The following is a 1,153,433-nucleotide window of genomic DNA, read 5'->3' on the forward strand; positions in this document are numbered from 1 at the left end:
AGGCTCTACGCAGTGATAGAGTATGTAGAGCAGTGTGTTTTCTTTAGGACAGTTTGGAGTCTTGATGTCATGCATAACCTGCACAGGGGAATGACTGGAGAAAAAGCAGGGCTGAGCTGGTGGGATGCTTCAGCATTGCCCACTGTCTTTTGATCCTACAATCCTTGCCTACAACAAGGTGAAATAGTAGGTTTGAGCTGCTTCTGGAACACCTGTGGTAGTACCTCCATTCTCCACGGGGGATAGAGATCACTCAAAAACCCATGGGGACTGACCTTCTGCTCCAAGGGAAGTCCTTGAGGGTTGAAACTGCCTATAATTCCCCCACCATGCTGGTCCTGTCTTTCTGGCTCACAACTCTTTTACTTGAGATGCTGGGGAGGAGGAGTATATGAAGGAGAGGGAAAAGAAGGGGTAAGTACATCAGAAGTTTAATCTTTCCTTAAAAAGTTCAAATGCAAAAATTCAAAGATGTATCACAAATAAAATAAAGCTCCCTAAAGTATTTGTTTAATGTTTATCCAGTCCTGAATCCTTTTCTAGGCAAGTGGTCTTTTCTCACTGTAAAAATGAAAGGGCTGGGATAGCCTGCCAAGCATTTGAAGACTTCAGAACAGCACATCGGAGATCGTATCTTAAGGATGGAAGCAATGCAAAAACCTTCTCCCTGAGTCCCAAGTCACAGGTGAAGGATGTTCCTGTTCAGCTAATGAAAAATAGTAGTAGCTGCATACACTTTCATACGGGTGCCTCTTGCATCTGTTCATATATGGAACGAAAAGTATCCTGGGAACTATCAGTAGGGTCCCTGCTGCTTTGCACCTTGCCATGTTTTATTTCTGCACTACTGTTATCATTATTACTATTTGTTCCCTGTAAAGTTGCTACTAAAGAGCAGGCTAAAGAGATTTAGAGTCTTCATTTCTTAGATGACAAAGCCTTTGTGGATCTGAGCCAAAAGCCTGCAAATGGGATTTATTTAATGGATGAAATTTTTTGTACTTTTCTTAGCAACAGAGGGACATTGAATATTTGGATTTGAGGATATTATAACTTCTTAAAAATATTCTGTATATCTGTTTATATAGATCTATACATATATGTACACCCTTAAAATATATATTAATATATATATAAGGGCTGATCCTACTGCTCTTCTTTATGTGGCTGGAGCTGATCTCCTGCTCTAGAAAAAAGGAAGAAGGAAAATAAAAGAAAAAAAATATTATTCACTTTACGGAGCTGGTTTAGAAGCAGTTCTGAGTGACAGCCATCTCAGGTCATGATCCTTTGCACTTGAATGTCTCAAGTAAAATTCATTTCCCCTAGGAAATAAACCAGGATATGGGAACAGGTGAGAAAGGGGACAGATAGCTGTTTTACCAATCAAAAAGGGCAAAGCATATGGCCTCAGGAGATGGGAGGGACACCTGGAGGTCTCGGGGGGCTGGTAATGAAACAAAATGTCTTTCACCTCCAGGTCAGTGGTTCAAAGCCAGCTCAAGCTTAAGAATGGTTGACTCTGTATGAAGGGATTTGATAGTCTCAGACCAGTTTTGGCTGGAAGGGCATTCACTTCTCAGCCTTCTCCTTTGGTGGTAAATTCAGCTTAGTGGATGAGAAGTGGCACAGAAAAGGCACAGAAAGCAAATTTCTTACTCAGCCCTGAAATAGAGAAACCTGAGGTCAAGACTGAGTCATGCTAGTCCCAGTTGCCATGTGCAGAGGCTGATACAGCTCTGAGACTTTCAGGCACCAGGGCTTTCAGTCCCACAGCCTTTCCGAGAAGCTGCATTTTCTAAAAAAGGAAAAGAGAATTTAGATCATTTGTTGGTAGTCTGCCATTTCTATGGAGCCCTATAAAGCTAGACTGATGAGGTCTAATTTTCAGTGTTGCTGAGCTGTTCCCATTGCCAATGATTCCAGTTATTTCTGCGTGTGCAGCGCCTGGGAATATCTCATCACGTTAGCAAGAGCGTTGTACTTAATAGGCTGAGTGCGGCTGTATCACACTATCCAGGTGGAACCTACCTCCCCTCCCTTGACCCTATATGGAGGAAAGAGTGAGCGTATATGGCAGAATTCAGGACGTGCATCAGTGTGAGCTTGCGTTGACAGTCACTCCCATGAATGCACACTGTTCTCTTCTCATTTTTCTCCTCCAGACCAAGCAATACTTCTGTGATTGCTGCTACTCCGTTCTGCCTTTTGTCTGTTGTTCTGATTTCTATCACTTCAAGAGCCCTTGCTCAAAGCTACCAACATCAGAGAACCCACACTACTGCTTCCTGACCTTTTGTCCCCTTCATCCGACTGAACAGATGTTCTTCCTTTGTTTCTCACATTGGGCTTGGGCCGTGACTCAGCGGAGCCCGAGAGAAGTGAGATTTTTCAAGCGTGATTTTCCATCCTGATGAGTCCACTTCTCGAGTTTCCTTTAGCATTATCAGAAGTCAGAGCAGCCTGTGTAGCTACCTGTGTAGATTTCCACTGAGGCCAAAACTGTTGGAAATTCTGGAAGCACAAACTTCATCAGGGGTCTACTGGCCTAGATAGCATGGAGGATGTGGCCTTGGTGTGCACAGATTGCTTCACAGGTGCACTGTATGCCCTGGGTGACTACTGCTGGGTTCCCAGGAGACTTGCAGTAGAGTACTATAACATGACAAGGAGACAGGGAAAAGCATTGGTCTTCTAGAAAGAAACTGGTGTGCTCAAAGCCAGAAAGGCCTGCCACACCGTCCCAACAATAGATAGATCTGTGCGCTGACCGGCACTAAGAACGGGACAAAGACGTACGTTACAGCAAGTCAGGCACCCACTGGACATGGCTCATCTTCCCCTGTTGTTGCAACACCATCCATAACAAGGGATCTTAGGCATGACCAGGGTAAGGGAGGTGGTTGTTATGCGGCAGGCGAGTATCTAAGAGAGTTTCCTCCTTCCTCTGAGTGCTGCTTGTTTTCCCTGATGGTGTAGTTGTAACTACCATTAGCTTTTAAACTGGACTGAACAGTTCTCTCAAGTCCCTTAGTGAGTCCCTCTGCAAACATTGAGAAACTCCATTAGCAGTGGCAAAGCTCTTCAATGTACTTTGCAGTTTCTCCTTTTCTTTCCCTCCTCCCTTTCCCCCTCTCCAGCACTCCTAATTAGGTCATTAATTCCTAAATCAGGCACACCAAAGCTGCTGCCACAACACTGTAAGCGTTCCTGCCATGAGGGAAAAGCGGACTTAGCATGGAAAGCCAGTACCCATTCACTTCTCAGCCACTTTGTGTGTTAACATAACAGGCCTGTACGAAAGCTCCTGTTTGGGGAATGGGAATCCAGTGTTTGCCACTTGTTGAGGAATTTTGTTTTCCATAAGCCACCTGAATTATATATGTGTGTGTGCATATGTTTTTTTTCCTATTTTCCTCTTACTTTCCTCCCCCTGATACCTTGTGTATTGCAATTATTTTAAGTGAGTGTCTACAGCATACAGGAGCAGGAGAGTTGCCTGCAGAGCTGAGACCAAGCTTGTGATTGGAGATTTGGAGCTGACAGCCCTCTTCTTGGCACTCAACCATTTCTTTTGACTTCAAAGCAAGAAACAAAAGATGTTTCAAGGACTTCTTCGGAAAATCACCATTAGATATGATGAGGCTTAGGGCTGTTTCCATGGTAATGGAGCCTTTTTACATTGTGATCATTGCTGCAAAATGGAAATGTTCTTTTGTCTCTGAATGTCTGTTCACTTATTTATATATATGTGTGTGTATGTGTATTTTTTTTAGCCAAAAAAAAAAAATAATAATAATAAAAGGAATTAGGTCTCATGGCAGGTTCCCTAAATGAGTTGCCTTCTCACCCTGTGAAGTTCTTCTTAATTCTTTAAACTCACGCATCAAAGCAAGAAACTTCATAAGGGTTTGATTTAAGTGAATATCAGTATTTAGGCCATTAAATTAACAGCCTTTTAACACAGGGAACTAAAATCCAATTGTCCCATTAGACTGGACACGTGATAAGCAGCAACTGATCTGTACACCTGAATAAGCTAATCAAACATCTCCTCACGCCTGTCCTGCTATTGGTCCTGCTATTACCTCTCCTGTCCTGCTTGGTATCTTAGTAGCTGTTGCTTCATCTTATTACTTTTTGCCTTCAGTGATCATAGGTTTTTGAAACTCCACAATGTGAGCAAAAAACTAGGCTTCACAAAACTATATCAATTTCCTTGAGAGTAAACACTTCTGTCTTCATTCAGAGGTGGAGGATGGCCTTTTGGTCACACTCAAAATGGACCCTAGCCTTCAGCTGAAACTGTCTGATATATATATATATTTTTAATGACCAAATTATTGTTGGACAGGGCATGAGGAGAGCAGTGGGAAGGAGAGGAGTAAAGGCTAAAGAATATTTAATTCCCCTGTCTACAGGCATTATTCTGCTTCCAGTTTATGACTGTGACCAGAAATAGAAGTGCCAAAGTACCACAAGCAAACGCCACCTCCGGTTATTTTGGGAACTTCAGAAAGTACTCATCACACCTCTCTGTCTCATACGGCCCATGCTGAGTCTTGTCCGGGTTGTTACTGTGAACTACGCGTGAATGCTGTGGTGTCTGACATCCAGCTCTGTGGTTCAAAGGGATCCCTGGAAGTTCCCATAACCTCCTCCCTTCACCTGCAGTAGAACCCGGGGCCAGATCAATGCTCATCTCTGAACACAGTAATGAGCACACTCTATCTCAGAGCCTTTGCTCCCTCCCAGCTTCGCTGTCTTCCTCCTTGCCACCCTCAGATGTGCTCAATGGCCTTTCACTCGTGATAGTGACTGAGGAATCTGCCCATAAAAGCTAAGGTTTATTTCCTGCCAGTTTTCCCATCTGTTGCTTTATTGTCATTTCACTGTCAGTTAAATGGGGTTTTCTTCCACTCTCTCCTCACGCTCCTTTTGCTTGCATAAAACATGATGCTGTATTGTGAACAATGCAGGAATACATTACATAAATTTCCCTTTGATATCCAGCATGTTTTCTGCTGTAATGGAATCTGAACAGAGCAACCTCTCCTCCCCAACATGTCAGATGACTCTCTATCCACTCTCCATTAGGACAAATGTCTGCAAGCCTTTGAAAAGCCATAAAGGAAAAAGAAAATGTTAAGGGTGCTCCAGTGAGTATCGCTGGAAATAATTAGGTTGAATTAAGTGAAGGGAAAATTTAGGCCAACTAACAGGAGCAAAAGAGCAAAGTCCGTTAGGCTGAGAAGTTGTCTCTAAAGCTATTAGCCTGGGGAATAGGCTCAAAGGAAGATGGTGCAAATTTTAAAGAGCAAAATATTTGATTTAGGGAGACAGTTTCTAAAGGGAGCTGGTGAAAAGTGCATGGTTTTGAGTCATTTTATGCTAGACTGTAATGAAGCACTTTAGACTATAATGCAGTAGAGAACACCTTGTCGGACTGTGTGGAAGATGCTGATCTACTGAAGCTCTTTCATATCGAGCTCTTGTGCCTTGACAATTCAGAGACTAGTTCAGTGAGCTGGGGGAAAACATATATGTCACTGTCTCCCTGGAGTGGTGCTTATTCCCAGTTGGAAAGCACATTCCCTGTCAAGTTATTAGTCGGCAGAAACCTGAAGGCAAAATTCTGCCCTTTTTGACTTATGTTCTCTTAACGCTCTCTCCCACGCTGCTATGGGCTATGGCCTCAAACAGCCTATTAGATGTCACCAAGTTATGCCTGAGCAGGTTGGCATCCCACATGGTCCAATCCACGCAGCTTCAATGAGAGACTGGAAGAAAAGTGTTCAAGTGCCTCCCACACTTTCTGATTCTGACTAGCAACTGAGTTTGAAAATGCTGGAGATACCTTCAGAAAGTGATGAGATCAAGATGCTCTCTTTCATTTAAAGAAGGTTTCTGCCTTGATTCTTCTTACTACTTCTTATTTGATATAGCATTAGACCCTATTTTCATGTTAAAAGGTCTGCATGTTTTTCTCAAAAGAGACTAGAAAACTTATTCTTTGCTTTGGACTGTTTGACTTCCTGACACTGTCTCCATAAATCCACTAGTTAATTCCTCATCTCCATCTGGTAGAGTTCCATTTCACAATTTTTACCTCCATATCTTTGTCCTTCTTTGCCAACCTCTCCTTATGTTTCTCTTAGATTTTTTATTCCCAAGACACTTCCAAAATCACTGCTGAAAATTGAGTTTGGAATATGAAAGGCAGGCTGGAGTCTTGCTGGATCATGTATTGTTTATGACTTGGAGCCAGCTGATGGGACGTAACTCTCAGTTCTGCATTTCTCTCTAGCAGCGTGAAATTCATGATTCCATTCCCAGCTATTCATATGAGTGAGTGAGTTACATTTGAGCTTTGCTTTCTGGGACTCTTGTATCCAGATATTTTTGGCTGGCAACTGCATCCATTCATCTCCAGTGTCATGCATCTAAGGCTATTAGTATACATGCTCTTTCAAAACTGCCTTGCTCTGGGACTCCCTGTCCCCTTTGCCATCACAAGCACTCAAAAATTCTTCCAGTTTACTGCTTTCATCCTCTCTCCTGGGTGCTTGCTGATCAGATCTTCTCAATGACATGCTAAGTTGTTTTACTGACATTGATGCATTATGCTGGACTCCATCAGCCTAGCAACCTTTGGGACCAGTCCTAGGAGTCAGGCAGCCAGACAGCTCAACTTGTCTCCATCAATCAGGAAGTGAGACTTTATTGGCCAGAATGAAGGCTACAGGTGTACGCCACTGTCACAGTTTTAAATAAACACAATCAGTTTGCCCAGTGCTAAGCAACTGTTTCTGAGAGCGTGTTGGTAAATGTGTTTATAAAGCATGAGAGTCCAATCCATCAGCCCTCAAAGAGCCTAATCAATATATTCCAATTTGATCTTAGAGAAGTTTCGCCTCTGGGAAGTTTAATTTATTTCAACTCATGACCATGAAAAAATGAACAGCCGCGGCACTTTGACAAAATAGAAAAAGCGGATGATGTTGTATCCAGCACCCGTTCCATTTCAATTTTCCATTTTACCTGAACAAATCACCCATACGACTTGAATGACCATGAAAACTGATCGAGTGGTGGAGAGAGACTGCAGGCCAAAGGGGAAAGAGAAGGAATAAAATATGGATAGGAAACATGAGAGGCAGGACTTCTAAGCTGCTTGGCTGCATTAGCTTGCTCTGTGCAAAGTCTAGCCAAAATGGAAAATTATTAGGTAAAATGCAAGATAAATTCATTTGCAGTTGCATTGCACAGGGGTACCTGTCTAGTGTCTGACTACCTCGTGTATAAACCCTCTTCCCTGTGCTTATCTAAGATTGTTCTTAAACTTTTTCATTTATGACCTTCTCTTCCAGCTCTCATGATCCCAAGCTTAGGAACCAACTCTAAACCCTCCTTTAAAACATCAGTACGGTGGCTAAACAAATGATTGCCTGGGGTTTTCTCCTGAGCCATTTCCAACTATTTCAGTGTCTGGGCAAATCAGCTCCAGAAATGAGTTGCTCAGGAGCACCTCTCCAGGCAACACCTGCCTGAACATTATAGTCAGGGTGAGGATCATCAGTGAATCCTGTGCTTATGTGTTCCTATCTAAAGAAATGTTTGGCCAGGCCCTGGTATTCATAATTTTTTATTCCAACCAGTTGAATGTCCGTTAAGAGAAGCACCAGGTGAAACCTTCCTCAAACAGATGCTGCGGTATTTCAGGTAATCCAGTTTTTATTGATAGTGACTTACCTCCGTTCTCAAGGTTAAGATTATGCTCCTGTAGTTAGATCAATGTACAAGACACTTCAAAGTGTATTTAACAAAAATACCATGTAAAAGAAATGAAACATTTATTTCACTGACCCTCTAAGGAGTGAAGCTGAAGAAGATGCTTGGCACACTTGTTATTTTACAGTTGTTTTTTTTTTCTGTTTACCCATGCTGATTTGGTTCAGAACAGACCAGAGCACTGTGCTATAAAAGGATCTCCTTGTGCTTCAGTCCAGGGAGAGGCTGTAGTGAGCTAAGAGGTGTCATTCCATTAACAGAGGTGCTCATATGTCCTTCGGGAACATCCCTTTGTGGGGAGATATTTTTTGTGGTCTTGCTCTAAGCTGTAAGAAAAGATTTGTGGGAGGAGGCTCTGTTTAATGCTAATTTGTTAAGAATTGAATCTAGCATCCTCAGCAAATGTATCAGTTGTTTATACTGATGCCAGAAAATGTAAAATCAGAAATGAATGTGTTGATTTTCTTTCCTCCAACTGCATTTCATCCTAATGCTTTCTGCTTTGATGCTTCCTCCCCAATCTTATTTGATATAGCATCAGACCATCTTTTTTATGTCAAACATTTGCTTCAAAGCTTCTCATAGCCTGTGCTAGTTGTCAAAAGTTGGAGGCAACACGTTTTAAGCATTCAGCAAGCATTCTTCCGAAAAGAAAACCACTATTTCTAATGAGCATTTGAGAGTGTGGTGCAGTGCAGAAACTGTTTTCTAAGATCTGTCACAAATGATTTACTTTTATTAGTTGTAATGGCCCTTAGCTACAGGAATGGAATATAAGTGAAAATTAAGATATTTTTCACAAGATGAAAATAGATTTCAATCAGAGATGGTGGGCATTTCCCTCCCCTAACCTATCCCCTCTTTATTTTTGTTTCTGAACAGACAATCCCACTTCAAGGAAATGACTTCATAGTGCTATGGCAGACATATATCCCTCAACCAAGAATGAGCTCTACTCACATCACAGGCCCTTTTCCTAATTGTACACAACCCTATTCATCAATAGCACTTGAGTCGTTCCCATTGAAATGACTTAATATGCTTTACTGGGATTTGGCCATTGACAGGAATACAGTAAGATGTTTCTAGTCAGAACCACAGGTTTGTCTTTTCTGCTATTGAACCGAGGAACTCATTTGAAATGAACGTTTATTAATTCCCACGTAAAATCTCTCTGTGCCCTGTCTTTTCTCCCTGCTGCTCACATGTTCTTTGTCTCGAATAAAAGCACGCTCTTCCTGTTTGTATTTTTATCATCTCCTTTGTTTTGTGTTGTTTTCAATGGAAGCAATGATATGGCTAATACTATACATTTGCATTGTGAAAGCTGCACCTAGAGACTCTGTGCATAAGCAGGGCTCTGCTGGGCTTGTTGCAAAGGGTCCAAAGGAAAAATGATTCGGCAAGAGGACTTCTCCCTTCCATGCCAAACTCACTACTCCATTTTTAGCCACTCTGTCACAATATTCATATTTGGTAATAGTTTTTATGCCATCTGCAACCCATGAGAGCTCAGTAGAAGTCTGTGTTTCCTGCTACAGCTCCTCTGCATCAAAGGATACAACCTGCTTTGGCTATCGGCTTGTGGAGTAATTTCTTGGCTTCAGCAATACAGAAACTCACAGTTTGTCTTGACAGTTCCAGATCTCAACCTACATAAAAATTTCGGAAGAACCTATTTCCTCTCCCTTTCTAATTTTTAGCAACTCTGTGGCCCCAGTCTGGGAGAACTATAATCCCTGTGTGAGCTACGATAACTCAGGAAAGGCACCAAAGACACCTGATACCATGAGCTCTTCCTATTTAGTCTGTAGACACAATTTCCAAGTTAAAAGAATCATTGTTTTCCCCCTTAGGGCCTGTGCTGCAACTCCATCTGGAATGTGCTCACTGAACTGATCCTCTCCTGCCTCTTATATCATCATCAGTAATTAAGCTTTTATAGTTAGAACCTAATTGATAACTTTATTGTTGATTAAAAAGGCAGACTGTCTCCAACTCTTTGCCCGCAACTTTATTAGCTGTGTGGCACTAAAAGCAGCAAACATTTGTTTTCGTTGTGGAAGTAAGCACTTGGGATATGAAGAAATGAAAGTGGCCAAATTGGGCTCTTGGTTACCCCAGTGAACATTGAAACTAATTCCACTAAGTCAGAACAATTGCTCTGGATCTACATCAGCACAGTTTGGTCAAGAGAGCAGATTAGTGGAATAAAATTGAACAAATTTTACAATGTTTCTCTTTTGAGTGAAGCTGTTTTCATGGTCACCTATAATTAGTTAATTCATTTACTACTATAGTAAATGCTTTATAGCCTTTATAAATGTCCGCTACATGTGTCAAATCCCCTTCCCCCTTCTTCCCTACATATGCAATTTCCCTGGCATATGGGAAAGTGGAAACAAACCAAAAAGTGAAAAGAAGGATGTTGTATAAGGAGGGCATACTCTCACCTGCCAGTCAAATTCTCATTCTGGAATGAGCAAGGTGTACTTTGTAATGCTGTTTTAAATGCAACAGATTCTACCTTGAAAAGAGGAAGAAAAGTTCTATCCATTTTTTGTAGTTACCAGTTTCAGTGGAGCCTCACCAACTTAATCTCAGGAAGGATCCAGTTCTGACTTGGTTTGGAAATATCTCTGTAGGTGAAGAATGGTTACATAGTAAAGGGATAATTGCATCTTTTTGTGAGGAATGTTCTCAACTTGAGCTACAGATACACCTCATACTTCAGTGTTCAGGTCATCTGTCCTTCTAGAGCGTAGAAGAGCACCTACCAGCAGAGGCCAATTATCCACCTTTCTCTTGTGAGCTCTTGCAACTTCTCCAGAACCCAGTTCTCCCTGTTGCCAAACATCTGCTACTAAAACACATGAACTGTGGCTCCGCTCAGTGTGCCACATCTTGTGTTGATACCTCATTCCATCCTTCTGGGACTTTAACAGACAAACTCCATTAATAGCAGTGATGAAAGCCCAAGTTGTAGTCATTTACAAACCAATTCTCTTTGCATCCCTGCTACATTTTATAAAAGCTCTGGAAACACTTTCTATATGGCCACCTGGGTCAGCTGGCCAAGTGTGATTTAGAGCAACCCTTGGGTCTCTTGTGATTCACCGAAGGAGAGGGGCAGTATGGGGCTACCCCCTTTACTGGCATGGGGCACTAAAGAAATGCCAGTTAGACCTTTACCCCTGTGTGAACCCTTCCCTGGCAGTGTTTTAGTCCCAGCAGGAACCCAACAGCCAGGCACACACCTTCCATGGGGATTCAGCAGCCAAGCATGGCAGGCAGCTGGATCCTCCGCTCCAGTAAAGCCAAGTCCTCGTAGCCTGACTGCTTCTGCAGGGGACTGGATGATCTGAGCATGCTTGTGCACAGCAGCAGCTGCAAGGTCTGATGTTTGCTGATCAGCTCTGAATTCCCTGGCTCAACAGACATCCACATCATGAGGCACCAGCCCTTAATCTGGCACTTGTACAAATCTCCTAAATCCTACCTTAATCCAAACTGTATGCTTAGAGCACACTGGATTCATTGACTTGCTTGCTTTCTTTTTTTAAATACACAGAAAAGACAGATAGGTGACCAACAGGCAGAATCTCAAGTGGTGGATGGAGAATGCAACTTAATCTAGGTTTGAAACTCTTTATTTAAATTTTAAGCACAAACAGTAGAAGTTGCTGGTTGTCCACTGGGATTCTGTTTACGGAAGGAGGCTCGTTTCCCCAGGTCCCGTTTTCAGCATCTAATTCTTTCTCTCTTTCTGCTTCCCCTAAAGGAAGTCAGAACAGAGAGATGGCAGGAGAATAATACAACAAACTATAACACATTGTGTAATTGAAATGGACCATAATCACTAATATTAAAGACAGTGAATCATTCTAATCGAGCCATGCTCAGCAAACAATGAAAAATTATGTGCCAGAAAAGCTAATGCTGGTTTGAAAATGAACAGAAATGAGGCGAAATGGAACCTCACTCTTTATTCATGAAGGTCAATTTAACGTGATTATTTTTTCCCTGGCATCACAGCTTCATGATTACTGTTGTATACCTCAGTGCTATTTTCTAACCTAATAACAGTAAAAAATAACCAGCTGGTGATGATTCTGTTTAAAGCAGAGACTAAATGCTCACAAAAACCTGCCGCTGAACAGTTGCACATGCTAATCAGACACAGCTCAGCCAGATTCCCAATAGAGTCCATATTTTGCAAATTTCAACTGGTTGACTACATTGAGAAATTAGATTATGCCTCGGACATTCAAAACTCAGAGTGATCTGCGTTCATTCATTCCTCCTGGGTGAAATCAAACCCTCCGTAGATCCAGCCAGGCATTTTTAATTCATCCCACTCCGTATCTTCCCACAATATTTACCATCGTGCAGTACAATCGCTTTAGGGACTTGGCGTTCCAGCGGAGGCAAGGGGGTCGGATTCTCCGTGGGCACATTTGTGCTTTGCAGTGGAGCAACAGCTCTGACTTCAGCGAAGTTGCTCCTGATGTTTGCCAAGGAGAGCAAAGAAAGGATCTGTCCCCACAGAGTACGCGACACTGAAGGAGGGCTCTGCTGACGACATTTGGAGGAAAGCTGACACTGCTAATAATTGGTAATTTCTTGCCGATGAGCTCTATGAAATTCAAGGAGGGGGGCAGGAGGAGAGAGAAAAAAGCTAATTAAAAAAAAATGCCCAAATGATTCTCTGCTCAAAGGAAAGTATTGTTTATACTGGAAAGAAGTAATGCCTTTTGTTTTGTTTATTTCTTGGCTGTCTCTAGTTCTCATCAGCAATGTTACTAGGGTTTATGCTGTACAAATACAGATCTTTTTATATATAAATAAATGTATTTTTTGCACTTACTCATTTTTTAAAATTTTGCTAAAATCCCAAAGAGACAAATTAGTAAAGAGGCAGAGCTTTGCCAGGGAGCCTTCATTAGATCAGCACTAATAACTTCTTTCAGCAGCTACGGATAGCTTCTGACATCACAGCTCAAGCTTGTCCGAAAGCTAATTATTTTCCCTGTTATAAAACAAAGGTTCTGTATCAAAGGCCCGTAATGTGACACGGCACATGCTCCAGATGCACTGATTTGCAAAATAAATCAACTGTGTCAGGGTGGAATTTGAAGAAGAAATTACAACAAATTGCAATTATACTTGCAGTGGTACACTATTTAAATGCATTGTCAATTTGTTAAATGCAAGACACTGTGTGTGTCATTTTCCAGGTTACTTACAGGACAATGGAGGAGGAACAAGTCTTATCTGTCAAAAGGCAAAAAATCTTCTCCTCCCCTTCACCCCCTATACAGCTTCTTCTGGCCTACAGATACTATCATAGTAGGCTTTATAAAAAATTTAAATGGTGTCATAGGAAGGCAGACATAAGTAGCAGGAGCAAATCGTTGGAGCCCTTCCCTGGCAGAACAAATGGAGAGACATGTTTAATAACAGAGAGCATCCACAACCTCTCTGATTTTGTTTTCTTGTTTAGATTGCTATCAAGCCATAGCACCAAGTAATACAGTAGCGTGGGAGATTTGTTTTGTTTTCCTCCTCCCTGAGAAGAAGATTTTCTTTCCTTTTCCCCTTCACTTTTTCCCTCTCCTACTATGCTTTTCTCCCTGAGCAGTGGCACGGACCTACCCTTCGGACAGGCAGGCAGCTCCTGCTGAAGCTACCCAAAAGGCTGCGTGACAACACAGTCAGTGGTCATCTAAGACACGCATGCAGGATTTCCCAGGGACCTGCCTCCCGCCCACATCTCTCACCGCGAGTAGTTAAATAGGAAAGGGACAGTGGGAGTTTTACGCTGGGAGGGCGGGAGAGGCAAAGCACGTGGAAATGTGAGAGGTCTTGCCTCAATGGGTTGTGGCATGTGTCCTACCAGCCTCAAGCACTGAGAATGACGATCCCTTCTGCAAGGTACAGAAACCTCTGAAACACAGCAGGTAATGAGACCACTTTCACTCCCAGCTTGAATCCGCTCCCTGGCTTCACGATATTGGCCTTCTCTTTCTCTTTGTGATCATATTTTCTGTTTTCTTACACTTTTCCCCTTCGTATCGACTCCTTAATTTATTTTCTCAGTTCCTTCTCCTTTTATCTACTTGTGTCTGTGTATTTTCAGCCTCTAATTTCTGCCACATTTCCTTTTTGAACTTCTCTTGTTCAGTCTCCTTTCCCATGTTAATGTCATCTGTTTACTTTACTCCTTGCAAACAGTTTTCCTTTCATTTCCAGGGCTTGTTTCCCTTGGATTTGTATCTCTCTGGGTGTATATACACACATACACATACACATACACATACACATACATATATTTGTATTAAAAAAAAAAAATCTTGAAGCCAGAGCCTTTGAATTTCAAAACTAGGCTGCCCCGGGAGTTAGTTTGTTATTCCAGTCTCATTCATTTTATTGAGTTATTTTCTTTGCTGCTATCAGTCTCTAAATACAATCCAGTAAAGATACAGCAATGATTTTTGACAACCTGACCTTTCTCTGCTTTCTTACACTTGTTTAATTAGGTACTGCGTGCAGCTGTGACTTGATCTTTACAGTTTTCCAACCTCCCCACACCCTACCTGGAGAAGAGAAAAAAATGAAAAAGAGAGATGTTGAAAGAAGGTCATTTTTGACAGGTCTGCCAGTTACTTCAGACGCTGGAAGGCCAGCTAGTTCTGCAGGAACGGCAGGCTGTGCTGTTTGTATTTTGCTTAGCAAGTTAGAGAAACTTTCGGCTGGGGGAGGTAGCGAATTAGATATATTGGTTTGATGAGGGCCGGCACAAATTTAACCTTCAGATATCTACTTTAAATCTGACAAATAAGAAAGGAAGTGATGTAGAGATCTACCAGGTCTTTGTTTCAGCAAGTTGAGGTCTCCAGAGGTCTTTGGCTGTAGCTATGTGCAAACAGACACGGCAGATGCCCCCACTGACCTTTAGCTATGGAAAATTAGTGATGTCAGCTTAGGGGGGTGTTTGCAGGCAATCATTACTAGCAGAACGCTGCTTAGTATCCTAGATGAAATCCTTTAGGTTTGGTACTATCTGAGTTTGTGCCCAATAAAATCAAAGCTGTTTTTCCAGTTTCTAGTGGAACACACAACTGTTCAACTTTCCGCATGCACACATCTGTTTCTCAAACTCATCAAAGCATTCGGCACCCTTGTCAGAATATCTCAGCCATGAGAGCCAAAAGGCAAAATTAATCACCTGCCCAAGAACTCGTTCCTACATGGATGTTTTGGCCAAATGAGAAGGCGAGAAAAGTGTATTCCTGTTGTCCCATACAACTTCCAGAAGTGCAATTATGCATTTACGCTCTTCACAAATCCCTCTTCACCTGGCAAAAAAAGGTTGAGACTTGCACCCAGCGGTGAGTTTACGTCTGCAGACTGTGGTCACATCTTCTGACAAAGTCATTTATACCTTTAGTCTTCAGAATAATTGTGGTTCGGTAGTGACGGTTAATAAACATATCCATTTCAATATGCACGCTAGCTCAGAGAATATGCTACAGTATCCACGCAAAACCCATGGAAGACAACTGTTGTCTTTTAGCTTTCCTATGCCCTCCAATACAGATCCTTCCGTCCTGACACAGGCAGATCTCCCACTGTCTTCCAGGTGCATGCATTACTTGTATTTTGGTATGGATATCATTTAAGCAAAAGGACATGACAAACTGCCTAGTAACAGTGATTAATGGGTGCCCCTGGGGAATAGTGAGGCATGAGATGAAGTTAAATATCTCCAATGTGCATTACTCAACACTGCCACACTACCTGAAGTGTCTCATTGTGCCTAAAAAATGGATTCCTTTTAAAAAATGAACATTTTTTAATGTTTCACATTAATTTTCTCAAAAGTCCTTACCCTGTGAAAAATATTCCCTACGGAAAGCCTTCTCCCCACCTCCACCATAAGTGCCTCCCACCAAGCCTTGCCCTACAGGTGTCGAATGTATCCCTGACAAGGTGAAACAGCTCGGTGCATGTACTGATAAGCTACTTGCATACCACGATTTATACCGCACAATTGTGTTGTGGCGCTTTGAAAAACCAGTGGATTTCTCCTGTGATGCAAAGCTAGCTAAAACACTTTCTCACTCTACACACCACAATCCAAAACAGTCCTGAGCCCTTGAGCTGCATCCTCAACTGCCTCAAAGCACTGCGGATGTCAACTAATGCCAGCACAAGCTCTGACCCTTCAAAGGTCTCTGTGGTGCTAATATCACCATCTATTTGTTAAGCCAGTCCTTACGGGTACATAACCTGCCCTGAATTCGGGGTGATTATGCATGCACAACTGGGCAGCGCCCAATGTCCTTGTATTTCATCAGGTTTGTAGTGGAAGGAATTCATATTTTTTCCAATGCCTTGCAAATCTGGTTGCAACGTGATTGCTCAAATGTTTTAAGTTATGCATGTGCTTTGCCCAGATCTAGCAGAGAATTTAAGTCTGTGTGCTAAAAATCTTCCTGATGCTTAGTTAAACAAATCATGTACTAGTAGTAGGCCATAGTTCTTTTCCTTCTGATTTTACTTTTATTAAAATTTATGCATAGTAAAGATCAGAGATTTAATGCATGGATATGGAACAGCATTCTCTGATTGAAGTCACAACAGATACCAGATACTACTATCACACAATTCATTCTTCCAACAAAAAGATCCCTGCACAGATATGAATCACCTGGTCATTCATAACATGTTGGCCCTCAATAGACCACATAGATAAATACAGAAAACATCATTCTCCAGAAGCAAAAATTCTCCTTTGAAATTTATTTTCCTAAAATAATAGCACACATGATAGAATAGGGAGTGATAAAGAATCAGCTCAAAAAAAAAGAAGAAAAAAAGAAAAAGGATTGAGGTGTTGGGGCACAAACAGGATTCTCTTGATTATAGAAAAAAGCAGTTTGAATTGAGATTTTTGATGCTTAGGAGCAAATTTCCAGAAGGCTGACATTTTTCTCCCTGAGGCACAGGGAGAGCTTTGTGTCTACCTTGGTTTAGTGACCCATGGTCTTCTACATCGGTGGAAATCAGGAATTATTCCACTGAAATCTGCGGAGCTTCCATAGTATAAACCTGATGCTATGAAAGAACGGTGGCCCATTTGTTTTCACTGACTTGCTTTTTAACTTCTGTCAGTTTGTTAAAACTAAAAGAGTTGTTAAGTAAACATTATTTAGCTGCAGGGATACCAGTGCAGGTGTGAATTCTGCACCAACAGAATGAACCTTAGGAAGGGGCAATTGCCCTTCTCAGGTGATACCCTTGGGCAGGCTGCAAACTGCTGCGAATAACCAGCTCCCCAGTCTCAACCTTAGGCTACTATCTTGCATCACGAATTTCTAGGCAGAGCAAATTTCCACAGTCTCGTGAGGAGAAACTAGAATTTGCACTGCAAATTCTCCTGCAAGCACAGGTGTGCGTGGTGCTCTCATCCAGGTGATATGGCTGACTCTCTTGGCAGCTGTCACTGATTAACAGAGTTTTAAGGACGATCTGTTTTATTACTGGTCAGACCAAGGCCTGAAAAGAGTATGTTTAGGGTGTAATCATCTACTTCGCTTGCTCAGCCTGAAGTCAGCCTTGTAGCAGAGATCAAACTTCCCTGACCAGTGGCTGGACAGACCATCCAGGCCAGTGAGGATACTCCAATGAGATCTGATTGTCATTCATCTTGGAAGTAGGGGAAAAATTCTGTTGAATCGTGCTTTACTTCTGCAAGGACTATGGATCCATAGCTCAGTACAGTCTTTTTAAGATCTGATGTAGGAATATCAGCTAGAGAGGGACTAATTTCAGTGCACATCAAGAAATATTGTGGACAATTCACAATTTGGAAACTAGGCTGCTTGGTTTTGAACATTATCACCTGGAGGTTCAAAATGAATCATTTATCAGAGTACAGAGGCAGGAGTGGGCCTCAAATATGAGGAATTACAAGTGAAAATCCTCTGTATATCCTTCTCCAAGATCAGGCACACATAAGAACTGCAAACCTGAATACAATCCTTCTGCAGCGTTGAGATGTGTGTGAGATGAGTGTAGGGCCTGTGAAGGTCTAGTTTAGTAACAGAGCCATAAAAAGTGCTATCCTGTCCGTTGAATGCTCCAAGCAGGTCTTCAAGGTCTGCAGACACTGAAACCACATATCTGAAAATGATTGAGTTACTCAAGTAATTATTAAATTGGATACCACTCAAATCTGTTCTGCTCTTTATTATACACAATGATTCACCATTTATAGGGCCATAAATTCATTTGAAAGAGGTGTAGCAAATCCAGGCCGGGGACATACTGCTGAGGTTTGGAAATGAAGCGGAAGATCTAAAGACTGGCTCCTTTCCAAGGGCTGAGGAAGTGAAGCCCTATGACCTGTTAATGGCAGTCAGTGATTTGTAGCCTGTAGTCCAGCCACTCTGGCAGGCTTTCAGCACCTTGCCATCCATCCCCTCTGGGCTGCCAGACTGGGGGTGAAAGGAGCTTCAAGACATGCATATGGGAAAATAAAGACTTTGTCCACGTGCCAGAAGTGTCTCTGCTCCTTTGTATGTTGGTGTATTGTCTGCTAGCGTTCAGCCAACTTGTTTGACTGTCCATCTACCAAACTGATTTTCCATCCCACTATTATTGTTTTTTTTTTTAAAACAAATCATCTTTACCAAGGATTCGCTCATGTAGTTGTTTGTTTTCCATTCTAGGAAACGGTTTAAATTGCTGCTGTTTTCCATCTTTTTATCACCTACTTCTCCTCCGCAAATGCAAATGCGCGCGCGTGCGCACACACACACAGACAGGAAAAATAAAAAACAATTCCAGTGAAAACAGGGTCTATTTTGCAAACATTCTCGTTTGGGGGCGGGGGGAGAAAAAGTGAAAGAAATGTTTTACTGCAAACATTTTGGACATCATCTTGTTTCCTCCTGCTCTTGTTCCCTTGGCAGCTGGTAGAAGCAGATTTTATAGAACTGCCATCCAATACTCAGAGACACCAATGGGGTTTGTTAGACTTACGAGGGTCACAGGGCAGACATTGTTTAGGGAAAATATCTTGTTACTCTAGTTATTTTGAACTGAAATCTTTGCCTCCACAAGTATTTCCCACTGTTTCCGTAGCCTCAGCCATGCTTTTCTGAGGCTGGATTAGTCAGGTACTTGTCAGTGGATAATCAGGAAGCAAAGCTCCATTGTAACTTTTAAAGTTGATATCATCTACACAGTTGCTCAGTGAAAAAGTGCAGTAGATTTAGTGCAGTAAATTTTGTTCCATTCTAGGTGTTCTTTATGTACTCCACTTCTACTACCTGCACAAAAGATTCTCATTTTTTAAGAGATTTGTCTGTTAGAAGAAAAGGGAAAAGGAAATATTCTTTGCTTCTCTCCATGTCTGAGCTAGAAAGTAGAAGAAAAATCCACTAAAATCCCATGGATTACTTTTCTGGTTGTAAAAGTCTTTGTTTTTCCATCTGTCAGTGACAAGTGCTCAGTTTTGCAAAACTATTGAAAAAAGAATTGGGAGGGGGTTTTTTTGCCAATCCGAACATGAAAAGCGTTAGTGCGTCTGCAGACTCGGATGAAAATCAGTTACATTTTGCACTGTGAACTTGAAAACCTCAGTCTGGCTCAGAAAATATGTTAGAAAGTGAACAAGCAGATGCTGCTTTCCCGATCTGTCATTCACTTTTTAAATGCATTGCTCAATAATCACTAAAACACAGCTTTTCCAGGTGTTAAAACATCTGGGATTTGAAATCTCCCTTAACTCAGATCACAGGGAACTCTGAACTGATTCAGCAAGTTTCACAGAACAGTTAACTTTGCTGGACTTAATCCCATTGGCTGAATGTCCCAATTTCACCAGCTTAAATTCATAGATCCAGACCTTCAGGGAACATCTCTTTTGCGTGCACATAGAAAGTTGGTGTTTTTTCAGGAACGTAACATAGAACAAAACCGACTGCTCTAACAAACTCTGGTTGCACTCTCGTGGGGGCAATTGCGTGGGCAACTGAAGAATTTGCTCTCACCAATGGCTGTCTGTACCAACTCTGCTCGTGAGCAAAACAAAGGCTGTATAAAAGTTTCACCTGCAGGAATGTGTCTGAGACACATGGCATGGTCTAACACTGAGCAGGAAGATTTTTTCAGAGTTCCTTGTACTGCAGTTATTCCAAAATGTTTGCCACATCTTTCCAGGAGATGCTAGGTTATGACACCAGCAGTGAAATTACAAGAGCATTGCAGCAAACAGCACCCTTAAATGCAGAAAGACCTTGACCACCTCTTCCATCTCCCCATCAGTATTCATCTCTAAATATTGCCAGCACTTTTGAACTCACTCAAAACTAGGCAGGGATACTGTACAAAATGCGGATTAGGCTTCAAAAACAAGTAATTCACTGGTCATTGATTGTGTGTTAATTATTATCTTCCTGTCCCTGCTTTAAGAAAAATAGTCCACAGATGGCTTCAGCCTGAGAAAAAAAAGTAGTTTTTGTTCTAGCAGTCCTGTTTGTTTCCTGCCACCACCCCTCCAGCTACCCTCTAATTGAACAAAGTGGACTTAATTTGAATTAAACTGTCAAAAATCTTCCACTTAAATTGATTTATCAGCCTTCCCAGCTGAAATGGATTCGTTTCTGCACAATATATATGAAGTGTGTGCTGATGGATTGCTTTTCATGCAATGGAAATATTTTTTATGCATCTCCAATACATTCAGCTCAGGTATGCAAAGGAAGGAAAAAAAAAAAACCACAGGGAGGACGGAGGAAGAACGAGTATGCAAGAGCACGTGAGAGAGAAAGAATGAGAGAGCGAACTCCAGCTTGAGAGTAACAAACATGGTCTTGCACTGAGTTTGCGCGGCAGAGCGATCGTTCTTAGCAGGGGAAATGCAGAGCCAGTGCCTGCTTCCTGTTGCCCCCCTACACCCACAGACTTACTTTGTAGTGTTTGCCACAGACGTGAAGCAGCAATCTTTTGCAAACTCTAGGTCTCTAGGTCCGATCAGAACAGAGGTTCTCAGCCTTCTCCATTTTATACCAGCCCTCCTCCTAGCCCCTCTCTCCTTTCTCATGTATCGAACTGAAAGCTCTCCACCATCTCAGCTCCAGACCCTTGCAGGTGATCCCATCCAAGCCCATAGATGTGACCTTTTAGGGCTCCTGCTGTGCTACACGAGGGCATATTCTGCCCAGTTGCCTATCGCTGCCTACCCAGCTGAGTCTGGTAGACCATTATCTGCAAGCTGAGCTGCTCACAGGAGCACTCCATAACTGCTTTCAGCCTAACTAAACAGCCGGGTTACTCTAAATAATGTGAAGGACTTTATTTTTGCTAACCTGAAATGAGATCGAGGGAATCATATGAGCAGCTGAGCTCTCTGATGTGAAAGGAGACAACCTCACACAGTGGCCATGACAAGCAACATAGGGTGGACTGGAAGTTCATAATCCTTTCATTTGGCATGGCTCTGTTTGGAGAAAATCACGTACATCTACCCTTAGACAGAAAAACCCATCGTCCAGACACATACAAGTGTATGCCAGGCAGGGTGAGCTGTGGAGGACCAGGAGATCTCTGTGACTGTGTCTCAGAGTACTCCCCAGGACAATCATACAGGAGCTTTCTCCAGCAAGATGCCTGTCAATAGGAAGCTTAAGGGGAGGGTTTTCCAGAGAGAAAAAAAATCAAAAGCATCAGCCAGCTCCACTAAAAGCTTTTCAATTACAAAAAAAATGATATTGTCTTTATTTCTTCTTTTTTCCTGACCTGGAGTGTGTTTAATGCAGTAGGAACCATTTGACAAACTCAATTAATTTCCACTTAAGAATAAGGTATTTAATCTGATGAGTTTTAGATGAACTGGGGCAGGTGCAGTTTGACTCTTTGATTGATTGAATTAAACTTCTATTCATTTCCAGCCATGCCAAATCCAAAATTTTTTCAACAGTTTCTGTCTTCTGTTCCTGTTGTCTGACATGTTTTCTTTCCTTCCTTCTGGACAAAAGAATGGTGGATGCGGCCAAAAAGGGACATCAGTTTCTGAAAATGATTGAAGTAAATGTCACAAGTAAGGGATACCAGACTGGGGATGCCTGATGTGGAGAAGGCAAAGGAGGGACTTTGCTAGAAAACAGGCAAGGAGGGCAGTGAGTGGAAGTTGTTTCTGGAAAGCTATCTGGGCAGAATTGAACATGGGGGCAGTGAGGGACATCCAGTGAATTGAGACTTGAAGAGATGAATTTTTCAGAAGAATTTAGCACATGGAGTGCTGAGCATCAGGTCCTGTTGTAGGTGACAAACCCTGAAAACAAGACCTGCAGCTTTGCTGAAAATCTATCTCCGTTGGCCTCACGCAAAGCCTCTCAACCTCACAGGGAATGTTTCCCATGGTTTCAACAGGCTTTGGGAAAGGTCTTAAGTCAGCAGGTGTGCAATTTTTTGGCTGTGAAACCAGCCTGCAGAAAATCACAGAGGACAGCAACTGATGACTGAAGGAGTAACTTTCAATCCCATATCTTGAACCCGCATCTCTTCTGATGAAGGTTGCTATAAGGAAATGCCAAAAGTCTGTTCCCCATACACCCCCTCCCTCATGCTCTTGCATCAGCAAGAATATGAATGAAGCCCTGAAGAGAGCTGTCAGTGAGGCATGATTTTCCTGTGATTATTGGCTGGGTGAGAGTTTATACCTTTTTTTTTTTTTTTTTTTTTTTTTTTTGCAAACTGCCTTATTTGCCAAGCAGAACGCATTGGGCTCGTGTCCAATTGATACATTCCTCTTCAAACAGCAGATCCAACTACAGAGTGAAATGCAAATTTAATTATTCCACATGTAGGAAACAGAAACAGAATCTCATTGTTAAATTTGTTCTCCTACGTCGGAAAGATAAAAAACAAAAAAAGATGCTGAAGTGGCCTGTGTGAGCAGAATACATTTCACTCTCCAGAGCTGGAGAGAAATGAACTCTGTTTCTGCTCCAGAAGCTTCACTGGATAGCATTATTTTTCTTTTCTTTCTTTTATATTCAGCATTACCATGAGCCGCTCAGACTTCTTCCTCATATGCATGCGCTCAGACTTCTTCCTCATATGCATGCATACATGCAGCTCCCTCCTCACTTCCAGGGAGTGTATTGGGACCACTTTACTTCCCTTTGAAAGTGGTCTCCTGGGATGAGAACCCAGTTCTAGCTAGTTGGACCTCAGGTAGGGGGACATCTAGATCAGAGCTGATACAAATGGTTTTGCTTGAAGGATTTGTTCTGCTTGACTTAGCTCGCTTAACACCTGCTTCGGGGACCGCTATGTAATCTGGAGCCCATGCTTCCCTTTACAATAGAAGGGAAGCTCTCTCCCATGGTCTCTTTTCTCTGTTCAAGTCTGCTGGTTTCTGAGACAGAAAGCAATCTGATTTGGAAGTTTTTGCCCTCTTCCTTTGTGTGCCTCTCTCTGTCTGCTAATTGCCTCAGAGAGCCTGACAAGAGTTTGACTTTGGCTGCCACAGCTTTCTTCATGCTCTGGTTAGATATTTCTAGTTGTGATGGACCACAGATGCACTGTGAAGGTTTCAAATGCAGAGGAGGCTTGTCATAGGGAACACCTTCCTATTTGGTACTGGGTGACTTGTTTGTCCGAAGTTCATGGCGGGGGGAGGGTGGAAGTGATTCCAACTGTCTGCTATGAGGCCAAGTTCCTCATTCATCTGTCCAGCTATCTCAACAGCAGTGGGCTCTTGGGATGCTGAGTTGGTGCTCCATGGAGAGGAGAACTTAGACGGATCACAGCATCATCTGCTGCAAGAACTGATAGGATTTAAGGGCAGCGCAAGCTCAGACAGATTTTGCTCTATTTACATACAGGGCAGATAAAGGGCAGGATCTTGTGTAAGCTTTGTGCTTCAGGTCTGTCCACTTGAACTTATGGTTCAGGGACTGCAGCTCTTGTCTTGAGGCAGTTTGTTTCCAGAACAATACTGGAGATCTCCGATCCATAAACTAAACATAACTGATGAGGCTGATCCTAACAGGCAGTAACAGGGCCTAGAACCACTTGAGCTCACCTACATGAGACAGACTGCTGCCCCAGAGCCAGTGTCTTACTCTGTCCAGTGACGGATCAGCCATGCTAGACCCATTCATTATAGCTAGTATCTTGTGATAGCAGGAATAGTTCCTATATACTGTCACCCAGAGGAAAACTCCATCTTTTATCTCCCAGTGCATCCCTCATAGCCATAAGCTATTGAGTAACATCAACACTCTATACAGACAGAAAAAATGTCCATGAAAACAGTATCTGTAATAAATTACGTAACACCCCATAAAACAGAGGCACTCCTGGGGCATTCATCTGTGCTCTTCATTTGCACATGCCTGCAGGATCATCTTTTTCGATCAGCTGCCTGTAATTTATTCCAGAGGCATTCTCCCTTTCTGCACACAAACATATCAAAAGACCTTTGTCTTTGCAAATTTCCCTACCAGGAGCAGAACAAGGGGTGAGGAGAACTCTAGACAAGTGCAAAGCATGATGGTGCATAGATCCATGCTATTCATCGGTAGGATCCTTTCAAAAAGGGTATCTTTCCTGAAACTTTCAAGCAGGGTACGAGTGGCAGGGATTTGGCGGTTTTTAAAAATAGATCATTTCTGTGATGTGGTTTACAGCACAACCCTCAGAAAAATGCAGAGGTGAGGGGGTGAAGAGCTTCAGCACAAGGGCAGCCAGAGGCAAGAAATTTTTAATTAGCTTTAACACAGGAGAAAGTGCTCATGTGGCCACACTTTTAGCTCAGGGGAATCCTTAAGCTAGCCTTGCATAGCCTGAGCCCGCTTACTGAAAAAAGCAAAAAGCGTAAGTCAAACAGAGGAAACAAACACTGGGTCACAGCTATGAAGACATGGTTTTCTACTAAACTCTTTCTATGTTTACCATATTAAACGATCAACAAATTTGCACTGTATCAAACTGTGCAGATGTAGTATTAAAAGGTCAGCTGTTAACCTGCAGAAGCAAAGAGACTCCACATCTCTCCCTTAAAGATGATACTCAATTTCGAATGGGTCCCTGTGGTACTCCTATAATAACATTAATGCTCTGTGCAGCCATATAGCAGATCTCATTTGCAGAGCGTGGAACCTCTTCATTAAGACTCAAACTCCCACTGTGAAGATGGGAGCTAACTTTCTGAAGGCACTTGAACAACTGGGGAACCAGAGACACAAGTAAGAAAAATTCTTTCAGCAAAAGATCAGTCTCAAATTCCTTATTTTTAGTCCCCTGTCCCAATCTTCAGGCGAGTTTCCACATGGTAGAGCTTGTGAGATTAAACTGTCAAAAAATCATGGAAATATGAAACTTTAAAGACCTTGGATCTGTTTTGACTGAATTTGTTAATCTGTATGGTCAGGAATTCTAAAAACAAATAACATGAGAATGTCTTTTGATGAAGCGATATTTGAAAGAGTAGCACAATCAGAGGCAATGAAAGAGTAGAGTGTCTCTCATGTCTTGTATTCATGTAATAGCAGCTGGCCTACCCTTGGGAGCAGCTTAAAAAAAAAGAGCTGTATTATTACTTAGCCCACGTGGGAAAGATAAGAACTAATCTCCCTTGAACCTCTCTGCCAGACCTGAACCTTAGAGCCTGGCAGGGCCATGCATTTGTTTAAATTTCAGTTCAGCAAAGGATTTAAGTCCCTGTTTACCTTTAAGGCTCCTATTAGATGCACTAACTTCAGGTATTTTTCACTGAAGAACAAGCCCTTCAGTGAATCAAAGCCTTGTTAAATGCCCACAGCAGAAGGGAGAGGGTGAAAGCCTGGCCCCACCTGCCCGACTTGCTAATGGAAGCACTGAGCCGGAATACGGCTGTTGCCACGCTTACCTTTATTTCACGGAGGAAGCCAGGAGTGGAAGGAGGTTTGAGATTTAGAGCATATCTATACTCACAAGACTATGCAAATTACTTATTGTTCTGGCTTCAAGCCTGTGCTTGGAGGTACAATATAGGTTAATTAAAGACACAGGAGAGCAGGTGGAAGATGCTCAGATTGGAGGAAGCAATAGGAGTGTGGCAAAGACCAAGGAAAGAAGTCCCAAGTCAATTTCTGGAGAGAAAATTGACACCACAAATGAGCTTTCTTCTTCTTTTTTTTAGAAGGGAAAAGTACAGAATCAAGGCACTGAGCAGAGCTGGTGCAAAAATGTCAATGCTTGCTGCTCCCACGGCTTCAGCCACATGGGAAAACTGGGACAAATTTTTGTGCGTACTTTCTCAAAAATGAAGTCTCCCTACTCAGCCATGCATGGGGTATTGATGAGTCCTAGAGGCAAAGAGCCTTATTCTCCACCAGTGATGTGGCAGGTTCTCCATCTTTTGATGTATGAAATCATGAAGGCATGGGATGTGTTTCTGGAAGGCAGGCTTCAGTCACACACCTTCTGGTGTGTGAGGGTCAGAGCAAGGACAATCATGAGAAATTCTGCTATGTGTAGTGTGGGAGGAGTCAGAACACATGACCCAATAACTTGTCCATGTCTCAAATCCAGGAGTGGTCTTTGTATGCCAGGACTGTTACACCTGTGGTATCCACACATTAGGGGAACAGCAAAGAAATTGGTATGAAATCATCGTTCCTGCAACTTCTACAAGCGCTAAATCTTACTTTGCTTTCCCTATTTTCTTTTATTTTTTTTTTGTTTTTAATAGCCATCCAGGCTTCTTTACTGAAGCACATAAAAATACAAGTTACGAAAAGCAAAATAAAAAGGCTCTTTCTAGGCAGAGGAATGTGTCTTTGTACGTTTGTGCACTGCGTAGCACAAGGGAGGACCTGATCCTCAATATGTTTGCAGGATGCGTCACACATAGGGACCTGAATCAGATAGAGCCCTCCAGGCACAACTATAATGTAAATATTAATTAACACTAATGGAATGTGGCCTTGCCTGTCAGCTGGAAGCCAGCAAGACTGTGCATGGCAGAGCGGTATTAATTTTTTGTTGGAATCCTGAAAGCAGGGAGTCTGGCGGTGTGATGAGGCCAGCAGCTTCGCCTGCCCAGCTCTGCTCCTGGAGCATTCACAAGGAGGGAAATCACAACTGCAGTGAGATGCCAGGGCTATTTCAAAGAGCACATAGGGGCCACAGGTGGGAGACAGCCTCGTTGCTGAGTTCTCTACCCTCTGAGCTCCTCACGTTGCAAACACCAGGCATAATGCCACATACTTGACATGCCGGGAACACTGTTTGCAAATGGCGGTTCGCACTTCCAAAAGCATCTCTCATTCTCCTGTGCAGATCTCTGACAGCTGCATCTAAATCTTCTTGTGACCAGGCACACAGCAACCATTTTGGGGGCTCCAGCCAAAACATCTCAAGTTCCCACTTGCTCCCATGCTCTAAGCCCAAATTCTCAGCAGCAACAGCATCCCCCCACCTTCCCTCCCTCTGCAAGCACCTCCAATGAATTATTAATTGAAGCTCATCCAATTAAAGAGCTCCTGCATGTTAATAATTCATGGCTGCTCATCAGAGCTGTTGGCTGGCAGGCTAGGCAGCACTGGGGTTGAGGCTTTGGTGAACTGAGAGGAGTGAAGTGCAATAAAGAAAAGAAGAAATCAATAGTGTAGCACAGGCTGTACACATCCAGGAGACTCTTTATTATATCTGAAAATTGCTTTCTGTGATTGCTACCATCATTACTTCTGTATTTATTTTTTAATGACTCGTCCATCATGAAGCCCGTATACATAACAAAAAAGGCCAATTGCACTAAAACAGTTAAATTCTTTTAGTGCCTGGCGTTGGGTGAAAGGGATAATGAGTTCATTTTGTCTACGCTCCCCCTTACAGTGAAATCTTCCTCATCCAGAAGCGAGTTTCACTGCTATCTCTGTAAGGTAGAATGGATCTACTGCCTTTCCTTCTGGAAATGGACCCATCAATGATGTCCGTGGGAGTAACCTGGAGCTTACTGGTTCTGACACCAGTGTATAAAGGCAGTTCACAGGACGCGAGCATCCCAGCAGACTATTCAGAGGCAACACGAGCGTGGTGCCATCACAGAACCAGCCCAGGGACCTTTTATCAGGATAGGGAAGAACGGAAATGGGACTTAAAACCATTCCTGAGGTGTGAGATGAGTTGCCATTAGGGAAAAAGTAGACAACATAGTCTGAGATGAGGACCACGGCAGATGTGTGTGTTAGAGGGGGCCTTAGAGCCCTGCAAAGCAGATCTGAATGGCAATGACAGTTGGATCATAAAGTTGCTTATTTTGGTATCTGAGTGCAGTCACAGGGAGCAAGTCCAGACTAGTAAATGGTCAGTTCCTTGCCGTCTCAGGAGAAGGTACACAAAGAATGGAGACGTTAGAAGATAAAAACAGAGAAACTCGAAGTAGAAGTAAGTTCCAGCATTTTGCCACTGACAGTAGCCCAATGGAACAAAGTACCCTGTGACTTTCAACAACAGGACGTGTAGGTGGAAATCACATCGAAACACAATGCCTCATGATAAATTATGCCTCAGATACAGGGTAATGGTTTACTGGCAGTTACTTAGCCGGTAAAATGGCTAGAGACTACTTTGACCAGGAAGTCAGCTTAATTCAGACTTCTCTGACCTCAGAAGTTTTTTTGTCTCTGGAATGATCTCTCTTTCCTAAGGGTCATTTCCTCTTTTTATATGCTTGGGAACTATGAAAAGGAGGCCACACATCTACTGCAAGCTGGGCAACTCTTTGTGTAGCTGTGCACATTAGGAACATTTTGCTTTAAATCAAGTTTGGTGGAAACCATAAAAAAGCCCATTACTAATGTGCAGTACAATTGGTTCCACATGTAGGTTGTGAACCTATTTTGAAAGAAACCATGACTTTGTACGGCATCTACTTCCATGAGACTTCCATTGGGGCTTTCCACTGCACTGCAAATGTATAATATTGATGATACACTGTACCCTGCGTGAGGATGCGATATGGCTGAATCACAGATCTTAACAATGTGACAACTTGGAGAGAATAGTTATTCTCTTTTTAATGTAAGTGATTTTAGTACTGATTTGAGAGCCCTGAGGAGAACATCGAATTCAGGCTTCATGGCCCATTCAGTCTTTGGTCTTTCAGCTACAATTCCCAATTAGTGCTAACGTGATTGTGGTTTCTGTGGTGTGGATCATGATGACCGTTTATCCCCAGCTGGTCTGACACTGCAATTTGGTGGATCTTTCTCAAAGGACAGTAAACAAATTGAGACTCTGCTACCACCAAATTACCCCTGTTTAAATGTTTTCCTCATACCCACCTTACAGTTAGCCTCCTTCTGAAGGTGTTCAGGCTAACATTTGTTCCCTTTTAGTCTCTGTGATGGGATATTGTTTTCAAGTGACCAAAGAGAAAAGAAAGGAAAGCTTATTTTAGGAGGATGAAGGCAACATACACATTTGGTGAGATTCAGCTGTCTCCCAGAGAGAAGACCCACTTTTCTTTACACCTTCCTGAAACCCATAGCCTGGAGGAGACCACATGGTTCTTCAGGCACATCTCTGTGAATTCACAGCACCCATGGAGAAGGTGTTTAAGCTAGAAGTGCCACAAAGCAGATGCTCAGGACACCTGCAGACATCAAAGCTACATCTTTCTTCCTGGTTTCATATACTGAATGTCGGCTGCTTCAAATACCATGGAAAAAATGCCAGGTGAGTTAATGGAAAGACTAGACTTCTTGAAACAGGAGGAGAGACTTAGTGGAGAGCTGTGATTTAGGGGTGGCACAGAACAGCTTGGGGTGGCTCATAAGGTGCCCTCTGGTCCCATTCACTGCATGAAGGGCTAGTTAATCAGCTGCTGAACACACTCAGTGCAAAACACGATTGGCGGTGCTTTATTTTAAATTGCCTTCTAGCTTCATGCTACCCCGGTCCACCATATAAGAAGCACTGGAGGGACAGGCGAGATAGGAACACAGGCAGTCTGAACACGTGGCACGTACTGCTGCCACACAGGCAGCTTTCCTAAATCACAGCTATATTTCCACATAGATTTCTTCTTCAGAAAGAGAAAAGGAACTATGGATATTTTTTCCAGGCTTTTGCTATATCTCAATTTGTCCACTGTGTACGCACAGATCAATTCCGGAGAATGAGGCCAACATGAACTTGTAACATTGCTGGGCTTTTAAACAACAAGAAGAAAATCAACAAAAAATCTTAGCAGAAAACCAAATTTCTGGGTTTTTTTTATTGACATTTTCATGAGGGAAGAATTGATCATATCTCAACATGGGAGTTGAGGTCTTTGAAAAATCTGGCTTTTAGTTTGCAATAAAAAGACAGAGAGATGGGCGCAGATGACACCCCACTTTCAAACACCTCTGGAGCTCCAGTCCAAATCCAGTTCTCTTCCAACATTGCTTTCTACAGTTCAATTTTCCACTTAATTCTCTCTCTGCTCTTTGCTTTATGTGTCTATATACATAAGCTTGACTTTTTTTATCTTGCTTGTATTTTTCTTTTTTTTTCTTTCCCTGCTGAATACCACACTGCAGTACATGCATTGTGCTTTCAGCTGCCTGTGATCTGACAGTGGGCCCAAGAGCTTAGCCTTAATGGTCTATGTAAATATTGTCTCAAAATTACAAATATTCAGAATGGCAGTAATATATGGGGCTTTTGTTAAAGCATCTTGTTTTATGGGCTTAACTACAGGCTGGGAAGCATGGAGATGTTGATGTGTTATTTGTACAAGGGACACACGTTCACGTGTACACAAAAGCCCAACGTTGTACAAATAGCAGTTCAGGCCATAAATATCATGGCAAAATTGCTCCCACATCAAAAAAAAAAAACCAAAAGAGACGAGATCGAAATGAAGTCAGGCTGTATTATTTTAGGGGTACACACCCTCTTTTTTTTCCTTTCTCTGTGAAGGTGGGTAGAAAACTCCAGTGTGGAGAAGCCTGTTTTGTATTAACACATTTAGAAACAAAATGTACCTTTGTATCTAAGAATCTGAGTGCCATGAATATTTAACAGGGGTGGGGGGGAAAGAATGATTTTGTCAGTATGTAAAGCAGTCCCAGAGAGGCTCAAATTCTGCCTGCCTTCTATTAGCTTTCCTTCTCTGTAAACAGACTGAGTCATTTGCTGCAAGAGAGGTGTGTGAGATTGGGAAGGGAAAGACACACGGGGAAAAGAAAAAGACCCACTGCCATGCGAGTGGATGGAAATGGATTTGCCATGCAAAGTGCCGCCTCCCTCCCCATCTCTGACGATGCATTGCTAGGTGCAGTTGCAGTTTTCAGCCCGACAGTGTCACAAATTTGAAAGTCCTCCTACATTGTTAAAAAGATATGAAGGATGCTTATGCATCCTGACTAACTTCCCATAGAGCAACACAGAGACCTGGAGCCACCCAAGATATCTTATCTTAGTAAAAAAGTGAAGGATAGAAGCTGTCCCATCAGCGACAGTTGCCAGCTGGTTGAAACCTAACCAGTCCCTATCCGAAGAACATGATGATTGCCGGGGTGCGATCGGTTCCCCCGTCCCTGTGAGCTGCGTGCACAGTGTGAACAGCCCACACTCTGGACATAACATGCCAAGAGGCCGGAATGGACTCTGATCCGTAGCCTCGCACAGCAGAGATCATCCAGGAGAGATACAGAGATCCAATTTTGTGCTCCTGGCACAAGGAAGCCTCTGGAATCAGGCGGTCATGTCAGTGCATATTCAAATCAAAGGCCTTTAAGTTAAGCAAACTTCAAGAGCTTTTCTGTGAATCAGGGCACCAGTGACTCCAGCCTATGTGTTTTCCTCTATATTTACTGAGATCACTCTGCATTTCCCATTTTTTAGTTCAGCCTTTGAACTGCAGTGTTGTTGGGGAAGTGCAGAATTAAACCTGCCTCTGCCTCCTAAGTTGGGAAGAGGAGATAATTTGCAGACTGAATATGTGCAAAGTGAGATCCACCTGGGGAAGAGGAGAGGGCTGCAGTCTTCCCTTCCCCACTCTGCACTAGCACATCCCAGTCGTGTGCAGGGGACAGCATGAGTTTGGTAGATGATGTGTTTAATAGCCTCCCTGCCCCTTCCATCTTTCCCTTACTCCAGTTTTTATGTGAGAAGGGGCACAGTGCTAATATAGTCCACCCGGATCCAGTCCTGCAGTTCTGCAAACAGAGCTGGTTTGACACCAACAAGCAGCTGAGATTTTTATCTCCTTCTTCTTAAGTTGCTTTTTCCTCTCCTGCCTTTACCATGCGGGTGCTTGGCGCAGCCATGAGTCAGAGCCTTTGAGATGGGCTGCTTGTATCAGGCTGCCATCCAGAGGGGAAAGATACGGTACTAGGAGTACCAGACACTTTCTGCCCTTGGAAGAAATACAAGTGGGATAGCGCAGGTCAGGGAATCGGAGCAGGATTTTATAGCTAGGGCAAGACAGGGTTTTGAAAGAAGTTAGACATTTAGAGTCGTTTTCAGGACCCTGATAGCTTGAACCAAATCCTTGTTCCAAAATCCTTTCTAATCAAATTCCAGATCATGAGCTGCAGCAAAATTTGCAAATGAAAAGAAATAATAGTAATATTTGTAGGGGACACTTCTCACTGGAGGGTTTCAAGCACCTCACCTTCTGAATCAGTGCAACTCTGTTCGCCATGCTTCTGGGTTAGTAATACAGCCTCTGGCCATGGACTTGAGAGTGACCTTCTGTAAGACTCCAGACCGACACCCAAACCATTTAACTTTCTGGGACACTCATGGCCCAAAGGGCAAACAGGGCAGAACACAGCTGATACCTGTTGATTCAGCCAGGGCCTTTCCGGTGTCTGCAGGTTCATTTGATCCCCAAACTCTCAGACCATGTTACTCAGTTGCCCTTCAGTGAATAAGATAAATACACTCCAATAGGATAAGCAGACATCTATATAATCAATGCCTATCAGCTTTTTCTACACATAGGATATGTGTGCTTATGCATATATAGATCTAGGCATAGCTCTGTACATATTTAGGGCTTTTTCAGTGAAAATATATAACTATGTGCTAGTGTACCTGTTATATATAAATATAGTGTGTCTCTCTCTACATAAATTTTTGCTAGGTCTTCTTTTTGTAGTGTGATCAATAACAGTTCTAGTGCAGAAGGTGAGCAAAGTGCCTTGTTAAACTAATAATTGCGCAGGAACCAAATCCCCTACTAATAAAATCTTTTAAAACCTTTATAAAATTTCCACTGTAGGGCCAGTTTTCCTGGGAGACCTATAATTACTGAGAGTGGAAAGAGAGGAGCATAACTAGCCACTTTTACCAGCCGTCCGATAGAGACTGAAATGGGGGCTGCACTGAGAAGGTGGCCCCTGTGGAGTCTCTTGATTGAGACACAATCCTATATGTCTGCACTGTCCGTCTCCCAGCAGGGTTTATAATTAAAGCTGGACTGCTGTTTATATTCCAGCAGCACCTGCAAGACTCGCTGCACAAGGTGCTGTGCAAACACAGAGACAGCAGGCTTGCTGAAAAGGACTTACAATCAAAATAGATAAGGTGTGTTGGGGGATGGCAGTGGAGAGGAGTGAAGAGGAAGAAGGACAGTGAGTGTCTCAAGGTCGTATATCAGCAGAGAACGTAAGCCAGGAGCCTGACTGTCAAGCAGCTGCCACTGTCTTCCAGGCTGTACTGCCACTGAAATTTAGCCTCCAAGAAATGCATGCACAGCTTGACACAGGCATGTCCATGTTATGCTTGTGCATGTAATCATAGCACTGGGCAGAAATAATGGCTCTTAGCTGTAGCTGAGATTTTTGGTATCCTACCAGTTCCTGCTTGACTGTAGGATCCCCCTAAGTGACGCATACCTTCGACAGACTCTCTATACCGCTCCTCTGCGCTATCACATCTCTTAAGAAGGTCTCCCTGCCATGTGCAGCGTGCTGAGACTGAGCAAGGGCAGCTGCTCTGCACTGCAATCATGTGCGCTGGAGGCCTGTTACCTTGCCAGCAGGTTAGAGGCAAATGTGGAAGGTCTGCATCTGTAGCACATGCAAGCAAAGAACAGTGCCAGAGGATGCTGATGCAGGCTGGGAGCAATGGAGAGGAAGACTTCCACAGCTTGAGGATAATGGATGAGATTGTTGTATGGCAATTCCCATCACAGTGGGTGCTGAGAGAATCACTCCCAGACCAGCATGGCTAGTAAAGCAGGCCAGTGCCTTGTTCTCTGTACCTGGCTAGGGCTGGCTGTGCCTGCACTACATGGGAAAGGGCTGACCACTTGTGAACGAGACATTATCTCTCCTGTAGAGGCCATTATTTCTGTGAAGCTTTTCCTTAGCTTTAGCCTCATCCATCCCATGCAGCATCCCTAGCACAAGGAATAAAGTCAGGAAAGAAGAAAGTTAGCGAGTCGTGGGCTGTGTTTGGTTAACAGTGTCTTCAGGCTCCAAAACTAATGCATATGGAAGGGGGTGTTATGTAGGGACACTCAGCTTCTTTCCTCTGAGTTAATTAACCTCCTTCACCTCCATGCTGTTATAGACACAAGCAGTTCTATTGCATATGTCAAGGGCGTAATTAGCACAGACTGAGCAAACCACACACACGGCGTGCAAGCGTGCCCACAAGGTGGACAAAAGTGAAAGTCAGGCATCGGCAGGGACAGCGAGCCACAGCACAGTTGGCCAAGTACGGCAGGAGCAAATCGGAACTGCTGGAGGGAAAGATAAGGGCTGCCCCTTTAACATTCCCTCCATCTGCTGTCCACAGTTGCAGGGCACGGATGGGAGGCTACATCCACCAAAGGGGAGGTGCTGGGGCTACATCCATCTCCAGGGAGATGACAAGGGAGATTACAGCTTGGCAATGGTTGCAGAGTGCGGAGAGAAAGTCTTCCTCAGTTCCTATTCACTCTACACTGCTCTCAGTCCTCCAGCATTTCCTGCTTCCTTCTGCTTTGAGGACAAAACTCTACCACCTAGTTCAGCTAGCATTGCAAATGGCAGCTTCTCAGATGGCCGTTCTCCATCAGGCAGATTAAGGGTTCCATCCTTCTTGTCACCTCTACACTCTACCCATGTCTATTTTAGATAACAAAGGACAAAAATATCCAACTGTATTCAAGCTAGTTTGCTGCATTTTTGGGACAGATTACAGATCATGGGTAGAAAAGGACTGGATTCAATGCTAAAGCAGGGTTCTTTCTACCTGCCACCCTACTGCATTCCTCCCTTCTCTGTCACCACGCCTATATCCCCAAGCCACTGTGCTGCATGTAATGGAGATCAGGAGCAGATATAAGCAGACCCTTGGAGTCTCTTCTTAGTCAATAGGTGAGACTTCTCCATGTGTCATGTCATGTCACAAGTGGCACTCGCCATAGCTAGGGTAGAGGCACACTTAGCTCCTACAAGAAAAGAGCCCAGTTCAGCCTGGTTCAGATCCTCTGCTCCAGACTCATGCCATGCTCTCAACCCTAGTTCATGACCCCACAACACAGTCAGGCTAACCAGATGCCTCTGACTTATGAAGTCATGAAGAGAAAGACTCAGCCCACCGCAGTAAGTGAGTGAGATAAAGTCCTAGCTGTGGGAAAGGATAATGGACAAACCAGTTGCGTGATCTTGCACAAGTCACATCATCTATTCTGTGCCTCTATTCCCATCTCTAAGAACAATAGGATCTCTGCTCTGATAAGAAAATGAAACTTCTTAACAGTGAAGACTGAGGTGGAGCCCAGCCATATTTCACTGACAGGCAAAACACTGCATTCCTTGAAGACAAGTCTCCAAGAACGCCTATGAGGGAGTCCATCACTCTTCCCACATCTCCTCTCATGTTACCATTGTCCTTTACACCTCAGACTCAATGGATCCTTTCATGCCTGTTGATCAACTCCATCCATTTTGGTTTCTCTTATTGTTTCCACTTGATCTGTCTATAAAAGTTCTGTTGGATCTCACCTTTCATATAGATTGCAAAGGCTATCAAAAAGTCCTGCTCCATGACTGAAGATCCCCAGTGCTACCGAAATGCAGATCCCTGTGAATGGAGGCTGTGAGAGGAGTAAAACAGAGATGGCTAATGTTCCCCTGTAATTCCACCTTTTCTGGACCTCACAGCTCCAGAGGTTGTCTCCTCCCCTCTCCCCAGAATCAGAAAGCACACACGCAAAACATTCCCAGTTTTTAAATGCTGCTCTTTTAGAGACACACAGTGCTTGTTCCAGCTGCAGGCACTAAATCATCCCTCTCCCCTGGACGTGTGCTGAGGAAGTAAGGCCAGTGATGAATGGGGCTGTCCATATTTACATTGGGAGCAGAACAGCTGTGTGAATCTCACTGTGCAATGAGTATTCTGTGCAAACTCGACATCCCCCTTGCTTCCTCCCGCATCGCTAGGTGACAATGACTGATCATCCACTTTTGCAGACTACTGCCCAGCAGCACGCATGACTCCTGGCACCTCTTGAAAGTGAGGAAGGAGGAAGAACCTAACCCTCATTTCGTCAGAGTTGCGGTATTTCTTTGGCGAGTCTTATTTCCTGTAGTGACTTTGCAAACAAGCAGGCCACAGAAATAAGAGAGAAGTACCAGTGAACTGAAAATGGGAAAGGGAGGAGAAAGGCTAGTCTGGCTATTTCTTGCTGCATCCGTGGTATTGAATGTCTGTAGCACTTCTCATCCTTCAGACAACCGCTTAAGGAGAATATTGATACCAATGTGCTCTGTGTAATCAGACTGCAATTCTCTGTGTAGGGCTCTTAGCCTGTAAAATTTAAGAGCTGAAAATATTGGCTAGAGTTTAGCAATGTATGGACAACATGTACAGACTTCCCACCCTTTTTCCCTCTTGTTCATCTCCACCTTGATCTACAGTGTTGGCTACCTTCACCTATCTCAACCTTATCTCAACCCTAGCTGGAAGGAAATGTTTTGTTCTTGCACCAGACTTCCATGTAATACTGCCAATGAACTACACTCCTAAGCAGTCTCCCTCAGTTGCAGATCTGTCCATATTCCTTGTAACCTGTATTCCTGAAACCTAGTTGTTATGTTTTCAGAGATGACCACAATCACAGAATCACAGAATCACAGAATCGTTTAGGTTGGAAGGGACCTCTGGAGATCATCTAGTCCCACCTCCCTGCTCAAGCAGGGTCACCTAGAGCATATTGCCCAGGATCACATCCAGACAGGTTTTGAATATCTCCAGGGAAGGAGACTCCACTACCTCTCTGGGCAACCGGTTCCAATGCTCTGTCACCCTCACAGTGAAGAAGTTTTTTCTCAGGTTCAGATGGAACTTCCTGTGGTTCAGTTTGTGCCCGTTGCCTCTTGTCCTGTTGCTGGGCACCACGGAGAAGAGGCTGGCCTCATCCTCTTGACACCCCCCCTTCAGATACTTGTACACATTTATGAGATCGCCTCTCAATCTTCTCTTCTCCAGGCTGAACAGGCCCAGCTCTTGCAGTCTTTCTTCATAGGAGAGGTGCTCCAGCCCTCTAATCATCTTGGTAGCCCTCCGCTGGACTCTCTCCAGGAGTGCCATGTCTCTCTTGTCCTGGGGAGCCCAGAACTGGACACAGTACTCCAGGTGAGGCCTCCCCAGGGCTGAGGAGAGGGGTAGGATCACCTCCCTCGACCTGCTGGCAACACTCTGCCTAATGCAGCCCAGGAGACCATTGGCCTTCTTGGCCACAAGGGCACACTGCTGGCTCATGTTTACCTTGTTGTCCACCAGCACTCCCAGGTCCTTCTCGGCAGAGCTACTTTCCAGCAGGTCAACCCCCAGCCTGTACTGGTGCATGGGATTATTCCTGCCTAGGTGCAGGACCTTGCACTTGCCTTTGTTGAACCAATCAGGATGTTAATTACAACTAATACCTCTCAGCAGAATGCTTCACATTCATCAAATCAGAATATTCTGAAAGTAAAAATACAAGAGTCCCAACTGTTCTGTCAGAACATTTCTGATCAGCTCTTCATTATAATACTCAGCCGATAGATTTGTGTTGGGCATGAGCAACAGAAGCACGAAGAAGGAAATAATCTGCATAAAACACAAGGGTCAAGAAGAAGAGAGGATGCCCGGATTTGATTCCAGTACTTTCATCCAGGACTTTACAAGAAAAAGACTTAAATTATAGCAGTAGGATGGGTGTCTCCATTGCACAGAGAAGAGAGGCCCTGACAGCAAGAAGAAGGGCATTTGGCACTGTGGTTTGGATAAACAGCACTGTGTGAAGGTCTTACCCGCTTTAAGTAGGCAGAGGAAGAATTAGTGGCTCCATCTAGCATTACTCTGCAAGCAAAAGCCTATGGACTCCTCATGTCTCATAAACGCAAAAGCCTCCATGAGTTGAAGGTCTTGCAAGAGATCTGTTGTAGATTTGGAGATACAGACAAGGAACCCATATATACACACTTGCTGTAATCCCATTGTAGCACCTTCTTTTCTGTACTACTGCAGTGTTTAGGACAGCCCAGTTTCATATTCAAATATAGGAACTGAAAGGAAAGGGCCTCTGGCATTCCCAATACACTCATCTCTGGCTGTCCCTAAGAAATCCTGTCTTCAGCAAAGCAGCTTAGGCTATGTATGGTAGCTGAGACAAAAGGACCATTTTGTTCAGAGATGCTTCTGGTTTCAGGCACAGGATATTTTTGTAAGTGTGTTGGCACCTGTGATGTCTAGAGGTTTTGCTTTTGGTTGTATTGACAACAAAAGGGAAATGGTAAGCCGTAAATTAAATGTCTTTATTTCAGCTTCAGAGGTGAATAAGATGTCAGTGCCTTTGCAAAAGGGGAGGGAGCAAGAAAAGGAAGAGAAGAGGAGGTGGCAGAAGTGCCTGAGGGGCAAGTACTAAAACCATACAGAGCAAAGAAGGTAAGTTATGGAAAACTCTTCCCCTTAAACTGAAAAGGGAATGTGGAGGCTGGAGGAATTCTCAGGATCACCCTGTACCTGGTGCAGGCTGTCCACACTAGAAATGCAGAGCACCATGGTTATGCTATAGGTTTGGTTCCAGTTTCCTTCCGAATCCTGAGTCTTCCTTTCAGCATAATCTAGATGTTCTCCTCCCTGGCTGTAAGCAGATGATCCTATCTATAATTCCTCAGATTTAGCAAAAGGTCATGGAAAGCACCTTTTTCCTTTCCCCTTCCTCTGCTGTTTGTTGCTGCTGTTGTATAAGGACCCAAAGGACCAGCTTTGCTCTTGTCATTAGAAAAACTACTTACCCATTCCAGTTTACCCCACCAAGACTTCACATGGCTAGAGAATTGTCCGCTTGTACAGCCTTCTCCTGTAGCAGACCACACGATCCCAAGCTTGACATAGGCTGCCTTGAGGTAGGGTTTAGCCCACAACTACTGTCCACGCATGGAGTCAGTCTAGCCCACTGCTAATCACTTGACACAAGCTGGAGGTGAACTAAAATTCTTGGCTCTTGGGCCTATGCTCTGTGGACTAAAACATATCTCCTTTCCACCATCATGGGCTGAGTTAATTGCTGAAGGGGGAAAAGAAAGAATGGCAAATGGAAAGTGGCATTTTCAATTTGCTGGAGTGTCCCGGGAGGGGGAACAAAGCCAGACTCAGGGAAAGGCGATGAGAAGAATGGCACGGAGCAGGGAATGACTCCTTGCCTTATTCCTATGCTGCTCCACTCCATGCTCAGATAAAGTGATCCCTTCTCTCCAGCCTTCTCCTTTCTAGTCACACACTCAGTTGGTTAATTCTCCCCTCGTCGAGATCAGAGATTAGATAGAGCCTGGATTTATAGCTAGTGAAAATAAAAAGAGCTGCTCCTATCAAGGATTCAAATGATTAAATATCCCACCACAGAAATACTTTTAACTTCACTTACAGTACAATTTCACTTACACACTGATGCAGTTGACAGCACTAACAAAAGCTGTTTGAGTAATAAGAGGCCTGAAGAGAGAGAGAGAGAGAGAAAGAGAGAAGCTGGAAGAGAGAAAGAGAACAAGGGATAGGGACAGAAACTGAGAGAGAAAGAGAGAAATGAGATTAGATAGTAAGATGCAAAGAGAGGAAAGAAAAGGCAGGAAAAGGAAAGGAAAGGAGAAGGTTGGATCTCTCTGCCTGCAGCATTAAAAGTACAAGAGCTAAACCAATTAAACAATGAAAGGAAAGCAAAGGATTAAATGAAGGGCTATGTAAAACAGCTCCTCTAATCCAGCTCATTTACTGCTCTTTATTCTCCATTTCCCTCTCATGTCGATCCCCACATTCAACATCGCCAGAACAGTGGTGCCTTGGATCTCACACAGACCAGGGCCCATTCACTCTTGTATGCCCCATTCACTCCTCTTTCCCCCTGCCCCTAACCACTCCCCGCTTCCAGCACTGGTGAGGAACAACAGTGGCCTAGGGATGCTCCTTACCAGGCATACGAGCCTGTACTGAGCTTTGTCTGTACCATGGTTTGCCTGCTCCTGCTCTCCAGCCTAGTTAAGCTACAGACAACAGCAGCAATGCACCCTAAGAACTTTTCCATAGGCGCTGCATGCGTGTTCATGGCTTTGGAGAACTCACATCTCTCTGTGTCTGTTAGCGTTTCAGCTCAGACCAGGAGCGTGCTTTTGATGCCGGTTTCCCAGCCATCCCCACTTACCACACATTCACATCTTTGAGCGTGCTAACTGTATTTGTTCCAGATGAAACAGAGGTGGAAGGTCCACTCCTGGACTGCACGTAATGTGTTCCAGCTGCTAATGGCTGCTCAGGTGACAGGACCAAACTAGAGCTGTGATGAGTTAACTCCCCTCCTCCGTCAAAACACACACAATGTGGACATGGGGTCCTAGACAATTGCACTGCAAAGCTAGCTAATGTAGATATAGCATCTGTCCCCTCATCTGTGAAATGGGACCATCATTCTTCACTATATGTACTAGCAGATCAGAGATGGGACTGTTCCTCTCCAGGTGCTGCTGGAGACACCTGATTTCAACTGAGGCCTCCAGGCTGTAATGGGGATCCAAAGGATGAAGAGGAATTTTCAGGCCAGTTCTCAGGCCTTTTCCTGCGTTCTCTGTTGCTCCTCTTTTCTCCTTGTTATCTTCCTTTTCACAGAGCCATAACAGGCACAGATTTACAGACAAAGAAGCCATGAAGTCTGTAGTGGACATGGCCGTTGTGTGAGTGGAAGAGCTGCACCTCTTGCCCAGCGCACATCATACAGGGGATGGGGAATGCAGTGTAAGAAGGAGCCTTCCGGCCCCGATGCCCAGCCTGCTTCATGGCCTGCCAATGTCTGGGTTCTTGGTAGCTCCTCGAACCTGCCGCGTGGGTCAGGGAGTCCTGCAGAAACTGTAGCAGTTGCTGGGAACATGATTGGTAGCTAAAGTGTAACAAACGGTAGGTTAATGGAGAATAAGGTCACTTACCCTCCTTCTCCTTTCCCCCTCTTTCTCCATTTGCCTGGTGTCCAAAAATGATTATGTTTCTTTTCTGGCTTCTTCTTAATGTTTTGATCACACCCCAAGGGATATCAGAGGGATGGCAGAGCAAATCATTTGGGAAAGGACTTGAGGGCTGGGGGAAAGCATAGTCCGCTGAAGGAGGTTATTCATGCCTGGTCACTGTCTGCAGGGATGCCATGCTATTTGGAAATTACTTCCCCCCCCTCCTCCCCCTTAAGCACTCCAGAGCTACAGATCATTTGAATTCACCCTCTTCTTCCCTTTCAGGAGACAGAAAGGCCCCAGTCGTTCTTGAAATGAGACAGATGCTTATGGAATTGTGGTTTTAAAAGCATTTTTCAGTTGAGTTCTTTCCTTTTCTACACAGAGCAGTCCAATGTGAGCTGACTAATAAATGCATTATCTTTTTTTTTTTCCTTTCCTAGGAGGGTTTGATATGGCAGCTCCATAGATCAGCCTGGTCTCCAGGGATATTTCTGCCCTAAACAAAATGGAAATTGTCTGCCCCCTCACAAGCCCTCAGTGACTCATACAATAAAGAGAACCCATAAATATTTGGGTAATTACAGTCCATTCGCCTAAATTCCGTAAAAGATAGAGCACTTTCTCACTTCCTGTCCTTAAACAGTTGCCGCATGTTGCTGGGGATAGCTAAGCACCTGATTTCCCCATAGTCACCAACTTCCAAGCAACGTGGTTTCAATTCTTTATAAATAGCTGGAAACTGCTGGGTACATTTCATAACAGAAGCACGAAAAGCTGTGCAAAGTATAGCAAGTTAGATATTGTACATCCTTATATATATACAGTACCTATAGAGCCAGTGCTCTTTGCCAAGTGGGATCCTTAATGCCCTATGACAGGTCCGAATCTCCATACTGCTGCCACCTACCAAGCCATGTCCTTGACGTGAAGATAAGAGGACCCCTGTGCCTGGGGCAAGCGGTTGCTGAAATCTGCTGTAACCAGACTCTCCAGTGCAGTGACAGCCCTTGGGATGAATGCATTTTATAATGTTATTAGTACTGTGACGTTGTTAATATTTTACTGCTTGTTGTCATCCCTCTATCAGTTATGCACACATCTGATCTGGATGGTCTACAGACCTTTGTAGATTCCCCTGAATAGTTACACTGGACTCCCGTTATAGCTATCTGATGCTGCATAAAATTAGCAGAAAGACCAAGTGGAGAATATATATTTTAAAAAGAGCGATTCAGTGAAGGCTTGTTCTGTGTTATTTCATTCCTTCCTTCTCCGCTCATCAGCTCAGGGTGAATTACAGGGTGTGCAAGAACACTATTAAAAAACCCTCCTGGAAATTAGCATGTCTGGAGCAGTACTATCTGCACGCCCCAGTAGTTTGCTTTTTCTCAGTGGCTAATCTCTGCTCTCTGACGACCCCTTGCAATGCGGCTGATGGCCACAATGACAGGAGAGCCACAGGCTTCATTTTGCCCAGTCCAAAGCAGTCAAATAGATGTAGAATGGATTTGCATAAAGTGCCTTTTTCTCTTGACTTTCCAAGGGCCCTCCAAAGAGCACCTTCACTGTGAAAAACGGGGCATCATTGGCTTGTTCAAGGCCACAGATATCCAGCAAGCAGAAAAGTCAAGCTACTCCTGCCAGAGGGAGGGATGGCCAAATCTACAGAAATACATTTGGTCTGGATTACGGAGGACAGCTCTCCAAGGAACTGATGACTGGCAACCCCAACATAGGAATGAAAAGCTGTTAAACTAGAGGAACCTATCAAGGTAGCATCCTCTCTCCAGAGGTAACCAGGCCTAGCTACCTCCAGAGAAGGTTCAAGCAACTCTAGAGCCAGAAATCAGACCTTGTCAGTCATGAAACTGTGTTGCAACCTGCTGCTTTATCAAATTTTTTCTTTTAATCTATTTTTCACTCCCCCTTCCCTCCCATTTCCTCCTACTGCTTACAATTTGTTTCTTTCCTTGCTATGGGTGACGGTGTTTCTAATCAGCACTTTTCTTGTCTAATTGCCTCATTGCAAGCTTCTCCCTGAACCTGTCAGACACAAACTCACACTTCCTGCCTTACTTGTCACAGGAAAAATTGTTCTTTTCAATGTATCTGGGTAGCAGCACAAGGACATTGAATGCTTCAGGGAGAGAAAAAGGATGGAGGAGTGACTACAGTTACTCATTATTTGGTATTTCTAGAAGCCCCCTCAACTTACCTGGTGATAAACAAAGTGAAAAGAAAATGCTTTTTCTGAAAAATATTACAGTTCAAAGTGTGATGATGCTAAAATGCCCCTGCGGAAGCTATGCTTGCTATAATTGTACCAGAGAATGAGTGGATTGTTCTTGAAACAAACCATCCATGGCAGGAGAGATTATCTTGCATGTCAGAGGAAGATTTGGGGACTTGGAATGCTAATACCCAATTTATAATTTATATATCTATTGTGTATGTATCTGCTTGCTGACCTCTCTCACACCTTGTCTCTGTCAGATCAGATGTGCTGGTAGAGAAAAAAAGTTTGTATGTTTTTGCTATAGCAGTGCGGTATTTGTGGGAGGAATTTCTGTCCTGTTTGTAACTGAACAGAGCTTTGAGTTTTGCCTCCTTCATTCAAGTCCTCTGTAATTCACCTAAATTAGATTATTTGTGAAGCAGGTTGATCTTCAACCCTAATGATAGCAGAGGAGACTTTCAGGCCAAGGTATTTGTGGTTGTCATCTTATCTCCTGATAAGATAACAGTGTTCTTCTATGCCACTGACTTGTTTGCTTTAGAGTTAGAAGATTTGCCTATCAAAGGCTGGCAGAAAGATAATGTGGGCTGAGAGGTTTGTGTAGCTCAGCTTAGCATTTCCTTGGTAAGATAAATGATGCCCTTGGTTTTGCCTCAGACTATGTAGGTGGCAAGGCTGATGTCAGATCTTCAGATCCTGACTGAAGTAATTTGGAGGGTTCCAGCTTCATGGCAGTTATATTGTATTGGTCTTACACTTGTCTTGTCCTTTACCCTTTATCCCTCAAGAGCGGATAGATTCCTTCTGTGGCCCAGGACAAGCCACTCTAGACCAGGTTCTCTCTTACCTCCTCAAGTAGTATTAGTGATTTTAGTCAGGGAGCGAAGTATTATTCCCAGTCAACAATAGCAGCCTTTAACCCCTTTGTGCTCCTGTTCCCTGTGTACAAATGAAGAGACCATAATCATTTCCTTTGCCAGTTTTTCCTTTGTGCTGTGGAGCTTCTTGGGGATGGGGCTCAGAGAGGCCCCACTCCAAACCAAAGCCCCAGCGCAGTTGTCCTACAAACGGATGTGGTGGTAGTGTTTGCAGGGCCAGGTCTTTGGAACACGGGCAGAAGAAGCTGTCCAGGAGCTGGCAGTGGCATTGCTCTGTCCTTGCTGGCACTCTTTCATTGCAGCCCTGGAGAAGTTACCCTGAGTCCTGTTCTATCTGCCCAGGGTTTCATTACCGAGGAGATTATGAAACGCTGCCGAGCTGGGAGTGCTGACTTCTAGCAGGTGAGCCGGTTAAGAGCTGATATGACCTGCTGGTGAAGCAAAAGCACAGAGCTATTAGCAGAGCACAATTAGAGGGCGGAGCAGAGCAGGGGCAAGAGATTTGCTGTGGGCCACTGCTAAGTATTTTACCTGTCAAAAAATTACTTTAACCTGCACATTTAGGCTATAAAAATATTTCTTCAATCAAGGCAAGATCTGCTATTTACAAGGACAAAGCTAAGGCAGCATCTTCTCCCTGTCTCAGAAATTAATTTAAATTAAAAAATACGGAGAATTCAATGACAGGAGAGAGGAAAAGAATACATGTGCCTGCCCATGTTCTGTAGTCCTTGCCCCACGCTCCACTGCATTGCAATGGGGATATGGTAGAGCTCTTTTTTCTAGGAGCAAAATGTAAACTCCATACCCAAATACCAAAGCATCAGGGTTTAAGACCTCTCTCCTAGGGAGTGGAGTTCCTATACTCCTTCTCATTCTGGTATCCTCAAGATAACACAGGATACTTGGATTTTTTCTGCTACAATTCAGGCTGTTTCTTTAAGACCAAATTCTAGCTGCTCTACAGAAAAAGCTGAAATAGGGTCCATTCTCTCCTAGCTTTGATGTTTGGTAGTTGTTCCAGCCAACGTTCAGTTCTCTAGAGAATGCTAGATGGGATGAACCTGGGCCTTACAGCCTAATTAAAACCTCTCTACGTCAATGGCAATCTCTCTCCAGAAGGATTTTGCCTGTACACCACCTCCTGCATTGTTGCCACTGCACCCTTCCTGGGACTACCCAACAGTCTCCATTTCTCTGTGCACAAGATCATCCAGCTCAACCCCAGTTCCTCCAGTAAGAGCCTAGCCGCCACCACCAAGGCTGAACCCAACCATGTGCACTCCCAGTCACCTCTGGGATTGTATTGCCAAATTCTTCATCTAGCTGCCATGCAGTTCCCCCAGATTTCTCCCAAGTAAAACAGAACTGATTTTGGTCCTTTCTCTTATTATTCCAATGATTCTTTTCCTACATTTTTCAGAATCCTTGCTTTCTGAATATAGGATTCAAATGATTAAATCTGTGAACTTCATGTCATGCGTGGAACATTGGGCATGACTTTAAGAGGGATTGCATCACTCTATTCTCATCTTCAGAAACCTGCTCTAATTCTGGGCTTGGCCAAATAGCATTCAGTTTTCACTTCTTCTCATCTGCCTTCAGTTCTTCTTCTGTTACTGAGTTATTCAGGTACTTTGCACTGGGATGATTTGGAAATACACAACGGAAAATGCAGTTTCTCAAAGGGAAATTTTTTGTTTGCTTATTTTTTTTAAGCTGAGATGAAATATATAATTTTGGCCAGCATAAGGCTAATTAAAATATTTGAGCTGTGTTTCTATTTTTAATTTTCCAAAAGCTTTACTCAAAAACAACACAACAGGATCACAGAATCACAGAATCGTTTAGGTTGGAAGGGACCTCTGGAGATCATCTAGTCCAACCTCCCTGCTCAAGCAGGGTCACCTAGAGCATATTGCCCAGGATCACATCCAGACGGGTTTTGAATATCTCCAGCGAAGGAGACTCCACCACCCCTCTGGGCAACCTGTTCCAATGCTCTGTCACCCTCACAGTGAAGAAGTTTTTTCTCAGGTTCAGATAAAACATATTTTACCTATGACACACTGAACACTTTTTCATAAGAACTGTAACCTGGGCAGCTATTCTTTCTTAACACTTAGAATCTCTAGAGAAGAATTGCTCTTGTAATTTTGATTGTATCAGACGTACCACACTCATTATAGCCCTGAAAGATACTTTAGGATATGTACCTTGGAATGCTGCTATCCACATTTTTCAGCATCCTGGCTCTGCTACAACTCCCACAAGGAGTATGTCACTAAAGACAGATGTATGTTTAATACAGAATTGATCTGAAAAATTTCAGGACAATTCAGTAAATCAAAGCAAAATTGAAATTGAATTGAAATTATTCTTTTGCAAAACTGGAAAATAAAGTTTTCTTTCATTTTGGAGCATGTTTTTTTGATTGCTTATCCATAATAAGTATCTAATTAAAGTTCTTGTTACAACCTGGGATAAGAACAAATAATAGAAAATCAGCGTTTGCCACGGGATAGAAGTTCTGATTTTAACTCTGTTTTGCCTTTTATGATGACAGAAAATAAAGACTCACTGAAAACAGGAATTAGAGTGAGACTTTGTTCCCATATGTCCATCTCAGTGGCTCACACTGGTGATATTTAGAGCAATTTGGGGCAGGTACAAAGAAGGGATCATCATCACTTCGTTTAAGAACAGAAGAAGCACAAATGCAATCTAACTAATGAAAACCAGCACAAAATTTTAACTGTGTTCAAGTTCCATCTCTGTCTTTTCAGAGCTTTTGACATCTCCACCCAAAGTTCATGGTGTTGACCACTTTTGGAGAGACAATAGTGGGGTAAAATATCTGAACTGCTCTGATGATGTTTATGAGCTACAAAACTCCTACTCTTTAAGATCTGCCTACCAAAATGTTTCTTGCCTTCTTTATAGCATTTTGATGACTCCAGAGAAACCCCAGAAACCTGCATCCTCATTGGTCTTCTTGTCACCCTACTCCCTTATGTGTGTACCCATGGCACGTTTTCATCTTTCCACTCCGGGTATTATGATAAACACAAAAGGCTTCTCTCTCATCAGTGCTTTTACAGGCATTTCTATTGCCAGTAGGATACATATTGATTCTGAACCAGTCTTGTTTGTCTGAACTCCAGGTCTGGCAGTCTGTGGACATCATTTCAGTCCATGCAGTACTCCCAGGTGTAAGGTGCCCTCTTTTTATTTTTAAGGCATGTAATAAAGCATAAAATTAATTCCATTTCTGATTTATGCCCAAAGCCACCATTCTGTGTTCTTCCAGCTGAGATTTGATTGGTTTTCATTAGATTCTTTCCCATAGAGGCAGATAATTTTCTGCAGGTTTAAATTTGAGCAGTTCTGGGTTTGTTTGGGATTTGGGGGATTGTTTTGTTATTGTTAATTCTTTGAAAAATGCATTATTCTATTTGTATGTACATATTCAGACAAAAATATAAAATGTAGCTTTTTAAAGTTAAAAGCACAAATTTTGCATATATGAAGCTGCTCTGCAATACTTTTTCTTTACTCTTTCTATTTATTAACAATTCCATGTCATTAAAAGGTATTGTCATGAGATGCTTTTGGCATTCTTGTAACAGATCAAGCAAATCGTTTGCTTACCTAGAGTAAGTACCTGCATTTCCTAACAATTTCAGATCAGCAGCTAATGTTTAAAAAAAAAAAATAGACAAGGCATCCCTTGATGGGTTGGCAAATACCTATTTTACCTGATGCTTCCAGCAGGAGATAAAATACTCCCCCCCTCTGTTGATCCTACCTTTGAGAACAGATAGGCTTAACGGTATGACTGGGAAGTTAACAAACCCAGGTTCTGCTAGGCCAGATAGCAGGCACTGTAATAACTAGTGTCACGTTGTCAAAGCAATAGCCTACCGCACAGCGCACCCACCCTTCCTTAAACGTGCATGGTCCGACTCCTACTGCCTCTACACCAGAGTGACTCCTTGCTGCTCTTGATTGTGTTACTCCAGCTTAAAAGGGGGCTGAGTGTGGCACTGACAAAAAGTAACACTGAGAAGAAAAGCTAAAAAAAAAAAAAGAAGGAGGAAAAAGAAGAAAAAATAGTGACATCAGAAAAAGATAGGTAAGAAAATAAGCCGGGGAAATAACCAGAGAAGAAATAAGGTGGTGGAGAAAAAGTAACACACGAGCATAACGGAACTGAATTTAACTCAATCTTGAATGCTTTCCTACCAAAACAAAAACAAAAACGAAAAAACCTGTCCCTGAGGCTCATACTGGCTAGATAAGCTGGGGAGAAGTGCCTGAAACATTTCTCTAACACTCTACCGTTCTTTAAGGAGCCAAACCTCGCATGCACCCCAGCTGGGTACGTCCTAGCCAGCAAGTTTCTGTAGTACAGCCTGCGCGGTGCACACTTCCACCCTTCCCAATGGTGAACGGAATTTCATAGAAATCAACAGTTTTTTTAAGGTCTGAGATCACAGCTTGCAACTAATTATAGAAATAAATAACTGGTGACTGGAGCCATCTGTTCTTTATCTGGCAACGCATTTCTTCTTCATGAAATTAGCACACCTGCAACCCATGCGCCTTTCTGAGGATCGGTCACTCTGCCCTCTAAACCATAGACAACTTGCAAGAGCACTTGGCAAAGGTAACCCTCTGGAGGTGTTGCTGCTTCTCCATTTCTTCTTCTCCTCACCCCCGAGGGGATAATAATTAATACGCTCAATTTAGTTTCATTAGTTATTCAAGTTGAGGAAAAGCAGTGACTAGGAGTTACAGTAGTAAATAGTTCTTTATCACCCCAGTTTGAGCCTCATAATTGGCTTGCAGGGTGGAGAGCTTAGCTCCAGAGTGTTCTGGCAGTTAGGCTGCACCGCTGTTGCCCTGCTACAGGAGTACCTGGCCTTGGTGGGTGCTCATTTCACTGCTCACATAGCAACCGTCCACAGTCAGCAGAAGTGACAGTCACCACCACCCTCAGCGTTGTCCCACTCTCGTGGTATGTTCAGACGGCCGAAGTCTGGTGGACCTCGAAAACCTCACCACCTGCCCCAGGTTGGCACTGGCAGCTCGTGCTCCACTTCAGTCCGCTCCTGCACTCCCGGAAGGGAATTCCCACCCGCTCACTGCTGCCTTCTGCCCATCTGACATCAGAAAGATGTACGCTGGATATAACCCAAATCCAGACAATTATGCAAGAGTTTCTCCATGTCTTCAGAGGAATTAGAATCAGATTATAATGCAGTAAATTCCATTTTCTTTCTCTCTTTCTTTTTCTGTCTCTCACATTTCCTTTGTTTTAATCCTTCCCATTGAGATGTTCTGTACAAAAATGATCATGGGAATGAATTTTAAAAAGATTATTAATTTTCCTCCCTTTTTTGTGCGAGTTTGACTTTTAGCTTAAGTCGAAAATATTTCAGGTCTTTAGAGTCATAATTAGACGTATTGTCCTTAGTCAAATGCCAGATAATTTGTACGCACTTGAAGTAAATCTTTTGTTGGAAAGGTAGGCAAATATTGAAATATGTAATGAAAATGGAAGAAAGCATGAACAAAAAACCCCCACACAACTATTTTAAATCTTTTAAATTACTTTCTCTTCTCCCTCTCATTAGTAAATATTTTAGTTATTCTTACAAATCCTGCTTTCTGGGCCTCTGTGTGTGTCTTTCTCTCTCATTAACACTCTTTTTTAATTTTTAACAAGTCATAAAGACCAAATTATTTTTAAAATTCACATCCTACATAAGATCCAGGTGCAGAGACCAGAGAACGAGAGAAAAATAGCAACACGTTAATTCATTCTGGGCTAGGATTTTTTTTTTTCTTTTTACTTTTAGATGAGAAGGAGTTTTCTTTTGGCTGAAAACATTCAAAGTAAGTGCAGCACTTTGGGAAATAGCATAAAAAGAGTTTAGTTGTGGGGGGAGTGAAAAAGGATGGAAAAGTCTAGCAGTGACAGAGGTAATCAGAGAATTTACAAATTATTTTTTTGACAATGTAGACAGCGCTAGGAGGCTGCCTTCCCTTTCAAGATAAAGTCACTTGTCATTCTGTTAGAAAAAGACAAGGGATGTGTCAGGAGTTATTTGAAATGTAAAGTATTGTTTTTAGCTGCTTCTTCTCTTTATTGTAGTAGCAAAGTTCTCTCTGTGCTGACAGAGATAACTGAAATTGCAGCAGGTAAAGAGGGCTGCGGGACCAAGGGGCCTTTGAAATTCACAGGACTCGTATAGACCGTGGAGAAAAGAGAAATGTGGGGAGCTACAGTACTGAAGGTATGGGGCAAAGGAGCAAGGCGGCAGCAGGAGGGAGGGGAACTGGGAACAATCAGAAGATGTATAATACTGCCAAACCAGGGAAGTGCAGAGGCGTGCTGGGCGGCGTGGAGGAAAGGAGCACCTCGGAGCGCGCCGCAGGTCAGCATCGAGGGTCCCCGATGACATGGGGACTGCGCAGATGAGGAACCACCAGGAGCAGATGCTCAGATGAAGGATATCAATGCACCACATGTCAGCTACTGTGGGCCCATCAGCCCAGGGCTAAGTGTCCATAGAGGTCACGAATTTCCCAGTGTCCCAGAATTTGTTCCCACAGAACAAATGCCAGCAAAACAGTCACTCGTCCGGAGAGTACCAGCTCCTGAGCTGCTTAATCAGTGCAGTGTTTCGAGAAGAAAGTTAAGACCCCAAATGTTACCTTTTAGTCTGAGTCCTCCCTGTCTCCTCCCACAGGCCGGTAGGAACGGGTTTCTTTAGTCCTCTTGCTGCTATTGCTCTTCCCAGAAAACACTTCAGTTAAGCTCCCGTTTTCTTCTCCACCACTGCTTGGAAGCATCGCAGGAATGCAACCTGCAGCACAGTCACAGAATAGCATCGCTCTGTGCAGCTATTTTTTTCCTTGTGCCCTGACCTTTTCAGCGTAATGCTACTATCAGAATAAAAAAACCTGAAATTCGTTCTCTGGGCGCCTCAGCTATTCCACTCTGCCTTCTCTTCCCCGACCCGCTCTCCCCACCCCAATACAAAGGAAGTTTCACTTCAACTTTATATTCAGTGCCAGCCTGCTACAAGTCGCTGCAGCTGCGGAGGTGCTGCTAGTAGACTCTGAGGCCCGCTGCCTGCCTTCATGCAGGGCACAAGAAACTCAAGGCCCAGGAAAAGGTGGTTTCCAGCTCCCCCTGGGGAAAACACTTCCCAGTATTCTGTATCTGCTAGCAAGGGTCACGCAGGGAGGCAGTGCTTTGATGTTCATAGCTATCCCCGCTTTCCTTCTTTAGCCTTTTCCCGTAATGGCTGCAGTTAGCAAATAACACCGGTGGCAGATAAGCATCGGGTAACCCATGGCAACCAAGTCGCTTTAGAAAATGGTCTTCCGGTAATTTCATAAATGAAGGGACTTTTGTGTGTGTGTGTGTGTGTCTAGAAACAGAAGAAAAGAGGCCAAGGGAAAATTAAAAGCGGTGTGAGGTGTGCTGGTGTGGGTACACGTGTCCCAGGCGTGTGCACCCGGGGGCGTGTGGGTGGGTGCCAGAACCAGGCTCACGCGTTCCCGGGAGGAGGAGGGCTGCTGGGCGGCGCTGGCTGGTCACAGGACGCCAGGCTGCGTGCCTTCGCTACTCTTTCCCCTTTCCAGCCCCTGCTCTAGAGGTTATCGCTTCTTCCAAATCTCACCGCAGCAATGGCAGGCAACTGCTAATAACTGAGTTACGGGATCAAGGCAACAAATGAGATTAGATAGACGTATAGACAGGAAGGCAGACAGGGAGACAGATACTTGTGCAAGTTGCTGTTACAAGATGAGGCTGATTATATTCCTTTCTGGGTTTGATTAGATTGCATAAGTAGACAGACCAGCAGAAATGAGCTGCCTGGTAGAGCAGGACATTTAACTAAAGGTCAGACAAAATTGCCCTGGAAACTGGTACATACAGGAAAGCGCTGACGTGGAGGGGGAGCTGTTTGGGCTGGTTTCTCTTAGAGAGGCAGGAGGAAAGTTTAATTGCTAGAATTTCTGAAAGCTTTGTACACGCCTCACCCCAAAAGCGTCCGATATAAGTGGGCACACATTGTAGCATGTTCACCAGCATGCTCACTTGACAGCATGGGGATACCACGCCAGCACCCCAGCTCTTCATCACACGCTCACTGACACCCTTCATCCGCACTGCACATCCACACCCACCCGCAGCTGGCAATCTCTCCCTGCATACGACTGGCCAGGGCAGGCATCGGGCTGCAAAAAGCTATTTCTCCAAAGCAATGCCCTGAGCTGGCCCATAGCAAGAGCGGTGGGGAGGGGGGACCGGAGTAAAAAATGTCAGAGGGGTGTTGGAGGAGCACAGGGTGGGGAGGGGGAGAGGCAGCACAAGGAGCGTGCTCTCGCTCAGCAGTTACGCACGCATACGGCCGTGACAGTCCCTGTGGCACAACTCTAGCCACGTGGGCCTCCCACGTCCCAGAGAAAGGAAAGCACAATTTCCTCTCCTGCCCGACACCGCTTGGAGGGTGAGTCCAGTCAACAACCTTGTACCAGAAAACCACTCTTCCAGCCCCTGCTTGTAAATAAAAGAAATCAACAAAGGCAGGACTGCAGGAAAAGTGACACTGGCGGATTGTGTTGACAGCTTCTATATTTTCATACCTATACTTTTTTTCTCTCTAAATTAACCATTCCTTTAAATACATTTTTCCAGCAGGCCAAATAATTGCATTTTTCTTTGTTCACAGAAAGGAACATAAATTACTCCTGTTGGGTGCAGATTAGGTTATGGAATTTCTTTTCTTCTGTCACTGTCAATGCTCCAGTGTCAGAAAGCTTTAATATTTAATGCATTCCTAATTAGTCTCCATTGGCCCAGGGCACTTAACAAAACCTGACACCAACCGTAGAGTCAAGTTCATTTAGAGAGCACAATTACCCAGCCATCATTTCCATATTGCAGCTGGATTACCCATAAAATTCCCTTCCCAACCCCCATCCTTGCTCCCACCTTCCCATAGTCACAAGTTAATTACAAAAAAAAAAAAGGATTTGATTCCAGCGACAGAAGATACAAATTATTTCATTTGGTCAGGGCAATGACATTTCCAAGACTCTTTTAATCTCTAGGAAGCTCTGCTGCATTGAACACCATTTACCAAAGGATAATGTTCTTGTGTCACTCTGCTATGTTGATGCCTTTTTGCTTTGCATGCTCTGAAGATCTGAAGTTTGTGCTTTCCCAATGCCTGGGCTGATCATCTGGGAAAGGGTAACAACAAAAACAAGCATTTGGAAAGGAAAATAAAGTAAAACTTTAAATAAACTATTTGCCCATGGAGACTCAACCTGCAATCTACAGGCATACATCCCTGCACATGCAGGGATTAGTTGGTGGTGATAGATGGCAAAAATAGAGACAGCAGTAATGATCATGAGAATGTGCTTTACAGAGAAACTGGGGGCTGAAGTGAGAGCACAGCCTCACTGTGCTGGAAGCTGAACCAATACACGGGATGCTCAGACTCTCCGGCTTTCAGTACCCAACCCTGCTGTCACTAAGATGCAGCTCTTAGTGCAGCCAAGAGAAACAAGCTCTGAACTGCTGTCTGCAAGCACAGACCTTACGCTGTCGACTGTAGGGACACTAGCAATCTGAAGTTCAGCTTCATAAACTCTCATCTAGGGAAAGACTTTGAGGCTTTGTCTCAAAGAGCCCTGAGCATAACTGAGCAGGACAAACAAAAGAAACAAGAATAGAACACGAGGACTTCCCTATTCTCGAGTACAATATCCCAAACCCCATCAGCCAGAAGCTAACCTCCTGTTGTGCCAGCTCTTGATGCCACCACAAATGTCCCTGTGTGGCATTCACATTATCACTTAGTCGCATTAGTAACCAAAATGTTGCAGTAACATAAGTCTCTGCTAATCTGAAAAGCCACAGGCTCCCAAAGAGTTTGGACCAGCAAAGTCCAATGTCTGAATAGTTCAGTCCTTTTCCTCTGCGCCTCAGTCCCCGTCCTACCAGAGGAACTGTCTCAGGACAAGAGCTGGACTAGGACCGGAGGGACCCAGCAGGTTGCGCTGATGGGTGCTGAGTAGGTTGCTCATCCTGACTGGTGGACACAAGAAGATGACCTGGGCCATGCTCAGTGCTCAGCAGGTGGCCTGAGAGCACTGCGAGCAGAGGAAAGGGCTCTTCTCAGTCCTTAATTACTTGGCTGCAAGACCAGCTTCCCTCAACCTGCTCTTGCCAGGCCGTTTATTTTGATAGGGCCTCATCCCGAAAATGAGGCAGGCCAAAATGCTTTGAACTGTTCAATTTTTGGACAGACTGTATTCTTCACTGAAGCCCAACTGCTTCGTAGAGATGCACAATGGTTTCACCTTCATTTTCAAAAAATAACTATGGGAGACTTCTCATGGATAATATCAACAATTTACAGACTGCAGAAAAGACAGTATCAGTAAAATCTGTTACCCCATGTCTAATTTCAGTGACAACAACAAATACAAAATGTATGTAGCATACTGAAAAATAATTTAATTTGAAATCTTAAAAAAATATAAGTATAAAAAAATCTATAATATGAATTAACTAAAAATTGACATCAGTTTCCTCCTCATTTTTCCACACTGTTGGTTGAAATCTATGAGGATAAAACCTACTAAAGAGCATATTCTGCTAAATAAACAGTTATAGATTTCACCATGCCAAATTTTAAATTGCATAGTCAATTGCAATATTTGCAACCGAACCTCCATTCATAAATCACATGGTCTTTCTGCTCTTTGTAAGTAGGTCGCCTGAAACTGCTATTGGTGCAATTTGAAATGTTGTCCTTGGATCCAAGTTTGTTGACTCCAATGGAAATTTCTTCTCACGAATGCCAGACAAATCTTTTTCTTTCCAAGAGGAATCACCCAGCTCTGCTATCCATCTGGATTTGTTCAATATTCAAGAAATAATTCCCTCCACAGCTTCTAAAACTTCTTAAACTAAGCACTAAGAAATCTCATTCCACGGAATTATGACACTCCTGTTCAGTGAGCGAGAACTAACCACTTTTCTTGTTGTTGCTCTTGTGTGTGCAACTTCAACTCCTCATGCAAGCAAGCAGCAAATGAAGGGTTAATCTGGAATATTAACTTGTTAGACTGTTGATCTGCCCCGGGGCCATCGGGAGCTTAAATAGCCAACAGTTAATTAAAAATAAACTGACACTTTACTTTAAGGATAGTTTTAATAACCATTTATAAATGTTACATTAAAAATTCATGCACTGTTATCAACTCCTGCTAAGGATTTACAGCACAATGGAGGTGTTATGAATGTTTTATAGGTTCTGTGGAAAGCCTCTTCCTGAACAGATATTTTCAGTGGTCTATATGTCTTTCCTGGGCTGCATCACAGGTACCCAGGACAACAGTAGCATGGCAAATACAAGCTGCTTCCCAAGAAGCTAGAGCCTAAATTTAGACTCTGCTCTGCAGTACGTGTAGCTTGTCTTTAGGACATCCTCTCCACCCTTAAGGAGGCCTCAAATATCCAAAGCGTTCAAAAATGACTCCTAATTTCTAGTCAAAAGTAGCACATTCAGCCATGGGCTTCAGGAACACCTACATGTAGCTTCCCATGTGCTCTACAGATTGGATCAGTGTTTCTGAACTGGTACGTCGTAACCCCCAGGAGGGTCGTGATAAACAGCTGGGGGCCTCTAAAAGTGCGGAAAATATGATTACAGTCTAAAGCAAAGAAAACAACCTAATGCTCCAGAGTAATCTTCAGCAGCCTCTCCAAACGCATACATACACAAGCAAACATGCTCACAAACACATCCACCTAAACACAAACACATACTCGCTGTGCGTGTATATAAGCTTATCGCTGCTAAATTTTTGCTCCTGTTTACAGCAGAAGAGAGGCAGCAAAACTGTTTTACTTTAAATAAGCAGTCTCTGACCTGAAAAGCATAGAGAAGCTCTAAGCCATGCTTTTGAGTCAGGACTCCTGGGTTCTCTCTTCCTGGCTTGCTGTTGACGCAGTGTGTGATCTTACCTTCCCTGAGCCTTGCTTCCCCATCTGTCAGGAAGGAGTGATAATCCTTCCCATTCATAGTGGGCTAGCACAGATAAACCCGTTAATGTGTGGGACGTGGCAGGATACTACAGCAAGTGCTGCCGAAAAGATTATAGATAAATTGAAAGTGCCAGGTCTTATTATCGTTATTAGCCATTTTGAAACGAGCTTCCTTTGACAATGTTGCTGCCCCTTTTGTTTTAAATCTCTGCAAACACCGGCATGATTGAAGCTAGTTGTCTACATGCTTATGGAAAACAAATTTAAGCTTACGCATGCCCGCTTAGCTGCTCTACTTCTAGCTCATACGCGGGCCCATACTGAAAGCAATATTAAATATGTGAAAAGCTGTGTGCTGGAAGGGGGATCAGATTGTCAAGGCTCTGTGTGGTGCATAGGCACAGAAGTGATTAAATTCACAAGGTGAGGGCCTGACCACCTCCTTTGTACTTAATACCATCCATGCAAACACAGGTCCTCACTGTGTATGCACTGATGTAAAACAACCTTCAGACTCTGCAGCCAGCCACCAATCAAACTGACATTAACCTTGTTTTTTTTTTTTGTTTTCTGTTTTGCTGTGTTTTAGAGCAAAGGTGCTATGAGCACCGGCTGTGGGGCCTGGCAAGAGAAAGGTTCAAAATGAACGGAAGCTGCTTGGTGTCAGGCAGGTTCTAACCCCTAATTAGGGTATTTGATGACACAACACTCCAAGGTAGCAGAAACCCTAAGGCTGCTTTATGAACTCCCCTAAAGAGGCTATTAAGATGAGGTGACCATTCGCCCAAGCTCATCTCATCAAACTTGTGCCCCTAAAAGCAGCCAAACCAATGCTGAATTTTATTCTTCTGCCTATAGCACAAGCATGTTCCCCATGGGCCACCCCAGTGACTGCCCTCTGCTCTAACTGCCCCTCTTTCATGGGCATGGTGGTGAGCAGCACTCCGCAGAGACCGCAGCTACACCAATGCAAAATGCACTGAGCCACAGGAAAAGTCTAGCCCTGAAACATTGCACCTCCTGAGAAACGTGGTTAAGGCCTGGCCTTTGCTGTACTCCTGCTTTGTGCATAGCCAGCCTTGGAGAAATGTATGACCACTTTCTCCAAGGCTCACAGAGCAGATGCAATGAGCAGCCCTCCCAGTGTGTTGGGCCAGATCTAATGCCTCTCAAAGCAGATGAGAAAACTCGCACTGATTTGCGCGACAACAGGCACAGAGTTCTTTAAAATGCCATCTTCTCCCTCCTGTATTGCCACTCACCCTTCCTCTGTGCTGTTTTCTGAATTATTCTCATTCAGGGCAACTTCTCCTATTTTCCCTCCAGTGATGACAGTTTTGTTCTGACAGAGTCATGACGTTCACTAAATATAGTGAAGGGCTGTTTCTGGGAGGACTTCAAAAGCTTGTTTCATTTGCGTGGTTCCTTTAATCCTTTGTTCTCCTTGGTTGTGCTGGGCTCCCAACTGCTAACCAGCCTTATCTGCTCAAATTTCTGCCGAGGACTTGGAGGCAACACAGTCAAAATCCACATGTGATACCTAGTCTGAGAGCTGCCACTTCCCAGCTCATGCAGATATGCAGAAGCTCAAAGGGACTTCACAGGCATGCATGTGTACACACACACACACACACACACACACACACACACAGAGCTGCCTGTGGACAGTGAAGCAGTTTTCTTTGAAACACACAGGAAGACGCACGCATCTGTATGCGAACATGCACAGAGGCACCCTTCATGTCCTGCATGCAAAATTCACTTCCCTTGCTCCCTCATCACAGCACATAGCTGCGTGTCAGGACACAACTTCACAGACACAGCAGTGCACAACCTCCACACAGCAGCTTGCTTTCAGCTGCTTGCATCCACCCGTGCCAACCCTCAGAAACAGCCCTTTTTGGCACACTAAGCATGAACGAGCGTTTCTGCACTCCTCCACACGCACCCAGCGCTGGGGCACGCTGCAGAGCACCTCCTCTCTACAAGACTCAGCATCAGCCTGGGTGCAAGGGATTCATTCCCTTTAGCACTGCCTAGGACAGTCTGACACCGTATTCATGGGTTTCAGCCCACGTGCGAGCATCCTCATCCTTTTCCATTCACATACACACTGCCAGCCCCCAAATATCCCCTCTCATGTATCCGAGCCCTCAGATAAAATCAATCTTTTTACTTTTTATGGTCCTACGTGGAGACACGCCTCAGACACTGCCTGATAGGAGCACTTCTCCCAAAGGTTGCCGGGAGGCACTCCCCTCATGCCTCTTGCCCTCCTGTCTGCTCTCGCACATGAGTCACTTGCTTCCACATGGGGAGATGCACCTCACCCTCACACCCTCCTAAAACATCTCCCAGATGTACACGGCTGTCTGTACCCCTCTCCTACCCACATACCTCCACTTCTTTATTAGTACAGAAGAAAAAAAGCCTAGATAGCTTGCTCTGGACGGAAACTGGGCCAGGACTTCCTATCCCTTCGCAGCACTCTCCCCAGCCTTGTAGTTATTGCCCGGCTCCTGGTAAGTTTATAGCGGGAATGTGCCCCTTCATGGCACCCCGATCTTGCTCAGATGATGCTGTAGCGGCCGGGAGCCAGGAAAAAACAGAGTTTTACTGATCCAACCTGCAGTCTAACAGCAGATCCTGAGAAACTCGATGTCTGCACTTCTTTCATCAAACCCAGACTTCTGGCACGGCGATACTCGTGCATGGACACAAGCGGCAATGAACAGGCTCCTTCACACAGACGAACAGAGACTCTGCAGCGTTCAGAGCCCCTACCTGGCCCACTTTGCTCCTTGTATTATTGCCACAAGACGATCGTTACCATGTGTTCACTCACCCAAATCTCCCTGCAGCATTTTTAATCTAATCTTCTCTGTAATTGCAAGGTGAGGGTCATTTATAGCTATTTTTCATAAAAACAATATTTCAAATCAAATAATAATAATGCAGGACAGAAAAATAAATAAATAAATAGGGAACATGAGAACTTGGAGAGCAGAAAACACATGGATTAAGCTCAGAGGCTTGTCTCCCTCTGCTGGCCCCCAGACAAGGTGGATGGGAGTCAAACTCCTTAAAGCTGAAAATATCAGCATGAAACACAGCTGCCGCTGCATTTTTTTTGCACTTTCTCTATAGTCACACACATACATCTGAGCGGAGCAGGGGCAATCTGAAGAGATTTTTAGGGAAAGCATGAGAATACATCTCTTGTTCGCTAGTGTTTGACTATCGTACATGCAACATTTCCTTCTCTTTTCCTTATCTTTTTTCCAAGGCAGGATTGCTCATAATTGCATGTTTCCTAGTGATCCTTCTGGTCTTATTTTCATAGTCCCAGCTATGGGTCTCTCTTTGAGCTAATTAAACTGTAACTCGCCCATAGCTTTCCTGCAGAGATACGCCAAGGCAGCGTGCAGCATCGCTGCCTGTCTCCGAAGCCCTAACCCAGGCTCCAGGCTCACAGACAGGCGTTTCTGCTGGCTGGGAATAGCAGGGAAGGCTCCACTGAAGCTTTGTGCAGGTTTTTGGTATAAGGAGGAGAAAGGAAAGGCAAAGAGCATTTGCCTAAGTGGATCCGATTTCAGGATGGCGTCTTAGAGACATAAACAACGCCTCCTTCTGTAATATCTCATTCCCAAATGACTTCTGTGCTTTCTACTTTCCATATGTGTGTGTGGGGTGGCATAAGAGTGAAGTTTTCTTTTTAACTAATAATTTTCATGACAATACTTTAAAACTTTAGACTTACCATGGTCTGCATCTGAACCTAAGACATATAATCTGTGATTATTAACCTCATCTTTATGATTTTTTTTTGAGAAGTTGAGATTGCCTTAAACTGTTAATATTTCTATTTACAGAGTTGCCATGGGTCTCAGGTTCTTTGGTATGAACTTAACTGAACTGCCTAGATGTTAAACATTTTCCAAGTGCCTGTGATGTTTTCTTGCAGGTTGATAATGTCTCTTGAAATTTGTAAGAATGGGCATTTATAATGGAATGAAATCTGTAAGAATGTTCCCTGAGTCCTGTGATCATCTGTATTGCAAACAATTAGGGTCTTTCAGTGCCTTGCTCTCCAGAAATTACTCTTCTTTTTTTTTGGTTGCAATGCTAAAGGAAATCAATGCTGTTAAGAAAAAGACATCATAATTTGCAGGGGGAAGGGCAAACAGGGTCATTTTTAGTCATAATGGAAACAAAAATTGCTATCCCAGCTTAAGTATTATTGTGATGAAGTTGTTTTTCCAGTCAGAGACACATTTGTGCTGGATATTTTACAAGTATACTGGTTTACCAGCAGATAATATCTCACTGGCATTTGCACTAATGCACCTTAAGGAGAAGTATGAAGTTCTTATATTATCTCTATACCACTGTGAAAAAACCTGAGAAGTTACCATTTATACTGCTTTTTCTTTTCAAATACTCTCCTATTCATATTCTATCCAAAAGGAGCATGAACTGCTCCAGAAAGTTTTCAGCCATTACACCAAAGTGCAGTCAGCTCTGGAAAGGACCGTGAAGCTCTTTGAGAACTATATTATACAGTGCTACTGCATAGAGTGGAAGAAAAACAAAAACACATACCCATCAGAATTTGCAAAGGGGAGAATGGAGATAAGACAGTGATTGCTCAAAGTGGAAAATAACAGGAGCAACAGTTAATTCCTCCAAAAGGAGGTTAGAGAGAATGAGTGGCTACACATGAACAGGCAGAGGATACTATGTTTCACAGCAGAAATTTTCAGCCTGGATTATGGAAGTTAGGGAATGCATAGACTTTTTCTAAGAGGTTTGAGAAGGATAATATGGAAAAAGCTAGCAAACTGTAGGGAGTTGATACTACACTTTCCACTTCCAACAGGCAAAGTTTTAGGGGATGGCAGACCAAAATAAGGTCAGTGTTTTTTTCCCAAACAGGTCATGCCAAGCCAGCCAGACCCCTTCAACACCACAAGGTGGGGTTAGTCCAGCACAGATCCTCAGTCGGCAAATGCCAGGTAGTGAATAATAATTGCAGTCCCATTTCCTGCAGCAATTTCTCCATAGAGCTTTCTTATTGACCCAGTGCAGTTTAGCTTGTGAGATGTGATGAAATCATAGCCGGAGGGTTTATGGCAGTGGCTGCGGGCTATTAAAGCTGAGATGCCATCCTTAACTTGTGCTGTGGGATCTTCTTTATTCATGGCATGACAGCCAGAGGATGAGGTGTCAGGTGTAACACTAACGTTTCTTGGCACCCATTGGTTTGCATTTCTCACAAAACTTTGCCTTATTTAGAAGACGATTTGTGTATTTATAATTAATATGGATTAGATATTATTATCTATGCAATATGGCAGGCAAGCAGTTTTGAGAGGCTAACAGCTGTTCAATAATGCAAATGATGCACACATAAATTACAGTTTAGTAATGGGATATTATTACCAGCACACACAAAAGTTCAGAACCCAGGGGTGGCAAATATAAATAACCACGACATGGAAACTTTCCCAGGCTTTCCCTAGACATGCAACTGAGGCGCAGGGAACAGACCCGGGCACTGGTTCCTCCAGTACTCTGTGACAGGCGTCACTGTTCACGACAGTGATGAGTGAACGGAAAAACAGCACAGCTGGTCTCAAAACAGCCACCTAAGCTTCCTGTGCTTGCACCCAGCCAAAAAAAAAAAAAAAAAAAAAAAAAAATCCCAATGCATTGTTGGCACCTGAAGTTTTTGAAGAAACACATCATATCTGACAAATATTTAGTTGGGAAGGTTGGTCAGTTCTGAAAATGAGCCTCCTCCCAGGGAAGGCAGTGGCTGAGCGGCCCGTTCTCCAATTTTTGCAGCCCCTGCTACGGTTTCCTCTTTTCCTTGCCAGCTTAGGCGTACCCAGCAGTACTCAACCAGCACTGGCATTTCTGGCCCCTGGCTGCCTTTCTCTTCCTGCCTTCCCTTGCACAGAGGTGGGAAATGCAAATTCAAGCTCTCCTGCTTCAGAGCAGGGACATAAATCTGATCCTATTCTAACTACTAAGATGATCCACGCTAGTTAAACTGGAGGTATCTTCTGTTTGTTTGTTTGTTTTTCTATGAGAAATTTTGAAAGTTCTTGTTATTTTGTTTTCATTGCTGTAATATCAAATCAAAAGCAACAGTTAAAAGTGCCAGTATTTAGAGGTGAAGGAAATTTTATATTCCAGCCAGCCTTAGTACAACATTACAGTAACTAACATGTGCAGAAGAGCTCTCTACCGCTCTCCCCAGGATCTCACCAAGAGAGGTGGACAATGACTCTGAGCTAACACCAGCTCTTTTCTTCTTCTTTACATCTAAGCCTACAATACATGCAGATTTCTTTGGACATGTCCTCTTTTGCAGCTCAAGACTTTGTCTGGCAAGAACCCAAGAGATTTGCCAGGATGGCTGGCTAGTCTTCTGCTCGATGGGGACAGTTGCTGTAGTGCCAATTGAGCTGAGGGGCAGCTGGAAACCCCGATGTGCTCACCAAGAGTGGCCAGACCCTCCTGTATAGGAGGTGAACTAGACCTGGAGCAAAGCAGGAGGCCTTCCATGTGTGCAATAAGTCTAAGGCACTCTGGACATGGTGCACCACCTCCGGATGACCTACAGAGGGCATAGCACATATTTCTCTCTAGGAAGTCCTGGATGAAAATACAGGAGCTCTATTTTTCACTCCACTCACAGAGATTTCTGCTTTTAGACCCAGAGCTCAAGCCTTGCTGCCAGTAAAACGCCCTAAGGATAAGGTGTTCCTCCAGATTTTCTGGCACAGTAGTGTCTTCAGAGCCCACGGTGCTTTTCTCAAACCTTGCTCAGAGCTGCCTCAGCAGCAGCACCCCAGCACCCTGTTAAGCTTCTGAAAAACTTCAGCTGGAGGTTGTAGCTTATGAAACACCAAAGTCAGGCAATTTCCAAGAAACCAAGACTCCCACTGAGTCTTATGTCTTCAGGACACCTTATCCCACAAACACCAGGGCCCAGTTCAGGAAAAGCAGGCCCTCTTCGGAGCTGCATGGGAGTATGACCTGAACTATAAGCACCTGAGTAGTATCTCAGCAGGCACGAGGGAAGTAAGAAGCTGTTTTCCTTAATCCAAGCCTAAAAGCAGGGCACAGAGAGGACTTGTTCATCTCTTCTGATGACAGCAACATGATGAGAGCCAGCTTCACAGCTGGGACGTCCTGAGAGAAGTAAAAGTGAGGCACAGAAAGCACCACAGCCTCCAACTCTGGCATAGCCTCCAACACATGGGCTATGAGTGAGGCTTGGCACAAGCATGGTAACAGCTCCTCTTGCGCTTGTTAAGCCAGTCTAACTATGAAAAATGCACTGACAGGAGTCCTGTTAACAGAGAAATCCAGATCAGCTCCTCTGCCAAGATCCCAGTAAAAAGCAAAGGCTTGAGAAAGAAGCAGGACACCACAAAAAGGCTTTGATTTTGCACTTCCAAATGAGCTTTCACACAGAAAGAGATAACTGGAGATTTTAAATGGGGTAAGAGGGAAGAAGGGAAACAGTGGAGACATAAAAGCAGACAAAAGCAAATAAAAACTGCACATGTTCTCAGATCTAAATTTGCACAAGCCAGTCATATATCTAGAAAACTCCATGAGCCAGAAGCTCAGCCATTGCCCATTTCCTTCACTGAATCCACCTGCAAGGTAGTTTAACAAAGGTACAGTACCCACTGACTCCTGCCTCTGGTCAACAGGTAAAATTCACAGGTCCCTTTTCCAACCCAACCTGTAATTTTGCCTGCAATGACATTGCATGACAGAGGGAAAAGCATAGCATTTCTCCAGTTCCGTAAATAAGACTGAGATTACTGGCAACATAGAATAGGACTGACTATTGCAATATTTAATCTGCAGGGTGGGCAATTCATTAAAACAGATATCTAGGGCTTTAATCACTCTGTCAGGCTGCCATCTGTTTCCCTCATGCTCCCTCCCAGCTTAGGCCAGGTCTCAGTATATGAGGGGACAGCTTGTGAGAGGCACATTGGGGCCTGTGTCATAATTCATCTCGTGAGCACAACAGAACAAGCTGTTTGGTGCTATGAATCCCTACCAGATGCATGCAATCATGATGAACCTGCTTCTGCACTGAAAGGGGACTGGAAGAGCATGAGGAGAGGGTCCCAAGGTTTGGTTTGGCCTCTGGGACTAGGTTAGGAATGGAAGAGGCCATGTCAGTGGGGTTTATGGAAAGCATCTGGCAATGTTTACAGAGATGTTATTCACAGATATGAAATCAATTCATCTCATCAGCTTTCTTGCTGTGATTTTCAGTGACAGTGGTCTTCTCCTCCAAAACCTGTGCTTCTCTGATTCCCTTGGACTTTCTGTCCTATGTACAACCTTAGAAATAACATTCCCACCTTCCAGGTCACTTCCTCAAACTGAAAACCAGGCCTTCAAATTGTTCTGAGGGGGTCTATACTCAGTTTAATAGTAGCTTTGTCTTCTTCACATCAGCTGGTGAGCAAGACCTGTCCGGACCTTTGTGCCCAGTCTGATAGGATCTAGACGGGGTTTGGCTCTGAAGCTTCTTCTCAGCACAAACCTGTTCTTTTCCAGTACATTCCTAACCAGGAAGTCAAGAGAGACAGGGCCAACATGGGCTGCTTGCTCACCTCACCAGGTAATCAACAGGAGAGTAGTGCGCTATATGGAGAAGATCCACTCCAGGGATAAAGGGAGAAAAGGGCAGGAACGTTTCTCTGATTTAGAGATCCGAATCCAACACTTAGTAAGGATTGGGAATATACCCCAAATGAATTAGCTCCATCACTGGCTGTAGACCTTGTAGACAGTGAAAGATAATTCTTTCTCACAGACTGAAAAAAATGTCCCTACACAAGAGGATGGGGATTCACTGAAGCATTGCTTCAAAGCAGCTTGCACTAATGCTGGCTGTTTTGTGCCACTCTGGTTGCTAGATAACATCTGCTTCCCACAGGGTGAAGCTGAGAGGAAGAACCTTGTGGGGTTATGGGAGCTGTTTGTCATGTAAAGGATCTGACCTCATTTCCTACCTCTGCCATAGCCTCCGCTTCTTGTCTTCACCCAGATCCACAAAGGGTCTGTTTTTTATTTAGGTATGTAGGTCCCACAGAACACCACAGGACCTATACAGGACTATGAGTGCCTATAAAACATCTATGAAGATGTAGGTTTCATTCCTTAGTTCCTTGTCTGCAAGATGCCATCATGAATCTGACTGTCTCAGCTACTTAGTGATATCTCCAGGGTATGGGCTCTCCCTGTTGTTATATGACTGAAAAGTACCTACCCCTATCCAAATAGCAGATGTCTTTAACTGTTTTAAAAAAAGTCACTCTACTTTTTCATGTGTTAAACGAACTTGTTAAATAAATATTAACACAAAGAGTAAACAAAATGAAGTAGTACTCACCTAACCCTTGCTTATCAATATTAACACATGAGGATTTTAAATCTCTCCCCCCCAAAAAAAGAGTTACAAGAAACAACATAATAAAGAGCTATTTTTTTAATTGAACCTTCCTCATATTTTGGCAAGCTTTTTCATTCTTTGTACAGCATCCTACGCATCCTCCTCTGTACAGCCGGATCCTAATCTGATGCAGGGCATCCTAGTTGTGACCGTGACCATGCGATGTCACTGCCACCATCAGTGTCAAATCCTAAGAGGACAGAGACGGCGCAGGGGCCTTGCAGCTTCCATTCCCATGCAGTACAAAGGCTGCTTGTCCACTGCGGAGTGAGCCCGGAGGTAATGATCTGAATAGCCATCCTACATTGCCCATGCTGGTTTTTTCCTCCAACTCTGCTGGCTCACAGGCCTGCTCCCAGCTTTCTGGAATTCACTAAAAGGCAACTGAAAAGTCTGTTTTCCTAACATTTATCCATCTGTCCTGTAATTTGCATTAACTTCTGTTTATCAGGGCCAAGCTTTTAAGTCCATTAAAAATTTAACCACTGCTCTGGATGTGGGAATGCTTTTGGGGGGGGGGGGGGGGGGAAGAAGAAGAAAAAGGCTATCAGCCCCTCTGCTCTTGCTTTGAGGGCAGGATGATTCCCTCCATTCTGGGAACCAGGCGGACCCTCCTGGCATGCAGGTGATGGAAAGCCTGGCACAGAAACCTGGCAGGGAAAGGCAGCAGGGCAACACACCTTCCGCAGAGTTGTGCGACCATGAGCAGACAGTTCCGTTTGAAGGGCCTGGAGTGGTTGTCTAATATAAGTGTGGAGTGTGGTACCTCCACACTTTCAGTAGATTCATAATTCTTTTTAAAGATTTGAGATCACAGGTAGCCTTGAGCGTAACAGTGCCAGCGTGAGCCAATGGTGCTGTGTGAACTGTAAGTCACCCCACTGAACTGGTAGCATTACTCTGGCTCGCACCAAAATGCAGGTGAGGTTCCCTCACTTCTCAGCCACAAATTGAGGGTGACATTGCTGCATGGCCTCAGAGGGTCCCCAAATGTAACCATGTGCTGGATTTTGAAGGTTTGGGGAATTAAGGACAAGTAATACTTCAAACATTCACACTGAGGTATGAATGAGGAGAACCTTTCTTCTCTACTTTTCTTTCAGCTTTCAGTTTCTCTTAACGCACCTCCTTCCCATATTCATTTTAAGGTTAGGTTTTGCTGTATAATGCTGCCTTTACTCATACTAAAACTCACCTATTTCTCAAGCAGACAAAGGGCTGGCCAGCCAAGAGCTTACCTGCTAGAACTAGTAACCAAGGGGGAGGTTAAATTGCAGTAGCTGGTTTAATGTCTTCACTGCTCCTCCCAAGTAGCACTGCCCCAAGTGAAAGCTCGGAGTCCCTGAGAAATAGGAGAGAGGCCCCAGAGGAAAAGCAACATAGTCTAGGCTCTAACACTGTAATTCAACCACACACCAGCAAGGGAGAGAAGCGTTCAATAAATTCAGATTCCCCTTTAAAGACTTGAGAAGGATCACAGAACCATATGCCAGCAGAATGGAAAATATAAGTATCTCATAATGAGATAGGCACTTGAGTCTCAGGAAGATTAAGAGGGAAATGTAGAGGGAAGAACGGACAGTGGTGGGGCAGAGGGAGAGGAGGAAGCATTTCTCTGCTATTTCTGCCATGAGGACTAAAAGATTCCGCGGGTGACAGATTCAATGTGTTATTGTTCCTGGGCAAGATGCTGTCATTTCAGTCTGCTAAGGCTCCCAATTCCCAGTCCACATTTTCCAATAGGTGACCTACATGGAGAACAATCAACACCTGGGTGGAACTCTGAGGGGAAAGGATCCTCAAGTGGCTTTATGCCGCCTGGGCAGGGACTCTGGGTACACCTTGCTGAAAAGAAATAGATGATCCTACAGTGTTAAGAACACAAGTCCTACGATGTTAAGAATAAGGATTAATTAGAGACCCCTTCTTCCCCCAGAAAGAGCGATAAAACTGCTTGTATGAAGATTAGCATGAATCATGAGCGGGAGACCTGAGACACACTGCTTAAAGCATCACGGAGCTCTGATGCCACAGTGAAAAAGGTAGTACAATAATAGGGCAGAACATATTTTATTTAAAGAAAATGGTTAATACTAGTTAAAAATAGTGAAGTAGTTTTTAGTTACAGGACAGTCAGTACCAACCTGGAGCCAGAGAGCAGGGGCAACCAGAGAGCTGCCTATGGTGTGTTACATCCCTACCACCAGGTCTTTTCCCAGCAGCAAACTCATCTACCTGACCTCAGTGGAGGAACTCCACGGACAAAGATTAAGGAAACATTTAGCCAGCCAGGCAGGAGCACTGTCCCAGCAAGAAGGCTACCTTAAACAGTAGGGATTCAAAACTAATTTGTCCGTTTGATTTCCAAGAAGTTGATGCCTTCAGTGCAGTAAATGAGTCTTGTAAATGGAGGTCACAGCTGGGCCTATTGTTTGCTTTTGCTCCTGTCAGGAGCCAAGCGTAAGGACTTTCACTTGCCACTCTGTATTTCAAACCGGTAATGGCAGCCTGGGACCCTTTAAGTAGGCCCTAATTAGTACTGATAGATTTCAGGGTGCTCTGAGGCTAGGTTGAGCAGCCTTTGCAGAGCTGGGAGGCAGTCTCCTTCATTGCTTGAATCACAAAAAGGTTCATTGGGACTTGGTTTTGAAACAGCTCAATAAAAGTGGCTATGACATGGCCACAGGCCTTGAATTAACAGCTGATCCAACAAAGAAAAGAGGTGAAACAGCAACCAATTAATGTTTCTTCTTGTGCAATCTCCAAAAGATGAAACTCCAGAAAGCTGCAGGTTTGGATTTCAGCCACTTACCTGTGCTTACTCAGTCCTTTGGTCTGCAAAGTTGGGGATATGTTCACATAAAAAATATGCCAAGTAGTCATAAACTCCTGGTCCTTTTTAACCCCTCTGTGTGCATATGTGTGATAGTTTATGAACTGTTGCAGAATTATGATGACTGAATTCTTTAGGTTAAGTATTATCAGCTTATGCTTTTAACTTGGCAAGCCCCCAGTCATGACAAGTGTATGTGGGTCAAGAGGATGTGACTTATACTTTTTTACTCAGAGAACTATAATTCCGCATTAATTCAATTCAGTCAAAAGAAAAAAACAACTAAAAAATTCAAGATAAGAAAAAAATTATTCCACAAGATTTAATAAATTCCAGTTTCCTATGTATTTACATTCACTCACTGTTTCATCTTCAACATCTCCCCTGCAGAGTGCCCCCACTAGAGGCATTTACTGTCTTAATCACCTGTTCGGCACCATCTCTGGCATTCCTCCACCCATTCCAACTCCTTACTATGAGATGGACAGCTTCGCTATAAGCTAGCACGTGTTACTTCTGAGCTGTAGCTACAGTAACTGACTGGCCCATGCAGGTATGCTAACCTGCCAGAGACTTGTCCCCTGCAGTCCACTTTACAGCCTTACAGTGGCTCGATGCTCAAAGGATTACATCCCTCTGCCTTGGTGCTGCGAGTAGAGATGAGTGATCTGGAAGTTAATGCAGTAGAAATGCAGACTAACGTGTGGTAAATTGAAGCATGTTGGAGATATCTTTCTTTTTCTTTGTCACTTTCATGGGTCATCTAGAAGCAGTCCATGGAACCTAGGGAATCTGTGAAGCACCACGTGAAAAATATTTGGGTAACTCGTGAGTTATCATTCATGATTCTGGGTTCAAAACTCTGCTCCAGTACAGTGGCCTTGGATGAGTCCCTGCTTTGATTCTTCTGCACAAAAGACCTTAGCAATGCTGCTTTTCTTTGCTTCTTTGCAGTTTAGATTGTATGCTCTGTGGGTGTCTGTACACTACTTCAAGCTATGAGCCCCAGACTCATCTGTTGACTAGCCCTGCGCTGCTGCTGACTTAAGAATAGAACAATCTCCATACTCTGCTGGAGAACCTCTATTATACACAGCAAATGTGCCAATGTCTGCACAAGTTCAAAGAAAGTGCCCCGACTTTCAGGTGTGAATCAAGCTGGGAATCCTACGTTTTTATCTAATCGTTGCAGTGGTATTAAACAAAAAACAACAACAAATTTTTGCATTTGGAAAGTTAATACAGAAGGGCCAAAGGTTTTTAATCTACAAGAGAAAGGTATACAGGAATGGAGAAGGAGAGGAAAAAAAACCCAAAAACTTACACAGCTTAGGGGAAAAAAAAGGACAGTTAAGAAGGAATTTAATTGATAATGGTTTAGATAATGTCAAGTGAAGTTTCTATTCTCAGCCCAAGTGCAGATGATGAGGCAAAAGGACTAAATGGAGAAATTAAAGAAATATCCATTCAAAGCTAAACTGAGAAACCTTTTGTCACACAGAGAATCATAAGCATGTGAGAAGTCCCAGCAGGAGAGGTTCTCAAGGCAAAATAACACTGGGGGCATTCAGGAAATAATTAGCTGGCTTCCTGGAGGGAGCAAGTAGATGTGTGTGAGGAGGAAAGGAGGAGTGTGTGAGGGGAGGGGGAGGATTAGGATGAGATAAAATTCTAATAGAAAGAATGGATGAGGAATGAGGGGCCTTTAACTCATTCCATGCAGGGGAAAAAAGGTAAGTAAGTAAAGGAAGAAGAAAATTGGTTATGTTCAATTTAATGAGCTCTTCTAGAGTGGCAGTCTAGATGAGACACGTGAAACGAGGCTCCTGGCTTAGTATAAGATAAATTGTCCCTAGCTAACAGCATCACCTCTGTGAGCAGCCACTTGTTTCACAAAAATAAAAATAAAAAAAAAAAGAAAAAAAGAGACACGAGCTGCTCCTCATCCATATCTTGGTGGGTGCTTGCCCTTCCCGATTCATAGCTGCGTCACTCTGACCTGTCCCAGGTGGAGCCCCTGGCTGACAATGCACGACTTGTTAGACTGAATCTGCATAACTGTTGTGTGTCCCCATTTCAGACAGCGATAGCTACCTTTAAGACTGTCATTACTATCATTACTGATGCTGTCATGAATCAAAGCATTTCTGTTGCCATAGATGCTGCCTTATCCTCCCCTACATTCACCATCTAATCAGGCTTTGGGAATGTAGTCATCTCATGCACCCCTAAAGTCAGGTGTGCCATCTACATCTGTTTTGACGTTCTCCACTGTCAACTTCCCTTCCAGCTTGCACGGGAGGATCTACTCATTCCAGCTGTCTCAGGCACTGCATGCTGACATGAACATTTGCTCTCTGAATGTGCCTGTCTCTCTCTGTTGACTGCAAGCGGAGGTCAGGTAACCACCATACGCTCAATGCCTGATTTTTTTGGTGGTTCAAACTAAGATAGTTCCTGCACTGAAAGCAAAATTCCAGTGCAGTGCTTTTGCAATGGTGCCTCTTCTTTTTTCTCCTTTTTTGCCTGGCATTTGTTTTAACACTTTGATGTCATTACCTCTTTGCAAGCACTTTCTGATAGTGCTTCACTTCTTGTGCAAGAAGTTTCTGCCGCAATTGCCCTAATCTCACTGGTTTCTCATTTTTTAATATAAAAGTGATAAATGATGATGCTTTTAAAATTAATTTCCATTCCAGCAGCTCATGACAGCCCTTTTATCTGTGTTACTAGGAACAAAGTAAAAAATTAAGGGCTTTCATGGGGTTTATCCTCAATGCTAACACACAAGAAAACCTAAAACAATAAGTGAAAACTAAGCACAGCTGAAAGGTGCAAGAGCCACAGAAAAATAAATTAAAGACATTTTTCTGTAACAAATACATCCTCAGATTTTCTCCATCCATAAAAGAAAGAAAGTTCTTTTTCAGAGATGTGTGGAAAGTTCTTGGGCTGCTAACCTTAGAAATTCCTACATATCCTCCAAACAGGTAGCAAGCAGCTTACCCTAACTGTCTGTCAACCCTTAATTGGAGTACTCACCTTTAAGGATGAGAGTTCAATCTTTGGGCTTATTCAACAAGTGGTTTTCGGCAGTAACTGCTAACAAGGACACCAATTAGCACTAACTGTACTAGAAGCTTTTGCTATATAAGTAGGAATCCGCTTGGAACCAAACTGAGACTGTCTCGGGAGGTGACCTGACCATTTAGCTCAGGCGACCGAATAGCTGCCAGAGGCTAATCACAGCTACCCGCTGTCAGGTTCAGATCTGAACCATTGACTGTGACATCCCCGTGCAGGTGTTACCTCCCCACTGCCCTGTGACAGTCTTCCCCCGTCCTCAGAAAGTTTCTGACATTAGCTGTCCCTCCTTCCACAGCCTTGCTCCAATCTGTCTGAAAGAGGCAGTCTCTGCCAATCTCTGCCTTTGGTTTGATACGGTGTCCTGTTGATGACACACCCCAATAAAAGCGGTTTGTAGACCATAGCAGCATCTCGCCCAGAGTGTTTCAGGACTCCCAGCTACCAAGCATGGATAAGATGGTGTCCAAATGTCCTGGTCAAAGTCACTAATCAGGGGCTTAGAGGTGCCTTGCTTACATCTAGAAGGTCTGAGGCCGTGAAAGAGGATATAAATCAAGGTCAGAGCTCAGAGATCATTGGTAGAAAACCATCTCCAGTCCGCATCTCAACAACTAATGATCTAGCTCAACATACATACTATCCTTCTCTTGGATATTTTGTAGCAGAGTCTAAATCACCATTTCAAAGCATCCCAAAGCTCAGGCCCTTCTCCTAGTGAAGGAGTTCCCTATGGCACATAAGTATAGAAACTCAGAGAGGTTTCACAAAGAACAATCCCTTTCCCCCCAGAATAGCCATGGCTCTCTGAAAGCTCTCTGCTGGAGGGCCTGAGGCAGCCTCTTCCCCACACAACACCCCAAAAGTAGGGGCCATCTCAAATTCTCCCAACAGGAAATCAGTGTGTGTGAGCCAGTGAGCTGACCAGTTCCCTCGCTTAGTGCTCTTCTTTAGTCTGTTTCTGTTCCCTTTTATCACAGCCTGGCAATGCAAATAGCAAACACACAGTCAAGCACCAGGCACAGCTATGAAAAGGTCGCTGAAGCCTAAATCACAATCTCAAACTATCCCCAAAGAGATGAAGGGGAATAGGGCCCTGTGGCTGCAGGCTACAGTTTAAATGGGAAAGAAAGAGAGGAAAAAAGCCTCCATCTCCCCCTGAGGCCCCTGACAAGGGGTAAATTAATGAGGAGGTATAAAGAGTGGAGATTAGCATTTGGGCTTACTGAGGGAGAAGAGATTGCAGGAGGTCTGGAAGGGGACAACACAGAGTGTATAAACCCTTTAATCTGGCAGATAGCTGCTGTCGGGGATACATGTTCCAACTTGCTCCATGACACTGTAGATCATGTTAGCCTTTGTGCAGGTTTAATTGGAGCTTTGCTGTTGCCCTTGGTCGCTGCTAATTGCCTTAATTGAAATGGAGTGCATCTGCGCAACTGGGAATACACGCCTGTGTGGGTTTAAGAGGAAAATACATCCTCAGCGTTCCTAGCCATTGTCCGATGAGTTTGGGCTGAATTATGTGATTGCATCAGCTGCCTGCTGTGCTTTAGAAAAGCTGGTTGGATTTATTGCAAGCTTATAAAACCCAGCTTTAGGCTGCATTGGTTGCACTTGGTTACTTAAGGGGAAGGAAGAATAGCAGAGAATGGAGCAGTTGTTTTGCTACATCCACCCTGACACCGTGGGATCTCTACCTTCACCCCCTTTCCCTATCCTCAGCATCTCTTCCATATCTGGCTGAGGCTTGTATATAAAATAAAAGTAGGGCAGGATCCTGTTTTACACATGGATTTTCTCCAGGCTGAAGGCAATGAAACAGCATAGTACTGGGAACCTTAGGAATTTCATGATATGTTTACATGGAGAAGGAGGAGATAGAAACTCATCTGTCTACATATGAGCATATATGATATAATCAAGAAATTGAGCACATTTCTCAGTGCACCTCTGTGCTCTGATGTTCAGTCCCTATCCATCCAGACATACTCACTGTGCTGGGCAGTGCCTCAGGCAGGGGCACTTGCTGTAGTTCCCATGCGGTCCATGGTGCATCACCATAGCTCAGTGGGAGAAGATCCGAGACTTTGAGCTCCCAGGCTTCCCAACTAGAGACATGAAAAGACCAGAGCACCTTTATCCCACCTAGCTTTCGGAGGTAGGCCCTTAATGCTTCCAGTCACCTGCCAGCCGATCCCAGATGCTCTTCAAGCCTGAAGTGATTTAATTTGCTTTCTGAGAATGCCTTAGCAAACATCCTTTACTATAACCAAATGCTTTTAATGCTGTGAATCCCTCCCAAAACTAAAGGCAATCTCTCCACTTCTCTGCCTTGCTAAAGAGTCTAATCTCTGAGCCGTCATGTGAAAGCCATGGCTCAAGTCAAGGGAATCCCATATTTAGTGGTGAGATGCCTAAGCCACATGAATGGGCAGAATTTAAGAAACACGTCTGTCCATGTGGTTCCTATACTGGCAGCTGGCTGCCTAGCATCATCTTCTCAGTTTCTTTGTTCTCTTCCTCACTTCAAAGGGAGCCAAAGTGCTGAACTCAGGGCCACAGACTCTGCTACTGCTCAGAACCTAGCAGTTAGGCTGCTGCAACACCAGAACTAAATTCGTTAGTTATATCTGGGCCTAAGACTTTCCATTATTACAAGGACCTGGAAGTCCGCACAGGTTTTGGCATAAGAAAGCTTTGGCAGCCCATGAAGATGCATCACTGAGTTAATTTATAAAGAACTTGGACAGGGAGAGTTCATTTAATTGAAAGATGTAATTATCAGGTGTTGGAGTCAAAGGGGCTCATTAATTTCTAAGACATACTGTTGACTGAACTGTCCTCATTTTCATTTTTCATTCCATATCAAGGCTGAATCCATGTGTCAGGGAGGCTAGAAGATACGAGATCGCTGTTAGTTCTTCTTCCTAGAGCAGGGGATATGTTTGTCTTTAGCCCAACAGTAATGCCACACATTAGGTGAGCTTCTCCAGGTACGTGAGCTTGCACTGCATAACAAGAAGTTGCACAGGGATTTTGGCATGAGATTTTGCTACAACGTGGACCCAGATGACTCCAAAACCTCCTAGTAACAGGTCAGAAATGCTGGGCTAAGGTGGAAGGTGGTGGATTACTCATACCACTTGCAGTGATGGAAAGGAAGCAGTGAACTCCCTTCACACATCCTTTCCCCTTCTTTCAGCTTTAACATTTACATTCAGCCCTTAAGCAAAGGGAACCCTGGTGCTGAGAGGATAGAGGAACTGCTGCTGGAGGGAATCTCACGGGGAACCAGTGAGAGGTTGCAGTGTCCTTTGCCAAGAAATCAAGATCACAAACCTCCCTACCTGGATTTTCACACCCATCCCACTACTGCCTCCTCCTCCTCACCTCTGCCCCTAAGAGAAACTGAAACTACCCTGCCATCATCCTCCTTGCATTGGTATTCTCTCCAGCTTGCCAGTCAGCACTTAGATTTATGATTTATTTAGAATTGGATTACATCAAGGCTCAAGGCCAGCACTCCCTAATCTGTCACCGTCCCCACCACGGCCATACACAAACATTTGTTTTAGCTGCATCAGCATCTCTGGCCCCTGAAGAAGGATGCCCATTGTTAATTGCTATAGCAACCACGATTCAGGCTTTGGGCTTTTTAAGTACTCCCTTCCCTGCCGAAAAGAACTAGCATTGTCAAGTGATAGATATTTATAACTTAATATAACAGTGGCATGTCTAAGTTATGCTGTTGAAATGCATCACAGCCAGAGTTGTTCTGTTATTTGCTTTTGTGCTGAACAGCAGCAAGCGCTTTAAGTTATTGTCCTCACACACCCATAAACAAGGGAAAAGAAGGGATGTATAATTGTTGCTCATATTTATAGCAATAGGATGCAGAGTACCAGGGTGCAAGAAAGTCTGCTTTCAGCATTGTCACCCCAAAGGATATTGAGGGCCGCGTTCCTTTCAAATATGCTGATCATGAATGTCTTTCTGGGTTGGAGAATGAGGATTTGGGTTTGGATAAAAGAACCAATTATGCCAGGGATATTTTTGGCCCCAGCTGACCGAAGTTTGATGAGCTAAAATATAAGAATACTCAAAAACGTGGAAGCAACATAAAATAATGAGTGTACCCTTTGAAATTACTGAGTGCAAGGGCAAACCAGGAGACAACAATCCATGCTTAACACACCATGTCACAAATGAAAACACTTTGCACTCAGAGCCTTAGTCCTACAACTTTCTATGCAAGGACCTGCAGAGGGAATTCTTTCTTCTCCAAAAACCCTTCTAGGAGGCAGGGCTCTCTGATAACACACCTATTACACATTGGGAAAATTCAGAGAGGATAGGGTAAGAAATTATCAGATCACGGCTGTGCAGATCTAGCCTCTTCTCACAGCCACTTCAGCTGATATAAGTCTACATCACATACATATGTGTGCATATGCAACATTATTATCAGATGCCCCTGTTCTGAAAAAGCCTAGAATTTGAAACCCTGGGCATTACGCAGAAGTGTTTGAATTTGATAAAACATAGCCATGCTCAATGTCAAGACTGAAGTTTGCTGAAGGTCAGGCATGTTTGTCAAGTGCTGTATGGAGTCTTGCTCCACAGAGATTTTATGAGAATAGTAGATTTTATGAAATTAGTATATCTGAACACAACACACACCACCAAGTCACGGGCTCCATCTTCTGAGGGGGCACAGCAGGTATAACTGACTGCTGAGCCAGAAAGGAGATTACAGCCTGGGCCCAAGTGAGCTGGAGAAAAGGCCAAGCAAAAAGCTACCATTTTAAAAACTGGAAGAAAGGAAGAAAATCCAGGGCATAAGAAACAACATGTGGCAGAAGAAGGCTGAGGGCAACACGGGCCAGGCGATATGAGAGAAAAGAAGCTTTGAAGAATGGCTAGAAATGGACCGTACCATGAAAAACCTGAGTTGCTCCTGGCAGCAACAGGATCTCTAATCAATAGCTTTTGCATGCTGAGGGAAGCTTGTCCGTTGATGCAACAGCATCGTGCTAAAAGAAAAGCTAGAAACCAATGAGGACCAGATGGAAGGAGTTAAGAGCTTACTCAGGGAATTGGCGTGATTAAAAAAACATGCAGTGACACAGAGAAGTTTCAGAGGGAAGAGAGAGCTAGAAAAATGGGGAACCAGCCTTTCAGAGATAATAGTAGCCCTGGAGAGAATAAGCATTACAGAACAGATAGTGCTGCAAGCTCTACAGAGAGCATCTGAATTGCGTGGGGCAAGAGCCTCTTAACAAGAAACGCAATCCTCCACTTCACCCTTCTACATCCAAGTTCAGCTATTCATACCTTACCTTCCCATGGTCCCAAACACTAGTTTCCATGGTGCCTCTAACACTTTGCAGACCTCAGGCTGCTGGAGTACAGGAATCCTGCCCTGGGCTCCAGGGAGAAAAGGCAAGAGGCAGAGGGACAGCTGTGACAAAACCAGGGATAGAGGCTATGCTGGGATGACATTGGATAACATGAAGACCTGTCTCAAAGAAAAGGAAAGTTATCCCTCCTTCTCCCAGACCCATTCTGTGTTCAGGCCTGTTCACTCTGCCCTTACATGCCTCTGCTCATGGCATGAGCCCTCTCACTGCACATCCTTGAGGAAAACCTCAGACAAACAATGTTCATCTCCTCCTCCAGAGCAACTTTTCCCTTGTGTATACAGACTACCTTTATTGCTCAGCTTCTTCAATCCAGTCTTCCCATCTGTTGTGGGTTTGGGTAGTTTCTGGCAGACCAGGCCACTACCCTTATGTAGGAGGGGAAAGCCACCCAGCTCAGCTGCTCTGGTATGAGGCACCTGACACTACTTTGCTTGCAGCTGTTAAGCTGACAGAGGACTGTGTAAGAAGTGGCTCATAAAGCTGAGGTGGAATGAGGTAGGGCATTTCCTTAAACAGCTTTTAAAATCCATCAGTGATTTGATTTGCTTTCTGTGAATGCCTTAGCTCAACAAACAATTGCAAGCTACACAGTCGCAAGGTAAAATGAAAAGCCCATGGGCATTAATTATATATATAGATATTAAAAAAGAAGCTACTGCTTAATTATTGTTTGCAAATCTCAGTATTTAAATTGACTTATTTGCAAATGTCTGTTTAGAAATTGACTTTGTAATTATAAAGTCGGTGCAGGCATATCACAGGCCCTAGAGGGGTCTCTAACGAGGAATGATAATGTACCAAGCAAAGTGAACTATCCTGAGCTGCATTTTAATAACCAAGAGGTGCTTGGAAGGGGGAGCAGAGGGTCTACTAGAAATCCCAAAGCCAACAAAAAGTAAGAGAGAGAGAGGATGGAGAAAGCTGGCTCCACAAAGCAGAGGGCTAACATATTTGAGAAGGGGCTTCAAGGGAAAACACAGTTGTTCTTGAAGCCCCAACAACTGGTGTGAGTTGGCAGCAACCTCGATTTAAGCTCTGAATGAGAATGAGGCTGTCTGCTGGCAGCAAACCACTGGCTGTTGTGAAACTGTGGCTACCTACTAGAGAAAATGACACCTTTTAAGGTGTACCCAGCTGTCTCTGCTCACCAGGCACTCCCTGCAGCAGAGGGGACCCCATAAAGATCATCATAAGCCCCTTTGTGGGCATGTTTGCATGCAGGACTGAGGGCAGCTCAAACTACCCGTTCTCCAAGCTCTCAAAAAGTGGGGCGGTTCCCACATCTAATACACCTTTCTTGGAGTTGGAGCCATCCTAACCAAAGTCCATGGGTGAGAATCATCTCCAAGAGGGCGCGGAGACAACCAGTGTCTGCCCCAATGTACCTTTTTCTTTCCATCATCTCTGATGTTGCTAGGTCTCCAGATCTACTCGTCTAGGGCATTTCTTCTTTAAAGATCATCATTAACTTTAAAAACAGCTACTGGCCCCTGATTTGTTGCGTAGTTCATCATCCAAGAGGGAACAAAGCTTGGCTTCTACTCTGCACATTAGCAAGATCAACAGCTGGCAGGGCGCAAAAATAATAACCAAAAAAATTATTATAAGCATAAGCACCAGATTTTTGACTTCTCTGCTATGCATAGTCATGTTATCCCTTATTTGTGAGCATTCAGATGGTGCCAGTATATTCATGAAAATGTGGCAGCCTAAGACATGGTCTGAAAGTTAAATAGGATCCAGTATCCTGCTGGAGCAGAATAATATGACTATTTTGAGTGAAATTATGGGTGAAAGTGTGGTCCTTCTGAAATCAAAGACCAGCACCCAAACACCTTCTGACGTCACTGAGAATGCAGAGGAACTATGTGAGTCAAAAAAATGATAGCTCTCCTGACCAGTATAGCTGTGCTAATAAAAAAATTTGTGTGAAGGGAAGACCTCAGTGGAAGATATTTTTTTATATCTATTATAAGGCACAGAACATCTGGCTTGAACATTCATTATGAACAAAAGCACAACTCTGATGGACTTGACACCTACCTGCTCTCTCTCTCTCTAAACACTAAGCACTGCTCAGCGTTTCCTGTCCGTTCTGCTGCGCAGCTTGGGCCTATTAAACACAGAACAAATTCTGCTTGAAACAGCAGTATATGCCTTGTTTGAGAGAGATAAGAAACCCCACCCAGTATAACCAGTGACATGGAAGACCCAAGTTCTTTTATGTCAGCTTGAGCTGGCCAGAAACAAGGTATCTCCCATCTCGAGGCCAGGTAGCTGCAGCAGGAGAGAGCCGTGAACGCAAAATCCCCACTGAGAGATCTGCGCACATGCACACGCTCTTAGACATTTTATTCAGCCTGTATGGTGAAACTAGGCTGGTCAATCATACTTCCTGCTCACTAGTCCAAAGCATTTGGTTTTTATTTATGTCAGTGAAGCGTTAAAAAGAAATAAATAAGCAGCTAGAGTTGAATTAAAAAGAAAAAAAAAAAGACTCCTAACATCTTGATTACATGTGAAATAAAAGTCTAAGCTACTTGTCTCATTAGTTTAAAAAAATCTGCATTGCATCTTAGTATCAAGTCCTCTAACAGAAGTGAGCTGTTCTTGCTGCACAACTGCAACGATTCCTCAGTAGGCCTTGCCGCTGCAAAGGGATGTAGGCAGTCACGGCAGTGTTCACAAACACGAGATTCAGACTGCAGGAGCAGGGCAGAATCGTGCGAGACTACACCAACTCACGCGTTCCTCCCCAGGTGGTTTCTGAGCAGAGATCTGTTGCATCACATTACTTTTATTTTTCCCCACAATCCTTTAATTCAAGGGTTGCACCAGGACAATAATTGTTCAAACAGGAAGCATATTACATCTCATAGTCACACATTAATTAAAATCATCCAAGATCTCACAAAGTTTGCCATTGATTCAGAGCAAATGGGACCTACAGATAATTAATGACTCTCAATGACAGTTCTTGAAAAATTAGTTTCTGGCAGCAATCAGCTTATGCTGGAAAGGTTTCTATTTTATAAGCCCGTTCTGTTCTTAAAAGCGCAAGAAATAGAGGAAGCAGACTGTTCTTTTCAATATTAATTAGACCATTATTTATCTGGAAAAGGTTTTTTTATTTTATTTAAGATGTTTACATGTCAGCTGCTGAGAATTCCACCCTAAGTCACTTAATAGCCCATTAAGAAATTGTTGTGATGACTAATTATTTATTACAAATTCAGAATCTGTTTACTAGATAGCTTCAGTTTTATTAATTAATAAGATTACTGCTTAGATCCCAAACCAGTGATGCCTATTCTGGCATTGTCTTGAAATATGACATATGTGAAGTATAAGTCTTGCATTTTCCTATTAGAGTGTTTTAAGTTCTGTCCAAGGAAAATGACTGTTCTGTGCTTCACTGTGGACATATCATTAAGCCTTATTACAACTAACAATAAATACTAACTAAGGGCTTGATTTTACCTTTAGGAGCAATGCGGTTGTAGACACACTGTGCCTTTGCATATATCTGTTCTACCAACCAAAATAAGTGGTGAACATCCACGATTCAGTGTGGCTAGCCTAAGTTTGTTAACTCTTAAGATGAAGGCCACCCAGATCTTAGCTGTGGTGAGCTACTCGCTCACCCAAAGCACCTGAACTAAGATTGTTCCAGGCCCTGATGGTTCACTTTATCACCTGATTAAGAATATACTTTCACTACATCCCTTCAGAGAACCCTCTGGACAAAAATCCCCTCCTGCAGCCCTGTGTCAGGGAGAACAAGTACTGATAGTCTACTTTTACTAAATTTAAGGTTTGGGTTGAGTGTTAACGAGAATTAACTTCCAAGGAATTTATTCTCAAGTTCAAATCCAAATCCTTCTCCCTCCACACAGCCAACCCTCAGAGAAGCAGAGAGTAGCATTAGGCAAAGGGTTTTATTTTGAGGACTATTGCCCACTTCAGACCAAGTTTCACTTATGTTTTTCACACATCTGACATTCCTTTTCTTTTTGTTTGGGGAATTGTTAGTCCCAAAAGAAGCCAGTGAGATTTCAGCTATGGCAGAGTCATTGGCACTAGGAGAAGAATTATCCTGCAGCACTTGGTGGGAGACCCAGAAATACGGTCCATGCACACACTCACCACCCGGTACAGGCAGCTGTGAACAGGTCATGGACTTGCTGTCTGACATCATGCACGGGCTCAGCCCCCATCAGGAAGCCATTCAGACCCATTCACATGGGGCAGAGCAGGCAGCCACCCATTTTGTCTGTAACAGATGAAAAAGGGATCAGCTGCTCCAGCAGCAGGTGCAGTTAGACAGCCAGCACCTTCTCCTGCACACCCCGTTCTTAGAGAAGAGGAGCCCAGGAAGAACCCAGTTGGCTACTAGTGAAAAAATGGAGTTTTCTGCTCCAAAGGGTTTTGTTGCCTGCAAATTCAGTTACCCTCTTAATCTTGCTAACTCATCCTCTAATTTAGGCAACCGCAAGCCTAACTCAGGAGTGGGAAAGCCTTAGGCTCTTTTGAATTCTCAAACTTAGACCAGACACTACAGCACCTATAACATGCCCTAGCTCCACTGAGGCATGCTACTGCAGCACCTGGACATCTAAAGGCTCTGCCCTGAAGAGCCTGCAGTCTAAGTAGCGTTCATTGGCTTCACGGGCCGACCTTGAGCAGAGCACCTTGGACTCTCGCTGTGTGGAAACAGCACCGCATCTAATGAAAATCCATACACAGAGGGTATGCAAAGATCAGACTTGATTAATTCTTTCCAGAGGTGCCTCCACAATGTCAACATTGATCTGCTTCCTAGTTGCACAGTTTTCTCTCTGCTGACAACCATACGTCAGTCAGAGCTCTGTTGTATTGTAAACTCTAACGGATATGGAGACAGGATCATTAAAATACCCAGAGAATACACAGCAAGGCATTGTTTTGCTGCTTTTGCTGAGAAAAATCTCACGGTAGCACAGAAGAAATAAGTGCTATAGGCCAATCTTATGGTAGAGAAGTTAATCCTACACTGAAATTGAATGAAATGCCTAAGGATGGGGATCAGTATGTGGCTCTTTGTGCTGCCTATGCTAAAAAGTTACTGCCTTATAAATCAGACTTGCAGGACAGTCACTGAAATACACAGGGATTTTATGTCTAGCCAAACCCGGGAGCAGGGGGAAGAGGGAGCAGGGTAAACACCTAGTCTCTATAAATGGTCACTCACAGAGTGCCTGTGACTCGAACTGCCCTCTGATGGTCTTTCATTAGAGATAACTCAGGGAAAAATCATTTCATCTTACCAGAACACAGCAAGTGCAGCCACTGTCTGTCTTCCTACATACGCATCATGGCCTTTTGATTCAGATTGAATGCACATGAGCCTAGAGGCAGGTAGACACCAGCTTTTAGCTCAGACTTGTACCACGTAGTAAGGCATGCACCCAGCCTTTTGAACCCACCTCCAAACTAACTTAGCTTGGCTTGAATCTGGAGGAATCAGTTTAGCCCCACCTGCAGTCACCTGTTGCTCAAATGGTTGAGTTCAGGTGTAATCACTCTTAATAGCCTTTGCTGACGGGCAGGGATATATTTGTTATACGTACAGAGCCAGGAAGATCATGCTCTGAGAAGGCCTAGCTAGCATCTCCAAGTAGTGATGATCTGTTTTAACAATGACAGTTATTATTAATAAAATCTAGCAGCCAGCTCTCTGTCATTTTGATATGCTTTTTAAGATCAGCTTCAGCATTACTCAGACATCCACCTTTTTTATTATCTTTCTTTATTTTCAGTGTAGATTTAATTCCATTAGTAAAAAAAAAGAGAGAAAAAAAAGAGAAACTTCCCAATAAGGAAATTAAAAGATAGAAAATTAGAGAAGAAATATAAAAAATATTTTTCTTAGGGCCTAAACTTTGAAATCAAAGCTGTTTCACTCTTGCAAATAATCACCACATAACAAAGACAACATATGCGTTGAAGATATATTGAGGCTCCTGCTATCCTAAAGGCCACAAGCACATACAAAAGATCTCCTTGCCAGGGTAAGTGGTGCCCAAGAAAAGTGCACTGAGAATTACTCACCTTTCAAACAAGCTGCAGACAAATGAGTGTGGCCTTTCACAGGGGTGTCATGATTGCATCCAGATTCCTTCCTTAAAAAGCCTCAGAAGGCTACAGGAAAAAGTCAAATTAAATTCAGCAGCATCTTTGCTACTTGCCAAGTTGAAGTTTCTAGAGAAAGAAAGGTTGAAAGCAATCCAGAAAGAGATGTCTATGCAGAACTGAGTCCTTTCCATGTGTTAATCTATTCTACTCAGTTCTTATGTCTCACCTGCAGTGTGCCTCTGCACACTTCCCAGAAATGCATTAAACAACACACGCAGAACCTTCTGCTCCAGCGCTAACTGCTTTGACTTCCAGAAACATACCAGCCAAGAAGACATCACAAAAGTACCTAACCTCATCTTGAGAGCAGGAGAGGGAGAATTATGAGAACAGGTTTAAAAGAAGAGAAAGAGAGAGACAGAAAGATATTATTGCTCAAGGGGAAAAAAAGAAATATAATTGAACTGCACAAAATTCTCCACATCACAGGCAATGGTGCCTGGGTTACCTCTCTTTAACTGTGCAATAGAGATTAGCAAACGGGGTCATAAAGGGAAATTAAAGTCAAATAAATTCTGAGCCACCACTTGGTAACTACTGATTTCATACCATTTAGAAAAAGGAACATCAGGGCAAATGAAGGGGCACATGTGCCCCAACATTTTGGGGACAGATTGCACCCTTTCCACAGAGTGCCTTTGTGGAGGACTGATTTCAGATTCCTATTCTCCCCAGAAAGATGAGGGAATGTAAAGTATGTATGTGCCATGAATACTTTAGTGAGAAGGCTGGAGACTTATCCTCAGTCCCTCTCCCTGCCCAGCCCATACACACCTAAGCCCCCAGACCTCTCACTGAAGTAGATGAGGAGTGCTCACATGCAACCATTTTACTAACTCAGTCGTGGTGGTAATCTCCAGGACAGAGTAATACAAGGGAGGCTCTCAAAGTAAATCCAACAGAGATCTTCAACCTTTGTTTAAATGACTCTTTGGGACTGCAAGTCCTCCTTCTGACTCAACACTTCACCTTCACAGTGGGGTGAATTGGATACCTGCAGCCAGCACTGTCAGAAATGACAAGAGGTTTTGGAAGCTATTATTCTAAGATTTCCCAATCTGAGACCTCTTCAAGAGCTTGATTCTCCAAAAGTGCTGAAAAGAATCTCTGAAAATGAGGTTTCTGAAGGTATCTCAGATACAGAATAAATAAAATACATGAGAAAAACCCCACAGCTCAAAGCAGGCATTACCACAAATCACTTCAGATCTGCTGAAGACACCTTTCCATTCTGTTTAGAAGTGCCTGTTGTCTGTTTCTACTGTTTTGCTTTGGCTTTCTTAAAAAAATCTTTACTGACCTTCAGAAAAGTATTGCAGCATTGCTGGTCTGTAAAATATTCAGGGAGCTTTCTGAAGGGAATACGACGGCTGTATTAAGATATCTTCATTCTTTTCTTGGAGTGCCAAATTAAATCAGCATTCACCTTCCTCCCCTTTGCTTGGATGGATAGTAAATGGCGAAGAGGAAGGCCAAGACAAGCGTGGCTGTCACAGGCTGTCAACTAGTGAGAGAGCTGGACAGCCCACCCCAATCTGTCTACCGCCTGTTACTTTGATGGGAAACTGGGCCTTACACCTCCCTGGCAATTCCCATGTCTTGCAGTGTTGTGGGCAGCTGAGCATGAAGCTGGCCTGCTAGTTGATAAAGCACCAAGCTTTGCAGCAAACAGTGTCATCCTTATTCATCAGAACAGAGGCAGTCATATACATCGGAGTTATTAGATTGTCTTTGGAGCGCAAAGAGCCTGGTTAGGTTCAAACTGAGCAAGGAAACTGGACTAGCAAGAGAGAATTGGGACAACCTAGAGAAAGAAAGCCCAGGGGGGTGCCAAAGATGGACAGAGATCAGAGATAGAAATGAGCCTGTCTGTGTTTTTCATTCACCCTTTCAAGGGAATGTATTCCCCACCATTCATTCCTCTGCTCCCTCCCTCTTCCCCTGCCACATATTCTCTCTTGACTTATTTGATGCTGTTTGAAACCAAGCACTTGGTTTACCCTCCTCAAGCGGAGCTGATCTCTCCCAGCATGACTCTGACTGCAGCAGGAGGCACAGCGGGATGCTGGATATGGAAACCTGGCATTAGTATCACTTTCAGATGACAGCAGATCAGAGAGCTGGACCTGGGAGCGAATTAATATAGGGCTACGATTCACTCGGAGGGTTTGCTGCTGTCACACTCCTCTCAAGATGTGAGAGAGAATTAATGTGAGGGGCTGGGATTGACACTGAGTGCTGTGATGGCTGCTTGTAATCCTCATGGCGCTGTTGGACCCAGGGTACCGATGAATATAGGGAAAGGATTCACTCCAGAGCCTGCTGGTGTCCCAGAGAGCACAGGGGAAGCACACTTACCTCCAAATGATCTCCCAGCCTATCGATTAACTGTCTGATCCGAAATCCACCGATGTGGATGACTGAGGGTTGTCTTAACGTAAAATATAGAACCAGTCCTTGGAGCAGAGTCTCCTTGCTCCTGTGTGATCCATAGGAATTCACACTCTTTTCTCTGAACTGATGCAAACAAGCATCTTGTGGAAAACAGTAATGATGCTCCTGCTCTCCAAACAACCTGGGGGGACAAGGGCTCATAGCCACAGGAACCTGTCTTTAAAAGTGCTTGGACAGACAGATGAGTGGAACCCTGTAGGAGCTCTAGGCACCGACGCTGTGGAAGGGCAGTCATGGAGCACGTTTCTCTTAGGAAGGAGAACAGTAACTAATCTTCTCACTTCTGGGTAACAGAAATTGGCTTCACATGCAGCAGCGGTGGATTATCCAGTAGCAAGCCTTTTACCATACACTCTCATCCCTGAAAAACAATGTCAGGTGTCCTGCAACAAATTATCTCACCTTTTGAATCCCCGGGGGCCAAACTACAGCTTTTAGCTGCACATGATCTGCCAGAACAGTTCATAGACCTCCATCCTCTCCCATTTCAGTGGGACTTGCAAGGACTTGGGCTGGGAGCAGCCTGTCAGCCAGGTGAATTTCTGACGGCCGCTATGAGCCTCCATTTCTGTTTTCTGTGATCCACAAACCTCCTCACTTGCTATGGTGAACTTGCGTGCCTAAGGCTGATGCACACTCACTGACCGGGATTTAGGGGAGGTTGATGGTTATTTGGAACAATGCATCCCTGAGCTAAAGGCTCTGTGGGACAGGAGGCAAAGGGAGGATTTGCTCCCTCTTTTCAAAAAGAGAGAGAGGTTTGGAGCCTGGAGTATAAACACAGCTGAGGATTCTGAAAATAGCCAATATTCTTCAAATGCAGCCTAGGGATGAGCTCAAATCACTGTATACATCCGATTCCTTGAGAACAGAAAACAAAACAAAACAAAAAAAGGAGGAAGGAGGCCATTGAAAGCAAAATAAAGACAGAAAAATGGAAAACTAAGCACTGGAGGAGACAGCTTCAAATAATTACTCTCTGCAAGTATCACGCTGGGAAGTAGCATATGCTGGAGGAGCCCTCACTGGGGATACAGGATAACCAGGCGGGAGAAAGGCTAGAGAAACTGTCAGCTTCAAAGCGGCACACTCCAGGCCAAGTTCAAAGCAGCTCCAACTCCGGTGAGGTCAGTGTATTGATGCCAGAGATGAAAATATCCTCCTGTTTAAAACAAAAATCCCTTCCTTCCATTGCCAGTAACACCTTATAACAACCAGCAGGCAAGGGACTAATATTATAACAGATATTTGGGTCAGGGACTGTCATTTACTATGGGCCAGCTATTCGGGCACAGACCACTCAGTGTCCCCATAGGAGCAGTGAGGGCAGCCGAGCTCTGTGAAGATACTCGGGGAGTTGAGAAATGGCATTTAAGTGTTTAATGGAGATGAGAGGTTTGGTCTCAGTTCATACAGTGCTGAGCACAACAGGGTCTGCAACTCAGTTTCTGGGGCTCAACTTCACTGTATTTAGGCTGTAACTTCCCAATGAAATCGATGACAATTTTGGAGCCGACAATAAGGGAGCTATGAACAGTTTGTTGAGTCAGAATCTGTGTATTGTCTGGACTGTGCTGGCAGCACAGTCAGTTTGGGGAGCAAGGCTGAATCAGGCTAATGTTCTGGTTGTGGTTAATTTTGTGTTGTTGTTTGGAAAAGCCTAACAAATGTTATTATGCATTTGTTTCTGGCATTCCTGTCCTATTTCTTTTTTCTTTTTTATGGGAACATCTTGGTCTTGCTCCACAATGATAAATAAATACATTTTTAGAGAAAACTGGGTGGCGGTGGAATATAAGAGGCAGCTGTATGTTTGGTAGAATGATGGTCTGAATTATGCTAAGCTGTGTGACCATCACTGTAAATCCTATCTGGATATGTCTGTGAGAGGCAGGACTTCGCTGCTTAGGAGGTATCTTCAGCCTGAGGAATTTCCTCTTTCATGTGTCTGTGAACAGACTGCTATAGGGAAGTGATGAGCCTATAAATCTCCAGTCCGGTGATTTTCAGTCTGGAGTCTGTGAATCCTTGGAGGCCCTCCATTATTTTGCTAATGGATCCATGAGTGGTAACTACAAAGATCAAGTCTGTTGTGACAGAGCTTACATCTGCTTGGCAGGGTCTATGCCTTCCTTGGGGAGAAATTTAGGGAGTCAACAAACTGCAGGATGTGAAAACCATTGCAGTAGACAGGCATGGTGTCTTCACCCTTTACATAATAAAAATATGATGAAGCTAGACGAACACAGATGTATCGCCAAAGCCCATGTTTACTAACTCAACCCAAACATGCCCACCCTATCTGCATACATTTACCTGCTCTGGCTGGCTCTGGCTGCTTTCAAAAAGCAGAGAAAATGGTGAGCCCCGCTAGCGGGCTTGCAGATTGCTCAGAGAAATACTCAGTTAGCAGCAAAAAAAAAAGTCCCCCACAAGCACACTACTGATACCGTTTGTAGCTTGTAAGTCTGGAGGTTTTTTAAAGCTTTTCGAGATGGTAAATGTCTCAGCATGCATCTCCTCCCAGCCTCCATCCCTTCCTGCCTTCCCTCACCCTGTCTCTTCCTCCCTGCCCACAAAATGAGAAAAGTGTCATTCATACAGAACGCTCCTCAGCAATTCTACTATCGATTACCCAGCACTTGCATTTCAATATCAACCAGCTCCATGATGATAATTGATGAAAGATGCAAGTGATGGAAGAGGGAAGAGTTGTATTGAGCAGATCTTCCACCTGGACTGTAGGAAGCCCGTCTCTGTGCCTCATCCACATCCCATTTGGTATTTCAAAGGGGAAAATGAAAAGAACATTTGTCTTTTTTTTTTTTTTAAAGAAAAGCGTGCTGCAGCTTCCAAGGTGCCAGTTTGCAGGATCGGTTCAAGTCAGTCAGCACATTTGGGTTGGTTGGTTTGAGCTGAAAAGAGAGGAGAGAGAGAGAGGAGAGAGAGAGAGGAGAGAAAACAAACAAACAAAAAGGACAGGAGGAAGAAAGGGTGCTGCAAATTCTACTGAAGATACAAAACCCGAGCAACTGAACCTATTGCTTAGAGGGGTTTTGTCTGTTTTTTAAATATAAATCTCTCCTCTAGACATCCTATAATTGAAAGTGGTCCAGAAAGCACAAGAGACAAAAGGCTTAAAATTAAACTCCTCAGCTCAAAAAGCAACAGGCTATAGAGGTAGCAGTGGTTGTACTGGGATGTCCAGGTGGAAGAAGCATCCCTGGAAAGCCAACTTCATTAAGTGCTCCATCAAATGGATTCCTGTAGCAGTCGCCGCTCCTGTGCCCAGGCAGATTTCCAGCACTGAGTTATGCTCTTCATTCAGTTTTAATACCCCAGACAGCAAGGGAAACATGCTAATTCCCTAACGCTATTCCTGTCTTGCCCCTCAGGGATGGGCTTTTTATATCACCATCCCTGAGAGCCAAAGACATACAGCTCCTATTGAGTGCTAGGCACCGCACTGAGTTGTGAACTACCAGCAACCACGACAGAGAAGCGTGCATGCATACAAATGCAGGCCATGTCATGGAGGTCAGCGGATCTATCAGGTTTCTCACGCCTGCCTCTGCTGTGCAATTAAGCTCACAAACAAGGGAGAACATCCGTATATAAAAAGGCAAGGGGGAAAAAAGAAATCAAAGAAAACCTAATTATCTTGTCAGGGACAGCAGTGAAGTGCTTTACATCTCCTGGTTGTACAAATGGTTAATGGGTAAAGAGCTGTCAGGTTCTACCCTAAAAGTGGCTGAATGAGGTGATGTCTCTATTTGCCTTCCTTGGCGAGGGCTTCAAAGAGAAAGTTAAGCTGCACTAAAAACTCACTGATGTCAAAAAGACATGGTGTTGCACCCCATCTCAGGGTATCCTGGACCTCCAGCCTCTGTCCTGGCTGTGCAGTCCCTCTCCCTCCCTCCTGTTAGCTCTGCAGCTCATGAGACTGTTCAGTGAGCCAGCTCAGCTCTCTAACCCAGCAGAAGACTAACCCAGACTCTCAAAAATGTAAATAGATGTCTGCCAGTTAGTTGGTATAGTCAGCTGCCAGCACCACAGCCAGTAACAGAAGTGCCTGGAGCCTTCTTACTTCACCTCAGCTCGTGTGATACCACCCACAATTTTTACAGTTAAAAAAGTTTCTCTTGTAACAACTTCCTTCTCACTTTTCCTGCTCCCTATAGACTATGTGGCCCATTTAACCTTGGCTTCTTTTTTGTGTTGTCATCCATGCCGAGGAAAACAACTGAGTCCTTTGATAGCATTTCACACTCAGTTACCTACAGTGCAAATGACATTTGCAGGAACCCCCAGACAGTGCTGTCACAGACAGAGTTGCAAGCTCCTTTCCTTAGCCCATGTCCAGGGCTTAGTCCTGGAGAATGCTGCACTCTCTCCGACTGGTGATGCAGTGATTTCTAGGAGGGCTCACTGCAAGTAATAGGAAATCCTGTTCTCTGCCTTACCTCTTTGCCTAGGCTCAGTTGTTGGAACAAAGGTGCTCCTTGAGGTCCAGGTAGTGGTGTGATTTTCCTGTAGATACTGAAAAAGAGGGTTTTCCAGCATGACATCCTCTACCTCAGTTGCAGGGCTAATTTATATGCAAAATGAGTTATCCTAAATGTACACCCAATAAACAAGCCAGTAGGTTTCTCATAAGGGAAGGTAAACAGCTTTGCCCTAAAACGTATCATCACTCGTCAAAGAGGCTACAAAAAACAGATCTTTCTTTTGTGCTGTCCCCCTACAGCTGAAATGATACACTGCTGAATTTGCAGACCTCCAAGCCTTCCAGCCTCCAGTTGCCCACTTAGTCCAGGAAACATGAAATGGATAATGCTAGATAGCACAGACCCTGGGATCTAGCTCCAGCTCCTCCCTGAGAATTATCCCCTTCCCTTCCACCCTGATCACCCATCACCCTTCTTAGCTATAAATTCTAGCTTAGGTCATTATCAAGCTGGGCTGTGTGTCTGGAGTGGGTCTTAGATTTGAAGGATCCTAGAATCCTGCCTTGGATGTAGGCTCACCTCAAAGCTAAAAATCACTCTGGGAGTGGGGGAATAATCAAATCATAAGTCTTTACATAGTTAGTTTCATAGACAGACAGACAGACACACACACACACACACACACGCATACACACACACACGCATACACCCTCTAAGCTCCTAGCGGCTGCTGCAAGAAATTGCTCTGAAATGTCCCATAAATAGCAGCAGGGTAATTGCAATGTATATTCTAATAACTGCAGCTATATTAACACCCCCTCCTCCCCACTTTCCTCTTTAGGGGTGATCTGCCAAATGAGAAACAAAATTACTGTGTCTGTTCAGCAAATTCTTACTGACAAAATCTTTAAGAGTTGACAAGAGTAATATACTGAAAATTAGTTTAGAAGTGTTTCAAGTTTCAAAAAATCAATCAAAATCAAATTAAGTTCTGCAGACACTGTCTATAGAGTTTAAAGAAAATAGAGATCAGCTACAGCAACATGGGATCATGAGCTCAACTTCTGAGCAGGAGAATTACATGTGCTCTGCCACCTCTTCTGGTTTAGGCAGTTGGCCACCCTGTAGCAGAAAGCTACAACCGATTGCAAGGGTATGCTGATCTGGTGAGCGTGGGTGCTAATAGCAAGAAATCCAGTCTGAGCAATTCAGAAGATGGTCTTCCATCCCATGCCCTAACCAGCAGGCCACAAATCTGAGGGGCAGAGATAAGAGTAGGTTTTCTCCCTTGTGTCCTTATCATTTCTCTCAACGTATTTGTGAAGAAATTTGTTCATCCCAATGCAGGATGGGAAAAAAGTTATCAAAGCTCATAAAAATGCTCACCAAGTGGTAACAGCAGTTTCTAAAGCAGATTTATTGCAAAAGCAGGGGGAGCAAGCATAGGGTAATCTAAAGTAGGGGTAGCAGCAGTCTTAAAGCCTGTGAAGTATTGCTAGAGTGAACTCTGGTTCCTTCTTCGGTGTGTGATTCAAAATAACATAAGCATTTTTGGCCCCAGTGTCATAGAAGGAGCCTGCAACTCATTATCTTCTTGAGGACAGCATGAGAAAGATCACAAGAGTGTTAGTCCTATTTCTGAGTGATCAGAGCCTTTCCAGGCAAGCGGAGTGCATAGCTTGCTCAGAGATGCTGTCTTTTTTGCCCTTCATCCATACGGTACCCTGACCCCATCTTGGCCCATCCGATGCAAGAGCTACTGACCTACAAATCCTCAGCCATCTGCTTTAAAATTGAGCCTCAGCCGAGCTATTCCAGCTTGCTGTTTCAGCACTAGCTCCGGGTGGCTGGGGTTGCGCTAGATTTCCAATTATGTCTTTCTTAATTATATTCCACCTTGGGGTCCTAGAGGCCCTGGAAATTTTCCCCCACTCTGTCTTTTCTCAAAGCTGTGAGTCAACAGTTCAGTTATAGTCTCTTTATACAGGCATGAGAATTTGTTTCTTGGGCAAAGTTCCTTGATAAGATGATATGCTACATAAATGTCTCTAGCAAAACACATTTCACAGTGAATTTATCTCTGCACAACTTCTCCGCCTTATAGCACCTTATCATTCCAAGACGTCTCAAGGCACTTTCCAAAAGGTGTGCAATAATAATACTTCACAGTTATACACAGGCTTTCATGGGAATATCTCAGAGTGCTGTGTGGAGAGAAGCACTCAGCTCCATCAAACAGCTGCGAGTGCTGAGGCAAGGGAGATAGAAGTGAACTACCCAAAAGTACTGGGAAAGTGTGGGGTCTGTGATGGAGTCCAGGACCCCACAGAAACCCCCTCCTTTATTCCTCATGTCCTCACAGGTTCATTGCCCACCACACTAGTGTCAGGGATCAGCCACACTGTCTGCAGAGCAGACATACAGCTTTGTCCTCTGGCCGCATTGGGATGGGGACTCTTCTTCAGCGTCTCTCCTATTTACCCCATAGAAAACACATAGGTATTATACAGGGAACCAAATACTCTGAGACTGTTAGTGGTAGAAGATTTGTAATGTGCTTCGTGTCCATTCCTAAAATTAAGATGCCTGTGCTGAGGAACCTGGCCTGGAGCAGAGCTGAGTAAAGCCCCTGTTTTCTAAGTATGACAGAACTCTGAATGCTTCTGTAGCCATGACACAGTCTCTATAGGAATGGGATTTCTTAGGAAAACTATCCAAAAGTGTAAAGCAGATAGTTCCCTCTGTCTGTTCAGGTGCACTTTCACTTAACAGTTTTAGTTCTTTAACAATGACCTTAAGCCTCAGACTATCAAAGTACTTCAGACCATCTTTATTCCTGGCCTGAGATACTGTCTTCACTTCTTGCACATCATTTGGGAGTCACTCCACCTTCTTCTTCCTTGTTCATGGAAGCTTTTACTTCCTCTGGTGCTTTTCCTTATTTTCTTGGAATTGAGCTAAAATTAGAAAACAATTACAGGAGAGACGAGCATCCTGTCTGTCCTGGGAGCATCATAGCGCTGGATTTCTGACACTGTGCTGGATTTGATGGTAAGCCACAGTATTTGATGCCACTACCTTCCACCACTCAGCCCATCATGGCCATAGATAAAGATGCGGTCCAGCTTCATCAGCTTCAACTATTCAGCCTCATCAGAAGCATCTTCTGCTCCTAACGCTGGAGGCTGAAGTATCAGGGCTGTTTCTTGTCCTCAGCGGAGCACCTACTCCCATAGCCATGGGATACAGGCTTTATTACCAGTTTCCTCCATTGCAGTGAGCGACTGGCCACACACCTTGTGTTTTGTTTTCCCCTCTGGTGGGATGACATGTGCCTGAAAAGGAGGAGAGCCGTGAATAACTAGGAGCATTTGCCTTCCCAGGGGTGAACTTTCAGCCAAATAATCAGTCCTCTTCCAATACGTGATGGGAAGCAGGCCAAGAGCGACGCACTGGGCCCTGGCTATTTTTAAGGGCATCTTATGACTAGTCAGCAGACTCCTAAATAACTCACCTTTCAGAGGTACAGTGGCCTGGATTGCCATCCCTCATTTATTCCAGTTCCTGCTCCTGGCATTGAACATTCCCTTTCCCAGCTGCAAATCCCCCCCCACAACGCTCGCCTTGTACCAAGTTGCCATGTATCCCGTCAGCCTGGCGTCCTTGGCTCCAACCCTGCCCGTCACCTTCCTCCGCGTTTTATCATGTTCAGCAACCTCTCTTCTCTCTCCTCCCTCCCAGCTCAGCTTATATCATCAAAAAATCACTTTGGCACCTTCACTGTCAGCAAGCGGCTGTTTATCTGCTCTATCATTGGAAAGATCTCTAAAGCCAGGCTTGGAAAACAGCCCTTCTTTTTATTTGATGCAGGATCATCCGAAAGGAGGATGAGAAGCAGCGAGAATATGTTTTCCTTGTACAGATCAATATGACTTTAACCTTCCTCCACAGCAGGGCCTGCCTCCCACCTCTTTAGTTCATATGTATCTCCTTCCCTCCCTCTTTGCTTCCCCTTCCTGCATTTTGGCATTTGCCGCACTCCCAGCGCGTAGTTCTCCTGGCCCTCATACATGTCCCGGGGGCAGGATTTCTGCCTTGCAGGAGCAAGTTCTTTTCAATCCACAGAAATGTTTCCTGGTCAGTCAATTCACTGACTAGGTCACCTCCAGAGCTCAGGTCCTTTCCATCTCCTCCTCACTCTGCTCTTTTTTGCAGCTCCAGTGTTTTACACTATACAAAACTCAGCTTCCAGCTGTTCAGAGCCACTAAATGAATTTCTGTATTGGCTCCCAGACCAACCCACTGAGGAGGGCTTTCTAACAAGCACTGGCAAGGAGAGAGGGCATTTTCCTTCTCTTCTTTTTCTTCTCCCTTTCTGGACAGAAACAATAGTGTCCTTCTCTCATGCACCCTTCACCTCGGCAAGTGGCAGATTTACTTCTGCCTGGCTTCCTGGCAGCTGCTGCAGTTGCCATGTTGAGCAGGAACCTCCGGCTTCATTCATTCCCGCTCTTGCTGTGTTTCTTTCCAGTGGGATGAGCAATAGAGATGGCACTTGTTCAGGTCCTACAGTGCAGCTCTGAAGACCCAAGGTCAAGCTTGGAGCAGCAGGCTCACTCCTGAATAACAGTTTTCTGCAGGAGACCTTGATAATAGGCCTGCATTATCATTTCATACACAGGAAAATTGAGGCATTGCTTAGTGGAAAGACCCACATTTGGCCACACAAGGAGTGAGCAGTAGGTCCCTCAGGCCACTTGCCTTCCCTCTGGCTCGTTTGTTACAGCGGTCTTTACTCCTGAAGGGAAAGGTTGAAGGGGTGAGCAGGCAATTCAGGAGGAGTAGTCTAGGCTGCTCATGCTGAATGGGTGGCTACAGTGTGAACAGAGAGCAACCAGAGCTATCCAGGCTTGCCTGCTGCTGACAACCAGTGCCAAAATCATTTTCAAAAAAAAAAAATAAATAAAAAGGAAAAGATTGATTCTTTTCTCGGATCAACAATCAGCAGCAAACCCCAACCTGTTATTCATACCCAGAGACATGGAAGCACTTCTTTCTTGTCAGAGACACACACAGACAGGAGGGAGGAGACAGGTTGTTACTATAATAGCAGTAAAGACGCCCACAACTGTGCTAAATGATATATTTGTATGTACGTACGTAATGAGAGACTCTTTGTGTTCTCAAAGCACTGACAATCTGAAGGAGAAATGAAGATGCTTTCTCCAAGGTCACCGACTAGCAGAGACTAGCATCCTGGTTTCAGAAAGCGCAGGGAAAGGATTTACCCACTGTCCCTCTCCACCTCCTCTGTTCAGATGTAATGTGCTTAGCCAGCCTCCTGAGCCCACTAGTTAGCTAATCCAGGTTCACAGGGCTGACATTTATTCATACAAACAGACTGGGAGTGTGACCAACGCATATTACAATCTGGTCCTTCATCCTCCATGCATGGCCTTCTTCCTGCAAGAAAGGAGCTGCAAAAGCATCGTTGCAAAGTTAAAAAAGAAGCGGGAGAGAGCCTAAGAGCGAAAAGGCAGTTTAAAATCTCACATAAAAAAAAATAAATAATACAAAAAATAGAGCTGATGTGTTCTGTCCACATCTAGCCAAACGCCAGGTGCTGTCAGAGATTAGATGCTTTTGTAGATTTTGTAGGTAATAGGGCTTTACCAGATAAGGACAATAAGAGGAGAATAAAAGGGAGGAGGGAAAAAAAGCCAGAGGTGAAAAAGAGGTGAGAGGACAGAGAGCAGAATGAGATAGCAGCAGATCAGACAGCCAGGTTGCCAGATCCACTACCGGGGCTATGGGGAAGCAGGCCTTCGGTCACATATGCTATCCTGGAGCCAGGAGCCGAGCGGAGGCACTTGCTGACCTGTGAGGCAATGCCTTTGCCTCCACCAAGGCTGGTGTTGGGTGCCTGCATACCTCCATGCCCTAGGCCAGCACTTCTCCAGCATGGGGATTGCGGGGAATGCCATGCACGCCCCCAGCAAATTCAGGATTGCCACTGTCTCGACAAGTAATGTGAACGTGCTTCTCACCACGTGTTTACATGTGTGCTTGCCGTTCGCAGATGGCATAGCATAATGGCCACACTGAACTGGTTTCTGAAAGTACGCAGGGAGACCAACCAGCCTGTGCTGCAGCTATTTGTCTGGGCGATATCCATCTTCTTACTGCTCAGAAACAGCCATCATTCAAGGACATTATTCCGTACTGGATGCAGCAGTTTCATCAGTGATGACTCTGGCCTTATAAGTCCAGCGTGATCTAAAGAGTTTCTCGCTCTCCTCAATTTCCTCTTCTGCACCCACACGCTCCTCCTCATAACCAGGTCTCGTTCTGCGCAGAATAAATGCTGCTCATGTGCACTGCTCAGCAAAGCACTGTAAAACAGCTTTGAGTCACAGAAGCTGTGACTGGCACCTAAGGGCAGCTGAAATGCCTGAGGGGAATTTGCCATAATGGAGGTGCATGGGCAGCAGATAATGCTACAAGACTGCTGTCCTTCAGAGAGGTCTTCATTCATCTGTGCTTGACATGCTCTATGTAAAGCTGTAACAACATCTTCGATACATCACCTGGCTGTTCCATGGGCTGTCTATAGTGATGTATCACCTCGGTCCTCTGTCCCGTCCTACACCAAAAGGGTCTCTGTAGGAATGGGCTGAACTTTGCATTCTTCCACAGGAGGTACCTTGGCAGAGCAATACCCTAGCTCTCAGTTTATTAACATGCCACAACTCTGAATAGAGGCTTGGAAAAGAAGTGCCAGCCTTGTCTAAACCTGTCTCCCCCATAGCCACATGTGAAGAAGGGTCGAGGACGCTCCCCCACACCCTTAGGGAGCATCATGCTGTTTGCAGCTTGCAGGCACACTCCTTCATGACCATTCTCCTGCCCACAGGCCAGGGCCCCTGCATGAACTCCTCAGAATAAAAAAGGGTGAGAAAGACAGAAAGAAAGTGCAAACCTGCAATATCATCCTCTCTTTCCTTACTCCCACCTCCAAAGCTTCCCTGAGCTGCCAGCACTGTGGAGTAAATCAGGACCTCTGTGCACCTTTCATTAGAGGTGGCCCAGATATATAACAAATGGGCTCTCAGCCTCCTCACTGCATATGATGTATCAGCACAAGCGGCTCATTTAACTGCCATTAATTATACTTTGAAAGGGAAAGGGGCATGATCAGGTTGGTCATTTTTCTCTCTGTTTCAAACGCCAGCCATCTAGACAGGATGCAGAAAATCGGCTGCATCCTGCAAGCTGGGTAATAAACCCCAGGCTTTACACACAGGAAAGTGTCGAAAGCCCCTAATGCCGCGGGGAAGGCAAAGGCTTAACTCCTTTGTTACTCACATTGCCAATTCCTCTTCCCTGGCAGCTATCAATTAATATTCCACCTCAGTTAAATATGCACCTCAGTTTTCCTTCCGCAGCAGACTGTCTTGAAGTTGCATTGAAGGATTCAGCAAATCAGGAAAACCCATTTGCTACTGGCCTGAAAACTACAAGGCCTAATCCCTACATAGGGACACCTTCTCCCCCTGGACTTTGTGAGAGCAGAGAGAGCCCGGCACCTCGTGCTGCTCCCCCAGCGCAGTGCAGTATCAGGCTGCAAGCACTGCATTACACCTATCATCCCCCTCCCCCCCCCCCAGCTGTGACTGCTGGGGAGTGTGGTCTGTCCCTAACAGAGAAATATCCACTGCTTTATGTGATTTATCTGCTGTTTGAGTAGCCTGATAATTGCCATGTCTGCTATTCTTCCTCATAAATGGGGAGTCCTCCTCACTTACCAGCCTCCTTGTTGACAGCTTAATATCAGTGGCCCTGAAGAAGTTATTGAAAACCTGGAAAGATCTTGAAAATCTAGAGTCCAGCAGTAAGCTAATGTTGCACTGGCAACCGCAATAGGAAAAACTGGTTTTCAGAGGTGGCTTAAAACCCAGCCTTGGTCATTCATGGTCAAAAAGTCTCCCCTTGCAGTTTTTAAGGATCCAGTAGTGATGTCAGTGCCCCAGTAATTTCTAGCTTTCTTTACTGCCTTTCTTTTCCGCTTTCTTTACTGGCAAGAAGGGCCAGAAATTTGGATTTGAAGGCTGCTTTGCATAAAATGTTCTCTGCCTGATGCTGAGGCCCATTGAAACCTAGGCCACGCTGTGGTAGGGTAATTCGGCTGAAATCCCTCACTTGGGCTGGTGCATAATACTGAATGGCAAACAACTGCTGTATCTGTCCCAGAGGACTTAGAAGAGACTTGTCCTTTACTAGAGGCAAGGAGAGGGGGGAGAACAGGGGGTGGAAGCGACCACTGGGGGAGTGAAGGAGAACTCAAGCTATAGGGTCACGAATTGAGTGAAGACTATAGCTGATTACGACAAGCTCAGGGACACCTCAGCACAGCTCGGCCTCTGCATGGAGATCACGGGGCATGTGGGAGGGGGGAATTGGTAGGCGACTGGGACCTCAAGCCACATCCAAAACAACCCTGCTCTTGACACTCCTTGAAGCAGTCAAACTACAGTCCTCGGCTTTGCAGCTGCTGAAAGCTGCCTCAGTGGGGAGGCCACTTTCATGTTTTCTTCCCACTATTTGTCTTGGAAAAGGGAGGAGGAGAGAAGGAAGACTTCAAGGATTATCATTAACTACCCCAAATCTGCCAAGGGTCAACACCATTCCGATCCCACCCGGGCCACATGCACAGCTGGAGCTATAGTCCAGATTATAAGTGACTTTCCCCTTCCCATGTTCAAATACGGGCTTCTCTCTAGCTGAGAAAGACGGAGACCGTCAGCACGTGCAGCATTTGACAGGAGACCCAGGTTATTGATTCACAGCTCTACTTCCCCTAACTTTTCTGGAGGAAAATGGGGTTGCTTTGCATAAGGCAGGCATATGTTGCAGCTTTGGCACAAGGAGAGCCAGTTGGCATTTCCTTGCCAGACTTTTCCCACCCTCCTCTGATACCATCTGCCTCTGTGAAACACTGAAACTCCCATCTGTCAATTTTACTGTAAACACACAATTACCCAGGCTGCCGAGGAGGAAAAGCAATTCAGCCAAACCTTGTCGATTAGTGGGCACGCAGAGGAAAGGGCCAGATCAGGATACGTGGCCCGCTCACTTGCCCACCAGGGAGTTTGGTGGTGGTGGTAGCCATGTCTTTTCGTTTTCACTACTGCCTTTGCAGGCCTCGTTGAGCCTCTCCTCCCAGCAAGCGACGGCACGTGAGCCCTGCCGACCGCTCCAGCGGCACCCTGGGCCTCCCAGAGTGCTGGATGGCCTCCCATGAGGCAGTTCAGCAGTTTTCCAGCTCTCCAGTGCCTGAAGTACAGCAGTCCAGCTGTTTGCAATGCCCAGATCATCGCAGCTGAGTTGTGATGGTTCCACTTTTGGCCCCTTTCTCTCATGTCACACCAGGGAGGGCAGCCAGGCCCAGACATCTAGAATCCCTCCTCAGATCCATGCTATTGGAAACCTCGGCGGTGCAAACCTCCCAGCAGCAAGGTCCCCTCCAAAAAGTAAGGTCAGCACCAGATAAAAAGCGTTCCCTTGCCCATTCCCCCAGCAGTGTGTTTGCTTACAACTTAGTCTGTCCTTTTCCAAACTAGAGGCCTGCAGTGGGTTTCATCGTAGCCAGGGCCAGGTCCTGCAGGCTTAGATGCCAGTGCTGCAAGTTGGCTTGCTTCTTTCTTTTGGGAAATCTTCCTCTTTCTAGCCGGGAGCAGCTTCTTCTGACCACCGCAGACAGCAAAGCACTGACAGCAGCCTGTGGCACAAGCTGAACCCTGCCTGGCTCCACCGTTGGCAGGCCTGTCTGTGTCAAAAGATCTCCTCCTCAGTGATGCTCCATTACTGCGACCCTTCCTGGAGGATCCGAAGGCAAAAGAGCTGGATAGCAGGATGAGCTAGGGAAGTGTGATGACTGGGCGACAAGAGGAGACTGCAGATAATTAGGGGCTGGGGGCTAATTTGGGGGTGGAGGGTGGCTATGGTTTTTTTTCATTAAATCTCAGACCCTCTGTGCTGTCTCCAGCCCAGAAACCAGCTCCATCACCTGTTTGGTTTAAGAGAGAAGAGAGAGAGGGGCTGCCAGGCGGTGGAGAAGCTGGCAGATGGCATGTGTTCCCGGAGATAACACGGGGCTGGTTCAAAGGTTACTAATTGGGTTTCTGCTTGCCTTTCATATTCAATGTGAATCAAAATGAGAACATGCGGTTCGACACACACGCCGTCCTCTCATCCTTGTTCCCTGAGGATGTTCCCCTCTGTCCCATTCCCCCACCCACTCCCTGCACATTCGCACCAGAAAGCTTGAATCGCGGACATGTTTACCATCCATTCACAAACCAAAGAAAAAGGGAAGGGGTGGGGGGGGCGGGGAATAGGAGGAAGGCTAGGGAAGAAGCAATTAACACATTTCTCACCCAGGACAGCCCCTCAGGCCTGCAACCAGCCCTTCTGCACAAGCAAGACTATTAGCAAGCTGCTACTTCATGCAGCGGCCGTGAAAATGGCACACCACATGCAAGGGAGGTGGTGGCAAGTTGCTAGCTACCTGCCAGCTGAAGAGGCTGCAGAGTACCAGAGGGGCTGAGAACCACCTTTCAGTAAAGATTAGCACACGCACACGAGGCCAAACTACCAGGAACTGCCCTCGACAGCCAACATAGGTTTCCTTTCAGTACCCAATAGGTGGTGCCACACATCTCCTTTTGGTTGCTGCCCCAATGCACTCATCTTCTCATCACCTAGGCACCCTCCCCTCTATAGCAAGGGGAAGGCTTCAAAGGCAACGTGTAGAGATGACCACGGAGCTGCAAAGGGGAGTCCAACAGTGGCACATTTGGGCAAAGAGCAATGCCTAGTCCCCAACCTCCAGCTTTGGCACAGAGACACTCCTGATGGGTTGGTTTGAGGAAAACAACCCCAAAACCTCTGAATCTTGAAATCCAAGCCTGACTGTCAGTGGGAAGGTGGCAGAACACTAGTATGTCTCTAGTCATGCTTCAGTCATGAGCTAGAGAGAAAAGCTCGCACCCAATGAGGTCTCCTCCTGCAGAATTGTTACCTGAGTAGATGTATGGGCAACACATCTCATTTGGGGAAGTTTTCATTTTTCTGCAGCTTCCTCAGTCCACGGGGTGTCTCATATATATTTTGTGATGAAATGCAATCTCACAGCCAGTGGCAGGGAGAGAGAATCAGGAATAGAAAGCAGGAAGTGCGCAAACATACTTGGAAGGGAGAGGAAGATGGAAGTTAACTGAGCAAAACAGAACATTCTTTGAAAGGGGAATAAAAATCTCCTTTTTCAAAGCTTTTTGCAAATATTGCTTTCCCCCCCCCCCATTTTCTGACAAGCTGCAATCAGCATTCAATATTGTTGCTCAGCACCCAATTTCACAGAGGATAGGTATCCACAGAGAAATAAATGAAATAAATAAATACACCAGGCCACGTGTCACAGGGCTTTAGCTGGGAGCTGAGGTCTTTTGAAAATCTGGTCAATCACAGTGACATTGATTTCAGGACAATTACTCCTGATTTACACTAGTGTAAATGAATGGAATGGCATTAAACTGCTGACAGGGGAGTCCACACGCAGACAGAGCTCATCAGAAAGCCGAGTTTCCATTCTGTGAAAGACTGAGATCAGCTTCCCCATCCAAATCAGGACAAAAATGGCCTATTTTTCTTAGAATGGAACTAAAAAAAGGGGGGAAAAGCCATTTGGGTTCAATAAAAACTTTATTTTTGAATGCCTGACATTTATCAGCTTGACTTTTCAAAATGTTACTCATATAAAATAAAAGTAGGCAGGCCAACTTTCCAAAGTATTATAATGAAACGATTCCGTTTCCATTTTCTTTGCCCAACTAAACGCTAATTGGGGTCGGGGAGGGCAGAAGTCTGTTTTTTGTAAAATGATCAAACCTTGCTCCTTCCTCACTCCCTGTTGCTCCCATATTTCCCACTGCAGAGAGGTTTCAGTGACTGCCGGACCCTCTTTCCCCTGGTAGGCTGCACCCCTTGGAAAGCTCTTGCTTCCACCACCGTGGCACGGGCAGGAGGGCTGGGGGGTGCTGGCTCCGGGAGATGCATGCTTCACAGCAGGCAAGGGTGGTGGAGAAAGTGGCTGAGGGAAAGGAGAAACGTGAGCCGTGTAAGAAACTTTCATAAGCAAATTATTAATGGAGAAGGATCTTCTCGTATACGGGACCTTGCTGTTGTTACACCAGGGCGGTGGAGATAGGAGAGTCCATGGCATGACAGGTGGCTGCCCCTAAGCGGGAAACTCTGGGAGTGGAAAACATGAACATCCTTGTTGAGAGATAGCATGAAGGTTGAGGAGGGCTGTATGAGTGGAAAATGGGGCCAAGGGGCAACGTTTGCAAGCAAGAGAAGCGGCCATGCAGAGGAGCAAAGGCCCCCTCACTTCCCACCAGCCCCTGGAGGTTTTTTGCTTTGGTATTTAGGGAGAGGAGAGGAGGGGAAGAGGCTGAAGTTCCTTGCGGGCCCCTCCCCTAGTTTTTCAAATATTTTTTACCTGGACGCATGCCCCAGCCATAAATCACTGTTGCTCAGGATAAATGGAAGCCCGTAAGTGCCACCAACACTAATGACAACATTCATCAAACGGTGAACGGCTCCATATTGCACCGGTCTCCGGGATGCCCGTGGCCATACGGACCGAGCTCGCTCCAGCAGCCTTCGCCCCCCTGCACCCCCACGCTCCTGGCAGCAGGCTTCTCACAACCCACTCAGTGCACCAAGCAAAGGGGACATCAGGCAACCACGCACTAGAGATGTGGTGTGTCCCAGCGGACCTCGAAGCGCCACCTCGTAGCTGTTCCCCTTCCTGAGCTGGTTTCACGACAGGGTGCCAAAAGCCATCTCTCCACCTTGCAGAAGAAACATCTCCATCAAAAGCTGCCCCTGCCCGTGGCTTGCGGCATATTCTATGAAGCAATCGCATTACTGAGCCTCCACAAGGTAGGGCTCTGCTGTTGCAAAGTGAAATGCATTAGCTTAATTGGCAAGAAAAGCTGGGCAAAGCTCTGCGAAGGTGGTTTGAGCTAACAAGTCCTGCTCTGCAATGGCAGCAGGCTAATGCAACGCAGGCAGGCAGTTCCTGCAGCTCAGCTGACTGATGGGAATTGCATCAGGTACTTATCTCTCTAGATACTAAATTTCCTCCCATGGGACAGGACAGTTTAGCAAAATAAAGTTTCCATAATTCTATATCAGGACTGAAGCGCTGAGAACACATTTAGATCCAATCCAGGACAAGTTCCCAACTTGCAGAAGTAATAATTAAAAAGAAAAAAAAAAAAACTCTCTCTTCAGGCGTGGCTATGGGGATGTTCTTGCAGGTGAAGCACACTAGATGCTGCTTGTATGACAAGTCCAAAGGGTGACACTAAATTCATGGGTCCTACATTTTGCAGGCTAGCCTGAATGCTCAGGTTAGTTTGTGGCTACAATTTAAATTTATTTAAATTGAGATTTTTTTGCAGAATTATTTCATATTCCAGGGTAAATTCCATCATTTGGGGTGGTATTACGGGTCAAAACTCTGAAGACGTACCAGAAACCTTATAGGATAAGGGAAGCCAAGTTTAATGTCCACTCCATGATTTACAGCAGAAATGTAAAACTGGGTCTCTCTCAGACCCCCGACTGAGCTGATTTCTTGCTAGACCAAACTCTTTCCCTCTGAAAAGTCTGAAAGAACAAGTTCTTGTTTCAGCTCCGGATAAAAATGAGCACTGTAGGCTGTCTCATTTCCTGGCTTTCAGCTCTAAGAAAGAAGGTGAGCAAGCGATTTCCTCCATTTCCTAATTTAGTTAAGTTGCAAAAGCTCGGTTCAATTTAAACACAGAAGGTATGTCTACATCCACAAATGACATGGTTTCCATTAGAAAAGAAGGAAAAAAGTGCAAATGAAATATGACCTAAGGAGAGAGCTAGGGATTTTGCTTGCTTGCTTACTTGCCTGCTTGTTTTCCTAAAACCAAGCAGAAAGTTAATTTTGTGTTTCAGGTGAAACAATTGTACCTGAATATTTATTATAATCACCTTGCAGCTGTCCTATGGGCTGTGAGGGAAGAATATCAGTATGGATTGAGGGAGAATGTGCCTTTGCCCTAGCGAAGGTCAGCATCCATCTCGGACAAACGGCCCTTTGCAGCAATTGTGCAGGAGATATTCATTTTTGAGTTTTTATATGCAACTAAAAAGATACTTTAATGTAATTTTATGATTTAGTTACTCTGGGAAAGCCTAGCTCAGATGCAGCATCTGTTTTCTTTTTCCTCTTCTCTCCAAAGCCCGGCTCAGAAGACCCTGCTGGTTTCTAACACTGTTTCTTAATTATAAGACAGAAGAAAGGCGGCCGGCGTTCCTGACAGTGGTAGACTTAAGGCACTCTTTGCCAAAGTTACTTTGATATCATCTCTTCATACTACAGGGCCTGTAGAGTCATCAGAACTAGGAAGAGACTAGAAACAGCGTTATTTACATCAAGTAGCATGATTTCCCCACAATCCTGAGAGTAGTTTGTGATGCAGGGAGGAGGAGGTGAGGGAGAGAACAAAAGGGACCAAAAAGGCAGAGAAGGTGGGAAAACAGGACTTTCTGCTCAAGGGCAGGGTTGTAACTAGGGTCTCTCCCGAGGAGTAAGCGAGACAATGGAGCCTCTCCCCCTGTAGCAGTTCTTGCTTGGCCAGAGGCAGCAACTGCTTCTGGGGCAGGCAGGAGCGGTGCGGGGCACCAAAACCCGCATCCCCAGTATGGGGGTCAGGCTCTGTCGAGCCAAGGGTAACAGGAGGGCCAAAAAAATGAGGCCCAGTGGGACAAGATTAGGGATTAAGGGCTGCCCTTTGCCAAGCGTGGGGAAGAATCCTCAAGGAGACTGTGTCTGTCTAGAAGAGACTGCAGCTTAAATAGGCAGAGAGGAGCAAGAGGGAACAACGGCAGGGAGGAGATGCTAAAGGACGGTCCGGGATGATGCACATCACTGGTAGAGCTTGAAGAGAGGCCCAGAAATCCTAATGCAGTAGCAGCTGCAGCTTCCACTGGAAAGGACTTGTAACAGCCCCATTTTGTCTGGGGATCAGACACCAAAAGTTGATCTTTAGAGCACAGTCAGTGGGGAACACTGACTCCTACGTTCATGCATTCATGCTTGGGCCATACTGCTTTTCCAAGCAAGAGATTTGGGTTCACAAAAAAAGTTAGTGGGATGCATATGTCCTTTCATCAGAACTGCTCCTCAGGGGGGTTAGAGAGATGCTACATTAGGGATCTCTAGGTCTGAGCTCAGCTGTACCACACAGATACGTTTTAAAAATATATATAGGTGCCTACCGTGTACCTTCATCTTATTAGACTGAGCCAAGTCTATCTGAGTTTTCAAGACAGTTAATTTCATAATTCCCTTATTTCATGGATGAACCTCATGCGTAGAATTAATAGTGCGAATGTGCTTTGCAGGTACAGCACCGAATGAAATCTGGATGGAGAACACCTTCTTCCACGAAAAATTTCAAGATTTTTCTTATTTTTTTTCAACGGGGAGAAAACTTCATTCCTTCATTCCAGAAGGTCAAATACTTTATTAAAAAGTCAAGAAAATAAATTCTCAGGAAAATAATGTTTTGATGGTCCACTTTGAGAAAAGTTAAACAACTTTTCAGGCGCACTCTGAGTTTCCTGTTCAAGAACTAGCGTCTGTGTGTCCCCAGGCCCGCTGTCTGCAGTGGAGAAATCTCTCCCTGGGGTTTGGGCTTGCTATTTGTTTAGTGAGTCAATCCCAATAGAAATACCCAAGCTGGCTTTGAATGAGCCAACTACTGCAAATATACCCTTTGCGACTGTTACCTACATACTTTCAGATGGCTTCCTTCAACCAAAACTGAATGCGTGTCAGCAGGCCAAGAAAGTCAAGATTTTCAGATCAAAGTTTTGAGCCATATCCTCTCAATACAAACGCAAGCAGATAATATATGTAAGGAATCAAAATAATAATCACGTGCAAAAATATTGTCCTCTCTGGTCGACTGTTTTCCCCACAACTGCCACCTGAATCTGGAAAATTAAATAAAAGCAATACAATCAGCTTGGAAAATCTCCATATTAGAAAGTTCTCAGAATTGCTTTTTTCCAGACAATGTTCTCGCAGGAAACAGAAATCCAGTATTTAACCTAAAATAATTAAGAAATCTGCTATAAGACCTGTTTCATACTGCCACACTGAATTAACTTTTAGTGGAAGAAGCAAAATCTGGGAAAACATCTGTTGTGTAACCAAGTCTACAGAATTTGGACAAGGATTTTGTAAGATGCAAATCCTGAGTCACTCTTCCTGATCAAAAACCTTCCTATCTAGTGCCTTCCCTAACTAATTCGAAGCCCTGTGTCCCAAAAAATCCTGTCTTCACCAAACTCTCTAACACAGGCAAACACCCCTGGAGGTTTACGTTCCCAATGTGCCATGCAGAACTGGCACTGCAAACGTACGGAGGGAGAGAAAGAGCAGTGCGAGAATCAGGGACACAGTTATTTTTCCAAACCGGTTTCGCAGGTGTTTAGGAAGAGTGAACAGCACTAATTAAGATACAGATAGTTGCAAGCTATTGTCCCTTGCATAGAAATCCTGCTCCCATTTTGCCCACCTCTACTTGCATCCTTATTTTCTGTTTGCGGCAATTATGCTGTGAAATGACTGCCAAACTGCAAAAATCCAGCTAACGACATTCAGTATAAATTTCAAACAAGCAGCCTTTCAAACTTGATAACATTTCAGGAGCCATTAATCAAATACACTGCTCACTGCTACAGTAGGTGACTACAGGTTAATGGAAAGGGGGCTGAAATCAAATTTGAAGTATGATGAGAAGCAAATACTCCCTTCCCTCCTCAAATGGCAGGAGCTAGGCAGTTTTGGCAGGACATGTTTCAGGAGATTTCATCCTCACCTGCACCCCTTTGAGCGCACAAGGTGGTGCTGAGCATCTGCAGCTGGAGCCAGATGGAGCTGTCACCAAGCCCGGGACACCTGTCCCTCCTTTCCCCCTGCTCTCAGGCCTCTCCACAACAAGAAGGAGGAGTTCTCACAAGGACTGAAGTTCCTTCTCCAGCTCCATAGATGTTTCGTATGGCCAGGGGCCGGTTTGATGCCTCTCAGCCTTACCGTGGTCATATCTCCCCTTCTGAAAGGTTGTTGCCCCATGCTCCCTTTCCTCGAACCGCACTACCTACACTCAGCTTGGCCTCTCCTCCCTGCCTCCAGCAAATCAGGCAGACCTGGAGTCCTGTCCCCAGGTCTGTCCTGGGCTACACACCTCCTCGACACTTGACTGGCACTTTGGTACGCATCTTGCAGGAAAAAAAAAAAGATATCCAGGCTAGGAAAGACCTTTCTCCTATCAGTAGGCCACTGGAAGGAAGACCCATTTGGGGAAACACGGGAGTAAGTGATGCACCGTGCCTTCTGCCCTGCTCCCGGCTACTGCAGTCTGCGACAAGTGCAAGTGTTTATTCCATTTCAAGCAGCTGTTTATCTTATTTTGCAGTCATATGGGAAGGGTTCACAGGGGAAAGTCGTAGATTTTCTGCGGGGAGCATAACCCAAGCGGGAGTTGTCCCTGTCCCCAGGCCAATGCTGTCTCACTGGCCAGCCTGCGGAAGAAGCAGGGCAGAGATGACAGAGGCAGGGGGTGCAATGCTGTGTATGTGTCAACTCTCATTTGTTTCACTGAGAACTGAAGAAGAGAGAAATTGAGAAGAAAGAAAAAAATATATCAGTAGGAGAAAAAAACAGATAATAAAAAAATAAGTGCAAGTGAGTGAGAGCGCACATGCAGGAGAGACAGCACTTCTGAACAGCATGGACTCTAATCTCGTTACTGACTTCGGTTCAGGAGGTTGATATACCCCTGAGGACAGGTTGACATTTTGATGCTCCTAGTTAGGGAAAACATGAACTGGGGGGAGCTGCGTTAACAAGCAAATAAATTTATGGTAGGCTGGCATCAAAATGAATCTCACCGTTTGTCCGCGGCGTTTGCTCGGTGATATGTGAACAGGGTGAGCTCCTGGCAAAGCGTCCCTCCCTTCTCCCTGAACCAGCACTCTGTGGCGAGGGAAAGAGAAGGTCACGGGGTTTCCAGTGCTCCCACCATGCAGGAGAAAGGGACTGGACAAAGATAACCCAAGGTGAAAGCCCAGGCCAGAGACACGGTTGTTGGAGAATGGCACCATTGCTGACCCAGCATCCCAGCCAGCTTGAACTGAGAGAGCCTGGAAGTGCAGTCCTTCCAGAAGCGAGACCTCTGATTTAGAGCAAATGCCAAAGTAACTGTGATTTCAAGCAGGCTCGTATTACTTACTAGGGAATAAAAATAAAAATCTCTCAGCATCTGGGAAAGGCTGATGCTTAAAGGAGCAGCCTGGGAGGCAGGTGTGAGAGGTGCTAAGGCACATTCTGTTTTTGGATTTTCTGCTGACTTTGGGAAAGTCACTTATCCTCATCCTGCCTTTGTTTTCTTACCTATATGACACCTTCATACTCCTCGCAAAGGGCTGAGAAGTGTTTAAGTGCTTTGAAATCTTTCCATAGAGAGGCCTTGACAAGGCAGAACCATCTCTGAGAGAGGGAAATCAGCTTGTCAGGGGGGAGAGCAGCATTCGAGAGGACTGGTTTGTATATCCTTGTTTTTCTGCTGAGGTGAGCTGCGGCCGCCTGAGAAATAAAACTTCACAGAGTCTCACATCTTTGCACAGTGGATTGGAAGAAAAAAACCTGTGAAACTTGGACTTTCTCCACTCCCCTCCAGCAAAGGTAACCTTTTGCTCTGGAAGCCTCCTCCAAGGTACCTTTTACAGAACAACGGTGCCAATCACAGGATTTTGCCTTGCTCCTTTAGGATCCAGATCAAAACTCACTTAAGATAAAATTCTTTTTACAGACGTCTGTGCATTTTTCATTACACTTTTTATTTTCCGTTTAGTAATGTGATTGAATTAAACCTTCCAACCCCTCCACATGGGAGAAAGAGAGGAACAGCAAGTACTGAACTGCTTCCTGCATGGTTCAAGGAGAGAAGCTGGTAGCAATTTACTGGTATACAATAGTATAGAGAAAAGAGTATATTGGTCTGATTCTCTTCCCACGTGCACTGATGCTAACTGGATGTAACGCCACGGAAGTGAGTGCAGGCCCATGAACTACGGGAAAACGCAGGCCAATCTCTATCCTTTCTAACCTAACAGGCTAAATAGCTTCTGTTTTCCAACTAAGCTGAAGTGGGAATTTATAGAAGTAGTAATAAAGATTAATCATGATTTTCACTTCCTGAGCATTTTTCTTACTGGGAACTTGAGGCTCTTTAGAAACATAAATTCATTAAGCTTCTTCGCCCCCCTCCCAAGGTAGGTCAAGGACAGTCAGGGGCCGTTTCTGCCTCCTGCAGAAGCAAAGGGAATGTGTAAGCAGCTCAGAGCCGCCTGGCCCTCCAGGAAAGGCTGAAACGCGAAGGGCGTAGCGTCAAGTGGAAACTGCAAGCAGCTCCAGGGAACAGCAAAGCGTCACGAGCTGAGTCTGGGATGACCCTGAGATTCTCGACCTTATTCCAGCAAAAGGAGCCTTGGACTATACTTGGAAGTAAACTATTTATCTTGTGAGAAATGCCTAATGCAATAATATTAATAATATTTATTTGTTTCCAGGGTGCAATATAACGGGACCTTTTAAATTTTCTCCTAACAGTTAAGGGGTAGTTATTTACCCTACTGATCCAGTGTACTGCGGGTAAAGAGTGATAGGCTGAGTTGTGAAAGATTCAGATTCATTTCCCCTCCTTTTCTAATTGAGACAAAGACTTGAAGCAGGTTCTTTTATATATCAGGTGAATATCCTCCTCTAAAGCTTATTCGTCATTCTGGTCCGTCTTTCTCTCTCCTTCTTTACCAAAACTTTCACCCTAGACGTGAGAAATCTTTTCCAATAAAAAGTCACGGAATCAAGTAGACTCCCCCAAGAGCTTTGGAGCTTGGAGTCTGCATTTCACAACAGCACAGAAACACTGACCCCTTCTCACCCATCTCTCCTAATCGATCTCCATGTTACTTGTCCTGGGAGAGCTGGCAAGACAGTATGAGACAGTAGCTTGCTTCATGAACACTCAAGTCTGGTCATAATTTGCAAGCAGCCTAAAAATGGGCAGCAGAAACCTCAAATCTCACTCATATTGTTGGCTGAGAAGGAGCTTAGGAAAAGCACAGCAATATAAATCTGAGGCACGCAAGTTAAAGAGTTATCAGTGGACTGATTCACTGCGGGAAGTCTTCTTTGTGCCACGGAAGCTCGGCAAACTCCAATTTCTCTTCTCAGCTCAGATATTATCTCCTCCCTCTTCTTCCTACCTCCTCATTTGCAGCTCGCAACAAATGAATCCTTGGCAATCTTATTCAATTTGAATTCATTTTCCCCACTCACTGAAAACTCAGGGAATGGCTGAGGTGTTAAATTCCAGGCTTCTCAATATCAAAGCCCTGGTGAGTTCAAGTGGGTCACAGTCTTTCTTGCGCGCAAGGAGAAGTGTGGGAGAGAGAGACAGAGCAGAGCAATGAGCAGCAAGGAGGGGGCTGGAGGTCCCAGTGAAGTCCCCGCACAGATGCCAGGGTTGCTGCGGTGGCGAGGCCGGTGAGTGCTCCGCGTTAGCCTGCCCCGGGGAGCCAGCACCAGCTGGCAGCGACAGCCTCATTACCAGTTACCTGCACTGTAAGCTGAAAAGCAGAACAGTTTTTGAAAAAGGAAAATCCCTCCTCACACTTCCCAAGACACTCAAAGGGACACCTCCCCGGCATCACAAATATCCAAAAAAACACTGATTTTCAACCTCACAGGTAGCTTACCATACCCACCTCGCAGAAAAGCCACGGTTACAGACAGGTGCACAAAGGAATAGGCACGCTCAGCCTGCACTAACTCGGCACAGCTAGCAGTACACCAGAGGCACATCGCGAGAAAGCGTGCACTCACACTGGGGAGACGCTTGCACACAGGCACAGGTGTGCAAACCCAGTCCCAAAACAGCCATACAAATAGGAGCGCGCTGTTTTACACGTGTGCAGCAGAGAAGAAGTCTCTCTTGCCCACACACCCTCGCACACTCTCGCCCACCACTGGCCTCTCTCACTTCAGATGCAGCGGCGCAGAGGTGTCCCAGCAAAGTCTGACGAGACTGGCCGCACAGTAACACCAGAAATGCGCCCATCTCTGGGGAGCTGCCTTCCTCTGGTGCATTTGCATCCTGCAGGGAATGATTATGACTTTCTTCAGGCGCAAGAAGCTTCCCTGCTCAAAATCAGCTTAAGGGTATTAGGCCTTCATTTGGTTAATTTTCAAGGTCCTCCGTATCTCCTGCCAGCAGCACCAGTGCCTCGAATCTCCTTCAAAGGCTTGCTCCCCAGGAAGTCTCAGGCAGCCCTTTCCATGCCTTATCTGCATGTCTCAGACCAACTTATGTGCCTAATGGCATCGCTGCCCTTGCCCTGTGACACACCGTATCCTGGAGGGAGCAGCCAGGGCCGAACCCCAGCACAGGGCTTCCCTCTCCCCTCGGTGAAAAATAAAACACCCCACATCCTTTGCTCTCCAATAAAAACTCCTTGGATGGATGAGATGCATGACTTTATCCGAAATCAATGTCTTTTAGGGAAAGAGCTGAACAAAACGGAGCCACAGAACAAACTGACCGACAGTATATCCAATAAACATTAAATCTATTAAGTCATAATCAAACAGCTGAATAACTAAACTAAAAATTGGTATATAAATGCATATGCATTTATATGCAAATACTTACATATAAATATACCTCAATTTATATGTGAAATTGCACATTACAATTCACCCTAACCTGAAGATTAAATATTCATTCTGTTCTTTCCATCACAAATGAAAATCTGAGCGCAGCTAGGTCAAAAGTTTCTCAGCAGAAGATTTTTCAGCCAGTGAATGCTATTCAGTGAATGCAAAGTGGCTTGCAGGGGTATGACAATTCCACTCACACTTTATTGCTTTGTAAAAAATATCAAAATGATGCAGTTCTACTTTGCCATTTACTTTGGCTTTCTTTTCAGGACTCTTACAACATTATCACTAGTAAAAGACTCCAAAAGTCAAGACAGAAGTGTCAAAGTGAGCTCATCCATTATCAAAGCCAAAACAGTTCAATGCTGACAGTAATCATTCTAAAGGCAAATATTTCTTTCCAGATTATTCAATTTTTCAAGAAAAAAAAAGTTTCATCCTACTTTGAAATGAAATAAACCCCAGAAATTTCACAGGACATAAAATCTGACTTCTGCTCTATTCTACTTGCTAACTGCCCACATGCTGATGCAAATTTACCCTACACATTTCATAACACCAGCCCCAAGTGCCACCCGCTTCTATTCCTGGGAATATTCTACTCCACACAGACCCAGTGCTGTGAGGAAAACAGAGACTTCTGCCAAAATGCACCCAAGCCCGTATTCTCGCCAAAAATTCTGGTTCTATATTTAGCTGTCGTGCAACTCCTATTGCAATGGTTCTGGCAAAGTCCTTGCAGCTCTTCGCCAGCCTGAGACTGAACAGGGTGTGCGTAAAAGCTCCGCAGAACGAGGAGATGAACGCGCCGCATCGCTTTGGCGCTGCAGGCCACCTCTGCGTGAGATGCTGCACAGCCTGCACAGAGCTGCGGGCAGGGTAACGGCGGGCGGTGGTGGGATGGGAGGGCGAGCGGAGGGGGAAGGATGGTGTTAGAGCATTTGCTGCTTATTTCTAGATGTTTTCATGGCTTAGAAGCTGGACGTTTTCTCGAGCTGATAGTGATGATTTTCCATGACAAAACTAGATTTATGCAAAAGTTGCCCACGCAGTTTTATCTAATGACACCGGAGAACTGGAACAGGCAACTGGGCGTTTCCTCCCTATGTGTTTCCAGAGGACTGGAAAACGCTGCTGGGACAACCGCGGAGCGGGAACCTCGGAAGCACAAGGAATTGCCGGTGCCGGAGCAAATCGCCTCTGCTCCCGCTTTCCCCAGCGGGTGCAGGGCCGGCTGCGGGAGCTGAGCCGCCGTCCCCGCGGGCAGCGGCGCCGCGCTGTCTCCCGTGGAGTTTGGACGCCACCTGCTGCGAGCTGGGCTCGGGCAGCGCCCGGCTGCCTCCGGGCTCCCCTGCAACCCCCCCCCCCCCAGCCCCCAAAACCGCGCTCGCTCGGGGCTGTCAGAAGTGAGGCTGCCGGCCAAATCCCTGCACCCTGGCTGGGTGCAAAGAAAGCTTTCAGGCAGTGCAGAGGGATGTCAGGGACCTACAGTGGTGAAGGTGCCACCTGCCAGTCCCTAAGGCGACAGAAATCCACCAGGGATTTTGATTTTTTATATATATATATATATATACACACATATAAAGAGATGTATATTATCACGGATCCAAAGGATGGGCTGCCAACCAGTGGGAAATCCTCGAGCGGGGCAGCTGAGAAGGTGGAAAGCAGATGGAAAATCTAGGGCTGATCCTAAGGCAACTTGTCCCCAAAGGCAAAGCTGAGTCTGAACGGAGGGGTGGAAAAACTCGTTCTGCTCGTTGCTCTTGCGCGTGTGCTCTGCCCGCGCTCCAGGGTGCGATGCTGAGCGGGTGTAAGCAGAGCTCCCCTGCTCCCCAGGCACCGCAGTGGTGCTGGCTGCGGGGCAGCCCTGCGGGGGACCGGGGAGTGGTGTCCACACAGGTGTTTCTAGTGCTCACAGGAAAATAAGGAGAAAGTTCCTGTGCAAAGGGCTTATCATGAAACTTCTGCATGTTTCCTAGGCCCAAGCAGTTCACACACTTCTCTAAACTTGTTGCAAAACCACAGGTGACACATCCATCACCGCTTCCCTTCTTACCCCAGCTTCTCCTGGCCCATAACACGATGAAGCACAGCCTTGAGGCCTTCACGCCTCTCGCCGAGGGTTGGTCCAGCTCTGGAAAGGACTAACCGATCATATAGCAGTGCATGTACTGAGGTGATGGTAACCAGCAGGACCTTGGGCCCCGTTCCCACGTACTCCTCCTCAGCATGCAGCAGTCCTGGCCCAGCACAACCCATGGCATCCCACCATTACTCTTCTCTCTTCTTGTCTGGGAAAAATTAAGACATACTGAGCCACCAGGAGCTTGCTGAGGATTGTTTTCCAACACAGGCAGGGAAAAGCGGAGAAGCAGGATATGCGTCTTACGCAGTTTACCCATTTTATCCACGCAGCGTTCACTCCCAGACCCTTTCCACAAGGAACACTGGGCAGCCTGAGACCCCTGCACCCCCCACACACCAGACACGGGCAGTGGGGCTGCAGAACTGCAAAGCAAAGTGGTTGTTAAGCAAGGTCCCAGGGAGAGACGGGGATGGTTGCAATAGCCTGAGGGGCAGGAAGAGCTGCACAGCCCAGGGAGCACCTACCGTGGGGTCACGTGGCAGCAGCTGAGGTTAAAAATACAGAGCGAGCAAGGTTTAAACAAGCTTTACTGCCTTTACTCATGAAGAACAAGGGCCCCTTTGAAAAGTGCTGAATGAAACGGTTTGAGGTCAGCTTGTTTCAGCAGCACCGCTGCTCAGGGAGGACTTGCCACTCCCCAGCTCCTTTCATTTTGGTGAGGGCTAGGAAGAAGCAGCAAAACGTAAAAAGTTTCCATGTGACCAGGGCTTGCGTTAGGCAGCCACGATACAGTCTTGGTCCTAGATAACAAGAAAGTTCTCAGACGGTTTAGGATTTTCATTTCCATTGGCACAACACACCTTCCAGGATCAGGCCCTCACCCACACATGGTGTCTGGGAACCCTGACAGTGGGATGGCATTTTCTGTTAGAAGGGGACATAGAAGAAAATGCATTAGGATAGTTGAAAGTTGCACAAACTGTTCCTGGTTTCACTTCATCAATGAAACTGGTAGGTAGAGGCAGGAGCAAAACCACCAGCCGCTCCCAGCTCTCCTGCTCTAGCTAGGAGGGCTTTTTGGAGCACTAGGGCACAAAGCCAGGTGGGCTGCCCAAAACAAGTTCTCTGAGTGGTTCAGGACTCAGTGGGACTAGGTCTAACTCTTAACGTTACCCCAACACTCCCTCTGTGATCCTAGACAAGGCACTTCAGTCAGCACCAGACGTAAACGTTCAGCTTCAGAAGTACCTCACATTGCACAGGCTCCTCGAGAGCCTGTGCCTGACTGTGCAAGGGCAATGAGCAACAGTTCCTAGTCTTTCCATCACACATAACAAGTCGTCACCACGTGCACACCTAGAATCTGTCAGCATTGCCGCTATTGAGCAATTTGTTGAAAACATTCCTGTTGGGTGCTTAGGTAGGAGCTGAGCTCTTGGGAAATCTGTCTCTGCCTCTCATGGCATGAAGACAAGGACAAACGTCTGCTGCTAGAGAAGGACAGCACAAGTCTGGGAGCTGTGGATTATTTTGGGGGAGAGGGAGTCCACCAGTTCACTGCAGTTTTTGGAAGCCATTTAGTTCTTATATTTGATGCACCCTTCACTTGACAGCTCTCAGAGGCTGGTCATGAACCTCTGAAAACAGAAGACTTCTCTTCTTGGGGTACTACTGCTTTCAAGGGAGTTAGGAAAGGTAGCTTGGTTTTCATGAAAAATTTCTGTGGAGGCAAAAGATGAATTTACTCTAAATTTTGTTCATAATTTCTTTGGAAAACCAGGGAGAAAAAAAATCACTGCATTCAGAACACCTCTTGGGAAATATTTCTTTTGATAAGACAAGCCAGTTTGTGCTTTACAATTAGTTTTGAAGGGGAAAACAACCCTAACCCAACCCGCTCAGAAACTCAACCAGCTTTATGCGTAACCTCCGTAAAATGGGGATTAAAAAAAACACTCCTTTATCCAGAAGGCATGTTATCGAGGCTTCATTAACTCCAAGGCTCAATTAAAGTCTGTAAAGGGTTTGAGCTGCTTGACCGAAAGGCTCTATGAAAATTAATTTAGTGCTTTTATATCAGCTCAACACCAGGGCAGCGGTGAGACGCTCTGTCCCCCGCCAGACTGGGTACGATGAAGCTGGCAGCGGGGCGAAGGGATGCAACCGGCAGCTTATCTGAAGGCACATCATGGCCTGTGGGCACAGGCTGACCACAGCAAGGAAGAGGAGAGCTCTGATTTTTAAACACGAGTTTTCATCGGGTAGCTGACTCGCAGCTGCAGGCTGAAAACAGCATGTTCATCTCTTCACAGCTGTAATGTTTGCCTAGCTCGGGAGCCTGATGAGACAGTTTGAAGTAGGAGGGGGGTTTTAATTGCACATTTTATGGTCACTAAGAGTTCCCCTGAGCCAAATGAGCTGCCTGCTGCACGAGCAGAGCCGCGTTCAGGCTGCGCCTGTGCATGGGGAATCTGAAGCCTTCAAAGGGACCCTCAGATAAATGCTACCCCAGGGTTTTGGTGGCAGATTTACCAGGCTGTTTAGATCTCTGGTGTAAATCCAGTGACTTAGAGATAAACTCAGTCCATCGCAAGGAATTGTTTCAACAAAATGGGGCCTGTCAGAAACAGGGTTATGTTGACAGACTGGCAGTCCCTGCCGTGCCCGTTCTTGGCATCCTGCAGCCGGAGCCTGTATTTACACAGCTCTCTCTACAGAGCACCGTTCATCTGAGCATGCGTTGCCCTTTCCCGGAGCATAGGAGATTCAGTAGGAGATGTGGAATAGCAGCAGTATCCGCACAATTTTTCCCAGACAACCAGAAGGAGCAGAGGGGAGCCTAGCGCATGGGAAACAGAAGGCCTCTGAGCTTGGTAATTGCCTCAGTTTCCCCACCTACCAATAACCCTCCAACTCTGTTAAGAAGGTCAAAAGCCTGGTACCCCCAAGCACAAACATGGAGTCTACCAAAGTAAAGGAAAAGTGGAGGGGAATGAGGGAAAGGGGAAGCATGGAAGAAAATCAAAAGGAAAGAGAAAGACGGGCCCTGGTGAAACACTCTACTTTGAGTTTAAATAAATTCCCGTCTCTGTTCTCCTGCTCCCTGACAGTTCTGTCTGGAGGTTTGAATTCAGCACAGACTCCTTGGTAAACAAATATGAGAGTTTTATGCAACACAATAATTGTTTAGTATTAAATAATTCTCTCCATTTGTACACTTCAAGCCTCAGATGCCTATCAGAGGAGAGACTCTCAGCTCAGTCAACAGGGAGAAAAACATTCAGGTATGGCTAAGCCCAGCAGAGTAGCTCTCAGCCAACTTTAGGCCAGTGGCCTCACGGGGCTCCAGCTGTGCTTTGTGCCGCTGATCACAGCACTTGGACGTTGGCAGTTCAGCCAGTTTTTTTCACTGTCATGTTTTCTCACCTCACTGTCCGTGTATCTATCTCATCCGTATTTCATCAATTCATCACTGAGGATATTATTTCCCCCTTCCCAACCTCAGCCCCTCTAATCCTTACAGCAAGGAGTCGTGGACCCTCTGGTCCATGGCACAGTGAGAAGAGTGTGAGGAACTGGGACAAAGCTGTGTGACGGCCCAAAATATTTTCCTCTGCTAATGTGTTTCCACAGGCCTAAGAAAAGTAGCCAGGGTCTTTTAACCTCCAGCCTAGGTTCTGTGGTGCCCTTCCCCTGGACATCTCAAAGCAGTCCCCATACATCACTTGGGCAATTTGCTCGGCACCCTTGAGAGGCAGAACTGGTTTAGCCTCCTCATCGTAAAGATGGGGCACCAAAACTTTCCTAAGCAGTCACTCATAAGAAATAAGCAGGTAAGTCTCCATCGACTTGGAGTGACCATCTTAGACAACCAGAGTGGAAAATGTTAGCACTAAACATCCCTCTTGGAAGAAAATTCTTCCACGCATTATTCCAAAGGCCAGTCAGCATATTAGCTGCAGAGCCAAGAAGTCCCTGCTTGTAGCTCACAGCTTAAAGCAGCAGACGGAGACAGCAACTCTCGAGACTTCAGCACTGTCTTAATAGAAGACACTGCAGCAAGGGAAATATTATATTAAATCTCTATATTTATATGTGTAACAAAAGTGGTATCAGCAAAATCCTACAGCATCAAAGCAAATCACTTACCTATTTTTAGCTATGTGATTTAGTCACACACTCTGAGGAAATAAGGTCAGATGCTTTGCTACGTATCCCTTTTCTCTCCGTCTCTCACTCTTTTTTTTCCCTCTCCTTATTAAAATTCTCCACCCTGCAGCAGTGCTTTACGACATGGAGACTTTGCGAGAGCCTTACCATCTGCAGGGTCAAGCTGTAGCCCCATCCCAGTAGGAGTCTGTCCTGCTGTCAGCACGTCCGAGTTAGAGGCGGCAAAGGCGCACGAGTCAGAAGCTGAACTTGCATCCCAGCGTCTCCACCCTCAGAGCGCTGGCAGGCTCCCAGCGGGTCCCTCACTGGCCCCGCAGAGCTTGAAGGCAGTCAAACAGCAAAGGGGGTCTCCCCACTTCTGCCGAGGCCAAGCAGGACTGGCCGTGGGAATGCCCAGATGTGACAGTGCTGCCTCCTTCTGCCCCCATGAGCTAGTAAGAAATCTTTACCTGCCTCAGTTTCCCCATTTCCAAAGTCGTGCTCTGTGTGGTCCCTCATTCAATTGCAAAATGGGGAGATAAAAGCCTTAGACAGAGATTAACTTTGGGATGCTTTTCAGTGTCATTGGAATACAAATTCAAACAAACAATGGGAAAATTATTCTATTGCTTTGAGTTTTTAATTTCTCAACACCTATTTCTAGAAAATTTTCTGACAGGCATTTTTTCCAACTTAAATATATAAGAATTCCATTAAGAAAACATCCTATTTTCTACCTACCTGTAGAGCAATTCAATGTTATTATCAATGACAAAAAGCAAAGGAAGTTCATTTAAAAAATTAAAGTTGCTCCTACCACCTTCTTTTCAAAGACTCTAAGTGAGATTTTATTTGTTCTGCTGTCACTTCAGCTGCTGCTAGGGAAAGCTCTGGTCTGGTAAGCAATAATATATTCATCTCATGGTGCAGTGGACCTTTGAACATCTTAGCACAGCACAAGATAATCTTATTACCTCTTCTTTTTTGTAGTTTAATAACTCACTATTATTCATAACTGCAACACCAATCACTGTCTAATATATTTTGATATTTCACCTGTTGAGCAGTGCCCATGATTTATACCTTTACTCTGCTACAGACGCAGCTACTGACTCAAGAAGTACCCATTTTTGCTTTGTAATTTGTAGTAATACACATGCAATAGCTAAAATTGGCTCAGACTTGATTTCCCTGCTGTGTGAATCCAAGCTTTCTAATAAGGAGAGATCAAAAAAACTCATGAAATTAGTTTTCCATCAGTCTGAGGTCAACTGAAATTTTCTTCTTTTTAATAATCTAAAATTAAGAATAATCAAAAATAAATTTGAACTGAGAAATATTTTCAGATCAATTTTTTTTTTTTTAATTCTGAGAACCTTGAAATAGAGGGAAGAAATGCTAAGAAGCATTTTATTTCAGTTCTTCTAACTAAACAGATCTCAACATTGCAAAGATAATGTCAGTGTCAATTAAATGATACTTTCATTGGAAACAAATGTTATTTCTGAACATTATCAGCAATTGCTAGAAAAAGAGATTCCTCAAATACTCTTTCCAATTTGAGACATATGGAATATAGTCTCTATCCTTTAAAACAAGCTGGTTATCATCCAGCCATTTATAGATAGATGTTTGCTCAAAACTCTAGATGGTATTTTCTGTGTTCATTATTTACCATTTAGAGAATATATATTGTGTGCATAAATTATGTTGTTCTGGGTGCTGGGGCAGAGTTAAGGTTATTGTTGAAATTTTAATCAATACCTTTGATGCTTTTTGGCCCGTGTGTTTTCTGACCCACTGATTCTACATTTATTTTAAATCTTGCCATTGAATAACGACAAAAGAAGTCCTATTATTTTCATGAATAACCGCAAGCTACTAATTATGTTTCTGTAAATTAATGGTCTATTTACTGCCTTAACCTATCTCAACAAAGATTTTGTTTGGGGATATATTACTAATGAAAAAGCCTTGACATCTTAACACTCTCCTGGGTAAATCATTAAAATAGATTCCAAATGCAATTAAAGAAAGACTTTTTTAACTACTGTATTAGCAGATAAATAGGCACATTCTCCCCTCTGAATGATTGTTTGTGAATTCACAGAATTTCCATTAACTCCATATTTCTTGCCACAAAATTTGTCTGCTGCAGATGGACAGCAATGGAGAAACGACTGGGAAAAAAGACAGGAATAATCGTGGGGATTTTTGTTTGTTTTTTGTTTATTTGGCTTGGTTTGGTTTGGTTTGGTTTGGTTTGGTTTCTGCGCGTGAGTAGAAACAAGAGAAATCACTAGAGGGGGCAGCAGAGCAGGAAACACTGGGAGCAGCTGGAAGGAAGAATTCTGACCTGGGATGGGAATCACTGAAGGGAATTATGACCCCCTGAGAGAGAAGCATGAGGCATTTCTTAGGGGCAATGGTGTTTAAGAAGCAGCTATTCGTGTCACCTCCATCCCGCTGACCACTGAGGCATCACCCGCAGGCAGGCAGGACCAGAGCCTGGGTTTCAGCAGAGCGCGTGGGGAGCGTGCCAGCAGAAGGGGGCTTTTACTGAGTTTGCAAGCAGCACCAAGTTTGCAAGATCCACCAGTGAAGAAAACAGAGCCTTTGCTCAGCACGCGTGTCCCAGCTGCCACGAGCAATAGCCCAGCGCACGCCCCATCCACCAAGGTCCTGGTGCTGGTTCAAGATCAGGTGCATTAGGGTATGTCACTGGGGACAGGGCCAAAGGGGAAAGGAGGGAGCTGGTGCCCTGCTCTCTGCACACACACGCACAGTCTTTGGTCATGCCTTCACCCCTCTCGATCAACAAGGATTTTGTGGAAGAGGTGTCTTCGGATTTCCTCAGCCTTTTGGGTAGAAGACTGACTTTCAGTCAGTCAGCTCAGTCACAGACACAAGGATCATCCAGAGAGGCAATATTTTTCTCTGTTTCCAGAGCAGTGCGTGACCACAGGTGGTTAGAGAAAGCCGAAGAAGTTTGCAAGCTGTGAAAGGTCACATCCTCTCCTCTGGGGAAGAAAAAGGCAGACCCTTTTTCTACAGCCATCAGTGGGGGTTGCTCCAAGCAGAAGGTGTCCACAGGTCTGGAACAGCTCCCCAGTGAAATCGCCAAAACTTGTTTTCAGTCGCTCTGTCGCCAGCTCTCCTGATCTTTTTGAGACTTGTGATAGGGAGAGAAGAGGGGGATTTTCTTGCGGTTTCTAACCACTGAAACCCTGTCATTTCTTTGCCTGCTTGGCATAAAGAAGGAATTTTTTAACCTTTAGAGCCTCAAAGAGAAGCTTGAGAAAGCCAACACTAAAATTTCCTACAGCAGATTGAGAGAAGCTGTGGTTTACAATTTAATCAACCTTGTTTTTTCAGGCAGAGACATAGCTCGGGGAGGACCTGACCCTTAAATTTGCAATGCTGGGAAGCTGCTCTTTTGTTTTCTGAGATGTCCAGAGGCTTCCCGGGCGAATTTTCTCAACTGCACAGCATGTTGGAGCTCGGGCCCATTGGTCCTCTGTGTGTGATCTGGCACCAGCCCAGAGCTGCGCTGCTGCACCCTGCTCCCGTAGCTCGCAGACGAGGCATTACGCTGCGCAGATACATTGTGGGTTCATTTCAGCCTCTGAGACAATTGCCTCAGAGCGGCTCTCAAACCTTTAACCTGCCTTTTACTGCATTAATGGAGACGGGAACCCTTTTTGGGGGACAAGGTGGGTAGGCAACGGACGCAGTCCATAATTGGGACTATTATATGATCCCGCTAGGATGAACAGAGGGTGTCACATCACATACGCAGCCATCACAGAGGGTCCTGCACAGACAAGCTCCTGCCCGTCCCCATAGTCTGAGCCTCATCTGCACCAACAAGCACAGCCTATCGCCCATGTCCCTACAGGGAGAAGCCAGAACCCTCTCCTGGGACCATCATTGCCAGTTAGGCCAGGTGCCTCGCCATCACAGTGTAAACACGCTGATGCCTTTTACTCTCTTGGTCTCTGTACGCCTTTCCCCTTGTATTAAAAGGAACCGTTTTCCAAAGCATGGACAAGTGAAGAGCAGCCTAACCCTTCCATGGCAGGAGGAAGGACAAGGCAACTGTTACCTCGCTGCCACAGGCTGGCATTCAGGCAGCTGAATTACTCCATAGTTTCGTGCATGCTGGTCCCTCTGACTGGGCTTTTACAATTAGAGTAATCTTGCCCCCAAGTGTTTATGAAAGGGCAGGCTCCCAGCTTTTTATGATGTCTGAATTTAAGGCATTAATTTAGCTTATTGCTACCACTCCCTCATCTTTATTTGCTAACAAGGGCTTTGTTCCATGCTGGGGATTTAAGAGGGTCACAGGATTACTGCAGCCCCACCACCCCTCCTTTCTCCGTCCCAGATCTGTCTCTCCGGCACGCACTGGCTCCACTGGATTATGGCATTGTGCCATGCTGCATCTCTCCTTTTATAACGTGGATTGATTTACTCGGCCCCCTCGCTTTTCTCCCCACCTTCCTCCGAAAGAACAAACAGCATCGGATATGCCAGAGCTTCTCATGTCACCATTAAGATTTACTGTGCCTTGAAAAACAAAAGCGTGCATCTTGTGGCCGGAAAGCAAGAGTGACAGCGAGAAGGTTAAAACTCTTTCTGAGGAGGAAAGGGAGGAAAACGAATTACAAGGGGAGGCTTCGTGCCAGCGCTTGGAAATAAAGCGGGGAGGCCTAGCTGAGAAAAGCCAAGGACACCCCACTCTCGCGTCAGTGCCTGGGAAAGACAAGGTGCTTTCTCCGGTAAGCGTGTTTCTAGGGCAGAGCTCCCAGTCCTCATGCCCAGAGGACCCTCTTTCAGCTATTTAGTTTCCTCATGTCTCCTGACTTACAACTGTCCAGCGTCTGTGATCCTCCAGCTATGCAAGGCTACCACCAGCGTGGTGGGACTGTGCCCCCCACCCCAGCAGCGCTGAGAAATGCACAGCCAGAAACAAGAGCTCTGTGGTCATTTATAAAGGGGAAGTCTAGGGAGAAATGTGACGAGTGCTTGAGCAAATCCAGCTCTGAAGATCAGAAACCCCCCGAAGATGTTTTTGGCTAGCTAGGACGAAGCAGTTGCCCCGAGTTCACAAAGTGCTCTCTGGCCAGTCCTGGGTTTTGTCACTTCCATCACTTTCAAAAAGAAACTGAAGCACAGAGGCATGGACACAGCCCCCCAGCTCGCCACCCCCAAAGCCGGGGACACAGCCTTGGGCAAGTCCTGGTCTCGCTCCCGGCCACAGCAGCATCCTCACTGACACCAGGAGAGCCCGGGTTTCCCAAGGGTCCCTCTGACCCCAACCTCCTGCTCCCCAAAGCAGCTGCCTTCCCCCCGCCTGCCAGTGGAGCAGTTCTGGGCCACCCCGAGGCCCGAATCCTGCCCAGGACACACGCTGCCAAACCATGCTTTTGTGGTAATGTCTGCAGTTTCAGCCCTCTGATGGGTTTTAGTGGAGGGGGGGGTTGTTTTTCTTTAAAAGGGCAGCTTCAGTCCTCAAGAAGGCATTAAAAAACCTTTGTGTTTAGTCACTCAGTTTCTCATCTTTCTTCTTTTCGACTTTGCTTTGTTTTTGTAGTTTTATTCCCTCCTGGTGATTTTACTGAGATTTAAATATGCACCAGCAGTTTGCAAGCCTTTCTCGAGGCTGCCGTGGGCAGTGTTGCATGTTTTCGCCTTCCCTTCCTCCTTCCAGGTTTAGCTTGCGGGTCCAATCTCCGCGGTAAAAAACACCCAGCCCTTAAAAATCCAGCCTGTTGCCCTCGACTGCAATGAACCGTCTCAGGTTTACTAGTCAAATTGAACAAAACGGAGTCTTTAAAACACAAAACGCCAAGCCCACAAACATGGGTTCTGGGAACGCAGAGGGGCTGGGGGGAGGCACAGGTCGGGGGCACGCGAGAGCGGCGGGACGGACGGGCTCGCAGCCCAGCCGGAGGTGGTCGCCCTGCACCTGCGCACCCGCCACTCCAGCGGGCAGGAGGGCTGGCGCCAGTCCCACGCCCGGACTTGCACGCTGTGTTCACCCCACACGATAGATGCAGCAGGCTATTTCCAGCAGGTAGGTCATAAATTCCCCGTTTATTGCCTTTTATTATGTTGTTTCAACAGCTCTTAAAGCTGGAACAGCAACCGATTGATAGCTGCTTTAAATCTCTTTCGTTTTCTGACTATATTTCTTTATTTGGGGGGGGTCCATCTTTTTTCACCCATCCGCCATCTCATTCCCTTCATGAGTCAAATCCTGTCTCTTTCCTTTCTGAGTCAAATTTTATAGATCCCCCTCCTCCGCCGAAGACTGCAGCGGAATAGGAAAACTGTTTGTGATTGGGAAACAACAGAGAGAGACTGTGCATGGAAGAAGACACTGTTTATGTTTTGCTAGGAGATGCACATAAATTGAATTCAAACCAACAGGGGCAAAGTGGAGAGAGGAGAACAGGCAGCCTGCTAGCCAAGGAATGCTTTACTGCTCTGGAATCAGGAGGGAAAGACTCACAATTAAAATACTAAATGATGATTATATCATGGATCAATTTTCAGGTGTTGCTTTCCAGCTGCGTTCCCTTCTTTTGAATTAGCATCCTTTCCACTAGGAGACAAGACAGGAAACACCCCTCCAGGGTCAGAAGCTAAGTATGCCAGCAGATCTTCATGGAGGAGCCAGAGGAAAGAGAGAGATTAAGGCTCAGGTTCTCAGACAGTCCCTCTGCAGCCCCTAGCACAAACCCTGAGCTTAAGCAAGGGTCGCCAGGTGCCTGCGAGTCACCCTGACAGCAACAGTAGCACCTGGATTTGCTCAGCCAAGTCTGGAGTCAGGGACGTGATTGATGGCAGAGCTAGGGAACCTCAAGCATCTCCCTCCCAAAGCCTGCATTTTTCCAAGAGTTGATCCAAATCTTATTATTGCGGTCAGAACAGCTATCTACTAGCAAAACAGTTTTCCCATGAAAACGTTTCATGAGGATATGTCCACAGTGCTGAAATTTATAGTGGGGAGAAAATCAGAGTGAATTATTTCAACCGTGTTTGCTCCAGTTCTCATTTTGATTACCTTCATTTTGACACGTCTTTTAATATATTCATATTTTCGTGCTTTGACCTTATCAGAACGAAACGCTTCTTTCCATCTAAATGAAGGGATTACAAATGGGTTAGATGAAACTCTTGGCTGTTCTGAGTCTGAACGTTTCACAAGTTCCATTCCGTAGCAAAGTTCCAAATTTCAGTGCCTCATACCGTTCAAAGCAAACTCCCCAGAGAGTGAAAAGGTCTTGAATGACAACCAATTAGAAGTCCAGGACCACTCTCCAAATTGTAGGGTTTTTTAGGTCTGATTTCCAACCTTCATTAAGGCTTTAAACTAACAGCTGATTTTCATGATGGATTCAGACTGGTTACAATCTCATCTGAAAACTTCTCGTTTTAATGGTGGTTTTTAAGCACCTGGAAATCCTGTCCGAAGCTCCCTGGGCAGTTTGATCCCACAGCCCTTGGCACATCTTTCAAAACTATTCTCCTGCTGCTGGAGGTGAGAGCTGTTAGCAGGCCATTAGCTGCAAGTAGCCTTGTCTCAGCGGTTTAAGAAAAACACTGAATACCAGAAACCTGCGGTAAAACCAAAAAATAAAAAGTCACAGGGATTAGCATCCTTCCCAGTAAGACTCTTAGAGCTACAGCTGTATGCTGTGAAACAAGCCATCCAGCCAGCAGGGGAACTCACACACCATATGGGAGGCCAGCAAAACACACCTTCAGGCTTCAACGGTTGTGTTTTTGCATACAGTGCAAAGGGATTTAGATCAATAAATCCCAAAGGCCAAGTGTGAAATAACTAAACCATGTGCACATGCCAAACAGAGAAAAAAAAGCCTCCAATCACTTCAACACATTCAACAAATTTCTTCCTATCGGAAATGAAAATTAACTGCCTTATCTTCTTTTTAAATTAGCACGAGGGTGAGGAAACAAGAATTTTTCAACATGGGATTCACAGTTTTACGATATATGCAGGGGATCCCATATCTTGACTGGCTCCTCCTTTTCTGATTTATGTGACAATTTGTTCTACTGGGAACTGTGACAAAACCTTGGCATCTCTGATGGATGGGATGTTACCAGCGAGCCTTGGAAGCAGCAAATTCTTACCCAGGAGCTTCTGAAGCAAGGAGTGCACCTATTGTCCGATATCTTCATTTCAGCACTCTATTACTATATTTTTAAAGCAGCCCCAGATAAAGGCCAAGTATACACTTAAAGGTTTGGCCAGCATGAGCTATATCAGTTAGAAGGGTGAATTGCTTTTTTATTTTATTTTATTTTTATGACTTAGATGTGCCAATAAAACTCTTGGCCAGTTTTCTATAGTTTGTATGCTGAACTGAAAGCTAATTAAACTGGCAAAAGCAATTTTTTTTTCTAGGGGGAGAAGTCAGTAGATGTAAAAGCTGCTTTCTGGGGTAGCTGTCAAGGCAAACCTTTGAACTTTCTCCAGAGGCAGAATTGGGATTTGTGAAACTGCCATTCTTGCCTTCAGAGAGACATCAACTAAGTTTCTCTCTCTTATCCATTGTGAAGAAAAATCCATCCATTTCTGAAACGTATCGTTCCAAGAAATTTAACAGACGATCCAAACACATGAGTACTGAAACAGGGCTAATAAAAAAGTGGGATCTAAGCTAACATAAAGCTGGGTCCAATCAGGAATAAGGGTAGCCCAGAACATCCAGGAGTTTCAGGGCTAAAAGCGTCCAGCTGAGCCTTACGTGTGCACTTCTGAACACGGGTGAAAATTCAGCGTAGATGGCAGATTCTACCCCTCCTTCCCATCAGATCTACTAATTATGAAATTTAAGACACATGAAATCAAGGCCTGTCAGTCTAGTTCCTGCTGTAGTATCATTTACACTTTAAAACAAGAATCGCACTGACAAAGGTGTGTGAGTTAGGACAGCTAACGTGCCTGGTTGATGTGCCCAGGCCAGCAAGTACCTGACTGTGGACTGTTGCACCACAAACTTTCCCGGCTCCTCCCCAATATAACATACCCCTTCCAGAGCAATAACAAATAAACAATCCGAATGTTTTTTACAGTACCATTAGCAGCAGCAGGAAGGCACTCCGGAAATCCGTGTTACAAGATACACGAGCAAAAGAATTCATGTGCCAGTAGAAATCAAGTCTCTGTCAAGAGACAATCCCCCTAGTACACCTGCAGATCTGCTTATCTCAGGCAATATCACAGACTGCCTGAGCAACCCGAGACCAAACAGTTTGCATGCTTGTGCCTCAGTTTCCTCACCTGCGCATGGAAGGTAGCAATATTTCTACTGCATAAATCTCTTTCTGTCTGAGAGGTGGTGCAGATATGGTACTGGAAGCCCTGCAAGAACCAGAGAATTGGATCCCGGAATGCTGCTGCTTCTCATTAGCAAACTATTAATAACCACCTCCATGACAATCAGATATTGTCTATACCAGCTTATGCAATTCTTCACCAATGATGACAATGCCTGACAAAATTTCTCTCTTAATCCAAGTGCCAGACTGCCTGCACTGGTGACTCGGTGTCCTACTATTTCTGCCTTTAATAGCTGCAGCTGTGATTAGATTGCTTGGAGTAGCCATGTTCAGCAGTTTAATGGGTACCAGCCCAGACAGACTAATGGATCTGGAGACCAGGAAAGAGCAGGAAGGTGAGCTGAGTGGAGAATACTGAGGCTTTTAAGACAGAAAAGTAGCAGCTAGACAAGGGGTAGCTGACTCACGGAGCCTCGATGGAGACAGATTTCCTCGCTGATTTTTTTCAGCCATTCATCACACTGCGACATGCCCATGAAAACAGTCATTTCTAGAAACAATTCGGAAAATGTGAAGCATAGCTGGGAACGGCTCCTGGGATTAATGGCCAGATACACAGCCAGGTGGACTATCGTAAAGCCAGATGCCGCAAGCTTTTCCCTTTCATAGAGAAGAGCATTTTCATTCCTAATATGAGCACTACCACCTATGAGATATGAGCTTCTCAGAGAAACCAAACGCCCTTGCTCCATCCAGCACCATCCGTCCCTCTGCCTCTGACAATCCCAGAGAAGGGATACCTGCTCCTCCTTCTCACAGCTACCAAGCCTTAAAAAAAGACATCTGCCTGGCAGAAAGAGATCCCAGACTCAGCCCTGTGCAGTGACCCAGCCGAGGGTTATTTTTACCTGCACGTTGTCACTGGTAGGTAACGTAAGCCGGTATTCTTTGGGTTCTGGAATACAGCTATCTGAGGCATTTCCCACAGAAAAAACAGAGTAAAAAAAGGAAAGCATTTACTAGAAATGTTTCTCATGCTCATTCAGCAAAATCACTAGGGTCTTTGTTTTGCTTTTTAATAAAAGAAAATGCTCGTTACATATGAGGAGAAGAAAATGGAAATCAGGGACAATGTGTGCTCTTTTGCAGAAATATTGATAGAATAATATTTATCATTCCCAAACTGACTTCAAATATGAAGCGGATGACCCATCGCCCTCTTTTCTCAGGTAATAAGTATTCTGAGTAATGAAGAAGGGTCTGCATCAGCAGGAAAATGAACACAGAACATCTAGAAATCATTAAAATTCATGTAAACTGGCAGTCCCCAACAGAGAATGAAGTACCTCATGGACTTCTCATTGGTGTGATGAATGGGGAGAGGGGGAAGAAACTGGAAAGAACCCGGGTGATCCCATTATTAAACAAAAGGTTTTTCTAAAGTCCCCACTGATGGATATCCTCTTGTAGGCTGGGAACAAGCTTGTGTCATTTGGTTTTGTTCCATGAGCCGCAAATAACAGCTCTCCTGGGACTTGTGAAGAGGGTAACAATGGCGTTTGGCAGAAAAATTGCAACAAGGACAAGGATGCAATGGAGACCTTGAGTAAGGGATGCAGAAGGCAAGGCAGAGACAAATTGCCAATTTATCTCGACCTTCCCTTGGGGCCTCCTTTTTCCCTCCCCCAAATCTAGAAAATGAGCAAGCCAGAAATCAATAGCTCAGCACAGTCACAGAGACGACAAGGAAAGCAGCAGATGGACAGGATAGCAGATCAGGGAAACAAAACCTTGTGTGGAAACAAGCTTCAAGGGGAGGGAAGAGAGGGACATACTAAAAACATCACAAGAGATGCCATCCTTGTGACAGCACACGGATAACTTTAAATCAGAAGATTTCTCTGCACTCTGCAGGCAGGGGTGAATTGTCCTCTGGTTGTAGGAAACCAAGACTGGGGAGTGAATGACTTATTCCAATCACAAAGAAAAGAAGAACATGGGTGTCTTGGAGCTCTGTGCAATGCCTAACCCGTTCACTCATGCTGTTCAACGTGCTGATTTTAAGAGCCCTATGTCAGTCATGGACCAGAGGGCGCAGGACAAGTGATGCCAGGGAGACGTCAGCCTGGGTTCGGTGTCAGTCAGGTGATTTCTCATGCTGCAGCTTCACAGCAATAGCCTCTGGTCACAAAGCCACTACAAAAGTCTCTCCATCACTGCAAGCTGTGGGTTTTCATCCTTGTCTCACAATTTGCCACACTCCTCAATTATGCCAGCATGTTTATTTGTTGGGCCATGCTATAAAACAGGAAAATGGCCTGAATTAAAAACTTTGATCCCAACCTTGATTGAAAACCTTTATGAATATGGTCCCTCCCATATCACATGCACAAAAAGGGGTAAGCAGAAATATTTCAGCCGTTGGAGGATTGTATCAGACTTTGCTGTCACTTTGCTGTCTAGTGGGGAGGTGGGCTCTCCAGAAAATCTGTCCTTTTGGGTGTAAATCCCATACTAAGGGATTGATCTCGATATGTTGACGAATACCTCAGGTGTTTTCATTCCCTCTCAGGTTTTCTGCTTGCATTCATCTGTGTTTATGAGTAGTACATTTTGAGCTGAGGAGTGCCCCCTTCTCCTATAGACCTGACCTTCAGAGGCTGATGCTCTGCAACAATGCTGTGCACCTTTTCACTTTGGTTACTTAAACTGAATCGCATCTCATCTTCGGCAAATTTAAAAGGTAGTCGGTAAAAACTCCAAAGAAGAGCCATGATAGAATTCAATCTGTATCGACTCCAACCTGGCAAGGATTTACAGCTGTGCTCAATCCGACACAATGCATTTTATTCTTTTTATAGTGCAGCCCGAATGCAGTTGTGTCACTGTCACGTTAGAGGGAGTCAAGCAGAAGCTAAAGAACAGGAAGGGATTTTATAGGTACAATAAGATTTATGAAGAGAGACATTTTTCTGGAGCTGGAAGCAAGGGAATTTCCAAAAGCAGTTGAGTATCTCTGCTCTTCCACAGATGCTTTCAGTGGTGAGAGGAATGTCCTTGAGGGGTTTTTAATCATAAAATAGAAAGCAAAACAAAAAGTGGGATTGTTTTCCAGTGGCCAACTGATGCAGAAGGTATGCAGGGGTCTCGGCACTTTCATATATCTTAACTCTCTGCACCCTACGCAGCCTGCTTTCATGGGGCAGAGCAGCTATCTGCTAACTTGAAGCACTATGAGTAGAAAGACTTTAGGCCTAGGAGGGTATGGTGGGCAACCATCACCTCTCTTGGCTGAAGTTATGAGTTCAGATAGTGGTAACATTGCTGCTCCAGTTAATGTTCCCGTCACAGGCAGCACGGAAGATTAGCGTCCGGGAGCATGGGAAGTGCTTAACAGTCTGCTAGTGACTGACGGCAGAGAGTGGTTGTCATCTTAGCCATTACCATGAATTAGCAGAAAAAGAAACAACAGCTGAGAGTGCCTTCTCCTGCAGAGCATCACAACACAGCCAAAAGTGATTTTTGCATACATCGTGTAAACTTCTGCTTTAACCGAAGTTAAATCTTCAATGCTGATAGGCACCACGCAGGCAAGCGTGGGACTTAGGATGATGCAGCCCATAGAAGAAGGGTTTCCTCTGGGGTGCTCCCCAAGAGTTTAGGAACCCTGAAGGCACCACGGCCAGAGCCATCACACTATGGGGTTGCTGTAGCCCTCCAGTGACCCCATGAGTGCAGAGCAAACCTAGTCAGCAAAGGAGAAGTGACACTGCAGACTTACACTGTAAGCATCTAGGTACCTTGGAATTTCATACTGATATCTGTTGAATATGCATACTGATAGCTGTTGGCCATACTGCTGAGCACTCTGTTGACCATCCTGTTGGTATCCATACTGTTCTCACCTGAGGCCATCTGTTCCATTGTCCAACTATGGTCTGACACTGACTGACTGAATACTGAACTAAGCTTGGGAAGGATAAAAGAAAGTAAGCCACTTACCTCTGTGTGGACTCAGACTCACCGTCAGCTGGCCTGCGGACAACCCACCCATCAGCAGGGATGCCCCTGATGCTAACTGCCAGGGAGAACCTGAATCCTCTTGGCGCAGCTCAAGCGTGGTGAGAATAATCAGGGCAAAACTAGACTGGAGGGGTGGCCCATAAGGACAAGGAGAGGGTGAGAGCGGTCATTATACCGTGCATCTGAGAACAGTCATTGTACTGTGCTTCCGTGGCTTAACCATAGAGCTCTGATATGTGTATTCTGTTTTTAGATTTTTACTGTACTTCTTAGCTTTGTTATGCTTGTAGATTGTCTGCTGTTAATTGTTTAGTGTTGTCTAGTGTCCGTCATATGTGTAGAACCACCTAGATCTAATAAATTCTTATATCTCACAAAAAATGATCTCTTGAGTTCAGTGCAGCTAACTCTGGAATCCGAAGGAATCCCAGATGCCCCTCTAGTGGCCCATCACAATTGCAGATAAAGCCTGTGAAAAGTCTGTGATGCCGTGTTACTTCTTGCACATAGCTCAGTTTCCTGTGTTAAAATGAGATCTATAAAGGCCTTGGGGACTCTCAGAGCTCCTATACCCCTGTGAAAGGCAGAGCAGCCTTGCAAGACCTTGGTACAGCAGGTCAGCAGAATACCCACAAAGCCGAGGCTGGTTCAACAACATTTGTGAAATTATACGGCAGTCACAGGTATCAAAATATCCTTAAACACTTAAATACTGTCCAGGGCCCCCAGCCCTATCACACGCCCTCCGAGCTCGCACAAACCCGTTGGGGTGTCTCAGTGGCAGAAGATGCCACACTCCTGTAAATTCCTTACTGCCATCCTCTTCCACCAGCCAACAGCACTGCAGCTCCACTAGCTCCAGCCACGATTAATTGGAAGATCTCCCACTGATTCCTGATTAGCTGCTTTTGATTAGGGTTTAATGACTTCACTCAGCCCCTAATTCACAAGGACAAGCTCCAAAACTCTGAAAACTGCTCAAACAGAATAACATTTTCTCCCACCCTGGAGCCATCACTTAAGCTCTGTGTGCAACAGCCCTGCAACTCCTGACCCTGCATAACCCGCCTCCACCAGCTCTTCTCCTCTCTGCAGCATCATGCAACACGGCAGCAAGGGAATCTGAACTGCGACTGCTGATTGCTAGGGAAGTCGCTGGAGGAAAACTCCAGCAGTGAACGGCAGTGGCAGTGCGCGTTAGGGGCCGGACATCTCTCTTTCGACTGGCATTTCCAGATTCAGAATTTAGGGCTGAGCCAAAGTCTCAATAGATACTCCTGAACCCTGGAGAGCTTTGGTCTGTTCTCCCTCCCTGACTCCCTTCTTCCCTCTTCCACCCCAAAACCCTCATTCTGGAATGAGGAAAGTAGGTGGAGGTGAGAGGTTTTGCCCTGGCAGAGAACAGAGGTAAACCCGTGTATAACATGGCTGACCCATTCAACAGTGTTATTGGGAGCTCTGCTACTTGCTCTACTTCCGGGACCCAGAGTTTGGATCTCAGCATGGCCTTAGAGGCTGAGCCAAAGGTCATGTCATCCTGCCTGCCTGCCTTGTTACCTGCCAAGAAGAGGTGGTAAGCACAGGTTTCAGAGGCTGCCTTGCCTTTTGAAGATCTGAGAGTATATTTATCTTCCAGAGACATGCATTAATCTATAAACTAGGTGAAGATAAGGGGATAAAAAGAGTCTGGAGGGGGAAAAATAAAATAAAATAAAATAAAATAAAATAAAATAAAATAAAATAAAATAAAATAGTGGAACCATTTTCACCAGTAAGAAGGGGTTCATGGACTCTTTCACAGTGCCTTGGGCACGATGTCCCATCAAGCAGCTGCCTTATCACAGCTCCTCTCCACACCATACTCGCCCTGACAGTGCAAGGTGATAGCTCACATAGTGGCCGAGTCCCCTCACCATGCCACAAGCTCCGCAGCTGATCTCTTTAATCGCCACATCTCAGTGACAGGGCAAGAAAGCAACTCATCTCCCAGCAAGACAAATCCAGAGCAGGTTGTTTATTTTCTCTGCAGGCAGCTTGATCTCTGTGCCTGGAAAGAGCCAGGCAGGGCCAGAGCTTGGAGCATTAGCAAAAGCTGCTCCTGAAATAGCCCTTTCCTCCTGTGGGAAGTAGCAGTATTTAATACAAAATATGGCTGGGTTGTAATCCTGGCTCTGGTCTCTGCCTGCCGAGGCAACTCACCTCCTTGCTCCAGGCCTCAGTTTCCCCAGCTGTGAAAGGAAGAGAATTAACCTCATCCTTCAACATAAAGGAAGTCAATCCCTGTTGATGATAAAGGACCTTTTTGAGTTTGTTTTGAATTGTTCTCTGACTCTATTCCTCTGCTGGCTTCTCTGCCAAAACACCTGCCTCTCTTAGCAGAAGCCTTGTGGGCTGAGAAGTTGGAGGGCTGCTAACAAGAAGAAAGAAATCTTGTTCCTGGAGGACATAAAATGACTCATTTTAGAGGAAGGTGCACCACACCCCACACCTGACAGGAGGGGAAGAGGACCTAGCTGTCCCCCTACCCCGGGGAGAGAGGGTCCCCCCAAGCCCTCGTGAGGGGAGGAGAGAGGAGGGCTCCTCCGCTGTGCAGCCTCACGGTGATTTCATCGGCAGCCTGATCTGGGAAGGATGGTTTTAGGGCTGTCTTTTCCCTCAGCTGCTCCATAATAGACTCATGGTAACACCTTTACAAGCATGATTGAACACAGCTAGGCATCTCCAGCCTGGCCTGGCCCCTCAGCCCCAATGGGCTACTTGGCTCCGCAACAGCCAAAGGCTAAGAAGAAATTGAGGAAAGGGAGGGTGGGGGCAAAATGCAGCAGAACTTATACATGACTTTGAAGGAGATGGGGAATTGACTCAGGTCCACATAAAAGGGCAAGGAACTGAATGCTGAGATGAAGGCGCCTGCAATTTCAAATGTATCAATCAGATAAATAAATAAAATTTAAAAAAATGACTTTCAATTACATTTGAAAGAGAAAAACAGAGAGAGCTGGGAGGCGATGGCAAAAAAGCACTGACAGGCCCAGAAGCTCTGGAGCACTGAGCTTGTCTTCAGGGGCCCTCCTCTCTTGCCTGCCCGGGTGAGCAGAAGTCAACTGTCAGCACTGGGAGAATTGTAGGTCCTGGGAAGATCAAATGAATGTGTTTTTAATGCCTCAATTAAGGTTCATTTTGTTCAGCTTTAAAAAGTGATTTAGCCCTGCTAAGCTGCATCAGGTCAGAAGCGGGGATACATGGCAAGTCTCATTTGAAAGCCAAACATATATGTTCCCATCATTAACAGTCCCTTCCCATCAATGAGAATAATATTGTTGGCTTATAATGTTGCTTTCATTTAACAATTGGAGAAGAATGAAACGCTTTCCTCTGTGTTTGGTCTGATGCCAGGAACTGCCTGTAAAATCCAGATAAGAGTTCTTAGCACAAACTTCCGATGAGGGAATTATCGGGTAAACTTTAAACTTTGGCAAAGGAAGAGGTGAGGAGGAAAGGGGAAACTACTTGTGATATCTTTCCTGGTGTCAGCTTGACGGGCTGAATCTCACTAGACCCAGCTGCCATGCTGCCTGGATCCTCTTCCCAATATCTATCTATACTGGGAAATTAGCCTTTCCATGAGTTAGGCTAAGGCCTCATCTCATTAAGGACCATCCCTTTCGCCTCTATTTCTTTGCATTCCCAGAGACCACGCTTCTTACTGTTCCTAGTATAGCTCTTCCCTTTCACACCATCTTTTAAATAGCTTGACCTAGATCTTTCACAAATTCAATTAGCGCTAAAAAAATATTGTATTGACTCCGCTTGACCTCCCTCTTGAAGATGCTGTGAAGAACAGCACCCTGTCATGGTCCTGATGAGACACCAGGGAAACAACCTGGATGAAATGCCAGCTGGGAAAAGAGCCCTCCACACTACCTGTTCACTTTGCAAGTGCTCAACCTCATCAAAAGCTCAAGCTGATCCACAAGATCCAGGAAATCCTGTGAAATCTGAAACTTGGAAAAGGAGCATAATAAAGAAACAAGTCAGTTTCAACTAGCATTTCAAGCCCTACACCCAGAAGACATTTGGTTTAGGAATGATACATTTCCTTTGTCCTTGCCACCATTTGGCCTGATGGGTTAACTTCAGGGATATTTCTTCCAGCTCTCCTCTACGACTAAACAGTGTTCTCATTCCACTCCTGGAAAACCTATGCCCAAGGGAGATTACATGAACAGCTCTTGATCATGGAGCAAATTAAGGTCAGAAGAAGAGCAAAGATTAAAGCATCGAGTCATCTCTCTGTCTAGCATTGAATCCTTGGAGTGGCTCCTAGCCAAGTCACTCTGTGCTTTTTTAGACTTTCAGAAATAAAGTGGTGATACGGTCAGCTGGGAGGCAAGAAAATATTTGTGGTCTTCCTATTGCTGAAGATGTGATTTTGCCAGTACATCCCCATGACCTTTTGGTGGTAGAAAAGGCGAGGAAGATACCAGGGCAGAATGACTACTCACAGAAGCACCAAAGTTTAGCAGACTCTGTTCCTTCCTTCCTTGAAATACTGGTGTTTTCCTTCATTACTTGCTGTCTGAGCCAAGCAAAGCAGCTTCGATAAAGCAAGGGCCAAACATGCTCAGCTCAGATTGAAATGTCCGTGTAATTCAGAGGCTAGAAAGAGTTTGATTAATTGGACAACATTATTGCTTCTGAACTTCTATATTCTGAGAAAGAACATGAAAACATCCTGCCAAAGACCATCCACAGTAAATTTCCTGCTTGCGCCAGAGCAGGCAAGCTGGGAATCCCAGAGAAAGCTTTGATATCATCGTCAGCATTGACTCGTAAGTCTCACAGTTTTGGGCACTAATTAGGACTGAAACTCAGAATTTCAGAAAGGCTCAAATCTTTGTCAACCTTAGATCTAGCTCCTTGAGATTTATGTTCTTCGTGTTGAACCCCAAACTAATACTGCCCTGAAACTTTTGTCCTCTGTGCTGCCCATCAACACAAACACATGCTCAAGGAATTCACCATTTCTAGAAGAGCAAGAGCTAAGCAGAAATATCTTGTTAAGACATTTAGTTTGAAAAAGGCTAATTCATCTCAATTGAAATGCTTCACAGGAAGAGATCCAGTCTGATGAATTTCTTCCGTCGGGAAAAAAATTAAGACTAAGATAACCTGTTTTAACTTTTTATTCAAAGTGACTTTGTTTTGAAATATAAGCTGATTATAATAAAAACATTTTTTTAAATGAAAAAGAGGTCACACATGAAACACTTTGATATTATCAAAATGAGGTATTTCAGACAACTTTTCTATTTTTTTGTCAGTTCACACAAGTCTTAGAGATTTTGACTTTTCATCCAGGACAAGAAACTTTAAGCCTCCATACTTTCTTTCTAGGATGAGAAATCATTTACTGCTTATTTCTAATAGAAAAACAGAGCTAGCCTTTCTGCTTCTAGTTCTGCTTTGAACTGAGACTGAGAGTTAACCAGAGTGATCCAAAGTTGTTAAAAAACAAGAGAAAAGCTTTCATATTTCAGACTTCAATCTTTCTCTGCTCCCAGCGGCCAAAGAAAATGCCATTAGCCTTGGAGGTACTTTTGGTAAATAAAGAAAAGGGGAAAAAGAAAAAAAGATAGACGAGAGAATACTCTTTATCCTTTATTTTTCTCTCATATATATATTATAAACCATTTTCTCAAAGGCGTGAAAGTGTCTCACTTCAGTCCACAGAGTCAAGGGAGTCTGAGTTTTCAAAGTCGCATTTTGAAAGGGACTGGTGGCTTTAAAGCCCATCTCGAATGTAATTTGCTAATACGGGGCAGTTCACAACGGTCTGTGTAAAGGCAGTGCTCCCTGCAGAGATCCCTTCAGCTCTTCTTATTATGATTGTGTGAGATTCTGAGCGAAAACAGAAAACAGCACAACTCTGTGCAGGCTGGAAATCTCAGACGCTATTTGCACATCAATACCCAGAAGGAGGGGACAAATGCTTGCTTATCAGATCTCTCAGGCTTTGAGCTTCTTGCTATTTAGCTATTTATTTGAAAATATTCGTGGTAGGGGAGGAGGAGCAGGCTGCTCTGGGGAAGTGGATAGGTCCTGGGGTCTTCATTGCTTTCCCTTGCCAAAGGGAGCAGAGATTTGAGGTACTCAGCAGTGACTTTTGCTTTTATAAAGCCAGAGCCACTGCTGGTATTTTTACTTACAGCTTTGCTGTCAAGACCACAGTGACAGAACTGGGAGCTCTAAGGAAACTGCCATTGTACGGAAGCTTATTTTGAAACAGGGTATTTTGAGAAATGTAGGCTATAGACAAAGTCATGTGAAGAGTCCTCATTTGGGTCTCTGAATTACCTATGAATATGTGGATCGATGCACACAGATGAGATGACCTTTCACTTTGCACTCTGCTATCTCCCTGCCCCAAGGCAGGACCAGTAATAGCTTCTCCACAGAGGTTTCTCTAACCTTGTCTGTTATTGTGATAGGAGTCCCTTTCCTTCCAAACCGATACCTGCTAAACCAGTGAAAAAAACAAAGCACGAAACAGCAACTGAGCTAGACTGCTAGAAAATGCCACTTTTATTTCAGGATAAGTGTGTCCCTAAAGGAAAGCATCAGTCGAACTATAGAATTTCAAATGCAGCATTGACATGGGTGTCATTTCGCATGTAAACCAGGAGCCCTGCTGCACCGGGGCACTGTAGGGCTGGGCCTCCAGCCGACCCGAAAATGACTGTTATGAACACTGCAACTCTCACCTAGCTTCTGTGCTTCTCCTTACTTGAAAACCCTTGAACATCAGCCTGCTCAATGAGACTACTTCGATGCTTGCATGACTTGGTGTGCCCAGGTGCTCAGATTTCTTCAGGTCTGAGCCCAAAGGAACTTCTGATGATTATATATATTTTTTAAATCAGTTTTAGTTTTCTACCACTCATGCTATCCATTTGAATGTCACTCTGGGGAGTATGTTTTCCATGGGGAAGTATATTCACCATGACCATTTTGCTAAACTATCTGATACCTAATGTCTGCCTTGATATGTAATGAAATATAACTCCAGGAGGGACGGGAACACATTTGAGACCTAAGGCATCATGAAATTGGGAACTGAACTGCATTGGTGACAAATTGCACATAAACATTTACACCTTAAAGATTTCTAATGATGTTTTTCACTGTGCCTTTGGAAAGTCATCTTTCTGCCAAAACAAGCAATTCAGTGTCCATGCTGAAGGCATGCAAAATTGCACACTGTGGTCTTCTGACTGAGTGTTGCTGAGAAAGAAAGAAAGAACAGAAAGTGTTCTCTCCACAGGTAATCTGTCCTCTGAATAATTATAAAGTGTGGTAAGCTTCACGTTAAAATAAATTTGTTTCTCAGGGTGTCAAAAGAAAAGGGAAAACTCTATTCACTGTTTCTAAAAATTCCAGTCTTAATAAAAAAGATACTGCAGCCAGTTTTCCAGTATTTTGGAGGTGCTGGAAGACAAAACAGCCTTTCCTAACACATATGTGGGCTCACATCTCAGTAACAGCTGTGTCTAGGAACCCTCTCCTAGAGGACTCGAGACAAGCATGTGAAGTGACTTTAGGCAGTGGTGATTTTGGAATGAGCATGTGTGCTACTGAAAAGCAAAGTTGGTTGCAAAGGATGTTGGGTTACCATTCTGGGACAAGTCCTCATCTATACATCAAGAGAAGGTCGTAGTTCCCCTATTTTGTGCCATGATGCATAGAGGAAAGGGGAGGGAGCAGAGAACTCTGTAAAAGTGCACCACAGGAGAAACATAACAAGATAGTTTGAATGTTTCCAAGTAAATGTCTCCCAGAGTGAGGCATCTGCTTCTGGCCATCCCTGCTGAGCTCTTTAAAATGCTGGCAACACTGTATTCAGATTTGAAGTCACTAGGAGATTTGCAGTCAAGCAGAGCAGGGCCTGAGATTTCACCCCTTCTGCATGAGCAAGCCATTGTAGCAGTGAGGAGGAGTGCACAAGGAGAAGGGAAACCACAGAGCGTATTTGTTCCGTTGTGCAGGAAGTCAGTTGTGCTAAGGCTGTTCTCACTGGTTAAAATGTGGATTCACTTTCAAAGAACTACCTCCAAAAATTCAGGACTTGCAATACTACCAGAATCCATTTCAGGTGGAGGCAGCAACCCAGCTATGCTTCTCCTCCAAGGGGAGAGAGGTGCAAAAAAAGCCTCTCAGGAAGGGCATGACAATGTTACTTTTACAGGCAGAAAACAGACACTGATAAGCTTATTATTACCATTATGGCAAAGGTTGCACTAAAAATCAGGCTCATCTTGGTGGTACACGCTGCTTACAACACAGAAGACATTCTCTGCCTCCAAGGACTCATCTGCTCACAATTTCAGAACACCTGGGGAAATCCCACTAATGTGACCATGGCCACATGGGAGATCAGTGGCAGAAACTGGATGGAATCTTCTTCAACACTTTGTTTTCCCTGCTATGGAGTGCAAGCCTTGACAATAGAGCTACTGCAAAAACACTGCTGATTCTGAGCCCTGAGGGAGTTGCAGCCCCTTTCACGGGTAAAGACAACTGCATAGAGGCAAGGCAGCTCTGGTGTTAGTGACGCTCCCCTGCTGCAGTGCTTGGGTGGCACTTCTGCAGATATTTACAGTTTCACTCCTAGGAGTCTAATAGGCCCATCTGGGAACAGCAAAGCTCAGAGGGGGGCTAGAAGTGCTTGTGGCAATTCTAAGCAGCAGGAGATGCAGGCATAGTGCCTCATAAAAGCCATTGCAAGGATATGACACACACAGTCCTCACCTCCCATTACATCACAAACAGGGAGAGGATGCAGCATGGCTCCTGAAAGGGTACTCAGTCATGGTCTGCCTGCAGTGCACTTGGGGAGAAGAGAGTTAGTGCATGTACCTCATCTGCACATGCATATACATGTATGTGCGTGTATGCAGGCACCCCAGCAGAGTGGCTGGATCTGACCTTCCTGATGGATTTCTCTAAGGCCCCTAGACTGGAAATGGCCTGGAGGTCTCCCATGTGTCAGGATGTTCGGCCTTAGGAAGTGGGCTCAGAAGATCCCTTGTGAGCCAGTGCATTAGAGGCATTCTAGGGCTTGCCCGCCTGTTGGCTGGCTCTGGGGGTGGGTTAAGATAGATAAGTGCCCAGCCCAAAGAGGAGGATGCTGTTCAGCTTGAGATGAAGCATCAGCACTTTTAGATACACCTTTGTCTGGAAACCATGACTGTGGCTAGAGTTCATTCTGGTTCAGCCAAGGAGCGCCCGCTCCCAGCTCACTCAAGCTGCCTGCGCTGAGGTCAGCAGTCTGGCTAAAGGAAAGTGCTGCTCTGGGCTCCACAAGTGGTTCAGAGTGTGCTATTAGCCTTTTGGCAAGGCACAGAAATGGGATGAGAACACCATGAGCGCTTTGTTCTTCCCCTTTCTAAGGTAATGTTGCTCTAGCCTTTGGTTAGGCTCAAGGTGACCCCTGCTACGTTAAGTAAGTATTTCACATCCTTGCCAGGGATGTATAAATGTTAGGGAAACCATCTCTGACAGCAGCCTCCTGCCATGATCTGCTGGGGTGCCTATATACACATGCACCTTTACATATTCCTCGTGCACAGTGGATACCTCTAGGCACATTTAATAGATACTCCCCATTGTTTAACTTGGCCTGTTTTCGTGCGAACTAAATGATCTACTACAGTGTGAGTCAGCCTTCTCATACTCTCCATCAGCCCACGTGCTCAGACAGCCACAGCCTGACACTTACTCACACCAGTCCACCACAACCGGAGCTCTGCAGCGCGTATGGTTACACAGGGAACCACAAGTGCATACCACAGCACAAAAATGACCTATTTCCAACCAGCCAGATCTCATCATGCTTGTGACATGGAAGACCAGGTCAAACCTGTGAGGAGTCAGGACGATTGTAATGCACCATTTGCTAGGTTTTGTTGGGATGGTTGGAAAAAGAGAAAGCAAAGTTGCTGTACAACTGACAGGCATCTTGAGATGTAGGTTTTATCATCTGTGCTGGAAAGTGTCTGGTCCTAGCTGCTGTACAGAGGTCCCTCAAAGTTGTGACTGTGGTAGCCTTGTCAGCATTCTGCAGCACAAACAAAAAACATCGTCTTGGAGCACTGGGCTCGTTACAATCACTGGCACTGAGAAACAGTATTAGGGGGTTCAATGTTTTAGGAGTACCATCAGACAGGTTTGAGCTGAAAAATTCCACCAACCTTTCATGGCTTTAGTTTGCTTTGCAATCAAGCAAATTATCCGGAGGCAAATTACGATTAAATAAAAGGAAGGGAGATGAAGGTGGCCTTTACTTATAGGCAAAGTATGTGATAGGGAGCACCCTGGTGTGCATGCTTAGGAGAAAGGAGCTGTGCTTCACAGAGAGGAAATTGCATGAGTTCATTTAGGATAAGACAGCCAAGCAAAGCGCTGTCTAAGTACACTCCAAGTGGTCACTACTCCATCATCTTCCCCGAGAAAGTCTACTCTTAAAATACTGGAGGTAACTTAAACATTGAAATCAATACCAAAAAATGTCAGGATACCAAGTATCATAATACCATAAGAAGCATAATTGCAAGAGATAGATAGTGAATAGCTTGTGCTGTCTCTTGCCTGTCTCTGATATCCTGTTCTCCAGCAAATCTGATCTCACTGTGGGACTATGCCTGCCCACAAGGTATTTCATTCCACAGCAGAGGTTGAAGTGCAAGATGGTTCCACGAAGACTGGGAGGAAAGTGGGGGGGCCCATTTCCCCAAAAGCAGATCCAACTTCCTTCATGTTCAGAAACAGAGCTTTAAAAGTATAAGGAGCAGGGATCACATTTCCTTGGTGCATACCTCAGGCACCTCATACTGGTCAGTCATAAAAGCAGACTTCCTACAGCCTGTCCTTGAATTCACTGACAGTGAGGTGACAGCACCCTTTTCCTCCCTGTCCTAGTCAGGTGCTTACATCCATTTTCCCTCAGAGAGTAAATCCCAGCCTTCCAACCCATACTTCTTCAGAGGGAATCCCAGAGGTGGTCCTTCCCGTGTGCTTTCAGATAGCAAAGAAGTAGGACCACCAACACAGAGGCTGGAAGGCCAGGACTCTGGCTCTATCCCTTCTGCTGTGCTTCATTTTCCCCAATTCTGCAGTTATCGGCAAAGGATATTGCAAAGGTGAATGTAATATCTGTTGAGAAAAGTTCTCAAATCCTTGGAGGGAAGCACTAAGGACCAAAAAAAAAAAAAAATGCTGAAATAGCATTACTATGAGCAAAGCAAAAGAGGCCATGCTGTTCTGGGCTATGCGTGCAATGGCCCCACCTCACCGAGCTGGGCAGGAGTCAGCGCAGTGTATCTGAGTTTGGGATGCGGCGCAGGTGGTGGGAACCCAGTAGCATCCTTCCCATGCCAGAGCATGTAGGACGAAGCTCCTGCAGGTAGAAAGCAGCAGGGATACAGGATTAACAGCTGGGGAAAAGCAGCCTCGTGCTGTGGCCCATATTGATAAGAATTCCTAGACCCTTATGGCTCATCTGCACCAGAAGGGACTGTCAGGATAGAAGTGCTCATAACCTCCACTAGCAGCGACACAGCCAACCTGGCAAAGAGCTCCTTTGGGTGAAATACATGAAGCATTGCCTGTACTCTGTGTCTTTGTGTCTGGCACTAGTGCAAGCAATGAGAGAGGTCTTCTCCTGCCAGTGCCAGTGCTGGTTCTTGCCTTCCCAAGCTCTTACTTGACCTCCAGCCAGTTTCCTGACCTGCCAGGACACTCAGTCCTCCCCCCTCTGTTACGAGCACCTATCTTCTAGCATCTGGGCCTCCTTAGCAGGAGGAGCTTGGTGCATCCAAAATCCACTGTGGTAGGAGGCAGCCCAACTTCTGTGCTTGGATAGTCAACCTAACATACTTAGAAATCCTCCTCCTCTTTCTGTTACCCAAAACAGTCATCTGGGCAGGGATGCAACTCTTTTGATAGTAAAGAATAGAAGAGGTCACATCTATACAACAGGAGAGGAGAGCCAGGGCCTTGCTAGCATAGCTAAGTTGCTGTATCAGGATGTGGTTTGCTCCTTTCCAACACCTGCTTCTTTCACTAGGTTGTGCCAGAGCCAAACAGGGACAATCTCTCATAGAAGCCCACAACCCCACACTACCTTCAGTAGGTCTGGAAAGCACTAGGGACTTACAGCTTTTGCAATGTTTCTTGATGCAAAATAAAATGAAAAAAAAAGTCAGCAAATTGGAGGGGGCTCCAGGAAAAGGAGATAAAGATGATTAAGGGTTTAGAAGGATTGACCTATGAGGAAAGATTAAACAAACTAATTATGTACAGCTCAGATAAAGGATGAGTAAAGAGGTGATTTAATAATGGCCTGCAAAGACTTGGAAGATGTCAACAGTAAGGAAGGGGGAGGAATTATTTAGAATCCTTCACGAGTAATGGAATGAAAGGGGAAGGTTACATGGGACATCAGTACAACTTATGGACAAGAAAAAAGATTTCTTTAGGGAGCAGCAAGTGAGTTAGGAGTATGGATCCTCCAAAAATACTCTTGCCTTCCATCCCAGAGTGATCTAAGAATGCACTTTCAAAGGTATTCATTTAGGTGCTTAAAGGTGCAGGGAAGCCCTTTAATAGGATTTTCAGAAGCATCTAAGCAGGTTAGGCACCAGATTTCAATGGAAGTTAGACATTTAAATAGCTCTATCAGTTACACTAGACACTTACTGCTATCTCTGCACAAAAAAACATGAAGGTCTGGCTCTAGGACTCATCAGAAAACCCCACATGAAGAAGATTAGAACTGAATCCAGAGGTGCTGGAGCAGTGTCAAAGTGGACTGGACAATGTGAGGGAGGACTTTTTGTAAGAAGCCATTTTGCTTTGTCAGGGCGTTGTGCTTTGATCTACAAAGTCAATTTGAAGTCAATGAGAATTAGACACCCAGGCTCATTAAAATAAAAATTTTAAAATGCTTTTGGCACTTAACCACCTTGGTCAGTTAAGTAGGTCTTTGTCACAGAGCTACCGTGGGTTATCAGTGCCCAAGGGGATCACAGTGAAAAGGTGTATCCAAAGCAGCATAATCTCCCTTGTCCTTCGGTTGAGTGTGTCACCAGGACTCCAGAGAAGCATGTTTCCTACTTCACTGTGCTGCAAATAAGTCACCTGTTGACTTCCTGGAGACAGGGGACATCCTTCCCCTAGCGAGTTGTAGAAATACTTAGCTGTTCTTTTGGAAGCAGAGGAGGAGTGGTAGGAAGACGTTAAAGGACAAGCAGCTCTAGCAGTGTAAATTGAAAGTCAAGAGGTTGTCAGGGCAAAAGCCCCACCAGAATTTTCATCTGTAAGCCAGTTGTCTAAAAGCGTAACGAAACCTATAGGGAGGAACTGGCAGGTGTGGCCTTAAAGAGGTTTACCGACCTGCACACTGACTTTCCAGGGCCCCAGGCAGATGTTACCCAAGACTTCAAGACCAATCTGATCCCCAAGGAGCTCAGTCATGATGGTACTGCCAGTGATGACTACTTAGTGGGGTTCTCTCGTGTCACCAACATGACAAATGCCAGGAAATTCATTGTTGTGCCGAAGGCTATCCACTTGGCTTTCTGTCCTGCCTAAGCCATCTTTGAGATAAATGCCTCCAAGGAGGCTACTACATTCCCACCAAAAACCTCCCAGCCCATCAGTGGGAACTCTAGCCCCTTCACTGTGAACAGGTATGGTGAACTTCACATTTCTGCCCCAAATCTGGAAACAGGAACAGATGTGAAGCAGACTTGCCTTCTCATTGCTGCTAAATGCAGGTGTGAATATTTAAAAGAAGAAAAATAAAAAAGCCAGAAATATCAAAGTGCAAGCGTACCCGGTGACCAGCTATTTGACTGTCACAGCTACTACAACTGCAAGTTTAGATGCCATATTAGAATCTTGAACACGGTAATAATAGAAGGCAGGGTGAGAGGAGAGAGGTTGTGACTTGTTCTTGTTATCACCCTGTAGGATTTTTCAGGGCAAACATTCCAGAGACCATTTTCATTAAACCACAAACTTGACAGTTTCACCTAATATATGTATATATTTATATGTATTTTCAGGTAATTTCTTTAAAAAGTGGAGATATTTAAGGGGACAGTTTAACCCTTTCACCTCACTTGAGTCCACTTGAAACGATATCAAAGAGGAAAGTTAAATACAAAGATAAATGCATAAATGGCCAGAGTTGCTATGGAAATGTAAGAGGAAGGAAATTGAAAGTCAATAGAGGACTAACTTACTGTTCAATTTTAAAAATAGTCCTTCTATACAGAAACGGAACTTTTTTCAAATCTCTGTTGGCCTATATTATACAAAGCGGGAAGTGGCTTTGTGGCAGGGTGCATCTGTTTAATGCTGCATGCTCAATCTGCAAACTGTATGGTCAATGGTACATATTAAGCGGGACCTGTTCTCAGGTTAGTGCTGATCTCCAGCATGGCTACAGAGCCCTGGTTACAAATGTCAGCCATGAAAAACACAGGTATGTGGGTCAAAATCTGCCGGATATATTGGCAAATCATTTGCAAAGATTCCAGGTCAGCTTTGTTTATTTTTTTTTAACCCAGTTTCCCAAGGAAACGAGGCTTACGTGACCGTGCTAGCTGGCCCACAGGCACTACATAATAGCTTTCTAAACCTGCTGGCCTGCAATCAGATTGGATAGAAGAATAGAGGTCTCAGAGGAATCAAGTTCTAACAAGCTTTATAAGGAAGAAGATACTCAAATTAGCACTTCCTCCCATCGTCCTTCCACTTTCGATCCCACTCTCAGGCTGTGACACTAGTTCAGCCATTCTATTAGACACCAGAGACTCCACATGGGAGGCAGCCACAGGAAACCAGACTTCCTATGTTCTACTGCTTGCGAAAAAGACTCATTTTATTAAGATAAATGTAATTCACTTCTCTGGTTCCATTCGGAGAGGGAGCGCGAATTATGTTTGAACAGTATAAAACTTTATTCATGAGCAGCATATCAAGTGGGAAGAGCGGCTTTGATTCTAACCATCCACACATATCTGCTCTTTCCACTGCCAGACACTACGGGGCTTGTTGGCAGATTTATTCATCTACCATTTTGACACCAGTAGCCAAAATTCACAGATCATCGTGTCTCACATCTCAGGGGCATGACTGTTTCAGGCCTACAGCCTTTTCTGCCTGTTTGCGGTTGGTTTCCCCCATCTCTTCCTCTGGAATGTCCACGCGCCACATACAACCAATGCAGCGCACAGCTTTGAAAGGGAGAGCAGGGTGTCACTGGGACACGCTCACTGCCCACACTTCCCACGGCATCCCTCAGCATGCAGCCAGGGCACATGGCCTAACACGAGTCTCACATTGCAAGTTTCTGACAGTGGGACAGATCTCACTGGCTGAAGTATAGCAAACCTAAAAAAATGTAGCAGATGCAGAAGTTGTTCAAATTTAGCTTTCCAGGCGAAAAGCTGGAATAAGTTTCAGACTTGGCAAAATTATTTTGTCACTTCCTTTTCTGAGCCACTTTCCCAAAGTCTAGCTCCGTCTTCTTCTGAAACATAGGCAACAAAATACCTTCCAAGGGGATTTGCAAGAAATCCATGACACCAGCAGGGTTCTTACCAGCCCCATCTCCCAACCCAACAGAAAAAGACCTTTAAAAATAGTTATGTGTTGCTGGGTGGGATTTTCTTCTCCAGGTGCTGTGTAATATAGAGCGAGATGAGATTCTAATCATAGCTGCCTCGCAGAGGAAAAAGTTCAAAGTTTAGCTGTGCAGCAGCAGCCTCATTTTCACAGCAATATAACTACATTCTCTGGGTGTCAGGGGTACACATATTGCTGTCATTTCCTTGCGCTGTGTTTGGACATCAGATGCGAAGAGCAGCAATGAAGCACGCAGCTGTCACCAGTCCATCCCACTAAGCTGAGGAAAGCAATCCATTTTGCAGCCCAGCAAATCTGCTCTGAGCTCTGCCAGGAACAGCAAGCAGTGAGCTCTCCACTGCCTCTTCCCATGTGGGTGGCAGGCACAGGAGAGGGGCCGTTGTCAAGTGGGATGATCTCCCCTCCTTCTAGAGGACTTAGGGAGAAAGGGCTCCCTATCTAAACAGGTGCTGGGCAGAGAAATGAGAATAGATGCTCAAGACTGCATTTCCCCGACATGCACGCTTCACACTATATGCAACACACTCACTCACATGCTTCTGCATTTACCCTGATCAAGGCATACGACTTTGTATGACCTGCTTGGTGTGTGAATGCTTATTTTTTCTAGCTGGCTACCTCAGTGGGGTGTCAGCAACTGTTCCCTCTAAGCGGGCTGTGTACCTTCTGCCAAGTCCCTTCACAAAAGGGACAATGCCCAGGAGGAAAAGACCCCTGCTAGAGTCTCAGCATCTGGAGCTCTTAAAGTGGAACAGACTGGGAGTCCTGAGTCATGAGGGGATTTCTGACAAGGTCTCCCTTCTAGTCCGGTGACTATGTCCACCATCTGCTAAGGTTCACACAACTGAAATACGTGTGTGAATTGAATCGCCACAACACAGCACAAACAATAGCACTTGCTCCCTTATTTTCCACATTATTTGGCGCCATCTCTACGGAACTGTGCTCACTGGCTTCCACCAGCTTATATGAGTAGGGCTATGGTTGCTCTACAATAATGCTTTCTTCACTGTTTCTCCATTGCCTGGCTCTGAGAAGTTTGAGTCTAGCCACACACCATGTCCTGGAGGGGCAGCAGGCATCACCAGCTCATTTTTGATAAGTGAATGTTTTCTAAATGGAGGCCCAAGCCAGAAGAGCATTCCAAGGACTCCACCTGCTGCCAGTCGACCCTAGGGGAACTCAAGAAGGGATGCACTTCTGGCCCAGACTCCCACTGTACTCACCATCTTAGGTTGTTTTGCCTCTCGGTCTTTCCTCTCTGATGCTGAGTCCCTTCCTGTGCCCCAGACTTTGAGGAGGGTTCATTTTAAGCATTTTGCTGCAATATTAAGGCAGCTATTGTCTATATTTTGCTTTGAGGACAAGGAAGAGGACAGCTGGAATTAGCCTGGGTGGAAGGGTGCTTGTGCTCAGGCCAACAGCCCTGCATGACCTAGAGAAGGCTGTGAGCATTTGTGGCTGCCTGGACCCATCACAAGTCAACCAAGGCCTGCCTAGCTGGGTACCCAGTCTGGAGCAGCCTTTTAGCCAGCACTTGCCCTCAGATCCTGGCAAATCTGCCTAGCTAGTATGTGCCTACTCACTGCAGAATCTTATAGAAAAGGCTGATGAGACTGTGGTGACATTTGTCACCCGGACTAGAGCAGCCACCATAGTGTTTTTGAATGACAGTTTTCAGAAATGAACGCAGACTACCACTACATGATTTTACTCACACCTTCATGTCACCCACACCTTACCCACAGCCAGAAAACCAAAGATGACAGCAAAGTCACTGCAGCATGACTATGTTGCTATGACATACCCTCAAAGACATGCCTCCACGTACACAGATGTTTCATCAGATGCATGACAGAGCTGGAAAACACTGTCTCAGAGCTATTCTGTGGTTACTAGTTGCAAAACTATTAAGCCCCCTTTACAGCCCCATATGCATTCACCTCATGCATTTAATCCTGACAGCCCTAGTGAATTCCCCCTGAAAAGAAAAGAAAAGAAAGCCCTTGTTTCCCCTCCCCCCAAGCTACCAAATCTTGTTAAATGTCATAAAAAGCAGAACCCACAATGACACCAGTCCTTGCTGAAGGTTGAAACCACCTTGACAGTAATCCTGGTGCGGCATTGAAAAAAAAAAAAAAAAAGAAAAAGAAAAAGCAGATACTTCCTTCCACTTCTCTGTCAGCTCCACTTTGCATCAAAATCTCCTTTGTATGTCACAGAGTTATTAAAGTTGTGGATCGTGCCTTGCAATGTGTGTGCGTGAATGCGCGTGTGTGTGTGTGCGTAGGTATCAGAAACTGGGTCACTCGGAGAACACTCCAAGAAAACTCTGCCCTGACAAATCCAGGCTGCCAAGACTCAAAGACACCCCTTATAATATTTTTCTGCTTCGCATCATGCTTTAGAAGGAGCAAATAATACTTCTTTTTGCTGCGTTTTTGTAACTTTTATTCAGCAGCTTCCTGAGGTAAATAACCTCCGGCAGGCAAATCTAAGGGGATGCTCCTATCTCGCTCGCCATCTCCTCGCGCTGGAATCATGATGTGCTTTGCCTTCATGAGGCTCTTTATAAAACATTCCCTTTTTCCGAGAGAAGCAGCTATCAAACAGGGTAATCGGCTCCCCAGGTTTGGCTCAACCTCCCGTTTCAGTGTCCTGTCCTCCTTCACTCCCCCAGCCAGCCCCAAACCTTCGTGCAGGGCAAGGGAGGGAGCCAGGCTGCTGGGCTAGGTAAGGGCTGGCAAGGGAGCAGGCAAGGACGGAGAAAGCGGGCAACCGGGAAGAAGCAGGGGCCCAGGACAGGCCCATGAAGGGTGTTTCACGCCAGGGCCAAAATGCCTCAGACAGGGCTGTGACATAGCCCATGAAAGAGAAAAGAGGAAGAGACAGGAACGCACATCCAGTCCTTCCCTCTGCGCTTCAGTTTCCCATGGGACATCTGCTCCCGTCACAGCAGAGGGTCGGTCTCCAGCCCTCGTTAGGAGCCAGGCACCTTTTATATCTCCTTTAGGGGGTCTGAAAAACACAGCTTAGTTTCTATCTGAGGCAGAGGGGCAAGTCCTGTGACCCAGATGCCCTGGGGAGGTAGGCGTGAAGCAAGCAGAGCGTAAAGCGGGGCTGGCCCAGCTACGGGCTGGCAGCTGTGCTGCAGCCGGGAAGCAAGGCCTGCTCGAGGGGGCTGGCTGCCGGGGAAGTGAAATGTGCTGAGTCTAGGTAGGCCAGAAAGTCATGGGCCGTAGTCTCAGGAGGAGCAGAGAGGAGGGAGGAGGACTGTGGGTTCTCTTATCAGCAGTTTAGGGTGTCAGTGAAGGGATGCCAGAAAGAAATACCTTTGCAAGGAGCATTTTTCCAGGAGGGTACAACCGCACGGAGGGTTCTAGGGGCCAAATCCTGCTCTTTTTGCTTCCACTGTCAGTGCAGTCATTTCTCTTAAAGAAAGCAAGATTTACCTGACTGCAAGCAAGACTGGTATTAAACCATCCCTGCTGGGAAAGGCTCTGACTTCAGAGACACGTGTGCTGGTGTGGGGAGAGGAGCTCAGAAACGCCAAGGTGGGGAAAATGGAGGTCAGGAACAGAAAGTGCTGCTTTCAAGGGCTCTGCTCAAGACTCCATCTAGCTCTTAATGCTTTAGTTCAGTAATTCACAATGTGCAAAATGTGATCCCTGTTTTACAAATAGAGCAAACAAGGCAGGGGAAAGAGAAAATAGATAGCATTTCTCATCTAAAGGTGTTCAGCAGCATCCAAGCCAGGCGGGGATCATAGCACGCCCCTCCAAGCAGGCTGTAACGCTCTGAGAAAAGACAGCAGGGGGACTGCACCCTGCCAGCACTGAGGGGGCAGTGGCCCCCTTTCACAGAGGAGAAACTAAGGCAATAGCGGGTCAGTGGCAAGCTTGAGGTGGCAGAAACACCGCCGAGAGCTGAGAGCCAGACCTTCGGCCTCTGGACTCTCATTCCAGCTTTCCTGTCTCCAGAGCTCCCAGCAAACCCAGCAACCCATTAGAGAAGAAAGTAGAGTGGTTCCTGGGGTCCTGCTTTCTCAACCCTACCTACCTACATCACTGTAGGGCTGCCACATTGGCAACATTGGGTTGGTTTCAGGTTAATAAGAGAAGAAGTGCTCATCCAGGGCCTCTCCTGGTTACATTAAACCAAATAGCCCGGCCGTTGTCAAGGGGGGTGCGGGGGTGGGCACAAGTGGTTATAACAACCTCATCAAGCCTGCGCCCTTGTCCTCTGGCTAATGTATTCAGCAGTGAGTTTAGGGGATCTCGGAAGAATGAATTGTCAGCTAGTCAGAAGCAAGCGATGGCAGGGGAATTACTGCTAATCCTTTTTTCAGGCCCAAACACTCCAAAGGATTTAAAGACTGTTTAAAAAATGTTAAAAGAAGGACACCTCTCCCTCCCTCCCTTCTTTCTTACATTTTAGGATGGGCTGGTCACTCACTGCTGGCCCAGAGCTGGAAGAGAGTAAAGAGAAACTTTGAGGAAAGGAGAAGGATGAAAGAGAGAGAAAAGGAGACAAAAGATGAAGATAGCAGATTAGATCTGCAGAGAGGCCTGTCTTATCCACTGTGGGAGTGTGTAGGCTCCAATTAAATCTCTTTGGCCTAACAATACCCCATTGTTCTTTAAGCAGTACTCAAGATCTGGTGATAAGTGAAAGCAGTGTTACTAACCTGGAGGAAGAAGCGGCCAGAGAGTATATGAAATCCTGGTGACAGAAGCGTTACGGGCCCACGCCTCAGAGGATGGGGTGTTCCTCTGCCTCAGCAAAGGATCTGCCCCACCGTCTTTAATGAGTACCTTTAGAGAAGCTCTGACAGGAGGATTTGGGAAGTGTGGGATCGTACAACCCCTCCCTGTTCTGCATCTGATTTCCAGACATGGCCAGGCGCCTAGAGAGTGAGGCAAAGAGCCCACCCGGTGTCCTATTCCCATTCGCCTCTGAACCCTAACTTTAGTGCTTCCCTTCAGGCACCACCTCACTTGTGATTGAGCAAATGATGCTGTTGAAGAACACTGGGCTAGAAGCACCTTCTGTCTGCCTCACCACAGCTGTTCCCACCTTCATATGCTCTCAGTACAAGTGCTGTAAAACTTTGCAGGTGGACAGCACTTGTGAGCTGAAAGTCTTTAAGCCCTTAAGCCAGTGCCTGCCACCAAGGACAAGGACACCTGTACAGAAAGGCCATTTGATGCTCACATGTGGCGTTGACCCAAGGGGTAGGGGACTGCGAGAGCCAGCTGCAGCATACAGTTTCTAACAGCAGCAGCAGGACAGATATGAGACAATTCTTCTGTGCCACAGCCCTGACCTGGGGAGAGCAACTTAAAGAGAAGGAGACGTAGTTCTCCAGACCTGGTCTTCTCTGATGAGACTTTCCATGGTACGTACCATGGCATTTTACACTTAGCCTCGTTATCACACTTGAGTATCACCCTTTGCAATGTGAAAAATTCATCTGGATGAATACCAGATCACTGCAGGATGCTGCCAGAACCCTGGCACATCTGTCTAAAGCCTTTTTGGAAACAGAGCCTACACTTTGCCTGTCAGTTAGCCACACAGAGAGGGGGCTCAGCCAGGCCAGTTGGAGGTGGGTCGTGCACTGCTGTTTAGATCTCTAGGTTAGACATGGTGAGCAGATGTCTGTTCCTTGGGACTATCTCTCCTCCTGTAATTTATATTCTGTAATCAAGAATAAGTATAAGCAGAGAGAATAATAATAAACTGTGACCTGGAGGATTTTTGTATGTACTAGTTGATTCCCTCTCTGCAGCAGCAAAACTTCTACTGGGTGACCTGGCAGGGATGGAAGGAGATCTGGGCTGGGCTCTTTTTGCCCTTCAAGGCTGTGACCCTGCAGAGGATGCTGACAGTCATTTAATTCCAGTAACCCACCTTGTCTGAGTCCCCAGGGCTGCCTAGTCTCCTATTCTGGAGTATGGACCACAGCAGCTGCAAAGACATAAGACATTAATACCACTGCTAAAGCTGAAATGGCCCAAGGTTTTAATTTGGACAGCTAGTAAACACAAACAAGCTTTCAGGAACAGATGTTTCTTCTGGATTTGCTAAAAAAGGAGGCTGTAGGAAGAAGCAATAGAATGCAAGACAAGTGGTTAAGGGAAGTGCCATCATGCTTCTCTAGTACAGTATTCAGTGACAGCAGCAGCCAAAGTCATGCTTTTTGCAGACTGAGGCCATAGAGAGCATTGCAGAATGCAAGTAAGACTCCTCCAGCCAACACATGGAGACAGCACACACATCAGACTTCAGGGCTCGAGTTTCATTTGCATTTAAATAGATTTAAACAGTGACTCAGTCCCTCTCCCTCTCCGTGTGGATGGGAACAGGCTGACTAATTCAGGTAATGAATAATAGCCCAATGTAACCGGTCTCCTGGAATGATGCTTGGAAGAGATGGAGAGGAACATGCAAAGCACCATTTTCATTCAGGACGTCTCAGGCTGATGCTTCAAGAGGCCAAGCCAGGCTTTCCCAGCAAGGCAGCACAAGGATGAAAACTTCACAGGTCCTGCAATCTCTGCTTTCCTCGGAGAGACTTGCTGAGCTTAGGAGAATTATCTCTTTGTTCTCAGGAACGATGGAAAACACACTACTGCTGCCTTAGTCTCAATCTGAACAAACACCTGTATGCAAAAACCTGATTTAAAAGTAACTTCTCAGAGGCAGCGCTTTCAAAACATTTTCCCATCATTGTTACACAAAACCATGCATAAAGGGAGCACACAAAGACTCATTTCAGAACTTCTGCCTTCTAGGTGCTTTCGGCTGTTAGTGCTGGAAACCCTGCGACTAGGCCATCTCCAGAGGCTGAGATTTACCCAGCTGCTAAGCTGTAAGCACTCTCACTGAGATCCAGCATCTGTACCTTTTTTTTTTTAATTCTTCTTTTGATTTTCAAAGTTTTAAACAGCTCTGTCCTTAATCATGTCTTTATGTCTATGCTGCCGTCAGCTCATGGAGGTCCAGGCTGGCTGATTATTGACTCTGTCCTCTATATGTCCTTGGAGCTGAGAAAGGTTTGAGCTTCCAGCAGATAGGCACTTCTTCAAATCACGCTTTGCTGTTGTTAGTCCGAATTCTCAGCCTAAGCTGTGATGGCAAAGAACCAGTCGTTAAGGAATTGCCTCTTTCTTACTGCATTCAGTGCTCTCAGACGCAGGTAGTTTGTACTGATTGATTGCACTTACTAAACATGTTTTGCAAATGGCATTTACTGCAATTCATTTTGGGGATTCTTCAGTGCTTTTGTCTGCCCAAACTGCATATGTGATACAGTAGGTGAAGGTTTAACTTTCAGAAGATCATGGTAAGAGCTGTCATGGAAGTTGAATTTCCATTTTGTTAAAAGTTCTGCTTTTCAGCATGGTACTAAATTGAAGAATCTTGGATTTCCCCACAAAAAAATTCATTTTTTAATTTGGGTAGGTGGAAAGACTTTACATTATGGCTTTGTTTTGGCAGGCTAGTCACATTATATAAATTGAAAGAAATTCCAAATTGAAAAGCTACTTTGAAAAACAACAACATAAGCCTAAACAACTTTTTTAAAAGTGCTATTACAGAACAATTTAACTTTTATTTGAAATATTTTTTTTCCAATCCCTCCAAAATATTGACAAAATCACTGTTTCCATGGGAAGTTTCTGTTCGGAGATTGCAGCCTGATAAAATACTAAAGCAGAAAGCCTGCTATGACTATTTCTGTTCCATAGATTCACTATACTACCTCATTAAATTATATAAACCACCCACAAAATAGCATTTCCCAAAGGACAAACGCTCTTCCAGAAAATCTTCAACCTGTTCCTGTCAAGTATCAGTCACTCCAGAAAAAATAGCTACTTTTTCTTGTTTTGTTGTTTTTTTAACTGACATTAAAAGTCTGTGCTAATACTTGGGAAGCCAAAGGACCATTCGCGCTGTACCATTCCTGTAGCTAGCCAGATCCAGGCAGTCATAAATGCAAATGGCTGTTGCTTTCTGTTGTTAGATAATATCTCGGCTACAGTGTGGAGAGCACAAATGCAATCATGCTAACGAGAGCCTTGCTCAGTTTGGAGCCCTCATTGCAGAGCACGTCTTTGCGATGGTGCTGGCACACCACGATGTCCTTCCTCCGAGAAATCAGCCCCCACTTTGGTCAGAAACTTCTGGAACAAGTCAGCAGAGGACCCAGAGGGATAAAACTGGGACACTTTCCACAAACAGACTTCTTGCTTCATCTGGACACTGGGAAAAGTGTACAGGAGTGGAAAAGGGGAAAAGCGCTGGTGCAAAGACGACTGCACATAGGTGAAATCAGGGCATATCCCAGTTATGAACAAGGTTAAACATCTTCAATGCCATTTGGAGCTTCATCTCCATCTGTTTATATGACCTGGGCAGCATAGACATTTTCATAACTGGAAAATGCTCATTTATTTATGAGAGATGAATGCAGACCTGCATGGATATTCGGTTGGCTGCCCATTTATTCACCCAAATGAGTAAATAATATGGAAACTACCTGCTGCACAGAGAACACATTCCAACTAAAAATGCATGCCAACCTGTTACAAGAAATGAGAATGCTCCGAGTTTTCCTTTCAAAATTTGCTTCCTATAACAAGGACAAATATATAAATATGAGTCACAATATTTTTCTTTGACCTAATACTGTTTGGGTTTGAGTGGGCAATTTGCCACTGTAAAGGGGAAAGGAAGTTGTTTTGAATCTTCCAAAAACACATCTACCTTTTCTCTGATAGAGAAAGAATGAGAATACAACCAATCAGTCACACAACCTTTTCCCTCCTAGACTCATAAACCACAAAGCATTTTTGGTGGTAGCTCGGGCACTGCCACATCAGGCTAGTGACTCCCTGGGGTGTGCAGACAGGAGTTCCTGCTGCTGCACAAAAGGGCATTTACAGTACATCACAGGGCCTGCTGCCTGGGGCCCTTCGGGGTTGTTCATGTCACCAGCCAGACTGTCTCCCTGAAGCTCACTATGTCTCGCAGCAAATTCGCTCCTCCCTCTGACCAGTATTGCTTCAGACAGTAAGGCAGTGGCTAAAATGCCTGATTCTTTTGCCTAAGGTCTTGGCAATAAGAAAAATTAGCTTGTGCGTTCAAAGCGCAAACTATTACTGAAGCCAAGTGAGATGGAGGTGAAATCTATAAATGCAGCCATCTAGGGAACCAGAAATGACAGCGACTATGGGGCTTGCAGAGGATGAACCTGTGCTGTCCTAGTGTTCTCTGAAGTCCCCAGCCTCCAACCTGTCTTACCAGACCATCTCTCCCCTCTCACCTCTTCAAGAAGCTGTGAGAGCTTTTCTGCTTGCTTTCTGGCAGTAAGAAAGCCTGGGGCAACTCACACATCTGTTTCTGCAGGGGAGACTAACTGTATTTGAAGAGGAAGAGGATAGCAAGTGACTGGTTTCTGTTTAAATGGTAAAGGTGGCAACCTCCTCTAAGCATCACCCCAGTTCTCTTCCTAAAGTTGCTTTGATATTCAACAAACACTCACTTTTTAAATAATACTATCCCAAACCCTTATTTTAATGCCTGGAGCAACTTTCAGGCTTTCTGAAGCCCATTACTATAATCAAGAATTATAGGATGCTGTGATTTGTGCCAGAAATACTTATATACTGAACTGTTTGTAGAGGAACCACAAAAAGAAAGAGTGAGAGAGAAATGCCACTTAACTGCTGTTAAATTCAGGAGCAGTAACTCCCACTCCATTTAATTTTTCCTCTTTCATTTTCCAATTTAACTTTCAGCTGCTGAAATCCAGGCTAATATTTGCTTTGTCCTCTGTGCTCTCCTTTAGCCTCAATCTGAGGAACCTTGAGCTGTGCCCTTGTTTACTGCACCTCCGTCTCCTCCTAGCGCAGCGACTGCTCCCCTGGCTCCCCGTAGCCTCTACCTCTGAGTGAGGAGGCAAGTTGTCTTGGCGAGATGCAGTGCTTAAGGACTGTCAATCATGGCAGAGGCAAGAAACACAGCACTTTGGAAATTACTGCAACAGTGCTTGGCCAATACAGAGCAAACTGCCCGGACAAGCAAATGCAGCGTCGAGCTTAGTTTTACTAAAGCTTTGTTACAGAGACTTCTCTTGAAATGAAAGACCTTAGAGAGGGTTGTAGGGTTTTTGGTAGTTCTATCCTCGTATACTACTGACACAGCATGTAGGGAGGAAATTGTGATTCAGCTTTTGCCAGCCCAAGCCCTGAAACTAGTTCTCCTTCTTTTGCAAATCATATCTAATGTTGATCTTGCTTAGCATTGGCTTCCATGGGGATGTTGCTGACTGGTGCTTAGAGGAATGATATGGGTCAGGCCCTTTCTTCTGAATAAATATGAGATCTGATTCACCACTCAATTGCTTCTGTTTTACATCTGTAGAATGTCATTTATTACAGAAGGACTTGCAAGTTTAAAACTAGACTAGTTCAGTGATTAATCCCAACCAAAGCCTTCTGCAAATACAGAGCAATACTCCAGTAGTATTCAGTATTGGAGATATCGTTGGAGTTCTCTGTAACATAGTCTAATGCCATTTAGACTTTCTCCATCTTCATTCAGGGCAGTGCTGGGATACACTTACTTTAGCTAATGCAAACTGTTCTCCTCTTTCTCTCCTTCCTGTAAAATGTTGAACACATTCTTGGTCAAACAAAGGCAAAACTTTCCTGCCCACAAACTGACCTATTTAATGTAACAACTGGACCCTGAGAAATGCTGACTGCGTATATTCGGACGTCCACCAGGACCAGAGGCTGACACAGGGTGATAGGCAAGGGAAGACAGGCTCTGAGCTTCATTGCTAGGTCTAATCCATATGAAGACTATTTCATCGCATGGGCTGGATGCTCCTCCTATAAGCACCTTCCTACAGCGAGCTGACCCATACATTCAGGCTGGCCCACACAGTGAAAAACCTTATTCTAGAACTAGCCGGCTATAAATGTCAAAATGCCCTGCCTACATTCAACCTTGCTCATATAAGGCATATACTACATGATCTGAATATAAGTAAAAGTTCCTGGTCATGGAAATGTTTGGAGGTTTCAATATTTGCTCTTTGTCTAAATCAAACCAAAATAATAAACATTTTGGGGAAATTTCCCACCAACCACAACCTCCTCACACACTGATGACATAACTGCTCAGCTTCACTGAGCAGTTGCCAGATGGCCTGTGGCTGTAGGACAACCCATTTCCCTCTGCAGGGTTTTCCCCCTGAGTCACAACTCCTGAGGATACTGGCCAAAGACTTTCAGGATTCAAATCCTGTTTCTAATTCCTACCATTTTTAGAGCCAAGAATCCTATACCTTCTCTTCCCCCAGGGGATCCTGGGGCCCACTTAAAGCAACGCATCAAGCTCCACTTTGGAGATCCAAGCCCCAAAGCAGCATATCAAGCTCCACTGAGTAACTGGTCCCAGGATCCAACCCAAGTTTCAGAGGCAGATAACTGACACTAAGAGACCAGTCCATCCATTTTCACATCTATTCACTGATCCACCACATCTGCATGGACCGGCTTCCATTGAGGCAGCTGCACACAAATATGGAGCTCAGGCTGGCTTCCACCTGTGCAGCTCTTCTAGCTGTAGAGATTCCTCAGCTTGCAAATTCCTCTGAGGAAGGGCAAACAGCAAGGCAGATGTTTCTGTAATGCTTTTACAGTGCCTTCATCCACTTCCTCCACCTTCAACTCTGAACAACCTCCGAAGAACCTTCTGAGCACCAGCCATCAGCCAAGACCAGGATGGCTGGGAGGAGTAGGAGACAGGACAAAAGTGATGTCACCTTGTCTTTACATGAGCTTTACCTCCTCGTGATTCCTTCTTTTGCCTTCTAGTAAGGCTCCTGTCAGCTGCCTCCAGAAGATATGCCTGCTTATTTCATTGTTTTTCCACTCTAGATAGGTATTCCTCCTCAGGTATCGGGACAGCCCCAGCCTCTGCCTCAGCAAGGCCTTATCCACGTCTTCCAGTACAATCATGATGATTCCAGCCTTCCCTTCAACAAGCTGCCAGGACTGGGCGATGTCAAACTCAAAGCTACACCACTTGCTCTCCAGAAAGTCAGTAGAAATGACTGCAATGACATTTCTGCTGCTCAAGAAACCTTCTTGGATGATATTAGTGACAATGGGTACCCCTGGTAAGAAATCCCTGTAGTAAAGACAAAGCTGGAAGGGAGGTTTTCCTCCTTCTAAGGGCTCCACCAGCTCTTTTATCACCCATTCTTGGTCTTTGCTGGAGTGGATAACAAATGCATCATAGGTGTCCCCCCTTTCAGCAGAGTGCTTACACCCACTGAGCAGCACCAATGAGTAGTATAGCTGGAAGTAGTACTTGTAAATTAGAAATAGGGACACAGCTGCAGCGAGTGACATACTCACTGAGAATGCCACTGTGCTTGTTTTGAGCTGGCAGGAGGACAGATCGAAGCTAGATAGACTCACGTTCTTTACATATGCGGGGACGTGGCACATCATCAGCTCCTTATTCTGAAGTATCTCCTGATTTTCCTTGACCCATTTCAGAAAGTTCAGGTATGTGCAAGAGCAATCGAACAGGTTGTGAGAGAGGTCTAACAAGACCAGACTATCAGGCAAGCTTTCCAGGGCCGAGTCCAACAGGACAGTCAGCTGGTTGTGGCTGAAATCCAGGACTGCGAGGGCTTGGAGAGGCTTGTAGACTAAAGGATCAAAGCTCAGCAGCTTATTGTTGCTGATGTTTAGCTCTTTTAGTTCAGAGAGAGCGGCAAATGTACTCTGATCCACCTGTACCAATTTGCAACTTGAAATATCCAAGGTGTGGAGGTGAGTTAGGTTTTTTAAGTTGTTGGCCAGTTTGTTGTTCTCAAAGGAGTTGCCTGCCATCTTAAGCACTTGCAAGGAGTGCAAGCCACAAAATGTGCACTGGGATTTAACATGAGTTCTGGTATAGGAAATATCAAGGTAAATGAGTTTCTGAAGGGAGAGAAAGACAGGGTAGGAGCCAGGACCAATTAACTTTGTGTGCTGAAAGTCCAAGGTTAACAAATTCCTCATATTAGTAAAGTCTCCAGTGACGCTGATGTCAGAATTGAAGCTTAGGTTCAAATATTTCAAATGTGGAGACCCAAGAAAAAGAGGAGAACAGCATTTGGTGAAGGAGAGCCGATTCTCACTCAAATCCATTACTTCCAGGTTAGTTAGATGCTCAAACTTCTGCCGGAAGCTATTGAGGTATTTGCTCTTGGTAATACGAAGCACTCTAAGCTCCTTAAAAAGAGACAGCTTCATGGCAGGCACTTCCTTAAACTTGCATTTCTTGCATTCCAGGTGCTTCACTTGGGAGAACATAGGAACCTTTGACACATCATCTAGTTGGAGGTCCACCAACCGAATACTGGAGACATTGCCTATGCAGTCAAAAAGAGTGTCTGTGTTATTCTCAAAATCCCTAAAACAGATCAAGATGAACTCCTGCATCTGTACCTGGCACAGTCCACTCAAGAGTCCACTCTGAAAGTTCCTCAGTCTCTGAATGTCACTGAATTCTCCAACTATTAATCTGTTGACATGTAAACCAGTCAGACCTTGAAGGGAAGTATGCATCACATTGAAGTTCTCAAAAGAGGACCTTAAAGCCAGCTCACCAAGGTGAAGATTTGCAAAGGACCCTGGCTGGATGTATTTTATATCATTCAAAGAAAGTACCAGTGTGAGGTTGAACCTGTTTGCTTCCCTCAGGGCATCAAGGTCTCCTCTGGATATATACGTGATCTTGTTGGAGAGCAAGCTCAGGTGCCTGAGAGAGGTCAGATTGGCAAAATATTTGGGAAGCTTCAATGAAGCAATGTTATTGTGGCCCATATTCAGCTCCTGCAGGGTATGCAAGTGTCCAATGGGCAGGTCAGTCAGAGAAGATATGTTGTTTTCCACCAATACAAGTCTTTGCAGAGATGTTAAGCCATAGAAAGCTGCTGGCCCCAGGTAGTTGAAGTAATTGGCAGTTAGAATTAAGGTGGAAAGGTTATAAAGATCCTTAAAAGAATTATTTTCAATTGTATGGATGTGGCATCTGTTGGGCAGGAAAAGAGAATAAATGTGCATGAAACATTCTCCTTTTCAATATATATTCACAGACACTATTGCTCTAAGCACTAAAGCAGTGCTCTCAGAATCCACCTCACTGTGGAGGTACATCTGGTTCCAGTGCTCTGGGCAGAGCAGAGCCAGTCCTCCTGAACCCAGCACCTCCCTCGCAAGACTGAATCTACAGGTGAACATTGTGATTTCCCAGGAGAAGGCAGAATTAACCAGCCAAAAAAAAGGTATCCTTGCATATCAGGAAACCTCCTCTCACCTCCTCCTCCCTCCCTAAATCTGGAGTTCAATTGCAAAGCAAGAAATCTTGAGCCATGGTGAAGGTCAAGATGCACATAGGCAGAAGGACAGAAGTGAAAATAGGTGAAAGTCATACTGTGATGCCTATCATTGGTGGCAGAGCCAACCAAATACACCATTCCCTTACACCTTGCATACTTGCAGCCTTTAGACTGTCACTTCAGCCACATCTAGGCCATCACCCTGGCACCAGTGTGCTGCGGCAGTGGCAAAGCTCACAACTCATTCTACAGTTTTACTGTTGATATCTAAGCAGGGACAGTCCTCAGGCCATGTTGGCTGTAAAGGAGAACAGGAGGAGGAAAAAAACAAAGGGGGCCACCTAAAGATTATTTTATACGGGAAAAGCCAAATTTTAAGAGCCAAATGTATTCTGGAATGAATGCAAGCAAAATTAGCTTTACAGCCCAGCCAGTGCCTTACAGTAAACCTGTTCTGCCACTCAGCCACTTCACAGCTGTAACTGTGATGGGGCTGAGTGACATTTTTCAGTGAAGTGGTTTACCCAGAGAAAATCTTGTCTCAAGTTAATTATACATCTATTCAAATTTGCTAATAAGCTTCCCTCGTCTCCTCCCCCAGATATGGGAAGAGAAGACAAAAAGAAAATGTTGATATTTTAAAACAACCTTTTAGAAAATGAATATACCTAGGTTTGTTGTTTTGTTTGTTCTTTTTTTTTTTTTAACTGAGAAAAGAAGAACAGCCCACCTAAAATGTTCCATTTCAGAATTTTTGTAACAGTGAAAAGTCTGACATTTTTCTTGTTTGGAGAGAAGTAAAAGATCCTCCTCCTCCTTCTTCCACCCCATCCCACAGGGGCAGGCTGATAGGCCAAGCTCTGAGCAGAATGCCTGCACCCAATACCTGGACTAAAAGCTGCACATCACTTGGCCATGGGCCTGTGCAGAGAGAGACACACAGAGGCGAAGTCAATAGCAAGAGAATGAACAGCAAAGAGCAGCAAAAACCCAGGATAAGCAACCCCTAAGGCCCAACTGGTGAAACAAGATTAACCTGTATCGATGCGAAAGGGCCCCTTACCTTGTAAGATCCAGAAGCTGAAGTTCAGGGACTGACAAAAAATAGTTTGAGCTCAGTGATTTCAGGTGGCTGAAACTGAGATCCAGGTTCTGAGTGGTATTTGGGACTTGAGTGGGAATTCCAGAGATATTCAGTCCCGTGCATCTGAAAGTTATATTAGGTATGACCTGTAACAGTGACAGATCTGATCACAATCAATACCTGCACTTTACAAACGGTCAGGAAATTGGTCAGGAAAGCAGGGAACAGAATGAGTAACCTTGTAGTTCTTTTCTAAATAAGCTGCCCTTGAGCTTCAGGAAATAATTTCAGGTATCCTAAGCATCTCCCCTACTTTAATAGTACCAGTCTTATTCCCCAGGAAAAGCTACAGTTCTTGCTGATTGAGGCAGGTGCAAAACCACAGGACTATGTTCCTCGAGGCTATGGATGAACTGACAGCAACCTTCAAGAGAGCCAGAAAAACAAACACACAGGATGCCTGGCGTGTCCCAGATCAGCTCTCAGCTTTATTACATCGCAGACAAGCGGATAGTTCTAACAGAAATTGTTCTGTAAGTAATGGGTATCTGCAAAAGTTTGCAAAAGGCTGTTGATCACTGCCAAGTTCTTGGGGTACTGGTGAAACCGCTCTGCAGTACAGATCAGGCTAAAATACTGTACTTTGCAGAAATAATAGATACGTTTTTGATTTCTTCCTGAAGGGCAACATAATCCACTAGCTTAGCTGTACTGTAGTAACTTCAGAGGTACAGAAAGCCAACAAGAAGAAATGGTTCATGCTACTGGTTCTGGTTCTCAGATGTTTTTGAGACCAACATTCACTTCAAATATCAATTGCCTTGGTAACATCCTTGGTAAAAACATGAGCTTTCATAAGACGACTAACCCTACAGATCTGATGCACAAATCTCCCAAGCAGACGGAAAAGTTACTGCAGTGAAACAGAAGGATTTTGTACTCTTTTAGAGATCACATACCTCCAAACAGGGATCAAGGAGGCAGCCTGCCAGCTGTGATGGAACAAATATCAGTCCCAGCAGCACCACGAGTGTCCACAGGGGAAAAACCCCTCTCCTGGGCATCTTCAGGAGGCCAGGCATTCAGGAGAAAGGACCATGGGTATAACTTAAAGACTTGGAGCAAGAAATCTCCTGAAATGCTGAGTGTTTCACCACTCCTGCTTCTCACTGCTCGTCACTGAGAGTTGCACAGAACCACGAAGGAAGTGAAACTGGTAGCTGCCTGGTTTCTAGGCATGCTCTGAGTAAATCTTTCTTCTTGCAGCTACGTGTTTAAAAAATTAGAACAAAAAAAAAAAAAAAAAGGAAGTAATGAAAGGTAGAGTTTGGACTAGAAATTAAAGAGGAATATGAGTTGTGTCAGTGTGTCACTTGACTTGATTGCCTCAGATTAGCTCAGGGCAAACTGGCTAAATACAGAAACTTCTGTGAAATTCTGAGTCCAAATTCAGGAAGGTCATTTTTCACATCCCATAATTTGAATGCACTGTTAGAGTGAATGACTTTCTGCATTAGTCCCCCTGCCATGCTCCCAGATATACCACACTGTCAAGGAGTGGGGTAGCACTTAGGATGAGCAGATGTTTTCTTGAGCCAGGTAATAACAGCGTTATTTGCGGCCGAGCTCTTACGTACGTGCATTTAGGATTTATCCATCTGGCTGTGCCTCAGCCTTGCAATTATTCCCGTAACAAGCACAAAGCTGCACGTGGCAGGGCACAAGTGGCAAAGAAGGGCAGGAGATTCATGGATCAGAGCCACAGGTGCTGGCTCAGCCTGCATGGCAGTGAAAAACCTGCATCAGCTGTGAGCACAGGGCATTGTGCCTCTCTGTGTCCTGCCCTTGGTCGGGAGCTGTTGGGAAGAGTGTACTGGGAGAGGCATGAGCACACCAGCTGGGATTAGAGCTGCTGTGTGCCCTGACTTTGCCTGAATTGTGTTTAAAGCTTTGCTACATGAATTGCAGAGCACCGTCTCTGCACCTTCCTTAATACACAGTGTAGACACAGCAATTGTTTCTAGAAGAGGCTTTGTAAAACCCCAGAGTTGGTAATATCCCTTTAAACAGGCTGTGAGCCCTCTAACAAAGTTCCCTGCCTTTCTTCATCTTGATAAATGGTAGTACTTCCATCTTTCTGTAGATAACTAAGCAGTAGTTAACTAAGCAGTGTTACTGGAGATCCAAATGTTATTAACACATATAGATAGAAGACATGCAAAAATGGGAGATGAGGATGGGATACTAGTTGAGAATAAGATAGAATAGGGAATGACTACTTATGAAAGTCAGAAAATTGATATGATATAAAACATAAGCAATACCAGGCTTACGAAGAAAAGTTTAAAATATTTGGGGAAGAGTGGACTTCTGTAGTGGGTCAGTAGAGGGCCATTGAGGGATGGGGAAAACCTAAAATAACAGATGATCTCTGTGATGAAAAAAATGTGGCAGCACAATGGGAGCTAAAACCGACACCCTGATGTGCAGTCAGACAGCACCCATTAAACCAGCAGACAAAAAGTTTGTAAAACTTGTACAAATTCTGCAAAAACCCCTTTCTGAAAAGGCGCTAGTGATTGCAGGTATTTGCTTTTATAGATGGAATCAAAAGTGAAAGGAAACAATTGCTGACTGCTTCTGTGTCTGGATTAAGGAAATTGGCAGAGCATCGTGTCTGCAGAGAGGACAAATGAATGTGTCCTTTAGCATTCAATATGCAGAATAAAGCAATCCACATTTAATTTTTATCTAAAGCTGAGATGAGCCTGAAGTATGCACTAAAATTACCATTTGAAAGAAGACCCACTGAAGATGCTTGAGAGTTTGGGAGGATCACAAAATCCATCCAACTGCCATGCCTAGGGGTCAAGTGGAAAGTACAACTTGAAGGACATTCAAAGAATACGCTGCTTCTACTGTAGGGGATAGTTTCACAATGCACATCATCACTAGTTCGAGGACAAATCATATACAAACTACAAGGGGTGGAGCACAAGCATAAAGCATGCAACTAATGAATCAAACCCAGCCACCAGTTTAGAAAGTCAATGCCAGTAAACCTCATATTCTTCAGCTTGGATATAACAATGTGCAATGACTGGAGAGAGCCATAATGTCTCTATAATTGCCTCCTTCAGTTCAGAAGAAACAAAAGTATTGTGTGGAATTCTTTAAAGTGGCAAGAATAACATCTAAATTGACACATGATTCACTGTGCTGGCAATTTACTGGTGGGGTCATTAAAGATCTCTTAGAAAGGAGAGGTTACAGAAAATCTCAATGTTTCTAAAAACACCTGTCTGGGAAAGCTTTGCTCTCCTGAACAACGTTATAATATAAGTAACACAACAGCAAACAGTATGTACTCAACCTCTGTGATCTGAAGCAGAGTAGTCAGGCATTACCTGGCATAGGATGGCCATGATGTAGTCAGACTGACAAAGCATCTTGTGTTTTCGTATACAAAAAACAATAATCATGAAGTCTGGCTGAAAAATTTTTTTTGCAAAACTCTTGGACAATACAGCTGGTAATATCTTCCAGGCATTCATTAAGGAAATTTGAAAGTATTTGAACAGTATATGAATTCTTAACATCTGCAAAGTGACCCAGCAGCTTGCTAAGGAGGCAAAGGTAGCAAGAGGACCTCACCATCTCTAGGACTCTATAATATGAGGTTAGCTGGGGCAAACGGAGTTGTCCTGATATATCAGTGACATGAATAAATAGTTGTAACTATGGTGATTTCAAGGCCACAGCTAACCCGATATCACATGCAGATTAATTGCTATTGCTCAGACCTTCCAAAAGTCTCAGGCACGCAATCACACTACACCTGATAACCAAGTATTGCTCTCAGATGGGTTGCAGCACTGGCCTTGTGTGCCTTCCTAGATCGCACAATATCAGCTAACATAACTCAGCTTAACAGTCACATGTAGTGAATTAAGCCTAAACTGCCTTGTGTTGCAGCTAGAGTCTAGGCTCAGAACACGGAACCAGCTAGTGAGTGCTCAAGGTTTAGCTGATGCACAGTCACTTTTTATGCTCAGCAAGTCAGTCTCCTGCCCAAATTTCAAAGGCTGTCTGAGTGGATAGGAAAAAAAAAAAGAAAATGTCTCAAAAATTCAGCAGGATGTTGAATTTTCTCAGCCGTTCTGCTGGGAAAAACAATTTGTATAAATCACAAGGAAAAATGAAAAAAAATCAGAGATGCCTTCGAGATCCTTTTGCTTCAAAGGGTACCACAAGCACATTGCTTCCTGGGAACGGCTAGGTACCGCCTCATACAGCAGCTGCGTGGCATCCCCTGACTGGCCTGATAGACACTGATTAGAGATGGCCCTAATCCATACCGAGGCTGGCAAGGGAGCCGAGACACTAATATCATCAGGAAGGGTCCTTACTACAGTATCTTGGTGCCTATAACATTTGCTTGTGCTGCTTCCCCATATGAAACAGGTGTAGTAATTTCACACTTGATCAGCCTGAAAGACCTATTGCCTTCAGCTCAGGGTTTTGTGTGTCTGAAGAGCAGAACCATGTTCAGATTGAGAGAGAAACTCTGCAATTAGTTGGGGCGGGGGGCTTCATCACTAGACAGCTTCACCACTGCCTGTTTGAGCAATGCTTGACTCTAGTTACAGGTCATTAAACCACTAGTTTCAAAGCAAGGAGTGCCAGCAATGTAGATTGCTTGTCAAGCCTGTGATTGTAAGTGACAGGTAAGGACATGGAGGTGGAAGGAGAGAGAGTCTCTCTACATGCTATATGGCACAGAGCAAGTGACACCCATATAGAACCACCCAAAACAAAACATAGTCTGGCATAGCTAAAGTGTCTTTCATTGCAGTAAAGGACAGATATTGGTGTACACAGGGGAAAGAAACAAAATCAAAAGTTAATGTCCAAGTCAGTTTGATCAAAAACAGTCTACATCAGAGTAGGTAATGTGTGTCATCAGATGAGATATTCCCCAAAGCCAAGGTCACATGAATACCCCAGAACCATGCAGAATCTATTAGGGAAGAACTGTGTCAGGTAACTAGGGACAAATACACAACTAGAAGAAGTGATTAATCAGTGTCAAGATAGTCACTATCTGTGGCAGCTACTCCATATGGACTATGTCAGGTCAGTTTGGAGCCCTACATTTTACTGCAGTCGATGTTTAATCTAAACGGTTGGGAGGATTTCACACAGATGGTGGAAGCATCCAAACTTACTTGCCAAGTGTTCATGGATAGACAGTGAGTGAGAATGAATCTGCCTTCGCTCCTGGAGAGAGACTGGCTGGTACCAAAGACCCCCTGCAGTGCTGTGCCCTTCTGCCAAGGATTAATCACTGTTGCACCTCAGCTGTCCACTGAGCTGGGGATGCAGTGCTGCCATTGATGCAAGGATGTTCACAGTGCTGTGGCATGAATTGAACTGTGATCAGAAGGGGTATTACTGCCTTTTCGCAGCCCTGAGGAGGGTGGATTTATCAGCTCAGATCGATGCTAGCTTTTGCTACTCAAGCAACAATAGGACTCATTTTCCTTGTCTTTCACCCCTTTTACTTCCTTATTATGGTATCTCGTAGCCTAATTTACATATGTTTTGTATTAGTGTGGCTTTGCTTTATCCTACTTATTCCACCTTCTTTCCCCCAGTTCTCTTGATATTAATAATGAGTCTGCTGTAGGGCAAGGATTCATTCAGACTGTCAAACAAGAAATGTGTGTAGGACCTGCAGGACTGCAAATCACAGACTTTCAATGGACCTGCATGGCAGGACTCCTACTCATGCCACTGCAAACCAGACAACAAGACAGGTTACTTTTGGGATTCAGGGCCACCACTGAAGCATGGTTAAACACTAAGTCCCTACTTCATAACTCCTCCACTCTGGAAAAGGTTGGAACAAGAGGCATCTGTAATGAATTGTGGTCACTTAGAAACGTTACAGAACCCTGTTTTAAGGGAAAGCACATCAGCCAGTTCTCAAACATGAATTCAAAAAGTTGTGTAATGGACCTGCTTGCTGCAAGCACTGAGAGCATTGCCACAGGCAGTGACCAATGGTAAAACTCTTGAGCCTCATATTTATGGTCTCACTACCGTGACTTGTCACTACATGACAGGAAGATGTTGCAACAACTGCTGCAAAAAGTACAGAGACGGCTCCTGAAAGCCGTGGTAAAGTTCTTGTATATGTTACCCAGAGAGAAAATGTAAACCATCTCTTGGGCTTGCCTCACAGTATGCTTTTTACATCAGCTGTTGGACATTAATATTTTTATGTCATTTTACCCTACCAGGAGCGGAACACAGAGCATTAGTCATTTACATAGTTGAGAGCCCAGTTTCACTGTTTACAAAGCAATAACTTCCAAAATACTAGTCAAGTAAAATCCATACATTTGTATGCATTTACGGAAACCCTTTTTTGGAATCCAGCAGAGCCTGTGCGGTTATTATGTGTTATATAGACAGCAAAGATCTGTATATGTATAGAGCAAAACCTGAAGCCAGCGTTTAGTTGATAAAGGGAAACTTACTGAAACAGAGTTATCCTCCCTCTCTCAGTTCAGTTTTGTTTGCATGTAAGAGATTATTAGGTCATCTCCTTTTACTCTTCAAGTGACTTCTTTATCAAGCTGAGCTGAACAGCTGGGGCATCCAGTTTTTCCACCAGTCTCCTGGCGCAAGGCAGCTTCAGGGAGTTTTGGTGGAGATTTCTTGGTCATGAATTGTATGCACCAATCAGAGCAAAAACATTTCGGCTCCCATGGAGGAGAAGCCAGGCTGGCCAAAAGTGAGTAACAATGGGAGCTACATGGAGGTCATTAATGTTTTGCAGATTGTGAAAAACAAAGGGTTACACAGATACTTTAGGAGATAGGGCTAAAATACTGGATGAGAAGTTACCCAGGAAAAGGAGTGTCATGAAGAGCACAGGCTGCGCCCTGAGAGCCTGGCCACAGCAAAGGGGAGGGTGGAAGGAAATGGGAGGGAAGCTTTGTCTCCTGTGGAAATTGTGAGCAGTTATATGGGTACTGTACTAATGTTCCCACACAGCAAATGCTGCTGCTATCAGACACATGCGGCCTGCTGTAAGTTAAGCCAACCCCACTCTTAAAACACGTCTGCAGAGTTACTCAAAAAGATCCTTCACCTCAATGAGCACCTCGCTGAAAAGTCTGCAAAGAAGGGGTCGTACCAGCACAGCTATCATTTTAACATCACAACATAGGGTCTTCTTCCAGTTAGAGACAGCCTTTTAGTGGGGCAGCGACTGAGGTGGACTCATAATGGCAGCAGGCTGAGAAGAAAATAGCAATGAGGGAAGTAAAGAAGAGGAAATATAACCTAGATGCATTCTTAAAGGAAGCTGTGACCTGTGATCAGAGGGCTGGCTTCTGACCCAAAAGACAGGGTGCCAGAGGTGGAATTTGAACAGGAGCCAGCCGCAGTCAAAATGGAGGTTTGAAGCGATTTCTTGAATGCGGAAGACCTTCAGCACACCAAATAGACCTGGCAGGCTGGCTCCATGCTCATAACTGGCTGGAAAAACATCCTGAGCTATGGAAAGCATGAAGAGGAAGAAAGGGGGATTACCTGGGGTCATGAAGCCATGAAAAGATCTCAGAGGCGATGCTGATGTAATTCTCACATGTCCCCACCAGAAATCCACCTCCCACAAGACAGTGCTAACCAGAGACACTCCTCAAAATCAGAAGCACTTTTATTCTCAAACAGAACAATAAAAAAGTCCAACTTTCTTAAGTGTTTCCTGCAGATATTTCTTAGTGTTTCCTGACATTTCCCAACAATTAGTAAGACACTGAAATCTCTGAGAGTTCAGCCCAGTCCTTTTCCAGACTGCTGGATCTGACTTTCTTTCAATCCAATCTGCTTAGGAAGGAGTTTGAAATCTCAAGGCATACAGTGCACTGTCACCTTTCTCCCTTACCCAGGGGCTGGGGACGAGCTTAGCATCCCAGTTTGGTGCTTTATACAAATAACCAGCGAGTAAAGGATGGCAGTCTCCAAAACAGGAGGGGATTACCCAAGGCAGAAGGGTTGTGTGACACACCTTATCCTCCAGCATGGAAGGCACTGGTGAAAGCTGGAGGCCAGCAGTGGAAAGGACAAGTGCTCTGAATCTCAGACATTCATTTCCCACCCCACATGGAAAAGGATGCTTCTGCTCAAAATAACCTGGAACAAGGGCAAAGCCCAGCTGGGACCACCAGCGGTGTCTGCAGGAGGACAGCAAGCAGCTTCTCAGTGGTTCTGGGCCTGGAAGGAAGGGTTAGCTATGTCAGCAATCACCCCCTGCTTGATCATTTTCAGCAGCCAGTTCCTCTCAGCCGTTAGGTTGTGCTGGATTAGCTGCAGAGACAAGAGAGCCAGAGTTACAGATAATTTCTTACAACGCCCCTCATGCTCCCCAAAATGCTCTGGATCCCATCTGACCCAGCTTCCTCTGCTGCCCTAAGAAGGGCTTCCACAGATAGGGCTGGGCAGGACCCATGTCACCAAATGAGGACAGATAAAAAGCACACTGAATGAGCCCATATCTGTGCTCAAGGTTCGTTTCTGGGAACAAAGCACTCTTTCTCCTGGCATGTCCCAGTAGGAATTACCATGGGTAATGCCAGAGAGAGCTACCAGAGCTCTCAGAGATGAGTCTTAGCTTTGTCTGCTACATTCCACTTTAAAGAACATCTTAGTTCGAAGAGGATGCACTTACTACCTCTTTTTCCCGGGAGCGACCTGTATTGTAATAGTGTATTGGCGTAGTATTGTCGTGGTTGTCAGGGTAACCGAAGCCTGCAATGTTGACCTCTTGGCACATGTGGAGGGCTAAGTTCAAAGCAATGATTCCTGTGGTGGCATATCTCTGGGAAGAGAAAAGAAAGAACAGCTGTTTAGCATTTCAAACTCCTATTTTTACAATACTGACATCAGCAACCAGCTGGGATCGGTAGCTTCCTCCACACTCCATGTAGTGAAAAAATACATAAATAAAACAGGATAGATGCCTGGACAGTGTTCCCAGAACTCTAACAAGCAGCATCTTATGGGAAGGTGCTGCAGAAAATGAGGGTCCGGGAGAATGTGACCTCTGGGATGATAAAACACAGCATTCCATGGAAACCAAAAGGTTTCTGACAGAAGGAATCCACACACTTTTTGACAAAGTCATATCCACGATGGAGCGTGTACAAGGTTTCCGCATCTATTTCTTTTCCATGCTCCTCTTTGTGTGTATTCTCTACTGGAGGCCTTGATGGGGTGCCTTATCTCTAATCTATGCATTAAATACCTGTCCCTGGCCTACGTGTTACAAAAATGCTCTTTGTTCATGTAAAGCTAACATGGCCACGTACAAACTCACACACTGTATTAAAAGCATTGTGACTGAGCAGAACAGCAACCACACTCACGGAGCAGCTGAGCATGCTTGTGGTCCCCCAAGCCCTACTGAGCACTTAGCACTCCCCACCTGGATAGTCCCACTTAGCACCTTTCAAGCATTTTAGCAGAGGAATGTGCTTTTTAGCAGCGTTTCTTCAGCAGTCAGGAGACTTGGCATCCAGTCTCGGCCCACGCCAAGAATCACTGCCTGACCTTGGAAAAGGTTATTTTGCCACAACAGGCCTTCAAGCTTCTCTTTCATTTGTTGCAGATTTTAAACTTCCTGGTGGTGCCTGGCAGGCTTAAAGTTAATTAAAGATTGCACAGCACCATCACAAAGATTGTCAGGACCAAAGACAAAGTATCATTAGATTCATTAATGAAATAATCCTCCACCATGTAGTGAATGGGAAATTTGTTTTCCAGAAGCAGTGGGCATAAAAGCTAGCCTTAGGCCAGAATTCTGTTAGACTTGAGTGTTTTAAGGAATGCCAACCAAAATTCATCTCATTTTACACTAGCTAGTTATCAGTAATGGTCTATAGACAGGAAAACCATAGGAACATATGTGAAAGGGCTTATATGACAAAGCTGCTTGTCACAATAGGGAACCAGGCTGTGTGATGCCTAGAACTCCAGACAGAAGTGTAACTCTAAAAAGTGATTTGAATGCAGCATGGCAAAAGGTCATGGGGCAGACTGACAGGAATGGTGTACCAAGCATGAATAACACCGTAGTGTTGTGACATGTTGGAAAAATCTTCTGTTTTTTGGTCGGAGCAGCAATCAAAACTTGTAATACCATGCTGTAGGGAAAGACTGCATTTACTACGGAAGGGACTCGCTAATCTAAGCAATGGGCCTGCTTTCTTTCCCTCTCTCTGCTGCCCAAGACTTCTCTGGTGTGTGGCGCTCAAAAAGCAAGGTATTAAAGAAGACACAGAATTTTGATGGTCATCTGTCTGCTCTTCAGTGTGATATCATACCCCACTCCACGTGTTCAACTGCAGCAGTTTGTACGTTGCTTCATAGGTGACATACGGGTTGAGAATACGTAGCTGGGAGACATTCCCATTCCATTCCCAAGGGGGCTGGCGCCAAAACCCCACCTTTGTCTGTAGGAAAAGGCAGAGAGAAAGAACGATAGTCAAGGCAGGCCCACGTACACAAGACAGTGGCATGATAAAGATCCCGATTTAGCTGCGATCTATTGCTCTGGCTGGGTGCTCAGAAGGACTGACAGTCTGGAGGAGCAAAGAAACCCGAGGTCTTTTCCACTCATGCCAATGCACCTATCTGCAATGTGGCTGAGACTGGGATATTTCTAATTAGTGAAAAATAAGGTCTCGGGTCCATTGCGCAGCTCATTAAATATTTGAAGGATACATGACTATTAGAGCTATGGAAAATGTCATTCCAGACAACTTGGTTTCAACCTTCCCTCATTAAAGACATCTCACCTTATTCCTTGTTTTCAGCAATACCTCCCTCAGCCAGAGGAAATCCAGTGGCTTGAATGGGACAAACACCAGCAGTGTCTCCTCGTCATTGTTTTCCAGAGGATTGGGCAGAGCTGATTCAGGGAAGAAGAGACGGATGCTGGTTCTCTCACCCACATCTTTCTTGTGCTCTTTTACTGGAGCATCATTTAATCTGAGAATCAGAGCCAGAACAGCAGGATTTGTCCCTGGAGCAGTTTCAATATCACCCATTCCCAACTATGGAAGCAGCTGTGTGCTGTCAAATGCAAGAAGGTGCATGTAGGACTCACATGAGGGAACGGATACACATGGTCCAACCTTACAACCTGGTTCCGCAGAACTGGGTACCTCACATAGATGTAGGAATGCTTCCTCCCCTTAGTAAAAAGGCAGGCAGTGGTGGCAGAAGATTGCCATTTTTCAGATAGGGAAGTGAGGCATACAGAAATTAAATGACTTTCCCAGGTCAGAGTAAAAATGCACATAAGGTTTCAATGTAATCAAAGATTTGGCATTGTCAAGGCCAAAACCAGTCCTGTAAAAGTGGATTACCTGCTAATCCACTGAGTGGCTGCTGAAGTTGGCCTTCCAGCCCCCAGGGACCACATCTGTGAATGAATATGCTATAAATTCAACGCCTGAAGTGTTTGGCAACTGCAGGAAAGTCATTAGATTACCTGAGCTGATGGTTCCTAGATGTTATGTTTGCCAGGCAAGATAGATACATGCATACTATCACTCCTCAGTCTCTTTCTAAATATTAGAGTCTAGTAAGAATGCAGTACCTTATGATAACATGGTGAGAGTCAATCATTTTCCCAAAGCGTTGGCCAAGGACGGAGTAACCGTTGCCGACCACAATACACCTTTGGCACCATAAGCTGGTAAAGAATAGATTCCAAGAGATGAAGTCCTTCCCTGACAAGTTTCTCCATCAGGTTAGATGAGCATTCCCGAGGGCTTGTTTGATGCCCTCAAGTAACTCCCTAGATGGCATCAGAGCAGAGAAGACTAGCACGATTCTGGCTGTGTCCCAGTCGCACAGAGATGGGGTTTATCTTAGTGAGCATAAGGCAATGGAGTGTCATACTAGTAAAACTAAGTGGGACCTCTAGTCAGCTGCAGGACAGGCAGGACACAAGATACAGAGGAAATGGAAAGAGGATCAAGTCAAGTAGGAATGCCCAGTAGACCAGCAGTTCTTAACTTGGAGAGTGAACCTCTGCTTGAGGCACATGGTATACTGAGTAGAGAGAGAACAAGAGGCCACAGAAAAATTCACCTTATGTCTGCTTACAACAGGAAAAAAGAAGGTTTCCAAGCTAAAAAGTTTTCCAATGGCTGCAGCAGATAGCATATTTCACTTCCTGCTCTCCCTGAATGTGGGCAGGCAGAACACAGGGATGCATATAACTTTTCAGGGCCCGGAGTGCCACGCTTGGGATGGAGTTAGAGCAAGAGAAAACGCACTGGGACAGGCACAAAGGGAGGAAGTGTGGATCTAGCAGCTTAAGCTCGTCAGTATGAGAGCTGCTTGAAAGAGCACATTTAAAAGGGAGAGAAAGAGAAACCCACTGAGAAAGATGAAGAGTGTCAGAAGGAGTGAGAGACAGAAAGGTCTGAGAAATTGAGGAACAACAGAGAGAACTTTGAAAAGCTTCAGAAACCAGGGCTCTCGGACCAATCTACCACTTCCCTAGCACTCCTGCTCCCCCAGCACCCATCCCTGGTCCAGCTCCCTTACCTCTCAAAGGGTTTGGGCAACTCCTGCTGTGGAAGGAGCTGCAACGTGGCAAAAGCAGAGAGAACTGAAAGATAAGAATAAGTTGAAGAGTTATCTTCAAGGAATAAATGTAGCCCCACTCAGCCCAACAGGTGGGTTCTTCTCTTTCTTAGGCTCTGAAGAGCCAGGTTTCACCCCTCCATAAAGTGCCAGGACACTTTACACGTGAGAGCCTGTACAAACACTGTTCTTGTCACAGTCATCCACCCAACACTGCCAACAACGAGGCCTTTTTCCACATTAAGGGCATGTTCTGCATGCTCTTTGGGGCAGGGATACTATTTAGGCTAGCTCTTCTCCATTCACTTTGGATGCTGCACAAATAATAAGGTCCCTAAGAGGAATGATTAGGGAACGAAAGGCCCTGATATTGCCCTGTAGAAGAAGCACTGCAAATCTGACCAATCTGCGCACTGAGGTGAATCTTCAGTTAAAGAAGTTGGCTGCCACTGTGCTTTGTCAGAAATAACCACATGCAGTAGTTCCCCAACTGAATTCACCCAGTCTATTTCAACGCAAAGTCAAACAGGTTACCTCAGACCAGCACTATGAGCAATTGAAGTTGGTCTGCGCTACCTCACATTCAAAACAGCTAGCAGTACCAGCCCGGTCAGTTATTCCCTCTCAGTTGATGTTTGTTAACTTCTGCAATGGGTCTTGCTCCACCTATAAGAGCATTTCTGTCAACCTCCTCCTTTCCATCCCTCTTGGCACAGCTAGAAGTTGGAGTTAAAGCACTACCCCCTTCCTCCATTATGACCACCATGGACTATGACCTTTCCTCAGAGGCATCCCATCCATTCAGCCTAGCCCCCCTCAATGAACCCTGGCGTTCAGATGTATTTCCATCTCCTTTGCAGCACTCAGGGAAGCTGCATCAGAGTCTTCAGCTGCACAGTGTCCATTCGCGACATTTACAACACTGAGGGCAGGGTGCTGCAATACCTGACCTCTGTAGCCCAAAAGGAAGTTTATGGAACCACAGAACTTTTTCAAGCTCGCTTCTAAAAGGCCTGTCCATAAGCGAGTATAAGGATTTGCTGGTCAGGAAAGGCTTCCAGTGATATTCAAACCTGCCAAGAGAGATTCAGAGCGCCAGCAGTTCAGGGAAGAGTAGAGCAGTTACAGCAGTATCAAACACAGGGACTAAGACATCTAAAGCGGGCTGAATGGTGAAGTACTTCGTAAAGCTACTGAGCTATCCTAAAATACTTTTTAGAAATGACCCACATCTTCTAAATATAATTCTTACTGCTCACTGTTTCTAACCCATCTTCTGAGCAGCAGTGATGGCATACAATTCCAGTTATGTTTCCACTTTCATTTATTCATTCGGTTCATGACAAAGCCCATGCCTTGCTGTGCGCTGACCAGTTCAACAGTGCTTCTCTTCCTCTCTGATTGTCCTTCAGAGGACATTTTACACAGGCATCTGTATTGCGCCATTCTGCAGACATGCTGACTCACTTGTAATGGAGCTAAGATGCCATTGTGCAACAGTTAGCTCAACTTAGCTGTTTCCTTTCCTGCATACCTGCACATCAACTCCAGAGTGCCGGTCTCCACCCATCAGTAGCCACAGAGCACTAAGACATGTCTCACCAAAATTCCCCAGACAAAAAACATAACTGACAAACCTTCCAAGAAAAGGCTTTCTCCACACAAAGCGTCTTCTGCAAGCACCAAGGCGCTTCCTGTGAAAGAAACAGAGTTCATTTTCAACCATCTCTTCTTCAGAAGGTCTTTGAAAGCAGTCCAGGATGTCAGGATGCAGGAGGGATTTGAGCTCCTGACCGTGTCTGTCCATGAACAGGCCCCCTCCAAAGAACATGTAAAGAGCTCCATATCTGCTCAGCAGAATCATAAAGCAATTTGGGTAGAAAGACATCTCTGGAGAGCCAATGTCAAAGTTAGTTCAAACTGCTCAGGGCCTTGACGAGTCAAATTTTAGAAAATCAGTGGCCTCAAGTGAACTACGTTCATGCCTCCAGAAAGGGACATGAAATGAAGAGCACTGTGAGGTGTCCACAAGACACACTGACACTGGCCACCAGCACCTGGGAATCTCTACTATAGTCTAGATAAGGTATCTCCAGTCTCATCACTATTGTTTCATCCCGCAATTTCTGTCTGCACTGCCCTCAAGTTAGTGCTAGGCAGAACACAGTCCTCCAAGCTTCCAAGGATTCATGCCATATGGGGGGAGCTGTTTCTCTTCTAGATCACCCTGGAAGAAGGGTTGCCTCTTCTTTCCACAATGATGAATTGCTCCTCCCCCACATGTCCCCCCACTTGCCCACACCACAGTAGCATAGAGGTCAGAAAAGCGAAGAAGAAAAGATAACTTACTCAGCCTGGCTTTCACGTGACTTCATCACAGAGTAGTATAGGCTCTGCACATACAGACCTGCTGAAGGCAATAAAGAGGCTGAAACAGGCCACACAGCTGCACGGCAGCATCAGTACAGCTAGGACTGCCCCACTGCACAGCCCATAGGATCTCTCCCCACAGATAGCACCACTGGAGCCTCTGCAGCCATCTGACCTGAAGACCAGCAGCAGATCCTGTCCCAGAGTATGGGAGCCTCCAAGTGGCTATATTTGAATTACCCCCTTGCTAGCTAGAATTAAATGAGGCCTTCTGGTAATGAACCCCAGTAAATACACCATCCTGTGTCCCAGCAAGTAAGGACAGCTTGCAAGCTCTAAGCCTCGCAGCACTCCAGCGATCATTCATGTCAATCTGTAAAAAGACACAGCGAGAGCGCAGAGAAGAGAAGGGATTGACTGTAGTGCTCCCTGAGGCAGACGAGCCCTTGGCTTCTTGGTACACTCCCTCTCTGGCCAGCCTTGGCCCTGAAGCCTGGCTCCTCCTCCCCGGTGCCTGCAGCCACCCTGGCCATGCCCGCTACTGTGATGAGCTGCAGAGTTTTTCCTCGACAGATCAGGCTTCCTCACTTGCTGTTCTCTCTCCAGAGCTGTTAGCTGGCTGCTCCTCGGGATGTCACAGCGGATGGGGAACTGCGAGAACCTTCCAGTAGCCCCTGTTGCATGAAGTGATCACTTATTCCACAAACAGGCAGCAAGATGCAGCAATAACTGACATGGTGCTTGGGTACAAAACCCAGAAGCCTGAGAACAGCACAGGCTCAACGCAGTAAGAAGAAAGGTACATGCAAGAGAAATCCTCCATGCCTGACCAGGGCTGCTGCCTGGCCTGAAATCAAGAAGAGGTTCATGCCAGACATAGGATTATCCAAAAGCTCTTCAATAATGTGGACATTAGCTTGTCTTAGTTGCTTTTCACCTTGAGTAAGGTGCTGTACCGATTCAGAGGACCAGTTCAGATTTCCCTGAGTGCACCATGCCACATACAGATTAATTGGGACTGTGGCTGCAAAGGGGAAAGGCTCCTCTATCATTGGTACCTGTCTATCGTTTGCAGAGTTTACTACTGGTGCAGAAAGGGGTCAAGCCAAAGGAAAAGGGTATCAGTGCTGGACCAGACCCTGACCAGAGAGAAGGCATTCAGGGAATGGAAATTATAACCCTGAAAAGATACAGGGAGGCCCAGGCAAGCTCCCCTCCTCAGTCACAAAAATGAAGTACAACAATCTACCTCTTTTTGAGGGAAGAAACATGAGAAAGCGGAGCAAGGATGGAGAAAGGCTGCAGGAGTAACTGAAGGAGCAGAGCTCACTATGGCCATTCTCTCGGTACCTCAGCTCTGCCACTGAGGCTGGTGTTAGTGATAGTCTCTTACCACAGCCCCGCTAGCAACAGCCCAGTTCCACAAAGACAAAGAAATTCGTTCATGGCCACAGGTCTACATACTGGATACAGTGGACAACATGAGGCACATGAGGCACAACAGGTAGGTAAAAATGCCCAATCAGGCCTGCTAAATGACTTCTGGGAGCTTCTCTTACAGCATTTCAGCAAAGTGACAGATGCTGTCTCCATGTCAGGCTGACTAGGCAGGAAGAGAGTCTCTACAGTCCACTGTCAACATGTCCAAAGCAATCACTAATTTTACGTGCCCAAGGCCTCATTCCCAGAAGCATAGAACAGGAGAGATTTAATCTGAGGTCCACAAGGAGCTCTGTCAGCAGGGTATTGCCCTAATCTGCTTAGGTCATGGACCTAGCTGGGAAACACAGAGAGAAGAACTGCTCAGGATATCTGAGCACGTGCATATGATCAAAAACTCAGGGTATCTAGGGTAGAACATGACTGCAAGGCTTCCTGCAGGTCATGAAATATGAGGGAATTTTGCAGCCCTAAAGAAGAGGTTTGACTTGAGGGAAAGGGCAGGATTTCCTCTGTGACCCATGGGTAGCTTTCATTTACAAAAGGCTTAGCTCTCTGTCACCTTAGCCAGCTGGCCACTAACTGTCCCTAGCTTTACAGAGCTGTCTGTGTGCTCATGCCAAATGGAGGACAGGAGGATATGGATTTTCCAATGTTAGTTTTGCTTTTTCTTTGGAGCTTTTAAACATTAGTAAAGAGATCGTTCTGATTGGAGACAAAGACTTTTAATTTGACTTTTCTCAGCGCTTCCCATATTGTACCACAAAATGGTCGTTACATTACTGTGCACCATGATGGCTCTTTCTTTTTCATGAAAATGACAATGGTTGCATCTTGGTCATTAAGCAGCAGTGATTTTTTCTTTGACACACAATCAGCCTTTCTAATGATGGCATGAAATTAGAATTGGTTTTCCTTCTGGAGGGAGATCACAGGCAGTTACATACACTCATACGGGCATTGTATCAGTGGGTCTCTCCTGGACCTCCTACACACACTGCAGAGGCTTCCATCAGCCAGTTACTGCTGGGTTGCTACACACAACATAAGTAAACACCCACCTTTGGGCCTTAATCCTGCAAAGAGCTCAGCGGCATTTATCAGGGGGTGACTGCTAGACCTCCCACACACACAGAGGAATTTAATTTGTGTATCACATACAAACACAGAAGGAGGTTAACCCTATTCTAGCCTCCCATTGCCTTGTGCACATATACTATTGTAAATGCAGGTCTTGAAGCGGTGTTTTCAAGTATTAACACTTTTGAAAGAAGTTATTCTGCAAATATTTCCTTATTTGCCCTTGCTGCAGGGGCAGCAATTGTAGGGGGATGTAGGGGAGAATTCAGTGAATCACCACTTGATTGTTTCACAATTGTGTAAAACAATAAAGGGAATTTTACACTTTGGAAAGAAGTCATCTTTTAGATGCTTTTCTTCTCTCCATGCCCCCAAAGACATGCAAGATGTCTTAATTTTCTAAAAATACACCCTAAACAGGCACAGGTGAAGCCTCTCTGGAGAAGTTCAGTTTTATTAATGACAAATGCAAGAGCAATGCCTGTGCTAGGAGTGGATCCACAGGAGAATAAAATGACTCCACACAAGGAAAGCTGCCTGTGGTGGGACCATTTGCAGGACGGGGCTCAGCATTTGGAAAACACAACCAGTGCCACTGAGACCTGGGCCTCTAGTCCACTTCCTGGTCCTCCCTGGAAACGAAGATGACAGCAGCCAGCCCCTCATGCAATGGCAAAAGAGGAGCCAGCCTGCTGCTGTTCTTGCATTGCTGAGCCCAGCTCACGCTCACACCAGGCTCGCTAGCATAAACCAAGAGAAGCAGGAGGGAAACAGCCCCTTCTCAACCACCTTTTCTTGTCGAGAAAACATAAAAGTCCACAAATGCCCCACATCTCAGTCTTTAGGAACACTTAGGGCTGCGCATGTCTGATTTATGGAAACACATCTCTTCCCTCCCCTCTTCCGTCACCTTCCATTTTGGGGGAGGGGGGGGTCTCCAGTGAAGACAGCAGGGCCTGGAGGGGCCTCTCCCTCTGTACAGCCCCTAGCATAGCAAGGTCCTAGAGCATGGGGGAATACAACAGCAGGTACAGGCTGGGAGACAGTAGGGCTCAGCACAGATTGAAATTTTCTTACCCACAAACAACAAGATCATCAGGTTTTTCCACTGAAAAATAGCCAAGAGTTTCTCCACTATAGATCTGGCATTCATACTGTCTTCATGCACATCCTGCAAAAAAAGCAGAGACAATGCATCAATCAAAACAGGAGTGATAAGGAGTTGTGCCACAAGGCCTTTGCCCAGAGCTTTCTCAAAGACAGATAGGCTGACTGGCTGGCCCACAAGCCCAGACTTCCAGATGCCATGCTTCAGTCCACATAGCCCTGATACCTACCACACTTCCTGCCAACCTACTGAGAACCCCACGCAAAGAGCACAGCCGTGTTGAGTCAAGTCCTGCACTCATCATTTTGCCAGGTGCTCCTGCCAGTCAAGGCAGCAGATAAACTGGAACACTCCTCATGAGACAGACATCCAGGTCATCTTCCGCAGGTCACTGTAGGAAAGCCCCCCATGCTCCAAGCCCAGAAGTAAGCTCTGAACCAACCACAGTGATCACAATCAGAGGAGCACTAACCACAACTGCACACTCCCCCCAGCACTGACAAGTGTCTAGCAGTGAGCTCACTCCCACCTGCCTACACAGGATGCTTCAGACACAGCTAACATATCCACTAAGCACCAGAGACATCTAACTTCTTTCCCAGGGACATTACCTTCCCAAGGCCTTACAGTTTGTTCCTCTTACAACAGAAAAGAGAGTCCACAAAGCACTGGTTTGCCCGCAAAGAAATAAAGTCCTGTGATCAATCCTCACAAGCCAGGGAGTTTGTAGTGTTTAGGTGCCTGAGTTTGACTGACAGCTTTAATTATATAGGGACAGTACCACAGCTCACATAGACAATTGCCGGCTCAGGATGGTGAAAAACAGGAATATTATCCTCCTCTCTTGAAGGGCTGGTGCAGAAAGTAAGAGCTCAGCTTACCCATCTGATGGCAATCATCTAATTATCCTCTATGAGCAGGGGATACAAATCCCTGCTCAGCTGGGGTAAGTGCTCTGTGGTGCTTTCAGTCCACCCCCTTCCTTCTTCCCCCTATGCTCTGGCCTGAAACTTTACCTTTGCAAGGCTGATTAATTCATTCATACAGCTATTCTTGCTCACTGCCATGCAGCGGAAGCAAGGTTGCCCCCTGAAACCCAAGGCTGGTGTCTGCTGCTCACCTGGGCTGTGCCATGGGACTTGGATGACCAGCAAGCTAAGGGCAGCACCTGCAGTATGTTAGGGCTGGCATTAAAAGGGAGGTCCTGATGAGCCTGATGTGTTTTGGGAAAGGAAAGGGAAGGGGTTTTTCTTTGTGGGTTTCAGGGGGACGGGATGGGGACTATTTTCCAGGAAGATCTTATGACGGGGGTGTACGGAGGGTCTCGCTACAGGCCAGCTTTGGCCATGGAGCCATGAGTGGGTTGAGTGTGCGTGCACGTGCGTGTGCACCCTTCTCAGGCTGAAGAGTGGGTTTCTTTGTTTAGAAATACAAGGAAGGGAAGGGCTCTCTTTCCCTGCAGGCAAACCTTGCAGACTTGCACTGGGCTTTCAATTAAAAACGGGGTCTCTCTTTTTCCTGCTTTGTCAAACTTTGCAGATCAAACTATGTGCAATGCTGTCAGTCTCCAGTCATACCTAGGGAGTAAATCCTCAGGACTGAGCAGCAATCCATGCACTCGCAACTTCCCAGCCCTCTCATTTGTCCCTAGAGTTAATGCCAGCCCACGCTTCTAGGCACTTCTTGCTTTCTTCTGACCAGGAAATTTTTGCCAGGCTCTTCTCAGGACACACTAAAGCCAGGGGAGAGCAATCAGGTACAAAGAGTTTCAGGAGGGTTGATAAAGGCACCTTGTTCTCTGCCTCTGCTGCCTGTGATTCTGATCAGTCCTTGGGGAACAGCTCTGGGGTGACCTGCTCCTATTCCCTGCTTTGCTAGGTGGGAGGAAAAATCCCCCTGTTGGTGCTGGCAGCTGTGTGGGGACTGCCCGGCTCACGGAGCAGGCCCTGGTTGGGACTAGTGAAAGATGTGAGAAGGAGAGGGGCACGCGCTCACGTGAGCGGTGCACAGCGTTGCATGCAACTGTGACCACCGGGGGTGGTCCTTCCCTCCCAAGAGTCTCCTTCTAGATGTCATCGCCGCTAGCAGAGACACTGCAGGCATTGCTCTTCCCTCTGGCATGATCTGGACCCACTGATTTCCAGAGCTCGCCTCCTCAGGCACTGCTCGGTCCAGCCCTCTTCCCTATTGCTATCAGTAAAAGAGAGGGGGGAGAGTCCAACAGCAAACTCCAGCCTCTGTCCTGCAGGTGGATGTGAGCAGATAGATCTCAGATCTGTAGGAGGCTGAGGACAGACATTTCAAGGAAGGTCTCTGGTTGCTCAGTGGAAATGCATCTGAGCTTCTTCTGGGTTTTCACCACACGTGATTCCTTGCATTCAGCAAAACAACCTCAACAGAACATGCACATACATGTGCTCATCCAGGCAGCGTGTCTCCTGCCTGCCAGAGGACTTCTCTCTGCCCTTTTCTACTTCTCTCAAGCCTTTCAGGTTTCTTTTTGCAAAAGCTTTTTCTTTTTCTGCGTGATACTTTTTCTTCCCTTTTCTTCTTAATTAAAGTATTTGTCTCCACAGCAGGAAACATAAGCTGTGCGGCAGACAATCTTGATATATATTTTAAAAGAGGAAAAATTATTTAGCAAAGCAATTATCTTCAGATACACACAGAAGCCATCACTAGCCCTGTCCCCAGAAACCAGCAAAATTGGGAACAAAAAGGATACAAGGGATGCCACTCATTTAGAAACTAGGAATAAGTGGTAATTATGTTTTTAATTCCATGCCTAGAAATGAAGGGCTAGATTTTTGGCAAAGAAAAAGCCATTTGTTTTTAACCCTAAAAGCAGGAGCTTTTCCCTAAAGAGCTCCAAGAACTGGGGAGTAGCTAAACTCTTTTGAAAATCTGCTGCTTAGTGTTATCACTGGAGAAAAGCTGGCTGCTAAGCAGTGGTGAATATCTACTGTTGTCAAAGTTTAATTGGGATCTGAGTGCTGCTGCAAATGTCAGCTGGATTGTGACTGCTGATTGTATCTTGGGTTTGGAAATCAGCCCCTAATGCTATGCTATATGCCTTCCTTGGCTGTGAAAGGAGAGGATCCCATTTATTTCCATGCCTTAGTTTCCCCACTTGCAAAGTGGAGATTATTACAATTCCCTTTCTCACAAATAGGCTACAAAAGTGAACTCATTGGCACAGAGCAGCTACTATGAGTCACTGCAGCAGGCCAAGAATAACATAAAAATACCTTAAAGACACGAGCCATTTTCTATTCTTCAGAGAGCGATTGATTGGTTGAGCTATACTGGGATTTTTGTCCATCAGAGACTGCAAACTTGGAAAAAAAACGGCCTAGAAAATGAGAGTGCATTCCCTCTGATTCTCTCTCTTTCTTCCCACACCACTCCTAATCTCTGCCTTCCCTTGCTTCCCCCACCAAAAAAATAAAGGAAAATCAACTCTAAATATTCTTTCTCTCACATCAGCCCAGTAGGAGAGGCAGAAATCAAATTATAACCACTAAAATAATCACCTGCACTCAGTGCCAGGAGGGTGGGTGGAGAACAGAATATTTTGCTTTAAGTTTCAAAAAAAAAAAAAAAAAATCCATCTTTATTAAAATAAACAAGAGTAAAAGAAGATAGAGAAAGAAAATCAATCAACTGGATTTAAAACAGGAAGATATCAAGCAAAGAGTGTTCCATCCGGAGAAATGGATGAGAGCTGCAAAAACCAAAACCCCTCAGTTCCTCTCCTCTCCTGGGAAAGTTTTTTTTTTTTTTTTTAACCCCCTCTCTTAATTCTGTGCATTTTCTTCTGGATATATTTCTTACCACTTACAGAAAATTCCTAAAGAGAACTTTTTCCTATGGGGATGACAGAAGGAGGAAAAGCAGATCCACCCACCTTGTGCCCACTAGATAATTCAAGGGGATTGCACTCCGCCTGATTCCTACAGGATGTGGCAATATTTTGGGCAGAACTTGTTGGTTTTATCCTTCTTTAGTTCAGTAGGAATCTCTACAAATATTAGATAAATACTAGGATTCTCAAAAAGTAATATTTCTGAGGAGACTTTCTCTCCTGCATGGATTAGTCCAGAAAAAATACATATATATGTCCTGTATGTTGCAGTCTTTCTGTTTGTCTCTATGGCTCTCCTTGGTTTTCAGCCAGAGGATCAGTAGCTTCAGGAACAAGCAGACTAACAGATTCATTCGCTCTCTCCCAACCCAGTTGCTGCCAGCAGAATATTATCATGCAAGACCTGCACTAGGGCTTCCTTCCGACTGGTGTGTATTTGAAGACTGTCTCCCTGCCTGCAGGAGCTCAGGAGGCAAAGCCAAACAAAGTGACAGCAGTAGGGTCTGAGCAAGCCTAGGGAAGAGGGCAGCTTCCCTAAGTGGCCCTTGGTTGATGAATTTGGTGCCTACAGGCACTGCTGCTGAAACTAGCCCGAGCACTGCGTTGCTGCCTGGCTAAGCGCACCCAGACCCTTTGCAGGTCTGCCTGGGCCCGTGCAGAGATAGGTCTGAGGCATGCCAAGACCAGTGAACCCCGCATACAGCTGTGAGGAGCCACATCGCAAAGCATCTACTGTGCATTTTGGAAGAAATCAGCTCAGGGAGTCTCCAGGCGGACCCGAGTCCCCGCAGTGCCAGTTCCGAACACACACATGGGCACTCGTTGTGGCACCGCATGCACTCATGCTTCCTCCGTCCCCAAGGAGTGAGGGCCAGCAGCTTATGCTCTAGGCTGTGCCCTCAGCAGGGGCAGCAAACTGCTCGCGCATCGCGGCCACTCGCCCACCTCCCTTCCACACTATGTCCCTGGAAAGCCACTATGCCTGCAACAGCTTCGCCTCCATGGAGGGGTTAAAAATCCAATTGAGCTGCAGAGGAGGCTTAGCCGGTTTTGCGCTCCTGCAGTGCCATCGTGTGCTTTCAGTATGCACTGCAGAAACACTCCTGACTGCTAAAACTTGTAGGGGCCAGGGAGGCAGCAAGGAACTGGCGAGCTAAACACAGTGTCCCTGGGTCTCCTTGGACGCTGCATCGTCCAGCTCCTGGAACTGACTGTCTTGCTTGCCTGGGAGGTGGCCCAAGGGAGGAAGTCTTGCACCGGCCACGTTTGCATGCACACATGCACCGAGATGCTCTCTAGAGCACAGAAGTGACTGCTCCATGCTTTGCAGAAAGCTGGCTCAACAGCTATATTGTAACTCAGTCTGTGAGACCATGAGGTGCCATGGGCAGAACAGCATTACTTCAGCTTGCTATGGCTTAAAGTGACCTTTTTTTAAAGGAAGATGTGTAATCACGGACCTAGAGGACCCACAGACGCATTCATGGGGGAGTCTGCAGGGAGCACCCCAGCAGGATGTGCACCCACCCTGAAACAAGAATGCTTCCCCTGCAGCCACCCCTCCACTACCTCGCTGCACACGTGCATCAGCTGGGCCAGCCTGCATCTGGCATACATTGACATGGGCTTTACTCTCCTACTGCCAGCGTTGCATTATCTTTAAGTGGCTGTGTATAAAACATACAGATGATTGTGTGGGGTTGAGAAGGTGCAAGACAGGCAGGGGACACTCCCTTTCTAAAGAGGCCTCTGAACCCCCGCGTGGCTATGCCTACAAAGTCAGGGTGCACTGGGAAGCCAGGAGTGACAGCCAGAGACAAAAATGTTTCAGCAGGCTCAGTACCATTCAACATACAGGACTGAAATCAGCCCCATGTCTCACAGGGCTATCAAAGGCTAGTGAGATTTCAGAGGGGCTAGCTGTGGCTTCCAGGCAGGATCAGCTCAAAAGCAATCCATCTCTGACCACAAAGCCAGCTGGGTGCTAGCTCAGCTATCCCTCTCATCCCCTCTCACACAAAGGGTTTTTCTTGACAGCTACAACTAGAAGAAGCCGCGTTTCCACATACATCTGGACCTACAGGCAGGTTGGGGAGGTGCTGCTGCCACTGAAATAGCTCGACTCACTCAAGCAAACAGGGGACGCAAACAACCTAGGCCCCCACTAAAGGAGCCATGGAGTGGAAAATGGAGATTTTGCCCTGCACTGCCCTCTATTTTTCCTGAAAAATTCCTCATCATGGAAATTTCCCAGGAGGCCCTTCTCTCTGCTTAATAAGCCCTGCTCCAGCCGTGGCAGGTCCTCAGCTCCTGTCAGCGGGCGCTGTGCCACGTTGTTAAGCAAGTCCATGGGAGAGAGCATTCATTAACAACACCAGCAAACAGTGTTGCGAAGCCTTGACAGCACCTATGGTGACAGCTGCAAAGTGCCCCAATAAGTGACGGTGGCAGCAACTGGCATGCGTGGCATGGTCTCCAGGCCACCCAAGGGGAGCGCAGAGCTGAAATGGGGACATCTAGCAGCAGGGCTCCAAACGGAGCACTCTCCTGTACTTTGCGCAGCGTGGGGATGGCAGGGTGCTCGAGGACGCAGGCATTGCTGTGTTTCCTTTGCTTGCTGATGTCTGGCACCCCAATGGGAAAAGGCACCCCAGGGTGCTGCGGCTTTTTCGCTCTGGAGCCAGGCTGATTTCCTGTGTCCTCACAGGTCCTGCCTTGCCAAAGTGCTAACGCTGCACGTCACCCCTTCCCATTCCCCTAGTCCCCTCCACGGCACGACTCCAAATAAAAACCTCCTTCAGTCCTCGTCTTTTTGCCCATTGCTCTGATTTCAGCGTTCTGAGCCCAAAGCTTCAGCAATTCGTCCTGGCCCTCTGCAGCTCCAGCCTCTCTTCTCCCTGAGCCTTACAAGCAAGATAGGTGAGCAGACCCTGGAGTCTAACCAACCCTGACCTATTCTGCAAGGTTGAAAATGAGCTATCGAGGCAGGCCCACAACCACGCAGGAGCCACACGCACAGTTCGGCCCAGGAAGAGCCGATGGCTCTCATGTTTCCGGGACAGGCACACGCTTTCCACCTCTGCCCTGCCGGCTGTGGCAGCACAGGGCGCTCCTGGCTTCACAGGCCCTTAGTTCTGGCTTTTGCAGTCTCCACAGTGCAGGTGAAAAATAAAACATCAGAGAGGCAGAAAGTGGGGTGGGAGAAGGGAGCCAGGTCAGGTCTGGGAGCAGAAGGGTGTGCGATGCTGGCGCACCACTGGTGAGCTGTGCCAGGGCGCATGGAGCTGCAGAGCCCGCCGGGGCTTGCGCAGAGGTCTACCGATCGTTAAATCAGCACCCGCTATAGCTGCTCCCTGAAACAGCTTTTCCATAGGGGATCCAGAGGTGGGCTGCAGCCTCCTCTTCATCGCAGCCCTGATGCCGAGGACACCTGATGCTTGACTGCTTGCAGGAAACCTGGCAAAGGTCACAGCTCCCTCCTTTTTCCTCCTGCTCCAGTTTTAAGGGCTTTCCTCCGCTGGAAGTGGTGGAAATGATCTTCCTGCTAAAACAGAGACCTGCCCCGTCCACTCTGACCACGAGTGGCAGCACGGAGGCCTGATCTGTGCCCCCTGTTCCCCCACGTTAGGGCATTGCTCAGCCTTTTTGCATTTCCCTGCCTTCATTTCTCTCATAGCAAATGACCCCTCCAGGCCTTTGCATCGCTCAGGGAAGGATTTACATTTGCATGTGTCTCAGTCCTGCTAGGAGGACTAAAAAAGCCTTAAAACTTTGGTTTTTAAAGGTGGCAGCAGGAGAGGGGGGAGAGGGGGATATCCTCTTTTTGTGCTCCAAAACCTCCCTCTCCAGCCAGCTCTTCTCCAGACGGTGTCAGTCACAGTGGCGTTTGCGTCCCCCGAATTACAGCCTCTGCCGGGCCGGCTGCCGCCGCGGGGAGCCGAGCCCGCCTGGGGCAGAGTCACTGCCCGCGGCACCCAGCACCCACGGGCCTCCGCCAACCCAGCTGGCTGCGCGCCCCCGCCGCAGCGGTTGGCAGCCCCTTGCCGCGCCCCAGCCCCTGAGGAGGCGCAGACCCGTCCCCGTTTTCCCTGCCCTGGTGGGAAGCCGCAGCGCCCGGGCCCGGCTTGGCCCCAGAGCCACCGACCGAAGCCCGCCCGAGACCCCGGCAACACCTCCAGGCCAGGGGCCTCTCGCCCAGCGCGTTTCCTCCTAGGTGCTCCCGAGAGACCGAGCAACCGGCCACAAGCGCCACGTCGCCCTCCCTTCACCTCAGCGTGCCCCGCCGTCCCCACCCTGCGCCCACCCGCAGCCGGCGGCGCCTACCCCCGACGTGGCGCGAAACGGAGCCCCGCGCTCCCCGCCTGGGACCCGCCTGGCGAGGCGGCCGGCCGTCCTGGCACCCAGGGCAGACGGTGCCACCTGCTGAAGGTGGAGCACGGCGGTGGGGCTGGGCCGGGCCAGGCCTGGCAGGCTCCGTGCACCAGGCCAAGATGGCGAGGAAAAGAAGCGCTTCCTCCCTCTGTGAATAAAACTCGTCGACTGGCACCTGGGTCTGCTGTTACAAGCTCCTAGGAGACCTCGGGGAAATTCATTTTGCTCCCTCCCAGGCCATTGCCACGTTGTCCGGTCCCTTTCCCTAACGTCATGGCCTTCCTTTCCCGGCTCTCTGAGCCGCCGATGAGGAGCAGGGACCGTCCACCCCACCGCCGCCGCCGGCGGTCACACACCCTTACGTCAGATGTCGGCTTTTCTTACATACGTTCTTTTTTTTTATCTTTTCAAGTGTCTTTTCCACACCTATAATGGCCAGAGACTCATTTTTCTTTTGAAATCGGCTGCCCGCAATTTCCTGTTCACGTTACTCCTGAAGCGGCAGCTTTCAAACACCGCCGGGCTTCTCCATGAAATCCCTGGAGGTGACAACAGCGACCTGTAGGGAAGGACTGGGGACGGAAAGGACTTTTCTGGGAAGCTGCTCTTCTGGGCCACGTATCTGCAGCAGCCTCAGCAAGGCTTTCCCCAGAGACTGGAAGGTAAAGGGGTGAATCTCCAGCCCACCACAGATATGAGCCAGCATGTATATTTATGAAAACTGGAGAAAAAACAGAGGGATGAGGTAGGATAACAGTAGAAAAGCCGGAGGGAAAGGTGATCTCTGGGAGAAATTCAGCCAAAAATCCTCTTCTGTCAAAGCTTTTTCACTGAAATTTTGACTTTTCTAGCAAACTAACAGAAAACTAAACTATTTTGACTGAAAACTGGAATAATTAGTTCTGGAAATGCCCCCATCCCAAAGCTCCATATTCCTTGTTTCCTCTAACACTAAAATTCTCCAGCTGGGCTACACTCACGACACTACATGACTTTGGTTGGCCGTGCTCAGTTATTACTTCTTAATGAAAAAAGATATTCTGGAGAAAGTAGGTTCTTTTCAATCAAACTATAAAGCCAAGAATCTGCCTAAACCCGGCTCTGACAAAAATGTCTGCTCAGAGGAAATTTATGCCAGTGCGAATGGATGTAAAAAGTTATTAGAGTGGAATCACAATATTTTACATTCATTTTATAGTGGTCTACACGGCAGCAAAATCACAATCAAAATTAGGGGCAATCATACATTTTCATTTCTTTCTTTTCTGCTTTTTCTTACCTTTTCTAGTCTGCTCCATCTGGAGGAAGGTTTCCAGCTAGGCACGTCTGGCAAGGAGTCAAGGGAGGGGGAACGCCTGCAGACTGGCCCTCTGCTCTGACTTTGGGTGACAAGGAAGAAAGGAAAACAGAGTCTATTTAACCTCACACTCTTTGCTAAAGCTTTATAGAAAAGGTGCTGTGGTAGAGAGGGCCGTGTTCCTCCCAAGGACACCTCCCATAACATATTCCTTCTACAACTGAAAGCCAAAAACTTCCTGTAACCAACTATTCTCCTAGTCCCTTCTGTACTTAAGCATATGTTTAATTTGAAATCTCGTTGACAACAGTAGGATGCAAGTATTTTTGCTTAGATGCTCTCTTGCTGTGGGTGTCTAGCTACCAATCAGTCTTATCCCTCTTCCATCCTCCGTTTTGAGTCACATTTCCCAGTTTCTGCTGGTGTTGTAGTCTATTTTAATAGGTTGGAAAGAGATACCTCTTCAGACTCACTATGCTGCAATCAGCTACCACCTAGCTAGGAATTGCTGGATTGCTGTCTTTCTGCATTCCCTTTGCACACCCCAGAAAACCTGCTGCCCAGTTGCACAGCGGGAACAGACTGGTTTCCAAGTGCTCCCCATGACCAAAAAGGTAGCAGGCAGCCCCGTGCCTGCTCAGCATCCAGTGCTGCCAGAAGGGCCAAGTCTGTTTGCGGTGTTTTGGCCCAGAGGCAGAGAAAATCACAGCTTTGATTAGAGATAAGCAGGATGTTTTCCATTCAACACTTTCAAAGGGATATTAGACAGGATCGATGCAGCAACTTCTCTTTTAAACACCATCAGTAGAAGACAGAGATCCAGAATTAAGAGGAAAACAAGCTGTCTGACATGAGAGTACAGGCCTTTGATTTCATCTTATCCCTGTGCCAAAACAACCAGCCCCTAGGAGCGCACTAGGCTTTGGTGCATGCAGAAACATCCTTTCACAGGATGTTGGAGATGTTGCATGGGAGCGGGAGAAAACCATGGCTCGCTCTCTAGCAGCCGCATCCAAGCAGGGAGTGAGGTCTGAAGCGGCAGTTTGCAATCGCATACCAGCTCCCAGTGGTGATGGTCACTGCTGCTAATTGTCCTGACCCCTTTTCAGAAAGGATTAAGTCCTACTGGGACCACAGGAGACTTTGTCAGCCTGTTTAAACAAGATGTCTGCGTTAGGGCCAGAAGAAATCCCTGGAGCAGGCAAAACCCAAGGACTCTGCCAGACATCTCCCAGTGAATCAAGCTGTTTTAGCTACGGTGTTATTTTCCCCTTGCTACCTACCAGGCATTACTATCCCATACTGAAGTCAGGGTAGTCACAATCAGGCTCAGCACAACTGATCGATCCCCCCACAGACATCTGTCGGAGCCCCCGTTCCACGTCCCCCGCACAGAGAGGCAGAGGAGGAAGCAACGAAGGCTCCGTGCACGAGCTGCCAGCCACCCACTTGCGTCTGCCAAATCTTCTAGCGAGCTCCCGAGCCCAGATGAATCGTGTAGGTTCGGTCATGCCACTGCGCAGCGTCACTACTTCATATCATGAGATTGATTTAAAAATAATAAACAGTGACAAATAAGAAATGTTCACTTCCTTTTCCTCTCTCAAGGGTTTTGGAGTGTTTTTTCTGAGACTTTAGAACTCCTGTTTTCATGTTTTTCTCTGCAACTGTGATGGCTAAAAGTTTGTATTTGCTTTAGCAAAACCGTATGACTCTCTCTTCCTTAAAGGGTTCCAGAAATACAGCTTAAAACTTAAACAAACAAAGAAACAAATATCTTTGAATTTGCAATAAAGCCCATCAGAACAGGCTACAGTAAAAAGAACTCTTTGTCTAGGCAGTTTGCCTGCCTATGTATTTAGATCTACTAAGGTGCAAGTGGAATGGATATAAATTGACATGGGGACAGAGAAGACGTTTTTTGAAGTCCTTTAAGTAATTCATACAACTTCAGCAGAGGGTCTTTTTGCCTGCAAGACATTCCCTTTGCAATGATCCTTCTTGGTTTTTTAGGTTGTGAACACTCGTCCCCCTCCCCTTAATGTGAAAGATTTGCAAATAGACCATAATATGGATAAGGACTCAGGCCTCCCACTAAGCTTACAACAGGAGGTGCCAGAGGCAGACAATATTAGCTTGGGCACGCTCCACGCTGACATATCCTGTGAAATGAGACTATCCATTGTAGACTTACTGATTCTCATCTCCATTAGCCCAGGCATCTCTGTGCTGCTCCCTATTTTGTGAGCCAAACATATCCAAGTGATGGGATGTGAAGAGAGAATGATTTTCACTGTCTTTTTAAGGCAAGAACTGTGGACATCCAGTTAAATTAGCAGGTGACATGCTGAAAACAGAATAAGATGAACAGCTTCATACAGTGCATGGTAGAACACTGGGACTGCTTCCGACAAGATTTTGTGGATGCTCAAAGTTTGCAGCAGTTTAAAAAGTGGCTAGGTAAGTTCATGGAAGAAAATTCTAGTAGGAGCTAGCAACCACAAAGACCTCCCTGCACTGCAGATTGCTGGAGGCTGCTAGAGAAGTAGTGCTGTATGACTGACCTATTCCTATGCATTTCCTGAAGCATCCACTATTGGTCACTTCCAGAGACAGGATACTTGACTAAATGGACTTTTGTTCTGACCCAGTCTGGTCATTCTTATTTCCTAATTTATACTGGCACGTATAAGTAAGGGAGGAAAGATCTGTGCCATTGAGAAGTTGCTTCTCTGTTTTCTGAAGAGAGACTCCTCTGAAGGCTAAGTCTCATCAGGAATCTCTAGAGGGGCCCTGAGATGGCAAGTCAAGGGTGCAATGACTGTCTGAACCGGAGTAACCCAAAAACAACAAGCAGGGATTTATTAATAGACAACACTGTCAGGTAGCCTGGATGGAAAAACACATTTCTTCTATTGGCTCTAAAGGCTCAGCCTGGCAAAGAGTGTGACTGCAGATTGTGAGTGTCTGTTTCCCTTTCTTTGTTTCCTTGTTGTCTTTTTTAAACAATCTGCCAATTCATCATTAAGAAATTAAATATTTTATAGCTGCTGTGATGCTGATGACAGGTGCCAGATTGATTGGTTCTGGCAGAGGAAATTTGCTGCTCATTTCTTCCCTTTGCAGCTATAAGTTATGTGCACAGGGGTAGAAGGAGAAAAGAGCTGAAGTCTCCAAGCTGTCCAGATCTGACCCAATAAAGAGTTTAAAAATAGGTACAATCTGGAAACATTTTGATGCCAACAACAACAACAACAGCAACAAACAGCTAGAGTGGCTGTATTTGCTAGTCCTTTATGCAGCGGGGGGAAGAGGAGAGTCCTTGGCATGGCTACCAGAGATGTCAAGGTTGTCTTGACTTACAGCTCCTCTGGGAACAGCACAGTTTCAAGCCAGCCACAGTCCTCCAAGAGCAATGATCGTGTAACTGATCCACTACCCTCAGGTTCACAGACCTTAGTCTCAGTTCTGGACTCTGCTGCTGACTCCCTGTGTGGCTCTGAGTAACTCACTTTATCTCAGGTTAATACACCTTTCTTTTTTTTAGCCTTGCCTATTTCAGACAGTTTCTGGTTAGTAACTAGCTTATTATTTGTGCAGCACCTAGCACATCAGGGAAGTATCAGCTGATGTGGCCTAACAGAGGTCCCCTTCCTACACGCCACAAGCATGACCTCCCGTTAGCCCCATCCTGAACTGACCTAGTCTTGCATCCTGGGAGAAAAGAGATTTGGGAAGCATGACACCATCTTTGGTCGCCTCCACCTCCTCCTTCACCACTCACTTTCCCATAAGCCACATTCCCCTGGGGCAACCTGGTTTATGCAGCGCTTGGCTGAGGAGACAGACGAGACACGTTCCCAGGGATGACACTAACAAGATTTACTACGTGACTAAGGCTTGCAATCGGTGGTGATAACTAGAGAATTACCCTGATAAATATTTGATATGATTTGGAGAGTAATAATAGATTTTTCTTGCCCACGATTTCCATCAGTAAGAAGCAAAGGGAAAGAGCTGCTGGAAAGGCGAATGTAATTGTAGCATCCATCTTTCTGGCTGAGGTTACCTGTCCTCTGCAATAGATCAGTGGGGAATAGGGTAGGAGGGATGTGGAGGGCAGAAGGTGACAAGGCATCCCTCAGCCCCACAGCGCTCAGGATCTGCTGGCAGGTCTGTGTCTCCGGAAGGCTTGAGTGTGTGTGTGTGTGTCTGTGTGTATGAGAGAGAGAGAGATGAGCCAGTCTGAAAGGTGATGAGGAAGAGGGAATAGAAAGGGAGGCAAGAGAAGGAAAATAGGATAGAAAGGTCCAGGGCAGCCATTCGAGCTGAAAGGACATGGTGGCTGGCTGCATCTGCGGGGGCAGAGCATCCTTTTGCAAACCATCTCGGGGTGTATGTCCACAGGAAGGTGCAAATAATCTCTCTGTTACTCCGCCATGCCCCTGGCCAGCCTTGCACTAACCATCTCCCGGCCAGAGGAGGGGTTTGTGCCTGTATTAATCAGTCCTGCTCCCAGGCTGCACAGCAGAAACCCAATTTCTGGTGAGCTTTGTGTGTTCTTTAATGAGAGAGCCCAGTACCCTCAAATCCCAAGAGGAGGTTAACTCATCAAAGCCAACATTTTATTAACACGTACCTGAGAGCAACAAACATCTCAGTCGGACGAGGTCAGAGGAACCAGTGATATACAACGTGGCCTTGAAGAGCGTGAAAGGAAATCTTCCTCTTCTCCCATTGGGGCAGGTCCAATCTTGTCTTTCAGGATGGCTCACAGTCAGTAACTTTGGCAGTCTCTGGCTAATCCCTTCAGGATCCCTAAAAAAATCTCCTGTCTATTACTTGTGTATCTGATCCCTGCCTCCTTGGATCCCCCATCCCTGACAGTGCAGATTCCCAGCAGGCTGGGTCTTATTCTGCAGTTAGGATGATAGGAGGCACCAGGCAAAAAGGCTTTTCCCTTCTGAAAGGGTTGGACATCCAGGGAATGAACAAAGGAGCCAGATATGGTTGCTCAGACCCCATTGGCGGGGGCACTGGCACAGCAAGCCTGGGACTGGCCATGGAGAGCGCAAGGCAATGTCTCTGGGATCTTCCACAATGCGGCCACATGGAGCGATACCCTGATATGTCCAGGCATCCTAACCTTATTAAACCTGTCAGACCCTTAGTCACATGGGGTTTTGGAGGTTCTAAACTGAAAGGAGAATGTGATATCTCTCTGCTCCGTCCGTGTCACTGTGCTTACCAGCTGCACCAGAGTAAGAAGTAGCACTGGAGGAGGCACAAACCTCACTTTTCTCCACCCCAGCACAACTTCCCCCTGCCCTCCTAGCATGCAGACACCCTGGCTCACCGTGTGTGGCCATGCTGCACTGCTTTGCCACGCTGCTGAGCAGGAGCTGGAACACCAGCCTTCCTTTCCCTCTCCAACTGAGGAGACACCTCACTGAGCTCTGGAGATAGGGGGTGTGCAGGGAGGCAGGAGCAGGGACACAGCAATGCTGACAGCAGGACCCATCAAGTGCAAAGTGGGGCAGTGGGTTAGCATTCCTGTTGCCAAAATCTGAGCAATCTCAGAGATACCTCATTTTGCTGTCATTTGGTATCATGTGCAGCAGAACTGCAGTGCTGTCCCGGTACCGCAGATGTCCCAGCACATACTCAGGGAATGCCAATGGGAATGGAAGGGTTCAGTTTCTCTCTTGCTGCATCCACTAAAAAACTGTGTTTAAGACTGTAGGTAGGCTTTCATTTCTTAGAGTATATATGTTCCCTCAGATTGTCATTCCTACAACAGTGCAACCCTGCCAGTACCCTCCAGCTAAGGATCTGGCTCAAAGCAACCTGCAAGGCCACACGTTTCCATTGCTGCATGATGGTTTGATATCAGTGGGAGCTGGAGGGTTTGAATGAAGCCACACAGCAATGCTGCCCAAAGCAACACACCCACGCTTAAGAGGTGTCCATATCGGGATACCCAGCAGTACAGCCCAGTATAGAGAGCTCCTCTTCCTGGCTCTGCCACCAGCCCACTGTGACATTGAAAGCAAGTTACTTCACCTCTCACTGCCTCGATTTTCTTTCCAGCGTCTGTCTCATCTAACTGTCCCCTTTGGAGCAGAGACTTGACAATGCCTAGCACAGTGGAGCGCAGATCTTTAGTTTCCAACAGGATATAAATCAATGTGTCCTGATTTTAAGAGAAACTGTCGCTAGTGGAAGCAGCAGAAGCTAACTACCTCTGAAATAGCAGGCCTCCTTTTACTTTGGTGCCCAATTTGAGGCCTCTGACAGTAAGTGTTGATCTCATTCTTTATTCCCGTCCTTATTTTGCACTCAAGTCATTACTCAGGCTGCGTTCAGTGGTGTTGGCTAAGGGAGATTTTAAGCTAATGCAGAGAAAGCAAGGAAAAGATCATAGCAAGGAAAGTCATATTTTGGCATAGTCACATAACAGCTACTCCTTCAGGTAGAACATGACAGTTATTGTAGGAATCTATTCATAAACCCTAATACACACTCAATTATATACTCTTAAGATTTCCTTTTTGTTCCATGTCGTTCAGCTAAGGAGATATCAGATGGAGAAAGTCAATAATCCACTGAGACCTCAATTCATTTCATCTGTATACTCAGAGATAGTTATTAATAGCAAAGCTACTGGTTAATTGTACATGTCCTGTTACAGGAGATCAATCACACACAGAATAGCACCAAAAAAAATTTAGTGTCATTTTACACAAAACTGTTTAATCAGTGCTAAAGTCCTGCCCTTGCTGGACTCCTTTTTGTGAGGGTAAAGATTTGCCCCGGTGGAACTGTTATAGAAGCATTACTTCCCTCCCTGAGTTTACAGCTAACTTGGGTCTGTCTGCACAAGCTGGCATTATACTTTTGGGTTTCAGCGTAGACGTATTCTGAGGGGCTAGGCCTTACAATATTGACAGGCAGAGCCTTGATGTCTTCCACATTAAAAGGTAACAGGGAGAGAAGGCCAAAGAGCCTTTCCCTTTGCAAGAGGCTGTGGACAGCATGATTGTCTCTTCTGCAAGTCAGCAGCCGGAGGAGAAACGGGAATGTGCAGCACTTACATAGCAAACAAAACTAACCACCCTGCTGTTGATGCATCAACCATCTTTTATTCAGGATCGCATAAAGTTCCTGGCCAGGGATAAGGATCCTGTTGCATGAGATGTTGTGCACACATACAAACAAAACTTCAGGCTCTTTCACATCTTTTTTTAATTTTTTTCAATAATAACAACCCCACAATAAAATCAGACATGAAAAAGGGGATGAGAGGATCCCTGTTTGAGGCAAACTCCATTTCTACCTCCCATCTTCATCCCCAAATCCTAGTCCAGTTTTCATCACTCTCAGCTCCCAACAATCTTCACAGGCTCTTAAAATGAACAACAGCTTCCATCATCACATCGTAAAGGTTCATTTCCCCTTCAAGCAATCATCTTCATAAGAATGTCAACTTCAATTTTATGGGATAGGTCCTAGACAATAAAGCTACAGCTTACAGCTTACACTGCTGGGCTGAAGACAGATTCAGACAAACAAGGCTCTATTCTGATAATGGATTCATTTAAATCCAGAGAGCTGAAGGTGGAAGAAAAATTCAGTAAAGCCTTCTTGATTTTTCCCTTTTCTCCCAATTAAGTTGCCACCAGATACCTTAATTATATATTGTTATTAACAAGAATGTAACACATAAATTAAACCTGCTCCGCACTTCATCTCATTTGGCCACTAAGACAATTTTACCCAACTATGTTCTCCTGAGGGCATGGGATCTGCTTTATCTGTTCTTCTCATCTCTGAAATAGCTCTAGGTTTGGACCCCAATTCATATGTCCATTTGAGCACGAGCCTAGCTCTGAAGATGTGGGATGGTAAGACAGGCGTTTCACTGAGTTCAGACAGTTAGAAAAGACTTTTGTGTTTCATCTTGAAACGGGAGCACCTAAAATCACACCAAAAATGGGGCTGATTGATAGGACCCTGGACTAAATATTCTCCTCTCTTTTCTGAGCCGTGCACCTGCACTCGCCTTTTCATAGTACTGATATATGGGAGAGGATGTTCTTATCCTGACAAAGACTCAGGGCATATACAGGCTCTGAAATGCAAGTTTAATCTAGTTTTTGTCTTCATTTCATGGAGATATGTTGGCAAAGCGTCTTACTGAGAGAGGCACCAGTATGTGTCACTTGCAAGTTCTGTTCTAACCTCTCTTCTCTTCACATTCCCTTTTGATGGTCTGATATATGGCACTTGACAGCATGTGGAAGCTAAACCCTTTCCGCTTGTGTCAGGATTGGTATCTATAGGTTAGATAATGAGACCGAATGGCGCAGGTAGAGACCTCACACATGGCACCGTTTCATACCTCTCCTGCATGGAAGTAAATGACTCTTCAAGCCTCAGGGAGAGGAAAACCAGACCCTTGGAGCATGACAAGAAAATGAAATGGGTGGGCTCAGCATGGGGAGGAACTAGAGAAGCATCCTGGGGATAAAAGGAGAGAAGGAGGAAGCTGAGGTAGACAACACACTCGTAGGAGTACTACAGCACTGTCGAAGTTACTGGCTGTACACCAATGTAGAGCAGCTGAAGAGCTGGACATAAATGTTTGTATGTTTGGGAGACTTGTACATTCTGCCACCAAAACAGACTTTGGGAATAGCTGTCTGATGCCCTCCTGCCTCGGCCTTTCTTCACAGAGACGTTTCCATCTCCCCGTGCTTTGAAAAGGTCATGGTGTCATTGCCCAGAAATGCTGGGGCATCAACCTTTTCTGGAGGGAACAAGTACTGACATTTGGAGGTTCCCCATCAAACTGTCAACATGGCGATCCCTCAGGAGGAGAGGGGGGGCTTCCTAATCTGGTAGCTCAGCACAAACAGTGAGGTTAAGCCTAACACTCTACGTATCTGAAAGAGGACTCAGGCCTTAGCAGAGCTGTCTTCCCTATATACACATGTTCTAATGATCTCTCCTGAGCTGTTTGGGCAAGTAGAAGGGCAGAGGCAGGAATGGGTAACACATAGGTGAGCAGGCACACACCTGTGTGCTGGGCTGAGACACCTCGGGACGGGGTAGGAAAGGATGCTCCTGTCATTCAGACACAGCCCCTAGTCCACAGCTCGTGCTTCTTTCTTCCTCAGGGCCCGGCAGGTTCCCCAATGCTTGGCAGCTGCTAACACGATAATCACAGCAGGAGAGAAAACTCTTTAAAATTTTCCTTAAACACTTTTCTCTCGTCATGACAACATGTACATGTAATTACATGTGTGCTGCTGGTCCTAACTGCAGGATTACCAAAGCTTTTCCCTCTTTCCCTCCCATCCCTTGCCAGAGGTATGTCACCTTGACTGTTCAAATCTGTTTCCCAATCTTCTTTCATCTGACATTGACCTCCCAGCATGGCTGGCAGCAATAATCAAAGCTGTGACTCGTGTGATAGCCTTGTGCCAGACAAGGTATTAACATTTCCTTTAGCTCTAAACCCAGTTCATACCCACCCAGTAAATAGTCTTCCCAGCAACATCATCAAATCCACAGTCAGTTCATCAGAAAACACTTGTCCCAGTTTCAAAAAAGGCCTGCAAATGAGGCAAATATGAAGCAGAAGGAAAAAAAAAAGTTCTGGTTAAAATGACTCTAATGCAGGAGCAACAGACAGGAAGGAAAAACATGTACTGTAAAAATTGTATCAGCTCACCTGATTCCAAATGCCAGCTTAACCTCCTTCTGTACCTTTAGATAGCAAAATGAAGAAGCAATTGTCTCATATGTTGATGTAAGTTAGGAAGAAAGTAGCAAGAAATGCTAATCCAGAGCAGTAAAAATATGATAGCACAGGACAGCAATCGGATCACCAGGACCCTGGACAGACAGCTTGGGTTCTTGTGTCATGTCAACTCCTCCACCACTCTGTTTTGCCTGATATTGTTACCTGTCCTGGCTACATTAAAGCTGAGATGTTCCTACACGTACTGCAATCATAACTTCAGTTTCCCAGGTAGATGTACTGGTTCTCTGGTAGGAGAACAGAGGCAGGAGCCTCAAGTCATACCCAGGAGCATCAGGAATGAGAAAACTGGCCGGAGTATTATAAAGGACTCAAGGGAGAAATGCCCTACCTGGAAGTACACGATTGTCAGGGACCTCCCAGGTTAGCAAGGCCTGTCCTTGTCATTGCAGGTGGGAAATTAGAAGCTCAGACTTGAAAGCAGTCTCTTTATTCCTTGTAGCTTCCACCAGGAGACAGGGAACATTTTCTCCTAATTCTGGTCTGACCACATACACTCTCTCATTGCTTCAGGAGCTGTACCCTACCAGTTTATGCAGCTCTTTTACCTCTTTAGAGCTTCTCTCACATCAGCCTTTGTTTTACCACCAGTTCTCACTCTTCTGCTCCCCTGTCTGTGATCTGTTTTCCATCTCCTAGATCATCTTCCAGGCCTCCTCTGCGCTCATGCAAAGTAAAGCTTATCTATCTTGACCTTCCGAACCCAGAACTATTGTTAGTGGCACCATTGCTTATCTGTATTTGCTGAAATATCCCTCCTGATACACCCAGAATAGCGTGTGCCTTTCTGTGGCTGACATCTCACTCAGTCTGCAGTCATTTAGACCACACAGATCTCCTCCTTGATCATTTCTAGCTGAGCATCTCCCATATTATACCTGAGGCTATTACAAGTTGTCAGATTTGTGACTTTCATCTCAAACTTTTTGTCTTTCATCTCATTTATATTATTCTTATCCTCAAGGTCATGTAGGTCTTTCTGCCTCGTATTCTCATTCTCCTCTGTATTGCCAAAATTTTCCAGTTCTATATCACTGGGGGATTTTAGCCTCATGATCCCACTTTCACTGCAAAGATCATCCGCAAGAAGAAAATAAGATCAGTTCCAAAACTGTTCTGTAAGAAACTTTTAAGTTTCCTCCAGAGAGTTGCACCTCACGCTACAGTTTACTAATCCTCATTTCCTCCAGCTTCACTAATAATTTCCCGCATGGCACCTATCAGATACCTTACTGAAGACTAGATAAAAGAGGTCAACAGCTTTTCCTTTGTCTAGAAAATCAGGTATCTTATCAAAACAAAGCTATCATGGTAGCCTGACACAATCTACATTTTGTAAACCTGTGTTGCATCTTATCTCATTTCCCCTTCATCTCTGGGTATTTAATTGGTCTTTCCTTCAGAATTCACTCTGAAATCTTGAGTCAGGGTTAGACTAAGAGGCTGATTAACTGGATAACTTTTTCTCCAGAACTTACTGCTCCTACTATTCTCTGCTCATACGGCATGACTCCTGTGAGCTGCTATTAATCACCTTTTCTACTGGACCTCTACTTTAAAGAGATGGTTCTTTCTGACCTACAGCTCCATGAAAATCAGTTCTTTCAGAGGTAGTCCAGTGTTAAAGCCTGGTTGAGAGTGTATTCCAGGAGAAAGAAATTGCCTAGTTAAACCTAGCTGAATCACAGGCAGTTCCATCTGAACCTGAGGAAAAACTTCTTTACTGTGAGGGTGACAGAGCACTGGAACAGGTGGCCCAGAGAGGTAGTGGAGTCTCCTTCCCTGGAGATATTCAAAACCCGTTTGGATGTGTTCCTGGGAAATATGCTCCAGAGGACCCTGCGTGAGCAGGGAGGTTGGACTAGATGATCTCCAGAGGTCACTTCCAGCCTAAACCATTCTGTGATTCTGTAAACCTTGGGGGATGCTAGGATGTGGTGGACAAAGACAGAAGTTTGTGAGATAAGTATTTTGGGAACCTGGCTCTGCTAAGATCCAGCATAAAAGTGGACAGAAAGGAGGCTCATTCCACTGCTCATAAAAACAGGGAGTGCAGGGCATTAACGAGGTGAAATCGGTCTGCTTTGTTTATGAGCAGCTTTTAAAATGTTAGACTTATTAGTGACGGTTGTCAAAGTACTGCTTACAAAGTTCCCCACTGTCGCAAGTGACTGCCAGAGCTTTAATGTTAATTGGACAGATTGTCTCTGATTTTGAAGAGAAAGCTGTGATTAATGAAACAACTGTTAACGAGGCTGGAGGAAAGCAGACCCTTCACCTTCCTTCTTCTGAGGGGAGATAAACAACAACTGGCTTTGGCTGCCCTTAAGAAATGGCTGATGAGGGGCCTCCTTTAAGAGAGAGGCCAAAACCAGGTTGCAGAGATGAAGGCAAGGCATGGAGAGATATGAAGCACCTTCCTGTCTCCACGTGGAGGCAAACAACCACACTAACTTTTGCATTTTAATCATGGGACAAATCTTTCCAGGTTTATCTGAGATTTGGAACTAGCTAGAAAAAAAAAAAATTGTACTTAGGATTTAGGAGATTTTTCCATCGTGTTCCAAATCTTTCAGCTTACTGGGACCATGGCTGAGCTAGGTAACACCTAAATGTCTGTGGCTTTGCGCCAAGTTTCCACTGGAATTTCCTGACTCTGAAAAACTGAGGGGAAAATCTGGTTCCCATGAGGCATCTGTAGCCCCGCATAGATTCTCCACAGTCCTTTGCAATCTGTGGCTATTTGCAGTGGTCTAACAGGGGCACAGTTTGCTCCCCCGTTTCAGCAGTGCCTTTTATGCTACTGGGTCACATATTTGCATTCATGCCAGAGTGGCATGAGTTGACCTGAGCTGACCAGAGCGATAAATATAATTCTCCTTGGACAAAAGCTGAGGGAGATGTGTGCCTTCCTTAGTCTCTCTTTTATCATTTGCTTTCCCCATCCATGCTCCTTTGATCTCCGCACACTAACCCTCTGGCACTGCAGCCCTCCCTGAATTCCATGTCCTACAGATTTCTGGAAATGCCCATCATAGGACACAGACCTTAAAACAGAAGGGTGCTTCAACAGAAGGGTGCTTCACCATCCATTATATACCCTTCCTGCTCATCTAGGAATTCAGCCCCTGAACACATACAGGCTAAAAATATGTCCTTTTGGTTTGAGAGGGAAAGTACACTGTTGTATGTGGGAGTAACCAGCTCTCCCTTGGTTTTTGTTTCCAGTCTACCTTCTGCAGAAGGAGGAGGCTGGAGCTTTTGGTGTGTGAGCTCTACCAGGGGCTGCCTGCTTCTTCAATGAATTCACCAGGACCTCTGTATGGAGCCACCTGGCCCCATTATCAGCACTTAAGTCTAAATCTTGCTCTCCCTGTAGTCAGCAGCAAAACTCCAGGCTGATTTCAAGGGGACAAAGATCAGACTTCAAATGTTTGCCTCAAGCAGTGAACTAAGAGTTCCTCCCCCCTCTCTCATGATGTGCTCTCACTCTGAGGTCTCCGGTCATTACTCTCCTTGCTGCCTCATTACCAGAATGTGCCATTAAAGTTTCGCTCACTTGAAAATGATCTCTTATTATCTCTCCATGGAAATTGCCCCGGCAACAAGCTTTCTTCAATATCTATCAAGCCAAAGAAAACCATTAGAGAAATTACAGTGAGCTGCATGGCTGCTCACACCCCTTCCCTGGCAGGTAGGCTCCCCTGGCCCACGGTGCTGTGTCCACACGCTGCTCTGGCTCCATCATGAGGCGAGTGGAAGAGCAGCTGAGCCTCACTCTTTCAGAGTCCCTGTGAGGATAGTGTGGAGGAGTTCCGGAGCCCAGGTCAAAAATCACACCGTTTGAGGAAAGGCCCCTGTCTCACAGGAACGGTGAGGCACTGGGAGCCTAATCCTCTGCTTCCAGTGCTAGGAGTAGTGTTGTTTAACAGCCAGCAAACAGGGGAAGGACCAAGAATCTATGTGCAAATACAGGCACAGCTTTCCAGATTTCCCTTTCTGCTTGCTTTCATTTTGGGGCATCTGCCATGAGATGCCAAGAGAATCCCCTCTCCTCACTCTGGACATCCACAGTGCAGATATATTTGTCTGGCTCTGTCACGCTAGCCTGCCTTTCTAGTCTATGGAGGGAGGAGGCGCTTCTAGGGCATGATCCATCTGACTTGTTTTAGAATTCAGCACAGGATGAATTATACCCCAGAGGTTTCTGTATCTCTGCCCTGTCTACAAAAGAAGTCAAGAGACTCACTCACTTGGCTGTAGGTATCTGTGTTGCCAGATGAAGCAAATTTTCAGGGTATGATCTCCAGAAGTGCCAAAGCTTTTGCATCAGGGATCTGGAAAAGATCACAAAGGCCAAGTGAGGGCCAGTTTGCAAAATATCAGCCCAAACCTGTGCAGCGGGAGGACTTCTCCTCATGTATCTTCGGGGGTTGAAAAGGGAAGTACTGAATTTCATTAGTCTACCTGAAACTATCTTTGATACTTAAAATGTTACAAAGGCCTCTGATTTTGTTTGGGGTGTCAGTAGAACAGGTCCCACATTCTCCTTTGTTCTGTAGGCCCTCCCATGACTCAATACCACGGTGAGCATAGGCAATTATTACTTTTATTTCTATTCCCCTCCAGCAGAATAACAGAACTGGCTTGTCTGCCACCTCCTGCAACAGTGCAAGCATAAAACACTCAAGGTATTTTCAGCGCTGCTAGAAAAAGCTGCAGGGGCATGGCCCTGCTCTACCCTGACCGCCACCACACTCTGCAGGCTGCACTTCTACCCTTAGAAAAAGGGTTGATTTGCTACTCACGGCCCTGAAAACGGGGAAAGGAAAAAGAGGAAGGGCATACCTTCATTACCAGACAGAGGTCTGTCTTCACTAGGATTTTTATACCGTGATTAGCGTCACGGTATCTCCTTGCCATGTACTGGACAGCAGAAATGCAATGTGTCTCCACTATCAGGGATACATCTTGCCTTTAGCTAAAGCGTGCTAAAAGGAAGGATGTCAAGGGGTTATCTTCTAGGCCTAGTGACAGGCACGCTGATGTTGAGTGATCGTATACCAGAAGCATAAGCCAGTCGCCAAGGGGATGGCATGCTGGATACCTGCTTTCCTCTAGTCAATATTATAGTGCTGCACAGTCCTCCTCTGTGTGTGTACATTCTGCTACTTCTTGGTTTGTCCCTTTGTCTTCCAGGCTTGTGCCTCTTTGGTAATGACTACAGCTGCCTTGTCCCTTCTGCCACCACCTCTTGCAAATATAGGCCACCAGGCATCAGGCAGGGGCTGACACACATTTGTGGGAGTGACTAGTTCAAGGGAGAGCTTTTGTATCCTGCCTGCTGTTCTTCTGGATCTTACCTGACTCTGTTGTCATCTGTGTCGAACATTCACCTTGGTACCCCCAACCTCCCCCTGAACCTGAGCAGCTGCTCTGCTTTATGGTGGACCCCTCCACTAAACCAAGATCCCCAAAGGCTGTAATTATGCTACTACATAAAAACAGCTTAAATTCCTTGACCTTAAAGATGTTTTTAAATCTGTGACTTCCCCTTATTCCACCTGTACAACTCCCTTCACCAAACTGTTTGACGTTTTTACAGCTTAGTCCAGGAGATCAAGAAAGAGAAGGAAAGAAAAGGAGATTGAAAGAGGAAAAGGAAATTGATAAAGTTCAAAGTGAAGCTGAAGCTGATGCCGAAAGCAAATCGGAGGTATAGGCAGAGAGGAGCAAGTCATGGGCATGTGTCCACGTTCTTAATCACACCTGCTCAGGGACAGCAGGCCTCTAGATAGAGCTTCTCAAGGCCTGCCTGGTGTGTGTGTATGTATGTCTCCAGGAAGCCTCACTGTGGTGCTGGAGCTGCTTGTTCAGAGGTGGAAGGTGTATGCAGAGGGAGTGCTGGGAAAATACGTTTGCATTTATCCTCCTAGAAGGCCTGCAGCCCCAACAAATCTCATCTCAGTGGTGTTTCCTTTGCCAATGTTGTCATTGAGATGAGTTAGGTTTGTACGGATTAAAAGGGCTAATCTCATGTAAAAAGGGACAAGTTTTGCTAAGCACCAACTAAAAAGAAGGTCTCTGGAGACTCAAGCCGTGTCTAGGGCACTTCACAGGCTGCTCAGCTGCAGGAAAGGGACATGGCCGGAGATTTTTGCTAGCTTTCTTGGTCATAAAACAGCCAATTAAGTCTGAAACTCCCAAGAGAGGATTTCATTTATTTCAACTGGTCCCATACGTGCTGTCTTTCTCCAACCGGCTGGCAGCCAGGTCTACTAGAGCAGCCTTGGGACTTCCTGCACCTGGAGAGGCTTGTAAGTACTCAGTTGGTTTCCAGTTATACTCTGTAATGGAACTGGAAGTCAAGGCTCCTGGGTTCCTTTCCTGCCTCTATCTCTGCCTTGAGATATAGCTTCAAATAAATCATTTCCCTTCCCCGTACTTTGCCATCTGTGAAAAATAGTTAATGATACTCTTCTACCTTTTAAGATTGCTCCAAGATTCTATGTAATCGCAGAGTAGTGTTATTGTATTAACTATTCTGGTCTTTTTCAATTCAAAAATGATTTTCCAGAAACTTGATTGTGTTAAAGGCTGATGTTTGCTAGTCTGAAGCAGAGCAGTGGCCAGGGGGCAAAAAGGCTGAGACAGCATGTGGGAGTTCTGGGATCAGGAAACATTGTAGCATCCCAGGAAAGGGATGATGTACAAACAGAAATATCAGATGTGGTTGATGTTATGTTGGGATTGACCCTTCCAGTGTGTTTTTCACCAACAAAGGGTTGGGTTCATTTTCTACTTCCTGGAAACTGTTGGGAGTTCTGGTATGATACACCAGGGTGGTGTTACACCCAAGAGGGTACCTGTGATTTATTAAGCTAATCTAGCAACATATTCAATCCAATAAAACCTTTACTCATTGGACCACGTTAGATCAATTAGATCAATGTTATGACTGAGAAGGGAGTTTTAAACTTATCTCCAGTCTTCCTCACCAAGGCAACGTATGATGTACTGTAGATAACTTCATAAAGAGCCATCCTCACCAAAGAGACTTCTGAAAGGGATTATTTGACGCAATGAATTTACGAGATCATTTGACATGCTCAATTCATAAGAGGGACATTTTGATGTAGCAAGAGAGAATAGTAGCAGACTTCTCCAATATCACCTTTTTATGAATATGATGTATTCCACAGAAGACTGTAGGCAAGGACAGTAGCATGGGGATATTGCCTGGACAGTCTCAATACAGTGCTACCACTTCAGAGAAGAGAAGGACGTTTGAGCTACGGGAATTTGGATCTGAATATTTTGCATTAGGCAAATAGCCACTGTCCATGTCTTTTAGCTGTTGAAGAAAGATATAACCAAATTTAGCCTAGATATACTTAGGCAGTCGCACAATATGTTCTGAGTCATTTCACAATGGGGAAGATGTCAATATTTAATTGAGACTGAAAAATTCAAGGGAAACAAAGGCTCTTGGTGCCCTAAATGGGTTTTATCTACCCCATGTAGCCAGAATTCTCATAGGATGTTTAGCCTGGGAAGGAATGTTAATGGCAGGAGTATTTTAGAATTAGAAGAGGTATAGTGAAAAGCAATCTCATAGTCTTCTTGCCTTATCCCATAATATGAAAACTATGGTGTTATTCCATTAGATTAACGGTTAGGTAAATTCAATACAGGTTGAAAGAAAAAACACCTGATGTACTGTGTAGTCAGTTCATGTAATTCACTACTGCAGGAGGTCAGAGAGTGATATGCTGTAGTTGGAGTTAAAAAAGAGCTCTGTAATTTTACAGCCATTAAGAGCATGTCATTATACCTGTGAATAGGGGAATGGAAATCTCAGACTTCAGAACGTAAAGAGAAAGAGCAGCCTTAGGAAAGAAATTTCCCCATCTTCTCCGATCACCTTTCACACTGCTGGGGAGTTGTATTAGAATGGGTTCTTGCCATTATCCTGGAATTGCCTGCTAGCAGCCACCATAATGCATGCAGATGTTCACCGGTGCAGTGAGGCACATCAATGAACTCGGTCTCATACAGTTTATGGCATAACACTACTTCCCCTTGCAGGATTTGAAAGCCCACCTGCTTACTGGCTTAAGGGACTACATTCTGCCTGCACCCTGAAATGCAGCAGCCACACCATTCTTGCAAGCAGATTTCCCTCCTTATCTTCTGGATTTGGTCAGGAGCATACAAAAGAAAGTGAGTGCAGTTTTGGTGGCACGTGGTACCCTTCAAGTGATATTCCCTCTTCCTGTAGAGGTTCTTTCATGGTTTACACCAAAGACTGGGCCTCATGGTTTCATGGGGAGGGGCTGGCTATTCAGCATGGCATTTTCCCCAAGGGGAGTTATTTCTATGTAAGACAATACTGACTGGGCCTCCTAAAAGCAAGCTGGAAGGAAATATTTCCATGGAGGGAGGCAACAACATCAAGAGCAGCCAGAGGCCTCCAGGTGAGTCATTCCATCGTCTGGATGTTCACAGTTCCATGAGATCAGATGAGGTGGGAAATTTGGAGCTCCTTTCCCTTTGCTCAGTTTCTTTTTTCATAAGGCGTACAATGGCATCTGATATCCTTTCTCATGCCTCTAGTGTCTCTACGAGTAGCTCTTCACATTTAGATGAGGAAGGCTATCACTGAAGGACATCCTGAGTTTAACCACATTGTGAGCAAATGGGACACATTCCTGGGTGACGTATCTCCATCTCCCTCAGCTCACAGTTCATCTGCACCTGCAGATGCCAAGCTACACGTGTCCCCCAACAGCCAAAGTGAAGCATTTTGATTTGCAGAATCATCACATTCCTAAAAATTAGCCACGCATCTGGAGGGGAACTCAGTGCCTCCCCCCACCCTGTTTTTATCTTCAAAAAGTGAATTAATCTGAATTTAAATTTGGAATATTTTCTGTATGGTATGAGGAACTGGGGAATAGGCTCATGTTTTAGTCAGGTTCCAATTTGTTGGAGAACTAAGGCCTCATAAAAAAGGTCCAGTAGTTATTCAGCGTGTTTGGGGAAGATATCCTTCCTATATCTCCAATACAATCCTTTTTTGTTTCACTAGCAGAACACAATGAAATATGAAACATTTTGTATGCCATCAGCACACAAAACTCATGGCCTAAGTGCTCAGCTGGTGCAAACTGGCACAGATTAGTGGCCAACAGTGCAAATGCATCCGTCATCAGCACGTGAAGAGGTAACAGAATTGACCTTGCTTTATTCTCATGCGTCTTTCTATCATTTCTCCCAGCTTGCGCATCTGTATCTCCCTACAACTTCCCTTTTTCCATATAACAGCCTTTCTCAGCACGCTGAATGTGGGGAAAAGCGGGTATACTATTATGTGTTATTTACTTCCTCCCGGGCCTGGGTGAAAACTTGCCATGCCACGCTACTGCATGTATTCAAGGGGAAATACGGTTAGATGCTAAGTAGTAGAAACACGCTGGAGACCATTTCCTGGGCCTAGGTAAGAGTTTAGCCTTCAAGCCACCAAAAAGACCATCGACAGGAGTAGCCAGCTCAGGACCTGAAGTAAAATGTGTGTTATCTGGCCCCATGACTTTAGCCTTCCCTCTCGCTTCCCTGTGCTTTCAGGCTCCTTTCAAATTTCAAGAGGAAAATGCACCTCTCCGGTCTTTGCACTCCTGCTGTTGGCCATTAGACTCTTCCACCAACCTTTCCAGCTTTTCAGGATCCAAATGGCCTTTCTCCAGCTCAGATAATCTATCACTGCTGAATCTGTCAGCTGGAGGATAACGTATGTAGACGAGCTCTGAGGTGGGCAGGGAGGAATGGAAAGGACCCAAGATTTATAATGCAAGAGTCTGGGAAAGGGAGGGGGAAATAAAAGCTGCAAACATGATGCCTTTCTCTCTCTGCTTCAACAGGCTCTCCAGCCTATTACAGAAGGAATAGCCCATGGGAGGCTGGCAATTTTGCAGAAGCTTTTCCTGCTGCTAAATTAATCCCAAATGTTCACTGTCTCCCTGCAAAGTTGCCCTGCTCCCTGAGCAACCAGCATGGTCTGCACCTGCCAGAAAATTAAAAGCAGGGTTTAAGGGGCAAAGGCAGCTGTTTAGGAGGGTTCTTGTACTCTCCTAGGTTGATTTGGATTGCGCTTCCTCCCAGCTGTCAGTGCCTACCACTGCAGATGAGCAGATCTGCAGTTCGCTGTCTCCTTGTCGCATTGATCTGGTGCTGTAAGTACACGAGCTGTACAGGTGCGAACCCCAGAGCCCCCAGCTAAACCCCATCTGTGCTGTATGGAAGAGCTAGAGGACTGGACTTGGAGTGGCAGGAGCCCAAGCTGGCACCGCTTCAGCTAGAGAATATCCACCAGTAACAGGCCATGCAAAGACTGTGTTTCACAGCTGTGAATCCCTGTCAATGCTGAGGTGTGTCTGGATCCTACATGGCAACCAACACCTCACTCAGATCTCTAGACTCTCTGTTAAACAAAGCTTCTAATAATTAACCACCACCAAAAGCCCTTCCCCTTCACACACAAGCCACCATTCCCTCCCTACAGAGCAAGCTGTGCACTTCAAAAGGCATCAGTAAAGCCCCAGGCCAGAATTTCAGTAAATCGCATCCAAAGTGATTGTATGGCAGGCAGTTATAATGATCCCTGTCTTGGAGATAAGTAACTTGACTCATAAACCAGTAGAGTTAATTTTCTCATGTCAGTGGTGGTGGGACTAACCTGAATTTTTGAATCCGTGTCCACTCACCTGAGTTATGTCCCATAATGAGATCCACAGACCCACAAATACTCAAAAGTCTCTTCTGGAAAGCCCAGTCACTTACAGGCTGCATGGTGAAGCAAACGGTGCCTAGCACAGAGAGCAGGACAGCTGAAAGGCCTGACAATGAGAAGATGAACCAAACAACGCTCAGCATCGGTGCAAGCACCACGTCACGCAGGAATCTGGGACGTGCCTTTGTGAGGCGCACACTAATTCCATGGAGCTGTGACAGCTCTTCTGGTGCCGTGTGAATTACCATGTCAGCTGGACACTTATCACCAAGAAAATAATAAACACTTAGAAACAGGGTACATCAGTGTTATGGATGGCCTTCGAAATACACTCAATTCCCCCACCAAAGGAGCAGGTGTTTCCACTTGATGCTCTTCTTGTCAAGTAAGAGAGGCAGAATCCTGCTGTATGTTTCTGGTGACATAGAAAATAAACAGTAATTTACCACCCACTCTGATACTCTGCTCTCAAGTCCCTGCTAAAGAACTGGGACCTGACATTACCTCCCAGAGACTGATACAAATCGGGAATTACTCTACGGTAGTCCAGTTGCTTTAAAACTGGCCTGAGGACTTCTTATCTTCTGTGGACGCCCCAAGAGGTCAAGCACTTAGCCAATGTCAACCCTTGTGTCTGCATTGGAGGCTATAGGCTTTTGCTGATCTTCATCTGCAGAGCTGGAGAAGATTTTAATATTGGAGTTACAGTCAAACCAAGTTTCCCTGTCCTTTACACTGAGCTTCCCCATGCTGCTGCTCTCTGTCCTAAATTCAGCTGTCTGGAGCAGGTTCTTTGTGCATCTTCTGCAGGATTTCCTCCATGCAGGGTCAGATCTTTAGTCGACATAGGCAGAACTGAGGTACCAGCTCACCGTGGCAATGTTGTTTCTTGAGAGACATATAGTCACTCAGAGTGGCAGTCCTCCCGCCCAACTTTGACCAGAATTCAGGCATTTAGTCTAAACCAGTTATCTGGGCTTTTTCTATGGTCACTGGAGAAAGATTGGCATGTCCCAGGGCAAATTATTGCCATCATACAGTGGGTGTCTAGGGAAGGAGGGCGTGACTTACTACCTCATTAGGACTATGCAAAGTAGGAAGAACATGAAACTCACTAGACTTGGCTAAAAAAACCTAATCTGCCCCTGGGGTAAGTTAGTAAAGCTCTTCTAAACCACGCCAACAGCACATTTAGATTGATCAATAGCCTTGGCTCAGCTATCCTTGATATGCAGTAGTGCTCTTCTACAGCAATTACCTAAAAGCCCGGGAAGAGGAGGAGATCAAATAAGTTAGCAAGGGGACAAGGCCTTTGCATAGATTAAAAACGTAACAGGATCTTTGAGATGACTTCAAAGTTGCCCCGAGGTACTTCATCAGCTAGAGGCAGAAGTCACAATACTACTGGGGCTTTGCATCTGTTCTCCAGCCTGGCAAACCAAATGCAGTCAGGAGACCTCTTTAAGGCAAAGAAAGCATCATCAGTAGGAGGGGTTGTCTCTACAGCCCACTTACACAACTTTGAATCAGAGATTGAAAGAGAGAGAGATGTGCCACAGATTAGAGAGCATCAGGATAGAAAGAGGGGCAGGGCCAGCATGTTTAAATCGATGGAACAATCAGGCGGAGGCTAAAGCAATTTCAAGATTAGGGCTCCTTTATGGAAAGCAGTGATCTCTTTTTGATGAAAAAGCCATCCTAGCCTATTGTTGTAATCTTACCTCCACTCATGCAGTTTCCCTCTGTCTCATGGCTGACCCACTTCCTTCATCTCCTCTGCTTGTTTCCTTCAAGTGCAGTTTTAGCTCCAAACCGCATAAACACCTTGTTTAAATTGCTTTAATCTCCAAGCGCTCTTTCTATTGATTTGAAACAGTTAAGCTGTCAATCAGCCCTTTCTCTTCACACAGTAGACCAGGGAGGAAGATTAAAATAACAAACAAACAAGAGGCGGATGGGCAGGAAAGTTGGTTTGAATATCAAAATGGATGCTAGCTCTCAAGAGCCTGGAAACAGGCAGAAGCAGGGTCCCTCCAGACACTGAGCTCTGTAGAAAGGCTGGAACCAGAATAGAGGGCAGTGTGGACCTGCAATGAGGTCCTTGAGCTCACACTACAAACATAGGACCAGGATATCTCTTCATGCTAAGTGCTGTGCAAACACTTCTAAGAGACAATCTCAGTTTGCAGTCAGCAATGATACGACAGACAAAAAAAAAAAAAAAGATAAGAGAGGTAAAGAGCTGCACAGAGATGAAAAGTATTTTTTCTAAGGGCTATAATGAGACTATTTCCTGATGAGGATCTATCACCCCAGCAAAAAGCTTCAATGAACACTTTGAAGGTGACCTGTTTCTGTGCAGTAGTGAGGGAAGGATGGGACCTGCACCCTTGCAAATACGCATGGTACCTGAAACTCAGCCTGTTCGCAGCTCTGTCCCCAGAAGGCTGTGCAGAAATGCTGCTGAGGAAGGACATTTAGGATAGACCACTGAAACTGTAGATTGCTCTCACAGCCAGTGGATACATCTCCTGGCACTTTCCCTTGCCTGGATAACATACCAGGCCATCTGCACTCAAGACAGCCCTGATGGCAAGCTCTGAGCAGCAAGCTATTATTTCATCATTACAGCAAGGATAATGACAGGGCCAGAGAGACTGATTGCTGCTGGAGAGGTGAACAGTCAAGGAACTAAGAAGGAGAAAAAAGATGAGGCATGGAATGTATGGCTTTGCAAGAGGTGTGCAGCTGGTTTAGCCTTGCTCTAGTCAGACTACTGATCACTCAGATGAAGCTGAGGGTCCCTAGTTAGTCTTGAAAGTAGAAATGCACAGAAGTCCAGTTCACTGCTAGTTACACAGTGAAAATCCACCAGTTAATCCCATTATACAGTGCCAATATTAAATATAGCAGCACTCAGAAACAACAGGCTCATTCTGCTATGCATGAGGTGAGGAAAAACCTAGCAGAGCTTTGCACTTGTTTTTGTCCCCCCAAAACTCTTAACAGCTCCATGACTGTGATGAGGACATGGCACCCTCTACTCTGCTCTCAGGAGACCAAATTTCTGAGCACTCTTTTTCCCCTACAGCTGCCCAGTACCCAGTGCAGCGGGATTTTCAGGGAAATCCCACTCCAGTATTGGGTTCTGAAACCTTCTGAATGTTGTGGCCTGGCAGGGACTGCAGGACTGGGTGACAGCAACCCCTAAGAGGCTGGAGCAGTCAGAACAACACTTGCCCAAGTGCCTTGCTTTCTCTAGAGCAGGACTGTCCATCCCACAGCTGGCTGGCAGTCATGAGATTCCTGAGAAGAGTTGGCAGAACAAACAGGTCTGAAATTGATTGGGTCATTCATTTGAATGTTTAATCTAATAATAAAAAAAACTCCTCGAAAGGGATTCTTTCCCCTCAAGCAATTCAGGCAGCTGCTCAATTTCCAATTGGCCTCAAGATCCTTTTTATTGACATGCTATAAAAATTTGCATGCGGTGGAAAGATTGCTAGAGAGTTTGCGGTCGGAGGGTCACACCTTTCTAGCTGCAGGGACAGAGGGTTTTTCACTTTCTTCTTCTGACCTCTGGGAGCTGGAGTTGGAATGGAGATTAGGGCAGAGGGGTCGTGGAGCAACTAGCACAGATAAAAAGAGAAAAGATCACTCTCTGCACAAAATGAAGAGACTATCCTGCAGACAAGTCTCCGACATTACATTTTACTGGTGCACTCTCAGAAAGCATCTGTGTTAGACACTGAATAAGGTGGGAGTCCGGCAGGGAGAATACTATGTGATCAGATGAATAAAGATGGCATAATGAATTTAAATAAGGGAAAGATTTAAGGTAAGATGGACAGCTGGCCTTTCATTTCTGGCTGTACAAATACATCCCTTTTGCACCCTTACTAATATTCTTTGATCAAATGGGAGAAGAGGGGGAAGGCATGGCAGGGATTAATGACATTTTAGGCATGATTGGAAAGACTGGGGAGTCAAGCTGCTTCTGTCTGATGGAGCTTCAAAAAATCGTAACGTCTCAGAGAGCCTTCTTGAGGCCAGCAGAAGACAATTGCATACATACACAGAAGGAAGAACGTACATTAGCACTCCCTTTCTGATTATAAAGCAGAGCGTCAACCTAGGAAAACAAGCAAATTTCAAGAAGGGAAAAGAGAGAAGCTATAGAACAAGCAGACGTTTTTATATGCAAAGCACACAGACAGGATTGATTTCATGTTTTTAGAGGATTTTAGTTATATGAATAAAGATCACTTTCCCCAGCACCCCTTTCCCAGTTGTTAACAGCTGGCTGACAGCTATCAGACACAGCAGTAAGGGCCAGAGCACAGAATGGAGCATCAGAACCAATATCAGTGGATGAAGACTATGAGAGCAGGATAGAAAAGAGAGCTGGGTGGAGGAATCAATTAAAAGAGGTAAGGACAGCAGCAGAGCCACAACACATTGGCAGAATTTATGGGGCTGTACTGTTCTGCAGGGGTGAGCTGATATGACACCCACGCGCTGAACAACAGCTGTCAACATCTGCTGCAGCTCCTCCCCTTCTTCAGCTTTCAAACACTTGCTGTCCTCATCAGTTCTTCTTACTTCTCCTCCCCCTGCACTTCCTGACTGCTGCAGTTTGCTTTTTTTTTAAACGAAGTCCCATATCGAGGCTTCAAAGGGGAGGTACATAGAAGTCAGGAAGAGGAGGGAGTGGTGCCTTCAAGTCTTTCAGGTTAAAACTGTAAACACACATATATGCATACAATTTGAAAAAGTAAAGCAAGGAGGGAAATCAATAGCCCTGGTCGAAACTCATTTTCAAATCTGGATGAAGCTTGTGATTAGTAGAGCCCCACAAAAGCTAGTTTCCAGTCTTGATTTGATCCTTAAATGTCAGCCTTGCAGAATCATAGAAAATTAGGGGTGAATAGGACTTCCGGAAGTCACCTCATCCATCCCTTTTTTCAAACAGCCACACGTGCATGAGAGTGACCAGTAACGGGAAATGCCAGCTCCCTTTTCTCATTCAGTGCTGTATTTGGACTACAAAAGGACAACGGACAGAACCTAGCTGTTTTCTCTGCTGAAGTTATCACACCCTTGGAAGTCTGTGAGTCCTAGGATCTCCAACACAAGCAGTGCTGGCTGCATACTCAGTCCCTCCTTATTGCTAGCTCTGTCAATGGGCTTTAGCATCTTGCTTGCTGGACGCAATAAGGATGGGGAGCATTGGCAGAGATGGTCAGGTGTGAAGAGGAGTAAATTCATATGAGTCTGTTCTTGTCTCCAAAATTATAGTGATCTTTTTTTCACTTGTATTTCATCAAATGACATCTTACCTGCACAGCCTCAAGTCAATAAATAAGTGGTGATGGGATAGGAGGCTGGATAAACAGGCAAGGATAGATGGGGAGATGAGAGTGTGAGAAACAGGAAAAAAGGAAAATCAGCTCTGTCTGGCCAACTGAGCTCATTTTTGAAGGTGGACATAACTGGTGATTAACAAAGTTCTACTTAACTGCTATTACTTCCACCCTAGCTTGCGATGTAAATGTCAGCCTCCTGCAGCACGGCGACAACCACTAATGGCTGCAGCAAAGCGAGGAGGGGCAAGGAACTTCCAAATGAGCTTGACATTTTCTTAACCTGAAGCAAATGGAGGCTGCAAAAGGCCAGGCAAGGAACCCACTGGAGTTCCTGAGAGGACTATAAATGGAGAGCAAGACCTTGCTTAAACACAGCCATTTGTAATGGGCTGTCGAGCTGTGACGGAGGGTGAGTTGTGGGCATTTATATCAGGAGGGGGTGCCAAGAGGGTGGGTGGAGGAGCGGATGTGTTCACACTCTCTTTTGGCAAAGAGGATAATAACATTTGCCTTCTCTAAAGGGAATACTGATGAATAGTTACTAAGCCTGGGTTACATTGCTTTCCCCAGGATTACTGTACCTTCTCTGATAACTTTTGGTAGGGGAGGGTTTGAGAAGTAGGACCTCTAAGCTAAAAAAAATACCAACAGAGCAGGAAAGAGTCCTCTACCTGACAGAATGTCTGAAAATTCAAAGAAATTTCTCTCTCTCCTCAGGCAAAAATGAGAACTTTCAAAATTGTATACGCTGAACATGAGCAGGAGAGTATAAACAGGTTTCCTCATATGGGTCGATATATTGATGGTCAGGACAATCACCTAAGACATCTGGCAAATATAGATTCAAGTCTTTTTCTCAGACCAAGGCTGGTCTAAAGCATAGTCGGGTCCATGCTTCAGGTGAAAATCCTGTGCACCTCACCGCTGTGACTCAGTTCTGCATCTCTCCGCCAGGCCAGACCAGTTAGACTTCTCCCAGTTAGGAATTCATCTAACCAGGCTCATTCCCCCCAGAAAGCACTGCAACCAGTGAGCCTTTTCCAATTAAAATTCCTTTCAGGGAAATGATGGCATAATAAAGGAACTGTGGTGCTCTGTCAGACCAAAGATTCATTGAACCCTGTCTCAGACAACAGATAGTAAACCTTAGAAAAGGTTTAAGATCAGGACCCATAGAAAAATACCCTTTCTCCTTGGATAATTTTCAAGTTTCCAAAAGTTACATCTCTAACGAAATGCAATCTGTGCCATTAGAAGGATACCTGGGTGTGAGGTGCACCTCGACATACTAAGTCACCAGGAAGACCTGGAACTTTCCTTGAACCTATGCACAGTCACCCCATTATTTTTACTGCGTGTAAGTGCATGCATGTTTTTGATAAAGTTGCTAATTACAGTTCAGTGGAGGAGGATAAGACCATATTTTATCACAGATTCACTTGTAAGGTTCATTATTGATCTTAATGTACCGGTGCCAAGAGGCAACGACGGGCACAATTTTTTTGAAGAGAAGGAAGGAAGATTAAATATACTCTGTCTTTGTCACCTTAGCAAACATTTATCCATACAGTTCTGTGTGACGAGAAGTCTTTATTCCAAAGAGGGAATTAAATTTTAATAGGACTGAAACATATTTGCAGGGCTGTCATGGACCAGGATTGGAACAGCAGGCAGCATGCCAGGAAACACTGGAGGGCACTGATAGAAGAAAACTAGAAGGTGATAACTTTTACTGAAAAAACTGATAGTAGGGTAGTAGGAGATGCAGGATAGGACTGATGTGGAGTGTCCTAGCTACTGACAGTAGAGAAATCCCCTGGTCAGAAGGGATGCAGAGCAGCACGCTGGGCAAACAGGCCCAAAGCCAGCCCCAGCACTGCCTTGGCTGTAGCTACTGCTCGCAAACATGATGCCAAACTCATGACATGGAGGGCCAGTAAATCCCAGGGTAAATAATAGAACTCATTGGTGCATACTCATCGCTGTGGGCTTCCCCAGCAGCAAGAAACAGCCTGCAGGACTATGTTTACAAGTAGGTCTCCTCTCTTTATAGATGAGCTTTGCTCCAGCTGGGGCATTTTTAATCCTTCTCAACAGTGCCAGCCAAGTTTAACACTAATGAGAAGGTTAATCATCTCCATGCTTGGGCAGAGAAAGGCTGGTGCTACAGGTGAAAGGCTTGCTGGGCTCCTCAGGTTGCAGCCCTGTGTCTTCATGGATCAGAGCGAAGCTGGTGATATAACATGCACTAATGAACAGGACTTGTGGAGGCTGGCAGGTGGTTTGAGTAACTTGCGCCTCTTTGCCACGCTCACTGCCACAGACTGGGCACAGCAGAGGTTGCTGCTCTCCCACTGTCCCTGTATACACCAAGGTTCACTCCATGCTCCAGCAAGGAACTCACTTTACCTCCTGCCCTTTAGTGGCCTCCACAGCTTCTTACTTCCAGTCATTATCTGCTGCAGTCTGGATTTAATGAGGCCAGAGTTCACCGGATGAAATAAATGCAGGTCCCCGAACCCTCTAAACCAAAGCTAATGAAAAATATATGCTCTCTCACTCCTGCTCTCATTTTCACATCCTGCAAATTATCTGTGCTAATGCACGCAACTCTCTGCTCCTCTGCAGCTTCAGATGCTGAACTTTGAATCTTTGTCACATCAGCCGGCACCAAGTAATTCCGTACAGAAGTCTGACATTTCCAGTTGAAAAAAATAAATTGATTAAAATTCAACAGGCATGTAGTGTTCAGTTTTTAAAGGTCGGCAAATCTAAGGAACTATCAACTGTAAAATAATTCAGCATTTAGAGGGAGGGGCAGCTGGGGGGGGGGGCTGGGAAGAGGGAGGGAACGAAGAATGTTAGGACCATTTACTGCCTGTATTTCACTGTCAAAACCATAATTACAGGCAATTTAATTATAGTATAATGGAAAGGATACATCTTCCTGAGAGTCATGGCCAGATCATACTTTGCCTCCCTGAGCCATGTGAGGTGCAGAAGTAGGGAAGGAACTCTGACAGTGACCTGGATGTTCTTGTGGGTGAGTCTCAGCATGAGAACCTTGGAGAATGAAGATGAATGATGTTTCTGAGTTGCTCTTCATTTGGGGGACTGCATCAGGCTTGTTTAAGGGAGCCTTTCAGCTGTCCTATAAGAGAAGAAAAGTCACAGCGTTTGGTGCAATAGCAGCAGAAAATACCTGCTGAGGGGACTGCTTTCATGTGGGGTTTATGAATATCTCACGACATAGTTCCTTTTTCTAGCACACCACTGTCCATTTGCTCCTGCATGACTCCTGTGATTTCTCTTTTACTGGCAGGCTGCCTTGAATGTAGAAGCTAAGATGGACATGCTCACAGCCCCACAAGTGACCTGCAGAAGTAGGTACTGATCCCAGAGGGAACCAGGTCAGGGTTTCAGGAGAAGCCCCATCCATCTCACTTCACTGTAGATCTGCCAAGACCCAAATACCATATCCTGAAGTTCCTCAAATTCTAGGATCTGGATTTTCCTTTTTGAGATCTGTACTCCTGATTTTCAGTAAGAACAGGCTAGACAAACTGGAAGCAAAGCCCCTTTGCACCAACCTTGATGGACCATCACTCTTTACACGAGCATGGAAACTGGACACAGACAGAAGTCTTCAGGATAGGCCTTCTTTAATGGGTTACTAATCAGGCCCTTCTCCAGTCCTTTGATTGCACTGCACATGTATAAATCATACTAATCTAAAGCATTTCTGTCCTCCTCCATCTCCCTTACTCCACCCTGTTGGTAAAATCTTTATTCCTCACACACTTGCATGCATTTGAGTCCGGCTCTTTTCACCCTGGAACACATTTGGATTCACTACCTGTTGAAGTCAAGAAACATCCGATGGGAAACAAACCTCCTGGGGTATTAGTGCTGGAAACTGGGGAACGCAAAGAGAGACAGAGAAATGATTAGAGTCCACCTCCGAATGCAGGTTTGGGGCAGCAACTTGTGTGTAGTGGGCACTCAGCCTCCTGCTGGCTTTCCAGCCTATAGTTTAGCAGGAAGTGGGCTGTGAAACGCCCTGACTTCCTTTCTCGAGGATGGGAATGCAGCCTATTGTACAATCCAACTGTGACCCCTACAGGTCTCTGAAAGGAGAATACTTGTCTCCTCAGAGAGAGACAAGGGAGGAAAAAAAGAAAGTGAGCAAGGGATCTCTTCCATGCTTGTCACTGACCCAGTGCCCCTGGATAACAGGGCACATTTGATGTGTCTGTAATTTCAAATTCCTTGTAATCTCAAATTCTCTTGTCACTCGCACAAGTGCCATGCCATTGACTGCAGTGGGGACGGCAGCATTATGACTGAAGGGAAAACAAGGTCCACAACATCTCTGCAGAATCATGCTCTCCAGACCAGAGAGCATCAGAAGGTTACAGCCCCAGAGAGCAAAAATATGCGTCAAAGGACAGCAGGATGTCTCCTGCTGCAAGGTGGTTGTAGGAAGCTTCTCCAGGGAGAGTCGTGATTCAGTGACAGGCCAAACCAACCTTGAAAAACTGTAATAAGGAGAAAGAGAAAGGCCAACAAGCACAGCACTATTTGTCTGTCCATTGCCCAAATGCTGCTGTATGTCAATACAAAGGAGAGGCAAAGAAAGGGAATGCGGTGTCATCTAAATTTAAAATACTCCCAGCCTAACCTTTCCTAACTCAGCTCCTTCCCTGGGCCTCTGCCTTCATCTCCCCTCATCTCAATAAATGTCCATGAAAGTGCATCACTACAAGATCCTCCTAAGCTTTTGATCTCAATAGCACTTACAGAACCTACACAGTCCCCTGCACTTTACCCTGTCTCATGAGTCCCTTTTGTAAGTGGCGAGACACCCATGAGTCCAGACTCTCTCCACCCATTGTATTATCCCAAGAGAGGGATTCAGAGCTACTACCAGGTCTTCCAGCTCCCCCTTCAAGACTTGGGCCTAACTTTGCTACTCCAAGACCCTAAGCAAGCAGCTGGAGTCTCTAGTGCACTATGTACTTGCCCTGGGTCATGGTGGATCAAGCCTACCACAAGTATCAGCCACCCCTGGGCTGTGTGGGGGTCTCCCCACATGGTCAAGACGCTCCAGATCCTAACCCTCTGCTGGCAGGAAACACAATGGCTTGACACCTGTGCCAGGAAAAGAGAAGGCCACCCTACAGCTCTACATCCCATCAAGAGGTACTTGCCAAGCCCAGACATGGGGCACATGGGTGCCACAACTCCCCACTGAGTGTGGCTTCCTGATGGCATTGCCCAGGGCTCACTTGTGAATCAACAGCAGCCAGGATATCTGTTCTTCCTCCTTCCCCCTCCTACTGAGATACAGCAGCCAAAAAGCACCATGTTGATTATTCTAGAGAGGACTCTTAACAGCTCTAATCAGTTGATAATCCAATAACACACTCAGCTGAGCCACACTCTCAGTTCCCAGGTCCCTGCTGCTGAGAGAACATTTACAGCTGCGTCAAGTTGATAATAACTGCCCAACAGTTGGGAGGAAAGCACAGACAGGAGGAAAGCATGGCAAATAACTCCCTGCCTCCTCATACTCCTTAGCCAGGTCAGAGGTAGATAGGCTTTCCTTCCTCCGCCTACCCTCTGCCTTCTCTTGCCCTGTCTGTCCAGGGTGAAAGCAGACTGCTGTACTGTATGCTGCTGCTGGGGTCTTGTCTTTTGCTTTGCATGCAGCTGCGCTATTGCCCTGCTCCCAGGATCTTGAGAAAAATAAGTTGTATTCTCTTAAGCTATCCTCCTGTCAAAACTGCTTTAAATATAATAAATAAAAGAGAAAGCATCAAATCCATGACTTTGAGGGCATTCGAAATGGAAGATGCCAGGGACCAGCCAGCACGGCCTCAGGCCCTTTCTGGTTCTCCAACGATTCACCACAAACTGTGAGCATTCAGCCTGGGTGGCCTGGAGCCAGCATGCAGGAAGAGAGAAATTTACTGTAGAAATATCCCTTCCTCTGCACTACCCTGGCTTTCCTTCCCCAGCCCCTTCCTGAGGCAGACAGAAAAACATTCACACCTGCTTCTCACTGTCTTCACAGCCCAGTTCCTCAAAAAGAGATACGGTCTGCATCCTCCTCGCAAAAGCCTCCTTCTTTGTCCTACCTTTCTGTCACCCATCTCACCTAACCCCCTGGCCCTTGCCAGGCTCCATCTCAGCCTGTCCCCTTCCCCAGACCTGGTGCCTGGCCCTCCTGCCACCTGCCTCGTTAGTCCATACCTCTCATTAGCAGTGTGATTACAGATGTCTGCTTGTTTCCTCTGGGTGCGTCCTCAGAGCTGCGCTAGCGGAAAGGTGTAGAAAACCGTATCTGAGCCTAAACAGAGAGCTCCCATTAAGAAATGAAACCAATTTCCCCATGCCTCAAAATGAATAATTGCATATGCATATGCAGGTGTGTATGTGTATGCATGTGTGCAGGGGCTGCAGCGTTCAAGGCATATCACTCGTGATCTTCTGAAACACTCTAGCACCCAGGATCCCCGTGCACTGGCTTGTTTATGCCACTTTCTCCTCTCCCGGTGCAAAACTTCCTCCCTGCTCAAATCTGTGGTGGGGCTGCGCGGGCTTACTCCGTTTCCGCTTCTCCCCTCCTCCTCCTCCTGGGATGTGCTGGTTTCCATGGCAATGCTGCAAGCCAACCTTATGTTCAGCTCAGACACCAGTCCCTTGTCCATCCTTGCCACAAGTCCCCTCCAGCCCAGAGGAGGGTCCCCTGCAGGGCAGGAAAGAGCCAGAGCAGTGCACAGACAACAGCAAAGCATCCACTGCCAGGGATTGTCCTGGCTGCCCAGCTGCATACCACTTGCCTCTCCCAAGTTGCCAGCGTGCTGTCCCCTGCCTCCGCTCCCCATCCACCCCCTTCACTGCAGAGCAAAAGCCTGTGGTCCGAATTAATCCAGGATGTCAACAGCCTGGAGCTGCACTGGGGATGAACTGGACTTTTTCCATGCTGGCTCCTTTGCGTGGGGTGCAGGGCCAGCTGTAATCTCTCTCTACGCTGTTTTGGCTGGTCTCACTCTCGCCTCCAACTTTCCCTTGCTCCCTGCAAGGGCTTTACCAGAGTGGGGGCTAACAAGCAGCTTTCTCTCCCAGTACTTTTTCCATCAGGCTCCTTGGCCTCTTTGCAACCTGCTCCAGACCTCAGTGCCCACCTGCCCCTTCTCAGGCACTAAGTGCTGGGGATCCCCACTGCCCCCCCCCCGGGGTGCTGCCACTGCTGCAATATCCTCAGCGGTCCAGGCGCTGCTGTGGGACACACATGCCCTGATGCAATGTGAATGCAGGGACTAAAAGGAAAAGCCATTAAAACCCCAAACCCAAACCTCCTTCCTGCCTGCACAGCACATGCAGCAAAGTTAGCTCAGTATTTTAAGTTCTGTTTATTTTGGGCAGAGTGCAGATCCTAATAGATTGCGATAGCTCCAATGGGGCTCTTCTGCTCTATTGTGTATGTAATCCCCTCTCCAAAAACAGTCCTGCCTGATTATATGCTTAGGCAAGAGGCTGGAAAAACTCCAGGGATGCTAAGATTCTCTACGGAAGAATCTGGGAAGAGTTGATTTTTTTGGAAATGAAAACAAAGTGAACTAAAAAGAAGTGCAATTGACCCATTTCTTCCCTGCTTTGCAAAACTCTTCACAACAATAATGATGCATATAAGCAGTTGGGGCCATTGTAGACATATCACCTGAGTGTCTGAGACAACCTGTTCACGTGGAGCAGGGCAGATGGGAGAGGGGGTGAAAAGAAGAGGAACTGTGTGGCATATTTTTACAGCACATTTCACTGGGATGTGACTTTCCCTGATGGAGACTCTTTAGTGCTGCAAAATATAACTCAGAGCACTCAATCTCCAAGTCCACAGGAGTGAGTTCAGGCCCAATGTGACCTCCCAACTTGTGGTTTTGAGGTCCTGGCCATTCACTCCACTCCAGACCTTTTCAACTTCACATTAAGTGGGTCAGTGCACAGCAATTTAGTATGATCCTACCGGGCCATGGAAGGTCCATGCAAGTCCTAACCAGCCTTATTTCACACTCCGAGCACAGGGTTAATTCACAGAAATAAGGTGAACTGCTTTCACCTCCTGGGACCCATGTTTCTGACACTTCTGGGGTCAGTAGGTCCAGGACCTGAGGAAAATGACCCATCCATGCATCCAGATCAGCCCTCACCCAGGTGCTTTCCTGTTTCAGAGCCCACAAGCCCCTTTTGCTGGGGCTTGCAAGTTGTTTCCAGGCAGAGGTGAGGTGAGGTTATGTGAGGTCAGTTATTTACTGGGCAGAGTGTGTGAGAACAGCATGAGAGCTGGGTACATTGACTGATGGACCAGATGAAGTCATACGTCATGGCATTTAAACATCCCCAGGGTTTTCTCAACCCCTTTTTTGTATTTGGACTTCTGTCTCTATGGTACATTCACTCCTTGGCCTTGATGACAAGGGGCCCAATTAATGGAAACAGCTTTACAGTGGGAACCACTGGGCTGGGACACCCAGCTCATTTCATGTATAGCTGGCCCCTGGAAAGCCATTGGTTGGTAATAGGTTTCTCAGCACTTGAATGAGATCTGGTAGCAGTGAGCTGAAGGCTGTGTGGAATATTAGCCATCCCCTGTGCCACCCGTCTCTCTCCAAATGGCGCTGTTGGAGCTGGGGCCTTTGTGCCATGGAGCATCCCTGCTCGGAAGCAGGCCTGAGGGCACACAGCAATTCCTGCTGAGGATCCACGGATATCCTCCTCGTAAAAGACTCGCAAAGAGAGCCCAACCAGAAGTTGCTGTACTGATGTTCCAGAGGAATTACATACATTTCTTCATGGTGGTCATTCTGCCTGAGAAGTCTTTGGGGCAGATTTGATTTGAGCCATGATAATCAGGTGTACCCTCGGTTCCTGGCAGAAAACAGCTCTTAATCAGGAGTGTTTCTGCTGCAAGTAGTAAACTGCATGCAGGGATCTTCCCCCAAGGGCTGCCACTCACTACCTTCTGCTGCTGTGCATTACTTACTAGGAGCCCAGCAAGGCCTCAGGGACCTACCTGGGGCTTGCAAAGCTGTGGTGGTGCTGGTAGGGGTGATCTGGCCAGTTTGGGGCAGAAAGCACAGCAAAAGAGAGCTCCAAGAGTCGGCGGTAGTGGTCACACACAGTGCTGGGGCAGCAGCATAAAGACTTTGGGGTAGCAACTACGTATGTCTTTGGGCAGTGCCCAGCACGATGGGGACCCAGGCACCCCGGAGTCCTTGAGCCCTGTGACAGCATTATGCTTGCTGTCATTTGGTGCACTGGCTGCGGTGACGAGCCTTGCACCGACTCTTGGTGGAAAGACACTGTATGCTATACAGAGAAGCAAGCACAGTCTGGGAGGGAGATTTGGTCAGCCCACAACAGGCAGCAGCTCCATGCTCACAGCAGACAGCAACAGGCCAGCCAGGCGTTCACCCCACCACCAGCAAAGCAGCCAGCGCATGTACCTCAACTATCAGCTGTAACACCTAGAGTAGCCCTGACTTTCAGTCCTTGCTGCTGCCAAGGGCTGTCACGTGCCCTGCGTCCATGCTGACGTTTGGCATAGCCTGACCCACTCGCACCACTGGGGTCCACCCCAGCACGCTGCATCCAGGGCTCCCAAACGCAGCCTCAGATCCCCTTACTGCTCTGCCCCCTCCTTCCTGTCATTCTGTGACATAATGGAATCAAATTAAAGCCCCATTTACCAGTTTTATTGCCTATTATTTATAATACTCCGGCTCCAAAGTGCTGTTTTATAGAGTGCTTAAGCTGCCATTGCTGGATAGAGTTTGCCATAAATGTCTCCACATGCACAGAACATAATGTCCTTGCATCGTGCAGGAAAAGGGAAGAGATTATTCTCAATTATTTCATATAGTCTGTTTTATTGTCTTATTGTAATAAACTGTCATACCCTACAACACTTTAAAATCAATAGTTTGCATTAAAAGTAATGAAAAGTAGTTATTAATCCCGCTTAGTGCTTCCGCTCTTCCACTCACTGTGAGGCCCTGGAACAGGGAACGGGTGATAATTATTCATTTCCAATCAATAGGAACATTTCCCAGTGCTCCTGTGTATATCGCTGCTCTCGCAGCAGTGTGAGTTAATGATAATGGAGGGCAGGGATGGAGGTTGGGAGCTTGGCCATGCCTCAGTTTCCCCTCATTTTCCATGCCCGTGAAACAGAACAGTTTCACTCGAGGAGCAAGCCTAAGTTTAAAGGCAAACACAGAAGGGTTTTTTTGTTCAGTTTTGTTTTCTCTTTCTGAGAGCTCCCAGATTTATGGTACATGAAGGGTTTTTTCAAACACTCTTAGCAACTATGTGCTCACATTGAAATCAGATATTTGGTACTGGCCCATGGTAGTTCTTTGCTCATTACTGGACTGACTTAGCTCATGCTAGGCTCTTCTCCTTAACCAAGCTGTGCATCTAGGACACGCAGCCAGCAGTGACTGAGTCAGTGCTGGGCATTTCTAAAAACGCCATCAGTGCTATCTCAGAGCATTATCCTCCAAGCCCTATTTTGCAGGCATTCAGATTGAAGGGAACTGTCTAATTCTCTGGAGCTCCAAAACGTACTCCAGTGACACTGCTTCTGGTCACAGCATGGGTGAGGTGTAGTGGTTATTCACGTCCTGTGTGTGCCACGAAATCTGCATGTGCTGTGACGTGAAAGGAACCTCTGACTAGGGCTCCTTGTGCATGCTCACCTATGAAGCCCAAGACCTTGTAAAGGTTTAGGGGAGGCCTGCGTCCCCTTGATCCCTAGACACTTAGGAGCTGCCAGAAGCAGACTCAACTTTTCTCCAGCTTAGAATCCACAAGGCCACCACCAGCTCTTTCAAAATCTAGGCATTAGATCTCGGGCATTAGCAGGTTGCCCCTGGGAGTCCCTGAAATCTAGGATTTATGCAGAACTCTGAGGCATAAATCTTATCTCCTGCAGGAGCAAACCACATCCTACATCTGCTGGGTAGGCTGCACCTCTATGCCCCCAAAACAACATACCCGTTGCATTGCTCCAAGGGAATACAGCTGCCAGGGAAGGCAGAGCTGGGCAGAGACCAGCATGATCTTGCTGATTCTATAGGCTAGAGCATTACGAATATAGAAAAAAGCCTTAAGCTGGACTCTGGGTGTCTTTGGGACTCTGCAGTAGGGTATGTAAATCTCATATTAGCTGGGCAGGATGAACCAAAGTCTACCTTATTAACAGCACCTATCTTTGCTTCATTACTCTTTGTAGCATTTGGGGCATGTGAGTTCCTCCCTAAACGTTATCTGGTGTTGTCACAGTATGACATGGAAGGTAGTGTGTACTGGCACTTTGGTAAAGCCAATGCTTCTTTCCCAAAAGCTCTCTTTCACGTCAAGAGCCGACATGGTAAACAGCAGACATGGCAAAATGACCCAAAAATACAGCTGAGTTATATTTTCTAAAGCCTGAATTTTGCTAAACCTTTTGCTAAGCTCTCTGCCATTCCACGTCTCCAAAGAGGCAGGAGCAGTTATCACTGTGCTGTATACTGAGGCACAGAGAAGAACTGACTTATGCAAGTGTCACAATTAGGAAAATGAGCCTGGTCACTTCCCTCCTCATGCAGCCTCCCAGTCCAAGGTGGGGCATGCAGCATAGCTAAGAATAGCTACTGAGTAAAGCTGAATTTGTGGTGGGGAAAGATACAGAGCAAGCAAAGGGATGAAGGAACATACTGAGCATCAGGTCCATTCTTTTTGTTTTTTTTTTAATGATATTTCCAATATTTTTTTCAAAGGGAAAGCCCAGCTGGTTGCTTGAATTGACTGCATCTCTGATTCAATACAGCTGTAATGAAAAGAGTCCACTAGCACATTAATTGTCATGATAAACATCAGAATCACCCATCCACCTGCACACACACACAGCTCCATGGCAGGCCCATTGTATCAATATCAGCGCAGCATTTCTTTAGTGCTGCTGTGTCCAATAACTAAGAAATATAACAAAATACTAGTACAATCCAGAAGGAGTTATCTGTGCCTGATCAAATCTCAAGAGATTTGTTTATTTTTAATAAAGTCCGTCTTCTCTCTTGTTTGTCAGAAGCACTTTATTTTAAATGTTGGATGAGCAGAAGCACAAAGTCACTCAGGGAAGAAGGTATAACAAGGCTCTTCCATTCCTTCCACCCAAGGATCTCAAAGCACTTAAAAACATCTTTACCCTAGCAAAGTGGTTCCATTTCTGTAGACCCCTTTAATGGGAGAAGAAACCAGAGCATCAACTTGCAAAGTCAGTGACCACAGCTAGCAGAAGTGCAAATCAGAGCAGGCTCTTGGAGCTCTGCAGATTTTAGACTGACCCAATATGTACAGCGAGGGAGAAATAACATTAAACAGCCAGTAAAGGGACTGGGGAACAGCCAGGCGGATTACAGAGCACGGAAGGGAGGTGGAAAGAGCATGAGTAGGGAGCTCACTATGAGCCTATTTAGGCATCTGGTGGGTGAGGACAAGGCGTGATTTAGTTGGTGCTGTTGGCCAACGTGGCAGCCTGGAGGTTGCAGGAAGGATTTTCCACACCTAGTGGAAGACCTGTAAAGAGAGAAGGAAAAAGGCAAGAGAAAGCTGCAAATCCCTCCTCTGTGGAGAGCGAAAGGGGAAAGGAGTCAAACCAGAGAGTCAGAAGAGAGGAGATTCCCCCCATGCCATGAAGATGTTAAAACAACCCCTGCCTACACACGCATGCGTAGAGACCTTGGTGCACAGACTGGAAAGTCAAAACCTGCAGGAAACTTCACGCCTTGGATAACTTCCTTATTGCTCTCTGTTATCCCTCTGTCTATGCAGTGCCAACGTGTAACGCTGCTATTACAAATTTGGTGTGCCTCCGATTCCAAGCACATGCCAAAATCTTCTTTCAAGAGGCATTGCCTCCAAAAGCTTCATTCCTTACTTGTCACCCTAACCATCCCTTCCCGCTCCCTGTTTTTCACACACCCTCCACACTGGAATCTCATTTCACCAGTGCCCGTGACTGACAGTATGTCCATACTTCCCAGACCCCTTCCGGTGAACCCCAGATAAAGTACAACCCTGGCACCACAAAAGCAGCCCAGGGCTGGCATGTGGAGGATACGGGGGCTCTGCTGCTCAGTTGCATGAGCTGCTGGGGAGATGCGGAGAGGTGTCTGCACAGGAGGCTTAGCTGCGTGCCAAGACCAAGTAAGTCTGTTTGAAGGGAAGAGGAGGGAGGGATGGGAGTCACTGTCCCAGTAGCTCACTGAGATGGGTGGGAAGGATGGGTCGTTTTTTCTACCAAGATGATACAGCTTTAATCTGGCTTTGACAGTATCTGAAATTAAAATCGAACCTGACATGCGGACAGTGGCAGAAATGAATTACACCTCTCCTGCCGGTAGATAATCCCCTTCTAATACTCCCAGTTTATTCAGATGAGAGATGATTTAAGGAAAAGGGAGGCAAGAAATATTTTCCCTTGCCCTCTTTCACAGATGGCAGCTCTTTCAAACCCTCCCAGGGCTCACTCGCAGGTTGCCAGGACCACATCAGGTAAGATCACACAGTGCACCTTCGCCCGCGGCGAGCTGCACTCTCTCTCGCAACAGCAATGCACCGATACAGCCAATCTCAAGACCAAGCCAGAGGTACTGAAAGGTGAGCATGCAAGGGGGTATTGCCTCAGTGCAAAAGGGACCAAAGAGACAAAAACCTGAATACTGGAACAAACAACCACAGTATGAGGACAGAAATGTTAACACTAATCAGCTCACTACCTTTTTGTCTTCTTCCTTGCCTTTCCCTATCCTTAGCTGTGGTGCTTTGGTGTCACAGTTTCTCCTACATAGCACTATCTCAGAATTTTTTGATTTTCTGAATTAATGTGACTGTGCTCAGGCTTTTTTCTCTCTCTCTCTCATCCCTCCCTTCCCCATAACTTCTGAACCTCTTTGCCAGCTTCAACCAACAGCTGATGCAAAGCTATTTTGCTCTTACAGGTTCCATGAAAAACAAGTGGCCAAGTAGAGGAAAGACAGGAACGTTACTAGACATGGGAGAAGCCACAAATGATTAGCACCGCAGGAAACTTGCTTTTGTCTCTCTTGTGGCCCCCGCAGTTAATTGCTCACTGCACCCCTGTGATCGCCACCACACAGCTGTGAACCCAAGGCACCAGAAGACTCGGGGGGGGTCTGTTGCAAAGCACAGACCGAAGCAGGGACCACGGCAAGCTGAAGTTCCCAGTGATGTGGTCACCAGATACCTTCCCTCACTGTGATTTGCCAGTGATTGCCACCTTGTGTAGACAACACTGCCACAGTGGGGCCAGCTTTGGTGCTCTTCATGCCAACCTTGGAAAGCCCCATAAACCCTCACTGCTCAGGCAGCTGTGTACATCCTCACAGGAGCTATAGCAAGGCATTTCAGCATCTGAGTCCCTTCATGTTCCTCCTCATGAAAAATTATTTCTATCATCACTTCTTTCCCCACCTCTGTGAATCCGTTGCCTTGGAGAGAGGTCACAAAGGTTGAGATGAGCCCATATTTCTTCCCATCTCCCACTTTGCCCTTATTCTCCCTCATCAGACTCCTGGGAGTTGCTTGTGCCCCGGTGTCCATCTATCACACAGTGACCTTGTCAAATGCTCTGTCCTTCCCACCACCACACATCTTCTAGGTAATGGCAGGTAGACTTGTGACAATCTCATGTCTCCAAAGAGCAAATGTGAGAGACCCAGGAGCACACTCGAGAGGAAAGAAAGATGTCTGTGGGGATGCCGTGGCCCTTTAGCTCATCACTGCAGCTCCACAGAACATCAGGGCAAAGAACTGAGGCGAGACTAGACTGATGAGCTGTTTGCTCCTAGGTCACGGGTTCAAACCCATCTCAGATCGGTATTGACTAAAAGCAGAGGACAGAGTGCTTTTAAGAGCTGTATAGCATCTCTCCCTTCTTGAGTCAATGTTGTCAGTGGCAGGCAAATACACATTAAACATCTTCACCACAAATGACCATTTTAGCGGAGAAGTTTTGAGTTAAGGACACCAAGGCAGCCTCGCTCTCCCCACAGCTGGCTAACCCTGAATACCACCTAGGGCTGTCTATGTCAAATCAGTTTTGCTCAATGGATGCAAAAAAAAAAGTCAATGTCCTGCGAAGGATATTTGGATAATGGATACTCTTGGGGCAAAGAGTAATTTTCAGTGTGGGTTCTTTGTCTGTCTAATAAAAGCTTCTGCATGGGAAGAAATTATTTACAGAGTCCCTCATCCCTTATTGGATACCCTCCCCCTTCCACACTTTCTTCTTCCCCAATTCTAATGCGATTCCTGACCATGAATGAGTGTAGGTAAAATGAGCTAGGAATCTGCAGCACAATTCAATTTCAGAACCATTCCAAGCCAATAACGGCTCTAAACAAAATATAATGAGTAATTCATGCAGTAATATCACCCTAATTACATTTTTTGGAATGGGCTTTTCTCTCTCGGTCTCTCCACCCTCCAGCCCCAGTAAGCATATTTAAAAGTAGAGCAAGAAAGTCATCCCTCACTTAACACATCATGAGAGGTGGGACAAAATTACAGGAAGAATAGATGAAAATTGCAGGGAATTTTGCCCTTTTCGTGGAGCAGTGTTCTCAGCACCACCTTTGCATGCTGGGTAATTGATTTTCCATGGAACTCTTAGAAGCTATTTTTTTTCCAATTTAGGTTTTGAATTTTAAATGAATTTCATGCCGGACAGCCAGGCCTGTACATTGAAACCTCCTGTGTTTTCCTCAGAATAAGCATAAGAAAAGAATAAGCATAAGAAAAGAGACAGCAGGACTAAGCCCTATTCCACCTGTCCTACAGCTACACCTGAAACCCACTGTGTGCTGTGCAAACACTGATGCTTATCCACTCTCAGAGACTTGCTTGATTTAAAAACAAGCATGAACTAGGTCATACTGCCCTATGTAGCTCTTTGACGTGATCTTCTCATCAAATCAGAGATCCTAAGGCCAAAGGGACCATTCAGTTTGACCCCTGGCATAAGAGGCCACATGATTTTCCTGCGTCCACACCTTTTGGAACTAGACTATACGTTCTGGAAAAAAATCCGTTCCTGATGAACAGGGGTGTAAAATCAAGGACTGGAGTGCATTAAGTCTTCTACTCCTGCACCGTGGAAATTGCTTAGACTTTGCAGCAGGCATCTAACGTAGCTTTGCCATGACATCTCTCTCAACAACACTACTATATCTAACTGGACAGCATGGGCACAATCCACCACGTTCCACACTTCACAGTGAAGTCCACTAGATATTTCACCCCATCCAGTAGGTTATGAAATCCAGAGATGAACTAAGCACCTCTGAGTGGAACACCAACACATTGCAGACCTCCACACCGCAAGTCTCCAGTGTTTGAGCTAAAAGATACAGCTCCTTTAGCAAAAGCTGTCATTGGGTTCATCAGCATCTCCATGTGACCCAGATAACACAGCAAGGGGATATGGATTACAAGTACACCTTCTGTTGGAACAGCTGATCCTCATCCATGTCAGTAGGACAACAGCTCAACAACTGTTGAGTGAATGCTGGAAGGAGCAGTATTTGACAGCAGCTGCTACACACAGGCTATTTTCATCACACGGGCACAGGTCATAATCTTGACTGAGATTCCCAGCAAGAGGTTAACTGGGAGGCTATAGCTAACAATGCACACAGCTGTGACTTACCAAGTAAGAACTGAGCCAAGAGCAAGAAGCCATTAGAAGCTAATAGTGTGAAAATACGCGTGGCCTAGGTCCAGATTTGAATTGACAGTCCAGGAGAAAAGAAGCGTATCAACTCTTACCATTTTCCCCTTTGGTTTCTTGTAGGACTGCAGAGCTATCAGAAGGCTGGGAGAAAATGGAGGCAAATCCAGTCGAGGATTTTGCCCCCGTAACTTTGCAGAACATTAACTTATTTTCATAAGATCTACTCAATGGTCTTCCAGGCTGGAAGGACGATGAAGAGAGGCACTGAATGGTGGACCTGAAAGTTAAAGAACATTAGGGCTTCCCATCTAAATTTACAGGCAACTTAAAAGAGTATCACGTCACAAACACATATGAATTACTCAGACTGAAAGCAGATTCCACTTTATTTTCTCAGTAGAACCACATGAACTGAGAGCAATTAGCCACTGAGTATTCAAGAGTAAGGTGTACAGTTTTTAACTTTTCAACAACAATTTCAGTTCCACGCCAGGTGACCTGTGCAAAAGTCAATGACGGATGAACAAGCAATGGTGTCCATTCCTGAGGCTTTCTCCACTATGTACTTGAGACAGTACGGTGGCAATACAATGGCAATCTCGTCTTGTTTTGTTGTCACACAGGAACCGTTTGTAAAATGGGTATACGAGGTGGTGACGGGTAAACCTGCAAAGTGGGGAACGTATCCTACAAAATCTGTTCCGAGTTCTCTGTTTCACTAATTCTTTCAAACACAGCTGTGTCCTCTACTCCTCCTCTTCTTTTCTTCTTCTCCATTGGCCTCCCTATCTCACATCTGTATTGCTGGACTATTGCTGGACTTACCTTTCTTGTCTCATTTCTCAAGCACAATTCTCATTCTATATCATAACCCCTTTCAGCAGAGGAACCAAGTCTTTGACTTGGGACTGCCTCACAGTCAACTTTGAACATACAGCTTACGTGCTTTTTTTTACGTGCCCCTTTTCTTTTTCAGCTCCCACACACCATTTGGCAAACCATCCATTCTTTACTGCCTTCTCATAGTGCAATGGATCCTTCCCCTCCTCTTTTTCACTTTGGTAGTCCATTCTACATAGCAGTAGGAGAAGGGCAGGGTGTTGGAAAGCCCCTTTTGAGCTCCCAGAAGGTCTAGCTATAGCAGGCAAAGCACAACCAGCATGTCTCCTTCTTTCCAAATCCCTGACACCATCAGTTTGTGCCTGCTGTCCCTTTACAGTCTTCACCATGTGCTTCCCACAGCTGCTCACAGCATCGCTCTTATGCAGTCTCACAAGTGCCAGATAAATGCCAGGTGCTTTCTAGCTAGGCCCCTCTGGACGTGACTCTCCTAGGCCACATACTGGCCTGATTCCCTTTTACAGATGGTTTCTCCCCCTCATTTTTCCTCCCCTCCCCACAGTAAATAGGAGGTCTCTTTCCGATTCTGCATTCTGATGTGACTGACAGCACTGGGGTGAAACCACTTAGCACAGATGGCAAATTATCCTTCCCAGCTGCTCCTGTGTGACGCCAGCACTTCTAGCTTCATCACTCTTAATCCCTGGGCTCCTCTTCCTCCATGCTGCCAGTGGACCTCAGTGCCAGGGCGAGGCTGGGTTCTGACTCTACTGGTACAAGACGCTCCCAGTGGTGTCAATAGGGACTACTTCCAGGCTGCGAGAACAGGTCTCACTGCAAGGTCACTTTGGGGAGCAGGAAAAGGAATTTCCATTCTCTAGAGTTTCTCTCTCTTTTCTCAAGTTCTTCATCTTCTTTCCTCAATGAAGGAAGTTCACACAGGATGTCGGGGAGGACAACAGCATTGTAAATAGATGCTGGACATCTCCTATCTGTTCTCAGAAAAGTCTTTTTTCCCATCAAAGCAAGTCAGTAAAACACAGAAGACCTTTCCCAGCTGCCCTCATGACCCCTTATCCTGACTACTCAGAACACCTCCTCCTTTGGTGATGCTTTTTCTCCCTTTCTCTGTTCTCCATCTACAATCAGTGGTTTCTCAGTCACGGTCCCAACAGAATAGGACTTTCTGGGAGTATACAAGATGGCCCCAAGTGGTTTTAATTATAGTTAAAACAGCCCTTTCCATTCCATCCCTATTCCTGTTTGCTGTCATCATTTTGGTTGGAAAAGGTGACTACATTTAGAGCTGAACAGTACTGATGAGAGGACAGACATTCTGGTTTATTAAGGGATCTGCTGCCTCTGTTCCAGTTAGGTGAGAAAGCCCAATATCTCAAAGTCCTCCACGAAAAAGACTCCAAGTGAAGGAGCAGAGGGCTAGCCTCAAGTAGGCCAATATATTCCTTTTCACTTGTAGTTTGGATTCTGCTGGAATGCAAACTGCAAAATTAAAAATATGCGAGGCATATCAAACAGTCAGCTCCACAAACATCAAAATGGTGGATTCTGATATAGCCAGAACTTTCATTTTTCATTTCATTTTCTTCCCACATGAAACCCGGTAAAATCAACCCCTGCTTCACAGAATATTCCTCTCTAGACAGAACAGAAAATCTTGACATCAGATGGTCTCTCTAAATTTTCTACAGCCAGCTCCAACACCACCACAATGAGGTCTATTCACAGCAGCTGAGGAGTTAGCCCTGAGAGCCTGTCATGGAGAGGCAACCTGATGACTGGCCTGTCTATATCCATGAACTGATCCTTTCAGTCAGTGCTGTCTGCTCACTGGCTCCCGCAGTCCAGTGATAGGGTGCCCGCACGGTGAAGAATTCATCTTCCCCAGTGAGCTCTTATCTTTCTTTCCTTTCCTAGTGTTGGATGCATCCCAGAGTCCAAGTCCACACTGGCTATTAGCTCCTCCTTATGAACCTACATCTAACCCTCCTCAGCAGATAGTGCAGATGTCTCTCCAATGAGCATTTATGCCAAGCATGATACAGGCTACCCTTTGCTCATATTTCCAACCTCTGAGATGAGGACAACAATGCCCTTGAGAATCAGCTTCAAATAACCTTGTAAGACACACCATTCCTCCACACAGACTCTACCTCCCATCCCCTATACATGGTGGGCCAAAGCTCCACTCTACGTGTACTCAGATAAAGCAAAACCCTGGGAAAACAATCAAGATATGCCATTCATTATGAGAGGAGAAATGGGAAATGGGTGGAAATTAATGGCAAAATGACTTGAAAGCCCTCTCATTTTCTGTACATTTCTCTTTGGTTTCTTGCAGATTTAAAAGGTCGCTAGGCATTAATGAACCCCAGATAGTAGAGCTGTCTGTTGTTTGTTTGTCATTTTGATTTTTTCTGGTTGATTAACATCCATACTGGCAAGTAGGCATGAAACAGCAAGTTTCTCTGAGTATAGTGCAGTCTCATTTCCTACCCTGAAAAAATGCTGAACTTAGAAGGAAGAAATGTTAGTCCTAAAGACGAAAGGGTAAAAACACAGATAGGGAAATGAAGACTGTCTTTCCATGACAGTAGGCTTCCTCACCCTACCCCCTTGTTTTTCCTACCATTACTTTCTGCTTTGTTTCACATTTTTTCAGTAAATCAAGTGTTTTGTTAAAAGCAGATCAATTGAATTCTTAGTTACAGGCATAAACTGCAAAATAGACACATTCCGAATGAGGCCTAAACGATCGGCTCTTATCAGAGGATACTTGTATGTCATCTTGTTACCCATATTTCCTTCTTCATTCTTGGTTCCATGAGCTTTCAACAGCGTCCACTAACGCAATGGTGTACCAGTTCGCACCCCAAGACAAGGCTCATTCTAGGGTTACCATATATATGGGAACAGCAAGATATGACTTCTTTCTCTGCCTGAGAGCTTTATCTGGGAGAAATCTGAGGACTTCTTTCTGGTCACTCACTTGAGGCAGAGGCAACAGAAGTCCAAATGCAGAACTCACCTCCACAGCACAGGCTGAGCGAGCCGTGTGCACCCTGTTCAGGTCTGAGCTGCCCAGATTCTTGGTGCTGTTTCTCCAGTATATCCACAGCCCAGTTGTAACTGCCTGTTACACCAAGCTGAAAAATGATGGAACCTGGGAAAATGACCATTGTCTGTAAATAAATTAGCTCTGGAAAAAGTCCTGCCTGGTTAGCACAATGCATGCAGGATACACTGCACTGCAAATTCTCTCCGCATGTGAACAAGAAATATGCCACATCAGAGCTACTGAGCTATGCAGACCAGTATTGCATTGGGGCACAAGAGGCTTGACGACTCCTGGATGTGTCAGATTCACTCTAGTTTGTATCCACGCTAGCAAATGCTAGTCAAAAGTATGCTAATATCCCTATTCGCTGCCATGACTGATGACTCATGTTAGCCCTATCCCACTGAAGAGTCCTTGAGAGACAACTCTTATGCTTTCATTGGTAGAATCATGTCTCTCCTCTTTCAGCTCCAGCTCCGGAGCCAAGTGCCTATGGTAGAAAGAAAAAAAATCCATAAAATTCATTTTCCACCTACCTCCTCCTGCTCCCAACCTACTCAGAGATAAGGACAAACACATCGTTTTACTCCTTCCTTTTATCTCCCTGTTTAGGAGCGCTCAGGGTTCCCAACACAGCACTGAACAACATCCATTGTTTCTGCTGAAACTGTTTGAGGAGTTGAAGTAGCCTCAGCATTTGCTGAACATCAGACCCCTCCAAGAGCTGTCAACTGAAGGGGGAACTTGCTGTTTCCACTCATACAACAAGTGCAATAACCCTGGGGAAAGAAATCTTGATGGAAGCTTTTATGTTTGTTGTTAGACCTACTGCACCAGTTTACAGGTACTTCAGAGAGTCCTTGAGACTTACTGCTGGGCACTCGCTGCTTTGTCTCTGTCAGAGATGCTGCGCCACTGCAGTGCTGAATGGAAGACAGGTTTGAGGAGTGACCCTCGGGGCCCACCTCAAAATGTCTTAAGAGTTAAGGGTCCTACTTCCAAAAAGAGGGGAGTGGGAAGGTTGGGCAAATACAGTATGGGTGCATATCTCTGTTGCAATCAGGGCTGTACTGGGGCGAATCAGTCTGCTTGGGTCAAACTGGTTCTTGAGATCATTGCTAGTTCTCAGGCCATGGGGATCATACCCTGATACCCTCCAATCTACTTGTTTGGCTCACCAAAAAGCTCAGCCTACTTGGACTCAAATTTTGATATGGTCCGTGCTTACCACTGCCACTCCTCTGTGCTGAGGAGCCCAATCTTCTCAGATGCCTGCCATAGGCCCCTGTCCTCACTTGCCATCACTAACACCCTGAATGGACAGCACACCCCTGAGGGCACCTGGAGTGCGGATATAACCATGGATTACCATTCACCCACAGCATTACAGGGCCCCCCCAGTGAAACACAGGAAAAAGCTTGGGCCAGAGTATGACCAACATCTGGGCTAGCAAACCAAAATCGTCACAGCTATATCGACTTTATATTGCAGTACCTGAAGTGACATTAATGGACAGGAATGGATAGCTTAAAGAGAAATACCGTGAGGAGTCTGAGTTCCCCCATTAACTTCAGCACCCATCATAGGAGGCTGCTCCCATCACGAGGCTTCATAGCCCACTCTCCCTTCTGCACCCAAGGCTGCATCTGCTCCTGCACAAAAATTCCCCTTATCTTCTCAGAGAGCAGTCAACTGACGTGAGGCTGTGTTTGTTCTGCGCCCTAGCCTTGGCAGAGGCTGCTGAGGAACTAACACAGACACACAAAATCCAGAGTTTCTTTTGAAATTCTTGGCTAGCTTAAAGCAAAACTGGCTTGAATTTCCAAAGCAGCGAGCACACGTGGAAAAGCAAATCATTTCCACCTACTCTACTAACTATGGTCTCAACACTCTTGCCTCTCTCCCTGCTACGAGTAGACCTCTAGCAAGTGACATTACTTCACCAACCCTGGCCCTTCCACTGAAACGCATCCCTGCTCCAGCGAGGAACAGGGAGCAGATGTTTAATCACACACCACAGCACAACTAACTGGTGTAGGCCAGGCAGCGAGGAAGGATTCCACACCCAGTTGAAACTGCAGGGTGGATTTGGGTAGGCAGAACGCAATTATCCAAATTACAATTTAGTCAAGACAAAAATCTTTCCGAAACAATAATAACGCTTAGCACATATAAAGCTTTACATCTTCAAAGCACAAGTGGTAATGTATTTGTCAAAAACATTTGAACCTCTAATAATTATTAGCAAGTGAGGAAATTGCATAGCTGGGAGGTTTTTTTTTTTTTTTTCCTCAGCTTTAATTTGCAGGAGTAGCTTTTTTTCCTGGAAAATTTTGCTCAGATTTCTCTCTCCTAGTCTTCTGCAAATCCCAGTTTTCTTCCCAAAGCTGAGTCAAAAAATAATTAAATAAAAAAACAATTTCCCCATCCCATAAAAAAGACTGCTCATTCTTAGGAAAACAAACAAAACGAAAGGATGATGATTCTGTAAGGGCACCACTTTTCAATGGTAGGTGGATATAAATAAATCTTATACACACACACACACACACACACACACACAAATAAATGTATAAACCACAGTGGCTTACACTTTGGATATGAATTTGCAGTCCAGTCTGGCTCCATTCAGCTCAGATAATGGGTACACAGCTCATTGTGGCATTTCCCCTTTCCCAGATGTGGTTTCCGAAAAGGGATAGATTGCATCTCACCATAACTTTAAAAAAAGAAAAACTGGAGATGGCTCTAATACATATTGGTTGGTAAGCTTTCTCTTCTCCCTCCTTCCCTCCACTTCTAAAAAGCCTTGATGTCATTTGTGGAGCACATACGGGATCAAGCCACATCCCATTTTCATGGCCACACACCTCATACCTCCGGGTAATGGCAGTGGCACAGCCCCATCCCTCCCTCAGTCAGCTGTTAAAAATGGCTTTTAACTCCTTACACTGCTGAAGCAGTGATTTGCCCCTCTGGCACATGCACTGTGTGGACACAGTTCTCAGGATGCCGTGAGACTAACTGGCCAGCCTGGCTACACACAGCTTCTGTGCAAATCTAGACCCTTTGTATGCAGAATTTGGCAAAGGCAAACTGCTTGCAAACACCTATTCCATATTGAAAAATATAGGATGAGCCTTGGATTTCTGGGCCTGGATTGGGATCCTTTTGAACAGCCAGCTCTCACTGCAGCAGCTGGGGAATCTGGGATGGTTTTTCACAAGAACAGTAGGCATTGTGTTAAAAAAAAATGAAGCCATGTCTCTGGACAGCTGTTGGAGCCAGAATTCATTTCTCTAATTCTGTTCTCCTAAAGCATCAACAATGGCCAGCACTTTGGGCACTAGTAGCACATTGGCTAACTCACCAGAGCTCCAGCGCCTGTTTCTCGTTTGTATATTCACATAAATTTCCATATGATGTAGAAAAAACAATAAATAGAGGTAGGAGTATGATTTTGTAATTTTCCCTGTATCTGAGGTTTGTTTCTACAAGTTGCTGAGCACTCACTGCCCGATTCAGCAGAAAGGCCTAAGCCTTGGCTTAAAATTAAGCACGTGCTCAAGTGCCTGGGGCTAGACTGCTGAGCCTCCTGCTGCAATCTTAAAGAAGTAGTCCAGGACCATTGCAAGGAACACAGACATGTTTTAGCGCTTGGATGTATCATCTTATAGATGCTACAGGGATGGGAACCTTGGAAACTGGCTAGGACAGTGAGAGAAATTGTTAGAGGAACAGATCGGGCTGTGACACAGAAGCAGGAAGATGTCTTGTCGAAATGCAGTCTGCGCCTGGGCGCTGGACATGAATAGTAAGAAGGCAGCAGCCTTGCCTTGTTCTGGTGGAGAATACACCCGTGCACTCATGTGCATCCACATACACACCACGTACACTCAGCACACACGTCGGGTTAGTTCCCTGGGACACCCCTTTCTCTCAGCCTGCCTTTATTCACCGGAGAGCTCAAAAGAAAACCTGCAGCAGCCCAAACGCAGCTTCCAGAACAGGAATCAGGTTGGTTGGCCCTCAACCACTCCCGGGCAAGGACATAGAAGAAGGAAAGGCAACATGAGGCTTTTTGGATCCGGGGAGGAAAGAGAGATGCACTAAATTCCCTGAAATCACTGTCCCCCCCCCCCCCCAAAAAAAAAAAAAAAAAAACAAATCCAGGGAAATAAACAAAACATCTGCTCAACCAAAGCACTATCAAAAGCAGTAACTTTGGTTTAAATACCTTTTCTAGGCACAATTAAACTGAACAGGCTGCTTGAACTCTCCCCACAGCAGGATCCTAGTGGGGTTAAAGCGTTCTGAACTCGCAGCGCCTAAGTTTCTCTCTCTCGTGCTCAGAGCTAGAGGGGAGACTGACTCATTTGGTTAAAAATAAAAACATTGATATCTAAACTTTAATGGCTTTGTTTCTCGTTGCTGCAGGCAGTGGTTCATATGCATTCCAAACAGCACTTTGACTGCAAATGTACTGTTTTGGAAACTATTCCACCTGAAAAACAATATCTTTCATGTGTCTGCCTTGCACTATCAGGGGCTGAAAGCAAACCCATTCTGGCTCTGGCAGATGCAGGAGAGGTGGCTGGGTGGATAGGGGAAAACTGGCTCCTCCACAAGGATGACCCTTTTTTCATCCTGTCCCTGTCTTTGCTGGGAGGAAGGCAACCTACAGATGGTCTGCGATGGCAGGTGGCACACTGGTGAGCTGCAAATGCTGTTGAGTAGGACTTCAGCCTGTGCTCAGGGAGAAAGCATTTAGCATGTCGTGTAGTGGGGCGATGGCTCTTGAGGAGCTGTGTGCCTTTCTCCCTACTCGTCCCCAGGCCCTGCTGCACCCACTGAGGGGCTCAACCAGCTGTGTCCAAGACACCTCCCTCTTCACCTCCCACCCATGGCCCAGAGCCTCACCTGCGTACAGCATGCACCAATGTACCTGAACCAGCTTAATCTTCCTGGCCCATGGATCAATAGTAAAGAAGAGGAGATAACCGGAGCTGGAAGTATGTTCTACGTACCAGCCCACACACTCTGCACAGACATTGGCTACACGCTGTTAGTCCATGTTGAAGCCTCATCCATGACATCTCCACCACTACTGTCACTTGTGTTGGGAATGTTAATTTAGGCCATATGTGCTAACACCTGCCGAAACGTGCTATAACTTCATTTTGCTGCAGAGATACAGCAGTATCACAAATGCACACCTACAGTCAGCTGAGCCAACCTATATGGCTCATATGCCTGCTCCCAACCACATATACTCACCTTGCCTGCACAAATTCCACACAGGCTAAGGGTTTGTCTGTGCTTACACAGGAGAAAGGCCACAGTTAGCTCTGGGATAAGTAATTTGTGTAAGGGCGATCACTGTTTAGCCCTGTGCTTCAAAAAGCAGCATCCATATACTTTATTGGTGGCCCCATTTCTTATGTCAGCTCGATCAGCTTGTTAGGGTCCTTTTGTCTAACTTTTGAATGACCATTCCCCATACCTCATGCAGAGTGCTGAGCTCCAGCTCCTGCTCCCAAGGAAATCAATGACCAGCCTCTTACGACATTGTGGGATCTGGTTTATAAGGGATAGCAAAAGAAACTGGTGTTGGGGTGCACAAAGGGGTGGTCAAATAACTGGTCCTTGAAGGGGGTTATATGTATTCATCTCATGCATATAATGACTTCGTGTTGTTACCTTAGCAACTGAATCTCTGAGATGATGCAATCAAATTTGGGAACGATGTGATTAGAAATGACAGGCAAGGGGAAACAAAGGGAAGCAAAGTTGCTGTGGCAGCTGGGATGCAGCGCTCAGCGCTTAATGCATGTATCGGGGCTGCGAGATATTCTTCCGAGCAATTACACTAAATATCATATTCTATTTGCCAGCTAATTACAGAATATCATTCAGCGCCTGCCGTCCAGCCTGTCCCTGCTCTCCCTGCTTTGGAGAGGTCTGGGGAATGACACTCTCATTAACCCGGCTGTGTTTGAACTGCTCCTACATTTTCACTTGGCACCTGCCCAGGACAAACTCCTGCTTGCTTTTTCCCCCTATTTGCATATTCTCTTCCCCATATCACAACTCCTCAACTCATCCTGTAACCTCCTACTTTCACTTGGCAGCTACACATCCGTGTCTTTGCAAGGATCCCCTCGAAGGGAGAAGTAGTGCTGCTCAGCCCCTCACAGGGCACTGCTTTGCTTTGGGTTGCGTGTAGGTGGCTGCAAATACTCAGCCAGCCTTTACCCACTATTTGCAACAGCTCCACTAGGTCTATGGACCATCTGAGGTCTAGTAACTCCATAACAGAACGCTTAAACGTTGCTCAGCCATACACAGCTCAAGCACAGCTGCCCAGCTGTTGTGTTGGCTTTGCACACCGGCCAGACTTTGCGTGGGGCGCGTTGCCAGGCCACGAGCACGCAGCTCGGCCACCAGCTTGGAGGCCCTGTGTCACCTGCTGAGGGGCATCCTGTTTGCTGTCACACCCGTGTGAGCCGGGGATGGAGGGGCCAGGAGTGCAAGGTGTCCACAAACTCTGGCAGACCCACACTTTAGGGATGGCTGCACACCTGGGTATACTTGCCATCGGGACGCACTCAGGGCTCTGCACCTGCACTCAGGGAAATAGTTATCCTGGAAAGGAGAGAGAAGCAAGTGGAAACATAGGGAGTAGTGATCTGCACTGTAAATACTACTGATGATCCATAATCCCTTTTTCTCAGAATTTTAGCTTTCTTAACTATTATCCCTCTCACAGGAAGCCCTGGCTGTTCTTTTGACAGGTTTATGTGACCCAGCAGGCACTTTTCATTCATTTCCACTGTAAAAAACAACAGGCTCAATTCTCTATTGCTCAGCACCTGGCAATGTCATTAGCCTAGTGCCGAGGATGAGGAGCAGGAGTAGGGAGAAAGAAGAATCACTGCTGCTCTTATGTGATACCTTTTTACAGCTATCCATGCTATCCTCAGCCGTCATATGCATCTGACAGCAACTGAGAGTCACCCCAAGGGTGCAGAAACCAAATTGTTTCCAAAGGAGCGCAGAAAAGGGCATAGAACTGGACCCATCTCTCTCTTAGACCCTCTGGCCTTGTCTTCACTGCCAGAAAAAGAAAGGGTGGTTTGAAATATGCGTTATCTGACATGTGTTAAGATCTTTGTGGTGACAAGATACCTTAGTAGATGGTCAGGATGAACCCTGACGTTGTCCCTTATGAGTGAACGCGTTCAGAATAGAGCAGGCTGTTTCTAAGCTAGGATTTTAACAAGTGAGTTAACCACTTAGTAAATGTGATAAACCACCTTTTTTCCCACGTGTAGTCATAGTCTCTCCCCAGCACTGTCATCCCAAAATGATCTCTGCCCCTCCTCCCCATTAACTTCTCCCTAAGATGGGAGCTGAGAGCAGAGAGAGGGAAAAGAGGTTCTAACCTCCTTTTCTCATATTTTAAATCTCTCCAGAAAGCTAATAAAAGGCTTTACTTTCCAGCACCCTGAAAAGTCCCCATGACACTGTGCTGGCAGCGAGAATAGCTGGACCTCATCACAGTTTGCCATATCCCAAAAAACCTTAGGTTTCCCTTTTTCTGAAAGCAATTCCTGCATCAAAGGAATCACAATTCCCCTTTAAGGTATCACAGGCTACCAGAAACACTTGTCGCAAAACCTGAGTCACGAAACCACCAACTTACATCCTGAGCACCTGCCAAGCCAAACTGCCCAGAACATGCCACAGGTCTTAGGCAGATCAAGCCCTTTGTCTCTTCTTGCCTTTTATTTTGCAGGATCTCTTCATTTTGGATTACAGCTGGTCTGTCAAGTAGGTTTCAAGGCTGTTTTCTGCTTCCACATAAACTCAGGGATAGAGGGCTGGACTGGGCACAGCACCGACACCAATGAACCTGAGGGAGGAGTTTCAGAGCAGAGCAAAGAAGGAAGCAGGAACAAGTCTTGCATTCGCAGAAGCCCTCCTGAGTGCTTTCCCTCTCTAATGAGGTGCCAGAGGCAACTGTGAGGATGAGGGCTGAGTTTGGGCTTGCATTCACGTCTCAGACACACCTCTTTAGTCACACACCTACATCTTCCTTATTATCCCCAAGCAAGCACTCAGCCAGGCGCTCTTGGCCTGGTGCCACGGGTACCACTTCCAGGCAGCACCCCTGTTGGGCGCTACAGCGCTGTTGCTTTCTGCCACCCTTGCAGAATAGCCACCGCGCAGAGCACTTCAATACAAATTTCCTTCTCCCTCTGCCCTCCCTCGTTAGTCCCCATCTTGCATCCCAGAACAAGTTGCTGAAAATGAATAGGACTGGATTGAAACAAGCTCCGGCAGGTGTCTGTGAAGCACCATGGCCCTGCAAAATTCAGACAGATAAAACCACTCTAGGATGTGAGAGAGGGAAAATAGTTGAGAAGGCAGCAAAAATGAATGGGGGATCTGCAGTTGCCAGATGGGGCTCGGGGAGCTGATCTTAATTTGAATTGCTTGCAGGCTTAGCAGCCAGGCAGAAAAAAATCATCGCAAATCCATCTAATGCAAGCTAATGCTGGTCATTAGAAAGCAAGCTAAAACAAGTGCTGTCCACATCAGGGAAAAGACATTAGGAAGAAAGTTTCTGAGCAGGTTTCCGAGCCAAAATAGACCATCTCTGAACAATTTACTCTTTATTTACTGTTGTTCTGCAATCCGGGGGAGGAAGGGTTCGTTTTTTTTTTCCTGCAAGGAGAAAGTACCCTTAGGAGGATCTTGGTTGTACTGTGCCTAGCTTTTTAGCAATGCTGAGCAGAAAGCAATGCTTGTGGCTGTCAGTAAGAGGCCCAGTCACTTAACATAACTTAAAAGCACATTAGCCTTTCTCTCCCCACATACACCAGGCAAATATCTTTAATTGGGTTCCTGCAATTCTGCAATGCAAAAAAGAACATTCCTGTTCATGGCTGGCACTGACCACAGCCCTCTCCCCACAAGCAAAGCTCCCAGAGTAGTCATTTAAAAAGAACCAAACGCTTTTTGATGATCATTTGTAAAAAATAAGCAAATCAATAATTCCATATCAGCTGAAGACGTTGGATGAGTTCTCCCAACCCTCCTGGCTGCTAATGGAAAGACAGCAGCATGGCTAAAGGGACACCATACCATTAAAAAGTTATCTTACAGAACAACCTGTCTTCCTCAAAATAATCTCATTATTCAAAATGGCTACAGAATCAAATATGTTTCCAACTGTTTTTCAGTGTTTGCTGGGTGATAATTCATTTCACTACATAGGACAATTTCTTAGCAGTTGCCGCTGGGCATCAGTTGCTGCAAAGTCCTATGATACAGGCTCACAGGAAGACCTCCAGAAGAAATGTCCAGCTGGTCCATATTCATGTCTGCAAATTGGAGGTAAAAATCAGGAATCTCCATGTGGAGTCTAAAGCCTAAGAAGAACTACTCAGCAGCCAGGCAGGAAGGGGTGAGGAAGAGACAGGCTTTTTGTTCCTGTGTTCTAAATGGGAAAAGAAGAAAGAACAGCATTTCCTCAATTGAACGGTCATCATATAACCTGTCTGGCCAAAGATGACTGGACTGGGTCTTGGAGAAATGGCCTGTCCCGCACCACATCCCTTATTATGGTGGGGTCAGGAATGGGTGGGAAGCCAAGACACCCATCCTGCAGTCTGGTCTTAAAACCTGGTTGGCAGTCTTAAGAAAAAAAAAAGAAAAATTTGCTATCCTGAATCAGGATGAAAACTTCATGTAGGTCTCAAACTATCAACCCACTGTAAGTAGCTTGCAAGTGAGCATCTCTTCTTTCCTCACACTTTAGCTACACACATCTAATGAGGCCAGAAAATGGCTCATTAGTGGTGCTGAACTGAAATAGCTTTTGGGAAATGAGATCTCTTCAGGGGGAGAAAGGCTTAGGGGAAACAGGCCACAGGATGGGAGGTCTTGGGAGCAAGAGCCTTTGGGAGGAGTCTGTAATTCTGCTTAGGACTGTTAGAAAATCACTCCCTGCTGTTGCACTGTATGAGCTTTAGAGTGAGATTTCAATAAACTCATTTCAATAAATTGTTAATTTTCTATAAAACCCCATCAACCACATTCCCATTAAGTCCTATAGCACTTTCACAGGCAGCTCCGGGGAATGATAAGCTGGACTTTTGCCAAAAAAGAAACTCAGTAAGTGACACTGTTTCCAGCAGAGCTGGTTCATAGATCATCAAGCTGGACAAGACTGTTTCTTCCTCTGATCCAATGCCTCCTATATTCCAAGCTAAAGAAAGTCATCCATTTTCTCTGCCAGAACTCACCTGATGCCTAACCAGCTAGCATGCTTTGCACAAGTCTATGTGACCAGTATGAAGCAAGCCAAGGAAGGCTTTGCTTTAATTTGGGTGAGTGCTTCATCACTAAAGATACTCAGCAGACAATGCAGTCTTGCCCAAGCACCACCCACGGAACGAGGGATCTACGTGTTGCTGGTAGACCGTCATTTCCTATGTTCAGTCCCGACACCACTATGTAGCAGCAGGCACTCAGCAGTTATCTGGCTGGCATTCAGCCTCCAGAGCCTAAAGCAACTGGCTAATCAGACAGTGGAGAAGTATACTCAGTGGCATCAGTCCAGAGATGATTGGTGCTGCAGTCCATGGGGAGGACCACAGCTTGAGTAGATCCATCTGAGCTAGTTCTGCTTGGGCAACAGTGCAGTCAGAGCAGGGCAGCAGTGCAGTCAGAGCAGAAGGAGATTCAGCTGGGACAGTAGAAGCCGGGTGTAGACGGCCTCTCCATCTTACTGCCCAGAATGGGTGAGACTGGGGCTTTCACCTTACCATGGCTCTAGGGTTTTGTACCCTATGTAAGTGTGGCTACTTATCAAGCTGTGTTTTCAGATAATGCCTTTGCCGTATTTTAAAGCCAATGGATTTCCTTTGTAGTTCTTTTTTCCCTGCATCTGTACTTGTAGTTATTTCTTCCTCTCTCCTACCATTTTTAGTCCATCTTATGACAGTTTGCAAATTACAGGAGTCAGGGATGGTAGAAGCATAATCTTTTCTTGCTTTTCAATACAAAAGTGTCTTGAGTTCACCTGAACACTCCAGCACAAGCCACGTGTGTGTTAGCAGACCATGTGACCTGCACCCCAGGAGGCCTTATCCAGGCTCTTGGTGGGGAAGGAGTTAACACGTTCATCTTGCACAAGCGAGACTGAAGCCAGACTGGGCTCAGCTGGAGAGAATCACTTTATCAGGAGAGGTTATGAGAAAAAAAAAAAACTCTTAAAAGACTCTCTAGCAGTGTGCAGAGCTGGTGGGGAGTTGTGCTGTTTGGACCCGGGAGCAATTACCTGTTATGAAGGCCTCTGTTGATCTCTTTTAGGGGCAGATTTCAGGACTTGCTGTTCACTGTTGAAGCTGGTTTTTGAAGGTAACGGCAAACAGGGGCATGGCAGCACAGAGAAGGGACATTACAGTCGTGCAAAAACTTCTGGTGTTGTTTTGATTGGGAACAACTGAAAATCTCTGTGTTCTCCATAGAACAGAATTCCCAAATCAGAAGTGAACTTCTTTTTTAATTATTTGATCAAATGTAAAGATTTTTTCAAAGAGTTAATTAAATTTTCATGTTTCAACGCAATCAAGAGGTTTGTTTTCAAATCAACAGAAAATAAAACATCTGAGATCAAATAAATAGTTTCACTTTTATTTCTTAAATTTTTCTTTTCTTTCTGGCCTGAGATACAGGAGCAATAGTTCCACTAAGCACTAGATTCTTTATCTTTTTTAATGTAGCAAAATTCATTGTTTAAATATAGGCTAAAAAAATCGTTTTGAAAGAAAATAGCAAAATATTTAATTCCAGAAATGTGAAAGAAGATGTCACAAGAATTTAATTATGAAGACAAAGTCATAGAAGTGTTAAGTTTCGCTGGTCTTGCAGAGCGTGTGGGCTCTGCTTTCCAAAAGTGTTCAGGTCTCCCTGGTCTGGTTCGAACGTGGGAAGGACCCTGGCCCTTGGGGAGATCTAACACTGTGACTCCCCCTTGATTCAACCTGGAAGCCACCAAGAGCTGCTCGCTGGGCTCAGTTTTTCCCCAAAGAGTAAGAAATGTCCTGGATCTCCCTCAGGCTCATTTGCTGGCAGCTACAACAGGCAACTATTTTGAGTTTAGGAAAGCAAATGGTGCAAATCTACGGTCCCGAGATAGACAAATCTGCACCTTCAAGTGTGCTTCTGTGGCCTGGACTTGAGAAAAATAGTCAGATTCAGAAGGACTAAGGCCACAGGCAGGGTGCAGTCTGGAATACCAACCTGTTTAGTGCATCCAGATGGAAAACCCCTTCTCTTCATGGAAGATCACAACACAGTCTGTCATATCCCAGGGAAAGCTTGCACTCGTCCATGAACTCTCTGCCAAGCAACCCATAATCCTATTTGCAGCCCACAGTCTCTCAGAGCCTCCTTGCAGCCCCGTTTGGTCATCCAATAATGATCCTGTTTTATCTCTTGCCGCATAACATGATGGTCCCCGTCTCTGAAGGCTATAACCTATCACCATCTTCAAATCTCCCCTTCTGTACAATCAGGCTCATACGCGCTATGATTTTGGGTGGTTTTGTTTTGTTTCGTTTTGCCACTGCTTTTCATCTCCCCCTCCTCCTGTTCCCTGACACACCAAAAAATAAAAAAAAAAAAGCAGCTTAAACATATTTTGCGGTTAAACCACTTTTTTTCATGTCGGCTGGTTCCCACTGGGCTGAAAAGCAATAAAAAGTCAGGAAGAAGTATGGGCTCCCCTCTCAGCTTTGTCATATGGATGAATAGCACAGTAAAAAGCGCTGAATGCTATCGGTTAAAACGAACTCACTGCTCTTCCAAGTACATTTTGCAATGTTCTGATGCAAAGGGGTGGGGAATCAGATGGTGAAAAACCTCTCCCAGAGATGGATCCTTTGTCGGGCTAAAGATTTTTGCATTAAAAAGAAATTCTGGTTATAATCACTCTACCCACAGCAACATTTTTAGTCCTCTCTCTCTCTGCCTTTGCCCTCCTCCCCCCTACTTTTCTATGGCACTGAAATAAATCTCAGGGTAATGTAACTTGCAGCAAGGCTATCTTTGAGCATCTTGGAGGCTCTGTCAATACGGGCCAAGCAAGTAGTGCTGCAGTGCAAAGACTGTCCCGTTATCTCACTTCCCAGCCCTTCCTGGGCATTTCTCTTCCTTGTGTTCCTCATCAGTTCACTGATCAGCCTGATAGGGGGGAAAAAAAAGTGTGTGGGGAAAATAGTAAAAACAGATGGCAAAGCTTTGTACTATTGCACATTTTCACCTGGAAATACTCTGGTCTGGAATCTTAATGTCTAATTGCAGATAAAAGTAGCCAAGTAGTAGCGGGAGAATTTCCCATTAAGATACTAAGATACCTAGAAATCGCTTCTTACCCGGGTTTTCATCTCCTATTGTCAAGCAAGCTGAAAGTAGTTCACATTAGGAGAAAGCAGGCTCCATTGTGTAAGAACTCCTTCCAACAGCGAGAGCCGGACTGGAATTTTTCAATGAAACAGGTTGTTTTTTTCTCTCTCAATCTCTCTCTCTTTCTCTCTTTTTTTTTTTTTTGATCAAAGTAAAGACAATTTCTCAAAAACAAAACCTTTCCAAAAAAGTCTCAACTTTAATAAGATGGTTTAGCAGGACCAAAAGGGATTTATGTTTAAACCCTCTTACAAGGGGAAAGAGACCTCAGAAGAGGAGGAGATTATCCAGGACTAGCTGGTGCCTGGTGCTCGTAACACTCTCTTGAAATGGAGATAGTAAAGATCAAGTCTCTGCTCAGCTTGGTCAAGAGCAGAGGTTTGAATCCTGGTCCCTCACATCCCCCCAGAGCACCCCAACCACTGAGTGCTCTGAAAAAGGCAAGTTTTTCATGAAACTCTTACAGTGATCTCAGGTTCAGAATGGGAAACAATTTGAATTTCAACCAGCTTTGCAGGTTGGAGAGGCCATTTTCTGCACAGACCTACCCACAGCCTCTCCCTTTTTTTGTCTTTATTTTCAGTTCCTAGAGAAGAAGCGTTTATGGGCACCTGTTTCTAAGACAAAGAAGTCTCAGATAAGGATAAAAATGGATGTTTCATAGGCATAGCACTGCAGTGGTAGAAAAGGTCTAGCTAGAGACATGTTGCTGCCTGTGCAAAGGCTTTAACTTAGAGAGAGCCCAGCTACAGCCACCCTCGACCTACAGGCAAGCACTCACAAAAGCGGAGAGCAGCACAGCCCTCGGAGACAACGGATGGGTCCCTGTGAAGAAAAATTGATATTTTTTCCTTCCAAGCTTTTCTCTACAAAGAACTGGGTTTACTGGGGGAGGGAGACAAATGTTGTTTTGTTTTGTCTAAACGCAGATTTGCACATAGGTCTCTGCTTTCAGTGGAGGGGGATAATGCCTTTTTTACTTGATATTCTATTCTGGTTGGGTTAGGTTATGTCTCCCTAGGGCAATGTTGAGGAAAAATAAAATAATGGAGTTTTATCTCTTGGGGTTCTCATAGGACATTTCTGTGCCCATCCTATCCTGCAGGCTACCGCTACACCGGGCAGCCAAACTACCAGCTCCAGGAGGAGTTCAGGGCTGCCTGGGCCATCTCTCTGGAGAGGCACGTCAGTACAGGAAAACGTGGGAGCATGTTACCCTGGCGCTGAACGCCATGTGCAATAGCCTGTGTGCGAGGCGGTGGACAGAGCTGACCCTCCCCTTGCCAGCCCTAAAAGAGGAGAAGCTGAAATGGAGAGCGGCAACGGGGGCCTCCGCTCCTGCAGAGCGACGTGCTGCAGTGCAGGAGCAGATTCGGTGCAGTTTGCCAAGGATCGTGTCCTTTCCACATGCTGGCGCCTCCGTGGTCACCTAACCAGGCTATATCAGACCGCGGGGTTGGAGGGACACATCAGACAGCCATTTCCACTCGCTGGGTGCAAGTGCCAGTGTCAGCTCCCCTGTGTACTTCCAGAGCAGCTGATCAGCCACATTAGAGCCAAATGCAGCCTCTCTCACAGAATCGCAGAATCACAGAATCGCCAAGGTTGGAAGGGACCTCTGGAGATCATCTAGTCCAACCCCACCCTGCTCAAGCACAGCCCTCTAAGACCACGTTGCACAGGGTCGCGTCCAGATGGGTCTCTCAGCTGCTTTGTCTCTGGCACGCATGTGACTTGGTTCCCATGAAATATTTATACTCAGTATGGCTTTTAGGAATTTCTCCAACATATTTTTTCTGGGCTGGAGCTAGGCTCAGAGTGATGTGGTGGCAGAGCCCTCTCGAACAAGGCTCGTTCTCGAACCACATAGGAGGAAGGCCAACAGCATCTCCCCTGCCTCTGCCACCCTGCCTGCCTGCACGCAGATGTGAGGAAAGGAAAGGAGCCAGTGCAAGGGACTGGGACAACAACTCATGTTTCTAAATATCAACTGGAAAGTTATACAAGAGTTCCCTGCTATTGCCAGCAACTCTTTCAGCTGAGATTTGTGGCAGGGAAAGATGGGAGGACAGGGAATGGCAGATGAAGAGCAGGAGCTATGCAGTGGTACCCCTCTGTCACACTCTCCTAGCCTGACTAGATGGAGCTCCTTTACAAAGTTTTACATATCCTCAGTCCAGCTCTGAGGGCCTCCAATTTTGGCTATTCAGAGACAAAGAGATGGGACTGAAGTTTGTAAAACCTATGCTGATGAGGGACAGCCCACTGCTGCAGAGAGATTGTGACCAGAGTAGGTATGATAGAGAGGGCCTGAGCGATGGCCCACGGACATTATGGGAGGTGAAGCAATTTAGCTCAAGGCGTAAGGGTGGAATAAACCCGAGATGACTGAGACCTAGCCAAGTGTCCTATTCAAGACATTTCAGTGCTTCTCAACAGAGCAGCAGAGGAGACAGTGCCAGGGCAGTGTTCCTGTGCCAGGAAGTTTACCGTTGAGAAAGTACCTAGCAGAGTTGCCAATGAGAGCAGATCAAGGATCAGGGAGAGGAATGGAGAAGTAGAAGGACCTTTTCCCTGATAAGACAGAGACAATATTGTGCTTAACTTCTTACATCCTTTCCTCACAGCTGCTGCATTTGGTCCTTGAAGGGCTCAGACCACAGGCTGAAGGGACCCTTGGAGGGTTCTAGGCGAAGGCCCGGTCAAAGCAGGGCTAATTTCAAAGTCGGGCCAAGTTCCTCAGGGCCAGTTTAGGCCAGCTGTGAATATCTCCAGGGATGGAGACTCATCGGCCCCTCCAGGCCCCCGTCACAGTGCTCAGCCACCCTTGCTGTGAAAGTTTTTCCTCGCATCTACTAAAAATTCCCTTTATTGTGGCTTGTGATTGCTGACGCTCATCCTTTGCTGTGAGAAGAGTCTGGCTCTGATTACACTGAAAATTTGGGTAGGAAGAAGGCACTGACTTGTGGAACTCAGTGCTACAAAACAGCCACTGAGGGCAAGGGCTTTGGAGGATTCAAAGAGTGATAGACAGATAATGAACATCCATAGATAAGAGGATAAAATGCTTAGAAGGGATATAATCCCTTCTGTTCCTGGTGATAAGCCAGCTGCTGACTGACAGAGGCAAGGAGGAAACCCCTTCTGGGAAGATTATTCCAAACCTGGTGAATTTAAGCCATGGATACTTACAGAACTGACTGAGGAAATCTCAGAATCATTCGTGATATCCTCTGGAAGCACCAGAAGACTGGAAAAGGACAAACTATGCCTAACTTTTAAAAAGTATTGAGAAGGTAGGCAGGAAGAGGGGAACTATATACCCACTAGTTTAACGTCAATCCCTGAAAAATCCTGGTACAAAGATATGAATAAACTATGTACAGGTATCTGGAAGGTGTCAAAGAGGAGTCTCAGTCACCATGAATTTGTCAAGGACACCATCCTTCAAAATCCTCTATGACAAATTATAGAAATGGACCAAAAAAAGAAGAGGTTGAGATTAATCTGGAGCAGCCAGAAAGTAATATATCTAGGAATGATGAACTGAGCAGGTAGGCAAGACATCAGTTCTGCCGAAAAAGATCTAGGGTTTATTTTGTTCCACAAAGTGAATATGAGTCAGAGTCAGTGATATCAAGCTGCTACAAAAATGGCAAACAACATCCTAAGCTGTATAAAAAGGCTCATGATCCAGAAGTCATACAGTAATCCCAGAGAATGGTGACAGCATACTGGAGCTCAGAGTCCAGGAGGGTTATGATATGCACAGGAAGAGGAAGGAGAACTGGACAGCGGTCAGGGGAAACAGCAGGAATAATGAGAGCTGGAAGAAATTATTCTCAAGGGGAAAAATAGTCTAGAAAAGAAAGAGGGAAAAGCAGAACATCAATTTCGGTTATGCAAGGCTTGCCTGTAGAGCCAGTTTTGGAAGTAGAAATTCATGGCGGTTTCTTTTCCCCCTGGATCTTGGATTAGAGCGAAAGCTTTAGCCAAATTCAGTGCCTGGGAATGGCAGCTCTGAGAAGCCCTGGAAGAAGAGGTTGCTGGACGTACTACAGGATTGGTGGGAGGTGTAAGTAAAGCGAGCCATGCTTAGAAAATACTCAGGCTCTGCGTTACTAGAAACTGCCCTGCATCACCCTCAGCGTCTGCTACTGCACAGCAAAGGGATGGTAGAGTGGTTGGGAAAATGTTTAATTTAACATTTTTCCTTCGGTTAAATGGCTCCTGCTGCCTAGGCAGGCCTGCTAGGAGGAGGAGGGAGTGCCAGAGCCATGGTCACCTGGGAAGTGACGCAATAGAGGTCTGCTAGGGTGGGACAACTAAGCCCCCACCACTGCCCGCACTCCAGCTGCCACCAGCTGCATGGCTCCTCAGCACTTCACACTGCCACAAGATGTCCGTGCTGGGGCAATGTCGAGCCATCCGGGATGGCACATAGACTGCACTGCCTGTCAGGTGTAATTTAGGTCATGCTGCAAGCAAAGTCCTGTGCTGCACCACTTTGGCCAGGTGCCAACAATTGGTTTGCCGCTTGATGCGGATTGAAATAGCAAGAGGGGCAGTCCTGTGCACACACTCGACTGGGAAGGCAGCTGCTTCCCCGGCCTTCAGCAGCACCTGTCCAGTGGGGACAAGGAGGGTTCTAGCAGGGAAAGGAGGCCAGCGCTTCTCATACCCCGCTCAGACCTAGCCAAAGGCACGCTAATGCCCTGCCCCTGGGTTTGTCAAAACATGCAGTAAAACCTGTCTTTTTTATTTTGAATTAAACCAGCGTGGTCCACCTTTGGCAGCCAGAGGTGGTGAATTAGATACTCTTCCTCTCCCTTCTTACCATGACAGTAGCAGGAGCTGTGCTTGGGTGTGCTGCCTCCCAACACGGAGCTACAGCTGCTCCGTCAAGAAGGGGCCAGACATGAATGGCAGGAGCTATAGTGCTTAAACCTTGACCCCGGCTGTCTGCACCCGTAGCAAAACCCACTGTGGATATTTGTAATGAACTCTATAGCTGAGTGGAATATGGCAACGAGAGGCTTTATGACAAGAGGGGGCCTTCCTCTCATCCCTCTGCTCTAGTGACTGTGAGGCCTACTTTATCTCATCTGTGAGTATGGTGGAAAGCAGGCCAGGAGAAATCTCACTGTCTCTCTAGCAAGAGCCAGGGCCTCCGTAAGATGCAGAAAAAGCCTGGGGTCTCTACATTATTTAAGGAGAAAATATCCATATTCATGAGGAAAGTGACTTCTAACTCTGTCAGTATATGTTAGCCTAATGTGTGCTAAGTCATCACAAACATGCCGTTTTAAAAAATACCTACAAATATCCAGCATGGTTGGAATGAATATCACCCTATGTCATATACACACTGACTTTACCAAAGACGACTTTCAGGCTCGTTTAAAGAAAACCAGGGAAGATTCTGCTTTCTGTCACCCAAAGGCAAGCCCCAGTATCAAAGAGATAGTATCCTTGGCTATAAAACAGTGTGTGTGTTTATCCAGACTGTAAAGGCCATTTTTATAACTTCAATCTTAGTTTAATTTTCAAAACTCTTACCTTTTTTGCCATGCTTTGGGAAGTATATAAGGATTGGCTATTGGAACATGTAGCTTTGAGCAAAATACGTAATCAAAGTCCTTAATTGCAAGCTGTAAATGTAGTACTAGTGACAGATTGCAAAGCCAGAAACCATTTGGTCAACACACAACAGCTAACAAGTGTTTCAGCAAAGAGAAAAAAAACTATATGTTGTGCAGAATGGTAGTGTCATACAGTTACGAGTTTTATTGCAAAAAAAAAAACCTTTCAGGAAATCTAGAAAAAAGGGGAATGTAGGAACATGCTAACAGGTCCAGAAGCTGTATGATAAAAATCAGGTTTCTTTCACTTTCTTTCTTCTGAAAGAAAAAAAATCTACCTTAAATCAGCCAAAAAGGTGATATATTATTCTTATTAAAAATAATTTTGCCTATAAGCACATTCAAGACTTCAAACAAAAACAAACTGAGGACTGGAAAACATTCTCTGGAAGATATTGGTTACTCCTGTTCAACTCATGTTTCCTCTTGCTGCTGTAAAACTTGGCTGGTTCCTTAAATGTTTGAAATGATAGGCCTCTTCTGAGAGGTGCAGTTGTGAATATTGCGCATCTGTGTACAGATATTCACAACATAACTTCCCCATTGTATGTGTTACCTGACTAGTGAGATGCTTTATGTAAAATGCAGCAAGGTCAGATGACGTTGCAATTTATTACTACTATAGGAATAGCTGGAGCATAGAATATTTATATTAATTGGGGAATTAGTTATCTGTCAAGAGCCACCTCACTAAAGGTTGCTAAGAAAAAAGGACAATAACTTCTTTAATGACTACTCAAGTTTAAAGACACTCTTTAAGAATTAATTAAATTAAGAAGACTATTTTGAGAGCCGGAAGACTTTTATACATAAAAGTAAGGCTGTTTGGACTTATTGGAAACAGAATTTCAGCTCCTATTAAACCCAGATGAAACTAAAAGGATGACTCAGAAAATTGACTGAATAAAAGAAAAACTCTTAAGATGCTCTGAGAATTTCCCGCTGCAAGAACAAAGGCAATTAGCAGCGTACTGCATAGGCATTTGGCAGATAACATATTCATGAGCCGGAGACATTACCTCGTCCTTCCTCCAAAGCCAGTGTAGGGATGACGGCAGCTGATGTTACATGGAATATCACGTAGCCCTTTCCGCCAAGCAATAGGATGAGGTGGGGTCTAAGAGATCTGAACCACGCTAAGAGCCGTGTCTCTGTCCCCCGCTTTGCTCGGGGGTCACGGCAGGCGCAGGGCGCAAGCCAGGCAACTTAGCAGAGCAAAGAGCAAGAAGGCGCAGCCACAGTGCGGTTCCTGTCAAGTGGTATTTTCACTGATGAGATGAATATCCGTAAAATACAGCCATAAAGTTCTTTCGCCTTTTTTGCACTGATTTAAGTGAATATCAAAATACTCTCATAACTCATGATATCGAGAGCTTCCAGTAAACACCAAGTTGGTTATAACATGTTTTCTTGCAGCTGAGACACTGGCTAAATTTGGGTCACAGAGCAGTATAGTACAATTTTATTCAGATATAAGAACCTTGATATTCTTTGATGTGTCTTTCTCAAGGCAGATCTTGCTATGGTTTCTTTTGAATAAGTGTCTTAAATATTCTCATTGGCTTCACAGGGTTTACTTATGATTATTCACATTTCTTATTACCAGCTGTTTAGATTATCCCTGATATACCAAAATAGGATTTACGAGCCTTCCTCGCTCCCACCATAGACAAACTAGGAAGTCATCTCTCTTTTTTTTTTTAATCTACCATTAAAACAACACTCCAGCTCATTTTAAGAACAAGGTACTTAGATCCCCTCCAAGGGTAAATCCACTCTTGCAGTATATAATCTCCGTTATAATGTCTCCTCAGAGAGACGTACAGAGGAGACTGCAACTGGAATAACCATCATTTATTGCTTATGATCTCCTTTGGTTCAGAGTTTGCTTTTGCTTTCTTTAGCAATAAAATAGCCACAAGTCACTCACAAAAAGTGTTTTATTTGTTCTTCACTGCAACACCACTTGAGGATGGGGCAAAGATTGGAGTCTCATCTCCAAGCTGCCACGAAAGGCGATTATAAACACGGGGCCCTCCTAGTAGCTCTTAGTTTTAACCTCTAGTAGTTTCTGAGACAAACCCCAGCACTTTGAGACACCATTTCTAGTCCCGATCGGGCTTCAAATGTCCCTGCCTCCCGCACAGGGCAGAACAGGACACTCAGCGCCGACCGCCCGGGAGGCCTTGGCCACCCTGTGGGGCGCGCGCTGCCAAGTGACGCCCCGTGGTGTTACCTGGAGCCCCAGGACCATGAAGAACCACCACGGGCCACCTGACATTTCCTCAAGGGAAAGCTTGCCAGGCCCAGCGATGAGGATGATCGGCGCTGGCCCACTTCACCGTAGGCTGAAATAAGGGTATATCGTCTGACCGGGAAATGTGTTTGTTTGTACTGATGCTGCCTTTGCCGGGGCCTTGGGGCCCAGAGTGCACTCAGAGCCTCACTGGCCCCACCGGCCTCCCCAGCCCCAGCTCTGGTTTCCTCTAGATACGTGAGAAGGGTCATTCTGGTGCCACAAGCTCTCAGAACTGATGGTCCAACCAGGATGCTCCTGCCACATTCATCTGCTTTCCAGGGTACACAAGGCAGAAGAAAGTTTGGTCTCAGGAGGGCAGTTAACCTGTTGATGTGTGCTAAGGCACAAGCCCTGGATGCAGCTGAGTAAATGATTGTTGTATGGTTTGCTTTTTTTGCGTGCTTGTTGGAGGGGCCAGTTTCAGAGGAGAAAAGAAACCCTTTGTCTACAAACCCGATGTCTACATTTGCTGGAGGATAAAGGCAAGACCATTGCTTGTTAACCACTGCGTCCCTCTCCCTCCACATTCTGCTTCACTGCTCTGCCAGTCGGATGTTCTTCCTGGAGCTGCTATCGGAGCTGGTCCCTGCAGGAAGCTGCCACTCAGGCAGAGTGGAGCCTCTGCCCGTGCATCTGTCAAGGAGGAGCGCGTGAACCCCGGCAAACTGAGCCACAAACATCTCTTCCCTACAGCTCCCAGCCAGGACAGGAGCAGAGGTAGGAAGACTCCTGCAGATCCCTGCTCTGTGCTCTTTGCATCGCTGTGCTGGAAGGAGTGTGCAAACATCCCCTTCTGAGCACAAGGGCATTGCTTGTTACGGAGAGCAGGCTCAGTGGGGCAGAGGCTGCCATTTACTTTGTGCTCGTAGATTAGGCCCAGCACTAAGGGCTGTTCTGCACAGCGCAGGATAAACAGTGAGCGAATCACATCAGTTCAGAGCCACCAGCTAGCGTTGCTAATCATATTTCTGAAAGATGCCAACAGAGGGCATCCGCTGCCAGACATGCAGCCTGCAAATTCCCTGCTGCAGCCCCTGTCCCCATCCTCAGATAAAAAGCATCTCCGGTTTTAACCCTCTCCTACTCGGATTCAGGTTGGACTTTTTGTCTGCAGCTTTAAGCAGAAAAGTTTTTCCTCTGGGGCAGTGGTTCTGCTTTCCTTTGGAAAGGAGGGAAAAAAAAAAAAAAACTGCTCATGCTGGTTTCTTGGTCAAGGTAGGACTTTGATAATTAGTGACTAAGTGTGATCTCCGTACATTCTGGTGGAGCAATAGCCAGGTTCAAAGTGAAGGTGGGTGCTCTGATGTCAGCCCTGTGCAGCTGTAAACAAAATCAGAAACACTGCTGTGTTGGGGTTGGAGAAGACAGCAGGAGATTTCATGACGAACATCCTGGCTTTTGTGGATTTAAATTGTCAGTGTTATTTATGGGTGTTTTTTCTCGGTGTTTAATCTCCTTGTTTCATGTCTCTCATGGATGGTTAAAAAGAAAATCGAACTTCTAAAGCTTTCTGCTCCCTCCCGTAAATACATATTGATGTCTGGACCATGGAGCAGACTAGCTCTGAGCACACCGTTGCTCTTATTTTTTTTTAAAACCTGGCACCGCAGTATCTGGGATCTTCAAAGGCCAGGCAGCCTATCTGATGGAAAGCTGTTTAATCCAGTTTTGACTGGGGCAGCAGAGGTCCCACGGAAAGTGCTGGTGTTAGTCAGGGCTCATGTGAGGGTTAGGGATGGAAGACGCCTTATAAGAGAGATCCTCCTTGCTCATAAAAAGAGCAGAGGTTTAATAGGTGTAGAAGCAGGGGAGTTGTGCTCCCAAATGGGCTAAAAACAAGGGTCGTTTTCAGCTGGGCAGAGGCACAGAAGTGAAGGGATGAGTCCAAGTTTTTTAATGGAAATAAGCATAGGTCGGTCAGATCAAATGCAGAAGCTGAACATTCTGCTTCCCTGTTTTACTTCTTTCTTTTAAATCAGCCTGGACAGAGCGCAACCTCCTTAAGATCCCACTTGATCTCATTAGTGAAATGGCTCGTGATTGCTGGGGTCCCAGCAGTAGGTTCTGTTCTAGGGTTTCCAACTGCTATGCACACAAAAATGAGGTAAAGGCCTAAAAATCAGGATGGTTGTAGGCCCGGCTAGGAGAAGTAGCTCTTTGTCTGTGCAGAGAAAACCCTGTCACTTTGTCTCATGAAGCTAAAACTGATACAAGTCACCCCTGGCCTTTTCTGGTAGTATCTGTTCTGGATTTGGTTTAACTCTTGGCACTGGAACATTCAACTCTTACCTTGCAAAGGGTGCATGAATTTTCAGTGGTGCAGCTTGACATATACGAATGCAGTATTTTTAGAAAAGGTGTTTGCTCGCTCTGATAATTTACCTGGGCTGTCTCCAACTGGCCACCTAAAAAAAATCTGCTTTTGTACATGTAGACCATCTACGCTTCACATTATACATTGAATAGGGGCCAGAAACATACGGTCAAATTTGATTTATGGACTGCCATAGAGATTTAAGAAATTTATGATTTGATTAATCCATCCCATATATCTTTTTCTTTATTACCGGTAATTGTGCTATATATCATAGCCTTTTGAGCAGTAATTTGGCTGACTGGCTGATACATGCCAGTGTCCTCTAAGGGTTAAACTCCTTGGTGCACCAACCAGACAATAAGCTGTTGTGATCTGCTGGTTAAATATGAATACAGCATTACTGGAATCTGACTTACCCAATAGATTTGTTCTAGTTTATCAAGTGAATATGCATTTAGGACACGTGGTATGTGCGGAAAGACGTTACTGGGGGGAAAAAAACCTTCCAAAACACACTGACATGTCAGAGTGGCCAAAGCTGGTAGCAAGGATCTGCAGTGTTCTCAGAAACGTTTGCAGGACCTAACTAGGATGGCCAGTTTTGATTATGCAGAGAGAATAGCGGGGCAGGCTGGTTTTGGTCGTTACTACCGTTACTAGCCTGGCAGGGAGGGAGGTTGGTTGCTCAGAACTAGCTCCTGCTGCCAATCATCTTTTTCATTCAGAGGGGAGGTGAGGTTTTGGCATAGGGCAGGAAAAGTAAATAAACTAATTAGCTCAATGAGGAAATAAAAAATAACAAATCTCAGGCTGAATGAGGATGTGACCTGAGCGCCCATAGCAACTTCTGCTGCTTGTAAACATGTTTGTGTTCTCTGCTTCTTTTTTTTTTTTTTTTGGAAGCACTATCAATGTTTTAAACTGATCAGAATACTTCAGAGTGCATTTAATGGACACAGAAGTAATGGATTTCAGTACTGTCAGTCCAGAAAGCAGGAGGTGGGTCCTAAATTACCTTCAAAATCATAACAAATTAAAAAAATGCAATGCAGTTTTCAATTTGCCTTCTGCTTTATTTTGCCTTCTGCTTAGGCCACCGTCTCCAGTCTGTTTCCTTTACTGGGAGCAGCAATTTGAAAAGGAGGAGGAAGAGGGAAAGGCGTGCTTCTCATTACGGGGGGAAACGGCAAGCGTGCACCTGATGGCCCTGGAGCACATTCCCCACCGAAGGCAGCCCTACACAGGCAGCAGATGTGCGAGCTTCCCCTACCTGCCCTGCCACTGCTCTCTGCTACCCTGCCTTTCAGGAGGGCTCGGGGACACCTCTCCCTAGCCCCTTTTGTGGTCCGGGGCTTGTCTGTTGATGAGTAGCTGTGATACCAATTATTGGGAGCCCTGGTTTCATTTTGCAGTGCAGACTCCTGTCTGTCAGGACCTGGTGGGAGATGAGCATGGTTTCACCCAGCAGCCTGTAATAACGTCTCAGTTCTGTTAAGCTGCCCACAATTTCAAACAGCTACCTTTTTCAGAAAAGCCCTGCATGTTTATTACCTTTCTCTCTAGCCGTCTGGTCCCACAACTTGACCTTTAAAAAAAGAAAAGAAAAAATGGTTAAAAAAAAAACTAGAGTAGTCCCTGAACAGAAGACCTTGTGTGTCATATTTAAGCCTAGAGCAAATTTTTATGTCCAAGCTGTAAAACCTTGAAAATAAAGATTTATAATTGAGGTTCTGGCTGAGGCAGAGTGAACAGAGATGGTCTAATTAAATTCTGTGGTGGATATAATTAACCCATTTACTCATTTATTACCTTTTATACAGCTAATGCAGGCTATGCCATCACCAGTTGTTTACTAAGAACCTCTTACCTGGCTGTTTGGCTTGGGCTGTGTACAAGAGCTAGGTCCATCATGATGCTCTGGAGGGACTGGTGACTTTGTACAGGCAGGTCTGATCCAATAGAGACTTTTTCAGAAGCAAAACCTGACCTGAATGAGTCAGCTCAGAAGGAACAGGGCAGAAAGTTGAAAGACTGGATTCTGCTGGACTCTTAGGCAGACCCAACAGGTAACTTTAATCAATTTTGGCTGTTTGGGAGTTGTTGTTGTGTGTGTTCCCCCCCCCCCCCCCCAAGAACAGAACAGCTGATTCTGGTTTTGTGCAGCAGGTAGCACCATGGCACTGAGTTCTCACTATGCCCTACCAAGGGCTGCTGTAATATCCACACTAACATATGCAGATTTGCCTGCTTACTCTTCTTTATAGTTCAGTGTGGAAATGGCACTTGCAAACCCATAACACAGTTAACTACTCACATATCCTTTGGGAGAGCTTCATCTGCCTAAAAGCCAGGCTGGCTTTTCCAGAGTGGAGCCGTTTCTTTTTACCGAAGGCTCATTTCCCTTCACTTTCTTGCATCCATCACAAGATAAAAAACAATGAATCAACCAGAGATTATTTTTCATGAAAGTTTAATCAGGCACTGTCCCTTTCCTGTGCCTCTGTGAGGAAACCTGGATGAACACGGAGGGCTTGAATGTGGAATAAAAACTATCTGCTTAAGAGAGGCAAGAAGTGCAGTGAGTGTCCTTTACTCACTGGTATCTATCTATCTGGACAGACCATCCTGCCAAGATGCACTGTCTGCAGTTTAGCCTCTTGGTTCCTTAGCTCATCTGTCACTCTAAGAAGTGAAAGCCAATACTTGCCCCCTCCCCCAGCACGACTCTCCCCTCTCCTTCCCCCTGCCTTTGCTGCTCCTTAATATTTCATGCATCAAAGAAGTTTCACTTGCACTCTACTTAATTAATCAGTTTTTGCATTACAAGTTACATGCATTTAAAGTTTCTTTTATCTTGGGAAGGAGAGGAGCCTTGCTGGAGGCTGTTATCGCTCATGAAGGGGTGTCTAAGGGCAGGCATTGATGGACTAGCTACTCTATACGGAAGGAGGGGAAGAGACGGCACAAAGCATTCCTGCTGCAAACCCCTTCCAGCAAAACAGCCTCATTCCCCAGCCTTTGGCTCAAGCAACAGGTTGCTCTCTAGTCAAGGGTGGGTTTCTCCCCTCCTGTGTTTAATGCAGCTATTGGCAGACTCTGTATGCGCGCTCGCTGGCCAGGCTGTTGCATGCCTCCCTCTGGCAATGGGGCTGTTTGGAGAGGTCACTTGTAGCAAAATGCCTGTCTGACTCCAGATGCCTAAGTAACAGCTTGCCTTCAGATCTGCACGGTCCCTTCTCAATGGCTTTCAGTGGCTTCGGTCCTAGGAGTCACTCAACGTGCTGCTGCTGATGCTATAGGCAATAACATCTGGCTAAAGCCACAGTGTGCTCCAGGGTGAGTTACAAAGATGTGATATGAAATCAGGCTGAGGTAGTCATTAGAAAGTGGCCATGACACCATAGTCCTGGGTATGGGATAAGAACCTAAACTTCTTTCCACTTGAGTAACTCAGAGTCATGTCACAGAGTCAAGGCTCTTATTTGTAGCATAACAGTTTACCTGTATCTCAACTCAAAATGCTTAACAGTCTTTCCTAGCTGTGCAAATCTTGCAGCCCTCTGCTTACAGTCCTCTCCCCGTTATCAAAGACTAGGGCCTTCTGAATTGAAACTGGGGACTGTTTTCTGGTGTGGAAAGTGGCTGTCCAGGAAAAGGTGGGAACCAACTTCTGTATCTATCTTGTATTTGAGGAAGGAGGTAGAAATTCAGCTGCTCCTGGCTGCTAGCTTTAGCTTCCCTGCTTTTGCAAAATGTCCCCTCAGGGTGCTTATGTGGAAGTGGTCAGGAAGATCCTAGTCTGATGCTGCGTCAGAAAGACAACATCGGCAGCCTTGAGCACAGCATGGGGTCCGTTGGCTTATAACCTAGAAGCAAGAATGTCACCGACTGAATTGCAGAGGGTACTTCCCCCATCCCCGTGCTCTTTCTCCCAGGAGGCATTTTTCTGAATTGCTGACCCAGCCTGTCTCTTGCTTTGCTTGCAAGAGCTGACAAAAGCACAGCTTGAGCAATGTGGTCATAGACCACAGTCAGATACCATATGGCTGCAGACCAGCATTTATACACCAGTTTAGAAAAAAAAAATAATTTTATGGTATTTCTTTCAGAATATAAAAATCCTTCTTCTTTCTTCTTTAGTGGAGTTATTGATGTTGATGTGAACCTTACAGAGTGAAATATAAGCCTCTTATTACATCATAGCTTGTGACTTACTTTCCCTTCCACTTGCTAGCAGTAGGATTTCTGCTATGCCTTACAGGTGTATAAATTGTTCTATATATTGTAAATACATAGTGCATTTTAATGATTTCTGCTGTATGTACTTATCTTTTCTAATAGGGCCAATTGAAAACCACTTCAGCAAACTGTTATTGATATCTTTGCAATAACCTCCTACCCTTCTTTGCCAGCCGATAAAAGATGCATTAGTTCTGGGTGTACAGAAATCTACCTCACAGGATTGAAAGTTAAAGAATGCTTCATCTATGACTCTTTAAACTAGAGTGACTTTTTTCCCTCCCCATCCTTTTTGAACTTAGATGGTATAGCTATCTAAAGCATTTTCCAGCCAAATGTCTGCACACAGTTCTCCACCGAGGCACAAAATCATAGGTTTGTCTGAATCCCATTTGGGATGTTGTCATACAGAAAAACTGGCCCTGTTGCGGAGCTGCCTTGCTTAGGTATAAGAAATAAATTAGAGTGTCTCTAAGTTTCTGTGTAAAATGCGCTCAGGTAACAACGTGGAATGAACGTAGGCAGATGTAGACATAAGGTAGGCATATTTTAGTGTAGCCAAGATTTCTGGTTCACATGGCCCACAACATATGCTGAGCCTACTAGAGGCTGCTCCACCTGATAACAGCCCACTGTTGCTGCTAAATAGTGGAGATACTCGCCCAGCTTATGCAGAGAGAGTCTGCGCTTTTTGTACTGAAAAGCCCATCTACAGATATGCTTTCCATAGCTCTCAATATGTCATTTTTATCTGTTAAGGCAATATCTAATTATTTTATTGGGTTTCTATATGTAAGAAACACTGCAAACCCCCAAGTGTTGACTCCCAACTGACAAGGAAAAGGGTGGCGAGGGAGCCGAAAAGGTGGAAAGTAACTGACGGTATGGTTTTGGGGGTAAGTCAGGTTTAGCAACCAGGATGAAAACAGAACCGGTACCTGTCAGATTCCCTATCCACTAGATCACACCCTAACCAGGTGGGTCTTGTCAGTATAACGAGTTTTGACTTGTGAGACAATTTCCTTTTTTACCCTGGAGTTTTTAATAGGAGCATCAGTTTTACTGGTATTCTTGGTCCTGAGGCTATTGAAATTGATGGTCAGGCATCCACTGACTTCTCTGAAAAAAGGTAGGAGCCACGAAGTACAGGAAAGAACATCAAAAAAAGGGACCTCATTTAGGCAGAAATAGAAATCTCGGTTATGGACCACGCTATTGTCTTGAAAACCCTCCATTTGTGTGCACTTAGTTTAAAGCAACTCAGACTAAGCAAGTTGTATGCAAAGTTCTCTGAGTGCCCCTGAAATACCTTGTCAGTGAGTGAAGCTTTCTCAAGGTGCAGTGTGTTTTACTCTGTTAATGCCATTTACTTCTCTGTTGAATGCTACTCAGTCTGGAAATCAGAAATCCATTAGGTCAGTTATAAACCAAGAGTAATATATTTCAGTTTAGACCTTTTATTGGTGTCTTTCAAACAGTGAAGCTGTGTGTTTAGCTAACAATTCTTTGGAATTAAAAACCAGATGGAATCCTATTTTCACAAAAATGATAACATAGAGATTTGCATCTACACCAGGAAGAACTTAGGCTAAAGTTAAACTGAATATGTCTGAAGGTCCGCTTTTATCGTTGTGTCCCTGTTCATACAGGAGGATTTTTCACTCAGAAATCTCAGTGTGCTTGGCAGAAGATAGGTATTAGCTGTACTTTGATGGTAGGGTTATTGAGGCAAAGATTGAGCGATGTAGGTACAGCTGATCAGATCTTTGGGTAGGGGCATAGATGAGACGACTCCTCAAGGTCCTTCACAGCTCTAATTTCCATTGTTTCAGGATTTGCCCCAAGTCATGCATTCAGTAGCAAAGCAGGCATTTGAAGCCATCCTTGCTTTCCATCTCCAGTCTCTAAAAACCACTGACCTGATGGCTCTACCGCATACACTAGATCAGAGAAAATCTGGATACAGCTAGAACGTGTGCCCCCCTTCAGTTCAGCTAGACACGCTGCAAGACCCCGGAAGCAACCCCACTCAAGCACCCACAGCACACCAGCCAGAGCTGGGATGACAGAACGTATCTCTGTACCCCCTTCCCACCCCCAAGGGCTAACGACAGCCCCTTGCCTATCACTAGTTGCTCAAATCCTCTTGTACCCAAGAACAGTAAGCATCAAAATATGTCTCTTCACTTGCCTGCGTGGCACGCACGCAGGTGTACAGCAAATGGCTACAAGGAGATCTAAGTAACAGGAAAGTGACCCTAGACTGAAATCCATTCTTTTAACTATTTCCTGTTTTAAAAAATAATTTTAAAATGTACTTCAGTTTTTAGCCATAACACCTTATGTGTGGTTTCCTGCATGTATGCAGTTATTTGCTCATTTTTTCCTAGACAAATTTTCAAAACTCGGAAAAAAGAAACCCGTATACACAATGATAATTCTTAGAAATCAGTATATGTACTGACAACAGGCTAAGCCATTGCAATACCTACCCTTTCCTCCTTAAAAAAAAAGAAAAAAGAAAAAGAAAAAAAAGAAAAAAAGCTTTTTCTACAATTACACAGTTTTCACAAACAACAGCTGACCTTTAGGACCGTGTTTTACACATTTTTTTTTTCCAACGTGCCTAGAAACGCTGGCCTTCCTAATTAGGCAGAGCTGGAGCAGCTGGGGTCCCACAGTAAACGTTTTGTAACTGGTTGCCTGTTTGCTTGGTGAGTACTTTTTTCATTTCTCTTTATTCTTGTAGCTGGAAATATGCAGCGTATTCACATTTATTCTCTTACAGTGCGGGCTGACGCTTGTTAAGCTTGTGAGATGGTGTTTCTGTAGTAAGGACTGGCCTCCAGGAGCGGTGCTTGCACTGTTTGCTTGATTTCATGTTCTTTGCCATTCTGCCCTTGTTGTGGTTTTAACATCCAATGACCTAGGTACCTCGGAAGGCTTTTTTGCCTCAATAGGCATATGATGAATTGATCTTAATTAGCTTGTGGAAATAATATAAGCCTGAGCATTAAGAATGCTTTGTTGGGGTTTTGACATCTTCTTTTATATGTACATCTACAAATAAAATCAAGTAGATTAGCAGTCACTAGCAAATTGTTGTTGTGAGTCACTGACTCATGTCTACTGTAGGCTGCCTCTCATTGTCGCTGTTAGTCATGCCCAATCGTGGGCAGGAGTTCATGCGGCAGTGGGGCTGGGGCTAACGGTGTCCGTTTTGCCTCTAGGGACAGGGTTTGCCTTCAAGCTGAGATTCCAGCTTCCCCGCTGGAAGAACCGGTTGGCTCCGTCAGGGCTGCAGGCAGGCTGTGAACTAATACCCTGCAGCGGAGCTCATCTGGTGACAATGATGAAGATGACAACATCTTCAAGCACAAACTCCAGCCCTCAGATGGTACCGGGCACCTTTGTGATGGATAGATACAGGAATCTGTGAGCAGACCTCAGCATCATTTATTCCTCTGGCCCCTATTTAAGCGCTAGCTGTTAAAGACCAGGTCAAATCTTTGCTACAAGTCTCCAGTTTGCCTGTTCTAGGCTTGTCATTGTAAGCCATCTCCATGTGCCCTGGAAACTGGAGATGTCTATTCACCTATAAAAAAGGTAATAACTAGTAAAAGCTCACATGAAGCATATTTCTGTGCTATTGCATCCAGGCAATTGCCTAATGGGAATGAACAGCCTGGAGGTATGTGTGGCAATGAAATAGATCCCATTGCCGGGAAGGGGGAAGGTGTGGAAGGGAGAGCTGGATTTCATGAATAAGAAAAAAGAAGAAATGATATGCAAAGGGCAGCAGTGATGTAAGAAGAATTTAACAGCAGAGGGGAGAGAGAAGGGCGGGGGGGGGGGTGGTGTAAAGGAAAGAGAGCAAAAGATGGTGAGGGGTGAGAAATGGGGTGGAAGGCTAGGTGGGTGCTGTGCTGCCCAGGACGTGTTAACGCTGGAGGAGAAGGGGAGAAGCCGCTACAGGTAGTGAGGGAAACGGAGTCAGTGAAAGATAGGGATGAGTTAACAGATGAAATGAGAAAGTGCAGGAAAAGCAGATGGCAAGAATGAAGTCTGATTAGAAAAGGGATGCCTAGATGAACGGGCGGGCCAGGGGAGCAAGTTTAAGCCAGGGCTTCTCCTTCCACCCCCCCTCCGGGGCCAGGGCTTTGCGGGATGCTGCGCTAACACAAGGCAAGGTCCGAACCTCAGACCCAGCGGTCCCAAACCGGACAGGAGCCGGGCGCTGGGGAGCGGGTGAGCATCCCGCGGGGGCCGGGGGCGGCGGCGGGGCCGGGGCGGGCCGGGAGGCGGAGCCGGAGCCGGGCGGCGGCGGCGGGCTGGGGCGGCTCAGTGCGCCCGGCGCCGCTGGCCGCGCCTCGCCTCGCCTCGCCCGGCCGCGGCTCTGCCTGCGCCTGGCCCGGCCCGGCATGGCCGCTCCGCCGCGCCGCCGCCGCGTCGCCACCGCGCCGCCGCCGCTGCTGCTGGTGGTGGTGGTGGTGATGGTGGTGGTGGTGCCGGGCGGCGGGCCCGGCGCGGCGGCGTCGCGGGAGCCCCCCGGCCCCTGCCGGGTGAAGACGGTCACCGTGTCCACGCTGCCCGTGCTCCGCGAGAACGACATCAGCTGGAGCGGCGCCCCGCCGCCCGCCGCCGCCGACTCCCGCCTGCTGCTCTTCGTCCGCAACGAGCTGCCCGGGCGCGTCGCCGTGCAGGACGACCTGGACAACACCGAGCTGCCCTTCTTCACCCTCGGTAGGCGGGCGGCCCCCGTCCCGTCCCGTCCCGTCTCCCCTCCACCACCCCGGAGCCGGCGCCTTGCCTCCTTGCCTGCCGGCCTCCCCCCGGGCCCCGGCGGCCGCCCCGGGCCCTCGGCGCCGCCCGTGCGGGCTCCCCGCGGCGGCCGCGGGTCTCCGCCTGCGCCGGCCTCTCCCCGCGCCCCCGGCCCCGAAGTCACGGAGCGCTCGGGCTCCCCGGGGCAGGGATCCGGCACGCGAGTGCTGTCACGCTGCTGCGCCTTGATTTTTTTTCTTTTCTCCCCCCCCCCCCCCCCCTTTTTAATTTATTTTTTTAACCCCCATCCGTTGTGATTGGCAGCCTGCTTATCTTTTCGGGCTTTTTCATGTTGTCCTTGGTGCATGGCTGTTTTCTGCTGGGGAGGTGTTTGGGGTTTTTTTTTTTGTTTTTTAAGCAGGGCCTGAGGGCTGCTGTGTTGCCTTTTTTTAAAAAAAAAGACCTGCGAGTAACACGTCTTTGCTCAGGCTATAAAGTGGTGGGTGCTGCCTCTTGTACTTCAACTTAAATGCTCAGCCCTAGAGAAGCTACGGCTTAGCCTGGGAGAAAAGGAGGGACTGTTTTTCTAGCAGGAGCTTGAATTTATAAATTCTTGGTCTTAAAGCTCCAAGCTCATTCTTGCTTCATGCACAACTCCAGTTACTGGGTCTGTTGCAGAATGCCTGCAGACTTTCTCCGTGTTTCAGCTTTTGTTGGGGGTGGGGGGAGAAGGGGACTAGAAATATTTTTGTTGTCCTACTCCGATGTTGGTGTCTGATCGTGTCTTTTCAGATGGGGTGCTCAAGCTGCACCTTGTCACTTTTATCCTATTGTGTGCGTTCATCTGCCTTGCTGTACTCGGCAAAAGGGAACTGTTCAGGATTCTGCATGGAAAGCTGGATGTTTGCTGTGCAGATCACTGAAGGGTGGTTTTGTTGATCTCAACAGAGCTCCTCCTTATCCACTAGCTTTCTTGCTTTTTGGTATCTAAACCTAGGATAATTTGAGTACCTGCTTAACTTCATGTCTGAGATACTGCTTAACACAGCTGCGCTGTGACTTCCAGTGCGTTGCCTTGTGTTTATCTGGTATGTCAAGATATTTCTCGTGCGTGCCACCCGGCGAACACCTAAGCACAAGCCTGTTCCCTCACCGTGTGGAAGTGACTGCTGCTTCACTGAGTGTGATGTGCCACAGTAGGAAAATGACTGGGTTTCCTGGTCCTTTCCCTTTACCCTCTGTGAAGCTTTCTCATCCTGAACGCCTGTAATAAATAAGTTGGTGGTACTTCTTGAACTGAACCTCCTCAGTTCTGGCTTTGCAGTTTGGCTTCCTTAGACATGGCTAGTCAACCACAAAAATCCCAAACATACCAGATAGTCTATTTCAAGTAATAAAAGTGAAAATCAAAGATTTGATGCAGTAGGATTGACATTTACCTTACAGTGATTAAAAGTAACAAGAAGTTTCATGGTTCACTGAATTGAGTTTTCAGGTTAGAGTACAGTTTCTTCAGGGACTGGGTGTGAATTGCACACTGGACTAAATATATCATAAGGCAAAGAACTCCTCTGTGTACAGCGTAGGTAGTAGCTCACGTTAAAGGAGAGAAATTCATCTTGATAGATCAGAGAGATGATCTCGTATGGCAAATCCTATTTCTGTGAATGACTGCTGGTAAAGAGACCATGTCTCGGGCTAAAAAATGATTTTACTTGCCTTGGGATTCTGGTTATTTGCGTACTCTTAAGTATGTACTGTGTCTCTAGCAAAACTGCTTTGATTGCTATCCCTTCCTGGACTAAAGACCCCAACATGTGCCCTTCTCTTCCCCTGAAGCTGCAGATGTCAGGCGTGTCAGAAGATAAATGGAAGCTTTGCCCATGGTGGGATGGCTTCATCACATTTCTGAAATTAATCAGCACCTTGCCTCAAGAGAAGGTAAAACACTTGTCCTTCCCCAAGGTCTAGCTCATGAATTGCTGTGGATGCTCTGATATTTCAAATTTGCTGCATTTTTTTCTGTCTCCTGGAGTGGCAACCGAGTCTCAAATATGCTTAACTCTTTTTTGGATGAGTGCTTTAGAGGATTTCTATTGGCTTGTATACTCATTTTTCTAGTGCAATAAATAATATGGGAATTTTCTGTCTTTTTTTCTTGCTGCATTCTTTTCTAAGTTCAGTGGTGGTTGGGGACCCTAAAGCTGCCGCTGCCTTGTATGTGACCTGGCATGGGCTCTTGGAGGTGAAAATAGTGTTACATGTGGGAGATGAGTAGAATTGTTATGGAGCGACTTGCAGGCAGGGATCGCTTTGAACAGTTTGTTTTCTCTGCACGAAAATAGTTTTCAGTAGCTCTTATCAGTAGCTGATTTCTGGTGTTATGTGTGTGCTTGTCTCTAGAGCGTGGTTAGCAGGTGTCTAGGCCTGAGCTCAGGAGGATATTTAAGAGCTGAAGTGATGAAGGCTTCTAAATGTCTTTGAGTCCAGGCTCTTGTTGATGGCAAAGAGTGCTTTCTGGCCTCACGGGGATAGGGACATGTTAGGAAGACCTTCTGAAGGACACACCTCGGGCCAGCTACTCTGAATAGCATCCCAGAGGGATTTTTTTTTTTTTTTAAATGCATTAAAGAGGCACTGTTGAGTCCTTAATATCAGCATCAGGATTCAAAGTTAGTTGGGAATATATATATATAATTTTTTTTTAGAGTCTGTATTTTGGGGGATGGGGGAGATGGTAAGTGACTGCTGGGAAACTTGCCTCGTCCTCTCACAGGGAGCACAGGTTTCTTCATAAAGCACCTACTTCTGAGGCCTGGCTGTTGTTCCTTCCTCTATATTAAAGGAAGATGAGAGACCTGTAGCTAAAGGTTTGCAGGTGCCATAGCATTGTCTGCAGCTGTGTGAAACTTCCTTTGGGGAGGGGGAGGAGGGGAGAGTTTAAAGTTAAAATGGGCTAGGGAGGCAGGTACTTTGAGTCAGCAGCTGGTATGAAAGGCATGCAAGTGCTCTGCACTAGTTTTCTGTAAAGGGTTCCTTCTAGGTAGGAAGCGACTCTTTCTATCCCCTGAAAAATTGAGATATTATGCACTTTTAGTGTTTGCTTTGGGATGAGCCTAAATCTCTTTCAAAAACAGATGTGAGCCCGGGGACTCTGTGACACTCGCTGCATCCAAGAGTTGCACCTGTGGTTTGACTGATGTGCTGTGAAGCTTGAGCTCCGAAGCTCAGGTGAGCACTGCTGACCTGCCACCTTTTGGGGCTGGGAAGTGAGAGCTTTGGGAGTTTTATAGCTGCCTGCTGGAAAAACCTCTTCTGCTGGAGCTGATGCATAGTTGATGCTTCGTGATGAAAAAGCACTGTCAGGAAATTCCCACGCAGATTGACTCCTTCTGTGTTCTTGGCTCCACGGCTTGCGTTGCTGAAGGCACACGTGTAGAAGAAAGTCAGCTGCATCCTTGCTAGCGTGTGCGTGTGAGCTGCAAGTTGTGAGAAGGCGTGAGTGGAGTGCGGGAAGCGCGCGCGAGCCCACTAGGGGGTGGTGGGAGTCTGGAGATGCTCCTCCAGCTCCCAAGGCTGCCTCGAGTTCTCTCTGCAACGAATTTGCCTGCCTGTATTCACTTGCAAGCAGGTGTGGAGGCAAGGAGAAAGAATGATTTAATCATCCCCAAACGGAGTCAGAAAACTTTTATTTCCTTAATTCATCCTTCCCTGACTGCAGCAGGGGATCTGCAGCTGAAGTGCTGGTTGAAAGCTCTAGTTTGCTCAGTGTCCCTTCTTCAACAGGGTGTCACAGTGTCCATGTTTCCTAATCTTTTTTAAAATCTCTTGCGTTAGAGTCGAGAAGGATGTTCCTTCCCCTATCCCACAATTACATTACTTCAAAATTACACAGCAGAGTGGTGGCAGGAAATGACAAATGTAACTTTGCCACCAGTGCATTATGAATAGCTGCGCATCCCCTTTCCTGGAGAAGCATCCTGCCCTTTCCATAACCTTGGATACAACTGATGCTTTGCAGTATTTCTTTCTAGTTCTAGTGTTACACCAGCAAACGGTGCAGCCTGTCATTGACTTTATTCTTGTACAATGAGGTCTCCCGAAGGTATGTATCTCGGTTTAGTCAGCAGCCATGTGTTCTGTACAATAGCTGCTCCGCAAGCAGTGTAGCCTGCTTTAAGTGCAATTCAGGGAATGAAGCAGTTAGCTTCTGAGCTAATTTAGATGAGCTCTATGTATGTGTGTGCAGGTGTATATATATAGAGAGAGAAAGCAAGAGGCAGGCAAATTTTCAGCACTGCTCTTAGCCTGCACTGGCTTACCGAAGAACAGTTTACTGTCTGCTTCTCATGAATGGCTTTAATGGATGCTGTTTGACTACTGTCTGCAATGCTACAAGATGCTTTGTTTCTGTGGTTGTTAGAAAAGGTGCCTATGTTATCAGTGTCTAACTACGGCCCTGTTGCATGGAGCCTAAACACTGTTATCCCCAGTTCTTAAAGCTGTATGGCTCTTCCATCTGCTCATCTATTCTGTACCATCTACTCATCTATTCTGTACCACTTCTTTAATTTTATATCTTAACTTTTCCTGAAGCTGTCTGGGAACTTGAACTTTTTTTTCCTCTTTAGGATAAGTATGCATTAAAATAGGGGAAAACATTCATTCCCCCCCCCCCCCCCCCCCCCAGTTTGCTTGAATTTACTGCTTTTCTTAAAAATACTTGCTTACCGCCCTTGCTTTTGTCAAGAATTCAATTTTTATAAAGCCGAGTGGAGAAGCTGGTGGGCTAGCCTGTGAACAGCAGTGTGACTGGAGCTTTTTGATGCTGCTTTTAAGAAGCACTGTTCTTTGAGGCTCTTGCCCTACTTTGCGTTGGCCTGTGAGATCTTGAGCAGGATCGTGTGGGTAGCAAAGGGATAATGTTCTTGGTGTGATGCTCTCTAGTGACATCTCCTGCTTAGGGCAGCTGAAGATTCTTCTCTCCAGGCTAGTTTTTAGAAACTGGGTTGTCTGTGTATGGTAAAGAAAAGCAGATGGCTTAAGTTTGGTTTAAATACCACCCTTTTCTGTTAATTGTCTCCTGCTAGACTTGAAGAACTTCATTGCACTTTTGGCAAGAAGCTTGGTTGATGAGGTGTGTTTTTTCTGGCTGTTCCCAAGGTAGTCCAAGGGGTAAAGAGTAGCATCTTCCAAGAGATGAGCAGAGGGAATCAAAACTGAGCCAAAGCACCAGTGAGGAAGCACAGTGAAAATGGGACTCATCAGCAGGCTCCTTGGGATGAGGAGCAAGGGGATGTCCTAGACCTGAGAGCAGGGGCCGCTATCCCTTCAGGCCCTTCAGCTGTCATGTGTGGTCTCTGATCTGAGAGGAGATCTCTGGGTTGTGCAGGCTGCCTTGGGGAAGGAGGTGGGCACTGGAGCAAAAGAGATGAGTAACAAATGTTGTGATTGTATTTATTGCTGCAAATGCTGGACTTTCATTTCTGCTGGGCTGCAGAACTTATCAGAAGGGTATAGGGGGGTGACTCTGCAACCACCCCCTGGAGAGGAACAGGCTGAGGCGCACGTTTGAAAGGGTGCCTGTGTGCGTGGCTGCTTCCCGAGAAAGCTGCCTTTGGGACTGTGTAGTTTTTGGCCTGAAAATCTGCCTGGCCTGGCGGAAGATGTGAATGGGCCCTGTGGGAAAAGTCAATGTCTGTTCTTTCTAATTTGTTGCTACTGTTGTGAAGCAAGCAGCTGGCCACGGCAAATGGTGCTGTGGAGCCCAGCGGCAGGAGCAGGCCGTGGAGAGGCATGGTTGTCTCAGCCCTGTGCAGGTGAGGAAGCCCAAGGTTTCTGCTCTTGTCTGAAGCCCCGCACCGAGCGGAGCTTTGCCACTTCCCTCTCCTCATGCTGTGTTGCATGAGAGGAAGGAGCTCAAGTTTCTTGTTTGCGACTTGTTTTAAGTTTCCCTCTGCTTCTTTCTTCCTTCTCATAATAGCTTTAATGGATGCTGTTTGACTGGCTTCTGCAATGCTGCAGGAGGCTTGCAGGGGTAGAATATGGTGGGAAAACTTTTTAAGCTTAATCCTTCTGAGAAATGGAGGTAGCAGTTCAGCAGAGAATCCATCCGGAGCGGGGAGATGCCTCTGTTCTCATTCCGGGCAAAACCCACAGCTTTTTGAATTTGCTGTGGAAAAGAAATTGGGGAGGAGAGAAGAGGAAAAACCTTATGGTAACAATTTTTTGTAGCTGTATATGTATTTATATACACACTTTAAATACATATATTTTTCCTCCCTTGCATGAGACTGTGTTTACATAAATCTTCTAGGCCATTGGGTTCTTGCCATTGGAAGCCTAAGGCGAAAGACCTTGGAAAGCCTGGCTCAGCCTGGACCTCGGCCTCGCATCAGAGTGCAGATGCTCTGGGGCAGGTAGGATTGTAGCAGTGATGTGGTCCTGAGCTCTAGGCCGCTGTGGTTGCGGAAAGGACAGGCTCTGTAACACCCAGAAAGGCTGGAGGTAGGGAAGCAGGGAGGCTTCCAGGTGTCTCAGCACAAGGTTGTTGGTATCTAGTGAAGGTCTCTGGTTTTAAGCTGTTGCAGTTCTCTGGCGGAGTGAGGCTCTAGCTGCCAGCTCTTAGCCAGTCCATGGGAACGGTCCTTCAGATGACTGCTGCTGTCAGGAGTTTTGTCATGCCTCAAATCTAGCAGCCCGACTGCTCCTGCTGCTGGGCTAGTTTGCATCACCCTTCGCTGCCCCTAAAGTGGCATTTGTCCTGGGAAACTACAAAATATGCATTAAAATGGGTCAGTCCCTCAGATGACTGCTTCCCCCTTGCCCTCACCCAAGAGAGGGTCAAACATAGCTTGTCCAGCAAGGGGGATGCAGACTTGCAGGGATTTCTTGGGTACTTTTTGGAGAGAAAATCCTAGTTAAAACTGGAACCTGAAACTGTATGAAAGATTATATTCAGGGAATTGCTGCTCTCCAAGAGTACCCATATTGACCAGCTAGTGGCAACAGAAGATTAACTATAGAGAAAGCGACCTGTATTCTGCAGCTGAGCTGTCAGGCTATGGGAGGGTAGGAGTAGCTTGGGCAGGCTGGTAGTTGGGGGTCCCCTTGGCTCCCCTACTTCCTTCCGTGCAATGGGAGGAGGGTTTTAGAATATAGGTGTGCCAGAGGTCTGTATTTACACTCTTCACCTGGGGGGAAAAAGTAACCTTTTTTTTCTAGTGTCAGGCGGGGATCTTGCAATTCCTTGTGTCTATTCGGGGCTGGGGAGATAACTTACGTTCTAGGAAACCTGCGTTACGATACACATGGATGTTACCTCCATAAGTTGCTGCCTCTTCCTTTCTAAGACCTAAAACTGAACCCAGGCTGTTTGATGGACAAGCCTCTGTGCTGCCTGAGTGATATGGTGCTAATGTGCAGTGTTGGCTGGCTGTGAAATCCAGCTGAGCCCTTGGGCTTTCTTGGTGTTACCTGAGTAACAGGAATTCAGGCTTGGGACCTTCTGAGAGAGGAAGAGAATGGATTGATGCCACTTGTGGGAATGATGAGGCATTGATCTTATACTACCTGAGCGCACATGTTAACAGTCACTGGTGGCTTGAGAAGCACCTACTGTCACGCTAAAGGCCAGCAAAATGCCTTGCAGAATGTGGAGGTAGAGCGGGGTTAGAGACTGAAGGGAGAAGGGGAGCATCCCTAATGAAAGGTATTTCCAACTGTAATACACTCAATACAGCAGGGACAGCTCACACCTCAGCTCTGGAGTTTCCCTCCTCCAGTTGCAACCATTTGAAATGGGGAACGATGAGCCTTGCCCGGTCTTCCCATGCTGCTCCCCAGTCCTGCCTCTGTTGCTGCCTGCAGGAATGGTGACAGCATCGAGCAGACATGATTTTTGTATGTAACCAGATCAAGAAGTTGGTGCCACTTAAAAGAATTGAATGCTTGTGCTGCTGCTCAGGTCTCAGTTAATTTGGTTAAGGTTTTCAGTGTCCAGACAGTATGGAGACGCTTAATGGTATTGAAGAAGCAGAATGGCAAACAGAAGGGACAGACAGTGATCTTGGGCTCCTGCATCTACACTGGGTGAAGCTCCCTGGCTTCCTCCTGGGAAGGAGACGGGTAGGAAAAATCAGGAGGTAAATGATTTTTGGCCCATTGATCCCTTTAGGTGTCTCCCCTGTATGCTGTGCAAAAAAGGGGAGCTGCGCTGGCTGAGGCACTTTCTGTGAATGCATCCAGAGTGCTTATCTGGCTGTGGTCCGGGGAGCAAAGAGGAATTCCTGCAGCGAGGAGATGGCAGGAGGAGGCTGGGCTGGCTGCCTGGGAGAAGATGGGGAGATGTGATTTGGAGCCAGGAGACACTCTGTGGACAGAGGAAGCTGATGGGGAGGAGGAAAGTAGTACACGTTCACCCCTGTTTCTCATTATCTGCTCCCTGCCAATGTTGCACTGCTCCCCTCCGTGCTTCCAGCTCGCCTGTCTGTGTGCAAGACCAAGTCTGTACCAAACCACGGCTGGCTTTGAAAGCAGCAGAGAAAGGGGAGAAATTTTCCATTAGCAGTAGCAGCAGTAAAAGAGATTTTCCCAGTCACCTGGTAACTGCTGTATTTAGGAAGATTACGGAGCTGGTGGCGTTGCTCTTAGGCATACGCACGGGAGTGATCCTGTTAAAGACAGGGAGGCAAGGGCTAGTGTTGACCCTATGGAAATGTGGTCTTTGCGGAGCGCTGCTCCCGGATCCTTTTGGACCTGATAAAAGGTTAGCTTTGCATCTCTGTGCAGCTGAGAGAAAGCGGCGCTGCACCGGCGAGTGCGTGCGCGCGAGGGAACCTGCCGGGCCTGGCACCTCAGATGCACTGTCATCTGCTTTTTCTAGCGCATGAGAATAAAACATAAATTGCACAGCCAGCTGCACTAATGAGCTGCAGTCGGGAGGAGCAGCGCGCGGCGGGGGCGAGCGCGGCTCCTCGGGCTGGCTGGGAGCAGGAGCGCGGACCGAGCGCGTCTTCGAGCGCCGCTGCTCCCCGCCAGGCCCGTGCTGCGGGCTCGGGGGGCGGACGCTTGCTTCGGTGGAGGGGGAGCTGACGCTTGGCCGTGTTCAAGCCGTAGGGGGAGCGCCTCGTTTCAGCACAGCTCGGAGGCTCTGGGAGCCTGCCAGTAGTTATTTTGGTATTTAATACCTTTCTCCAGTGCTGATGAGATGCCTATGGAGAGGCACTGTCCTTGCTGAAAAGACCCTATGGACTAACTTAGGATGCAGATCTGGACTAACTTAGGATGCAGATCTGGACTAACTTAGGATGCAGATCTGCCTGCCCTCCCAAAAGCAGAGCAGCAAAGGTATAAGATGTGGGTTCGGAGACTCGGCAGCTGGGGTGCGGAGTCTGGAGGCTTCGAGGTTTGCTCCCAGCTCTGCTGCCCTGTCGCGTGACCTCGCAGAAGCCATTTGACCACCGTCTCTCCCCTCTCTGTCATTTTGTCTTGTCCCTTTAGGCCAGGAGTTGGAAGGCCGAGGTTGTCTTGCTGTTCGCTCGGTGCCTAGCGCAGCTCAGCCTTGACTGCAGCTGGTGGTGCTGCAAGTGAAGCTAAGGGGAGAGGTGGGAGCCCTGGCATCCCCGGGCATCCTTGTAAGAGCTCAGCTGTGCTGATATCTCTGGGGCTCTGGTTCACTTTCTACTTTTTTCCCCTCCTTTATCTCTTTGGGCAGGAGGACCTCACAGGAGGGGTGGTCTTACCTGTGGATGGAGCCGTGCCCTCTGCCCTTGCCTGGGATGTGCTACAGAAGTTGGGGTCCCGGGCTAGTCCGTAGGGCTGCTCTTTAGAGAGAGGTTCATGTTATGTGACTTGACATTGCAGCGTGTGTCTGTGTGACTGACCGACTGCTGCAGCTCTGGTGCTGTCTGCCCCAAGGCCGTTCAAAGCCTGCATCCGTTCCTTGCTGCTCTTTCCAGCTCCTGAGTTATTGGTGAACCAGGGAGTGCAGAACATCCCTAAAATACGGGATCAAGTGACAGAAAATAGGAGTTGGCAACAGTGTAGGATTTTTTTTTTTTTTTACCTCTAACCAACTGTTCAGTAACATCAGCTTCTTGATTCACTGCTCCCATGTCAGCAGTGTGCCGTGACAGCAAATGTGGAGCCCCTTGTGTGGGATGGCGGGGGACCGGGGGACAGGGAGGGGGTCTGAAGCAGAGCTTGTTCACCGCAGCCCAGGACCAGGGGTCGCTGCTTTGTCTTCTCTGGCCAGAGCGCGCTGGATCTGCCCTCCGAGGCTGAAATGCCTCTGACTCTGCTTACGCTTGCCTTGTCCCTGTTGCAGTTACTGCCTGGGGATGTGATGGGAGCTGGGTTAAAAGCTAATGCTGGTAACCTAATTAATTACTCCTGCAGCATGTACCCAGTATGGGATCTGCCCTCTGCCTCCCTGAGGGCCCCTTTCCCAGAGGGAAAGGGGGTCGCCCTGGCAGGGGCCTGCCCGATGTTCCCGCTTAATTCCCAGTTATTTAGTACTCTAAAACACAGGCTGCTCTGTGGTGGTTAAGGGAGAGAGAAAACCCTCGCTTTGGCTTTCTGAATCTGAGCAGTCTGTGTTGCAGGCTCAGCATGGGTTGTGGCCCTGGAGACCTTGGAGGGGGGCAGCTGGGACATCCTGCTATGTCCCTTTTCCTTCTACTCCCATCCTGCTTCTTTCTCATCCTTTGTATCTCTCTGCAGTATAAATTCAAGGGCTTTAAACTCTTTCTTTTGCCCTGTAATCTGCCCAGGGAATTCTTCTGAAGCTTCACCAGCCTGCTTGTTGGTTCACTTCGCAGTCGTGCTCCCTCGTTGCTCAGGCTCTTGTGTCTTGGGGAAGCTGGACAGGCAGAGGTGACCAGGAGGAGCGTGATGTTGGGAAAGTGATCTGAAAGGTAATTGGTGGATGTATGTTGCCTCTCCCTCTCTTTGCGCTATCTGAACTGAGCGGTTCAGGGTCATTAGGTCCACAAACTCATTGTAGCATCAGAATACGGAAACCAGCTCCTTCCCTCTCTTCTAGGCGTAGACGGGAGTTTGCAAGAGGGACAGCTGAGCCAAGACAGTGTGGTGAGGTTTATCTCTGCGTGCTGGGGCTTGTGCTTGTTCATGCTCTGGTGTGGCCTGCAATCCCCCAGCTCCAGGGACACCTCCCGAATGTGGCAAACATCCTGCATCCGTCTTCCTGTAGGATTTTGCAGAAGGAGATCTGTGAATCGGGGTAGAGGCAGCAATCCCCTGACAAGCAGAGCCTGCCAGGCCCTGCCTGCAGGTGATTTTGGTGCTCTGCAATGGATACTTGTGAACAGAGTTTGTCCAAGAGGAGGTCAGGTCAGTAAATGACTCTCTTCTGAGCCGTTACAGGCTGGCGGTGGTGATATAGGTGATCTCTGGGTGGGCAGCTTGAGGTCTCATGGGTGATGCTGGTGCTCAGCGCCACTCGATTAAGGTAGATTCAACACAGGGGAGCCTCTTGACCTTTGCAAATGATGGCCTTTGGGACAGGAGGCTTTGCTGTAGGCTCAGTTGAAGTGGGGGGACACTTCAGAGGAGTCGATCACAGCGGTGGCATTCTGGGGACAGGGCAGGGATGTTTGGCGGTGAAACGCGTCACAGACTGAAAGCACATCCAGCAGTGAGGGCTGTGATGTTAGCCTTACCTGTGCCGGCTAGTCTTCACCAGCTGTTGCTGGAAGGGTGCTTGCTGCTCTGACTACCTTGTTCACATCAGGGGCTGCTGCATTTTTCATCGCTTGCAGAGCTGACAGAAGGATATAGGGGTGCATTTGTCACCTGAAAAGCCTCTGCGCTTTGACTGAATTTTGTGTTCTAGCAGTAAAACCGTACTAGGAAATGTGTACGATAACAAAGCCCATGGATATAATACAGCCGTATCATATTGTACCTTTCATCTTGAAAGATTCCCAAGGAGCTTTACAAACTCGGTGTGCTGCAGCCTGCCAGGGTGACTGAATGCTATCAGTAAAGGCTGCGGTCTAATCTCTGCGGTAACACGTCCCCCTCCTACTCCCGCTTGCATGAGTAACTTTATGAAGCTTGATCTCGGACTAGCGCTATGCCTGATGTTTTGTGCGAGCCTGAATTTCCTGGGAGAGAAAGGAAAACGATGTTAGCTGTTCATTATGCAAAAATGAGAAAATATTTTTCCTGGGGCAGTGGATGTGGGTGAGAGTTACTTTTGCCCAGCTTCAACAGCTCTGAATGTTGGCCGAAGAAGCCTTCACAGGGGAGTGCCCTCCATGCAGCCCCAAGAGACTGGATAATGACGTTTGAGGGCTTGACAAATCGCTTCTGGGCGCAAGCGCGGTGGCAGATTTCAGCTGCTGGGCACAGGGGCGGCCGCTGGGGCAGCCCTTGGGAGGGAGAGCATAAACGGCTGCCTGGAAGTACACAGCGTGCGAGTCTTTTGCTCACCCCGTCCCCTTCGGAAGTGACACCAGGGGAACCGTCTCTGAGCCCGCTCTTGATGGCGTGTCCACGTGCCGCAGGCGTCAGCGGCACGGGCTGCCGCTGCCTTCCGCCGTTCCCAGCGCGGAGCGAGGGAAGGCAACGCAGCCCTCCGCCTCCGTTCCCCCCAGCTCTCGTGTTGTCATGTGCTCCCAGTTTAGATGGAGTTTGAGGGGCAGTAGTAGGAGTCTGAAGCTGCTGTCGACGGGGACACAGCCTAAAAATCAAAACCGAAAGTGGGATAAGGGGTGTTAAATGTAAGCGATCATCGTAGGCATATGCTTTGAAAAAAAAACCCAAAACTGAGATGAGCTTGATTCTATTTTTGTGTGGAGTGGTACTCGCTTAGCCTGCTTTGTTCAGCAGTTTGTTTATGGGATATATTTTCCCATACTGTGTAGCTCCTGAAATGTATGCTATAAGCAAACTGTAAAATCAAAACCTGCCTTAACTTCTTCCCATTAAATGCATCCTGGTGCCCATAATGTCAAGGAGGTGCAACCCTGACAGAGCTGAGGTGCCCACAACTCGGTTTCTTGATGGTTGCATGATTAAGGAGACCATGTGCCAGCAAGGGAGGTTATTTATAATGTTTCAGGGTGTGGGAATTGTTGTGGGTGCCTCTGGGATTGAGCAGGGACACCTCGAAATCATGATTCTCTCATTCCTAGATTAGTGCTACAAACACTGTCAGAGTGGATGGGTTGCAGAAAAGCTTTATAATGTGTATAGATATATAATGTATGTATATATATGTGTATATATATATACACATATGTATTTGATCCATTTTTTTATTCCTGCATGGGATAGAGTTGCATGCATTCCAACTGGAGTTTGCTTTCCTTCCTGCTGTCCTCCATACCATGGCCTGGGCTTGAAGCTTGGCAAGCAGAGCGTGAGGCTGTTTGGCTGCAGCAGTTTTAGCAGGGCTCTTCCTTTCTGTGAAGAGGCAGGTGCTGCAGAAGAGGAATTTTCTCCTCTTTGCACGCCAGCTTTTTCTTCCTTTTGCTCTTGCACTAAAGGCTCCAAGCTCTTATGCTCCTCCCCTGAGGAGCTCCCCATGTTACCTACCCCCTGCAGGTCCTTCAGCCTTGCCTGCCTCCCCGAGCCCTGTCCTGGTGGTTCCTCCAAATGGGTCTTGAGCTGAGGGGCCCTTTTTGAGCTCCCCTTGTGCGGGGGTGAGCTGAGCAGCAGTCGCGCTGCCACAGAGAACGGGATGCAGATTGCCAGCTTCGTTCAAGGTTCCTGGATTTTAAGAGCCTTCCAAATTGATTGGATTTCAAAAAGGCAATAGAGGTTTGTGGTCGTTTTTACGATAGTTGTGGCAGTTACATGCCTTGTTATATTGGATCAACAGCCATGTGTTTCTAGCCTTTTTTTTTGGTGCACAATCATAGGATCTAGAAATGTGTTTTTAATTAAATAACTACAGTGTTGTCTTTTAACACAGTTCAAGAAACTGGAGCTGCTTGAAGACAAAAACTCCATTACGTTGTTTTACATCCTGTTGTATCCCAGCGCTGGTGTTTCCTACTCTGCTGGTTTTTGCTCTTTCCAGACAAGCAGCACGTTTCTCCTTCCTGCGTTTCTGGCTGCTGCTGCTTTGGAGAAGGAAAACCACGATCTTGCTGCGGGCCTGCCTGGGAGGAGGTCGGGGGCCCTGCCTGTAGGGGCTGCTCGTAGCCAGCTTGGGGTCTTGCTAGAGCAGCGGCTCGCAAGACAGATGCGCTGCTCCTCCCTGCACTAAGTTGTATTCTGCTTTTATAGTAGCTCTGTTTGCTGCTTAACTGTCAAACTGTTCTTTAATACACTGCAGCCCAGCGGCACGTGGGAATAAGGATGAGAGCTGTGATTTGGGCAGTATGTGAGCTCTGAGTTGGAGGTGCAGCGACAATGTCAGTGTCTGCCTCTGGCCACCTTTGGGTGCTAGGTGCTACTGAGCAGCCCAGAGCAGCTGGCTCTGCCAGAAACCCTGTTTGCTAAGGGAAGTTTCCTCTACTGCCTGGACTTGCATTAAATACTGCTGTAAAAACCTTCCCCTCCTTAATGATGAAGGGGTTTTACAGTGTGTTTCAATGAGCCACTTAAACACAAAACAGAAAAAAATCCTGTTTGCTACACTCCCACCGATTTAAGCTTGCCTGGCAGCCCTGGAGGACAGCCCTGGGTGGGCTCTGTGTTAAGATAAGATAGAGGGAGTGCATAGGGGATGCTGAAGAAAACTTGGGCCCGGTGAGAAGAGCCTTCCCTCTGCAGAGTGACCCTTTGGCCTTTCTCCTGTTGCGTCTCCCAGCTGCATTCCCTCTCCAAAACTGTGTTCCCTGCTGGCGGAGATCTGTGTTTGGCGGGTCTTATCTCCTTGGCAGGCTTCCCTGCTGGTTTATGGTGTGCAACGAGTCATTTAAAACAAATTTTTTTAGTACCTCTTGATCTGCAAGGCCTCTCTTCAGCAGGAATGGTGCAAATTTGTTTGTGAAATAAATGCCTGGCAAGCATCTGAAGCAGCTCTGTGGGTTGATGCCCCTGGGAATGGTGTCTTAAACTGCCTGAAGCCTCTCTCCGCTGGGGAGCAGGTATGAGACAGCAGCTCCCAGCCCCTGTTAGTGGTGGGGTGTGTGTGTGGGGGGGGGATTGGACTGGGAAGGGAAGTAAAATTGATGTCCTGGCAATGGCATAAAAGGTGAGGATTGTTTGTTAATGTGGGAATATTACTGTTTTTATTGCTGCTTGTTCGGAGTGTCTCTCTGTAAAACTTCTCTGAAGGCACCTGGGGTGGACCAAGAGGTGTTAATGTTCTGCTTGTTTTGCTGATGTTAGGTGGGGGAAGAATTGGATTCAAGAACAGCTGTTACTTTTAGTGGTAGTTCTTGCATTGTCTCTGGCAGCTGGAGGGCACATGAGCCCCAGAATCACACTAGGCAAGAGAAAGGGTGCTGTGGACCAGGCTGGGGAACAAGTTACAGCTTTAATTTGACTGGTGAAGGCAGTGAAAAGTGTTTCCTCAGCCTTCTCTGTGGTTGCATTCTTCCAAGTCTATTATTAAAATATGTGCAGCAGTTAGGGAATTGTTTGCAGAGACTTTATTTCTGGCATAAGCTTGATTAAGGGGAAAGGTTGGATCCTGGGAACGGTCCTATGAGGGGAGATCCAGACCCACCTAGTCTGGCACCCTATCTGCTGCGGTGGCCAGCAGAAGGCAAGAAATAGGGCAGGCGTATATGTAGCTTCCCATGGAGGTTTGCTTCTGCTTTCCAGCAGCTGGTAACTTATTCTGTGCAGCCTGGGTTTGCGTGCTTCTGTTTCCTCAGTTGCAAAACTGAATTTCAGGCTGTAAGATGCTGTTGTCCCTAAATCATGGCTGCAGGGTGCTCTGGGATCCTAATAGTGCAGTTTGTAATATAAATCAGTCCAGGGCATGGGCATGCATTTATAATGGGAAAAGTTGAGGTAACTCCAAGGTTTTCTGTGTGAATGTGAACAGATGGGCCATCTGTGGTGTTGGAGTTCGTTTTAATCCTCTAAGACATGTGAGGAAACTCCTGGCTTGCAGGCCACACGCAGCCTGCCAGAACAGCCCTCAGATGATGGTTTGTTCCCTACCTCTGACAGCCTTGCTGTTCCTCTCCTGTTGTGATTCAGAGGATATCCGTGCATTGTCCAAAATGCAGACAGCGCTCCTGCAACAGGGATGATATTGTTCCCGTCATGGATGGATGCCTTGAATGCTGTGTGGTGAGTGATGGCTTAAGGCGCTTGGTTGCCCATTGCTGCAGCAAGGCATCTGTGGCTTGAGAGAATCCCACACCTGCCCTCGAAGGCTTCCAGTGTGTCTCCTTCTTGCATCTCCATTGTGTCTGCCTGCCTGGAAAACTCCTCTATGGATTAGGATGCTGCATTACATGATGCTTCGATTTGACAAGGGGAAGATAGCTTTGCAACCTGAGCCACTTGTCTTTCCAGTTGGTTGTTAGGGAAACAAATGGTAACTCACACTTTGTGTAACCTAGCAGGCCTGGTTAGGGGAACAGGCTCTAAAATGGCTCCCAACGGGAGTGGGGCACTTCAGCTTGATGTGCTGACTGCTCTGTCCCGTCTTGGCTGCGGTGAGGTTGAGAAGGGAGATTTTCCTTGGAGCTCTGATGGACCCACTGACTGCTAACCAGGGACTTATGCAGAAGGAGAACTCTGTCAGTTAATTAGAACCGGATGAAAGAAAAAAAAACTTGTCTTTAATCAAAGAAAGACTTGTTCCAGTTTGATCACAACTCTTTAGTCGAGTTCTGAGCTTTAGAGTTCAGTGTATGTGTGAACAATAAGTTTGAAAAGATGTTTTGAAGCAGAAATTGCAGCATTGTTATGAAAATGCTGAAGGGGAGTTGTGACACTGTTTTGAAGATGAAAGTATTTTTATAATCTTAAACTGACACATTAGTAGAAAAAATTTTTTTTTTTTCTAAAGAGAACTCTTGACAAAACTTTTCCTGGCCCTAACCAAACATGCCTGTGCCCGGAGACTGATCAACATACTTAGAAGTACTACAGGTTTTGACAGTGGTGCAAGTGACCCTGTGTCTAGTGTGGTGGAAGTGAGTGGCTTCCATTGCCGTTGGTGTTTCTGGTGCACCCTGGACAAGAGGAACTCTGCGTAGCCCCGGGTGGAGGGTTGCAGGACCTTTTGCATGCTTATTTTCCTCCAGAGATTCTTTCTATGGCAGCTGATGGATGAGAGGTGCAGCGAGTGTGAGTGAAAAAGGCACGAGAAGAGGAGTGCTTGAAGGCGTTGGGAGCCTAGGCACATGCAGCCCTGTGGTCTTTTGGCCCCTTCCTTTCCCCCGAGCTGTGCCCTCGTCCACGATGTGCTCTTCTTGCCACTTCTAGCCTTATCAGCGTTTGCTTGCGATTAGAGTTGGTCTGAAAGCTCACAAATGAAAACAAATTTTTCACAGCTATTTAGCAGGCATCTGCATAATGGGTTAGCCAAACGGCACAGTCTCAATTATGAATGAAGGGGGAGGCTGGAGCTGGCCACCTCCGGCTCCAACAGGAGCTCCTCTAGGCTGCTCTTGCTCCGCAGCCATTTGCCTTTGCTGTCCACTTGCCTATTTAAGCTTCAGTCTCTTGGGGCCCTGCATTGTGTCTTGCATAGAGCAGCTTTTGGTGCCCTACTGTGAAGGGGGTGGCATAGAAGAAGATATCTAAAGTTTCTACTGGGGTTGTATTAAACAACCCTTTCCTCTTTGTCAGCTGTCTGCAGCTCCCATTGGGGTGGATGGCAAATAGCATAGTTGGTCACTGACCTGCAGTCTCTCTCCTTGGGATTCTCTTTTCCGTGACTTTCTAAATGCATTGGCATGTGGTGATGGGTTTTTATTTCCATTAAGTTCTAGTTTCCATTGTGCTCTCTCAGATACCCAGAGGCCTTTTATGCATTTGCCCTATAATTAAAAGCAATCTATTATGAAGTCTGAGGGGGCTGTGTGAGTTACAGGACCATGCGGCCTGGACTGCTGTAGAAGAGCTGTCACGCAGTTCCTTCGTTAGAAAATAGACACCAAAAATTCTTCTTCCACCCCCAACTTCATCTTCCTGCCAGCCCTGAATTCCAGATTTATTTAAAGGTCCTTTCTTTTGGGTTTGGGTGGGTGTGGAGCATGTATTTTTTACCATGTGAGTCTGACAAGCCCTTGGGGAGGATGAGTGGGTGTCTTGAAGTGTTATGGAGAAACTTGGCAAGTGTTTCAATTCCAGGGATCTCTTTGCATTTTTGGCTTCATCTTTTTTTTATCCTGCTGCTCTTAAACTTTTCTGAAGCAGCGAAGTAACACCCCAGCAACACTGGCATCCAGGAATGACATTACTTTCCTTTCTCGAAGTCCTGGCCACAAACCCTGAATGACTTCTACTCCTTCTCCTAAAGCTGCCAGCCTTTGGATTATGCTGAATGGGACACCTCTTGCACACACGTGTGTGTGTTACTGCCAAATCGGAGCACACACTGTACTGGCTTGGTGGCAGTTGTGCCTACCTTCCTTTGCGGCTCCTCAGAGCAGAGTCCTCCATTCCCAGAGCTGGGGTGGAAGCAGGTGGCTGCACAGAGCTGGCTGCACGAAGGCAGCCTAGGCAGGGTGTGCACACCACCCATGGGCCCTTCAAAGCAAAGGGAGGCTCTAGTAGAGTTCCCTCTCTCCTGAGACATCTCACTTTTCAGTGTGTATCAGCCTGTGTTCCCACTCTGGTTCTTGCCTTGGAAAGCTGAGGAACTGAGCCAATACAAAACAGTAGAACTGAGGTAGCTGATAAATTAAATGACCTGCCCTGCAGTCTGGAAGTCTGGCCTGAAGCTTTCAGGTGCTCAAGGTTTCTCTGACGTGTGCAGGTTTTACAGTGTGGAGCAGAGAAGCTGCATGCAAAGCAGCATGCTTTGGGAATGCTGTTCCTAGAAAGACCTGCAGTTGCTGTATGACTTGAAATGAGATGTAGTGGCTCAGCTGGGCCAAGGTAACTGTCTGATGTGGGGCTGAGGCTCTGCAGTAACTCCTCTTCCAGCAAAGGATCCTCTTGAGGAATTACATCAAGGCAAAGTGAACTAGAGAGAAGATGGGCTTTGTTGGTTTGCAAAGAAGGGTTGTGTGATAGGATGGTGTGATGGTATAGAGTTGGAGATCTAGTTAAGAGATGTAAGCAGTGTGTTGGGAAGCTGGATTAGAGGTTGGGAGTAGGTGAAGCATAAACAAGTGTGCAGGTTGGTCTGGTGGAAAAACAGGGCTTCTGAGTCATTCTGGGATTCTCTTCTTGGCTTTGCTGTTGACTCTCAAAATGACCTTGACCAAGCAGGTACACCTCCGTATACCTCTCTTCTTTACCTGCTAAGCAAGGATGCCTCCTCTGTGAGGGCCCAGAGGGACTCTGAGAAGCACTAAAAAGGTGATGTAAAATCCCTGTGTGGGTAGGTGGGAGGGCTCCTTTTCTGCTACCCTGCTGTAGGCCAGTGGTGTGTAAAGAGCTGAGGAAAGGAGACTGAGTGGAAACCCAAAGCAAGAAGAGGGTGAGTGGGTGGAGGTGTGGAAAATGGACAAGGCAGAGTAGGATTTGCTGCTTCTCTGAGCTCAGACAGCTGTACACGTGTCTAGTGGGCTGCTGTCCCTTCTGCATGCAGCTCGCCGAGCTGCTGGGCAGTGGAAGAGTGGGATGTGGCTGTTGAATTTGATTGGTGTAACACACTGTCCCATGAGGAGTTAGGGTTTTTTCTTTGCTTTAGCGTTCTAAAAATGATCTGCATTGTTTAAAGTTCCCCTCCTCTCCCCCACATGCACACGTGTGATCTCTGCCAGAGATGACAGCTTCTCTAATTAGGCAGCTGAAGAGGTAACCTTAGCAACCCCATGCTGGTGCTGGGGACCATCTCCAGCTACCCTTGGGGGTGGTGTGTTTGGTATTAAACACGTTCTGCTGAGAGCCAGGAGAGGTCTGGCTGCTTGCACACAGATCCTCTGCCCCTGTCGCAAGGGTTAATGTGGCTTGCAGTGCCTGCTATGCAAGGCAAGAGCTAGCATGTGGGGAGACACCTATATCCCATTGCTGCTCGCTCTTTTCTTGCAGATGTGTGTGTCTGACTACCTGATGCTTTTGCTGGTGCTACAGCTCTGGAGAGAAGGGCTCTGGTGGTGTCTGTGGGTAGTGCTGGGATGGGAACTGGTGCAGAAGGAAGCGGTGAGCCTGCTTCTGCATTGATGATCATCTGCTCTCTAGTGAGAGAAGAATTTGCGGCTGAGACAGGGAAGGTCTGAAAATTCAGGGATGCAGGCCTACCTGCTTCCCTGTCATCTGCCAGGAGTGTGGCATGGGGTCTTCCCTTGGCCTCTCCCATCTTTGTAGGTTACAGGGGGTGGGAGCTAATTTTTTTGCAGCCGAACAGCTCTGGCTAGGGCTCGAAGGGTGGGTGAGAGCACAGCAGAGTCTGTATTCCCCGCACAAGGACCAGCGGTGTCCTGTCCCTTCAGAGCTGCGAGCCTGTGTGCGTCACAGCATCCCTGTCCCCTCTGTCCTCTGTGCTTAGGCTGATGCAATGGCTGCAGCCCTGAGCGCTCTCTTAACATCTAAATGCGCCTCCTGCCCTGTGGGCTGGAAAGGGGCTTGGCTACTCGGAAATATTTTTTTATAGTAGCTGGGAGGGAGCCAGGGCAAAAACGAGCTGAGGCCGCCGAAGGGAGATAAGCAAAGACGTAAACTGTGATTTTCTGCCCTGTGAGCCCTATGCATGGATTTCATCTTTTAATGGAAGTGCAGTAAATAAAAGCCATTTTCACAATAAGCTGAGCAACAGGTCAGACGCGTCTGAGCCACTGAAATTGATAGAAGTGAGCTAAGCGTAACAAATCTCCCAAAATTGCACCAGACTCCACTTGTATCTACTCCTTTCCTGCATCTCACCAATTATAGCAAACGGCAATTATTTCTGAGCCAGAGCTTTCTCTGAATAAAACCTTAGTCAGACTGGAGATGCTTTATCCTCTTTCTAAATAGATTTGTACTGGAGGAACAACTCCAGTGGGGAGAAATTCCATTTGAAGGGGCTTTCCCTAGCTGTATTTGCAGAGAGAGTAGGTGCTGGACGCGCATGGAAGCATAAATTTGACCGATCCATAGTTTGCTGGCGTAGTTTAGAGGGAGCTGCAGAGAGACTGCAAAGCTCTTTCTCTTCTGAATTTGCTTTGCGTCTTTGTTAGGATAGAGCCCGTGGGTTGGGGAGGTGTTGGCGTTAGCTGCTGCAGAGTACTCCTGTTGGCAGTGCCCCTGTGGAGCATTGACTTTTTTGCACCCTTCCAGTAAGCCAGATCCATTAAGTGACTGTGTCTTTCCAAATCCCATGTTGGGTGCCCAGTGATGCTTCATGCCAATTTGTCTGATGCGAGTGGGTTACCTGAGAATTTATTTTGAAGCGCTTTTAAAGAAGCGCCCAACTGTATGCGTGGAGATGTGGCAATGCTGCTTTTACCTGCTTGGTCTCCAGTCTAAAGTCAAGTGGTTGGGTTGCGTCTTTGGTTGTGGGCATTGCTGTGTTTGGGTGAGGCAGCTCCGGTGAAAAGCAGGCCGTATGGCTCACGGAGAAAGGCTGGTGCAGAATGGCTGTTGGTGTGTGCGCACAGTCGTTCCTGGGTTGAACGGCTGAGGAGATGCATGAGACGTCTCAGTCCTAATGCATTTTTGTACGTAGGAATGAAGCACATTGCTCGGGATTTGTTGGAAGTGTGCCCCTGCTGTTAGATCTAGCTAGAGATATCACTGGAGACGCTGGTGAAGAAGTGCTACAAGATGGCTGGTGTATGCAGCTCAACTGGCTTTCTGATTGATGTCGTTAGTGCTTCCTACTGAAAAACCCCAGGGAAGCTGGGTGCTTTCTGCCTCTGGATTTCTCTAGGAAGTTCTAGGTGAGCAGCTTCTCCCTAGGTGCGTAGAAGCTGCTAATGTGGCACCCTGCTGTGTCCCTGAAAAGCCTGTGAGGTCTTAAGTTGCCCAAGGACTGATTTGCCTCTCCCAGTGTTGTTATGGGAAGTGCATCACTCGGGGTATTTTGCAACTAGTGAAAACCTTTGGGACAGAGGGAAACCTGCAGAAGCCTTGAGAAGCCTTGTCCCGGCCCCGGGAGGGGGGGGGGCACGACTGCCTAAGACTTTCCTAGCATAATGAGATGAGAAATCGCCAACTGAGAGTGATGAGCGTTGTTCAATGATGCGTCCTCCCCTGTCATGCATAGGAGGAGCAGAGTTTGATTGATTTACTCTGTGTTAGTTCCACATGATGAAAAAGAGTTTGTGGGGTGTGTGCTTGTGGGGGGGGTGTATAGTGTTTTTTTTCCAAGTGTAGACCCCCCCCCACCCCCACTTGGAGGGTCATTAATGAAAAGCACTGAACCAGCTTCTCTTCAATTTAATTTTCTTGTGTGAACTGTCAGCCCCTTTCCCCCCCCCCCCCCCCAAATTATGCCACATATTTGCTCAGCAGCTTCCAGGACTGCCTCCGAAATGGGTTGCACACTCGCTCCGTGTTGCGATGCGTTCGGAGGCTTTGGGGTAGGCGCAGGGTCCTGCAAATGCGCACCCTCATCCCTGATGGTAACAGGCCTCGAAGAAACGTTTCCTCCTGTCTGAGGCAGCAGATAGAGCGATAGGCATTGAAAAACTGTGAATTGCTGCATTTCAAATACCTCCTGGTATTTGTTGGTTACCACAAAATGCCTATTTAGAATGAACTGATCAAAGAGCTTTCACAATTAGTTTAAGAAACTTAAAAACCCTCCCCCAAACCTGTGGTATAATGAGGTGCCTAATTGCCAGCAAAGAGCTGGTAGTTTGGGCAGAGGGTTCTGTGGACAAGCTGGATCTCCTCTTGCCTTTCCAACTCCTGTGACCCGAAGAGCTGGCTGGGGGTAGGTAATGGGGCAGGCGCTGGTGTGATAAGAGCAGCCAGCTGAGAAGAGCCAGCGTGGCTGGTGTCTAGCTGCTCTCCAGCTGTGAGTTGGAGATGGAGGATCTGGTCGTGCCAGGTCTCAGCGCTGGTCAGGCTAGGAGTGCCTATTTCACCAAAGTTTAGAAAACAATGCACTGTCTTTGCACCTTTCTTTGGAGAGGTGTTGCAGGAGACTAACTAGCTTTCCAGTGTTCCACAGAGCGGCTGTTTCCTTCTTTCTAGACACTTATCTAAAGAGTTAAAATATATGTAATATGCCTGCAGATGTGAGCCTGTGTCTACGTGCCCCAAAGGAGATCCCCGTCCTAGAGAAGGATGGTTCCCAGTCACTCTGGGACACCCATGGCAGGGCTGAGCAGTGAGCCCCTGATTGTACTGGGATTTATAATGATATTCAAAATCAGCTAGGTCCTTGAAAACGTACATGCATGCATGTGCACAACCCAGCCGTAATAATTTTAGCTCCTGTGAGATGGTGAAGTTACCTGATTTAGAGCTGGTAAAATGCAGCTCCGTTCCCTGCGGGTACCTCCATTCCCCCTTATCTGTTATCCGAAGTAGGGCTGTGATCGGGCTTCACAATCTACTTTGCCATCTTGAACTCTTCAGCTGAGATGCATCTGGCTCTTCTCTTCTAGCCCAGTTGCATACAAAGCTCTTGACACATCCTGCCACAGGGAGCTCGCTTCGATGCTCACCTTTGGATTCTCCTCTATCAGCAGTATCTAAGGTGAAACAATTTAAATGTGGGGCTCGATCAGCGTTGTTGTTCAGTAAATCTACCTTCTCTTTTCCAGAAAGCAGCAGTCCAATTTGACTCTAAAATGCTAAGTGCTACAGGACACTGTTTTCTATGAAATCTGACTCCCGAATACATCACAGGTACTGAATAAACAGAACTGATTATGAGCAGCTTAGATCGGCACGTGCAGAATGTGTTAATTTACTTGTCTGAACAGAATTTCATCGTCCGTTTCCCATGATATGTAATGAATCTACCTGGAGTTTCTCGTGCCTTCTTGCCTTAGCACCCCAAGATCCTCCTGAAACTGTAACTCACCATCCACTTCTTGAAACATTTCTTTAATGCAGTTGGCCCCTACTAACCTCTTTTCAATTCGGAAATCATTGTCTTTGTTTCTTTTTGCCTAGCCAACTGTAAATCCATGCCTGACTGTGCCCCTTACTGAGTAGCCATTTATTTTCTGTAATCTTTTATGAAGCACTTCTATCATAAGCTCTCTGAAAATCCGCTGAAATTAGACCCTCTAAATCACCTTCATATATTTTAAAGGCTTTCTTTTGCAGATAATATTGTCAGGTTGCTTAGCATGCTGCTTTTTCACCATCCCTTAAGGAAGTTGCATTGGCTTGACCTGTTCAGATTATACTTTACTGGTTTCTATATTGGCTGACCCCCAGTTAAACTCAGAGTAAAGTTCCTTCTCTCCTGCAGTTTCTTATTTAACTCTGCAATCCCAGAGCCATGGTCTTCTACTACTTATTTAAAAAAAAAAAAAAAAAAGTACTGCAGCTGTTCTGCTTATTGCATAGCTTCTAGGAAAAGCATCCAGCACTTGAGGCTTTAGCCTGGTGAATTTTGTTCTCTAGCCAGTGTCACATGGAGACAAGGTTTAAGGAGGAAGTTGAAGTGATTGAAACCCTGAGTGACTTGGTTCCAAGGAGGTTTGGGCACGGGAGGGACTTTGTACAGGTAATGCCTCCTGCTCTGGATGCCTCCTGCTCTGGATGCCCTGGGAAGCAGGGCGTCCCCTGTTTGCCTCCTTTTGGCTGTGTGGAAGAGCAAAATCTTTTAGAAGAGCAGCTGTGTAGGCATTTTACAGGATGAGCTTCATAATTATCTATGAAAATCCCATACTCTGGCTGTTAGTGCAGTTTTGTCCAATCAGTTGTTACTTGGAAGCCGGATCCTCCAGATCTGAAAACCTGCATTTTCTGGAGGTTGCTGGATGTGCTGCGGAGAGTGATGTAGGTGTGGGAAGTGTTGTGGGAGGTTTGGCCGAGGGATGACACCTGGCTGAAATTAGCTTGGCAGCCAGCTCTGCTAAGAGTGTACTAAGAGATTCAAAATGCAAATTTTCATCGAGTAAATACAACTTAAGCTTTTGAAAAATGTCACCATACGTCTCTAATGTAGTTTTCCTGGTACTTTATGGCTTAATTAACTTAGGTGGTATTTTTCCTGGAGCGCTGACCTCTAACAGACAGGGAAAGCTTTGGATAAGCAAGCACCTAGTGTGAGACAGTCTTGGGTTAGTTCTTTCGCTTGAAGGGAGGGAGGAGGCCGGTACACAGCACAGCTGAGCCCTGCCTAACCTGACTGGGCACTTGGAAATTGTTTTCCTTTTTGCACTTCAGTCCCTTTCCTTTGTAAAAGAGGCACATCCTCGAGGCACGCTTCTGTAGCTTTGTTCTGATGCGAAAGCTTGGGGAAAAATAATGTTAGATGAGCAGCTCTCTATATTTGGGAAGGAATGTAAGGCTGTTCAGAGCAAAGCCCCTACCTTACAGACCCAGACATAACTATATCTAGCGGCTGAAAGCTGCAATTAGATAAATTCAGGCTGAAAATAAAGCACAAATCTCAAAATGAAATTGGCCACTGTCAAGCAGGGGTCAGGCTGAGTGATTATAATAATCTCTTCTACCTTTTTGAGTCTTTGGGAGCAGCCTCTTTCTGGAAGACCTGGTCATGTCCATCTCTCTCCCATACTCAAATTGCCAGAAGGCTACAACGGGCCATAATAATGTTCTTGTGTTTCGCTTCCTACAAATAAAGCAGGCCTCTCTGCTGATCCTTCCTAAGAAAGAGTAGGACATGAGGAGGATGTCTCCCCCTCGTCCAGTTCCCTCGTTCCTTCCTGCAAGGCCAAGCGCCGCAGCCAAGAATGAAATTGGGTGCACAGATGTTAACACACTAGGGTTGCACTCAGCTAGGGAAATGCATCTTTCCACTGGACTCTCATGTTCTTCCCCCCTTGGGATTGCTTGTTAGCTGGGAGACAGCGGCACAGGGGTTGCAGCCTATGCTCCCGGTGTCCTCAGGACAATGGGATGCCGGGCCCATCGTGTTCTTACGACAGAGAGGACATCTCTAGAAGCAGGAACGTATTTGCTGTTCCTGGCTCAGCAAAGATTTAAGGTAATTTGGGATGTAAGCCCTGCAATATTCAAGGAATGAGTAGTCAGATTTCCATTCTCTGAGAGGGTACTACGTAAAAAACCTGTGATACTATTTTTATTTAGGAAAAAAGAAACCGACACGCACCCTGCCCAACTGGATGGGCTATATGTTAAGGAGACAGTAAAACAAAGGCTAAGGCCTGGGAGCAGAGATGTAGAAGCTGTACAAGAAAGAATCCAGAACCCATTCCCTGATCGTCTCAGGTGGAGGAGCACTGACCACAGGATGTGCTTGCAGGGAAGAAAAGATCATACTGTCCTACATCCTCTAGCCACACTCTCCTCTCCCTTAGGTCTCAGTGAATTCTCTGATCATGCAGGTTGGCATCAGCTAATGGGATACTTTATCTTTTTCATCCACTTGATGGGATCTGGGAGATCCTCCTGGTGAAGTGTTATGTATAGTACCGTGCTAGTGAAGAAAGCTGTGTCATGGGCCTCTGTTTATGGCTGGGGAAAAATGAGGCCATGTTGCCCATTAATGCAAGGACTGGGAACCAAAGCCAACTCCTGTGGGCCAAGCTTGAAGCCTAGGAGGCCACATCTCTTTGGGGAACCCCACAAATATGCTTAAGTGTTGGTTTATTCCTGTGGCGTGTCACCTAGTCTCGTAAACTCTGAGCTGAAAGGGGAAATCTTGTGTTCTGGGTCCTTCCCAAAAAAGTGGTCCTAGCAGGTGGTGGGGTCAGGTAGAAGGACATGAAGTGCCTTCTGCTCAGCTTCCCTCTGGAAGGCAGCTGTGCATGTTGAGCTCTCCTCACACCTTTGCAAGGCAGGCATTGTGGTCTCCTTCCTTTCCAACAGCCACAGGGTGGGTTCCCAAATTACCTCTTTCCAGTTTTGTCAGGAAATGGTGCCGGAGCTTTGGACTGCACCCCTGGCTCTCTACACCAGCCCAGGCTCCCCTGTGGGGCAGCCCTGGCAGTGGGAGAGCTCTCAACTGAGCAGCCCAGCTGGAGCTGGGCCTAAGCTCTCTTGATTGAGAGTGTTTGTTAAGGGCTTCATTAACCAGCTTTGTGTTTGCTTGTGTTCAGATTATTGTAGAAAGACTTGGACTTATAGAAGAACAAATCAAAAGCAAGGGTTAATGCTCCTTATTAGTTAGACTAAAGTTATTTGCAGGGTTTAACCTGCCCTGGCCATTCTAGAAGCTTTATAAGGAAAGTCTATACCTTTTTATGCACATATACACTTTCTTTTTTTAGAACATATATACACACATACACAAAGCGTATTTAAACATGTCAGCTAATACATTAAAAATAATTGTTATTGGTTACACAAATTACTAACAATGTTGCTATGGCTATATTACAGCTTAAATTTTCACTTGATTGCTAGCACATAATTTTTAGCAAATAACCAAGGCAATCTACTTAAATATTGTCACAGTTTTCTTTAATAGGCAAATGAGGTAATTATAATCTCCTTGGATAATAGGATAGCTTCTACCTATCAGCATGCCTGCAATGCATTTTACTGATATTTCAAGTAGACTTCATAGATCTGCATTTTCTCTGCTGGTGGTTCTGTAAAGCTTAAAACACTTCAGATGGGTCAACAACAGGACTTGGAAATAGGCAACATAAATGCATATGTCCTAGTGCTGTCCTTCCTGCTGAAGCTTTTCTGGGGTGGCTTACGCCTGTGGAGGGTTCCTCGGCTGGCAGGGCTGCCTAGTTGGGGCAGGCGGGGAGAAGAGCTCTTGGGAGAGTATGTGACTCTCTGAAAATGAGAGAAGAACTGATACTTTCATGTGAATGAGGCCTGTTGAATGCCTGTTATATAGGGGAGCCCTGTCTTCATTTTGTTTTTTTAGACTCAGCCCTCTTTTTGGGAGCCTGGGGTTGGTCTCTGTTCAGGATCCCTGATGTTTCTGCACCAGTTGTGCTATCAGTAGTCCGCACGGCAGAGGTGGTCACTTGAGCTTTTGGCAGCTTTCAATGGCTTGGAAAAAAAGGCATTTTTTAAATTTTGTTTGAGATCTAAATGATCTCAGCTGTGTTATCCTCCCGGGGCTCTGCTGGCTTCTCTTTCCCTGTCTCCAAGCGCGTGGCTGCTTAGCACCGAACCCTCTGCCAGCCCATTGCAGAAGGACTGGGATTTCATTGCAAAGACTGGAGTTTTTCTCAGCCTGGCCTAAAGTAACTTCTGGCTGCTAGTGTGTCCATTGCATACGATGTTATATCTGCTGCCTTTTCTTGTGAGACTCCTTTAGATAGTTTTGTAAGCCATCTACCTGGAGTGAAATGCACGTCTCTGCATAGGAGCTGTGCAGCTCAGGGAGACGGGGAGGGGAGAAACTCGGATGCGTGCATGGAAGCCTCTTTCTTCTTGGTCCCAGCCAGTACCTTGTGCATGGTTACGTTTAAGCCTTGTTTGTGTGATCACTGTTTAGCAAGCTACAAGAAACATCATAGAGCCGACAGAATTCAGGTTTGGGAACCTATTTCTGGGAGGCAGTGTGAAGTATTTCCTACCTGTTGCTTCCCAGGTGGAAGCACACCAGACAGGGCAGTTGTGTAGGCTTCAGTTTCTGCACATGAGCAGATGTTGTAAAAGTCACGTTCGTGCCACGCTTAGAATAAATCCTGAGATAATTTACGTGCTTTGTCTCTGTTCCAAACATGCTGGTGGCTCGGTTTTGTGATTAGTGGCTGAAGGTGGCTTGTAGCAAAGCAAATCACTCGCATTTCTGGCACGGTGCTCTTTTAAAATAAACTCAATTCCTTTACCAGCCCAGAAGCTGAAATCTTCTCCAAGTTGTTTTCCAACGGTATAAATTGCGTTTGTACATGAGCAGCAGTGAGGAACTCCAAGGCTGCTTGTGTTGCTGAAATGCCTGGGTGATCCAGGCCGAGCACGTGTGAGAGGGGTTTAGACTGCGTTGACGTTTGGAGCCCACCAGCTCTGTGGCATCTGTTCGTAGCCTTCCCCTCTCAACATGCTCGAAAAGGAGCCTGTCTCTTCCCTCCACGAGGAGTGGGGTATTGAAGGAGGGCAGGAGCCAGAGCGCTTTTTGTTTCTAGCTGGTCTGGGTTAAAGCTTTCTTGGCCTAATTTGAGATTTGCAGCAAGGAATAAAAGTGGCTTTCAGCAACTTGGATCTTGAATTTGTGGAGTTAAAGACCTCCAAGATTTTTCTTCTAATTTCAGAATGAAGGAATGAGTCCTGGGCTCAACAGCGGAAGTTGCCCTTGACTCAGGTGTGTGTGAAAGGCATGGAGAGGAGAGGCTGTGCTGAAATCGCCCCCAAATTCTCTGCATTCGTGTTCCTGGGAAAGGGAGGTGGGATGTGGAAGCCTCAGCAGCTGAGGAAGGAGGTGCCGTGCATCTGCAGGGCTCAGGCTGGTGGTACACTCGCTGGCTGCCGAAGGTGTCCTGACCCGCTGGGACGCGGTGTGCGTGGATGAGCTCACGCTTGGCTGCAGCTGCAAGCGCTCCTTCTGGAGCGAGCTGTGCAGCCGGGTCGGGAGCAAGGGCTGCGTCTGAGAGCAGGCTGCCTGGTGTGAGCTTTCATGTGCTGCCTGCCACTCAGAGAGGGTGGTGACAAAAAGATTATTACAGATTCATCTGCTGCAGGATCACCTGTTTCTCCTAACTCTAAGGTCCTGCAGAGCATGTCTTGGTGGGGTCTCTCTAGCTTCCTGCATTCACCAGAGCGGTGTTTTGGAAAACAGTGGCTTCTTTGTATCCTGTCACCCTGATGCTCTCTTCCTTCTCCCTTTCCTCCTGTGATGGATGCGGATCCTGGAAATAAATTACAGCTGTAGAACAAGCCTCGCTGCTCTACCTTGCCATCACCTACCCTGTACTTTCTTCTGCTCTCGCTCCTACCCTGCCTCTGATGATTGTAGTGGGGAGAACGCCTTGATTGCTGACAGCTTCTCAGGAGTTGTGGCACAATTGAATCAGCTCCTTTTCAGTGCACAGAATCCTTTCAAATTGTAATCACGGGCCATTCTCCCTCTCCAAATTGTATTCTGCAGACAGCTGCAAACGAGTGCTGTCCTCCTCTTCCTCCCCAGAGCCCTCCGTGCCATCGCTGGCGTGCCTCCCCTTGCTCTCAGACCCAGCAGGGCCGCTTCTCGGCAGGCATTTGCGTACCCCCTACAAATAAGACTTGTAAGCAAATGGAAGGGGGCTGGTGTGGAAAAACGGGTGGCAGCAATTCAGTAGGTGAGCTGGCTTCTGGCAGCAGCGTGCACCAGCTAGATCAGAAGGCAAGACAAGGCTGCACGTTAGAGACGTTGCATTTAAAGATCTGCATCCCTCCCCCAAATGGAGGGCTAGAAATTTCGCTGGTTGAAGCCAGCTATGCTGTCAAGGTCCTGTCCAGCTTGTCTTGCAGCCCTAGGCTGGTCTGTGTAGCGATCTGAGCTCTAAGGTAGCCCGTGAGGTGAATTTTTCTGCTTCCCAGCACTCTTACTTTCTGGGGGAAACCCTAGGAATCAGCTGGAGGCAATGACCTCTTTCTGACCAGCTTGTCTGACAGAGGAGGCTGCAAGTCGAGAGCAAGTATTTTGCCTGTCTTGGGGAAAGTGGAGGAACAGAAGAGAAAGTCGCGTAAACGAGCCCCCGAGCCTCCACAGTCCTGGAATTTCACCATAAAAACAAAACCCATTGATATCTTTCACTGGTGCTATTCTGTGTGCCCCAAAGGGACTGTAAAAAGGTGATTGAAGCCTCAGAAGCAGCAGGATGATTTGCGCCAGGCAGGTGTGGACTGGCAGCATCTGGAACCAGAAGAATTTCACCTGGGGCAAGGAAATCGCAGAGTGGAACAGTGCTGATGTGTCTATTTTATTACCCTGTGTGGGTGTCCCACGCTCTACCCCATCAGTGATTTCTGCTGCTTTTGCTCTCTTTTCAACTCTTTCCCTGACCCTTCATTTTCTTTGCTCCATCTATTTTGTTTTCCTTTGATTTCCTTTTGTTCAACTGCTTCCTCCCTCCTATCTTTCTGCTCCCTTCAGAAACTTTCTCACCCCGCTGTCTCTGGGGGCACATCCATCTCGGTGCAGGCAGCTGGCCGTTCAGGTGTGGAGGGGAACGCCTCTCTTGCCCCTTGACTCTCTTTTCAAAGGCCGAACCTGACCCTGCCCCAAAGCAGGCAGGTGATGGAGAGCAGCCCGCCGCCTGCCCAGAGGTAGCAAACTCGACAGCAGGGTCAACATGTCAATGGAAAATTGAGTGTGGAGAAAATTAGGGCAGCAAGGCATAATAATAAAACCTATTGCTGTTGAAACCAAGCCAGGAGAAGCTATAGAAGGAGGGCTCTGTGCCAACTCTAGGGAAAAAGATGAGTTCAGGGGCACACTGAATCATACATCTGGAGGCGAAGGCAGAGCTGGAATAAGCTTTTGGGCACAGGAACCGCAAGGAGCTGGTGCTGAGCAAACCACCATGGAGGGAGCCCTGTCCTGTGCCTGCCCTGTCCTGCCTCTGCAAAGCTGGGGTTGGGTACGTGGCAGCTCTACAATCAGGGCGAAGGGGATAGGTGTTTTTAGGAGATGCAGTATGAGGAGGCCACCGGGTTGTGGCTGTGCTGGTCGGCTCCCAGCAAGGGGCGGCTCTGCCTGCAGCCCTGGACCAATTTTCTCTGAATTCAGCGTTTTCTCCTTGCAGCCCCCAGTGCCTGTGGTCATTATTTGTAAGTCTCACACCACTGAGCTTTGGTCTAATGTCTATCAGAAGTTGCTCTTTTCCTTCCCTGGAGGGCTTGGGAGGTAAATCTGAAAAGAAAATAAAACTTCAACGGAAAAGAACAGCTTGAAAGTGGTACTGTGCTTTCTAAGGCAGAGTTTTTGTCACTTTCTGGCTGTGCTCATATCACACGCCTTCTCCAAGGGGAAAATCTAAAACTTATTTAACTTGAAACATCTGAAGTCCATGGCATGAAGTGTGGCTGGGGGTAATTGCTGTCATGTCGTGTAGGCACAGGGGAAGTGCTTTTTAATTCTGTGAGCATCGGTCCTGATTCAGCAGTGCAGTTAAGATGCGCCTCACTTTAGGCACCTATATTGTAAAGGCTTCGAGCAGATGCTTTGCTGAATAGGAACCTGTAGGCTTAAGGTGCTGTTTACTTTTTTGCATTTTTTTAAACGTTGGGACAAGGAACTATCTCAAGGTGGCAGTCAATTTAAAAAAAAAAAAAAAACAAAATGCAAGACTTGTCTACTGTGATCCATCTGTCTCCTCCCTACTAAGCTCCATCAGTTAATTCTAAATACAGACTGTAATGCTAACAATGTTGTTATCACAGACAATGCCTTTAAAGCAGCCTGTTTTGTCCCCAAGGCTTTCAAACTTTCTTTTGTCCCAAGAAGTCAAAGTAAATTATAGGCAGCCAGCTAGAATGCGCGTTCCTTGGGGATCCATTTTCCTTGGCAGATAAGCAGACTCTTTTGTTATGCATTGAGGTCTCTGTGTGTTCCTGAGCCCTGGGTCTATACAACTATTAGTGATTATATGGTGCATATTGGCACGGCTGCCCAGGACATCCTGGGAAAATCTGGTCAAGGGACTGGGGATGCACGTCGTAGCCTCTTAAGGCAGAGGCACCTCATAGGAGCACTCAAGCTTGAAATGCAGAGAGAGGGACCCTGCTCTCTGACAGCTTGACCTCCAGCTTTGCTTGCTCCCTGCGGCTGTGAGGCTTTTGGGAGCAGGAGGCCGTGCCTCTTGGTTAACAACCTTCTTGAGCAGCGAGGAAGGACCAAGACTCTTCCCATACCAAAGCCTAGCCAGGAAACAAATAGCCCTGACTTCAGCTTAAAAATTGCATCCGCACGTCGGCTTGGGTAGAAAAGCTCATATATTCTTGTTTCCTTAAATGAAGGATGCACTCAAGCAATTGAAAACAACTTCTGGGACAATCTCGTTCCATTATGTCTAATGGAATTGGGTATATGTGGTGCGTAGTGTGTGCTGATATCTTAGAGAAACAAAGAGGGATTTTCCCATTATTCAGAGAATGGATGAGACGTGAAATGAACTCCTCAGAGGCGTTTCAGTTTGTCACAATAGAGCAAAGTGAGTCACATTTGGAGGATTCGGGAACAAAATGTGTGCGAATTTTGTATTCCCCTGTTTGTGTGTTCCCTCCTCCTCTCCCCCTTCCTCCATGTTCTGTTAAAAAAATTTGGCAGCAGAAGCCCAGACTCACGGCACAGTTGCTTAGACTTTTTTTTTTTTTTTTAAGAGTTGTCATTGCTGTTTCGACTACAGCCCCCCTCTCTTTCGAGTGTCGCATTGTCTGTCTTGATTTACTTTGGGGCTGTTTGGAGAGGAACTGCGTTTTGCTGCTGATAAAATAGTTGCTCTGTTGAGTACTCCCTCCCTTTCATGCGGGAGTGTTTTGGCAACGTGTCACTGTGCTGTGAATAAACCTCTCCCTTCTCTGGGCTTGGGAAGGCTCCATGCCAAAAAGCTGGTGTCACTCACCCGTGCTTCCAAATCCCCTTGATTTCCTTAGGGGTGGCGTTTGTTTCGGCGGGAATGGAGGCTCTGCTCCCCGATGCCTTGCTTCTGATCTGGCTTTTGAAAAATACATGATTGAGATTTTCAGCGTTGCCACCACAGAGCGCTGGGAAAAGGATGCGCAGGGGGCTGGAGGAGGAAAAAAGGATTGGCTTAGAAATCAGCAGATACTCCTCTAACGATTTTTTACTTGCTATTTCCCTGAGCTTGGAGGAGGCATTTGCTTGTGTCTTAAAGGCTGGTAGTGACCACAAGGGCCAGCACATCTAGTGAACCAGAGCAAGAGCATCTCTGCTCATTGCAATGTAGTAGCTGCCACACTAAGGAAAACTCCAATATCCTGCGAAGTGGAATGATTAATCTCATATTGATAAGTCAGCTAATGGATTCAATGGACTATGAGATGTTATATTTACAGCCCTGGGATGACTTGATGCCTCCCAGGCAGAGAAGAGCATCCAAAACTTTTCTCAGAATTTGCCTTTCAGAAAATATCATTTCACTAAAGGAAAGAAAGAGGGGGAAAAAAGGAGGTGGTGGTGGTGGGGGGAGAATGCTTAATTTGTACCTTCCTCTTGGCTGACTTGAGAGCAAAAACATTGCTTTACTGGAGAACAGCATTTTTCATGGCCAGGTTCCAAAAAGTTTGGGATTCTGCTGGGCAGGCTTTCTGCTTCAAATTATGAATTGTAATAAATCAGCTGAATTTCCCATGGGATGGGGAAAACCTCCTCCCACACGGCGCTGGTTTGCAATCGGGTTTCAGCGTGTACGCGTCGAGGGAGTGCAGCACTTGTCCGGCAGCGCTGCCGGCTGGAGGGCCTTTGCTTAGGTGACACAGGAACTTTTCCCAAGGCCCAGTGCCGCCCTTCGGGAAACCTGTCCCAGCGCAGGCAGGGGTGGAGGCAACCTCGATCCGTGCGGAGCGGATGGGACCGGAGCTGTGACCGTGTCCTGCAACAGGGGACCTTGTGCCAAGCCAGGCGGTGCTTACACAGAGGCGACGATCAGCTGCTTTACGTGGGTCACCCCGTCACGCTCGCCTTTTGTGCCGCTTCGTGCTTCTGAAGCAGAGGTTTTTCTCAAGTAAGGCAAGGAGTGATATTGCAAGAGCCAGTGGGGAGATGGGGAGAGGCGGGCAGCGGTTTGCCTTGCTGAGATCGTGCCGATTTTGGAGGGGGTGCAGAGTCTTTGTTTTGCAGCTGGCATGAAATACCCTGGGTTGTTTCTTGTTAGTCATTTAATTTTCTCCTGTAAAAACACTACCCAAAAATAAATCCCGTACAGGAGAAACTTGATTAGCAAACATTGGAAATAAATCTGCTCCAGGGCCAGTTTCAGCTGCCCGGTTCCCGTCCTGGCCTGATGTGCTTGGCCGGGCTGCTGGCTGCCGGGAGGTGGAGGGGAAAGCCCTGCTCTCGAGACCTTTGGCTGCTGTGGCTTCTGCCTCTGGTTGGGACCCTCTTTGCTGCACCTGGGTTGTTGATTAAGAGTAGCCTTGAAAGGTGACTTCAAAATCTTAAGGGGCTGTTTCCTGACTTAAATCAATGCATTGAAATCTGTAAACTTTCAAGGACTGCTTGTCCTCCAGAGAGCTCCTGTGGTTGTGCTGACCTTATGTGTCTTCCCCTGTCTTTTCGCCCTCCACCGGAAAGACCCTCCCCTGAAATGCCTGGATAATCCATTTACTAATGATCTCCCTATTATTGTGCCTGTTCTTCTCTGTTAATGTGAGACTCCATAAAAGAAGCAGCCATTTAAATACATGGGGGGAAAAGCCCTGGTTGGGTTTTCTGGAGCTGATATAAGCAAACTGACAAGCAAAAGCAGGTTTAAATATTGGGCTTGTAAGGGGTGTGGCTGTTGGTTTATTTTGTTTTGATTCTCCTATCTTCCTGAGGTGTCCATTCCCCCTGTTCAGGATAACCGGAAAGGAGTAGTGGGTGGTATTGGCAGGTAAGAATCGTGAAGTAGGTAAGTGAGAGAGTGAGAAATTTGCCCCGTTTATGCCTCCAGCACCGTTCCAGACTGGATCCGCAGCGGTGTCCAGCAGTGTCTGCAGCTACACGATGCACAGCTTGCGTTTGCACACAACGTCACGTCCTGACTTTGCTCCTTGGGCCAGGCTCTCAGCTGAAGCCCGATCCCGTAAACTGGCCTGTTGTGGCTTAAGGAACTAGGTGGTCTAGGCCCATCGGCCCCTGCGCTGTGCAGCATCGCAGGGCTGAGTAGTGAGGAAGCAGCAGCTCCCCAAGGCACTAGGAGGAGGCACGCGGTGGCTTTTGGCCTGGGACGCTCGTCGTTCTTGCAGCGAGGTGTGCGTGGCTGCTCTAAGGGGACTCTGGGCTGATCGGTTGCTTGCCTGTCCGTATACAGGCACAGTGCTGGCTTATGTCTGTTAAAGCTGTGGGCCTGAGTTGCAAAACGCAAAGCAAACCCCAAGCAAACTCTAAAATTCTCTAGAAAAAAAAATCCCACAAATAATGTGGCTTATGACAGGGTTTCTTTGTCACTCTGAAATTTTTTTTTTCCCCATTGCAATTAATTTCAAGGTCTTGTATCATCTGCTGTCATCTTTTCCAGGGAGAAGCAGTGAATGTGACAGCAGAAGCGCGTGGGGGGCAGAAGTAAACTGCACCCTGAACTCGGCGAGCGGCAGGATTGCGGGGCACATCGGATGCTGGCGGAGCCGTGGGATGACCGACGCGGTCCCACCCGGGCCTTGATGGACCCATGAGCCTGGTGCTCTGCTGATGCACCAAGCCCTGCCTGCTTTTCATTAGGACTAACGGGACTAGCGTTTCCACTACCCACGCTAGCTGGGGTTTGCTGCGCGGCACAGCTACGGCGGGAGCGGCAATTTCGGTTGTGCCTAGGCACCTCGGGAAAGGCTGTGAAAAAGGAAGGGAGAGCATCATCTTGTGAGATGCGCTCTCCTCTCGGACAGCACGCTGTAGGGTAATTTATTGGTTGACGATGTGCCACGTTTCTGACAAAATCCAGATCCTGTCCCTGTAGGAGGGGGAACAGGTCAAGTTTCACTGAGAACAGCGTTTAGGCAAAAGCTTTCCCGTTCTTTTGAAATTTGTCATGGGTGCTGGCAAGCCTGCGTCCCTTTGCAGCGCATCGTCAGATTTCTAGGGTCTGCAACGCGAGAAAATGATCATGTTTATGAGCGTCCTTCCTTTTTATTACTTATTAGCCAAGTGGTTGGTCATATCACAGCACCTGAAGGCTCTGAGAGATCACAGTCCCCCTGTGCTTAGGAGCTCCTGGCCGCAGAGAAGGGAAAGCGGACGCGGCGATGAAGTGACGTGCTCAAGGTCAGGGCAGGTTCTCAGGGCTGGGAATGCCACTTGCCGCCCCTGCTGCGAGATGGCCGAGGGCAAGTTTTGTGGCAGAGGGGGAGCAAAAACTCCCGTCTGAGGTTTGCAGGCCACTGTTGGCAGGCTGCGGCTTGCAAGAGGCTTTCCTTTTCCCTCCCTGTGCTGGAGGGAAGCAGACGCCGTGCGCCTGAGCTCTGCTGCGCCGTGACTTACTGCTGGGCTGTTGCATGTTTGCAGTGTTTGTGTTTTCCTGTTGTTTGCTTGGAAGATTTCTGGGGCTCTTGGCCTGAGTTATGGAAACAGGCAGGCATTGGAACAGCTGCCTTGGTAGGAATAACGGGGGCCGTCAGAGCTGGGAGCAGGCGGCTGCTTTCCCGTGCTCGCTGGATGGCCGCAGCTCCTAGGGAATTGAATTCTCCTGACTTTCTTCTCAATATTTAGCAATTTATTAGCCTTTGCCCATCTCTGGAGATTTGGCTGTCTTTACCTCTTCTCCTGAGAACATGACATTTGAGGGGCCTTCAAGATATCAGAATGAGCCAACATAATGTAGCAGGTCTTCTGCCTTGCCAAATTGCAGGTCAGCTCCTCCTTGCTGTGAGATTTCCGGGCCGGGCTGAGTGTGCCCGCTGCACGGTGCTCTGAAACTGTAATCACTGCAGGGATGCAAAAGGAAGTGTTCAACTGGGCAGAAAAGGAAGCGCTAAACAAGGAGCGAGTGCTGCTCTTCCTCCAGACCGTACTCAGCAGAAGTGACCTTCGCTGCCTCTGTGTGCGCTCTGAGAAATCCCAAAGTCAGTTGGCCTTCTTGCGTGTTTAGGGAGACAAGTGTCCCAGGGCCTTCTGGAGTCACGGTCTTGCACGCTGTGTGTCCAATTAGCGCTGACCTTCGCTGGTGGGGTGCATGAAAAGGATGACCAAAGGGTGCTAGGACGTGTTTTCTCCTACGAGAAACTCAAAATGCTGCACAGTTGTCTTGTGCTGCAAATGGCTCTCTCTGTAATCTGCTGCGTGTTTGTTTCTGAAGCAGAAATAAGAGCAAACCAAACGTACGGAGCATTGTGATCATATTGGGCAGCTGCTTGGAGGGGTGCAAAGTCCGTTGGTAAGAAACTGGGGTTGCCCAGCTCCTCCAATAGTGTGGATATTAGTTTCCAGCACTGTAAGGACAAACAGCTACAAAACATCCTGGTCCATTAGCTGGTGACAAGCAGTGTTTCCATAGCTTTTGCTTTTTTGTTTGTTTGTGGGTTTTTTGTTTTTTATTTTTGCTTTTCTTCTCCTTGCCCAGTCTAAGCCACTGAACTGCCAAGGTCTTGACAGTCCCTTTCTTTGTGGGTGATCACTGCTCACAGGGAGGTTGTAGGCTTGAGGCTGATGCCCCAGGTGCTGCCCAGAGGTGAGGGCTAGTGAGGAGCCAGGGGTTGGTGGAGGTCTCCATCAGGGATCTACAGAGAGCCCCAGAGGCTGGTAACGCAATGTGCGCCATCCCCTCTTGAAAACAGTGAAATACAAAACACTGTGGTGTTTTTTTTCCCCCCCCCCCCCCATCTCCTTCCCCCGAAATGGAAAGGAAATTCCAAAAATCTCTTTATGACATTTCTGACATTTTTGTTCCCATTTTCTCCAAAATTATCTTTCAAATATAGTTCATTTCTCTCCACCAGAAGACTTCTCAGAGAGAGAGAGAGAGAGAGACTCTTCCCTCTTCCAGGGCAGCTGAGGAAGAGAGAGAAAACACTGAAGCAGCATCCATCCTCGCTATCGCTAAGGAAACTAAACATAGCACATTTCAACTCTGAGTGCCTGTGCTGTGCTCTCTCCTCCTGCAGCATGAATCCCAAAGGGAGACAATGTTCTGAGTATTATAATTTGATGATAATAATTCAGCATTTACAGAATCTTCTACCTCTGAATAACAAAGCCTGTCAGGAAAAAATATTATCCCTGGTGACAGCTTGGGGGGATGAGAGGTGAAGTGAGTCGCTGGGGGAAGTCAAATGAGTTTAACTGAAGGTCTGGGTGTAAAACCTGCGGTTTTCTAACATCTGGGTCAGAGGATTTCATCTGCTTGACGCTTTCTCTGTAGCCTGGCTCACTTGCGAGGGAGTCATTACACAGCAGATGCCAAAGCGTGGAGGTATTGGTGAGTTCGTAGCCCTTCTTGGAGTTTGCTAGGGGTTGCTTGCACCTCTTGGCAGAGGTGGGCTCTGCTGAAAGGCAAGACGCAAAAGGTGAGGAAAGGATATCGCAGAGTTTTGGAAAGGATGGAACCGAAATTGTTTATCTGAAAAAGAAATACTAGCTTCAGAAAATAATCCTGGTGCTGTTTTTGATGACATGAGACGTTTCAAAGCTGTAGAGAGCAAGATTTTTTTAGCCGTCCTGCCCTTGAAGCAGTATTCAGACATCTTTATGAAAGTGATGTCTGTATTATCATTATAGCTAATTGTTAAAACTCCTCCTTATCTGCATGACTTCCCTTCGGCAATGACCAAATGAAAGGATGAAGGCAAGGGGAGGGAGAGAGGGGCAGTGAGTCAAAACCAGGGATTATAACAGAAATTGTCTTATAATTAAAGTTATGGAGCTACTGCTGCAGCACTGTCATTACTAATGTGGATCAGCGAAGCATAGGTCAAGAAGTATAAGATACTGGGGTGAGCATCGGAGCTGGGGTGAGGAGACAAAATGCCTTAGCTTGGGAGGGCAGCTGGGAATGAAGTGTGGAGATTAGTACTGATTAAAGGAAGGAAGGGTACAGGGCTGTGCTATCGCAGCTCCAGGAGGCGTTGCAAAGCGGATGCGTGGGACTTCAGGCGCTCCTTGTCGGTGTCCGTGCGCTCACCTGCGGGTACGGCTAAGCACCTCGCCGCCTCCTCCGTCGCCCAGCCCGCGCCCCGACCTGCTGGCAGGTCGCTGCTCGCCCAGCTCCAGGCCGTGCCTGCGCTCGGACCGGAGCGCCCGTCCGGCCCCGCGCGAGGCGCCTTCCCTGCCCCTGCGCCTGGCTGGGGCGGTGGGCACCACGCGCCGCCCCGGGGACCCTGGCTTGGCAGCTCGAAGGGCAGCAGACCCTGCTGTTTGCGCAAAGGGGACCTCTGCGTTGGCGAGCGTTGGCCTCTGCTGGTTCATTTCATGCTCGGTGCTCGAGATCGATGGCTCTTTCTTTCCAAGACCTTTAGTAAATGCTCCCGAATTACTGAGAGTAACCACAGGCTGCCTAGTTAGCGCAGAGAGGGAGCAGTAAGGGGAGGCAGTTTTTTGTCTCGCTCAGAGATTCCTGGCCGCTTTCTCTGTGCGTTCCTCTGCCCCGTCCACGTTTGTGCTGCCTGGTTTGCGTTTATTAATGGCCGAACGTTGGTTTTGGGAGGGTCCTCGGTGCTGACACAATTAAAGCTGTGAATCCTTAAGCGTTCAGAAATGAGCACTTATGCATGTCTGCTCCTGGCAAAGGCCACAGAGTCACTGGCCTCTGAAATGAGCTTTCCTGACCCTGGTTTGGCTCTTGGGCGCAGGGTTGATAGCAGTTGTTTTTATTTTCACCTCCTGTATGACTGATATTATCTCTTCTCTCGTCTGGATAGTCTTCCCCTTGCTATCTCCGTCCAGTTGCTGCCCAGAGTAGGAAAGCGGCTAGATGTGACAGGCTGTAATTGGCCCAAAAGGTGCCTAGGGCGTCACCATCTTCCACCCGTTCCCCGGGGCAGGGGGCATGGGATGTTTGCTCTTCACTGGCGGTAGGTACCTCCTGTAAAACCGGGGAGCGCAGTGACTGTGCTGCGTGGGGGAGGTTAGGAGGCCAGTGGATAGGCTGAAATACTTTGACCTACCGGGAGAATAAGTTCTTCTTGGTCTACTCAGCATCTCCTCGTCATCTGATAGAGACTGAAGTGGGTCTGGGAGGGAGGACTCCCAAGCTGTAGTGCCCTGCAGTCACTACTAATAACATATTTTCCTGCAATATGCAAAACACTTACAGGAGCAATGGGAATTTCTGCCTGACCTCAGCTGGTGTGATCAACTGATGCCCTGAAGCATGAAAATAAATAGCTCTGACTCATAAGAACAAGTGGTGCAATTACTTTGGCTAGGATAAAATATTTGTAAGTATCTAATCCTTTCCTGTATCGCGTGCAGAAGCAAGTAGCTTATCTCTCTGTTTTTCTGTCTTCCTCACCTTCCCTTCCTCAGCAGCACGGCTCCACGTAATTAACCAGCCCCTCAAACTTTTGGGATCTTCATAGACCTGTTTCTGCAGTCTTTGCTCTGACCTGGGGTGGTGGGAGGGAGGGTGCAGTCCATCCGCTGCCCTGGGGAGTTCCCTAGGATTTCTCTGACTTAAAATAGTGTCTCTTAACTCGGGGTTATTTTGCGGTCTTGCCTTAAAAAAAAGCAGGGCAGGAGAGGGTGACTGGATGCCTGTTAGCCAAACGTCGGTGCAGAGGGAGCAAGAGGCAACCCGGGTGAAGCCTGAAGAAGGTTTCCTGACCCCCAGCTGCGCATGCAGAGTGGCAAGCGCAGTGACAGCAGCGTTACCGTTTCCTCTGCAGTGACTGGTGTGAAGAAAAGGGGCTAATTCTGGTTCGAATCAGTGCGTCTGGCCTGGCTGAGGAACTACCTGGTGCAGGTGATCCCAGTCTGCGAAGCTCTGGGGCGCGACAGCTTTGTGTGACCCTCCTTTCCCCTGCACAACCCAGGAGCTGTGGAGGGGAGATGGGATACTGGTGCGAGAAGCCCCAATGTGAAACTACGAGGGTGGCGATAGTGAACCCTGTTTAAAAACATGTAGAAGGCAGATTCAGGTTCAGACGTAACCTCCTGTTTTTCCACTTAATGTCATCCGTCAGCTGGCTCTTCTCTGTCTCTCTCTCCTTCCCTCTCCCTTGGATTTAGTATGCACTGTTTTGTGTTTTAATTTTGATTGCTAATCACTGCAGCTGATCTTGTGCTTAGCGGTGGGGAGCCCTCTGTGTCCCAGTTGCATATGTGCGCACGCACACACCTAATTTATCCTGACCTGCCAGGTGACAAGAGTTGTGTATGAATGTTAAACAATGAAGTCCTTGAATGCATTGACTCGGAAAATAAACTGCTTAATAGGCAGAATGCCGGGAGCTGATCTCCCAGGCTGGAGTCATTATGGTGCTGCTGCATTTTGCCAGTTCTCGCCGTTAGCAGCTCGCTTTGTGCAGATCTCGGTGCATAAATGCTGTCTAATAAACGCCGACATACGGAGGCAGTGCAGTGGGCAGCGGAGCGCTGGTGAGATGCGGAGTCGCGCTCCGTAAAGGGAAAGGGCAGCGCGATTTGTTCAACCTGCTGGCCTTCGATAGGTTTCCATCTTCTGGGAGCGTAGTGCTGGGAAGGGGGAGGACTGGGGGAGATGAGTGCCGAAGAGATGAGAGAGAGTTAGGGCAGCACTGGTGCAAGCTGCCTTATCTTGTGCTCATTCATGGTGCCAGAGGGATTGATTGCAAAGATGAGGCTGATCCTTATGCAGAGTCAAGTGAGCCCGTGGCCTCCCAGGCCCTTGAGGCTGTATGCTGGACCAGAGCATGGCGCTTATCCAACATAGGCTGTCTAGGGATGCCTTATACCTGCCACTGTCTTCTACTGGGCTGTAAAACTGTCCATACAAATTTATAGCAATAGACTGTAATTTCCCAAGGCCAAAGCAAACTTCCTTTGCTTCCTGACAGAAATGGACAGATTCTTCTGGACCAAACAATTTTTTTTTTTTTAAAGCAGATTTGGCCTAACAATGACTTAATTATCTCTTTTTTTTCTATTTTTATTTTGTTTGAAGCATTAACTATTTTAGAACTGGCTGTCAAATGAAACATTAAGTTCACAGAAAAACATTGTAAGGTTTCTTTTTCTCAGTACTTTCAAGCAAACAGAAAATTGACTCAATCCCATGGTTGTACCTTGATGTCCAGGTTGCCTTTGGTAGTGCTATATTTGGATAGATGTTTGTGGAGGTACGTGCCTCTCTTTCACTGATTTCATGGTCAGCAGGGAAATAGCCTTGACTTCAGCTATGCTGTGTTGGCAAGGTGCAGAAGGGTTAGGCACGCTCCCTGCAGGAAGCACCGTGGCATCTTATGAGGACCCAAGCAGTTGCAAGGTGTGTAGGTTCCTGGTGTGGACTGCCTGTATTATCAGGTAGCATGTGCATTTTGGTGTATCCTGTGGTTTCCAAATTTTCTTTGCAGCCATTACAAACGGGGAAGGCACTTGCTGTGTTGAATGGAGGCTCTAGGACACTAGATCGTCATGAGAAGTCCACAATCACTCTCAGGCAGTCTACATCTGGCTTAGAGTAGACCTTAGAGTAGTTTAATACTGTCCTCTCTGTTCCCCATGCCGCTCTGAGCGGTTTGTGCTGATGGGAGGCTGCGTTTTTTTTCCCTTCTCCCTCTCATTTCTGTGCGTTACTGAGTGTGGTGGCTGCGGTGGCGGTACCTCTGATCCGGGTTAGCTCTGCCTGAAAGGTTATCTCCTGCGTGTAGGAGAGCCAGGCGAAGCGCTCCTAGAACGGTAGGATTTGCCTTGTTTTAAGGAGATTAAAGTAAGACTCCCCCGTGCTTTCCTGTGCTGCATGATGGGTTTACTTGAACGCTGTCCATCTTGCACAGCTACCAAACCAGCTTGACTACAGCCCGAATCCCAGTGCGTGCCCTAGTCCAGAAGAAAGCACTGCTGCTGGGCTGTTCCAGGCCACCTCTACTTTGGAGGTTAGCAGAAACTATCTCAGTAAATAGAGCTCCATGTCTGGAGAGTCCTAAGGGTGTTTCAGTTTTGCTGGCAAGGTACAGAAGGGGCAGGCACACTTCCTGCAAGAAGCACAATGGCACGTGCATGGCCCAGGCATGCTCTTGACGCCAGGTCTGCTGGGAGGATGGTGCCCGTTTGGAAGGGAGAAACCCGCTGCTAAGGCTTGTCCTTGGCATACCGGTAAGAGGTTATTAGGTTGCTGTAACCACGCAGATGGGTTTCTGCCTTTCTGTCGTTTCATATTTAAATTGCGCATGGACTGCCCTCCTACTTTCAGGCTTAGGTCAGCCAAGGCAAGCACAGGGTTTCTTCCAGTGCTGCTTCGCGTGCAGAACAGATGCTCAGGCATGAAGGAATCATCTTCTCTCTCCCCTGCCCAAAGCAGGGGGTGGACAGGTGTCTCTGTAGATGCACTAGGAATTTGTGATTGCAGTTGAATGCACAGGGAGTGACGGGATCGCGGAGGTCTTCCCTCACAGTTACTCTTGCCTGCAAGGTGTTTGCACATGAAAAAAATATGGCCCGAAGTCTAGTGCTTTTTATAGGTAGCAAATGATTGGCAGTACAAGGCCAACTTTTGGACCAGATTTTTAACCGCTCAGCACCCGCAGCTTTCCCAAGCACTCGCTGCCCAGCAATTTGAGTATGCCTGCTAGATTGTCAGAGCAGTGCTTGAAACCAAAAATGCCTCTAATGCACACAAACTAATTACCGTAGTCTGCCCCTGGAGAGCGCATGTGATTTGAGCTGCTAGTTCTGTATCTTGATCATTCCATGTGAAAGAAACAAAAACAGGCTTGTACCCGCAGTCCCCACGGACTCGGAAAGATGTGTGACTCAGTCTTGATTGTATTACTCTGTCTGCCACTGTGATATTAAAAACATTTAATAAACACATTCTGAGTGTAGATTGATGCACTCGCGTTGCGAGCAAAGCGCTCAAGTTCACAGTAAAACTTCTTTTTTGGTAAAGCATGCTGTGCGGTGTGCAGGTCCGGACCTAACCCTGGCATCGTCTTGTCACGGCCCTTGAAGAGCAAGCATTTAGCTGTCACTAGGGAGTCACAGGTTTCCCAAGGGATTAATTTCCTGAATGTTGATTCTAAGGCTGGCCGGAGAATGATCACTTGGTCTGGTGACAAATTTCCGGGCTTCAGCACTTTGGCTTTTGTTCGGAGCCTGTAGACTATTTCTGTTTCGAAATGGAGCTGTGTCGATCTGCCCATCCTGTGGATCTGCAAAGGCTGTGTTTTTCAATTTAGTGCGTTCCTTTCTTCTGCTGTCTCTCTGATCAGAAGAGACAAGAGTCTCCACGTGGCACCTGACAAGCTTCCCGCTGAAATGCAAACGTCTTTGAAAGGGTTTGGCTTCAGCAAATCCAACCCTTTTGAGGGAAATGCATTAGCTGCTGCTTTTTCCTTTCCTCCCTCTTCTCCTTGCTAGAATAAAGTGCTTTGCGTTGTTTTTCCTCTTGTTTCAGCCAACAAAATCGTTTGTTTCTCCTTAATTACCTAGGTGTCAATGGGTGCTTCATCGCTGTCTTTCCTTAGCCAATTCCTTTTCGTTTCAATATGTCGCAGGTAATCAGAAGCCTCAGTTCCAAATACTGCAGAATCTTCCAGACTTGAAACTGAAAAGTAACCAATAAATGACCTTGCGATGACTTTGCATGTCTGTGGCTGTTAAAATTATCTGGACTGATTTGACTGGCCTGAGGGGAAGAAAGTATTAAAAAAAAAAAAAATGACAAATGAGACTGGAAAGTTTTGGGTGTCTCAGGTGAACAGCAACATTAGAACATGTATTAGTTATAAATGCTCTACCACAGGGTCCCTGAATTTGTTGTAGGAAAATAATCTATGCGTATGTGTGAGGAATGCATTTGGGATGTGCATGTCTGCAGTAAAAATGTGACCCTGGGAACTGATATTCCAGCGAGTGGAAGAGAGTACGCTACGAGTGATATGAGCTGCGGGAACTTGGATAAGCTAGCTAACTTTTGTGCTTCGTTACCTGTATGAGGATTTTATTTTGGGAGTGCCTGGTGGCTCTGCCTGAGCTTGAAGCTCATTTTTTACTATGTATCGCATAAATGTACAGATTTGTCTGCAGACTTGACAAGCACAGGGATGTGGCGTAAGGGCAGACTTTCTCTCACAGCTGTGAAGCAGAAAATGGCTTGCACAAGGTGACATAGCATGGCTCTTGTAGAGGCTGCGCTTAAATCCATATCCCCTGACTTGCTGGTGCTCTGGCTCACGCCGAGGCCTCTTCCGTACAGGCAAGCAATTTGGAGTTGACAGACCACAGGACGAAAGGTGCAGGTGGCATGCACAGGGTTAGTGCTCGTGGGACTTTCCAGGCTCTGCTTAGAGCAGCCAGGTTCCCGGGATTGTCACGCTCTCTTCTACTGCTGCAAAGTGTCACCTTTACCCTCGTGTCAAGGGGATGCATGTCCTGTGACAGCCCTATTGAACGGCTGTCATTTTCTATCTAGTGCTTGAGTGTTTTCTGTGTCTTAGCTTATATAGGAGGAGGTGAAAAGAGGCTCAATGAAGGCAAAGCAGTGAAAGGCACAGCTTGCAGAGGGCAGGAAGGTGTTTGCTATGTTGGCTTGAAGGAGCGTGATACCTCAGTGATATTAAATACAAGTAACTTGCATGCAAGCGTGAACTGTCACACTGCCTAGGGCGCAGGGTGGCCTGTGTCGGGGACTGCTGAGGTTGCACGTCAGAGGTGGCGGATTTTGCCAGCCAGAAGTGGATGCCATCAGGCCATGTCTCCAGCAGTAGGAGAGGGGTTCCTCCTGCGCAACGTCACGACTTCTGCTCTGTAAGGGCCATGCTGTTGTTCCAGTCTCCACAACGGCTTCTTTTTTGCCTGTGTACTCAGTTGTCATTTTTAAGGTTGGGCAATAGCATTATCTTGACAAGAAAGAGATTTAGAGAGCTGTAATCCATGCTTGTCCATCCTAATTACTTCCCTTATCAGCCTTCAGGAGAGTAACTTTACAGTGGTAATTAGTCTCTTGAATCCCACCCTATCTTAATAATTAACGTGGAGTAAGAATGGGAGAGGAGGGGGAAAATCACTCTTTCGAGCTGAGAAGGTCCTTTTGCACGAAGAGAGTGGCATAGATTTCTTAAGCAATCAAATATGGTCTGGAGAAGACAGTCTTGTGGATCAGAGGAGAAAGCTGTGTGCAGTGGACCTGCCGGAAGATCACAAGAAGTAGCAAGCAGCGTGGGCCTATGTAGTGTTTGTATTAGCATGCTTGTGGCTGGTTTATTAAGGGTAGTGCTTGGCTCGCACATTGATTTAATACTGGAGTGGTGAGCATCTGTGGTTTGCGTGGACTTCACCTGGAGCTCCGAGTATTCAGCTCTGCTGAAAATGAGCCCATTCATCATCTATAGTGTTTGAGACGCAGCACAAAAAGGGCAGTTTGACCTAAAACTGCCCTATAGCAGCTGCAATTACTGAAGTATAATTCATTTTCAAGTGGATCCAGAGATTTTCTTCCATTAACATCGAGAGTAAGGAGAGAGAGGAAAAAAAAAAAAAAAAAAGGCCGGATTCACAGGCTGGGGTGGTGATCAGCGCAACTGAGCCTCCTGTAGTCAGGATGAGTTGTGTTTGCAGAATTGGAGTTAGCAGGACTCCTGCATGCTTCTCTGGGAAAATACTAGTTTTCCTTTCTGATATGTGAGAATCATATCAGAGTATAGGTAGCAATATTGTTTGTGATGTGATGATCAAGGGCAGCCACAGTGACAAATCTTTTGCAGGATAATTTGATTCTCAGCTTTGTCCAAGTCGAAGAGCTATATTTCATCTATTTCATAATAAAACAAATGTCTTGGAGGCATTGTGTTGGTTCTAGTTGTTTTCTTCAGGACGAGGTCCATAAAAGAGCTTTGCAGGACAGGAAAAGTGGAACCCTGCAAACTGCTCCTTCCTCATCCCTTTGGAGACATGCTGCTGGGGGGTGGTGCGTAGAGACTGCGTTGTTGCTTTGGGTGCTCAGTGTTGCCTTGACTTGAGGATCTGGCTGTGTCTATCAGATATGGTGGTTCTTTGAAATCAATTAAGCCTCAGTTCAGTCTTGTTATGTGCTTTGTGGAATGAAGCTGCTAGTTAGCTGTCCTGCAGCATTGACTTATGCCACTTTATACTCCAGTCGTAGTGGTGACAACGCTGGTTTCTGGTGCTTGACAGGTTTCAACGTCAACGCGGTAGGTCTGTAATGCAGAAAGTGCCTATGTGTCACACTAGTGCTAGGGATAAACACAGCTTGGTCTCCAGTGCTCCAGAGCTGACCTCTGTCTCTGGGGATCCTGCAAATAAATATACGTAAAGGGAAAGATGGAATTGGAGTCTTTTTTTAGGCTGCTGCTTTAATTTTCAGACTGCTTCTATCTACCTTGGCTCTGGGAAAAACATCTCTGTTTTTATTACAAGCCCCAAAGGCTCATGCTAATAGGTTGGTTTAAAGCTGACGATAATACCTTCCAGAAAGCGTGTGTGAAACTGTCTGAAAGCCAGACTCTGCTACCACCTTCTCAGTATCTCCACCCTCACTGGATTTTTACATTTTCTACACCCAAGCTGTTCCCTTACGCTTGGAGCTCCAAAAAGAGACCTGCTTCAGCCAGGTCTGCCCTTCCAGGTTAACTGCCAGATAGGGGCTGAGAGGGCCTGCGGTACTGGCTCAGCCTAGGTTTTCGAGTAGGGTTGGGGGGGGTACGGAGGAGGTCGCCTGTCTAAAGAGCTTCTCTCCCTTCCCAATCCAAGGCCATATTTCCTTCTGCTTCTCTGGAGATGATTATGATCCCTGCTGTGCCAGGTGGGCATCAGGTGTGGATGATGGGCAGAGAGACTGTGGATCGGTAAGAATCCCGCTTGGTTGAGCCCTTTGGCGCCTGCCCCAGCACTGCCATGGCAGCGAGCTGGGGAAGGGTGTTGGGTGCTGCTGTGATGCACGCTGGCTGCTGCGCTGGGGACGTGGCTCATGGGAGGTCTGCGTTTCCGTTCCATCTTAGCATTGCTAAATAAAAGTCAGCTCCATTCAGTAATTCATAACCCCATGGAGTCTCTGTTGTGTTTCAAGGTGGGGGGAACGCTTTGGTTTGCCCTTCCTCCATCCTTGGGGGTAGAGCAGGAGATGTGATGGAAACGGTTTGATGCCTCGAGCAGCGTAATTTATCGGGCTGGCATGCCCTGGTCAGCACAGATGCCACCTCAAAGCCAGATGCAGAAGCCCTTAAGTGTAATAGGGATGCAGGGCAGGCAAAAGCCCTTTTGAGGGTGTGACCAGTGGTGCAGGTGGGGACCTGAGCATGGCCTGGGACAGCCCTCAGGCTACCCAACTCAGCTGGGTGCCATCAGGGGTTTGGAGGAGCCGGGAGGAGGAAGGAGACTTTGGCCTCAAGAAGTGATCGATCCCTCCCTCCCCCTTGATGCACTTCATACATGGCAGGAGTGGGTTCAATCCCCGTTTTAGCCTTCCCCTGTTTGTAGGGGAGGTTGCGTGGCGTAAAGAAATGACCTGTTGAGGTGCTTTATTGGCCTTGGCTTGGAAACAGCAACGGGTTTGGCAGGTTTGGAAGCAACGGTCCTCGTGCACGAGGCTCAGCTTACTGAAATGACTGATTTGAAGCCACGTGAGAAGTCTGTGACAGAGGCCAGAGAGAAGATGCAGGGGAAGATGTTTCCGATTTTGAGCATGTTTAAATGAGTCTGCTGCTCAGGTCTCAGTCTTGAAAGGGATTTGATCATTGAGAAACTCCGATGTTAGTGAAGGCTGGTAAAACTGACTCTTAAACAATTTTGCAGCGAGTTGAAGAGTTGCCTTCCTGGTCTTTGTAATTTAGACACATGCAATGATTGCTTAAGCTATCCTTCTTCCTTTGGCTATACAGTAGGATATTGGTTCTATCTGCCACAAAACATGACTTATTTTCATTCTTGTGAAGACTTTTCTGAAATCCAAGTAGAGGGTGCTATGCAAGTTCAAAGTGTTTGATTGTTTAGAAGTCACTGGAGTATCTTGTGTTCATTATTTTAACAATTGGAGAGAGGGTTTTATTTTCTCCAGAATCATAAACACAATCTTCAGTGTGTTTTATGAAAACAATAAAGCTAAACTCTAATAACCACACATTTTCCTTGCTTTATGTGCACACATCCTTGGAGAGTGAGGCCTCAAGGACTCATCATGCTCTGCTTTTAACAGAGTTTTAATGTGCTCAAGTTGGTAAGTGGTGGAGAGCTGGATTATGAATTTGCTTTGGTACCTAAAGGAATTTTCTTTCCCTTTAAAAGTGCTCAAGGTGAACAAAAAAAGGTATCTCTGGAAGAGAAACTTGTGGTGACACAATGCAAAGATTTAGCATTGCAATCCAAAAATCAGACTTCATTTAAATGCTGTGTATTGCAAACTCTTCTAAGAATACGAGGACTAATTAGCTTTCTTGCATCCTTTTTTTTTTTTTCTTTAAATCCTGAGAATAATACTATTTTCTTTTAGAAGAGATCTGAGGCTCTCAGAGGCAATTTACAAAGGAGGATGCTCTGTTACAGACGGAGTACCAAAGTGGAGAGATGAAGGGACGCAGTTTCTGAAGTATTTAGCCACCTAATGGATTTTTATTTTTGAGTATGGAAGTAGGTTAGGGCCCTAACTCCTTCTGTGGTCGTGTTTTTTGATTGAGAACTCACTCAACAGGATAGCTTTCATCTAGCAATGTTGAGAAATCCAAAATATCATGGAGATGCTCTACTTCTGAACATTTTTCAAGTCAGGGAAAGGGGTCCTTTCTCTGGCATTTCTTCAAAGAAGAGTATGTGACTGATTGGGTAAGTGTCCATCAGTGCTGTAGCCTCCCTGGCAAGGCAAATAGCCCTTGGCTTGGCCAGGTTATGCCTGATGCTTGTTTTTCACCCTTTGATTGTGACCCAAATTCACACTGTTTCGGGAAATGATAGAGAGAAGTTATTTTTCCTGTTCCTTCATGGGGAAAGTTCTTAATGGTCTTTTTTTTCCATCATAGACCAGGATAGTGTTTGAAATCTCAGAAGTCTCTTAGACCTCTATGGAAGCAGTTTCTCCATTTGTTTGATTTCAGTGCAGTGGGAGCTGGACATAGAGGCTGCCAGTCTGCTTCCCCGAAGCACCATTAGGGAGAGGTAGGTACATAGATGTATTTGATAATATGAGGCAAAAGCCCTTTCTAAGGCCATGTGGGGCAAGTGACAGAACTAAGGGTCCAGCAGAGGTCTCCTGATTTTCTGGGCTTGCCTTCTTGCTAGACCATTCAGCCCAAACATCTCCCATTCCAGGGTGGCAGAGATGAAGATAATGGAGGATCTATAGGCTGCCTTGATGGCAGGTCCTTGCAAGCACTAAGTGACAGAAGAATGAACCCCAGCATGGGGGATCAGGAGGGACAGTTTCTGTGTGTATATCCTGAAGGCCGAGCACCAAAGGGCTGGAGCCCTGAAGGAAGGTGGACCTCTGTGCCTAGTTCCCAAATGATACCAGGGGGTGGAAAGCTGGTGGGGAGGAAGGAAGAGATTAAAGGTGTTACCATTTCTACCGGTTGGAAGGAGTTTTGAGTCAGGTCTGTGGTGGTACCTGCCCTGCCTACAGATAGATAGGCCGTGGACCCCATGTTTGTTAGCACTGGGTATCTTCAGGCTTCTGAAAGGGTGTTTGGGGCAGAAGAGTACCACACTGGCTGTACTTGTCCTGAACGGGAGGATAAGTGTGAGTACATACATGGCTGCAGAACAGCCCTGGGCAGTTTTCAGCCAGAATGCCAGGGACAGGGCACGTTACCCAATGCCTACGTGGAAATACTAACTTTCCCTGTAATTAACAGCGACGCTGTCTTCAGCCATCAGTCCGCATAGTGTTTGCATAAGGTGTTCCCTTACCAGGAGACGAAACAAGAAGACAGCTAGGTAACGGACTACTGGGGCCCTGCTGTGACTGCAGTGGGTAGCTCTGATCCCTTTTGTAAGTTGGGGGGCTTTAGCTCACAGGCACTCATGGCACTCTTTGGGGCATCAGTCATGCCGATGTGAAAGGACTGGATTTCCAAGCTGTTTTTTTTGGCTTACCCTGGTGTGGTGTCCCTGGGCTCTCAGCCGAAGGGGCTGGCAGAGTAGTCCTGGGCTGCAGGAGTTAATCATTGTGGGCTTCAACATGGCAGTGGTGCTTGGCAGCATCACATTTTCAAGCTGAAGTGGTGTTCTTGCATCCGAAGTCCTTTGGCCATCTGAGAGTGTCAGGGCTCTCTGGTTTCCAAAAGGAGCTCTCCGCAGAAGAACGATAAATGTGTTTAATTTTTGCAGAGCTCGTAGCCTGGTTTTATCCCAGGATTCGTCTCCTGAGGTTTTATTAACTGATGATGTCTTTGGGAAAAAGTCAAAGCAACTAGACAGGAACAGCTGTGGAACTGGTATAGGAAGCAAGAGCATGTTTTGGAGATAATGTTTCTCATTCTCTCCATTGCCATGTCCTGAGTTTAAGCAGCACAGTTCTAGTTCTGCCTTAGTTGGATGGCTACCGCCTGCCAAAAATAATCCTCTAGCGGGCTTCCCACTTTGGCAGGGTGCAAGTTGTGCTCTCTTGTTGTGACAGGTCCCCTGCTCTGGTCCGTCAGAGAAGCCCTGCTGGGCTGGAGCGCAGAGACAAGTAACGAGACAGGTGGCAAATGCCCTTCTCCCCTGCATGTGACTGTGATAAACCCTTGAGGAGAAGAGGAAAGCTCAACTTGGCTTGTTGAAAGCTCCAAGTGGTAGGAGGGGGCCGTCTGCTCTGGGTGTGCAGGCGTGGGGAGATGTTTCCCCCTACCTCTGAATCTGGGAGAAAGGCAATTTGCAAACATGTGTTGATGCATTCCCGTAGGAAACCAGGCTCTAAATCATCACCTTGCAGCCTGCGTGCAGATTCATCCAGGGAACCTATTTAATTAGGGGATAAATTTAGAAATCAATTATTATTTGCAGAAACAGATCCTTTACTTCCCTCTAATGAGGCTGCAAGGATTCAATCCCCTCTGCCTCTCTCGTGACCCTTGTGTATGCAGATTGAGGGTAGAAGTGCTCTGTGGCTTTTCTTTGTGGATACAGGTGGCCTTTTGGGGGCAGCTGCTCTACAGTTTTCCCTAAGACTCTGAATGTTGGGACAGTAAACAGACCTTTCAAAACAAAAACAACAAAAAACCCATGTTAATGTGAAACCATGCTGCTTTTGGATCTGATAGAGCTGAACTGATGGGGAGACGAGGTCCCCTGTTAATGAGGAAAAGGGTTAGCCTTTGCTTATGGGATAGGAGATTGGAAGAGATGAAAACTTGACAGGGAGAGGAGAAGGGGAAAATAGCAGTGGGGAACCGGAGTTGGGTAATAGCCCCATTGCTATGCCAGGAGGGAAGGATGGGGGCGCAGGAAGAGTCTCATTAAGCCTCGATACTGGTGGGAAACACGGAGCCATGTGTCTATGGAAGGAGATGCTGTTTGGACATGGCGTGGAGTGCCTGAGAGTTGGCAAAAGTTCTGCAAACCCCAGTTAGGAGTCACAGCGTAGCTGATATTTCTGTGCCGTTTGGAAAGACATAGGGCACCACTGTCCTCCCACCAGAGCTGGAGGAACCTTTGGGCAAGTCCGGTGGCTGGAGACCGCCTTGTGCCTGGCTTAGGTTGGTATCCAGAAGACATAACAACCCGTGGCATCGCAGCAGCCACCTCTATGTGGCATGGCTGCGTTCCCCAGACTCTCGCGCCACAGCTGGCACCATGCGTGTTGCAAAGTGGGGTGTCGTGATGGCCTGCCTGCCTCTATGGCAGCATAGCAGAGTGTTCTGGCAAACCACAATTGCCCCCATATTTTTCATGCTTTCGGCTTTCTCTGACAGGTCATACCGTTTTGTAGACAGTGTGGGTACTTTTTGCCCCCCCCCCCCACTCTGTGCGTGTGCTGTTTCCCTAGTTGCTGCTGAGCAGATGCGTTATTTATAAAGCCTCTTGGTGGAAATGGTTCCCTGGAGCCTGGGGAGCAGCTGGGCTGCTCTGAGGAGCCAAGCCTCGGCTCTTGGAGAAGCAGCCACTGAGCTGCCAGGCTTCGTGCCCAGCGCGGAGCACGAGATGGGAATAGCTGCCGGTCGGCAGAAGGTGAAGCGCTAGTTGCGAGAGAAGGGTGATGTTCCTGTGTCTCCAATTTCACTGTCGAAAAAAGGGACTGCTCTTGTGCCAGACCTGGGTGGTGATCATGTCATTTCTGAGAACACTGCTGCTTCAGGCTGGAGATGTCTCTGCCACTTAGTCGCTTTTAATCTCTGACAAATTGCTTAGCCTCTGTTTTAGTTTACCCACTTATAAACGGGGAACAATTATTTTGCCCACAGGCTCTGGAAAGTCTTATTAGATTCATGTTTGCTTTTATTTTTTGGATTCTAATGTCTCATGGTCCTATGATGCCACTTTCTTAGCCCTGCAGCTGCTTTGCTGTGATCTTTGATCAGCTGCTTGGAGTCCAGTTCATTTCAGTGCGAGTCAGTCCAGGGAGAGGTGGTGATTTTCACAGCTGTGTTTCAGAAACCCCTTTTACTTCTGCCAGTCTGCTGGCTGCAGCCTCACACCACATCACTTTGCTCCTAGGCTGAGGCTTTTCGGGCTGGCCCAGGCGTAGAGGGTCCTCCTGCTACTGTGCGAGCGTGTGGCAGCCTGCGGCCTTGGTGTCACATCATGCAGATAACCCATTGCTTGTGCTTTTCTTTTCTGAGCTGTGCAGAAGCCTGCTGTTCCTTGAGCAACAGCAGGTCAGCAGGGCGTCTGGGGTTAGTGGCATCCATCCAGATGCTGGAGTAAATAAAACAAATGTGAAGGTCACTCCTGGGTTAAGCGGTCATACTGTACTGTTAAAATGAGAATTGGATTTTCTGCGATGGTCCAATAACTTGTTTGAGTTTTGTGAGTAGCCACCACAGAGCCATCGTATTTTGATCAGCATATTTGGGTACCTGAGAGGCTTTTGGGAATCAGAGGCTTTCCAGGGAGCAAGGACTCAAAAGCCTGTCCCAGGGAAGGACCCTTAATCCTTTTTAACCAAGGCAGGTGTCCACTTTGCCTGCAAGGGAAGGGACTCCTGTTAGTATAGGAGCCACTTCATGATATAGGAGGGGGCGGATCTAGCAACTGTTCCCTCAGGGCAACTGATGTTTTTTGCATTTTTTTGAGTGAAGGAAGGCCAGACTTTTCTAGCTTGCTCAGCTTTTAATGCCACCATGCGCTTGGTGCTTCAGCTGACACTTCGACAGAATAGCTCCACAGCTATTTTTTTTCTGAAAATCCCTGGCTGCTGCAATGCAGCCCCCTTCCCTTGTTTCCAATCTACTGAATGTTCTCCTCTCTTTTGTACTGATGTCTCCTTCTCCTTAGAAAAGGATGTCTCTCAGGAGGATGAACTATCCTAGTGTTTGCGTCTCTGGAAAGTAGCAAATCCTCCTCTCCCCTTCCTGATTTACTACTGTTCCTCTCTACATCCTGCCCCAGGTGAGTGTGGGAGACTCTGCTGGGACTCTAGGGCTGCTGTAGTTCTGATTAGCTTATTGGGATGGGAGATCCTTGGAGGAACTGTGCTAGAAAAATTACTTTGTTTCACAGTTTGAGCAGTGCCCTGAGCTATCAACTATCTTATCGTTTTATGAGGTATGTTTCCCAAAGAGAGACATTTAAAAATGCATAGAGGTTATAAACCACTTGGCTAGTTTTAATCAAGCTCTGAGCAATGCTCGCCCCTTGAGTACAGCACAGTTGCTTCAGTAGCTTGCTCCCCAGTGTACGTTGTGCAGAACTGTGGATGCTGTAAAAGTGAAGGAAACGCTTTGCTTTGTTGCAAAGCCTGCCTGGCTTTGCAATGCTCTTCAAGTCACCCGAGTAGGTTACATTGCCCTTCTGCTTCTGCCACAGCTTGCAGGGGAGAGAAACGCAGCCTACCCTGCCCCTGAGGTCTGTGCCTTCGTCTTGGGGAGCACAGCCCTGCTCTGCTTCTCGGTGCTCGGAGCAGGGCTGCTGTGCCGGGTGACCCGCAGTGATGCCTGCGCTATTGCTGACCTGGCCCTGCTGTGCTCCCAGCTCTTGACTCTTGCAGAACCTCAAAGCCCAAGAAGAAGTTGTAGTTGCCACTGTTGCCTGGACTGGGAGGAGGCTTTACGAATAGTTTTCCTAAAATTGAATGGCTTTTTTGCACAGGCCTTATTTTATGTGGTAATGACTTGTTGGGCTTCTCTGCTCTCATGGCTTTTGCGTTTGAGGTGCTGTTACCTGTTCTGAGTGAAGGCTTGCCCAGCCCAGCCTCACTAACAAATGCCTGTGTTGAAAGAAAGAGGAGGAGATGCAGGCTGGTTGAGTGAGATTTAACAACTAGTCAACTCTTTGGGGACTTCTATTAAAATACAGGTAAAACGCACTCCACCCTGTCTACGTAGGCTATTGGGCGCTGCCTGCTCAAGGACTCTGTGCTGTAACCGCAAGCGCTATGCGGTTCGTGGTGTTACTGTTTAACGAAGGTTCCTGTTCGCGTTTCTGTGGTCACGTGAAGGCTGTTATTAGTGAAAGTTCAGTCTTAATTAACACGTCACGTCTACCATGCGCTTAGTGAAAGAATCTTTCATGTGTTTCTTGCGAGGAGCTTACAGCCTGATGGCCAGGCACCGCGCGGCTCTCGCTGCCAGCCGCGGCACGGCAGCAGACGGCCCCTCGGCAGGGGCGACGTGCTGCCGTTTGCGGTGTTACCTCCCCAACCTGTCTTTAATGCTCCGTGCGTCTCTGCCATGCCTGGCAGCAACGCTGCCTCCCTGTGCGCTCTCAGCTGTTGTGAAAAATAAAGCGAGTGGTTATCGCATGAGGCAGATATTGCGCCGTAGCCTCCAGTTTTGTCATTAGATGCCTTCAGATCCTTTCTGTCTTCAAGTGAAGCCCCAGTGTTGTTCTGCAGACGGTGTGGCCCTCTGACGGGGACGGATTGGTCTTTCTCAGTTGCATAGGTAGCAGTGGGTGTCTGCGCACTAAGCGTAGGCACCTCGTGATAGCTGAGCTGGATCTTGGCCTGAGGAATAAATAGTTGAAATTTTTTTTCTCTCACCCAGGTGTCTAGTGAAGACTTTGGAAGCTGGACCCCCTGGGTGTGCAGTGGGAAGGTCCTCCTAATGCCTGGAGCACTCTTGCAGGAAGCCAAACCTGAGTTTCCAGATGTTTTGGTGTCACAGGCCTTTCAAATTCCATTACAGCAATATTAATAAAACTTCTTCCCTGATCAGCCAGGGCTTAGCAGTACTGGAAGAATCTCTCTTTCTGCAGGTGAAGTCTGTCAGGTGATGCAAGGGCAGAATAAACCCTCTGAGGGCTGAGATTGGAACAGATTTGCATGCCCTAATACAGCAGATCTATCAATCCTCTGTATATTGTTGAGTTTTCTAAGCCTGGACATCCCTATTCTCTTCGTAAAAGTGCGTCTCTGCTACAGTACCACTGTCTTAGTGGATGGCTGACTATAAGGAGTGAACTCCAGTCTGTGGTGTGGAGTGGGGCACTTGCCTTCCCCCTGATTCTGGGCAGTCTCTAGGAAAGCAGCTTTTGAAAATGGTGCAGGCTGGCAAGTGGCAGATGTCATTAAATGTGGAATGAAGTGGGAGCCGAGGGAATTGGTGCCTGTTCTGATTCCCAGAATTTGGCGGCTCCCAGGAGCACGGCCCCAGTGCAGGGCTACTGCTACCCAGGCTACTGGGTGCTGCTTTGGGAAACCTCAAAATCCACTCTCCTGTGGTCGCTGTGACTTCAGAAGCAGCACATCAAATTGTGTGAGTTCTGTTACATCAAACTCATAACTGAAGTTTGTTCAGAAGGATATACTCCGAAACCCATCTCGTTTAGTCCAGCCTCTTTGATGTCCTTTAAAACGGCCAAGGGCCGTTCCTGGCATTGTTATGTATCTTCTGCCAGCAGAAAAGCTTCCTAATTTAAGAGGTGTGCCCTGGTTTCTTTAACAGGGATTAACAGTTGGACTATCAGAAAGTGGTCCTTGTGCCTTTCAGATAGTCTTTTCCCTCATTTATCAGTTGTATCTCTCTTTGGTTTTGAGGATCTGGAATAAGTGGGGAGCAGAAGACTTTTGCAGTGTTCCTCATGTCTCTTCAACAGAAACCTCTCATGGACCAGCAGCTCTTTCTCCTTTGACGAAAGGAGAGACACAGCCCTTTGTTCTTCCTCTTACCTCCATTTAATGCTCACAAAAGTGAACCCTGTGTTTCATGGGTGAGTTGGGAGCCTTTGAGGTAAGTGGCAAAGCTCGAGTTTTCTAGTAAAAAACTCAAAAGTGCCTTCAAAACAAGCTCCTGTACATTAATTGGGGGTGGGGATTGAGGAATGGGGAGAGGGCTGGTAAAGAAATCTGTGTCAAGGCTATTTTGGGTACTGCGTTCACACCCATCGCTCTTGCAAGCCTGCTCTTTCATCTCTGAAGGATATGGAAGAGGGTCTGCAATGTTTAAAGTCGCTTTCCTTCTCTTATTTTGGATGAAGGCTATGTCATTTGGGTCAATGGCACTGTGACGGGTAGGTGTGATGGAAGCATGCTGTTGAGCGGCTGCGGCTGACTCAGTCCCCGCTTGGGGATACGAGTTTCTCCAGAGCACAACTTTGGGCCCCTGGGCCTGCTGGCCTGGCTTGCAACACCCGTCACCACTCAGAGTGGACATATCTCAGCTCTTTGAGAAAGCTGCACCCAGGAGCTGTGCCACCTGCTGTTTCAGTCTCAGCATTTTTCATCTGACAGAGATGTCCCATCAAGTTTTGCTGCCTGGGAGTAATTTTTATAGGATTGGCATAACATGCAGCAGTGCCGTCTGCCTGCGTGCAGTTGGCTTTCCCTGTTGGTCAATGGGAGTCTCTGCTGACAAATAAAAATGGAATTGAATGGAACAGAATTGAAAGTCAAAAGGGCCCTGTAATAATTTCAGACTGCCTGAGGCGCCATGCTGAATCCCTGGCATTATGAATAAGCATAATGTACTGGAGACTGAATTGGAATCAAAGCAGCCGTAAGAACATGCACTGTGCACTGAGCTTCTTTAAGGGGCATAGAGTCAGATTATGATCTGTAGGCAGAACTGGCAAATCAATATCTGCTCACTGATTTATGTAGGGGTCCACAATATTTTGATTAGGAAGTCAGAAGGGATGTGGGACTATGGAGATAGCTCCAGAGCAAGGAGCGTGAGATATTTGTTGGAGCAGCCCAACCCTCCTGTTATCTTGAAGCGTTTTCTGGGGGGTCAGTTGTGGAAAGGTCTCTTCTCCCTGTTTACCCCTTCTCATCATCTCCCAGATCTCAGCCTTCGTCTGTGTGATGAGGTGGTCTGCTGACCTCTTGCTGCACTTCATGATAATTACATCTGTTTAAAATACACTCTTAAAAAAAAGTATGGGTTTATGAATTAGCTTGGAGGGAGGAAGGGAAAAATCCGGATCTTCTGATTGCATTTACTGTGCCCAGTGTTAACTGGACATAAATCCATTCTGATCGCTGGGATTGCTAGCCTAACGCTAGGCCAAGACAGATTGCATAGGCTGCCCCAGAAAGGTTGGAGCAGAGTCGGGAAGTTGGACAGTAAGGGAAGGGTTGATGTTAGTGCGTGCTGAAGTGTCGTTGCGCTAAAGTGTGGTCATGCTGTCTGCTGGACAGCCACTATGGGACACCCTTGGAATAGTTGGTTCAGTTGCACAGTTCTTCTAGCTCAATGATGAACACCTTCTGTGATGAAGACAGTCCTTACGCTTGTGCTTCTGCACAGTCTTGGTCCATCTTTATTACCCTGTGAGTATGTGTGTACTGCTTTGTTCCATGTGCAAGAGGATACCCTTTATCAGCAAAGATGAATAAGTTTAAGTAGAGCATCATGCCAAGGGCTGCCATGGTTCTGCAGTATGAGTGCAGACATACCCACAATCTTTGCGCTCACTAAATCAGAGCCTGGTGACTAAGGGTATAAATCTTTAAGTCCATTAGCTGAGGGGTGTGTGCTAAGCCTTCATCTCTTTCAGAAACTAGGGGTGATGATGCTCATGAGGGAAAAATTTCCATAGTGCTTTGTGGCTCTTCACTGTTTTGCCAAAAACATCTAATAGTTCAGCCTGACAGTCATCTCTGCTCAGAGGAGAACATATGCAAGACCATTCTTAGTGTTTTTGAAAAGTCTCAGGGAAGGATTTGTTGCCAAGTCACTGTGAAGGTGGGAATAACCCAATCTCATCAGAGCTTTCTGCACTTGTCATGCTGTAGTGGCTGCATGGGACAGGGCAGGAGTTGGGCTCTGTGTGTCTCACTGTGGTGGCTTCTGGCTCACTCTGAAGGTTGAAAGTCCTGGGGTTGAGGAGAAAGCACTGGAGCTGCACAACAGAACGTTATCTTCTCATGGTGGTTAAGGAGCAGGCATTTGTGCTGATGTTGGGTCTATCACCTGCCTTGTATTAGTGTGGATGGTGAGGTGGTATTGGCTTTGCAGTCCTTGGAGGAGTGCTTGCTCTCCCTGGCAGTGTCAATGGATACCCTGCCCTGGAGCTGCTCTCCCTCCCACTGCCACTTGCCCCTGGGTGAGCACATCGCTCACAAGGCGTTGCAGGGGTGCGTGGCTAGCAGTGCTCTGCTAAGCTGACCACATGCAGCTTTCTGCCCTTGGAAAGTGTGGCTGAATGTGTGTGGGAATTGGCAAAAATGAGGAGTTTAAAACTTAACCTATGTATAGCACTAGAGTGACTGTAGAAAGGTCTACAACGATGCTTACGACTTCCATGGAAGCTTTTACAACCAGAATTTGCTGATGACTGTCACTGTGTGTAATGGGGGAGAGGGCAGGATCTAATTAATATATGTGGGCTTTTATGAAACAGTTTATCACTTGTGCTCTGATGGAAGATTGCAATCTTCCCTGTGAAAGTTTGTATCTTGTTCCTGTTTCCTATGTCTCTTTAGCCTGCACTGCTGACTGTGAGGATGTGCTGTGTAGGTACCTGGTTTTGGAGCACTCAGAAGCTGAGTTTTAGCGCAGGATGAAGCAGCTTGGCCATAGGGAGAGCCAGGCTATCTATCTGAACTGAAGAGGCTTTCTCATTTTTTGGATTCCTTTTGAGCTTGGGATCTACCCTAGCCTTCAGTTGCGTTGCTCTGATTGTTGAGAATCCTGCAGTGTCAGTTGGGTTCTTGCTGCGTTTATGCTGTCTTTAAGGTGGCCTGGGAATAGCCTGAGGCCTAGAACATGCCTCAAACCTGAGTTCTGACTCTTGTCCTTGCAGGTGGTTTAAACAAAGCCTGAAAGCATCCCATTAGCGAATCCCATACCACTGCACATCCCATCTTGTGTTGGGATGCCTGATGCTTTGTCTGTCCAATGTCATGTATGTGACGCAGCCAGCAAAGCAAGTGAGATGCAGAGTGCTTAAGCCTATTAATCTGCTGGAGGCGGGGGTGTCCTATGGGTGATCTTAAGACCAAGGCTCATTGAAGCCTTCCTCCAGGCATACTAGGTGGTTATCCCCAGGACCAGCCCTGAAGATGTGCTGTTTCCAGCAGGCACTGTGGATAGCTGGTGAACTTGGATTCGCGCACAGCACTGAAGACACCCTTGAAGTGCCCTGTAGGTATAGCAATGTGTTCCATGCACACAGGCACTTTGAGAAGAGATGATCAGAGGGATCTTGTCATCTTTTTTCCCTTAAACTTCTGAGCTTCTCTATGGCTTTTCATGATGCACAGCTGCGTTCATGTATTGCCCAAGGGAGCACTGTGGGGAGGAGAAGCTGAGGAGTTGATTTAGAAGGAAAGGAACATGTTAAAATTGAGCAGAGGGAGAGGGGGGGAAAAAAATGAAGTGAGCTAATGATTGAGATTTAAAAAAACAAAACAAAACAACAAAAAAAAAATCACCACCAAAAAACCCAAACCCTAAGAACTGTTAGGGCCTGTTTGACTGCAGAATAGTCCCCTGGGGAGCATGGGGAAAGCCCCATTACTTGAGTAATTTTAGAACTAGTCTGAACAGAGTACTATAATCTATTCCATAGGGAGCAATCCTGTACTGGCAAGGGCACTGGGGAGAGCTCTCTGTTTATGACTTTCTGCATAATTTTGGTTTATTAGCATAAGTGGTAGCTAGCACTGAGGAATCTATAAACTCACAATTCAGTGAAGGTTGGCGGCTCTGGAGAACATTAGCTCAGACGGGCCCCTGAACTAATAGCAGGAGAAATGGTGTTGCAGGCTTACAGATGATGCATGGGCAAGAAGATGATGAAGCAGTTGACAATGCTAGCCTTGCTACCAGCCTTTGCAAGATCAGATCATATTTCTGAGCCTACCTTAAAAGGAAGTAAAATTGTTAAATAGCACTCCAGTTTTTCCTCTGCCAACGGATTGAGATGATGAGTTGTGCAGGTGAGCTGATGAAGTCTGTCTGGAGGGTTCTGGTCCTGCTGGTATTAAACAGGTGGTGAGCAAAAAGGCAGGAGGAGCCTGGATCCATGTGCTGGAAATTACTCACAGGCTCCCCACCTGTCACACCAAGGATTTGATCCTTTTTGTAAACCAGTCTGGCAGGTCCAACGATCTGAGCAGAACTGGGCAGCGGAGAGAAGGGGGAGGCACAAAGAGCATTTAGTTATTTGGGGGGGAAACTGTACAGAGGTGAATCTCCATAAGCAGAATGGCTTTTTTAATAATGACCTTCAAGAATTAAATAAAAATACAATAAGCATGGTAGATAGCAAGAACAAGCCAATTAAATACAAAGCGTGCTTTGTAAAACTCTGACAGATAAGGCAGGGCTGCAACCTCCCGAATAATCGAAGAACGTTCAGGCATTGCAGACAGCGTAGGGGGAGTGAGGCTATTGAATATTTCCAGCCTGGCAGCCTGCCTTCCAGAAGGCAGAGGTGAAAAGGCTATCTATGTTTTCCCTCTGCCTTCAGTAGAGGAAAGTAGGAGGGGGAGGAAAGGAGGAAAAGGAGGTAGGTAGAGCAGACAGGAGCCGAAAGGCATGAAGTAACAATTCTCCAACTTCAATATCTGCTGTTTCTTTTTATATTCATCATGTCAGCATAATCTGCTTTTATGGGAATCGTCTTGGTTCCCAACCAAATGCGTTTAGGCCCTTTTGCTTTTAAGTTTGATTATAATATGGCTTGAAGACTTCAGTGAAATGTTTATATGTAAGGATTGTAGAAATAGTGAAGAGAAAATGGAATTACAAAATCAATCAGAAAGGTTCATGCTGTGGTGCATCTCTGCCATCCTCCTGCCTCCTCCAGTGTTATCCTGGACAGATGACCTTCTGATAGGCTTGAGCCCAGTGCAGGGCCTGAGCCATAGCAAAGAGTTTTGTTTTGATTGCATGTTTAATTTCCAGGGGAGATGTAAAGTTGCGGTCTTATGGGACCCAGTGTCTGAGGAGGGGCAGAAAAAGAGAAACTACTCTTATGCTCTTCTCTTTTTAAATTTGGACCATCTTTAGGTGTTATAATCCAGCCTCCTCTTGGGGCAGTTTACATCATCTCCAACAGAAGAGTAGGAAGCATCACATGATGCCTATTTATTATTCACCATAAAAAACCTTCTATGTGATTGCCAGGAGCGCTCACTGTGGCGCTTCCCAGGATGCGAGGGGGAGGAGGCTGATTTCCAGGTCCCCAAACTGCAAGGCTGAGGGCACACAGCGATGGGAAGGTGTGGGGTTGCTGGGAGGAGGGAGGCAAGGGAGGAACTGGGACGGAGCAAGACCTATCCTAGGGCTGTAGGATGTGCTGCTACCCCATGGTGGGTTGGAAGGAGAAGCGAGGTAGGGGCCGGTTTCACTGTGGCTCTGAAATGGCTAGCTGAAGGGGCTTGAGGGAGGCTGTGCTGCTCTTCGGACTCAGCTGGCCCCTGTAATGGGAGATGAAGGGCAGGTGTGCAGTGGGGAGCAGGAGGTTGGCTGAAGACTGGGAGGAGACATCTCCCCTTGCCTTGCAAGGGGAGACACTGAGTTGTGAGGTGGAGAAACATGTTTACCTGTGGGCTTTGGTTGCTCTTGGTGAGAAGAGGGCTAGCTGGGTGCAGCAAGCAGTAGCCACAGATCCACAGTGGGGCAGGAGGACCCTTGCCTTCAGTTCCTAGCAAGTGTTTGCTGCTAGGATTTGTGGTCGGGTAGGAAGAGGACATGGCAGAAGTTGCTTGCTAGCAGGTCTGTCTGGTTGTTTTGCTTACTGTTTTATCCATGGAGCTGCGGCCGTTGTGTTAGGACAGAATTTAGAGCTGCATTTGAACCCTTGCTAAGAATTTCCTGTCTTCTAGATGCTGAGATTTTCAGTAGCTATAGACTACAAGTGCTTTTCCATTGCTGCCTGTTTAAAACCTTAACCGTATCTCATTCTATTTTGGCGCAGGAATGCCCTTAATTTGTTCCAAAAGCATTTGAAAGCTCTGATAACAGGCAATCTTGCTGCAGACTATTGCATTCTTTCTGATGGACGGCCTATCGTTCGCTGTAACTACAGTGTAGATAGCGGAATGACAATGCGTGTCCAGTGAAACACAGGCAGTGTAATATTCATGTCAAGTATTTGAGGCCAGAAAGCTTCCTTGTATTTGGTATTGAAAGGTTTGGCTGCAAAAACACGTTTGTAATAACAGGCCTTGACAAATTTTATTTATTTCTTTATTGAACAGCGAATTTGAGGGAGGGTGTGTGATGCTCTTGCCATACTGGGGATGGTAATGACCAGGTTTCTTGCAATGCAGGCACTGGGGTGAAGAGCATTCAGATGTTTATAAATGCATGGTAAATGGCACCCAGGCTTGGCAAGTCAACCTCCATCAGAAATTGCCTCGCTGCTGTGTTTGCTTAAAATTGTGAAATGAATGTTAAATTGAAGTTTCTACTTTTGGAAGAGAGCTTTTCAAAATGAAATAGGCTTATCTGCAGTCTAGGATAAAATCCCCAAAATTGCCTGTATCTCACAACTTCCCAGAAATATTCTGCGTGATACTTTTAAACATCCCATGAAAAAAACGTCTGAAAGGGAAGAATTTTGAAAAAAAGCTTCATACTGGAGGAGTTTTCTCTACTTTCCTAAGGTGATGTAGCCTTTGAGAATGGTAGCAATAGGTTCCAGGGGGCACGCGCATCAGGGCTCTGCTATGGTCATACCAATGTAAACTGCTTCTCTGGCTTTCTCGGAAAGGTCTGCTGCAGGGATGTGTATGTGATGTAACGTGTGTGTGTGAAGAGTGTGTATAGTGCTGTAAATCCTCCTCTCCTATGGTTGGCTGTACCTCTAAGCAGAATTAGGATGGCTTTGAATAACCAGAGTCCTGTGTTTTGATGCTCCTGGGCTGTTGTCTCGGCCTTTTTACCTCTAGAGAAGAGATTTTAATATCTACCTTTTTCCTTCCTAAAAGTAGCCTTTCCTTTCAGTACTAATTAGACAAGGAGATACTATTCAGTACAGACCTTTGAAGTATTGCTACAAAGCAGAACACAGTTGAACAGCCCTGGTATCCTCTCCTGTTGTTCTTACTTTACTAGTGTAAGAAACCCTCTGGTTTAGCCTCTCTAGAGAGGAGAGGCACAAGACTGTCGTTTCATTAGATTCTTAGGTGATGCACAGACTCCTGTCCTGGAGCATGAGCCGTGGGGTTGACTTGATTTACAGGGAAAAGAGTGTAAACAACGCATTTTGCTACTGATTTGCTTCAGCAAACAGCTATTTATATTAAAGGAGGGAAGGGCTTATTAGGAAAGATCTTATTTGCAATGACAGAGGTATGACAGCGAGTTCATGCATCTTCTCTGAAGCGCAAGTGTGGACAGATCCCTTGCATGGTCAAGAACTGTTTAGTTTTTTTCTTTTGAGTGTTCAGATGTGCATAGAGATTGGGGATAACAACCGCTGCTGTGCTTGTGAGGCAGAGATAATGAGCACAGCCCTCCGATTAGACTGAGGTGGCAGTGCAGTTGTCCCAGGTAAGTCAAGAGCATAATTAGTGAGGTGCTGACTAAGGGAGTTAGCAGCAATAGGCTAACCTTGTCTCTGCCCTCAGCCAGGCTGCTGCCAGCCACGTAGCAAGCGGTGGGGCTGAAGGTGTCTGGTGGACAGAGGGGACCAGCTCTTTGTAGGGTGCTGCAGAGTCATGATGGGGACATCTCTGTGAGCAGAGATTCATAATAGAAATCAATGGATTAAATTTTTCAATTAAATCCATGACAGAAAGCCAGGAGTCTTCTGCTGAAGAATATATTGCTCCCAGGGCTTAGAGAAATCGTCCCTGAAGAATCATCAGCTTTTGCTGCTGGGGCAAGAGAGGTTGGGAGAAGTGAAAGTGCCCGATCTTCAGGCCTGTGTTGCTGCTAACGAGCCCACACCAAAGTACCTTGAAGGATCTTGGTCTGAAAGATGTCAATAGCCTCTCAGGACTGTCAGTTTCTGCTCAGAGCTAGAAGGGGATGTGCTTTTGCCCAGCTGGGCTTGTGCAAGTGGAATGCAAAATTCCACCTCTGTTCACTAGGTGGCTTTTACTGGAGATAGGGGCAGGGGAATAATCAATCATCTCTATCGGTAATCCCTTTACCGAGTGATCCCGTGGTGGTGTTCAGTCAAGGTGTGGAGGAGGGCCTCAACTCAGTCCCCGCTCTTAGTGCAAGGGGGATCTGAACTTGCACTTTCTACCTTCTTGGAGTAGCCATACCTTAGAGACTACAGCTGTTTTGAGGTGGATTTCCTGGATTTTCTGTTAAACTCTCTCGGTTGTGGGGTAGAGTTGTCCACGCACTGAGGCAGGCAGCTTAATGGCTCTGTGTCCTTACAGCAAGGACACTCACTGGATACCCATCATCTGCTGCTTCACAGAAGGTGTAAATACTTATGCAAAACAGAGCATTTGTCAAAGATTATGAAGCACATCACAATCTATTACAGTCAGTTGCTAGGTCGCTCCCTTCACAAACAGAAGGGAATTGAATTTGGGTCTCTCACAAAGTGGGTGATTGCAGAAGCCGTGGGCCCAGTAAATAAGAGGACTGCCACTGTGAACCTGACTTGTTTTGCATTGCTTATGTTGCAAATGGAAAAACAAACACGAAAAAGAGGTGGTGGAAGGAGAAATATTTTGGATCGTTTTGCCGTAGTATTTTTTTTTTGGGTTTTGATTTGGCTGCCAAACTGACAAATCAGTTCTTTGCAGAGATCCATTTAAAACTTTGCTGACAGCTTCACAGCTGTCCATCATCTTGCCTATTTCTGCTGCTGCCTGGCCAAGTTCGGAGCTGCAGCTGAGGCTTGGAGGCTGCTGGCTCTGGACTGTGCTGGTGACTGTGAATCTAGGATTTGCTTCTGGTGCCTGAATTGTCCAAGCAGCTAATTACCCAGGTGTGGTGACGTGAATTTAGGTCAGGGTAAGATGTTGCTGTGGATAGGAATGTTAGGATGTTACAATCCCAGCTCCTAAGGTGCGTACATTGTAAATCAGAATTGTGTGTGATGTGACAGGTAAAACTAACATCTCTGGGGCAGAAGGCTGCAGAGACAGACTGATGTGCAACCCCAAGGCCAATACATATTTGTCAAGCCTGGTGCTTAGCTTTTCCAGGTGCACCACCTCTTGCTAGTGCTTGTTAGTTTGTGTTGGAACCGTCCTTGCTAAAGATAGCTCTAGTGCTAGCTTGCTAACCCTGGAAGATGATTTCCCTCATAAAAGCCAGCAGAGCACATGCTGATGTCTGCGTTCTGGCTTGTTTCACACCAAGCATCCTACCCCTGCCTTGTGCTGACCAGGAAACCACTGCTGGGCTTCACTGCAGACCTCTAGGAGCTACTTCTGGCATGTTGCTGGGAGAACTGTAGGAGATTAAAGGCACCTTGTTCAGTGTATTGTTTGCTGTAGTTGCCCTTCTTGTCCAGAAATCCCAAGGCTCTTCATACCCCTTGATTAAGGAAGACTGATAGTATTGTTCACATATGGGAAGATGGTGTGCAGAGGCCCAAAGGCAATGCTTGAGGTCACTGGCAGATCAGAGGCGGGTTAGGGGTAAGACTCAAGTGTCCTGATTTCCACTCCTTTCCTTGAACTGCAAAGAGTGCAGCCTTTCAGCATGGCGAAAAAGGCTGACCCTCAGTTGTGTTTTGTCACTGCAGAGATGTCTGGGACCGTGGCTGATATTTCCCTGGTGCACTGGAAGCAGCAGTGGCTGGAGAATGGTACCCTGTATTTCCACGTCTCCATGAACAGTGCTGAGCAGCTGTCTCGGGTCACTCCACCCACCCTCCAGGAGCCTTCGGAGATAGTGGAGGAGCAGATGCACATTCTTCATATCTCTGTCATGGTGAGTTGAAGCCGCCAACTCTGTCTGAGGGCACAGAGGACCATCTGGGAAGGAATGCCGGCTGACAGCCAGACTGGAATGGGAGGGTGGTGATAAAGAACAGACTGGCAAGTCCAGTGTACAAATGTCTGTATCCCTTAAGTGCGCTCCTTGTCTGACTCTCCTCTTAGTTGGGCCCCCAAAGAGGGAGAGGTGGGTTTGAATGGGCCAGGAAAAAAAGTGTAATTGGTCACAAACTCTCTCTGGGGAAGATGCTGTTGGGCAGGTAAAAATGAAGCTGTGATTCTTTGTGCCTCTGTTGACAGATCTTGAAGTGTATTAGTTGATCTTGCATTCTGGCATATATAAAGGCAAGATCATGGAGTTGGTTGGTGTTGTGTTTTTGAAGCTTTCTTAAACTGAATTTTACCTATCATGTCAGTATGGGCAATTGAGTGATCTTTCTCTTTCAAAGATCCCTCTGATCTAAGGAGGAAAAGATAGTCCAAATCCTTTGAATATCTCTATCTCAGGTGTTTGTGACCTTCTTTAAACATATTGCACATGTGCTCTGTTGCCTTTAAGATGTTTATTTTAGTATCTTATGAGGTGGTTGCCTTCATACTTGAATTTGGTCTATTGTCCCTCTGTGCTTTAGAGCCCCACTTGTAAAATAGGACCAATCGTACTGTCCCTTAACTCCCCTTGGGATAAAAATGAAGTTAGGCTTGTAGATCCACAAACTAGAGTGTATATGCACGTCATCTCTTTGCCTGAGGAAAGTCTTCTATAGGATTGGGATTTGTCTGCGCTGCACCCTGGACTTGAGTGGCCCTGTTGGATTCAGAGCCACAGGAAGTTGCTTCACCCATATAAAAAAGGGTGAGAGGAAACCAGCAGAGATAGGAGGCTTCCTCAAAAACCCACAGCAGCAATCAGCTGCAAAGGTCCATGTGTTCACACTGTAGAACGTGTGTTGTCTTCACATCTTTTGTTCCTGTGGGGAGGAGGAGCAGAGACCATGGCTGCATGAAGTCTTGCTTTCCATTTGAATGAGAGACTATTTGGCTTCTAAAGCTTAAATCTGTTCTTTTGAGTGTCCAGACCCTTGTCAGGGAGGCTTTAGATTGAGCTCTGAATGCATGTGAACACAGAGAGAGGCTTTACGTTAAGGCTGGTGTGGGCAAGATAAGAAGCAGTATGATAGGATGGCAGAAAGGGAAAGAAATTGGGCGCTCCAACTTACTGGATTTGGTAGGGAGCATTTCTTGTGTCCTGCAAAAATGTCAGTATGGTGGAGTGTTGGGAAGAAAAAGATAAAACCGAGATACTTAAAGAATGAACGTGAAAAAATGGATGAGAGAGAGAGAACAAGGAATGGACACAACAGGGTACATGTCTGGGATGTGGAAAACTTGATTCCTGATTTGAATGTGGGATTGCTCAGCTATTCTGGGTAAACCTCTGCCAGTCTCGCGCGCAGGACTATTCTCCTTTGTAGGTACAGAAATAGTCTGTGACCAAGGGTGAGATACCGGTTCTGTAGCCAGGTGCTTAGTGTGATTGTTTAAAATGCAGATTTCCTTTATTAGAAAAGGAAGAAATGTTCCTTATGCACAGACCATGTCATAATTCCACTTTCTTTTGAAGTCCTGGTACTCATCGTTTTGGGATTTGAAGTTCCGACCTGGGAGTATAGGTCTGGGCCAGGGTACCAGCTTGCACACGCATCCCTGGGAACAGGCTGGGGGAGCAGGCAGAGCCGTACAAAAGCCCTGGAGGCCTTGGTCAGGATTGCATCACAGACTTGATGCTTTGCCCAGTTTTTTGGAAGATTCATTAACTTTTTGAGTGAACCTGAGCCGAGTTTTGAGTTACTAGCAGAAGATATATAGTAGTGTTTTCCTCAAAAACCACATGGAGTGGTATAGCTGAAGTAAAAGTGGGTGAAAGTCTTTGTTTCTTGGATGAGATATTTCATCGGAGTATCTGGGCTTTGTTCAGCCTCCTTTCCCATGCTTTTCCATACCTCCCTGACCCCGGCTGAATTGCATCTGAGAAACGGCCCACTCTCTGGGGGAGCTTCATTACCTCGTGGTGCCGTGTTTGGCAGCCACCAGCTGCCTCTGCCATCCCTGTACCAGCCCCAACCTGTGTGCTCACTCAGCGCCCAACCTCCTGTCCTCTCATAAACCCTTGATATCCTTATCCTTTCTTCTACCTTGAGATTCATCTCAAAATGGCCACGTCTTCTCTTTCCAGTTCTTAAATACTTTTCTTCCTGCTTGGTGCTGTGAAGCCTGAAGCGTCCTGCACACTGTCTGCAGACCGAACACCTCCCGAGCCATGTGGGAGTTGTTCCAAGCCACCCCAACGCTGCCTTTGCAGCAGCTGTGGTCCTGCCCACTCGGCATTCAGTGTCTGCGTGCCCAGTTTATCATCTGCCTAGGATCTCACCATAGGGGACAGGGGGAAACATTGGAAAGTGCTTCTTTCAATCTCATTTAAGGGACTGTAACACTTACTTTTACCTGTCTCTTCGTTCTTTGGCTGAGTTATAGAGAGCTGGGTACAGTCTGCCTGTGGGATCTCTCTTAATTCCTGACTTTACACGTTTAGGCAGTGTTCTGGCAAAGCTTTATTGGACAAAGAGACAACTCCGAGCTGAACTCCCTCGTACAGAAAGGTTACTGTGGATTTGTGTTGATGTTTATGACTTGGCTGGCTTTGCTCGTGCTCTGCCTGTAAAGCCAAAATATCTGCTGCGCTGAGCTGGGGCCCAGGAGAACCGGCTCCAGAGGCTGAGACGCTGGTGAGTGTAAACCCCGCGCGCAGAGCGTCGTGGGCTGGGGAGGGCGTTTCAGCACGGTGCTCCGTCGCGAGGTGAAACCCCAGTGCTGCAGTATCGGACTGAACGGCGGAAGAGGGGGCTCATGGTACACGTGGCGGCGTCGAGTGGGGCTGAGGGCAGGAGGGGGAAAAGGGGCAGCAGGGACTTGGTTGCAACCTCGAATTAACCAAATCTCAGCATCTGTCATGTTTAATATACCTTTCTACTTCCTTTACTTTTTTTCCTGTAATCTTGGTTGCGTGTGCATGGCTTTCTGGTTTTGGGCCGTTTCATTTAGTGCCCCCCACCCCGTGCTCTCTCTCAGTGCACTGAATTGGCGAGGAACATCAGTCTGCTTTAACTATAGCTAATTCTGTTGGTGCAGAAGGTGGCTCCTTGGAGGAGGGTTTGGGGAGAGGTGGCTGCCCGGGGGTCAGCGCTGAGAGCTGGTGGGGATGGAGGGAAGCAGGGCTCTTCCTTAACGACCTGAACACAAGGAAGAGTCCACATCGACCCGGGGAGAGCGGCTGCTGGGAGCCTGTGCCCCTGGGGTGATCATCTGCCCCTGCGAAAGTCTTAGGTACTGTGCAGCCGTGACTCTGTTCGTGCCTCTGTTCCCAAACCCTGGGACATCTTTAATAGCAAAATAATACTTGTTTTTTTCTTTTCTTTTTTTTCCTCCTCACTGTTTTTCCCTAATCGCTCCCCAATGAGACATAACGTTAATTACCGCAGTTAAAGGGAATTTGGTCTCCCTTGCTATCTGCCACCCCTTTCCTCTTGGCTTCAGCATCTGAAATTTGTCTCCCGACTGAAAAGAAAGGAGGAAAGGGAAAATGTGCAAATACTGGATTTTATTTATTTACTTTTTTTGCATAGTGTCAAGTAGAAAGGAATCAATATTTTTGTCATTACGCCTGTTGTGTTTTTCCCCATAATCTTTGCTGTCATTTGGGTTTAATTGTGTTGTTTCCTCTTGTGTGGAAGTAAATCTTATCTGTTTTGGATTAAAATTCAATGAAGGTCACAGCAGCTCGAAAACTTACCAGGCTGCAGCAATTAATGTTCATTTGGCTTTGATAAATTGGAATGTTCCCCACAATAGGACTGGAGTGGATTTCAGAAGCAATAATTCTTCCATTAACTCAATGATTCCCTGCATGATAGAGCGTCTTGTCACTGCTCTGTTTGTCATCTGTCACTTCAAGGATCTGGGCATATGCCTGATACGATTTGTCATGATTATTGGGGTTGCTTGTGTCAAAACATTTTAAGCCACTAATTATTCTAGCCTTGTAAATTGCTGAATTCAACAAAACATAAGATATATTTTTTTCCACCATCTTATTTGCCTGTTTAATTATTATTCTAGGTTATTGTAAATTCAGGCCCAGGGACGCATTTAATAGCATTTGCCTTAAATGTGAACTTACTTAGAACTCTGAGGAAGAGAAGATGTGGGTGCCGGCAGGAGAAGCGCATTTAATCTCTGAACTGAGCCATCTCAGGTCTCTGACCTCTGTATCTGGTAGGTCTGTAGTGTCCCTTGGGGGCTTCTCACTGGATTCCTGTGAATGGAAGCATGGGCTTGGGCTCGGGCCAAAGCATGAAGCGGGAGGGCAGCAGCTGAAGGCGAGAGCTGCTCTTCTGGCCCCAAGACCGGCCTCTTCCTTCATTCCTCTCTATGTGCTGATTGCTTGAGGGCAGACTCTCTTTCTAAAAAATGGACCGGGGCAAGTTCATGTGGCACGTGTGAACCCAACCTGCTGGAGGCTGGACTCTTTCCCTCCTTGGTCAGCTTGAGATTTTGAGGGAACCCAAGGACCAAGCAAGGGAGCCTATGCTTTGCTGGAGGGTAATCACAGGGGTTCCTTCTCCTGCATAAAAAGGTCAAGCAACTGTATCCTGTTAGGTGAGTGGAGAGAGATGCTGTGAGCTGAGGCAGTCCTGTTGCCCCCTCAGCATTGTGGGTGGCTGGAGCCATTGGTGAAGATGGTGAAGACTGTGCCAGGTGTGTGGCTCCCTGAAGGAATGTGCTTCAGGTGAGCACCACCTTGCATGTCTTGCTTCATCCTCCCCTGAGGCCTGAAGGTGAAAGCCTCCCCACTGATGGGGAGAGGTTGCACAGTCTCATTGCTTCTCACTGACAAGGCAGTAAGAGGCTCTACTCTTGTAGCAGCCAAAAAATGCGGTTGCCAGTGCCGCGGGCTGGACTTTCCTCTATCTTACGCCTGTGCGAGTGATGCCAGTAAAGTCACTGGCTGTGTGTGGGTATTTGGGAGATCAGAGTTGGTACTGTGCGTGTGTTTCCGTAAATGAGTTATCCATTGACTCACATGTGTCTCCAGCAGAAATAAGGTGGGCACTTGTGAGAAAGGTAGCAAACAAAAGCCTCGTTTCATCTCCTACTCATCTCCCTACTAGGGAGTATTTGAGTGTCTGGAATAAAAGGTGAGCAGACCTCATCAGGTTGTTTTTTTTATGCCAACTTTCTACTGACTGTTATTGGCAGTAGCCAGTTTGCTGCTGGATCCTTGCTCTCCCAGCAGTTTTTTTTCAGCTCTTATTTATATGGGTTTCCTTTTTTCTTGTTCTTGTGCATCCTAATGTTTCCCTAATGATCAGCCTTCGGTGCTGTGTTCTGTCTGCTTGTGAGATGGGTATAAAGCGTGCTCTTAAACGCTTCACTCTGATTTAGCAACCTGCCCAGTGTGCTCTGAAGTGGAGTCTGGGGAGAGATTCTGCGGGCCTGATTCACTTCGCTGCAGCCCCTGAAATCAATCCCAGCGAATGTGGTTTCGCATCGCTGCCTGGCGGGTATGAGGGCTGGGGTTAGTTCTATAGCTTCTTAAGCTCTGCAATAATATACAAGACTGAGTGGAGCTTTGGAAGCAGTTGCTATCTCCTTTCAGAAGCTTTTTCTCTGCCATCATCCAGCAATGGCCATGACAAGTGGTGAACCATATCATGACTTTCCTTCTCTCTCCATGCTACGCTGCCCATGTTTCCTCAAGGAGCCTGGTTCTCATTAGGATCTCAGCTTTCAGCTTGGCTGCACGCAGCATTGTGCGTGACTTCATGCTTGTCCTGTGAACGATGCACAATCATTCGGGTGTGATCTTAGCTTTTCCCCAAGCGCCTATGTTTTCCCATGCTGAAAGAGCCCCTTGGCACGCATCTATTTCTCAGATGGCTGCTCTGAACGCAGTATCTGTCCAATGTGTTGGGCAGGATCATGAGGTCTTCTCGATATAGCTATGCTAGTGCAATTTCCTTTGTCTCTGTATATGCTGGCAGGGGTTACTCTTCTTCCCATAAATGGCTGTAATAAACCACCAAAACTGTGCTTATCTTAGTGTATACAGGAGGCAGAGAAGAGGGGGAACCAAACATTTGAGCTCTGCTGGGAAGAGGTGCAACTTCTGTGTACAGATAAGACTGAAACCTTGTGCAGAGTTGGTGATCCTCATCCTCCCCAGCAAACAGTTCTCCAAGTGAGTACTCCTGTTCTTGTGTGCATTCAGGCATGTGCCTCGAAGTGTGCAATCCTTCAGCTTTAATGTTCCCCTCCTTTTGGCAGTCGTTTGAGTAGTGTCTCATCTTCTAACTCTTCAATGTGTTGTTCGTCTCGGTGCAGAGCTTCTCAATGGATTTACTTCTCTCCTGACTATATAATCACAGCTGGCATCCCAGTATGTCCTATGGGTATCGTTGGCCACTCCAGTGGAGCTAAGTGCTCCAGCAGATGTAAAATGTTGCTTGAACCACTTTCCATTTCTTTGCTGTGTGTCTTGCTGATGGCAGCACTGAAGCTCCTGTCAGCCAGCTCAATTGGAAAAAAATGGTGTAACATGAATAATGAGGTAATGAAGAAGGCACAACATCTGTGTCATCATTTCTGCACCAGGAGGTCAACTAGATTCATAAAACATGCACTTCCAGCTTGTGATATGTTTAGGAATTAATTAGGGTAGGGAGAGAATTGCTGCAGTAGCAGATTTCCTTTTCTGAGAGGTATTAAAATCTACCAAATTGATCTCAAATGAGCCGTTTCAAAACGGAGAGCTGGGTTCAGTGTTTCCCCATGTGAGAGTCATGTCCCTGCTCCCCGTTTGTGGGGATGGAAAAAGGAGTTGCCTAGCCAGACTTCCAGATGGACTGAGCATCCAGAAATCCCACCAAAGTGGATGGGAGCTGCAGGGCTCAGCGCAGTTGACAAATCTAAGCCATTAGTGCCTTGCCCAGAGTAGTGTCACATTCGCAGTCCTCCCCCAGGCCCTTGATGGACACGTGCCTAGGCTGCTTTGCCAGGGATGGGGTTGGCTGAGGATGCTTAGTAGGACCTTTGCTGAGTCCAGTGGCCCAAGATGGTGGGGCTGAGCACCTGCAGATCCTGTTAATTTTTTGAGACTGGCAGGAGCTCAGCACATCTGGAAGCTGAACTTCACACTAATGATCTTAACTCTGCCCTGTGCAGTCTGAAGCATCTTGAAGCCAGTGGGACTCAGAGGGGTGCATAAAATTATAAGCAGGTGGCTGAACCCATGCAGGAATGGGCTGCTAATTCAAACCTTGGTTGGGAATTCTGCATGAACGGGTGTCAGTCCTGCCCCTCCTCTGCCATTTTGCAGGAGGTATGAACATCTCCTTGCTTGTTGCTCAAGGCATGCTCTCCCTGGACTGGGGGAACTTGGAGGCACAAAGGGGAATAAGGAGGAGTGAGATGGTTCCTCAAAGGGGAGGAGTGGGGAGGGCTGTGGAAAGAGAAGAGCAGATGAAATGAAATCTTAATTCAGTAGCATGGTTGAGTGAAGCGAGAAGCGTTTCTCCTTGTCTTCTCCCTGTAGTGCTGTCGATAGCATCTGCTTGCTCTTGTTGCGGGAACGTTCTTGAGCTTCGAGTTTCATTTCCGTGATGTTCCATTAACTAACTTTTTGTGAGTTGGGAAAAAAAGCTTCTCTTTCTTTCACCCTCTCTCTCTTCTCCGCTCTCCTCATCCGTTATAGAAATAGTATAAAAAGGGTACTAAGTGTAATTAATGATGTGCCCTTGTATTTAGGGAATTCATTTTGGGAGAATTTGTCTTTAAAGTGTCATTTTTGTGACAAAGACACCTGTTATGTTAATAATTTTTCACTAATCTCTCAATGTTTTCTACCTTAGTTACTGTGAATACATTAGATACTTTATAGGATTCTATCTAGCAGATTCCCTTCCCCCTCCGCCACTGTGTTAAAATATGTAACTGGAGTACTTGATTTGCATCTCTGATAAGGTGAGGCTGAATAAATACTCCTAGCTCATCCAAACTGAGGAGCAAACTAACTTTCTTGTGTCATCCCCAGAGCAATCAAAGTTAGTACTCAGAGAAAAGCAGCCACAGGAAGCATTTGGGAGGGGCTTGCTTTTTGCAGATGGTATCAAATGTGTGAGATGTATCTGCAGCCTTAGAAAATTCCCAACTTCAACATGCTGAAAAGAGAAGAAGGTTGGAGAGGAAAAAGCAAAGGATTCTTGCTGGGTAGCCAGTGTGGTCGGGGATACAGGGATGATGCTGACGTAGCGAGGAAATGGGGGGAAAAAAACATAGAAAGGTTTTGGAAAGGCGTTGAGGGAGTATCAGACTCGGTCAAAATGTGGGAAATAAAGCAAGGCATCTGCCTTCTCCCCCTTTGTGTGTGGCTCCATACTGAAGACAGCATTGGGCACTCTGTTTTTGTATAGCAGCCTACTGGGCTTTGCATGGAGTTTTTGGATTTCAAACTCTTATCTTGAACTTATTCCTCTCCTTCCTTCTCCTCTCTCTTCTCCTTTCTGCTATCTGTATGGAGGAAATACTTGTAGTTCTACACCACGGCAGGGCATAGCTTGTATCTCTGATTCTTGACTGTTTCTCATTGTTCCTTCTCTAAGCATGGGCAAGGCAGATGGAAAAGTCAAGTTGTGCTGTTGTAACTGACTCGGCTTCTGGTTTGCAGAGCTGTCAGAGAGGAAGGAGCATCCTTGTCCTGTACGGATGTGTTATTCTCATTGCCTGCTGCAGCTGGTCTTGCCGAGCTGCAGGTGTGTTGAAGAAAGCAATTCTGTGCAGGAGCCCGGTGCTAATCTTTTGTGTTATGTCTGAGTGTAAAGTGTCTAGAGTATTTGATAGGTACCTTTGAAACATTGAAGTAAACACAGAAAAGCTTTGCAACTACCAGCCTAGATTTAATCACTTTAAACTGCCAGTCTCAAAACTACCTGAGATGCTGCAATAATGATCATAAGGAGAGCCGGGCTCGCCTTTGTAACTAGAGCATCAACCATTCCCGACAAGTGTGACCTAACATGTATTTTACTGGGAGGGGGAAAGGGTGATATGGTAGGGGCTGCGTGTTACTCTGTGTGGAGTCCGAATGGTGCCGGAGACCTGTGCAAATGAAACAGAAATGTGACCTTAAGCCTGTTCTGCCTCTGTCCACTTTTGTGTAGTCCTTGTCCTGAGCACTGGATCTACCACTGAAGGGTTTGGAGCACACCTTCAGCATATGGCTTGGAGATGCCATTTGGGTTGAACCATGACCACGAAACAGAAAATTGTAAGTTGAAATAAAAAAGAATTGTTATAGAACTGATGGACTGATTTCCTTTCAGACAAGGAGTGAAGTATCTTACCTTTTCCTACAGACCTTGCGTTATTCTCGGAACTACCTAGCCTCTGTAGTGATTCTTTAAATAAATGTGGTGCAAATTAGAAGCTAGCCAGCTGGGCAAGATAGAAAGGTTTATATCTCCGTTAAAATATTACCTGTATCAGGAGTTAGTTTGTGTAAAGGTGAACTACGATAAATCTGGTTTAGAGTAGTTTAAAGATGACTGTGAAAGACTTTGCGCTACAGCTCTGCAAAAGACTGAATTCTCATTTTGTTGGCAAAACCCAAAGATTGGAGTAAGTTTTAATAACAGGATAAAGTGTAATATCTTATTTGTCCCCAGAAATGTGATATTTACTTTCATTTTGGGCTTTTTTTTTTTTTCAATTTAAAAATAAAGTGGGCTGAGTTTCACAAGGCAACATTATAATGTGAAAAGGCAGAATGCTTTTTGTTTAGGGAAGTGTCAGAATGAAATGTTTCTACTCTTCAGCACTTTCCGTATCCTCCCCAAAACCACTTACACTTTAGTTTCAGCTGATAGGAGACTGTTTAAGTAGATAAAGCATTTTTTGAAAATCTTGCCAAGTTGTCCTTTGAGTAAGTATGGCTAAATCAGGTGAAAGTTGCACCAGTGGAAAGCGGTGGGTTTGAAAGGTGAAGACGTGGCCGTGTTTTACCAAAGAGGTTATTTAAACAGATATGTTTCTCCCATCTGCGTAGTGCCCAGCCCTGCAGTGTTGCAGGAATATGGGAGTGGGGAACTTGCTAGAAAGAAGAGCAAGTCTGAGTAATTACTTCTTTCCAAGGTGAAGGAAAGGTTCAAATAGCTGCTGACCTGAAGTAGGAGGAAGATCCTTACACGTATGTTTATGAATCTTCTGATCATCAGAGAGCTGCTAATATAGCTCAGAACTTTTTTGAAAGTCTGTGTGCCTAGATCTTGTTGCTGTAGGAAGTTGGGCAAAATTCCCACTGACTTAATTGGGAATAATACCAGGCCAAGTGTGGTTATTTTTATCTGACATTGTTCCTGCTCCGCTGTCTCTCTGCCTCCCCTCGCCTTCCTGGACAAAAAGGAACATGCTCTATTTTAGCCTTCAAAAGTTCTCTGCGAACTCTGAGCAGTAGCCTCACATTTATGATGCGGAGCAAAGAAAATAAACTAATTGTGCTTATTTTTAAAATCCAGTGATCTGAAACTACTGGAAAATATTCTTGAGAAGCAAACTGTTTTGGCTGGTGAGGCTTTGCCCTAGGTGGGCAGCTGCTGTGGTCACACCACCCCTTCAGGGCTGGGACCAAATGCATTCCAGGTCGGCCTGGATTCATTGTTGTAGCTGCTACGGAGGGAGCAGGCGTGAGTGTCAGCCTCCGGCTCCGCTCGGGAACACTCAGCTCGCAGGGTTTTGGCTCCTTATTCACTGCGTTGCTCCTTGTCCAACAGTAAAACTGGCTGTTCTCCCTTTCTAGCCTCTTTCTCCTTCTTCGCTCCTCAGGAAAGAGGAGGATTTAGTCTGTTTACTAGAAAGAAGCGTCATGTTGAGGCCGAGGCTCTGATGGATGCTGTTGTTCCATCTGCCCACAAAGGATTTGGCCCCTTCCAGTGGCCCAGCTGAGACCAGGCAACCAGTGCCATGGCAGAGGGCCAGTTACAAACCAGATTAGCACCACGCGGGGAGATGCTGGCGTTCTGCTGAACAAGAGCTGTAGCGAAGCAGGAACCAGGAGGTGTTAGGATTCACTTAGTCATTAGCCAACTGGTCTTTCTTTTCCCCAGCTCTATTTCTTTTTCTCTTTCTGGATGTGGAAGTGAGAAACCTACCTGCGGGAGGATGGCAGGAAAGCAAACTGATGCTTTAGCTGTGTCTAGTGTCTCTGTTTCACTTCACAGGGGCATATCCGGTTACAAACTCATCACCAGTCATCCCTAAAGCAAGCTTTAGCTCTCTGTCCTTAGCACGTCTTTAGCTGTCCTTAGCATGTCTTTCTGTATTGCAACAAATTCATGAGGCTTGGAGTAAAACCTAGGGAAGGACGTGGTGATGGTGGCAATTGCAAAGAGCTTGAGGGGGGGAAGAAGAGTCTGGGAGAGCAGAGAGCAGCTCTGGAGTTGAAATTACTGCTTATTTTGCAAACATAGCAACTTTTTGGGAGCATCATTCAGCTCTAGTGGGAGTGGAGAGAGTCTGTGCTGGGGGACAGGTTGCGATAGGGCAAAAGGGAACAGATGGGCAGCCCTGTTTGGACAGGGAGAGCAATGTGAGCCACAGTTGCGTGGCAGCATGAAATTGCAAAGGGAGATGACTGGATGGAAAGTGCTGGTCCTGTGTTAATGCCCCAAAGAGACCCTCTCAGTATGATTAAGCTGCAGGTTTTGCTTGGCCTCTCCTGGAGACCCATCATTATTCATGTCAGCACCAGACCTGTCAGAGTTTCTCTGCCACAGAAATTAATGATTTGAACTCGACGACCCGCTCACACGATGGGATGAGGCTCTGTAAGGCAGCGCAAGGGCTCTGCAGAGTGACAGGATCCTTCTGAGAAGAGAGCCAGGTCTGGGGGGAAGATAATCCTGCACTGCATCCCTAGAGCAGCTGGGGCTTGGCGAAACAGCCTGGTAGGACAACCACTTCTGCTCCTGCCCTCCCTCCAGTGGGGGCTCAGTTAGGTTTAGAGGGAGTGATAAAGAGGAACGTGCATCTGTTTGGACGTCTCTTGGGACTCTCCAGATTCAGGCACGTCCCCAACTACCTTGCTGCGTTCCAGGCTAATGCTAGACCACAGAAAATGTCCTCTCTGTAGACCCCTGCATTATCAGCTCTCCACCTGACTGTTCAGCTGTGCGTGGCCTTTTACTGTTTGGAGGCCACAGGGGGAAAATATTGGAGTTCTGGGAGAAGGATCCCAAGGCTGCAGATCTAAAGATCTCCATGCTGACGGCATAGTGTGCAACTTGTCACCCTTAGCGCAAGGTTAGGTAAAGAAAAGATGGTCATTTACAAAGTCTGAACGTAAGCAAAAAAATGCTGCAAGGTTTGTAGGAACAGGTGAATAGGAATGAGACAAAAGTTATACATACACCTATTACTTGAGTTAGTGCCAAAGATTCCTCTCACTTTGCAGCATCTACCTAACAAGCTGTGAGATGCTTCTTAGCTTTGTGGCTGAGGACCCAGTTATCAAGTAAACTTTGTGCCCTTGGGTTAAGTTTACAGGAGAGGATTTGGCAGTGCCCTCCCTCGTTAAGCAGATTGCAAGATGCAGGTTGGGACGTCTCTATGTGCCTTTCGTTCTCTGCAAAGACAGCTTGCTGATGTTACTCCCTGTGGCTCCCTAAGCCTGGGCCGACACAGCCAGCCTGTTACTGGCTCTCACTTCACACTGAAGGTGTGAATCAGATGCTTTAGGATGATATTGGTTTTGGGGTGACAGATCTTAGCTCCCTCTTTAAGAGCTACCTTGAAACCCAGAAATAAAGTCTTAGGACATCCTTAGTACTAGATTCAGGCTTTCCTTTTACAAGTGCGCCTGGGACTCCTAGCATGTGCTGGGCTTAATGCTTCAGCAGTAGCTGTAGTGTGGAGCTATTTGCAGTTCTTCTCTCTCCCACTCAGTGTGCTTGGACTGCTGCCTTTGCCACGCGCAGCCCGGCTCAGCCTCCCGTTGTCTAGGGAGTTAAGGGCAGGAGGAGGAGGTGTTATCCAAGTTGTTCCAGTAGCTGGTGCTTAGCCCTGTGAATTAGAGAATAACCTTGCAAAAACAGAAGGTAGGTGACCCAACACCTCCCCAACCCTATGCCCTTTGGAGAGGGAGAAATTGGGTAGGCTGTTTTCTGGCATCTGTGTTTGTTCTGCTACCTCCAAGGTAGGGATGTGTGGCTTTGTACGAGCATTTCAACAGCCTGGTGTGTGATCTGCAGGGACAGCTGAGGCTAGAGTTAGAGAGGTAGACAGACCTGGGCAGATTTTTCAGGCAAGATGCTCTCATGGCCTTTGTCACATCTACCTTAGGACATTGACTGCTTCTAATATGGCTACCACAGTCCCTGTATGCCCCACAACGGACCCTGAACTCTCCCTGGCCAGCCAGCCCCGAGCTTCCTGCACTGCTCCCAGGCAGTGCTGCCTCTCCGGTAGTCTGACTGAATTGTCCCTTGCGGTGTGGAGCTGCCTTTGCCCAGCTGAGACAGCCTCGGGTAAAAATTGACCTAGAGCAGCTGCAGACCTTTGGAGGATGCTTGTCCTTACCTGTGTGTGCCCAGACTGAGCTTGACTGGATAAGTGGGGTTTGCCACGTGGTGGGAGGCAGCCCCTGGCAGAGATCACCCACGTTGGCTTTGAGCCACTTGTGCCCCGCAGGGCTCTGCCATACAGAGGTACTGGCCCTGCCAACCTAGCTGGTCCTCACGGAGGGAGCACTGCATAAATATGCCCAGACTATTCTGGTCCTAGGGCTGGCTCAAGCTTTCTAGGCATTGCGCGGTGTAGCTGAATCTTTTGAGTTATGTGGTAGCTGAGCTTGCCAACATGATGCACAAAGATGGGAAGAACAACGTTAATGATAAAGTAATGTGCTGCGTATCTCTGCCAGCCACTGTTTTAAAGTGATCACACTTCATCTTACCATGCCTCGCTGGTCTTCTGGGCATCACTGCTGACAGGTGATGTCTTGTCACGTTTGCTTTACCTGCTGGGATACCTTCCCTATTACCGGTTCTGCTGCAGTGGATGAGAGTGGGGGTTATGTTTCCTTCCTCAGATAAAACAATCCTGTTTAATAGAGCGTACTGCTGTGCAGCTGGCATAGGAGTCAGCTTAGCCCTGACAGAAGATTTGGGCTTGTGTGTTGAGCTCAAGTTATTCCTGGGTTAGATAGATACTTGGAACTGTCCCCTTTCTTTCTTCCCCCTCGTAAAAAGCAGTTAAGCATCAGACTCATCTGTCCTTCTCTGGGAGACTGGTGCGCCCAGCGATGTGATGCTCAGACTACAGAGGATTTTACAAGCAAAATCCTGCCCTCTGGGCCCTGGCGAGCTCCTTTCTCATGCAGCATCATCAGCAGAGCGGATGTCTCTTAGGGGCTGCTGCTCTCATCCAGGAGAAGAGGGTGTGCTCAGGACATCCCATGCCAGTTTGCTTGCTGTTTTGGATCGCCAAATTTTCAGGCAAAATCCCTCTGTTTTCCCCCAATGTGCTTAAAGCTATAAGCAGAGCTGGGAGCTGCACACCAAATGGTGCCACTCTGAGGACTTGCTAAGGTAACGAGGATGCTTGGATCGGATGAAAAGTCTCTGCTTGAGGTCGAGGCACTGCTTTTGCAGGCTCTCTAGAGCCGCATGGATACAAGGGGGGCTGCGTATAATTCAGGCGCACGTTCCTGACTGCTAAGGTGGCACCGTGCGCTTTGCTTTCCCTTGCTCCCTGTGGGCACTTGGTGTGGGACCTCCTGGAGCCCTGTGCTGCGCAGACATGTTACGGATGGACTGTGCAGGGACGGGCTGGTCTTTATGGGGTCAGCAGAGAGGAAGTGCTCACAGAGGACAGAGGTACCAAGGGCAGGGAGGGGGATGGCGTTACTTTGACCCACAGAGTGTATCTGTGCAGGGCTCAGGCTTGGCCCCAGGAGTCCAGCTCTCCCTCAGTTCCCTGCTCGCTGCCGGCATGCCCTGGGTGGCTGGAGGGAGCGGGCCAAGCCGGTGAGCCCTGTGCTCTGGCATGACGCCACCTTACCCTGCTTCCCCACATCCCTCGCTGCTCCTTGCATCTCCTCCTGAGAGAAGGTACGGGACCAGGACATGTCTTGTCATCTGAGGCCTTGGCTCCATCTCCTCGGGCTGGCCACGCTTGCCTTAACAAAGTAACCTGTGTGGGTTTTTTTGTGTTTTAAATGGCTACTTTTCACTTTTTCATGCTCTTCCTCCTTGGCATGCAGGTCTGGGAGGGAGCCTTCAGCCAAGCTCTCCATCACATGTCCCTTGTTTTCTGTGTTATTTTTTCCCCACCGCTGCCCTTGCCAATGAAAGGACATTGTATAGCTGCTGAGACTGGCAGGGGCCATAATGCTGGCTGCCAATAGCCTCAGTGCTTGAAAAGGCTTAGGAAATACAAGCTCTAAATTAGCTCCCAAATCTTCTTTTTCTCTTTCTCTCTGGTAAAAGAGCCCTGCAGAGCAACCCCAAGTTCTTCTTTTGTCACTCGGCTTTCTCCCATCTCCAGTGAGAGTGCTGGTTTTGCGGTCGCGCTGGTGGGGCTTGGCTGCCGCACGAGCCCGGGGAGCACGGCGTGACGTGAGCTGGGGAGACCCTCGGCCCTGGGTGGCCCAAGGCAAGCTGGTGCTGCATCTGGAGCAGTGCTGCGGGAAGATGAAAGGGCAATTCCTCTGGCGTCCCTCCTGGCTACAGCCTCTCCTCCATCCTCTTCTGTCCCATCCTCCCTCCCTGCCCAGCTCAAGAAGCCTGGCTGCTTCCCCTTAACTGTTTTGCAGTGTTTGCTTGGCAAGTACATTTGGGTTCTCAGCTGTGATGCTTCAGAAAGCGGGAGGGGAAGGGCACAGCTGATTGATGGCTGCTGAAAACCTCCCTGGGGGCTCCGAAGGCAGCAGGCTGCACTTGCCCCAAGGACATTGCCGAGAAGAGCCAAGGTCACAGCATCTCGGGATCCCTGGCAGCGCATGCAGGCTAGGACATCTGGGGCCAGCTGAAGCCCCAGGAGGGGGGAGTAGGACAACTGCTGACCATGTATCTGATAGAGGAGGAAATTACCTGTGCTGTGACCAGCAACTGTTCCCCAACCCCCTTGTTTCTGCCCTTGCCAGGTCAGTCAGTGGAGGCAGCATCTGTTTCTGCAGAAACATGAGACGAGAGCGAGAGGAGCAGCTTTGCATCTATTTGCCCTGTATTAATAGGGCAGAGTGGATCTGTGGGCTGAGTGTTTTTTTTTTTTTTTTTTTTTTCTTCTCCTAGGGCATTGGTGCCCTTGGAGAGAGATTATTGTGCTGTGGTAGAGCCTGAGGAGCAGGATTTGCTTGGCTGTGTTGTCCTGTTTCTGGGTGGCTGTGGGATGATGCTTCACTTCTGTGCCTCCACTTTGTCCTCTCTTGCGGTAGAAATGGAAAGGGCTTAGTTTTGTGGTCCATATTGGAAATTCAAGCTTCAAATGTATAAATGCCCCCATTCAGCTATACAAATACCCTGCGGTTCAGCATCCCCACCGTCAGTCCAGTCTACGTTGCTGAATACAAATTGTTCTTCAAACATCTTGAATGGCCCTCTGTAAGTAGGCTTGTGCTCTGGTGTCACATGCAGAGCTTGGGCTTTGCATCCAATATGGTCTGGTCTCTTACAACCTCAAACCAACCCAGAAGGGGCTCCTGCGCCTTGCGCTTTCATACTCTGATTCCTGCCTCGCTTTCCTGTGGGTGGAGAAGGGGATCCTTCCCCAGGGCCGTGGGCTTTGCCCGACTGCGCAGGCGTGTTGCTGAGGCTCGGCGAGGGAGCTGGCTGTTCTCGCTGGGCCACGCGAGGCTGGGCTGCCACTGTGAGCAGCTCTCCCTCCCTGCACCTTGCAGGGATGGCACGTGCGTGGGAGAGTACAAGCTCTGAAAAGCAGCCTCAGGCGTAAGTCTGCCCGCTTCATCCTAGCAGCGGATACCTTGGGAAATAGCAGAGGAAAATTCCACTTCTAGAGATGTATAACTTTTTTTTTTTAAAGGCTCTATCTAACTCGTGCTCTCTCTCCCCCTCCCCTCGCTCTGCAGCCAGCTCTGAAGCAGAAGTGGGATTTTCTGCCAATGCAATGATTAGCCTTTCTGCTAATGACCCACGAACAGTGTCCAAAATAAATGAGCCCAACCTGCTCATCTTATTAGCCAAACGATTGCAAGGAAAGAGGAAATATCTGCAAAAATTGCTTAGGCAGCTGGAATTTGGAAGCGTAGTAGAGTCATAGCTTGAAGTATGGCAAGCGGGTGGACCAGCCATATATCTTCCAGCAGCTCTTCCTTTCCCATCATAGAGAGAGTCCCTGGCTTATCATGGTGGTTCTGCTCTTCCCTTGCTCTCCCTTTGAAAAGATAATCTTGCTGGCCGTAGAGCTGCAGGTCTCTCTGGCCGAGGGTCTTGCTTGCTGCAGTTCTGCTAGTTTCCCAGGGGTTCAAGAGGCAGTTCTCACTGCCTCGCTGGGGTAGGGCTAGGGTAAACTTTCAACTTTTTTGAACTTATAGCCTGGGAAGGGATGCCTCAGTGCCGTAGCTGTCACTTATAGCCTTCCTACAGCACAAGGCCTTTATCGTGTCTGGAAGCTCAGGGATGAGCAGTAAGCCGGTAGGCAGACAGCTTGACTTTCCCAGAGGCTGGATTTCATTCAATTTTACAGGCCTAGGGGTTGTCCTGAGAAGCCTAGGTGCAGCTTATTCCATATTGGATTGAGTCTCAAGGCTGAGGAGTTCTGAATCGGTGATCTTCTGACTCCACCAGGGAAACATCCCGTGTCAGTGCTCGGTTTCAGAGCCGAGCAGTGTGCCATGTTGGCTGGAGCAGGCACCTGGTGTGTGTGTGTTCTCCCTTTCTAAGGCTGCCTCCTCTTACTGCTAGGCTCTGGAGCAGGGAGGGGTATTTCTTTTCATGCGGTTGGTGTCCAGTACATGGCTTCCCATGTCCTTGGCTGAGCACTCACTAGTCTGTTTCTGCTGGAGCAAGCAGAAGGTCTAACTTTCTCCTCTGCTTACAATGACAGAAAATCTGAGGAGAGGTTGTGAATCTAGTAATATGGAAAAATCCTGTCCTATCCCTTTCACCTTGAAACACTCCTTTGTTGACACAGCCTCCTGCTGTTGGGTGGCAGATGACAATATTAAGATCTTGGTCAGGAGGTCAACTAATGCAGTAACTGGTAATAAGTTGTTCTTCAATAGTTATGTCCTTCAGCCTTTTCTCAAAGCACTTGTAAAGGTCATGGAGCATCTTTATTTTGTACATGAGAACAACGAGGCGCAGAGCAGAGCATTTTGTACATGAGAGCAACGAGGAGCCCTGAGCTGCCCGTTACCTGACTGGCTGCGTGTATTTTCAGTATAGGGCATATTGTTTGTTAGGGTTTTGCAGAACATAGATGATTTAAACACTGATTTCTGCAGAGAGAAAGGGCAGTCCCCAGAGACAAAAGGAGATTTCTGAATGCGAGACCCACCTTGTGGATCACGGTCACGTTCGAATAAAATGAGAGATCCCCTTGAGAAGTGATTTCAGACTCTGAGTAAATGGATGAGGAGCAATAGGGATGGGTGCAAGGCGGGCGGGGGGAGCTTCATCATGAGAAGGGACAAATGTACAGAGAAACTGGAGGGTAGGATTGTAGAGGCACCCTGAACTGTTCCTGCCTCTCCAGCTTGTGTTAGCTGCTGCCTTGAGGATTCAGTTGCATAACTTAACCAAGTTGCATAGAGTTGGTAATAAACCTAGGTGTCTCCTACATCCTAGTTATTGTGACATCGTCCCATTTTATTTTTGTTGGTGCCCTTTTCCTACAGCTTGGGAGCCTTCTCTTGTGCTTTTTGCTGTTTCCCCGCAGTAGATGCCCTTGGAGACTCCAGCTTTATCTGTCCGTAGCAATTCTTCTCTCACCCGCTCACAAAGGTCTCCATCCTCATTTCTGTCCTTCAAGGTTTTCCACACTCCAGAGGCTCGGGGCTTGTCTGCAGATGGAAGAGCTGTTCTCGAGCAAGTTTCCAAAGTGTCCTTAAAGTGGTATATGAGGACATGCTTCCAAAATCGGGGAAAAGCAGCTAGATCTGAAAACAGCATTGTCATGTTCCAGGCCGAATTCTAAGGAGAGAAGTCAGCTACTGCACTCTCTTCGTACTGCACCTTCTCTGAGCCCTTTCTGCAGGCTCTCAGCCACTGCTGAACTCTCCCCTGAGCAAAGGGCTCAGCAGGAGAGTCTCTGGATTTCCTTTCAGTGTGTTCTTTCTCTGAGCCCTTCTCCGTGGGGCAGATTTGATCTGGAAAGTGTTCTGTCCTCGAATTGGTATGTCTGGACTGAGAATTTCCGTGGCAACTTCATCCCTCGCTCCGGCCCCCCCACGGTGCTGGAAGGACGTGTCCGCTGGTGTTCACTGCTGACTGCTGCTCAGGAAGGTGCTAATGACTTTTTAACACGGTGCAGTGGCAGATCAGAGCGTGGGCTATGAGATAATGTTTGTTCTGACCATATAAATAGAATCCCATCTTTCAGCGCAAGGGGCGCCTGCCGGAGCAGAGCCGTGGCTGCTACCTCTCAGCGCTCTGGCTCGGTGCTGTCTGTCACCTTTAAAAACAGAGACTGAGTGTGTGGAAAAGTGGGTTGTCTCCCTGGTCGCTGTGCGCACACGTGTCTCAGTAGGTCTCTTTCCTGCTGAGAGAACTGCTACTGTCCTGACCCTGGCACGCTACTCTTCCGAGGTGTGTCTGAATAGTGTGCAAAACTGGGGTAGCTGTTGCTGAGAAGGGCTCTGGAGCATCCCAGGGCAGCCGATGCTGCCACCCCGGCAACTTCTACAAGTTATCCAGAAGGTTACTGGTGTGGGACTCAATGGGCCAGTTTTCCCTGGGGAGGACAGTTTGTTTCAGCCCGTCTGTGTGCCCGAGATGGATGTTGCAAGTGCGTTGTTCGTATCTCTGTCCTGCTGCTGGTCCCCGCATGCGCTTGTATAATAGGAAGGATGGCGGACATCATGCTGGTTTTGTGGGCTCAATTTGAGATGCACCATCACTGGGAGAGTTCAAAACTCCACTGTGTGTCCTGAAGGCTATTTACCTTCTCCTTCCATCCCTACTTCACTTCCAGGCGCATACGCTCACTAGAGATGCAGAGATTCTACCCATTTCACATGAGCTCTGGAAGTGTTTTTTGCATGGCCCGTTGCCTCCCTGGTGTTGGGATCTTGCTCCTAGATGCAACAGCTGTTCCCATCCAGACTGTGAACGTAGTCCATAAAGGATATACAACTCTCACCTTGCAGGCCTGGCGGGAGGCCCTGAAGTTGTGCGTGGCTGTTAGCTGGCAGGGCAGCTCCGTTTCCAGCAAGGGACTCGGGGGGGAGCAGAGTGCGGGGGTAGTTCCTCATCCTCTCACAGGCTTCCTACAAGTAAGTGTATCAGCTACAGCCTGATACACTTGTAACTGAGACCAGCCCTGAATGCAAAACCCAGGTAGCCTTTTGAAGCTGGCTGTATTGCATCAAAGGACTAACTGTGCTAGTGTAGCATCCTGTTGGATATCAGAGAAAAATGCCCTTGTTCTTCTTGTGCCTTCTCAAGTGAAGGCAGCTGGAGACTTGTCTCGCGATGCACAAGGTCCTAAAAACTGGTAGGAGTAGGAAAAGGTTCTCTTCCTCCAAGCCCCCCACATACCTGCTGTATGCTTGACCTTCCCAATGCGGCCGAGCTGAGGGACCACACGCCTGCTTGCACGCTCAGCGTCGCTGCTCGCATCTGGGCCCGCGCGGTGCTTGCTCCCTTGCCCTTGCGGGGTGTTCGGCTCCCGTCAGCACTTCGGTTTCTCCCCGGAGAGCAGCAGCTTGACTGTGTGCACCCTTCCTGGTCTGGGGATCCCGCAGTGACTCTTCAGCAGGCAAATAAGCAGAGCTGAATTATGTCCAAAACCAATTCATGCATATTGTTTTGTGTGTGTATGTATATACTATACACTTTTTATATATGTTTGTGTATGTGTGTATAGAGATATATATATATATATCTTACTGAGCCAGGATATAAAAGGCATGATGTTCAGAAATAGAAATTATGGCTTTTTTAAAATTTAACTGCATTCATATATAACTAATTCTTTACTTTTTTCCATTTATATAGACTTAAATTGCTAAAGTGTCTTGGACTTCTTTCTTCTTTTCCTAATTGGTAGGGGAATTGCTAATTGTACATTTTTGTTCTGAGAAGTTTCAAATTTAAATGATCATCTGTGCTAGAAAACATCCTGACAGTGCAAATACCCAAAACTCAAACACGAATTGGATAAGCAAATGACTCTCGTTATATATGCAATCATCAGTGTTTCACTACATAGAACTTCCCTGGAAAGCTGCCTTCAGTCTTTGGAGTTTTGAAATTGATGGGAGTCAGGGTCTGAAGTAACTTGGGCTGATGAAAATCTCACGCTTTCTGCTTGAGCAGAAGTAGCTATGCACCGTTTTTGAAGTGTTTGCTGGCGTAGGAAACGCCAGCTCAGTGCAACTTTCTTAAACAATTTTTTTCAGGTTATTGCTGAAGTAGTTTTACTTTGGAAGGTGTGTTCTTTTGTGACGGAAGCTTTTGTTTTCTTTTGGGGGAAGGGAGATTTGTTTTGTTTTCTTTTTTTTTTTTTTTTCCTTTGGTATTCCAAACCTCACATACTTGCTTAACCTGCCAATGGCATTGACATCGGTTGGGATTCTCCAGTGAGTAAAGCCATTCTGGAATTTTTGCAGGATCAGGATTACCCTTCAGAAGTGGAAGGGCTTTGGACAGGTCATTGAATCCACTGCTGTAACCACTTGGCAAGATCGATAAACCTTTGTTATCCCTGATGGATGTTTCTGTAACATGTCTGCAAGGCTTCCCGGTCAGCCAGGCAGTTGTTGCAGGGCCTCCCTCTCTGAAGCAGATTTGGGTTTGGACTGTGGCTGACCTGAAGAGGAGCAACCTTTAGAAACGCAACAAAACACACTTCACTTCTAACATGTTGACTTCAGCCCAAATTTGCGAAACAATTTTTTAAATAAATTTTACAGTGTTTTGGCCCGATTTAAATAAGCAAGTGGCTTGAAGCGATTGATTGAAATCCTTTTTCTGAAAATGTTTTGCTCCAAGGATTTAACTTCAAATATTTTGCTTGCCATAGCGAGCAGCAATGCAGGTTGACAATTGTCCTCTGGCCCTCTTGCAGAGCAAAGAAGGCAGAGTTGCTCTCTGCTTCTCTCTCGCAGTCCGGGGCTCCCTGGGTTGGTGATGCCAGAGATGCATGCACGTGGAGGGCAAGTATCACTGCCGCTCATCTCTGCAGCACTGAAGTTCAACCTGTCCAAGGGCTGGGAGGAGAAAGGTAAAATAGGTTATTTTGAGGTGGTTTGTGTTTGAGCTGAATAGTGAGGTTGCTTTCAGGGAGCTCAGAGAGCAGATTCCAACCTAATTCCTGGGGACGGGAGACAGGCCTATGCTCTGGGCTGCATCCATAGCCAGCCCTCCTCTTTGCTCCTCTGGGATGCAGGAGCCTTGGGAGACGCTAGTCAGAGAGAGGGAGCAAATGCCTCGTAGCAGAAGGGAATGCATGGGGGGACAGGGGAATAAATGGTAGCAGTAGAGCTGGTACTTTTTAAGAGGAGAGATCTAAGTGCTTCCCTCACTTCTTGAGGGCGTTTCTTGGAGAGCTTCAGCTGACCTTCTCCTTTCCCATCTTCTTCCTTCCTTCAGCCCAGGCTAGCTCACCCCAGATCCAGGGGCTTGCAGGCAGAAATGCCTGTACTCCATGTAGCCGCATCTCCTCTTCTTGCTCCAACAGTCAGTTTCTGCAGGGACCAGGACGTTCGGTGCCTGAGGCAGGTGCCACGAAGTGCTGCAGCAATCACGAAGGCCCTTTGTTCTTTGTTTTTCCCCTGCATAGGGCTCCTGTATCATTTGTGCAAGACATATTCAGCATCTGGTCTTAAAGGAGACAGACCCTATTGGCCGGTTTGCTCTTCTGGTGTTTCTAGGGTATGGTGTGAGGGCACCTGGTGTTAGCCACCCTTCTGTCATCCTCATCGTGCCCGTAAGGCCGTAATGGATTTATCCTTGTCTCTTTTCTGTGAAGCAGAAGTGCTATTCTTGAGTTGCATAAAGGACACTATGATGTAGGAATTAAATGACTTTAAGGGCAGATAGAGCTGTGACAGAACCTGGGAACTGAATGCATTATGTCAAGCACAAGGGCAGTGCTTGACCCTCCAGACTGCCCTCCCTCCTGCCTCGGCGAGCAGCAAGCCATGTGCTTTAAAAGCAAGGTGCGAGTCAGGGCAGCGTGCTGTTACATGTCCTCAGCTGGAGTCTCTGGTGCATAGGAAGTCCTTGAAAGGGATAGTTTGGCATCACAGTGCTCTGCAACCCTAGCCAAGAGCAAGGGCTCTCTTGGGTTTGAGGTAAAAGCTGCTGTCCTCTTACTGTCTGAAGCTGGTTGTCATCATCGGTGGTGGAAAGCGTATGAAATAGAGCGGGGAGGATCAGTTTGCGCAGGGGAACAATATGCCGCAAATGAAGCGCTGAAGTGCCAACTTGCTGTTTGCCTGAGTGGAGCAAATATGCAGTGTTGTTAGGCTTCGTTACTGGAGTAGCTGTGACGCCACCTCCCCGGGCAGAGGCATGTGACCGCTGTATGGAAGGCCATCCCAGCATGGCAAGGTGGTCACTATGGAAAAGAGTGGAGAGCTGAAGCATGATGCAGGTTCTTGACCTTCTTGTTGTGGTGCTGTTTATCTTGCTGTTTGCATCAGCTCACAGCTTACAAGCGTTGTGGGGTCCCTTGACTCCCCACTAGTGCAGCAGAAATTGCTCCGTGGTACAGGGCTGTGCTCTGTGCAGCCGGTCATTGCAGAAGGGATCGATTGGGTTGTGTCTGCCAGGGAGGCTCCTTTGAGCTTAGTTGCAGTGTATAAAGAGCAGCACTGAAGTACATGTAGGAAGAAGGGGGGAAAACGAGGAGAGGCTGGCTTGGAGTAAGAAGTCTTGGGAAACGAGCTTCAGTTTAGATTTCCTAACCCCTGGGATGCCTGTTCTAGCAAGACCCATCCATCGGTGGGGGGTGCTGGGGCTTAGGCCTGCGGTGCCCTGTTGCATATGTCCCTGGAGTAGCCCATGTACTGCTGACCTGATCAGCTTTTCCTTGCTAGATTTGCACACGTGCTTCTCCTTTTCTTTTATTTAAAATCCTTTGTGCAAACTGGCCTTGTTTCATGATGAGTGTTTATAGGCCAGACAGGGAAGCAGTCGCTGAGTGTGTGATTTTACTTGCCTCATGCTACTGGGACAGGCTTTTCCTCTCCTCGTGCTACCTGGGGCTATTACATTAAATTGCCTGCTGCAATTGCTTGGCTGTCCCATAGATTTTTATCGTAAGTGTCCTTTGGAAAGGGAGCCCTCAGGTGATGCTGGGAATGTTAAAACAATAAGTTTGTTTTGCACCTGGCAATAGGAAGAAGCAGCTTGAGGGCTTGCAACAGTGGTCTCGTGACTATGAGCAGGAGGGAGGGAGGCTACAGCAGTGCTGTACAGGGCAGCTGCCTGGGCAGAGGGCTGTGGTCGCAGAAGAGGGTGCGTAGCCTTTCCTGCCCTCTTCGGCTGTGTGCGGTGAAGCTCGGCCCGCTCTCTGAAGGGGTTAGAAGCCCAAAGCAGAGTGGGGTTGTGGGAGGCAGTGCAAACGGCCTCTGGGCTGGAGGGAAGCAGTGGCTCTAGTCTGCTGTAATTAGAGCAGCCTGGTAGAAACAGGAGGGTCAGCAAATCTGCCCTTGCACAGCCAAGCCCTGCTGATGTCCGGAGGTGGCTCTGGTCCTAGATTGTGCCTCAGAATGAGTTAAAGTGAGGAACTTTGTAGGTAGAGAGCAGGATGGGTTACTTCTTGAAATGAGGAATACGGGACAGGGAACAGAGCCCACGTGGACCTCGTTTTCTTGGTTGTTTTCTTGCATGTAGTGTATTTGGCCTCATTTGGATTCCTTTGGTCCTATTTGTATTTCTGGAGTCTGTTCCAGCCCTTAGTTGAGGCTGCCAGGAGAGAAAAGCTTATTTTGAAAACTACTTGATGGAAAACATTTGTCTGACTTTCACTGAGGGAGTGTTTCCTCCGTTTGGCAGTGCAGCGTTGGCTGTCCCATCCTTAGCATCTCAAATTGGAGCAGGTGCGCAGATTGGCCCTGCAAAGTCATCTGCCATCTCTGGAAAATCCCTGTCAGTGTTTGAAACCTCGGTAGGAAGCCCCTGGGCAGGCAGGGATGGGGCTGTGCAACAGGAAAACTAGGAGGAGGACCACATTTCTCTTTGCCGCCAAGTAATACTCTTGGCACTTGTCTCGGATGGCCAAGCTCAGGCAAGAACGGCCTATGGGCAATGCGTGCAAACAGCCCCTCCATAGGGCAGGCCTGCTTTCTGCCGAGGGCTGGGACGAGCAAAGACCGAAGCGGTCTCCTTGTCCTCTCAGGTGCCACCTCTGCGGGCAGGGCTCCCTTGGTCTGGGGCCTTGATGAAGGACCATGCAGGCTTGGACCAGGAAGGTGAATGAGGTTCCCAGCACTTTGCACAAAACACGTGGGTTGTTATTCTCCTTTTGGCTCCCTCTGTCACGTGGGTGAGCACTTTATTTGCGATAACAGCAAGAAAGGAGGTCAGATACAGAGGGCGTTAGCCGGGTGCCAAGAGTTCCTGTTGTCTGGAGCAAGGAGGAGGCTAGAAAGACCGAGGAGCCTGGTATGAATGTGTGCTGCCTCCAAAAGTGGTGTTTCTTACCACCAAAGGGCTCAGTCTCTCTTCTCTCCTAGCCTTGTGCCTTTACCTTACTACGCAGGCAAGCTTCTCTGGGAACATATGACTATATATTCCTCTCCTGTTCACACTCTCCCCTCAGGCAAAGCTGTTTCTTCAGCAGGAGGCCAGGACTCCCCTGAAGACAGGAGCGTTGCTCGGGCATGGCTTAATTTAGATGAGATGTGTGCTTCTGAATTCAGTCCAGCCCGCGCGCGGAGGCCGCCGCCGCCGCCTCCTCCTGTCCCCGCATTGCGCTCCTCTCGCACGATGGGGTGTACGTGGCTTGTCTGAGCAGGCAAATTCAATTTCTTTCCCTCCCTCCACGCAATATAAAATTAAAGATTAAGGTGGCTACCCCTGGTAAGGATTTGTTTGTCTTGGGGACTGTTCATCAGAAGGGCTTTGGTGCGCAGGGCATAACACGTAACTAAAGTTTCTCCTTCCAGTGCATTTTAATATCCTCCCTCTCCATCTGCGTAGGGGATGGGGGGACCCATCCCTGGGACGTGCCAGCAGCTGCGGTTCCTTGCACGGGAGTGTGGTGAGAGAGGGGGCAATGGGAAGGGTATCGCGGTGGGGCGGCGGGAGGGGCATGGGGCCACCGGCGTTTGGGGTCAGCCTGCAGTAGTGCTGAAGCTGGACAGATGATGGTTTTCTTGTCTTAAAACAGGCTTTAAACACAAGCTATTGGGGGGTGTGTGTGCACGTGGGTCGGGTGGAAACAATTCAGACCTCAGTGCTCACCATCTGTACGAAGCCCAGTACGCAGGAACTCGAGGGGTGGTTCATGAACTGAAAGGTGTGGGTGGAAGCCCTCTCTTAGGTCAGTAGAAGTATTTCATCAAGGTTCCCGTTTTGTTTTGGGATCTAACTTGATTTTAGCTTTAAATTCAGTTGTTTTTTTTTTTCCCTAAACAGGCCTGTCAAATTAGCAAAAGGCAATTTGATTAGAAAATGGCAGCGGGATTGAGATCTTTGTTTTGCTCAGTGTGTGATTTGGCTCGGAGATTGCTCTAAACCAAAAATACCCGATCGGAAAGCGTTTCTAACTAATCAACGCTTTCCGACTGAAAAAAGAAAGCGGAGCTGGAAAAGCGCTGCCAGCTCCGAAGCTAGCGGCGCGGCAGCCCCTCCTTCCCTTGGCCGCCCCTCGCCACTGCTGTCAAGCCGCTTTGCAAGCAGCCAAAGCCAGGAGCTTTAATTGACTCTCCTCGTGGAGAGGAGGGAGCAGGGCTGAAAGGGGAGGAAAAATAACTTTCAGGTGGCCTTGTGACCATGATGTTCAAAGAGAAACTGGCAGCTGGGGCCATGACTGAGGATGGGACGTCTCTGAGCTTCTGTGTTTGAGTCGGGCTCTGGGGCCAGGGCTCCGGCAGGTGTGAGTTTGGGCAGATAGAGACTAGCAGCTCTGCTAATGTTGCTGCATATTGCTCGAGGATGCCAGAAATACAGGAAGGGGTTTGTTGGCTTTCTCCATTTCCCCCGTCCCCTCTCTCGCTGTCTTTCCTATTTCTGGGGTGCGTCTGTTTCAGCTCACCAAGGGCATAGGTGTCCCAGCCTCTGCCCAGCTCCGGGAGCTGCCCACGCAGTACTCAGCTTAGGTTTGTGGGGGATGCTTTAGTGGTGGGATTTTGCAAGGCTGGTTTGGGGAGAGTTGCAGAGCTAGGGATGGACAGATGAGGACGAAAGGGGCAGCGGGGACCTTAAGGTGGCCACGATGGGGGAGGCGTCTCCCCACGAGAGACCAGTGGAGACTCAAGTGTGGTATGAATGGTTTCCCCTGCTTGCTGGGGAAGGAAAGTGCCCTCTCTGCTGGCTCGCCAGCCCTCGTTTTGTGGCGCGTGCACGCGGGTTGTGACACAGGCAGTCTGTGGAGCAGGAGGAAACTGTGCTGGTGTGACAGCTCTTCCCCCAGTGTTAACCGTTTGGAAATGAGGAGCCTGTGTGCCGCACTGCAGTCGCAGGTTGTTTAATCTTGTCCTGGACCTCAGTGTCGAATCTGGTGAAGGGGCCGGGTGTACTGCAGATGCTCATTGCGTCCGATTGTGTTTGTGCTAATGAGAGCTGTGCGGGGAGAGATGCTCTGGCAGTTTGAAATGGGTTTCCTTGGCCGGTCCTGAAGAGGCTTTGACACACACATTAACCCAGCGCCGGTGTCCTGGGACAGTCTATTACCGCTGCAGGATTGCTTCAGGCAGCGCTTTCATTTCCCCTCTGCTGCTTCTGACCTGTCGTGGTAGTGCAGAAGCAAAGAAGTTGAGGGGGAAGGATGGGGAAATGAATTCAACAGCGAAGCTAAACGCTAGCTAATAACACCCGTGGGGAGAGGGGAGGTGGAGGGAAGCGTCAGCAGTGCTGCTAGAAGGGCTGCGAGAGCTCCCTGGGCTGGCTATCCCCGGCAGGGCTGGCCTGGGAGGACCCAAGAGCCTGTGCAGAGGTGGTGAAGGAGGCTGGGGGGGTTCCTCATGCCGAGCCCTGTCCATTAGAGGTAGGAAGAGTGGGGATGGTGATTGGAAGTGAGTGCTTTCCTGGGAGTTAATGTTATTGCTCATCTATGTGCTTAACCCCTGTTTACAGCGGTGGTGGACAGTGGTTTAAACTAAAGAGTTTTCGGTGCCATCGTGGCGGGCTTGGAGAGCACCTGTGGTCCGCTGGTGCCGCTCAGCGGACAAGCGGGACCTCAGGGCGGCAGCAAAGCACCCACTCATCCGCCGGCCCCCTCGGGGAGTCCTTGTCCTGCAGAGCTTGTGCTCCAAGCCAGGAAGGGAACGAACGGGCGGGAGGCAAGGTGTCCCGGGCTCGGAGGTGAAGAGCTGAGTCCCAGATGTGAAGCAATTTGGTGAAACTCCTGTGGGATGCCTGGGGCAGGGACAGAGCTGGGAGCAGAATTTGGCTCTCTTGCCTTCTGGCCATGCCCTTTCAACTGCTCGTTGCAGCAGGGGAGGTTTGCCGTCTCCTCACTGGGTCCAATAGGCAAGCTAGGTGGTCTAGGGTGGCCAGTAAGTGCATGATACCTGATTACGATGAGAATCCCTAATATTATCTTCCTTCTCCATTCCTGTCTTTCTCTCCCATCGCTTTCTTATTACCTTCTCTCCCTCTTTTCTGCATCTCTGATCTCTCCTGGCATTATCCATGCTTTTTCCCCTCCGTAAAAGCCTCCTGTGCCCTACGTCCGATTGCACTGGCCCCCCAGGATGGTCTCGGCGAGAGCTGCGCTCCATCGGTGCTGTTGGAGGTAGCAGGAGCGGGAAGGGAAGCGAGGAGGGAGCGGCTGTGAGAATGCAAGCGGACGGAGGGAGGTTGGGCATCCCTCCTCGTCCAGTCGCTCCCTGCTTCCTAGGGATGTTGCAGCCTGCAATCGGTGGCTTAATTCACTCCAAGAAGATTATTCACAGATGCTGCAATTATGTTGGTGACATTGTGTCAAAAACCACACAGGGGCATCGACGTGTGTGTGCATGGGGATGGGAGGGGGTTATTAGCCTGTTATTATCCATTTACCCAGATATCCTGGCTAATCAGCTTTCAGATGGGAAGAATTAATTGGTTTCGTTTGGTGCACCAGGCACGTTTAATTGAAATGAATTCTTTCCCATTTCCGAATGGACACTCTCTCAGCCACTGTTAAACATGGAGGGGGGAGGCCACAACTCATTGCTTTCCTATCACAGATTGTCGCAGCATAGTGCAGCTGGGCCGCAGTGAACCAGCTTTAATAGCACTGCCCTTGAATTCTCTCTCCATCTGGGAAGGAGTTCTTGTTTCTCCATGCCCACACGGTGGGCCTGCTCGGATGCCCTCCAACCCCACCGCTTAAAGCGAGGTTGAGGAATGCAAGTCCCAAATTGTTTCAGTCTCTCTGAGCATGTAGTGCAGCAAGTACCGTAATGCTTGGCAGGTCATCTCGACAGCATGTGTGCACCGGCAGTGGTGGTGTGCCGCTTGGTCCTTTTTGTGGGTACGAGGTATAGCCAGGAGATGCGGAGGGCAGAGATGGGGATGGAGTTAGAAGTGGGCTCCCAGGTGGCCAGGTCTTCCTGTGCTCAAGATGCTGAGGACTGTTGCCAGCTGGGGCAACCTCTTTGCATGCCTGGAATAGAAACCGTTTTACACCCGTGCTGCTGCTGCTCCTTGCCGTGCTCCAAGTCTCGCCTAGGCATACAATAGCTTTGCCTGTCAGCGTCAGGCAGGCTGCTGTGTTGGCCGGACATCAGTGGCTGCAACGGGAGGAGATGTCTGTGCTGAGTGGGCCCAGGTCCAGGGGGTCTTAGCAGTGCCCTGCTTCCCTGTCGCCCTCTGCAAAGGTGAATGGGGTTGGAGCAGGTGACCCCTCTGTGCAGGATGTAGGGAAGAAGTCTGGTGCCTATTTCATGTGTGTGGCTACCTGCTGGCCGCCTTCTGCTTGTGGTACCTGGCTGCTATGGTGCCTGGCAGTACCAGTGCAGGAGCATGGGGCAGAGCATCGTGCAGGCCTGTGTGGCAGGCAGCAAAGCGAAAGCAGTGACTGGGGAGTTGCTGGGGAGCATGGCAGCGGCGTTGAGCCTTGCAGAGCAAGCGCAGGCTTTGCCTCCCCCCGTAGCATCATGAGATGGTTTCACAGCAGGGTGTGCTTATGAGGGAGGAAACCTGTGGCATCTTCTAAAGACTCTTTTACAATAAGACGGGTTTACGTGGGGTCCTTTAATCGGTTGCGCCCTCGTGGCGCTTTGTCAGGCGTCAGGGCACATGATGGTTCACTGGCTGGTGGAATCGACCGAGGCCGCTGCAGCGGCGGGAGGAGGAGGAAGATGCGACTGCTGAAGGCTGGGCCTGTGCAGAAGCTGCAGGTACAAAGCGCAGGGCATCGCTTTTCGTGCAGCCGTGCTCACTGGGCACGGGCAAGCGCAGAGGGTCCTGTGGCACATCTCCAGCGTTGTGTGTGCGGTGGCCTTTCTGCGTTGTGTCTTGTGCTGGGGGCTCGGAGCTGGCACAGGGGAAGCTCCTGCGGGCTGGGTACAAGGCAAAGAGGAGGAGAGGAGCCTTGGTTGCATTTGTGAGCAGGAAAGCAAAGCTATCTCAGACTTTTACACAGGAAGCGCTACTGGGTTTTGTTGTTAAAAGCCTGGCACCTGCCCCCGTGGTGTGAGTGATGAAATGTTCCCGTCTCTAGCCAGCTTCTCTTAATTAAAGGTCTATCTCCTCTTTGAGAGAACGCAGCTGTAATTACAGCTGGGTACGAGGACTACTTTTCACTTCGTGGGAGTGCAAGTGAAAACTTGAGGCCCTGGCTGCAAGCCAGGATCACTTTGGATCGCACTGAACAGAGAGATTGCCCCAAATCCTGTCCTGTCCACGTGCTGGGCCTGAACGTCGGCTGCTCGCGAGCAGTCGGACAGGACAGGACCTGTGCGGCCAGCAAGGAGTCGCTTCAGGCCCTCGTTTCTGAAGTCCTGCTGCAGCAAGAGCGTAATTTTGCTTGTTGGTGGGCTCAGATAGTCACAAGTTTTCAGCTTACGGTGCTGTAAGACCAAGCCCTGGCAACTGCACGCAGTTGTTAAGGAGGGCTAAAGTAGACCTCCCCAAATCGGTGGTCGTTCCTCAAAATGCACGGGTAAATGCCCTTTTGGAAACCCTAGGGCACTAGGTACGTGTTGTCTCATCCTTGCAGCATCTTGCGGGGGAACGGTGCATTTAGGAACCCTGGTTTCTGCCTTCTTTTTCTTTGTTGTATTCCCTTTGCCTTTGATGTCCTGTATCTGTAAAGAAAAAAGAGGGACTTGAATTACAGATGACTTACGAATGCTTTCGGATAGACACTGTCAGCGCTGTGTGTACTGAGAGCTCTCCAGAGCTGGAAGGGGTATCGTTGCACCCCGGGGCGAGGGGTCCCTTGGGAGATGCCAATACAGAGGATCGGCTTCTCCCCTCCCTGCCGCCGTGCTTTCCCTGCTCTCAGACCTGTCTCCCCTGGCAGTAAGATCGCTGGCCTAGTCCCCTTCAAAGCCCACTTGAAAACAAGCAAAGAAAACAAAGCTGATTCATTCCAGTCCTTTTATATTCTCGGCTTTCAATCAATACAGCAAGAGGTCTAGGCGAACGCGTAGCATGGTTTGCAGGGAGACGGCTTAGCGTTCAGTGTACAGCAAGCACATGGCCCTACGTGCTGCAGAACAAAGGTTTCTGTGAACACGAAGATGTGTAAGCAGTGAGTGTAGGAGTTTTACAGTAGGAAAACTCCTGTCCGTATGGATTTCCTTTTCCTCTGTGCTGCCCTGAGCCCCAAGGCCGTTTTGAGACGTTACACCTACAGCTAGATAAAGGGAACTCTGCTTTCTTGGGCAGAAAAGACAAGAAAGTCCTGAAATACCTGATTAATCTTATACATGTGCAAAGTCCCAGTAAGGTTAATGGGATTTAAGTGTATGTTTAAGTGCTGTACTGAACTAGGCTCTTAATCCAGTAGGAATAGATGTAACATTTTGGGAGAGAAGGAGGGTTCTGGGCTTGCTTAGATTTTTTATTTTTTAATCAAAATTTTGGATTTGCCTGCTCTGTGGCAGACAGGAGGGTTTGAAGCCAGCCTCTCCCTCCCTTTGGCAGGGAGGACCTGTGGGAGAGTGGCCATGAGAAGGTCATTGATTCTTTGTTCAGGGTGCATTTTTCAAATTGCCCATGTGCAATTTGATAAAACTCTGGTTTCTGGTGTGCAGCGCTCCAGGAACCAGTTGGCTGCTCTTCTCCAACCTCAAGGGAGCTGCGTCGGCCGTAGCACGTTAGTCATTTAGTGCGAGTTACGACGACAGAGTTGCAAAGTGCCTTCAGATGTCAGATACTATAAACGCACATGCACGGAGCTTTTATCCCTGTTATTGTGTTTGAATACCCTCCCTCTCCCCCTGGAAAGCAGCAGCGGTATTAAGGGTTGAGCCATGGTTTGTGCTGCTGCTTTCCAGAAGGATGTTCATTATGCTGAAATACTTGCACTTTAAAAAACTGCCTAAACATATTTACACAATAGGCTGGATCATTCCCAAAGCAGCTGCCAGCTATTGGCTCAGTAATAAACCTTTAAAACCCCCAACAACAACAAAAAGAGCTCTTTCCCTCCTTTCCCTTGTGCACGATAACACCTTCCCATCAGCTCCTAGCTCCATAAATTGTTTTGAAATGTCCATAAATAAACTCTAAAATCCTTTGCAAGTCTCTCACATGTCTTCAATCCACCCTGTGTATGGAGGAGAGCAGCGCACACACCAAATCACAGGGGATCTGGCCGGTAAATGAGTCTTTGGAGGTGGTGGTGTACTCCCAAGAAGTCCCTCTTGGGCCACCTAGTGTTAGGACACAACCAGCTCACCATCCCCTTTTGTCCTTGCCTGCTCCTTGCACTCCTTTTCCAAACTGTCTGTATTACTGATGGATTTCTGGTGATGCAAATAATACTCCATATGAAGAAGACCTCTGCTGTGAGCCCCATTCCTTTACACTACACTGAATGTTTCTCTGTGCTTTGCCACCTTTTCTGGACAACTGTCCGAGAATTGGCAGTCCCAAGAAGCTCACTGATTAATTGAGCAGAAAGGATGTTGTAACATGTCACTCAAGAGCACTTAGAAGCTGGAGGCACAATGTGAATTGTGTTAATGTTCCCTCATCCGGAGATGTGCATCTCTTATTAGATTAATTTTTTTAATATATGCAGAATATACAGTGGGAACAGCATTAATTCACACTAATGATTTTGAGATCCACTGAGAATTAACTGCGTTTTTGGTAAATTAGTGAGGAAGTGGATAAACACCATTATTTAAAAAAAAAAAAACAAGAAAGGTACTGTTTGCAACAGCAACGTGTGTTACTCATTTATCTGACAAGTGTTCTTTACTTTTAATTATATTTTGTAGTTGGCTAGCAAACGCTCTTGTGGTAGATATTGTAATAATCCTGGTAACTTGAGACTTTGCTTAGGATGTGCTAAACCTTTATTTGGAAGAGGTGAGGATCAGCTGGGTTTTTCCAGCTTTACCCTAGTGGCTGTGATTTAGGAGGGTCCTGTTGTAATTACTGCTGGAGCATTACGATAGCTGCTGGAGGCCCCATCTGATGCCTTGGTGCTGCCGAGATAAGCTGTGTACACGCGCTTTCAGAGAGACGCTTTTGTGCACTTGCTGCCCAAATAAAGCAGGCAAACAAGGGGGTGGGAGAAAGGCGAGATCTGTACCGTGTTTTGTGGCTGGGCACTGAGCAACAGAGGTGCTGAGGTTTGTCCGCGGTCACGCAGGGAGTCTGAAACAGGCCTAGGAGTTGATGCAGAGGCTCCGAAATTTTGTTGAAGTCCTTCCTCAAAAACACTGTTGCGGCTTCTCTGAGCTCTATCATTTTTTAATTAACCAGTTTTAACTGTATCCCTGCTTTCTTGCTCCTCTCCCTGCCTACGCAGAATTTACCGTGACTAATGTCAGTGCTGCTGGGTCTGTTTGGGCTAGTTTACCAGCCAGAAGGGTGGATTTCTCCATCTGGTGCAGAAGCCAAGCCGTTTTTTCTCAAGGAGAAGGCACCAGCTCAGGCAGAAGGTGTGGGAATGTTTTGTGGCCTCTACTGGGCAGTAGCTTAAGCACAAACACGATAAAGGTGCCTTGTTAATGCTGCTGTGTTGGCTCCAGGAAAACAGAGAGCAGTACAGCTAGACCAACAGAGTCTGGGCTTCCCCAGCACCCTAGTGCTTAGAGCTGGATGCTGTGCCAGGGATTGCAACATCTGCACTGGCAGATCTCAGTCAGGAGCTCAGGACACAAAAGGCTGGAAAAATCCTTTGAGTTTTTTCCCTTAGGCAGCACCACCTGCCTCCAAAACTGGAGCGGTAAACTGCAGAGGGAGGCATATTCAGTCTCTTCTGGAACTGGCTGTTCCCGCTGATGGGTGTCTCGGGTGCAAGATACAAATCTCTGCCAAGGACTGTAAGTTTGTTGGAGAGGTCTGGTGAGAAAGGACCCCCACCAAAAGGACCAAATCTCTGGCATGAGGGGGCGAGTTCTGCAGGGAGAGAAGAGGTGGAGCAGGGACATGTTCTCCTCCAGTGTTAGGCAAGGAAGCCGTGGTCACGCTGCTGTTACTCTGGAGATTTCGGTGAAACTAAGCAGAAACTAAGCCTTGGAACGTTTAATTTCTCTTGTGTTTTATCTGAGAAGGTACTAGGGCCACGTGCTCTCTTCCGTGCTCCTTCTTACTGAGATGGTTCCTATTTGCCCTTCCTCTGTGTGAGGGTCCTGGCCGGCACTTTCCAGTGGCAGCAGAGGATGCCATCGCAGGGACAGATGTGGCCATCGGCACATGGCAGATGTGCTCCAGTGTCAGCAGCTGCAGCTCCACCATCCTCGAAGGTGCTCCTCCCCTAAGCTAGGACTCCATGTTCGGAGGGAGTTGCGAGGGAACAGCATGGTTACTGTGCTGGGACGCCCTCTCATAGGCGTCTCGGAAATGAGTAGAAGGCCAGGGTGGAAAGGCTATGTGAGGAATTCCTCCAGGAGATCCTCAGAGCAGCACGGGGCTTTGGAAAATGCCACCCTTGCAGCCTGTCTGAGAGATGAGCCGCTTCCAATACCCCCTTCAGCAAAGGAAGGGTTTGGACTGTTGTCTGAGGACTGAACAGAGGGATCTTGTGCCAGTGATGGCTCTGCGTTTGCTTATTTCAAGGGGCTTATATTTAGCCTCGTGTTTAATTGAAACATGCGTTATTAGCTGGTAAAGCCCTGGACTCCAAATGTTGGGGCCTGTGGTGCTAAGTGCTCTGTAAGCTTATAATGAATGACACTCCTTGCCCTTAAAACCTTGCTTGCACTGTAAGGGAGTTACTGTGGATGCGATAACCTTTTTTATTTTTATTTTTATTTTTTTTATTTTATTCAAAAGCAAGGTTGCCAGTTCTTAACTTGAGTGAATTTTTTTTTTTTCCGCCTTTGGAATATGGCTAAAACGCAATTCAGTTAATAGGTCTAAATGAGCTGAATGTGAGAAATGCAGACATGTGGCCCTAGCGATCTGCCCTCGGGTGCAAGCGGCTCTGGGAGGAGGGATGGGGCTTCCTAACCGCAACCGCTTGGAAAAGCTTTTGTTTGGTCTTGGCTTTGCGCTTTGCCAGCCTGCCCTCATTAGGCAAACATGAGCTCTAACACATCGGACCTAATGCATTTTAAAATCGTCCCTCTCTGAGGGCAAACGGCAGGTTAACGGGTCAGCCGATTCAGGTGAACCATTTAGTGCGCATTAAAATCACAATTTATGCAATTTACGCTCTGACTTAAAAAAAGGGCTAGCAATCAAATGCTTAATAAAATCACCTGCAGCCAAGTGTTTTTTTCTGTTCACTGAAAATAAATGCCTTTAGTGCATTGGAAAAATGGATAAGAAGTCATTTTGGATTGTTATCCTACCTAGATATGCAGCTTGGAATACGCAGACGTGTTTGGTGTGATTCAGGTTTGTGTGTTTTGGTGCTTGCATACAGGCAGTGCCTGGGAGCAAACAAACATTACTGGAACATCATTTTGCATATCTGAATGGTACAGAATGGCTGATTGGCAGGTTCCTTCCCTCTCTTTGTTTCCATTCCTGGATGAAACAGCAAAACAAGATTCAATATATCTTTTAAAAAAAACAAACAAAAAAAAATTACGTGGAAATGTGACTTTTTGTCTGCCTTTCTCTCTTTCTTTTATTTTTTTTTATTTTTTTAAATTCTGAAGAGTCAGGGATTTTAAAGTTATGGTTCCCACAGCAACTGTAACTCTCATCTCTTGTGCGTATGTTATACTTTGCAGGACTGTATATGCTATTAAATTTATGCCCAATGCATGTACGTACAGCATAGCAAAAAGAGCCGCCGCGTATGACGGATCTGTACAGGCCTGACGGAGCGCTCCTGCGGGAACCCTAACTTTTAAACACCTGGGCCAGATTCTGCGTTTAGTTGCACCAGTGTAAGTCTGTTTGTGTGCATAACCTGCGGGTGAATTTGGCCGCCTAACGTTTATCTTGAAGTTGCCTGAAGCAGCACCCTTGGGTGCTTTTATGAAAGGGCAGTTTATGGCTATGTGTCAGCTCTGGGCAGGATTAGGTGACACAGTCATAATAAGAACAACAACAGAAGACAGTGCCCTATCATCACTGGAGCTTAGTGATGTTATAAGAGCCATGGAGGGAGAAAAAAATGACATAATAGGGTTCTCTTCGGGCCACAATTCAACAAGCCACCCCTGTTCAGCAAAGCGCTGAACCGTGTGCTTTAGTCTCAGAGACTGTAATGGGAGTTAAGCACGTATTTAAAGTTAAGCATGTGGTTAAGCACCTTGGTGAAGCGGTGCTTGAATAGGGATTTGAAGCGTACAGGAGAAAATGCTCTGGTTTTTGGTAGATTTGTCTTGTGTCGTTGCTGTGTTTCATTGAGAGGCGTGATCGAGTTGTTTGAGCTCAGGACTGGATGCAGGTCTCTTCAGAGTTTTTTTTGTCTCAGTGTTTAGTCTCTTCCTCACTATCCTTCGTGGTGACTTACTCTCTCCATCCTTGGTCTAATCATCATGCTATGCCTCAGTTTCCCTGCTTGGCGCTCACCTGCCAGCGGATTAGTTTACTGACTTCTCTGAAGCTCTCTGAAGGTATGCGCTATCTGCAGATTATTGTAAGTCGTGAACAGAGGTGGGTTACACTTTCGCCCGTCTGGAGATGGCCACAGAAGCTGCCTGCCGTCGGGAAAGGCCCTGCAAGAAGCTTTCTGCAAGCTGTGTTTCCTGGTGAGGTGCAGGCATGACAGGCTGTGAGCGGCCACCTTCTGAGCGGAGTGGTCAGCTCAAAAACCTTGCCTCTGCTCACGCTTCCCCCATGTACCAGAGAGATGACCTTCAGACCGAGTAGTGTTGGGAGCAGAGGAATTTGAGACAAGTAGAGCTGGAAGAAACCCCAAATCCAGGCCATCGTCTGCCCCAAGGCAGGTCAGTAGCGCTCTGCGTTTCTGGGCAGGTGATCTCCAGTGACCAAGTTGTCCCATCTCCCCCAAGCAAAAGTTCTGGTGCATCATGCTTCGTACTGTAACGTTTCTTCTTGAATGATCCTTGCTCTAATTTCAACTTGCAGCTTCTCATGCTGTCTGCCATGGGCGTAGGAAGAAGATAAACATTTTTCCATCTTTGTTGGATATAGTCGCTTCCATTTGATGTATACGGCCGCTTCCTCTCCCTGGCGGGGGAACGGGGTGAGGAAAGGAAGACACTATCAGTTTTGCCTTTACCTCCCCGACCGGCCTTGGGCTGTGGTCTGTATTTTAGCATCTTGGCTGTGGGGGAGAGTTTCTACATGGCAAGGAACCTCTGTTTAATGCCCATGTGTTCCTGTAAGCTGCCTGCAAGGCCATGGTTGCTGTGGGTGGATGGGGTGACACCAGCACAAAGGCCGCAAGAGTCCCCGTCAGGCTGCACCTCTGCTGCTTGGCAGCCCGTGGTGATGATGGGGTGACAACAGCTGGAGAGAGGTATTATCCCGGCTCTTGGGAAAAACATAGTGCAACATGCTGCCCTGCTGTTTCATTAAATTGTAAGGGATCGTGTGTCATATGAGGATATGTCCTAGATCTGGGTGGGCAAGGAATCACCAGGGTGCAGAGGAGGTTGTACTAAATGGCTGCGTGTAGGAAAGGGAAGACTCTGGGAGGTATCTGCAGAGATCAGCCTTATTTTTCATCGTTAATGATCTGAAAGAAGGTGCAAGCAGCATGTTAATTAAGATTTGCAGAGAAATATTTAAATTGAGAGGTGCAGCAAAGAGAAAAAGAGCAAAACACGAAGAAGTCCTAGGTAGAAGCTGCTGTGGTGTTTAGATTCGGTCTGGAAAGGAAAGGAACAGACACTGTGCAATCGGACAGAATTATATCTGGCATTTTTCTTCCAAAGTTGTCGTGAGTGCGGCTCCATTGGGGTGTGAGCACTGGTGTGGGTGCACATGTGGAGCCTGCCCTGGCGAAGGCCATGCTAGCACTCCTGGCAGAGCTGGAAGGGAGGTGGATGGACAGACCTGGTTTTTTTCTCTTGTTGAAGTGTTGTGTTTGGCTGCAGCACAGCATTTGGTCAAATGGATTGGTTGTCGATTAATGGACGTTGTTAGAAAGGCTAATGCAGATGCTCCTAACTCTTCTTCTGGTTGCAGTTCATTCTGAGACTCGTCCTCGAAGGAACTGTGACCAGGAACAAGCATCTGTCTGGTGAAATGACATTTATAGGGTCTCTGTGCCATGGTTTGCTATCACTCTTAGTTAAATTAACTAGAAATCTGTTAGTTCAAATGACAGCATGGCTAAAACCTGATGCAAATGTTTGTTACATCCACTCGCTGTATGCTGTTAAGGGGACTTTCTCGTAGCCTCTGGCAACAGTTGAGACAAGCCAGGAGAAGTTTATGCGTTAAGGTGCAGAAATCTGAGGTACAGTCCTTGCTGATGGGATCGCACCCTTGGGCATGCCGTTATACAGATAGTGCCTTATCTGTCTATTTGAGTCCACAATCCCTGTGGCTCTTTCTGCATCTGAGCTGACCCTGGTAGGGGATGAAACGCTTGAAAGATAGATAAGATGCTGTAGAGCTGGATGCTGTGACTTGTGAAGAAATATGGGAAGGACAAAATCAGTGGATCAGAAGACCGGAAGGGACTGTGGTGGTCACCTGTTCTCACCAGCTGTCTGATACAGGGCATAGGAAACCCCTGAATGAATTCTCCTTTGAAATAAGGCATATCTTTCGGTAAAAATAACCTTGATTTTAAAAATCTGACAGTGATAGATGATCAGTTTACCAAGGGTTGTAGTGGTTCTAGTGTTGAATTACCCTCACCACAAAAAAAGAAAGAAAGGAAAAAGTACACAATGTGAAGAGCTTTGAGGGATATTGTGGATATCACTTTTACTTCTATTTGACCATGCAATGGCTTGCCACGTGGAACAGTGGAGGACAGCACAGCGCTCCAACATGTTAACTCCAGGGGTGCCTCTTGCTGCCTGTGTGGATTTGAGGTCCTGCTCATCAGTGCAGGGAAGAGGTGGGGGAAGCTCACCAAAGTTGCTAGGGATGAAAATGTGGAGGGGCCTTTGCTTACTGTTTAGTCTGCTGCCTTTAGAAGTTGGCCTTTGACTTGAGGTACACCTCCTGGTGGCAAGTGTCAAGGAGCAGCCAGCAGAAGGGGCCCGAAACATACCAGAAGAGGTGGTAGATGGGAAGACAGCCCAGTTCAGCCCAGGAGGAGGTGATTAGAGAAGTGACTGGGGTTGTCAGTGCAACATGGGACGATAACTGGTTAATGATGTCATGAAGGAGCACTAGCAGCTTCAAAGTTAGGAAAGAAATAGGGGCTTTTTTTCCCCAGAGCAATATATTTTATTAGTTTTGAGGGGACACAACCAAGGGAATTCACTTTAGCACCAGACTGAACGCTGCACTGTAGGCACCGGTCTTGGTTTGACCCACAGAAAGGATGTTTTAGTCTAACAGCTCTATCCTGACCAAACCACGTGTCCTTCCAGCCTAGGAAATCATGGGCTGTTTCCCACATTTGGACGGAAACTGCTGTAAGGTGCCTCCAATTACTTGTTGCCTCTGTACAGTGATGTGAGTTGGTTCAAAGAAAGTGGTGAGAGGGACACAGGAAGGATCTCAGACCATGAGGAAGATGAGAGCAAATGGCTATGCTTATTAAGGGAATGACATAGGAATTACTGGGAATTTCCTACCTGGCTATCTCTAAGTCAAAAGATGTATTTGTCACAAGCCTAAGACAAAAAAAGATGCAAATCATTTCAAAAATGACACATGTGTAGGTCTGTGAAAGTGAAAGGTCTGAAGCTGCCTGGTGAAATGGCAGAAGCTAGCAGATACAGGCATCTGGCAAGGAGACGCTCAAAAAATGTTGGCAGAGGTTTCCTGTATTCTTGCCTGGGGGAGAGGGGTGTGCAGGTCAAGTAGGGATTACTTTAAAGAAAGGATAACGCACAGGTATGATTAACAAGGTTTTGTTACTTCAATCCATTTGTTGGTGTGTTCGTTGACAGACAATTAGGACTTTATTTTGTAAAGGCTGGGCTGCACTGCTGCAATGATGCTGTTTGACTGCAAAGCCCCTGAGCTTGAGGACTCCTGCAAGGAGCTGAGCCAAGCTCGTCGCACTAAAAGAGCCTAAAAAAAGTGAGGGAGACCCAGGGACCAGGCCTGAGGTCAGCAGAGTCGTGAAGGACCAGAGCCCATTGTGAGAAAGAGTCCATCCATGCTGCAGAGGCATAGGCGCAGGACTCCTTCACATTTCATAGCTTTCATGGGAAGGATCATAGCTTGTGTGGGCATGGGTAGACTTTCCCATGCTCTTGTCCTTGCTTTAGAAAAGAAACATACATGCTCCTGTTTTGAAGATCTGGTTATCTGATAGAATGACATCTAGAATGCAGTATCTTATAGACACCTTCAAGGGTAATTCCTTTGATAACAAGCGCTTTGCTTCCTGTCCTCAGTCCTGCATGAATGATGCATGTGTTGGATATAGGGGTTTTCTGGTGGTTCATCTAGACGCAGCATGGCATTAGTAATGGTTGATGTTAGTTTTGGATATGCTTCACATGCATCCTCTTGCAGTTCAGGAATTGTCAGGCATCTTGGACAGATACTCAAACACTGCTTGCTCTGCAGATTGATAGTTTTGCAACCCATAACGTAGATACAAGCACCCCAATCTCCAAACTGTGATGGAGTTTGGAGGTGACTTCTTTCAACAGTTTTTCTTTGGTATTTAAAATAATAGTCTCACTGTTGCTGCTTCCCAGCTTCAGCTGACGTTTGTTCCTGTGCCGTGACTGAGCCCCAAAGTTCTGCAGTTTTTGCACATGGCAGATATTATCCTCTTCAGCCCTATTCTCCCGTATGCCACAGCTTTTTTCCGTCTGCGTTCCTCTCCTGTGGGTCTTAGCAACCCTCCACATCACATGGGAGAACTTTTAGCCAGCCCTAAATAGGCACCAGATGGACCATCTTACTGTCTTATTACATCTGAATGCTTTTTTATAGTCCAGACAATTTTACTTACTAGCTTTTATTTCAGACCCTTATGTTACACCTTTGCTTCATCTGGACTTGGTTTGTACTAGGATTAAAACAAACTCTGAAGCAGAATGAACGCTATTCACCCTGGTGTTTGGGGAGCTTGCAGCCACGTTGTGAAAACCAAGTGCCTTGCGCGTGTGGACCCAAAACCGGGAGCTTTGGCGTGAGGCCGTATACAAGGCAGTCTATGCCAGCGACCTTCCCACAGCGGCAGGAGGAGGTTGTGATGGTGGATGCCACAGCCACGAGGGTGCCGGGCTGGGACGAGCTTGTGGCGCGCTGGCCTGTGGGCTCTGTGGCTCCTGCTCGGCTGGCTCGGGGCATGGAGGAGTGCAGCGGGAAGGACGTTACGCGGGAGAATATGCATGTTCACAGCTCAGAGGATTAAAGGCCCGTGTTCTTATCACTGCAGAACAGAATATTATAAATCCAGTCTTAGAATACCAAATCCCCTCGTGGCTTGGCCATTGTTTGGGAATATTAAAAAGCTCTGAGACAGAAATAATCAGTTTCCGAATGACACACTGTCAAATAAAACATTTCTCATATTATCCCTTCCTTCCCCTTTCTCTCTCCCGCTCCCTCTGTTGGATAATTTAACATGAAAAATAGATTAAAATGAAGCTGGCTTGAATGCTTCCTAAGTTTGACTCTTTTTTTTTTCCCCAGGAAGCTCTCCCTCTGTGTGTGTGTGTTGTGTTTAAACAAGCGGCTGCGGGCGCAGGGTCGGGGGCGAAAGGATCACGGTGAAATTGAGCTGCCCTCGAAAGACTGATGACTGCTCACCTAAGGGACGGGCAGAGGAGAAGGAGCAGGCACCGGCAAGGTTTCTGTGCCGCTGCCTGCAGATATTGCAACCAAACCTGTGGGACTCGTGTAATCCCATCTTGCAGTATGGCCAGAAGAGCTGTGAAATAGAGCCTGGAGCAGAGAGTGAGGGCTGTTGTAGAGGTGGCTGGTAGCGAAGGCTGTGCTGGCTCGGGGAAGTTTGTGTGGGATTTGCCTTCTCTGTGCTTGCTTCTTCCATGAAATGCTACAGCACCGAGACCTCCCGCTTGTTGTCCCAATGCCCTGTAGGGTGCAAGAGCTGCCTTTGAGGCTTTCTGGTGGGTAGCAGCTTGGATGGCAACTTTGACGTATTTGAATTGACCTTGTCCTCTCCAATGACTAGTGTGGACTCCAGGCTGGAGGAGGGAACAGCAGGCTACTATCATCCGTGGCTTTGGGCCTGTGAAATTTCTGAGCAGAGAGATCTCATCGGGGCCCCCATCTAATAGGTTGATGGTTTTACTCACTGTGGTCCAGGCTGTTACCCCATGGGCAAACACAGCGTTGATCTAGCCAGCCAGCTGCACAGCCCCTGGCACTTCCATGAATGGCCGTGAACCATTTCGTGTGTGATCTCTTGTTGCTTGGGTCTAGCTGGCAAAGGTGTTCCTCATGGCAAGGCTTTCTGGAGTTGTCCTGGTCCTTTCTAAGTCTCCAGGTTTTCTGCAGTCCTGATTCACCACGGAGGTCAAATGCATGGTTACCTGAGACTGTGGAGAGGAGAAGAGCAGCCCTTGTCTGCTCAGCAGCCGCTTTGCAGTTGTGAAGAGCATCCAGGAGTAAGTGCAGCCAGGAGGCTTGGTGTTATGGCTTTTCCCAGTAGTTGCGTTAGTTTTGTTGTTGTTCTGAAACACTTCTCTAACGTCAGAGCCCTAACTCAGTTATAAGTGCACTGGCACAGAAGACGGACCTAATTTTGCAGTGTGGTTTGTTTTATTGACGTTCATGGCCCTGCTACGTCATGTGTAACTGGATCTCCCTTTCAGAGAGTTTAGTGTGCAGCCGTTTCTGTCAGGCAAACAAGACTTCCAAGGAAATGACCCAAATTTGGTGCTGTGTGGGGTGCAGGAACCCCCTGGACTGAGGCACCTGAACTGCTTTATTCTGACTTTTCCAGCAGGTGCTGTGTAGTCCAGTATGATTTCTTCTCCTGGACCGATGGCTGCAGAAGGCCTGTGTGGGATGCAGCGATGGAGGGAGATACCCAGGACTTGTGCTTAGACTGTATGTGGCTTGGATGGTGGAAGCCCTCTGCTAAAACATGTCACACTCTGTTGTGGGAAAGCTTGGGATTGGAGCAGGAGGGGGTAAAGCAACCTACCTGGGTTTCCAACCAGATAGAAGGTGTCTCTGTCTGCTAGGCTCTCTTTGCTGTGCCCAGACCCCATAGTGGGGCAGTGGGAACATCCTTTGTTTGCATCTCTTCCTACTCCTTTCCAGCTGATGCAAGTACATGAAATCTAAACTTGTGCTTCCTCTTCACGAGGCTTCCTGCTCTGGATGTGCTCTAGCTATTTCTGGGGGAGGGGACCCATGCAAGAGGGAGATCTACTGCCAGCAAGCTCTGTAGCACATAGCGGAAGGAGGCTGGTGTGTCTGTGGTCACCCCATGTTACTGAGCTATTGGGAGATGTGTCCCAGTCCTGGTCTAGGGTCTCCTTGCATCAGCACTGCTCAAACCGAAGGAACTCCATTTCCTTTCAATTAGCTTGAGGTGTCCTTGCTGACTCTTGCTTCTGAGCACAGAAGGCCAGGTAGGATCCTCATCGAGGATGTCTTTTAGGTGCCCGAGTCCTGCAGATAATGATCCTCAGCGAGCCCTGCCCTTCTCCCCGGTAGAGATCCCTGAGCATCTCCTCCTCGCTCAAGTGTTATGTGTCTTGATGGAACGTATCAGCTAAATTGGGAAAGTCAAGCTCAGCAAAGTCATCATGCCTCCCTGAGCCCTTCTTCCTATTAGTGTCAATTACGGGGCCAAATGAGAAAACAGATGAGCATGGGGAGGGGAGAGGAGAAGGATCCTAATGAGAGATGACGAATTGGCTTTTGTTAGCTTGGTTTCTGCAGCAGATCAGAGGCTCGTGCTTCTGGGATGGGGCAGGGGAACTGTGTCCCCTCCTCCTGGCTCCCTGCCCTTCTTGGGATCCTTTGCTGCCCCTCAGCTGCTGCTTCCTCTGCTCCGGGCTGTGGAGCATGGCACAAGCACTGAGACTGGAGCGTTTGCTCTGTGCCCATCGCTTGTTCTGGGGTGATAACCCTCGGAGCCCGGGAGCCTGGCAACAGAGTGCATGTTGTGACGCACTTGTGTGCAGCACGGCGTCATGTCACGCTCGGCTCTGCGGGATCACTGGATGAGCGCCCATCCCTGCGGCCATGTCCCTTCCCTCCCACGGGAGTCCAGAGCGGTGAGACAAGTGGGAGCCTGGCCCAGCTGCAAATCGATGCAGGGGCTTTTCGGGGTGCGTTACCAGCCCTGCCGTGTTAGACGGTGAGGGCGCAGCTGAGTCAAGCGTGGCTGTGTTTTGCTAGAACCCGCTCAGAGCAAGGGCAAGCGTCAGGCCAGGCAGGAGCAGCGAACGTGACTGCAGATCCATCCAGCTGCGGCTATCTGAGGGCCTGGACCCCCAGCTAACTCATCCTGAGAATTGCAGTTTTCAATGCCAGCTCTTTATAGATGATCCTGTTTATGAGTCTGAGCTGTGCTCTGGGTATGTCACAGTTATTTGAATTGAATGCAGATGAAATATTTTCAGTTCTTTCTTTTGCTTTTGCACACTCTGTAAAGTTCCCGAATATGGCATTCTTTGTGCCAAATAAATGCCTGCCCTACTCTGGCAGTTGCATGTCACGCTGTAAAGCCCCAATTGCTCGTGCCGCTCCGGATTCACATGCCCTGCTTTACTGATTTGCCACAGGATAAAATTGCCTAGGTGCTATGGGGAGATTGAGCAGCTTGAAGCTAGCAAACACACATCTCTTGCTTGTGTAGGGGGTGAGAGAGATTGTATCTGTATTAACTTTCAGAACAGTCAGAACCAGTGGCAGCGTCCTTCAGTGCTACCCAGCCCATCTCTGGTGGGAGGAAAGACCACTTCTACGGAGCCGCAGATATTTGGGAAGCATTTCTCTCCCTTCTCTCTGGTGATAATGCAGTTGTAAGCTGCATCTAATAAAATTTGGAGATGGTAGAAGAGGAGAGTTTTGCAGAGAAGGTCTCGGACGGGAATATGTCATGTGTGTGCTGTGTCCTTAGGTCTGCCACTAACTTCTCATGTAACCTTAGGCAAATCACTTTATTGTTTTACAAAGCAAGAAATTGCACTTTCGTGCCTCACTTGGAAGATTGTGAGGATGCATCTAGCGACGCTCCAAGGTATTCAGCGACCTGATGGTGAGCAAAAGCTTTGGGTGCAGGTTGCAGATAGGCGGTGCTCAGGAGATGGGCAGTGGAGACGGGCAGTGGCGAGCGGACCAGCAGCCGGGGCGTCAGACTGAAGCTCAGGGCTCTTTCCTGCTTGTGCTCTGTTGCTCTGGGCAAGTGTGACCTTAATACGTTACCCAGCCACATCTGTTCTTGGTTTTAGCTCTCCTGTAGCTTTGTCATCATTTTTAGGGAGGAGAGACAGCTGTCACAGCCTGAAATGAGACTTTAGGGGCAGCCATGCCCTGGGGAGCTGCAGCTGTGTTATGATTTTTTTACATGGTCCTTTGTGTGAAATGTGTGTTTCTGCAGAGACTTTAGTGCTCCCATGTTGGTTGGTTGGTTGTTTTAATAAGGTTTTTACTCCTGAATGGTGGGAGGCAGCTACCTTCTTTCCCACCTCCTCATGCAGGGGTGGAGGAGTTGGAGCTAGCATCAGTACTGCTGCACCTTCACCCGTGTGTGGCAAGCCAAGTGGGTTGGTAGAACTGAAGGGGGATTATTGAGAACCAATTCCCTGGAAGACTGGGCAAAATAACTTGGGGCAGAGCTGTGCTGGGGGTTGCTGCACTATCCTGGCCAGTAGGCCTCCTCTGGTTTTGCTGCAGTGCACGCCAGTGGAAGCCCACCCAGAAGCGGCTGCATTTCCCCAGCTTTCCTCACCTACCTGCAGTATGTGGAGCACAGCAGGGTCTGCGTTGATGAAAAGATGTTCTTGAAATGGAAGATGGTGTTTGGATGCTGGTCGCAGCCTCTCCTCACCCATCCCTACCACTTATGGATCAGGCCCACCTGGCTTTCCTGACATTTGCTCTTTTCTCTCTCCTGCAGGGTGGTCTGATTGCTCTGCTCCTGCTTCTGTTAGTCTTCACTGTGGCTCTTTACGCTCAGCGGCGCTGGCACAAACGCCGCCGGATCCCCCAAAAGAGTGCCAGCACGGAGGCCACGCATGAGATCCACTACATCCCTTCAGTGCTGCTGGGTCCCCAGGCCCGTGAGAGCTTCCGCAACTCACGCCTCCAGGCCCACAATTCAGTCATTGGGGTGCCTATCCGCGAGACTCCCATCCTGGACGACTACGAGGATGAGGAAGAGGAGGAGACCCCACGACGAGCAGAACCCAGCACCAGGGAGGATGAATTTGGCAGCCAAGTGACACGAACATTGGAGAGCCTGGGCCGGGGTGGAGAGGAGAAACCTGACTACGAGAAGAAAGGTGTTGATTACTTTTCTTTCTGCTCTTTCCCGCTTTCCATGCCCTGCTGGTCTGTCTGTCCTGTGCAGTGCCACTTGGAGTGGATGGCTCAGTCTGGCTGCGGCTGGCACGCAAAGCCCTGGAGGGAACACGCCTCTTGCAGCCTCTGCTGTGCCTGTATAGCCTCTGTGGGACAGATGCTTGGCTGTCCGAAGTGGCAGCCACTGTATGTAAAATCTAGTTGCTCACTCTTGCCCAGTGGGTATTTCAGAGGGAAGGATCCTTCCCTGAGCTTCTTTGGTGTGTTAATAGCTCGGTTGATAGCCCTGCGTGTGAGGGAGCAATATTATCTTCTCCTTAGAGATGACTTCAGCCTGTGCTATGTTCCCATTACAGTTTGAACCCTGCCAGGGTCCTTCACGACTCTTTATGGTGCTTGATGGAGGCAGCGCAGAGGGAGGAGGGTGGTTGTGCAGAAGAGCATGGTTTGGCTTTTGTCCTAAACTTTTATCTTCAAGGAGGTTTGCAGACCTTGTCCTAGAGCTGCCCTCCCTGAGAGGGGAATTAGGTCTTGACAGTGCTGGTGAAACTGAGGCATGGTTAGCTGTGAGCCCTTAGCTATCACTGCCAGCCCCCAAGCCACCAGTCCCCTGGTCTCACAGTACTCCCTTGCTGTGCTTTACTGGTGGGTCAGGTGCTCTAGGAGCTATATGAGTTCTGTGTCTAGGAGCTCCACAGAGATGTGGTTTCCTAGGATTTGGCTTGTCTCCTTCATCAAACTTTCCTGTAAAAATGGAATCTTCCATTTTGAGTGAGAGCCTGCCCAGCGCGATGAGATGAGAACCTGATGGCTCTAATTTTGGCTTGGGGCGGCATATCTAGTCATAGTGATGTCAGAGACCGCTTTGAAAATCCCAGAGAGTTATGAGGTAGCCTGCTGGGGGAACAGAGGTGGTATTTCAGGTGTCTAAGCTCTGCATACTCTTAGAGCTCCTGCTAGAATGACGTTGTCTCTAGGAACATGAGTTATTCTTTTGCTGTGTACTTGTACAGCACCTTGCACAGGTTGGCGTGGGATAGTTGTTCCTGGCTGCTCCAACAGCGTTGGTGAATAATTACTCCTGCTCAAACTGTGTGATGTGCTCCTAAACAGGATGGGAACACCAGGAGCCGTACTGACTTTTTGCCTTGGGTGAGCGTTAGCACGTGGACATTAATCAGACTGGTCTTTATTCTTTAGGTGGCAGAAACGTTCATTGCTTTGCTGTAGAGCAACATATTAGTTCTAGCAAGCAAATGTTTTGTTGCGATGGGAGGTCTGTGAGCCTGCTGAGCCTTGATGGTCCTTGGAGAGCTGCTCCATAAAGCTCTATTTTCCAGTAGTGGCAAAACATTCCCTGCCTTTTATTCTCTGAGCAATCAAACAAATGATCCTGCAGTCACCCACAAACAAAGTCATCAGGGCTGCAGATTTAAGGCACACACATAGAGGCCCTGTAAGGAGCTGGAGATGGCGAATCAGAAACATCTCATGGTGGGGGGAGAACTGTAGAACTGAATCCATATGGATCTGATAGAAATAGATCTTAAATGCGTTCTGTTTCCTGCCCATGGTGTGTGGTATTTAGCCCTGCTGTGGAAGAAGGCATGGCAGGTACAGCATTATATAATATCTATAGGTTAGAATAGAAAGAAGCCTATAAAATTCTGCATACGTGGGTTCTTGCTGCTGATTATTGTAGTATCTGCCAATCCGTCTGGTGCTGACTGTGCTCGTATGGTATAATGTCGGATAATGTCACTGTTGTGAAGGTGTTAATCCTCTGACAGCCATGGGAAGTTGGGCAGTGAGGGCTGGGTTTGAATGTCTGTTCCTGAACCCTCTTCTGAGCAGGTGAGATTGCTGGGAATGCTTTGTGCCTGTGGTCTCTTTGGGGTTCCCCCTCCCTCTTACGAAGGGCCCAAGTGCCCAAGAAGCTGTGTCCAGCCCAGAAATAAAGTAGCTGTGTTAGGAAGCTGGGTCGCTTTGGGTAAAGCGGTCTGATGTTGACAGAGCGAGTGCTGGGGCAGCTGAAGGTTGCATGCAGTAGGACAGACGAGGTTCCTTTGTTCTCACTGTTTGAACGCTTGCACCCGTTGCTGGTGGCACGGGATATCCGGGAGCGAAGGGGAGTCCATATGGCCAGGGCCTTGGCAGTGCTTCTGCAGGCTGCACGAGGGCAGAGGCAAGTAATCTGCTTTCGGGTTGTACAGCTTCTCCCGGGAGAAGAGGAAAGAGACCAAACCACAGCCGACAGATGTTAGCCATGTCTCCTCGTGTGCTACTGGAAGGCGCTCAGATGCTCTAGGAGGAGACCCATGTAGAAGCCTATATAAAGCAGACTAGACTGGCTTCTCTTTATTTAATTGTTCTCTTAACTGCAAATAAAATTCATGCTGCCAGACCATATGGTTCTGCTCTTTGCACTTGGAGCATTGTAGCTTAGAGGGACAGGCTCGGTCTGGGTTGCTCTGACCTTGCCTGTCCGCAAGGGACAAGAGGGCAGGAGGCTGGCTGTGCGGACACAACTAGTGGAGCTTTTCTCCTGCCCAGAGAAGAAAGCACTTTCCCCAGAGTGTTTAGGCTAATGCATGTTTGATTGCCTGCTTTTTTTTTTAAAAGACTGTCTCTCTGAAACTGTAACACCCACCTCTGCTTATTGAAATATCATTAGAAAGCGTTTAACGTTGTTAACCTGCAAAGCGCAGTAAAAAGCGTTCGAATAAACAAAAGTGAGACACGTTAGTTCCAATTGCTGAGCGACTCCAGCTGGCGGGAGGAGGGGATGCGCTGGCTCCCTTCTCGCAGCGACAGGGCTCGTGGGGTGATGCTGGACCATGCCTGCCTTCTTCCCGTGGGTGTGCCTGATGCCCCCGAAGGCAGGGTGATTGGGGTGCTGCTGGGGGCCACTCTGCCTCGGGGCCCGCACGGGGCAGGGATGCGGGGCGTGAGCACTGGCTCTGCCCTGCACCGTCGAGGAGACTAGCGGAGCCGGCGAGAGCCGTGAGGATGTACCACGTCTGGAAAGCAGGTCCTTACACTTGTGACAGTCGCCAAGTGGTGTCTGAAGTTGTGTTTTTTACCCATGCATAAAGCACATCTTAGTCTTTCCTGTTGTAAGCCAGGTTGTCGTGATGGTGATGCTTATCATTGCTTAGATAAACGTGGAGGTGCCCAGGAGTCCACCTGCTGCCCCAGAGTGCTGATCTGAGCAGCCGCGTCGGCGTCCGCCTTTGTGTGCGGCTGGCTCTTGCGGGCCTGCGGTGTTAAGAGATGTCTCCCCAACCCTGCACTCAGTGAGAGCGAACAAATGAAAGCCTTCATATATTGTAACCGAACTGCCTTTTTTATTCTTTCATATTCTCTTCTTTGTTTTGCTTTTCTATAAATTATTTAGAATCGTATGAGTGGGGAAGACAGCAGTAACTGCATTTCAGTACTCTTCAAAACATAATAGTAAACAAGATCTAGGGCAGAATATTAAACTCTCCAAGGGCTTTCAGGAATTGGCGATAAAGTACCTTTTATGCTGACTGAAAAATCCCCCCAACCTGGGGCTGCAACCAGTCTCAAGGGCCAGGGTTGCCCACGGACTGCCAGCAGCTGTGAGTTATGTTCACCAATTCTCCCACCAGTTAACCTAATTACTCTGTCATGCTTTGCACCTTGAATTGAGGCAGACTAGAGAAGATAAAACCTTAATGAAACAGGCAAAATAACTCAGAAATTATGGGGATGCCCAAATCTTTCAGAAGACTCCCTGAACGTCAGCTGCTCCTGCAGTTTAGCAACTGTGACCGTAGCCCTGTCTCAGAGAAGGCAGAAGAGGAGCCCTCAAATGGATATGCAAAGCCATGTAGGACTATTCGGTTGTCGTTAACTTTTGTCCATGCGAAGTGGCGTGCTTGAATGCTTTTCTGTTACTTGGAAATTCAGTGGCTGGGGAGTCTCTGGTCTGAACGTCTGTGGCACAACCTAGTCCTGAATTCTAGCTCTTGTCTAACTGCCGCAGAGATGCTCGTGGTGCCTGGCCCGGTGTCGGTCACAGAGTGCTGTGAGACATCTTCATTCCTTTGGTTGAGGAGTGATGCATTCCTGGCACTTCTTAAGGTCAGCCCCATGTGTGTCCTTAGCCCGGTGTCTTTATCACACGTTTCCACCTTTACTGTGTTCTAAATCCTGCTGGCTCACCATGTTTCCTCCTATGGGGTTATCTTCCCACTGTGTGAGGAGGCTCTTCCCAAGCAGCCCAGCATCCTTCTCAAGCATCCTTGAGTTGCTTCTCTCCGTTGAAGGTGGCCGGAGCCTGGTATCTGTAGTCCTGATTGGGAAATTTCAGGCTAGAAATACGAGTGCATGTGCTGTGAGCCCTGCACTCGCACCTCATAACTGATTTGCACGTGCATGGGAAACGCAGTGATTCGGGATGCATGAGATGTACCTTAACGCCCAGGCATTTTGACCTGCCTGTGAGCAGCAGGATACAGCTGGGATTCCTGTGAGATTGTGGCAGGTGGGCTGGAGAAACTGCAGCTGGTGTGAGCAGGCACCACACACCTGGAGATCAGTTCTGTTCAGGCAAAATTTTACAGGTGGATAAAAGGTGAATGTGTCTAGGGAAACCCAGTTGGAGGGTGACCCTAGCATAAGGTCTGCCTTTGCCTGTTCTGCCTTCCCTCTATCATCCATCTACCTGCCCTGCTTTACCCAGCCGCTCAGTCAGGAGCCATCAGGTTTCGGTGTGACCCGTAGGCCAGGCGGGAAACTGCACCAGCTTCCCCGTGGATCAGCTGGTGTCTGGAGAAAAAGCTCTCCTTGCTGCTCTTGCAATGTAGTTTTGTGATAAGACATCGACGGGGACTTGTCAGCGGGCTCCAAATGGCATCATCCTGTGGGCTGTCACAAAAGGCTCTTTCGAGTGTCAATCCCCAGCATTAATTACCAGGGATGGCAAATCTGACAAAGAGCGAGCATTGCCTCCACCTGCGTGTGCTTAGGGATTTCTCCTGCACCATGGGGCTCTCGAGCATGGCGTGCCATGTGGGGTGAGCGATTGGAGGTGTACTGGACCTGGCCTGGCACCCCAGGTGCTGGCTCCCTTCCACCGGGCTGCAAAGTGATGGGTGCTTCCTGTCATCAGGAGTTCACGCACGCTCTGCTGTGTGGCCTGTTGAGATCGATTGCACTTTCCATGGGGAGTGTTTTTCTCTGGAGGTCGTGCAGCAAAAATGTCTATTTTGCAAATTGCAGGCAAGCTGAGCACGAGTCCATTGAGCCAAACTTTCCTCGGGAGTCTCGGACACAGCTCCGCAGCGAGGCTTGTGGAAAGGCAGCTCCCTCGCACTGCCGGCGCATCTGAAGTGGAGCCCGCTGCAAACAAACAGAGGAGCAATGTGCTGAATAATGACATCTAGCAACAAGCGTGTCTGGGTGATAAAGTTAATGAAATTACAGGTTCTGACCTGATACCAGGCTCTGCTGTGGGTAGATAAACAGCAGGGCAAAGATGAGATGTTTATTTCTCCCCAGCTGCAGCCTGTAATCTGGACGCACCGTACAGGGCTATTAACATTATTACTGTTATGCAAAATCATTTTTGATTTGGGAAGAAAAAAAAAAAATCCCCCAACTCCCTAGAAAATGGAAAGCTGGCAAAATTAGAGTTGCAGCAGGAGCACAAACTGACCTGGTGACATTGCACAGAGCCCAGATGAATTTAGACAGAATGAAAATCCAAAGCAGTTTATGAAGAAGAAAAATAGTCTCTTTTATTAATAAAATAGAGTGAGGAGGGAGGCAAGAGACAGGGAATTCTAATTAGCCAAAAGGATCCCTTTGTGCTGCTATGGGAAGGGGGTCGTGCAGTCTTTTCAGTTTTGGGGTTGCCTCAGGCAATTAGGAAGTCTCCAAGGATTTCTTACTTTGTGGGTCTGAGAGGTGCAAAGTGGTGGTTGCTGTTATGAGATGTGGTTCCTCAGGCCTTGGCCTTTGCTGGGGAGATGGGGCTGGGGTCTCAGTGCATTTGAAGCCTCGTGCAATTATGAGGTTTTGGTGAAGTCCTGCAGGTGCCATCACCTTCCTCACCTCCCTGTACCCCTGTCCTTTGCTGTCTCTCTGAACCCTGCCTCATTCCTCCAGATAGTTGACGATGGATGCTCCTGGCAACTTCTGCCCTCCCTTGCCTTATCTGAGTAGATGGCCTCAAGCGCCAGCCCTTTGGGAATTTCTAACTTGTTTTTCCCTTTTTTTGTCTTTAGATCTCATCTATCGTCATATCACTTTGTCCTGTAAGAGCAGGAATGCTTTACTTCTCTTCATCAAATACTATTTCAAAGGGTTTGGCCACTAGTCCATCGCGGGCAGCACCGTTAGATCCTACAGTGTTACAGATGGGACACGATGATTACATAGAGATGAAGCTAGTAAGTCAAGGTAAATGAAAGCAGAGCAAACTTGAATGTGGTGTTACCAACAAGTTTCCTGGGCCCTCTGAGGAGAGAAGGAGGATTCTGTGATGATTATCTGTCCAAATAGATTTTAACACATTTGGAAAAAAATCCCGAACCCCTTGCTAGTGAAATCCTCTTGGCGTTTTCTGGCTTTGTGAAGCCAACAGTGGGGCAAGAAGGAGAGAAGATTTTGCCTAAACACGTTCTCCTAAGGATCAGTGGGAACCAGAACTTCCGCAAGGTGAAAACCATGTAGGAAATAGAGGGCTGCGATACCAGACCTGAAAATGTATGCATCTGCCATATCAGTCCTGTAACAAAGGACACATCTTTATTTTCTTTATTTCTCTCATGTTGAGGAAAAGATATTCAGGCAGACCTTCCTGTTCTCGTCACAGATTTGGCCTCCACGTCTAGACAGGAGACATTACACGTTACCAACAGTACGAATAACGAATACAGTGGGAATTCAGGGGCATGGTTGTACTCCTTGCAGTCATCTTGAATTCATAACTCCTGGACTTTCTTCTAATCTGCTGTGTTGACTTGGGCAAATCTCTTCACTTTCTCTTACTTATTCCACAGATGCTTTTCTCAGCAGTGACAGTGGGTGGCTTGCCTGAAAGGTAGCTCGGGAACTAGAGCGTGAACCTGGAGAGAGACTTGTCTCCGCTCTGCCACAGGCTGCTTTTGTAACCCTGGCCAAGTGACTTCGTGGTCTGATCCTCGTCTGTAAATTGGAGAAGGTCACCAAGCCAGACCTGACAAGATGCTGTTAAAGGAAATTGAAAATTGTAAGGCAGGCATTTAAACCCGGGCTGCGTCAGGCATGAAAGCAAACTCTGTTATTCATTGTCATCTGTTGGTGCGGTGCCTGTGAGCTTCATGTGGGACCGTGAGGTCTGTGTGCAGACCCAGGAGGAAAACGGCCTTTCTTTCCTCAGAGAGCTGCTGGTCTGTGTGTGAAGCAAAAGCAGCAGGTGTGAAGCGAAAGCAGCAGATGTGGCAGCACAAGGAAACGCAAAGTCATGGTAACGTAAGAGGTTGTGGTCCCTTGCAGCCAAAATTGTTCTTAGGTTTTTCTGGCTAATGTAGTGAAAGAGAATTTGAAGGAGGAATATATTTGACAGGGTTACAGGGGAATGAATGGCTTAGGTTTCAAATAACAGAAAAAGGGCAGACAGAGGAAGGGTTGAATTAGTTGGCCAGGATAGTGATCTCCAGAACAGCATTCTAGACCGAGGTTGTATTCGTCAAAGCTGGAGAAAAGGATGTTTCAGGGACTGCGATGGGGAATAGGAAGACGGAGAGTTAAGCTGCATCCTGGAGGTGTTACTCATAACAAATGTACGAGCTCTGGAGTATGTTGGATGTAAGTGCTAACGAGAGGATCTGAGTCAAAGGTGACGTCCCGGTAATGTTCTAAGTGACAGGCAGGCTGAGGCCATGGGAGCTGTCCTCGGTGGTGGGAAAGGACATCTCACGGAGAACCTGAGGGAGAAGAGCAACCCAGTTTTGTTGAGCTTGAGCTGACAGTTAGGCATCCCTGAGGAGAAGTCAGAGACAGGCCAGGCTCATAGTTTGGATGCTGGCAGGGCGATGCACTGCAGTGCCAAGGCTCGCTGTCGGCGCGTCCCCTGTGGTCACCGTGGTGGGGCTGGGAGCCTGTTCGCTCGCTCCTGGGGCAGGCTGTCTCCAGCTGCCTTTCGCTAGTGTAGGCAGACGCAGTGCACTTGTGAATCATAGTGTTAACCAGAGGCTTTCTGAGCCTTTAATAAGTAAAATGATGGCTTAAGATATGCTGGGACAGGAAGCTAAAATGGGACAGTACATCAGGTTGGTATCGGATGTGTCTTGGGGCTCTATCTTCTTTTCCGTGACCTAATGGGATCATGACCCTCTTTGTATTTGATCAGCTTTTCCCCTGATCTAATCCCCACTAACTTCCTGTGTAATTCCCCAAGACCTTTTAAAATGTATATTCACGCTGCTCATGTGGCTGCAGTGAAAAATGTTCTGTGCAGTCTGCTGATTCCTGGCTGACAAAAATCCCACTGCAAATTTCAGCTTAGAAGAAATCAAAATAAATTAAACCCTCCAGGATAAGAAACAGGTCCCAATTCAGTAAAGCATTTAAGCACGTGCTTATCTAGTGTCTCTAGTTATCAGTGCAGTTAAGCATGACTTTTAAGTCAAACGTGCTTAATTCCAAGTGATTTGAGTGCGCTGCTGAAGAGAAACGGAGAGAATAGGGGCCCCAGGTGCAGAGGTTATAATGGATATGCCATTAGGTCTTCACTTTTTATAGTGAAGCCAGCTGTGACTTAATGTTAATTTGAAAATATATACATCTATCAGGAAAAACTTTCCTTTCTAGAGACGTAAACATGATCATAATTATTATTTACCTTTCCAGCTCTGAACAGAGAGCTCTCGGGCTGGAGTTTTAGGCTTGTTTTGATTGCCCCGTCATACAAAACTGATTGCATCGGGTCCCAGTTTGGGTTGTCCTGGGGACAACTGTATTGATGTCTGTGTGCGAGTTTTATGCTGAGGGGAGGTTCGAGTTCAGGCAAAGTGTGCAGTTGCGAAAGGGAGGTCTGTGCAAACAGAGGAGCGCTTTGTGGGACTATTCTCTGTTAATGGGCTGAGCAAGGAGAGGTCTCGAGACATAAATGAGCTGCGGGGGGGGGGGGGGATTGTGTTAGAGAGTCCCGGTTGATCCCAGGGGAGGGGCACGAGCTGCTTGGGAAGTGGCACGGTGTGTGAAATTGCACCTTCCTAGCTGGGTCTAACCCCGTTTCACAGCTGGGCAAGAGGCGTTCAGGGCCTCTTCTTTGCGGTGAGGAGGGAAGGATGCACACCTCCTGAAAGCTGCCCTGTCCCATCGCCATCCTACTTCTGCACAGCAGCTGTCTGACAAAACGAGCCCGTAGGGGATTAGACACTCCCAGCCTGGGAAGCCACCGGAGAGGCTGGTGTGTCTCCCTCTGCGCTTTTGTGCCCCCCTCTGTGGGAGGCATCATGGGCTTTCGGTGGTGCCAGAGTGTCCATGGAGCACAGCAAATCATGCTGGTACGTGCTTAGCGACTAGTTAAGGCTTAAACATGTCTTATCCAGCTGGGGTTTTCCCTGGCTGCCGTTGAGATGTTCTTCGGTTGGATTTCCTGATGTGAAGATTTTGTTGTTTTTCCTCCCCTTCCTTTGCTATATCCCACTTGTTCATTTTAGGAGACAAAGGAGGAAAGAAGCAGATGGAAAAGTGGCTTCTGATGATGCCATGGGGAATCAAAGAGAAAAGGGGTGTTTTAATATACCAGCATTTTGCTGAGCATCCGAAAGGGATAGTGATTTCATGAAGTCACACTGGTTTATCACTGTTCTGCAAGGCTTGGATTGGTCTCACCCTCACTCTGTGTGACATCCCAAGCCTGGAGTAGCCAAGTGACTTGAACCAGAAGAGGAAGGGTCCTTTGTAATCCCTTCTTCCAACCAAAGCTGTGCGACTCGTAGCCCATCCAGTCAGCAGCTCTTTTAGCATGGGATTTGTTGGGTTTTATGGGGCTGTCTCAGCCCCTTGGTGCCTCTTCAGGTTGTCACGGCAGTTTAGTGTGCAATGGCCCTGAATTCGCCAGGTGTCCAAAATGCTTTTCATCCAGGCGAAATCACAAGCTCACAGAAGATAAGCTGTGAAGTTTTGGCTGTCCAAGGAAAACAAGCCATCAGGAACTATATTTATATAGATGCCAGGCTCGCATTGTTCATCACTCTGTGCATAACTATGAATGTTTGATAAAGCACTACATTATTAAAGGCAGAGCTGGGTTGTAGACCGGTTGTTGACCAAGACTGGCTTTGAGATGTTTTTCTTGCTTGATGCAAAATATAAAAAATAATACGGTAACTTTTTATTCTCCTTGGGTGACCCTGAGGGATCTCAGGTGTCGTCCCCAGATTTTTCTGCTGTGTGTGCTCCACAGCACATTGCGTTGTGCAGCCTTTTTCTTTGAGGTGCAGATGAACTGGGATCTCTTCAGCTCCACCAGGTGCCGTTTCATCAGTGAAATGGAGTTGGCGTGGAGCAAAAACCTGATGTCAGTTCCTGAAGTCAGCCTGAACAGGAAAGGGGCATGTGGTGGCTGGAAGTAAAGGAGAAAAACCCTGCAATTTTCCAGTTTCTACTGGAAATAAATAGGTGCTGATTGGCTCTCTAGCAGCCCCCGAGATGTGTCGCTCAGAGCTGAGGCTGTTACTGTGCCGATGCACGTGGGGCTGTTTGAGTTCACGGTGCCTGCCGAGGATGATGGGCCTGTTTTGTCAGCCTTGACTTGCGGGTTAGGCATTGCTTGTCTCGCTTCCTTGGCTTTTAGCGGGCATCATGGTTTAACCAGGTAGCGTATGAGGAGAAACTGAAGAGAGGGGGTGCATTCTCAGCTCTCCTGAGTGCTGTGGAGCCGCCCAGCAGCTCTGACACGTAGGAGGTCTGCCCATGGCTGGAGACCAGCTCACCGGCGAGCCTTCCTGGGCTTACAGATTTTATGGAGAGGGTAACAAGGAGGCCAGTGCAGCGACAGCTGCTTTACTCTGTTTGCATGTCTTCTTCCTATCAGACATGTTTTAGCTGGGTACGGCACTGAGACTGTTAGTTTTGTCAGTTAGCTCCTAAGAAAGACAGATCGAGGCCAGGCACCTGTGCAGACATTAGATCTGCAGGCACCTTCCAGCCTCATTTATCATAAGGCAGCAACCTACCTGAAGGACCCAGTGGGAGGGGAAGCTTATTAACAAGGTACTTCAAATCAATCCTTTTTGAAGGCCCCAGTGAGCTACAGTATTTGTGGTGACTCACCTACCTCCTGGGAGGGCTCTGCAGGGTTTCAGCTGCTGCCCGTCTCGCTCAGCGCGTGACTGAGGTGAGTGCGGGAAAGCCGAGCCCCTTGGGGTCTCTCAGTGCTCGGTCTTGCTCCCTTGTGCTTATGTTTTGGAAATGTTCTACTTTCAATAGCCTGGACTCTCCGGGTGTTCCCTCAGATCCAGCTCTTCTCTTGAGCCAACAGATCAGCTCTCAGACTAGCACACTGCTCTTGTTCTTTGGTCATGGTGGCTGAATTCAACCCAGCTGCCTACACTGATGTGCCTGAGGTGTTTTTTTGCTGTCGCTGAAGAGAGGCTGCTTTTGGTGGGTATCTGTGCACTTTGTGTGCAGCTGAAGCTTCTTGGCCCCATTGCAAGATGGATTTTTGGTGGTTTGCACTCCTCCTTCAGGTTAATGTCGCTCCTTTGTCGTCCCCGGCATGCGATGTGGAGTCTGCTGGTGCTGGGAATGGGGTCTTACTTTGCCTGCTGAGCAAAGGAAGTTTCATACGTAACTAGCAAATCCATTGGCCAAATGGTATCTCTGCCTCCTCGGGGTAGTGCCAGGCCAGACTGTTTGGGACAGGAGGTGAATTGGTGGCAGTGGTGCAAGTTTGCACCATGCTGCCGAGAAGGGTGTTGAGAGAGGTGGTGGGGTGTGGAGAGGGGTCACCGTGCCGGATTTCCCACCTGCACTGGCAGCCTTTGTTGTTCCCTGAGCACTGTCTTACTTCATCCTATCCCTAGGGATGCTAGAAGTTGCTAATTCTCAACTGCCTCCGGTATTCAAGGTGGTAAAGTGCTGCTTCTTCCTGGTTCCTCCACTAGCTGTGATTCCTTGGCCAGGTAGGGATGGGGCTCTCCTGCCCATAGTGGGACTCTACCTTCATCCGCCTTTCACAGCCGGGCTCCCCTTGTTGGTTCACAGCCAGTTTTATTGCTGACCTGCCGGGGCTTGCTGGGTGCATGGGGAGGACGCATGCGGTGGGGCGGAGGAAAGCTGGAGGCAGGGGCTCTGCTCTTGCCTGGTGATGGCTGCTCTCCTCCCAGCTCCACGCAGCTTTAGGCTGGGATTCTTCGTGTGCCCATTAGCACCAAATAGGGAAGCTTCCTCCAGAGGGTTTTTATTTAACTTTTCAATTATTTTATAACTTGAGAAGCATTAGCTGCTGCTGAGGGCCTGCCCATCTTTCCTGCTCCTGTCTACTCACTGCATAAGCTAAAAAGTTGTTGCAGCTCTTAAAATAAGATAAGTTAAGGGCTTCCTTACAGCTGTGCTGCTGGAGATGGTGACATGCGGGATCTCCAAAGGCCCAGGGCCCTCTCTGTGCTTGGGTGGAGAAAGATGGGGCAGACTTCTGAGGGCAGATCCTATGACCGAAGGCTTTTCCTTGCTGTGGTTCCCAGCAGGAGAAGCAATGTGGTAAAGGGACAAATGCCCTGGAGATGTCAGGGGATGGGTGTGCTACAAACGTCTGTGCCCCGTAGGAAGAGCTGAGGATTTCCTAGGCCAGAAGCAGCTCCCAGGAAGGTCAAACCCAGCAGGTAACAGCCCAAGACGTGCTGTGACCCAGCTGGTTTGCAGGGTGTTCACATCGCAAAGGTGTGCAGTGGAGGCAGGGGCTGTTGCACTCTGGCTCTTCAGTGTTTGATCTTTCACTGTGTGTTTATAGTTATACTGCATGATCTTAATTATCAAAGTGGGAAGTTGGGGAGGAGGGGAGGTGGCAGGGGGGAAGGGAAAGGAGGAAGGAAGAAAAGCAAGGAAAATGAGGGATGAAATATAACTCTCAGCCTCTTGTCGATAGGGCTGTGAGTGTGGTCGTAGTTGGAAGTGATGCCATTAATACAATGCTTATTCATTTCATATCATAAAAAAAAAAGGAAGTGCTTTGCAATTACCCAATTCCAAATGAAATTAACATTCCGTGGCATTTTCCAGTAAATGGTTAGTTTGCACACATGAGTGGAGGCAATTAGCTGGGAAGCGATTGAGTGCCGTGACTGGGGAGAGGATGAAGAAGGGTCAGGGCGCATGATGGCTGGGAGGGCACTGAAATTGGGTTCTGGCTTTGAAATTCCCCTTCCCTGCGGGTTGGGCGTTCTCCTGGGGCTCCTGCCTGTTTGATTAGCAGCTCTTCTGGCTGGAGCAAGGACAAGAGCTGCAGATATTTTCTCCCGCTCTGTGAAGGTGGGAGGAATGGCAAGGCTTTGCTTGGGAGCAAAACAGAGGAGAACTAGAGAGTTAGGTTTTACTGATTTGGATTAACCCCTTTTCCTCCTGCCCGCCAGGACTAGGAAGTCCGGAGCAGGGTCTCGGAAGGCTGACTTTGCTGTTTGGTTGAAGGTTGCCTGGTCTGTACTGGGCTGAGCCAAGCTGCTCTGATCCGAAGCAGGCTATGGGCATCTCAGCCAAATGATTCTGGGTCAGAACCAGAGAAACTGGACTCTGTCTTTTTGTAGTGGACGGAAACCAAGGAGGAAAATAAGGAGATGAGAGAGCTTATCCTAGTTTAGTTTAGCATGATTGATTTATCCAGATAAGCCGCTCTGTACTGCGTCCAGAGACAGCTAAGCTTGTCCATGCGGGTTTGCATGCTGCCTCGCTGCACCCATCCCAAAGGGCACTTCACCTCTATCAGAGCACAACAGTTTGTAAGTGTTGTGCTAAGAAATCCTGCTGTGCTCTGTACGCTTGAGCAGCGCCAGGTCTGATGTGGCTCGGGTACCTAGGCTCCTCTGGGCCACTTGCAAGTTGTAGTGGGCGTTTTGTGCATGTTTGTGTGTGGTGCCAAAAGTGTCAGTGGCCACATTTGCCTGTCCAAGTTTTTGACTGTGTTGGCTTTAGCAGTTTTTTAGGGAAATAATGATGCTAGCAGTATGACTCAGGGTGCTCTGTTTCCTGTGGGCTTACGTACAAAGATTGACTCTATTGGATACTTGGGAAGCTCCATATGAAGTTTTTCCTACAGTCAGGGTGTTTATAAAGTCAGCATCTGTGATGTGGATTCTCCAGTGTCTCTTAAGGACTGTGCTTAGGCTGTGGCCTTTCCCTCAATGGGAAGCAGGTCTGTCTTCTGCCTGGTCTTTCCTGAGGTGGCATAGTGTAGAGAAGAGACAGGCAATGCAGTTCCATGAGCTGCAGCTCCTTTGGAAATGGGACTTATGGTGCTACCTTCGATCCCCTTCTGTGCTCCTTCCTGAGCCATCGGGGCATACACAGCACAGAGGGGGTGGCAGCTCAGTGACGAGTCACCCTGGCAAGCTTTGAACTCTGCAGGGTGCCCCGAAGAGGCTCTCTGGGATTTCTCCTCCCCTGAGGAGGCTGTAGGAAGGAAATCTACAGGTTGGAGGCTGTGTAGGAAACCTATGGGCAGGTCTGTTATGAAGAACTATGATGAAACCGGCTCCTTGCAGTGCCTCTGCTCCAGCCTCAAAGGTGGGTGCAATGAAGAGCTGTGTCTGAACTGGTTTGTTGTGGCAGGGGAGGAAGAGTGGGGTTGGATTAGAGCAGAAGCAGCCCCAGGAAACATCTGCTCACGCCTGTGTCACGGACTCCTTCCAGGTCCTAGTGACCCAATGTTTTGTTGTCCTCATCCAAAGGAGGAAGACCACTGAGGCAAACATCCGGACAGGCTTGTGGGTCACATCTCGCTGTTGGACAATTGTTAAATAGCTCCAAGCCGCAGCCTCTGCACATCTCAGGGATTGTGCCTCAATGCTCCTGTGTGGTTGCCCCCGATGAGATCCCAATGGACACAATTCGCTCCCCTGCTTCGCGCACATTCCCGTGTGAACATGAGCCTGTGTGCTCCTAAGCCCCTCCTATGCTGTGTGTCAGCCTCTCCAAGCATCTCCCTTTTCTTGCAGCCGTTGCATGCTCCAAGCTTTATTAAAAACTAATGGAGACTTTTTCAGATTTGTTAAACTACTGAAAACTTCTGATCGTATCATGGTTTTTTCCTGCCTCATACCAGATAAGGTCTGTGCTGGCTCTGATCCCGGAACTGAGGGTGGTGGAAAACGGGGTAGAGAAGCAGTCGTCTCATGAATATATGAAGGAGGAAAGTACGTTTGTTCAGCTTGCCTCAAAGGAGACATCTCAAATGGAACTTTCCCCTCCTCTATCTCTTCTTCTACCCTCCCCCTCCAATTTGCAATTAAAATCAATTTTTTATGCATGAAGATCTATTTTTAAAGCGAGAGACCTATTAATATATATATCATGATCTATTAATATACGTTAAGATCTGTCTTAAAGAAATGTATACATTTTCTATTTTAAAGCCCGCCCCAAAAGGGCTGAGAGAAGAAAGAAAAAGCAGAGATGGAATACAAGCATGTTTTCAAAATGCTCCCTGGTTCCAGTAGCCCTATTTAGATAAATCTGAAAACCCCTGTGTTTTCAGATGTGTAAGAGAGTTTCTCTGAGACAGAGTGATTCTCCCTAGCTTGGTGTTTGCAGGCTGGGGCTGGGGAGCCAGGACACAGCTGAGGAGGGAGCCGGAGCCAGCTCAGGCAAAGCGTGCTGTGCCATCGTTACCATTTTTCCTGGTGGCTTTTATCTAAGGATGGCATGGAGAAGTTTGCAGTACAGAAGGCACTTGGTCCCTTGCATTTGGCTATGATACAAAAGTATGTTTGATTATTGGTGCTTCGTTTTGATTTTTTTTTTTTTATTTTATATATATACATACCTATATATATATTTATTTATATATATATCTCCTGAGTTGCATAATGCACCCAGCAGTCTCCAAGAGTTTGGACTTGGTATTCACGATATATGAGATGGACTGGTTGGAAGCAGGTGGCTGAGAGGGCAAAGGCTCTCTGGCTCCAGGTCAGAGGGGGTAGAGGTGTTTGGTGGCTGAAAGAAAGGAATGGAGTGGTAAAGTTCTCAATGTTTCTCAGTTCTTTGTTAAATTTACTAGGATTTGTGGCAAGATTTTTTTATCCAGATGTGTTTTCTTCTCAATGTGTGTAAAATGGTAGAACAGATTTTTCCCACCTTCATCACATAGGCATTGGCATAATTACCTAATTTTATGCTAGTAAAGCTCTCTGCTTTTTGGAGCTTAGTACCTTTAGAGTGACTCTGTTGAAAATCAGTCCGCATGCTAGTTTCGGAACAAAAACTGTTGCTTATTTCATGCTTCGAAAAACAACAAACACCCATTATTTGGAGCTGGTGAGAAAACAGAGTTTCCACCATGTGGAAAACTTCCAACATTGTGAAATTTATGCTCATTCCAAAAAGGATAGAAAAGTCAATATCTTGAAGTACTTTCTAGAATAGAAATTTCCAAAATATTGATTTAGAAACATAAAAATGACCTTATTGAAACTCAGGGGTTTGCTTCACATAAAACAATTACAACATGTTAAACTTAACTATGCTACGCATACCTGGTGTGCATGTACGTTTACAGAGTGTGTTATGGATGTAATGATGCATTAGACCTTTACAGCCAGCATCAGTGATTCACAGGAGAGTACCGATCCCCTGTGCCTAGCAAAAGATTATTTGAAAAATATTGGAAGCAGTCAGTAAGAGTGAGGGAGGTGGTCTTAGAGAGGAGATAGTGTCTGAAACAAGGGGGCCGTGTTGTACATGTGGCCATGGGTGCCAACATAAAATGCATGCAAAAGAGTGAAAAAAAAGGAAGGAAAAATCCCAACGACCTTGATTTCTAATTGCATCCAAACTTTTCCATTTAATCCTTAATTGAGTTTGACGTGTTCTTGTGAAGCCATTCTGATTTCAGTGAAACGATGTGTTCAGTCGAGCAGTCCTTGAGCTTCTCTGCTAGTTATTCTGTCCCATCTTCTCTCCAAAACTCTGGGAGCATTTAAACCAGTGGTAATTTTGAGGAATCAAAAACTTGGGCTCTGACACCTGGAAATCAAAGATAATGATGTGAAAATCCAGTGCTTTAAAAAAAAAAAAAAAAAAAAAAGCATTTTCAAATATTTTTTGCTCAGTGTCTAGTGTGGAAAGCTCTAATACAAGCTGGTATTGCCTTTCCTGCAGTTAGGAGAATATAAATGTTGCTTAAGAAGAACCACGACCCTTATGGCTCCAGGGACTGAGACTTTAAGCTAAACACCAAAGAATGGGAGTCTCAGGAAAGTTGTCAGCTTTGCAAATCTTAAGCCTCACAGCTCTATTTTCATACACTGACAGAAGTGACATGTGGGCCCGTCCAGCTCTCACAACCACTCAATGGAAGTGCGAGGCACTGAGCCTCGTTTAGAGAAGCTGCCTGCTCTTCTCCTGCCCTGTCTGGGTTTGGTGCAGCATCTAGCGAGGCTGTTAAGGTGCTCAATGACAATAGTTGCTCTTTAGGCCCAGGAGCGTTGGCTTAGGCTGAGGGCAGTTCTCCAGCGTGCAATACGGCTGGTCCATTGGGGTCCTCTGAGGCAGCGTCTAAAGACTCTAAAATATCTCAGCAGGGCTGTATGGGTGTTTGCATGGCCACCTGCACCGTCCTTACTTCACAAGCTCTGCTAGCTGGAAAAAAACTCATGTGTTCAAAGCGGCTTTGCAGTTCCTTGTCCCTTGCTCCGCACCATTGAAAATGAGGATGGTAGAGATACTGGTCTTAGTCTCTCTCCCCCCAAAAACACCCAGATCCGGCCTACTACTCTGGAGAAAGTTATTTGTTCTCCTGTGTAAGTGGTGGGATGTTTGTATCTTTCTCACCCAGTGAGCAGGTTCAGTCTGAGCGACTGGGGCTACAGCAGAGCAGGGAGTGAAGCCATCCCACTTCTTCCTCGGGTGGGCTTTGACCCTTGGAGGAGCGTGGCTGCTGGCTGTGGGACACAGCAGCTCTCCAACACATCAGGTCAGGGTAAGGCAAGGAACACCTTTCCTGACTGCGGTGGAAATCCCACAAAAAAAGGAACGGGTGCTTCTGCTTTTTATCTCAGTTGCAATATATTTTTACCCAAACATCACTCATACTGTTCTGTTGATGGCTCGTTTTTTTAATTTTAATCCAAACAACATATTTTCCCGGTGCAGTTTGTGCCAGCAAAAAGAAGAAAGGCTATTGGTATGAATTGTTTTGTGGGAGACATGCAAACGAATAGGGCAGCCATAAGGAGAGCAAATCACTTTCAAAATAGAGTATGGGGGCGGACAGGAGGGAGGTGTACGATGAGAACATTTAATGTGCTCTACAAAGGTGCATTGACCTTCAGCCGTATATTAAAATCACTAAAGGAGATGGAAGTTGTTTTTGCAGAGACCGAATAGCCTGATGTTGCCTGTGTTTTAGCTTGTTTGTAGGGTGGTGTTATGCTGCCAAACCCCCTTACTAGGAAGGGATGAGATTGCCACAGATATGCTGAGACGCTACTGGTGTGCCAAACCTTTGGGTGGATCTCACCATCTCTGCTAGGCTTTTAAAAACTCTCCAAAGTGGTGACGAAGATGTGAGCTAAATAGTCCTGGTGAATGTATCTGCTTTACCTTGGAAACGGGGGATAGGAGAGAAGATGGTTTGGCAGACTTCACTCAGAGAGAGGACAGTTGTATCACATCTAAAAGTGTGTCTCATTTGGCCAACGCTGACAACTGTAAGGAGACACCAGTGACTAAGTGCTGGTGATGGCATTGCAGAGCTGTTTGAGAGAGGAGGGCAGCGTGCGAAAGCAGGGCTGCGTGGGTCAGCCTGGGAGCCTATGTTTAGCATTGGCATCCCACGCAGGTTTCGCAGGGCAGAGCTGAAATATTTGATTGAAGCCTTGCGCCGCCCTGCTCCAGCATGTGTTCCCGTCCTTCTACGAGCAATTAAAACCTCACGGGGCGATGCGAATGCCACTGTGCAGCGTGTGCACGGCTAGTCAGCCTCCAGCAGCCCTCACAGGCAGGATGTCTGCAGCCTCCAACGCTGCGCGTGTGTTAACTCGTGATTGCCATGTGGTTGTGGGTCTCTGCGACAGATTGATTGCCTCTGCAGATAGAGCAACAGCAACCAGAGTGGGTGATTTTTTTTTTTTTTTTTTTAAAACCTCTAGCTGTAAAGGCTCAGATTGTTGCCTATGGACATCCCCGGGTGAGAAAGCCAAGGTACAGAGTTTGTGGTGGACAGTATCTGCGGTGTAGATATAATGGACGTCTTCAGGCTCAACAGAGACCTGCTACTCTGCTAATGCTGTGTCTCCTTGCTGTGCATTGGTATCTTCTTCCTTCCTTCTGACACAGTTGGCAGGGAGCAAAGCTCCCTCCTTTAATCCTTGACCCCTGATGATCGTTCAGATTAAATACAACTACCCTTGGTTTGGCAACGAGGGTTTTTTCTTGCTTCAGCTATGCTGCCCAGGTCAAACTCCATCAGCTGAGGTCACACCAGCAAGGGCTTACCCTGCTTTGCTCCCATGCTGGGAGCATGGAGAGGCCGAGGAGATGCCAACGCACACGCGAGATACAGAGCAGTGAGACACACTGGGCACGCTGGGTTCTCTGTTTCCTGGAGGTTGAGTAAATATTTGTAACGTTGCAAATAGTCCCAGCAGTTGTCGGCTATCTCCCCAAGAAGATAATGCTTCCCCCCCCAACTCCGCTTTTGGCATTCGCTCCACTAACAAAACAGTCAAGCAGATGCCTCTGGATTGATGTGCTGACTATGGTGACCAGATGGGGTATGATCACAACGTTGCTGATTATTCCTGTCAGCCGAGCAAGGAACATGAAGGAGCTATGACCTCTCTACGTTTCCTAGCTAGCTGCAAACTCGCCCCCCTCCTCCTCCTCTCACCACGCTCTTGTTCTGGCCTCCTTTCAGTAAATAAGCTTTAGCCAGGCAGTCCCTAAGATCCCTGCTCTACTTGCACATGTTATATATTGCACAGCCCCGAGGTTCAAATAAATTGCCGTCTGTTCGCAGGGAGGCCCTGCTACGCTAGTCTCTTGTCCCCGTGCAGCTGCCGAAGGAGGTGAGAGAGTCGGGAGCAACTGAGATGCTACAGAAAAGCAGCGGAGCCACCCTCTGAGGTGAAGGAGCTGTGGCCTATGTGCCCTTCCGGAGGGTGCTGTCTGCCCTGCGGTCTTCTCTCTGCCATGCCTCCGGGAAAGGGCTTTCCCCCTCGAACACTGTAGGGCTCTGTTGAAAAGGGCACTTGTAGGATGTAAGGGGCTGAACCGTAGCTGGTGCTAACGGATGGCATTGCATCATTTCTGGATGCCTCAGTGGAGTGCTGCAAGATTGGGTTCGGCACATCTTGTCGGGAATGACGCAGGAGATGGGACTAGATGCTCTCCTGAGGCCTTTCCTACACTTGATTTCCCCTGTGATGTTGCCTGCTGGGGTATCCAACACTGCGGTATCCTGCAGTGCCTGCCATGAATCCAGAGCCTGAGAGCTCTCTCGCCGAGTGAGCTTGGGGGATTCTGCCTGTGATTTATGATGCTTGGGGGACCCCAGCGTTGAATAACAGAGGACATAACATAGCTGATCTTTTAGGCTGTGCTTTCAGGCTTTCCTGAAATGGTTTCTGCCCTTCCATGCTTGTACCAGCCGTGAGTTAGCTCCTTGTCCGTCCATTGACCAGTGGAGCACTGCTGAAGTGCTGTGTCCAGCCAGACCCTCTCCTGGAGCCCTGCTCGTTTGCTTGCGCAGATGGGGCATGGCAGCTGATCTGCTCTTCTCCTGCGCTCCCCCTCGCAATGGCCCCAGCAGTTTTTCGATTCCTTGTCTGCAGTGTTCAGGTGTGGAAAAGCACCCAGCGTCAGTCTAAAGCCTGGCCTGGGAAACTGAGGGGCTCCCTAGGGGATCTCCGCAGGCAGATCCGTTCAGAGCGCGGGTGGTCCTGAGCGGGGCGGCATTCGGGCACGGCACCTTGTTTGCAGTGGGTATCCCGCACTGTCGGCAAGCGGCTGGGTCCTTTCCATCCGTCTTTGCCGAGGAGGTGTCGGGTTGGAGGCGCTCGCTTCGCGCTGGCAGCGCACCTTGCGTCCCTGCGCAGCAGCTGCTGCCTGCGGCGGGTCGGCCGTCGCGGAGATGGTCCTGTCTGTGCTGATAAGCCTGCCCTGGAACCGGGAGCGCTTTCGAAACGCACGTTTGGGAGTTCAGGTGAGTTATTTCTGGCATTGATGAAACCTTTTCAAAGGAGCAGGGAATCATCATCGTGTCCAGCAGTTTTAGGGCCGCGCAGAGCCTTGGCGGTGTGCTCCCCCGGTGTGAAAGTGCCTTGCTGGCAGCGGCAGGGCACAGCGCCTCCGATTGTGCTGCGGCGCGCGCCTGTCGCCTTTCTGCTCTCTTGCTTTTTTCCTTTCCTTCCTCCCACCATCCTTTATGGGCTTTCTGTTTGGGGAAGCAGCTGCGGGCATTGACTGATCTGGTGTCGCAGCCGTGCGAGGGGTCTTGCGATACGGGCTGTCCCTCCTGCGAGGGTTTATCCTCTCACCCCTGCCTTCTGTGCAGGTAATTATTGGAGCCTGCTCCATCTCCACTGGCGACTCCTCATTTAAGTCACATCCTTGTCTAGGGTTATAAATGCCTCGTCCTCCACAGCCACCTTTCTTGCTGAAATGAACTCCGCCGCATGCTGCTAAGGGAATTGGAGTCTGTGGGCCGGGGCAGCTGTGCATCCTGAGCTCACCAGGTGTCCGCATATCTCCAGCTAAAATACATATCTAATGTATCCCTGGGCCTAGGAGATGCAGTAGGTCAGTGCATTAACCCTTCAATCCTGGATAGCTGGGGAGCTCCGACTAAGGTGCTAACTCGAAGGAGCTTAGCTAGTTCACTTCCCCAGGTGACGTTTGTACATGGGGCAAAACTGCTGCAGAGTTCAGCTGATGTAAGCGTGACTGGCAGCCTTTGCTGAGGAGAGGGTCACGGCCCCGGTGCTGACAGCTCCTGCGGCAGCACCGGCGAACGAGCCGAGCCACGCAGAGGAGGGCAGCATCGCGGAGGGAAGGGTGATGGGCAGAACTGCTCTAAGGGAGCTTGGAGCAGCATCTCTGCCTGGCGGTAGCCCAGGTGAGTGCCACGCTGCAGAGGTGCTGACGAGCCCGGTTCTGGATCCTGAGAAGGCGTCGGTGCTGTCCGGAGGGAGGGCTCCCTGCAAGCCAAAGGGGAGGAAGTAGCACTGCAGCGAGCAGAAGCAAAGGGAGCTGGGGAGCGAGGAAGGTGTGTGCAGCCCATGGGGCTGCTCAGCATCTGCCAAGAGTGACAGGGAAAGCTCTGCAGAGAGGCTGAGGGGACAAGACAGAGGTCCTTCGTCTGATGGGGTGCGGGATGCTTGTAGGGCTAGCAGTTATTGTCAACTCCAAGTGGGCATAGACATCGCGAGGAGGCAGGGGGAGCTTCATGAACTAATCGGAAAGAGACTTTGTGACTCTTAACCTCTGTTTCTGTCTCCATTTTATGTTCTGCTAATGAGTTTATGCAAGGAGCTGACAGAGGTCAAACTATTTGCTTAAACATGGGAGACCTGTGTGGCCTTCAGAAGGTCTTCTACAAACCTTTTGGTCTTGATTTTCTTTTTTCCTCATTTGCAAGTGTTTTCATTATTTCCAATAACTGCCTGTTGTGCAGGTGGCTGGCAAATTCGATAGGACAATTCTATTTTTTTTCCCAGCATTACTGATTGGGTGGGTGTCTAAAAGCAAGGATGGGAGTTGCTTAAATATTGAGAAGCGTGATCTATTGTGCGGCAGCTGTTTTCTGAGCTCAGGTGCTGTCACTCTGCATGTAAGTGAAGGCCTTTGGAAGGCATCCTGAGAGGACCAGAAGGGACTTCCTTTTTCAGCCGAATGTGTTAACGTGCACCCAGAGCAGCTATGCGGGTTGTTCACCTCGCTTAAAGCTATCAGCCTTGCATACCCTTATACAGCTCCACAATTTACTTGTCGTGGAGGACACATTCACCTGACAGGCTGCCAAGCCTCAAGTTTTGACTGCAAACTCCCAAAGCAGAGTTGAACACAATCCTAAGCCAGCACAGCCCCATTTGGGCTTCCTGTGACTAGTGACAGCATTCCTGTATGTTTTGAACTCTCCATGCTGCAACTTTTAATAAGGCCATGGCGCTTCCGTTTGCCCCTGCATTCACATGCAGGAACAGGCAAAGAATATTTGCAAATGTTGGAAAGTGGTGTGAAAAATGTGATTTTCTTAAATTCACAATTTACTGAGTTCTGTTACTCTAATAAGAATTGGAAAGTGTTGACTGGGTCCCCTGAGGGAGCTTCTTAGGGCAGTCCAGGTTGACAGTGCTCTATCCCATGCCCTTGACTCTGGATCACGCTGTTCTCCGCAAGCGTGACACCAGCTAGGAAGGGTGGTGGGTACATGATTGTCCAGACATTTTTTAACTGCGGTCCCTTTGCTGATGTTGCAGCTCCCGAGGTGACACAGGAGACGGTGGAGTCCCTGATGCAGAAGTTCAAGGAGAGCTTCCGCACCAACACGCCCATTGAGATCGGGCAGCTCCAGCCTGCGCTGCGCAGCACGTCGGTGGGGAGACGGAAACGCCGGAGCCGGCCCCGAGGTAGGCTTCCACCTGGCACAGTCACCAACTGCTCCTCCAGTGCCATGGATTTGACCACGTCTAGAGGAGTGAGTCTGGCAGGGGCTAAGACAGGAACTCCTCACCCTAATCACTGAGTGCTCTGCCGAGGACCTCTGCCCACTCGCATGTGCAGAGCGGGACTGCGGACCCCCTCTGTAACGAGGTGAAGAGAGGAAAATCCAACATCCTCCGGGTGGTCTGGGCGAGGCGGTTGGGAGTGGTGTCACCTCGTGTCCTTCCCAGGAATTTGTCTAGGTCTGATGCAAGTCTGTGATCACTGCGCCTCTGGCTGTCCCAGCTAACCCGGTTTCATGGGAATGAAATGTGATTTCTGTGCAAGCTTTCATTCCAGGGGAAGAGGTGAATTTTGTTTTGGCTGTAACTCACATCTCTGGGGCCTCTCTTCATAGCACGGTGCTTAGTTTAGACATTTTTTTTTATTTAGGGGCCACACATGGGGTGAGAACGGCAATCTGTGGCTCCAAAAGCTGCACATGCAGAAGTGCCTCGGGGGCGCTCCAGTTTTATTTGTATCCCTGATAGCTATTCCTGGACTTCTGGAGCAAAAGGAGGAGGTTGGCTGGGACAGTTCTATGAGCAGGACTTGGACCCTAGGTTGCCTCCCAAGAGGAGAATAGCCTCCCAGTGCTGCCACTGAAAAACCAGTTGTTGTGAGTTAAGTTGTGGGTGCAGACGCTATGCCTAGAGTTTGGGTCCAGATTTTTGGTTGGACTCTGGCTGGGGAGGAGGTGGTGTGTCGGGGTCGCTGGGTGCCATCCCACTGGGGCAGGAGGCCCTTCGGCTGTAGCGGGCTCTGCGTCGGTCTGCCTAGCGCACTGCGGGTCTTTGTGGCAGCGTCGGGAAGCCAGGGAGGAAATAGTTTCCTCTCTGTTTACTGTTGGTTTTGTTTTTCATTTATTTATGAGTCTGAAATGTGATCTTTTATTCTGGATACATTTTCCTGCAATACAGGCCTGGAGAGGGCTTTTTTATTATAGCTCTGCCCATAAATTATTCAGTTAGTGTGAAGAAAATGTTCTGACTCTTTAACTGGTTTAAATTATTTGGTTTGTTTTGTAGTAGTAATTCAAATACACATATCTGGATTTCAGCATGAGCAGGGGAGTGCTTGGGGGTCCACAATGACTGTCCGGTGAAGTTCCCCAATTCCCTGCTCCGTCTTTTTTTTTGTTTTTGCTTTTATTTTTATTTCCATTCTGTTTTGGACTGCCTGAAGGCAAGAGGCTTTTTGGTCACTAATGGAGCAAGTTGATTAAGCCTTGCAGCTGAGCCTAGAAGGAGACCTGATACCTTCCTGCCGGCAGTGTCTGGCTGCCCGAGGCAGAAGTGTGGCGCCGAGCCCTGCACCAAGCCAGCCCCGCTGTCACCTGCTCACCCCAAGGCAAGATGCCTGCAACCTGCTCTCTGCCAGAGGTTCTCATCTCGGACTGCCTCTCATCTGCCTCCCTGCTACTCCTTGTCTTTGCACTGCTTCAGAGCATGTCTCTGTCTTCCAAAAGGTCATCCCTGCAGCTGCAGAGCAGTCCTGTTACCTCCTCCAGGCAGTGGCCTTCTGTTGGGGCTGACCTCTTTGGGGAGGTGGTGGTTGTGGCCTGGGGCAGTGCTGCGGTGAATTGTGTAGAAACAGCCAACAGGTGCCAGGGCAAGAGATGCCCCCATTGCCCTCTTGTGATCTTTCTGCCCAGATTAGCGTTTTCTGAACATGAGCATTGGAGACCAGATCATGCCAACATCTCTGCTTGAGATGGGGAGGCAACAGGGGCATAACTCCCAGCCTGGATTTACCTGTCAGCTGTGGTGTCAGCTGAGGGTCACTGAGGGGGGCGAGGGTTTCACTGGGGGGTTGTTGAGCACTGTAACAGCTTACCCAAAGAAGTTGTGCAGTCTCCATCCTCCAAAACGCGACCGGACATGGTCCTGGGCAACCTGCACTAGGAGACCCTGCTCGAGCAGGGAGTTGGACCAGATGGTCTCCAGAGATCCCTTCCAACCCCAACTATGGTGTTATTCTGTGTCCCACTTCACAACCTGTTTGTGGTACTCAGTAAGGTCTCCCTCCATCCCTCTCTTCCACATCCTTTCGTTGACAGAGTCCTAAACCACATATAATTAAAGCTGGATTGTCCAAAAAACCCCAGGACCGCACTTGGCTAGACCCTTGGGTTTGAGTCCAAAACACAGCCCCTCAGCAGCACACTTGGCGTTGTAAAGAGGAAGTTGTCTAGCTTGAGGCTTTTCTTTCTGTGCTCTCCAGCTTCACGCAGGGAGCGGGGAAAGGACCGCTCTGAGACCAGAGCACACCCAGCTGCCTGTCCATGAATCTTCCCTGACGTGTCTTTTGTTGTACTCTGCTTTTCTGCAAGTGTCTGTCTCCTTGGGGGCTTTTGAGTGTGCATCTGAAGTATGTCAGGTTTCCTGTTTCAGCAGTGGGCCCAGCTGTGCAAGTCAGGTTCTCACAAGCCCAAGACCTTGCTTTGGGGAAGAGTTTCCTAGGCAGGACGCAAGCGAGGCCAGGTGATGGGGGAAGCAGGGAGGAGGGTGCCAGGCTGCTGGGTGAGCTTGAGAGGGAGACCTACAGGTCTCTCTTTCTGGTCCTGAGCTGGTTACAGTGGACCCAAAGGCACTGCAAGAAGTGGGGGCCCTTAATTTCCCAGCATCTGGAAGGGCCTCAGATAAAAATGTTGCTTCTTGATTTCTTGTGTGAATCCAATCCAGAACTTTGGGAGCAGCGGTGGTGGGCAGGTGCTTTCATGCCTGCAGGAGTGAAGAAGAAACAGACTTTGCCAGCCCAGTTCTCAGTGCCTAATGGATCGTATTTTCCTTGGGTCTCTGTTCCTCCTTGAAACTCTTAACGCTCATAATTGCAAACACTCTCAGACACAGTGGGGACCTTTGTGCAGCCTTAAGCATTAATGGTATAACGTACACCATGAATTTCAGACAGCGGTTGTACTTTTGAGTGTCTCCATTTCTGGGAGTCCTCGCTTGAGATACCCTAGGAAAAAAAAAACAAAATTAAAATCTCCCTCATCAGAAATCACTGAGCAACCCTGAAAGTCGAGCCAGTTCTAGCGTCTCCAATAAAGAGCTCCTCATGACCCTATCCCTTTCTCTTGTTCTCACAATTTACATTTCTGCTCACTTGTGAAAATCTTGGCTGGGTGCTGCTGCTGAATCAGGAATGTCTTTTCCATGCATTTCTCTGCTCCTCTCCCGTCTCGGAAGTTTTGTTTTTATGGCCTGCATTTAATTGTCCCTCTGGCGTGCAAGCGATTGGAACGCTATTGAACATTCAGGTTATATGATGATATCACAACTTACTATGTTTGCATTTTACATCCAATTGCAAACACAAACCCTTCGCCTCATTAATCCTTTGCAATCCTTTCTTTTTTTTTTTTTTCCTCCCCCTAAATGAAATTGTCCGTTTGGGATGCATTTATTTTCCCTTAACAGCCACATGACAGTTCCACTGATGGAGTTTGCATCCAACTTTGTTACTGGGTAGTGACAAGTTGGCCTGACGGATGCATGTGTGTAATTATTTTCTCGTGGTTCGATTTAATTAATGCTTAACCTCATCAGAGTCCTACAGCTGGAGTGCTCTCTCTGCAGGAACTGCTAACAGCAAAAGAATTTCCTCTTTGCAGAAAGGCTCCAGAAGGGCTCCGAGTGCCTCCCGTAAAAAAGGAAGGAAAAAAAACAAGCCAAAACAAAAAAACAAACAGCCCAACCCAACAAAAACAAATCTTGAATAAGCTCTACCTGGCTTCCCTTCCCTGCACTAAGTGCATTTAAACTGCTGCCTATTACTTGTCATTAAATCTGATTCTGCACTAAGTGTTTCTAACAGCTCTGGGAAAGGTCATATTCTGCAGAGAAGATCTACTTAAAAAAAAAAAAAAAAAACCCTCTCCATTTACAGTACCATATAACTTTATTTTGTGTAATGCCTTTTTCATACAAACTTTCTCCCCAAACACTTTTATCGAGTGAAGCACATTTAGAGTTTATAAATAATACAAGGAGAGAGAGGATAACGAGAGTCTGGGTGCAGGAGGGATGGAGTGGAAGGAGGATGTCTCTGCTGAGGTTTGAAAATAGATGGAGGGCTGGCAGAGCGGGAGGACTGCAGGGGAAGGGTCTGCGTTTCATGGGGCCACGGCTGAGAGCCCTTCTCCGTGTGAGGGAGCCTGGCCAGGAGGGCTGGTCCCCACGCTGGGAGATGGGATGCCGGGCTAGGGCACGTTGTTGACTTCTCTCTGTTTTATTTAATTCATGGAGCCACTGATCTTCTCTTTGTCTTGGGAAATGCTCTGAATCATGGGTTAAAAAGTTTTGCTGAGAGGACTTGACGTCGGTGGCTACGTAGGGCTCGTGGATGTAGTGTCCCGAGGAAGCAGCAGAGCTGGCAGTGGGGAAATGGCTTGGGGGCCTGGAAGAATTATCGTAATAGGACTCTACAGAGAAATATTGTTTTGTTTTGTTTTTTTAGCTTCCTGCAAGAAACCTTCATAATTACTTTTTGAAAGGCCTAAGAAAAAAAAAGATTTAAAAAATCAGCAGAAAAAAAAGTTTGACTATTCCAGCCCCTGCTCTGTTTGAAGCCCACTGTTTGAAGGCTGCAGTGCCGCCTCGGTACCTCGCAGGGCTCGCCGGCTGTGTCGGTGGCAGGAACAGCAGCGCTGCTCCGTGCTTGTTCCCTTGCTATTGCTTTTCCGGCTCGATCCTTTTCTCCGCGAGATGCGTCTGTGCGCTCAGAAACGACAGCCTCCAGCTCGGGGTGTCCCAGAGGCTCCCACAAGTCGCGCGCTTGTTCCAAGGAGCGGCCGGGTGTCCGTCGCTCTGCTTGGCTGTCCTGGCTGCCAAAATGCAGCCTGCTCTGGGCGTGAACCCAGCCACCGCTACCAGCATCTCTGCCTGGCTGAGCCAGAGCAGGATTTAAGCCAGGAACCGAGTTGAGAGTGGCTGAAAACGCAGGAGGAGGTGAAGGCAGGCATGGGGGGACGGAGGATGCTTTTTAGCTGGCGAACCAGTCTGCACGGCATCCCGAAAGCGGACGGTGCCGTGGTTGGGGTCCAGGGCTGGGACTTGGCCTGTGGGGAGGTCGCTGTGTTCAGAGAGGGGTGTCTGGTGCCCTCTCCTGGGGCAGATGATTAAAAACATCCTGGCTGCTGGGAAAAGCTATCAGCTTGCCTTTTTTTGAAAATCACCCCAAATTACAAGATCAAAGTGAAGCTTACTAAGGTAGCCGGGACCTACTGTCCCCTGAATACAAAGCTGTTAGGTGGAGAAGAGCCAACACCAAAATACGGTGTTTATCACGACTGCCAAAAGTAAATAAAAAGGTTAAATGAGTGCCTTTCCCTTTTAAAATGAAAGTGATAAATAGATTGTTCTACCCGAGACACGATTTACTGTTGATCAGGACTACATCTTAATACGTTTTAGAGGTCTCTGCTGTGCCGTAATTTACCCAAAGTTACTGCAGGGTGAAGCAGAAGGGGGAGCTCGAGCCCCCGGGAAGAGGGGACGGGCAGTTGCGGTTTGGCCGAACGCTCCCCGTACCTGTTTCCCGGGTTCCCGCTTTGCCTTCCTGCCTGCCGCCGCCAGCCTAGGAAAACCGCGGCCCCTCGTGCCCGGGGCGGCCGGGAGCAGCTTGTTTGCTGGAGACGCTGTTTGGATTCGGAGCTTTCCCTCATCCAGACTGAAGGATCGCATCCAGCTCCCATGAGTTGGTCCTTAGTCAAAAATGAAACTCAGTGATGTCCTCCTTAGCTGTGCGAACCCTGCCGTGCTGAAAAGGCTGGGTTTTGGCAACTCCTGGCAAAGGGCTGGGTGATTTTTTTTTCCTGATGGCACGTGGTGCACTTTTGATGCTGGAGCTCAGAGCTCACCTGGGCCTCGCGTAGCCCTTGGTGCCGCGGAGGCAGGGGGTTGTGGAGGGGCTGCCTCGTGCTCCTTCTCGCGGCGCCCACCACAGTTTGGTTTTTTAGACATAGACAGAAGAAAAAAGGAAGATCAATGACAAGGAAGAATTTTAATCAATTGCAAAGACTTCTTTTGTGTGTGCGTGTATTGCTGCTGAAATCAAAAACTAGAGCAGAATGGTTTCATTTTTTAAAAGGCTTCTTTTCTTTAGCGTTTTTTGGAGGTGACTGGATACGTTTCAAAAGAAAATGTTTATGTCTCCCCCTCCTCCCCCAATTGTTTCTAATTTACTTTTTTCTGGCCAAGTTTGGTAGATGACTTTTCACTTAACTGGTGTGCTTTTTGGGGTAAATTAATTAAACAGAAAATTTCCACTTAGCTAATTATATGACTCTTATATCACCCCTGCCAGTCTTTAATGCAGAGACTTCCCTGCAACGCCAGGAGCGTGTGTAATGGGAACTGCTGTCATCTTATATTTCGTGGGGAACTTAGAAGCAGAGGGTGCAGATGGGTATCCAGGAAAACTGTGTTGCATGTGGACCTGCATCAGCACAGGAGCCGGATTTTCCGGCAGCAGCCTCGGGTGCCGTGTGGTGGTCATGGAACGAGGTGGCTCAAGCAGGGAGGGAAGGGCAGGGGGTGGAGACAGCTGAAGTCCCAAAGGTGCATGCCGTGGAGGCAGAGCAAGCCGAAAATGGTCCTTGAGCATGCGAGCTGGGTGTCTTTGGGGCCTGTGGGGACGTTGTCCCCTGCTTGTTTTAGCCACAAGCGTAAAGCCTAGGGACGTATGGGGGTTGACAGAGCTCAGCAATGAGGAAAGAGACCGTGAGCTACCGAGCCTCCCTTCCCCGACGCGTCGTGTGGAGCCTGGGAGCCCCATGGGACTCCTGGCTTTGGCTGCGTCTTCCTTGGACTCTGGGAAACGTTGTCCTTTTGGTTTGCTCTGTTGAAGGTGCCTTTTGAAGGCACCTCCTTTGAGGTGATGCCCACCAATGCTAGCTGGCTGCCCGAGCCTGGGAAGCGAGGGGCTGTTGTCCTCCCCTCTCCCTTTCCCGTGCCGGCACCCCTTCCCTGTGACAGGAGCCTGCAGGGAAGGTGAGCAGAAAAGCTCTGCAGAGCCTGGGTAGGTGCTTTCCTGAGGAGACACGGCGCTTCCTTTGAAAACTGCAGCATGTGGGTTTTTGCTCTTTTTTTTGGAGCGGCAAGAAGCAGCAGATCATTTTGCTTTGGCAGGTAGGAAACTGGCTGTGGAACAGCAGGGTGGGAGGGCAGTGGGACATGAGGGGACTGCAGGGGCTCAGTCCCCTGGGAGCAGGTGAAACGGTGTGTCCTCCTGGCACCAAGGACACGCAGCCCAAAGTGTTGCTGCGGGGACAAATACAGGCTCCCACTTCATGTTATGAGATCTAGCTTTTGCAGTATCGTGCATCCGAGGTAAACCTGGCCTCAGACAGAAATTACCCGGAGAGCTCCTATTACTTATTTCTTCAACACAGTTTTGAATTGTTTTTTTCCATAATTGTTTCACTGAGAAGCTCTTTAACCTTCTTGCTTTGGATAAAGGGATTTAAAACGTCAGGTTGGTTTGTTAGTTTCTTAAATGACAGAAATGTGCCTTTAAAAAACACACACGGATTTGGCCAGCGAAAACGCTTTGAAGAAGACAGAGCCTCTGTCTAGACTGGGATAGATGACCAGGAGGGGTGGGAAAGCAGGCAGAGGAGTGGGAGAGCCAACAAGCTGCCTCTGTCCTGAACTTGGAAAGGCAGCTGGAGATACCACGTTTGTCCTTTCCCTGCTTTCAGCAAATGCTTATGAAGCCCTGGGTGAAGAGTGCATCCCATCCCACCCCAAGGATGATACTGGGTCATCCTTGGGGTGGCTCTTGATGGCCTAAGGGCTGGGTCCTTTGCACTGGAGCTGATAATTCCCACCAACACCTGAGGGGCCGTGAGGTGCCACGTGAAGAAATGCTGGAATTTGTTTACATCGACTTTTCTACAGAAGCCCTAGGAATTTAAGCACACAAACTATGCTGGGAGGATGTTAAGGCTGCAAAGTCAAATACCCCCAAATGCCCCAATTGAGATCACCTGCACAACCCTGCTTGTGCTGTGTTGTGCATATGCGTTATGATATGATCTTTAATTATGTGATCACAAACGTGTTTGCCTTGGATCCCTGCCTTGTTCGCCGTCTAAATTAACTTCTGACTCAAAAACAACAGCAAGAACCTGCCCCAGTGTGTGGCTGAGCTACGATCTGTTTGAATGGATTAACGAGCTTGTAAATCTGCAAACAGGATTAGAGACGAGAGCACCTTTATTGAGACATCTGGCTCACTGTTGGGATTGCAGCAGAGTGCTTTCAACGCGGTGCGGGAGAACATGTGTGCCTGTGTGGGGAGGAGACCCTCTCATAGCACGCTCTCCCCTGCAATTTTGGGCTTGCTGCTTCTTTCTCAAATCCACTGGCCTGAGCTAAATTGCAAGCACAAACTTCTTGTCAGAGACAGTGTAGCTCCTCTAGGAGCTACTGCAGAGATGTATTGCCCATGCAGAGACAGAGTTTCTTTAAAGTTTAGTAAAGCTTAAGCAGGTGAAAACAGATCGAGCATTTGCATTAATATGCGTGTGTGGTATTTGGGTACAGCATCGCTTCTCTTTCTGGAGGGCAGACAACTTCCTGGGTGAGGAGAGTGGGTGGCAGAAGAGGACACGAGGGTATGGAGAGACCCTGGTGAGTGTGGTGTGAAGCGTGCGCGCCCCGGGAGACCCCCAGAGAGCGGGGGGTCACTGCTGCTTGTGCGGGTGGATGGGGAGCCCCCAGTGAGAAATCAGCCGTGGAATTTGCAGGTCCTTTTGGAGCAGTTTGTTCTGCTGCACTTTGCTTTCACGATGTATACCTTTAAATAGGTATTAAAATCTTACATTTTTGTTTATTTGGTTGGTTTTTTTTTTTTGCATCTGTTTTGGAAGCTAACCGTGGTGTCACCTCTCGTTTCCTAAAAGAACGGCTTGTGCAGTGCACAAGGAAAGCCAAAGCGAGGGTCCCGTTAGAGTTAGCAGCATGAGATGTCCTGTGGCTGGTGCAAGCAGGAGAACGGAGGTGTGAGGAGGCAGTCTGGAGTCACTGAGGTCTGGCTGGCTGGGGGGTTTAGGACCTCTCCCTGGGCCCGGGGGGCGAGCCGCCTGCGCTGCGCTCGCCTCTGCGCTGGCACGGCGTTGCCCGTGCCGGCCGCGGCGAAGTGGCAGTTTCTGGGGCAGACAGCCTCTCTGTCTCCCTCCGTCTCTTTTAAGTGCTTTACTCTGCTTTGCAATTGGCTGCAGTGATTAGAATCTCTTTCCTATTACTCGGCGTTTCCCCCCCCCTTTTTTTAGAGAAATGAAAGGAGCGCTGACGAGGCAGGGCCGCCTTGTCTTCAATCGGGAGCTCTCCCTGTTCCTCCTCCGTCAGCTGCCCGCGCTCAGATGAAGCCAGCGCGGAGGCTCGCAGCCGCCTCGTCCCCCCGCCTGCCGAGGGGGCTCGGAGATGGAGTCGCGGCAGGCGGTAACGCGCCAGGCGCGATCGTTTCGGAGGGACGCTTCGGCAAGGTTTAAGGGCCAGTTAAACAACCGTTTGCCGCCTGGAAGCGCGCAGCCGCGGGGCAGGATCAGGCGTGCTGCTGGTGAGGATCAGCACTCCTGCATCCTGCAGACGGCCTCCACGGGGCTCTGCCATCCGGGAACCCCCGAAACACCACCGGGAAGGTAAATTCCCGTATCCCTAATGGCGTGAAGGGGTAGAAACTGTTCCCCTGGTGAATCTTTCTCTTCCCCTGCCATCGTTTTGGCAGGCTGGCCTTTGCCACTGCATGTTGTGTCAGAGGAGACATTTCCGCTGCAGCCTGGGGACCTGTGCTTGGGTCTCCCAGCTCCTGTATTTATACATCCTGCGTAGTTCTAGGTAATCAGAAAATGCAATATCGCTGTCACCAGCTCTCTGAAGACATCCAGCCTGAGTAATTTAACATGTCAGCACCATCCATCATAGAGACGCAACCAGCAAACAAACGAAAAAGCAGCCAGAGGGGGCTGGGACGTGGCTGGCTATGTGGTCCGCTGGACGGCCCGTTTCCCCGTGACGGGCGTGTGTTAACCTCCGCAGGGGCCTAAGAGGGAGAGTGCTGCTCCTTCTGTCCTCTGTGGTCTCCAACTGGGGAAGAAGCTAAAGGCAGAAGCCTTCTCACCGCTGCTCCAGGTGCCGCGTGTGTGGCAGGAGGAATGCCACGTGTCAAAACTCGTTTTTTCTTTGGTTTTTGTCCAGGTGAGTAGCCACCATCCTGAGGTTCTTCTGGATTTCAGATCTTGTTCTGAATAAAGGCCACAGAGTCCCACCTCGCTTCAAAGCCAGGAAGGCAGCTGGTTCGATTCAGATGCAGAGATCATCCCCAGTCGCTGCTGGGGCTCCTGTAATATCCGCAAAGCCTTCGCAAGCGTGTTGCTGGCTCTGCGCTGTGTCAAGCTAAACCTGGTTATCTCCACTCCCTGTGGGGTTTTCTTCCAGACTGTTTTTGCAACTAAGGCAGCTTTCATATGAAAATCCCCCCGCAGTAACGATTGCTGTCTCGTGGTGTGCTAGCCCTGGCGTTTGAAGGAAACGTCGCCTGGCAGCTTGCTCTGGCAGTACGATGAGGCCCCCGCCTCCGTCGTGCGTTTAGCGGTCTTTGGGGCATAGACGTGAAGGTAGCCCGGTCTTCCAGCCCCAAAGCCTCCATCTCTGGAGCTCGGGGCACTGCGTTCAGGCTGCGCGCAGGTGGCATGACAACGTATACGAAGCTGTTCCTGCATGTTGATAATCCCTCACTGGTGCGTTAACACATCCCAGCCGTTTGCTATCTTTTTAGAACCCTAATGAAAATATTCAAGTAGCATCAGGTAATTAATGGGCACACTTTAGTGCCCTAAATCATGCTCGGTAGTAAAACGCCAAACAGTAGGCACTGTTTACAGCAGCCTGAATCATCGCAGAGTCCTTAATTGGCCACTGTGCCATCTGATTTAACTCGACGCTTTCCAGGCCAGGCCTGACAGGCTATTTCCATGCATTGAGTGCTTGAGAGCTGTTCTCCATGCTCGTCTTCCCACAGTGCCCCCGGACAGGCTGGGTTTTGGGGGGAGCTTTGCTCTGCCATGACCCCTAAACTGGTGCATGTTGCAGGACGTGCCTGAGGAGATGGAGCCTGGGGAGCCCGGCGCGCGTGTGAACCTGCACCCAGCGATGTCTCCTGTAGTCCGTATCTGCAGTGGCCACTGCTCGGTGCAGAGGAGGTGCCGGCAGTTCCCCGCCTGGCAGGGAGAGGGGACGTACAGCAGAGCAGCCCCAGTAAACTGCAGCCTGCCATTGCTGGACGGTAGCCCAAGGACTCGGGTTAGAAACCCAGCCCCCCTATAACTTTTCTCACTGATGAGAATAAGCCATCCTGTTTTTTGCGCTCTCTGTGGTGCCCGTTACGAAACCCAGGCCCTGGTCCGCAAGTATATTCTGAAGTCAGATGTTCCCTGTGAAAAGGGCGCGCGAAGGCGGCCAGGCAGTGGCTTATATTTAGCCTTTGTGTGAGTCCATAAAGCCCCTGGACCCCATGTGCAAGCCCTAAGCAAGTGTTGCCTGCTGCCTTTGGGAGGAAAGGACTTGGCAGCACCTTTTCCTGCTCCCCTTTGAGGGTGCCCTGTGGGTACCGTGCTGTTGGGTCAGGGCATGGATGGAGCAAGAGCACGTCCACCTGCGAAAGGCCACGCGGGAACGCAGAGCTCCTGGCGTCTCTCTGGCTCTTTCCACCCACCTCTCATGGTGATTAAGGATTTTACAGGGCAGAAGGCAGCACTCTCATTTTCTGTTCTCCTGCCAAGAAGTGTGGAAATTGTACTTATGCCTAGAATAAAGGATTTTTTTTAAACAGTAAAATATTTTAATGGCAGTTTAAAGGGCTACTGTCAACCCCGGAGGCCTCTTTTCTTTAGACTTTCTCTAAGTATTGAAAGACTTCTGCCAGTTAGATTCTCGATCGCTTTTTTAATGTCTGTCACTCCTTAGTGTTTGAGTGCTAACGCACGGAGGCGGCGCTGGGGTCCGCTTGGGGAAAGGAGCCGGATACGTGCAGACACCGCTTCACCGGCAGGGCACGCACCTGGCTCTGAGCACCAATCTCACTCCGGGAAGGAGATCTGGAGCTGGCTGTTGTCTGTCCTGTAAATCAAGGCAGGCAGACTTCATCGACTGTGAGCAAGCCCTGTTCATCACCACTGTTTTTATATGGGTTATTTATGGTATCGGAGCCCAGTTGTGCCAGACGCTGTACGAGCGCGTACTGCCGGCTGTCTCACGGCTGTTTGGACAAGCTGATGCTATAGACAGGCAAAACGAAGAGGGTGCTGGGTGGGGGAAACCAGACCGCAGCCACGCTGGTGGCATTGTAAATGTGCTCTTGAGGGCTGTATTCACCGCATCTCTTATCTCTGCTGGCTTTTCTTTGAAGCAGACACCTAAAATGCACTGTATTTCACTGTGTGGGTATCTCAGGGGAGAGCAGCTTCTATGTGCAGATTCTCTTTGAAAATTACATTGCAATTTTCTAGGGGGTAGGAACCATCTTCTCACATTTATATTATGCTCAGCACGATGGAGTCTCGATTCTTGACAAGGGCAATAAGGCACCAGTGAAATCACGAGTGGCAGAAGTCCCCTGTCCCTTCTGGTGACCCCCACCAGAGCATCAGGGCCAGGCAGCTGTGGAAGCTGGCCGAGGCCACCAGCCTTGCCACGGTGCTCCCAGCGACCTCACGCTGCTGTGCAGCCCAGCTGACAATACTGATTTTTTTCTCCTCGATTGCCTGCAGGTGGTATCGGGTTTGGACGTGCCAAAGGAAACTCCGGCTCAGAGGCAGACGATGAAACCCAGCTAACCTTCTACACTGAGCAGTATCGGAGCAGGAGGCGAAGCAAAGGTAACCATGAAGTGACCATCAACCATGCAAATGAGACAAAAACGGACAGTCAGGATGGGTTGAGCACCTTGACTGTATCCCTGGGTGGTGGGTGCTGTTTGATACTATGTGACGCTAGGTAAGGAGTAAGACACCAACCTTACGGTATTGGCTGAGGTATCCCAAGGTGTGCCATTTCTGTGATATGGCACGACACAGGAGCCATTAGTAGCATTCCCCAGTGAGTTCCTTGTTTTGTCTGCTGGTTTCAGCATTCCCAAGCAAGCCCCTTTCCTCTGTGCTGCTGCTAAGCTGGAGGTGAAACCCCACCAGCAGAAATGGGCTGGTCCCCAGTTCTCAGTTTGTCGCTAACTGTGGGGGGAGCCAGTCTATCAGGGCACCGATAAATCACAGATCTATTCGAAGGGGAAACTACAGCCAATTGTGTTTACTGTGCTGTTGGTCAGTGTGCTTGGCTGTGCTGAGGGTTGTGCGACCCTTTTTTTCTATGAATGGGAGATTTCCGCCATCAGGCACGCGTGCTATGGCGTACGCTTCACTTCTTGTAGAGCCGCACCGGTGGATGATGACTGCCTCCGTCTACGTCCTGGGGCTGGTGTAGCTGTAACCACTGTTCACCCTCGCAATACCTTGAGCTAAACAAGACTAGGGCTTCTCTTTTTTGCCCTTTATTTCCCGTGCGAAGGTCCTGTCTCACTGAAATTTCCCATACTTCCTCTCAGCACAAAAGCAATTAAAAGGAACAAATTCAAAATGAGAGCTGGGGCAGGGATTTGTAGACAAAAGTCCCTTCAGGCTTTTTGTGAGTTAGAAGAGCTGAGGAAATAAAATATCATCCGCAGTCTGAAATTAGTGTCCACGTTTCCGCTAATCACATAACACCGACTCGTTTTGTTTAGGAATCTCAGACCACTCCTATGCCTGGTCTTCTGCACAGGACCGCAGGACCTTTGCTGTTGCTATTGCTACATTTGAAAAACCACTGTTAAGAATTAACAGCACTGGGAAGCAATTTAAGAATTGCACAGTGGGTCTGCTCCCTCCATTTGTTTTCCTTGTTAAGCCAAGCATTGGCAGAAAGCAGCATTGCAGATAGATGCCTGCACCTACCACAGTAAATGCAGCTACGTTTATTTCAATGATTAGACGTTCAGATAAATGCTCACAATGTGTTTATTTCAATGTGAAATTACCTCAGCACCTATGATCAGCTTGATGATTGCACATTGGAATAAGCACACGCTCACAGGCATATTGCATTTATTCCTTTGGAAAGGCAGTGAATTCAAATTTATTCATGTGTTTTAGAACCAGGAGAAATTCTCACTGAGCGTAAAATGAGCTTTTAATGAAAAGGAAGGAGGCAATTCAAGAGTTAAAGTTACCTATTGTGGTATTAGCCTAGCCTTGTTAAGGATAAAATGATTTGTGTTGTCCAATATGGAAGAAAAGGAAGAAATTTATTCTGTTGCAAACAACAGAAATGGTCCTGAAAAGTCGATGGCGCAAGGAGAAAACTTCAGAAGTATCTTTTTTTCAGTGAATTATTCTGAAATACTGGACTTTGTGAAATTCCTTGGGTACTTTAGAAAAGTTGCTGAAGTTTGTTTTATTCAACTAGTGGATTAGAACAAGGGAGGGTGGAGATGGTGCACTAGCAGATGTGGAAAATTGTCTTACAATGTAAAGCAGATATAGCTTTGCTTTCCTGCTGTCTTTATGCCATTCTCCCTTAGGTCAAGTACACTGTCAGTCTCCCAACACGCACTTGTGCTGCATACCTAGTACAAAGATATTCTTATTGACATATATGTTGGTTTGAGTTGTTTGTTTATGCTTCCTTGTATAGTAAATATAAAAGAATAGATAAATGGGAAAATTCCTTTATTGCCTTTGAATAAGGACTTGTTCACCTGGGCAACTTTGATGACTGGGTTTGGCAGGAATTCAGTAAGAAGAGCTGCCTTGCATAGTTGCACAAAGCTGGCTTTGTTAGATCCACATAAGGGTTTGACTGAAGCTGCAAGAACCTGGTTTATTCGTAGTTCTGGTTAAACAAAGGATGCATCTTGCATAAAGTTCCCCCGGTATTTCCTCTCCAGTCTAGCTAAATTTTGCCATCACTGCGTCCTTGAAAGGAATTGTCTATTATCCTTTCATTGACTCTCCTCTCCCTTGTGGAAGGAAGGCAATAGCTTAGTGGGAAGTCACAGTACCGACCTCATAATTACAAGTACAGCAAAGATCCATAATTGGACAAGACCATAATTCTAATAGAGAAGGACGCATTGTCAGATACAGTTAATTCTTACAGTGATGTTCCCATATTGATTCAGCGATGGTTGCGTGTCCTTGCAGGTGCTGTGAGATAGTTATCAGGCCCAAGGAGAGAGACATTCGTTGTGATTTCTCTCCTTAGACTAGCTTTTGCAGGATTGAGCATGATTACTGATACTCTCAAGGCATTGATCACAGCGGATGTGATGAGAAGTTTCCACTTAGGTGGTGTGCAGGATCATTTTTACTTTGTGCTTTGTTGAAGCAAGCTAGTTAAGTGGTTATAGGTTTTATTTGTCCCTGTAGAAGAAAGGCTGCAGATTTCACAGGGCCTGAGGATGTGCTTGACAAGGTAAATTAGAGGGACGTTCCCACAGGTAAATATTGACTAAGGGAGAATATTGTCTATAGCGTGATGTATCTGGCTGTCCTAGTATCTCAGGAACAGCAGACTTATTGACATCTGGTTTTCAATACTCGAATACATAGAGAGAGAATTCTGATTAGGCCGGGCACATAAGTTGTGACAACCTAGGCATTGCTTGTCTGTGGTCTCCAGTATGCTGCACCAGATGTCTTCCCATTTTTTAGGTCTGTAGGATCCCTTAATGTTCTCCCGTCTTTGGAAACTCTTTAGAGAAGTTGAGAGGAAGCATAAGAAGTAAAGCAAAAGAGAAATTCCCTTGGAGCCTTGTTCGTTGTGTTGGGCTCAGTCCAATCTCTGCTAGAAACTGGAGCCTGGGATTTGAGGTGGGAAAAACAATGCTGATCAATGGTGTCTCTGAGGAGCTGGCTGATGCCAGGATACATTTTTTGTTAGTGCGTGTATGCTCTCTTAACACTAAACTTCAGTGAGGCATCCGTGTACCTAATCACAGCACCGTGCCAGAGCCTGCACTAACTCTCCGTCCACTGCTCCTTCATGATGGATCAGTGTGACCTCCGAACCTCCTGGGCTCACAGGAGCTTTTGATGGCAGCTAGATCACAAAGCTCACTGCGTTGCTGCAGTGCAGTCTCGAGGGATCATGAGACATACTGCACTTGAATTTTGACTCAATACTTGATTTTAGCTCTCCGCAAATGAAACCCTCGCCGTACTACAACTCCCAAGAGAACAGGAGAGAAAAAAAATTGACGCCGCTCTCAAAGAAACAGCGTGCAAATCCTGAAACAGCATGGAGGGCTATATGGAGCTGAATGCTCAGAGGCTTTAGAGACGTTCAGCTACGGTAGGGAATGGTTTTCTCCGTTCTGAGAGCCCTCATTACTGACTCCACTACATGATGTTTCTTGCAACCTGTTCATGTTTGTGTGCTGCAGAGACCACTATCTCAGTCACCAGTGCTCTGCTTGAGAGACTCTCTTCTCTTTCCCACTCCTCTCTGAAAATTAGGGAACATGGGAACGGCCTCGTTCGTTCCCATCAGCGGAGAGCTGGCACAGAGCGGGATGGGGATTGCGTGCCGTCTGTGCTGCGCGGACAGCTCTTGTCTTCAAGGCTGTCAGTCAATGCACGTTTCACCGGTGCTAAAGTCTACAAAAGAACCTGCCAGTGTTTTAGAGATGCTGATCCACGTCCCCTGCTGCCCATCATGGGAGATTTCAAGCTTTGATAATTCTCTCGTTCCTGTGCAGCGTGGGATGTGCTCGGTCAGGCCCTGCTTCTGAGTTTGGTGAAAGTAATAGCAAAAAAAATACCAAAACAAAACAAAAAAAGGGAGGCAGGAACCCAAGGAACCCATAAACGAACCTTTCTTGCCCGTTGAATTGCTCCCTCTCCGTCGCCCTCCTCCTCTTGGGAGTGGTGGCCTTAGCCTTCTGCTCGGCTGTATCCCCAGCTTTTCTCCCTGCCTGACCCAGGAAATGTATTCAGCTGTGGGTCTGACTTAGCAGCTCCACGTTCCTCTGCTGGCTTGCGTTGCCTACCAAATGCCTGTTAAAATAGAGAGAAGGGAGGGGGGGGAAAGAAGCAGCATCGTAATTCCAAGGCTGCATCAGACTCTTTGCAGCGGCAGCCTGGCCCGCCTGGCTCCGCTCTGTGCTGTTTGTCAAGGACTTAGTGAGTCTAATGAGCCTCCACGGCTCGCTGGTGAGGAAGGGAAGGAAGGAGACGCGCGGCTCCCCTCCCTCCCTTTTCGGCTGCTTCGGGCCTCTGAGCAGCTGCTCTGTAATGCAGAAACGTTCCTGCCCTTTTATAGCACCTCCTCGGAGAAGATCCCTGAGGGCTGAGTGAACGGTAAATCACGGCACATCATGCCTGCAGGGCAGAAGCCTCGTAGCTGCCTCGGTCTGAGGAAACTGAGGCAGGAAGAGGCTAACTGCGTCATCTGGAGGCCGGCGAGCAGACGAGCATCCTGACGCCTGTCAAAGCCCGTTTCGTTTCACAGCCCCGCGTAGCCTCGTGGCCCTCCTGCGGCCACGGGGAGGTGACACCCAGCGCCGCGAGCCCCCGCTGCCACGGGTGAGCCCGCCGGGGCTGGCGCCTGCCCTCGCTGCCCGTAAAACAGAAGTCAGCAGGTGGGTCACGCAGGGGGAAAGTCGCTGGATCTGGAGCGGAGCACCGAAGGCAAGTGCAAAGCGTCGCTGTTGATACCGGGATGTTCCTGAGACGTGTAAGAGGTGGCTGAGCGGTGGAAGTAGGTCTGCAAACCAGGTCACTTGGTCGCTTTTAGCACCCACAACGGGCTCTGTACTTGAAGCAGGCTCTGGTGTGGTTAGATACCACCTTCGGCCAGAGCTGGACCACCTGGACCGTGGTCCTCCACGCCCAGCTCTCTGCTTCACCGCGCTCCACGTCCCCTCTCTTTAGTTTTAAAAGAGAGAGAGTGAAATATCCCACCCTATTTTCATGGGTTGCTTTCCTCCAGGCACCATCTCCCGTCCCAGTAACCCGCTCCCCGGCGGGAAGGGAGGACGCGGCGCCGGGGCTGCTCGTGGCGTGAGGTCTCGGCGAGCGAGGCGCCCGGTTGTTTCCCTGGTGCGCCAGGATGCTTTAGACAAATTAGCAGAGTCCAATTATGTGCCTTGGATTGGTGTCAGCCGTGTGTGTGTGCACGCGCGTGCGTGCGTCTCGCTGGCTGGCGAAGCCTTCTGAGGGCTGTTAGAGAAATGAGAAGCTGAGCTTTGATCTGCCTCTGTATTTGGTGTTTAAAACAAGGCCTTTTATAAGGGAATATTAGGTATTCGGAATCTGTTACATATGAGGAAGCTTCGCTTTGATCCTCTGCCGTCTCCCGAGGCAGCAGACGCTTATTATTTCACGGGGAACTAAACGAGAAGCAGAATGAAATTTGGGTAACGTTCGCAGAGCAGGCGGGCAGCGAGCGCGGGCAGGGAAGCGTGTCCCCGCGCCTCCGCCGCGGCCGAGATGGCGGCGGTGGGAAGCGGCGTCTCTCGGTCCGTGCCGGCGGCGCGCTCTGGTTCAGCTCGCCTCCCCGGCGGCGGGGGGCTTCAGACTAAAGGAGACGCGTGTCAGGAATCGAACGGGAGGCGAAAGGCGACAAAGCAAGCGTGTCGTTGGCGAGGCTTCTCCCTCGCCGCCTGGCCTCCGAGCGTCGTCCCTGCTCTCCTCTCTCCCCGTTTCCCCGCTCCGCCGCCGGGCCGAACTCGCGTGCTTTGAGCTGCCTGCTGCCGTCGGCCTTTCCCTGGCTCCTGCGGCCGGGGCTGTCCCGAGAGGAGGGGATCCGGGGCCGCTTGCCGCGGAGCTCCTGCCCTGGTGGCCGGACGTGACACCGGCCGTGGCGGAGCAGGCGCGTGCCCCAGGTGGGCGATTCCCAGTGTCTCGTGCGTGTGCGAGCCCACGGACCCGGCTCCGGGCAGGCCCGTGGCAGGGTGGCGGGACGGACACAGGGCTGGCTCGGGGTGGGAAGAGGATGCTCGGAGGTGTCCAGGTGGGACGGCGGGTGGAGGGCTGCCAGTACGGCGGGCCGTCTGGTTGCCGATCCTCCCGCCGCCGCCAGCACCGCTGGTGTCCGTGCGCCGTGCTCCCCCTCCCGGGGCTTCTCCACCCGCTTCCGCGGTCACTTCACCAGCCGCGCGGACGACGTCGGAGGGGCTTTGGCGGAAAGCTGGGCCGCGGCTGCGCTGCTCTCAGCTTGGCGAGGCAAGAGCGCTCATGGGCAGATGGCGAGGACCACCCGGGTCCCGTGCGACCTTGACTTCCTCAAGTGTCTGCGTAGCATCAAAGAACAACAGGTCCTGTCTTTACCTCCTGGAGCAGCTGGGTAAACCTGTCACACCTTCCTTCGCCCCCCGGCCCGAGCCGCTGCAGAGCAGCCGGGCCCATGGGTTACCCCATCTTACCGGCGCAGCAGGGCTGATCGGGGACGTCGCTCCTTTGCAACCTTTGTCGCCCGTCAGAAGCTCTGCTGCGGATGGTGTCGCTCCAGCAAGCGAACCGACGGGCCGCTCGCGCAGGGCGCCTCGTCTCGCCTGCAAACAAGCGGGCGCAAGCGGACCCGCCCGGCACCCCTCTCCTCTCCCGGCCCGTTCGACGCGGGGAGCGGGGCCGCGGTGGCGTCCCGCGGGGGCGGTCGCCCAGCGCGGGGTGGGGAGGAGAGGTGCCCGCAGTGAGAGCGGTCGCGGTGCCTTGGCAGCCGCCGCGCCTTGGCAGCCGCCGCCTCTTTCGCTTCCCCCGGCCCGCGATGGAGATAAGGGCTGTCACCTCTGTTCCTGGAGGCAGCGTGGGTCTACTTACTTACTAACTTCTATTTATTTATTTATTTTTGATGGTATCTGATACAGCCTCGGCGAGTAATTGACTGTTTGAGAGTGAAAAATTATCTCTCCGGCTTGGCCCTTATCTTGACAGCAAAGCAGCACTTTTAATTTAATTTTGCGCGGAGCATGTGGGCAACAAATTTCCCTAATCGCTCTGCTGTCGCCCTCTGCATGGTAACAAGCCTCGGCTGTCCCGGGCGGCGTAACGCAAGGATGCCGGCGGGAGGAGGGCGAGGCTTAGCTAAACCCGCGTTTCGGCTGCCGTGCTTTCTGCGGCCGCGACGGGATCGATTTGGCCCCTTGCCGGAGCAGAGCGAAGAGGGGGAGGAAGCCGAGGGCGGTCGACGTCACTGCCGCGTTCTAGCCTGCGCGCGGCGCTTCTCTCTAGGGGAAACTGAGGCACGGGTGGTGGTGGTGGGGGGGGACCATACCCAAGCAGCCAGGGGGTAGTTTGGGTATGTTGAGCAGACCGTGCGGGGCAGCCTTTGTGTGCAGCGGGTGTCTCACGCAGGGTCCTGCAGCACCCTCGGGCCCGGCAGCCTGGCCTCCGTCACGTCGTGGGGCCAGACTCCGAAATCAAGGCGCTCGCTCGGAGAGGGGTCCTCCCCGAGCTGTGACTCGACCTGAGCCGTTTTGTAGGTAACGGTTGCGCTGTGTCTTTTTCCTGTAGGAACGCGTTTTCGTTACTGGGAATTGCCTGCCTCCCTCCTTAAAATGAAGTCTTCCGCTCGGATTTGCCTTTGGGCTTGTGTGCTCTAAAACTGGGGCTCGTGTGGGGTTTTAAAGCAAAAAAAAAATCAGGCTTTAATTCCAGGAGAAGCGTTTCCATTGATTTGCGTGAAAGCAAGTTCCAGGGCAGGCAAGCTCTGGCTTCAGATATATGGCTGTTTCTTTAAGGTGATTGCATCTCCACCGCTTCAGCCCTGAGAACATGAAAGCAAAACTGTCTTCATTGATTTTAATTGCCTATGCCAAGAGAAATGCAAAAAAGCAGCAGCAGCATAAACAGCAAGAGAGCCAACGGGCTTTGTTTTCCGCCGTTGCTGCCAGGATCGCCTCCCCCCATCCCGTCGGCCCAGAGCAGCGCCTCGGCGGCGGTCTTCGTTGTCCTCTCCTCCCTTTTGCTGTCCCCTTCCTTGCCCGGCCGTCAGGGCTTTTCCTTTCCCTCCTCTCGTTGCACGGGGCTTGCAGGGAGCCGCGGGCGCCGTGTTTTAGAGCAAGGCGGGGAGCAGCGCTGGAAACGGTGTAGATACGCAGCAAACGCGTTCGTTCAATACGTGAGCTATTGCAGCTCCAGGAGCGCGTAAACGGCGGGGGCTCCAGCTACCAGGCAGCGACTGAGAGCGCTCTGCAGGCTGAGAGGCGCAGGCTGCGGCGCGACGGAGCAGTTGGGGCGCCGAGTCCTTGACCTGGCCCGAGCGCGGAGCCGCTCCGGCCGCCCCTCGGCGTCTGCAGCTCTCTCCTCCGCGACCCCGCAGCAAAGGACGCGCTGGCTAATTCGCGAACGTTAATAGCATTAACGTGATTCAGCGCGCTCTTAGCGAGATCAAGCGCCCGATGAATTCCCCAGCGCCTGGTCTTCCCCTTCTGCTGCACAGTGCGGTTGTTTTCCTGCTCGTTCTCCCGCCGTCCCTTCCTTTGCCTTGCGCTTTCTCCCTCCCGCTGCCTTCCCCCGAGGCGAGGTGGGGGGACGGCGCGCGGCGGCGAGGCCGGGGCCGCCGCGAGCTGAGGGGCTGCGGCTGGAGACGGCCCCGCGCCCGGCAGCCGCCCGAGCGCGGCGGCCGGGGGCTGGTGAGGACACGGGAGCGCCCGTGCAGGCTGTAAAGGTGGGTCGCCTCGAGCGCCGAGGGTTTGCCCAACCCCGGCCAGCTTCTCCGTCGCTGCCTGCTCGAGGAGCGCTGGAAGGCCAGGCCTTGCGAAGAGGACAGACGACGGAAAGGCCTGCTCGTACGCTGGTCGAGGAGTGCGTTGCGTTACGGCGCGTCCCTGCCCGGTCCCGGCCGAGCTCGAGCGCTCGAGGGAAGGTGGCCGAAGGCGCGGACCGTGGGGCCGGAGAGCCGTGGCCAGCTGCAAGGAGGACGATTGCTGTCCCGTCCCGCGCAGGCGTCGGGCAGGGTGGAGGAAGGGGCGCCGTCGCCGCGTGGAAGGGCAGGGGAAGAAGGAGCCCGACGGGGAGGACTTTGCCAGGAGGCCGGGGCTGCGGAGGGGGGACGGGCGGGGTGGAGAGCCGCCGGCACGGCTGGCGCTGCGCGCCGAGGGCGGCCTCCCGACGGCGCTGTTGGGTCTTAATTGCTGTTTGGTTTGATTTGACGTGCTCTCCCGCTTGTACAAACACCTTGAGGTGTTTCTGCGCGCGAGGGTGGCCTGGAAGCGCCGCCGCGCCGCGTTAATGAGCCTCTGCTGGAACGTCAGGCGGGATCGTTAGGAGCGCCGGACTCGTTTGACCCGCGTAGAGCCGCCGGGGGCTTCGGAAACGGCTCTCCCGCCCGAAAAGGGAGACGGGGCGCGGCGGGGGCCGCCTTCCCCATCGGCCGCGGGCTGGCTCGCCTGCCCGGCGGCGGCCCGGAGCTCGGCGGCGCGTTGCTAAGCGGTTCGGGCGCTCCGGGTCTCTCCGCTGTGATTTCTCCAGCCCCGTCTTTCTTGGGTGGTAGAAATACGTTTTAATATCCGAATAGCCTTGAAATATTATGTGTTAACGTTATTATCTCGGGGTGGGGGGGGGCATGGAGGAGATTGCAAAGCACTTGGCGTTTAACACCCACATACGGCTAACGCTGTGGGCCGTGCGCTGATAAAGATGGGGTAATTAAAGTTTGTTTTTTTATAGGCTACTCTTCCAAGCATGTATTTATGAGCCTGATTTAGAAACATCATATTACCAAGAGCACAAGATATTCGTGTTGCTTGTAAATCCATACGTGTTCAGAACATACCTTTTTTTTTTTTTTTTTTTTTAAATTGAGGTAACGCTGCCAATACCAAAAAGAAATGAGCTTGGACCTTTTTTTTTCCTCCCTCCTCCCCCCTCCTTGTCTTTTAGGTGGGCCGGGGGAAGCGTACAAAGCAGCGAATAATTAGCAGCACGAGGAAATGATGTTTCAAAGGAGACGCGGTGTACGTTGAGGGTCTGTTTGCAGCGTGTTTACACCGGTGGCTTTGAATTTATCTTCATCTTGCAGCAGGTGGAAAAATCTTCAGGGGGAACGTGGTGCTTTGCAAGCTGGTTTTGAGCCGTCTGCAAAGGGACCCACGCGTTCTCCGGGAGGCCGGAGCCAGCCTAATTGGCAGCAAAGATTAAGGGGGGGGGGGGAAATCCCCCCTTGCAAGCTGGTGGTGGCAGGAGCCTCTCGGACCACAGCTCTGGCTGCTCGTACGGGGTCAGAGACTTTGGGAGGAGGTTTTTTTATTTCTGAAGTTCTCTCGTCTCCTAGTCTAATTAAGCCGTGATTAATTGGATTGGTAGCAGGAAAAATCTCAGGTACAATTCTCCCCTAAAACTGAACAGTTTGCCTTTCGTTTCTGCTTCTCTCGCCTTTGCCCTCGCCGACTGGGGATCTGAGACTGGGGGGAGAGGTTATTTCTCCCTGGTCCGCCAAGGAGTTATTTCTTCTCGTTATTCATTCCTTGGCGTGTGTCCCGCCGTCTGCTCCTGACCGCTTCTCCTGCAGCGCGGGCGGGCGCGGGGGCAGCGGGGGACGCGGCGCTCCCGCAGCGGCTCCCTCCTCGGCGCCCACCGCGGCTCCCGGCGCTCCCCGCGGGTTCGGCCGACGCGGCCTGCCCGCGCGTTCGGAGACGCCTGCCGGCCACAGCAGGGCTGCAAGACAGTTAAAACGGTCCAAAACACATCAGGTTAGCCAAGCCTGTTTAATTAAAAATCTATAGAGAGAGATTTTCTCGCTCTGTGATGGGTTTATTAGAGCAGAGGAATCTGGGCAGCAAGCTTGGTCTCAGCCGTGCCCCGTGGACAGTGCAACAGTCTCGCTCGGCTGCTTTGGACCGTGCAGTGCCCATAGTCCTAGCATCCATCCGTTAAGATCTTTCATTTCCCCCCGGCGTCCTCCTATTGGTAGAGAATGAGCTTGATACCAGCCTGTTCCGTGAGTTTGCCGATTTGCAATTTAAGCATCTCAGAGGCCCTGAGATTGCAAGGGGAGAAGGGAAAGCGCAGGCTTCACCCAGGCAAAGCTCTGCTCTCCGGCATCACCAGTCACTTTGGTCAGTCATCGGCTGGGAGCTGGGTTTGGATAACCCCCGGGACAGGAACGGAGTTACTTATTTTGTGTCACGTCTTGAACACGGACACGAAGCCCCGGTTTTCCTGTTGAGGTTTATTTAGTTAGCAGTGGGCTGTTAATCATACTTTTGCCTGTGTTTTTAGAGGCCTGGCGCTAAGCTGTTTATCTCCAGATGGGTGTTTAAACACAGTGCAGAAGTGCTTACACTGGAGTGTTAGTGGTCTGAAGAGCAGGTGATGGGATGGAAAATGAGAGAAATATCCTTCTGTTTAAAGACTGAGGGAAGGATCTGCTTTTCTATAGCTTCTCTTCAAACCTGGCAGCAAACAGGCCACGAGCAATAAAGAGCTGGACGGGAAATCCAATTTCTGTTTGAGCAGAAGTCCCGTTGTTTTGGTTCAGTTGGTCAAAGCCAACTTCAGGCTGTTCTGAGAGGTCAATAATTAGAGATGTGATGGAAACGAACGGGAGATGGAGGCCGGGGGGATGGAAAGGTGGTTGGTTGTACGAGACTTGTAGCACACGATCCCTTTCCCTGAGCAGCCAAGCTCAAATGCAGTGAGCTCTAGCAGGCTCCACGGCTGTTTCAAGCTCCTGTGCCCCCTTTCCTCTTAGTCGCACAGAAAGAAGCAGCCCGTGAGGCTAGCCGGGAGGGGATGGGGGTGGATTGGGGCTCCCAAAGTCTAACTGGGCTCCACTTGTGCTGGAGGGTGTTAGGAACTAACTACCGACCTACCTGTGGCTCAAGCTCTTTGTAAAAAGGGGATAACACTTGCCTAGCTCATAAGGGATTTTCAATTTAAAGTTTGCAAAGCCGTTTAAGACCCTGGATTGAAAGGCGATTTATAATGGTAAAATTCAGTGTTCTCTAGTGTATTGTATATCTGGCTGTGTCCAATTATCCTGATGGAGGCTTTTGTTTTTTGGTTTTTGTTGTTGTTTGCATTAGTAAAACCAACCAAAAACAGGGTTTCACTGTGGCAGGCACAGTATGCCCCACTAGAGGATGAGTTTGCATCCTGAGGGGTTTCTGACTTACACTGACCATGTAGGTAAAGGGTGGGAAGAAAAAAGAGTGTACCAAGGCAAAGAGCACAGGAGATCAGTGATAAAAGTTGTGAATAGGAGTGGGAAGGTTTAAATGATGCGTGCGTAAGGAAAATAAAAGGTGCTTGATAAATAATCATTTCGTATCCTCAAGTTGGTCACAGTGATGGGAGCACTCCCCAGCACATCAGCCGCTTCTGTTGTCCTGCAGATCCCAGCAGGAGCATCCGTTGTGCAAGCTCCTTCCTACTGCAGAGGAGATTTTTGCTAGGCCTCCTGTAAAACGCAGGTTGTGTTGTGGGCTCAGCCAGCATGTGAATTCTCTGCTCTGGCTCCGATATTTCTAACACTGGAGTTGATGGAATTATAGGGTGAAGCGCCCAAGCACTGACTCGCTGGATGTATTTCCTGTTCAGTTTTCAAAGAGATGCTTTCTAAAGCTCACTTTGCTGATGAGACACTGAGTGGTGAGGGCAGAAAGCAAGGGGGGAATGACTGGACTGAGTTCCAAAAATAAATAAAAGTCTTTGCCTGAATTCAGAGCAGGGACGCGGTCCAGTTTGCTCTGTCATCCAAGTTGCCCCTTACTAGCCCGTGCAGTAGCTCGAGCTAATTGCAGGTCGCGCTTTCTATTTGGCATTTCCATGCTCCCCAGGTGGTTTTCAGGTGGCACAAATGTCAGAGAAGGGAATCAGCTGTGAGGTGAGGGATGTCTATCATTAAGTAAAACTCAGTGCTGATGCAAGGCGTCAGGTTAGATAGCCTTGGGTATGAGCTGCTCAAAGCTGCTGCCACTTTCTGCAGCTTGAGACTGGAGGAAAGGGGAGAAGAAAAGGGATTCGCGGGGGGCCGATCACCTCAGGGCCACTGAGGATGGTCCCTTTGAGGGCAGTGAGGACCTGTTGATGAGGCAGAGAGGTGACCAGAGGATTTCTTGTCACGGTCAACGTATCAGTGGAGGAAATCTCATAGGGGCAAGTGCTCGCTCCTGGCCTGTGCTGAGTGAGAGTCTTTGGCCCCACTGAGGCTACCAGGTATCTCTCAGAAATCCTGACTTTATTGCCCATTTTCATTTCCTTCCGTTGTATAGTTCACAATTTGGTCTGCCCACCAGACTGTAGTTGACCTGATTCGGTTGTCTTAATGCCGCACAGTGCCATAAGGGTTTCCCAGGGAATGTGTGACCTGCTGCCTGTCTGGCAGGACCTGCTGATGTTTGAGTCCCTTGTTCGCACATTGGTTTTCCCTTACCTCCAATTACTTAAAAAAAAAATCAAAGGAAATATGATAAAATAAAAGCTATCCAACGGGCTTTGCTGGAGCCATACGTCCAGTGTTGCTGGTAGCTGAGTGGTGGGATCTCCCCAGCCTCAGGGGCTCCTCCTTCACTGCATTATTTCTCAGGTGCAGCCATCCCTTATCCTTGATGTTAGGCAGGTGGCCTTCAAGGCAGAGGAAGGCAATCTCAGTGTGAGCCGCATATCACTTGGGTGTCAGGCGAGGACTGGGATCTCAGTGCCAAGTTGGCCTGCTTCAGAGGCTATCTTTCTCTTGTCAGAAAATGTTGAGCTAGCAATTGCAGAGAAACCTTTTGTGAGCTGGGTTTTGACAATACCGTAAGCTTCTATGACTGACAAAATGAAACTTTTTTGTTAATATCTCCTGCCTATAAAAAGAAGCTGGCTCTGTAGGTTGCTTTGTTGTTCATTAGTCCCTGTGTGATGTCTGAATGTTTAGCTATGTATGTGTAAATAATTAACACTCACTGGTGCTATGTAAAATCTACAGATGTAGATTTTTCCTGGCATTAAACAAAGTAAATGTTACTATGATGGAAGTAGCCCTTAGATTTGGCTTTATTATTTCTGTGACTGGACAAAATTTGTCGAATAATCCAAGGTTGATGAAAACTGACTGCTACTTTGCTGTGGGAGCCTCTCAGAAATGGTGAACAGCTCTGAACGGCTGCTGAACCCAGCTCTGAGACCAGGGCAGGGAGCAGATCCATGTGGGACACTCAAGAGTGCCGATTTCCTAGTTTCTCTGGAAAATATTGGTCCCAAGACTGATGTAACCCAGTGAGTTAAACAGTGTGAATGGTAAAAAAAAAAAAAAAAAAAAAAAAAAAAAATCAGTCAAACAAAATGTGGTGAGAAAGCTGCAGTTTGAAGACTTCAGAAGCTCTGTAAATGCTACTGAGCTGTTTCTTGATTTTAAATGCCTGTTCTTCCCTGAGGCACAGTGAGGTGGGATATCCTCCCAGCAGCATCAGTCATTGATGAGCCCAGCCTCATCCTCACAGTGTGGTCAGCAGGAGAGAGAAGGTGTCATGAGGCCAAAGGGGAGGAGGAGTTCTCAGCACTTGGAGCTTTGGGCTGGGGTGTGAGTCTTGGGTTTGAGTCTTGATTCCTCTGTGACTCAGGCCGGGTCTCTGCACCAGTTCTGCACCTCAGTTTCCCTCATGTCTGCCTTGTAGTCTTGCTGGGAGGGCACAGGGCTTCGGTGGCTGTACATCCCGGGAAGCGGGGTGACAGGGCCACTGGGATATGCGTGGATGTGCAGGGATGAAGAGAGGCCAAGGAAGCCTCTGATGCAATTATTTCTTTTTGTCATGAGCCACTCAGGATAGCTGGAGCTGAGCTGAGTTACTGCCTGCTCTTGCTGGACAATGCTGCTCGGCCGACTCTCCGTACCCACCGCTCTCTCTGCCTTCCAGGTTCGATGAAGAGCCCCGTGAACAAGACTGCTCTGACCCTCATTGCCGTCAGCTCCTGCATCCTGGCCATGGTGTGCGGCTCCCAGCTGTCCTGCCCTCTGACAGTGAAGGTGACTCTTCATGTACCTGAGCACTTCATTGCTGATGGTAAGACCCTCCAGTGACTTAGACTCCTTTGCGCCATCAGGATCGTTTGGGACTTGGGGGTCCTTCTCCTTGCAGCCTCCCTAAAACCTACCTGAGACATTGCGTTGTAAACATCTCTGGTGGGGGACCAGATCATGGGTGGTAAACTTTCCTCCTAGACCTCTGGGGGGTTCTTCCCAGCATGAGCTTGGCAGTGCAAAGTGCGTAGATGAAGGTTACAGCTTCTGTCTGGAAGTCAGCAGCCCAACGTTAGTTTTTCAGCACTGTTACACTGAAATCTGTGACATAATGCAAGGAATCAGTGAGGAATGTGTGAAGATGGTTTGCAGGTCATCTTGGGAAGGGAGAAGGCTGCCCTTTTAAGCTGCATTTGTATTTTCAGCACTGGTATGGTTCAGCTCCCATCTCTCTCCCTCCATCCCCTGTCCCCACATCCATAAGCTTGGTGGCCTTACACCCATTTCACGTGGGAAACTGCCCTCTCTCCAGAGATCCTCTGCATTCAGCTGGAAGATCCCTCTTCTCGGAGGAGCAAAGCATAAATGTCTGTAGACCTGGGGCAGAAATCTGAACTGTGTCTTTTTTACTATTATTATTGATTGTGTCTGACGGGCATTCTTGTTTTTCTCTAAACTCGCTGATGAGCCCTGGGAAGCTGCACAGATGTATTCCTATCCTGCAAGAACAAAGCTGTTTGTCCCAGACCCTTGTAGCTGTGTAGAGAGAGAAATTGCTAGCATTTGAGCAAAGGCAGAGATGCTTTGAAGAATTAGACAAGGGCTGCTGTCACTATTTATTGCTTTCACTAACTGGGCTCCTCATGTTTGTTGTGTTTCACTGACCTTTTCCACATAATGTGCAGTGAGTGTCAAGTGCAAGTTTTCAGTAACATGAGGGCAAATTTCATTTTCTTCCTGCAGACGAGGCCCATTATTCAGTCGGTTCCAATTCTTCAGCTCCTGTGCTTGTCTTGCTGCTCGAGGCACGCAAAGGGTGCACCCTTTCTCGGCCAGAAACGCGCTGTACAGACCCCAGTGCATAACTGGCCACTGGAGCCACTCGGGCGTCACCGTTCTCGGAAAACCCCTGGGCTATCCATGGCTGTGGTGTGGGGACAGAGGGCAGATGTGGGGGGAATTAATGTGTTGGGGAGAGGTGAAGGCTTAAAAAGCTGGGACAGTGTGTCAGCAGCAGAGAGTGAAGAAGAGGGTCTTAAACCATCGCCCCATGATAGGGAGGAATTCTCTAGCCTGTTTTTAGTGGGGCTCAGCCTTGAATAGCAGTGGTTTCTCCTTGGCCTTAATAGGAATTCATAGGAAGTTCCCTGCACTATAACACAAACAGAGCACACGCTCTCCCCAGCCCTTCCACAGACCTTCACCGGCAACAGCTCCACAGCAGCAGCTCATTAAACGCTCCTGCATCTCTGCTGCATCTGCAACGATGCTGATGGGAGTGATGTTCTGTGCAGCCAGTGGGTTAATATCCCTGTGCAAACAGTGCTGGGGCATGAGCCTTCCTATATGCTAATCCCTGAGAATACTTCTTAGCTGCTAACTCCGGAAATTGCTGCCTAATCTCGGGATACGTGGGATATCCTAAAATATCCTTGGCCCTTAGAGAAAAGAGGAGGGGAGGGTCTACTCTGTGGTCTCAGACTGGAGGAACTGAACATCGGAGGACTGGAGACATGAAAGAGATGTCTTTAACTGTTTTTAAAAGGCTTGTAAGCATTGTCAAGTCTATGAAAAAATATTCTGGAAGTTTTCACAGATCATCATTCTGAACAACTAGAGAACAGAAACTCTTCTTGCATTTGGGAAACTGAGGCTGCTCCAGGATCGTGTCCCTTTGAGCCAGGTGCTGAGCAGTTCAGTGTAAACTTAATTCTCAGCCTGCAGCACTTGAGCTGGGAGAGGAATATCATTCCCATCTCAAAACTGGTTATGGTAAGACAGAGAGAGCACACGTGACTTGCTGAAGGTCAAAAAGGATGGGAAGTCAGTGGTGTAAATAGGAGCCTGGCATCCTGCTCCTGGGCTGCAGCTCTAACCCAGGGAAGACATTGTGTCCTCCAAAAACAAATAAAACAGAATGTAATGTGACTCCGTAGCATTAAAATGGAAAAGGAGATGAGTCTGTGCTTATCACCAGGAAGGGGGTGGCAGTGCAAATTATGCAAATACCAAGAAGACTCAAATGGAGATGACAATGAAGTACCAATAAAACAGATTAATATCCTTGAAACTGGAGGAAATGGGATGATCTCCAGTCCTGACTTAATGACTTTTCTAAAGAGGAAGTGGCAAGAGGACTGGTAGAAATGGTTTGGAGAAGAATTAAAATGAGCTTTGTAATGAAACTGTAAAATATAATTAAAAATCGCAAAAACTTTTAAAATATTTTTTATGTGAAACAGTCAAATTCTTCATGTAGAAGCAGCAAACACATTTTGCAGCGGCTATCAGTTTTACTGAGATTTCGTCATTTTATGCAATGACAGAGTCCCTCGTCTGGGGAGAGAAAAGCACTTAAAGTTGTCCCTTCTTTTACATAACAGCAAATTCCCAGGCTGCACCAAACTGGCAGCAAAATATTATAAAACATTAAAGAAGATCACAGAAGTGAGCTGTGTTTGGAAATTTTAATGACACCCCGTCACCATGAAGTGTTGCATGCTTGGCCTTTTCCCAGTCTGAGTTGTTACTGGTTGCTTTGCTTTGCGAAGGGAGTAATAGGAGTCCAAAGTTTAAAATCAGTGGCTGAATGATCTGTTTGGATAGCAACTCTTAATGTGCTTGCTGAAAGGCAGAAGGGTGGAGAGAGATTCTTCCCTTTTGGGCAGAGAAGCTGGAGGAGCCAGCTTTGGGGACTGAGAGAAGATGGAGAGCACAACCCCTTAGCACGGCTTTCCCGTGGGGGGGCTGTATTTGCAGAGGGTTGGGTATAGCTTGTCCTGTGGAGTCCTTCCCTAAAGGAAAATAAGGGGATTTTCCCTGACCTTAACCTGGTGATTTAATGGCTTCATTTCCATCCATTTAAACCTGCTTTTTGGCCAGGTGCAACAGGTCTGAACTGGGGGTTTGGTATGGACATTACCTTGTGAATGAAGTGGCAGTGGAGCCAATTTCTCCAGCCCAGACAAGGCTGGGAACTTTGATCAGGCTTACAGCAGCCTCTCACGTGACACCTAACTGCGTCCTCCATGTCTGATAAATGTTGCCGCGCACTTAAATGGTCTGGTACGTTAAGCTGTGCTCTTTTATATTTTGCGTGATGATAAGCGGGCTGTGAGAGAAGGCAGGGATGGTGCATTCATTGAGATGTTCCAGCGCAAGAGAAGGAAGCCCTCTAATTCCTTTTTGATATGCGGTATTTCAATAGATGCCAGTAGCCAAGGAAAATTTTAAAGCAGAGAAGCTACCAACACCTCTGCAGGAAAAGCCAAACAAAGACACAGAGGCTGAAAGAGATCCCTCTCCTAGCAGATGAAGACTCGTCTTTGAAGGAAACTTTAAATAGATGCAAGCCAGCTCCAGCCACGATCCAAAGCCAAGCTGAGAAAAGGGGTGGGGGGAGACACCCACCAAACGCCTCTTGCCTCGGAGGGAAGCAGCTTTTCCCCTTTAGAGCAAGCAATGGTGTTAGAAAAAGAGGCTCCTGAGCACATTGGGGAAAAGGAAGGGGGAAGGTTAGGAACCAGAAACTGACTGGCAGCAAAGACTAGGAGAATGTGTTACAAGCTGCAATATTAATAACTAGCCTATCTCCACCGCCTTTATTTCTCTCCCTTGGTTCATTTTCTTCCTTTTGTTCATTTGATGGGTTCCCCACCACCACCACCCTCCCCTCTGAACAGTTACTGCGTGGTTTGTACAGCTGCTCTGTCTTCATTTCACAGGGCAGCCAAATCCATAAAAGCCTGGCACAAGCTGCCATGCTCTTAAGCTGGCAGGGGAAGGCTGGGGGCCTGGGGACTGGTTTGTGCCTGTGCTGCTTCTCGTCGGATGCCCTGAAAGGAGGCTCTTTCACGGCGTGGGGTTTTGTTGCGCTCAGCAAAAGGACTGTTGAGAGCAGAGGACGGCACTGGTTTTGTCCCAGCCCTCTGGGTTGCAGAGAGGTGCAGGTGGTTGCATTAAACCAACAAGGGTGGGGAGGCCTTGACTTCTTTAGGATCTCCTGTGGTCTGCAGGGGAAGGTGGATCTCCACTTCCCATGCCCCCGTTTACTGCATGTCGAGGTAGATCTCTCTCTCTTTTTTTTTTTTTTTTCCCCCCCCTCTCGTCCCAAAATGATTCAAGGGTCCGCTTCTCCCTCTGGCCGCTGCTGCCCCTCCAGGGGACAGAAATCTCCTCTTGGAGATCTCCTCTGCATGTCAGGAGCTTGGGGACAGCCTCCGCCCCGGCTGAGCAGAAGATGCCATTTGCACTTCAGAGCAGGTTCAGATTTATAGACAGGATCATAGTAGCTTTTATGAGGATTTGGAAAAGTAAAGCAATATGTAGAGGAACAGTTTGCAGTGTTAAGGCAGGGGGGAAAGGATAGAGAGCCCCTCCATCTGGGCAGTAAAACCCCTTATGAATATGTCAGCCACTCAATTCTATGCATTCAGTAGTTTTTCCTCTCGTGAGTAATCATTCAAAAAGTAGAGAGGCAGGCAATGGGAGCTGCTTGCAGAGAAAGCAGGGCTGGGGAAAGATACCCTGGAGGACTTTGCCTGGAGTGTGTCCTTGCTGCACAACAGTTTGAAATATAGTATCAATTAAAGCTTCCCATTTTTACAGCCTGCATCGAGGTTATATATGGTGTGGGTGGATGTTTGTATCTGGATATTTTAGTGGGAGCGGTAGGTGAGATCCTCTGTTGCGTACAGAAGGAAGGAAGAGCTACATTTAGCTAGGGGCTTGTAGGGCTTTGTTTTATAAGTGGAAATAAAGGAAAGGCCATAAACCAAGTTTCTGTCGCTTCAGAGATGGCTCAGAACATTTGCAACCTCCGTCACTCCTCTTTGGAGACGCCTGCCAAGGAAAACGTGCTAATCTCTCTGTCTTAACCATCACTGGACTCTAGACTTTGTGGTGTACGTAGGTCAGTGAGCGAAGGCACCGCGCATGCGGCCACTTTCCTGCCAGTGGGCCTTGGTCTGCCATCAGCGGGCTCCGCTTTCAGCTGGCAGCAGGGCTCCTGCCCCTGGACCAGCCTGGCCAAACGGTTCGATGCTGGCATTTCTACCGGTGCAGCTCCAGCCCACTTGCAAACATGGATAAATCTCCCCGTGATGACCACCAGCACATCCGGTCTGCCCTGCAAGCAAAAGCAGGAGAGCAAGGAGCCTGCACCCATGCAAAGCCCCGGCGAGGTGCGGCGGCTGGCTGGTGCCCAGCCGGCTCGAGCCTGGGGAGCCGCGGTGCCCGTTTGCCACTCAAGATCACGTAAGACCCTGCAAGCTGAAGCCAGGGCTTTGGGTTTGAGCCTGCACCGTCTGGTAAGATGGCAGTTTGAGGATGCCGTGACTGTGGCTTTTTTTTAAGCTTGATGCGCCTGCCTCTCTCCGTCTGAATGTTGACATTTGGTGATTGTCACGCAGCTGATCAGTAATTGTTTCATCTGAAGATTATTTATTTCCTTCCCCCCGATTGTTTCCTCCAAGACGCCAGTGGAATTGGATGCTGCTATTAGCAGCTTTTGTTAATTTTCCCCGAAGATTGACTGAGCTCTGCAGACTGCAATTGTTGGGCTCGCAACAACTTCTCATTTTGTTTTTAATTAAATTTGTTGCTTTAAATTGTTTGCTTTTGACATCTCCTGCTCAATCTTGTGCAGCCCTCAGAGGTGACCAGGCATTAGTTTGTTGCCTCAGACGTTTGCTCGTGTGTGCGCTCAGCACGTGCTGCGCATGCGGGTGCATAAAAATGAGCAGTCGAGTCCAGGACCTGGGGAACCGGCTGCCTCTCTGCCTGCGCTGGCCCAGTTTTGTGCCCTTGCTTTTATAGCAAGGTAACGCTGGACGTGCTCTTCGATTTGCAAATGACCCACCCCCAGGTAACGCCAGAAGGATGGAGAAGGAGTCTAATCTCAAAGGGATGTGCGTGAGCTTTCTCCGCCAGCAAACAGGAGTCCTGTGGTCCCTCCTGGTCAGAACCTTATCAACGCCCCCTGAAATCAGTAGAAGGAATTGTCTCGCTTTAAATTAGGCTTTTCTTTTGTTGTTTTTCTCAACCTCGAGTCATCCTGTCGCGCAAATGCCTGTTTCACCGCCTGGAGGCCTGTGTCAGCGCTCCAAGAGAAGCAATATATTCCCATTTCAGAGTCGGTGTCGAGCCTGGCCGACCTAGTCACCACGTGTTTCTGGTAAGGTGACTGTCTTTGGAGACAGCTTTGCAGATTGTGTTTAATTTCATCAGCTCCTAATCACCAGGTCACCTCCGTGTCTGCAGTGCAGCGCGCTGTCGTTCCCGCGCCTGTTCGGCTGGCGAGAAAATGTGAGCAAATGGCTGCAGCGTTACCAGATATGAACTCTAAATATTAACATCAATTTATAAACTGTATCAGCTTGGATCAAAGGGATTCCAAGACTGCTCTGCGGCGCGAACGCTCTTTGCATGACGAACTAATGCGATTCTGGAGGCTGAAGTACATCATGTTTTTATCGTTGCTGTGACAGGCTTCTGATCCTGAGCTCGTCTCTTCCCTTTGCTGGCCCGGCTCCCCCATCCCTTCGTGCCGCGAGCGTGCCTGCCGCGAATGCAGCCTCGCCGGCCCCGGGGCGCTCGGTGTGTCCCGTCTATCCGAGCGAGGGGACGTTTGGATGGTGTCCGTGGGGGCTCGTTGGGAGCAGGGAGTCGTGGTATCCTGAGGGAGGCAGGTTTTGAACTCGGTGGCAACAGGGAGCTGCGTCTGCCAGCGCTTGAGCTTAGATCAACATGATCTACCCTCTCGTGTGTGAGGGAGGGCGAGGGAAGAGTGCGGTTTGGCCAGCTACCCCTGCAAACCTTCCGGGGGGAACGGACAGAGAGAGGCGCGTGTTGGTGCCCGCACGCACGGGAGGAGAGCGTGCCCGCTCGCAGCGCGCTGGCGCGTCAGTCCCTGCAAGCTGACTCGGTCCGTATTTGCTCTCGAATTAGAATACATGGGATAACTGCAGCAGCAATAACTGCGGCAACGCAGAGAGCGTTTCCTGAGGTTGTGTAGCTAGGAACGTACTATTTCACTTTTTAATTACCCTGACGAGCGGTGGTGTTGATATACAATCTCTTGATGAGTAGGTATTAGCTTGCCTTGGTCCTGTGGCTTATTAACTTTGCACGCGCTGCCTGCTTCGTTGTGTTTTCTGCTTCGGCGCTCCCAGAGGATGTTTGGCCTTGGAGCCAGATGAAAAAATCCTCCATTCATAAACATTATATATATTTTTAAACCTTCTCCTACCTCATCCGTCGTATACCTTACGGATTAGATTTAGGCTGGATTTCTCTGAACTCTTGTCCAACATCTAGAGCATGTAGCCGAGAAACAGCCCCAGGCTGGACTGTGGGAGTTGGGAGACACTGAGCATTAAGTAGAAGCTTTTCTTTAGGAATCTAGTTTCTGTTTTAGCCGTTGCTGCCTCAAATGCCTACAGAGGACATGAAGGTGTTGTTATGAACGCTTGTGCAATTACGTTGTCTGATAGCACAATGGGGGATACTGTGGCTGCTGGAAATTTGACCTCTGGGTCCTCCTCCGAGTCCCTCTGGGTTCTGCGGTCCCTGCAGCATCCATCTCGGGGGCTGCTTGTCCCCTCCGGCCCTTGCACAGGGAGGGGACCCGGAGAACATGGATTCAAGGCAGGGACAAGGCAGGGGCCAAGCTCAGGGCTGGCAGGCAGCAGCCGGGCAGAGAGAAAGGAGATGCAAGAGCGAAGCTGGCCGCAAACAGTGGCTTCTCAGGTTTTGTTCGGTTTTGTTGAACAAAGCACCTCAAAAAAACCCTCCGGAAGAGTGCTAAAGCTCTCCCAGTCGTGCAGCGAGCGCGATGTTGTGCTGCGGTGGGGAGGTGAGGACCCGTTTGACGGGGAAGCGGAGCTTTAACCTGTGTCTCTTGCAGGAGTCCAGTCCACTGGCATCTTTGCCCTCAAGTGTTTTGGTTCCACTTGGATTTGGGAAAATGTGGACAAATCACTTTCTGTATCCAATTAAATAAATGTGGTTTTTTTTGTCAGAAGTTCGGCCCTGGTGAAATCTAGAACTCTAGAATCCAAAGAAAGAGTCTAGTTTTTATCACTAATTTGCTTTTACTTGACCCGTGTGAAAAACGTGTGGATTGAGAGTGTTTCTCATCCGTGGGAGTTGCGGGCTGTGAGCTGCCGTGCGTCGGGGAGCGCTGGCACGAGCGAAGGGCTGCCTGGAGTCGAGCGCTGCTTGTGATTCAAGGTGGATTCAGTTTCACTGATAGAAAAATAAATGGAAGAGAAAGGAATATGTATAAAGTTCTCTTATTTTCAAAAAACTTACCAACTTAACTTTTGGTTGAGTCTTTTCCCCTTTTTTTCAAGAGAGAAAATATTTGAAAACCAAAAGCAAATTGAAATCTTAGCTGTGAAGCTGGTGCAACAGTCTCCCTGCTTTCAACTTAGAATAAAGAATTAAGATTTCAAATTTGAAGAAGTGAAATAATTCCAAAATTGCCAAGTTTGAAGGTGAGGAGGGGAGGGGAAGGAAAGCTGAGCACCACTTCAGTCTGCAGACACAATCTTCCCCCAAGCCCCGTTGTCTCACCTGGGTCAGTGTACGTCCGTCCTGGGAACTGAACCTCTGTCTGGCTCTTTGTCTGAAATTTCTGAAGCAAATTTAAAAAGGAGAATATTCTGCAGTACAAGGATTGGAAAGATGGTGTCGATCAACGGAAATAACGGATTGGGAAGGAGCTGCCTTTCTAGCAAATGTTCTTTCAAGTTTAACGAGGAGGGGGACTGAAGGAATTGAATAGGGTTATGGTGTGTAGATAGAGGTCCTCCAGAACGGAGCAGGGGGCACGGTTCTGCCTGGAGTGTCTGGAAAAAAAAGCAGAGTAATGCTGGAACTGGATTGTAATTGTTTGAATCTGTCGGGGTGGATACATTAATAGCAATTATGGGAGGTAATGTGACCTCCCGTAGTATTCCAACACGAAACACTAATTTTAGATCAAAAGGAGTTTCGTTGGCCAAGATGGAGCAAATGGACCAAAGGAGACAAAAAGGATGGAGGGAAGAAGGAAAAGAAATTCTTCAAAAAAAAATTATTTTTTGATCTCTCCCTTTAAAAATAAAAACAGAGAGAGAGAGAGAGAGAGAGAAAGGAAAAAAGCCCGACCCTTTTGGCTGCCTTTTGGGCGCTTTGTTCTTTCCCCTTGTTAAATATCTGTTCTGAGCTGTCTTACCCTGTTTTGTTCTGGCAAATGATTTTTGAAATGTCAAAACTTTCAAGCCTCTTTCGTCAAGGCTTAAGCACGTCCCCTGAACTTTGAAGGAGACCCGAGGATGAGAGACGTGAACTTTTGAGCTCTGAGCTGCTTCGCCTTGGATCGGAATTGGAGAAGGGGAGGAAAAACACACGCATGCAAAAACCCAAACAAAACAGTACCCCGACGTCCCGGCGGACCTCGCGGAGCTGGGAAGCGGTCGAGGCTGGGCATCGCTGGGCATGGAAATCTCGGTGCCGCGCGCTGCGGCGTCCGCTGTCCGTGCGGGCAGCGGAGCTGAGGGTCTGCCCTGCGGCTGGGTCACTGGGGGCTGCAGGCTCAGAGGTTTCCCGGTTTTATCACAGAATCGTTTCGGTTGGAAGGGACCTCTGGAGATCATCTAGTCCAACCTCCCTTATTCCTCTGTTCAGCTGGTTGATGCCACGTTGGTGATTACATTACCCTGGACCCTAAATATTTCCCTGTGGGGGGTGGGGGGGTTCGCTGCACTTTTGAATGGGAGGCTCTTGCCCGTTCGTGCAACAAGTGGAGGGGAGGGTGCTCACAGCAGGGTGACTTTGTTCTGCGTTTCGGGTGCATATCGGAGAAAACGCATCTGGCTGATGTTTCTGACAAACCACAGACGTTTGAAATGGCTCTTGCTTAGAAAATGTTTGTTCTGGGTGGTTCCTAAAAGGATTTGATGTTCAGTCTGCCCCTTTTCAGCGTTTCAAGATATTTTTGATAACTGCGTGCTGGTGACTTTTGAAAACTGTTTTATATGTATTTATTCTTTGAAAATAAAGGGAGAATAGGTATAAAAAGGCTTTGAAAGCTTCAGAATTTTAGCTTTCAAAATATTTGTAAAACTCCTTTTCCTGATTCCCCCCCTCCCCCCTTAGGCAAGCTATAAAGGAATCAAGGTCGGGATTTTCATTTGTTTGTATTTTGAGTAAGTGTGAAAGCGGTGAGAGTATCTGTGAACGTATCTGAAACTCTTACCCATCTGAGCTGTAACACCCTCAGTTTTCAAGATGTGAGAAGCTTCCTTGCTGGAAAATCTCCTTTCCTTCCTCCCTCCTGGGAAAGAAAGGAAAGTGTTTACAATTAACCAAAACTTTTTATTTTCACATTTTTTTTCTCAAATTGAAGTGAGAAAGCCTCCATTTGAGACTGAATTCAGAGATTTGGGACTGAAACGTTTTTGCTTTTGATGGAAATGCCTTTTTTCTTGTTTTAACTTTTAACATTGAGCATGATTTTTCAGTCAGACTTACTCTAATTATAGTAAAAATTTCATCTTGAAAATAGCAGGACAAAATCGTTTGCTTTCTTTCAGTTAGAATTGCATTATTTTGGAGGAGGTCATTCTATGTATATAACGTGGCAAAGCCTGATCAATGTGCAAATTACTTCAAGCTCCCCAAATCTGTGCTTTATAGTCCAAAGAAAATTCCACCTGAGGCTGGTCAGCCTGTCCCACCCCTCGTCCTGCACCGCTGCCGACCTGCAGCTTGAGAAAATGGCTCGAGCTGTTTGATGGCAAATGCATCCTGATTTATGTGGGCGTTGAACTTTTGTCTTCTGCCAAAAAAAGTTTTGTCAGCTTCCCTCTGGGTGTCACGTTTTGATATTGCTTTCTAAGGTGGTTCCATAAATCGATAGTTGTCTCTTTTTTTTTTTTTTTTTTTTTTCCCCACACTCTTCTCCCAGCAGCAAATGGGCTGGGTTCTCCAAAGACAATGAAAATTTGGCATCAGCACCCTAAAGGTCGCTTTTAACCTGCTTTCTTCTCCTGGCAGAGCTCAGAAAACGGGGCTGGAAGGGAGCCCCAGACATCTCCCCCTCCGTCGCCCGCCTGCACTACAGGTCCCCTCCACAGGCGGTGTCCGGTGCCAGGACACCCTGCCCACTTTTGAGCCACCTTCTTCCTTATGAATATTAAGTATAGGAGCATTTCATGTTCTATTTGCTTTGATTAGTTTCGGTCTAGCTGTATTTTAAACAGAAATGGGGTTCATTTAGCAGCAGTTCAATCACAAACTGGTGCTGCTACTCTTAAACCTCTGGGAGCGGAGGGTGTTGTCTGTACCCATGCCTCAAAGTATATTTACATGTTTCTCGAGCGTTGCTCTTTATTAGGTAATTCCAAAAATACAAAACGAAGATCGACAGGATACTGCATAGATTTATATATGTAAATAATAAACAGCCTCAAAGGATGCAGAATGGATTTCCGTTTGGTAAAATAAATCAGTAGTAATTATCATTAGTATTTAAGGATAGCTTTAAATATTCATGGAAAAGAATGAGAATTAAAAGAAAAAATTGCTTGGCTCTAAGAGAATACTTTGTGCTCAATATGTCGATATATTCCACTGGAGTGGTGGGATTTACCCTGTAATTTACTATTAAGATTTGTCTGATTGATCTGTATTGTGCAACCTTGGTGACTGAGGCTCCTTCCTTGCTGTGTCCCTAGAAACAGCTGGATACCGGATCTCTACTTTTCATTTGCTCGTGTGGTCAATAGTTTCACCACCTCCATCAGCTATGAAAGTAAAGATGCATCTGTGCATATGTTTATGATGTCTAAACAGTATAAATATAAAAGATGCAATTTCACGTGCCCAAAGTAGGGCTCAAATTTTTATGGTGCTGAGATCTGAGCACTTGTGAGAATGAGGTCACTCGCCTGAATGCTGGACTTCAGACTCCACTTTTTTATGTTCTGCATGGATAGCATGGTGCAGGACGAGATTGAGAAGGGCTGCTTCCTTGTAAAACATCCATGACGCTCATTCAAAAGGAAATCAGTAGTTTGTGCTCAAGCAGGTTCATAAGGGATAGTTGCTGCTGTACGGTTTTATTTATTTGTTTTAAGTCTCTTGGCTTTCCTTGAGCTAAAAAACACTCATGCAGTGTTTAGAAAAGTGAGTTCTTTACTAAATGATATAAGCTCTCAAGCTGCATGAAAATATGCCCTGGACCTATAGACTTACTGTCCTTAGGTAATCATTAAGAAAGACTTGAGTTTTCAGATACTATTTGCAAAGTTTGCCTGTATTTCCAAATTGTTACTGAAGTCTTGGCACTTAACGGAAGGATGCCTGTTAGCTCCTTGTCTATTTGATGTTTTGCCTTGCCCACTCTTCTTTGAAGGTTTTTTTCTCCCTCTGTTTTTAGAGTCTTTTACGCTGGTAACTTTTGCAAAATACCACTTAAGAGCAGAGGTTTTTTGGCTCCCCTCTAATCTGTGCAGCGCTATTATGGAGGCAGTCTTATAATCAATGTAATTGAAGATCAGAGTTAATGAGGACCTCTGTGCCTGCAAAATCCCCCAAGCGATGCAGGGCCTCAGATGTTAGATAAGGAAATGATTGGACTGCACTGAAAAATCTATTTGGCTAATTAGATGATGCATATTCCCAGATGCTAGCGGGGAAAAATGCATTTCATAAAATAAAGAAACATAAGACTTTGTAAGAAAAGATTTTTGGCTGGAATTCACTCCTACTTTCATGAGGGAGAGAGCGAGGGAATTTCTTTGAGATGAGACCTCTCATAAAATAAGTGCGTTGGGCCAGTTCACTCACCGAGATCCAAGAGAAATGAGGTGGGAATAGCACATGTGGCTGCTGCCCATGAGTGCCCTGATCCGGAATCCAGGTGTCTCCTAGACACCATCCACATGAGCTGGGGAAGCGATGCTCCGATCTCACCGAGCAGAGAAATAGCCCACGTTTCTGCAGAGAGCTGGGTATCAAATCCATTATCACAGGACACTTGGTAGCATGGGGGTATCTCAGGATAGAGGAGCGTCCCAGCTGATGCACTACTGGTTGGGGCACATTTTTATGGAGAGGAACTGTGCAGACAACTGACGTTCTTTGGGTCTGAATATTGGTGAATTTAGTATTATTTTGTGGAACTCAGCCTCACGCCAGCTCCTGAAAACAGAACTGCTCTGATATTGGGACAAATGTTTTTTCTTAGCAACAGTCTTGAAAGAGAAACCAGGGAAAAAAGGTGAAAATGGCCGAATAATTCATCAGAGAAGGCAGGGAAGTCCACAGTTGGCTTTCCTTGTCCAGTTCACAGCATTTTGTAGGAATGGTCCCCGCTTTGGTACTGTACGTATTAGGGGAGAGGAGCACTAGGGACTGACAGATCTGATTATGGGGTCAGTTATGGAAAATGATGAGACATTAATTGAGTAGTTCTACTGTGTAGTGTACAAATTCTTCAGTGCCTTATTTAAGAAATCTTTTTTCCTCCTCACGACATGCTCCCCTTACACCTAGAATACATTGATTTCTTCCTGCACTCACCTAAAGCACTTTTTTTCCACCTTCTAGGCAGCAGCTTTGTGGTGAGTGAGGGGAGCTACTTGGACATCTCCGACTGGTTAAATCCAGCCAAGCTTTCCCTTTACTATCAGATCAACGCCACCTCCCCCTGGGTGAGAGATCTCTGTGGACAAAGGACCACTGATGCCTGTGAACAACTCTGTGATCAAGAGACAGGTAAGGAAGGCCTAGGAAGAGACAAGTTTGAAGTTGTGTGGGAGGAGGTTGGTCTGTCTGTGTTTTGATGCACTCTTGGTTTAACGGTACGTTAGCCTGGTGTTAGGCACAGAGGACCAAAAGGTACCAGCAGAGTCATACAGTGATGACCCCCATCAGCAAGGTATTAAAAAGGTGAATGCAAGGAGGGGGATTAGAAATAGTTGACCTGTCAGTTCTTTGGCAAAGCTGAAATGACTGCAGGTACACGAAGTTTAGCTGCTTCTAAGTTGAGCTATCTTGCTGTCCAGGCTGGAAAATGTAATTGTGAGCTTAGCCCTGTCCCCTTCCTCTTTCTTTTTTTAACCATTCCACTGCAGAGCATGGCATTTCTCATTAGTGCTTCTGGCTGATGTGACCTAGGTCTGATCTCTCCTCCAGCCCTTCCTTGTGGAGTTTCAGGGTCTGTTGTCTGTCTTAATCCATAAATGACCTTTTGCTATGAGTGTTCTGCTTGCACAGAAAAGCAGTAGCCTGTGAAGCAGCAACAAGTTGTGCTGGGACTCAGATGTAGGGCCAGGCAAAGAAGTGTCGCACTGTCCTCCTGGCCTGTGCGTTCCTAATATACCATGGGAGCTACAGGCACCCGCAGTCCTGCTCTGTCTGGGCACCGTACAGTCGTGCAGTGAGAAATCTGGCTCTGATGTCTGCAATGAACCAGGAACGCAAAAGACAAGAAATGTACAATTAGTGAATAAGTCAGGGAGTGGGTACGGGGCAGGGGAGAAATATATGCGTGAGTAGGTGTGTGACCCTGGCCAAGTGACATTTCTTGTGAGGTGACATCTCAGCTGGTGCAGATAACAAGGGGGTGTGAAGGTGGCTCTGTGACTGTGCTGGTTTTTTGTTACGAGGGGCCTGCTGTGCCCCTGCAGGGCTGAGAAGAGCTCCTGCTTCCCAGTGCCTCTCCTCCGGATGCCTTCTTGGTGGGGTGGAGAGAAGTAACCCTGTTGCTCTTGACATGCTCCGCATCTAAAGAGCATGCAAATAGTCCTGATTCCTTGCAGAGAAACCTTTCTCAGGTTAACTCCTGGCTCTCTGTGAGAACCATTTCCCTCCTTCTGTGGCAATGAGAGTTTCTCTGCTACCTATGTTTGCGTGTGAGACTTTCTGGTTGCTAGAAGGGATGTTATTTGCTGGTTTGGTCAATGTATTTGAAGAGAGATAGCTCACTGAGGAGAAGGCTCCATCCTGCCGTGGGCTGTACCCTTAATACACGATGTTCTGAGAGGAAGAAATCCTCCAGAACCATGAGCTGTGAAGCTTGAATATGGTGTGGACTGGGACTAACCCCTGTTTTCATCTGTCCGTTCTCAGCTGAGACGTAAATACCATGCATATTCTCATAGATCTGTTTTTCTGGTCAAGATAACGTTCCCTTTTTAATAATCTGATTTCTCAAGGCTTGTCTGCATGGGGACACTGACAGGCAAAGCTGAAGCAGAATAATTATTCTAGCTGCATTCCCCAAGTAGTCAAGCCCTCAGCATCACCTACCATCCCCAGGAGGGCTGGGCAGTGGGGAGCAGCTGCCCCAGCAGATGGAGAGGGGGCAGGGAGAAGGCACCTACCTCTCTTCCACATGTCCTAATGCAGAAGGATTGTTTTAGGCATCTGTGATATGCAGCCACCTCTGAGGGAGAGGGAAGATGAGTTCAACTGTCCCTGACTGAGGGGAGGAGAAAAGAAAAAAACTCTGCCTCTGGCTGAAACCCCAGGGAGGCCGTATGGAGGTAAAACATGATTTCTGAGTTGGAATGAGCCCTGCAGCTCCGCTTGCAAGCCCCATACCGTCCTTGGCACCAAAAAGGGCTAGTTTAATCCTCACACAATCTCTGCTGTTTTAAAACTGCTGTTTTACCATACCTGCCCATCTGCTGCTCCCCTTGTGCCTCCCGCTCCCTGGAGCAACTTGTTTCTCCTGCTGGATGCCTCACACTTGAGCAGGATGCGTCAGATCTGGTTTACAGTGCTCATTATCCCAGGAGGTGTTCTGTTCTGTATCCTACCAGTGCTATATCCTAACCTCGATGGCTGCTTTATAGCCCCCTTCCCCATTGCCCATCATCTCTGCTCTACTCAGTGCATTGGTGGTAGAAACCTGAGGTGGCGACAACTCAGCCTGTTGCTGGAGTCTGCTGCGTCCTGGACATCATTGGGTCATTGGTCATCATAAAGAGCAAGGAAGCAGCCCTGGCCCTTGAGGTGCTGGAGTGCCAGGGCTTGCCAGGCAGCGCAGCTCAATACACAGCATATTGCAACGTGCGTTTTTTTTCCCCAGCCTCATGTGAGTTGCTTTGAGCCAGCGTGTTTCCTCAGCCCAGTGAGCGGAGCTAAGGTTAGAGCAGCCTGGATCTGAACTGGCAGGTTCCCCTGCTGAAATTTGTAAATCAACATCTTCCCTCTTCCAGCCTTGAAATTTGCACATAGATAAAGCAAAATCTCTCTCCCTTCTATGCCAGCTGCTTCTTTGGGTAGAGCAGCACAGGCTGATGGGGCTGCTAATTTTCAGAGCCTAACTCTGAGACTCCTTCAAGGGTGTCCAAACCTTATGAAGAGCTGAGCAACCACCTGCTGAAAGTTAGACCTTTGGAAGTATCTATTTGACACCCTACCTTACCCAGGGATTTTGTAGTCTCTGTGAGCACCCCAAGTGATGGATGCTAGGGGTTTCCCTTGCCCTCAGTCCCCTCTGGGCTGGATGAAGCACCCAGGAGGAGGAGGCTGACATCAGGTGATGCTTGGAAGTTCAACCAGAGTGAGGAGAGAAGGTGCCTTATAATCCCTGGGTAGACACGTGGTTGCACATAGTACGAGGCTCTTCACGTCTGGGAAACAAGTGCCCTGAAGGCTTCCCCCTGTGAACACCAGCACGGCCAGCCTTGAGGCACTCCAGTAGATTTGCAGCTAATTTGACCTCAGTCTTCCCCTCAGAGAGCACTTTCCACTTCAGTGTAATACAGCCTTGTCCCAAAGCTTTCTTGCTGTAATTTGCCTCCAAGGTATATAGGCAGACCTCTGCAAAGAAGAGTTTTTTCTCCAGGGCAGTGCTGAGGGCTTATGGCACGCATGATCAGAGAGCACTGGTTCACTTATGCACTGTCTGGTGTGACTCAACTCTTATCCCTTCCCAGGACAGGAGACTCTTCTGGGGTTGAGTTTTGTATAACCTCTGTCTTTGATGGGCTGATTCATGACTCAAGCCTCCAAGTACTACTTCAATATGAATAATAATCCACACTCAAAACTGTGGTTCTGAAACACTAGGAAATGCCAAAATGTGTCGAGCTTGCCTGACCTTAATTTGCCTTCCCTTGTGTCTTTGCAGTGTGACTCATTCTTTAATTAAATGATTGCTGCCCCCTGACAAATTTCAACCCTATCTTGCAAAATACAAACTCATCAGAGCTTTTCAGAGACCAACATCCATAGATGAGCAAAATATAACCCCCTCCCCCCACCAAAATGGCCAAGCCATTTTGTCTGAAGTGATTGCAGATAAATAAATAGATTCTGCTGAGGATCCTCACCTCCAGTCTGCAGACATTATATGGTAAGTGCGGTGGCTAGGTCCCTGTTTGCCTGCGTCAAGCTGCCGCTGCTCAGCTTGGACAAGCCAGGCACCTCTTCTGGATCGGGCCATGGTCCGTCCTGCAGTAAAGTTGAGGTAGATCAGAGCTGCTCCTCTGTTTTGACAGAGGTTCTGCCAAAACACCCCATCTTGTTGACAGGTTGTGATGGTGCTGTTTAAACGGAGAATAGGGAAAGTTTGTCGTCTTCTGTGACTCAGGGGCAACTCTCCTTACTGTCTGTTTTTTCCAAAGGATGTTGAGTACATTGCTTCTGGAGCTGTTTGTACCATGCACTGGGGTACTGCCTCATAAAATCAAGGAGTGCTGCTTTTTCCCTGGCCTTCCTTATCAGCACTGGTAGTGGTTATGAAGGCACCCATTTTCGGTGGCATATGCAAAGTCTGATTTGTGAGCACAACTACCTGCTTTGTATGCACAAAACTGATTCACTTGCACATTCTGTGGGCATAGCTTAAGAGGCCTGCTGGAGAATTGGTCCCTCAGGGCCAAATGCTGGAAAAAACAACCTCTGATTTTGTGCTGTCAGGCTTGCCAGAACAGTGGCATAAATGAGATGGATAGCTACCTTGATTAGCAGGTGCAAATGTGTTGGGTTTTTTTTTTACTGTCCATAAATCAGGCGCTTGCCCATCAAAATTCTCTCCTTTGCATCCGCAATTGATTCCACTCACAGAACAATAGGGACCTACTTGTAGGAACAAAATTAGATGGGAAGCAAAGGGTCTTTTCTAGAAATTGGCAGGAAAAAACCCATTTTCATCATCTTCGAAATGGGTCAGTTTGTCACCAGAGCCGCAGATCGTATTCCTGTACTGGTAAGGCAGGGGTCTTGCAGGCAGGAGAGAGATGAAAGTCATTCTTAAACATACCCAATTTTTAAGGGCACTTGTGCGGAGGATTTGGAGGTTGTATAGCTGAACATGTAAATCAAGAGATGACCAACCTTTGTGAGGGTGTATGAAAACATCTTTTTTTTTTCCCCAGAGAGTTCAATTTAATATCATGCAGCTTTTGTGCACATCAAGTAATATTTGTTTGTTCTTGTGCACTTCTGCTATTTTCGCTGTTGGAGCAGCCCAGTGTCTTTATTGACTTAGACTTTTATAAGATGAGCTTCTGTCTCTCTAAGGTACAGAGTTTAATAACTTGGTCAAAAACCATGTAATGTACAATTTATTTTCATGTGGTGGCACAGCTTGCCTTATGTACCAAGCAGGGCAGGAGGCAGTTAACTCCCAAGCTAATTTAGCTTCAGGCTGAAGTGTTATACATAAACAGCAATCAAAATGTATGCCCGCAAGGGGGCTGAGTTAAGGTTATCTGTGCTGTCTTTACACTCTCATTTTCTGCCATTAGAGTGTTTAATCCTGCAGCTGTTAATGTTCTTGTAATGGCATTTCTGAGCTTGTGTAAAGACCATGGAGAGGAGGGAGGAGAGATGAGGTCTGTGGTGTGGAACTGCTCCTAGGCCCAGCTCACCTGCTCAGCCCATCTGCACGTCCCGTCAGAGCGGCCGGAGGCTGCTTCTCAGCTACCGAAGGCGAACGCTGAGGCTGCACTCACCTCGGAGAAAAGCAGTCGTTGACGCTGGCAGTCTGTCCCTCGTGCACTGCCAGCCCGTTCGGGACCTTTTGCTACACATTCGCATCAACTGTGCGCATGTGCCAATGAAGATCTTCCTTAGCTGCACAGCTTAGGAGCTTAGCAAATGATAATGAGAATAATATCTGTGCAGAACGTAAACCCAGACACAATCCTCCCAAGTTAAGCTTGCACTTAAGTGCTTTCATGCATCTGGGCAAAGAGGGTGGCTTTCAATGGGAGCGGAGGAGGGATGACTGTCAAGTTAATTCCACGTTATACCTCTGTGTGCAGAGTGTATGTCGGTGGAGCTGAGCCCTCTGCCTCCTCTCCAAGTTGGCCAGATGGGAGCCACCTTAGAGCCACAAGTTGTGTTTCCACAACAGCCTGGTGATGTATTACCCCGCGCAAGGCAACTAGAGCATCGCGTGGCACCAGGCTTTCAGCATGCATGGGCTGAGCACTGCGGGGCCCGTCTGGCCTGCCTGGGAAGGGACACATGCAGCATTCCCCCGCAGAAGGGGTCTTGCCTCTTATCAGCTGTTTCTTCCCAGAGATGAAGAATTGGAGCAAAAAAGTTTCTCATTGGAAGAGAGCTTTCCTTTCCCTTCATTTCTTGCGAGCTAAACTGCTTTTCCTGGAATTGTCTTTCTCATCAGGATCATTCAGGGACCAAGTTTGGAAAGTGCCATCCCCAAAAGCCAGAAACAGCAGATAACAAGGGCTCGAAGGGAAACATTTCAGAGCACTTTCCCTGGCACAGTCGCTGCAGCTGCAATTGTTTGAGGCGTCGCCACCACAGCCAGGAGCTAACCCTGACTTGGGCAGCAGCTCTCTAAAGACTCTTCACTTGTCCATTGAAGCTGGGAATATAATGATCTATTAAGACCATTTTTTATCCTTGCCTGTGTTTAATTTTCTCTGAATCTCTTTCTCAAAAGGTGCCCTCCCTGTGCCATCCCGTAGAGGTGCAGAAAACTCTTTATGGAGGCTTTTGTTGAGGGTTTTTTAACTTTCCTCTCATCTGTAGCTCTAAGAATCGGAAATCCAGGCATGAAACCTGGTGCACATGCGTATCTTGGCCCCTTCCCAGAAAGTTTTCCATCCTTTTCATCATCACCACTGAGAGTGCTGCTGCTTCATGGGGAATGAGAGCGTGGCAGATGTGACAGCTGGTGGCTCAGGCACCCGAGCGGGCCTGGGAAATGCTGTCCTTACGCTCTCAGGAGCCAGGCTGTTGTGGCGAGTGCTGCTAGCAGCTAGTTCAGTGCTTTATTGCCCTGTGCTAGACTGGAGGTAGAGAAACTCCCATCTGAGGGACGACTTGGCATTTGAGATCTTCCTGGCACCTCTAATACGGCTCCTGATGTTTGTGTTTCCCATGCTGGGAAATTACCTGCCATGAGAAGGACTGGGAGTGGTATGATCATCCCACTGCTATCTTGAAGGTAACCGAATCTGGGCAGCCTCGCCCTGTGATCCTGGCAGCCCCAGACACCCTTTCTTCGGTGCCAAGCGTGCCTGAGCCTGGCTGTGTGATGATGCTGTGGTACCCCGGCATCTCCAGAGTGATCGAAGTTGGAGCTGCTGTGTCCAGGTTTGCCAGCTTTTTAGCTTCTGCTCGGCTAGCTAAGGGGGCAGCTGGCTCCAGTGTAAAGCCCTGCGTCAGTTAAGCTAAGCGCAAGGAGCCTGCGCACGTGTTGGAAGGTTATAGGAAGGGCATGTGCCCCAGGCACAGCTGGGAGCAACGAGAAATGCTGCTCTTGGGAGCCCATGGCACCTCCTTGTGCGTCAGTGGGTCATCACAGTTCTGGGGCCTCTGGCTAAAAGAGCTTTGAGAGTGCAATGGGTAACTGTGTTCACAGGGCACCTTTCCAAGGCCCTGAGCAATGCGTGGAATGACAAAGTGGAGAAAACGGCACACTGTAGAAAATGAGGCACCTTGAGGAAGGGATACAGAGCACTGATCGGACCACTGCACAGACACGAATGAGGTGCAGTGGTGTAGCCAAATCCAAAGGCAAAGGGGGTCCTGCAGGTGGGAAAGTGGAGCTGAGCCAACGCGGTTGCCCAGGGCTGGGAGAGTGCGGCACGGACCCAGGGCCAGATAGGAACCCTGCAGCCTGCTGCTTTTACTGAGGGTCAGGTATACGCTGTAGATGGTGAGGAAGAACAAACTGTACCAATGAGAGACCTGCCTTTAGGACTTAAGCTTGCACTTCAGATGGACGGCATGATTTGATTCACCCATTTCAAAACTTCTCCAGATGCTGGATTAAGAAATTGTTTCTGTGACGTTCTGCTAGGAGCTCAGAAACCCTTAGCAAAGGGCAAATCAATCCAGAGCTTCCTCTGGACACTTAGGAAACTCTGAGGCCTCGACAGCTTCATTATTGGAGGGAAGTGATCGTAGCTCTTGGAGGGATGGAGCGACTCGCATTGATCTGTTTACTGCTGCTCCTCTCGGCTTCTGCTGAGCAGCTCTCAGTCAAGACTGATGGCAGCGTTCCTGTGCATTGCCGCAACCTCTGGTGTGCCACGTCCGAGGACAGTAGAGCCCCGTGGGTTGCAAAGCTGGGTCTCTGGTGGCATGAGGTGGGGTCTGAGAAGCAGCCAGGTCTGCTGTAGTGCTGGTACACGGTCCTCTCTGCTCAGGTGGAGACTCCTGCGTTCCCGCTACAGACCGAGGGTTTTGCCCTTGCTTGGTGCCGAGTTGATGGCCTGGAAAGCGGTGCCTGTGGGGGATGGACAGGAGATGCCCTTTGCAACTGCTCCAGCTGGGGAATGGGTGCCCTGCCAAGCGAGGCATGGTCCCTCGAGAGCTGCATCGCTGAGCAGCGGGAACAGCAGCTCTGCTCTGTTTCACGTTCCTGGAAGGAGACGTGCGGCATCACGCAGCAGCTGCGCTCTTCGTGAGGATGTGCCACGCGGGCTGGCCCAGGAAGCCGTCGGGCCCTTTCTGTCCGCGCGAGAGGACCAAGGCTGCGTTCCCCGATGGCAGGGAAGGAGCCCGGAGGCAGCAACGCAGGGAGCAGGAGAGGGGCACCCAAGTCCTCCCCCGCCTGCTGGAACGAGGAGCCTTATCGGAGCGGGCTTGTAACCCTGGAGATGGCTCAATGCGAGCACAGAAACGCGTCTGCCACTCTCCGTCCAGCTCCTCGCGCTGTCGCTAAAGGCAGCTCACCCAGAAGAGAAGGGCATTGTGCCCGCAGCCATGCAGCAAACACTGGGGCAGTCAGCCGCGCTCAGGCTGGGAGCGGGGACGCTGAACGAGTGCTTGTGTTTGCTGAATAATGCTCGGTCTTGGCCTGCCGCTTACAGCTGGGCTTTCTCACTCACCGGCGCTTTCCTCCCTCTGCTACCCCTTTCTCCTCTCGCTCTACAGATGAGGCAGACGGAAAAGCGAGAAGCAAGAGGCAGTGTTAGGAGGACAGCTGTGCTGGAGCTCAACCTGGCCGTGGGGACGCCTGCGGGTGGCACGCAGGAAAGGGGCCCATCCGTGCTTGGCTCTGCGGAGCGGGCGACCCAGCTGGGCTGCCGAGCCGAAGCCGGCGTTGGGTTCCAGGAGGGCTGGGAAGCAGCGGTTTTGGTTTCCGGTCCACCAGCATGGAGAGCGCTTTGCAGGGACTGGTATGTTCCCCATGCCTGTCCCCTCAGGAGCCGTCCATCCTTGGATGTTGACCCAGAGAGCTAGGGATGGGCTTGAAGTGCGTGTGAGCATGCGTGTGCAATGCGTGTTCAATGCATGTGCAAATCAAATGCACATGTTCATAGCCCTGCAGTTTCCTAGCCCAGAGAGGGAAATCGCATCCAGACTATGACAGGGAGCCCCTGACCAGCGTGACAGGCGCTGTGAAGAGGATCCTAAACCTTCCCTCAGCTCATGGCCCACAGGAGCAAACTTCAGGCCGAGCTGCAGGTGGGACATTGTCCCCGGGACGGTGGCCTCGAAGGCAAAGGCACTGCCACAGCACCGCCTCCTTGCAGGAGGAGCGGAGAGCTTTCACATGGGGCTGACGCCTCTGAGGGAAGTGTTGAGGCAGAAAACGAAATCCAGAAAATCAGCAGCACAAGGATGGGAATGGGGTTCAGGAACCACAGGTTTGTCCCACCGGTGTCAGAGGCTCCTGGCTCCGTGAATAAAAATGGACTGCAGAGAGCAGCGTCTGGGAGCCTAGGGACTCGAGGAGCCTCCGCGCGTGCTGTGTGCTGGACTGGTGGATTAAGGGGATCTGGCAGCATTATCACAGCAGATCGCCTCGCCCTAATGAGGCTAACAGGATTACCCCGGCACGCTGGCAGGATCGGGAGCCTCTTCTGTGTGATTCTTCACACAGCCCTGCTCTGCTGCTCCCCGGGGGAGGCTGCGGAGGGAGGTGACCAGGAAGGTTTCAAATGCAGTGTAAGACCCAGTTTCCATTTCAGAAGGAGGAACAGTAGCACAGTGCAGTGGGGGAACTGAAAGAATAAGTCTGCACCTTCCAGCTTAGAAAATAATACTGGAAACAGCTAAAACTTCCTGTTGTGCTGGTTTAGGTGCAGGGACTGGAGAGCTGTTTTATTCCAAGGTACCTGTAGTTTCCTTTGTAGCATGCGTGTGCTATTGGAGGCAGTGAGCCCAAGTGTGGCTTGTGTTAGGTTACTGTTTGTATGAGCTAGCTTTTGTGTGGGCTAACTTTGAGCCAAAAGCCACAAGGCCATGGGTGCGGACTGTTCCAGGTCTACCCTTCCACAGCTCCAGTGCTTTAGGTAGCTTGAAGCACAGGCAAAGCAAGGATACCTACTCGTGCCCGGAAACGGGCAGAGCAAGCTCATACCTGCATGCAGAAGCTAGGTAGGCGTGTTCTTATGTTATCCTGTTCTTTCAGGTTAGGCCCCAGACCCTTTTCACCTTCCCAGCTCTGTCGCTCTAGAGGATGGTGCCAATGGTTGTAACATCCCAGAGCCAAAGGAGGTTGGAGCTGCTCACTTCTCCACTAGCAGGTCCGTTGCTGCAGTGCACGCACGGTCAGAGATGTCCAGGTGTTGTGGGCTGAGCATCCCACTGCCACCCCAGGCAGCAGCTCATCACCTTGCTGCACTTGGCTCTGACACTTTGATCTGAGCTATCAGTAGTCTCCACCACCAGCCTCTATGGAAATGAAAGTGCAGCAGAAAGAGGGAAGTTGCATGCGAGACGTGTCTCCAGTGTTTCTGGCGTGTCCCCTGCTGGTTCAGACAAAGGTTCATCCCCCCCAAGCAGAAACCAGCACAGAGACCTTTGTATTACCTGTAACTAGTCATGGTTATACAGTCTTTGATGAGATTTTCCAAAAGTGGGGAAGGGGGAGCAGGAACAGGAGCAGCAGCTGTATGCAGAAATAGTCTCCCAGTAATTCTCCTTGCTGCTGCTGCTGTTACAACCAGACTTCTCAGTGTGTGCCTGTCCCAGGCTGGCCAGTTCGTAGTCAGTGATGGGGCTGGGAGCCCATCTGTGTCACCCACTGGTGCTGTGAACAGGAAGGTGCTCTTGGTTTCTCCTCCAGCCCTCAATCCCACTTTACCGAAGGGTTTCTGATCTCAGTGGGAGAGTCTAGATGCTTCTCTGATGCAGCCTGGGGGAAAAAAGGTAGAGTCAGAAGCTGATTTCTTGCAGACGATAGCAGGCAGCTAGAGGGAGAGAGCTGCTACAGCTTTGTGACAACAGGCATTAAAATAAGGGGCAAGCAAGGCAATTGAGAGAGAAATGAAGCAGAGAAAAGGCAGGAATCAGAACGACACCCTGGGCTGCAGAAAGGACAAGCTACGTGGCAGGGTGCAGGAGGAGCTGCTGTGGCTTCAGGGGTTCCCAGGGAGGAGGAGGGGGGCTGCCCTGCACCACTCATCCCAGGAAAAGCTTCCTGATGTCCCGCTTCTCGCCTCTCCTCCACCCACCATGACTTTCTGCTCTAGCATCTCCTGGAAATGCACATTTCAGGGGGAAAGAAACTTCTTGCTTCCTGAGAAACCTCCGACTTGCCTAAGTCCAGGAGCATTTCTTTTGCCAGCCTTCCTGGCCTCTCCCAGTCCAGCCTGCTGAGCTGGGGTGAGGGGCTGTGCAGCCAGCATGCCTCAGGCAGGTGGAGGTCTCCATGCAGCTTTTCGGTGCTCAGCAATGACCATCCCCAGTGACCTGTCCCCAGACGGAGACAGGGCAGAGAGCGATGGTCTGGCCTGGTCTAGTGCAGAAGGGTGTTGTTCCTTCCCCATGGCCTCATCCCTCCTCTCTCTTCTGAGTAGATGTACATATAACACGAATAACCTGTCCTCTGAGCTTTCTGCTAGAGCTGCGCTGTTTCATTGCCCAGTTTGTGCGTCTTCCTTCTGCAATGGCAGAGGTGTTTCCTCCCTCCCAGCACATTGTTAAATGACAGCCTGGAAATCCAGCTCAGTGCGCCCAAAACTTAAAAGAGGCACCTGTTCTAGCTTAAACTAAGTGAGCAGCGGTCCTTCGTCTTGCTATAATAGATTGAGATTTTCTGTGGATTACCCGACCTGACTTGTGGGTTATGAATTCAAAGGAAAATGAATGCCTATGTTTTTACCGTTGTGCACAGTACGGGTGTCTGATTGCAGAAGCAGGATGCTTTTCACAGCATTTTGTAGATCCTGAGTCATTTGTCCTGTTACAGAAGCCAAATACTGCACTGAGATGTGTGCAGAACTGGCGTAAATGGCATCCAGCTTCAGATTTGGTTATTTGTCAAAGGCTGTCGCCGACTTTAAGCTTGGGTTGAATCCTAACTTAACCCAAGCAGCGCTGAGCTGATAACTCTTCTTGCCTCAGAAGCACGCAGGATTTAGCAGCTCCAGACAAGAGCGCTGTTGTTTTGATGTTCATTATTTTAGCCGCATGTTGAAGTCCACCCTTCAGAAAGTGTGCTTCCTCAAAGGAGGAGTTTGAGGTATAAGGAACCCCCGTTGCTGTCGCTCTGGGGACTCTCTGGCTCTGCCAAAGGAGTGTTTCTTGGTTCATGAGGATGAGCCCTACTTGCAGCAAAGGCGGTGCAGGGCTGGCTCTGCAGCATGGCCAGAGGGATTGAGAAATGAGATAAAATAATAGAGGAGTTCAGGGGGGCAAAGAAATGAGTAGATGTCCAGCAGTGCTAAAAATGCAAACACTTATGAAAACCTATAGGAGCACAACAGGTTCTGCTGTGTGTTTTGAAAATCCCACTAATAGATTTGAAATAGATCTGAAAACATCAGGTTAAAGAGGGCAACCTTTGGTTAAAGGGTGTTTCCTATGGGAGTTCTGAAACTCTGCAAATAGCGTGTGAATCTCCCTGGAAAAGCTGGACCCATGGGCCATGCGGTCTTGGTGAGGGGCAGGTATATATGATCTCAGTGCCTTGCCTGGTTTTCCCATTGTCTGACACCTCTCTGCTGCCTGTTGATACCCTCACAGAAAGGTAAGTAGGTGCCGGGGTCTGTCCTCTCACTTACGGAAATAAACCTCCCAATAAAGCCTCGAGCACCAGCTGTAGCTGTTGGGAGTCTGGGATTGGAGTCGATAAAATCAATATTTCTGCAGGTTGATAGAGTTTCTTCTTCTGACGCCAAACTAACTGAACAGTAAACAAACCGGCGGACAAAATAAACACATCGGCGCTGCGGGAGAGGGGTTAACTGCCTTGGCATCTGCAGCCATCAATAACGTAGGAGGGTGTCCGGGCCGCTTAATGCCAACCTGTGAAGGTGCTTGGCTGATTTGCTGTAATTTCCATGGCAGGAGCTGAGAATGAGCTGGTGCCCCAAGACTCCCGGCTTTGCTTTGCAAGCATTTTGAGATGTCTCTCATTTGCAGAGCATATATTTGTTATGTAATAAGCGCCAGGAATTAATGATCCACAGCGCGGCTGAGGAAACTTGCGTGCTAAGCACCCGAAGAAAAAATAACTTCTCTCTCTCTCTTGCTCTTTTTTTTTTTTTTTTTTTAAATCACTGATGGAGCCATTAGGACATGGGTTCCTTAAAACAAGAAAGCCCCAGCCCCCCAGGCTAGGTGGGCCCCTCCAGCACAGCTGAACTGTAGCAGGAGTTAACGCTGCTGTCTCCTTCCCAGCTCTTTCCCTTTGGAGAAGTAATGCTGCTACCTCTCCCATTATGAATCATGAGGTTAGCAGCTTTTGACAGATCATAAATCAATGCTTCGAAGTCGCTAGGACAAATCCCAGGACATTTAATCTTTAATATTAGACGTGTTTAAAGCAGTGAATATTTCATGAAGGTGCTGTTGCATTTTAGCGCATCATTAGCTGTGTCTGTCTTTTTTTTTCTTTTTCTTTTTGCCTCCCCCTTTCCAGACGACTCTCCTCAAAATCTCGCTGATTGAACCCCCCATTCCTTTCCCTCCTGACAATAAAGCTCTTTACTGTAATCCCTGTGAGACATTTTAAGAACTTGCTTAGGAACCCAAAGAACACATAGGTATTTGTCAGTCTGCATTAACTCTGTGACAGGGATATCCCCTCTCCCTCCCCTCTCGCAGCATCTTTCCTCCTTTGTGCGTGTGAGGGTAAAACCACAGGTTAAGCAACTCCCCTGGCTCTGCACCTTGGCTAGTGTTTAAAACTCAACCTGTCACTCTGTGCAGCAAAAGCAGGATTGGGAGAGGAGGGGAGCTGGGAAAAAAAAGAGTCAGCAGAAGCTTGTTACAGAAATTCTGTGTGCAAATCCAATAAATCTTTTTATTTTGCCATTTGTTGCTCTGGGATATATGTTTCTACCAAACACGGAATCAATTTGGGCCAAGCACGGTCAGGTCTCTGGCGCAGAAAAAGTCCCTAGTCGTGCTGTCAAAAGGGTATAACGGGGTGAGCAAGCGCAGAGAGAGAATGAAGGAGAGCTGGAAGGTGAAAGGGGGACGAGAGCCCATTAGCACCAGGAAGAGCACAGAAAAGGGTGCTGAATCCGGAAGATGGAGATGGGGTAGGGTGAGGGTCAGATCTTTCTGCACTATGTTCCTCCCGTGTGAATGAAAGCGGGAAAGCTGGGAAAGAGCTGCCTCTTCCACCACTAATCTTTGGGTTGAGAGAAAATTTGCTCTCGTGCCCTGACGCAAGGTGTTAGGGGGCAGAGGCGAGAGGGGGAGCTCTCTGCTGCAGCAGGTCCAGCAGGTTGCAGGTCCACCAAATTGGCTGCTTCTCTACTGAGGGGCTGGGGTGAATCTCCCCAGGCGAGAGGTATGCGGGGACGGTTGCCCTCGAAGCGAGATAACGATCCATACTGAAAAATGGATCACTGATCGCAGGCCAGCCCCTCTGTCAGAGGTGTGCGATGCTCGGTGCAAGCTGTTTGCAGAGTAGGACAGATCCAGGAGGGGGTTTCTCTCCAGGGAGCTTTCCTAGGAGACCATCAAGTGCAGGTTGAACTGCAGGGATGTGCAGGAACATGGGATAAGAGCAGACCTTTGAATCATTAAATCCAATCCTCAGTTACAGTGGGAACCACATCATGGAGCCCCCTTCAAGAAAGCTGCAGGGTTGGTTGGTTGGTTTGTTTGTTTGTTTGTTTGTTTGTTTGTTTTAGCTTTCCACGTCTCCTTACCTGGCTATTTCAGAAGAGTCCAAAGTGCTTTTGTATCCAGGACAGGGATCAGGGAAGTCTATGAATGAACAGCGTTGAATAACAAGGAAGGAGTGTCCGGTGCGGTGATTTCTCACGTGCTTCTTGTACAGAGAAGTCTGATCTTTTCCTTTTTCCCTTTTAGGAGAGTGCAGCTGTCACGAAGGCTATGCCCCAGACCCTGTCCATCGTCATTTGTGTGTGCGCAGTGACTGGGGACACAGTGAAGGGTGAGTGGGACCTGAGCCCCCAGTCCAAAGATATGCTTTCTTTCTCCTGACCCCCAGATTACTAAGAGGTCATGTCTCCTTCCCTTTTATCTGTCGCCAGAACCAAAGCCCAGGGACTCGGGTGTGTTGTTCTTGCTGAGTGACGTGACGTGGTTTCTTTCTCTCCCTCTTTATCTCCTAGGCCTTGGCCCTACACCACACTTGAGAGGGGATATGATTTGGTCACAGGAGAGCAAGCACCAGAGAAGATACTCAGGTGAGTTGAGTGACTCTTCAGCTTACCCGTTTGGTAGGTGTGTGCCTGTTAATGAGGGTACCCCCAGCAGAGTGCTACCAGTCATTCCTAGCTCCATCTTGTCCTCTCTGAAGCACGCTGGTGTCATTTACTTGTGACAAACCTGAAAGATTTGTCTGCATTCTGCAGGTAGAGAAAGATTTTCCCTCTTGTGCGCTCTGCTGGGCACACATCTGATCAAAAGGGAGGACAGTATGCACAAAAAAATCCCCTGGATTAAAAGAACCAGCGTGATCACCCCCATGCTCTCCTATCATATCTCTAGCTATTTCTCTTTCATTTGCTAGCATTTGGCTTTTGGGGCAAGGCCAGAAGACTGATTAATTTGATGACACCACCACTGCTCTGGTTTCCAGGTGGTCAGATTGCAGTAGAAGCCCACCATTTACTGTAGATGCTGCATTTGTATGTGATTCATTTGTCCCCGTTCCAGGTCCACCTATAGTTTGGGTCAAGGCCTGTGGCTGCCTGTCAGTAAGAGCTTCGTAGTACCCCCTGTGGAGCTTTCTATCAATCCTCTCGCCAGCTGCAAGACAGATGTTCTGGTGACAGAAGATCCAGCAGATGTCAGGTAAGAAGTAGAGTTCTCCTTTTGCTCATGCTTGAGTGACTAGACCGCTCTTTAAATTGTTATTGAGGATGCAGTAATTTCTGGAACGATACGTTTGATTACTTTTCTTCCAATGAGAAAGCTGATGTGAAAGATCCTAGTTTTTTTGGTCCTGGAGCGTCTAGGCCAGGCTCATGCGTAGAACTCTCAGTTTTGGCCTGAAGTCTGCCAATCCAGTCGGGTAAATTGGTGCAAACCTTTGGCGAGGCAATTTTAGAATGGCTTAAATCTGACTGAACAGCTTAAATAGATGCTTTTGCCAGTATGGAAATGTCATCATCTTTCAGAAACCCAGATATGCATTACATGCAGCCAGCCCTAGATACTGTGCTTTGGTGGTCACGAAGGGCCAAGGTCAGACCTGGTGGAAGGCTAGGTCACTTGTCCGGTTATTATACTATCACAGATTTTTTCTCTTTGAGTTCTATAAATGCCCTAATATTTCTGTGGCTTCCCCATTTTGCCTAGCTTGTACTGTAGCCAGATATCACCTGACTTGTATCAATCATCTAGTTCACGAATTGAACCTAAAAAGGTGTTGTCAGGAGGATAGCCCTTGTGGAAAGAGAGGCTATTTGCTGGGGAGAACAGGCTGAAGGTGGGCAAAGGAGGGTCCCCTTGGAAAGGGAGCCCGGGCACATTGGTTGTCCTCCTTGCACCAGCAGCTGGGGAACGGTTGCAGTAAGGCAAAAGTCCAGTGCAACAGGCACTGCCTTGGAAGAGAGCTGTGGTGGTGATTGTTGTCACAGGTCTTTGCCTGGCTTACAAGGATTTGATTGTGAACTATAAAGCTGTATTTACCTGTTTAACTCCTTAGGTGTTTAGTATGTATTCCCCTCTCCGTCATAAAATTAAGATTGTGTGTGTGATCATTTGATACCAGGCAATCTTTGTGATCCCTTCCTACTTCAGTCTCAGTGTGTTTTCCCGTTGACTCAAGATACAATTTCTTGATCCTCAAGTCCTTACCCGTGTTGAGAATCAACGTCCTCGGCACTGGCAGGATCCTTATTTCCCCAGCACCTTTTATCTTTTCTTTTACAAGAGCGATGGGATGGTGTGTTTCCACTCTTCTGTCCCATCACCACAAATCACAGCAGGGCGTTGGTTGGAGCAAGTGCCTGCAAAAATGTATGGCAGAGCCAGGACTGGCATCCAAGAGGTTCTCACTGTCAAATGTGTTCTTGTTGCTAGTTAGTGCTTGTTCCCTTTCCTGCAAAAAGAGATTGATGGTAAATACCTGCCTGCAGTCTGGATATATTGGAGGAGTCACATTTTATCTGCACAATACTGCTGATGTTGAGCTGAGAATGGGAGAAGTCACCATGCTGTATGTTAACATTGTCCCAGTCACGGGGCTGTGAATACATTATTTTTTCCCTGCTCACATCTTTGTTAAAGGTACTGGAGCAAAAGAAGAGGCTAGGAAGCTTGGTTTCTGCTTCAATACAGTAATTTTCTGCAGACACTGATCCTTATGGAAGAGCCTCAGGATGGAAGATTGTCAGGGAAGGAGGAGGGGAGTTTCTGGCAAGGGGTCGGTTGCCTGCTCCCTTATAAATGAAACCTGAATTGAGAATTCCAGATATAAATATTGGAGTGACCCAGGTAGAGTAAGGGAGGCAAGTTCACTGAGCTTGTATCGTACGTGCAGGAGGTGCTAAATTATTAAAACTTTAATAAACGTAATAATAAATATTTGATGTTGAATTATGGAAGGTTTCACAGATACAGTGAAAACCAAAAAACGATCTATTATTTCTGCATTAGAACTTAAACACTTCTCAAGCGGGGATCAGGCAGCCAGCTCAGGGTCCTGAATATCTTGTGATGGATGGAAATCAAGGTGAGGCAGTCTTAGCTGAGCACTGAAAGTTGACTGAAGGGATGCTGCAGAGGAGTTAACACTTTGATTGTTCAGATCCAGTGCAGTTTGAGAGCAGGGACGTAACTTTGCTCACAGGCATCGTTTTATCCTGTCTCTGTGCTGAGGGTCTTGGGCGCCTTCTTGAAACAAGAAGGGTACAAGAAGGGTGTAAAGTTGTTTATCTGTCTTATCTCTTTGCTTTGTCCTTCTGGACTCAAACGTACTTATTTTGGTAGTTTTAACAAGTGTGATGCAACAGGTCTGGGGGTTGTTTTGCAAACACGGATCCATGATGTCTGACCTGCCGCTGGAGGTGGACGGGTGCTATCCATTGTGTAGGTATTCAAATACAGTCAGGTCTCTGCATTTGGAGGGGCCGATTTGCTGGGCTGTGAGATGGCAGTGGCATCGCGTGCCCCTGCGTTGGAAGCTCCTACCTGCGGTGCTGCAGAGAAGTAGCACTAGTACAGTCGTGTCCCGGCACCAAGGGTTCATATCCTGCGCTGTATTACTGCACCTGTAACACAGCCATGTCTCAGTGCTTTGAGTATGCTGTTTGCTGTCCTCTAATGCTGTGATGGTAATTCAGTCCTGTATTTCTTCTGTGTTGTTAATAACAAGCGTGCTGCATTCCTCCAGACCTCTCATTAGTCTGACACCTTTTAGCTCAGAGGTCACTTGTCTTGAAGAGTTTAATGGAGGAAAATTGCAGAAAGCCTGGTTTGGAGGAAACAACTGATGAAGTCTTTACAACTCGGAGGGTTAAAGGTGTGAACGTGGCTGTGTGTTTTTATGAAGGTGCTTGAGACTGCAGAAACGACAGGTGGGGATCTGCCTTTCAGCAGCTCTCCAGAGAAATGCTGACTCCCTGCTGTTGTTCTGAAGCAATATTGTTCTCGGTGCGTTTTACTGCTGAGTAGTGCTACAAGCTGTATGCAATGGTTTGGTGAATTGGAACAAAAGGGCCAGGCTGCATTTAAGTCATTACAGAAACTTCCTGTAGATATGAGCAAAAAGTCTATGCGTAAACATCCCGTCACCTTAACCTTGCAAGATTGCTGCCTGTGCTCTGTGTGCTCTGGGGGAAGAGGGGGGGCAGGACCTCGCGTGCAGAACTCAGCGGTGAAAATTTTAGGGCTATAGATCATAAAGTAAGCACGAGGTTTTTCTTAGAATTAGTGAAACCCAAATGTATAATGTATGAGTGACCATATTAAGCATCCCCTCCTCAACCCCAGAGGCTGATCCTCTGCATGGTGATAACATCGGTCACGCATCTCACATCGTTGCAGCCGTGCTAACAGTGATAACTTAGCTAGCGCAGTCCACGGTCATTTTAACAAATAGCTAGTCAGGTGTTCAGTCCTTCTGCTGGCCTTCCCTGAATACCCTTTGCTTTCTCCTTTTGGCCATTTAGGAGGTGCTGCTTGTCCCGTGGGATGAGGAGTCACTCCAAATGTGGGACTGCACGCTGCTCTGCCCTTTCGGCAGTTCATCAGAGATTGCAGCGAGCAGGACCTGCGTCCCCAGCTGCCGAGTCCGCCTGGCTGTGAGCAGGCGGCAGCTCCGCGCGGTAACCGTAGCGTCCTTGCCCTGCGGCGAGGGGCTGTGCGGGTGCTGCCTGGAGCACGCTCAACGGAGAGCAATCAGGGAGAGCAAAGCCGGAGGGGATAGCAAATGCCCCATCGTCTTTCACTTCCGTTGCCCGTTTGGATGGCAGCTGCTGACTAGCGATGCTGCTGCTGTGCTGCGATGTGGTCTCCCTCTGCTCGCCTCTCCAAAGCGGCGCTTCACACAGCCCTGCTTTGTCACCTGCTCTGAAGAAAAGTTTATAATTTCTCCGAAGCAGGTATAAATCACAGGAGCAAGCCTCAGCTGCTGCATGACATGACATATAGCTCTATTGTTATGGCAACCACAGAAACAAATAAAAGCCCTGCCTTTGCTTGACAAGCCTTTGAGATGTCCTGATGGAGAGACAAGTGTTCAGCAGAAGAATGAATTCTCTTGAACTCTCTGTCAATTCATCTTCGTTTTGCTCCCAAGTGAGCCCCTTTGCTCTCTGAATTCTTTGCCAAAGTACGATCAGCAGGAGATTTTTTTATTATTATTTTATTTTCAGTTCTTAGCGCTGCACGTGGTATGTTTGTTCCACCGAGCGACGGCGAGCTTTGCTTCTCGTCTCTGAACTGCTCGTGTAGTCCTGGGAAGCGTGTGCTGTCTAATGCCAGAGACAGAGCTGAGCTTTTATTCCCGGTGTGCTCCTTGCCCTGGCCCAGGCAATGTGGCTGTTGCCCCAGGCGTGATGGGGACCTTTGTCACAAGCCCCTACGTGGCACCTGCTCTGCAGTGACTTGGGCACTTCTGAAGTTGATGACAGGCTGCTGTGTGCGACACCTTGTGCTTTCCGGCTCATGCCAGTAACAACTCAGCCATCCTGCGTCCTAGTCTTGTGCCTTTTCCACAGGAACGCAGGAGAATTGAGTGTTGCTACGATTGAGCACTTTTGAAGCAGAGTCTCGCAAGGGTTTTGGCTGGGTGCACTCTTTTTCAGTGAGTTTCTTGCCTCTCAGGCACCTCCTGATTCGATGCAAGGGTCTCCGGCTCGCTCCTGCCGCTGTTTCTCTGCTCTGCCTCCGTGATTCATTCGAGTCAGCAGCACCCTTCTCGCAGTGCAGTGCTGCCTGGATGTGCAGGAGGTGTCATGGGACACCTTAGTCCTTTTTTCCCTTTTGTGCCCCATAGACTTCTGTGGCAGAAACGGCTTTGCTTCCTGTGGGCATCCAGTGCTGGAGAGACCCTCTTCCATGCGTTTGCAGAGTGGGAGCGTGGGAGCGTGGAGGAAGCCCTTTCCCTGGCTCCATAAACGGCAGTCGCGGTGAGTGGCGGGGAGCTGCCTTCAAAGGCTGCTGCTCTGTCGATAACAGCAGCCGCCAACGCCAGTAAAGCAGCCCTGAGCGCCTGCCAGCGGGTGCCTGTGATGAATGGATGGCTTAACATGATGGAGCAAATTGATCATTGCATCACCAAGCACAACTTACTCATTTCTGAAAAGAGGGCAATTCATTACCGTGCACATTACGGAGACACTGTCATCCCCAGCGATAACGTCCCCGCTGCCCTGGCTTGTGCCTTTTATCACCCCAACAGGCTGTCGTCTTGTAAAAGAGCAGAGAAGAAACTCCCAATGCTTGAAAACCGCCGTAACAGCAGTATTAGGCCTCCCCCTCTGCAGAAAGAGGACAGATGCTGGCTGCCACGAGACTCTGCCCTGCACGTGTAAACTTTGCTTCATCCTGCCTGCTTGTTAGGCTGTTTCCTCCTCCCTGCCTCCTGGTTGGGTTTACGAGAGCAGATTAAGAGAGCCGGAAACGTCTCTCTTGGCTATGGGATCACTCAGTGGAGATCTTGTGGCCGCTGTCGGGAGGGTGCAAACACAAAACAAGAAAGGAATTAGGGAGAGTGGTGTGAGTTGGAGAAATCGGGGGCAGGGAAGAAAGGAAAAAAACCACCGCAAAACTCAAGGTGAAATCGTCCAGGGAGCGTCTAGGGTAGGTCAGCGTTGAAAGCCATGTCTCCTCGGACCTCTGTTGCACCTGCTGTGTCAGGGGAGGGTGCAGGGGCCTCGCGGCAGGCTGTAGGAGAACCGCCAGCGCTCAGAGCATCTCTCTTCCTCATCTTTCTGATCCATCACCAGCGATGCCCGGAAGCCAGAGATACGTTTCAGCCCCCTCTTTTGGGCTTTTGATAGTTCCTGCTATGGTAGCTCTGAATTTCACTCTTTCTCTGTTCTCCGGTCCTTTATGGAATCCCACTAAATTCTTCATTGGGGCTATAAAACTACAAGGAAAATGATTAAACCACTTAGGAATAGTGAAAATAAATCTAGGCCTAGCTCTTTGGGCAAATACATCATAGAGAGCAACTGCAGAAGCACTAGGAACAGCTACGAGTTTTGCAGTTGAATGACTGCTGTTCCTATCATCGCTGGTGCGCAGAGCCCAGGAGGGGAAAAAAACCAAACAGATAAACAGATTTTGTTTATATATTTATCGAGACAATTAAAAAAAACCCAACACCCGCCAAATATGCAAATGTTTTCTCACACCCAGAATGATTCCCTTTAATGTAGCTGGAATCTCTCATCACAGAGTATGATTTGGCATTAAACTCTGCAGCTTCCCTGTATGCTAGTCCTTATGCCAGATCTTCTGTTGCTTGTAGTTTGGTATGTATGTGTGTCTGTTGGGGTTTTTTGGCTAGGACAAAGGTGCCCCATCCCTGCTCAGCGTCCTGCTCTCCTCTCCGTCAGCTGCTGGGAAGGTCTTATTTCGCTCCCCTTCAAGCCTCCTGTTGCCAGCAACAGCCCGGCTTTGTGGTTGTGCAGTATCCTGCCGACACTGAGACAATGCAGGATACAGAGGGTTTGGAGGGGCAGGTAGTGGCTTTAAAATGCTGCACTGATGTAAACGCTTGGTAGAAAAGGGAGATGCAAGACAGCAGAATCGTACACTGGGTTTCTTCAATGAAAGATGTTCTTCCCTCCCTGTTTGATGGTGATGTTTGGTTTTATATCCCTGCCTTTGCTTCCTGTTAAACATTGGCTAGAGCATGCTTTGTAGCTGCCTGCTCAAAGACAGTGTGGTGCTCGTGACCTCTCTATTTATAGAGCCTTACTGTAGTATTTTATCTTATTTATCTTTTTTTCCCCCTCTCTGAGGTTTATTAACTCTGTCTTTGTGGCCATCACCCTGCCTGTGAAGGGGACTAGAAAATTTACAGGTGGGAGAGAGACCAGCGAGTTCATCTCCTAGCCAAGACAGGGACAGTTCTCTTGCACTGTGCTGCTTGCAGCAGCAGAGAGCCTGCTCCAGTCTCAGGACAGTGAAACTGGGCCCTCCTTTTTCCTCTTTTTCCTTTGCTGTGGTGTGTGTCTTACCTCACCATTTCATCTTACAGATTACCACAAGAACCAGGGACAAATATTCTACTTGTTGGTCTGCAAAGCACAAACTCGATGGGTGCAAGTTCATGGTGTGGTCATCCAGCTGACCCTGGGCTTCCGAGCCAGGCCAAGCCTTTCCTTACCTACTTTTTCCCCAACTTAGGCCTCTGTTTTCTTCCCCTAGATGTAGATGATGATGGTCCCCCGAATACAGCTTATTGCACCCAGCTTGTGTTCTGCTAGCCGTCTGCACTGCCACACGAGGTTTCCTGTGCTGGGATCCCTCAGTCTCAATTTGCTATTTCCACAGGAATGAAAGGGGACGTTGACGTTAATTGGACTGCCTCTTAATTTTGCTGGTATTTGAATATCAGGAGCTGCATCTTCCCGTTATGTGAAGCGTGCTGTTTCAGTCCGTCCAGCAGAGGCAGCTGCAAGTAGATACAACGCCACTTCCACTGGCCTCTCCTCACCGAGGAGAGGAGGAGATTTCATCTTCTCTAAGTTTTACCAGGACATGCTCATGTCAGTGGGATCCTGTGATTTACCCCTGTAGTTAGCAGACAGAAACATCTGCTGCAGTCTCTGCACCCCCCTCCCTTGCCTTCCGAAAGAGCTGTGTTACATCTGCTAAAAATGCACCCGACCGCCGCTTCATCTCAGTATATGTGCGTGTGCCTAATTGACTGTGCTTCCCCTCCCCTCTTTTATCAGCAGTTCATCCAGGTTCTCAGGCTGCAGTCCCAGGGGCAAAGGTGCTTTTGGGGAGGGAGTTGCGAGGCTTTTAGAAAGTGTCAGGTCGCTGCGGATGGGCACGAGGCTTAAACAACTGCAGCCGAACAAGCGTGGTGCAGGAGCGGAGCCGCCGGGGTGGTTTGTAGCACGGGTGCTTGAGCCACAGCAACTGCAATGTATTTGGACTCAGCTTTGCCTTCTTCTGTTTCGGACTGAGCTAACTCGTATTACCTTTATCCAGGGTGAGCTGAGAGCGTGTTTGCAGGCAGCTGCTCAGCTGGTGGGCTGCCGCGGGCTGAGCAGCATTAATACGTTACATGTCTGAGCCCTGGTTGACTAAACCCTGCAGGACGTTTTTCTATGTCAGCAGAGGTTCCCTTCTCTTTCTCAGAGCAGAGATGACTTCTTAACATCGGAGAGAAGGACAGCTATCAGGATGCTAGCAGCAGGCACGAGGGACTGGCTTTCCTCTGCATCTCAGGAAGGACACTCTGCAGTTGAGGTCTTGGTTCCTCACCCCCCTCTCTCCCAGGGCTCCCAGATCTGGTATGATCTAACTTGTCTTAAAGTCCATGAGAGACTTTGAAGCAGTAGGAGGAGGAGGGATAACCAAGGCCACGTACCTGTCTAGATGCACAGCTATCCTTCAACCTAGCCATATAACTGGGGAGCAGCTCCAGTATGGTCCTGTGAGAGGCAGTGACATTAGGAAAAAGTTAGTATATTTTCCGTAGCTATTTTTAATGCAACTTAGAGCTGGCAGCACTAAACAACCAGTTCTGTCTAGATTTCAGTTGCCTTAGACTTGTCCAATGTGAGCCGTTTCTACTGCTCCTTTCTCTGTTTCTGTCTCCTGTAGCTACTATTGGTTCGCTTCAATAAGAAGACAAAACTAATAAAATTAATCAGCAATGAAGCATTTCTGGGGGCATGCCAATGATCTGTGGTAAGCTTCAAAGCTAGTATGACGAGGAGAATTTATCTTAGTGGCAACAAAGGGAATAGAGGTGGACATGAACAAGAGATGGTTGTCTTTCCATTTTAAAGGCACCTCAGGAAGGACACTGGCCCTTGCAAATTTGGACAGGACTTTTGGAGAAAATGAACTCGTATGCCTGTAGGTTTGTTTTATGTGTGGTTTTTTTTTTTTTTTTATTCCTGAAAGAGAGATGTACATGTTGCTACAGAGAAACATCGCTCTTGGCTTGGAGTATAGGGGTGGAAAGGCAAGGGAAGGCAGCTGTATTCTTCATGCAAACCAGAGCTGTTCAAATATGCCTACAAACAAGGTGGAGTGGAAAAACTCTCGATTTGGTTTTAACTAAAGGGCGGCAGGCAGGTGGTGGATGTGCTAGTCCGCAGGCAGTAGGAGCTGGCGTCCAGGTCTGCTCTTGGCGTGCGGTGGCCTCCTAACCCCGAGGTGGAGAGCCTGACTGAGGACGTGGGCGAGCAAAGCCTGGCACGAGTGCAACCAGTGAACTGCAGTGAGGCTGCAGTCCCCAAAGACAAATGAACTTAATTAGTTTCAGCTTGTGCTCTTGAGCAGCCTGTGCGGGGCGATGTTTCCATTGACTGCAGCGGCCTCGGTGCGATACCCCACCGCTGCCTGTCATGCCGGCTGCTCCTGAGGGGTTTGTTCCGCTCCAGGATGTCACCCCTGCTCTCAGGGTGATTTACTAGGGCAAAATGCCCTCCGCTCCTCCCCCTAGTCTTGGAGTCACCAGAGAGCAATCAGTGCAGCACTTTCCAAGCGGCTCGGGATAACTAAGCAGCTCAGACACCACCTGGGCTCTCCCTTGTGTCAAATCCCACCACTGCCAGGGGGTCATGAAAGCACAGGCTCTTTCGTGACTTCTAACAAACGTGTTGGTAGATCCCAGGCCAGTTCCCAAGGCTGTGGTGTGGCAGCGAGGACCCAGGGAACAGCTTCTCAGCTTTGTCAGCAGCAGGCAGTCCTTCCTGGGGTCGGCTCCTGTCTCCTTTTCCCTCAGTGGAGAATTTCCAGATGCAGGGGAGGTTGTCTGCAGGGCTCTTTCTGGCCTGTTGACCTCCAGGCAAAGTAACAAAAGTAGTTTAAAGGAGGTTAGAAGGACCAACCCACTCAGTGTACGGGACTGAGACATCTTCACGGTTGCTCTAGATCTGCTTCGGGCTTGGAGGACGCAGCAGTGGGGGACAGTGCAGCACTGCTATCCCTCTCAATGGGCAAAACTGGTCAGCATCTTCTGCTTTGCTGATTTAGATTTTTATAAATACTTTTCAGATATTTTTCCAATCTCCCTAAATCTGGTTTCTGCCTGTACAGCGAAATGCAAAAACTCTCTAAACTTTTCTGTGCTGCTACACATTTAAAGTGCAGAGGTCTGGTGGGCGGTAGTGCTTTCCTGAGCACTAAGCAGAAGTGCATTAAGCAGAATATTGTTTTGAGGGACTAAGTCAAAGAGGAGTGTTGCAAAGCTGGAGAGGGCTGGAAGGAGGGCTGCTAAGCAAACAGGAGAAAAAAAATCATGAAAATTAGCTGAAGCCTAGCAAAAAAATAATCTCATCTTGGGAATTGCCCTGCTTTCACAGCCTGAAGAATTACTGTGCGCTAATCAATTCAACTCCAGACATTTCCTCTGGTGTTTTTGATATAATGAGGTACTATTGGCTGAAACCAAATGCCTTTTATCATAATATAGATCAGCGTAGTTAGGAACGGGCTGCCACACAGTGACACAAGCTGTGCTGTGCTTTGAGGCCCTAGGCTCTGAAGCGGATGTGAACGGAGTTGAGCAGACCTAGTGTTGGCTGAAAGGGAAGTAAAGACGACAACACTGGGAAGGAGTGATGTGGATGTTCGCACAGGGTACGATGCTTACATAATTCATCTAGTGCATCTTTTTCCTCTGTCTGAGGAAATTAAAGCAAACGGCATTGATCAGGCATTGGAAGCGTGCGGAGGGAATGTAGAGTGTGCAGCTGCATGTATGGCTTTCGGATCCACTGATACTGAGGCTGGATGGGTTTTCGGAGGGAGAACGTGCTCCCACCTCCTCCAGAATAATAGGTCCCGGTGTTTCATATGGGTGTTTCTTTCCCAGGCATCATGTTGCAGGGTCTCTTGCCTGCCTTGCCACTGATGTCCCCCGTGCCTTTGGGGGTGTCACTTAAAACATGCACAGGGCTGATGCTGTTTTGTCTTAAACATGCCCTTGGAGATGGGCTGGGTTGCCCTGCGGAGGTGCCTCTCCTGGGACTAGGGAGACTCTACGTAACTGGCTTAAACTACTCACCAAAGTGCCTCTCGTTTAGGGGAGACGTGCCCTGGATGGGGCCAGGTTCCCGTTTGCTGTAAAGCTCCTTGTGAGCGCTCCTCTTTCCTAGTGCTGAAGGGCTGAAGCTGTCTTTACCTGTGCCTGCCAGAGCCATGTAAATAAGCATTCATGTAAACGAGAGTAGAGCCCTTCATTTCTTGGTGCCTCTGTTTGACAAGTACAAATAATGATTTCCCTTCTGCCTTTCGCGGCTCTCCCAGCCCTCTCAGGCTGTGGTCTCCTGGTGCCGTGTCTCCTGATACTGCATAGGCAGCGCTCAGCCTCCTGGCTCGGGGCTCACTTAGCAGCCTCCCCAAGGGAGATTGTTATCGCTTGCCTCTTCCCTGTGGTCAGACATCTCTGCTGCGGGCTCTTCTCCGTCGCTGCCTCGCTGCGTCCTTCCCAGCCCCGCTCACGCCTGGCGGGGTCGCTGGGCTCGTCTCTGCCGTGCCTCCTGCGCGGCTCCATCCTTGGCCTCTTCAGACGCGGATGGGGCCTCTCTCCCAGGCAGCAGCTCTGCGGGAGCTGCGCTGAACCCAGAAGCACACAATTAAGCACCAGCTAATACTACCCTGCTACTGTGGAAGGCTTAAAAGGACATAAATGAAGAAGCTGAGAATTAAGGCAGGATACTGTGTAAATATGCACTGAGCTTTTGCAATGAGAAGTCTCTTTATTCAGTTCAATCCACTTTTTTTTTTTTTTAAATCAGTGTGTATTAAACACAAATGGGCCAGAGCTGAAAAATCTTGGCTCTAAAATGCAATTCCTCTGGATCTGGAAGCAGCTTTGGGCCATAACAGAGTAGTTTATAAAGGGTTAATGATAAAAAGTGGATATTTTAATAAAGGGCTCCTTTACTGTTAGAATCCAAGAAGTGAATGAGTTGCTTATAGCCATCTATACCAGACATGCTCTATGGCTGTAATGGGCTCCTAGCAGCTATTAGGGCTCATCTCCCTGGGTAAATGTTGCAGAGCAGCTGTTCTGCACCCACTCCCAACTCCTCTGCCTCAGGTGGCCCACAGACAGTCTTCGGGGTGGCGTATTTTCCCATCTGTTGGTTATTTGGTTGTTTACTTCCATGTGAGTGTGAATCCTATGGATGAAGGACGTTGCCTGATGATTCACTGACAGCTAGTAGTGAGCCCTCTTAGACCTGCTCCAGGTAGTAGAGCTGGACACCTCGCTCCAGATAGTAGAGCCGGACACCTCTGCAAGCCAAGACACTTTACTATGGAAGGACTGTTTCAGGATACCTGCCGCTTTAGTTCTTCTTCTTCTTCTTTACTCTTTCAGAATAGGTTCTCCTTGTTCCCCTTCCTTGCAGGGAGTTTTTTATGGGTCTGGTAATCATCATGGCCAAGCGTCTGTAGGGAAGGGTCAAGAAACTGGGATACGCTGCTTCATAAACAATTAAATGAAAATGGAAAACAGCTTTTTTATTGAAGCCTGGTTTATAAAAAGAAAAAATGTAGCTCTCCGTCTGAGCTTGGAAAACTTCATTGCAGTCAAAATAGTGCCTGGCTTGCTCATAAAGACTGGCAAAAGTGGGCAGCAGATGGGCTCCAAAACAGCATGGGTGATAGGGTGGGAGGGGAACTGACTGTGTCTGGGGAGCAGCGGTGCTAATTTGTTGCTCTGGTCCGTAGTGGAAAAGAAAACACAGAAATTACTGACACACCTTTGCCTAGGCTTGAGAGAAGCCAAGAAACATGTGCAATAGGTGCAAATCTGGAGAGCAGTGCAGGGAAAAACCCCAGTTCTGGGCCTTTTGGAAGTGTCAGCTGTGGCTTTGCAGAGATTTAAGGGAGTATGAAAAGATTTACTGTTAAACATCTGTCTCCCTGGCCTTTTGTCAGCCTGCTCTGGAGAGTACAATGCGTGCATGTGTGCTCAGGTTTTCGGCTGCCTCCTTCCCATATGGCGGAGGTGGGGAGGGGACGGGAGGGCAGCAGCCTGCTGTCGTTTCGCTGCAGGGATTACAGTCCCTGCCCGACAGCCGCTTCCAGCTCAGGCAGGGCGGCTGTTCCCTGGGAGGGCTGTTATCTGCTGCCTGTCCCTGTCTCTCTTGGTTTTGTTCCACCTTCCTGGGCTGTAGGGTGGCAGTGTTTGGAGGGAGTTGATAGCATCTGGAACCAAATTGACTGTGAATGGCTCATCCCATGCTCCAAAAAATCCTCACCTTTCCCGATTTACCAGTGGCACCCACTAAGGCAGATATGGGGCTTTTCCAGAATGGCTGGTCCGGTCTAGTTTTTAGTGAGCGTGAGAGTCTTTCGCTTTTCCCTGCTTTCTCTCTTCTGTTTAGACAAGCTACAAAGTCTAGGGCAGTGGCTTGCTCTTTGGGAGAAAGCAGAGTCAGGTGGAGCTGAGGTCCAGCACGCTGCCCTCTGTGTCCTCTGCTCCACTTCCCTTGCAATGGGATGCAAAGCACAGGGCACCACGCACCCAAGCCGCTCATCCCTGCGCCTGTCTCGCCCGTCACCCTGCTGCAGTCGCGTGCGGCAGGGAGCGAAACCGCCAGAAGTCCTCAGCGCTTGACTCGAGCGTGACCGGGACGGGGTGGTCGAAGCTGTGGGTTTGGCTGCAGAAAGCTGACATAAACTTGCTAGAGCAGATTACCTGGAGTGAAGTGCCCGAGCTCTGGCCTCTTGCTGGCAGCTCTGACGGTTTGATTTTTGTTGGCACATTGCCCGCTACAGCCAGGATTTTCTGACCTTTGCAAGGTCGGTCTTAGCTTTCCCTGGTGGGAGTAGGGCTGAGGGAAGGTTTGGACCAGGAAGGCAAGAGCAGTTTAAAGGGAGATGAGCCAATTTTCAGGGACAACAAGGAGTCTCTGTGTTAGCTATTGCCTCTGTAGGTCTCTGGGCTTGGCACCCTACACAGGTGCTTCCTCAAATCAAATCTAGAGACATAAAATGGAGCATGAAACGCTGGGTGACCTATTTAGAAACTCCAAGTGGAAATTTCTGTCCCAATGGGACGGGGAAGTGGCCTAGGAGAGGCGGGATTGCTGCATGGCGCAGTGGCAGGCATGCGAGGACGGTGCGGCAGAGGCACAGGAGGGCCCAGGCGCCCTCTTGTCTTCCCTGTGCAGAGACAACTTCACTCGTTTGTGTTAGATGGAGCACAGCTTTCTGCCCATGAGTGCTTGCACTTTTCACAGCTGTCTCTTTGGCTGTCAGGGTGAGAGGGCCAGAGGGGATTTCCTCATGAGCCTGAACTGTTTTCCATCCCTTCGTGTCATTTAGTCCTGACAAATCCAGTCTTTTGCCCTCTGCTGCACCTCTGGAGCTGCCAGGAGCTGCTGCCATCCTCCCACCGCTGCTGCCTGCTCTCGAGCTCCAGCACGTACATGCAATGTGCCAGTAGTTGCTCCACGTGTTTCGCAGAAGCGGATTTTCCGCCTGCTGAAGGGACAGGAGGGGAGAGCACCGAAACCGGCAAACTCAGGAGGCTCAGGACGGTGGGGAGGGAATTTTCTCTTTGAAATCCGAATCTGTTTAGACCGTTTGGGTTTTGAAATAAGTTGCCTTTGTTCCCCAATCCCTTGCCGATCATCTTTGCTCATCACACAGGGCACCTGCATAGGTATCACTTACTCTGCCTGTGTGCTGGGTGTGACTGTGCCCTACAAACCTCTGAGATGGCCTTATCTGCACTAGCAAGTGTCGCCAGTTATTCTTTATCAGCTGGCTGGGGCAGGTTTTCATGGGGTCACCAACATAATGCCCACTGCGTCTTCACTTTCACCAGTAGAAAAGGGTCCTACAGGGACAAGCATTGCTCCCTTTTTCTTACAAGAGGTCATGCACCAGTCATATCCTAGAGATGGACAAACTTCTGCAGGAGTTGTGTCTGTTGAACAGTTTGCCCACTGCGGAAGTGGTTAAGTTTCTCTGTGTGTTCATGCTTGCTTATCCTGGACTGGAGGAAGGACATGTGCATCATCTTTTAGTTGTGCGTATGTGCATACAGCCTCTAATGCCGCCTCCCCCTGTCCAAGGCAGCTAGGAGGAGATGCGTCTGCGCAGGAGAGATGGTATTAATTGGGGAGCTGGGCTGTCAGCTGGGCACAAGGCTGGTTGCAGAGGCATGAATGGAGAGGTGTGTGTGTGCATTCATCTGGATCTCTGCTTCTCAGTCAGGACAAACTTCCATCGACATCACTGGGTTTAATCTGATTTGCATTGTGGGTTTTTCAACCTAACTGAATGCTGGTTTGTAAACAGTTGCGAGCTTTTGGAAAGGCCCATCCTATTCACTCCCTGTCACTTACACCTTAGAGGTCACAGATAAGAAAATAAGGAAGCCCAGCCCAGGAAGAACTGCATTACCGTAGACTTTGTGGGTGACGTTAGCCTCTCTGTGTCTCAGTTGCCCTGTTATAAAATGAGAACTTTTTTAGTAGCATCACCTCTGGCGTGACCAAGATGCTGTTTGCCAGGAGATGATTTGGGCATCGGGAATCATATCCTTATTGTTCTTGGCAAAGAACACAATGACATTCCCTGCCCCATAAAACTAAATATGAGTTATGCAATGGGACCCTAAGATGGAAAGACTCATCAAGTCCTTCAGTTTGACACTGGCAGACTTCACTAACAAACTCATTTTTCTGATGAGAACATTAATAAAAATATCAAATAGGGTCAATCTCCAAACAGATTGAGAAATGCTACTGAAACTTCTCTTCTTCATCCTCCGGCACAACTCAGTGTATGTCTTCAGACAGACAATTTCTTATACACCTCACAGTTTTTGTGTGAATCCTTATCCAAGGTAGCTTAGCTAATATGTTCCCTGCATCACTGTATCAGATTGTATGTTGAAGTTCAGACAGCTTAGGTGTTTTCCTCTCCTCAAAAAAATAATTCTCTTATCAAAGAAAGATAAGAAATGAATCTGATATAGCTAAGAGTCAACAGGTAGACCCAGAGGGACCCAGGAGAGTGAAACGGTGCAGTGATAGCAATGATCATGTTAGGCAGTAGCTGAAACATGCACCGGCTGCTTGTCCCAGATGGGTATGGTTGTTGCAGCATCTATACACGCTCATGGGGAGGTGTAGTCTTTGATGTGGACCCACACACTGGCTCGTTTGGTGCACGTGCTGTCCAAGCAACACTGAAATTTATCATGCCGGAGAGTGTTCCTGAGCTTAAACCAACTTCAAACACTGCTTGTTTCAGTCCATCCTGGGGGTCTTCAGCCTTCTCTGGATCCATTTCTAGTGTCAGCTTTGTGAGCCACATGGATAAATAAGGGTTAAAAGAGTTAAGCTGCAGCATACGGCCGTTGTGTTGCCTCCTGATTTAACGCTTCACTTTGTGTCCATGTTACCACTCTTGCTGGCAAAAGCTGGACAAGATCCTTAACGCATAGGGTAGCAATCCACTGCACCTCGCGGACTCCCTTTGGGATGCTTGTTTGACCTTAGCCACCACACCGGGCAGGGCAAACTCCCTCCCGTTCTCCACAGCACTCTGAGCTACCCAAGAAAGAGGATTTCCTGGTTTCTCCCTGTGACAAAATCAATACCAAAGGCCTCCATTAATATTCTGGGAATGGCAGAGAAGATTGACTGCCTCATTAGCAGGCATCGTGTGGAACTCTGACAATAATTAACAACTCAACGGTCTTATTTGCTGGCCTATCACAGAAGTATTCAATCAAAAATGTAATTTGCTCGACGCTCCCATTTACCATAAAGAGAATATTCCTTCAAAGTTTTAAATAGACTAATTAAGAGGGAAGAAATACAGGGAAAAAATTATTAACAGTATAGTTTTAATGGGAAATTACTGGAGCGTATTAATAATGCAATAACCATTTTTAACAGCTGTCTGTCAGTTTGTGGGCCGGGGTAATTAAATTAGTCACTAAAGGGTTAGTCAAATTAGGCGTCAGAGAGCAGTGCTGGGGCTAACGAAGGCACATCAGGCTTAATGTTCTGGCACATGAAGGAGGATGAGATGCCACCAGGGTCGACGCAGTACACACTTCATGACAGGGGCCTTCCTTCCCTGCTGTCATCCTGCATGCCTCCTGAGGCGGGAGGTGGGCTAAGAGGCTTGAAAAGCCCTCATAGCCCTACCTACAGCAGTGAGACCAAGCTACTTCCGTGCTCTGTTTCATACTTTCCCCATGAGAAATAACAGGAGGAGATGATCTCCCCTAACTTTATTCCAAAGCTGGATGCTTGCTTTCCTGAAAGCTTCAAGATCCCCCTTGGAAATAGCATGGCCCTGTTTGGAGACATGGGTGCCACCACTGTGAGGGTGCCAGGGAGTTCCCTGCTGCAGCAGGGCTCTCAGAGTGCATGAAAGTTAGCACCCCAAGGTCATCCCAGGTATCGGGATCCTCTCTTTCATTAAATATTGCTGTTTTAGATGAAGTCTTAGTGGTGAGATGGGGCAGGGAGGTGAGAGGAGTGGGAGAGAGCTGTGTATTTGTAAAGACTGGGCCATCTCCAACAAAATAATGAGAAGAAAGACTCCTTTCTGAGCATGAGCGTTGCCTAGCGTGGCTTCCTCTGTGCTGTCTACTTCAGCCTGATGTTGTCTGAGGTTTAAATCTCTCTGAGAGCCAAAAGACAGCTGTGCATGGGCTTTTTGGCAGTTGCTTTCTAGGTTTTATATCCTCTGAGCTTCAGGCTTGTGTTCCTCCTTCCTCTACTCTGTCTCCCCTTCTGAAATGAATCTCAGTTAATTTTGGATGTTGCTCTTGCTGCCAGCCTATTAAAAAATATATTTACAGCTTCATAAAGCAAAGCCAGTTGTCAAGGTAACGTCCTGCTGGCTCCAGTGTGCCCAGGGCAGAGGGTAAATATTTGGGGAGGCATTTGGTTGCATGCTTTGCTTGCATTGAAGATGTTAAGCTGAACAAAAAGTTTTCTGGTTAGGAAAATCACTGTATTCTGCCTAGGGGCAGTTTTCATGGAAAGCACAGTGCCTGAGGGCCTAGGGGGGCTTGGGTCCTCTGCTAGGGCTACTGCTGTGTTGCTGTGATTCACTATCCTTCCCCTTCTGTAAAGTAGGATGGGGATGCTGGCCTCTGAGTTTGGGCAGGAAATGATTACTCCTTCCAGTATGTTTTTTGAGATTTCAGACATTTTCTCAGTTTTATACTGATAAAGTGAGGAGCTTCTCTATAGTATATCTGCGTGGAAGAACCAACCAATACAAAGCAAGAATAACAGCCAAGTGAAAAACCTGTACCCATCAAGAAGTACCAAATTACTTGGTGGTTGTGTCATTTGGAGGGGACAGAGGTACCTTGAATCCATGAACTAAATCAGGCAGAGCAAAGACAAATTTCCATGAACTGGCTAAAAGTTTGGGCTGTTCCCGAATAGTTCTCATGCTCTGATTTTACCAGGAAGCTCTCCTGAATTTGAAAGTGATGGATGTGATGTCAAAGTTTGTGCATACCTGTGAGAAGTTTCAGCTTTCCTGAATCAGTGCTTTGCATTTTTCTTTCTCCCCTGTCTCCCATGTCAAACTTACATTAACTACATAGACCCACCCTATCTACTTGAACTACTTAGGCCTTTCTACTGCTCTTTTTCTGCACCATGAAGATGACGCAAAGCAAGCCCTTGCTTTAACTGGAGAGATTTGGGGAAAATGGCCTAATGGCTGAGTTCTCTGGTGATAAGGAAGAAGATGGTACCTTGTTGGCTGGGTAGAAGGCATCCACTGGATCCCCGTGGTCTGGACTGTCCGTGGGAGGAAGGGACAGGCTTTCAGCTGCTCTTGCCATGCAGAGCATGGTTTAATAAGGTGGCTGAAAGAATCTGCCAGGCTATGGGAAGTGGGACTGGGAATCTCTTAAATGCCATGTGGGTTGGGATGACGAGCACCATTTATGTTCAGTAGGATTTGTGACTTACAAAGGCTTTTATGAAAATGCTGCTCAGGATCCTCCATGCCACGAAAAATGTTTGCAGTTTTTTCCCTCCCCTATGTTGTGCTCAATGGTGGGTCTGGACAGAGTGAACTGCTCACTGCACAGCGCCTCTTCAGAACAGCTACCTAGTGTTTAGAGAGCTGGCCTGGGACTCTTGGTGTCTGGGACGCTAACGCCATGCACTTCCTGATCCTAACCTTGCACTTCTGATTTAATGCACGGCTAAGTAAGCATCTGATTCCAATAGAAAATGCCAGTAAGTGCTCACTGACATGAGGAGATGTCAGAATGCCTTCAAAAACCTGCAGCGTAATTTCCTTGAGTCTCAGTGGCTGCGTGGGAGAGCAGTGGATCACTATCCTTGTTGCTTTGCATCGTAAGCAGTAGAAGAGCAGAGACCAAACCCACTGAGTCCTGGTCCTGTGCACATTTGCTAGCGAGGGCAAGCTTCCCAATTGAGTTACAGTTCGTGCGTCATAGCTGGGATGCAGCTAGATTCTGCCGTCGTGTGTGGGTTCCGTCGGGGAATCGTGTCGGTACCTGACGAAGGTAGCTGTGGTGTGACTGGTGTTTCACTTCGAGAAGAGAATCCTAGGAGAAAGGAAATGTAAAAGCCATCCAGGGTGGAAAAACCACAACACCTAAACATGCCAATGACTGCAAAAAATATGCCCGCCCATATTGCAGCATGGTAAACGGCCAGACTAGGCACTCTGGCAAAGGCAGGCTCCGTTCTCTTTCTCACACGTTGGAGAATTATGAGCCGTATAGATTATTTTAATGGCCGTATTACTTCCAACTGTTCCTCTACCATCTGTTCTTCCCCAATTACGGATGCAAAAACCCAGCATGTTTCTCCATTCCAGCAGTAGAGAATGAAATATAAGTGCTATAAAAGGGTGTATATTCTTTGAACAATGTAGTTGGCACCTGCAGTATTTTCCTCACGCTTCAGACCTGCGTTGGTCAGGAAGCCCTGCCTAGTCCCTTTGCACCGGTCCCTGCCAGTGTCGAGATCTGCTATGGCAGAGGTAACTATTGATAAAAGGAAGAGGCTCACGTGCTACATGATTTGTCCAAGCCGTGCGGGGCAGCTGAATTATTAACGCTGACCAGGTGTTTAAGTGCTACAAAACTCAACAAGAACCTCTTACCTGCAGCCCAGCAATAAACAGGATTGAAGCACAGCAGGAGGGAGGGAATTAGGACAGGACATCAAAGACCAGATTCCATCAAGTAAATCATGCCATTGCTTCTGTAAAAGAGCCCCTAAATGTTTTATTAGGGATTTTCAACAACTACCAAAATGAAGATGGAAGGGATGAATTATTAAAAAATAGATTAACTAAACTAGCCTCTGAATTAAACATGAAAGGTACGTATCAGGAGCAGCATTGCCACTGTGTTCGGCAGGCCTCTCATTTCTTCAGCCAGGCACGTTGGAGGTGGAGAGGGGGAGCAGCGGTACAGGTGTTGTGGAGAGCCAAAGCAGACAAAAGTTGACTCTAGGGTCAAGGAACCGTAATAGCAGGTGCGGCATATAGATCACAGAAGGAGTTTTCTGCCTCAGGGAGCTTGTAGTCTAAAGAGACACAGGGTGGAGCAAAGGAAATAATATTGGCCTTGTATTAAAAATTGTAGGGAACTGAAAGGTGAAATAAAACTGAAGTAAAGAGAAAATTTATATTTAAGCCGGGAACTGACCCTTCATTTCTAGTCTAGTGCCATAAGCTCAAAAACATCTGTGGCACAATGGGGACCCTGCCTGCATACAGCTCATGAGTTGTGTTTGGTATGGAGGACTCTCTGTGGATCTGCTGCATTGAAATTTGGAGCTCGCGGTAGCGTAAGGCCGGTTTGCAGGGGCAAGAAGCCCAAGGGATGCCCAGGCAGCATGGAAATTTCTGCAGGATTTGGAAGTGGTCTGAGCATCCCCTTCCTCCCGAGTCGCCACTTCTGTCAGTTGGCGACGCTGGCGTGGCTTAGGAGCGCTCACGTGGTCCCTCCTGCCAGGACTCCTGGGGGGACCGGGGCCTGGTCGGAGCGGTGCCAACAGCTGGGCACAGCTGGCACAACCAGAGCCTGAGGCGGCTGCTCTGCCCCTGCCTTTGCTCAGCTTAAGCTCATTGATCTGTCACCAGCTTGCTGCATATCCATAAGCAGGCGACTTCAGTGTCTTGTGCTACACTTTTTCCGCCTGTCAAATAGAGACAAAATAGTTAATCACTTCCTAAAGTGGCTGTGTGATCTGAATTTGCTGTTTAAGTGGCCTTGCAGTACGATCTATCCCGATGTTGCGCACGCAGGGCTATGGCAGCCCACAAATATAAAGCGCAGAGAAGCACGGGAGGTGAGGAGATGCTTTTGTCTCTGCTTTGTTCCAGCCTCCAGGAGGGTGAATGCATTTGTCCCTGGGTGCTAAGCATGAGACCTGTGGTGAAATTTCTGTTTGTTTGTTCTCCCCACTCCCTTCCTTTCTTCTTTTCCCCCTGACACTTTCAAAGCTTACATTCCAGTCTACAATCAAAATCCTGTGAATGCCAGCAGTGGCAAAGCTGCTAGGAACAATTCACAGTATCTACAGTAGCACTGCTTTAAGGTTCACTCTAATGGAACTAAGTGAAAGCTTCATTCATAATAATAATAAAACACTATTTTGCAGTTATATGCTGCTTTTCATCTTCACATCTCCAAGCAGCATTAATTAACTGCACAGCACCGTGGGAGGTAGGTAACTGTTGTTGTCCCTGTTTTACAGATGAAGCGTTTGAAGCACTGACATATCTTGTGATTAGCCTGCGGTCATTCAGTAATTCAATGTCAGAGTTTGCAGTAAATCCAAAAATGTCAACTCCCGCTCTGTGCTTTATTTCTAGGTAATGTTCTTTCCTCATCTCCTATTGCATAGCAGGCCCTTAGGAGTTTCAAGGTCATCTTCATTTCTTAAACTGAGTTTGGGTTTGGATAGATAGAGGTGGATATTGCTGAAGTGGAATTTAAGACAGCAGGAGACTTTTTCGATTAGGCCGAATCCTAAATACAGGTCCATTTCCCTCAGGCTGGCAATCGGCCGGTGCTTTGAGTTTTGCGGCGCTGCTTCCATCATGATGAAAAATTGGAGAAGCAAGTTGTCTTTCCTCTGATCCTCACTTTTTAAAAATTGTATGCAGAAGCCTATTTTGTTGAAATGGTAAAAGCAGAACCACAGACTATTTTCTTTCTTGTAAATACCCAAGTTTGCTTCTCCGGTGAGCTCTGCGTCCAAAAGCTCTTACCTGACACTATATCTAAGGGTCGCATTCACAGCAGCTTCTAGAGGCTTTCTTCTGTTGTTGTTTATTGGCTGAAAAATCAATGTTTTGGCTCTCACATATGTAGTCAAAGAGTCACCCTGTGTTTTGGGTGAGCGTTTGTTTGAGTGGTTTTGGGTAGTCATCATCTCTCCTTGCACGTGGCATTGGGTAAGCAGAACTCTTCATGCGGCTGCGGAGTGAAATGGGTCATGGCATGGCTCTCACTGAAAAATAACCCCATAAATAGAAAAGGTTTGTATGCTGCTCACTGTGTAAGCATCGAATTAGCCCTCCTTCACTCTGCCATGTCCTCTGTGTGGTCCACGCGGTGCTCACAGCTCTTACACTTGAAGAGACTGGTTGCTCCTGCCACAGAGTCTGATAAGCTCTTGGCATTACATGCCCTTAAGGGCGCTGTGATTGTTTTTGGTTCAGAGGCTCATCTCCAGGTGCACATTAGCATTTTTCCCCAGTACAGGTAGAATGGCAGAGATCGTTTCCCTCTGAAGATTTTTATTCATCAGACCCTGCCCTTGTGGAGGCGGTTCGTCAAGTCTGTGGCAAAAGCTCCAGTTCTAAACGTTTCAGTGTTGCGTGTTTCTCAGGAGCTGCTGGCCATGCCGCAAGGACGGTCCTTCAGCACGCTCAGTGCCGGCTCCCCGCTGGTGGCTTTCACCTGTTCTTCTTTGTTCAGCGCTGAGTGCTTTTGGGTTTCGTTCCTCAGGAACACTTCTAATCTTCTTTGTATTCATTCCATATCTTACTGAAATGGGTAAGTGTTTTGTGCTGGTACAAATGCCCATTTTGTATCGAGCAGGTTCCCACTACTGCCTTCTCCGCGCTGACAATGGATTTTACATTTATGTCTCTAGTACCTTTCAAAGGAAGCATATTATATTCTGTGCAGTTCTCTTCCCATCCCCTCGGCTCTGTGGGATCAGACCTTGGATTAGCATGGAAGCTTTTCCATTTAGTCTCTCTAATTAAAATAGACACTGAAATAAAAGTGACTAGTGGAATATGATGGGCAGGGTAAAACAGAGAGTGGTCCTGCAATGCGTATGTTCTTTTCTTCTTTTTTTTTTTTTTTCCCTCTCCTCTTCTCCTGTGGTCACACTCCTGATGCTAAATGTGAAGCCAGAGAGTGGGTTTCCAGGCAAACTTCCACCTGGTATGTTTTGACAGATCTAATCAGGCAGGAGTAGTGATGACCATGTCCCACACACCAGAGTCTTCTCCTGTGAACTGCAGTTGAAACTGAACATCCTTCACAATTACTCTGGGAACTGAAATGAACCTGATAATTGAGATCTGAATGGCACAGAGGAAGAGATGCTGTCATCCTGTGCACATCTGCTCTCAGCTGCCATCAGTAACCCATAGGCTCAGACCCGCTGATGCATCCTTTGCAACCTCTGCCGTAATGCACCTCTTGTAAATGCATTTGACATGGGATAGTTGGTGCCAGTAATTGATCTCAGTGAAGAATCTTCCAGCAGCCAGAGTCCCTTCTGCCCTTAAAAAATGCATATATTCTGCTTAACAATACAATAGCATGAAGGTTCACATGAGACGTTATAAGAGTGAAAGAGAGGCAGGGTGTGTCTTCTGGGATGCTTGAGGCCTGAGTGAATTCAATTAGTGCAATCACTGCACTTCAACACTGCAATTAGTGGTGTTTGTGTGCAAGTATAGTGTCGCAATTAATTTGATGTGAGGTCTGTCCTTTAGAGGTCCTTCAGGCTGTAGGTTATTACTGAGGGGGTAGATTTGTAAAAAAAAGTTACCAAAATAAGGAGGCAAATTTTCCAAAGGTGTGTCTCCTTTGGAGATCTGATTCTAGGACTACTGGCAGACCTTGGAAGTTTGCTCAGCCCTCTGCATTTCAAGCTGCATGTATCATTGAAACAGGAGTATGGCAAGAAAAAAGAATCCTACTGTGGGCACTGGGGTTTAGGCAGCATATAGATTTGTGTCTCGTGGTAGGTTCTGTGGTGTCCCTGCAGAGTCCAAAAAGTTTTTTTCCGCATTTGGGGCATTGATAATGTCTCTCTGCCATGTCACTTCTTTACTGTTATAAGTTCAAGACCTACCCCTTCCACCAGGAAGGCCAATAATGGTCTCTTTCTTCTCTCCTCAATATATATATATATATAGATAGATGGGGCTGATCTGATTACATGTAGGAGCAGCTTAGGCTGCCTTTTTTTAGATCAGCAGAGATCTAGTCCATGGAGTTCAGGGCACCGTTCAGCTCTTGCTGAAATCATTGACCACCTTTGGGTGGATGAATTGTGCCCTAACTGAGCCGATCTCTCTCCAGGGAGTTTGAAGGGAGCCCAAAGAGACCATCTTGGGTGGCATTCCCTGCGTACCTCGGGATGGGAGAGCTCAAGCCATCCTCAGCATCTTTGAGACCTTGAAAGGAGTTGGTGAGGACTGGCCCATGGTTCAAGTATTCAAATGTTGTTAGACTGAGGGGCGGAGGCTGGGATGGATACTCACTCTGAATTCAGTTTTGAGCCTTTAAAGAGTGAGAAAAGGTGACTCCTCCAATTCTGGTGGATGCTCTCAGGCTCCTCGCTTTGCTGGTTAGTGTGCTCCTCAGAGGGAGAGGACGTCTGAGGGTTTCTATGGCAAAAACTCTGCTGATGCCATTACCAGGTGAAGTCTTTTTGTTTCAGAGTCTTTTATCTCTGGGCAGTTCAGAATTGGCAGGAGTCAGATCTCAGCCTTTTACAGGGGGCACACCCAAGAGTGCCTGCCTGGTCCCGTGAAAATGCTGCTGGCACTGGCAGATTTTAAGTTACCTTAATAGAATCCCCCCTAGTCTTACGTCTGGATTTGGGTTTGGGGTCTTCTGTTTTAAAGGCACACCAGACAAACTCACACAGCATAGTCCCAACCCCAGTACTGTCCTTAGCAGAGCTGGCATGTTTCCTGCCTGCCACCACTGAGCTGTCAAGTCAAGTGGGAAAGCTGGCCCTCCCGTGAAATATGGACTTACTGTCTGCTTCAGCCGTTCTCTTCCTTTAACCCTCTCTCTTCCTTCAGGTAAATAATGATGTTCCCTTTACCACGTTCAACTCTCCATTCAATTTATCATGTTTATTGACCCAAGCAGAAAGTCAATGTTTTCTTCATCTGCCATTTGCCTCGATGGCAGCCAATTTGGTTCAACGGGAACAAAAATGGATGTAACAGAATTCAGTTCCAGGTTTCTGTATTATTTTTTAAAATGCTGACTGTCCTGTTTTTTGAACACACCTGGCCCTGGACATGGCTCCGCAGCATTCACTATACGATATGGCTGCAGGCAAGGCTAAAAATGTGCAGCAATTACCTCTCGAATTGAACAGCCGGGAGGAAGCCTGCGGGTCAGCTCATTACATGGCAGGCATTCCTGTGGTCACGGCTGCCCTCTTTCTCCCTGTAGATGCAGTTTGTTTGTGAAATGTTCTCATCTGGGGGTTTAATGTGCATTTGAAGCTCTGCATCTTTCTCAAAAGTCTGAACACGATCCTTTACAGGCATTGTCTAGATCAGTGATTTTCAACCAGCGTCCCATGGGCTCCTGGGGTTCTGCGGATCACTTCTAAAGGAGGCACAAAAGGTAATGGGAAAAAAAACTTGTGTGCTGTCCACAGAGAGCTCAGATCTCCGCCGGAGAGTTTGCAAGACACTGCAAATCAGAAAAGGTGCAAAACTAGTGAACTGCATTGAACTGGGCTGTCCCACACGCAGGTTTAAATACAGCCTCTGCCCCCAAAGAATAACATGTGGCCATTTTTAGGCAATGGGTCTGTACAGGCAGCTCTCTGTGCAGTGGTGGCAAGAGGAGTATGGAGCACATGGCTTCTTTTGGAGGGAAGATGTAAACAAAACAAACACTTCTGGCAATTAACGTGCAGTTTTAGGATGTAGCCAAGGTGATCTAGTGGGTAATGGCCACTGAGAATGGCAGTCCTGGCCTTCCCCGAGTCAGTGATTCCCGTCACTTCCCTTATGCCAGCAGTGGCACTTCTCCGATCCTGTGCTGAGCTGGTTCAGGGAGCTACACTGGCAAAAAAACCTTTCCCTTTCTTTATGGTAGGTGATTATTTGTTCTCCAGCACCCAGATCTCCATGCAGCAATGAGATGGGTTGCTACAAAAGTGAATGGTAGATCTGAGTGCTCCTCAGCCCTGGAAACCAGACTGGTGGAGCTGGAGTCCTCAGCAGGGCTTGGCACCCAGCGGGTTTCCCAGGAACTGCACGGCCCTCCTGACAAACTAGTCTATGCTCTTAGTAGATGCTAATGAATGCTAGGCACCTTGGAAAACGTGGTCCATATTGGGTGCCTCGATAAGAGCCAAGTCCTTTTGAAAAATCTGTCCGTGTGCATGTAAAATCCCTATGCAAATCTCTCCCTAGGTATAAAATTAATTGGATTCTAACTTCAAAGACTATTTCCGGAAAAAAGCCCTAAATAATCTAGTTGTGCCTCAGTTCCTCTGTCTGTGGACATTTACCTGGCTGCATAAAATCATTGAGTGTTTCTGATAGAAGAAGCTATATATAGCAAGAAAGCTATGCATGTATGTATATATATGCGTAGATTCATCCCTAGTAACTGGCCCAGAGAAGTTGGTATTTTGTAAAAGAGGGCTCATGGATTTGGTTTGCAAAACGGATCCAGTTTTTCTTTCTGTGTGCCCGTCTCCCTCTCTCCATGACGCCATGTGCGGCTATACCCACACCAGCAGGGTACTTGCTCACTTGGTGCCTTATCTGAGATGCCGAGCTCCAGCTCCCAGCAGGTCGGTGGGGAGGAGAGGGGGTGGATGGAGTCTCGGGAACCCTAGGATGCCAGGTGGTCACTGAAAATTGCACAAACACAGGGCTTTTGTGAGGGGTTTCAGCTGGCTAAAACTATTGCAGGGCCTGGCAGCGCCCCTGGCTTTACTAGGAACCTCACAGGGAAGCTGAGCTGTTCTGGGCACGTATTTCCAGTCCAAATGTTTTTCCCCTTGCGTGGCCCGAGAAGGAGCCGGTGCTGGGGGGAAGGAAGCATAGAGCGCCTAGGAGCCGCATGGGGTGGCAGCGGTTGCCCTGCTGCCCCGTGAGCCAGAGTGTCCGTAATCACTTGGAGCCTCATTTCCAAGGTCCTTAAGCATCCTCTGTTCCCTGTGAATCGATAGGAGCAGCAAGTGCTCAGCAGCTGTGAAAAAATAGGACATAAATGTCTGATCCTGCAGGCGTACCCATTTCCTATTTATCTAATCTAATTCTATCGGCATTTCTAAAGTGCTTATCGCCACTGAATCTAAGCACTTTATGTGGATCTTGAAAAAAAACCACAATCACTGCGTAAGGAGAAGTGGCTGAGTTTGGGACATGGGCTGCTCTCGGTATGTATGTGCTTTTTAAACAATGGACTAACGAGCAACCCCTTTCCTGTCCCAGTTTCCTACGAAGTCCGACTTTCCCTAGGGACCATCAGGATGAGTTGCTATGAAGCCAAATCTAGAAGAGCCCATCAGAACAGAAAAATTTCCCAAAATACTCTCAAAGGCTGTAAAAGGAAAATCAGGGAAGGAAAAACCCAGTGACTCATTAGTGCCTATGCAGATGCTAAAGTCTGAGTGAAGTGTTGCCCTACTCTACGATTTTCAAGCTCGCGATTGCAAAATGCTCATGACGACTTAAGGTAGGCAGAGCCTCATGTAACGGGGAACTAGTTCCTATATGTGTCCAGCCCTTTTGTGGCGCTTCAGGTTGTCTCTGCCTCCTCGGGGCTGGGAGACGAGCTGCAGCACTGGATACCGTGTGAATTCCCAGGGCCGTCGCACAGAAACAGGAGATGGAGCTAATAGGTGGGCTTAGGTCTCTGCAGCTCCTGTCTGCCTTTCTATTTCCCATGAGTTCGCAGCTGGAAACGGTGAAAAAATTCCCTACTTCCAGGAGGGGAAAGTAGGGTGGAGAGAAGGGAGATATAGCAGCCAGGAGCACCCAGCTCGTAGCCCCTTTTGCAGAACGACGCTCTCTTTTGGGCTGGAATACATGGGCTTTAGAGGGGCATTTCCCTCAGCTCACCCCAGGTTTTTCCATTGGAGCGGTGGCTTTGTTCTGCCGTCCCTGACGCTGCCTCCTGCAAGAGTTGTGTTTGCAGAGGCAGGGAGGGAGGAAGGCTCTGGCTCCGGGTGAGCTCGCGGATGGTCCGAGCACCGCGGCGGGCCGCCTGTGTGTTTTTGTGGAGCGATGGACAGGAGACCGTTGCCATGGCAGCAGCGCGGCCCGGACCCGCGTGTGCACGGGCTGTGCGTTCAGCCGCAGCAGGGCGGTTGGCAAAGTTGCAGGGAACGCCTAATTCCCCCTCGGGTTTGCCGAGCGAGAGGGGAAGCTGGAGGAGCACCAGACCCAAAAACCGGCTGGTCTTCTGCAGGGGAGAAGGCAGGTCGTTAGCCTGAGAGCAGTGAGTCATCATCGGTTTCTTTGGGATGATGGAACAAGCGGTGACCTTAAATTTTGGTTTGTTGCGTGCTAATTATTTTGAAAGGCAAAGGGGGAAAAATGGCGACTGAAGTGTCCTGCCTGTCTAATGGGGCTTTGGTAGAAAAGAATACGTGTGAGTTGGGGACCAGGTGTGGAGAGCCCATCATCCTGCATCAAGATTAATGGTTGGGTTTTTTTTACCATCCAACTACCAGGAGAATAGAGTTGTCCCTTTGGTCTATTTGACTCTGTTTTATTCTAGGTCATCTAGGTGGAGCAGTTGTCACTGCCTGGTGATGGGGGCCTGACCCATCTCGTGATGTTTTCAGCGCTTTACAGTGTCAGATGAGATATCCCAGGCCTTCTGTTGCCTTGGTCTAGGGCTCCTGCTTGCTTTCTCGTTGCGCTAAGATTTCGTTTTCTCCCTCAGGCAAAACTGTTGTAGAGGATTGAGGCAGACATTTTGTGGAGGATCTCTCTTTTACAAGCGAGAACCACACTAATTCGCCTAGCTTAAACGCTCATTTGAAAAACTAGAATTGCCGCACACCAAGTGAAGTCCTGTTTGATTTTAGCAGCAAGAGCGTGCTGCGATCCTCCTGCGACGGAGCATGGCTGAGTCCCCCTGCTCTGAGCTGCGGGAGACGGTGGCTCTGAGTTTGAAGGCATGAGGTGCTAAGGATGCGGGAGAGGAAGGACAGGAGAGGAGAGCCCCAGCCGGAGGGAAGAAGGCAGAAGATGGCCTGCCAGCTGTGGCTTGGGTGCCCAGCCTACCGCCATGCAGCCTGCCAGCACCTCTGTACCCTCATCCCGGACTGTCTGGTTCAGGTGCAGAAATCTCGGTACACCAAAAAGCTAAATGATGCTATATCCTGCAACTTCTGGTCAAAAATTCCTCTTTTTCAACCTAAGAAGTTACATACAGGCAACATCTTCCTCTTCCTCACTGCTCCAGAATAAAACCCAGATCAACCTCCTTCTTAAAAATATTATTAAGGTTGCAAAACTCCAAAGCCAAGAGGTGCTAGGGTCAGTTTGCTGCGCAGCCTTCATGCATCCCCTTTGTGCTCATGCGTTATGATACTGTCTTTAATGGAATGATCATATACTACTTTTTCACCTTTGCCTTACTCAGCACACCAGATGAACCTGCTCTGGGAATGATCTCCCCGTTAACGGGGAGCAGTAAAAACTTCAGCTGAAGTCAAAGAGAGCTATGCTCTGAGCAGAGGAGGCATCACTTAAGGCTAAACACTCTGAAAAATCAAGTCTCAAATTTGGTGCATGTAATGTAGTGGATATTTTTTACATTACTGTCCCTGGGCCTTAGCTCCTCCTCTGTAAAACAGGAATGATAGCAGGGAGATGGTGAGCGTAATGGCTTTATTGGTTGTGAAATACTCCTGCTTGCTAGTGTAGAGCAAAGAATAAGCAGTCCATGAGGAACTGAGCAATTGTGCATGCAGAGCAGCGTCTGAATAGAGTACAGTAAAGCAGAAGCTATGCATCCTCCAATGAAGAGAAAACAAGCTATTGAGAAGCTGCAAATTAAGTTGTTTGTAACGCACTGAGCAGCCTGCAGATGCTGATAGGTGCCTGGAAATGATGTTCAGGATGCCGAGACGCTGAGCTCCTATTTCAAGCCCCTTGAGACACCTGGCTATAGCTAAGCACCAGCACCATTGGCGTTTAGGGAGGGACAGGCCTTTGAGAAACCCTGTAATAGGTGGTCTTGCAACACCTTCATCAAAATGCCTAATTACTAGAGACTGGAATAAGGTTGCCAAGGTAACCTTGGTTCTCAGATTTTTTAAGTTTTGGGTATACAGCTTTACATCCTTTATCATTTCCTTTACTTTTTCTCCGTGCGTGGTTCGGTGTGTACCTGCGTCGCTACTTATACTGCCTTCCTTTAGCAGAGGATGTCCCCGTCTCACCCGCTTTTGGCGCGTCCTGCGTGTGTGCAGCCCTCGGCGGAGGCCGCACCGCGTGCGTGGCCGTGCTGCCGGGACGGGCTGCAACGGGCACCCCGCCGCCGCTCCATGCCCTCGTCCGCCCCGGCGAGGCCGCGCTCCGGTCCCCCTTCCCGCTGCAGCCTGGCGAGGGGCTGCCTGGCGGAGCGGAGCGCCGCGGCGGCAGGACACGAGCCCTCGCCGGGCTCTCGTCAGCTCCCTTGCTGCAGCAGAGATTTTTTTTTTCGTTTTTTGTTTTTCCTTCCTCGTTATCGCCATCTTATCTCAATGCCCGGGCTCAGAGCGTAAGAAGTACCCCTTCGTATTCTTTGTATTTTTTAATTTGGAAATTTAAGCCAAAAACGGATTTCCAATTTCATGATTTTGAAAGCAGTGTTTTGAGAGGATGGGATGGAAGGAATTGCTAGGCGTATTGAACTAGTGAAAATATTAATTAGCAAAGGGAAATCATTTGATAATTTTCATTTGTGTTTTTAATTATGCTTTGCTTCAATTACTGCTGATATAACCCCTACGCCACTGATGTGATACATTTTGCTAGATAAACACATTACTTTGTGAGTTAATTAGTGTTCAATTACTATCAATTAATACACATTAATACTACTGATTACTTGTTGAACAAGCACGTGCTTTTCTGCTAATATTTTTTAAATCATTGATTTTTGAAGCCGCCTATAATCCCTTGCCAAAGGTGTTTAGTAGTAATTGCTATTGGTTTGAGTGAACACGTGGTTGTACCCAGTTCCTCCGTGGCTCCTCAGTGAACCTGGGGTCTCCGTTCCTAGCGGTCTAAACGTGTGCCATTGTTTAATTTCTTAGGGTTTTGAAACTGTGTTTTGCACATGCTTTTGGCTTGTGGCTTTTTGAACCCTTAGAAATCTTATAAGCTTTTATAAAGCTTTTCTTTGCAATTGAAATTTGGAGTGGACGTGCACAAGAGGCGAAGGGAAAGGAAGCTACGATCTTGCAATTGTGCGTCAGACTCGGACAACTTTGGATGCTTCATAGTTAAACTTACTTAATAAACTTAATAACTAAACTTCATAAAACTAAGTTAGGTATTTCTATCTCTGGCTGCTTCTGGAAGGAAACAGATTCCTTCGAGGCCCTATCTGGGAGAGCTGTTCGAGGCAGTTGAGCTGATATTTAAGGCAAAACCCAGAGCGCTGGCGACAAAATCAGCAGTGACCTGGTGCTCTGCATTTGTGCGTGTGGAAGGGGCAGAAATAATCAGTTCTGGACACTTTCAAAGCAGGGAAAGTCCCATCCCTTCCTCTGAGAATTAGCTCCTCCGTAGATTAGCTGATGATGAAGGTGATGAGGAGGACGTACAAAATTAGAAGCGAGCAGCGGTATTTGCCGAAGCGTGGCCGGGCTGAGTCCCAGCGGCCGCCTCAGACGTGGCCATCGGCGTGATACCAGAGTCGGTCCTCGGGGCCGGTCGAGGTGCCAGCTGCCTGGGACGCGGGCGCCCTGCGGCTGCGCCGGATGCGGGAATAATTTCGAGCCGCAAGCGCCGCAGCGAACTGGGAGCCCAGACGTGTAATTTACAGGGCGCTTAGTGAACGCGGTTTATCATCTCTATTAAGGCTCGTGTGCCTTTTCTTCAACCTCCTCTCGCCAGGGTTGCCTAGGAGACCGCGCCGTTGTCACTGCGAATATAGGGCATTTTGTTTGCATTTGACTCGTTCGGGGTTGAAGAGGCAATCATGATGCTGTCCTGAAATTTGGAAAAAATGAGCAGAATTAAAAATAGCTTGTTCCCCTCGCACGTGACACGGTCCCGGCCCTTCGCGTGACACAGCTGAGCCAGCTGGCGCTCGGGAGCTCGGGCCCCGGCCCGCAGGCGTGGTGGGGATCCCCCGTGCAAAGCTGGGATCGGTCCCTCGATAACGAAAACGAGCACTTTCCTCTCCAGATCCCAGTGTCCCTAAGGATGCATGTGCTGCAGAATTGGCTTTCTGAGCCGTCTTTTATTCTGTTTTGTTTGTTTTGTGCTGTTTTGCTTTAATTAAATTTTTGGTCCTTCTGGTTGCCAAGGTAAGCTTCAAAATGCACTGATGTGGCAATGGTGTTATTGAATCTCGAGCTAACTATTGAAGGCTCGTCAGGGATTTTTTTCACGCTTTAAACCTCAAGGTTTTGGGGAGAGCTTTTTTGCAGGTGTTTATTGTAGTAGGTATTAAAGTGAATATCAGGAAAATTTATAGTAAGCAGCTCATCAGCAGTGGTATGTCAATGTAGCTCCATTGAAATGAATTCTTCAGTGTCACTCCAGTGAGGATGATTTCTCCCGGTTTATGATCCCCCCACCACTATTAGAATGGCTGAGAAATGTCTTTGGATGCTTTGTGCAGGTCTGAGAAACTCAGTTTTTCTATATGAAATAATAAATCCAGTCCACGCGCACACATCTTCACGCATGATGTTAAGAGAAGTGGTCAAAGGTGTGAACTCAGACTTGCCGAGGTTTGGAACTGTGGAGTCCAAAAGTTACAATTTGCCCCTGCGTGTTGAGGCTGCCCCATAACCTCAGTTTGCCCTTTGAGATGGTGCATGACAATATGTTGACTATATGACACTATTTTGTCCAGATGGCCCTGGCTTTACTCAGCGCGTAGATTACTAGCACTGGAGATAAATCACGGCTTGTTGTCGAAAGAGATAATTGCTTCATTCGTTGCAGACGCTGTAAACAGCATAGTGGGTAGAGGAGGGGCCGTGGAAAGAGTGGTGTCTTGCTACAGGCAGGAGGGGAAAAAAAAAAGGTTTAAGTCCTGGAGAAAACTTATTCCATTACTTTTAAATTGGAGATCATTTTTCTGAGGTGACCATTTATTGCACATTCATCATAATTTGGATGTTTAACTTCTCAGCCCTTTCCACAGAACAGCTGAGCCTGTACCGCAATTAAACTCGATTGAAATTGTGCCGTGAGCACGTGAAATGCTAGAAGTACAAAGAGTAACTTTGAAAGCATCTTCAGTTGGACACCCAGCAATACTGAACGCCTTTAATCGTAATCTCTTGTTGCCTGAATTCCCCATCTTCAGCAAGAAGAAAATAATACCCCGTGTTGTATAGAGAAGGCTGTGAAAATCAGCTGAGGGTCACGAGACACTCAGATTCCTCAGTGCCAAGCCCCAGGGAAGAAAAATCCCCAGAGGAGATGAAAAATTCTGCCTTCAGAGACGAGCTTGAATACTAGCCAGTAAATAAGCATGAGGCCAGTCATTGAACACTGACGGGAAAACGAACGATGGAAGATGCACTCATTCCCCAGCCTGGGCACCAGGCAGGTCGGTGTCTTCAGGAATGGTCCTGTGTGCCACCAGGCGGCATAACAGGGGCTTTTTCTGGGATGGCTGGAGCAGGGTGCACGTGGAGAGCTGCCTTGCAGCAGGAACAGATGAGCGCACCAGGGATGTCCGAGTTCGCTGCCTGCCGTAGGAGCACGGGCTGGTGCAGGTGATGGGCAACGTGCTTGGGTAGCAGGTCCTGCGGCCGTCCTGGAGAGGGCGGCCTGTGCCATGCGTCGGAGCCTCGTGTGCACCGGCGAGGTGGTTAGGCTTTGACATTTAACTTGTGAGTGCTGGACTGTGCAGGTGTATTATTTTTAATCAGATTTTACATGATATTTATATGAAAAATGTGGTTGTTGGTTTCGTAGAGCGCTTGCAGCTCCGGTGAAACGTGTCAATCTGTCAGGCAGGCCCTTCGTGGCCTGTAACGAGTTATGCTCAGCGTTGGTTAAACTGCCTGCGATGGTTAAACTGTGTTTTAACACAGCCAAGCGGTGCTGCGCAGATGGGCGCAGACGAAGGGTTGAGTTAGCTTTGCTTGTGTTATGGTCTTTAATTCCCACTCCGGTTTGATATTGCAGGCTTGCCGTTGAGAGCGTTTACCCTTTCCAGCTCACCGTCTTTTGCCGAACGTTTGTAACTTGTGGCTGACAAAGAAGTTTCCAACCCACATGACTGCAAACAAAACAAAAGGCAGCGTATAACCGAGCGAACAACAGAAAGGCTCTGAGAGGTCTGAATTCCACCAATCCCGTTAATACCTCTGAGTGGTTTACTCTGAAACTCGATGAAGAGTTCAGCGCCCTCACGAATGATTTCAGCGCTGGCCGTATTAGAGGAAAGCAGGGGATTAGCAGGGGGAAGAAGAGATGTGAGGGGAAAGAGAAAAGGAACAGAGAAAGACAGACGTGAAATACGTGAGAGCAGAGGTGATCCTGAGAGAGAGCACGTTTGCTGGGAGATAAATACAGTACTGCGAAATAGCCAGTGACCTCAGTTGTTGCAGGTCCAGGTGTCTGTTTTTGGAGGCCCTGGGGCAAGGTGTATCTCTAGGCTCTTTCTGAAAGTGGCACTCAGAAGAAATAGGTTCTGGTGGTGGGTTCCTGCACAATGTCATATTTGAGGACCGGACGGGGACTGGAAAGGAGGAAAGAGCCACTGCTCCATGCGTGATCTGGAGCACTTGCAGCACCGAGTGGCATCCCGAGGGTGCGGAGCCTGACCGTTCCCCTTGTAACTCCATCCCTGCACCTTCCCCAACCTTTTTACAGACCTGAGCTTGTCCTCGAGGGCAACACGGGGCCCAGAGTGTACCCACAGTCAGAAATGAAATTTTGAAATTGCCACAGAGTGAGCGTGGGGGCCTCTGCCCGCAGCCAGGCACAGCCACGGGAAAGGTGTCCCCGAAGCGCCTTGACCGCCTGGCCCCTGCCAGAGCTCCACTGACATCTCCCAGGCCCCGGGGCTGTGAGAATTAACTCTTGGGAAAGTCAGTGCCTCCCAACCCCGTTAACCCCGCTGCTGGGGGACACTCAGCCCGGCCACAGGGCTCGGTCTCCACTTGCAGTGTCTTCTGTCTCTGCACATCTCTAAGCTCCCAGTACGTCTCTGTTGTCATCGCGCGTGAGGCTGCGAGGAGGCCAGCGCGCACTAGGCAAAGCTCTCTGCACTGTCTTTGGCCCGGATGAGGAGGGAAGACAGGGTGAAAGGTGGAGGAGGTCCAGATTTAACCCCTGAATGCGCATAAAGGGAAAGGGGCAAAGTCTACACGAGTAGACATCTCTCTTGTGGGCTTTTAGCAGTGAAGAGATGATCCCTTTCTCTGGCCTAACAACAAGTTTCTTGGCCAGAGCTGGTGAAAATTTGTTAGGCAGCTATTGGGCTGGAAAATGAGGAATATGGGTGTAAATTCCTACATACTGTTTCACAGTTTCCCACTGTTTTGAGTGGGGACCGGTGTAACCTGGTTGCGTCAACGGAAAGAGGAAGCACTCGGACCTGGAGGAAGAGAGGCTCGAAGCTGCTCCAGGCAGCCCCGTTCACGTGGTGCTTCGTGTGGCAGAAGGCAGCCTCTGCACGTGTGCCTGTCACGCTACGGGACCAGGGTGATGCCTTCTGTGTGCGGCCAGGGCTGCTAAGCATGGCTAAGGGAGGAGAGAGGTGCAGGAAGGCAGTGGGACGCTGTATGCAGGATACTGGGTTATCTCCTCTGAGTACAGCCACAATCGATGGAGACAACATGCGAGCGCGAGAGGCAGACAGTGGGTTGCATACCTTTCTCCTAACCAGCCAGGGCTGAGCGAGATGATGGGTGTGAGGCATCCTCGCTGAGCGTGGCCAGGGTAGGCTGAGCTGTGTGGAAAAGTGAAGTGGGTGGCTTTGTGTCCCTGCTCTCTACCAGTCTTTGCTGTGGGGTGAATCTGCAGATGACACTGTGTCATGCCGTTCACTGCTAGCATGCCCTGTCTCTAGAAACTCATGAACCCCAAAGGTCCAGCCTGATCCCCCTCCCAAACACACCTCAGGGAGCAGATGGTGGAGAGGCACTAGCTTGGTTCGAGCTTGTATCCTGTTCTTCCTTGTTTTTCTCAGTGACAGTTAACCTTGTAGGACACTGAAGTCTTAAACCACTATCAGGCAATAAAAAGGGGCAGCTGAGTTGAATAACACCCCTTAATCCCCTTCTAGGATGAGCTGAAGAGAAGAGCCAGTATGAAGCTCAGGAGCTTATTCTGAGATGAGCGCTTTGGAGGCTTGGAGAGTTGCATGCTGTTGATATTTCATGAATAAATAACCCCCAGCAATATTTGTCACTGAATCTGCTTCATTAATGAAGGCCTGGAACAAAGGAGGAGGATGGAGAGGAGTGGGAAAGTGGAAGAGAAAAATATTTGCAAGTGAATAGACATAACTGCAGGCGTTAGGAAATGGCAGGGGCTGGGTAACAATGGACGCTGCCGTCTGCCTTGGGAGCTGCACAAAGTCTGACAGCGAGGAGTATTGTTATGCATCGCACTAACCATTTATGGCAATAAAAGTAGTCAGAAAGGTGGGTTTTACCGAGGGCTAGGTATATAATCAATGGGTGCTGGCAACGAGGAGAGTGCATTTCATTTAAAAGTGTATCATTTGTGTGTCTGTGTGTGTCTGTGCATGTCTTTGGGAGGGCTGGAGAGTTAGGGTGCGTGTGCTCATATACGTGTATGTGTTTGTGCGGAGAATCTAGCACCAGAAATTAAGTCACTTGCTCCAAAATGCCCCTTTCAACAGGACCTAACACCAGCATCCTGCCTCCCTCACTGGAACCAGTGGGGGATTGTCTGGTTCTCCCAGCATGCACGAGCATGCTGGGAGCTGCGCTCCTGCACTGAGCTCCTCAGCTGCGGCTCGTGCGTGAAGGGCATGCAGACGCTCAGGCTTATGCAGTCTGGGTCAAGCCAGGGCCATGGGGAATTTCCTCGAGGTTGCCAGTATGCTCAAGACACAGCACAAACTGAGAAGCTCGTCTTCTCTAACTTGCCTTGTCAGAACAGATCCAGGGGTCACTTGATGAAATTCAATACAGATAAATGTAGAACAAGAAAAATAGATGTTCTTTTGAAGGCAGCTCATTACTGCAGGGAAAATGATTCATGTGCCAGGGCCATTCTAATCTCGTGTTACTGAACTGCTGCTGACGGGGAGAGCGAGGGCTTCCTCTGATGGACCGCCACACAGGGATGGTCAAATGCCTCCGTCTCTCCTAAAGTATCTCCAGATTGTCAGCACTGTTTCCTCTCAAAGGGCGAAGCTGGGGTTTGATGGCTCAGTGTTCAGATCTGATACTGCAACACCACTATTTGCAAAGAAGTACACTGGTGAGGGAAGGGGAGAGGTTCAGAGGAGGAAGGTCCATGAGAAGGAGGTGTGACTGCTTTGTTCTGCAAGAGGTCTTAGGAAAATGGCACAGAGCTGAGTGACTGTCTTAGGGCAAACAGGCAGGGTGATGGTGTAAACTACAGAGCTCGCGAGTGGTTTGCAAGGATGGCAGGCTGCTCTCGTGGACGACAGATTATCACATGTTGGTGGCCTGGCTTCCAGGGGAGCAGATGGCATGAGTGTGCTTCTTGCCATTGGGGAAAGGGGTCAAATGCAACTCTTTTTTGAGCCTTCCAGAGGGAAAAGTTGCATTTCCCCTGAGAGTTTGTGCAAGGCCCTCCTCTGGAGCGGGCCTGGCCACCAGCTGGCTGGGCTCCATCTCAGCTCAGGTGGTAGTATCTCTCAGAGAGTGCCGCTGGCCTGAGAAGGCATGTGTCAACAGTAAGATCTGTCGGCATCTGTTATTCATGTTTTTTCCCACTGTAAATCTAGCCATTTAGCTCAGATTGACAGGGTAAAAATGAGTCCCAGGCAAGGCATCTGCCCTTCAGAAATCAGCTGTAGTATTCATAGCGGAAGAAGGCTGCTTGCCCTAAATCTCAGGTAAGCTGGAACATTTTGCTCCATTGTCCATGTGGCCAACTACCTAGAGCCATCTTTTTTCTTACTTCTTGGATGAAGGCCAAATGGCATTGAAAGCTTTCACTGTCTCCAGACACATACTATAGTTAACACAACTTGAATGAAGACATCAAACATCCAGTTGTCCCTCCTGTCCTGCCCCAGGAGGCTCTACAGTGCGTTTCCAGTTGCTTGCAGGTGGGTGAGCTCCACGTGTCCTACCGATTCTGCCAGGCACAAAGATGCTCCCGAGCCATGGCTACACTCATGGCCAGGATCCAAACCCCCTATCCTACGCCTGGTGCCCACCGTGGGAAACCACATGCTTTTGGGGAGGCGAGAAGACCTCACCAAAAGAAATGGCCCATTTTCCCCGATGCTGGGGAGCTGCAGTGAGTAACGGCAGGACCAGGCACTGAGGCATTGCGAAACCCAGGCAGGGAGCGCAGCCCTGGAGGAGCTGCACCCTGGAGAATGGCCGGAGGTAGGGGGCAGCCCTGTCTGGCACAGAGGGGCAGGAGAGGGCTGTCGGTCAGGGAAGCAGAGGGACGTGGCTAGGAGGACGTAGCGGAGAGGCAGGCGTCAGTCGGGGCTGAGTGCCTTGGCTGCAGCATGGGGGGAACGGGCATGGGATGGCAGCTGTGGGCAGACGGATGGCTGCAGGTCGCCAGCGGCGCTGCGTGGGTAGGAAGTCATCCTCTCCTTGCCGAACATCGCCCGTCCTTTTGTCAGCGTGTGAGGCGTGCAATTAATTAGTGCTCTTCACCCCTTAAATTAAAAGGAGCTGCCGAGGATGTCAGTGCAAGCAGCTTGGCGGCACCCGCCTGCGCGGAGCCTGGCTCCCGCGGGCTGAGCAGTTCGCCTCCAAAGCACAAGAAAGCAAAGTTTGCTGGTGGCTCGCTCCAAGCCCCGTCTCAGCTCTCTCATCGGCTGACATCCCCCTTGTCAGGTCGCCGTGTTTAAGTAATGTAACAAACGCATATGCAGAATCAGTCCGTCCGGAGGCGAGTTTGGAGACGGCGTATGGAGACGGTGCCGTCACCCGGCTCGTCGCAGGGGTGACATCGGAACGCTTCCCTCCGTCTCCGCTTCCCCACCTTCCAGGGCGATTAATATTTTAATACGTTTAATGGCTCATTCAGGCTCGTCAGCCCCTATCCGTGTTTTGTCAGCGATGATCCGTTACACCAGGCATGCTTTCGGAGAGCAAGGTTCCCGTCCCCCCTGCTCCCTCCCCTTGCCGCCTTCCCCCCTTTTCCCCCTCTGCTCGCTGCCAGCAGAAATCACCCGCTGTTCGAGAGGCGCAGGAGCTTCGTTCGTTTTGCATTCCTAGTGTTTAACTAAAAGCGAGATGGGCTCCCACAGCCCCAGCCTGTGCTCCCCATGCGTCGCTCTGAGCGAGAGCACGACGTGATGTAGGGACGAGCCTGGCTCTGCATGAGCAGACAGCATCCTGATTTACCCCAGCCCGAGGAGCCAGCCCCGGCATCTCTTTTACACCACCACCACACATTGCTGTAGCTTGTCACGCTCTCCATCCGCTTACATTAGAGCTTTGGGATGGTTTTGTTGTTTGTTGGCCCAGTGGGAAAGCTAGGAGGGACACAAGGAGCACGAATCTCTTGGCAGTCAACCTCAGATGAGAGAAAGAGGCCCTCAATAATTTTCGCTCCCCCAGGAGGAGGAGCAGACAGGGTTGGACTTTCTGGGGTGGTGGTGGTGGAGTTGTCACATTTTTCTAAATAACACTCTCTACCTTAATAAACAGCACTTTTGGTAAGTAAATAATATGTCCTTCCTCTTCTCCCTTCTCTCCAGCAGAAATATGTGCCCTGATCTAATATATTCTGTCTTTCTCACTCCCTCACTCTGGAGGAGCTGCAAATTCTAGTGGGAACAGAGTGCTAATAGAAAAGGACTCTAAAGATATTTGAAACATGACCAAGAAAGGACAAAGGGAGATTCAGCTCCAAAAATGCTGGAAAATCCAGGAGATGGGCCAAGAAAAGGGGAAGAGCTGCAGCATGATCACCAAGAGGGAAAAGTTAATTGGGAAGCATTAATTGGGGTGAAAGCCTGTAGCACAGACAGGAATTCACAGCTCAAGGTGGTACCACCACAGGGCCTGGAGATGTGCGGGCGGTGGTCGAAGGCTCTGCTCAGGCGTTAGGCGTAACTCAGTGTCTAACGCTGCGCCTAACGCAGCCCTCCGCAGCCCTCCACGCAGGGGATGCGCCACCTTGCCGCTGCTGCTATTTTGCTTGTTTGCAGTTCCAGCTTCTGGAATCCTGGGGTTGCCTGATAATCTTAAATTTAGAACTGTACGGGGCTTTATTGCTTTGGGTTTGGTCTCTTCGTAGTTTCTAGCCCCCAAGCTTGCAGAGAGAAGCTCCAGTATGCCCTAAAGGCTCAGAAAGCAGAAAACGAATTAAAAAAAAAAACACCCTCCGAATGATTGATTTATTTTTAAAATCTCATCATTTTTATGCCAATCTCATTATATATATTTTTTTAATGCCTGACTCATGGTTTTTTGAACGTTTGGTGTTGGCAGTGCTGTGCATGTCTGTGTGCACGCGCAGGGGCCCTCCTCTGCTAGCTAATGCGGTGCTAGTTCTAGACATCAGCGCTGTGGTCTTCAAGGGCTGTTGAGTATTCCTGCACTGTTGTTTTATTGCCAAGCGCACAGTTTTAAAATTATAAACAAAGAAAAAAAATAGAGAAGAGCAACGAGCCTCGAGTCATTGTGCAGCTTTTTAGGTACGGCTGTGACAATGGGGGAAATGCTGGAGGGAGAGGAACAAACGGCCATGTAGCTCATGGCATTGTCTAAGTGGGTATTTTAAGGTCAGAGGGGTCAGTGTTTATTTCCAGTTTCATGTGTATAAAGATCTAATAAATAGACTGTGGAAGTCAAGCCTATCTCTGTCACTGACTTGCTCTGTGACCTTGGGTAAATCACTTGTTTCCCTGTGCATCCCTCTCCTGACACTAAGAGGATGACCAGATCTGTTGCCCAGGGTGAGTTGCAGGAATCAGTTAATATATAAAATGTACTCTGAAGATGAAAAATACCTTAGGGATGCTGACAGCTCTCAACAAGCATCTGTGTCCCCTTTGCAGAAATCCAGCCGAAAGCAAGCACCTGAATACTTTGTCACAGACAAAATCTGCTGTGTGTGCAGCTCGGAGAGTCTGGGGTGGGAGCTTCTCAAGTCTTTAAATGTCCGTTGATTTCATAGGCATTTGTGCTTCTCATTTGCTTAAGGAAAAGGTTTTAAAATGCAGCTGTGCACTAGGGTTTACAAAATTGTCTCAGGCTGCAGAAGTGCAGTATTGCACAGTTGTGCTGCAATGGGGCATGGCCTTAGCAGAAGGGAGAGCTGGGCTCAAATCTTTACTCTCGTCCTCCTGGTCCAGGGTCCCCCATCACCTTGAGTCAAGCACAGATTTAAGCTTCCAGTTTCCACATCCCAGCAAATGAAGCCAAGTTTCTTGTGGCTTTACATCCTGAGCAGCATCCCCAGGCTTTGGACAAGGTGTGTGTGCTCGCAGAGGCTTTACTCATCTATAAAGCATTCTTAAGGAGAGAAACCATTCATAATTCACCTCTTTGGATTCTCTGATATCTAGTATAGCATTGAATTCCTACAGAAGTCCAGGCCACTAATAGGTCCTCTTTTAGTTGCCTATCTGAAAATGGTAGAAAGTTAGTATCCTTGAAGCCTCAGGCTTGGCTGGTTTTCATCAAAGATGTCAGAGTTATGCAACAAATTAGAAATACATAGCACGATCACAAAGCCTTTGTGTGCTTGAGAAACTCCCTTTGACTAAGTTTTTTGCTAATCAAAAAGCCTTGATGTTGCCAGAACAGCTCCCTTTGTGGATAAATTATGGCACTGCACCTGCTACCTCTACCCTGCTGCCTCCCTTTCCCTCCTTCCTAGCTCTAACGGTGCCTTTTCTCTCCAAGGGAAGAAGCGATGCTGTCCACCTACTTTGAAACCATCAATGACTTGCTCTCCTCTTTTGGGCCAGTCCGAGACTGCTCCCGCAACAACGGTGGCTGTACCCGCAATTTCAAGTGCGTTTCGGATCGCAAGGTGGACTCTACGGGCTGTGTGGTAGGTACCCTCGACGTTGGCCCTCGGAGGTGAGGGTGTGTTTTGGGGCAAGGCAGAGGGTGATGCTGCCTGCTCGCTCTCCTCCGATGTGTCTGAGGGGATGCGTTTGCTGCCAGTGGACTTGCCTCTTCTCTATGGTCTTCACAATGAATCACATATGGGAAGTTTGCCTTAAGAAGCTCAAAAAAAAGGACAGTAACTGGGCAAGCATTTGTTCAGCCGCATTCACTTGGGCTTAGACGTGCAAAAGACAAACGGATGGGGCTGCTAATAGCCATTTTCCTACTTGTCAGAGAAACACGGGCTGAAAACAGTCTCTCTTCTGCTGCTAACTTGTGCTTCCCAGCTCCAGTGCAGGAAAGGTGAAGTGTCTCCCCATCCTCTTCTCTGCTGTGCCCCTCTGAAACCCACTTCCAATTTGTTTTTGAACATGCTCATGTCTTGCCGATCAACCGCCTCATTCCCAGGTTTTGCAGTCCCTCTTCAGAAGACCTCTTAGACCATAGACCACTGGTCTTGGGAAGAGGCTTGGGATTGTTGCCAGCTGTGGGAGGGTTTTGCTGCTCTCCCAAGGGGGCTGAAGGAGCGCTCAGCAGTCCTATCCGCTCTCACCTGTCTCTCTCCGACGGCAAAGTTAACGCTTCTCTGCCCAAGGAGTTTGTGCTGCTGTACGGTGAGTCCTGTGTGAAATGCAGAGCGGTGGAGACGAGGAGGCAGATCCCTGTGAAACAGCCAGTTAATTTTAGAGCATCGCTTTTCTTCTTTCTATTAGAAGAATCTGGGAATAAGACACCTCAGCATGGCAATGTTTGTTCACAGGGGCAGCTTGTTCACGGGGGCAGCGTCAGTCAAAGCGTCTCCTTTAGGCAGGCGTGCGGCTGTTCGCTGGCGAAGAGGGTCCAGAACTCAACACCTGCTCCACCTGTCTGCAAGTGTGTGGCTTGCACAGTTGCAGTGCTACCTCTTGCGCAGGCACACACACACACACGGAGTCACGGCCACACTCCTCACCTGCACACCAAGGTTTCCTTCTTTTGCCCGCAGCCAGCCGCTAGAAGGCATCTGGGCCTCTGCGCCGCGCGTGTTGTGTTGCCAACACCCCTCCTGTGACCATGCTGATTTGCACTTTGCATGCAAACCCATGCATTCCTGAGCCCCCCAAAACCTGTTCCCCTTCTTCGCCAAAGCTTCATTTGTCACCGCAGGCGTAGCCCCTGTCAGCCCTTTTCTCTTTTTATCTCTGAAGAGGCAGGAGTTAAGCGTATCTTTATTTATTGAAGATGTTTATACACAGCAGCCTGCAAAGGTCAGACTGGAGTGGCGCCGTCTCCAGGGTGGCTTTTTCATTATCCCCTTCTCCGATTGCTTGTTAAGGCCATTTAGCACGACAGCCTGATGTGTCATAGGCAACGCGTCACAGCAGTCCTGCAGCTCGCTTCATCTCGTCCTTTCTATTTCTCGCTTTTGTGCTTTCTTTTTCCATTTTTTTTTTTTTTTATGTTTTCGTTCTGGCCTTTTCCGGGGGGGGGGGGGGGCTGCTGTTTCTTTGCGTTTTTCTTTCCTCCCCCCCCCCCCCATTCTTTTCCAGTGTCATTTTGCTCTGAAAACTAATGTGCCTCCCAGATGCTGTCAGAAACAATCGGGGCCCTGATTGCCCTGTGCTGCTGGGAAGAGACGCCTCTTTTTAAAAGTCAGGATATATTAAGATAGAAATTGTCAATAAATTACAGGCCTAGCGTTTGCCACACCGGCACACAGAGCGGCAGAAATTGAAAACTGTGTCACTCAGGGGAAATAAGCCCCCCCGCCATCCCCTTTTCTGTAATGGCTAAATGAGGCTTTATTTAAAGGGAACAAAACACGTAACAGCGCGAAGACCGGGGGAGAGAAAGAAAGAGCCGGAGGGAGAAAACACCTGGGAGCACGTCGTGCTCCCCGACTGCCGTGGGCGAGACGGCGCAGCCTCCGCGGGAAGGAGAGTCGCTGCCGGGAGGCGGCGCGGGGCGTCACCGGTCGCCCGGGGCTGGCTGGCGTCGGGGCCGCTGCACCCCTCCGCGCGGGGCTGCCTCGCGCCGCGGGCCCCGGCGCGGCCGCCGGGAACTGGCGGTGAAGGGGGTCTCTGCCTCTCCTGGAGCCCCTTGGGCCTCCTGGCCCGTCCCAGGAGAGGACACAGCTATAAAAAGAAGCACATCTTTCTCTCTCTGTTCTCGTCAGTGGGAGGTGGAGCTGGGATTTCGGAAAACAAGCGAACCCGCCTCAGCGGGCAGGCCAAATCGGTGTCAGGCGACGGAGGCGACCTGCCCCGACGAGGACCTGGGTGCTCTGGGCCTTCAGCCCCACCAGGGCTGCGTGAGAGGGCAGAGCTGGCGGCGGGTGGGAGATGCGCGGCTGGGCGAGAATCTAGATGCTGATAGAGGGAAAAAAGCCTCTGATGAATCACCGCTTTGGTTTCTGTTTCACTCGGCTTCCCTTCCAACTGAAGCGATAAAAGAAACGCAAAGTACTGTCATCCCTCCCGGCTGTACCAAATTTATGCAACGTTTTACACTCGGTACCTGCTTGCAGGTCTTCAGGAATCACTGCGTCGATGAGACTGTCGAGCCGCAGCGGTCAGACCAAAGGTCCGCCTAGCACAGCCCCGCGTTTCAAGGCATGGTCCATAGTTGTCTAGTGAAAAGTATAAAAAAAGTGGACGAGCAGTGATTCCTGCCAGCCGCAGCCTCTCCATGCGAGAGGTGGGTTGTCCCGTGTTCCTGGCACTGAGTGGGGTCTCAGGTGACCTTGCTTCACCTTCTGCCTCAGTTCCTGCTGCGTAAGTGCACTTGCTGATATTGCTTTGCCTCATCCTGCCCCCTTATATTGACGTCCGCTGGGCTGTGAGCTGTCTCTCCAGCACAAGGAGGGATGAGGGTCACTCGCTGCGAATTTGCAGGGATGTCAGTTACGTTTTAAAGCTGAACTGCCGTGAACTCAATTTGCCAATTTAGTAAGTGCTATAGGCAATATTGGGATGTAATTTAATTAAGCTATCCCCTTTTTATAGAGTTCAGGGAGCATTCACGTACTAATTTTAGCACTAGGTTTGTTTCAGCTTTACTCTGGACACTGTTTCTGAAATCATGACATGTTGTTAATCTTAACCAGTCAACAGTTTATTAATTTGCTGAGAACTACAGAAGTATATAATCAGTGGTTCATCCATCAAGGCTAAATCCAGCAAATGTTCTAGGCAGGTACTGAGCATAAAATATACATACAGGCTTGTAAGCAATTAATACACACCAGAGCTGGAGCCTTGCAGCTCAACCAGGGAACAGCACGCATCTCAAAGATTTCATATTCCTTTTATGTATAATCATCATCTGTTACCAGTTCCTTAGCGCCCCTAATACAGCTTCCAGTAATTCTGCAAGGATTGAGGATGCATTTATCTTAAGGCTTTTTAGCAATGTGGTCTCTGCCATTACCTAATTGTTTGGCCTTAAAAGGACTTGTTTAAAATGTCGAGGGCAATGGCTTACAGATATTGTTAGAGTCTCTCTGAGGTCAATCTGCTTGGGCTTATGCAGGAGAAACGAGCACGTAGCTTTGCTTGGTTGAAATCCGGAGTTGGAAGACCCGAGGACTCTCTCAGTTACTGGGGAAGGAAAGGAAGTACAGGCTCTGAAATGTCACGTCACCGCTGCTGCTTTTTACAAGGGCCCAGTGATTCCCAGGGGTGAGGCTGAAATGGGGTCCCCGCTGTTCCTTACCCTGCGTAGAGGGGTGACAGCTCTCCTGCTTCCATCGCTCGCTTCCCCTAGGGCTTTCTCTTTCTCTTCTCGTGATTTTTCTGCTGTTTTTGCTTGTACCCAGTAGATGGCATCAGTGCACAACAGATTTCTACAGCTCTTTTCTTATCGGAGGCTTTTTTTTTGTTTAGTTAGTCCTAGGAATTATTAGTTGGAATCTTGTCCTATTAACTGGAATCTCGCTGAGGTCGTTAGGTAATTTGGAGTTCCTGGTTGCGATCCTGCCTTTGAGCCCTAACTTTCAGTGCAACAATCTGCAAGCGATAAAGTGCATCTGTTTCAGTACTGCTTTTCCTTAGTGAGCCAGAGAATTCCTATGGTGTTTGGAGAGTGACCGGCATTTTAAAAGAGAACAAAATCCCATTGAGCCTCTCTAAACCTGGTGGCTCTGCTCTGTGCATTCTTTGAGTTCAATGTATATTTCAGAGCATCTGTAAGGGATCACAGCAAAATAGGAGATGTTGCATCGGAAGAACTGGTCAGATTATTGCCAACGCAGAAAAGTGTATCGCTGATCCCATCTGTTGGCATGTAGATAGCTGCTTATCCAGGAGGGAAGACATGCTGAAGAAGTGAAAGGGCTTGAGCAGCATGTGTTGGTGATTTATAATTTGAGATGAAAAGCTGTGAATTGGATTTAGAGGAGTGAAGGAAACACCTGTGAAATGACTTAAACTCAGGTTTCCCCACCTGTATCTTGGCTTTAGTTCAGTCGTGGGTACTAATGTGCCCTGTTGCTCTTGCATGTTACCTGACAGCAGCTCCTGTTAGGAGGCTCAAGGGAGGCAGGGTTGCTAGCCCCAGAGAGGTAAGAGGGGTCTTTTGATTTCCCAAGGAAAGTGAGCTTTGGTCTTAGTCTGGGAGCTAGTTAAGGGTTTTGCTAGCCCTCCTCTGGTAGGGTTAGGAGGTGCCCACTGGCTCCTGCAGTGGGAGCTGGTTGTCAGCTGGGTTGCTGCAGGAGGAGGCAGCAGCAGCAGGTACAGGGTATATGTGGTGCAATGTGAGTGTGTATATGTGCATGTGTGGTCCTGCAATGTGAGTGTGTATATGTGCATGTGTGGTCCTGAGCTGCCCGTATCTCTCATCATGGGATCTTGCTGCAGTGAGGCCCTCCCGGAGGAGCTGGAGGACCTGTGTTGTGTATCCATGACCCACAGCCAGGCATGGGAAAGGCTGCCCACCGAGCGGGCAGCAGAATTGGGGTGTCTGGTTTTGCTGCTGTGCATAAGCTGACTTTGCCATGGCAGAACAATACACAGTTGCAAGCAGCATGATTTGGTGGTTCCTGCGCCACGTGCAGGGACTGATGGGATGCAAAGAGCAGTCTGTTCCCAGCTCCGTTTCCTACTTCTCGAGCACGTTGCAAATGCTCACAGATATCAGTGAACTTCTCGTTTGAGCTGGGAGTCAGTGACGTACGGTATGGAGGCTGAGGCTGCTGTGTAGGCAGGCTTGGAAGAACACACAGCATGGCTGTACCGTGGGGTCCATCCCACCTTGGGAGCCGTGACTGTGAGGGGTGGGAGCTCCCACTGAGCCCAGACTCTCCAGGAACTGGGCACCACTGTCATGCACGGAGCTTAAATCCTGCCCATCTGCAGCATTTTACTGCTCCGGGACTGAGTTCTTCTGGCACACTTTATTTCTGATTTGAGCATGGAAAACATAGTTTGGCTACAAGCACAGTGTAAACAGCTCCTCTTCATGATCGCAAGGTCAACGTGTAGGGTAGGAGAGTTTGTCTGCCTCAACAGTTTGTAGAAGTGAGTGGATCTATGAGATAGTTTCTTAATGAAGTTGTGACCCACAGTGACACCTGTGCTGTGTCAGTCCTACTCTTTTTAGATACAGAAGGAAGAGAAATTTGGCATGGTCCACGCAGGCGTATAAGCCTTAGCTCAGCCTGTCTGGAGCTAATCCTTCTCTTTTACTCTCTTCCATATCAAAATGATGGGATATTCCTTAGCTGCTGCAAAGCAGTGCAGAGAAATGGCTTAATTTAAGAATGTAACTTTCGTAGAGAAATGGGATTTGAAGTGAAGGAGCAGGCCAGGGACCTATCCCTCTGGTCTTCTCCTTCCAGCACAAGTCACACAGGGACTTCGGGGGGCTGAAGGAGAGCGAGGAGGGAAGTTCAAAAGGAAGCAGGAGAAGCGAGGAACTACCGTTCCTTGGGGAAATGGGACATTTGAGAGCTTCTGCCCACACCAAAGGGCTACGCAGAAATCCCCCGTGTAATTACAAATGTCAAAATAATTTGGTTCCGAACACCTCTCCTCTATTAACGAGGGTGAAATGTTTAATTCCAACATTATCATCTGGAGTTTCATATTATATATTAGGTTATCTCGGTGTACAGCCTAAAATAAAAACAAAATTAAGCAGTGGAACCAAAACATTTCAACTCTGTCAAAATTAAATGCTTTCATAGTTTCCCAGTGAATTTTGAGATGTAACTGATGGAATCCCATGAAGCACTTAAGCTTCATCAAATCTGCATTTTTCTGACAGACAGTTGTTTATTGAAAAATAAAAACTCATCCGTCCCTGCCTTAAGAAGCACCTAGCTAATTATGTAGATGTGCGCACGCAAGGGAGAGAGAGAGGGAGGAAAGCATTCTTCTCTAATCCCTTTAAAGTTTAGCTGGCTCCTTGAAGCAGAAGATTACTACTTACGCATATTATGATTGAAATTAGAAACCCCTGGTGTAGAGAACAGAGTTAGGCACTGCACAAAACCCTAACAAAAAGTCCCTGCTCCAAGGAGACTGCAGTTTATGCTTTATCTTGTGGACTCAGGTAACTACCTGCGGTGAAAAAGGGATTTGAGGAAGAGAGAAAAGCAAGCTAAGAGTTGATGGTGGCAAAAGCAGGAATTCCTTGCGCTACTAAATGATACGTTTCTGCCTCTGTGGAAATGTTGCAGAGCAGTAGGAATGGGATGACGTGACCATGAGCCTGAGACCACGTGCAAGGGGTGGCAAGTTCCTGCGAGCAGCAACTCTGGGGCTGTCAGCGCAGGGGCACCTTTTGGGTGGAAACGTCAGGGCTGGCAGGGCACATCCCACGGGGGTGTCAGCTCGCAGCCAGGTCACAGCACAGGCAGAAGGAGAAAGCAGACGGGCGGGGGGCCTGCTTTCCACTTCACTTTTATTGTTAGTGCTGCAAAATGGGGTTGTATGGAAGCAACATGCAGCCCTGGCCTTTAACACAAGAAAGAGCTGCCTAAATTTACAAGCATGTAGAATAACTATCTAGATGGAGACGCTGAGGGGAGGTGGAGATCTCTTTCCGCCCTTTCTGGAGAGTGGGCTTACAGATAATTTCAGTGATAAAGCCCACCTCTTGTCCAGTGTTGGCCTTTTTCGATGGGATTCCTCAGAGGGCCTTGCTGGCACCAGCCCTCTTCTCCTCCTGCTCCCCAAGCATCCCATGTGTGCTGTTCGCGGCTATTTGCAGTCACTGATGGTTAGATTTTGGCATGTAACTTTGTGCCTGGCTTGAATGTCTTGTTTCACAAAAATTTTTGTAGCTTCCAGCTTTCTGCTCTGTCTGTGGGAAGGAAAACACCAGTACAGACAGGAACTGCCAGGTGACCCCAAAATGGGCCGTTTGTGAGTCCTGGAAGGAAAAGTAGAGTAAGAACTTCCTGCTAACTTGATTTCCTTCGCTCCAGGAACCCTGAACACGCATATCCATGTATGTTGCTTCCCGACAGGCCCTTGAAACGAGTCTATTCTGCTTTGAAGGTGGAGAATCGAGACTCAAAAATACATGGTGGCTTGCTGAGATGGCCCATGCCACGGGGCTGCGGTGGCTGGAGGCGAGGAGACGCTGCCTCGTCGCGCTGACCCTGCCCGAGCTGCCTGTTGTGAGGGGCCGCACCGTGGAGCGTGGGCGAGCGTGGCTTGTCCTTAGAAGCCCAAAAGACAGATTTTTTTTTTTTCCTGAAGCTAAAATAATGACTGATCGATCTTGAAAGTGAAAAGAAAGTGAGGGGAAAGGGGGAGGGGAGAGCAGGAAGATAATGACTGTTATTTCAGCAAACAGTTGTAATGTGCTTCCCTCTGGGAAGAGATGCTCCCCTCCAGCAGAGCCCTGGGTATTAGTGGAAACGCCACTAATGAGACTGTGGCAGCTGGTGGTGGTGGTGGTGGTGGTTCTGCAGCTGCTGCTACCCCACGGAGGAGAGACTCTGGAGAGAGTGGAGGAGAGTGAATGGAGTGTGCAAGGGCAAGGAGACTATTTTAACAGGTTGCCCAGAGAGGTTGTGAAGTCTCCTTCCCTGGAGATATTCAAAAGCTATCTGGAGACAATCCTGGGCAATGTGTTCTGGGTGACCCTGTTTGAGCAGGGAGGTTGGACTAGATGATCTCCAGAGGTCCCTTCCAAACTCAACCATGCTGTGATTTGCACCGTTCACAGAGGTGACGCGCACCGTCGTTTCCTTGGTGCCGAGGAGTCTCCTTTCCTTGCAGTGAGAGCACTGGAGGCAGGTGGGGCCTGGGGGAGCGTGACCTGGAAAAGTGCTGGGGAGGTGCAGGGTGCTGCCCTGCAAAAGGCAATCCCTTCCAGCCCCAGGGTCTTTGTCTCTGTAGCCCCCCACAGCCGTTGTACACCCCAAGGAGAGCTCAGAGCTGTGGGCCTGCTTGATAGGGCTTTGCACACCAGGGTTGCTCGGAGCCTTTGCCATGCCTGAGAGGCCCATGCTGAACGCCATTGTGAGGGGCGGCCTCTGTTTGGGCACCGGCACAGCCTGGCCAAGGACGGGCTCTGCAAGCGCAGCAGGCTTGCTGGTCTGCACAAGGAGATAGTTCTGCTTCAGCCTCCCATCAGCGTGGCCATCGCTGCCAACAGCAGCTTGTTTTCTGATTTATTTGGCTGCATGATGGTGGCTGTCTTCCCCAAGTAACAGCAGGTTTGTACACGTTCAGATGTCTCCCAGCTAGCTGTCTGCGCTGCCTGTATAGTCAGAGGGTCTGCCATGGGATGAGGTGAAGAGCACCGTAATCCGTGCTGATCTCCCTCCTGGCTCTGGAGCAGTCCAAATAATTGGTCAGGTGGGATAAATCTTGCCCATAGAGGCTGGATCTTCTCCTGCTGCTCTCTTGTCCTGCCCCGTATTAAGAGCAGTCCGTGTCATCTGCCCTCTGTGGCAAGAAAGCAAAGACGGACAAAACAGAAGTTGTCTAAATATATATGGGCACAAAGGCGTTAATGCGTTTATATCATTTCTGAGATCCAAGAAGCAAATAAAATAAATGCTAGTGCATAGTTAGGAGCTCATGAAAATGCTGGCACTTGCTTGTACCTCAGCAGTGCCTCTGATTTATGTTTTTCTTTTACAGTAAAGATTCTTCAGGAGAGAGTGAAGGTTGCCTCTAGACAAGGGTGAGGTTTGTTAGGGCCTTTGGACTCTCCTACTAGCAGTGGATGTTTGAGTCCAGTCTGGCCCTGGAGGGTAAATGGTGAAAGCTGAAATCTCATGAGGATATTTTGGTGGCCTCTGCTGCACTGTAAATCTGTCCATCCATCCCCAGAGAAGCTGTTCCGTTCGCGCTTCCCCAGCTGTGATGTTAGCAGGGCACCCATGGGGCTGATTTGGCCTCGCAAACCGAGCTCCCAAAAGCTGCGCAGCTGCACTTCTTGTAAGACCTTGGCCAGCCTGGTCTGACAGTCAGACCCAGGCCCTTTAGTGTCCAAGGCACTTCAGGTGGTGGCTTTGATCTCCCCTGACGTGCACAGTGAGTAAACCTGCGAGGCAGGTGTGGAGGCTAGGTGCATGGCAACGCGTGGAAGAGCTTTTTACATTTCATATTCTCTGCATGTTGGATTTTCTCTGCGTCTACTTTCTTGCAGCTCGCTCGAGAACAGCTTGAGCTTCCAGTGGGCGGAGGTGGCTCCCTGCCTGTGCGTCGTAGCAGGAGGTTGGGGCACCTGTAGCACTGAGCCGCCGGCTCCTTGTGCAGCCTCAGGCCTGCAGCGCTGGAGGTGCAGCTTGGAGAGGACTGCAAGCACCTACTAGAGCCCAGTTCCCTTTGCAGGACCCCTGCCAGCACAGGTCTGGCAGCGGCCACCTGCTCAGCTCGGCGGGCGCGTGGCGGCAGCAGCCCCGCTCGGGGAGGGTGGCAGGCCAGCAGGGATTGCCCTGCATCCCACGGTATGGCACTCAGGGCAGTAGCTGGGGTGCACGGTGGGTGATGGCTTCCCTCTGCGCCGTCCGGGAGAACCGGGAGCACCCACGCTCATCCCACGGCTCAGCCTCGCCTTTGCCACCCTGGTGCAGGAGAAGCCTCGGCTTTTATCTTGGACAAAAAGGCTGCTAAGGTTGAGAAAACAGAGCAGAATAATGAAGAGGGCAGTTTATTCTCTGTAGAAACACTGTATTAAATATTCTTTTTTTAAACTTAATAACAGAAAAGAGAAGTGGAGCTGAAAAGCCCTGTCAGGCAATTCAGATGGAGAGCTGGTTTCCTCTCGTCGGAGGATGCATCTCAGTAATGAGGCTCGCTCTTTTTGGTTTCCACTGACCCCCCGTCACCCGTCTCGTTGCTAATGAGCTTTGTAAACGCGAAAGGAAGAAGGGGCCGTTGGTCACTAATGCAAACAGGGATTGGTCCAGATACTTGTTTTCCTAAGAAACTCTTGCACCGTTTTCAGTTGTTGCTTTCTTCCACTTTGAAAATGATCTTCCTTATGTTGTCTTTGCTCTGGGTTTACCTTGGAGGGCGAGTCTTGTCGGAGGTGCTCTGCTCCTGGCATGCTGGTGGGATGAAGCGGGGGCCGGGAGAGCCGACTGCCATGAGTGCTCCCGGCTCAGGTCAAGCAGCAGTCCCGTGCGTCAGCAAGGATGGCTCTTGTGGTCTTCTGGAGGTTAGCAGCAGGGATTAGGGATGGTAGGACTCATGGCTTCTCTTCCCAATTCTGTTTCTGCTGCTCCATGTGACCTTGGATGGTATCTTTTAAAGGGAGGAGAGAGCTCAACTCTCCTCTGAAAACCAGATAAAAATAACACTTTCATATTCAGCGTATCCGTTCCCTGGGCAAATTCAGTGTCCTTTTTGCTGACTGTAATGACAAACATGAAGACCTCTCTGCTCTTGCTAGCCCTGCGTTGCCAGTGAGGCTGAGAGAGGGAGAGCCAGAGGCTGTCTGCGCTGCTGGTGAAATGGAAATGGAGGTGCGGTCGGTTCTGCCTTGGCAAACCTATTGACAGCAGTGGGGTTGCTGCTTTGGAGCTGTGGGCCAAGTTTAGTCTGCAGAATCTCTTATATCAGTGATAATACACAAGACAAACTTAAGTTTTCTTCCCAGTCCGCAGAGCATTTTGCAGAGTTAGCCATCACAGAGAAAACAACTCATTCCTATGTAAACTGAGTGGACTTGCAAGATGGTAGAATTATATTTGTATGGTAATGTCCTCTCCATGGCTTTTCAGAGCAGACTAGCAACCTGTAATTTCCCCCTACCTTGGCTTTCCTCTCTGCAGAATGATTTAAATCCTAAATCAGTGGAGCTTGGATCTCCCAAGCTGTGAGATTAATTAAATTTATCTGTTGCTTGTTGGTTAGATCCTTCAATGAACAATGTTTTCGGAGCTTCAAGTAAGTTCCCCTGGCTGCCGATGGCTAGAGGCCATGCTGAGCTAACATGGCAAATCACAAACAGCTTCTTTTGAAAAGCTGGCTAGTGAGTTGTAGGATCTGTTTGCCACTTTGGAGAAAATCAGTAAATCCCTTTTTTTGTCTGAATGGTGCACAGGGTTAGTTGGCTGGCTGCTGTGGTGCTGCCATATCTTGCTGGTTCTCACCCTGCACGGAGCAGCCACTATGGATGGTTTGGAGAGGAACGTGTCACCCATGATTGCCCAGACAGAATTATTGGCCGAGTTAGCTATTGATTTTCTAATCATTTTCAGACGCACACCCCCATCCTATGTCACTGCCAAGGTAGATCACAAATTGAACTGCAGCTGAATTGATGTGGGGTTGATTAAAACTCACAGTAATTATTGGTTCTCTGCTGCCTGAGCCAGACAAATCAATGTCAGCAATAACAGATATGGTTCTCTGTAAAAAGCCCAGAAAATACAGAGCAAGTGCTGTTTTTGTAAGCCCACCCAGGAGCCCAAACTGACTCCTCAGTGCAGCCCATGGAGTCAAGATTAGCAGATTCCCCCCGCTTCCCTCCCCACCCAGGTAACTTCTAGGTGCACTCAGTCTGTGGGCAGGGACCTTATAGCGCCTGAAGGGGCTTTAGCTATCCCTCAGTTCTGATTGTGGGACATCCTGGTGGTAAACCCTCTGTCACAGGAACAGGAAGATCCTCGACTGCAGTAAAGCTTTACTGTGCCAAATGGTTGCTCCATCCCCCTATTCTGGCCCTGCTTTCTTTGAATGATTCAGATACTACTGGGAAGTGCAGGTAGAACTTGCAGCCCAAGGGGGTTGAATTTATTCCTGCTTCCTCTGCCGTACGCCTGTTGGCAATTAGTGACAGCCAGCAAAACAAAGCTAGCTGGTTCTCCTGGGTCTCTGTCCCTATCATGCTCTCCCCAAAGAAGAGCACGTTCCACCTCCAGCCCTGCCAGGCAGGGACGCCTCCCTGGTTTGTGTGTTGGCTACGAAAGCTTTCTGTCCCTGGAGAGCTTCTTGCTGCAACACAGCAGCTGGCTGGAGAGCTGGCTCCCCAGAGCTGGGGGACTTGCGGAGGGGAGAGAGGAGAGGGTGCTTTCTTTTACAAATTTAATGCTGAGCTATTTGCATTCCATAATTAATGTGTATTAGCATGCAGAATTACAAACAGCAACAAAACACGCTTCCTGGTGATTAAGAGCCAAATTGGAGACTTGTCCCACGGGGTCACCTAAGTCAGAGTGGGGCTAAGATAGGGAGGGCCTTTTATGACCCACTGACCTAGTCCCAGGGAAAGAGCCATCATCTTTCTCTGCAGGCTGGGGAAGAAGCTGAGTTTAAAATGCCTGTCTCAGGCCCAGGGTGATGGTCCCAGGTGACAGCTGTGAAATGCCTCTGCTGAACCCCCTAGCTGTGATTTTGCAGCTCCTGCTCACTTAAAATCCCATCCAGTTCTCCTTAGCCTCCCTAGAAGATCTCCTGTGAACTCCAGGGGGAACTTGGGCAGAGCCCTGCTGAAATGTGGCAGACTTGCAAGCAGAGACCTCTCTAACTCACCTTTGCAAAGTTCTGCCTGTGCTTAACAGCCTCCCAGCTCGGAGGCGGACAGGAGCTGAGAAGTGAATGTGGTGCCATGGGTTGTACGGAGCTGTTTGCAGTCAACCCTCTGTCTTCCAGGGAAATTTCTGCCAGTTTGCACAGTTCTTACAGTGGTGCTCACAAACTAGAAGGAGACTGCAGTAGATACAGTATTATGTATGTAGATTTACAAATGCAATTATCCTGATCCTATTTCCCAGACAGCTCAGCAGTGAAATGCACAGATTGTTCTAAGCATCCCTTCCTCCTTCACATTTATTCTGTATATGCATCTAGAAAGCTTCCTCTGCCCTTGTCTTCTTTGTGCCTAGGTAGGTAGGGCTGCTCTCTCCAGAGCTGCCTGTTAACACCCTCTGCCCTGCATCTGCCCTTTCTGCTGTACAGAGACAGAGCCATCCAGGGCCATCATATCTTCTCCGTTGCTGCCAACATGCTTTGGCTGGAAAAGCCTGGTGCCTCTCTGCTTTCCCTTGCCTCTGTGCCCTGCCTCGGCTTCAGAGCCTGCGAGGAAGATGCTGAGGTTTTTGAGGTCCGTCGCAGCTTCAGCAGCTCAGTTGAAGGCAAAGTAGCCAGAGGGAGCAGAGGGGTATATGAGACATTGCTATTGCCGCAGGTTGTGCTGAAGCAGCATTGACACTCCTGCTATGGGGAAATGGCAAGCTCCTACCAGGGAATGGCATTGGCTTTCTAGGAAGTGGCAAAAGAGCTTTTTATCACTTGGGTGGGGTGGTCCCAGACTCCCTAAAGCATGTTTCTGATACCCTATGCAGGGAGCCCACCTTTCGAGCAGGTGGGTGCTGCTGGGCAGCCGTGGGCAAGGTTTGGCAGCTGGTCTCCTGTCAGGAACCTGCCTGTGACAGCAAGAACAGGGTCCAGGATCTCCTGAACTTTTATTAATATGTACAGCGTTTTGCTCACATGGAAAATTGATTTTCTTTTTTAAGCACAAAGTATAGCGGTTTTATAACCTTTCTTCTGCTTGACAGAGGCCATTTATAAGCCCCCTTCATCACTACCTGTACAAGCTCCAGTCTAACTCATCTTCAAAAAATTCCATAATGTGTTTTTAATTGTGAGCTGCTCCTGGACAAGATTCATCTCTCTTTTTTTCAAGGACTGGCCTTTTTGTTGTTGTTTTCGTGCGTGCGTGTTTGGTGAAAAGGGATAAATATCTAAAGTGGAATAGGAGAGTGCTTTAATCTGGGTGACAATTTATTGATGGCATTTGCTGCCTGCTGATTTTTATCTTTTGGGATGAGGAAAACCAGCTGAGGAGCTGAAATTAAAACCCAGAGCCAAATCCCCAGCTTGTGTGTATCAGCGTGGTTCCCTCAGCTTTGGAAAATTGTTCCAGTTAGTCTCAGCAGAGATCTGTCCTCCCCCAATCCTTCCTCTGCTTTTGCAAAGAGCCAGGCAACACTGAGGGCTGGTCCTCACCACAGCTGCCTCCCCCAATGGGAAGCCACGAGATGTTTTTGGAAATGACTATAGTGAGGCTGAGCCTCCTCAGTTGTTAATAAAATATAGCTGAAAAATGAAAGCAGTGTTAAACTCCAGGACAAAATCCCTCCTTGGTTTTGTTGCGGCTAAGGCCGTGTTCACTGCCCTCCCTGCTGTAGGTGGGTGTCAGCCACCGTCATTCCCAGGCACTGAGATGGTTTTCCTGGTTACACAGGACTTCACGCATCTCAGAGGAAGAGTGGATAAATGGTAAGGGGTTTCTACAGCATATTATAGAGCAAGCCGTCACGATTAGCCCCAAGGTGGCTCAAGGCTTTGTGGCTGTGTAATCTTGCTGTGTTGGGGATTTTATCTTTCTCCTGAGCAAGGACGGTGAGAGTGGTTTTTGGAGCAGACGAGGCCCCTCCTGAGATCCTTTCCCCTTTCTCAAAAGTAGGTGCAGAGCAGTGGCCATCTAGGCTGCCCCATCACTGGCAAATCCGTTGCGCTCGGGACAAATTTAGTTGGCAGCAGAGTTGGGCAGAGCGACCACACGCCAAGGTCCTTTGGCTCCTGGGGCCGCAAGTTATGCCCTGGGAGGATAAACGCGGGGCTGGGACTCCAAGGTGTGCGTGGGGCGCGGCTGTTACCTTAGCGCATCTCCTCTCTCGTCACAGTGCCCTGAGGACCTAAGACCCATGAAGGACGGCACTGGTTGCTATGACTACTCCAAAGGGATCGACTGCTCTGATGGCTTCAACGGCGGCTGCGAGCAGCTCTGCCTCCAGCAGACCCTTCCTCTGCTGCATGATCCCTCGTCCAGCACCATCTTCATGTTCTGCGGGTGAGTGTCCTGCAGTGTGCTGTTTTTTTTTCCATCAGCAGCTCAATACCTGGTTCCCTTTTCCTTCCTTGCCAGCTATCTTCTGTGTCACCCACGTATCCAAACTGGCAGGTCTTGCAAAGGGTCGTGTTTGCTGTGTGCACCCAGCAGAGAGGTTAGTTGTGTAGCTGGAAGGGGCCTTGTTCGTGCCTGTGCACAACTTCCAGCAGTGAATTTAGGCACCTGGCTTGCCTACAGACAAACATGTATGTGGTTATGAGAAGCAGCGCGAGCACGTGAACAGATGCACCTTCCTCATCTCTCCCCACCAAGATGGTGTGGCTATAGAGTCTGATCTCTGACTCACTGTAAAGGTATCAAAAAATTGTATTTTGCATGTTGGAGGGGGAAGGCAGAGGACTCTGTTTTCTTTAAAAACAAAAAACCTGTGCCTTTCTCAAAATAGTTTCATCCCTGATTTTGGCCAGGATCCTATAATCCTACACAATTTAGCATTTTGTCTAAGGAAAATCTCCCTGACTGCAGTATGTTCTAAAAGGAGCTCAGTGATTATCAGGCTGTGTACTGCACAGCTGCAGAAACAGTCATCCATCACGCGCTCTGTCCCGCAAGCAGCCCCAGTGCAGGGGCTCTGCGGATCGTATCAATCTGCTGGTTCACGCAGGCATTTCGTCCCGCTCTCGCTTGTGCACAGTAACCTACTCCATGTCCCTGGGGGAAGGATCAGGGCCGGGGAGGGGAAAGGAACCCTTTAAGGGGAGTAGGGAATACCCACAAGAGAGGGTTGTACAAAAGGACGAGCGGGAATGGAAGGTTTGTCCATCCACCCACATCCCTATCCTGTATCACCACCCTCTGTGATCCCCTGTGCAGACTCTCTTAATGTGCATACAAGGAGGTAAGTGGGGTCCCCTCGCAACGTGGCAAACGTGCTAGAGAGAGGGAAGCCGCTGAGCATCTCAAACCCGAGACCCAGCCCTTGACAAGAGCAAGCCACCGACGGGCTGAGGCGGAGCAGTGCCACCAAGGCAAAGGGGGACAGACAGGTAGTAAAGCAAAGGGTACCCTCATGGGCCAGCAAATGGGGTAGGCGCTTCCCATTTCTTGCAGCATCAGGCCCTGGGTCCCAGTCCTCCTCTGTCCCCTGGGCCCTCCCCAGGCTTTCCCACTTTTCCCTGCTAAAAAGGCACTTTTGACCTTCAAGGAGATGTGAGCCATGGGCCATGTGCAGCAGGGAAGCACGCTCAGAAAGATCTGTCAAGTCCTGACACATCCTGGATCTCTGGCAGTACAGACCTTGCACAGCCCCAGCCACTTGCTGCTCCCCGAGGAAGAGCTGGCTTCATCAGAAAGTTCTCTCTCTCTCTTTTTTTTCTTTTTTACTTATGCTTTTTTTTTTTTTTCCTTTGGCACAAAATGATTGAGTCTCTAGGAGAGAGCATGTTGCCTCCACCGTGATTGCAAGGAGGGGCTGAAAGTCCATGTGGGCACAAGCAGCCTTTCTGGGGAGGGTCCAGTAGCTTGTGGGATGGAGCAGAGGGCAAACTCATCAGTCATGCTACTGTGGCGCCAGCAGCTGTCAAGTGGAGCCGGGAGCCAGTTCCTTGTCCAAGGGGCCTGGAGCGTGTGCAGTCACTACAGGCAATGCAGAGGACAGAGCTGCTGTGTTCATGTCGCGTATGGGAAACGGAGGCACACAGTGGTTACGTGATCCATCTGAGACCATGCAGGGGATCTGCGGCAGAGTTAGGATTCAAATCTTCTCTCCCCAGGGACAGAGAGGCTTTTTTTTTGTTCTGTAATACTTTTTCAAGGCAGAGCTTCACTTTGGGAATGGGCAAGGGAAGGTGTGACAGATGTGTGGGAGTTTCATTTGCAACAGTATAAAGGGAGTAAAGGAATGGAGAGGGGAGCATGCAAGGGTAAGCGTGGGATTCACGTTAGCAGAATAGCAGAGCACTGCCTGTTACCGGGAAGGAAGAGTCAGCCAAGGGAAATGGAAGTTTCCTCATCAACTGGGAACTGCAATGCTGAGAAAAAGGGAAAAGAAAGGAGGGAGGCAGGACAAGTGTACACACAAAAGATATCAGTGCTATCTTTGTCCTTAGCCAAGTCACATCCCTGCTGTTTGCCTCAGTTTCCCTTACTGTAAGTGGAAGATAAGCACGTGTTTTACCCATAAAGGGCTTAAAAGTGGAGCCAAGGAATAAAAGAGCAGCCACTGTGGAGTTGGTTCCTTTCAGGAAGGTGCTGCAAGGATTTCACTTTACTCTTGCCGTGGGAGTGTTAGTGCCCGTCTCTGTAGCAATATCAGAGGGCATCAGGTGGGTTAGAGCTATCTGTAAGGTTGAACAGATGACACATGCTGCACTCGGTTCTGCTCCCCAATACAGGGGCAATTCCCGGGCACGTCATCTTGGCTGCGGATGGACAAGGTCTTCCTGCCGAGGGAAGGATGAGCGTTTACTGCCGAGCACTCCTGCTCCGCTGGCAGGTGCCACGGCGTGATCTTGGCAACAGCCCTGCAACCTCTAGGCCTTCCTGGGCTGCCAGGGCAGCGCGCGGCCAGCCGGTGACACGTGCTGCTGGCGCCCCAGTGGCCTGGCAGCTGCTGCAGGTGTCGGTGGCGCTAGCAGCTGTCTGCGGTGCTGGTGCAGCTCTGTGACTGCTCCAGAATAGCCAGCGTTAATGCCCAGGCTCTCCCCGGCCTTCATTCAGCACATCCAGGGCAGAAGTGGTTGTATTTTCTTGTTCTTGCAGTGCCTGAGGGTCTGCAGGACATAGCATTAAATGACGTGATATCCCTGCTAGGCGCCTTGGCCATGCTTAGCACCCTGGCCCTCCTCTCTGCGGAGGATTGTCCTGCTGCAGGGCCGCTGCTATGCTGGCCCTGCTCGGAGGTTGCGTTTTGTGCTTCGCATAGTCTCTCTGTGCGAGGTCCTTCTGATGTAGTTTGTGATTGCTCTACAGGTGTGTCGAGGAGTACAAACTGGCCCCGGACGGCAAGTCCTGCATCATGTTGTCTGACATCTGTGAGGGCCCCAAGTGCCTGAAGTCGGATGCTAAATTCAACGATACCCTCTTTGGGGAGATGCTTCATGGCTATAACAACAGGACTCAGCATGTCAACCAAGGCCAGGTGTTCCAGATGACTTTCAGGTATGGCCCAATTCTACTCATCATTTTGAGAGCGTCAGGATGGCCAGGAGGGACCCAAGATCCTTTAGTACAGGGACAGGTCTCTGACTAGCAGATACTTAGAGGGAAAAAAACAGAAGAGGGCAAGTGTGAATGGTTTTCCTACTGGTTTATCCTTCCTGCAGTCAGCAGTTTAGGGCCCTTTTGAGTCAGTGCCTATTGCTTCAGCTGAGTGTGTTTAATTGCCTTTGGACTTTTATTCTGGGTTGTCATCTAATCTCTTTAGGAACTCTCTTTTATCTCCACAACATCTTGTGATGTTGAGTTCTACTGTTTAGCTTCATGTAGTATGAAAACGTGTTTCTTTTTGTGTGTTTTCAACCTGTGTGAGATAATTTTATTCAGTGCCTGCAGTGGCTGTATTGGGAGAAGCCATGAATATAACATAGTAAGAAATCACGTAACTAAGATGAGGCAAGGTAAACACCACGCGAGACTATGAGTAGTAGCAATACCATGGTGTGTTTGCAAGCTATACTCTGAACGTATTTGGAGTGCGGAGGATCAGATGTGGGTGGGGAGAACAGGATTCGAACCGCTCGGATCTTTCCCTCTCGGTGCTTGCAGATGAAAGCTTGCTGATAATCACTGAATTTAGGGATGGAAAATCAGTAGATTTACTACTTTTCTTCAGTTGCTCTCAATGGTGGCACATTTTCAATGAGTGAAAACCAGGGCACACCTATGAATTTCAAAGCAGCTGTGCTGATTACTGCCAGGAGAGGATCCAGTCTAATAGTACGCAGCTCACAGTCGACCAGGACAAGGCTCTTGCACAATGCCTCCAAGTGAGCTGAGGTTTTTTTCCAGGTAAGGCATTGAGGCCTCATTGTTGCCTCTGATTCTAGCTGAAATTGTGGGTGCTCATCGCCTCTGGCCATGTCGTTTTTCTGGCTGCTTTTTCTCCAGCTGAGTGTGAAGTCTTCCTGGCTATGGATTCACCCTGAACTCTGGTGTTTTGCTCTCTTGATGGGAGATGAATTACTGGCTGTACCAGCTCGAAAGGCATTCAGAAAGCAGTAGCAAGCTGAGTGCTTGGAGCCAACAGATCAGCAGCCTTTGCTGGAAGTGAGAATTGACAGTATGTGAAGGCAATTTTCCCAGTAAGCTCCTCTTTAGTTTCTTTCCCTCCCGTATGACAAGCTTCAGCAGGTCCTCCAGGGCAGAGTTAGGGCTGTAAAGCTGTGGTGTGTGTGTGGTGGGTTTTTTGTTTTGTTTTTTTTTTTTTTTGCCATAAGCTTTATTTCTTCATGGTTGAGAAGGTCTGGGGGCTTCATAAAAGCCACCCACACTCCAAAGCTGTCACTTGGCAACGCTAGTATCTGCGGGGACCCCGCAGATGAGAGCCAAACTGAGCTTGTGCAGCCACTCTCTCGACAGTAAACCTCTTTTTGCTGGGGCTTTAATTTTCTCTCCAGCTCCTCTAATAGCCTGGCCTTTGCTTGCACTGTGCAGGAGCTGGGGGATTTGGGGAAGTCAGCCTTCCTCTCGCTCAGACAGGACTCTGATTGAAGAGCTGTTTTATTGCTGCCTGAAAGCAAACACGTCTCCCGGCTGGGGCTCAGGGACTCCGAGACAGACGTGTTACTTCTTGCCTCCGCAGGAGCAGGGACGGAGTCTGGTTTTGACAGGAGAGACACTTCAGGAAAAGGACAACAAATGGGAGCGATTAGTGCAGAGCACCGTCTTCCTCCTGCCTCTCCTCCCTTTCTCTATGCAGTGGATCAAATTCTGCTTTTAGCTGGCTGGGTTGCACAGAAAGCACCAATCCTCTTTTATCTGCCCGTGCCAGGTACTCGTTGCTTTGTGTGAGGATTAAAAGGCAAGCAAGAAACTGTCCACAGGGCTAAATAGCAGCCAAAAAGCAGGCGAGGTTGTACGTGGGTCTGTTTTCTCCTGCGAGACGCGGCGCCTCCAAGTCAAGTTGTCTGAAGGGAGCCTCGGGACGGCAGGTTTGGGTAGTCCCACGCTGGAGCGCTGCACGCAGCCTCTCTGGCCGGAAGGAGGTTGGATGGGGAAGTTACTGTGTCTGCCTCCTGTCACTCAAAAAGTGGTGGGATTAATTAATGGAAAAGCGATCCGTCGCAGGTACACGTGAGAAGCCCGTGGCCTGTGAGCTGTTGGCGATGGGGCAGCGCTGTCTGATTCCCGCGCTGCTTCCTGGGCACCACCCGTGGCTGCTCTTAGACTGGAGGGAACCAGAAGCCAGCTGCCCTCTAAATCTGTTACCAGTGGTGCCATTGGGTGTCCTGGGATTTTTGGCAGGGACTTCTCCCCTCTCCCTTCAAGCTGGACACACAGCAGGATATTCCCAACTGCGTTAGGGCTGCCCTGGTCCCCTTTGCGCTCCTAGTAAAACATCTGCCTTCTGTTGGTTACATCTTCCAGATGTCAGAGCCCAAAGCGCTTCTTGTGGCTCTGGTGTACAGGTTTTGAGGTTAAAAAGAGGGAGGGGGAAAAAAAAAAAAGGTTGTTAGTGGTACCCCGGTTCTTCAGTACAGCCACTGTTTTGCACGCATCCTGCAGCAGACTCTGCGCCCTCCCCACGGTGCCTGCGTTTCAGACGCGCGTGAGCTCTGGGTCTTTGTCCTCGTTTCAGCTGCTGGCTCAGCTCCTGCCACAGATTACTTGGGTGGTGTCTGGGATAGGTTCAACTAATGGAAGTTTTTGCCAGTGAGGGTTTGTGCAGGCAGAGCCAGCTCCTCAGCATGGCTTCACTGTGACAAACAGGATTTTCATTGCCTGACATCAGCTGTGGGTCTGGTTCTGGGCCCAACCGCTGTGAGGGGGAGGACAAAATGGGTCTGAAATGAGAGCAACCTGCAAAATGACAACAGAGAGGTGGACAAGAGGGCAGCTGAGCTAGCAGGAGGGGTTTGAGTACAACAGAAGCAATCCGCTGTATCCACTGTGAGCACAGAATAGAGTTTGCAACAGGAATGCATGTTGGTGCCGGCTAAGACAGCCTATATCCCCGCTGCTGTATCATGTACCCGCATATAATACTCCGTAACACACATGACGCACAGGCACAGCGGAGTCCTAAACCTGGAGGGGGACAGTATGGCTTGCTTTAGAAATGCTTTCTGCAACCTGGAAGGTCAGTGCTGCCTTTGTTTCTGTTGTGAATTGAGACCGTTGGCTCCAAAAGTACTGGCTAATGATGCGAAAGGCTCCCTTCCCCTGCGCGCGTGCACACGTGCGCTCAATGTCCTTCCCTGCAGCCACGCTGCCTGCCATGTCAGGAGGGTTACGCCGCAGAAGCGCCATTACATCATCTCCTAACAAGAGAAGAGGAGGAGGTTAATGGAGAAGAAATTATTAACAAAAGATGTAATTTGCCTCTGATTTTCATAGATATTCAAGAACTTCTCTGAGCATTAAGACACCAGCTGTTAGAGAAGCCCTTAATTTGGTGCATTTGAAACATAGCAGGAAGCTGCCTAATACCAAGGATTAAAAGCCTGTTTCTGCAAAGTAGGAGCAAGAACCTGCTATCAGAACAAGGGGCTGAGTATTTTAGAGGGATTTATAACCGCTGGGATCCTTTAGCTATGCAGATGTGACAGTCCTTTGAATGGTGTCTGCTTCCCATGTTGCCGCATCTTCAGTGTCTTTAATAAATAGGATATTCTCAATCCACCAGGCGCGTCAGCGTGGTGCCGGGAGGAAGCCTTTGCGCTGGTAAAAGCTGTATCTTTTGCACAGTGGCCTGGGCGACGCCTACCAGTTACAGTGGTATTTCCATCCTGTTGGGGTTAGGACGGTCCCTGCGCCACCCAACAGTCTGTGATGCTGATAGCGCCTCTGCCCTTTGCTCTATTAGATGGCCCTTCCAGCCATCGCCCAGCGTGATGTTGGGATGGAGCGGGTGCAGTGCAGCCTGCTTTATTTTGTCCTGCCGACTCAAAATGATGGGGAGATGTGGTGTCCCTCTTTAGGGGACAGATCAAGTGTGGTGGTCGATATGATCACACACCACACTAGGCTTTCAGCAGTGATGTAGAGGAGTTGCACATGTTTGTCTTGATCTTAAACCTGAGACCAGCATGCCCTTCTGGTAAGTGCTGATTGAGATTAGTTTGGGGGGTTGGTTTATTTGTTTGCTTTTCTCTAACCCGTATCATTTTATCCAAGTGAGTTAGAGAGCACCCAGACAAACATTTTGGTGGGTGTATCAGGAGGTGATAAATCCCAAGGGCAAGGTGGAGGAAGAAACTACTGGCCAGCAGAGCCAACGTACTCATGACAGGCGTTGGCAGCAGCCAGAACAGTTCACGCTGGTGGCTGCTGTCTCTCTCGCGCCTTGTGTCACACGCTGCAGTCTGTCCCTGCTTGCACATCCCTTCCTGCTGATACCAAGGACCTGCTGCCCCTCTGTCGGCGGCAGCAAAGCCAGAACCGAGCGACTCAAACTGCAGCTCAGGAGCTGTGAGTTAGGAGCTCTGGGTATATATTTTAACACTGGGATGGCTTAATAACCATTAATTATCACCGTTGTGGCCAGGGCGCTAGGCTGACCTGTTGGACAAGCCGGAGTCAAGGTTCCTGCCTCCTAGGTTGTTGCTATTTTGTTGCGAGTATTTAAAGCATAACTATTTCCCGTCACTAATTTCCACTGCTAGGAAAGCTAAGCTGCGCCTTCCTGGGGTGAAGGGAGTTCGTTTCCCTGCCTAGAAGCAGCCTAGCAGGGCGGTGGGGCAGAGAGCGCCTTTGCGGAGACGCAGGGACACTAGTGACGCTGCTGCCGCGTTTCCTCGCGTACCTTCTGGCCGGGAGCAGACGAAGGCTCTTGAATCATGTTCCAAAAATCCACGTCGCTCCTTCCACTGAAGTTCTCGCCTGGTACAGAGAGCGCGTTCAGAGCCTTTTCCTTTCCTTTTTTTTTTTTTTTCCTTACTCTTTTTTCTTTTCTTAATTTCTTTTCTTTTTGGCAAGATGCTGTGGAATATCAATAAATAAATGGAACTGAAGCTGATCTATTCCGGTCACACCTCTCACTGTGGCCTGCAGGCTCAGCAGTGGATCCGGCTCGCTAAAGACTAGATTAGAGCGATTTTTTCCCCCCTGCTGCCTCCTAACGGGACAGCCCGAGCTGCATACTGTCCCCAAGTCACCGGGGGATTATTTTCCAAATGGGTTGTTTGTTAGTTCCTTAGCTGTTTTGTGCCATCCCTTTGCCACGAGGGAATAGAGTGGTTTTTTTTTTTTTTTTTTTGTTTTCTGTTTAAAGACTATTTGCAGTTTCAGCCTGTTGTTTTTATGCCGTTAATATGTAGAAAACCCAAACTACTACCCGCGGAGCCACCTTTACTCGCTGGATTATTGCCGCGTGGCAAATGGGAGGTCAGGGCGACGTGCGACTCGCCGCGTGGCGGAAGCGCTGCCCGGAGAGCAGCTCCTCGCCCTGACCGTGGTCCCGTCCCTTCCCTTCCCCGCCTTTTGTTTTGCCTCTTGCTTCCCCGCTACCCCCTGGGCGTAAGGCGGAGGAGCTGCCGGCGCCGGCGGGGTGCCCCACCGCTGCTTTATCCCCCTGGGGTAGGGAAAGGGTGTTTTCCAGCATCAGGCGCGTGGACGTCTCCTTCGCTGGAGATATTGAAACCCGCCCGGACGCGATCCTGGGAAATAGGGTCTGCAGGAGCCTGCTTGAGCAGGGAGGTTGGACTGGATGATCTCCAGAGGTCCCGTCCCACCTCAACCGTTCTGTGGCGTGGTCTCGAGCGCCGGGTCGGGGAAGCGGTCACCGGGGGTGGGTGGGAGGGCTGCGGAGAGGGACGGGGGACGTCTCTGCCCGCGGGCCCCGTCGGAGCGGTGGGCTTCGGTCCGCCGGCACGGCCCTGCCCCGCGAGCGAGGAAGGTTAATAAGAGCTGAGGGGGGGCCCTTGGTGTGCGCGCGCTGCTGCCTGCCGCCTCCGGAGCGCAGGGCCCCCGGAAAGGTTTGTTTCGGCAAAATTATGTTAACGTTGTCAGGCAGCGCGCCGGGTCGCTGCACCGACGTGGGGAATTGTCATAATATTGCCGGGGAGTTTGGCAAGTTAATTTTAAATCTGTCACTCCTTTCCCCTCGCCGCTTCTCGCTCCTCGCTGAAAACGGCGCGGCGCCGGCGGGCCACGCTGACGGCTCGCCCCTCGCCGCGGCGAGGGCAGGAGGCGGCGGAGGAGAGCGCCGGAGCCCGGGGCCGCGCGGCGAGGGGCGGCAGCCCCCGCGGGCGCCGTGGGAGCCCGGGGCGGGCGCTCGCTGCCGGGCGAGGGCGTCGCGCTGGAGCCGCTCGGCTCGGGGCTCTCGCGCTGGTCCCGGGCGAGGACCTTCTGCCCCCGTAGCATCATGCACGTGAACTCCGTAACTCTATTAAATTAACACTATTGATTTTTTTTTTCCCCCCTCTTTATTTCAGACCTTTAAGTGTAGAAGATATAATTGGGCTGTTTATTTTGCCTGTGCCAGCGGGCGCTGCACCACCCTGCAGCCCTCCTGCCCTTCAGGCCTGTGTAACGGATAGATCTCTTTTCCAGTGGCTGCCTGCCATTTCATTTCATTTTTTTATTACTTGTTGCCGCGTTTCTATTACCTGTTCACAACTCCGCAGCCTCAGACATGCTAGTTGAAAGCAATGATGTCTTTCCAAGCCAGGCTAATGCCTCAGGCCTTGGTCCGAAGTAGCGGACCCAGGTTGTGCCAACTGGAGCGGGTAGCTGAGTCTTTAGCGGTTTAGGAGCTTTATGAAGCTGTTATGTCCTGCTCTCGCACGGCAGGAGCCTTCTTGGTTGGCAACTGTCCCATTCCTTGCGCCACAGGGTGCCTTTGTAACTCTCCGAGGGCACCCGCATGGTGTCACCGAGCTGTTTTACCTCTGTCCTGTGTTCTCAGCCTTGCAGCACTGAGATCAGGGGCGTCCTGGTTGCTTTTCGTGAGTCCATCTACCTCTTTAGAGCCAATAACAGCATCAGACAGAAACAAGTGCCAAGTACTTGTTGGGCTTATGATCTAGAGGAGGTTATGATTCTTGCATCTGCACTGGCCAGGATAAGCCGTTGATGTTTTATCAAGTCCAGGATGTAAATGACTAAGGCAATCGGTGCAGCACCCCATCACGTAGGTTAGCATTGCGTCCTACTTACAGCAGTTCCGCTCAGTTTCAAAGTTAGCATCCCACAGAGAAGGAGAACAGATTGTGCTTTGAGCTGGTATTTCCAACTGTCTGCAGACGCAGGCTTCTACACTGGATTGTCATCCTTTTTTATTCTTGCAGCAAAATAACAGTCTGGTGCAAACGATACCCTACAGACAGTGCAGGGGTCCAGGGAGGAAAAGATATTTTTTAAAAATACAGATCGAGATGTTTGTAGTAGACCTATTTTAAGTACTGCAGGTTTTTAGCTTCTTTCTGCACACGATATGGATAGGGCTTAACCTCCTTAACAGGTCAGCTCATCCTCCACGAGCATGAGCATGGTTGTCACAGCCTCCTCCTGCTGTCGCATCCCTGCTCCCGATGTGCTCCAAGCTGCTCCATTTCATTCCAGTTTGTGTAGGCAGCAGGTTATAGGGCCGTGGGGTCACTCTCTTGCTGTTTGGCCATTGCTCTCGACAGCTCTGCAAGCCCCTGCATGACCTGTTGGGCAGTTTTTCCTGTGGGAGGAGGAGAGATGGCTGAGGTAGAAGCTGCCACAGAGCCAGAGCCCCAGAGCAACGTACATCTATGACTTGGGTTCCTTCTCCAGCACCTCCTGAGCTCCGGTGGTGCTAGGTAGTGTTTGAAGATGTGACGTACAAAGAAATAGGTAGATGTTTTAAAAAAGCAACCAACCTCTCCACCTCTGTTGTGGGGCTAGGGAAAAGCTGAGCTGCTTTCACCTCAGTTGATGCTTTTAGAGTAGTCTTTGCAGGCATACGAACTGGTAACTTGATTTTTCAAATAAAAGCTCAGGTCCTGGAGACAGGCTGTGTAGGGTGGGGAGGATGCCAATCTGCTGCCCAGGGCTTGCACCACCTTGGCAGGCGTGGGAGATGTAGGTAACATGAGATGCTCATGCACCCCCACCCAGGCTCGTTACTATATTTAATTCAGAGCAGCTCCTTGCAGAGGAGGTGTGCTACCAGATCTGATCTTCCTCCTGCAATATTGCCACAGAGCGACGTCTGAATGGGCCTTGAGCAAGACTTTCAGACTCGAGGCTGTGGCTGCTTGTGCTCAGTGTGTGCTGCTGAAATCAGGTACTTGCACTCAGCAGAGAGCAGTCAGAAGAGGGAACAGGCATGATGTTATGGCCCCTTCCTCGAATCTCCTCCTGCACAGGAGGAGAAAGAAGCGTGGTTTCCCCCCGGTGGTGAGAGATGTGGTGGCACCACCCAGGCAAGCAGTGACAGCTGACCGGGAGGTGTCGCGTCAGTAAAAGCAGGGGGATTTGCCACTTGCTCCCAGATACAGACCTGGCTTTGCAGAACTTCCATTGGATATGGCACCAGAACCCACCAAAGCTGATGGCAAGTCACCCACAGACTTTGCTGGGGTTTGGGAGCGGCCTGTGGCGGTGGAGGTTTTCTTTCCCCGAGCGGCCGACCTGCTACTTCCCCGGCCGAAGGAACTGCTTTCTCCCCCCGCCCCAAGCCCTTGCTCTCAGCTCCTTCCCCCTGGGCCCTGGCAGCACGTTTGTGTCTGCGCAGATGTTTGTATTCACTGCAGCTGATGAAAATATTCATTATCTTGTTAGCTGCTGCGGTGAAGGAAGTTCAGATTTGCATTTCCACAGCTAATCATGCAGCACAAACGGAGCCTGTCACCCAGCAGCACTAATTGGGCAGAACACGGATGCGCCCAGGCAGGGAGCCCTCTCTCCTGCCCCTGCCCGCGGAGAGCGGTGCAGCACCCTGCCTGCGCCGGCACAGACGCCGTGGGTGATGAGGGCAGGAGGCTGGGGCGAAACGCAGGGGCTGCGCAGGGCAACGGTCGAGGCGAGGCGGCAGCTGGGGTGGGAGGTGGAGGAGGGCTCCGGGAAAGGCGTACGGTTTGGACGACTGTAGCTGGGTTGATGGAAGTGGTAGTGATGAACGCTGGCCCGTGTGCAGGCAGGAACAGACAGTGGGATGCCAGTCTGTGAAAGTTTCTGGGAAAAGCATGTGTGTTTGCATATGGGAAGATTGTGTCTCCTAGCTGATGCTGCCGGGAACATCTCCTAGGACAGGAGGCAGGATTTGTACATCCAGGGGATGCTCTTCCTTTGAATGAGCCATTCCGATGACACATGGGCTCCTCTTGCAAGGAGCATGGCCCACTGTCACACAGCCAACTAGTGTCTGTATTGCTACGTGTCATCCTGTGATCTTCAGGGGACAACCATGTCCCCTGCCCAGCAGCTGGGCCAATGTATCGGGTGCTAAGTAGGGTCCTTTGAGCCCATAGTGTGTGAAAAGCTCATGGTGATGCTGTTGATTTGAGTCCTTAAGTGTGAGGAAGTGGTAAAGATTTGACAGAAGAGACATAAAACTGTATAGGAGAGAAGAGAAGCCAGAGAGAAGCATTGGGCACGTGCGGAGCAAGACCAGGGCTCTTCTCACCTGCTTGATTTTACCCACATCAGCAAACTGTGTTTTAGCAGGACTTCTGCAGCAGACACGTGGTGCTTTGACACCAGGCTGGGCAAAAGTACAGACCTGGTGCAGGGTGCCAAGGCAGGCACGTACCCATTGTCTGTGGGTGCACTTGTGTTCACTGCAGCATTTCCCTCGGAGGTGGAGTGATTCCTGCCATCTCCTCCCTGTGTCACTGCTCCTTCTCTGGTGCTCAGTACTGCAAAGTTTGGCTTCACCTTTGCTAGATGCTCCTAAGGCGTCTGAGAGGTTTTCTATGCTTTTGTTAGGCTGTGGGGGACAATCCAGCTCCAAGCTGGGGATAGACTTGCTGACCGATTAGATGTTCCCACCTCTGACTTTTATGGTTCTAATTATATCTGGTGTTATTGCATAGTTAATCTGTGTTGTTAAGAGATGTGGCAGAGATTGGTTTTATAATAAAAACAGCTCACTTTTATTTAGTACCTTTCATCCCAGGAGTCCTTATCAGCTTTATAGCCTTACAGTGGGTGCAGACTTGCAGACAAGAATAGCTTTTCCCTCTTTCCTCTCCCAGCTCAGGGTGCAGCTGCTTCCAGGGCATGGAGCGTGTTAGGGAGCAGCAAGGGCTCAGCATCCACTTGGGACAAATAAAAACAAGTGTTATATTCAGCTGAAAAGAGAGAAGAGAGTGAGGTGTGTGGGTTTAAGGGAGTGAATTGTAATTGCCCAACTTTGAACTGTGATAGAAGGGTTTATCCAACATGCTGTGGACACTTCTTTGCTGGTTCCCAGTAGCAAAGACCTTGGTTTTGTACTCTGAATGCAAGACGCTTCCCCAGAGCAGGATCCTACTTGCACCATGGACGTTGCTCCAAAGATATATCTGGGAAGAAGGCTAACGCTTGCCATTGCTGTTCCTTGCAAGGGCCAAGGCTGGTCGTTGGAGATGCTCCCCATCCAAGGACTAAGCCAGCTTGATATTGACTGAGCAATGAGAATCCTTGCTCCAGGCGATGCACTTGTGAGCAGGCATCAGAATGGGGATATCTAAGTGCTACGGCTTTGCAACACAGCTATGCCAGCTGTGAACCATACCTGCTTCAGAGTTAGCAGCACGTCTTGCATGCAATCTTCAGTGAGGCAGAAAATCTTGTCTTTTCTCTTTCCCATCCCAAGTGATTGCTCCAGAGACTGAGGAGTTGCCTTTTTGTGTTTTGCAATGTAACTCTTGATTGCGTAGACCTGAAGGCAAGTGCTAGATCTGGTTTTGGGCCCGATCAGTTGAACCAACTGTCCACCAAAGGTGAACGTATAGCTGGCACACAGATTCTGTTGGGAGCCCTCCCTTCTTCCTGCTGCATCCGAGCCACAGAGCGTGTGCGTAACCTGGGAGAGCTACTAAAACTTCTAGCACACCTGGTTACTGAACAATGTCACCTAACCCGCATGCTGAAGCTGTAGCCCAGCACTCAGAAATGCAAACGTAAGCAGTTGGTAGAGTCCAGCATCGGTCACTCTCGTCCCTGACCTCGCAGCAGGGCTCTCTTGCTGCTCTGACTCCTGCTTGTCCGGCGCTGATTTCAGCTGTGTGGGGAGGCTGGAGCGCATGTGGAGGAGTCTCCCATGGGCTATTGGGTCCAATAACAGTTTTCTTGAGATGAAAGCTCAGGGCATTTGTGCCAGTTCATTTCTCCTTCCAGCAACATACTGAAGGAGAAGTGTGTCTGATGAAGTGCCTGATGCATGCAGAGTAGCAGAAAGCAGAGCCTCCGTGCCTTTGTCTTGGCTTTCCAGGAGACTGCGCCATTTGCCGGCTGTACTGTTACCTGAGGGCAACAAGTGAACATCTGGAAGATGTGATGGCACTGCCACTTGTCATTAGAAAGCCTGGCACCCCTGGATGCGAGCAAGATTTCCACTTGACGGCAGCTCTGAAAGGAGCTGGGAGGTAGGAAGGAAAACGAAGGTGCTCCAGACCACTTCAGCTGAACACCAGAGAGGGGAGAGGAGACTGTTCTCACCTCCTGAGTTTGTCTGGGGGATCGAAAAGGAATAAGTTCACTGCAGGTGTAGTCCCTCTGCCCCGACTTGGCAAGTGCATCGTTTCATGGCTTCCGTAATTAACTTCACACACAGAAATGCAACTCTGCAGATGCAGTCGCAAATTTTAGCTAATTAACCATATGGTCTGGCTGCCTGACAGAGCCAGGGAGATGTGCCGCTTATGGATGCTTCCCTCAATGCTAGCTTGTCCAGGGGCTGCCTCTGCCTTCCCTGCATGTCCCCCGTCGCAGGAGGCCCCCAGGAAGAAATCCAGTTCTGCAAAGCAGCTCGCCGCTGCCCAGCTACCCAGCGGCAACGTGCTACGATGGTGGGAACGTGGAGCAGCGGAGCACTGCAGGTGGTGGACAGCTCACGTTGGTTTGGACCGCTAGCTGGCAGGACACCACGTGGACAGCTGAACACCCGAGACGTTCTGCCACAGCAATGAACTTCTGCTGCTGTCGGACCCCTGGCTGGCATAGGCTGGACACTGCTGGAGTCATCCTTGGCTTGTCAGGCACTGCTGTGGGGGTGCTCAGCAGCTGGGGCCCTCACTGGCATAAGGCAGGCATTGTTTTGAGGGGAAGTGGGAGCATTAACTGCGTTGAAATGACTTTGTCGGAGCGCCAGCATATGAAATGTGTGGTGATATTACAGCCCTGCCACTGCCTGTGGCTGTTTTTTCCTCTGCTTCTAATGACTAATAGAGAGAAGACAAAACAATTTCTATTAGTTTCTCCCACGCCGCAGTGGGTTTCTTATTTTCCAAACCTCATTAGAGTTTGTAATACCATGGTGGTAGTCAAGAGCAGTCCAAATCACCCTGAGGGGAAAGAAGAGCCGAAGAGATATGATGTGTAGCCCAGTATTAACACTGCTCTTGGCTCATTTCCAGGGTCCCTTCCAATTCCTGTCCAAACTCTTATGCCTTATCTCCATTTTAAAGGTTAACAATGAAGTTTAGCAGAAAAAAATGCTTAAGATCCCAGAATGTTAAGAGAATAGATGTGTGTGTGGAGCAGAGAGCTGGGTCTGCATTTACACTGGAAATGCAAATATTATTTAAAAGACTGTGCTTGTGCTTTCCACCACATTGTGGTTCGAGTATCGATCTCCCGTGAACAGCTGCTGGTGTGACAGGGCTGGTGAAAGGTGTGCAGAGGGGTGGCGGGCTTCACATAGCTGTTTTGGTAGGTGAGCCCAAATCCCGTAAGAACTGGACGTGTGCCAGGCACCAGTCTCCTGCAGGTTCCTTGGGAAATCCCAGTGTGAAGTCCTGGCTCCACCGAAGTCAGTGGGAGTTTCGTTATTTGTTGTCTCAACACAAATAATCCTAATGAAACGGTGAGGAATGGAGCTGCTTGAGCAACGTGTTTGAAAGGATTGCAAATAGCACCCAAACAAACCCGCACAAGAGGACCCACAACTTTGGCTCAGCTCACCACCGAAATAATCATTCGGAGGAGGAATCCACCCAGGCTTGGGATTGCTCAGGCGTAGCAAAACATCCCCAGTTCATTTCATAGTGGCTACAGCCTGGTGGGCAGAAGCTCTGTGAGCTGCTCCAGGAGGTCTGTCTGTCTTCATGGCACTTTCCCATCCAAATTGTTAAAAAGCTGAAACTTGCTGAGCTTATGGAAGCCGACAAGGTCAGACCCCCTCAGCTGTCAGCGACTGCTAATGTAATGGAGCAAGACACCTTGAATAGCAGATACAGTGGAGCAGGACACGGATACTCCTGTCAAGCACTAAGCAGCTCGAGCCCTTTGCAAACAGACTGATTTCTGATTGGTCACATCAGTTGCTTGGAAGTTTCCAGGATCTGCCCGAGTAAGGGTGGCATGGCACAGATGTGTCCTCCTCGCCCTCTCCACTGGGTTTCAGGCTCAGGATGAAGCTGCTGAGTCCAAAACCCAGCCAGCTTGCTCTGTCATGGAGCCACTGCCTATCTTGCTGGAGAGAGAACCAACACGCTTAATGCAGAGCAATGTGGAGCTGCAGGTTTTTGTGGCTGATTGGTAGCTGCTTGTTTGCTTTGCTTCTGGACAAGGCGGAGAGGTGGTATGTGTTGGCTTATTTTGGATGATGAACCTAAGTTAGCTTATCCAAACTGAATGGCACTAAAGAGACAGTAACTTACAGATGCATAATGTTGGGTCAGATATGTTTATCCTGGGTCAAATTTCATAGCTTTCTTGCTACTTATGAGCGGTCATTGACAGAAACAGTCCATCACATGAAGGAATCTCTGAGAGTAAATACAAAGGGCTCAGAGCCTGCTCTGTCCAAGAGGAAGGAGCTGTTGGTGTGTGCAGTCTGACATTTTGGGCTGTTGGCCTGATGCTGTTAGGAAACGTTGAGTAGGTTTGAGTATCAGTAGTTGTTCTGTTTTTTTGCATCAAGTGTCTACTTCCACCTCATATACACATGCTTTGTGGAGGATTAACTCTCTGGTAGGTGTGAACTTCTAGGAGGGAATTATGCCGGAGTTAGAGGCAAACAAAATAAAGTTTGCCACTCTTACTCTTTTTGATAAGCAGGGACATGTCTGCTTTTCATCTTGGCCTTCTCACCCAATCATAGTTCTTTGGCTTTTCTTGAAACTTCTTCCAGGAAATTGCCATTGAGCTTTTAGTTAAGCATGGGAAATTTCAGTCCCAAAAGGAGGAATCTGTATATGTGCGAAGCTGTATAAGGGGTTGAAAAATAGAGCTTAGCATGGAATTCCTCTTGCAGCCATGACTGCATAATTAAGGCATAAATCTAGCTTTGTATACCTTAGTACTGCATACTACATATGCAGGAGGCGTTGCTGTGGGAACCATAAGTTTTCAAATTTGTTTTTACTCTACACTCTGTTTCAGCATGTTCCCAACAGACACTCCAGAGAAAGAAAGATCCACAGCCTACTGCAAGATTTCACCCACAGGAGACCCAGTTTAGTAGAATAAATAAATAGCTTTATAATGGCGAAGAAGGGAGAAGGGGACAGTGGACAGAGTAGGGGAGTGATAAAAGATGATAAGTAGGAGAGAGCGCTGTTAGAAAGGCAGTCACCCTCGATGGTGGGATCGGTCCCACCCAGTGGGTGCAAGGACAAGGTTGCTGGTGGGGATGGCTCTCTCTTGCTTCATGGACTTAGTGCATTACGGATGGGTGATTGGCAGCCTTGGAGACTGAACTGGTACATGCGCTGCTCTCAGAGTGTCGAGGAGGCTCTGCTTCATCCCAGAGAACTGCACTTGGCTCCTCGTAAGGCTCGCTCCATCCTTTGCTTCCCATATGGAGGCTACAGGCACCAGTCTCGCTAACTGTTTTTTCTCTCAGCTTCCCCTGGAGACGAGGGCGGTGCAACTGTCCGGCCAAGTGTATGTTCAGCTCTCAGCCCCTCCCTTGGTCAGTGTCAGTAGCAGACAGAAATACTCAGAAGCACTGACGTTCCTACAGGCTTCTTGAGAGCCACTGCCTGGGAGAGGCAAGAGATTCTCCTGAGCTCCCTGCGAGGGAGTCCGCAGCGTGGTCTGTGCAGCTCGTGGCCACTAGAGTATCCACGCGGAAAGTTGCCTGAAATGGAGTTGAGCTTCGTTGTCTCTGCTGTTCAGAGCCACTTGTCGGTGGTGGATCTCATCTCCCCATCTGAATGGCTTTTCCAGAGGTGACCATGATTCAGGAAGGAAAGTCTCGTGCCCCATTGCTGCTTTCCCTCCTGTTCCCGCTGCAGATTCCTGTGTGTTTCCTTTAGAAACCCCTTTAGGAGAGAATTTGCTTTTTCTCTGTGATGGCTAACGTGATCGAGGCTGGCACCACCTACCACGATCATGTGGGTTTTCTCTGAGGGCTCGTTTGTGTCATCTGCCCAGAAGCAGGCAGGGTGTTGGTGCCTCATGGCTTTTGTGTGCTTGCCTAGCTCTGCTGCCGGGACCTCTTGCTGCTTAGCTCTGTTTGGTGTCCCAAATTCCCTAGCCTTGACGTGTTGTAGAGGGTGACAGGAAGCAAAACCTGTGGTGACACTCCAGTGCATTTGAAGACAGCCGCAGTGGTGGGAGGAAGACAACAGTGATGTGACACACTTCAGTGCACTAGAAAGCTACAGCAACTGAGAAGGCTTTAGTGCTCGAGGGATGTTTGGAGATCACTTGCAGGAAGATCAGGTTTGAATGATCCACTTTTTCTAGAGTATGGTGCTGTCCAGTCAGGGCAAGCAATTCCTGAGGAGTTAGTGGGAAGGGATCTGGCCATCCCAGGAGGCAGATCTGACAAGAGCGGTGGGGGAAGAATTGATTTATCGGTTCAACAGCCACACTAAAAAATCAGCAGTGTCATGGTTTAGATTACCATGAAATGATTTTTATGTTCTTGTCAGTCAGTTAACACAAAACAGAAAAGCAGCAGCAATCTCAGTTTGAACTTGGCTTTAGTTAAAGCAAGACATTTTAGCACCGCTCAAGGAAAGGAGGAGGAAGGAGAGCCTGTGCCCCCACTTTACCTAGCAGCGCAGCGATAATAGTGTTTGCTGAGTTTGTGGTTGTAATAACCACAAGGTTATTAAGGGTTGTAACCCTCGCTGCCCCCAAGTGCCACCTCTCTACCAAGTGTTTGAGTCCTTTGCGTGGCCGTGTCGGTGCTGCACGCGCTGTGCTAGTGGAGGAGTTGGAGGCAGAGCCGTTTCAGAAGCCAGTAAGTCCTCCTCCTTCCAGGAGGCATCATAAGTTAAGGAGAAGCATTGTTTCCTCCATCTTTGTTTTGCATACAAACAAGAAAAATTCCCTGCTTGGACTCCACAACAGGTTCAAACTGAGTTGACAAATAGTCCCAGATCAACCAAAATGATATTTTCTGTTGAATAAGCTATTCACTGGCGTGAATCCACTTCCCTGGCCTCTCCTGGCTCCTGAGGGATCAGTACTGCTTTCACTGCTAATTTCATTTCATCGGGCCCTTCGTCGCCGTCCTGGCCCTTTGTGTTACTGCCAAGTGCTGCTCCCAGCAGAGCTCCTCCGGCAGAGGCCCTAGGAGACCTCCTTATTTTTCTGTTGAGCAGCCTGTCCGTGCTGGGACCCCGGAGCTGGCCAGGCCTTCTGGAGGTCGCGGTGGCATCCTGGAGTCAGGCAGGGTACGGCACCATCAGGGCAGACAGGCCCCAGGGGGACAGCACATCCACGGACAAGAGTCCGACTTGTCCCGTGTCACCGCCGGCCATTCACCCGCTCTCACCGTTGTGCCGCGAGTGGCAGGCGAGGGCCGAGCTAGCCGACGGCTGGTGACCGCGGGTGGTGCGGACTCGCGCCTCGTTTGCCACCGGCGTTCCCGGCAGGGCGCGGGAGCCGCCGTCTCCGCGGCACGCTGCGCTCGGGCAAGAGGAGCCCAGGCGGCGCCGCCGGGGCCTCCTCCGCGGCCGCCGGGCGGCCCTGCCGGCGCGGCGCCCTGATTAGTATTCCTGTGCTCGGATCAAAGAGCTGCCAAGACGGAGCCCGCGGCGTTTCCCCAGCGATGATTGACTGAATCGTTTTCAGCACCTCGCGGTTACGGAGCGGATAGCTTCCTAGCGGTGCGGCCGCCGGCCCCGCCGGAGGGTTGCGGTGCCGGCGGTGCGCAGGCCGAGGTGTCCGCGCCTGCTCGCGGGAGGTGACGGCGTTTAAAGCTGAGCGCGCCGGCGCTGCGCTAGAGCGATGCGGGACGCAGGCCGCCGGGCTCGGCGCCTGCCGGCAGAGCCAGGCCCGCCGCTGCGGGTGCCGCGCGGCAGCGCTGGCGGGCGGCGACGCGGCGCTCCGGTCCCAGCGCTCTCGTGCTTCACCTCCCTGAAACACCTCAATTTAAATGCTAATTTTCCCTGAAGCGAGGGGGTAAAGCAGCTATTGAATATCGCTGAGCTGTTTATTAATGGAGCCAAAAGGCTGGCTCGCGTTCTGGAGGGGCAGGCAGCCGAGGGCAGGGAGAGCTTTCCTCTGTGCCGCCGGCGGCCGCGGGAAGCCTCCCCCGTGCTTCGGGACAGCCGCCCGGCGAGGTGGCCGAGGAGAGCGCTGCCGCCCCGCTGCCCTCGGGGAACCCGCCCGGACGCGATCCTGGGAAATAGGGTCTGCAGGACCCTGCTTGAGCAGGGAGGTTGGACTAGATGATCTCCAGAGGTCCCGTCCCACCTCAACCGTTCTGTGACGCGGGAGCTGGTGCCGCCGCGCGCTGTGCTCCGCAGTCGTGTCCCTTCTCCGGGGCCTTCCTAATACCCTCCGCAGACCTTCCCCCCGTTTTGTCACCGCTGTCCCCCCGCGCTCCTGTCACACGACGCGAGCCCTGCGGGACTCCCTGCGTATGGGCACCCGCTGGCCTGGCTGACTTTCCATCGGCGAGTGGGGAAGCGGCATCTCCCGCTCGCCGAGAACGAGCCCTCTGGGGTAACGCGCTCCTCTCCTCCTGCCCTGTCTGAGCGTCGCCGCAAAGAGCGAGGCTGTTCAGCGGTGGAAGTTAGGGAGCTGAAGAGCATTAAAGGGCCTGGCAGAAACTGGTTTGTCTCTCCTTTATATCCTGTCTCATTATACAGGAGCGGGGACTCCCTAAAATTAATGACTAGTAAATTTGGCATAAGTAATGGCTACTTCACCTGGTATATGTTCAGCCTTTATAATTCACTGGTGCCTGAGGTCACGGAGACAAAGTCTCGGGTGAGATTTACAGTGTGCTTACCTTTTCCCAAGTAACTGTGGAAATAGGACACCCTCTTTACTGTCTCTCTTTGACGCTAAATCAAATTTTTTGTGATTACAAGTTAAAAAGGTGCTATTCCTGAATGTTCCCATGTCAGATGCAAGCTGGGCTCTTCTGAGCTTTACTACCACCCTCGTGAGAAAGCTTCTGGGAAGGAAAGTTGGTTCAAACACTGCCGTGATGAATTAGGCAACCTGAAATCCATCTTGTTCTCCCCAACCCATTGCAGGACAGAAAGAAGACTAATAAATTATTCTTACCACAGAAGACGGCATCACAGACATGAATAGTATAGCTGTACAGAAAGTGCTCTCCTCACATAGCCACTTTCTTTAACATAACCGCACTGGATGATAATGTGATTAACATTTGTAGCTGTGCTGGCTCAGATAAGGGTAATTAAATCTCATGCTTCGGGCCATCAGCTATTCACTTGTGGGGTCCTTTTTTTTCCCACCCCTTCATGAATATATTTGCCCAGTTGCTGAGATGCATTGTGTGCATCCACTGTCGACTGCTAATGGAGGCAGGAAGCCACACTTGAACTGATGGCCTGATCTTGTGGTGAAAATCTTATGGGTAAGCAGAGGGATCTGTAGAAGGGATGGCAGGCAAAAGTCTAGCCTCGAGGACGCGTCCTTCAGGAATGAAGCGTGAAGGGAGGAAGCCACAGCTGACTGAGCCTAGGAGGCGAAGTGCTGCTTCACCCAATAGTGTTGCTGATAGAAAAATGAGATGAATATGAGTCACTAGCTGATCTATAACTACCACAGACCAAAATGCACTCACAGAGACTACAGTTTTGGCCCTGACCTTCAGTGCCCTGGCATGTGGACAAAGTACTGTAGGGCTTAGTGGAGCCCCAGCTGGGAGTGGGCACGGTGCCTCTGGCACCATCCAGGCTAGCTGCTCCAGCGCTGACCTCCGGCTCTGCTGCAGCTCCCCCAGCCGTTGTGCACGCTTCTGCTAGCGTGGAGATGCCAGCCCCTCTTGCCCGTCCTCTGAGGGCTTTCCTGGCCTCCTCAGGCTGCGTGATGCAAGGCCGGCACTGCTGAGCAGAGAAATGCAGCTCTCTGCTTCAGCGATTTATTGCGTGACCTTGGATGTATTGTTTAAGGTCAGATTCCCCAAAATAATCTCTAGTTTTGTGTATCAAGTTTTCGAAGGACGGGAGGATACTGACCCAGCAAGCTCCTCTTGCCTGACCCCCCTCCTCCTAGTAACTGAGCACCTTGCAGTTCCTAATTGCTTTTACCCCACCAGCACCTCTGCGAAGGAGAGAGCTATCATCTCCATTTCACCTGAGGCAACGGATGGGTTTTATGACTTGGCCAAGGTTACACAGCGTGTCTGTCAAAGCCGGGATTTTAAACCTAGTTTAATCCTGCACAGTGCCTTCCTCTTCAGCCCGCCCTGCCAGTAAGATATGTTAGTGAAGCCTTGGGACATTTGACCTTTTTCAACATCAAGATTCATTCATCTAGAAGTTGGCTCATCCCCAAGGAAAGGAAGTACTCTAGATTGGAAGCTATTGGGGATTGGGGCAGGGAAGGGGGGAAAAAAAACCCCAATTCTTTGCATAATAACTGACTTTCTGGGAAATGCCCTCAGAGACTTGCAGATCCCTTCCAGGAGAAGGATGAGAGTGAACGAGTTAATTCAGCGTGTGTTGCGTTGAAGATCAGCAGCGTGTTTGTTAGTCATCTGAGTTTTAGACATCTGCTCTGTGAATAGTGAGGAGGTGCTGGAGGGCAGAGAAAGAGAAAGAAGGGGGGTGCCTGTTGCCGGGTAGTCAGGGGCTGAGAGCAGATAGGTATCGCGGGCGCTCTCCTGGTCTCATTGGAGTAACCTCTGCTCCGCAGCTGGCAGAAACTGCGAGGTCACAGAAACCGCACAGACCTTCACACAAACCCATGTACTGCACGCGAGGCTGGACCCGCGCAGAAGCGCAGGCGCCTCAGACGGGCACCCAGGCAGACACGCGTCCGCCCCGGCGGGGCCACGCGCGACGCCGGTAATTCAGAGCCGTCGCAGCCCTCCCGGTGCATCCCTGCCCCTCGCGTGTGTTTCTGTTCCTTGCGCAGAGCTTGTCAGGGTCTGCGCGTGGGGGCTTTGATCAGTGCTTGTAAAGAGCACAAAAGCCTGGCAGAAACTCTTTTTGTGATTTACGGCGGCCGGCGCTGTGAGCCGCAGGGTTATTAGTAAGGCGCGGTGGAAAAGGAGCTACAGCCCTCTGCCGGCTGAGACTTCGCAGCGCACCGCCCTCCGCGGGGCCGCAGGTGGCACGCGGGGGAAGATGACCCTTTCCGAAGCAATCGTCGTTGTCACCGTTTTCTGCCCTCCCTGTTCATCTTCCCCTGCCCCCAGAAGCAGGTCCCAGCTTGGTGCGGTGCGGATGCTCAGGGCAGCGCCGTGTCGGCAGCTCCGCGCGGAGGCTACGGGATGCTCTCCTGTCCTGCGCCGAGCAAAGAGATCTGGTGTTTCCCTCCCCTCCGCTCTCCTGTGGCTCGTTCCTCGTTCGCAGGGGCGGGCGCGCGGGCGACGGAGCAGCACGTGCGGGTGGTTGAAGGTGGGGAAGCGAACAGCACTGACCTGCTACCAAAGAGAAGAGACTGCTGTTGGCAGAAGGGAGGGAGGAGACACAGAAAGGATTTGCTAACAAAAACGTGTCGTCAAACTGCTCCTGAAGTCCTGTCTTTTAAGGCCGCTTACGCAAATGTGGCAGCATACTGTAGACATATGCGTGCACACATGCTTATGCATGCACAGGCCTTTATTTACAGGCACGTGCACTTGGCCCTCTTTTTTCCCAACCTTTTGATTGCAGAGCTCTTTAAGCAAACGGTATTACAGCAAGCAGCAGCACAGAGCACAGCTTTTCAGTAAGTACCTTTTCATAGAGGCATCAGCTTTGACTAGCAGCCATTGCATACAGATTATTCTCACACCTGGCTTTGTGTGGCTTCTCCTTTCAGGTCCCTCCTTCCTTAGCTGCCATGGCACATGGACTGCCACCCACCGCAGCTGTTGTTTTTCCACCCCAAACAAGCTGGGCTCGTGCCCAGCTTCCTCTGGCTGAGAGCAGAAGCGTCAGCGCAACGCGCCCAGCGCCTGCGCGGTGCGCTCGGAGGAGCATTGCACAGGGTGACAGCTGGCCTGTGAGCCCGGACGCGGGCAGGTGTCTGTGAAACGGTCTGGACACGTTGGTTTGGCCTGATGGAAGGGAGGTAGTTTCTCTACGTCGTCTCTCGCTTGTTCTTGGCTACAACGTGCTAGATTAACATGGTCTCCTAGCTTCTGCTGCGAAGCGTGGCAGGAAGATGTGGTGGGTATTTCTGGCCTCCCTGTAATGGCAGCAGAGTGGCACAGGTTTCTAGGAGGGAGCGGGTTTTCTGAATGCGTAACGGGCCTGACGCAGCCCTGGTCTAAGTGGCTGCATGGTCCCAGTCAAATCGTGTGATGGGGCAGATGTGATGTCCCAGCTGCTGCAACTGCAGGGTACCAGGGCTAGTGCCCCAGAGTCCATCCTGGATGTCTTTGCCTGCATTAAATGGCGTCCAAGAAACATCTACCTCCCCCAGCCAGGAGGACAGAGCAGTCCTGCAGGTGCTCCCTGACAGCCAGGGAATGGGAGAGGTGCCTGTGTTTTAGGAGTGCAGGACAGCACAGGGACAAGCCACACAGAGCCCTTTCCACCTCTGTGCAGCCACTGCTGCTGTTCAGCTGGGCACAGGACAGGCGTTTTCGTGACCCAGGAGTCAGCTCTTCTGGCAGTGCCAGGTTTCTCTTCCTGAGCTTGCGTGTGTTTGGGAGGACATGCCATAACTGTAACCAGACCTGACACCTTAGCTCAAATATTTGGAAACTGGATGGGTGCTTGGGAAGGTACCACTGGCTCATCCCACTGTCTTCCCTATGCGTCACTTCCTGGTGCTCTCAGAGGTAGGATGCTAGGCTGGATGGGACTTTGGTGTGACACCCTCCCCTCGTCCCTTGCGCTTTTTTCCTTATGCACAGTGTGGGAGTGACCCGTCACAGAGGGGACGGTCCCACTCCTCTGGTGTGGCAGACTGGCCCCAGTGGAGCTGCATAGCGGAAGATTTGCTGCATCCTCTCATTTTGCGGTGCTGCATCTTGCTTTTCCTGGGCTTCGGAATTTAGCATCACTGGTGCTTTTCTCCCTTTTCTGCTGAGGCAGAGCAGCAGAGCTACCCATATGCTCCTTCCTGTGTTCCCTACCGATTTGCCTGGTTTTGTAGCCCCTGCCTCCAACCACCCACACAGCCGGAGGCTCGTGGAGTATTTGCGCTTACCCATTTGCATTGCTAAGACAGCGAAGGGCTTAGAACAGCAAATCACCGCTTAGCCACTGGGGATGCAGAGCGGAGCGTGATCAATAGGAGATTTGTGAGCGTATGTGTGAGTGAGAGGTTTTTCCCCTCAGACAAATAAAACACTTTTTCTCTGGCAGCGCCTAAAGTGAAACTCATGAGACGCAATCAGGTGCCTTTGAGATGCCGGGCGTAGCGAGAGCGCAGGCTGCTGCTCAGCATGCGGCGAGCGTCCGCCCCGCTCCCGCGCAGCCCTGCCGCCCCGGGCAGCGTCTCTGCTGCCCTGCTGCTCTCAGTGCTTGCAAGTTGGGCCTGAATCTCTCCAGAGAAACCAAGGGGGCTGTTGGGGCACTTGTCTCCCCTCCCACGTAGGTCTGGATATGGGGAGAAGACCTTTTGTTGCCCATTCCCATGCCGTGCCCTGCTCCGACCCATTCACTGGCCAGGCTTGGCACGCCGGGAGAAGGGAGGGTGCCGAGCGCCTCTGCAAAACAGGCCCCAGCTCCAGCCCTCCGAGCTGCAGTGCAGCCCCGTAGCTCTCCTGGAGATGCCTGGTGCGTTCATCATCACATCAGCCTGCCACGGAGAGCCCCACGGGCCAGACACACGTCCCGGTAACACCTGTCAGCGGGAAACGTGAATCTCCCTCGTCGCAGCGGTAGTTTTCCAGCAGGCTGAAGTGCAGTATCAGCAGGAGACGGCTCCCCGGGCAGGGCGAAGCGGTTAGTCCGTGCGCTCCCCGATGCCATCGCAGCGTGCGGCGGCCGCTCGGCCTCATGGCGCTCCCCAGCCCTGAGGAGCCTCCATCCACACCGATGTCGAGCGTGCACGCAGCCCTGCGGGAAGGGAACTTCCCGCGTCGGGGCAGAGAGCATCCGTGGGCTGGTTGCACGGGGCTGCAGCCTCCTGGGGGGCTGCGGGCCCTCGTTCCCAGGATGCGCGGGCCGTATGCTGAACCTGGAGCAGGAGGAGGGCTCCAGCCCGGCTGCAGGGCGGGCAGGGGGGTCCCTGCAGCGGCCGCCGTCGGAGCGGGGAAGAGGCGAGGGGCATAAGGAAGGGGGAAGGTGGGGGACGGAACCAGCAGTCGTTTAGAGCGAAGTCTCATCTCTTAGAGAAATGCAGCGGCGGCGGGGGGTGGCCTGGGAAAAGCGATTTCCCTCTGAGGTCTGAAGTCTGCTCCGCGCTCCTGGGGCTGACCTGATTTTGCAGGAGCGTCCCCCTTTCCGTGGCGATGCCCCGCTAGCTCAGCACGCGGAGCGCTCAGAGCCGTCTGTCCTACATTTGACTCTAAGATCAATATTTAAAACCGCCCCCTCTGTCTTCATCGCACAGGCGCGAGGTGGAGCAGTTACCAGGGGAAGCGCATCTCATGGAGACCTGCCTATTCACCCTGCCAAACAGTTTCCCCAGCATCGTTGTGCTAGAAACGATTCATTAGGGGCCCGTTATACAACGTTACACCTGGCAAGGCTAGAAAAGATCCCGCCTGCGTGGTAAAATTGCACTGTGAGCAACACGCTTCGGCTTTTTATTTGGCTGTCTATAAACGTAGCTTTTTCTGCTTTTGGAGAGCCGGTCATCCCAGGTCAAATCCATGCTAGCTGTACCCAGCGGCTGGGGAGGCCCCTCAGGGATTTATCTGCTGCTTGACAACTTTCCTGCAGTAGGAGGAGGCCGCACGTGGTGGGAAGGGCAAGCGTGGAGGGCCAGGTCTTCTGCTCTGAGGAACCCAGCTGGGAGACCTCCCTCACCCGCCTGAGCCGGCGGGCCGCGGTGCCACGAGGGCGGCTCAGCCCCTCTGCCCGGACGTGGCCTGCATCGTTGCTTTGGAGTTTTCTTTTTCTCTCTGCAGGGAGAATAACTTCATCAAGGACTTTCCCCAGCTGGCCGACGGCCTCATGGTGATCCCCTTGCCCGTGGAGGAGCAGTGCCGCGGCGTCCTCTCGGAGCCCCTTCCCGACCTCCAGCTTCTCACCGGTACGAGCCGTTCCCAGGCGTCCCGTCGGGCCCCCCGAGGTCGGCGCGTGGCTCAGCCCCCGCGGCGGGGAGCACAGAAGCAAACGCCCCGTCTCCCCTCCTCGTGCCCGGCCGTAGTCCCCCCGAGATCCCGGCGTCCTTCTCAGCACCCTTCCAGCTTCCCTTTGGCAGCTCCAAAGAGCGTGGCAGCTCCGCGCCTCTGCCCCATGACGCCGGCCCGAGCCCGCTGCTGGGAGCTGACTCGCAGCAGCGCCCCGGCGGCGGCACGGCCGCCGCTCTGCCCCGCGAGCTCCCTCGGAGCAGCGGCGCCTCCCCGACAGCCTCGTCGACAGCCCACGGACTCCGGCGGCGTGATCCGCCCGAGGAGGTCCCTGTTACCTCCGCGTTTGTAGCCCCGAAGCTTGGAGCAAAGAAGACGCTCAAGCGTGACAATGACGTTTCCCGGAGCGTGTCGGCGGCCGGCAGCCCGACCAGCGGTCCCTGAGCTCCGGCTCTGTCTTTGCAGGAGACATCAAGTACGACGAGGCGATGGGCTACCCCATGGTGCAGCACTGGAGGGTCAGAAGCAACCTGTACAGAGTGAAGCTGAGCTCCATCACCCTCTCGGCAGGTGAGGGCTGTGTGTCTAACGGCAGCAGACAGCACGTCTGCGTGGGCGGGCAGGCTGTCTTCTCGCCACCGGCTCTCCCGTCGCTACCTGCCCTTCCCAGCTCGCGGTCCTGCGGAGCATTTCTCTAGCGCTTTCCATCGCCGGGCTCTGCTCGGGGGGTAGCTAACGCTCCCAGCCCTGTCGCCGAGGCAGGCAGAGAGCGTTATCTCCTTTTTGCAGGAGGGAAACCGAGGCAGGGAGTTTGTGTGACTAGACGGGATTATGCTAATAAGCAAAACTATGGGAAGGATTCAGGTGGGGGTGTATATACATGCATACGGCAAAGAGTAAATTCCTGAAAAATAGGACCCAAAACCATTTGTAAACGTGGGTCATATTAAGCAAGGAGTTGCAGATGAAGAAGGGCCGGGAGGGAGGATTCTGCAGACTTCACGACATTTCACTGCCACGTTTTTATAAACCACATTTTGTTTCAGAAACGCTGAAACATGTTGTTGCGACCTGAAATGTTTCGTCTTTCTATTTCAGAACAGCTTTTTTTATTTAACAACCAACCTATTTTTAAATGGCAGGGAGGGGTTTGATACAAAAAGGCCGCACACCCAGTACAAATAAGCCAGCTGGAATTGAATAAAATATTTGGGGTCAGCTCAAAATGAGTTTTTCATCCTTTATATTCAGCAAAGCTTTTCCTTCAAAAAATCCACCAACCAATCAACCAACCAGCTAGCTACCCTCTTTTTGGTGACAGCTACGACGTATTTTCTTGCAATATGTTTTCAGTTTCACCACTGGACCAAAAACTTTGATACTGGCCAGCTCTAAATAATGCCAAGGCCTCATATAGTCACCAGCCCCTCCAAGATAGATCATTTCCACAGAGCAGTGAGGATAAATACTGGTGTCCTGACTCACATGCAGGCAACCTAAGCAGAGAGATATCGAGCCAGACAAAACTGCAACCTGTGTATGGAGGTAAGAGGAGTCCGCAGCACCCCGGCCGGTCTATATGAGCCCGGGTCCCGCACAAAAAGGCAGGAGATGCCAGGCCGCTTGGCCAGCCGGATGCACGGCTGTTCTCCAGCAACCTGCATGACTGCAGCTTCCTGGTACAGCAGATTCCCCTCAGGGAGCAAAACCCCGGCAAGCCCCCCAGATCCCAGCCAGCCAACGAAACTGGGCTGAGCTCAGCTCTCCAGCCCTGCCTAAGGCTGCAGGGAGAGAGCGTGCCCAGGCCCCGGTGGTGCTGCTCCGGGGCAGTCCCAAGCTGTCTGCCTGGGGCTCTGCAGCGCTCACCCAGCCCTGTCCGCCTTTGCTGCATCCAGTGAAGTGTTGTCAACCCAACTACTCAAGTCACTCTGGGCTGTCTCCAGCTGTTCTAAAAATAGGTATCAGTTGTCCAGAGCATTCACTCTGGGGATGGTCTGCTGTACAATCTATAATAAATTCATCCTTACACTAGGACAACTTTTCTGGCTATAATCCCTGCGTAACAAAGGCCAAGCGTCTCCTCTGTAGAAAGCATTGATTTGTGTCCTAGCGTTCTGCCGAAGAGGCCTGAGCTTTTGGGAGGGAGGGGGGGTGTATGTATACATATGTCACACCCCTGACAATTTATTTGTGAAGAGGAATCATAGAACAATGTCAAAGCTGCAGCCTGAGGTAAATAACATATTTTGTGGTTAGCAACAGATTATGTAAGGCACTGAGGAAACAGAGGAGGAAATGCATTTTGTACCTACTTAGGGATATGTGTTCTGAGCAAGGGATCTCGGAGGCTTCTTTCTCCCAGGGCTGTCACCGTCGGCCCTGCCTGGCCAACCTGCCAATACCAGGCTTTACTCTTACAGGCTTTGCAAACATCCTGAAGATCCTGAGCAAGGACAGCAGCCGGGAGGAGCTGCTCTCCTTCATCCAGCAGTTTGGCTCGCACTACATCGCAGAGGCGCTGTACGGCTCCGAGTTCAGCTGCACCATCCACTTCCCCAGCAAGAAGGTCCAGCAGCAGCTCTGGCTCCAGTATCAGAAAGGTAAGGAAGTCGGAGGAAACAGGCAGTGACGCAAATGCTGCCGCAGCCCTTTTTATTCCTGTTTTCCGTCGGGGCAGTGCATAGACCATGGCTGTGCCTGTTCGCAGGAACAGACCGAGGCTCAGATCAAACCAAAGGCCCAGCAACATGCGATCGCTGCACGGGTCTGTAGGCAACGTTCCTGCCTCAGCCGAACCTTCCCGTCCTGCTGCTGCCCCTTCCTCCCCCGGCCGCTCCGAGCTGCCCGCAGGCCCAGAGCTGCCGTTCTTGCTTCGAACCCAACGCGCCGCAACCCTCGTCAGCCGCTTGCTAGCCCCGCTGCGGTGGCCCCTGAACACCCTGGGTGATTTGGGTCGGTTTATATAGCTGTGACATAATTGAGCTGTCTCAGAATGGCTTCGTTTTATTGCTTGTGACAAGGACGGTCTTTAAGGAAGTGTATTAAATCAATAGCAGACTCATTGTGCTACACTATAAATAACGAGACACATCATTAAACAGGGCAATAAACTTCAGGACTTTGAAGTAATACAATTAGGTTATGTTTATAAAAAAAACCCTTATCGCTGTAGCCTTCCATTTGCCAATTCATCTCTCTCCTCCAGGGAACTTGGGATATTCCCTTGGCTTGATGTTTTTTTGTTGAAAATGACTATGATGTTTCTATCAGTGCGTAGGACATATTGTAGGATTCACAGGAGCAGGGGTTGTAAAGGCGCTTTCATCCTGTCTTGCGTGCGTTGCTGAGAGTGGCCTAATTTAGTGCAATCCAGCAGAGCCCGTGGTACGCTACCGCCAGCCCCCTCGGTGCTTTTCAGTTATTTTTTCTCTGTCTACCCAGCGCAGCTATTCTTGTGAGCATATTTATGACATCCTGCACTCATTTGTTTTGTTTTCAAATAATGATAAATGAAGTTTGCCATAGCAATGCCCCTATTTCGCAGGAGAAAACGTTGCGGAGGTGTGTTGTTTACGTACCTGTGATGTTATTAATCATTCAGATGCGTTCCCTGGAATCCCCTTGCAAACGTGTCAGTGGGGAGGAGACTCGCCGCAGCTCCTGCTCCCGGTGGGGCCAGTTCAAATCCAGACGCGGGGTTACTCCAGCCTTAGAAGGTGTAAACGAGAGAGGACTCTGTTCAGTGATGGGACTAAATAGTGCGAGCAGTGCTTTGGTGCCTTTCGAGCTTAGTGATAGCGTCACCGGCGTGGTGGCAAGGCCTGAGTGGAGGTGAACAGTGGCAACATCTTGACCCTTTTGTGCAGCATCTCGCGCTTCTGAGCCCCCTGCCTTGCCCGTGCCGCAGGGATGGCTTCGGTTCTCGGAGGTCAATAGCGAAAGCTCGTGGCGCCGCAGGGAACCACAGGGGCCTTAAGTGGAGTAGTGTCGCGCTGACTTCACCTCACCCACATAGTTTCCTTTTTAGTACATGGTATGCAGTTATCCAAGGCTTGCTGTGAGCTTCCCCTTTCCCCACACAGCACTAGTACACCCGGCTGGAGCTGTGCCCACCCCGTGTCTCTCGCGTGGCTGCGGCTGGGTCCTTAGAACCGAATGCGGCGCTGTCAGCGCGTGCCGGGCATAATCGGAGCATCCTTCCCAACCGCACGCTCTGGGAGGATTTGGGACGTGGTCGTACAGTTTGCAAGTGTTTAGCTTAGCTGCTGTGGTGGCAATTTCAGCAGATCTTCCCCGCCTCCGTTTAGGGGTGCAGAGTAAAGCACCAGGGCACTCATTGGCCTCCCAGTGACCACACAGGGATTTTGTGCGTAATGCTCAGATGTCAGTGTTTAAATTGTGACTGTGCTGCATTTAGGCACCGGCTGCTGTCTCTGCGCTTGTTCCCTGTGCGTGAGTCCGTTTGTAGCGTGGGGCTTCAGCAGCTAGCCGGGCTCTGGCAGGTTGGACTTTCCAGGCCATTGGCATGATGGAGGGGACAAGCGCTATAAATGATTCTCCTAGATGGCCAGAGCAGTGCTCTTGGAAACACATTGAGGATGCTTGCGACTCTTGAAAGCGTCTAGGAGATTGTGTGGCTCTGTGGATAAAGAAGAAAGGAGTCAGAGGAAATGCAGGGTTCTCTCCAGGAGAAAACCACAGTTAGTTAAGAGCTAGATCTTGCTGATGAAGAAAGATGGATTTTATTCCCAGCTCCTCCACTGATTTCCCCACAGTTACCAGTGACATAAGGAGGATCTGAATAAATAGCTCTAGCTAGACAGTTCTGGATACCTCCTCAACCCAGAAACCGCTCTGGCCCGTCGTGCTCCCTGCTGCTGGCCAGCCCATTTCAGAACTGCACAGAGAACGCGCATATGCATCATCTCTAATAAATACAACAATAAAGTCAGGATAACTGTGATTTGTTAGGGAACGAAGCAGACCAAAAGAGGAGGGGGAGGAGGGGGGGAGTCTTGAGCTAATTGGAACGGCACCAAAAAATGATAAAAATGCACATTGTGGCATGTTTGCAGCATCGCACAAAATTATTTTAATATTTTAATCAACTTCATAAATCAATCCGCAGGCCTCGGGAGGAGGCCTCTGCCAATAAAGTGCACAATCTGTGCGTCGAGCCCTAATTGAAAACATTGTCTCAAACATGAAACTGCGCCGCTGGCAGTCTGACTTCTTGTAAACTGCCGGGCCAGACGCTGGCCCTCTGCCGATGCTGGAAGAGCCTGAGCGCTGCGCTCGCAGGCTGCAGAAGGGAGCCGTCACCAGAGCCCTTGACGCGTGTGTAGGTGTTTGCATATGGATGTCTTCAGCCACGCGGAAGGGAAACGGATCTGGTTCACTCCAGGGCTAGCAGCAAGCTCGCCCCTTTTCCCTGCCTGAACTCCCCACCGCTCTGGGACGGGCATGCTGCAGACACCTCCGGTGCTTGCCGTCTGCTCTACCGGCAGAAACGCCCAACGAGCTCTTCCTTCTGCGAGCAGAGAAGGTGTGCGCGGCGGCGGAGACAAATCTTGCGCTGCGGACGGGAGCCAGGCAGGCAACTCGAAAGCAAGCTTCCCCCAGTCAGCCTTAATTTAGCAGGAGGGAGATCGCTTTGGGGAGGGGGAGAGAGGAGCATCGTAGCCCCCCCTTGCTCCGGCTGCAAACGGGAACCGCTATGGGGAGTGCTGGGAGGCAGGGGCGCCGCGTCTCAGACGGGGACGAAGCCGCCCTCCCTGCTCCCAGAGGTTTGCAGGCGCACAAGCGTCAGAGGGGCGCCGAGGCGGGGGGGAGTTGCTGCGGAGCCCTTGCACACAGTGCTAAGCTCCGTCCACAGGCTGGACGCTTGCCTTGCCCCAGTCTCCCCTCTGGAAACCAAGTTAGCCCGTGAGCAAACAAAACCAAACCCTACTTTTATTTCATGTAGCGTGATGAAAGGCCCTTTTCTAGGGCCAGCTTGGCTCTGGCGCTACATAACCTAGCAACCCTGAGACTCATCGGAGGGGCCTCTGAGCGGGGACCTGGAGACCGACCCATCCATTGATCCGTTTCACTGGAGCCTGCGTGGGTTTTCTCCATCAGTGATGCTAGCGCTTAACGCTGATGGCACCTCGTCAAGCTTGCACCAGTTGTGTGGACGTCTTCATTTGGCAGCTGGGGCAAACGTGATGCCCCGTGCCACCTCCTGTTGCATTTAAGACACCGTCACAAAATGGACGGGACGAAAGAGAGGGGTGCCTACATCCAGCAAACGCACCTGCCAAGGACTGCGCCGACAGAGGTGTGTTAGAGGCCTGTTTGCTGTGTGGCCCCTCAGTCTGGCTGGCCGGGGGAAAGGGGAACCTGGTTAAGAGAAGGAGAGGGCTGCTCTAATAGCAAAACCTGACAGTCCCGGCAGAGATCTCCAGCAGCCGCTCTAGCTCACTCATTCCCACTGAGATACACAAAACGCAGGATAAATGTCTGTAAGTGCTCCCGCACTCGGAGAAAACGGAGATGCTATCAGCAGTAATGCAGAGGGTCTCGTCTCGTCACGTATTTGAGTGACAACGCTTTTCCTTCGCGCTGTGCAGACTGGCTGAGCCTCAGCGTGGGAGACTTCTGTTCTCCAGCTGGGAAAACTTGCAAAAAGAAAAGTTTTTTTTTTTTTTTTTTTTTTTCCTGAGAACATTCCTCTCCTTTGAGAGAGCTCCTCTCCCTCCCTCCTGCGCCACGGCGGGAACTGGCAGTAGGTCGCCTGGAGAAGCATGGTGTGTATGTGCTCCATGTGTGCTGTGCGCGTGTGGCGACTCAGAGGCTGTTGCAATCAAAATGTTACGTTGCAGTAGTCAGTCAGGTCCTCGGGGAGCGACTCTTTGTTCTTCCTGCATTTCCTATGAGCAGCAGATCTCTAGAGTTTTCCCGGCCGAGGCGACCTGGCCAAGTTGGGCATCCAACAAACTGAACTTGGGAAGCGGCTGCAACAAACGTAAACCGCGTTCCCTCTCAGAAACGGATCACTTACCGGAGTAGCCCACGGAGGGGCTGTACTGTGACACGTCCTGTTGCACTAAGGCTTTCTGCCCATCAGTCTGCCCAGCACAGTTGTATTTGCTTAGCTTCTCTTGGATCATACGTCACTGGTTGCATTTACCTTTAAGAGCATTTACCTTACAGCGTTTATGCTTTTGTGCTTTCTTGTGAACTCAGCAGTTTAGACAAAGAACTTTATAAAATATAAGCCAAATTAAGCATACAGCCTAGAAAGCTCTGCTAAAATAGCAGTCCATATTATTGAGAGTAGGATCTATGGGACCATTCTGTCCTTCCAAGGTCTAATTCGTCTCCCTTTCTGTCTGGCACCACCATAACACAGTTAAGACTGAACTAGTCCATGGGAACCTTTAGTTTCCAATTCCTAGACACAGTAAGTTGCATTAAGAGAGCTGTAAGGTGAGCTTCGCATCTATTAAAGGAGATCATGCCTTTCCCTTATACCTCGCTCTCCTTGGTCAGAAGTAAAGCATATAGAATTTCACTGTCCTTGAGATCTATTCCTATAAATAACTACTACGTTACCTCTGTAACACTTTTACAGCATGTGGTTTCTATCATTATATTCGTTTTAAAACCTCAGATTTTGACATTTTTTGTTCAGAAGAGGAAAAAAGAGTCTCGCTGCTTGCTGTGAAATTTAGTTTAGACTAAAATATGTGCTGTGAAACAGTCTGCTAAATGACCTTATGCACTGCTCATTGTAATCCAGAATTGCCAGGCAAGGAGAGTAATTAGTTGTGCAAAATGAAATAACTTTAAATCCTCACATTGAGTAATGACCCAGAAAAAATCACTTAAGCTATACAATGAGAAAGACTCAAAGCATCTGGCTTTATTTTTACTTTTGTAGCTCTGCCCCCTTTGGTTAAGAAACAGTCTCTCCCCCTCATCCCTTTTGAAACTGTGGCTGTTGCTTTCAGAGCAGAACAAATGTTCAGGGCTTGGTTGCCTCTATGCGAAGAAATCATACCTTTTCATAAAATGGCAGGGTAGGTCTAGCAGTGCTGGCAGAGCAGTCATTCTGCAAGGACTGTATACATTTGATAAATTAGCAACTCATAGCTGTTTACAGAGCTGCTTCAGATCATCTGAGATGAGCACAAGTAATAAAAGCCGTCACCCAGATCAGCAAACTGAGCTGGGTAACAGAAAGAGAGACCTTGCACGCCCTGATGACAAACTGGTGTCTTTGAAAGCTGAGTGGCAAATTGTTTAGCTCTCCTTTGGTTTCATGTAAATATGCGGTTTCTAACAAGATTTTTTTTGCAGTATTTATCAAAATTATCCACTATAAAAGGTGAACCCTGGTACCAGCCCTGTGAATTCTGTTAACAAAATATGTCATCTCTATAGTGGAGCAAAACAGAGCCAGAAAGTGCCTAAATGAGTCAGTGACGTGTGAGGACTGCAAACCTGACCCCAGCCGTTCAGACAAGCTTCCAAGTAGAGTTTACTGAGTGCACTGCGTGAGAATGAATTTTGACCAGGCCTTTTAAACATCAGGTATCGGCTACAGTGAGAAGTAAGATATTGGCCTCATGGGACTATCGGTGTGAATGGATATAAGAAACTCTAGTATTTGTTTATGAGGTGGGTAGAGAAGTGTTAGATAAAGTTACGTTAGACCTGCCAAAGAGATCAGATTTATCCTCCACATCCTGACAGCATGAAAGGGGTCTTGGAGCTATTGCACTAGCAAGTCTAATTCCCACTGGCCATAAAAAACAATCTGCCACCAAAGGGAGGAGATGAAGTGTTTTTAATAACCAAATGAGCCGTTTGCAATGCACTTGTAATTGGATCAATTTTTCCTTTATTACACAATCTTTAAAAATCAAACACATACTTATAACCAGACACGTTCCTTCTCCAGGTAAAGAGCAGAAGCCAAACTGCTTCATCACAGTTCTTAATTACTCCATTTCATCTCACTTGGCAGATGATCACAACATTGTGTAGGGGTACCACTGCAAGAAATACAGCACTACAAAATCATCTCATAGTCACCGTTCAGCTTTGTCAGGGAAAGTGCACACCCCAGGCTGAAGACAACAATTTTTCTTCTCTTTCCTTTTTCTGCCTGAAACCCAAGAATAGAACAACAGCGGTAGGCTAAAGACACAGGCACCAATCCCAGTACCTTGGCCCACAAAAGCATCACAAAGTGGTATTATTTTCTCTGAATCTCTGAGCGAGAAACAGACGACAAAGGTGTTGTTTAAATTGTGTAACCAGCAATAGACTGGGGTAACCAACTGCACAGTCAGTTTACTGGGCCAGCTTTATGTCCGTTTAAGCACTCCAGGAAACATTCTGACTAGTAGTGTGGCGTTTATTGCAAAAAAATTCCATTGGAACAGAATGTGACAGAGGTACCTATTATCATAGATAATATTGCTTCAGTTATTCAGGTCCATGGTAGCTTCCTGCTTGAAGCAGTTCTTAGGAACAGGGGAGATGTTTAAAGGAGATCAGAAGGAGAGGAACTGCCATTACCATAATACTGGAAAAAATGCCTTGAGTTACAATGCAATTAACTGCAGATGGTCCCAATAACAGTAGTCATCTCCCAAAAACATACATACAAGATGCGATCGGCTGCCCAAATTGCTGTTACACACCTTAGGCAACTCCCCCCTCCCACCCAAAAAGAGAAAAGCTGAGAATATAAATAATTATGTGGAGGTTGGTAGCTTTAGTAAATACACAGAGCAGCTGAGGAGAGAAGGGGAATTTTTAAATTCCCTTGGACTCCCTCAGTGTCTTCCACCATCTACTGTGCTAATACTTCGCTCTTAGCACCTGCTCCACAAGCTTTGTCCAGCAAATTACAGCAACAGAAATAGGACGTTACTTTGGTCAGGGTGCAACTCCATCACACAGCTGGACTTTTTTTTGTGCTGGCCCTTTTTGGCTGAACAGAACGGGAGGGAGAATAAAAATCGACCCAAAAGAGTTCTGCTTGTTCCGAAACCCTCTAAGGGCCAAGCAGTTGGTTGGAGTAGCTACTGCTCTGAAGCCCGTTTTACTTTGCTTTTTCACTACAAAAAAAATTTTTTTCATCTTAAAAAAAAAAAATCACCTGTTGCATACATGTGGTAGCACAAATAGCAAACAATTTGCTGTAGCATGGCAGCCGCTATAAAATCAGCTTTTATATTGTCTATCGTGCCCCAAAATTTGCAACTACATTGTTGATAGCAACAAATAAACGCACTGCAGTATAACTATTATCTGTGGCAGATTAACACTCTACCACTGTGTCCTATTTAAATGTGTTTTTTCTTCAATAAACTATTCTAGGCGAGCAGCACCACACTGAGGTACGTATTTATCAGCCAGGAGAGTAGCACTGCAGGGGCCTTCGTTCACACAGCTGCAGTTTTGTGCTTCATTTGGCCCAAAGCCGTGATGAACATGAACTCTGGTGCCTGCTGCTACCATAAAAAAAGCTGAGGAATGTAGCATTTTGCTGTACAAAGAGAAAAAGGCAATGCACCAATGGAAGTGTTTCCAAGTATTTAAAAAAAAAAAAGAAAAAAAAAAGAGAGAGAGAGAGAAAGAATCCCTCCTATCCCCATCTCAAGAGAAAGTAGCTTTCACATGCAAAGTGCAAATGGGTGAAAACCTATCAGGAAATACAGTGGTCTGGAATGCAGGATAGTGAAGCGCAGGTGAATACACTGCATGTTGCATTTAATCTTGTTTACTACAGTTTCCCAGCCTTACTCCCCTATTGCTTCCCTCTCCTCCCCCCTCCCACATGAAGCTTCAGATACCAAACATGCCTTCCAAAGACAGTTTCCAAGATACATTTCATAATAAAACACCTGTGAATACCAACAGTAGGTTTACCCTATTTTTCCCCCCAACCCCCACCCTTTTTTTTTTTAACCCCCCTTTTAACTAGTAGAATAGTAATAAAAATCCCATTGCCATCAGAGGGCAGTTTTCTGGCTCAGCTCAGTCTCCCATGATTGCACTGTACTCACTTCACATTGAACAGACAGGGTTCACAAATGGCACGACGGGCGATCTCCTGAATACCAGAACAATGGAGAGAGAAAAACCTCGCTCTTCAGTTTGAAAGTAAAGCTCCATCTTTGTGCAGTTTAAGAGGGCTATTTTGTTTTATGCAGTGCTGCAATCAGAAATTGCTTTCTCTAGTAGTTGCCCAGACAACTGCTACCGAGTTCCTAGCAAGTACCACAGCAAGAGGATTGCTTCTCTAAGTTCTCTAAGGGAAAGTGATTTAGAGCAGTCAGTCAGTGTTTATGGCACAAAGAAAGATACAATGGTTGAAGCTTGAAGTAAGAGATGTGGCATAAGGAGGCAAAGAGGTTTATGGAGTGACCAGTCATTTAACACCGAACTGATACTCCAAAAGCGTTCTTTTCCTCATGCTTGTTCTTTTTTTATTGTACAGATTAAAAAAAAAAAAAAAAAAACAACCCACAACATCACCACCTAAGCTATTTTGTTTCTAAACACAAAATATAATGGTCTCTATGCCAAACCCCCTTGGATTATGGCACAATCTACCTGAAAGTTTGACAATGGTTTCTGGCAAATTGCAATGAGGCTGGAAGAACGTGAAATGACAAAAGGGGCTTTACCTAGAGAAACGCCTTTAGGGAGTGGAATATCTTCTCAGGTGGTAACTGTAGATCTTAATGCAGTGATCCCAACAGTCCAGCACTAACAGTTGCCCTTTGGGAGTAATGGCTATACCAACTGGGCAGGTGAGTCCTTCCCGGATTAAAATATTATAGCCCCCTCCTTTAGGAAAATGCAGAATTTCTTTACGGCTGCTGTCAGCAACAATTAGGTCTCCCCTGGCATCTACACACATCCCAGCAATGCATCTGAAATCCTCATTCTCTGAGAAGAAGTGGCTAATCTGGCGTCCCAGCTGCCCATCCGGACCCACAGAGCCAATTGAAAAGCCTCCTTCTAAATGGTGCTCATACTGGCGGTTTTCCAGGTTAAGTCCCAGCCCTTGAGTAAAGTATATGGTCCCTTCAGCATCACAAGTGACAAACTTGGGGCGCACTGCGCTACATAAGCAACTGTACTTGACTACCCCAACCCCACGGTCCACTGTGAAACACCAGAGTTTTCCCCCTTCCACATCGGTCACTACAAACTGCCCAGAAGGCAGGGCTGTGATGCCCCATGGCTTGCTTAGCTGGCTCCGATGACATGCCACACAATGGCCATCCATGGTGTACACCTTGACAGAGTTATCATAGCTGTCAGTCACACCTATCAGGCCATGGCAGTTCATGGTGACAGAAAGGGGAGTCAAATTGGGCAAATCTGCTCCAAGGAAACTTAATACAAAGCTATCAATTCCACTAGGGCTCCGGCGAATCTCTTTCAGAAAGCCTTTACGGGTAAAAACCTGGATTCGGAAATTGCCGCGGTCTGCCACAAGTACCTCTCCTTGGAGAGTGACATAGAGGCTGACAGGGAGATTGAACATCCCTGGCAGGCTACCCTTGGAACCCATCTTCTTGATGAAGTGACACTGCTGGATGCTGGTTGCTGCTTCAGGCATCCTTGGCTTTGCTGGTGAGGAATTTGGTGTGCAGCTGGCCTCGTCTTGCACCAAGTCAGGCTCCCTAAATGATGCCGATGAGGATGCAGCAGTTTCCATGAGCGACTCTTCCATATTAACAGTCCGAGGTTTCTTCACTACCTGCCCAATCTGCAGTGGTCCCACATGGCTCACCTTAAGGAGTTCAACTTCTTGAAGCGTCAGCTCCCTTGGGAGACTGTTGGTCAGTTCTGGCTCTTCCTCATCTACTGCCTCTTCCAAGAGAGCTATATCTCCTTGCTTTATTTTGGCAAGAAAATAGTCACAACGAGACAATATCTGCACTTCTGCTAAATTCAGCAGATAAGCTTGTTCCTCCATTACCTGATTATTTACCTTCTCCACTTCAGACAAAGAGGTGGTGAAGAACTTGCGTGACCTGGCCAGTTCTTCCTGGATCTTGCGCTCTTCTTTGCTGTAATCCTGCAGAACTGCTTTGTATCTTGATTGCAAGTCTTTTGAGACACCCTCGAGAGATGCTTTTCTTTTCTGCAGATCCCCCATGAGCTCCCGAAGTCTGGCAAGCCTTGTCCCAAACTCCCTCCTCCGTTCTTCAGCAGCCTCTTTGATAGCAATGACACTGTGCCCTTGGGGCATGTGTGATGTCTCCTTACATGGCTCACATAAAACCAAGCTACAGCTCTTGCAGAAGTGTCTAGGCAACCTTCTCCCGCAAACCTTGCACATGAGAAGACCCACCACTTCGCTCAGTCCTGTGGTGTCTATGATCTTCAGCACAGTAAGATTGTCAGTCAGCTGAGCTAAGTTTGTGATCCGTGTGATTTTGATGCAAAAGGGGCAACGTATCCCATTAATGCTGTTTGCTAGGAGTTTCTCCAAGCACTGTTTGCAGATCGTGTGCCCGCAGTGTAAGAGCTTGGGTCTCAGGTGCTCCTCAGTAAAGGATTCCATGCAAATGGGACATTCCAGGACCTCTCGGAGCGCATCCGAGTTCAGATGAGGAGCAGTAGCCATGGCTTTCCAAGGCAGCTGCAGCCAGTGCAAAATCTCACATTTATTCCAAGGTGCTCTGATCCTGTCCGGAAAGAAAAAAAGAAATGTGATTTATTTCATTTTCAGCAGTTACATACACAAGCAATTTATTTCTGATTTATCACCCAACCCTGGAAAAAAGAAAGCTACTCGGCTTTTCCACATTTGGAAAGGGTAGATTAATCATAGCTAATCTCAGAGTGGGCAAATTCCAAAACTACCTTGCAGCTTCTAGTGCAATGAATTATTCACTTGCAAAATTTATAAGGAGAACTGAAAGCGTAATGGCAGCAATAAGGAAACCCAATAGATACTGACGACTGAATCATCTCCTCATGGTGCCCATCTCCCACTGCCGAGTTTACATAATTTACTGAAGCCCAGAGAGATTAAACTAAGCATTCAAATTCCGCACACCAAAAGAGGTACCAGATGGTGCAATGCTTTAGGACATTAATATATCACCTCTGGAGACCTACATTCAGATGTGACATCAGATACAAATGAAATAAATGTGGTTGTTTTAATCTGCTTTTCTGGATAGCCGAAATAAGTTTTCAAGGTCTCATATGTTTGCCAGGAAGTGAAACTAGACAGAATGACTTGTCAACTTCCACTGGTTTTGTGAATGACTATACATATTGAAAATACACATCTAATATTCTTTGCCAGTATAAGTCATTAACCTCTGCCGTGCTGCATCTTGCTTCAGCATGCAAATGAAACACAGCTTAATCTGGCAGTGTTCTAGCAGCTATTAGCAATAAAGAACAAGCAACTCCAAACATTTGTTAAAAATATGTATTCTAAGTGTTCATTATTAGTTCTTGGGCTTAGCCTAATTGCATATAATTTCTGCTCATTTCATCATCTTGCAGCATTGACCGTACTCTTGCATTTTGGTTCAGTTGTATGCCACTGTTGCTGCCATTCAATGTTAATCTAGGCTCCTTCATCCTCACATCTCTCAGTAGGAAGCAGATCCCAGCAGCTCTGCTAAAGCAGTCATCCGTTCAAAAGGAACAAAATAGCGCTCACATCATTAAGTTATTATGCAGTAGATTGGGTTTCAATACCTTTGCTATTGCATCGCTTAGCCATTAGAAGAAATGCAGAGAAAACACGGGGGGGGGGGGGCGGGAGGAGTAAGGAAGTTGTTAGTCTTTAAAATGGAGAGACAGTCACAGGGAGCTGTGAACTACCAGCTTTTTCGGAATAATGGCTGCATGCACACAGCGTTCTCACTTCCCTGTTGAGTTTGCCTGCTTCATCCTTGGGAGCATTTCAGATAGAAAGGTTGGGTGTATTTCAGTTTACCATTTGCTCAAGTGGAAGTTGCAATGAAGAAAAGTTCTTTATGTTCATAAGGGGTTGGGAACAACATCACTTAAATTTATCAGCTGTCATCCAGAGCCCAATTCACCATTCTTTACAGCCTACATTTCAGGGACGGATTCAGTGGTATAGCAGCATCTCCATCCAGTACCAAGCTGGGATCTGATCCTTGGCTCCCTGGATTGGGCAGCACAACGAATTCATCGTATACATAGCACCTGGGGAGCATTGGCAGTCCAGTTGCTTGCTATTGCTGGCACTGAATACATTTTCCTTTTATTCTTAGCATATATCTCAGCTGTGGAAATAGAAGCCTGGGCATTGTCATGTGGATCAGAAATATTCCTCTGAAGGATGAAAATCTGTATTTTAAAATGATTTTTTTAAAGGAGGCATAGAATACTGGATCTATTAATCTTATTTTCTTTGGACTTATGTCAAAAGACTGCTTAGGGAAGGATGAAGTAGCAGCACAGACAACAGCTCATAAGAGTTTCATTAAAAGTTACCTTTAAAACATGTATTTTCATTAAAGGAAAACGGAGGAGGGGACTGTGTTTAGTTTTTAGTTAGTTTTTGGAAAGGTGATTTATATGACATTCCTTTAATGTCTAAAACCCTTTTATCAGAATGCCACCGCGCGTCTTAGTAACGTGAAACTCTGTTAAGAGCCGCACTTTTATCTTTATCTCATACTTGGTCATGGCTTCATAGAAGTTTCCTTAACAGCTAGTTATTTTTGCATATCAGACATCCCCAAGGCAGTTCCTTTGACGCAGAGAAGGGCGTTAGAGAAAGCCTTAGCTGAGGACTGAGCTATAAAACGGTGCATGTTATTTAAGTTCTGTTTCCTTCTATTCCAAAAATTTTCCTGCTGTAGTTTTTCTTTCCACTCTGTAGCTTTTAGCATGCGTTATGAAACTAACTTGTATTTCACTTGTAATTCTTCGCTTGTTTTATTAAGGGGTTCAAACAATAGGATAAAGCTGGAAAACCTGGGTTATGACTTCCTACAGCGTTTATCAAAATAATTCACTGAGGCTTACAAAACAAGCATAAAAATATGCGGGTTTTTTTTTTTTGGCTCAACGAGAGCGTTCCCAGAAAGCAAACGCTCGCAGCAAGAAGGGTCCGTGCACCTTCAGCCCTTTGACGCACTTGCAGCACGTCCGAGGCGTGTGTGAGGCGGAGGCGCGCGGTCCGTTAGCACCGGAGGGGGGAAGGTGTTAGTCAGCACCGCAGGCCCAGAGAGACTCACAGCAGGCTGGGCTCGATGTCAGTGAGCGTCCTGGTCACGCAGGGAGCGGGTCTGCGCCCCTCCCGTGTCCACCCCGTCGCCGAGCGGCTCTCCTGGCGGCCGTACGCATCTGTCGTGCAACCTCAAAGCCGGGCCGAGCAGCGGGGCCGAACCGGGCCCGGCCGGGCCGAGCAGCGGGCCCCGGGCCGCCCGCAGGCCCCGCTCGGCGGCGGCCGGGGCCGCGCACCTGCTGTAGCGGGAGCCGGACGCGGCCGGCGGCGAGGCGAGGCGGGCCCGGCCCGGCCCGGCCCGGCCCACGGCTTCAGGCGGCGGCGGCGCCGCCCTCCCCGGGCTCCCCGCAGCCCCCCGGGGCGCCTCGGCCTGCGGGCTCCCCCCGCCCCGCGCCTCCCCGCCTCCAGGGGGCGCCGGCGCCCGCGCGGGGCCCGGCCGGGCCGGGCGCGGCCCGCACCCACCTCGCCCTACCTGCCCGCCGCTCTCGAGGACGCCGCTCTCCTCCCCGGCGTGCCCCGCGCCGCCCGCGCTGACGTCACCGCCCGCCCCCTCTCCTCTCCCGGGGCATGCTGGGGGATGGAGTTTCCGCCGCCACCAGCACTACGCGTGCGCAGGGGCAGGGAGCGCGCACCTGCGGCGCCGGGGCGCACTGCGCGTGCGTGCGCGCCGGGCGGGCGCGGTGGGGGGGGGGGGGAAATAGCCCGCACGCGCGTGCGCACGGCGTCGCCCGTGTGGGCAGGCGCGCTGCTGCACTCGAGGCCGCGGAGCGGCAGGCGCCGAGGGCCGGGTGCGCGCTGGCCCGTCGGCAGCCCCCGGCCCGTCCCCGGAGCCGCGCTTCGGTGAGGGCGGCAGTCGCGCAGGCCTCCTCCGCGGCCGGCGGGGTCGGCGTTGGGGCAAAGCCTGGCTGGTTGTGCCGCCCTGGGCGGAACGCAGGTCTAGAGCGCAGGCTGGTAACGTGGGTGAGGCAGCGGAGTTGGCCCCGGCGAATGGCCCAAAGAGGGCCTGGGCCGGGGCGGACGTGCTGCCCAGTCCCGCGGGGGGTGTGCGTGGGGGGAGCAGGAGGGCGAAGCTGGGGACTTTCCCCTCGGCCGGAGCCGGCAGCCCGAGCCCCTTTGCCTGGCTGCCGAGGTGGAGACCTGAGGTTGAACCTAGAGACAACAACGCGCCCGGCTGGCACCTGCCGCTGGCGGCGCGGGAGGCACCGGCTCCGGGGTGGTACAGCCGCTGCTGGGGGGACTTTCCTCCCGGCGCCCTCCACCCCCAGCGCGGTGGGCAGAGCTGGGGGGTGGTGCTCCGCCAGCCCATCTCGGGCCGGGAGAGGAGAGGTGCTTTCAGGCAGCTGTTTCTCTCAGGAAAAGTTAAAAACGTAATTATTTTTTCTTCATTCTTTCTAGTTTTGTTATGTATTTTGTGTGTGTGTTGAGATATATGTGCACACAGAGTTTGGTCTTTTTTTTTTTCTGATTTCTGTTTAATATTGTTACCGGCTTTTAGTTTCTTCTTTCTTTCCTTTTTCATGGGTCTAATCCTGAGCATGTGCTGTTTTTTGCGTCACATACTGAAAACTTGTATTTTTCGGTCCATTCCGTAGACTGCATTGAAGCAATCCATGGACTCCCAGGTCAAAACCAACTATTTTTAGATTCAGAATGGTAAATGTAATCAGTTGATTGGGTGATGCACATAAATATAGGCCATGAATAGATATGCAGCTGTGGTTACTTATTCAGGGACTCGTTCAGGGCACATCCTGGTTGATATTAATTCCTTTTCCACAGTAGCCCTGATTCTGTCGTCGGTGGCTAGCGATCAGTACAGCTGCGGTGGTGCGGACAGAAAATCAAAGGTTTGTGGGAATCATGCAGTATGCTATTTATCGTCAATCAGAGGAAAGCTTGCTTTCCCCTGTCATTCAAATGGAAGACTGCACGCTGCTGTCCCTGCTCTGATTGTCAGAGACTCTGCTGGTGCATCGAGATCCAAAGAGCTAAGATGGATTAGGTGGAAGAGGTATCTGCCAGGAACACTTTATAGTGGGAGCGTTACGTGGAATACATCTGAATAAAGATAAACCTTGGAGACACCTCCCTCCCCTTTCTCCTTTATGAGGACGTCCCTACTTTCCATCCATCCCATGCAGGAGGCAACAGCCAGGAGTTACGCTTTGGAAGGAAAACCTATGGCTGTCATCCTCCTTTTCATGCGTTTTAACACCTGGGTGTCTCAGGGGAAAATGCAAAACCATGTGGGCACTAACTTCTCAATAGCCTGTTGGTGAGGCTCCCCGGACCAGCAGTGCTTCCCCTGGCATGGCTCAAACCCGTTTCTAGCATCTTCTAGATCAGGCTGCAAGCTATCAGTCCTCACCTGGCCCTGCAGGGTGGCCTTGCTCAGTTAACAGGTCTTTTCCACCCAGTCTTTTCACGATGAAAGCCTGGTCGTAGGTGGGACTGTGCTCTTAGCAAGACAAGGCAGGTGGTTGCCTTTAAGAACATTACGCAGGACCCTTATAAAGTCCAGCTTTCTCCTTCCCCCAGGGCTAACACATGATGCTGCTGCAGAGGTGGGATGGGGGCTGCCCTTTATGAGGCTATTAATAAGCTTTTAAAGACTTTTTAAAAATAAGGCATCATAACTTTCCATGAAAACCTTTGTAACAGAAGTCACGCCTCCCCTCCCTGCCCAGCTGCTGGCTCCCTCCACCTTCCCGTGTTGTTTTCTTTCACTGCCAGCCCTGAGGTCCCCAGGTAGAAACGCAAGTTATGAGTATGTCTGGAATAGGCTCTTGTAACCTTTTCCAAAAAGCAAGGGAGGGAGAAGTGCCACCTTGAAGGCTGCTCCTGCCATGACCTCTCTGTTCCACGTGTTTCAACATACTCACAACACGTACACCCACCTAGATACGTCCCTGGTCTGCTGCTCACGCCTTGGGGGGTAGCAAAGGATGTAGTCGCTGTTACACCGGCACAGGGCTAGTGTCCCAAAGTCATTATTCACAGAATCAGTCATTCCCCTGCTGCCTCCTCCTCTTCCCTCTAACCTCTCTATCTGACCTCTCTTATTCCCATCAGACAGGTTCCCACACTGGCTTCAGGAGCGCCTGGCTGTAATCAGAGACAGAGCATTTCAGAAAATAGACCATGGCTCGGCTCTGCTCTGGCATTTCTCAAGGTCTCCGTGGTGTGAGGGTTATCAGTAATATGCCTCCCTGTTCCAGCTTGGCTTTCATTCGGGAATCTGAGACTGCTTTTGCAGATAGCAGAGAAATAAGTTTTACCCTAACCCAGTGGGGCGGTACAGCAAATCAGGAGATACCCGGGCCTGGTACTTCCTCTGGGAGCACAGAGAAGCCCGGGCCCGAGCAGACGTGAGCAACATGTCCTTGTCCCTGCAGCAAGAGGAGAGTCTCTTTTAAACACGGCAGTGCCACATCCCTGGTGCCAGCTGGGGCACTTCTTATGGTCTCGGTAGGATCCAAGCAGCGTGCAGCAATATATTGTGCAGTTGTGGGCCCCATGGTACCGATGGGGCTCTGGAGGTATAGAGAGACTCACTGCGTTGGGAAGAGGTGAGCCCTCAGTCTCTAAAGCTGCGTGTGGCCTCTCTGCACTGCTCGTGTGCAGGCTGGAGTACGGACCAGCCTGTGTGGTGCCTGCAGCTGCGGTGGCATTTGCTCACCAGAGCAGCAACCGGGAAGCAACAGAGATCGGCAGTGCAGGCAGCAAACGTGCTGGGAGGCGGAGAGAGCAGGCGCACGTCTTGACGAGACGCGCAAGGGAAAATGAGTGAGAGTTACGATATCTTCTCTTAATGATGTGCTTCAGGCCCTGAGGGGTGAACCTCAGCGGGTGCCTCCTGAGCAGCAGGTTCAGGCTCGTCTGCTGGCGCACCGCTTCGGTGATGAGCAGGCATGGAGGTGACTGAAGGCCAGGCTGGAAGCACTCGTGGGTCTGAGGACAGCGAGTGTTGTCCAGACCTTTGTGGCGTTAAGCAGATGAGACTTGTTCAGCTAGTTTGTCCGGAGGAGCATTTTTGAGGACAAGGTAGCATGCTCTGAAAGCCCTCCCAGCTTTTTCCTTGATGCCCCAGGCTTGCTGGGCTGTTACACTTTTAAGAAGTTGTGCTAAAGGTAGGCCTGTCGTCCGAGGCCGAGGTTAACCCAGAGCAGGCCCGGCCAGCCCCAGGGCTGAGGAAATGGTTGGCCTCTGACTTGGCCTTTGCAGCACCTTCAGCGCTACGGGTTGCATAGGGTGACCTCATAGCTTTTATTAGTTGGGAGAAGACAGGTTTCTGGCACAGAAACGTTTCTTGGGTCTGGCAGGAAAGTAAGCTAAGATCCAGTTGGAAGAGCAATGCTTTGAGAAGTTGTTTTGAGTTTCATCTAATGATGCTGGTCAATTGAGAGCAGCAGTCAGATAACGCCGGGGAGAGGGTGGTCCCGAGGGACAGGCAGGCAAGTGGTGGCACTGGTGGGCCAGTGGACAGACATAGTGTCCAGAGGGGAAAGGGGTCGTAAAACCAGTGCATGTAGGAGGTTGAATTTGCTGGCACCCAGGAAAGTTATGCTTTTGGGTTGCAAGACTTATCTTTCCAAGGTGTTTTGTGGGTTTTTTTGTGGGTAAGGATCAGAATGGAGAGGTCAGTGGCGGACAGGTTCTTTGATGAAAAGCGGCGGAGTGAGTGACGGAGGGATTTCGAGCCCAGGAGCCATCCTCCCCGCATGCCACGAGAGGGCAGCAGGCCCTCACGGACCGGAGCGGCCAAAACTGCCCCGCCGCCCCGACCCTGGCTCGGCCCCACACAGGCTGCAGGCTGCACAGCTGCTGCCCCAACCGTGCCGTGGACCGCACACGTGCCGCACACAGCTATGCACAGCCCTGGCACTGGCATGAGCCGTGCACAGCCCCAGCGATGGCACGGGCCATGCACAGCCCTGGCACTGGCATGGGGCATGCACAGCCCCGATGTTGGCACGGGCCACAGGCAGTGCTGATGAGGGCACGGGCTGCACTGTCCCTCCACTGTGCACGCTCACTGCCCTCGCAGACGGACACATACACAGCCCCGACGCTCTGCCATAGCCTTGAGCAGCTCCAAGGGTGTCATCTTAGGTGCCTGCACAGGCATGCTCCTGCCATTGCTTGCAAGCGCTCGCATGAGCACTTCTGGGCTCTGCAGTTGCATACCGCTTCCCTCCTGGACAGGCTTTAGTCATGCTTTGACCCAGGTCTCCCGTGTCGTCTGCTCAGGATACCCCAAGGGAGCGCTGCATTCCCAAATAGGCTGGTAGCAGTTCATAGGTGAGCTCCCTCAGCCTACCCCAGCCAGTGCGTGAGCCCCATCCACTCAGGCATTGCTGGCCCAGGTGGCTGGTTCAGCGTAGGTACCTTGAGCCGATGTTATGGTGTTGCCTGGGCAGTGGCAGAGTCTAGCACCGTGCGTTTCTTGCACGGGTGGACACGTATGACTGAAGGTGCCTGGTCAGCTCTTCGCAGGGACTATGCATGGGGCTTACTAGCAGCCCTGAGTAATGTTTGCCCGTAACTGATAGCAGACAGTGTTAAAGCTGTCAGAGCGTTTCGTAGCCCCGTTGGTTACTGCACTAACAATATCTCACTACAAGAGAAATTCCCAGGCAAACACATCTATTGATTTTCTTTCTAACTCCCTTTCAGTGGATTTGCCAACAAATGAGGTATTATTCCACTAAGTAATAAAGTGGCAGCCTGTGCCAGTGAATAAAGTATTGGCCGTAAATCTCCAGTCCTCTGGTCATGGTGGCGGCTATGTTCTGTCCCAACCGGAGGGTGGTATAAGGTGGGAGGTAGACCAGAATTACAACTCTTCCTTGTGGTAAAGTGTAAAACTCGAGGCGTGAATCAGTAATGCTTAAGCATCAGTAACAGCCTTTCAGGGTCGGAGGTGTTAACTCACTGAACCTGGAGGAATTCCTCCCTGGGTCTGTTCCTTACATCCCCGCTATGGCTTTAGCTGGAGAACCTTCTTCTCCTTGTTCTAGGCTTTTCTGCTGTTGAAGAGCTACCACATCCTACCCCTGATGTGGCTGCATTCTTGTGGGAAGTGGAGTGATTTCCAGTTTTGGAATGACTTGGGATCTTTTGGAACAGGCACTGTACAAAATGCTGGAGCACTAGCAAAACCCTTGTCTCCGGGGAGCTCTCAAGACAAAACAGCTCTCAAATACAAAAGAATTAGGTATTATGCTTTTGTTATTGTTATAGTAATAGTGTTATCATGCCTCCCTCTTGTCCAAGCGCTAGGAGGAGCTGCTGGTAATGCTGTAAGTGTTTTCTGACATCTGTAACTACTGCATCCTGAGCAAGGACCCCTGAACATTGTGTAGGCAGTCATCTCTTACTCCGGGCTTGTTTAAATCCTGGTGGAGCACAGAGACTAGAAGAGGCGATCGATACCATTGCACATTCTGCAGTGCTCATCCTCCCTCTCTTATGCAAGGCTTGATGCTTAGTGGAAGGCTGTTTTTTTTTTTTTAATACATATTTCAGACAAACAAACAAACTAATAACTCCCACAAGTTGCCGTGATGCGTCTAACCACATCCGCGGCGCTGTGCTTCCAAACAGATGTTGCCAGGATTCACTGAGTCGCCAGCAGCATTAGCGAAAGCATGTTCAGATGCAAGGGCTGATAAGGAATCCCTCCTTCCTCACTCTTGGTACACTGTGCTGCAGACTCGGCTGCCAAGCCTGTCTTGCTGCCAGAATGGGGCCTTTGGAGCAACATAGCAGTGGTCACCTGCAAAGACTTTCCCTGGGAGCATAGCAGAGACTTTGAAAGAACAATTTGCGTGCTCTGGGAGGTTATCCAGTCCTGCGGAAGGCTCATGCAACGTGGACCTGAACAATAAAGCTGAGCTGACTTACTCTGGGCTTGACCCAGATTGCAATGAAGACAAGAGTGTTTCTATTGGCTTCGGTGGCAACTGGAGATGGCATTTCAATGTTACATTTCAGGGTCTGGTTCTGATTCTCTCTAATCCAATGGCAAAAAACTTCCTTTGACTTAATCAGGAATAGGGTTGGGCCTTGCGTATTTTAATCCAAGGAGAAGCTAGTCAGCTGGGCCTTAGCACTGACAAATATTGTACATCAGCTAGGTAATAAAAGCCAGACCAAGCCTCCAGGAATATGCGAGGTTTCTCCAGTTCACTGTCGGGCTTGCCTTGGGGAGAGTGGGGTGGTTTGTGAGCCCCTTACTTGCACGCAAATAGCTGAATAAATAACTGAAATTCTTCTCAGACATAGTGAAGAGGGAGATCTAGGGACCCTGTTCTCTCTCGGTTCTTCTTTGGCTAAAGTTGCAATGGCAGGTCCAGGAATAAAGCTGATGTGTTTTGGGGGAAAGTGACAGGTGAAGTGCATGGAGTGAGAGAAGTGAGCGCGCTCTCCGTCGAGGAAATCACCGGCTTTCTGGGGATGAATGTACTGCTACTGAAGGCACCTGGAGTTGGTGCTTTCCACTCCCAGAGCAAGCAGATGAAGACTAGGAGTTCCTGCTCGCTTCCTCTCTCAAGACTCTGGAGGAGCTGGCTTACAAGCAGGTTGTGCAGCCAGCACTCTTAGAATGGATTTTAATGGCAGAAATGGGGTGAATATTTCCTTAGGGCTGTAGCCAGCCCCTAAAGGTCATTCCACAAAAGCTACCAGGAACTGCTATCCAGCGCTGATGACTTCTAGTCTAGTCGTCTAGGCTGGCAATTTGGCAGCGAAGCCTGTCTCCCTCCGCTGAGCCATGTTCTGTTCCGTTTTCATCACCTGGAGTTGAACCCAGAGCGTTTTTGATACAAGGGAACACCGTGTATCAGTTGCCAGGGCATAGAACCATTAACCTGAGCTACAGTAACCCCTTAGGTCCCCAGGAACCCCATCTACAAAGCATTCCTGTTCCCCAAAGCGGCTGAGGCTTCAACTATAATAAAGAGGTGTAAATGGAGACACACATTTCTACCTTACCTGTGAAATCTGCTATGCTGACAAGTCTGTCACAAGTCACCTGGCTCCATGGTTAATCTTCTGTTACTGAGCGAGTGTGCCTGCTATGCAAGGGGAGCTGCCTACTCATACAGCCTCCCTGATGAGCCACTGTTTTTCTACCTTACATTATTTGCAGACCTCTAATCTCCCCCCAGGGCAGATCCATTCCGTGACTGCTGCTCTTGGAAAGGCTCTACTCCCTTCGTATTTCCTTCAGAAGGAAGGAGGAGCCCTTATCTTCATGCCAGACCCTTTGGAGAACTTTTAAACTACCATCTCTACCACCCCACCCTGGCTGCAGTCCCCTTTCCTTGGAGCGACGGACAAACAAGGCAACTGGTCATGCAGGACATGTTCTATGAGCTGGTGTTCTTTTTCCCTTCTTGCTAAAGGGGACTGTGTTTTTAAGTGGGTGGAAGTAGGAGGACTGCTCTCCTTGTGTAGCTGGCTTTAGCCCACCATTTGCAGGGAAGCCATGTCCTCTCCTTCCCCAGAGTGACGTGTCTGGTGGAGTAGAACTGCAGTGAGCTTCATCTGTATTCCAGGATGGGGCAGCTAATGCAAAGACTTGAATCAAAGCTCTCACAACTGCGTCAATCAAGCAGCATTGTCACTCAGCACGAGGTAATGCAGGGAGATTGCTGAACCTACAAGCGAAGCACCCTTTGAGTTAGTTGTAATTCTTGCTCAGAGGTCTAATTTACTCCTTACTTGCCTCAGCTTGCTCCATGCAAACATAGACTGTAACTGAGGAAGACGAAGAGAGGTTGCTCTTCCTGCATATTCATCCCGCTGCTTACTGCTTGTTTGTACTCTCCTAGCACCAAAGACCACAAGCACCGTATGAAAATGCCTCATGAGAAGGTACCCGGTGCTTCAAAATAGAAAGAACAGATAACAAACACAGAAAAGCAGAGAATAAAGAACCTTGAAAAGAGCCTCAAGCAAGGCATCCTAGGGAGTGCTGCAGCAGCTTGACCATGCTGCCCATCCATCCTAGGCTGTCTTCATCTCTTCTTCTAGCAGGTGTGAGGTGTGGAGGGCAATGTTGAGGTCACCTGCTCAGAAGTGTCCGTTATTCCCAAATGTGTGTCATTGACAAGCAGAGAGCTAGTTTTAAAAAGGCACATTTACAATTTTTAGGCAATTGATTAGGAAATCACTTCATTGCTGTACTTACCTTGCAATGCGAGTATTGTTTGGGTGAATGAAGACAACTCAGAAGTTTTCTAATACTTCTTGAAACAAAAGCTATTGTTTCCATATGGTTTTACCAGGACGCCACTTATTGAGTGTTAAATTGTTGTGCCGTTTCCATGGACTGACTGCCCGTTGGCACGTACAGAGACTGCCCCACAGTGCTAGATGTGTTGGCAGAAGCCTCTGTGTGATTTGGACAATGATTTTCAGAAAGGCTTGAAACTGTGTGTCAGATCTTCCAGCAAGCCAATCAGCTATGACTTCTTACTGACTTTTACCAAATCTAAGTAAAGGACACATCCAGCCAATGGTGCCAATGGTTTATAATCCTTAGCCATCAGACTAATACTGAAGGAAGGAGGATTTGATATACTGTTGCCAATCATGAGATCAAATGATTCCCTTTCTCTTAGTTTGATGCTTATGTTCTCCCTTAAAACACGACTCCAAAGCTTCCTTCCTGGTGGAAATGCTCTGAAATCACTCCTTGAAATCTCTTAAATAAGCTTTGCAGCCCAGAAGGGTCATCATCTTCTTCTTCTAACTGCAGTTTAGTAGCTATATTGAAAGAAAGTGTTACTCTTACCTAGAAGTGAGGAGAGGCCTATGGAATCACCTTGTAGCTTCCATTTCTCTGAGCCACCCAATTTCATGCAGCTTCGTGGCTTTCTCTTATCAGGCTTGAAACTGTCTAGAGACACTCTCCCAGTTTTGTAATCCCTCTGAGAACTAGTTCCAACTCTCTGTTTCCATGTCTGTTTATGCCACTGTCTCCTCAGATGCTGACACCCCTCCTTCACAGCCTTGTTTTAATTTATTTTAGCAACTGTCCCTCTTTAATGCCGCCGAAAGATGGGTGCGTTGGAATTTGCTAATTCCTCCTGTGACAGCTTTGATCCTGTGCGCATAAGTATTCCCTGATAGCCAGAGGGAGGGGGAAGGCTTGTCCCTAGCCTGAAGGGCTTAGAGAATAATGAATGAATACTGTGTTTATTTGTATTTCCAGTTGACATGCTCCTTGCCTCATCAGCTGCATGTCACAGCAAGCTGAGGCCATTGAGACAATCTTCCTTCTTGTACAACTCCTCCTTTGGACTGGGAAGTTGTTGCTGAAGGCAACAGCTGTCTACCCATCCATCTCATAGTGCTGTGAGCCTTACTCAGGCACGAGACAGAGAAAGATTTCTCTTCTGTAGGCCCATCACTGGGCTATGAAGGTTGAGGCTTTCTTCTTGGATCAACCCAAGAGGAGTGTCTACAGATACAGAGTTTAAATGGGAGTATACAGGATAGAGGTGGGATACCTGGCTCCTCTTCTCAGAGTTAGGGGCAGGAGGACAATCAACTGTTTGACCTGGCCCCATTGGAGAGGGTTCTCTTTGGTAGAGAAGATGTACTTGGGTGGTTTTATTTCGTCTCAAAATGCAGAAAGTAAATGTGCAAATTACAAAAAGGAAGAAAGAAAACATGGCCAACTCTGTCACTTTAGAAGTGTTCAGTTGGAAATGCTTACACTTCCTACCCACTCCCAAGCAGTGACCTGCAAGTCCTGTTTTTGTCCTTCTCTCTTTCAACTTCTCTGATTTCCTGCTCCCATCTGGCCTACCCCATCAGCAGCTGCATTTATCCTGGCTGTAGTGAAGTTTGGGTTTGGGAAGTGCACTAGGCTGAGATTTATTTTATGCTGTTTGTTTTCTTTTCTCTCCCTGTCACCAAACCAGAAACAACTGAGCTTGGGAACAAGAAGGAATTGAAATCCATGCCATTCATCACCTACCTCTCTGGCCTGCTGACAGCACAGATGCTATCTGATGACCACCTCATCTCAGGTGTGGAGATTCACTGCGAGGAGAAAGGGCGCTGCCCATCAACCTGCCATTTGTGCCGGCGTCCAGGCAAGGAGCAGCTCAGCCCTACACCAGTTCTGCTGGAGATCAACCGGGTGGTGCCTCTGTATGCTCTGATCCAGGACAATGATACCAGGGAGGTGAGTGAGCTGGTGATGGAGCCAGATCCATCACTGTGTTCCTGCCTTAGTCGCCTCTTAAGTCTGCCTTCCTCTGTCTCTGCGTAAACACTGAATTTCCTGGAACAGAGCGGTCTTTTTGTGTGTGTGTTTGGTGGAGAACACTTCTGAATGGTGTCAGGGACAGTGATGGAGCTGTCAAGTTTTCCTGCCTGCTACCCACAGCTCCCTTCCTCCCAAATGGTCTCACAGACCTGTACCTGTCCCTGCTTACAGACCTGTCCCTGCTTTTAGCCAATTGAAGACAATGCCATGAGCCTGTGTCACAGTGGCTTTTTGTGTCCCCCTGCAGCAGATAACCAGTGCTCAGGATTCCTCCTATGGATGGCCTTGGGAGCCAGGCTCCAGGCCACGTTTCATTTCGAGGTCTGAAATCTCATCCTTTGACTGTGTGAGGAGTGGCCAAAGCCCTTCAGGGTCCCTGTGAGGCTTTGCAAAGTGTCAGTGCTGGTGGAGGGACAAACCAACCCCCTGGGACAAGTCCGCAGCCACAGGAGGTCACTGTTACTCCAGGAGGGACTAGCAAAGCTGGAGGTCACCCTTCCCCAGGGCCTGGCCTCCTCTCCTTCCTGCAAATCCTGCAAGAACTTCGGTGTTAATCATATGTAGATTTATTTCCCACTTTCTCTGTTCCCCTCAGCCCCCCACCCCACTCCCAAATCCAAAAATGACAGACCTGTTTAAAGTCACTTATTAGCGCTGAGCCTGCACTTGATTAAGAGGCTTGGAGTGAGCCAGCGCGCAGCAGCTGTGGGTGGGATGGAGAGGGCTGCAGGTCTGGAAACAATCCTAGCAAATGGAGGTGTGACCACCGAGCATGATCCTTCACCCCCTCCCTGATCTGCAGGCAAAAGAGCCCCCGTGCTTCTCTCCGCACCCAGATCCCTCACAAAGTTTGTCCTTGCTAGCCCTTGATCCCACTCCTTCTCTTCCACCCAGGCCCCTCTTTGTTTTTGTATGCAGCCACGCCTGACTTCCATCCCTCTGCTCCCCTCCCCCTCCAGCTATTTTCCCCAAAATCTCCTTCTCCCATTGTTTCTCATCCTGTTTTCATGCTTTTCCCCTTTCTCATTGTCCTCTGCTTTTCCCCCATCCTGTCTTCCCTTGCGTCTCTCCAGCCTGCCTTGGACTGGCCCTACTGCTCCCTGTCTGTGAGCGCTCTTCTCCACGCCCTGGTGCTCCTCTGCTTCTGACCGGCAGACCCTGGCTTGGCCCTGTTTTATGGCTTTACAGAGCCTTTGAGACCTAGGTTGGCACCATCACAGCTCCGCCGCCCATGGCAAGGGAAGGATCATCTCTTTCTCCCTGTTATATCCAATGGGTGCATACAGAGCAGAGATTTCTCTAGAGCCAAATGGCATTCACCATCTGCATCCTTTCCTCACTCACGCGCTCTCTTCCTGCTGGACAATTGTTAATTAGACGTTTACCTGCCTTTATGTTCCGGCATTGCGGAAACAGGGGGAGCAGTGGCATAGCTGATTTCCTTCAGACAAGCAGGAAGTTGCTCCCCAGCAGCAGTCTGGAAGATGACAGTTCCTTTTTGGGGAGACAGGTTAGCCAGCGGGGAAGGAGTTAACAGTGAAAGCGAGCAGTGCCCAGCACGATCTGGGGGAATCTTCACTGACGTTGCCCGTACCAGCTCCCATTCCCGGGCCCTGGGCCCAGGTGGCAAATGCCACCATTCCTCTCTGTCTTCTGGCTGGAAGATGCCCTCCTTCTCTCACACGCTTCACCCCGGCAGGCCCCTGCCTGCCCTGGCGGGCTTGCTCGGGGCGCCTCCTTGTCCTGGGGAGCAGAGGAGCCTGTGTTTTGCCAGCAGCAGCCTCCTTCCCTCATGCGGAGGGCTTGTCCCATCAGCTGCAGCTGGAACACAGCCCGCATTGTGCTTTCTGCCAAGGCAGTGGGAAAAACAACAAACAAACAAAACCTAATGAAGCAACCAAACAAGAAAAACCCCAGCCATCTTCTAGTAGACTGTTGAATGAATCCCCCTCATCCTTCCTGCACCTGCTCACCCAGAGATGGATGTGCACCCAGAAGGAGCCTGTGTTTGCAGGGGTGAGCGCTGTGTGTGAATTTGCTTTCCCCCTGGGGCGCTCTCCATCAGCCTTGCTGCCTCAGGACAGCTTAGCTTAGATGCCAGGGGCCCAGCTTTTTCCAAAAACAGGTGCAAGGGACAGGTTAGGGGTTGTAGGTAGAGGGGACTGGACTCTTGCAGGACAGAGGATGAAAGCAGCTGCTAAGGTGTGACATAACATAGGATACCAAGAGCTAGGAATGAGTAGTGTGCTGGGCAGAGTTCACCTTGTGCTGCCCAGAGCGGCAGCCCCTGGGGGTGGGAGGCAGGTCGATGGATACTGTCTCCTTTGACCTGTGGTTATTCAGCTGAACTGGGTCTTATCTGGACTGTGGGCTTCTCTTGATAGTCGGTCTTCTCACAGCCCTGTTCCCCTGCAGCCCATCCAAAGGCCTTATCCTGTTCGTGGCAGGACACGAGGAATGCTTTTTGTCTTCCATGCGCCCCCTTTCTGTCTCTTTCTGTTCTGTTCCCATTTCCTCAGCGTTAATCAACTCTCTCGCAGCAACCTCAGTGTTTTCCTTTTCTTCTCTTGCTCGGTCTCTTTTCTTAAGCCTTCATTTGATCTGCTGTCCTGCTCCGTCTATCCCTTCTCTTCCTCCACAGCCTGCTTCTCACCCTCTTCGCCGTCAGTCTCTTCTTTACGGGTTACTTATTTCTCTCCCTCTCCCCCTCCTGCTCCCCTTCAGCCCCATAGGCAGGGACAAGTCCTTGTGCCTTCAGCCTATCAGCTGTAATTTGTAGCTCCCAGCTCAGATCTGCCAGGAGGAGCTCATAGCCACTGTTGTGGAAAGCTGTGACTCTGATCTTGGTACCTGCGTAAGGAGGAGCACCCAAGTGTTTCCTGCGTGGCTGTGCTGGGAGACTTGGGGATTGCAATGGGGAAAACTGCACAAGCCTCTCTAAGAAGAGGCTTTGCTGATATTACCTAGGCCTGTCCCTTTGAGATGATGGCTTTGTGTAGGGTTAGCAGCATCACGAGCTTAGTTCGTACAGCTCCAGTGATAAGGGATGCCCATTTGTTATATGAGCATGGTTTTCCTCTCATCTTTCCACGTGAGCAAAGGTGCTGAGAAGAGAGACAAGAAAAAGGAGTTAATGTTCCATAGGAAACGGCCACCTCCATGGTGAAAACCACCGTGGTGCTAAGACACAGCAGGTATGCTCCAATTCTATTGCAAATGTGAAGTGAAGTAATCCATTTAAACCACTCTCTGGGCCTTTGCACTACCTGCCCTTGGGGTAGACTCCAAAAGGGTATTTGCCATAAGAAGCATCTGACATAAGGGTGGGATGATGAAACATCCTCTTTCACCATCAGGTAGGAGGCCTGAGGATGGTGCCAGTCAGTGACAGAGTGGCACTGGCCTACGGCATAAGCAAGACTTGCAGATGTCTAAGATGAGCACTCGGACCCTGCATTTTTGAACCTAGGAAGAGCACTTTGTCCAGGGAGCTAGGACATCACTGCAGCAGTCTGGCAACGTGAACTGCGCAGATACTGGCCAAGTCCCTTACCTCCAAGCACAGCATCCACAGCTGAACACTCCTCTGCCTGCTTTTTCCCATTTGTGTGAATAATACTCAATTGATTTAGCAAATGCTGACCTTATGGGAACTGCAAGCAGATCCCAATTCCCTGGCAGTATTAAAAAAAAATCAGTATAGATCTTCCTCGTTTTTTCTCTATATAAACATAAACACACACACCATAATTGTATCTGTGTGTATGTACGTACAAATATGTATGTGCACACACACACAGAAAGAGAGAGAAAGCAAGCTCGCTAACAATATGGATATTAACATCTATAAAGTTTGCTCAGAGTTTTCTGTTACAAGCCTAACGGTAGAGGTGAGGCACGACACAGTTTATACAAATTTTGCCCACTTCAGTACGTGCAGTTTTTTTATTAATAGGTGCATCTTTTCGTGTATACCAACAAAGTGAGGTTACACACTTCTTTTACTTACCACTACTTCACTGTAAGAGGCCTTGTTCTCAGTTTCTGATAACCTTGCCAGACTTTAAGTGCTGGAGTTTAAATTTCCATGCTGAGTGTCTGCCTTGGGCTGCTGTGTGATTTCGTATGCGTGCATGCTAAATTTCAGCTAAAATTAGCCATTTCCAAGAAGGAGATTAGGTGAAAATTTATTGCTTTGCCCATATGAAATAAGTTGGAAAACTCTTTATTTCCATATCATTGGGAGCTGCTATTTTCTCCTCCTTTTGGAGCAAGGACTTGAAGTTTAGAAGGGGTCCAAGAGACAGGGTTTGCCTTTTGCTTCTCCAGAAATGTTTGTCCAAAGCCATTCATGCTTAAGGAGACTCTCAGTTGTGCATAATCAGTAGGAGTTTTTGATGACAGCTGTGCTGTTGCTCAGGCTCTCTCTCCGGCCCCTTGCAGCATACAAGCGTATGAGCCAGCCCCAGGGAGTGCCTGACGTCGCACTCCTGGGACTGCAGTCAGTGGGCGAGCGTGGGACATGGTCTTCCTGCTCCTGTGCCCATTGGAAACCGTACGGATTGAGCCTCTGACAGGAAGTATTTCTGCTTCCCTCTGTGATTTAATAGTATTGGTCAGAGAACTCGCATGGTCACTAGTATCTGCGTCCTGCCTGGGGAATCTGGCACTTACCGTGGTAGAGGTTGGGCACAGGACTTCCAAAGTTGCTTCTGCCAGCACTGATGTGCGCCATGTTTCGGACTTGTCCTTTCACCAGTATTTTCCCAGATAATCTCAGGTGCCCCTGTTCTAATAATTTGAAAGCTAGGGGGGAGAGGGAGATGAGAAGAGGTATGGGTCAAGGAAATGTGTTCAAAAGTGCCAGTACACTTTGAATGGCTTTTTCATACCCAGCATGACTATGCTGTGGTTGAGGATGGAAGGTTTTACAGAGAAAGAACTGCTTACTTGAACAGGGATTGCCAGCGTCCTGTCTCCACTGGTCCCGGTCAGCTGGCGAGATTAAGCTGGTTGGGGTAGGTTTATAGCTCCACTGTCTCTCTTCAGTCTCTGACCACTCACATCATGACCTCAAGAGATGACTGAGAAGCTGAGAACTTGGAGGTGATTTCACTTGAAGTCTCTGGAACCTACATCATGTGTAGATGATGTGCAATCTCTGCCTGCGTATCTGTTCTGCTTAATTTATGCTCTAGAGCAATGCAGGCACCAGAGTAGGGTTAAAGCAATGGTCCCTCCACTACCCTGTCCAGAGCAAGATGCAAGAAATTCTTCATTGTAGATTATGGAAGAAGCTTACGCCAGCATCAGTGACTGGTGAGACTCAGCAGCGCAAGAGCTTCCAGCCGTTATATGGCTTCCCGCTAGAAAAGCTTCCCCTGGCTCTTGGAGGGCAGAATGCTGTCGAGTGCCTATGACAGGAGGAAGAGACACATGGTGACCCTGTGTGGTTTCTCTCTAGAGAATGTCCTGAAGCCAAAGGAGAGAAGAGTTGCATGCAGCCCTAGCAAGACTGCTATGATACGGTGGTCGTCCTCCTCCTCACTGGTCTGGGGCTTCCTGTGCTGGGCCCATTTCACTCCATCAACAGTCACGCCCGTCCCTACCCCTTGGGATGGGGAAGGTATTTCTTATTGCCTAGCATGGCTCTCAAGTCCTGACCTGAAGAAACCCATGTCCAGCAGTGAATTGAGGAAGGAGAGGCAGGGAGAGCTATATACATATATATATATTTTTTTCCTCTCTTTCTCATGGCAGCAAATTCCCTATTCAGCTTTCAGTTCAGCACATCGCCAGGGGAGAGAGGAAGGAGGCAAAGCCTGCGATATCATCATTCTCACCTTTTTGCTTCTTTGACTCCTCAGTTCTCTGCAGCTGTGTGATTGACTAACCGCCCAGCTCACGATAATCACCGAGAGGCACAGGCCGAGAGAGAGAGCGAGAGTGAAAGAGGGGGAGAGAGAGCGAGAGAGAGAGAGCAGGTTTGCATATTCTGAAAACCTCCAAGTCCCCTGGACTAGGCTGCTGGAAGCTGAGCCAGGCAGCTAACCCTGAGAGGCACCAGGAAGAGCGGAGACGCCCTGCTTTCCCCCTCATCCCCTCCCACTCCAAACACCAGCTCATTAAACGACACTGAGACCTGGAAGATTCGGTGCACTCGGGAATGTTTTACCTGCACCGTCCACCTTCTGTGGAGATGGCCGCTCCCGAGGCCAGTGCGACAGGTCAGAGGTGTCTGGTGGTGGGGAGAAAGGGGTCAGGCTCGTTCGTCAGAGATGTGCCTTTTGTTTGCAGTCTGTTCTCCCTCCTCCCTTTCCCCCCAAAACAAACAAACACAAAAACACCACAGCTCGCACACAGCAGCTCGGCCAGCTGCAGAAGCGCTTAGAGGGTGGTGTGGCGAGGGGGGGCAGGATAGATTAATCTCGTTCCTAGTGGGAGCAGTGGATTCAAAGCCCTGTTGTTTGCGTTTAAAGAGACAAATGGACATTGAGCTTGGATTTTAGAAGACCCCTAGGACCTTACTTAATTTGAAAATGGAGTAATTTCAGCATTCATCTGCAGCTACGGCTTCCTTGCAGCACACACAGCCCACAGGCTGATCCCACGGCGTGGAGGGAGCGTCGGGCTAGCGAGGGGGTGCATGCCACCCTGCCACTGCTGGCACCCCGCAACGCATGGCCAGCGCTCACGGTTCCACAGGGTGTCCCTGGGGTGATGGAGCAGCCGGTCTCCCCTCCCCAGGCTGAGATGTGCCCTCCTGGGTGGTGGGATTGCTGTGCCCTGGAGCCCTGTCACGCTGCAGGCAGCAGGGCTTCACCTGTATCCTGAGGAGCAAGAGTAACCACGTGCTTTCCCACTCGAGCCCAGCAACGCTTGAAATGTGGTCAGGGAACAAGCTCCGGCGTTTGTGTGTGCAGAGGTGCCAGCAGCCAGGCCCGCTGGGGAAACCACCCTGCTGCGGACCCATGCAGCCTCACATCCACCCTCGCCCCCCTCTGTCGCTCCCTCCCAGTTGCTGCCCGGAGCAGATGGGTTAAGCAGGAGGAGTTTTGTGCAGCTACTGACCGTCTGGCCTTCTTACGTTTGGCCAAATACATTTCCAAGAGCCAAGTAGAAAAATCCGACTGGGATGTCTGTCATTGGGCCACGCCTGGGCATGAGCCTCCAGCGGCATCCCAGCTGGAGCCCGCCAGCCAGCGAGCCTTGGCCATGGCGGACTTGGAGCAAGAGCAGAAGGAGTCGGAGGCAGCGAGCGGGCCCGGGCCCGTGCTCGTCACCAAAGGGAATGCAGCTCCAGGCGGGAGGCGGCGCACAGTGTTCGCAGCGAGTGCGGGAGCCCAGCCCGGGAGGCAGCTGAGAGCTGTCAGGGATGAGAAGAGCTGGGAGTTTGCCTCCGTTCAGTTGCTGGCTTTTGTGCAAAAGGTCGTGTCCTGCTGATGACCTGGTGGTAGTGGCTGGAAAGAAAGGCAAGCTGAGGAGAAGAGAGGGAGGAAGCTCCTCTTTAATCCATCCAGCCCTCCATCCTTCAGACTGCTTTCTGCTTTCCCATGACCCTCAGCAGCGCTTCTCACGCCAAAGTTTGCTGCCTCTGTGACTGTGTGAGGCTCTCCTACCAAATATCACTGCATGGTTGGCTCCCAGCTGGGGCACGTGGGTGAACAGCAGGTTGGCAGGGCTACCACCAGCCCTCTCTAAGCCTGCTCTAAGGACATGCTGGTGAAAATGGGAGCATGTGTCCCTCCACCCTCGGGAGCGGCATGGAGGGAGGTTATCTGCTTGCGCAGCCTGGTAATGGGGTGGTAGCAGTTTCAGAGAGCTGCAGAAATTGGTGTCACTTTTCCTCCTAATTCCACTCGCTCGCCTTGCCCTTATTTGACGCACTTGTTGCGCCAATGGTTGTATTTCAGCAGAAATGCAAAGCGTAGCTGATTTTGATATCTTGTGTTGGTGGTTTTTGATTAGTTCTTGGGGTCAAGGTTGTCTCGTACTCCCTGTTTATAAGGCGTAATGTTCAGTGGGGCTGTATCTTAGCTGGGTACTTGGAGCACTTGTGTACGCAATACTGAATTATCCGGAGGGATGATTTAAAGGGCCCAAGCCCCCGTGAGACACGTCCACCGTACCTCCATCTGACCACCATTCATGAGGGGAATGGGGAGTCTGCTCTATTTTGTGCTGACTGGCCTCGCTGTCGTGGCTCTTTAGCACCTGGCTGAAGAGCTCTCTTTCTATCACTGATGTTGTGAGCCCTTTTTTTTGCGTCAGTGTTGCTCTCAAAGGGCAGAGCGGATTGAAAAGAGTGTAACTGAGAAATTCAGTAGTCTAGGAGCCCAAGACTGTTGTAATGAAACCCTACGCTTTTTCCAAAGAATTTTCTTTGTCGTACAATGTCCTGACTCTGCAGTTGGCTTTAAAATCCGGAGCGTGCCTAAGAAAGGAGCCCCAAATGCCATTAGCTAATTGTTGTCTGTGCTGGCAGCCCCGTTGAGTCTGCAGTTGACGTGAATAGGGGTAAGCTGGAATCGGAGGTTTGCGCTCAGGAGACAGGTTATGGGTTTGACAAAGCAGGATCAGGAGAAACATGCAACTGCAGAAGAGGGACAGAGGTGGAGGAGGAAGGAGAAGAATCAAAGCAGAAACTTAGGAAGCCGAATTTGAACCTACGTCTCTAAGGATGATTTGGCCTTACCCCTTGACTCCCATTCAGAGAGGCAGATATTTGGGGCCTTCCCATTAGGCCCATGTCTGAGGGCTGTTTCTCCTGATGTCCAGTGCTCGTTCGGGGCAGGAGGAGGGCAAGGTTTTGCAGTGACAGGGTGATAGACATTCTTGCGGCTGTGCGCCCACTTTGCCCTCCCTCCAAACAGTGGCAGGCTCTTGTACCACCAGACCGCACAGCAGCGGGAGGTCAGGCGGGCTGCTGCAAGAACAGTGAACCTCCCTGTGTGTAGATAATTTCCGTAAAGCAGCCTCTGAAGGCACAGAAGGCTGGTGCCAGTAATTTCTTTTTCCACAGCCAAAACTGAAAGGGAGCCAGAGCAAGTGGGGACAATGTTTGTATTGTTGAGGTGAGTTTTTTGTTTTGGTTTGGGTTTTCTGTTTGTTTTTTTGTTTTGCTTTGTTTTAATATCTGTTAATTGGCCATCTTCCTCCTCACTCCACTGTGCAAAATCCAGCCGCTTGTGCATCGTGATGCAGCTCTAGCCCACATCCGACTCGCGTTAACAGGGAAAAGAATGGACACATTGTAATCTTCCCTATTATGTTATAATAGAGAGCTTTGTAGCCTAGGTGTGAAAGCAGAGCCAGCTCACCAGGACAGGAATCTCACTACAGCATGAAGGCTTTTTATTTCCCCTGCTGCCAGGTTTTACAATGTCCTCTGCTGCTCTCATGGCTCCCATAAATAAGAGAAACCAGGATGCTGCCCATCCTGGGTCCTTTCCAGCACCCTGACCTTTCCGGCAAACTGCTGAAGTGTCTTCACAGGATGAAGTACTGGTGATACTGCTCCCCAAGGAGAGGCAGCCGGAGGGAGGGAGGGTGTGAGCAACAGATGAGATCACCTGCCAACAACAGTAGGGAAATTTCATCCTCCTTTGCTGTGAACCTGGAGCAGACTTTCAGACGCGAACTGCGTGATCCTGGAAAGAGTCTCTGGTCTGGGAAATCCTTTACTTTTTATTTTCCTTTCCTTTTTTTTTTTTTTTCCTCTCTCCTCCTCCCAGAGATGTCTCGACTGTTAAGGAGCAGCATTTATCTCCTGCTGAACAGCACTGAACCTTGCTGTACGGGAATGGAAAGCATTTCTTCCTGGAACCCTGTTGTCATGATAGCATCCTATTCAGGCTGTGAAATCCCTTCCTCAGCCTGCATCCCATACTCATTTCCCCTGATGAGTAGTCAGTGTTAATAGTATTAGCTATACTTGCTTGGAGCCTGGCAGCATCTAGGAGCTCCTGTCAGTGGCCCCCTTGTGTCAGGTGTTGTATAGGGAGACATGGCTTTGCAACTGGATTTGCCTTGTAAGCAGGACAGCGCTGCATCTCACGGGGCAACCTGCTCCCTCCTTCTGGTGACACCTGCCTGTGTGTGAGGAGGAGGTGATGGTGTACAGGCATCTTCTGCAGCCTGCAGATTGTCTCAATAGGTTGCCTTGTCCCTCAAAATCAGGCTGAGCCCATCTGCTGTCATGACCCTGTCCATGTCCTCTTTCCTTGCCTTCCTCTCTTTTGTGAAGGCTTCAGCCGCTCCACCTCCCCTCTTTGTCTGGCCTGAATGCAGAGACCAGGAAGCAGAGACGCCAAAGGTTTCTACTAGTCCGTGAGATTAACACGCCTCCACGACAGAATATGCCCCTTTTACACCCTTTTTACTAGGGGAGGCTGAGAAAGAGGAGACGCATCTGAGCTGGTACCCAGCTGTAGGGCTGAGGACAGGCCTCGAGGATGGCTAGTCTCAATGGGCATCCTGCTCTGAGATGTAGAGCAGATTCTGCTGGGAGCTGGAAGCCCCTCTTTGTTGCAAGAAGCATGCTGATTTTGAACCATTCCTCCTGGCTTAAGCAAGGGGAATGCTATATTTTTTTTCCTGTTTATTTTAAATTAGCCAAGAAACCGATCTCTGAAAAAATACATTACAAAAAAGTGTGTGTGTGGGGGGGGGGGGGTTAAACAAGTGCAAAAACCAAAGCGTACCAAATTGCTAGCTTTTATTTCATCTCAGATATCTGCAGCAGATCCCTGCAAAAATGCACAGCTATGTCCAGCATGCTTGGTCTTTTCTTTTTTTTTTTCCCCTGTACTTCCTTTTTTAATTTTTCCAGAAACTGAGGTGCATATCAACCACAAAGAAACCTTCATCCAAGGAAATAGTTGGGTCAGATTTTCTCGTTTCTGTCGACCACGGGGAAGACCAGATGTTCAAACACAGAGAAGCACCCAACACCACCTTTTCCCATATCCTATCTGGAAATGACAGGCTCCATGGTGCGTGCTGAGTCCTGCAGCTGCTGATCTGAAAGGTTCCTTCATGTCCTACAACCTTCCTCTCTGGGGATGTCAACAGAAAACCCACAGTCAAAAATAACTTAATGCTTCTCCCTCTATCAGCCAGGTCTAACAGAGGACAGAGAGGAAATGTTCTGTTGCTGAGCACCTAAGCTGTAAAATGGGGCCAACTGGCCTCCCCCTGAGCACAAATAACAACGGGAGAAAGATCCATATGCAGTCGAGTGTAGGGTATATGTGCTTAGCTGATCATTCATTTCCCTAATATTTGTTTTTATGAATAGGCTTTACTTATGGTAAGATGGGACTTTATAGTCCTGTAAGTCTTGCTCGTGTCAAAACAAATGAACTAGCCATCCTGTGGGGGAGCTATCAATCCAATATATGTGTGGGTGTGGGTGTGGGGAGTCAGACCTATTATACCTTTAAGAGCAAATTAGATGCTGTTCCTATGATTCATAATGCTATATATCTAATGGCATGACTCGTCATCTAGAAAATAAACGTTTCAAGCCAGTTTCTCATCTCATAAATTTCCCCTCTGGCACTGAAGGACATAAACTAAATGGGCTGACTCACAGGGAAACAATACAATTTGGATACTTGTAAATGAAAGATACAACTGCCTTAGGGCACAGAGGGGCGTTGAGATCCTGGGGAGTGGTTGGCAAGTGTGGGAAGAGTGGGAAGCCGAGCATGTGGTGGTAGACGCCTGTCCGAGGTCACTCTGCCATCCCTGGCCCCTCCAGCCCTCAGAGTGGGCCTGGCGAGTGCTTCACGCTTCCACATCCTGACTTTTCACAGCTCAGTGACTTGGCGTGACCACCATGGCGGAGTATCTGAAGCAGAGGCAGTCGTGTCAGAGATGGACTTGCTACTTTGTGTTATCTCCCAGCAGGAGGGAAGGAAGTTGCGCTTTTGTCAGCAAAGCAGCAGTAGCACCAAGGGAAGGAAGGAGGTACACCTGGGAATTTCCTCTCAGTCAGAGGTACCCCACGCTTAGGTAGGAGGGACAAGAGGAAGCAGTCCTCCACCTGCAGGCCGGGATGAGGTCCTGGCGTTTCTGGCTGCAGCTCTCCTCCGGGGCTGATGATGCCCATGGGACAGACCTCAGCACCTTTGGGGCATCCTTTGTCTGTTGCTCTTGCTCCTCCTGTGCCATCAGGCTACTAGTTTGGATGACAAGTGCAGTTCCCCTGGGTCTATGTGAGCAGTCCCTTACCTCCTTGGTACACTGTCAGGAGGAGAAATCGGTTTTCATGCTTTGCCACCTGCAGAGGAGCATTTGACTGCAATGCACCTTCAGGGCTAGGCTGAACCAGGCAGCTTCAAGCTATCACCTTTTCAGAGTAAGGCACCTCAGGCTGCCACTCTCTAGCAGGGGCCTGAAAGCACCCTCTGGTGATAGATACAGCAGACTTCATCCAGAGCCTGGTAGGGAAGGCACCAGAAGGAAGCATGAGCTTTGTGCAAGCTATAGCAAAAGCTGTATGTGGCTTCAGAGCTGGGAAGACCAGAGATGGAGTCCTGAAAGCTTATCGAGACCCTCAGTTTGTCCTGGAGTTTCTGCAGGGAAAGCGAGCATCCCCAAGGGGCAGTGAGTGTCCCCATGGAGCCTCCTAACGTGATGGCAAACGTCCTCAAGAGATAGCCTCAGGTGGGGAGAGCGTGCTCTGCTTTACCTCATGTCCTAAGAGAGCTGTGAGCTTCATTCCATCCTTCTGCTTCCTGAAAGACCTTACCCCTTCCCTCCCTGTGTTTGCTCTCGCCACTTCTCCCCCGTTCAGCACATGCTCCCCAGCCCCCATGCTTCCCAGAAACCCGCATTAAAAGCAAGCGAAGCCAAGCTCCGCTGCACCCTGCCCGCCAGCTGCCAGCTAAGCCCGCGGCCCTGCCGCCCAGGCCTGGCTGACGTCAGTCGGCTGCTCCTCCAGAAACAAATGTCAATAAAATTGAATAGAGGCCGTTGCCAGGACCAGGGGGCTCCTGCTTCTCAGAGTAACCCTGTTACTGCGCGTAGGTGCGCTCGCCCTAATGAGCGCAATTGAGGGCCGCGTCGATTCGCTAACCTCGTTTTTGTGAAGGTTGACACAAGGCAGATCGCGGCTGCGTACCTGCAGGATCTAATTAGAACGTGCGTAAGGCTGGGCAGGCGGAGGAAAGGGGACTGCTCGTCCCACATTGCACTCACCACAAAAAAAAAAAAAGAAGAAGAAGAAGAAAAGAGAGAAAGAAGGAGAAAATGGACCATTGGATTTGCCTAAAGGGCATGAATGAGGCTGGTGGGATTTCTTCTCTGGGTTCCCTGCAGGGAGGAGCGGGGTAAATGAGGGGAGCAGGCCAGGGGCATCCGGGCTGCGGGGGGGCGGGCGGCCGGGGTTTTACAGAGGTTCGGCTGCCACGCCGCCGTTGAGGGTGTTGGGGGACCGCGGTGGGCCAGCGGCACCCGTCAGTGTGACGGTGCCCGGCAGTCAGCTGGAGGGCACGGGGAGAGGGGGTGCGGCAGCAGGGAGTTTGGGGGGCTGGGAGGAGGTTGCGTGGGCCGGGGGTAGCAGACCAGACGGCCGCACATCTCTTTCTGTTCCTATCTCACACAGTGCCGGCGGTTCCCACAGAAGTATATCTGCACCCATTTAGCCCAGTGTCAGATAAACTCCTCCTTTCTGTCTTCCACGCTCTCTGATTACTTTGTGATGCCCTTTCCAGTCTAGTGCTTGAATTAAATTTGAAAGAATGAAATAAGATAATGTCACACTTTCTCTCTTTCACATGTTTTTTCCTTCCTTCCTTCCTTTTTTTTTTCTTTCCCTTCTGGAACAGTCACATTTTGTAAATGTCTGGAAGCAGAAATATTTCAGACATAAGAGACTCGAGGCGCCTTGTTAAAGGTGGTTGTGCGTTTGAGGAACATGACAAAACCCCAAACAAAAGGAACGATGACGTCAGGCTCTATTTATACCTTTTCTTTTTATAAATGTGCCCAGGATAGCGCTTTCTCTATAGTTTTGTGCTAAATACGAAATCCGCTATAGCTGCCCCTGTCCTCCGCAAAGGGCATGTTTTATCTTTAAGGCGTAACCTCGCGGAGGGCTGGCTGTATCTCAGGATCCAGGCATCCGCAGGCTGGAGCTCCCGGAGATTTGAATGGACGGAATAGCGCTGCTCTGAGTACGCGGGGCAGGCTGAACGAAGATTGGCCGCGAGGCTGTTGTACATGAGAGAGGACCTTTTTGGCATTTAGGCCCCAAAACGTGTATTTTGAAAGGTCAAAAGCATTGCAGAGAGGTTTGTTTTAATGGATGAAGTTTTAGCGGTGTGATTATTCTAGCAGGGCTTTGTGGCGTCCCATAAAGTCGGTTCTATATTTTGCTGTGTTTATGGGCCGTGAGAGATGCTGTCTTCTGAGTGTGAAGCTTAATTAGACAAGACAGGCAAAGGGTAGCAGCAAAATCAGATATAAAAGCATCAAATGCGAACTGCACAAGTGTATGGAATGAGGAACACCCTCTCCTGGAGCGTGGGAACCAGCATAGGGACTGGCCGTCCCAGACTCGCTCACCAAGCTGTGGGATGAGTGGAAGGAAGACACCACGGGATTAGACCTAAAGGACTTTGGGAATTTAGTGGAAGTGTTTCAGTCTTGGATCCCAGCAGATGGACATCTGCTGTTATTCCTATGGATCAGTTTACATTACCAGGAGCAGACAGGAGGGCTCTTGGTCAAGTTGAGGACAGCCTACGGGGAGAAGGGTTCCCAGCTGGGTGCAGCCTTCAAGTATTTTGTAGGGCTTTTTTCGGATTTTGCAGTTGTTCTTGTGAGTTGTGCTTGTACAAGTGAGGAAAGCACAAATTTGCTTGGAGGAGAGCAGCTCACATGAATAGCAAACAGATGAGGGGGATGACAGTGGCTTACATTGCTGTGGACATAGGAATCACTTCATTCTTCACGGGGACAGAAACAGCTATGGGAGGGACACATGGAAAGGTTCCACTGTGCGCAACAGCGGCGCGCAGGTACCCTAGGTATGATGTCCTGTGTTGCAAACGGGTTTATGTCAGGCAGCTTGGTCCTGTGTCACAGGAGATCCCCAGTGCATGAAGAGTTGTGCAGGCACTCTCCCCATCCCCACACCAAAAGCAGCGCACATGGATGAACCAGCATCACTGCTCTGTCCTTCCACTAAAACACAGGCAGATTGCATGACTTACCCAGGGCCATGCAGAGTCCGTGGCAGAGCTGGGGAGGCCCCCTCCCCAGACTTCTTGCATCCCAGACTTTCTGCACACGTGCCCTTGACGTTCAGCAGCACGAGGCTGAGCCACTGGCTGGATTTCACTGACTTTAGCATACGTGTTCACACTTTTTGTTCTCACATCAGGCTTTCAAGGGAGCCCTGATGAGCTCATACTGGTGCTCGGGGAAAGGCGATGTTATCGAAGACTGGTGCAGGTGTGACCTCAACGCCTTCGATGAGAATGGACTCCCGAACTGCAGCCCTCTCCCTCAGCCTGTGTACGTATCTGTGCGAACCCCTCCCGCGGGTCACTGTCCCACAGCACCAGCTCCCTGTCTTCCAGGCTTTTGTGTGGTTACACCTCAGGCAGTGGGCATCTCCTTCCTCTCGCATTTGAGCCCAAGGCTACAGTCCAGCATGTCTTACTATGTGACTGATACCTTTAGGATGTCCTTGTTCCGGCTGTGGCCCTGGAAGGTTTCCTTATAGACTTTCATCACCTGATTAGCAGGACTTGTAGAATGAGATTTCAAATGCTGAAAGAAATGGAATTACAGTGCAGTTCATTGTGGCTTGTCAGAGCGAGAGCAAATCAGGAGCAAACTGATGGGGAATTAGCTGAGAAAGCAGGAAGACTGATTCCAGCTATCCACAAGGGACAGAACACCTTCTTAGTGAGCCAGTATCCTCCGAGGGGATTGATTTCCCATCCTGAGTTCAACAGACAGTTATATTTTTGGAGGTGGACTCTCCATAGCCCTGTTGTCATTTACCTCAGTGCAAAGAACAACGTACGCCTTTGCACTAGCACAGCTAGGAGTGCAAAGCTTCTCTGCATTCGCCTGTACCCACACACTTTCATGCACAAGTTTGTGCGCAGCTGCCCTGCTTTTGTTTTTGCTAACGCCCATCAGAGGCTTGCTCATTTGCAGCTGGGTAAATTCACAGCCACACTCACCCCTTCTCTCCCTCCCTCACTCCCTTGCCTTTGCTCACTCACAATGCAGACTAGACCCTCCCCTTGTGTGGACTCAACCCAGCTGGGTTGCATGAAAGTAAAGCTAGATCCTCCCTTATTCTTTTGCTCCCGGGCATCTGGTCCTCAGTTCCCCATGGAGTGGCTGAGTTTACAGAGTTCTCCCAGGAGATGAAGGCTCCTTTAGACAGGCTGCCTGGGGCTGTGTGGCTCAGTTGCAAGACCAAGACTCTTCTGGGAGCGCAGGGAGGTGAGGACACCCACCAGAGGAGGCTGCACCCAGCTGACTTTCAGTTGGAAGTTTATTTCTTTTGCGTTCACCTACCTACTTTCCCTTTGTACCCAGTGTCCTTGTGGGTCTGTGTACACGCCTGCGTATGAGTGTGAACTCTTCCAGAGGTTACGCTGCTTGTACATGCAGATTCCTCCCCAGAAAGGGAGCTGATGTGTTCTTTGGTTTCTGTTCTGTGTCCTGTCCAGTTTGCGACTCTCCCCCACTGTGGAGCCCTCCAGCACGGTAGTCTCTTTAGAGTGGCTGGACGTCCAGCCTGCAATTGGAACGAAGGTGTCTGACTACGTCCTGCAGCACAAGAAGGTGGATGAGTACACAGACACAGACCTCTACACAGGTGAGTGAGGCTGCAAAGGGAAAGCTCCTCTTGCTCTGGAGGTTGTGCAGCGTTGCAGGCTCTCTCTGCACTGCTGGGAGCTGTGATGTCTCTCTCCTCAGGGAGCTTGTTGCTTTAGTACAGAAAGGTGCATAAAGCAGAAGTGTTGTATGTGGTGTTGAAACTACTCTCTTCAGGAGAAGTTTCTGAAGGCTTCTGCAGATGTGATTATTTGAGGGGAAGGGGGAATATAGGAAGAAAATGCAGCGTAGCAGAAGAAAATGATTTACCCTTTTTGGATAGGAGACCTGTGAGCTGGAGTTTCTAACTAAAATGAGTGTTTGATCTGATAAATCTGACATTCTACAGTGTGATGGGTGTGGGAAGGGGACTGCCCACAAACGACTCAAGGGCTTTACTAGTCCATTCCAGGGAGTATAGCCTTGCATGCCAGCCTCTTAAAGGACCCTTTAAGTTACATTGCACAGCTATCAAAGCAATTTGGAGCCTGCAAAATTTGGAGAGAACATTTGAGCCGTGTGTATGTTTTCCAAGGGAACCTGAAACTTCTGTTGATTGGAGTTCAGTTGCCAGGGCTTGGACTTAGCGCTCTGGTTTGTAAGTCTTTGTCAGCAATTCAAGCCATGCTTCGGGAGATGCTGGATAGGGTGGAGGGATATGAAGGATGTGGTTGGATCTGGGTGAATCAATGATGTATTTTCTAAAACGTCACTAGAGGCTTTGAGTGGCTTCAGCCACTGCTAGTTAGAAAACCAGGCAAAATCTCCTGCTACGTTTTGCTGAAGGGCTTTGGATTTAGTTCATTGAAGAAACTCATGTGACGTGTTAGGAGCAGCCAGTGTTAACTAAAGCAGATATCTGCCTTTGTGCAAAGAGTCACTTCCTCCAGTACTGGTACTGCCAGATTTCATCCACCTCTGGGTAGGGGAATTTTGGAAGAAGGCTTCCATCCATCGGTGGAGTGAGGCTCCAGAATAGCCTTCTGCTTGGAGGGTAAAAACATTGTTTGTTTTAAGGAGGAGCCTGATCAGTTTATGGAGAGGCTTGTATGGCCAGGTGATCCGCAAAGACGAAGGACTAGACCTAATGTAGGGGCAGGCCTAGTGTCAGGTTGCTGTACCTTCTGTCTTGCCAGAGGCTCCCCTGAAATCCAGGGACCTGGAGGAAAAAGAGTAAAGACATGCAAGCGTCTGATTCTGGTGGTTGGTGTGTGGCAGGCCTGGTTGGGAACTGGGGGTTTCAGTCTGCGATGGCTCCGTCAAAAACACGATCGCAGCAAGATCGCCTAGAGCCAGGCTGTGAGCTGCACGAGGGCAATCCCTCTTTGTCTCTGCAAGGAATGAGGAGGCGAACAGATCATAGGTTTCAGTTGGAAGCTTCCTTTGCCTGTGGTGGCGGCTTTTTTTCTTCTCCTCGCAAATTTTCTAAGACCTCCTGGGCCAAGTCCTCTATTGCCGAGAGCTGCCGTGGAGCAGGCTGCTCCCCCTTACAGCCATAGAGAAATTTTGACCCTGCCCGTTCATCTCAAACGCATCTGTTCTAGACGCTTATATGTCCCTTTCTACCGCCCTATCCAAGTTTTTGCGCTACGAGAACTGGGCTTCTTTTCTGCTGGAAAGAGCTAGAGCTCCATGTCTGCAGAGGCCCCAGCTGTTTGTAGAGACCCCCACGAGAAGGAGCTGTGTCTCCTTGTTTGTACATCTGCCCTATCCCAGAGTAACTTTCCCCTGCACCTTTCTGCCAGCATCCACTTCCAGAACTGCCCGGTGTGGCCACAGTCCCTGGGTTCTGTTTCTAGTTTCCTGGCATGGAAGAAGGCTTGTTCTTTATCTTGGAGGGGCACCCTCCAGTAATGGGAAAAAAAGAAAACAAGCCACCAAAGGAAGCGCTTTGTTTTGGATGGGGATTCCAGACTGCTCGCACATTGGTCAGGTGAGGCCAGACCAGGGAAACATGGGGTTTCTCCTTTGAAGTGGCTGGATCTTTGCCTGGCAGCCAGAGTAGGAAATACAGATTATTATTATTATTTTCTTTTTATGACTGCCATGTGTTTGACATGCATTGTGAGGAGCTGCGCTCCCCTCTCTCTGCTCTGGGGGACCGTTCAGGACAGAATGACCCCATTAACAAAGGAAAAAGCCAATCCTAAATCTCTCCTCTTTTTTTTTTTTTTATGTTGTTTATAACCAAACAACATTCCTTCCTTCATTCCTTTTCCACCCTGTCGGCCCCTAATGCCATATGACTTGCTTCTTGCAAATACCTTGCCTAGGTTTGCAGGGATGCTGAGTCCGTACAGCTCTCAGGCTTCATTTGGTACTGTGCTCAGTCCAGTCAGAAATCCATCTGTGATGATCTCCTCACAACTGTCGTCCACCATCATACTGCAGCATGTTGCCATTACATCAGATCAGCATCTGTGGGCACGCACACACAAAAAATCCAGAATGGGGAACCTCTGTGGGGAAGGAAAAAAATGTGAACTTTGAGGTGCTTTTGACAGATATTGCCAGATCTTTCTCTCCCAGCAGTCTTGTGGTGCTGACAGTTAGAAGGGGGTTGTTCCTCTTGCTGGGCAGTGGATGGGTATTTGCAGAACGTGGGAGCGCTGGGCTGAGAAGAGCCTATGAGCTATGAAGGTTCATGAGGCTGCTGCAGTTTCTCTCTTAGATCTCTGGGAGGATTATTAGCTTTTTAAATTATTTTTATCTTTTCTTGTTACACTTGTAGCCATTTCTTATTGTGATTCCTGGTACTGGCTCTGGCTTAGAGCTGTGCCAGCCCGTTTTTTTCAGCTCTCTGGCAAGCTGCACTTCTAGATGGTACCTGACCCCCAGCCTAACACTCTTTCTGCTTCCGTCCTCTCCCCCAGAAAAGACTCCAGTCTACTCGCAAAACTGCTTGGCCTCCCACTTGCTTTGCAACTGGAAGTTGAAGTCTTTCCCTTGAGCCAGAAAATATTTGCTCCTCTTCTTCTTGGAGCTGAGTCAGGAGCAAGGTTTAAGGCTGGCCTAACGTGCATCCCCCTCCTCCCTTGCCTGGTCTCCATGTGCTGGACAGAGGTGTTAGAGGACAGGGTGAAAGAATCTGGGAGCTCACGTGGGTCAGCTGCCCCCCGGCTAAGCTCTTTTTTTTTGTTTGTTTTTTGAAGAGCTTTATTACTAGTGCTTAGAGAAACACAGCCCTCGGACCATCTGATGCTAATAGGGCTGGTTCCTGAGGTGAACTTGTGTGCGAAGCAAACCACGCTTTCAACACCAGCGAGCGGGGAGAGAGCGGCTCCCCGCGCAGGAGCTAGCAGAGAAGGCGGAGAGCAATTACATCCCAAACTGTTTATTAAAACTTGTGGAAATTACTCGTAACTCCATGTGTGCGACAGCTTTGTAGTTGAGTGATGCTCTTTGTTTGCACACGAGGCTCTCGAAGAGGGCGAGAGCGCGAGCGTGCGTGTCTGTGCGCGCGCCGGCCGCACAAGCCAGCGCATTATGTCATAGAAGAAGCAGGCTCCGCACTTGAGACGGGGAGAGAGAGAAAAATGTGTTTTACAGGGTGAGGTACAAACTGAAATGGCTGTGAACATCTGGAACTGATATTAGGCTTGGAAAATGTTTTCTGTCACTCCAACACTCCTCTGGAGGAAGGTTTCTAAAGTTAAGAAGCTCCAAAGGGGACGAGGGGGAGGGCCGAAGGGATAACATGAACGCCATGCAAAGCGCTTTCTATTTCTCAGTTCTCGTCGCCGTATCCCAGGCTGCCTCCCCGTCCTGTCGCAGATGAGGGGCCTGGAGTATTGCTCGTGTTCGTTGTGGTGACCATCGCTTGGAAAGGCCCCCGCCGAGAGCTGGGCTGCTCCGCGCTCAGCAGGGATGGCAAGCCTGAGACAGTCCTGCGCATGGAGCGCTGGCAGCCTGCTGCCCCGAGGCGATGGGTAGAAAGATGAGAGGATCCTTGCCCTGATTTTAGAGTTGGAAGCCAAGAATCTGAGATGAAAGGTTGGGTCCTTGCACCGTGCTGCCCTTAAAGGTGAGGGTGTCAGGCTCTAGCTCCCAGAGCTGCTTTAAACCTCCCTTTGCTGAGAGATTTGACTAAGTTCAAGGATATGGTCATTGGTAAAGCCGGGATTTGTCATCGGCCCCAGTCCAAGATCATCCTTCTCCTCGTCTCCCTTTAATGCATATCCTGTGGGGAAGCCCTCTGGTCTCTGAGAGCAGTACCTCTTGCCCCAAAATACATTTGAAAGATGAATGAAGGGCAATAGCCTCCTAGGGAGGCAGGAAGTCCAGACAGACCCATGCAGGATTTAACGCCACCCGAACTGTCTAATGGAGCTGACCTGGTTGGGCAGGCCTTGGACGTGGCTTCCTGGTGGGGTATTTCACCCCCTGTGTGCGCCCTTGGACCCTCGGCTATAGGGTTGCCAGCAGGGGAGCAGGGCTGGAGACAATTCCCACTTGCGCAGGGCGGCTCAGGCTGGGCAGCAAAGCGAGGGCTGATCGGGAGCATTCAAGCAGAAAGCCGCCAGGCTGCTTGCCCTGTGGGAGTGCCGCGAGCCACAGCAGGAGCAGTGTCCCTGCACCCGCAGGTGGCCACGGCAAGGAAGATGCAGTTAGACCCAGGCCTCATCGGCGCTCAGGCTCACCACAGCAGTCACTCAAAGGTGGGGACCTATTTTCACAGCTAGGGTGGACTACAGGTGGATAAGTAGTACATGCAAGTGAAGAAGGCGGGGGGGAAAAAAGTTATTTTCTCTTCATTATTTGCCAGCATTCACTTATACCCCTGTTTATCGGTGGGTTTTGGAAGCCAACGCAGGGACGGTTGCAAGAAAGCCCTCCTGTCCTAGGGTTGTGGTGGGTTAATGCATGTGTTGCAAGGATGTAAAATGCAAGGGCTGTGGGGTTTTTATGTTCAGACATGCTTTTTGTGCCCGCACACCAGCTGGCAGGACAAGCCTAGCTGACTAGCCCATGGGCTTATCTTTGTGTAGCTGTTACCGATGTTTCACCGCTAGTCTGAGTGATGCCGCTTGCCCTGCAGCAGTGTGCATCGATGCGCTGCACCTGTGAGTATGAGATTTCAGCGTGGTCAACCCCTTGGGAGGAGAGGGAAGGAGAGGACCTGCCTGGCACCCTGACTGCGCATGGCTCACGGGTCAGAGCAATGAAAAGGCTCCTTGTTAGCTGGCCCTCACTTTGGAGCAAGCGGGACGATTGTGTAACATCACTAACCCCATCTCCTACTCACCTTATCGCTGGGGGAGCAATAGGGTGGCTGTTCAGACATGGAGTTAAAAATAGCATTAGCCAAAGGTTTAAAAATAAAAAAGCCCTTAAACATATTTGTAGCACACGCATGGCAGGCCTGGGAGTGGCTGCGGAGTGGGGGACAAGGGATATGCTTGTGCCACGTGACGGATAGGGACCTGTGGCTCGGCAGGGGGAGGGCTGCGCTGCTCCCATGGGGATGGCCGTGGCTGTATTGCTGTTGCGATGCTGCGTAGCTCTGGGAGCTCCTTGGTCCCTTTTGCGATGTTTGTCTCTGTGATGCTGTTTTTCAACGCCTGCTTGTGCCTCTATTTCCTGCCTTGCCAGCTGGACCTCTGCACCACGCGGGCATCCATCAAACAGGGCCTTGCCAAGGCTAGTGGGGGCTTCCCTGCTGGATGCTGCCAGGGGTTAGAGCTGTGCTACAGCCCCTCTGCGTTGCTCCAGCTTGTAAATTTGGGGACCAAGTCCCACCATCTAAGCTGCAAATTAGAAATCAAACAGGCTCCGGTGTGATGCAGCTTGTCCTTGAGGAGCTGAGCAAATAAAGGCTGGGGGTGCTTGCTTTGTCTCGCAGCACTCACGCCATCTCCCCAGATTAGAGATGACCTCATCCGTGGAGTCAGGAGGAGGGCTTGTCAGTGCGAGGAGCGGCGGCGGCAGCGGGAGCAGATTGAATTGCGGGCAGGGTGCCAAAAGCGAACGGCACAGACCTCCTGTCCTGCTCTTGTGGATCCAGAGGAAGTTCTGTCAAAGGAAGGCCGAATAAATGGGGCCTCTCCAGAAAAGCGCTTCCCTCTGGCAGAGCGATTAACCCCCCCACCCCCCCCCACCCCCCAGGGGCCGCAGGAAAGCTGCGGAGCTCCTGCAGCACCTCCACATGCAATCCCCGGGGGTTGGCAGAGCAGCCCGGGGAGAGATGGCCAACATGCGTTTGCACAGGGAGCTGCACGAAGACCTGTGGTGGCATTTGTTTTGACGTATGAGCAAAAGGAGGATCTCGAAACACTTTGCTGCTGTTAATAAGTAAGACCCTTGCAAGCTCTGAGGTAAGAAGCGGTTCTCCCTGCTTTGCAAAGGGAGGAGAAAAACGGCCCAGAGATTAAAATGACTTGCCCAAGGGCACATCAGTGAGGCAATAGGTTAACCTCAGCACTAGACGGCGGGGAGAGATAATTCATGCAAAGCTGAATTATTGTTTATGCAGTTTTGGTTACATACTAGGGTTGGTGCTTCTTAAAAAAAAGACGTAACTTCACATAGGTCCGTTCTCTGGGAGATGTGCTGTGTGAGGAGAGATGAGGGGGCTTGCCCTTATTCTTCCTTTTTGTTTTGTTTCCCTGGTTGAGAAGTTTAACGTGGAGCCGATTGCTGGGATAAAGGTGAGTTTGGATCTTCATGCAGCGAGGCCTTAGGATGAGCCAAGTATCACTTGCAGCAAAGACCTCAGAAGGTTGTCGCTTACGTTCCTTTAGAGTTAGCAAGCTAGGGTGGTCATTGACTGCAAACCTACGGCCTCTTTCTCTACTCTCCAAAAGCCCTCTAATCCAGTGGTCGCTGATGTGCTGGTTATGGGCTGTCTGCTTATGTGACTGCAGAGGTGTTGCAGATGCAGCATCCATCACTATAGGTGACAGTGAGTGTAAAATACGATACTGCCACAACACATTACTTGCTCTCTGTTGCTGCTGGCAGATCACAAAAGATGAATTCCAAGGCTCTACCTCTATTGTAGCCTGTCCTCTTCCACCTTGTTCTGTGCAGGGTCTTACACTGATTATCTCTGTCTTTTCGGTAGCACCATTTCTACAGTTCAGTATATGTTGGCAGCTGAGCCTCTGCAGTTGGGCGATACTGTGGGCTATTAATTGAAGGGGAAAAAACTCAACAAAAACATATACCACTCGTGTGCTTTTGTACAGCAGTGCTGCTCTTGATCGTAAGGTGCCATGTCCCTGAAGGACAGGAGAGGTCTAAACAGAGATTCCCAAGCTAAATTATTTCTCACAATGTTGAGGAATCCTGACTGGGCATTGATCGCATTCATGGAAAGAGATGGCCCTCATCTGGAACCGCTTGTAATCCTAGAGGAAAGGAGGGGAACAGAAACACAGCCTGCTGAAAGAGCTTGTTGAACATCACGTAGACCTCAGAACAAGAGAATGCTGGTTTTGGCAGTTTGGTCAGGGTCAAAGTGAGGCCCTCTGTTATACCAGCAGAGCTTAGCTATTTGCAGTAGGACTGTGATGTGGAGGAGAGCTTGACAGGTAAGCTGGAGAGGGTCCCTGGGGAATAGACTAGGCAGAATGATTTGCAGAAGTCGAGAGTGTGGTTATATATAATCTGTGAAAGTCACAGTGCTGGCATTACAAGGTTCTCTAGAGCAATGCTGTTCTGCAGAGGAAAAGTCATTGAATGCATTTGATCTTTGTGAAAGAAAGTATAAAATAGGTCAAACCAGAATGTTTTGTAAACTTGCAAGTTATGCTTCAGATTGAGGCTTGAGAGTATTTTATTTATGAATGTTTAATTATGCTCTTTAAAGAGTATGCCATTCTGAAGTGTCTGGGCGGCTGGGGCTGTATAGATATAGCTATGGCAACCATCACTTCCCCGTGCATCCCTCTTGTGTACATGCTGTGCTGCTACTGTCATATGAAAACCAGTTATGGATTGGAAGGAGAAGAGAAAAGCAAACAATCTGGCCAAAACAAATACTATGCCTGTCAGGAGTTAAACTCTATACAGATTATTTTAAGGCACATAATAATAGTCCTGACTTCCAAACATACTGAGCACTGAAAAGAATAGCAGGAGGCGATGCTGCACTTCAGCAAGTTGTAGGAGCTTGAGGTTCAGCTGTGAATTGGGTATGTATGCGAACATCCAGAATTACAATTAATGCTAGCCAAGTGTGAGGGGGAATATTAAAACTTCAGTGTTTAAACCAGTTATTAATAAAGATAATAGTGGTTTTGACTGTGGAGGATGATTTTTGTCTGCCTCTGTAAAGCCCTTAGGATGCAAAACTCTAGGTAACGAATGAAGCAATGTTAATATAAGTGCCTTTTTAAGTGCCTTTTTTTTTTTTTTAAAGAAGTGTTTTACTCGTAAGTTGGCCATGGGGCCACAGGCTCTCTGCAGTTGGTGGACTGCAAACAGGGCTGGGGATGAGACCACGGTCTCTGGTTGCAGGAAAGCAGTTCATCTGTTCTGCTCTATAAACCAGGCTGCTGCTCTCAGCATAAAGATGCCAATGTTCAGGAAAAGTTAGCTCGTGCAGCCGAGGAGTGACAGGCAGCCCTTTCAGAGGTCATCTGTGTATTTGACTCATCTTCAAAAGACGTCTTCAAACCTCAGCAGAGCAAAGGAGGACCTGATGGCTGTCAGGAGCTGGTGATCTAGCGTTGGCCACCTTGCATCAGGTCAGTGCTCAGCAGTTGTTCCAACCTGCTAGCTCCTCGGTGATCGGTGTGAAGGATCTCTGTTGGTTTTTTAGTGAGCAGCGGGTGTTTGGGGGGGTCGATGAGTAATGGTTCACTTTTATGCCGGCAATGGAAATGCAGTGGAGCTTGATCTGTTAACCCCTCTGTATGGGGAACCTGTGTGGGGCAGGGCTGTTGTGTGGAAGTTGTCATTGTTGCTGCCTCAGTTGTAACCAGTACACGGGTAAAGATATTTCCGGTTCCCAGAGCACCTTTCCTGAGCACTGAAGCCACTTCACTTCTTGTTAGCAAAAGAAAAGTTAATTCAAAAGGAAGTCTTTGAAGAGAAGGTCAAGTTTTTGGAAGCTGCTTCCTGGGTTGTGTTGTGTAATAACACCAAGCAAGTGCTTAATTTTGGCTATTACATTCACTGTGAAGCACTGATTTCTCTCCCACTGGGACAGCTGTAGTTATTTCCACCTACCAGTGTCATTTTTGTATCCTGGAAAGCAGAAGGGAGGTAGCGGGTTCTCAGCTCTCAGTTAGTGTTGAGTCAGTTGCTGAAATATTTCATTAATTCAGATTTCCATATGGTAGTTCCAGGTTTTTATTTTTATCTGCCCAAACACCCTTTGGACAGAAATGGGCATTATCTTCGCTTCCTCCCAAATTGCTTCACAGGAGGAGAGCTGGGGCTGTCTGTCGATTCCTGGCTGACTACAGGGGACTGAGCAGCCTGGATGGTGCTGGGAGTATGTTATGCGCTTTAAGGGCGTAATGTTTGCCAAGAGCTTTGCACTGTCTGTTCAGAGAGCAAGACCTCTCCCTCAAGGCAAAGGACAGCTGTAGAGGCTCCCTTTTAGCCGAGAAGGCTCTGAACTTCTTAAATGGCAGTTAATGAGGCCAGTCATGGAGTTTCCTACTGGTCTGTAATATTATCCCCTAGGATTAAGTTTCTCCTGATCTGGAAAAGTCAAGGCCACAAATCCATCTTGTCAGAACGCATCAAAAGAGAAGGCTGCTAACACAGCTGGACTGATCATGGCATGCGAATGCCATTCGGTGAAACCTTTTCATAGGAGCCTTTATTGACTAGACAGGCTTTTCTAATCAATAAATTGTGGCTGGAATTTGGAGGGAAGCTCAGTTACGCTTGCAAAACTGGTACTTGGCAGCGCATCCCTGAGCTACTTGGAAAATCTAGGCTGTAAGGCACCCATGGATGCAACATGACCCCGCTCTGGGAGAAAACTTGGGCATGGTTACTGAATTAAGTACATGGGTCTTCCCTTTGGATATGCTCCGACTCATGCACAGACTGAGGTTCTTTGCCAGGCTAAGATCCTACCGTAGATTTTTGCATGTTTCTCTCGTTCTAGCCAAAGCCTGAGATGAAATCCTGAAAAGGGTAGTAGATCTGTTTTCCAGTCTTCTGGATGCTGTTGAGGTTTCCCCTGTATGTTAATTTTTGTCAAGTGATTGAAATACAATGCAAAAAGATAGATAGCATCCCTCCATGCTTCTCTAGAAGGGAACAAGGCTAACCAGGGTCCAGGGAAGCACAGAAGCTGCTTTAGGACAGCCTATTCTGTCCCGTTTGAAACCCCTCTTAGCCCCAGTGCAGGGCGTGTGCTGGGGATGCTCCCAGAGGCAGGACAGTAAGTCAGCCTTGGAGCAAAAGCTGCAGTTGTTCCGGGCTGTGATACTGCCCATTGCCTGCTCTCATTTGTCGGCATCTAGGCTGCTCTGCTCCACACCGTTCCCCAGGCACCTCTGTATTAGGTGGCACGTGGTTCTTGCATCTCCCAAGCTGGGCTGTGCGTGCTGCGTCCCCTGACGACCGTTATCCCCTACCTCCCTGTTCACCAAAACGGTATGAGCTGCTCTTGCTGAGCAGTGGTTCAAGGTGGGGCGTTTTGTCTCTTCCCCATATTGTGTAGGTGTGGGGGAAATTAAGCAAAGATGGAGAGGGATTAAACCTTGAGTCAGGGGATTTGCCAGTTAAAATAGCCACTCCTCCTCCAGGTTTCATATGATATGAGAGCAGGGAGAGACCCTCTCCACCTCTCCTGTGACCCTCTTCTGGTTTGTTCAGCTTGCTATGGATTGAGATCTGGCTCTCAGGAGGGAGGGGGCAGCTGGGTCTATGTTACACTTCTTGCTGTTTAGATAGGATAAACCTTTCCTCCTTGTAATTGGGTGATTGGACTTGTGAGCTTTCTCAGATATTAATCTGGAGACCCTAGAGGGGGTCAGATTAGGTTATGGAGACATAATAGGAAATACTGCTGTGGCTAGTTTGGGTTATGGGGGATAGAATGGGTATTTTGTAGCCTTCCCCCAGTGGGTTTTCCACTGATGGAGCCTGTGTTGTGGGGTCAAGGAGGGGTCTTATCTCAGCATCAGCTTGACTTGGTCTTTGCTGGGAGTGGCTGTTCCTGAACCCTTTTCCACCCCTGTAATCCTGCTCTTCCAGAGTTCAGGACCATGACCTCCCCTTTGCAAGAGGGAGGAGCAGGCAGTGCTGACCTGCCGCTTTGGCTTGTTTGCAGAGGAGAGAACGTTTTTCTTTCAAATGGGCACCGTGTCATGCTGAACCCTGGGATAGGAAAAGCTTCATATTATGAGCATTTTGAGTCGGAGAGATCTTCCTTCTTGCTAGCCTATGTTACGCCGGCTGCAGAGTTTAATACATCGCAGAGAGGTCCGTGAGGGTTAGCATTTAAGTGCACGTTTTCATCTGTGCCGCATAACAAGCGTTTGAAGGAGGATCTCACGTTGGCCTACTCAAAGACATAGTGAAAGTCAGTGAGATACTTTTTCCAGGGAGAAGCTTATTTCAGCACTGTACTGATTAGGGACATTGCATTGAAACGGCACCTCAAGGGGTATCGGAGAAGGGGAATTCACCACATTGATGCTGGAGACCCTTTTGGAGTATAGGGTAGTGCCTCCTCCTCCTCTCGCATGCTGATCCAGAAAAGCAGTTTTGCAGAGCTCCCGGACGTAAGTGCTGTTAATACAAAACCGACTCCAGGCACCAGCGTGCAGTGTTCCTTCCAGCCCCTGTTTCATTTTATTAACAGTAAGATGATAGATATGGAATGATCATTGATTTAATAAATGAAGTTTCCGATCACGACTCTTGAAGCAAAGTCCTGAGGGTTGTTCATGGTGATTTGATGACTCAGGCTCTGATGAAATAAAGTGACACTGGGATAGGAACTCTCTCACTAGAGCTCCAAGCCAGGTGGTTCTTCATACATAGCAGCCAGGGCAGCTTCTGCAGTTGTTCTGCCATCCATGGATGGGCTGTTCTTGGGGCTGGCTTCCCCAATAAGGGCATTTACCCTCCCTGAGAAGACCTGATTCTCAGCTTTGGAGATGCACAGATGCATAGGTCCATGAATCGGTTTGCTAGCTTTAATGAGGATCACTCTTCAGAAAGGTGGCTAGCATCAGGGAGACAGAGGTGTTAGTGGAGTTAGAATTGCTTCAGGTGGAGCTGAGGGACACCACACTCTGTCTCTCTCCCTCTGGTGCACTGACTTGCATGCGCGTGAGAGGACACTGGATGCAGGCGTGCAGGACAACTAGCAGTATGGCTTTGCTGTGAGAGGAAAGCTTGTGCGCAATCAAGGATAATACTTGGCTTTTGCCTAATTCTGTGCTGTGATCTGTGGAAATCGCAATGTAACTGGTGAAATTTACTGCAGTCTGGGAAACTGAGCAGTAATGGACAAAAACTGTGTGTGGGGTGGGGAGCTGGCTGTTAAGAGCAAAGGATCTAAACTCTTGTACAGCAAATACTTGCTGTGATTTCTGCTCTAAAGCCACAACAGTTCATACTTGGCTTCAGATTATTTTCAAATTTCAATTTATAGTTCCTGTAGACAAACTAGATGTCTTTTCGGTAGATGGAGAGTGTCAAACCCAGGAAGATATGACCTTACTGCTAAGGGCAGTGGCCAGCAGGAATGATAGCTACCCCAAAGCAGTGAAGAACCAGTCGGGTCCATCCCATTCTGGTACAAAGCTCCCTGGGAGGCGGTGGTTAACAGCTACCCTCCAAAAGCTGCGTCAAGGCAGCCCTCCAGCCCAGAGTCCTGGTACGATGACACAGCTGTCTCATCTGGGCCCTCTGGAGCGCACTGGACCCTGCTAGGATGAATATACAGACCGAAGGGAAGGCCTTGACTATGCAGAATATTCCTCCATGGAGTCCTGGGTTCACCAGAGGTCTGTTCTTAGCCCTCCAGCTGTGGGAGCTTCTGGGTGTCTCTTGGACCGTGTCAGACCAGCCACAGCCCGGCCTTGACACCTTGCTTTCTGGGAACAAGAAGCATGAGATGGTAGTCTCTTCTTCTTTTGGGGCTCAGAAGCTGACAGCTAGCTCACTCCCAGTCCTCAAGGATGAGCTTAGAGAAGCAGCAGTAACCTCTTAAAAGTGGACTTCGGGGGCACCTAGATAGTAGGAGAGGCTGCGAGTTGCTCATGCCAAGGTCGCGCGAGAGGAGCCTGGGGGGGGGGGGGGGGGCAGTTCAGCACCTGCCCTGCCAGGTGCCCTGCTGCCTGCCCCTGGCTTTCCCAGCCTTCTCGCAGGGGCCCGTCCCACGAGAGGCAGAGAGGCATGCCGGGGCTTGCTGTGAGCCAGGCTGGAGAGACGGCTTGCGTGGGGGAAGCAGGCGAGCCACCCAGGCCATCTGAGCAAGGCTGGGATAAGCAGATAACACGAGAGCCGGGTAGCCAGAGAGGTGCTCTCTGCTCACCCCAGCTGTGCTCCAGGAGGGTCGGCTGCTCAGCATCTGCTTGCGTCCTCCAGCCGCAAACAGCTGGCGCGTTCGTGGGGGATACGCCGAGTGGCGCGGCCGGGTCAGCCAGCAACCCCTGGCTTTTGGCCGGTGGCTGATGCGGTACCCCAGGGCTACAGCTGCCGGTGGGAAGGGCCCTCTCTCACGGTGGTACCCGGGAAGGAAGACGCTGGGGCAAACCTCACTGTCCTCTTGCTACGTACAGCAGGGGCCAGGCAGTGCAGCGGAGACCGAACGCCACCCAGCAAGGTTGGAGTTGGGAAATTGCTTCCTCCCTTCCCCCTCTCCGCTAATCAGCTGACTTCCAAGAGCACGTGATCGATTCTCTCTATCTGCTAATATTAGTCATAAAACAATCCAGCTCTGTCCATAATCCTGTTAGAGCCTTTGACTCTTGCTCCTGTGCCTCCCAGCGGCTCTAATTACAGATACTCGTGCTCGTGATTAATGGCTCGATTCATCTTCAGTGGCACCAGTTTTAAATGTGAAGCCCGCTTCCCCCTGCAATGATTTGTGCAAAGGGGAAATAATCCCTGTTTTAAAAACCAACCGCACAGAAATGTGGTGTTGGCGTTTTGCCTTCATCTGGCCCTTCTGCATCCTGTCCATCCTTTCACTCATCTCTCTGCCTTTCGTCTCTGTAGTTACTGAGAGAGCGACCCTAATTGCAGCACACTCTAATTTTGCTGCACTGTAACCCATAAATCACTCCGATATGTGGAGCATTTTCATGTTCCTTAACAAAAGAAGCGGGATTTTCTCCTCTCTCTGTTTTACAAGTGACTAATTCCGTCAAGGCACCTTTGAAGCAATGACTTCATCAGTTGCTCATACTGCAGACGCACTGCTGGTTATATATGCCTGATCAGAATTCCACATTTATTAGGATTAATTTATTCTCCAATCATTTTTCTTCTGCTGCAAGGACAGGGGAGTTGAGTGATGTTACTTGCTCAGCTACGTAAGCACGATTTCTTGCCTCATTACTGAGCTTGAGGTATTTTTGTTACATGCTGAAACTTCTCCAAATGAAAATGAGTAATGTTACATCTCAGACAGAAGTGCTCTTGGGACACTAGAGAAATCAAGTTATTTCAAGGTGCATACAAATTGGCTTTAGATTTTTTTTTTTCTTCCCCTCCTTCTAATTTCTACTCCAGTTTTTCATGGGGCATGTCTTTGTGAGCAATAGCAAGTCTTGGGACTTCATCCAAAGGGGGGCCAGGAGTGGGTGAGAGTATGCGTTTCCTCCAGGTAGAGGCCGTCTGGGAGCAGGGACTCTTACGAGGCTGCAAATGCCCTTGGTATGCGGCTTTCTGGAAGAGGTGTTAAAGCAAAATTCTGGACATATTAGTAAGAGGAAATAGTGAACATAGGCTGAGCATCTCTGAGGAGGGGGTCCTGTAACTGAGGACAGAGAGCAGTAAACACAGGCTAATGCACACGTTTACTTAAAAGCTGTGGTCAAGCTGAGTAGTGGCTGATGACTGCCAGAAGCCCTTGACTCAGCTGCTAACCTCCTACCCCCTGGAAGACTCCCCTTTGGGGAAGGATAGCGCCTGTTTGCATCCAGGGAGGAATTTTGCTTCTGCTACTTCCTCTCTGGCATCTGCCTGTCCTTAATTCACTGCTGGCCCCGGTAAAAGCTGTGGGGGGATTTTGCAGTATTTCTGACGGACTGAATGGGGTCATTTTGAATTGAACAGTTTTTAAGGCTGTGGTGTGGGGGAGCTGTGGTAAAGCTGTAGACTCTCCACTGGATGATGTGTGGTGCCAGGATAAGGAGGTACAGAAGAAAGGAGGCAGAAGGAGCTGTGGTCCCCAGGGTGGATGGTTTCTTTTTGTCATACTGAGAGGGACCGCACAAGAAACGCGAGCTGAGAAAGTGCTCAGCACCAGGGAACTTGGATTTGGCAACAAATTGTAGAAGAGGTGGTGACTGGCTTGGAGAGGCACAAGAGGCTGGAGAGAGGGCAGCTCCGGGCCTAGGAGAGGTACCAAAGTCCAGAACTGTACAGAAGTTTGCTTGTTTTATTTTGTCAACAGCAGGCTGGCAAGAAATCGGCTGTTTTGATGGCAAATTGGCTGTCCTGGACATCCAGGCTGGGTTAACATCCCATCGAACAGGGCCAGCTATTAATGAGCAGCAGAGGAGAGACCCAGCAGCCTTAGCTCCATGGCAGGGGCTGCGGGGGCTTGGGTTGGGGTGGGCGAAGAGGGGGTCTTGCTGAAAAGGCTTGTCAGGAAGCAGAGGACGCTGGTAAATCTGGGCCTTTGCCTACAGAGGGGGCTCCTGCACTGCCCGAGGCCGGAGGGGATGGAAAGCCAGGAGAAGGGATGCAGAGGCTGCCAGCTGACCTTTCTCAAACAGTTCATGGGTTTCCAGAGCAGCCGAGGTGTCAGCGGTGTAGAGCAGTCACAGCTTCCCAGTCACTGGAGGAGGAAGGCAGGGGGCACTCGAAAGGGGAGGAAAAAGGCTCAGTCCTGGAAGGGTGGAAACCTTGCAACCTATTAACTGTTTCTCAGCGGAGAGACGGAAAGCAAACAAGGGTGTGCTTTTCTCCGGCGCCTTGCTCGCTCTCTGCCATCCTTTTCTCAGTTCTCTCTTCTTCCCCTGCCTGCATTTCCCTCCGAGGTCCCACAAAGGCAGAACCTGGGTAGCCGCATACAGGATATAGGTAAAATCTGCTCTGCCCCAGTAAGCTGAGCAGACCTAAACAGAGGGGTATGCGGGGAAGCACGCTTGTGTGCAGAGAGCACTGGCCGCTGTGTACAGTACCTTGCAGGGCGGGATCATGTCCCTGTATGTAGCCCTCTGTTTTGACAAAATCATCAGTCAGATTTAATTAATAGACCTGGGCACGCAACAAAACTCTTCAAACCATTTTTTTTAGCAGTGTATGGGGGGGCGGGGGGTGCTTTATATTTTTCAGACATCGTTACTTGCTGAAAGTGCGTTTGCTTCAAGCAAGGGAAAAGGCTCGCTGGGTTGCTCCGTGACAGCCTGAAACTAATACGCTGTCGCTCATGGATGGTAAAGCTTGGGAGTGAATTAGCAGGCAGAATCTGTGAAAGGAAATGTTTCCTTAAATGTTTCCATAAAAGCTAATTGGCCAGTAAGTGCAGCTTACCTGTGGGTGCGCTCTGTCCCCAGGGTACCGGACTCGAGGAATCTATTGCTGGCTCTGCTAATAATTTTCGGTGTGACTTTGAACAGGTCGTTTCAGTTCTTTGTGCCTTGGTTTCCTTCTCTGTGAAACGGGAAGAATACTCCCTTCCAGAGCATTGATAAGGTTTAAGCACTAAAATTTTATTAGTTAGCTGAAGTGTCATCACAGGGGAGACATTATGCAGAAAGAAGGTTAATGGTGATGGTAGGAAGAGAATAAAAAACGAAATTGCCGTTTTATTTTTATGTTGTTCTTTAAATGATGTTTAATAGCCAGTTTTCAAGTCGGGAATAAAACCCAGTCCCCCGTGACCACCAAATTATCTCACAAACTCTGTGCGTGCTCTTAAAACTAACAGAGAAAGAGAGGAGCATACCCCTTCTCTCTGCTCTTAGAAACAATCAGCAAAACTCATGTTGATCAGCTGATCTCCAGCGATATCTAGAGAGATTTCCTTTTCCCAATTAAGGAGCTCGTGTTGATTAATGAATAGTCAAGGGAGCACTTTTCAGGAGTCCTCCACCCAGTTTTGTGGGTCTGCTGGTGCCGTAGAGGCTAATGGTCCCTGCTGGGCTGAAAGCCCCATTGTGCTGGGCACTGCCTACGTTGAGGCAGCTCCTTCCCCCACAGTCGAACCAGACAGGCTGGGAGGGGGAATGAAGGAACCTGCCTGAGGTCGAGTAGGAAGTTGGTCAGACTGGGCAAGCAGGTCTTTAGCTCTGCCAGAGAGAATTAGAGGCTGAACTGGACCACTACTCCCACAGATGAATACCACAAACTTCCAGGAGCTTTTCTGGACAGAGCCATCCCACCACGGCACCGCCACGGTGACCCAGAGAGTGAGAGAACACCCGTTCCAGGAAAAGAGCTTTCTGCCCTTTGGGCTGATGCTGCGGGCTGGGAGGAGAGCCCTGCGGGAGGGCTCAGCGTCCTCCGCATGTTTTCTAGGGCAGCTGTCTGGCCTTTCCCTTGCCCACGGTCCTTTCACTGCCCCCAATGCTCTGTCCTGCTGCCTCAGTGGCACCTCTGGCCACCTCGTTTGTCATCCTCACCACAACCCCGTAGGCTTTAAATGTCAACCGCAGTCAAACCGAGTGTAGCCTGAGCCTGGGTGTTTGCTTATTATTATTATTTTTAATTTATTTATTTTTTTCTCCACAAACATGAACTACGTCAAAAAGCGATATTTGTCACCCCCAAACTATTACAAAAGTTAAGGTCAAATTCGTGGAATAGTTTTGGCTGAGGAAAAAAAAACAGTATGGATGAGCTGGATCCACGCTGGGGTTTGGAGTGCGTGCACCCACAACGCGGAGGTCACTCTCCTCTTCCCGGCTGGTTATGCGCAAGGGTTTCCCATCTCAGGATGGAGTCTAGCCGCAGGAGCAGAGGTTGCATGTGTGGGGCTGTACTCTCCCCCAGTGCATGGTGTGTATGGGGGGGTGGGGGGGGGGTTGTTTTTGTTGTTGTTGGATTTTTTTTTTTTTCCACTGAGCCCCACTTTGTAGAAACACTTAGAGAGACAGGGTTTGTAAGGAGAGCTTAGTATCGTTTATTAGGCCAACTGATGTGTTTGGAAAGGAAAGGGTAAGGGAAAAAAATTGGGAGGGGCAGCTTTTGGCGCATGCTGTCTTCTGCCTTGCACTGGCCAACATTGGCCCTACCGTCAGAAGTAGCTGAACGTTTGCAGGAGCTGCAGTGCTGCTGTGTCGCCTCCCGGGTGAGCGTCCTGACAGGGAGCTAGGAGGCGAGATAGGTGCACACACCCACATCCGCCCGATCACCCGTCCTCGTGGTCAGAGTGCTCGTCGGAAAGGAGCAGCCTTTTTCACTGTGCGCACAGCCTTCTTCTGATCTGTTCTTGCGCATCCCTGCTGCCTTCCATCATGCTCATTGTCCTATCTTCTTTCTGCAGCCATTGCCGTTTCTGAGACCTTTCTTCTATTCGCGTCTTTGCGTCCCTTGCAGTGAGTTCCCCCTGCCTGGTTTGACACACGCAGCAGCCGCCTTGCGTCTTCCCTGATCTCCTGCTGTGTTGCCACGCATGAAAAGATTCAGAGCTGAATCTGCAAGTCTTCCATGGGTGACAGCACAAAATATGCTTAGGCACATTGCTTTTGGTTCCCAGTGCAATTGCATTTGATTGCAGACAGTGTTTCTCTCAGCTTGCCTTTGCTCGCTCTCTCTCTCTCTCTCTCTCTCTCTCTCTCTAGTCAGGAGGTTGTATAACCCAGCTGCAGTGTTTCTCATGTTCTCATGAAGTGGCTCATCCTTAGAGCAGATGACAACCTTTTGCTGTGGCTTTTTAGTAGACTGTTTCTCAGCTCCAGTTTTGGCACCAAGTGCAAACCTTGTCGATAGCTGGATTACAAATCAGGGTGCTGGTTTCTGCTGGCTGGCCAAAATACGTCCAGTGGAGAGCTGCCGAAGCTTTCCTTCAGATCTGAAGGCATGGATTGTTGACCATTATTGGAAAATAATCTTCAGTGGATTTAAACTCCTACCTGACAAGCAAGTCCAGGCTCTTTGTTCGCATCAGGAGGCGAACCAGCACCAAAATTGCCACAAAGTGTAAGAAGTTTCTCAGCTGATTGGTGATTCAAGACCCCCTTCTCCAACTTGATCACTAAGTGCCAGCAGAGTAGGAACATCCTTCAAGGAAAATGAAGGAAGAAACCAAGTGGTCTGTCTTCATCCTCCTCCGTTCCCTGCAACGCTGACATATCATGGTGCATGTTTGCTACTATGTGGAGGATCTTGCAAGCAGAGTTCAGGTGTTGTATTCCCTCTCCAACCGTGTGAGAAGCTAGCCTGGAGTACCGGGAGTACCTGGTCCCCGAGGCTTGGGGCTTTGCTGGTGCTTTTCCAGGGGAGCGTAACTATATTCAACTCTCAAGTGTCGGTCAATTCTTTCCTCACTGTAATACCCACTCCGAGAATATCTCTGGGTTTTTTCCCCAGCACTTTAAATTGTATTCTTTGTCATCTATTTAATAAGCTTTTAAATAAGGACCCTTGCATTGTCCTCATACACCTTGTTTGTTCTCCCACAGTTTCCTCACAAATCTTTGTCCCAAAAAGCTGCCATCTCGTATAGATAGCCTGATTTTTCTTTATGTCCTCTCGTCCCTCTCTCCCACTTCTGTCTGCATCTCTTTTTTTTTTTTTTTTTTCCTGGCTGGCATTTGGACAGGATTCAGCTCTAGTTTGAGGGTGCAGTTTCTGCACTGGGAGGTGCTTGTAGGGAAATGAGGGCCCGTGCTCCCCTTAACCCTCCCAACTTAATAAATGTGTTCATAGTAAATCTGTGAAGACAAGGGCTGGTGGTGGTGGTTTGTTTTTTTTTTTTTAATTCTGTGTCTGTACAGAGCTGACCTTGCACTATGGCAGTGATAACATTTGAAGCAGAAATTGTCTGTTAGTATGTATGTGTACAAAATATATCACAACAAGACCCTGATCTCTCCTGGGGCCTCTAGGTGCTACTGTTAAGATGAAACAATCAAATACCATTGCACAGCAAAATGTCATGTCACATCAGTAAAACTCATCTTTGTAAATAAGAGCAACTCTGTGTCTCTCTCTGTTCAAGAGCCAGGTTGCAAGTTGTTGCCAGACAAACTGTTCAGCAGCTCAGTTAGCATAATGAATGGTGGGGAAGGACTGCAAAATGCAGCAGAGGAGATCTCTCACGGTGTAGTTTTCTTCCCTCCTGCACCCACACCAACTCCTTCCCTGCGAACCTGTGGTCTGGGGCCCGGAAGTTCCTCAGTGCTTGTTCATAACAGGGATAAAGCCACCTCCTCCCCTTTTTGACCTTAAATGATGTTTTAGGATTTCTTTTATTTGTGGAACTTCTCTTGGCCTTCTCCCGCTATTTGTCTCTCCAAAAAAAGAATTCTGCTCTTTCAATTTCTGATTCCAAATTGGAATGGGGGGTATTACCAATCTGGATCAGTAAATAGCTCATCTGACTTCATAATACTTAGCATTTATATAGTGCTTTCCATTTTCAGAGCCCTTTGCAAACTCCAAGTAATCCTCCCAGCACCCCTTGAGTTAGGTAAGTATAACTAATCCCAAACAAATAGCTTCAGTGTGGAACTAATGTAGAGAATGCATAAGAGTAATTTAAGGTTTAAAAAGAAAACTGGTGGTTAATCTCACAACAAAATTAAAAGGAAGGGCAGAAAGGGGGGGGAAAAAAAAAAAGTCCAGGCTATTGAATATGAAACTTAAAATCGGCCTTCAGTACATTAAGCTGCATTTCAAGTAGCTGGGGCAGGATACAAATATTACAGCTTCTTAGTCTAGGCCTTGCTATAAATTGCCTCATAGCTTCAGTAATATGTAAAATAATTAAAAGTGCTCTCAAGTTTGCCTTTTTTCTTCATGTTAGACTTAATTTACCAGTTTCTTCCTCCTTCTGTCTCTCATCTGTGATTATTGGGAACTAGACCTCTAGAAGATTTGCACACGCTCATTAATAGCTTACTCAAAATTCCACCACTTTGCATGTGTTAGTTCACTTTTATTCAAGTTCGGTTGAGCAGTTCCGCTTGGCCACCAAGTTAACACATTAATCTGTTTCATTTGGGATAGATACTGAGACAAAGGGCCCAGAATTTGGCTCCTTGTGGAAACTGAGCACCTGATCGCTGCTCTAGAAGAGAGCCATGTTCCTGTGTATCCTGCACCGTGGGCAGGAAGTCAACTCAGGTAGTTATTCCTAAGCTATAAAGAGTTGCAGTTAGAAGCTGGGGTTTCTAACTGTGTTGGCTTTACAGGCCATCTCTTGTTTGCTATCCTGTGCCTGCTGCAGGCGTTGGACCAGACCTTAGGGTCCAGCAGACTGAGTTTGCTGTGAAAGCCCATTTGCTCATGCAAGTATTTGCCCATCCAGGAAATACCTTGCAGACTGAGTGAATCTGAGCTGTCAGATTCCCTGTGTGTATCCTCTGAATCGGTTGTTGTCTCATATCTGGATTTAAAGACCCTTGTTTACAGGCATCGTCTTTTTTTATTGCACCAGTGCATTTTTCCCTGTGCTGCAGGGAGCAGATGTTTCATGATCAATCAGTGTTTTGCAGAGATTTGTTTATGGACGTTATTACGAACCAGAACTAGCTATGGAACATCAAAAGGACTTTTCCCACCAATTTCTATAGCTCCCTAGTATCATCTACTAATCCACGCTGCACTGCAAAGCCAGCGCTCAGGACAGACGTGAATGCAAAAAGCTCGAGTGTCCTAACAGCCCTAGGTTGGATTTGAAGGTCACTGGCAGCCAACTGGGGTGACCGGGCATGACCAAGGCTGCCGTGCGGCTTTGGATGAGCTCCGGCAAGGCTCCAGGCAGTGCAAGCCAGGACTGAGGTTTGGCAGGAGGGTCTTGGCCTAGGAGCGCAGGGCAGGGCTCTGGCCGCAGGGGCTAGGAGTCCTCGTTAGGGCATCCCAGCAGAACAGGAGTGAGGCCCTGGAGTGGGACAGACTGCTCCAGGCCGGACTAAATTACATTAGAAAAACTGCAGAGGATGCACTCCAGGTGTGTTTCTCCCCTGCATTCACCTAAATCGAAAAGCCCCCTCCTCCAGGTGTTTCTAAGCAACTAAATGTTTGCCTCAGACTTCTCTTCCCCTCCATCCTCTGACCGTGTTTCAAAAAGGAGAGTAGCTAAAACATGCTTGAAGAGCACCAAATGTGATCATTTGTCATAGAGATCGGGCTCAGGAGAGGCAGGCAGGAGGGAGCGAAGAGGATGCACAGAGAACCTCGGCTGGTGGGCGCCCACGCCTCCTTCGTGCCCCCTAGCCTTCCCTCCACCCGTCGCGCCCCTTTGCAGCTAACTTCTTGAGAAGAAAGAATAATAAAGGTTTGGCAGGTCTATTCACACTGTGTAAAGTTGAATTAGCAGTGGTACGTGAGGAACATGGCTCGATTTCCATGGGGATGAGATCTTTATCCCCCCCCAAGATTATCCCACGCAGCACAAAACCCTTTTCGGAACTGGCAGATGGACATCCCGCTATCTGCCTCTCTGGTGTAAAATCAAGGTGACGTCCCCTTTGGGCTCATGGTTGCTAAACTGGTTCCAGGCTTAGCCAAACTGGAGAAGTGAAAGGGGAGAACGAAGCAGGGAAGCAAACGTGTGCGTTCAAAGGTGCAGGTTGGCGATGGAGCGATGTGATAGCAATAGGGGAGACTCCTTCCTCGTCATGCTTTCTGTGCTCCTTTGATAGGGTTTGATATCTTTTGATACCTTTTGGCAAATGCTCAGGGTTTTGTGGGGTTGTGAGCTGCAGTCGGGGCAGGAGGGACTGCCAGCAGGGGCAGCTGTTACCAGAATACTTGAGGGGGACATCCTAATCTCAAAAATAACAGCACTAGATTCCCTACCTACTGCTGATAGCCTTTACCCCCACACTTAGCGGCTGCTGAGAAAATGTCCAGGCCAATCCACAGAGGTGTTACCTCTGTTGCAAAGGGACTCTTCTTCCTTTCCCAAGGAAAGGACTCTGTAGTGCATCAGAAAGCTTGCATGCCCCAGTGCACCTCCACCAAATCTCAGGAATGGGCTAACACTTTTGCCTGACGGTGGGTGGCAGAGACGGCGCGATGAACGTTGCAGTGGTAACGTCACTGGAACAACGGGAAATACATCTCGGCTTTAACTCTGAGACGGTGCTGCTCCCAGACCCAAGTGGAGGTCTGTGCTCTGTGTTTGCCGCCCTAGACAGTGAGCTGCAAAATGGAAAGGAAGAAGGAAAAGAGCCCTGCTCGCACACGCCCCTGTCCAGACAAGCCAAACTCTGGGCCAGACATACAGGAGCAAGCGGCCTCTTTGCTTCCTCCCTCCCCACCCTGGAGTAGGTGGGTGGGGAGGGACATGGAACGGGTGGAGATTTGGCCAAACCTCTCCTCTGTGCTAGCCAGCACAGCTGAGCTGGGGCAACTGGTATCTGAAACTGGAGCGCTTCTAGCATCCGTAGCAGGGAGAAGTGCTTGACGTCTGTACGTAGCGCAGAAAGGGCCAAGCAGAAAGTCCTCGAATGGTATGTAGGAGAGTGTATGGTATACATGAGAGCAGGATTATAGCTGCTGTGGCTTTAGGCATTGCAGGTTAGGTAGGTCACAAGGGTTGTTTGCAATCAGAGTTGCATCAGATTAAGTGGGAAGCTGTCCTCCTTGCAGGGCAGCGTAGGAAACAGCAGTAGCAGAGAGCAGTAAGGGGAAAGGTGGCCATCAGGGTTGGAGGGGCACAGGATGAGGAGATGATCTAAAGGGTGGTGAAAGAGGGGTCCTGGGGGTGCAGGAGGGGCGAAAGGACGTGCCTTTTCCCCCGAGGAGCAGGAGCCCATCTGTGGTGCTGGGGTGAGGGGTGGCGGGCACTGGGCTACAGGGCTGGCAGCGGAGCAGGGAGGCTGGAAAAGCAGCCCAGCCCTTTCTTCTTCCTCCTCAGTCGGCTGAATCTGTCATTCTTTGCATCTTTTTCCCACCTCAGAATAATTTGTCAATGCCGTCGCTGCTGCGAATGTTTCCTGCAGAAAGGCAGCAGCCCAGTTCTCATGAGCAGTCTTGCCAGACATGCTAGCTAAGACCTGCCCATTCGAGGCTGGGAAAGCCAGGCCCAAAATACCATGCAATGAACAGATGTTCCCTTTGGGTTGTTGCCCATCCCAGACTTCACAGGCCAGGCTCTATCAGCGCTGACCCATGCGGTGCATGCTGACAAGTCTGGAAGGTTTTTTTTCACTTGTTGTTGTTGTTGTTGGGTGTGTTTTTGGTTTTGTTTTGTTTTTTAATTAAAAAAAATTGTTAGGTGTGTCCCTTTGCTGTCTTTACCCATGTTCTTGCAGGTTAAGCTTATCTGCCAGAAACTCAGGCATGGTTTCTAAAGCAGGGACCGTTCTTGACCAAGCCTGACTACTCAGGTCTCTCTTGCATGCTTCCATTCTTCCCCAAAACGGCAATTAGGGCTCTGAGCAGCATCCTGTCTAAATGCCATTGCCTTGCTTTTGCTTTGAGGAACTGCTCCCTTTCTGGCGTGTCCAGCTGCTGGTAACCACACGCTACTTCTGTACGATACCTGCCTGTGAGGATCGTATAAAACTTTGCAGATCAGGTGCCACAGGGCTGCTCGGTGCCCTCCGTCAAGTCATTCAATCTTTCTGCCCCTTTTCAGCGAAATGGGGGTTGCAGCAAGCACGCTTCGCGGTGCACGTTGGGGAGAAGGGTGGCGTGGAAAGGTAGAGCAGCGTTTCACCCCAGCTCAGCGGTGGTGAAGCCGAGGCTTAGAGAGGTGAAGTGATTTGTGTGGTGTTGCACACTGCGTCAGTAGCGGAGCCAGAAATAAAAGTCATTACTCTCTTTAGATATTGTTAGTTGCTCCCTGCTTCTTGTCCAGAGCCACCACCCCCGTCTCCCAAATCCTTCCAGTAACCCTTTTTTACACCAAAAAACTGACTCAGGGAGTGAAGTCAGCATCGGTTTCCAGACTAACGAAGGGTTAAGAATAACTTCGGGCACAGTCGTAGAGCTGCTCAGGGGGTACAGCGCAAGGTGGTGCTGAGCCAGCCTGGCAGGGTCGGCCCCTCGGCTGCGGCCGGGGCTCTGCATAGCGCGCGGGCGTTGCCGGCGGCCGTGGTGCCAGCTCGAGCCCTTGGCGCTGCTCGCTGCACGCCTGCTGCCTGTCGCTGGGAAGCAGAGCTCACAGCCCTTTCAATTGTTTGGGTTTGTCCTGTAACCAGCCTGTTTATTGTTCTGAAAAGGTTAAACTGGTCAGGGGAGGGAAAAAAAAAATAGATTTTTTTTTCTTCCCCTTTCTAATGAGAGTCTGGGGACCTTTTCCCTGCTGACGTCAGAGTCGTATCCAATAGCCTTTGCAGTGAGGCCTGATTTGCAAAGGACACCCTGGGGTAAAGCAAAAATCTTGGTGAAACCTTTAACAAGGAAAAGCACCCTTTGAGATGGTTTTCCACTTCTTTTATGTCCTGATTTCACCTTCTAATTGCTAATTTTTTTATTATTATTATTATTATTTTTAATCCGAGGAAAGAGGGAGGGGGAGGCCGCTTGCAGCCCCCTGTGCACGCACACCCTCTCTGTCTCTCTCGGCACTTGGCTCTCTCCCCCAGCTGCCATGCAAGGATAAGCCAAGCCTGAGCAGCTGGGCTGCTCCGGCCTCCCTTGGCCGGGAAGCCGAGGGGGCCCAGTCTGGGTCGCTCTGAACTCAGGCAGCCCCAGCCCTGCCATTCTGCATGCGCCTTTCCCTCTCCTTGCGGGCAGAGCGGCGCGCCGGGCTGCGCGCCCCCGCGGCCGAGGTGCCGTGCCGGCCCCCGCCGCTCGCCTCCGTGCGGGCTAGCCAGCCGCAGGTCCGGGCGCGGAGGAGCGCGCCGGGCCCTCGCCACCTCCCTCCCCGAGGCAGGTAGGTGGAAATGGGCCTCAGCGAGGTGGAGTGGTGGCTCTGCTCCTGCCCGGCCAGGGTGTCAGAGCCAGCCTGAGCGGCGTGTTATAAATTTTGCTGTTGGTAGAGGCTCCAAGCAGATGAGTGCCCCCTCGGAGAGCTAGGGAGAGGAGGGAACCGAGTCGCAGCATCACCCAAAGCTGCTCCCGGGACCCGGCTCTGTGCCTGCAAACCTGCCGCCTCTTGCTCACTTGCTGCCTCTCCCCTGCAAATGGTGCCCTTTCTCCTTAGCAGAACCAGCGAGCGTGAAGGCGTAGGTGGCAAGGAAATAATTTTAGCTTGCCGAATGCCACGTTGAGGAACGCTGCCAAAACGTCCCTGCTAGAGACTGATGGCCTCTGTGCACAGCGCAGGCAGCAGCAGCGCGAGCTGCCCACGCTCTCGTGCTTCTCTCCCTGCCTCGGCTCCTGCGGGGAGTCAGAGGGGATCTCTGCCCTCCGTAGGTGGCATTTCTAAGATGCCTGTCGCTGGGCTGCTGAAGCTGCCGTGGCCCACTCGGTCTTTGGTCCCTCTGCCTACGTAAGGGCAGCTGCTGCCAGGAGGGGCAGTGGTTGGGAATTTGACTCACCGCTCCTAATTGCAGCCCTGATACAAACAGTGACTTGTGATCCCTGCTTGCCTGGGCTGGTTCGAAATGATCTCTCTGGAGGCGAAAGGCTCCTTACCCAGAGCTGAGCTGTTGGGTACCCTCTGGGTGGAGGTTTTGTTTCAATAGGAAGAAACATTTTAAATTTATCATTAAAAGTTTAGCTTCCTCCTCCCGCTCACTTGTACTGCTCAGCGACGGAGAGTTCCACTAGCTCTGTGGCACAAGAGCTGGTCTTCAAAACTCCTCTGCTGGCTGTGTACGTGCATGGGAGGAGGCAGGAGAGAATCCGTCAAGCCTGGACGCCACCAGGAGAAACCTCAGTGTAAGGAGGTGACCTGAGTTTGCTTGAAGCACTACCCCTTGCCCGCAATAGTCCTCTCCTAGGGGAAAGCAAGCTGTGTAACACCTGAGCCCAAGCAAGAAGTGTTCTTTAATTCTTCTGTATTACAGATAGACTGGGGAAGGTGTCTGGTGTCTTCAGCTGTTCATCACCTGCCCTTTCCATGAGGGCTTGGGTGAATGGTGTGATCTCCCACTTGGGCTCACCATTTTGACGTGCTGAAATGCAGAAAATGAAACCTTGTTTGAGTCTGTGCTCAGTGATGAGGCGGGGAGGACAGCCTGTCTATTCCTTAAAATCAAATGCTGAGGCAGGATAGCGCAGATGAAGCTCTAGCAGTGTGAGCACAGAGGAGAGGCCTGGCTGCACAAGGCAGTGCTGTCTTCTAGCCTCACCCTCAGAGATCCTCCAAGCACAGATGTCCATGGCAGGTAACACTTCTCCTTTTCGAAGGAAAAGTGACTGGAAGAGAGAGCTGGATGTGCAGAAGCACTCAGGCCTCTTAGATGTGTTTCTTTTGTGGTTTTGCTGGTAGTTTGTTTGCTATTTTTGAGGACTTCTGCAGGAAGACGAGTATCTCTTCCTCTTTTATAGCCAGACTTGGTGAAATTTATTGGGCTCAGAGCTGGTTTGTTGGAGAACGCAGGGTATTACTGCCCTCGAGGAAATGATGTTTGCTGACGTTTCCATGTTTGTGAAAGATAGCCAGATGCCCGCCTTTCCCCTCCTCCCCCCACCTTTAAGCAATAGTGTTTCAGGTAGGCTGAGGTGCGATGGCCGGAACTGAGGACCGTGCCAGTGCTGGTGCAGAGAAGGCCATCTGGGGCTGGCAGAGGATGCTGCCAACCTGGAGTAAGGCATACAGGCAGCCTCATCCCATATGAAAATAGCAAGCCATTTGTTTTCCTTAGAGGACGGGGACAGCACCGTTTTAGATGAGTCCAACCAAAAACCTGAAATTAGAACACGAGACTTAATAGGAGTTTAATTCTAGGTCCAAAATTTGTGATCATTCCCTTCTTAATAGATTGGATTTTGTCTGGATCTAAACACATCTGAACTATGAGAGATCAGCTTCTGGTCTGGATCCTGATCTAAACTTTACAGATTCAGTCTCTCTACCTCTTCCTCCTGCTTTGCTCTGGAAGCATTTCAGCACCAGTTAGAAGTTCCTGGTTCAGCAGCCGTACTTTTCTAGTTCTGCCATAAGCTTTTGCTGTCCTGCATCAGAATCAAACTACTTGTATTTTGCTTGCTTAGCCCAGTATAACTCCTCCTTTTTGGGCTAGTGTGAAATACTCCAAGCACTGGAAGGTTGTAGGGCTTGGTGTGCTTGTGTCTTTCTGCAGAGACCAGCGCGCTGGGACATGGCACCTCACTGATGCAAGTGGCAGGTATTGCTGTGAAACCATCTAATTACTGTCTTAATGCCCGCTAGGTGCAACTGTGTATGCAACCGGCTGCTTGTTCCTCTGCTGGGCACTAGCAGTGGGGAAATACTATGCGGGAAAGATACTATCCTTAAAAAACAAATTCCCTCCACGCCATGATATTTGCAGGGTCTGTGTAAGGCTGTCTAGTATTCTCCAGGACTTTCTCTGCACTGCGGCCCTAAGACGCCTGCGATAAAGCATGTAGCAGTGCAGGATGAAAACACCCCAAGGGAATTGCTGTATTTTGCTGAAAAAATCTCAAGATGTTCTATCTGGATCTCAGGGCAAGATTTCCTTCACCATGCTTTGAAGTGACTGGAAAGAAACGACTGACTAAGGTAGGGAAGGAGGCCGTTACCACGGGACGTCTGTTTGCATGAAGAAGCACCTAGAGGTGGTTGCTGAATTTTTCGTTCTGTACGTAGTGCTGAGTGGGTGTCTTTGGAAGGAGACAGGGTAGCCGAGGCTTGAGAGGTGGCAGGCAGGGCCATCGGAAAGCAGGGAGGCTCTGCGCGGCGGCGTGACGGCCTCAGCCCGCGTCGGTGACCCGCAGCGCTGAGCGCTTTGTCGCGGCAGCGGCTCTGCAGCCGGCGGGGCCAGTTTGGGCCAACCCTGTTTAGCCAAGGGAGCCGGGGGCTGTCGCGAAGCGGAGCGATAATCCTCGGGGGACCCGAGCCGCGGCGGCGGCCCGACCCCGCTCCGCCACCGGCCAGCGCCGAATCGCTGTCCGCGGCATCCCCCCGGCAGCCTCCGGCCGAGCCTTGGCCGAGGGACAGCACGGCCTGCCCTTGAACAGCGACGGCGGGGGCCTCCTCCAAGAAAAACATCCAGCCTGCCGCTCCGATTGAGCAAGCGGCTGGCCGGGGCGAGCGAGGCCGAGTGACGCAGGCGTGGCGAGGAGGGTCCCGGCGCAGGCCGCGCGCCGCGGCCCCAGCTGTGCGCTCGCTGCGCTCCGCTCCTCGCCGGGCTCTCTGGAAACGGGCTGTACAGCCAAGTTCGCTTCAGAGCAGCCGCGCCGCGTTGTGGAGGTTAGCGGCGCCCTCCAGGAGCCCCTCCTCCCCTCTTTGCCCTCATCTCCCTCTCGCCTTCCTCTCCTCTCCCCCCTCTTCCCACACACACGCGCTTCTGCTGCCGCTTCTCGCTTTTGCGTTACCTTAAGCAAACACCGCTGCGTCCTCTCCGAGCCAGGCGAAAAAGCAACTGCAGCCCCTCTGCCAAATGGAGGCTTAGAGGCACAGCGCAGACACGGCTCCATTAAGCCAGGCTGAGCCTTACGGGAATCGTTCCTGGCCTGGTCTTGAAAAACAAATATAGCACGTTGGTTTGCTTTGGCTGCGCCGGGGGGGGTCACTCGGGGACGCGGGTTCGCCGCGCTGATGCGCGGCGAGGTCCAGAGCGCGGTGTAATAGGCTGGAGAGCTGTGGAAACGGTATGTCATTATTTACGCGGCGGGGAGGTAGCCAGCGAACGCCGAGGACGGGCTCGGGCCCCGTCGCGCTCGTCACGTGTGGGGAAATCGGAGAGGCTGGAGGTCTTGCAGCCGCGCGTTGAACCAAAGCGAGCCCTGCCGAGCCGAGCAGGTGAGAGCTTAACCCCGGCCCTGCGAAGGGCCGGCCGTGTCGAGCCCCGGCCAGTTTGCGCCTCCCGCTTCGGCATCTCGGAGGGTGACGGCTCTTGATCAGCCCGATCGAAGGCGCTCTGCAGACGAGCGAAGGCTTTAGCACCAAAATCCCACCCCGCGCCCTTCCCCGTGCTTTGGCACAAGTTTGGTGCAGGTACCAAGCCGGTGGCGGTAGCGCCGATTTACGCTAGGAGCGCTCTTGGTCTGCTGTCCCGAAACGGCTCGCCGCGTGTTGGGGCAGCGGCGGGAGCAGGCTGGGGCTAGCAGATGTGCCGCCGGCTTTCTGCGGTTCCTTGGGCGACTTCTTTAGTCTGCCCAGCTTGCTGCAAAAGCAGGGTGATGAGACTTTTCTCCCAGGTTTTGTAAATCTGAGCTGTCTAAATTGCCAGTTCTTTGGGATGGGAACTGTTCATGCATAAAACATCTAGCATGCGTCGGTTATTATTTGGATATGTTATTATAAGTCAAATAAACAGTAATAATTTATGTTGGATCTGGGGTTGACCTTTGTACACCAGGGAAACCAACCTGAGAAGAGAGAAAACACTGACAACATCTAGTTTAGTGTTTACTGACATTTTGGCTTTTTACTGGCATGTTCTCAAACACCAGAAGTCAGTAAGTGGATTCTCCATAAGTACACATAGATATTTTGTATAAACATGACCTATAAGAACAGGTTTTTATTTCTCTGTCTGCATGGGTACACACACACACACACACACACATAAAAATGCATACGTCAGGTTTGCAGAATCAATATTTAAATGATTTTCTGTTTACATGCTTTCTGTTTATGACCAAAACATGACTTCATTTTCTTTCATAACTGAGTATTTCAGCTAGAAAACAAAAAAGCCGTAGATCTAGATTATATATAAAAGCTGCGCATGTTATTTGAAGCTTGCACTAGATTAAGAGAAGAAAATGTCTCAAAGCCAATTTACCCTTGCTATCGCTATATTTGGGGGTGGGCGGGGGACCCAAATATGGACTATTACCAAGATTCAATTTTGATTTTCTTCTTCTTATACTTCCTGTCAGTAATTTCACTGCTGCTTGCCAGTCCCATCCAGGACACCCATGTGCGAGCACACGCAGCTTCTCACCTCTCTTTCATGCTCGCATCCGACCCAGCACAATGTGGATGGCTCTTCGACTGCTCCGTCATCACCTTATAAATAGCTTTTCCTTCAAATACTTGGCCTAGCACATAATGCAGTAAGTGGAACTGAGAAAACCTTGGATTCTAGTTCCAGCTTTGCCGCCGACCCACTGTGTGAGTTTAAGCGAGTCACTTCACCCCTCGGATCCTAATCCACCCTTCCCCTGGCTCCGTTCGGCTTCTGAATTGTCCGGGGACACAGGGACAACGTGCCCATCACAAAACCACGTATTACTGAGACCTGGAGAAGTTTTAGGTATTTGATTTGAAGGGAAAGGCTAAATAGATATGTGTATGTGTGTATTATATATATATATATATACACCCATATATATGGATATATATAAAAGACGAAACATGCGTACGTTTGTCATGTTTTTATTATGACAAAAGGAAACAGTTTCACTTCTTTGCCCCCTGTAATCATTTGGAATATTCTGTTAAATAAAATCTCCTCTTTACAGCCCTCTACCTTTTCACTCTCCCTTAATAAAGCTCACTTAGGGATAATTTAGAGGCTTTGTTGTGCGAAAGTGATAAGGTTTTTTTTTTTTTTTCCTGTTACTGACCTTTTAAAACTTAAAATAACACCTAATGATTGGTGATTTTGTGTTTAAAAAAAAAGTCATTATTCCGTTCCAACAATGTCATAATAGGGCCGTTTCAACACTGTCAAAGCGATTGCCTTGCCTTTTTTCCCCCCCCCCCAACCCAAAATTTCATTGAAAAGTGCGTCTTTTTTGAAATCTTATTTTTAAATAACAAGAAGGAATTTTTTATTTCTTTTTTGCTGGAAAACTGATGTTGACCTAGCATTTCTAACCAGTTCTCCTCATAAGTGCAAGCTGATCTTTTGGGAGCTCCTACAGTTAAATTGGTAGGGTCCAAGCTTTGTAGGGTGGGTGTGTGCGCGTTGAGGGCAGTACCGGTCTGAGGGCCCCTTGCCTTCCCCCCAAAAGCAAGGGAGGTGCGCTCCTTTGGGGAGCTGGACCGTGTCCCTGGGGCTGGAGCGTGTCTCCCGCCTGTGTCTCCCATGTCCACGGCGTTTCCACCTGGAAAGCACTGGTAAACCCTGTCTGCTTGCGACGTGGCTGCTGGCATGGTGGCGAGGGCAAGGCTGCTCTTCATCCGCCCCTGCCAGCTGGGACCTTGGAGACAGAGGAGAAGAGGCTGTGGGTGGGAAGGAGAGCGAAAACGCAAGGCGAGTGCTGGAGATGCCAGGCAGCCCTTGCCTGCGCCAGCGCCAGCCCGCGCGTGCTCCGCACAGGTGCACGTGTGTGTCTGTGCACGTGAGGACACTGTGGCTGTTACTGTATGTTTCTTTGAAAGCCCTTAGCTTCCCCAGGTCAGCCAAGAACAAGTCCTTCCCCTTCTGTACCACAGCTCACCGTTGGCTTGGCTCTGCGGAGGGTTTTCATGTTTGCTCCTCTTGTCTCTCTAGACAAAGTGCTGGGTTGTCTCCGAGCCTGGGGTGTTAGTGTTTTGTTTTGTGTTGTATGGGGTTTTTTTTTTCTCTTTTTTTAATCATCCTTGCAAGGTGAGCTGCTCTAGTTGATGTGACGCGCTGTCGCGTCTCCTCTCCTTCGCCATCCGTTCCTGACGACAAACCTTGGCGGCCCTCCCGGGCCCCGCGTGTCCGCAGGCTGCCGGAGCCCCTCTTGGCTGCCCCGCGCCCTCGCGCGCGAATGTGCGTGGAAATAGCTCCAGCAGCACCTTTCTCGAATCACGCGTGTTACATGCAGCCTCGATGTTCGTTGGGAGGCCACTGGAATGGCTGGGAGGGATTTACCAGGTCCAGATTCACTTGACAGAAAAACAAAATTCCAGCATAATTTTAACCAGCTGTGGCAGGAGAGTGAAAGAGAGAGAGAGGGAAAGAAAAGAAAACCCCGGTGTGCGCGCAGGGAGCGAGAGGGAGGGCACGGAGGAGAGGAGCGCTGCTACGAACAGGGCTGGCTTCGCGCGGCGTTTGCAGGACGAGGCAACGCGGTGCAGCCCTGCGGCCGCCGCGGCCCGTATCGAGCCTGCCCTCCCCGAAGGCGGCCGTCACCCCCCCCCGCCGGTGCAGTCACCGGGGAGCAGGCGCGCGAGCCACCGGGGGTGCCGTGCCAAGCACCCAAAGGCGCAGAAATGCAGCATGAAGGTGCTTAGCCTGAACCCTTGGTGCACCTCTTTCCTCCGGGCTGACGCTGTTTCAGCCAGGGGGTTGGATTGGATTTGTACCGTTTTCATGTTGTCTGAGGTTCCTCAGTTGGGTACGCGTACGTAATGCTAAAAAGATTGCCTAAAAATTCAGCTGATGTTTAAAAAAAAAAGGTTTGAAGAGAAAAGGCTGCGAGTTCAACATCTAGCTTTTATTTTTATGTTTGTTGGTGTTATGGAACGCGCACGGCCTGTCCTACAAAGGCATATGGCAAACAAATACGTTTAGCTTCAGCATGATTTTAATTTTGAATTTAATTTAAATAATGTAAATATATATTTTATGGCATAATAATATATTTTATACATGTATATGTTGTATGTTTTGTCGGTATAATTGAAACAATGCAATTTTAAATTAAATATGGGCTACTTTTAAGTCTCACTTTGTCAGACTACATGTTCGTGATTTCAAAGTTAGAGACCTTTGAAAGAGGGATTTCTTCAATAACCTGAAATGTTTAGAGACATTTTTATTACATTTTATTAAGTTTCCCATCCCCTATTTCCCTTTTAAACTGTTTTTACCAAATGAGTCAAATATCTGATGGATCTGGGGACTGCTGTTTGAACCCTCTTGCTATGTAGTAATTTTTCCACATATATAAAACATAAGTACAGCTTCAACCCCTTCAGCAAGCTGCAGATGAATAGCTCATTGAAGTCAGGGAGATTTCAAGCATGCACAAAGCTGTGTCCATGTAGAGATTTTGCAGAGTCAGGGCTATGTGCTGTGACGCATAAATGTGGGTAAAAACAAGTTTATGCAGGACATAAATAGAGGAGAACATTCACACCATTTACAAGAAAATGCAGCAATGTGCATATTGGTAAAAGTGCCAAACTGAATGCCCTCCTTTGGGGAGGGACACCCCTGCATGGTTTAGAAGAAATCTCTGTGAGGTAAACGAAAAGCCTGCTGAGGTTTCCCGTGCTCGTTTTCCATGCAAGTATAACATTCTTTTTTATTAATTAAAAAAAAAAAACCAACACAACATCATATTGCCGTGCTTAGGCTTGGTTTGTGAGGGCTCCTGTGCGTGCTGAGCTTGATGTGTGCAAGAAATTTCGTAACGTTGGGCTTGGGCACGGAGCATGGGAAGGCCGTCTAGAGGGCAGGAGGGCAAAGAAGTTCTGCTTAGTCCCCAGGTTTGCGAGGGCAGTTGTCCTAGGTGTCTGGCAACTTGGGAAGGCGGCCGAGGCTGGGTCCTGGATTCTCCCGGGCGGCCACCAAGGCGGCCACTCCTCGCGTGGTCAGGGGACGTGCGGTCTGAGGAAGTTGTGGACGCTCCTCTTCAAGCGCGGTAGATGTGATTGCCTGACTGAAGCGCGAGTCCTAATTTCTTCCACTTCATGTTTTGTATTTAAAAGCAAGCAAGCAAACAAAAAAATGTAGGAAAGTATTTGGAACTTCTGAAAACATCAGAAGATACCGCTTATCCTATTGACTAGGTGCCTGCTGTACTGAAATCTGAAATCCTTTCTCCTAGGTGGTACAGTTTTCTGAAGAAATGTTTGTAAGGCAATTACATGCAACGAGGTATTGCATCTCCTAGGGACAGACACCTCTTCCCACCCCAGCTGCAGCATGCAGATCAACTCTATCCAAACCATGATCCTGGCCAGCAGTGGGAGCCTGACAAAATTAAGTGTATGAAAGAGAAATCCTGCTAAATGGACGGCAGCCAGTTGGGATATCATTAGACAACCTTCAGTGTCGATATCGCTCCTCATTTGTGTATCTATATATTGACTGTAGCGCTTGGTTTTGGAGAGCTCTATTCCAAAGAGGCAAGTATTTAAGGAAGCTTGTGACTGCTCCAAAAGTTACGTGAAGAGAAGTGGCACTTCATTGTCCTAGGAACCTAAAGTCTGCTCTTACCCTGCATAGTGTGCTTTCTTGTGTCTTAACAGAAAGTTTAGTGCTGTTTGAGGTCCCCAGGAGAAATATCTCATTATTCAAGATGCTGGCAATAGTGGGTGGCATTTAGAACGCAGCCCGAAGGTGTCCCTTGGGCACGCTTTGTGCAAAAACTCTGCTTCCCCAGGTAGCTATGAGCTTCTTTTAGCAGTCATTCTTTCCTGTCCTTCTCCCCCATCACTCTTGAGTTCTTTGAAATGCATTACGTGGCCTCTGTCAGACCACATGGCCAAACTAGGCTTAATGCAAGTTCCCCCCCACCCCCAATCCCCGATGGCTGACTTGATGCTTCTATGTGCTCCTTTAGGGCTGGGGAAGTCGTGAGTGAATTTCGGAGGCCTGGGGAAGGCGGCTTTGTTGTACACCAAACTACGTTTTACCTAGAGCAACATCTGTTCAACTCAGTCCTGTTCAGTACCCTGGAGGTTAGGAGCAGGGAGACAGATGGCAAAGACAGAAAATGACTCAGGATGTTGATTTCCCATTGATTTCTGAGGTGCCCCTTTCCTCTGTGCATGAGGCTGGCTGTCTTGGGGGTGTTGACATCACCACTTCTGGAGATGCTGCTGCCTCAAGTGTGATTTAGCATGAAATGACTAACCTTAGATGTAACGTGTCCAAAAGGATCTACCTTCCCCCAGGACTACAGAGGTGTTGACTCTCTGTGATCGTTCAGTCCTGGGCTCTCACGCACGGATAATTATGTTCTTCCATGGATAACCCAGAAGGCCAAGTTCTCCTGGAGTGGGAGGACTTGCAGGTGGGCAGTGGTCAGCTTTTCACCTCATGGTTCATACAGCTGTTGTTGCAGCCACTCTGTAGTTTTCTGTCTAGGGAGGGTAAGAGGCAGGGAAAAGAAAACCTTGACGTAACTGTCCCTCCCTTCCCCGTTCAGTAGCAGCAGTGAAATTCATGATATGTTCCTGTTGGCGCTGAGTTACCCTTGATGGCTTCTTACAGGAGTACTCAGGGCTTTGACTCAGTCCAAAGGGTGATATTAAGCAAAACATTTTGTACCTCAGCCCGCAGTGATCCCTGTACTTGCAGCCTAGCTGCTATGGTGACAGTCTCCCTAGAGATGCCTAAATCAATTAGACAGGGACACATCATCTCTGATCTCTCAATTTTTTCCCATTGCCCTCCCCCATCCCATCTAGCTGCATGCTGTGTGCAAGATACCTACCACTCCCAGCCTGTAATGACTTCCACATGGGGCTGGACCTTGTGGACAAATCCCCTGTAACAATAGGAAATGTTCCTTGGTCTCTCATTGTGTCTGTCTTTGGGAAGGAGGAGAAGGCGTTGACGACAAGCCGAAGAGCTCTAATATTCCTCCCGGACAGCTGATTAATTCCATCCTCTGCATCCGCTCTGGACCATCCCAGCCTGCCCCGCGCCTTCTGCTTTTTATTGTTCTCTCCACCTGGCTCCCTCTGGCAAGGAAACCGATGGGATTTCATGCCACGTGGAGCTCCAAATGGAAAACCCGGACAGCGAGAGCCTCTGCTCCCCCCGCGATCCAGGCCCAGTGGCTCCTGCTGTAGGAGGAGAGGCTGCACCTTTCTCACAGCCAAGACGAAGCCCTGGAACGGGGATGCAGCATTCCTCCCCAGCACGTCTGCTCCCGCCTGGGAGCAACCTTGCCTTTTCCCGTTCCTTCCCCCGCCATCAGGAAAGCTCCTGTCTTTGCAGATACTTGCATGTTCACTCTCACACTCATACCCTCTTCCTGCGCATGTATGCACGTTCCTTCTTAGAAATGATCCAGGCTCCTGCTTGGACATGCCCGCCCTTGCCCTGAAAATTGTCTGTCCCTGCATGCTGCAAAATCCCCTTGCTCTGCAGTCCCCTGCCCACATCACTTGTTCACTCTCAAACGAATGTGCTTAGGTACTTGTGCTCGCTCTCACGCCCAGCTGTGGTCACACGTGCACACGAAGGAATGCATGTTTGCACACTCCGTCACACTCTTCCCCTCGCTCTTTCACTATGGTTTGTTCTTTGTCTTGAGTACTTGCTATTCCGTCTCCAGACACACACTCCAGCCTTGCTGCTCAGCTGTGATACATGGAAGAGGGGGATAAGAGAGACAAGGGCATTTTGATTATGATTATGGAGTTGATTTATTAGAATCATTTTAAAACACAAAGCCATCTGTGTGCCTCTTCCCCATCCAAGATTTATAAAAGACCAAACCATCCATCTGACCCCCAGCTCTCCCTCCCCTTCTCTCTTCCCCCGCCTCATCCTCGCCTTCCATTCTCCTCAGCGACTCTCTTGCCAAAACACTTGCCCATACTTAATTCTCCTCCCAGAGAGACAATGCTTTGCATTCTTGTATTAGAAGCCAAAAAAAAAAAAGACAATTCTATTCTGTCTCTGCTTTGCAGCTTGATCTGTTAAGTTGCTTTCCCGAGAGTCTCTGTTTAAAACAAACAAAGATGAAGGAAAAGACCAGTTGGTGCTGAAAGGTGCTAGAACGTCATCACGTGGGGGTAACATTTTCATTCACTCCACATATCAAGCCGACATTGGCAGGCAGTCTCCAACCTAAGCAAATGTGACTCAAGCTCGTTCCAAAGGGTTCACCTTCAGAGCGGAAAGACGCTTTTGGTTTCTGTCTCCTATCCTTCCTTTGCTCCCTTTGAGGGCTTTGGCTAAAGCCCCAGTTTTCAAGGGTTGAGGTGCGCTGACAGATTCTCCTAGTAGGATGAGCCAGTGGCTGAAGTCCAGAGCAGGAGGAGAGCTGAGGGCCGAGTTTTCTGGAATCGCATTGTGGCAAGCAGGAAGAGGCTCAGCCCTCCTTTTCCTTGTTTCTCTGCTTGATACTGTTCCAGGCTCCCAGGGGTGCTGACATCAGAAGAGCTGTAATGTTTTATACCACTTGAGGATTTACCTCTCCCTACTGTGGCCAAGTCTTTTTACCTCTCTGTGCCTCCATTTTTTGCAAATCTTAGATGCCTTAGGCATTTCTGTGGTTACAAGAAAAACCAAACCAGCATCACCTACTGGCAGTTAAGGATTTAGATATTATAACGCTGTCGACTTTCTCACGAGCTTGGAAGGTAGAGAACAGATCTAGAACTTTGGAGTTCCCATCTTAAATTAAAGGAGAGCTAGAGGGAATGTTTGTGTATGGTTTATGTGAGCTAGAAGTGGCTGAATTAAGATTAGGATTAGCTAACGCATGTTCAGCCTTTTGTTATTTATACATCGGGGAAGCATTTTTCTCAATTTCAGCAGGTTAATTTGAAGGCAGTGTTCAGCGTTCAGAATCCCATTGATGGTGGGAGAAGGTCACGGGGGGTTGTGGTCCTGGTCCAGAACAACAGAATTGTTTGACTTTGATTTTATTTGTGTGTGAATGCTTACAAACAAAACCTTTCTGGTTTTGTAGTTGTTCTGTTGAACTTCATATTTCCGTATAAATCTTACTTTTATGTTGTTAGTGTTTCCCATGCAAAATCTGATATTTGTTATTTCATGCTGTCAGAGAAGAATGAAACCTATTAATGAAGGTTCATGGGTTCAACGGGATCCTAGGGAATAAAAGCAGGGTTTGTGAAAAGACCTAAGGATTTAGTGTCACTGTCATCCACCTAAGCTCTCGGAACTTTTTGCTAACCTCTTTCTACCCACAAAATTGTTTTACTTGACTTTCTCTGGTTCCAGGTATATATTCTTTGAAGTTAATGACTTATCTCGTTTGCTGTATGCTAAATCACCCAAGTGCTGAGTGCCTTCCAGGACCTCTTCACAGTTCTCTCTTGTGTGCTTAAAAAAGATAGGCGTAATCTCAGGCATTTCGTTTAGAGAGAAAGAAGAAGGAATTTTACTTAGAGCACAGAACTGCTGTGGCTTTACGTGGCAGCTCTTTGCTCTGAGGCCCCTCTCACTCCTCTTCAGGAATAGCATATTGTAGAGGGAAGATGCTACTCAGCTGGGGTAAAGATGAATGAAGATTCCAAGGAAAGGGCTGAAAGGGGACCCTCTCCCAGGCCTAGAGCAAGAGTAATCCTGCTTAAGCCATCCGTGACAAAGGTCTGACTAGAAGCCTTCCCAGAGCACCCGTTCCTGTGCCAAAATATCCTACCGTGAGAAGGATTTTCCTACCTTTCTACTGGGCTGCCCTGCTGCAGCGCAATCCTCCTACTTCTTGTTCTGTCTCCAGAGGGCTTGGAGAATAGTTTATTCCTTTGCCCTAACTTATTGCATATTTAAAGACTGTTATAATATCTCCCTTCAGTCTTCTCTTCTTTCAGGATCCACACTTCTTTCAGGATCTCCTCACAGGTCATTTTTGCTGGACCTGTGGATATTCTTCCTGCTCTGGGCTCTCAAGTCAGGCCACATCTCCCATGAAGTGCGAGGCCCTCAGCCAGCTCCTCCTGGGGCCCTAGCAGCCCTGAGGAGAGGGGAAGGAGTACTTGGGGCCTTAAAGATGACCCTCCAGTTTCTGTGTCCCTAAATGAGAGTGAGGACAATAAATGAGTGCATCTCACGTACTCTTCCCCTTAGATCAGAGTGCGCAGATCCCAGATTGTTCTAGGAATAGTGACTGAAGAAAGTGAATTTCCAGCACGTATTCCCAACACGCTCAGCTTCTCCCTTTTGATTTCACTTGAACGCACCATTCATCTCCACTTCCCGTCCAAAGCTGCTGTATCATGCTTTAAACAGCTGCCACGTCCCACCCTCGAGGCAGCTGCATCTCAGGGCTGCCTGGGAGGCGCGCGGGGCTCCTCGCCTGGATGCTGGTGTCCCGCTGGCTGAGCCAGAGGCATGGCGCTGCCCTGCAGCAGCACAGTGGGCCGTCACGTGCAGATGTGGCTGGAGGGATGGTGCAGGGACAGTGCCAGGCCATCGCCCTGCCTTACTTCACACTTTGCAATCTGGTGCAGAGATGCCTTTTCTCGTTTTTTTTCTCCTCCCCCCCCCCCTTTTTTTTTTTTTTTTTTTTTACTTTTCCATTGGTTGTTTGGATTAAGGGGCCTTAAAGGGGCCAGACATTTTTTGTGTTTTCTCATACCCTATAAATAACCGGCACCTCTCCAGTGCTCGAACTCCACCCTTCAGTTGCAGATTCCACTGTCTAGCTGCCACCACTCTGGATGGCCTTTCACGCTCTTCCTTTCTATTTAATATGGAAATATTAGTAAAAACTTGCTGTCACCAATTCTACAAGAGGAGAAGGGAGAGAGGTGGGAGGCAGGGAGGGGAGGACACGACTAGCCAAAAAAAGTATCTGAAGGAATGTTCTCCCTCCCAGGTTTACAGCAATCCCTTTCCATCCAGAGTCATCTGTTTTGTTTTCCTTCTCCCTCAGCCTGAAAGTGCTGCAGCATTATCATATAATGTTGCTTAATGTGACCAAAGGCTTCAGAGAGTCGCCTCGCGCACCACAAGCATAGCCTGGATTCCACAGCGGCGATGCCTGCGGCGCCTCGTTAAAGCACGGGACTTGCAACCCTCTGCGTGTCCCATGCACTGTTGTTCTAGGGGGTTGTTTTTTTTCCTTTTTTTAAACTAAATGCTGCCACACCGAGTGCCAGGCAGAGACTTTGTAACCGCGCTGGCGTATCTGGGAGGTATGCATGGAATCTTTCAAGTGCTAGGTCTGTCAACTGTGGTTTTCTTTCAACAACTGCCTGTCCTGCCCGCTCTGACCACCCCTTCCCAAAGCGCCTGGCATGTAACCGGTTGCACCGTTCACACGAGGGGTTCACGTGACAGTTGTCTACTTTTGCGGGCATTATTCATGCTCTAAAGCTGAAGGCAGCTCGAGGGCATGTGGGGCAGTTTGTTTCTTTCTATTCCTTTTCCCAGCATGTTTCCTCGTGTTGGGGAAAGATCAAAGAGTAGGAGATGCCTGAAGTCATCTGTGTAACCACAGAACAGGTATTGATGCAGGACAAGCTCATGCTACGAAGGGTCCCAATCCAATTTTGGAAGTGAGATTTAAACCCCACTGAGTGCTAGGTGATGTTAAGATGTTACTCCATCATCCCTTTATAATGTCTTAGAATTTGTTCTCACTAGCCATCCCTGAGACAGGGAACTGTTGTTTTCTCTGTCTTACAAATGGAGAACGAAGTGTGTAGCCGTGGAGTTAAGGGTTGGCTCAGTCGTGGCTAGATGCCAGCGCTTTCCAGCCCGGTCGGTGCCTGCTGGCCCGGGCAATGGACTGTTAGCCCACAGGTGCAGGAGCTGATGTACCAATGTCTGCATGGCTCTGAGGAGGAGCTGACCAGGGGATACGTGCTGGTTGGTGGCGCTTGGCTGCATTTGTGCTCAGTTTAGTCAAGACTATTTGGATGGACATGTAGACCGTGGGATGGCATCGCGCCCTCTTCCCTCTCTGAAGCTCAGCCAGAGTCCAGATTTCAGTTGTGCTTCCCTGAGGGGGTGTATGATAGAGCAGTCTGGATGTGGGACTATTTAAGTAGCAATTTTGCTATATCCTTTGGCTTGGGCACATCCTCCCTAACTGTCTAACCTATGTCTCTAGAGTCCTGCAGTAGCTGATGGAGCCGCTCAGGTTCCTTCAAAGGGAAATTACTCTCCTTTGTCTTCATTAACTTTGGGTGTGAGGAGTCACCCTTGGGAAATGGCCTTACCTTTCTGTTGACTAAAGGAAGAACCTAACTAGATGCCTAGTTTGAAGAGGGCTAAAGGGAAGATAAATCTCAGCGTAAATAATTTGCCAAACACTTTACGGGAAGTTCAAATCTTGAACACTGCCTGATTGCCAATCCGGAAGCTTAACTGCTGAACTGCTTGCTCCTTGCACGCCACACCAGCTGTGCTGCCTGCTGATTTTCATGGCAGCACACACAAATGTTCAAATATTCATGTGTGGTTATTGGTCCTACTTACAATTCAAAGAGTTAGCAGGAGAGAAACCCCATTGCATTCACGCAAGAAAAACTGCACAAGGCCTGTTCACCCAGAATAGGTCATACTTTGCCTTCTGTATTGCTTTGTTACTGGATTTTTATTATTTTCTTCTATCTGTTTTTCCTTTCTGAGAGCTGAATCTTCCCCCCAGAAGTCACTGGCTTTCCCGAAGTGCTTCATTAGATGTACGAAGATCTTTCTCTCAAGCACTTTTCCATGCAGTGAGATAGCTCCATATGTTCACCTGTAGCGCTCTTGCAGTGCCCTCTTCGACTCACCGAAGACCATCATCTGCAGCCCCAGGCATGAGCCTCTTCTGCAGATAGCTGGCTGGCTGTATTGGAGGGAAGACCCTAGCATCTTTTGCAGATCTACAGAGTTTTTTCTTTCCTCTTCCCTCCTTTCCCTTCACTATCCTACACCTCCAAATCCCTGCCCGTGTCTCCCCTGGTGCTCATCTTTTCTTCCTGCAAGTGAGGGCAAGTTGTGCTTTGCCAGGAAGTTGCAGGTCCTGTTGGAGAGGTGGAAAACCTCTCAGCGCCTAAACAGCATCGGACCTGGAGGATGAGCTGCCAGCCGTCCAGGGCAGGTGGGAGGGCAAATGGAATTGGACACCTGGGATGAGCGGGGAGGTTTTGACTGCAGATGACTGCTGTTTTCACACGTTCCCTTTCTGAAGTGCTTTATCATTACTGCATTAGCTCCCTGTCCCCTGCAACTGGCACCTAGCACTCGGGAAGCGTTAGGCAGTGTTTTTCAGCCCCTGACTAAGTAGCAGCAAAGCTATGGGGCTGATGTTTGGCTGCAGCATGCTCACCCACCGTTTGGGAGGGATGTATACACAGTCTGGTCCAGTGCAGGAGCTGTGAGGGGCCAGAGCATCTCGGGGAATTCAGGAGAAGCCAAACTACCTCTCGGTGGAGTGTGTGCAAACTGAGTATTGACAGGGCTTTGCAACGTTGCCAATTTGAATAAAATTTCTATGGGGATGGCAAAATCGTATCATTAACACAGTAACAACCCTGTCTGCCAAATGCCAAGGCCCTGCTCTGAGAAGAACAGGGGCACTGGGGCACCTGAACAAAGGTTATACGTTTGTTTTGGGGTGCTTCTTTTTTTTAACATAGGGAGATCTATATTTTTCCCAAGCTGCCTTCTTGGAATTGGCTGGACTGTTCTATCTGAAACTGTCCAAAAAAAATTAAGCCTGAGGCAGATACCCAGTGTGGAAAATTTCAGCCCAAACAGTTAAAGTTTGGCAGCGTTATAGCAGCCGAACATATGGGCCTTTTAATGGAAAGTATTGGGCCAGCTCAATGTGAGTTGTGCTTAGGGTGTGTATTTTTACAGGAGTCTTCTGCCTCAGGTAGCTGAGCATGGGAGAGCGGAGCTTGAAAAGGCTGAGCACAGAGATGTGGGGAGGGATCTGTCCTCATTCACGGATGGAATAAGGGATAGAAACATCTATATCAAGTTATGGGAGCCCGTATGCTAACCACAAAATGACTGTTCATATTGGTACCCTGCCCAGCCACCTTCACAGAGATGCTGCAGTGAAAGACCAGCCAGCGAAGCTGGAGCCACCTCACTGTCTCCAGGTCAAGGCTTGTTTAGGCGGGATGGCCAGAGGGAAAGCCGTGGAGACACGGCTAGGAGAGAAAGCCTCTTCTGCCTCTAGTCCCTCCTAGCAATTGAGGTTGGCACCAGTAGCCAGCTAGCAGTATTAATCCTTTGGAGCTGGCATCATGGACGTGAGCTCTAAGTCAGATGTTTGCACCCGGGTTGTACCTGTATGTCTGCGACGGGCTGACAGGGGCTTCTTGCTGGCACTCGGGTTTCCCAACGTGAGGGACCGCTGCATTATGTTCCCTTTCTGTGGCAGTAGCATCAAAGAGTGGCACTTTTCCGGTGGCCTCGGCTAGCTGGGAGTCGGGGGCCCTGCAGCCTCCTGCCCCTCGGGTGCTGCCGCTGCCCGGGTACCGAGGTGCGCAGGAGCTGCCGCGGGCGGCTGCCAGGGAGCCCTGCTTTTTAGAAAACTGCTTTAACAAAGCTTGTAAAATTCCATCTCTGCAAGCCCCAAGACTCCTCTTACTCCACTGTTATTGTTGGGTTAGGAAAGGAGTTTGTGAGCCTAGGGGTTTTTTTTTCCTTTCTTTTTTTTTTTTTTTAATGAAACCTTTTTGAGAAAGTGGCTAATAATATAAGAGCCTGCTTGGGTTTCTTTTTCGGGTGGCATGGCTCGGGCATCTGTTTCCCTCGGATCACATGCGACGGGGTGGGAAGAGGTGCTCTGGCATCACCTCTGCCCTGTGCCTCCCCTCTTACTGCCCCTTTCTGCAGAAAACAAATGTAACCTGGAAGCAAGTGCCAAACCAAGCCTTCAACTTGTCTTTTGCCTTCCCACCCACACGCTCGCGCAGTTACACGCTTCCCCGCGTCAGTGCCCTGGCAGCAGGGCCACGAGGAGTCCTGTCACCCTCCCGTGCCAGCTGCGTGGGGACAGGCACACGCACCCATGCGGGATAATGTGCTAACGCCAGACTACCTGAGCGTTGACTTTTTCTTTCAATTCATCTTACTTTCCTTCCCCCTCTGTTCTTTTTATTTTCTTCCTCAAAGTGTGGAAGAAAACATCAGACACTGTAAAATATGTTCCACACGCAGGGTGACATCAGCTTGTTTCCTTTGGGATGGTGCTTTACATTCCGGCTGAAATTTTTAGGGCCGGTTTTCATTAAAAGTGGCTTTTGAAAATGGGTAAGTAATAATTTGCTAAATCAGGCCCTGAACTGCTCAGTTTAGCAAATTATTACCTTTTTCTTTTTTTTTTCTTTTTTTTCCTAAAAGTAACATCTGTAAAGGGAAGCCCAGTTTAATGAAAAATGGCCAGGTTAGATCAGGCAGCATGTTAATTCCAGTTGGGTGTCACCACTGTCTTCATCATCCTGGTTTAGTCATGCCCTTCCTTACATGTTAATTAAAGTGATGTGTCAGTTCAGTGTTATAAGTACAAACTTGGGTAGTGTTTGTGTTTTTGCTTTTGCAACGTTGCTTTTGCAACATTTGTTTAGTTTTCATTCAGTGCATAAAATATGAAGGGAACAAAACACTCATGCACATTGTATCATGTAATTAGAGAATTAGCCAGATACTAATTAATATATGAATATCATTTTTATTTCCAGTCGTCTGGCTGCGGTTTGAGCAAACCTATATCCCCCAGCTGTTGCTACACGAGACACAGTCAGAGCAAAAGCAGAGCTCGGGTTCAGCTGCTCCTCTTCCCAGAGCACAGACAACCGTTACCCAAGCTGAAAGAGGAGGCACTTCTAAGATGTGCTGTCCCCAGGCATGACAAAGCAGTGTGACATTCTCTTTCTATCCAGTGGAGGGCAATAGGGGACACGCTCAATAGCCATGCCCCTCCCCACCAGTTTTGGGAGCCAGTAGTGCTGGGGCTTTGAGGCCCTATGGAAATATAGCCAAGTCTTTCCTCTCTCTCCACAGCGCACAGAAGTGGGATTTTTGCTACTGGGCAGTAATTATTTAGGAATTATTATATACTGATTGTTTGGAGGCTCAGTTGTACTTCCGTAAGGCACAGCAAGGGAGGAGAGGCCCCACAGGGACGGGAAGGAAGATACTTACTTGTGTGCCCAGCATCTCGTCGAAGAGGCCGGCACCATCCTTGACGCCAATCCTTGAGGCCGACACTGCGACGGCAGCAGTGATGATTGATCCTGGGGCAGATAGTGGGTATCAAGACCTGCACCCCCTTTTCACAGCTATTAAATTGCACTTAAGCGGCAGTCTTAGAAGAGCTTTTCAAAACTTGACAGGATAAAGCCTGAGCAATCTGCTCTGACTTTGAAGTTGGCCCCATGTTGAGTAGGAGGTTAGGCTGGAGACTTTCCATGAGCCTCTGCCTGGGAGGCGGGTGCTGGGCCGCTCGCTTCAGCCTCCTGCTATCAAAGGAATTGGTGGTTCTCCGTTGCAACTGGATGTTCGTTGTAGCAACTCTTTCGCTGCTAAATGCACTTGAGCGTCTCCTTTCCTTTCCTTTCCTTTTCTTTCCTAAGGCTCTCAGCCAGTGGCAACATGTAGCTGTGCTGTGATCGGCTAGTGCAACCAGGCTTTTCTCCTTCTCCTTTGTTGCTATCCACAGAGGTTCCTGGTAAAAGTATTTTAATGTCCCTGTTTAATTTAATTTCCATTTTTAAATATTAAGCTTTATTCCACTTCTCTTACTCTGCTCCTCAAGATCATTTAATTTCTCTTGGCTGATACTCTGATCTGTCACGCACTGATGCTGCATTCCACTCCATCAATGCTAAAATTGTTGTTGTATTTCCAGTGAGAAATAAGATTGATTACTAGCCTGATCTTTGAGGAACTCTGGTTCTAACTCAGTTCCCATCACTCTCATTTCAGCATAGCCTGTTTTCATTTGCTCATTACTCAGTTCTTTACCTGCTATATAATTCTTGTGCTAATTCTCATTTCTCAAGCTTACCTAATAATTACCCATGTCTTGTCATGGCTAGTGCCTCTTGATACCCAGATAAATTAGAATGTACCACGCTTCTCATGTCTGGGGAATGAACTGTCTCATTGAAGAAATACATTAGGTTTGTCTCAGACAATTTACTAAACCTGGGGTTGCAGTTTATTCTGCTTGTCTCCATGTCGTTAACGATTCCTTACTTTAAAAGAGAGAGAAAAAAAAAGAGAGCGCTAGATCTATAATGAGATCATTTTCTCTCTCGAAGCTACATTTGTGCCTTGAAAACCAGCAAGGAAGGCTGAGCTATTCAATCTCTTCGCCCCACCACCATGGTCCATAGATACATTGACTTTCTTAGGTCATTCTGTCTTCTGCTAAGTCGACACGAAGGCCTGTGGCTTTCTCTAGATTGCTTGTGAACTCTCTGACACTCTCTTTCTCTGCCCCTGCCAGTAGCTGGCATGAGGAGAACGACAGTGGGGTCTCCCACACTGCTGTGGTCCTAGCAGGTTTCCCCTCACATTATGTGTGAATAAATACTAATAAGGAAAATGGAATAAGGGCTCATTGACAAATTTGGCAAATATTTGCCTCTGCCTTCCCTTTCCAGCCACCTGGCTCCTAGAAGAAAGTTTTGCCCTTTCTCAGACTAGAACTTTCAGGAAATAAACATTCATTTTATTTTCTCTGAGGAGGAGGAAAATGAAAATAGCATTATGGAGCCTGAAACCCACATCTCACATTTTGTGTGGCTGGAAGCAACTTCAAACCACTAGCTTTAACAGTGGTTTTTGTCTTTACCTTCAAGTGATGAGTTATCACAGAAATGGCCAAAATAGGCTTGAATTCTGATGATGATGATTTCACCCTGACGGCCCGGGGAGGGCTTACCGCACCCTTGGAGGGACTATGTACCTGAAAAAGCTCCCAGAATAGTAACCTGAGCCTTCAAGCCACTCTCTGCACTTGAAAAACCGAGGCCTTGATTTCGACAGCAACAGTGGTCAGAAAGAGGAAGGAAAGGATAAAGATGGGGCAGTAGTTGCACTAGTTCCCTCAAGGACCTGGTTCAGGCAGCTGTTGTCGTTAGTGGAGACCCAGAGCATGTTCTTCAGAGACAAACTCCCATACAGACACATTAGCCTGCCCCAGTGCCACCCCTTGTCCAAGGGGCTCGGGCAGCCTGGGCAGCCTGGAGCAGCTCTCCCCCTGCCACTGGGTTGCCTGCAGAGGCCTACAAGGGCTGAAGTATGGATGGAAAGAGAGCACGTGGGGGGATCGTCACTGCGTGGGCTGGAGGGGTGCATTGCTCCCGGTCAGAGGCAGGGACATGGCAGGTGAGTTTTGTGCAAGGCTGCTGGAGGATGTAAAGTGGACAGGGGAATAGGATGCTCATCGCAAGTAGAAATACTTTCCTTGAGACTGAAAGTATTAACAAACAAAACTGTGCTAATGTGAGTCTCTCTCCCTTACTCTGTATAAAATCCTTTAACAGCAAAACCTGCGCGTCACCTTTACTGCTCTGGTCCCCCTGCGCAGCACTACCTCTCCGCCCAGAAGGAGACTAGCAGGACTCTCAGTGTCCCTGGCCAAGGGTTCGTCTCACTGTAGTCCATCCCTCTCAAATCCAGCTGTCTCGGAAGGCTGCCTCGGTCACAGCAGCCTCTGAGAGCTTCCCAAGCGCACTCCACAGCAGGTTCGCACCAGTTGGCCTTGGCATAGGAATTTAGACTGGTTGAAGGATACTCTTTCCCATAGCTTTTCTCAGTTGCAGTATTTCAGGCAGGGGGGTGGGTTGGTTTATAGTAAAAAAAATACAGAAAATTACAAACTCATGGCTGCTGGGATTTGGCCTACTGACGATGCAAGCAGAGGCCGTGTTGGAGGACAGGAAGACAAGGTGAGGAGGCGATTGTGGTGTTTGCAGTCCGTACTTCCAGGTGGCCCTGGCCTTTGGTAGCAGTTAAATTTGTTCCTGTTTTTTCTCTGGTTTTCTGGATGCAAGAGAGGTTGGGGCTGGGCAAAACAAGTAGGGAAGAAGAATAATATGAGGTGTGAAGGTAAATCCGTAAAAGAGAATGAGTTAATTGTCTCTCTCTGGTTTCTCTGCTGGTTAATTGGATATCCTCTGGGAGAGGAAAGCCCATCAGTGGAAGATATGGTGTTCAGGGCAGTGGCATCTGTAAGTCAAGCAAATGCTGTGAGAAGGCTTTGCTGGACAGCCACAAGCCCCCAGCAAATGGGGTGTTTTCTGGATGTTGCCATTGCCGCCTTGTCTTTCTGCTCAGGGAAGCTGAACCACACCAAGCAAGATTTAGAGCCTCACTCTCAGCTGGCACAAATTGCTTCATCCTCATGCATATCCGTGGAGCTGCTAAGGCTTTGGCTCTGTCTCCGATGCCATTCTCTCCCTCTGTCTGTTACTGTGTCTCTTTCCTGTGGGGAAATGATGTCTTGGTGTGGTCTTGCAGAGATATAGTGGAAACGATGCTCTAATCAGTAAGAGATGTTCTCTATGACAGAAGTATTGGACAGTACAAAACCCTTGGTTTAGTTCAGTAGCAAGCTGCAACCAGGAAAACCCAAAACGGAATAGTTCAAGGGAAGTCATCTCCTTAAGAGCAATAGTAGAGTCAATTCCTTAGTCAATAGTAGTGAAGATCTCCTACCTTCAGATTACAACCAAGTTACAAAGCCATTGGCATTCAGATCAAAATGTTAAAACACTCCTGCTGTGCAGAAGCTGCAGATGTTGTTGCTGAGAAGATTTTTGGTCTGATGAGCACAGTTATTCACTCTTGAGGGTGCTTGAGAATAGCTCTTGTTTCATAGACTTCCTTTAGAAATGGTAAGATAGAGCTCCCTTTAGGCTTTGGAGGTCTGCTGTTGTTCAAAAGCCCTCTGCATCAAGCTGTGTATTTTTCCTGCTGTGTAGAATTAGCTCACATTGTTGACTAGTGGTCAAAAGGACTCTATCTCCCCTGCCTACACCTGGTTAAAAGGCTAAAAAAAAAAAGAGAGGACTGAAGTGCAGCCCAGGTCTAACTGGGCGAATCGATCAGTTCCGCCTCCAGGGAGACAGAGGCACGAGGCGGTGACTGGCTCTCAAAAGCTGGGGTGGGAGGCTGAACTTCAGCCAGCCATTTGGCCTTAGTGGTATCTATAACACAGAGCAGCTGACCTCACTTTTGCTCGATGATATTGTACGAAGGCTCATGAAGCAATTTAGCAGTAGCGGATTAACCACCCTTACAGCAGCTTGGTGTAGAGCCTGGGCATAGAGCAAAATGTTTGCAACGCCGCTGTCAGGGCTAACCCTAACCCGTAACTACCTGCAGACGTTCAGGAGTGGGGGCTGTACCTTCCTGCAGAACTAAACTCGAGGGCATTCATATGCCCATTTCTGATTGATTGCCCCCCTTCAGGTTTTCTCTGATGACTGGCCCCAGAGAGGTGCCTTTCAGACAGATGGCATCTTTGCCTGGCGCCCTGCCGCTGCACCGCGGTAGCTGCACTGCCTTGGCTGCACCACCTCAAGCCCAGCCTCCGTCTGCATTCCTGGGAAGGAGCTTTGCTCCAGGTACTTGCTGGGCAGCAAGCAGGCAAAACTGTTCCTTGGATCCACGTGGTGGCGTTCCTTAGCCCTCCAAGGACAGAGCAGTGGATGTTCCCACTCTCCCGCCGCTCCCTTAACGAGACTGACTAATTATTTATTACAAAGGAGGTTGCAGGAATCTGCAGCGGAAACTGCTCCCCAGGCCAGCTAACTCACACCTAACCATGCCAGGCTTCCTTTCATAGCAGAACACATGTCAGAGCAATCAGACCTGCTGCTGTGAGGCTTGCAGCAGTGGAATCAGGGCTATTTTATACCTATGTATATGTGTGCGTGTGTGTGTGTATAAAGTATGTGTGTGTGTGTATGTATATTTTACTATGTTAAGCTATAAACTGTATGGGTTAGGTATGAATTAGAACCTTATAAAATGTGTTTACTCATTCTGTGTAACTCAAAGCGGGGATTAAACAGTAGGAAAAACTGACCGGGAGAATTTTCCAAGCTGAAAAAGTTTTACAGCTCTCATTGTGAACTTGAGAGGGAGATTTTTTTTTTCTTTCTATTTGGTATTTAGTTTTTTTCAGAGCAAGTTTTTGGGTTTGAATTTTTATGGTTATTAGATAAAAGGGGGGGCAGCTGAGAAAGAAGGATGAATGGAGGAATAAAAGGAAAGCGTTCTGGCAAGCAGAATTCTTTCCAGGAGCCAGAGCCCCCATTCTCCTGTCCATCGATGGTGACAATGTGCTTTCTGTGCCAGTGGCATCCAGAACGGCCTCCCCACAGCATGCTGTGCTGCTGAGCAGGCCTTGCTTTTCTCATCTCCTCGAAGGCATCTTTTATGGGCAAAACGGAATCATGTAATGCTGCAGCAGTTAAAGGCAATGGGTGCAGGAAAGGACGGATGGAAGCAGAAGGGGTGAGGCTCCACTGAGCATCTCATGAACAGGAAAAAGAGAGGAAGGAGCAGGGTACGAGTATTGGTCGTGGTCTTACAGCAGTTTTGCTCCTGTTCTCATGAAGAAAGGTTACAGAAAGAACCAAGGGAATAATCTTAACCATTATCAAGAGAATCATCCAGAATCAGGTCCAGTTGAATTGTGTTTGATAAAGAACAAGGTGCATGCAATCCAGAAACATTTAATTTCTTGTTCCCTCCCTTCCTTGGACACAACTTTCTTTCTCCACCCTCTTTTTGGTCACTTCACCTTTCTAGTTCTTGCTCTCTTGGTGAATCATCTCCGCCTTCAGGACTGGTGATCCTTGTGCTGTTAGCAGAGACTGACTCACTGTTCTCCTCTACATGTTATTTCCACAGCCTTTGGAGGGTTGGGTTTTGGTTGTTGGGTGGGTTTTTTTTTTTTTTTTTTTTTTCCATTTTACTTTGTGAACATTTTCCAGGGGACTCGGGGAGGGAGGAGGGAAGAGAGAGAGGGTTCATTGTTTGGGTGATTTTGCCTACTGCTAAATGTCAGCATCCTACGCTTGATGCTTAAGGTAGGGAGTAGTGGGGTTTCTATTTCAGGTTTTACAGGGGATGGGAGAGACTCTCCTTATCTTTCTAACATGGCCCAAGCAATGTTTGGATTCTATTTATGGATTGGAAGAAAAGAGGGAAGCGATAACATCGCTGTACGAGCTCCGGGTTGGCTACCTGGCACTGGCTTCCCTCATCAGCACAGATCCTGGGACAGCCGTGGAATCCATTTACCACTTGGCTTAATCCTCCTCTGCTCATTTGGGGAATCTGTCTTTTGTCCTCTAAGTGGTAGGATGTTACACAGTTGCTGGCGATGACGTGTCTCCAGCTAACCATTCTATAGCGATGGGTGATCTCGGGGACTTTGAGCGTGCCCAGACAACTTGCTTTGGCAAGGACATCTAGGGGTCAAATGACTCTTCCCACCCTACTGGGCCTTCGGTGAGATGGTTCTCAGGCAGTCTCGCACTAAGGGACAGCGTCTGTCAGAGCTGTCCTGTTAGTGACAACTCCCCTTTGCCGGTGGATGCCAAGATTGATTTGTCTGGGATCCTAGGAAATGTGACTTAAAATTCATAGCAAAAGATATTGCTTTCTGTGCCAGTGTCCTGCTGTGTACTTATTTAGTATCGCCTCAGCGCCTGAATTTTGCTTGGTTATAAAAAGGAGTTAGTAGTCTTTATGAGATGAAAGCCAGGCATTAGTGGTTAGAGATCTGGACTGGGAGTCTGGGTTCTAGCCCCAAATCTGCCTTTTGCCTGCTGCGTGATCTTGAAAAAGTAATTTCCTTTCTTTGTGTCTCTGCCCCTTTGCCTGCCTCCTCTTGTAGCCTTCTGCTACGCAGGTGTGTATTGTAACAGAGCTCACATCTTGATTGAGGAATGTAAGTGCTGCTACACTGTCAGAGGCATTAATGGCCTTCATGAAGCGTGCTGCAGTCTTTAGATGTCACGTGCCTTGTTGACGTATGTTTTGTCTTCAAACAGACAAAACCAGCTCAGTTGAAGGAAATTAGAGATTATATGCTGTCCTCATGAGCAGTGGGACTGTACACTGGTGCCGGAGATCCTGTCTCACTTTGTGTTCTTGGTGGAAAAGGTAGAGTAATTGCTGATGTGATGATGGATGTACTGATGATGAACTAGACTCTTGCTAGTCGAGAGATTCCCAGCTTTCTTCATTTCACTGACGCGTGTCTTCTAATGAGTCAGAACTGTGAAGAAAAATGTTACCTTCGTTATGAGGAAATCAGTAAGTGAAAGATTCATTATCTGTATTAAGGAACTTGTGAATGTATTCTAGTAACCCAGGTCATTCCTTGTTCAAGAACTGAGGTCAGCTCTTGCGTGTATTAGTCCTGACTGAGGGATGGTTTCTGGCTTCTGAGTTTGGTCAGATATTTGTTTCTTTTCTCGATTTTTATCATGATACCACGTTTGGCTTCTCCTGTAGTACCTGATTGGATTAATGGAAGTTTATGAAAAGAAGAATAATGAAATGACATACTTCCTAGTCGGAACATGAGCTAACTGAACATACCTACGAAAATATTCAGAGCTTGCTATGTTTTCACAGGGTTTAACCTCAGTCCTGCAAACATGTACATGAGTTTATCTGGCACATGAGTGGAATGGAACAACTCACATGAATAAATCTAAACATGTGTAAATGTTTGCAAGATATGGGTCAATAATTCTTTGGAAATCATAGCAAACCCAGTCCGTATTTGCATGTACAATGGTATTCTCCTATCCATCTGAGACAAGTGATTCAGAATATCTGTAATAATCATTATGGTGTAGTTGTTCCAAATAGCTCACAGCCAGGATGCAGAAACTCAGCTAGTGTAAATTGTTATTGTTCCATTGACTTCAAGGGAGCTACAGGAGATTTTATGAGCTGAGGATCTGCCCCACATTCTCAAATGTTCAAGACTGCATCCTGAGGCCAAGTAAGAGGTCTGCTTCCATGCAGGTCCCTCCATCAGGACGAATTTTTGTAAGTATTCATTGGCCAACAGGCTGCAGATCTGGCTGCAATTGTGTGTGCTGAGCCCCTCTGAATATGCTGGTCCAAAGTCTTATCACTAATGGTCCACAAACATCCGCATCTGCACGTATTGCCTCTATTTAGAATAAACTGAACCAAATAAAGAATAGTTTATTTACATCGGTTGCCATTGCCAGTAATGAACTTTGGTGTATGGTCCAGCACTGAGCCTTGAAGTGTAAGAATGGACCAGGAGGAGGGGAAGGGAACAGTGGTGATATAGAAGTAATTTTCTGATCTCACAGAACTCAAATAATACCACTTTCCCCAAAAAGTGCAAGGAGAACTGAAGCACAGAGCAATGATGGTTTTTTGGCATAGGTTTTCAGTAACTTAATTTGACAAATTACTCAAGATAATCATATTTTTAGAGATTAATTGCACACTGAGTTTCTTCCTAAGAAGTGTTCTTTCCCCTCCTGCTAGTTTGGTATTTGAGGCTGTGTGTGTGTGTGTGTGTGTGTGTGTGTGTGTGCAAGACCTCTCTAAATGCTTAGTCTCAAATGAGTGCAAGTCAATGGGCAATCGGTGCGGTTCTCTGGAAGATTAAACTACCTGAGTACTAGGTCATAGAAAGCTGAAAATAAAAGTAACAGACCACTCAGTAGAGTTGGAAATGAAGGACCTGTGCCCACTATTTGGCAGGTCTTCCCTGCTTTCTTGTGCACTAATGTACTAGGCAGGTTAGGAAGACTGTGCATTAGGCAAGTTAGTATGTCAGACACAGGGTAGGAATATTACTAGGGCCCACTTGGACTGGCTAGAATCACCTAGTCCTTGACCTTTATTTAGAGAGGATCCCAGAATTACCCTGCAACATGTTTCACTGTTTCAGGATAGGCATCTTAATTCCAGCAGCAGATGGAACGATCTAGTGTTTTGGGCTGGTGGAGCCCAGCTGCTTGGTGTCATCTTTGCTTCCAAAATCTAGGAATCATTTGAGGACAGTGGCTTGCAAACCCTTACTTTTTCTTAAGAACCGCAACAGGGAAGCAGCTTTGTGCCTTTAAGAAAGAGGTTATGTATGGTATAGGGCTTGTTGTCTTCTGTGAAACATCTGACACATCAGTTTATGTGGTAGAAGAGTGGTTCTGGGGCTGTAGCAAGGCTAGTTGGATTCCTTTTGAACATAAGGCTCCAGACGGTCCCTAAATCAGCCGCAGACTGCTGACCATGGACCTCAGGGACTACCGGCCATCAGGACCCCTGGTCCATTGTTTAGAAACCTCTAAAGAGTTGAAAAATGAAAGAAAAGCAAGAATGAGAGCGGGAACAGGATCTATGGTGATGGACAAGGATCTTCTGCCACAGCAGAAGTATCTGAGGACAGAGTTCATGTCTTTGCTGTGTGTCTGCACAGCTCCCAGCACAAAGAGAGTCCCACTTTGTCTTGAAATCAGGTAGCTGTGTTAATGTGCCACAGAGCCCAAAACTAACTCCAAGAGAACAGATACATTCGCTTGGACTCTCCACCATGCTAATGTGCATACGTGGCTTGAGATTGGAACGGGCCCATGTCTGGATGGCTCCAAGCATAGCAGAGTCAGCTTGTGTCTGGCTGTGGTTGATCCTTAGCAACCCAGTGAACCCTGAGAAATACTGGAGGGCTTACAGCACAGAATGAAATGCATTAATTCCCACTCTCCTCCAGCAGCATACTGCCTTGGGGGAGATGGAGGATGCGATGGATTTTTACATGAGCTGAAGCAGTTTTTCTGAGGCCTTAGATATTGACTATGAAAGATCTGTCAAAAGCAGCATGTGTGGAGAGCTCAGATGAAGTAGCAATGAGTCCTGTAGATGATCCTAAAAGAAGGATATGCTCATGATTAACCTTGTGCATCGTGATTTTAGAACATCGCAGCTCATCCAAATTAAGACCATTTCCTTCTGCTCAGCTGGCTGCTCTTGGGTAAGAGTAGTGCAAGATAGCCTGTCCTTCAGTTCTGTATGTCGCTCTGTCTGCAGCAGGTTCTAGCCCTAGAGAGCAGCAACAAGAGACATTCAAGGGACTTTTGCGACACTCAAATGCAATGCTTGCTCTTACCTCAACTAAAATGTTGCTCTTGAAAATACATTCATTTACAAATGCAGTCTTCAGTCAGCAGAGGACCTGGGAAGCCCAGAGGAGAACCTTTCATCATCATAAATATATCTAATATCATATGTGTGTACAAAACAAGTCCCCCCCAAAATTCATAGCTTAACCGGGCGGGGTGACCAGTCATTCAGAGAAGTGTTGCTACTGGCTCTGTTGTGTAAATTAGCAAGTGAGACACAAACTGTGCCCAAAGCTGCACATAATGTTACCTTTTCCATATCTAGTTTTAACCTAGACTACCTGTGTCCAGCCAAAGGGATTCCTGATGCATCTTTGAGAAAAGTCGCAAGAAAGAAATGATTTTGGAGGCTGCAAGCTTTTTAGGAGTGGGGCCTAGCCGGCTCTGTCTGACAAGTAAGGCCAGCATGTGTGGGTACTCTTGGAATGTGGGCAGAAGATTTTTCGACAAGCATTAAGCCTTTTTCTGTCTTTTATAATCTGGCAAGCTATCTGGGGAAAGAGGTTCTGACATCCTTCCACCAGGATCAGTGGGGACAGTTTGCTTCTAATGATCTCTTAGGCAGTGAGACAGACCATCTGCTGATGTAAATCGGAACAGCTCTGTTGCCTGAAGTTATGTTACACTAATTTAAATCAGCCCATCATCTCCAAGACAAACCACCTTTCACTGCCCTCCCCACCAAGAGCCAGGCCAAAGTGCATTAAACCCAGGTATAACCTTGTTCTGGAGGAACAGCCTTGCAAGCCTGTGCTCCTCATCTGTGGTTCCAAAAAACTGGGACAGGCCTTCTGCTCACAGCCCTCCTGTAAACCTCAGCTCCTTGGAGGCAGAGCCCTGGAGGGAGAGGAGGCTGTGAAGAGGACCCCCAAAACGTGACAAATTGGGAGGCCGCAGTGTGCCATTTGTTTCCCGATTTTAGGAAACAAAACTTGGCAAGAGCAAAGTGGAGTAAAGCCTCCTTTTCCATCTGCTTTCCTGGCATTGCTCCGAAGGTCACTGCTGGGGACGGAAGTCCTCGCTGGGCCCCATCTGCCTTCCCTGGGCTTCCTCATTTATGCCCACTTGGGCCTCTGACATTCTACTCTGTTTTTCTTTCCTTGAAAATGGATAGGGAATTGGGAGCCGCTGTGCAGGAACGCGCCTGTTCCCCATTACAGCTCCACCGGGGCTGTAACACGATCATGCCTGCTCCATACCCACACAGATATTTATTTATCCATACAGACTTTCTCCTTGTTTTCATTAAGTTAGGCAGAAAAGGTTAATCTTTCTTCTGCTAAAGCTTCAAAACCAACCAAGCTAAATAAAATATGATTTCTTTCATTTCTTTTTTAAAGGACACTCTCTCTTTTTTCTTCCTAAGTACCAGAATGAGGTCACAGTCAGAGATGCCACAAGAGTAAATTAAAAACAGGTTGAAAAAAAGCAAGAGGGAGAAAGACAGAGAGAGAAAACCACAATCAGAAGAAAGTGACTGGTAACGCTGCAAGATTGGTTTAATCTAGTCTAGTAAAGAAGCTGTCAAGACTGAGAGGCATTGGTGTCTTCATACTTTCCTCTTCTTGCTCTTTCTAGGAATCTTAATGGCAAAGTCACAGCAGAGGGGTCTCTCCTCTCTTCGTTTCTTTGTTTTGTACCACCTGGGCTTTGCCTTTGCTGCTCTCAGCCCTGGGAGGCTCGCTTGAAGGTCCGAAAACTTCCTTTTCCTTCTCTAACTTAGAGCAATCTCCTGACCTAGCTCTCTTGTTTAGTGTAGATGAACTTAGCTTTCTAACTCTGTTGTCTTCAGCAGAACATGTCATGGTGGGTAAGTGATTCATCCTGTGTGCTATCCACAACTGCTGGGCGCTGGCACATTTTGTGGTCAAAGGAGAGAGACAGCTATAACACTGACAGATGCTGATAGTGAGTGGCTGAGCCCACTCCTGCCATTCTAGTTCCACAGTTCTTCCACCCGGCCCATCCTAGGTGTCACAGTTGGCAATCTGAATACAGCCCCATATGACTAGAAATTTGCTTGCTTTAGACCAGATCATCAGTTCAGCTTTGCAGACAGGCTGCTGAGCCTGGGATATTCTTCACCAGGTGGGACATCAGCTTGAGTTCCCCAGGAAATCTTGCTGAGAGTTAGAGTTCCTGGAGGCTGTCCCAGAGCCATCACTAGCGGGTTGACCTACACTCCTTAGTGCAGCCAACCCTGGCCTTACCCAGCACAGGTTTGCAAAGCTTCACAGGCTAGAGCTAACCCCCCTGCAAGCTCTAGATGTGCTGTTATTTTCCTCTGTGTTAGGGAGAGCTCTGACTCATGAGGACACTGGAGTCAGTGCGAGACACATGTTTACAAAACCAAAAGGAGGAGGTTTGCCAAACTCCACAGCCCTGCCTACAGAAGAGTACGAGGCACTAGAGAGGGGTTGCACTGAAGAGCAAAGGGAAATGCCACATGGATAGAGCTGCATCTTTGTGGCAGCCCTTATTAGAGCAGGGATTGATTTTCAAAAGCTGCTTGGGGAGCTGGACGGTTTGAGGCAGACCAGCCGTGTGAAGGCAGTGGCATGGAAGTTAGGGGGAAGAGAGTCTTGTGGGGATACAGCATGCAATTAGGAGAGGCAGCATCCTGTTGCAGAGCAATGTTGCCCCAGTACCCTGTCATCAGTGTACAGCAGGTAGCATCTTTTGTTGGATGCAGCACTAAGCAGAGTGATATTCAGCTCTGATTTGGATTTGTTGCCACTGAGAAGTGAGCACAGGTGAGACATCCTCACAGGAGCTGGTCATTTGTCCTTGACATCTGTAACAGCTTATTGCTTTATTTAGCATGACATCAATTATTTATTACTATTAATGAAGGACACAGATGGCTGTCTGGTCAATAAAATACCTCCTACTCCACAGAGATGATCTACTTAGCTATCATTTACTCTGCAGAGAATCTTTGGATTCTTTCTGAAATTTAATAATGCGAGCAAAGATACTATAGCAATCTAGAAGGCCTGTGCTTTGGGAGGCTAAAATCCTTCTTTATATTTGCTGGCGGGAGTGTGTGAGAGCACAGAGATCCAGACGGGAAAGAGAAGCCCCTTTGGTTTCCATCACGAGCTACTTATCCATATAATCCCTTTCATAAAATGATCAAACTCCTTCTTAAAAGATTGTTAGGTTATTTGCCCTTCTCAGGAGAAGACCGTTTATTCATATCCAATTTACTTTCTTGTGCCATTATTGCCCATTAGCCTAAATATTTATTTTCCATCTGAGTGCCTGCCCTGTTGATGTATTCATAGAGTAATGTATCTCTGCTTGGCCTTTTTTTCTTTTGTTCTGTCTCCGCTTGTATGGTCAACTCCTTGTGCCTTTCGTTACTCCCTATGAACCTTCATTTCCTGCTTTTCCAGTTTTGGTGCTGCCTCTTTCACGAACACAGATAAGCAACACCATGTAGTATCTTCTAACTGAGCTGTCGCCAGGCCCCGTGCAGTTGGGTCAGTATTCCTCTGTTGCTACAGGATACAGCACCCTAGCACCACTCTTACTTGGTAGGACTGTGTTGGTGGCCTGTCATCGCTTGCACTGCCAGCAAATATGGTCGCTGCCTCCCTTATATCCAACTGACAAGCTCCCAATCTAAATCTAGAGAATGAATTGTTCTCCTTTGGTCCTAGGGAAAGCTTAGGAAAATTTGTTTCAGCTGCTCTCAGAGTACCGCAGACTGAAGAAAGAGACACTTTGCCTTGTGTGAGACGAACAAAAAAAGTCATGTGGAGGGAGCACAGAAGAGCAGCTGCTTGCATACGCTGCAGATTGACAGGCAGCTCTGGGTAGTCGGTTCGTCCCTGGGGCATCCCTCATCGGACCCCACGTTTGCTCCGTGGTCCGTGCAGTCTGGCACCAGCAGCAATCTCACTGCTGCTTACACAGGTGCAGAAATACTCCCAGCCTTGGGGCTGAGGTTTCAGCACCTTTGCTAGCATCTATTTTGCTATTTTGGGAACAAGCCCTTTGCTTTTGTTCCATTGTAGCAGGGCCAATGAAAGAGAAAAGTTCACCGGAGGCTCAGCGTTGAGCACAAAGCACCCTTTCGCTGTAGGGATTTTATTGCAAGGGTTTTGGCTTAACCCAAATTGACATCACCTTGGCAAATCCCGTGAGCTTCATTTCCTCCCATGCAGGGGGACTAGCAGTGCACTCCACGTTTAAGGCAGGTCCCATTGAACTCGGTGGCAGAGTCAGACCATCGTGTGTGATGCAGCCTGCATGTAAGGGCATTGCTCATTGCTAGCCTGCTCCTTTCACTTCAAAACTGCACTAAAAGAACATGACTAAGGTTGCAAAGCCAAGCATTCTAAAGCTTATGAGTGCCTCAAGGACAGCGATCTGTGCAATTTTAATATACAGTTTAATTCAGTGATTGTGCCTGACTTTTTCCATCCTACTTGCAGTCTCCCTGCAAGTCCTAGCCTCACCCTTTGAAGTCCTCGTCTCAGCCCTGCATTTTCCTTTCCTGTCCCATCTCTCCTTCTCCCTAGCATAGACATATGCTTTATCCCTAGCATATTCCTCGTGCCCATGGAGGGCACGTGCCAGTGCAAATCTCCCCCTTGGTCCTGTACTGTTACTCATCACAGTTTCTCTGCTCAGCTACTTGCTTTGCCACCCGTCGTTGTTTTTATCTCTGTCCATGATTTCCTCTTTCTCCAGCTGCACGGATTCAGGCTCTGTCTCTCCCTCCAGCACCTCACCCAGCCCCATGACTTAGGGATGCAGGATTAGGAGGAGCCCCCCAGTTCATCCAGTCCCCTGTAGCAGCCATGCAATCAGTGCCTTGGGTTAACGTGTATACAGCATAGCCCTTCCACAGAGCAAAAAAAGCTTCTCAACACCCTTTTTTCTTTAGGACCTGAAAAAAAAATCAAAAACCAAAACTGTGCTGTGCCATGGGGGGGCAGTGGGAAAAATCAAGGGGACTGCTAGCGTCCTAGAGCACGGTGCCAAGAGGGGTTTTGTTCTGGGTCCAAGTTTCCTGCTCTTTCTCACTTTGTAGTTCTGTCTACGTTTCCAATTTGAAACGTTTTGTTCACTGATGCCAATTCCCCTCCAGTTTCCCTCATCTGTCCCTTCCCACACCAGTATGAAAGTCAGGAGGGCCTTAGGCAGAGGCTGAGGTGTGATGCCTTCTCTCTGCGATCCGCATGTTGCACCACTTGTGCTGCGGCTGCTGCCAAACACAGCCGATGGTGGTGAGGACTTGGTGCCCCAGATGTATTGCTTTGTCTGCTTGTACCAGCTCAAGCCCCACAGCTTCTTTTTTAGCTCCTTGCCTGCCTCTAGTCCCTAGCTGCTTCTGGCTGCCTTCTCCCTTTGCTATCTAACTCAAGAGAGATGGTGTCCATCCCTGGGACCGAAAGCCAGCACCACCTGGAGCCTACCTGGGCTGCAAGGAGAAGGAAGATGCTACTCAGCTGAGGGCTGGAACAAGCTCTTCAGGAACTGGAGCCATGAAGCGCTAGCTTGTCTGTCAGCCACATGCATATGTCTAGCATGGATTGAGTGCCTTTCTGGGAGGCACAGGGAACGTGTCTGGGGATGGTGCCTCTTGCGGGCATCAGAGCTTTGTTTGTACAAGATTAGCTGAAAAGTATCTAGCCCTGTGAAGTGCTGCTCAGTCCTGATGCAGGGTCAGGTGAGCAACCTGCTGCCTTTCTACCATTGCTTGTGGTCCATTCCCCCTGTGCCTCTGCCAGCCCACATGCTGTCTCTGTGGCAATTTTCCGGAATGGATAATTTCTGAGGCTGTTTCCTTTTCTGATGTGTTTGGATGGTAGTGGCTGTTATTTTCCCTTCTCTCTTGCAGGCTCTGCTTGCTGCGTCTCGGTGCCCTGATGCTGTCCCTCGAGCTTGGTCTTCCGTGTGTGGTGGGGAGGGGGGAGTCTGTAGCCAGCTTCAGCAGCCCACGTGCCAGGTCTCTCAACCTTGACTGCTCTTTCCTTCAGCCAGGCTGCACTTTGATCTCCCTCCCAGCTGCCAGCCCACCCCCTGCAGCTTGGCTCTGCAGGTCTGGTGAAGGCAGTCTGCATGGGTATCTAGTAAACTAGCTGGAGAGCGAAAGTTTCCAGGAGGTCAGCGAGACAAAGTCAGTGATTAGATGTCTGGCTGCAGCAAAATGGGTGAATGCCACATCGGAAACAGTGATTTCTGCAGTCTCTTGGGGAAAAAATAAGGGCCATGCCGTTCTGAGCTTGGACTGAAGGGAAGGGGACATGGCGCACCTCTCTAAGCTGCTTTATGAGGCTATCAGGAGACCCTGGCAAATGTCACTCCATAAGTTTCCAGCCTGCTTACATATGTGCCGTAAGCATATATGGAAGGCAACGATTCTGGAGCACAAGATGGAGGAAGGGGATATTCAGCAGAATATTATGTGGAATAGCCAGAGCTCTGCTTGTATTTCCCCAGAGCTCCTGTTGAGCAGGACCTCAGGCAGCTGTTCAGCTTCGGGTACAGGATACGATTTCAGGCTCACTGGCAAGGTTGGAACTGCAGAGAGCTGCGTTTGACACAGCTTCACTACCCACGTGGCCGCCTTGGAGGTCCTTAAATTCCCTTGTGAAAGGCAAATCTCTTATTAATGGAAGAGACAGTTGAAATCAGTATTAATTGTCGATGACACTGAGGAACTAAGTACTGAATGAGTGGGTCAGGTAAACAGTTTCTTGGAGGAATAGACTTTCAAACCCATTAGGTGCCATCCTACGCTCTCGCAATATGCTGGGCGTGACGTAAAGTTTTGGCTAGTTTGGTGCCTGCCAAAATTCATCCCAGAGGGCTTGCCTCAGCCTTGAAAGTGAGCCATGACCCATCTTGCTTTCCCTGCCACAGGGCACATGAGAAGGTAACTGCAAAAACATGGAGGTTTCTCCTTGTGCCTGGCCAGCTGGGCTGCATGAGGAAAAGGGACCTCGGTGCAAGGGCCCAGCAGTAATCTTTGTCTTCTTGGCTCTATGATATTGGGTATACGCCTTAATGACTGAGACCCGTTTTTTTCTGTTTTAATTTGTTTTCTCTTTTCTAATGTTAAAAAAAATGTCCTGAGGAAAGGCCACTGAAAAGGGCTTGGGCAATGATGCTGTTCCTCTTCCTTGGCTTATGAGGTTCCCCATAGGGTAGTTAATGACCTCCATGCTCTCTTTAATGAAAGTGTTATTTTTACCTTGTTGTCTCCCTCCAGGTGGAGGTTAGTTGAGAAGTCAGCAACTAGACACAACTGAATTTCTCTAAAATTCTACAACTGCAAAACAGTGTTTCAAACTGGTAACAAGGAAGTGTTGTCATAAGCCAGGAGAACATTGGCTCTCCAGCATGCAGGAAAGAGTGGGGTGCCCAAACACTCCGTACTGCAGTATGGACACGCACACATAGTCCTCACAACACATCCCATGTCACCTTGGCCCAATGTGCCTGCTCGTTCTCCCTGAGAAGCTCATGTGCCTGTGTGGCAGTGGGGACATCTTCAGCTCAGCTGCCACAGCTTGAAATAACAAAGGTATAGTTGGGAAAGGTCAGTGGTGATCCCAGTGCACATGAGCACCTATGACCGGGACTGCCTGGCATCCGCTCAGAGACATACGGCACCCACTTGCAAAGAGCAAGGTCCAAGTGAAGTAGGAAAACAAGCAAAGAAAGTGCACTAACGAAAACACAATAAAATGAAATGAACCCTGACACCTTCAGTAGTGACACATGAGTTGCCAGGCAGGGTTGACCCAGGGGCTGTCTGCGCTGCCTCCTGTTGCGGCCAATTCTGAGTGCTCTGGAGGAAGGTGTGAGGTCCCCACAACAGGCAACTGTGGAGTAATCTGTCCTCCAGGACCGTTCTTCCTGGTCAAAACAGAGGTTGCTTGAGGTTTGAAGGTTTTAAAAGCTCTCTCTGTAGTTTGATAACACAAACTGTTCCTACTTCTTCGTTATGTGTTTGTGATTCAGCTTGTTTTTAAGTCATAGCAGAGTCTTTGTTCTCAATGACTTCTTGTGACAGGGAGTTCCACAATCCAATTATATGTTGTATGAAAAAGGGCGGAAATGAAAGTTGGAAAAGAGCAATAGCCAAGGAAAAGCCAAAAGGTTTTTGTTTGTTTGTTTGTTTAAATCATAAACTCAGAGCTAAGGGACTTACTCAAGGCTGTACAATGCTTCCGAGTTCCAAGCAGTGATTTTACTGCTGCCAACCAAACCTGCCTGTTCAATTGGCTTGGAGTTTGGTACAGACCCGTGTCTCGTAACTAGGTTAAGCTACGGAGACTAGTGACAGAGCTGCCTGAAAAAAGTTTGGAAAGAACAAGTCGTGCTGGGAGCATTAAAATGAATAATTAAGACTTGGATTCCTTTAGGGAGGAAAAGAATTTATTGCTGCTCTTTTCTCTAGCCAAGGGGGACATTTGTTATTGAATTTTGTATTTTGAGACAAGAGGCAAATGTGGTTTAGGGGGTTGGAGGGGAAGGGATTTTTTTTCTACCTGGGTAATCAGCCTACACAATTAGGTGTTCTGTGTTGATTACACCAATGGGTTATTTCTTACAGCATATACCAAGAATCTAGAATTGTGTTTCATTTCAGTAGTTCTCAGTCAGTTTTACTTTTAGAAAAATAAAGAAAGAAATATGCTGAGAAGGGAATTCTCCTCCTCTCTCTGCTGTGGTGTCTTGACATTTACACATGGAGAAGGTACCTTGCACAGCAATCTGCCTCCAAGTTTGCTTACACCAGCATAACTCTATCAACTGCAGCAGGCTCCTCTGCTTTCCGTCTGTGAGTGAGGGCACAATTAGGGCAGCTGGTCTGGTTTTGTATCCCTTGGCATCTTGGACTTTCAGTTACATTGATGCAGAATGGAAATAGAATACACTGAGACCTACCTGATAGAGAGCCTGCCCCAATACAGTGAGCCACACGGGCAAAGCAGGGGATAATCAGACCCAAAAAGCTTAATTAATGGGACATTTTCAGTTTCAGCTGGGTCATGAGCTGAGTGTTGAATGAGCTTTCTAAAACAGATGACAAACAAAAGTCTTTCAGTAATTTTTTTTTTTTTTTAATTTAAATACTTTAAAAAAAGATTGAAAAGTGGCAGTCCTTCGATGTGGCTGAACTATGGTCATTGCAACAGTCAGCTCGAAGAGCAGCCACAGAGCCCGTTCTTGGATGCGGGTCCCGCATGTGGTGTTTGCAGTTGGCTTGTCAGCTGTCCTTGAAGTGAGTCCACATGTTGCCTATATGCTCTATGAATGCACTGTTCCACTGTCCAAGCCATGACTTAACTGCTGTCTGCTTCTGGCTGGCTGGTATAGGCCCCTCGTCTCTCTGCTATGGATCGCTTTTATAGCTGATGGCCCAAGTGTGTTTTCTGCTTGCTTTATATAGTGTCCATAGGCAATATACTCCATATAAACTTGGGGTCATTCCTACCAGCCACAGCCAGCTAGACTTTGTTGATTGCCCTTAGGCCTGTGCTGCGTAGGGTTGTTCTTGCATTATTCTTTAAATGGTTAGCAAGAATTTGCATCTGCATTGACGTTTTGCCCTTGCTCTTCTCTCTGCTCTCCAGGAGAGTCGTTGAGCTTTGCGGATGATTTGCTTTCTGGCCTTGCAACCTCCTGTGTGGCAGCGGGTAGGAGCCACGGAGACATCCCTGAAACCAGCCTCTATTCAGTCATTTTCAAGTGCCTGGAACCAGATGGCCTGTACAAGTAAGGAGAGGCATATGGGGAGGTGCTGGGGGGTCTGGGGGAATCTCCAGTGCTATTAATTAATTATTATTAGCTTTTCTCTTACAGTGGGGTCTAAGGGCCTTGGTTTGGTCTGCACTGTGTTACACCAGACACTGTACAAATGATGAGACTCTTTTGTTGCTTTGGGTGTTAGGCTGAACTAAAGAAATGGCAAACCAGAGTCTACCAGTGCAGCGCTAGAGGCACTGGGGTTCTGTGGGAGACCCCACTGTAATAACCCACATCTTCACTATGATGGACTGCCAGGTCCGTGCCTGGTGGGATAGGGTTGTCTTACGTGGATGAACTTAGCTAATGTGATCAGACAGAAGCAGCTTGCTTACGCTGGCCAAATTGCTTGGGGAGCAAAGTAGCCAGATGTGAAAGGCAGCCTGAGCCCCCCGTGCTAGGTGCTAGTTACTAAGCTCCTATTTACGTTAGTAGGACACATACCAACACGGAGGGATACCAAATACATTCGCCTGTCATCCTGCCACTTCTGTAATGATACTTGGTCACACCTGTGCTGACAGTCTCATTCACTTGACTCTCCTGAGACAGCCCTGATAACTTTTTTGAGAGCAAGAGATTGGATTTTCTGTTCAAATGCTACAGAGCAATTTGTGCCTAAAGCAGTAGGATTATTTCAGCATCCAATCGTTAACTTCTCCTACAGTATACATGGGAGGGGTGAGGGCTCTTCAACCTCCTCTTCTAAAGGACAGCTCCAAAAACCTGCAGGCCTTCATGAGAGTAGGAAAGAGCTTCCCTGTGGATGGAGACGGCCGGGTGGATTGGAGCGGAGCAGACCATCACCTGAAGGCAAGGTAGTACGGACTGTGCGGTGGTGGGGCGCAGCTGTGCCACCCTGAGCAGAGCTCCTTTAGGGAACCCCCTTGAGGCAGGTGGGCACAGCAGTGTGGCCTCCCTTAGATTTTTATTTCTATCAGAACGGGAAGGAGGAGGCTTTGGCTGTCGTAGGTGTAACTCTGGCTCAGTAGTGGTGCTGGCTAGGAGCACACCCCAGAATTTCCCGTTGCCATTTCTGAGGGCAGCACGCCAGAGCAGTTAGGTGGTGAGGACTTCTGCTGTCCCTGACACAGAAGCCCGCAGGGAGGGATGCCGCCCGGTGGAGTGTGACTCCCTCTCCTGAAGGCCCATGCTGGCTTGGCTCAGGTCAGGCAGGGAGGTGCAGCAGCAAAGCAGGCGGGGAACTGAGAACTCCTGGGTCCCTGCCTCCCTCTTCAGACCCCTCTTCCTCCCACGTGTGTTTTTTAGGCCTGGCATCCTCTATGTCTGATGGCGGATGACAGGAGTCAGGAGAGTAAGAGGAGAGAAAAAAAGTGAGATAAAAAGGCAAGGAGGAGAAAGAGAGGCAGAGTAAGCAAGAGAGAAATACTCAGGGCTTAATGTCAGAGCGACTGTAATAATTAAAACACATTTTGTAGTGAGTAATGAAACTTTTTATGGGACCACAAAAGCAGTTAAAGCGAGAGCTGGCAAATGGTCTGTCAGCGAGAACTTTTTAAGATCTTGATTAATACTTTCCCTTTGCCTCCCCCTCCACCGCCCCCCAGTTAAGTATGTTGACAGCCTCCAAAGAGGGAAAAGCCTTTATTACACATCTCTGGAGCAGAGCTGTGTCCAGGAGCAGGGTCCAAGTGATACCTCTTGCCATTTAATCATTTTAAATGTTTTCTTGTTAAATATATATAATGCATAAATATAATTGTTAATATCGCTGGGAATTGGGCTGTTCTGAAAAGGTGCCAGGGAGAGTCTGGAACAACCACAGAGCTTGCTAATAATCCGCCTCCCATAAAATCGGTCAGTCATGAGCTATCAGCGGTGCAGCGTGCGGCTGCCAGCGCGCTGGGCAAGGGAAGCGCCGCTCCGTTTGCTGGGGAGACCGAAGCCGAGGTGAGCGCACTGAGCGGGGAGCCAGAGGGTCTGGCTCTGTGACAGTCCGGCCTGCCAAATCATCTTCCCCATCTGCTGAGCAGCGATAATTGCACTCGCCCATCTCCTTAGGGGCTCCATGATCTAATTCCTGATGTCTATAAAGGGCTTGGAGAGCCTTGGGTGGAAGGCACTGAGCTTTGCCCGGTGTTGTGTCATCCCTTTGGCCAAAGCCAACCTCCGCTGTGTGGCCTTGCGTCAGGCATGGAGAGGGACGTACAGAGGCTGGCAGTGCCTCGTGCCTTGGGGGCAGCTCAGGCACCTCTCGCTTCCTGCAGGTGCCTTCAGGAGAGGCACAGAAGTTTTTGGGGGGAGCCAGCAGGTGTCAGTGCACTGGCATCAGGGAGCCGTGGACCCTCCTGCAGAACAGCGAGGAGCCAGGTCCAGGGCTAGCACACAGCGCGGGCTCCCTCCTTTCACGCACGCTCGCGGGGCTGGGTGTGTGCTTCCCGGGGTGTGCGTGCTTACGTGCACGCGTGCGAGGACACGTTCATGTGGTGTCCGGGGGTCCTGGGCCCGCTCTCTGGGGGATGCAAAAATGTGCGCACACACACTGCAGGATGCACACTCATCAGCATCGGTGCTTACACGCCCGAGCATGCGTACCTGGACCGATACACCTACTGCTGAGCATGTTTTCTTACACTACTATGCATGCGTATATATGCAGCACACATACACATTTGCTCCAACTTTGGACCTAGCAGCAAGAGTTTGCTTAGCATCTGTGCGTTCCCAGATACATAAACACACATTATTAAATATTCCTCTGTTCAGATGTCCATACAGTTGCGACATAGCATGAAGAAAGCCAGAACAGTGAAATGTGAGGCTAACACTCTGTTCTGAACCCGTGCGGACATAACAACAACAGAAACACGGGCACAGGGTCATTTTTTAAATTGAATTTCTTCTGCTTGTTTCATTTGTTTCTGCAGAAAAATAGCTATCTTGGAAGGCTCTGACCTGGGTATAATCCTGTTTATTGCAACGCAGCAGGGCTCTGCGTTTTTGTCTAGCCTGTTAGGTGAACATGCAGATCCTGTGCAGCATCAGAGTTCTTCAAAAGCAAATGTTTTCGCTTGTTCAGTAGTCTGAGGATATCCCGTTCGCTGAAAGATGGGACTATGAGATCGTGAAAGTCTCTCCTGCTCTGTGAATGGGACATCCTGTCCCTTTTCTTCTGTAGTACCTACAGCAGTTACACTCTGCTGTTGGCCAATCATTTGGCATATTACCAGTCTGAGATCAAAGCTGGGCTTGAGTATAGAAAGCAAAACCAGAAAATGCTCTTCAAATAAGCAAACAAACAAAGTCTGATTGATTTCTCTGCTTTTGAGACTTCTGTAATTTCAAAACATAAACTAACAAAAGGAGAACTAATTTCTTAGTCCTTTGCAATTTCAGTCTAATGAAAATATGTGGCCTGTCAGCCCTTTTTTTTCCCTTATCTGTAGTGCACTGGGGTTGCTAGTCCCTGCATGGAGGGCTTTCAAAGGGAATGCAGTTCACATCAACAAAGATATGTGTGCTCCATACGCTCACATGCACGCATGGACACTCATGTTGACCTGTCAGGCACGGGTGCCCGTGCATGTGCTTCACGCTGAAATCACATGAATACACATACAGGCAGCCTGGATGGTCTTTGAAGACTAACAAATTTAGTTTAAGCTCTGAAAAAACAAAAGGCTTATAATCGTGGCAAAGTGTACCACAGGAGAGAGGATTCTCCTGTGATCTCAGCTAGATCAGAGGCAATGCATCAAGCTTGCTCCCAGGTTGGTCTGGAAAAGCCCCTGCTAAGGCTGGGGTGAGGAAAGCAGAGGGAGAGACGTCTGCCTGTCTTTGCAGTCCTCAGCTTGTGCTGAACTAGCCGGCCAGGAGAGCAACTAATGCTGATGAGACTGATACTTTGGGCGCTAGGAAGCACCGTACTGAGGCAGGCAGTTTGTGATGCACTGAGCACCAAATGCCGGGCAAGAGAAAGGGCTCATGCTGTCTCAGAGGCCAAACTCCCCCTGGAGCACTGAGCTTGCATAGCTCATGGCCCAACACCTTCCACCTCCCCTGCAAACCCAATCGATCTCTTTGCTGCTGAGACATGAGCTTTCCTTATGCGTTCTGCAACCTCCCTAATCTCTCAGCCCAACTCGCCATCTCAGGTTCTTACCCAGTTGTTTGTTGAATGAGTGCCTCGAGATAGCTCTTTGCTGAGCTATACCTGATCGGCTGTTGGAAAGCAGGTTTACCAGCCCAGGACGTTTGTTTCAGATACCTGGGAAGACACCTAGAGCTGGGAGCCGAAAAGGGAAGTTTTGGAAAGGGAGATGAACCCTGCCTCCAGCTCTTCTATGGAGCTACAGTGCAAACACACCAACTTCTCTTCCCTACACCACAGATACTATAATTATAGATTAGATTAAATCCCAATGTTTCACTTTATTTACATTCCTGACCTAGCCTATTCATTTCCGGTGTTTGTGCCAAGAATCAGCACAAAATTTACTGGAAATAATATGGAAGTCATCAGGATCCCTTCCAGAGCCTTTCCTTGGAGTGTGTTCATTTGCTGAGAAGAAGCCTTGAATTTGCTTTCCCTTGGCTGGACCAGATAGGGTTACGCTGGAGTGATCCTGAACCAGTCCAAAGCTGCTGGGAAAGCAAGCTTCTGAAGAACATTGGAAAGGTGGGAGCGCAGCGTGTGCCGTGCAAACCGCTTTCTGTGGGATGAAGAGTGGGCACTTCCATCAGATGGAAATGGATTTAGTCAAACCTCAGAACAGCAACACAAGGCTCCCAGCTGCAGCCTAGACCCAGCAAAGCCTGCCTAGCCAGCTTCATCGCCAGCGGGCATGGAGGCTATCTCCAACGTGGCCAGGCTTAGCCTCTGTCATCAGATTCTGGTCAACAGTGAACAAACTTGTTTTGGCCAGCATAAAGAAAGAGGCAAAGTTGACTAGGAGGGATCCTTCGTAGCGCTGAGAAACGATTGCTATGCAACAAAATGAATGCGCTAAAGAAACTGGCCCAGAAGAAGGCTGATTAATGTTGACTGACCTCTGCCTTATGCATGGCTGGGATAAAAAAGTAAATTGGAAACCCTTGGTGCTCAAGAGTCTGCTAATGCTGGCAGGGATCCACTGCTCCTTATATGATACTAATTGTTATTGTTGGTCTTCCGTCAGGAAGACACATGAATGAGCATTGGAGCAATCAGAGGCAGATCCCAAATAGCTCAGTGGCATGGGTTAAAACACATCTGTTACAGCCCTTGGCTGAGTCCCCTGTGTGCACAGGAGCTGTGCTGCTTCATTGGATCCACCTCTTCTATTCCACATGCTTTCCAGCTTCCTGCAGTCGAGCAGTGTACGGCTGTAGTTTCTTCTCAGACATTCCTGGCTTGCCGAAGCTCAAACAAGGGAAGTCAGGAATTGAACAAGTGTTTGCTAAATCCCAGGCCTGTGCTCTAACTGGAGGCTCTTCCTTCCTCAGCAGTTAAGGGCTGTTTTATAACCACGCTTGCCAAAGACTGGCTTGGATATGCGTTTGTTTGCTGAAGTAAGTCCACCACTGAACTGCCTGGGCCCATCTGAGCTATGTGCGGATCACTAGAGGGGAGGTGGATCGGCCCTGTGAAAGCCAGTCTTTGCAGGGACGTCAGGGGCTGAACAGGGGAAAGAGGTAGTCTCTTTCTGCTGATATTAATGAAGCCCCATGCATGTAAGCAGTTTGGGCTCCTACTGCAGTTTCCAATGTTGATTTCTTTCATTAGCATTATAATCCTATGCAGGAGACTAGAGATATGGAAGGCAAGCCAAAGATAGTCATTCTTTCTGCCTTGAGGCTAGGGGCTGGAGGCTATTCCCAGCTCTGCCATTGCTCTACTGAGTGATTTAAACAGATCACTTTGTCTCACTTTCATATTCATCTATTTGCCTGTCCCCTTAGTTTGTAAGCTCAGTAAGACAGAAACTCTTCTCTCTCTGTCTCTATGCACAGCCAAGCCTGCAGTGGCTCAGCTCAGGGCTTCCAGGTGTTACTACAATATTGCTACTACCAGCCATTTTGCTCTGGTTGCTCTAAAAGTTGGGTTTGTGCTGAATCCTGCTTATGACTTTAGACCTGTCTCTGCCACCAGTATTTAGACACCTGGGAGAGATCTGGAGTCAGGAGGTGCCTTTCTACTGGCCTCAGTGCAACCTTCTTCCTTAGTACCTGCCAAGCATGTGAACATCTGCTGCCATTTTTTTGGAAAGGCCCAGTTATCCTCCCCAAATTCTCTGCATCTGCTTACGCTTTGTGCCACAAAGAGAAACAGAACAGCCTTTGTTGCCTCCTCACGACCAGCTCCTCCCCGCCCTTCCTCAGGACGTCCGGATTGAAATAACATTTGTGGTGTTTTTGTTCTAAAAACCTCCTGGCATCTCAGCTTCAAATCTAGCTTAGGTTTGCATAGGCTTATTTGCATTGCTCCTTTGGGGGTGGCTAGAGGAAGGCTGGTGGGGAGGGGTAAGGAGGAGGAGGAGGCATGGCCAGATTGTTGTATAGGGTACTGCAGCTGGGGGAGTGTGCAAATAGTTGATTCTTCCTGGAAATGGTAACAGGGTGGAGAGGAGGAGTTTGGCCTGTTCATATGCTGATAGACAAATAGACCTTTGCAATTCCCCCTCTTTTTCCCATCACCAATTTAGTAACCTTTTACAGTTATGGACTGGAATAATATTTTTATTTATGAGTGTGTAGTAACCTAATACTGCTAAAATAGATCTTTCCACGTCTTATCTCATTGACTAATGGGAGAGCAAGTACAAGAGATGCAGTATAAATATAAACACAAATGTTGCTGGCTTTGATTTGCTTCTAAGCCAGCAAATGCTGCACTGTACTACTGCATTGCATTCATTTTTTTGCTTCATCAGTTGTCCACAGCGTAGAGCACCTTTTTCCCGAAGGTTAGAAAGCTGAGCACAGTTTTGATTTGATTCTTACAGCAGCGCTGAGGTTTGACCCCCCGCTCCCCTTCCAGGACACAAGGAATTTTCTAAATGGAGTGGTGTTTCTCTTACCTTGCAGGGGAGAAATGGGCCAGGAGAAGGACAAGTGTTTTGTTCTTGCTGGCCATGTCATAGCTGTGGAATCTGAGGCAGGGAGCAGTGAAGCAGCATGCCTGAAGCTCTCCAGTAGGCTGAAGCTGAGAGGAGAGTCCAGGGGTGCTCTTGCTCATACTTCACCTAAGCCCCATTTAAGGAGAGCGCTTAAGAGAATTGCCTTTTGCAGCTTAGGTGATCTGGGATCTAGGTACCTAAGAGTTCACCTCAAGGAAGTCCAGACATGCCCCTGAAAAAGCTGCAGACCAGTGTGATGTCTCTTTCTCTCCTCCTTCTCTCTCTTTTCTTAGCTTGCCCCCTCCTCTCCACCCGCCCCAGAAAAGCCAATCTGGCAGTGACTTTTCTACACAGTAATAGGGACAGTGGGAGATGCCACTTAGTCAGCTAGAGTTTCCCGTCTATTGCCAGAGTACAGCCAAGTGCCTTGTGTAGCACTGCCAGTCTGTTGCCCCAGCTCTCGGGTATTTTACAGGAGCGATGCTCACTAACCATTGTGAGGGGGTAGCACCAGGACTTTGACACAAAGAGGCAGTATTACATAACGTCTGGCGCTCTTGGGTCCTGTTTCCATCCTGCCGGGGTTCACACAGCCCAAAACAAGCTCTGCCCATGCTGATCCTGGAATTTAAATTATGGCAAAGCACAATGCAGAGAGATCCAAGCAGGCTGCGTGTGAGCTGACTCAGGCCCAGCTGCAGTCCACCCGTATTTGTTCAGCAATCCTGTGGCTTTCCACCTGCTCTACCAAGCCCCATAGGAGAATAAGGGTGTATTAGATGGGACACGATGCTGGTTTGGCAGGATTAGTTTACATCAGCATCTGAGCCTTACATGGTACTGTGCTGCCTCCGTTTTCCTGCTCAGGTCTCTCTTTTAGCATGATTATCTCTTCACCGTGCACCATTTTATGGGTGGAAAGGTCTTATGCCACCCCAGGCAGACTTTGCACTGTAATGATGGTCAGGTTTGCAGTATGTGGGTTTATTCTTTGCTGGCAAATGCTGTGATGTTGGGGAGGGAAGTTTCTGCCTCCTTCTTTGACTGCCTTCCTGCACCTGGAAGCAGTTCAACGTGATGTCTACAGACAATTTAAGTTTTTAATAGGCTAATTGCAGCCCTAAGGAGGGGCCAAGAGCCGCTCAGCTGTATCCATAAACGTGCCACCAGGAAAGTTGTGAGAAGTTGCTCTAAGGCCTAGCAGTTCAGGTACTATCGCACCTCAGGTTTCATCTGAAGCTAGAGCATATCCACGTCCCACTGGAATAAATCAGCTCAGACGGGCTCTAGATGGGACCCCAGCTCCCAAAAGCTGGAGCTACTGGGCCCAAAAAGTGATGCTGATAGAAATAAAAAGATAAGTCACAAGCTGATCCTACCTGCACATCTTTCCCTCCACGCCCTTTGCTCTAGGGAGCAAAGTTTAGATGCTTTTACCTGCAAGATCTGTGCCAGCTCATTCCAGCAGCGCGCATACCTCATACATGGCCTGCAAGTCTGTAAAATTAGTTAAACTTTTTTTTGTTTTGTTTTTTCCAGAGGACACCTGCAGCATACTCTCCCTCCCTATCCTTTTCTTGTAACAACAAAGGCACAGAAAGCTCCTCACTAGCCTTATCTCCCATAGAGCACTTTGTTATCTTCCTTTTCCCTTTTTTTGTTATATGTTCTAAAAAAGAAGATTTCTCTTTTAATCTTTCATTTACGCAAAGCGTTACGTCTGTGGGCACCCATCTCCTGGTCCTGCCACACTACAGTTTATCAGCACAGAGCAACCCCTCCAGCTCTGCCACCCGTTCTCTCTCTCAAGGTTGCAGGATAAATCTGTTCCCACTCTGCAGGGTGCTTATCGTGGAGGAGCTGCTGGATGAGGGAGTCCCCTGCACAGAGGGTTGCTGAACTTGGCTACTTTTCAATAGATTTTGATTGACCATTTACTTATTCCTTGGGTTTTTGAATTGCTTTCCCCAAATAAGAAGTTTGGTTGTTTTGTTTTATTTTTCTCCTCAAATCCTTAACAGAGAAGTCAGAAGAAACTGAGCACGTCTGGACTTTTCCATACTGGTCCAGTCTTTGATTTTGGCATCTGATTCAGACCCTGTTGCAGTCAATGGCGTATATTATTTCCCTAGACTTCAGTGAGGCTCGGATTCAGATCATGGAGCAGAAGCTGGGCAGGGGATGGCCTGTAGTTCCTTAGCTATAGCTGCTGCCTTTTGTTTAATAGCAGGTTTGTCAAGGGTGCCTACTTTTTCAGAGCTCCCTCAGTTATGTGTTGAGGCTTTGAAATCTCTTTTTCACAAGTTCAGAGCTTTCATTGCCTGTCTCAAGTTATGTTAGCGATGTAGGTGACCGAGTCCTTTTTTGCTTTTGCAAAAGTAGCAAGAACTCAGGCATCTCCGTTTTGGCGTTCCCATCTTCAAGTCTTTGTTGGTGGAGCCACAGCTCCCCTTGGCTTCAGCTGTGTTTGTACCAAAGTAGGTCAGCATGAAATGAAAACACTCAAATTTAGTGAGCAGCTTGAAAGTAGCTTCTTCTCCCTGAGTTTTCCCACCTGTAAAATAGAGGTGTTAAAGCTTAGCTACATCCTTTGGTAAGTTTCTTGAAGGCTTACCTAGATAGTGATTGCCAGGAAGCTTGGGGACACAAAATACTCATGTTGACTGGAGCATCCCTCTTTCCTTTGGGCTTATTGGCAACTCTCTTCTTCCAGGCTGTTTCTGGACTTCCAGCAGGACCCGGTGCTATTAAGGTCTTCAGCATGATCTTTCTGATTAGCTGTTACTGTGTACAAAACATTCCTCTATTCCTCTCCCACTGCTATTGCCCAAATACAGCCCTTGCAGCCCAGCCTTTCTGAAAAGCTTGACATGACCACAGAAAGTCAAGAGTAAAGTCATAAGGGCAAGAGCTCAGCAAGGGGCAGACATCAGCCAAATATACTCAGCATGTACTGAGCACAGAGTGCCTGGTCTGGGGTCCACCCTACTAGAGCTGGGTTTGCGGGAGGCAGGTAGTTTTCATCCATTCTCTTTGGGCAGCTTTGTTCAGTAATGTGTGCTGTTGAGACATATCTCTAGACCTGAGGGAACAAGATCAAAATCCCCCCATGGGGAATGGTTTAAAGGAGACCAAGTGCGCTCCCACTCCAGCAGGGAACGCCGCCCTGGAGATGGTGACGAGAGTCCCATCCCATCACGTAGATGCCACCTCGGTAACCAAACAGTTGCTTTTCAGCTTCCTCTCTCATTTTATTGTGCTGTTTTCTTCACTATAATATTTCAGTTTGGCTGCTACTGGCTATCTGGTGCCCCAATCTGATGCCATCTTGTACTACCAAAGCCATAAGTATTTGCCTGGAGTACCTTTAGAGTGGTTTTCCCCCCCACACATGCCCTCATCACTCCTGGTCACCACGCGCACACACACACAAACACACTTCCCTCCACTCTTCAGGAACAAGATAAATTGGATTATACAGCAATATGGTTTCTGTTATGAAAAGGGGAAAGAAAATACTCTGGCTTTCACTGAAAACCCTCAGAGCCAAAACTTATGTCATAATTTAAATGTTTCTGAAAAAGAAAAAAAAAGTGTAGGGGGGTGAGGGTTGTTCTTTGTTCAAGTGACAATGGATTGGGGAAGTGGTGTGGCAGGAGGATCCCGTCTCCACTACATGAACTGGAGAGCCAGGCATGGAGACCCAGCACCCCTAACGGAAACACGAAAGAGGGAGCCCGAATTCAGGGAACTCGTGGCCAGGTCTCTGACAGACTCTTGCCCAAACGGCTTGGCCGCTGATGGTGCGACTGGCTGATGTGCAGGTCCTCCTGCTCCCAGGACGCTGCTTGGGCATGAACCTGCTGCCGTGACTCTTCCTCCCACTCTGCGCTGAGAGCATGGCCTCGGGCCTGTGCTCATTTGCACTTGACTGCTGGACGGTAGCCATCCCGGGGCATTCGGCTCAGCTCTGGGCTGTCATTCCTCTTAATCAGGGTCCGTCACTTTTCTTCCATCCTTTTTGCTCTTGGCTTTTGCCTGGGAAGCCCCAGGGACGGTCACAGCAGCCATCTCCCTCCCAGGGCACTGTGGCATCTGCTTGCTCTGGTGGAGATACAGATAAGCAGGACGGCCAGACCCATAGGTCTACATAAGGGTCTCTTTTCCTTCCCAACTGCGGTGGGCCACCATCCCTCCCTGAGTGACTCAGGAGCAGCCTCAGCACCGGTGCGCGTAGCAGTGGGCAGCAGGACCCCGGGAGCCTGCAGGGAGGGTCCTCGGGTGAGGAAGTCAGCCCCATCTCTGAACTGAACCTGTCCCAGGAGTTGTGCCCTGACTTCCAAACATGTGACCTGCTGGCAGCATTGCCTGCAGCTTTTGGTGCAAGAAATCAGGTCTTTTTGCCTTGCTGGGTGGTTGTGGGCAAGTTGCTTCCTTCCTCTGTGCCTCAGTTCCCTTTCCTAAAACCCTTTGAGGTTAGTGGATGAGTATTTGGGCCAATGATGGAAAATACCCACAGTGTTTCCCTTGGCAGGGCAGAGCCCGTGAGCATGCAGTCACCAGTGACGGGAGCTACTTTTGGAGCATGCCAATCCCTGATTTATTGTCACCCTCCTTCTGAACATCTCCCACTGGCATACACTTATGGAAATGTAACTCCCATACATTTATGTATGGGAAACACATACATACACACACACATACATACGCATACCACAAACAGAGGGTTGGCTTCTGGGCTGGTATACTTTCATCCTTTCTTTCTGTCTGATTTGCTTCATTGCAACATCAGAGTCTTCCAAACTTTGGGTGACAGGGCTGCAGGAGGAGTACATATCCCTCACACAAGAGACTTTATACTCACCGGGTGCCTGCTTTTCCTGCGGAGCTGAGGATGCTGGATGTGTATGTACAACCCCCTCACACCGTCTCCACAGCTCCCAGGAGATGACAAGCCCTGGTCAAACACTCACTGGTGGCTGGTTTGGAGGTATGTGCCAGTGCCAGGAGCAGCAGGGACTGGCAGTCGGGCAGGGTGGCGTTTGCATGTCTTTGCTCTTCGTAGTCGCTCTCAGATGCTCAGAAACCAGAGAACGCACTGCCTGGGTAATCTCATAAAGCCAGCCTTCTCGGCACTGCTGCAGTCTGTAATGCGTTTACCTGAGTGACAGGCTGCCTCCGAGGAGCGTAACTGCTGTCAATGTGACCCTCTCTGTCCTCTCTCACTCTTGCTCTTCTCCCCTCTGGGTTTGGGGGTTTTGTTAGGGTTTGTTTAAGTTGTGCAGCGTTACAATCCCCTTGGGTCCTGCCCTGTGTCAGCACTGGACTCTAGCGATTTAAGATGCACGGATCAGGACTGCTGTGCACATCTGTTCATATCTGTTTGTCAGTTTGGATATGGAGAGCTGGGAAACCTCTCTTTGCTGGGAGCCTTTCCCATACCAGTAGCAGGAACGCATGCCTTTGTGTTACCCAACAGCAACATAAAAACACTATCCCGTAACCCTTATCCCGGAGCCTGTATGAGGTGAAATCATGGCCAGATCCAGCCTCCTGTGCCTCTGCTCTGAAGAATGACTGGGCGTGCATGTGTGTTTCGAGGTGTTTGACTAGGACATCTGTGTGACTGTGCGTGCACGTACTTGTGGGCGGTTACGCGGCTGGTTAGGTATATGCTCTGACAGGCAAAGCAAACTCTCTATGTAGGGCTTTTCACGTCATTGCAACCGTTGGTGCCTTGCTGGAGGAGGTTTGCAGCGCTTGTAACTAGGTAGGAGGGCAGGAATGCCGGTTTCTGCCTGATGGAGCCAGGGCTGTATCGGGCCACGGCTGTGCTGGCCCTGGTGCTGGCTGCTGCCACTGCTGTCCTTCGGTTGTCGTGCTGGTCAGCTTCCAGGGCACACTGTTTGTTATTGCTTTGTTGTATCCTTTGTTGTGTCCTTGCAGCACAGCACCGAGCTCTGCCCAGGGTGGGAAGGGTGCAGGGCATATTTGCCTTGCTCTTGTTCTCAGCTAGCTCATGTAGGTTTGAGGGGGTGGGGGAGGAATAGAAGAGGACCCGCCAAACCTGCGTGAGTGGGCTGCTAAACCGAGTTTTAAAAGGCAGTACCACGGAGGGCATTAGGGAGGTCTTGTTTCCCAGTGTTTGCATTCGCAGAGTTGCCCTGCTGTCATTCTGCATCCTGTCCTGTCTACGTTCCTGTTGTGCCACAGTCACCAAAAGCTCCAGGGAGGCAGCAGCAGAGTTCAGAGCACCCCAGCCTTTCTCTGGCCTGTGTCAGGGACCAGGCAGGGGCTCAGCTAACTCAAGGCAGGCCTTCCCCCTTGCTCTTCTCCCAGCCTTCTCTGCTGGGAGAGGTTGACGTTGGAGAATTGGGCTGTGGGACAAAGCTCAGAGCGCTTCACTCTCCTTCCTGAACATGAAGGGCACTGCAGAGAGCAGAACAGCCTGAATAGCTGCTGGCATGCAGTAAAGTGCTGCACCTTGATTTCCTCTTGGTAGTGTATCACATCATCCTCTCCTTACCATGTTCCTGCACTCTCCAGAATGGGAGCTTGCAGCTGAAATCTTGGTGGCTCTTCTGTTGCATATCCAAACCTGCCCGGTAGCTGCTTCTGCAGAGCTGCCCCATTGCAGGTCAGCCCTCACCCTCGCTTCACCCCCCACAGCCTCTTAAACCCTTCCAGGCCACCTCTAGCTTTCCAGCTTTGTCCCTGGTTTATACCTGCCACACTGCCACGCGCTGAATTGTTTTCCAAGTGGAAACATGAGTTGAAGTATTAACTCCACAAGGGCCTTTCTGTGCAATGCGCAGGGATTAAATATTTATGTTGGCAAAAAGCATGTAATAGGCAGCTCAAGATCAGAGATAATGAAATTGAGGTGTGTGGGGAAAGGGGGGAAAGTGGAGGGGCTTGCAGGAGCAGAAGGGAGAAGAACCCAAGTGGGTTGTAGTATGTGTACATGGGATATTGTTTTATTATTAGTAGTACCCCACCTGTTTGCTGGGTGGAGGAATCCAACCCCAGACCTCGGGTTGGGAGCTCTGCAACACGTGAGGGAGTAGAGATGAGATCAGCGATGCTCCTTTCCTTCCTTGCATACAGACCAGCCTCGGGCAGGAATAATTGTCAACCAGGGTGATTTTGGCTTGGAGCCAATTTAAGTGGGGTCAGGCCTGGAGTTTCCTGGGGAAGATGGCTGGGTGTGGGATTAATGAGGGATGAGCCTCTCTCTGTGTCTTCTGCAAATGATATATGATTCTAAATCATTAATAGCACTGATATAGGATCCCTTACTCTTCCTGGCTGCTGCAGTCAAGGTTATTTACTGGTAACTGTATCTGATCAGTCAGCGCAATGTGGTTTGGATTATACAGAGGATTCCTGATCATGTCAGGAGGATGGTAATGGCGATGATAGCAGCTTGCTCTCTACCTCACCGCACCACACCAAGCAGGGAAGGCCCGTGCAAGCCTCCATGGCGAGCGTTGGACAAGAGCCACGTGAGGATCGGAGGGAGGGGAGGGGGACTGAGGAGAGGTGGACTGTGAGGAGAGCGTTTGTTGGATGCAAGAGGAGTCTGCAGGAGGGCCTGCTCTTCCGCAGCAAGAGAAAAACAAGGAACAAATACAAAAGCAAAGGACGTGTTCTTTCTCAAGTCATTATCCTTATGAGACAACCACCTCTCTCTTCCCTCACACGCTCCCCCCGATAAATATCACAGATGAGGGAGCATGGTTGGGGGGGGGGGGGTGAGTCCCGCACCGTGCTGTGGGACTATGGCCAGTAACGGAGCCACCAGGGAGATATGAAACAAGTCATGAATGGAGTGTTAGGAGAGAATGGAAATTCTCAACTGGCTCCCAGGCCGGCTCTCTTGCGGGGGGTCCCTTGCTCACTATGACAGCACTGCCTCTCACAAACACACATTTCCTCATCCCCGTTTGTTTCTCTTGTGCAATCTCATGTACCAGACGGGAATGGGAGTGAGTCCCGATGGTACATGAATGTGTTACAAAAAGCCTTCCCACCCTGCCACCAACGAAGTACTGAGAAATAACAACAGGGTTTAAAAGAAAAAGAAGGAAAAAAGAGGAAGAAAAGAAAGATGGGGAGCTGGATGAATTTGCTACTGGCCATAGGTTATTAGGAGTGTAAACTTAAGGGCATGACTGTACTATTAGTTTGCAGTGTTAGCCAGCGCTCAGGAGCCCCCATGGTGCTAGATGCTGTACATTCTCCTAGGAAAACAAAGTTCCTTCCCCAGATGACTTTACTGGGTGAGCGGGAGGGGAAAAAATAGGACGGAAAACTGAGGCAAAGTGACTTGCCTGAAATCACACAGTCAGCACTCAAACCAAGAAAGAGCCCAGACACCCAACCTGCCTGGCCAACACAGTCCTGCTTGCTGGATTGTTTCGTTCAGTGGTTTGGGAGCGACACTGTAGTTTGTACTTCCCATGTGTCAGCTTTTGCTGTTCTTGTGCACGGTCTGGGCTGTCCTTCTCAAACAAGCTGTTTTACTAGATTGCGGCGAGGGTAAGGTGTGATGTTAAGGTGTGCAAGGGACAAATCCTACTGGCAAACATAGCAAGTCCTTTGGGGAAGCAAGTGCTGAACACCTTGCCTGAAGGAAGGATGGAGGATTAATATGTTAGCTGTAGTTGCAATAGAGAAAAAAACTGCAGGGAGAAAGATGACACAAATCACAGTCCTTCTGCCCAGAGCAAAAAGGAAATAGAGAAACCTGCAGGGAATGATACCTAAGGAGCAGTGTCTGCCAGCAGTGGGGCTAGTTCTGCACCACACTTCTGTTCAGGATGCTCGCAGACGCGTCTGCCTCGATAGCAAGGCCCTTTCATGCTATTCAAGGTAATGGGTCTTTGGTCCCATCAAAGACCTGCTGGGGGTAGCAGGGCTCTCTCTCTGGGATGGTCTGCTGTATAGTCATCATTTCAATAAAGAAATGATTAAAAGGGGCGAGAGGGGGGAAGAAAAACCCAAAACATCTGTTTTACTTCAAATCGGAGAAGATTCCTTTGCTTGCAAGGAATGTGTAAATCACGCCGGGCTGGGAGATGTACATAACCCTGCCTGAAAGCTCCTCTGGACTTCAAAAGAATTCTAACGTGCTTACTGGGATTTTGTTTTTATTATTTGTTTCGCTCCCCCCAGTCCTACCCTCAACCCTCCCCTGTCTGCCTGTCAGATTTGTGAGAACTTCCCACCCGCTGTCAACCATTCAGGCCATCCCCCTTTGATTCAAGGGCCTCGGGTTGTGGGGGGAGAGGCCAGTGGGCAGAGGAGACCGCAGACCTGGCTGGAGTCCTTCTGCCTGGGCTCACTGCTACGCACAGCTGCCATTCGGCCACGGGCTAACCATAGTGTCATGGGGACCTCCCTGCTTTGCCCCCATTATCTACCTCTTGGCTTCTCCCCTGCCATCTCTCCCCATCTTCTCCATGCTGCGTAGGCTGCAGCTGGCCGCGAGGAGAGGACATTGAAAAAAGACTTCTTCCAAGAGCAGTGCTGCCCTTGCCGCTCTGGCAGACTAGCGTTGGGTATCACGCCTCTCGCTTGGAGGCCAGAACATTTGGCCTGTTCCTCCCTTGAATTTTGTGAGTGAGACTTACAGAGGCTCCCCCTCTTCCAAGCCATTCTATTGTGTTTCTTTATTATTGTCATGCTTTATTTTGCTTTGTTTTATGCAGAGGGTGAAGTTAGGGCTGGCGAATGATGCCAGAGAACAAACGTGAAGAAGATAGTCCCTGCTTGTAGGGGGCCTATCAACCTCCCCATACCAACCTACTAAGGTGATTCACCCTAAGCTAGAGGGACCACCCTTGGGGCCAAGGACAGATTCCACTCCCTGCGGTCAATGCAGCCCTTTGCCTTTCTTCTGAGACTGTCAACCAGGAGGCCTATTGTGGTGGCTTATATAAGAACAGAGAGCCATCAACTCATTTGACATAGACCACCCACTACTGTCAGATGTCAGATGACACTGTCTTTTGAAGTCGCTACCAATCTGGGCTGGATTTCAACTAGCAGTCCAGATGGAAGCCAAGCCCCCAGGAGGATGAGAACAAGCCCTACCAAGGGGATCTCCTGGGGTAGCAAACTGTTGAGTGTCTGTTTCTTGTTTAGAATGACTGTAAGGTTGGGAGGGGCAAACATTTCCCAATTTACCAAGGGTCACAACCTTCCTCTTCCTCCATCTCCCTGGGGCCAGTGATGGCCAAGCTTTGCAGAGAGTTTTAGGTTAAATGCCTGGTATGGTTAGCTGTGAACATTTCCATTGTGGAACTCACTGCAGGGGTTCAGGGCCGCTCTCATCTCTCCTTTCTCCCTGGCACAACTGGAGGAAGAGTTTGATTTATTCCCCCTCTCCTTCTGAGCAGCCTTCTCTTCTCTCTGCAGCTGCAGCCTCCCCAAGCCCTGTTGGTTCTTTTCACAGAGGAAGGCAGTTGTCTCAGGAGTAGCCCAAGGTGCAGGAAGGTACTAAAAGTGATTTTTCTCTCTCTGAAGGCCTACCCAGAACCCAGGACTTGCATGCTAATGCTTTCAGCTGAGGCCGAAAGCCACCCAGCCTTAGATTTGTGTGAAGAAGATGGACTGTAATCTCTAGTGGCTTACCTGTAAATATATAACTTTTGCAAAGCTGAGCTTGGAGGCTTCAGGGAGTCTGTTGGTCAAAGAAGTGGGGCAGTTGTTCCAGGCCTCGTTCCCTAAGGGAAAAGGCAGGGGCAGAAGGTATTGCAGTGGGAACAACAAAGCACGCAGGGTGCTGTCTTGGGGTCCTGCAGTAGCACAGAGTGGAGGGGGCACTGGGAGCACTGGGGTGTTGTGGAGAGCTGGAGGGAGCTACGGGCGTTGTGGTGCCAATCTGAAGGATGTGGAAGGACCTCAGGATGTTGCAGCCGTGTGGGATGCAGAGCCTGAGGAAAGCCCTCCTCGGCTGAGCTGCTTCAGGACAGCTCTCTTCCATTACCAGCTATCACTGATGCTCTGCAGCCAGAGCGGGGCGAGCCCCTGTGGTTTGCAGCCTCCGATCTGAATCACAGAGTGGATGCAGTTTCTCCAGCAGCACTGGGAGTTAACTTTTTTGACCTTTGTCCAAAGGCTTCGTTTGGGATCTCCTGGTGAGTCCAAGCAGAACGGGGACTCTGGCATTTGACAGACTGATGCGAGCTGCTTTTGCTTCACCAGAGACAAAAGTATCAGCCAGCAGTGGCTCACCACCACCTCCTTCTGGTTATTTACTCCACCAAAGGACGTTAGGATTCACCTCCTGGGTGACTTGGGAGCTTTTAGGATTCACCTCCTGGGTGACTTGGGAGCTTCTCTGCTTTGCCAGGTGGAGGTGGGCAAACACCTTGCCTCAAGTCCTGAGACACATGGTGGGAATTGGGAAGAACCAGGCCAGTTCTTGCTCCTTTGCCAGTAGCTGCCCTGTGTGAGCACATCTGCTAATCCTCATCCTCACAGCTAGGAGGAAGAGAAAGCTGCAACGGCCAAGAAATACGGACCTCGAACATCCTCTCTCCATCCTCCCCAAAGCTGATAATTCCACAGTGACCCTGCTTTTCCTGCAAGTGTCCCAAGGTTTGGAGACCTTTCCTGTGGGACGTTCTGAGGATTTGCTGAACTGCTTTAAACTGATAAAGACCAAGACCCTTGGCTCTCTGGAGTGAGCACAGGAGCAAAAGCCCCAGGCTTGCAGCATAGGCTGTGTTAATGTTATCTCATATCAGGGCTGCTTTTTTGGGATATGCTGCCCTGTTGCCATGCCAGGGAGCTGTTCTCTTATCCACATTTCGTCTCCATCAGGAGCTTTTTTTCGGTGCAGCAGCCTCTCTCTATCCAGCAAGGCTTGCTGTGCTCTTCCTTAATCAGTGGTGTAAAGCTGCTCCTGAAAGGACATACTCAGAGTATAAGCCACACACTAGGGAAATAGAAACCTTATCGAGTGTGAGGGATGAGGGACCAATTATCTGCTACTTGCCAGTGGTTGCAGGGAGCAAGGGTCACAAAGGAGGAAATCTCTTAAGACCGAGAAAAAGTCAAAGGGGTTCAGCCAGTGCTTCTGCCTCTCTTACTCCCAGCATCATGAAGGCACCATGAGGAGGTAGAGACCAGGAAGGCTGCAGTGACAGTGCTGCACCTTCGGGGTAAAATCTTGGCCCTCCTTTAACCAACCTACATTTTTCCCTTGATTCCATTGAAACAAGTTTTCACCTAAGGCAATCTTAGTGCTGCCTGTTGCAAGGTGAATAAACGGCAAAGGAGCTCCTTGTGGGATGTTGGCCCTCCAGCACAAGTATCAGTTAGGAGCAGGGCTCTCGGGAACAGAAGGTGGCCGGTGTATCATGGTCCTCTTTCACAGCCATTGTGGCACTGGGAATTGCTGTTCTGACAGGTTTTATTGACAGGGTTTCTAGGGAAATCTTTCCTCTGGCAGTCCAACCTTGAGACATTGCGGCTGAGGTTGGGGAAGTGAATGTCCTGCCATGAATTCCTCTAACAGTAAGGCAGTGGATCCAGGCAGTAGCAAGAAACGGTTGGGATTTTTTCTTGTTTCTTTCTTTTCCTTCATCCTTTTTTTTGGGGAGGGGGGTGGATCTTGTTCAACAGGGATCTGAAACAATAAGAGATTGATGAAGTGCTACAAAGGGCGAGAGCTGAGTGTGCATTGTAGCTTGGCTCAGACAGGCTGCATCTGACGTTCTCTTAGAGGGGAGTAATAAGCACAAACACTTGCCTTCTGCACTTTTTGGCTCTGTATTGCCTTATAGCTAAGAGGCAGAGGGCAACTCTAAGAGACTCAGTGCAGCATGGTATGTTGACCCGGTGGAGTACAGAGGTGATACTTTAGTCTCAAAAGTTGCATAGCAGCATTTCTCCATTCCTCAGCGCTCAAGCTGGTATGACTCTGCCAGAGCTAACTCATTCAGTGGTACTTGGGGAAGAGCCATGTGTACAGACATACTCAGCAAATGGTCTCCTACAAGCCTCTCCTCCCTCTTCTCGTCTCCCCCATGCCACCCAGCTTCTAGTGACTGTCTGATAACTGCCTTTAGTTTCTATATCTCTTGTACTGCAGGGGTAGGTGGCAGCAGACCCCCCCCCCCGACACACACACACACACACACCTCCTCTGGAGAAGAGCATGGCTAATTTAGTGTATTACTTTTGTGAACCGTGCCTCAGCACAGGCTCTAGTCTGAGCCATTCTCTTCCCCCTGCCCCTTCACGGAGCTCGGTCCGGGTGCTGCCCCTGAGGACAGGCCCCCATGACTGTCCTACATCAGCCTCAGGGGCAAAGGGCTGCATTTTACTAAGATCAGGAAGAAAAAAGACAACCTGCACTGAGAGAAACTCTCTGCGGAAGATGCCTAATCTCTGGTAGTATTTATGCTTGATAGACCCTATTTGTGTTCCTGTCCATCACTATGATAGAGTGGGGCTCAGGGCCCCAGCCAAGCCTGAGGTCCCAGGGCGCTCAGCACAGCACCTGCCCGGCATCAGAGAGTCCCTGCCCAAGGCTTTCACAAGCCAGACAGTCAGGGTAGAAAATAGGATTATCTCTGTTTTGCAGAAGGGGAAAATGAGACACTGAGGCTGAAAGTTACTCATACAGAGTATCCGCTACCTCAAGGGAGAGCAGTCGCTCTGCGTAGTATCAGTCCGGTTGTGGTCCCCGCTCTAGCACTCCCTCCATGAGTTTATGCTGTTGAAACTCCTGAGAGTGCATGCGGTGGAGCTCGTGGCAGCGCAGCGCGGTCCTGGAGAGCAACGCTTCCCTTCCTGAGCCCAGCAAGCGATGGTGGGAGGCCGTGACACTGAAGCGGCACTGGCCTGCTCTGCATCGCAGCAATCCAGCAGCATTAAGGGACCTCCTCCTCCTCTCTGGCAGGCCAGGCAGCTCCTGTGTGTACTGCACTCTCAAGGTATTAGTTTTGAGTGTGGCCATGGCATCGGTTGCAACTCAGAGTAATCTCACAGTGTAGCTAGCCCTAAGTGACTTTCCCAGGGTCGCACAGGAGGTTGCCACAGAGCAGAGATGGACCGCAGGCTCTGAAGTCTCTCCCCAGCCTACAGCTGCTCCACTAGCCCTTACTACCTCAGAAATCCTGCCTCCTCTGCCTTTTCCAGAGGTTTCCTTGAACAAGCAGCCTCTTCCCTTCAGAGAGCAGCCTGTTGTCTTCCTCGTGCCAGAGGTACTTGATGGGCACCGTTAAATGCAGTTCCAAAAAGCATCAAGACACCTGAGGCAGGACGTGTCAGGTACATTTATTTCCCTCCATCTGACACCTGTGGTCTGGTATTGGAGGGAGGCATCTGTTGGAGGATAACGATTAAGTGTCCTCACAGCGTTTGCTCTCCTGAAAAAAAAAAAAGGTGTGAAGTGTGAGAACAGTTTGCTGACAGCCTTGCGTATGCATTTAAAGGCAAAGCTCCAGTACTCCGACGTGGCACCTGCGCTATTGCTAACCTGTTCCTCCATCAGGCTGATGGGAGTAGGGTCACTCGTCCCAGATGGTTAAAAGAAACCCAGTTAAAAAAGGTACTTTTCTCAAGTAGTAGAAATGTTAAGAGAGCTTTCTAAAAGATATTTTCTCAAGATGGCACTGTGCACTGTTTCCTTCTTCCAGTGCAAGCACTGCAGAAATGCAAAGCCAAAAGCAGTGACAATACAGAGCAGAAAATGTCGGTCCCATTCCAGAAGGGGTAGGATACATAAGCAGCAGTTCGCTGGGCGCTGACAGCAGGTCAGTGTTGCCTCTCTCAGCTCCTTTCCCCCGTGGGCAGCAGACACCAGGCCACGGCAACTCTTCCTCCGCGACCAGCTGCCCCCTCTGCGCAGACACAGCCTCTGTTCACAGCACAGCCCCCTGTCCCCAGCCCAGCCCAGCATTCCTGTCAGTCTTCAAATGCCCTAAGAGTAGCGTCTAATTGCTGTAATATTTGTGATAGTGCCAACCCCAGGAAGACAGCACGTGGACGTCCACTGCCCTGTAAAGCTCAGCCTGAATCCCGAGCTGCGGGGCCTCCCTGACGGGCTGGAATGTGCCTCGTCCCAGGCCAAGATTCCCAGCCCGCCTTGAAAATTGGCACCGCAGACATGGGCACGACATGACCAATCAGCCTGGAATTCGGGGCCTGACAAATCCACTGAGAAAGCCTCTCCTTGCAAAAAAACTCTCCTTTCTTATTGTCTGCTTGTTATTTGCTGCAAGGGGGCGGGTGTTGCTCTCCTTTACCTTTCCTAATTATCTCGAATCACAGAGCAGAGTCGCCAACAAGCAATAAGCTAAACTGCATTCCTGTGGCTTGTGTGGATGGGCTGCCTTTTTTTTTTTTTATTGTAATGGTTTCTGAATTGGGAATGTTCGCACTAAACACAGACACCCGCCCCTCTCCGTGCTTGCCCAGACTCCGCTGTTGGCAGGCGAGTCCTGCTCTTGCTCCGTGTCAGTCAATGAAAGGTCCTCGCCGACTCGGAGTGCAGGACAGCTCCCTCCCGCCGCCTGTACGGCCGCACGCAAACCCACGGTGGTGGGACGGGGTTGGGATGACGCCGCGCGGCCCCACGGCCGTGTCCGGGACCGTGCGCTATGCGGCCCAGGCTGCTTGGGGAGAAATGCCCAGGGCTCCCCTCCCTCCCCACAGCATCCACGGGCTTTCCCCCTTATAGGGCTTGCAACGTAAGTCTTTCAGGGAAGTTATCTGGGCAAATCTGTCGACTTTTCCACCTGCCTGGAGAGACTGAAGTGGTGCCCATTGTGCTCTCCAGACTGAAGATCTCACCATTGCTCTGCTATAGGTACTGACAAAAAGAAACATGCACACGCACACCCCCCCCAGTCTCCCTTTCACACCCCGCAAGTGCCAGTTACTGATTCACAACCTTAACTAGCCCAGTAAGCGACACGTGATCACACAGATGTATCTCAACATCTCTCACTCAAAGCACTGTAAAGGCATTAAACACTCCCCAGTTGTGTGTCCCTACCAATGTCTGCGGTAGCGAGCCCTTCGCTGGGGTGACCAAGAGCAGAGGAGAATAAAGAAGAGGAAGAGCTGGGGAAGGATAGCGCTCTCCCGTTGGCCCCGAGCGTAGGGGTGCGTGAAGGACTCTGGGCGAGGAGCATGTTTACATACGTGTGTACTTAGGGGCATTGTTCCTGTTCGCTTCATTCTGAACACGCTCAAGTCCAGGCATAATCGGAACTTTTCTGGCATCGCGTTGCTCATGCTGAGTCCTCATGCTGAGATCACTGCTGCTTGTGCCTGGCTCGGGCCAGCTGCCTCTTCTCCGAGCGGAGGGGATGGTGTGGGGAGTGCGGGGAGGCCAGCAGAGGTTGCCAAGACCTAGTCCATGGAGGGCTTTTAAACCGAGGCCTTCACATTGTTTTTCAGATGGAACAGGAAACCAGAAGGGCTGGCAAAGCACAAGCGTGATGTGTTTGTGTCAGCACGCTGGACCAGCCTCAGCAAGCAAGCCCCAAGATGGGGGCTGCTGCGGAGGGAATGGATAAGCTGTGACCAGAGGGGTGACAGCAGGGTGGGCAGACAAAACCAAGGTGACTTGCCCCAACTAGGCCAGGATGTGAGTTTGTGTGGGTCACTGGTAGTGGTACGCACGAGACAAAGGGTGAGGCTAAAGGAGACCCTGTGTCCTCACCATGCTTCTATCCTCTCCTGGGAACAAGTGGTGCTGTTCCCTGCCTGCCTGAACTGCTATTGCAGGAACCACTTTGCTAGGTCTTGGGAAGCCTATCTGGAGCAGTCTGTTGCTCCAAAGCTGATGAGTTTAATTCTGAGCCTGTGGAGCTGAAGCCCAGCAGCCAGTACTTTCAAATAACAGGTGGAGAAATACAGGGACGGCGCAATCCATAGCACCATGCCTGAGGCACAGGGCATGTCTGCCTTGCACCGAGGTCCTGCAGCGAACTGCATGACATGCGATCCTGTGGCTGCAGAGCAAGGCACCGCGCCCAAGCTCATCACCCAAGCTGAGCGGCCAGGCCCTGTTGGCAAGAGCGTAACACTAGGCTATTGTGCTTGCACGACTTTGCAAACCGTGAGACAATATTTCTGCATGATGCTGAACCCTGACGTGCAGCTAGAACAGCATGTCTGCCATGTCCCCCAGTTGCATGGTGCGGGGTCCCCCTTAGCACAGTCAGGGTTTGCCTCATAGCCGCAGATTGCGTGCAGCAAGCTGCTCACGGACATACTCGGTTACTTAGCACGGGTGTCCAGCAGCTGGGAGGAGTGTTTCTTAGACTCTTTGTTGGACCCTTTTGCCTGCAGCCCAGGCAGCTTGTTTGTGATACTGCATCTCATTGACCAGCTGCGGAAGCCTGAAGGCTCAGGAAGGACAGGATACAAGAAAGAAACAGAAATGCCTGCAACGTCTCTGTAGGATGTAAAGAGATCGGCCACCGAGCTAAGGGAAGTCAGCTCTTAGAGGCAGAGGTCCTTATCTCCCTCCCCACAAATAAGGATCATGAGTAAAGCACTCAAACTTCATGAGCATCATGAGATGGAGTTAAAAAAAACATGAGCCGGTGTTATTGTCTTTAAATAAATAACACGTTCTGGGGTTTCATTCTCAGCTTTACAGTTTTGTGCCTTTGGAATTTTTTTTTTCCTCTCTCTGCATTGAAAAAGGCTAGAAACATATTGTTACGGATTTTTTTCCCTTGTTTTCATAAATGCAACTGAGAGTCTTCCACAATCACTTGATTGCAGGAACCAAAGCTTAACCCTGCTTTTTCTCTTCCTCCCTAAGAAGTATCTTGAGCCTAGTGATAAAATCCAGGCTTTCGCCAGCTTTGGGTGGGGTATCTATGAGAAAGGTGTTGTTGACATTTCATGAGGCCACATATTAATTGCTTTCTATCTCTCTAAAAGTTCCTGCTGGTCCCAGTAGGTTTGTATGTAGTAGTAAACATTTAAGCAGCGTTACTTTATATGACAGTCCATAGCTGCTGTGTTTCGCTGCAGAGGCGGCTGCGTGGATGGGCTGCTCGCTGCCAAGAGTGTTTGTGCTTCCAGTGGTGAAACGCCCCTTGGAACCCCTTTGGGCAAAATATTTCTTAGTATTTCTGTGAAGGCAGATTTCACATGTGATCTTACTAAGAGCACTGGTGAACAAGAGGCTCAGATGTGAGACAGTAGCAGGTAGCCACAAGCTCCTTTGGAAAACACAGGGAGAACACGAGAAAGCATATCGGGGAAAATTTATTGCTTAACCAAACACCTCTAGGTTATGAAAGACTCTCTGCTAGATATTAGCTACCATATGGCATTCCCGGTTGTCTGATGTGATTTCATGCACTGAGTGTAGGTCTGGGACCTTTTGATTTCTAGCTTTGACTTTACCTCAGAGCTCCTTTGCCTTGGGCAAAAGGCTCCGAACCACTCTTTGGCCTCGTTTTTCGTTACAAATTATCCAAAGGGCCAGTGTCAGGGTTTGTGTAATCAGGTGCGACTCTGTCCACGTCTGCCAGAGTTTTCTCCAGGAAGCAGTAAGTAGGAGCCCTCCGTCAACGCGCCCGGGCTGCTCTTTGCCACAGCGGCGCAGCGCCTTGGCCGAGCAGGCAGCGGCGCGACAGTGGCAGATAGGCACGTGTCAAACCGAGTCGTGGGGGGATGAAACCGAGGCCCCGCATGAGGAGCTGGGCAGGAAGAGCAGGGTCCACGGGGGAAGCAGTCTGCCCGCGATGTCTGCTCCCTGCAGTCCGGACGGCTTGGTGCGCTAGGAAAAGAAAAGAAAGCAATTAGTATCTCGATATGGTTGAAAAAAGTTGAAGAATGGCCACTGTTTAAAATAAAGCCTTCCAAGAGATGCTTTTTCCTCCCTGTGCTTCTAAGGATAAATGGAGTGAAGGGGAGGTTGTCTCAAAAACAAATTTTTACAAAAAAGTAAAAGTCCCATAAAATTTTCAGATTGTTCCTTCCCTCCCATCAAAAACAAATCCAGGAAAAAAACAACTTTACAAGGCAGATGGGAAAAGGAAGAAAATCCATTTCTCTCTTTTCCCATTTGCTTTTTCCTCCACCCAAGGCAGCCCACTGACCGGTACAAGAGTTCAAGGTCTCTCATGTCTTAGATGGACAGATCTTGTGCCTTGGGCATGCTCGCATTTTGTGACTGAAGAGGGAAGGACGTGGGGTTTACGCTGACCCGTAGACCTTCACACTCTCTTCTCTTAATTGTCTATTTCTGTGAATACCGTGTGTATCGGGGGGGGGGGGGGGAACGACAGCACTCTGTGCATTGCGATTAACTGATTGTAAATGTGTTTTGCCACAAACAGGCTGGGTGGCCAAGTGGTTTGAGAATGAGATTGGAAAGCCATAATCTTCTGCGTTTCCAAACCATTCATGTCGCCAAGTCTCTCCTGGGCAAGATGCTTCATCCCATATGTCTCTGTTTACCGTTGATAAAAAAGAGCTATTATGACTGCTGTGCTTCAGGGTGATCTTTTGGACCGTAATTAATGCTAAAACCTTCTGAGATCACCAGCTGGAAGAAGCTGAAGAGGTGCAAAGGGCTGCCTGCATACTACTGGGCTGCCAGCATCCAACAAAAAGTTGATTCTATTGGTGCCGCTTTCAAAATGTCTCTCACTGAGAATGAATGGAAATTTACAACTTCCCTACATTTGCAAAATTTTTGAAGGAAGACTAGTTTCAGATGAGGTAAAAGATTTCTTTCTGAGCAGATCAGGATCACTTTGATATTGATATTTTTCCATTTGGGATTTGATTTTTTTTTTTCAAAATGTCATACGAGACAATGATGAAGTGAAGGGCTTGTTTGTTGCCATGTTTTCGCTCCCAGCCCTGACCGCTGCAAACACTCTTGCTATTGGCAGCTGAGTGACTTTGTTTGCGTGTATGCGCTGGGCAGCAGGGAAAAGTGCGGTCAGGAGGCTAACACAGGTCTTTAACATCATCCAAAGGGATGAAATGTGCTTTAACTCCCTGCCAAGCGGAGATGCTTCCCTCCTGACCCCATTGGCAATCGCATAGGTGATTAGGCACTAATTGCGGACTATTACAATTGTATTTCGATAAAATTCTGCTATTTTTGGGAGAAGTGCTCTGAAACTGATTACCCCTGAGCTAATGGAGCCTCACGGACTGAACCGCTATGGTCAGAGCAGAGGTCGCACATTAACTGTGCGCATATATTCAAAAAAGAAAACACAACAACAGAAACATAGGGACTAACTACGCAAGTGACCCCAGGGTGGGAGTGGAGATCAGCTAGCAGAAGAAATATGCTCATTAGTCCCTCTTAACAGCTTGTCGTGTTTCTGTCGAGGCAGGAAGAGCATTGCCCGCTAGTTAGTGCATGGCCAGGGCAGCAGGACTCCTGGGTCCTCTGCTCAGCTCTCCTGTGGCTCCCACAGTCATCCCATCCGGCTAGGTCAGGGTTCCCCTCAGTCACCACTAGACACTGGTTTCTGGCCTTACCTGCTGACAGTAGGAGACTCGAGGCCAGTCACCTTAAATCCCCATTCAAAAAGGAAGAGGGAGGGCGTCTCCTCCAGAAGGAGACACGAAGCACCAAAGTTCGACTCCTGCCCTGAGCTAGAATTGCTCTGTTGAGGACTCTACTGCTGTCCTTTAATTCTAGCAGGAGGACGGCCTATGCGCTGTGCTTGGGAAGTTAGGCAGGGTGAACATTGCTCCGTGGGATGCTCGCACTCTGACCAGCATTCCTTTCAAATTAAGGAAAATGACATCACACAAAAGAATTGAAAAAGCATCTCCTTGCGTGAGCTCAGCACGTGCATCTCCTTGCCCAGCCCAGCTTTGGGAATATGAGAGTCGTCCCTGCGCACAAGTGGGTTCCTTGGCATCCTTTCAGACAGGAAGGATTGTTAGGGAAATAACGCTAATTGCTCTGAGAGGGTATATCCTGGGCTGGAAAGTGCTGGCGGTTGTTACCATGCAAATGTCGTCTCTTATCAGCTGCATGTGGTGTGCTGATCCCTGGTGAGGAGCATGTGTGGGGGAAAAGGGAAAGGGAGGTACTGCTTCTGTCCCCATTGCTGATGCTTAGGAGTTTGGATCAGTCCTTTAAGTAAACATGCCTCAGCCTCTCAATCCCATTTAAGCTTCATCTGCTTTTATGATGCTCTTTGCACTCACTTGCAAGGGCTGCTCAGCTTTACCTTAGGATAAGGAACAGGGCTGTGCTATTCCCCAGGAAGCGGGTAGCCCAGCGCCGGCATCTCAGACCACCGAGGTGTTTGAACCAGCTCCTGCGCTTTGTCAAACCCAGCCTGCGTTGCCGTGCCTGGCTTGGACAGGATAAATAGGAACCGATGCCTTTTGGCAGAGTAGACAGATGAGCGTTATCCCTGCTGCTACGAAGCAGTCTCAGTTTGAAGCTTTGACATTCTGACCGGGGCTCTCTCAGCTCAACATCTCGGAGAATCCCATGCAGCCATAGCCTGTTTATGCAGTGCTTCATCTGGTACAAAAGCCATATTTTACTGTCAGGTGCTCTCCATTAGTTTCAAGTGTGAAATTGTCATTCCCACCCTTTTACCAACACCACTCCGGTGAGGAAGTGAGAGAAAAAACAACTTCAAGGGCCATTCGCAGGATGTGTACGAGCTGTCAGTTGTCAGCGCAGTGCCTACTTAAGGCAGGAATTACTGCTCCGTTCTTTAAGGCAGGCCATAGGGGAACCCCATGTGCAAGCGGCACAGCACTATAGTGTTTGCATCGGTGCATGGCAAAGCAGCCCCAGAGGAGTTTGTGTCCTTTCTCAGGCACAAGGCTGTAGTGTAAAGCCCCCTGAACCGTAGTGCTCTGTCTAACGGCGAGGGGAAAAGCAGCTCCACAAGTGTTGTGGGGCCACCATGGCCCTGGCTCCTTTCCCTGGGTTCTTGCCTGTTGAAGCCTGACATCGTCTCGTATCTCCTTGTGTTGCCAAAACTGACTGATATGAGCCTGGACCACATTTTTCTCTTCTCTTCTAAAGGCCGTTTCCCATAACACCCTGCCAGTGTTGGACTGAGGGATAAAGATAAATGATTTTTTTTTTTCCTGCCTTTCAGATTTACCCTATACGCAGTGGATACGCGAGGGAGACACTCAGAGCTGAGCACAGTCACCCTAAGGACAGCCTGCCCATTGGTAGATGACAGCAAGGCAGAAGGTCAGTGTTCAGGCGCCTGGTTTTCCAAGACAAAAGCCATTTCCTGTTAATTTTGCTTTTCCTGCATGCGTTGTACTCCTGCACTCCCCTACTCTCCTCTCTCCCAGTGTGCAAGCTCCCATATATTAGGGCACAGGGATATTATGCTGGAAAGGGATGACAAATTGCAAGTCGGTCTTCTCGCAAAGTCGCTTTGACTGCAGAGCTCATCACTACCATGGTCCTGTGCAGCACAGCACCTCAGCATCTCTCCCCATGCAGGGCCATGGGAGGTGTTAACGTGCATCTTACATATGTCCCCTGGAAGAAGAGAGAGAGTCCGCATCTCTTACTGCAAAAAAGACTGAGAAATGGCTCTGACTGGGACGAGGGAGTGAGAGCTGTGCGTGAGACTATCAGGGTTGGGTGTTTGAAAGGACTTCAGTGGCAGCTGGTTTGGTTCTGAAATGCAATCACAGAGAAAAGCTAGACCGCTTGGACATTTGCACTTTCAAATTTTGAAACAAATCCCATTTTTTCTATTCCTCACTCCCTGAGTGTTTTGCCTCTTTTAAATTTAAAAAGATTCATCTAAATGAAAGGTAGGTTACCTGTTTTAATTCTTTTGTTCTTTTTTTAAAGCAAACAAAAGAAAGTTTTGAATAATGCTTTGTTTAAGGTTGTTGATAAGAAAAATGAGCAAAAATGAGACTAAAGAAAAGGAAGGAAATGCTTTTTTGTGCCTTTTTCATTTCCAAGAAGATCCTTTTTTACAGCAGAAAGCACACCGTCTTGTTCAACGAATCTTTGAGCTGCTCTGTTAGATATCCATAACGATGATTCGATGCATTTCTGGCTAAATTACCATCTTGTTATTGGCAATGTCATTTTCTTCCTGTCCTTTAATAAATCATGGGACCTGATTCACCGAACAACTTATTTGCCCTTCCTAGCCTGCTGGTTGCCATCTTTTCTCAATAGTTTCCCTGGGCCTGAGCATCCCTCATTCACCCAGTTTCACTGCCAAGCTCTCCTTGTGTTTCCGTGTCCTCACTGGTCCTGCAGTCCTTTGTGTAGTAGGACTTCTGAGGGTACAACCCCGATCCTCCGTGCTGCAGGAAAGCATCATCACTGTGCAATTATTTTCTTCTCGGTGAATTGGGGAAGAGCTTGCCTGTCTTAATTGGGCAGGTAAGGTTCTGTCTGCCGGTGGTTCTTGGCCAGCAACTCTCTTCCCCTCCTCCTCCCGTTCTTTCGCAGTGTTGCTGGAGTCACTGGGGCTCCGTTCAGCGCAGGCCACTCGCTGCAGGGTTGGCCAGAGGACTTGCTAAACACTGTGCAGATTACTGAACGCTGCTGCAGGCAGCATGCGAGGAAGGGTGGGGGAGGCCACCATCCCAGCCACCCTCCCCACCTGCTAGCCCCGCTAAGGACTCGTTCCTCCCTCTCCTGTGTTAGCATGATCTGTCTGTTCATTGAATTCTGTCCCCCGGATCCTTTTCAGAGATAGCTGACAAAATCTACAACCTCTACAATGGCTATACCAGTGGGAAGGAACAGCAGACAGCCTACAACACGCTGATGGAGGTCTCCGCTTCCATGCTTTTCCGAGTGCAGCACCACTACAACTCCCATTACGAGAAATTTGGAGATTTCGTCTGGCGCAGCGAGGATGAGCTGGGGCCCAGGTACCTGTCTTTTCCCTTCCTTCTCCCTTGCTACTTGGCTGGACAGCTACACTGTTTGATCACTACGGAAGTGAACCTAATTGCCTTCTCCTCCTGTCTGAGAGAAATCCCCTTGTGATGTACCCCAAACTGTCCTGCTGTCCTCTGTGACTGCCAGCCCCCGTTCAGGAATGGCTCAATGTTTGGATGAATAATTATGGGAAGTCTAGCAGCTGTGTGGGAAACCACTCTGAGCAAAGCAGACGATACTGCAAATAAGGAGCTGAGTGCGTTGCTGTGTGAGGGCCCAGGGTCATAAATTAGGCAGGGACAGAGTGAATGGGCTGCGTGTAAGCCAGGTCTCACTCAGATCCTCTTCAATTGTAAAATCTTGGTAGATAAGACAGTGGCTCCTCTAGGATTCACAGGTGCCCTGATTATTTGTAGGGTGGGTGGCTGGAAAGAGTGACTGAGGGAATGAAGCAAAAATGCAGCAGGTACGTGTATAGTAAGAATGATGTGTACAGCAACATGCGTTTGGTATCAAAAGCTGCAATACGGAGAGAGCGATAGCCCATGGAGATACTTCAGGCATATACCAAGTTCGTCCTTATCCTGTTGTATTTATACATGGCAAAGAGCCAACTAATGAAGAGTAGCAGGACGTCCCATAGACGGTCTTGGATGGAGCCCACTCGTGTCAGGGAACATGGTGCAACCTCCAGTACCCCAGTGGGACAGATCCTTCTCTGTGCTGTCTCCACACCTAGACAGTTATTCCTCATGGACAGTAGAGCAGAAGACCGCCCACCCCAGGTGTGGCTTTGGGCACCTACTACATCCTGTTGTTGCGGATGCGTTTAAATGCAAATATCCTGATGCAGGAAGATTATTCTTGTGTGAAAACAGTTTTGATCTCCTAGAATGGCAGAGCTGAGATGCTAACTTACAGAGTATTACTTTTGTCTGTAGGGGATCAATGATTGAGCAATATGTATATGGTATTTTGCTCTACTAAATAGTATGTTTCACGGAAATTTCCTTCTATTTGTTTCTCTCTCTGTATATCTGACCTGACAGATCATTCAGCCCTATTGATGTAGGCATTAGAAAGGTCTTCTTAAATTTTTCTACTGTGCTGTGCCTGACAGCGTGCAGGGATGCCAGTGAGGGAACAATGTCTCATCTGTTACCTATATGCAACCTTACACTAGACATGTTTTCTCTGTACTGTAAATTTCATGCTCTAAGAGGGCTGGTAAAGGATTGTATCTGTGATTATAAAGAAGAACATTTCCAGAAGAATTGTGCCGGCAAGCCGCTGGCGTACAGTGAAATGGTTAACAAGCAGATTCTGAGAGATGACAGCAATGGAGTAACACGTACGTGGACTACATGTCATCCAGAGGGATGGCAGAGTGTCCTGGCAAAGGCTGTTTTGCCAGACTGCCATATAACCTTAAGACCCCTTGGGAAACATTCAGTAAGCTATGTTCAGAAGAAGCCGTAGCTCTCTGTTTATCTTGAGGTCTCTTACAGGTTTCAGATAGCCTTGACCTGCTTTGAAGCTTTTACAGACACTGTTCATCCAGCATCCTGTCTAACACGTTGTTCTATGAAAAGATGAAAAAGAGGAACATGAAGGAATGGAGTAAGATGGGATGATTAACTGCCGTCCGTGAATAATTGGAAAAGATTTTCCTTCTCTCTCCCCCATTCCTACCTGCTTGTTGGACGCAACTGAGGATCTGTCCATAATTCCAGAATGACAGTTCCTCACAACAGTTTTCACTCCTCCTGGACATAAATCCAGGCTAGCCTGTGGCTCGCCTCCTACAGAGATGACCTTGGTTGTAATTTCTCTGGTAGGTCATTAACCTCTGACAGGCAGCCACTGTCTCTCGCTTCCCACCGCTTTCCTCCTTCTTTGATGACACTGCAGAGTTGTTTGTCCTTTTTAATTGTTCCTCTCTATAAATTGCTGGGGGCCATCTGCCTCTTCTTACATGTCCTTATTTCCTCCATTGCTCGAGATCCAACACACTTATTTAAGGATGTTATCTGGCCTGATACCTGCATCAAGCCAAGACATTTGCAAGGTGACATTTAAATTGCTTGTATTGCCCCACTGTATACCAAGTGACATTTGTAGTCAGTGGTTGATTGTGCTGCGGTCTGCCTTCCACAGCCAGCCAGATGATCTAGCAGAGTTCACATGTCCCTGTTACGTACTTGAGAAGTATGTGCCTTACAGCCCAGAGGAAACGCTTATAAATGCCGCCGCAGCCTGTGCCAGGCTCTTGACAAGAACGAAGCTCCATCGTCCAGCCTTGCTTCTCAGGTTGCTTGGACAGAAACGAAGGCATTGACGAAGTGGAAGGCGAGTGAGGATTTGCCAAGGGAGACCATCTCGTAACACGATTTTAATTGATGGACTACTGTCCTTCTCAAGGGGACATTCATTTTGGTACCTTGAAATGTTCATCAGATGAGCCTCAGAATCACAGTAAATGCTCAGTCATAAAACTGAGCGACAAGAGGGAGGTTGATTGCCTCCGTGTAATAAATACATCACACTGGAGTCCTCGTGAGCCCAGTTTCCATGAAAGCCACAGGTTACTGCAAACAGCTGCTTGCGAGAAGACACACTGACAGCCAGATGTCCCAGCCAGACGGTTTACATTAAGGAGACATTAAAAACTTAGCTCATAGGTGGCCCTAAACCAGGACTTTCTGTGGTCAGCAGCATCTTGGCACCTGGCTTGCTCTGTCCTCCTAGTCTCCTGTAGCAACAACAACCCCTTTCCTGCTCCCCTTACAGACACTAAGTGAATCTTGCGGAGTTAATTTGTTCCAACAGAGCAGAAGAATTTGTCTAAACCAGTGAAGGTTTAATGCTACTGTACATTCAGATCTTTGGATCTATTCAGCAACAGTGCTTCCTGACACAGCAACAAGGATATTTATTAGTTTTTCTTATGTATTATTCTTACAACCACTGCAAACAGGTCCTGGCTTTCAGGAGGAGGAGGGAGAAATAAGCAGGAGAGTTAAAATCTTCCTTCCATGCCCCTACTTCTGGCTACCAGAAACGACCAGGTCAGGATGTGGAATCAGCCCAGGGCTCAAAGCCTCTCCCTTTCTTAAGCAAGTCGCCTGGGCAGGCAGGCCACGGCAGCAGCAGGAGACAAATATCCTCGGCGGTGCACGGTCTCCTGAGCAGCTGCCTTTTGGTACCGAGGGGGAATGCAGTGTACTGATGGGAGGTGGTGATAAGAGGCCATCGAGTCCCGGACTCATTATCCTCCCAGCCGAGGGTCTGACAGACCCAGGTCAGTTCTCAGTAGAGTGGAAAATCTGAATTTATGACAAAATCACCCCTTATGGGAACACAGCAGCCAGGCAGCCACCCTCTCCCTGCAGCAGCCCTGGGAAGCTTATCCTTCCCTCCAGCCCAGGTACCTGCTTCTTCATGGTCTCCTGACTTTCTCCTCGGTCAGGTAGGGCAGCGTTTTGCTGGCTCTGGATAAGTTCTGGATAAGGGCAGCTGGGGGATGAACGTGGACAGGGGAAGGTGAAGTCCCTCCATGAGGGAACACCTGGCTCTGGTCAGAGCAGGAGGTAACGTGTCTCCTGCTCTTCTACCTGCCCTTCCAGAGCCAGGCCTAGCAACCAGGAGTCTCAAGGCCTCGTCCCGCGCTGTCCCCACTGCACCACACTTTCTTGCCACGGTGCCTTTAATTAAGGCATAAGCGCTTGCAAAGTGCCCCCACAGCAGACACTCATTGCCCTCCCCTTTTCTCTCCCCCACCCATTCGCACTCTGCTGCCACGAGGTACTGGAGAGGGAAGCAGCCGTGCAGAGCAGTCACTATTTTTAATCCCCCTCTTCATCATTTATGACAGCGGCTGTGACCTCCTAAATCCTTCACTTAAATGGAGACCAGAATCAGTCCCTGGCTGGCGCCAACTTAAAACAACTGCCCCTGCAGCGTGGCAGGCTGGGTGGGCACCCGCTGGCTCATGCCGAGGCAGGGACACTTCGGACTCAGGCCAGGGTTACGGGGTGAGGAGGAGGAGGGTTGCTTCATCCCTTTATGGGTAGAAAGCACGGAGGCTTCCTGGAGAACAAGGGCAGGTCTGGCCACGGGCAGCCATGGGAGTGACTCCCCCCGCGCTCCCCTGCCGTCTTCTCCTGATTCCTGCCCTTTAATAAGGCAATAAATTACTATTTCTGGCAGGGATGAGGTGGTCAGCATTTAGGAAGATTTCATTTCCAGTATTTGAAAAGGTGGTCGTTCTGACCCGACAGCCCTCCGCAGGGAGCACTTGGGTAATACCCAGGGCTTGATTTATGGCGTTAAATTGGCAGCCCAAGAACTGCTCCTTTAATTTATTACCAGCCTTCACCAGAAAGCTTCTCTCTCTTTCTCACCCCTCCCCTCGCCCGCTCTGTCTCTCTCTTTCTCTCTCTTACTTTTTTTAAGAGGGAACAGCTGACGGCCAAAAGCTAAATCTAACAGTTACACATGACTTCATTACCCCACTAAAATAAATGACTCAGTCTCAAAGTGGCGAAACCCATCAAACTGGGGCTTTGGCACTGGTGTGAGGATACCAAAAGTGAGGGACCTGATTCTTTCCCTCCTCGTCAGCTTGTCTTCTTGTCCACGGTATGCTGTGTAGTCGGCATCCTCCCAAGGCCAGCCCATCGTATGCTGCTTCCCACCTTTAAACACCACTTGTTTCCTGGGGCCGACTGCACCAAGCATAACTGCAAATGCAGCAGGTGTACTGAGACCAGCTCCGAAAAAAGCCCAGCCTCCAGCCAGTGGGACATAGCAGCTCTGAGTGGTTCTACCCTTGGACGTCTTGCTGCCGCAAGCTGTTCCTCACACGTGGGAACGTTTAGCTGCACAAGAGACCTCTATACGTACCAGGGAGCCAGGACGTGGTCATTTTTCGCAGTATCTAAAAGATGATGGGAGTATGGCAGAGAGACTAGTGAACCTATGAAGGCAGAGACAGCCAGAGGAAAGGAAGGGAAAGCAATGAGCAGGAGAAAAGTGAGAGGTAGGTGAAGAGGGGAGAAGAATGGAGAAATGAGAAGGGCAGAGAAAAAGAGAAGAGCTTTACCCAGGGGCAGGCGTAGGCGCATGCTGGGGAACTGAGGCTTCATTTGAGGTAGATTATGGCCAGGTTGCAGTTATCCACCACGGTGATATGCCTCAAGTGCTGGTCGTGGCTCCTCATTGCCGTTCCCCTCTTTGCGCTGGCCACTGGGTGGGGAAGCCTGGGGAACTGATGCAGGTGGAAAGCCAGGGGGTTGCTGGGCTGGCCTTCAGACCAGCGCATTGTCTGCGTTGGCACAGTGTTCAGCCACCAAAACACCTGCTCAGCACAAGCAAATGGGCAGGGGGAAGCTGGGTAAGGGAGAAATATTCTCTTGTAGCAGTAGCAATGATTTATATGTTAAATAAAAGTGACTGTGGAGCCATGGCCTTGGAGAGACAATAGTAGATCTGCTGCATCACATGTTCTTGGAGTCAGCACCCCTGCTCCATTGTACAGGGAGGCTTTGTCCCTCACAGCCTGCTTTCTGTGGGGTGGCAGCTCAAGCCAGGGCTCCGTTGCCTGACCAGCCGGGCAGACCAAAGTGCTCAGCACCATCTCCTTGGTGCCACCGCAGCCCCACTACAGGCCTCCTCCTTCCCCTCCCCATTCTGCCTTGTGCAAAGCATGCTTAGCTCCGTAGGATGCCCCGGTCAGACCTCCTGCATGGATGTGCTTCTGTGGGCTCTATTCCCTCTAATGTTTTCAAGAAAAAAGAGAACACCTTCTCTTTAAAATAACCAGCATTTGTGTTTTCCTTCTGTTAGGGAATCATCTCCAAACAGTAAGAAACAGATTTAAAAATACATAGTGAAGGGATAGCAAATTTTAAAAAGAATAGAACCCACTGAAATGAAATCAGTTTTGACTTTCAGCAATGTTTTTTTGGAGTAGGAGGAGCTCTGACCGAATGCGTTCCCCTCAAGCACTGTCAACTAGCATAAACATCAGTCCTATGAGGTGACCGTGAGTCTTGTGCTTGCTCAGCTTTCACTGAAGGAAGGAAGAATCAGAGTAGATGTTAAGAAACAATTTATCAGCATTACGAGGGCTAAGCACTGCAAAGGGTGCCTGAAGAGACACACTCTTCTTCATCAGGGGCATTAAGAATAGATTAGACAGACGTCTATCAGGAAGCACTAGGGCAGGTTGATCCTGGCAAGGAAATGAAACAGATGATTTTCTGTGGTCCCTTCCAGCACCAGTGACTATGATTTTCTGAAGTTTGTTGGCTTTACCCTGGTGACAATCACCACAGACTTTGGTTTGTTGCTGAGCTGAGCTTTAATCAATCAATCTTTGTTGAAAACATCCAATTCCATAGTGCAATTTCATAACTCCTCAGCAACGGACATCCGGCACCACAGGACCTGTTCCTGGCAGTGTTGCATATCTTGACCTTCAGTGGGAGCAACAGATGGTCTAGACGGTCAAGTATCCGTGTGTATATATGTGTGTATATAGGTAATGGGTAATGAGGCTCAAATTGCCTACTCAGGCTCACCTTTGTATGTGAAACCAATACACGTGCACCACCTTCAGACTTGGCATTATCCCAGAAGGGTGAATTCCCTTGCTGTTCTCTTCCCCTGGAAAAAGGAGTCAGAGTCCGTATTTGTCTGGGAGGAGAAGGGTAGTTCTCTGAGCGCAGCAGCTCTGATGGGGCAGTGGCTTGTTAGCCTTTCATCCAGTCTTCCCGCTTCAGAGGGAGGGATTCGTAGCTGGAGGTGGATGCCTGAATGCCCTTTTGCCTTGCCTCCGTCTCTGCACTTTGGTCTGGAGCTCATGCTTTGATGACTCATGGCGAGTCCTTCCTTGGAATCTCAATCAGTGGGATGCCTTTGGGTGTGCAGCCACATCAGAAATAGCTGCGCTCCCTCCTGACCGTAGAGCTCACAATCCAGGCTGAAACACCATAAAGCTTTCATAATCAAATAATCCCCATGTTTATGCCTCGCTGACTGACAGCGCTGCCCCTGACATACCATTATCGGGAATTTACATTCCTTCAGGAACTGCAAAATCCCCTAACCCCAAATCCAGAGCTTTCCTGTGGCACCAGAGGGAGAGGAAATAATCTGTGATCTTGAGACTTTCAGACCACTGAAGTAAACCCTCTTCCCCTCCCTTTGTTTGATTTAGCACTTTGCAGACTCCCACGAGGGGGATTCTTGGTTTCTTACGGGTTTATTTTGTTTTGTCTTAATGTGTTGTGCTTTTCTTTCTCACTCTTCTAGCGTTGGTCCTTTTGGGTCATTTCCCTCCTGAAGACTTGAGAACATACACAAGGGAGGGCTGTGCTCATGAGGCAGGGGAGCAGCCACGGTGCTGAGGGGGTCTCCTCTGGGTGCCACAGGCCAGGAGGCAGGGTGTAGTGGGGGGTCTGGCATACGGCTGTGGTGATGCCTGCAGCCAGAGTTGCAGACAGCGAACCCAGGCTTCGACGAGACCTGCTGCACTGGGTCAGGCCTGAGGTCCCTCCAGCCCTGTGTCCTGTCTCCAGCAGTTGTTTGGTGCTGTGAAATAGCAGATATACTACAAACTTTTGGTGCAAAACAGCTCCTCTCTGCCTAAAACAGGAAAGGCAATGGCTTAGGCAACGGGTTTCATTCTTGTTTGTTGCAAGACGGGGCCACCCAGGAGTCCTGGCTCCTAGTTTTTTCATTACACTCCCTTCTCTGTCTCTAGCTCTGTTTCTCCCTTCCAGGAAAGCACACCTGATCCTACGGAGGCTGGAGAAAGTCAGCAGTCACTGCTCGACCCTCTTACGCAGTGCCTATATCCAGAGCCGCACTGAAACCATGCCCTATTTGTTCTGCCGCAGCGAAGAAGTCCGGCCGCCCGGCATGGTCTGGTACAGCATCCTAAAAGACACCAAAGTAACGTGTGAGGAGAAGATGGTCTCCATGCTGCGCAACACGTACGGAGAATCCAAGGGGCGGTGAGGGAAGGTGTAGGCCTGGAGCTGTGGGAGGCGCAGGGACTCTGAGGAGTCAAGGACTTGTGAAATGCTGAGTGGCTGGTGGGGTTTGGGGGAAGGGTTCAGAGGGGGTGGAAGGGGACAGCAAGGCCAAACAGGACTTTCTCACACAGACGGCAGAGAAACAAGAAATCAGCAAGTTGGACTTTAATTTCCTTTCCTTTTTTTTTTTTTTTTAATTTTTCAAAAGAAAGAAAACAAATACCTAATTTGACTCAGCATAAAAGTCTCTCCTTTTTAATCTTTTCTTACTGAATTTCCTGGACTACACGCTCCAAAACCCTGAGAGGAGGAGATACCCGATAGAAGCCAGGGCCAGGCCAGGGCAGAAGCCGGCAGCGGGGAGCTGCTGGGCCAGGCGTGTGCTCCCCGCTGCCTAGCCCTGCACGCCGCCGGCGAGGAGCAGCAGGGCCAGGGGGCTCAGGTACCACCTGGTCCGGAGACACGAGGAGGAGCTCCTCAGCTCCAGGAGGTGCCGCGGGAAGCTGGCGGCACCGTGCTGAAAGTGGAGGCCCCAGAGATGAATGCCAGGCAGGTGCAAGGACATTGTGGGCACACTGGGTTTTTTTAACACTCCGAGTTTACAGAACTGCTCCGTGCAGAGCCTTCGTTCGCAAGGCTCCCGACAGCTTGTTCTGCGCATTAAAGATTCATATTAAGTCCATCTTCGCTGCTTCTTTGGTATTTCTTACTGACGGTGCCTCACCGCTGCTTGGTCCTTCGTAGGGTTTCATGATCGGAAAAGGAGCGGGAATTACCGACGGTTCGGTGCAGGTACGTGGCCGAGACGAGAAGCTCTGCCTGGAAACTGATGTTGAACCCAAGAGCCGGATGCTTAGAGAGAGAGAGCAGGGGAAAGTGCAGCCTCTTCGCGTAGGGTCCTGTTCTTCTCCAACATCCATCTCGTCCATGGACCCCCAGTGGGAGTTTTAGACGTGTGGGAAAGCCCAAGAAGGAAGCCGGGGGCAAAAAGACATGGAGAATCTGGTTTCTTTTACTGTCAGATGTGGCTTAGGCTGGCCCAAGATCTGTGTGGGTAATGGATTTCTCAGCCTGGTAGCCAAACCGAAAAGGGCAGGAGGGTGAGAGGGAAAAAAACAAAAATGGATGAGCCATTTCTTTTTCTTTTTAAAGCAAAACAACAAATCTGAAGGGGGGCTGGAGGGGGAAAAGGGAACACTGTGGGCTGAATGAATCAGTTTAGTCAGCCCAAAGCAAACAGTTCTGTTTAGTTTTTCAGGTTATTTAACCCTTTACAGAAAAAGCAAACAAGCAGGAGGCGAGTTCCAAAATGAAAATGTTTTGAAACCAAACAAAGGTGCAGGATTTGATGTGGAGGAAGTTCAGGCGGCAACTTTTTCTTCTCGAGCCGAACCTATTTGCCCCGTCTCAACTTACTTGGTTTCTTTCAAATGTTTTTTTTTCTTTCTTTTTTTTTTTTTTTTTACTTTGGTTATATCTCTTCATTTGTCTTGAGCCACACTGCTGCTGCAAATGGGGAAGATCTCCCATACCTGTTCAAGTCCCGCCGGAGTTCGTGGGCGACTTTGCAGCCTCTGGAGCAAGTGCTGAAGCCCTGCAGGTCGCCCGAGGGCTCGTTTGCGAGGTCCCACTAAACCCCCTTCCCAAAGGAGGCAGGGGATGGTGACACAAAGACAGACTCGGGGCCATCCCACCCTGCCGCCGAGGTCTGTGCAGCACCTAGCACGGGGGCCATCAGTGGGGGGGGGCACTGCATTGATGCCACTTGTGCTAAAACCCCTCTCAGCAGCACTTCCCCCAGCAGCACTGTTTTCCCATTAACCTTTGCCATTTGGAAGAAGCTGGTCACCACGGTGTTTGGGGACATATTTGTGGAGATAAATGGGACAACCTCAGCCGCCAGCGAACTAACACCCCCATGGGGTCAAGCTCCTGGTGCGCTGGGCTGGCCCCATGCAGCCAAGCCCTCGTGCAGCCCGTGACACCTCGTGACACCCGTCCTCCCTGTGCATGAGCTGCAGCTGAAATATTTCTGAGCTGAAGTGAGGCCGGAGTCAGCCGTGGCCTGTGCCAGCTCACAAATCTTGCACCTCAAGAAACGGGAGACACTGGTGCAGGAGGAGGTGTTGAAGCAATATTTGTTCAGCTTTGCTATTGTGCAAAACAAAACACAGCAAAACCCCTTGAAGTGCAAATGTGTAGGCGTCCTGGCTGATGCCCGGACTGGTGTTGCTGGCACCGCGGCGTTGACATCGAGTGTGTTATTTCATGTGCTGCCATGACACAGTAGCTGCGCTACTGAGGGAAAAAAACCCTCTCGGAGGAGCTCTGGATGCAGATGGACGGGGCCCAGTCCTTCACTCCTTGCACTGCAGAGGGGCACGGTGCCACCACTGTGCCCGCAGGGCCGCTTACACCAGACTTTCAGCAGGACACAGCACACAGCAGGGATTTCCGCAACCAGCCGCAACCCGCCTGCTCGGTCCCAGCCTGGTGGCGTGGAGCTGCTAGCACTGGATGCACCTTCAGGCAGTTTGACACGCTCTTGTATTCTCAGGGCTCAGGCCCACGTCCTTGCCTTTGCCTTGCTGCTGTTTTATTTTGTTTTTATTTGTTTGCTCGGAGATGATTCATTTCTCTTCAAAGGCCCGTGCCTGAAGCCCAGCAGTGTGTGCGACGACAGAGAGGAACTTTGTGGTTTCCCTGCAGGCAGGAGCCAGTGTTGACCGACCTGCTGGACAAATTGCTTGTGTTTGCTGTAGCGCTGCTGAAGGGCTTGGAGGCAATCATAGGTGTTTCAGGGATAACGCTATTAATGGGAGTTCTGGCTGTCATGGCTGTGGTGCTAGGAATTAGGAATATGGGACACCAGCCAAAACAGTGGGCTTTGGGCTGGCTGCTCTTCAGCACGTTTTGCTAGGTAGGGCTCCGCTGTGATACAATCAGCTCCCCATGGTGGTGGTTTTTTTTTTGTTTTTTTTTTTGCAACCTGAGATACATATTTGCACATCCCAGCAGCTGCCCACAGCAGAGCTCAAGGGGGAAAGGGCTAAGTCGACAGCGCTTGGGGCCGTTTTTCTGCAGCAGGTCCCCCCAGATGGGAAGGAGAGCTTCAGCCACAGCGGTCCTAATTTCTGCTGGGAACAAAATCTGAGCAGCACACTGAAAAGCTAGTCATCCTGTTGGCTCGGCACGGCAGGTGTGTGCGTTACAGAGCAGCGGGGGCTCAAATCTCACTGCTTGCCTTGGAAGGCTGTTGAAGAGCTTCGCTTGGCATCCTTGGTGAGGCTGGTGGTTGCACATGGACGTATACAGAGCGTGTTGTGTGTGTGCTTGTGTTTATATGTGCACAGCAGGTGAAAGAGCGCTGGCTGCTGGGCAGGAAGGCTCCAGAGTGACAGCTGTGAACCTGTCAAGAAGCACACCTAGCGCCCCGGATCAAAGCCAGGCCAACGCAGCACAAGAGCCTTGGCCTGCGATGCTACCCGGCGTTGCGTACCCAAGCCAAACAAAACTGAGGAATTCGTCGAGGTTACACATTCCCCGGCTCCCAGCTGAAAGGAAGGGTCTGTATTTTCTCTCTGGAAACTTTGGAGAATGTTACCCTCAGGCTTTCAAGATAAACAGTTGTAGTCACAGCCTAGCAATGCTGGCGGAGCGTCGCATGCTCTGCAGCGCGTGTGCCCACACGCACACACGCACGCACATGCGCGTGCGCGCGCGTGCACGCACACACACACACACACACACACTGCCTTCCCCCTGGCTCCCCGAGGGGAACCGTGTCCCTGCTCCAGAACAAGTGGCTCCGGTCACCTCCTGCCCTGTGCTCCAGGCTGTGGATGAACTGTGGAAAATGAGTGGGGAGCGGAGCAGAAAGAGCTGCTCATCAGTTTTAACGGATAAACTCAGCATTCAGCCACATAGCTACTGAGCTGAGGGTGCATTTGTCCTCCTGGCTTGAAATCTCTGTGCCAAGCTCTTTCCGCACTGGGTACCTTGCTTTGCTACAAGGATGTGCTGTTTTGGGGCAGACCTACATCATCCTTGGTGTCCAGCACACACCAGGACCCTGCACAGCTCTGCTCATCTGAGTGGGCCCAGGTTTTCCATTCTTCAGCTTATTAGCGTGATTGCACTCAGCTGATACTCAAGTGCACAGCTTGGAGGCAGTCGAGGAGGACAATAATATGTGGAAATGCTCAATATAGTGGGGCAGTTGGTGCAGCGTTTGCTCAGTGGCTGAGCCCAGAGGCAGGCCAGGGAGGCTCCTGGCTGTGCGCTCCATGCCCTCCATGTATGAGGGGCCAGAAGAAGGGGTAGAGCCCCTGCTCCAGCGCAGGGGTGCATGGCAGCACCCTTTGCAGGGGTTCGCAGCCAAAGCATACTAAGGGCTTTTTTTTTTTTGTCCTTGTTGAATATTGTTAGTATTGTTAGTCTTTGTTTTAGATATGGGAAAACTATGAGGCCCATCTTAACAAAAGCCATTTTCAGTGACTAAAGCCCCTCATTCCCATGAGGTTTAGGTACCCATAACTCTATATATCTATCTGAAACAATTTGTATAGTGTCATAAAGCAGGCTAATGGGAAGCGAACCTCAGTGCACCACTTCTGCATGGATTCACCATCCAGGCTGCTGGGGAGGTAAAACATCTCCTCCTCCCCAACTTTGCCCTCCTCACCAGGCTAAGCAGCTACTTTGGGGCAGTCAGTCTTTGTAGGTTATTTCTGAAGTGATTCCAAGTTCACTGAAATTAAAATATACCAATCTGTCTCCCTTGCCTTGGCCAGTTGTACGTGGCAGACCTTCTCCCGCTGGGCTTTGCAGGCATAGCCAGAAAGCAGCCCCCTTCGCCTGGCTGTGCGAGGTGTTTTCGCTGCAGAAGCTTTAGGTGACCTGAGCTTGGGCACAGAGCCTTGCTCAACCCAAGGGCCATTGAGTACAATGCCTCACTGGTGCCGTGGGGGTGTGTGTGTGTGTGTGTGTGCACATACACACTAGCACGTTTGCTGCTAAGAGCGCTCGTATTTCATGATGTGACACCATTTGCCACAAAGGGTGGATCAGCTGCATCACCTAGCTGTGGTTGCTCACTCTTCACCATATGCATGTTCACACTCTTCCTCTCAACAAACGTGTTCACTAGCAATTACTTTCAGGAGCCCTTGAAAGTCCCAGTTGGCACATGCCCTTCTGAAGGGCACCTCAAATCTGCCGCTTCTCTGGCAACATGGCGCACTACTGAGCCCAACGCAGCGCTGGTGACAACTGAAGTCCCCCTGCCATCGCGAGGCCGGCGGCAGAGGGCTGCCTTATCGCGGGGAGCCGAGCAGCCCGAACAATGGCCATTGTTCCCAGGCAGGCGCAGCTGGCACTGTGCGCTGAAGGGCTGCTTGTTTGGGCTGCTCTGCAGCTGATGACACGCTGCTTTGGGACAGCTCCTGCCCACGTCAAACGTCAAAGGCCTCTGGAGTCAAGTGCTGCATTTGCTCCTTTATTTATTTTAGGGAGGGGGAGTATTTCGGGGATTTTGTTTGTTTGTTTGCTCTGTTGCGTGAGGCAGGCTCTCTGGAGGCTGGGAAGAGGCTAAGGAATGCCAGAGGCTGTGTAGTGTGGGCAGCCCAGGTCTCCTCCAGCACGGGATGGGCAAAGCCTTGCAATAACAACGCTAATATTTACAAGTAATCCCAGGTGATGTGCTGGGTGCCTCCATGGCCAGCAAGTTCACGCCTTGCCAGGGTGGTCAGGTACAAACTACAGCGAGGGCAGCAGTGAGAGCTGGCCAGTGCAGGACCAGCTCTGCAGAAGCTGAGCATCATCAACGTGACTCAACTTGTGTTACCACCTTCTGGCAGCATTAGGTTTTAGCCTGGGACATGCACAAACCTGGAGGCTGCTGGTTCAATGTGGCTCTCTGTAGCCTTCTAGCATGGCCTGGGTTGTGTGGTACCTGAAACACAAAAAGGAGCAGATTTGCCAAGGAGGGGCACCCCCAGCTTCCTGCAGCCACCTGAGTCCTCGCTGCCACCCTTGGGTGCTCCCTCAGGGCCGTTTCTGGCCTGCGGAGGAGGCAGCGAGACTCAGCACTGCTGGGTTTCCAATGCACCAAAACCCGAGGGGCCCAAACTGGCCTTTCCCTCCCAGAGCTGAGCTACTCGGGGCAAGGGCTGAGGGTGCCTTGCCTCCGTGGGCGCCCCCACTACAGGGAACAGCAAAAAGGGGAACGACAGGCAGATGGCAGAGGTGGCCCAGACAACTGAAGCCAAAAATGCTGCGCATGCCTCAAACTGGCAATGCCAAAATGGGGCACTTTTAGCTCTTCCCCCACTGTTGGTGGCAGTGAAATTAAGCCCAGGAGAGCAGCTCATAGCCCCACCATGGCAGGGGGGATCCCAAAGCAGCGCTGTCCTCGGGCAGCGCCCGCCTTGCAGAGGGATCGGGGCCGCTCTGCAGCACCAGGAGCTGCGAAGGCTTCGAGGGAACGGGCTGAGCCAGCTGCTTGTGCACCAGCTTTGGCGTTGCACACCGCAGAGGTCGAGGCAGTCACCCTGCGCATTTTAAATGCTTGGATGGAAAGTTTTAGCATTGCAACGTTAATAAACAATCTAATAAAAAGGATTCCCTTCCCCTTCCTTTCTCCTGCCTGCCCTCCCTCCTTTCTAAGCCCGTTGAACAGCCACCGAGGTGTGGAGCACTCGCACCGTACGGAAACTGTGGCAGCGCCGTTTCCACACCAGCGAAGCCTGTTGGTGTTGGCAGAGCAGCCCCGGCCGGGTTGAAGGGCAGCGCGCAGGCAGCTTGCGGCCGGGCACACGGGGCTGCAGCGAGGCCGGGTGCGTGGCACCTGGGTGGCTGCACCACGTGGGGTGGCAGGGAGGGCGGGCGGCAGGGAGGAAGAGGCTGTGTGGTCTGCAAAATTGCACGTTTCCTTGCCAGAGTAATTGTGTGCGTGTGCGTGTGCAGGTGCGTGTGCATGTGTGTGTGTGCGCACGGTACCCCAGGGTTTAAATTGCTGTGCAGAAAGTGAAAAACCTGCAGGTAACCCTCTCCCATCCCAGTTCTCCCGAGCTAGCATTGCAGAGGTGGTCATAGTATTGGGCTGCGAAACGCTTGCAGTAGATGGGCCAAAATGCAGCTTGACAGGACATGTTGATGCCGACAGCCCTGGGTTGAATAGGTGCAAGGCTGACAAACCGCAGGTTTGTGCATGGGTTATCATGACCCTGAACAGCTGGTGGAGGTTGGGTTGGGGGTGCAAGGGTGAGCAGTGGCCCTGCTTAGGAAAGATCATTTTATTACAGCAACATTTTGAAAAGCATCTGGTTGTTTTTGCGTGTTTCTGTGTTACAAGGTGAGTAGCCACAGACAGAGCTATGCTTTGAAGTGCGGCCAAAATCATTCCTGTATTTCAACTCTTTCATAAAAAAGAAATGCCAACAAACCTCAAGCATTAGCCCATTCATCCGTGCGGGCTGAACGATGACAAAGGGGAGAAACAGCTGGCACAGATGTGAGGCTCTTATGCTTCGTGATTCTTATAAAAATTATATGAGGAGAGGATTTATATACAGGTGAATTGGCAGGTGACAATTGGAGGCTGGCGAGAAATGGCCATGTTGCTGTTTGGACAGTTTCTTCATTCATCAAAAGTGATCAACAAGTTGTGAACGTTTTTATTTGCGAACAATATTAATTTTGTGACAGATTTTTTTAACTACTAACGAGCATATCCCAGCCTGAAAGAAGTCAGCTGAAAGACTGCCAAGACCTTTGAAGCTGTTTTGACACAGTATTGCCTCACATGTAGTTAAAAAAAAAATTCAAGACCCTGGCCCTTTGGCTGCATTTTATCAGAGAACTTAGGCCAGTTGTTGACTTGAACGATGCAGTCAGCTGTTATTCCAACTCAGGACAGAGGGAAAGTTGTATGCCATCATATTGTTATGACATGTAATGAGCAGAAGAAAGACAAATTCTGGGCTGTGAATGCCTACCCTTTCCTCACCTCCCAGGTATGTCTCGGAAACTGTTTAAGTGTGACGAACAAGCCCAGGAAAAGATAGTGCTGGACCATAGAGAGTTTGCTGGGTTTTTTTTTTTTGTGTGTGTGTGTGTGTGTGCATGCGTGCGTGCATGTGTCCGCATGTGCCAGCATACACATGACTGTTTGCGTGGTCTTCAGGTGCCCTTGGTTACATGGAAAGGTGTTTTGTTTCACACTTGTGAGCAATGTTTGCCTTATATTCCTGGCTTTCTCTGGAAGCCTTTTTAGTTCTCCATGTCCTTTTGTCCAAATTGTTCAAAGTTGCTAGCAGTTGTGTTTTCCCATGACTGTCATGGCCAACTCCACACTTGTCTGAAAACCCGTGACTTTCAGCTGGGGGAGGACTTCTCCATATGAATTCAGAGCAATTTCCCTTGCTTTCATACATAATTAATGCAGCCAGCTCCTTTTCATTTAACGCCACCAACAGGAGCTGCATTGGGTGGCACAAGTGTCTAAGAGGCCCTTCAGCATGTGGCCCCTTTGCAACACGACATTAGAGGGACCTGGTGACACAGGTCTCCTAATTTTGACAGTGCCATGAGGCTCCCCAGGCTGGTCATTGCAGAGCAAGGCGGTCAGCATTGCAGGCGCTGAGATAGCAAAGTTGCCTTCCTCGCCGAACTGAACCAGCTACAACGTGTGCTGGGGGTCCATCACCCCTGTTGCAGTCTTGCAGCACAGGGAGTTCAGACCTTGCTTGATGCAGGTACTGATTTCTTTTCCCCCTCTCCCACACTTCAGCAGTTGCTTTTGGGACCGACACAGAAAGCGGCCATAGTTACTGTTGTTTCAGCTGTACGTTTCAGTTGACTGTGCCCATGTAGGTGTGCGCATGTGAGAGGAACAGAGCTGAACATAGCTTGAAAAACCCTCCACAAATACGGAACAGCCCAGCTGGAGCTGTCTAGCTACCGGTCACCATCCCTATAGGTTGCTACTGTCTTAAGATCCTTATTAGTGCTTAATAGAGAGTTCGGCACACAACTCATTGATTGCTATATACTGCTACAGACACAAATCAGTTAATATATTGGTTAGAGGCCTGTCTTTTTATCTACAGTACAGTCTATTGCTAGGGCTGCCTGGGGCAGGCTTATAACCTATTAATGATGCATTCACTGTTTACAAGCCTGGTATAGAGAGCACGATGCTCTCACTCACTCTTTCACTCAATACACGGTCAGTATATTGCAGTAGACTTTGACTGTTAAAACGCAGAACTTTTTCCTTTTCCTGACTCACTTATGCCACTGTAAAGAAATAATTTATTTTGGTGTTTCACTCTATTGCCCCCAAACGTCCCATGGTTTATGTGTTGTGGAATTCATTGATTCATTGATTATTCAATACAAAGTCGCTGTATGCATTATCGCTATCGTTGCCACCTTTCTGAAGGTGGCCAGGGTGATACTATGCAGCCTTTAGCAAGCTTTTTTGTTGTTGTTTTGTTTTTGTTTTAATAGCCAGTACCAGAAGGGTGTCAGAATGGCCAAGGTGTGTTATCTAGTACCTTATCCCATCACAAAAAAGCAGATGCCAAGGGAAACACGTAGCAGGAAAACACCTCCCTGCCCCCTCGCCCTCCACCCATGCTTGCAGCCTCCATGGCTTATCAGGGGTTTCCTGGGACATTAAACCATTAATGAGTTTGAGTATTAGCTTGGTTAAGAATGGCTGTGTTTAGGCTCAAGGGTCAATATCTGTCAGGGCTAAATAACACCTAGCCCGACTGCGCGTGCATCTCCAAGCGACCAGGGTTTGGAGCTGTCAATGCTGAATCAATTCACATTTTAAAAGCTGCATCTATTCACCTTTTTCAACAACAGTAGCATAAAGGAGCATTTTCTTGTCTGCCGCGCCAGGCTGTGAACCAGGAGGGAGGCTTCTGCAGCCGAGTCCCCAGCCGCGGTGTACCGGGGGCACGGGGGTACGGGCAGCGGGCGCGAGCTGAACGCTGTGCTGGGGACAAAATGCCACACTTTCGCTACTGAAGGAATAAAAGTTTCTTAATTGCATTCAGGTTACAAATACATCCCTGAGGCGCAGCCTGCAGTTCGGCACGCCTGGAAGCCACGTGGCCTTACCAGTGTGTGGGACACCGCTCGGCCCCTTATATGGACACGTCCCCCAGAAAACCAAACTCTCAATATGTGAATTGATTTTTCCCTCGCTGTTACCTATTTCACACATGAGCAAGAACCGGCAGCCCTGTGGCTCGCTTTCCCCTCTTTCCTTTCAGACCTGGGCACCCCGGTGGGCACGAAACTGAGACGTGCCCGTTGCAGTGCCGGTGAAAACACGGTTAACGGCTTGCAGAGACACCGCAACCTCGGTTTTCCGGAGGTGAATGCAGCACCGAGGCACGCCATGCGCCCGGGGAGCAGAGCAGGGTTTGGACCAGGACACTTACCATATGCAAGTGTGTGTTTTTGTCTGTGTGTGTTTGTGCCAGTGCGAGCGTGCACGCCGGGCATGAGGATTTAGCCTCTCCAGACCTGCGCTAACTCCCTTTGCAGACCTTAAAAGGCATTGGGCTAGCGCGGGGGACTGCGAGCCCAGCTATCTCTTGACCGCTGGAGACTGGCTTATCTTTAACTGTATGTTTTCTTGTGTGTCCAAAGGCTCAGCATATATGGCTCACACAGCTCAGCGGCTGCCTACAGTTAGCTATCAGTCCTCCTCCCCCCTTAGGTAATACCCTTGAGCTGAGACGAATTCCTGATGGGGCTCATTTTCTGGTTGACAGTGCTCTGTAGCTGATGGAGATGGTGAGCAGAGGCCTTGGGCAGTTTTTTTGTTTTATTCTTTAAAATTAGAAACGTTCAACCTTCGAACTTCCAAGCAGCTTTTCACACCAAAATCTGCACAGGACACCAGCCTGCCCTGGGTGAAAAATGACCTGGAGTGACTTGGCCAGCAGCAGGCGGCAGCAACAGCGGCCCGTGTCCTTCAGCGACGCAACGCGGTGTTACACAGCTGAGGGGTCGCGCGAGCAGCAAGCCACGGCTCCACGTTTGGATCTCTGCCGAGCCCCAGGGGCCGAAACAGGCAAAGAGAAATGTATTTAAACAAGTATTTAAGTTAGGCGCCCTTTTCCGTGCGATGATTAAAATCAGCCTGCTGAGAGCTCAGCCTAAATACCATCATGGGCTTGAACGTCTTCCCAAGGGTTCCCCGATTCAGAACAAAAGCGTGCTGCCTCTGGCTCTTCGCTGGGGCACATCACCCAGTGCCTCATGTTTTGACAGCACCAGACCACGACGTATGGACTTGGGCCGACGTGTGCCTGCCCTGGGCACTGTCCCCCCCAGCCACGCACACCACCACCGCAGCCCTCCCCCGCTAACCCTCAGGCTTTTCGGCCCCATCAGCACAACCATGTTTCGGAAAGCCCAAAACCTGCGGCGCCCGACCCCAGCCAGCCCCAGGCCTCCCACGGCCCCGGCAGGCCACCCAGCACCCCGGCCCCACGGCGCCCCGGCTCGGGGGCGCCCCGGCCAGGCCAGCGCGACGGAAAGCAAAGGAGACGCGGCGAGAGCAACCGGTCCAGTTCAGAACTCTTTAATACAAGCTTATATTGTTCGTGTTTTCTGATTCTCCGTTCTCCCAGCATGTGGGGACATTAACCCTCATATGTGTGTGAGCATGTGTATGAAGATATATACAAAATCACACAGTTAAATATTTAAGCATACAAGGTATTATATATTTATATAATATAGAACTTTAGGGTATAGGAATCAACAATGGCAAAATATTTCTGATGAATCTGACATAGGTTTTTCTTGAGTGAAACATGACCTGTTTTTGAAAGACCAGAGGAAGCTGTTGTTTATTTAAAGAAAAAAAAAAAACCTGTATAAAGAAATTCTGTGAAAAATGATTTAAAAAAAACTCATGAACCAAAAAGGACAACTGTTAAAAACTGTATTGAAAAAAAAAATAAATTAGATGAACAATTGTGTAAATATAAATTAAAAAAGATGACAATCTTAATAAATAAGCTTTACTATTTACATCTTTATATATTGCTTGGAGACTTAAATTAGATCCGTTAAAAACAAACGAACGCAAAATAAAACCCAAAACTGGAGCAGCAAACGTACAGGCGTGAGGTACAGAATTAAGGGTTGAACTGTATTTTGCTTGTTTCTTTTTTTTTTCTTTTCTCTTTTATACAGTAGACCAGTAGAATTCTTGTGAAAATAGATCCTCAGCACTTCATTGGATTATTGGTTGACGTGGCTTCCAAAAGGTGCCAAGAAAGATTCCATAATAATAATAATAATAACCATAATAATCATAATAATTATAACAATAATAAAAAGATACAATATGATACATAAATATGGAAGAGCAGTTGGTAATATGAATACATTTTTTCTCTAGACGAGATCACAGTTTTATTTGTAAATATTACACTGATATATATATATATAATATTACACATATAATATTATATATATATCATATATATATATTTATATATATATATTTATATATATAGCATGGCTCAATCCTGCTCCCAGTGAAGTCAACAACAATGACAACAAAAAACCCTGTTGACTTGATGGGAGCAAAATTCAGCCTATCATCTGCAGACAGGTAAGTAATTACAGAGGCCGTACAATGCAAACTCCGCAATGGTTCCGATTCCCTCTTTAATTGCTGGTGAAATGTTTCATTAAAGCCCTGGTTCTTTGCACTCAGAAGATGGAAACTGGTGGCTGAATTGTGGCCTCACCGAATGAATGAAAAAAAACAAAAGACCAAACCAAACCAAACCAGACTGGGAATCAAAGACAATTTTGACTCATTAGCTCCGTATCTCAATCTAACAGGACTAATAACACCAACAAGTAGCACCAAGACTTCTCCTCTAACATGTGAAGCCTACTCAAGCTCCTGTTTCTGGCCTCAGAGGAAGCGATTACTGTTCTCAGTAAATCTTGGATGGGTAGATCAGGCGAAAAGGGGAAAATTCAGTTTGCCAAACTAAGAAAGAAACAAAACCGTAAGCCCCACTTTGCTCCTGCTAAAATGACCAGGGGTTTTGAATACCGGTTCCTGGGGTGGCAGGAACAGTCCTCGACCAACCTCCTATTGCCCAAATCAGCTGTAGCTCCAAGGCAATACGTCTCAAGCCACCTGGACCTGCTCCCGCTTGGATCTTGGTCACGCTCCCACTGAACACAGTGGCTGAAGACCTCTAGTGGGACTGGCCTCATCCCCTAGGGCTCCAGCATGCACAACCTGCCAGGTCAACTGGTGGCAAGCGTGTGTCAGGACCCTCGGCCAGAAATTTCCAAGGAGTCCCAAGAAGTTCAGAGGACCATCTCCCAGCTCTGAAAGCTTTTTGGGCACCCCAGCCTCAGCGAACTTCACCTTATCCCCTCCTGTCTTCTAGCTTGGCCTCTAATGGAAACAACAGGCTGGAGTCTGGGAAGGGGAAGGTTTGCACCCTGCTTTCCTCTAATGGAAATCACCTGTCTGATCATGTAGCAGCTTTCTCCTTCCCCTTCCCTCTCACTCCCAGGCTCTCGCTAGCTGTTCCAGATTCAGACTGTGCAGTGCTTCTGAGTGCAGTTATTAGAGCACAGTGAAATACTGGTTAAATGCGTATGTACAGTTGGATAATCTAAAAATAAGCACAAATACACACTTAAAAAAATAATCTGGAAAAAATAATAAAATCCCCCCCACCCCCCAAAACAACAATATACCGGGGGAAAAAAACACCTTAGCCTTAGTTCCTGGACTTATCACAAAGCACAAGGAAAACAAAACCAGACAATGTTATAAAACCTCACGGTACTTCTAGGGAAATCTACACTTAAGTATCTAGCTCTCTACTCAGCTGGCAGAATCAGTGTTTTCCTTTCAAACACGCAAAAATAGGCTTTGCTCTTTTTGTATTTGGTTTATGTAGTTGGGTTTTTTTTTTTCCATTTTTGGATTTTCATCTTTTCTTCTTCTCTGTAAAGCCTATTGGTTTTCTTTTTTTTCCCCACTTGAACCAGTTGCAGCAAGAAACTTGTTAGTTGTTGGGATTTTTTTTTCCTCTCTTCCCCCCCCCCCCCCTTTTTTTTTATTTTAACACAGGTAAAACCTAGAACAAACCGACAGTTACAACCAAGTGAAACCGAAACCAGAAGGGAGGTAGCTGGAACCTGACTCCAAAGAGTCCTCTGGTGCCATCCTCCTTTCTCAGCCTGGGGGAGACAGCGGAAGATGCAAGAAAAGCAAGAGGACACCAGCTCAGCCCATCTGCGAGACGGTGGGGAGGGAGTGGGGTAGCAGCTGATAGGATTTTCCCACCCCATCACGCACAAGTCACTGCTTTCTGCTCCAGCTTCCCTTCTGCTAGCCACTGGCACCGCTGGTGCTGATCAGCATTGCTCCCTTCTAACCAATAGACTGGATGATGACTTCTGTGAGCTGCAGCCTTGGCTCACAATGTGTGACAGAGACCCTTGGCACTAACGTGACCTGCACTTTATGAGCAGCTAAATTTCTTCTGCATGAACACCTCTCCTGCTCACCCAATTGTCTGACTTTACCCAACGCCATTGGCTTGTTGGGTGGAGGATGGTGGGTGATGACCCACTCAGCTCCCATAGGGCCTGATCTGACGTCCATCAGTCCCTCAGGGTCCTTCCTAGGGACTCCAGCAGGCTACCAAGGCCCTTACACTGGCAGATGCTGAGATGCCATCCAGCTGGCCTCCCCCAGTGCACAGACTGACCGGGAGTCCATGTCCCATGGCTCCACTCTCTCACTGCCCTGGCAGCAGGGCCCAGTGCCTGGGGAAATGTGGAGGACAAAGCTGGAGGTCAGCTTTGCCTCATTGCAATCTTTTCCTGATGGAAAAATGCCATTGGATATAATGTGACTCAAAGCAGCACTTCCTTCTGCTCCCAGATCTGTCACCCCATTAGAGGAGATGGACAGTGTCGACATGGCAGTTGAAAAAAAAAAATAGCAGCATGGAAGGCCTGCCTGCCTGGAAGGGACTGCTGCGATGAGTGGTCACCCCCAGGACTGCAGGGCTGAAGCTGAGGTGTGAGGCTGTGCTGGGGAGAGGCTGCTGTTTGCTCCCATGATAAGCCATCCCCCTGAGGTGAGAAAGACTCCAACTCTGCAAGTAGATGCTGGCCCTGTCTGGGCAGAAGGAGCTCAGGTGACCCTGAGCTTCCAGAAGCCCACAGCAGCAAGTTGCAATAATGCTTATACAGATCTGTCTCTCCTTGGTAATGTCTTAGCTGGGAAAAGCAGGTGGAAAATCTCCGTCATGCTAAAATGCATAACTGAGAGGGAGGTTTTGCAAAGTGAGCTGCCATCAGTGTGCACACTGAACCTCTGTAGTGCTCCCTGCTAGGGTGAAACCTGGGTGGAGTGGAGGGTGAAGATCATGCCAAGATACCTTGGACATTGAGGACTTGATGTATCTGCACTTTGAAAGGCATTTGAGGTTGAGAGCTCTTGTGCTACGCTGGATGGCACATGAACAAACTGCCAGCACAAAAGGGGAGATCAAAAGGACCAGAAGGGAGCCAGCGTCTCACACTTACTTACTTTTGTTGTTAATTAGGCTCTTTTTGAGGGGCAAGAGGCAAAAGTGTAAGTTTTACCCACAATCAATTTTTGCTAATACTCTCTACATTGGAGGATGTTCAGTTGAGATCCTTGGAAGGATCCATTGAACCCATTCTGTCTCTTTTTCCTGTATACATGATAGGGGCAGAGACATCTGCATTGCTCCTATGGCCAGGCCCACTCTGGGAATAACAAGGGGCTTCATAACTGGGAGCTCTTCTCCTTCTGACGACAAACACCTCTCCAGGCCTCCCAATTTTACGTTTTGAAAATTCATCTCTGGTTTATTCCCATAGAGACAAGCCAAAGGTGTGTGAGGTCCTTTCTGTTTGGAGAACAGCCTGGCTTCTTGCATCTACAACGCTGTCAGTTTTCCATTTCTAGTTTTGCTATCCATCTCTGTGAGCTAAATGATTTCCCCTTATATTTCTGCCTTGCTTCAGTGCCTAAATACTCAATCCAGCAGGAGTAGGAAAGCTCTTTCCAACCTGTCTTTATCCAGTAGATTGTACAATTCAAGGAAGCTCCAAGGCACAGATAGAATTAGCACTTGGAAGGACATTTTTTCAGATGTATGCTCTTTTTTTAGTGGGAGCCTGAAGCAGCAGGAGACAAGCCCAGGCCGCACTGTAGAGATCTTTGGGATCTATGTGGAATGAGTTGTAGCAGCAGTGACAGCACTGGATACACCGGGCATCTCAGTGCCTCAACACGATGAACGGCAATGGTGAAATGAATCCCCACGGGACTGGCACAACCTGTGCCCCTCTGGACTGCAACAGGAGGATGGAGCTATACAAAAGGGAAGTATGAGGGTTGCCTCAGCTAACGCTTTTCCTTCTGAAAGATTACAAGCAGCTAATCTCCTGATCTAAGATGGCCAAAACACAGGCCTAGCAGTTTAATACTGACAAATATGGCCAAAATTTTAATACTGACTCCAGAGGTCCTTTCCCCTTAGCAAAGTCTCCTCCTCCCTTTCCCCTCTCCTGAAAGAGCAGGAATATGAAGCAGTTGCTAGATATACACCACCACAGAAGGGAAGCGGAGGAGAGTTAGAGAACCAGTTGGGTGGACGGAGGCCGAAAGCAGATTCCTTTGGCTGGCTGGTGTCCTATTTTCTTGCCCCAGTGCTAAGGAAGAGACCAGAGGGTTTGAAAGGCAGGCTGTAGGTAAGCTTTAAGGCAGACTGTTTGGTTGCTTGGGGTTGTTTTCACCCTGTCCTGACACAGTAAGGAAACTAGTTGTATGGGACATAGCAGCAGGAGTAGCAGCAGCAGACATGTTCAAATGACAAGTGCGAGGGCGAGGTGGGGGGTGAGTTACCCTCTGTGTTCCTCAGAAGCAATCATCCACATTCCTTGATGCCAGGCCTTAGACTCCCTGCTCCCTGGCTCCACTACGGGACCACCTGCCCACCTCAACACAGAAACGCCCCAGGAGCCCTACAAATTCTGGGCAGGCTACTGGTGGACTTTTTGTTTGCTTTTTGAGGGCAGGAGGAGAAGGAGGAGCTGTACAGAAAGGCCACTGTAGTCTGCTGAGGTCCCTAGCTGGAAGCAGCATTCCTGTGAGGAGCAGATTCATTCCATATTTCAAGCTAGCTGGGCATTTGACAAGTCATTTGCCAAGAGGCACAGCCCTGTGGAGAACCCACCTCAACCTCAGCTCCCCGAGCATGAGATACCTTGGCATTCAGCATCAGATAAGGCTCAGCTTGGAGTCCTCCAAAAGCACAGCCTCTTCCATTAGCGGTCTGAGTTGTGAGTGCTGGAGAGGGGAAAGTGTTTTTGCGTCAATCATAATCTCTCACTCTTTCTCTCTTTCCCTACTTACTTCTATAAATATGTGTACATAAATAGCTTGTTTCTCGCCTTAACTCTAAATACAAACTGTTCAGATTAGGTGGGCATAACATGCTGTTTTGATACATAAAAGTCTTATTGACTTGACTCTTGGCTGTTTGTTTCTTGTCATCACTATGTAAGATATAGTTAATACATAAGCCCCTACTTTGAGTTCTCCTTGGACCAAAATTAAAGGCAGACTGGTTGAATTCTAAGGGTCCCTGGTGCAGAAATGCCATCCAGTTGAGCAGCTAAATGTTAAAAACAATACCAAAAGGGATGCGGTGTCTCTGCTAGCCTGCCTTGAGCAGTGTGGTCTTCCTTTCCATGTTGCTTGGCATTACCCAAGACTGAAGCCACGGAGGTCTTTTTGATTGTGCTCCTGGGCATTGGGGTCCCGGCAAGCACACTCTCCTTGTAGGTCACAGGACATAGGGAAGGGAGTAACCTGGGGAAGGAAACCAAAGACACAAAGACATGAAGGAAGGAACTCTCTTTACTATACCACCCTGAAGAATAAATCAGATATCTGGAGTGATAGCTTCAGAGATCAACTGGAGCCTTCAGCTGTATTATTTCTTACAGTGATTCATTTTCATGCTGTGTTGATATACTGAGACTTCACATTAGCTACCTGTCTATAAGAGAGTTTGTGGAAAGTATAGAGGAGCCTGTTCAGCTCATTCAGTTACTGGCCAACAGATCCTCTCTCAACAGCTCACATGGGGCATGGAACATAGTTGTCTGAGGAGACACGTTCCTTCTTTGGCAAGCCCTGGGGCTTTTTAGGGTAGTTACCGCTATGCCTGGATCTCATGATGCTCCAGACTCTTTTGAAAAAATATGCTTTCTGCAGTAGGACCCTATGGCTCAGGTGCTGCAGAAGTAAGTGCTGCCATACCTAAGTCCATTTGTGCACATAATATTTTGAATATTCTTAGTCCTAATTCCCTGGGCCAGGAACTGAACCAAACACACTACCGCACAGAGCAGTTAAGACTGCAATCCAGCAGAAAAGCTGCTCTAAATACCTGTTGTGTTTAAGGTCAAGAGAGCTAGCTAACGGGTACTGGGGAACAGTGAAGGAATGCAAGTGAGAGATTCGGCTACGTGCAGATAAAATCTGACCGAGATCTCTCTACAGAAGCGTGGGAAGGAGCTGAAACAATAGCCTCCAGCGCCTGGCTAGCGGAAGTTGATTTTGGTCTGTTGCATCATGGTACTTACATTCAGAAAAGGGGGGGAGTGGAGGTGGAAGAGTGTCTTGCTTGCCCTGAAGTGAATTCCCGAGAATGTCTCCCATCTGCACAGACTGAGCAAATGACCTCATTCCCCTCCTTTACACTCCTTCCAAAACAATGCCACAACCTGTTCAAATGTTCCCAGCGAGTGCTGCACGCGCGCACTAGGTCTGCTTCATTTGGCTTTGCTGCCACATGTTTGCTATCTCTTTCATAAACACTTTTCTCCAGGCCATGAAGCCTGGGTCTGTCTGTTCCCTATGTATCATCAACAGCACATCTAGGAATGTGGACCAAGCACTGTTTAGGAACACATAGCTGCCATTTCCACCTAGACCCTTCATACTTGTGTCTGCATGTCCATCTATAGCATGCCTTTCTACTGACACACACAAGAACGGGATGGAGCGGGTGTGTGTTTATTTCACAGCTGGGGAGCCTAAGGCAGGGACACGCTGACAGTCAGAGACATTAAATAGCCAATGCTCATCACCAATTGAGGGTTTAGAGAGCCTCCTCCCATCACTTTTGACTATACTCCCAGAAGACCTGACCCTCCAGGTAAAATAGGGTGAGGGCTCTTCATCAAGCCACGGCCTTGATGACTTATGAGCTAAATAACCAAGCAGTGAATAATCTGGATCTACGTTTGTGCAAACGTGGAGGTTGCAAAGGGGAGAGATTTTTCCAAGAAGTTAAAAACAAATCAATTCAAATAACTGGAAGCTGGAGTTTTAGAAACTGCAGAAAACAGGGAGTTTAAGGTCCCAAGTAGGACTGTCCCATATCACAGTGTTATGAATATTCTTAGATAGGAAAATGGAGTGTGCAAACAATGGGGTTTGGGGAGAAGGCTGGGGACGGATTGCTTAATGATGGAACTGAAATACTGTAGAGAAATAATATTTTGACAGAGGGAAGAAATGGACCTCTTTTGTTCAATGTAGAAGGAACATTTTGGTTTAGATTATTTGGTACAGTTCAGATTTGACCTTTCCCTCCAGGACATAAGAACAAAAAAGGAAATTTTAAAGCAAAATTTATGTCTTGAAATAAAAACTGATTTCATTTCGAAAATGCCAAAACAAAACATTTCAATACGTCTGTGGTTTTCCCACACACTACTCACTTTTATTTTTTATCCTAAATTATTCAGTTCAGTCTAGATTTGGCAATAGGTTTGATCAAAAAAATCCTCCCTGTAGTACAAGGAAACTACTAGTTGGAGGTAAGACCTGAGGTTCTGATTCTTTCATTTGTCTTGATCAAGCCTTTTCCTCACCCCGGCCCAAATTTGTCTGTAACAACCTAACAAAGGCAAATAAGTGACCCCTATAATCAAAAGAGAAAGAGTCTCACAGAGAGGTGAATACATATTTTACAGGGAACATAAGACAACCACACACCAGTGTGTGTACTCAGGCACTACATACAGTGAAGTGCCTAAAACTAGCTATGACTATCCTACTGCTCTTTGTCTCTGCTACTCTCCATGTATGAGTGGCATAATGCTATTTCTTGCTGGCCTGGAGATGCCGTAAATGCAAACATAACACCTGTGAGAACATCAGAGCCAAGAGTGAAAGCCCTGCGTGACAGTGTCTCCAAACTACCAACTCTACTACCAACTCTCATTCTTCTAACCTGCTCTGCAGGCTCTGCGGAAATAGTGACTTTAGATACCCAGACTGGCATAAATTTGATGCTGCCTTGGAGTGATCTGCTTTTGTCAAGCCTTCTCCTCCCACTTCTCCTTATTAAGCTCTCATTTTCCCCTTTCCTTTCTCAGACATCACTGTGTGTGCTCGGCACTGGCGCAACCTGAACAAAAGGTGGGCATAAGAGAACAGATAGCCGCCACGTTGCAGCAAATTCCTGGGGGGGGAAGGAGCCACTAGAGAAGAAACATCTTCCTGTGTGTTGTCCTTCAGAAACCCTCCAGCGTCCTAATAGAGGTTCTGTACAGACAGACAGACAGAAGCAGCCTACCCAGGGCAGTGCCATGGCCCTGAAAAGAAAGAGCTCCATGCGTCAGCAGACGTCACAGCAGTGGGTAGTGGAATAGCCTGACTGTAAGAGGGTTTCTTCCTGATCACATTAGCCTTATCAACATACACGCATTACAGATTTTTGTATGCAATTTAATTTTTTCAGTACTACTGTCCAGCTAAATGCAATGATTTGTCTTATGGCAGTGAATTCCAGAGATTCATTTTCTGTTGTGTGGCAAGGCAGAGATTTCTATGGGTGATGTGCATATCCACAGTCAAATTGACAAGATAAAATTCTATACAGACTCAAGAGCAATACAGGGTTTCCCCTTTAAACAGCAGCTATAACAAATATACATTTGAGTTCCCCAGGGAGCTGGTTTCCACCGGTATTTAGGGACTCTAACCCATACACAGCATCTAGTCAGATTGTCAAAAGTACCTAACTCAGAGAAACCTTAAAAGAGCTGGCCCTAAAATCCTTAGAACAAGGCCTGTCTTTTGTCTTGGGCTTGTACAGTGATAGCCCTATGGAGTACAAAGCCATGATTAAATAATATTATTAGAAATACTATTAGAACAAAAATTATAATATTATTAGAAATAATAATAAATATGGAACTTTCTTCTGAGTGATGGCCCATTTAGGTGTGGAGCCCAGATATACCTACTCCAAGATTAAACACGTCTTTTCTTTTTAAATAAGCCTGTGAAAGTCCAAATCATTAACAGAATACATGAGCTGCACTAAAATGTACAGAGATACCCATCTGTAAAACAAATATTAAAGAATCAGGTCTTTTTGCTTCCACCTGCCAAGATCTGCATTTCCTCTGTATCTTCCCATTTTGTGAAAAAGACAGCTAATATGTAGGAGTACAGGCAGAAAAAGAAAAAAACTAAAAGTTAAGGCCAGGCTCAGCTCTTTGGTGAAACAGAAGGATATTGTCTCCACAGACTAACTAAATAGGCTGAGAAAGGCAAAACCAAAGAACGCAGCTGTACCTGCCTACGCACACACATACCCCTACACACACACACATCTACATCCTGGAGATGAACCAGAAACCAAGCCACAGCTTGGGACAACATGGCACTCCGGAAATGTGGATCACACCTCAGCCACACCAGACAATGGGTCTATTTTCAAGACGAACGCCCCGAACACGCACAGCTTAAAGCAGGTCTGTTACTCTTGGGCATACACTGTATGGCACTGCTTGCTCTGAGTGTAAAGGGGCAATTGCAGCAGGCATGGACCAGGTGGGAGGCTAAGAAGGAAGATCTGACCTGTTCCTGCTCTCTTAGTACAACTCATTGAATGTCTCCCAGAACTCTGGCCACGTTGCTCCAGGTGATGGGCCACCAGGATGGCGCAGTCTGCATCGATGGCATAACTAAAAACACAAACACCTGCTGTGTCACACACAGGAGGTCTGAGCCACCTCTGACTTGACCAACTCGCTACTCATGCAGTGCAGTATATGAACTCATATTCCTATGCATGACAAAGATGTGAGAGCCCCAAGCATCCTCTCCCATGTCATATGGTAAGACCATGGGAAAAAACAAGCTCCCACTTGGAAATAGGGAGGCATTTTCCATTGATGCCATGACCCAGGCTATGGGAACTAGGACAGTGATATGACAGACTGATGCAGCACTGGGATCCAGGTCATGAAATGACTCAGAGGCTACAAATCCTGCTTACAAGACACCTATCTAAAGAGAGAGCAAGAGTCTGGTGATATCCAGAGACAGACCCCCTGGGAACTGCTGTGAGAGGCTAGGCTGAAGGAAACTGGTGGCAATGTTGACAGGAGAAATCCCAGACAGGTACAGGGAGGGATGGGAAAATAGCTATGCAAAGGGTTGGATCTCATCCTTCGCACACTCCTATCAGGTTGACCTGACTGTAACTCCCATTCGGCGGCACATTTGCTGCTGATTCACAGCGGCATCAGTGCAAGCAGAATTGGGCCCAGGGGGATGGGCATGGCTTAGAGGAAGGGGGGAATTTGGGGAGGAGGGGTGCAAAGTGTAGGGAAATGGCCAGTTGTTAGATTTCAACTGAAGTGTTTGCGAAATCTCCCAGACAAGAATAACTGGAAATATGAAGAACCTGCTGCAGACATACCCTCCGCGGGCAAACGCACTGTGTCAAGATAAGCAGGGCAGGCTGCGCTGAGTGTCTCAGGCCCGCGCCTCCCGAGACCCTTGCAGTTCAAATACCAGGGAGTATTTTGTTCCCTGACAAGGCTCTTGTGGGACAAAATGCATCTTGCAAGGTTCTTCCCAGTGGTTTTTGGCATTAAGGCCACAGGGGCTGTTCTGAGATAACGAAACAAGAAAAGAGTCCCCTTTTAACTCTTTGGGCTGGTATGCAGGGGCCACGCCATACCTAGGTCACTGCTTAGAGGTTCTGGGAAAAGCTACAATGAAGCTCTTAGCTAATCCCACTTCACTCCAATACATATAGTTTTGAAAGCCTGAATTTTGTCATTTGCATTGCCATAAACTGGGCATTCCCCCACTGAAGTCAGTAAGCCTTGGTGCGGTCTCTCATACGCTAGTGGAATAAGACGTAGCTCAACTAAAGTCTGACGTGTGTCGCTCTCAGTCTGATATAAATCAGGAGCAACACCACCAAAATCGGTGGAAGCACAATGGCACAGAGCCAGCAGAGATCCCAGGGAAAGCCCCATTGCAGCTCACCTGTATCGGGACCTCAATGCTGGATCCCCACATCCCCGCCTGCACGCTGAGCTCTGACAACCAAGGGGCTGAGCGAGGGAGCCCGTTTGCCAAACCACACAGAGCGCAAAAGCAAGCAGAGCTCAGTTGCTCAGCAATCAGCTGTGCTTCCTATCCTTGTGCTACTGATTGTGCAAACATGAATGTAATTAGTCTAAATAATCACCAAAGATTTAATAGCAGACAGACCACCCAGGGGCCAAATAGCTGGCGGTGGAGCAGGGAAGGTTTGTTCGCTGGTTTTTGTAACACTTGCTAATGAAGTGAGGTCAGATAGCTAAGCAAACACCCTCTACTAGCACTTCTCCTAGGAACACAGTGTGTTGTGGGAAGCCCCATGTCCCTTGAAGCCAAGAATGTTCTCTCAGGATAGGCAACATGTGCTACTACCATCACTGCTTTTAATTTATTGCTGCCTGGAAAGCCTCCCTGAGCTGTTGTGAAACCAGCGCTGAGCCCCAAAATAAGCTCCCGTCCCAACCAACCATGACTGAAAACGCTCCTCACATGGCAAACAGCTAGCCGCTCACACTGTGATCAGAAAATCATGGGTAAGTGAATTCACCCAAATGCCTAGGTGAAACGGCGTGCTTGGAGCATGAAATAGCACTGAGCCACTTCCAAACACATGAAGCAACACTTCTTATTGTGTCCTTCCTTCCTCTGTGCTCACCCACTATTCATTGTATCTCTCCAGCTAATTAACAGAGCTGACAAACACACCCAGCTGGCGACATTCAAGTTGTTCAGAGGAGCATCATGTCAGGAACATCAATTCTTCTGGATAAGCATAATTTCCTCAGCCAGGGTGGTCAGTTAAGCTGCAAATTATGTGAACTGCCTCAAAACCATGTTCCGCCAACAGAGCAAGACCTGAAATTCCCCAAGCCAGGTCTGTGTTGCAGAGAGCTGGGAGAGGGCTGTTATTTCTCCAAAATACCGAGAAGTGGTTATTTCTATTTTCTTACGGTTCAAACTGCAGCGGACCTCCTTTCTGAGGAGACAGGGACAGTCTTTGGAAATCCCTGCTGGAGCCAGCAGCAGCCCGTCAGTTCAAAGCTCCTTTCTTTAGGCCTTGAATTCTAGGCCATAAAGTCTCTGAAGAGGTTTTGATAAGTTGCATATCTTTTAGATAAGCAAAGCTTTGGATGAATCCCACACGGTTCTCTATCTACCGCAAGGCCTCATTTGTTTTCCGCTGAGGCACTTGCTGTTTTTCCTCTCCAAGGTGTTGGACAGAAATGTCAAGAGGCTAAAGGGGCGGCATTTTTACCAGGATGATTCTTCTTTTTTTCTAAGTACTATAGGGCAAAGTGGCTGGGGCAAAACCTGAGTGATGAAACTGAATGAGACAGGTTCTCCTCGGTGGGGGGGAAACAGGTTTACTCCTTACGTGACGAAAAGGAAAGAGAGAGTTAAGAGAGATTAGAGTTTGGCCTTTCAAATGGTTTATGTTGGGGAATTTTAAAACAGCAAATTCTGTGGATTTAAATTTGCTTGGACAAGTTGCAGGGACCAGACTGCAGGATCTACAACTAAGAAAACCTGCGATTCTAGTTTGGAACGAGGTATACAAGCAGGGCCTGAAGAGAAATATTTCTTATTTCTGTGAGGCCTTTCTAGACAGCCTTGTCCAGGGGAAACGTGCAGGAAGGAAAGGAAAGAGAAAAGAACTGAAGGAGAACAGTCATTGGAGATAAGATTCCCTGAAACTAATAGGAAAGAAGTGGCCATAAATGCTCTCCTTGGAGCATCACATACCTCAGGAATTCCTCGCACCAGCCTAGAGACAGCCAGTTATTCCCAGGTTATTTATTTTTCTCACTTTAATAATGTCATGTATTTAATGTTTTAAACCACAGTATCTTCTTTTATCTGCGGCAGGATACAAAGCATGAAGCAGCTTCCTAGAGCAGCCAGGCAGAAGCGAGCTGGCAACCTGTGCTGGGTCCGGAGGATACAAAGATTAAAAGGAGATGGGATTTTGTTTTGTCCTTCACGGAAGACTTTATCCCCTCCAGATACACAACAGAAGCCTTCTCTCCCTTGGAGGCGTGGATGGCAGAGGCCTTCCCATCTCTCAGAGCTACTCCTGGGTCACGCACAGGGCAAGCTGCAAGGCAGCGCAGCCCCCTCCTCTTCCCCCTGAATGCAAAATGTGCCGCCCTTGCACTGTTCCCCAAAACAGCGTGTAGCTGCCCCATCAGCAACGAGGGGTTGGGTCCGACAAGGGCCGCAAGACGTGGGGTCTCTGCTTCCTTAGGTGGCCCTTGTCTCTGAGCCAGCCCCAGGTTCTCGCCTGCTGCACTGGGACACTGATCAATTAGCGCACAACAAAGAATTAAGCTGATGAATGCCTCTTTTTCCCACTTGCTGACTGCAGTTGCCTCAAATTTATGCACAGAATATGTCTGAATTTATTCACTGCCATTCGCAGCATTCAAAGAAGGTCTTTAATGATTTCTTTTAAGCTTTCTCGGCTGATTGCGAATAGTTCAGGGCAAATACTCATTATTTCCTATCTAAGCAGCAGCGCTGATGAGCCTGTGATTGGTCAGATAAGTCACACAGCTCTGCTCCTCTCTCAGCGCAGAAACGCACAAGGTCATTTGCTGCTAACGCTCATCTGAAAAGGTAAAATGTGGTCGAAGTGAATGCCGTACGCCACTCAGAAACTCGGCCACGCATTTTTTCAGCCTGTAAAACAGGAGTGTGCAAAATCGTACATTAAGTAAGGGGGTGAATACTGGTTGAATCTTTAAAGTGAATAAAGTGAATATTGGTTGAATCTTTTATTTGCCCACAGCCTGGTTCACAGCGTCGTGTGCAGCTGGAAGTGCTTTTGGAAGGGCAGTGGGAACGCAGGGAAACGTTAAGTCTTGACAGTTTGTGGACACTAAAGATCTGAAGTCAGCTCTTGCTTGACTGTTAACTCCTGAATCTTCAAATGATACAATGTTAATCTTCCGTCCTTTCCTAAAATAATGTGCAGAGTCCCTCTGTTCTGCTAAATGCGAACCATGTGTCACCTCAGCAATGGCTGCAATGGTGAAAAGATGATAAATCTAAAGCTAGTAAAACGTCCTGTGACGCTATGGGAGAAAAACAGGTGTTGCCTAAATGTTAGACATTTATGGGTAAACTTGCAGGGGCTTTAAAAGACTGACACATCTGCCACATAGTGTGTAACCCTGAAAGAGAAGGAGCAAAGCACTCTCTTTCATGTGTCTCGCTCTTTCTACAACCATATGAAAATACATCCTCATCTGGTATTGGAATTAACAGAGCTGGACTTGCCCCTCCTTATGTCTCCGCCAGGTTTTTGGCTTTTACACCCAATGCGTATTTTAAAACTGTGCCTTTTTAAGTAGGTGGCAAAGCGCGCTGGAAGGATTTGGTATGTGGAGTATTTTTATTCAGCTCCCTTTTCTCTCACCTTTCATTGTTTTTCCCTTTGGAATATCGCCCTTAACGTTCCACTCATAAAGCTCTTCAAAGGCAGGGCTATATTTGAGTAACTATGCCTCAAATCTGTTCTCCAGTCAAAGGCCTCAGACAGGAAAATAACTCGCGGGGCCGAGCGCCTGTGCCCCCGTGGCTGAGCGTCCGATCCGCGGCCGCGGCAGGTCTCTGAACGGCAGCGGAGACGCTGCCTGCCTCGCAGGGCCTGCTCCCGCCGCAGCTTTTACACCACGCCATGGCCCCGGCTGCTGGGTTATTATTCTCCGCTTTGCCCTCTAAATTTAATAAACGGGGAATTTGCCATCTTGCTTTTGACTTTGGAGGCTGAAGAAGACGGTTCTGTTGCTGTTACTGAGTTTTAGGAGAAAAGTGAAAGCCGAGTGCGTAGCGAAGAACGATATGCTCCTTGCTCCAGACCTCACAAACTGGGTAATCCCTAAGACAGTGTCTGCAGAAGCACAAGCTAGGAGAAGTTTAATCCCTCCAGTCACAGTGATAAGGTTTCCAGGGAAGTCAACGGAAGCAGATTTACCTCCAAAAAGCTTGGAAACCTGTCCCTCCGCAGGCGAAATGCATTAGATGTGCGACCAGCTGCCTCTCTCTGAACCGCCTGCCGTTTGCATTGGGCTGTTTTAGCACAGAGACCAGTACCCAACTGGGCTGCAATACACATTCGCCCTCTTGGGTGGTCACTTTATTTCTGGGTGGCAGGAAGCTGCAGATATTTTGAGCATGACTAGTCTTGCTGGTAAGTATTCATGACTATGCCTGGTGTACTGATGATCTGACTCTGCCCCAACTCCCTGCCCAGCAACAAATTCTGCTCCCAAACCTTAATCCTATCCCTCTCCCCATCAATTCAGCAACCACATCCCTTGTGTTTGAGTCCTGTTTCCACCCCAACAACACTGTCCTCATGCCTGTTGTGCCCTTAACTCCCGTCCTGACGGGGCTGGTTTTAGTCGATCCCCTCCCAGCCACCTCACTTCTATTCCTTTGGCATCTCTTGAGATTTTTCATCTCCCGCTCTCCAGCCTGGAGGCAGCGAGATAAAGTTTCCTTTCTTGCTTTTTGGAGGCTGCGTGTTCTAGAAGGACAAGGACGAAGCCATGCTGAGCTACCAGGCACTTCCAGCTCTGCCTTCACCCCTTCCAGCCAGCCTCCGCTGCCTGCAGGTCTGAGAGGAGAGTGAGCAAACTGAGCCAGCCTCTTGCAGGGCTGCTCTTCCCAAGGAGGTAGCGAAACGAGAAAATCAGCCAGAGATGGGAATCTCTTCTTGGAGATGATACTAAAAATGAGCCACTGTCTGACCCTGCTCATCTTTGGAGTGGTTATTTCCGGATCTATCTTGCATTACAACAGGGAGCACCTTATGGACTGTCCATGCCATACTCCACTCTTGGGGAACACAGAAGTCCACCTGCTACTGCTTCCCTTCCAGCATGCCATTCACGGGAATTATTGTAAAAGAAATACAGTAACACGGAGAGAAAATGTTTCCAAAAAGGCACACTTAGGAAAGCTGCCTCTTCCCCCATATCCTGCACAGTGAAGAGATTAACTTCTTCCACTTGCCAAGACTTGTCCACTTCCCTACCCCAGTATTCCTGGATGAGCCAGAGAAAGCCCACAGCACAGTACTGGTAAGAGATATTTGGCTGAACCAGCTGTAGCAAAAGCTGTCTGAGAAAGGACTGTTTGCTAGTGAGAGGTCTTCAATCCTTCAGCTGCACTAGAAAGTTCTTCCTTACATGGGTAAGATGGACAATCTTTTCATATGGTATGCCCAAACTTCCTCTATCTGTTCTCAAGTTCTACTACCCACTATTTTATCAGATACTTAACATAGCTTGATTTTCTGCTTTCTGATCTACATCCAAATCTTGAAGACAAGGTAAAAATCTTACACATCTGAGGCTAAAATTTTCTCTCTTGTCTTTGGGAAGCAAGTTTAAAATCTATACCCTGGTTAAAAATATATTAAATATTGCACTGCTTCAAGCTGCAGGCTCCATCACTGACACTGTAGTATCTTTAACACTGGCCAGAAACGAGTGTTAAAAGAAGCATACAAAAACAGGTGATGTGTAGAGAGATCCTTCCTTTGGTAAACCTACCAGGTTCAAGCAGTCAGTGGTTTAAGCGTTCCTGAGCCACAAATTGCATCCAGATCACTGTGTTTAATAGCCATTGATGGATCTAGCCTCCACGAATGTACTTATTCTCTTTTTTATTTCAAATATATTTTTGTTCTCAATACTCTGTGGCAATGAGTTCTATCATTCAAATATACATTGTATGAATAAGCATTTTCTTTCAATTGTTTAGAATCTGCTTCCAGGTAATTTCCATTTCACCCCCTTATTGCAGTATGATAAGAAACAGTGGATTTTATTTCCCTCAGCATCTTCCCTGTATTAAATAATGACTTTGTAAATCTCTACCATTACCCATGTCCATTATCTTTTTTGCAAGTTTTGCAAGTCGTGACCACTGTGATGTCTCTTTGTATAGAAGATATTCCATATCTCCAATCAGCTCTGCTGCCCTTCTCTGCACACCTGCAGGCCCTGCCATATCCTTTGGGAGATGGGATGGTGAGAAAGGCATGCACACATGGGCACACGTGGATCTAAGTACAGATTTACAGTGATGCTTTTGTTTTACTCTCTCTTCCTTTCCTAATGATTCCTAACCTTCAGTTTCCCTTTTTGAGCATTGAGGACAGACAAATACACTCTTCTCAGAGTTTCTGTGCAGCTGTCTTGAGCACTAGGTGCAGCATTGATGACTAGCAGCACTTCTGAGGTGCATGCAGCAGCGTTTTAGAGGGAGCTAGCCTTTTTCTGCAGAGCAGCTAGGGCACTATTAGCAGTAAGAATGAATGCTTGTCACCACTGTTTAAGGACCTGCCTTGCACAGGTGTAAGGCAAGTTCAGATGAGAAATGCACAAAACTATCAAGAGAAAACCTTAAAATGAACCAAGAACTCGGTGTCTACGGTGAGCTGATGCCTGTTGCTCTTGACACTTTTGCACAGAGTGAAGATCCTTCTGAGATCTTAGATGCCCTATTCTAGTAAAAATAAAATTTGCCAAGGCACAAAGCAGCACTCATTAAAGGATTCATAGGGAAAAGAGAAATAGGCGCACATACCTTTTTGGTCTTGACTGTTGAGGCACAGCAGTCCCCGCCATCGTAGTTGCAGAAGGCTCGGTTGTTGATGGAGTCACAGTAGTTGTCTCCCATGAAAGGCTAAAAAATCAAAGAGCAGAAAAAGGCTGAGGACTTGCACATGGATAAAATCCATGATACAAAATCTGAAGGAAAAGACGAAGACTTGAAGGAGCCGTACAATTTGTAATGTTACCAATTGCTCCAAAAAGCAAGAGATAATTATTCCCTTCTTTCAAAGCATACAGAAAAAAAAGGATAGAGGAAGGGAAACAATCCCTTGTCTGCTTTTCACATCCCACATAAGATGATGCCGCACGACTATTGATTTGACTAGGCCCAGAGACAGCATCAAGGCATCTAAAAAAGTGGCATCTTTTGCCAATTTTAAGCTGACCTTCAGAAACAATATGGGACAAGAAGATTAGGTAAAGCAGCAAAACGGGCTGTACTTTCCACTGCAGTTCTCCAAACTACGCAACAAGCGTCAGCAATGAGGGGAGACAACATCTCAAGAAGAGAAATGGAAGTGCTCTGAGCTCAGCACAGAGACCACACGCTCTCCTTCTCGGACTAGCAGTGACTATGTACGACCTCGCTGAAGACACACAATCTCCTGTGCTCCACAGCTCAGAAGTGGGATAATGGTAATTACTCAGAGGGATGTTGTGGAGAGCTGTTAAGTAAAAATCATAAATCACCTTGAAAAACAAAATGTGGTCACTAGTCTACGCAATGTGATCACTAGTCTATGTACTGCATAGGACCTGAATAATAACAATGATTCTGAAGAAGAAAGCTTCCACTTTGCCACAGATTGAGGTTTTGTTGCAGTCTGGTCTGTCCTTACGTGTTGGAGACTTCTTGGTCAGTGAATCTTTCTGGGAAGTCAAAGCTCCACCTGATGCTAAGAAGGGCCCATGCCAGGTATGAGAAACCCAGGCAGCAGAAAAACAGATGCTGAGAAGAGAGTACAGTCATCTCTCCTTAACAACCCTTATGCTCACAGGCTCATGGAACCATTCCTATTTTTTCTGCTCTTTTCCAAAAATTCATTTGTTCTGCATTGAAAAAAAAACAACAAACCAAAACCAAAGAAGCAAACAAAAATGCCAGGTTCCTACGAGAAGCCAACTTTGCAGAATGAGCTGGGAGGCTTGTGGAGGCTTTCTGGGAGGATTTTATACTAATTGCAGTACCAGAGATTTCCTGATGATAGATACATCCAGAACCATTACTGAGAATGCTGGCATACTTTCCCCAGAAAGAGCCATGTCCGTGCTCATCAATATTGAACTGCATCTTGTGGAGTGATGCAGATGCAGGCTTCTGTCGCGGATGTTTTGCAAATTCTGTGCTGGTATAGGAAATTACGGCAATAACGACAATATCAGACCAGAGCAGGACTACCAGAAAGTGACTGACTAATTGAGATTCCCTTTTTTAGCTACATGCCAATGTTATAATGATGACAAGGAAATCAGAATTGTAAGATGAGGTTCCTACCCTTGTAAAATGGCTTAAATCCATTACTTACATAGAGACAGACTGATTTATATAGGCAAAGGCTCTGACTTGCAAAGGCCTTTCCAATTTAATTGATATGCTAAAAGTTAAGAGGCAATGGTTTATAAACAGATGGATAGATAAATATTTTTATGCCAACCTGGTCATCTCCAAAAGGTAAACTTTGTTCAACCTCCCAGGACACTTGGATAGGCTTCTCCATGTTTCCCATGTATTGCCTGGCTGTGCCTGCTTGTCAAGAAAGGCTTTCATTTAATTTTCCATCCCTATATCTCTGCCATACACCTATGAACACTGGAAGATTACTAACAGGAACTTGTGGAAGAACACGCCTTTCACTTCCACCGACACAGACCAGGTAAGTCAGTTCTCTGGAGGAGAAGAACAGAATAAATAACAGATATTCTGATTTGGTACCAAAATCTTCATCTGGAATACCTTTGAGGCCTGGCTGCTGAGGGTGAGATCAGTAGAGGTCTTCATGCATAACTTAGTGGTCTTAAGGGTTTGGAGGAGCCTTACTTTCTCCTCTGACTAGATAAGTAGTCCGGGGGGACTAGTTTTCTAACAAAACACCTAAGATAACTGCCTGGAAGTATGCATCTGACTCATAAACCTCTACTCCTGCCACTAGGGAGCGACAAAAAATCACATTGCAGAAGCCTGGCTTGCCACTGTAAATGCCAAGAGTAAAATAATGCCCTGCTTAGAGTCTTCTATTCAGGGAACCCTTCCTTATGCTAAGGATACTAATACATTAGGAACTGTATCAGCTTAATGACCTAGTATTATTGACCTACTGGCTTATTATTCCCTGTTTCCATAGCTGTGAAAAAGGCTTGGTGAAGACTGCATTTCTTCTGAAATCTTAATGCCAGAGAAAAAGCTCTGGCCCATTCTTGGATACTGGAAGCATCATGCTCTAAAAATGATGCTAGAGACCATTATCAATTGTCCGGGCAAAGCTTTCCAAGATGATAGATTGTGATGCAGTGACACCGCTGAATGAATGATGAAAAGAAGAAAGTTTCTATTGATGCAGAGGGATCTGGCAATTAACAATGATGGAAGGAAAGAAAATGCTGAGAAAAAGCATGTCAGTAATAATGGCTTCTGGTAAATTATTACATCATTGCAAAGTTTGCCTTAGAAACAACCATCCTTAAACAGCAGGAGAATGGATACCCAATGGTGCTTCAGCACCTGAATGGCATTTCTTAATGGTCCCTGGACGTTATTTTAGCTCTCTTTGGAGAATAGGGGCGCCTAGCCAGTCTGCATGAATGTAATGTGTGAGATGGCTTATGACATTCAAAGCATTGACAGCAGAATGCTTTTCATTTAGGGAACAACTAGACAGAAACTATTACATTGTTGGAGAGTTATTACCCTCTTGGGCCCAACATTTGTATGCAAAGGAAACCTGTCTTTCACTTTAAGACAATTCACGCTGCACAGCAATGTGGTCTAGTATTTCATGTCAGATTTAGGAGTTCTGTGCCATGTTCTGCCACTCTGGGCAAATAACTTTAATGTGCTTGTAAAATTGGGAACTGAGTGCTGAGACTGTAATGGGTGCTGCACAAAGTCTGGAGCTCTGGGTTCAAAACACAGCTTTTCCACAGTCTGTCCATGTAATCAAAGCATCCATCTACCTTTCTGCCTATGAGTTTCCCCATTTCTAAAGTGGGCATGAACTCTCCAGCTTTAAAGAGGTGCCATGAGGATTAATTTGTTGATGGGGGTGAGATAGTCAAGTGTTGGCATGATGGAAACCGAATGAGGGCCATGACCCAGAAAGAGGTGCTCCAGGCCTGCTTATGCACTGAAAACATTTTAAGAGATCTTAAACTTTTCAAAGATTGTTGCCAGCAGAAACATCATCCTTAAAAACAATTACTTACTGCAAATAACACAAAAGACTGTAAAAAAGTTATCACTACTGAAAAGCAACTCATTTTTCTGATGTTTTTTCTAGGCTGAATTGTGGTGCACGATGGAGGGATAGGCGATTTGCTCACTGTCCAGCTGTGCACTCCACCAAGTGGTATCATTCTGCCTCTGACTTTCCCAAAATCTATCTGCCCACCAAAGCCTAGCTGTCCTTGGAGATAATTGGTCCTCTAAATAAGATATCAAAATCAAGGCAAACAACTGATAGCTTTTGCAACTTCCCAGGAATTCCCAAATCCTGAGAAACGCTGAAGAAATTATACCAACTTCGTAGAGCAGCTTAGTCATTCAACTCCTGTAAGAGTCATCAGCCTAGGAATATCACCCAATCGCACCGCTGGCTGTCAGAGCTGATGCAGGAAATCACAGTTTAATTGATAGGTTAGTCAGGGCCCCACTTCATTTGCCCCACTTGAAAAAAACAGCATTTGTAACCATTGTGACTGCAGTGATTGTTATCATAACATCTAGGAGAACAAGCATGGACCATCTCAGCGAATGCTAACACTCACCTCACAGCCTTTGACACAATGAATCAGAGAAGGGTGAGGGTACCACTTGAGTCCCGCTGTGCAGACAACGCTCTGGAGGGGAAGAGAAAGAAAACTAGGTTAAGACAAAGAAATCAGTGTACAGAAAGCCAGCACGCTGGCTTCTATGGCTCTCCTGTACTTAACCAATGAAGTTCAGTTCCTAACACCTCTTGTGTTCTCAGGACCTGGCTGTCCTCCAGGTATTTACAAGAAGTGTTGGACTTGACACTTGCAATAACAGAACATTTGAGATTAAAATAATATTTAAGGTTCTCCTAAAATGTCATGTCCAATATTTCACTCATGGTGGGGGAACGTGGCAGGGAAAAGCAAAGGCAGAGGTCCGCTGCCTAGCTCTTGAGTATGGGGGAAACATTTTAGGAATTCATTTAGAGATCTTTTTTTTTTTTTTTTTGGCTGCTGCGAAGCACTTCTCTGCTTCACAACCCGTCATAGCTATGCTTCTTGAGGATGGAAAAAGCTAAAGATGAACCTTTGGATACATTTTTGCACCATCTTGTAGACTGTAAATAGAAGAACCTTCCCTACGCTCCTTCAAAACAACCCCCCAAAAGGACAGCATTTTCTGTTACGTTATATGAGTTGTGTAATAATTTCGATAACAAATACGCTTACAGATTTTCTATGGAAAAGAATGTGGAGTGTCCAGCTATGAGCAAAAATGAGATACCAGCCTGCTCAGTGATGACATACCCAGGGCAGTCATTGTTTGGCCACAGACATGGAAACTTAGATTTTAAGAGTTTGGCCAGTCAGTGGAGATAGCGCTTCAATACCATTGATGTCTAGGTAAAGGGACTCCCATCCCTTCACTGGGGCATCCAACACAACATTCATTTTGGGTTACCTTCCACAGACAGAACACAACAATGGCCAGTTGGGCAAGACAAACCTGCGGGCACTTGCCAAAGGACTGGGGTAGGGGTTGGATGGAGGCCTGGAGAAGGAAGGGATTAATGTTTGGAAAGACCTGACGCACAAGCCATCCCTTCCCCTGTTTATTTGAGAGCTAGTTTAATCCATGTGCAGGGGAACCTCAGCATGTTTTTACAGTTTCTGTCATTTGAGGCTTACCTGGCGTGTGCTAGAAAAAGGACTTTTATACTATCTGACTTTGGGCTGTTTATCTTTCCGATGGTCTCGGATTTTCCACTATTAGTCAAGCCCGGCTTGCCCCACCTGCCTTGCAACAGGGCCTGTCTGTGTGAGAGGAGAAGAGGCCGGGGGACGAGGGGGAGGAGGATGTTGTTTATCCCCCGAGAGGGAAGCTGCAAGGTGCAGGGGCCCTGCAGTGTCAAACATTCCCCTAGTGTGTTCTTGACAGACAGCTGGAGGTTTCCAGGCTGTTGCCTGCCACAAATGGCAAGTTATTTTTTTCCCTCTTCTGTTTATTGCACTTCAGAGGGAAAAGAAAGGAAACTTTTCTAGCTTTCAAAATAAACAAAGTCAGTCAACAGACCAGGAGAGGGGAGAGTAAAGGAAGCAATTCAAGAGCATTTGAACCCAAGGAGAGAAAAAAAAAAAAAAAAACCTCAAATTTTTCCTTCCCATGCCCAAGCCCAGCCAGACAATAAGGAGAAAAAGTGCATTGCCAAAGAGCCTCTCATGTTCCCCTGGTAAAGCGCATCAATATTTATGAAATAGCTTCATATATGTGAATACATGTGAGAGTGTGGACCCAACAAAAGGAGCCAGATAGCCCTGAAAAGGCAATAACAGAACAGAACAAACTAAGCACCCAGAACAGTTGGACAAATACCCTTGTATTGGTGCATATACCAATGCACCAACTGGTACCAAACCTTTCCACATCATTGTCTACCTGCCTGTGAGGCTGCTGGCAAAGATAGTCCAAGAATGGCACTGAGGGCGGCACTGAACAGGATCTTAAAAAGGAGGTTTCCAAGTTAAGATCAGTCCCTAACAATAGATGTACTGACTATTTTGCCGAACCTACCAGTGCTAAAAGCCCAGTAGCTATTGTGCTTTGTCCTTCACCTTAAAGGAACAGACAAAAGGTGAAGTTTCTCCTCTGAGATTCCTTTCCTAGGAAAGCACAAATCTGTGCTCTCACTCACGGTCATCTGAAATCCCAGTGGTTAAACAGGCTGCTGCTGGACAGTCTCCCGGGGAAGGGAGTGTAGCCCTGGACTGCTCTCCATAGCCTAGGCATGCCAACTCACCTTGTGCTAAATTAATCACAGGGTCAGTGGCACATTCACATTGCTACCAGGAAAGGTTTCCGATCCAAGCGAATAAGCAGTGAGAGCATGTAACCACGAATGCCCCTCACCTCTTCTCCTCTCCAGCGGAGTCAGGGTGTGCCAAAAGGATTTGGGTGACAGTAACAGCACACAGGGCAGAGAAAACATACATGCCTCAAACGGACAATACCCCAGTCTGGCACAGGAATGTGTGCACAACTCAGCTTTGAGATTTCCCAAGGTCTTTCTTACATACTAGCCATAAGCCAGTCCATGCTAGTAATCTCCAAGTGTATCTGCAGGTTGAGCACTTCCATAGTACCCTCAGCTCGGTGATCTGCCCTGGCAGGGAGTTATTTCCAGATACTGTTCAAAGTGCTGGTGCTGACTTTAATAAGCGGAAGCCTCCCAATGGCTTAGCCCTAGTTACTCTACTCTCTCCTACGATGACTCCTTTGGCAGTGCAGACCATTAGGGCTACTCCAGCTACTGTTCACAGAGCTGGAAGCAGAGCTTTCCTTGCTGGTTCTCGAAACCCTGAATTCACACCACGAGGCCTGCTTGCAGCCTCGGACTCCCGCCATGGTATGTGCAGAGCAACAGGATGGGAGAGGGGGTGCATGTGGAGGGAGGGATGGGGTTGTACAGCAACTGGGGAGGATTCAGTTTGGTGAGCATTTTGTAGTTCTAACAGGTGCAAAGGTGCCTTTGGGTGCTGCACAGGGCAACTGAAATAAATAAATGTATAAATACCAGCACACAGCGGTATAGGAAGCACTACTGTAGGACCTTTGTTAATCTGATGAGGATTCAACAGCATCAGTGCAAACAGAAAGGATACCGGATTTACAAGGCCAGCAAAAGGCATCATAAAAGGTTGGATGGAAGGATCCTGTCTACTACTTGCAAGGCAGAGCGAGAAGGGAATCCCATCTGGCCACTGACTACATGAGAGTGAGGGGGCTCTGCCTCTTCCCAGGCGCCGGTGCGCGCTCCCGGCCCCTGCGGCGACATATGCCTCTCTCTAGACTCCTTTCCCGCCTGCCCCTTGCACATTGGCTTCTGCAGCACAGCTGCCCTCCTGGTCAGGCCTTGCTACTTAGCCTTGTATATTGACTTTGGTCCTGTCCCCATCCCATAAATGCCATTCAGCCACATCTGTGGTTTGGTGGCTGTGACTCCATCTGTTGTGAAGGGAGAGGAAGCTGGGATATGGTCCCACACTAGGTAACAAAGAGCCAAGAAAGCAAATCAAGCTGTCATTTTCTCCTTGTGAGGGAAGACCCAGTGCCTCCGGTCACAGCGCTTCCCTCCCCATTGTGGTACTAACACAATGATGTCAACCATTTGTGGGCTGCAAAGGGGATTAGGTTTCCCCGGGAGAGGCCTGTGGAGAGCTCTCCTCCACCTAGATGGGTCAAGTGTCCCCTGGGGCTAAGGCGCAGGGACTGGCATCTACTGGTCTCAACTAACTCTCTCCTCAGGCACTAAATGAACACGACAATTAAACATGGCCTTAATATTGCAGTGGTGAAGGGATCAGCAACTGCTGACAAGGGAGGAGAGATGCAGTTCTTTGTGGCAGTTTCTTCCTGTAGTTACAGATGGGGTGGGAACTCCTAAGTTCTTTGTCACTGCATTGCCGCATTGCAGTAAGTCATCTCATTACTCTGTGACTCTGTTTCCCTGCTGCAAGATGAGCCTAATACGGAAGGAGGAAAACTGCAAAGCTGGAATAATTAAGGACAAATTCTAGCAGTTCATATAGCAGTATTTAAGGAGAATTCCCATGACTTGTTCTGGACATGCAAAATCCTAGGGGTTGCAGTGCCTGGGGGTGAGCCATATGGGAAAACACGTCACCAGCAGTGGGTCGGCATCCAAGGAGTGCAATGGAGCCATGGCCACGCTTCATCTCAGTTGGCAGGCAGAGCTGGGGCACTCCGACCCTTTCAAGGCCGTCACCGGCGTGCACGTCCTCCATAACATTTGCCCTGTTCCTGCTCTGCACAAAGGTAAGGACCCAAATTCAGCCAATGCGTTATGGCACCCAAGAAGAAATTAGGTGCCTGCCCTGTTTCTCTGCAGTTAATGGGAAAGAGCAGTCAAACTGCCTTTCTGAGGCATTTCACTGTCTCCACTGCCAGTACAGTCGGAGTCTTGGCAGCTCTAACTGCCACCTAACTGTAGGTGCCTTCAACAGCTCGCTGCCCCTTGCACTTGGGTATTACATAGGAGCCATGGGCCGTATCGGGACAGCAATGGGCGCTCCGAATGCAGCGCGCCACAGAACAACAGCTATGTGGAAGACTTCGGGTGAAATTGTTTTCCTGATGAAAATGCTGATTTGGAACAGACGAACCACATTGCACATTTGCACTGATTTCGGCAAACTGTTTCAGACCCAACAGAGCAACTCAGCCTAAAACAATTCTGAAAAGCACGTTCGTATTTTGACATTTTTCTAAATGAAATATCTGTTGTTTTGTTTTTATTTTGAGAGGACATTTAATTTCCAAGTTTGTTTCATTTTTATTTTAAAAAGTTTAAAACATCCTTGGAAATGAAATGCTAAGTTATGATCAGACCAGCATGGTTTTTCTCCAGTTTTTTGGTTCACCAAAAATCACAACAACAAAAAAGTCACTTTGGTTGAGAGAAAACATTTTTTTTTTTTAATTTGACAGAACTTCCAGCGAACCGAAAAATCAAGTGATTTGCACAGCTCTGCTCTAAACAACTCCCAGAGGAGAGATGATTCCCTCTTCCCACTTTGCTTCCATAACATCTGTTGCTTTAACAGCCACACACAAATATTTTTTTTCTTGTCGGCCCTCCCTGTGCTGTTTCTGTGCCTGTCTTGAATGTTAGCTCCACAGATAGGTCCTGCCTTTATCTATTTCTCATACTGCATTGAATTTGTACATTACTTGTGCCTAAAATTAAGTACATAAAAATGTTTCCTTTGTGTCATTCAAGTACTTTGACATCCACAAAGACTCCTGTGTAAATGCAAACAGCTGGTGACTTTATCCACAACAGCAAGCTGTAACTGAATGTAGATAGAGGCGCAGCGTACTATTAACGATGGAGCAGCTTTGCATGGGCACCTTCCACGAAGGCATCTCAGTCCCTGTCTCTGCAGGGTCTCCCTGGCCCCACCTGTGGTGCCATTTCCCCCATTTCAGAGCTCTGTGCAAGGCACTGACCCCGAGTGGGTGACTTTGCCTTATCTGGAGAGTTGAATATGATGGATGTTGTTTTACAGTGACCAAAAAACATCTCTTCCAGTCTTATCTTAGCATCATCCTCCCGGTCTAATACCCTGCCTTGCAAGTCTTTGCCTTTATGTCCTATGCACACACTACTGCAGCTGGACAAGAAGCAAACCCTACTCAATCCAACCCGTACTGGTTCCAGAGGACACAACCTTCTGCTTCCAAAGGAGGCATGTTACTGACATTCAGAACAGAGCTGCCTTCTCCTTGTGCCCCTAAGGGCTTCCCTCCATCTCCTAATACCAGTTTTAAGGCCCAAATCCCACACTTTAGTTACAGAGTGTTTCTGGGATCAGATTCATATCTGTTCACAGTCTAAAGCTCTTGCAAGATCCTCACCATAAGGGCAAAAAAGGCCATATTTACCACTGTATGCTTGGAAACCAGGAATTCTCCTCCATTCCTCACTCCCCTCATCTCCCCCTTTACTACTATATGTTTTCCCTGCTGCCTAATGAGCCCTCCAGAGACCTGCAGGTATAAAACTCGTTACAGCTCCCTCTGCGTACCAGCATCAATAAATGAAGGAGCACAGCAGAGAACGGGAGGGAAGCTGTCACTTTATTTCACCATGAATTACAAAACCACTTTAAAGTCTAGCACTCAGGAAAGGGCCAGTGAGAAATTGCCCCTAATATAGAGATAGGGGTTTACTTTATGTTTCATGCCAGAAACTTGGCAAAGCCTAAGCTTAGGCAGTAACATAATCTCAGCATCTGGAGTGAATGGGAAGCTAGGAAGGACACTGTGAGCTTGTCATATTCTCTGGACTTATGTTTCCCACCCCTTTCCAGGATTTATTCTATTGCTCTGTATGGCTCTGTGTGAAGTAGAGAAATATAAAGTGGCTGAGATTTTCAGAGCAGCTTGCTGCCCACAGCCAAGGCCTGATTTAAAAAATTCCAAACCCTGGGTACACATTTAGGCATGTGGAGAAGCAAATAGATTGTCAAAGCCGTTCAGTATATACTGCCGCTGCGCTGGCTGCCTGTTCTTTTATTAAATCTAGCTCAAAGTGTGTAAAACGTGGGCTCTTGTAAAGCTGGGGCCAAGTAGGTCAAAGAAGACAGTGTTCGTTCAAGTACCACCAGCAACCTGCACTCTGCTTGCACGTGACGTGCCACCTTCTCCTAACACGCATTTGAGCATGGCCAGAAAAATGTCTACACCTGCATAAAGACTGTGTATGCACAAGCACCTGTTTACATGCATTGCTAGGCAGGAGGGCATATTTATGTAGACAGCATAAGGGTTTTCATGAAGAAGTGGATAAATGCATCTCCCGCTGATATCCAAGAGCAGGTGTGTAGTCAAACAGCTATTTGCTACAAGTGGCATATGTGTGCGCGGGCGAGTGTGTATGTACAAGGCACCATACGTGGCAGCGCGTGTCCCCCCAGAGGCAGACTGATAGCCGTGTGTGCTGGAAGGCGCACAGGGCCGAACGCGTGTGCTGTGAGTGGTTAATGCTGGCTGTGCATTTGTAGCTCACAGGAGGAAGAAGTGGTGACCTCTGGAATGGGCTGTGCTGAGTAGGCATCTATCACATGCGGGAGAAGGGGAGCGGGGGGAGGACTCGGTGAGCTCTGCTGGTTCGGGAAATGAAATACCCTCTGTATCAGCTTCTTTTGTCATCCAAAAGCAGTGCAGAAAAATGCAGCCCTGCCACCGAAAGCCTCCAAAATACTGAAGAGGAGGAAGAGAATAAAACTTGTCCTTTGCCCTTTCTCTCATCTTCCATCATGTTCACCTGTGCAAAGAATCATGTTTCCAGGAGATCAGACCCACCGTAGGCACTGGGTGGATCTGAGGACGCTGACTTGGGACCTGTATCTTGAACTAATTTTCCTTGGGAAATCACAGAGAGAAACCAATATGGAGAGCATGGCACCACATTGCTAGAACAACATGTAAAGAGAGAATAAGGTTCAGGAATTCTTCTTCAAAGGGTGGAAGAGTTTTCTCCATATATTTCCTTCACCGGACAAACTGAGGGTAAAGCTACCTTCTTGCTCACTGCATTGTAAACTTGTAACATGGTGATATTTTTAGTAAATTCAGCAGGCACTAACCTTCACTCTTTGAGGGTTCATCCAGTGCTGGATGTCTTGCACACTCTCGTTCACTCGCAGAAGGATGGGCTCATGACTGTGATCCAGGCAGGAGGTGGTACACTCAGCACCTGCACAAAATATGGAGAGGATAAAGCAAGCCACTTCTTACCCTTTCAGTAGCCTTCCAGCTGAATGATAGGATTAAGGCTCCTTTTTCCTAAATTGCAATTAGCAGTCAGCAATAACTATCACATATCTTGTAGCCACACATGAAATGCTGAGTGCATCCCATAACATCTTAGCAGAAGACCGTGGGAGTGGCAGATATTCCAGGGCCTTTTCTTATGAGCTGTATATCTAGGTCTTTCTCTGGCTATTAACTACAAGGAGGGGGGTCAGGCTTTGTTCTTTGAGATCATCAAGAAAGTCTGAAGGTTTTTCCATTTCAATTGCTCTTTCAAGCATTGGGACTGATTAAGCAGAGGCCGCCAAACTCAATTCACCTATGACATGAAAAAAATCTACTCTTTGATCTGTCAAATTTACAGACCTTCGATAATAATCTTTTGGATGGTGACCAAGCCTAATGATATTGCAGGCGAGCTATCACCTAAGTCCCATATTTGATAAGAGGTATGCAGAGAGGTAATGATGGCTTTGTTCACACATAAACTTACTTTTTCTCTGATTAACTGTCATGCCCTGTGGGAATCCTGTCCTTTCGTTATTAAAACACGCTGCGATACTCTGCAGCAATATCCCAGAGCCCTGTGGTGACACAACCGTAAGCCCTAGTGTGTTGGACCATTACCATTTCCCCCCTGGAAAATCACTCCTGAATGGCACAGCTGCTGCAAACATGTCATTAGGATTTCTGCACTCCAATCAGTGCTAGGGGAGGAATTAATCTCTGCACTGGTTTGGAGAGCTGAACCTTTGGCTGAACACACACCTCAGCCTGGAAGCGCAGATTAGGTGTCTGAGGAATTACCAAAGGTGTGTGGGATTCATAGTGACCACGACTGGATGCTATTATTTTCCCCACCTGCTTCTGCCTTCTCATGTACTCCCACATGGAGGAGTCAGCGGGAACAAAGCAGCCCCAGTTTGTTTAGCCAGCAAGGCTCGTGGAGAGCTCGGGGTTTGTTTTGCTTTCCTAGCGCGAGCAGTAGCGACTCCATGGACTAGCTGGATAAGCGCCCGTTAATACCAGCCCTACTGCGCACGAGTGGAAGGAAAGAGTCTTCTTGGAAGGACATCTATCAAAAACACACACAAAAAAAAAAAAAAAAAAGAGAAGAAAACCCAAACAACCTGATCCTGAAAGGTGGTGCTGGGAGAGCCTAACAAAGTGTGTGGTATGTCTCCATCTGCTGAGGATAAGAGCCAACCGCTGGTGTGCCCTTCCGGAGCTATTCCTTCAGCTCCAGTGCGAGCCGCGCTCCGGCTGAGGCTCCACGGCTCAGGCCAGGCAGGAGGCCGCCGTGGCGAGTCCCTCGCCTCCGCGAAGGCTGTGCCCTCCCCGCTCAGAATCAGGCCCACCGGACCTTGCTGCCGGGAACGGCTACCCCAGCGTGGCTGGCAGCCGTCCCCGGCAAGGCTCGGAGATGAGAGGAGCAGAGGAAGGCAGCCGCCCGCTGCCGAGCGGAGCTGCAAACCCTCCCGGCTTCCAGCGCAGGGAGATGTTCCCCTCAAAGGCAGCCTTTGGTGTCTCTCTCCTTGGAAAAACCTGTCCGCCCCTGGTAGGTAACCTCGTCTCAAGGGTAAAACGCCTCGCCACATTAAGAGTCGCCGCAGCCTGCTCGCCGCTCACTCTCGCGCGCGCTCCACAACGCTATTTACGCTCGCGGAAAGGAGCGGGTCGGAATTGTTTTGATACATGATCTGTAATTGGCATCATTACAGAGCAGTGATCTCATCCAGGTCGTGTTCTCCTCCCCCGGGAGGGAGCGCAAGCAGGCTCGCGGTCCCTCACGTGGCTGCGATACAGTGAGGGAGCCGCACGATGAGGAACGCTTTCCCCAAGTTCAGAGGGACGGGGCGAGGGGAGAGGGGGCCTGCTGCGGGCTGGGAGAGGGGGCGCAGGAAAGGGCCTCACGGGCCCGGGGCCGGCGGCAGCCGGCGCCACTTGCGTTGCAACCGTTACAGCGGGGAGACCTCAAGAACGGGGGCTGACAATGAAGCATACGGTATATTCCTCGCTCCCCTGGGGCGACACAAAGTGAAGCCGAGTGCAGAAAGCAGCTCAAAGAGGAGCAGCCTTCGCTGAGCGCTAAAGCACCCCGGAAGGTGATGTGGGGGAGAACGTGTCTTTACAGGAGCTCCTAGCGAACTGCTCTACTGAAGGGATGCTTGGCTGGTCTCATATTCTTTCTGGAAAAATCTGAATTATCCTGCTACTGGACTTCTCTACCAGCTTCCTGTCTTCCAGCATCTGTGTCTGTGTGTGGGGGGGGTGGTTGGGGTGTGGAAGATGGAGGAACAGATTACAGACACGTCATAGCAACTTCAGGCACGCTCTCTCCCTTTATTTTGTGGACTGGATGCATCTCCCATGTAGTTTGGCTTGCTGGCTGCCCATTAAAACCAGGTGGCCAAAAAGGGACACACTGAAATTGGAAATGCTGCAAGGAGCAGGCAGTCAGCATATGTTACATGATGCCTGGCCTCTAAAAGCTTCATGTTTCCTAAAAGCAGTTCCCTCACTCAGGCAAATTGGTCCACAAGAGAAGGTGACTTCAAGGACTCTGGACTCCTTCCTTCCTCCCTCTTGTTCCCATCCTGCTCCTCCGTCCCACTTCTTCTCCCCCCGCCACCGAGCCGCACCCCCCATGGCAGGCAGCCAAGGCTGATGCTCACAAACCTATTCCGTAGCCGCCGGAGCACTGCAGCTTCAGGTGGCTGTTCAGCTGAGTGGGCAGAGCACACTGGCCCTGCATTTCCCTGCAGAGATGAAAGGAGCCACTCCAGGTGCCATCCTTCCGGCAGTGAATCACATTGCTACCACGGCCCTGGGAACGCAAAAAGAGATAATGAAGACAGTCACAAAAACAACAGCAAGAAAGGAAAATTCACTCTGAGAAATGAACAGCAGACAGAGCCGAGCTGGGAGCAAAGTTCTGCTGGAGCTGGGAAAGCCACTGGTTGGGACTATCAGCCCTATAGAAGGGCTGGGACTATCAGCCTATAGAAGGAGTTTTCTTCTAAAGAATAAAAACATGCAGACTGCACTGCATGCGCATGCACACACATGCCTCTTCTGTGCAATGTATGTTTTCACAGGGCTTTTGCAAGATCGCTACCTTAAAATGGATTAACTCTAGCTGCAATAAAGGTGCATTCACCCCATTTGCCCTCCTTGTTTTCGAGAGGTTTGTGCTGAATGCAGATAACCTTTTCGCTCTTCCAATTTTCTAACTAGTTGCGTCATCCTTGTCTTGAAAAAGAAAGAATCCCCAATGCCCATCTGAAGGAGAAACGAAAGCAGGACACTGAGCAGGGATGCTTAGCAGGGCAGAACGTGCTCTTTAGAGCTTGGCTGCCTTGAGTGACAGCAAGTGAAGAGTCTGAGACAGGCATGCACTGAGGCAGGTGTGAAAAAAAAAAAATCCTCTGGCGTGGGAATGGTGAAGGAATAGAATATGACATTTCTCTCATAGAAAAGATCCTCTGTACGATACTGAAGGATGAATACCAAAGTCCAAGGGGAAATATCATGCCCTTTAGAAACAACAAAGGAGTGCACAAGGCAATCTTTTGTCAGATCTATCCACATGGCATTGGGGATTTCTGCACAAGGTATTCTGAAGGATCTGTGAGCCTAACGATCACTGGGTAATGTGGGACATTCAACAGGAGGACGTCTCTTGTGGTTGGGCTCCAAACCTCCAGCAGATGCTAGTTTGGGCCATGCTGGGTGGCAGAACCATGCAGCATCTTTGTTTCTCCTTGCCTGTTTAACATGCCAGACGTTGCCTGCCATCCACTCACCGTGGTCTTGGAGATCATGCTGAATATCTTTGGGGATCCTTCAGCATTTCTTTCTGTGTCTGGGATCCCAGACGCAGCTCACAGGAGGCATGCATGCACTTGTCTTTGGAACTATTCCCCAAAACCCACAGCCCTCGTTGCACAGGGATCTGCACAGGTCTCTAGCACCAGAGTGGAAGATTGCACAGCCTTCGGTGTCAGTCTTCTGTGCTTATATTTGATATCCTTATGCTTTCCTGCTCAGCTTTGTTGATGACCACAATGTTTAGTGGAGCTGCAAAGTGGTCTTATTGATAGGCTACTGGATGGGACCTGTTTTCCCTTCTCTAGACATCTGGCCATTGGCAGAAGTAATAAGAAAATCATATCAAAGGATAATGGACCAGATGGACTCAGGGTATGATGCAGTTTGGTGACTTTCACCTAAGGGTCAATTTTGCAGAGATGGATTAATTTAGGTCTGACTGCTCATATGATTTGCGTACAACATTCAGAAATGGAAAAGCCTTGCTCTGGGTGGCAGGGGAGACACCTGCTTAAATGACCATTAGATTCCTGGTGATTAATTCTGCATCTCTGATGTGCTCTGAGATACCATATGTACAACTGAGTAATGATCTCTCAGCATGGTGACAAATTCAGGAAGAAATTGCTAACTGATAATTGAGCACAATTTGCTGTTTTAGCAAGTCTGGTGCATTTCCACTGTAATTTGCATGCCAGGGTTCAACCATAATTTTTAAAGGTGAGCCATGAAACCTGATTTATGTTCCTGGAGTTGGCTATGCTTGAGGTACTATTGTATAGTTTCTGCAGCGTACTCAGAGAACCCAGGATATCCATTGCTATAGTAACATCCTGTCCATCACTCCCTGACCTGCAAAATCTCTTGTGAAAATCCCTGCTGGGTCTCTTGCTTGGATGCAGCGTGCATTATCACCTTATATAGCTGAGAGACACTTAGTGGGGTTTAATCCTTAAATAATTAACACCTCTCAAGTGAGTCTGGCTTGGGCCAGAAGTCCTCCCTCTTTTTCTGTAATCTATTTTCTGGGATATCTGGAAATACCTTTTCCCGCAAATCCCTCTCTTAAGATGTTATCTGCAACTTTGCTCAAGATGCTTTCCCAGCTGAACAGTCACTACAATCTTCCTTACAATTAATAGAGACATAGTTGCATCTTTCATTTTCCACAGCCCACTTCATTATTGCTCTAACCCTGAGTCCACTGCTTGTACCTCTTCATGTCCAGCTCATTTAAAAACAAGCACATAAACTTGTGATATCAGTTGCCATTTCACTGGTGGCCTTTGTTACCCTGCACTGGCAGAGATGGTACACGTCTTCCACCACGCTGATCAGTCAGAGCAAGTCACAGGTGCACAAGCAACAGATCAAATATTCCAGAGCCCCCCATGCAAACTGCCCCTATGTGCAATGCTAGAAACTTTTCATTTCACAAGGCCTGAAACCTCACATAAGACTTATAAAATCAGACCTTTTTCAGGTGCTCTGACACAAAAACTCACATGTTCTGAGGCTCTGTCTCTCTCATTCCCATGAAGTAGGCAGGTCAGCTCTGCAGGGAATGGGGGTAGCAAGTGCAGTTTTCTAGTCACATTAAACTGAATTGCTATTTCTTCTGTAGCTGTGGCTTTTAATATTTGGAGCAACTATCAGAGATGTCTTTCAGATTAATGGACCTAAAGCAGACCTGGCCCATTTTTTAATATGCCCTCGGAAATTGGAATTATATTAAAAGTCCTTTCTGCGGGCATTCTCTGCTCTCTGCACTGTGTACAGTAACAGCAGCTTCTATATCCCCCACTTTCACTTCCCAAATGTATTAAGCATCAGCACTTCCGGGGGAAGTTACTATCTCACAAGCTATAATTGCCTCTAGGGAAGAAAACCAAGCATTTCAAACTAGACATTAAAGGCTAGACCTTCTGGTGTCAGTCGCAGCTCCTAGGAAGTCAAAGGCAACACAATGATTTATGTTGGATAAGAATCTGACCTCTGATGTTTAATGACACCTTCGCAGCCAGAAAAACATGAAAGTTTAGAGACAGTTTGGCCAAATAGTCATAATCCTTATAAAGTTAAATTACCCTATGGCACACACACACATAGAGTGATGATGGGAAAAAGAACTGGAGAGTACAGAAAGGTAAAACAGAACCAAAAAATCATGTACCGAACATGACAAGTGCATGCAACTGATATCCAACTTGCTTTCATTCATTACTTCTTATTTCCTCCTGTATTAATGTAACACCAGAAACCGCATTTGGTAGTTGTCTAGCTAGGTTACAGAGCCACTTGAGGCAGATCTTTCAGTCACTTACTTGTCTGAAAAACAGTAAATTACTCATTAGATAGTTCTCAATGAGTAATAATTAATACCATTACTACTGTGATAAAAACTAGTGTTTCTAGGCTCTTCACAGTAGGTAACGTGTACCTTAATTGTGCATTTCCCTTCTCCATCTCACTGCCTTTTTCACACACACTGAACTGTGCTAGATCAGCATGGTGCAGTGCCATGAGTACTAAACAAGCTATTCCTAACACGGTCTGGACCCCTGCCCAAGCCTGGGGAATATGGTTTTGATCAGGAGTGCTCGCCCTAGACAGAAGCATTTCCACTCCACAGCCTATCCATTTCCAACACCTAAGGAAGACTGCCCCTGTATCTGAACTTCCTCCTCGATGCTCACACCTGCCAGACTCAAGCCCAGTTCAAGCAACCATTAAGAGATCGAAGAGCAGAAAAACTATAGTCAGGTGGGGTCATTCTCCAAAGCTCAAAGGTGAGGTGTGACCCTCTGCGGGACCTCTATTAAGGTCACATCCCACAAGGTGCTAACTTCTGGTCTGACAAGGGCTCAAGGGAATTACAGCACGTGGTCTCTCCAAGATGAAGGTCCCTTGAGGTCATACGGTGAAGACATGCTTTTATGGCTCAGATTATTTGGATATGACTGACTCACCGACTGATTGTCATCATCTTCACACTTGATCCTGCACTCACTGTTGAACTGGAAGCCATTGGAGCACTGGTAGAGCCCATGAAACTTGGAAGGTGGAGGGTCACAGGTAACGGGCACACAAGCGCCTGGCAGCCACGTGCCGTCTTGTGTGCACTGGATCTTAAAGGCTCGCCTTTCCGTACAGAAACAAAAAAGAACATTTAGTGAGTGGCTGAGTCAGCTAAGACCTTCTAAAGCCTCTGAGCTCTGCTAGCAGGTTGCAGGGGATGGCTTTTAATACTTGGGGAACAAGTTGTGAATCTGCGTCATGAGGTCGGCGAATGAAAATAATGATTATTTGCAAAGCCAACATTCAGCTGCCTAGCCTAAACTACTCTTTCAGCCTTGGACACATATCCCAAAAACGCTGCTTCCCAGGCTTGTGGGCTGTGGTTGGTTTGAAGTGGGTTTGTGCAGAGTCAGAAATATATGATAGCACTAACCCTTTCCCGCAGAGTTTCAAAGGGGACTCCCCAGGCTGCGTATCAAAGGGTACTTCTAAGGTAAGGTCTGTTTTTTGAGCACTGTCCAGGATTTCCAAAGGGACCTAAGAGAGTTAGGTGCCTAGATCCCCTTGAAATTGCACAACTCTCTGCATAAGGGAATTGTCCAGTGAAAATCCCTACAATACATAAAGTTCGTTACAAACAGCTCATCTTTTTTCCTCAAATCTTTTTAACCTATGGCTTCCTGAATCATATTGACTGCTTGGCATTACTATTTCACGTACTTTCTTGCTTTTCTGGAGGATCCAGGGACATGGTAACCTGGTTTGCATTTGTATTTGCAAAATGATCCCACTTTGTGCTTATCCTCTCGGCAACGAGTAGTCTGAAGATCTGCGTTAGGAACTATGGAGGGTGCTCTACACATCAGCTCACACAGAGCCTCTGGAAAAGACCACAGCCCATCCTCCATGCAGGTCAAGTTGCTGTTGTTTCCTGAAAAGGACGGTGAAAAAAGTTAACAACATTCAACAGAACGAACATTTTTTCCCAAATGTTGTTACACCCATAATATATCAAAAGCCACCTCAGCCGGTTTGACAGAGCCAGCTCTGAATTCATGTATTCTTATGCATTTGCTCTTTGTAGATGATGGCATTAAAATCATCAAGGACTCTGTTTTCAGGAGACAATAGGCAGACAGCGCTTATTTCAGGAAATGTTACAGCATAGGAGAACCACACTGGCTTTGTATTATTTTATACTTCTTCACTCTTACTTTGTTGTTCTCTTAATCTGAAAGAAGGCTTGTCTCCTACATCAACCCTCTTCTCTCCAAAAGGGGGGCATGGCATTAACAGAGTGCTTGCTGCCGTTACATTCTTCTTTCTGCTTCTGTGTTATATCCCTTCCCGGAATCTGTCCTTTTTATTTCAATTTTGAGCAGTTTGGAGCAGCATCATCTGTTAGTATTAGACACACTACTCCAATACAATGAGGAGCCATTCTCAGCTGGGGACTTTCAGTACTTGAGGAGTACTGTGATAAATATGATTCATAATACTCATTAGAGACTCATTTTCCTTAGGAAGCTTGTTTGGTCAACACCTCAAAGGTAAAAGGTACAATAGATTTATTTGCCTCTGCCATAACCCACTTGATTTCAGAAGGTTAAGCTAAAAGTAGCCTAGTCTCAGTATATTTTACAGTCTATGATCTTTTATATTGGATGTTAAAAAGGAATAAGCTTTTCCTAAGAAACAAAACACAGCTATGAGCCACTCACCCTTCAAAAATCCCTAACACTCTATTGAAATCCCTGACCACTGCTGCAGGAACTCTACTCAACCCACAAGGCATATTTTCAACAGTAAGCCAGCTTCTGAGTTATCCAAAATAATACTGACAAACTGCTAATGCCAGAGCAATGCCATCTTGCTAAGAGAGAAGCAAGAGAGCTGGGACATGAGGCTGGAATTCAAAGAAGAAGAAAATAAAAGTCTCCAGAGGGCTCAGGAAGGTATGTGGAGGAGCCCTCCCGCCCTTTCCACAAAGATAAGAGAAGCTTCATTAAATCAGCCCTGGCTTTCTTTCTCCCCTTCCCAAATGCAGATGATAGCAGAGGTATTTTGTGCAGAAGGGAGCTCTTCTCTAGAGCACCACCATGCTCTTTTGCTCTGACTCATGCAGCAGCTCTGCAGACCAGCCATGGTGATATCATACTTGCCACTGCAAAGTGATAAGCTGTGACATTACCAACAGTGGCTGTCATGACGTCAGTGATTGAATTAGGCATGAGTCATTCAAACATCATTCTCCAGAAGCTTAGTGGCAATATGTATTAGTCATCACCGATGGCTGTACACCAAATGGTTCCTTTACTTCACAGCTCAGACAGTTTCCGGACAAAAGTGGAGTGATGCTGCATGCTACAGCTGCACAAACCGTGACCTAGGGATTTGGTCATCGTCCCTCAAGCTGCCCCCACTGGAGTCATTAGCTCAAGTTCTTGTCACTCACGACTTGTTTTACCCTCTGACGCATTGCATGAAAAGCCCCAGTCTACCACTCAGGACAATTTTACATTCCTCCAAGTTGTTGAACATGGATTATTTTCAGTTTTTAAAAATATTTTTCCCCTCAAGAAAATGCCAGGCATTTTCAATGCGAAACCACCTCCTTACTGAAGATGAACCTCTTCATAACAAAGGAGAAGAGTCCTTTCATGAAAATCTCCATTTTGAGTAGTTTTACCTTTCACTGTGGTTGGCTGGTTGAGTTAAAAGAACGGAATGATTTGGTTATATATGAAGAAATCAACATATCCTCCCATTGAAATGAAGACTACTTCACATGACTCTTCTGGAAGATCAAAAATGGTAATGTGCCAATGAGGAGAAGAGTGGATAGTGCTGAGAACATGAATGGGATGCTATCAGAAAAACAGCAGTGAAGGAAAAAGGGAAGAGGAAAGAAGGAAGGACAGTGTGTTATTTTTAGGAAAATTTTAGCGGCTCCCAAACAAGGAAAGGAGAAGAGAAAGGTCAGATATGGAGTAAGATGAGTATGGAAAAAGAGAGAGGTAATGGGAAGACTAGGAAAAACAGTGAAAGAGAACTGTGCCACTGGGAAACAGGACTTTTCTATCTTCTGCCTTTCAGAAAACATGGAGGAGGCATACAAGGGAGCCAGACACAGAAAATAAAGAAGGCATGGGAAATAAGATGAAAGAGTTCAATTTGATTTATCCCCATGACTTTTCCATGTTTTGGTTGTATGGAAGCAATATTTACTGCCATTACCATCTGGCCAGCCGCGATCAAGAAAAGGTCAAAGGAAGGTAATAGACAGAGGAAAGAAAATTTAACTTCTAACATAAATAGACCTTCCCACAAACTCTTATAATTCTTCATACTTAAGATATAACGAGTAATTCTAAAACAACAGGAATAATAACCTATATTACTAGGAGAAGTTTGTATTAGCTGTGCAGCTATCCCCAACTCACTGCAGAGACACTCTCCAATACCTTTCAGAAGAGCAGGAGGTCGGCAAGTGAAGGAGCATTTCTTGCCAAAGGTGGTCCCTTCGCTGCAGTTGAATGTGGCTGGATAGACATGGTATTGGTCTGGGACACCGCAGTCCACGGGCTCACAGGTCACCTGCTTGTTCCACTTCCCATCTGTGCAAGTCATGGTGATGCTGGACTCCATCTGAAAAAGACACATGACTAAGATACGACAGCCAGAAAGGGAGAGCTCAAAACCATTTTAAGCTTAATAACATCCATTATTTTCAAGATCCACAAGTTAGGCAAAGCTAGGCTGGTTCACCACCATCATCATTTGGACAGCGGCTACTGAAAACAGCTAGGTACCGTAAGAAATAGCATCAGACGATCAATATGCATCTTTTTCCTTTGCAGTTTGAACCAAATCTTTGCCTATAAAGAAGCAACAAGTTGCTGAGAACAGAAGTAACCTGTTCTATTTTTTTCAATATTAGGATGTCTGACAGTAATTATTGGAGGAATTTAAATGGAGTTATTCCTGTTTTACCAACATCGCTTCATTCTTCAGCTTTTACTTGGTGAGATTTGTTCCTTCCACTCCATTCCTCATGCAGCTCCACAAGCTATGGAGAAGTGCCCTGTCTCACCCCAGAGGAGGCTGTATGTCTGGTTGCTGCTTAGTCTTTAAGGTGCTCTGGCAGGTTTAAGTTGCTCATGTTGCAGATACTAACTAAAGCAAAGCAGAAATTCTTGAACTGGGTTACCATTTCCCTACCTGGGTTCCCACATTCACAACTGCATGGTTGAAAACAATACCGTCAAAATGGATGGTGGTTTAACACCTGCTCCAATGTAAAGGGCTGCATAATGTGCAGCACAGTAAACAATCTAGACTCTTATCTGCATCATCTTCTGAAACAAGCTGTGGAACCTGCTGCTCTGCCTTGTTATCAGACAGGAACGTGAAAGTCTGAGCTGTTTGGAGCTGACAGTTATCCCTGATCCCCTATCAGCTGTGGAGTGACAAAGTCACTCGGAGGTAATTGCCCATGTATCTCTCGTGCACTGTTGGGGTCTAACTAAAAGCAAACCTGGCAAGAACCTGTTGGGGACTCCTGTCGGAACCTCTCCCAAAAGGTATCTGTCACCATGGGACTGAGGTACCAAGGGAGGTGGCCTGGGTCACACCAACACTGTGTTCAAGTATTGACAGGTGCTGTTACCGCTTCTATTATCAAAGTGCCCCAAAGCTCCAAATCAAATCGGGGCCTGCTGCCCTGGCACTAGGGATGTGCATGCCTGAGAGACAGGCTTTTGCCTGGAGGAGTTTGCAATGGACAGACCCAAGAGCATCATGCCCATGCTTTCCTCTGGCACCTGGTCCAGAAAGTCATGAACTGCTGAGGTTGGATATGCAGTCAGTGCCTGTGCTCTGACTTCCCTAATGCCACTCATAGCTAAACAGCAGCTATGCTTCCACGGATCTGAAGAATAACTCAAACAATGCAGCAGACTGGAATCCTATGAAAAGAAAGGGAGGAAAAAAAAAAAAAAGGAGGTAAAGGAGCCACCCTTCCAAGGCTAAAATTAAGGATTTACCAGGTGATCAAAGGACGAAACAGATAGCTGGCAAAGAGAACAGAATAAACAATATAACTACTTTTTAATCAAAAGGGGAGGAGGATTAAAAATTAGAGGTGAAGAAACTGAAAGCAGGACTCTTCTCCCCCACACCACAATAAAGAAAGGGACAGCAAAAAAAGAAATATGAGCAGCCCAAACACAAGATATTGTGGAAGGGGAAGATACCAGCAAAGAATCTGACCAAACTGTTCAGCAGTACTCTTATGCCTCCAGGGAATATTTTATTCAGGGTTGCTACGCTCACAGGAGATTTGCACCACCAATCATTGATCTGGGTTTATAAAAGGAAGGGGGATTTTTCTAGCACACATCAAAGGGACCTGGATTCCCTTTTGCAAAAACACCCTAATGGTTTCAACAGAAGTTCAGACCTGTCTCCCTTTGATATATGGCTGCATTTAGAATGGAAAAAGCAGTCCCAGGGCTAAGAAACTGGACACTTCCCAAGCGGGCACAAAACCCCTTTTCTAGACCATGGAGTTTATTTAAACAGGGAGCAGTCCTGACGGAAAAAAAAGTCTCTTCTACAGATTTAGAATAGAACATCCTGGGATTCGTGGAGTGCTCAGGTGAAGTGACACTCTGGGTCTTCATTTTCAATCATTTTGCTCCCCAGTGTCTGTTAAATCTGACTTTATTGCTTATCAGATAGTCTGCAACATTAAAAAATATATTTATTCTGTAGATAGATGATGGCTTGAAGATGCCTAGGCTTCCACAGGAAGTTGCTGTATGATTCTCATGGCCATCGAACAAGGGATGGTAGCATAATTCCATGCCTTCATAATTCAAACACACAGCAGCATTACCGCAAATGCCAGATATGACACCTACTGTACTCTTCAGATCCAGTTTTAAAAAGAAAAGTGGAAATTATGCATTTCCGATCCACTGCTGTAGAGGAGGTCCATCACTTTTAGTGATGAATTAGTGATGGAGGTGAGGGCTCAGTTCAAATGCACTGCATGCCTATGTGTCCTACAGATTTCTAGCAGAGATGGAGATGGTCTTCTGAAAGTCAGGATCTTAGTCTGAGACCAGAGAAATCTGTAATCCTGCTCAGAATACAGCACTGCAGTTCTGCACTCCAGGCTGGGCTGCTCCAGTATACACAAAAGCCTTTTCCGCTAACAAATGCTATCGTGAACTAATACCTAAGCACCTTGGCTGCTGGGCACCTTGAACAGCAGGGGGTTAAAACACAAAACCAAGCTGATGATGGCAGGTGCTATTCAAATGTTAAGAAAAAGGCATGAGTCTTTCACTGTGTTCTTCCAGATGCTGGATTCACACTGAGCACAGGGAAGTCATATCAGTGGTAGGTGATTTAAGTCAAACAATTCAGTTGTGGGTCTTGGTGTGATCTAGTTAGCCCAGGTTAATGCTTGTAAGTGTATTTCAGCTGCAATCTTCATTAGCAGAAAGCTGTGAGACCCTACAGCCTGTTGAAAACATAATATGCCTGGGCCCATCCTCTCCTTGGAAACTCTTGCTAGTTAGCAGTGTACTTCCTCTGCTCTTTATTTCTGCCTCTGTTCTAGACCTTGATGTGCAAAATTTAGTCTCTCCATGTTTTTGACTCTGTGTTCTCCCCTATGCTGCTTTCCCAATAAAAACACTAACCAAATCTGGAAGAGTCACCTTCTTCCAGATACTTACAGCTTTTCCTCTTTTGAGCACATTGGAAAGCCAGAGAAGCCATACAGAGAAGAGGTGCCCAAGTGGGTAAGACCCTAGCTTCTCAGCTCGTTCCAGTAATTTGTTCCACACCTAATGCAATAGAAGCTGAGGTTTTCAAGGTCAAAGTAAAAACTGATACATTTTAGAGCATATCTATCATTCAGTATCATCACTTCAACAAATACAAGCACATGCATTACTGTAGCAGAACGTAAAAGAAATAGCTTCACTGCAATGGAGGCAAAGATTCGTGCATTCAGTTGGAAATGCAGAGGATAGTTTTATCATGGAAGTTACTGTAGATGGCACCCACCAGCTCACAGTTTCTCCCTCTTGCAAAATCCTCCCCAAAGGTAGGATCTTTGCAATGCCTGGTGGCAGGATCCCAGCTGAAAGCTGCTGAACCAGGAGCTCAGCTCTCCCCAGCACCAAGCCAGAGTTCAGGGGTGCTTCCCAGCGACTCAGACTGAGCAGCACCGCCTTCGTATCCTGCATCGCGTCTTTGTGGCAGCATCTGTGCCTGCCCTTGTAAATCTCCCACCCGAGGTCTGAGCAGGCACATGCCTGTTTCACTTGTCTGATCTGACAAGGTCATCCAGCTCAGGGCAGTCTATGTGAAACCCTTGGCTTTCTCATTGGGTTTATTAGCTGTCACTTTGGGCACTTTGTGCTGCTTTGACTGGCATCACAGCAACTGCTTCCCTTCATGTCCTGCCTTCCAAAAGAGGCTTATGCAAGGAGCGAGGGAGAGCAAGAAGGAGACAAGAAAATAAAAGGGTCTCCAAAGATACAGTGTCCGGTACAGTGAAGACGATGCAAACGAAAACAAATCTGGTGTCAGAAAGATTTGTTTCTTGGCATTTTTAACAGCTTATGAGAATTCATGTCTCCTTCCTGCTGCCCAAGATCCCAGCCGGCTCCTTCTTCAAGCGACGCTTCACGTGTGAAGTTTCCTCTCCTTAAAAACGAACAGCTGTGCCCTCCCCTCTAAGTATTCTTCCACTTCTGCCCACTACTGTGCCTCTAATTGAACCCACATGAGCCGTGCTTTCTTTTCCTGGCATGATTGATGATGCCTTTGCACAACATTAGGGAGCTGCTGGGTTTTAAATAACACCTCTTGACCAGAGCAGCAGTGGTGGTAGCTTCAAGGAGAGATGACAAGCAACTGAATGAGTGGGGCTTTCAGTGAAGGACAAGGGGGAAGGAAAGAAGTGAAAGACAAAGGGGAAAAAGGAAGGAGAAAAGAAAAAAGAGTGATGGCATTGTCAGGGGGGAGTGAGGAAGCTGGGGCAAAATGAAACATCCCAAGATCTTCTTTCTGAAAAAGATAAATGAAGAATTTTGCTCCCATCATTATGCAAAACTTTTTTTTGCTGCTGAAGCTCCTAAATGAGAATATGTGAGAATCCCAAGATAGTGTGATAGCTTGGGGTTTTTATTGTTTCTTGTTTTGTTTTGTTTTACAGCAAACGGCTTCTACTTTTGGATTTGATATATTTGATTTTATGGAGTTTAACGAAATTTGGGAACAGGAGCTTCTCAGAGAGCAGAAATGAAGGATGTTTTTCCCCTAAGAATGATTAAACATGGTGGCTTCAAGGTGACACAGAGGCCAGGAAGTCCAGGAACACTTAGGATGATTTTCAAAACTCCCTTAGATGTAAAAGATTGATTTGAAATATGACTTATGCTCCCACATCTCTGAGCTGCTTTTGAAAATTTTCCCTTTAAATCTCCGTTCACTCTTTTTTTAAAGCCTTTCACTGAAATACTAAAGAAAATTTGGTTCAGATGCTAAACCAGGGTGTGTTCATGGGACTGTCAATCATCTTCATCAGCCTGCAGTGGTCATGGGCCACTGATGTTCAGTCTGGTCTTTGAGACATTGCACCTCACCTCAGTCTCCTTCCTACCCAAGAGTGTGAAGCATCAGCAAGTGCAAAGCTACTTTCCTTCCTTCTCCTTGCACAGGCCCCCACACTGTCAGTTAAGTGAGAAAAAAATGGCTCAAGTCCCTAAAATCAGTCAGTCAAGCAAAATATTCAACTAAATAACAACAGTGAAACAATCAACAGCTTTGTGCAAAGTTCCTCAATCACAGCATAAAGTTCCTCTGCATATAGATAACAATCCACATGTCCTATCTCATCGCCAAATGCTTGTGAGCAGAAAAAGAACTGAAGCTGGGAGGCAATTGTGGAATGAACACAATGCAATTCAGCACGACACAATACAAGGAATCCAAACCATGGATTCCAGCGTTTCTCAGCTAATTCATTTCTTGCATGCAAGTTACACAAGTTCTGGCTTGAAGCACCTGACACAAAGAAATAAAACGAGACGATAGTGAAAGAAACTGTCCATTCCTATTCAGCAGCGCTCCTAAGCACACGCATGAACTTTAAAGCACGTGTTTAAAATGCTCCACTGAACAGGAATATTGTTAAGTACATGCTTCACTCCTTCAATGATTTGTCCAGCACAGAGCAAAACAAAGCCATAAGCTTCAGGTTTTTTTATCGGTGGAAAAAGATGATACAGTGCAAGAGTAGATCAGGGTGAGAGAAAGCGTGTTGTAATAGGCAGTGAATCACGTTAGCTAGGGGTGTTAAAATCCTCCACTCTTGTCACATGAATCTGATCAAGGCTCTCAAACCAAGGTTCTCAGAACAAAACCATACCGTGACAACCGGCCGAGCCTCCCCAAAAGGTACTTGTTGCTTTTAAACAACACAGCGCTGGTGAAACACGCTTAGGCTGTTTTATTTGGTTTTGGATTCCTGTGCATTCAATGTACAGATCACTTCCAACTATTTCCTGGTTCAGTCATTCAGGCTTGTTTGAGAACTTGTTTTCTGTTCTGTAAAAATGCTCAGCTGGAGCTAGGGTTCTGGTGCTGATGCCAATTAGGATGGAAGAGGCCCAGCTCGCGGGGTCCTGTATTTGTTTTGTAATTGAGTTGAAAGGGCTGACTCATTCCCCTCCACTCTGTCTCCCCCCTCTGTGAGCTTATGAAGAACACAGTATTTCACAAATGCAGACAGGCTGTGGAGAGCGGCTGCCTGCCTCCGGCCCCCACCCCGTCCCCAGATGTGCGTGCTGCCCCTACAACACACTAAAAGGTGCACATGTGGGTTACTGCAGTCGCGTTGCACTTACAGGAGCCAGCAGCATTTGAGAAGTGAGTGCAAACTAGAGCTGGTCCACTCAGGTAGCTACAGGGGGCCCACGCATCCTGCACGCACCGGTCCCAGCTACGCACACCCTTGGCCCCAGGGACCAAGAAGAAGCAGTCGCTGAACATTTAAAGAAATTTGCAGTCCTCCGCAACACCCCCCCCCCCCCGCCCCTGCCCCTGCATCAGGACATGCTACATTTCTGTGACTGCACTGTTATTGCACAGTTTAGCGAAAGTCAGTTCGCACTCCCTGACTCACTAGGGTGGGTTTCTGGTGCTTTGTTAGCACTCCCTGACCCACTAGGGTGGGTTTCTGGTGCTTTGTTTGCATCTGAAAAGGTTTAGATGCTTTTTCCCCCCCCCTTGATGTCACACGTTTCTGCAATGTCACAGTGTGGTTGGAAGCAGATGGACTGAAATGCTGCAAAGGAGTTAAGACATTGTTAGCCCTAACCCAAGGAGTAAATACGAGAAATTTTGCCCAGAAACTGATTGTGTAAAAATAAACAAACAACACTCCCACCCTATCCTCAGAAAACTAACCCAAGAAAACAGTTTGGTTGAATAGGACCAGTGAGGTCAGAGAAGACCTAAATACACATTTGAATCTTTTGGGTTGAAAATTTCTAAATTTTGAAAACACTTGAGATTTGCTCATCACTAGTAGCTCTTCCTAAAAACTGAGATGACTCCTGTTCTGATGAGAAGAAATATTTGGATGCGGTCTTGTCACAAGGCTAAGCTCAGATTTTGGATTTGAGGGTGGGTTGTTTGCTGTTTGCTCATCCTTGTTTTGTGGGTCACATAAAAACAGTGGAACAAACCTGGCTCTTGCTGGGATCGTCATCTCGCTGGACTTGCAAAACGTAGCCCGTCTTGCAGCTCACATTGCACTGGGCGCCATTGTACCACCCGCCACTGGTGCAGTTCAGCAGCGCATTCTCAATCTCCAGCTTTTGGCAGTCTGTGGCTTCGCAAGAGTAGTGGACACAGCTAGTTGGGAAACAAGAAAGAGCATTTGCATTCAGTCCACTTAATTCGCTCCACAAAAGTGTGCTTGTCTGACTGATGAACTCATCACTCATCAGAGCGCAGGTAAATGGACTGCATACTGAATCCCACGTGGCAAAGTGCTCCTTACCAAAGAGCACACCCTGTAGATACGTCTCCTGAAGAATGGGGACAGTGCTAACGGTGATGACAATGAAAGCAAATTGCAGCTTTTATGGCAAAAAGGAAAAGCCTGCCAATTTTGCAGAATTACTTTCTATTCTGCAATAATCACAGAGGAGAAACAACATGAGCAACAGCACCGTGGCCTTCTGACTCCTGTATGAACATGCGTACAGCTTGTCCCATGAGAGCCCTCTCCCTCCAAGACCAGTCTTTATGCCCCATCCAATTTTAAATCTCTGCTGTATTTAGGAATGCCTGATATTACTAGTGATAAGTGTGCATGTATGCATGTGTGAGGAGAGGCTTCTGCGATGTACAGTCTTACCTTTGAGAAATCGGATTGAAATCAACCCATTCATTTTATTCCACTTCACAAGGATCACCAAACAATAGTTGTGTAGATGCGTTGATAAGCTCTTATCAAGTAGACCCAACTCAGCAGTGTGCTGTCTTTTCAGATCTCTCCAGCTGCTGTCCTGCCATGCATAAAATCTTTCCCCATACGGAAACTAGCTGCTCTCCCTATAGTGAATTATTCTAACATTTAACATAACTTATAAAAAGAGATTTTTTTATTTTTATTTTTATTTTTATATACACAGAGATGTCTGGGTGACACAGAATTTTTCACTCTCTGATGGCCTGAGTCAAACAAAGCATTGCAGCACTTGCTCAAATGTAAGTATGGGAACAGTTCCCTCAGCTAAAGGGGAATGAAAATGCTGAGAGGCTTAAAGCGCATGCAAAGAGGTTTTGCTCGATTAGGGAAAGCATTTCTGGAGTCAAAGTTCCCTACAAAGTGATGTACCTCTGCTGAAAGTTAAACTGAAGTTAAATATAGTTAAATTAATTCTGAGGAGGGAAGACACTGCCTTACTTCACCATCTATGGGGGTAGGGAAGAGCCTGAAACACTGAAATTTATAGAAAGAAGGGAAAGCAATGAAACAATATACATATTTTGAAGTGGGTTACAAGCGAGATGTTCCCATCTCCTAAAAAAAGGGTTAACAGCCATTGAAAATCCATCCACCTTACTAAGCACAGGACTTAGCATATACATGGTGTTTTGTTGCGTTCAAAGCACTGTGCAGACATTACCTAATTAATTTTCATGACAAGCCTGTGAGACACCTGTGCCAGTATTGTTATCCCCATGTTACTGATGGAGAAGCACATCAGCACATGTTTCTGCTGAGCTACAGATCAGATTAAACTACAGCATTATGTACCTCCACAACTCACTCATTTCTCTGTCCCAAACTAGTGCTGTATGGGAAGTGCCCACTGCCTGGAATTTAAGGTTACTTTTTTATTGGCAGCCCTTTCCTAGAGTGTCATGGGCCATAAACAACTTCCACATTCAGACAGATCTCATTTGTTTTTCTTGCATAAAGTGTTGCTGCTGATGGGGTTGAGAAGGCAGAATTCCACCTCTATGTATGTTGGCCAACCGGTGATACCGTCATACTCAACAAGCAGCACCTTGTCCATCAGCAGTGCAACTGAAAAGTGATGCTCGTCACTCCTGCAGAACAGATAATCCTTTGCCAGGGATGAACTACACAGGGTTATCCTACCTTTGGTATGGAGGAATAGGCTGGACGGCTTCCTGAGTCCTCTCCCTTCCCTGTGATGCTACGACTCATGTTCCTTGTTGGACTAGCTGCCACAACAGGAAGGAGTCACCATGCTGTACTGTGGGAGGCTGCTGGCCCCATACCAAGGGTTTAATGTCAGTTTTCCAGTCATTGTAGCTCACAGTCTGACACGCAAATTTAAATTGCCACTGATTTTGATCAGTCAGTAAGACTATGGATGAGATGGCTGAAGATCAAGTAGACAGTCCATCCCAGTGCCCAGTTGGTCTTCTCTTGCACAGAAATTAGATGACGAGAACGGCTATGTGCAATAGTCTTGCAAATGCCCAACATGAATCACCCAGGAGTGTGAACCACAGCCTTTATTTTGTGCTGTCATGTGGGTGGCCTCATATACTGCAATTCTTCTATGAGTGGAGCAGTTCCTTACTACTGATTTCATGACACGGCTAGTGGAGTAAATTGCCAGCTAACATTAGCAAAAACGTCTGAACCTGGACCTCAAGAGAGTATGAATGATGAATATGATACCTTATCAAATCCTCACTACATATCCCAGGTATACCTACACACGAAGGCTAACTGTTATTTTGCTCCCCTCTATTTTTCAGATGGTGAGGCTTCGATGTGAGTTCCTTCTGTGCCATGGTTTCAGTGACAAGTTGACTCACTGAGGAAAAAACGTTAACACTGTTGCCAAGCCATTCTCAGAAGTACATATCGTGAACCTTGACTGCCCATTGCAAAACTCATGCAAAATCTTAAATCCTTTTTGCACAAAAGCTAGAAAAATAAGCTAATAGCAGATCTATTTCATTTAATATCTGACATGAACCAATGTGCAACACATCAATGTAGCGCTGAATCTAGCCTTGAATGGCTTCAGAGGGAAGGATGAACCTAAGAAAACCTTTGTAATTTGCACAAATGGAAATCTGCAGCAACGTCACTGCAGTAAGTGGTGTTACCCTTCATTTCTATCAATGTAAAGGAGAAAAAGGATTTGGCTTCTTGAGTTCAGATCAGGACACCATATGAGAAAGCCTGAGCTTAAAAGTCCTACAGAAATAAAACGCCACAGACAAAGGCATTAAGAAACACTTATTGTGATGTTCCTCTTTCTGTTTACAAGTCCCCTTGTGGTCTTAGTAAGTGGCCAGGGAGCATTTTTAGCCACCCCCTCCAGGCTCCAGATTATGCCTTGGTTAGCAGATCATCTGGGCAGCTCTCTCTGTCTGTAACTCTATATGAATGACTTCAGTGACAAACAATACAACCATTCACTTTTTGTGAAAAAACAACCACTGCCACCAAATGTTTCCAATTTAAATATTTCTGGTTCTCTAGCTACTGGTTCCAATTTGGTATCAGCTACTGTCAGCCATAAATCCCAATGAATTTTGAAGTCATGATCCTGAATTGAGTTCTGCAAATGCAGAATTAAAAAGGAGAAATGAACACTCCAAGCAGAAAATTTAGACAAAGAACCCATCACATCCATATTACAGAATTGTGGGTTACAGAAGCTCTTGCATGGGTACTGCCATTTAACAGTGGTTAATCATCATATGTTCCAGAAACTACGCATTCCTTGGGGAATATGCCTATTTCCAGTCATCCCTGGTCTATCTTAACTCCTAAGCCGCACCTGGGAATTGCTTGCAAGAGCACTAGCTAGTCTGGATTAAACCTATGTGAGGCATCCAGAGACCACTCTAATGACTTACTAATATATATAATGATCAACTATGGGTGCCTGAGATATTCCCTGATACTGTTTGTTTTACTAGATCTGCCTCAGGATCCACCTGTTCCTATTCTAATTACTTGCACGGGAGAAGCATGATTTCCTAGAGCACACCAAACTGAGTGCAAGAGGCAGTGAATTTGTTGCACATGTTCCAATGCCTGCAACATGTTAAAAATATAGATTAAGGCAGACTATTCTGATGATCTAAAAAGCCCTGCGCTGAGTTAAATTTCACATGTAGGCTAAAGTTCTAAGCCAGTTCTTACTTTATTTAAATCCATTTTGCCCATCCCTAATCTAAATGAGCTCAGTCATTAGCCTCTAAATCTTTACTTCTCTGTGCCAACATTGGCCCCAATTCAGTAAGGCACTTAAACGTGTGCTTAACTTCAAAAGCATGGTTAAGTCCCATTGACAGATTTGACTACAGAGGGATGTAAGCACATAGCTAAGGGCTTTGCTAAATTGGGGTCTTGGAGACACATTCCCAGAAACATTTGTATTTTAACATGTTTATAGAAAATTATGACAATTAAGTGGAACTCTTCCTTCCTCACATAAAAACAAACCAGCACTTCCTCCTTCGAAAAGCTTATAGCAGCCAAATGTTTTTTCCTAACCCTGGGGTCAAGCACTTTTCCAAGAACTCATCTTAACACAGTGCCCTAATTTTTTTTTTTTCTTAGCACTAGCTTTGCCATGTATATATGTATAGGTGAGAATAAAAACATAGCATATACACTTGTATATGAGACAAGTCCAACTATTATCTATTTTACATGGGAAACACTTCCTTTTCCACAGTTTAGGCCAGCCTGGACTGTAGATCTGAAGTATGCTTAATTTTGATTCTATGCCACCATGCGTATAAGTCACATACCTGTAACTTTCTGTCACTCTTTCTAATAAATTTATCCTTATGGTGGATTTGGCTTCTGCTTTGCCTGCAGAGATTTTTAAAAAAGCAAAAGCAGATTATCTCTCTTTAATCCAAGTGCATATATGCACCATTTTGAAAAGCAAAGGCTACAAGTTACATTCCATATTGTAGCTTCAGAAATTAAGAGAGGTATGAACCGCGAAGTTATCAATGACTTTATCATCTTTGATTTTCAGCTAAAACACAGTGCTTTCTTTGTACTGACCTGAAAACTCAAAAAACATCTACCTGAATCCTTCAGACTCAATGGGGATAGGTGAACCTGTACCAACCGGGCCACAGGAAGAGGGACTGAGTCTTTTCTTTGTAAGTGTTTGCCTTCAAACCTTGCCCACGGCAGTGATTAAAAGAGTAGCCCTCATCTATACTCCCTTCAGTGATTTCACTTCAGTACTGCTAGGCCTGTCTCCGATAGTGATCGCAGCGAAACCCTAATTCAAACTGATGGGGCAGAAATGCAGATGGCCACTGAAGATATACCGAAAACACCTGATACAGCCCCAGGAAAGCCATGGGGAAGGAGAAGCCAGGCTAAGACACATCCTCTGCCCCAGCCCCACCACTGGAAAGGTAACAGCTCCCGATGGGGGACTGCCCTGCCCTCAGCCCTGGGAGAGTTTTGCTACCCGCTGCACCCACTACCCTGCGAGATATCCTGTCCAGTGGGGTCCAGATTGAACTGATAAAGCTCTCAAAGCCCGCTTACGCCCTTCCAGGTCTAAGCAATACCTGTGTGCCTCAATGCTAACAGCCTGGCGGGTCTCCTTGCGAGAACATGTTGAGGCAAACAAAGAAAACACATCACGTTTCACTTTAATAAAAGCCAAATGATGCCGTTTGCCAATTACCAAAATGGGGCGAAGGTTAAAAACCATTGAATTATAACACGTGTCACAGACCAAAGCTTCTATGATTAACAGTTCTGTGAGAAATTCATTAATTTCACCAGAAGCAAGCTGACAGAGGTTGTGCTTAATGACAGAATGCAGGGCAGGGGAAACGGGCAGGGGAGCGATGGCTGAATCAGTTAAGAAAAAGCTGTATTAAATAGCAAAAAAAGAGATGAGAAGACCAGGGAATTATAAAGGGTGGTTGCACTTGTTACACTGCTAAAGATTTATCTTCATTATTTGTTTTCAAGAAGCTGACAGCAGGAGAGAGCTAAGACAATGAAAAGAGGATGGAGCGAGCTACTTTTCTCTGAGGTTTGTGCTGGGCCGCCAAACGGAGCAATCTCAGAGGAAGGTACTCTGTGGAGGCCAGACGTGCTGTTGAAGATTGGTTTATGCTGGCTCAGGTATGTCAGGTGGTGCATTTCTGTAGAAGGACCTGAGGGAGCATGGCTTTCAAACTGTGCTTGGACGTAGCATAGGTTTCCTACTCAGAACTTGGGAGCTGAGCTCGGGAAACTGAGACACATTGGCCATATTGAGTTTTCTTGCCTACAGTGTTGGTCTGCAACAGCTGTGAAACACACAGATGTACACACTTGCATTGCTACATAGAAAAGTAAAAACAAAATCTGCCCTGCAGAAGCCATTTTGCAGCTATAACAGGGTGTTCACATCAACAAATCAAGATTCAATAAACCAGGAAAAGCAAAATATTTTCACTACACTAACTAGAAAGCACAAAGAGCCATGCCAGCTGCCTAACAAGACAAGGTGGGATACGTCTGTTGGAGAGCTGCAGGTAGCAAGACCCCATGCCTAGGGAGGCGAGGCTCATCTACATTGCAAAGAAAGAGTTAATGGAGAAATATAAAGCTGGAAACTGTCACGAAATGCAGAAATCTGGCAGCCGAAGTGGGATGTCTACCTAGGTTTTAATGCCTCCTGAGTGCAGTTTCCAGGAGAGGAATAAATGACAACAGGAGGAATGCAGGAGGGGGCAGGTCTCATGAATGAGGCAGGGAACTGCCACTGAGGAAAAGCAGTGCTTCACAACAGCTACCTTGCCGGGGATGGGAGACCCCCGAGATGATGTTTCCTACATGGTGAAAAGGATAAAACCCTAATTTCTGAGGAATCACTGTTAAAGGTAACACCAGTGAGCTATGTTTTCATGGCACTCAAGTAACCAAGCGTGGGAACATAAACCACTGCTTCTGCGCACCCAGTTTCACTCTCCTGTCCAAAAGGCTGAACAGGAAATACTAAAACTGTAATAACTTGAGCTACATAGATGTGAAACTAGTGCACGAGAAGAACTAACTGGGCCATTACATGTGTTCTAAGGATGCAATGTGAAAATAAAGCATGTCATTTTTACAGCACATCTCCAACAGTGAGGTAAACTTTTGTGGAAAAAAATAAAAAGAAGCTTGTGGTCAGCTGCAGCAGAAAAAACAACAACTGGAAAAATACAACTGGAAAGTACAGAATATTTTTTAAACCCTCTATAAATGTCTTCAGAACGATGGCATGGATTTTCAAAAGAACTAAAGATGACTGAGGACAAGTCCCTATAAAGTTCAATGGGACTTTTGCATTTAAGCTCCATTTTCTCTTTTAAAATCTTAACTCTAATACACATTTTAAGAAAGAAGAGTGAGTACATGTTTTATTTTCAGTTATTAAGTTGTCACTAACCCATGGGAGAGATCCATTCACCCTCAAAATAAAAGCTGTGTTAACATTTAAGGGATGATATATTTCTTTTCTCTCACATATTTAAAATCTGCACCCTAGCCTAGAAGTGCCTGTATGTGGCTATAAATCCTCTCCAACCAAAATAATTCTCCTTGAAGAGAAGGAAATAATATCTCTTGTAGAGAGAAGCCAAAGAGAAGGCAAAAATATCCATGTTTACCTAAGGAAAATGAAAGCGGTGAAGTTGATGCTTATACGTAGGAAGGAAAGTTCTTTTAAAAAATTGATTAAATACATATCACGCAGATGGAACCAGCAGGGAAAGGGGAGCAGGGAAGGATGAGCATTGAGGAGACTAGTGCTCAAAGAGGGTCTGATGGGGAGACCATGAGCGTGGGAGGCAGAGGGGAAGGAGGCAGCTTCAAATGACTGGGGACAGTCCAGCCCTGACACAGACTGAGAGCTCTGGGCAGCCCTCACAGCAGAAAACCCACACCCAGCTGCTGCCCTGGTTAAGAGTGAGTTCCAGAAAGTCCCTCTCTCTGTGTTCATTCTAGATTAGGTAAACTAATGAAGCAAAAAAAGATGGCAGGTGACAGCAGAAGGATCTGGTGTTCACCTATTCCTAGCTGCTTTGATATTCATCTTAATGCACATCTTTCTCTACATATTGGATACTCGAACTTCTTGAAGTTTCTAATATATGAAGAGGAAAGCATATATGGTCACCCAAAATGATCCTGTCACAAGGCAGATTGGAAATTTTCCACTCTAGCACTGCAGTCAATGGAAAAAATCCCACTGATTTCATTTGGCTTTGGATCAGTGCTTTATTTCAGAGAGTTTCTAGTTCCTCGACTGACGTTGGAAGCTTTATGTTCAATCCAACATTGTAACCTGCAAGTCCTAAAACGTTACTGCTTTGAAGGAGCGAGGCTGTGATTGAAGTTTTTGAGACCAAGGGGCTGAGATGGGTCAGTGCATTATGAGAACAAAGCAAAACAAAAAAAAATCAAGGAGAAGAAAGAGGCAAATGATGGGTGATTCTTCTCCAAGAGATTTCAAAGGTTAGTTTGCTGTGCTGCAGAGGCTCACTGAAGCTTTGCCTAAGGGGAAAGCATTTTTTATTAAGGAAATAACTTTCTAAACACAGAGCACTTCTAATTTCGTAAGTGAACAAATGGTTCAATTCCTACTGAAAACTGGAGATAGAGGAATGCGGTCCTGCGTCTGAGCCTTCTCAAGCTCCCTGTTGCTTCTTACTATCTCGTTCCAGTGGGTCTTTCTTGCTCTTTTTCTGTCTCTGCATTGGGATTTGGCCAAACTTCCACAACTACACTTCTCAACTGAAACTTGATCTTGCTGTCTTTGGGCCTCTGAATTTATACAACCTATTGCACAGAATGATCAGACTCCTTGAATCTAGGTCAGAACACACTGACTGGATTGATTTAGCTATAGATATACTTTTTTTTCCCCCCTCTCCCCTTTCCCACCCTCCCTCCTTCTTGGAATAAAAGCAGGTCCTAAAAACAAGCCAGAACATTATCAAAAACCTGACAGCTTGCTTAGGAGGCTGAACAGAGGTTTGCTAGGAAAAGTAACTTGTTTTACTTTTGCTGCTGCTATGGTTTGACGATTGTTCACAACTTTGAATTCTCAGAGAAAAGTGATTCTTTTAGAAGTTTTGCTAAATTCTCCCCACTTCTTTTCAATGCCTTGCTGAAAGGATCCATGAAGCTGCTGCACCAGAGGCCGTGAAAGGTCACAATCTCTGTGGGATGCTGTAAAGCAAAGACTGTGAGGGGTTGGTGGTGATCTATTGATGTGTCTGTAATAACAACAAGAATAAAACGGTAGCCATAAACCTTTCATCCTGGGGGGTCCCACAGAGCTTTTCAGAACGTGAGCCGGATCCTTGGAGGTACTGAGAGCCTTTGCCCAGCCATAAAATTGACACGAATGCTCACTGCTGAGCATCCACCGCAATGGGCTGAGCACCTTGCAGAATCCAGCCCCGCTGGGGCACAAGAATCACTTTTTCTCTGCGCGACTGCTTCTGTGGGAGGTCCCTGTAGCAGTTTAATGGCGCAAAGCAGTTTAGATCAAGGACAACATGTGAGCGGCTAAAATGATGCCTTACTGGGGAATGCATGTAGAGTTAACTGGCCCCAATTCCAAGCTTGGGATAAAAGAGGGAGGAGAAAGGAAGAGGAAATAATTCACTAACAGTATCCTATGCGGGTTAAATGTCCCATCCATCCTGATCAATGAGAACACTGCCGGGTTTTTACCAGCCACACAAAAGGGTCAGCAGGGTTCAGCTGCCTTGCCCCTCCTGTCTCCTTTTAACCTCTCGCTCAGGCCTGCTGGGGTTGGGGGCGGTGGGTGGCAAGGCGAGAAGGAAGCAGGCTGACAGGCTCACCTCTGCTCTGCTGGGCTGTAGGTCTGTCCACGCTGGCAGCTGCTGATGGTGATGGGGTCGAAGTTGTGGAAGGAACGCAGGGCCACCCCGGAGATGGCCACAAACTGGGAGCTGAAGCTAATGAGGACAGCCTGGGTGTGATAAAAAGGGTGACTGAGGTCATGGATCACGGGGATAATCAGGGGATTGTTCCTGCAGCTCAGGACGTGGACACCTGCCAGAAGAGAGACAAGATCAGAGGAAGGGTCAGACTTAACACAATTGCTTCCCCAAGCCGTTGGCACTTCAGAGGCATTTCACCCATAGGAATGGCCCTATAGAACTGAAAAGTTATGGTAAGCTGCCTGGAGGGGCTTCCCAAATCGCTCCGTAGAGCTTAGCAGAGAAGTATATCCCTCCAGACAGCTATAGAAAGGCTGCCATTCTCTCTGCAAATGCGGTAGGCTCTCAGAGCAATTTCTTTAGACCATAGCTACATTTCTATTGTGCTCTGTTAAATCAGGAGCAACCATCACAGAGGAAGTGGAGTTGCGCTATTGTAAAACCAGTCTGAGAGGACAGTTAAAGCCTTTATACCGTGCATCAAATGGCACCGGCAGAATGGGTGGCTTTGTGTACAGTGGGCAGTTTACCAGTGGCTTGTTTGTAGCTGTGCATGTCATTAACGCTCAATGTAAAACTTTTTACATCAGCTCTATGCCAAATGTGTCCAGTTTTGCTTTTGTTTGACTGTTTTTCAGCCTTGGCTCTTTCCTGGAAAGAGCAAAGATGGTCTTAGAGAAAGAGAAATTAAGGGTGACGAATACAGTGAGGATTTTACAGGTGACCTTCTTTGAGAAGAAAATAATTCAAAGTATCTGAGGAGGTGGAGACGCCCAGTAGCACCAAAGATGTGCTGGGGAGACTTCTTATCCCTTTGTCCTCAGAAGAGAAGGCACTCAGTGATAGTCAGGAAGAAATTCCCACCTTCATGTAGAGGTAACTTGAATTCAAATGGGCCAAATACCTCTCAGGGCAGACAACTCTCAGCTGGCCTCAAAATTCGTTAACTCAGATTCACAAGCTTGCGACTGCCTGCAAAGCCCTGCCTCTGCGGCTCTCTGTGGCATCGCTCCGAGGATCAGCTCAGCTCCAGTTCCGCTCACTTCACTGGAGTTCCCCCAGCAACTACTTTGGCCCAGGCCCTTTGGCTACCCTGCTACACTTACAAATTTGAAAATAAAATAAATTTGATTTGCATGTTTAACTGGCTCAGGGATTTTTATTATTTTTTTTTCCATTTCAGGTTTTTTGATTCAAAAGGAAAGGAATAAAAAAAGTTTTCATTTTTCTTCTTATAAAGTGATTTCCTGTGAATTAGGACAGACTTCTGACCCTTCCCTTTAAACCTCTATCTCCCACCCTGTGTTTAAAAAAATCTTCCTGTAATAAAAAATAAAATAAAAAAGCAAACCTCTTTTTGTTTTGGTCTTTACCTGACCCTGAAATAACCTCCCTGTCTACTTGCCTCCCACAGGTCTTTTGATATCAGCTTCTTGGGGAGCGGTGCACGTTTCTCACTTACAAACAGGTGCAGTTAATACTTGAAATCCCAGGTTCCCAAATTCCTTGGAAGTTTCTGCCTTCTCTGATGGAAAGCCAAAAAAGACCTTATGGTATGAGGCTGTTTATTCATTTCAGTTTCATTCCTAGCGCTCAGGTGGTGTCCAAAACAAGACAGATCCCCCGAGCTGCGCTGCAGTTGCTGGTGCTTTCTGCCCCGACAAGGTAAACGAGGACTGAACAGGGCAACATTTAACTAACCTGCCATCATTAGAAAAAAACCCACTCGAGGTAGAACAGGAGCATATTAGCAGGAAAGCACGAGTTAGAGTTATCTTCACAGTTGCTCCTGTTCATCTAGCCCTGTATCTATCAATTCATCAGTCCCTTAATACCTCTTACAATGTACTCAGCAGCTGAATGCCAGTATCTACCAGAGCTCTTAACCCACAGCTCTGAGGTGTTTGCCATCCTAACCCCTCCATGTCCTAGGGAGACTCAAAAGAAACTTCTCATTATTTCTGGAGCGTCCCCACGACAAAAGCTTGTTCTGGTCAGTGCAGCAGCTGCAGGTCTGGGTACACTGCAGGTGAGCACAGGAGTGTGCTTTAGCACGCTGCGGCTTGATCTAGCTTCAAACTTGCTAATAGGGGTACCAGTGACAGACATGTGTTATAGTCACATGGAATCCAGCACAAGCTAAATTATTATTACGTCATTTTAGGGCATGCTTTAATTTGCTGCTGACTTCTACTTAAGTAGACAATCCAGTCACTTCTGCAGCCCCTGCATGTGAAACTTTGCATCTCAGTCACAGTTTCTAGCTTGCTGCAAGAAAAGGACCTAATGCTAAACCCAGAGCTCAGACAAAAAGAACTACTGGGCACTCTGCCCGAGTGAGAACTGCTGGGTAGACCAACCTACACCTCTCCTCCTCTGCGCTAAGACAGACTTTCCTGAGAAGGTCAGAGGCGCTTTTCCAGGATAAAGGCAGTGTCTCAACTGTGAAGATTTGCAGACATCAGTTTGAAGCATGCCAAACTCATGTTGCAACTTCTTCGAGGATTTCAAAACTTCACCCTCAGTTTCCTCTTTGCTCCTCTTTCTTGCCCTTTTTCTCTCACAATCTGTCTGTCCATCTCTTCTCAAAGTGTCACATTAAGTAGTTAGAATAGTTGTGTCTCCATCATTTATTTCTCAGAGGGAAACAGTTATGTGCCACTGTTTTGCGAAAGGAGGAGGATAAGACCAGTGCAGGGACTCTGTGCAAACTGGGAGCTATCCTGGTTCAACCAGCACAGCTTGCTATGATTTTCTGTTTGTTCCTCTGACAACAGATGCCTCTCATTCTTTCTTTTCCTCCAACCCCACCAATGTTATATATTGCACAGGATAGTCATCAAACACCTATCATTTGCATGTGTTCCTTATCTTTTCCATAACTAGAAGGAAGTCGATACAAATCTGAGCTTGGCAAAACTGCAAAGTTCTGGTAAAACAGAAAGTTGGGGGAGAAGGTCATTTTTCCTTAAAAATCACTTTCAGTGATCTATCTTGGGACTTCAGCACAGCTTGTAGGCCCATGGACTCTGCCACACACATTGCTTGAGGCCATGCATCTCCCACCCAGCCTACAAGGCCCCTGGTGTTAGAACTTCATCAAACCTGAAATACTTCACATGAAAATTGTTGGCCTAGATAAACCAAAAGTTTTCATGAAGATCTTGTTACGCTAGAAAGAGAAGAGTCTGGGAGAGAAAGAAAACCATTCATCTCCTTGTGAGGTATCCAAGTGCCTTGATTATGATCTACTTCACTGGACAACAGCAGCCGCAAATGGTCTTCATATAGCTGGCTGAGCAGTCTTACCTGGAGCCCCTCCACAGGCATTGTAATGAAGCTTTAGAAGACCCAGTATCCAGGCCATCAAACAATAGTAGAAACCTCCCTATAAGCAGGATTAGATGCATCAAATGATCCATCATTTTCAACAGAGTCTCAGTCGAACTCGGGTCCTGGCGCATTAAGCAAGCACTTTTTCTGTCTGATCCTGGAAAAACTGAGCGGAAGTACTGGCCACAGATTTTGAACGGGGCTAGCAAGAGGTTAAGCAAACAGTAAAGAGGGAGTTGAATAAAACACACCCTTACCAAGATCATGACTTTGCTCCTTAGTGTCAAACAACTGCACATTGATGGTTTCCTGCTTCTGATCCAGGTAGTAGGTGCCATCAGTGACCAAGTGAACAAGGACTGCTGCAGCTACCATCGGCTGGGAAAAATAAGCCTAGGGGAAAAAAAAAGCCCACAAAAGCTAAGGTGAAGGAAAGTGATGGGCTTTAAAAAAAGCAACAGTCAGTGCAGAAAATTTAAAATAACAATTCCCACTCCAAGTTACAGAGAAGTCTTCTCTTCCAATCTATCCTGCTTATTGGAACTTTCACAGAATGTGCTTTATCCAGCACGCAAGAAATCTAAACCCAGATACACAAACTAAATAAGACTTGAGTTAAACAGCTCTGCAGCTGGAGGCTGTAACCTCTCTGAAACTCAATGGACTTGTCACAGGAGGGCACTTTACCAGTCGCTCCCTAGATTGTTACATGCTCATAGACTTTGTTTTTGTTATTTTGCACCAAACATACTACTAAGAAAGGAGCAGCTAGGCACTAGGAAGGCCATCCCAGGATATTTCTTTCGCCTATTGCAGAGCCTTTGAATCGACAGGCAAACAGGAAACTTCTGAATTACCCCGGGACTTGTGCCCTTCTTACCTTGAGCCAGAAAATGGTCTGAGTCATGTGGGAATACTGGAAATTGGCCGTGCAGGGATACCAAGCGTACTGAGACACACCATCATTCAAGTCAATCACCTTAGTTCGACACATCTGAGAAAGGAAAAGGAAATGCTAGAATGAATGTAAATGATACTATGAAAGGATTATGACTGTTTAAAGTGGGACAAAAGTCCAGGTACATTGCTACAATAAAATAATACGTAATAATGATGTCTCTAAATACCATGAGATTATTCCAAAGTTAAGTTTTTTGGGTCTTTCACCTCAATAAAAATTTAAACTTAAAAAGGAGCAAAGGACTCACAGCAGCAGGATGGTAATCAACAGTTTCTTCTTGTACTTAATTTGTTACAACAAGGGTTTTGAGAGTATTCAGACCAACTTTGCTCCCACCTAAATGGACCACCACTTTTCCACTGAAGTCAAAGCAACAATCACTTCTGAAAGTACCAACTCAAAGCAGAAGACAGCCTGTGGATGCACTCCACACCACTCAAGCAATGTCCTGTTTAAGCCTGCACATCACTGTAACCCCAGGGAAGCTACAGATGGCCATGTAAACTGGGAAATAAATGTAGCCAGGAAGGTCCTGTTTCTACAACCAAACTTAAGCAAATGCAAGGTTAATCTCTTTTAGTAACCAGTTTCTGTAATGGGAGTCAATTCTTCCTACATCCAGCATTTTTCATAACAGGCACAAGTGGGCTTATAAGCAAACTTCTTTTCAGTAAAGAGCAAGAAGACAAATCCAAAATGCTGGCATGGATGAAAAGCCCAGAGAGAACACTTGAATTTAAATACCAGCGAGTCTTGCAGTGCCATCGGTATGGAAGATGTGAAAAAGAAGCTGCAAGAAATAGTAGGATTTACACTGAAACCGCACAGCTACATGAACCTGCTTTATCAAGAAGCAAATATGACTATAACTTTCATCCCCCAAAGAAGAATGAGCAAGAGAATGTCCGTGACGCAAAAAGCTGCCACTATATTAGAAGGATGCTTCCACCTGAGGTGCTCAGAGCCATCAGAAGCGTACCTGTGAAGATTCACAATACTTTGGTGACTTCAGTGACTTTCGTTGTTATCTAGAGGCACAGAGACAGAGGGAATTCCTTGTGGTCACACAGTATATTGGTAATGGAGCTATGAATGTAACCCAAGAGGCGAAAACATCTCAAATGGCTGTGCTAACCACGTGACCAGCACACAAGAGAGTCTAGCACTGATTACAGAGATCACTTGTGCTAGGTGCTAAGTGGAGCCATATACTCTTGGGGACATTATTAGATTTCTTTCCAAGACTGAAGCCTAAACTGAGCAATCTGATGGTGATGTGCTGTCAGTAAAGCCGTTCCCATAAGCAATTTCCCTGATTATTGAAACAAAAAGAAAACCCTAAAGTGAAATGAGAGAATTAGCCGAAACATTTTTAATGGTTTAAAATACTATGTCCACTCAGTAATTATGCACAGAACTCCCCCCTAGGTCCCGGCAGGCAAAGTCAAGGCAATGCAAAGAGAGCCTGGGAAAGAGAAACCAGATTGGCCAAAAGTGAGGTAATCACTTCTATAATCTGAATCCCTCAAGGTCCAGCACACAGGAATCTATGGGTAAAACATAAATCAGCTTTAATGGGCTGGAAGAAGATTTTTAGTTTATTTATTTTTTAAAACAACTGGGACCAAGCTTCACTGAGGCTAGCCAGTGGATAGTGTTACATTTTAAAGCAGAGCAAGGCTTTACATAAACTATCTGTGGCATTTGAAATCCTGTCCAGCAATTCGACATGTATCATTTCGCAATTCTCTTTTCTTGCATTTTCAGCAGCCTGTCTCTTGCTGGAAGCATGGTTTTTATTTTAATACCTCTCCAGTTAGGGAATTTATCTTACCCACATCTGCAATTTATATGGTCATAGAGCACTTTGACATGAACAAAGGTCTCATTACTTTTATATGATTTTGTTCTTATTCTTGCATCTTCTCGCACCCTATTGGTCCAAAAAGGTGGTTGAAAGAAACAGGAGGACTGATGTTTGCTGCATTTTAAGTGTCACTTGCTGGGTGAGTGAAAACCTGTATTAAGAACTCACCCAGACTTTCACCAAAAGTTTGAATCAAACCCAAAACAAACCACTGCTGAGGTGGTTTGGAAATCTCTGATAACTTTTAAATGCCTTGTTTGATTTGTGTGCGTGTGTTAACTGTAGCACTTTCTGGTTCTGCCTGAGACTATTAGTAAAAAACTTAACATTGCATAAAGAGCCTGTGTTTCAGACATGTGCAGCTGAGTTGTGCAGACTCAGAAGACCGGCCTACTTTGAACAGGGTTAGATAAGCTTCCAGGCCTGCTGAGGCTGCTCTACTACTCAGGCAAGTGATTCAAAGCAGTACTGCGGTAAAATGTTATTTTATGAGAGTATGACTGAGAAGTGAGGGAAAAGTCTACTAGGCATGATATCAAGATTGGCTACGATAGCCTGTTCTACACGAGCTGTTACCTAGTGAATTTATCTAGCACAAAAAGGTCCTTTAAGGTTTCCTAATAACAGCTTGATTGGATAAACTGTCCCAGTCACCTACAGACTCCACCATCTCAACAGCCTCTTTAATATACCTGGTAAATACATCCCCTTTTCAACTCTAACCAATTACTGAGTGTCACACAACAACTGCAAAGTCTGAGAATTACTTGCTAGGATAATCTTTCACACCTCTGCCTTTAAGGCATCTCTGAGAAGATGACAGCAGTGTGAAGGCACTTATTACTACAATCCCATCACTTTTAACTTGCAATTGAACAGTACAGGACAGCGGCGTTCAAAGGGAGGAGGGACACACAAGAAGGGAACATCAGGAGACGCTGGGATTAGGACATGGCAACTCAGCTCATTCCAATGGGCTGGAAGACAGAGTATCACCTCTCCTCATGGCTACAAAATCATAGCAATTCATGTTGACGAGAAATAAATTGTTTCCTAACATCCTCATCTGCTACAGCAATGCAAAAGAGCAGCTAAAGCACCTGACAGCTGTGGAGGGAAGATGTGATGGATGTACTTTTCATTTCAGGGTGTTACCAAACACTACAGCATTTGCTTTGAAGAGTGACGGAATCACACAGGACTCAAAACTTTACTCACTGGGACTCATCCAGGCTCTTAGACCCATATAGTATTTGGGATCCACAGAAGCTTAGTATCTGCTCCAAAGTAGTTGGGAAGTACTTGCGTCTACTTACTGGAAGCCCATGCCATACTCCTCCCTAGAAAGCTGCTTTCAATTAAAGAGCTAACGATGTCTGTTCCTTTCAGAAGGTTCTAATCCAGCTCGTCTCCCACCCACACATTTTGTACACAAACATAGAGAGACAGAACGAACAAGGGCAGAGAGCGCTGTGGTATTTTCCCACAAGAGGGAATGCCTGGAGGTTTCCCTTTAACTGATTTATACAACCTTTTGTCAATCACAAGGACAACATGTTCTTCAGACTGCCTCTCCTGTTTTCCTTCTCTTACTCAAGAGGACCAAAGAATGTGTCAGCAAAAAGGGAAAAGTGATATATTAGGAAGTCCTAGTTCATTGCCATATCTAAAACACATTTACTATTGCAACAAGTATCATTCAACTGCTTTTCCTCATAACCTTTTACTTTCAGGTAATGTGGGAAAATACCAAAGAGCAAATTTAGGAAGGCATCTTCCTGAATGGCTCCCAACCATTCCGGTTCCATGAGCAATAATTCTGCACACCTATATTGTGGGTAGCATCATGGTTTGGTCTGTTATCCACCTGTATCATTACAGGAGCAACGGTGGCTGCGTTTGGCTCCGAGCAATGTTACATTCTGTTGATGGTCATGTGTTGTCAGCAAGCCACAGGTTAAGGATCACTGATCAGTCGATTGGGCACTAGACAAGGGGTCAACACAACTGCATCCAGTGCATAGCTCCATTACCAACTTTCTGGTCAGCCCTTAATGATATTCCCCATGTCACACAGGTACCTTGAGGGTAAAAGCCATTAGTAACAAACAGGGGCAAAGATGTTACAAAGAGAAGGGACAAATACGCACAGATGTGTGATGGATATGCCTCCCCACATGAGTAGGTTGGATACAAATAGATGTCATCCAGCTCTGTCCTTCCAATTGAGTGAGCACAGTCAGATACCACAGGCTTTGCATACAGTAGTGGTTCTCATCTCTCACATTGTTGAATCAATATAATCCTAAGTGCAGACAGGCAAAGCTGCTATTTATACTAGGGATGCAGGCCTACTCAACTCTGGCACAGGGCTGACACTGCAGTTGGAGTCGACATGCCTGTGTGCGTGCCCTCAGATAGCTGCACGCAGAGCAAATCTCTAGTGTGCGCATTGGTCTATTCTCAAAAACCCATCCGTTCTGCCATCTCGGGGTTTCCTCGAGACCATATCTTTAAGTTAAGAACAGGTATGAAGAACCACCACACCTCCTTTTCCATCAGGCAGTAGAGAGCAACCTTCTTCTGGAGGAAAACCTTGGAGGTGGTTATAACGTCCCAAATGTTACACTGCTGCCTCTCCCTCACTTCCTTTTAGTGCGAACTGCACTGCTGCTACTTCTGCTCCAAGAGAGTCAATGATGTGGGTTTCTGGGTTGAAATAGGCTATACACTGTCCCATTTGCAAAACAGCAACCACAAAACGAGCAGGAACAGGATCTACTGGTAAAACCCACATTACCATCTATTTTTGGAGTGCACACATCCTGAAAGGGACAGCACAAGTGCACAGAAATACTCACTGACTGATATGAAACCTGTGGAGGCACAAACAGAACATACTCTGTTGTTTGCAGATCCAGCTAAAGAACAGATTTCAACTATAATAATGAATCCTAATTAATCTACTGTTTCTCGCTGGCTGCCCTGCAGAATGTTCCTTATATTTAACCCAACAAATGCCAGAGAATCCCAACCATGATATAAGCAACATTTTAACACATCCCTTACTGATGAAATCTCTAACTCCCCATTGTCAGACATCGGGGTTGGCACACACCGAGAGGTCAGATTTTTAAGCCTGTTTTTGTTCTTGCAGATCTAAGGTTAATTTTACCCAAGGATGTGAAACTCCAGTGCAGTTGCTAAATATCAGGAAGGTTCCTGCTTGTTTATTGCCCAATATTATAAGGCAGCTTGACTGCCACATGGACGCCACTCAGATTGCCTACTGCAGCGCAGACGTCCAATCTGTTCTAAAAGCTGTTCCAGTGTTCTTCTCGTTCAAGCTAGGAATTGGGCTGGAGTCACAGAAGAATGAAACTGCCCATACTAGCAAGCAGGGAATCCTTAAAAAGGCCACCATTTGGGTTTCAACAAACACCTCGACAATCGGCCAATTTCTATGACCAATCCAAACCTCAAGGGCCTACAGAGCTCAGATGGAAACTGTACATGAACACGCTTACTCAAGGGACATCCAGAAATTTTGCTCTGAGTTTTCTTCCAGATTTTGGCCAGAAATCTTTTAAGACTAGTCCTTTTATTAATATCCTGGATTTAGTGTTTCCAGTGTACTGGATTTGTCCTGTCAGCAGTATAAAGTCAATGGTTAGCTGACAAACTTAGAAAATCAGGATTGGGTCATTTCAGGTCGGCCTCTGAAACTTAAGGAAAACATTCACAGTTATTTTATCCAAACAGGTCCCTATACCATATTTTTATGTGCACTAACCACAAATTTATAACCCCCTGTTTTTGTAGGTAAAACAAAGAACCACCCTCCCCCCAAAAAAACAACTCTGAGATTCAGCGGTAGCATAGGTTATAAGCAGGTGCAGATAAAAGGAAAATTGTGTCCTTTTTCTTTCAATAGCCTTCCTGCTTCTGATCCCTTATAGTCTGCTTCCTCCTCCTTAACAGCAACTTTTCCTTACCTCTGATACCCATAAGCTGCATCTTCTGCTCCAAACCTCCCCTTGTTCTCTGTGTCTGATTTGGTCACAGGGAAACAGTTTTTCAGTAGTGGTACTTTTAAGAGGGTAAGAAATATATCTTTGAAAACACAGTTGGACTAAGTCCTGCGCTTTGTCGGCTTTTGCCTGTTTTTATTGGGTTACTTAAAGGTCTGAGGGCAAAAGATGAAAAACTAGCACGGTTGCGTTCCTCCAGGACAAAGACATGTAGGCAGCTGATCAGCAGAAAAGCTTTATCAACTGGAAGCTGATAAAACTCCTGGGGTAACACACTGATGCTCTATTACTCCCAGATTCAGCCGGCTCAGAAGGGGAACTCTCATCTGTCAATTCTATCGGTGTAATGAAGAACAGAATTTGCCTGTGGGATTGGGAAGCAGATTATGTCTCCTGCAGGACAAAACAAAGCCCTCTCGCAAGTTGCTATGTCCATTCTCAGCACAGCCACTTTCCGTTTGAATCTGGAGCAGCTGATGGTATCTGAAGCTTGCAGATTTAGCATTCATTTATCCTGTTACTACAGTTTTCCTAACAAAGAACCCCGGTTTTCAGCTAAAGGATGGGCTTTTTATTAATTTATGCATATGAAAACATCATAACTGATATGATGTTGGCATCAGTGGTTTGCTACCAGTATGACATGGCAATAAGTTCCTCCATTCTTACAATAGAAATGATGACACTTGTTTCCAAAGGGAGATTTCCTTATGCAGAGTATTGGATGTAAAACAGGGCTGTGATTCACAAACGAGTGGGAGATGCAAAGGGTCGTTTTGTTTTGTCATATAAGCCGGTTTAGGTTCAGAAACGCAAATGGGAGTTACAGGGATTTTCAGTAGGTGATGGCCCAGATTGCATGTGTATCCAATGTGTGTTTTAACTTTAGCTTTCTCAAAAAACGCAGTTACTTCTGTTCCAAAGAGTCTGCATGAACAATGTATTTAAATTTTTAAATCAAGCAGGCCTGCACTCTTTGAGCTTTCCTTTGAATTTCTGGTATCCCCAAATTCAAAGTAAACTTCATTTAAAAATACTGAGTTCAAATCAAAATCACATAAAACCATACACTTCACATGGTATACCTGAATAAACTGTATATCAGTTCTGATTGGCCCTATACCAAGCCCACACTGGCTTTGACAACCAGCCAGGTGTAATCAAAATATTTAGGATCCTAGCTGGACCTACTGAGAAAAACAATATGGAGTTTTGATTTTATAACAAAACCCTAACCAGATGATTTTTGCATGGTTCAGAGAATCACTCCAAAGATGTCACTCAATCCCTGAGCCAGATACTAGAGAAAAAGAGCAAGAGAGAGAAGAAATAATTAATTGTGCTAATGTGATTTAACGATCAACTTGCATCTTTGCACAAGTCCACAAGTAAATACAAGAATTTGGAGCTTATAAGCATAACTTATACTTGTCTGTACTTCTTTTGCCATTCAGCAGTGCATATTGAATAGATGTAAAAGGAAGTGACAGCTCAAAGTGCATGGCAATGCAGGACACAATCTCATGTGAAGCACTTGCAAGTGTAACTAAGCATTTTGCCATGTGCTACTGTTTATTCATATCTGGGGTTTACTATTTATTCAACACAGCCATAGGACATAAAGAAGCTGCCCTCAGACAGCTACATCCTCTATTCCAACACCACTAGGATTTTCATCTAGGAGGACTGATTCCCAGAATCAGCCCTGAACTGCATTCTACTGTTATGTTCAAATTTCCAAATACATCTATGATTACAAATAGCAGCCAAATGCAGCCTGCTAGACAGACAACATGAAGGACACAGCACCTGAACAAGACCTTCTACCTTCAGTTCCACAAACACGAGTCTCATTAAAGCTAAAAGATATTTTCAACCAGCAGCTACAGCTCTTGTCTACAGCCTTCCACACTGCTGCTCACAAAAGTGCAAAGGCATTATAGACTGATAAGTGCTTTAGCAGACTGTGTATCCATCCACTGGAGAGCGAGGTCAAACAAATACAGTAGCCAGAACATTATTTTTGGCTGTACACTTGGGTTCCCGAACTGCCTGTCTCTAACTTGAACCAGCTAGGTCCACTACAGCAAAGCTTGCATGTAACTGCTGGCCAAGGCTGGTGGTGGGGGTGCTATGGCAAAGGAAAATAATCCCACTCCTAATGCAATTATCACTAATGAGTGGAGCAAAGGCTTTTTTTCTTTTCTTTTTTTTTCTTTGAAAGGAGCACTTTATTTGGAAGCAGCTGGCATCAGAAAATCAGGATGTCAAAAGCAGAATATGTGCCACACATTAGGAGGCCCTTAAAAATATGTTTTATTATTATATTAGTGGATCCAACTCTCTGGACTTTTGTAGTTTTTCTGGTTTGGCAAGACAAAGCAGGACTGGGCTTCTCATGATGGACTTGGTAACATCCCTTCCTTCCTCCCCAAGTTGGTCCTATACATTTGCTTGGATGAAGAAAGCACACAGCTAGTTAGAAAAGGCCCCAAAACAACATAGCAAACATGCAAAGACCTTTAGCTTGACGCAGAGTTCTCCATCAGAATAATACGCTGGCTTAGATGTACAGTGATGCTTAGAAGCACTTGGGCAAAATTTCTCACAGGAAGAGAGACAAATAGGAAAAAAATTAAGCATATTTTTTCAACTAGCAAGAAGGAAAAAAACATAATACTCTTCGGTTTCAAGCACTGCAGGAGCAGACCCTAAATATCCCTCTACTTAACCTCACCTCCCCTGAATAGCCTAAGTGCAAATCAGGTACGGTAACAACTTCCAGGAGATGTGAGACACCGCAGGTGCCATCACGTTCTCCAAAGATCGCTCGCTAAGCTTTGCCTCTGGCTGAAACAAACAGCCGCGCAGTGGTTAATGTCAGCTCTGACCACATGATCCCATTCAGGAAAGGTCAAAAGAGTGATTTTTCATTTAAAAACATCTGTGTGTTTAAAGAACAAAACTTTCTCATGTGCAGAAAATCAGGGGTTTCCAGTGCTTTTATTTTCAGAGTTAAATTCATGTTTTCCAGTTTTGTTTAGGGTTATTTACCATGTAAACACACTGTATAAACCGCATGCATGCCTCAACACACAGCGCTTCCAAATGCAAGAATAACTGGGGGTGCAAATCTCTCTCTCTCCCTCAGTCTCCTTTTCCCCCTCGAAGCTGCACAGCTTTCCGCAGCACGCTCATGCTAAGCTAGCCAGACACCCAGTTGTTGTCTTTCACTATATGAAGACGTACATACTCCTCAAATCTAAGAGTATAAGTCTGCTCTGGCCTCTCAACAGGCTTTAATTGGATACATCCAGGGGGATGATACATTGAGAAGAGACACTCTGAATGCAACAGCAAGAGGGAAGAAGGTGGTGGAGATGCTAGCGAGTGTGGCGGGGGGTGTGTGTGTGCGCGTATGTGCGCCCATGCGATTGCGTAGGAGTGCTAGCATGTGCATTTGCAAGGAGCCAACTACAGTTACACTTCAGCCGTCAAAGCCTTTTGGTTTCCTATCCAACTAGTCAGCCATATATCAGCATGCACTAATTAAAATTAAACCTCCCTGTGGCTTGTTTTCCTTAATACCTGAAGGCATGGCTTGTGGTATGCAAATCTGAAAGTTCCTCCTTACTTCCCTGGGCTTTTCTAGCTGTCACTCTAAAACCGCTGACTAATGAAACTGCTGCCGCATGAACAAATTCCTCTAAACAAGTTGGACCGTCCAGTGAGACTCTTTGTTGAGCAGCAGTCAGTTGCTTCCTTTGGCACGCGACCATTCACATCTGCATCCAAGTAAGGTTTTGTTGCAGGTGCCTGGGGAAGCCCGTCCCTTTTATCTAACCTCAGAGCAGCACTGGGTGATCTGATAAGCTTCAAACTCAAGTGGATTAAACCAGAGGACCACTCGGAGCATTTCCTCCTTGAATGACCCAGGCTAGGGGGGGAGTTCCCAGAAACTCCCAGCTGCTCCCAAAAGAAGTTACCATGGGGATTAAAGCACAAGCATCATCTGCGAGAGGAAGCTCACGGCTTCTTCAGCCTCATTGTTTCCCCAGAGTAGTCTCCGAGAGGACGGAGTGGGAGTGCAGGGGATGGAGGAACTCACAGCTGCTGGAGTCTCGGCCTTTCCCACCAGAAATAACTGCTGGGACAAAGTAAAATTTCCAAACAGCAGGGCCTTCCTTTTCCAGTAGGTAAAGGTCACAGGGTAAATACAGTGCAGTGCACCAGGAAAAGATCTGCTGTGCAAGAAGGCTAGATTTCTAAGGCTATTTAGATGGGGAAAGGTGAAAAGAAAGCTCAAACGGTGCTCAGCAGGTTAGAAACGCAAGGGCAGTTAGATGCTTAGGCACTTCTATAAATCCTAAACCCCGACCTGCACTGTTAAATGCCCAAATACCCCTGAGAACTTGGCCACAATTGTCCTCAAAGCTTTTCTTTTCCTTTCCTTTCCTTTCCTTTCCTTTCCTTTTCTTTTCTTTTCTTTTCTTTTCTTTTCTTTTCTTTTCTTTTCTTTTCTTTTCTTTTCTTTTCTTTTCTTTTCTTTTCCTTTCCTTTCCTTTCTTTTCCTTTCTTTTCCTTTCTTTTCCTTTCTTTTCCTTTCTTTTCCTTTCTTTTCTTTTTTAAGGAACCTGCAGTTAAGCTATACAAAAGTATCATTCAACATGGATGATGTGCCCACCTTTAAACGCAGAAGCACGGGCTGCACCTCCAGAGCTGTGCAGGGGCAAGCAAGACACAAATACAGCTGAGCATGGAGGGGCTGACTGGGAGTGAGGGCAAGCCATAGCCCATCTCCTTTGAGACCGAACTTGCCTCCAAAAATAAGTCATCTCCACTCTGTGCTTCAGCTTCCCCCGACAAATAGGGAACTCCAGTCTTACCGCAGAGTGATGATCCAAGGGCTAATTAACAAATAAGGGGAAAACAATGAGAGATCTTCTGCCCAAAATGCTCAGCTTCACGGTTTTGGTCCACTGACCAAAATGACTAGCAGACCTTGATATGTTCCTGAAATAAGGGCTGCTCCCAGTAAGAAGGTACATTGCACACACAGATAATAGCACTGACCAGGGAAACAAGGGCTTCCTGGTATGCGTTAGAAGTTTGCAGCTGGCCCTAAGGCCACAGTAGAACACTGGGCCCGCAGGGCTTCGGCTGACAGCAAAGGCAGTTGGGGCCATTTACCAAATGGGTGAATCATGTCTACTTACCACATTCGCAACTAAAATGACTTCAGAAGACACTGACTCTCAAACCTTACAGAGAGTATTTTCAAAAATGAGAACTAATTCGGGGGTCTTCAACAGTAAGGGCACCATCTGAGGTAGCAGGAACTGGGAGAGACTCATAGCAGCTCAAGAGTTCATCCGGATGGCTCCCCCCCCCCCCTTTTTTTTTAAGCAGTGTTTATTTGCAGGTGGGAACAGCAGGCTTGACTTGAGAGACCTTCTAATATGGTATGCTTTCAGGACAGTGCTGGGTAACTACCATCCTCCAAAAATCATGCCTTTTAGAGACATCTCAAAATGAACACCCCAGAATTAAGTGGCATTCAGAATGAGAGGTCTCTCATGACAATGTGGGCTTAAATGCCTACGGCACTCTGAACAAGTAGTGCAGACAATCCTCCATTTAAAAGAAAAAATAAATTCTCCGCCGCTGGCATGAGAAAGTTTACTTTCAGGCTTAAAGAAATGATCGTGTGGTTTTTGAGGATGGCATTCCGTTCTGCTGAAGAATAGCACCCTGCCTGTCTGTATATCTGTGGCTTTGTAGCTACATTACAATCTTGGAGAGTTCTGTTTACATATTTTACGTGTTTTCTTGTGCAGAACATGAAACCAAATTACATAGTAAAGGCCATTATGGCTTCGTTCTTGCACCCTTTTCCATCCTCGCCTTCCGATCATTTGTTTTAATTCCATCAAAATCAATGAGCTGGGCATTTTTAACTTTGCTTGATTGACTAGCAATGCTTTAGGCAGGTTTATTCTCAGTTGTGCAGGGAAATCATGCAAAAGCTGGTTAAACTATATGACGGGGGGGTAGGGAGAAGACGGCTGTGGCGGGGGTGGGATGAGAAATGCTGAGAACCCTTCATGCATGAACAATACAGACGTGTCGATGCATTTATGCAAAATCGTTCTGCTCTGAATGGAGAGGGACCCAAGACAAACAATCCGGATGGGATGCAGGGGAGCTATCCCACGCTTACGGCTGGACATGCTCTGCATCTAAAGGGTTCGGAGCAGCAACGGCAGATGGAGAGACTGGCAGGTTGAGGGGCAAGGGCTGAGGAGGGGGGTCTCCTTTCAGACGAGTGCATGCTAACGAGCCCTGCGATTGTCGCGGGGTCCTGTTTTCCATCTCACTGATGACAGAGGGGGTTCCAAGCTGTTTTCCATTACAGCGTGTAATCCGGGTGGGTGGCTGGGTGTACAGCAGATATGATCATTAACTGACATGTTAGTTCCTAAAGAAGCACATAATCCTTATTATTATCCGAGATAATATTCCCTGTCTGTCTTCTGCTCACCTCTAACAACAAAAAAACGCATGGAATTCTGCCCTTGTTTTGTTAGTGGTAACTGTCTCCTGATCCTAGGAAGACAGGACCAATTTCCAGCACCTGAGGATTTTGGTTTGACCTTCATCTTTGAAAAGGTCAGACTGAACCTCTCTGAGAGTACTGATGGCTGCTTTGCTCTCTGCATCATCCTTTGTTTCTTTTATCTATTTTCTGTACAGTACACAAAGGGAACACAGTGTACCAGCCCCTGGTACTCACTGTTCTGTTCCCCTTAGACGACTTGCATATGTGCTCTTGAAAAATTATTCTAAAAACTAGTGGGGGAGGGGAGTGGAAAGAAAAAAAAATCCCTGGAGTGTTTGGTAGAATTGCTTGGAATCTCCTCTGACATCTCATTGTGTTCTCTCTGTCCTCCCCTAACACAAATCAGCCAGAGGCTACTACATCAGCCATGGGGTCTGAAGGTTTACTACTGCCAGGATCAAATGAGCACTGAAAGAAGTGAGGGACTGAGGGGAGAGAGGGAGCAAACCGCTGTTTGTCCTAACAGAGAACAGGCAGTCAGGTGATGGACAGCATCCCCTTTCACCAGCCAGCTCTGGATCTCCTTTACGGGTAACCATCTTTCTCAACCATCTCTCTGCAAGCCAGTCTTTTTCATGCTACTATGTATAGAAATCCCATTTTTCATTTCATTTTACTTCAGAGACCTCCTCAAAACACTGAGGTATTTCTGAGCAGGAGCCAGGGTCCTGAAGTTCGCATCCATCTCTGTACCATCCCTGGCCTGGGTGCCCTTTGCACGGCCCACATCTCAAAGGAGACGGTGCAGCAGGGAGACAGAGGACTAAAGACCAAGTGGAATTCCCCATGCAAACCACAGCAGAGCTACGAACAAGAGCACCTCCTTTGGCAGGAAGATTGCAAAATCCAGCTTTCTCAGTGAGACAGATGGGAAATAAGGTTTCTAAACATTAGAGCAACGAGTCTGTGGAACAGTTTTCCAGTCATTCTGTACTGGGAACAAAAGCCAAACTGTGTTAGGATAAAGCCTGATTATTTCACAAATGGGATGATGTGAGGTGGCTGACAGCACTGAAATGCAGTGGATTTAATGACCCCAGAACCCCTTCCAGGTCTGCGTTCCCAGAAATCAAGCCCCAGCAGGACCTGAACGCAGTTTTCTTTTTTTCACGATATGAACATTTCCTTTTCAAGAATTTCTGAACTTCCTAGTGCTGGCAGGATGACCGGGGTGAGTAACGCACAGTGCCTGCACCGTCTCTGAGGAGGCCTGGTGTTTAATCCTCAAACAGTAGTTTTACCTTTCTGAGCTTCAGTTTCCACATCCATTAAATGGAACAAAAACCTCTTTCTCCAAGTAGTGAGGCTGTGATAAGGCTTAATTAATCTGCATTCATTCAAAAACTACGGAAAATATCATCACTTAAGTCAAGGATTCTTATGAGAAGGAATGAGATCCCTAGCCTGGATTTGCCTGATGGTCAGGGTCAGGCTTGTAAATGACTCAAACCTGCTTAAGGGAGGGCTGGAGGATCTCCCTGGAGCAGAGCCTCTGCACATTCTGCCTTCTCTGGCTCTGCGGCAGGAGAAGCGGAGAAGCCAGGAGGCTCGTGTGTCAGGACTACCTCCGCAGCTGGAGAGGGGGCCTCTGCCACTTAGCAGCCTTCAGGTGACAGAGCAAATTGGCTGCTCTGTAGTATCTGGGGAAGGGCTGAAATAAGGATTAAGATTTGGGCTCCCCTGAACTAATTTTAGATTTGGAGCTTCTATAAACTAAGCTCAAGACTTTTGGTGGATCAGCCAGTACTGGAAATCTGCTCAGATGACTACAGCAAACCAACATTCCTTTCGCAACACAATGTGCACTGTCCAGTTCATCTTTTTCCAGAACTGGTCTCTGATCACTCATGGTTCCTCCATTAATGGTTTTTCTTAGTGGGATTCTGTTCTCATCCTCCAGAGATCAGCAGTTCAAAGCCTGGCTCTGCTATAAATAACTAAGACATTTGCAAAGCAAATCATCTTATTAAAAATGGGGATTTTTTTTTATCCTTCCAACCACAACAAAACTCTTACCGTTGAAGAGCAACAGGACTTGGCTGTGAGTTGGGAAGTTCAAAAAGGGCCACTTGCAGAGCTGACAGACAGACACCCTCCCTCTTCTCAGCAAGCTCACCCCAAAGGAAAGGAATGGCATCTCCATTAAAAGTTGCAGGTTTCCTCTCTTCCCCACTCCTGTTCAAGATTACTCTATTTGTTGGCTTTGCTGGATCTTTGGGGAATCATCCTCAGAGTTATATTTATTAGTCAAAATAAAACTGTGTGGCAGAGAACTTGAGCATCTTTCTCTTCAGTTTTGTTATGGTATTTTCTTACCAGCTTTGGAGCCCTTGCTCTGCCATGTTATTTCTTCCATTATTCAGAGTATTTCCGCACTCCTGCCTTCCCTTTTTGCGGGAAATTTCAGACACTCATACTGCAATTCTAGACATTTTCCTACTACAGATGGAAGAATAGGTTTGCTGCAGTCAGTCTGGATGAGTGCAATTATGGGAACTGCAATAGGTGCAGGAGGGGGCCTCTGTTTGTGGGAAAGATGTCATAAAATTCCTCTTCCACAACTTCTTACTCCATAGGAGCCCCTGTGGGGTACCCAGAGGGACAACAGAGTGTGTTCATCACTCTGGGAACAAAAATGAATCCCAGGATCTGTCTGCACCCAGCAGCATCAGGAAAGAGTCACCTTGTGATTAACGATGGCTGAACTGTGTCTTTTTCCATACGGGGGAAAAACAGATACTAACAACGACATAAAGAGATAGATACATGGTGACTTGCTCTAATCAATTTCTGCACAACTGGGAGGAAATGCAAGGAAAGACATGGCTATTAAGGGGCTGGCCGTCTAAATCACCAGTGCAAACACCAGCTTCCCAGCCTTGTGCACATGTTGCTCTAATGGGAGTAAAATCAGCAGCTTTCTGAAAGTGCAGCAATAAAGGTGTAAACATTCTTTAGTCCTTTCTTATACTTCTCTACTATAAACATTTGAAGGCTCAACGGGAAACCACAAACGAATCAGTTCTCCAAATCAGGAGTGACAGCAGCAAGAGGTGAGGAGAAATGGCATCTCCAGCCTCATGTGGCTACTCAGCACATGCCAGCCCTCCACCTGCTCCTCTCTCCGAAACCATGGAGCTCCCTTCTGAGGAGCGCCAAGGTAAAGAATCCCTCCTGAAACCAGCCTGTCCAACGCTTGCTGCAAAGACAAGTCTGAGTAGCAAAGACACTTACCAAAAAAAAAAAAAATCCAAGACAACATTTGCATGCAATGAGAGCACTGAGACTGAGCCCACAAAGGCCATTTTGAGACCCTGATTTGTCAAATTCTCCAGGAGAATAACCACCTCCTCCCTTTGACACTGGCCTAGTCCACCCCGTACGTTCCACATGAACACTCTTCACTCATGTGGCTTTACCACAGAGATTGTCCAGGTGGGCCACTAGTTGGCTAGTTAAACTCACGTGTTGTCAAGTCTAGGTGTCCTTAACTCGTCAGCAGGACATATCCTAACCCCTCCTACCAGCAGTGAGAAGGCTGATCCTGGCCTGATCCAAACTAGTTGTAAAAGGAGGGGCTGGGGACTTCCAATACAGAAGAAATTACAGATATCCACAAAACAGATCAGAATCCAAGCACCCTTTGTCTGTGTATTCATGCTTACTGGATCTGTACCTCAGCGAGTATAAATCTGCCTAGTGCTATGTACTTTTTGTAGTCTTTGCCAGCTTACATTAGCTGATGACTTAATGCTAGCATCAATAATCTTTAGCACAAGAAAGGCCCTGAGAAGTAAACAGTGCTGCAGAAAACACCACACAACCAGTACATCAACACTGATAATATTTCACACACAGTGGATAGCAAAGAGAGCCTGTTTACAAACTTGCAGCAAGAACAGTAGGGAAAAGAGAGGCCCAAGAGCACGTACAACCCCTGCTGCTGAATTCCTCTTGCAGTCAAGAGCAGGTACTGAGCAGCATCTGCTTCGAGCATCTGCGGAGGACGCCAGATTAGAAATCAAACTGTAGAAAATACCCTGCACCGGTGCAAGTGTTTCTGTGCTGGTGTGATGTTGCTGACTGGTCCTATTTGGCTTTAAATATGATGCTGTCAGTACTAAGAATATTTCTTAATCAGCACTGAAGAGTGGCTGCCAGGAAAGTAGAAGTGGCTGTCTATCAGGCGTGCTTCTTCAGAAAGAGTGGTTGTTTAAAGGGGGGGCTGTCTGACCTTTGCATTTTTCAAATGTGTATCTCTTTGCCAAGACCGTGTCATTCTTTGCAAGCATTTTGTTGTTCAAAACAAATCTTATATAGTGAACTCTTTTTTTTTTTTTTGCTCCCTCAGTATGTTGCCATTCAGCAGTCTCATACTAACAAGTAGCAAACCATCATTTAAGACCCATCTTTAAATAATAAGCAAACGTGTACATCTTACTTCTGAGGAACAACCAACCTTGCAGAAAGAGGTGAACTGTTGGTAAACAGAGTGGGAAGAGCAAACAGGTGTGGGATGGGCAGTTTCAGAGGGAACCCTGCAATAACAAGCAAGTGTGCTCAGACTTCCGCTCATAACCCATCCTATAACAGCAAGCAAGTGCACACAGGCAGATATTCCTGAGTAATACCACAATAGCAAGCAAACCTGTGATACCTAGTCCTCAGAAATAGCCTGGGCAAAACTATGACAGAAGTGCAGCTGTAGAGAGAAACGAGTCTTCTGATAGCTACGGATGAGAAACATTTTAAGTCATGAAAGACATACTTAAAACGCTTTAAAGCACCTTGAGATTGCCAGGGCAATTATGAGAAATGTGGATGGCTAACAAATAGTCAGCTTATGTATTCTGTATATTACTGTGCACTGCACTCAAACATATCTTTCATGGCATTCTTGATGGGAAGCCAACACAAATGCCACTCTGATTAATCAGGAAACTACCCAGCAACAACATGAAAAGTTTGCACAACACCAGCAAGAACACAACCTACTCTGAAAGATATCTGGATGAGGAAAGGTGCCCCTTTCATCAACAGAAAAAACCGTAAGGCCCAACGATTGTGCAGATAATGAAGCCAAACGTTTACACATCAGTGGTCATTACATGCAGTGATTAGAGGAGATCTTAGGTTAATTTTCATCTTGTCCAGTCTTCTAGTTAACAGACTGATGACCTGCTGCCCCACCTAACCTCTCCAGAGCGACAAGTCAGGTGCTTTTTCACAAGCTCTGAAGCTGTCTTGTTCTTGGGGAAAACAAAGACTCTCTCAACATATATGACTATAAAGGTCAATGAACCACATGCACTCAAACTGGTGTAATAGGGCCAGCTGAGCTAAAGCAAAAATTCCTTTTGCTGGAAGTAAATAGCACACTGTTATCTCTCCAGGGGCCAGCCAATAACAGGAGGCATGTTCCCATTCACTACTCCACTGTGTGATACGCTAGTGTTCTGCCTATAAATACAACAGCTTTTTTTTTTTTTTTTGCCTTTTTTTTTTTTTAAACAAGGCTGTGACAACTTCATCTCATCTGGGTACAGCAAACATGCTTGAGTTGTGGCTACACAGCAGGGCTTTTTGTTGTTTGTGCGTGTGTAGTTGTTTTTTTCTCCATACGACCATGTGTCACCTACTGCACAGCATAGCTGTGTTTCCACCAGTGCATAAGGAGAAAATCAGAGCAGCCATCCATAGCGACTGCATAGGGGACTGAGTGCCTTGGGGACAGTCACATAAAGAAGCACCTGAACCACAGACAGTGGGCTTCGGACTAGTCTACAGCACAGAAAGCTCAAATAAGAAAGAAGTTACTAAGGCACTAGTAGGGGTCCAGAGGAAAGTTCCTTTTACGGTGTGAAATAATAAATGAGACCATGACAAAAAGGCAATACTGGCCTCAGGATTTTGTCTTGGTATTATGCCAACTAACGATGCTTTATGAGTTTAAAACTGACCTGGTCATTAATTTGTTACAGACTTGTGCAATGTGAACAAGGCCAAGTCTCTTGGATAAAGATGTTTTCTGTTGCAAGCCAACTGGAAATGCTTAGCATTTACTATTCACAAAGAAATCTGCTTGTCATATCTGTGACACCGCATTCCTCCCTTCACTGCCCACTCCAGATACCTTCCAGATAATTAGACTGAAAGAACAACTTCACTGCATCAAGCCAAAAGTCCATTTAGTCCAGTGGTCTGGCTCTACAGACAGACAATGGTGGATGCTGAAGGAGGCATATAAGAAGCAGCTCTTGTATGCAATGATTTTTTTCTTGCTGCAGCCATTAAAAACAACAATAAGCAATGTGGACTTTTCCTTACATCTGGACTGTTGCATCTGCATTGTGTACAGCTGTTTGCCAGGCATTTATCTAACATCTTTTTGAACTGATTTGGATCTAATTCTCTCAGGGAGACAAAGGTAAGTTATGGTAAATTGAGCTATTTATGTAACAGAGAAGACATATAAGAAGACAGGGATAAAACCAATGAATGATTTTGAGAATAGATGGGACCTTCCTCAGAATCAAACAATAGGGTGCTTTTACGAAACTGGGCGGCAGAAAGTATAAAACTATTACAGAAAAATACTCTTTTGTATTGTTCAGCATTAGTCGTCAGAACTCATCGTCACAAGACAGCACCTTGTGATGTGGCTGTAGAGAGAGCCACTCTAGTCTTGTAGGTGCTGATAGTTGAGGTAATTCTTCCACATGTTATTGAATCAAGTATGCTTCATCTAGTACAAAAGTTTTTAAATGGATGATAGAAACAGAATTTCTTTCCATTGCTACTAAACAGGCTCACAAAGAGGAAAATTGCTGTCAGGAGCCTTCCTCAGTGGAGCTATGAGGGATAACATATAAATGCTGAACATTAAATTGCGTTCATGAATGTTGCTCACTGCTGGACTCCACTTTTCAGAGGGGGAAAAGGAATATTCTCTCCTTACCTGGGTTGCTGCTGGCTGACCGATGACCACCCATCCTGGACACTGCTGGTCACTGTGATGTGAGACGGAAACATTGGAAGCCCACTGATCGAGGAAGCCTTTGGGAGTGTAAACTCCACAGTCTTTGATGCTGGTCATTTGCTCAAATTCCTCACATACTCCATCCCCATCATGGAAATAGCACCTGCTGGGTTCATCTGTCACAAGAAATCAAAGAAGAGAAGTCACAAAGGAATTGCTACATGCATCTGCAGCCTACCTAGCAAGACCTTATAATAGCAGTAATAGTGTATGCGCTGGTCCGGGTTCTCTGGGAGCAAAGGTTTTGGTCACTCAGCTATGCAATAGCAAGGTGATTTTGAGAAAGCAAAAAAAAAAACAATAGCTAATTTTTGTATTGGGCAAAAGCCCCAACTGATTTCCTAAGTTTTTGTTCTGCTTATTTTCATCTATCTCCATTTGAAAAGATGGAGATGAAAGAAAGCAGAGATAGAAAATATACAGAGAGCCAATGTGGGTGCTGGCATAATTCCACTGACTTGGATGGAATAAAGCCAACAGAGGGTCCGGTCCACAACGTTGCCCTTTTTGTTCTTAAAAAATATCCACAAAAGAAAAACCAACAACAACAACAACCGTGAATTTAGGGATGGAGAAACCTGTCAAGTTCACAGTCATAGTGACCAAGGGCCAAGAAGATCTGTTTACCCAAAGAACAGATACAGTACGCATAGTGTGAGGGTAAGCTTGCCACATACACACAAGGCTTCAACCAGCATGACTCAGATTTGACCTGAAAGGATCAAAAGCAGCAGGAGACTTTATTATCCTTGTCCATTTATTCTGTGGCTTCTCTAATGAGACTGCCAACAAAGATGCCAAATTTTTGAGGTTGTGTCTGTAACACTGGCCCATTAAAAACTGAACTGAGATCCATCTACTCTTTTCAAACAGACTGCATAGCAGTAATGACTTTCAGTCATTAGAGTACTCTGTGAAATGGAAACCTTTGACCTGTTGGTATCCTATTTTGTATTGTATTATCATTGCCAGTCCCCAGAGGTATCCAGTTCTGTCAGCCTGTTGTATTTTTGTCTAGCAAATAAGCTTGCTGAAAAAATGGTAGGAAATTAGCCAGAGCTGCTAGCTGGACTGATGGAAATGATCCCTAAGGAGAGTCCTGTCGGTAGCATTGGACTATCTCAAGCTAGGTGTCAGAAAATCCAACGGCTGCTCAATTTTGAGCCACTTCCAAACTACTAAATCCCCTGTTTATTTTTCCTCCTAGTTTACACAGTGAAATACCATCATGAGCCAGAAAAAAATCAGTTTATTGCAATTCAATTATTTAATGACTTTCTCTCCTTTCCTCTCTCTTCCTCCCAATCCCTTGTGTAAAATTCCAGGTCCTTAAGAGAATGTGTGTTTGAAAGAATGGAGAAGTACATCAGGGAAGAACATCATTCTGGTTTCATTTCACCATGACCTCAGTGGACAACTTGTGTACGTGGATAAGTGTAGTGAATTGTGTATTTGCTGGGCCAGTACTCTGAGCTGGCAAAAATGAGCCAGCGTGATTCTGGAAGCTGTTCAGCTGTATGAGTGCAGCACTGTGTCTGAGCTAATATTCCAGGGGTGGCCAAACTTTTTGACCCTACAAGTCACATCCTAAAATCTTCCTGTGGCTGGGAGCCACCAAACATATACCACACACCTCGAAGAGCTTGGAGGAGGAGCGGTTCAGAGAGGCTTCACAGACAAAAGATGACAATGGCTCCCCAGGGTGTCCCATTACTCCACAGTTGGAGGGGGCTAGGGTGGATGTGCAGATGGGCCCTAAGGCAACCCAGCAGTGCTGGCCTCAGCAGTGCTGCTGCCTTGCCTACTCCCGTGGCTGGATTGCCCAACAGCCCTGATGCCAGCATAGCCCTGCTACCAGTCATATGATATCAACCCAGCTGGGAAAGCCTACTTGAACTGCTCATGAACTAACCATGTGTGTCCTGAGAACCACAGTTTGGCCATCCTTGTAATATACCTTGTTGCTCAGCAGGGATTATTAACGCTGGCACAGTGCCACACCAATGTGGCTCATTCATCCCTGGAATAGAAATGGATGGTGTCTGGTCAGCTCAGGTAAGGGGCAGAGCGAACGTATAACTGTGAGGCCACAGAGGCAAATTCTTGGGTCCCTCACCTTAGCCTTCTGCATCTCATGCTCTGCTATGGCCAGGAACCCCACAAAAAGCAAGGCAGCTCACCCGCTTCAGAGCGCCATGCGAGAATATGAGCAGAAATCTCTGAGAAATATTCAGCTCTAGAAAGACTTGTGGTCAGCAATCAAAAATCCTCAAAAGCAAATTCCTAAGCATCTGAAAATATGTATTTTTGGAAAAAAAAAGTTTGTCATTTTATGAAAAGGGGCTAATTTCTGTAAAAAGGAAATAAAAAAAAAAAGGAAAAGAACTACCATAATAAAGACCCAAACTTTGCTGATAAACATATGCACAGCTAGCTAGACAACACTGGCAACCAAATACATTCTGCTATACACCCACATTGACAGAAACATTGATATACAAACACATGTATGCTCTCTATACCTAACCCTCATGCAAAAATTCGACTGATACAAACATACAGCCAGAAACGCATAGCCTAATTTTAAGCATACACATTTAGAGAGTATTCCCCTTGCCTTCATGAAGCACAGACTTATTTTCACGATAGGCACTGAAGTAAGCACAACATTTATATAGCCAACATACTCCTGCGCTGGCTCCAAATGTTCCCTCTTAATGCGATGATAAACGTAATGGGCTTCTGATAAGATCATGTGTTTGGGATAAAAGAATACTCAAGACCTACTCCAATCAGATGACTTAATTCATACTCACATGGATGGGAAGGCAGCCTTTGAATAGCTGTGATCCAGGCCAGTGTGTGATCCTAACAGAGGCTAATTTGTTCCTGATTATGCTTAAGACCCCAATAAATCTGTCTGCTCAGAGTCTGCAAAACCCGAGGGAGGAACAGAACAGAGAGACTGAGATGTTTGAATTAAATTGAGACTGCCTAAATGATTAACAAAGTCTTACTGAACTGCACTGTCATGAGCCCTTCTGCAGTGCTAGTCCAAGAGGGTCGCTGCACCCTGCTCTCCATCATAGCGTGGTTTTGCTAGCTGAACGATACTGCTCAGGTAAGCCAAGAGAATATTAGGAACATGGTCGCTTTTGGGTGCATTGAAAAATGATGGGGGGGAAAGTGGCTTTGCAACTGTAATTTTCTTTTAAAGAAAATATGTAATTCCTACTTCTGGCAAGTCATTCTAAGGTGTACGGTCACCCTTTGAGGGAAGTGTTGGGAAGAAGAGGAGAATAAATTTATAGTCCATGAATTTTCTGCTTATCCTCAAGGAGAGGAACTTTTCTAGACACTTCCCAGCCCTTGATGAGGGGACTGAAGAGTGCATCAACTGGTGATAGCCAAATGTGGTGCTACACCAGGTGGGGCTGCCAAAAAGAAGCAGAGACTCTTATATCCACAGGCACTGAGCACCAGCCCTGACTTCGGATTCTTAAAGATACTTGGGTGCTCAGTAAGTTAGAAGTTAGACTTTACATTTTCATGAGCAGAATGAAGAATTGCTAGCTTGTCTCTTCCTAAGATTACCCTCACACAATAAAAATTAACAGGCTTTCTCCGCTTCCACAGTGGTGTGAGCAGAGCTCAGCCAAATCACTTGAATCCCACCAGCTCAAAGCTAGGGAGGGAAGAGTCTGGAAAGGTGTATTTCTAGTAAGCAGTAGCAAACATCCTTATTTCCATACCAGTGCAGGGTGCCTTTTCACCTCTGTTCTTGTCCAGTGTTACATGAAACACGTCCAGGGCCTAAGTAGTGTCCGTTGTTTTTTGTCTCCAGAGAGGTCTATAGGCTGTGACATGGTCATGTCCTACTGGTCACGTATTGCCTGTGTCACACGGGACTTCTCACTTCAAAGTTGAAACTGATTTGAATGGGATATGAAGGAAGTGAATGTGAAGTAAATCAGATTTGACCTCTGAGGTAAAATGACTTCATAAAATTAAAAAGCAGTTGCCTGCAAATCCAGCTTAAATCTAGAACAGTAAAGCATCTGCAGGCATAGCACCTGCCAGCAGGATGTAGAGGTTTTACAGCAGATGCTATAGGCTCCTGAGCTCAGCTCTGGGAATATTCATTCAGACAATCGCAACTCCTTTCTCCTTATGAAGCTCTCACTGAAGGCCCTGGAATTACGAGGCTAGACCAACGTCCCCATCTTACCTTTGCTATGAGCTACTGGGAAAAGGAAATCTCCAGTTCAGTGAAGATTTCCATGGCATTTGGGAAACCCTGAATGCTATATGGCAGCTGTCAACCTGGAGAAGGGGTATTTGTTAAGGAACTAGACTGGCAAGACATGGCCTGTTTTCCAAAACTTGCCAGCTCTAACTGGGCTTCAAGATCCAGAAGAATCTTGGAGTTATTCTACACTGTACCAGAAAATGATGTGAACTACATAGCTCCTTGCCTCTTAAGCTGCTCAAGTGCAGCAGAAAATGCAGCCATTGGTATTCAAATGTTCCCTTTGCTGGGGTTCAGAAATGAAAGGGTGTACAAAGTAAGGCGGATGACACAGAGAACACCTGGAAAGTGCCTAACTCTGTAAAGACCATGTCTGGATGAACAGGTAACTCTGCATCACAGCTACCTGTTCAAAGAGAGGCTAGATAAACTCCAGTGAAACCAATGAAGTCTGGTACACATCCGGAAGCAGACATGCAGGATATACACTTATCTATGATAGGCAGCCTTCCACCTCATTAAAAAAAAAAAAGATAAACAGACCCAATTCATAGCACAGGGCACATCCTCAGACGAGGCTTTTAATGTCGGAGCTGAATGGTCAAAGTGCTGGGGACAGACGCTCAGCGTGGCTTCCTGTTTTCAGCTAGAACGCAGTGATTGGCATCAGCATAGCCTCCTTTTGTGCAATAATTACTATTTTTTTAAAAGGCCAGACAAAAAAAAGGAGTATTTTTAAGTTCAGTTGTTTATTTAGGGATGTTTCCAACTATAACAAGCCTCATGCCACATAACTATTCGTCCAAAAAAGGGGGGGGGGGGGAGGAGATAAAAACGCAGAAGCATTGTCTCAGAGTAACAAATTGTTGGAAGAGAGTGAGCTTCACATCTTAACCCCTGAAAGGCCTGTTCAAAGCTCCTGGGGAGGTAGGGGTCTGCAGGCCTTTTCAAACACTGCAAAGGCCAAATTACAGGCTCACTGAAGTCAGCAACATCTTTAGAAGCAGGACTTGACCACAACGTCACTTAATCAGCACCTCCAGCTATGGTGTTTATGTTCACTGAGAAGATACGGATCCAGGAGTTTCTATCACAAAACTAGAAACAGTTCCACTGCAGATCACTTGAAACTGGGAGCTGAGGGATAGCAGAACCTGCACCATTTATTTCAATGGGAGTTTCACCTTTGGCTTCAGCGGGAATAGGGTGAATAACATGGCCTCCGTCCAGGATATCTGTTAATCTCCTCTTTAATATTGAAGAAGCCAGACACAGAGATATTTCCTGCTTAAGTAAAATATGAGAATTATTTTCCTTCCTGGGTATTCAGATTTGAAAAGAGGAAAACCATTACACAGAAACTTGGATAGACCTTTCTGAATAAAGTTGCGTATCAATAAATTGTGACATTTTTCTTCAATGAAATAAAACAGACACCTGGGAAAAGAAGTAAATGCAGGTGCTGCAACCTACTGTGGAACATTCAGGGGCCTAGTAAGTGGCTTTTTCCATACTATACGACAATCATGTCTGAGCATCTCCTGAACTGAATAGGCCAGCATAAGGCGTTTGTGGAGTATGGCTCCCTGGTAATTTAGCTACTTCTTAGAAATACATTCCTGGGCTTGTCCTTTGTCTAGTGTGTCTCGGCTCATCGGTATGATATAGCGGTCGGAGCAGAATAATTATGCAATTGATCTGCGTGCTGCAGACAGATAAAATTACAACTCCCTCACAGAACCTGGGACTGAAACTTGATATTTCACCTCCAAGAACACAAGGCTTTGTCACTTAAGCTAAAGGATATTTTCCATAGCTGGCAGTGGTAGTAAGACCTTATCTGCTCTGCGGCTAGCCAACAGGAGTCAATATCACCTTCCCCCCACCCCGAGCAACTAAGCATGTTATAAAAGCACTACAACACGCATCCTCTTCCCACCTAATCTTGTTTTCCTCTGTGTATGTTTGGACAGATCAGAAAAGTGAAGCTGATAACATTTCAATATTTCCCTGGCCCCAGAGGACTGACTTACATAGATTTATTAACTAAACTTGGAGAATGTCAGACTGAAAGCTCTTGAGATTTCTGCCATGCAGGGCAGCAAACACTTTGACCACAAAAGGGGTGACCAGTGTGTCCCTTCTTGACACCTTTCCATGCCTTATAGGCATGGAAAGAGCTCCTGAGAAATAAAAGAATTGATGCCATTCATTAAGGAAGACAAATCGCTCATTTGTGTGTGTCGAGGGATGTTATTGCAAAGGTAGGTCTTGTGCTCAGCATCATCTTCTGATCACAGCAAGTTGCTGTCGAGAGGAAATTCTAAGGGGAGAAGTATGACTGGATGTGGAAGCCTTTTTGACCCATGAAAAGAGTAACGTGTGAAGGGCACAATATGCAAGGGAATAACTCTTCTGTTGGGCTCTTGTAATTGTGTTGTAAGAATCAAAGCTGGATTTAGCTGGGCTGGAGCCTAGGGAAAAACACAGACAAATGCCACCCCAGCCCACATTCTCCCTTCCTCAAAAGTATCTGTCCTTTGTATTTTGCTGCCTGAGATGCCTGCTCTTTCTGCTTTTGCAGTTCAGCTGGCCTTGCTAAGACTGCACTAGTAACGATGACAGTCTCTGAAAATCACTTTAAGAGACTTTACGACAATGCTGTTATTACTAACTTGCCAAATGAGTGCTTAGACATTTTGGAACATGTATCCACACTCCCATGAACTGCAGGAAACAGTCAGCATCCAAGTATTTGCCTTAAGCTGAAGGCTTCACATGAACATTATCTGAATAGCTCCAGTCAGTATATTCATTGCTATTTGCTACGAAATTCTACCATGGATTCTCAGCTTTATCGAAAGCAATACTCTCTCCCAAGCTACTTGGTGAATGCTTTACTCTTATTGATGTGCTGTGAGATGCTGAGTTCCTCTTGCAAAGTGGCTCAGTTTCTCATATGCTGTTGTTCTACTGAAAACCCTCGGCAGGGTCAGCCAAGGCTTATTTACTATTCCTGAAAGAACGCGAAATCACCATTAGCTGCTGTGTGGGGCTGTGGTTTCGGCGGTTAAAGCTGTGTTCCTGTGCAGGGGTATGAGAAGAGGAGGGGGAGAAGGATGGGAGCAAGGCGCGCTCTCAAAGCATGCCCACAATGAATATGGATGGTCATCCATCAATTTATTTTAAGCACATTACTTCTCTGTCAAAAAAGGAAAAAGAAAGAAAGGAAAGAAAAGACATATAAAATTAGGTTCGTGTCACTCATTTAACACTGCAATTTCCCCAGAGGATTATGCACCAAACAGAGATAGCAAGCTCATGAATATTAATCATTTTCCTGAATGCAATGCAGCCCTCCAAACAATAAGATTAGGGGAAAGTGCTATGCTTAATTTATGGATAAGGGGAGAGGTAAAGGATAGAGCTCCCACAAAGGTAAGGCTCACAGCTGGAGGGAGAGGACTGTTAGGAGAAGGACGGATCTGGATTTGTAAGGTACATTTGAGGCCAAGCAGAAGCAAAAGAAAAGGTGTTACAGGATCGCTGTCAAATTAAAATCATATTTCTCTCAGAACAACCCGTAGTGACTAATGCTTCAAGTATGCCAGAAATTGGTGGTAAACTCAAGAGCTGTATTTTTTCATTTTCTGTTTTCTTTTGTGTCTTTTCTTTGTATTTTACATCCCTAAGGCCCTGATCCAACAAACCGCTTAAACATATGCCTACATCTAAACATATATGTTCTTCCATGGGACCACTCACACGTCTAAGCTGGCAAAAGTGCCGCCTTGTTCTGCTGTACAAAGGCTTTAGCAAAGCGTCCCTTATAAGTAGGGAAGATGAAGTGTAGCAATAATAAGAAGAAGATGTGATTAAAACTCCCATAAATTACCAGGCAAACTTTAGGGTAGATAGAAGTTCTGAAGCTACTTTCCAGATGTTCTCCAACACATCTATCAGTCTTTACTCATCTCTTTTCATATTATTTTCTCTCCCCCTCCCTTCTTTTTTATTGATCTCTGCATCTTTTCTATCATATCCTTTCCTTTCTTCAGGACTGGAGAGCTAAATCAATGCATAATGCACATCACACACAACAAAAGGAATGCAAATGAAAGCAGCGCTCTTTTTCTATGTACGCACATATATCTAGATGCATGTGTACAACGTTTGTGTGTGTGTGGGAGGGTGCATGCCAAGGACAAGGTGCTCAGCTGCTTGTTAGACACCCATTGCTCAACAATCTGGTGGGGATGGATCAAGGCAGCGCTAAAAAGCTCTAGGTTCCTACAACTGCAAAGCCTAACTCCTCTGACTGGGACTTTCCAAGGGACTCATTGGCTTGAACTTGGCAGAGGTCTGCAGTAATCACAAAAATCACAGTTATCCCACGAGTAGCTAGGAGTAAAGTGAAAGAAAAGCAGCTGAAAGGTAGGAGAGGGATGCATTAGTCACATTGGACAAGACTGATTCGCTTCTCTCCTACAATGCACAAATCAAAAGGCAAGGTGAAAATTTCCCCTCTGGAGCCAAACTCTGGGCAGAGGAGAGTAAATATGCAAAATCCACTAGGCAAGGTAAAAAAAGAAAAAGAAAAAAGCAGAAAAGGAGTACAGACGATAAAATTCAGGATGGGGAAGGGTGAGTATACTGCAGTATTAAAAAAGAGTGCTGCCAGATGCTTAAATTAATTAATTAATTAATTCTACTGTCGCTCTTCAGCATCTTACAGGAAGAAAATGCTATTAATCTTATCTGTTTTCTTTTACTCAGCTTTGTGTTCAGAGAAGGCCAGGACAGTCTGACAATAAAGACCACACAGTTTTCTTCACTGCCTCCCTCCTTCCTTCCCCCGTGCCCCTCCTCCCATGGTAAAGCAGATTGATCCACTGTTATCTGATTAGAGAGGAAAGGAGGAGGGAAAACAAAACCAAGGGAAAAAAAAAAGTCTAATTTTATTCCAGGCACTAGCGCAAAGTGTCTTGAGAGCCTTGTGCCATTTATTCAAAAGAAAGTTGGACCAATAAAAAAAAACACCATAAACCTCATAATCCCAAAAGGCAATGGGAGCTAGAGGGGAGAGGGACAATCTCCACCCCTGGAGATATTCAGAATTCAGCTGGATATGACCCTGAACAACACGATCCATCTTTGAAGTTGGATCTAACTTTGTCCCTACTTGGACCAGAGACCTCCAGAGACCCACTCTAAACTAAACTATTCCGTGATTCATGATTCCAAATCTCAAGCTTAATTGTGTTTGCTCTATTTCTCTTCTACCAAATGAAGTGACATAAGTGGTTTCTGCTTTGGAAGGAAGAAGCACACTTCAGCTTTGCTATTAAACGTCCTAGTATGAACCTTGATGCCACCCTTTCAGTCCTGCTATTGCAACCAAAACATTTAATGATTCTTTCTGCCATGTGGGATCCAATCGTGCAGACAATTTTGAAAGCACTGGTTGACCACTTGCTGAAGTCTAAAGAATGCCTTGCAGTAGTTCAGAAACATGCCTGGAAGAAAGTATTTGCAAGATCAAACCCTGAGACCCCAATTCAGCAAAGCATCTAAACATGTGTTTGAGGTTCACTGAATTCTTTGGTGAAGAGGAATGATTCCCGGGGCTCTGAGAAGCTACATACAACAACAAGAACATCACTACAAAAATAACACAGTCTGAAATAATTACTTGCTGTCCTGGAGGATTATAACATGTGTCAGCCTCATAAACATAGAAATACATTAAACCTACTCTTCTGCATCTTTGCTACTCCTCAAACAAAGATGCAAGCATTCTGTCATTTTCCAAGAAAACACCCCACCAACCTCAAAGAAGAGTTTTGTTTGACTAAAGACACGGGATCCAGTTTGACATTATTAGATTATGGAGAACGCTGAATTTCTGCTCATTTTAATGATTATTTTTTATTTTACATCGACAACCACCAGCTTCTCCAACACCTTTTTGTTTCTGCTGAGGTTTTAATATGTAATATGCTGAAATAAAGTAACAATTGGGACTGTTAATTTCTCTGAAAGATTGGCTAGCTGTTTCTGTCTTGTTCTTCCTGTACTAATTGCTGGTGATCGAGCACCCACAAAAGCCAACAGAGCCTATTTCAAAGGTGTTACCTTCTCTGAACCTTTCCTAGGGACCTGATGAAGACACTGCTTGTCCAAAAGCAGCTCATCTACCCTCACAGACCCTGCATGCACGCTGAGGCCATTACTGCCACAGCAGTAGCACTACCATAACCATACAGTTGTGTAACAAAACCTTTTTAAGGATAGGGTCCATGCATCTTTCCATTGATACGATTAATTTGATTCACCTAAGTGAAACTCCATATTCAGTGTTTCATTAAAAAACTGAACTCTATTTCATTTGCTTTTTTAAACCAGGACCTAAGCAAAATCACAAACTTCCAAAGCCTATGAAAAACAAACAGTTTTCTACCTCTGGAAATCCCCCTTCCTTTTCAGCATAAGCAAATCTGAAAAATTACTTCCTCTGTAACAGAGCTGAAAAATCTGAATTTATATTTTAGTTACTTCTTTTTCTAATCCTATTGCTGTAAGACAGGCTTTTTCCACTCATAACCAGCTCTGTTGCTAGTACTGGAGATGAATGTGTATACAGGGATAAAACAGGCTTCTGCACTAACCTGTCAAGACACATCGTTGTGTGCTACAAGGTCCATGCCACTCCTCTCTCTCACTCCAGTCTGGGAATTTACTGGGCGCATGCTGCAGCTCCTGTCCAGCCCACATAGCCAGGTTTCCTTGAGAATTAGTGTATGCATGTAAGGACCTGAGTCATATCCCAACAGAAAGCTGTGATGTGGCCAAAGTACAGACCTGGACCAGGGAGCTCAGCCCTGCTTCTGAGCGTGCTAATATAGATGCAACTGAACAACTCCAACCCAAACTCTTGCTGGAACTAACTCAGTCTACGCCTGGCTTTTGGAGAACCCAAAACATTTGCATAAGTGTTTATTTCACTTTCAAAATATTATGACTAATATCTTTCAGTGTTTGAGGCTCCAATTCAGCAAGTTACTTAAAACATAAATGTAACTTTGAGACCACCAATAGTCACAATTAGCCTTGACCATAAATGTTCTCAGATTTCAATAGAACTATTTACGTACATAAGTACATCACCAAATCAGGCCTCGAGTCTCACAGCTTGGGATGCTGAAGAAAAAATGTATGGACGTTATGATGAGACAAGCAGTCCTCAGATTACCACCCAAGGGGAACTTGTTGCCTGTAAGGTCATTTATACATTGCTCCCGTCACAAGAAATAATTGTCAGATGGCCAAGAAAGTCCAGTTGCACACCTTGTGTTATCTGCTTAGCACTGATGCCCTGGGCTTAAGGTATAGGACCACTAGATGGGACAGACAGAGTATTTGCTTGGTCAATCCAGATATGGAATCACATAAAAACTTTTGAGAAAAATCCAAACCTTCATAAATATTATCTTTGGCTTCAGAAGACCTACATGTTTCATCCTTTCCCAGATCTCACTGAGCCCTGTCCTGGAAATGCACTTCCACAATACAAGGCTACCCCACAGAAGTTACAGCGTAAATTGGTCTTCATTTCCCTTTTCTGTCCCTAGCATTCCTAGAGAGTTTAATAAATATGTAAAGCTCACAACCACAGCCTAGCTATCCCTGATAGCTCAAGCATCTTCCGGCCATTGTGCTTACAGGTTTTGCTAATCAGAGCAAACCAGGCTTGCAAATGCAATCTGATTAAGTAGTTTTCACCTCTGAAAAAGGGGATTAGCTAGACCTTTGATCCTCTGATATTGATTTGCAACTCAAAGGAGGTGTGACCTCAGCTGGACTTGCTTCTGGTCTCAGTCCCTTCCCTTTTTACTCCTCCTCCTGTTTACCAGAAGAAATCAGTTCATGTCTTCTCACATAGCCAGATCTAAAGCCTATTGAAGTCTGTGGAAAGCCACCCACTGACTTCAATGGGCTTTGGATCAGTCCCACAATGGCTGACTTAGCTTTAAGTCCTAGGCAGTTTCAAAGCCAGCAGAACCAATTTCCCATCAAAATGACCAGAAGCTGGGAAGATATGTTCGCCTTTCAAATCTACAAATTCCACTTTTTTCCCGTCTTCCATGACAACTCTTTAGGTGGTCATTGAAAATGCTGTTGATTTTTTACTTGCGCTAGGCGTAGAGCTGCTGCCCACCATGAGTGGGGCGAGCTCCGAGCCAGACTTACCGATGCAATTAAAGGATAACTCCTGCAGGCAGAATAGGGAGCAGCCATCACCATTGATCTTATTCATGTCATCGCATTCTTCCCCCAAATCTCTGTAGGCAGGACACACACAGGCAAAAGAAGTCAGATGGCACATAGCGCCGCTCCTCTGGTCTCTGCAACCCCTATACTCCAGCAGAACCCCAAAGCCACTGTAACAGCATTGCGTGCCGACCCTGAAAATACCTCTCCCTTTCTCCCCTGGCCCTCACTTTTATCATTCCTGGTTCACAGGCTTGCCTGGCCACTTCCCTCCTGCACATGTGCATACCACTTGCTGTTCTCTGATGAGGATATGAGCAACTTCCTTCATAGCTGGTGTGGCTGCAGCTCAGCAGGTGGGGAGAAAGAGAACAGGATCTCTGAAACCCTTTGTATTAAATCTGGAAGGGCCAGACTGTGACCCCAGCATGGGAATAACAGGGTATAACGTGCTTTCCCAGTGCTGGGCTATTCCAGGTGACAGCACACGGAGGACAGCAGTTGGCCAGGAGCGGCTGAAGTAGGGGAGGAGTGGGCCCTGCCTTGCGCCAGTCAGCTTGGTTATATGGGCGCGTGGGGAGAAGCAGTGGAAACCAGATGAAAAAGGGTCTGGCGCAGATGCAAGTGGGGCAACAACTAACCAAGCTGTGACACAGTCTGGTTCCTGCTCTGCTCCTGAGGCAGCCCAGCTATTGTTCACTGCTTGCTGCAAAGCCACAACTGATGTTTAAGGAATGTGCAAACATAACAGGAGGAGAAAAGTTATGGAAAGCAAAATTAATCTCTCTTTCTCCACCTCGCTCTTCAAAATTGCCCAGGATGCGTATGTCATTTAATTGTTCTCTTTGATTTCCCTGCCTGCTGGGCATCATCCTGCAAACACTTGCTGCCAGGTATATCATCTGACAGAGTTGTTCCAGGGGATTGCTAATCAGCATTATTTCAAGAAAATAATATTGGCTGGACTGAACACTCAATTGTTGTTACTTTCATGATTTAAATAATTAAATTGTCAAATGCCAGGAAGCTTTGAAGCAAGTGGCCTTAAAGTCCAACATAGCAAAAGAATAGATCCTAAAATAGTTGTAAATGATTATTTTTCATTTGCAGTGGTCTGGGGATCGGCAGGCGATGAGAGGAGGAGCTGACTGAGAACATACAATTCCTAGCACTCTCCCTCAGAGGCCAGATCTACTGCCTCTAGATGAATCCCAGCTGTGGTGGATGGCCAAACAAGAGGTTGCCCTGTGAACTTGGCCGACCACATGGCAGCAGTAACCCTGCCCATCAGATGCCAGGGCACATGGAACTTCTTGCACAAGGACGCAGACTCTGAAATTCCCCAGCAATTAATACAGCTCTAAATAGGAAATGCTATATACACACATGCACAGATTTGCACACATTCACAAAGAGCATAAACCGCATATAGCATACTTTCATATCGATCCTGCTGTCTGGACTCCATTATCTGCATCTCTGTCTGTATCTACTGGTGCCAGGATAACAGGGCCTAAGTTCCAATTAAATGTCATCATCCTGGTAATCATCAAGCACATGAGTCATTATGTATGGATGAGAGCCGTCCTAAGCTAAGGAGACATCAGAGGTCATCGCTTCCTTTCTAGCCTCACATTCTGGCTCAGTAGATGTGCCCAGATTTATCTGTTTGTTTGCTCCAGACTTACATTTGGATAATCCCGTCTCCACAGTATCCACTTCCAGAGATATACACAAGGGTGGGGGAAGGCTCGCTCTCCTCTGTCCCGGATACAATGACAACCTGGTATGTGTATGTGGTCCTATCGCTCAATTCCCTGTAACACAAGAGGAAATATTAAGTGATCAGTACAACAAAGGCAGTAACAAAGGGCAGAGACGGGGATGCTGAAATGGCAGTTGGCTGCCAAAAAACAGGTCTTAGTTCAGTCATGTCCTCAGAATATTCCTATCTCATTTGGATGGGATTAATTTTCAGTTGGATGTCTTTTGTGGGAACAATCAGCGCAGCATATGTCCACACTTGATTTATGAACAACTACGAACACAAATAGGTGCAACTCTTGACTATTTGAAAGCTAAACTATTTGATGATGAAAATCATGCATTTCAGTGTCTTGCTGCTTAGATCTATACTCACAGTAGATATGGCATTATATTGACACCATGGCACTAACCATGCGCAATAGTAAACAGCAATAGCATTATTGAGAACCAATATTACTGCCGTATTTGAGAAACCAGTTCTGTGCTTCATTCTCTTTAGCCTTGGAGCACTGCTGCTCCTGTCTCTCCACAGCAGGGACAGTATTACCTGCAAGCTCATGGCATAGCATTTAAGGAACTCAAAATACTTGGCAAACACTGAGTACTTCCTCAGTAGCCCTGGGCTCAGTCCAACCACAGCTGGAGCCAGTGGGAATTTAAGAGAGAAACGGACCGGGGATGTTTCCCTGATAGATAAATATGTTATCTACTTTACACATGGGTATTAAAATAGTGGAGTTAAAAAGAAGGTGTCTTCCTCTCCAGGAAGCCCAAAGAATGGGATCTACATCACAGCGCACACGGATCATGGTGTTAGCATCCGTACAGACTCAGCAGTGAGCTGATCTAAATATTCACAGAAATAATTATCAAACTGTTACATATTTATGCAAAGCTATAATTACCTAAATCCTGTGCATCTGTAAATGAGGAATAATTTTTATATGCAATACAGAAATAATCTAAGCCTAATATAAATGTTTAGCTCTTTTATAATGTCTTTTACGTTATCAGAACTCAAAATGTTCCACAAAGAAACTCATTACCATTATCCTCATTGCACTGATTTGTAAAGCCAAAGAGCAGTGAAGGCAAAATGATTTGCCCAAAGTCATCAACCAGGATAATGGCAGAGTCCATAACAGAACCCAGCTCTCCTATAACCCATGCCAGTCCTCTACTCGCTATACTCACTTTGCCCCAGTTATTTGCAGTAATATACATATATTTTTGTCACAGAAACTTGGTCCACAAGCATGCATTAATGCAGTTTGTGCTATGAGGAGATACATGTACTACATAGAGCAACAAAACCTTTTTTTTTTTTTAAATGAAGTAGGTATCTGTGGTCTGTAACTACTAAAGTATGGAAGTTGTTGAAAAAAGTATCTCCTTAAATATTCTTGAATGAACAAGCAGGACTTAAAATTGAGTATTGCACGTTATATTTTACAACGAAACTGTTTCTTATAGATAACATCCTTGCAAAATAACTATCACTGAGCAAACTGCACGCTTAAAACACAGGGATTTGATTCATTGTTGTCACACTATAAATTGGGAGTGAAACGCAGTGGAATGAAACTACAACACAACTGGCTTTCTTATTGCTTCTTAATCTGATTCCTGTCAGCAATAGTCTGTAGCTTCTATTAGTTACATTTGTGAAATTAGTTAGATTCAGGTAGCACAAACGACGTCTTAATTCATTTACAGATCTGGGAGATAGCTACCTAGATATTAGTATGAGTGTTTGCTCAACCAAAGTGACAAATTTCAAACTTCTGCCCCAGCAATCTCCTGCTTAAAATGGTCACCTGAACCGATCAGAAAAAAATTATATGAAATAATTTAGGTGGCCAATCACACACTGACGTACAATAACTGAGGGTTTATCTAGATTTTACTCCTGGATAAATCCACAGGTTAACATGGAATGTTTCTATATATATCGATGAAATGAAAGCAGAGGCAAGCTTTGGTTATTAACGGGCAGTTATTTCTCAAAACCATTTGTAAAACATTTAAGATTAACAAGTGTATTTGCAGAAATTTGGATTGTGTCACCAGAGCACTGCTAACAACCAAAAAAGGTTCAATTCTTAGAAGAGACAGTTAACAAATGAACATTTTAGGCAGCTAGAATAAATAAATCAATGTTCTTTTCCAAAGAGCTGAGATCACACATGCAAGTGCAAAATAGTCATAGAAGCTCTCAGATTCTGCTTTTGCATGCGATTTCCACTGACACCAATAGGTGATGGATGCACATTCAGCTAAGAGCAGGATGTGTGCCTTCACAAGCATGTTTTAGTATGTGGGAGTGTTTGTGTATGCTTGTGTGTACATGTAAGCAAACTGAAAACAGGAGAAGTTCACATTTGTTTATGTACAGGGTGGGAAGTTGGCAGAACAGAATGGAAGGAGACATTGTACTAAATTAAGCACAGGAGAGAATATGGTGTTGATGAATTATTAGGTGACTGGAGATTAATGTGTATGTGAGTGAATATGACACAGAAAACTGGAAATGAAAGTTATTAGGTGGGGAAAACTGTGGCTCATTTAATTATATGGACTGTGAACGCAAAACTTCATATGGGGAGAGCATCATACATACATCAGAAAAGAGGGACTGCTGGTTTTGTGCCAGTGTGCTTTGTTTTAATCCTGCCACCTGCTACACACTGATGGAGATTTCCAATTGCGGTCTGCTGCTCACAAATGGAAAGCTTTTGGAGAAATGTTATGTCCCATCAGGCACATGATCTTTATAGTTTAGTGACAGGAAAAAAAGGCCACTTCTCCTCAAAAAGAAAAGGTGAACAAAACAGTTGACTTCTTACACATACATTTAGGTGTTTGTACAGCTTGGCTTCCCTTACTTCTACTCTATTTGGGTACACAGCAGCCATTAACTGATTTATGCTCACAATACCCCGTGAGCTATGAAGGCAATATCATTTTTTTAAAGTTAAAACACAGAGAAAGGTGAAGATAAGTGCCTGGAGACATACAGTCACTCTAAAGCAAAGGCAGGAGCTGGACCAGCTCTCCAGTGCTGCACTGTAGTCACAGGGCCAGTCCTCCCCATCATCCTCATTTGTGCCCCCCTTTCAGGTAGCCCAGTTGGGATCAACCTTAAGTTCTCCAGCCTTCACCACCCATTGGAGAACTGCAGAGAAGAGCCAGGCTTTCACACTCAGGAGCAGCATCAACACATGAGTCATGGCTGGAGAATGACCCACGGAGATCAGAAATGAGAGAGCATGCGTTCCGGAGGGACCTTCCAGCATCTTTAGTACTAGTTTCGAATTTGCTTGAACTGCAGCAGTAGAAAGCCACATTACAAACTCAAATTCACAGCCGCCAGGCTTTCATCTCTCCCTGGCCCAATGCAAAAATCAGATTGTACCTCGTTCCCTGGAAGTAGCATTTCAGAAGTCTCAATAACTGGAACTTTAGATACTTATATCCTCCTTAGCTGTTAGACACGTCTTATCTGCAGCAAATGAGAGCTTTAGCATTCTTTCAGAGTACCCACATTCTAGAATAATATAGGTGCTAAAGAGAAGATACAATACCAAGAGCAGTAATCCAGTACCATGGGGAGGGAGGGAGGAAGGAAAGAATGTAAGCAGGAAGGAAAATAGAAAAAATAAATCTGTTCTCTCCTATATAGTTATGGAGCACCAAGTTCAATACTACAGACTGTATCTGGAGATGTCAGCAAGACGAGCGCTGCTCCAACCAGTGATAAAAGCAAGGTTTTGACCATTTATTTTCATTCCTGCCTTCCCATGGAGCTGATGGCACACTGAGAGTGATAATGTGCTCTTTCCACTCTGCTGTCAGCCAGATCCGAAGCCCACCCGTTTCGTATCATGCTACTTAAAAGAAGTGAGACAGGAGAACATCTTTAACATTAAGGATGTGAACAAACACTCTTTTAAATTTATATCTGTGGTCTTTTAATGACCTTTTCGAGAACTGAGTAAGCAGTATTGATCGCTGCAGTTTCCGTCCGTGGGGAGGCAGTCTTATTAAAAAGCAATGACTCAAGCCCTCTGTTTAGAGGGGGAATTAGAATGTGCAGTGTGAAACACCACAAGGGCTATTTTCCTGTCTTCTGTGGCAATGGGAGGATTCAGGGTCAGAAATAAATAAACCTCTATTTCTTTCTCTGTTTTTACTGGAGAGGCTGGGCAGTTGAACTAATCTTCTTGTTGTATCCCTCAGGTGAGGGACCTCTGCTTTCAGCTTGGGTGTTCCTATAAAACTTCAAGGGAAAAATTACACCTCTAGGAAGCAGTTTTCAGCTCACACCAAGGTGGGTTTAAAGGATCACATTGAATTTACAGGTGCACCATGCATGCCTGGCTCAACCTTGGATGCCAACAGACTTGCAAGAGCTGACTGTACCCCAACCCTGTCTGCTCTGTGTCCACGCCAGAACTTCACCTGAGGACACCCATGTGCCACTCTAGATGCAGTGCATGCGCTGAGGAAAAGCAAGCAGCTTTCACCCTTCTTCTTACTCTAATGGCATGTGTGTTTTTCCTAGTACAAATAACAGCACAGAGATTTTTAACAGCAAAGACTCTCCTTTCCAACAAAGTTGAAAATATCCTTAAGGCTGATCCTGGTTTCTGCCATATGAGAGCACAAATGGCCAGAAAGCAATGAAAGCAGACAGTGTTCCTGTTATTTAAGGACAAGACAACAAGGTCTTAGGCCACCCGCACTTAAATTATGGTGGTGGAAGGCACTGCTATGTGAAACCGGCAAATTCAGCACCTCAAGTGTCCCCAGGAGGGACCTTCTTTCTTTGACCTTAAATAGCCAGCAAACTCTTGAGCCAAAAGACAACGTTTCCTGGACAGCTATCCACACCCCAGAACTAGCCCTGGCCTGCCAGCACATCCTTGTTTCCCTCTAACGACTTCGCCTTTGCTCTTCTTCCCTAGCAAAGCAGCCTTGCTGAGAAAAACAGGAAATTTGCTGGCAACAAACAGCAGTGACCCACATTTTCACTTGTTGCTATGCTTTCAATCAGCTACTCAAGGTGCACTGAATGCAACCACACAGAAGAGCTGAAGGTCTGTATCATATCCAGTCCCGTCCTCCACAGCCTGGAGCTGTCCAGTAATTTCCTCACGTGCTGCTCAAAGCCATACACAGCCACCTAAAATCCCACCTTCATTTACACAGGGGCTGAATATCCCAAATATCCACCACATCAGTGAAGAAGCACCGTACTGCTTAGCCAGGCTTACAGTCTCCCAGTGCTGGGCACTGAACTTGGGCTCATTATTTCTAGATCATAAGAGCTGAACACTGTTCTCTTCAAAGCTACTTAGAGAGCGGGTCATTAAACTGTGCCGGGTTTTACATCTCAGAAATATCATGACACTGTTTGCAGGCTCCTCCGTCCTCAGGTGCTCACATAAGCTTTAGATAAAGAGTAACCCGGGGGATGAGGTCACTTTAGGACAGCCTGAATAGGTTTGCACCCTGATTCCCCTCCTTTTTCCTACATTGCCATTGATTTTACAGACACATCTGTTTTCCACTTTTATCTTTCCCTCTCTCACACGCGCTCCTCCTCTCCTCTCCTCTTCTCTCCTCTCCTCCTTTTAATAAAAATGGTATGAGAAGCATGGCAGAAGATAATGAAGAGAATTCCTGTCCAATTTTGAAGCTGGGAGAAAGGAGGGGTGGGATACTGTAAACAAAAGAAGGACGTCAAAAATCCAGAGTTCTTGCGATGGGCTGTTTTTTCAGCTGCTGGCCAATCTCTCGCTGTTTTGTTAAGCCCAGCAACATGGCAGGTGCAAAGGCCTCGAAACAAGTATCCTGCCTCTCGCGGATGCCGAGCTGACTCAGGGGACGCAAATGTCGAGGGAGCAGCCTCAGAGGGGCCTTTCTCTCTACCAACGATAAAATATGTCCCAACAAGGGCAGCAGTTTTGCTCTGCACCCTCTGGCTTTTTTATGATTTGTTTGTTTACAAGCAGATCAAAACAGGGTAATTGAAGTATTAAACAAACACTGATGGGCCGGAAGAGAGAGTGGGGACTGCACTGTGGATTTCTGCTCTCAAACCCAGCTTAAGCCCTAACTGGATTTTTTTTTTTTTTTTTTTTTGAGGAAGAACAACAGAGAAGGCAACGAGCTGAACAGATAATCTCAGCTGAATACTTTGGGGTGTACACTTTGTGCTATAAAGCAGCTCTGCTAACAGAAGCCTGAAGTCTTACCATCAAATGCAGCGACATCAAGATGATGCCCAAAGCCAACTTTTGCCTCAGACGATACGAGAAAGGTATTTCTAGTAACACCCCAAAATAACCACCTTAACACTTATGCGATACCATAAAGACCCCACATGTTTGAGGTCAGAGTCCCACTTGTTAAGCTGCAATCAAATCAATTTGAACAGGGAAAACATCCTTTGCTTTGTGAAATACTTCTGAGAACCAAAGTCAACAACGCTACTCGTAATTACCACAAGATCAAAGTAGAAAATTACTGTGCAATTTTGCTCTTGCTTACGCTGGTATAAAATTAAAGCAACTTTACTGGCCTCAGTGAAATATTCCAGGTTTAAACCAGTGTAACTCAGCTTTTAGTCTGTTCCTCTGAGTTATAAATGTGCACACTTGCTGCTCAGATCAGCACACTGCCTGCACGAGATGGTTTGGTGCAGGATATATCGCCTCAGCTCTGAAAATCAGACCCTACTTAGGACCCTAACCACACTGAACATTTGCCATTTCAACAGAACTCTTTTTTCTGTCCTTCATGCAAGAACTATAAGTTTTCAAAGTAGCAAACATATACATATAAGCCACTGATTAACTCCAGAAGACTTTGATATAATCGTCCAAGTATTTGCCCTGGTACCAATTTAAAACACAGTAGCACATTTAATAAAAAACAAAGTTTACAGCCAAGGCCTTAAAGATATTTCTTATTTTTTCTCTTCTTAAAAGAAAAAAATTAACCATCAACAGACTATTTTCTGCTTTTTTGATTAAACACAAAAAATACATATAATTCTTTTAAGTGGATGATATAGATGAAGGATCTAAATGCGATTGGGTTACCAACCCTGGGATAAAGCAAATCCTAGAGGCCGAGGGCCCCACATGGGTCTTTGCACCAAACAGGCAATTTCACAGAAGCCCACAGGTTCAGCGTCTGAGCACCTGGTTTCTATTAGAGGCAGGAAAAGAGGGGGAAATTCTGTTTTGTTTGTTTGTTCATCAGTGTGATTAGATGCTAATCTGAGATGGGAGCGCTTCTCTGTGTGAAGTTCAGACGCAACCCCGCCGGAGGAAAGGTCTGATACGTTTGGACAAAGGAATGAAAGCTCTGGCATACGGAAAGGCCTTTTTTCAGCTGGTGGAAATCAGCACACCTCCACTGATTTCAAGGGAGCAGCACTACTATACCCCACCTGGGGACACACTAAGCCATCCTGCTACGGTGTAGCGGTGCGGCAGGGGAAGGCAGTAACGGGAACGGCAGGCAGGTTCATTGCTTCCAAGGCCGCCGTCTTCACTGGCAAACCTTTGCCTGTTGCATCGTGCCTCGTGATGAGCCGCATCTCATTACTCACACCGTTGACAATGTCCTGGTCGTGCAGTGGCTTCTCTGAGCGGCCCACCGCAAGCTCCCCACGCGCGTGCTCAGGGCGGGAGCCGCACGCGCCTTAACTCGATTTCGGCAACCAGGCTGCGTGAGCAATGGCTGACCCACGCTCTGCGCAGGGTCTGAGATCCCAGGGACCGCCTGTCAGCCTCTCCAGTCAGGACGCAGCATGGTGATTATTCATCCTCGGCCTGGGTTTGGAGCACACAGGGTTGTGGCAGCCACCCTCAGCACGGGCCATCCCGTGCCATTTAGTAAGGCTCGGCTCTCCCCTCAGGAAGAAGGCTCTTCCCAATTTAGGGTCATCAGCTTTCCAGAATAACGTTCTTTAACTTGTTTGAATCCAGACCCGACCTCTAGGATTTCCTTTCAACGATCCTGAGCCAAGACCTGATTTTTAGAACTTAATACCCTCATGTTTCTGTGTAATCCTAAAGAAATGGTAAACAGAGCCATGCGAGCAGACACTCGGAGTGCCTGATCCAAAGACTCCTGAAGTCAGTGGAAGTTATTATGTGTGTTTTCAGTAGGGCTTAGATTGGGCCCCAAGTGAACACAGATGTTTGCAGTTTTCTCTGGTTTCACCTCCACCATCCCTCCTAGCCGAAACACTGCTTTTGAGGATAAGGGCCCAGAGGCTGTGCCACTCCTGAGGCTCTGCTCTTGGAGGAGGAGGAGGAGGAGGAGGAGGGAGCGTGCATGTGCAGATGCATGAGGGAGACGTGTGTGCTCTCACGCGTGCAGCATAACAGATGACACACAGAGATACGTGACGAGGTGAGGTGACTACTCCGCAGGAACGTTTTGTCATTTCCCTCCTTAGGGGCTCTGTGTTTTGCCTTAAGCCTCTTCAGATTATGAGAAATCCTACTAGCTGGTCTCCAGTGGCTTCTTTAATGGTTTAATAACTGAACATTACTGAACATATTTCCACTAGCCTCTTTCTAAAATCCCATCATGAGCTAATTTCCTCTATTGTCATTACATCTGCAACTGGTCTTACATGTCTAAAAAAAAATCTGTACCACCACGAAGAAGTGATCTGGTTTATTGTACGGAGCTCGCAAGGCCAGTATTTTCAGTAGTGCCTGATAATTTGGGGTGTTCAATCTGAGGCATCCTCAAAGGGGTACAATTTGCAGAGAAGACTGAGCTTCGTATCCACCTTGCCCCGCCTGTCACAGAAAGCTCTAGAAAAATGCTGGAATGAAGACATCAGCGTGGAGATGCCCAATGTCATGACGTATTTTTAGAAATCCTGACAAGAAAGACTAAGTTCAAGTTTGAGAAAAGCAATTACATGAGGGGTGCTTTGGGCCCCCAGAGCGCTCAGTGCATTGCATGCCATGGAATGATAAGCCTACAAAGGTTTTTTGTTTTGTCTATCACTGTACTATCCAACAAGGTATTAAGGTCAGCGCAGGTATTTCAATGCTCTTGCAGCTCTGTTTTCAAATCCTTCCCTGTTTGATTGTTGCTCCAAATTTAATAGAAACTTGGAAATTAATTCCCAGGAAAAGATCAAGCTAACAGTTCAATAAAAGTAGTAGAAAAATAGCTGTACTGTCTGACATTGCTGATAAAAAGGTAGGTAACACATTTCTGCTTCTTCTGAGGTATTTGAGGCTCACTCCAAGTTTTACAAGAGACTTATTTTTAAATTGTTGCATAACGCATGTCTGTCCAATATTTCTTTCCCCAATCAAGCAAAGAAAATGCATTTGTTATTCCTGGGAAATTTCTGGCAATTCTTATCTTATTTAGAGCCCAAAATAAAGATGTACATGAGGAGGCAAACATCAGACAGAAATTATTATCCATGAGATAATGCACAGTCTAATTTAGCACACATCTGAGACTTTCACCTGCAATAAATTATTTTGCCCAGCAGCAAAAGTCCCATTTGACCTTGATTTTCTTCCTGCAGCTAAAAACTCTGCTACTACTTCTAGGTCGTGAGTTCAAATTCCTCCCTGGCCCATAGCGATTAAATATATCAAATTCTAATAACATCTATTTGGTTAATAACAGGACAGCAGTTAATGTTCACTTTTCCAGGGACACTTGTATATGGCTAAATTGTAGTCCACAGGTCTGATCTCTCTCCATAGCGCCAGCAGCACACTGAAGGCATGAATCCTATCTAGCAGCTCTCCTTGGGGATCTCTAATTGGAAAAGAGCTGGCAGAGCTGCTCCATGTCTCTCCTGAAGAAAAGTGTCACTCCTAAAATGGAGCAGCCCCCGTTCCCTGGCTATTCCCATGCTCCAGAATTGCTTCCTTGAGAGAGGCTGCTGGGGCTAGTTCAGACCAATCCTGTCCTTCTAAGTTAGATTCAGAATCAAAAATTACTCCGAACTACCCTGTCTCAAGATCACAAAACTCCGAAGACATAAACCCACCTTTGCTACCTTCTTACTAGTCATATGCAGCTGAGCCAGAACAGGAGTTACGAATCTTGTCAAGCACCAGCTGTAGTTACAGCATTACATAAGAAACCACAACAGCTAAGGATCACAAATCTATCACTACAGCTGGCACCAAATGGCATCTTTATAAAGGCGTAGCAGAAAAGCTGCCTACTGAATGGGCACAGACAGTCACGTTGTTCTTTCTCTTCTCCAGGGCAGGGTTAAGGCAATTTGGCAGAGGGCGGTAAGGGAAAAAATTACTATATCTGTTGTGTGTGGGGGGTCAGGAAGCAGATTTTATTCTCTTGCAAAGATAACCTAGCACCTTTAATGAAGAAAGCAAGAGAGAAAGCAAGCCATCAGAATGTGGCTTCCAGCTGTCAAGTCACATCAGCCAAATGGAGATGTATAATCCCTAAAAGCAGCAGCAATGCTAGCCTCTAACATTTAATTGTAAGTTCTTTGAAAGAAAGGACCTGGTGTTCTTCAATAAAGTGCCCGGCACACTACTGGCAGTTATAAATAATAACTGCTACCTCACTATTTAGCAGCATGACATACGTAAAGGAAACACACAGGCAGCAGAGCTGAAGAGAACAGAAGATGGAAAAGAAGTAGTTTTGTGCTTTCTGGTTTAGGGAGCGCTCAGCGCGGTCTGCGTGCGGAAGAGCAGGGGTACATACTCCTATCTGGCACTCGTGAGCAGAATTAGTCATTTCTGCTGCCTCCCTGCCCAGTCCCAGCTCTGAACGCTGCCGCGATGTAAGTCAGAGGTGAGGCCACATTGTTTGGGGAGAGGAAAGAATTTCCCTGGGGGTACATTGGCAGCGAGGACGCTGCTGGGAGGAGGACTCACCTTCCTACCAAGCCCTTTGCATCTGTTACGATGACGGTCAGGTGGGCCTATGACCAAACTTCCTGTGGCTGGAAGAGAAGGTGTGGGGCAGGCAATAGTCCTATATTTTTCTATTTTTCTTCTTGGGAAATTTCCAGGTTCATTAAGCAAAAACAGGGCAATCAATACTGGCTGAAAGGGGCTGAATGCCACGGCAGTTCTGCTGATTTACACCAGCTGAAGATTAAGCTTCACAATTTTGCCAAAACTAAGCACAGGCATCTCCAATACATTCAAAACTCTTCACTGAGAAGTAGAGGCTTATATTAAGGAAACCTGAGAAAAAGCTGGTACTACTAGCAGTGACAATAAAAATCAGACAGACAGTGAAAGGACTGTTGCTAATCCAACTAGGAATATGGGTAAGGTCAGAGAGGAGCAACTGAAATGTTTATTCCTGAATGCAAGGACTCTGGGTGAAAAACTAGGCAAGAACTAGAACTGCTAGTACTGTACCTGAAACTGGATATTATAGGGGCAAGGCAAACGTGGTGGAACACAGGGATAGGAGGGTATTTGCTGCTTGGGAAAGCTCAAAATAACTTTGTCCATGCAGCACTGCACATTAATGTTACGGTAGCTTTAAAGAAATGAAAAAGAAGAGCATGAATGAAAGTGAATGAATTCACATTGAGGCTTAGTAAAAGTCTATATACTGGAGACGAGCTGTAAACTTTCATATGGATAGAGATAGGGATCTCTTTAATATTACTAGAGAGAAATACTACGGAGAATTGTGTAACTATGGAAAACAAACTTCCTAGATACAGACTGGGAGAACAAATGCTTTTAATAATGGCAGGTATCGGATACTGCTCGATGTGATAGTAGACAACAAATACTTGGGGAATCAACAAGAGATGACACTATTTTGCACTTACTTCTAGCAGTCACAATAGGTTGGACTGAAAGAGAAATTAAACTGAAATGGAAATTTCTTTTAGCTATCGCTTTGAGGTTAATCACTTGCAGGAATGAAATGTTTGTTGAAGACCTGGATCCAAACAGTCAGAAGTGTCTGCAGACAACACGGAGTTGGTAGATAGAGTTGCTCAATACAGAGGGGAATGGAGTTCTACAATGAGTAGAAGCAACTGATCTTCAGAATTGGATGTCTAGAAATGGTGCACATTTAGGATTTAGGTGCACATTTAGGTTAGCATAAGACTATATTATGTAATTAGGTGAACAAGAAATTCTGCGTAAGCTGGAAGCTCTTCATTGCAAGACAGAGGGGAAGATGCAGTTGGGTTTATTTATTCAAGACTACTGTGAAATGTCAGTTGGATATAGCCACAAAAAGGCATATAAGGTTCTTTCACGCATTAAGTCAAGGCATTTCCAGGAGTGCTGGGTAAGTATTCATGCCATTGCACAAGGACATCTGCAATACTATATACAGTTCTAAAGCCTGTTGGGAACCCAGATGCGTAGCATGCTGATATCACACAGATAACTTAACAGCTTTTGAAGATAAATATGGGTGCGTGAAGTGCTTTCTTAAGTCCTATCTTAGATACTCCCCAATATTCCTGGCATATCAAGAGAGACTTGGCATGGTAACTGTGGAGGACGGGTGGGTAGACGATGATGATAATATGGGCTTCAGCTTTTTGTGTGGGGAGAACATCCACCCAGTGATCTGTATCTTGTTTGGGTGGAAATATGGTGTTAATTATCCTCATGACAGATGGATCTGGCAATTCATCTCAGCTGCTTTAGATCATACATTCCTCTGGCTGGTAAAGCTTCAGAAAACAGAGAAATAGATCTTCAAGATGAATGTGAAGGAAGGAATGCCATAATAAGGACAGATGTAGCCATGAAGTTTTAGTGTTGCTAAACTTCAGTAGAGACTTAAGTTTACCTATCATCATTGTGATATTCTTATTTTTTCAGACCTCTGTTCAGTAGGGCCTGTGTCATGTAAGTCAAATGTAGTCCTCCTGCTGAGTTCAGGGGCTGAAGGGTATGCCCACAGTAACTGATAATTGTCTGTAGTGTAGTTCATCGTGAATAGCCACTGCTAATTCTCCCAGTATTTTTACTTGCCCATATTTGTATGAATTTGCCAAACTTTTCATATACGTTCAGACTAAGAACTGTTTTCCATCTAGGTCAAGTGCTAACTGCTCATAATCTGGGGTTTCTAACAAGTCACTTATCATCTAGCTTTCTGACTGGATACCAGGAACAAATGGCATATGTATCAACACCACAAATTTTGAAATATACAACTATTTAGGATGAAAAGCATGAAATGCTATGCATCCATGAACAATGTCACTGTGGCCATAAAACATCTCCAGTCTCATGACGATAATTTCTCAGCAGTTCCCTAATCACTTCTAGAAGCTCTAGTGAGAGCTGGATCGCACTGTCTCAGGTGCTGAGTTAAAATATAGTAAATGACGTAGAGTTTCTGAGCTTAATGCCGTATAGAACTCCTCACTCTAACAAAATATTTGAGAATACTGTTTTTGCTTAAACAATAACTGTGCACAGATGATGACCAGTCTCTTCTAATTATTACCAAGTGACAGAAGAGCTGTAGTGTTAGAATACAGGTGGGCAATAGCTAAATTTGAGAAGAAAAAATTATTTACTATATATGTATGAGAAAATACAGATTTCTCCCAGTGTCTCCTTTTACTTTCTTTCTTTCTTTCTTTCTTTCTTTTTTTTCTGAAGTATGAATGCAGTATCTCTAGGTGTCACTTAGGTACTAAAGCACTAGTCAGTGTAGGAATGGCTAAGAAAAATATCTCCTTCAAAAGCGCACTTGCTTGTGAGTGATGCTCATGTCTGCAAAACCAAACCTAGTACCAGGGCTTTGGGCTACGATGCTTTCTAAGGCTATTTCCGTCAAGGCTTTGTCGTGAAATAGTCAACAGGTTAATGCCACAAAGACCACCAAATCCCTCACCATCTACAACATTTTGAGGCTTCCTATGAAGACTGTGGCAGAAAAGTTGAAAAATTTTCCAGTTCTCAAAAACTTTTCCAGTTATTCTGATAGCTTTCCAAAACTAACCTGGGCATCTCTCAGCACAGCCTGCCAGAGGGGTGAGCACAGATCTCGCCAGTACACCCAGCTGTTCTCTGCTAGCAAAATCAGATACCAGGGGAACACAGACTGCTCACCCCAGACAGCCCTACTGCCAAAAATGGTGATTCATGGGACATACACACACATACACACACACCCCTAACTGTACTTGTGACATCTTCAGGAAAGCTTCCTGTCTTAGGCTTCTCAATGAGTTCTTAAAAAAAATCAATGTTTGCTAAGAACGACTGCGAGAGCATTGAATACTTTCCAAACGCAATGACAAGAGAGTGTAAGTATTACAGTAAGGACAAAAGAAGGGCAAAACAATTACCGTGTTCACCGTTACGACCATCTCGCACGTTATTTCTAGCGAACAGCCAAAGTGAAACCCTCTATACATGAGCACAACCCAAACTTTGGATTAAGCTGTGAGCTGAGATTTGCAGACAAGGCTCCTTCCTTATCACTGCCTGCAGTGTGAAGACTCAGCAATTCTATACCGCACCTGGCCTGAACTTTTTTTTCTCCCACTGATTCATTTAGCTTTCTGCTCTGTTCCTAAGCATTGAGTCTCATTTTGTAATGCAGATGATTCTGGCTGATCACACTCAGTGGAAGTGAATGAATCTTGCCCGCTTCTGTAGGGTCCAAGGATAAGGTCTAGTCCCTTAGAAATGAATGTTAGCTTCAACTTGAGCCAAGAGCTGAGATTCAAATTCAGCTTGAGAACAGACAGGTCTGGCATTATTTTGCATGTCTTAATAAAAGCCTTCCACTGCTCTAGTTATTTTCTCTCTTCTGTAAAGAACCCAGTGCTGACTAGGCAAGGGCTATCCATTAAAGGCTGTCTCTCCTCTCAGCTTAGAGAGAAGTCCCCTCTCTTTGACGGGAAGAAGGTAGGAGAAATTAATTTTTCTTTCAGCGTCACCACACCTGGGGAAAGGATCTTGCTCACAGATAACAGTGCAAGCAAATATTTTCTTTGGGAGAAAAAGAGAAAGCGAAGATCAAGGTCAGAGGAGGCAAGAGTAAAGATATGCAACTGCCTTCAAAATAACCTTCCATAGAACATGTGTGGGTGTCATTTTATTTAATATGGAAAGCATGCAAAAGCATAAAGGAGGGGTAACAGGCTTGGGGCTTACAGAAAGATAAAGGGTCTGCAATGTCTGGTTGCATAGATATACTGAATTCCAGCTGTACAGAATGAAACAAACAGGCAGACGAGAACAGGTTAAGAGATGCTTCATTTACTTCAACATTATATATACTGAAGAGCATACCCCAGCTCCTCTATCCCTGACTTTCCTGCAGCATCTTCTCATCCCTCCTGCTTAGACAGATAGATAGTATAAGGACTGTGGCTAGTCTTTGCACAAGGTGCTAAGACTCACCTTGCCTTTGCCTCTGCCGCACGACCCCAATGCAGAGGTTCACTGACAACGCAATTAGTTTGCTATGTCTCAACATATGGCCCAGCAGCAGCCTGCACATACAGCAGCAGTCTATGAATGTGCATGGACCCTCGTCACCATCAGATCTGAATCACTGCTGTGCACATATGCGTGTTAGGATAAAAAAACCACACACCTTTTATAAAGATTTCAAACATGTGCCGATGTCCTACACCAAAAGCAACTACAGGTACTTAAGAATCTGCATCTTTGATTCCTTACCCAGTAACTAAGGACTTCATTTTAGCTTTCCAAGTGTCAGGCATCCGGTTAAAGCTCACTGTCTGGATTCTCTCTGTAGACACTGGAAAGACACAAGCACCCAAAGGCCAACTATCACAGGGGATTTTGTTAGGTAGGCTGTGTCAGCCTCCAAGAGTACCTGTTTCTGTCTACTGATCACGAGTAGAGCCCAGAATGTCTAACTTGCATTTTATGTCTGGTTGTTAGTTGGCTATATAATTAGGTGAGACATACAGACAGGTACAGAAATTTTACCCTACATGATATATTCAACACCACAGGGGAAAATTGCCATTAATCCCTGGCTACTGTTTGAATCATTAGAGTATTTTTTTTTCTTCACTTCAGAGGGCTATAAGCTAGAAGACACCCAAAAAATCATAATGAAAGACATGAGAACAGTGCTCAGAATAGAAATTTTGTTTTGTTTTGTTTTTTAAATTTTGTTATGATCTCAAAAATTGGGCCTGTTTCTGTGGGAACTTGTGCTAAGGTATGCAAATATTTCAAACAAAACCAGTCCCATATTCCAGTGAGAGTGGGCCAGGTTTCAGGCAAAGATGCTTTCACAGCAAAACCACGGGAAAATTCACCATGTTCCATGTTTCCAATATGCCAATATTCATCTTACGTTAAGTGCCAGCAAGCGTTGGAACAAGGCTACGACCCAAGAAAGCACTTAAGCACATGCTTAACTTTCAGCACGTGAGTAACATCTGTGAGGTCCTGGGTTTCATTTTTTTTATTTGCTATTGTTAGTCACCTTGAATTTTTAAACCCTCAGGAATAATTTGCATCATCTGAGCTGTACAATTGCGCCATGAAAGGAATAGTAGCTTATGATTACTGAATGGTTAATTAATCATTTTTATTATATTTAAATATGCTTTAGAAGGACATAATGATGTATGCTTCCTTGATATTAGCTGTACTAATTAGATCATCTTTTCTAAATTAGAGTGCAGTTTTCTTAGCAGGTTTCCTTTTATCTGGTGTTCATTTTCAAAAGAGCTTCATGTTGTTCCTACAGATGAGTGAATCATTTCCAGGGAATCATGTTATGCAATAAATGTTTTTCTTCCTGTTTGTAGAACGTCTATGGGTAGATCATGGATCTCCTTGAAATCACCACATATTTTGAAGTCAGACTATCATCAAAAATCATATCTTCCTTGACTAGATGAGTATAATTACATGTGGGATGAAATTCAGTCCCTACAACAAACTAGCACATTTGACATGTCTGCTATGCAAGAACAATTCCACTCCAACAGTTTGTGTTAGTGATACATGAAAACAGAAAATGAAAGTAGCTGAAATACATTTATACACCTGAACATGCAATTGGACTTTTTCACATTCCTTCTTTAGCTCTTATTAGAAATGTTAGTGCGCCAGCACTGAAATGATTCTGTCTCCTCTACCAAATTACTGCTTTCAGAAGATATATTTCTCAGGAATTATGACCATTTTACTCCTGAGGTCTTCTTTTAGGTTACTTCTTAAAGATTCAATTTATCAGAGCTTGGATAGGTTTGCAATAGCCTCTCTCTTTATGGAAATCTTGAATTTCATATGTCTGTACAACTAGACAGGAAATGCCATGTTAATTCCCAAGAACTACCCGTGCAATCCCAGGCTATTTTATCTGAGTGTGATGCTTCCAGTTCCACAGTGAGACTATGAGAATATTCTCTCTTGGTGATATTTGGTATGTCTAAATAATTTAAAATCCCAACTTTCAGTTGCAATGCCAGATAGTAACAGGATGAGGAGAAAAGTTTGCTTTTTTTTTTTTTTTTTTCTAAACAGGTCTGTTCAGCTGTCTGAAAAGCAGTACTTACATGTCGACGAATCTCCTGCTGAGGTTTGAGATGACGACCGGGGAACCAGTGTGGAAAGGAGGGTCCCGAACCACTTTGTACTGGATGGGTTTGCAATCGGCACACAGTGTGCTGTGAGGAATGGAGCTCAGCATAGCGGCATCAATTTCCAGGTGCTCATCCAGAGTGTAGATCTGAATACCGTACACCTCCTCTCCCACTTGTCCCGCATCCAGCTTTATGGTCAATGGGATATCACAGAAGACATTCTGTGGCCCGAGAGAAATATTCTTCCCACTGATGGTGAGCAACTTGATGTCATTCACTGCTCCACTGGAGTCCCAGTCAGGGGAAACAAATGTCACCCAGACCGTGAGGGACTCTGGAGTCAGGGGGTAACGAAACTCCAGCTGCAGGTAGCAGCCCTGAGGTTCAGGGCAGGCTGGAGGCACCGTGTGTTGATTAACTGCTGAGTTGGGGCTCCACGTTCTGACACTGGATTTACAAGGCTGCTCAACATCAGGGTGCCCTGAAAAGAAGGAAGGAAGCAAAAAAAAGGAAATAAAAGAAGTTAGAGAACAAGTGCTGTCACTGGCATCAATCTCAAAAGAGAGACCTGTGGCAGGAGAGCATATTTGTCCAGGGAATCTAATTATTCACTGTTGCAGGAGAACAGATATGATCAGCACGGAGAGGAGGAACATAATACCAGTGTATTGTGAGAAAGAGACATAAACACAGTTTGAATGCCCAGCTGAACCGGACACCACAAAATGTACCACTGGTACATTTTGTACACGGTACAGCGGACCCTTATTTTCCATTTCTAGCACCTTTGCCTGCTCTAAACTGTGATATTTTCTACCTCTTCCTCTTGATACTCTACCTGAGAAACCTATTCACTTTACCTTAATTTCACCTCAGTGCTCCTAGTTATTCCCTTGTCCGTTGCTCTAAAATACTGCTTTTTTCTCTTGTCTTTAACAAAGAAAAAGAAAAGATCTTTTGGTGACTCCAAGAAACTGCTGCATTGTGTTGTTGAGGGACAAAATATTCAGGTCACTCCTATACTATTTACAGGCTCATGTACCATCTTGAGTAAGCCTCCTCTTTTTTGGATGCACATGGAGCACAGGTCTGAGCTGGCTCTCTGCACTCTTCGTGATGAAATAACAGGCACTTGTACTTCTGTGTTTCTCACCGTTGGCTGTGTTCAACTACATGGGAGGTATTACTAAAAACTAATGAAAACCACGATACTTGCTGGGTTCCCAAATACTATGGTAACATTACAATCTGGCACGCAGTCATGGTCTGTAAGATCCAGAGAGGTCAGATGGGTGGAACAGTTGGTAACAGAATCCAGTGAGAGCTATAAATTCCCTCTTCCTTACCAAATAATCACACGAAAAGGGAGCAAACAGGACAGGGAGAAGACAAAGTACAGGAATGAAGAAAGAGAAAAGAAAAGATAAAGAAGAGTAACAACAAGAGAAAAATAGAGAAGGCAGAGAAAAAAAGAGAGAGAGAGCACGCAGCTAAATGTAACCAAGGAAGAAAACAAGATAAAGCACCGGGCAAACATGAACGGACAGGACATCAGTACTAATTTAAAGAGAAAAGGGCAACATGTGAAGGTTATTCTTATTGTCTGTGATACAACAAAGTGTTAGAAATGTGCCTTTCTTGTTAAGCAAAAACAGCACAAGGAATTCTCCTGTTCATATCAAATCAGCCCAGATGCAGAATAAGTTCCTTGTATCTCAGGCAGTACTTTCTGAGATCTAGCGCAATTGGCCTGCACACATACAACTTTTAACACTTCTCTCTCACCCACACATACCTTATAGCCCTCCTCTCCGCTTTGCATGCCACAGAATAGCGGGAACTCCACTAACCTCAGCATCTGGAGAGACCGAAGCAGCGATACATTTTGAAGGAAGCCAGAGTTCCATTTAATACCCTCAATTTTTTTCCCCTGGCAAGCCTACAAATACTCGGTGAATACTCATTTTGAGTAGTAAATACCCTATTCAACCCACGTTCTCTCAGAACATTCATTGCTGTCCCCGTGTGCTGGGCTGGGCCCTCGGATGACTTCCTCATAGATTCACAGCAAGCTCCTGACTGCAGCCCAAAGAAGGTATTTTTAACCCCAGGATCTCAAAGTGCATTGGAAAGATTTGTGCATCTTACGGTTGCCATCTCACAGAAAGGAAAATGGAATTGATTAATAGTTCACAGCCTAATACATTTTTAGAAGTGGCCTCCACTTAGGTTCTTGCAAATTCACCTCTGCCAGTTCAAGGCTTTTGTAATACTTAAGCAGAGAATGAACCTACGTATTTTGGTAGGCCAAGGACTGATCCTCTGAGTTAGGATGGACTGAACTCAGCCTGCAGGGAGTTTAGCGCAGATCACTGCTCCACTCTGAATGAGAACGGCTTTACCTGGCAAAACTGGGAGCTTAACCATAGCCTTGCATAGATTGAAAACCTAAACAAAGTACTGAGGTTAAGACTAAAGAATCCCTTTCTTAAATATCATCAGGCACTTAAGTCTCGGGAAAAGAATACTCTTTTAATGGTGGACTAGGATCAAAACCTTATTCCATGAAGCTCTAGATTTCTAGAGATGGGTGAATACTATGAGAAGTGAAATTTCAAATACTTGTATATAAAAAGAAATAACTTAGTGGTGGTTGTAGTCCTCTAAGCTGAGGTTCTGCAGATCTTACATCTCCTACAACATCACATCCTGCCAAATGTAAACAAAATATGAACGTGAGATTTGTGAGGATATGCCAAAACCCATCTCTTGGTTAGAGAATAAGCATGGCGGGCTGGGCTAGGAGAGAGGTTTCCCCAAGCCATCAGCCACAACCACAACGCTGTGTGTCAGAGCAAGCTTTCATCACTCAGAAAGATGTGGTGAAGGGAAGTGGCTAGGAGCAGACCCTCATGCCCTTCTGCTACCCCACCATGTGGACAGAAACTTGAAGCACTTGTACGAGGAGGCCATCTGGGATTGGCAGCCTCTGGGACTGCAGCCGCTGTAACAACCAGAACTCCAGAACTCACTTGTCACATTTCTAATTTGATGAAGGCAAATAGACTTCCAGCGTGACTCTAATGTTCAGCTGGGACAACTCCACTTTGAAATACAGAATGAATCGCTCTCGAGTGAAATACTAGCCACTGAGACAGGCAGGGCACAAGGTCAGCCTAAGACAGCACAAATTTTTGTATGTTCTCGTGCTTCTTCTTAGTCAATAGTGAGCCAGGCAGGAAGATTCGACTGATATATGCATATACTGCATATGTGCTGTAAAGTTTGTTTACCTAGCTGTTGTTGCTGGTGAGAATCCAGCTAGGTTAGAGCTTTCTTGCTCTACGATGAAGGTAAAGAGTAAATTGAAACTGCCCGATCTCCAGGGGAGATCTCCCACAATTGCCTCTGATAGGCAAAAAACCTCTCATGCAAGTGGCACAACTGGCTGAGAAAGAATCCTGAAGTGCCTCAGTCCAGAAGCACACTCGGTGCAGCATGGCACGAGGAAGGACACAATGCCAGAGGCAGAATTTTGCAACAAGAATGGCTCACACATAGTCTAGGCCATAGCTGGTGTCAGCTGCCTGTGGTAACGGTGCAGCATAACAACGCTACGAGACCTCAGGGCTTGAAATGGGACCAAGGAGGTTCAGTGCTGCTTTAGAGACATATGAGAAATGTAGTTTTCTGGTAAGAAGCTGGATGAGTACTATGAAATGTTTTCCATAAGTGTTGTCTAAATTTTAAAATGAGTTCATTTTGGCTGTGCTTATGCCTCTCTCGTACTCACTTTCCATGAACATTCAAGTAGTGGAGTTTTACACACATGAACGCTTGCAGAAAGTGAATTTTAAGCTTGCATGCTTGAGTACTCACAGATAGACAATTAAAGAAGCCAGACAATGATCTAACTGTGCTATTTGTAACTCAGACCAAGTGCAAATAGGCAGAGGTCCTGAATGTCAGGGAGTGAGATAGTGATGACAGAAAATTACAGAGCAACAAATACTGTGCATTTGGTATATTTTCTACTTTAAAGGAGAGACAACTTATTAACACAGCAAGAGGACAAGAGTCCCAAATTTTCTTTCCGGCGCAATGGCACAACAGCAATTGAATGAGACAGATAAGGATCAGACTGCACCCTTCATAGTTAAGAATATGCAGGCACACACTGTAAGAAGAGGAAATTAAATGCAAAATGCAGCTGAGTAATAAATCTTAGAGTAGCTTAGTTTCTCTAGGAATGATGCCTCTGGCAAGACATGTGAGATCTAGAAGAAGTTTTCAAATCAGAGTTCGTTGGAGAAATTTTGATGGAACTGCAGATCTCAATGGAATATGCAGTTCTTTCAAAATCAAGACACTTTGCAAAATTGGGTTGATTTGGCCAAAATTTTCTTCTGGAAAAGAAAATGGGAAGAAAGTTCTAACAAAATTAGAACATTCTGTTTTGACGTTTTTGGAAGAAATCATTTTGCTTTTTCAGTTTGAAACACTTTTCATTTTGATATTAAAAATCGCTTTTGCCTTAGATTATATATACTAAAAGGGGATATTTTGAAATGTCAAATGCGAACTGCAGTGGATGAAAGAGGAATTATACGAGCTAAACAAAACATTTTGGCCAGCCTCAAACACTTTTTGTTTTTAATTTTCCATCATGGAGAATTTCAGAAGTTCCAGGTTTTTTTCCAAACGAAACCAGGTTTCAAAGTCTTGTAATGCTTGGCTAAATGGAAATTCCATCTTCCCCTCTGCATTTGTATGGCAAGTGATCCAAAATCTGCTAATTCTGTTTACCTGATAATCCAGTCACACCTGTAGCTGGAGCACTCTTTCTCAGGATGGAGCTCTTTGACACGAGCCAGTCGCAGGGGCAGGTGCATGCTGTCTTATGCTCTGCAGCCCTGGCCCTTGGATGTCAAAAGCGGTTGGCAAGTTGGCATTAATACCAGCCCCCAGCAGGCCCCCACATTTGGACAGCCGGGCATGCAGCTGCCCACATGTCTTGTCCCATCACCCAGTCGGCACACAGCTTGCTGCACACGCTGACCTGAGGACTCAGAAGGGCTCCTGGGTGCCACAGTGCATATATCACCTGGCCATCTTACAAATAATCTTCCTTGTATAAGAACTCCCACGTACCTTAGCTGCAGGTCACAGAAGCCCTTAATATAAGCAAGTATTTGTGAATATATATAAAATATGTGAATATATATATATATATATTTGTGAATATATATATATACATATATATATAATGAAGAGTTTGTAAAATCCAGCCAAAGGCCTTTTGAGTTCAAAGAGCTTACCTATGCCTTTACAGTAAAGCCTGGTCCCAGGGTGTGCTGCACCCGAAGGAATAGCTAATAATGAAGAGAACAAAATAATACTCTGCTCCTTCTAAACCATAACTTGTGATTACTGACCTCTGCCAGTTATACTCTTAAACGTACTCTACCACATCCACCTACTTACATAATGGAAAGTACCACCCTCGCACATATGGAGGAGAATGAATGATGGAGATCTAATGGCATTTTTGTAACCACCTCTGCAAATTCTTCTACCTTCCAATGTGCTCTACATGAGAACAGTAAGAATGACTTGCAAAGCACCCTGAACTATACTAGGCTTGACTTAGTCATCTGTGTTCATAACGTAGAGTACTTGCTTAAAGGCCATTCTCCACTCCTTTCAGTGTGTTCACTGGTGTAGCAATTTACTATTCAATGCAAGTGAAGGCAGCAGAAATCAGGCCCAAATAAATAAAATGCAATTCTTCACTTTTGGAGTTGGAGTAGAAGGAGTAAACAGCTCCCCTGAGAAATTCGTTTGGCAGATCGGAATGGTCAGCACTTCTTAGCACTGCACTGCTTTCTGAAATTCAGGTTCAGCTCGCTGGCTTCATTTAATTCATAGGCAGAGTCAGGACACGGGTGCCAAAATACAGGTATTTCAACCAATCGCATTACTTCGGGGAGGCAGAGTTCATCTGTCCTCTGGCTTTGTTCACGCTACATGCAAACACAATCACTCACTTTCTCCCAGAGGTTGCCCCTTTCTTCGTGGCTCTCCTTTTTGCTCTGTCCCAACTTCTCCCCCTTCTCAGCGTCTGCATCTCTGCCCCAGCGTTGCAGAGCTGTCCAGGCCCCAACACCACGACTCACCTTCTGCTTCCCGTGGGCTCCAGTGTCCTGAGGGATCACATGGCATCGGGGAGGAGGCACTGAAGGCGTACTGCACCAGGACTCTTCCTTCTGCACACAGATCACATGCTGATCCCACTTCTCTAGGAGGCCAGGAAAACAGGAAAACACACCAACTTAGTAACAGCTGAATGAGCTGCTTATTCAACTATATTAAAAGCAATAAGACTTAGAATTCAGTTCCATTTAACCCTCTTTTCTTATGGCACTGACAAGAGTGTTTTCTGACACTGACCTTCTGTAAGTTTGGGCTAATGGCCTGTGAAGATTGCATCTGTGTGACACCAGTGTAGAATACAAAACGACAGCGACCTGTAAAATCAGGCTCAGCTATATCTTTTTTTTTATTCCCTGCACTGCAACTGGATCAAATCCTGACAAAAGAAAGTATGTGCTGCTTAGTGGTTAGAGCAGAAAAACGGGCCTCAGGAGATTTTAGATCTGTTTCTGCTCCTACCATTGGATTTATTGCATGAACTCATAGTATCTCCAGGATTGCGAAGGCCTCGGGCATGTAGTTGATTGGAGGCGACAGTAAAGTCCCAGGCTGAGAACATCAGAGATAGAGTTGCTCTGCACAAGCATGGCTTTGCTAAATACCCAAGAACCTGCTTTCTGAGATGTATCACAGCCCAGATCACTAGAAGTATGGAAAAGGGACCAGTTATGATCATACGGAAAAGAGCATGCCCTGAATCATCTTCACAGAGGATACTGGGTTTGATATCTGGCCCCTTTGGCACTAGCGGATGACTCTTTTTTGAACTGAAACATCACATGGGCCCATGCCATCAGATGGCATAACATGGCATGAAGACATTTCACTGCCCAATGCTGAAATTCCTTCAATATATCTAACACAAGACCAGCTACTGCCAATGGAGTACCATCAGTAAAAGTGGTTGAACAGGAAAACCCTGTTAAATACTGATTCTCAGATATTTTTGCTAATACATTCACAAGGTCAGGGCTTAAGCTGATATAGAGTAGTGTGACTCTAATGTCTTACATAACATTAAACTGATTTATAGCAGCTTAGGATGTGGCTCATACAGTTCATCCCTAATGTTCCGTGGGGTCATGCAATTCGGAATTGTGTATGACCTAGAATGTGTGGTTTTTCATGCCAAAAAGTTGCTTATTATTCAGAATTCATTGTTCTGCTTTAAGGAGTGCTGATCACCCAAAAGGAAAGAATGAAATTATCATCTGATCTTAAATGAACAAATCCACCTAAGAAAGGGCAGAGGTTTTAGGCAAACAATTTGTGTCTGACAAACAGTACATTCTCTAAACTCTTCAAGTGAGTATGGATCAATTATTACAATCAGGCATGCAAATCTGAACCAACTCCCATTCTGCGATTTATCTTAGCAAAATGTTTTATGAAGGGCATTGTGATCCTCATGCAGAAGTTATTTTGGATCTTGAGCGAGGACAAGGCCATGTTCGTAAATTTACTCCCTCAGCCCTTCCAAGCTTTGTGTTCTAGCTTCCCTTTTGATGTCAGAGACGACCCATGCTCAGCTGCTCTATGGCTTAGCATCTCATATTTGTTGACAGGGATCTTTTTGAAAGTCAGCTTTCTGCTGGCTGAATTAGGTGGAAGCAGGGATCATCAACAGGGGAGACTTGGAACGAAATCAGTGGTAAAACTCATATCCATTTCAATATGGCTCACAGCCACCCCTGCAAAGAGACAGTAAATGACTGAACTCATAGACAGCGCAGAAAGCGATGCACCTGCTGAAAACGTCCGAGGGAATAAAATGTGACAATTAGGTAGAACAGAGAAGATGGAGCAAGGGTGCCCTCCGCTTCCTTTCGTAATCTGTAACAGGCATAATGAATAAATCTGGGCAAGCTGTGAATAACTTCTCTCTGTCTCACTTCACCCACCTGTAGCATTAGCATGGTACTACCTCCTTATTTCATTTCTGAGCTGTCTATTTAGTAGTGATTTGAGGGCCTCACTCAGCTTGCCTAATTAATATATGCAAAACATTTTAAGAACTTGGAATAAAAGGTACTGAGAAATCAAAATGTAGAATTATCATTGTGCAGTTGTTTTTCAGACACATCCACCAGCAGTAAGGATAGAAATCCCTGTAATAATACTCTCTCAGTTTCTATACAAAGAGACTCCTGCATTAGCGCTTGGTCCTGGATGAGGACAGCACATTGAAAGCCAAGTTTCCACAATTAGGGCTGCTTTTTACTCAAATTAGCAGCTATACAATTTCATCATAGGCTGCCATGGTGGAAAAAACTGTAGGCTTATAGACAAACATTTCCTTTTACCAGTAAGGACTTGGAGGTAAGAGAAATCACAAGGAGCATCATGTGGGAAAGGCTATGAGCAAACTTTCTCTTTTTACTTTTCCAATTTGAGAGCCAAACTCAGCCCTGATGTAACTCCACTGGCTAAAAGGAGTTACACAGGGGATGACTCCTGGGTTAAAGCTTTTGGTCTGCAAACTTTTGCACACAAATCCTGCAAGCAGCCACGGATGTCAGAACTAATTATGGAATTGCATTTACAGGCTTATGAAAATCTAAGCCAGATACTTATACTTTATGCAGCCACTGACATCATGAAAGGATGAGTGTAAAATAGCTCAAAACACTGTTAATTAGGAACAAAGCATATCAGACACTTTATACATTGGTGCACAGGACTCCCCAAGGTGCAGGGTAATGGAAAATCTAGACTTCTCTGTTTTCTAATAAGCCAAGTGCTGGGGAGATTCCAGTTTGTGAAGTTCAGAGCACAGAAGGAATTCATTCCTACAGCGTGATCCTTCAGTGAAGTGGATTTAGAATATCAAGATTATGATGATACACAGTCAACTCTTATCACAGCCAGCACCAGTTTAGCGGGCAACCCAAAAGAAGAAAAGAGCTGTCATTCCTTTCACTAACAGATGCCTCTTTTCAGACTAAATTGTACCTGCTTACTTGGAATTCAAAATCAGTGCCCTGCCCTCCAAAGCACTGAAGCATTCCAGCAAGATTTAAGTAAACAATTATCAAGCCCAGCCATCTAGATCTGGGAACCACACTGACCAAAATATTTGCTTGCTAGGAATGAGATATCATCAGATTCATGGAAATTAATGCAGTCACCTCAATGAAAACCTGGAAGAGTAGATGCACTCAGAGTTTTCTGTCCAAGTAGAATTTGCTGCAGAGTCCTATTTGAAAAATTGTTTACAACCCGCCTATGCATATCAAACAGCAGGCGCATAAATGGATGTTTAGCGACAGCAGATGAATGCATCTAATAGATGCAGCCAGGAAATGAATAAAGTTTTCTTCTTCTCACTTGTTTATCACTTGTTTTGTTGTCTTTGTTATTATTTTATTATTACATATTATTATATGTGCATGTGACAGTCTTAATGCTTTTATTATGGGAACATGCAGAATGGCAAGTATTCAAATCCCATGTGTAGAATTTACAAGAATAAATGCTGGTTACTGATACAGCTGATTATTAGAGATGTTTAGAAGCTCATCCAGCTGCAAGAGTTTAGGTTTAAACTTCTTTTGGCAAATTTATTGTGGGTAAACAACACTCGAGCAATACAGCATCCATCGATTGTATACACTATGTATGTAAAGAGGGTCTGGCAGGAAGAAGATTTCAGTTCTGTGCACAGCTCTTGCAGCTACACTTGCTAAGGTACAAGTGCCCACATTTGCAAAAGCCATGAGTTAGGATTACTCTGCACTCCCAAAATCACATATTTCTTAGAACTGAGGCCTCAAGAGAAAAACAACTAATATTGTGGCACAGATGATGAAGTTGCATCTAAGAAGGGAAGATGTTCATGGCCTTTACTGCCATGCTTTATCTCCCTTCAACCACAGCTCTGTAAGGACCTCATCCACTGATATAGCACAGAAGCTGGATGCTGTTTTGCACGAAACCAAAGTGGAAAATGTGCCCCAGGACCACACCTGATGTGCTCCATCTGCTAGTGCCATTCAGGTCCTGGGACCAGACTAGAGCTAGTCTGAAGTAAACCCCTCTGAAACACATATAGTGTTGACGTCAGGTCTTCATTAACAACTGTTTTGCGCTACAGATCCACTTATATTGGGCCACAATACTTGCTAATGTAGCCAGAGCCATTCATCCTTTTAAGGCCCTTTTACACTGTCAAAACAGCATGGAAGGGGCCTCTGTGCATTAGAAATCAGGCCCAAGGCACTCAGCAGTTGAGTATCAGTCTTCTGTTTTTTACATGAATAGTCCCATTGAAGTGAATGAGTTTATTCATTCAAGTGAGGCAAGTAAAATTTGGGCCATGGTGTGCACTTTGTGTAAAAATATCTGCAGAGATTTACAGTATTCCCACACACAGATAAGATTATACTTAGCCAATTTTACCTCCTACTTGTCTTGCACAGTGACCCAATTTTGCAAATTGACACAGGCATGTATCTAACCATGCAACGCTGGACACGGGGGTACTTAAAGTTAAGCACACGAGCTTTTCCGGTATTAGTCACTGTAATACTGCTATTATGTTTGTTTTGATTAATACATCAGAAGTTTTGGCTTGTTTTAGACAGGGAAATGTATATATTTCAGGGACATTTTAAAATGGTCACAGAAATATTCCTATATTTCTTAGTCTCAGGAATTTCATTTTAGCAAAGAATTGGACTCAAACTACTTGAGACTGTCTCTTTAAATCACTTTAGTAATAATGAACATACAGATCTGAAATCCCAAAGGATATTTTTCTAGAAAATCACTATTTATTTAACATATGATAACTCTGTTATGAAATTTTAGATTTAGCAGGCTATCCATTGTATGTCATTTAAGAAGCAGCTAACTAAGGGTTATTAAGAACATATTGATTGAGTTATAAGAAATATGTAATAAAGACATATTTGGTTACATAACAATTAACTCTCTATCAATATGTTTCAAGAGGCAGATGGTATTTATTTAACACGCAATAACTATCTTCTGAAATCTAAATTAAATTGGAGAAACTTAAGTTACCTAAAAATGAATATGGGCTAAAGATTTCTGAATTAAGTTTCAGTACTTCACATACTCCTTTTCACACAAAGCTTATAAAAGCATTCTGTTGCAAAACTGCTATTAAAACAAATACTGTTTAGAGCACAAGACCCCTCTTTATCAACTCCTCATATGATCAGATCTTTCCCTTTCAGCATCAATCTGCAATACAAGGGGAAGCTTTCCTCTGAGCAGATGATGCTAGCTATCTGCACACTCAAATCTAGTGCAAGCTAGCCTTTGAAATGGCCAGGGTGTCCTAACATTCAGTGCTGGAAGAAGTGTCATCCGCACTGGAGACAGTGGGTTTCAAGGTACTCTCACTGAATAAAGCAGCAGTGCTGAGCCGGCTAATATGCTTGTAAATTTGGCCTCCTGCGATACACTGCTACACTGTGATGTACTGCTATAGTCCTGAAGAGTACTCAAAGTTTGTTCTTCCTAAAATAATGAAGCAGAAAATGGAGATAAAACGCAAGCAGAGGAGGTGAGTTAACAGTAACATGAGAAGGTCAATTATTTAGGAAGATTTTTGTTAGGACTCCTATAGCTTCCATAGCCCATTCAAGCTCTGCATAAGAGCATTTCGGTGAAATACCTAATTGCTCCGGTTATACCTGGAGGAGGTAGGGTTGCTGCAGCTATGAGCTGCAATTGTGTTGCAATTCTTGTCCACAGCCCTGGACGCATTTTAATTTTCCATTCATGATACCACCTAGCTGCACACATATTACATGCAAACACGTACACACATGCTAACCTACACACTCTCTTCAAAATGCACCTAGATGACACTTGCATGATATTCAGGGTTTCAGGCCTTTCATCCTTACAATTTATTGACGTGCAGACAGACTGTAGAAGAAGAGGGCCGGTTTCTCATAGGCAGCCCTCCCTTCTCCTAGACATTTGCTAGAGAGACACACTGCAGAGGGAGCGGCAGAAGTGGCTTCATTTTCTCCTTTGGAATACCTGCTGGACACAGTCCTTTGACTGTGCTTTGCTCAACTCCCATCTCAGACCTGCAGCTCAGGGTAGGAGGCAGCGTTTGCCATTCTCCTAGGCCCTGCTGCCTGCTCGCCCCGTGAGACTATAGCGCTCCCTTGCCCAGGAGCCCAGCGTTGTCATGGGAGCAGAAATAAGATTTGCCTCGTCCTTGCAAAGGAAAAGTGCAGGAGGAGGAGGAACGTTCAGGCAGAGCTGAAGACTACAGGTATTTGTGAGCAGCAATAACAGCAGGAGTCACAAGGCCAGACACTGATTGAAAATTCCTCCTGTAACATATGGGAGAAGATTTGCCCTTTACATGACAAATCAATGGCCCTCAACAGAGTGCTACAGGCTGAGAAAGGAACAGCAGAAAACAGATCAATAACCTCCTCAATATGAACCAATTTAGGAAAGCATCCTTAGCCCATACAGAATGTAGCACATGTTAAAAACACTTTCCTGGAGTAGAGACCTGGGCTGTTCCCCTTTTCTCCCCTTTCAGTTCAGTTCAGTGCAAGAGTACAGAGCAGAGTGTGGTCACCTTTCAAAGAAGTGGCCATCAATGGGTGGAAACCACTCCAGGGTGACGGAGGTGGAGGTCCGAGCCACAATCTGGGGAGCAATTGCAATAGGAGCCGGTTTCTTGGCAGGCTGCCAGCTCTGATACACTAGATCCAAGTAGCAGTGCATCCTGGCCACCTGGTTGGGTGTGAAGGAGTCAGTGCAGTCATCATCTGAAATTAAAACAGAAATCAAATCAACCACACAGGAGATAAGGAAAGAGCAAGAGAGGGAACTATGACCTGCTGAATGTGAGCTTCTTGTACAGGCCAGGATGGGTTTTTGCAGCACTCAGAAGTTAATGGCCTGTGAACAAATTAGTGCAGTCATCACTTCTGGAGGCAGGTGAAAGGAAACAAAAGTTAAAAAGAGGAAAAAATAAATCAATGAATATTCCCTCCCTCCAGTCCAAGGCACATATGAAGCACCTGGAGGTCACCCCAAGATAGGGAACAGGGACGCACAGAAATGAGCAGCCAGAAAGCCTCAGGGCAGCACCTTCTGGTCAGAGCTGGGGCTACCGGTGAACTTCTGAACTTAGGAGACTTTTCTTTCTAAGAAGACACATCTGACAGAGAAGATAAAAGTGCATTTATCTAAAGGACTCTTTTTTCTCTGTCCTGCTGCATACATTCCCCTGATTCCCTTTCTGGAAATATGCTTCCTCACCCTGCTCTTCAGCATCTGCCCATTGCAGACTGGCTCAGCACATCAGGAAAAGCTTTGCTTTCATGAGGTCTTCTATGGAAATAAGGTGGTTATCTGCCCTGAGGAAATACAAAAGCATCTGCACCATGAGATAGAGATCATCTGTCTCCTTCTGCTTACTGGAAGAACTGAGTCATTGCTAACCTCCTTCACTGCCTCTTAGAAAATCAGTGGGATGAAGATCAGCATCCCTCAAGCCAAAGGTAGAAAATGAGGGTGAATCCCTCTACCATCCCCACAGAAAACAAAGTAGCACTAGAGGAGGCCACCGAAGCGCCCATTCCTCCCAGTACAGGCAGCTGATCTGTGGTAGGAGGGACGAGCGGTCCTTCACTCAGGTGGGGCTGCACCGAGGCTGCCTGGGGAATGTTTGAGGCCAACTCACATAGAACAGAGAATGCCAAAGCACAAAAATCACTTGTGACATGGGGTTATTCCCTCCTTCCAGATGCAGCCAACTGACATTTTAAGACAGGTGAAAAATTGAAGATTTGAAAATTTTGCCATAGGAATAACTTGCGAAAGTAAAGGAAAGACAGTGTTAGGATAAAGCATTGACTGGAATTCATGGCAACTGTGTGCAATAGGCTTTGATAGATTTCTTAGATTAAAAAAACCCACACAATTTAGAAATATTTTAAAATAATTAAAACATTTTTATGAAAAATTCTGAATGAACAAAAACATAAAAAAATCCTGAAAAGTCAATTAAAAACCATTTATAAAAATTGATTAAAAATGGAAAATTCTGATTCAGAATAATAACTTTGTTTCTATTAAAAATGTCCCAAATTTAAATTATGATCCAAAACCCTTTCCAAGCTTTTCATGAATATTTTTGATATTGCAAATTTATTTCTGATTCAAAATGGATGTGATCCTGGGCAATATGCTCTAGGTGACCCTGCTTGAGCAGGGAGGTTGGACTAGATGATCTCCAGAGGTCCCTTCCAACCTAAACGATTCTGTGATTCTGTGATTCTGTGATTCTGTGAAAATGGAGAAGTCACTTTGCTAGATAATTTCCCATAAATATCCATGGTACCTTTTGGTTTCTCATTTCATATGTTTTTCTCAAGCATGATTTGGGAATAAGAACATATCTAGCAGAATCAGTTACCAAAATGTGCTCTGAACACTCTGTACTCTGTAGTTTAAAGCTACAATGCCCTGAAGGAGTAAGAAATTACTATTTCTCTATTGTGCAGATCACAGAAGAAATAACTATGTTGTGCAAAGTCACCCAGAAATGTTACGATGAAGAAGAACCTGATGCTAGCACTTCAACCAGTTTTCTGATACTCTTCCCATCAGATGAGAAGCTCTTGGAAACACGGAGTGTTTCTTCACACGTGTTTGCACAGCTCCTAGCACAGCTCCAGGAAATCCTCAGTCTCAGACGTGACCTCTGCATGCTGCTGCAATGCAAACAACTACGACAGTTTTGCACAGGTCAAGTAATACACTTTTCTGGAAAGATGCAGGTCACCGGAGCCTATTCAGTGAGTCACCTGTGAGTTGCCAGTTTGATTTTGTAATAGCATTACTAGATGCTCAGATGTCTTCAGGTCTATGCGCTGAGAAACTCAAGAGGAATAAGAAAATATGAATTTGTTCTAAAGAAAAAGGTGAATTTGTGGGTTAATTTAAAACCTTAGCACATCTTCCTTGAGACACAAGCAAAAGGATATGGCTTTGGTTGGGATCCTGCTCAAATTGCAGCCCCAAATGCAGTCCTGCTGCCACTAATGCAATGAGGACCCCTCAGAGCATACGTTCTCCTGTGTGTCTCCTGGGCTAATTTCACAGAGCAGCAAACTTCCCTTCATCAAACATGCACATCAGATAAATAGACACCCCCAGCTTGAAAATATCTACCAAATCCCTGTGGGGTATGCGGAAAGCTGCTTTAATATGACGTCTTTTGGATTTCCTCAATAATTATCGATGGTCTATCCCTGAGCATGCTGTAAAAGCCATAAATATTCTTCACAGAAGCCCGGAAGGGGACAAAGGCCCTTAATAGCCATCATAAAGGAACAATAAAATATATATAGGACAAAGCGGGGAGACAACGGCACAGGAGAAAGATGACCTGCATTCTCAATCTGTCCAAACATCAGCACAGACTGTGTCCTGGGGGAGGGGAAAGGGAGGAGAGCCGACGGAGAAAGACATTTCATTTGATCACTTGATTTCAAGAAAGGCTCAACATCCTCACGTGAAATAATAGTTAGAAAAATTCAAGAGACTTTGCTAGGATGATTATTCCGTTAGAATTCAGAGGCAAATTCCTGCTGATTTCATTGAGAGTGGTCCAAAAGAATAACTTTTTGGGGAGGGGGGGAACAACATGGCTATCTGGACTTGTAAAAAATATATAAACATTTGTCACACTTCTTGATCTTCTGGACTTAATGACTTGTTATTTTATGAGAAAAAAAGGTACCTTTAAAGTCAGCACTTTGCTACAGAATTGGGGGTTACTGCATGGATGGATGCTAGAGATGGACAGACAAACATCCTATGATTAAATTCTATAAAAGAAGCAAAAAGGAAAAGAAAAAAAGGCAATGTTTAGAGCTGCATGACCTCAACCTAGATGTTTCAAAGGTATATCTACAGCAATTTGATATCCTGATATGATTTTTATTCCACTGGCAACAACAGAAAAGCAAACAGATTCATGCATGAGCTCAAGAGATGCCTATCATGTCACTTCGCTTAATTTTTCAAGAAAAAATAAATGGTTTCTGCTCACAACACCAGCACATCTTTAGTTCCCAATAGCAGATTGGTATCTGTGTGCTCTGCCTCTCTGTCTCATCTCTCAAGAGAGCTGGCAAGGCAAGTCCTTTTTCGAAGAAGAGACCTTGGTATTTTGAAACATGCATGCTCCACCCCTTTTCCCATACACATAAGCAGATTTGGTGGAGGGGTATTATAATCCAAAGGAGTACCTACTTGTATGTGTGATATTACCATAAGAATATATCAGGCAGTATGACTTTCTACCCTACTGCAGACATGAAAAATGCATAATACATTGAAGAGCTGATTCAGTGTGTGCACGCTTATCCCTGAAAATACTCTCTAAACAAATAGAAAACTAAGAGAAACCTAAGCATCAGTTTAAGCCAGTGCCATGAAGGGCATAAAACTGTTTATGTTATAAATCATTTCAATCTGTGCCCCAGCTGACATTAAACACTTTGCTTTCCTACAGTTTTATTACAGAATAAGCACTCTTACGACCTTTTGAGTGGGCAATCTGTTTCTGCCTGTAGTGTAAAGGTGCCCTTCAGTGGTTGTGAGTGTATTGGCCACCTAAAATGTTGTTGATGCTGCCAGCTCAGTGTCACAGACCTTCATCATGACTAGACCCTGTGACCCAACATAGGGGGAAATACTGCCCCAGGTATCCCTTTCTCCCCTTGCCAAATACCATGGGAGCCTACATTTCTCCTTGAATTTCCAAGGGTGGAGCAAGGATCCCACCCTTATGTCTTTCTGATGGGCGGAAGCAAGGGTCTCACCACTACGTTTGTCTGAAGGGCAGATGCAAGGATTCCTCCCCTACGTTTGTCTGATGGGCAAGGGTTACAGGAGCTCACCATGCCCTCTTTGCGTTATGCAATGCAGCGTCAGCATTGACTCCCAGCTCATATCTGCACAGGAGCTTTCTCCCAGCATAGCTCTGTTGGTAGGAAATGCTGTGAATTGGGATCCCTGAACAACATACCTGTGCCAGCAGAAGCCTCTGGTGTATACAGAGCTATAACTACAAAATCAGGCTTTTGTTGATAAAGCTTGTTCCACTTGGAGGGGCAGTATTACTGCAGTGGTACAGAACCCTTGTAGTTGCACTCCCACCACAAAGCAGCACAGCACACTGGTATTCCTTTCCCAGAACAGCAGTCCTGATACAGGGGCGATCCCAGTATTCACACTCTGATGATGAAACTCAGAGATGTGAGTGATTGTAGCTGAACCACAGCGAACGCAAATCAAACAAACATGGTATTTGAACAGATGCACAGAGGCATGAGCAGCGTCTCATCAGCTGCCTGCTCGTCATAGGTTCATCCCATAGCCTTGTTGGTATCAATATACATCTGACACTCATAATCTCCTCGGGGGCAGATAAACACAATCTCTGAATTTGGAGTTTTTCAAAGGAGACCTCACAGACCAGGTATCCACACCCCAGGGGAACAGGGTATCTAATTTGCTGTAGAGCTTTAGAAGCTGTTTTCTTAATGCCTGTTTCATTTCCTCCCTCTAACTTAGTCATCATATGAAACTATGAAAAGTTTGGGAAAGCCGGGAAAAAAAATCACAAGAACTGTAAGGGATTCCCAAGGCTATCAAGGTCAGCTCCTCATCAAGTTTGGTCCTAGAGCCATGGAACCAGATGTCATCATAAAGCTCCGCATGAAATAGACTGTAGAAGTCAGAGGTAATATTGCTACTCTTTATTCCCACCCGACTACAGTCCCCAACAACAAACCAAGGAAGGCTGAGTACCTGCATAACTCATGAAGTTACTGAACGGTGTGTTTAGAAAACTGTGGAAACCACACGTGTCGTTGCCAGGTCCAGGATCCCCACACAGCTTGTGCTTAGGAGCAGGGTTTGTATCACTGCAGAGGTCCCCAGTCTCAAAGGAGGGCTCAATTTCCATGCACGGATCACTGCAGGAGAGGATCTCTGAGATACCCCGGAAGACATGATAGAGTCCCAGGCTGTGCCCGATTTCATGGATCATCGTGTGCGTGTGGCCAGGAATTCCATAGAAGGAGGGATTCAGCACAATGCCACCTACAAGGAGAAAAAAAAAAAAAAAAAAAAGACCTGCACTTGCCTTGTCTACCTCAGAAAAAGCAAGAGAAGGGGAGGGAAGTCTATTCTAAGGGCAGATCCACTGGCAGTTCATCTGATCCTCCATAGTACACAGCCTTTTGGCACAATCAGGCACATGGATGCACAGTAAGGCTTAATCTCATCTGCAGTCGGGGATTCTAAGGAGAAGAAATCATGGGACAAACTCCTGTGTCCTAAACCAAAACACAGTGACAATGAATCTAAGCACTGAGCATGGTCAGTTCGATTGGTTTGTTTTTAACTCAGATAAAATTCCCACATGAAATCACCTCACACAGTGTAATTTCAAATCATCTAATATGCTTAAATAGAACGCTTTCCTCCAGATAAACGTAAGCAATGCATTTGATAACAAAAGCCAAATAAAATAGACCTGGAACATTCACTGTATATTATTCTGGGGGGGTACAGATATAACAAAAACCTACTAACTTATGATGCACCCTAAGAGTCACAGTATGTGTTGCCAATATTTGCAAACTAATAGCTGGACAAAAAAAATAGAATATGCATAAGTGCTAGGAAGGGTGAAATTTTTTGCGGGGTGTGCTCTGATCAAATAGATGGCTTTGAAATAACTGTCATTAATATACTCTGTTCATATACACAGTCAAGCCTAGTTTGATCTGAACTGTCTGCGACAGTACTGCACAGTCCACTAATGAATATGCATAAGTCTAATGTGTCAACAAATTTGAAACCCTGGAACATGATAATTCTAAAAGATCTCTGTAGTTGTTAAGTATGTGCAAAGAAAAGGAATGGTGATGTTCTGTTGTGTGAATTATGGGCTGTGTAGATAAGCAAATAGTAAATTAGTGAGGCTTTAAAGTATTTTGACTTAATCATAAGAATTATATTTTTAGCTCAGCTAGATGTACCTTTGGATTTATGATATGCCCTATATTTTCTTTATTTACCTTGTTGGCCTCAACTGTTCCAAGCCTTTTAGTTAAAACTGTGTATATTGCCTACCAAGAGAAGGGGAGACTACTTTGGAAAAGAAATAACAGTAAAACAAATCTTGGATATGGTAAAATATTAATTTAGTGTCAATGAGGAGAGAAAAGGTTTTGGCAGGAGGAATTTTATCAGTGACTCTTAACAGAGGGAAGATGAGATCACTAGGTTCTGACACACCATAGACTCTTCATTCTCATCTACTCGGCAACTTTTGCTGCAGTAACCATGGAATTACGGAAAAATAAGACTGAGAAGATCTCAAGAAGTCATCTAATTCAGCTCTCAAACAACACAAGACCAATTAGGCCTATATCATCCCTGACATATATTGGCCTAATGTCTTTTTTTAACCTCTGTTGACACAACTGCTCCAGCACTCAAGTTCAGCACTCAGTATCCCTACCATTAGATGGATTTTCCTAACATCTAATCCAAATCAATTTTTTGGCAATTGAAGTTCATGGCTTTAAGTCTTGCCTAGCATGGCAAGAAAGAAAGAGACAGGAGATTCTTCTCCCTTTTCATCAGCTTTTAGGAGAGTGTCACCATTCCTGCTTCAGTCTCTTTTGCTTTAATCTCAATAGCCGTAATCCATTCAACCTTTCCTTGTAGCTCAAATCTTCTTCTAGACCTTCCTGACTGCTGTTCTCCTTTGGTTTTCCCAGTTGTCCCATATTTTCCTTCAAGCTCAGTGTCCAAACATAACATAGTGCTCCAGCTGAAATTTTATTAATGCTGAACAGAGAGCAAGGACTACTTTGTATGTCTTGCAGGGACACACACATTCATATGCAAGAGAGAGAAGAGAACACTTTGTGTGCGGGCATATGTGAATGCATGCACACAGTGGAGAGAAGCGTTACATATACATGCGTATATGCACATACGTATATCTATATATGTATAAAATAATGGAGCTGCAGATTTGAATTACAAACACAAAAGAGGGAGTTAATCACATTGCAACATCCTGCCTATTATGACACACCAATGCTTCCTCAGGATCACACTCAAGAGTCCACACACCCCTTTTCAGGGCATTGAACTGGTCCTTACACCAGTCCTCCACAGGTCCAGTTACCAGTACACAGACCTACAATTATGCAGTTACTGTGATCCCCGTGTTCTCCGTATCCTTCTCTCCCCCTTTATACAATACGTACTCTGATTCTTCCAGTGCTTAGGCTCTAGCCAGGTGGAGCCATTTACATCCTGAGAGTATCCTGGTACCTTGTTTTGCAAGGGTCTCTTTCCTAAAGACACTTCTGGAGTTTGTTTTCCAGTGTCAAGAGTATTGGCGAAATTCCTCAGCAGGAGGTACCTTCAAAATGAAGGCTGGCTAAATGGTTCTGGCACTGGACAGGCCGGAGGCAGCTGGAGAGGTTGATTTTACTTTTGCCTTTGTTGAAAATTTATATTTTTCACAGCTGTCAAGAATCTAAATCAATAGCAGTTTTACAGAAAAGATAAACTCCCTCACCCAGACAATCTCTATCCCAGCCTTTAGATCTGCACCACAGGACATATTTCATATTTTTTATTAAGTACATATTGGATTTATAGAAGAGAGTAAAAAAGATTAAAGATGAATTCTTAGAGACCAAGCACAGGTCTAGGAGGGCTATTATGACAGGAAATTATGACCATTATTTGTTTATTTTTACTTTTTTCCACTGTGAGTCAACTTTAAACTGTCAGTTAATGTCTTTTTCTCATGAGATCTCTCTTTGGTCAATGAATGCTGTCAATATACTGCACGAGCTAAATTTAAATTGTTTTGCTTAGGCTTGATGTTGATAATTAGCTTAATAAAATGACAGAACAACTCATTAGGGCTTTGAGCAAGCCCCGCCCCTCTTGAAGAAGGATCTTCTCGGTGTTCTAGAGCTCTCCCCTTGTTCCCTGTTCCCTTCCACAGCAACACTAAGGGAAGCTCATTTAGGGGAGGATCAGATTTACTTCAGCCTCACTTCACTCCAGCAGTAGCATTAAGGGTAAAGTTTCCCAAGGGCAACACAAACTGTTGCACAGTCACAAGCAATCAATCAGAGTTACTGTGGGGCTGGTGTGGGCGTTCATAGCTCTTCTGTTTCAGGAGCCCATGGAGGTGATGCTGTAGGCAAGCTGAAGTGGAAGTGGCATCACTTCCAGCCTTGCTTGGCAGGAGCAAAATCTGTGTCAGTGCCGGTTCCCAGGGAGGGGAAGTTTGCTCATGCTTCCTGCAGAGCAGCTGCAATGCTGGATGTCATAATAAAATGCTGACTAACTGAAATAATAAAATGCTGACTAACTGAAATAGGAAGGCCAGCTCCACCTGCTTGGTCTGCCCATGGAGCCTCTCAGCTATGGAGAGAGGTGACCACAAGGAGAAGTTAGCATCTGGATTTAGGGGTAATGTTCTATTTAACATAGAAAAGCCTCCCTGACTCTGATGGCTTGAGTGTAAGGTTGCTGCTTTGTAATCCATTTCCCATAGTAAGTTTCAAGATAATGCGCACCATGTTTGCGCTCCTCATCTGGGCTCTACATTTGCCACTTCTTTTTTGTTTTGCTCAACCTGGGCTTGGGTAATGTAAAAACTGATAGAAGTAGCCTTTCACAAAGATCAAACTTTGCCTAAACTGGACTTAACTTCCAGTCTAGGAAGGTCTGGACAAGCTGAAGAAATGTCTGGAAAACTTGTGCGAGTCTCTGCTCTTACAAGATTACCAGATTGGGTTTGCAGCCCCAGGGAAGTTCACACAGTTAAGATAAGTATGTGCAGACGTGGTGGGTGCCTTCTGAACCTTTTGAGGTTCATTTGATATTCTGCAAGGAATAGAGATCCAGTGGCACTGCAGGTGTCAGGGCAATGACTCATTTAGCAGGCGGCATAGCTTTGTCTGGATTCCTGGGTTATAGCAGCCATATTCAACATCCGAGTTATGAAACACATAGGACAATCTACAGGGCAGTGAACTCTTTCCAGTTCCACTCAAACGAACATTAGAAATACAGGGATCTCACAGTTTGCTCTTCTGCACATTGGTAGCGAAAAACAGCAACAAATGTGCACTGTATTTTGTGAGGAAAATTAATTGAACATAAACTAAATAATGAACTAAGGATCATATCATAACAGGCTAAGGTTAATAATTCACTTCTCTCTAGCATTCTCCCACCTATCCCCCCAAGTCTTCATTGCAAAGTGCTCCCATGGAGTGAATGCCCTGTAAAGTAGCTTCACTTAAAAGGTGAAATACTTTCAGCTTGACATCATCTACAAATACCATAATATGCTTTGGGTTTATAACCTAATATTTTCCTGGTTGTGAGCCAGTATCTGGGAATCGTGAAATACTTTTTTTCCCCTGACTATATATTAGAGGAACGATAAGAAATCAGAACAGAGCTTAACGCATATTTGTCTTTCCTTCTTAGTGCCTCAAAAGAATGCTTTACAAAGAGGAAACATCTTTATCACTCACCTAGATGCATCAAGGCTTCCTTGTCCCAGGGCCAAGTTGCCACTCCAGCCAGTTCTTCCTCAGAGGAGTTGGCAAAGAAGATGTTGAGGTGTGTGGATCCATCCAGTTTGAGTATGTTCTTTAGTTCATTGACATCTAAGTATGCTCTGTAAAAGAGAAACCCATTTTTCTAAAGGTAACACAAAAAGCAACAGAGTATCAAAGTGCTGCAATCCAGGCAAAGATCTTACAATATCCTGAGTACCAGTCCTCGGAAATATTTTAATAACCCAGTCCTAAACTTCAATTACTTCGCATCCATATAGTCAATCTCATCTGAGCTCTTCTAGCCATTGATTAGCTAAAGCTGCAAAATCCAAGGTCAATGCATAAAACCGTCCACATTCCTAAGATAAGTATAGGAATCTGTTTATTATAAATGTAATTAACCATGTATTATGGTCAGTAAATCTTTCTGTATCAGCAGTTACCTTGCACGTTTCCTCTAAGCTGTTTATTATTGTTACCTATAATTCTCCTCCACAATAACAAGTTCCATGTCCTCAGGCTAGCACAATAACAAGCATCAGCTCATGAAGCCTACTCCTTCAGCACAAGCAGCACTCACTCGCACCGAGACACACATGGTCTAACCCTGACACAGAATATGTCTTAGGGACTTGCTATTTCCAGCAAGGAAAGTAGTGCCAAGGAGACGGGAGGAAGCAAAATAAGGTTAGATCTGCTGTATTCAGACCCTGCAAAATAATAAGCAAAACGAGTCAAGCCTACAAGTGGGCAAAAATATTACTGACAGGCAAAGCATTTCCTTCCCAAATTCCTGACAGGCACAAATCAAGTTAAAAATATGGAAAGGTATGAAGAAAAATGGGCCCAGTTTGGAATCCCATTAGGAAGGACAACTAGGTCATACCTATTTTTAACACGGGACTGACAAACCGGTTCACACATAGCCTGAATATGCAGGTGTGGAGCCTGGCCGTTTGCATTGAGGCACTGACGGGTGGTGGGAGAATTTTCTTCTCCTCCTGCCCCTCACAGAAGTCCTCGGGAGAAATGCTCGGAATTGAACTGTTGTCTGGGAGTTAACATCCATTCCTAAGAGTTTTGCTCCTTTCTGTCCTGGGAGCCAGACATAGTACGCCTTACAACAAATTTCTATTGGAGAAGCAGGTCTTACATCATGCTATAAATTCTTAAGGCTGCTTACAGATCCCCCAAGAAAAGCAGAGTTTCTTTTTAGCTTTTGGGATGTGTGAAGGTTACAGAGCAATTTGTTTGTGGGCCAGCAAATTCAATCCCCTAAACTCAACAACCTTTGCAAGTACTTTTGGCTCTCCTTTGGAGAAGCAGCCTTTTTTATACCTGAATATAGGAGCTAGCTTGTCAAAGCCTATACTGTGCTGCCACACTGGTTCCAGTGGCACCATGATGCTCTGTCTCAGAGCAAAGCCGGAGAAAGTGAAGCATGAGAGTAAATCCATAGGTTCTCTATCATCTCCAGCCCACATTGTCTTAAGTTTTGTACCAGCACAAGATCTAAAACACGGATGAGTTGTACTGTCTTCATTTGCCCACTGGAAATAACGCAAAGAGAGATCACAAGGATTTGTCACTGAGCCAGCCTTCTAACAGCAGGCATCGTTTACCAGCTTGCAAGGAAAGAACATCATTATGGCCTTGAGCAGGTTGATACTTGCTTCCTCAAGTCCCCCTTTCCATATGTGCACGGGTGTGCATATACTCATGTAGCTCTCACAAACCAAATGCACTCACTTTGAGTAAGTAGGGTTCCTTGCATACTTTGCAAGGCTTTCGTTCCCAGAAGGGTGAAAAAAAACAGGGGAGCTGGCTCAGTACCAAGATCTTTCTGTCCTTCCCTGGAGGACTCCCCAATGGAAAACACATTCATATTTCCACAATAGTTTCCCCTGCCACTTGCTTAAGTCATTGCCTCCAAAATAGTTCATGGCTGGGTGTCCCCAGGCCCTCACTGACTCATGGAGGAAGACATGCTCTTTGGGGACACCAATGGAAGGGTATGTTTCCATTCCATACAGTGTTTATTTTCCAATCAATGTGGATGACATCCTGAAGGACAGGTCAGTACTGTGACCCTTGACACATTTCTCATCTCTCCACTGTTCCCAATACATCTATCTTTCCCTTAGCTCCTCAAGTTTGCTCTGCATGTATCTGCCCAATGTTCTGAGCTTGTTCTTAATCTATTTCCAGGATCTTCTTTGTGTCTTAAATCATCTTTTCCGAACAGAGGCTTATTGCTAAATGTGTCCATGAGCCATAGCTTGAAATTACATGAGTATTTGCATTTGCAGTAATGCAATTATGTGCATTTCCAAATAAAAGAGTAAGAGCATTAGAGGAAAAAATGTGATAGGGCATGTGTACATTTGAGCAGGATAATGCGTATGTCGGCATGTGCAAAAGCATCAGTACAAGAGTGAGGAAAGGCATAAGAGAGAACGTGGGAGTGACGTGGTACTTTGTGAGAGAGAGAACAGGACAGAAAGAGAAGCACTGTGTAGCTTTGAGTAGAAAAATGTTTGTGTGTTTTGTATCATTGTGAGAAAGAAAGACCCACTGTTTGTGTTTGAGATTGCTGTCATTGACTCTGGATGCGAGCACTTTATGCTCTAAGTAAATCCATACAGCGGTAACTATAAATCAAACTCCCCTCCTGAGATGATCAGTTTTATCTGCTTTCTTCTCTTATAGTTTCAATTGATCTAAACTGATATCTCTTTTCATCTCAATGGTCTTTTTGCCTACTGTCTACGCAAGCCAATCCCTAGCTATATCCCCTATCACATTCTCAATGCATGGGCACACTCTATCTCTCTGTTATTCGCGTGCAGGCTATGTGCTTCTATATCTAGGGCTGTTTTGTACATAGATTATTACTGCAGACAACATCCAGAACGGACAGCATTTAACTAATTGGCCAGTGATGTCAGTGCATCACCAAGACTGAATTCATATCTTACGTAAATCCATTGTACCAAGTAAATTGGACTTGGTTTTATAGTATTCCTCTGACCACTACTTCCCTGCTGGCCAAAAATCTGTCAATGAGCAGACTGTATTAAAATGGTATAAGAACAGGACGCTAAAAGGATGTTTAGCTATGGCTCTGCACAGGACTGGGTATAAACAGATCATGCTTGCTTGGGAGGAAGCAAATGTAATCCCTTTTGTAAAAGCACACTGCAACCCCCAACACATAAACATGTCAAGCCTTTAGTTTAGACAAATCCCTTGTAAGTGTGTGAACATGTGCCTGCATGCGCTTGCATGAGCTGAGGTAAGAGTGTGCAAGCAAGGGTTTGGATTGTGCATACGTGCATATCGGCCAAGACAGTGTATGCAAGGGAATCAATATATACTTATACATACATATATATATATATATACACACATACATACACATGTATGTGTGTGTGTGTGTGTGTGTGTGTGTGTGTGCGTGTGCGTGTGTGTGCGTGCATGTGAGTGTAAGAGATAAAAACATGAGCTGGAATTCCATCCTTTCCTTCCTCCCCATGTTTCTAATAACCTCCCATCCCTATCCATCATCACCACATTCCTACACTCAAGGAGGCATAAATTAACTACTTTTGCAGTTCATGTCCAACTACGTAGCTGCAGGCAGCAGACCCAACAGTTACCAGGTCAAAATAGTTTTCAGTTATTGCACTGGACTGGGCTGACTCCCCCCTGCTGCTGCGGCTGCTTTGTTATCAGCCCAGACTATCTGACCCAATGCAATTTGTGAGCATTGCTTACACTTCTCAAGGTTATGTGGGTCCCCTGATAGAGGACATAATGTCTGTCACATGGGCTTGTGCCAAAGAGAACCAAGGAGCCCAGCCTCTCCAGCACTGCCAAACTCGCATTTCAAAGACATGAGTGCAGTCTTGGAAAGGGATCAAAGCCTTTCCAACTGTCATTAGAATATTTCCTTTATGCATCTCTCCGTGAGTGCCAGCAACATATTTCATAAAATTCATTGGCTCGAGATGGTACCTCCAATATAAACCTGAATGGGGGAACTGTCAGGGCAAGTCTATGTGGAAAACAAAATAAAACCCAAAGCACAACAAAACATGTGTAATTCCTGTAATGGAAAAAACATACGATGCTGCGAGCGTGCCTTGCTCAAGAAAGCCTAATGAGCCTGTTGGTGCATCATTAAAGGTCTCCTGTGCTAGAATCTGTTTTAGACATACAAATTCTATGGGCTGTTTAAAGCCATTTGGGACACTGAATCATATCAGGCAGTGTGCACATTCCCACCCAGATCTTTGCACAGACGTATTTGTTCAATGCACAGCTTTGGTTTGTTTTTTTCCTCTGCTGTGGAGCGAATAGCACTCTGGAATTGTACTGCACAACAGCTCACTCTTATCCAGTAAGCCCGAGACCTCAATCAGTAATATGTATCCCATACAGTACTCCAGTTTCAATCTAATGGAGTCTTTAGCTCATCTAGCAGTGTCTCGCGTCTGCCCTACCCTCTACTCAGCATGCCCCAGCAGTCATATAAGCCATTATCCCTGGGCCTTTCTCATCTATCAAGCCCATTTCCTGTCAATTTGGGCTGTGGCTTCTGCACAACAGGATCCAGCCCCAGTCAGCGAGGCAAAACCTTCATCCAAGCCCCATCCGACAAAGCCGGCCCTACCCTGGCCGTAGGTGCTGCTGCGAGGAGCTCCCTTCTGCTGGCTGTCCGCTTCAAATCCCAGTCAAGCTATAGATCTCTGCAGCTGAGTGACGAACATATTTGACAATGGGTTTTAAATTTGGCTGGTACCAGATTTCAGGTCCAATCATATTAAACCTGGCCTGGGTGACTGGACTCAAACTATACTATACATGGGCCGGAAGCTCCTTCCTTCCTCCTCCCTCCTATTTTTTTCTCCCAGGTACGGTGCCAGAGAACGGCTTTACTGTGCTTACCTAAGTGTAGCTGAGGTGCAGCCTCTTGTTCTTGTGGTTGTTTTCACAAGGAAGACGGAGCTTTCCAGCCCTTATTGTTAAGAAATGTTTTGTACTGTCTGATTTAAGTTATTCTCTATTTGACTTTGTTTTGCTTTTTTCCTTCAAAGACAAGTGTCACTTTACAGAAAGAAAACAAACAGGGTACTTAGAGTATTATTTGCAGGACCCCACACAAACACAGAGCAGGGACTCAGCTATCTGCTCACTGCAGAGTACGGTCTCCAACTGCCTGATGTTTTTGTTAGGAACAAAAGGCACTGCATTTCATCATGTCAAAAAAACACAAAACAAACAAACAAATAACTCATTATGCCAGCATCTTCTGCTGGGAGAAGTCAGCCTCAGAAAGGCCTCATCTCATCTCTTTACATACAATATCCAATCCTTTACCCAGCAGATTCAGCATATGGCAGCGCAGAGTAAATCTGCCAGGATCACAGGAATTGAGTGCATGGCTCTCCTTCCCCATGTCCGTTTGCTTCTGCTTTTATTTTCATCTGATGCTTTCAAAAGAGCCAGCAGCACTGCTTAAATCAAGGCTTACAATACAGCAAACATAGAGAAAACTGTTCTGGCAGCCTGCGACTGTCAGGTGGAGTTCCCAACGTGATGTGATCGATACGGCTCAGTAGCGCCCTCTGAGAGTTTCTGGCTCTGAACTTGGCACCTAGGATTGACACTAACTCGCTGGAGCACGAAAGACGGCAGCAGTCGGTATGCGAACGGGCAGTCACCAACCTTCTGTCCCATTCATTCAAACACTAAGGGGGACCCAAGGTTTGAGAGTGCTGTGTCCACCTGGAGAATTTTCAATGCCAGCACTGAACAGCAAATGACGGTTTTGAGCTAAACGTTGTTCTTCCTGAACGTGATGGCAACAGCCTCACTTTCAACAGCGCTGTAAGCTGACCTTGAAATGAGGCCATTTGGCATATGCACACTATTATAATTTAGCTTTTTCCCCTGTCACTTCTCAGCCTTAGGTGCTTAGACATGGATGTCTCCTTTTGGAGATCAGTGTTGATGTGAGTGTATAACCAAGCTTTTGCCTTCAGTCACGGAGTCACAGAAAGATGGGTTTGGAAAGGATATCAAGAGATCATTGCTGCTATCCCTTCAGCCCAGAACAGGAGCACCTCTACATATCACACCAAGCAGATTTTTATCCAGCTTATTCTTAAAAATTGTGCATGACAAGGACTGTGAAACTGCCCCAGGAACCTGCGTTCAATGCTTTTCAATGCCTTTACTATCAGGAAGTTTTTCCTAAAGTCTACCTGAATGTCTTTTGCTGCAATAGAAGGGCCTAACTATTTGTCCCATTCCCCACAGACATGGAAATTAGGCGATTCCCTTTTTCTTTACAAAACCTACTTCTAATTTGAAAACTTACGTCTCCTATCGATCTTTTTTTTTTTTTTTTTTAGGCTAAAACCTTAATTTCTGCAGTCCTTCTTTACTGGTTACCTTTTCAAGATCTCTGGTCATTTTTGCTGTTCTCATCTGCTCTGTCCACATCTTTCTAAAAGGCTAGTGGTCAAACCTGGACCGAGTCCTCAAGCCAAGAACTTATCAGTGCAGTATAACTGCAACATTAGTGCTGGCTATTAACTCCAGCCTAACAAAAAATGAACAGTAGAGCTTTCAGAGCTACAAATAGCTTTACTGTTTTTTTCTTCTTTTCTGTCTGAAGTTCTACAGGTCTACCAAAAACCTGAACAAAAAAGGACAAGCCATAAACCCTCTTTAGCAGTGGTTGCAATTTTGCCTGACCTTATGTTAAAGATCCACCTTTGTTGGCAAATTAAATTTTGTACTCATTTTAGATAGATTGCAATAAATCATCTGAAGAAGGAAATGTGCTTTATCTACATTTAGTTTAATGTTAATTTAAGACAGTGTTGTACGTGTAATAAAAGTCATGCTAATTTATTGATAAAGGTATAAATCTTCCAGTGATTGGGATAGAGCCTGAAACAGAGTGGAGCCAGAATACTACAAGTGAAAGGTTTTAGGTCCCAATCTAGATCCAGATCACTGCCTGTGTTCACACAGAAACCTAAATGTCTCTGACTGCATTCAAAGCAGGCTGTCGTGTCCACAAGCGTAAATTGCAAGCATCATCAAGCACACGTAGGTTTGGCAGCTTTCAAAAAATTTTGGTCTATTCACTGCAGCAAAATGTCCTCCAGAGCCCACAGACGTGATCTCCCATTACAAGAAAGAAGAGAAAACATTTGAGAAAGAAAAAATAATGATAAGGATCCAACAGAAGACACTTAGGATAATTGCTCAAATATATATCCAGCTTCCCGGGTAGGTTTGCTAACCTTTGCTGAACTCTGTATTGTTGTGGTGACACCGCTAATGCACTCAGGTTGGCAAGTTAAAAGCTGGCCCAGGCATTTTTATATCAACAGCAGGTCCTATAGTTGAGATTTATCCAAAATAACACAGATTACAAAATCAAAACCCAAACAGCTACAAAGGTCTGGATGTTCTGTTGATCTTAGGGTGTCTTCTAAAGCACCCTTTTCCAAACTGAATTAATTCTACCTTTATGTTGGTGACTCACTCTTTACTCATCCTGTGAAAAAAAATTATAAAAATAAAGAAAGAAAAATGGAAAAACTGAAGGAAATTTTACTCTGTAAAATATGGGACTCATTTGGGCCTGGGTATTCTTTATCCTGCTACAAAGATTGTAGGCAGCTCCTTGGTCTAAAGTAGGGAATTTTTACAAAGTCTGGGTGGATTTAGTGTCAAGTCATCAGTTTCAGGAAAGTATGTGCCACAGAATGCTGGCTTTCCAGCAGCATTTCTAGACCATCCTAGAAATATGCACGTTTCCACTATAACATTGTGCACTATTAGTCTATATGGCTGTAAGAAAAAAAAAATATATAAAGGAAATTACTCACTACTGAATTCTAAAAATCAGTGTTATATGTTATAGAACCCTAATGGTGCACCCTTACTCAGTTCTATCAGACTTTCTCATAAAAGTCCTCTACTAAAAGATACAGCTATATTGCATATAACCGCCTATTGACAATTTCTGAATTTCGCAAATGCAATAACTATTTAATGGGCTGAACCACAATAACATGTCTGAATAAACCTGATCTTAGGATTATTCCAAACCTAGGTCCGGGTCCTCTTTCATTTTGGTTCCTTTGAGCCAACTTCTGTTCTCACTGGGCTGTGCACAAAGTATCAGCCCTGACTGTGATGTATTTGCTCCAGCGTAAATCTAGAGTTAGTCAGAGTAAAATCTGAACCTCAATGTGCAGCTTCAGGTTCAAATCCAAAATCTCAAAGGAAACCTCAGTTGAAATGACCAATTTTTGCCCAATTTCTGGCCAAAAAAACTTGCTTTTTAAAGGATGGAGGCGGGTTTCCTCAGATCTCCACACGGATTCTCTCAAAGGTTTGTAAATCCTTGCCAAATCCTTCACAAACCTGGGCTGAGATTCAGAAATACAGTGAAAACAGATTTTTTTTCCTCAGCACTTTTGCTGCTGGTTCTGGCCAGGATAAGAAAGCGTAGAGGCTCAGGGAAAAAGAATGGGGAAAAAGATGATGCAAAAATTTTCAAATGTCAAACATGTTCTGAACTCTGGGCAAAAATTTGGGGTAGCTGTTAATACATACAAAATTCACACCCTCTCTCCCTTCATCCTCCATGGCTCTACTGCCCGTAGGTTATACCAAAGACCACATCTACAGGTTTATAGAGAGTTGCAGTGCTAAAGATCATAAATATGCGATCACCAAGTCTTCTTCCGTTGCAGGGTTTGCATCCACGAGTGGGACAACGTTCGACTTTGCTCTTGTAGCGAGAATTGAAAACCCCTGTTTCTTTGCAGAATGATAAAAAATAATTAAACTAACCAACTGCATGGAACTAGGAAAAGAAACCCCGCCTGGCCAACTTGCAGGAAGGAAACAGAAAAGGCGGGGAAAGCCTTGGCAAAGAGAATTGTGATCTTACTGCACAGTTAACTTCCGAGACAGTGAGTAGGATTAAAATATGGAACATTTCAAGAAGCATACCTTTAAAATAGCAAAGCATTATGAGGCATACGTGCACACTTCACAGACCTTCGAAATCAGCAACACTGGCAGGTTTATTTGTTTTGATTGTCTTTTTTTTTTTTTCTTTTACTACTTTGGGATTTTTTCTCTCTCATTTTCAAGAGTAAAGCCAAATGACCCATGAGAAATGTACTGTAATTTGTCTCTTATCCATCCCTCATCTCCATCTGATATTCCCTCTGCCCTGGTTACCCTGATGTTTTTCCAGACTCTACAGGCTGAGCCATTGTAACAAGGAGAAAAGTCAAACGATAAAGAAAGAAGCGGCGTAAGAATATTTTCAGGAACCAGGTCTATTAAAACAGATTTTTTCCTTTGCTGCTTTTCTGAAACCCTTTTGGCTGCAGCAAACCTCATTCATATACTCGAGAATTTAAAACACTATAGGAAGGTATATATATTTTAGGCTATTTTAACCATCAGTTATGCTGCTTGGCACTTCCACAGTGCTTCCCCTCTGGGCCTCAAAACGCTTCCTAAACATGAGGAGAGAAATTCCACTCTGGTCAAAGCCCTGACACAAGGCCTCTGCATTGCTCAAAATCCTGTCCAAGGGCTTAAGTGATACTGTAGCGGGGCAAGAGACCTTGCGCTGGGCCTCCCTTCAAGAAATCTTACCACGACTGAAGAAGCCATGAAATAGGCAAACGGAATCATTTTCCTTGTCATACAAATGGGAAAATGGAGGTACAGAGGTGCAATAATTTGTTCAAAGTAATGTAATCATTCAATGTGACAGCTAGGATTAGAAACTACATCTCCTGAGTCTATGCTCTGTGATAATATGGATCATCTTTCTTTTAAATAAGTGGTATCTTGTGTTACTGATCCTTCACATTTTCCGCGGTCCTACTCTTACATTACAACTTTTAGTCCTATTTTACAATCTCCAGGAAGTCCTAAATGTCTAGTGTCAGGAGATGGAAAGTAAGAGTTCCCTACAATAGGCCGATCCTCCCCGAATTGCTCAGCTTCACTATTTCTGAAGAAGATGCAAGCACATTTAGTTCATAAACAGATTTTTTTTAGTGGAATTCGGGTTCTGCATTCAGTGAGTGAGCAGCCACCGTTCTAATAATATTTGGCATTTACATACCACCTCTCATCCCAAAGAGCTTCCAAGAACAACCAACAGATACGTGCATAGCACACTGCACAATAGTTCAAGCAAAGGACATTTTGGTTTCAGTCACCAGAACAAACCCAATTTTTTATGAAAAGCACCAGAGACCAGGAATGCAGCCTGTCATCACTCCCATGAACCAAGTCAAGAGTTAGGTAGAGGCTCTGTTAATCAGATTGGAAGTCAGAGATCAAGAGGAAACTCGAGGCTTTGACACAGAATTTCCTTTAAACATAGGAGTGCCTCACTGCAACTCTCTAAAGTTGTCTAACAATTCCCACCGTTAATACTAAACTCCAGCCATGTCTATCTCTTCCCTATCCTAGTGGTTCTGTGGTCAAGCTTGAGGTCAAATACATTGCCTTTCCAACCATGTCCCTTGCTGGCACGACCCTTGTGTGTCAGGTCTGGAGTCACCCAGGCTTGGTACTTCCGGAGCCCTGGGAAATTCCTCATGTCCCCTCTCCCCTACAGCACACCTAAAGCATGGGCTTACTCTACTGCATGGAAACTGCTCTGTGCCAGGCTCAGCAGTGGCTGCCTATGCCGCATGCCCTTGCAGAAGGCAACTGTGGGCAGGTAAGTTAGGCCAGGACCCTGCCTGGGTCCCGTGCATCACCTGTCACAAGAATATTTGGGATTTTTAGGAAGCAGGTCAGGCTAGTGAGCATCACAGTCTTGAGGTGCTCAAAGCATCTGGCAGTTGGATTGCAATCAGCCGCAGCTTCCTCAAAAAGGTGACTTATTGCATTGTCCCTGCTAGGGTTTTCACCTGGGATTTTAAGGGGCCTGGACATTTAGTTACCCCCTTTAGCATCTCTCCTAATTAACCCACAGTAAAAAATGCAGGATGAAAAAAGAACAAGATCAGATTCTTTGCTCCTTTCATCTCATTTTTTGACGCTAATCCTCCCTGCACATAAACCCCATGCCACAAAGTGAAATATACATTGCTATTGGAACAAAGAGTGACTTGGAATCAGGCCCACAGCAGCAAAAAATAAAAAAAAATCATATATAACCACAAAGGACCTAGCATGTTTATTACAGATACTTCTGTAGTTGATGGGCCAAAATAACCAGCTCAAATATGCATCTTGCAAAACATCGCTATCGCTTTGGAGATGCCGCTTCTTTTCTGTTTTTGTTTTTACAACTCATGAACTTCCAAGTCTCATTTCTTAACCTCCTGGCAACACTGTGCATAATGTCAGTCCTCCTGCAATGGGCAGATCATCAGTGGCTTAGAGTTAGGATAATCCCAATTTTTCTCTTTTCTGAGAAATGAAAACCTGATTCAAATGAGATCGACTGAAATTTCTTCTTCTTTCATTGTATGCAGGAAAGGGTAGGAGGCACCAAAGTGCCTGTAAAGAACATAGTCTGGTGATGGAGACCTCAGTTCAGGGAAATTAAGAAAAGCTTATGCCCTGGCACTAAAAGCCTCAAGTTTTCAAAGTTCATGAGATTCTTTTCCCTCTTTCAACAAGGAACCAATATTTACATCATTTAATTGTCTAGGGTTTTGGGGTAGAGATGGGTCATATTGCTAAAGTCTTTATCTTCAACAATGAAGTCTTGAGCACAGTTTTTAAGAAAAGAAAAGTTGAACAATCAGTTTGAAAGAACCACCAAATATTATGAGACCTATGAAGGCTGGTTTTTCTGCTTCTTTCCCGGTAGTGAAGAGATTACAAAGAAACAGAAAATGGCGGTCGCTGAAACAGAAATTTTACACAAGAACATTTCAGCTTTGAAGTTCTCAGAATCCATAGTAAATTTCCAGGTGATCTGGTAGAAACACCAACACACCTGCAATGGAAATAGCTCAGAATCACTGAAAGAAAATACTGTGGATAGTGTATTTTCTAAATCCAAGAACTTTTTTTGAATTCTTATTCCTATCCAGCAGGAAGATAGCAAAAGAGGAAAAGGAGGAGTAGGAGAGAGGACTTAGGACTTTGTCAAGTGATTAGAGTTGGGAGAGGAAACGTGGCAGCATTGACTGGTAACAGACATTGCTAACATACACAACTCCCTAACATGAAAATCCCATCCCTCCTTTCTATTTCTCTAGCTTAAGACAAGCACAGGAAGAAAGATGTAAATGTGCCTTTTCCAAATACTCAGGAACTTCCACCCTTTCGGGCTTCCTCCCCACCTATGCAGGACCTGGACCTTCTGCATAGATACAAGGTAAAGCAAACAGCATTCCACATGTGTGCTTTGGAGAGCTGAAGTTTCTTGAACTGATCAGTATGTCAAGCAGAAAAGATCCCTAAATAAACAGTGGGCAGCAGACACCTTAGATGCTGAGGTACTAGGCAGATGGAAGGACATTTGTGTTGCTTCACATATGGATCTGCTAACATACATATCAGAGAGCAGGCGTTATCAGTCCAAAACATAAGACTGATTGTAAACATTCCCTGGAGGACACATTTCCCAAAATCCTACCAAATTGGCCTGGCAGCTTATAGAAGGTGCAATACTGATCCAGCATGTAACAGTAAACTTTGGGAAATCATACCCATATACTTGGCCTTCAGACATGACTGTAGAAATTGCCTGTTTTGGCACCTGTGGATCTACTTCAATCAGATACAGACCCCTAGCAAAGCGCTATATAATGATCTGTTCTCTTTGGTTGAATACTAATATAAGAAGGAGAAAATTAATTTTCCTCAATGACAGATTTATTGACCTTCTTTTGCCGTAAGTATGATCATGGTAGGCAGTCCATGCAGTCTAACTTTTGCCTTCCCTATGACATTTGCTCTCTCTGTCACTTGACTTGCATATCTCAACCATGCATCCACTTTACTCTGGTGTACCGTAGTAATGCATAGGAAACACGTCACTAAAAATTGCCACTCTTGCTTTTCTACAAGACTTAACCTCTTGATGAGTACAAATCTAGCTTTGTAAAAGATCCAGCCAAAATTGCAAGTTGTCATTTTTGTCTATTGATTCCTAAACAGAGACCCCTAATGATACAAAGCTGAATTTCTAAAACTTATGTTGACATGAAATGTCCTGCGTCTCCCCAACAAAGACAGAAGGGGCCTATTATGAATTCCCTCACCTTTACACCGCCACTGTTGCCAGTTCGAGTACATCTCAAGGACTTTGTAAACCCTGAGCTCCTGCCTTGTTATACTGGGGGAGGGAAGGAGGTGCAGGACAAGACATCCTGGAACCACCTTTTAGATTCTCTCTCTTTGATGGCTTTCTAGATCAAAAACTGGAAGTGCTTCAGGTATCATTCCCAGATAGACCAAGGAGAACTTTGTGTCTGATTAAGTCAAGAATAGCAAAAGGGTTGAGCCTGCTTTTTTTTAAAACAAAACAAGCCATTTTAAAGCAAAAACACATGAATAAAATCTATGCCCCAAAGTAATACCATTAGAGGATTTCTGAGTATAGGAAGAGGAAGCCAAGAACTCTTACCCCTTATCTGGATCCAACCTCATGCAGGGGGAGAATAAAACAGCACAGATATCTTCAGGCAAAGTGGGAGAAACATCCTGATGTGTCTGACAGAAGCATTTTACTCTGTGTTTGGAAGTTTATCACGACCAATCAATTCTGGAAGAATTAGTGAGTGAGTTCTGCTGTTTGGCACTGATACAACAGTGGTTAAAAGGCTGGAGGCAAAAGGGAAGTAATTTTCGTAATGCTGTGAACTGTTGCCATTAATCCTTACCCAAAACATTTCTTCCACTTACTCTAGTGCAATGCTATTCTGTAGGAGCTTCTCTCTTAGCTATTGCCCTTCTGTCTCAGGAAGGCTCTCTATGTCACTCTTGCTCTGGATGTAGAGATCCAAGCCAAAGACCAATGTCTTTGGGAGTTCAATCTATGGACTTCAAAGAGTTTGAGATGAGTAATTTATGACATCCTTTTTCTTAGAGGTGTCCAGACAGAAACCATAACATACATTTGGAACAATATTATATACGTAGAAATAGAAATGATTGAATGACTGTTAAGGAATGCAGTCCGATGGGGAAGCCTGATGTAAATTGTGCATAGCATTTTCATACCTATTTTCAGCCTCTAACCTAGGTGCTCTGCATCCTAGTGGAAGTACCTACTTCTCCGCATCAACTCCAGAGACTTTTAGATTTAATTCTCGATTCATACCTGTGCTGTGTGTCTATACCTGCTGAGAGCCGATGGCATGAACACTCCTCTAAGGATCTCAGCAACAACTAGAAATAGCTAGTGCTTAAAATAAAGGAGAGCTGCAACTATACATTTTGGGAGGAATCAGCAACTCAGAGAATTAGTCCTTAGCAGAAAGTAAGCTATACTCTAAAAGCAAAATAAAACCCCTTAACAACTAATGCTCAGCCCAAACTCATTCAGGTATTTCTTATGAAATAAGTTCATGTAATTCTTAGTATTTCTCAGGTGTTCATACATTTCTCTCCATTGGTCTGGTGCTTGATGGGATTGAGAGCAGGAATAGAGCATCTTCAAGACTCATGGAAATCAGGAGATGACAGAAAAACACCATATTGTAATTGTTCCCAACCACTTTTGCAAACCTAAGCAGTTCAGATAGTTTGGAAATGTTTCCAAACTCTGTGATGCTCAGTTGAAATAAACTAATCTTTGGCCTTTTTGAGGTCTACCCACACTCTCTAAACGAGTATATCATGTTCCTTTATTTGCGTAGATTTTTTCATCAGTTAATCTCTCCCTGTTTCATTTTTAATTAAACAAAGCAAATAAATAAATCAACCAAACACAAAATACACTAAGAAAAAGCTTTTTAAAGGGTGAAGGGGATTTAGATTCAACCTCCCATTGAAAGCCAGGGGGTATTGCCTCGGGCATATAATTCCCTTTTGTGCCTTTGGAAAGTGCACAAAAATTGTGTAGATGATTACAGTGATAGGTCTATTAATTGATATCCTCTGGATTTTATTCTGCTTTTTAAATCAATAGCTGAGCTCCGACTGTAAAAGAAGCTTAAATTGACAACCTCATTCCTTTTTGCTCAATGCTCCCTCACTTGTCTTCTTTGATACAAATATAACTTGCAAGTCTGACAAGGGCACAAGCCTCATTATATTGGATAATGGAAACTAGAAATGAATCAATAAGCAAAGAGGCAAGCTCCTGATCAGTATGTCCCTGCTAAACAGTGTGGAATTTTTCACATTTTACCCCTAATCCTGGGTCTGATCGAACTGAAATGTCTTAAGGGTCAGGAATGCCTGTGCTTCCTTTTGGTATTTCTTTCACAGCCTAGTCAAATCTCAGAAATGCTGATATTTTCTATGTTTCTTATCTTTATCCTTAGTATAATTTGTGCTGTTTAACGTTGAAGAAATAATTCAGCAACATCGTTCATGTGATGGGGCAAATCAGTAATGGAGAAGAAATGCTGGTAAGGCCCAAGAAACAGATTAAATCCCCTTCTTGGCATATTCATTTTATTGTGTCTTTCAGGAGAATTTCGACATGGAATTTTCCTGGCATAAATCACACAGGTTTCCCTCTTCCCCTCCACATCACGCTGCGTAGTTCTATGTTTTGGTAAATCTCATCTATTAATAGTTGCCCTCTGTGGCTATAAAAAAATACCTCAGTAGTCAAAAGCCAGCCCTTGCTAGGGAACAGCTGTGGATGCCTGAACGCACACAGGACCCAGCATCACACAGCAAAGCCCTTTCTTGGCTCCATGTCAGAGCACACTGATTAAATAAGGCCACAGTCAAGCTAACGGAAAAGGAGCCCCTTCCCTGCAAAAGAGGGAGAGAGAGACTGACTCCAGCATGGGCTGAAGAAACATCAGGGTATTTCCATTTTCTCACTGACATTTTCTTTTTTTTTAACTTAGAAACCCCCTCCACCCGGTCTTCCTCCCTCCACCCTTCAGCCAAATCCCAATAAGCCCTTGTACGTAAAGAAATAGAACAAAGACTTCATCACTGCTATTATCAAGGGTCACAGGGGTAAATTTTAAGGTCTATGCTACTTTTCTGTTTGACTGATTTAACTGATTAAAGCATTTCTACTCTTCCTGTGCTTTCACCAGCACCCTGGGTAACTCTGGGGAAATTCAAACCAATCAGCTGCGGTTCCTCTTACAAGTCAAGGCTAGAAATACGCACAAGGATGTTGAGCAGAGCATACCGGAAAGGATGAAAGGAGAGGCATATTGTCTCCCAGTAAAGCAGAAAAGTGTTTTTATCTGTCGGAACGAAAAGTATTCAGCTCAGGAGAGGATGCAGGGAGTTTCCCATCATCTCAATGCTGCAGGGTACCCGCCCTGTCGCAGACAGGGCGGTCAGTGCTGAAGTACATGACGCCTGCATCTGAACAACAAAGGTCAGGGTCTTTCTCCCCAAGTTTTACTTTGCATTTTCATTTGCATGAGCCAAAACTCTTGAAACTCTTCAAGAACTGCTGAGTTTCAGGAACTTCCACCCAAAGCCCAAGCAATGCCACAGCCTTGCGAAGGTCTAAAGGGAAATGGTACAGCAGCCTCAAGTCCTCTGGAAACCAGGCCCAGGCTCTCAACACTTACAGCACATCTGGTCTGAGATTGCAGGTAGTTACAAAGCCAAAAGCCACATAACGTCACCACTTTTCAAATTTCCCTAGGGATGTGTCACTAAGATAAATTCTCCCTATAAGTCTAATGTGAATGACTTGAAAAGCCAACAGAGTCCTATGCTGGAGAAACCAACTGCCATAGCTTCTGACCAAAGTCCTCTATGAATTGGCCCTGCAAAGATATAGCGTGAAAAGTAAAGTTAATCCATATTATACTGTTAGTATAGCTCAAAGGATGCATTTTGAGGCAGCGGAAAGAATTTTATTTTCCAAAGCCTTTTAATTTGAGATCCCTCTGCTGAAGTTGCCCGCACATAAACTAATGACAGCAAATCTTTTCAATGTCTGAGGCAAAAATTATTCTTAAAAGCATTGCAGGTTATTGCCAGTACACTAATTTCAAACCTCTGTTGTTTCCACAGTTCTACTGCCACCAATGTTACCTTGTAAGTGTCAACAGCAAAGCATGGATACCTTCTGTGAGTACTGAGTGAAAGGAAATAATACATCTAACAACAAACAGCTTACATATACCAATGGCCATGAGCAGACCTTGTGCTAGAATTTATGTGAGTTGTCCAATGTTTCCAGGGTTTGTTATATGCCCTTTTAAACATCTATGCAACTTCTAAAATAACTGGTCTGCTACGCATACGTTCTATCCATCTTTTTCACTAAGGTGGATCGGCCACAAGAGACTTTAAAATAATGATAGAAAAATTTTGTTGAACCTAGTTCTCCTCAAGAATTTCAGAAAGACCAAATTAGGCCAAAAACTCTGATCTTGATTTCAGTGAGGTCTCTTTCTAGCAGGGGTCCCTCTAGCAGGGTCCCTCCTTTAAAAGAAAAAGGAAATTAAAAATGAAAAACAGCACAGGGGAAAAGTTAAGTGTATACTTCAAACTCACATATGCCAGGAAATTTAGAGTTAAAGGTGAAACTCCACCCTAAAGAGCCCCATACTGGAGATATTTCAATGAACAAACATAACGTGTTCTGAAATACAAAGACCCAGTAGGGTGCACTAGGTATGGAGTTTCAGACTTCATTCCAAATTTCCTGGCTTTTTTGCAGGTTTATTAGATTTTCATACCCCAAACATTCAAGTACTCCAAGAATTTTCCTCAGTGCAGCTCTCCCTGGATCCTTTCGGAAGCTGAGAACAAACACTCTGATGGCGGAGCCACTCTCCCATTATTAATGAGCCTGGAAACACTTTCTTGCTAATTTATTTTAATTTGGGATGCTGAAATTGGCAGTTTCAGTTGAGTTTACCTGAGAAACTCCAAGGCTGCAAATCTATGCAGAACAAAATCGAAAGGATTTCAAGTACTCCTAATCGTCCTCCACTGTAACTCTGTAACTCTGCTCTGGTTCTATAACTTCAGCCAATGCTATAATCGAGTAAACAAGGAATTGCTATTGACAGTAGCCATTTGTATTCCTAGTCTAAACATCTTACAAGACCGTGGGATGGGGATATATCCATCCTACTTCCCTGTGAATCTGGTCCTGGCAGATGAAAAATGACTGCCGCTATCAATATCACGCTTTTTTACAACACAACTTTTATGAATACTCATAACATTCAATAAATATTGAAGCAGTTCCACAGTATCTCATAATAATCCTAAAAGATCTGTCATGAGGCTATGCATCACTGCCTTTCGTGATAGCTCTAAAGAAATTATTACCAGCAACTCTCTGCAACCCGTCTGTTCACCCGCACTCTTCATCCCTCTCAGATAAACACACAGGGAAACTTTCAAGACTGTGTAGGATGAATTCAATGGATATTCTCGACATATAGCCAGTGAATAAAGCATCACACGTATTTTAAAACTGGCCTCAGCAATCAGTGTGCACAAACATATCTCAGCAGAGGATAGACGCAAAAGTGACGGGACAGCTCCACACTGTCCTGATGCTGGGTTTGAGGGATAGTTCATTCCTCTCACTGAATCTGATAAGAAGGAGATAAATGGAGACGTTCACTTCTTGGTTTTCCCCCAGCTCCAAACCGGGCAGAGGAGAGAGTCTATACTCACAGGACGACATCCCTTGGGGAAAGAAGGAAGATAGCATAGGGAAGAGGCAACCAAAGACTTAAAGCGTCAGGAAACGGTGCCAAAGAAGTTCAAACAAGGGCGGAAAACATAAACTGTACTTCATGCTGCTCCCTACAGATCCACCTCTGCATTCTCCTTCACTCTTTTCCAAGCTCTTTTCCCCCACCTTTCCATTTAATTAATCTCCTCCTCACTAAGTTCCAGCTGTTGAATTCAAACATATACACTCAAATCCCCTGCCACACACACTCCTTCTGATAACTCTGAAATCAGGCCAACAAACTAAAAAAAACCAAAATCCACAAAAAATCATAAACAATGACTCATTGGGAGGAATCATACCTTTGTTTTTTTAGATCAACTGATAAATTTGGGAAAAAAGGACAAGATTTCAGGCACATAAATGCTTCTCTGGGTTATTCTCATCTTTTTCCCCTCATGTTATTAGTTGAGTTGAGAAAAGACACTACCCCTCTCCAGAAACCTGCCTTAGATCTGAGTTTCAGCTGTCATAGCTACATTAAAAACATCGCTGCTCCAAAAATCATAGCAGCAACACAGTGCTATCTGTTAACTCTGCTCAGAATTTGCATCCCTTTTCCCAGTCTTTTGTTATATCTGCTGCAGCTGTAAGCAAGGCCTCTGTGACACAGAAAGTACTTTACTACTCAGAAAGACCGATTACTTCTAGAAACTGCTTTTCTTCTGAGTAATCACACTTTTGTGTTGAGCTTCTCCCCTGGTATAAAGTTCACAGACACCAGGCAAAGCCACATCTGCTGGGCCAGTATTCATGCCTCTGCTCACATCAGCGTTTACAGCTGAGCCTATATAAAGAAAATTCACCTCATCCGCCTCACCCCCTCTCCTGAACCCTGTGAATCCACTATGTGAAGGCATCAGAAATGCCGAGGGTTTGAAATGTGACTGCACAGAGCAAAGTCCCCCAGGACATACCACAAGTCAGCAGCCTTTCTTCCTGAAAGATTTCTGTACGTTTCCACTGGCAGCAAACAGTGAAGGGCTCTTTAGGCAAAAAACAACTATAGTAGTGTTTGCCCAAATTCAGCTATCCAAGAGAGGGGCAAAGTCAAATGCATCATGCTCGCTGAAGTGCGCTGGAGGTGGCTGCTCCATGTTTCCTCAAGGGACAGGTATTGCTTGCAAGAAATGGACTTAAATTCCTACCAGAAAATAACTCTGAAAGATAGGATGGGAAATGCAAATGTATGAAGTAATGCACCTGGTTAAGCTTGGCACAGAAATAGCTTGTGCTTTGCAACTCTCTGTGTGAAAGGTGCAACCTCCTGAATTCGCAGACTACTTCAGCTGCCGCTAATTAAAAACATAAGGGGCACCTCACACCCACTGTTGAAGAGAGGTTGTACCTCAACGTAGCTGGGAGAAAAACAGGTTGATTAATGTGAAGCCCCGTAGGGAGATATTTTGGATATGATCAAACTGTGGGTCTGTGCGTGACACAGTATAACATGAGCTGATCAGGAAAGAGAGTAAACCAGCCTAATATACACTGCTACTTTTCAGGACATTGGGGGGAAGAACTCCACCTTGTTTGTTTAAACAGAGGCTGGTAATGGAGTTGCTGGATAGCCTCCGTGCCTGCAGGGCAGCCAGGCCTGGAAGGCTCGTTGCTCCAGAGCAGCGAGAGGAAAACTCAGTCCTCACTGAGTTTGCAGCCTCTCAGCTTGCAAATCTTCAATGTGGGGTTCCACAGCTAGAGCCAAATGAGGCTGCATTAGTACTAGAGGGTGTAACAATGCTTTAATCTACTGTCTCCCACAAGGATTCTTAATGATCTCTGGTAGTTTACTCCACAGATTTTATAGGCTGTCTCCATTCCAAGCATCCTGCAGTCTGACCAGACAGTGATGTTTTTACATGATGGATAATGTCCATGAAAAAAAACATGAGTCCTATGAGTCTTGGGGAAAAAATGTTTCTTGAAAAAAAACTGTTGGAAAAGATGACTGTGGGTCAAGCTGAATTGAGAAAACTCCTACTGTTTCTAGGGTGTGCAATCGTACGCATAGAAACAGTTTCTTTAGCACTTCAGTTCAGCCTATATCAGAATTCAATACTAGACTTATAAATGTCAGTTGTTAGCAGGGCAACAGATGTAACTCCTCTCAGCTGATTAACATCCCTGACATCTGGAACAGAAGACAGAATAAACAGAGAAAAGAGAGGATTTCCTGTTAGGACTTGGCTTTTGGGTGCCAACCACCAAGCTGCAGCAACTCTGGCCTTGAGAGTGCCACCATTCCACCTTATAAACAGCCTTAGGGAAGCTGGTAATCAAAATATCGGACACTAAACACTGAATGCCTAGACAAAACCTCAGATATTTTCTGTATGCCTGCCTGATACCTGTTTGAATGCAGGAATCCTTGATGTCAAGAGCTTCACAATAGTCTCTTCAAGTCAGAGGACTAACTCCTCAGGCTTCCTGAATTGAAGACCTTTGATGATTTTCTTCTGTTCCTTTCAATGTTTAGGGTTAGGTGGAAACTAACTCTGTTGGGAATCAAGTAGTGTTTCTTTTAATTCTTCTAACCCCTAGAAAAGGACATCATTTATGCCTCCCACCTCTGGAACAAGTTGACCATACTTTGCAAGGAAATCGTGTGAAAAGGTTGCCATTGAGAGAGAGAGAAGGAAAGAGGGTTAAGAGGTTGATTTGATCAGAAACTCTGTGAAGGAGCCCTGAAGTATGTTCAGTTATCTGTATGTGGATGACCTAGGCTGTGGATTAGCCAGACCCCCCTGCTTTTTGTGCTAGTGGTGTGGCCCACGTGGTATAGCATGGTCTGCTCTTCATAGAAGGCTATGCCATACCCACTGCTGTTGAAAACTACCATGGCAATTTCTACAGATTTCTCAAACATGTATTGAGTCTATTTTATGTATGATTTGAACATGCCAATGCCCTTAACCTTTAGTGAGCTGATGGGGTGTAATGCTAAGCTTTACAGAACTGCACAATACACGTGATGGAAGGGGCCACAGAAAAGAGTGGGATCAGCAGGGCACTGGACTTCAGCTCTTTGTTTCATTGTCACCCAGGGTGTGCAGGCAGGTGCTGTGAACAGACTTTGGAACCTGTACATCCCATCCCCGTCCCTTACTTAGGCAGAACAAAAGGTCTGCTGGAGCCTACAGGACACATATGGGTGTTGTGAAAGCCTGTCCCCAGGGTCAGTTATTCTGGGGGGATTTCCAGCTAGTATTCAGTAGACTGTATGAATGAGGTTGTTTGAAGACACTCCAGTAACTTCTAATCTTTCAGGAATTTCATCAGTATTTTCCTAAGAAGGCATCAAGGGGGAAGGCTTTCTTATCTGTCCATGCAATCCTGCGGTGAAGCCTGATGTGCAAACTCAATATTACATGAGAAGAATGGCTTTGTTAACCATAGTATGGTGCAACAATTTGCCACATCAAATGGCACATGCAGAGCATGATTTCCTATGATCCCCTGATGTTTATTTCAAGCTTTCTGAAAGGGAGCCAAGGTAGGTGTCATGAGCCCAAAGTTTTCCTTATTTGTAACTAGCAATATCCCAAACACAAGGAATATATCTGTCTGGTGAGTGTGTCCATCTTTGCTCCTTCCTTTTGTATAGGGGCAGACTGCATGATCTTAGCATGTTCTAATTTTCCCAGAATTGCAGAAATAAAGAAAAGCTGAACATTATTTGCACATCTTGTTCTGGAACTAAATACTTTAAGCCTCATTTTCATTAAATCAATAAAAAGAAGTTAGATAGATGTTCTTGGATAAAGCCTGCTGTGTAGATAATGCTAAGTAGTCCTTTTTTTCCCCCCACCCCTACGGGCTATTAAAAAAGAGGAGAGATGATCTGGTTGGTACCACAATGTTTACAGCTCTTCTGGTCAGCAGCTCCCAGACAGCAATCAGTGCTGTCCCTTTGCACTGTCTCTCTGGCAAACTTCTTTACCAATATATCACTGTACTCATTCTCTGTGCATCACTAACATCCTTGCTACCTGACTGCAGCATAGACTTTCAGCTCTTTGGAGTAAAATATTTTTGTAGAGGTGCCAGAAGGAAAGGTGGAGGAGAAAAAGAAAAAAAAAAAACAGCTCTGCTACTGGAATCAGCTCTAAGAACACAAGTGTTGCACCAGGATGGTAACTGAAGCACAACACCAAAGTACATGAGCCCTTTTTCCAAGATGCCAGAGGGATCACAAGAAACTTATAATACACACTGAAGGTGTTATGATATTGTTGCACTGCCATCATATCTGTGGTTGAACTTAATCAGGGCTGAGGGCTCTGTTCCCTTTCTTTTGCTGTTGTTACACTGTACTTTGGCAATAGAAATACCTGGAATTAGATGTGAGCTCTCAGTGGCTGAAGAGATGTCTTCATTGATGTGGTACAAGGCCTGCACTAGAGGGGACTGAGGATTCTGCCAATGAAAGTGATGACAAGAGGGGGTGGTGATGCAAAATGGGCCCAGATGGTGCCAGCTGAGTCACAGATTTTGACTGAGTCACTAATTGGCACAGGAATCCCTCTTGGGGCTGGTGTTGAGGACAATGCCAAAGCCAAACGTAGGGCTTGAATCTTCACCCTTGTAATCAATGAAGGCTTTGCTGCCAAAGCTACTGCCCTAAACCTGTACTGTTAGCCTAAATACTCAGAGGTCAGCCTTACAACCTCATTGATCAAGGAAGTCTATAGGCCTAACCGCTGCATGTTGCCATACTGAGTGTGAACACCCGTCACAGTGGTGGGCACGAGCTCCGGCTAGGTGCATAAAACACCAAACATAGGCACCAGAGAGATGGAATATTGTCTACTGCCCTTTTTAGTTTCATTGTAATGCAACATTGTTCATTGGCAATCTCTGTGCAAAAACACAGAAATGACATTTTGAAGGTGCAAAAGATCTTTGGAGGATCTGTGAGTTTTCTCAGGCTCAGCACTGTGGAAGAGGACTTCAAGCCTCCATCATTAACTTGAATGTCAACCAGGAGGAGGTGCTTCTCAAGCCAAAACAGGCATGTAGAGAATTTGTGAGCTCACTGCCATAAGACGCAAATCTTTTAGACAAGTTCAGCAAGGAGGTTGTCCCCAAAAAGAGCATATACCTGCATCTGAAAAGTAAGTGTGCTGTGTAAAGGTAACTTCACATTTTGGAAATCAAGTTCCTTGCCTGGACTTGTGCAAGTACATTCTGTACTTGCAACAAAGACACTTCATCTGGAATACGAACATCTCTCTATGTCAGAATAACATTAAGGCACAGTGTTAAATCTGACAATCAGATTTAAAAGGCTTTTCTTGTTTCATTTTGTATGAGTATTATGCTGGTCACAACACAAGTGATAAAAGCCTACTATCAAATTAAAAATAACGTATTTTTCTAAAAATGTTTGTAGCTGTGTTATAACTAACACTTCGAGTTCTCAGAACTACAGTGTTAAAACAATCCAGTTTGCATTATGCCTTTGATGACATTTGATTATTTGTGTTTCTTTCCAGTTGAACAGTATTAAAAGATTAGTATTTTTCCCTTCTATATTTTCAATAATTAGTGTTTGAACTATTTCCTCATTTCAGCTTTGTTCACTAGTAACTGGCTGTAATTGAGCTGAGCTATAAGGAATTATTATTACTATTTTTTAAATTCATCCAAGTTTAAAAAAAGAAAAAAAAAAGACTGGAAGCATTTCTTTACCGCTTAATTATGTGTATTTTAAGCTCCAGTCGAGCTGATAATGTTGTTTAAAAACTTCTCTCTACTAAGGAAGTTACAAATATAGCCTGAACTGATATAATGAAAGCGACTCCAGAACAGCTCATTCTTTCCTTCTTAAAAGGACCTTTTGTGTTGACAACACTGAGTGTTCTGACCACCTTGTGGTTTCCCCCCATGACTCCATGAACTGCCCCACAGAACTATAACATGAGGTAAGGACAACAGAATTTCAACTTTAACTTGTATGCTATGCGTGTTTATATCAGCCTACGTTCACCAATTCATCCACAGGACACATTTTTTGGTTAAACATAATAACTGTTCTCTGACAATGACCAACAGCAATTTGGAGTAATTGTAGCTATGTGGTACTCAACCAAGTTATTCAGGGATGTCCTTCTTCAAATTACAACAGTGTGAGGAAGCTTTCAGCTGAGAACAGTGCATTTCAGCACTACCTCATGTCCGCCCTCAGAAAGCTTCCCTCTCATCTGCAACTGAAGTGGCGCTATCCTCATTTTCGTATGTATAAAAAGGGGCACAGAAGAGTTCAGTTACCTGCCTGACGTCTGCAATAGCACTCAAAAGTACCCTCACCTCACCACCATACTCACCTCTCTCCTTGTTACCAGCAGACTCAACAGCTCCTCCATAGAAGTGCTTAAGAAAGCTACACTAATAGAGCATTAAGAATATGGAATAACCTATCTACCATTAAAGGAGCCCTGTCAAATTAAAGTCTACCTAAGAATACTTTAAGGTTTCATGCCTGAGGGGCTCTGCCTTCACTAAACATAAGCTTTCTACGACATCCATTCTCCACTCCTAAGAGTCTGTGGTTAAAATAATTTGAACAATGCTACACATACTGCTCATAACCAACAACTAATGGGTCTCCCCAAGCTAGCTATTTCACTCTTTGACAGTGACTTTCTTTAACCTAGATGACGAATATAGATTCAATGGTAAGCCACTGTTGAGATCATTCCAGAGATTGCATTTGAATAATCGCAGTGTGAGCCAAATACAAAGAAAAAATAAAGAAACAAAAACTCCAAAGCCCACAATGCCACTAACACAAGGGCTGGACAGTGATCAGTACCTAGATAGATATTCATTAAGATGAACATAAAGACCTTGTTTGGTTAAAAAATTGCCTACCTGTAAGGAGAATATGGGTCAAAGCATGTCTTGGTGACTTCTGTTATCTCCGGGTTACAGCATTCCCCGCCGTCAAAGTTGTATCTCTCATAATTACAATCCATGTCACACACACCATTCTGCTTCTTCTTGTTGAAGAGTGTGTGGCGTACGTGTCGACAGTCCCCTCCGTCATACCCGGTCAAGGTGTGGTTGCACTCAGGATCACAGTTCTCGTCTCCAATCTTGCTGATGTCGCAGTTAGCCAGGATGAGCCGGTGACGAAGGGAAGAGTTCTTCACCTCCAGCACCTCTAGCTCCCAAGTGATATTGTAGCGGCTGAAAGCCTCATTTAAGTGCTGATGCTGGAACTCAATCTGCTGCTGGCTGACAGTGGGGTTCTGGTGCTTGTCATCGTACAGATTTACTACACGGTACCGAACGACCTTGTTGCGGCGGAAGCTTGGGAGCTTGTTGTAGCTAGCGATTACATCTATGTTGTCACAGACTGTCTGTCCACAGAGAGGAGGGTCTAAGCTGGTATCCAGCAAATAGCCATGATGATAGCTGAACTTGCTCTGAGGACTGCTGCCATCCTTCATGGGAGACCAGGTGTTTTTCACATTCAGTAAACTGTCTTGAAGAACTAGCTGAGGTAGAGGCGTGTCTTGTCTGTGAATTGCCTGGCCCATGTCCAACAAGATGTCCTTCTGAGACCGGGCTGTCCTCCAGAGGCTGAAGTGCTCTACATAACCGCGATAGTTCTGGTTCAGGGCATTTCCTCCAACCATGAGCACCTTGCACTTCAAGGTCAGAAGACTGAAGATGCTGCCCACTTGCTCTCCACTTGTGGCCACCTGGGCACCATTGACATAGAGTTTCATCAAGTGCCCATCATATGTGGCAGCCAGATGCACCCACTGGTTGGGGAGGTAGCTGCGATGTGCTGCAATGGTGGTAACTTTGCGAGCACGATCCGTCTTCAGAGAGAAGAAATAGCGGGGGTCTCTATTCCCCTGGTCACTGACGGTGTTAATCCCCAGGACCCATCCTCGGTCACGAGAGGTGTAAGAACATTTGTCATATAGTCCTATGTGCCCCCAAAAAAGAAATATGAATAAATAAGGGTGACAAAACAATAATGTAATTAGCCTTTAAATTTTATGAATCTCTCTCTCCATATATATACACACACTCACACATATAGATGCATATATATAATATATATGTGTAGACATATATGTTTATATGTATGCCTCTATAGGTTAGAAAGCTGGTGTACAAGAAAGACATTAAACCATCTAGCACATGCCTGGGAGGTCACGTAAGACTTGCTACTAAAGGTCAAGATCTGCCAGTGTTGTGTATGAATGGGATTCCCCTACCCTGACCAAAGACCAAAACCCTTTTGCAAATTCCTATCAGTAGAAAGTTGTACTGCATATTCCTTCTTCCTTTCACTTGAACTGTACAGCACTGGTTTCAAATAAGCACAGTTTCAAGAAGCATTCTTGCTGACCATTTCTCTCACCTCGCTCATACCTCATATGCCTGAACCTTGCATCTAATAAGGCCCAGAGGAGAAATAAGTATGAAATCTAACTACTGCACAATATAAGAAATGCTGAGCAGCTGGAATGCTCTTGGTAGGATCAAGCACCCAAATCTGACAGAGACTGAATGGGATGTGATCAGTCCCCTTCAGGCTGCCGTCAACTCAAAGCCAGTAAAAACTGTCCAAGAAAAGATGTACACTGTTATCCCGGACATGCTAAATAAAGTATATACCAGACCAGGAAAGCACAAGAAAAACACATAGACATATGCACATGTTCAAAAATAATTCTTATCCCTTACATATACATTTAATAACAATTTGGTGCACCACAGAGAATAAATACTACTGATTTCTCCCATAAAGTGCAGATCCACACCTAAAGCTCTCTCAGTCAGGTCTCCAGACAGTTCTGAGCAGTAGGAAGAGCTCACTCCTTTACCAGTTTGAAATATGAGGCTTGATGAGTTAAAGACATACATTTCCTTCTCTCAGGTCTTAATGGCCAAGGGCTGCAGCTAGACCTCTCGACTGAAAAAATTATTTTTTCAGTCGAGCCTTCAGCACCAAATGGCCTTTCTACTATCAGCGCATAGAAAATAAGCCTTCCCCCAGCCTTCACTTCCAAAAGCCTAACTGAAAATCATAAATCTCTGACAGTTCAGTCTTCATGAAAAGACTAAATATCCCCTTACCTCACCCTTGCACCCTAACCCTCCCAGCACTACAACCGAATAACATCTTCTGCTTCTGACTAAGTTGCTCAACAGCCATCTGTTAACAATCACTCATTAACAGTGCAGTCTTGTCTAGTATCAACAGAGCAAAGGTTACAGGAGCATTCACTGTATTTTTCCTCCCCTCTCCCAGCACCTACCTTCCCCCTTTCCTCACACCCTTCTCCTCTCCTCCTCCTCCCCCCACAAAAAAGTCTTCTGATGGGAAAGTTGAAAAATTTTAAACAGGCCTTTTTTCTGCATGCTGGTATTTTGCTAGGGACTCTAAGCTCCCCCCTTTCCTGTTTCCTTTGGAAGAGAGATCCCAGGGTTCGGAAGGTAATGTGTTTATTCATCTGTAGGGCGCACTCGGTTCAAAACCTTTTCAAGACCAGCTTCTAGTTTATATTGCTACTTCTGATCACAAGAAGGAGAGGAGGAGAAATAGGGAAGGAAAAAACAAATATGCTAAACAAATGACTTGCCATTCCAGCTGGGATAGATATTTACCTGAGAAATTAATGATATGAAAGTCAAAGCTACCGATGATATTGTGGAGCCAGAGATCTCCTAGTTTTCTTACTTTCCTTTATAGAACAAATACATTTATAAGCTTTCATTTTCAGACATAGGAGAGCCCATAATTGTCTATGTTTTTATAAGTCTCAAATTAAGGTATTGCTCAGCGATAGTAAGTGCATGATACCTTAACGAATGAGAAGAAAACCAGCAAGACAAGACTCTTCCAAATGAGCTACTTTTAAAAAAAGTCATAAAAATGAGACATAAAAAGTTGCCCTCCCAGTGTAGCAAGGAATCTCTAGAACTATGGAAGAAGGGAAACTGTTGCCACTGAATGTGAAGAGAAATCTGGGGCTTTGACAGTAGAGATACAAGTTTTCCTCCTCTGTGAGACAGACTTCTACTGATTCCCCCCCCCACACACTGCCCCTAAAAGAATATTTAGAAATGCTCTGCATAGAGGTATAGCATCCATACAGTCGAAGGTGAGGAAACAGGATGCTGCAAAATATCCTCGTTTGGAAAATTAAAATTTGGTGGGAGTGCATTCTGTAAAGCGAATAGCTGTTTCAAGAAATCTTTTTGTTCCCGGTGTAGGAAGTACTGAGGAGAAGAAGTAAAAACATGTCATATAAAAGAAACCTGGTATGAAACAAAACAACTTCCCCTCAAAGGAGGCCTTTTTATAGGTAGACTATGATCTCCCCTTATTGTAGTAAGATCATTTGAGCTGGTCAGATATTTGTTACCAGAGTTGCTGGCTGCTAGGAACGCCAACCTGGTGAAACAAGAAAAAAAAGATGTGGTGTGGAAATGTCCTAGTCCTAACAAATCTCTCAGAGAGGCTGAGGGTCTTCAGCACAGCTGGGGGACCCCCCCCCAGGACTGCCATGACTGTTTTGAGCTCTAGTATAGAAGTTAACCCTTTGTTGTCATGCTCTCACCATCTCCTGACACCTTTGCAGCCTAGCATCCAACTCCTGTAGGCCTGAAGGCCCCAGGGAAAATGCACGTGCAATAGCTGCTCCACCTGCTTCTTAAGGTGCCCGAGATCCCTGCTGTCAAACAGAGGGTCTGGAAGCCTTGGAACAGGCTTCTGGGGTCTCCAGTTCTGAGGAAGTCGACCATACTGCCTTTAAGGGTCAAGTTTTTGGCTTTTTGTACTGGCCAGGCTTGGAATTATTCCCTCAAAGAACTAATAAATTATTGTGCAATGGAAATTCAGTTTCCTAGCCAGCATTAAAGAATATCTTCCTCTTTCTCTGAAGTGCTGCATGATGCTAGTGATTGACCTCAGCTGAACAGATGGAGCTGCTGGAGGAATACTACAGAATAGTAGCAATCCTCCCTTGCCTTTGAGCTTTTAAACCCTGATGTGATGCAACGTGTCTTGAGGTTGGCTCAAACAGCTGCCATCAATTCAAGATTTACAGGGAGCCAAAGGAGGGCAGGAAAAAAAAAAAAAAAAACAGTGACAATAGGAACACTACCGAACATGCCAGTATGAAAGCTGCTGAACTAAAACAGTCTACTATTCCAGTTTCTTACATTTTCTAGTTTAGGGCAAAGGTCATTACTGAATCCATATGTCACCTACAATATTCTTTTCTCAAACTTTTACTATTACAGACATCCAACTCTTGATGAAAAGATGGATTGAACACAATTCCCTCAGCAGCACGACTTGTTTTATTTTTGAGAGAAAGGAAAAGAGCAAGAAAAGGTTTGATAAGACTCTCATACTCCCTATAACTTGCAGAGTCGTACCAGCTCTTTATGACCTTCTTTTGCTTGTACCCTGCACCTACTTTCCCAATCCTTCACTTACTTTTGGCTTTAGACTAAGAAACCTCCGGGTAAGGAAGGGTCACTCCTCCATTTTGTCCCCAGCACAATGAAACTAATTTTAATTGGGGCTTTGGATGTCATATTATAAGAATTCATTATTTCTTCTATGACAACTAATAAGAGCAAAGCCATCGGAGTAGGGACATGCGAAATGATTGTCAGAACTTCTGAAAACTGAATGATTTGTTGTTTTTACAATTTATTTCAATTTAGTAAAAGGTTCCATAGCCATGAGTTATTTCTTTGACATAATTAAGAACACTCTATACAACAGGAGGCTTCTTTTCCCCCTAACAAAGCTGTTTTGGCACAAAATCACCCTTCACAATGGTTGACACTCCAAATTTTAAAATTTAGTTCTGACCACAACCAACAGTCACATGAAAAACATAGCGTTTAGATTGTCATTTACACTGAGAATTCTTTACAATAATGTGGTACAGGACATTTTTAGCTACTTAACGTCCCTTTACAAACCAAAAGTGGTGTAAAGAGGCCTCATGTTAAATGAGGCTCAGGCCAATGACTGCAAAACCACAATTTGGCGAATATGCCTGACGCTTCTGAGCCAAGAAATGGTGCGAAATAAAGCTGATGTTTGTTTTCTCCACAGCAATTAGATTGAAAAAATATGTAGAAGTTTCATACAGCAGCAAAAAGTTTTCCTCACTTCTGCTTGCCTTGAGTTGCTAGAAAGGGATGGAGCTACAGCTGAGAAGAATGATGACAGCCTTTCGAAATCCTTAGTCCAGACTTTTCCCTCCCCCTAAAAGCCCCTTTCCTGATGCCCAAGGAATTAAAAAATAATTTTATCTCTTATTGAAAAAGAAGAGGCACTAGTTCAGCTTTCCAGTAAGAGTCACTGGTAACCTTCCTTCCTCACAAAGAAATGAGTCACTTTTCAGACAACCCTGGAGAAGTGCACCAACAGAGTAAAATGGTGCGTTAATGTATGCTTAGCCAAAGAGTGATTTGATGGCCCAAGAGGTTCCTTCTGGCGCCTTCTAAGTCAGGTTCCTTATGGGAAAAGTAAATTCCTAGGCATCAAAATAGTGAGGACAGCTGGAAAATCAAACCCCAAAGGCCCAATGCCAAAAGCCAAATATGGTAAACCAGAAATATAGTGTCTCTCTTTTTTAACAAGGAAAATCTCATAATTACTTTTAAGACAAGACCATTAGTTTTTTTGGCTACAGACCCACAACTGCTCCAGGGTATCACTGTTCATCATACCTGACCTCTTTCAGGAGGGTCTAACCAAGGCCAAGATATGATTTATGTCCCATTTTGTTCTCAGGACTTAGATGGGGACTTAAAGAGAGCTGCATCCTTGCATGGGCTCTGTGCACTGGACAGCATTTGGCAGTAGCATCAGCTGCTCCTGAGCAAGGACGCAAGGCATTGCTGTAACCATGCTCATGATGCTGAGATTGACAGAGACGTTTATTAGGAGCAGCCACGGAGGAACGAGAACTCACAACGAGAGGCTGTAGCCACTGGAGTCATACATAAGCAGCACTCTCTGTGGGCAGAGTTTGAAAGAAGAGAGGCCGAAGCTGCCCTTGCAAGCTGCTGTAATCCATTTTAATATTATCAATAACAGACTCCAGGCCTCTCTCAGTTACAGCATGCGCTGTTTCTTGCGTCTTGTTAAGAGCAATCTTCCCGGTAATCAGCCCAGCCATGGAATTACCTAAGAATTTAATTCTCTATTCAGAGAGTTTCCCTGCTTTGCTGAGCAACAGGAAGCAAAAGAGAAGGACTTGTTATGCTTTCCTTCTCAGGAGCTGAGAGGTTGGGGGAAGGGGAAGAAGGAGGTCAGTTTGAGTCTGAACACATCAGGTGTGCTGCGGAGCCTGTCACAACCTTGCAAGGCAGAAGGGAAATCAGTACCCTGCACTTCTGAAAGTTGGTTGTGCCTGTTTTGCTGGGAGACTACAACCAGAGGTGACAGGACTCAGTTATGAAAGGGGAATTTAGGTCAACAATCAAAGCTGCAGTCAGGGGGCCCAAGAACAGGGAGCTAAAGGTTGGGGCTGTTTTTTTTTCTTTAGCATGCTTTAATCGTTTAGTATCAAAGCACAAAGGAACGCTTGAAAGAGCAAATATTCTGCAGGAACCTATAGAAAGCTTTTATCTGTCCAGAGGAAAATAATTAAAACCGACAGATTTGGGTTAAGTATCCCCATGTTCCATGCAATTGGATAAGTCAGCGAAGATCCACTGGAGCAGTTCTTGAGTTCTGCACTGGATATTTCATGGTATGACGTTGAACCCAACATAGTTTTACAAAGGGGAGAAATAATCTCTCCTTTCCTTTGCTGTGCTTCTCCCAGCCCCCACTTCCTTCCACAATAGTTAAATAATTCAAAGTCCAGAGTACTTAAGGCAACATCTCTGTCTATACCATTTACTACACAGCTAAGAGGCCTCTTGAGGTCTCCCCCTGAGACAAGGAGTGGCTCAAGCAAACCACCTGAGACTTGCTCAGGTGGCAATATACTATTTAAGTGAGGAAAAAGGGGATGTTTGCTGCTACTATCAATCTAGCTGAATTCAGACCAGATATTATCATTTACAAGCAACGCAACAGGATTGAGATTCAAGACAGAAAGACAAGATTCTTTTCATTTTGACATAAAAGGCAAGATCTTTATCCTGTAGAAATACAGAGCCTAATATCACTATGCCTATCTAAAGCTGAGAATTTGGCCTACGGCTCCCTACAATGTCAAAATTTTATATCACTACCATTTAGCATTAAATTAAACATATATTCTGTATAGTTTCTCAGATTCCCAGTAACTCGTGCTCAATGAGATACCTTGAAGCCTGCAAGCAGGGAGGTGAGAATGGCTAAAATAACAAAACATGAATTTGTAGTGGCTGGTTAGTTATGAATATTACATAAATCCTTCCTTTCTGATAACAAAATCATGTAGGCTGTAACAGAGCAGCCACTGGCATGGACAATCATATTAGTGACACTCCACTGAGCCTATTGTGAGACTATACCCGCTAACAGTATGTAGAAGCCTACTGCAAACAGAGTGGGTAGGCTGGGGTTAGTGAGAAATTATTACACTGCGAGGGATTTTAAGGAGCAAGTGAACATACAACGCTGCATAATCAGATGGCACAAAAGAGTGAGCTTTAGTCCTTGCAGTACTACAGCAGGGTCATCTTTTGACTAGGTATTGCTTTTGCAAGGGCTCCTTTGTATACAGTATCAGCGTAAACAAGTATTAGTGGGAAGGTTTGCTTCTTATCTGGATCTCCCTGAGCATTTCACAATAAAGCTGCAGAACCAGTGGAGACTGGTACTTGGTTAACAAACTGCGGCTGTTTATGATCTAATAACTAGGTTTGGGGAGGCTTTTACATGGACAGCAAAAAGCGCATCCGTAGCAAGGGTCAAACTTCAAGTCCCTGCTATAAAGTCTGGGAGCACAAGAACACTCCAGAAAACTAGGGTAAGGATTTTCTATATAACTGCAAAACAATTCATTTCTCCTACTTTGTTCTCAGGAACAACTGAATATTTTTGGTATTTTTGGCTGAAACTTGGAAAACCAGTATGTGTCCATATTTTTAGAGATGATCATGAGGTATGCACACACAGAGACAGCATGAAGATAGCACAGGCAGTCTTCATTTGGCTGCCACTTAACTTCTAAGTGATAACTCTGCATTCATCAGCATGTCCCTTTGGGGAATCACTGCTGTATGTCATAAATATGAGAGGTTTTTCATCAAGTTTTATTCAGAGAAGAATTCAGATTGGGGACTGCCAGTTTTAGACGTTCTAGTGTGGCCCATTGACGATAAAGCAGGTGTTTATGAAAGCCCAGATATCCTTCAAGATATCCTTTAAAACAGTGGGAATGAAGAGCCTTCAGGAGGTTTTTTGGTTTGGCTAAAAGGGCCAAATACCTGAACACCTCTCAGCTTCGAACCTTATCTATGCTTACTGATCAGCAGAACCAGGTTACGAATTAACCTTTCCATTGCAGCCCATCCAGTGTATTCATCTTTACAGAAAGCCAGCATGAACATCATTTTCACTTTAAAAGCAAATGTTGCAAAGCACATGAATACATATCAAGGGGCATGCATGAAGGCAATCATCCATCTTTCAGAGATGTACACACAAGTAACACGCGATAAGCAGCCTACACAAGCTTACAGAAAGGGACATAAATACAAAGGCACAATAGCAGAAGGGATGCTCAACGCACACAGACAAATGCACTCAAGAATTCAGGAACATGCTTGGTGGAACGTACGTTGCCTCTGCTTCCACACTTCTGCCTCCCTGCACTCTTACGCAGATACTAATTAACTATCAAAGCCCTACTGAGAAATTATTTACTTTTGTGCATGCTAACTCAAGACTGACTTTCCTCTCTTTTCTAGGAGTTAATGCCTGAGAGCAAACACAGAGAGTATCTTCTATGGAAGGGCCAAACACCTAAGTACCACAGCTTCCAGGCAATCCAAATAATAAAGTGGTATTCCTGGGCTCCTTTTAGAAAACAGCAGAGAGAATTGATCATAAACTGGGTCAAGATAGGTCAGTGTACCTCAGAGCAGATCAGATGGCCAGAGCATCCCTGGAGGAAATGTTCTCCTGGAAGGATTATTAGGGGCACATCTGTGCCATCAGATGACTGTATACAATACCCATCAGCTCATTGGGAGTTCAATATGGCATTTCCTTTCAAAATGTGCTTTGTGCCTGACGAGCACTGAAAGTAAATCAGCTCCAACAGTGGCCATGCCTGTAGCTGCACTGGAGAAAGGCCAGACATCCTGCCCTCTGGAACCCTCTGGTTGGCCAGAAATGCAGACCAGTGAGAAGGGGAGGTCTACGCACGAGGTTGGCTGTGGTGCGAATCAAAATACGTAGCAAGGCCTGAAAGTGGATGGGGTGAACAATGACAACACAACTTGTTTTGCTTTTTGAATTCCCTTGTCACTGACCTTTGCAGCAGCTTTAGGGCAGCCCTGGAGACAGCTGAGCAGTTACTGCTCCCAGCTGCAGAGAGGAGAGTTTTTACACCATTGCACAATGCGTGTGTGCTTGGCGGGGAGGTTAGGGCTAGAGAACAAAGAAGGAAATCTAATGGCACCTAAACCAAATGTAATGATCAATGAGGGAGTGGGAAGAGGACCTGGGGAGGGGGGAGAACCTGACAACCTTTCCAGGATCAGACAGATGGCCAACATGCACATCATTACCAAAAATAAAAATAAAAATAAAATCCATGAATGCAGACTAAGGCACCCTGTGAGAAGACTGTAAAAATCACATCATGATAGCTTAGATTTGTCTTTGTAATTGAGGGGCATTTGCACATGAAACAGTTCTGGCTATTTAACTGGATTTTGAGAACATTCTTGGGTAGGTACTTTGCGAGAGCAAAACTGAGTACTCCCAGTGCGTTTACACTGATTTATACCATGCAAGGTCTTGGCCTCTGTGAGAATTAAATATCTTATTGCAAAAACATCTTAGATCTTATCCAGACTCAAATATCTTATTGCATCTGGCTTTCCCATAAGACTGTATCTTTTCTATAATAATAGAAGCAACTGAGGAATATACCAACTTTAAAAGAAACGTCTTAAATCCAACACACAAAACAGCATGCAATAACAGCAGACAGAATGGAGCTGATCGTGCCTGTTTTCCTGCTGTCACTTTTGAAAGGGATCCTGGCCTTCTCTAATCATGACTATTTCATGCCTCAAATTCCCCACTCCATACTTGCATGCAAGTTCCAAACCCATACACAAACCACAGAGAAATTTCTGCTTTCTAGGAAACATCCTGCTGAAAAAAACTTGCCTCTCTAACATGATATAACTACTATAGTATACATTCCTGATAGGCTATAGTCACCACATACGAACTTAAGTATATAATTTTAGAGCTCCATTTTTCTGCTCAGTTTGAATCCTATTTCATTTGTTTATGTATGATTTTCCTCCTGGAAATACCTGTATTTCTGTAAGTACAAATACCAGTGATCACTTGATTTGCAAGCGCAAATAAATAGACATCTAAAAGAAAACTCTAACACAGATTCGTGCAAAGGATTGGAACTGCACAGAAACAAAATCACACCTGCTAAACCAAAGGCTGTAGCTGAAAATTCAGTCTTTAGTTCTTAAAGGACAAGATGGGACAGTGATGGGCAAACCTCCAAAAGGTCATAATTCTAGTTCACTTTCCATAAGCATTGCCAAAGTCAAATGCTTCTCAAAAGTAATTGACCTTCTCAAGTCTGCAGAACCGGGAGAAAAATGTAAAAGAAACAAGCTACCTTGGAAGATTTTTGGCAATACAAGTGTTTAGCTGAGCAGCAGGAAATATCATATGTTCAACCTTTCTTATGTTATTTCAGCCCTTCCACTTTTGGTTAAATCTGGAACCAAAGAAAAGACGACTAACAAAACAGTACAAACATGTACTACTTTCTCTATACATATGCATATGTACACATGTGCACATGGAGCAGAGGCAGCAGACTGGAACATTTTGAGCCTTTGGCTTAAATCTGAATTTTCAAGAAAGGTCTCCAGCTGGAGATGGCTCAGATGAAATGAAATCCTATCTCAAAATGCTAATTACTTTCATTAGATCTTTGCTCCATTCTCTGTGTTTGCAACTTGGCCAAGGTCACAGGAATAGGCCATTTTAGTATCCAGTCTCCATAACCTTCTGGACTGCTGTTCTGCCCTGAGTCTGTGAGGCAGACCACCCAGTGAGGAGCCGACAAGCAGAAGTCACCCCAAGCTTATTCTCTGCTTTCCCATTTGCTTCTTTGTTTTTGATAGATGTCTTCTGCATTAACTTCACAGTCCTGACATTGTCAATGTCCAGCTTGTAGCAGGAGACCTTGAATTTGCTCCCTGAAGGTCATATTCTGGAGGCAAATTCTTGGCCTTTCAGTCTTGTTCTTCAGATAAGCACACTAGTCTTGGTGGCAGTGAATGGGCAAAGTCAAGCCACTGCTGAGGAAAACCTTCAGGGTAACTGTGAAAAAGCCTTCTAAATAAGATCAGCAACATCATATGAGACACTGAGCCTGATAGTTTAACAAAAGTGATACCTAGGAGTCCCAACAAAGAGCTAGAAATGTTATGGTGACTACAAATATCCTGCCAGTGTCAGGAAGAACCCATAGAAACACTGGAAAATTAAAGGATTTGAAGTCAGCATTCTAGTGCTACCTGTACTTTACTGTTCGGGTTTAATTATTTTTTTGCAGTAGTAGCTGAAAACTCCCAAAGTGATCTGACATTAAAAGTACTCAGTACAATATGGTGAGAACTGAATTAATCCCTCTTTGAACAAGAACTTGTGATTTAGAAAAACACTGAATTATGATTTAAAAGTTGCTGGTGAGGGACAGTCCACCATTATACTTGGAAAGTTTTTTCAGTGAATAATTACTCTCACGGCTAAAAAAAAAAATGCATGTCCTCTTTCTGTTCTGAAGGGCTTTGCTTCCATATGTATCCACTGGATTTACTTATATCCTCTATTATTAGATTTCTAGACTCCAATTATCAGATTAATGTTCCCCAAACATGTATTGAAAGATCATAACTGTCAAGTCACCTCTTAATCTTCTTGAACCGATTACTTTAAAACTTATCATAAATCCCATAACTATTCTTATGTTTGGTTCCCCCCCCCTCCAAATCCTCTCTCATACAACATCATTTTTAAACTGTGGACATAAGAACTGGACAAAGTACTTCAGCAGCAGCCACTCCAGTGTCAATACAAGGGTAACATAACCTCCCTTCCACTGTTTGATACTTCCTTGTTTACATAGCCAACGATGACTCTAAACCTTTGGCCAGAGCATCACATTGGCAGTTCACATCCATATGTTTTATCTGGTCTAACATGGAGTTACTCCTAGAAATTCAACTTCCAGGTGAAAGACCCTTCCCCCACCACCCATCCTTTAAGCATGACCTACCTCCCGTCTTTCTATATGTATGACTTCATATTTGGCTTTATTCTAATGAATACTGTTTGCATGTTCTCAATTTATGAAAACACCCAAATGAGAGTCCTGTTTTGGTCATTGTTTACCACTCCCTGAACTCTGCAACATCTGCAAATTTTATCAGCACTGATTTTATGTTTTCTTGCAGGTTGTTGACAGAAAATATTAACTAGTAAAGAGCCAAGATTGCATTGTGCTGAATAGGAGGGAATGTGGCCAGAGTCATACTGTTCAAGCAACAGCTCTGTTTTTCAGTATGGGAAAATAAATACCTGTGATACACATGAATACGAACTTACACAAGTCAAGAGAAAAAAGATGGGAGAAAGAGATAAGCAGGAGATTGGCAAGATTTGCCTCTTTTTGTCTCTTAGGCATTCTATAACCCCAGTTTTCTCTCTGCAGCAGCACAGCGCTGCAGGGACCTAACACGACCCTGGCAAATGGGACTTTTTGGCTACACATTTCTTTCTTTTGGTGCAACAGAGTGGCATTTGCCATTTACGGCATCATACATGATCAAAGCGCTGCACTGATGTTATTACCGCATCCTTACATACTCTAGCTCTCTGAGGGCTGCAAACAGCCACTATCCTGCCTTCATGGATGGAAAGGACAGGGCAGTGAAGGTACCTAAGAGCAGTTGCAAAGTAGCCTCGTGCAACCTCTGCACCTCCAGCCACTCTGCAACAGAGTAAGAAGTTTAATTAGCAAAAGAGGAAGCCTTTCTCTTACAAAGCAGTTTCGCCGCTGCCCAAATACACTTTTTCTCTCAAAAGCATCTAATTTATTGCTGAGAATAATTTATTGCTCTGTTCTCTTCCTGAAACCACCTGCAAAAAAGAACCTATACCCTCTGCAATGGCCTGTTTTCACTCTGCCAGCTACTCTTTTTTTTTCCTTTCCTTACGGAACATTTTGTTGCAATGCCCTTCTGTAATAACTTTCCCATGAAACTGGGTGCCTCTTCAAGCCTGCTTTGTCACCAATGTTTGACAAGTATTAGAGCAATCCCATAAGGCAGGCTGTTAGCTTGTCAGTGCAAAGGACACCATGTGTTGAACACATTGACAGCTCTCAATAAATAACATCCCTGCTGAACAGCTGGTTGCATTGCTAGGGTTTGGAAGAATGTTGTCCACATTGCCTACTTACGTTCATCCTCCTCAATGATGCACTGAAGTTCCTGTGCATGGGGAGCGGAAATACATCACTTCCAGAAGACACTAAAGTGTTTTTTTTTAAATTATATCTGAAAACAAGTTTAGATCCTGACTCAAAGTTTATGGCCCATTTTAGACATACAGATGTGCAACCGCGTTTTGATTTCTTGATACAGGTGCAAGAGATGGTCAGACTGATAGAGGGGAGGTGAAAGATGTGGGATGGTGGGAAGAAGGATCCTAATCTCATCTCCTTCTTCCCTCTCTCTCTCTCTCATCAAAAACATAGCCCCCATTTCATTTATTGCTGTCTCAAGCCTCAGAACACAGAAACCGCTAGAGGAGGTGTTTGCCAAACCACAGTTTGGCCATCTCGACGTGACAAAAAAATGCACAGTCAGGGACAGAAAGACCCTTGTTTTTGTGCTTCTGCAGCCAGTGCTTGAGGTAGAGGAAAGAGTGTGGCTCATTGCTTAGCTTCTTACAACTCCTGGGAGGTGTCTTGGCTCCACGAGTGCAGGTGCCCTGGTCAGCCTTTCTTGCCGAGATCCCAACCCCACAGAAGCCAGGTCACAGAAGAAACACAGATCCTGGCAGTAGCATTTTGCCTCTGTGAGATGCAGCTGCTGTTGCTTCCCAGATCCCTCTCTGGCCTGTTCCACAGAGCCTGCAGGTGTTTGGATACAGCTATCTCCCAGGAAAACTGGTGGTATGCTGATGTTTAAAATAAAATAAAGAAAAGCCCTAGTATTATGGTGTACTGCTGAAGACCAGCCCAGTATGAGCATCGCCTCTGGCGAGGCACAGAATGTAAACAGCCTGTTTGATTAAACCATCTCTAGCAAGAGGACTTTTGGGGAATTCCAGCCTTTCCTAGCTCAAAGAAGTGTAGAAGATACACTGGTACTTTGCTATTCATTAATTCAGAGCTCTTCAAAGGGCAAGAATGAAGTGCTCAACTTTCCTCCTAGGCAAAACTGCCTGGAATTCTTGGAGGAAGCTCACCAGCATAAATCAGGTCCATTTCTTTTTCTTCCTCCCCCCATTTTTTCTTAATCTGTTCAAGAACACAGAGATGGTGCAACAACTGATAAACTTTGTCCATGCTGCAATACAAAATTCTCAGTTCCGAAATATCACTCCTGTCCTCCTCTTGTTGGGGTGTGACGTGGAGAGACCACATTCGAACAGTCTTCCAGATAAGGCTATTAATTATATGCCAGAAAATATTTGTACAATAAAGGAAACTGCTCTTTCAACAACAAGCAACAGATAAGACTATGTGAAACCATCACATCTGAAGGTACAGAGACTCTGTCAGCACTAGAACCTTTTTGCAATACATCTATTCTTTCAAGACTCTTAGAACTAAAAGTGAGACCAGAACTTTCACATCTGCTATATCTGGGAAAAGATCTCTGCTCCAGACGTCTACAAGTGACCTTGTGGACTGCCGCTCTTGCTATCTGCTTATGTATTTTCACCTAGATCTCAAATTAAAGAACAAAATCAACCCCTTTTCAAATCCAGCCTGGAATGTCATGTCAGTGGCTGCAATGCTGAAGTCAAACCAAGTTATTACCGATCTCCAAGGTGCCTTGTACGTTACTAACTCTTCTTTATAGTGTCCATTGCTCATGTTGTCACAGAAATTAACAACTGCAAACATTTTTGCACAAACATTTTGCATCCTAGGAACACAGAGCAGGAACGTTTCCTGTAATGTGCCATCCAGTGTTTTACCATGTTAGTCCAGTTTTAAAAGACTCGCACAACATCGGCTCTCGTCACTGCAGAGACAGTCATTCACCTCACTTTTTCTCACTTCCAAAGGCAGTCCATTTTGCAAAGGGGTGGGGGGGGGAGGGGAGCTGGGGACACTGATACAAGCGCTGCACTGATACCACACTTCTGTCTAAGTGAGGAACCTCAGCCCTGACCAGTGCTGCCTCCTTTGCACCCAGACTTTTTCTTCATCTGATGATTTTCCCACACATTTTGAATAGCCAGAAAGGCTTTCAGAGGATCCCACTGTGCCCACAGCTCTGCTCTCTCCTGGAGGCCCAGAGCTGATCACGCTTCCCATCCTATGGCAGCTCATGGAGAAGCACTTGGGAGCAGCAGAAATAAGCACCGCAGGGCACACTGCCCACCAGACGTCACGGAAACAAACCCCTAATTCCCTCACTTCCTACTTGAGATCACCAAGATGCAGTACTAAAGGCACAACTCAGGAGAAGTCACAAGAAAATGGGCTTTTGCCTGGGTCCACCCCCTGCACTAGCGGGGTCTAGGGGCTCTCTGGAGCAAGCTACAGTATTTCATGTTTTCTAGCTGACAGCATCATTACCATGCCCGTCTGCCCCTAGCTCCAGAGTTCATGGTGACTACAGAGCTCAGAGTTATCTACTTCCTTGGTTCCTGCTCACTCCTGCATCCTTACACTGGTGGTTCTGTGAAACAAATATGTGAGACCAGACATATCAGCCTTGTGTTCAAACTATAGCAAGAGAATTAGCCTTTGGGGTATTTTAGTCCTTTTATAGCCTTTGCATAACTCAAGAGCAACAAATACACTGGCAGGAGCCAGAATCTAAATTTCAATGTTTCAAAAATGAAACAAAATCAGTGGACTTATGAGCAAGAACTTCTGCAGTTTCATTCACGTTAGTCTCCCTGCTTGGGTTTCTGAATGGAGTCCAGGCTGACCATGTTTTTAAAAGAACTGACACTATAATTTGACTCCCTCTTTTTTCCACATTTGCAGTGATGGAGGGAAAAGAAGAAAAAGAGATACAGACAGACAGACATATCATCAGAAAAATTCCTACAAGCAGATGCGTAGTAGAAAACATCCAGCAACCCTGCTGGCTCCAGCTCACAGTCTGGGGCTGTGTGTATGGTTGATTTTCATTAACAAACTTTTCTTCCCCTGAACTTCCTCAGAGGGGGGTTGTTTATAAACAGATGAGGGGATATTATTGCTGGACATGGGACAGAACGGGAGGGGGGTGAATGAGTTTAGGCCCACAAGACTGGAGAGTAGAGTTTAAAGGTGTTTGTTGCTGGGAGCACAAAGGGCTCACTGTAAAAACAGCATGTGGACTAATTTTACAAGCTAGAGGGAACATGATAGGTATACGCAGAAAATGCCCCCAAAAGTAAAAACAACCCCACATTGTACAAACTTTTCCCACTGCATCACCATAACCATTAGACACCCAAATGAAACCATCTACAGCAGCAACGGAGGTTGGAAGCTGTTCTCCACGGCATCCACATTTCAGTTCGTTCATTTTCCCCACCACATGCACTCTATCTTGGTCCCAAATTCTACTCCGTGTCCATCAGTTTGGAGCAGCCCCCCTCACTTCCTCTCCACAGGAGTTACTCTGGCTTTACACTGGTGTGTTGAACAACAGCATCTGGCTTGTACTGCTTACCCTTCCCTCTGCCAAGTACGTTTCAAAATCCTGCGCGCAATACATTTAGTTAACGTTTGCTTTTCCTCCCTGAACATCTCCATTCATGAGCTCCAGCACAGGAGGCTTTCAATTCTTGCTGAGTTTACGCTGAAAATAATTCCCATTAAATTATCGCTGGTGAAAGATGCTGTTTTGACCTCAGAGGGAAGGCTACTCTGTTTTTTTCCACAAGACAGATGCAAGGTAAGACAGTGGTAATGCAAGCTCCAGATTTCAACCCTAGCACCTCAGTCTTTACAGGCAGAGATGCTGCTGACCTCTGAACAAAACACAATCGTGTGGATCATATGATGCAGAGCCTCCCTGTTGATGTTACCAACAGAAACATCAGTTGTTTAGCTGTGAGCACATGCACTGGATGATGATCCCTCCCCAAAACAGTCTGCTGTTACTGGGGCACTAACATGCTGTGTGCAAAGCCCCTTCTGCAGTCACTCACCTGATCCATATTTATGTGGTAAACAAGTTGCTTTTGCCCTTAATTAACACCCTGAGCTATCTGTGGCCAGATTTTCAGCACTTCAAGACACTTAGCAGTTACAGCCTACATGTTTTACAAGCTGTTTTAGCAAGTGAATATATTAATTGATGTGCAGATGTATCAAAAACATAGAAATATTCCAGTTTAAATAATAGCTGGAACTGAGAGGCCTGGGTAAGATTTGCTCTTCTCTCCCGTTTTGAGCTGCATACACTGTTCCATTTAAGAAATATAATAATTTTTGAGGATTCAAACATCATCAGCATGTTCGGGTCAGAGATGTTAATTCAAGACCATCTCAGATTTTCTGCCATCTCCAAAGAGCTCATGTCACAAATGCCAACTTGTCTCCTTCTGTCACTTGTCCTCCATGTTGCTAGGGCATAATCCCAGGTAGAAGATCTCATAAACACCTCTAGCTCAGCACCATGTACAGTAGTAACCCAGCAAAAAACCATGAACAGCTACAAGAAAAACCCTACAGGAATAAGGGTGCATCGACTCCAAATGGAGAACAATCCAGGCCGAGGAATAATTGTCATCACCTCTAACAAGAGTTTAACAAATGGCCAAGCCTCTTGGGCTCTGCTTCTAACTTTGTCACCAACATGCCAACATGCTGCCACATCTTTGACATTAGAGCATCCCTCCATTCCTCGGTTTCCCTGATTTTAAGGACAATGATCTCCCATGCCTTAGAAACTTATCACCGCCATTTGCAGGTTTCTTTGAGACAGTGATAAAGACTACAAAAGTGCAACCTTACTGCAATAATAAAGGAAAACAGTAACAGCAGAACACATCAGAAGAGGAGAAAAATAACCAACATTCAAAACTTAAACAAACAGGTAACAGTGAACGGCCTTTCCTTTCCATCCCTTCCCCTTGCTGTCTTAAATAAAACATACAAAATAAGAGTGATAAGATTTCTTTTCTCAACCCAATGGACTGATCTTTGTGAATATGCTTCCAACACTAACAGCTGAGAATAGACAATGAAGACAATAAAGGAGAAAAGGAGCCTGCAGCTGATGCACAGTGTCTAGAGCAAGCCTCCTCTTCTCCCAATTCCATGACGACAGAAGACTCCTGGGAATCAGATGAGGGAGGGGAAGATGGGTCAGAGGAGAGAAATCCATATGGGAAAGTGATTTAAAGCAAATAAAGAGACAATAAATTAGATAAGGAAATGAAGAAAAAACACAGCAGAGAGGAGGAAGGAGAAGAGATAAAAGGACCCTAAATATCATTCAAAAGGAAGACTCAAGGAAAGCCTACCAGACCTCAGGAGTTAATCAGCAAAGAACAGAGAGGTTTTCTTCACTAACACAGCAATTCTTTTGCTTCCAGGAGCTGGGTATCATATCTCTTAGAAGCTGTTTCACTAGGCCACTTCCAGATGCTTCTCAGTTTCAGTTCACCCTCACGCCCCTCTCTGTGAGAACAACTGCTCACTCCTTGTTTGTGTACCACTAGGATGGATATTAAACAGAACAATATCAAGAATTCCTGGAAAATATGCATGAGCATATGCCTGACTAAGCACACAAACACCCAGACTTCTTACTCTCCATTACCACAGTATTTTGCACAAAGGTTGGCTGAAGGTCTTTGCCACCAACCTAGGGGCTACCCTTTGGCTATGAGGAGGGGACGCTACCCTCGCGTGGTGAAAGAGGAACAGAACTTCAGAGAGCTCATGGTTATCCTCGTCACAGCACTCGCTTGCTAGGGAAGAGGAAAGCAGACCAATTCTGCCTAGCAGGAAGAAGTGAAAGAAGGGGGAATCAAGGACATGAGATAGTAGAGAAAGAACTGAGAAAATGATGGTGATAAGAGAGGGTGGAGGGACTGGATGGGAAAGCTGCACACTTACATCACCCAGCAAAACAGAAAAACGGAGACCGTGTTTTGAATAAGCATTCACTTTAACACCGAAAAAAAAAAAAGGCTGAAAGAGACAGAGGCCAAGGAGGGATTTGGATTAGAGCAAAAACAACTAAAATAAACATATCCCCTTCCCCAGGCCAATTTCTCTGACGTTAGGGCTTCATAATTTTTCTCTTCTTGCTTGGCTCCAATACTCAAAGCAAGATAGGACAGCAAAATAATGGATGTTAATGCAAGCACCATGGAAGAGCCCAAGACGTAGATGAGGGATGCAAAAGACTCTCTGAAATCAGAGCCTAGGCCAGAGTCAATCAAGGTGAAAGGCATTTTTTCATGACGTTGAACAGGTTTAGGATCAAATCCATGCTGCCTATGTAAATCTAACACCAGGAATCCATCCTCTTTCTCACCAAGGGAAAATTTGACTTGTATTTATATTTGTTCACAATTTTTGCTATGATACATACTGTACCTACACTCAGGTGCTGGCAACCTTCTGTATGTGAAACAGTTCTTGATTAATTAAATTGTTCTTTATGATTGCTATGAATAAGGAGATCGGAATGTAAAATTCTAGGATAGACATTGATTCCCTTTTTAACTCATCTTTTTGAGTTCTGATCTACTAATGTTCAGAGTAAGAATACTTTGACTTTATGCATGGCTTTGGGGAAACCAAACTATAATAAGGACTAACATTAAATCAAAGCAGTTTACAAGATCTGCCACTTTTGTCAGAATATGTAGGAAAATAAACAAGCTTCTTTCCTTGATCACTGGAGTTTAAATGCTCTATTGATCTGAGGAAAAAAAAAAAAATCAAAGATGCTTTGGAAACGTTGTGTGCACGTGCATGCATGCTCACATTAGAGAAAATGAAGAGAGGATTAGGGACAAGCACAGAAAAGTAACAAAACATTTATTTTTTCCATCGAAAGCTGAAATGAAGATAAGAATCACATCCAGATGTCAGCCACCCTAAGGTAGGGAAATGGCCATAAACCAACATGAACATCAGGTCGGAAGAAAGGTATAGGCTTCATTTTTAGAAGTCTGATTTTTGGAAAAACAAAAAGGGATAGCTCACTCAATTGTCATATGCCCAGTAGACATAAAATAAATGCCCAAAGCAAGGAAATAGAAAACTCCAGTATATTTTGCATACTTGACGTAGAAAGATTAGTATAAACTGATAATGTAAAGACAGTATTAAGTGAGAAATCTGGTAGTAATGAGAGAGGAGGCTATATATATGGAAAGATGATGTTAGGCTAACTGATATGGATGAGAAAAAATTCAGATGACTTGATCAAATAACTTTTCTGATACATTTTTCAGAATGATTCAGAATATAAGATTTAAGGACGTAAATATGCAATAAAGTGAATGTGTTCATTCATACTATGATGGGATGTAGGAACTGCTACACAAACTAAGGTCAGAGAAGGCTGGGAAATGTTTGATCAAATACTTTTCTCAGGAAAAAGGAAAAAGGAAATTAATCAAAACAGACTATCTGTGGGAAAGGATCAGTTTTGGCAAATATTCTAACTTAAAATTTCAATAAAAGTTTCATAACTGTCAAAACACTTAATTTTTTAAAAAAGCTTATAAAAATAAAAAAAACAGTCTCTTCTACTAGAAAATGTTTTTCGCTCTCATAGTCAACGCTTTTATAAATCAATACTTTGGATTTTTAGGTACTTAAGATACTGTCAGTCTGTCCTTCTCTCTTCCTGTCCTACATTACAGTGATGACTCTTGGTTTCAGCTAAAGATCTTTGGTTTATCATAGAGTACTGGGAAAGTTTCTGTGGCCTGTGCTATATCTAAACATAAAAAGTGGATATTCCGTGAATGTTTGGACTAATTATCTAATATTATATCCCTGACACTGCAGGGGACTGAATCTGGCAACCCAGGTGGTCCCTTCTATGCCTGTGCTCCTATAATTTCTATTAAAGAAAAGAAAAGAGGAGCTGAACAAACAAAGGCTAAAACTGGAAGAAAAACTATTATATGAGAACATTTCAGCTGACCCCAGTTATTGAAGGGTTTATTTTTGTTTTTTCAATATGTCTTTTTGAAAAAAGTCACTATATTTTGGCTTTCTATTCTGGGTCAGGCCAGTTTGAGCAACGGAAAATCAAGGTGAAAGTGCTCAGTTAATCCCCTGGTCTTGAAAGCACCTAAATACCATTGGTCCGGCAGTATTTTTACCATATAGCTCCTCAGGAAGACATCTCAGTGTGCACCTGCGCTGTGACAGGCCTTGGGAGCATGGCATCTATGTCCTGACTAGGACAGAGCAGGACTCAGAAAAAGGCATTTCTCCACCAAATCGGTGTTCTCACACAATTTGGTGTTCTCGTCCTGCAAGTAATACAGGTTGGGCCCTCGTGACCAGGGCACTTCCTTGGACCCAGTCTGCATTCCTTCCTCCAAGATATTCAAGCCCGCATGTCCAATGACCCAAAGAGCACTAAACACTAAGCTAAAGGCTTTTCTGGGAAGAAACACTTCTGAATCCTCCTGTTGTGACCCTGAGGACAGAAAACTTTATCATCAGCGAGGTGACAGAAGAGGAAAAAGGAGGGACCTGCCTGATGGGCCCCGGTGTTCGTGCCTACTGGTGGGTTCTGCTCCTTGCTGTTCAGTGCTCCCTGGCGGAGGATCTCCTCAGCCTCAGCAAAGGCAAACGAACACAAGAAGCCTGTGGGAATGATATCAGCAAATTCATGTGCCCTCTTTTAAAAGGCAAGGCAACCTATCGTGTTATTTATGAGAAAGAGCAGAGGCACCTACCTTCACGAAAGGATTTGGGGTTAGGGTCCCAGCCACTGTGATGCTGAGTGAGACCTCTGGGATTGAGGATTTAAGCAAATCCCTCACTTCTGACTGGTGACCACTAGTAGGGAGTCACACGCGGCAGGGACCGACGGCAGGCATCGCCGCCGTCATTCAGCGTGCTGGCTGCTTTTGCATCCCTTCCGCCGTGCAGGAAGACAAAGTGAAGCCCCCTCCAGAGAGCAGCTTCGATACTGCTGCGATGAACTTTTAGAAATCTGACGAACTGACTGGATCTGCCTTTCAGTAATTCTGTAACGTACGAAGCCTCTCCAAGGGCTTCTCCTCGCCCTCGCTGTTTAGGCCTTCCCTCCTCAGCTCTGCTCTGTGCTTCTCCAGACGTCTCCCCTGAATCCCTGAGGAGAGCCCAGTTCCAGGTCTCTCTCCAAACACAGTCCCCTCAGCTTGCCTTCTGCTTCCTGCAAGGTTTTCTAACTGCAACATGGGCTAGCTTGAAATAAATCAGGCCTGAAAGAAACTTAGAGAGGCCAGCTCAGCCTGTGAAAAATCTCAGTGCCTGCAAAACAGCCATATGTTATTTAGGTAAATCTAAATTTACCCTCCCTCACACATAAAAAGTCTAACTTCCCTCTTTTTTATTACCATTTTATTGATTAGAGCAGCCCACATGTAAGTGCTTTCAAGAAAAAAATATATATATCCTCACTACGTTTTTCCGATTCTAGTCTCTAGCCTCTTAAAGGAATGAGACAGATTAAAACTGAAAGCCTGAAGGAAAGAAAAATTATTTTCCTAGTTCTAGTTTCCAACTCTTGTCCTAGCTTCTGCAGGCTGAGGGAAATGAGACATTCAAATGCAATTGTTTAGTAAGTGATGGGCTACGTCATATTTGTTCAGTGGCCTATTTGTCATGACTTATCCAGATCCATAGCCATCAAGTAGCTAATCATTTGAACCCTTCGGCAGGGAAAATCGAAAAATGGACTGCTACCGTGGTGCACTATAACCTTTAAGACCAAACCAAAAAAGTTCATACAGTTAAAAGATAACAGGCTACCGAAGAAGAGAAAATGCCACGTTATCTACCTCCCTATTATGTTAATGCTAGTAAATGTCAGTGTGAAATCTATACTGAAGAGTTCCTCGAGTTCCCAGTACCTCTGCTAGGAGCGTTGGCTCACAGGGAAAGCACCCGGCTCACTGATTCTACTCAAAGTGTATCACTTCAGTACCAGACTCAAAAACTACAGAAGGGAACTAAACGAATACCAAAACTAAATGTATATTTTTAAACACTGTGAACAGACCTGTGTAGTGTCATTTACATATCTGTATAATTGCCCAATTATTGGGCCCCCGACACAGACTTTTCTCAGTCCGTTACATACAAGGGCTGTGGCTTTAAGTGAGCTCCACTGTGCTGATTTTGGCATTTCTTCTCCTTTGGATTCTGCTGCAGTTTTATGTTCACCAAGGACTGAAGTTGGGAAAACATAGGCACTCCCTTACATATGAAGCTTTATTAAGTTGGGATCGTGCTCTCTGTTGGCAAGCAGAGGAATAGAAAGACAGAGGAGAATGAAACTGGGAAGGGAAAAAAACCAAAACAAAACACAAATAACTTTCACTCTTCAGAGCAGGCACGCCTTCTTACTCCAGCTCCCGCTGCCGATCATTCATCTCGCTCCTCTCAGCTCTCAGCTAGTAAAGAGTCAACATCTCATTTCTATGAAAACATGAGCTATCCCACTCCTGCGCCTTATACCAGAAAGCACACTGACAGGGACTCTGGAGGGTCCTGCTTCTTAGGATGGAATTGCATTTCCACAGTAGAACTGAAATATCTTTTGGTTACAACAGAAGCAAGGTCAACAGTGCTTTGAAGCATCTTGTTTTGCGTGGCATATATATTATCTAACTCGACTCCAGTCTGGACCTTAACTCTTTCGTTCACAACTGGAGGTGCGTTCAAAGACTACTTTGGAAAGTGTACAAACCTGCATGATTAATACCATGTGCACATGTGTGTATTTGTAAGAGGGATGTACTGTGCTGTGTGGTAGGTATGCAGATGCAAGGAGTGTTTGTCCAAGAACTATGTGGCCCGGGGAGTGACTCAAGTACACACTGTTTGGGAGCTGCCTGCACTGCGAGAGTTACACCATGGGAGCTGCAGAAATTAAGCACAGCTCAGCTCTGAAAATGCTTCTGAGCTTTTGCGTAACACAGATCAATGGGTCAGGCTTCTAGTTTCCCAACAGCTTTCCCTGACAAATGCCAGAACAGATATCAGTGAAGTCAAGCAGGGCAGCAATAACATCCGTGCCAACCAGTGTGAAAATTGGCAGAACCTGGCACCACGGACTGCCTATCATCAGAGACAGGGCACGGCCCAGTGCATTGACGAACCCACTTAACAGCGCTGTAAAATTAGCCATTTACAAAAACAAATTGAACACTGCAGCAAAGGGTGACGTAAGGAGAGTTGGCTCCAGAGAGAAACAGAAACTCCTGTAGCCTGGAATAGTAGAAGAGTTCCTTTGAAACAAGGCTCAAACATAGAAGCTTGTAACAACTCAGAGTCTACATGAGATTTTTAACGCACAGTCAGTCTTCCCCTATAGGCATGCTTTTGGCTTCTAAATGACTTGCAGAGACTACTTAAATGCCTGCAAGGAGGGACTGAAGAGGAGCATTTAGCAGAGGCAGAGGGTGGGGGGTAGAAAGTACATGGAGATACAGGAAGGACCCCAAAAATGAGGTGTTTTCCAGTCAATCCAGCCCTCTGCCGGATCTGTACAAACACACAATTTCCCCCCCTCACATCTGGGATGGAAGTTGGGAATAAACTCATTTCTTACACTGTCAGCAAATTTGACCCACTCCCTACCCCTCACCTTAACAACCAGAAGGGCTTTTGATTTCAGTGGGGTCCTACAGATGCAACTCCAATGACAGAACAGGGCTCCTAAGCCTGTCACAGCCCCAAACAGTGAAAATGAGAAAGCCAAGTATTTTGGCAGCCAGAACCCTTGATTTCCTCATTGAGGGAAGTGTAATCTCTCCCTAAGCTTGCTGCAGGTCTGGGAGGCTGTAGTGTGCGGAGGATACTCCAAGTGAGTTCCTCTTGGACCTCTTCCAGGTGTTTACACACAGAGCCAAACCTGGCTCCTCTTCAAGAGTGTGTGTGAGGGGGGGGGAGAGGGAGTTTAAAAATAAAATAAAATCCAGAGCTGAGCAACAAGGTTTACGGTGCTAAACTGGGGCATTTCTTTTCGTTTTTAACAGTGGAATGTTATTTCCCTGCCTAAAATGGGTCAAGTGTTTTATACAAGCAACAACCCAACCTCCCCCATCCAATTAAAGCATTTTACTACAAATGATCTTTGTGCATGTGTGTCTAGATTCCCTATTGTGTGAATTACAGGTATTTGTACAAAAAACAGACACAGCACCTTGGGTGCTGGATTAAACATATAAAAAAACGAATTGACTATGTGTACTCACTGATGAGATGTATGCAAACTCAAACTCTGCCTTTCCTGACTTGACAGAGGAGCAGTTTGAGCCCCGCTGCTTCAGTTAAGATTGGGAAACAGAAGAGTGGAGCAAGAGAAAGGGAGGGGAAACAATTCAGGTGATAACCCATTTCTTCTATGAATTTACTCGTAAGTCTGTCCCACTATAGGCAAAAGGAAGACCAACCCATGCCCAGCATCTCCTACCCACTCTGACAGCCACACACACTGCATCTGCCTCCTTAGAAGCGAACAGAGCAGCTGGGATCGGGGAAAGTTAAGGGAACGTACTGCTGAGTTCATCTTAGTTTTTGTTTTCCTTAGGACAAAGCAACTTTCTTGAGAGACAACAGTCCCATAGGTCAAGGATGGGGCAGTCAAGATTAAGAAAATAAAAGGCAGGAATGTGGCAGAGGAGAGGAGGAAGAGCAGTGCTCGCGGCTGGTCAGGGACTGTACCAGCAAGACAAGCATCCGCTGCATTCTCGTAGGAAGTGACTCCAGTTAAAGGGAAAGGGGAAATCCTCCCTGTCTCTTTAAGGCATCCTAGGACATGGAAACTTTGTACTTTCAGGGAATCTCCTTGCCAAAAGAACTGTAAAACATGTCTTCCTCCCCCCGCCACCCCACCCCCCCCACCCGTTTCTCCTCCTGATTTGTTTTCTTTTTTTAAGGGCATTTCCATTTTCTATGACTTCCTTCAGAGCAAAGATGGATGTGGCGTCATTTATAAAGGTTTGTAACCCTCCAAAAAGTATCCAATTTCACGACAACTTCACTGCACTTTATCACTAAAGCAAGGAGAGGGAGGGAGGTGACGGCAGGGAGGGGGAGAGGGAGAGAACACAGGGGAAAAAGAAGGACCCAAATTCATGATGGGCTCATAAAATTTAAATAAGGAAAGTGCAATACTCTTCATTATTGCTCAGCTCAGACAGTTTAGTTTGGTAGCCGGTTTTAGTACTAAATGATTTTATAGGGCTGTTTGACCTTACAGTCATTTGTGTTACACTTGCCGTTTCTAAGAGGAGACAAAATACTCTACACATCCTCTAGCTGCAGTACTAGTCCCAGTCCTAACTGAGTGTCAAAGGGTTGGGAACTTTATAAACTCTTTTGATTCATTTGAGGTTTCACAATAGCCAAAAGTTCCTTTATAGCTTTTTGGAAACCACATGCTAACATAGCATCTAAAAAAGGTAACAGTGAAATGCACTAAAGAGCTAATAAAATGAAGGAAATCATATAGAAACCTTGCGCATGTATTTCATGGCAGCCACACACTAGACAGATTTTTTTTTACATAAGTCAAGCATACACACAAGCTACTTTTAAATGGTCTATTTACAGTTTTCCAATCCGAGGATTAGTTAAAAACCTACCATAAGAACTCTATTTCTTATTTGCACCTTAATCCATACACACAGAAATAAAGAAACTACCTAGGATACTGCCATTTCCTTATGCAAAACTTTACATAACTTTTCCTTTGAGCATACACTTTCAGACAGTTTGCCAAGCTCTGGTATTTCACCAAATATATACATAATAACTGCACTCGTATGTGTTTACACATGCATTCATATACATATGCATGTTCCAACACACACACGTATATTTAAATATACATAAACACATACTATACACACGCACGCCTACAGCAGGCTGTTCTGCCGGCACACGAGACGTAAAAGGGATGCTACAGCTACAGGCACAATGAACTACCTACCTGCAATGACAGCCGGAGATCTCTGTCCTCCTTCAGCTTTCAGCCACACTTGCAAAGTGAAGGCATCTCTGGGCAGCTCAATATCTGCTTTCAGCCGCAGCTGATCACCTTGTCCACTGAAATAGAGCGCCCTGCTTGGGGTAAGGGACTCCTCTTCGTCCTTTGCCTCCCGCTGTTGCCTCCTGCGGGGGACATGCCCAGGCTCCCGACCAGCAGTGGAGCGCCTTCCTCGGGCTAACCTGGTGGCACAGGTGCCCGGGGCAGTGTAGCGGAGCTGGCGGGTGTGCCTGGTGTCCCTTCTTGCCCTGCGGGAGCGCTCGTCCATCCCACATTCGGGTCCACTGGCTAGGGCTGTACAGAGAAGCGCAAGAGGCAGCAGCAAACTCCAGAGCTGCATTTCCAATCTTCCCCCCCCTTCTCCCCTGCAAATCCTCCCGATCTGCCAGCTTTGGGCTCCTCCTTGCCTTGACTTTCTTCTCTTGTTCACCCTTCTTGGTATTTGCTCTTTTTATAACCCTTCTCAGTTGCTTTTTCTTTTCTTTTTTTCTTTTTCTTTCTTTTTCCTGCTTATAGATTTTTTTTTCCCTTAAAACAAATAAAAATAAAATAAATCAAAACTCCTTCTTGGTCGAAATGTATTTCTCTGTTCTTCCTCCTCTATCTGTCTTCTTCTCCTCTATTCCTCCACAGCTGGAATTCCTCTCTCTTCTTTTCTCTGCTGGATTTTCTTCCCTTTATTTTTTTCTTCTTAAAAAAAAAAAAACACACACACACACACACACACACACAAAACAAAACAAAAAAACAAAACACCCCCCCAGCTTTCTCCAAGACTCAGACCCAGTGATTTCCCTCCCCCCAAAAGATGCTCTAATCTATTTATTTTTTTGGCCTCCTTTATAACATAAGCCACAACCCCCTCCTTCCCCCCAACCTCCCCCCTCCCTTCTTCTCCACAAAATGAAAGAAAAGAGAAAAAGCCCCTCAGAAGATGAGTAAACAAGAATATGCTAATCTACTCTAGGGTGCTCCACCTTCCCAATTGAATGATTCCCATTAAAACTGCAGGGATCATGACTAATCAATCAGCTTGAAGGAGCAGATAGCTCCAGAGGTTCAAACACTTTTGCTGTTTTCTTTTTCCCTCTTCTTTCCTTCTCTTCCCTTTTCCCCCTACCACTTTCCCCTCTTTTATTTATTTTTTAAAGAAGACAATTAGGATGAATGGATCAATGTGATAAAAATCCTGCACCCCTTTTGGTAATCTCCCCAGCTTTCTTTCTCAGTGCAGTCCAAAACACACATTCCTATTTTTTTTTCTTGGCAAAAGAGAAAGCTATTTCTTCTCTCAGACTCCCCGTTGCACTTTGCTGGTAAACCTTATGCTCCTCTGCAGCACATAAAGAGTCTTGAAACTTGAGTCTCAGATATTTTTTAATTGCTTTCTTTCTTTCTCTCTTTTTCACTCTCTCTCTCTTTTCCTAATTCTTTCTTTTCCTCTTATTATTTTCTTAAAGTTATGCAATCAGCCAGGCTCCCCCTTTTGTGGTCCCCCTCAGTGCAGTTGTGTGCAGCTAATCCAAATGTTGCATCAAAGGTCCCCATCGAATCATCAGGAGCTAAAAGGAGAGAAGCTTTTTGAAGAGCATTTGCCTTCCAGAAGCTGTAGCAACAGAGCAGGATTTGGCTTTTGCATGCTCCCAAAGACTCCTGGGTTTTTTTGAAATAATAAAAAAAAATATTAATTTATTGGTGGATTGAGTCAAAAATCCTCTCTCAATATTGCTAATTTTTCAGTCTAAGGAATTCAGCTCCCCTGGTTTCCTTGGCTCAGTTGTAGCCACAGGTAAGATTCTGGCTGCTTGCTGGTTTGTAGATCTCTGTTTCTGAGCTGGGACGTTTCTTTTTTTTTTCTCTCTTTTTTTTTTTTTAATATTTTTTTTTCACTCTTGAAAGATCTCAAAAGCTCCCCCTGATGGCAACAAAAAGGATTTTTCTAAGTACTTAATAAGTGGAAATGACTTAGCAGTAGCACACTGTGAATCTACTGGCCACTATTCCATTCACAAGAAGTCCGGTAGAACCAAGCTGAATCACACCCAATTCATTCACAAACCCAGTAATTCGCATCAGTCTCTTCTCCCTTCTCAAACTTAACAGTGGTCACACTGTACTTTCCTACAAACTTTTAACAGCAGTCATTGAAGTGAGAGTTCTCCCAGGATTACAATCTTCCTGCTTTTGCAGGTTCCTGTATTAGTATAATGGGTTTCTCATGGCTACTTAAATTAATGAAACTAATTTTTTCAACCAGAAAGAATTCTTGCATATTTGAAAGGTGTCTGAGTGATGTTTTTTTTTACCTGCTCATTTGCAATCATTTGAGAATGTACAATTAGCATTTAGTTTTCAGAGACATTGGATATATCCGGGATGTCCCACAGAAGTCAACAAGAATTACAGCTGATCAGCCCCTCTCTAATTATACAAACCTTCCCTCCATAACAGCTCTACTTGCAATAAAAATACAAAACACTGGTAGCATCTCCAGAGCTTTTAATGCAAGACCTGAAAGTGATTAAGCTTCTCAGTAATCATGAGGAAACTGTTAGATAGCAAACAAACTATACCATGGTCTGAACTCACAGAAATGTCCTGAAGAACTCAGAGGGATTCAAAAAAAAGACACTTATAAATACATACCTGCTTTGCAGAAATAATTTAAGGTCGCAGCCTATGTACTGTACTTCATTATTATAACTTAATATATAGAGGACAATGTAAACAAAACACAAATTCAAACATTTAAAATGAACCTGCTCAACTTCAAATAACGCAAAAGCTAAATCAGGAAACTTCTTGATGTCTGGGATAGTGTTTTATCCACTTGAAAACTCACTCTTCTGAAGTCCACGGGAATTTTGTCCATGTGGAGTCTGGAAGAGCAGGCTGTTTAACTTAAAATAATGCAGGTTCCAATTTGTCCAGTGGAAAAATTCTGTTAAATCAAAATGTTTCTTAGGACATTATGATTTGGCTGAAATCGTTGATGAAAATCATTGAAACATTTCAGCTTGATGGGACTGTAGCATTGCATTTGGAACCTATTTGACCTTTTATCTCTTCAAATATTAACGGTAAAAGTAAATTACTGTGACCAAAATGCAACATTCAATACACTGGTTTGCAACTTCAGTAACAAATTCTGTGGAATTCTTGCTACAAAGGAAAGGTCCAAATCTCAGCTTTCTTTTCTGACTGCAGACATAAGAAACTACGAAAAGATAGAATTTACTTCTAGAGCACAAATTACATGTTCCAGCATTTTTACTGCTAAGACATAGCAAAAATATAAAGAAAATGTCTCTTGAGTCCTGAGTGATAAAGAACCAAGAGTAGAAGAAAGATGTGATTTTAGAAAAAGTGACTAAAGATGGGAATCCTTAAATCTGTGGGTCAGATCTTACTTCCCTGACAACAGATGAAATTCTACCCTGCACAAATGGACATTTATTCTCTGCTTAAGCCAGCACTTAAGTGATGTACGGGCTTTCTGGCAGGGGGTTTTCTACCCAAGGAGAATAATCCTCCTGTTGAACTGGAGTGGAGTAGTCTCCTAAGTAAAGGGAGCAGGATATTGTCCTGCATCTAGAGATACTTTCACAAGGAAAAAAAAAAAAAAAAAACAAACCCTAGATACATATATAGAGACAAGAATTAAAATAGATATTTATGATATTATGCCAAAAAATTGTATTGAGCTACATGTTGCATGCAGTCATTATAAGTAGAAATACTCAGAAGGAATCTTAGCGGAAGCTGCCAATAACTCCCAGGTTCAAGACTAGAGCTGACTGAATAAATCATAACAAATAATGGTTTTGTCAAATTTTGACTTTTTTTCCTTCTATTTGCAAGCAGACTACAAAACATCTCAAAAATGTTTGAAATTATATGCCCATTCCTTTCTTATATTTAGTATTTCTCTAAGGCTAATTGGCACATAATTTATTGTAAATGTACACATTTTCACATTCGTTCTGTGTTAATTGGGCGAGGAAGATGCACAGCATTATTTTTTGTTCCCTGCGGAATCAAGTTTAATCACTCAGGATACAGTAAAATTACTAATTTTACATATGATGGTAGATTCCACAGCTTGAAATTCTCTTTGTGAAAAACATAACATTGGATCTTCAAATTACTCATGTAAAGGTCGATTAAAAACAATGTTTCTTGAAACTCAAACTAAAAAGTTTGCCAATTATAGTTGAACTGAGGCCCTACTATTTTGAGTAAGTATTTGTACATATTTGTCCTCACTGCGCACAACTCCATTAATCACAGCAGAGATTCGTATGATTTTTACCCCTCACCAATACTCCAGTCAAGTCTGTCTGAACTTGGCACGAGCTGAAGATCACTGAACACACAATCTAGCAGCTAGTATGTTCAGAATCAGACAGGACCCAGACATCAGATTTTAATGCAATGTGTTGGATTCAAGGAATATTTTATGTAATCAACAATGGTATGATAGGAATCACACTGCCTCCACAGAAGAGTGAAGGATGAAATCCAAAAAGCTGAGAATAGGTTCAAAGCAAAAGGGATTTTGACATTTCAGATTGCGAATCCCATAAAAACAACATCTCTTATGAGACAGTGCCTTGCATTTGGCATCCAAACAATGAGACAGAAGTGGTGTTGTGTGGAATGTGGCTATAGCTCCGTTTAAGCCCGTGAACATGTAGAAATATTAATAAACAAAACATCCAACAATAAAGAAATCAAACATTTTCAATCCTGGAAAAGTTTTAACAGAAGGTCTAATTTGGACTCAATGTTGTTTTGCCAATTTGTTAAAGTATTTTCTCTATCTTTTCTTCATCCTTGTAATATTTAAATACAGGACATACGATTAAAAGTTTATATGCTGCCTCTGTTGTTGCGCTCCATGCTTACAAAAATTCTATTTTTAAGGCTCCTCTGCTATCTCCCACCTATATAGTCATAATACCATATAACTACGCTTACTTGAGCAGAAATCACAACACTAATACTATATTTCCTTAATTACTGAATAAGAGACTCTTCTATTGCTATTACCCCAGTTGTTTCCATACGTGAAATACACATTACGTTCCTTGACATCAATAAAACAGCTTCATGTCAATTTGAAATATGCCATCTAATCCAGAAAAGTTTACTGAACAATTAAGAACTGCAATAAATGACAATCAAGACTAAATACATAATTGATGGCTTTATAAAGGTATCAGTAATTTTATAATATGTTTTGCAGTCAGTGGCTATAAACTCCTATTTAAAACTGGCATACCATTCTTTTTTGCCCTGCAGAGAGCTGTATTTCCTAACAATACTGATGTCTGTTTGCTTGGAATTCAGTTACTTTATCCTTCAAATTTCCCCCATGAAATATCATATTTCCAGAAAAGTTACATATTCTTTGCATTTTTTTTCACTGCATTCTTGAAATACATTCTTGGGGGTAGGGTAATAATCTCTATTCTACAACATCTTGGTAAGAGCAAAAAGACTTGTTACTCACTGTAGATGACGTAAACAACGGGACGAATTTTTCCTCTTCAGTTAAACCATGTAAAATCTGATTAACCACACTTATTTCAGTGGGACCATTCTGATTTCAATTGTATACTGTTAACTGTAGGTGTTTGAGATAGACCTCACAGGTGAAATCTTTGCTCAGGTGAGGAGAAAGGCAAAATGTCCATGGACCTCAACCATGCAGTGCCCAGTCCCCTCTCCCAGGCTGTGTCCCACCAGGATGCACGTGCAATGCCCCCATCTGCACCGCTTAGATGAGCGGCCCCAGCAGGTCGTGGGGGCGACTACGAGGCCTGGTCCTTCCCTGTTTCACTTCTGCAGGGCCATATTCATACTTGGGAGCAAGGCAAATGCAGTTTCCTAAACCAGCAGACTGATGGGGGCAGCAAAATCACAGCCTAAAGCAGAAGAAATTGAGAGGAGGAAGGACCTCCTGGGTCTCACAGGAGTGCCCACAGCACCATGCCCAGCGTGCCCCGTGTGGCTGTGGCGGCAGAGGGGCTCCCCTGCGCACCCTTGCCAGGCAGTGAGCTCCTCAGCACCCCCAGCGGGTGGTCATTGCCTTGTCCTGCTACTGAAAGCCCCACTCCGAGTGCCCCTGCCAGAGGGAAATGCCAAGGAGGCAGCAGGGTGCCCAGCGGTGCACGGGCAGAGGACACCTTGCTGAGGAAGCAGCACAGCATTAGTCCATGGTGCCCAGCACACGCTTGCAAGGGGCAGACCTTTTCACACTTTGCACGTAAATCAATAATTTAACAATAAGACATCTACATAAAAATCTTTGGAGCGTACCTTCGTTGATGTGAACTGTCACAATTGCACTGACCTTGAAGGAGCTACGGCCATTCACACCAGCCTGTCCCCACATTATTTAGTTCACACTGAGGATAAAGCATACACCTAAGATTCAGTTGGTTAGAGCTTTATTCCCAATTGATTTGTTACACAGGATTAAAACCCCAAACAAAGCACAAATATTCTTTGCCTCACTTTCCCATCTCATTTAAGGAGACTAGTAGCATATGCCTGTTTCACTGAAGTAGAGCATATTTTAAAAGCTTGTTTGCTCAGAGATTTAATATCTTCAGACGAAACTGGAATGCTGAAATACAGAAGTGCAGAACATTATTTTCATCACTTCTTCACTTTTTGCCTAATGAGGACTTTCTGAGGGCCCATAAAGAGGTGATATCAAATGCTGCTCTTGAAAAAACAGGTGACATTCAGGGGAGTAAATGAGTAGATATAGTGATGTTCCAGCACGTGAGACATGTTCCCAAACCACCTCATCTGAAGGTTATATATTCTACACTATTTCTGGCTTTAGATCAAATGCTGGAGAAAGGGATCTGATAAAAAAACTATTCTGCCTGGAAATCTGTTTGCTTTAATAAGATAATTTAAGTTTCCATGAGTTACTGAGGGGACGTGGTTAAGAAGGAAAGGGGAAGACAAGTAAGTGAAAAAATCCATGTGATTTGCATCTCTCAAACATCAGCTAGTTGCGTTTTGACCTACAGTAGGAGAACAGCACAGGGCAATTGCTTTACTCGCTGCCTGATCATTCACAGTCTGTTTGGGCTGCCTTTCGAGCAGCATCTCGCCTTTACTGAGCAATATTAAACCCCACAGAGATGCATCTGTAACAATCTACACGACCCCTGAGCACACACCAAGGTCAGCTGGTGCTAAGTCCCTCCCAAAGCGAGCTCCAGGATCCACAGGAGCTCTCAGGCTCCAAAAACAGAGACAAAGACCAAATTGGGAGGGGGAGGGGAGAGGAGAAGAGCCTGTTTCACTGAACCAAACACTTATCAGAGAGCGCTGGACAATCAAACAACCATAAGATGGAAAAGACAGGAGGCTTTCTTATTACACAGAGGTCCCTTGCATTTGTAAACATATCGTACATTAGCAGATATATTCCATCCAAATGGGCATGTAACCACAACACAAAACACACCACTGCAGTTGCTGCTAATTAGTCACCATCCCACTGGCAAGTCTCAGCACAGAGGTCAAGGACTGGGTGAGCCTGGAGCCTAAACTATCCTCTTAGACCTACTAATGTTTTTTTCCCACAAGATAAATAACGCGCATTGGTGCAGAGAGGGTTGAGGGGTGGGGGTGTGGACCGCACTAGGAAGGCATACGGGGCCTCTGCTAGCTGTATACCTGTCCTGAAGATACATGGAGGGCATCAGTCTTCCAGTGCTCGGTTCTAACATCTTCCTCTAGCAATGCATCACTTTTAAAACACTAAAAAGAGAGAGAGGTCATTATCAGCTGTCCTGAAGAACAGACAAGACAGCCCAGAGAAGGAATCCAGCAAAGGTGGTGGAGCTTTCTCCAAGCTCCATCCTCTGGGATGCTGATGGCATTGGCTTCCGGAGGAGAAACGTAGCCAGAAGATGGGGGACAAAGAAAAGGGCTCTGTGTACTGCACTCTCAGCCACACAGAAGGGGAATCAGGATACTGTGGTACTGCATTGGAAGAGACACACAAACCGCTCAGAAAGCTAGGAGGAAAGTGCGGTGCTAGCATATAAGTATTCATGGGGAGAGACAAGGGGGAGGACTTAGACAGACAGAAGGGAATACATGGTGCAGGGATAATCTCAGAAATTCAAAGAGGTAACAGGACTTATTTTAGTATTCAAAGGCATCTTCTAGAAGCAAGTTAAACATACCCAAACGGTTCTCCTAAACTCAGTTCCGACTCAAATGCCAGTACTAACAGGATTAACAAGAGAAACCTGTCGTGTCTTGCTACTGAAGAAGATAATCAAGCAAATGATAAACAAATTGATCAGGAGAAAGACACTGTGTGTCATCCAGCAGCAAGAAATCCAAAAGATAGAATTCAGAGGAAACACTTCTCTCTGCATTTCAGAGCTTTTCCCAGTGATATGGGATTTCCCCTTTCTGCTTTCATTTGAACGGCATTTGAAAAACACAGCTGCGAAGCCCCATCCACACAAGGTATGTGAGGAACCCTCCCATCCAAGCTGTCACAGCCTTCAGCAGCAGATCTGAATTCAGCAAAGATGAGACAGCAGAGAAGACTCCTGTCTTCACAGCACACAGGGCCCAAGCTAAGCCCTCAGCTCAAACGTTCCCAAATTTCAACAGGCCTCAGATCCTCACCTGGGCTTGAGTGCTTGAGATCACTTGTACATCAGCAGTTAAAGGGTAACTTCTGCCCCAAGCTCACACTGGAGGCTTCATCAGTCCAACCTCAATGCACCAGGCATCTGAACAGTCTCTGTCAAACTGGGGATTACACCTTAGCCCTGAAGTTCAGAGCAAGGCAGAGAGGATCTGGCATCACAAAGTAAGGTCATTATCCTACTGCCTGGAAAGTATAACCAGTCTTTGCAGTTCTGTGCTTTGCTCAAGAACTTGCAAAGTCCCACGACTCTATCTGTTGTCCCCTTACACCTGAACAAGACATGCAGGAGTCCTCCCTCACTGATCCCAACCTCCCTATCTAGCTTCCCCCACCCTCATACCAGACTTGCACCCCAGCTGCTTCATCTTCTTATCCACCCTCCTTCCCCCTCTCCCCCCACACCCAATACTCCACCATCAGAATCCAAAGAAATTAACTGATTTGTCAAAAGAAAGTTCAGGCAAGGATGTATTAAATAAAAACATTCCACTCATACCTCCCAGGCTTCTCAGTGGAACTGAGATTCCTCAAATACAATAAAAAAGCAAAAACAAGACAAAACAAAATGGAAAGGGCAAAGAAGAATAGAAAGAGAGGAAACAGTAGATAGACAGAAGAAAAGGAGAAGGAAAAAAACCCTTAACAGTAAAACAAATAAATAGGAGGGCAGCCCTCACTAAAAGCTGCAGGTTGGATTTTTTTGTTGTTGTTGTTAGAAACTTGGCATTGATGGCTTTCTGTGATATGTCACTGCATGAAATGAATACAATGTAACAAGCATTATAGGAAACGATTGCCATATGTGAGGGTGGTGGCAGCCTGCGCTTTCCCCGCCACCCCCTATTGTTTTTGTCTGCGCTAAAGCTGCATTTAAACTAGTGAAATCCATCTCTATCTGTCTTAATGCATAAATACATTTTCAGCCAAGACCCACCACTGACTACAGTTGTATGGCAACTCTCAATTGAAATGTCTAAGCATGGTTTTGACTTCATCCCCAATTCACTGTTAATGCATTTAACAGGATTTTCAAAAATCCCCTTTGCTCTCTGAGGTGATACCCTGTTCTTCAGTGACACGCAGCAGATCTCACTGATGCAATACAGCTCACTATTGACTGTGAAGCCCTGTTTGCCCACTAGCTCAGAAGAACGAAAAACATCATAGGGACGGTAATAAAGGCTGCAGAGAACTCGATCTGAGAAAAGCAAAGCCTTGCTTGTACTGGAGGATATTTCAGGTATCCTTGTGGTAAAACTGCTTGCTATTAGACAAGCACATCTGTGTGCAGAATTGGACATTCTAGATGGACTGTACTGTTGAAATGCATTACCCGCAGCAGGGGCAGTTCAGTTGCACTGCTTAGGCAGGTAATTAAAGCAAGGAATATGTGAATGACTTGGTATAAGAGTCTCAAGAGAATAGAAAATTCCTCAGGAGGCAAAAACTAGAATTGAAATATCAACATTTTTCCTGTAACAAAAAAATAGCCTCTTTTCATTCCTCTGCCACCACTGCTTCAAAGCAGAATGAGGCAAAAGAAAGGTGTATCATATGAAAACCAAAATAATACATGGAAATAGCCTCTAAAACTAAACAGGGAAAGGCCCAAAAAGTCTTGTATGAATTCAATAACATTCTTAGAAAAGACTTAAACCTACAGACTTCATATCAATTTTCTAAAGTAGATTTCTGTAGTGTAATACTAATCTCATTAGATTCCATAGTTTAAGATATTTAGTAAAAAAGGTACTTTTTCTTATTAAAGGCTAAAAAACCCTCACCAGAAAGGCTAGCAACTCTTTCTAGGATACCAAAGTCTTTTTAGTTTAGACATCACTAAAATGTTTGCACTGGTTTGTATTTGAACGGACTTGAGATGTCAGAATAGTGCTATGAATAGTTACCATGAAAAATAGGACTTCTTTTTGTCTGCAAATGAAATCAACTTTGCTAGGAGCATTCACAATATTTCAGCCTTAAAATGTGGTATGCTACAAAACAGTGCATGATTTGCAGCAAATAATGTATTGCCAAGTTTTAATAAAAAATACTGTACGTGTAGCTCACAGTAATTACTTCACAGGGAACACGGGGAGCTCTTTTGCTGAAGGTGAGGGGCTGATAAGCCCCACTCGCAGAACAGAATCGTATAGGTTGGGACAAATCTACCAAAACCAAGAGCCACATCAGTATTTTGGTGCCTAACTTTCCAATTATTTCAGTGGAAGTAAAGGATTTAAGTAGGAGTTGGATGTTTAGGCACTCTGCCACTAAGTTTCTGCTTAAATTGCAACGCTAGCTGTACCTTTTCTAACCCCACCAGCTATGGCCAACGTTATTAAGTTTATCTGATTACTTTTGATTGCCTTCTGTGACATGATTTGTTGGTGGGCATCATGAGCTTCCTAGATAAGTCTTCGCTCCTCAAAATCTCACCTGGAATTCCAATGAGAGCAACACCAAGGCCGGGCCCAGATGGACAATTTAGGTGACAGCAGAGGTATCAGGATCGAGGTGAAGCAGGCAGACGCTTGTGCTGACATATACCATACAAGTTCAAACCTCCGTCCTTCTACATGTAGCATCTTTTGCCAACATTAAATTCACTAAAACTAACATCAGAAAAATGCAATTAAAAATGAGACAGATTATCAGGCTCAAAAACTAGTTTACTTTGAACTGCATCCTATGTTGGGTTTTTGTTTCCTGGTTCCATTGACTTATTCTTAATAATGCTGATTCTAACAATGGCACCAAATTAAGAGAGAGGGAAAAAAAAAACAGAAGAAAAACATTCCCCATTTGTTTAGATTGGGTCACATAGTGAAGCTAGGTTTCATTTTTCTTTTAATTTTGTGCAAAGATTGGCTTTAAGAAGAAACACATTTCTGGAATTGTGAACTTACAGCATGGTACAGCTTTCGAGATACGAAGCCAATTCACTCCACCCTGCCCCTCTGCCAATACCAGTGTCTCTTTAATTATTTTTAGATGAATTTTCCTTGTTCTCAGCTAATGGGTAACAGACCATGTAACAAAAATATTCTACATCCTTATTTATTCAGCATAGGAGACCTTCTCTAAGCATTTTCAATGAGTCTAAAAACATAGGCGGAGAGTTTTCAGAACTGACACCTAAAGGCAGCAGACATCGAGTTCCGGTTAAATGGAGCCTACGTGCAGCCCAGGGGTTCCGGATTCAGCTGCGGTTTCTTGTTAAACTCAGGATGCTCATGAGGCAACAGATCCTTTTGCCTTTCTCTGTTCCCTTCTCTGTCTTCACACCCCTGATTAAAACCCTAAGAGAACTCCCTGAAACTACAGGCACAGCTTCAACAGCCCTTTAAAATGAGCTTGTGTGATTTAAGGTGTTCTTGAGGGTTAAAGATTAATGAATGTGTGAGAATTCCCAGATACCCGAGTCATCCTCAGCCAGAAAAGCTGCAAGAAACCCCTGAACAAGCCGTTTTCTGTGACACAAGGAGTAGACTTCCCCAGCAGGAGTCACTGCAGAGAGCCAGCCGGGAAGCAGGCTCTGGGAAGTTCTCTGCTACTCCAGTTTCAGCCATGCTCTTCAGGAGCCACTGCAAGAGCAGCATGTTGGCTTGAGAGACCTCAGAGCTACACCCATCATGGCCTGTGAGGCAAGGGAGAGAGCCAGAAACAGTGTAGGAGGCTGACGTGGGAGGGAAAGCCCGGCCACCCGCTACCCCAGCCAGCACGGCTCCCTGGGCTGGGGCTGGGGTCCTCTCGCTGAAGGAACTCGCACTTTTTTCTGATGTCAGTCCTTCCCAAAAGGACTGCTGAAGCCAGCCTGCTTTTTGTTCTCAGTAATCACTTTACCAATATTTCAAAGGCATTATGTAACTGAAGCAGTGTAAAGTTATTGCTACCGACATTGTCAATAAATCATTAACATTTCTTAACAGGAACAGCACAACTGTTCGTGTCATGGCTGTCTCATTCACTTTCAAATCAAAGCTTTCAAATTAAATATTCATTTAATATTAAAATATTAATGCAGTCCCACTGTTTCTGTAACAAATATTAATTTCTTATGGCATTTCCAGGCAAATGCATATATTATAAACTTCATCTCCCACAGGAGGTCCCTCAGCTTTTCCTTTCCCTCTTTCAGCATTATCCTGATATCAGGCCAGAAGAGGACTTTGAATGAAAGACAAGGAGGGGCTGCCTGACGAAGGGGAAGCAAGGTAGATAATTTAACTGAAAGTGTACCCCATTCCTCCTCTCCCACACAATCTCCCCACCCTTAGATCAGACTATCGAAGCCTGCCATTATATCTCCCGCCTACAGAATGAGTCATTCATATATTCAGCAATTCCTGTTGGAAAAAAAACAGTGAATGTCTCTGTCACTAGAGCCCATTACAGAAATTAAACTTTGCAAATCATCAAGGAAGGGTGAAATTTAAAGTCTTTCAAGGTGCATGCCTGGTCTCTTCGGTCTCAGTAGAAGTGGAATTGATTTGACAATAAGTTTTTACAGTCTTAATGTCTAGGGTACGCAGCACGCACATACCTTGAACAGGAAGCAGGTCAGAGCGATAGAGTACTTCTCCTTGGGATTTTTTTTCCAGTGGTTCATCTCAGGCAAAAAGACACTGAAGTCTGCGGTAGTATTTCCATTGCTATTGCATAGGTTGACATTTAACAGTCACACAAAGAGCGCTCTCCTCCTCCTCCTCTGCTGCCTCCAGCAAGGTGTCCTCGCATGAGGATCTTCTCGGGGGGCAGCATGCAACAAGCTGGGGCAGAGCTGCAAGCCAGAATGGAACCTGCAACACCCTAAGTAAAGCCTCAAGATTTCAAAGATGTCAGTGTACAGGAAATTCAGATTGGGATGATCCAGAAGAAAGGCTAGGGTTACTTGCTAGTAAATGGTAAAGCTATACGCCCCTTCAGAAAGGCTAATTTTCTAGCCAGTTTACTATAATTACTTCTGTTGCTTGCAGCTTCCTTATTCCTCCTCCTGGGACCATTAATTCTAAGTTACTCTTCTTTCTACTGGGGAATAAAAGCTCTTCAGCCTTAAGGTGCTTTGGTCTTTTCTCTCCCCATTTCCATCTCCAGTCATGAAATACTGCATTTTTTCAAAGTACCTTGTCGGCATAAAATTCATTCACTTGTATTGTTCAAGAGAGCGGAATTTATTCCCTGTCTCAGTTTGCCAATGGGACCAGACCTCCCTAGTTCTATTTATTAGCCTCAGAGGTCTTTAGGATGGGGCTAGCAATCCCGAGGCCTAACAAAGAGCATCTAACAAGGGGTGGACACAGGTTGCAACCGAAATACTCTGGTGCGGGACTTCATCAGTCATTTCAGTCATTGGTTACTGGGTGTTGACTTTAAAATGATGCGGGGAAATTCCTTCCTCAACAGGAAGGGCAGGAGGTGCTTCCCTGGAGGTGACATGTCTCTATGCCCTTCTAATCCCGCTATATGCCATGCCTTTGCAATTGTGTATTCATAGCTGGAGTGGAAGCAGGGATTTATAGAGAGTGACTTTCTCAGCTGTTCAGAAGATAAGAAGTCAGAACAACTTGGATGAAAATCTATGTCAGCTCCAATGGGATCTCACCTTTCTCAGAGATACCCCATCATAGGGCAAGATGTAGAAGCCTTATAATTACATAGGATCAAAATCAAGAAAGACTATCTTTGACAGCGCTGATCTCAGGCACTCCTTTCACCGAGAGCGGAGTTAAGATGCTTGGTCCACCTGAGGTGGGGTTAGGTGGATTGGGAGCATCACAGTGAAATAGTGCAGATGTTGGTCAATAATGAGGACCATGGCAGTTGAGGAAGGGAATAAAATTAATCCATGTGTTTCTGCTTGGAAATCTTTCTTTCAATGTAAATTTTACACAAAGTCTTTGGAAAGAGCATGCCTGGGCAAAAATTAATGACCTATGAATCTCTGGCTACTCATTGGCATGACTGACTAACTCAATGTTAGAATCAGGTTTCCTGAAAGTGCCAGATTTCACATGCCAGGGTATGACCATCACCTCCAGAAGAACCATGGAAACCCACCGATTCAGTCAGGCTAACATCTTACCCATCAGTACTCCCTGCATCCTCTCACTTCTCACACAGCCCTCACCACTCTTCCTAACCTCTCAAAAACCACCTCTCACTAAACTCCATCTCTCTCCACTCACTTCCCTTCTGCCAAAACTTGTTCCTTCACACCTAGCCCCAAATGCAACATTCACCTCCCCTCTTCTTTCCCTTTCTGTAATTGCTTCCTTCCTTTCTCATACTGTCCAACTCCTCCGCACTTATTTTCTTTCTCCCATTACTATCTCTTTCCATTCTCTCCCCTCATCTTTCCTACTTGTAAATGGTACCTGTCTTTCTTTATATATCACTTTGCCCTTTCTGCTTCCAAACGTAACACAGTATCCAGCTCCTGGAAGCATTCACCATCTGTTTTACCTCCTCCCTATAAAATACTTCCTGATGCTTCTTCCCCCCGCCCCCCCCTTTTTTTTTCAGACAAAGGATGCTACATAAAAATAAACTATATTCTTTTTTTAAAAGTCCTTGTGCCCATTCACCTCTCTCAGCTGTGAGTTTTTACAGCTCATCATAAAGCCTCCTGCAGTCCCATTATAGTTGACCAAAGGAAAAGAATATAGTTTGAAAATAATCCCAGTGCTCTTCCATTACTGATTTCCTCCTGTGCCCTCTTAACCAATTAAAAAAAAAAAAATCAACATATTAGAGGAAGCACTCCACCCCCAAGTTTTCAGAGCAGTGCCTAAAGGAGAGAGGAGGAGGCAAAGCACACCAGGCAGCTCCTACTAAATTAATCAGGCAACTGGGGAACTGTCCTGTCAAACTGGTTATCAGTCCTCTTTTGACCATTAATTCATGCCAACACTGCAGACTTCCCCACAGCTCTTGTCCTTGCACAACCTGAGACAAAACCGCTGTGCTGGGGGATTGCAGCTCACTCGCGCGGTGAAGCAGAGGGCAGAATGCATCTCTGCTTCCGGCAGCAGGACTACCGCTAAGGACCACGGGTGCACGGGCGGCCTTTGCACAAAACACAGCGCTCCCAGCCACTTGCCTTGTCCTATGGCGCAGAGGGGTTCAGTTGCATGTTTGCTGCCAGTTGGGGCTCTGTCACACACTTTTGAGTGACATCTGTCTTGGTTTTTGGCCAGAGATTAGGGAGGGTGCATAGAGGCCTCCAGAACAGGCACAAGTAACAGAAAAGGAAAAAGTGCAGGAGCAGACCATGAGGCTGGAATAGGCCCCGGGCTTGGCTACAAGCGGACTAAGGCACCCTGGGGCCCTGCTCTGAGGATGTGTTTGGGGATGGGCCTCAGAACGGCCGGGAGAGGAAATAGCACTAACATAAAGCATGAATCAGAGCCACACCTCGCAAGTGGCTGTCACCCACCTCTGTTATTGTTATGTAGGAGACTCCAGCATTAGTGGGAAGGTTTACTGGGTTGTGGCCAATATAACGATCACTGTGGAGGATATTAGGTGTAACAGGATGTTTTTCTAGCAAAGGCTGAAGGCAGAAGATATGTCATTACTTTGGCTTCCTTTCCTCCACACCTCCACTAGGGATCAAAATGGATTCCAAGGTGGGGGAAAAACTTTGAACATGCAGTCAGTAACTCCCTCTCACTCAGTCTGAACAAGTTATTTAAAAATACTAATAATTGTATTACGGGATGAGCACATTTTCCAGCTATCCAGCTGACTCTCCCTCCCTAATGCTGACATTTCAAATAGTCTGCTACAGACTTATACCATTACTAGATTAAAACGATGTCACAGCTTCAGTTATAAATGCAATTGATTGCATTAAGTGAAAAAATCCTTTGAAAATAATAACGTTAGGTTTCCAGGTTCTCTGAATTTGTCACACGAGCTATGGGAAAGCGGAAGAAAGCACTTGTTAGAAAAGCTCTACACCCTGTCTCAGAGTATGGATAACGTTGGCCCAAAGTTTTTCTTACCTCAATTTGATGAGTCTTAAGTATTTTTCATAGAAGAGAAACTCAAGATGACCCACAAAATCTATGGTAACACAGACTTGCAGCCTTTTCAGCTGATATATGATTTCTGTTCCTTGAAAACAAAATAAAACAAAACAAAACAAAAAAAAACAAAAAAAAATTTGCCACCAAAATGCCAAATCCCTGAATAAATACAAGCAATATAGAGAGCCCATAGGATTGTACTACAATATCACAGCACAGGTATCCGGGCATATAAATTTTCCCTTATTTTGCCTCTTGCCAAGGCCTCTTTTGCTACCTGCACTGGGTTTCAAATTATCAGCGTCTTGAGCTCGAACTAGACCATCCAATACACCGTCTACCCAGAACTCCTTGGAATAATAGTGGGCACAAATACCACATTGATTAATATGGTGCTTAGAGAGAATAAGGCTCTGTTTGTGAACACTAGTAAATGCCAAATCTCCTTACTCTTGAGCAGTGTACACCTCACTGGCAGATCTTACACCTATGCTCTTAAATTGGCTGGTCCCCAGATACACTTCCATTCTAGGCATAAGCAAAAAGTATGATCATTAACCAATGTATCACCTCTAGGCAATTCTAGGCCAGGCTCCCTTCTGCATAAATTGAAAAGCATATTTTAAAGATAATGATGAATGGCAGACATCATTTGGAGCAGGAACATTTCTTTCCAGTGAGGAGCTGTTCCTTAGCTTCATTGTCTGGTTTCCTCCAGTATTTGCTCATTTATATCAAATTAGGTAAGTTCAGTCATTTTCCTTGCAAGTTTGCTCATGACTCCAAAGGACTCAGAGGTGTGTTTCAGAGACTCTCCCAAAAGTTGATATTTTGCTGCCTCTGTTCTAGGCTCTTCAGCATTCTTCAACATTCAAAAGGAGGGCTGGAAACCTTTCCTAGGATAATATATAATAGGATAATCCTAGGATCATGCATAAATACATATAATACATATATACATTTACTTCCTATATCTTACGCTGGTTGAACTATGATGCCATCGAAATAGCCTCTGAAAACACGCTTGGGTGCTGTAAAGCCAGGAGTAGCAGAGGCCCACAGAAGGAAAACCTTTTTAAAAAGTAACTTGAATCTCCTTGAAAATGCTAGACTCACAAAGAATTCTGAGGTTAAATCAAAGATTTGAGGAAAAAGACAAGTTTCCTTTCCCCTAAATTGTATCACAAATAGAACATCTATTCCCATCATTTATGCCATGTCTCAGCTCTGTGTAGGTAGACTAAGAATGATGAAGCATCCAAGTGAAGCTTTCACAGCAGAGCTTTAAGAGTTATTTATTGCAGTGATAGGTAGGCACTACGCCAGGAGAAAGTTTGTGCACTGTGAGCTATAAAAAAAAGTAAGCAAGGACTTTTATAATATTAATTAGGATAGCTACATTTTATAGCCAGGTAAGTGCCAAATGCATGTTCACACCAGAACTTGACACTTTGCACAATGTATAACATCACAGGCCCCGCGTCTCTCAAATTTTTTGTATTTTGGTTTTTTGCCGTATCATGGTTTAAAAAAACCCAGCCATCTGTTGTAATTATAGCACTGAATTACACCACCACAGATGGAACAAACTTCATAAGGCTGCAGAGTCAAGATCTCAGTGATTAGGAAATCCCTGAATTATGCTTGATTGTGCAATCAAAATTTGTTCCCTATGTGCATACACACTACAACAACGTCTCTAATGCTATAATCACGTTGTTTTATCACATGCTACTTAAGAGTTGTGCCTCAGTGTGCAGATCTGCGTGCAGATCCTTGCTCTAAAAACAAATCAGGACGGAGAGCAAACGAAGCGGTTCTTTGCAAAACCCCTGGTGCCGCAGAGTGAGCACGGACAGGACAGGAGAAGCAGGTCTCCTCTTTGAGCACAGCCCAGCAGCCCACAAAGCCGTTGCAGGGCTCCACACCCCCAGGAGCGACAATCTCCAGTCCCCATGCACTGATCAGTTCGGAGGCAGGGGCTCTGAAAGCATGCACAGTTGAAGGCAGATTTAGCTGCAAATTTAGGAACACTAAAATGCATTATCAGCCCCACTAGAGTGAGGCCCTCATGTCCTATCAAAAAAATGTCAAGTCTTTATGTGTGGAAGTTTGAGAGTTTCACATTGAAACAGCTGTGAGCCTTTTTTTTTTTTTTTTCCAATGGGTAATACAACATAATTTCCTCCCAATTTGTTCCTGGAAAGAGATGACTGCTTTGGCTTAAATGTTTTAAAAGATGAACCAGCAAGAAAAACTTCAGGCTGAATAGTTAACTGAAAAAAAAAGAAAGCATTAGAAAATCTTAACCTTAGCTATTACTGCTCATACTGCCTATAATCAGAAATAGTTACACCTGAGGGAATTTTTTCAAAATAGGTTTAGGTTCTGATTTTTCTTAACCATAAGTGAAATTCCGGACTAATTACAAGTTCTCTTGAAGTCATTAAAAAAAAAAAAAAACAAAGAATTTAAACTAAAAGAGATGGAAAAGAATAGAAAACTTTTTTTTGAGAAAGTCAGAATGCTTTGTTTCAAAGATTTTCAAAACAATGGGATTCAATTTTTCAGTTCATATGATGTCTTAAAAATGAATTTACCTCCATTTAATTTTAGAGCAACAAATGCCTACATTCAGTACTTAGATATTCTGAGTTGCACAGAAACTGTTGTCTGATCTGAAGCCTTCAACTGCTTGAGGTAAAGGCATTGCACAAGGTGGGAGATGGCAAGAGAGCGCAGCAGACGTCACCAGAGCTTTTCTGCAGGCTGAAATTTTTTTCTGTGTCAAATCCACAGGAGTCTCTCTCTAGGAGTTTTTGGACACAGGCTAGGCAGAGGAAAATACTTCCAAGATTCTGGTTATCTGAGACTCTGCTTTCGCTCTCTGGGTGTGGTTTGGAAGACACTTTCCAGAGACGTCCTTCTGAAACATACAGTCATCGCTGACTCCACTAACACCTCCATTTTGGTTAACCTGTTGGTTCAAGATACTTTGCTGTGATTGTCCAATGCCAACCTTCATTTGCAGCATTTGCCTAATTGGGACAGTTCTTTGCAAGCCATTTGCGTTCATCTCTGGAAAGCTAACAGGCGATTTGGGAGAAGGTACTCATTTCAGTTATTTCCTAAAATTACACAACAGCTTTAAAGAATCATGGTGGCGTTTTCTGTGCCTTCTGTGCAGCCCAGTCACTTTCCGGACGCGCCTAAGGGATAACTTATTCCTCGACTTCCAGAAACTATTTGAGAAGAATCATTTCTCCTCTCTGGGAGCGAGGAATTCCCAAAGGGCAGCGTCCAGCTCTGCCATCCTGATTCTAACAGGCCCTATTTATAAATGATGGCATTTCTCACCTTGCAGAAGAAAGGCCTGCTCTAGACCTAGGGAGGATGTTCATTCCCTTTGCTGTGCAGGAAGCACAAGTTAAATACTGTGCTGTGCTATCAATACACTCAGCCTATTTTTCAGGAACAAACTATAAATTTTTCCACAGCAAATGCACTTATTATAAGTTTGTTTGCCAAGTGGAGTGGGGTTGCCTGCTTCCTTGACTATGGCTAAGTAAAAGTGTTTTTGTTTTAAATGGGAAAACACATGGAACAAATTCCCTGGCCTTTCAACCCTCGCAGGCACTGTCAGTATGAGGTTTATCACTCAGTGAGGGTAAGGGGGAGGAAATAACTTTTTTGGACGCCCCTTGTTACAATATGGGCAGCCGATCATAATACAAGATAATCCACAATGAATTATCTTTGACAATGTTTTGCAAAACCGTCACAATGGTATGCAAGGCAGAGAAAAAAAGCTTTAGGCCAAACCCTAGAAAACATAAATCGATTTATACCAGGGGATGTGCCCCTTTGTCTAGAGCTTACAGAATTATTCATGCCAAGTCACTTTATAGAGAAATTTGGGTTTTTGTTTTTTTTTTTTTTTTGCTGTTGCTGAACAAGTTAGAGATACAATTTTGCTACTTCCTGCAAAAGATCCATCCTGCTCATGGACCAAACCCAGCCTCCATGTAGCTCAATATCCTGCCTCTAACTGTCCAGGAGTAAAAAGTAGTGCCTGGACCAGAAGATCCTTCATCCCTGCTACAGAACCATAACAGATGAGGCCTGCAGGTAAACCAAAGTCCTCCACTTCCATGTCCCAGCGAGGAGGAAAGGAGCAATGTACTTGCATCACCATGTGGTTTTTGGTGTAGTCCACAGAACACTGATTTCACACTTCCCAAAACATTTTCCCAATTAGCTAGCCATTTATTCATTTCTATCTCCTTTGCTAGATCAGTGCTAAAAGCATGTGTGCACATGAAATGCTAAGCTATGGGCACCCCCATTCTGGGATTTTAGATGAAACACCTGCATTTCACTGGCAGAGTTAAAAGAAAGTATTACCTATTTCTCTTACCTGTGAATATAAGAAACATTCAGAGTGAGAAATCTTATCTCCTGAAATTTCCAAGGGCTGGCCTGAAGGACTTAGGCTCTGTTTCCTTGAAACAGCACACAGCACATTACATCAGGCTTGTGCCTGTCCCAAGCTGAACTATAGCGTATCTAGAGAATGGAAAAATTCTGCCAGTGTCAAAGTTGCATGTTCAGCCTCCCACTGTTACCTCCTTATCTGAGAACTGCCTAGGGAATTGGGCTGCAGGATTTCAGCTGAAGAGCCACTGTCTCTTCTGGGTACCCAGGCTGCCCAAGCCACCCCGGCACAGCCAGAGAGCTGGTCCTCAGGCAGGATCGCACTCACATGCCGCGATGACGGAGGAGGGACCAGAGTGAATGAACCAAGCAGCAGCTGATCAGGATTGCCCTTTGGAGGCTTTCGCAGTCTTGCGTATAACGCAGCAGGATTCTGATAAGGAGGGATGGGGAACAGCTAATTTTGCCATCAGAGGGAGTAAAATTAGCTTAGGGGAGCACATAAGGGTGTCTGGCTGGCAGACAGCCTATTTCAAATGCAGCCCAGTGAGATAAGCTCCAAGGCCAAAAAACCAGCAGGATTTGTATTTTAAAGTGCCTCGTTAGATCAAGTGCTCCTAGCCAAAGCTGAGAGCAAGCCATAGGGGGAGGAATGGGGTGGTGGCAGCTGGGAATCTGGCAGCCGTGTGATCTCTGGGGGCTACACATGAACATGTAAATTTCTATATTAAGCAGCAAAAGCATCTATTAGAGTAAAATTGCTCCAGCTTAATTGTTAGATAGGCATGTTTGTTAAAATACAATTTAGGCAAGATCATATCATTCTTCCTCACTCAAGAGTGTACGCTCGATAACGTCGTTTGTCAGCAACTGCCTATTATGTTAAATAGCTGAGGGATTGCTGGATATCTTTCTGCTTAGATAATAACATTAAACTTTCTTGAAACATTTTAGAAGTCTGACTAATCTCTCTGTCTCTCTATTTTATTTTTCTAAAGTGAATTTAGTGCTGGTGAAAGGTTCCAGATTGACAGCCCTGGAGACAGGAGCTGATTGATTGCTTATCCACCACGTAATAGGTATACACACTCCAGAGAGCGTCGGTGCAGGTAGCGCTCCCTCCCAGCCACTGGGTCTGGTTCCCTGCACCTTGCATGGTCATTTTACATGGTGAATAGTGGCTATACAGCTTCGCTGCTTGTGCGATGGAGCAGGGCATTCACACAGGCTAACTGCAGTTTTGTCGGGCTAATCTTCCAGGGATCCCTTTATAGCCAGTGCAGAGAGGTCTCTATATTGAGTCATGCTCTGGAAAAGCTAGCCTGAAAAAGAAGCCTACCTTAGTCTCCCTCCTATAACTATTAAGGGAGCCTAGGGACTTCAGGCTTTCAAAGGTGCAGTTAACGGGGGTACTCACTCTAGGTGGCTCGCTCTCATCTCCTGAGAGGTGACAGCTTCTGTGCAGGTGCCCTTCGCTACAAGCAAAACACATAACCACAGCCTCAAACCAGTCTTGAAGTCCAGACCTTGAGAAATGTCTGCAGCTAAGCACTGGCAAAGACCCGGAAAACAGTCTTTGGCTGAAACTGTCTATTACTACAACAACTGGAGCTGACCAAATAACAGAGGATTTGTTTGTTCTCTTCTGACATGTACAGAGTTGAAACCACCTGGATGCCTGGACAACCATCAGCTGGCAACAACACTCAGACACCAATAACACGAGATGCATTTGAATGACAACGTTGTTACAGGAAAGCTGATGATATGCGGTACTAAAGCTATCCAAATCCCTGACTCACAACTTCACTTCCCATTCAGCTCTCACTATTGGACATTCCCACATACTGAAAAAAATGCTTAATTGTAGAAAGAATACCATATTGCAGGAGGCATGGCAATTTGTGGGAAAGTACTGCCTTGAGGATGCAAGGTAGAAAAGCCACCTCTAGAAAATGCATTGAGCTAGAAAAGTCCTCTTGAATGCTTCATGTACTTATTCCAACACTTGAAGGTCTGCTTTGGCATCTCCTACTAAATAAATACAGTGCATGGGGCAAACAAGTAAAGGAGCAGCAAATCTAATCAAAACAAGCAGATCTGGGCGCTATGTAAAATAAAAAAGGAATTTTTTTTGGCTGTCATTCCCATTTTCCTTTGTAGAAATGTTATCTCTCTTCTGATACCGATATCACAAGCAAGGAGGTAAGAAATTAATATAGGCAATTACTACTCCTTCATAGACTAGACTTTTCCTTTCTCTGTACAACCAATTCTCTCCAAACGTTCACATTCACACTCTGCATTAGCAAACTGGTTACTATATTGGATATGGGAAATTTCAGTCATCAATTCTTTTTGAGAGTCAGAGTTAAAAGCTATCCCAGGGAAAATCATACTAGATAAATGACCTCTACTCAACAATTTTTAAGTTGCTCTGGAGAAACTCTGTAATTGTTGGAGGAGGGAGGGTAAACCACAAGCCTTAATAAGGAGAAAAATTCTATACAGTAGCTCCCTGTTTCCCAAAATTTCCCCAAACAAATATCACAGTCGCAACTTTCATATTTTTATTTTATTCTATTTTGGCCCTCGGAAGGACAATAGGTACATCCACAATCCTGTCAAGACATATGTATGTACTTAATGCATACATTTTGATTGAGGTTTCAGGTAACTAGAACTTCCAGTATGCAAAGCTAAGTTTGTATGAAAACCTTTTTACAGAATTCTGTTTTTGTCCTCTTCTATGCTTATTCAAATGAGATCAGAGGTTATCAATTTCATCTCCTACTATGGAAACATCACAATTGCAAATAATTTCTCTTTTATTCCAAATATTGACTCTTCCAGGGCACATAGTGAAATTGCAAACGTTTTGGTTACAGCTCTAAGCAATATACACATCCTAAGCACAATGAGCTGAGCTCACTCCAATCCCAAAATTGATTTGGCTTCCACACCTCTGCAAATTAGGTTACATGTTTCCATGCTCAAGTTAAAAAGCCAACCTGTAACTTTAACGCTTAATATTTAAACAAAGAGCTTAATGATTACAGAGCACGCTCTTTTTCTAAATTTAAACCTCTGCCTCAGTAAGATAGAAAATAGTAATGGTTGAACCTCAAACCATTGGAAGGCTGGGTTCAGTTCAGAAGCTTATCCAAACCTCTTCTGTGTTTAAAAAACGTTGACTTAGAAGCCTGCGAGAACATGAGTCATCTGGATGCAACTCTGACTTATTATAGGCCATCAGAATCTGAGTGATGGTCCCCAAGTTCTCTTCCTGACCACCAATTTTGCTATTGCTTTCAAGTTTAATGATGCTGAGTCACACTGATGATAAAATCTTTGGAAAACCAGTTTAATGTGCTTGCAGAGCCAGAGCCAAATGTAAGTCTATCTGAGCCATGCCCTGATTTGCTCCTATTTCAGCCTACTCCAATCCACCCTGGAACATTCCCTGAGGCCAGGGCTGATGCACAGGTGATACAAAATTAATAGATTTGCATGCAAACTCCCTCAGTCCTCCTATTACCAGGGGTATTCTGTAAAGGCCCTAAAATTTCACCTGCAGTACCTCTCTGTCAGCTCAGTTTATGTTAAGAGCCATAGAAAGATGTCAGATCAAACTTTTTGGCAAATGCAAGATGTAAATAGTTGATGCGGTAGAGTTATATAAACCTATGACAACTACATTCACCCAAACTACACTTCGGAGCTGGGCAATGTACCATAGAAAGAGCAGTTTTTCCCTAGACTAAACGTAAACCCACTGCAACGAGAATGTTGCACGCTATGCAGCCATCCTTAATGATATATCTCTAAAGATTGCTACGTCCTAAGCCTTAAAAGGCAGCCTTGGATAGGTCTGGGTGAACTCAGGGCCTTCAGACTGTCACATGGAACCCTTGCTTTGTTAAAATTCATGTTACTCCATTAATCCACCAGGTTGAGGCATCCCATCTCACTTTATCAAACCGTTTATTGTAGGATGATATGATCCACCATGAAATCACACCAGCCTTTATACACCAGTAAACAATATAAATAGTCTTAGCTCAACGGCCCAAAAGTAATAACCATTCTTATCACTGAGAGATAAAAGGAGACAAGAAAACTTAACAAAAATGGGAAATAATCAAGCTTTCTGGAGCTTAAGCAAAACTTGACACAGCTCAGGGTTTCAGCTAAGTCATGATCTTCTTCAGCTTCATTCCTAATAGGAATAAACCTAAATAGCTAACTGGAGCCAAGGAGTCCATCCAAAAAATGGGTTTTACACCCAATAGTGAGCTGGTAGAGTACCACTCGTGAAGAAAAACAGTTTAAGCATTTCCAAGGCTGTACTCACTGACATTAACTGCACTCTTCACTGACTTATCACGTTTACATTTGAATTTCTCTGTGTTCATGGAATTACCTAATTAATATCTAGGCCAGCCTCACTCCTCTGCAGTCTTCCGCTTTAGGGCAGGGGACTGTGATCATTCTCATGCTTGGAGAAACAGATGTCTTCCACTGACAGACCACCCGCTTGCTTTGATATGGTGAATCAGCTGGAGACAAAGTCCACTGTCACGAGAATTTGTCCTTAGACACTTGTGCGTATATCGTTCCAAATAGACACAGAAAAGTCCAACACAGGGAGCCAGAATCTAAGAAAAATCTACTGCCTTTAAGGAACAGCAGTAACGAACACCAGAATTATCCATCATCTGTGACACTTCTCCAGGAATTTCTGGACTCATTCCTGTCACAACTTCAGAGAAGAAACCTGGCCTATGAGAGGATATAAGTTGTGTTCTCTGACGGCGACATTGCAAGGATCGAATTCAATCAGAAAAGCCCAAATAATCTATTTTTACACCTGTAACTTCTGGTAAATTTTATTTCTGTGACTTGAGGTGATTATTTTTCCCTTTTGATACAATTTTCAGTTCATGCCCTTCAGCTCCCTCGTGGAGCCAGCCCAAATGTCACAGAAACTATTAATGGTGTATACTTAACACACATACTTACAGTATGTCCATTCTCAGGGAGACTAAACATTATTGAAAGGTTACAGCATTTATTTTGATGTGTGTCTGTTTAACCAATTCTAGCAAATGTTACACAAACACAAAATAGGCTTTCCTTCCCTATTCCTCACAAGCCATTCTGAGCCATTGATTTTTAAACAGAAATCCTCCCTGAGATCAATGAGGAATTAAAAAACCCGATGGCACAATATGGTACATCGAAATAGCTCTGATGTACGCTGAGCATGTTACAGAGAACAAAAACATTTTGTCCTTACTGCCCGTAACCATGCTAAAACCAGTTTCCAGCTTGAAGTTCACTGGTCTCTGTTGACTTCTGACCAGTTTCATGGGTCATCTCTCCAGTAGTAATGAGATATTAAAAAGATTCAGCAGTTTGGTTCTTCAGAATTTTGATTCTCATTTATTCAGATGGATTTGAAGGCAGGTTTTCTTGCTATTCCTAAAGACTTCCTGCCTTCATTGCGACTATATGTAATAGCCAATAAATAAAGCTCTTCTTGTGGCTCAGTCCTTAGCAAGCAGCATAAACATGAAGAAAACAACACATGTGTAAAGCATGAGTTAGAATTTAAATTTTCATATATCTCAGCTGGAGTTTTAAGTGGATCTAACCATGCATTCATCTTCATTGGTCAACCCTCTTCTGCAACACTGAGGTTTAATTGTTTCCGTGTAGCAACTAGCAACCCTATAGAATCTTACATGCTGTTTCAAGAGACTTAAGGAAGACCTTTAGGGAAAAAAAAAAATACAGTTTCCTTCTCCTGCCTCAGACTATGCATAAAATCACAGATTTAATCCTAGAGTCACATCACAGCTCAACTGACTGCAAAGAGTTAAGGGCATATGAGGCCATAATCAAGTCAGGCAGCTCTGTTTATCATGTGCTAGTTCTATCTTGTTTTACTATATCTTCGGCAATGATGTTGTAGAATACATCCAAAGCCACCAAAGCATCAAAATGGAGCACTAGCAAGAAAATCATTTACACGAAGCTAGAATCATAAAGCAATAGCTTACACTCGGAATCTTAGGAAAGCTAATGAATAGGTACTCTCAGTATATATCTCCAGTCCAAAAATACAACTTTCCACTTCCAGTCACCAATTCAATTCAATGTCTTTTCTTTATGCAGGGAGAAATTAGTCTGACTGGACTCCTTAACCAAAAGATCAAACATGAGAATAAACTAAGGAAAACCAGGCTGTCCTTTCCTCAAGCATCTCACTGCTCTCAAATCCTGTCCTTGGACTCTAACCTACTCCTTTTCTCAGAAACTCATCTTCAAAACAACCCACCGTTCATCCCCTACTTCTTACCTTCCTTCTAGCTGCCGGCCAGCACAGGCATCTGCATATGCTCTTCCCAGAGCTGCAGAAGCTGGAGCAGCAAGATGACTTGCAGCTGCGGGCAACTAGGAAGCTGTGTCACAGGCCTCATGTCTGGCCTCTTAATTGGTCCCAAGGAGGCCTGTAACCCTACCTTTGCCTTCTCCAAATGGAACAAAGTTATATCTTGGGTGATATTATTTGGGGTAAAGGAGGAGTGTGGAGTGAGGGCAGTAAAAGTAGAATAAAAGACCAGCCAGTTCTCCATCTCAGCCACTCTTCCAGCATTCTGTAGCGTCCTTGCGTTCACACCCTCCATGTCCCAGTCAGTCAAGACTGATTCCAGTAGAGCAAGCTTGGAGGAGAGGAGAAGAGAAGTTTTGTCTCTCATCAGAACACAGCAATCCTTGGTCCTCAGGAGATGACCTTGAAAGAAATGCCTTTCCAGTGCAGATAGCCCCATGATCCGATGAAAATGAAGGTTAGCAGCAGCTGCACAAATAGCATGGGCATTTTCTTACTGTCAAGCCTGCAAACTTAAAAATAAATAAATAAAAGAGAAAATAAGACTGGGAAACCTCTCCTGTGTTGCTTCCCAAGGAGTCACAGGGAAGGTGGCACCCACCAATACCAGAGAAGAGAGTCACTAGGGCAGTGGTCTCCAAATGTTTCCCTGCTTCCACGTAGAAGCATCGCTTCATGCAAATTTGTCGTGGGCTCACGAGCTCATGTTGTGGCAGAGTCTTGCTGGGGGCCACAGCAGCCTCACTTGGGGACCAGCACACAAGAGGTTCACAATGACCCAGTCCTATTCTGGTATCCCATGTTCTCCTCGTTCAATAAGGACGCGTGGGAATGGCCACCACCCCTCCCTCCGCAGGGACACCCACAGCATAAAAAAACGCCCTTCTCTCCCCACAAAATATGAACAAACCAGAAAAGCAGAAAAATTCAGCAACCCAGCTGGAATAAAATAGGAACTATTCCCAAATACGACACCAAGGCTCTTACTAAAAGTTAAAAAGTAAATATTTTCATAATTCATTTTTCAATTTCATGCCACTTCTGGACTAATTATTTGTGGCCAGGATTCTGCCTGCCAAAACGTTACAAAATGTTACCAACACTACAGGATAAATCTTTCAGGGAATTCACACACAACAGACCCACAACCACAAGAAACGACGGAGGCAGATATGCTTCCAAAGAGCCACCTGGAGCACTTCATAGTTGCTTCCCTGAACTAGGCCTCCAGTCCCTCTGAAGTGCCCTCACTCCTCTCCACCCCCCCTACACATACAGCAGCACTGGTCAGTGGTAGAGCATATAAGGCCATAAGGGGTGTTAGGAGGTTGCTGTACGTGTGCAGAGCTATTAAAGTAGAGCAACCAAACAGCTGCGTAGTTTCTGACCATCTCAGCACAACAACCTCATGTCAATATGTGGAGAGGAATGCAGAGACCTCAACAGTGCCTCTCGACACCCGTCTGTTTTTTAGAATCAGCTTCCCTGAACTCCTCTGCAAACTATGAGCATGCTGAATGTCCAGTCAAGGGCTATGTTTTATGTGTATGCTTTAATTCCAAAGTAAACTCTTTTGCCTCAAGAAACATGCAATACAACACACTAATTTGAATCAAGCTTAGTTTAATCTTTCTGGGCTTTTCATTGTTTTGATCGGATCCCAGAAGTGGAAGTCTGGTTTAGGTATTGTGTTTTTGTTTTGTTTTGGGTTTGCAGGTTCTTTCCTCTTTCTGGGATTTGCTCTCTGCAAGCCAGATTCCTGGATTTGACAAGTTCTGTTTTACGCTACTTACACTGCCACCTGCACAGTTGGAGAGAGATTTAAAAAGCCAAGTTCCCTGTTGGTAAAAGCAACAACAAGCAAACAGAGAGCTTTGTTCAGGACAGACTGAAAGGAAATTTGCTTCCTTTCCTAATATTAATTTACAGATGCATCCTTCTCCATTTCCCTATGCCCTATCCTTGCAGCTGGCCAATGCCTTTCCTGCTCATAGCACACTTACTTCACTCAGCCATTATCAATTCACAGAATCACAGAATGGTTTAGGTTGGAAGGGACCTCTGGAGATCATCTAGTCCAACCTCCCTGCTCAAACAGGGTCCTCTAGAGCACATTGCCCAGGATCACATCCAGACGGGTTTTGAATATCTCCAGGGAAGGAGACTCCACAACCTCTCTGGGCAACCTGTGCCAGTGCTCTGTCACCCTCACAGTCAAGAAGTTTTTCCTTAGGTTTAGGTGGAACTTCCTGTGGTTCAGTTTGTGCCCGTTGCCTCTTGTGCTATCGCTGGGCACCACGGAGAAGAGGCTGGCCTCATCCTCTTGACACACCCCCTTCAAATACTTGTACACATTGATCAGATCGCCTCTCAGTCTTCTCTTCTCCAGGCTCAACAGGCCCAGCTCTTGCAGTCTTTCTTCATAGGAGAGGTGCTCCAGCCCTCTAATCATCTTGGTAGCCCTCCGCTGGACTCTCTCCAGGAGTGCCATGTCTCTCTTGCACTGGGGAGCCCAGAACTGGACACAGTACTCCAGGTGAGGCCTCCCCAGGGCTGAGGAGAGGGGCAGGATCACCTCCCTCCACCTGCTGGCAACACTCTGCCTAATGCACCCCAGGATCCCATTGGCCTTCTTGGCCACAAGGACACACTGCTGGCTCATGCTTAGCTTGTTGTCCCCCAGCTCTCCCAGGTCCTTCTCTGCAGAGCTACTTTCCAGCAGGTCAACCCCCAGCCTGTACTGGTGCATGGGGCTATTCCTCCCTAGGTGCAGGACCCTGCACTTGCCTTTGTTGAACTTCATGAGGTTCCTCTCCGCCCAGCTCTCCAGCCTGTCCAGGTCCCTCTGAATGGCAGCACAGTCTTCTGGTGTGTCAGCCACTCCCCCCAGGTTCTCCTGCCACATTAGTCTTCTTTAACAATATCTTCTTTCTTACACCTACGATTTTGCTACTGCCTGAAGATTAAGCAATAGGGAGCCATGCTGGTAGGCAGGTTACTTCAGGTACATTGCAGGGCCAGTTTCTGCTCAGCAGCATACCTTCCTGCAAACTCATTTTTTCTCTTACCAGGCAAGGAAGACCTAGGGACCACAGCAGTTCTGTCAAGAGCCCAGTGATGTGATTTGCCCAGTATTCAGGCAAAGCAGGGCCAAACGTCACTGACTGGTTAAGTGACTCACTCCCGTTGTACACAGAGTCCTGTGCAGGGTCAAGGGGAGGTTCAGAAGTCCTGATTCAAAACCTCTTGTGTGGCTGAACAGCCCAAGGCTGGAACAGGAAGGGTGGAGAGCGAAAGCAACAGAGCAGAGAAGAACAAGGTTCACTGCAGCCTAAACCCAGCAGCATCAGCCAGGATATTTAGGAATAAGCCTAAGGTACACTTCTGCTACAAATCTTAATTTTGGAAAACCAAAGGTCAAAAGATTGGAAGTTTCACTCCGTTCCTAATAAGGTCTGCTAAGCACTACTGTAACAGCCCAGCTTTCTGAGTATGCTACAGACACATTAATGGAAAAGAGAGGGGGATAAAAAGTAACCCTTCTGCATAAAAATACAAGCAAATAATGCACTGTAAATATAAAAGTTGTTTGGAGAGGTGAGACCTGACATTACATCTCAATAAGATGCTCCAATATAGCATATAACTCAGAAAGGAGTCTTAGGAAAAAAAAAAAAATTCTGGACTTCTTATTCTTTCACAATTGTATTACTATTTAGAGCAATTCCATGAAAAAAATAATAATAATAAAAAAGTAAAGGTCAACTGTTATTAAAGGTTAGTGGGATCTTTCCTTCAGTCTGTGTACCCTTCCTTCCCACTCCCGCCAGCTCAACCAATTCAGATAAATCAAAATGAATAAGCACACTAGGATACAGGAGTAGAACACGATGACTAAGACCTTGATGTGTAATAATATGTCTGTACCGTAACTAGACATAAACCTTTTAAAAATTCAAAATAGGTGACTCAAAGCTATGGAGACCTTTCCAAACACCAGTTAGAACAAAAAAAAAAAAAAAAAAACCCACATTAGAATATTTTCAGTTAAGGTAATTATGTTTAAATAAAACTCCTTATTATTTTAACTGCAAAAACTGTTCTACAGCTCAGTTTGGCTTTGATAATGAGGCATTGACTGAGAAGCATCCACAACATGCTCTGCCTTGATTTGACATCTGTCTCCCTCCAAGTCACTCATCTTCACCCACTGCAGATACACAGACTGTTATTTCAAGAAACTACAAATTAGATACTGTATCAAAAGAGACCGCATTTTGTGCATAAATCACAGCTTCATGTAAACATCATAGAGCTGGTTAGTCTATAGAGAAGGAGGAAGTGCCAACAGACTAAAAAGAAATAATGGTGACTCCTGCACAGCAGATACTGCCTAACTGGAGACTAAAAGCATGACTTGGTAGTCTGAGCTCAGTGTAGGACTGAGACTCCACTTTCTGCGTGTCAGACATGAGTAGAATCATATAGTGCTTCTAAAGCAATGAATGGCACCCAATTCCTCAATCCCATGGAGCGAGAGCTTCACAGAACCACATTCTTCTTTCACTATCAACTTTCAGGTAACAAGCTTTTAAGACGACCCACATCTACATAATGTAGAGCTGAGAATAACTGTATTCAGTATCAGTTGATCAGATAGGCCCTAAAATACCTTTTAAAAAGAGAGTAGTGTAATTGAATATTTAATCTACGGCTGACGAAAGATAATTCTACATCAAGGTATTCCTGGAACGTAAGAATGTAAAATATTCTTACTCTAGGCCTAATCCTGATTACGTGCCTTGGGCTAAAAGGAGATATATTTTATTCCTGTTACAAAACAGGAATAAACAGAAGCCCTGGGTAACAAAAAGTGAAAACTGAGTAAGGATTCCAAATTTACCCTATTAATCATAAATTACTAAGAAAAATAAAACATAAAATAGGTTGCTTTGTTTCCTTCAGTTTTTGAAAGCAGCAGCAGCCACAAAAATGTAAGAACGGATGATAAAATAGCAATGATTTTGTAGAAATTACGTCTAGGACGTGTATGGTTAATCGTTCATTAGGATGGCTCACTTCCTAATGGAAGGGCTAGGTTGTGCAACATTTTCTTAAACAGGGAAGAATTACCGTCACAAGTAGTCCCATCGGTGTCAGCAGAACTGCTTGTGGGAGACACTCATCAAGCACATGAGTAAGGGGCTGTCAGTCTGACCCATCAGCTTAAGTGATTCAGCAGGGCTTCAATTTTTCTCTTGAGAAGCTACACTCAGATCATCAGAGTTGGAGGTGGAGAAGTCCAGTTAGCTCATCCAGTTCATTTCCCTGCCAGTACAGGTTTGTCACCGAAGACATTTTCTAGGATTTTGTCCAGCTTGCTTCAAAAAACCTCCACTGAACAATGGGATTCCACCATTATCCTGCAGTCACTACTTCATAACCCAGTACCTTTCACTTGTAAACATTTCCTGATAGCTACCTTTATGCCATTTTGTTCCTCTATTACTCCATTTGTATCCGCAAGACTGCTCCCTCTATAGCGAAGGGATAGCATAGAATCAAAAATCAGTAGGATTCCTCTTGTCTGGATTGCGGCTGCTTATTCTGTGGTTCAAGGTTTCTCTTTTATGGGAGCAAGAATGCGTCAGGCAACTGCACGTCCCCCTGGACCTGCATGATATTAAGACAGTTTGGTCATCAGCTCAGCAGATCTGGAAAGGGTCCCTGCCATCGTTCTTCTCTTTTCAGTTTTTTTTATCTTCTACATTTTGTCCATTTGATTTGGGAAAATTTGGGAGATCCTGCCACCTCTCTGCTCTCTCTCCCTTATTTGCGGGTTCCACATCCCATACTGACCTTGCAGTTAGGAGTATTGTCTCATTCAGTTGGCACTGTGGACACTAATCTCAATCATCTTCACCTTAAATTGCTTGTTCCCCTTGCTCCACAAAGTCTCATTTGGCCATGTTCATACAGAACTATTCTCTTTTTCTTGTGTTAAACTTAAGGTATACAACCAAGGAATCAATGCATACATAAAGTCACCTCAATCTATTTAGGGTCTCCTTATTAACCAGTTCTCATCCCAATCCTGGGATGAGAATCCTAAAACTGTTGCTGATAAGTAATGCGTTCTAGCAAAATATAAATCCATTTCCTTCTATTAGCTACAGTTCTAGCCTAAAATAGTAACAGAGTATTGGGTTACTAAAGCAGCCCTACTTTCATTAAGAGCGTTCACGATTCAAATAGCACTTTGAACCCAAATAGGATAATTTCACAATCACCTTTCCTTTGGACGTTGTCTCCCTCCACTTACACTTGGCATTGAGAAGTTTACCTGATTTGCTCCCACACTCATTACAGATCCTCGCAGGGGCTTATGACTGTATCAAGCCTTCCTTTGCTTGAGTTATTTAATCCCACCTGGGCATAATAAATGGGAAATCCCCGGCATTCTTTACAATATTTGTAGCACTAGGCCACTTTTACGACATTATTACAACTGGATCATTGTTGTACCTTAAGATTTTTAGAAAGGTCTCACTATTAGGAATTTTATCCTGTGTTTTTGCCTAAGTTGAGTCTGAGCTTTACTTATTTTCTTTCCACTGCTTATAGGTGTACCTCTGTTGGCTTAAACTAGACATTTCTGTTTCTCTGTAGTATTTATGTATTTGAAGATAGGTATCATATACCTACTTAGTCATTTTAAACCAAGCAGCCATATTTAGTTCTTTTTAATCTCCTAGTCATAAATCAACCCTCCCTGGTCTCCTTTGCCAATGTCAGGAATGTTGTTCTATGGTTCCAAAAGTGAAATATGAAATATGCCTCTGTTACTAAATAGCTTGTATCTGATTACAGAGAGAAGAAAAAATAGATTCAGAAATTACAAGAAAAGGAGAGCCAAATATCCTCCATCAGGTAAAATACCCACGAGTCCAGAGCCTCATGCCTTGCATTCCCTGCTTCAAAATTCTTGAAGAACTTCTTCAGAACTGAGCAGAGGCATATCAGAATACCAAATAACGCACCTAATCAGTCATGCCGCTTTTGACCCTTGCCATTTGGGACCAGAGCTTTTCCTTTCTTACACTTTGTTAAATGCATTTTTAATCTACTTAAATTGCAAGACAACATGGCATAATGTAAATGGGCATATGACCCAAGTGATTTTTAAAAAGCCTTATCACAAAGGTGGTTCATTCCCATTTACTCAAGAAAAAGGACTGCGCCACACTTTCATATGACCTGACCGGGGCTCTAAGTGGGGAATGGGAGGAAGAAAGGGCAAAAATCCTTCTCCCACGTTGCTGACCATACACTCCCTTCCTTCTGCCCTCAGACATCCTGCTGCAGGAGCAACTGGAGTCCACCTCCTGCCCTGCCTGTGGAACAAGCCCAGCATTGCTCCACAACAAGGCTGCTATCCTTTTCACAGATGTACAAAACCGTGCCTCTTTGAGGAGATAGAAGTGCTCCTGCGGTGCTCTCTCCGAGTCTAGCCCCAAGGAGGCATTCCCATCCATGCCCGCCCACGTGGCTGGACGGCTCAGGACCCCCTTTCATCCTCCTATTTCTAATGGGATGGCAGGTAGACAGCAGAGTCCCCTGGATGAGGGCAAATCCTGTAAAACAAATGCTCTATATTTCCTTTTTTTTCAATTTTATTTTTAAAGATTTAATACACTGGACTTCCGTATGCGATTAGCCAAACATTACAGTACAGCTCTGAAAGACAAAACAAGGCTTTTTTTCTTAATCTGTTTCTTCCACTGTTCCCTTGTTTATAGGATTCAGTCATTCTCATCAAGTCAAACCTGGCAGGACTGACTCTGAGCCCACATTCAACAAAATCACTGCTGTGTTTATATATCCAGGGGGACTTTTCAGAGAGGGAGAAAAGCACCTCCAGTATGTTAATTCCAAAGTACTCAACGATTAATGAACTAATCTTATTACACGTGCCGGGGGCGGAATCCTGGTAGATGAAACCTGAGCTAATGAATTAAAGCCCAAAAACTACTTTGGCTGCATGAACCTGCTTTTAATTTTAGCTAACCTTTCAATAATAATCCTTCAGGATTTTTTTCCATGATGCTTAAACTTTCTGAAGATATGTGACTCCTCTTGGATACAAGCTCCTTTGTTATTTTATTTCTTGGAAATATTTAGCAATGCCCCAATAACTTTCTTGTTAAAAGTGTATTTGCTTTTCCTGTCCTGAAGGTTGTAGCTGAGTTTTCCTCTCTCTATGGAAGGCCCTTGGCTTTTTACTGAATTTTTACTGCTGGGAGTAAACAAAGGATAGCAGAAATGTTTGCCATATGTTGATATAATGGTCACATTGTGGGAGGGTAGCACGGAGGAAAGTTGCCCCCCTGACATCATGGTAGAAGTACTCTTTTTCCACAGTTAAAGGTAGGTAAATATATTATGGTAAATAAAAACCAACTTGAACTTTCACTAGGAACTTCAAAGGAATGCTAAATCCCATGTTATTACAGAAGCTGAAAAAAGATCAATTAGCATTCCACATGCTAGAGACAGTGGCCAGAAAGACGCTCAAATTATGAGCACCCTATCCTGTGGGAAGGGGAAAAGGGAAAAGTCTCACACAGGGACTCCCTGTAACAGTCACATTTTCCCGTGAATACCTTAGATGCCACAATGGCCAGCAGTAGAGAAAGCAGAGGGGTAGATATCCTGAAAAACTTCTTTCAGATCTATTCCTACGTCTGTACTTTCTGTTCAGCTTAGACCCTCAGCAGTCGCCTTTTATTCACAGTTTGCATACTGTTCATGAAAATATACACAATTTTCTCTTAGCATTTTCACAAATTTCCATAACAAATGATGATCGAGCTAGGCACTTGTACCCACATATATAGGTTGAGTCATTGATTAACTTGCTGCTGTTTTCTTCACTTGAAACAATTCGGCAGTTTATTCTGGGAGCGCTAATGAGATTTGAGTGTCTTATGTGAAACATGTTGTGAAAGAATAGCAACATGAACAGACCATGAACAACCCACTGCCTCAATATGATCCCTGCAAAGCACTGGCAAAGGACTAGTAATTTTAGCTTAATGGAGGGGGGGGGGGGGGGTTGCAAAAAAATCCCTTGCAATTTTACCCTAAGACAACTAGTGCTATGTAAAACCCCAAAGCACAGGGAGGCTTTCATGCACATACCTTTCACATCTATAGAGCTAGCTGTAGTGAACCCTGGTTGGGAAGAACTGGAGTAGACCTTGTCAAACTCTGGAAAGGAAACATTCTTCTACACCCTGTCTACACTACAGTTTCACCTGGAGATAACCAGCTTCACATAAATGTTTTCTTTTTCAGATAAAGACCACTACAAATTCAGACTATACTTGCAACTAACTGGAACGGTGTGCAAAAGATATGCAACTTTTCCCCAGAAAATAAATGACAAAAAATCCCAAACTCATCAACATACATCACCCTCCTGAAGCCCCTCCTGGTGTGACAGGCATACATAGATACCACCTCCATTTAATTTCGGTGCGGCTGATAACTTGTGATAGCTTACATTAATTTTACACTTCTTGGCCCCAACGCATCTTTCAGCTACGACTTCCAAATACTCTCTGAGTTCTGCAGACCCATTTTTCAAAGCCGAGAAGACACAGGTAGGCAAATTCTGGTCACAGCCCTAAGAGAATCAAAACACCAATTATTCAAAATGGAGAAAATTAAAAATTAAATCCTGGGACCTCAGGAAAAGAACTGATGGGGGCAGGGGAGAGGAAAGGCAAGGAAACAGATATATAAATAAAAGCTTCCATTGAGATTATGTCCACATACTCGTAGGCACACCTTGACTACTTTGCTGCGGGCCCTAAAATATAATCTTTCAATGAAAAAATTCCATGCCTTTCACTGAACAAAGCACTCATCACTGAAAATGGGGCAAAACCTGCCTTACGGAAAACTTTAAGCGCATCAAATCCACGACCACCCTCTGTGCGCTGAGCTAGCAGCGATTTCTCAGCCCTAGGCTCCCTCCTGGCTCCTGGCGTTGCCACCAAGCTTCAACGTCACCCTCAGCAAGTCACGCCAGGCTCCTCGTGCACAGTTTGTCTTCCTTGCCTAGAGCGAGCCCAACGTCAGTACCCCACCTAGCCACACAAGGCCCGGGTGTCAATATGAGCATTAATAACTTCAGGCCTTGCTTTGGACTAAACGCTACCCCACGGACACGCTCAGGCCTGCTTGAGGACAGAAGGGCTATTGCCTCACGGCTGGTCTGCCTCGCGCTCTAAAGCGAAAGTCTTCGGCAAAGTATTAAAAACACGTTGAAAGGAAATGAAAGGGCAGCGAGGGACATACAGCGAGAAATCAAAACCCCTGTCGGACGGGGTAGTCGAGGGGGAGGACGGGCGGCCCGAGGCAGGGCAAACCCTGCCGGAAGAGCGGCACGACCACGCTAGACCAAGCAGCTTCAGCGACCCTGAGGAAACCACCTGGCTTATTTGATATTCTCCCTCCCCGCCCGCCCGCGCGCGCGCACACACACTCCTTTTTCCAGGCACGCCACTAGAAAATATCACATCTAATAATACTCCTCCGCTGGCAAAGTTGACAAATAATTCTTTCAGTTCAGATGGCGGGGCTGTGAGGAGAGGCGAGCGCGCCCGCTCCGAGCTGTTCTTGCAGGCTTTGCGTGGAGAAACGGTAGTTATTGTTGGCAACCCCGAGGTCTGAGCCCCTTGCGCCGGGGAGGCTGGGGAGGGAGCGCTACGGACTAACGTAAAAGCAAGCACAAGCTTTGGCAGGCTCGCAGCAGGCACTCTTCCTCCCGAGACGCGCGCGCGCACACAGGTTTCTTCCACACGCTGCTGTTGGCTGTTTCAGCTATTTTTTTCCCCAGACTCCCCCTCTGTCAGCTCCATAAAATAATACACAAGTATGTGATACCTCAGAAACTGGACAGCGCGGTCGAGAGCAAAAACCGCTTATTTTCAATTCTCTGGAAAAACGGGTTATAGATTCTATATTTAAATAAAGGTTAGAACAATAAAGCTGCAGGGTTTTTCCACAGTAGCTGTCACCTTCTCAGACAGTAAATGCTGAGTAACTCCTCGCCCCTCCTCGCCCTCGCCCTCCCGCTTCCCGCACCCCAGCGAAAGGGCTCCGTGTTCGCTCCTGTTTACCCAACGGCTGTAGTGATGTCAGGGCGAGCCACAAGGCCGCTCTTTTACACAGACCATTCCGCTTGTCACCGAGTTTTAAAAAAAAAAAAGGGGGGGAAAGGGGGGGACAGAGGCCGGCACAGTCACCCAAGCTGGGCCGGATTATGGTGGAGGGCTTTTCTGCGCGCGCCTGCAGGCTTGCCCTGGCAGGATTTCCACTGACGTACGGCCAGCCCGGGGGTACGGATGTGCTGACAGCCAGAAGCCAGGCAAAATATATGTGCGTATGCGTGCGTGTGCATGAGAGACAGAGAGAGAGGGGCACGACATGTTTTGAGGCAGCTGGAGTTTCCATGAGGATTCCTAAATCTCCAGTTTCATCAGGGCGTGTGTGCTTTTTTTTTAAGAACAGGTCATTTAAAATTGTGGTTGCTTTGCTAGGTCTTTACTTCTTTTTCTTCCAGCATTGAGGCTCATGATAAGAATAACAAACCTATTAAATAAACGTGCCAACCTGCCACAGCGCAGGCATAAGGCCTGGCCAAAAGGCTGGAGCTGGGGTGGCGAAGAAGGGCAACGGCGGGGTATAGCCCACTGCAGGAGGTAAAACAGCGGGTGCCGGTGACAAGTGGTACATGCCAGGCCAGCACGGTCACTGCGCGGTGGCTGGTTGGTTCAGCAACAGTCTTTGCCTGCTGCGTGTTATTTTTCTAAGGCTGCAATGAGGTCGATTTACCCACTGTTACCACGCCTGATCCAAACCTGACTGTTTTCCATATGCACGCAATTTCTATACACTTGGAAATAAACAATATATATTAAAGTCAAGCTCCCATGCCAAGTCCTGTGACGCTCTCACTGGGATCTTCCAGTTTTAAGCCTCACATGGAACTTACAACTGTCCAGTGATTTGGCTTGTCAGATCACTGGCATAGTCACTTGTACACATTACCCTTCTGACCTCAAAATGACAATCCGCCCCCCTCCCACCCTCTCAAGGAACGACTTTTTTTTTTTCCCCCTCCTCTGCCTGACAAGGCTAAACTGTCTACTTACCGTTCCCCACACAGCAGCAGCAGCTGGGAGCATCTGGCATGGGACATATGGAATTTAATTTCCCGATATTTACATAGATTGAAACAATTCCGACTCCAGACTTCAGAAGGCCTATTGCACCAGACCTCAAGGCAAAAGCTTGCAGTTCATTTCATTTTCCTCCTCTTCTTTTGGCGAATGAGCTGGGAATACCAGTTTAAAGTCTGCATGGGCTTTAGGATGTTGAAAGATACTCAAGTCCTTGATCTATAAGGCTTACAGTGTAAATGCTGCTTTTTGCTTCTGGGGAATCCAAAAGGACTTTTAAGAGCCCTAGCCACTTTAAAAATATCTTTTTTCAATGACCTTGACTAGATTTGAAACAGCCCATTTGAGACTTTCGCACATGTGGCTATGGATAAAAGTTTCTTTGTAAAAATAAAATAGCTGAAGGGAAATATTCGGTCATAGAGAGGAGAATGAAAAGGGACATGTCTAGTGCCGACTGCAGGGCCTGCCGCTGTTGCTATGCTACTGCAGAGCATAGAGTTAAACCAGGACATCTTCCTGGGCAAGATGGGATGCTGCAAGAAAATGGCAAACCAAAATGAGGTTGGAACTCTGTACTCTTCCAAAGCAGTTGGTTGTCTTTACTCTGCTGGTCAGTTACTACCCATGACATTTCCCATAATTGCAGAAATAGAGACTTTAAAGGTGACGGAGTCTGTTATCAACAGAGAATTGCCAGGGAGGGCAGATGCAAAATCCCTCTTCTAAGAACACTTGAACAGAATGGCTTAAAAATCCCACCGCATTTTAAGGATGTCCACACAGATTCACCAATTAGAAAACCAGATAGGATGCTCATCTTCTTTATGGCTAGAAGTGACCAGATTCTTCAAATGGCACTGCCGCAAAAGTGAATACTAGCCGCATTGGTCACTGAGCTGCTCCACTGTACAGCATCTGAGGACCTCACATACTGTGTGCAATTTTGCCAGTAAAATCGCAGTGGCTGAGCTAGAAAGATACTGTGGCTTCCGGGGAAGAGTTCATCCAACAAAAAATATGTCTCTCACTTGGTGTATACACATCTTTTAAAACAAAGGTAATTTTTTTTTGAGAGTGCGTCAGGATGAGGCCAAAAATAGGACTAGGATTTTCAGGTTGAATTTAGATTCCTAAGCTCAAAACAGCAACCTTAAAACTTCCGCCAACCCTAAAGGCATCTCACTCGGTTCCTTTGAATTCCCCAGGCTCCTCACGTTTTACCTCTTTGCTTGCTCAGCTATTCCAAGAAAAATGCTTAAACGACCCTGGAGCTATGACTGGAACTCAGGTCTCCTACCACTGGCAAAGGCATTTTTTTACAAGGCCCCAGATTTTTTTCCGCTTCCTTCTCCAATGACTCTTGTGTTCTTTTCAGAACACCAGGAAAACTAACTGGTGCGCTGGAAAGCGCACCCACGACGAAACAACCAGCTCACTAGGCTGAGATCTTTCTTGGAAAGGAGGAGAACTGGATCTGAATTTTCCCAGGCAGGAGAAGACCGAATCTGGGCCTCCAACATGCTGGGTGAGTGTTTAGACAGGAGGCTGTCATGTAAGAAAGGGCCAATTTGGGGAATCTGACCTGCCATGAGAATCAAGTCTTCAATCTTATTCTAAAAATGACAGTCATCTCTTTGATAATGTCATTCAGACATGGCCATCACTAGAGAGGATTTGCAGTACTTAAGGCAGATGTCTGCTTGTGCTAAATTAGAGCAATTGAGACTGGAAAGAAGTTTAGAATCTCCACTTCTAATTGCTTATTTAACTTGCTTGTTAAATTTGATTTTATACTTGTGTGCCAAAAGATCTCCTTGTTATAGACTTAAAAAAAAAAATCTAATAATATATAGCGTTTTAATATTAGGTTCGTTTAACTTTTGCTACTCTATTTAGAGGATCTTATTATACTTTTATTGGTATTAAATAACTGTATTCTCCTTATGATTATTTTACAGCACTCTAGACAGTTGGTCTGGATGCAGTCTTATTAACTTTACCAGGTGGTAGAAATGCCAATTATCCTCTTTAATATCTGTGATTCAGAATACATGGCAGGGCTGACCTCAACGTCTCTGATGCCCCAGGAGGAACTACATTATATCACTGCATAAGGGGTCAGAGATGAGAGAGCTTTTGGCAAGGGATTTTCACTGTGTAGATAAAAGAGTCATGATTAAAAATGATGCTTCCTGCATAACACTGCTGTTCTCTCACTTTCCAAACCCACAAGAGGCTGCTTTCTACAGATGGGTAAAATGATACCTGTATGGTTTATGTAATATTTGCTGTGTAGTTTTAGGGTTTTTCAGGATAAAAGATACTGTACTACAGTCAGGCTTCAGGACAGGTTGTTTAGCATCCAATAATAATTGGTACTGAGGAAGAATAAAAGATGATGAGATGCCCTCAAGCTACTCTAAATTGGGCTTTATAATCTATACATGGGATTTATGCAATCTTTATTAGCTTAGTTTCCAAACACTTTCATAGTGTTAATGTATTTGTCCTCACAAATCCCTAGGAGGCAAGAATTTTAAAAAGCATACAAACCAACCAAGAAGTCAGAGCACACAGACTAAGAAGGAAATTCTGAGCGATGACTGCAAGTGTTTCCACTCTCAGTACCTAATTTAGGACATTGCAAAGAGCACAGAGTTCCCCCCCTAGTCCCCCAAACACAACATGACTTATCCCTCTGAAAATCAGGTTTCTTCACAATACCTTAATTTTAGGACTCAAAGGCTGAACCGCTTCCCCTTGACCCTCAGATATCCATTGAACAGTCCGAAAATCCCAGCCAAAGACCTTCAAAGCCATCTGTGGCAGAGCAGGGAATGAAATGCCAGTCTCCCGTATCCGAGGCCCCTTACCACTTCCTCCCATAGCTCCCTGAAGGATCTCACAGCAGTCCTGCCACTTACATTGAGTGTAGTCACACTACTGAAAAAACAGGGTAAGGCAGAATCAACCCCAAGATGTCCCCAAACATTCATTGTTTGTCCAAGAACAAGAAATATGAGGCCAGCTTTCTGGAAGACCTCAGCTCCAGTGTAGACACGAAATGTGGACTCTATTTTCACAAGTGTTCAGCATGCAATCTATTGAGCTCTTCTGAAAATCTGGACCTTATTTGGATGGGTAAATGAGAGCCAAGCTCTTTTTTAAAAAGAGGGTTTAATAGAAATGTCTGCCGTCTCCCATTCTCAGACCTCTAAGTAAGTGGTTCTGACTTAGGCAGGAGCTGCTGGTGGATGGCTGGCGACTAGTTTTGTCATCCCAGGAGATCCAATAGGTTGCTAAAATGTTCCTTAAATGTCAACAGAGCAGATTAAAAAAAACAAAACAAAACAAAACAAAACAAATCAAAAAAACAGCTTCATGCTTGAGCAAATGTTCAGGGAAAATGTTTGCACAGGTCTAGCATGAACTGGTTAAAAGTCAAATGTGAGTGCTGGTCTCCTGGCAGCTAAATCTGTATTACAAAATCCCATCGCCTTAGTTCACTTCAGAAGTGTCTCAGCTACTCATTCCTATATCAGTGGGAAATTTGGAAGTTACCTTGGATTTGCAGTTTCCTTTTGATAAATGTATTAAAAATACCAATATAACAGCTTTTTATATCATAATAAAAATACATGGAGGATTAAATCCTGCCTAACTCTTGCTGACTTGGAAGCAAGTTTGCATGCTTTCCTCACATCCAGATTCGATTACACTAACTCTTAATGCACAGCTTTGCCAGAAATGTTTTTATTAGAAGAAATTGCACTTGGTCCAGAATGTGGCAGCAAAAATGATCTCTGGCAGGCACGGTAACAAGCCTTTTTCACCAATCTCAGTTCTCTACGTGGGTTTCTAATTTCAGCCGGAAATGAGTTGAAAAATTGACTTCTGGATCAGCAAGACATTGGACATGATTGCAGGTAATGCTGGACTTTGGAAGTCTTGGATAAAAACTTTTGGCCAGTAGGCTTTTTGCGTTATAGTCCTCAGCTGGGAAGCTCTCTGCCAGAGTGTACTCACATTCACTCTTAACATACCTCCTCTTGTTACTAATGTGTATTTTATTCCTTAAAACAAATTTTTTAAACCCTTTCTTTCCCAAAATAATTTGGCTGCATATGGAATTGTACTATCTTTCTCAAACAGCTTTTAAAATTATTGATAACTTTTTGAAGGGCTTTGAAGCAGCAGCTGTGAAAGATGCTGCATAGATGAAAAGAGATTGAATGGTTGATAGTTTTGTTTCTTTTTTATTGGCTCACTTTTTAGTACTACTTAATTTAGTCAATCAATCAGATATATTTCCAAAGACTTTTTTTTATCTGCAAGCACCTTTAGCTTTATTCACAGCTAATACAAAGTGAACCAATAATGGTTTTGAACAGTAAATGATGATTATTGCATCCATCTTTCCATCAGATGCATAACGTTAAATAAAAAGTACTGGAATGATTCCCATTGTTTCACTGGCAGTCAGCAAAGGCCAGGGGGATGTATCTTCATGTGTTTGCCTAGTGATTCCCCTTGCCTTCCCTTGGGCCTGTGGGCAGGGGTATACTACCATTAAAAATAAGACTGACTGTTTCGATGCAAGACTGGAATTAACACAATGCAAGATTAAGAGCCATCTAAATCTTCCAGTTTACCAACTGAATTCTGCACCATTGTAGCTTCTGAGTACCGGCTACAAGGTCGGTAAGTAACTGCAAGAATAAGGTGGGGAATTGAGATTAAAATGAAGGATAGACTGACGTTTCTAAAACCAGCCTAGAAAGCCCACGTCTCAGTCTTGCTAGATTCCTGAGGTGGTTGGAAGGCACTTTAATTACATGATCAATACAGTTTTCAAGGAGAGCACAGAAGCCACAATGACTCTGAGGGCACAAACATTATTTGAAGGGTAAAATGAAATCCCATTGAAGAAAAACTTGGAATCTCTGCACTGGAGAAACCAATCAATGCCTGCTAAGCCCTGTATGTATTAAGTTTAGAAACATTTGAAGACATCTGAAATGGAAGTGTAAAGGCAATTATGCAAAACACTCAGCAGTTTCATAGATCCCTTGGAAACCGCACAGTAGAACAGAGCATCACTTGCAATGAATTCATTCAGTCAACGCAAAGCAGGCACCTAAAACACATTACTTGTTGCAAAATCATGGGACTCCTGTTATGCAGAGCAAGGCTTATAAATAGTTTGCCCCCTGCTTCACAGGCCGTTTGTTCCTTGGACATGTTAATGAAGATTTTCTTTTTTACTGAGAAAACTCGTGAGCCAATACCCCCAAGAGAGACCTTAAACTCTCATATGACAGCGATAAGTGCAAAACCTGTCCTGTCTTTACCAATTAAAGCAATATTCCATAATTACTGCACATATAGCAGAGAGGAAAACAGAACAATAGCAGTGATCCTTACAGATAGATTTTTTTATTTTTTGGAGAGAAATGCTAATTTGTTGAATCAAATACTGTAGCAATCAGTTTCAATTACAGTATTGTTTTAAAATAAGATCAAGATGGGATTCATGAATCTATTCCAGAATGCCCAATAACATGATCAAGGTATTCACCTAGATGTGGAAAACCTAGTTTTGTCTCACGTCCTGAAAAAAGAAAAGAAGGGCTTTCAATCTGAGCCATCTCTATCCAAGTGACCGGACACTGATAGCTTGAGAAGGATGTAATCATATCTTCCCATTTCCCCCAGCCCTGAAAGATGTTAAAAGTTTTAAATATGAGAGAGAATGAAAACAAATATCAGAAACTCAAAAAAAATGTTTTTTGTTGAATGCAGTTCTCATTTGCTGGCCAACTGTAACAAAATCATTGTAGAAGGAAATGAGCAAAGCCCAGACTTCCCAGATTGGAACAGCACTGGGCCGTCAAATCAAGGACGTCACATTCAGGTCCCTCCTACAAGAGACAACCACATCATCTAATCATTTTCAGAAACTGATCGCTCACCATCCTAAAATCACTGGGATTTGTAGCAATTGGCTAATGTCACCATTGTATAATGTAAAAGAGAGGTGTCAGAAGGAACAACTCTGCAAAGTAAGTATAACCTGAAATGGGAGAGAAATTTAGTTGACAAGGTTAGAAACAGGGGAGTTGGTAAAGAAAGTGGGTTTTTTTCAGTTTTCTCCCTGACCTAATGTCCAAAATCCTCTGTCCCTGCATTCCCTCTTCTATCCTTTTTCTGTCTGCTTGAGCAGTAAAGTCTTTTTGGCAGTGATGGTATCAGACTGTACACCTAGAGAAACCGACTCCATCGGACACGCCACTTTAAATCAGTCCCACTAGGCCCTTACGCAAAAGAATACCCCCAAAGAACAATGCTAAACCTTGGTCATGCCCCATAGAGTTTCACTGAGGCTCTGAATACGGCAAGAGACAGTGGAACTTCTGCTGAAATTCAATAGGATCTAGGTGCCTGCTTTTCTAAGCTCCTTAAAATAGCCCACCTACCATAAAAATTTCAAAGTACTTTTCCTCCCATAGTTAATTTCTCCTACCCAGAACTAGCCTAAAGCTAAACTTTAAGGACTAGTGATTTAAGGGTAGAGACATCCCACAGAATCATAAAACATGTCCCTCCCAAGGTGTCTCTAATTCCCTGCATCTACAGAATGAGGACACTGCAGGTTTTTATTGCTGATGAACTCCAAGAGCAGGAAATTTTCTCTGTACTTATTGAGAATGATAAAGAAGCAAGCGGTGATTATTAATGTGCATCTCATGCATTTGCAATTATGTAAAAACATATGCAAACGAAGCACAACCTTTGGGCTCCTGTCATGTTGCCAATGCTTCCCTCTGTGACACAAATTTTGGATACGCTCCTTGCTTTAATATCAGGTCTTATACACAGGGCCCAGATGCTGTAAGATTCCGAGCAACTTCCAGCCAGTGCTTAACAGCATGGGGCTTCCTTCGACAACAACAGATGTGCAAGGCTCCTCATACCATCCCGAAGTCTCAAAACCTCACTAAGGCAGACTAAGAGGACACCAAACTCACTACTCCCCAGGGAGTCTTGGAGGTAAATCACAGACCTGTGAAGAACGACAGCGAGCAGTGCCCCATACATTCAGGAGATTATTTAATGCTGTGGTACACAGTGAAGCTAAAGAGTATGCCCACCTTTCTGTTTAATTAAAGCACAGAATGTAATTGGTCATTTGTTTGGGGGTTCTCTTGGGATGCTGAAGAACAGACCTGCCATGGGAGTCAAGGTGATGCACCACGCGTGCCAACGTGAAACTCATCTGAATGCACAGCATGCAGCATTGGACTTGAAGAAACAACTCTCCCTTTCCCACTACCCACCCCCGCCCAGTAACTGCTGAAACAGGATTAACCTGCCTCCTAAAGGAATAAATCTGTTGCTTTCATTCCTCTCCAGCCGTGCACACAACGAAAGTCTTGATAAATGAACATGTTATAAACTTCCTACAAGAACTGCTAACTGTACATCAAAGTTATTGTACCTCCACCACCCCAGTAGCGGGGGGGAACCATTGCTGGGACAGAACATGATCCTCTACTGCTGAGAGCCAGCAGGGGCTGGGAGCATTTCTCAAGCACATTTCTCAGCCTCTGAAGGTGAAGGGTAGATTAACCAGCTTGGGCTGAGCCTAGAGCTGCATCCTGCTCTCTCTTCTACTCTTCTTCAACCAGAAACCCAGGTAGACCTGACACAGAGATGACATAACATCATGCTGCAGGTAGAATAGATGTGGAAGCCCACTGTTTCTTCCAAAAAGTTTTGCAAAGGTTTAAAAAGCAGAGAGCTAAAGCCTCTCTCTCCTAACTCAGAAATAAGAACTCCTCCGACTTTCTGTCTAAGCCATCCCTCTAGTACAGTGAATTTACTCCTGAACGAGAGCAGGTAGAGGTTGGCCCCTTGATTCAGAACTTTAAGAATGGAGTGGGAAGAGGAGTAAGCAGGCGCATGACTTGCTGTTTTTTTTCTCCAATGCAGTCTTTGACCTATGTTCCCTCTCCTTAAGAGATATCGAAATCTAGCCCTGACTTGACTCAAAACATCAAAAAGTGCTAAATAAAGTCCCAGCTCACAAATCTGTGCAAAGAAAAGTATTACAAGGGAGCGCTTGCAAGGTGACTACTGCTAAGGCAATCTCTGGATGAGTGTCCAAACACATCCAGCTCCTATGGACAATCCCCAGAAGGGAGACTTTGTTAGGGGAGAGAGGGACAGGAGAAAAAAAAAAATCAAGAATCAAAACAGGGGTTAAATCCAAAAAGGCCTTAAAAAAAAGGAACTGAGAAAACATTTGGCAGAATATTTTTAAACTTTCTTTGGTGACTCTGGGATTGCAAGTGTGGGTGGAGGTGGAGTATAAGCCCTGAAGAAATCTTTTCCCAGCCAGTTATTTGCGAGGCAATGTCAGCGTGCAGAGTTTTCTTCTGTGCTCAGGATAGCAAGGGACTTCGAGTCCTGGCCAGGGCCAGGAAATATTGTGTGAGCATCTTCCAGACAGCTTGCCCATTGCCCCTCTAGTCACACTGGTGGTGGACCAGTCCCCTAATTCTGTGGGGTCAGAAGCATGTGAAAAGTTTCTTTTTAAAAGGGTTTGGATCTGTGAGGTGCTCTGCTGTTAACATCTCCCCCACAGTTATGCCTGGTTACAAACTCATGCATTTCCCAGAGGTGGAAATGTCACTTTATATCTTTCAAGTCTGAGAAGCCAGTTCTTAACCTAATAGAGCTGCAGTGTCTTGGAGGAGTCTTCTCTGCTGCCCCTGATCCCACCAACTTAGGCTAAAAAAGAAAAAGACAGTGGCAAACAGCAGCAGATAATCCACATCATTTCCACAATCTTCTCGAACATTTGCCTTCTCATGCTATGCAGAGTGAGGACTGTGAAACCCCTGATGAATCACAACCGCTTCCCCTTGCCCTCCACTGGGATTGCTAGTGCTTATTGCTCCTGTGACATTGCCATAACCAGCAACTGCCCCATCTCACCATGCTGAGCACTGCACAGGCACATGGGGGAAGGAGAGGAGGGAGAAAAACAGGAGAAAGTGGGCCAAGGTCAAAGATGCCCTTCTCTTCTAACAGCAAAGACCAGCAATGCTGCAGCACATTGACTGATTTAGTCAGGACGGTGTCCTCATCAGCTATGCAAAACAATTGAAAGGAGTACATCATGCACCAGCCAAAATTTTTCTTACAACAGAATGTCATCACAAGAGCAAGGACATCAGAAATGTGCCAGATGACACCAGAAGCTGAACTCTGAAGCATTGCTGCATTGGAACATACACCTCAAGACAGTCTCTCGGATCAACGTAGACCAGTATATGTTGAGAAAGTTGTCATAGGTTGAAATTCAGGAGAAACTGTCTCCGTTGGCTGATATCCTTTGTTGAGTCTACGCTTCACAAAAATACAGTGGCACCATTCAAAGCATGAGCAGCATAATCCATCATCAGCAACATACCATATATGCTCAAGTAATGGCCACAATTTTGTCCTCAAAAACCCAGGTGCAGCGATGGTGCGTGTTTGCTCCAAAGCCATCAGAAATTCATTGCTTGCCATAAATCAGGGCTGGAGATTTTCCAGAGGAGAATACCTTACTCTTACCCTGACCACCTCGGTATCCTGTCCCTATTCCAATTCCTGTTTTGCCTGTGTCCCTTAGAAATAGCTCAAGATTTAGTAGAGAGCAACCAGGACATAACACTAGGTTTTCAAAGCAAATCCAGGTCTAATGCATTTACAATCCATTATCAGAACCAGATTTTTAAAAGATCTCAGTAACAGAACCACTCAGAAAACAATTTTTTTGTCTTATGCAACTAAATCCATTACTTCAGCCATTATTCTTGCCCCATCGCATGGGATAGAGCACCAAAATCCTAAATATATACAGATGGTCTCAAAAGCTGGGATTGTGAAATGACAAACACTTTTTCATCAAAGCAAAGTTGTATTTTTAGAATTTTCCATTAAAAAGAAATTAGAACATTTCATTGAAACTCAGAAGTTCTCTTCCCTTTCAGACATGTTTGATTTGGATCAAACCCCAATATGTTATCAGGAAATGTGTCTAAAATGGTTCAACCAGTGCACCCATTTAGACACTCTGGAAGAGCAGTGCTTTCTGAAGCGCTCCGCTCCTTCCACCTCCTATGGAGACATGAGTTTACCACTCAAAAAGAGCCTCGCATAGCATGTACCGCCACACGGACTTCACTGGGAAAAAATAAAACTCCAGGAACCAGAACAATGTCAACTTCAGTTTTGCAGCTCTTTCACATTCACTTTCAAAAATGAAAAGTAACGAGCCTGGGAGGCTGTATTACTGCAGGCGCCGATTCCTCCATATGCATGTGAACTCAAGTAACCTCTTATTCATACAGGCCCTAAAATAGGAAGGCACAGTTCTGGACTAGCATATTGATCTGAATTCCTGCAACTATCCCTTTGAAACACAAATAAACTATTGTTAAAAAACCCCAACAGATCTCAGTGTGCGCTCTGGTTCCTTTGCAACGTGCACTATCGGACTACAATCCAGCGTCTTGGCAATGGAACAGCTAAGCAGACATTCTTCTGAGCCAGCTCTAATGTAAAGGGAGGCCAAGTATGTCTTCCCTTTTGTATTTACAGTAACAGTTTCAGCTTTCCCCACCACTGGGAGTGCTGTTGTGGAGCAGCTGGCAAACATGTTCTTATTTAAAAGTACCACTGTAACTCCAGTACAAGCTGAACTGTTTTGCAAGCGTTGTCAGCTAGGACCTTCTCCCACACCAATCTACAGTGAGTAATGTTGTGATGCTTTGCTAACAGCAAAGCTTGTTTCTGCCTCCTCCCACAGCTGGACTATCTGCTGATGGACCACTCGGCTCAGTTTGGCTGTCTGACATTAGTCGGTGCTTGGAGCAGGCTCTCTAGTCTGCCTGAACTGTGCTAATTGCTCTGGAAGAGGAAGAACAAGGGTCATATGCCTCAGAACTGGTCCCTCAGAGATACAGTTAGACAAATGTTTGAATCTAACAGAGCTAGAATACAGCCTGGGGTGTTCTGGCCTGCAGGAACTATCGGGGAGTGATTGAGGACACGGGATGTCCTAGCAACACCCTCTTTATGAGGCAATGATAGAAAGACAATGGCAAAAGGCTTTAGTGAACTTCTTCACTGCACTGAGCAACATACAGGAGGGCTGTTTTGTAGTAGTTAAATTTGCCAACTTTAGGACGGCTTCACATTGGAAAGCCTACAACAGTGCATCTCCAGCTGACCTGACTGCACAGCTGACAGGTCACCTCAAGGAAGTCAGTGTAACGCTGTTAGAGAGAAAGGCTGGCCACTATCTTTTATAAGGATTTTCAACATCTGAGCAACGGGCAGTTTGGCTGCTGATGAGTTTGACTACACTAGAAACAAGAGCTGGAGACCAGTGTTCTGCTGCTTTGCACTATGGACGGACTCACAGGTCTCAGCACTGCCTCGATTAAGCAAAGCATCAACAAGCTATGGATTCACAGGCAGGAGAGGACTTGGACCTGGCACCTTGCCAAGCAGGATGAAGCTGATCATTTTTAGCACAATGTAGATAGTATATCTGCTCTGGATTTTGAGGACTTCCAGCACTCTACACATCTTTTTTGAGCTACTAAACATACACAACAGCCTGGATCTCAAGATCTGACCATTTATGTCCTTTTTTGTACTCATATGAAGGAAAGGTACAAATCCTTCACTAGCATCATACCAGGTCAGTCTTGCTGCAGCTTTTTTGTGCTCTTTTTGAGAGGGGCTTAAAAGCAAGGCAAAATACAAAGCAGCCAGGAACCAACATCTACAGCTACTGCTTCCTTCCAAACAGGCGGTATAGTAACCCCTGCTTCCACTCACAGGTAAGTTCCACGCTGGCCCGCTGTGTGGGAGAGGTCAAAATTCACAGGTACAGCCCAGAAACCTTTTATTTCCTCACATCTACCCAAATTAACATTACAGTCTATCTTAACAAAATAGGCAGAGAATATACCGAGGATTCCTTTGCATGGGACCTAAAGGAGGGAGGAATTTTTTGTCTTTGTAGGATATACTCCTGGGTGTTCAAGTTCTGCCTATGGAACTGTGCAATGGAGGGCAATCACTGAAGGCTCTGCAAAGGAATTGCTGTGAGCAACTTCCCGCTGCTATCAGCAAACCCAGCTTAGAGAAATTTGGGGGCACAGGAAGTCTGAAAGCAGCCCATGCCCTCTCCCCTAAAACAGGACACGATCACCTCATGACCATCCTATGTTCTCAGTACTGCAGAATAAAGCACAGATTTTGGCACAAAGCCTTAACCTACTCTTTTTGTTTCAGATATCTTCCCCCAGGATTCAAAAGATTTTGAGAGTTTGGGATTTTTTTTTGCCTTTTTAAGGCGATAATTCATTTAAATAACTAACCTCCCACCTTTTACATAAAATGTTACACCATTATCCTAATTTATATTTTGTTAAGCCTTAGGGGTCTTAGCTGAGATCACAGAGCCATTGCAGCAAGCACTCTAAAGACACACAGTAGAAAGCAGTCCCTGCTTCAATGAATTTACAGTCTGAACAGACAAAAGACAGGAGAAAGGAAGAATTATTCTCCAGGCCCCACCAAAACAGCCAATAAACTTACCCCCACTTCCTGCTGACTTGTGCTCCAAAACGTCAGCTTTCATTAAAAAAAGCAACAACAACAAAAGACATCTCTAGCTCCTGTGGTTGTAAAGAGACTCTTGAAGACTCATTAAATCAGTGCAATCACATTTACCCAAGTATGCAGATAACTTAGGAAACAGACATAGCCATTCATCTCTGACAGGACCCAAAGAATTACAAATTTCTGCAGCGGCAGAATATCTCCATTTCACTGCAGCTACCTTTAATCCATATCTCCTTGCCTTATTTGGTTCTACAGGAAGTCATGCCTTACTCTCCTGTTTTCCCATCCCAACTCCAGGTTACTGTGTATGTTTCTGGCACCATTCCAGGCAGCCAGCAACTAAAGAGTTTGGGGTGCCAGAACTGGTGTCCTTCTTACATTCAGCAGCGTGAGAAGCGTAACATGGCTAAAAGATGAGAATATGAAGTGAGATGCAATTTCCTTCTTGTCTTAGCAACTTACAGAGGAAAACAGTGATTCTGAACCAAGCAGTCTGAATAATACTGGAATCAGGACCCAGAGCAGCAGGTGAGTGGGAACTTAGAGAGACACTTAAGGACTTAGACACTTAAAGAGATCAGCAAAAATCCCCCGGCCCATCCACAGCATGCCTCCATCTTAAAGCATATGTCCACATCCACAGTCTGAGGGACAAAGGGAATTTCATGGAAAGGAAACACAACAATCTTTACTGTTTGTTTAGGTTTGTACCACAGAACACATGAATCATCAGTGAGCATCCCTACCGCACAGAAAGAAAGAAGTCAACGCTTGAGCCAAAACTGGATCTTCCTGAGTGAAACCAAGAGTATATCCATTATGTTACCCTTCTTTCCCAATAGTACACGTTGTATCCTAATAAACCTTCTTACCTGTACAGAATTACATGTGTAGAAAGTTCAGACAGACCTGCAATAAAAAATCCAAGCCTGTCTTCTATTCTCATCTTGAAAAGACCCAGCCAGTGAAGGTGATGCGGAGTTGTGTGTTCCAGGTCCCATTACATACTTGGGGACACACTGGTGCTTTCACCACCTGCTAGCATGCTTGAGACAGATCTAGCTTTGCGAAGTGCACCTCCTCTGCCAGCAGGAAATAAATCTTGTGGTTTTAGAGTTGGAGAGTGAATCCATATTCAGTTAGGAATTTATGGTGACTTTATGGATCCCACAAATGCTTCACTACCACCATTTTCTGGAAAGCGTACAATTCCTGCAGTTCACTCACTGCATTCAATTGCCTTTTTTTCAGGGAAGCACTTCTAATTGCTTTTTTACAGATACGGGTTTCTGTAAAGAATAGAACATGGCTCAAATCATATAAAATGTTACCATAGCTTTTTCAACTATATATAGATTTTATTGCTAGTTTTAATTTCCCATGAGTATTCATCCCAAGGGGTCAAATCCATCCCTCGTGTAACTTCAATGGCTTCACACCAAAGTGCATTTGACACAATAATCACAGTGCTACAATTCAAGCAAAGTTTTCCCATACAATTTCTACCATCTAACAAAGGTCCTTTCCCTTCCACTGCAATGAAATGTATGGCACTAAGTAAATATCTGTGCAATCTGCGTTGATTTACAGATAAGCAAACACTGTTAACAACCCCTATATCCTCATGGCTGTTTGTTTGGTTTTTCAGGATTTTATATATATATATATATATATCATATCAGACTGTTCCATTCTTTCCCTGGGAAACATTCATACACATTTCTGCACCACAAACACTGTAAAGCCAACATCCATTTTCTTCCTTTATATTAGCCTCTCCGGTACCTTTACATTAACCCAAAATGAATCATTGCCTTCTCAGTCATTTCTTGATACATATGATTTTGAGAAAGGGTATAACTCACATTTCAGAGAAGGCCTGGTTTTTGTAGACATGTTCCTCAACTGCCAAAGACCTGGTGTGACGGTTCATGCTTCCACTGTACATGTATCCCACTGAAAATCCAAATAGCCCCAGCAACTCCTTCACTTCTTCTCTTAGCTCTGCATCTAGTGTGTTAGCGAAGAAACTCCACTGCAGGCAATGCAACACACGCAAGAAACGGTGCGGTGATTCCTATTGTCCCACCAGCATCATCTGTTTCCACTCCACAAGGTCAGGTTGTGCTGCCAGTTCTTCTCTGCCAGCTTGGTGGCCTTTTTCTATTAAAGTTACTCATCTTTTTCATGAACTGATGTTGTCACCCTGTACAAAAAGAGCAAATGTGCATGCTTAGTCTGAACTCCTCTCACAGAATAGTGCCCAGTGTGCAAATGCCCTTAGCAGAAAAATGTTCCATACTGAAAACGAAATGGCTGAAAGAAAGATACAACGCATACAAACTGAGTTAACATTTCACAGGCCATCCATGCATGGCAGACTTTGGGCCAGCTAATAATAAAAACAAAACATATACATATCTGCATTGGATCAATGAAATGTGCATTTTTTGGGGACTGTAGCAGCCTCAGAGGGACGAGCGTATCTCCAACCCAGAATAAAACCCAGTGCTCTGTATACACTTCACAGTGCTGGGAGCCACGTGGGAATACATGCGGCGTATTAGTGATGGGAGGCACACCGGGGATCTGAGTTCAGCTCTGTCTCCTGTGTGTCTCCTGTGTGGCTAGGAGATAAAAAGAAAAACTGGTGTGACAGCAGCACTCTGCCCTCTTCTCACCAGGGACCCAAAGCGCACAAGCACACCTGAGAGCCCAGACTGAATATGTGTCTTCTCCCTCTAACTGCAGACATGCCCATGCTGAATGTGCTGACGTCAGCTGGGCCCCTGCTCAGCAAGGTAATTGCTTTGGGCAGCCCTCAGAGACTTAGTCCCTACTGCTCCAACTGGGGAGAAAGGTGCTGAACAGCGTCCTGGGTCCCAGTTTGGCAGGCTACAAATCCAAAAGTTGGCACTTGGCATCTCTGCTTGGCCCGTTGAATGTCACGCTCAAAATCAACAAACTCTTTCAAAGGTGACTTTTTCCCTCAGTAGGGGAATATTAGCCACAATAGAGAGTGCAACCAAGAGACCCACAAAGCCGAGGGGAGTCCAAAACGTGTGCCTTTGTATCCCAGAATGAAACTGAAAGGAAATTAAAGTGACTATTTAAGGAGCAATGAAAACAGTGAAAAGGAAAGAGCTCAATTAAACAAAATAATAGGGCCTTGCAGAGAAAAGGCATTTTTTTCCATCGTCCTGGTCAGAAGTCCCCTTTTTTTCATCAGTCTTATTCATTCCACTCTCAGAAACATTGTTATCTTCATTTTACTCATGGGAAACTGGGGCATAACAGAAGTAAGTTATTTTTGAAAGGCCATGCAAGGTTCTTATGGCAGAACAAGAATAAAATATTTACAGCATTAAATACTCAGTCTTTTTTTCCTTAAGGCATCGGCAGGCTGAGAGGTATTGACTTCTACAGCAAATCTGCCTTGACAACTACAGTAAATCTGTCTCACGACAAGGGTATTAGGATCAGCTCACTACACAACATAACATAAATCTACCCCTTAAAGTCTGAGAAACAGGTAGATTTGGGTATTAAAACCATGGAAATCTCCCATTACAAAACCCCAAACCTCATGAAACACATCTGTTTTTTTTAGGGTCTGAGGTCCAGATAGCTGTGGTTCATGAAAACTCGGAGTGGGGTTAATACATTCAGTGAGGAAAAGACAAGACTGATTCAAGAAAAGCAGTTTTGGTCCATAGCTTTGGCATGAATTCTGTGCTGATTTTAGATAAGCGACCCCTTGCCTGCCATGTTAGAATCGTTACCATCTTGTCTCCTTAGTAAGTTTAGAAGATCTTCATGGAGAGCATCATCTCTACACAGTGCACAGTGCACAGGAATACACAGTGCACTTCAGCTCAGGCCCTGGATAGGATCTGGAAGTCAAATCACTTAAAATACAGCTAAAATAACATCAGGTACATTCTGGCACCCTGCAGTATTCCATTATTAGCCAAGGTTTGATCTGGACTTCTATGAAACATTTAGCTGGAATCCCAAGGGAGAGAAACCCCATGACTGCGAGCCAGTGAGAAATGGAAAATCAAAATCATTCAGTCAACGCTGGTGGCGCAGTGTCCCACAAACCCACACTGCCGAAGTCTGCCCAGCTCTCCCCAAGTCAGCTTCACCTGTGCAACACATTCGTGGCAATGGGCAACACACTACCAAGGGGGTAACTACAGAACAAAAATGAGTGTATTTAAAAATAAATGTGTTGCTGGTAATTTAAGGTGCATTAAAGAGACACTGTGAGTACTCTATTGGTAACATACAGCTTATATTTGTCAACCAAACGCAAATCCATTTGAATAGATTTCTTGTGTACCGTTACTTATGAGGGGAAAATATCCCCTAATTTTTAGGCTGATGAGAGCCCATACTTTCCTTTCTAATCTTAACTGCCTATTATTAGCAACCATGTTTATAGAATGCCCCTCTGCTGTATATATCCCAAGTACCCCAATTTTCCACTCTGCATGGGTATGCGGCAGGGGAAGACACAGAGCAGTCAATTACTGGCATTTCAATGTGCCTTTTGCAGTACACTCCTACACTTGGGATAACCTAATTACACAGGGCAAAAACCTCACCAACCATGTATTTTCCTTAGACCCTGTTACCACCAGCTACTTTTGCTTCTCGTTGAAACAGAGTGCCCCTCTTTTTTATTTCCTTCTTTTTTTTTTCCACATCGTTAAAAATTTATTATTTAGACTGATGATGACATCATCTGGAAAGGGACCCAGGCTGTGGTCATCAGGGCCTTTTTCTGCATTACAGAGAAGCAGTTTCTTCTCTCTCCCTTGCAGATCATTAATTTTTAAAATAGAGCTTTGCTTTAAATATATACAGCTCATTTTGCTTTCAGCTGATGAGTCATAGGAGCTGTCTTTCAATCAGGTTAGGTGCCCCCTGTGCCATACTTTCTGCCCAAATCAGCATGCACGTTTCCTGATGAAACTCTGGCTTCAGGCCTCTGCAAGGAACAGCTGGAAGTTTCCGTGTAAATAAACAAATAATTGCATTTGTGGGCTCTCCAGCTTTGTTTCCCCCATGGATCCTGAAACTATTTGGAGACTAAAGGCCTGGCCCTGAAGGTGTTGCTCAGGCAAGGGATCTCACCAGCTTTGCTCTGGGTCATTTTGTTTAAGGGAAGATTCTATAATATGGCTCCTCCACAAGGAACGTAAGCAGTTTCATCCTAATACGGGCATATTTCCACACTCTTTTTATGGTAACTATCCAATGAAGCCTGGGAGTACCCTTCTGAGAACTGTGGTTTCCTCTCCCTCATAGATACCAGTCAGGCCTCTGAATTATCTAGAGGACTACCCAAGGGATTAACAAAGTAAATGCTAATTGTTGGTATTTGCTGCTTGCGTCCTGGACCTGCTGGCCTGGACCACATCCCTGTCCACCAAGCAGGGAGGACAGATGTGCATATGGAAGCATTGAGGCTCTGCACACTGCGATGGCAGCAAGAGGACCAGTGCTCAAGGTGGGACCCAGAACCCTCTGAGAGATGTCAATGCTCTTGTATAGCAGCAGGGAAGCCTCAGGCACCTCTCAGCATGGTCCAGATTGGAGCAGCTGGAGCTTGGCAACAGGGAACCGTAGAGAAGTGCATGCCTGAAGTCTCACTGCTTGGAGGGAAACGCCTCCATCCCCACAGAGCCTATTGTCCAGAACTCACCATGTCAGGCGCAGGAGCTCTGGCTAGCACAATTCTGCATTCATCCGCTTAAACTTTAATCTAGCCCTAAGCCAAAGGGGCAGTGGTTGCAAAATGTATTACCTCGTAGGGGGAACAGCATGATTTGTCCTCAGCTCCCTCTATTTCTTCATCCTTTAGTATACGCAAATCCCTACAAGCATTTCTCTCATTTAAGGCAGTGTGTTGGTACTTGCAAGTCCCCTCAGATAAAGTAGACTTTATCACTCCCATATACATCTGGGTATTCATAGAAGCATATGGGATCACAGTGGATTTGCAGCTACCTTGGAAATGCAGAAATGCTTTAACATGTCATATCAATTTAGGAGAAAGGTACAAGGCAGGTCTCACCTCAGTGAGGATGCAGGACATGTTTAGAGAATGGGGGTGTAAACATCACCTAATTTTAGATACGCATCTTAGCCTAAATTACGAGACTAATCTCTCTAGACTTCTTATATATTCAGTGGGAAAAAACGGATACTTCCGGAAGGCAAGTAAGAGAAAAAAATTAATTTATATGCACTCTGCCTCCATTGACTAAATGGAGAAAGAAAGCGATGGAGGGAGACTCCTAAATGAGGTGTTATAAATAGCCCCAATCAACACATAGAGGAGACTCACTTGAATAAGTGTCTGACCAGGGTAAAGTGTTGCTCATCCAGCATAGTGAAAACTGCCATGGGTTCTTTAATGAGCACAAGTGGCTACAGCTTTGGTTTTAGGTTTACTCCAAACACAACACCAGTCCTCAAACTATGTTGAGACACGAGTTCAGTACGGGTCCATGAAGAACAGTGCTTCTCATTCAACCGTCTCCAGCTATTACTTTCTGTAATGTCTTGTTTTTCACTGAATTTTCCACATCCTAGAACAGGCCCATCCCTTAGCTTATGAGCACTCAGGAGCTACTGAAACCCTAGGATGATACACACAGATTCAGGTTTAAGAAAAAGAATAAATCGTCCTTTATTATGTTATTATTATACTATTACTTAGTATTATATTATTTTCCATAGCACTCTAGTAGTTAGGGAGGACCGTTCAAGTTTGTACATAGAAAACATGGTGTCAGATCTTGCTTGTTTGAAGAATATGAAAAGGTCAGAGGTATAAATTGGCTGTTACATGGACCTGTGCTGTAATTTTTTCTTGGACTCAGTGACCTAGTAACACAGTTCAACAAAATCCTACCCAACAATACACAGTGCCCTGTTCAGTCTCAAAGTCACTACTTTCCCTTCCAGCTCCTCAACCTGACTGCTTGCAGGTCCAGAGTTCCCTCCCTACCCTCTAAGCTTCCAAGGGATAATCTATAAGAACACTCAATAATCCTTCCTTTTTGGCTCAAACAAGCATAACAGATGGGAGAAGGAGATGAAACAAAGAGCAAAAGTAGACAGCACAATCAAATACATTTCACTGCATTTAAATAGAGTTACAAATACATAAAGTACTCTCCTAACATGGTTTGTCCAGGGAATGGCAAGCATAGAGAAGCGAGGGGAAAATGCTACACGGTCATAAATGGAAAGGAGCAACTTATAAGACAATCTCTGGATGAAGGCAGCCTCTGTGCTATGGAAAGTCTTGAAAAGAAATCTTCATTCCAAATTACACTAGAGTGGCTGCATTCACACTCACCGCAAGAGTCAACACTGATTCTTCATTTACATCCCAGCTCTGACTCTCTCATTCACCTCTCAAGCTCCAAATCCTTTTTCCCTAGATCTCCCGCTGCCCTCCAGAAAAGGCCTCTGTCATCCCTACCATTGCTGCTCTACCGTCGCCATGGGCTTCTTGTTCAAACCCTGACTCACAGCCTCACAGCATGGGAACCTTTCCATTATCTGACACGAGCTTTTGAATCAGGTCTTAAGTGTGCTGCTGGAGGAGAGAGGAAGGTTTTATGTGCAGCAAAAAGAAGTTAAATAAATTAGATTATGATCATACTAATTCAGGGCACCCACCCAATCCTCTCATTAGGTTGATTCTCCTGCTACTGTAGCAATCTATAAATGTTATAAACTTTAAATGCTCTATGTACTTCAAGCTTCACAGAAGACTACTACTATTAACAATAATACAAGTTGGGAGGAAAGGGAGGATGCTATATAGGGTTATATATGAGCCTGTCAAGGCCATGAATACACAATCTTATGCTAAACATTCCCAGAACTTGGGATCAGACTCCTAAATACTTCACATTGAACAGCTCCCAAGGTGACATCTAAGGCTATTTTTCCAACAGAGCTCTGGTCCCACCAGCAGCGCTTGAAGCCTTCCACCTTGTTGGCCAATTACCACCTAGAAAGGAAACCTTACAGGACTGTGACTGGGTCTCAAACACTAAGCGATTCAGCCTAACCCTTTACCTTGCAAGCCAGACGACCACAATCGTGTGGTTAGCAAAAGAGTTACTTGAACTTCTGAACTCTACGTTTTTCTTTTAGGTGGGGAATTAAGTGGACTTAGTCATACAGAGCTTCAGTCAGGGGTCTTTGAAGCTGGCAGTGATAACGCTTTGTGTATATGTGTGGGGAGGCATTTTTTCCTCTTAGTCCTGAATTCCACATTCAACTTCTCAATGGGAAAAAAACAAGGATGAGGGCAGCAGCCTTCATATGGCTATGAAATCACTTCTTCCTAATCACCATTGGAGTCTCAGCAGCAGGAGATCATCAGGTCATGACCTAAAACCTTTTCCAGTAATAAATTTCTAGATAACTCCAGTAATAGGTCTGATCTCAGTTTACTGGAGCTGGGCTTTTTTGTTCGTTTTTCTCAGAATAGTCTTCCAGAAGACTTTACAGGCAGTACCCCGAATTTATAGAGCTTTATCTCAGGCACTGACTGATCATTAAATTCCATATTTACATCTTTAGCCAAATGGATAAACAAGTAAGTATAGTAATTTTAAAAGTCAAATCTCCATTAACTTTTACGTAACTGAAGCAGAGATGAAAGTATACAGGCATCAGCCTCAGCCTCCTGCTTTCCAGGAATAAAGCCATGCTGCTTTGTTATCTTCCGTAAAGAGGATCAGGATGAAAACTAATCAGCAAGAGTTTCACTCCCTTTTCTAAAATGAAGAGTATTTTTCTAAACCGATGTTTTCTCTCTTTACCCACCAATGCTTTCTCTCTGTGTTATCTGCATATGCTCATTCTCAGTCTTCCACCCAGACAACAGAAAGTTTCAAAAACCCAGTTTCAGAATAGGATACATTTCCTAACCAAAACATACAACAGCAGTAGGGGAAAAAAACAGAAGCAGTTGCTCACAGTAATAGCTATTTTCCTTTCCTCTTAAAGCAACACAATGAAGCAATTACTGTGCGCTATACTTCCACGGGGTGTTTCAGCCAAAGCAATTGGCTGGACAGCTTGGAGGGGGCTGGAGGTGTGGCACAAGAAAAAGAAACAACTCCTACTAGATATGATTCACTAACAAAAAAAAAAACATCCCTGTGGCACCTCTTACTTTTCACAGGATGAGGACAGGTTTTCCACCAGCAGGGTTTTCTGATTAGAGGAATTTTTCTGTAATGGGATTGATGACATAGGTGTTGTATGAAAATAGGAAGGACCTCAAAGGTTACAGTTAAGCTGAGTCTTCTTTGTACCTGAATCGCTGTGGATTCTGAGAAAACTCCTTGTGGTCTCAGGAGGATGTACCGTATGGGAAACCCTCTAATTTACTTGAGAAAGGAGAACGCATTCATAGGTAATTATCTCTCCGGAATTAAACTGAAAGGAGAATACATGACTAAACACAGAACGCTTCTTGTTACGTGAGCCGTTATGTCTCACGCACAAACACGCGCAATCTGTTGCTGGAGGCGCGGAATGGGGAACCAACATATTAGACCAAGGAACATCATATAAATTAGAAGTAGATTGTGGAATATCATGTAAGTGTGTCCTGCCTGCAGGCATCAATTTATGTGAATCATCAGACCCTCTTAATATACGTATATTCTAAAACATTTTTTTAATTTTGATTGATAGCCTTCAGCATACAACTTTGGTAAGAATGTGCCTGTAAACTTGAATTTGTTTTAAAAATATTAAAGGAGGATTTGTAGCAACTTCTTTATTTAGATTGCTTGGCATTTTCCTTTATAAAAGAGTCTTTAAGTCTTCCTCTAGAATCTTAAAAGAAAATTATACGAGATACCTCTATAAAATTAAATTGAAGGACAGGCATGTGGGAGAGAAATACTATTACCATTTTTCTCTATGTTAACAAGCAGCAAAAGGTCAATGCTTTGTATTATAACACATGGGAATTTGCAATTGTCTCACGGAAATGAATGTTTGATGAGACATATAGCTGAGGTTAGGAGCGCCTGAGACGTCTGTGTTATCCTGTGCAAGTTTGCAGGATATGTAGCTTGTTGTACCTCAGTAGGGAGCCTGGCGCTGCAACATTGTATGCAGGCAGAGCTTGTGGTGGTCTGACAAATAATCAAATTACTGTATAATACCTTTGATGCAGTATTCTGATGCGAGGTTACACATTTACACAACTTTCACTCAGACATACTACTTGTAGATATCAGCGTGTTCAACCAGAGATGTGAGTGGTTGGTACCTTTTTTCTTACCATCAACAAGTGGGTGGCCTTCGCTCTTCCACCCTGTAGTTTTGCTACTACAACAAGCATAATGATCGTTTCACACCCAAAATGCACTTTGGACCAATAAATAAAAATGGAGCATGAAACTACGTTAGTATTAATGTTAGCATAAATGTTAGTATTGTCCGATTTAAATTTTTATAGAAAACAGAAAAATGTCAAAAAGCATAAACAACAATTTCACTGCCCTTTCAAACGATACATTTTAATGAATCAATGTGCCATAGGATAGGTGTTTATTAATACTAGACTACTAGAAATGGACAAAACTAGACCTGTATCTCTTTTATGAATTATCCTATCCAACACCCACAGCATTGTCAGGAAGAGCAGATGTTGACAAAAAATGGCAGGAAAGTTCATGAAACTTGCAATAAAGTTTCTTACTTGTGATAAAACACAAAATTTCAATCTATTAGCATATCTACATTTATTTTCTGTCCCATCTGAAATTGCTTGCAAACTTTGTGTAGTGAACTCTACGAGAGCAGAGGAAATGGGAAAATATTTTCGCACTTTTTTCCTTTCTCCAAATCTCGTAATTTTGATGGTATTTAGACGGATGAGAAATTTTTATTACCTCAGTCCATCAATCAGAGATTAGTCTCACCTAGCTCTGACATTTATCATTTGTGGATCCCAGAAATCCCATGCCGAAAGACACAGAAAATTCTCATTAAAACGACTATGTGCATATTTTACACAATTGTTCCTGCCACTGGTACCTTAATCGTTAAGAATCACACCTGTCTGGCTCAAACATTTAAGAGCATATCGCCTGCTAATGCCATGTTGAAATGTAGCAAATATTCAGTACTGTCCTAAAAGAGCTGCTGATTCATTGATGATCATGCTTTCAGTTCAATAGCAAATACTTGGTTCGGTCTGAAATAAACACATGCAAATAAAGACTCCCTTTATGTGAATATACAGTTTTGTGTACTTAACTTTTATGCCAGTGGGAAAGATGTTATATGAAAAGTAGTTCCAGGATGGTCAAAGAGAATTGCAATTAATCTGCCAGAAAGAGTTATGGTAAATATTATTATTATGGTTATTAATGATTTGTAAAGCACTGTAAATCTCCATGACAGTAATTATGATGCTTTGTATATACAAATTTGGCATTCTGCATATACAAGCACTTGGGCTTAGACTTTTCCTAGATCATTAGGAAATTAGAGGTCATATCATCGGTCACTTGAAAAGTGATCTCCTGCAGATTTTCAGGCAATTCTCAGATCTGCCCTCATTGTAAGAAGGTATTAATGATCTCTCCCCCAGGCAAGCAAGCCTACATGAAGGCTGAGATTAACAACCTTTGCTGTACAGTGACCCAGCGCTGCAGAAGCAAGAGTGATTTTGGAACCCCTTTTCTGTTAGCCATAAGGAAAAATAGGGTGGTTTGGTATCCCTGGGACTAAAAGTGGCAGTATGAGGGCTCATGTTCTAAGTATGTTGGTAGAGTTTCCAAAGATAAACTGAATCTCTAGAATTCATTAATCTTCAGGGGCCTCCTCTAGGCTATGTGTCACTTAATGTATTGAGAAAGGCAGTGGGATTGAAATGATCTGAAGTTCTCATGCTAATCCTCTGTGCAGAGGAAATCCTCCAAGAGAGAGGGGTCTGCTTATTCCCAACCCCCTTTCTGAAGGTTTAAGCTCCAAATTTTGGAAATCTGTGATTCCAGGCAGGGGATTCCCAGAAAGCATGACTTGCTATTAAAAGAGGAAAGAGGCACCTCCCTATCTTCTCCTGCAGGGAATCAATAACCTTTTATCTGGCAATGGTTCAACTGTATCTGATGTTCTGCCTTCTTTCTCAGTGGATTCCTTGTCTGGTGATAAGCAAAAAGGACATTACAAGCCAATTTCATTGAAGATTAAATTCAAGTATCCTCTGCTCAGCTAAATATGCAGCTTCTCCAATCTAAACGACAGGCAGAAATAATTCACCTATTCCATCACTCCTACTAAAATGCCCTGCCTTTCATTCCAGCCAAGAGCACTGCTCCCTGCGCACCTGAGGGAGTACCTGCCATGGTAACAACGGATGCGCTCAGGGGAACCACCAGCGTGCAACCACACAACAGAATACAACTCCTCCGAAGGAACAGACGCTTACAGGTTGAACTGATGATGGTGTCTGTGAAGAATAGCAGCAATACTGACACTGAACCTGACTGCTCTGTGCTGGTTAAACAGGGAGTGCCCAGGCAAACTGGGCTATGACATGGCATTATTTCACTACCAAAAGATAAAAATTAAAACAGCTGGGAATCTTTTATCCGCTCTAATATGACTGAGTTCAAGAGTCTTGCAGTGCCAAGCAATGGAGTGATGGCTTTATGAGAACATCAAAAGCAGTGAGCCGGACCAACCCTCCTGGATACATGCATGCTTCTCCTACTAGGATCAGAAATCAGCTGCAGGCAGCATCCATTGGGAGCTTCCCAAAAGAGAACCCTTCCTGAATTATGAGTGGGCCCACACACACACACACTCAACTTCACAGTCCATTGCTTTCCCAGGAGCGGAGTCTGTGCTGTCTGCACCAAGGCAATATATCTCTTTATGGCCTGCCAGTGACTTTACAGAGAGATAAACAAAGCTTTTAAATCAAAAGGAGATGGAGCAGAAGAAAAAGTTTGGCACCCCAGAACACAGGCTGCTATTTATTTTTTTAACCCTTTGTGACAAACAGGAAAGCAAGGAATTTCTCTTAGGCAGACTCTGCCAGCCAACTACCACGGGAGAAACTGGCAACCCAAGAATGGAAATTTAAAGAATTCTCCCAAATTTGACAATATGTGGCTTTTTTTTTGTTAAGTGAGGGCCTGCATTCATTTAAAATAATTTGTTAAATGGATATGGCACTGAATCGAGCAGTAAGATAGCCGATCTTAAGGTATAACAGTCTGAATTTGCTGGTAACCAAGTACGTAACGTAGGACTCTCTTCGCTTCACCTATATTGACTGTAAACTTTTAGGGGGCAGGAAGGAACATCTGCTTCATGCATGCATCACGAAGAACAAGTCCCTCATCAGGGCTGGTGGCTACGCAGGTTCTGTGATACACATAATACAAATCATCACATACTGTCTTGAGCTGCTTTTAAACTGTGGAACCTTTAGGAAACATAATAGCAAGTAGCACGTTCCATCAGTGACTGGATTTCATCACTTAGAGCAGAGCGGAGGGCTGAAATTTTCAAAGGAATAAAATTCCTGCTGTGAGTGGGAAAACATCAGGAGAACCCAAAGCATTCTGGTGACCAAATTGATTCATTTAATTTAAATATTTCATCATCCCCCTTGCCCCCAGTCACCACCACCACCACACATACACAGCATTTCATGGGGTTTGGACATGGTTGCTATACTTGGCGCTGGGAGAAAGACTAAATCTATCAAATGACACCCATCCCTCTCCATTCAGAGACTCTGAAAACTCCTTCACCTTTTCACTGCACATGAATACATTGCAGGTTTCACTCTGTTCCCTCCTAGAAAACCTCTTCCATTTGCAAAGATAAAAACTGTGCTAATCTCCCGAGAAGTACTGATCCAAATGTTACCCAAAATCTACTGGCGTACAAAAATCAAAAAGAAAGCTTGTGGTGATAGATTTCAAAGGACCAGCATATTCAACTTCAGGTATAAAAGAGGATAAGCAAGGGTTTCGGGGCTATTGGGGCACATTCACTCCTGTAAGCCAGGATCTTCTTTTTCCATGCCATCTGCACCAAAGGAGATGCCTTCAGGCATTTGCATAACCTGCAGGAAAAGTGACCAATATGTACACGCAAAAAGATTACTTGCATAAATATGTACAGGTCAGTGCCTTGTCTTTAGCTCTCTGTTCACAGTCAAAAAAGGCTTATATTTACAAGAGAGCATATTTTACAAGAATGCAGGTGCTTTCATTAAAACGCTGGACCGTACTAACCAATCTTACCTCTCCCACCTTCCCAAATCTTAGACCAAGCTAAGCTGTTCCATTAAGAGGCATACTTACTTCACGTTGTTACATAAGATGATTTGAAAGATTTAGAACTAGAACCAGAACGAGGCTGCAAATTCTTTCCAAACTGCTTCAAAGTTCAGAGCCTTACCTCACTCCAACTGCACAGCAGTTGAACCCCCCCACTTTGGTGGAGCTATCCCTGATTTACACCTACATAAAAGTCAGAGCCCAGAAGCCCAAACTCAGTACGGAGTCAAAAAAGACTCTCCCTTTGGCTGTGACCATGATTCTCCCCAAAGCAATCCTAGACTCTCAGCACAGAAAGCTGCTTCTCCATATCTCTCATTGCTTTCACAATTCTTTTCACACATGACTTGGAGGGCATAAAAGCAACTACATATTCTTCTGATTTTTTAAATTATTATATTTAGCTTTTTCTCTTTCTTTTTTTTTTCCCTGTGATCACAGCTGAACTTCCTACTGGCCCAGAGGGAGCAGAGCGCAATAACTTTAAATGGCCTCATAGATGCAGCCATGGCCTCAAGCCAGCACTAATTTCCAATCCTGCTATGCTGAAGAAAGAGGGTGAAAAACAAGGGAGGTGGGGGAAGGGAAAAGAGAATGGCAACCAGGAAAACCAGAAATATCCCTTAATGTTAGTGAGAATTGGAAAGTCCTGTTGGTGGTTTCAGTGACAGGTTTAAGTTTCTGTTAAAAAAAGAAGAATTTGGAATAGATACTTAAAATGAGATTGAATATTTTTCCTCAGACACAGAATACCCTTGTGACATTCAGGTCTTTGCATACTGCAAGCAGGATGGAATTTTACTAACTAAATAAAGCATCGTCACTACTTGAGTACAACAAACATTTGTAAAAACATATTAAACATGTCATAAATTCACTGAATTTTGGAGCCTGTAAACACTCACTTGAACTTTGTAGTTCTTTGATTTCACCAGCACAACCAGATATCTGGATATCCAGAGGATGCCAAATTCATCCCTCAACCTGCTAAGATACTGACTTTCTCACTCCTTTGGTATATTCTAAACTAGTTTGGGCTTCCACGGTCTTCCACGGTCAAGGGAACTTGCCGTTCCCTTGCTTGACAGTGAATGAAAATTAGAGTACTTGGGAAAAGACAACATTTTGCAACGCCTTCTTCCCAGAAGTTCTCACTTCCCAAGTTCTTGCCTTTACCACTACTGGGGAAAAAAATACATTTACAGCAAGTACTAGTCAAGTCAAAGTATAACATTATACCGCACAGGGAGCAGATGCAAATCAAAACAAAACTCCAAGAGGAATTTAGCAAGGAAATATGGAATTACCCACATAGATATTGGGCCAAGAAAATGGGGATACTCTTGTAGAGAACGCTGAGACCACAAACTCGTCAAACCAAAGCCCTAGGCCTGCATTAATGATGCGCTCAACTTTTAACACATGCTATTGCCTGAAAGAAATGCTGGTCTGGAGTGCAAGCTCTGCTCCGATGAAGAGGAGGAGGAGGACTGTTTCCTTGCAAATCAGTCTCTACTGTAGTTAGGACGCACTGAGCTCCTCAGGGAAAGCTGGCCACACAGCAAAACAACATCCTGTCAGCACAAAGTGATCGGGTTAAAAGGTGCTGGAACTCCTCTAATTTTTTTTCCCACTGCATTGCTATCCCTCTGCCAGTAGCTCATGCTCAACCTTTCCATCCAGTGGCACTGCCCAGCTGGATTTCGCTTACAGCCCTGCTTATCTTACATTCATGCACAGAAATCCTGATCGCAAGGTAGGGCCAAGGCAAAACACAAGTCACAGTTCAGCATGATACTACAAACAGAGAGAGTTAACTCCTAAACTGGGGAAGACTGGCAGGTAATCCAGATCTGGTCTAAAGGGAGTTACACAAAGGAGCGTAACATGCCCAAAGGTGTGAGGAAATGTAAAATATAAAAAATAACAACTCATCACATAATGTCAAAAAGGGGACAAAGAAAAGTGGTCCCATGTCCTTGCACTTTGTTTTCTTTCTGTCCTGTATTCAGGTTTTCCAGATTCACTACAGAGAGACTCCCGAGACACATGACTTTTTGTTTTGATGTTCCACGCCCTTTCTTCTCCTGAAAAAGGCTGTAAGACATGACAACTCCTTTTAATTTTAACTAGTCCTCATGGCTACTGGTCGTTTTACTGCCTTAGGTGATGCTGAGCTGAACCCAGATTCCTAAAACAGGGCGATCAAACACAAAGTTTTGTTTTGGATGAAATGACCAATGTTAGGTCCCAGAAGACTGCCACTGAAATGAAAGAAACTGCTGCGGCTGCTTTCAATGCATTTCTATTTGCCTATGGAAAATCCTGGTGAGCATTAGATAAAGATCCAGTAAAATATGGTCAGAAATAACCATGGCAGGAACTCCTTTGAACCTAGCTGTAGGATTAATGCAACAATTAATACCGGGTGACGAAGCACTCCTTCATTGTCAAGGAAATACAAGCATTGCTCCACTCTCCATTTTCAAACCCTCGAGGAGAGCAACTTCCAGGCATCTAACTCCTATTGATTTCTCATTGATTTAAATTGGAATTAAAGCGCAGATACATTTAAAATCTGGTCCTGTGTAGCTTAGGAGCCTAAGAATCATTCACAAGCTTTTAAATGCTCAAGTAACATTTAAAAATAGAATGAGAGACTTCTTAGGCACCTAGTTCCCTTCTGAACCTGGTCTTTAGTTGTCTGCTTCCTTACTTCTTGACCCACCTGAAAAACAACTAAAAAGCTTGGGACAACGTGCCTAAACCTGCCCCACACAAACCTTATCCTTACCCTCTCTGCATACAGAGGCAGCTAATGCTGCACGCAGAATGCCTGTGTAGAAGCAGCACTTCTATTCTGTGGCAGCAGACGAGAGGTAACGCCAGCCTTTGAAATCTTGGCCCTAGGACCAGATGTTGCCTCCTAATGTACACATGCATCTATTCCTATTGCTGAGTTCCTACTGCTTCTGATGCTCTCGTGCCAAAGAACCCTTCAGGAGACCACACTCTTTTTTCACCTCCCTGTACTGGGGTAAGTTGGGAATAATTCCGGTAACTTCATAATTGCCAAGGTACGATTGCAAGTAGAATCCAGTTCAATATGTTTAAATGAATTGCAGGTTTAAAAAAAAAAGAAAAACACCCAAATACAAAAATAGTCATAATTTCTCAGCATTTTATTTCAGCTGTGGGCCCATGCAGAAACTGAGGCAATCTGGTCAAAAAACAGATGTTAACTGTGGGGGCACATCCTGTACTGCAGGTCCTTGGCAGTAATGAATAAGCCAGGCTAAGAATCCTGTAGATCTAAATTGTCTTTAAAGGAAGATTGTCCCTGAGAGCGTAGACTGTAAGTTATTTGGGGCAGGGACCAATGGAATTGGTGTGAGTCTGTACAGGCATGCCCGTGCAGGATGCCAACGTCCAGGCACGCGATTTCTAACCACTAACAGAACTTGGAACAAAAAAAAAAAATAGAGTAAGGAAAGATCGCATTATAGAGAAATTTTACGCAGAGTTTTGGGGTTTTCTGGACTCCGTTCCCAGTTCTGCCAGGCACCCTTTAAAAATCACTTAAACACTTTGAAGAGTCTGTTTCTCTGCCTGTGAAATAGAGTCTAATCATACGGCCTCACTTCTTTGGAAACCCTGCAAGACTAAGGTTTCGAATGCGCTTTGAGATCTGTAACTGGAAGGTGCTCAGTTACAACAAACAAACATGAAGACACGCTACTGATCATCTGGCTGTAAACTTATATTTGGAAAACAGCAGAGAAAAATGCCTGAGATGCTGCCTTGCAAGTGCATGAACAGATCTGTCACTAACTCCAGCTCCACAAGAAGCTCACCCGAGGACAGCAGTGCTTTCCGAAGGAGCCGCTCCGCTGGGTTTTTCTAAAGGAGCCTGCGCAGGTCCGTATTTTGCCAGGCTGATCTGAGGTCTGAGAGGAAAAATGGTAACTGTTGCTTTTATTTTTCATTTCTTCCCTATATCTTCTTCCTAACTACTTCGGTTGCAGCCACAGTCTATTTTTTCCCCTTACAATTGTTTCAATAGATTCTTTATGGTTTATGGGTTGCTTTTTTTTTTTATTCCCCCCCCCCCCCCCCCTTAAACTGAAGCCTGAAATATGCTCTGAGTTAAGAAAAAGCTCCATGTCACTTGGGACTGGACTGCTGCTGAACTGTTCCGTGTGTGTGTGTGCGCGCGTGTGTGTGTGCGCGCAACCTTCTGGCCAAAAATGCCTCAGGGGCTCTCCCTAACTGTTGGGGTCCTAAAAAGGGTCCGCTTTTCCTGATTGGCCACCCTCTGCAGTGGTTGGGGGGAGAGCTTTCTCCACCCCCACCAACACCACACTCCCTCTATAGCACATCTGTCCAAGCCTGCTCACTGCTGGCCTTTTCCTTCCCCATATGCTACAGGCATTTTTGGCCTGACTGAATCCTTAGTGCATTAAGCAGGAGGCCCCTGGTTCAAGAAATCTCCCCCACTTATAATATGTAGTGCAGAAGAAATTGTGTGTGTAGAGGAGGGGTGAGAAGAAGGGATCAGCAAGAATATATATATATATATATATATATATATATATATATTTAAAAGGTGTGTGTGGGGGGGGAAAACGTCCTGCCTGTTATCTTTATCGGAAAAGAAGTACATTTGCTGAGGGAAAATAACACGGAGCTTTGGCTTTTAACCTTTTCTGTTCCCTGGGCAAAGCACGAAGGTGGGATTTTACAGAGGCTTGCTGCGTGTAAGCGCAGATTCAGAGGCAGAAAGGTCTCCTTGGTCTAGATAGTTTCTGACTCGAGTTAGGGTAGTTTATTCTGTGATGAATGCAGCTGTGTAGAAAAAAAACAAACATGCGCGTGCACAGGCGCACACACACACACCAAACAAGAAACCTTCTGGATATCACTTTGTTTGGTCCCAGGTTTGAGACTGGAATCTGGGAACCGGTCGGTGCAGCTGGAAATTGTCTTGCCTGGCTTGTGCTGGTCCAGCTCTAGCGAGGGTCATGTGCTGGGGCAGCCAGCTACACTGTGCACTATAAAAACTGCCTCCAATCGACATTCAGGATACCTAATTCTATATTTGGCCACATGCAAAACAGCAATGCCAGCGCCGAGCACGCAGATCAGTGCCTTTCCCTAGGTGAAGACTCAGATCTTGGTATTTAGACAATTGCTTCCTGCTGCTCAGACACACAACGAAAAGCTGCACCAAAGGCATGGTGCTGTGAATGCAGAAGAGCTGCTAACCTCAAGTTCTTCTCTCGACTTGTCATTAGGGCTATTGCTAACTGAGCATCTCTCATACAGAGGTGCTAAAATGAGTATAGGTATTTGGTCATAATTGTAGCTTTACTATGTCTCAGTTTCCTCTAACTGAGCTAGTTAGACTTCATAGAGGCCATGAGATCCTTGGGAAAAGACATTTCTGAGTGGAATAATATGGGGTCAGATTGCCAACCCCTCCACCATACTCAGTAGGACCTCATGCAGCAGACAGTTCCCTTGAGGTAAGCACAGACTGCTCCTGATTAAGTCATTTCAGGTTGAGAAATCAGTTTGTGGTGTGTGTGTGTGTCTGTGTTTTAAATAGAGTCATGAAATTTCAAATACTGCCATTTTTAGATATTTGGCCTTTCGAGATCCATCTCCCATTTACCCAAAACCGGTGAGCAGCAACTGCACCTACACTATCTTTATGTCCCTTTTATACTTCTTGACTCATGCGTTGATAAGAAATAGCACAGAATAATATTTATGTCCTTCTAGTCGCAATTTTAGACAGAAAGAAGGGAGAAGCAAGTATATCCTAAACTATCCCTAGTTTCGTCAATGAGACGTTCATCAGCCTAGGGAAGCTGCAGGTGTCTGGGTCCCCTAAGCACCTTGATATCGTCTCACGTTCACCTTTGTTTCAAAAAGTAATCTGTGATTTAAAAAGAATTCCATGAAGCGGTGTTCATCGTTAGGGAGTGGCAAGCTTAGGAATGGAAAGTTGTATACATATCATAGCATTGCTTCCACTTGGTGACAGTTATCTAGCAGTGAACTGTAAATAGCAACAAATTAGCAGTTTAAAAATCTAAGAGCATTAATTACAGCATCAATCACAGCTTGATGAGGCAGAAAATTAAAACAAAGGTATGGAACTGAATGAGAACCCTCAAGCAACTGCTGTGAAAGACCAAGCTTCTGGTATAAGAGATCATGATAAAAACAAACGTTTTCTTTGGATGTAAGACCTGGACCTGGACCTGGACCTGGACCCTGCTAGGAAGGATGAAGTACTATTAAATACCTATATAAAATACTGGAGATGAATTTTGAGACTAATAATGGAGAAAGATGTGTAGAAAAGGAGATCTGATACTGAACTGCAGGAGGTCTGGGGAGGCGGAAGGTAAAGTCACCGAGCCAACCCCAGTAAGCTCACTAGGTAGAGCATCTATTCAGAAAGAGACAACCAAGCCTGTCTTGGGAAGCCCCTTTGTGTTCAATCTCATGCCAAAAAATTATAAGACAGCAGAGAGGTCATATGGAACAAGTATCCTAATTGTACATGTCAAGATAATTAGAGATGAGGTAGGCACAATACTTCTTCCAAAACAAGAAGGATATTTTAGCTGAAAGGGTACCTGGCCTGGAAGCTTTAGTTAATAGAACATATGAGCTTGAATATTCCTGATGAAACTACTTAATTAACTTAATTTTGTTCCCCACCTACTGTAAGAAGCCTAATAGTCACTTACCTCACAAGAGTGTTGTATGGATAAAGTCTTTTATGATTATAAGACATTTAAATATTTCTCTTCCCTCTGAAAAACAGAGTAGATAAACTATCAGCACTCCATCTACTTGCCAGTTCCTAATATTTTATTCAATCTCTTTGTTAAATGCACTTGGAACTACAAACTAAGAAGTAAGGCCAAGAAGACAACTAAAGATGCAGACTAATCTATTTGCCCACAGAGAGGGTAATATAAACTACACCTAGATCATTCCTCACAGATGATGGTCTAACTTGTTTTTGAAGACCTCCAAAGAAGCAAATCTGCTAACCTCCTTATACATCTTATCTTAGCACTGAACTATCCTTGAAGCTAGAAAGCTTTTTCTAATAGCTAGACTAAATCTTTTCTGCTAAAAAATAAGCCAGTTATTTTTCTCTTGCTCATTGCTGCAATGAAGAATAATTCATCACCATTCTCTCTCCAGCATTGTTTTATATATTGGAAGAATGTTATCACGTCCCTGTCAGTCTTCTCTTCTCTAGACTAAACAAATCCAGTTCTTTCAATCTTTCCTCATAGGTTGCGTTTTCCAAACCTCTTATCTGTAGCTCTCCTCCAGTTCCTTTCCAGTTTGTCAAGATTTTTCTTAAACTGCACAACCAAAGCTGAACACAGCCAAGGCTGTACCAGGGTTGCACAAAAAGCAAAATTTACCCTTCATCATCTACCCACAACAGTCCTGCTAAATCTCTCCGCAGTATGATTTGTCCTTTCTGAAACAGGTTTATGATATTATATCACATGCAGTTCATGTTCTTCCACCACCCTGCATCCTTAATGTCTTCATTTTTAAACATGGCTTCTCTTGCTAAGTATTTCCTGTTTTGCATTACCTTTTGCATTTGCGTTTATTTCATTAACCCTTATGACTTGCACTAGTCTATTGTATTCAGGTAGCTAATTTCAAATATCCCAGTATCAAAATCACTTGGAGTTCTATTCCTCCTTGCTAAAATGCTGCTAACCTACCCAATGTGATTTTAGTGCACACTTTGCATATCATCCAAGATAGCCATTCAAGTACTGAGCAGTTCCTGCCCCAGGGCAGACTTTTGAGGGATCCCATTTGACATGCTCTCCCAACTTGACAGGAAACCTTCAACATAAACTTTTTGAGCGCGAACTTACAACAAGTTGTGCACCCACACTGTGGTAATTTGAAATAGAGCATACTTCTCTACGGTAACTATGAGGTCACTGTGAATGACAGCACACAAAGCCTTACTAAAACCAACATACATCGTATCTACTTCTTTGCTTTTATTTATTAGGTTATCTACACCGCAAAGAAATTGAACTGGTTTGACATGCCTTGCTCTTGACAAATCCATATTTGCTGTTTCTTATTAACTGCCTATTCTCTGAATGCTTGTAACAGCTAATTCGAGAAACTTTTGGGGGTATTGAAGTTAGCTTTATTATTCCATAATCTCCCTGGTTCTCATTTTCCCCTGTTTAAAAATAGACCCTATGTTTACCCTTCCCTGGGCCTCTGACTCTACCGTGGTCATCTATGAATTCTGAAAGATAATCTCTAAACATTCAGAGATTGTTTCAGCTAGATCCCAAAGTATGCTAGGGTAGATTTCATCAGGCCTCGCTGAACTGAAGAACATCTAACTTACCTAAATTTTAGACAGCATAGTCTTTTGCTATTTTAGATGATCCCCTTGCTAAAATTTACCACGTTAGTATACAGTCAACCTTTTTTTGAGAAACAACCAAAAAAGGCATTGAATACTTTATTCACTGTGTCATTTGTTATTTCCTCTCCTTCCTTTTTAAGTAATGGTCTAACTATCCCAACGTTTGTTGTTTTTATGTTTGTATTTATGTTTTTAAGGGTCTTTGAGTCAGGGACTGATTTATGGAGGGTGTAAAGTAATGCAAGCGCAGGATTTGCATTATCTAGAAACTCAGATACCACAAGCAGATGAGTTGTTGCATAATTTTTGGCTCCATAAATAGCTCAGGGACCACTGAAAAAAAGACAGCATTCCCTTAGAAATTAACAGAAGTCTAAATAGTATAAATACATGTGCAAAAACTTCTCTTTTACTTTAAGAAAGTTTATCAAGTAACTGGTATACTCAACATTATGCGCACATGTTCATGCATCTGTGTATGAGCTGATGAGCAAAAGCATTTTGAAAAGTAAATTTAAATTCTAATGTGCACAATATATAATTTTTCATCTAACTGACCAAACCTTCTTAAAATACATTTTCCCCAAAGATGCCAAAGGAAAGGAAGAGGAAGGCAAAAGCACATAGCGCACTTTGAAAGCAGAGTAATTAAAGTTTTTTTGTTGTTGTTTTTTGTTTTAAGTGTAACTATTGGCAAGAAACCCTTCGAAACCCTGTGAGTTTTATGGAGCTTGATGATCTCTTAATTAGAAATGGCTGAAACTTGAACTGAGGACTTTTGAATGCTGTGTCTAGATGGAAACGGGAGGCTGATTTCTGCCTGATTTGCTATGTGAAACAGGCTCATGACCACATTCTAATAAACCTAACCTAGAATGAGAATGCCAAATGGGCTAGTAGCACAGGGCCAAGTATTTCTGATAAAGCACTGACTGAACAGAAATTCTCCCCAAACTCAGACCAAAATATACTTTGATTGGGGAAAGGGGCAAACGGTTCAGAAGCAGGTTGGAGGAATCAAGAAAGGAAAGACAGATAAGACTGGGTCACAGGAGGCCAGGAAAAAAAAAATGGAATTTGAGAAATGGAAAGAGGCAATCGCAAAAGCTCCGCAAAGCATCTGGGTTTCTTCCCAGATTCTCAAAGAGATGTAGGTGCCTAATTCTCCTTGGAGGTCTCAGCCTAAATTCTTAACTGGTGCAAATGGATGTTGCTCAAGTGAAGGCAAAGAGACACTACTGATTTGAAAGGTAGTACTGCTAATTCCTTTAGGCAAGCTGCATCCTACAAACATGAAAGAAATCTGACTACTTAACTTTGCTTGCCCATAACGGCATGATGGAACATATTCTGTCTCCTCTTTATTAAGTCTTAGGCCTCAGATACAGAAACCAAACTGCACAGTGCCTGGAATCACTGCAATTCTCTGTGCAGTTACAGGATCTACTGCATATACTTAAAGGAGCTCCCTTATAAGAACTGAGGCTTTTTAATCTATCTCCAAATCATACCTGAAAGCAATACATTTACCTCTTGCATGTACGTCTTAACCCTTCTCCTCCGCTTTGAATTTCAGGCTGCATTTGATTAGCTCTGCCAAATATTTTGGGATGTACTCCGTCTGGAACAACACACGCAGAATAGATTATGAGTATGCAGGGTGAACCAGATCACTGAACATGAGACAGATTACCAGTTATATTAGACAGCCAATCTATTTAAGTCTTCTGCATTTCATTGTGATTTAATGTAATTAAAATATGGATTTTTTTCAGTGTATTACTGGGAAATGGGATTTCCTTTTCATCTCAAAGATTAGCATTATTATTTAAAGGTGTTCCTGTTCTAGACAAAAGCCCTCAACATTTTTAGTTAAAACTCCACATTCTTAAGAAATTCAAACTTCTAAAAATGATGTTTTTGATGCAGATGATTTTCTCTTCACCCCATGCCAAAACACACAAAAGGTGGAAATTGCTCAGAATTCAAGGTTACTGACTGGGCGAAAGCTAGTGAAAGTCTTAAAAAATGTACAGACCTAGAACACTGTTTATTCTGCAAACATTAAACAAAATACTTGCTAATTTCACACTGCCCTTTTATACTAATCATTCAAGAGAGGCGGTCAGTATCTTTCAGGTCCTTCTGTATCTTATGAATTCCTGTACTGCTCCTATGAAACATTTGTACAACCTTGCTGATTGCAATACCTTCCTCTAAATAGAAAATGAGATACTACAGAAAAGAACTTCAGATCAGTAGCCAAATGCTTGTGTGCAAAGATGTTCCAGAAGGAGGTCAGCTCACACATAGACAGCAGCCACACTTTTCCAAACGCCTTTATGATGTTATCACATGCCAAGCTCCTGGACGCAGTTCTGGAAGACCCCAAGTTTGCAAAAAGCCTAATGTGAAGCAAGCTGGGGGAAAAAACCTAGGAATCGCATGACAAAAGCAGAACCACCGTCCTGAAGCTTTTGATTTTAACCTTTTACTTCAGAAATCTGAAGATAAGTACCAGCAGCTGGACACTGAGTAAATCTTAATCACAGAGCCTGTGTAAATACTGAGGTTTCAAAAGAATGAACTTATGTCAAATAGCTTTGTGCAATGGGGGTGGGGGGAAGAAAAGCCGTGCATTTGCTAGAGAAACTCTCGCCGCTCCAAACGTTTGTGGACATGTCTGAACAGGCCTGAACTTGCCGAAGGTTAAAGCCAAATAGAAATTTCTGCCTTTTAGACTGGCCCCTCTGTTTAAATTGGAGTGATGACATCAGAGGAAATGAAGGATTAGGGACAGAGAGAGAGAGAGAGAGAGAGAGAGAGAGAGAGGGAGTCTTAAGAGACTGAAACCTGCTAACTGCAGAGTGCTGCAGCTCAGCCGGCTTTCACAAATCAAATAACTCCGCTTTAACTTATGCATAAGCTGGCCCCTTCTCCAAGGGTGAACAAGAAATCCAGTCTCCATGTTCAATTCATGGAACGAACAGAAGAGTGATCTGATTAATGTATGTAGACATATACGTGAGGGGAGGGATGGGAAGAAAGAGATGAGAAAGTGCTCTCTAGAGGCTCTGTATTAATTAAAGAGTGCTCTCTAATGAAATAACCATCTACAAAACTGCATTCCAATTACAAGGTCTCCTGCAACAATTTTAGCATCTACCGCATATGCTCCTGGAGTTTTTCCACATCAAGCTTCTTGCCCCCTCTCTTCAAGCTTCTTGCTCCCTCAGTCCCTGGGCTCTCCCATGCAGCTTCTCAAGCTTGCCTGCTATGAGGGTCACATAACGGGAGACTAGGGCGGTCCACAGGTGAACATAGCCAGGTCTGTATAAAAGGAGGGTGTTTATATTCATTGGAATCTAGGGGCCGATAATCAAAGATGAATGGGAGTTAAAGTTTCAGTGAAAATCAGTGGGAACTGGGGTGTTAGCTTAGCTGTCCTCTATAAACGTGGCCTTTGTAGCACAGGGATTTACCTATTGAAGACTTGTGCATTACAAGGTAAATCCAGATTGTATGAACTGTAAGTTTATTAGCTTTCTCTTTACTATGAAAGACCTCTAAGCCTCCTTATAACTTTATACAGGCGGATATAGCCCTACACCTGGCTGGAGCCTCCTTCTGAGAGCCTCAATGTTGCATAGAAGACTAGGGTCTCCCAAAATGGATCCCGTTTCAGGTCTTCCCCAGCCTAACATTAAAAAAGCTTATTTAATTGTTTCAATTCAATTTCACAAAACCTCATTTTATTAGAATGTCTAACATCTCCTGGGATCGTGGTAGAATTAAGCTTTACCTGTACTGCAACTTTTATTCTGGTTACTGCAACGTGCTGGGTATTGTAACGTGAGTGGACCTAAACCAGCTCCATTTTTTTCTTGCTGAGCAGAAGAGAGCAGATATAAACTGCTTTTGAGGACTGAAAGACAAAACGTACCCCTTTATCCAGAATACAGTTCCTGTGAAAGCTGTTCTGGCCTGAAAGGTTGCTTTTTTTGCAACATTATTTTACTCAAGAGCTTTATAGTAATTGTTCTGATCAGCAATAAGTTCTTCTGTTTTCCCATTTTATGGGCATTATGTAAAGTAAAAGGACAATGAAGTAAAATGGATTTTGTCAAAGCCACCAAACCATTACAAAATAAGATTCATTGCATAATGGATGCCCTTTTCCCCATAGGGACAGAAAAATACCCTGCTACAGCATATTATTTTTGTTTTCTCTGTTTGATATCTGATGCCTACCATAAGGATTTGTAAAGAAACCTAAGGCATTTAGGCTTCCAGTTTAATGAGATTTAAACATTTACTTCTGCTGGAAATGTTTGAAAACTGTATGCTACAGATCAAACAAACTATTGAGTTTTAATCACCTCCAAAATCTGATACCGTCAACAATAACACACTGAAAAACAGTAGAAAATTATGAGGCTGTAGGCATCAGAATGCAAATGAACCCTTCCACACCCTGACTTTCCAAAACATTTCAGATTATTAGTTCTCAGTGATTTCAGCTGGGGCTGCAATTACTACAGATTGCTGAAAGTCAGCTGTCAGCTTAAAAAAATTTTTTTTGATATGATAGTAGATGGCTTGAAGATACGATGGCTTTAAAAGCTCATTTAAGGAAACTGAAAATTCCAGAAATAGGAGCTTTTAACAGCCAGTTGATAAGTTTTGAGACTATTCTATGAGGCTAAGTAATGGCAAATAAAAGGTCAGTGGGAGACAACGATAGAGAAAATACGAACAGGCTTTCTCAGAATAACCATAGCTCTATGGCATTAACTGGGGAACAACAGAACCCACTTGGTGTCCGACTCCGTTACCTTTGCCTTTACTCTCGTTGAGTACTAGCATTAGTTACACTGAAATCAATCAGCCTGCCTCTGGAGTCAGCTGTTATTTAATTTCACTGGAGAGAAAGGGCAGAATCAAGCCAGTAAATACTATCACATTTATAGATATATTTTGTTATGTTATATGAGAAATAGTAGCATGGGCCTGCTGGGAGGTTTCAGACTGATAAAGCTGTTATCATATTTCTATTTCTCACTAGGGAGCTGCAGCACCAAGAGATCAAGGTCACGCTTAGTAGGGAGAGCTTAGGGGATATTTTAAAGATGTATAAATGTAAGCATATGTTTAAGCGTTTATCTGAACTACAGTCTCTACAAATGGCCTAAGACAATATGGATCGAGCAAAATCCATGGCAGTGAGCACCAATGATTCCCAAGTAGCAGTTCAAGGCTGTAATTGCAAAACCATCAACTCTTTGCAGTGATAGCTCTATTAACGTCATCATTTTCTTGTCCATAAAGAACACTTCTGCCCCTTATAGTCCATCTAGCAAAGGAAAATAAGGAGATAGCAGTTCCAAGTTCCTCTCCATTTCTTATCTAAATACAGCCTCTTATTTCATTAAGAGTATCACACAGCCCTAAGCCTCTCCTACGAACAAGAGATGAGAGTTTTACCTGAAGTGCTTCAGTAACTCTCCTAGACAAGTCTGAAGCTCTTGAGACTAGTATTAAATGCACTAGGTGTTTCTTCTGCATTACTCAGATCCTTCAAGAAGTCAGAGTGAGAAATGAATATGTATTCTATATGTCAGCTGGTTATATCAAAGCCTATCTGGGTCTAATTAAGGAAAACAATCTGCCTATGTGAAGTTAACGGGAAAGCTCTAAACAGATGTTGATTAAAGAGTGCCTCTGTAGAGTACTTTTTGAGAGGTCATTTTGCTGAGTTTAGATTGAGATGGATGAAGGTGAGGTATTTGGCAGTGAATTGCATCTTTGAAGTGAGTGACGAGATCAAGCTTTAGTATGGAAGCACAGAGGTTGCAGTGACATTCATCTGCAGGGGAGGCAAGCGGAATTATTAAGAGAACGGACAAACTAATTCACATGAGCAAAGAACATTTCAAGTGAGTAGTCACACTTACTTTAAAGTTACGTATAAAGGTTAGTCTGAGTCGTGGGAGAGAAAATTAGTTAACTTTTGGCTGGATACTCAATAATTCCCACTGAAACGCTTTCAAACAACGAGCCTTACTTCAGATAAAATTCCTCCTTACTTCTAGCAACATTAGAGTAAATATGCCCCATTAAAAACTTCTTCACAGCCCTGAATGTACTATAAAAAGTCAATCAGTTTGACCAAAAAGAAGGTTTTTTCCTTCACCTCCCCTAAAATACTGACAGTGAAAAGAAAGTATGTTATTAGCCTAAATGATCTGCAGAAGATGGGCCCAGCTCTCTGATGCTGGAAAATGGTACAGTCCTGCTGAGCAGAGAATTTGGTCCATGTACTGAAACCTTCATAGAGATTATGCCTGAGATGGAGCAAAGGAAATGCCACAAGTTCCTCTTTCTCAAATAATGCTGGAACTCTTCACGACAATCCCAATAGATTTATTACGTCTCTGAAAACATCCTACTATGCTTTATGCTTCCTTCTGGAATAGCCACAATTTACTGGTAGCCCGAAACCATTAGGTGGATATGGTCCTTTCCCTTTCTCTTTTATTGAAACAAACACAAATTCAATGTTCAGCAAAGAGCTGCAGATAGGAACTCCACTGAGCGTTTGACTGTAAATGAAGTCCTCAGTAGCTTATTGCTTGGAAGTGAGAGCAGAGGTTTGAAAAGTAAATGCACTTTGTCCAGGGCAGAGCATTGCTAAAATAATTTCTGACAGCCTGTGCCAAAGCACTGCAGTCAACAGACTTGGCTAATCCTCCCTGATAAATGCAATAGCTATAAAAATAAACATCTTCAAAAGCAGCTGGGTGCTGGCCAACATGAACAATCAGAAGAAAGCCACACTCAGCTCCCCCAACCCTGAAAGAGTCAACGCTAAAAATTACCTTTCTGATGATATTTCTAACAGGCCTGGACAATCCCTGCTTGCCATCAGCCATGGACACCTAACTTCCGAGTAGCCTATTTCCTGCTCAAAAGGACTATCAGTGGGTACGAGGTGTACGATTGTGGATTATTTCCATGATTTCTGCTTTCCAAACAATCACCTGCTCTAAAAAGGACCCAGTATTGAAACTGCTCTGTAGGACCTTCTGTTCTTCTTTGCTCATTGTTTGGCATTGCTGTTGCCTTTTCACAGAGAAGGAGGTGGGCAGGACAATACTTCTGAGGTGACTTTTGAGCCCACTGCATCAATACTGGAAGTAATTTGCCTCTCATATTTACTAGTTCTGTATTGTCTACTGTATTATTTCACAAGGAGCAGAGAATAAAAATATAATGCAGCTCTTCTGGGCAGCTGAACTTACTTCAAAGCATATTTCATTAAGTACAGAGAAAAAAATGTGGTGGAGAGAAACGTATAGAGGAGAATAATGAAATAGATAATATATCTAAAAACTGTCCTTTCCTTTGGCCCACTTCCCATGGAGGTTTTCAGTCTGATTTATTTGGTATTGTTAATCTCAGAGAAGGCTGTAGACTTCTTTGCAAGTTCTAGAAGAAGCCAGGAAATAAAGATGCAAGTACTTTTAATGAAATGCTTGAATTTTCTATAGCTTTTTATACAATGGCTTAATGTCTAGACTCTTTCTTGGAATGAAGGCTCTGGATCATTTTCCTTTTGTCTCCCAAGTACTGTCCTGCATGACTGCAAGGCTTGAAAAGCCAGCATCTCTCAAACTATATTCAGTGGTTTCTCTAAATTTATACCTCGCTTTCAAATTTTGTATGGTAGAGTTATGTTATGAAATAGATGTAAATGGAAAGTTAAAAGGATATTTTAGTCACCATTGATTTTATGCATTTCTGACTAACTCTGCATTTCGTGAACCTTCAAAATATCACAGTCAACAACGGATTGCCATCCCCCAACTAGGTTTTCATTTCTTAAGTTATTTCACGTGTCTTTCGATATGATATTAAGCCACAGTTCTCCACACTGTATTGCTAATATTAGATTCATTCCAACTTTAGACCTGGGGCACTCTGGTTTTGTTCCACTATAACCACTTCACTTTGGTATACTTCTGTTGACATCTACATATCAGTACTTCACTAGCCTCACTGTAGTCCTACTAATACAAAGCTGTGCTTTAGCTTTACTGTTGAATTGGTTTTTCAGATCCATATTCATTACCATGTTGGTTAAAGAGACTTCACTCTCTCCTTAAGTGGTAACAACTCCTGCTTAAGTCTTCAGAGCCAAGGACTCATGCAACTCTAATCCATGCCTTGAGCGAGCAGTCTGTTTTTTGTCACCAAGAAAGTTATATGATCAACAGCACGTACAGTTGCCTTTGTGTCCCTACTCATACGCTCCCTCCTCTGTACTTCAGCCACTACCTCCAAGTACGAAGCCAGAATATAACGTCATGGTGGTGCTAGTAGATAGCACCATTTAACAATATTGTCGAGTTACAGTTGGAGCTGAAAAGGTCACCTTACCTCACAGATCTGGAATGAGGTCCAAACTCACATCTCCATAATCTTAGTAATGCTACCACAACACTTCACTTGTGCATACTGAGGTCCCTCATCCTGTCTGCAGAGGAACTGCTAACACACTGCCTGTCGCACTTCTACCAGAATAACTTAGTTCTGTAAAAGAGTTTTATAGATGTTAGCAACTGTGGTGTCACTGCATCCATAATAGGAGCTTGCAGTGATTTAACTACAAGAGGTTCCAAACTATTCTTCTCTATTTTAACTATAGCTTCTAAGTTTACAGTAGAGGACAAACTCATGGTGGCAATAGCAGAACAGTCCTTGTCAGGCAGCCCTAAATTTGGAATGCATTTAATGTGGTTGGAGAGGCCCTATTTATTAATTGATAGTGTAGGTCCACAGAGTTGTTGTCTGTTAATTCATAGCTGTTGGTCTTAACTTGAAGGGGCATGGGATGGATCATCTAGAGAGGGAGTCCAGTATCTAAGGCAGTGAAGAAAACGAGAGGCTTAAATTTAGAGAAAATTTGGGTCAGCTTTGATAGAGGTACACGTGCCTTGACAATGCTGTTTTATACTTTCTGTTTCTATCGTCACTAGCAGCACCAAAACTTTGCAGAGGTTTTTCAGACATTCAGTTTCCCTTTAGTCATGGATTCTTATCAAGGATATTAACACTGAAATGGTATTATCAAATTAGAAAGCCCAAGTGACAGGACAGAGCCCTCTGTATTATGGCTCATTTATTACATCTCTAAGGCACTGCATTCTTACTTCACTTCTTTAAAGGAGGCATGAGGCAGGATCTAATATATGCATGTCTTAGCACAGTATGTAATGCAGTGAAGTCCTGACCTTGTTCAAAGTTACTAAGTGCTATTAATATATATAATGGAAATAAATATTAGCCTTGTTTTGCAGATTGAGCAGCTCAAGACAGAAGACCCCTGCATGATTCATCAGGACCGACAGGGACACAGGTATCCTGACAATTCCTTTTATTCTAAGCACCTGACAAAGTTCATTCCCATCCACCCTAGGGCTCCTGGAGGAAAAAAACATCATCTCTAAAAATGCTCTTGCTTTATCAGCAGAAAGAGGGTGATAACAAAAACAGCTCAGCCCAGACAAAAGCTAACTGAAGCATATGTGCTCAAGCAGATATGTAGAAGCATAGCCTTAAAATAGCCCAGCAAGACCAAAGGATGAATCTTCTTTGAGGACTGGAATATCCAGACAAGGAACTGGCAGTTAGCAATAAGGCCTGAAAAGAAGGAAGATAAAGCTTTATTTCCAGGGAGGTCAGCCACCTGCTTCAAACCTTCTGAAAGGACAATGTGGTCCACTGTGCTGAAAAGAGCAGCGGAGAAGAGAACATATCCCTAAATCACTCTGCCGCATAAGATGGTTGCATAAACTTTCCAGTGGGCAGTCTGAGTCCTACCATACTCTTGCCTTAGAGCCAGCCTCAAATATATGTATGAGATCATGGATACGGAGGTGCTATTGATGCTGCACTGAAGTGACCTTCTCTAGAACCTTGAATATAAATGGAAAGCACCGTAGGCGACCAGACAAAAATTTGACACATTGGCGGAGAGGGAACAGACTGTTTCTGTGCCTGAAAGAGGAATGCTGTATGGCAGTAAGTAATAGGTAGCATCCATTAAGCAGAATCTCTTTGGACACAGATCTGGGGGATAAGTTTTCAGTGTGACATTGAATTCTTTAGACACTGTAGTAGGCTTAGCTTCTTTAAAGGAAATTTGCTTAGAGGAATATAAACCATTTCCAAGCATGAACAGAGTACATTAAAGCTCTGAGTCAGGCTTTGATTCAGGAAAGCACTTAAGCATCCTTCTTGTAAAGGGATACTTTTCAGTGTTCGGACCTTGGAAAGGAAGGCATATTGTGGTCTGGCTGGCCCAACTGTATATCAGAGCAGAAAATGAACGTCAAACTAACGTAACTAAGGAAGAATCTTTCACAGTGGACATGTTTAATCTATTACTGCCCGCTGCAGCAGTTCTCACATCTAGGACTGGCCATTCCCAGGAGTGGCACACTGACTAGACAGGAGAATGACCCATTCTGATAAAATCATTGTCTAAAATATTTAAGAAAAAAATACCACTGCTTTGCAGGTGTGAATTAGAAAAGCATGATATCGGTCTTCAGCTCTGATGGGTTTGCACAGGCTTATAATTTGGCACCAAAGAAAACGGAGGTACAAGGAACACAGCAGAAATAAAACAGCTTCTGTGGGCAATAAGTCATCAGGGTACTGGCAAATTTTGCACGTGAGAGCAGGAGGTAGGAACAGAGGTAAAAGAAGGCTGACTTCACAAAAATGTCTGAATTAGAAGAAGAAAAAAAAGCAAAGAAGAAAAAAAAAACCCCTTATTTCACAGCTGGCTAAATTGCTTGGGAAAAGACTACAAAGAATCTCACCAAAATTTACCTTTTCAAAATTGTGCCAAAATTTCAAAATCAAAAAAAGTGACTACATTCATTTTTACTGTAAAAATATCAAACCTATCAAAAATTCTAAATCACAAACTCATTCACTTTACAAGCAAAATTCATTTGTAATTCCATGGCATTTTATTTCATGATGCACTAGTAAATGTTTAGTAGTGCACTTTGCAATAATAATAAACTAACAGCAATGTGAAATCTCAGTGCTGTAACTTGGCTGTTAAATCTTTTCTTGAAAGTGCTGTGAGCTTGCCAGAACGTTTGGTGAGAGCTGTCAGGGTTGCAAATTGACAGAGGAGGAATTAAGAAGGTTCTATAATATATACTACAGTCCTTTCTTCCAATTATTTCTGTTATGATTTTTCTTCTAAGCACTTATAGTATTTTACTATAAATATTACAAATAATTGTCATTAATAATCTTATTGTAGGACCCTTTTAGTTTTAGCTCAAATTCCCGTTTGGATTTGATGCTAATCTATCACATTGTAGACAAAACTTCCATGCATTTCTGTCCCTTCAGAATATTCCATGGGCATAGCCATACTATGCTATATAAGAAAACAAGACGGAAAAGGTAGGAAAATTGTTTCTTTTCAGATGAGAAAACTAATTTTCAGTGACACGGCCAGGGTTACACGAGGAGTTAACAGCGGAATTAATGTTATTCCTATTTCAGTGCCTTAATGATGCAATCATCCTTCCTTGCCAGTTAGCTCTCCCTATAATTACAGTGCACAATGACGCATGCTTTAAGAATATAGACAAGCACAGAGCTCATATGACGTAGTCTGTTGAGTAACTGCATCATCTGCCTTGAAGTCTGTCCCTCTAGGGATGGATTCAGAAGAGGGTGACCAGGACAGCTCTGGATGAGGAACATCTAACAAAACTCCTGAGATATGTTTCCAGCCTAATCCATGCACAGTTTCCTTCCCAGTGCATAGTTCCCAAGGAAGCAGATATGGATCTCTCTAGACGTGAGCTGGGCAGCGCAGCGCTTCCATTTGGGCCCTGATGCAAAGTCACAGCAGTCAGTGAATGCCTTTGCATGGAGACGAAGAGCTTAAGATTCAGCCATGTCCTGGAAAGCGTTCAGACTGAGCTCACACAGGAGCTGGTCTTTCTCTGACTCATTTCACATCTCTGTCTTCAGCCTTATGTGACTGAAATTACTTTGGGCTCTGGCTGCACAACAAGGGCATTTTGGCGTTGAGTTCCTGAGACTGTCTATTCCCTATCTTTAAATTGATATGAAAAGAGACAGCAGTACAACTGAAGGTGATGTACTGTTCTATGAACAGGGGGATCCATTTACACTAGAGAGCACGCTCCTGGACGTTATCTACCTGCTGGTAAGAAGTATTAGCTTAACAGTTCTTCTCAAGTCACAAAAACAGATAATCCTTCCTGTCTGCAATGACCTTGGGCTTTCCAAAACACTGTGCAAAAACGGGTAGCGCCTAATGTCTAGGCATTGGATTAGCATGGAGGGCAGGCCACACAACATCCTGAACCCGCTTCCAACCCCACCCTGCTAGGATTATACGGCACAAGCTCCCAACCTCCCTGGCCTCAGTGATACCTTCTTGAGCCACTGGACACAAGACCTTCTTGCAATTTAATCTTACCGCTTCTCCTCTCATTCACCAGAGACAACAAATTTCCCCTTGCACGTATAAGCCTTTTATGTATCCTCCCTCACTCTTTTCTTCTTAGATTAAATGAGTCTAATTAATCAGTATTTCCTCAAACATCACATATTCTATCTGACCACCCTGTTGATTTCTAAACCAGATGAGCAGGGGAAATTGGAAAGAAAATTTCTGATAGCACTGCCATGTTATTAAGGACGTCTCTTTCAGGGCAATGAATGTCTTTGCTGCCACTCAAGATACTGCCACGGGTCTCAGCAGAAAAGTTTCTTTCCTATTGAACTTTTAATAAACTCTTCATTTTTCTAACTTGGTCACCTAATCATTGACTAGAGATTATGTCATCACTATAGTATCTACATACCATAATCAAGATAGAGATACAAGTCTATTAAGTGTTGTAGAAATACATGGAAAGGAGAGCTCCCAACTAGAACACCAAAATTAAATATCTCCTATAGAATAGGTAGGAGACATAAATTAGTCCCATTACTCCCTTTTACAGGTGAAGGAAGTAGAGAACACAATAGAGAAGTGGGACATTTAAAAGGCTCCCAAAATATTACGGTATCAGGCAATTTCCTAATTGGACCCCAGCCTTAATAACTTGCTCCAGAAGTCTGTTCACTCTCAGACTGACACTTCAGTCACATTCCTTCCAACTCTTTACAGGTTAAATGGAAAATTTCTTTCCTCTTCACTCTTCATGAAGAAGGCTCCATTTTCAAAGCCTAAGGAGGCCAGGAAGCCTATAAACTACACGAAGACTATGATGACAGAAACTTCTTTGAATGTGTGAAAGGTATGAAGACCAGCCTGGAGAAGGCCTGAGCTGAGATCATGCCCCTTATGTCGAAGAAAACTCTCTTGCTTTATCTGCCAATTCTCACATCCCCATTTTTTGTATTTTCCAAAGCTCTATAAAATAAGTCCGGATTTTTGTTATTTATTTATTTAGGATGCTGTGTATCACAGTGACACATTGAGAAACTGACATCTGCAATTTTCACATGTCAGAGTGACTGTAACTTGAACTGACAAAATAAATTGCTGTTCACACACTCCCACTGACTTTGTTATGTCCCTGAAGCCCTAGGCCTATTTTTTCAATTAAGATCCCCCCTTCTGCCATCCCCCTCTTCCTACTGCAAAAGCACAATGAATGGCTGGCAGGAGGCAACGTGACTTCCACAGCTGGCAGTAGCTGACTGAAGAAGGCAATGGTGTTGCTGATACAGACAGCAAGTAATTCTCCTTGGCTTTTCAGGAAAAGGAACACGTCCTTCAATCAGCTAATGCTACCAAACTGTTCAGAGTATGCAACCGCTCAGCGTGCAGTAGACAACAGGGCTATGTCAGTTTACTCTGGCTTAGAGGCCTAGGCTTTTGACTCAAAACTTTGAGAAAGGAATTGAGCAGTTCTACCAGGATAGACGCTCCCACCCAGCCCAGTTCTCAGTTAAAATCAGTGGAAGGCTTCCTAGTGAGGAAATTTACGTGATCTCCTGATAAAGAGAATGGCAGAGATCTAGCAAAGTTCAGTGATAAACAACACTAACCTAGTGGAACTTAGGATGAACATGCCACATACTGGGAACAATGGATATTAAAAATCTCACGTAGCAGGATATCCGATCTCCTGCATGGTTCAGCAAGGGAAAAAAATCTCAAAGAGCTGAGAACTCCCTAAGCTTCGGCTCACTGAAGCCTCATATGAGCAGTTCTCCCATCTCTGCCGTGTTTAATTTCACGTGAGTGAACCTATGCTCTCACCTCACTTCCATTTCTGACCTTCATTCCTTCTTGTCCTGTCATCATGGACACGGATAACATTCCCTTCCCTGCAGTAACACAGGCCAAATAAAGCAAGCTGTAACTATTTCAAATACCGTGAGCTGTCACTACCTGACTTCCTTATTCCTGTGACTCTTACACCTAGGCTGAACCCTAGAATTGGGTCCCATGCCTTTTTCTTTGCTTGGTAGAATGCATCACACACTTCAGGGTGCTACTGAAGGAAAACATATTCTGTTTAACAGCCCAGGTTGACCCAAGTTGTCCACTCATTTTGTAATCCTTTCCATATATTTGAGATGAATTTGGAGCAACAAAACCACATGTGGCTTGCAATGACATTTAATTGCAAGTACTTCACACACTTCAACATTCCTTCCTTTTGTGTGCAGCACTACACAGTTAGTCAACGACATGATGGGTAAGGTCAGTGGGAGGGAAGGGAGGGAAAAGAAAACCATCTTCTGATGCATTGGCCATTCCAGAAAGAGCACTGTTCAACCACAAGAGCTAGTCATATGTATGAACAATTCTATATTCCTATGGGCAGAACTGTGAAGATGAACTCAGTTATCTAATAACAGTCACTTAACAAAGGCAATCATCAACTCAGGAACATAACTTCCTAGGCCACAAGACACCCAGATATGAGAACACTACGTAATTGGATTACAAATATTGTATTTGGAGGCTTCAAGGTTTGTGGCAGTGATTGTCTCACAAAAATTTCTGCTTCTGGCCTAGGGGACTACAAAGAAGAACAACACGGTTCTGTCTATCCCAAATGAACAGTGAATGATGTAGAAATGAAAAAAGTGAGGGAAAAGAAGAGGAAGGAAGCCTAAAGCCACATAGAAATGAGCTCCAAAGGAGTGAAGTATACAATGCAAAATACAAATTAATGAAATTTTAACTAATTCAATTATTTAACTATATGAGAATAGTTATTGTGTTTCCTTATTGTAACCCTTAAAAGATACAGTTAAAAGCAGTGTAAAATCAAAGAGCAGAATCCATTCTCCTCCACAGCTGGGACCTCTCCTTAGCACAAAACATAGTTTCTGAGCTCAGCTTTCACCTCAAGATTTCAGGGAGAAGGGTTCCTTTCTACAGAAAATTTCAAGCTTATACTTTTTTGAAAGGAAATTGACCATAGATTTTTTCCTCCCTCAGACTTTTCCATAGAACATAAATATTAATTTCTGAGTAACTCTTCTCCATACCCCTTAATCTCAAGTTCCTAACCTGTACCTGCTACTAGCCAAAGAGGGCTGCTTACATGTGCTTTTAAATCCCATTCTTGGATATTCTCACAGCCAGTCAGATCTGTGTATGTGCACAGGTGGAGCTACTCAGGTCTCAGTCTGCTCCAATTTCCACAGGAACAAATATGAACAAACTATTTTCAGCCAAACGAATCTTAATTTTAAATAGAAAGAATTAGAGATTAGCATTAAGAGCAATGTGTTCTGCTCATCAAAGAGACTGAGCATGAACTCAGTAACAGCATAGAAAAGGGGTGCCTAATATGGAGAAGAGAGTGCATGAGCAGGGAGTTCTCTGACGGGCCAACTCGACACCCCTTGGACACAGATGCCCACGTCCTTTGTCTCATCTCAGGCCATGGAAATGAAACTTTCTTCTCAAGTGGGCATCAGCAGGGCCTTTAACACTTTTGGTTTCACACTAAGGAAATCAAGGGCAGCAGCTGCTTTGCCTTTAACCTCGAAATGGGTTTACTAAGAACAGTAACTGCTAACTTGTCAGTTGATGAGAGTATGTTCCTCTGCATCTACATAGCAGGTAGAACAAAAATAGCTTTAGTATAAACTTCTTTCCATTGACTCACTGCTACTCAGCACTTGCCTTCAAAATACCTGTGGGCTTTTTGCTGTGACGGGAAAGGCTTCTTGATGTTTCATATCCCCTGGAAAGTGGTGGTTGATTAGTCCACACAAGAGAACCAGAGAAACAAGGAAAGTCAGAGCAAGCATACAGATGCGCACCTCCATACAGGGAGTTCAAGTGTCTAGGAAATTCCCTCAGAGCTTTTAGGGTCCATGTATCACTCTGAGAGCTGTGTCCCTACCCACTACTCTCTGATGCACAGGAAAGACAATCTCTCTTTCCTCTAAGCCCCTTGCTCCCACCATATGAAAGCATGAACTGCAAACACACAATATAGAGTTTATACAAAGCTCCTTCTCAGAGGGACCGTTCAAGGAAGATGGAGTGATCCAAGTCATGCAGCTTGACTATGGCTACAACCACTGCTGTGCTTTGAAAATGTCTTTCCTAGGTGCTGGCAACCACTTTGGGTCTTTGCAGTGTGTGTCAGCAGGTTCCAGATCAAAAGACCAAATTAAACTTTCCAAAATCAATGCCCTTCCAGATGAAGGCTTTAGCATTTGAACTCAGGAACACATACTAGAAATGTTTTACCTAAAATACCTATCTATTAAAAATAAAAGTTTTTGCAGAAGCACATATGTTTCAGCAAATGCAGCGAGATGCTTCCTCCTGCCACAAACTCAAAGTATGCAGCAGTCGCTCAGTGATTACAATACCCAAATCTGTGCAGGTTAAAGGCCTGTCTGGTTTAAAGAAAACACCTGAATCTAAGTATTCACCACCCTACGTGAATCCCTGAAAACCAGGATAACATTTATTGGGCTAGATTGGGGGGGGGGGGGGGCGCGGGGGGAGGATATTGCCAGGTCTCTTTTTAGGAATAGAAAAGGAAGGGAAGGGAAGGGAAAGAAAAAAGAGAAAACATGGTTTGTGATTTCATTCAACAGCAAGCTACAAGTCCAGACCTTCATCAACTCAATGTTGCATTGTTCAGCAAGCCCCTTTCACAAAAGTACAGCTTTCCCATTAATAAGGGATTCCATAAGAATCCAGCAAGGCTAAGGCTACCCAAAGATGCTTATCAGTCTGCAGCAACATGCTCCAGAGACAGTCTTTACTAGCATATATCCATGAAATCAGTTCACATAGTGTTTTCCCGGATGTAGGATTTTTTTTGTTGTTGTTTTTTCACTGCGATGCACGCTACTTAACAGCTGCACACACACGGTAGTTTAAGCAGCATTTTATCCAGAAGACACTCAGGCTGTCCCAAATTTCTCTGACTACCTTCTCTGGGATACCAGCAATGTCTGTCACTATAGTATAGGTCTGTTCTGCAGAGCTGGACGTGCTTTAGTTCATCTCCACAGATTCTGCTAAAGCGTATTATTCCTTCCCCAGCTCTCCTTCTAAAGCAGGACTGACTGAAGAGTAAAAGAGAACTGCAAGGTGAATAAAAGCACTGTGTTAAGGTCATACATAGGGGCTGTGGTATCAGAGCAGCCTCAGAAATGCCCACGAAACCCCCAAAGCTGTGATTTCAGCAGTAAGTAATGCTGGACTGAACATTCATCTGGAAATGTGCACCGCACAGGATTTTTTATTTGTAACTTGTCTTTTTCAAAAGGTTCACTTCTCCCTTCAGATTGGAAAAAAAAAAATCCCAAGAACATAGCAATCACTATTCTGATCAGTCCAGTAATACATCTCTTTCAGCCTCTTGCCTGACAGATGAGTTGAGCCAGCACCAGCTGCTTCGGTGGTAAATACAAAACTCTGTAGTAGGCAGTTATGAAATAACCTTGTTAAGAGGAATTTTCTTCCTACTCGCATCCTAACACCTATTATTTAGCAGTTGGCTTATATCCAGAAGTACATACTACCCAGAAGGATGCATACAACCCTCTCTAAATTATCCTAACATAATCGGATGTTCTCATTAGCCTTACAAATTTTTTCCATGTCTAAAGTGGTCAATCATCCCATTAATCGAAATGCCAACTGCTCATTTACATGTCAGAGGCCAAATATCCACAATATTTAATAAATACTTGATATTTATACTCCATCAAGCCTCCCAGCCCCAGTCTGACCATTCTTTACACATAGCAAGAGACAGTTTCTGCTAGTGAAGGAATACAAGCTGTCCAACATGAACTGCAAAGCAGTACTGCCCCTGTTTAGAAAACAGGTAGCTTGGACAGATGGATAAACATTTTGGGCAAGGTTAGCTGTGAGGCTTGTAACAGAATGAGGAACTGGACCAAGATCAGTGTTTTCAAAGACCATCAACAAATTTGCATGGTTTTGTGGCCTGCTCTTTTGGATCACGGAGGAAACAGATCCCACAGCCTAGAGGCTGCTGATCTATGTGAGAACCTCAAATCAGTGCGATAACCCCAAGGCAGACATGCTAGGGAAAGTGGCAATGCATTTATGAACAAATTAGCTAAGCAAACACGGCTGAAACCACTAGTAGCTTTTTAAAGAAAAAAAGTTGTTCACAGATGGAAATGCACACATCCAATATAACAGATATATATTTTATATATATATATAATACACACACACACACACACACACACACACACACACACATCCTAGCTTTCTCAGCCAGATGAAAATAGTCTAAGCAAAACCATATGATGTTTTTCTCTGCTGTCATGTACCCGTTAACATTGATGAAAAGTTTTCAAATCTTTCCTCCTTCTCAAAAAACAAAAACGTTAGGGCAAAGGTATTTCTCCTGACTGGGGAAACACACTGTGAATTGCTGTCCATTTATCTGATGTAAAAATTCAGAGCAAACACTTTTAAGTTTTTTGAGTAAAAGCTATGTTTTTCTGTTTAACCTGCCTTTTATTCCTTCCCCAATCCAGAGGTAAAACTATTTTCACTTTCTTTCCAAAAGGATAAGGTTTTCCTTTGTTGACCTGGTGCTCCCCGACTCTAAATAGCACTTGTTTCCACTGCTAGGGAGAGTCCTTCATTTAGAAGAGCCACTTTTGCCTGCTTTACGTACAAAGTGTAGAGAGGTAATGAACACTGGTAAAAATAGTTTGAACTAGAAAGGAGCCATTAGTAATTCAGCAGTTGTATATCAGCAACATAGCAGAGACTGAGCGAAAATCAGGCTCCTTCATTGTATTACGTGCTGTACTCATGCAGAAGACAGACAAGCTCCCTGGGACAGGGACTCACAATAAAAAAGATGAGGAAATAAAACAGCAAAGCACATCATAATCTCCAGTGGACAGTACTTCTCAGTAGTAAATTTGGTATCATTTTTTGGTGCTAAATAGGCTTTCAAAGGATCTGAGGTCTTTTCAATACCGTGTTACTTCAGCATCAACAGAGAAGTAAACACCTTCGAATATCCTGCTCCAAGTCTCCTCCTCCGCAGCATAAAAGGCTGAAGAATGGAGCAGGTTAAAACTTGGAAAATACAAGGAAAGCCCAGGTACAGCATGCTCAGATCACCTTTCCTCTTTATAAATAAATAAATGAATAACCCTCCAGACTTTGTTTAGCTTCAAACCTTTGTTTGAAAGATTAGCTTCATTTGCCACAGCTTGCCAACCTTTCAGAGCCCTAAGTCTAGCCAAATTTGAGTCTGCACAGCAACCAAGGGAATTGTGATTGCAGGGGAGAGAGAGAAATGAGTTTTCTTCAGGGTATGAACACCATCACCTTCGCACAGTTCTAAAACTTATATCACATCCCGAAGGCAGGAGGAAAGAAAAGTAGCAGCTCTGACCAGCTCAAACATATTTGCAGATGCTGAATCAGCTAGAACTCTTCACGATCATAATATAGCAAATGTCGTGCTCCCTCCATCAAAGCCAGAGACCTGTGAGGTGAAAGGAAAAGTCTTCCTTGCATGTCCAGGACCTAGAAACAATTTCAGGGTGGCTGTACAATTTTTTTGAAGTCTCCCACCTTCCTGACACCACACTGAACACCAGAGATGTTTTCCCTTTAATCTGCAATGCCACCTTGTGGCTATAAACAATGAGAACATTTAAAAGAAATACTTCAACATTCGAAACAAAATACTAGGTCAGTTTGACCAGGAACGAAAGTAGCACATCTGTAAGAGAAACACCTGATGCAGAAAGGCAAAAGTTATCTATGGATCCTTGCATTTTTTGAAGCCAGTTTTTGATCTGCATGAGTTTATGTGATCTGAATTCACAGCCGCAAGCGGACAAGAAACTTATCATAAGGACCAGGGAAGGCTAATTCAATTGCATCCTGTCCCTTTGCATTCTGTCTCAGGAGGCAGGTGAAGAGACCGTTTTCCCAAGAAAGGGATGCAAAGTTTCTCCAGGTCCCTTCTATCATATTTCCTGTGACCCGCTCAAATTTTCTGCATGTATGCGGAGATTGTCTGAACACCTTGGGCATGTGCAGATAAAATCTTCTAACTTATACACTGGTTGCTTGTTGCAGTAGTGCCTGGGGTCCTTCCCACCATGGATTTACCATCGCTCTCAAGGACAGTGCCATTGATTTCCCCCAGCAAAGCATTATTTATTGCAGGTGGAACCACCTTCCTATTAAAGGACAGTGCTGAGAGTAGATACCTCCTAACTATTGAGCCAAATGTTTTCAGCTTCACCTGTTAAAGAAGCAATCACAGCCATAGCTTTTAGCAGCATGCTACAAAAAGCCTCAGCTCTCAGTCCTTCATAACCCTCCTAGAAGTATGCTGTGCCACCAACCCTGCTGGACTCTTCCTTCTGCCCTTTCCTCTCAAGATGGGCTGAGGGACATCCATCTCTATAGGAACATATGCTTTCCTCAATAGCTCCTTCAGTCTGGGAGGAAATGAAATCTCCACAATCTTTGCTTTCTTGCTTTGTGCTGTGAGATGCACTGAGTCTCTCCAGCCTGCAAAATCTAGTTTAATTCAAGACAGTGCTGCTCGTTAACCCGTGCAGGGCCCAGTATCTAAAAGCCTAGTACAATTCAGCAGTTTTCATCTGAAGGCCTCAAAGACTTTTGAAATAATTTAGCACGTCTCAAAGTGCCCCTTTGAGTAGACGAGTATACTTCCCTTCTCACAGCTTGGCAGGCCAAGGCACATAAATCCTAAACCCTTCCGGGTAGGGAGTAACTGCCCTGCTATGCACAAAAATTATTGTATTTTTAAGCTTTAAAATACGATTCTCTCAGGCAAATTAAGAGCAGCTGTCCCTCCCTGGGACAAGCTGGCTTCTCACAATTATCTAGCATTTATAATGCTCTTGTCCTTTGGCCACTAGGCTTGGTTTCCAATTAGGCCTGATTTTAAGGCTGAATAATCAGGCTATTGCTCCGGACTGCTGAGCATGAGAGATAGAAGACGACTAAATTCATTACAATGTGCAAGTCAGCACGTCTGCAGAAGCTAGATGGAGGCGGCCTCACTTCGACGTTACCCAAGATGCCTAGTGGTTTCATTGCCTGCTCCTCGCACCCTGTGGAGCTGCTTGCACCTAGGAAGAAGCCGGCAGACACCCGCAGGTAGGCACATGAATACACAAATACGTGCTTTCCCGAGGTGCCTCCCCTTGTCCACTCTCAGCAAGGCACGTTTGAATCACCTAGAAAGGGGATTTGCTTCTCCGGGGTGGGGGGCAGGAAGTTTGAGGATGGAGAAGTCCCTACTCATGCTCCGCAGAGCCTTCAGAATTACACAAGCGTCAGCACTGGCAACCGGCTGAGAGCTGTCCCCCGCACCCCAGGCTGCCGAAGCCCTTTAAGCAGGCAGCTCAGGAGGCAGAGCCTAGGGGAGCCCATCGAGGTGTCCACCACGAGCAACAAAGACAGCAGCGCCTGCCCTCTCAGGGCGCAGGGCAGGGCTGGAGGCTGCGCGGCGCCCTCTGTGGGAGGGAGCCAAGAGCTGCCCCGAGCCGGTCGCAGCCGGTTCCAGCCAGCTCCCCACCAGAGGGAAACAGCCCCCGCCTGCCAACACTGCCACCAATCGGAGGAGCCCACCAGCGCCTCTGCGCAAACGGCAGCCAATCAGAGGAGCGTATGGCGCTCCAGTCAGACCTGTTTGGGAGGGAGCAGCAGGGGAGAAGAGCCGGGAAGGAGCACGGGAGGGCTGCAACCTGCAGGGGACCAAGCAGGGCCACCCCCGGGGGTCTGCAGCCTGTGGGGGGACCTGCACCGGGGCAAGGACACCCCGACAGGACTGCAGCTTGTGGGGGACTTGCACTGCAGCAGGGACACCCTGAGGGGACTGCGGCTCATGGGGGATCTGCACTGGGGCAATGGAGGAAAGCAGAGAGAGACCACTGGGTGCTGACCCCCAAACTCCTGCAGCGCCCATTGCCCCACCGAGGGGAGAGAGCCTACCCTGTGGTGAACGCCAGGGGAGTGGGGACTAACAAAGCGGGGAGGAGAGGTGTGGGAGCAAAGTATAGCCTGGGGCAGGGCTAAGTGTTTAATTGTTTGTCTCCTTTGTTTCTCAATACCCAAATCAATAATAAAAAGTTTATTTTAATTGGCAGTAAATTAAGTTTAAGTGAAATTCCCCAAGTCAAGACTGGTTTGCCTGCAATATAGCCCCCCTGAAAGAAATAAAGATCTGAGATAAACTAAGACAATGCTTCCATAACGTACTTATGACGTCACTGAAACAGGGCCAAAGACCTAACTCAGAGCTAGATACGTAAACTGCTGCTGCTTCTGTGCCCACAAGACCTATTCCCGTATCTCACAAGGAAGTTAGATGGGTTTCACGAGATTTTTCATGTTCGTTACTTTTCCAAAAATGGATGTTAAGGCGATGGGTCTGTAGTTGCCCAGCTGCTCCTTTTTCTTCTTTTTTAAGAACACTGACGGCATTAGTCCTTACCCAGATTTCTGATTCTCTCCTTCACAAGCTAACCCCATTTGCAACGCTGAAATATCATATAATTTTGTTAAGTATTCTAAAATTAAGGTCATAATTCCAACCTATTTGAAAACACCGAAATTGTCCCACCTGTTTTGAAAACACCCAAGTTGGCCATAACCCATTTTCATGTATCTGGGTTGGGACCTTATTGCTTTATAACTAGCTCTAATTACAGAAATCATCTAATTACTGCTGCACTTCATATGAAGAAAAGACATTAAACTTAACCTTCTCAGTGTTCATATATGTTGATAGTTTTCTTTCCTAATAGACCATCCCCTTACAACAGCGATGCAGAAAAACGTCTAGTTACCATCAATGGCTCTTAAACATCACATCTTTATGTAGTCCTTGGCCTTTCTGATTTTGTCTCTACTCCTGCTACATTTCTGTTCTCATTCCTGGTAGGCTGAGCATAGTTCGTTCTTGGATTTGAGGTCAATGAAGAGATCATGATAAAACCAAACTGGTCTCCTATTCCACTTTCTGATAGCTTGAGCTTGAGGCCTTAAGACTTCCTAAGGGTCTGCCAGCTTTCCTGAGTCACTTGTGCCTTAGTCCAACCTCTCAGGACATCTTTTCTACCAATTCTCAAAGTCCATTCAAATGTAATTTTTCGCCTTCTGAAATACACTCATTTTCCTTTTAAAACCTCTTTAAAGGGCATAAAAATCAATCTTTCAATAAACATTTTATGAGGAACTAATTTACAGTTACATATTTACATATAATTACGCTTTATAAAATGCAGGAAGTGAGAGAATAAAAAAATATTGAATGTTTATCAGTAGTAAGAACAGATTCTCTGAAAACCCGAGTACTTCTGTTTACCAATGCATTGTATTGTACAAATACACAACTTGCCAAAAGCATTTGTTAGGCTACACAGAGTGAACAGATAGCTTCAGACTGACAACGTGCACTGCTTTGGCTAGAAGACATGTCTAACTAGAGAAATAAGTAATCATTTATACATCTATCTCAGGCAGTGCAAGTTTGAACACTGGTATTTGAAACAACCCGTGCAAGCACAGAAGAGAAAAAGATCCATAAGTAATTGATGTAATTAATCAGTTTACCAATGCCGCCCTTGCTGAGCACCTTCACAACTGGGAGTGTCGGGGTGGACAGTGAATTTTAACAACGCATGCACTGCATATTTGCTCAGCTTCAGGATACAATGAAAATGCAACTCCCCACCCACAACAATGAAAAAAAACAAGAGCATGAACAAAGTGAATATGTATTATATTCTCATACAAGGAATCAAAACAACTGTGCTCTTTCTCAAACTCTTCAGTGACAATTACAACTGAAACATGAGGCTAATCTGAATGCTTTTTACACCTGCCCTACTGCAATGCAAATAACTCCACAAGGTGTAACATACGGCAATCACACACATTACCTGGAATCTGTCATAAGGTTGCCAAGAAACAGGGAAAAAGCTGGGTAAACTCTAGCAAACCAGGTAGGGCCTTCTGTGGTCTGGAAGTGGCCCTCTCTGCCCCATTGGTTTCCTTTTTTACCAGTCTCACAGGCACTCATCCCTTGTGGCACTGAAGCAAAACCTCATCTCTTCAGGAATTAAAAAGCAGTATGATGTTAAGCTCAAATCTTCCCATTTACGTTGATTTTGTGCCTACTCATGGGTTGAGATTCCAGTTTTCCAGGATTCTGAATAAGACTGTGAATAACCATTTCTTTCTCTACCTCCTATTCCTAGTTCCTACCCTTATGACTTTAACAAGTCGGCTGAAACTACATAACTCAAACTTCACAAACGCACAACATCACTTTCAATGAGTACTTTCAAGCTTTCCCTACTTTCCAACAAGGCACCCTTACACCTTATTCCTGATTCTCTTCACCTCCTGTTGTGTTACTCATGTCCTCTTTTTCCTTTGGGACAGGGGTATCTAACTGCCTGCCACAGGATGGTTGAGCTCCAGGATCTTTAAAGGGTTCCCTCATGCTCTGATAGGAATAAGAATCTAGCTTTGCAATTTAGGTACCCTGTGTAACCACTGAAATAAAAGATTTCTCATCTTCCTACAACGTACTCCAGTGGCTGAATAGATCGGGGAAAAAATATCACAGAAGCAGTAAGAGCCAACTGGTTTTTCTCACTTATTCTGTGATTACGTGTGGGTGCCAAATCCTGGAGAAACAAATGAGTTCTTTGGATTAAAAAAAAAAAATGGAGGGCCACTCAACTTGGCTGAATCACAGTTGTTGTCAATGGAGCCTCAAAAAAGTTCATCTGGGGATATACAGAAGTCTTTGCACTTCGCAGTCACTGAACGTCCTTTAACCTCTCCAAAGAAGTCAAGATGGGATCGACAAAGAAATGCCATTCCAGCAAATGAGTGTATTTATTTTTTTCCAGTGTGCTTTTTTCAAGTGTTGGATCAAGCTAGTAAACTCTCTTGTGCCGAGTACTCATATTTATGCAAAGTTTGATTGGCTTCAGCCTCCCAGAGACACCTGAAGGGGATGTTGAGACAAGACAGCTTTGCTATCTCCCAGCATCCCTTATAGCAAAAGGAGCAAAATGAAGCATTAATTTTGCAGCCTTTAGAAGAATGAAGCAGAATAGATTCACTTGTCAGTAATGTCTGTACTGATTAATATAAATGCATATGGTAGCCAATATCAGAGAGCACTGCGTAGATTTATTTACATAATTATTTGATAACTCATTCTCCTTGACTTTGATGCTTGGTACATATTTATTTACACAACATTGCACTGCCAAACAAGCCAAATGTTTTCCAGAAAGATACCAGAATAATTACGATTGTTTGAGCAGTGCTCATTTCAGGATGATAAAAAACAAACTCTGCTCAGATCCATTTAGCAACTGAAGTGCTTTACTCAGAGCACAAACAATGCCGCGGCTGTCCTTGCATGGTCACTGACCTCGGGTGGCTTTCTGACATCACTAAGATAGCTTAGAAAAGAGCTGTCATGGGTATAATTCAGGTAGAAGATGATGCTCTGAGCTAGGCAATGGGGGAGTGGGTTAGGGGAAAAATCCCTAATTCCAGCAGATGTTACAGATAGGCCAGAACTTTTGTGAAACGTTCCCTTGTGTTACAGGAAATAGACAGATGAAAGTTGAGAGGCTCATTTTACATAACTTTACCACAGCTGGATTCACAGATCATCTGGACCCAGCCAGGTGCACATTTAAAGCCTGATTTTCATTGGTGCTCAGACAGCTATGAGGCACCAATGGGCTACTGCTACACTGGTAAGCATCACTTCATTTTTGGTGCTCAGCACCTTAGCAAGTCAGACCACAAGTACCATCTGCTCATAAGAGGACATGTTGGTAGGATTGGACAGCCTTTTAAGTAGTTTTAGGATAAAGTTAAGTTCAGCTATGCATTCACATTAGTTTTTCTGCCCGGAGTAGAGACTGACCTTAACTAAAATGTTTATGTCTGGATCTACATTGCCTGTCTCAATAAGGGAGCTCTCCAGTTTCTCAATGACCCACACTGCACAGTAGGTCACTCCTGGGCTCTCTTTCAGAGCAACCCAACTTGTTTCCCCGAGCAGGACCTCAGGTGGAGCTCTGGAAAGAGGTCACACTAGGACTGTTCCCTACAGGCTCTATAGGTGACACAGTGCCAGGCTTCCCCCTGCTCTGTACTGCCCTTCAACCTGACTCTTACCAGGCCCTGTGTTCTTACGCACCTTCACAGCGCACACAGCACAAACCCCTGCCAGGATGATATAAAAACACTTCTCCAGTGGGTTGTGACACCAACTTCAGACTGTGTAAGACACAAGACCGACTCTGTGCAGCACAAACTCAACTGCTCCAGCCTACTGGGGCTTAGCTCTGAACGGTGGAAATGCAACCCTGTTGCAAGAAAGTGAGAGGTGCAGCTAGCCTAGTGTTCACCCAGTATTTCACTGGTTTTTATAGCATTTCTCATTAACAGTTTGCTGAAATAAAAAAAAAATGCTCTCAGAAGTTAAATTAAAAAAAAAAAAGTTAACTAATTTTTTCAGAACTTCCAAAGGTATCTTTTGGAGTTTTTGGCAGGGGATACTCTGGTTTTACATTCATCTGGACACAACATGTTTTTTTCCAGATCTTAATGGATCACTAGAGTTATTCAGCAAACAAACAATGCCTGTTGTTTTGGATCTGATTTCTCAACTTATTGTGTGTATTCCTGTTTATAAACAGTGACTGCAGCGTGCAAAAAATCTGCAGGGGACTTAAATGCACCCACTTAACTGTCATGCCTGCCTGCCTGTAGACAACTCAAGTAATTTTGCTGTGTTCACACATTGCCTGGAACCAGTAACTAAACCCAGAATAACAAAATCTCTCTTCCCCAAAGAGCATTGAATTTGTACATGGGGAGCGAGGCTGGGGGAAAATAATGGAAGAAGCTAAGATGGGAAGTAGAGGTAATATTGCAGTACTTTTGATTATTATAATTCCTCTGTCATAAAAGTATGAGACAGTGACCTGTATTTTAAACATATCATTCAGCTTATATTCTGGAGCATATGTGTAACTCCTGAGGTGCTCTTTTAGGGAAAAGAGAACCAACTAGAAGATACCAAGAAATGCAGCCTAGAATCAAAGTGATACAAAGAAGCAAGGAACACAGTTGCATCCATCTGCATGGGTGTGAGGTTTTGGTTTGCATAGAATCACAGGCCCAGAGTTTTATCTTCCCTTTAAATTTGAATGGAAGTGCTCAAAAGCTGAGTGTGAAAAATCAGCCAGAATCATTAAGTTGTGCCTGGCTCAGGAGAGGGATCAGCTTCATGTAAAATTATAGTTCAAATTGGTTTCCACCCAAGATCATAAATCCACCTAGGTTTGCCAATAGGATTGCGAATGTAAGCAATTTTTTTTTTTTTTTTTTTTTTTGGCAATGCTAGATTATTTCAATAGCTTCAGAGTAAAATTCTGAGGGTTTGACTGAGCCATTGGTCTTTCTGGGAAGAGAAGAGGGTTGGGAACAAGAACACCCGTTAGAAGAACGTGCTCCCCAATAACTTATCCCAGCATGGATTACTATGGAGGAGAAGGTCTCTAGAGCATTCATTCCTCCTTACTGGCATAACCTGTGGAGCATGTGCTCCTGCAGAATGGAGCAGTTTGGGGACTACGTAGCCCTCCAACATTTATACCAGGGCTTCATCTATCCCTGCGCTTCACCACTGACTGTCATGTTACCTTGGCAAGCAACTTACACAGGTAAACCAGCACCTGACTCTTAGGGGAATTAGGAAGCCACATTTTTTAATCTCTGAGGTCTGTAGGTATAAATGTCCCCTAACCTCATCCTCATTCTCAGTTAGAAAAATACCTCCTCTACCACCACTTCATCACAAGCCTCATGAATTTTTCTTGTGACATGAGACAGTCCCTCAGCAAGGGAGATACAGGCTTCATTAACAGGGGAAACAGTGATTTATTTATTCATCTTTTAGTATGAGGGGGTGACTAAACAAAATAGTATGCAAGAATTCTGAGCTCACTTGTCAGAGCTGCGAGGACCGATAATTTTGCATGCACAGAGTATGATGGCTTAGGGAAGCAGTGTTGACAGTAGTATTCCTTCCTGATAAGTGGAAAGGGCCCCCTCATATTTCCACTTCTTTCTGCAGTTTAGTATGTGGGGGCTGCGGCTGTGGCAATGACCTCAGCTGTCTTACAGTGTCCACCCCACGGGGAAGCCCCATGCTTATCGTTCAAGCAAGTATCAAGTCTGCACACAGCTTTGTGCATTGAGAAAAATCCCAGCACACATTTCTCCTCTTCCACCCAATGCAAAACAAGGATTGATTTTGCTCCAAGTGAGGAGGAGCATTTGGAATATAATGAAGTTGGAAAGGGTGGAGTGGGAGTACAAAGAGATGAGTCCAAGCTCAGCATGACAAATGGTATACAGGACCACTTGGTTTTATTATATGCTATCAAATATCCATAACTTAAACAGCAGAGCTAATAAGCATGCCAATGTATATATTTACATTGCCTGAAATGTGCACAACCCCGTACAAAAATTAAAGCGCAACTGTTACGATCAAGCCATTAGAGAAAACAAATTCAATCCAAAGCATAGACCAGCTTCCCTAACAAGCTTTCTGCTTTGCTGGCTCTCCTTTCCTCCTCCACTGTTTCACCACTCCATTAAAGTTTCTTCTTAGAAACTTTTCAGTTGGGTGAAGTTTTCTGATCTCAGAATGAAGGAAGGTTTCTTCAAGAAACCTTAAGGTTTCTTGAGGTTTCTTCAAGAAACCTTAAGAACTAATAGTAATGGAACTTCATCTAGCTAACCTACAAATAAAATAGCAGTCATGAGAAATACAGACCATGAACCAACACTGGAGTAATAGGGAAGTTAAATTCCCTTTATATTAATGTAAGGTTAGACCAGACTGTGGTGTACTTTCAGCAGCGGGCATGCCATATCCTCTTCCTCTCAGAATAACTGTAACCTAAAGTCATGACCTCTGCCTTGATGTTTGCTCTGCTTAAAAAGAGTATTCAAGGCTTTGAACATTTTCAACCCCATTCCAAACCAGACGCAAAAGTAGAAATGGCAGAAACTCTGTACGGAAAATGATAATGAGGGAATGGAGAAAAAAGAATGGTTTGGGTCAAGTGAAATGCTCTCCTTTTAAATTTTAAAGATATTCTGCTTTGTTTTAGATCACTTTTACTTGATGTTTCTCTCTCTCTAAAATTAGCTTAGCTTCAAGCTATTATATAATGTAGAATTTTTTGTTGCTGGATAAATAGGTATAAAAACAAAGCCTTTCCCATGAGAAGTTTGGGTTAATCCAGATTATTCCTGTCCATGAAAATACATTTCACTCAAAAAATTTTGCAAACCCTTTCTGCCTCTATATGTGGAAGGGAGCTCTTCATAAACTTCAGATGCTTAGTTCTGCAACCTACATACCCTTTCAGTTCTTGCAGATTTTTATTTACATTAAGTTATTTGAAGTGCGTAAACTAGTAGCCTGTCAACAAAACACTCTTTAAAAGGATTTTGGGAGGCCACATGTTTTGCAGGCTGACCTACGTGACTGGAAATCTGCACTAGACAGTCAAGGAAGTTCCAAGAAAGTCAGCGCTTCCCTTAATAATGCCAATTTCTCCTACTTTTGTGTTGTGGTGATGACTAGCAGCTTTGCTGTATGACATTGCCAGGCTTTCCTTCACATGATAGAGGGAAGTCTCAGCCTCCATACGACAACAAACATGCATGGCGCTTGCAGACAAGCGCACGGGATTGGACCCATGCTCAATACCAATGTGTGAGGGTGGATTAAAATAGGTGGGGGAAAAAACAAGTAGCTCTTATTAAGAGTGACCATCTCTTAGGCCAGCAAAGAAAATCTCTTCTGGACTCAGAAGACATTTCAAATGAAGAACCAATGCTCGACAAAGAGACCTTGGAAGACAAAGATATGTCCCCCTCTGATTACAGCATGAATAGTAGGACTGAAGACATCCCGGACAGACTTTTGGCAGACAGAAATGAGCATTCACTAATTTACATCTCCTGAGGGTCCACTTCTCCTCTACTATCATGTCAGCTAGGATATAAATAAATCTAATTTAAAGAATATATTTGCATGGCATTTTTATCCTGAAGAACCCCAATGGAATGTGTTTAGCACTTTATCTGCCATTGAAACGTAGGTGCCACAAAGGTCAAACACAACAGCTCCTCAGGTACACCAACTAGAAATCCAGTTTATCATTTCCATTGGAAATTGTAGGAAAGAATCATGGTACATGGAAAAGTAAAAGCTTTTCCCTTCCGGAATTTAGCCAGTACATTGAGACTATGTCTTCAACATTTGTAAAACGCCTTTTTGTAACCCAGGGGCAGAATTTTGATTTTACATCTTTCCAAACTACCTCCAAGTGTGAGATCTGTCCTGAACAATAATGTCATGTGGAATTGGAATAGCATCAAGCCACAAAGGAAGACTGTGTACACAATAACACAGTAACTCCTGTTCCCACCACCCCGTCCATAGTTCATTCTGCAAACGTCTCCCATCCAAGTTCTCCTTTGGTTGCAGTTCAGGTTCGTGTGCAAGCTAGGCAAAAGAACACTCTCCAAACACATTTTCCCCTGGCAATACAAAAATGCCAACAGATGTTTGAGTTGAGATTTTCAAGATGCATAAGAAGGTCAGTCTTTTGGGTAGGAAATCCCTCGTGAAAATCCCTAGCTTCCTAAAGCAAGCACTTTTGAGCCCTAGAACCACATGCTGTCCAAAAAGAGGCATCCAGTGCTTTTTAAGGATGAGGTGTTTTTATCTGAAACTCTAAATGAAACCCTAAATGATCTTTTCAAAGCAGCAAGCTGCTAAAACTGTCATTGAGCAGTTCCTGAAGTGAAACAGATGACTGACCTCTACAATGTCTCCAATTAATGTGAATTTAGGCCAAAGTAGTCAACTAAGAACCATTTACACCCTTTGTATTCTCATAAGTCATAACGAATCACTAACAAAAGAAGCCTAAAACAATATGACAATGAATTTTGCAGGAATTCACGCACACAAAAAAGAATATTAGGTAATTTCATCTGACCACTATCCTAGAAAGTTTTAATTACTAGGAAAGGGCATGCACTGCCTGCCTGCTGACATACACAGCTCCCTCCCTCTTCGCATTAATGTAACTATTACTTATAGGACTTTATTGCTTATATTACTATATTACTTATATTATGCAAGTCAAAATTGGAAACCCATTTTGTTAGATATTACAAATACAGGTATCTAGATGTCTGAAATATTCTAACAATTACAGTGATGCATTGAGACTCTCTTGCAGGGCTCCCAGCCCCCACACTAATATTTCCTGATAGCCACTTAAGACACAGTTTTGTTTCCACAGATTCATTTTCTTTAGTCTCACGGGTCATATCCATCTATTCATCACATTTATCTAACAAGCTATTCCCTTTCTGGTATGTCAACGTTGAACTCTAAATATCAAAATCAATCTAAATTGTAATAACAATGAATAGTAGAAGTAGAAGGAAATAAAGATCTGAAGAAAGGCTAATGCGCCAAGTAAACAAGAGTTCAGGTTTATATTTCTGCAGAGAGAAAAAATGTTCAGTGTCTGCAAAACCGGTTGAAATTGTATTTTCAGCAGATTCATAAATGTAAACACTTGACATGTTTGACTCACATTTTCTGGCATTTCCCTTGGATTTTTCACAGATTTAAAGGTGAGAGCCAAATTAGCCATTAAGCCATCCATTCTGAGCAGCTACCATTTATCTCATGCACTAGATCTTGTCTGTGTAGTACTTCTTTATAGCTGGGTTAGGGTAGAAAGAAAGCGTCCTGATATAATCTTAGCTTAGAAATCATTTAGATAACTGCCACTTCATGAGTAGTCTGCAAATTTAACCCTTTCACAAGTATTTTAGTCTTTGGATATAACAAGATCCTTGCTGCAAATATGGTTACCTAAATCTGTTTTTCATACCAATCTCAGTCTCAGTGGTGATACACCTACTCAAAAGAACATGCACCAATAGCCCATGCTTTTGTCCAGGTGAGCAGTTACTACAGCTTTTTAGCTATCAAGTATTTGTAAAGTTAAATTTTAATAAGTGTTTAATTAATGCTTGAAATTGAGCTAAAACAACTATTCAATAGCTCTCAGCTGCTATTAATATTCATTCCAGAGCTCTACGATTAACATATACAGGATTTTTATGAACTTTAATTCAAATTCTGAATCACTGTTTGATTTGGCCATTGTTAATGTATTTTTTTATTGGCTACTCACAGATTGTTTTACGGTTTTTGAAAGCATTTGAGAAACACTGGTTCTCTGTGCAGAGCAACTCTACCTAATTTTCATGTTAGCCCGCTTTTAAGAGCATAGTCTGCTTAAATTTTGAAGTGCCTGAAAGGCAACAAGGGACAAGGATTATTTTTGCATAACATTTCTTTTGCCTAAGAGCTAGAAATCAATCAGATCAGGATTTCCATGATGCTAAGTGCTGTATAAATACATAATAAATGGAAGTCCACATCACAAAACACATCTTCTGGAAAGAAGACACATGCATAAAGTCTGCTGAGAGAACTGTATCTTAGGCTGGTCTTGGTGGAGGCAAGGGACCAGCAGTAGGCTTCACTCATAAACCAGAAATGGTAAACTAGAACATACGCTGATTTATAAATATGCTAATACCTTAAATTGTATTGCTATCAAACCTGCAATTGGATAGTTCTTGGAGAATAAACTGTCATTCTTCAAGAAGTAAGAATAACCAAGTAATCACACACTCTTGTCACATTACTTAAAATTGATTTTAAGGAAATTCAGCTAAGAATATATTGGGCCAGCCAGTACAGTGTCTGCATGGATAAATATATTGAGTGCCATGTATATAGTAGATACATACCTATATAAATATACTTGCCTATAAATAGTTGTTCCTTATAGATACATAAGCCTCTTTTGGCCACAGGTGCGGTACGGGCCCCTATTCAGAGATCCCCCACAGAGTGAGAAACACCTGTCTTCCTGGTAGTACCATCCCACCCACAAATGCTTCGGTGGTCTTTCCTCTGGCCAGGAGCCCTCTGAGGTCACATCCAAAAGCCTCTCAAGAAGGGTTCTCCCAAGACGGTCACGCAGCTGAGAGCAAACCCCTGATGGGCCAGGTCAGCTGCGGAGAGATGTTGCACAGTCAGCACAGCAGCAATGCTGCAAATGGTTCTCCCCTTCAGCTATTTTGCGCACGCTTTGCAGGCCGAGGGCAAGAGAGGAGAAACCCATGAGAGCAGCCAGAACCAGAAGTGACGTAGACGATGCAAAGCCTGCTGACATACAGCCTGGATTGCTCCCTCTCAACCCTTACACTAGGGTCCAAAGCATTTGCCCTCACAGGAATAATAAAACGTCTTTCAACATCTGGAAGCAGACACTAAACACATTAAGATTAAAAAAGCGTGGGTTTTTTTTTTTTTTGGTATTACAGGTGCCAGTCATGAGGATAACTGACCAAGGCCTGTGCTGGACTCTCCACTCCTACCAATTTCTGAATCGAAGTAGGACTTTGCAACCTGCACCCTCTCCCCAAGATCTGTACCCTGTTCGGAGAGGACTCAGTCTGTGGAGCTGCTACTGCCCATGTTACAGGTCTGCCTAAGTGACTTCACAATAATCGCTTTGCGCTTTTTGACCCCTGATTGCTTATACCACGTTACAACATACTAGTTATTATAAGGAAGTGTACAAATACTGCTTTCCAAAAAGTGTTTTTTTTTTGAAGAGACAATGCAGATGTCAATATCTATATGAACACTATGTTATCGAAACACAAAGCAGCGCACTTGCAGGGACAGCGTGGGAGGAACTCTGAGAAACTGTGTGACCATACTGCTTTTTGGTTTTGGGCAGATCTGAGTTTCCTTCCCAATTTTTGTTTCACTTTTTAAGCATTTTAAGACTCTTTCGTATTAGATGGAAACGATACTCAACATAGTGAAGTCCAGCTTCCCAGCTGGGACTTAATGATATTGTAATAATCATCTTAATATTGAGCAATATTATAACACAGAAATTCAGCACTATGGATCTTTCCCTATCCCTGGAGGTACTTGGCCTTACTGATAAGAGGAACATGGGAACTCAACTCTTCAAATTTCATGCGTCTCATTAAAGTAATAATTTATAGTCTCTCATTAGAGAAAGTGATTTTGTTTTAAATTGTTGTGCATGAGAAAAAGCCAACTATGAGCAAGGGAATTATTGAAGGTTACGCTTGCTCCTTTATGCACCAACTCCAAGTAGGATTAAATTGCCTTGATACAGATTCAAATTAAATTCAGAACAATGTATCATATTTCTCTGTGCAATATCAATCTGAAGAAAATAAATTATAATAAGCAAAAAGGATATAAAAACATGATATCAGATATGACTTGTCTCCACTTCAGCTGAATGACTTTATTGTTAGACAAAAACTAGAAGTGAGTCATCTCTCTAGCCACTGAACTTCTGACTCGGATGATTTTCAGGCATTGATGCAAATGGATAGAGCTCTGGATGAGTCCATCTCCCTCTCTTTTTGGACAACTCTCAGGTTTTGATCATTACTACAGCAACAGCCAGTTAGCTGGTGCTCTCTATTCAGTTATCAAGGCAAATAGTCCCTCCACAGCTGTAAATCTGACCAGATCTCACTCTATCAGAAGAGTTCACTTGACTGGTTTTATATTTGATTGACACTCTCCCCCACTAAAAAAAATATGTATTAAAAATGTATATTGCTATAGCAAATATACTATCCATATACTACTGCTGAAGAAAATAATAATACTTCTTCATGTTTAGAAATCGTCATATTCTCTCCTAGCTTTTCTTCAGGCTTGGACTTAAGTCATGAAACAATTAAACATCTATTAATGACTACAACTAATTAACAAGTTACATTTGAAATGACCTGCTTGAAGTATGTTCAGTGTGGCTCCTCAAGTGAAGGACTACACTAGAGACTGATTTTCAATAGGGCTTTTTAGTTCACTTGAGGACAGGGTTTATTTCTGTGTAGCCATCTCCCACAAAGACCTCTGCTCCATAAAACCCAAGTGAAACTTGTCTATCCCAAAGAAAATGACACTATTACCATTCTCAACTATAGGATATTAGTTTAAGCCAAGTAATACATGTTTTAGGTTTCCTTTCAGTCACAGCTTCAAGCTTTTGGACACAGTTTCAATTTCTACTAACCTCTAAAATTGTGTCCATCACAAGTGCGGGGGCTTTTTCACAAAGAGAACGGCCATGGGATTCAGGGAATTGGGATGAATATTTCCTACCTATGAGGAGGTGATGTCTGTAACATACTCTTCCCCACCCCCAGAAACCACATGCCATAGAAAAAGTCACTTAGTTACAACAGCAACAGCCGTTGCCTACAACATCAGGATACAGTGACACAAATATTGGTTCTCGACCTCGCTGTTCAAGAGCAGCATTCTCACATCACCAATGGCTTTTTGGTTCAGGCTAAAGAGCAAGGCTCCAAAAGAATAAAAACTAACTATTTTCACCCTGTAAAGGATATGTAAACACTCCCACTGCAGGGTTGCACACAGATACTGTCCTAGTCACCTGCACCTCTATAACACATTTCTGTTGGTTTTTCAACAAACATACAGTATCTCAGAAAAGAAAGAATAACCTTTTTTAGTCCCCAGTACAGTCAGGTTACTATAGGTTATTGCAGAGTGAACTTCACATCATGCCAGAGATAGCTGAAATTGTTTTTCAGATTAAATAGTTTTCTTGGGAGATAAAGTGCTCTTCCAAACAAAATGTTTATATTTTGTGGAAAACTGTTGGATTCTTCCATTGGGAAGAATGGTTCCAACTGTAACACTTCAAAAAGAAAGTGCAAAATTTGTAAAGGTGTAATGAGGCTGATTTTGGATTGTTTTGCTTTTACCTGCTCTGACTTCTGCTTAGTTTTTTGTTGCAAAGTGCCACACACAGATATGGCTCACACATCCTGTGGTCAGTGCTGAAAGTTACTGAAGTATCTACAGCTGCGAATGCATGAAAGATAAGAACCTGTAAGAACAGGCATTAATGTGCACGTATGTGTGGACATAACGAGAACACATGCCCACCTTGCACTGACCTCTCAAGCAATTGGGTCGGTCAGGACATTGAAAACTGTTGCTGTTATACAAGACTGAAATTGCTAGGGGACAGAGTCCCATACATGACAAATACATATATTAAAAAGCAACGTGGTTCCAGGCAGTTTGTCAAAGTGAGCATGACCCTCCTTGTTCCCCCAGAATATGGGCTTTGACATTGCAAATGAACCCAGTGCTGCTCTCAACAGCGAGCAAATGCTAGGACAGGCAGGATGCAGGACAACAGGCACCATGGGATATAAATTTCAGTGCATTATACAGTAAGCACATGAAGTAAAAGCTATTCTCCTGGTTGCTCTCCAACTACAGGATAAGGCCCTCCTCATGCCTTAAGTAGCTGGTAGAGCACTGGAGCAGCAGAGAAACAGGAGGGCAGGAGCCGAACAAGCTGTGTCTGCTCTTGCAAATTAACGGACAAGCAGCGAACTCCAGCCCTGACAGCTCCGCACCCTTCCATGGGATACTCGTTCAGCAGAACGGGGAGGGTTATCTCCTTCTAAAGAAAAACGAGAAAAGTTCACCGCTGGCAAGGGGAATGCAGACTTTTTAACTGACACCATCCAGCGCCAAGGTAAAAATGAAATGGCCTTAACCAGACAACTCAAGGCTGAATTGCAATTAACTGCCTCTCCGGCCTGGCTGCACTGTGCGCGGTGCCTGTCTCTGGAGCAGGCTTTGGACCTTTGGCAGTTATTTCTGTTTGAGCGAGATGCAGCAGTTCAGACAACAGGAAAAAAAAAGACAAGAGAAAAAGCATTGAGCTTGACAGGAAACGATGTCTTTCTGCCTCTTTCCAACAAAGCAGGAAACTACCCCTTAAAGCCTTACCTCATATACCCCCTCTACTCAGAAAAAGACTGCTTTTGGCATTAACAGTAATACATTATATGGAAAGCTGCACTCAGGCAGGAATACATGCTTCTCACAGCTCTTTCCTCTTGGCTAAGGAAGAATACAGTGTGAACAAAACATCCGAAAGCAATAGCCCCTCACAGCGCTCAAAATAGGACTTTTCTCACTCTTGCTGCTTCCCCCCCCCCGCTTCCTCCCCCCTTTCCTTTCAGAAATATAGAATATGTATTATTTAGTAAGAATATAGATACAGATTTCTAAAGAACTGAATATGCAACATTTCTTTTTTCCCTAGGAACACAGTAACTGCTATACTAGCACTGACAAGAAGAAGAATGCTTTTGAAATCCATCTGCCAGGAGAGTCAGATCAGTATTACATTGACCATAAATGCTGCTAGGCTGAGCATTACTGCGCACCTGAAAAGCCTGTGCATGGCAGGGACAGTGTGACTGCATAAAAATCCACTTCTGCACCTAGCTGCACTCAGGGGCTAAAGAAATGAATGTTTCATCTCCCTTCAGCCCCAGAGACAGGAACCACACGTAGGAGCTCTTGGGTGGATCTTGCACATTGCATCTGTAGATAAAAATTGCATTCAAACCTTTTGCTGCTCTAGAGGGATCTGCAAGAAACCAGAGCTAGTTACAATATAGGGGGAAAATTGTTCTGTTATTGAGCTTCTAAGATTATGATAGCTTCACGGTGTACAGAAGGATGCCAAAAGAAATAAATTTCATCTTACAAGTCTAAGGCTTGACCCAAAGCTTATTAAGGTCAGTGAGAATCTTTCCACTGATCTCTCTGAATTTTGGTCCAGGTATACAATGCACTAGTCTCAAGTAGCATTACTATCGTTTATCCTTGCCATTGCAAAGATATATATAATTAAAAGTTGCAGTTGTTGGGGACCTGTGATCTTCCTCCACCAAAATCCCATGTTGTTAGAAAGTGAACATTTTTTGGCAGAAAAAATGGCTTCCAGATTTTCAAAGGCCTTCTGATTGTAATGTGGAAGCAAAAAAAAAAAAGTTTTGACACAGAACAGAAACAAGGAAACTGAGAAAAAGAGACATGGCTTCTAAACATCTCCACTCTGACACAAACAAAACAAGAAAAAACTCAAAATTTCAAAATAATATTTTTCTCTACTGCTTAGGTAAGAAGATTTGATTGAAAGGTTCTCCTAAAGCATCTTTGTACTTTGATGCTTCATACTACAGATATTGGTTTAATGCTTCAATACGAGAAAGACAGACTAAAATACCTTTTAACACATCATTAATTCTGAACAGAAGAGGAAGAATCAGTTAAGCTGCTAGCGAAGATTCTGGTAAACAATTTGAAAAGTTTCATTCAGCTGAGATTTCAACCAAGCCATTTGGGTACCAACCCAAAACATGCAGTATTTGTTTGGCTTAAAAATAAGCACATAATCTTTGTTAAGAAAAAAATCAAAATAAATAGATTCAGCCTGTTCAAAATGAAACCCTAAATCTAGAAAGACAGGAAGGAGAAAATGGGTGGGAAGAGATAGTTTAATTCTATACAAACAAAAATACATGTCAAGTAGCCAGAAAATGCAAGAAGTGTTGAACTTAGAAAAGAACAGAGGGCCAGATCCTCAGCAGAGATAAATCAGCCCAATTCCATCAAATTCTAGAGAGACACAGCCCTTTGCACTAGCTGCCAATCTCATCCACCAACCAAACTCCCAACCAACTTGTATTTTGGATCCTACAAAAAACTTTCCTTTTGGAACATAAAGCCTGTATTTATCCATTGGCCTTAGAAAGTATGCACAGCTGTGACATAAGTAACCCCTGCTCTGTTTTTAAATGTATGCAAACATAAAATGAAGAAGAAAAACGACATTAAAATAATGTTAAGGATTTGGCTTGGGGCCATCAAAGCAAGGACATTCCAAGTTAAAGCTGAAACGACATCCTTAACCTTAACTCACCCCATTGTGCCTGGGTATTGCAGCTGCTGAAAGGGGAAAATCAGAGCGGTTACGGTCTGGCGTGTGAATGAGTGCTAAGGGACTCTTAAATCCATGATTATTTGGCTGCCGCACACCATGCACTGAATCCACGTGCTAGAAACCCTTATGCAATCTTTACTGGGAGAGTAAAAGTAGTATCCCTCAGGCTACATTTGCTCGGTGGCATGACTTCTGGAGAAGTAAAAAGGACTCTTTTGGTAATTAATGCAAGATCTAGAACAGTGTTTGTGCAGGGTGTGAGGAGAAGTGATGACCTGAAGAGCTAACCCAGAGTAAGCATGATCAATACATGGTCTGGGCAACCTCCATGCAGCAAGTGAGGTTGATGAAGCAGCAGGTGAATGCTAGCTTATTTTTCATTCAAGAACTTTTTTTTTGTCAGAAAGACCCTATCCTGAAAAATTATCCCTTAGCAGAAATTTTTTCATTCAAAATTTAAATACACTAAACCCCAAAACTTCCTGAAAGTCAAAATTGCTTTTTGTTTCCAAATGGGAAATTGAGGCATTGGACAGATTGCAGATTCAGCTGGATTGGATTTTTCTTTCTTTTCTATGCAGTTACTAGGTTGGGGCATAGGTCCTTTCCTCTCTCCTCCTTTGTTTCTCCCTCTTCTTTTGTACTCCATCCATCTTTTCCTTCATTCTCTACTGCTAAAATAGTAGAAACAAGAATAGAAAACGAGAAACTGGAGAGAGAAAGTAAGAATATAAGAAAACAAAGACTGAACATCAGAAATCCTTCAGGTCCAAATTTAGTCAAAGCCACAAGGAGTGCTAGAAGCTGTAGGCTAAAGTAATTGTAAAGACCTCCTGGACATGAACATCTACATGCAAACAAATAATTGCAATACACAAACACTGAATGTTTAGCCTAATATTTGCTTGGTTATAGCAAATGTTAAATGACTGTAGCAAGACTGGTCAAGATTTTTTCAAAAAAGTCCAGGTAGTCCTTGGGTTAAAATAGCTGCAGAATCATCCTGCTAGGGAGGCACCAAGTCCCTTTCCAGCCCCATTTTTCCAAAGATTCCCTGACTGGACACACACATGCATGCCTATGGGTTTAGCACATCCAAAAAGCCTCCATCTGGCTCCTGATCCTTTGAACATTGCTGCCAACCATAATAAATTAGAGTAACCCTCAGAATGGAGAGAGCTTAGGTATCTCCGTCAGTCATGGAAGGAGCGAACCATGTTTAAGTTAGCTTTAAAGTGATCCAGGACATAGTTCTAGAGGTCGTCTGGAGCGAGAGAGGAAGCCAAATGGAACCGAAACACTCAAATACTCTAGAAAGACGTGAGATAGGTTCAGGGTCTTCCATTGGGCTAAACATCTTACCAAGGACTAGTCTGTTCATTGAAAAGAGTTAGAGCCTTCACAGTCTCCTCGCTATTCTCACTTCTCGGTCTTTTGTCAGCTGCTGCTGAGGACACTTCATTTCAATACAAGGGTAGTGGAACAGTACAAGGATAAATTGCAGTTATGATTTAATCACAAAAAATAAGCTCTGTTGGAAGATACTGATGAGTGGTCACATTTAACTGCCTAGCTATTATGTTTGATTAAAATACAGTGCAAAAATATTAATTAATTGGGCTAGTTACATAGACAGCTTTATATCCTGCAGCAATTTATGTAATAACAAATTGATTTTTAGCTAAGCGAGACACTGCAAATTGAAGAAAAGGAGAAACTAGAAATAGGGACTGAATGCATTATGTATCCTTAGTCTGAAGTTATAATGTATGTGTGGCATAAAATGCTGGAGAGAAACAGAACAATTCCTTCAATGGGAGAATGAAACCTAATTCATTTAGTACCCTTTGAATATTTAAACTCCTCAATTTCACATTCATGTAATTTCACTCTCACTAATATTATATGCTGGGCAGACCTCAATTTAAAAACCTAAAAATTTAATTTGCATTACAGTGACAAGTTAAAGAAGCTTTTATATGGAAATGCTTGCAGCTGAAATACGGGATGGTTATATTTCAGTTCCTAACCGACAACTCTGCACGACCAAAGTCGCTTCCAAAAATAACAGCACCTTACCACCACTCTTTGCAAGCAAAGCTGGAAAAAGGCGATGTATATAAAAGATTGATTCAGGTCCCTAAGTCAAGTCAAATGGGGCTTTTGTACGATAGTTTGAGGGGGATCCTGCCAGCCGCGGCTTACGCCACTGGAAGAGCAGTGTCCGGAGTGGCCGCAGAGATCTACCCAGGGGCTGCCACGCACAGACCCTGCACGCAGCTCTCCTGTAGCATGTTACCTACCACGCTTGGGGACACAGGTCACTGATGCTATGAGGCTGCCCAGGCCATATCCAAAGCTAAGCGCACCGAGCTTTGCAAGGGGCAAAGCCGGGCCTGCGAGCAGCCCTCAGGTCGCCCCCAGGGCAGGAGGACAAGCCCGGCAAGCAGAGGCATTGCCCGCCCCAGGGACCAGCTGTGCTCACGAACCCGGAGCATCCCCATGCTGCAGAGCCCTTGATTTGCTGTTTAACTTGGCATCCGCAAGACTGCGGCAGACTTTAACAACTAATAGCAGCTTAGTGAAAAATGCATTGCATGCAAACGGTGAGAGAGGGATGAGGAACTACAGAAAAATCTTCTGGATTTGACGGCACTGATATTAAAGGAAGAGACAAGCTGAAAGAACAGATGTGCATGTTCAGCCGATATCTGGCTTCCCACCCCAAGGATATGCATATCCAAAAACTGCCTGCATTTCGGGTGGGGATATGGCTTTTTGAGGGGAAACGATGAATACTGACTGGTCAAAGAAAAGGCTAGGGTGTTCAGAAGAAAGTAATCACATAAGTAATTTCACAAGCACTTAGGAGATGGAAGATTTTTTCCACCCTTGCTTTAACGATAATCTTCAGATTTTAACTTTTTCCCCAACCATTGCTGAGGAAGCCACATGGCTCATTCAGGCCTGAGAAAATAAGATTACAGTTTACCATACAGAATAACTCTGACCAAATTAAGAGGTTTGGGGATATTGCTGAACATGAGACTTTGAGAAGGAAGTTGCAACACTGTGTATGTTTTGATGTGTGAGATGATTATCCCAAGTATTTCTGCAAGCTCACGCCTGCTTCACTCTGATGCTTGCACTGAGCTATGAGAACAACCAGTCCATTTACCTATATGCTGAATTCTTTTTGCTATTTCCGCTCCCAGCATCCACATAAAGCATGAGGTGGTCTAAAATAATCTCACTAGAGCTGAAATCCATTTAGCAAAAATGAAAGAACAGAAGAGAGCCTTAAGGCAGTCGTGTTAACCTAGAAACGGGCCTCAGATACAAACATACATACAGGCGAAAAATAAGGTCAGTAAAATGAATGTATTGACAAACGGCACTGAGTCCAGTGGAGGGCCGCTAATATGGCTATAGGCCATCCTTCGGAGCATGTGAAGTATAAAGAGTCACTGAGAGAGCTGAGTTTGCCCTACCTGGGGGCAACAGGGGAGCTAGAGGGAAGGCTAAAGGGGAGTCTAATTGCAGGCTTCAGCTGCCTAACGGGGTCACTGAGGTGTTGGAGCCAGACTCTTCTTAGAGGTCTACAGCCAAAGAGCAAGAGGCAAAGCAAACAAGTTGCAGCAATGGAAATGCCAGTTAGATAAGGGGATGGAACAGGGAGAAGTCAAGGTAAGAGTGGATAATCACCAGAATGGATTGCCCAGAGAGACTGTGCAACCTCCATCTTTAAAGATACTCAGGCCCCAACTGGACGAAGCCCTGAGCAACCTGTTCAAACTTCACAGCCCTCTGTGAGCATGGGGACTGAAGCAGAAACATCCAGAGGTGCCCCCCATACACCCAACATACGTTAATCTACGATCCTCCGTTTCGTCTTATTTCTATTGAGTTAGTATTTTTCCTAGGATAAAAGGAAGTCAGTCTTTAAGCAACACAAGTGAATAAAAATCTGCTATGGCTTGAATATGAACATGATTAAATCCAAAAAACAACCCCTTTTTGTGTCACTTGGTGACAGCACTGTTTCTGGTAGTAAGTACACTTAACAGAATCCCTTGTGAAATAAGAATACTCTTTATAGTGGAATTTGGTGCCTTTGACAATACAGACAGAATGAACAAAAGCAGTTGAGAAGAAATTGATAAACTTAAACATTCTTCACAGCGGTTAGTTCAAATCCTTTCCAAATGGTGAGAGCACCAAGTCCAAAATTGCATGGGTGCATGGTATAACTTCAATAGCTGTCATGCACAAAGGAAGAAAATGATATCAACTGAGTAAATGAATGTTTCTGGTTCAGCATATGATGAGTTAGACCAGAGAGCAAATGGTAAAACTTCTACCATTAACACTATCCTAAATAGCTCCTTTACACGGAGCTATATATGTAACATATTGTCTAGAAAAGGAAGGCAGCGTGCATTGAACAACCTTTGTTTCCTAGACCCTCCTCCCCCAGCAATGCATTTCCCAGAGGAGTTTTCCAGTCGGAGGAGCAGAACAAGCCAAGACTGTTCAAGCAGGTGTCTCAATCAGCTCTGGGTACAATCTCAGTACAACTGAGTTTAAAAATCTTGAGGAATGATGTAATAAAAGATAATAAGTTTTTGCTGTATATTCTCCTCCACCCACATAGTAAGATTGTCTCTTGGAGGTTGTCAGTTCTCTCTTCATAAAATACATGCTCCGGTTCAAGGGCCAGAATCAGCTCTGACTTTTGCCAAGTTAAGCTAGAGTAACCCTGGATGGATGAAAAGGAATTGGCAATGGCAACATCGGACTTTCAAGTAAGAAGTGATAACACAGCACTGTTTGGGGTCCGCTCCTGTAGCTGGTGTAAATTCACAAAGAAGCAAGCAATAATCAAAAAAAGCATTTGCAGCTGGGAAGATATTTCATTAGCAGAGAATGATGAGGCAACCAGTCATTCAATGGCAACCATGCCATTCATTTCCAGCCCCTCTGAATGCTGTACTTTCACGGGTCATGCATGTCCCTTAAATGAAAACTGATCCTCTTTTTCCAGGGCCCTTTGTTATGCCACAGAATCAAGGAGCTGCTAACTCGTCCGGTTTACACTCAAATGTGCTGCAGCACACGTCAGTACAGCTACCATAAAAATCCTCACAGCACCAGACTGATGTTTGCTGGAGACGTAACTGTGGAAGGATAAGAGCTCTGCATGTTATCTCTCCCTATCTTTAGAAATAAAACCCTTCCAGGCTTGTAGTGAATTTTCTTGTTGTGTGACGTTTGCTAGCAAGATGAAGTGAACTCTAAAATCACCAGTGAGGTATTACGTGCATTATGACTGCTCTGTTTTTTGCCTCCATATACTATATTATTACGTGGTTCATCACAGCAAAGTGCTTAGGGAGACCCTTCGGCATAAAGAGCGCAATATAAAAACCCATTCCAGCTGAAATGAAGGCTGCTAATAGACAGTTCAGATCATTTTCATCCTGTATCCTGATCTTAAAAAAGACCAGACTGCCTCACTTGGAAAATATCACATCACTTTACATTCCACTTTCCCCAGCTATAAATCATTGTTTAAGACCTACCTGATTTAAATTTGGAGAGCATCCATCTGTCAAACTCCAAGTCTCCAGCACCTTTTGTGCCAAACACCCCCAGGTGTTCTTATCAAATAGTCACATTAACAGCTCAATTAATTATGAGTTAGCCAGATCAAACAAGCCAGTCTCTAACTTGGCAGGCATCTGATGTTCAGATATCCTACCTATGCAAACTTTACAAAGTCGAGCAAATTCAAATACCGGAGGGCTCAGATCAATACCACATTAAGATGCTAAACTTATCTCTTCACTTAGGAAACTCACAAGAAAAGGAGATTGTAGAACCTGCTGTTTGTCCATTCTTCAATGGAATTAAAATAGAAAACCATTCTGCTACATCTTAACTGTTTGGTCTGGTACTAAAGGATGAAAATTGGGAGGCAGAGGAGTGCAAAACTCCACAAAGCCAACAGAAAGTAGCAAGCAGTGCTTGCTAGATGCATGTTTTAGAACAACTATAGAGACGTAGCATTTTCCAGCTCAGTAACTCAAAGGATGAGATGTTTCCTAAGAGGCATGGGAGATGCGAAGAAATTGGGCACCCAGCTCTAACAGTTTCTCTGCAAATCTCAGCCTTCCTACAGAGAGAAATCTCTCATGAGGAGATTTGTGATACACCACCTTCAACAGCCTCTGTTACCTAACAAACATGCCTAGGGGCATTTGTCTCAGACAGTGCTCAAAGCTTCACTAACATCTACTTTCTGAGTCCTTCCCACTCACTCACCAGGCTAATGATGCTGGGAAGTCAATACAATGTTACTCCAAATGTAAGCTTTGTACATGGGATGACATGCAAGACCCTCTGCAGCAAGCCTCTGCAGATATATATTGCTCATTGCTTTCAGATCGTTAGAAACTCTGCATGCTCACATGGTTTCAGACATCCTTGTTCTTAGAGAAGAGGCCAGGTAAAAGCCAAAGATCTTAGTCCTGACTGCAAGGAAAGGGGAAAAAAAAAAAACATACATTGGCAAACAAGGCTAATAGTTCTCAGTGCTGCAGTGTTCCACGTCTCAGAACTCTTTTCAAGTTTAAAGCTTGAGGAACTTTCCAGCACATGCTTTTGATTACTTTAGTTATTGCCCGTGTAGTTCAGTAAGCCCGTTCTATTTTTTTGTTGTTAATGACAAAGGCTTTTTCATTTAAAGCTATCTGAAGAACTGAGTCACAGATGCCTCATACTTAGCATTTATGGCAAATAACGCTTCCCAGCTTCCCAGCACTTTGCAGGCAAAGACTAATCAATCTTCCCAGCACACTTATGAGATAAGAAGGTATTATCTTAGTAATGTATTATTGGTCAGATTTCACATGCCTAAGAGTACTGAGCAATATTCCTTCATGCCAGTCACTCCATCCAATTGCACTGATTAAATCTCAGAGGAAATCACAACTAAGTGCTTATACATTTGCATAATCTGTTAATTTATTTGTATTGTGCCTCTCAATTTGCACAAACTAAAGACAGGATTTCTGCAGGAGCCTCAGGGAGTAAGGAAGACCCCAGCTATGATTGTGGTTAACAGGGAGACACAACAGCAGCCAGCCTGTAATCTGCCTGGGCTTTGAATACACTGCTGCCTCATGGGCAGTCTACGGACTGCTTGTCTGGGAGCCACGCTTCAGATCTCGCAGAGACCTAAGCAGCTAGGCATACTTAAGCAAACATGGTTCACTGTGGTCCAAAGAGGCCCCTGGCTGGACCTCAAGATGAGCTTGCTCGACTCTGTGCAGCGCACAAGCCTAGTCTGCAGCGCAGCCCTCGGGCAGATCTCAAGATGCAATGTCAACCCGCCACACTTCCATCTTGCTCCGCTAGGGCAGCGCCAGCCTCAGACACACTCCAGCTTCCAAATGCGTACATTTTAAGACAGAGACAAACTTCCATTCATCATCAATATCTGTCCAGAAAACCAGAGCAGCTGAGGAAGTCTGCAGACATTTTCAAACAACTGTGCGCTTTATTGCAGTTAGAAATGTTTAATTTGATAAAATACGCAGGCTCCTAAATAGCTGTTTTCAAACACTCCAGAAACAAAAAAATATAAAATATTGTGATTTGCTGGTATGCACAGCAATGCTAGCTGTTTTCCAAGGTCACAGAGGGATTCTGTTGAAGACCTGCTATCTGAAACCACAGGACTGGGGTTCACTGCTTTTTTCACATCTTTCTTCTCCCTAATACCTGTGATTTGATGCCACTGCTGCTTCCTGTTTAAATGCAATCGCACCACAGTGCTCTGTTGGATCTGGGCCTTCTGACTGTCCCTTCCCGTTGCCAGCTTTGTGCTGATATAACAGAGAAGGAAATACGCAAACGTCAGAAACACCAAATGAGCGTTAAGTATCTTTATGGCTCATTCTTGCTAAAACATGGGATTCTCAAAGGGTCTCTTGAAAATCTCAGCTCAGAGATTTCACAGCGAGGCCGCAGCATTGCCACAGCACAGACACCAAAGCAGCCTGGCCAAGAGACAGCCTGTGTCCCTTAGAGTCAGTGGGGAGAGAGAAGGTCCTCCACAGGGACACTCAGGGCTCCAGTGGGTTCTTCAGCCTCTTTGTAAAAGTACATTTGCAATGGCAAAAGGTACAGACTGTCACAAACAGGCTAATTCCACCAGAAGCATCAGTTTTGACTACCACAGGACAATAAGACTCCCAAAATGCAAATAAAAGGAAATAAATTTTCTGTTAAGTTTAGCTTTTCCCATTCTTGGTTGTTTGTTTGATGATGCGTTATACGTTATGATCTTTCACTAAGAACCTCCGCTTCATCCACAAGGGCTTTTGTCATGGCTGAAAGTACTGTGGTAATTGTTTTCCTCTTCCATTATCATTTATCTTTTATAAAGAGGTGTTAACTATGACACTTGCATTTGAAGGGCAGTTTTTCTTTTTGAAGGCTTAGTGTCAGAATAATGGGAAAGATTAGCATGCCTTTAAATTGTGTCCTTTCTTTACAACCCCCCCCCCACAGATAAAAGATATTTCACACAGCCAATTCACCATCCTAAGTACTGCATTTAATGAAATGAAGTAGAGCACCTATGTTTCTTAATGGATGCTTCCGAGCTTCCTGAATATAGGAAGTTTCCATCAATAGCCTCCTGGTCTCTAATACACATTTCTGGAAGACATTCAGAGCTTTCTACAAAATTCTGGAGTGATAAAACCAAATGATATATGCCACCACGAGAAAAAAAAGGCCAACAACTTCTTTTGCAATGAAGCACATAAGAGGCTATATTTTTCTTCACTACAGAAGCTTGCAATGACCACATTCTTTTTTTTTTTTTTTTTTTTGGTAAGTTTGTCTTTTAATCAAAATAACTCAAAAATAAATCTTTAAGAAGTTACTGTTTTGGGAGTATTTTGCTTCTGGCTATAAGAGGGAGAAATGGAAGCTGTACTACTTCAGGAGCAACTTGGTGCAAACTGAAACTAAATGTGCCAGACTTCTGGAAAAGAGATCGCTCGGGATGAGATTCACCCACCTAGCCTCTCCAAGGCAACTGTGCAGCAGGTTTCCTTTGGCAACTTTGAAATCCCAGTGTCTGCTTTACACACGCAAAACACCCTTAATCCAGAAGGCAATCAAACGTCACGTGTTTATAGACCCAGTAAACACAAAAGAGGATCACAGCTTATATGACACCAGACTTTAAAGATGCTTCATGCATCAAAGGTCGCTGCCAATAATTTTTCTTCAATGGGCATGATGAGGTGAGAACCAAAGAGCTTAGCTGTAAAACTGACTGCATACAAAGTCCTTTCAGATATGGAAAGCAAGCAAACAAGAAAGTCTTTTTTTCCCCTACTCCTTCAAATCTATATCCATGACAGTACCTTTGAAGGTCATTTGTATAAAGTAGGTCAAGCGTTTCAGACAGATTTTCAAGTAGGCCCTGTCTCACTCAGCGCGTCTTTGTTTCTGCTTCATGAACATTTTGTTACACAGTTCTAAGTCATGAAGCATTGTAATTTTTAACAATAGGATTTAAAATTACTTGGACTGTAAATGCTTTGGAGCCGGGGACATCTCTTCTGAGTTTGTACTGTGCCTAGTAGAACAGGGGTTTTGTCCAGGGCAGAAGTTCCTCAGTGCTACAATATTAATAAAGTCTGATGCTCTGTAGAAGTCTGATTTCCAGAAATGTCAAACACCTGCATTTCCCATTAGCATAACTGGAAAGTATGTTATAGATTATTCTCATACTTAAAATGCTTCAGTTGCCCAGTCAGGGAGCAGAAATGATCCCACATCACTTGGGCAACCAACCACGCAAGTGGTGGTGATGAGAATAGAAACCAGATTCAGGCCCGAAGCCTGAACGTGACTCCTCAGAGCTGTGCTCCAAGTAATTGCAAAACGACAATGCACTGAAAGCAAAGCAGGGTTGATTTGTGACTACTTAACAACTATAAAGGCATTAGGTTGTTAATATTGTTTTTAATGAGTGTTTTGGCCAGTTCTAGTCTTGAGCACTCAGGACCTTTGAAAACTGCATAATGATTTCTGCCAAGCTGCACTAGGGCTAATTTCTTCCTTATATCCCTGCCTCACAATTTCATTATTTGCAGTAAGTCAAATGCTGAGTTGGAATAAGTCAGTGCAAATTCATTAGTCTATGGAAAGGCACTAATTCTCACCAGCTGAAGATTAGTCCCATAAACCTTTGCTTCCTATGATAAGCATTAACTACATGAAAAATTACTTAAATTAACAGAGCCAGTCCTGTTTTATCTAATGTAAAATATTCATCATTTCTTCTATTCTGTAGTTCCAGAAAATGCTAAGTGTTTTCACTGAGCTAAAGCTCACGTCCCACTTTTTTTCCCCCCGGACAGCCTTGTTCACAGTCCACTGGAACTGGCAAGGACGCTCACCAACGCCTCATGACAGAGATGAGCTGGAATCACGCGGGCTGAACAGAACTCTGTATCAGATAGCACCTGCTCTTCTGTAACTCTCAGGTTTCCTTCTGCCTCAAATAAAGCCTAGAAAATAACAGACCTAATAGTTTCTGCGGCCTTGAGCTGTTAAGCAAGCCACAGTTGCAGGTAAATAATGTCATTAAAGGAACTGGAGCCCAGGGCGGTGAATCGAATAGGAAAGAAGAACTGAATGGAGGATAAAGGGGAAGTGGAATTGTCTTTTGGACTTCAGAGGTTTCACAGTAATTTCTCATCTAATTTTCTTCCTTTCTTTGGCACTAAAAATCATTATCTTTGAAAGTCAGGTTCTTTCAAGAAGCTTCTCAGTTTTGTATGCTTTTCCTGAAATTTCCCTAAAATTTCTGTGGGAGGCACACTTAGGAAAAAAAAAAAAAAATTCCTTGCATGGTGATAAGATACTACTGATCACAGAGAACCGCGTGCCATGACAGAAGCCATCCTTTATGGCTTTCATCTTGATGTTGCTATGCTCTCCTGCATTTTCATCTTTCACTATAGAGAAGGGCCTGATACCTACCTTTAAATTGTAACAGCATATATTTAAGGCAAGTAAAGGAAAAAAGCTAAAGCTCTTTAGACCTCTGAACGCACAACTTAATATAACAGAATCAGACACCAGCAGGAAGTGCTGAGGTTGAGAAAGATAACGAATGACCCTTCCACAGCTGGGCAATGACCCCGAGGCAGCAGCACAGATAAATCCCCATTCTGCCCGAGGGGCACCTTGGACACAGCCAGGACCTGGAACCTCTGCAAAGCCTCTCGTAAGACATGGGTAACCTGGGCATCTGCTCCCCATCACCGAGTGGTGCCAGTCAAGCGTTTCTGCTTATCAGGCTTCAACAAATGTTGGTAGTGTTGAGAAATAAAAGAGGAATGCTACGATTTCCTTACACTATAAGGAGTCCACCTTGCCTGCTAGCCTCCTGACATATTCTTGACAAAGAAGTTCAATGGGCAATAAGTAAGCAGGAAAAATACACCCAAAGCTAGAAGGTATGGACAGTAATAGCAAGAAGAAAAAAATAACACCAGGGTACCACTTAACAACCGGTTCTCTCTACCATGATCAACATATTCACTGCTTTTAAGAGACTACCTTGATAATATACCTTTTAATTATTATTAATGCTTTTATTACTTTAGAACATGTAAAGCATTTAAAAGAAGAAATACACAAAGTCTTTGCTCAGATGGATGTTCCATGCAGCTTGTGATTCAATGTCATACCCTGGTTATTAGGTTTGCAGAAGCACAACACTTCAGTATTCATCCAGTCCTTATGCCACTTATGTCTACAAACTTGGACTGGAAGGCTTTCCACAAACAGCTTTTTATCTGCTTTCCAGTGCCTGCCCTTCCTGCCGTACCAGGAACGCCACAAGAATGAAGGCAGCTGGCAACACTGAAAAGGAACAGAGAAAAGGAAATAGCTAACTGCAGTTTTGTGAGCCTTAAACCACCAGATCAGAAAAGAAAAAGATACAAGTTTTGGATTAGTCTTAGTCTGTATTTGTAATGTCCAAGTTGCTGCTTCTTTTACTCCTAATGCCAGACCTAATGCTGCCCCTAATATCAACCCATATGGTATTGCAGTGCAGTGGCTGTTCAAGCTCTATTAAATTCTGGGAGCCTTAGATTTGCTAAAATTGAGGAAGTTGCCTAGCATAATTTAATCACTGAATGCGAGAACGGGACAGTTCCTCAGCTCTAGAGGAAAAATGTGAACCTTCACCCATGAAAAGGAATTCCCCTTAATGTACAGTCTGTAGGGAGAGTCCTCCACCCCGATTCCTGGATACTGGCAATAGGCTGAGATCCAGCATCATGCCTTGCCATGGTTTTATATTGTCATCATGGGAAATGACTAATGGAAACCACCATTTTTGACTTCTCTCAAAAGTAGCTAAGAATAACAAATAGCTATGTCAATCCCCAAATCTGACCAGAGTAAGAAAACCCCCAGAGGATAAGACTGTGGGGACAGATCAAGTGGATTCCCCTAACGAGGTCCCAGTTCTCCTTGGAAATTCTTCATTTTCCAGAAACAAGAGTCACAGGGTAAACATGACACTTGTTACAATGGCACCTCTCCCCATTGAAAATAGACACATTCCTGAGAGTCCCTAAAGGAAATGGATTTAAAAAAAAAAAAAAATAGGCATGAGACATCAGTACTCGGGGGCAAAGGGAACATGACAAGAATGGGATATTTGTAAAGAAAATTATATAGGGAAAAGGACTTTGCCTCTGACCTACAGCATCCTGTTGAGAAAAATGGTAGCTAGATTGGCCCCATAGTTTTCCTGTAATGGAGTCAAAACCATAAAAGACAGAAAAGAAAAGCTACTGAAAGCTTCCAGAAAAGACGTGAAAGAAACCCCTCAGGTATTAGGCAGAAGCTCCAGGCTATGGCCAGTCCTCTGCAGAGGTGAGCAGGACCAGGCAGATAGGAAACATTTGTTTTTTCCTTGCACCCAGGTACCACCCTGCTGTTCCCCCCACACTGGCTCTGGCAGCCCAGCAGAGCTGCTGCAGCCCTTCATCATAGCAGCGGGCACAGGGGAGGCAAAGCCATGCCTCTGCCTTCCCAAAAGCTGGTGCTACAGCTAAGCCAGCGCTTCACACACTGCAAGTTTGAGCTAGCACAGCCCAGCATAATTCACTTCCCCAAGTGGTAATTCCGCGGCCCCAAAAGCAGACCACAGGAAGGATCCAACCCTCACTCACCTGGCAGGCGCCAGGCTGGTTCTGCTCAGCCTGCATGCCCCGTTACACGTTACACGGAAGAGTGGGGGGGGTTATTGCAGCGTGGCTGATGGGCCATGCAAGATTGCACATGGGAGCAGTATGGATCAGCTTCCTCCTTTTTTTGTAAATTCCTTTAACTTGTGGATATTGCTATTTAATTTCCTCTTGGTCAAAGCTGCTGTAATAGGGATTCCATAATACATGTTCCAGTCTTTTTCTGCCAGTGCTTCTCCCCCCACCCCCCCTTAGTATTTTTTTTTCGTTTGGCATTTTTATAAGCATTGTCCAAACAGAGTACTCTTTTCATAATGCAAAGCATTTATTCCTTTCCCTACTATGCACACTACCAAGCTTATCTACTTTGCAAAGATAAATAGCTGAGTCAATTCTGCTGGCATTCAGCCTTCTAGGCCTGAGGATCATGAGTGCTTCCATCTCCCTCATTAGCTAAAACAATTAGCAGGGAGAAGGAAAAGGCAGCAGCAGAGCATGCAGATCCCTCTTCTAGTTCCTTTGATAGGGCATCTCTCAGAAATGCAAGTATTTCAGTGAGATGATCTTAAGGCGCAAACACTGGGCCCAGACACATTTATATTGCTACTAATTCCCTCAGCTTCGAGTTGGTCAGAGAAAGCGATGCAGTTCAGACAAATAAGTACAGCGCGCCTGAAATGCGGTCTTTGTTTCATGTCTCTCTGGTGAGGCCCCCAAAGTTCGAAGAGGGGCTTTCTGATCCAATCCAGCTGGGTTTGTCTCGAACGCTCCGCAGAGCAGCTTTACCTCCCAAAGGCACTGCTTCCGGCTGTGATGTGACCTGCCCATTGCTTTTGGTCAGCGCAGGTTTGCCTGAAGTTTTCGTTACTTTTACAGCGCCACGCTCCTGCTTAAATGACCCTGTTGGTTCTGTAGGGTTAAAGCCACATTCACAACTCCATCTCTTTAAGGATTCAGAGTCCTTCTTACTTGTTTAAAGTCAGAACCTAATGACATCAGAACCATTTTCATCAACAGATGATGTCAGATAGGGACAGGAATTATGAATTCATTAACTTCAAATCCAGGAGGGGGGGAAGGACACAAGACTCCAGGTGCAAAAAGGCCCAGCTGCAGTTCAAACAGGCAACATGACCCTAAGGGCATAGGACAAGAACTGCAACAGCTAACATACTTTTAAGACATTTGCCCTCTTCTGCTCAGCATGTACTAGGCTCACTTTAAAAGTTCTGTATTGAAGTTAGGTGACCAGCAACTTCGGACAGAGTCTAATATTACTGATTAAATATATTACTAGGGACCCTGATGCTTTGATAAAAAGTTAGTGAATTTTAATCCCATTTACAGCAATAAAACTGCTTAAGTGCTATCTTTCTTGGAAGCCTGAGTTATTGCATGAGCTAAGCCTGGTACGTGTATTGCCTAAAATTGCCTCTTTCTGTGTTTGGAGTTTGTAAGTGCAAAATAGTGGCTTTATTTCCCAGTGAAGGATTTATGTCCAGGTATAATTTACTACCTTGGAAACTATTGTCAGGAGAGGATCAAAGGGATGCTAAGAAGGTTGTCAAGAAAGGCTGTCAATCTTGAAAATGTATCTCATTAACTTCTCCGCTAGGGCTGGAACAGCAGGGTTCCTTTATAATTTATTCTGAGGCTTCAGGAAAGAGGATGTCAAGATAGATCTTTAGCTGAACGATACCAGGCTTTAAGTTCTCTCTGCTGGATTGGGAAGACTGGACAGCAAGTTACCTTTTCTTCGGAAAAGGGCTGATCAGGCAGTGAGAGCAGGATATGGAGTTGGCCTGTGATTTGCTAATTCTCTGCAGATTCCCCAATCTCTTTTATTACCAGGACTTAGAGCTGCACTACACAGAGCCAACAGGGATTTGAACTTCACTCAGCAAACCAGCTGACTTTCAAAGTTCATGTAAGGGCTGGAGTACTGGACAGAAAGAGGGGAAGAGCGGAGGAGGATATTACATTCTTGGATGCAAATTTTTGGCTAAAGAACATATGAGATGCAAATAGGCACTAAAGAGCATATTCGGACTGCCTATATTTCTCCTGAGTCTCTTTGCCTCTTGGCTGGCTTCAGATTCAGGTCTTCAGATCTTCTTTTGCATCTCAAGAGGCCTTCAGCAGTGCCTGGATTTTGATATAGCCTAGACAGAGAAGTAGGTGCAATTGTAACTTTGAATAAAGGCCTAAATGGATCCTTATTTCAACTTCACCAGAAAGGGTTGCTTACTCTTAAGGGAATGCTTAAGAGGCGAGTCTTTGTTTTTAACCTACAGATCTAGCAGCACCACTTGCTTAGCAATAAGGTGAATGTATTACTAGTCTGTGCAGCCTCCACTCTTTCGGGAGAAACTTCATTATGGTCATCCTTGCAACATTTTTCACACCTCTTAGCCTCATGTTAGTGTATTTTCTGGATAAGTGACTAAAATAGCATCGATATTACCCATTATCACCCTCTATTATCACAGCAGAGGAAAAGGGAGCAGATTTTGTGCTGGTGCTGATCTTCTATGTGAGCTTTGTGAGGTAGATCTAACTACAAGGGCAGAGCTGTCAGACCTTATTCGTACCAAGCCATAAAATGCCACTAGGTCAGGAGCAAGGTACTGAGGTGCCTTTCTATCTTACAAATCTCAGAAAGAAAGAAGTCAAAACATATGAACAAAGTCTATGAAAATGTACTGAATCAGAACAGTTTATGCATAATATCAGGTTCACCTAAATGCAGACTCACCAGAATTTACCTAAATGCAGACCCATTGATCTCTAACCTAAGGTGGCCACAAGGAGCAACAGCAAAGCACAAAACATGATGCAGGGAAGATGTGACTTGGCATTCCTTGTCAGCCCCTGCTCTCTCAGGGCTTTACAGATAATGGGATGTTTGACAGCCATGAGTTCAGGGCCACTGTATTGGAGCTTAGAAAGAATATATACTTCAGGAAACTTTACACTTTCCAGTTTTGAGTCCTATCCTAAGTAGAAAGCTCTAAAAGAAAGCGAGTCCAAAAAGCAAGCAAAGCTTAGCACTTTTGGTAAACATTTATCACTGCATATACATGTTATTTGTCAAATGCTTTCCAGTAATTCAAGCAGATGACCTGCTGCTCTAGGAAACTTACTGTTAAAGGATGGATAGGCAAGGTTAGAGAGAAGAGAAAGAAGAGATAATCTTACTTGCTTCACAGTAATCATCACCGTATAAACTTGGATCTTTAAGGAAATATATTCATTATAATCACAAGAGGGTTTGGAGCAAAGATACAGAATGTATCTTTAATCTGGTTTGCTCAAGTGCTAAAAGCAGTGAAGCAGAATCTGCAAAGACTAAACCTGCACATGTACAAAGACTCTCCGATTGAGTCTGTGCACCTCACACTGAAGCCTGGTCTACTGCGGGTGCAGATCTATTGGCCCCTCAGCTAGCTGGACTAAAGCTACGCTGCGTGCATGTCTGCTTCCAGAGCTGAGTCCCCTTCCACAGGGATGGAAAAAATAACTTATAGGAAATGCACTGAACCTAGTTTACATTTTGCAAGGTCATTGTAGCTCACCTGGAAGTAAGCTGTTTTTGTGACCGTACCTCTCCATCCCCAACTACAAGATCTAGCTCCAAAAAAAAAAAAAAAAAAAAGAGAGAGAGAGAGAGAGAGAGAGAGAGAGAAAGAGAGAGAGAGAGAGAGAAAAATCCTGAATGAAACCATCTTTTACTACCCATTCTGACACTCAGGGAGCCTCCAGCACTGAAAACCTGCCCAGCAGGTGGTTTGGATGCTTAGCAACAAAAAAGCTTTTACCTCTGGTGCTTCATGTGTTTAATGCCTCTGCCAAATATCAGGTGAAGAAGCATCTCTCTTCCCTGGGCCCTGCAACTCTCCTCCTTGCCAAAAGGAGAAAGGCTGCTGAGAAGGGAGAACTGTGCTGGCCCATTTCAATAATTGATGCTCCAATAAAAATGTTGGCCCAGCTCCTGGTGAAGAGGCTGCATTGCACCTAGGTTCCAGGGGCTTCTTTAACTATTCGTGTGCGCTGGGTCCTTGCTGAGACCTTTTGTGAGAACTGTAGAGACAGGCATGCATTTCACCCACCACATTTAAGGCAGTGCCGTAGCTAAAAATACTTTCTCTTCATCCCACTTACAGGATATACAGGGCTTTGAAGGAGATGCATGTGATGGAAGCCATCCTGTGTAGACAACCTTTCTCTCACGTTGCAGGGCCTGCTCAGGTAAAAACCAACTTCAGCTAGACCTCCAGCATGGAGGTTGGCAGTGCTCCCAGCAGAGCGGCTGAACGAGAGGGTATGCCGACCTGGTGCTGCTCTTATCGCATGTCCACACAAATCAGCATGAGTAGCACCAAAATCACGTTAGATAGTAATACTTAATTCTTATATTCAGTTTACTGTAGAAAGCAGTTTCCTGGCTGCCCTTTTGTCTGACGGAAAGGGTTTTCACTGTGCTGGGTTATCTCAGAAAAGTGGTATTTACCCCTGTGCAAGGGTCGTTCCAAGTATATGAAGAGGCTAAAAACAACTCACTTAAATCTCAGATCACTCTACATACCCCATCCCCACACAACTCCTTCATACACTTTGCCAGCCGAACAGACAGAAAATGAGCACATTTTCCTCACTGCAGTGCTGAGGAAGAGGAAGGCACAAGTAATCCTGAGGAAGGTGGAAGAATACGTCACAAGGAAAAAGGGGACATGCAACCTGTACTGAGCCGGTTACTTTAAAGGTCTACAAGGAAACGGGAAGCGCCTAGATAGAGTCACATTAAGAACAAGCTGATTTGATCTTTGCATTCAAAAGCACATTCAATTACAAAGCGGCATAACGCCAGCCGACATCTGCAATTTTTACGCTTTCTCGTGAGCAAGGAGTACGAAAGCACTCTTATTTCACCTCGTTAATACGCCTCTGCCCCTCTCCAGCAGGAAGTTCACTATTGATACGGGAAGAACTGCCTTCCTTCCTGATAAGGAAATATTTCACTTAGTCAAGTTTCCTGGGAGGCGTAGTAGTTTTATACGCTATTTACTGTGCTGTGCATCATGGCAAAAAGGGGAAGGAAGAGTTGGTGGAGCAAACCTTTTCCCAAAACCTTATTTCTTCTCCAGGCATCCAAATACAAGCAGAAGGAGGCAGGCTCAAAGGCTCTCTGGAAGACAAGGCATTTCTCAAATCTTACCTACAGCTAATAAAATGAATTTTAAATAAGCCTGCAAGGCTGACTGACCACTCTGCAACCCAGACAGCCCAGCAGGAGGACAGTCCTGAAGATTTCAGCCCAGTCCCCTTAAGATGAAGCAAATTATCCCCGTAACTTTACATCCTGGCTAGTACAGAGTCTTTATCTCCAGACATCTAAGTTACATTCAGTACATAAGGTGGCCCCCTTTCTTCACATAAACAGGTCACTGTCTGAAAGCTCGGTGAATTAATTGTGCGTCACAGCTAGCTAGAGCCCACATCTGAAAGACTTTCTGCCCTGCTGCAAATTCATGGAAGATTTATCTGAGGAGAGGACTGACTGAAAGGGCCCAAGCAGCGTTCGATGGCTGAGGTTTGGAGGACATTACAAGAGGCCTTTGTAGTCTGCTTACGGGTTTATAAGCCAAGCTGAATTATAAATGGTTTTAACGGCACTTTGTAGTGCAGTAATACTAAAAGCTGAAGGAAAGGGTCTGCATTTCAAATAGTAGACTTGCAATGGAAAAGCCATATTTTTGCTCCGAGTTTTCTTCCTCTCCGTTTTTAAAAATGCAATAAATGAATATACACTAAATGGGGCTGGTAGTGGGGAGCTATTGATTCTAAACAAGATCTTCCTGCAGAAAAAAAGGTCTAAATGGGTTAGAAAATAAGAGGAAATTGATGTCTGAGGCCTCAGACAGGCACAGTTCCACAGAAAAGTAGCTCAGGCAGGTGATGCTAGGACACGGAGAGAAGAGAGCATGTATTTTTCTGTCTACCTGACTTGTCCTTAATGCGAGGTGAACAAAATTTAGTGCCGTCTCACACTTCAGCTGCAGCGTCAGTCTTTTCAGACTAACCTCGTTCACCTCAATGACAGCACTGTTCACATACGCACAGGCACCAGCCCGACGAAGCCCCAGGATGTTCACAATCAAACTATTTATTATGCCGCGCTTTACTCTCTGAGCCAGGCCGCCTGTCGGTGTAAAGCAGCACAACCTCCCTGAAATCAGTGCTAGAATTTTACCCCAGTACCAAATTCCCATCTTTGGTCCGAGGCGGGTACAGCCTGCTCCTTACAGCGGCAGCCCATTCTCCGGCAGGTACTCTTACAGGGCCGGGTTCTGCTCTCGTCGGCATGACGGTAAATCAGACGTAACTCCATTAAAGCTGATGGCACGAATTCTCAGCTCATGGGAAAAGTCATCTCTTTGGAATTCAGCTGTACAGTAGCAGAAAGATGTCAGGATGAGGTTAGAATCAGGGTTGTAGCACCTGAGCCACTTGCTTCCTTACCCCAACAAATCAGCTATATTCCTTTGTCACTCTGTGCTTGCAAAGTGAAATGCTGAGGGGTAATACCTGCATTGCCTGCAAGTCCACTGTTCAAAAAACTCTCCTAGGAGACTATCAGGTAGCCAAGAGATTTTTTAGCTACCTAAATTACCTTCAGACCTATTTTTGATATTTGTTGTTATGGAGGCTTTAGTGCAGAAAGCTGTTCCTGTTGTATTTACTCAAACAGATTAATTACAAAATGCTGGGGGACTTGCTGCCTTCTTTTCAAGTTTGTTCATTAATCTGTGTTAGATTCTGCTCAAATGAATTGTGGCACCAAGCCAGTTTGCTTCACAAAACTAACATTTAAAGAAGTAAATAACTGAAAATGGTTAAAAGGCATAATTATTTTTGTAATGCAACATCTAATTAATCTGTAGAGCTCACTGAAACAAGTGCTAATTGAAGAAAATACCTTAACAAGATTTTCAAAGGGAATGATTAGACATAGTTAAGAATAGGAATTTCACCATGCCAGTAACTGAAATCAAGCTGCAAAGTCACTTTCACATTTCTATATATAGGCTAACCAAAGGCAGGGGTTGAGAAAGACTTCTGTCTCCCTCGCGTGAGCAGCCCGATGCAACACGCTGGTGGTTTGCCTCCATCTGAGGCATGACATGTTAGCCATTATCCGAGACAAGGTCCATCCAATCTCCATCATCCATCTGTTTTCTTGTGATAGTTCCAATGTTGCTGTGTAACGTCAGAGGAATGCGATAATAAATAACTGACTCATGAGGAAGCCATCAGCTCAAAAGCCTTCTATGCAACTAAATGAATTAGCACTTGCTATGAGCAGTATCTCGATGTGACTAAGCTTCCCAAGATAACTCAACTGTTTATCCATTAGCGAAGTAAACTGGAACTAGCCCAGAGGTAGGCTTCTGGCAGAGCACCTTCCAGGTAATTTCCCCGTACCAGGCATGACAAGCATGCCCGCAAGAGATCTGATCTCTTACAAGAAAAAATAGGAGAGAGAGCAGTTGTTATTGAAGACATGGCTGAAAGTCTAGCTCCACTGAAGCTCCAGGAGTTCTGCCATTTCACAAGCATCTTTAGATCTTCTTCCCTATTCCGAGGCTTGGGAAGATGCATATTTCTCTATATGTATTTTTCCTTAAACTCCTATATCACCTTTTCTCCAAACCATCATGAGCAAGCTTGCGTAGAATTTGTTTTTCCTGCCAAGGAGATCTGTTTGTTCACTGCCACTGTGTGGGAGTGAACGTGACCGAGACTTTGTCACCTATTTCTCCCATGACTCTGCAATTGCAATGCCAACTGGCACTGCTTAGGGAGAAGAAGGAGAAATCATCAGGAATTCTTGAACATTTGAAAGCAAAATATCTATTAGTAGCTCCAAATATTCATTTCTATTTTTTCCTCAGGAAATTTTCCCTATCTTCAAATTCAACCAGTCAGTCCATTTTTTATAACAGTCAAACCAACATGAAAGGTCAAACCTGCCTCTGGTATATGGTTCTGATTTCAACCATGATCAGCTGATTACTACACCCTGTCTGTTATGAGCCAACTGTTATCACACAGGAAAAGCGCGTTGAAGTGAGTTCAAAAATCTTAAAATATTCACCCAAAGTACTAGCTGTTTTCCAAAGGAGTACACATAAAAAAATAATTTTTGTTTATACAGTAAGCACACTGGAAATAAATAAACAAACAAACTATGCTTAACAGTTTCAAAGTGGATGAAAGTTATGATAGATCCACTGGTATACGGTTTTACATCTATGCGAATGGATGGTTGTAGTTTGAAAGGCTACAGAGTATTTTCAAGAAACTGAAAGCAAAATCCAGCTTTTGGACCTCTTATTCTTTTATGATATTGTAAAGTTGTTCTTTTTTCCACATACTTAAAACTTTCCTAACAATTTCTGTCCCTCGGCTACATTTGTCCACTCTTACGCATTAAAGTAAGTGTTTTTAAAGATACAGCTTTTCTCTTCCAAGATCTCTTATCACAGAAATGTTAGCTGGAAGGGCTCTCAGCCTCGCGCTCAAGGCAGGACTATCGCCAGCGCTGGCTCAGGTCACCCATGGCTTTGTCTAGCCAAGACTCAACAGCCTCTGAGGATGGCGCTTCCACAGCCTGTCTAGACAACTCGTCCCAGGCCTGCCCTTCCTTTCTAGCGAAAACTATTTTCCTAACATTCAACTTGAAGCTTCCAAACAGTGATTTTAGGGCCACTGCCTTTTTATTAGTATTATTATCTGGAACTACCAAGAAGAGTTTGTCCGCCTCATCATTCTAACTACCCTTCAAGTAGTTTTAGGTTGCTCCTAAAGAGCTGCTTGGTCCCCTCATCATCTAACTAAACCAACCCAGCCCTGCGAACCTCTCTGGCAAGGCTGTGCACTGTTGGCTCCTGAATGCCTTTGGTAGCCTTCTGCTGGCTCTTCTCCCTTAAGTTTGGGAACTGAAGCTCCCAGTTTTCTATGCCTGAGTGCTGCAGAAGCATGGGGCAAACCTGAAGAGGAAAGACATAACAGTTCTTCACACTCCAAGGAATGGGCACCCGCATCCTGAAGCTTATTTCTTGCTACTTTCCTGCTCCGGGGATGCCAGGAGTCAGCCCTCCAGCTAGCATTGACAATTGTACATTATCGTGTTACAACTGGAAATTATGTTGCTATTGGGCCACCAAGTACCTAATTCATTCAGAAAAAACAAAACAAACAAACAAACAATGTAATAAAACCAAAGTAGAATAAATTAGCCTTTATCCCCATTAGCCTTTATGCCAATTTTGTCATATGGGTCTCTTACAGCTGTTACACTAACATCCATCTGTTTGCTGTATTTCTAATACCATTCACTGCTATCATTTTAACAGCTCCATTTTCCTTTCATCCAAATGAAGGGTTTGTGTGGGAACAGCTAGACCACCATGTGCAACGTACAGTCCATCGCTGCCTTGTCATTGTGAAACATGTAGCGAGCCACGCAGCTTTGTGTGCCGCTTCACAACGTTTCAAAGAGTGAAACATGGCCTCTGTCCAAAAAAGAGTTTATCATGGTATTGCCAAACCAAAAAGCTCGAAAATCACAAATAACACCAGCCCCAAACCATGCAATTGATTTACTTAGATGCTTTATTCAGCAACCCCTAAACGGGAAAAAGATGCTGAAATATTTCAAGGATTTGGGCTTTACTACCTCACAAGCGATACCAAAATCACCCCCTCAGCTACTCCAGTGCTGTAGGAGGTTTTCTTAGGCTCTTTTTACAGATGAAGGACTGAGTCAGAAACATCAAAGCTCTGACAGAGCTGGGAAAGCAAAACCTTCCCTCTCCCGTCACTCTCTGTGCTCCAGCTCAGCACCCTGTGGGCTGCGTGGCCCTCACCCGCCATCCAGCAGCCCAGAGCAGCGAGAGAGATGACCAGGTTGGATGGCAGCTTGATATCCTCTGAGAAGAAAAGGGAGGAGGAGATAATGCAAAGCTTGCTCCAGTTTTTGGAGGATTCTGCACACGGCACAACGGTCTGAGGGACGGCTGCACAAGAGCTCAGCTCCGAAGAGGGCTCAGCAAAGCTTCTCATGCAGTCCAAATTAGTCCCTGGCAACTTCACGCAATGACAAAAGCTCACAAAACTTGAGTGTGCCATCGCCTGATTCAATCTGGTGACTTCCACTGTTCCTCTCTTCTGGACTACTCGTCAACCTCTTTACCTTAAGATAAAGCAAAACCTGCTACAGGGACTGCTTTCGTTAACTGACCTTAAAGAGGCTGGAACAAGATGAGAGCAATGCAGCTTACACGCTAATTGGAAAGCCAACTCCATCAGAGACCAGATCGCTACTCATCTCTGAGCAGTCCTGCACACACTATGTTTAACGGTGTTTTCATCAGACAGCACATTAAATCTTTTCATGTGAAGTTTTCAGCATTTCAAAACTGGTTGGTAGTTACCAGCCCTATCTTATGGCCTGATGAAGTAACACAGACAAGAATTTATTTTGTGTTTTTTATAAAGGAATCCTTGAATTCTCTGTTTTCATTTGAGTGGAAAAATAAGTTGTGCCCAGCTTCTGAACCAGAATTCATAAGAACTCAAGGAAACAAGTTGCTGCACAAGGTCAGACCAAAGGTCCAGTTGGGCTCCTGGAAACACAGGCAAGTCCACCCATCGGCCGATCCAAAAATTCCCAGTAATTCACCTGCAAAGGGGACAAGAAACCAGAGTGCAGATGGGGAATCGGGCAGCCCTTCACCTGATCCCAGGTCACATGCCACCTGTAATTTAGTCCAAGGATCCACAAACGCTCTTTTGCTAAACGTCAACCCCCAGCAGTCCTGGCAGATCCCGTATGAGCAGTAGCAATGCTGACACACAGCAAATAGCATTTTCAAGAGTACTATGCACAACTACTGTCACTCAGTTCCTGGGAGAGCACCCCTGTTCAAATCGATAAAGATTATAGTACAAGTCCTAGCACTGCAGTAACCAAAAACCTGTTTACTGTGCATTAAGTGATGTAACTAACATTTAACCTATGTGACTCAGTCTTTTACCCTCTTTTGACCTCTGACACACTCACTCCATATATATCATGTTATTCCCGACAAATTTAAATTCAGTGAACATTCTTGGAGACTTCCATCACAGTGCTTAAAAACCCTGCGTATCTCGGCAAATGCACTCATCTTCCAGTTCTGAGATGGTGATGATTTTTATTTTTTTTAATGTGCTTGCCAGTTTCCATTGCAAATCGTGCAACGTCTGGTAAGCAAATGAAAGGGTAGAATGTTCTCATGCTTAGGAAAAATATCCAGCGTGGGAGAAATAGAAAGTTACTTAGAAGTAGTTGCCTCCTTTTTTAAAAAACAAAAATAGATAGAATGAATAGAATAGGCAACAGGAAGACAGGGGTGCATGGAATATTTTGATGGTGGTCTTAACGTCTGACGACGTTTCTCTGCTACACTGGTAATGAAGAAACATATGGAAAGAGAAGGAATTAGAGAAAGGAGCCTTTATGACAAGCACTTGTGCAAGAGGAGAATGTTTACTAGCTAATGAGCATGCAGCAAGGTTTTCTGTCCAGTTCACACAGAAAGGCATTATTAATACCCTTACATTACGACTGCCTCAGGCTCATACACGCAAGCTCCAAACTAAACTGAGCTGAAAGAAATAAACCTCACCTTTTACGTGTGGCTTTGCAAAATACTGCTGCTGTAGCCTCAAGCACGCTACTTGCTTAGGGACCTTGCTACATCTTACAGCCTGGGAGCTTAAAAAATCTACCATTTCCTCATCAGAATTAACTGTTGGCAGCTAAAGCGATGAGTTAAAAACCCTTCCCTTTTGACTACTAAGCATGCATAGCCCTAAACAGTCTGGACCTCTGAATTGTAATATCAAGCAGTTACATTTTAACTTGATAATCTTTAACTGTGCTGAGTCTGGGAGGGCAATAGCTTGTACCACTACCTCCTACACTGGGCCCAATTCTCCCTTAGGCTTATAGGGAACATAAATTATACATCTTCACACATTGCATTTCAAAGAAGGATTAGAAACTGTATCATAGTCATTTACATTAAAGTGAGTGCAATCATCCACAGTCCAATTTAGCAACATTTTAGACTTCTGCTTTGATGAATGTGACTAGGACATGCGGGGCAGGAGAGAATCATGTCTTACCGTGTTTAGACATTCAGAAAACAGAAGTGCCTGGTACAGGTTTAATGATAACTGTACGGCGATCTATATTCCATTCTTTTCAGCCTCTCCTTAATTATAACCATAATATATAGACCCAATACCACAAACTGTAGTCTGACAAAGAAAAACAGAAGACTTGAGATCTGTAGAAGTTTCAGTTTGGCATCTCTCAGCAGCATTGGATGAAACAAATAATATTTTGGACCATAAGCAGAGGTGGGGGGGGGGGGGGAAGAACATGTTTTCTTTCTATTCAAAGAACTTCTGAATATGATCAGCTTTTGGAGCCAAGCACAAGCTAAAAACAATTTCACATAAATACAGGAAGAACCGATGACAACACTTGGGAATAATCACAATGAGTCAAAACTGCAGAAGCCTTCCCAGTGCTGCGGGATCACTTGGAAAAACAATCTCTCATTTTCCAAAGACAGTAAGTGATGATAAATGAAGACACATTTATTAAGAGGGGACTTTACATCCAGTTTTCTTCCCTCAAAACGCAGAGTAGGATGGGATCCTCGTCTGCTGAACACTGCTTTCTAATGCAATAATCCCGGTGTGTTCGTGAGACTAAGATGTGACTAATAACCTTGCTGACGGATTTATTTTACACCTTGAAGGACTCTACATCTCCAGAATGGGAAACAAGCAGGATGACGCTTATTTTAAGTAAAACTAGCCTTCTCATTTAACCTCAGTGTCCAGAGATGCAAACAGAATAATATGCGTGCCTCAAGGAAAAAATCCTAAACGTTAACAAAAAATTTAAAAAGCTTAATTAAACTGGTATATATGTGAGTGCTGAAGGCTGCCCAGTGCCTCTGCCAGGATGGGCACGAGCTTTAAGCAATCAGAAGCTGCTTTCCCTCTAACCCGCTCAGTGATGCATGGGCCAAACCAAAACCCAGTAACACAAATGGACGAGGCAGTTGGCAACCCCACAGCTTTTTCTTTTCCTTTTTGCCACTGCCCTTATGCACCATGTTCATTGCTCTTCACCTTGGTTTTCCTCACTTAGAAGACATAATCACACTCAGTTCCCATACAGAACTACTGAGAACTGGAATTCATTCAGCCTAGTTGAGAGATGATATGGGAACGTGAAATATTCTTCCAGCCGGAGAAGCCTGCAGGGTGAGCTTTAGCAGACACAGAGCCCTGCGCTAAGCCGGACTACAGGATGCACGGGAGAAGAATCACATTCGGGTGGTGGCACAAGGGAAATTATGAAAGCAATTCAGAAGCATTGTAACAAAATACAATACACTGCAGCGCTGCTCAAATTCAAAACAGGAATAAATTCTTTGATATGTTAAATACTCCCTGAAGTACAGGGCTGCCTAAAGCACGAGGCCCTGTATGGGGGCACAGGGGTGCATGCAAAAAGCTGGTTCTGGGTGCATGACGCAGGACTGCAGCTGAAACTCAAATGGACATGCTCACGGCTCCTCAGCTCCCTGAACCACAAAAGCCAAATTAAACATTGCTTCAGCTGGAACTTACCCCTTTGTACCTTTAAAATTATGATATTAAAAGAGCAATGTCCTTTATGAGATTGGCCATGGGGAAGGACAGGTGTCTGACACTGGGACATCGTTTCAACTAGCAGTGATAAATCCAATCTATAAACTGAAAGCCTCCAAAATGAGCTCCACATTCAATCCCACCCCTCTTCTTTGTTTTTCAGTTCCATTGGGTGGAATAGATGCTGAGCTCCAAACCTGGCCAGCCTTCTTTAATGGCAGCGGCACAGCTGTAACCTGAGGTCAAACCAGCATGCCTCTGGCAACTTGGTGCAGTACCTGCTGAATTCATCAGAAACCTTTCAACTGGCTTCAGTGAGCTTTGGTTTACTCTCTAGGTGACACTGCATGTGCTTATTTTACTTTATTTTTTTATTTTTTTCATTAAAGCTTCACAGTATCAGGCAGTTAAAAGTGTTATTTTATCTCTAGCCAGCCTGAGTTGACTTCTCAGCAGGAAGCTGATCTTACCAAAAGATCTTGAAGTATTCCACTGTGAAGCAGCTGAGAGGAACAAGTGTCATTTGGGGGCTTGTTTTAATAACCATTTTCTTTAGGAGGGTTCAAGTAGATTCCGATATCTAAACAGCATCGAGTTCACCAGGGCAGAGAAGGCATCTCCCCGCTTCCTAACTCACCTGCTGGGCAGACGGTACCAGATACTAGGTAGATCATAAAAATATGCCTATTATCTAAGTGTGTGGGAGCTGGCCCATCACTCTTAATTGCACATATGGGGGTGGGGGCCCCAACATTTAATCACTGAGCATTATATCTACAGAGGAGCTGTTTAGCAAAAACAAAACAGACAAAAGAAAACCCCAAAACCCCAAACACACAACTGCTTTTTTTCCCCTCCAAGAAGTTCAGACTCAGTGTATTTGCATTCAAGGCTTTTCCCTCTCGTAAGCCAGGGGCGATGCTGTTACTCTGGAAGCATCCAGCAAGCACCGATCCCAGTGATGCTCCAGAGGTGCAATTTTCAGATTGTTTTGTAAGAGGACACCACCTCCCTGGCAGCTTAGCGTTCCTCTTTCCATGGTGCTAAACAGGAAGATGAACCAGACAGCCTGATGCTTGCTGGCTCCCCTCTTTCCTACCACCTGCACAAGGGGGTATCTGAAACAGCCTGTTACAGCATTTCTGCCCCTGCAACTGCAGGGCTTGCTCAGATCCTCAACAGAGGCCATCACTAGTGTTTCCTTTGGTACTTGGCAGGACTCTGCTACCGACAAGCCTTTCAATCCTGCTCTCCTAGGAAGGCAACGCTCTCCTAGAGTGATCTGTAATGCCAAAGAAGATACATGTGTTTCCTATCAGTGACCTCTGAGGTAATAGCATCTGAATCCTTCTATTCAGAAACGGGTGAAAATTTGCCTGCTGCTTTAATTATACTCAGATTTGGGTTTGTGCTTTAACTTCTCCGAGTCATCAGAATGAGAGCACCACAAAACTCTGCAGTGCTTTAGTTTCAGCTCCTTGCAGCTTGCCTTGCTACTTAGCGAGTGCCACTTGCTTATCAGATTATTATGAATCGAAAGCAGAATCCTCTTCAAACAATCTCACATCCCCTGCATGTCAATTCTTTGGCAGAAGGTGGTTTGGGCCTATTTTAAGCAATTTTCGCTTTGCTATTAAATAGCTTTTCTGCAGCAAGGTTTGCAAAAGATAGCAATGCTGACTGACGTATGTGGTCTATATCAAACTAACCCAGTGTCCGAGGGGGCTTCTGCCCACAGCTTTGAGTCTCCAGGTCTATAATTATTGAGCTGTATTTTTGGATGTCATGCTAGGCATAGATTGTATGCCCACCTGCAAATGAGTGCTCTCACTTCCTTACATTTACATGCTGCAAAAAACGTGAATAAACTTTGACTTTATGTTGTTGTTGGTTTTTTTTTTCCTCCTTTCCACTAAACTGCAAATTTGTAACTTTGCAGAGGGGACCATTACATCTAACCACTCGGGCAGACATTTACTAAGCACTTGAGCTTTAAAACTGAGAAAACACAAAGTGTTAACACCGCTTAGATCGCTGCTTGGGTGCCTTCCAGCTTCTCTTAGCGAGACAGGTCCTGAACGCGCAGCACCTCCGTGAAGCCTGTGCTCCCGGCTCCCGCAGGAGGAGTTCCTGCCATCGAGCTGCTCCTGGGCAAGAGTCCCCGAAAGGAAAGGTGCGCACAGGGCTTCGGGGAGGTCGCAGCCACTCTTTGCGCCGCGCTCGCTCCACAAAGGTCGCTGGCAAGCTGGAAGCCACAGGCGCTTGGCGGCTGACCCCGGGCAAGGGGTTTCACTCGCGTTATCCTTAACGCTGTACTGAAAACCACCACCAGGCCTGAACAAAGCTGGAGCCTTGTTCTGCCAGGAGCTTCGCACGCACGCGGTCATGAGCGGCCTCACCCCGGAGAGGCCGACAAGGAGCGGAAGAAAGGAAGTTTTGTTAACCAGCATTTTACAGGGGGAAAATTGAAGCCCAGAAGGAATAAAGCGACTTACTAGTGGCCACACGACGAGTCCTTGGCAGAGCCGGGATTTGCCACCCTGATACACCAGTCCCAAAGCTCTTGCCTTAACCACAACGCTGTCCTCCAGCTGCTACTGGATGCGGGGGGAGAAGGGGAAACAAAAAACCACCCTGAGAGCTGGCTGCAGAAGGGCTCCCAAGCTAGGGACCTAGCACAAAGGCAAGCATTATCAGCGCAGGGAAGGCGAGTCTACGCCACAGCCCGGCCCCAGGGCATCCTTCCCGCACCCTCGCTCTTTAACCCTCCAGGGACTCCGATTTCAGAGCCGTCAAGTTCCAGCTAATTATCTCGACTTCCTTAGGCTCTGAGCTGCCTCATTTCTTTCACCGGGGCTGGCGCGCCCGCCTGCGAAGCGGCTACAGGCAGCGCTGCCTTTAAGCCTGAGCCGAGCGGACGGAGGCGGCTCTGAAGAGGCAGAAGTCGGGGAGCGTCCTTGCTGCCCGCTGCCTCGGGCTCTGGCTTGACGTCCCCGACCCGAAGCCCCGCTGCCGGCCGCGCCGCGCGTAAACCCCCGGCCGGCCCCCGTGTCGGCGCGAGGGACCCCCCGGAGCCGAGCAGCCCGTTGGGCCTTGGAGCGAGGAGCCCCTGCGAACCGGTCAGTTCAGAGTCAGGACAAATAAACGGACATTGCTCCAAAGTGAGATCATGGGCAATTTATTCCTGCTCGAGCCCTACCAGAAAGAAAACAGTGTTTCATGTTGGGGCTTTTTTTTTTTCCCCCTCCTCCTTCTCCTTTTTTTTCCTCCTTTCTTCTCTCCCGCTCTCATTTCTCATCTCTTGGCTATTTCCATTTGCTTCCCACCACGCGGTGATTAATCTTTTCTGAGGCCTAAAGGGCTGGAGCAACGAGGTAAGTCAGACCGCCAAAGACCCTACGCAGAGGCAGCCCCGCTCTGCCCCAACCTTTGCGGGGCTGCAGCGTTCCCAGAAACAAGTTTTCCAGCCTCAGGAGGCCGAACTCTTACAGCTCATCCGTGAACCATGAAGGAGATCTTCCCTTCAACGAGCTCCTGCCTTCCCTCCCTCGTACCATCCTCCTGCGGAGGAAGTGAATAAAGAAACGCGGAGCAGCTCGTTGCTGAGGCCTGCTGAAGGCCGAACTCCTCCTCTTCCGCTGCCCGGCGCCGCGTCCTCCGAGCGCCGAGGTCGAGCCCCCGCACCGCTGCTGCCGGCCAGGGCGCTTCGCCCCCCTCAGGGACGGTAACGGCGGCCCCCCCTGCCCCGCTCCCCGGTTCCCAACAGGCCCCCGAGAGCCGCTCGGCGCCGGCGGTCAGGCCACCGCCGCCCGCCGGACCTCCTCCCCCCGCCGAGCCGTACGCGGCCTGTACCGCGATTCTGGCTTGCGAAGAAATGCACTGGGCCGGGGGGAGCTGGAAGCCTTCAGGATCAATCCTATGCCCGAATATCTTAAATCTACACAAGGAGCTAGCCATCGATGCCAACTGAAGTGAGGAACAGGGTCGGCTTTCGTGTATGCCAGGAAAAGCTTTTCCCACGCAGCTGTATAAAAAGCACGTTTATCGGCGCCGCTTCCGCTCAGCGGTTATCAGCCAACATCAGCAAAGGGAGCTGCTGTCGGTACAAGCGACGCCTACTCAAAGCGGCGGCCGGAAGCGCAGCCCTAACCGAGAAACAGGTGTCGAACAGGCCCCGAGCTCTTTCCACGCGCGCGCCGAGGAGTAACGCGCTCGTATTTTCCAAAAGACCGAAAAGGGCTCCGTGCAACGCGGACGAGCGCTCGGCCGAACTACGTGAAAAGAAGTGGCCTCCTACCAGCTAACCAGATCCAGGCAATTTTCCACAGCGTTTGCAAGGATTTGGGTTCTCTTTCAGCTCTGAACTTTACAAGACTACATTCGGGTTTAAGAAACAAAAAAGTTTAGAGAAAGGGCTTGTCACGAGGTTTCAAGTTTTCTCTACTTTTTACTAAGCCAGAAAAAAAAAAAAACCCAACATTTTAGAAAGAAAAAACTCCCAGATGTTTCTCATGGTATGTTAGTACTTATTCCGTTCCTTGCCACAGGCTCAGACTATCTGCAACCATTTACAGTGTTTTGGTGTGGTCACCTCTTGCAAAATTATCAATATTCTAGCACGACTTGACAACATCCCTAACGTCTGAGCCGCTGACACCTTCTGATTGAAAACAGAATTCCCGCATAGAGAAAAAAGTCGGCCCTCGGTTTGAGAGAGAAGTATAAGGTTGCTAAAAGATTAGAGGGAAAAAAAAAGCAGAGCTCGCCAAATATGATATACAATTAAATATCACAGGGAGTACGGCGCTTGGCCATAATTTTTGAACATACCAGCGGTAATCGTGGGGCACGTAAGCGCTAGGCCTGAGTCAAAAAAAAGTATCGCTGCCTAGAAGATGACTGGAGATTCAGAGTTTAATTTAACTTTATGTAATTGTTTTGGATTTACGTTTGAAACATGCCACATAGATTTCTCTACAGAATTTTAACCAAATATCATTGTCAACACCAGGATATTTCACAAAGGACATTTCCTCTCTCAAACTCTTTCCAGAGATTCTCTCATGCCTGGGAGGCAGGGAAAAGCCAGGTTAGATCCTGCCTGCGATTTAAAGTTGGTTTTTGCACGGGGCACCAGTTTCAACTTTGGTTGTTCACAGACAAGCCAACGTCCTAACAGTGCCGTAGTCATAGATGCCACACCAACGAGGACCTTGCATTCGTTATGCCTCTTTTTAATTTGGGGGTTGGGGGGGGGACAAGAAAAAGTATGAAAAATGAACACTATCATACAATTTCACAGGATGGAGGAAATGCTTAACAAGCAGTTTCTGGTACCGGTGAACAATGACACTGAACTGAGACCAGATTTCACTGATGTGACAACACCTTTCTCCAGCTGTCCCCTGCTCCTCTGCTTTTATCCTTCCTGCTTGTTTGCAGTGAAAACTGGGCCTCAGAGCACAAACTCTGCCCTTTTCTGTTATATTCGGTTACCTAGACTTTTCCAGGTACAGGCAGCTGGAGTTAAAGCCTACCACCTGAAGACACGGTGTCTCTTATACATCCTGCTGAAGGGCCCAGCACCTGTGCACTGGGCTGCTTTTACACTCAAGGCTGGATCCCAGAGACTCCCACATTAATAAACGAACACAGCAGCTGCAAGTCAGCAAAAAAAATTAAATTAAAACAAAAACATCTTTGAGATGCTTTACTTTCTGGAGAATATGTAGATGGCAGCTGCCAACTTTTATTCAATATTAAAAAAAAGAGAGAGACAGAGAGAGAGAGAGAGACAGAGAGAGAGAGAGAGACAGAGAGAGAGAGAGAGAGACAGAGAGAGAGAGAGAGAGACAGAGAGAGAGAGAGAGACAGAGAGAGAGAGAGAGACAGAGAGAGAGAGAGAGAGACAGAGAGAGAGAGAGGGGCTACAGAGGTGCCCTAGTTATTCAATGGAAAGCTAGGCAGAAAAGCAAAATATTTCTCCACTTGCCAAAGTGCAAAGAGGGAAACCAGACAAGATTGAAATTAGCAATTTTACCCTGACAGTGATATCAAATCTTTCCTAATGGAGCCACATGCAACATAAAAGTGATCTACGGTCAGGATGCAAGTGTTCTGGTTGATTTCAAATCAGAGTAACTCTAATGTCAAGGCACAGTGGGTAGAGCCCTTATGTATCTTTGGCAAGAATTAGGCCCAGAACGACTGTTTGCTGGAAAGGGAGTTCTTACACTTGCCAAAGGTTTTCTGACTTTCCCTGCTTAACCCTCCTGTTTTTATACGGGCTGGATTCTCCGGTCACCACCTGTAAACGTGGCCCAAACCAGCTGTGTTAAGGGCTAATGGAGGGTGCACACAACCCGCACAGTGCTGTTCTCAGCAGCAAGCGCCCTGCAAGCGCGATGGATACGGCCAAGTCGCGTCGTTCCTATTTCTGATGGGCCCAGTTACCTCCTGCGAGACGCCGCTGTGAAATCTGGGGCACTGAAGAACGCAAACCTTCACAACACAGTGGATTGTCTGAAAAGCAATTTTCTCTTACGCCACCCACTGAATCAGAAACTTGGCACTTATCAAACATGCCTACAACTAATCGCTATTTAACTCCAGCGGCAAACGCTGGCACAATTAGAAGAAAAAGTTAAAATCAGCCCCCGGCCAGAGCCTGCTTTGCGGCAACAGTGGGAAGGACTTAGAAGTCATAGGAGTGACCACAAGCCAGCCTGCTACAGGGGGTGTTACCGACTCCCCAGTTCAAGACATGCAGCGATATTAGTTAATAACTAATTATTTGTTAGCCAAGCAGCCCGACTTCCCCGCTGGTGTTGGGGCTGCGCTGCCTTCGCCGCCGCGGCTCTTGCCCTGCACGTCTGCTCATCAGGGAGGCGAAGAGCAAGCCCAGCCCTTCCACCCACCGCGCTCGGGCCCTTCACGACTGTCTCCCCGCCCAAAGACCCAGCGAGAAACCCAGTGCCCACCCCTCGTCCTGGGGGAGGGAGGCAAGAAACTACCAAAGTAGTAGGGGAGGATAGAAACATTCATGGGGTACTAAAAGGCGTACGTTACGGGGGGAAAAAGTTTTGAATTAGACCATGATTATGCAAGCCAGATGAAGCTAGTCATAGCTGTTCCTGCTAACAGTCACGCAAAACCTGGCCATTAAAAGATACTTGCATTTTGCAGGAGTCCAAAGAGACCTCTTTTTCTATTTATTTCTTCAAGCGTCTTTGTTAAGGGAAAGGGTAACTTCCCTTGGATTTTTCTTTACTGAGCCTAGGATTTTTGGGGTTTTTTAACCAGAAAAAGAGTAATCTTTTCAGGAAAGTTATTTAAAAAAAAAAGCAAAAACCCATTCAATTAAAATTTTAAAGACGATATGAATTCGTTTGCAAAAAGAGAAGTGCTAATAGCCTTGGCACGTTTTAGTCAGATGCATTAAGAACAATTCTTTTCTCCATGAAAACCATTTTATATGAACGACTTCAATCACTTCTATTAGCAGTTTTAGTAACGGGGATGTGGTTATGAAGACAATTCCAGCCACAAAAGGGCAGACATTTGTAGGAAAAGTTAAGGGTATGTAAATCATTTTCCAATAAATATTCCATGCAGAATATTCAGTTCTGTGATATACGATACTGTCTTTTTCCAGAGATATTGCCTTCCCTCCCAGTGGATCCCCAAAGTGATTGCAGTATTAAGTTTCAATTGATTGTTAACAAAACCCCAAGCCTGTTCCTACTTCTGATTCAATCCACTTAGAATAGCAGGCTGAACTCTTCTAATCTCATTTTAATTTTCCATGGGGGACCAAGTGTCCAAATCCTTGAGAAGGGGCTGGAAGTTTCAGCTGTAGGATGTAACAGCCTGATTCAAAGTCAATGGAAAAGGACTTTCATTTAGACTAGGTCCCTAATGGCCTCAGTACGCTGTGGAAAGTGCCCTGAATTACCATCTTTCTCATAAAGCAAAATATCTTTCTGCCCATATCAGACCTCCAGATATAGTTAATGCTAAGCCTTTGGAAGAAAAAGGATCATAAGCTACAGCCTGTAGAGAATTGTCTCACTTCACAGCTGCCTGCTAATGGGTCGCAAGACTGTTTTCCCTCAGTTCGCTGTTTCAGATGCTGGTTTGGAAGCCTCCGTGTCATGCCACCTTTCGAGACTTGAACTTCTGCAGAGCCAAGTAATGGCCTGAAGCCTTACCCGTGCACTTTGTGCATGTAAGGACTGCAGCGGAAACCTGACATTGTCTGCTTAAACTTCTGTTTTCTTTACCTACGCCATCTCATACCTTCTGTCTCCCTCCTCACCTGGCAGGGGGACTGGGATCTCCCAGTCTGGCAGAGATTCACTACTGTGTCACTCACTTCCTCCTACAGAGGAAAAGGCATCTCGAACGCTCTGGATCCTCAAATCCCATCTGCACAAGCCCAGTTTTTGTAAATCTCGTACTGGCTATTTAACACAAGCTCCCCCCTTGAATCCCAGAAGCACCATGGTGGTATTCAAAGACAAATTTCAGCCTTGGCAGATGTTTGGAGATAGCCTCAAAAGACTTGTTCAAACAGCCTACATCCTCCTTTAAAATCAGCCCTGTAACCTGCAGTTTAGTGGGCTCTCCTGCCCTACCTTAATTCCCCTCCTGCCTAGGTACCTTTCTTCAGTTACTTCTACGTTTTCAACATTAATGGGATAAGTACAGGAAATTGCTGCTGCATGTTAAGACAAAGAGAGATTAGTGCAGCGTTTCAGATCTGCGTATCAAACTAAGCATAAGCACTCCTTACAGCTCAGCGCTTGACCCTTCATGCAACTTGTGTTATATTCCAAGGCACGCCTGACAGTCAGAGAAGTCTCCTTTCTTAAAATAAAGGAGACAATTCAAGTAAACCGGTACCCTAACCGCCACATGGCCGGCACCCTTCTAAGCAGCAGCATCCGGTATCTCTTCTCTGCAGCTACATTTTTCAGACTTAATGAGACAGATGCAAACAGCAGGCACTTATTCTCTAATTAACCACTTTGCCTGCCACTGTGTGATCATTAACCCGATGTTGCTGGGTCAAGATTGTACACAAAGCTTCTCTTCCGTCCCCTCGCGCTCTCCATTTCAATTCTAAGGTAATCTGCATTTTGATAGCAAACACAGCACCCCTTCCCCATTCCCCTCCATCGGCTGCCTGTGAACCATCTTAGCTCAGTCACTGCAGCACCTCACAAGATGCATTATCGAGATCTAAAAATAAGCTTTTTAGATTATTTGACAGTCAAAAATTAAACAAAATTGGAGGCAGTAATTATTTTCCTGATTATTTAATACGGGCCAGACTTTTATCAAAATATTTTGACACAGGAAGATTTGTGAAAATAAATAGGCAATCAGCAAGTCATTGCTCATGGAAAAGAATTTTTTTTTGTAAAGGAAACAAGTGTATATTACCTGTCACTGCCATGTGAAAGTCTCATGCTTTAAAAGATGATGCGTTAACAGCACTTCAGCTTGAAGACAGCATAACAGACAGATCAACACAGCCAAAAGACGGATACACGTAGTGCCACACTGAACACAGCAGAGTCACTGTACTGCACCCACGGATCAGTAAATATTTATGCATTAAAGAGCTCCGAGGGCAACTTTAGGAGATAGATCTCAGCTCATCTTCATGAGATTCCTAATCACTAGCCTAAAACAAGTTAAAAAGAAAAAGAAAAAAAAAAAAAAGTCTTGTTCATCCTTCCTCCTCTTTTCTCAGTCTAGAAATTCTGGACAACTTCGACAGGGAAGTTAGATAATAATTAATAGCCTAGAGCTAGGAAACTGCCCTTGGAAGCGTGAAACATGAAGGAGAAGGAATTCCCATGTACTGGTTTGGGGGTGAGGGTCTCGGTTATGAGATGAGTGCGGCAGCAGCGCTGCCCCCAGGGCTGAGGGCAAGCGTTCAGGATGCTCCTGCCAGGTGAAGCCGCAAGCAGGGTGCACGAAGAGCCGGAGAGTCAGCAGAAGCTGGGCGCGAGCGCGACACTGAGCTGCATTGCCACGCAAAGCCTTGAGCGCTTCTGGGCACACGCAACAGATGGGATCACAGAACTGCAGCGGCAGAGACATCAGCACCCAAAGTGAGGAGGCAGCTGAGGTTTTGAAGGTCACTTCTACCCACTAATGCCTAAATCCTGCCAAAATCTCACATTTCTTTTTCCAAACTTCTCTGGCCTCTGACCACAAAAATTTTACAGATTATATTTCTTGGATTTTTTTTCCCCTAAATGAATAAGTAGTAGTATGTTTTCCTCAGACCTACAATTTTCAGTTCCCAAATTGAAAGGAACATAAGGCTTCTAAGTATTTGGATGCTAGGTGGATGATATACCCCCTAAGAAAAAGTTGTGGAGGGATGAGAAACAGGTACACACTTCCTGACCAACTCCGTCTCCTAGGTGAGCTGGTCACCTATTTCAGACCAAGTGCCCGCAAACTGGCTCTGAAATCATGATACACTAGTCTCGTGTACAATGTTTCTTGAAGCAGAGCAAGTGTACCTGGGGCTTTCTGCAGTGCTTTGCTTTAATTCTCCTTCCTGAGCTTTGACTTTACTTGTTTTGCTACCTCTTCTGCTTTCCCACATTCCCAGTCTTTCTGCAAAAGCAATGTTATACTGCACTGGTCCAGAAAGGTAGCTGGAAGCTGCTCCGTCACATGAGTTGCCATCCCTCAGCTAACTGGCATGCCATTAAATAGCTAATTAGCGCTGGCTGATTGACCCTTATATGTCCCTCTAACAACTCCCTTTATTTCAGATGTGATTTCTGCTGGCCCTTAGACTAGGCAAATTTCACTTGTATTCAACACGCGAGCAGAGCCCACCATTCCCACAGCAACTTCTCAGTGCAACTTTAGCGAAAAACCATCTTTAAAGCATTTTTATTTCAAACAGTTATAACTGTGATGACTTTGAATGCAACTCAGCCACTTCCAGTCATACTTCTGAAATCCTAGAGCCACTGAAGAGATCACAGATATTGTCACCAGTTTCAAAGACAGCCAGATCCTTGACAAGGAGACCACTTGCAGCAGCGAGAGGAGGAAAAATGCAAAAAAGATGGTGGCAGTCTGGAAATGTTGTAAAGAACAAGAGCTCCTATGACCTTGGATCTCATTTCCTACTTTCATGAGATATATGGGCTTTTCAATTTTCAAAATTTATCTAAAGATACAATAAGTGTTTCTAGTTTTCAAACATCCAACGCTTTGCACCTCCCACGTCAGAGGCACTTAGATTCCTAAACATATATGTCAAATACGAAGAGGGGCCTTGACAATATTGCACCACCTACCATGCCAGTACTTTAAACTATATGACTTTAGCCAATCTCAATGACCTTCTCTCTCTAAATGAAAAATGCCACAAGCCCTCCCCAAGCCAGATCTCTGTCACAGCTGGTTATGGTCATTCTGACTTGCCATTTGTACTCTGAGCTAGTGAATGCCAGTGTTAGTGGAGCACCACTTCTTTCATATCCAGGTAAACGATGTCTTTCAGATTTTACTATGAAGAGCCTTTGGATCAGCAATAGATCAGCTGTTTAGTGTTAGCTATTAATATGTTCTGCCAGTTCATTATAGCAGGAACAGCTGCTAGAGTTACTATTTACTTCTTTCTTAAAGAGAAGGGGAATGACATATGAAATGGATTTTATCTGCTTCAGGGATAATATTAACATCATTTTCCTATGTTTGCCTCTTTTTTGGAACTAGTTTGCATAACATTTCCTAGAAATACACTCCATATGTACAACAGCAAGCTGCACCAATTACACCAGCAAGCCATTTCAAGTGGGGGCGATTTGGAGGTGGCGGAAGGAGGGAAGCATCCACGTGCATTTGTTAACAGCAGCAAACACAAAGATGAGCTGTGGTTTAGCCAGGTGAATTGTTCCAAAACAGCAGGACAACTCCCATCAGACTTACACAACCGGGTCTGGAAAGATTACATTCAGCACAGAAAACACACACCTCAATTTGGAAAGGCCTCATTTAGCATCTGGTGTGGTGTGTCAGATTCCATTTGAGATACTGGGCTCAGGAGACCAGTGGGAGCAAACAACGCACTCCAGAGTACATGTGTAACATGAGGAGTTAATCCTCACAGGCATTCATCTTTTCAAAGTATATATTTCTGACAGTTTTGGAAAGCATGCTTACAATTTCCATAATGTTTGAAAACATACAGACACTTTTTCTCAGTGTCACAGTGTCTTGAACTTCTGAGGCCCTTTTCGTGACACCATAAACTTCTCCTTGGAAACACAGTATGATGTCAGAGGATGTAACAGTACAAGAGGTGAAGAGGAAAGCTGTGGGAGCATTCAGATAGCTTTTTCTGGCCTAAAATATAAAATAAAATAAAGATCTGGAGTTTGATCCAAGAACATTTTGTTCATTTGCTATACAGGGGTGCCTTTTGTATGAGCACAGACTGTTTTGTGGACTCTGGTCCTCTGTAGTCACCACAAAACAGAAAATATACAATGAAGCTAGTGATGTGTTATCATCTAAGATTTCTATGAATGCTATTTCTGTCTTACGACCACAGTGACTGCTGGTCAAATGTTCATCCACTACAACTCGATAAAAACATTCTGAGTTTTAAAGAATTATCACAGATAGATATGTAGAGGTTATTTTCTTTTATCTCTAGCTTGCCTGCACAGTTGGCATGATAAAGCTCATTAGTGTTCAGGTTTAAGTGAATCTTCCAAAATAAATAGCTTCTTTAAAAAAAAAAAAAAATGCTGGTTTCTTAACGCATGTTCATCAGGGTCGAAAATATCCATATTTTTAATACATGCATACACTTTGATATCATCCAGGTAAGCCAGACAAGTTTTATGCAAGCATAACCAAATTGCTGCATCTCTCACCTTCAGACTTAACTTGTGCCGTAGTTCCAAGGAAGATTTAATGATCAAGTCTGATTTGATGCAAACTGTCAGAAGTTCTGAAGCTCTAATCACTAAAATAAAAGTGCACTCGATAATTACTGGAGTGTTAAGCTGATATTTATCTCTCTAATCGCCCAGATGAAAGAACCAGATTTCACAAGAAGAGTCTTTATATTTAATACCATATGCAAAAACAAAGAAAGAAAAAAAAAAAAGACAACATTATAGTGCTGATTGAAGGCACACATCGAGATGTTAAAGAACACCAGACTATATTTGCACATTAAGCCCAGAGGTTTAGCCTATGGGTATGAAGCGTGAAACAAATCACTCGACCACACTGTGCGGTCACCAGGACAGGGCTCAGAGCTAGCAGTACCTGTGTACTCCTCTCCCACTCCTTGGGCTCTCTGCCTTTCCCTCACCACGTATTTATTCCACCTTGGTTGACTTCTAGTCTCGCACTCCAGCACAGCCTTTTCTGCTGGAACTCAGCATTTTCATAGGCAGCAGCTCACAAATAGCAGCATACCCATATTCCCAGTATGCCTTTAAAAAAAAAAAAAAAAAAGGCCCATTACCCACTCAAACAGAGAAGGCACTAAGAGAGAAAGCCCATCACTGGAGGTTGCCTTCACCTACACTCCTGAGACAGCCATGCTCTATCTCAGGCCTGAGCTCAAGCTGCGCACATTCATGCCACCTGCAGGATGAGCTCACGCATGAGCCAGTCCCCTCGTCTGAGTGTCCCCATCTCAGAGACCTGCTAGCTCACCCTGGACAACAAGTCAACACAGTGGCCGGATGTTCGGTTACGGCCATGCAGCTGCCCTGGTTTGATTTGCAACCTATTTCATTCATGGAGACTAATATTCACCGCCTGAGCATCTCCTCTTATGCCACAGCCCATCCAGCCGTGCTAGACTCGAGGTCCTCACCCTGCGGTGGGAGGAAGAACCTGGTACAAGCATTCCCACACTAACCCACATTTCTTCTCCCAGCTTTGCTCCCCGCACCCACATTGCTGCCCACGAGCACCTCCGAGCCCTGGCCTCAGCGGAGTCCGCTCGCTGCAAGAAGCTGTATGTGACAGCAAGGAACAGTGCGCGTCGTTGCTACTCTCTCGTTTTCTCACATCCCTGGGCAGAAGTCTCTCAGGAGAGGTTTTTCATCATCTCCTAGGACACTTCTAGAGAGCTAAAGGAATACACGCGGTTGTCCATGCCGTATCCCCTCTGAATCCCTAAGACTCTAGTTGCAAGGAAAATCCTCCTGAGTCCTGGCGCAGCATGTGCCCAGGGGTTGTTGTCTTTTGGCAAGTGAAATATAGTCAAGTCATTTTTTGATTGCATCAAAATACTTCCCCCCCCCCCCCATCAAAGATCTTTGCCAAATTTCAAATATCCCAGCCCCCTGAGTTTAAAATTCATTTAAAATATGAGCAAAACGAAGTATTAATCTCCAGCCAGTTGTCAAAGAGATCAGCTGTCTTAGGTTTTTGGAAAAATAGCGGTCTGAGGTTGGCATATAAGGCTTTTCTCAAATGATTACAGTTTCAGCAAGCATAGTAGCCTCTGAACAAAAGATACCATAAGAAATAGTCTTTAACAACCTTAAAAGGAGTTGACGCTATTATTTCTACTTATATTTAAGCAGTTTGAACTATTAATTTCAAAAAATCCCTGAAAAACAGACAATGAAGGCCTAGAGCTGATCAACGCATTATGGACAATTCTTTCTTTTTTTTTCTTTTTTTCTTTTTTTGGGAAAAAAAACCCACAGTTATAGAATGGCTGTTCTGCACATCAGGTTTCTCAGCCATCTTCCATTGTATCATTCCAGAGCCATTTCCACACATACAGAGAGGCAAGTACTTGTAGTTAAAAAAAAAAATCAACATAAATGAAACAAAACAAATATATCAGGAAGAATACACGGACTTTAGAGGTAGAACATGCCTCCGTACGGCAAAGAAAGAAAAGGCAGCAAACACAGATTGCTTTCTTCCTCCTGTCTTCATACTGCTTTGGGTTAATATTGTTATCCTTACTCCCAGTGATTAACAGTATAAAGATGGATTGTATTTCAGTCTATAATTAGACAGACATAACGAGATGAGTTCTCAGCATGGTACAGAGGAAAATAAAGCATTCGTAGCTCCCATTAGTGATAGTTTCCTATGCACATAGGAATAACTTACTTCAATATGTGCAACGGAGATGAGATTAAAAAAAGAAAAAACCCACTCAGACGCACAAAAACATCCAGGGTTTACAATGTTATTAAAGAAACAAAATACCACAAGGCCTTTTTTCAGGATAGCCTTAACCCTTAACTTTAAGCACATGCTTACGTTCTGCAGAAATCCTGTCATGTTTTAGTCCATGGATGACTTAGAGACTAAAGAAAGAAACAACAAATGTCCTATTTCAGTGCTAGAAATATCAATGGATTTGTTATTTTTAAACAGTTTGGGTAAAAAGCTGCCATAAAAATAGTTTTAATCAGACTTCAACATCCTCCAAGAATGTTTTGCCCAGCTTTAGCATTACTGAATGAGTGCCGATTCCATTTATACCCACATGAGTGACCTCGGGTGCGTGGAATGGAGGACATGACTTATCACATAACATAAGATCCAGCAATAGACTTCTAGATAATCACATAAGAAAAGCAAAGGCAATGCAGCTCTGGGAAAGACACAAGGCTCTGTAAACAAGGAACGATTCTGGGGCTGCTCTGCTGAGATTCCCAGGCCACAGAGAGAACGTAGCCTGCCTACCAAGGCTGGAAATGCACTGTGCATATATGACCTTGCTCGTGACTTAAGTCCTGTCACACGAAATGGTCAGGAAGGATTGTTTCCCAGCAAATAACTTGAGATTAAGTTACATATACAGCAAAAATCCATCCATTTCCTGCAGTAAGGAAGGCATTTGGATTTTTGGTACCTCTCATCACAGGCACATGCTTGTAGATGACCTAGTTCAAGAGACCTGGTACACCAGAGGGGGCCCATATAGAAGTGACCATGCTGGGTCACTCATACTCCATCTAAAAATTGATGTGGAACTTTGACCAAGAAAAACACAACCCACGAGAGGGTCTACAGAACTCCAGCTGGCATTGGGACAACACCTTGGTAAGCTAGGCATGCATTTCCCCTCTTCACCATGATGTTTTTCCTCTTAAATAGTGTGTGCTGTATGAACAGCAGCAGAACGATGACTAACCCTCAACAAGCGCAGAACAGAAGGTGCTGAAAACAGCATCAGCCCTGTGGTGCTTGATGCAAGCAGCAGGAGCCCATAGTCCATATCTAAAGAGTAGTGAGGGTGGGGGACAGCCCGCAGTTGGGGCAGGATGCTGGCAAGGAGCGCAGGACGAGATCCCGACGACCTCAGCTCTTCCGATCCACTCTATTTACAGCAGAGCGCGACAACCTCTCCCATGCCTCTCTCTCCCCTCCAAGAAGTGTAGGGATTGCCATGGTGACTGACTAGTGGCCCAACAACGGTAATATCCTGCCTTCGACAGTACCTCGTGCTCAGTGCTACAAAGGAAAAAATGCAACAACTCTGCTGTAGGCAGCTGGGGAACAACTAGTCAAGAGGGATCGTTTCCTCCTAATCCCCTTGCCATTTGATATGAGCTTTTGGTCCAGCAGCAGCAAACTCAAATACTTCCTCATTCAGGGTCTGAACACAAACATAGCCTTAAGCATGGGCTTTTGGGCATACGCTCAAGTCCTACAGACTTCAATGAACTAAGTGTTTCCCCGCACAGAGCTGTGCTCCTGAACTGGAGCCCAAGGGTTCAAGCCGCAGGGTTTTGTTCGTTCCCTGCAGGAAACAGCTTTTCCGTGAATGATGCCAACTCCCACATCAAAAAGACCCCGACCCAAAATGATGAAGCAGATATAGATGCGGGTCTCAGCCTGCCTTAGACAAAGGGGCCCAAATCCTCTCTGAATAGGTTCAGATCCACAAACTTCACAGGAACTGCCCCAACTCAGCTCTTAAATGGATACCTTTGCACATACCTCCCCTGGGGAAGTAGGTAACCTGCACTAAGAAGATGGAGCAAGCTGGAGGTGGAACCAGATGCGGTTATCATTGGCTTCGGCCAGACTTCTATGGCTGAGTCAGTACCCCCAACCGGGTGAAAATTTTCTGAAGAACGCAACACCTAACACTGACACAACACCGGCCTCTCTTGGAAATGTGGCATTATCTGTACATATGGATACTATTGAGCGACTTCTGACAGCACTGGCCCAGATAAATAGAAACAAATTGTACCTGACAGTCTTTTAGGAAACTATTCTGAACCAAGACTTTTTCCAACTGTGATGGAGGACTCAGTCAAATGAAGCAGCATATGGAAAACCCCCAGCACTGCATGTTCTCATAATTTTTGGAACACTGTAAATATTTGAGTCAGTAGATCTTAATCCATAAACACAGCTGGACTCAAGAAACAACGATGGTAACTTATTATAATTTAAACAATTGTGTAACAAAACAAAGCAATGATAATCACTTTGGTTTTCTAAGGACAATAGGCACAACCTTTTCACAAAGTTAATATGACAGGACATGTAATTACATAAAAAATAAACTTACATATGCTAAGATAAATTATTCTCAGCTTTTAAAGAACACTGTAGACAAACGACAGTGGAGAGGAAAAAAAAGTCTTATGGTGAGAAGCCAATATTTCATATAATGTACAGAGCTGGAATGGTAACTGCCAGCCAAAGGACATCTCTTTTCCCTTGTATCCTCTTCCAGAATAGTTTAATTGCTTTATGACCAGGAACATCATTCCCCCAAGTTCACCCTCAATGTAAGCCCTTGTGCACACAGTTTACACACAAAGAACTGGTGGCTGATCTCTGCTGTGATTAAGGAGAGGAACATTTATCCAACTACATAAGAACAGACCTGGGCAGTCAACTCGCATTTTAAATGAATTAAAGGTTTTTTAAGTTCTTTCCTGAAAGTTCAAATAAGTTCACTTCCTTCTTATTTCCATTCCATCTTTGCATTTTCATGAGTGTTTGCATTAAGCAATATAACCTAGGAACAGAAGTAAACACATCAGGGTACAAAGCCATTTCAGAATTGTCCTAAACTGGGTGCTATTCTCAAGTTTTTACCGTGTCAAAGAGATGCAAAGCAGATTCAACTAACGCCAAAACAAAACCTTTGTAATAAAACAAAGACAACTTAAATACAAACATAACAGGTTTTTTTTACGAGCAAAATCCTAATTACGGCTATAAACTCTCTGTTACTTTGTTAATGCTGACATGAAAGAACTTCAATTGCCAGATTTTAAGTTCATTTTCAAGACATGGTAGGATTCCTACCCAAACTCCTGGAATCCACAGGAACTGGATTCAAGCGAAAACCATTAAGGATAGACGAAGTTTTCTGTTCCTGGATAGAAATAGCATATACAAACTTGAAATGCACCACACAAAACCATGCTAAAGGAAAGATAAAGCTATTTAGTCAAGCATTGAAAAGGTTTAGTATTCCAGATCTACAGTACTCATACTACCATAATTTTGGTCCCCTTGCTTACCCCTTAGAAATCACGGTAGATATATGTACAGATATCTGCAGATATGTAGGCAGATACACACACACGCACACTATGAGCCGCAGCTCCAAGCTCTTGGTGAAGTCAGTGTCACTTTAGCTGAGAAGGCTGCCATCTGAACTAATTCCTAACACCAGGAAAATCTGCAGTACTGAAATTTCTAGTTTTGAAAGGAATACATGAGCAAAATAGTATTTTTCCAACTCCCATCCAGCCTTGCACTGAAAGACAGATGAGCCATATTAAGTGCAACTTAAAAAAAAAAAAAAAAAAAGGTCAACCTAAGACATGTGTCCAGAAGAGAAAACTTGAGCCCTGCAATGCATGTTTAGCAAAATTATAAGCAACTAAAATCAGGGTCTTATTATAGGAACTGACAGGGAAACTAACTACTTGTGCTACTCATAAAAGCTAACATTATCTGGGAAATGGATGAAGTCACAAAGCTGAGATCCAGTTCTGGACTAAAACTTCCCCAAGTTTCCAGGGAACTTGGATAAAGGATTTTGCAGTGGTCCAGCTATAGAATGTATGTAAAACCTTTAGAAATAAATAGTCTAGAAGGTCTAAGAAGGGTTAACGGTTCAAAGGAACCCTTCCCATTCAAATTAGAAACTACTTTTCAGCCAAGCAATCCACAATAGAGGACAGTCATTCTGAGCATCTGACATGGGAGCCCTAAGCCAGTGTGCTACATTTTACACTAGAAATATTGCCTCTGCTTTATTTGAACATATGTGTGTTCTTAAAAAAAAAAACAAACAAACAAACAAAAAAAACCAAATCTAGAACAACGATCACATTAATCCAGACCCCATTTGGCAGGGTCTGCCAAACAACCATTAACAGCCATTTATGCAAGTATGCAAGTTCCTAAATGGGAGATCATTCATTGACTTGCAAGTGATGTCACTCTCCAAATGATGGAATATTTCTTTCCTTTCAGGGCTTTGCCAGCCTACTTCTGCAAGGCTGCCAGGCAGGTAAACAGAATTCCACTTAATCTGTCTGCAATTTAAAAAAAGAAACCTACTGCTTGTCCATTGAGTCCAGTATTTTCAAAAGACGTGTGCTTAAAAGTTGGCCACTTAAACCCAAATTTAGGAACATAAATAAGTGCCTTATTTTTTAAAGTCTTTAAATAAGTATCTTATGTTCCACAGTGTTTTCCTATTTCATGCTGTTTTTCAATATGGAATTCTCAGAAAACAAACAAAAAAGTAGACATTGTGCCATTCTGTTTTTATTGTCTCCCAATGTCTTCCAGACTTCAGTCCACTTGTTTACCAGGAGGACTAGCCGGAGAACAACAGTAAAATTGCTCGACTAAACACTCCAACATTTTGAAATTTAGCTTAATTCCACATCACTGGTACAAAGAGAACAATTTTGAAAGAGATTTAAGGGGAGATGAGAGGGTGACTGGCATGGCTGAGAACAGAAACCTGAATCTGCTTTAATCAAAAAAGCAATTCCATCATACCCATCTTCCCAGCCAACAGTTCTTTCACCAGACTGCCCTGAACCTGAGGAAACTTCCTGAGGAGAATGTTAGAAAAACTTATTACTCCAACTGATTTATGTTTTCCACAAATGGGAGATTTCAAACAGTAAACAAACTTTTAATCAGACCATTCTTGGCCATCTCTATTTATAGGTCACAAGTAGTTTTCCTAGTAGATAACTTTGCAAATACAATCTGAGATCTGACAGCATGACAGCATGGCTCCAGCATCACCACCATTAACAAGAAGTCAGACACAGGAACATTTTCTCATCATTTCCTTCACAACAGATCAGTGGTGAAGGCTCAAGGGAAAAGAAAGGAAGTTGCTTGAACTTTGAGAGTGGAATGTCACAAGTACTCACCCTACTCCCACTGGTGTCAACAGCAGGAGAGTAGGTCGGAATTTTCCAAAAATATCTTGCCTTAGGCATTTATCAATTTCAGGAGTCAAGAGACTGATGAGCAGCAATCAAGAGATATTCTAACATCTCATCACCGGCCAACTGCACCTAAGCTGTGGTAGAAACCCATTCTCTAATGTCCCTATAAACTGGAGGTGAGCTACAGACCTTCAGCTTCTATTACCCTTGGCACAGGTCTGCATTCATCCCACCTGCCGCATCGAAGTGAGGAGCACAGGCACCTTATACCCCTTCAGTTGCCAAGGTAAAGACAAAAGATCTTCCAAAGGGTAGTGCCAGAATGCGTGCCTCCCTGCATGCCCTATTCCTCTATAGTAGGGCCCCAAGACAATCACCTGCCAGTATCAGTAAAATTGGTGCCAAAAGTTAAACAGAATTAATGCAAATCCTAAAATGTCTTCTCTCCTCCACCCTACAATAGTTATGATTTTCCTGAATCAATACCATAAGCAAAGTTTTGCTGCTGCTGGCCCAGCTTTATGTGAACGGGCACATACCACTAAGAATTTGCTATGAACTTCAGTAGGATCAGATTTAGGCCAAGACTAGAATTTAAACAGGAGCTGATCGGGCTACATTGGGTTCAGAGTTTGAAACAGACATCCAAAGTACTCTCAAACCAGTTTTCCCTCTCACTTTCTGTGGTTTAAATGTTTAAGTTGCCGAAGCCCAGCAACATCCCAAATTGCACCGGACAGTTCCAGCTGAAGATAACTCTCAGATGTCTCATTTTCAATTCTAATCCTTGCATTTCTCCTCCATATTTATTCTTTCCTCGTTAAGATTTTTGTAATTTTTTTTCCTCTCCCCAAGAAATAGCAAGTCACAAAGAGGAGTACGAACAGCTACTTACGCTGCAGGATGGAATCCCTCAATATTTTCAATTTGATAACTGATTGACTACTGGGTCTCCCCATTTGTTATTTCTACATAGCGTACACAACATCCAGGGTAAAGAAAGGTTTCTTTTTCAGTTTAAAAAAAATAAATAATAATAATCCAAAACAAACATGGTTGCTCATGAAAAAAAGCAAAAAGAAATCCCACGCAGCTTGGGACAATGCAGAATCACAGATTTGTCAAGGAATTTTGACAATCGGATCCCATTAAAAGAAATGAGCACCAAATATTCCAGCTGAGTACAAAAATCTCACACTGGAGATCTATGAAGCAAAATTCATTTCAGCTAATGATGTGGTCTGTTCTCACCTTGTTTTCTATATCTGTTGATCCTGAAACACAGGTGCACAGGAATCTCCATGTGCAAGTTCTCCATATTTTTATGCTTAAATAGATCACTGAAAAGGCAATGAGCATGGTGATCTATGCCTTTGTACCCCTAAATCCTGTCTTAGTAGTTCATCTGTTCTTAGCCGAGCCTTAATCTCGTGCTTGGTTTGTTTGCAGTGAGATTTAGCAAGTCTGAAGTTGAGCAGGCATTTAGGAGCTTCCGTATTTTATTTTCTGAATTCATATATAAACTGTTTTGACCCCAGCTTCCACAGAAGCTGAATTAGGAAAGCTGTCACTCCTACCAGGATGGTCCAACATGAAGGATCCACAAGCCAGATCTTGCACAAGAGCTACTTCACTTGCTGCGGCTGTGTGGACTGCATTTACCTGACAGGACAATCTGTCTCTGCTTATGCTGAAGTACCATCAGCTGGCTGGGCTGTAGTTGTCACACCAGTCCCATCTTGTTTCCCCATCTATTCCAAGGCAAGTTTGTTGGATAGGATCACCAGTCTAAGCCAGAGATGTACCAGGTCCCCTGGAGACAGTGCAAGGAGTGGGATCTCACTGCAATGAAAGGAGTGCCCCGTACCTAGCAGGATGATGTCTGGTCTTTGAAGAGCCCTCTTTCCTTAAAGCTTATTCCAAAATGATTTACAGTTTTTTTTTTTTTTTTTTTTTTAAGAGAAATGCAGGGGAGTTGAAAACAATAAGCATTACCAGAAAAAAATCTGAATATATTTATTTTCAGTTGAGTTTTGAAAAGTTAATGAGACAACAAAATATGGAAAAGTTGTTCCAGATGGCAGGAATTTACTTCAGAAATTTCATTCAATCACTTTCTCTGATTCGGATGACATATATCAATTGCATATTTGAATTAACAGTCTTTCCTACTGAAGTAAATGTAAAGCTCCCAGACACGGGAGAGAGTCTCAGTGCTTTTGCTTTAAGTGTGAGTATAGTATGTATGAAGCTGAGTGTAAGTTGTCTGACAAAGTCTTTTTCTTATTTCTCCTGAGAAAAAGCAATGATTCATCAAGACGTGCTGCAAGAAGGTGACTGTTCAGACAGAAGCCTTCAAGACTGTCTGCCCACCTGCTTACCCTCTGCTTTGCTACCAAGGCAATTCCCATTTCCCATATCCTACCCGTGGGATGGGCTGAAAGGGATAAAAATTAGGGGCGGGGGGGAAAAAAAATAGGGGATCTCAGCTCCTATAACCTGATTCTAGGTCAACAAGCCCTTGGGGCCCTTGGAGGGCTCTCCAAGGGATTCAGCAAATGGATGCCTCAGAAGGGTGTCAATACAACAGCCCAGGCCACCCAGCTTCCATCAGGTAGAGGTGCCAGGCAGCCTCTAAAGTCTCTTGGAGAAGTCAAGCACTCGTGTTCCATTTGTATGAGAAGTTTCATATTCCACCCAGGTTTTCCTCATGCTACAGCCTTTTAACCCACGTTGCCGATCGACCTAATGCTTCGGAGATAGCTGTTTTATTGTTCTACATATGCTGCATCCCCTAATGAGACAAGTGAGGTTCCAAAGATCCTACTTCGTTATTTATATATGTATGTAAACCACATACATACTTATATGTAATGTGTGTATGTATATGTAGGTATACATATATGTATATATAGCTATATACGTATACTCATCATACTTATGGCTATATATACACACACACACGCCTGAGAGTGGAAACAATGAGGAGACTTGCTTAGTAATACATGAACAGGCCAGCATCAAAATTACAGCACAGATTTCCTATATTCCGTGTAGAGAGTTCCTCCCCTTTGAGGCCATACCATCTCTCAAATATGACATTAAGAGTAGATTATTTATTTGTTCGGGAGTTTCCATTGTGAGCTGAAACTCCGTTTAGACCCAAAGCCCACAAAGTTCTTACAGACGTGGAGAATTTCAGCCACCTCCAAAAGACTGCAAATGCAAGCTATCTTCTCGCATGTCTTCCTCCTGCAGCTGTACTCTGAAGGGAGATATACATATACATACAGGTATGTATATCAGTTATTATTAGAATAACTAATAAGGCCTTTTGTTTGGCGACTGCCTGTTTCTAAGAAATGAAGCATGATGAGATTTAGCTTGCCAGCTGTGCATTTCACTTCCCCATATCCCCAAACAGAGATTTAAAATAGCCTGTTTATCAGATGTGTATCTAACTTGTATTCCACTGCGAGGTCTAAAAAGGAATTTTCATTCTTACAAATGTGCCCCTTGTGGGGCGTTACCGTCTGTTCCGATCAGTGTAAAGGGTCCCTCTTCCCTTTTAGTCCAAAACCCACTGAAGCATTTCTTTAATGACTATAAAACAAAAGGCTAGAGGCTTTCCTGTCTTAATTTATATACAAACATATTACCAATTAAAAGGTAACTATGACAAATAGAGTCAACAGTGGAATGCCTTCTGCAACCTGAACTGTAACATTGCTACCATGACGTTATAATAATTAATCTACCCTCTAATTTGTCTCAATTTGCACTGGCAGATTAGGAGCTGCTGTCCACATGATTTCTCACTGAAAACTGGTAGAAGCAGGAAAAGGAGAGATTTTTTTTCTACCACCCAACCATTTTATGCTTTCCCCTCTTCTCTCCAAAACCCCTGTATATCTGGAACGCAGCTCCATTAAAGCAAATGGAGTTATACTCCAGGTCTACTAATACAAGCAGAATTTGGCTCAGTGCCACTGAAATACACCAAACTTACACATTCAAAAAAAAAAAAAAGCCTCATCATTGCAACCAGCCTGCTGCTCTGTGTTCTTGTTCCGCTGCCACCAGTTTTCAGTCCGAACTGTTGGCAGCAAACAGCTGCTCCGTTGAATGGCATCCTGTCTACTTTCCCACCCATCCCTATTTGCAAAAGGTTTGAGATAAGTTCATGATTTCCCTGATTATTATTCTTCCTATTCAGAGGAAAATGAAGGCAGACAGGCAGATGTCCCTCTCCCTCGGAGCTCCTGGCTGCAGTGGAAGATGCATGCATCAGGAATGAAGGGGCAGAAGAAGAGTTCAACTCAGACTTCCGTACCTCGGTAAGGCTCTCGTATGACTTCAAGCCGTATGGGAGCAATGTTTACTTATGCCAGCGGCAAGCTACACGAAGCGGGAGTTTGTGGCCCCTGCTGTTCATAACTTACCTTGTGTCCTTTATTCTGGGAGAAGGGCATAGCTAGTACATTAACTGTCCTCAGAGTCTTTCCTCTAGTATGGAAGTCTTTTCCAGGAGACTTTTCTAGCATTTCTCATTTGCTTCAAAGCTGCCTTACACCACATACACACTTTAGCTTTTGTAGAAGGCCCAAGAATCCACCTCCAGATCTCTGAGCCTTAATTTAGTCAAAAGATTGAAAGCCTAATATAGTAAGTGGTGAATATGTGCCCCTCAGGATCACTGTCTACCATAAAAAGGGCATCTTCTGCCTAAGAACTGGACTAATTGCCAGTCCATACCTACAGTCACCAATAAGGACAGCGGCACATGAATCAGCTATTTTGCTACCACAACTGGCAGCCAGATACTGTCATATGACAGTAATTCAAGTCATTAGAAAGACACATTTTAGAATCACTATGCAAAAAAGATGTGGGGCGTGAGGGAGCAGAGAAATTGATAAAGTACTATAAGATCTAGTTTTCCAGTTAGTTCAAGACTTTTGCAAAATACATCTTGCCTTTTCAGGAATTATATTTACCTGCATGAACACCACCAAAACAAGATTTATGATATCCCTTATTTCCTCAATTCAAGCCCCACTTTGATTGCTTCCACAAGATGAAATCCACTGCTACCTAAAAAGAACAAGTATAAAGTGTACAACTCATAACAAGCATTTGCCTTCAGCACTTTTAAAAAAAAATAACAAAAAAAACAAACAAACATAAGGGCATGAGATGACCCTTAAATTGGTTCTTGACACGTACTAAGTCTACGGAAATGAGGGAGATTCTCTCTGGAAAAAGCTGTATAATTTTAGTACCCATAGTATATTTTTAGCATATTCCAAAAATATTTTGTATACTAAGAGGGGACTGTGCAAAGCAAAACTTTAGGGATTTTGTCAGGCTTTGGAAGTCTAGGATTTAGGTTAAATGGCAATAGAAGGAGCAGGTTGATACCTTGAAGCAAGCTGGAAGTAACCATCAAAATGTAATCAAAGCTTGCATCAATAGGGTAACACCCTTCTATTATTTCCTCCCCTTCCCTGCCCTCTTCTCATCCTTTAAAGGCAGTACTTGGGGATTCATTAATAAGAGAATTGGAGAAATTCCTTTCTCCCTACTTCTCCTCCTGAGACATAGTGTAAGGAACAAGCTACAATAGTCTGATCTGCAAAACATACAGGTAGATTAGAACAGGCAGCTGAACTGCAGCAGAAATGCAGAATGAACCTTCGTCATCTAATGTTCCCCACTTTCAATGGAATGAATTCTGTGTCCAAATCGAAGGCGGGTGGCAGGAGAAGAACAAGCGTCACGGGAATTGGCAATGCCGAAAACAGCATAAAGAAGGAAAACAGGCAAGGCAGCTGCTGTCAGGAGAGAATCATAAGAGATCTTCTGCAGGTATGGGCTGCACAAGATAGAGTCCATGCATGTACAGTCACATAGCGGAGGATTTGCTGAAGACCTCTGCTTAGTGTAAGCAGCTTGCCTCAAAGGGGAAATTTGTTTCATGGGAGGGAAGAGGGGGAGGACTGCAGCAAGTTGCTCTAGTCTGAATGCAAAGAGCATTCTTCTCTCTCCTCCTGTATCACTGATGAAGTGTGATGAGCAGCAAGCTTCACAGTGCAAACAGCCTAGGTAGCTCCACGTGCTTTCACAGAGCTGTACCATAGCTGCATTTGGCTACAGTGCTACGTAAGCTGTATGCGAGAGAGGTATAAGAGGGCATCTTGTGATACAGTCAGATGTGATGGTGTAAAAAACAAAAAGACAAAAACAAACAAAAAAACCCAACAACAAACTCATCAGGAACCCACACAAAAGATGGATGGAAACTGGATGCAGTAGATAACGGGCAGTGGCAAGTATCTGCTTCCCCTCACAGCAACGCCAGCTCAGGCTAGGCGAGCGACGCTACCTGTCACTTCCAATCAAAGAGATGGAGTGGTGCTTGCCTGAAGGAACACGAGGAGAATTTGAACGAGGTTACATTTCCGGGACCATCACCACCAGTTCTAGACAACTGAGGGACACAACTAGTAGCTTTCACACTAATCACTTTAGAAGCCCAGAACTGTGAATATGGAGGCAAAGTCTCAGAATAAGGGTTAGACACTGTTCATTGCTGTACAACTCTTAGGACAAGAAACGAAGAACTGCCAACACAACCTCCGTGTCTCTCACTCACACAGATGTGCATGTTCTCTTTGCAAAACTCGTAAGCAAAGCTTTCTAGGGCTTGGAAAGGCAGGTGGCATTGTCATGCGCTCTTGAATACATCAGGGAATTGCCGTATGTTGTCTTCTTGCTGTTTGGGAAAGGACTGACCAGAGATATGTGCATCCTGAGTAAATGTCTAATTCAGTCTGAGAAGGCTACAGTTTAGCGTCTTCATTTTTTCCCCCCTTGGGGCAATTCCTACTAAGAAATACCAGCAGCTCCCTACTCGGTGTACTAGTTTCCATGGATCTTTGTCTTAAGCGTTTCCCCCCATATACTAAGGAACATCACTTCATAGCAAGGTGCTTAAGAGCAGGCATTGCAATAAGCAAACTCTACAGTAAAAATGAAGAATGGAAACACAGACTTAAATTATGTATGACTTGATCTTCCTGCCCTGCAGTTAGTGAAATCACTTTCACCTGCACAGAGCAAGTAAATGCTTTAAGCAGAATGACCAAAAAAGTTTCACACCTCTGTTTTGTCCTTGTGCAACAGACTCCGTAACAGTCAGGATGAGAAAATTCCCTCTCAAGGATCTAGCTCAATGGCGCCACTTGAGACAGGAGCCAACTTTCACAGCCTTTATCGCCTACTAAGGAGGAATCAATGATGCACACTGTCATGAAGTTAAGGCAGAGAATGTTTTGATTGTTAATTCAAGATGCTTTCATAGCTCTGTGGTGACCCAGCTAGTCATTCCTGCTCTTGTTTGTCTGAGCAGCAGAACAGTCCACAGATCCTGGTGGTTATGAGTAAGCAAGCAAGCATGTGTGCATTTCTGTTGACGGCATCTTCCCAGAAATGTTCACAGAACCCCACTGGTACTCACAAGGTCTCTCCCTCTTTAGATTTTTCAAATGCGTTATACATATGTATTTATAAGTCTCATTTCAGATGAAAGCTGTTCCCTTTTCCCTCAGCCTTTTGATAACTTCCTGCAGACAGAGACATACAGAAGCCGTCGCTGAGCATGGGTGCGCTTATTGCATGTATTTAAGGATAGCAAATAGTGTTCCTTAGCCAAATATTTCCACCCATGGGGTGATGTGTTTACACACCCTGTGGTACATAATCAGCAGCTACTTGGGATATACTGTACCTCTAATGTTTCAAACCTAGCATGCCACATGCTGTGAATCAGGTAGCCTCAACTGTTTGACTTCCCTGAGAAATACAGCTCAAGATGTGAAAGTTTGCTATCTTCCTTTTTCAGAGATGACTCTCCCCCATGATTCCCTTTTTTCCTTACCTAGAAGTCTGAAAACTAATGTTAGAAGAGGAATAGTCAGAAAATAGAAGAAATTACATAGCTTACATAAGATCAAATACATTCAAACAAACCAGGAGCCACTGCTAAAATAGCAACAAATTTTGTAGTTCTCTGGAAAAACCAAGGCCTACTTTTCAAACCATAGGGACAGACCCAAACATTCCTAATGCATGGGGACACCCAAAGATGGAAATGTGTTAACTTGGATTGTTTTCACCATTACAACCCCTATATTTTTAACCCGTGGGTAAGACCTAACCGGAGCCATTCAGCTGAGATACTGTTCAAGGAACTCTCACTGCTACTTTGCGTGTGATACTACCATTAGGGTTTATTGGAGACTCGACACAGGAAGCAGATGGTATTTCAGGGAGAGCATCCTACTGCTAACAAGCCATTTCGTTCTATAGCAATACGGTGCTCTTTTCCCTCCAGCACACTTCTACAGAAGTCCGCTGTCCTAGCGCCCAAGCGCTTCCTGTGTGCAAGGACTGACAAGAACTATTAATCCCTCTTTGTATGAGGAAAACTACAGGGAGACTCCTGCACCTATCTGAAATAGTATTTAGCCACACTTTTGCTCCTATTTAAAAATGAAACTCTGACCACGGACGACTTACGCGACCCTTCAGAGTTCCCCTCCATCATCCCTCCTTGCCCTCTTTCCCACTCAAAGCACACCTCTGAGCAGGACACAGTTTCACAAGGTCAGCCATGCATTCTGAATAAAGTACACACGGGGACATTGGGAGCATAGGTTTACCTGGCTTTCAGCCTCCTATTGCCTCTGGTGAGTCCTTTAGAGGCAGCTCAAAAGGTATCTGCCTCCTTACGAAATTGTAAGGAGTTCAAATACTTTTAAGCATCTTGAACCCATGGTCCTTGTTCTCTTACCCAGCTATCCAAAAGGCTAAGATCTTAATTACTGACTATATTCTGATACAGGTCACAGAGCACATGGTACTTAAAGAAAATGGCTTATTGGAGACTTGCACGCATATCCACCTCATGATTGGAAAAATAACACTTCTTTCCTCCTCCCAGCAGAGCCCAGGCCATGTATTTAGATTATCTCTTCCTCTGCGTGTATGGCCCCTTCCATAGTAGCTTCAGGGTCCCAGTAGAGATCAGGACACCAGATCTCTACACTTTAAAAATCATTGTTGATGCAAGCTGAAGTTTGCTGTCTGCAACTCAACTCAAGCGCTCAGAAAGGCTAGTAAGTGATTTCAGTGGCGTGAACTGGCAAGAGGCATAAGAGGATTTTGAGAAAGCTTGATACATCAGGGAAAAATAAGAGCCTGGACCACCCCTCGCAAGTGTTGCTAAACATTCACGGATCCTTAGGAGGCAACTCAGTCCTTGCCATGCTTTTAAGGGAATGCTTAGCTACACACTGGTTAGAGCTAATTAGGCAAAGAGCAGTTACTACTATTTCTATACTAGACATGGGTGGAAGCAACAGATCAAACCTAGATCCTGAACTCTGGTAGTAAACACAAAGCCTATCAGGAGGAGCTGCTGGCAAGCCCAGCATCTGCAAAACATGGGAATGTGCTTGTGACCCCATCTGTAGGCATCCTAGCAGCTTTTCTGAAATTTCACAAACAGGGGGATGTCCCAGATAATGGATGGGAGCCCAGCCACCCCCAGATGAGGGAGTTTCCTTTGTGCACGAGTCCCTAAGTTATTTCAGCAGCATCTGGCAGTGACACTCGTGTTAAGGCTGCAGATCTATTTATAAAGCCTAATTGTTCGTTCAGGGACAGCTCTTGGCACATGAGGCCTCAGGAGAGCTGGAGCGATCTGGTTAACAAAACATCCAGCAAGCTGGGAAATCAAGTCTGCTTTTGATTTATAATGCAACATACTAAAATTATGATTTGTCAGGCTCATTTTGGCACTCTCATAATTCAACTACAGTTCTGATTTTTTAAAAATAATAATTAAAAACCCACCAAGCTTAATTACCATAATTATGGAAATACTCACTGAGTGAAAAGGACTTAAATAATGAGGTAAAGTCATACAGCTCAAACTCCACCAATTAACAGGATGTCAGGTTTGTGGGACAAGTCTCAGCAAAGAGAAACTTCTCTGCTGGCACCACTGCAGCAGAAGGGACCTCACCTCAGGTCTAGATTATATTACAAACCTACTGCACCCTCTTGTGCTGAGGTGTTAGCATTACTTTGGCTTGGCTACACTGAAACTAATCCCTCTGCAGCACTTGACCTTGAAATCAGCTCTCCTGCAGCAGACTATGTCAAAGGATACAGCATCATATCAGCAATGTGTTGAGGGCTTCTGTGAGTGTCTAAGTGATGAGCTAGTTTTCTGTGCAAGACTGAACCTCACGGACTTGTAGGCTTTTGTGCATTCCCTTGATCTCTACTTTTTGTATGTGACCATAGATTTTGTTGAACTCTCAATACTGGCAGCTTGGTACAGTCACTTCATGATAACAACATCCCACAGATTTAACTGGCCAGGTACAGCTAAACTTCATCTTTACTGTGTTTCCAAGGAAAGGAAAGGGGGGAGGGAACAAAAGAAAATTAAAAAAAACCACCACACACACACGCACCTAAACATGTACAACCACAAAGAAGATCCCTGTGAGAAATGAGTATTTCTTCAGCACTGGTTAGGCTTCAGGTGGGGTATCGTGTCCAGTGTTTGGTGCTGCATTTTTAAGAAAAGCACAGAACTGGATGGAGCAAGTTGAGAGGAAACTGGTAAGAATAAGATGACTACAAACCATGGACTGAGAGGTGAGGCTGAAAGATCAGGGAGTGTCCTGCCTAGGAAAGATCAGCAGCTTTCAGTCTTCAACTAGGCAAGAGAGGGATGGAAACAATCTTTTCTCCTCACTCCTAGTGGATAGGACAAGGAGCAACAGCCCTAAACAAACTACAGGAGATTAAGGTGAAATATAAAGGGGGTTAGGGGGAACACCACCAACAAAAAAGGTAGCCTGTGGTAACCAGAAACCTACTGTACTCTGTCCAGTCAGTCTATTAAAGTCCTTCAATGCAAATTAAGGGCGGATCAGACAGATATATCAAAAATAAGGCAGGCAGAGCTGAACCTGCCTCAAAGTAGAGGGCTGGATTACGTGATTTACATCCATCCAGGCCTGCTCCCTACAGCATTCAGCTCTGGAGTTGCTCCTCTCTGGTGAGCCCTGAGCTTGTTGCCACACTATTTTGGGGAAGCTTGTCCAGCTGCTAGAGACCAGCCTCAGGATCCAGCTGTCACATACACAATCTCCAGCACTGCCGTATCTGCTGTTGGTGACACCAGCGGTAAGGCTAACTGAGTCAATTCTTGCAGCTCCTGATCAGTGGGAAAACATTTCTACATATTTCACTGTCTTAACCAGAAACGTTGATCTAGGTTAAAAGCTGGTTCTGCTACAGCATGAAAAACATGTTAGGCCTAGAAAATCCACAGACAGAATAATACAAGGATCTAAACCAGAACGATAAGAGAACAGGACCCTCAGCTGCTGCTATCAGCACAGTGCCTTAACTGCCATTAAACCAATTTTGCCCATTCTTTTCTGATAACGAAATCTAAAGAAAAAAAAAAAAACAAATAATAAAGCTCAAGAAAACTGGGACAAGATCACCAAGAATTCCTTGTTTTAAGTTCGATAACCTTTCCTATCTTCCTATCTCCTTCCCTCATGAAAGCGGGGTGGCCACGGGGCGGCTGCAGGAGGACTGGGGGGAATCCGCTCGGATCTGCCGGGTGCTGATGGAGAGGTTTACAAAGCCTCCTTCAGCGGCAGATAGGGAGGGCCTGCAACAATTGAAACTAAATTGCATTCTAATCCCGAATCAAAGCACTTGCAATTACCATTTCAAGGCAGGTGAAACAATAACAAATAATGAACAAAGAGATGTTTCAAGTCTTTTGCTGATGCACTCTGCGTGCTTACTGAAGAAACTGCTAACTGGACACATTTTCAACTGAGCCAAGGTGATTGCCTATGATAGCCTCAGTTAATCAAGTCTTTGAGAAAAATGAGAGTGCAATCTCCTGTACTGTAAAGTATATTTCAGACCTCTTCCTGTGCACCCTTCCTCCAACATCAACGTAGCTTTAAGCGTTTACTTAGATTTAAAACAAGAGAACACGAGCCATAAGTGAACTGGGCCAAACTGGAAGCCTGCTTAGAAACAATGCGGTCCCCTCACCTCCAGTATAGGTTAAAAAACACATAGGTCAGCAGCAAACTATGTACTTCTCACTAAATGTGGGCTTATAATACACAAGACGAAGCTCTCTGTTGTGAACAGTTGAAAGTCTTAACAAAAATTTACATAAAAGTATCCTGACATAGATCCAGATGGTTTACATAGTTCAGTGGTATTATTATTATTAGTGAAGTTCCTAAAATACAGGTTGCTCCCCCCATAAGGCAGACATCTACATACTGATGATAGGTTTCTCCAAAAAAAAAAAAAAAAAAAATCTCTCAGTAGCTCCTTAGCAGTGGTCACAAACCACAGGTTGGAAGCCCATGGTTTCAGTAATTCCCTGTTAGTTTTTCTCCTTTGTCTCTCTGCAGGACCATCCCTCAGTTTAATCTCTGGGATCTAGTCCATCTTTGCAAATACATCATCTTCAACACTCACACTTTCTTTTAGCAGCTGAAGAGATCCGTGGCTCAGGAGAAGCCTTGCCCATAGCCAGCCCCATGCAGGCTTTTAAATATTAATGGCAAAACCTTGAACTAGGCTCTGGATTCAACAGCAAGGTGACACAGAGGAGAGGCCGAAGCACTGAGTTGCTTGGGGATCAGCATTTCTACCTGCATAGAGGCATATGCCTAGGAAGGAACTGAGATGCAGAAGGATGGGGCGGGGGGGGGGAGAATAGAGTTTAAAAATGAACTGGGATAAACACTCAGAGATGCAAGTGGATCTCTTGCTGGCCTTCAACTGCCAAAATGAAGGAGCCCTATTTTTACATTTCACATGATCCTTGAGTTGCAAGGGCAACAAAGGTTGCTGCTTGCACCACTGAGCTGCTGCTTTTGCGTTACCTGCCGCAGCAGCCCATTTTGTGGTAATTGTGATCTGTTCAAACCACGGTTTTGTTACTGGACTGAACAGAAACAGCTAAAACAAACACTGGACTTTTGGCAGGGCAAGTACAGAAACCCAGAGTGTTAATCATCCCCTCATCCTCCCAGCTCAGCCTTCCACTAACGCATACGTTAAATCCCCTATCAACAAGGCTGGAAGCCACATAGGTAAACTGAAAACAAAGCTGGCCCTTTCAGATGAGCTGATGGACTAGGAGAGCTTGTCTGCAAGAAAAGAGGAAGGGGAGGGGAACCAGCAAAACTGCAGGCTCGAGGGAACCCGTTGCTGAACGCGTTCTGGGCACCCGTCCTGCTCTTGTTCTCCTGGAGTCTTAGGGCATTAAGATCACGTCCATGTGGAGCTCACGCTGTTGTGGATCTGGTGACAACTCCTCTGCAAACAAGCAGCTGGAGTCGAGACCCCGTTGATATCCCTGCTGCAGCCCCCCTGCCGCTGTTTGCCTTGGCTGGGCTGCAGGCAGCAGCTGAGCTCGGGAAGTTGCATTTTGAGCCGAGCACCATTGCAGCCCGGCTTCTACTCCGGCAGTGTGACTCGTGCTCCAAAGGCCGCCCTCTCAGTCCCCTGTGCTGGGGGAGGAAAGAGATGGAAAGGAGGAAGAAAAGAGAAAGGGAAAATGATTCTCACCACAGCTGCAAGCTCCAATTCAAAACTGCTAACCCCTTTGCTCCTTGGAAAGCTGACTCCCAAATCCCTAGGTGTTTCATTATCTCTTCCACTCCCTCCCCTAGTTTCTCTCAGGTAATTGTTCCCACACAGCATCTGCTTCTATCCAAGCCAACTTCTCCTTCCCTATAAGGGTTTTCAGCATAAGCGAGGTGATGGGTTTACTTTGCTCTCTCATTCCCTGTCTAAGCAGTAAAAAGTTCGAGAGGCAAATAAGCAAGGTTTGCACAGGGACAAAGCTCATTCCCACGTATACTGGGAACCACTTTACCCCTGGGAAGCTATGCTGTTCACAGTACCAAGAAACAGACTGAGCACAGAATCAGACAACTTTCTACCAGCCAGATGATGTGACCAGACACAGAGGGACTTGCCTCTAGACCCCCTCCTGCTTGCACTTGTGCTAGTAGAGGATTCCTCCACCTCCAGGAGGAATAACGGGAATTGTCATTCCAACATCACTGCTGACACCACGGTGGGGAACAGAGATGTCACCATTCCTGCTGCAAACAGCAGTCAAAAGAAGAACTTGCACCTATGGTCCCAGTTAGGTCATCAAAACCCTTGCAAGACAAGCAAGGAATCATGAGCTCATCCTTTGGCAGGAAAGGACTGACCATAGTTTGCAATATTCATTATAATTTGTGTAATTTAAGGCAGAGAGCGAAGTTCTCAGCCAGGGCAAATCAGAACAATGTCAATTTTGCACTATCCAAGCACCTGGGTCTGTTGCTAAAAAGCCACGCACACACTTTTAACTCCTCTTAAAGTTTCTTCTATTCACCTTGCAGAAGACCAGTTCAAAAATTATATTTTGTTTTTAAGTAACTGTAACTGGCAGCTAACTGGCACCCAGTCAGTGCTCCAAAAAGGAAATCGCTCTGTCATGGCTTTGTTGGAGGAGATCTGGGTAAATAAAAGAAAAAAATGCAGTGAATGAGTGGTTCAAAGATATTGTAGTCAAGTTATTAGGATGTACGTGTAAAACCATGAATCTCAATAGGCAACTAATTATAAAAATAATTAGGTAACTAGATTTTTAAAGTATAACAATATTCATTGGGGCAAATTCAACACTGCTATGAATTCCTGGAACTGCCACAGTAGCAGAGGAGATGATTTGTCATTTATCTCCAGCTTCTCCTACAAAAAAGGAGGCTTAATAACAGGGAGGAATACTTTACATTGCTCTCTGGATGAAGCAGGGAATAGTACTGAAGAATAGAGCACTATGGTGGAGCACCCATAGCAGACTGGGCTATCACTACTGTGTATTCAAAAGGGCAAAGCGAAGGAGACAGAACACTGCAATACAGGAGGTGGTATTTGTAGTAAATCCTCCCGCTAGTCCATTCAGGCGGCATTATTTCTATTAAAAAGCAATGGGTCAATCTGAAAGTCAGGCTTCATCTCTATACAGGCACATACACATCGACAAAGTTCCCAGAAATTGGGTACATGCAACCAAATTGGGCCTTTGGTCCCCGTTGTCTTTCTCTTCCACCCCCTTGCCCAAACAGACAGCTATTGAAGCCAGAAGGATTATTTCCGGACATGCAGACCCAAGAAAGCCCACAATTTCTTCTTTGCAGGTTCTAGGAAGACTACACTTTGGCTAGCGCTCTCTGTAACAGCTTTGGGACCACCTCTTAGTAAAGAGACACATTTCTTCTTCCATTGCTACCAATCCTACACCAAAGCATTTCTGTTGTGGCAAAAAAAGTCACCCCAACTTACACGCCAAAGAATCAGGTCCTAAGATTTCAGACTGAGCCTGAGGCTAACGCAGTGATCTACAACCACCAATGAGTCTGTGAGCAATTTGCTTTCATAGAAGCAGTTTTCTGGCTGGGCTTTTAAACTGAAGTCCAGCAGCTGAGTAGGTGGCCACTTAATATCTCTGGGTACTTTCAGAGAAGATTAGGTGAAAGTCCAAATCCAGGTTGACATTCCCTCTCTCAGAGAAACAGGCCTGCAATAAATAAGGCTGTGTGCAAGTTGTTGTTCCTGCTATACTGGTCTACTCAGCCACTTACTGCCAATATGTTCCTCATTAGCACTCTGGGAAGCTGTGAGTGCATAAGGCACTCTGTGCAGCCCCATTTTTATTCTCTTCTTAAACACACATGGAAACACTTTAAAAGTAAGAGCTTTGGGACCTGTGCAAGGGCGACAAGTGACGAGATGAGGAGAGGAGACCAGAGCCAGCCCCCGACAAATTTGAACCATCCAGTCTTTAATCCACAACAACCAAAAAAAACTGATGCTAAACAAACCTAGCTCTTTTCAGAAAGGAGATTACATGTGTAATGGAAAAATTATGGACATGGGCAGGCTGGCCTGCAAAAACTGGTTAAAATTAAGAGCCTTCAGTTTGCTTTCCATGATTAATGGAACTTCCATACATGCGATTCAGTCAACATTTCCATCCCCATTGGAGTCTATTGAGAGTCTCTTTTTTTTTTTTTTTTTTAATTTGAGGAAAATGGAATTTTAAGACTTTGTAACATTTCCATAACTTACTGTGACCGGGTGATTAGCAGCTTCCCCCCTCAAATACCACTACCCTCTCATGAGGTAGAGCTGGAAACAAGGGAAATAACACAGTAATGCCTTCATGCTTCCTACCCAGGACAGCATTTTGCTTGTGGTGCCATTGTAGCAAGAAGCAGAAGCAGTGTCGCAAAGTAAAGCGCAGAGCTGCCCTGGTTCCTGAAGGAAGGGCAGGAGAAAAAGGTGACATCCCAATACAGTTGGGCCTGATGCATCACGAGGATCCCCAGTCCTCTGCATAAGTGAAAGAAAGCTTGACAAAAGCAAATTCCTACTTAAGGAATTGAGCCCTCGCACAGAGTAAATCAGAAACAGGCCATTAATGCCAACTCCACAGGACTTCAAGAGTTAAAGCTGTTGGAAGAAATATTTGTGCATGTGCTTTCATGCTACTGCAAGCATAAGAAAAAAGGCTAAGTTCTCTGCACTGGCACAGCAGGTTCAGCTTTGATCTCTCAGGAGGTTCATTTCCTTCATTAGGCTTTTCTTAAAATTCACTTTTATGAATCCTTTTAATTTCCCCCCTGCATTCCCCCCTATAAAAGTCTTTCTTAGCTTCATTCAACAAAGGGGCAGGGTGGGGGAGGAGAATCTCATTTAATTGCCATTAAATATTACCTGGAGCTGCTAGTCATACACAGGGATGCTGGAATCAGTCATTGCGCGAGACACAGGAACTGAAGGAAGGAAAAAATCCCACTAAGGTAATAATAAACCATTAAAGGGAGCATGGAGAAGAGAGAGAGAGGAGCAGAACCACAATGCACGGAGGAGGGAAAAGGTACAGCAGGAAGGAGAGCAGCAGGGAGAAGTCCAGTAAAACTCGGATCATCATCATTGCAAAATAGGGAAAGCACATACAACAAGGATTCCCAGAACCCACATTACCCCCATTCTCTCCTCCACTTGATCTCTGCTGGTGCTAGATAACCTTGATCAAGTCAGAACCTCTCTCTATGGCAATGAGGACACAGCCCTATTTCATAGGGAGGAACCACAAGGCTTAGAAATGCCAGACTAAAGGAGTTCAACACCCAACTATATTCAAATTTCAGAACTACATTGATTACAGCATCCAAAGCATAGGATTTATGGCTGTCATTCTTGTAAGAAGGCATGGAAACAGAGGGTCCTGCTTTGAAATGCCTTCTTCTCTTGGCTGCAATATGAAGAACTTGAACTCAGTTTTTGCGCATTCTTCCTACAAAGGATGTGTACAAGTATAGCACATGGAAAGCTTTGGAAAACCCTAACATTTATCATTTCCACATAGAATATTTCTCAAAACACCTCAGTGTTTTCTCCCAGATCTATGGTATATTGTTGACTAGGTGGCCAATAGTTTAGAGCAGCGACAAACTACAGGGAGCCACAGAACTATATTAGCCAACATTCACTAATACTTTCAATACAGTAAAATTTAGGTAGATGCTACGATAGCTTGTACATAGGTCAAGCTCTGCATAAGCTTTGGGGGTTCATAGGTAGTCAAATAACATGTTGATACAGAACTGCACCACAAGGCTATCCTTACAGAGCACACCTTGCGCAAAAGAAAAAAATAATAATAATGCACACATCCTCTCTTGCCTGACCTGCATGCAAACTACACTGTATGGTGTTTACTTCTCCAAGCAGAGGGCCGAATACTTCTAAACCTTAAATTTCTGGCCTTGTAATAGCAAAGGATTGAAAGATACTCTCTGGGTTGCCAAATTCAGTCCCCTCCTATTGTAGGCAGCCGGACTGTATAATTCTATTCACATACACAAAAAAGGCACCTTCTTTTTATCAGTAGTTTGTGGCTTTACCCCCACTATTCCTATTAAAAACTCAACTGCTTATCATTAGCCAGTTACTTGGAGTAATTTAACCAATGAAACAATCCGAGTGAATTGTAAGACTATTCACCAACTCGTTTTTGTAGATGAACTTGCTTAAAGTCCTTGGAAGGAGATACTGTTCTTAATGAAAAAGCTGTGTCCCAATTCCTGCTTGGGCTGTAGCAAACCCTCAAGGGTTGTATCTTCTGACTTATGAGGTAGCAGTTCCTATTCTGCTCCTTAGTCTGTTTCTATTGGAAAAAAACTAAGCTGCAGTTTCCAGAGAATTTCCAAGGGATGGATTCTGACCTCAGATAAAGGAGCATACAATATGAATCCACAGAGTAACCTTCCTCCTGGTTTTAAGCCTGGTGTAGCAGAGATGGGATTCTAGCCTACCTTTTCTTTTCTGATGTTCACTTAATTCATGGTAACACAAACACAACTGGATTAAATAGAACTCAACAACTGCAATAGCTCAAAAGTATTTCTTTCGCCTTGGAAGCACAGGCCTCTGCTTTTCTTCTGCATCAACCCCAGGCCTGCCCCCAGCCCAAACTCAATTTCAATTACATTTAACAAAGCTAGGTGGATGGGCAGCACAAAGTCAGATGAAGTCCACTGCAGACAAATGCAGGGTAATGCACTTAAAGGATGATTTGAACTACACAGGAAAAAAACCAGAATGCTTTTGTGAGATAATCATCTGCTGTGCACAGAGAGGTAGGGAACTCAAAAGACTATAATGGAAAGAGATGGCAAGTTCTTCCTTGGGAAGCTGTTCGCCCCAGCTCACAGTAATCTGAGCTCATCCTAACTCTCGCAGTACTACAGCAATACCAAAAACCCTAAGAGATCAGAGAGACTTCCACACAAGTAAAGCTTGAAGGTTTGAGTCTGCAAACATACAAAGAGGAAAGCATTAAAAGAGCAGCCCTTATTGCACCCTGGAGATAGAACTGCTTGGCTTGCTCTATACGGGTTCCAGGTACCAGCCTGGAAACTCCAGGAGAGAGGGACAGCTCTCCCCAAAACAGGTTTCAGTCCTGGTATCAGGGGATTTTGAAGCCCTATACAGGCAATATATTAACCACTGCTGAGCAGGACCCATAGGTTTTGCTAAGTCATTACACAGCAAAAGGATAGGATCCTGTGTGTCTGATGGAGTGAGACCCTTTGCACTTCCGATTTATCACATCAGCTCTTTCCATTCAACAGCACAGGTCCAAGACCCAAATCCTTCATGTTCTGAGGGAACAAGCCAGGGCACAGGTAGGCACACAATTACTATTCCTGGCCTACAGTCAGAGAACCAAAAAAAACTTACACGAACCCCAAGCTGCCTATAAAATCATCTAGACCTGCTGGAGAGCAGAAGCCACTGCACACGTGCAGCCTGTTTCCAGCAAGCCCGGCCCAGGGTAGCACACTCCCCGTGTCGACCGTGAGATGGGGGTGTCGACCCCACCATCTGCATCCCACGCAACCGTACGAAGCTACATCACTTGCTCACACCTATGTGGCAAGGTGGAAGGGAGCAAGTGCCTCTTCTCGCTCCCTGTTCAGCGCCTTAAATACCAGGGTTGTTGTCTTCCCTCATCATATACCCAAGGAGGGCAAAAAAAGACAATATATTTTTGGGAAACACAGCAACCCGAAGGAGTTCACACTGATTCTAGAAGAGTAGAGATTATACCAATGCCTGTGCAGCGCTTTGCTAGCCTTCCTAGTGCCACCCGGCTAGGGAAAGACGGGATTACAGACCTCATCAAGTCTCTCCCGTGGTGGGCCCTGGGAAAGGAACACATTTTGTGAAGTGTGGGGCCATCTGATGGCAGAAGCATGTAGTGCTATTAAAAGCCTCCCGAGTGCTGCACTGTTTTTCTCCATTCATCTTCAGTAATTGAATGCATGCCCTAGGGGGGTGCACTGTGCAGGGGCGAGAGGCAGGGAGGGGGAAGTATTTATATTTGTCTTCCCAGATTTAGTTTGTCTTTATCTCCAGCTATTTTGAATGTCATGGGGAGTTAATGAAGACATGTTGTGCATCTGCAACGCATGGAACAACTTCTCTCCTGTCTCAGCATATTAAATTCTTTCTTACTTACACTAGCAGTTAGAGGGAAAGAACAGAGACAAAGAAAAGGGGGAGAATGGGATAAAAGGAAAGCAGAAAATCTCCTTTTTTCTTTCAGCTCTCAAAGTTGCATCACACAGCATTTTGTAGCCCCTTCATCATCTCTGTCTTGATCAGGGATGTCAGCCCCGGAGAAACCATCCCAGTTCTGTTAGCAGGCCATAGAAACACTCTCAAACACTGCATTAAAGATCAGCTTGCTCCAGAGACTGCTCTCCATGGCAAATGCAAGTCTGGGGTGAGGGCACGCAGCAGAGATGTATCCTGCATTGTAGCATCTTTCCCAGCGGGAAGTGGCATGATCCCAGCTCCCAGTGTAGCATACCTACCTGCAGTCACCTGAGCTCTCTCCAGAAATAAGGTATTGGAAGTATGGCATATCTTTCCTCAGGAGCTCCCATCACAGGCAGATAGCTATTACTCTATAGCTGTATATTTTTCATTGCTATTCCTGTATTACAGACAGGAAACTGAGGCAGACAGCAAATAAGGGCTCAGATCTATAAAGGCTTTTCTGGCCTCCAACCTCTGCCTTAGACAATCCCTGGCTTAGATCTCTCCAGTCACTTCCAAAAGCGGAGACAAGGCGGTGTCAGAGAAAAGCCCTTTCCCTGGGATATCCCATCCTTAGCTCTCCCCACTCCCTCCTGGGAGAGGCAAGAGCACAGGCTTTACTTAATTATGGGGCTGTTCTCATAGAAATTAAGGTTTCCTTTCCCGGCATTTCCCATTCTCTCCCTTGCCCTGAGGCAAGATCTGGCACACCTTAGATGTTCTGGTTTGGCCTGAAGTTTTATTTAGACTGCTCCTTGCTTTGGGGATTCTCTGTTTATATCATTGGAGGGTGTTAATAAGGGCAGAATGGTTTCCAGATCCACACCAGCTGACTGGATTTCCTGAATCCACACCATCTGTAAAAACAGAAATGTTCCCTTCTCCTTGTACACACAGATAAATGCGCTAAGGCTAAACCTCCTGGGGCAGCAGTACAGGAGAGGTCTGGACTTCTAGCCAAACGAAACCCAGCGAGCTCTGGAATGAGGAACAGAACTACCATTTTTAATATGGAGGCACATCTGAAGAGATGAAATGTCAAACTCCTGTCTGTCTGCTCCACTGAGTGATGAGATATTTTAAAAACATGCTAAAGAGTTCCTGGCACCTTTCTCAGGCACATCTGGCACTGGCCACCCCCAGAGACACTGGAATATGCAAACTTTAGGCCCTGGATGGTATTACAGCACTTGAATACACCCAGCATCCAGCCCTTCAAGCCAAGCTTCTCTGGACAGAGTCACCTGCTAGACAGCCATGTAGGACAGAGCAGCGCACTAATCCAGATGCTGCTCTCTTAGGCGGTGCAGCAGGAGAAGTGCTTGGGAGGTGGGACACTTGGCATCCAGCGCCTGGGTCTGCAATGGGCTTGCTGATGGCTTGGACTCCGTCTGCAGGCAGGGTTTCCTTCTCGTAAGCCTGACACCAGAAAGAGTGAGCTACGCACACTGCACGGGGAATTCAAATCCGGGTCTCAGCCAAGGCTGCTGGCCTCTCTCTCACCCTGTCACGTTCACACAAAAACTTAACATTATCTAGATACTAGCATGGGCAGGCGAAGAGAGGGCTGAATCAGCTTACGTTTCCACTATTTGTTCTCTCCACCTAACGCAGTTAAATATTGCCCAGACTCTTAGGAAAGAGGTGACAGCTAGCAGTACAGCCAAAAAAATTTGCTATTCTAATATAACAGTGCAACAGTGTGTCTACACCCACACACCACCCTCAAGCGCGTGGTGGAGGGGGGAAAGGGGCTAAAGTAGCAAAGAGGTATGTTGGCAGAAGCAATGTCAGCAAGCACGCTACGCAGGAGGCCAAGGAGAAAACTTTTAGCCTGGGAATTGCACCCAGGATTAATATGTCTAGTGGTGTCAGACACACTGACCTGGAGGTCGCTGCAAAAAGAAGCAAAAGTACAGCCCCACAGCACATCCTTTACACTGCTCAGCCAGGCTGGACAACACTATGGAACAGGGAAAGGTCTTGTTGCAAATCCCCCATTGCCTTGCACCAGCTCCATTGCTCACTCGACACCTCAGCCAGCACCCAGCAGGTATGAGGGCAACCAAATGCCAAAAAGGAAAATTTCATCAGTTCAGCAAGCTCGATCAGCTCGATGCAGCTGACAAATGGAGCAACGACGTGGAGGGGGTAGACTATGCAACCAGGAGCCAGGGCAGAGCTACATGGCCTACCCATATTCAGCGAGGATGAAGTATCCCCAGGGCTCAGCCACTGCATGTCACTTCATCCCAAGCTCTTACTTGATAAAGCCAGCCCTGTCATAAGGAGAGATGAAGACACAGTAACAAAACTAGAATAGAAGTGAACAGCCATGTAAGAGACCTAAGGAGCACCTGGGGCTCCTGGGGACCTCTGTCCTGGCAGAGGCACTCTTCCCTCCTCCCCACATCCCACCAACAAAGCTATGGAGCCCAGACATATTTCCTTCCTCTTCCTGGTCCCCAAATATAACTTGAGGATGGATCTGGCCTCTAGTGATCAATTCAAACACACTTCAGATGATGGAGCACCTAAGAGAAAGACACTGCACAACCAGTACAATTATTCACCCCCCAACACCATCTACTCCATGAACAACTAGCAGCTCTGACTATAGAATCCAACCACAGCACCATCTATCTAAACCCATTATTTCCCAGAGAGGTTTGAAAGCACAGACTCTTAATTTCACACGTCTTATTAGTCACAGTGGAAGTGAACAGATCGTATCTTCCTTCGGCAACTATGTTCCCCCCCCCCCGCCCCCCCCCACAGCCTGTAGCTAGCTGAAAACCAAACACCTGGTTATTCTTTCCTCTAATTGAGAATAAAAATGCTTCCTAAAAAAGCTGCAGACACTGTGCAAGTCTCTGCTGCAGTTGGCAGTGGTGTTGCCGATTGCCCAGAGAACAGGACATTAGGCTCCTAGCTTGGCTTCCATGTGCAACGCGCCCATGTGTATTCAGAACAAATCCAGTCACCAACTTTGGTGTTTCAGGGGAGTTTTGCTTTGTGGTGGCATAAAAGTCTCAATACTGAAATTTTCAAGGTCTCTAACACGTAGGGCGTTCCTAACTGCAGGATGGACCCTCAAGTATAACGATACTGCTCACATTATGTTAACACTACTTTTAGTACGTGATAAATATCTACCTCAGTTAAAAGGAACAATGTGCTACACACTATTCTTTAAAAAGTCACTAAGCTCCAGATTAAACAGCCCTGCAAATACTAGGCAGAATCCAAGACGACTGATCCATTATAAATAACAACCTCACTTTAACACAGAGCTATCTTAATGCATATACACGATGCTTCATAGTTTAGATCCATATTCTGTAGCCTCCATCTCATCAAGATAGACATCACAAAGGCATTTATTTCAAATTCCAGTGCAATACATTAAGTTGTTTATAACCCTATGCTTTACCTTTTTTTAACAGAAAATTTGACAAGCCAGTTTGATTTTGAGAACTCTGAAAATTGGGACATACCAAAAGCCATTAAACATTGCAGAATTCAACTCAGTTTTCTGCTCTATAATATTTGGTATTTGTCACAAAGGACCTTGTAAGACCATAGGTACTACACTAGAGCAATGGACCATCTAATCCCCAAACCTTCTCCAACAATAGCCAAGAACAAGCATTTCCATTTTCAACATCTTGATACTTCAACCAGCCTCCCAAAAGTCACTTCGGATGGTTTCGTTATTTAACTTTAAAAAAGTATTCCCTTCTGTGTCTCTCTTTTAAGCCTTCAACCTACTAACTTTATTGTTTGTGTCAAATAAGCTTCCCTACCCCATTTTCAGGCTAAAAAGTTTATTATCTATTGCAGCATTATGACTTAACGTCTGCCTCCATTTCCCCATGTAAACACCTTACCCGGGTGATCACACAGTAATTGCTGTGGTGGCAGAACCAGAGAGCACTGTTCTGTCTATTAAAACATTTTGTTGTTTGAAACCATCAATTTCTACTATGAGGTAATTAAGAACATGAAAGACAGGAATGGGCCCTGCTCAGTTCCCACAAGTACAGGCATCCCCCAGGTCTTATATGAACCTTTCCAAAGGGGAGTGCTTCACTACATGCACGCACATGGACACGTAAATCAGTGCGGGGTGATTTGTTACAGATAAATGGAATTTCTGGCTCCGTGCTTGACATGCTGCACAGCTCAGCAAGCTTGCTAAGCTCTGGGACAGCAGCCTTTTATGTGCAGCACCACGCTCAACAGGGATTCATTTTGTACTCACCTTGCTAGCTGATAGCCTAACCGAAAGGTGTATGTTCCAGCCTGCACAAATTAGAGAGCGCGGGAGAGAAGTGCAGGGGAGAGCCCTACACAGAACGATCAGTTCTAACTTTTCTCCCATTTCCTTAAAATCCATAGACAGTCTCTCAGACTAAGTAAGCCATCTGCTGAATCTCCCTTATCTTATTGTACATCAATTTGCTGAAACGTTCACACGATCACTACACATTTCATTTACCCTCAAGACCGACCCCTCTGCTTATTAAATTAAGAAGATGAATGAGAGATTTGCTCTCTTGCTAGCAACCCAGGGGATTCATTAGTCAAGTAAATGATTGCACTTGCCTCAAGTTATGCTACTGCAATGTTCGCAATATGTCTTCTGATCTCAGCCCTCCATGCACTTTTTTGAAACGAGGTTGGCTTTCTGACAGGTCACATCTAATTCCACTCATTTGATTTCAGCAAATGGAAACAAAGGCCTCAAACTCACTATCCCGTTCCCTTTGCTCAGTCCTCAGGACACTTCACTGAGCAGATACACAAGGGGAAATCAAGAGCTATATGTAAGCTACCAACGTTCATCTCATTTATGTCCATATCAAGTGCTGTTATCATTGTAGTGTTGACATAGTGCATACTGAAATCTGCATTTTAAGAGAATCATGCTGGACAGAAGGGAGCACTTCCACCATAGCAAGTCTAGACCATTAATTAAGCAACTAGGTAACTGTTAACGAGCTCCATTCGCCATCCAGAGAGGAGCTGGTCTGAGGTATCTAGAGGACATACAGCATTTCTGTGTCTGGCAGTGGGAGAGCAGGGAGAAAACAACACCTCTGGAAAAGGTTAATCTTCACATCCCAATTATATCACAGTCCACAAGCTCTGAAGTTGCTGGGGAAGGGGTTAGATACGAATGAACTCCAGAAAATACATGTCCCTTCTGTCCCTGATTTTGCAGGCCTGTTCCCCCTCCCCCCCCCCAAAAAAAAAAAAAACACACCCAAAGCCAAACAAACAAAAAACCACACACCACCAACAAGCACCACCACACAGTTGGGTAAGCACCTTGACAATTTGATAAGTGGATGATAGAGAGATGCTCTCTGGTGAGTTGAAGAATATGAGCAAAAAAGATGACTCACAATTCCGTGCATCTGTCTCCAAAGCAGTTATAGGTTGTGCTGCCTGTATTTAGGCTAGTGTAAACACAGCCTCTCACCTTTAATATTAGACAGGTGTTCAGCACAGTTTCCAGTTAACAGACATGCAGTGAGGCATTGAATATTTTGGGGAATCACAATAACTATAGCCAGAGTAGTTGCCATCCAGAACAACTCCCAGAGATACCCAGGTGACAGTGCAGCTCCACAAGCGAGTCAAACATTGGGAAAGACCATCCAGACTTTAAAAAATTCCCAGCAAACCTGCAATGACCCAGAGCTGGAATAGCTGAGGCTTTTGGGCTGCTTTTTCCCCAGAATTGTACCTTTAGGTAAAGCAGCACACCAGGCAAGCGCTTGGAAATGCTCACTCTCCTGAAATTCATTGCTGCTGCACTAGGAGGAGGAGACTCTGCAGCCTGGCAAAGGAGAAGAGTGTGCACTGCACAGCAGAGGTGCAGATCAGCATGCAGGAGAGAGGGACTAATCTAATGACAACAGCAGTGAAAAGGGAATTAAGATATCTGAGTTAACATAAGCATCCTCCCTTTCCCTGCCATTGCCCGTGATTCAAGTGCTCATTTACTTCCTAGCTTTGCCACAACTTTCTTCCCTGACCTTCAGCAAGTCATTCATCCTGTGTCTATTTATAGAGTAACAGGGTAATTCTGCTGCATCTGCAGAGAGTAAAGGTTTTAACCAGGGCTGATTTCACATGATGAATGCATCAAGCGTTCCCACAGTGCAAGGCACAAACTGAGGATCCTGTTGTAAAGTATCAAACACGAAAAGAGTTGGTTTCTGCTTTGCCACTAATTTGACATGAATCTTTGGTCAAACTGTGACTAGTCTAGCTACTGATTAGCAACAAATCACATACAATCAAAGCCCCTTACTCAAGGGGTAACGTTGCAGTTAGAGCTTGTACTGAAAAACCAACTACATTTACATATCATTGCATCAGGACACAGCCCACAACAAGGTGTTACTCTAGGAAAGGACAGCAAGCAAGTCCTATAAACTTTGCATGTGCAAGCTCTTCCCCAAGCAGCGTGATCAGGACAAAGAATAACCTCTGTGCGTGGCTGAGGATTTTATGGTGGCTATGGATAGCTGCAAAGTTCCCTTTCTCTCATTAGCTGCTAAGGGCTCAAGCATCCCTATCCGGGGGATGGCTCTTAATCCCAAATAAGTGGCTCTACATGACAAAAGGCAAAAGAAGGGAATTACTTAGTCTGCTTGGGATGTAATATTCCTTGCCCTAAGCAGGTAGGGGCGTCACTATGCTGCCACAAACCAGGAATCCCTCCCTAAACCGACTTCCTGTTCTAGCTTTGGATATTGCATCCAGGAGACTCACATTCGGAATAGAGCAAAAGCCTTGACAACAGCCAAAGTCGTGACCACAGCCAGAGCTGCTGAACTATTTCAGCACGCAGGGCACAAGTCCTTTATACATCCTGCTCTCACCAGAGCCCAGGCCCTTGTCCTGGGCAGGAGCAACGCTCACACACACATTTGCTCCTAGTTAGCACCTACCTTTGCTCTCAGCCGTGCTAACAGCGCCTCAGACAATTCACTAGGAACACAGAGATATTCTAGCGGGTGTGAACACCCTAAAATTTGGTCTGTGGAGGGGAGGAGGAAAGAGGCAGACAGGAGGGAAGGGCAGAGGGGGATTTGGCAGTGCACTCAGCAGTGGGCTAGAGGCAGCTTTGCAGCATTCACTAAAGGAATTAAATGTTTTGAGCCTAACGTGGAAGTTAAAAAAAAAAAAAAAAAAAGACATCTCACGGAGGCCGGAATTCCCACGAGTAGAGATTTATGCCGAGCCTCGAGGTGCTCGGCCCCCGCGCTCCGCGGGGACCCCTGCGCGGCGGGGGGCGGCTCGGGCTGCCCCCGGCCCCACGCGCGCCGCGGCCCGCGGGGCACCGCGCGAAACGAAGCGCTCCGCTCCCTTTGCGATTTGCACCCTAAAGCCCTCAGCCTCGGCTTTTCGTTTTCGTTTTTTTCCCCCACGCCAAGCGCACAAATTCAGAGAGCTGCCGCCATCTAGCGGGCCCGACCCCCCCTTCCCCCTCAAACTCCAAAGACCCGTTTCCAGAGGCCCGGGGTACCATAAGCCAGGTGTCTGCATCTAATCCCCCCCCCCCCCGCGCGCCGGGGCTGCTCCATCGCCCCCAAAACGGGACACGGGGCACCGGAGCGCCGCGCTCCCCCCGGCTGAGCCCCGCCGGCGTTGGGCGACCCGCCTGTCCGCGGCCGCGGAGCAGCACTCACCGCTCCGCCGCCGGCCGCGTCCAGCCCCGCAGGTGCGACGGGCCCGGGGGGGGGCAGCGGTGCCTCTTAAAGGGGCGAGCCGGCCAGCGGGGCTCGGGCCTGCAGGGGAGACGGGGGGGCCAGGGCGGGTTGTGGGAGCAGCAGCCGAAAGAGGCTGGAGAAGAAATCTCCAGCCGGGGCTGAGACGAGATGGTGGGGACTCTTCTTTCCTATTGCGGGACCAGGGGCTAGATATGTTCCCAGCGCCATGGCTTGAGAAGGAGAAAGAGGGAAAAAATCGCTATCCTAATAAAAGGCATGAGAGGCGATTGTGTCGCTTCTGCGATCTGGGACGAAGCAGAATCCCCAAGATTGTCTCTGGTATCAGAGGAACCAAAATGAGGCTGTGTAGGTCACTCCAGGCGGTCCGGTTATCCCAGCTAAAGGGAGAGTGGAAAAGCAAAACAAGGAGCCAGGTTTGTATGTGGAAACGTGTAGGAGAGTCAGGTTTCATGAGAAAAATGGATGTGATTAGAAATGCCCTTGGTAGCAGGCTTTTGGAAAGAGCTGCGTAGACAGAGTGGGAGGAAAGTCAGAGATAGCATGTATAAAAGTGAAAGAATTATGACAGCGTAAATATGTTACTTCTGCCACAAAAGCACTTACATTATTTCAAATAACATTCCATGTCTGCAGTTTTGTATATAATACAAATGTCTGCAAGGGCTCTGCTACGTGCCTGTGCCTGAAATCCGCACAGCATGGGTGCGTTCAAAAAGCTCTTGAGATTATTTTCTTATCCAGAGAACAAGGGAAGGATTCATTCCGGGTAGAGAGCATCAGCTGCATGTCACAAAATTCAATAGCTAATATTACTAAGAATCAAAGTATTTTTAATAGGGTTGATGGTAGTAATTTTATGGTGTCTTCTGAAAAGAGAAATAAAAGGAACTGCAAGGATTTAGCCTAAAGTCTCCTCTGCAACTAGTGGAAAATTACAAGAAATCTTCCACGGCGTTGAGGTTAGCGTCTGACGCGCAGAGCCTTGGACATGCCGCAACGTTGCCTGACCCAGGAACACCCAGTTAGACCATCACACCTCTTACTGGTGCACACACATTTGAGATTGGAAGAGTTGGAAGAAGATGCAAAATGAATGCATTTTCAAGACCGCATCAATGCTGGTTCCTTAAATACTGAGTTCAAGGAACTATCTAACAGAGGGAAAGAGGTGCGCAAATCGTGCAGCCGCTCTGCAACGGCCTGCTGGGCTCCCTCCTGGGGTACGGGCACAGGCGCGCTGTGGCGATTTTGCCGCAGGCACCTGTGCAGCGTTGCAGTGGGACGTTGTTCCCTTGCTGTTCAGGAGCGGCCCTGGTTTTGCTAAGCGTGAGGATAACTTTAGACTTGTGCTCGGGCGGGCCGACAAGGCATAGGGGACATTCGGATGCCAGGCCTCCGCATACTGTGGCGGTATGAGTCGAAGTGCTCGTGTTGCTCCGGGTGTTAGACTGCCGCACTGGCACACAGCGTACGCGGAGATGGAAACTTGTTTTGGGGGATAAAATCCATGAGCTGGCAGTCTTTTGCCTGGGGCTGCCTCTTGCCTCACACATCTTGCTAGCGGGTGAGCGGTAACAGAAACTCTCTATGTATTATTAGCCAGACAACAATTTTGTGATCACAGAGACCGAGAACAGCACTGGGAGACGGATATGTAATTCCTAATTACTTCATAAAGGAAAAGCAACAAAGGCTGCTGCTTGTAAGCAGTAAAGAGCACACTACTCCCTAATCCGGAGTGCCCATGAGCCTCAGCAGAGTCATAACCAGATCACGCGCACCTTTATTTCAGCAGGTCTCAGAGCCGTGCAGCAAAAGGCCTGCTAGCTAACGTGCTGCCAGCCACGAGGGGGGACGCTCACGTCACCGTCTTGCCTGGGGACTCAGATTTTTTGGAGAGCTGATGCAACCTTGCACCTCTGAACCGTCCCAGCGTTCCCCCTCCTCCCAGCTCTCCCAGGTACGCGCTGCGTGCCCTCAAGCTCTCTGCTGTGTTTTTGGTAGGCAATTCCCACGGTCAGAAAGGTTGATCGCACAGCCATAATTACGATGATGCCAATTTAAATGAAATAACTATACTCATTTGCATGCCAGTTATAATCATCATCTTTGCTATAACAGGGTTTGCCGCTAAAGCTAATGGAAAATCTGTGCTACCGTGGAGCTATCCTGGGAGGGGTAGGAAATTCTGATCCCACAGAGGAGAAGGTGGTGGTGGTGTTTTATACGTTGTATCACCTTACTGACGCTCGCATCTCCACACACAGAGAAAAGCAGGAGAAAAGAATTCACTGAACTTCAAGCGAAACTTGAAGGCTGCAGAAGGACAAGAGCAATCAAAGCCTTTCCCTGCATCCAGAAGGTAGTGCAGGATGGCCTGTCCCTGGAGACCAGAAGTAGGTCTGTTTGTATAACAGTTGTCCTCCGTTTTTCAGGGACAAATTTGCGGCTGGTGTTTGTTTACATGGCATACACCGCTACGTGGTTCTCGCATGTATTAGGCTAAGAGCAAAGCAGCAACGCTGCAGCCAGGAGGGGATGAAAAATCCTTCTGACCTTTTGCTCTTGAGGACAAATATACCATCCCTGGCTCCAAATGCAAACATTTAAAGCAATTGCTGCTGCTGCAATTGGCAGGGGGATAAAGGAGGGGGGACTGAATTAATTTGAGTGGGCTGAACTTAGTGTCGGAGAGTTCAGACATAATGGGGCCATGTAACAGAAAATGAGTAAGTGATTTGTAATGTTCAGAGGAATAAAGTCGTCATACATTAGGGATGTTATTACAGATAGCCTGTACCTGCTGTTTAAATGCATGTATCGGCACCTGTATTTCAGAGAGATGTTGCACTCATCATGTATGGATTTTTGCAGTTTCTGGCTCCAACATGCTCCAGCAAGAAAGAAAAAAAGAAAATTTGCTGGCAAAAATACAACCACCTCCTTGCTTTGTTGATCGCTGTCAGTGGCAGTTGTCTTTTCCAACGGGAGCTGAAAGCTTTCCGAAGCTTACGAGAGTATGTTTAGCTCCTAATGCAACCCAGATCCTATTTTGGAATAATACCCACGTTTATAGCTCTTCCACAGAAAGAATAGCCATGATTTCCTCTCCTGTAATCCACTGTTGTTTAAACTGAACCTTGAGCTTCACGTGGTGCGCTTGAGAGTAATCTCTCTGGTGTAGGTATGTCACTGCCAGACAGGCTGGCAAGCGTCCAGTGCCTGCACGCAATGCACCGGTCAGCAGGAGCTGCACTTCTGAGAGTGTAACCAGCAAAAAGCGTAGTGATGTCTGATATAGCTACGCAAGCAAAACCTGATTGCCTGCAGGCCTTTTTCCTATGCTGAGAGCTGAGTTACTGGTGAGCGTCAAGATATTTCAATGAAAGGGTAGGACTGGAGACTTGCACTGGTCGGAGGGGGGTTTGAGAGCGCTTGACATCCAGTCACACTAGAAAAGCTGTTCTGACTGCGACTCCACAAATGTCTGTCCCCACTCGTAATGTGAAAAATAGATATCATGAATGAATAAAAGAAAAGGAAAAATGTTTTACTTCGTATTTTATTTTGCTCTGCTTTCAGCTAAAAGCCTGGCCTGCTCCCGTTGTCTGAGCAATATTATCCGTTATTAGAAGAAGGTTGTCTTCTTTTCTATCGGCTAGTCCATATTTGAAGATAACAGCACTGAAGAGCAGAGATGCTCCTCTTACTCTGGCAGATAGTTCCCATGGTTGAAGTCCCAGGTTCAAGCGCCATGGTGAGGGTTTATTATATTACCAGGAAATTTTATTTTACTGTACCTGTTTATTAAGAGATGAGATAACAAGTCTCAGTGGCTCAGTCTAGGAACATTAGGGCAGCTGCATTTTTCCCCAAATATGAAATCTGCAGCTGGGAACTGTGCGGCAGGCAGGTCTAGACAAAATGTTCTAGAGCTCAGTGGCCTGTCATCTCCAGAGCCCTGAATTCAAATTGCAGTGGGTGTTGAATGAAAATGGCTTTGTGTCTGGCCTTTGTGTGGCACGGGAGGCCGGGAGGCCTCGCTCGCGTCTCTCCCAGGGCTATCTCAGCACAGTTCAGTGCGACGAACCGTCTCGGCCAGGGGACGCCTGGGGTGATGCAGTGGAGGTATGGTGGAGCTGGAGGGATGCGAGGCAGAGCTGCACGGGGTGCAGGGCCCATGGGAGCTTCAGCAGAGAGGGCAGGAGGCAGCACTTCACCCACACTTTGTCAATGTGCTGCTGCCTTGCAAACCCAGAAGCCATCGGATGGATGAAGGGACTGATGGGCGGAGGGAGGAGGGAGGCGTGTTGGCGGGCCCACCCAACGGCGGTTTATAAAACACTCGTGTGTGCTAGATCATCCCTTATTTTCACAAGCCCAGCAATATACACAAATACGGAGGGAGAAAACTAGCGCTTCAGCCTTTCTGAGGCTAGGTTAATATGCTGCACTATGCAATACACATTCCTTTTTCACCCATCTTTTTCCCCTTCTGAGCCTAAAATGTTGGTCTGCACACTGGCACTTGCGTATCTACTTTCAGTTGCTGGCTTGAGCACCCTCTTTGCAAAATGCCAGTTTTGCAGAAGACACAGTACTCTGAATTGTCCAGAAGGTGGCAAGCTTTCAATTCTTATTGCTCCATGCTTCCACACATTTCCCCAAAACAGACGGAAGTTAGGATTATCTGAGCCCGGTTTGTTCATGGGATGAAAGCCTGTGTACATGTATATGTGTTTGAGACAGAAAACTCCCCATGACTGATTATCAGTGTCAGTGACAGCAGGAACACTGTTCTGCTACAGACAACCTCAGATAACAGGCGATTCAGCTTGTCATCCTCCAGGGCAAGACACTGGGAGATAATACTCAGAGAAAGATTTAGGCGGCAACGTTTTCCCAAGCTTTCTGAATATGCTAATTTTGCCACGGCATTCTGCAATAACAGCTAGTTCAGATCCATCCCTACCAAATAAAACAAAACCAAGAAAGTTTTGAGAAAATCATGTTCTCCCTCTGCAAGGTGGCATAGATGCTTTTACCTCTTCTGTCCCATACTGGTTACTGGAAGCAATGTTTAGCCTCACAGACACGTCTTTGCAGGGTGGCAAGGGAAACTGGAGCAGTAGCACTGAGCAGGCATTCATGTATTGTGCGTGTAGAGCTCGGTGCTGAACGGAAGCACCCCACCTTGTTTTATGGCAAACCCACTCCAGTCACCCTTCAGATGATACATGGGTTATGAACTGGAGAGGGCGACCAGGCAGCTCGCTTTGCTGGCAGCCGTGCTGCTGCCCTACCAGGCCGTCTCCCTCGACGCGGTCGCTTCTCCTCCTGCCCTTTGCCTACGGAGGCCGTGACATGTCCCCTTCAGGCACTGTCCCCTATAATGTGCTTGTTTGTCACACAGCCCGTGAGAGTTTGTTCCTGTTTCAAGCTTCTGAACATCGTAAGGTGACCAAAACGCCCCTTAGCAGTCAAGGGGGACCTAGGATGGCAGCACAGATTTACGGCAAGTTGCCACCTCCTTAGAGCTATGCAGTCTCATGGATGAATGGCCTGCAACCAGGTTCCCTTCCCTGCAAGGACACTGCATGTTACTCAGAAGGAAACTTTCAGAACTGTTCCTCAAGCTTTCCTGACATTGCAACACTGAAGGCAGAGGAGATTAAAGTAACTCATTTTTTTCCAGGCAAACATAAATTTGGAATATGTGAAACCAAAAATAAAAAGATCAAGGTGAACAAAACCCTCAGCTACCCATGTGACAGTAACTAACACAGAGGCTGCAGTTACTGCTTGGGTTAGGTGCTAAACATTGATGCAGGATCAGCTTACCAAGAAGCCCTGGCACTTGCTCTGTTGCTCTTTCCTAGGGAAGGCAAATTTCAAGGTAGACAGTTAATAAAAATTAGAGAAGCGTGACAGCATGCCTCCTCCAGCTTGGCTGGCACTACAGCAGAATGAATTTCCTCTTAGCTCCCTCACTGAGTAGGTGTGGTAATGTTCCTGAGTTTTTCTTACGGAGTCAAGCAATTTCTGGGGCCACTGACAAGAAATACATGCTAGTACAGCTCAGGTTGCCTTGAACACATCCTCAGAAATCACCGTGCCAAGAACCCCTTTTACATGTCCTGCTTCCTACATCATCCAAATTGAGTAATAAAGTATATCTCCCTCTTTCTTCCTCCTCTGCCTAATCAGGCTGGAAACCCACTGAGGGCTGCTAGTGTAATCGCCAACTGCAAAAGTGGAGCTGGAGACACTCAGAGATGTTACAGCACTTGGGGGTGCATAATTGCATAATAATACATGATTAATAAACCCTACACCCCAGCCTGTTTCTTATTCCCTTTGCAGAGCCCTTCCTGCAGCCACAGAATTGATTTTCCCCAGGTCTTCATCTCTGTCTCAGATCTCTAAGAATTTTTGAACTCTTCCCCTCATCCTATTAAATCTCTCCCAGCTGGAAAACGTATTTAAAGACAGTATTTGAAAGATAAGCAAGGAAATCTGAAAGAAGTAGCTAACAGGAAAGGAATTACCCTTTGCGTTGTTGAAAAACAGCCCCTTGAAATGAGTGTGGGATGCCTTTGCAGCGTGCGGCAACTTTCACTAGCACTGCTTCCAGTGACCCCATTCTGAGAGCCCTATTGCTCATAGTAGCATTAAACTGGCTTCTATTAATTGTTTCAAACAGAGCGGTAATAGAGAACAGCTACTCCTATTCAAGAGCTTGCCTCAGTGCAGAAATCTCTCCTACTTTTCAGGGCATGTATGAGACACTGGGAGCAGGCTCTGGCACCCCTCCAGCAGCTCACAGACTCCTGCCTGTGCCTGGAGGGCCTCAAACTCCTGCATCCTATTCCTGCAGGTAAGGGTGAGCCACAGAGAAAGGCATTACCGAAGGGGTGCCCTCAGCCTACCACAGTTGCTCTTCTACCATTTGCTGCCGGGAGCAGAAGGTGGGAAGTGGTGTCCCATCTCCCATGGGAGTCCCTTAGTTGACAGTCACTGTCTTGTCCTCTATTTTCCTATCTAGTCTCTATAACATAAAGCTAGCCTAGGCTGGCAGGACTGAGAGAGATGGAGCCTAAATACTGTATGACCTACTGGAGAGGGTAATCTGGTGAGAACTATGATATGAGCCCTGCTTTGACACAGAAGGGACACTGATCCAGGCCTCTCTCAGCCTGCTTGCATTCGCTTGTCATTAAGGTGTTGGAAAAAGGGAGAAAGTATCGTGACTCCAGCCATCCCAGTGTTCCTCCAGCCAAAACACCTCTACAAATCCAACCTAAATTAACAAATAGCTAGGGGATAACCGAAACACATTTTTTGGCCAAATTACTATTTGCCAATTAGAAAATGAAATAATCCATGCAGCTCTGATGTGTCATCTCGGACCTTCTGAGGATCATCCTGGGAGCCTAAATAATAAATTAAAAGTAGAAAAAAGATTCAGACAGTTCTAATTTAAACTAGAAGTTGGACTGGTGTCAGTGCTGGGGTATAAAAGACATCACTGCAGTCTACCTCTGTGTATTCACACAACCCTCAGCTTTACTCTGCACCACTTCACTGCAGTCTCGAACCTGGGCCATAACCTTCTGATTTCAATTTTTAAACACTTGCCTTAACACCAACAAAATAGGCAGGAACTCAGATTTCTAGTTTTGGAGAGACTTTAAAGAATAATAGTTTCCCTTGAGCTATGAAACCAATTGCAGGAGTTATTCCATATTGACTTTTTCCCCTCTTGACAGTGCTTTATGCCTTCTGAACTACAGTAAAGTGGCAAAACAGTCATTAAAAAGACACAGATTTCAGGTCAGCTAGGATGATCTGAGCCATCCATTCTGAAATCTATTGACAAAAGTCTTGGAGTCAGTCTTCTAAGCCTTGCAAAAAGGAGTAGCTTCCCTCAGGCCAGTGGAACAGACTTGGCCTAGCAGGAGTTTTGAGAGCAAATTGTTTTGTTTTTATTTTTGAAAAAAAAGTAGAACAGTATTTCAAACACTGACTTGTGTCTGAAAAAAGGTAGGGCTGATTCACAGTGTACCTGAAGGGCAGGGGTTTTGCCTCGTCCATCATCCCATGACAAAGGAGAAAAACGAACAGCAGAAGGCAATAGCCCTTCAAATCCTCTCCCAACTCCGTAGTGAGTCCACTCCAAGTAAAGCCACCAGTCTAAGCTTATCAGAAGGGGCTAGGCTAAAGATCTTATATTTTAGCTACAAGCAGAAACAGGCTTTGCAAAGAGCTTATTTGTCATTTTGGCCTCTCAATAATTTCAAATCAAATTTCAGATGAATTCTGACACTCTCAGTGAACTTTTACAAATGGGAGTTGCTGGGGTCTGACTACTCAGCCTAAGCTTGAGCTTCTGTCGAAAAATCCATTCTTCCATGTAACTTAGAGAATTAAAACACAAAATCTATCCTTTTGCCTTGGTCTTCCTAGGTAAAGCATGGCCCAAGGGGTGGGGTTCATCTCACAAAAACAGGCACAAAGCACAAGGTGCTGAATGCACCTTTTCCCTGCAATCACCTGGGAATTTAGGATGGGATCTGAAGGAGCAGGGAGCAGGGACTCTGGCCTGGTAACACCTCAGAGCATCTGCACCTCCATCTGTCATTTAGGCTGGCTCTTGGCCCCAGGGAAATGAACTCAGAGCCTTTTCCTAATAAATGTGCTACCAGTCCAAGTACCAGCATCAACTACTGACAGACTCATCAGGGACATCATCAAATGCGATTGCCCTCAGAATTAATTGTCGTGGTTGAGAAAGCAGCCCAGCCAACCAACCTGAGGGAAGCCAGCACTGTTTATTTAGAGAGAATGAAAAACTACAGACCTGGCCAGGGAACTTCGAATCTGTAGCTCAAATATAGCAGCTAACAGTTACCCTGTGTCTGGGAAAGCCCAGGTTCATGTTCTTTCTCCGCCTGGACATTTTTCCAGACACAAGCGCACTGGCCAATTCCCCAGGACTTCCAAACATCTCACAGTCCAGGCAGAGCAGTAGCTCAGACCAGCCTGGGAGTAACCGGAAATCCTGGACAAACGCCCCCAGCGCCTGTTCAGGTCACCCACAGTACTGCAGCAGGAGATCAGTGCTCTGTGCTCCCTGTACTCACTCTGGATGTGCTGTTCCAACCAAACATGCTGACTGTGTCTGGAGGTCCCAGTGGGATCTGCCGATCCTCATCGCCTCGTTCCTTTGGTTATGGAGATCCAAGGTGCAGACATCATCTGGTTACCATATTTCAGCCAAGAGTCGAGTGGGAACTTCCCTATTCAAAGAACAAGAGGATTTAGTTACAATACCACGGACAGCTTACCACAAGCAGGGATTACTCTCAACTGCTGTTACTGCACATTGCTTTGCCCAGATCTACAGAGGTGCAGAGACTGAGAAGCCAAGTCCTGATAACCTCTGTCATTGCTTGGAAATGAAGGGAAGGCCCTAGCTCTCTGGGGGCATGTGAATTTCTGATAGGAGTGGATTATAAGCTTGGAATTTTGTACAAAGTGGGATCAGATCCACTTCAGCTGATGTGCGTCTATTTACTGGTCTAAAAATTGTATTCAGTAACTGAAATTAATTTCTGAAGTGCACTGGATTTTATAGACTAAAAACAATGACTTCATGGTAAAGCGTCATTTGATTTCTGCTTGAAATACTACAGGATGCCATTTTTGTAATTTCCTCCTCTCTTGATCATGATAACGCTGTCCCTTAGGCACTGGAAAGTCAGAGAACATGTGCCAAGAGGAGGAGATGGAAAAGTGAGTGTCGCCAGCAATCCAAAACACAGTTAAGGAAACAGCGTTTGAGTGATTGTTGTGTGATAGGGAACATTTTGTCTTTTTCTTCATCAATCATTTGGAGGGGAAGAGATAATATTTTTTGAAATGCTTGGAAGTAATTCTTAGAACTGCTTTGAACCAGATTCCAAGCAGGGCTTTGCTCGCCTTGTAAATCTCTCCCTCTCTAAAGTTTTAAATATAATAGCAATAATAACAAAAAAATTTACCTCCACCTACCCTTGATGTTTCAAAAATGGTAAAGACAGAAAGCACGGCAACGTGGTCTGTATTTAGGTTTAACATTTTACCCACCAACAGGAAAGCTTACCAAGGGATACTGGTCAGCTTTGAGACCAATAGCGGTGTCAACATATTCGAGATGAGGCTAACTCATATTAGAGGAAAAGAGAAGAACTAAACTAAAAGCCAGCTGACACAGTAGTGCAAGACTTTGAGTGAGATATTTTCTTTCAACTGCTTACAGTGGTAATATCCTCAAGGAAATTATAGTTAGTTAGCAAGATACAAAGCTCCTGTCTATATGGAAATATATATGCTTCTAACATATATATATGCTTCTAACACCCTTCCTGAAAGAAAAGGAACAGTCACTGCACTTCAGAGGACAGTTTTAATGCACAGGCATTTCCAGCCAGCTAGCTGGGGTTAGGTTTGAGACTGGCATAGCATTTCTACATAATTATTTATCCCAACCCAGGACATGAATTGAAAGAAGATTTATTTGCAGGCATTTCAGGGGCCTGTGACTATACCATGGCGAATCGTGACTTACTTGTCACAGATCAGTCTTCTCACTGCCATAACACTGTCTTTCGTATTGCTGCATGACTCTGTAAAGCAATCAAATTCCATCCTTGATTTTTGAACAGATCTTCCTCTTGTTGAAAGATGCACTGCAGAAAATGAAGCCACTTTGCAATCCTCTGATTTATACTGTTGCATGACAACAAAGAATCACAGGGCAAGTTCTTTCTGTATAATACCAAATAAGGGTACTCTTTCATATAGAAAAAAAATAGATATCCTTCTAGCTAATGGCCAAGGTCTCCAAAATCATACTATCCAAATAAAGGCAGTTAGATGTCCAGGTGTTTTGAGAGATTCACTAAAAAAGGAGACACTCCCAAACATCACTTATTGTTTAACAACTTGAATACTCTGTGTAGTGGATCAGTCTTTGATTTATTTTGGTGTTTTTAAAAAGAAACTGAATGTTTCTGGAGACTAGTGGAACCAAAGAAGTGAGACCTGTGTGGACTGCCACCGTTGATAATCATCAGGGACGTGGGCCGAGGAGGTAGGAGATTGAGATTTGTGCTAAAAGCCGAGAGCTGTCATCTGAGTCCTTGAAGGGACTTGTTGGGGGTCCAGATCTTGCAAGCTGGTTCTAGATAACTCTAATGAAAATCTCCAGCTCACCTGATGTTGTGGTATTTTCATCATATTTATCCAAAATCCCAGCGCATAGCACACTATGCTTCTTTTTGCAGCAGCTCCCCACTTTCCCATTGCCCAATGGCCAAGGATTTCTGATGGGAAGAAGGACTTTAAAGAAGGAGGTGACCATCCTGGGGAATAGCAAGTGGCAGACTGGGAGATAACATGTTGGACTGCGCTCACCCACTCACGTGAATGAGAAGATGAGATATCCTGAAGCATGGACAGCGCTCAAGCTTCATCTTTGAGAAAGCTCCAAGTTTTAGCCAAAGTGATGGTAAACAGTATGGAGAGAGGGCATGCGTGGATTTAAGAACAGGCTCAGACTCAAATTTAGGTGACAGTGTAAATTCACTCTCTCTACATCTTCATTCTCTCCGGCTACTGTATTTTTATGTATTATTTCTTACTATGAAAGCAAGTAAGTACCTCTGTGTAATGTCACATGGTTGAATTGGCCTGACTTAATCAGCGGTATGAGAAACTTGCTGGGGATGAGCACAGAGCCAAGGGAGAGCCTATTCTCAAATTATTAATAAGCGCTTTCCAATTAATCTGCTTCTGCACATGCAGTCATTCAGGCCTAGAGGACTTTAGGGAGATCAGAGGTTGAATTACACACTTTTTCCTTGTTTGCTATCTTGTTTCTCTTTCAGTAAGAGCCCGCCAGAGAACATGGCAGCTCACGTCCTCCTCAGAGTGGGCTTGCTCCCGCTCCTGTACATGGCAATGCAACTTTTACAACTGACTTTCCCACAGCGTGGGAAAACTAACTCATTAAGTTTTCAAATAGTTCTTCAGCTTCGTGACGTTATTGCCTTTGGTGGGTTCTGAAAGGTTTCTGGGCTCAAGACCAAACGTACTTCAACTACAGAAGCAAGAAAAGGATTCCTGAGTATCAGAACTGGGTCTTGGTTCTTCCCTTCCACGTATCTGCCTTGGTGGTAAGCCTGGGGGGCACATACAAATGTCCATGGCCTCCCAGAACATAGGACAGCTGCCATTAGCTGCTTAGAGCCATGTACTAGACATGGCAGTAAGACCATTTATTTTATGGCCAAAGGCACCCAAGATTATTCCAGATATACATAAATTGCCGTCTGTGTGGGGAAAGCATTAACTCTCAGCCTCTTTAGCAAACACACTGAGAAAGAGAGATGATTTCATGCAGTTTATCTCTCTAATGTATTGTCCACAAAGTAGAATGACTAAAGATGCTGTAGTAATGATAGAAAATTCTTGAATGGAAAAGAAGGCTAAAGAGCCAAATAATAAGCTAGATACCATTTGGAGTGAGAGAGGTCAAAACCAAAACCCAATGATCCTGCCTTTTTGAACGTAAAGAGAAGTCAAGGTTGGACCTGAATGTGAAGATCTCCTGTATGATTTTGGCCCCTAGCCCCATGAGATGAAATCAGAGTTATGTGAAAGATTTTGGAAGCTATGGGCACAGTGCTGATCAAGGGCCTGACCTAGTCTAACCAAGGAAATATGCATAAAGTGAGTGAGTGCAAAAGAATTGGCATTGCTTTCAGCCCTTGTTAGGGCTGGAAAAACAGCATTTTAATTTGTGAATGTAGACAGCTAATGACTTTTCCTTCCACTCTGCAATTTCTACCATTAGCAATTTAGATCTATAGAGAGTTTAAAAAGTGAGTTATTCTGTATTTATATTTAACTGATGAACTCATGCTGGCAATCTGTAATCAGGATTTTAATATGAAATTATTGAGATGTTATTTTTGAATCTCACCTCCTGCCCATGCTATATTTTGAACAAAGAAGAGTATCAGACGGATTTTCTAAATTAACTGTTAATCCAAAAATGCACATTGACAAGATCTCACAAATATCTTACGAATATCCAATATGAGTGTTTAACATTTCTAAATTTAACATAAAATAATCCAGCCTTAATCTATACCGTTTTAAGAGTAAATTTTTAAATTGTGCAAATTCCATATTCAAAGACGAAAACATAACGCCTACCCCCTTCATCACTTTGACGACAAAGAATCCTAAAGAAACTAAGCCCAAAACAAGTGGCTATTTCCACTTTTTTAAATAGTAGCTAAACTAGGCAAGGAGAATTTGACGGAATAGCTTCACATCCAAGGGTATCTCAGCAACAAAGCAGGGCAAACAACAGGGCACTTCAGACTCCCTCTCAACTAAATCATCTCCACACCTTATTGGATCGTTATACAAAGATGTATGTGTGTATGTGCTTTTAATGAATCATGTTGGAAAGTAGGGCATTACCTACTTTGGCTCTGGCTGCATCTTCTTTTCTTCTAATGCCGCCATTCCAAAACAAATTAGGAACTAATTTAGTGACTTTAGGTCCAGGTTTTAGAAGGGGAGGTGTAACTGCTGGAGTAAATTGTTACTTTACAGACAGCTTAGACAGTTTCAGCAAAAGTTACAGAGACCTGGGATTCTGGTGTTGAGGGACTTGGCTTCAGTCCTCTGCTATGAACATGGTGATTTACATGCAGAGCCATGCAGGCTTTACAGTGAGAGATTGGCTTGAAAGCTGAAATGGAGGATGGCAACTAGTAAGTGTCAAGCACTGCTTCCCACAGTAATCTGGGCTTTGCTTGGAGGTCTTCCATGAGAACGCAAAACCCGATGAGATCACATCCCAAGCTGTACTGATAGCGAAGAGGGAATCCTTCCACAGCTGGAGGCTGATCTATACGTGTAAATATGTGAAGTCACAGCCTCCGTTAAAGTCTATCTATCACAAGTATCCTGGCATGTGATAACTCCTCTCTGAGTGATTCATCGAAATGACCCTGTTTTCACCAGCAAGGGAGAATATGCCAGATCTTAGCTTGGCAATTGGCAACACCGCAAGTTTAGCAGAGAGATGGAAATAATGTACTGAGTAGAAAAAAATGTGGGGGAGGACGTGTGCATAAAACAGCTTGGGAGTTTAGGAAAATATCCAGCCTCCCACTAAGTTGCTCTGGGGTAATTAATGAAATGTTTCATTCTCTCCAACTTCTCCTCCAACTTTTTCCTCCCCAGGGGCGCTAGCTATCATCAAAGAACATTTTTATTTGGCCTAGTAGGGTAATAATGATGGATGGTTTTATAAGGAGCAGGTTTGGAACCTATCTCACCTCCCATTATTGAAAATTAATCGGAGCACAGTTGGCCAAAACATAGGTGGAAAGGAACACAAAGCTTCTCTGACCCACTGGTGTCAGCTGGCATGCCAATATACAATACAACTCAGTAGGAACATTAACAGATACTAAATACAGTAGGAGTCAATGACATGTAGTCATTTGTTTCTATTTTATACATCCTTATTGTTTTGTGTGAACTGATAGATCACCGGCTGGTCTGCTCACACCATAAGACTCCAGCTAGCAGACTACTCAGTTTGAAGCATCACACGTCAAGAAAGATTGGCAGATCAGCTGGAAGAAGTCCAAAGAAAAGCAACAGGAATGATCAGAGTTCTAGAAAATGTGATCTGTGATGAAAGATTGAAAAGACTTGGTTTATTTAAGTCTAAAGAAGAGAAGGCTAAGGAAAGACATGATAACAGCACTCAGATATGTGGAAGGTAATGGCAAAAACAAAGAGAATAAGCTGTTTACTATATCCATGTGATAAGGGCAGTAAGTCATAAGTTTAAAGTGTAGCTGAGGAAATTCTGATCGGACTGGAGGGAACACAGAGGGATAGTTAAGCCCCTGAATAATTTGCGTCAGGGAGCCATGGACTTCCCAGGACTGCAGGTTTCTTGAGTACAGGTCAGACTGCTGTCTGCATGTGATAGTTCAGGTATAGCTGATCCAGCCCTGGGGCACAAGGGATGGCTAATCAACTTCTCAAGGTCCCTTCCAGACCTTTCCTATGATCTGTGATAAAAATTTCTTCTACCACCGTGAAGTGGTAGAAGTGTAAGTGAAGGAAACAGCAGAAACGCACCCATCAACAAGAGTTAATGTGGACAAAACAACCAGATACGAAACTCTGAGGGACAGCAGTCTCCAGGATACTGTAACAAGATCATGTTTTGTACTGGAGTCTACAACTTGACTATCAGATAAGGTCTAGAAAGGTCTATGGGTGGGATAGCTAGAGGCTGGAGCTATGGGGAAATTAATGTTCCACTCATTCATTTTGAAAATATTCTCATTAGTAAGTGCCCCAATTACAGCAAGAGGAAAACAGAACACTCAAATTCCTGGCAGCAAAACACTTCCCTAGTTGCAGATAAATATTGATATTGGCTTTAAGTCAGTTTAGAAAAAGAAATTTAAAGAAAAAAAACAGCTCCAGTGGTGCCTTTTGAGCTTTGAAGCATCTTTTGAGAAAATGCTTGGTGAATGCCATTCTGCAGGACACTAAGGCAAAACTATCCACTACTAAGGGTCTGATGAGAGGAATTCAGGAGAAAGACTGTGGAAGTGGGCTCTTAGGCTAGCATTACTCAGCCCCTTGCCCATCACAAGGTACGACAAGGTACAAACTCACAAAACAGGAGATGAGGCATCTTTAGACTGGTTCAACACGGCTGTGCTCTGAGAGTGTTTCCATCTTACCGGACTGAGGCTTGTGCTTTGATGGGGACTCATGGACACACCTTTATGTGGGGCCGAATCCAGAGAGAGCCTAAGGGGATCAAACCCAGTATTGTAAATACTTTCAGTATTTCAGTTCCTCAGTGAAAGCCCTCCAGATCCAGTCATGTTCTATCATGCAGCATCTGTGTCCTAACATGCCATTTCTAGGAGTTTAACAGCATAAAATGGTGCAGAGGAGCCTGGAAAGAAATACCAAATAACAACAGGCACTCTCCTTCAGATGTGATTAGACATCTGCAATTTGGCTAACATGGGTTTGGCTCTCAGACTATCACTATTTTTAAAGGTACAAAGGCGGGCTGAGCCTGTGTAAGCTGGGTTTACTTGATTCTTGCTCCTTTTTATCTCCTTCCTCATCCATAACCTAGTTAGCAGCTTTTCAAGAGCCACCTTCCTGTAGTAAGCTGCACAGTGTATAACCCTTCCAGCACATAATGGTCGTTCCTTTCCACTGAGGAAAATTAATCATAAATTATAATAATAATAATAGCAATAATAACCTTTACCACATGCTCTGTGCCTTCTCCTCCTAGAGCTGCCCAGTTTCTCACATTTCCTTACTGCTGGGTCTTCAATACATTCAAGTAGCGAAACTTGCTCCCTGCACTCTAACCTTCCTGCCTACAACAATCTTTTTTACCAAGATGAGAAGCAGGAGGTCTCCTGGGCTGAGCTTGGGAGGAAAATGAGCCATACTTGTTCACCAAAAGGCAACAGGCCTCCTAATCTCTGTAGCTGCCAGACTTCAGACACACTGGCTGACCCATGCTGATGTCAAACCTTTCAGAGGAGATGGAGACCACCTTCAAAGATACTGATCCACTGGAGAATTCAAATACACAGAATTTTAAGCATCAATTGGCTTTAAATCAAGGAAAAGGCAACAAAAGTGCATTTCAGTCGAGGGAACAAAGACATATTCATACTGAGGTGAATATTTACTGCATACTATTTTTTACTAGTGGCATTGACACTACATTTATCTATAAAGAATATCTAGTAGCTTTCATTTCTAAAGGTGATACAGGAAATAGCTGCGGAGAAAAAACAGAAATGGCTTAAATTGTTCACAAACTGATTGCAAACTGATCCCAAATCCTCACTCAGTGAGATCTCATAAAAGTGTGACTATTCCTTGCTCACCTTCATTCCCTTTCTTTGTTAGGGAAGGCCCAGAGTTCCTGCCAGGGACAGACATCAGGAAATACTACAAAAAGGCCATTATCCTTTAGGCTTTGTGCAAACTTTACCAAACACAAGGTTCTTATTTGCCGGTCTGGCATGGACTTGCTGTAATATCTTGGATAAGTCAATTGCTTTCCCTGTGCCTCAGTTTCCCCATTGACTGTATGGCAGTAAGGACACATTCCTACCTCAGTAAAACAACATGGATCATTCTGATACATATTCAAGCAGCTGGAGCCTGGGCCTCTCGGAGGGACAGTAAGTGCTGCTGTAAGTGCACAGCTCACCCCGATAGGTAGATATTTTATCTAACTTTTCTGCCACCAGTACAACATTATTTGTCCTGATCTACTTGAGGACTTTAATACTGAGGACTCTCCATTAACTGCCATTAGAAGGAGGCAGCTACAGCCCTACTATCTTGGAAAGTCATTATGTGAACAGGAAACTACCTCAGACCTTCTGACTAATCTCCTTAACTGCCCACTTTTTTTTTTTTTTTTAATGTCCTGACCGGATGTGTGGAGGAGAAGACAAGGTTTTGAAAGACGGAACAGGACAGTACACGAGGGAGACACCGGCAGTCAGGAGACAAGGGTTTTGCTTTCCTGCTCTTCTGCGTGACCTTGGGAAAGTCACTCGTCCTGTGCCTCCACTCCCACGCTACAGTTTCATAGTTATCGAACAACTCTTCATGGTGTGGGCAGCCACAAAACCATGCTCAAGAGCTCAGGGATGTTAAAATCAGGAGAACTGCTAGATTACCCGCTCTAACATTTTGTGTAGTGCGGGCCGTTATGTTTCACCTAATTAATCTGAGCCAAATTGTTTCTATTTGGCAAAAATCTCTTTTCCACAAAGGCACCTGGGCTTTGCCTGAAAACATCCAGCAACACAGAATTTCTCCCATGAATTTCTTCAGCTTCAGACCTATCTACTGCTTCTCACTTTGCCTTCCTGTGCTGGATAACTGAGCTGCTCAGCATGGCCCAGCATTTTCTTCCTCGAGAATGTACTTACACAACATATTTACTTTACCGCTCAATATTTTCTTTCACCGATTAAACATATTTAACCCATCAGTGCTCTTAGTCCAAAGCATTTTTCAGCCCTCAAGTAATTTTTGTAGCTTTCCTACAATTTTTCATCCTTCTCACAGCACCAGAACAGGCCAGAGCAGAACAGTTTTGTAATAGATGTGATGGCCCAAGATATAAGTGAGGCAAGGTTTGTGGGGAGAAGTAGAATACCTCATTAGATCAAGCGATACAGTTAGAAAGAAATGTTTTCATGTACATGCCTTTATTTAGTCTTCAAGCCCCAGACCAGTGCAATACAGAGGAATTGAATTACCTTTTTGGTCTCACTGTTGTTCCCTTTTTGCACAGCCAACAACTGAGCTAGCTCCCTTGGTCTCCCTGGGAGAGGCACTGAGGGACATGGCAGCTGGCTTATCTGCTCTGCCCCTGGGTGTCTGTCAGTCTCTATTTTCCTCCATAAATTCCTCCACGTACTGTCTACTCCATGCCCTTGACTGTCATTGTGGCCAGGAGCTGTACCCCTAATCTAAATCAATAACAATAATTAAAGGATGGGAGAAAGGCTCTTTGCAGACTGGTTCTGCTCTTCAAAGGGAGAGAGCTTGTCTTGGCAGAAAAGTGAGATTTATGGGAAAGATTTTAAAATGTGTACTGTTGATTTTTGACAACTGAGTTGTGCCTGAAAGATTATATGAGGTTCTGCTATCCATAGCTGTCATGTCATCTGTGGTTGTTAATCTCCTCTGGAGCTCTCTCCCCCCAAAACACATTTTAATCTCCAGCATTTCCAATATTCCCTGGTGTGACTTCTCTGTATATTACTTTTTTCCTTCTGATTCATCCCTTGGACTTGTCTTCCAACTGAGGCTAAAAACAGTTGTGCCTTGCATGAGACAAGCTGCTGTGCAATGTAGAGCATGTCCCAAGTGTTGATTTGAAATGTCCAAACAAACAGTGAAACAAAGAGTGATACTGGGAGTGCACATGAAAGGAGGGAAGGCATCCATCAACCCTGGCCAAAGCCTTCTGTGTTTCTCTCCATGTCCTTGCATCGCACGATAGATACTTTTGTAAACAGAGCTGGTCAGGGGTATCTTCTTGAGAATTTTCCCCGTTTAAGAACCACAGAAAGGAACTAAGAATTTCTCCCAATTGAAAGAAGTTTGGGATCCTACTGCTGGTTTTGGATTTCACCAGTCAGAGGCTGTAAATGATGTAATTGTACTGTAGATGTACGTTCGGGCATCACGACACCATGCTCAAGCTAACAAACTGTCCTAAAATTGGGAGTTCAAAGGATACGGTGCAGGGATTCAGAGAACTGATCAGCAGCTAATCAACTAATGAATCTCTTAAGAATCATCTGAGACATCCAGCATTTTGGCAAAAATTTGATTGTACAGGTTTGGGGGAATGTTTTTCTTTCAGGGAATGTAAAAAGCAATGGGGAAAAAGAATTGTTACAGATAAAAGGGTGGGTTTGGGTTTTTGTTAATTTTGCTTAGTCTGGGGGTAAATGTTTTAATCTATCTAAACTGGTTCATTCATATAGCTAATAGGATCCATCTGCTTTGGAGACATTTTTAATTCCTATGATTTACTTGCTAATTTTCTCTTCTCTAATTACATACAAATGTCAGCAGTGGTAACTGGGGAAAATAAATTAAAAAGAAAAAAGAGTCAGCTCTCAGCAAAAAACTGCATTTCGTGTTGCAGTCACTAGCCGGCGTGTTCCCCACAGTCATTTCAACACAGCCTGGTCCCCACCTCCTTCTCAGAGATGGTCTGTGAAATGACGACTATTTTCAAGGGGAAAAACAAAAGGGAGAATCCTGATGGACGACAGTGAATTGTGTCCGAAGGGCCCCAGACAAGCCAAAGGCACCACGCACTTGTTAGGTGTTTTTATGACTATTCTCACTGTTAAGAGGTTCTGAATAAATGGACCAACAATCTCACTTCCCAGTCCTTCCCAGGCCTAGTCCCAGGCCTAAAGCCATGCTTTGAGATGGGGGAGAGGAGATTTGTGCAAAAGATCAGATTAAGCAGGCAAAGAGGTGAGTCAGACAGGCAGCACAAGCCCGCGCATCCCCCGCAATCCCGGCGGCAGCATGCCTGCTCCTGCTTGCACCTGCGAGCTCAATGACCGCAACGGTGCCACCGCGCAGGGGTGGCACAGCACAACTCCGGGCCCAGAAGGGCTCCTCAGATACTCCGAGTGTTTGATGCCTTCTTACCTGGAGAAGCAGTACGTAGCTAGCCCCCAGGATCCTGAACTTAATTGATACTGCTACAGTCGTAGGATGCATGCAGGAAAGGATGGTCAGCAGCCCTAGCCTGCATCTAGTGGGGAGAATCACACCATTTTGAGACGCTGCCTTCAGTGATTTAGCGAACTAGCTGTAAGACCTTCTTCAGATAGACTTAAGTTCTGCCTGTGCTCCAAGAAGGACATAAGTTGATTAAATCTGAAAATTTGTAGTTTTCTCCTGATCTACTAATGCCCATTTGTCATGCAGCATAACCCTATTGCCGGTTGCACCCGCTGCATCTCTGCCTTCTTTCCAGTCCAAGCATCTTTGCCCCAGAAACAGCAAGTGACCCTCCCCCGGGCATAACCCGAACATGTGCTGCAACCCAAACACCATGGATCTGCCTTGCTGCAATGGCGTGGTTTTACCCCATGCCCGCTTTCTGCTCTTTGGGTTCTGCTTTGGGTTATGGGTTGGTTTTACTGCTAGCAAAGAACCTCATGGTGGGCCTGGAGCAGGCGGAGGGAGTCACAGTTAGGGGCTCATAAATCCTTTACTACTACAGTGTAGAACAGGAGGGGAAAGAAAACAGCAGTCAGAAGAAATCATTCCTTTTTTTTCTCATCCTATAAGCGTGCTACCCACGCACTGCCAAACAGTGCTGGGCAGCTTTGATAACTGTTATCCAAATACTAACGATTAACAAGCAAAACTTGTCTTTCCAGCTGACCATGTGGGAACAGCTTTTAAAGCTTTGTTGCCAGCAACCGATCGACAAGCGACACAAACAACAGTCATGCCGACACCTACCTTGCTGTTGCATCGCCTGTGCTCTTTGTAGGTTTTATTATTTTTCTAACATAGAAGTACCTGATGAACATGAATGCATTGATCTTCATTTCTGCGAGGAAGAAAGTCCTGAAATCTTCATGTGGTCAATGCAAAAGAGAGACGTAATAAATCTAAGGACTTGGGCACAAAAAGCAGCCATGTCAGGTCTCTGCAGGCCTCAAGGACAGCTAACCCACCAATGGTTACCCCATATCGCTCTTGCATTACAGCATGCAGGCAGACCAGCTGATGTCCTGTAACACGCTGTCCTGCAAAGCCCTAGCCCTCAGAAGGGATTTAGGCACCTCATTTCCAAGGAAATCAATCACAGCTAAGCACTGAAACAGCACCTGAGGGTTCAGCAAGGTCACACTAAAACTCTGCAGCTAAACCTAGATGGGAACGGGGGCTCTTTCCAAGCACCACGTCCAGTGAAACAGCCTCCCTCCTTGGTTAGCTCAAGCTATTACAATAGCATCTAGAAAAGGAAAGTAACAACCTGTGTAGCTTTGTGCGATTTTAGGCTACTAATAAAATCAAACGATATATGAGCTGCAGATTATAAGTCACAATTTTTATGCAAGATAGCCATTAAAAGCAATTGCTGAAAAGAGAGAAAGAAGAATCTTGTATTTAAAACTGTCCCTCCAGCTTTATTTTGTTTACTTTTCAAGTGTTGAAGATCAGTATTTAACTGTTAATTTGCTAGTGCTGATTTTAAAAATTCTGTTAGCAATAAAGCCAGCATGGACAGCATGGATTGCATTTTCCGCAAGCTTCAGTTAAAGCATTCGGTCTGCCGCTCTGATATCCATAAAGCTGACAAATTCCTCCTGTATTTCTGCTCTTGATTTTTAATAATCTCACCACGCTGCAGGTGTGAACTGAGGAGGTGTTTGATGTTCCTGGTTTATGAGATCTTGATTAATAAGCCAGGCAACACTGTAGGACCCAGGAATGCTTCCTGGCTCCCTGGCCCCAGGTCTAGGTGTAAGTACTGGCAAAACTCCAACTCTGTGACGGGATAGTCTTGACCCTGCTCAGCCCTCCCACACTTTGGTTTCCATGCAAAGAAACCCAAGCACATGGGCTGGAAATGCTCTACAGTGTGCTCAAACAGGCCCCCAAAGAAGGACCAGAAACGCAGTTTATTGCAAGGCACAGAGCAGACATGGCCATACACTCACCTAATCAAGGTATAATACATTAACACTATTTCCTCAGGTCTGCGTTTCAACACTTCCCCTTCCCCTTGAAACACTGCATCAAAGACAGAGTATTAGCACCAGGGAAACTTGAGGGAGAGGAAAGGGCAGGCTGTCTAGACACAAATCGGTGCATGCTTGCAGCTCTGCCTCGGCGGCACAGAGCCGCACACACCCCCCTGCTGCAGAAAACACAGGGCAAGGCAGCAAGCAGGGTTCAGATCTCAGTCTTGCTCATGCCACGTCTCACCCCAGATGATATGGGTCTCTGCGCCGACCTTGGTTTGGTGCACATTGAGGTTATGTGCTCCGGAGAGATGCCAGCAAGGAGCTCTTGCTACCCTCTGCCTGGTTATTTACCTGACTGCTAGGGCAACCAAAGCCAAACCGTTCCCATCTTCTTTTACAGAAATCTTTCTTGCCCAGGGGTCTCATACATTTTCTGTAATAGGTACTGAAAACATTTTGGCTCTGTCCACCCTAGCACGCCAATGTGTTTTCAATCCTGCATGGGGGGGGGACTTATTTTTGACAAGTGTTGTAAATAATGATTCATTTTCTAGCACAGACAGTCTCTCGGGTTTTAACCTGTAGCTTTTTTTCCACTTCACTTAGTTCTTCCTATGTGTAAAGTCATTTGGCTCTGTGGAGGCACTATCACTGTTATTTATGTGTCCTGGACCTCTTTTTATTCCCCATTTCTCCCCCAGCACAGCTTGATTCTGCATGAGAGTATCTCCAGGCAGAGAACAAAATACTTCAAAGAAAAAGACACCATTATCTTCCTCCTCCTCCTGTATGAGCCCCCTAGGTGGACTTCGTGAAGCCCACACAGTTCTTGGCAAAGTATCAGATCAGTAGTAATACAAAAAAAAGCACCAACTTCACGCTTACTACATCTTTGTAACATGAAAGCACTTGCTTTTCAGTGTTACATTTTCTCTTTGCGTCTTCATTCTCCGGTTTGCGTACAGAGAATCCCAGCTTGTGCTACCTACAGCCTTTGTAAGAAATGCAGCGCTATCTGGATGCTGTGCACGTTCCTGCCCTGCATCCCAACAGCTGGAGACTAACATCTTTCCACAGAACAGGTAATCAGCTTGGGGTCCTTGAAGGCAGCGTTCCCAGTTGGTGGACCACTGCCCTAACGCTGGAGACAAACACTGAGCTCCGGGTCCTGCACACCCCAGGTCTTGTGGCTGTCTTCATTTAAGGTTGCATGTTGAGACAAAGGCTGCGTTAGCACTCGGGCTGTGTACAGTGCCTAAAAGACCAGGCTGTCAACTTCTGATGAGATTCTGGATGTTACTATGGTATAAATAATAAACAGCAATAGTGTAGGCTCCTGTAAGAATATATACCCAGCTACTTTACTTCCCCTAACATTATTTGCTGTGATTTAACAGTGTGCTCAGCAGTGAGTAACGCAATTAGATATGCCCTATATTTTGGCAAGAATATTAGTGTAATGAGTTACTTTGAATGTGGTGCTATTGCACTGCTGTTCCACATTGGACGAAATGACCTGCGTGAAATTTTTCATCACTTCTTACAGGCAAGGTTAGTGTTTTCAGGCCCTGGGTAACATCTGGATTTTAAGAGCTGGAAGACACAACCCATATTGCCCACAGAAGGTATGATTTGCCCATTTGTGGTTAGGCATCTGTGGGCCGAGGCAATACAGTTCCTCCTGCTATTGAATGAAAGACGTGTGACCTGCCACGTAATCTGCACTGTGATCTCAAATATTTATATATTCTGCAGAAGATACCCAACAGCACTATATTCACAATGGCTACAGACAAGCAGAGCACTGAAGAACAAATGACGCTCACCCAAAGCATATACTGTGGCTTCTGTTTTTTTGCATTACTTCATAAAACGAACATAGTCGCCCCGTAAGTCCCCACCTGAAGCCGTGAGAGGACTATGCTGCACTGGAGATAGCTCAGGGTCTGAAATGGCTGCAGCTTCAAGTAGGCTCTCTCTGCTGTCTAGTGTTTGAAGACCGCAGTGAAAATGAATGCAAGGCAATGAGTCAGTTGCTTGAATTTCTTCAATTAACCAGTTAGGGTGATACCCATATGTAGCTGCTTCATCTTGCAGACTTTCCCTGTTAGAAATGCCGAAGAACCTGCCTTCCTCACCAGTGGTGTTGTAGATGCAACTGTGAAGATGCTGCAGCTCCTCACTTAGCAGCTCCCTGCACATGCTGGAGGTACCATACAACATAGCCCCTGGCTATGGTTTGGAGACACAAAAGGACATTAGCGCTGCACACCCCCATTTTGGAGATCAGCTATTCTTTTAAAACACTGTTATAGTCCTCCAGGCTCAGGAGAGGATGCATATTCTATCCTATGGATGCCTGTGCTCAAACTTTTCCCAGGCTGATTTTTATGGTGTCCTTTGTAATAGGCACTGAACTCGCTCCTGCAACATATTGAGTGCCTCCTTGGGGGTGCTGATAGCTGCCTTGTTTCTCCGTCTGCAACAGGAGGAAAACGGTGCAGCAGAATGTTTATGGTGCTATAAAAACAACAACAGTAACGAGGTGGTGACACAAGCAATGCAATATCTGCACTGCTCCCAAGCGGTGCCTCCGTTCAGCTGATACATCATCACTGCCTCTGTCGTGGCAGGCCCCCAACTCTCTGGAAGCAAATCCTCGACAATCATTTCGTTAATAGGAATCAAGTACCAGCTTAGAGATGAAGGTGCTAATTGTGGCACATCAGCAGCCAGAAGAAACAATTCCTTTAGGATCACAGACATTAATCTTCTGTGGCTGCTGGTCAGAGTGAGAGGCAGTCCCTTAATGGCGATGACAGCTGCTAATAAGACAGCAAAACACTCTGCAAGCGTGACCAGTAATGCTGCCAGCCAGGAAGCTAAGGATTCACACCCTTGGCAGATGGATCCCAGCCTCCACCATTTGCTTGTTGGATAAGCGTCAGGGAAGATGTTGGAGTCCCTTGCAAGCAGAAAAAGAGATGCAGTGGCTTCCCATGCATTGATTGCTGCACAGGTGAAAGGAAGACTTGGTTAAGCAGCACAGCTCTGAATGGTTCACATTTTCTGGCCCAGAGCAAGTCTACGATACTATCTTCAGGTCTTTTGATAGTGCTGTTAAGATAGAAGCTGAGCAGCAGCCAACGCTATTTTTAGGGTCACGCTGTTGGAATAGAGACGTGCCTCAACTGGGTATCAAGGCAGTGGATGTTTTCAGGGAAAGAGCTCTGCCTACTCATGGTTTCATCCTGTCTTCAGCAACTGGTATCTGAGCATCACAGAAGCAGAGCTTTGGAGGGATCTCTGGAGGACTGTAGTCCAAACTCTCCTTTGACTGATGGACTATCACCAACACCAGATGAGGGCAGCCATGGCTTTGTCCTGAAAGCCCCCCAGGATAGTGATGGCACACCCTCTCTGATAACCTGCTCAGCAGCACTGGCTCCTGGGCAAGAAGTTTTCTCTATCGGCAGATGCGAGTTCCCCAAGCCACAACCTGCGGTTGTAGCAATTACAGAGAAGCCACCAAATAAAGCAGATTTGGTTGCCCACCTGTGCACATATATTTACTTGAAACTAAGACAGGACTTCAGACCCAGTCCCAAATTGTGGTCCTTGCATCTCCAGTGCTTCCACATTCAGAGCATTCCTCCAGAGGACAAGCGGCAGACTTCACCCAGCAGGTTGGCAGACATTTATGCCTTGGAGAATAGCAGTTTCCAATTCCATTCAAATTTCACAAAACTTTCTAGGGATGAATACCTCCCCCCATCCTGCGTGCCTCAGGGCCTGCTATTGTTTCTTAAACTCATGACAGGATTTGGGACTGTGTCAGTGCTTTTGCAAGCTCTATCAGCAAAACTGAAACCGTAGCTAATCGTTTCCTTTGCAAAACTTGCAGTTGGAATATTCTGTAGTAAGGAGCTGGTATGAAGTGAGGAAAGAGCCCAGACTACTATGCCAGGTGCCGAGGCATTTTATAGATGCAACAATAGCTCAGCCACAGTGTGCACAAATGCAGTTACAAGTCTGGCTGGAATCAAAACGCATTCCTTCCCTGAGCTGGCAGCTTACCTCCATCTCCTTCTGCAAGATGCTGCCTGACCTCAATACCGAATGAGCCCACAACCCACCTCCCCCATGGGTTCGAGCCATCTATTATTTTGAGACACAAACAGGCTGTCTTGTGAATCAGAGGTTCCAAAAAGAGAGGGAAACTTGCTGCATCAGTCAAATTCCTGCACTTTTCTTTTTCTCACTTCTAGCTGGGCAAACATCCACAGAGCCCTGTAGCTAGAAAGCAAAAAGAAACAGGGAAGGAAAAAAGGGAGAGAAAACAGAAAAGGTATGAATCAAAATTATAAAATGGAGAACAGGAAATAAAGTTTGGGGAACTGCAAAAGGGAACAGGAATAGAGAAGGAAGATGAGGCGACAAGGAGAAAGTTTGAGAAAAGCAGCACAGTCTCTGCCTGGAGAGTTACTGCAGATTTAGATTTCGCTATAGAAAGAAGGAATCAATGGCTGGCCCTGGGCCGCAGGCTGGCAGCCTCTGCTGTTCTGATCTCAGGACCAGCATCTGTCAGCAATTTTCGGGACGAACCATTAGAAATCAGAACATTTAACAGTTTGTCTTGGCCCCCTGGAATTTTACCACCCCCATCAGCTACTGAAAAAAAGCACAGGGGGTTTGGAAAGAGGAGAGGGGAGGAGGATGGAAGCAGGGAAGGAAGGGAAAACAAAATGGTACTTGTAAGATTTAATGTAAGCCTCCCCCTTTTCCGCTGCTTATATGCCACATCCACAGAGGTGATATATAGATGGTGGTTTTGGCCTCATTTCTGTGTGCTCTAACAACATGGATGCTGGTTTTGAGGAGAGCCCTGGGCTGGCTGGAAATTCCCCACGAGCAGGCTCCAAGAGTCACTGCTGGGGAGCCTTCCCGGAAGCAGAGCAGACTCCAAGATTTACGGTGCTTTGCAAAGCAAATTGTTCCTGACCCTCCTCCTGGCTTCTGGGCATCTTGCATATAAATCCAATAGAAAGAGATACAACATTTCCCAGAAGTGGTTCAGTCACATGGCTACCAGCAGGCAATTTATTCCATCTGTTCTTCTACCAGCATCTCTAAATAGTGGACCACAAAAGGCAGTGTAGGGAGTGGGGAAAGGGAAGAGCAGTTTCTCAGGGCCTTTCGCCAAGCCTAGCTGCGTACTGTGCTTGGTGGTCAGCTCCAGAGGGGGCACTCGATAGTCATCATAAGGAGGTTTTAAATTTCGTGTTCAAAGGGCTGGTTATACTTGGCACCAATAAACCCAGTGTAACAAAACTGAATGGAGAAAAGCAAATCATTGCAGTGGGGTGCGAATGCATTTTCTACAGTGCCAGAAGCTTGAACGGCACTAAAGGAGTGACTTACACGGCTGCTAAGGGACCGGCCATCACTGTGGTGAAGGCCCTTGTGCCTAGTGAGTTATAAGAAGCAGAATCAGACATTTGGTCCATTTTTCTCTAATTACTGACTAAATGCAGCCCCAAAGCATCAAGTGCTACAGGGATTTAAAAGCACATTGAAGATCTAGGAGGACTGCAGGTCCATAGTTGAACTTTGAAGTTGCCTCAAGTTCCGTAATAAGCTCAGTACAAGTTGTATATTCCCAAAGGGCTGAGACCTGTTGCTACTGTTGCCCATCATATTTATACAGGATGAACCTCACGCTCCAGTTCTTCCACTAGTCAAACGGAGTAGCTAGGAAGCACCTCCCCTCTTCTTCTTCTGCTTTATAGAGATCTCGGCCTCTCTTCCCTCTCACTCTCCTTCCAGCCGAGGATTTGGAAGCAGATTTGGAGGCAGGAGGGAATTTTTTTACTCTAAGTCAGATTATTAGGGAGGGAGTACTGGGGCTGTTTTACTTTCCTTGTGGCATGAGAAAGGGCCCTCCATTAGGGTTACCTGGAAGTTTTATCCGACAAATTTCCTGAAGCGTTAAGAGCTCTTGTCCTTACTGTCTTGTGCTCCCCTCCTGTGCCATGATCTGGTTGTGATTTAGTCCTACTATGTGATTTATATTCAGGATTTGGGAAAGTATTTTATGGCTTATATAGACTTAAAGGCCAATTAGTCCTTGCCAGTCTCACATTTGCATATTGACTGCAGAGCGAGTGGACTTGCAAGAATTAGATGGAGCTTAAAACCATCAGCTGTGAGCAATGGAGCAGAATACAGTTCACATCAGGATTTTGACTTGCCATCCCCCGAGACCAGGGAATTGTACTGGAGGTGCTGTTCCTCTCTAGCAATGAAATGCACTCTCACAGTCCCCCTCAACTTTTTAGTAGAATTTTGTTAGAAAAAGGCAAAAGTTAAATACAGAGATTAAAAAATTGCTCCTGGGCAGAAGGCCACTTTATCAGCATGATTATTCAATTTGTTCTTACTGCACAGAGGTGCCTGCTGGAAAGTCCTGCTGAGGGTTTCAGACTGCCAGGAGCTCCCATCGAACACCTCTCGACCTCAGGAGGAAATAAACACCATTATCAGCTAGATGGGCAGATCAAGCAAGGAGTGAAAGAAAGACTTGAAGAGAGGGATCTTTCTCAGCCTGTGTATAACAACTTAAAACCTTCCAAACAGAGAAATGCTAAATGAGTTTTTCAGATCCCCTGGACACTTGAATCATGTGTAAACACAATGTGACTTGTGACATTTCATAGTCCAAATTCTAGAATTTCAGCAACATATTATAAAATGCAGTTTTAAATAACTTTTTTCATACCAGTAGCTGGGTGACCAGATAATTTTAATGAGACTAATATTAAGCAGTCAGCATGCTCTTGACTGAGCTTGATCTGCTTACACATGAAGCAACAACAACATTTGGAGTCTAGCTAAGTTTCAGAAAAATGGGCATGCTGAGCCAAATTGAGCTTGGCTACCTTTAACTTATGACATCTACTCTTTTATATGGTCTAGTCCGAGGTACCAGTCTGTTTTAGATTACTAAACAGATGATCTCCTCAGTACTATATACATTGAGCTTAGATTTGACAGATTCCAACTAAGTTTTATTACTCTGCTCTACCTTTATTTTCATTGTAACTAACTTAGCTACACAAGTTAGCGTATAATCTTTTTTCTTTTTAAACACTGAAATAAAGGATGTTTCTAGTTAATCTGACAGGATTCAGGTTTTTAGAAAAGGGACAGAGGATTCTTAGCATCTGTTTTTAAGTTGCCTTGACAACGACAGACCTCAATGAGGCATCTTATTTTTAATAAGTGTCTCCTTCTGCATAATATCAAGTCTCAGTGCTTTTACTGAAGGTTAGCAATGTGCACACACACTAAGCACAGACTTCTGGTCCAAAGGTGATGGAGCTGTCAAAGCAAGTAGTACATGCTAGATTAGCTGTAAAGATGATGGATCATGGAAACTAAAAAAAAAAATTGTAGCAGCCTGGCTAGTACTAAGGAACAGTTTGGATCCAAGTAAATTTGGACATCTATTGGGGGGAAGCTATCTAGTACAAAATATTCTCCAAATAAGAGCCAATGACTTAAATTCATTTGATGCTTTTTCTGTGTTGTTTAACTTGATGTAAGTTGCTCGCTTGACTGATGCCCTTTTAGTCCTCTTGCAGGATCTTTGCAAGCCTAGGTTCTTCCCACTTGCTGCAGTTAGAACAGTTTAAATTATATTTGAGAATCTTTGAAGACTTTCAGTCTATTTAACACACAGAAAATCTAAGTTAAAAAGTAAAGGAAAAAAGATCTTGAGAGTTTTCCAGCCTTATTTTCTCTCCTTAAAGTGTTTGAAAACATTTGCAAAAGTTTTGCATAAACACACAGCTTGTTTTTCTAGACTGAATCCCTGTACCTGCTAGTCTGTCCATCGATTATCCTTGAACCAAACCCTAAACTACTGTGAACCATCTTACAGTGAGGAAGTCGGTAAAACAACATTGACTTATATAAGCTTAAGACTTGGTCCATCATGTCCTTTCTGTACAATTTGTTTGTTCAGACTGTTTACACATCTTAAATGCGTGCCTTTACTGATAGAAGTATGCAATACCTGGTGAGTTTACAGTTTCCTACCATGAATAAACTTCTCTCCACTTTGAGCTGTAAATGTTTGATGCCTCCCAGCAACTCATCTCTGTAATCAACTCAGAAGAGAACATTTCTGGATAATGCTGTCATATTTCCTAAAGCAAAGCACGTAATTCAGAGTAGCACATAAATTAATTCACTTTGGAAATTTAAGTATGTCTTGATTTCAACACCGTACTGCACAGTGGTATGAGCCCGGGGATTAAGTGGCTCCATCCAGCATTCCTTGCTGGGAGGAACTGAGCAATTCATTTAGGATTTCTTTATGTTTCCTTCCCTAGAACCACGTACTGAAAATTTTGTAATGAAGCAGATATTTCTCTCGTTCTGTGAATTCCAAACAGAGATTGTAAAGAACAGAAAGAAACTTGAACTGGAACCCATCAAACAGAAGACGAATTTTTACATATGTGCCCAGTCACTGACTGGAGTCTGAGAAAAGCAGGTGTGTCTTTTCAAGAGCGTTAGAGTAAGCGATAACCCTGCTCCAGAACAGAAAGGTTGTTCTGCATGGCTGGAATCGATGCCTTTGAAGCATCATGAAAGTTTTGACCTCCCTATATCATTAAGACCAAGAATTTCATTGAGCTTAAGGAAACTAAGCTCCAGAATGTCACTGAAATTCGGGGGTGTTGATCAAGTGCCCCAACTCCAATAGAACATTTCTTTTCCATCTAGGCTTCTGTGAATCCCGAGCTATATAAGGTAATGTGTTTATTGCTTGAAACTGTGCGTGCTGCTAAGTTTCATAAAGCACATTCCATCTTCCACTCCAGAGATAAGGGAATTGCAGTGGGAAGATCCTTTCTTTTCATATGTCAGGAAGAGGAAGATGAAAATACCAGAACAGACACTAGCACCATCAGGACTGCTGTTAAAGAAGGCAGGAACCTGCTATTCACCCAGTGTGCAGCAGGGCTGCCCAGCCTTTCCCCGTTCTGCTTTGACACTGTTTAGCCATCTGCGAGAACTGAGACAGAGCATGTTCAAGCTGTGAACTCATATGTTGGTGTACAGTGCCAATTCTACTGGTGGGCCTTAGGGAGAGATTTTGGCATATATCCACTAAGAACTAGCTCAAAAGGGGTGGCCTCACATTACTGAAAACAGCTGGAGCGCTAACCACTATCGCTCCTCACTGCTGGTGCAACAGCTGGTCACTGAACAGAGCCTTCAAACCCTTCCTGACCCACCTCAGTGCAAAGCCAGCTGTGAGCAGTGGTTTAAGTTGTGCAAAGCACAGAGGCATCTGCATGGCCTTTACCAAACTGCAGCCATAGGGGCAGTAACCTGCATATATATCAGATGCAAATGAGGACTGTTAAGACAGTCATAAGACAGACTCATAATGCCGCAGACACAATGGTTTCAGACATCTCAGACTGCTTCCCATGAGGCTAGCAATCGTTCTGGCTAGAAGCAAGCAGATTAAGTTACCAAGCACGTTCCACAATAGCAGCCAAGAGCCAAGACTATGCTAACTGGCGACAATGGTATTCACTGCTTCCATTTGTGATCCAGAAACGAAGATGGAAGTTATTGCTGATGAAAATATCCAGGCAAGGAAGTTTGTCAAAGCAGCATAGGAGTGCAGAAGTTCAACAGAAGTCTGTTTTGATATGAATACCTCATCCAAAGGCAGACTTGGCGGAGCGGAACATCCCTGTGCCAGACAATGGTAACAGACAAAGGCTTTAGACGCTTCTAACTTGCCCCTGACTTCTGAGAAGTGACAGAGCCCTTTGGTATCCAGTTTTTTTTTTCTTCTTCTTCAATGACAGGAACATTTTTACCCTCTATTTACGCTTGTAGTTGTTCTTTTATACTCTAAGAAATAATTATTTTGAAATTATATCCCAGTGATCTGCCTTGACCAAAAGCCAAGTAAAAATGCTGGAAATAACAGCCAAGAGGTAGTGTATACAAACACAAAGGATACAGTTTTGGTGCCCGCTTTGTAAGCTTGATTAGAAGAAAAACAAGGGAGACAAGAAATAAGTTAAGGGTTGCAGAAAATATTTTACAGTGAAAGAGTTAAACAGTCTAGAATGTAAAAGTACTTCTACAATTTAAAAAAAAAATACCGAGTACCAAAGGGTTCTTTCACTTCTCAGAGAAGTCAGGGACAAGTTAGAAGCATTTTTAGAAATAGTGTTAACTAATGGAAAAAAATAAATGAAAGTAGAATTGCTTATCTGGATTTTAAGATCAAGATGCCCTCCCTGAGATTCTTCTTCAATCAGTGAATACTGAGGACCTTTATCTCTGCAGATCTATACAGTCGGCTTACAGAAGCCATTTATTAGAATATTCCATGTACTAATTTTATTTTTCACTGAGAGAACTGAGCCCTGCAACACCCAAGTAATTAGCAGATCTCCAGCTCAAGCATTTCCACAGCATCCAGCAAATTTCTCTCAATATAACAGCTTTTTCAAACGAAGATCATTTAAAACTTGCCTTTCTGTCCTGACCAACGTATCCCTAAGAGCACAGAAGGCAGAATTCATCAGGCAACCTCTAGATCTTCTTCTCACTTTTAAGGCATTTCCAGAAGATTTTTTGAATCAGGAATAAGAATACACTCTCCTGCCTGGTCTGGACAGACTTGTCTTTGTTATGTGCTCAATGTGAGTGATCAGCACCAAGGTTAATAATTACCCCGACAAGCAGTACGTAGAGGTTATGCCTTCCCATTCATGTCCTGCTGGGGTGTCTGGATGCATTTCCTGGAGTTCTTCCTTCTGCAGCCAGCTCTTTGCTCATAGCTTCCTTTCCCATTGGCCCAAATGTTGCTGTGTAGACACAACTAAGAGCAGCAGTTGTGCTAAAGTCTCATTGAACAAAGATCAGTCACAGCGCTGCATCAAGAGGCATTTGGAAAATATGCCTTTTTACATCACATGGCTTTACAGTGGCCTACCCCAATTTCTCTCTTCTGGATGCGACTGCTCCTGAAAGTCCATTGAATCAGCTAGTGACCTCTCCAAAATCATCTTAGAATTTCCCTAGAATATGATGCAAGAGGAAAATAGATGTCAGGGCAGTCTGGACCACTGTTTAAATTACTCCTTTTCCCTGGAAATTATGGGTCAGATTCTGTCTGCCAGAAAGACTAGTGTAAATATATCATTTCATGGCAGTTGCTATTTTGCTGTTTACAAAAACAGTGTGGTTTTCTACACAGCAGTGACTCGCAATGTACATGAAAGCATGAACAGAGGTGACATGGAGGAGAAAAAGGGTGATAAAGTAAGGCAGCTTTTCCCTCCTCATGGGTCCCACAGGACAGCCTCACCACCAGTGCTCATGGTCCTGCCCTTACACCAACCCACAAGGTAAACCTGCTCCACGGCAACTGTATGAAGGTCCCATCCTACGGCCTCTCTCCTTTAAGCTCTTTAAAAATATCAACTGAGAAAGCTACTTTGCAAAAAGTCTTTCTTCAAAAAACTCATTTAATCTCCTTTTACTTCCTTCCTTCATGGTTGCTCTGCAAACCCAGTGAAACAGCCTGTCCCCTCATCTTTGTGAAAGCAGGCTGCTGCACAAATGGAAACTCTGCATCACTCCCAGCTAATGTCAATTAATATAGACCCACTGGCATTTATAGAGCTGTACTTGCACCAGCTGAGGGTGCAAAGCTATTAACATTCAGAAAATTTTAATTTATAACAGAGTATCTGACCTTCAACATAAGGGTCTTCCAAAGAGATGGCAAAGGCTCAATTTAGAAGGTAAGCATGGGTGATACTACAACACAAGCATTCCCACCATACAGGGACCTCCTGCATGATAAAACAAGACACTTACACTCAAAGTATTTTGGAGGAGGGGTTTCAGTGAAATACTATTTTGTTCAACCCTAATCTCTGGACTGTTCTCTTTGCTGAAAAAAATCTCTAGTCATCATTATTGTTACTGCTGTTCACCCTCAAAACCGGAGAAATAGCTCTGTTGCAAGCACCATTCACATTCTGTGAACAAAAGTGGAAAAAAACCAAGCCGCTCCTTTTCCTGGGATCATGAGCAGAACACGTTATGATCACGACATTAAACATCTCTAAGAGGACGCTTACAGCTCCATCTTCAGCTTCTACTTGGGGTTGTTCAACCAAGAGTGCAGAGAGGTACTGGCCAAAATCAACCAAGACAAGAGGGAGGGAAGGATGCGAGAGAGTTTGGAAAAGTTTAGTTGGATGGGAGTTAGAGTCTGGAGAGTGCTGGAGTTGCAAAGACTGGGATCATTTACACATGAGAGGTGACAGTAAAGCTTCAGTTCTACAGTTGTACCCTTTAATCCCTCTTTGCTCATTTCTGAATAACACTAGTATTAATAAGTTAAACGAACCACCTTGCTTTGAAGTTAACAATTCTTTGCTCTAAAGAACACGTTTCAGGCCCAAGTCCTTTCCCAGAGCTTGAGCTGCTCAGTTTCTGAGAATCAGAGACCACCCTTGGGGTCACAGTGGTGCAGAGAAAGAGGAGCGACATGCCATGCTCGCATACCCTCAGCTCTGAGGCTTTGCCAGCCCCTACACACAGCAGTTCCTGGAAGCACAGTACACCACAGCACAACTGCATACACCCAAAACTGTAATTAAAGAAATCCACCAGCACCCTGCTGACAACTAAGAACACAAGGAGAAAATTGCATGCCTTAACTTGAAGCAGATGCAGAGTGTTTTGATGTATTAACATGGAAAAACAACTGATTTTTGCAGAGATAGAAGCTAAAGATAGCTCTGACCAAACTGACAAAGTCATCAGCACACTACGTTAGACAGAATTCCAGTGGGGAGAAGAGTATAATGACAGGGAAACCTCATTCCAAAAAGAGATCTCATAGGAAATGGGGATATGACAGCAGTCATAAAGGAGCTCTCGTTTACTTCAGACTCACCTCTCCCAGAAGCCCTGTATTCTGTTAGTCTTTTAGCAAGATTTACTATGAAATTATTTGGTTGCTGAATGAACTTGTAACATCACCAGTTGCAGAGGGACTGGCAGCCCTCATGAAAGGGAGTTTCTGCAGTAACTCCTTCCCAAGGAGTTAAAAAGAGCAGTGGAAAAAGTTGCCTATAGAAGGCCCAGAATAGACTAAAATAGCAATATCCTTACTGTAAAACAGAATAGAAGGGAAAATCTGCAAGTCAATGAGAGAATTCACACATATAAATAGAAAAAGGCAGATGTCAGTGAGTCACTGCTCACTCAGAGAAATAAGCCATTTGCCTTTTCTTTGAGTCACTGGCACATCCTGCAGCAGGAGCAACCTCTTGACATGAACCATTTTTAACAACTCCTTACTCGTACAGTACTTTTTCCAACCATTTAAAAGCTCTGCAAAGGGCTGAAAAACATGACATCGTCTCTTGTCCCATGCTATTCCCTACCTAAAATGAGCACTGACTGCCGGGCAGATTAGCCCCAGGGGGTATATACGAGCAGAGGGGACGAGAGTGCAAAAGGGCCGGTGTTGCACTCAAGCTTACAAGCATTCCCCTGCTTGCAATTTCTGGTGAGGTCTGTGGGACCAGAGGTCTTTATCTTCAACATGGACCCCAATGGCATTCATCAGTTACTAGCAAAAATTGGCCGGGCTAGACAGACTTTGAAGAAGGTGTGAAGTTACTGTCAGCTCCTGGGTCCTCACTTAAATTCTACTGCAGTTGTTCTCCATAAAGCTGTGAAAAACGTGTTGCTCGTTGGTACGGATGCAAACAGGCAGCCAGAGGAGTTCTGGGGTCCATATGTGAAGATGCAGAGATGATAACAGGGAAAAAGAGAAGCACTAGGAGATAAGATAAAACTACACAAACCACTTACCAGTCTGCCAGATGTGGTCTACCCATTTGGTGCTAAGCCATTAATCTATAGACTGCATCTGTACAGTTTTGGGGGTGAGGGTGTTGCTGGATTATTTCAGGCTGTATGGTAAGTTATGTATAGTGTGTGGAGCATAAAACACTGCATATGACGGAATAAACAGGCACTTAAAGAATGTAGCTTGGATGAGAAATAACTTATGAAATTGTATGATATTTTTAGATTGTACATTTCCAAGCCAGCTTCCATCAGCTCCACTCCCTTATGTTCTGGTCTGCTTATCACAGCCTATCTTGAGGTTCCTTTGCCTGCCAGATTTCTGCGTGAGTTTTCCCTCTACAATGACTTTCTATAAAGGACAGTCAGTACTAGGGCATCTACGGACTAAATGCACAGATTTAACTCCAAGCCAATGTAGGTTCCCCCCCCCGCCCCCTTCTTCTTCCAGTACTTTTCCTACCCTGCAATCACGCTTAGCTTCTTTCCCATGACCAAGATGCAACAACGCCAGAAAGGAACAATTTCGGATTCCCAAGAGCAAAAGGAGGTAGTGGTATCTGCCAGCTCTCCTACTAGCATCATTCTGGACCGTCAGAAAGAGATCAAAAATTAATTCGGAACCATGACCAAATCCTGAATGCAGTTCCCCAAATCGGGAGTGCCTCTTCTCCAGAAGCCATGCCAAAGCTTGAGAAACGTGCAGTGAATGTCATAGGGAAGTAGGACAGGAGAGAGTTTTTTAGTTATTGATTTTATATTGATTTCAAAAATAGAGGATCAGGAGAAGATGACAGAAGAAGTTTTGTTGCTAGTATGTGAAGTGAGCATATGCTTTGGGAGAGGGAGGGCTTCAGCCTTAAATGTGTGCTGAAATGAGGCATTTATTTTGCATGAATTGATCAGTTTTGCTTTGAATATACAGTGAAGTAGTAACAACTCCTTTCTGTCATGCAACAAGGTCTGCCTATGAAGAAACATTGGGACACAAAAAAGGAAGAGGTAAATGAAATAAGAAGGCTACTAAAATTAATAATAAATAATAAATTAAGAATAAATCGTTCGTTCTTATACGATGAATGGTGGTGAATGGCGCAGAGCCAGTTGGAGGCCTGTGGCTAGTGGTGTCCCCCAGGGGTCAGTCCTGGGCCCAGTCTTGTTCAATATATGCATCAATGACCTGGAGGAAGGGACAGAGTGCACCCTCAGCAAGTTTGCTGATGAGACTAAACTGGGGGGAGAGGCTAACACACCAGAAGACTGTGCTGCCATTCAGAGGGACCTGGACAGGTTGGAGAGCTGGGCAGAGAGGAACCTCAGGAAGTTCAACAAAGGCAAGTGCAGGGTCCTGCACCTAGGGAGGAATAATCCCATGCACCAGTACAGGCAGGGGGTTGACCTGCTGGAAAGCAGCTCTGCAGAGAAGGACCTGGGAGTGCTGGTGGACAACAAGGTAAACATGAGGCAGCAGTGTGCCCTTGTGGCCAAGAAGGCCAATGGTCTCCTGGGGTGCATTAGGCAGAGTGTTGCCAGCAGGTCGAGGGAGGTGATCCTGCCCCTCTCCTCAGCCCTGGGGAGGCCTCACCTGGAGGACTGTGTCCAGTTCTGGGCTCCCCAGGACAAGAGAGACATGGCACTCCTGGAGAGAGTCCAGCGGAGGGCTACCAAGATGATTAGAGGGCTGGAGCACCTCTCCTCTGAAGAAAGACTGCAAGAGCTGGGCCTGTTCAGCCTGGAGAAGAGAAGATTGAGAGGGGATCTCATCAATGTGTACAAGTATCTGAAGGGGGAGTGTCAAGAGGATGAGGCCAGCCTCTTCTCCGTGGTGCCCAGCAACAGGACAAGAGGCAACGGGCAGAAACTGAACCACAGGAAGTTCCATCTGAACCTGAGAAAAAACTTCTTCACTGTGAGGGTGACTGAGCACTGGAACAGGTTGCCCAGAGAGGTAGTGGAGTCTCCTTCCCTGGAGATATTCAAAAGCCGCCTGGATGTGATCCTGGGCAATATGCTCTAGGTGACCCTGCTTGAGCAGGGAGGTTGGACTAGATGATCTCCAGAGGTCCCTTCCAACCTAAACGATTCTGTGATACACTTTCAATCTAACCATCCAAAACCAGATATGGTTCTCAAAAATATTATCCAAATACCTCCTAAAATGAAGAGGTATTATAACTAGATGTTATAACTAGGTTTCAAGTTGGGAAAAAAATAAGTTTGGGAATACTGCTTTCTGCCCAGTGGGGAGGATGAAGATCCCGTGTGGGACAGGACAGCTCGGACAAATATGTTGTTTGAACACTTATTGCTGACTGCAGTGTGGTAATTGCTATTTCAGAAACAGGTTTGTCCAAGGTCGGGTAGAGATTTATGGGAAAGATATGGATCCCCTGTGAAAGGTTCTAGAAAATGAAAACATGAGACAGAAGCTGGGCAAAATAGGTTCTTTCCATCTCAGAACTGCATCTAAATTTACAATTAGTTCTGGCTCTTAAGCCATATAAACAATTTAACCCAGAGAAAAGGGTCTTTTCCCAACAGACTATTTCAGGCAGAGAAAATAAATTGTTTTTGAAAGTTCACACTTAATTATTCCCTCCTACAAACCGACAAACATCAGCCCAGACTTGCGATTGCTTCAAAACTTCAGCCAATTGCCACAGGGAAGAGGCTGGAAGATCATAAATATTGGCTGACAAAATAATGGAACAGATTCAAGCTCCTACGCAGAAGAACATGTTGGGTAATGTTTCCCTGTGACTTGGTTCTGAAGAGAAGTGAGCTTTATTCTGATTATTCCAGCTATTCATAGAAACTTTGCAAATAATCACACGGCAAATATCTCCTAAATCTCTGGGGAATTACCAACACGTTTGCCCAGTATTTATGGACTCTGAATCTTTACAGACTTTATAGCTGACTGAGTGTTCACTGTATTCAGCAGAATCCAGAAACTCTCTAAAGATCAAGCCTCACTGTAGTAGATACTGCATAATACATGCAACAATCATCTGCATTTACATACCTTGCAATCTAAGCACAAAAACCCAAAATCTCCAAAAACAGAGGGAAAAAGAAAAACAAATGAAGATAGGATAGAAGAGTTCCCTAAAACTACAATGGACAGAAGTCGTGTGTGGGTCTGAACCTAAGTCCATCCTACCTCTGCTCTCATATACTCTAGTTTTATCTCCATCTTTCCCTGTGAAAGTATGTGATCAATAAAAAGTCATAAGAAATCATTAGTATTATCAGCTTTACTACGATGAAACTAGAAACTATTTAACAGCACATCATGCAACTTCTGGCTGCTGATTCAAGTTACAGGTTTCAACAGCAGATCAGGGCACTCATGAAGTTGGTTTTTTTAAAACATCTAAATATAAGCATAAGCAAACTAGAAAGGTTTTCCATGCAGATGTGGTTTGAATACCCAGTTAGCAAAGCAGCTGTGCAAACATCATGGCTGTGATTTAGAAATCAGTATATGCTTGTTAAACTACCCTCTGGAGACAAAGTTCTCCATTAGAGCGTTACGTCCAACAACTGCCTATTGTATGTAGAAGGAATGGATTTCAGAAGAGATAAATAACAGTATGCAATCTTTCACCTTTAGGTAACTACACAGACTTGATCTGCTTTGGGGCTGAATGAAAACAATCTGTGTATTTGAGAACAATTTGCTTGATACAGAGCAGTAAGCCAAAGGTCTATGTTGTATTCATTGTGAAGAAGTGTCCATGTCACCCCAAACACCTTCATAATAGTCTCAGAAAAGAGTATTAATTGTTATTGTTGTAAAAGGTTAGCTCCCAGTCTTGGCACTCTTACTAACACCTGGTGATACACCGCTTCTGTAAGCGGACAGAGCTCTTTGTCTCCGGAACCATCAGTCTGGGACCTCTGAGTTACTTGAACACCAAGATAGCAAAATACTTCCCAGGTTTGTTGCTGTTGCCCTGCCTTTGAACCATGAACCATCTGGGGCTGCTAAAAGGTGAACTACAGATGTGGCTGAAAGTAACGGTTGTGAGGGGACAGAGGCACCTATCTGCCGACCTGACCTCTTGTCCAGAGAGTTTTGCTGCCTGCCAGGGGCTCGAATAAGAGATGTCATGGAAAGACTGCCAAGGCTGGTCCATGCATCAGACTACTACCCTCTGCTGCTCTTCCATGTGGGCGCTAACGACACGAAAGGCAAACTGGAAACCATCAAACAGGACTGCAGAGCTCTGGGAATGGTGGTCAAGGGTCTGGGAGCCCAGGTCGTTTTCTCCTCAATCTTGCCTGTGAGGGGGAAGGACGGGAGGAGGAGTAGACGAGTCTTCCAAAGTAACAACTGGCTGCACCGCTGGTGTTGGCAACAGGGCTTTGGTTTCTACGACCATTGGACCCTGTCTGAAGATCAACAGCTGATGGGGAGCGATGGGATCCACCTTACCAAGCGGGGCACGCGTGTCTTTGCCAACAGATTGGCTAGCCTGGTAAGGAGGGCTTTAAACTAGGAAAGATGAGGGAAGGGGAGTGGTCTAGTGGCAGGGGAGTCAGTAAAACACCACTCAAGTCAGGATGCTTCCAGCAGGTGCATACAGCCAGGGCAGACAGCATGGAACATGGCTATGGAGGATCCTCTTGCACCTCTCCTGGGAAGCCTGAGTGCTTGACTGGCTCTCTGAAATGCCTGTATACCAATGCACGCAGCATGGGGAATAAGCAGGAAGAGTTAGAGATCTGTGTGCGGTCACAGGGCCATGATCTCATTGCAGTTACAGAGACATGGTGGGATAGTTCACATGCCTGGAACGCTGTCATGGACAGCTACCTGCTTTTTAGGAAAGGCAGGCCAGGAAGGCGAGGTGGTGGAGTTGCCCTTTATGTGAGGGAGCAACTAGAAGGTATGGAGCTCTGCCTAGGGGCGGATGAAGAGCAAGTTGAGAGCCTATGGGTAAGGATTAAAGGGCAGGCTAACATGGGTGACACTGTTGTGGGGGTTTACTACAGGCCACCTGACCAGGAGGAAGTCGTCCATGAGGCCTTCTACAGACAGCTGGAAGTAGCCTCACGATCACAGGCCCTGGTTCTCAGGGGAGACTTCAACCACCCTGACATCTGCTGGGAAGACGGCACAGCTAGGCACAAACAGTCGAGGAGGTTCCTGCAGAGGACTGATGATAGTTTCTTGACCCAGGTGGTGGAGACGCCAACGAGGAGAGGTGCAATGCTAGACCTTGTACTAACGAACAAAAAAGAGACTAGTTGGAGATGTGAAGGTTGGGGGCAGCCTTGGCTGCAGTGACCATGAGATGGTGGAGTTGAGGATCCTACGAGGAGGGAGCAGGGCAATGAGTAGGATTGCAACGCTGGACTTGAGGAGAGCTAACTTTGGCCTCTTCAGGGACCTACTTAGGGGAATCTCATGGGGTAGGGCCCTAGAAGGAAGAGGGGTCCAAGAAAGCTGGTTAATATTCAAGCATCACTTCCTCCAGGCTCAAGATCAGTGCATCCCTCTGAGGAAGAAGTCGAGCAAAGCGGGCAGGAGACCTGCATGGATGAGCAAGGAACTCCTGGCAAAACTCCAGCAGAAGAAGGAAGTGTACAGAATGTGGAAAAGGGGACAGGCCACTTGGGAGGAATATAGGGACGTTGTCAGAGCGTGCAGGGATGCGACAAGGAAGGCTAAGGCCCAGTTGGAATTAAATCTGGCAAGGGATGTCAAGGACAACGAGACGGGCTTCTTCAAATACATCAATAGCAAAAGGAAGACTAGGGAAAACGTGGGCCCGCTGCTGAATGGGGTGGGTGCCCTGCTAACAAAGGATATACAGAAGGCAGAGTTATTGAATGCTGCCTTTGCTTCAGTCTTCCCTGCTCAGGCCAGTCCTCAGGAATTCCAGACCTTGGGGACAAGAGAGGAAGGCCGGAGAAAGGAAGACTCTCCCTTGGTCGAGGAGGATCAGGTTAGAGATCTTTTGTCCCAACTTGACATCCATAAATCCATGGGCCCTGACGGGATGCATCCATGAGTGCTGAGGGAGCTGGCGGATGTTATCGCTAGGCTACTCTCCATCATCTTGGAAAGCTCCTGGAGATCAGGAGAGGTGCCTGAGGACTGGAAGAAAGCCAGCGTCACTGTAGTCTTCAAAAAGGGCGAGAAGGAGGAGCCAGGAAACTACAGGCCTGTCAGCCTCACCTCCATCACAGAGTGCACCCTCAGTAAGTTTGCTGATGATACTAAACTGGGGGGAGTGGCTGACACACCAGAAGACTGTGCTGCCATTCAGAGGGACCCGGACAGGCTGGAGAGCTGGGCAGAGAGGAACCTCATGAAGTTCAACAAAGGCAAGGGCAGGGTCCTGCATCTAGGGAGGAATAACACCATCCAGGCACCAGTACAGGCTGGGGGTTGACCTGCTGGAAAGTAGCTGGAGATATTCAAAAGCCGCCTGGATGTGATCCTGGGCAATATGCTCTAGGTGACCCTGCTTGAGCAGGGAGGTTGGACTAGATGATCTCCAGAGGTCCCTTCCAACCTAAACGATTCTGTGATTCTGATTCTGTGATCCCTAGTCTGCCCATGGTTTAACTGCTATTTTAGCTAAAGCAGATCTGTAGCAAGTGTCTAATTTTGATTTAAGCTTATCAGTAACAGAAAATCAACTGAAGTAACTGGTTGGTTATTAAACAGATTAACTGCCTTCATTGTTAAAACAATGCACATTTTTAGTCTGTTCTTGCCTAATTGATTTCTAAAGACTGGCAGCTGTGTACCCAAAGTTAAACAGGTTCCCTGCAGAGCTCTTTAGGCTCTAATATTCTCTCCTTTCAGTTTCCATGGCTACCACTCTTAAAATAATTGTGATTGATCAGTGCTTTAGTAGACCTGAGTCAAAATTCCAGCAGAGCCAAGCAGTGAAAAAAGAGGTAGGTTAGCCACTTGTTTATAAGGCTGGGAACATAAAAGCCAAAGAACAGACAGCAAAGTAACAGTAATATCATATAGATAAGCAGTGTGGCTTGCGTTAGGTATATGGTTTCAGGTACTTCGAGATTGAGAACTATAGCATTTTCATGGTTTTTGGGCTTTGTTTTTTGGTTTGGTTTTGTTCGAACATCTGAAGTCTGCAAACTAAACACTGAGATACTCGCAGGGCCCCTTTCTGGTTAAGGATCAGACAATAAACTCAAGGAAGCTTATTCACATGCCACTCAAAAGTGTATACTTCAACGCATTAGTATAAATTTCTGAGAAGATTCTTAAAATGAGTGACCAACCACCCCAATACCTAGAGTCTTTCCTCAGGAAGCATCACATTTATTTTGTTCTAGTGATAGCTCTGCAAATGGGATCTGGCTTCAGGATTCACCTGAAGAAGGTATATTTGGGATACATCTGTGATACTTGAAGAAGATGCTGCAGATCTGACTTCTTACAACAGCTGTAACTGAGCAAGACCTTCAGAAATAGCCTCTTTTTGAGTGATATTAAATAAAAATAGCCTTCTCAGCTCATCTGTGCCCTGTAGTTAGCTCAAAAGAAAGACTAAACTGAGGAAAATAGAACACACAAAAAATGATGACAAAAGATTCGATAGGGCCCACATTTATTCATAATCCTTTGCAAATAAAGGGAGTTGCTTCCCCTCCCTTTACCTGTCCCCTGGCTATCACTGTGCCTAGCCATCCCTTCTAGAGCAAGGTCCTACTGAAACTACCACAGAGGGAAAGAGCAAAATACCTCCTCTGAGAAAGTTTCAGGACTTGAACAACTGGGTGTTGTTATGAATCTCCTCAGTGCCATTTGAGGGCTGTCCTTGGCAAAATATCATCAATATCATCATCTTAAGGGTTTCTGTGGTGGGGAGCAGCTATACATCTAACCAAGAGATCAGAAGCACAAAAGCTGCTGTACGTTGGCCTTTGTCCACTGTCTTTTAGGGAAAGTGATTCAAGGTCCAGAAAACATCACAGGAACGCTGTCTCTCTAAGCATTGATGAGCTCTACACAAAAAACAAAACAAAACAAAAAAAAAACTTTCTCATTGCTCCCAGTGAGGACAGACAGCAACTCGGATCTCTCGAAGCTTCCAGGAGCCTGAGAAAAAGCATGGGATCTGGAGAGAAGAGTAGCCATGAGACAGACGTGTCAGGGATGTACGTAGGTCCCAGAGCAAACTCAGAGCAAGAGAGTAGGAGCTGTAACCGGTCCCCTTGTGTATCAGTAACAGACCACTCCATACCTCTGTTGTGTTTCCAGCCCTGAGGAAGCTGACAGATTATGGAAAATATATTTATCCCAAAGATACACTGGGAAAAAGAGTTGAGAAGAAAGCAAATATGAATTTCAGAGGACTTTCCTCCCTTCCTCTCAGCAGTTTTTGCTAGAAAGATGCACCTATCCTATGGTTAATGAAACTACCTCCTTCAAAGTTGATCTTTCTCCTAGCTCTCCTCCCATGAGGGTACACTACCCCCATCCTAATCCCAGTTCCTTCTTTTGCGTTAGAAAACAGCCATGCCTTACAGTGAATTAGTGCTGTACAACAGTAGGAATAGTAGAAGTCTTTCTTTTCTAGGAAAAGTCATACACTACAGGAGGAAGGGCTCTCTGGAAAAGAAAAGATGATCTCATAGCTCTGGCAATTGGATACAGACATCAGCTAGATATCAGCCGTTACCACCAAGCACCCCACCACGCCAAGCTAACTCATTCCAGCCAGCCTTTTTGCAGGTGGCCACTTTTTGCATGTTCCTTGTCTGACCACAGCCCCAGGGAGCCTGATGTGCAGAAGCATTAAGTCTTCACAGCTGTAGCTGGACTCAGTGGGGGCTGAAAACAAACAACATGCTCTACACTGCTAAGTGCTCTGAAAAGAATCAAGCCTTAGGGATCTCTCAATAAGCACCCGAAAGTTAGAGCTTACCTATGTCATGTGTCCCCGTTTCCCCAGCAAGCCCATCATATTCAAGCATAATGGAACCTAAAGGGGTTAAATGCTAAAACAGTCTAGGAATGGGTATGCTAGAAAAAAAATTCATAAAAACCCTCAGAATGGACTTAAATACTGCCCAGTAAGTAATGCATGGGACTGATCTAAACAAGGAGAATAGCTGCTCATCATCAAAAGTACTGAGTCACATGGGAAAAAGTAATCATGTAATCGGAAGCTGCATCATAATACACACATAGAGAGAGAGGAGAAAAATTCAGCTTATACAGGAATCATAATTGACTTTTCGCAACGTTAGAAAGTTTGAGTTTGCAACTTAAAAATAATTCAAAATACGAAAGTATTTAAGGTATGTTGTAGTGGGAGGGGGTTTTGCCACATGCTACCCATTGAAGTTAATGACAACCCCTGTAGTTAAATCTCAGACAGCTTTTAAAGCTTTAGCTTTTACATTTTGAGACACAGGAAAGATGCTTCTCAACCATGTTCAGTAGTTCTTCAAAGCAGCTTTTTAGGAAGATTTCTTCGGGCATAATGGAAGGGAGAGAGAAACATGCAGATCTGGGGAGTGAGGGTAATAAGACAAATTTTAACTGCAGGAGGCTGCAGTTTGATTCACTGCTCTATCACTGATTTCATACATGGCCCTCTGAAGCGAGGGGAGCGGGCACACACACGCGGGAGTCAAATGACAAAGCTGAATATCGCAGTGCCCACCTTTTAGACTCTGGGGCCCTGCAGCAGAACCCTGTAACCCCAACCCCCATTACCTCCCCTCTCCACAATTTACCTCACTGATCTGCATTGCCTTGAGACAATATTCCTTTCAGGTTTAAGAGAGTGGAAACTATCCTAGAAAGCCTCTCTATTCAAGAAGAAACAAGAAACCAAGCAAGGAACTCCGCCGTGGGTATTTTTAAAGCAGAGAATGTGTGATTCTATTTCTATTCAATGGTTAGAGAACAAATCCAACATGCAAAACAGCTCAGTGCTGTGCCTGGTTAGAGTCAAAGCCACATTTCCTATCACCCTGCAGGGACTATAACCTTAGTGGTCAGGAGACATTGAGACCTTAGACAGTCACATTTGGAAAGGGTACTTTCCTCTCTTTCCTTTGGCAGTGAACCTGGAATCCAGGTTGATACCTTGTCACGCAGTCTATGAGGGGTTAAATCAAATTTGAGCACCCTTAAGCTTTGCAGTGTTTGAAATACGGATCTAGCAAAACCAAGAATACATGCCCCCACACTATATTTGTTGTCCTGTCATGACTTCATGGTACATTTATACATCATTTTGTTCAATAAGCTTTAGTTGACTAATCACTTGAGTTAAATTCTGGCCTTTCACAGCTTTATCTACATCACCTAAAACACCAGTAAGAGATGAGTCAATGTCATGAATACTAATTCTGATTACTTCTGATAAAAGTCTGATTTAAAATACATGTTAATACTCAGCCAGCTCTGGTTAGCTTTCCAAAGACAATTCTAAAACTCTTGCTTACCAAAATCAGCTCTTCTGACCTCAAATCACGGCAGCCCCAGACAATTTCCATGTTGTCAATGCAAAAAAGGACTTCTTAAGTGTTCATCAGGGAATGATTCCTAGATTGGTACTTTCCATTGGAATGGCTCCTTGTTTTCTTTAAAGGTCTAGGGAAAACATATCTTCGCTTTCTCTCTCACTCAGAGTTAAGAAGGCTCATTAAAATACTAAATGCAGCTCAGAAAGTTTGTCAGTCACATTACTTGCCAATTGCTTTTTAATTTGCTGCTTTGTATGCAAAAAATAAAACCCCAAATGCAAACTATTCTTTTTCTGTGCTGACAGAATTATTTTCTCATGCTTGTGACAGCCGAGTGACCTACTTTTACTTGCTTATGTCTCAGTGCCTCTCTAGTGGGAAGCACAACTGGGATGTTAGCACCATTTAAAAAGGGATGGTTGTGTGAATGAATAAAACAACCTAGGCTATGTGCAAACACCTATGATTCATAAGCCAAAAAATTTTAGTGAAAAGCAAATGGTAGATGACAGTGCAAAACTTTAGGGCAAACAATGGATCTGGGAAGGTTGGTAAAGGTGGCATTTTAACCAGGCTCTCTCTTATCTTCTTCATCATCTGTTACTGGCAACGTCAAAAGCCGACCTTCAAAAATAGCTGCAACTTCACTGCAGTAGAAGTAGTTAGATCATCATAGTGGTGATCCCCTAGGCTTTTATTGATTAGTTCCAGAGGCTACCCATCTTTGACTTAAAGATGGAAGAATAAGGCATTTCAGCTGTGTCCAATACTGCTTTGGAAGTACTTTAAGAAAGCCTGGGCAGCTTAGCTACCATATTTCTCCCCTCAAGCATGTTTGCAGAGTCCCTGCAGGCCTTACATATTTCGTAAATTGCTCCAAATCCTGAACATCAACTAGAACAATCATAAGAGCAGGCATATGTACAAAATCCTCATGTTTCAACTCTGAAGAGATACAACATGAGGTTAGCATTAGGTAAAGAGGAGCAAATGAAGAAACAGAAAGACAATATGATCAATAATACAGTATGTACTGCAATAATACAGCACATACTGCTAAAGGAAAACTTGGGAAGTCAGGAAAACGGGCATGTCTTTCAGTTGGCTCCATCTTCAGTGGTCACGTCCTGCTCACACATTTTCATGTGCCCGCCTATTTGTAGGCAATTTTCTCCCAGCCTTGTCAAGAACAGACTCCACGTTCTTTGTTGGCAATTTAATGTCACTTTCTTCAGTGGATTTATGTCAGTGAATTTGGACCACAACGTGAAAAAACACGCTGCTTCCTCTGAATAAACAAGGGTTGGCAGGAAGGAATCCCCTCTGAAGTAAACTGGAAACATGGTGCATTCAGAGAGCGTATTTTAAACTTGGCAAAATAACCTACAGCAAATGTTTATCCATGCCAGATTTTGTTAAATCAGTAAGACAGAAATTCCTTTGATTTCACTTTCTTCATATCTTTAGCTTCTTGAGACGAGCAGGATGTCTAACAAGAATATGCAGTAAGCTACGTTCCACCTCTCTCCTATCTAGAGGGAAATTCCCTTGCTGGTGAGAACCTCACAGGCTGCAGGTAAAGGTTTCCGAAGTCTCTGTCCCTATTGCTCCCCACAGGGGTATGCGCTAACCATTAATGGCAGTGCCACTGCTGACAAAAAGCAGCATTTGTCTCTAAGTGGTTACCTATGCCTTGGTCTTTTCTGAGGGCTGGGCTACTTCTGCGTCATCTAAATTAACCAGGTCAGAAATTGCAAGTGCAGAATCAACAGGTGTGCTGAGAAGCAGCCATCAAACAATGAAATATTTGTGAGTGAAAGCTTCCTAATCCTATTTTAGGTTTTTCTTCTAGAACATCCTTCTCCATAGTCTTGCAAGGTCTATGGATTTGCAATGATGTCTTTCGGCATACTGGCCTGTTGAAATGATACGCAGGTCAGCAGCAGATGTGCACTAAAGCAACTGGTATTGACTTGGGATGATATCAAAGCCCTTCCTCACATCAGGCATTTGATCTGCCGTCTACGAAACGCCAGAAGATCTAAGGGACCCTTATAGTCCTTTTGAAAGGAGTAAGCAACCTTGTTTCACTTTAATAGCAGTTTGTCATGCCTGTGATAACCAACAGTTTGGCTGGTGTATGAACAGCTATCCTGCTAGGAACTAGTTTGAGTTTACAACTTCCTGGCATCACAGCTTTTTAAAAACATAACAGGGAACCTTAAAGAACGTATCACACAGCTTGTGGCAGCTAGGGGCTGGGGTAAGTGAACACTAGAAGAATGAGGTAAAGCACCAAGGCAATCCTGAAATCCTTTAAGTCTTACTGTATCTGTGAGCATTAAATGAGTGTATGGGGAAGTGACCTCTTGATTTGCTCAGTTTACTGCGTGCCAAACAAATGGTACAAGCACTTAGAAGATTTGACATGCTTAGATTTGCAGATGAATGCAACATTGCAATAGACACCTTTTCAGTGCCCTTTACAAAAGCTAGAAAGACAAACTTACTGGGTAGTTTATGGTACAATAAATGAAAAAAAGAGTAGGTACAGGCTCAGATAAAAGGCTTTCAAGGCTTCAGGGCTTCTACAATATGTATTTTGCAATAAGAGGCGAAAGCTTCAGCCGTTCAGATGAAGTACCAACAGGCTGCTGAAACCTGTCTTCCAACTTAGTCCATTGTTAAACACAGAAGAGGAATTTCTCTTTATCTATGTTTTCTTCCTCATTTTCCCTAAGCCTAGGGGATCCTGTGGTAAGCATGATTTTAGAGAGGCTCCCATGTGTTTCAGAACTAAGGTTTCAGTTACCGTTTTTGAACATATAACTGAAAAGACTTTAGTAAACGCATTTGTCATAGCTAGTCCTGTTCTAGGATTAAGGCACTGCCTACTGCACCACTCAAGCAACTTGCATAGCATCAGTGAGCTCTTTAGTTAGGGCATCTTATATGCTTGCAGCTTGGGAGTTAACTGTTTGCTTTGGTATTTTGCTGCTTGTACTGATCATTTGAAATTTTAATCTTTGTTTAATGAGCTGCAGTTTTTGGTGTAGTAGACAAGAGTGAGAGATTTTTGTGTGCAGAACTACGGAACTTTTTTCAATTGCCAAACAAGCTACTTTTCAAGAATCTCACCTTTCGTCTTAATATACATCTTTCATTAACAATGAAAAATTCAAGAACTTCTGGCTAAATATTTAAATGAATATTTTGGCAGGTGTCAGCTCTTTATATGTTTGCAACCCTTGCTGATACACCTTCCATGAAGGAAAAAAGGAAAAGATTTCTTCCAGAAAATCTAGTTTTAGATAAAAACATATCCCCTTGCTCCTATTCATGGACTGGAGCTAGTTATTAATGTCATTCTTATTAGAGAGGAAGTATTTTGTAAAACAAGAGTTCTGTCACACGGCTTAAAGATGCTGAATTCACGTCATCCCCAATGGAAGTCTGTTTCCCAGCTGGCTCTTGGCAACCAAGGAAACATTTTTCTCAACTGTTACATACTTTGTCCTAGACTTCAATCTCCAAAATTTTCTATTGTATACTAGTCCCCCCCAGCATGACTGCCTTCATTTTCCTCCCACACATTTTTCCTTTGGGATCTTGTCCCACTTTTTTCCATTTTATAACTCAGCTCTGACAAGGACATACTTGTTTGCAGAAAAGCAACCGGCCAGTTAACTTCCTCCATTTAGGCAAAGAATCCTTCTTTCTATAAACTTGTTGCTTTGTGCTTTATTAATTTTTCCATATCATGATAGTGATCTGTTAGCCTGAGTGACAAAGGAGTCTCTTTTGTGCTACCCTCCGCACAAATATACGCTTAGTCTTCTTACAAGAAAGAGCCAACAGTGGAAGTGCTGTGTTTATACACACAGGCTCAGCTTCCGGAGAAACACGCTCACTCTATTTCTCTTCTGTCTGGAGTACAAGTGAGGCACGTTCCTCTTGAAGCCAAATAATCCTAGAAAATCCCTGAAACTTTAGACTTTCTGGAAGAGTATTGGAACATGCCCAAAGGTGAACAAAGGGATTTTGCAGAGCATTCTACTACTCATATGAAAATGATTTTTGGGAAATATATACAGTGCAAACCATTCTAAGGATTATGAATGTTCCAGCAAAGAACTCTTTCAGCTTGGCATTTCTTGGATAAAGGATTTGAAAAACAGGAAAGTATTATAATCTCATTTTATGGCTGTCTGTTCTGACTGACAAGAGTTTTGATGCACTTACAGGTGAGGTGTTGGGTGGCTCCGTCACATATATAATAGAGTATTTGCTTCCACATTTATATAATCATATATTCATGACTCTTTCTTTCTGTCCATGTGTCTCTATTTAGCAAGCTAGATACCAAGTAGCTTGGCTTTCCCCTCCCAAAACAGCAGTATAAATCAGGAATAATCCTCGTGAAATCAGTAGATAAAGCCAGTTTAAGTACAGAATCAGGCCTAAAAGATAATAGTGAAGTTTTGAGGTTCCCTTTCACTTAACAAGCAAAATAAAAAGGGCATGTGATATATTACCAAATCAGAGAGGTTTGCAAGCCTCCTTTTCCACTGCAAATAAGCAGCAGAAATATCGACCTTGACCACCTTGTTCGATGGTCTTTTTGAAGTGAGCTGGTGGTATCGCTCCATTTTCTAAGCAGATACATGTCCACATTAAGTATGTGCAAAATTCATACAGAAATGGGCGTAGGTTTATAACGTCAGGATTTTCCTTTTTATTTTGGTTGCGATTTTGAAAACCGGGCCAGTTTGGCAAAAACAATCCACTTTGTATATAAAAATCTGTTTAGCAGAAGTGGATTTCTTTTACAGAAAGTCCTGTGATGCTCACACAGGCCAACATATCACAACGTGACCTTCAGAACAGGCCTAGCTGGTCGTCTTTATCCAGATTTTTACTAGGAGGTTGGTATTTTAAACAATATTCAAGAGATAACCACAGCTAAATAATGACATACTTCCCCAATTAGACCATGTATCCGCTTCCTGCCAAATGCTCTATCTAAAATAATTACTCTTTTTCTGGGAAGGAAAAGGGGAAAAAAAAAAATCACAATGTTAGTTTCAGATCTATTATTTGTTTCATTTCCTCCTGCACGCTAAATCACGAAGACTTGATCTAGTCTGTACTGAAAGGAGGAATCTGGCTTTAGACTTACTTCTCTGCCCAACATTCATGTCTTCATCTGAGCAGCCTGAAAGCCATAGGTCTCACTTCTTAGGATAGTACCTAAGCAGGAGGGCACTCTGGAGCAGAGGGGCAAGCAAATTTACTCTTTGCTTCTACTTGAAGCTGTTCAACTTTGCAGATGATATTTACAATTCAAGTACACAAGAGTGGGTGAGGGGGGGACATTGCCATGTGGTTAGAGAGGAAACCAGATCTTGATTGCACTGTCTACTCTAAGAACACTTTCATTTAAGAAAGGAACCGGACAAGAAAGGAGCAACAGCTCACTTTCATGGAAAAAGGCTTTCCTTCAAGGCATTGAAGGAGATGAGGTGTAAAACACAAGCCTTTCCTCAGAGTTTCCTGACTTACTGGAGGTAATAGCTCCCTGCTCAGAGAGCTGCTCTCTTCTCCTTTCTGAAGCCTCAAACTCTTCCCATGCAGTGTAAATACAGAATGCTTAGTCCTGCCCTCTGCATTCCCAAAATCTTTCTGGAAGTTGGGTCATAGTACCTACCAATAGAAATGACTTAAAAGGACACAGCTGGAAGAGAGAGTGAGCAAAAGGCAGAGGTAAGGTGCCTTTAAAGTGTCACCCAAGTTCCTATGATGTAACCAGAAATCTGCTCTGGCTCCTGAATCTCATGAAACACTTCATCCTCAGTGTTGAGACATGACACACATTAGCCAAAGCCTCATTTAATCAGCTTAGGAACCTGTATAAGACTAAAGGCAAAAACAGCTCTCACCAGTCCGCTCTCATGAGCTTTTGCTTTCTAAGCAAACCAGAAGTGTTTTTTTTTCCCCTGAATTCCCCGCTCATCCCACGGGAAAGATTTGTCAAACACACCTTTTAAAGTTTACTTTTCAGGGCTAAATGCAGTATATCTGGCCCCTCATTTCACTCAACATATCTTTAGGATATCCTAGGTCATTCTGAAATTACCTTAAACATGTTGGCATCCAATTCACTTTCACAGGTTTTAGCAGCACACAGCTCAAAGAAATCACCTGGGTCATCAAGGCTGGTTCCTGGCAGACACATAAGGGAGCTTCTTCCATAAGTTCATGCCCAACAAGCTCGGGGGGCATGCTGGTACATACATCCAAATGCTTTCATGGTCCCCTCTGTTGTGTTGCAGCAAGGGCACAATAACACAGTCAGCAGGATAGGGGCCTTGCAGGTCAGTGCCTGTCCCACCACTCAAGCAAGGAGCAAGGCAGATCCAGGGGGCAGCCAGGTGTAACTGAGATTCCCAACCATCAGGCAAACTCATGGCGATGAAGCAGGACCGAGGTCAACCCAGGCAGTTGGATCCACAGGTCAGAGGTAGGTCCAGTCATGGCAACTAGGGTCAGACAAAGTGCAGTCATTGCTATGCACATCCACAGAGACAAGACAAAGCTGAGCTCAAGCCAGGAAGTCAGTCCAGGGATCGGGGGGGGCCTATAGCCGGACAGGGACACCACCATGGCTGAGCTGGGGACCAGCACTCCTAAGCTATAGCTAGGAAGATGACACCAAAAAAATAAAAAATAAAAAAATAAATCCCTGGGCTGAGTTTAAGTAGGGCTCCTGGTCCAGGGGGTGGGGTGGGAGCAGGTGAGGCTGATCAGGGCCATTAAGGCTATTAATGGCCTTAGGGCACTGACACCCTTATCATTCTCCCCCGCATTTTTTTCTCTTTGCTTTGCTCTTTTGTTTTCTTTGCCGCAATAGCGTGCAGGTCTGGTAAAGAGGGTACGGCTCTAGGAAGGCCTTTTCAAACTGGTATGGGGATCTTGCATTAAAAGCTGAATAGGGATAAAAGTAGTCTCTAGCCGATCTCTGCAGGGGATGGATTCAGTGCCGGTGGCCTGCTACCATCATACCTTAGGATTGAATCTGAGCTGGTCCCTGCCGTGCAGCTGCCGGACTGACCACAGCCTTTGACGTAACCCAGCTTTTAGACATCCTAGGTCAAGAGTAGGACAGGTCACAGAGTTTGCTGCATATCAGCCTGTAGCATGAAGGAATTACTGTGCTCAGGAAGCAGGTTACAGACTGCCTCGGAGCCTCCCAGGCAGCATAGCTGCTTTTGCTACTGCAGTGCTGCTGTGCAGGACCATGGGAAGAAGTCAGTGAGGTTCAGTAACATGTGAAGGAGTGCCATAATGTAACTGTGAACAGCTTGGGTGAGAAATCTGCTTAAATATTTGCAGGGTTAGTATATTGTTGACATGTTACTATAAAGCTCGTATACAACACAACAAGCTTTCGCACCTCACCAGAGCAGAAGTCAAGAATCCACATCTGTACAAGACCATGGTTTCTCAGCAGTCACAAGGGGAAGGCCGTATGTACGTGCTGAAGAGTAAAGTTGACTGTAATGGGTTTTGTTTACAAAACAGCCCATGGAAGGAGCGTAACCAAGTCTCATTGAATCCTCATGGAATTTAGGGGCCTAATTGCTTTATGCTTTTGTGAGGACACCAAACATTAACAAATTATGTGATATGACAGCAGCAGCATTCTTAACCAGTGAGTCTTGCCTCTCCATTTTTCCTTTCTCCCAGATAACTTTCATCTAGGATGTCACCCAGGCTGTAATTCACTCACGGATTTTCCTCTGCAGCAAAACTTATTTGTTAGTATTTCGCATTCTTAAAAACTCCCCAGCGAGCACTTAGGGGTTTTAAAGTTGATTAAATAGTTTTCCAGTTTCATTATGACTTTATATTTGAAAGCTACGCCTAGAAAAGAGGTTTTAAAAAATTCAATATATTGAAAACTTTCAAAATTTGAAGGGGTTGGTTTTCTGCTCTTTCAAAACTGACTTTTGTCCACAAGCTCCAAGAAAATTTTACAGTAGTACCTGATAATATGTGATGGTTCATAAGCACTCTTACACCAGGACAGTTTTTTATTATGACTCAAGTTCCAGTCAGACTTTTAGGTACCTTCAGAAGAGCACTTAGTTAACCCAGTTACCCCAGAGATGCTTTTTAGGGATACGAAGGCACGTTCAGCAATTTTACAGCTTCATCTTGGCTCTGTGCTAACCTGACCTTGTGCGCATAAGGATTCTACATATCAGATGATGGATGGTCCACAGGCCTTGTCAAACCTTATGCAACATTCACAACCCATTATTTGTGAAGTGCTGTTAGCAAGCAAACTCAGTCTTTTTCCCAAGCTGCCCTTTCACCCATGGCCTTGGCAAGCTATAAGAGCAGAACGATCTGAAAGCCTCTTCAGTTAAAATGACACGTTCCAAATGGTTATTCAAAATGACACTGTTTATTTCAGTTTGAAAACTCCCTTCTCCTGGATCTTGTTTTGGATCTTATTCTATTGAAATTTGTGGTGCCCAGATGGTTTCTGAATTGAAATGAATTTCATCCCCTTGCTCTGTCTCCATCTAATTCTCCCCTTCTTTTGAACATACTGAGAGACTGAGATAGTTGCAAGTGATAACTAAGACAGGGAGACGGCAGTCTCACTGCTGGGAATGAGCATGAGCCAAGGCACCCAGTTGACTTGTTCTGGGAGACTGGCCTCTGCAATTAGACAGCAGTAGGATGCCAAATAGTGAAGTCAGCAGTTGTACAGATGCCTTGCGTTTGGGGCCATGATCAACATATCATATATAACTGAAAGTTTCTTTGAGGGTTCCTCAGAAGTGGCCCCAATGGTGTTTATACTACTATCTAGATACTTATAATCATTGGTACTTCTTTCTGACCCGGCTGGTATGCTGCCTGTCACGTAGACGAGTGTCGCTATCGTTACAGCAAAATTTTTCCTTTCCAGAATGAACTTTACTGCTTCTTACACTTATTCTGAATAAAGGATAGCTATTTCACTGCTGGATTCCAAGAGCAAAAGATGCTTTCCCAACCACTAAAACACTGCATTTCTCTTCCCAAAGCACATTTGTCAGGAAGAGAAGTTTGGTCCTACCTAAGGTATAAATTGCAAAAGATATTCCTGATTTGAAGCTGCTAAGCCAGTATCCCACAAGAAGTCATTGACTGAAATAGGAATCTAACGGTATGCTCTTGGGCTGCAGTCTAGTATCCATCCACTTCAGCTGTTTTCTTTGTTTTGGTGAAATGGAATATCTCCTACTCGTTTCTAAGAAAACTAATCTTAGGGATTAAAGGAAACCGAGTTTGTACTTTTTCTATTCATGTTAAAACATCATTACTGACAGCTGGAACTTCTGAATGCCAAGCTGGCTAAGTTCCCTCTTCTAAAGACATGAAGCAAACCTGTCAGTTGGATAAGGGCTCTTTAGCTGTGCAAGACCACTGAAATATGAGAAATTTTCAAAGGAAGACAAATCCACAGTTCCACTCTGAGACTAAACAATCAGAGGTAGACACCAGTCAGTGTGGATTTATAGCATCAAGTCATGCAGGAAGAAATCTGCACCCTTCAGTGTTTTTTCAAAGGGTTAAATCTGGATGACACTCATGGGGACAACTCTTTCACAAGATGAATTTTAAAGGAAACTTTGATACTTACAGATTAGAGTTCCAGTTCGGTTCCCATTGCGTCAGTAGTTCTCAAGTTCACAATATGACCATGTAAGAAAGACTCTCTCACAAGTACTAATCTTGCACTTCACTGCAGGGAAAAGGTATTGCCTACTTATGTCATAGTTATTTTCCCTAATGCTGATACAAGCAAAAAGAGGGGAGGAAATTCACACAGTTTTGCTAAACATCCTCCTGATTTGTTTTCACATTTTTCATTGAGATGGTGAATTACATCTCATGCTTCTGGGTGGCTGCTGCTTGCCTCTAGGAGCCTAGGAGGGAGCGTGTCCTCTGTGCGCTCTTGACATTCAGCAGCTCCGGCGCAGTTTTGTTTCCTTCTGCTAAAGTATCACCGATGCTTTATTTTCAGCTGTTGCCAACTGGTGAGAGTAGAACAGTTGTCAAAGATGGTACCGTTGCTTTACAATTTGTTTTAACATATTAGCTGCATCCCTGGTCACATGCCGAGGATTGTCAGGTTTAAGACCAGAAAAAGATTTTCTCTTGAGGTACAAGCTTGGCAATGTTCCCCCTCCCCAGGGAGTGCAGACTACCCGCTCTGGGCTGCGATACCAACATGGGAGCTTTTGGTACTGGTGGTATTTGTTCCTCTCCTGTTCTGTGTCACACAGCAGGTTATTTTCTTGAGGTGCAAGACGACGGAGAAGCAGGAGCAAGATGAATCTGTGAACCAGTGGAATATCCTATTAGGGGATAATAAGCCACTGAGCACATTGTTCCACTCCTCTGGCCAATTTCATTTTGAAATATTAAACATTATTGGCAGACACAAAAAGACAGCCTAGGTAAATAATCTAGTTTATGCTTCGGTTAATTAACTGCCTGAAGTACCACCCATGAAGGAGATAAATCAGACTATTCTTCTGTGTCCTTACTGAAGCAAGGTTAAAGGAGTATTTTTAACATTACGATAATCTAATGTGAACAAACGTACAGATACAGCATTCAGGAGGGCTGTAACAAAATAACTGTACTGCTAATAGGAGGCTGACTGGATAAATGCTAACATGTTCACTGCACTGAAAACAGAAGACTAGAAAATAAGCATATCAAATTAAACTAATGATTTATGTATCCCAGAGGCAGCTATCAGTAAAAGGAACCTCTAAAAGGCACAAATAATGAATACATTGCCTGTAAGGGAAGTGTTTATTTCTCTTTCCAGTGGGAGGCTATTTCATGAGACAGAGCATGAGAATTTGATATTCCACGCAACATTTTGAAAGACTTACCGTTGCTTCCCAGAGGACCTGCTGTCTGCAGTGAAGCTACTCAGTGAGGTTAGCAGGAATTCCAAAAAAGCTGCATTTGTAAGCTGGCAGGTTGGCTAAAAGCAGAGGTCAGGATTGGCAATCTTGAGAAACGGTAGACTGGAAACATGTACTGGAAAGCAGAACAGGCTAGGGGAAAAGCATGGTTGGAGAAAGACGGGAAAAAGGTGTCTCGCTAGAGAAAGGTTGCAGCAAAGGACAAAGTAAGAAAAATTAGCACAGTGCTGACTAACCAGTGGATTTTTCTATACAGTACAATGCATCCTCCCCAAGCAAAACATAGTAGCCAGCTCTGTATGACTGTGTTAGCCAGTGCTAGTGAAGGGAAGGAAATAATACAAGTGGAATGATATATTAACTTGGCTACCTCCTACTGAGCTTTGGGCTAGTATCTTTGCATGCCAGTACAGTATGCCATGCAGACACAGCATTTGGCTTTAGTGCATAAACCTAAAAGGTGCTCCAATGCACAACGTAAATCCAGCCTCAGGAAATTCCCCTGGAGTCCCACAGGCTGTATCTTTACTGCTAACTGGAACAGGACAAGTTTAGGAGCTCAAGCACTGGTGGTCACAGTCAGTACCATGCAACTGTTAGCAGTCTCCCTAGCACAGTTTTGGGCTTTGACACAACTAGCAATCTTCATGGCAATGCCCCGACTTAGTTATGGGGAGACCCAACTCCAGAGCCTATTAGGTAACGTAGACATGACTGCCCCAGGCTGGCTTCCTCTGCCTTACACAGTCTTCCAGCACTGCTCCAAAAGATGTAGCTCTCTCAAGAACTCCCAG

At 46.2% G+C, this 1,153,433-nt stretch overlaps 5 protein-coding genes across 9 annotated transcripts; 1 reads left to right on the forward strand and 4 right to left on the reverse strand.

Annotated features, from left to right (window-relative positions):
* Positions 1-137,200: 137,200 nt before the first annotated feature.
* Positions 137,201-164,329, reverse strand: TLR4 (toll like receptor 4). Its single transcript, XM_009668178.2, has 3 exons — positions 164,035-164,329; positions 163,055-163,221; positions 137,201-161,684 (listed from the first exon to the last, which is right to left on the reverse strand). Exons 1-3 carry the CDS (start codon positions 164,155-164,157, stop codon positions 159,425-159,427), a joined length of 2,550 nt encoding a protein of 849 aa, XP_009666473.1. The 5' UTR covers positions 164,158-164,329; the 3' UTR covers positions 137,201-159,424.
* Positions 164,330-170,862: 6,533 nt separating this feature from the next.
* LOC104139790 (CMP-N-acetylneuraminate-beta-galactosamide-alpha-2,3-sialyltransferase 4) lies at positions 170,863-182,095 on the reverse strand. Its single transcript, XM_068915135.1, has 11 exons — positions 181,978-182,095; positions 181,718-181,811; positions 178,100-178,160; positions 177,388-177,444; positions 176,696-176,823; positions 175,712-175,775; positions 174,753-174,848; positions 173,947-174,139; positions 173,473-173,601; positions 171,822-171,968; positions 170,863-171,457 (listed from the first exon to the last, which is right to left on the reverse strand). Exons 1-11 carry the CDS (start codon positions 182,050-182,052, stop codon positions 171,350-171,352), a joined length of 1,152 nt encoding a protein of 383 aa, XP_068771236.1. The 5' UTR covers positions 182,053-182,095; the 3' UTR covers positions 170,863-171,349.
* An 88,285-nt stretch (positions 182,096-270,380) lies between these two features.
* ASTN2 (astrotactin 2) lies at positions 270,381-703,542 on the forward strand. Of its 3 annotated transcripts, none has more exons than XM_068914561.1 (23): positions 270,381-270,702; positions 338,693-338,880; positions 386,028-386,412; positions 410,089-410,238; positions 423,090-423,197; positions 438,194-438,340; positions 452,116-452,283; positions 467,227-467,311; positions 467,493-467,567; positions 468,040-468,177; positions 510,471-510,621; positions 525,763-525,929; positions 528,900-529,088; positions 553,606-553,730; positions 554,236-554,340; positions 556,191-556,370; positions 580,957-581,222; positions 596,701-596,834; positions 598,013-598,161; positions 663,714-663,855; positions 693,041-693,141; positions 694,625-694,808; positions 702,606-703,542. In XM_068914561.1, the coding sequence occupies exons 1-23, from the start codon at positions 270,381-270,383 to the stop codon at positions 702,841-702,843; spliced, it is 3,897 nt and encodes a 1,298-aa protein (XP_068770662.1). In that variant the 3' UTR covers positions 702,844-703,542. The 3 variants fall into 3 exon arrangements, with proteins under 3 accessions (XP_068770662.1, XP_068770663.1, XP_068770664.1); XM_068914562.1 differs by lacking the exon at positions 270,381-270,702 and adding an exon at positions 272,573-272,661; XM_068914563.1 differs by lacking the exon at positions 270,381-270,702 and adding an exon at positions 305,436-305,450.
* On the reverse strand, positions 562,630-570,548 carry TRIM32 (tripartite motif containing 32). Of its 3 annotated transcripts, none has more exons than XM_068914565.1 (2): positions 570,492-570,548; positions 562,630-567,479 (listed from the first exon to the last, which is right to left on the reverse strand). In XM_068914565.1, the coding sequence occupies exon 2, from the start codon at positions 567,416-567,418 to the stop codon at positions 565,475-565,477; it is 1,944 nt and encodes a 647-aa protein (XP_068770666.1). In that variant the 5' UTR covers positions 567,419-567,479; positions 570,492-570,548; the 3' UTR covers positions 562,630-565,474. The 3 variants fall into 3 exon arrangements, with proteins under 3 accessions (XP_068770666.1, XP_068770665.1, XP_009666470.1); XM_068914564.1 differs by having other exon boundaries at positions 570,482-570,519; XM_009668175.2 differs by lacking the exon at positions 570,492-570,548 and adding an exon at positions 570,030-570,216.
* A 13,286-nt stretch (positions 703,543-716,828) lies between the features above and the next one.
* PAPPA (pappalysin 1) lies at positions 716,829-904,649 on the reverse strand. Its single transcript, XM_009668174.2, has 22 exons — positions 904,182-904,649; positions 876,459-877,527; positions 850,664-850,809; positions 845,877-846,170; positions 840,622-840,814; positions 834,008-834,129; positions 827,805-828,312; positions 810,172-810,300; positions 808,463-808,554; positions 795,883-796,079; positions 776,327-776,440; positions 775,704-775,839; positions 772,012-772,225; positions 762,354-762,522; positions 755,043-755,226; positions 752,299-752,509; positions 751,530-751,701; positions 747,409-747,556; positions 744,564-744,673; positions 736,968-737,039; positions 732,958-733,056; positions 716,829-720,801 (listed from the first exon to the last, which is right to left on the reverse strand). Exons 1-22 carry the CDS (start codon positions 904,576-904,578, stop codon positions 720,694-720,696), a joined length of 4,884 nt encoding a protein of 1,627 aa, XP_009666469.1. The 5' UTR covers positions 904,579-904,649; the 3' UTR covers positions 716,829-720,693.
* Positions 904,650-1,153,433: the final 248,784 nt, after the last annotated feature.

Source organism: Struthio camelus, chromosome 20 (genome assembly GCF_040807025.1).
Source record: "Struthio camelus isolate bStrCam1 chromosome 20, bStrCam1.hap1, whole genome shotgun sequence".
NCBI lineage: Eukaryota > Metazoa > Chordata > Aves > Struthioniformes > Struthionidae > Struthio > Struthio camelus.

Bases quoted from the DNA above. Each gene is read 5' to 3' on its own strand.
- TLR4 (XM_009668178.2), bottom strand. From the start codon at position 164,157: ATGCCTGGCCTCCTGAAGATGCCCAGGAGAGGGGTTTTTCCCCTGTGG. The intron at 163,222-164,034 runs GTATGTGATCTC...TCACTGTTACAG, and splicing joins TCCTTGATCCCTGTTTGGAG to GTCATACCTAATATAACTTT. The intron at 161,685-163,054 runs GTAAGGGGCCCT...CCTGCCCAACAG, and splicing joins CAGCTTCTGGATCTTACAAG to ATGCCACATCCATACAATTG.
- LOC104139790 (XM_068915135.1), bottom strand. From the start codon at position 182,052: ATGATGAGTGCAGGACTTGACTCAACACGGCTGTGCTCTTTGCGTGGG. The intron at 181,812-181,977 runs GTAGGTATCAGG...CTTTTTTTGCAG, and splicing joins GTAGGTTGGCAGGAAGTGTG to GATGTGCATGAAGACAGTAT. The intron at 175,776-176,695 runs GTATTGCAGCAC...CTTATCTTTCAG, and splicing joins TTTTGGGCTACAGAGGTCAG to TTCTCTCTGCTTTTGCCACG.
- ASTN2 (XM_068914561.1), top strand. From the start codon at position 270,381: ATGGCCGCTCCGCCGCGCCGCCGCCGCGTCGCCACCGCGCCGCCGCCG. The intron at 452,284-467,226 runs GTAAGGAAGGCC...TTTCCCTTTTAG, and splicing joins ACTCTGTGATCAAGAGACAG to GAGAGTGCAGCTGTCACGAA. The intron at 596,835-598,012 runs GTACGTATCTGT...TGTCCTGTCCAG, and splicing joins AGCCCTCTCCCTCAGCCTGT to TTTGCGACTCTCCCCCACTG.
- TRIM32 (XM_068914565.1), bottom strand. From the start codon at position 567,418: ATGGCTACTGCTCCTCATCTGAACTCGGATGCGCTCCGAGAGGTCCTG.
- PAPPA (XM_009668174.2), bottom strand. From the start codon at position 904,578: ATGCAGCTCTGGAGTTTGCTGCTGCCTCTTGCGCTTCTCTGTACAGCC. The intron at 775,840-776,326 runs GTAAGAAGGGCA...TTTTTCCCCTAG, and splicing joins AGACCATTTTCTGGCTCAAG to GCTTATTTTTCCCAGCCGAT. The intron at 737,040-744,563 runs GTTAGTGCCTGC...CTTCCCCTCCAG, and splicing joins TGAACCCTCAAAGAGTGAAG to AGCGTTGTCTGCACAGCGGG.